Genomic DNA, 1,023,414 nt, shown 5'->3' with positions numbered 1-1,023,414 from the left:
CTAAGATCTAAGGGGCAGATTTTAAAAGGTACGCGCACAAATGTACACCCGATTTTATAACATGTGCGCGTAGCCGCGCGCATGTTATAAAATCAGGGGTCAGTGTGCGCAAGGGGGTGCACACTAGTGCACCTTCCGTGCTCCGTGCCCTCGGGGAGACCAGCTGGCTTTCCTCGTTCCCTCCCTCAGAGGGAACTCTCCTTTTCCCTCCCCACCTTCCCCTACCTGTCCCGTGCCCCAGCCCGAAAAAAAAAAACACCCCGTACCTTTATCTCAGAAGTTACACCAGAGACAAGTGTAACTTGCGTGCACCGGCCAACTGCCGACACGCAGTCCACCGGCACAGCGGCAGTTCGGAGGCCTCTGGCCACGCCTGCTCCCAGACCGCCCCACCCACGCCCCTTTTTGCAAGCCCCGGGACGTACACTTTTCCCAGGGCTTTGCACTCGTTGCCGGGCCTTTTGAAAATAGGCCTGGTGCGTGTAACCCCCCTACACGCATAAATCTTTTAAAATCTGCCCCTACATGTAAGGCTAAGTTATGAACAAATGGCCTTTTGGCTGAGAGTGAGAACGAGAACCTGTACAATATGGGGAGGTTAGCGCCCTACGGGGATGCAGTGATGTTGCAACTGTAAACCACCACCCTGTATGATGAAGACTGCTAAAGTGGCCAAGGTTGATGATGTTACAATGTTAGCCATGTGACCAGGGCAGCAAACTCTCAGATGGAATCCACAGGGATGTAGTTTAATGCCTTCCTCCCATCTAGGTCTCCCAGAGGAACAGGGGTCCATAACCCACCCAGCAAAGTCTCTTGAGGTTAAGAGGGGAAACAGGGATAAATGCATAAAGGAATAAACTTCCCTTTCAATTTAAACAAATTTAATGATTTTATTTCAAGCAACAGTTTTTCCTCTTTTAATAAATAAACAATACTTTTTATGCACACATAAAATTAACTCTAATATTTTAAAGCACTCTGGAGTTCCAAAATTCTATCAAGCAGCACTGTCAGATAAGTATCAGATAGTTTTAAAACTCTTAATATTTTCTTTTTACTTTATACTGTTTTGTCTCTCTTTATCTAATTAAGTAGGAATTGATACTTCCTGTATAATTTTTTTTCAGCGCTGCTGACAACTCCTTCCAAAGCTGACCTTTTCAAGGTAAGTAGTGTAAATTGTATTCTGTCTTTGGTAACTTTCCTTGCTCTCCTCTCTCTTTCTTTTCCTTTTCTTTCTCTTTTCTCATCTATTTATATCTTTTCTTTAATTGCTTAGCTCAGGCCTGGCTGTGTTTTTTCAATTAGTAAAACTTATCTGTAGGCTGTTAGCATTTGTCACTCTCTCACAGTGTGATGTGTTGTGTCTTCCTCGGTGGCTTGGCTCTTACAGTGACACATCTTTTCCTTCTTTTCTTCTTCTTTCACCTACTATCCTTCTCTTTAAATAAAAAAAAAAAAACAAACCAAAAAAAAAAAAAGAAAACTATCTCCCTCTCGTGAGTCTCTTCCGATAACTAAAGTCTGTAATGTCCCCTAGTTGTATGTGTTCTACAATGACTTGTTATTGTTTTTGTCTAACTAACCAAATCAAAGGGCAATTAATTCATCCCTACTTTTGGAGAAAGAACAGTTGACTCTGTACACTTGTTCTTTCTCTCACTCTCTCTCTCTCTAGTAAGGGGACTTTGTTACCTTTGTATCTTTTAAATGCAGAGAATTTCTGGGTGATGTTACTTTATTAATACTTCTTTTTCATGTCGTACTCTTCTTTGAATCTGTTCCAAATTTTGCTAAGAGGATATGCAGTGTTTACATTAAGTAACCTTCCTCTTTTTGACTATGGTAACAACAACAACAAAAAAAACTGATTTAAAAAGCTTTCTTTCACATGGGGACACACCTCCCATAATGGAGCTTGTCACGTGCTTTATGTACACAGCATTTATCTTTTTATTTGTTTTGCTCAATCAGCCTTTCCAGTTCCAGTCTTTCAGCCTCTATTCTGCCCTCAGTTTCCCTTACCTTTGCCGGAAACACTATCTAAATAATCTCAGTCACACCACACATCACCCTCTTGTAATCTATACACTGTTCTTTCTCTCTGTTTTGGTATTTTTATGCACGTTTAGGGCCTGTAAGCAGAGCACTATGACAGCAGCACCATTCAGTTAAGTCTCAGGCTTCTCTCTCTCCAGCTTCTAAAGCTGTCAGTAGCTTTGCTAGACCTCTGGGATCCTTGCTTGCGATGACATCATAGTGAACACTGTGGCTGCTTGATGCTGCTCCACTCACACCAGCCCCTAAATCAGGTAATCCATATTTTATTTTTTTTAATCTACTTTGGGTACCCCATTTACAAACTATTACCATATTAGGGGGATTAATCCTCCTGCTAAAAGCAAGCAAACAAACAATAAAACCAAAAACATATGATATATATATATAAGATAACAGATTTAGGAGCTCTAATGTCTTCCATAAAAATAACCATCAAGGAATATTTCTTAGAAAATTAGATAAGGCAAACTGGGTGAAAACCTGGATTGTTCATTTCAAAATGAGCTGGGTTGCAATGTTAGCAGTGGAGAGGTGGAGTTACTTACATAGATCTACCCTACCAAGGAATCACTGGTAAATATTGATCATTTTCAAATAACATCATTCCTTAGCTTAGCCCTGCGATAAGGGGTACTGCCAGTGTTCTCCTTCCTAACAGGCCAATACAGTACAATACAGCATTTGGACGCACGTTTTTGACGCGCTAGCTTTACCCCTTATTCAGTAAGGGGTAATAGCACGTCGAAAACACGCGTCCAACCCCCCCCCCCCCGAGACTAATAGCGCCCGCAACATGCAAATGCATGTTGATGGCCCTATTAGTCATTCCCGCGTGATACAGAAAGTAAAATGTGCTAGAGATGTGAATCGTGTCCTCGATCGTCTTAACGATCGATTTCGGCTGGGAGGGGGAGGGAATCGTATCGTTGCCGTTTGGGTGTTTAGAATATCGTGAAAATCGTTAAAATCGTGAACCGGCACACTAAAACCCCCTAAAACCCACCCCCGACACTTTAAATTAAATCCCCCACCCCCAAATGCCTTAAATTACCCTAGGATCCAGCGGCGGTCCATAGCTAAATCGGGGGAAGGGGGAGGGTAGGAAAACCGGCACACTAAATCCCCCTAAAACCCACCCCGACCCTTTAAATTAAATCCCCCCCCCTCCCGAACCCCCTCCCAAATGCCTTAAAGTACCCTGGGGTCCAGCGGCGGTCCGAAACGGGCTCCTGCTGTTGAAGCATGTTGTCTTCAGCCGGCGCCATTTTGCAAAATGGCGGCGGCCATAGACCAACACGATTCGACCGCAGGAGGTCGCTTCTGGACCCCCGCTGGACTTTTGGCAAGTCTTGGGGGGGTCAGGAGGCCCCCCCAAGCTGGCCAAAAGTCTCTGGGGGTCCAGCGGGCGTCCGGGAGCGATCTCCTGCCGCGAATCGTTTTCCGTACGGATAATGGCGCCGGCCATACGCGTATGGCCGGCGCCATTTTCCGTATGGAAAATGGCGCCGGCAGGAGATCGACTGCAGGAGGTCATTCAGCGAGGGTTCCGGACCTCCACTGAACGACCTCCTGCAGTCGATCTCCTGCCGGCGCCATTATCCGTACGGAAAACGATTCGCGGCAGGAGATCGCTCCCGGACGCCCGCTGGACCCCCAGAGACTTTTGGCCAGCTTGGGGGGGCCTCCTGACCCCCACAAGACTTGCCAAAAGTCCAGCGGGGGTCCGGAAGCGACCTCCTGCGGTCGAATCGTGTTGGTCTATGGCCGCCGCCATTTTGCGGCGGCCATTTTGCAAAATGGCGCCGGCTGAAGACAACACGCTTCAACAGCAGGAGCCCGTTTCGGACCGCCGCTGGACCCCAGGGTACTTTAAGGCATTTGGGGGGGGGGGATTTAATTTAAAGGGTCGGGGGTGGGTTTTAGGGGGATTTAGTGTGCCGGTTTTCCTGCCCTCCCCCTTCCCCCGATTTAATTTAAAGGGTCGGGGGTGGGTTTTAGGGGGATTTAGTGTGCCGGTTTTCCTGCCCTCCCCCTTCCCCCGATTTAGCTATGGACCGCCGCTGGACCCCAGGGTAATTTAAGGCATTTGGGTGGGGGATTTAATTTAAAGGGTCGGGGTGGGTTTTAGGGGGTTTTAGTGTGCCGGTTTTCCTGCCCTCCCCCTTCCCCCGATTTACGATTTTTTGACGATAAATCGGGGGAATTGGTATTGTATCGTGGCCCTAACGATTTTTGACGATTTAAAATATATCGGACGATATTTTAAATCGTCAAAAAACGATTCACATCCCTAAAATGTGCATCCAAGCCGCACATTTTACTTTAAAAAATTAGCGCCTACCCAAAGGTAGGCGTTAATTTCTGCCGGCGCCGGGGAAGTGCACAGAAAAGCAGTAAAAACTGCTTTTCTGTGCACCCTCCAACTTAATATCATGGCGATATTAAGTCGGAGGTCCCAAAAATTAAAAGAAAAGTTAAAAATAAAAAACATTTAAAATGGGCCCGTGGCTCGCGAGTTGAAAACTGAACGCTCAATTTTGCCGGCGTCCGGTTTCCGAACCCGTGGCTGTCAGCGGGTTTGAGAACCGATGCCAGCAAAATTGAGCGTCGGCTGTCAAACTCGCTGACAGCCGACGCTCCTGTCGCAAAAGAGGCGCTAGGGACGTACTAGTGTCCCTAGCGCCTCTTTTTACCGCAGGCCCTAATTTAAATAAATTAAGTTATTGAATCGCGCTCACAGGAGAGTGGCCTGTGCGTGCGCCGGGAGAGCGGGCGCTCTCCCGCGATTTTTACTGTATCGGCCCGTAAGTGTACAGTAATGAGTGTGAGCAGGGGTTACATTTGATTTGTTCATCACCCTTCTCTTTTCCTCCTTCAAACTATCATTGGAATACAGTTTATGATTCACTTGTATTTTCTAGCAAAGCCATATTTTGCTTATTGTGTTTGGAACCTGAGGAAGAGAGTGTCAGTTCCCAAAAGCTAGTCAGGGAATGTATTAATTTATATGATTACATTTTTGTTTGTTAACCTTTATTTCTGTGGAATGTTTGCAATGAATCTGCAATCCATAGCTTAATCTGAAGATAGCTCTACTGTTTGCTATCTTGCTAGGGACTAGGGCCAGATATACTACACATTTTTCCAAACCTTTGGAAAAAATGGGAGGAAAGAACTTTTTGGTACAAATGTCCTCTTGTTAGGGACCCCCTACAGAAGGCAACATGACTGATGCGGACATCAGTGATTCTTTTAGAATCATGAAATGAAAAAGTAAACCTGCAAGAATGCAATAACATACAACTGAGTATACAATAAGATAATTACCATATACCCTGGATATGCTGGTCTTATGCTTTACATTCACTAGAAGAAATGAAGGAGAAAAATTACTTGTGGAAACTAATCAGTACTTGGGATTAAATAGATCTGGGAGCACTGTTAAATGGTAGAAAATCCTAAATAGCTTCCAAAATATAACAAGAAGCAAGATAGTAACAAGCACCCAAAAAGTCAAATCAATAATACATTCTATTAATAATACAGGATTGCGCCCTACAGGTTTCATACTCCCCAAGAGACTTTCAGCAAGGTCCTGATGAAGGTCCCGTGTGGGGACCAAAACCAGTAGAACTCTATTATGTATTATTAATAAAATGCATTATTGATTCTGCTTTTGGAGTGTCTCTTTCTCTTATGCTTCTTGTTCCATTTATCTGGGATGTAAAGAGAAAGCTTTTTTGCTACTTCTCCAAGAGAACCTTACTGCAATTAAGAATTGGCCAGTCTTTGAGGAAAAACCCATAAGCTAGATATTTTGTCTCTGGACAGAGAGATCTTGCCTGCCAATGTGGAAAGCATAAATTTACTACCCAGTCATGTGATCTCTTCTGCATAACAGATGTACATAAGAGTTACTGTAAGGTAACAAAGTACCTAGATTATTAGTATATACAGTTCACTGAAGAAATTGAATTTCAGAAGCAACACACAAATTAAGGGCACCTTCACCCAAAATTAGGAGTTAAAGTTTACAAAAAGATATTAGGTAAACAATCTGAATAAACATAACTGCACCTTATGCAGAGGATGTTTTTTAAATGATTTTACTAGAGTAATTAAGTAGCTATCTGGGTAAAGCGATTAGTAATTGCCCCCCTTTCTGTGCGTAAAAGTACCCATGGTATTTCAGAACATGGGTATCTTTATCCACAAAGGCGACAGAGACTGCAGGCAATACACCTACAAGAGCCTTCACTCTGCAGCTCCTCCCCCCACCTCTCCTCTCTTATGTCTCCCTGTACCCCTCCTTGTGAACTCCACTCATCAGGCAAGCCCCTCCTTTCTATGCCCTTGTCCTCTACCGCGGACTTCTGACTCCGTGCTTTCTCCCTGGCTGCACCATTTGCTCCCTCTCTTGCCTTGTTGAAAGCCTGTCTAAAAACCCACCTTTCTGAGGCATGATTTTAAATCTTAACCCCTGATTATCCTACTTTACTGCCTTATTGATTTTAAGCATTTTCTTAATAAATACAATTCCCAAAGTCTCTTTCACCCTGTGTGTTTGACTTGATTAGATTTTAAGCTCTACAGAGCAGGGACTGCATCTTATGTGTTCTTGTACACATTTTGTATGTTGAACAGAATTATAGAAGTGATGATTAGTAGTAGTAGTAATAGTGCAACACATGAAGATTTCATTTTGAAATCTCTCCTTGTGCTTTATGGTACTGCCTTTGAACTTGTTATAAAGCAAGTGCCAGGTCTATGGATAAAGAAATATCCATGGTGCTGGCCAGCACCAAATTTTCAGTGGGGAAACTCTGCAGGGAGTTTGAATTTGAAAATTCACTTGCAAGTCTATGGATACAATGAATCCATGGGCCTGCAGGCAAGGCACTGGTTTAAAAAAAATTGCCCTAAAAAGGGCAGCTTGAAAAGGGTATGTATTTCAGAAGTTTTATATATACTTCTCTGAAGTGGCATTTTAGGCAGGAGTAAATATTTTCAAATCTTCAGAAACAGTGCAAATAATGCTTATGCATTTGGGTGAATAAGTCTTGAGAGAGAGGTCTGTGGGCAGGGTTGAGAATTGAGAAAATGTCTATGGAAGGGCTTCTTAAATTTGTCCTGGTGACCCAATAGTAACTCAAGTTTTCTGAATGTCTACTATGAATATGCATGAAAAAAAATTGCCTGCTTTGGAGACTTAGTATATGCACATTTATCGCATGCATATTCATTGTACATACCGTTAAAATCTGACTGTCTGTGGAGGTTACCAGGACAGGTTTCGGAAGCCCAGGTCTATGGGGCCCCTTCTCCTGTGCAGGACAAATATCATATGCAAGATCATGGTGCCTGTATATGTATATATAAATAATATTTTTTGAGGAGGGGGAGGAAGAAGGGGGGGCAGTCCTGAATATCTTCCTTCTGAAAAAAACCAAATATCTCCTGCAGTTTGCCCTTTGGAGGCCAAATTCAATTGGATGAATCATGCCCCAACAACCCAATGAAAGATGCTACACAGCATTGCGGTATACATGGGAATCCACCTTTAGCCACTGAATAGCTAGTAAAGTTAGCCGGCTACAACTATCAGCACCTCTGAATATACCCAGATATCTTAAAGTTAGCTGGCTAGATATAACGGCTAACTTTAGACCAGTGCTATGGTTAACCTAACTGGCTACCTCCGCTCCTCCTGGGAATGCCTATTCCCTGCCCCCAGAATGACCCCAACTTAACCAGTTATATTCCAGCTGGATAACTCTCTATCCAGCTAGAATACAGCCAATTAATATTTTTAAAATAGAAGTTTAGCCATTTAGATGGATACCTTTTTAGTTATCTGTCTAATTGGCTTTTGAGTGTCTACCCCATGATGTTAAATTTTATTAGTTGGAAATTATTTTTATTGAAAACAGCTACTTATGACCACATTGTATTATTGTAACCCTGTAAGTAAATAGTGCAGCACAGATGCTTCACCCAACTGAAATGTCGCTGAATCAAGTACATCAATGAGAAAACAATACATCAAATTTAAACTATTGATTTCAATTATAGTTAAGCCTACCTATTTGTGGTATACAAATTTCTCTGGACAAAAGTCATCAGTAAAAATGCAATTATGTATATGTAATAGCAAAATAGTAAATTTTAAATTATTGTGGCAAGTTTGCAGTTAATATTTATTTATTTATTTTATTTATTTTATTTAAAAACTTTTATATACCGGTATTAGTATGCATACATCATACCGGTTTACAATGTAACTTTAAAGGTAGAAATTACAATGAACAGGGAGGGCGAACAAGGAGGAGTATACAAAGAGCAGGAGGTGGAGGAATTAAAGCAATAAATAAAAACTGCAACGGACTATTTACAGGAATATACAAGGCGTAGGCAAGATCTGTACATTTACTTTTGCATTCACTCCCTAAATCCCACCTGGAAATACAATACCATAAACAGAACCAGAGAGAGCCATCTGAAAGGTTTTCTTATGGTATATACCGGTAAATCATTTTATACGGGCTTGATTCACTCTCCACAAAGGGCTAAGAAACATTTTACAAACAAAACATACTGTGTCAAGGAAATATATAATCCAGTCCTTTGTTTGAAAAAGCTTGCTGAGGGGGCCTGCACATGTTGAAGAAGCCAAATAATCCCCTTTATGCAAATTTTTAGAAGAGTCCCTTCTCGCCAGCACATTATACATTATTAGGCTCATTATAATATATGAGTCTTATTAATCCCCTTTCAGACAGGCAGAAATGATCTCCTGACATCACCCACATCTGAAATAGGGCAGGGGAAGTGCATGAAGCATGCTCACAGTGTGTCAGGGTGAGCTAAAAGCAAGAAAGTCAACAAGTTTACCCAAACTTCAACCTCCAGTCAGCTTCTTGTAAATATATTCTCAAACACTTAGGAACCCCCCTCCCCATTTGATAGGCAGCAATAAGGAAAAAGATGTAAAAGGAGATATAAAAGAAATGACTGGAAATCTAATATTAATAACAAATTTCAAATAAAATGTTCTATTTCCATTGTGAATTCTGTACAGGAAAGATAGTTTTTGCCTGAGTAACTAAATATGGCTGCTGTAAAAATGGGTGTCAGGACAGGCAACTATGAACATACATCTGATTTTCAAACTGTGAATGCATAGTTTCCATTCATCCATTGTCACCATCCTTCAAGGTAGTATAAATCTATGGGTATTCTTTTTTGAACCCATCCTCCTCCCTCCCTGCTAGGACAGTTACTAACACCTCTCCCTCTTGCTGATCTTTTCTGAAAAGCTGACCCTCGGAAATCATCCCCCCATCCCATCACCCTGTTCTCTGCAGCACCTCTTTACTGTCTGGAATAGCCTATAGGTAGAGATACTAAAATAGTGACGGGATTTAAACATGCTTGGGGCAGACACAGTGCAGGCAAGGGCAGATAGAATGGGGGTATCAGGTAGAAAAACATGAAGTACGTGTCTGAGTGTTTGCTTAGTTATATAAAACTACAGAGGGGCAAGGAGGGGATAATGATGGTAGGATTGCATCAGGTTTCCAGAAAAAGGCTGGGGTAACCTGCAGAGAGCTGCCATGTTACAGCCCTAATGTCAGGAATAAGCTGCATTTAGTCTTCCAAAGAAACAGGAGGACCCAACACAAAGCAACCATGGTTAATAACCCTTTTTATTTGTTAGGAACAGTTCTATCCTGCAAATCCAAAATGCTTGCTTGCAGCGGGGAAAAAAACGTAACATCCATGATAAAGTGAAGTTGTAAAGTTTAAATAACAATATATTTGAACATCAATAAAAAATAAAATCAGTGAATCCAGGAAAAAAAAGCACAGCTTTAATTCTGCGTTGTAACACTATCCAAATGCACGTTGAAAGAAAAAAAGCTTTGGCCTTTTCCCTAAAAGTCAGATAATCATCTTCTAAACATAATTCTACTGGGAGTTCCAAAGTCCAGGGCCCACCACTGAAGACCCTCGTGTAATCCAGTATTTACCAGATGTATCTGCTGCTGCACTGGCGCACACAGTATCATCAACAATGGGAATATTTTCGACAGATATAAAGGATAGTGGTAGGAACAGGGTTGAGACAGGTAAAAGACACAGGTGTTGGTTTAAGTGTTGGGAACCTATATGCTTATCTACCCCTAAGGGTAGAAAACCAGAGGGGAAGGCATTTGGTCAGACTTGGTTAGGCCATTTGGTCTTTATGTGCTGTCATTTACCTTACTACTATATTATAACATTTTGCTGTTCATGAATATTTAGAGATATTTGCCCTCCTGAACCTCAAAACATAGGGGGTGAATTGAGCCCGATTTAATTATAGTAATGTATAAGTGCAATCTCATTTCGTGCCACTTGTAAATCTTGATGGTTTATGAGTGAAATTACAAAACACTCCTCTGTAGGCAAATAGCTGTGTCTTTGTTTGAATCTAATATTAATCCTATACATATGACACATTTTATTACATGTTGACTTTATTTAAAATATCACCAGCATATTCTGAATCGTTCTGTGTCTATCCTGAAATGCTTCTTTAAAAGAAAGGTCTCAGAATGTCTCTTTACTGATCTATTTCTCATTCCTTTTTCTCTCTTCAATTATTAGTTGGACTTAGAACTTAAAAGAGTATGTGCTTTATTTTGTTTTGGTTTTTTTTAAACTATAGGTTATTCATAGGAATCCATTTCTAAAGACAGCAGGTTCAGTTGAGTTCCTTTGTCCATGATGGTAGATCAATACCTTTATTTTTTTCAAAAAATCAATGACTGAGGACGTTTTTGCATTTATTTCTGCTGATGGTGTAAAATCACCTTCCAGTGGGGCAAAGCCTAACTTCAGTCTCCTCTGGTGTCTATTACTAGAAACCCATGATCACTGATATTTCTGCTTTGCTAATTAAATATTAAGGCTTCTGGCTCCACGGCAAGAGATTTACTACTGTAGTTGATTGATTATTTATTTCCCTAGGTTTTTTTGTGATTTTTTTTTTTTATAATACTGTACCTCATTAAAGGAACCAACAATACTATTATGTTGATGTTAAAGATATAGGAAAATAAAGCATGTGGTTAATTTATTTCATGCTGTATATTTATGTTCAAATGTTCTCTAGTTACAATGGCTACTTGCTTAAACAAGTGGTCTACAAGAATTGTTAAAGAAAAAAAGAAAGTAAGAAAACATATTTGAATCTGTCTCTAGCCATGAGTTGGGGCAATTACAGACTTGTAATGTTGGCATTTGGTAATACAATCCTGGCAAAATATTACTCAGAATATATACTCTTCCTAATGGAGGTTTTCATCCTTTTTTCTTTCACATGCTTGAATTATTTCTTGAACTGCAGCTAAAATAATTTAAAAAATACATTTTATAACATATTTATGCCATAAAGAGATCTGTGAAAATGCTTGCATGAAACATGAAAAGTCAAATTCAAACAGTTTTATGAACACATTTTTTCTTAGGATATCAAAGGGAATGAAAAAATTATGAGTACCAGCTAACACCCACCACCAGTGCAATGGTCCAGTCTTTTATACAAAAGATGCTCTTTGATACAGATACAGTCTTGTGGTTTGTAATAGAATTCTACTAGCAATATATGCTAGCTTTGGGAGTTTACTGCTGTTGAATGTTTTTTAAAAATTAATAGTATAACAGAGTTAAAAAAGAATGAGAAAAGCTTATGAGGTATAGGTTACTCTCAGAGACCATTAAGCAAAACAGCCAGGGATGTATATTTGGATTTTGTGCCCTCCTAAACCATGTCTGCTGGAAACTGGAAGGGTCTGTCAGAGGATGGACTACTCTACACATGCCCAGAATGCCTTCTAAGCACTCACTACTTTGTATAGTCAGGGAAACTAGGCTAGGCTAGATGGACCTTTAGTCTGACCTAGAATGCCATTTATTGAACAAAATTTTCAAAAGCATGTATGTTAAGGTTGCCAATTGGCTCCAGATTTTCAGGACAGGTTGATCTAGTCCATTGCATGCTGGGACTTATTCTGATTTCCCTATTGCATTCCATCAGGAAATCAAGACTATAAGTACCTGCATGCAGGGGGAATAAAACCTGGATCAACCTGACCTGAAAATCTGGAGCCAGTTTGCAATCCTAATGTATGTACTTAAAATTCTGTTTTACATGCATATATAGGCCTTTTGTAAATGGCCCAGGGGACAGTATGTATAAAAATATGTATGGAAACAATTTCAGAGGACCTTTAATGTGTACTTGAAAGAGGCATTCCTGGTGTGGCGTTAGGGAAGAGAAACCATTTTTATGTGTACTTTCTAAAAATCAAATGCTTGAATGTAAATGTATATGTGAACATTTACACTTGCTCCCATGCATGCATACATGTGCACATATATGCCATTCAAAGCTTTGCATGTACCTGCTTATATGTGTAAGTCCACTTTGAAAATTATGGCCTATCTGCTTGTACTTTGTACATGTGGACCAGCCCTAAGCTGTATGTTATAAAATTGGGCTCCCTATGTTCTCACTACTTCAGTAGTAATTAATTATAGGCAGAAAATTGATCCATACTTTGTGATCTGCAGAGCAAGATTGTATATTTTCTCAAAGGTGAAATACATAGGTTGTTTGGATTTTTTAAATACTGCTCTGTGGTTCACGAATTGCAGTTTTAAACAGATCATAAGGAAATTAGCAGGTCTGGAAAAACTAGGTGTCTAAATGTTTTGCTCTGGTGCCTGCCACCATGTCCAGGTAAAGGAGTCATCACTGAGGCCACTGCTGGGCTGGAGAGACATATTGCTACTGATGCTGGGCATGGGCCATTTAAAGGGGCAATTACTAGAGCCAAGTCAGGCTGTAGATGTGGTGGGCTGCTGAGGGAGTGAGGTGGGGGAAGGAGAGATGGAAGGACAGAGAAAATGATAGCAAGAGAAGATGGATGGAAAGGAAAAGCGAAAACAAAAAATTGCAAAACAAAAAAAAATAAACAAAATATTTAGATTAAAAAAAAAAATAAAGAAAATATACAAAAAAACAAAAAAGAAATTGTCTTCTTTTGATGGCTCCTCAACATTTTGTCAAGAATCTAAGCTTTCCAAAAATATTTAAACCCCTGTAAACTGAGTAGCAGATAAGGGCTGACATGGGAGTGCTGGAATATACAAGAAATCCCTTTATCAACCACGTGATTTTTTCAGTGTCCTTGCGCTCCGATAGAGCGGATGCACTCGGATCACTGGCATCTGTATATTCTAGAAAGTGATGATACTAGTTAGATGTGATTTAGATTTTCTGGACATATATGAGAATATCAGCCTTCTATCTGAAATCAAGTTTACATTCACAACGTAAACTTTAATCTAGTGTGCTTGCATCTAGGTTAATCTGTATACAGTAATCGATAATGTATTCTCCTCCAGTCTGGAATACTTACAACCAGTGGTGTACCTAAAGTATTTAGTACCCCTCCAGAATCACTTCTCCATCCCCCTTCCCCCCAGATTCACTTCTCCGTCTCCGTCTCCTCCCCTGCTCCCGCGGTTCACTTATCTGTCCCTCCTCCTCCTCTCCAGTGATCTCCGGTTCCTCTCTCCCTCACACAGGCTGTCTTTCTCTCTTGCACACACTTTCACACACCGCTGCACACAGGCTCCCTCTATTTCTCTCTCTCACACACACACCTCTTCACACAGGCTCTCTCTCACACACAAACATGCACCCTCACTTCCAAACATATACAGACATACACAGACTCTCCCAGACAGATACACAAACACAGACATGCTCTCACACACACACATAGACACAAACATACTCTCTTTCACTTCCTACCCTGCTCCCCATCAGAAGCACAGCAACAGCTTCTTCCTTTAGCCCCCCCCCCCCCCCCAAGAAACGGGGACTCTTCATTTTTCTTGAGGCTGCGCGGGGGGCTGGTGCAGCTCTGCTTCCTGCATTTGTGGTGAGGAGGGAAGACAGTACTGTTGCTGCTCCATGTGCACTTAAATGTCAATGCTGCCTCTTTGTGCGACCTGGGACACACGCTGATCTTCCTTCTGCTTTGGGTCGTGATTGCATGACCTTCCCGCCTGCGTGGTTCTACCGCTTTCTCTTCCAGGCCGCACAGGTGGGAAAAAGAAAAGGCTATGCAGTTTACACCAGCCCTGCTTCCACCGCGCATGGCCCAGAGGCCTCCCTCTTCTTCTGTCATGAGAGGGATGGGCTTCACTCACAGCCCGGCGGCCTTCCTCTTCTGTCGCAAATAGGATAAGCTCCGCTCGCAGCCGCCGTCCTCCCGGCTGGCACCCCTCTCCTGGCTGTCAGCTGGGTCACGTTCACATCCCCCACTTAGTACACCACTGCTTGCGACCAAGATTTCTGTATGGCTTCCTTTTGCTTCCTAGAGACTGATGCGTTTCTTGTAGTTAAGGAAGTGAAGATTGACTTGGATTCTGTGTTCTTGCAGAGAGAGATAGGGCATTAACTCCATGCCTTCATATAAAAAGTGCACAGTAAGCTATTGTTACAGGTTAGCTTTGATTATGATGACTCAGGAAATTTGTATTTTACAGCACAGTTCTTTCCTAGGGCATTCTGTTTGTAGAGTATATCACTTACGTCACATGCAGTGTAGCATGCCGTATAATCAAGTCTTCTGATTTATATCTTCAAGGTCCATTTGTGACCTGCTTGTGAGTTTTATAAATAATTGTTATGGTAGCGCTATATGTAAGACTGGTCTCTTATCAGCTGAGAGTCGAATTCTACTTCCAGTCCAAGGCAGTCTCTTCAGCAGTGATCTGCTAAACATCCGTATACTTCAGGGGGGTTAATTTTTCTAAGAGGGATGATCCTTTCTCCCACCCCTTCAATGCCTTTGACATGGCAGTTCATTTTGGCTTCATTCATCTCCATGATACCAGATCTGCTGCTTCCTGTCATTGATAGTGATTCTAAAGCATGTTCTCCATAAACATATATATATATATATATCTACATCAGTAAAATTGTGGGAAATGGAAGGCCATCCATGCACCAAAGCCTCCATTTTCATGAGAAGAAAGTGGCTTGACTGTAATTGGTCCATTGATTTCTAATTACTGGTGGACCCTCTGCATCTCACTGTTTCCTGAGGATTAGCCAAAGCAATGGTCACCTTGAAGCCACAGCCTGTTCTTGAGATGTTGAGGTCAAAGTCTTCAGAGGTTGCTTTTTCTCCATGGAAATGAAGTCTTAAGTTTTGTGCCCTGGTGCTTCAATTCTAGAGCAGGTAAAAGTGTGGGGTATGTACAGGTAGCTCTTATTTTGGATCTGCATCCTGTTAAGTCAGTTAAGGTGTTGGTTCATTGATAAGATTCAATTGTTTTCAAAACAAGCTAAGATTTTGTGTGTGCTATATGTTACTTGTCTTCAAAGGAAAGAAGGATGAGGAATGAGGGGTCATGGGATGAGGGTAAGGAGATAAATGCAGGAGTAATCTAAAATATCTTTCTTTACAGAAATGTTGTGGATGCATGGAACAACCTCCTTTTGAAGGCAGCGGAGACAAAGACAGTATTGAAATTCAAGAGAGCATGGGGCAAGTACAAAAGATCTCTGAGGTAGAGGAAGAGACTATAAAATTGAGTAGGAGTTGTGGATGGGCAGACGGATTGGGCCGTTTAGTCTTGATCTGCTGTCATATTCTATACTTCTATGTTTCTCTTTGTGGTGCTTTGAGAGATGCCTAATTCCCTGTACGTACCCGGATCAGTCCAGACCGTGGGTTGAGCCTCCTGTCCAGCAGATGGAGACAGAGTAAACTGAAAAGGGTATCCTATATCAGGACAGAGCCTATCCTGCAGCCCTTCAGTATTTGTCTGTCTCCAGAAGATGGATCAGCTCACCCTGCGGTTCCCTGATCTTGGCTAGTAGCCCTTTATAGTTTGGGTACTTACCTTAGAGGATCAAGCAAGTATTTTGGTTTTTGTTTTCTGGTATTTAAAAAAAAAATAAAAGGGAAATTGGCTCTGTTTTGTTTTCTGGAGACAGCACTGTCTCCACGCTCTTGCGGGGCTTAGGGGGGTTGACCCCTTGTTTTTCATAGCCTAAGCCCCTGTTCCCGGTGCTCCTAGTGGGGTTGAAAACTGGTGGTCCAGTCACTCCCCCCCCCCCCCCCACCTGACTGCCTATTTCGATCGGGAGAGTTTCTCCCCTGCTAGTTCAAGTTTCTTTGCCTGCTTTCAGCTTTAAAAAAAAAAATTAAGAAAAAAAAAAAAAAATAAAAAAAAAAAATATATATATATATATATATATATTTCTGCCACAAGCCCTTTTACTTTCCCTTTGAGGACAGAGTTATTTCATTCTCCAGCAGCCTGGTGTTACTAGAGGAGCGTGCAGGGTTCAGTCCACTGCCTCCGCTCCTCCCGGCAGCAAGGGTCCTTTATCAGCTGATTTCTCCTTTTGATCGCAGCTCCTCTTCAGTGAGTATGCCGCAATCATAGTGCTGCCTGGCTTGTGGGGAGCCCTCGATGCATTTTTTGCGTGAGGGGCTCTGTTCTGCGGGCTTACAGGGGGGGGGGGGAAGTCCCTCCCAGGCAGCGCGCTCTAATCCAGCCCGGGGTCGTTCCTCTCAGCGCGTGGCCAGGCCGTTCCCAGGTCGGCAAACCAAGGGAACGGTGGCCATCTTGGGAGTTTCAGCAGTTCCCGATTCGGAGCTGCTCAGCAGGGACTATGCAAATTTTTTAGGTTCTCCCCCCGAATTGAGCCCTGTGCGGCCCCAGGACGTGGCCCCTGTCCGCCCCTCCTCCGGCAAGTCTAGGCCTCATTTTTCTTTGGATTTTGTGCTCCTCATGCACAAATCCTATCTGGCCAGCTTGCAAGAGGAGGAGGATCCCTCCCCAGGTCCCCTGCCAACCAAGCTCCCGCGGTTGGACCCTCCGATCGCTCCTGCTCCTCCGGATGCACAGGTATCAGTCCAAGTGTGGGTGGTCCAGTGCGCTCCTTCCTTTCCAGATCATCCGGCGTCTCTGGAGACCCCTGATCCGGATTTGGACTTGGCGGAGACGCTTCCTCCTCTGGAAGGGGATGATCCCAGAATTCTCCGCCTGTTTCAGAAACAGGAGTTGGATCCCATCATCCCTTTTGTCCTTCAGGAGTTAGGGATTGAGGGTCCCCCGGCTGATACTCGTACCGCTGCGCTACCCAAGCACATGGACCCGGTCCTGGCGGGACTCAGGGCTCCGCCGGCCGCTTTTCCTTTTCACCCTATGCACAAATAGCTACTCAAGGAATGGGAAGCTCCCGAAGCGGGGCTCCGCGTCGGGAGGTCCATGGACAAACTTTACCCTCTCCCAGAGGACTGTCTGGAATTGCTGAAAATTCCCACAGTGGATTCGTCAGTTTCTGCGGTGACCAAGCACACCACTATTCCAGTAGTGGGTGCTACTGCTTTAAAGGATGTACAGGATCACAAATGCAAATTCCACCTCAAGCGTATCTTCGAGGTGCTGGCCTTGGGGGTTTGGGCAACTATTTGCAGCAGTCTCATGCAGCGGGCAGGCCTTAGGTGGGTCCAGTTACTCGGCACCCAAGACCTCCCGGCTGCTGAGGCGGAACAGGCTGAGAGGTTGGAAGGCATTATTGCCTATGGAGCGGATGCTCCGTACGATCTTCTCCGCGTCCAGGCGAAAGCGATGGCCTCGGCGGTCTCTGCCAGAAGGCTCCTCTGGTTACGCAATTAGTCGGCGGATCCGACGTCCAAGACGCGGTTAGGCACTCTGCCTTTTAAAGGTAAGTTGCTTTTTGGCGAGGACCTTGAGCAGCTCATTGATTCCTTGGGTGAGAACAAGGTGCATAAGCTGCCAGAGGACCAACCGAAACAATCCCGAGCTTTTGTACCTTCCCGTTCCCGGTTTCGGGGCTAGCATCGGTACATGGCTAGAGGACGTGGTGCTACTTCTCGGGGTTATCCTTCCAGGTCTCAGTCTTGGTTTCAGCCCTTTCGAGGTTGCCTCCCCTTCCGTGAGGGGGCTTCCCAGCGTTCAACCCCAAAGTTCGCTTCCCAATGAGATTAGGTCGACCCATTCCTGCGTTCCCAATCTAGGGGGTTGCCTCTCCCGATTCTTCGAGGAATGGGTCAAGATCACATCGGACCAGTGGGTTCTCGAGATTATCCGAGACGGTTATGCCTTAGAGTTTTCTCGAGATCTGCCGGACCTTTATGTAGTCTCTCCTTGCGGACGTCTCAAGCGGGATGTGGTAGCCCAAACCCTTACCAGGCTCCAGCTGCTGGGAGCCATTGTCCCGGTCCCAGAGGAGGAGCTCGGCGCCGGCCAGTATTCCATCTACTTCATAGTGCCCAAAAAGGAAGATTCCTTTCGCCCGATCTTGGATCTCAAGAGGGTCAACTGGGCCCTCAAGGTGCCTCATTTCCAGATGGAGACCCTGAGGGCAGTCATAGTGGCAGTTCATCCTGGCGAATACTTAGCCTCTCTCAACCTGACGGAGGCATACTTACCCATCCCGATTCGCTCTGACCACCAGAAGTTCCTTCGCTTCCACATCCTAGGCCAGCATTTTCAGTTCCGGGCGCTTCCTTTCAGTCTCGCAACCACGCCGCGCACCTTCACCAAGGTCATGGTAGTGGTGGCGGTGGCTCTCTGCCGGTATGGAGTCTTGGTCCATCCTTATCTGGACGATTGGCTCGTGAGGGCCAAATCGGAGGCTCTTTGCTGGCAGGTGGTCGACCGGGTTCTAGCTCTTCTTACCTCTCCCAGGTGGATAGTCAACTTCCCCAAAAGCCATCTCCAGTCTTCCCAGGTGTTGTAGTTTCTGGAGGCCCGGTTCGATATCCGGGTCGGCAAAGTGTTTTTGCCCCGTTCTCAGGCACTCAAGCTCATCGGCCAGGTATGCAACCTCATGTCTCTTCCTCTCCCGATGGCGTGGGACTACCTCCAGGTACTGGGGACTATGGCCTCCACCATCGACCTCGTCCCCTGGGCCTTTGTGCATATGCAACCGTTACAGAGAGCTTTGCTATCCCGCTGGCAGCCAGTGTCGGAACAGTTTCAAACGGTTCTTCTGCTTTCGGACTCTATCATCGCCGACACACAGTGGTGGCTTTCGCTCCCACATATTCTGAAGGGAATGCCTCTTCGGACTCCACAGTGGATCATAGTCACTACGGATGCCAGTCTTTCCGGCTGGGGAGCAGTCTGTCAGTCCCAGACCACTCAGGGATACTGGTCCCCAGTCCAATCCTGTTGGCACATCAATCGGCTGGAAGCCTGGGTGGTTCACTTGGCCCTCCAGGAGTTTTTGCCCCTGCTCCGAGGCAAGGCGGTGAGGGTCCTCTCCGACAACTCCACTCCGGTAGCCTATATCAACCAGCAGGGAGGCACTCGGAGTCGCCTGGTGGCCCTGGAAGCCAGCCGGCTCCTTGCCTGGGCGGAGCATCACCTGGATTGCCTGGCGGCTCCCACATAGTGGGCAAGGAGAATGTGCAAGCCGATTTTCTCAGTCGCCAGTGTCTCGATCCAGGAGAGTGGGAGCTCTCTGATGAAGCCATGGACTTGATCATCAGCAGGTGGGGTCCCCTGCACCTGGACCTCATGGCGACCTTGGGCAATTCCAAAGTCAACAGGTTCTTCAGCCACTGGAGGGAGCACTGTTCGGAGGGAATGGATGCTCTAGCTCTCCCCTGGCCCTCTGACGTCCTCCGCTATGTGTTTCCTCCGTGGCCTCTCATGGGCAAAGTGCTCCAAAGAATAGAACTTCATGAGGGGCCGGTCGTCCTGGTAGCTCCGGAATGGCCCCGCAGGCCGTGGTTCGCGGATCTGGTTAACCTGGTGTCGGAAGGCCCTTTTCAACTCGGCCATCTTCCTCGTCGCTTCGACAGAATCCCGTGTTTCTTGACCAGGCAGATCGCTTTTGTCTAGCGGCCTGGCTTTTGAATGGAGACGTCTGAGACATAAATGCTATAAGGAGGAGGTGATTGCCACTCACTTGCGGGCGCATAGGTCATCTACTTCCTTGGCATATGTTCGCGTTTGGAAAGTCTTTGAGAATGCCTGTTCTGAATCGGGTGTCTCAGCGCATTCGGCACCGGTCTCTGTGGTTCTTTCCTTTCTTCAGAAAGGTCTCTCCAAGGGTCTTTCCTTCAATTCGTTGCACGTCCAGGTGTCCGCTCTCGGTTCTCTTCTCGGTCGAGTTGACGGGCACACTCTGGCGTCTCACCCGGACGTTGCTCGGTTCTTGAATGGCGCCAAACACTTGAGGCCTCCTGTCCATCCCACATGTCCATCCTGGAATCTCAATTTAGTCCTCCGGGCTCTCTGTGGGGCTCCGTTCGAACCTCTCCGATGGGCTACCCTAAAGGATCTTATGCTTAAGGCGGTTTTCTTAGTTTCTATTTGTTCCGCTCGTCGGGTTTCAGAGATTCAAGCGCTGTCCTGTCGGGAGCCCTTTCTGCGTTTTTCGGATTCGGGAGTCTCTCTCAAGACTGTTCCTTCCTTTTTGCCGAAGGTCGTTTCTTCCTTCCATGTTAATCAGTTGGTGGAGCTTCCTGCATTTTCTGCGGAGGACGTCGCGGATCCCGATGGAGGCGATCTTCATCGGCTTGATGTGAAACATGTGTTAATCTGTTATCTGCAGGTCATCAATGAGTTTTGAATCTCCGATCATCTTTTTGTCCTCTGAAGTGGTCCAAATAGGGGCAAACAGGCATCTAGGACTACTATTGCTCGATGGTTGAAGGAAGCGATTGCCTCAGCTTATCTTTGCCAAGACCGGACAGTTCCTGAGGGCTTGAAGGCTCACTCTTTGCATTCTCAGGCTACTTCGTGGGTGGAGAGTCATCCCGTCTCTCCGCAAGAAATCTGCCAGGCTGCTACATAGACATCCCTGCATACCTTTGCTCGGCATTTCCATCTAGATGTGCATGCCCCGGCCTTTGGTTCTTTTGGGTGGCAGGTTCTTCGAGCAGGCCTGTATCGGTCCCACCCGGTCTAGGGAAGCTTTGGTACATCCCACAGTCTGGACTGATCCGGGTATGAACAGGGAAAGGAAAATTAGTTCTTACCTGTTAATTTTCGTTCCTGTAGTACCATGGATCAGTCCAGACGCCCTTCCCTGGTTTCTTTTCTTTCTGCCATCAGCTCAAAGCGTTTCCTACAGGTCTCTGGTTAAATATCACCTATCATTATTTTACGGACACCGGAAGCATCTGTATTGATGACCAAGGATATGCAAGAGCGCTATTTTACAGAGTCCATTCCTTGTTGATAATTGTTTTGTTTATTACTCATTTGAGTCTTGTTTACTTGCTTGATCTCTTTTCGGGGTTATCTTAGTTCTTATCTGCTTTGACAATGGTTATACTGAAGGGCTGCAGGGTAGACTCTGTCCTGATATAGGATACCCTTTTCAGTTTTAGTCTGTCTCCATCTGCTGGACAAGAGGCTCAACCCACGGTCTGGACTGATTTGTGGTACTACAGGAACGAAAATTAACAGGTATGAACTAATTTTCCTATAGTTTCAATAATTGTGGGCACAATTATTAAATAAAGATATTGATTAATTATCCAGTTGTCTTGCTTTTCCTTAATTAGGTCTCTATTTCTCTTCACATCTGCAGATATAACAGACTTTATTTTGAGCATCAGAGATGTTGATAGGTTATTGGAGCAGTAGTTTCAGAATGCTATAATTTCCCTGTTTGTTTCCTATGGAACTGAGCCATGTAAGTGATTTGGGCATATTTAAATGAAGCATTATCATGATTGAAGTGTAGGTATGTACATTTAGCTTTTTATCATAATTAGAGCTTACATTGAACATGCTGATGCTATGTTGTATTTAATCCCTTTAATTCCAGATTTTGATCACACCAAGAGAATGACTGTGCATATTCAGAAAGGGTAATGAGGGTAATACGTATTGTATCAAAGCTGGCGACATATTAAGGCATTCAGATTTGGGGTTCAGGAAATAATCTGCGCCAAGGGTGTTTACATAGCTTTTCCAAGATGTGCAGAGCTTAGGAGCTGCATTTTCCTAACATAAAATGTGATTATTCACATTCATCACAGCTGATGAATAACGTTTTGCTAGAAATGTTTGTAATTTGGGCATATTGTGTTAAGTCAGATTTACTCATAACCAAGCTTTGGAGGAAAGATCAATATTCGCAAATTATGATAATCACTTATTATGGCAAGCTAGGCCAGATTCAATGGTGGTCACAAAACTTAGATTGTAAGTCCTCTGGGGATAGGGAAATACCTACAGTACCTGAATGTAATCCACTTTGAAGTGCTGAAAAAAGTGCAAAAAGCGGAATATAAATATAACTAAATAAATAAATAAATCAGGTTCAATCTAGTCTTACTCCTCCTCTTGATCCAGAGGTTGTTTAAAAGTATTCCAAACCACTCATATATTCCTAAATTTAGTTATCCCAGTAATGCAGAAGGACACTGATTCCAAAACTGGAGTTTATCTATCTGTGTGAGAAATTGTTTTCTTTTTAAATGGTTGATTTTTTAATTATGTGCAAGATTCAGTTGTGAGGGGTAGATTTTTTGTGATTAATTTAACTTTTTCATTCAGATGCAAGATTAACAGCAAGAGCATGAGAAGTGAAAACTGGAAGCAGAACTTGTGTTTAAAACACAGCTGGTAACACAACAATACTGACTTTTATTATAACCATCCAAAAGTCATTGAATGACTTAGAAGAGAGGTTCAGAGATATAGATCCTTTCAGCTGTTGATTTGAATCCACTCCAAGGCAGTATTGAAAACTCATACTGTATGATGGTTATTCATGGTCCTGGTATGAGAAATGGATTTTTGACCTCATTGCATTCTTTAGTAAATTCTCCATACCCCAAGAAACAACATCAGAATTCACTCTGGTAGTCTCAAAAGAAAGAGACCATGAACTGAAACGATATGGAAAATGAACAAGTCTCTGGTTAAAAGTGGTCCTTCAACACTGTTCAAGGACATTGATAGGTAAGTGTGGGCAAGCTTGCACTGACTTAAACCATTCCTTGTACCTAAGAATGAACTGAAGGCTTCAGTATGTGCTGGCATTCTAAGTTTCACTTGCACTAAATCCTCTAGAAAGTATTAAAATAGTTATTTGTATAGTATTTCAATTATTTCCTTTAAATGGTGTCTGCAAAATGTAGTTTAACATATAAAAAAGTTTTCTAGATGTTTGTAGTACATTATTACTCAGAAATGTAATAGATATATAAAATAAATATTATACATATATATATATATATATATATATATATATATATAATATATACCCACATACATGTATCCATGTCCCAAAACCAGACCACCATGTTTTTCTCCCTACTTTAACACTAAATGCTGACTTTCCTCCTGACTGTAATGATCGAATGAATCTCTCTCACTCTCTGCTACTGATAAAGTCACAACTGCTAGAGCAGATAGCAGATTATGTTCTCACTGGACCCAGAAAGCCTCAACACATTGGACCCAGAAAGCCTTTCCGGGTCCAGTGTGTTGTGTTAAAACAACGGAAGACATGACAGAATAATAAGTGTCAAGCAGTCTCTAACATGACTTTTAGCGTGAATATTTCCTTATAGATTCATTTGGACTTTTTAGAACTTTCATGGATCTACAGGCACATTTTTACAATGGAGAATTTGACATGTGACAGGTTGCATAATGCATACAGTGTTAGTGTTTGAAACTGTTTAAAAAAACAATTTGCAAAACTGCATGATGCTGATTAATCCATTTCTCTGAATACAAGCTGTGTAATGATAAGCATTCAGCTCCCGGAGGGAAGGATGCTTCTGATACTTGACTCTTCATCTATTCTACAACAAACAATATTGTGACTGAGTGAAATTACTGGACAACATTAATTCAGTGGATTATGCAGGTCTCCATGGGAAAAAGCATATTTAATTATTATAGTGAACCATAGTAATTAGAAATGACTTAGAAACAAAATGCAACATTTCACTGTAGACCTTGCTGGAAAGTTTTCTAGTGAAGCTTTCTGGAAAAAAAATACCAATTTTCCCATTCATTTGGTTGTTTATAAAGAGGCCAAATCCAGATACAATAAACATGAAAATTCAGTACTCACCTCGCCTAGCCTGCCTTATCTTTGGACTCAACATACTTCTGATTCCAAAGTCTCCTTCCATGCAGGCTTCAGTTTGCTGTTATTTCTCTGTCTTTTTTTTTCACCCTGTTGCTCCTCATCATAACATTTCTGTTCCCGACAATAACAGGCTCACTCCCATCAGCAGGAAACACTGTTTTCCACTCCCACTGCTGGCTCAGGAGGGATGCCTTGTATTTGGCTAAATAAACCTCACTGCATTATTTATCCAGTCTAGAATTAATTCCCATCCAACTAACCATTAAGTGCCTGAGTAATTAGCGTCAGTAAATCACTTGAGCACAGACAGGAGGGCTGGACCTGACTCCTTCTCCTAATTGGCCACGCATCAGCGCTATTAATGCTTCTGTTAAAGTGTAAGTAGCGTGGATGATGTCCTTTCTTGTATTCCCAAGTCCTGCTGAAAACCAGAAAGATTTTAACCAGAATCAAATCCGAGTGAATCAAAGATGCTATCTAAGTCTGAGGCAGAGAAAAAAAGGCAGGGGGAACGGATAAGCCCATCTCATAGAGTTGCAGTGGTTGCATGCTAGGATTGCACTAGTCCGCAGGGACGCGGTGTGTCAGGCTGCTGATGGAGCGAATGAATTCACAGAGCTCAGAGTGAAAGCACCAACTGAATCACTCCTGAGAAACGATAAAAAGTACTACCACTGTGGAAATAAATACTGCACGTCGATGGTAATTATTTCATAGGGGGAAAGAAAGCCCTAGCCCTCTGCTGACAAGGGCTTATAGGAAAGACACTTAAAGATCACTGGCTATATAGTATTGCAGCAAGCAGACATTAAACAGCATGAATAGTGAGAGAAAATAGAAGACCAGGTTGTGAAAGGAGGTTTTCCTTAACTGTTGTGTAAAATCTTTTTAAGGGCTAGTGGTTTGTCCGTGCTTAATGCCAGTTCAGGTACAGAGCATATTTCATGTATATACTTATATTACACTAACATTGCATACCTCCTAACTCCCACCTTGGAACCTTTACTGTCATTGTCATATTGTTTATTTCTTGTGGAGTACATCTGTATTATATACCCATCATTTTTTACGGAGTACACATATCCAAATGTAGTTATAAAGCTACCAATTTTTATCTTGATTATAGATAGGGCTTTTGATCTCACGGGTTTATGAATTGCAAATATAGTGGCTTATTTTTCAGGCATTTAAGTGTATTTAGCAGTCACTAAAAATAGATGTTTATCATGGTTTTCACTGTCTTTTAAATTTTTTGGCACATTTTTTAGATGGATTAAATTTAGTAAAGTGCATAGCAATTTATCTTAAAATAAATGCTGTGTTGCGTGGACTGTGTATGTGGCTATTATGGGGTGGCAGGCGTATGTATGCAGTTGAGGGGAATGGGGTAAGGATGGGGGCATAGAGGTGGCAGGGTGTATGTATGTATATAGCTAGAGGGAGTGGCTGGAGAAGAAAGAGGTATGAGGTAGGGGCTGGCAGGTTGTATGTGTGTGGATTTAGGACTGGTGGCAGGCTGTGTATGCTCTTGCTCACATACACACTTACCCATGCTTATTCTCTCATACACTCCCTTTCTCATACACACACCCATGCTCTCACACACATACACACCCTCTCTCTCACATACACAGGCTGTGTCTCCCTTCCACATATACAAACACACACAAACATACATAAGCAATCTCACTCACATACACCGTCCCACACACACATACACAAGCTCTCTTTCTCAGATGCACACACAGGCTCATATACATGCACACAAACCCACCCCCACACACCCCACACAGGCCCTTACTCTCTCTCACACACACACACACACACACAAACACACTCAGGGCCTCCCCATCTCTCCAAGCTGTAGTGGGATGGAGTCTGCCATGGCGGTCCCACAAGGCTTTTCTTCAAGCTGCAATGGAATGGGGTCTGCTGCAGTCCTACCAGGCCTCTCTATGAGCCATTGCAGGATAGAATCTGCTATGACTCTGCCAGGCCTCTTTTTGGGCCCACTCCAATGATGTCATCTGGCTGCTGCAAGATGTCTATTCTTGACTGCAGCAGCTAGATGATGTCATCAGAACACTTCCAAGGTAGGCTTATTTTTTTGGGGGGGTTCCGGTTAAAACCAGAAAACTCAATTTCCTCATTGTGGGGTACATTTTCAAAAACAGCGCGCACGCGAACAAACTACGCTGGATTTTATAAAATCCGGGGTCGGCGTGCGCAAGGGGGTGCACATTTGTGCAACCTGCGCGCACCGCCTGTTCCCTCCAAAATCGGAGCGGCCTCGGAGGGAACTTTCCTTCCGCCTCCCTTCACCTTCCCCTCCCCTCCCTTCCCCTACCTAACCCCCCCCCCCCGGCCCTATCTAAACCCCCCCCTACCATTGTCGGCAAATTTACACCTGCTGGAGGCAGGCGTAAATCTGCGTGTGCCAGCGGGGCTGTTGGCGCGCCATCATCTGACTCGGGGGCTGGTCCGGAGGCCTCGACCACGCCCCGGGCTGGCATCACGCCCCCGACACACCTCCCGCCCCGCCCCAAAGTTCGCGCCGCCCACCCGACATGCCCCCGACACACCCCCTTTGCAAAGCCCCGGGACTTACGCGCGTCCCGGGGCTTGGTGCGCGCAGGGACCTTTTAAGAGGGTTACGCGCATAACTTATGTGCGTAACCCTTTTAAAATCCGGCCCTGTAGGTATTTTATTAGGGTTTTTCAATTTTAACCAAAAATATGAAGCCCTAATTAAAGATAAGATATATAATGTTAACTATTTACTCCCCTTAGCATGTGCTGTCCAATATAAGAAGAATATAACAACTTGTAATTAAATAATACAGACATTGTATTTATTTATAAAATTTATTTATAAAATTATTTATAAAATGTACTGTACATACATTTATAAAATGTATGTACAGTATATTTGAAAAATGCTATATTATTTCTACCATACATAACAAACTCCTTATAGTGAGTGCATTGATGCAGTTAAAATATCTTCAGGTTCTTTTCAATGAACAGTATTACATGGAAGAAAAATCTCTATTCATATAGGGGTCAATTCACCAATTTTGAGGCTGGAAAGTAGACTGAGGCGAATGGCAATCGGGCAGGCTGGCAAATACAATTATTTGATATTCAAAGCTTGAGCAGAGGATATGTGGGCAGCCAAAAAGGAATGAATAGAAGGAAAATGGACAGGGAGAGAGCAATTTTTTAAGTAGGTAAAATAATTGTTTGCCCATGTAAAGAAGACTGCTTTATGAAAACTGCGCCCCCCCCCCCTCAGTGTGGGTAAAATATGTGCTTTGTTTCACAATGCATATACTTTAACACATGAGGAAAAGGGGGGAGTAACATGGTTAGGTCAGAAAAAACTCTGCATGATGATTTCCTTTTTAAATCACTGCGCTTACATTTTTAAGTGGGTAATTTGTACCCATGAAGGACATGCCCAGTGGATTTTCTAAAAGGAAAGGGACATTGTTTTTGAAAATAAGCTTTCAAGTCTATGGGTACAAAATACTTGTGGACATGTGACCTCCACAAGGAATCTGAAAATTAAGTATGTATCGGTTCACAACGCAAAGACTTTTAGCGGAATTAAAATGGGGCATTTCCAGGCGCATATTTAGATTGAAGGAGTGAAGTATGCATGCAGCATCTACTTCAATCCTCAGGTCTACCACATACCTTTTCCCCATTTTCTCTGCCCGTTGGGAAAGGAGGTGTAACGTTTGGGGGTACCTGCGTTAAGAGAATAAAAAAAAAAAATCCCCATAACTTTACATGTGGTTTTCTTTGAAAATTGTCTGCCAGGTCTGAGGTTATAAAATCTCCCCTGCACTTTCTATTTAGATGGGCTACTGAAAATTGTCCCCCTAATGATTCATTTTGGGCTTGTCCTGCTCCAAACAGTGGAATGCATTAGCTATTTTATTGTCCTGTGCATAAGCCTCATTACTCGTTTTTGCACATAAAAAGTCATTGATGTTACATCTGTCCCTATAGAAAATGATGGAAAAAAACCTAACTTGAAGCCTTGTTTACTAAGAGGTAGATTTTAAAAGGCTTGTGTGTGGCAAAACCGGGAGATAAGGGCATGATTTGGACATGCGTAGGCCGCATGGATTTTAAAAGGCCCATGGCCATGCGCATATCTCCTGGTACGTGGATAAAAAAAGACTTGGCGAAAAAGGGGCGGGATGTGGGCATGGTCTGGGCGGGGCATGGGCAGGGCATGAGCGGGCTGGGACTGCACCATGCAGTCAGTTATGCACATTAGCACATGCTGGGATCCCATAACCATGTAATTTGCTTCTGCTATGGACTGCGTGTAAGTAGGTAAATTATAAAAAAAAAAAAAAGGGTAGTCAGCAGGGTTTGAAGAGTTAGGGTTAGTAGGATTAAAGGCAGGCTAGTTAGGTAGGGGGTTTAGGAAGTCCTCTCTTTTACTGGTGCGAACTGGGTGGGAACTGGGAAAAGGGCCTAATGCGTCACCGCATACATCTACTAAGATCCCCTCCCCCCACTTATGCTCTTGAGACGACATTCACTCGCACATTTGCACGTTGATATAAAATCATGCACATATGTATGCACAGGTAGCTGATTTAATAACGTGCGTGCATAAACGCGCGTCTGTTATAAAATCAGTGCCTCCACAGGATGGGAGAAAAGCCATAGTAAATCGGGCCCTTAACATGGCTGGCCATGATACCAGTACATCGAACGGCAAAACATCTCCAAATGGCTGCCCAAACTTCTGCTCCATAAGTTCATAAACTGCTATTAATCAATAGAGCATAGCCACTGCTTGTTGCTGGCAATAGTACCATGAGATCTATTTAATGTTTGGGTACTTGCCAGGTTCTTGTGACTTGGACTGGCCGCTGCTGGAGACAGGATGCTGGGTTTGATGGACCCTTGGTCTGACCCAGTATGGCATATCTTATATTCTTATTTACTTATGCCTTATTTGCTTACTCTTGGAACAGTTATTTGCCTTTTATTCCATAGAAATCAAAGAGGTATACCTTGGCACTATACACAAGGCAAAAATGCTTATTACAGTCAGATTACAAATCACCAATGCCTTAGCAATTTGCAGATCATGAAGAACTGCTGAAATGCAAGACCTATATGCAATGAAATGAATAAATAAACACTTACTCCCATCTATATAGCATTCTTCATCTTTCATTTTCAGTTGTCCTCTCCATGAAGAGACAATTCTCACAGGACATTAGCCACCACATACTTTCCTTTACCTACGGTATGCACTTCTCAACCCTTTTATTGCTGTCGTGACTGCACAAAATCACAATCCCCTCCCCCACTGGCCAACAAGGTTAGGGACCCTGTCCAATGGAGCATCATCTGTCACACACAAGAACTCCATTACTGTGTCCACTACTCTGAATCCTCAGTACTTGAACCATAATAGAAAGGGATATGCCTTCATAAACCCACTCCTGCAAGCACACTGTCACTATCTACCACAGAGCCATCTTACTAATTTCTGGAATGGTGCCTTCTAGGCTACAATGCCCTGCACACCTCCAGCTGCATTGCTCTGAATAAGGTTCTATGCCAGTCTTAATGAAGATACCCTTGCCATGCACAAATGAAAATATAAAAGATGTCTGTAGAAAAGAAAAGCTTGACTGAATCAGTCTGCCCACTTGTGCCCGTCTACTGCACTATCACAGCTCTTATTCAGTTTGTGATCTTCTCTCCAAGTATTTTCTTCCATTCCTTTTCAGTTTCCTTTCCTTCAGCTTCATATGATGACCTCCTTATCCTTTGAGCTCTTCGTGCTATGGAAAATGTACTTCTGATACATCAAGAGACTTCATCCTTATGACATAGAAAAACAGCACAAAACATGCTTGACCTGCCAGTGTTGTCAGGAGGACTGACCAAGGTGTAGTCCTTTCCATCCCAGTATTAACCTATTTGCATGATTAAAAATATTAAAGATCTATGATTTCATATACCTAAGGCTTCACACACCTCAATGAAATCAATCCATCATTAATATATGAGAACCCTAAAAAACTTCAAGCAATTAACAGTTTGGTTTGTGATTTATATTGTTTTATTATTTTTAGGTGACTAATTTCCCCCCTTTTTTTATGCATTATTTACTGCAACTTAGATGTTATGTGTTTTTTCATGCTTTAGACAAACAGTGGAGGCAAAATCATCACCTCAGTATAGAGAAGACTGAAATACAATGACCTTCAATAGCAAAATTCAATGAAATCCTCTTATAATAAATTCGTATCTATGCTGTCAAGTCTAGATCTTTCCTGCTACATTTTCTGATTATGAAAACTATGTGAAATATCACTTCAAGTGCAATAAGTACAATACATGATTTTATTTCATTTGTTCTAAATGATTTAATTGTTGACATGTTTCTATCATTCAGAAATGTCCTCCACTGGAATAATCTTTAACTTTTTATGGCAGGATTACAAAACTGTGTACTTTGTGGGTCTGTTGTTTTTTGTTTTTTTTTTGGGGGGAGGGTGGGAATATCCCAATACATATTATTCATCAGCTATAGTTGCAAACATTCGTTTTCAAAGTCAGGGCTGATATGATAAGGAACGCTAATGTTAGTGCAGGTTTTTTACTCCTGCTGTAGTGCACATTTTTCAGAAATATTTAAATGGGGTTTTAACTTCTAAAAATTGTGAGCTAAAACAGGAGTAAAAAGTCAGCGCTAAGATTAGCGTGGGTGCATGCAAATCTCATGTAAAAGAAGGCATTGGCTATTCCCCAGCAATGCAGGGAGATGCATTATAGCACATTTTCTTAATGCTGGAAATTTAACTCCAGGGTCAGAGCAGGAGTAAAACTTAACTCACATTTCTGGTGGCCTGTTCTACTACTGCTATGCCCAGTGTAGTAGTGTCTAGCTGCTTCTAAGAGACTGGACAGAGCAATAAAATAACTGGCCACTAGAAATCTGAGTTTACTCCACCTTGGACACCAAGTTTTAATTTCAAGTGTAATCTCTTGAGGCAGGCACTTACAGCTGAACAGTACACCAGCATTGAGCATCTTGACTTTGGCATACTGTTTAACTGTAGATGCCCACCTCAAGGCATTTACACTTTGAACAGCTAGCTGGAAATGCCTACTTTAGAGAGCAAAGGGTAAGCTCTCTAGAATGGGTAACTACAGCTATTAGGGATGCACAGCACCAGCTGTAGGTGCCTTTCCTAGAGAACTTACCCTTTGATTTCACTTGGCATGCGTTGACCAAATGGCCTTGCATGCGAGATAGATTGTGCCCATGGTGGACGCCATGCAAGTCCATTTTGATCACACTGTTTCCATGTTCAAGCACTTACCTCTTTACTCCTGTTGTAAAGCACTTGTCTGCATTAGTACAGATTTTTCAGGTTAACTCACATTTTATCACACTTTTTTCATTTAGCATGCCGTTTTCACTCCTGTTTGATTTGCATCCTATTAGCTTACTGCATCCCATGGGGATCACAGTTATTAGCACATTCATTAAGTAAAATCCATGCTAAAATTTAACGCTGATTTTAGTGCCATTTTTATTACATCATCCCCACAGTAACACAGTAAATAATGGCAGATAAAGACCAAAATGGTCCATCCAGTCTACTCAGCAAGGTCTTTAGTGTTGTAAGTGCCTCCCCATGTATGTTATCCCCTTTCCTTCTGTTTAGGGTTGTAATTGCAACGCCTTGCAGATTACCCCATGCAGAAATGTTACATCAAAAGTTACCTAGATTACCCTGTTTCTTCATGTCCATCTTCTAGCCACTGGGGAACCTGGCTCTTTAAAAAAGCCTTCACTAAAGAGTGTGGAGGGTAGAGAATGAAAGTACAGGGTAATGCAGATGAGAATGAATTTACTTAATCCTACATTTAAGAAGTAATATCTCAAAGAGATAGTAACTCAATAATATACCTGGACTTGACCAACATTACTCATATAATGATTTTATTTATGAAATTGTAACCGAACTTTATTGGCACCTGTTAGAATGTACGATATCCTACATTTTCTTACCTTAGTCTATGTGCCTATTTGTAAACCGTTGCGATGGTATATAACTCAGCGACGGTATAGAAAAGTTTTTAAATAAATAAATAAACAAACAAACCTCTGTGTTTAATAATAACTTTTGAGTTCTGTTATTGTTTTTGTCTTCATCACTTCTTCTGGGAGGGCATTCCAGGCATCCTGCATCCTTTCTGGATAACTTTATGATAAACTGACTATATTCAAAAGAATATAACTGGTTATGTGGGGACAGCAATAAAATAAAATAAAGGATATGCAGACTGGGTCTGGCTACCTGATTGCCCACCCCCACCCGTCATACCAAGCTTGGGCCTGGCAGCCTGATCTTCCATCCCCTAAGCGTCTCATAAAAAGCTTGAACGTGTAAGTCCACACCGCCCTCCCCCTTCCCCAAGGTTCTTAAAAATGACTTGCTTCCTGTTCCTCCACCACCCCTTTCCCCATCAAGCAAAGCCTACCTCTCCTGTTGCAGTTGACCACCCCCCTTCCCCCTAAATCCCTAAATGCAACTTGGAGCTCAGAACTAATGTCTATATTTCGATACAACCAGCATTCCTTTCTGACTGCAACGCTGGTCACATAAGTGGATATTAATTGAAGTTCACCATCTATGGCACCCAGTGGTTTCTTCACCTGATGCCACAATCATTGCGCATGGTTTGAGCCTGCAGGTGGAGTCACAGCCAGGACTTGATGGTCCAAGAAATACCTGAGGGGGCAGGCAGGTCGATGCTTTCAGCATAGGCATGGATCAGAAGTAAGATGAGGATCAGGAATCAAGGCTAGCCAATCAGCATTTCCTTAATCAAGGCCTCAGGAGACAGTTTTGACCAATAAGAGTGTGTCACACATGGGTATGCCAAGTAGCGTCTCCCTATACAGCTTTCATTCTGGAGATACATTCAATGCTGGTCCAAGTGGGGACTTCCAGAGGCTTGGACTACCTCTGCCAAATAGAATAGATAATTGCTAGTGAGATATTCTGAAACAGGCAGACCTTTGGCTAATCTTAAAAGTCTGTGCTCTTTGTTCCAGTGTTTACCAGTTTAAGGCTTGCCATTCCTTACATAATACTCCCCACTCCTGTACCTCGAGAAAAAAGTAAGCTGTTGGGTCTTCTGCAAAACTTGAGTTTCATGCTGTTCCAACCAAGTTAGCTCTAAAATAACAGGGAAGTACGAAGCTTTAACAAGATCAAACCAGATAAGTTCTTGATGGCCATACACCATGTTTAAGACCACAGTTCTTATCTTGGAAACTACTTGGCCTGATGCCAGGGGAGAGCTGTCAATTGTCTCAGTTACAACTCCTTCCCTTTTCTGCCAGATGGGAACCTGGAGTTTTTAAGCAATGTTTGTAACACCCCTCACCTCTAATCTGAAACAACTCTGGCATTGTGCTGCATCCCAGAAACATGGCTGAACTTCCTGCAGTTGCTGAGCCCATTTTATAGTGCCTGCTGGCTGGATTTCCTGTGACACACACAGGTGACATCACATCCTGCCTCATATAAAAGGAAGTTCAGAACCACCTTCCAGTGTCTCCACAACAGGTCTCCTGCTTATTCTGTAATGCCAGTTGCTTCATCGTGTTCCTGCCTTGAACCTGGTTTTGTTTTTGTATATCCTTCCTCTGCCTTGTCCCAGCCTTGTCCGCTTCTGTCTGTCCTGTTGTGTCCCGCCCCTGGCCTGATTTATCATTACCCTTACCTCAGCCTGGATCATGACTTTGCTTTGCTCTCCGTCTGCCTTGACCTCAGCCTTGACCTTGATTCCTCTTGTTCTCTGCCTGCTTCAACCTCAGCCCAGCTACCAAACTTGCGTACTTCCACCTTCCTGGAAAGCCCTGCCAGCTGCCAAAACCTGAGGGTCAAACAAGGGAGAGGTGACTGAACAGGCAGAAGGCCTAGTCTTGTGGCTTATCAGCTGCCACCTATTGAGGCTTATCTTGTGCTCATACATAATAGTGAGCACAAGATAGGTCTCAAGATAAATGTGAAAATCTGTTTAGCAAAACCATTTATAGACAATGTTGCTAGAAAACTGTAGAAAGGTACTAGATGGAGGAGGAAGAAGATGAGAAGGATAGCTGGAAAAGACAGAAGAGGAGGTAGGGATGATGGAGAAAGTGATAACAAAGGGAGGAAATTGACAGTAAGGGAGGAAATCTCCACATTATTATTAACTGCTTCACAGGCAACAAGCAGTGCACATCCTTTTCAAAGATGTAGACAATGAGCTTTTCCCCCAGGAGCTGAAGCACTACTCTCCATTTCTCAAGAAAGAGCACAGCAAGAGGTCCAAGCCAGCAGAGAGCAAGTTGTGGAAGGAGATAGCCATGGACATCACCACTTCAGGAGAATACAGAGCCCAGTGAGCTGCAGGGCACTGCAAGAAAAGGTACAGGGACTTCAAATGACTACTCCAGCAGACAGTATCTAAGATGGGGGCTCATTCTACCAAGACCAAAGGAATGGGGCCATGTTCTATCCAGATCTATGCAATTTGGGCTGCTGTTTCCATTAGGCAAACTAGGCAAGTATCTAAACCGCCAAATTTGGCAGGGGAGGGGGGGAGGGGTGCAAAATTCCACAAGCATAAAGCCCATAGGAGGAAATCCAAAACTGTCAAAGAAGGGATTGCTGCAATGGAGCTGCTGGCAAATTTTAGGTTGGGTGTGGGGGTGCACATGACCAAAGCTTCGTCTAGGGTGTCCAATGATCTTGCACCAGCCCTGTGTGCTGTGGAGGAAAGGCCAAAGGTTGTCTAAGGACAGGAATAGGTTGAAGGCACATTTCAGTCATCAAAGACCTAGAAAACGTAGCTTAGCACTGTCTGTGTTGCTTCCCCCTGCAATGGTGTTTTGTGAAGTCTCTCCCTTACTGCTCTATCCTCCCTTTCTCTCTCTCTCTCAAGCCTTTCTACTTTCACTCCTCTCTTTTTCTATTCTCTCACTTTTTCTTCTTCTCCTTGCTACTATGGCAGGGGGAAGAGGGTATTGGATTCATATGATTTAGATTTATTAGGTTTTATATACCGTTACTAAGGACCCATCGTAACGGTATATCATAAAACATCATGCTATATCTACATCATTGATAAGTCTAAAATATATCATAAATACCTAAAATACATCAATTATAAATCTAAAATATATCATAAGCTAAAAATACATCTTAAATAATCTTAAAAATACTTCATAATAAAAATAAAATAACTAAAAGTACTATGTAATTAAAAGCAATTAGTTAAGATCAAATCTAAAACATATATGATCTTAAAACTATTGACAACTCCTCAGCAAAAAAAGTAATGGTTAAAACAAGCTAAAACATTTAACAAGTTCATCACCCAACTTTCAAACAAGGACACTGTCCTCAAAACTGCCAGGGATAGCCAGATGACAACCAAAATGGACACTGGAGGCCGGGTCCTGACATCTGGGTCAGGTTCCAGAGGTCAGATGAGGTCATAAGGCAGGCAGAGATCAGGATCCAGGCAGCGAACAGAGTAGTCAAGGAGCAGGCCGAGGTCCGTACCAGAGAGACAGTCCGAGGGTACTGCCTGGGGAGACAGGACAGACAGACGCTGGAACAGAAGGACACTGGACAAGGCTGGAACAGTAGGATGGAGGAACAAGGCTGGAACAAGACTGTGAATGCGGAGGCAAACTAGTACACTTACAGTGCCAACCCGATTGCCAAGGCAAGGAAGTGCAGACAGGGACTTCCTTATATCGTACGTTCAATCAGGGCACCCTGCGGAGCTAGGACCCACTGCTGGCCCTACAAGACGCCGGATGGTCCGCACGCGCATAGGGGTGTGGCCAATGCCACTGGGGATGCCGAACTCCGGTGTGAGGCCTGGTGCATAGTGGAAGGCCCGGCGACTGCCGCCATGGGACGCCAAGGCCTGGAGGAGCTCACGGCTGCCACTGGGGAAGCCGACCCGTGTCCTGCAGAGGAGCTAGCGAGGTGAGCAGGCCCGGGTGCAGACGGGGCGCACTACAATTCCTTTACTGTGAGGCAATCGATTGCATGAGACATAGATAGAGCACTTTTTTTTTATCTTGGGAAAGCCTCTACACTCATTTTTCCACTATATGGAATGCCTTATCCTGCAAGTTGAGGGGAGAGGTTGATTATATGTAGGATTTCAAGAAACAGTTAAAGGCCATTCTTTTTAAATAAGCATATGTCCAGCCGCCATGTGTAATTATGCAAAATTTTTAGATTTTGGCACAAGTTAGTAAGTGTTCTTGATTTTTCTTGTCTGTATCATCTGCTGTGTTTTGATGTAATTATGAATTTCATTTGTAATCTGCACTGGATAATCCCATTGTAAGTTGCAGAAAGAATAAAAATATAAATTTGATGAGATTTGGGATTTCCTCCCCCATGCAATCTGCCATTAACAACACTTCCCAGATATTAAGCTTTTTTTTTTTAACTTAAATTTCTTGCATCAAATATTGCATCTTTTGTCATACTTTAGTATATAGGGGATGAACGTCTAAACATCTATTTATCCCTGATTTGCACATTTGTTACCATATTTAAATAGGTAGCCACAATAACATTTATTATAAATGTAATAATGGCATTTACTGGCACAAAAAAATGGTTAAAACATACCACAAGGAATATATTGTGTGCTAAATGCCTTAGCGCACTTTGGTACATTGGTACCTTAATGAGGCATCATCATCATCATGACTGAGGAAGCAAATTTCTGCCTGGATTGTCTATACTGAAATTGTACAGATTTGCCATAGCTCATGATAAAATCACCTGTCAGCATATTGTTCAGAGTAGTTAAATCACAAGCAGATTGTGATAAATTGCAGGAAGACCTTGTGAGACTGGAAAATTGGGCATCCAAATGGCAGATGAAATTTTATTTATTTATTTATTTACTTACTTATTTATTTATTTATTTAACATTTTTATATACCGGGATTCATGTGAATTCGCATATCGTCTCGGTTTACATTGTAACTGAAAACAAGCATGAGAGAATGCTAATTACATAGAACCGGGCATAAAACTTGGTACAGTATACGTGGGGAAAAAAATGGAACATAATAGAAAAGGGAAATAAAAATGGAACTTTATCTTATTATAAAATGTGATATTATAAGCTTGGTTTAAGAGTCTTTATTTAGCCTGTTGGCAAGTGTGGTGGTGTTGAGGTATATTGTTATCATAATTGGAACGCTTGCTCGAAAAGCCAGGTTTTTAGTCTCTTTTTGAAGTTGATTGGGCATTGTTCTGTCCTTAGTGCTGGCGGTAGAGAGTTCCATTGTGTTGGACCTGCTGCCGAAATGGAACGTTTGCTTAGAGAAGATTTGATGTGTGTTGTTAGGAGAGTGTTTTTGTAAGCTGTTCTCATTGGTCTGGTTGGTAGATGAAATTGAAGTGGAATGTTGAGATCCAGAGGAATGAGATTGTGGATGGTTTTGTGAACAATTGTTAGTGTTTTGTATAAGATTCTGTACTTTATTGGGAGCCAATGTAGGTTCCTTAAGATGGGGGTAATATGGTCTATCTTGTTGGTCTTAGTCTTAGTCAGTATCCTGGCTGCGGAATTTTGCAGAATTTGAAGGGGTTTAAGGGTATTAGCTGGAATGCTAATGTGGATAAGTGCAAGGTGATGCATATAGGGAAAAATAACCCATGCTATAATTACACAATGTTGGGTTCCATATTAGGTGCTACAACCCAAGAAAGAGATCTAGGTGTCATAGTGGATAACACATTGAAATCGTCGGTACAGTGTGCTGCGGCAGTCAAAAAAGCAAACAGTATGTTGGGAATTATTAGAAAGGGAATAGTGAATACAACGGAAAATGTCATAATGCCTCTGTATCGCTCCATGGTGAGACCGCACCTTGAATACTGTGTACAATTCTGGTCGCCGCATCTCAAAAAAGATATAATTGCGATGGAGAAGGTACAGAGAAGGGCTACCAAAATGATAAGGGGAATGGAACAGCTCCCCTATGAGGAAAGACTAAAGAGGTTAGGACTTTTCAGCTTGGAGAAGAGACGACTGAGGGGGGATATGATAGAGGTGTTTAAAATCATGAGAGGTCTAAAATGGGTAGATGTGAATCGGTTAATTACTCTTTCGGATAATAGAAAGACTAGGAGGCACTCCATGAAGTTAGCATGTGGCACATTTAAAACTAATTGGAGAAAGTTCTTTTTTACTCAATGCACAATTAAACTCTGGAATTTGTTGCCAGAGGATGTGGTTAGTGCAGTTAGTATAGCTGTGTTTAAAAAAGGATTGGATAAGTTCTTGGAGGAGAAGTCCATTACCTGCTATTAAGTTCACTTAGAGAATAGCCACTGCCATTAGCAATGGTAACATGGAATAGGCTTAGATTTTAGGTAATTGCCAGGTTTTTATGGCCTGGATTGGCCACTGTTGGAAACAGGATGCTGGGCTTGATGGACCCTTGGTCTGACCCAGTATGGCATTTTCTTATGTTCTTATGTTCTTATCAAATCTACCCTGAATTAGTGAATTTTGTTATGTATCTCTGTTGGGATTTTTTCCACAGCAGTGGATTATCCAAAATTCACAACAGATTTTACTGCAAGTTGCACTGCTTGAAAGGAAAGATAAGAAAAGATTAATGGGGAAGGAGAGAAAAAAAAGAAAGTGGAAAGTTAATGAGTAAAATTGCTATAATATGACTTTGATGTCAACATCAATTAGGTTAGGATAATTTTTTTTTTGTTTGTTGATTCATTTGAATCATGTTAATTTATCTTAGATCAAAATCTGAATTTGTTGGTATATATCAATGTTGCTGGCTTGCCTTGTCAATTCAGAATTATAAAATGAGTATCTCCAATTTTAAAGGCTTGGGCATGAGATATTAAATGCAAGCACTTTAGATTTGTTCAGTTTGTAAAGATGTTGGTGAGCAGAAAGAGTACTCATGACCTCAGGAGCCCCTACCATTTAATCTCTGACTTTTTGATAGCAAACTTGTATATCAAATAAGTCTGACATATAAACTATTCATGTGCCATTCTGACAAGTCAAAATGGAAATTGGAAAAGAGCTGGAGCTTGATTTGCATTTTCTCCAGTCAAGTCAAACCAGCTGGAATTTGACAGAACCAGAATAAGGAAGTTAACTGCAACTTAGAATATCTGAACCACACTGAATCCCTTCCGCCTCCAGTTTGTAAGTGGCTCCAATTAAATCTGAACCAACATGTTCATCCCAAATTTAATCACCAAAGAATATTCAGTTTGATGCAAACTATGTCCATTAGTAGACAGCCATCCTGAGAAGCATACAATGAACTGGATTCTGATAATGTTCCATTTTGCACTAATAGATCATACATTGAATCTGTCAATCATTAAACTGCCCTCCTCACCTCTTGTGCTAAGCCCTGGAAAATGCATTAAGGTCACAAATCATTAAAATGAAAATGCAAGATAGGCCGTGTGTTCATACATTTTTAACACTCAGTGGGCCTCAGTTTATTATTTTCCATAAGCAGAGCATGGGGGAAAAGCCTTTTTTGAATAAGGTCTAACATTTCTCCTGATGTGAAGAACTTTTGCTAAAAGCATGTTTCACTAGTACAGTCCAGAGACTTAGCTGGTTTGAGCTGATGGAAGCCAGCTGACTTTTGAAATAGGCATCTAGATAGATGGAGGGCTGATGGAAAATCTGAATACAACTTTTCCAGTTTCAGGGGATTGGCTACCTGAATTAATTCAGTCCATGGTCAAAAGCAGAGTGAATTTTTCTTCTCAATGAAAATATCTTAATAGAAACATTAGAAATATTAGAAAGTGATCTCAATTAACTAGTAAAGCATTTGATTCTTTCACCTTTCTAATCTAAGCTTGATGAGTAAACATAAACATGGAGTTATGAAGGGAATGTTCACTTACTCTCGAATTACCCAAATGAATGTGAACACATTCTGTGTGGCAAAAAAAACATTCTAAGGCCTATATTTTCTAAAACACCGTGGCGGCGTGAATCGCGCGGTGCAGGGGGGTGGGGGCGAAGTGGGGGCGGGCCTGCGAAAGCCGGCAGCGATCGCACCTCTGCGGTGCGATCACTGCCAGCTTTCGCACCCAATAGCGCCATCATAAAAGGTGGGGCTATTGGGCACGAAACGGGCAGGGAAAAGGCTCCTTACCTTTTCGCCGTCCACACTGCGTCTGCCCTGACTCCTCCTCTTCCGGGGCAGACGCCGCCCCGACTCCACCCCTTTTTAGCTATTGCACGCGAAAAGGGACCTTTCGCATGCGAAAGGTCCCTTTTCGCGTGTGCTAGCTTTAGAAAATGGCCCCCTAAGTTAGTTAAGGCTTCCATATTAGTCTCGAGGAAAGCAATTTTCAAAGCCATTTACTGGGTAAATACAAATAGCGGTGTGACTGGATTAATTGACCTGTCTGAAAATTGTGTTCTTCTGCCTGGCTAAAAATACACTCATGTATCCCTAGTGCACACATGTTTAGCCAGGTATAAAATAGCCATTTCTTTAGCAGGGTTTAAGTCAAGGAAGTACAATAGCATGCATAATTCAGTCTCCAAATGTACACCTGTTATTTTGACCCCCACCCAATCGGCCACCCACAAAAATAGGTGTAACGTGTACAGCCACTAATTTCCAAATCAAACAATAGACTGTAAGCCCTCTGGGGATAGAGAAATATCTACAGTACCTGAATGTAATCTGTTTTGAATTTGCCAAAAAGTGGAATATAAATCAAATAAATAACTGTGTGGTTTCCCTTAGAAAAATGACTTCTTATAAACAGGATGGCAGAAAAAGACCCATATGGCCCATCTAATCTGCCCATCCATCCAATTTATCTAGCCTTACAATTCCCATCACTCCCTCAGAGATATAGAAAAAGAGAAACTATATGTATGTGCGCGATTCAAAATTATTCAAGGATAATTAACCAGCAAATGCTTCATTAGGTTGGAATCCTCTTCAAAACATGCCCATATTATTAAACGTGTGTTTATGATAAGAAGCATAAGCACACCAGTGAGGAATAAAGAAAGCACAGACAAAAAGGAAAAATGATTTTTTTAATTCATCCTGATGTTTTGTGATACATAAATAGTTTACTTTTAAGCTGAACTACTTAAAATCAAATGTTTTCTTTCAATTGACTACTTGCTTAAAATATTTTTAAACAAAAAAAGATACTATTTTTTTACATTTCTCTATGTCATGACTATACAATGTATTAGACAAATTTGCATGTACTGTGAGGTCACTGCTGTCAATGCAGGTTATTTAGTCCCTGCTCCAGAGAGGGAAAGTTAAAATAATATTGTACCTCTCTGAAAGGAAAACGTTGATTGATAAACTGAAACTATCTTATGGGTGTTATTTCCAATGGAGGGAGCTGTTGTAATAGAGTCTCGTCAGTAAGGATCTGCAAACTTTTGCATTTTTTGTTAACTAGTAAATCTGCAGATCATGAATTTGTGAACCAAAAATGGGGCAGTTTCTTTTAAAATGTTGCAATTTGTGGCAACATCTATTGCACACAGCTTTGACAAAACTCAATGTAAACATGCAATAAATCCCTCTTTTTTTTAACCAAAAATTATGTATTTTTTAATTAAAGAATTAGCACAGTTTTAAACTATGGCAAATCTGCAGCAGAAGGAAACCAAGAGGGGATTGAAAAAATAAATAAATAAATAAATCTCCTTTGGATTTTTCCTCCAAAACCATTCAATGAAAGATTCACTTAAACTTCTGAGGTTTTCAAAGTTTATTGATTTATTTGATGGAACTGTTTTGAAGAAGTTTGCACATCTCTACAAGAAATAAACAAGCCAATGCTCTGTAGGAAACCTTTAACTCTCTATGGCAATGATTCTTAACTTTGTGCACTGGGACCAATAAAAACCTGCTTTTTGACATTGCATCTTGCATGGCATCAGCTTTGATAGCAGTGACAGTAAATGAATTAGAATTTAGAAAAGACCTATCTGAACAGTCATTCATTCTCATTTTGTAGATGAGAACAAAACCAAAATCTAAAGATCCCCGCCAGTTATCACAGTGAGCAATGAATGTCAAGGTTGATAATAATATTCTCCAGAGTTTTTCGAAAATCTCCAGGACATTCTATTGAGCCATCAAACGTTTTTGTGAAATGTGATATTATATAATATATCAGTAAAAATATATTATTATTATTATTATTATTAATACATATCTTAAGAAATCTCACAAAAGTTATTTCTTTAATTTTGACATACATTCTAAAATGAATATTTTAGCTTCTACTTCCTATATTTTTGTTTTCCTCTTTGGTATGATCTGATCATTCCCTAAATCATGCTTGCGTCCATTACTAAGATAGTAGCTGTTGTCCTTCAGGACTTTCATGGTACTTGACTGCCTTTACTAAGGTCATTGTGCAGCATAAGTTGGAGTAACCAGAATAGGTGCATTAATTCAGTGCAATGTTTAGTGCACACGTCTTCTGATGTGAAGAAGCTGCGTCCCATGGCTGAGATATTTACAAGTACAACCATGATACATGCACACTTCCTTCTCGGCTTTCCTCAAGCACCTTCCTGATTTTGTTCATGGTCTGAGATGCCTTCTATTTGGAAAGATATCAGAACTTTTCTGTGGAATTTCTGGGCTGTCCCTGGACCCTTGATACTTGCTCCTGATATTTATTGCAGTTCTAATGTTTTCTGGAATGGCAGCCTTTCCAGTCAGAACTGAACATTAAAGTTGGGATAAATATTTTATTTATATATTGAGAGGCTGATATTTAAAGATAGCCGACTATGTAAGTTAGCCGGATAAGACATATCCGGCTAACTTACATGGTATATTCAGCAGCATGGCAATGCTGCTGAATATACCCGATAAGAATTAAAGTTAGCTGGATAGGCTTATCCAGTTAACTTTAGGCCTGCTATGGGGCACATCTATCTTATCTGACTAATGGCCACATTTACTAAGTATTTCCCCCATAGAAACAGAATGTGAGAAAAGCCTTAGTAAATCAGGCCCTATATTAGATGGATAAGTCCAAATATTGGCATTAATCCATCTAACTAACAGGGTCATTCATCAAGTGCATTATGGTGGTAATGCCCACTGTGAGAATGCAAATTTGTCAAATTTATTCAAAGGGATGGGATTATGAAGGGATTAATGAAAATGATGGGCATTATCACACCATGCATTACGCTATCGCACGCTTTTAACACCGGAAATAACTATACCTCTTTTCCTGGCATTAAGCTGTGCAATATGCCTGAAACGGCCGTAATGCAATTTGCGATAATATTTCAAACTCCGATTCAGGCATTTTTGTGCATGTAGAGATGGAGAGGGAGAAGGGAGAGTGGAGTGAATGAGAGTAAGAGAGAGAGGGAGAGATTCTGAGGTGGCACACATAGTAGTTAACTATTTATATTGCTATAGGAGGGCCAGCTAGTAACTCCAGGTAACTTTTTGGTGGTGGTGTAGAGTTTTGGGGCCAGCTTTACATGCAGAGTGAGACATAAGAACAGCACAGTAGACCTCAGTGAAGATTTGACGTCATTTAGAGTGAGGAAAGTCACACAAAGATAAAATTTCTACCATGTTCTCTCGCCCTAGCTTGATGGACTCATATATATATATTGGTACTATCAAACTAGGGAGAGGGAACATGGAAGTAATCTCATCTTAGTCTGACTTTCCTCACTCCAAATGACATCAGATCTTCACGAGGTCTACTGTGCTGTTCATTCATCTAACTCTACATGTAAAACTGGCTGGCCATCCTGGTTAATGCCCTACCCTGCTGAAGCACCAGAAGTATTATTGGTGGCCAACTATCAAGGAAAATAAACTCTCCTATGTAGCATCTTGTACCAACTGTGCTAAACACAAACCTACTTCTGGCCAACCGTGGGAATTGCTGCAACCGCTTCCAGCTCCGGAACAGCCCTGGATGCATATCGCTACTGATTTTGTAGTTGATCTTCCCCTCTCTGGAGGTATGAATACCATTTGGGTCACAGTCGACCGCTTCAGCAAGATGGCCCATTTCGTGGCGCTGCCTGGCTTACCTTCAGCCTAGGAGCTTGCAAAGCTCTTCATAACCCACATCTTTCGCCTTCACGGCCTACCAAAGCAAATAGTCTCGGATCGAGGATCACAGTTCATGGCAAAATTCTGGAAGACCTTGTGCAAGCTTTTCGACATCTCTCTAGATTATATACCTGCCAATCATCCTCAATCAAATGGCCAAACAGAATGGATGAATAGGACCCTGAAACAGTTCATTTGGGCCTATATGAGTTGCCATCAGAATAACAGGGCCGAACTGTTACCATGGGCTGAATTCGCCATTAATTCTCATCCAGTATCATCCACTGGATCAACACCTTTTGAAATGGTATATGGACGTTCACCATCACCGCCACTTCCACTGAAGCTCTCAGTGATGTCCCCAGCAGCTCAATCCACTGCTGATGATATCCATCAATTATGGAATCAGACGAAAGAAATGCTACTGAAAGCGAGTGATTGAGCCAAAAGGTTTTATGATGCTCACCATTCCAAAGCGCCTGTCTTTCAACCTGGTGACAAAGTCTGGCTATCCACCTTAGAATGAAGTTAACCTTCACTCGATTTGCTCCTCGCTACGTTGGACAATTTCCAATCCTCCAACGTCTTGGCATCATCACTTACAGTCTGAAGCTACCACCTGGATTAAACATCCACAATGCTTTTCATGTTTCACTTTTGAAACCACTCATTCTCAGTGAGTTCTCTTCCAATTCTCACAAACCATCCCCCATCAATGCAGAAGATGACCTAAAATACAAGGTCGAAGCTATCCTTGATGTCCAAAGACGAGGCAATACTTAGGAATATCTTCTTTCTTGGGAAAGTTTTGGCCCCAAAGAAAATTCTTGGGAGGCTCTGGCTAATATCCTTGACAAAGAGATGCTCCATCAGTTTCATCTCTCGTATCCTTGGAAACCAAAACCTGGTACCCGCAGAGGAGACCGCCCTTTGAAGGGGGGTACTGTTGCGACCGTTGCTGCCTGACGGCTTCACTCCACCTATCTTTCCTTTCTTGTGACTCCTCCTGCTCCTCATGGATGCTTGGCTGGTGCGGCATACATTTGCCATCCTCTCCAGCGTCCCTGGACCGGCTTGGGCGCTGCCTCCCGCCATGTTCTCCAGGTACCTTAGGGCGCGTGTGCCACATGGCCCTCATTCTTATTTCCTCATTGGCACATTCCTCAGGGGCGTCCCCCTGTGATGATGTCACGCTGCCCGGATATTTAAGCCTACTGTTTATTGCTAGCCGTTGTTAGCAAGGGTGATCTTACAGATGGGATTTGCTCTCCATACCCAGCTACTCTGCCTTCCAACTCCTATTGGACTCTTTCTGCTAATGGGGTACCCACTCCTCGGGGGCCTCATTGTTTTTTTCAGGTCGCTATCAGGTAACCGGTACTCGCTCCTCAAGGGCCCATGTTCCCTGACTCCCTGCCTGCATCTATCTCCTCTTCTACTTGGAAGAATTCGCTACAGACACCATCAGTGAGTACTATTATCATCTACTCCTCAGAGCTGTCTCCCTGGAACCAGGTACTCATTCCTCGAGGGCCTGCCTCCGTTCCAGTACCAGTGTCATCTCTTACGTGGAACCGCTGTGTGAGTACTTTGCCAACAAGTCTCTCTACCTTTAGGGATCTGGTACTCGCTCCTCGAGGGCCAGTTCTCCCTATCTCGGGGCTTCTTCATATTTGGGACTCTGTGAATGTTTTATTGTACTCACTTTCTTAGTTCTCTCCACTACAGCACTGCTACCAGAGAAACCACTGTTCCAGCACTCTGGAGAATACTAGCCCAGCCGGGCTACAACATCTACTCACTACTGCCACCTCTGGTGGTTTCTCAAACTGTCTAAATTAAGAACTATCTGTGTTTGTGTGTCCAGAGCTGAGCCTGACCTGTAGCCCCTCATGGGACTTCCCCCCGTGGGCGTGGTCAGCTGCCACAGTGTCCAAGGCTCCACCCAAACCTCACTAACTATAACAGATTAGGAGCCAGGTTTTGAGTGGATATCTTCCATCAACTATAGGGGAGAAGGGAAAAGAAAGGAGAGTGAGATATCCTAGCTGGTAGGCAGTGAAACTGTCCCCTGCTAGAGAATTGAGTGACCCTTCTGGGCCAAACCAGTAAGACCACTTGGAGACAGAGGGAGATAAAACAGCAGAAGTTAAATGTCTGGGTCATTGTAGTGAGAGTAGCATACCTACCTAGAAGCCAACAACCAGTGATGAGATCATCCTGGAAATAGTCATGAATTTCTGACTGTGAGAAGATGTAGTCATTGTGATACAACCCGGAAACCTGGGCACTACATCCATGATGATCCCCTTAGTATTGCAGACCATCTGAATGATGAAGGAGTGAAAATCCTTGCGGTTGAAAGAAGATGGGCTTGTTGGCTGTAGGTGGACATATAGGGATGTGAGTGCAATTGATAGCCCCTAGAAAATGTGCAATATAGTTTTTTATTTATTTAAATCAGCATTTCTAAGCAGTTCCAACAACACATCCATAATTCAGCAAAAAACATAAAACATTTAAACAATGCTTTTCCCACTGTTTCAACAGCAGTAGGAAAAGAGTAATTGGATTCAATCAAGGAGATCCCTGACTTTTTTCTTGAGAAAAGGAGCCAGAAGCTGATGTATACATATAAAGGTGACTGACGGATTTATTCCAGCTTTGACCCCCTAGATGTATCTGGAAGGTGCCTCTAGCAAGGCATGGCCTCCCTAAGTAGAAGGGCACAGGTCCTGCTCTAACTGCTGGCATAGATACAGTATGGTTTTCTTGCTGAACCTGAACCTGCACCTGCACAAGACTTGCCTCTCAGACAGATCCAGAAACTTTGCCCTCGTCCTGTATATTCTCTCTAAGGGTTACTTCTTCTGCCTCTTCGTCTCTCCCTCCTTAAATATTGTGCCCTGAGTATCCATAAGTTTATAAAACTCATGTTGAATGTCACTTCTGCTCCACTCACATCCCTCCATTCAGCCCCAGTGTCACTCATACACACCCAATTAGCCCCAATCAGCTCCAGTGGCATTCGCTACCCCTCCAGCTATCCCCAGTGACATGCATATACACCCCCAGTTATCCCTAGTCAGCCCCAGTTACAATTATACAAACACACAGTCAATCCCAGTCAGCCCCATTTATAGTCTTTCATCCCTCTACTTAGTCCCAGTCAGCCCCAGTGACATGCACACACACTCTCAGAAATGCAGTGCCATTCACAGAAAGTTTCCACCAAAGAATTGAAGCCAATCTTGGATCAGACAAGGACAGACCTGCAAAATAAGTAAAATGAGATGCCAAACAAATTTATGGGCAAGGGCTACGATATTCTAGTTAGCCCCCACACTTACTTCTAGCAGGCTACCCTTTCCACTCACTAGGAGAAGCCAGCATGCCAAACACCTGATCGGAAAAGTTTGAAATTGGTGCATTACATAGCAGGAATAAAAGTGTTCACACATTCTTGATGAGGTTTGCTATAAAATAGCAAAGTAGGTGTTAACATTCAAAACACTGTCACGCATACATTTCCACATGAACACACGCTTATGCTTGAGTATGTTGAACATACGCATGTAATGATCCAAAGAAAACGACAAACCTTTTCCGTTGGAAAAAAAATCAGCAGAACCAGGGGTCACGATTTGAAGCTCCAGGGAGGAAGATTCAGAACCAATGTCAGGAAGTATTTCTTCACGGAGAGGGTGGTGGATGCCTGGAATGCCCTTCCGGAGGAAGTGGTGAAGACCAGAACTGTGAAGGACTTCAAAGGGGCGTGGGATAAACACTGTGGGCCGGATTTTAAAAGGGTTACGAGAATAAGGTACGCACGTAATCCTTTTATAACGCCCCTGTGCGCGCGCCGAGCCTATATTGCATAGGCTTCCGGCGCACGCAAAGCCCCAGGACGCGCGTAAGTCCCGGGGCTTTCTTGGGGTGGGCGTGTAGGGGGGGCGTGATGCGGTCGGTGTGTCATCGGGGATTGGTGCCGCGGGCGTGGTTTCGGCCCTGGGGCATTCCGGGGGCGTGGCCGCGGGCCTCCGGACCAGCCCCCGACCGGAACATGGTGCGCGGCAGTCGGCCTGGTGCGCGCCATGTTCCGACAGAGGTAGGGGGGTGTTTAGATAGGGCCAGGGGGGTGGGTTAGGTAGGGGAAGGGAGGGGAAGGTGGGGGAGACAGTAGTAAAGTTCCCTCCGATTTCGGAGCGGCCTTGGAGGGGAACGTGCAGCGCGCACAGGGCTCGGTGCGCGCAAGTTGCACAATGTGCACCCCCTTGTGTGCGCCGACCCCGGATTTATAAGATACGCACGGCTGTGCATGTATCTTATAAATCCGGTGTACTTTTGTTCGCGCCTGGTGCGCAAACAAAGTATACGCGCGCACTGTGTTTTAAAATGTACCCCTGTGGATCCATAAAGTCTAGAGGACGTGAATGAAGAGTGGGTGGCTCGCAGGAATGACGGCTACTACCTGGAGATAATACCCTTATTCAATAAACATACACATGGTTAATGTGACTCCAACATTGCTCTAAGCTTCAACGGCAAGAGAAAATGTGGAAAAAAGGATTTGCATTCACAAAAAAGCGGGGAGTAGCTTGCTTGTTACGGCGGCTACTACCCCAAACCAAATAAGCCTGATACTTCACTTTCAATGCATAGCTCTCTGTTTCAAAGGCAGGGGAGGAAGACTGATACTTCACACATATCCAGCATATCTCTCTGCTTCAACGGCAGGGGAGAAAGACTGATATTTCACGCTTATCCAGCATAACTCTCTGCTTCAACTGCAGGGGGAATGAAGACAACAACCAACAAGGACTGGATTATTTAGTCTGGGTAAACAAATAAGCATGGGGGTAGCTTGCTTATTGCGGCGGTTACTACCCCTAACTAATTAAGCTACATATTTCACTTAGATGCAGTTCCAACACTGCTCTCTCATTAATGGTGGGGGTGGAAGGGAAATAGAACCAAAAGGTTACTAAGAGCCAAGTATGAGAGAAAAAAAAAGTGTGAAACTTGCTGGGCAGACTGGATGGACCGTTTGGTCTTCTTCTGCTGTCATTTCTATGTTTCTCTGTACAAGAGGTTTTTACGTGTGAAATCCCTTTGAAAATTTGCACAATATATTTTTATTTTTGAAAATTCCTCTGAAGTAAGCAATTTTGCTGAAGCAGCTATGCTGGGATCTTAGGATAGTATATTTTTCATACAATTTTCTTTGTTTTTCATCTATTGTATTTTATTGTTTGCATTTTGATTATTTTGTCTTTACTTGTAATAAACTATTTCCTTTTACATTTTGTTTTTTCATAGGGCAACATGTATATATAATCACCCTCTTTTTTTAACTTTGGCTTATATGAAAGCTCTATTCCTCCTCCCCAGTAAATTTGTTTTTTAAATCTCTATTCTCTACCATCTTTATTTTCTAGTCAAAAGTAAATTCCAACAAAGTGAAGTAAGAGATTTTCTGTATGCTGGTGCCTCAGCATTTGTTACCCTTTCTAGATGACTTGTGACATCTGCAGAATTATTTTGCCCATGCTGCATCTCATTTTGGCCTTTGGATTAATGTAAGGAAAATGGAAGTCCTGTGCCAATTGTCTCCTGGCAGAAATCTATCATCTCATAAATGCACTGCTCAAATTTGCAACAAATGCAAAACTAACTGGAAAGGTGGAATATCTCATAAAATGCTTTGGTTGCAATCAAAACTTATCTGACCATATGTGAATAAAATGTATTCTTGCAATGTCAAATTGAGTCGCATACCACCGTGGATATATTGTTATCACAGCATTCCCAGATAAAGAATATTGATTAGTAATGTAGCCTATGTTGTATTTATTCATTAGCTATGAGAAGGATTATATTGTACATAATTTGCGGATATACAATCACTCATTTTCTGCAAGAAGGATTGCAATTGTATACAACTTACTGGAAGATTTGAATTGCGAGAAGACTTTTTATTCACATATGATCAGATAAGTTTTCATTGCAATGATAAATATGCTGTAAAAAATATATATTATTTATATAGGTGGTGGGTGGAACTCAGTGATTACAATTGTAGCTTTGAATTCCGATGAGAACAAAATTGAGAGTGTTTTATGAAATATTTCACCTTTCCATTTATTTTTGCATTTGTTGTAAATTTGAGCAGGACATTTAAGAAGTGATATTTTGTTGAGCTATTTTATATTTTCACTTCATTGTATGGTCTTGTTTAGAAATCTGTCACCTGCATCTTTACCAGAATTTAAATTGAATAGAAGTCAATAAACATCGTCTTTCTACTATCTTGGTAGTACAGTTATCAATGATTCTAGAAATGATAAAGAACTTTCAGCATGTTTAAAGTCAGCTCTTCCATCCTTCAACCATCTACAGAAAAGAATATGGACAAAATAGGGTTAAAGCTTTTACATACTGCCAAGTTAAAAGAACTGTTGTACTTTCCAGGGATGTGCAGGGAAAAGACTTGGAATATTGTGTGCAATTCTAGGGTCTGCATCTCCAAAAGGATACAGATTAGATGTAGTCTAGAGGGGAACTGCAAAATGGTTCAGAGTCTGTACCATAAACCCTATGAAATGTGACTCAAGATCTTAAATATGTAAATGTTAGAGGAGGGGAGAGAGATATAATAGAGAAATCTAAACACCAAAAACATAATGAACAAAAAGCAAGCATTTTTTAGAGGAAAGAAAATTCTAGAACTATCAGGGCATAAATAGCATGGGCTGGGTTGGAACTGGTGGAGTGCTAGGCTGGGGTACTACAGCTTTGCTTCTGAGCCACCAACAGTTTATACAAAAGGGGAAGCTAAGAAAATATAAGGGCTACTTCCAGCCCAGACTTAAGGCTTCACCCCTGAAGTTCCAGACTGGTCCTCAGGGCTTAAAAAGGGATTGCTAGGAACAAATAGTTTCCAGTAACTCAAGGACTGAGGACCACACTGTGGAATAACTCTGCTGAAGTACCTATACAGGACCAACTGGGGCCTTCCAATCTGGGCTATAATCAACTATGAGTTTATTCTGAACCAGTGTATGCTTTCTGAGCAAATTCTTCCTTCAGTTTGTAAGCAAGGGTGTGGTGTTCTGTCTCTGTGTATACTAGAACAAAGTCTGGTTGTTGAACCCTGCACCAGAAGAGTTTATAACTGTAGGAGCTTCAACCTGACAAAGTGTCCAGGAGTAGGGCCTAAGTGGCAGGAAGCAGTTAGAACAAAAAGGACTAAGGGAAGAGTGGAAGTGTATAAAACCCTGTCACAGTAGCTGCAGTGTCTTTTTCTGTTTGTGTGTATTTTCCTTCCAAGTTTAATGATTTAGCTTTACCTGAACTAGTTATAAAACTAATCTATTTATAACAAGCACTTGGTTAGAGCTAGGCTTTTATTTCTGTTTGAGTTTTCTTTTATTTGGGCTGTGAATGCACCACAGGTATGGGAAGCACTTACTGGGAACTTTTGAGGTCTGCTCACCCTGAGATTTCTCTCTCTCTCTCTCCCGCCATCATGTCACACTCTGCCACCTCCTTCTGATTTGTGCTCCACCACTGCTCTCATACCTCCTTTGGAGATCCTCGTGTATACCTCTGGCGCCCTTCCTAGTCCCTAGCAGCCTCTTCTTCACCTTCAGTGCCTGTGCCACTGCTGTTGTTGAAAATTGTCATCGCGCACACCCTGCCTCACCATGACATGGGCCAGATGCTAACCAAGAGCAGAGCAGCGAGAGGAAACAGAGTGCGCAGCAAAGTAAGAAATAGTGCCACCCAGAGATTTTATGGGCCTGCCTAGAGACCCGGTAATTTATCTAAATTTCCGGAGTCTCTGGGCTAAATCCGGAAACTTCCCAGGTTTACTTATAGCTGTTGGGTTGCAAATATCTGCATAAGCAGAGTGTCATACCCTGCAAGCAGTGTATGCTTGTTAGCTTTGAAGATTGTGGAAATAAACCTGTTTTGAAAATAAAGTTTAACTCCAATAGCACATTCTGGGTGCTCTGTCTATTCCTAATGCTTGTATAACATCTCTGGCTAGTCAAAGGCATCTAGTTCTGGCAGATCCATTATCCAAAAACTGCAGCGTTAACTCCTCTTTCAAAGAGAGTCTGTGTGTTACAATCTGGGAGAATCATGTGATTGGAATAAAATAGCCTGCAAGAGAGTTAGCCTCTACAGCCTATAATTACAATGCAGGAAATACAAAGTGATTTTGAGATTTTACAGCACCAAATAGAGAAACAAGCGATGTTTAGACATCTTGATACAAAAGTTGTGATGCTTGTAACTACCTTGTTCCTACCTCACTAATTCCAGAGTGGTTTGATGGCGACAGGGGGTGCTAACACAGATTCCGCATCAATGTAACCTATATTTCTGGAGGTATCCAAAATACTTTGCTGAGAATAATAATAAGGCCAACTTGGTAATCAATCATCTTAATGAGGACTCTAATAATGTCAAGGATGAACTTGCCTGAAGAGTCCCAATGGACACCCTGGGCTAGCTTCGCTTCCCCGGACCTCAAAGACCACACCTTAGTTATAGCTTACGTGTGTATTTTTATTTTCCTGATGTTAAGTTTCTTTGAAAATCCAAGATTCCCTGTTGGGGGGAATATTATCTTCTAGGCCCTGAGCATTGGTCAATAGTCAATCCAATATTACAGTCTCTTTTGTAAACAGCACTAATAATCATGCTGGATACAATTGGTTCCCAACTTAACTTTTATTGATTAAAGATGGAAATTTGATGAATATATTAAGTTACAAGTTCTTGTTATTCATAATACATTTTTCAGATTTTAATCTTTAATAAATCTGTAACCTTCAGCTTCAAGTTACTGTATTCTGTTACTGATGTCAAGTAGTTATCTCATCTTTAATCCATTCTAATTAACGGGGTACTTTTTAAGCTTCCTCCCAGAAGCTAGTGGATGAGATGTACTAATTCAAAGTCCCATTTTTCATACCTTTAGTCTAGTTGTCAGTCATTCTCCTTCCCTTGTTGCTACCTGGAGGGTATCTCCATACTCCTTTCTTCAGCATCTCGACAATGTAGATGTGGTAAACACCAGATGGGTGCCACAGATCTTCTTCACATCCTCCTTCTCCCCAAAAATAAATCCAGATTCATTCCTCCACCAGGGTTAACGATAGTCTACCTGCGTTCTCTGGTTGAGGGACACTGCTCTTCTTAGTGATATACACTAAGCCCTTGGTCCCTAGGCAAGTTGAAAAAAAAAATAAAACCTTTCTAAAGGGAAACCAAAACTAGAGAAAAGAAGGATAGATAACTTTTCTCTCTGGAAAACAAAAAGGATCCCAAAATGACATGGAAAATTTAGGTAAAGGCACTCTTTCTACTTTTCCATAACCCAACCTCATCCTCAGAAAACTAAACAAAACAGGAGATAGCATAGTGACATGGTGCCTCTCAAAGGGATAACAGGAGTCCACACCCTAACATGGTCGCACAAATTTATATATTCTGGGGACTCACCATTCCCGTCTCCCTCACACTGGTTCTGTTCCTCCTGTGAAAATGGACCAATCCTCTTAGTAGAGATTCGTTAGGATATCTACACAAGTATCCCTATAGACTCTCCGCTACAAGAAAGAAAACGGGAGAATGAAGGGTGATACTGGCTTGGCCCCCTGTGCCATCACCACCCTCGCACTGACAAAACTAAAGATATATCACCATTCCCAAACAAAAGAACTTCATACGATTGCTAGGACAATGAGGAAGATGAGTGCAGACAGTAAAATCAATGCCTGCACTATGGCAGCTGACTGTGAATATAATGTTGCAGGGTTTCCTTAAGTATAAATCCTGGAACTCTGGGCCATCCCTAGTGTAGGGTCAGACTCATTAAGGCTTTTCTCCCATTTTGTGTCTATGGGAAATACCCTTAGGCGCAAACAAAAGTACGCTGGATTTTAGTAGATATGCGCGTAGCTGCGCGTATCTTCTAAAATCCAGGATCGGCGCGCGCAAGGCTGCCGATTTTGGGCAGCCGGCGCGCGCCGAGCCGTGCAGCCTGCCTCCATTCCCTCCGAGGCTGCTCCGAAATCGGAGCGGCCTCGGAGGGAACTTTCTTTTACCCTCCCCTCACCTTCCCCTCCCTTCCTCTACCTAACCCACCCCCCCCCTGGCCCTATCTAAACCCCCCCCCCACACCTTTATCCGTGGATTTACGCCTCCCGGAGGGAGACGTAAATCTACGCGCGCCAGCAGGCTGCTGGCGCGCCGAGACGCGATCCGGGGGCGGTTCCGGAGGGCGCAGCCACGCCCCGAACCGCCCCGGCCCGAAACCACGCCCCCGGGCCCGCCCTTGAAACGCCACGTCCCGCCCCCAAAACGCCGCGCCGATCGGCCCTGCCCCCCGACACGCCCCCGACACACCCCCGACTGAAAACCCCGGGACATATGCGAGTCCCGGGGATCTGCGCGCGCCGGCGGCCTATCGAAAATAGGCGCACCGGCACGCAAGGCCCTGCTCGCGTAAATCCGGGCGGATTTACGCGAGCAGGGCTTTTAAAATCCGCCCCTTAGTGAACGAGGTATTTAGTTGGCATATTGAGCTTGCCAGCCAAAAGTTCAAATTTGGTTTGGGGGTTGGAAAGGGTGGGGGGGGGGGGGGGTAATTTCATTTTGGAGTTTTCATGTTGGAAAATAGCATGCACTATTATCCAAACCTAAAAATCTGAAAATGTTTCGTATTTTTTTAGGCATTTTCAATTCATATTGAATTTATTGAAACAAAACAAAAATGCCTCATGGTTTAGCATGCACATTCATTTTAAAAGAATGCACATCCCTAGGATGGAGTGAGAAGGGGAAGAATTACTGTTATTATCAGTCTGAAGTATCTTGCTCCCAGGAAATCAACTGTTTCACGAACCAAGGGGAGATGGATAGATTTACCTTACTATCATTGCTTAAACATTCTCCTCTATCTCTTTCTATTTCTTACATTCCCAGTTCATTAGCCCTTGTTAATTGTAACTGCTTCTCTTCATCACGTTATTTATGTTTTTTGGTTGTATTATCCGCACCCCTGTTTTCTGTAAACCGACATGATGTGAACGAGTTCATGAATGCCGGTATAAAAAAACCTTAAATAAATAAATAAATAAATAAATAAATAAACAAACAGACAAATTGGTTAATTTACTCATTTCAAAATTAGTTGATACACGCATTCAAAGTGACCTGAAGGGGCGGAACTTCACTATCTGGCAGAACTCCATAGGATATAAGAGAAGACACAGGGAGGTCTGACAGGGAGTTCAGAAGATTCCTGTGCATCTATAGAAGATAGGGCAAACACTTTGTGCATTGGGTCCACTGTTCTTTGGCAGAAACTAAAGAGCCATCAACAATGAATGCCTATTTATAAAGTCTGTGATGCTGCTGCTAAAGGGGAAAAGTCTGTTGCTATGGAAGTGATGCTGTATAGAATGTCATTCAGTCCCTTAGAAGGCAGAGAGCCTAAAACACTAGGCTGCAGTAGCCAAATACCTGATCTCTTCTATCCCAAACCAGTCTCATCTGGAAGGGTTCACCCAAAAAGAACCAAATATAAAACCTATAACCACAACAGTGGTAATATTCTATAGCTTTCAAAACAAAAAGAGTGTCTTTGAACGAGGATATCCCCGGAACGTATTTCAAGCTAAGTATTTTTTCAAATTTAAACCTAAGTGTGGTGTAAAATTGTTCACAAAATAAATACACCTGAACATTGTCAGACAACATTTTTAGTTTGGTTTTTATCTGCATTTGAAAAATGTATACATTGAAAATATTGTCTTCATATATGGAATATATACTGGTATATGATTATATCTATTTCTGTATTTACACCAGTTTGAGGTTTTTGCCTGCCATAGTGCAGTTGTCCAGCTGCATATGATGCCAGTTTATAGGACTTGAGTACTTCACTACTACTCCTCTGTGTTGTAGTGCCTATGTGATGAAACCTATGTTTACAGCAGACAGTATCTTATGGTGGCTGGTCCTGGATCCAGGACCAGGGGAGGGGCCTGAAGGTCACTGCTGGGAGAAAGGATGTTGCCGAGCAAAAATAAACTAGGCTAGTCTTGAACCAGTGGAGTGCTGGGATGGGGCACTGAAGGTTTGTCTCTGAGCACCAAGGGTCCAGCTAAGGGTAAGTTAAGTAAACAGAATAGGCTTGACTTAGGGCCTATTCTAAGGTTCCAGGCTCATCCTAAGGGTTTTAAAAAGGGGGATGCTTGAAACAACACATTGTTACTAGCAACTTGAGAGCTGAGGACCACATGGGCTGAAGTGCCTATGCATATGTAAGGCAAATTCCAGACTGGACTGAAATGTGAGCTTTTATGAACCTGTGTAGACTTTCTGCGTTAAACCTTCCTGCAGTTTGCAAGCCAGGAAATGATGCTGTTTTTCTGAAAGCTGCATACTGGTACAAAATCTGGTTGTTGAACACTGAACTGGAGTGGTTTATAACTGTAGGGGCCTTCAGCTTGATAAGAACATAGGGCCATGAGATTCTAAAGGTAGATTAAAGAGTATCATCAGAAAATATTTCTTTACAGAAAGGGTGGTTGATGCCTTGAGTACCCTCCAAATGGTAGGGCCAGCAGTCCTTAACTTCCATCTTACCATATGTTTCTATGAGGCAGAAGCAGTAACAGCTTTTAAGCAAACCATGGATAAAAAAATAGGGCCCTTAGTTGAGAGGAGTTGAAGGTACAGTTAACTCTCATGTAGATTCTGTAGTACTGCAACAGGAACAAATAATGGGCAGATTAAATGGGCCTGGTGACTCTTATCTTCCTTTAGATTCTATGTTTCTAATTTATGCCACTTTAGGAATAATTTATGCACTACAGTGGATATGTAGATAATAAAAACATTGTTCTTTTTAACCTCATGTTAGAAACCTTTTTGACATGAAATGTAAAAGAAAGGCAACCTTGGAAGAGCTGTAAGCATGAACTTTCCATTAAGAAGTTGGGTTAACTTCCTTTGACACTCAGCTCCATCTCTTGACATAATTCCAAGATCTCCAGCTGGTATTCAACAGCTGTGAGCAGTAAGATATTTAGAACTATACATTGGTAATGCTGAGCTTCATAAACAGGCTCCAGGTGCCAGAACAGAAGGTGCTAGCTCAGAATGGTCAGTCCTACCCAAGGACTCAGCTATAGTATTTGTCTCTGTATAATATTACTTTGGAAATGTTGCCAGCTCCCTGCCATATTTCACAAAAGCAGAGACTGAAAGAGATCCAAGTTTCATAGCAACAAAAAATATTCTTCACAAAAAGCAAAAGGAAATTAGAATAATATACTTCCATTCAGCCTCTATCTACCATCCTTTTTTTGTCATTTTAGCTTACTGATTAGCATTAAAAGATTAAGGATGAGGTTTGAAGTTGTGAGAAACATTATGGGGCGGATTTTCAGAGCCCTGCTCGCCTAAATCCGCCCAAAACCGGGCGGATTTAGGCGAGCAGGGCCCTGCGCGCCGGTGAGCCTATTTTACATAGGCTCACCGGCGCGCGCAGAGCCCCGGGACTCGCGTAAGTCCCGGGGTTCTCCGAGGGGGGCGTGTCGGGGGGCAGGCCCGAACCGCGCGGGCGTTTAGGGGGCGTGCCGGGAGCTTTCGGGGGCGGACCCCGGAGGCGTGGTTACGGCCTGGGGCGGCCCGGGGGCGTGGCCGCGCCCTCCGGACCCGCCCCCAGGACGTGTCCTGGCGCGCAGGAGGCCCGCTGACGCGCGGGGATTTACGCCTCCCTCTGGGAGGCGTAATCCCCCGACAAAGGTAAGGGGGGGGGCTTAGACAGGGCCGGGTGGGTGGGTTAGGTAGGGGAAGGGAGGGGAAGGTGAGGGGAGGGCAAAAGGAAGTTCCCTCCGAGGCCGCTCCGATTTCGGAGCGGCCTCGGAGGGAACGGGGGTAGGCTGCGCGGCTTGGCGCGCGCCGGCTATACAAAATCGATAGCCTTGCGTGCGCCGATCCAGGTTTTTAGCAGATACGCGCGGCTCCGCGCGTATCTACTAAAATCCAGCGTACTTTTGTTTGCGCCTGGAGCGCAAACAAAAGTAGGCCTATTCGCGGAGTCTGAAAATCCGCCCCTATATATATATGTATATATATACATACATTTCAGATAAACATTTAAACATAGATTTATAACATTTAAATTAACACATAAAATGGTAGGAATAAGCTCTACCCTTTACTTGGCCCCGAATGATATGGAGTGGCCTTGGATTTAGCGATCATGTCTCCCTATCAATTTCCATTGACTTCATATAGAGTTGCAGTGCAAGTTTAAATTTTTAAGGTGGTCTTTAAGGCTGTATATGGACTGCTCAATTATGACCCTAATCAGGAACTGAGCTTCTCTCAGGACCGCCTCCTGAAGGTTCCACTGATATTTACAGAAGCTGATGAGGAGAGCCTTCTCAGTAATAGCTGCATCACTCTGGAATAGTCTACCAAAACCAATACGATGTCAATATGAATACTGGGTGTTTCTTAAATCAGTGAAGACATGGTTATTTCAATTACATAGTCTGGGTAAACAATGACATAGGGCCTCATTTTCTAAAGTATCGCAGGCCTGCGATACTTTAGAAAATTGCGCTACTGGGGGGCGGTCCTGCGCTACCTAGCAGCGATCGCACCGCCACGGTGTGATCGCTGCTGGCATCGCGCCCAATAACTACACCATAGAAGGTGTAGTTATTGGGAGCGAAATAGCCAGCGAAAAGGGCCTTACCTTTCCGCAGTGCGCGGCCCCGGTGACGGCCCCAGTGACGCCCCCGACTCCTCCTCTTCCGGGGCCGATTCCACCCCGATTTCAGTAGCGCAGGCCTGCGCTACTTTCGCTAGCTATCCAGGCTTGCGCTAACAGCGCAAGCCTGCGATAGCTTTGGAAAATGAGGACCAAGGTCTGGGTAAACAATTATATAGTCAATTACATAGTCTGGGTAAACAAATAAGCATGGGTGTAGCTTGCTTGTTATGGTGGTTACTACCCCGAATCAATTAAGCCTGATACTTCACTTGGAATACATATCCAGTGCAGCTCACTGCTTCAATGGCAGGGGGAATGAATAAAAGAGGTTTGATATTCAGACAACCAACAAGGACTGAATTGCACAGGCTGGGTAAACAAATAAGCGTGGGAGTAGCTTGCTTATTGTGGCAGTTGCTACCCCTAACCAATTAAGCTAGATACTTCACATAGATGCAGCTCCAGCACTGCTCTCTACATCAATGGTGGGGGTGGAAGGTAACTAGAACCAAAAAGTTACTAAGGACCAAGAGTAACAGATAAGTATGAGAAAAAAAAAATAAGTGTGAAAGCTTGCTGGGCAGGCTGGATGGGCCATTTGGTCTTCTTCTGCCGTCATTTCTATGTTTCACCAGGAATCTGTCAACCATTAGCAACTATCAGGGACATTAGGTAGAGTTGGTAAATTTGGTAATATAGAGTTTGGAGGAAGTATGATAGAAGAATTATAGGTTTTAGAGTTTCTGATATGAGTTGTGGGACATGTTCTGCTAGGTGGATATTAGGATTTTATTTTCAGACCAGGAGTGGTGTTTTATGTTGTATTTTCTGTTTTAATGTGGGTATATTAATAAACATTTTATGAATAACTGATGCACTTATTTGGGAGGATGGATAGAGGGCAGGATACCTCTTGTATGTGAGATACATATTATAATGAGTATCTGTGCATATTGCACCCAGCAATTTATTGGATTTGTGATTAATAAGAATAAATAAATGAAATACAATAAAGGTTCTGGTCCTGTATTGATATTCCATCTCAGTCATGTGGGTTCAATCCAAATATTTTATAAAAGAATAAAAAGTAATTTCAAATCAGATGTCACTTTGGGGGGCAATTTTCAGACTCCATTGGAAATGCAAGCAAATGTTCAAGGGTAAATTCTTCCCAGTTTTTTCTTGAAAATTTGGGGCTGAAGGAGATCATGGATACTTTTAGACCTGCAGACTATGCATCTGCATTAGAACAGGTGCAATGTATACACCCACGGTATACATCATATGGGGATTTTAAAATGAAATCCCAATGTGTATTTTACCTCCCCTGCCCTACCCCTGTCCACAGCATAAAAAGGTAGTTTTGCTGTTTCAAAGTGCACACATTTTCACTCTCATTGACTGTTTTCTGGAAAACTGCTGGCACATTTCAAAGCCCAATTACCAAATACTCGGAATGTCTGTCACAAGTGTTAAATTCAGTTTCCACTCATCACTAGCCTTGATGTGGATAAGGTTGTATGCTCCTCTGAGATCCAATTTTGTGAATATCTTAGTGCCTTGTAGGTGGTCAAAAAGTTCCACTATTACAGGCAATGGATAATGGTCCTTCTTGGGGATGGTATTCAGACCGCAATAGTCTATGCACTGCACATCCTTAAGGATCCAACTTTCTTTATGACAAAGAAGAATCCAGCTCCTGCTGGGAAGAAGGTGAATGGATAAATCCGCATTCCAAATTCTCTTGAAAGCAGTTGGACATAGCCTGAGTCTCAGGTAGGGATAGGGAATAGGGATGTGAATCGTTTTTTGACGATTTAAAATATCGTCCGATATATTTTAAATCGTCAAAAATCGTTAGAGGCGATATTTAATAGAAATTCCCCCGATTTATCGTCAAAAATCGTAAATCGGGGAAGGGGGAGGGCGGGAAAACCAGCACACTAAAACAACCCTAAAACCCACCCCAACCCTTTAAAATAAATCCCCCACCCTCCCGAACCCCCCCAAAATGTCTTAAATTACCTGGGGTCCAGTGGGGGGGGGTCCCGGTGTGATCTTCCACTCTCAGGCTATGGGTGCGTTGATAGAAATGGCGCCGGCGCTACCTTTGCCCTGTCATATGACAGGATACCCAATCCTGGCAATTTACTAATATATCACAAGCCAATTAACAGCTAATAAAATATATTGTGACATACATCTAATTTCTCAATCTTTATTGGTGAAAAATTCATAAAGCACATCCCACAATATTCCCATAATACCCCACACAATAGATATTTTTAAAAACTATTGCAACATTCCCATACACAAACCATCCACTCTACATACCACTCATACAAAATCTCACTAATCCTTACACAAAACAATTTCTAAACATTTGAATCAAACATCAACAACAAATCTTTGCATAGCGTATAATCAAATTCAGATACAGTCTGTTTTATAAGCAGAAGAGTTGCGATAGAAATCACCAGCTCTAGTATGTGTTTTACCATATTCCAATCGAGTGGGGGACATAATACAGGTTGTGAAAAATCATTGGCATCTTGTGAGTGGTTTCGTGGGTATGCAGGACCCCCCTATGTTTTCCTTTAAAAGATCCAGGAACCTTAGGGATATATTGGTACACTCGGATTTAGGTGATGGTGTACAGCAAGATGATAGAATAGGTGGTCATTATCCGTGCACCAAATGTAGTGTGTGTAAACTTTGTTTATCAGTAAAGGATTTTTTACATCCAGTTTCTGGGAAGAAATTCTTTTTAAGGCATACTACAACATGCCAAACAAGCTCGGTGGTATATGTTGTGCAATGCCCGTGTGGGCTTTTATATGTGGGAAAAACATCAAGGATAGTTAGACTTCGGATTTTGGAGCATTGCAGCAGAATTAGAAACATGGTAGAAACGGCTCCCCTAGTGAAACACTGGCGAGAATACAATCATATGGTAGAAGAACTTCGTTTTTTTGTATTACAGAGGGTATATGCTAGACGTGGAGGGAATTTAAATAGATTACTACTACGGATGGAGCAGCGATGGATATTTAATCTGCAAACTTTGTGGCCGAAGGGATTAAATGATAAGATCGATTGGGTAACATGTTTTTGAATGTTTGATTCAGGCTGCAATGCTCGTAAGAATGGGTGTTTGGAAGGTTTGGGGTTGACGGGCTTTAAAGGGGTGGAGACTGTTCAAGTGCAGCAGCAGTTTTGAGGAGTTTGGATTTGGCGGGTTTTGAGGGGGTGGAGATGGCTTGTATTTCATTTGCTGATTGGTACAGCGGGGTTTAAAAGGACGGAAGAAGAGAAAGGGGTTACTTCCATTGATTCACTCGATGGTGGCGTTTGTTTTTTGACTGAAGGTGATGGCGGTTTCACGCCCAAAATTGAGAAGGTAAGGTTCTTTGATAGTAGTGCATGTTGGTAATTTCTCGAGAGAAGTCCAAGTATTCTGATTCTCTTTGAAATCAAATTTTTTTCATTTTAGTTTAGATAAATGTAAGATGAGGTGTTCCATACATTTGAATTGTTGAGACGCTGTGAAATACAAGTCGGGAAGAGAGGGGATGTGTTCAGCTGCACGTCTGGGACAGTTTTTTGGGACGTGCAGGTACAAAAATGAGTTGGAATTGCTTGTAAAAGTACTAATTTATATGAAAAATGTATTAAATGAAGTGTTCCTGATTTTTGTGAAATGTTTTTAGATAGCCCTTTGGATAGATGTTGGATACATGAGCAGTGGGAGATTGTTTTAGAAGCTCTCCTGAAGAAGCCTGAGGGAAGGCGAAACATGTAGAGAGAAGACAAAGAAGGTTCAAGAGGATTGGCGTTCTTGTAACGCATGAATTAATGTGTATCGCGACTCTTCTGCTTATAAAACAGACTGTATCTGAATTTGATTATACGCTGTGCAAAGATTTGTTGTTGATGTTTGATTCAAATGTTTAGAAATTGTTTTGTGTAAGGATTAGTGAGATTTTGTATGAGTGGTATGTAGAGTGGATGGTTTGTGTATGGGAATGTTGCAATAGTTTTTAAAAATATCTATTGTGTGGGGTATTATGGAAATATTGTGGGATATCGTGTTGCCGTACGGCCGGCGCCATTTTGCAAAATGGCGCCGGCCATATGGCCATATTGCTGTATTGCAAAATGGTGCCGGCCGTACGGCAACACGATTCGAGTGCAGGAGGTCGTTCCCGGACCCCCGCTGGACTTTTGGCAAGTCTTGTGGGGGTCAGGAGGCCCCCCCAAGCTGGCCAAAAGTCCCTAGGGGTCCAGCGGGGGTCCAGGAACGACCTCCTGTACTTGAATCGTGTTGCCGTATGGCTGACGCCATTTTGCAAAATGGCGCCGGCCAATTTTTTACTTTTTAATCGTTTAAAAATTTTTTTTTACTTATCTTGCCAAATTCATGACAACCTCTCCGCACTGTTGTGTGAACTTGTCCCATAAATATCCAAATCAACTGCCTGACAGGCAGTGCTATCAACCAATATGTGTGTGTGACTGCTAAAATTCTACCCTCCCGACATTGCAATGTTTCGGCGGCACAGCTCGCCTGCTTCAGGGGATTCCTCCTGATAAGAGAATATGAAATACCATTTTCATTAGTCCACTATTCACATTTACTAGTATTTTTGCAAACATTGTACTCTTAAACATAGAACACACATCTCTTTACTATCCATTGCCAGTTTTTTAGCGCAAAACTTAAAGCGCACATGCGCTCAATATACATTCACCACCACTCCCTTATTTTTAACCTCCCCCTATCTTCAACAACTTTACTGTCTCCATTTCAGTAAGATTCCTTTCAAACATTATTAGACATAAGATGCTCAACACAACGGTACTTACTCGTTTTACTGACCATTACCGGTTCCTTCCCCACAGCACAAAACTTTCAGCGCAAACGCTCAGTATATACTGACCATTACTTCCTGGTTTTTAAACCTCCCCGTCTTCAGTATCTCACCAATCAGAGAAAAACTTTCAAGTTCCAGCCAATCTCTTGTGTTCAGAGTGCATTAGCATTTTGAAGAGCCTTTCTAAAACATTCTTATGTTTAAAGTTACCTCCTACCCTTAATTCTAAAACATTTCAATGTTTGTAGTTCCCTCCTGCCCTTAATTCTCAAATAATCAAAAGAGCCTGCTACCAGTTCGTATCAGCACTCGCTGCCTACATAAAGACTGACCAGTCTACCTCCTTATTTAAGCCCGATGGCTCCGTAGTCCGCAACTTAAAAATCCACCTTTGTTCTTGTTGTAGTAATTTTAAATTGAAATCACCTCCCCGTATATCCTGCTTCAACACTTCTAGCACTGTACATCTCATGCTACTAAAAGAATGATTTTGTTCGATGCAATGTTGCACCATTGGTGCTTCTAACCTCATACATTATAAAGCACTCCTGTGCTCAATCAAACGTGTTTTGAGGCTTCTTACTGTTTTCCCTATATACACCAATGCACAGGGACACCATATAGCGTAAACCACTCCTTGAGTGATACAGGTCGACCTTGCCCGAGGTTTATAAAAACGTAGTTTCTCTATTGGAATGCTTATATTAGAACAAGCATTCTCACACACGGTGCATGCACCACATGGGAAATGACCCAATGTTATACTCTCCTGTGCTTGAAATGTTTTAAACATAGAATGAACTACTTGGTCCTTAATGTTATTGCCTCTTGTGAACGCCACCCTCGGCCGTTCAGCAAATACCTGGTGGACCTGTAGGATGTGCCAGTGCTTTTTGATGCTATCTACCACCTTCCTTATACCAGCAGAATAAGGCAATACACAAGTTAATTTACTCTTTTTTGATTTCACTTGGGGGGTTAACAGGAGCTCTCTGTTGTTCCATCTGGCTCTTTTCCACGCTTTCCTTATTACGTTCTCTGGGTAACCTCTATTCAAGAACTTCTCTCTCATCTCCTTAGAACGAACCTTAAATTCTGCTGTTGTTGAGCATAACCTTCTCAACCTTAAAAATTGTCCAAAAGGTATGCTATGAATTAATTGTTGCGGATGATGACTTGAATATTCTAACAACGTATTCCTGCCCGTTGGCTTTCTGTAAATTGAAAAGAAAAATTCATCCGATCTAATGGTTACCAAAATATCCAAAAAGGATACTTCCTTATCTCCAAAAGTGTGAGTAAACTGGAGAGAGGGGTCACACGAATTAAGCCAGTTGATGAAATTTTCAAACAATGCTGCTCCTCCAGACCAAACAATAATAATATCGTCAATAAAGCGTCACCAGAACAAGATATTGTTACAATAAGGACTAACTTTCAACCACTGCTCTTCAAACCACCCTACATAAAGACTAGCCACACTTGGGGCCATGGTAGCCCCCATGGCAGTTCCCCCTATTTGTTGATAATATTTCCCATCAAACATAAAAAAGTTTTCTTTCAAAGCTAAACTAGCTAGTTGAATTATGAAAGAAACAGGGGTATATTCGTGTACAATGACACTATGTCGATTGTAGCTAATGACACATCCTGTAACAGGATGCCTGCATTCTCCAAAATGTTCATTAGGTCACTTGAGTCACGGATATATGAGGGAAGTTTTGGAACCAAAGGTCTTAAAAAAGTGTCCACAAACTGGGACAGTGGTTCTAATAGTGAACCCCGTGCAGATATGATTGGACGTCCTGGAGGTTTATCCAGGCTCTTATGTATCTTCGGAAGATGATAAAACACAGGAACTCGTGGATGATCTACCTTCAAAAAACGGTATTCTTTCATTGTAATCCATGCCTGTAAAAAAGCCTCCTCCAGCAACTGGTCTATCTGCACTTTGAATTATTTGTCATTTGAATTATTTATTGATGACATTAATGTATTCTTTAGTTATATGTCTTTCATAAGCTATTTATATTTATTGATATTGTGTATATATATTAGTTTTATTAGGGTATTTTGTTTATTAAATCATTTGCATTTAAATTTTACTTGTATGAAATTGGGTTTGTATTTCAATGTACAGCACTTTGGTGTTGTTTAAAGGAATAATGGTATATAAAGTAATAAACAAAACTAAACTAAAAGTCATGAGCAGTATGAAACAGCTAGATAGGTTTACTGTTATTTACCTTTCGAACAGTACTAGGACTAGGGGACTCTCCATGAAAATAGCAGGTAGCAGATTTAAAACAAACTGGAGAAAATATTTTGTCATTCAATGCACAATCAAGATGAGGAATTTGTTGCCAGAGTGGTCAAGGCATCTAGCATAGCTGAGTTTAAACGTGATTTGGACAAGCTCTTGGAGAAAAAATCCATAAACAATTATGAACTAAGTGAACCCAGGGAATACCATCCTTTATCCCTGGGAGTGAACAACAAGGAACTGGGTCTGCTGTTTAATATATGCCAACTCCTTCCTAATGACTCAAATTGGCCACTGTCAGAGACAGGATGCTGAGCTTGATGAACTTTGGGTCTCTGACTCAGTATGGTACATCTTATGTTCATATGAAGGAGGTGGGGGGTAATGCAATGCTGTGTTAGTCATTGCTCTTGTAAACGTATATTTTTTATCCATAAAGTTTATTTTGATTAAAATAAAACGCTGCCTTGGTGTTTGAGGATGCAAGATCAATACCAAATCATGTGCCATAACACTTTTACTGCTTGGAACTCCTCTATAATACACAGAATGATAAAATTTATGATGCCTAACATAAATATTTATTTATTACCATAAATCCATTTCTAAGGCTTTTATTACAGTAATAGTCAGGTAATAAAGTATAACACACAATGCAGTTATAATGTGGGTACAGTTATAACTTCATCTTTCTTTCTTTATATTGGTAGCAGTTTGCTTCTGATTTACAATGTTTTTCCTCTCAGTCTTGCTGATCATATTTATTATTGTCCTGAAGTACAAGTCCCTTTTGAAAGTCTTAAAAATAAATAAATAAACACAAATATACTAAGACACAGTTAAACAGGAAGGGGATATCATCACTTCTAGTTCTATAACACCCTGCTGGAGTGGGAAAATTGTGCAGCAAATCACAACAAAGGAATACATGTGTTAATTTGTCTTAATAATCAGGTGTGCTTTAATTACAGCTAGCCATCAATTAACCATGTTCATTGCTTAATCTTATTCCTTTCCATAATGAATCAAATTTCTCTTATAAAGATATTTTTAAGCAAAATGTATTCTTCCTTCAAAAAATGTTGAGTTTTCCCTCTTAAGAAAACTATACCCTAAGTACAGCACTAATGGATCACTTTAATCAATGTTCTGCCGAAAATAGACTCTGTAGTCTTACTTACCTCACTTCCCAGCATTAAGTTCTAGTGTGGCATAAACACAGTTGAAAATTGCTGTAAGGAAGTGAAAGAGATGAAAAGCTGGTGAACGTGCCTCTATCTAACTCATAAAAGAATGAAGTATTGATAGGATATAGGAGCACAACCTTTCCCTAGTGCAAAGTCCATTTCACTCCATCCATGACAATATTTTGATAAGTGCAGTTCAAATAAACAAATTGACAAGAGCATGTTCATCTATATTGATCAGGGAGATACAAGTCCTTACAGCATGTGCTTATCTAGTAAAACAAAAATAGATACAACTGTCAGTTTTGTGTCTTGTTGACCATTGCTCTCATGACAGCACAAAATCGATCCAATCTTATCTTTTGCACTTTTTAAAATATATTTAACTAGCATCATTTAAATTCTAACAGACTTGAATCACAATATGTAGTTGGTCTAGATTCTAAGGCACTATACTATTAATTCTGATCCAATTTGATTACTGGAAGAAAGAAAATAACAGTCAACTTTATTATAGAAAATTTCTCTAATATAAAATAGCTTAAAGATTTGGAACCTCATAATTAGCCATATTTCAGTCATTTGGGCATGTGTAGTTCGATAATATTTTAAACTACTCTAAATATCATGATTTGAATAAACTAAAAGCATAATAATTCTACACTAGTAAGATTAAATTATTTTATTCCAACAATACAACATAGGGCTTTTGCATATGCACATTCATTTTTTGCAAGTGTATACAAATACTTCTATCCTGATGGCCTAACCCAAGAAAAAAGATATGAATTTGGTTCTTGGACCTTTGTTTTCAGTTTCTATTTGGAATTTATCAGTGTTTATTATAAAAACCAAAAATGGAAGAAAATCAGTGAAAACATTGATTCATAAGTGATGCCTGGCCTACCACCTTCAGTCGATCCATGCTGCTCAAACGATGGTGGTAGCTCAAGCAGCATGGATTGGCTCCTCGGGCTAAGTAACTCCTAGCTGCTCTCCAGGCAGTGTTCCTTTAGCTGTCTTTCAATTCTGGTGTTCAGGAGAAGCAGATTTTCCAAGCTAGCCAGTGGGTCTACACGGGCTAATTCATCCTTGATATATGGCCTTGATATATGGAACCAACCCCGAACAGAAAGGAGTACTCAGTGCAGGCTTCTTCCAATCCATGTCCACGGCAAAGTGCTAGAACACAGTAGCATACTTGGTGACTGCTCTCCATCCCTGTTGAAGTCATAGCATCCATCTCTCTGTCTCTTCCATGTGCACCTGATCTTATTCACCAAATAAGCTGCCATACAGCCTGGCCGGGTCTCATGATGACAATTCCCACTTTGATTAGCTAGGTGGATTTCTGAGCCCTTCATCTACTAGGTTTAAGTTTGCTGTTGGAGCTGTAAAATGAACAATAGTTGGGTAACCACACCATGTCATCAGCATGACCTCCTGTCCATCCTGTGAATCTACTACCACATGTGACTTCAATGATTCTTCACAGGTCCACAATACACCCACTGTTATACTGGTCCCTTTTTCCTTCTTATTTTCCTATTCCTTCTCCATTCCTCCCTTTCTTCTCCATGGCCTAACCATGTGAGGGTAGGGATGGTAGAAGATGGGGGAGGTAGGATGGGGGATGGGGGAGACAGGATTGATCAGCAGTGATAGGGTCATCACTTCACAACTGAAGGTTAAAATTACCCTTGTAATGGATTAGACTTTTGATGAATAATATCTTCACTGGCCTCAATATTTAAAGCTGGTTGTTTAAGTAAGTTAGCCAGATAAGACTTAACCAACTAACTTAGACTTGCTATATGGCAGGTCTAACTTATCTGGTTAACTTAACCGGATACATCCAAATATCGGTACTTGTCCAGTTAAGATAATAGGATAAGTTGCCCCAAGATATCTGGCTATTTACTAAGCTGGATAACTAAATATCCAGCTAAGTGGCAGTTGCTAAACATAGCGTGCGATACCTAGAAATCGTAGCGCATGCCTGAGAAGGGGACAACAGGACGGAGTCAACCCCAGAAAAGGAGGAGTCGGGGAGTCACCGGGGCCGACTCCGCAAAAACGGCGCAGACAACGAAAAGGTAAGGAGCCTTTTTGCTGCCTATTTCGTGCCGAATAACTATACCTTTTATGGTGTAGTTATTTGGCGCAACGCCGGCAGCGATCGCACTGCGGAGGTGCGATCGCTGCCGGCTAGCGCAGGACCGCCCCCCGCTTCGCCCAGGACCGCCCACTATTATCGCAGGGATTCACTAAGCCTTGCGGCATTAGTGAATCCAGGCCTAAGTAACACTAAATATTGGCCTTATTATATTTAAAATCCTGAACTGAAAAAAGGGGGAATGCCATAAATATGATCTTTTTTGTTTCTCTACTTTTTCTCATTTTCTATCCATATGTCTTTCTCTGATAGAAACTGGCACCAGATAAAGACCACAAGATGTGTCTATCCTTTCCATTTACTCTACTAATTCTAATACCATGGTTTTTAATTGATTACAAGTTTTATTTTGATTTTCCTATCTCATAGGATCCTTGTACTATTAACTGTGGGGTTCATTTTCAAAAACAGTGCTCGCGCGTACTTTTGTTCGCGCACCACGCGCGAAGAAAAGTACGCTGGATATTATAAGATACGCACGTAGCCGCGCGTATCTTATAAAATCCGGGGCCGGGGGGGTGCACATTTGTGCTGCCTGTTCCCTCCGAGGCCGCTCCGAAATCGGAGCGGCCTCGGAGGGAACAGGCCGAGGCCTCCGGAGCTGGTCCGGAGGCCTCGGCCATGCCCCCGGGCCTGCGCCATGCCCCCGGACCCACCCCGAACCGCCCCTGACCCCGGACACACCCCCAAACACGCCCCCGAACGCCCCTTGTACGAAGCCCCGGGACTTATGCGCGTCCCGGGGCTATGCATGCGCTGGCGGCCTATGCAAAATAGGCGCGCCGGCGCACGACTGCCCTGCATGCGTAAATCCGGCCAGATTTACGCACGCAGGGCTTTCAAAATCCGGCCCTTTCTTTTTAATTTTGATATTATTTTTCCCTCACCACCTTCTCTGAGATGCTGTTTTATGCATCTACTACCTTTTCTGTAAAGAAAACACATCCTTTTCTTACTTCTTACTGTATCCTTAATTATTTTCTATTATTACATGCTCTTCGAGACCAAGGTTGGGCAATTCTGGTCCTCAAAGGTCTTCAGGCTATCCCTAATAAATATGCATGAGATAGATATGCATGTGCACTGTCTTAATCTTATGTAACTGGGCTTTCAGGATATCCATAATGAATATACATGAGACATATTTGCATACAATTGAGGTAGAATGCATGCTAATCTATCCCATGCATATTCATTAGAGATATACTGACAACTGGATTGGTTGGTGTCTCTTGAGGACAAGAATTTCCCACTCCTGTTCTAAAGCTTCTTTTCAGCTGAAACTTGCTGCTGTCTTTTAAATTAATTATACCTTTGAGATATTTGAATGTATCTATTATATCTGTCTTCTGCCTTCTTTCTTGGAGTTATGCATATTTAAAATTGTAAATCTCACCTCACAAAGGTTATAGAGCTGATTCTTCACTATTTTGCTAGTTTTCCTCTGGATTGCCCTTAATCTGTCTGTATTCTTCTGGAGATGTGGATTTTCTGAAAGTGTTTGACAAAGTTCCTCTTGAGAGACTCTTGAGAAAATAAAAAAGTCATGAGATAGGATGCTTTGTTTTATTGTGTATTAAAAGATAGAAAACAGAGAGTAGGGCTAAAAAGTCAATTTTCTTAATGGAGAAAGGTGAATAGTAGAATGCCCCAGGGATCTGTAGTGGGACTGCTACTTTTAAACATATTCATACATGACCTAGAGATGGGAATGACAAGTAAGGTGATATAAAATTATTCAAAGTTGTTGAATCCCAAGACTGGGAGACTGGGTATCCAAATGGCAGATGACATTTAATGTGGATAAGTGCAAAGTGATGAATGTAGGGAACAGCAACACAAATTATAGCTACACAATGCAAGGTTCCACATTGGGAGTCACCACCCAGGAAAAGGATCTAGGGAACATTGTGGATAAAATGTTGAAATCCTCTGCTCAGTTTGTGGCAGTAGTCAAGAAAGCAAATAGAATGCTAGGAATTAAGTATGGGCATTTGGGAGAAATGAAATTGGAAATTAGATTAAATTTCCTATTTCGTTTCATTTCATTATCAAAGGAAAGCAATTGAAAATCAGATAAAATGTTGTTTTGCACATTTTGTTTTGAAAACAAAATTAACCTGTCGAGCCTGGACCCTAGCCTGAAGCCGGGGCCTCGTCTAGGGAATAGGCCAAGGCTCAAAGCAAGGACCTTGGCCTAGGCTTGAGTGCAATGCCACGGCCTTGGCCTAGGCCCAAGGCTAGGGACTTGCCTAGGCATAGACCGTGGCCCAATGCAGGAACCATGGCCTAGGTCTAAACATGATGCCAGGGTATCGGCCGAGGCCCAGACCTAATGGCAGGGCCTTGACCAAAACCCCCAAAATGGGAAAAACGTACCTGCTCTGTCAGGGATCCACAGTTGCAGACCAGGCCCAGGCCCAATGCCAGGAACTGACTAGGAGGCCAGGTCCTAACATTTGGGCCTCGGACCAGACTGGAGCCTGAGCCCAGGCTTGATGCCATGACCCAGTCAGAAAACCAGGTCCTGATGCCTGAGCCTTGGCCCAAACCCAGGCCCAATACATGGACATGACCCAGACACCGTCAAAAACACCTGGGCCTTGGCCTAGGCAAGGGCTCGGGACCAGCCCAACACTGTGACCCGGTCTGTAGGCTGGGTCCTAATACTGTGATCTTGGCTTGAAGGCTGGGAACCAACCCTGGGGCCTTGGCCAAGGGTCAGGTTCTGGCCTCAAAGGTCTTCTGTCCCCTGTCTTCTTTCTTCTTTCTTCATCTCTAAAATGGCGCCATCTGCATGGGAGGTGCCAGAGTCAAATAACTTCAGTGCTTCCTCTCCAGCAGAGGGCACCATTTTGATGGTTGGCATTCTAATTGTGCTGCCATAAATCAAAATGGTACCCTTCATTTCACAGATGAAGAAAGAAGTCAGAAGATGGAAGATGTCTGAGAAGCATCACACACTACTCACGGTAGCTGGACCTGTTGGAGAGATTGCTTCTGTGTCACTGCCTTTATATAGGGCAATATTGATGACATCATATCTAGGGACTGTGGGGACTTTCCTGTGGACCCTATAAATGCTGAGAAGTGATGTTCACGCACGCCTAAGGAGAAACACAGCATGTTGCTGTTGGAGGCTTCTTGTCGCATGGTGTCTGGTGGCATATTGCCATGTTGGGGGGGGTGTCATCCTACCAAGTGGTGGGCTGGCAGATTTTCACCATGTTTCAGAGCAGTGCAGCCGGCCCAATCCCAGACGTAATGATGGTGGTTCACGGAATTAGCCCATGGACCACTGAACGCCACATTACAGAGGTATAAACATCACCTTTTGCACATACTAAATAGATAATATGAGCAAAGAGAAATAGAAAAATAATGCATGCCCTCCTGGAAGAGGTGGTGAAGGAAAGAACAATAATGGAATTCAAAAGGGCATGAGACAAACACAGTGGATTTCTGCTGGCTTGAGAATGGAAGTGAAGAATCAACATAACTTTATTGCTACACTTATTTATTTATTTATTTATGTATTTATTTATTTATTTATTTACATATAGTCTACATATAGGTTTGAGGGTGGCCTGAATGGAGCAGTAGTTTCTCCTACCCTTAACAAAAGGCATCATCACCTTCTGCTTTAATAGCGGGGGTGGGGGGGGGGGAAGGGGAATTGGATTCAGAAACAGCCAATCCTGGGCCCCAACTTTTACTGTCTGGGGTACTAATATGCAGACATTAGGGTAAAAGCACAGGACTGCTGTATGGCCAAGTCCAAGTGCAAAGCATGTTCATGCACCTTATCTGAATTATCAGGAAGGCTGCTAACCCCATAAAAATGTTGCTAGCAGTATTTTTGTTATGGGTTTGACAGTTGCTTGGTTTTGAATGTATATATTACTACCTAAAATATAAGGCTTGAGGGTAACCATCACTGAATGACAGTTACTACCTTAACAGAAGGCATGGGGATAACCTGTATGGAGCAGCAGTTATCCTACCCTTAACAGAAACATCGAAGTAACTGACAAGGAGCGGCGGTTTCTACCATAAGGAACAAGCTGGGCAGACTGGATTGACCAATTGGTCTTTTTCAGTCATCATTACCATGTTACTATTTAATGACTATCAACAGAGAAATAGAGACCGTGGTCATTGTTCATGCAAATGAGTGAAATATTGTATGTTATTCATTTTTTGATAGAACTTTGGTTGTAAATTCAAATTTTATCTGCAGAATGACTTTTTTTTAATTTTAATTAAATGGGTTATTTGCATAGGGTCTTCCTGTGAATGCCACTGAGGTGCACCGCAATGAACTATCAGCAATTAGTGTGCATCAGTGCTTACTGGACCAAAATACTCCTGTCCTGAATACTAAACAAGTATTTGTCTTCATATTAAATGACAGCCTTTTTGCTCCTGCCACTAATGAATTACAGTTAGTGCCCTTAACAGCCACCCTTCTACTGGCCACCGTATTTGTTCAGAGTCCCTCGTACAACAGCTCTGCTGCCATTAGCAAATTGAATAATGTTTCATCCTGCCTCAGGTGCTCATAACATTGAATCCTAACCCTGCACGTCAAAGCTCAGCATTTTCTGAGTCATTATGGGCTTTTGGAAGGCCATAAAGGCCATGCAAAGAAACTGATGTATGCATTAGAGGTAAAAAGACCTTTTTCATTGAGACATTTTTTTTCTCTTTGTGTGCTGCACAGCTGCTGTAATATTTTCTGTGAATGCACAAACCCAACTATACATCCCTACATCACTAAAGATTTACTATGCCACCATCAAACAGTTCCCAAGAAATGATAATGCAAGAGCAGAGAGCATGAATTACTTATCTTAGTGAAGGGTTCCTAGAATATGAAATCTGATCAGTTTTCCACAAATGCTGAGCTAATATCTCTCTAGAACAGGGGTGGGCAATTACGGTCCTCGAGAGCCACAAACCAGTCGGGTTCTCAGGATATCCCTAATGAATATGCATGAGAGAAATTTGCAGGCCCTCTGCCTCGGTTGTATGCAAATCTATTTCATGCATATTCATTAGGCATATCCTGAAAATCCGACTGGTTTGTAGCCCTTGAAAATTGGATTGTCCACCCCTGTTCTAGAAGTATTAGTGAAAAATATTTACTTGTGATCATGGGTTTTGATGGACAATATACTTTTAGTTATACTGCATTAAAAAGTGAAATGGGTTAATTATCAGAAGATATATTAAGATACAGTACAGGTATTTTCACCAGTAGTTTAAAAATAAAATCCTAAGTGAGATTGCTATAAAGGAATATCCAGACTCTGAATATAGTATCATGTTATTAATGAAATAGAACTCTACCTCTTTAATAACAGGGTGATAGGACACCCAAATGTCAATCATGCTCATCACCATGTTGTAGAGTTGCCACCCTATGCAGATCAACTCATAGATCCTGATCCAGACCTGGGTGTCACTCTCAGTGGCTTGCAGGAAGGCTCTGCGAGCCACCTCTCTTACCACCGATGCAGTCAGCTTGGAAGTGTGGCTTAGCAAGCTGGCACCAGATCTTCACAGCCGGAGTGCTGCCATCCCACTACTTGTGCCCTTGTTCCAAGGCATGCGTAAGCCCAACTGACTGGCACTTAAAGGGCCCATGGCCTTGCCTCAGCAACAGGTCCCCTGGTGTGCCTTGTGTCCCAGTGCATGTAGCTACTTCTTGTGTCTTGTTGCTTCCTTGTCTTTATGTTCCTGTGCTCCTGTCTTGTTTGTGCCTTGATCTTGCCTTGTCTGTGCCCTGCCCTAACCCTTGTCTTGTCTATCCAGGTCCTTGTTTCCATTCAGCTTGAATTCCTGAATTCTGACCCTGGCATGGACCCTGACCTTCCTTGATCGCTGACTGGACCTAACCTTCTGCTCTGGATGTGACTTAGTTTTGTCTGCTGCCTGTGCTGACCTCTGGCCTGTTGTCCATCTCTGTTATCTGCCCCAGCCTTCATTCAGCCTTAGATTCTCATTTCTAGACTGCTCTAGGGACCCACCTAAGACCTCCTGGCTGCCAAAACCCAAAGGCTCAACTTTCAGGCGAGGCAGCTGGAATAAGTGAAGCTCCAGTTGGTCCTGCTTCAGGGCTTCTCTGTCAGCTATTGGTGTGGGCCTAGTGGGCTTGCTCACAAGGCAGTACCAATCACACCACAGCACCAAGGGTATACTATTCCTGCAAGTGTTACAGGTTGCTGAGGCCATAGACCCGGCAGTTCTGGCCACCCTGCAGGCCATTCCCAGACTGGCCCAATGGATACAACAGCAGCAGAACATCTTAGATCAGTTCACTGGAGTTCTGGATAGACTGGTGACTCGTCTGGATGCACTACCAGTTCCATTGCCGGCTATTACTCTTCCAGTGGTTCCTTTACAGCATGCCTTGACTCTAAGCCCCTGACCAGTGCCACAGCTGCTTCCATCACCTCGTTTTCAAGGGAAGACCTCAGAATACAGGGCTTCCTTAATTAATGTCGTATGCACTTCGACCTAGAGGTAGTCCTTTTCCCTTCAGAAAAAGCATTCATCTTGTCTCAGCTGGGCAGGTCAGCACTGGCCTGGATCTCTCCTGGGATGACTTTCTTCTTTCCAACTTGGACCAATCCTCATAGAGTTCTGCATCATCTTCATTGAGCCCAACTGCGCCAAATCCTCAGCCACAAAACTTCTCCAGATCCAACAAGGGTCTACCTCAATGGGGGAGTAGCTTCTGAGTTCCAGTGGAAGGAGGACATCCTAACAGCAATCTTCCACCAAGACCTCTTGGAACCCACAAGGGTTGAGCTTACAAGGGGAGGTCTTCCATCTACCTTGGACAGCCTCATCAGCTTGGCCATTTGGCTGGATCTACATTTTTTAGAATGGGCAGAGAGAGGGGTGTATCTCAGCATACCACCCCAAGGATCACCAACCCATCCTCCTCATCCAGCCCTCTCAGAATTGAAGGGGTTGCTGTTCTGCTCGAGGAGCCCATGCAGATTGAGTGATGCAGGCTATCTCCTTAAGAGAAGTAGAAATGGAGTTGTAATAATTTGTGCCTCTACTGTGTGGGGCACTTTGCAGCACTCTGTTCTGCCAAGTCAGAAAATACCAGCCCCATATCAATTGTGGTACTGTGGAGATCTCATGCTGGGGTCCCACCTGCCAGACACTCTGCCTTGGCCAGGTTCAGCCATCAAAGCTCCTGCGCCAAGTGTCTGCCACTGAAAAGCTGGACTACCCTCCTGGTGCTCAGCCTATGCCAACATATTCAGCAAGTAACAGGCGGAGACCTTACTGCCCCACTGTGCCTATGACTGTGCTATAGACTTAATCCCAGGCAAACTCATGTCCAGAGGCAAAGAGTATCCACTATCCATATCAGAAACGGAAGCAATGAGTAAATACAATAAGGAGAACTTGGCTAGAGGCTTTATTTGCCCTTCATCACCTGCTGGAGCTGGCTTCTTCTTTGTTGGGAAGAAGAATGAGTCTGTACCCCCTTTATTTGATTACTGGGGTCTTAACTCTATTACCCAGAAGAATTGCTATCTGTGCTCTTTGATCTCCAAGCTCTTTGATCACCTGCGGGGTGCCAAGGTTACTAAATTGGATCTCCAGGGAGCATAAAACTTAATTAGAATTTGTGAGGGTGATGAATAGAAAACTGCCTTTAACACCCAGGATGCACACTAGGAGTATCTAGTGATGTCTTTGCTAGAACTTAGACACCATTTCTTGGAGTCACTCTTGGCTCTCTGACCTGGACTCTTACCTTGTTCTATGCCTTGTGCCCTCCAGGCCTTCCTGCTCCTTTCTCTGTGCGTTGTGGCCTATATAGGCCTTACCTTACCTTGTGGCCTTCAGGTCTGCCATTACTCTGTGGCCTCTCAGGCCTTACCTTGTTTAGTGGTCTTCAGGCTTCCAGCCTTGCTGCCTTCGGGCTTTTGTGTTCTCTGTTTTGTGTTATCCTTGTCTGCTCCTACCCTTATCTGCCTTGTCTACGTCCTGCCCTAGACTGCCTTGTTTAGTCCTGTCCTTATCAGGTCTTGTTGTGCCTTGCCCAGTCCAGTCCCAGTATCCAATCCACAGCTCCCTGTCTGTTTCAGTATCCTGTCCACAGCTTCCTGTCTATCCCAGTACCCAGTCCGCAGCTCTCTGCCTGTCCCAGTACCCAGTCCCCAGCTTATTGCCTGTTCCAATCTGTGTCTGCCCAGTGCCCACTACCTCCAGCCAATGTTTGCCCAGCCCTGACCAGCTTATCCAGCCTATCCTGCTAAGCCCTACTGGTCCCCAGAACCCAAGGGCTCAAGTAGGGGGCTGGCTAGGCAGAAGACAGATCCAGTTCCTACTCTGTGGGCCTGCCCTGTTCCTGAGAGAGTATTTCCTGACTCTAGCCCACGTGACATTCATCTTGGACTCACCCTGGACTTCTTCTCTTCTGGCATCATTCCCCCAAGGGGGAGGAACAGACTCTACTGCTCACCACCAATTTAATTTGCTCGGGAAGAGGAAAAACCCCTCTCCTCTTTATTCTCTTGGGACTCACCCCTTCAGTGAGAGAGACTCTGAAGGTTCCCACTCTCCTCTGGGAGGGTCCCTAGGCCTACCAAACTGCAGACTGGCTAATTCAGATGGTCTCATTCCTGGAGGTCCCTGTCTCCTATCTCACATGGGAAAAGGTAGGAGCAAACAGTGCAAAACCCACCAAAACTTTTCCACCTTTACAGCTCCCACTAAATATTGGTCACCCTGTCAGAAAAACCCACACACTTAAGGGGACAAAGATTGTTTTTCCGAAAGCCCATTATTACACCAAACGTTTTTTGCTTTTGTCTTTAAAAATGCCATCTAGTGGACATTTGTTGTTACTATATGCACAAACATTTAAACATTTTCCCAAACAAGGGGGCCAATGCAATACAGTGCGCTCAGCTGAGCGCACTGTTTAACCCGCAATTGCACTAGAGTTGTGTAGGCACAACCTGATCCCCTTATGCGATATTAAGTAGGAGGAACTAAAGATTAAAAAAAAAAAAAGTTTAAAAAAAAGTGCCAGTGGTCAGGTTTGGGAAACGGACACTCAGTTAAGAAGAGTCCATTTCCTGAACCCGTGGCTGTGCACCGATTAGGAAAATGGACACCGATAAATTCAATGCCCGTTTTCTTAACCGACGGATGGCCACTGACAGCCCAGCACTCCCAAGCTCCTGTTGTCAAGGAGGTGCTAGGGGCACACAATCGACCCTAGCACCTCCTTGACAATGCGACCTCTAATTTAAATATTGCATGGTGCCCCCACGAGAGGTGCCTGGGGGCGTGTTAGGAAAGTGGGCATTGAACACTCAGTGCCTGCTTTCAGTGCTTTTTTTTTTTTTTTTTTTGCATCGAACCCAAGGTAAATATAATAACCCCAGGTCTCCTCCATCCAGAATCTTTTGTATGCTACAAAACCCAGAAAAAATGGTTCTTCCTACATTTGTTTACCCTAATAATTTCCTGACAGTGTGGCTGACCTGGAAGGAAACTGAAGAGGACATCTGGCTGCAGGATTCTGTGCAGAAAGGACTCTCTGAATCCAAACCCACCTAAAATAATAATAAAAACAAGGACACAGCAACACATCTCCATATGGAGACTTCATGGCCAAGCAAAGTTATTCTGTCCCTGAAGATTCTTATCATACACTGCCTGGGTCTCCTTCAGAGTCTTAGGACTTCTACAAACATGAATACAAATCTATTATATATATATTCATTGAGGATATCCTGTAAAACAGACTGACTAGGAATATTCCGGTACCAACTTGAGAAATACTGCTATAGACCACAATAACTGCACAGACTGGATGGGCTAATTGATCTTTATCAGCTGTTATCTACTTGTCAGGTCATTATGCTAAGAATCAAACTGGAAAAACTGATCTTTGAGGCTAATTAGGTCTATTAAAGCACAAGTTTGAAAAAGCATATTGAAGTAATGTGTACAATCTATTTTTGACAAACTATCATTTTTTTCTTCTCTTTCCCTTTTCCTCTTCATGTTTTCCTTCTTCTTTCTCATTGTTCTTATCTTTATTAAGAAAATGTAGTTAGATTTTAAATCAGTATCTTTAATAAGCCATTAAAAGAAAAGGGTAGCTCTTATTTTGCAAATATATTCCTGTTTAATTTATTTTATAATATTACACAATTATCTTTATTATGGCTTTCAAATGCATTAACACCTGACTGTTTTATATTAATTGATACATTTTTGTCAGTCCTTTGCTCATCAATCAATTTACAAGAACTAACTTCCTGAAAGGCAGCTCCAGCAATTTGCTTTTTAGAAATGCTTAATTGAATTGAACTATTTTTGAACATTGTTTTTGGTCTGAGACACAGACTAGTTGAAGCAATTTAAGTTGTTGGGTACTAGTAACAGTGGTTATTATTTATCCATGTACACCATGCTGTATAATATAAATGGAGCTTATGATCTATGCTTTCAGGACAAAGAGGTTAATAACTTGTTCAAAGTCATATGGCCGTGGATGGTAGGAATCTATATGGGGTCGCTAGGTTCAGGATTCTGTGCTATAATCCCAATGTTGCACTGCCAGCCCTAAGTATTATCACACAAATCTTCCATATTAATGGTTAACTTTGCTGTACTGTCTGTATTGGGTAGCAGAGAAAGGAAGATCTGGTTCTTGAGTTCTATAAACAGCTGTAATTTCTGGGAATATCAGAATCATTATCATTTACCTCATCCTTTTCCAGAAAGAGAGCTTAAAGCAAGTTACAACAGAGCAAGAAATACAGAATATAATATGGGATAGCAGCATCGCTAGGGTTTGCATCAAGTTAAATACTTATAATATGGTAGCATATGCAGGCTTATGGGTGCATTTCTAGTGCATTTCGGGCCCTTGGGGTGTGTTACCAAAGGTTGAAGGTATACAATTTGAAAGGTGCAGATCAGAGACATACCAGTGAAGTGACAGTGTTCACAGTTTTACACCTTCATTTGAGCATGCTTGAGGTTCAAAGAGTAGGATTTGTCAGAAATGTAAATCTTAAATTGCCTCTTAGGTTGGGGAGGCAGTTTCAAAAGTCATATTTTGAATAATATTCAGAGAGCTTGTGTGCTCATTACTAGTCTGATGCTGAGAGGAAGGAAGTTCCACCGTTTTGGAACTGCAGCTGAGAAGGTACTCGCTCTCTCTGGTGCAGATGAGGTGCTGGTCTTTAAGTGGTGGCACCCTTAGGTTTGCTTGTTGTAGTGAGCTCAAAGAGCAGGCAGGCATGTAAGAATTCGGGTAGAGCAGGGCAGACCTTTTCAGGGTTTTAAAAGCCAGAACCAAAATGCTCAACTTTGTTCAGTGAATTATTGGTAGGATCCTCTCAGACATTTTTAGCACTGAACAGCATTTGAAAGTCACACTGAATATCCATAATATTGATTTGCTTGCTAGGGATTCAGTTTACAGTTATGTGTTTTGGTTATTCTGAAATACAAACCTATTTGATGCACTTTAGGGTCAGATCTCATCATCCTTGAGTATCAGGTGCGGCAAGGGTCTAAAAATCAGTGATGCTACTTTTGAAATGATAGTAGGTGACTCACAAATCTCTAGTTTTGGGAGGCTAATTGTGTGCCAGGGAGCTGCAGGCTGCAGCAGAGAGCAGAGATGAGGAAAGAAAGGCTCTTGATCAGCCCTGAATTAATAATTTTTGTAGCCTGAGAAACAAAATGAGAAGATCCCTTTCCTCACAGATAGACTCCACCCCCCACCCCCCAGTGAACCCCTACTTTCTGCCTCTCCTGTCATGTAAGCCTCCCCTTCTGGCATCCCACCTGTCCAGTCCTCGGTCCAGGGTGGTGGCAGCAGTAATCAATATCAGAGTCAGTAATCAGTATCAGAGTCAGTGTGCAGCCTGGTGTGACTTCACAGGCCCCATCCACTACATTTGTTTCCTTCATAACAGAAAGCCTTTGTGAGAGGGGTCTGCTTGCTGCAGGACCTAAGAGTGCAAGCCAGTTTGCAAGGCCTCATGCTGATTCTATCATTGACTACCACTACCTGCCACCTTCTGAAAGCACCCTATAGGACCCCCAACCCTTAATACTTACTATCCTGAAACCCAGTTTCTGTTTCCTTCTCAGATGACCATTAAAAAAAAAAAAAAAAAAAAGATACCAGTTCAGCTGAGGTTAACTGGGCAGCACATTGCATTACCATTGCCTTTGATGAAGCTTTGGGGGCTTACATCAGCAATTTGCAGAATATCTGCACGACATCATGGACTGAGGGCACTTTATTCAGACAATACGTTAAATTATTCTTTTCCATCAGTCTTCAAAATATTTTCCAGTCCCATAATAAGGAATGAAATGCCTAACACCATAATACTATAGATGTGGTACACCCCAAATACCCAAGATGTAGACTTAGTATCCTGACAATCTATCAAAGGAAAGAATGAACAGAATCTAATAGTTTCATGATCCTCTTTTTCTATGCATAAATCCATGTATTTTACAGATGTGCACAGGCAGAATATATTTTTAATTACTCAATTAATTAAGATTGGATTAAATGTTTGTTTGAAAGGAAATTAGTACAATGGATCCCACCTAAATTTAGGAAAATAGACTAGATGACCTCTTGAGGTCTCTTTCAGAGCTGTCTATTCTTCTATGAAAGAATATAACACTGCACGCTAATGACGAGAAAACATGACCAAATGTATATGAGGAATTCAGAAACTAGAAAATGCTTCAATTCTGAATTTCTACATTTTTCTATTTTATTTTTGATTTGTTTATGTGTGAAATTGCAAAGTATAACTGTTATCTATTATATAAAGACAATATTTAACCAGATAGAATCTTTTTAGAAATCCTTTGAGCTAGTATTTTAAACATAGTATCAATTTTAGGAATACACTATATTATAGTAGGAACTTGATAACAAACTAGATGATCTGCTGCCATCTAGTGGATACCTACAAGCACTGATGAACCTGAAAGTATTTTCATCCTGGGTAATTAGTCTGAAAAGAATAGCAGAATCAAAATATTTCATGTTAACATATTTGGCAGTTAAAAAAAAGTGTTATGATCTTCCTGTTTTGTTTTTCTCTGATTACAATATCACCTACATTCTGAAGATCTGCCTGAAGCAGCACACCTAGAAACAGATACATTTCATTTTTCATTTATTAAAATTTATTGATCGCCTAACACAGAATAGGCCTAGGCGATGAACAAAAAATACATACATAATAGAAACAATAATAAACACACACTTCAGACAAAACCTTTTTAGTTTCACAGAAACGGGGGGAAAAATACTACCAAATAATGGTATCTATGTCCCTAGATCAAGTTATTTAATATTCGTCAGTTCACATTAACGAAAGCTCATAGCAATTACTCTACTCACAATATTCTCATTTTTCTAATAACCATATTCTCACATTCTTTTCACTGAAAACTGAATTACACATACTTCAGGCTGTTACATATTATAAGCACGGCGGAGTAAAAACTCTTTAAATTCTAATTTAAATCTTTTAACATCATCCAAAGACCTCAATTCCACAGGAATGAGATTCCACTGAGTAGGAGTTGCTATGGATGGCAGATAAGCAACACTTTGTCTACCCAGTCTTATGGATCCTACTTAATTTGTGATTTTCTACTTCCTTTCTCTACCAGGTACTTTTGCCCCATATCTGCTTGAATTCTGCCATTGATGAGCATCTGCTGGAAGTCTGTTCTAGGTGGGCACTATCCCTTCAGTGAAAAAGCATTTTCTCACTTTCTTGCTGGGCCGCCCTCTGCTTGAGATTTCAAATTCTATGGAAAATGTTATCATCTGGAATCTTGCCTACTAAATATTTGCCTGAAGACGTGGTGCAAACCAAAGGACCTTGGAGTCATTGTGGATAGGACATTGTAGTCCTCAGGGTGGTGGCATTCAGAAATGAAAAACGAAACAGAAAGTAAGGAATGTAGATGGGAAACAAAACGGAAAATATCATACTGCCGCTCTACCCATCTATGGTGTGACGCACCTTGGGTATTGTGGGCAGTTCTGGTTTTCCCATCTCAAAGAAAACCTATAGTGTAACTAGAAAAGGTTCAGAGGAGAACAAAAAAAAAAAAAAAAAAGATAAAGAGGAAAGAATGACTCCCCTATGATGAGAGGCTACCCATGATTGAGAGAGGACATGATAGAAGTTTATAAAATCATGAATGGGATGGAATGGGTAAATAAAGGATGGTTTACCTGCATAACTGACATTTGAAAATTGTTTCTCCCTATGTCTAATTATTTGTTTTTACAGGATTGATCTAAGAGTAGTGGTGATGGGGGATCATCATAATTGTTGAGTTTAATTATCAAAATCTCAGGGAAGGGGGTTGGTTTCTGGAGCCTGAAAGTTAATTGGAGGGCAGCACAAGGCTGAGGGTTAGACTAGGGTGCTTAATATCCTTGCACCAGCCCTGCTGCTGCAGCCCTTGCAGGGCCACCCTCTCCTCTCTTCTTTCCAGCTATGCCCTTACCCATTCCCTTCTCCTGCTTTCTCTACTTTCTCTTTTCTCCATTCCTTACAGCTGTGCTCTCCTGTTCCCCCATCTCTTCTCTTCCATCAGCTCTGCTGCTCTCCCTAACCGTGTGAACAGCTGGTGCCAGGCAAGCCAAGCAGAGAGCAAGAGAGGAGTGGTCACAGGAGAAAGTCCCTCTCTTCATGTTGCTCTTTCTCCTGGCTTCTGTCTTCCATGGTGCATTGGTTCCCCTGAGGAAAGTAAAGCCATTGAGCTGTGGGAGGAAGAAGATGCAGCAGCAGTGTTCTGAGAAGCCTTTCTTCCCATTTCTGCTCCTGTCCACTTAGAAATCAAAACTACAATTCCATGGGTGCAATTGGGCAAAAACAGGACAGGATCATCCTGGGTTAGGAGGTGACTCCAATCTATGCCAATCATGCTTGAATTCTGTCATAGAGCATAAGACATACTATGCTGGGTTAGACTAAGGTCCATCAAACCCAGCATCATGCTTCTGGCTAGGGATGTGCAGGAGAAAAAACATTTGTTTTCATTTTTTGGTTTGAATTCAGGAAGTTTTTTCCCACAAATTTCAGTTCGTAGATTGTTTGCTTCATTTTCATTTTGTGAGAAAAAAACTAATCAATTTAAAAAACCCCCCAAAAAAGGCCAAAAAATGAAAGCGAGATCTACCAGGGCCTCCCGCCCACCAGAAAAAATGTTGGGGCCAAGATCCCTTCCAGCCCCCACTTACCCAGTCCACTGGCTTTGGCCTAAGCCCAGGCCGAAGCCTCAGCCTTGCATAGGCCAAGGGTACAGAAGGTCACCATGATCTAGTCCTACTCAAGGCCAACGCAGTGACTCAACGCAGTGACCCAACCCCGATGCCGGGGTTTCATGCTAGGCCAAGGCCCAAGGCCGTGTCTTGACCTAGAGGCCGAGTCCTGATGTTGGGGCCTTGGACAATTCTTCTTTTTAATTTAAAACAAAACCAAAAAAAAAAGCACAATTAAAAAACAAAAGTGAAACAAAATATTTCTCCTCTGCCCTCCCCACCCATGAGCGCAAAGAAAACAAACTCTTGCTTTTCTTGGGGAATGCAATAGGGAAATCAGAACTACAAGTCCCTGCACGCAGTCCAGGTCTGGACCCACCGGTCCTGAAAATCTGGAGCCAATTGGCAATGCCAGCAATGAGAGGTTGGGCAGGCTTCATGCCTGCCCGGCCAGGATAATATGGCGCCAGGCTCGCTGATGTCTGTGGATTATTGGTTGATAAGGGGCGGGCCTGGTGCAGAAGCGTCAGTCCTGTCTGCCCATATTATAACGCTGTCTATGAAAAAGCATCAATGCAAATATTACGGTGGGCCCTAGAACAGCATCACTATTCTTCCCAGCCCAGAAAAGGAGTGGCCTAGTGCTTAATGCAATGGGCTGTGAACCATACAAAGAAGGGTTCAAATCCCACCTTCCCCACTGACATGTCTTCTGGCCTGGGGCAAGTTGTTTTATCTTTCATTGCCTCCTAGATTGTAGCCACAGGGAATTAACTGAATTCTAAAATTGCTATAAGCCAACTTGAGCTTTACTTGGAAAGCCGGGCTAAAAATCCAAATGTATAGGTAAACTGAACCACACCGAAGTTATATACTAGCAGAATACCTCCTCTGTTGCACATGCAAAATACACACAGAGCCTCACTAAATGCAGAATAAGTGACCACAAACTAAAATTAGAAATATGTAGATTAACCCTGAAGTGAAAACTACAAGATGTCAGTGGGGCTGGTACAAGCCTTGAGCCCCTCCCCTCCCCTCCCCACCCCCCCCTTTCCCTTCCTGTCACAGAATAAAAAATTATGCATTTATAATAAGAGATTTTACATGAAAAGGACATTAAAAGAACAGGCTTGTAAGGTAAAATATCATTTACATCAACATGAATATTATATTAACATGTACTACTGTGGTGCCAACCAGAAAACTCTGCAAAGAAAGCATAGAAGACACTTGGACCCTATATGGAATTAGGATTATTGCAATGTGTTTTGGATGTGGGCTTGGTCCTCAGAAAGTCATGCATAAACTGAATTACAATACACTATAGTAAACCTCCCAGCACTCAAACAGCCTCCTGTTATATCATTTTCACAACCTCTCTAACTCCACTTCTACCCTCTTCTATCCCCCTTCACAGACCAATCCTTTTCCACTGCCTTTTCCCAGCCTCCCTGTCCCTTCCTGTTATTTCTCACCCCTCCTCAGTCCTCATGGTCTTTCATACCACATCTTGATACCTTCTCATCTTTCAGTCCCTCTTCTCTTACAACCATCTCACTTCCATAGCTCCATCTCAAACCTTTCTCTCATACTTCCCTGTCCTCACTCCTACCTTCCCTCCAATTATATTCCCTCCCAGTCCCTGCTCAGCCTATAAATGCTGCTCTCATTCTTTCATCCAATCTGAGTACCCACTTTCTCCCTCAATTCCTATCTAGTCTCCGAGTCCTCACCCTCTCATCCAGTCTGTCAGTTCCCCTCTTTCCTCCAATCCACACACAATCCCTGAGTTTTCACCCTCTCCCCATCCAGTTCATGAGTCCCCAGTCTCCCCCCAAAAAGAAATCCTCACCAAGTCATTTCAATCCATGTTTATGTTATTTTTCTATAGAACTCAAATTGGTTAACAATAGTATAGTAAAATATAGAAAGAACACTACAAGAAAAAATAACAGAGAAATACAATACAATATAAAATAGGAAAATTACAAGAATAAAAACATCATATCAAAAATAGATTACAGTGTAAAACAGGCAAATCTCAGGGTGAAGGAGTAGCCTCGTGTTAGAGCAGCAGGATGAGAGCCAGGAATATCCCACTTCTACCACTGACACTTATTATTACTTTGGGCAAGTCACTTCATCCTCCATTACTTCAAGTACAATTTACACTGCTAGCCCTATAGACAGGGAAATAATGACAGTACGTGAATTGTAACTCCAATTGAGCTTGAGCTGAGGTGGGGTTGACGCAACCCGTGGGCGAGGGCCTACGGGTCCCTACCATCAGCAGGTGGAGTGAGCTGAAGCTAGAGGCCACTGGAGCTTCACCTATACCAGCCCCCGTTCCCCTCGGGTTGAGCCTTTTGAGTGCCGGGGACGGCAGGACTTAAGCGGGCCTCGAGGTAGAATAACAAAGGCGAACAGTTCAGCTCAGAGACAGCAGTGGCGTAGAGTTATCCTGGACTGGTCCCAGTACAGGAACTCAAGCACCAAGGGACGAGGCTTGACTGAAAGTGCTTGAGCAGAGAAAGGCCGGCGTGGTCAGACGTAGCAGTGGTCAAGGCACGGAGAAGGCAAGCTTGGTCGGATGTAGCAAAGGTCTGGCTTGGAGAAGGCAGGCAAGGTCGGACATAGCAGAGGTCAGGCTTGGAGAAGGCAGACAAAGTCGGACGAAGCAGAGGTTGGCACCAGGAGATCAGTCAAAACATAGATGAGACGAACGAAGACACAGGAACTGGAAGACACTCAGGAACACGGTACGAGGAAGCACGGAGGCAATGAGTACTCAGAACCAAACGGGGAACCGAGGAGACCTGTTGCAAAGGCAAAGCTTCAGTGCTCGGCTTGAGCTTAAATATGCTGAGGGATCTGACGTCAGCATTCAGGTCTGCGGCCAGGTTCCCGCCGCGGACCCTTTAAAAGTTTTACTGATGGGCGCGGCGCCGTTGGTGGCGTCTCTCTGCGAACCCCATGGAGAGGATGGAGGCATCCTGGCGGGAAATCCCGGGAAGTGGAGCAGGGCGTAGGCGCTGGCAGGAGCCCGAGGTCAGAGCCGGCTGCCCACTGCGGCAAGCGACGGGGAGCTGGAGCCTGGAGGTTGCTTGGAAAGGTGAGAGGATTGGATTGTGGGGCTGCCGCAGGCGGCGAGCAGAACAGGCCTCTATTGGAAACAATATCCTGGGCTTGATGGACTTTTGGTCTGACCCAGTATGGCGAGTCTTATGTTCAGGGTTTAAATCTGACTTTTTTCTGCTGCTGCTCCTTGTTACCTGGGGCAAGTCTCTTCAGCCTCTAGTGCCTCAGGTTTCAATTTAGATTATCAGCCTTCAGGTGCAGGGACATACCAACTGTACCTGGATTTGCAATGTGCCTTGAAATCAGATTTGGCAAAGGCAAACAAATACATAGAAATCCAATCCAAATCCAAGCAGGGCATGTATCCCATCTCCCTTATTGAAGTGTGATTTACAGTAACAAGAGCCACAGAAGAAGAAAGAAGCAACAACAACACCAACAAAAAAAAAAAAAACCCTACAAATCTTTCTCTGTGGCTGCAGGGCTTTTCTTGCTTGTGAAGGGGTTAGATGAATGTTCGAGTTTGTGGTGTCCTTGATCTAAAAAAAAAAAAAAAAGCGATCACAGCCTGGAGTTTTGCTGGTTCATATGAATTTGTGAAACAATAAGAAAAACTAGCAAATGAATGAAGTGTAAATGTGATCTGATTCATTCTATTAAGTATTCAAAGTAATCACAAGTGGGACAAGAGTCAGGTGCAGTCAGTTAGCTATGAAAAGAAGGAAGGGTTTGTGCTTGTGTTCAGGATCAGAATGCAGAAGTGATAAGTGCAAGTAATTTTAGCTTTTTCCTGTTATGTAAAGTGAAAATAAGTCAGACTCCTCCTCCGCCTCCTCCCTCCTGCTTGTAGATCCCATGTGCTAGCTAGGATAGGGCTCTACCCCCTGAAACTGAAGCAGGAAGTTTAGTGCAAGGAAAATACTTTAAAAAAAAACAAACAAAAAACCCAACAATCCTGCTCTCTCCTGCTTGGCAAGGAAGAAAACCTGTGCCCAAAAGCAAAGTTCAGGCTTGGATTTAAAAATCAATGCACTGCTTCTTTCATCTGTTTCCAGGTGAGCGGTAGAGCACACAGCGGTGGCAGGAACAGGCATGCTTTCCTGAAAGAGCTCTGCAGGCAGAGAGGGACATGTTAGCTGGTAAGTACTGAAAAACAGCCTAAGGTTTTCTTTTCTTCTTGCTCCAGTCAGTAGATTACATTGTGTTATTCAAACCTCTGTTGATAACACAGCTTCTTATTGAGCCAAAGAAGCTTTCGTTCTTGGGAGGAGCAGCAAAGGCCTGTAAGATAGGAAGAGAAGAAATACCTGCTACTGCAAGAGCGATATATCCCTTCATTACAGGCGCACTGCTGCCAGGGGCTTGTGACCTCCTTTAAAACAGGGTCACAAACCAGCTCCTTTGGATCCACAGGTCCAGGGCTGTCCCCATAGCTCAGACCATAGTGCTGCACTCTGTGCTGTAGGAGGTCTAGATTTGGATTCCCCCCCCCCCCCCCCCCCCATCTGTCATGGTTGGCCAGATCTGGGTGCACTATGCAAGTGTTGCTACTGCTAATGTTGTGGTCTCTGCTGGCCACTGAGTGGCCCTTGAGGGTGTGCTTCGGATGAACTGCCCCAAAGAGAGCCTCCTTAGCATATTGACTGGAGAGAAGAGAGCATCGGATACTGCTGAGAATAAAGTAAGGAAAAACTAAAAATAAAATCTGTGGGTTCTTTGAATTGTATCTTTTTTTTTTTTTTTAAAGCAATAGGCCAGATACTGACAAAATCCAGAAGTCTCCCCAGTAATCTAGTGGGGGATCCCTGCAAATCCCTTTAGACTTTCCTGGGTTATTGGTTTGTTTTCTTCTAACTTTTTCCTTAGGTGTGTGGAAACAAAAATCAAATGGAACTTTTTTGACAGATTGTGGGGAAATGTGAATCTTATTGAACTCAAAGCAGCTTGAAGTCCATTTGGTTCGAATTTGACTCACAATAGTTTACACATTGATAAATGTTAGTAGCCTTTTTTATTTTCGTATCCTAATTCATACTTACGGTACAGTATAATATTTTCAGCAGAGCATGGGTCATTATAATAATGTAAAATTGAATAAATACACTTTTTGATTCACATATCTACTCTGCAAAAGAATAAGATGATTCAATTATACATTAAGGGCCTAATTTACAAAGTATTTCCCCTATAGATACAGGATGATCATAAATTGTAACTGTTTATAATTAAATTATATAGTTATAAACTATTCTTATACATCTCAGAAGTGTGGTCCTGCTTGCTGATCAGCTAGAATTTAAGATTCAGTTTAGTTCAGCACTGTGTTATGTTACTCATAAGCAGGCTGTTTTTTTTCAAGGGTAATTGCTGGTTCTGAGTACTATCACCTTTTCCTCCACCTGCTTGATTCTCCCTGTGTCCCTCCAAAATATCTCATGCATCCTGCATGTAAATACCAGCACCTTTTTTTTTTTCTAAAAAGAAAGCACTACTCAGAAGGATTTACTGAACATTCAGAATGTTAAATTTGAACATTTTAATATGGTTTTAAAGCTAAATTAGAAGTTTTGAGATAGATACTAAAAGCCTAGCCATCTAAGTACCTTAGTCAGTTATAGCTTATCCAACTAAGGGGGGCATTTTCTAACGGGATCGCATGCGAAAAGTCCCTTTTCGCATGCGATAGCTAAATCGGGGTGGAGTTGGGGGCGGCGTCGGGGCGGACTCCGCGACGATTTCACTGGCGGCGATAAGGTAAGACCCCTTATCGCTGCCAGTAGCGTGCCCAATAGCACCACCTTTTATGATGGCGTTATTGGGTGCAAAAGCCGGCAGCGATAACACCGTGGTGGTGCGATCGCTACTGGCTTTCGCAGGCCCGCCCCCCGCTTCGCTCCCCATTTCCACCGAATTCAGAGACTTGTGCCGTTGGAAAATCCAGCCCTAAGTTACATGGATATTCAGCGGCATGGCTATGCCGCTGAATATCCACTTACAAAGCACTACTTAGCTGGATAAGTGTCATCCGGTTTTGCCTAGATCTGCTATTGACCATGTCTAGCTTAGCCGGTTAACTTATTCAGCTAAGTCTCAATGAGGTCAATATTCACAATTAAACATTTAAATGGCTAACTTGAAATTAGATAACTAACGGATAACATAGAGTTAGATGAATATCTTATGAGTTAGATGGATAACTTGCCATTTATATGGATAACTTGTGAGTTATCCATCTTAGCTGGATAAGTTATCCAGCTAAGCAGCTCTGGCGCGATCTGCCCAGTGTTTGCCCACAGGTTAGCCGGCTATCTGGTGTTTGAATATTGGGCTCAATGTGTTTGGTAATCTGTGTACAGAATCTCTGACTCCTTCTACCTGCATTGCCTTGCTTCAACCATCTCGTGATTTGATCCGCACAGGGCTGATAGGTCCCACGAGACTATCGAGCTCTATGTGGATCAGACTGCGAAATGGCTGGATTGACACTGGATGAGTCAGAAAGGAGTCTAAGGTCCTCCATGAAGGATAGCAGAAACATCGGTTAGAAGTGAAAATGGCTGATTCGGTTAGTCAGATATAAGCTCTAGTGGGCAATAACTGACAGTAGAAGTTGTGGTGGATTGAAACTGATAGCACAGCCTGCAGGGGTCATGGACAATGGTGGTGAGCAGGGAACCAGCTGTTAGAAAGCTGGAGATGCCAGTAATTCTGTGTTCTAATAGCGATGATGCCCTCAGCAGTGTTAATGATGCCCTTTTGTGTCTTTAGATGTTCTCGGCTTCATCTCAGGCATCTGTTGGTGTGGGTTACTGCTTCATGATAATGCCTGCTACTATAGTTATCACTTAAATAATTTGTTTAGGTGAATTTTAAATTAGAATTTCTGATAGGAATGAAATAAGTTGTGGTCTTAGTTGGCTTCCTGTGAATAGGTATTTAATCCTTAAAAACAGCATAATTTGGCTTGATGTCTGTCTAGAAGTCAGTGCAGAAGAATGGAGATGAATTATCTTCTCACCCTTACTAATCCCTGTAGATCAGGGCTACATGAGCAGAATGGCGTGAGAAATCTTATAGTGTACTGTCCATGCTGTACGTGCTCTATGGCTAAATGGAGTCTTGTTTACAGGACTGTCATGCTAGAATGCTTTGAATAACATTAAATTCACTAGAAGTAGAAAATAAAGCTTTGCTTTGGTAGGATGGTCATAATAGGATGATTTAACTAAAATATTGTAAATTGCTTTTTTGGTCTCTGTTTCAGGATAAGAAAATTAAAACATTTTTCAGTTTAAAAAGTGAATTCACTTAGAATCAATATATCAAAACTATTTGAAATGTGAATATGTCAAAACTGTTTTGAAATGTGTCCAGCATATCAAGATCAGCAGGAAATGTCCACAAAATAGTCTTCCCAATAACTACATACCCTGCTGTAGAAATGGGATGGACTTTTACAAATCAAGTAGTTTCAGATTTATCAAATTAGTTGGAAAACTTTTTTAAAAATCAGCAATGAAGATTTCCCAAATTTTCACATCTGCATTGGCTTTTCAGCAGAGTTCGCCAAATTTGTGGGGTCTGTACCAAGTAGATTTAATGTGGATTCTTATGAACTAACAAATTCACATCTCATCTGTTGGATTTCTCACAGGCTCCTGGGGGAAATTTTGAAGAATTTCCACATTAAATCTGGGAAAAACTTAAAATTTTCCTCAAACTTGAATCAGGCTGAATAAAATATGCCTGGTTCAAGTTCGACCTTAAATTTTTCACTGGGCAGTATAGTGTTTCATAATGCCATGCTGAGGCATTGCTTCACCACAGATGCAAATGGAAGAGTCTATGCTACTGAAGTGCCAACTATAGTAACATGCATGCCTCAACTCAAAATACTGGCTTGGCACAAGATTTCATTGTGTGCGATATAGTACCAAGGTGATGACTTTAAACAATATAGATTTGGTTTACAGAAAATGGCACAGATTTGATTTGTTAATTTCTGCACTTATCTAGCTGTTTCTTGCTGATTTTAGAATCTTTCTTAATTGCTTTGTATATTTATCTAATTTTAACCAATATGCATGTTTACATTTTATTTGCAGATTGTTTTGTGTTTAAGTTACGTTCTAAATGTTTATTTTAAATTTGGCATTTTTAATATTTTATTGCTGTTGATTATTGTTTCAATTGACTGCAGTAGCTCACCTTGGGCATCTTGGTGGAAAGGCTGTCATAAATTAAAATACTATGTTATATTTTGAACCCCTAGATCTTCTATTTTTCACTCACAGTTTAGCTTTTTGGAACAGTTCATATTCTGTCCTGCTCAAGTAGATTAAATTGGGTAGTGATGCATGGACAAGTACTCTGCAGTTGGGGACATGGTTCACCAAGCAGTTCCATGACACAGAAGAAATGAAACTAAAATGTTTATTTCTGAGAAAAAGTGCAGGAACTGTTGTAAAGAGGCTTAGCATGTATTTTGCACACTTTGACCTGGATTCACCATTCTACCGCAGAATGGTGAATCCAGTGAAAACGGGGTGGGGGGGGGGGGGCGAGCCTGCAAAAGCCAGCAGCCATCACATCACCGCGGTATTATCGCTGCCGGCTTTCGCACCCAATAGCGCCACTGTGAAAGGTGGCGCTATTGGGCGCGCTACTGGCAATGATAACGTTTCTTACCTTATCGACATCGCGGAGTCCGTCCCGATGTCGCCCCAACTCTGCCCCTAGCAAGCTATCGCACATGATAAGCCTTAGAAAATGACCCCCTTTGAGGGTAATTTTCTTAGCCATTTACCTGACAATTGCCCCCTTCAGAGTGGATAAAAGTACATGTAGGCATCCATTGCATGTATATTTGTATCCAAGTTAAACAGAGACATTCTTGGTGTTATTTATTTTCCAGTTATAGTGGGACCTCCAGTTAACTGGCTGGCTGAAACCAGGATGCTTCAAAGCTGGAGTCCATCTGGCAGGGGACGCAGGGGGAGGCCTAACCTCTTTGCCTTTTGGTTGGCCATGGAAGTGGTTGTCCTGATTAGGTCTCTCTCCGCAGATTCTAATTACTGGGTCCTCCAGGGGGAATAAAACCCTCACACTCTGCACTCAAAGTCCTAGTGTCTAGTGGGAAGAATCACAAAGACCGGTAATGATGTTCAACATAAAAGTTTAGTTGAGTTTGAAAATCAAAATCCAGGCTAGTATAGAAAAAATGAGGAACAGTCAGGAAAACAATTGTCTGTTTATCCATGCCACTCCTCCTAGATGTCTTATCCCCAGTTCTATAATTTCTTCCACTTGGAGGATAGGATAGTCTTTGTAATTCCAGCATAAACAAGGGCTGGGAAAGGTGACAAAACTGCTTGTTCAAAAATATAGCCTTCAAAACAGATAAATCCAAAAGCTCTCTCAATAATTGTTCAGATCTCCAGAAACTTCACACTCTTCAACCCCTGCTGTTCACTGGTAGCAAAGACCAAAGATATAGAACGCAGCCCTTCCAGACATTGGGGGTTTCCCTTCGTTCAACTCCAAAACGTACAAACACTTCCTTAAATCTTCTACATGCCAAAACGTCTTCTTTGGTCAGTCCACTCTATCAGCAGCAATGACTATCTCTTGATCACTCCTCTTGGGGAGAGGCACTGACCCACATCACATGCTTCAGGGAACATTTATATTCCCCAGACACATCCCACAAAAAAGTGGACATAGAGCAAAGGGAAGACTCCAAAAATGCAAAACCCTACTATTTCTAAGAAATATATAGGTATAACCCCCATCTTCAGATAGCCAGTTAATACCAATGGTCTTGGGACCAATCACTAGCTCAAACTCTTTTACTCAGTCTTTTTCCCCAGGGTCTGGTTCTTTTATTGATAGGGTTTGCAAAGTGAAAATATCACAGGTGCAATAAATTAAATGTGTATTGCAGCAAAATATTTATGCAAAGCACTAAAATAGCACATGTTTCAGTAAATAAAAAATTACCCTAACCATGCCCCTTTTTTTTTTTATCATGGGCACTATTCATGGTGACTGTTCAAAAATAAACTTTACTGAAGTTGTATTCTGAATGGTAATTGCCACAGTTCACATCAGTTATTTTACCACAGATGGCTGTTACAGTTCTTACTCTATCTTTGTGCAAGAGTCTCTCTGTCTCTTCCAAGGCAAGGGCCACCCTTACCATCCAGTGCTTGGATAAACGAGGATCCCAAGTGGACAAAGGTATCCTGGTTTAATTGGAAAAAAACCCCTGCAGCTGGATGGAAAAAATGAAATAGCAATCTCTGCACAAAATTCTAGACTTCTCTCTCCCAGGGATGAAGACTCCAACTGTGGGTCATCTGTTGTAATTTAATATTGATCTTACTCACGGTTATCCAATGTGTCTCTCTATCTCTTTTACTTTTCTCGACTCCCACAATGGAAGGGGTCCACTTGGAACATCAGCTCTTGACATTCCTCTGGAAGGGCAGGGAGAGAGATAACAAACTCTGCCTCCCAATTTTTCTAACAAAAATGTCCTTTTCCCAAAAAAAAGATTCATAACATCAGAAGATCCATACAGTATGTTACCGCCATCTGTCCTCCAGGAGGTTTCAGAGGGGCAGGTTTTCCCTATCTTGGGCTCCCCAAGGAGAGGTTTCCCTGTGATCTCCCTCCAGGCAAACACTCAGGGGTCATGTAGGCTTCTTACAAATAAAATCTTCAAAGTTCCCAACATAACCCAGAAACCCACCCAGCAGCCAAGGCGTGGACTGCAAAACAGCTTCCTCAACCTTGCCCAGGAACTGCAGGCAGGTGGTACCTGAGTCTAAAGGTAGGCCCAAAAATCTAATTGAGGCAAAACTCCAAATACCTCCTCTAACTTCAGAACTAAAACTGCACTGCCCCCAGAGGTCTCAGGAGAGAGCTGTTTTTATTTCTTTATCCCGGGTATGGCCATCCCAGCACCCTGAAAGGGAGGGGGGTTATACAGAATGGCACCTCCCCCTAATTACCAAGTTATATTACACTAGCTAAAGAAGTTCATCCAGGCCTTAGTGGTAATGCGCCTGAAGGGGCCATTACATAGGGAACTTTGTTAGTGACAGGCAAAGCCAGGTCACAAAATATTTGTTTACTTACCCTTTCACTGAGTGAGGAACAAAAAGACGAATACAATCAACTAGCAAACTAATAATCAATTAACAACAAATATCATAAATAAAAAAAAACAGCAATACTCATAAAGCAGATAATGAAAATATTTACAAATTTAATTAAATATAGATTCCCATCTCCCCTGAAATACACAACCTTCCACAGGAAGCAATAAACAGAGAAATAAAATATTTTTATAAATACATAGATATTTTTTAGTAGTAACATCCATAAATAATAATAATAAAAAAAACCCAAAACACCTCCATCCTTTTTGGGCACATCAGTTATTGTTCCCAACTAAGGGAACCCAGCTGAGCTAATGTAACATGCATGCGAATCCTACTTAATGAGGCCAGAGGCTTATGTAAATAACCAGAAATGTAATAGCTTTTAAAAGGAAAACATTTTTTGGAAAGTGTAATCTTAGTTAAAAGACGATGCCACAGGGTGGGTGCAAAACAATGAAAGACCCTTTTCCTAGCTAACATTGATTTTACAATATGCCATAAAGGGATAATCACTAGTTTTTCATTCTGAAATTTCACAAAGCGAGCTAGCAAATATCACTGTAGCTGAACCCTAAGGTATCTAGGACTCAACTCATAAAGGGCCTTAAAAATTAAACATAAGGCTTTAAACTGGGTTCAGCTCTCAATTGGCAACCCATAGACTTTCTCTAGAAAAGAAAAGATATGGTCTCTAGGGCTGCATGCTGTCCCAACAGGACTGTTGCCTTCTGTACCAATCTCAGTCTTATTAGGCAACCCTACAAACAGGGAATTACAGTAGTCCAGATGTAACATAATGCGAGTGTAAACCATCACAGCCAAATCTAAAGCCTTTAGCTTAAGTTACCAAAATTCAGTCCTAGAAACCCTAGCAGTATATGACTGCAAATTCAGATTACTTTTCAAATAGATGCTCATTTGCCAAAATTCTTAACTTCTTTCTGCACAGGAAGAGGAACATCTTTCAACAATATTTTACAGGTAACAGCAAAGTGGAGTCATGTCTAACAAAATTAGGTTCCGTGGTAGGTGGTTCAAAACTGCCCAATGTCAAATAGCTTCCATACATGCATTGATATTCTCAAGGGAGGTCACAGGATCCTCACCCAGTGAAAAATAGAACTGAAGGTGTTCTGCATATATATATCTGAAAACCAGCCCCAAATGTTTTCAAATCAACTCACTCAGGGATCTATGAGAAAATTATACAATGCAGGGGATAGAAGAGCATCCAGACGGACCCCAAATGGTAAATAAAAAGGGACAGAAACTGATGTCCCAACTACCACCTGTTGAACCTGGTCAACTAGAAATGTTGAAAACCACTTCAGAACTGTGCCTACCAGTCCAAAGTTGTACAGGTTTTCCAAAAGGATCTGATAATCAATCAGATCAAACGTGGAAGATAAATCCAATAGAATCAGCATAGAGAGGCTTCCCTGATCCCTAGCATAGATCAATTCATCTATAAGTGATAACAGTACTGTTCCTGCTCCCATGATGGATTTATAAACCCAATTTACAAAGATCCATCAAATTAAAAGTTTAAACAACTCTGGAATTGAGTCAGTAATACTACATCATTAACTCTGGATAAAAAAAAGCACATTGGAAACCACCTAGAAATTACCCAGTATCCCTAAATCAAATGATGCCTCTTTGAAAAGCATGTGTGTTTCAAAGAACAGGGCAATGAACCAGTGAAACATTAATTATCTGAAATAACCAGGGGGACAAACTCTCTTTAGCTGCTTTTAATTAGAAATGAAGGTATGCGGAGGTTCATAACTCCAGCATGTCAACTTATGGGGCCCAGGTCAGTGTGGAAAACATTCATTAGTGGCCTGAGTTAAAACAAGTTAAAAGCAAGCAAAGTATTAGTTTAGAGAAAGATTCACACTCTACCAGCACATACTGGATCCATCAACAAAATATATAGAGCCTACATTCTATTACAGAAAGATAGGAAACAAGACATGCCAGACTTATTAGAGTGTGCAGGAGGACCTAACTAGAGCAGTGCTCCTTATCTCAGTAGGGTCCCCAAAGGACCAGCAGAAGGAAAACCAGTGGGTAGCAGCCGGAGTTGGAAGCTGCCATCCTGGCTATTAATCAGGGAATGGGCATGAACATACGAGACCTGCGTTTTTAGACGATGTCCAGCGCCACTGCTAGGGCAGAACATTACCAGCATTTAAAGGGCTTATGTCTGTTTTTGCTGCCTAGGAACAGCTGACAGGCATTTTCTGTGGCTTGGCTCTAAATAATGGCTTTCCATAAGGGGCAAGAAGAGTGAGTGGCAGCAGTCACATTTTGGCCTCCAGGTAGGTCCAATGGTTTGCACAAGGCATGATTGCTGTTATGAGTATTGACAGAGCAGTGATAGCAGGAGGTATACAGGGAATCCTAACCTAGGAGGCACTATGCCAGTCATTTTGTATGATGGCTATATTATAAAAAGTGGCAGGATGCTTGTAAATAGGGATCTGCTTTCATTTTTAAAGGTACAGACAATGTCAACAACATCACCTCTCTCATTTCCTATCATTTCAAAATTGAAACAATTGTTTTCTTATGAAATGCCATGTATTTAAAATTTTTCTTTTTAGTGTGCGCTGTTGCAACTTGAATAGTATGCAGTAAATGGACATAGTGCACACTAAAATGAAAAATAAAACATTTAAAAACCTCGTGAATAACCCCGCCCACACAAAAAACGGGCAACTAATGAAACTAATTGAACCCTAAATAATTTTATCGATGCACACCCTTACTTGGAAGGGTGGACGCAGAATGCCCTCTATTATGGCATGATTGCTGAGGGTAAAAGGTAGGTGATGCCATGATGGAGTCCTGGTGTGTGACAGATGAGACTGTAGTAGCCATTGCCCATAATCTTGTTAGCCTTTCTGGAAGAGGTTGCAAGTTGTGAGGCCTTGACAACATGCAGGATTGCCTGATATTGTAGGGGACATGTGTGTGGCTAGTTTTGAGTGAATGCTGCTCTTTCAAGGAGAGGACAACCATGAGGGAAGGATGGAGAATAAATATTATGTAGAGACGAATATTTTTTTTTTTTGTTTTACGTTTGGACATATTGGAGCCAATTTTGATTAGCCCATGTTGTTGCCATGTATGCAAGTACTTTTACCGTGTGTAGCTAATTTTCAAAGATAAACTATCAGGGTACTTTCTCTTTGAAAATGAGCTAGCTTAATGTATACAGGCTAAAAGCCCCCTTATACTATGTACCTGCTGTTTGTGTGGGTGGCAGGAGTAGGGGATGGGAGGAAGGGGTGTAAAATAGCACTCATACTTATGAAAATCTCGTGTATTCTTATTTTCCTCTCCTGATCTAAACAAAACTCCAGGAGTTCCTCTTTGTAACCCTGCCAAAAAATGTCTACACTATGGAAACTCATGAATGCTTTTGGCTGGATACAGGAGGGTAAATCTTTAGCCTGGCCATTGACTTGAATAAGTAGCTTTGAAAATTACCCTCATGCTGGCCTTTCACGCAAGCAGTACCTCTTGCTCTATAGCTTGCTAAGACATGGGTAGTTTATTTTATGACTGTAATAACTATTTCCAGTTCTCTGATTCCTCCACCAGTTTGTCCAATCCATCTCCAGGTCATCAAGACCCTTCTGGTTCTTCAGCCTGATCTCCGCACTGTTCACCCAGACCTCCCACCCACTCAGTATTTCACAATAAACATATTTAGTGTCACTTACACCAGATAATTTTTCAATGTAAACCGATGTGATCTTTATTTCATATAGGAACACCGGTATATAAAAATCTAAAAATAAATAAATAAATAAAATAATGAGCTTTTCTAAATATACACGAGTAAATTGCCAAATCTACATGTGTAAGTCTCCTATAAAAAAAAGTAACTTCCACAGGTAATGTTGGTCTCACCCTGTAACACTTCCTAGCCCACCCGTTTTGCCACACACATATTTGCACACGAACCCTTATTTACACGTGCATACTTGAGGTTTATAAAATAGAATATTCGCAGGTGTGTGCTCATTTTTACGCGTGTAACGTTTTGAAAAGTCAGTTATCAGTGGGCTGGTGCAGAGCTATGCTTACAATCCATTCTTTGTTTTCTCCTCAAATTTCCTTGGTAGGAAATACATGAGTTTGGGATTAAACATGTCTTATACAGTATTATCTTGCACATTGCCTTCAATGGTCCTGTGCTGTATTGCAAGACCCATACTGTAGATAGTAGCCTAGTATACCAAGGCGATAAGAAACAGAGCATGGGAGCTAAAATTTCAGAGCTCTTTGTATGTTCACTTACCAAAATCCCCTAAAGTGAATGGACTGGGCAACCTCTGTTGTTTGCTCTTATGTTTCAAACACACACAATGCAAGGTTAACCACCATTTTCTCTACTTCTGCATTTCTCAGGAAACAAGCACATGATAGGGCGTGTGAATGAGTCAGAGTGGAAAATCTGAAATGCAGACTAGAAATAACGTTTTGTTCCAGTACATACGAAAGCAAAAGCAAGCAAACCGGAGACATTTTTCCATACCTTCCTTAAGCATGTAAACATAGTTAAAAAAAAAAAAATTAACAGTTTAAATGAGTGAGATTTACATAGTTAACGGTTTAAACCAGTGTTTCTGAAGTTTTTGGATGCCAGGGACGGACTGGCTTCCTTCCTGAACTGACATGGACTGGCTGCATGGCTGACCAGAGAATGTAAAGTGCGTTATGTTCTGGGTGTTAGTATGTATGTGTGTTTGTGGAGGGAGGCAGGCCTCCTGAGAACGAAAAGGGTTACTTTTCATTCAAGTCACTATTCATACTATGTTACATTAATGCTGCAATAAAAAGGAGAAAAATATCACACATCCAGTCTACCTGCCAGCCCCCAGCCCCCCCCCCCAACCCAGTAAGTCCTCAGTCCTGCCCCTCACAAGTCAACCTTCCCAGCTAGTCAGCCCCAGTCAACCCCTGTCTCTCTCCCTTCACCATGATGACCTGGCTTACTACAGTGCCTTTGATCCTGCACACATGGCTTTCTGCTTCTGCTGCTTTGTTTCTATCCTGGCCCATCCTGGCCTCTGCTCCATCTCTGTCTTCACCTGAGCAGGCCTCTGCTCTTGCTGCTACACTGCTGTCTGTCTAAGCAAGCTTCTGCTCGTGCTGCTCTGCCACTGTCTTGTCCCATGTAGTCCACTACTCCTGCTGCTGTTCTTGCAGGCCCACCTCTCTGATCTTGGTCTGCAGGGAGGGCGCATCATCAATCACCATGGCTCCTCACTGTGCCACATACTATGATGGGGGTGGGGAGGGGCCAGGTTTGAAGGACATTCTGCATATCATCAATAATGCTGCTAGGGATGCTGCTAGTTTGTAAAACAGTTGCTGAGAAGCACTGGTTTAAATAAGGCTGAGGGCAGCTGCATTAATTCCTTTTTCCCCCACCCTGGGATGCATCAATGTCTTGCACTCCCTAGACTGGCCAATAGCTGTCCAGTCTACTCCACTATAAGAGTAGGAATGGAAGACACACAACCAGTCAGGAGGAATCAAAGACATGAGCCATGGCAAGACTCACTCTCTCAGCCACAGACCAACAACTAATATTAAATGGACTAACCAGTATGACTTTACTCAGGAGTTTTATTAGCTCCAAGCATATGGGGCTTATCCCCCAAGTCTTAACAGTACCCTGTGTCTCAGCTGTTCCTGTCTGTATTTTACTTACTTTAGGTTTATAAGGGGAAAAAAGAGCCATACCTGGCCTTGAAACAGGGTTTGCTGTGTTGAAGGGTCTGTACTCTGACCTTGAGCCACAGGGATGAGTCTGTTAGTTGTAGCCAAGTGTTCTGGGAAGGCTTACATATCTGCTTCCAGTCAGACAGACCTGTAGCCCTACCCTGAAACATCTTAAAGATGTTTTGGGAAAACTTTGATAAATATTAATAACTCATTGTGTTCGGGAGTTTTTCCGAAAGACCTGAAGGTGCTAAAGTGAAACCAATTTTGAAGAAAAGTAGGTTGCCATCAGATGATGTGCAGAGCTATAGTCCAATTTCGAACCTACTGAGCCTTGCTAAACTCATTGAAAAATGTGTTTTGCATCAACTAACATTTATTGATGACCATGAAATATTAGACCCAGAACAATGTGGATTTCAAGCCCACCATTAAACAGAATCCATAGTGCCTCGGGTCCAGCAACCCACTGGATTGTAGATAGTTCACTATCCTTTCCTTCAGCGGTATCTCCATTAATTTTCCCACCAATGAGGTGAGGCTAACTGGCCTGTACTTTCCAGCCTCCTCTCTGCTACAACTCTTGTGAAGAGGGACCACCACAGCTCTTCTCCAGTCCTGTGGCACTACTCCCGTTTCCAGGGATCTATTGAACAGGTCTTTCAGCGGACCTGCCAGCACATCTCTGAGCTCCATCAGTATCCTGGGATGTAATTCATCCGGCACCATGGCCTTGTCTACATTCAGATTTTCCTAGCCCTTTCCATATATTATCTTCTGTAAATGGAGTTTTGTCTTCTCCATCACTATCTTTGGTCTTCTCAATCAGCAACTGTCCTTTTCAAGGGTTTTCTTTTGGAAATACCGAACTGAAGCATTTGTTTAATATTTCTGCATTTCTTCATCCTTCTTTACTCTAGCTAAATATTTCAAACCTCCTATTTTTACCAAATATATTTACAAATGTATTCATAGACATGTTCATAAACCCAATCAAGTTGTAACATCCTTCTTTCCTCTGATTGAATTTTTCAAAACATTCTGGGCCGGATTTTAAAAGGGTTACGCTCGTAACTGGGTCTATGCACACCGGGCCTATTTTAAAAAGGCCCGGTGACGCGTGTGCAAGTCCTGGGGCTTGCAAAAAGGGGTGGGGAAGGGCCGGGGTCAGGCTCCCGGCACAGCGGCCATATTTGCTGCTCAGCCGGCGCGCACATCTTACTTCAACCCCAGGGCTGAAGTAAGTTGTGAAATAAGAAAAAGGAAAAGGTAGGGGGGAAAGGGTGGGGGAGGTAGGGGAAGGGAAGGTGGGGTGGGGGTAGGAAACGGGGGAAGGCAGCGCGGCTCAGCGTGGGCCCAGCACGCACAAGGTGCACAATTGTGCACCCCCTTGCGCGCTGCGACCCCCGATTTAATAACTTGCACGCGCCGTGCATACTCCTTTTAAAATCTAACCCTCTGTTTTTTTTATCAGATGTAGTTACAAATGTAGTCACAGATGTGTTCACAGACGTATTCACAAATGTTTATACACCCCAACATAAAGGCCTTGATGTTTCACTACCCAAACGGCTTCATCAGGGGGAACTTTAATTATATGTTTCATGTTATTCAAAAAGTATCTCTATTGAGCTTTAGGCTCTGTTCAATTTTTACCTTCCACTTTCATCTACCAGACATCATTCTATGACTCAATTACCCCCAAAAGGATGCCTCCTTTTTGAAAAAATGAAACAGTCTATAATGGAGATTGCAGCCTGAGCTGAGGCATATCCATTGCTCCTACCATGTGATAGGGGCTGACCAATGGCACCGGTAGCCCCTGTGACATAGTAGGTCAAAGGCTATCGGTGCCATTTTGAATACCGGCAGCTGAGAGTGTGAATGCAGGAGATGGCTCCCGGACCCCCCGCTGGACCACCAGGGAGTTTTGGTAAGTCTTGGGGGGGGAGGGTCAGGAAGGTGGGGGGTTGTTTAAATTGGCTCCTTTAGACAGCCGAATAATTCATCGAAGATTTGTTGTATTCGTGGGAATTGCGATACATTTCGCTTCCCCACGAATACAACGAATATGGCCCTATACATTGCGGATTACAAATACGTAGGAAACAAATGTACACCCCTACTAAATTCTGTACTTGGTTTGAGGGAGTAATTTGAAAAGTATGCAAGTCTAGAACTGGTGGGTTAAATATAGAAGGATTTCCTCTTAACCAAATGACTTCAGTCTTTCTAGGGTTTAATGTTAGTTTAAGATGAGATAGTTTTTGCTGTATTGTTTTCATATATGTCGAAAGTGACAGTACTGTTTTTTCAAGTGATTTAGAGAATGGTATGTAAAATTGTATGTCAGCATACAAGAATAAAGAAATGTCTAAATCTGTCATTAATTTGCACAGTGGTAGCATATAAATATTGAATAATGTTGCTGAGAGAGCTGAACGTTGAGGGACACCTGTATCAATATGGAAAGTGTCAGATGTGTGAATGCCCAATTTGACTTGGAATGAACTACTAGATAGGAAGAAAGAGAACCATTTTAAAACACTACATTCGATCCCAATGTTGCTCTGCTAATGGCATAACAGGTTATGGTCCATGGTATCAAAGGCAGCTGTTAATTCGATTAGCACAAGAAAATAAGATTCATCAGAATCAAACCCTCGTAGAACAGAGTCCATTACGGAGAGGAGTAAAGTCTCAGTTGAATGGTGTTTCCTAAATCCAAATTGATTCAGGAAAAGAATATCATGATCATCCAAATGATTCATAAGTTGAGATAACACAGCTTTTTCTAGTACTTTTGAGAGGAAGGATAGATTTAATATAGGCCTATAGTTGTCCCAGTCGTCGATTCTACCGGTTTTATTTTTTAGAATCAGCTTTATCACAGCTTGCTTTAACCCAGTCAGTACAATCCTTCTGCGAGAGAGATTTATTAAGGTTGTGATAGTTGGGGTGATCACACTATGTACTTGTTTCAGGGAACTGGCTGGAATGAAATCACATGGGTGCATAGCAGGATTCATTTTGGCAATAATTTGGCTAATTTCAAGATTAGTTACTTTTTCAAACATAGGGCCTCATTTTCTAAAGTATCGCAGGCCTGCGATACTTTAGAAGATGAGGGGCGGGGGGCCGGAACGGGGGACGGCCCTGTGCTAGCCGGCAGCGATCGCACCATCGCGGTGCGATCGCTGCCGGTTTCGCACCCAATAGCGCCACCATAGGAAGTGTAGCTATTGGGAGCGAAATAGGCAGCAAAAAGGCACCTACCTTTTCGCTGTCTGCGGCATCGGCACAGAGTCGGCCCCGGTGACACCCCGACTCCTCCTCTTCCGGGGCCAACTCCGCCTCGACTCCGCCCCATCCTGGTATCGCCCGTGATAAGGGATTTTTTGCGTGCGAAAGGTCCCTTATCGCGTGCGAGCGGCTTGGAAAATGAGGTCCATAGTTCATTTAACCAGGCTATGTGAATATTCTGGGGTTCTTGTGAGATCACAGACAGGGAGGTGAAATTTCAACCTATTGATGTTATCTAAAAAAGATGTGGCATACTCATTGTAAGCAGCATATGAGAAGTTATAATTTCTCAGGAAGGAGGATGATGGGTCCTTAATTAAATGTTTAACAACATCGAAGAGTAGTTTTGAATTAAAATATAACTCCATGAATCTGTTTAGGGTAGTAATCTTTTTTTACATTATTAGTTAGTTCATGGTATTTTGTTAGGAGAATTCTACATTTTTTTTAGGAATTCAGGAGACTTGCATTTCCACCAATGTTTCTCTAATTTTGTTAGAGTCTGTTTGGTGTATCTTAAATTATCATTGTACCATGGCTTCTTTTCTTTGGAGGTATTCTTTTCTTTATTTAAAGTCATCGTCTGGACTAGACTTAGGTTTTTAGCTATGTCATTGACAATCTAATCCCAATCAAATGCCAAAAGGCATTATCTTGATTTAATTCAGGGAGCTTATTTTCTATTGATTCTGAAAGTACCTCTATATCGGTCTTTTTCCTGAAGGTAAAAGTATGATTTTTATCCATACTTCTATGTGGTGGGTTGAGGAAGGTTATTTCTACCTTTATTAATTGGTGGTTAGACCAGAAAAATATAGTGTGAGAAGTATTTACTAAACAGTTATAGGTATTGGCAAATATTAGATCTAAAATATATATGTCCTGCTTTATGAGTTGCTTTAGAAACAAACTGGAATCACTCTAGTGCTTCCATTGCCTCCAAAAATGTATCACATGCTTCAGTTCTAGGTGTTTTATCTACATGAAGGTTAAAGTCTCCTACAATTAAGGTAGAGTCTAGTGATGGAAATACCATCATGAATAATTCATTCAGTGGTGAGCAATCTTTTTGTAGTATACCTGGAGGACAGTAGACCAGACATATGTTTAATTGAGGCGATTTTAAAATAGCCACCTCATGGAGAGGGTTAATTTCTACTTTGTAGTGAGTTAGCTTAAGTTATTTTATACTAACTATGAGTAAACCCCCATCTTTTCATTTAGGTCTAGGAAATAAAATACATTGTAATTAGGATGAGAAATTTGGTTTAAGATGACATTATCTTTGTCGTTAAGCCAAGTTTCAGAAATGCAAAAAATAGTTGTATTTAAGTCCTCTAGCAGGTCATTAATTAGAGGGATTTTTTTTGTTAGAGACTGAGCATTTAACAGAAGCAGGGTAAACATTAAGCAAGATGAGATAATGGAAGAGTTATTACTTAGGATCGGACAGACAAGATTTGTGCTCCTTGGCATCTTTCTGGGGATTCTTCTTAGATCTCCATAAAGCCCTTGGCCTAGAATAGGATCAATGAAGCACATCTGATCCATGATTGTAGTTAAGATGGCTAGGACACTACCAATTAAGCACTTCAGGTCTACATTTCGGGTTCGCACAAAGGGGCAAGTTCGTTTGTTGTACTCCGTCGTGCACGTGCCTTAATTGGAGTGGACTGGGAAGGAACTGGGGAAAGCCACAGTGCGTCGCTGCATGAAACTAGCAAAAATATATCCCTCCGTGTATGCGCTGCCTGCACATGCACACACAGATTACAGAATCTGGGGCATATGTGCACGCAGTCTGCTGATTTTATAATATTCGTGCGCTGGCGCGCGTATGTTATAAAATCAGCACATCCATTTGTGTGCGCCTGGTAGTGAGCGCACAGGGACGCGCATGCACCTTTTAAAATCTGCCCCTATGTTTTTAGTTCACATTTGAATCTTTTTCTATCTGGTATCAGATGTAGCATCTCAGGCAATGAATTCTAGAGCTTTGGATCAGCTATGGAAAACACACAATCTCTTATTTGGGTCAGGTTTGCACTCGTTGGAACAGTCAACAGCCCTTTATTTTGTGATCTTAATATATGCTGAGTTGCATGTAGATATAAAGTCACACCAATCAGCCCAGTGTAATTTGAATGAATAATTTTGAATATTAATATTAATTCTCTGTAATAAATTCAAAATTGTATTTGTAACCAGTGCAGTGAGATCAATGCGGGTGTAATGTGGTCAGATTTCTTAGTTCCTAATAGAAGTCTTGTGAGAAGTCTTGCGGGAAGGCCCAGTAATAATGAGTTACAGTAATCTAAGTTTGAGAAAATAAGAGTTTGTAATACTGTATGAAAATCTTCAAAGGATAATAAAGGTTTCAACCAACGTAATGGGGTAAATTTTCAAAACAGCGCGCAGGTGTACATGTGTGCGTGCTACCCGGCGCGCACACATGTATGTCCGATTTTATAACTTGAACGTGCAGGAGTGCGCAGGTTATAAAATCGGGGGTTGGCGCATGCAAGGGGGGTGCACAATTGTGCACCTTGCGCGTGCCGAGCCTCGCTGCCTTCCCTCATTCCCTCCCAGGCCTCTCTGAAATCAGAGCGGCCTGGGAGGGAACTTTCCTACCCCACCTACCCTTCCCCTACCTCCCCTGCCCTTCCCCCCTACCTTTCTCTTCTTTTTTTTTTTTTATTTCCAAACTTACTTCAGCCCTTGGGCTGAAGTAAGTTGCGCGCGCTGGCCGACTGCCGGTGCATGATCCCCAGCACAGCAGCAAATGGCCGCTAAGCCAGGAGCCTCTGACCCCACCCCCAGCCTGCCCTGCCCCTTTAGTATTTACTTGAGGTTCCTTCCGTAAGATTAGCCCATCTATATAGCACAAGGGAAACAGCCTTCTCTATAGCGGCACCTAATCACTGGAATATGATTCCGTTTGATCTCCGTTCCATTGAAGATGTGAAGAAATTTAAAAGTTCTTTTAAGGAATTTTTACTCAAACGCATATATAACTGTTAATGCAAATTTTCTGATTAATTCAATGCTTTTGGTTATGAATTTTGGATGAGACTATAATTGTTCTTTTTTTGGATAACATGTACCGTTGTTTGTTTTATTTATTTACTTACTTACTTATTTATTTATTTATTTATTTATTTGTAGTTAGTATTTAAGAAACGTCTTGTCTGCATGTGTATTTAGTTTGTTTTGCTTTTATTATGTGTGTATATCTTGTATATCGCCTAGGCCTAACAGTGTTAGGCGATTAATAAATTTGATAAATGAAAAATAAATGAAATAAAGCCCCAGGACTTACACACATCCCGGGGCTTTATGCGTGTCGCCGGGCCTTTTGAAAATAGGCCCGGCACGCGTAACCCTTTGAAAATCTGGCCCAATATGTGCAACTTTGTGTAGCCCATATTAACTAATTTATTGATGTGCTGTTTCATTGTGAGGTTTTCATCTAACTGGATACCTGAATCATGAACCTGGTTTGAGGGGGCAGTTTGAAAGGTACCTAGGCCCAGCACCAGTGGTTTATCCATATTAGAGTTTCTGCTTAGCCAAATGATTTCAGTATTGTTAGGATTTAAGGTAAGTTTAAGATGGGTCACGACTTGCTGAATAACTTTCATATAGGTTGATAGTATTGAACCTGTATGTTCAAAGGATTTAGAGAGTGGAATGTAAAACTGTATATCATCAACATATGAGAAAAAAGTTATCCCTAAACCTGCTAGTTGTTTACACAAAGGAAGCATATAAATGTTGAATAGTGTAGCCGAGAGGGATGGACCTTGGGGAACATCCGTTTCAATGTTGAATATGTCAGATATGTGATTTCCTAGTTTAACTTGAAATGACCTTTAGCTAGAAAGGAAGAAAACCATCTGAGAACACTACCATCAAACCCAAGATTGATTAGCTGGTGATATAGTAGGGAATGATCCATGGTATTAAAGGCTGCCATTAGATTAATTAAAAAACAGAAAGTAGGATTCACCATTATCAAAAATTTGTAGAACAGTATCCATTAAAGAAAGAAGTAGTCTCAGTAGAGTGTTGTTTTCTAAATCCGAATTGATTTGGAAAAAGAATATTTTGGTCTTCCAAGTTATTGAGATAACACAGCTTCTTCCAGTATTTTTGAGAGGAAAGACAAACTAGATATAGGACTATAGTTGAACCAATCATCAGTTCTACTAGTTTTGTTTTTCAGAATAGACTTTATCACAGCTTGTTTTAACCCGAATGGAAGAAGTCCCTTTGAAAGCGAAAGATTGATTAAGGTGGTGATTGTGGGAATAATAACATAGTGTACTTCCTTCAGGGAACTGGCTGAGATTGGATCCCACGGATGGATAGCAGGCTTGATTTTAATAACAATTTGACTAATTTTGATCTTGGTTACTGTGTCAAAGTTAGACCATTTGACCATGCAATAGGGGTCTTCAGAAGCTCTTGTAGGAGAGTAGACAGGAAAATGCTTTTTTAACCTATTAGTTTTATCTAGCAGAAATACAGCATATTCATTACAAGCAGCATTTGAAAAGCTAGTTCATGGTTCTTGAAAAGGATGATGACGCGTCCTTGATTAGGTGTTTAACTACTTCATAGAGTAATTTAGCATTGAATATTACTCCGTGTATCTGTTTAGCATAGTAATATTTTTTCACTTAATTAATTAATATACGGTATTTATTTAAGAGAGATCAATATTTTCCTAGAGATTCAGATGAAAGACATTTCCGCCAGTGTTTTTCGAGTTTCCTAGGGGGCTGTTTGGTGCACCTTAAATTATCATTGAACCAGGGTTCTTATAATTGGAAATAATCTTTTTGTTATTAATTATTCTGGTTTGGACAGGACTGAGGTTATCACCTATCTCATTGACAATCTGTTTTCAAGAATCAAAGATAGAGGAGGCATTGGTTAGGTTTAATTCAGGGAGCTTATTTTGTACTGATTTTGAGAGTGCATCCTTATCAATCTTTGTCCTGAAGGCAAAAGTGTGATTTTTATTTACACTTTTAGGGGGTGGGTTAATAAATGTTATTTCAGCCTTTATTAATTGGTGGTTGGACCAGGGCAGTATAGTATTAGAGGTATTAATTTGACAATTATTGATATTTGCAAATATTAAGTCTAAGATATGCCCTGCTTTATGAGAAGCTTTAGAAACAAATTGCGATCATTCCAAAGCATTCATTGTCTCTATTTCACAGGCTGCTGTTCTAGGTGATTTATCTACATGATGGAAAACAGTAAGTAAATAATCAATGGTGAACATTCCTGTTGTAGGGTACCTGGAGGAGTGTATGCTAGTCCTATATTTAGTTGAGGAGATTTCAAAATTGCCTCCTCATAAGGAGGACAGATCTCTATTTTATATGGTACTAGCTTGAGTGGTTTTTTTTTTTTTTTACTAATTATCAACAGACCTCCACCTTTCCGCATAAGTCTAGGAAAATGAAATACATCATAATTAGAATTTGAGATTTGGTTTATAAGGCCATTATCATTGGTATTAAGCCAGGTTTCAGTGATACAAACAATAGTAGGATTTAAATCCTCTAGCAGGTCATTCAATCAGAGGGAGGTTTTTTTTTGGTAAGAGACTGAGCATTTAGTAAGAGCAAAATAAACATTAAGCAAGAAGGAATAGCAGAGATATTGTTGCTTATAACTGGAAAAATCAAATTTATATTTTTCCTTTTGGCCTTCCTAAATGTGCCTCTTAGGTCTCTCAGCTGAAGAATAACTGTTATGGTTAAGAGTGTTTGGGTGGATTCTTGGGTACTGTGGCAGAAGACCACGCCCATGGGGAGGAGCCCCGTGAGGTGCCACAGTACTGGGCTAAACGCAGGACACACAAATACAGAGTTAGTTCTTTATTTATACAGCTTGAAGTATACCACCAGAGGTGACAGTAGTGAGGTAGCAGTCTTCAGGACCCTCGGCAGAGGGGACCCTTCTCACCCCGTTGGTATAGGGGAATTCTGGTGTAGGTTTCCCAGCAAGGCAGTACTGTGGATGAGATAGACTGAGAGTTAGATTACTCACTAGATGGTTGCTGTAGGTATGCGATTCCACCAGGTAGAAGATGGTACAGGCACCGAGGCAGGGAGAGCAGGCCCTCGAGGAGCGAGTATCTGATCCCTTAAGGCAGCTGAAATAAAGCAGAGGGCCTCCGAGGAGCGGGTACCCAGGTTAGCAATACTCCGAAGGGCAGAGAGAGAGAGCTTCCAGCGGCAGCACGGAAGCGGCAGAGTAGCTTAGACCGGCTGAGACCAATCCTTTGCTAACTCAATGAGCTAGCAACTTAGTACAGGCTATATACCCGGATAGCGTAACATCAGTAGAGGGGAACAACCCTGAGGTTCACGCCAATGCTGTAATAAAGACATGGGTGGCGTGCGTGTGCGCACCCCAGTAGGCCCTTGGGAGAAGCATGGCGGGAGGCAGCACCATAGCCATTCCGGGGACGCCGGAGAGGTCGGCTTGTAGATGCGGCGGCAGCCATTTTCCCAAGGGAAGCGGGAGGAGCCGTGAACAAGGTGAGGCAAACGAAGCGAAGCCGTCTAGCACCGACGTACGCAACAATAACAGTGGCAGAAGCTTTAAAGTGAGGAAGAGAGAGGGAACAGCTAGAAAAAAGACAGTTTATTTCAGAAGACAGGAGGAGAGTATGAGAGGAGCGGGACTTGGCTCAAGCCTTTCTCAGAAAGGCACACAGGCAGCAGATATTCTGCCTGAGGACAACACTGCTGAGGTTGCTGGAGACAGATGTGGGGCAGATATATAGACTGTGGGAACTTGCCTTGAGAATACTGCTTGTATCCATGACCACCACATCTGCCTCTGTGTGAGGGGTTGTTGTGCTCTGTGGCTTCTGAGGAGGATGTGCTTGCTTCCTGGGGGAATAAGAGTCCATTCAGATGATTCAGTGTGTTTGATTTACATCCCGCAAAGTGGAGTCAAGATGATGTATGGCACCAGCAATCTCATCAGATGAAGTGCAAATACATTTCAAAATCACATTAGCTGCAGCTGTGCTCTTCCTCACTGACGTCCTGGCCTCTTTTTGCATACGGCATAGTTCTTTTCACATGCTCCATTCTGTATGTATAGCCCTCCATCTGGTCATCACACTGGACTCTACAAGTTCCTGCCTTGTGATCAGTTCTGCCGCAAGCTGGTCTGCCATCGCATCCATGGAAGAGGGTGGTGCTTCTGTCATCTGCAGGCACACCAAAGGCTACAGCATCACCTGGAGACCCGATGCCTACACAGGTGCCATCCAAGATTTCAAGCAACAATGTGTCTAGCCATGTGAGGTGGAGCTCAATCAACTGCCTGTCCTCTTGTGTGGCTGCCACTGTCTTGCTTAACAACTGCAGACTTATAGGTGGCTCTTCTTCTGTTCCCATGGGTACATCCTGGCCTGGCTGTCTTTGATTGCAACAGGCCCCTCTACAGCAGGCCCCCTTTGTCTATGTTGTCTGCTGACAACTTCCTTCCACAGCATCCAAATCGATGCCCCCATTATGGACACCTGTCACATAGTTCTGCTGCAGAGGCAACCAGAACAGGTCTTCTGTTGGGATCAGCTAAACTTCACATGGTGGGCCTTCTCCCGTCTGGCACAAGGACCACTCCATCTGTGCCAGCTTGGTCTTGGCAACAGCCTTGACTCCTGCCAATGGTGCTTGAGCTGTTCCACTGTCCTGGTGGCCATCAACAGTTTACTGACATCCTGTGATTCTCTCCCAGATCTTCCTCTTCACCTTGGTGGATGTCTTCTGACCAAAGAGTGCAGTACACTTTACACATACCCACCACTCTCAAAGGTTAGGGATCCACACCACTATCAGATGAGTGGTGTGGATCCCTAACTTTTTGGACACTACTCCCACTCCCAGCTCCCATCCCCCCAGTACCTTCACCTGCCTTCTTTTTCTTCTCCCTCTAGCTGCACTCTGTACCTTATGCATATTCCTCTTCTCCCGCCCTATCTCCCTTCCCTCCCTAGTTGTGTTCAACTGTCTCACCCAACAGACTCCTCCTATCCACTCGGTCACCACTCATCTGCCTGTCACACTCATCCTCTCCCCCACTCACCCCTTTGTCACACTTCATTCTCATCACAGTCAGCAAAAGCCACGAACACCCACTCTGCTCTTTCAGGAACCTAACCAGCAGGCAAAAATGACAGAGAGACAATTACAGACTAACACCAGATGCACTCAAGAGATACATTCATTCAATAATACAGATAAAAGACAAAAGGAAAGGGACAGTGAGGGAAAAACCAGCAGCACAAAAGACACCACTCAGCAGTCGCAAAAAAATCACCTCCAACACCTCCAACTGCCAGCTCCAACCACCAACTGTAACCAATTCCTAACACCCAGCACATGGTTCTGGAAGGAGCTGCCTTTTATTCCCCTGCAGAGGAATGACCCAGAAAATCTGATGGATATCTATACACACCAATTACACCTCACTATGGCTCATGCCACTTTAAGCAACCAATAAGGAATTCTCTGCAGCATTTTTTCAATTGGCGCTGATTTTAACGCCTGTTTTTCCCACAGTTTTCTGCATCAGGGCATTAGCGTAGGATTTGGCATGTGTTATTTTTATTTAGCATAGATTTTTTTGTGCAGGTCTCATTTGCATATCATTATTATTGCATCAAGTGAGGCCACTGGTTTTTACCCTATGTGGTATCAAAAAGCAGCACAAAAAAGTAGCGCTGTTAATGGCACGGGTTTTATTACATCGGCTCCTATGTACCAAGATGCTAGCTGCGCTCTGTTCAGAAAGAGGTTCTAGCAGATCCCAGTACTTCATATGTGAGATTAGAGAGGTGGTTCAAGAGAGCCTCCTCTGTGAATGTGCCTGAGTTATGGAATAGTTTACCGGATGGATTACAGCAGATAAATGATTATCTGCAGTTTAGAAAACATGTTAAAGCATTGCTTTTCCAACAGATGTCCTTCGTTAATGGTTGAGGGGATGGGCCAGTGGGAAAAATATTGAAGAATCTCCATATCAGATAGAAATCAGATGTAGATCTAATGAGGTTTCTGTTTCATATAATTTGGATTGGATGTTTCGTGAAAAGGGCCTTGGGAATAGTATCTGTCAATGAATAGCATGCCAAGGCTGCTGTTATGATGTTAGATTGTAAATGGGTATGTTTCAAAGTAGAAACATAGAAAATGCCAGCATAAAAGGACACAATTGCCCATCTCGTTTGCCCAGCAAGCTCACATACTATATGATTCACAGACTGTCAGGGTCTGGGCCTTGTAGATTACTTGTTTGAGTTGTGTCCTGGTTAATTGGTTAAGAGTAATATATGTTGCATCTGTAAGCCACTCCCCTTGATTATTTGTATACCTATACTTCCTCTTGTGCTATTTGATTTACACTGGTACGTCACCCATGTGTTTGCTTGTTTCCCCAGACTGCCACCCTCTTTTTTTTTCCCAGACTATATAATTCATGTCTTAGTTTTCTGCTGTCAGATTTTATAACTGTATGAAAGATCCTGCCACTAACTTGCCACTTTCCTCATTTCACTTCTCTCGCCTCTAGGGATCCGTAGTGTTTATCCCTACCTCTAAGTGATTTATAATTTGGATATTTTTTAATACGTTTTTGTAAATCACCTTGGGTTGATTTTAGAAAAGCTGATATATAGGTTGACACAAATGCAAAAATAAATAATTTAAGACCAGATGTACTAAAGAATTTAAAGCTAGACTTTAAAACCCATGTGTTTGTGTCCATGTGCGCAAGGTTCCTGGCGTGCGCACAAAGATGCGCACGCCAGGACACGTCGCCGCATGTATGTTATAAAATCCGATGCCCGTGCACAAATGCACACTTGACATTGTATCAGTGCACGCGGTTGCCCAGTCATGCGCGTGGGGGAGGAATATTTTTTTTAAGTGCGCGGCAACACGAGTAGGCCTATTCCGAATTCTGTCCCAGACCGCTCCAATAAAGGAATGGACTGGGAGGAAACTTCCCTAACCCTTCCCTAACCTTCCTCCCTTTTCCCCTCTCCTCCCCGACCCTTAAACCCACCCTAACTACATAAAATGTTTTTGTTTTTTAACTTACTTCATCCTGGTAGTTGAAGTAAGTGGCATGTGCCAGCCGTCAACCGGCACGTGCTTCCTCAGGACACCATCTAATGGCACTGTCCCAGCCAGTCCCAAGCCCATCCCCTGGCCCTCCCATCCCTTGGAACCGGCCCACCTCTTTTGGCTCTGCCAGCACTTCTGCGCGTATTGGCAGATACGCGCGTGGCCGGACTGTTTCTAAAATGTGCTCATTGGGCACACGGCCTGGCCACACGCGTATCTGCTGGGATTTGTGTGCGCCAAAGATTAAAAATGTATTCATTATTTTTTATATTTTTTTTTTGTGTCTATAGGATAAATTTTAGTACATCTAGCCTGTTGTTAATAAATACAGCAATCCTATTTCAAGACTACAGAAGAGTAATCTTTTGCTCCATTTTCTTTTGCAGATAGCTCTTAGTTCCAGGCATGGAGACTGAGGATGGGCTAATAGAGACGCAGGACATCATGAACAAGGCAGACCAGGAGCAAGTGCCTAACAGTGAAGATATTAACAGCGACCAACCTGATTTCACTCCCAAGGAGTCCCAACACCCAATGGAATTATGGGAAACTCTATCCAAGCAGTTCCAGGATTACCAGCAATCATCTCAATATCTCATTCCAGAAGAGCAGCAGAACAAGCTTTGGCAACTTCTTCCACTTTTTTTAAAGGTTTGTTCCTTCTTTTTCTTCTTGTACATTGATTAGGCAGTGCAAATAGTACCGTAAGATACCATCAAATATTGCAATATTAGGTTTGTTTATAATATTGCAATGAGGTCCCAGTTGCAATTTTATATGCACAAATAAGTGTGCTTTTTATTAAAGACTTTAAATCTAGCCTCTTCCTGGTAGGGGTGTGAAGTGGGCTAGACAGAAAATTCTGGAGGCTTTCCTATACATCCCAAGAACTCCTTCCCCAGCAGGTTTGGCAGCTTACTCGGGTATATTTACACTTGCTCTATATGTGGAGTGACAGTAAACATATTAAAAGTAAAATACTCACTGTGTGTGTATGGGGGTGGGGGGGCTGGGTAAAATGGGGGAGGAGTTGAGGCTGAAGAACCAGGAGGATCTTAATGACACTGGTATACAAATGTTTAAATGTTTTTGCTTCAGTGATAAAATGTGCCATTTATTATGACAAATATGACAATTAAACCAGCTGTTTGGCTATTGTTTCCATGATATTTAATTTTTAACATTTTATTTCTGTCTATTGCATTGATAGTAGTTTTAATCATAAATTATAAACTTAGGGGTTGATTTTAAAAGGCGCGCACGAGCATCCATGTACGCGTGGTTCCTGGCGCATGCACATGGATGCCCTGATTTTATAACATGCATGCGTCACCACGGGCATGTTATAAAATATGATATCTGCGCGCACATGTGTGCCCAATTTTATAATCAGGGTGCGCATGTGTGGGCGAGTTTCGTTTCCTGTGCGCAAGGGGGGGTATTTTACAAAAATACGCGTGGTGACGCAGGTAGGCCTTTCCCAGTTCCCTATACCTCTACCTAACCTTCCTATCTATTCCCCTCTCCTTCAAAATCCCTAACCCCTACCTATCTATCTAATATTTTTTTGTTTTTTAACTTATCTGCTCCTTCGGAGCAGAAATAAGTTATGCGCGCCAGCTAACTGCCAGGGCATTTTCCTTGGGACAGGGCCTAATCCTCACCCTTTCCCCCGTACCTTTGTTGATTTCTTTCTGGGGCTGAAGTAAATTGCGCGGGCCGGCCGACTGCCAGCATGCGATCCCCAGCCCAGCCCAGCGGCTGTGCGGAGGCCTCTGGCCATGCCCTGCCCCGTCCCTGGACCGACCCACCTCGCCCCCTCCCCGCCCCTTTTAAAAAGCCCTGGGACTTACACGCTTTATGCGCTTTATGCGCTTCGCCGGGCTTTTTTGAAAATAGGTCCGGCGCACGTAACCTTTTGAAAATCTGGCCCATTATGTATGTATGTAGCTATTCAGCTCTTCTTGACTTATCTCTTGCATTCATTAAATGTAACATCTCTTGTCACTGTCCAGCAATATCCTGCAAGCACTGATAGTCTCCATTTACCCTGATACTATTTTTCCATTGCTGTAATTTCCTGGTGAAATTGCTCACTGCTCTGCAGTTTGGTGGAATAAAATCGAGATATGAATGCAAAAAATGTCTGTAGTGACATCTTCCAGCCATCGACTGCACTCACATAGCCAACATCCCACCCTGTGACAGGGAAGAGCTCTTCCACAACAGAAAGCTCTTCTACTCCATCAACGTGTAAGTGGTCTGTGCATCCTTAATGTGGAGGCCAGGTATCCGGGAGCCATGCATGATTCCTTTATACTTAGGCAATCGGGCCTCTTTGAAAATTTGGAGGATGCCTGTTTGGTGACAGCTCATAGGTAAGACCGATGCTTCTTTCTCTATTCCTTCTCTGGCTATGTGTTTGGAGCAAATGGCATGGACATTGGGGGGGGGGGGGGGGGGGGCTGTGTGCTGTGGGGGGTGTAACAGAGTTGCTGTACAAGCGGCTTGTACAGTTAGGTGTGCAGGATCTTGCGCCAGGGCCTGCCTTTCTCTCCCCATGATCCAGGGTCTGCTAATCTTGTGAGGCCAAACAATGCACTTACCCTAAAGCTTGGTGTGTGAGCAGCCACTCCACACCTTCTATGAGTTCACTATAAAAAATGGCCTTTTCCAATGCTCATCATTTGGACCAGTAGAAGCCTCACAGGTGAATTACAGCTTTTAAGTGTCCACACTGCTGGTACTTGCAGATCAGGTGTGGCCTGTTAGTGATGGGTCAGCCAGGATGTCAGGCACAGTTTGTTTGCCCATCACACAGGTAAACCAGAAGCAGCGACCAGTGCATTTTTGGGCTTAGCAAAAACCTCCGCTCAGCAAACAAAGCACTACTAACAATCCCTTCAGTAAAGTCAGCAAAACTAACCCAAGTGAGAGAAAGGGCTTTATCATTGGCTGGGCCCATACTATGGAACACGATGCCCCCTGAACTCAGATTACAGAATAATCTCGAAACTTTTAAGAAAAATTTAAAAACATGGCTCTTTAAAAAAGCCTTCACTAAAGAGTCTGGAGGGTAGAGAAAGGGCTTTATCATTGGCTGGGCCCATACTATGGAACACGATGCCCCCTGAACTCAGAATAATCTCGAAACTTTTAAGAAAAATTTAAAAACATGGCTCTTTAAAAAAGCCTTCACTAAAGAGTCTGGTGGGTAGAGAATGAAAGTACACGGAAACGCAGATGAGAATGATTTTATTCAATCCTACATTTAAGAAGTAATGTCTCAAAGAGATAGTAACTCAATAATATACCTGGACTAGACCAACCTTGCTCAAATATTGATTTTATCTATGAAATTGTAACCGAACTTTATTGGCACCTGTTAGAATGTACGATAACCTACATTACATACCTTAGTCTATGTGCCTATTTGTAAACCGTTGTGATGGTATATAACTTAGCGACGGTATAGAAAAGTTTTTAAATAAATAAATAAATAAATATCCCCTGTGTCAGGGCAGAAAAATGTTTGTATCTGCACAAAAAATACTCAGAAAATGTAACCTAGCATATGGCTTAGTGAACGCACTCTTACTGTAAGTTGTACATTCAATTGTGTGTTTAATCATTAGGGCATGAAACTAGACCCTCTCAAAGTAATAAAAAGTTGCAGAGTGTAACACAAAACGTTCCCTTGACTGAACATCATTGACAAACTAAGTATAAAATGGCAAAATGTTTTGTTAGCCTCTTTCAAGACAAGCATTTCCTGCCCTCTGAGGACTTGAGGGGCCCATGTCAGTACCTGTGACAAAGTGCTTAGCATATATGCTTCTCACAGATGTCTGTCTTGCAGGCAGGTGTACCTAATCTTCTGTGTGTACTTTGCAGTCTGACTCCCTCATTATCACATAGGAACAGGCAGCCAGAGAAAGCATTGATGTTGGATTACGGCCACGTGTAGATTCACAAACTGCTGGAGGTAGACTGTCCCCAAAAAGGGCCAACACATATGGGAGACTTTGTGCGTCTGGGTGAGTGATGTGCTGGGTTAGCCTTAGTCTACATCTGTGTCTCTGGGTGATGTTTGCCTCGTTGTTCCCTCCATTACCACACCTATGCATACCCCAGAGCAGAAAGTGTGTGCGCATCCATTTTGCACAGACTGTCTTTTGATAAAAGTGATTCTGTGCTTCCACTGTTTATAATGGGGGCCTCAGAGATACAAATATGGCATTAGGTGAGAAAATGGGCTTAACCTTACTCAAAGACCATTCCACCTATGGCTCCATTCTACATGTTGGTGGGGGGGGATGTGAAACTTGACAGCATCAGACCTCAGATATTGCGTGTCACATTGCCTGTAGTGCACTCCTTCAACCCCTGAACACTGATGCCCTTCCTCCTAGTACTTGGAGTGGGACTCATTGTCATGTTATTTGAGGGTGTGCATTATTCCAAGAGCTTCCAGCTGCCAGAGAGAGGTTGCTGGTTTTTTTTTTTTTTTTTTTTTGGGGGGGGGGGGGTTGCTTGAGGCCTGCCAGCACTCCTATTTGAGGTTTCCTTTTTCGAGACTGTGGCCTACTTACCCTCCTTTCTGCAGAACAGATCCTGGACACTCCACATACAGGCTGCCACACTAGGCCCATCTTTTGTGCCTTACTCTGCCAGATGTATACACTGACAGCTTACGTCTGCAGACTTGCTGCCATATGTAGCTCGATATGTTTGTGTGCATACAAAGAAGTGGTGGCACAGGGTTAGCAGCCAATTTTCCCAGCATCACTTCTCCTATACACAACCTGTGCATTCTGCTCCTCTGTCTACTTGCTGGCTGCTATAACACCATGTCAGCATCTGTATGATAACTGAAGAGGAGTGATGGAGTTGTGTAGGTTAGACCAACCCTACAGCCCAAGAGCAGACAGCTAGGAGGCCAGTACAGGGGATGCAGCTAGAAAATGAACAGCAGGCCTCCTAGTTGTCTGCTCTTAGGCTGTGGAGTTGGTCTAACCCAGGACCAATGCAAGGGGCTTAGGCGCCCTAGGAAACTTCAGCCTTGTACTCCCCCCCCCCCCCCCCCCCCCCCCGGTTGGGCCAACACCCTCCCCGGTCACAGCCCTGACTCCTACCTCTTGTGAGTGGACAGCAGCAGCGGCAAAGAGGAGTGAAGATTCGAATCCCCACTCCTATTTGCCACTACTGCTTGCGCCCCCTAATGGTTGGCACTCTAGGCCCAGGCTTAGATCTAGATCACCTAGTGCTTCCGCCAGCCCTGGTCTAACCTACATAACTCCATCACTCCTCTTCAGTTGTCACACAGATGCTGACATGGTGTTACAGCAGCCAGCAAATCGAAGACATTTTGTTTAGTGTGGAACCTAAAAAGGGTTTTGTCCAGATTGTCTTTTAGGTGGAGTGAGGACCCAAGTAAGGGTCCCAATATAAAGTTTTTGGGGTGATTAGTTTACTTGCCCTTAATATCATACAGGCTTTACATTTATACCATTTACTCTCAGTCCCAGACACATGCAGCTACACAATTATACTCTCTAGAGATAAAACACACCTAGGGATGCACAGCATGGAGGCAGGAGCACTAAGAGAAGACCCAGCAGCATGGAGGCAGAAACAACACGAGAAGACACAGCAGCATGGAGGTAGCAGCAGCAGCAGGAGAAATCACAGCAGCATGGAGGCAGCAGTAGGATGAGCTGAGATGAGATGAGACACCAGTATGGAGGCAGCGGCAGGATGAGCTGAGATGAGATGAGACGAGATAGATACCAGCATCAGGAGCAGGAGATGAGATATGATGTGAAGAAGAAGAAGTAGCTGAACCATGACTGGAGACCACATCAAGGAGACTGGAGTACAGGCAGAGCATTGAGAAGAGGTTTAGAACTAAGCAGCAGGACAACAGTGGCAGACAGTTGACCATTCCAAATCCAATCCACCCCATGAAAGTGGCCAAAGGAGGAAGACGCCTGTCACTCAGCAAACCTGCCAATCAGTTCACTCTTCTTCAGTGAGGGGCAGATGAGTCAGCCAATCAGCCACGGTGCTATGCAGCCAATGGAAGGAACTGCACACCGGTACTAGGAGTTCATGTGTCTGATTGTTGGTGAGATTAATAGAGCTGGTTGCCTGGAGGAACATATGCAGGCAGGCATGGTGCATAGGACTTGTACTCCGTCTCTGCCTTAGCACTGGGTAAAAGTGAATTTATAGGGGAAAGCCCAGTCTAAATGAAAATAGAGCATGTGTTTGTTTGTCTGTGTGTATGAGAGAGAAAGAGAATGTGTGTATGAGCAAGAGAGCATGAATAACAGGAACTGGGGGTACTTAGTAAGAAAGCAAGTTGAAGGGCATTGAGAGCAAATTTATGAACATGAGGGGGCCCCCTCCTCCTCCCATGTCCAGTCCACGTCTATGGAAAATTTGGCCACCCTACTCATAGAGCATACTCTCTTTAAGGCATTTAAGGTGGACCAGGAATCTAGCCCAATCCTGTATAGGTAAACAGGGGAACACTGGGGCACTGCCTCACATACCCCTCCCCTCAGCTTGGACCCATTGGGCAAAGCATTCCTAACTCCTCATAGATCCCATCCAGGAGAGGCCAAGACATACCATTCCCATTCCTCTGGCTTCCCACCAGCTACACTTGGGAACAGGGACCTAGTGACATGTTCAACCCTATTTCCTAGGGTTATCCTTGACAGCATCATGAAAACAACCCAATGTGCCATTTGCGCAGTTCACATGCCCCAGTCCTTTAACTAAGTCATTTTGCTGGCTCCAGGTTTGAATTCCACCCCGATGGAGCAGGTTAGGCAAGGGTCCGTGTAGCAGACTGGACATTAGTGTCCGGTTACCTATATAATCCCACACTGTACAATTTACAATTAGTTTAAAAACCTGTCTGTATGGTCCAAAACCAGGCAGTTGGCCACGTATTTATGGGTGGGATCCTGTGGGGCAGGTGGGGCTCAGAAGCCATAACTAGAGACTAGGAAATGAGAGCTGGGATCCAAGTGGGGATAACCAGACCAGGCCCAGGTCTCCAGGAGGAAGGCAGCACCTGTAAAATATTGCTGTCCAAACATTGAGCTGAGACAAAGCTGAACTATGAGTAATTAATTACACTGTTCTGAAGGGAAGACAGTCTACTGATGTGAGATTGAGAAGCTATAATAAAGATAAGTGTTTTAAGAAAGGCTGGAGTCAGACTAGTTTGTGTCTCCAGGTCTGTGGGATTCACCGCTCATTCCCACACTGTGACTTGTGACTTTTACCAGAAGCCAGTGTTTTTGCTAGTTAGATAATACAAATTTAAAGCCATACCTGAGGACTGTAAGTTTACTAGTTCTACGTTTTTGAAACCAAGTGTTAAAAGTGCACAACCAAGAGAGGTCTTAATATTTTTTCCTTGAACTCATTCTATACTTTTACTAGGGTTATCTTGACTTATTTATTTGATTATTCACCATTGTAATTTTATTTTAAGTTATGAACTCTTGATAATTTTATCATCTGTTTTGTTGTACATATGGAAAGTATCCACATGTTTCATGTTAAATTGAGCTATATCCAGTGCCCCTTGACTCCTGCCTTTCTGTGGCTGCAGAAGAAACTGCCTAATTAGCCTGTTGCATAAACCTGCTACACAGTCAACATTTTTGAAGCTTAATTCAATCTTCTGAAGAAAGCTCCAGGGTACCTGACATCAGTCTCTGTGTCCAGTCCCTCCCCTGATAAACAGTTTGCAGGGAACAAGATGGGATGAGGCTGAGGTTGCAGCAGACAAAGCAATTGAGAGAGGCACTATTACTTAATCTAGCCACTTTCCTTCTGTTGTCTCTCCTTCCCCCCTTTTCTAAATCCAGGAAGGGAGAAGAAAAGTTGTAGTAGACAGAGCAAGTTGTCAAAATGTTTGGTCCCTTAAAGATCTCTTAAATCAAGTATGCTTTTCATATAATTGCTGGATGGAGTGATGTCCCTTTAGAAGAATGTCATCTTTGTACAAACATTCTTGGATCTGCATTTATGACCAACCTTATTTTAGTGACAAAGACTTGAGAATGCTTTTGGGGGAAGTCTGCAACTGCTGGTATCCCACAGCTGGCAGAGAAGGCATTAATTTCAATTCATAGAAGATTTGATGATTGGCACTGCTCCTGACAAGTTTCAAACTTTTGTTAATTTAACCCATTCTTGTCTGTTGCAATGTGCCTAATATATGTGCACAAAAGTATGTGCACATTCCATGCGTAATAAACAACATGACATTCTGCTAATAATAAGGGCATTTTCGCATACATTAGCTCATATACTAAGAAAGACATTAAAGATCTTCTCAAGAACTTTTAAAAAGGATCATTGCAATATTTCAGTTTTAAACAAAAGTGACATTTCACAATTAAAAGTTCCTAATTTATGTCATAACTTGAGAAATTGTTTTTTGTACTTGGTAAATTTAGTGCTTATATATAATTTAAATATTGTTAAAAACTAGTTTTTTTTGCATAGTCAGAAGTGTGAATCTTTATGCAAAATTATGCAAATATGCTACAGAATCTTAAAAAAAACTGCAGCAGAAAATTGGGGGTTCTGATTATAGTCTGTTAAGTAAAGTTGTGTTGAATTGTAACTTCTGGTTTTTTTTTCTCATTTACAATGAAGGGAGAGGACAAGCAGGAATAACATAGTGAAAATCAAGGAGTGGTATTGTGTGATTGTTCCTTATGGTCCTGTGAAATCATATTTTTTGCTAAGAGTACATTAAAAAGAATCTGGAACAAATGACCCAGAAATCTTTCATTACTCTCCCTCTCCTGAAAAGAACCTGTGTTGTTACACAATGAAATATTTAAGATGATGACCTTTCTATAACTGGTCAACTATCTGGAAGAAGGGGAAAGGGGGTTATCGCTATACTGTTGAATAATTTGAAAACTGGTAGCAACTAGGCCAGTTCCTGCTGAAATTATGTATTTTTTTAAAAATCTGTCCTATTTCAGGCATGTGAACATACTGCTGGGGTATTATCTCTGCCCAATACTGACTTGCTGGGAATCGAACTTTCCAGACTTCTAGCAATTGAACTCAGGAAGAAAATATCAAACAAACCTGCAGGTAAGAACAATGCATTAGAATGTATTAATAGTATATTGAAAATAATTGACTTAAATTGCAGTAAAAACCTAATATTGCAGTATACATAATTTTCCACAAAGTCACAATTCGGATTTGGGCCATATTTATCAGCTGTTTCTAAAAGGTGGGCTGCCAATGAACTGCTTCTTGCAAATTTGTTTGTCTTGTTTACTACTGGTTTGCAACTATTTAAAGTTCATTCCACAATTTAGTTAGGAACCTATATATAGATGACTACACCATACTGAACAATATCATACTATCCAAATGTCCATCATCGTGGGAGAGTCTATAGCTTTTTCTAGACCATGGAAATCCAACTAAAGTGTTTGATAGGCAAGTACAGAGGCAAATACGGTTCCACATAGGAGACATGAATAAAATTATAAGTGTGGGACTGAATGCCAAGGTAATGGCATGGATTACAAACTGTTTGACTGATAGGAGACAGAGTGTAATGGTAAATGGAACCTACTCTGAAGAAAGAGCCATGTTAAGTGGAATGCCACAGGGATCAGCTTTGCGACTGGTTCTGTTCAATATCTTTGTGAGCAACATTGCAGAAGAGATAGAAGGTACAATATGTCTATTTGTGGATGATGCTAAGTTCTGCAACAGAGTGGACATGCTTGAAGGAGTAAAGAGAATGAAAAGTGATTTAAGAAAGCCTGAAGAGTGATCAAAAACCTGGCAGCTGGGATTCCAAATCAAGAAGTACAGAGTCATGCATCTGGGGTGCGGTAATCCAAAAGAGGTGTATATGATGGGGGTGAAAGACTGATGTGCATGGACCAAGAGAGGGATTTTGGAATAATAGTGTCTGGCTATCTGAAAATGGCAAAGCAATGCAACAAGGCAATAGCTAAAGCAAGAAGAATGCTGGGCTGCATAGAGAGAGGAATAACCAGTAAGGAAAAGGAGGTAATAATGCCCTTGTATAGATCTTTCGTGAGGCCTCACCTGGAATACTGATTTTAGTTTTGCAAACTGTATCTAGAAAAGGATAGAGACAAGATGGAGGCAGTACAGAGAAGGAAAACCTTAATGGTGTGGGGTTAGTATTGGAAGACTTATGAGGGGAAACTGAAGGATCTAAATATGTATACCCTGGAAGAGAGGAGGTGCAGGTGAGATATAATACAGACCTTCCGATACCTGAAAGATTTTAATGATGCAAGAACTTCAAAACCTTTTCCTTTGGAAAGGAAACAGCAGAGCTTGGGGACGACTCAAAATCAACGTTAGGAAGTTTTTTTTCACAGAGAGAGAGGTTACTGGTAATTACAGACATTATACAACCATTTTTTCTTATAGAAATGGTTAGGTAAGGGGTGCTTTTGGGAGGTTTGGAACACATTATAGGTATTTTCATTATTTCCTATGTAAAAAATAGTCTTGACTTACAACCAACTTGAGTTAAAATCAGCCCTCTGGAACCAACTGAGTTCGTAAGACAAGGGACCACCGTAGATGCCTGGAATACCCTTCCAGAACAGATGGTGAAGATGTAAACAGTCAAAGAATTCAGTGGAGCATGGGATAAACACTGTGGGGTAGATTTTCAAAGGGTTACACGTGTAACCCCTGAAAACCTACCCCTGCGCGCGCCGAGCCTATTTTGCATAGGCTCGGCGGCGCACACAGGCCCCGGGACGCACGAAAATGGGCGGATGGGGGGGGCAGGGTCAGGGGCGGGGTCGGGGGCGTTCTCAAGTCCTCTGGCACATCGGCTGTGCCCAGAGATTTGTGTGCCGGCAGCATGCCGTCAGGCGTAACTCCATCGAATAAGGTGGGAGGGGGGATTTACTAGGTAGGGACGGGGGGTGGGTTAGATAGGGGAAGGGAGGGAAAGGTGGGGGGATCCAAAAAAAAGTTCCCTCCAAGGCCGCTCCGATTTCAGAGCGGCCTTGGAGGGAATGGGGAAAGCCATCAGGGCTCCCCTTGGGCTCGGCGCATGCAAGGTGCACAAGTGTGCACCCTCTTGTGTGCGCCGACCCCGGATTTTATAACATGCGCGCGGCAGCGTGCATGTTATAAAATTGGGTGTACATTTGTGTGCGCTGGGTAGCGCGCACAAATGTACCCCCCACGCGTAAAATTTAAAATCGGCCCCTGTGGATCCCTAAAGACTAGAGGAATGAAATTAAGAAAAGATGCATGGGGGTAACTTGCTGGTATGGAGGTTACTACCATTAACCAATAAGCCTTGATGCTTTTGATGCAACTGAAGAGAAATTGAATTCAGACGACAGTCAACATAGGACTTGTCTTTTACTGTCTGGAGTAGGGAAAAAGCACAGGATAGCATGTCAAGCATCACTGTCTGAATTTTAAGAAGGCTCATCACCCAGTAAAAATGTTGTTAGCAGTACATTTTTAATGGGTTATCATAAGGCCTAGGGATAACTACACATAGTGGAAGTTGCTCCTCTTATGAGAAACATGGGAGTAAGCTGTGTGGCAAAGAAGGGTGACCAAAATGATAAGGGGCATGGAACGGCTCAATGTCAACTTTTGAATATTTTCACACTTATCTGGCAAATTTTAGCCAGCAAACATAGGGTTCTTCCATGAGCTTTCCAGGCCGGAGTTAAGTTAGCCAGATAAGTTATTTGTTTAATTCCGATATTCAGAGTTAGCCAGATAACTTATCCGGCTAACTCTGATCGTGCAATTGAGCAGCCCTAAAGTTAGCTGGGTAAACTTATCTGGCTAAATTTAAACAGCAGTACCACTGAATTTTCTTCCTAAGTTATTCAGATAAGTGTATTCGATTAAGGGCAGGATTTATCATTCCTTGCGGAATGATGAATCCCACAAGAAAGGGGGTGGGCCTGTGGAAGGCCGCAGCCATTCGCACCACAGCGGTGTGGTTTCGCCGGCCACGGTGCGGCCAACTGCAGCCTTTCACAGCAAATAGCAACACCTTAAAAGGTGTAGCTATTTACCGTGTTACTGCCGGTGATAATGTTCCTCACATTATGGCTGGCAGTGGTGCTGTGGCTGACTCTTCCCCTCCCCACCCCGACTCCTCCCCTCCAGCTAAGTTAAATCCTATTGCACGCAAAAAGGCCCTTTTCCCGTGCAATAGGGGTTTATCGCATGCGATAAGGCCCTAATGCACGCAATAAACCTTTAGTAAATAACCCCCTAACTTTGCTGGTTAAACAATGGCTAAAAATGGACCCCAAAGTTTAAAAGAAAGCAATATTTGAATACTCTGTGCTAGTGGTGATTAATTTTACCACTGAAGAAAGTTTTTGCCTGGACTGATTCTGTGGAAATCTCGTAAATTTACAGCAATTCACAGTGGAAATCTACCACATAAAAAAATAGCCTCAGTTGAGGCAACATTTGCTGCAGATTGATGAATATCTGCCACTGTTCTGCAGCACTGGTGGATTTGCTGCAACTGTGGCATTTATGAAAAAAAAATGCAAGAACATCTACAGTTCACACATTTTTTTGTAGGGGAAGGGGATTGTGCATAGATTTTCTCATGGATTGGATCTTCTCATGTCACAAGTCTATAGCACTAGACAATATAGTACCCAGAAAAAACACTTTATGGAAATATTAGGTTACTGGTATTGAATCCCTGTGTACTGCACAGTATATTCAACAAGTACAGAAAGTACCTTTGCAATTTCTGATTGATTTTGCCATAGTAGATACACTATATTACTGCTATATAGCAGAAAGAGAAATGTTAACTCCAAGGAATTTTATGCCAAGTTTGATAAATCATGAAAAAAATGCAAAATCATCAGCATTTGCCAACATTATGCAAAATTACTGGCTGCTTTTGAAGGGAAGGGAGGAGGAGGAGGAGGCTGTGTCAGAAGACATGGAAAAGCAGGTGGGAGCAGCAGATCAGGGCATTGGAGGGAGGGAGGGATTATAATGCAGCAGGTATTGCAATGGTATTTCAGGGCCTATGAGGGAGAAAATAGGAAGCAGCAGACTGGGGGCTGAGGGGGAAGAGGCAGCAATAGCAGTAGTTCAAGTCTCAAAAGGGAGGGAGGTAGAAGGCAGTGGTTACAGTGTCAGATCAGAGCCAAGGTAGGGTTTTCACATCTTGCTAACTAAATAAATGTGAAAAATTCCCATTTCTTTTGATGAAATTGTTGAAGAGAAAGAGGATGAAATCAGGTCACTGGTGTTATACTGTGTATTCTAGCTCGGACAGTCATGTGCCCTGTAAGAGCACTTGCTGGTAGACTTGTAGAGTATAGTGATGGTGATCAACAAAAGTACATAATAACCTTGTGATTGCAGAGGAAGCTCGCCGGGTTGCAGATCAGTTCCTTCAAAGGAAAGGGGGAGTGGAAAATGAAGGCTACTTATTGCTCAAATCAGTCTATCTGCTATCCCACACAGACCATGTAAGTAGAGAAAAGATATAAATACTGTTTGCAGATATGGAAATGAATATGTTCACCACTTTCCACTAGTCTTTTTCAATGAAAAATATGGCCAAAACACAACAGATGGTGGCATTTGTGGTAAACCTGCCTGGTAATATCTTCCTCCGGTGCTATACTTCATCTGTGGAGAGGTCGGCTTTTTCCGTGCACATATGTGTGATTTTTTTTTTTAAGGTCACACAGGATGACTCTGATTTATTTTTATTTCTTTCCTCTCCTGCTTTTTCTCCTCTGGTTCTGCATCACAATACGTTTTTCATTTCCTGTGACCCTGCCCCACCTACAACCAATGATAATGTCTTTTCTGCATTTGTATAATTGGAGAAGATGTTGGTAAGACAAAGCATAATAATAAAAACAAAGACTTACTGCAAAAATGTACTCTGATGTACAAGTTTAGTGCCCACTTACACTTTCATTGGTCTGTACAATGGAAAGCAAATGTACAGAATATTAATTACTTGCACTGCAAGTTTGTGAATTTGTCTGAAATTACATTAGAGCCATTTAGTTCAAAGAGCTGTTTAATATCTTTTGTTATAACATTCATGTAATAATTGCCAAAGTACATATTGATTGCCTTTCCATAAGGTTATGTTGCTGAATAGAGCAGTGTTATATTAATATCAGTCAAGGACATATACATTTGAAACTGATCAATAGCTGTGATTGAAAATATTTAACAATATAAACCATATATTCATTAGGCATATCCTACATATGCACAATATATATTATTACTGCATTCAGCATATGTGCTATTTTAAAGAATCACAGAATATATTATATTAAATTATATGTATGGTATAATATACAAAGAAATTTATGTTCTGTATAAAACAGCTTAGTGTATACTATGCAGCAACTCCAGGTATAATAAATATATACTCTGGCCTGGCTAGTGTTTAAAAGGGAGGCCAAGTGTTAAGACAAAGGGTTGGGTTGGGTATGCGACTAGTTACCCTGTCCTGTTTAAAAAAAAAAATTAAAAAACTATGAAAATGGATAAGATATTCTTGTGGATGTCTAATGTGGAAAACTTAGATGTGCAAGGAGAGGGGGTTAGGTGTTGGATTAAGTATGGGAATGTGTATGCTCATCTACCCAGGATAATAAGGAACCAACAATGATGACCACAAAAATGACTTGGATAAATAGTGATATCCTATAAGTGGACAAGCTTCTATGATTGGCAACTGGGATAAATCCTTGCAGTGTTGATGAAAGTAACCGGGCAGACTGGATGGACTAATTAGTCTTTCTGCTGTCATCTACTATTTTAATATTTGAATTGTATATAGCAATATTATATATATTTTGCTCTATAATATGTATATGTAGTACAAATATACTGTATTTTTTATCATTTATATTCTGCTTTTCGTCACTTCAAAGCAGATTATATTCAGGTGCTGTAGGTATTTCCCTATCCTCAGAGGGCTTACAATCTAATAGGGAGATTTACAAAGCCATGATGGTTTGTCGCAGGAGAGGCCAAATATCATGGGGGAAGGGTATCCCCAAAATATAGATCGTGGCAGTACCAAGGCATGATTTTTTTATAGCAGCAGAAACACGAGACAAAAAAATCATGCTGTGGCGTGGAGCCTAACCGTTCAATGGCAGCCCATCTCAGCTGGGGTTGCCATTGATTAAAGGGCCTGAGGCCCAAAACACCCCCCCCCCAAAAAAAAAGAGACAAAAATCACCTGGGGGTCAGTGGCGTACCCTCCCCTCCCCCAGGGTCCAGTCTCTGAACTTTTCCCCATCACGTGCTAGGGGCAAGGTCTGGCCAATGCTATTCTGAAAAATGATGTTGACGGGCTCGGAGTTAGGGGGCACTGTGTGCTTCCACTGAAGACCAAGAATTTCATTTAGAGGCACAGAGATTTGGGGTGGGGTGGGGGTTTGGCTGCCCCCAGACCACCAGGGTCCTTTTACTTTGGTTAGGGGGTACCAATAATCCTCAGGGATATTTCATTATTTAGATGGGGGAAGGGATGGGGCTGGGGGGGGGTCTTAAGACTAAGGAGGCACTTTGTTGGATTAAGGGGAGGGGTTGGGGATGGGAGTGGTCCATCATTGCATGTTTTCCCTTTAACCTTTTATTTTCTTTTGGGGGGGGGGGTAGACCCCTACGGAGGGGGAGGCCAGGGTCACCATTGTTCTCTGGGGTGATTTTTTTCTTTAATTTTCCCACAGGACCACTGGGGACATGCGTTAGCATCCCAAAGCTCCCTCTGGAAAATAACTAAACCTCCCTCAAACACGGTAAAATAATAGGGCTGACTTTTTTCTAACTTGGCCACTTTATTTTATGAACATAGGATTGCCTATGCATAAGATGCTTTGCAAGCATCAGGCAATTTTATGCATACAAAGCAGCTTATTTCCATAGGGGGAGGAAATCTTCTGGTATATCACACAATAGTGTCACAATATGGCGATATTGTGTGATAACCAGCATTTAACACAATGTTTAACTCACAATATCACAGCTTAGTAAAGCTAGGTTACGTTTGTACCTGAGGCAATGGAGGGTAAAGAGACCTACCTAAGGTCTCAATGCGCGGAAGTGGTATTTGAATCCTGGCTTCTCCAGTTCATAGCCGGCTGCTCTAACCATTAGGTTACTTCTCCGCCATGCTAATTCTGATGGGGCAGAGTACTGAAGGGTTTTCCATATTTTGCATATGTGGGAAAATATTAAGATGTTCATAATGAGTAGTGTGTTGAATGGGAAGTTAGCTGGGTAACCTTATCTAAATAACCTTAGTCAGATATTTAGTGGAATTTATCTGACTAAGACTGACGCAGAATATGCCAGCGTAAAGTTACTCAGATAACTTTACCCAGGTAACTTTAGAACTGTCATTTACCCGACCAGACGTTCCCACTTAAATTTCTCTGGATAGAGCTGAGTATTGGTGCTAACCAGATAAAATCAGGTCATGTCCTCTGCTTTGCCTTTTTTTTTTTTTTTTTTTATAAGGCTACATTTTACTGAGGTAAAATTCTGCTGGTCAACAGGGCGGGAAATTGAAATCTCTGGGTTTGACTGGATCAATCCTTTCCCATATCAACTTTTTAGTATATCTGGCCTAATTTAATCTAACTTCAATGAAGGAAGGAGAGAATGTGGATATCTGAAGAATTAAAGAAAAAAATGGGAGATCAATGACAATATGATGTAAGAAAAAAGACAATTATGTTTTCTGTTTTTATATTAATTATATTTTAACTGTTACTTTTTAGGGAGTACTCAGGAACATTATGCAAACTGGTCTTCTGGATGTTCTTTCACAATGTCTGTATCTTTTCTTTGCCTTCCCACCTGTGCAAGAGAGCGTTAAGGAAGAGGCAAAGCCAGAGAACCATGAACTACCAGCTCAAGAACTCTTCATTCGGGTAAGGGATAATTACTATCTTCACATGAGTAAGGAATATTATTTATTTATTTTGGGGTTCTTAGCCTGCCTTGCCAAATGTCAATCAAGGCAGCTTATAGTATTCTAAGAATTGGGTACAATAAGTTTCTGCCCCAGAAAAGCATACAATTTAAATGAGCATCTGAGGTAACAAGAGATACAAGTGATTTGTCCATGTCACAAGGAATGTCAGGGGGGAATGGGTTAGTGCAGTGGACTGAGATCCTTGTGGTTAGAGCAATGGACTGAGAACCATATCTGGAGCAAGTAGTGGAGAGTGTGGGTGAATTAGTGAAGATCTGGGTAAACTGGTGGAGGTCTCAGCAAACTGGTGCTTGGAAGTATACACACAAGTAATTTTATAAGCAAGATATGTGCATTCATCAGCCATCTTTATAAAATACTTCCTCTGTGCATAAACGGAGGTTTGTAATGTGTATATGTAACAATTATTAACTACATAAAATTTAGGAGCATATTTTTATGGTAAATAAGAGGTCCATATTCAGTCACTATGCAAATGCATAGTCAGAGGTATATTCAATAGGGATGTGAATTGTTTTTGAACGATTAAAATTATCGTCAGATAATTTTAAAATCGTCCTAAATCGTTAGAGTGCACGATACAATACAAATGCCCCCGATTTATCGTCAGGGGCATTTGTATTGTATCGTTAAATAGGGCACGAGAATTATTTGGGGGAGGGCGGGAAAAGCGGCACACCAAAACAACCCCTAAACCCACCCTGACCCTTTAAAACCAATTCCTTACCCTCCCCCACCCTCCCGAACCCCCCCCAAAATGTTAAATTACCTGGTGGTCCAGTTGGGGGGGGGGGGGGTCCCGGCACGATCTCCCGCTCTCGGGCCATCGGCGCCATTTTGGCTGCCACTAATTAAAATGGCGCCGATGGCCCGATTAAAAAAAAAAACTCCACCTGACCCTTTAAATCGACCCCCCTTAGCCTCCCCCACCCTCCCGACCCTTTTATTTTAGGGAGGTCCGCGCCGCTAAAAAAAACAACCCACCCGACCCTTTAAATCGACCCCCCCCAAACCTTTTAAAATTACCTGGTGGTCCAGGGGGGCCTCGGGGAGAGATCCAGGGGGGCCTCGGGGAGAGGAGAGATCCAGGGGGGCCTCGGGGAGAGATTTCCCGTTCCCAGGCATCAGCTATTCTAAAAAAAAAATGGCGCTGATGCCCCTTTGCCCTTACCATGTGACAGGGTATCCGTGCCATTGGCCGGCCCCTGTCACATGGTAGGAGCACTGGATGGCCGGCGCCATCTTTACTCATCAGCCCCATCTATGCTCTTTTTTTGTTTTAATTCTTTATTTATAACTTTTCTAATACAATTTGTATCATAAAGTAAACAGGAAACATGTTACATACATTAGGAAGAAACAATGTATTCATTCATTGAATTAACTCTAAATAGTACAAATAATATACCTAATGTAGCAACCAATTCTCAAATATTTTCGGTTGAGAGACAAACTTTCAAGGAGAATATAGGAAATTATGCATAATATTCTTAAGGCTTAACCTGAATAAGAGAGCAGTATAATTACTTTATTCCCCTGAAAATAAGGTATGCTCTGGGGAGCTATACGATCTATATAAAGCTTTAATTGCTCTGGGGAAAAGAAAATATAAGTATCTGCTTCTTTTTTAATGATAGACTTGCATGGATATCTAAGGACGAAAGTTGCTCCTAAGGATATCACACTTTATCTCATACTCAGAAACCCTTTCCGTCTTTCCTGAGTTATTTTGGAAATATCAGGGAACATGCGAACCTTACTACCATGGAACAGCGTGTTTAAATTTTTGAAATATGCAATCATTAACCTACTAATGTCTTGTTCAACAATCAAAGATACATGTAATGTAGAGAAATCAATTATTTCTATAGCAGAAGATTCTAGAAAATTCATCAGATTTTGAAAATCCATAGGAGGTACTGCCTGTTCATTTGTGCGATTTTGACCTAAGAGGAAATAAGCTTTATTAATTAGTGGATATTGTGATTCAGACAGTGAAAGAACTTCAGCGAAGTATCTTTTTAATGTTGTAATAGGCATCTCTCCCATGATTCTTGGAAACTTAATCAGTCTTAAATTTAAACGGCGGTTCCAATTTTCCAATAGTTCAAGTCTTCTAGAAAGAGCAGCTTTGTCTTGTATAGAAGCGGAGTTACATTCTTTAAGATGTTTTATTTCAGATTCAACCTTCCCCACTGATGTCTGAAGTTGGGAAAGAGTATCATTCTGGGTATGAATTTTGCTATTAACTTGAGAAGCAAAAGAGTCTAACTTGAGATTACAGTCACGAACAGCAAGAGTTAGCCCCGCAGAGAGTTCCCATAAAGATTCAAGGGTGACGACCACGGGCCTTACCAGAGGTTCAGGTCGTTCACCCGATGTTAAGGGGGTTGATTCTGTGGTCGCCGATGAAATTGCAGGTTCAGCGGGGGCTGGTAACCCTTCCCGCGGTGAATCCTCTCCACTACCTTCTTCCTCAAGGCTCACCGTCGCTTCTCCCAGCAACCCCTTCGCTGTGACCTCATCGGTCTGCGTTGGTTGCTGAGCGTCCGGGGTCAAGGTTCCTCTGGCTGCCGGCGGGCATGCATCGGGGGGGGGGGGCTGAGAGAAACCTCCGTCCCTGGTGAAGCAGCCTCTCCTCCCGGCGTGTTCACAATGGGATTCACCCCCTCGATCTGTGCTGCTCCCTGGGCAAGGAACGATGTTATGAGGGCCTGCTCCGATAACTGGGTTGGTATAGAGGGAAAAACCCTCACTTCCCTTTTCTCTTAGGCGGCATCGTTGAAATTATTCCGAGGAACTGGAGCGACTCTGATCCGTGCACCCTTCAGGACGCCATCTTGCCTCAATCTATGCTCTTTATTGTGGAGTTGGATGCCTCTGCCTCTGGGGTAGGGGCTGTCCTTACACAGCTCAATGATAAAGGAACTCTCATGCTGTTAGGAAAGCTCTGTGTTAGAGCTAGGAGTTAGCAATCCGCTATGAATCTGCTCCTAAAGAAGGGAGGAGCTAGCAATCTGTTAGGTTTTACTCCTGTGGAGGGGAGGAGTTAACAATCTGTTACGCTTTGCTCCTGTAGAAGGAGGAGTTAGTAATCTGTTATGAACTGGCTCCTGTGGAAGGAGGAGTTAGCCATCTGATATGCTCAGCTCCTGTAGAGGGAGTAGTAAACAATTTGTTAAGGTATAGACTGCAGAGATAGCAATCTGATATGAATCTGTAGCTGAAGACTCCTGATGAGAAAGGAATAGCAATCTGTTATCAGCGGAATGCTTAGAGAGGACACTCAGCTGTAGAGGAATGTAGATAGTTGGATCCTTGGGCTGATGGCAGATGACTGCGTCCCCAGGAGGATATCCTGAGAGGGACCACCAGCTAGGCTTGGATATGGAGACAGACACAGATAGTTCTTTTAATTGACAGGTTAGTAGAAACATCAGAGGTGGCAGTAGTGAGCTGATATGCCCGGCAGGGCTGAAGTCCCTCAGGTACTGGAACAGCAACCCCAGGGTTGCTGAGCTGTAGAGAAACTGTAGATAGTGAGTAGACAGCATATGCTGTGTTCATAGCCAGCACTGGATGACAAAACTCACATAAGGTCTTAATGAAGCTCAGTAGCTGGAAAGGATTAGGCCCTCGAGGAGCCTGGTTCCAGGGAAAGCTCTGAGAGAGCGAAGGTAACTCACAAATGTCTGTATCTGCGATAGCTTCCAGGCAGTAGAGAATCTTCAGAGTGTTCGGGAACGTGGGCCCTCGAGGAGCGAGTACTGGTTCCTATCGGCAATCTGAAATAAAGAAAAGAGAGCGAGGCCCCCGAGGAGCGGGTACCCCTGGTAAGTCCGAGGAGGCAAAGTAGCTTGGATGAATCCTTGCTAACTCGATACGTTACCGAATACTGAGACCTTTTATATTGGAAGCGGATGACGTCATCTCGTGGGACGCCCCCGAGGTTCGCGCCCATGCTGGTACATCAATGGGAGCGTGCGCCCTCCGTCATCAGGCAACATGGCGGATCCTCAGCGTCGTGCCAGTCCGGGAACGCTGGAGGGAGACGGCAAGAAGACGCCGTGGCAGCTAGCCGTCCATCAGACCCGGAGGGAGTCGCTACAGAGGTAAAAAGGGCGGAGTGAGGGCATCGAGCAGCGACGGACGTAACACATGCCTTGCTGTTTTTTTTCTAAAAAAAATTCACGTCCATGGAAAATAATTATACCATCGTAGTCAGAGAATGCCTGTCCATGAAACTGGCCCTGGACGAATGGCGCCATCTACTGGAGGGAGCTAGACACCAATTTACAATCTTCACTGAAAAAAAAAATAATTTGCAGTACATACAGCAAGCCCAGCAGTTAAATCCACACCAGGTCCGATGGTCTCTATTCTTTCACTGTTTTGATTTTGAGCTTCGATACCAACCAGTGGAGAAGAACCTGTGGGATGATGCCTTTTCGCAGTCTTTTGGTACAGTCGACTTGACATAACTACTTGGACATATCATTGATCCTGCAAGAATCATGATAGCCGCATTAGTCCCTGTAAAACCAGGGAAGACAGTGGTCCCCAAATGTCTCCGGAGAAAGTACTTAAGTGGGCCCATGATTCCTGCCTCGCAGGCCATCCCAGAATAGCTAAAACCATGGAACTGCTCCTCTGCCAGTATTGGTGCCCTCAAATAAGGTATGATATAAGGCACTATATGGCATCCTGTCCTAATTATGTGGTTAATAAGAGCTCCCTCTTGGGGCCTGTTATAGCCGTTGCCAGACCACGAGAAACCATGGACCCATTTGGTCAGGATTTTGTCACTGACCTTCCTCTCTCCATTGGCTATATTTTCATCTGTGTTGTGGTGGACTGGTTCTCAAAAACGGCTCATTCTATATCACTGCCTGGACTTCCCTCAGCCCGAGAACTGGCTCGTTTCTTTTTTCAACATATCTTCTGAATCCATGGCTTACCCAAACACATTTGCTCAGATCAAGGAGTGCATTTTAAAGCAAGGTTCTGGAGAAGCCTGTGCAGGAAGTTTGGAATTTCTTTGGACTTCTGCTCAGCATACCATCCACAAAGTAATAGACACATGGAAAGAACCAATCAAATCCTCAAGAGATTCCTGAGGGCCTATATAAATGATTGGCAGGATGGTTGGGCCTCTCTCTCTCTGGGTAGAATTCTTCCATAAACAGGGCTGGTAAAAGGGGACTAGGTGTCCTAAGGACCTTCTGCCTTGCGCCCCCACTCAGGTTGCACCGACACACCCTTCTGCCACCGGTCGCTACCCCAACTCCTACCTCTCACAAGTGGTGGCAGCAAAGAGGAGTGGAGATTTGAATCCCCACTCCTCTTTGCTACCCACTGCTTGCACCCCATAATGGTCAGTACTCTAGGCCCAGGCCTAGCTTGCCTAATCTGCCGACCCCAGCCATAACAATCATGTTGGAGAGTCCACTGGGTTATCTCCATTCCAAATCTTGTATGGCAGATATCCATGGGTAGCGCTCCTTATGCTGATAACAGTCCCATGTCCCACAGCTGGCATCATGGGCCAAGATCTTAAAGAATTGTGGCAAGAGATCCATCAACTTCTCACCTCTGCCACTGAAAAATACAAAATGCAAATGGAAAAGAGATGCTGGCTGTCATCTCATCTCAAACCTGGGTGTTATGTTTATGTGGGCCCAAAGATAGAAAGACAGCCTTACCTGAGCCCAAGCCAAGGTCGGGTCCCAGCGAGGAGGGGAAGGATGTAGATCCAGCCGGAGAGAAGTCAGAGCCAGCGTCTCCAGTGAATCCCAGTACAAATGGGGTCCAATACAATCCAGGTCACTGGCAGGTGGCAAGCAAGAGAAATCCAAATCCAGTCCAGGTCTAAGGCAGGCAGCAAGCAAGAAGAATCCAAGACAATCCAGATCATGAGAAGGCATATCCAACAGAGAGACAGCACCAGCACAAGCAAGCCTGTAGCCAAGGCAAAGTTTGTGCCTGAAGGCCGGGTAGATATAGCCCCATTTCCTGTGCTACCGCGGGGATCGTCGGGAGGCATGCTGATGTGCCAAGGGGGGCAGAGCCAAGGTGCCACGCGGGGCGACCATGATGTGCTGCTGCTTCGTGCTGCACCGGGTCTTTGAAGGGTAAGCCCGACTCACAGTGGTAACACTGGGGACTTCATATGGCTTAATACCTGCAATCTATTGTCTCATTTTGTTGGACAATTTACGATCACTTGGCAGATTGAACCAGTGGCATACCTGCTAAAGCTGCCCTCAAGGCTCACAATGTTTTTCACATGTCTCCCCTCAAACCTCTACTTTTGTCTTGGCCCTCACAATCTCTTCCCAAACCAATAAAGGTGACTTCAGTGGAGGACACAGAGTATGAAGTCCAGGAGATCCTCAACTCTAAATGCCTCATCTTCTGGAAGAAATTTGGCCCAGAAGAAAATTCTTGAGTACCAACATTAGATATCAAAGCTCCCCATCTCACCTGAGAGTTCCATCACCTCTTCCCACATAAGCGTAAGCCTAAGATATTGGGGAGAGGGCTTAGGAGGGGTGTACTGTAATGTTTTGGCCAGCCACAGGAAATTCTGTGACTGGCTTCACTTATCCCTGAATGCCGCTAAAGCAGCTGAGATGCTGTCATGACCCTGCATCTCCCTAGGTGTGTGCATGCATACAGCACGCCAACTCTTAAAGTTCCCATGGCAGGAAATTGAACTGCTGGTGCTCAGTGATGATGTCATGCGGCTAGGTATTTAAACCCCAGCCATGCTCCAAATGTTGCCTCAGTTACAGGTCCTCCTGCCTTGCAGTGTATTTTGCTTGCTGCCTCTGTGCTTTACCTTGTCTTGTCTTGACTTCTTGTTACCTTGCCTCACTCTGCCTCATTGGTGACTTGTCTTGCCTTGCTTGTGTCTTCGTCTTGTCTGTCCATCTCTGCCTAACTCTTGGTTCTGACACTTGCTACAGACTTGACTAGTCTTCTCCTGCTGCCTGCCCCAACCTTCACCTAGACCCGGACACCATTTACTCACTGCCTGCCCCAATCTTGGCCTAGACTTGGACATCATTTCCTTGCTGCCAGCCCTGACCTTTGGCCACTACTCGACCTCATCTGACCACTCCTTATAAAACTCTCGCCTAAACCTTGCTGACCCCTGGAACCCAAAGGCTCAACCTGTGGGGAATGGGGCTGGTATAGATGAAGTATAGATGAAGCCCTAGAATCATTCCCTGTAAAAGAAAGTGCACCTGCTGTTGGTGTGGGCTTAGTTGGTTCGCCTGCTAGGCTGCGACAACCACATCGCAGCTCAAGGGCTCACATCCGTGACATTATATGTAAAAAATAATATTAAAGCAAAAGACTTGCAGGACTTACTTCTGTTCAGTGTTCACTATGGAAGGGCATAGAGCAGGACCACATAAATCAGACACTGTGGATTAATTTGGAAAGAGGAAATGGAACATCTGTTTATATTGGTGCAACATACAGATCTCCATCATAGCAGAGGAGATGGATAGAGATTTAATGGAGGATATTCACAAAATCGCTATGAAATGGGAGGTGCTATTGTTATGGAACTTTAGTCTGCCAGATGTTGATTGGGACAACTCAGTTGCAGTGTCTTCTACAAGCAAGGAGATCCTGTATTCTCTGCAAGAAGAATTGTTCTGTCAAGTACCAATGGAACTCACATGGGAGCGGGTGATACTGAACCTTGTGCTTAATAACAGTGACAGTTATCTGATTTATAGTTGATGATCATATCAGATCTAGTGATCACTGGATGGTATGGTTCAGAATTAGTGCACAAGAGATGAAGGTTCAATCAAAGGCAAGGGTCCTAGACTTCAGGAAAACTAATTTTGTCAAAATGGGCGAGTACCTTAAGGAGTTGTTAGCTTTTTGGGAAAATGTAAGGGATGTACAAGAGCAGTGGGCAAATCTAAAAGAAGATATTATATGGGCAACTAATCTTTTTGTTAGAAAAGTACATCAAGGAAAGAGGAAAAAGAGATTGCTATGATTTTCTAAAGAAATAACTGCAAAGGTAAGGGAGAAAAGGTTAGCGTTCATAAATTATAATAGATCACAGAAATAGGAAGACAGGCAATAATATCTGGAAATGCTAAGAGAAGCTAGGAAAGTAGTAAGGAATTAATTGGTTTAATTCCTTAATTCTATAGTGAATTGGTTACCAATTCACTATAGAATTATATATAAGTCCATTACCACTATCTATAAAGCCATCCATCAATACTCGCCGCTCAGCCTACAAATCCCATTCAGAAAACACATCTCCTCCAGACCCATCAGAGAGTCCTATAGAGAATCTCTACAGGTACCACACTCTAAAACCTCTCATCATATAACCTTCAGAGACAGGGCATTCTCCACAGCAGGACCACCTCTTTGGAACTCCATTCTACTGGATCTACGACAGGAACCATGCCTTCCAACAGTTAGAAAAAGACTCAAAACGTGGTTATTTAAAAAAGCCTTTCCAGATCCCAACTGAACCTTAACTAACCATTAATAGAGCCTTAACTCACCATTAACAGACTCTCAGACTTTACCTCAACACGATAAAATAACAACATTGCAAAACACCATAACCTAGCAAATACCAAAAAAAAATAAATAAAAATTTTGTAAATGTTTTTGTTCTGTTAAACTTCCTATCGCCTTTTCTGCTCCCAGTTGTGTATTTCCCTGTTTTATTGTAACTGCAACGTTTTTTAGTTCAACACCTTTTAATGTTTTTTATTGTATCTTCTTTTGACACCCCTTTGTTAATTGTAAACCGGCATGATGTGATACCTATCGCGAATGCCGGTATAGAAAAAACACAAATAAATAAATGAATAAATTAATTGAAGAAAATTTAGCAAATACAGTAAAATGGGTGAACAAGACAGGTTTTTTTTTTAGATATGTTAGTGATAGAAGGAAGTGCATTAAGAGACTCAGTGGTGAAGTGGAGGGATAGTTTAGTGGTTAGAGCAGTGGGTAACAGCTCAGAGCAAGCAGTGTTCAAATCCTGCTGTTGCTCCTTGTGACCTTGGGCGAGTCACTTTACTTTCTGTTGTCTCAGGTACAAAATTAGATTGTAAGCCCTGTGGGGACAGGGAAATACAATATAGTACCTGAATGTAATTCACTTGATGTACACTTTGAAGTACCAAAAAGCAGCATATTAAAAAAATCTAAATATAGAGGCAGAGGATAAAAAAGCAAAATTGCTTAACAAATATTTCTGTTTATTGAGGAAGGGCCTGGTGCAGGACCACATAAAACAACAACAAATAAGATTAGAAGTGAGGTAAAACTCAATTGATTTTTAGAACAATGAGTTCATGAGGAGCTAACTAAACTTATAGGGCCTGATTTTAAAAAGCATTTACTCGAGTAAAAACCAGGTTTACTGGGGTAAATTCACTTTACTTGAGTAAGTGGGTTTTTGAAAATTGCTACAATATATGCCATTGACTTGTCTATAGATTTTACTCACATAAGTGCACTTTACTTGAGTAAATGGCTTTTGAAAATTGCTACAATAGTAGCTACATTTACGCATGTAACTCCTTTTGAAAATTACCCTCATTGTAGATAAGACAATGGGGGCTGGATGGGATACATCTAAGGTTACAGAAGGAACTAAAAGAAGTCCTAGCAGCTCCATTGGCTGACATTTTCAGTGCTTCTTTAGAGTTGGGAGTAGTTCCGGAGGACCGGAGAGGGGCAAATGTGGTTCCTATTCATACGAGAGGAAGTAGGGAGGAGGTGGAGAACTGTAGGCCAAATAGTCTGACTTCTGTAGTGAGCAAATTAATGGAATCACTGCTAAAACAGAGGATAGTACAGTTTCTGGAATCCAATGGATTGCAAGATCTGAGGCAGCCTGGCTTTACTGGAGGCAGATCTTGTCAGACGAATGTGATCAATTATTTTGATTATGTGACCAGAGAGTTGGATCTAGGGAGAGCACTAGATACAGTGTACTTGGTTTTCAGTAAAGTCTTTGATATAGTTTTGCACAGAAAACAAATAAATTGAGCACCCTTGGTATGGAACCTAGAATGACTGAGTGGGTTAGAAACTGGCTGAATGGGCGGCGACAAAGCATAGTAGTAAATTGAGTTTTCTCTGAGGAGGGGGCTGTTACCAGTGGTGTGCCTTAGGGATCAGTCCTGGGCTGGTTCTTTTCAACATTTTCATGAGTGACATAGCAGAAAGTTTGCAAGGAGAGCTTTGTCTTTTTGCCGATGATGCCAAAATCTGCAACAGGGTTGACAGCCAGGAAGGTGTGGAAAGCATGAGGGGGATCTAGCAAAGCTCAAGGAATAGTCTAGAGACTGGCAGCTAAGATTTAATGCTAAAAAATATAGAGTAATGTGTTTAGGTTGCAAAAACCGAAGGGAGAGGTACAGTATTAGAGGCAAAATTCTTCTAAGCACAAAAGAAGTTAAGGATCTGGGTATGATTTTATCTGATCATCTTAAGGTGGCCAACTAGCTGGATAAAGTGACAGCTAAAACTAAAAGTAGAAAAATGGAGGTGATATTGCGCCTTTATAGATCCCTGGTGAGACCTCATTTGGAATATTGTACACAATTCTAGAGACTGCACCTTCAAAAGGATATAAATCAGTGGTTTGAGTTTGCATAGAGAGTGGCTACTAAAATGGTCAGTGGTCTTCGTTCTAAAGCATATGGGGATTGACTCAAAGACCTAAACATGTATACCCTGGAGGAAAAGTGAGATAGAGGAGATGTGATAGAGACATTTAAATATCTCAAAGGGTTTTATGCACAGGAGGCGAGCCTCTTTCAGTGGAAAGGAGGCTCTAGAACATGGGGTCATGGGATTAAGGTGAAAGGGGTAGACTAAGGAGTAACCTTAGGAAATATTTCTTTACAGAGAGGCTATTAGATACATGGAACAGCCTCCCAGTGGAGGTGGTAGAGGCAAAAATGGAATCTAAATTCATGTAAGCAAGGGATAAATGCAGGGGATCTCTGAGAGAGTGATGGGAATTGTAAGGGATAGATAAATTAGAAGGATGGGCAGAGGTGATGGGCCAGATGGTCTTTTTCTGCTGTCATGTTTCTATGTTTCTATAGCCAGCTAACTATCGAGCTAACTTTAGGATAGCTCTTTGGCCCGACCAGATGTGACTGGCTAAGTTATCTGGATAACTTTGAATATCAGAGTTAGCTCGATAACTTAGCTGGCTGATTCAAGTCTTCCCAGTTATGCCCCCGGAATGCCCCAAATTATCCAGCTAAATTCTAGCCAGCTAACTTATCACTGGCTAAAATATAACTGGATAAGTGCCCAAGTCTTCATTTAGACAGATAACTTCTGAGTTATCCAGCTAAAACCAAGTGTATAAGCTGTGAGGATCCCTGCTTTAAAAAAAAATGGGCATATACTGAAACATACATTTGCACTTTTGGGGAGTGATAAGCGGTATTTTGAAAACTGTGTGGCTCCTGCTGCACACTTTATAAAGTTCAGGCATAACTTTAGGAACACCTCTTTATATATATATGTGTGCTGAGTTATGCACACTATTAAAAATTACCCTCAATATGTTATTTTTCAGGTTTTAGCATTAAAACTAGGACAAAAAAATAATAAGTCCCAAAAGGACTTACTAGTTATTTACTAGTATTCAAGTGGTAAGATCTAGCATGTTAAAAATGCTGCTTCAGTTTTTTCTGTGAAATAATTATGTGGGGAAGGGCTTCTGCTATGGGTCCTGTGTTTTGAACAGTGTTGAAATCTTTCTTCAATTTTTTCCCAACTGGTTTAACATAAACTGGGCAAGTCATCCCCTCTTTGCTTTCTGTGGTTTTTAGACACAGCTGGGACCATCTGGGCAGATTATTTATAAATCTGCAGGATACAATAAGCCTTTGTGTGCAAATAATGAAGTAATATAGGCTCTGGCTTGGTAGTTACATTAGAATTAAAAAAAAAAGAACATAGTATTAAAAAAAAACCCCAAAAATCCCTTTTTTATCTATGTGAAAGACGAATCACACTGATGCGCAACCTGCTGTCTTCAGCATATGGTTTATACTTTTCTAACTCTACAGGCTCCATTTGCAACCTGCTATACCATAAAGACAGATAGCTCATCGCAAGCCTACAATTGCAGACTAACAGACCGATTCAGTAAAATCCACGGGAGAGCAGACGAACGCCTGCTCTCCCGGCACGCGCACCGGCCCCTCGCCGGTGTGCGCGATTCAGTATTCAAATGAGGTGGTGCGGTAGAAACGGGGAAAAGGAGGCGCTAGGGACTAGCGCGTCCCAGCACCTCCTTTTTGACAGGATCGGCGGCTGTCAGTGGATTTGACAGCCGACGCTCAATTTTGCCGGCGTCTGTTCTCAAACCCGCTGACAGCCACGGGCTCGGAAACCGGACGCCGGAAAAATTGAGCGTCTGGTTTTCGGCCCAACAGCCGCGGGCTGAATTCAAATTTTTTTTTTTTTTTTAACTTTTTTTACTCTTCGGGACCTCTGACTTAATATCGCCATTATATTAAGTCGGAGGGTGCACAGAAAAGCAGTTTTTACTGCTTTTCTGTGCACTTCCCGGTGCCGGAAGAAATTAGCGCCGACCTTTGGGTTGGCGCTAACTTCTGAAAGTAAAATGTGTGGCTTGGCTGCACATTTTACTTTCTGTATCCCGCGCGCATACCTAATAGGGCCATCAACATGCATTTGCATGTTGAGGGTTCTATTAGGTGCCGCGGGTTGGATGCACGTTTTCCTCCCCTTACTGAATAAGGGGTAAGGGAAAACGCGCGTCCAAGAGCGCACTGTACTGTATCCGCCTGAATGTTACATGACAGACACTCAACAAATCTGGTACACTGAAGACAAATCACACTGTTACAGGCAGTATTTGCTGGACATGAACAATCAGGCTTTGACCTCTTTCCTTGGTCTTCTGATTCGGAGCATTCCTGGAAATTCAGAATTTATGACTTTCAGGTTATCAGTGGCGATTGCTAGAACAAAATTAATGCACATAGTTCCTTTTAAGTATAAATAGTTTGTTTCTTTCTCCCTCCCTTCCTTGGTCTTCTTTTTCCTTTTCTCTGTCTTTTATTTCTCTGTTCTTCCTTCTTACCACCATTTCTGCATCATAAACTGTAATTTGAGAAGAAGTCTGGTATTCAATTAGTACTGTGCAGTGAAAATATTATTTTTCTCAGCCTATCTTTTGTTTTTTTTGCACCTCTACGTGTGAGCCAATAGCTTTTCATCTGGGCCTTTTCCTCGTTCATTGCTGGAATAGTGTACATGTGGATGTAGTGAGTGTCTGCTAACCACTGGTAAACAAAACAGTTTGTATGTCTTGGCTCGTTTTTGATTAAGACCCAAGGTTAGGATCTGAGCTGAGACCCGAGGAGGGATTCTTCTTGGCCTTTTGAGAACCTGTACAAATTTGGAAAGTGAGGGGTAGTGCCCTGCTACCTTGCTTCATTGGGGATCTGATTACAAATAAAGCAAAAATGTAAGATAGTTTGGATTGTCTTTTAAACCACAGGAAGCAATAGGAGCCTGGAATATGATGAAAGCATTGATGAGATACAATTATGTATGCTTTTTAGAGTAGCTCAGAAGCAGTCTGGAACCCGGAAGCAGGATGAAAATGTCATCAGAGCCTTCAGCTATAAATCCCCCTCTTCATTCAGTGTCATTTAATAAAAACTGGCAGGCAGAGGAAGATGCAATGTGACATAATTTTATTAAGTTAAATTTTAGACAGAATTGCATTCGGCTCACAACACTAAAGCTAAATTACTCTGCATGGTTAAAGTGGCTGCCAAGAAGTATGATATAAATATTTACGATTCATGTAAGGTAATGAAACAGTAAGGGTGTGTACTGAAAAGTTTTTCATTCCAGTGATTATTTTCATTGATTGTTTTTTGCTTTATTTGTGGCTTATTTTGCTTCATTTTTTTGAAATGAAATAAGCAAACAAATGAAAAAAGAAAATAAAAAAAAACCAAAAGTAAAAAATGATGTTGGTTCTGGACCCCCCATCTCTCTGACTTGTCACCCCAGCTGTGTCTCCAGAGCATCGCCCTCCCATATCCAGACCTCTCCAATATCTTATCTACATGCCTGGGGTTCAAAGGGAGCAAGAACAATCTCTGGTTGTTCCAGCCCTGCTGGTGCCGTATTTCAAATTAGTGCCTGCTGACTCAAGGCTGGATCCATTTTTTAAATATGGCACTGGTGGGGCAGGAGCAACCAGTGATTGCTTTTGCCTCATTTGGACCCCAGTGATGTGGGTAAGAGAAGTAGGGGCATTCAGAGGGGTTAGGGGTATTGGGGCAAGCCCAAAGGGGCTTTTCATTTAATGTTTTCATTGCATATAGTCGGTGGGGAGAAGGGAGGTTCTTGCAAAGGAAATAAAACTAAACATGAACACAATTTTGTTTTCTTTCTGAAATGAAATAAATCAAAAGCAAATCCCTGTGATTAAACTCTTAGACAGTAACTTTCAAACGGACACACATGTGCGCCCATTTATTGGCCTGTGCCCAGGGACATCGCCACCTTATAACATAGGTGCATATATGCGCACATGCTATAAAGTAGCCTGAACGTACGCACATGTGACACGCCTATGAGCATAAATGCCGCTTCTATCACGCCAACGCCATTACCAGTTTTCTCAGTTCATTCCCTGTTCACCCAGGTAAGGGAAAGGATTTCAAACCCCGCCCCCCCCGCCCAGTTTAATGCCTTCCTTCTCCCCTGTTAGCCCCGACCCTGCTGGTCTCTCTATTTACCATATCTTTATTTTATTACTTACATGTTTTCCATAGCAGAAAAAAAGTTACACGGCAGGAAACCCTGGCACACACACCTATGCACATAGGGGCAGATTTTCAAAGGCTACGCGTGTAACTCGAGAAAATCTGCCACTGCGCGTGCCGAGCCTATTTTGCACAGGCTTGGTGGCACGCACAAGCCCCGGGACGCCCGTATGTCCTGGGGTTTGCAAAATGGGGCTGTCCGGGGCTGTGGCAGCGGTCCGGAGGCGGTCCAGGGGCAGGGTCAAGTGCTCCAGCACAGCGGCCTGGGCAGGTGTAACTTTTGGAGTAAAGGTATGGGGGGGGGGGGGGGGAAAGTTCCCTCCAAGGCCGCTCCGATTTCGGAGCGGCCTTGGAGGTAATGGGGAAAGCCATCGGGGCTCCACTCGGGCTCGGCGCACGCAAAGTGCACATGTGTGCACCCCTTTGTGCACTTTGCGCGCGCCGAGCCCAGATTTTATAACATGCGTGCGGCAGCGCGTGCATGTTATAAAATCGGGTGTAGATTAATTCGTGCCTGGTTGCGCGAACAAATCTATGCCCGCGCGTAGATTTTAAGATCTGGCCCATAAGTATTTACACGCTAAATCAAAGTTTAAATCCAGGAACGCTCATGCCCCGCCCAGTCCATGCCCATGCCCCACCACTTTTTAGGAACTTTTCATTTGTGCGCACAGCAGGAGATATGTGCGTACTCGGGCGGCTTTTAGAATCTGCTTGGCGCGTGCCGGCCCAATATAGTTGCATATCTCCTGGTTCTTGTGCGCGGCGGGCTTTTAAATTTCGTATTTTAAGGTCCATGACTCAGCCAAAAATTGCACCAATTTACAGGACAAAAATGTAAAATCCACTAAAATGCAGTATAACTAAACTGTTATAGGTAGATTTTAAAAGCGTTGCTCGCGCAGAAACGGCTCTATGCACGCGAGTGTGAGCGGCGCACGGGCAAGCAAATTTTAAGAAGCTGGGAAGTACTCGCATACATATCTGTGCACGCGGCAAGAATAAGGAGGCAGAAAAGGGGCAGGGCATGGGCGTTCCGGGGGGGGGGGGGGATGGGGGCGGCCAGGACTCATTTAAAATCCACATATATGATTAAAAACTCCCCCATCCACCTCAAAGCAAAATTAATAAGCAATAGAATGCACTACTGTTTCAAATATTTTGCAACAAGGCACAAGAAATAGGACAAATCCAATCTGCAACACATGCAAACCTCTAAAGTACCAGGTGACTTTGTTACTCTAGTATCTGTTTCTTTCCTTAAATCTTACTGTTTCTTTTACATGCATTTAGTATTTCAAGACTTGCACACTTCTCCAATGCTGAAATATTTCTTCCTGACTGGCACAGATTTTCACAATATACAGTTTGTCTGTTTCAAAGGATGCAAACATCTCCCTTCAAAAAAAAAAAAAAATCCCTTTCAAAGCAAGAAACTGCAGTCCACCAGCCAGCAATACTTTCTGCAAGAGATCGCTTTTTCTGCTTCCTCGCCTGGTAGAGGTGGGTTGGTTGGGCCTCTCACTTCACACCGCCGTCTGCCTGAATGCTGGGTTTTATTAGGTCATTGTTTCTTTCATTTTTTTTTCTGCATGACTGTGTGGAGACGGGGTTGGCATGTAAACTGGGTTTTTCATGCTCACTTCCTTTCCTCTTGTAAAAGAGGTGTGAGCAATAACCTGCCCTGGATGCCAAACCCTGTGGATGGAAGTCGTGCTAAAATGTAAAGCTGCTTTTGGAAAATAAGTTTTTGCATCCCTGGAAACAGACAAGTTGTTGAAACCTGTGCAGGGATGGGAAGATTTGTCAACAGCCATTGGTACAGTAGTTCATAGGACTGAACTAGTTTGGTTAGGGATTGCTTAGTTTTGCTGTTTTGGGCACCACCAACTACTGATTTGGTGGACAGGAAGTGTATTATTTTAGGCGACTGTGAATAAACATCTTCTAGCTCAGAAAGAATATTTAAATATGCTGAGGGAGAGATTTATAAGCTTATGTTGTTTCTGCCTTTTTCACTGCTTAGAGAGGTTTTCCTCAGTCACATTTTTTTCATAATATTTCTGACTCTGGGTATTGGTGCAGACTTTTTTTTCTTGGGAGTAAGATGGAGCTCTCCTACTTATTCCACATTTTCACCATGTTGTCTTGCAACCTTAAAGCTAGGGGAGGAGATGCCTGGGCTGAGCAAGTAAAGCCCAGTAGCAGAAGATCAATTTCTGGACTGATACTGGACGCAAAGGGGATTCTTCATTAGCATGATGTCTAATTCTCACTTTATCTTTACCCTCCTAAATCAGAAACTCTTTTAGTTATTTTTAGTTTATTATCCAGCCTATGTGATCTGCAAAAACATAATGTCTGACATACAGAGTGAGTAAGATAATTAGTCTCTGTTCTTCACGTCGCATGCTGTCCCGTGCTATTGATAGTGTGTGCTTGAAATGATTGGCATCTGCTCTCCTCAAGTTAGTTAACTCTCAGATTGTCATGCACGAATAGCAACCTGAAACAGTAAATATATATTTAAAGACAATTTCTCATTCCAGTCGCCTTGCATACACAGTATTTACAAACCTGCTTTTTTCTATAACAGTACATAAATGCAGAAGATAAACATAGGGAGGGTAATTTTCAAGGAAAATGTAAAACTACCATACTATTATAGCAATTTTCAAAAGCCCATTTACCAATGTTAAGTTCACTTAACCTATTAATTCAATAGCCTTTGAAAATTGCTACAATATATATTATTGATTTGTCAATAGGTTTTACCCATTTACCTGCACTTAATGCAGGTTTATGGGCTTTTGAAAATTGCTATGATAATGTAACATTTACTTTTTTTTTTTTTTTTAAATTACCCTCATTGCTTTGTAAAGACAGAATTTTAAACTGTATTAAACCTTCTCTGTTTTTGTTTTACTTTCTTAGATAATGCTTAATGCTTGCAGTCTGAAGGAGGGTGTGGTGGAACTTCTGAGAACGACCGAACTTCAGTCCCTGATAACTTCAGTGGCCCTTCTCTGGGATCAGTGCAGCCCGTCTTGGAGAGCTCCTACCAGCCATCTGCTTAAAACCATTTCAAAGACCCTCACAGAAAGTGCACTTCATCACCTACAATGTATGATATCTTTTCGATTTCTGAACCCACATTGTTAACAATGAAAACCAATTTTGTCACTGGGATGTAAGGTTGACAACTGACTCCAGATTTTCAGGACAGGTTGATCCAATCCTGGTTTTACTATACTGCCTACATAGAACTTGTAGTTCTGATGCCGTTATTGATTTCGCTGAGAAAAGTCCATGCATACGGTGGGTAAAACTAGGACTGGATTAGTCTCTTGAAAATCTGGAGCAAGCCGAGAAGTCTGCTGGGAGATAAAATAGGGGAGCACTATATAGATCAGAATTACAAGGCTGGCAATGGTTTATCCAAAGAGAGACCCCCGGAATCAGTTTTGAATTCTGATGACATTTCATGTAAGTACTTGGTATCCAGTAGCAGGAATATTTTTGTACTTTTGACATAAGGTTTTTCCATATATCATATAAATCTATGATATATGGGAACAATCCAAATTATATAAAATTTAATAATGCTAAGACTGAAGAGTAGTAAATCACCTGGAATGGATGGTGTACATCCCAGGGTTCTGAAAGAACTAAAAAATGAAATTTCAGACCTATTTCAATTAATTTGTAACCTATCGTTGAAATCATCCAATGAACCTGAAGATTGGAAGATGGCCAATGTAACCCCTATATTTAAAAAGGGATCCAGAGGTGATCTGGCAAACTATAGACCGGTGAGCCTGACTTCAGTGCTGGGAATAATTATGGAAACTGTTATAAAGAATAAAATCACAAAAGATAGACATAGTTTGATGGGACACAGCCAACATGGATTTACCCAAGGAAAGTCTTGCCTTACTAATATCCTACATTTTTTTGAAGGGGTGAATAAACATTTGGACAAAGGTGAACAGGTAGATGGTGTATTTGGATTTTCAGAAGGCATTCGACAAAATCCCTCATGAGAGGCTTCTAAGAAAACTAAAAAGTCATGGAATAGGAGGTGATGTCCTTTTATGGATTGTAAGCTGGTTAAAAGACAGGAAACAGAGTAGGATTAAATGGTCAGTTTTCACAGTAGAAAAAGGTAAACAGTGGAGTGCCTCAGGGATCTGTACTTGGACTGGTGCTTTATAATAAATGTATAAATGAGCTGGATGAGTGAGGTAGTCAAATTTGCGGATGACACAAAATTATGCAGAGTAGTTAAATCTTAGCGGATTGTGATGAATTGCAGGAGGACTTAGTGACACTGGAAGACTGGTCTTCCAAATGGCAGATGAAATTTAACATGGACAAGTGCAAAGTGATGCATATAGGGAAAAATAACCCTTGCTGTAGTTACAGAATGTTAGCATCTATCTTATGAGTTACCACTCAGAAAAAAGATCTAGAGTGGATAATAGATTGAAATCATCGGCTCAGTGTGCCGTGGTGATCAAAAAAGCAAACATAATGTTAAGAATTATTAGGAACGGAACAGCAAATAAAATGGAGAATGTCATAATGCCTCTCTATCGCTCCATGGTGAGACCGCATCTTGAATACTGTGTGCAATTCTGGTTACAGCATCTCAAAAAGGATATAGCTGCACTGGAGACAATGCATAGAAGGGTGAACAAAATTATAAGAGGTATGGAATGGCTGCCCTTTGAGGAAAGGCAAAAGAAGTTAGGACTGTTCAGTTTGGAGAAGAGACGACTGAGGGGGGATATAATAGAAGTCTGCAAAATCATGAAAGGACTTGAACAAGTAAATGTAAATCGGCTATTTACTCTCTCAGATAATAGAAGGATCAAGAGGCACTCCATGAAGTTAGCAAGTAGCTCATTTAAAACAAATCGAAGAAAATTATTTTTCACTCAGTGCATAGTTAAGCTCTGGAATTCATTGCCAGAGGATGTGGTTACAGCAGTTAGTGTAACTGGGTTTAAAAAAGGTTTGGAAGTTCCTAGGGTAAAAATCCATAAACTGCTATTATGGTAATTAATAAGCAATAGTAGCTTGTGACTTATCTAATGTTTGGGTACTTTCCAAGTCCTTGTGACTTGGATTGGTCACTGTTGGAAACAGGAGACTGGGCCTGATGGACCCTTGGTCTGATCCAGTATGGCATATCTTATGTTCTTATGTTCTGCCTCTATCTCTTGCTCTACCCTAATTTAGTTTACCATGAGGACCAATGACACTTGGAGCTGTGTGAATCATTTAGAATATAGTTTGATAGATATTTATTGGTTTCAAAAGTTCAAATGAATTAAAGTGGTTCTCCTTCCCTCCCCCCTTTTACTTTGCACCATCTTTGTAATGCAGCCTGTGTGTGTGTGTGTGTGTGTGTGTGTGTGACAAATTTTGATCTGCCTGGGGCGGCAGAAATTGATGACATGGTTCTTATCTGAAGTCACACAGCATTATCAGACGTGGGTTCAGCAACAATAGATTTTCTTGGGGTTTTTTTTTTTCATCCATGTCTGATAATTCTGAGTGATTGCGGACAAGGGCCAGGACAATGATTTCTGCTAGCCCAGGCAGATCAAAATTTGCCACTCCCCTTGTTCCACCCACAGATCTCTGGTCCCTGCTCCTCCTTCCACTCCATCCTTATGCCTGTCCTTTGGCTCTTGTTCCCTGTACCCTACCTACTCAGTGCCTGTTACAAATGCATCGTTGCATACATGGCTCTAAGCCTGGTGACTCTGAGAATCAGGCAGAAATTGATTATCTGCTAGAGTTTCTCAACCTAGGCGTCAAATTATCAAATTGTGAATATAATCCAGTGTTTCAATTGTGACAAATTTTCACAGTGACAGAGGGTAAGTTCTAAAACAAATCTAAAAAACTTGAACCAGGTTGACATCTGCCTAATTTGAGTTACTTGACACTTTTCACACCACTGAACACCTTTGTAGTCCTTTTGACTATTATACTTCACTAACATTCATGTTGCTTTTTGGTTACAGTAAATGTGCAGAGCTTTGGATAGGAGAAAACATGACAGAATGTTTTTCTGTTTCAGCTTCAAAATGCATCAAGATGTCCTTTCAGAATCTGTCTAGGTCTGCTGATACCCTATCTCCGTGTGACTTGTGTGAAGTAGCCAGCATTCTTCTTGGTTTTGTGAAGCATTCCTATCCTATTTCTCAAGCTTTGCTCCTGGAATTTGAGAATAATGAAGGATATCAGCTGGTGTTAAAAATTGTGCTTCGGCAAGTATAGCACATCTGTTTATATTTCTTCTTTTTTCTAGAAAATGTATCAGTAAGCATCTCATTAACATGCAGTCACTTTTTAAGGATATGGCTTTGTAGGTTATGCTACTGTAATTTGAGTGGTGTTGGTTTCACAAGTCAAGTACTGAAGCAATAAGTCTGCTTAAAATATTTATAGTTATTGAAGTTCTTATGATAAGTCACAAGAATAGTAGGAGCTGGGATATCTATAAGAAAACCAAGAAAGAAAAGATATGCCTGAGCAACTCATAAAAGCAAACAATTCATTACTAAATGGCACATGGAAAAATGTCTGTCTTCTAGTGGTGACCAAAGAAGACTTCAGAAGACCTGAGGTGAAACCCCTCTTCAGGTCACAGATTATTATTGGGATTTAAAAACATTTTGCTTTCTGAAAATAAACTGGTTTGGAGGAATTGAGGGTGTAAAAAGCCACCAGAGACATGTCCTGCCAGATAGCTTCCGGTTTTCTTCATATTGGTAGATATTAATGCCCACACTTATAGCCAATCAAGAAGCTTAGTTATGCAATATATATTTTATTTCTTTTACAATATTGGTGGAAGATATTGGGGAATCCTGTATTCCTTTTTCAAGTTCTACCTAAAATCCTTGCAAATCCACTGAATGTTTGCAGTGCTTAGAGACAATATAAAACTACTTTCCTTTAAGATTAAAAAAAAACATTTGATAGTATAGATTTTCAAGGTCTGACCTATGATCATCTAGTTTATGTCCAAGGAGGCCTAATATGTAAACTTACTGGGGTAGATATTCAAAACCTAGCTGGTTATCAAAGTTATCTTGATTGACATATCAGGCTAACGTAGATGGGCTATTCAGCAGCATGGTTATGCTGAATGCTAATGCTATTGAGTAGGTCTAACCTGGATATGTTATCCGCATAAGGCTGAATATTGCTGATTAGCAGGATTACTTATCCACCCACTGCCCACCCACAACTTATGTGGCTATTCCAATAGCTGCATTAATGACTTATCCAGCTAACTAATGGCCGCTGAACATAATAGAGGTGTACATTTGTTTTAACTGAATTTGCAAAATGCAACAAAGAAGGGCCAATTTGTTTAATTCAGAGCCCCAAAATAAATTGAGGGGCCCAAAATTAAACAAATCTTATTCATTTAATTCAGTTAAAACTTCCAATCGGGGACTTCTAGTTATGATGCGAGCCTGATCGGACGTTGGGGGTTAGAGCTCCAAAGCATCTCCCTAAAATATTTTTAAATTTAGTTTTAAATTTAATTTCAAGCTTGCTACATGCTTCTTGATAAGCTTACAGCTTACCTTCAACTTGTTGAGAGGCTGTCTTGTTGCCATTAGCAGAGATTTTGAGGGGGTATGAGCACCAAAGGGCAGAGATTGGGCCATGACAGGAAAACTGCAGAGGCAATAATGGCCGGGAACGATAGCGAGGAAAAAAACTGTGGCAAATATCTTAGAAGAGGCCCCGCAGTAAACCACCTGTGCAATTAGCGCTGGATGACTGTTTAATTAAAATTCATGTGGCAATGGAGGAAATAAAGGGACGTTTGGACAATCCAAGTGGATAGATCACACACAACAGCGTATCTCCCTATAAGAAGTGTTGCGCCGGGAGGTGGTCCCTTGGCCTAGTGCAGGATTGATGGTCTCCCTGGTCGGACCCAGAGAGCGCCTGCCACCAGGAGGCGGAGAACAGGAAGAGACAGAGGCTAGGTGGAGCTTCACCACTAGCAACCCGGGGTTCCCTCAGGTTGAGCCTTTGGTTACCCAGGCCACCTGGTCTTTTGTGGGCCTCGCAGGATCTCCTTGAGAGAAAGTTCAGAGGTGTGCCCACCACAATCAAGGGTGCGCAGTCGATGTTCAGGCTAGACGTCCAAGGTGCCAGAGGAGGCCAGAAGAGAGTCTCTGAATGTATGACAAGGATCAAGGCCAGAGTCAAGGAAGCGTAGTCAGCTAAAGCAGGGGTCAGGTTCCAGGCAGCAGTCAGACGTGGTCAGTAATCAGGCAGAGGTCGGTTCCAGGCAGCGTACAGATGTGATCAGTAATCAGGCAGAGGTTGGTTCCAGGTAGCGTGCAGACATGGTCAGTAATCAGGCAGAGGTCAAATCCAGGCAGCGATCAACGTAGTCAGGAACAGGTAGAGGTCAGTACCAAGAAGACAATCCGAGAGGTACTACCTGGGGAGACGAAGGAACAGAAGGACACTGGAACAGGACACTGGAACAGGACTGGAACAAGGCTGGAACAAGACTGGAACAAAGACTGGAAATGCAGAGGCAAACTAGAAATTACAAGGTGATTGACCTGATTGCCAAGGCGAGGAAATATAGGCAGGCACTTCCTCTTATATGGTGATCAATCAGGGCCAGCCGCGGAGCTGGGACCCACCCCTGGCCCTTTAAGGGACCAGGTGGTCCATGCACGCCTAGGGGTGGGGTCGATGCCACGGAAGATGCTGAGCCCCGCCGTGAGGCCTGGCTGGAGGTGGAAGGCCCGGCGACCGCTGCCGCGGGATGCCGAGGCCTGGTTGTGCTTGCTGCTGTAGCTGGGGAGGACGACCCAGGACCCGTGGAGGAGTTAGTGAGGTTAGCAGGCCCGGGTGTGGGCCGAACGCGGACGGGACGCGCAACAAGATGTCTGTCTCACAGATGCTGAGAGGGTTATCACTGAATTAAGAGAAAAACATTTTGCACTAATAGACAGGATAGAGGATCAAGAAAACTGGAGCAGATGAAACAATATCAAAATCACTGGGCTACCAGAGTCGTTTTGTGAAGAAGATTTATATAAAATTGTGTAGCAATGGCTTCCTGTGCATCTAGGCCTTACCTTTCCCGGCGATTCTCTGAGATGTGAACGGGTATACTGTTTGGGCCTGTCATGAGACATGAAAGGTAAGTTGCGACCAGTCATGGTATAGATACTAAACTGGGTACATAACAAAAGTTTTTTAAGCCTATTGCCAAGAAAGCTCCTTGACTATAATGGTCACAAAATTATTTTATTTAACAACTTTTGGGCACAGGTAGGAGCCCAATGCAAGGAAATGTTGGGGCCTTGTTCAGAAAGGCACCAGAGGGGCATGTGCTTCTCATTACTGTTCCCCACCAAACTTTGGATTTATCACGGAAACAAGGTGCACCACTTTACTAAAAAATATGAGGCAATGGATTTTCTAGCATCTTTGCCAGCACCCGCTAATGCTCGTTAATGCTGCTTTGTATTTCTGCTGGTAGCACACGGGGGAAAGGAGACAGCAGGCATCTTTTTCAAGGCTGCTGAATAGCACAGGATAGTGCATTCAGCACTGTGCAAGAGAACTATTAGTTCTCTTGCTTAGTGGTTGTGCAATGCTGATGTTCTTATTTGTCAGATTGCCGATTTGCTGTTTTTGGGAAGAAGTGTGGGCCATCACCTAGGATCGCATTTGATTAGTCCTCAGGATGGATCTGCTCACAGACACAGAAGCACCCTTAATTGGAGTGAGGAACTCTGACTTACACCCAAGATATAATGAAGGCTCTAATGCCAGTTTAAAACTGCTTTCCTATAATAGGGTCTCTTTTATTAATAGTGGGCTGTTGGCTTATGTAGTTCTTGTTTAAATGTGAATTTAAACTGTTTTGAAATGATAAAATTCAAGCAAGTAAGATGTTACCTTATGCAGACTTGGGGAGACGCAAAAGGACACAACCCCTCTGTAAAAGGAAAGGGTTAGAGGTTGTGATTCCTTGGAGCAGTTGTAAAGGGAGGTTTTTATGATACAGTGAGGGAAATATCATAAGTCCAGGGGTATGTGAGGGAGGATGAATGGAAGCATGAGTGGGTGTGCAAGTAGGGTGAGTATAGTATGGGTTTGAATGTTTTGGGCATTGTCTACTATGAGATTATTTGAGGGAACAAATAAAAAGAATTTGAATGCCTGGGTGGCTCAGCTGGAAGTTCTTTTGGGCTGGACACTACAAAATCTAAATATTTTGCAAAGATTTTCTTTAATTTGGAAACATGGTGCAGGTTAATTTGCTAACCCTCAATGTAGATGGAATTCATTCGCCAGTTAAGTGCAGTAAGCTTTTGACTATGTTTAAGTGACTGAAATCGCAGGTTGTCTTTCTTCAAGAGACACATTTAAATAATGCTGAACATGCTAAACTGAAAAAAGACTGGGTAGGACAATGTTGATTTTCTTCATGATCCAGCAGGTAGAAAGATATGGACATATTTGCTCATTAACAACTGCAGTTTCATGCAAAGTGACAAATACAGGATGCGGAGGGATACTTTAGTATTGTACTCGGTACATTGTATTGTCAAAAGTTAGCTTTTGTAACTATGAGGCAGTGCCCCTATGTTCCTCTATTTACCTGTGCTGGACCAGGCTAGATGCCTGGTCTGCCTTAAATTCCTTAAGGAGAGTATGCTTTATGGGTGGTATCCTGTGAGGCAGGTGAGGCTCAGAGTGCATAACTGAGACTGGGGAATAAGAGCTGGGATCTAGGTGGAGTTAACTAGACCAGGCCCAGGTCTCCAGGAGGAAGGCAGCTCCTGTATGTAATACTGTCCAAACATTGAGCTGAGATAAAGCAGCACAACTGGGAGTAGAGAGAGAGACACTATCTGAAGGTAAAGCCAATCTACTGTTGTCTATATGAATGAAGCTATGAATAAAGAATTTGTTTTAAGAAAGGCTGGAGTCAGACTGAATTTCTGCCTCCAGGCCTGCAGGAATCACTGCTCATTCCTACATAGGGTGTCATGCATGGGAATTTTTTCTAAGCAGAGTAGAGAAAAAAAACCCCAGCCTCCAAGAAAGTATCTGTGTGGAGTGCAGAGAGTTGTGAAGAGGACCTGTGGTTCTAAACTCTATACAGAACCCTAAAACTAAGTACAGAGCACAGGAAGTGCAGAAGTGCATGATGGTTTGTGAAAGGGTGTAGCAGAAGCTGCACTGAAGAAAAACAGTTTTAAAGTTCAGGTAGAGAGGAAACTCTTGGGGGGGGGGGGGGGGGCCTGGTTGCAGGGACAGCCAGGAAGATTTAGGAATGAACTGGCTAAAGGGAGAAGCCCTGCTGGGAGATATACAGGGATTTAACAGTGAGCAAGTTATTGCTGGTCAAGCAGGGTTTTTTTTACTTTTTTGCCTTGAAAAGAAAAGTGAAAGAAACACAGGGGAAGCCGCCAGAGTGGGCTGTGAGTGTGGTGAATGGAAGGGCCCTCTTCCAGCAAGCAAGCCACTCTGCAGGGAAGATGTGCAGGCCCAGAATGCAGCAGTCTGAGAGCATGATTGAAGGTAACTGGAAGGCCCTGATCCGGAATGTCCAGGAGGGAGATAGGAGGTTACAAGAAAGCCGGGCAAGGTGTCAGCGGGCCTAGGCTGTCATCAACATCTATGTAGAATGAGGCTTCATGGCCTTGTCAGGAAGTGGTGATGCAGAGTGCCCAGGAGGGGGCACTACAGAATAGCAGCAGCTGATCGCTCAACTTCAAGAAATTTCAGCAGAGATGACCAATGGGAGGTGGACCAGAAGCAAGTTACCAGAAAGAATGCTATGCTAGTGAGTGAGCTGAGAAAAACTACTATCCAGCAGGAACCAAGGCTGGAGATTGGCACTATAGGTGGTCCTAGTGAAGACCCTGTAGGGTGCCCAAACACTACCGGGAGTCCATAAATAGCTCCTGTGAGAAGCGTAGAGAAGGGGGCTGTGAAGAACACTGAGAGAGGGGTCACAGAGAGCCCCAGGGAGGGTGACACAGACTGCCCAGGAAGAGACAGTATTGAAGAGTTGGAAGTGAGTGCTATAGGAGGTAGTGAGGAAGACCCTGTAGGGTACCCAATCACTACTGGGAGTCTGGAGAAAACTTCCATGAGAAGCCCAGAGAGAGAAGGCTTGGAAAGGCAAGTGAGAGATGCCATGGGAGAGCCAGAAGGTGGCACTGTGGAGATTCCCAGCGAGTGAAGCTGCGGAGGAGCCAGCAACAGGCATGGGTGAGTGACCAGAGTGTACAGATGAGGAAACTGTGGAGAGCTCAGAGGGTGGTGCTACAGCGTGTACAGAGGAGGAAACTGTGGAGAGCCCAGAGAGAGGTGCTGCAGAGAGCCTGGAGGAAGAGTCGATGGAGAGCCCAGAGGGGAGGGGCTGTGGAGTCTCCAGCAACAGAGGATATAGAAAATTCAGCATTGGTGGTTCCCCTGTTGGTCCATGAAGCTCCATTGGGGTGAAATTCAAACCCGGAGCCAGAAAAGAACTTAATTAAAGGACTGGGGATGTGCACTGCATGAATGGCACAATGGTGGTGGTGGTCGTGACATGGCCGAGGGTAATCCTAAGAGAAGGGGACTGGGAGGTCTTGGACTCTCTGGATGGGATCCAGAAGGGAGTAGAGACACCTGACTCGATGGATCCAAGCTGAGGGGAGGAGTATGTGAGGCAGTGCCCCTAGTGTTCCCCTATTTACCTGTGCAGGTCCAGGCTATATGCCTGGTCCATCTTAAATGTCTTAAGGAAAGTATGCTATATGGGTGGGTTATTGCGGGGCAGGTGGGGCTCAGTGGGCATAACCAGAGACTAGGGAATAAGAGCTGGGAACCAGGTTGGGATAATTAGACCAGGCCTGGTCTCCGGGTAGGAAGGCAGCTTCTATATGTAATACTGACCTAACACTGAGCTGAGATGAAGCAGTACAACTGGGAGTAGAGACACTGTCTGAAGGTAAAGTCTATATGAATGAAGCTATGAATACATTTTAAGAAAGGCTGGAGTCGGACTAAATTTCTGCTCCAGGCCTGTGGGAGTTACCATTCATTCCCACAGTAACATATATGCCCCTAATGCACACCTCCTTCTTTTTTTAAGGAAATAGTAGCAATTTTTCTGGCCCTTTTGGGTTACAGGTTGATTGTGGGAGGAGACTTTAATGTAGTTGCTAATGGTAAGGAGGATTATAAACCTGCTAAGTCTCCCTAGCCTGGCTATGAAGATCAAGGGATTGTTTTTTATGCAAAGAGTTAGGATTTCTGGATAACTGGAGAACCCTCTACCCCAGGGAATTTGATTTTACTTTCTATTCACATCCTCATAAAATATATTTGCCCTCGGATTATTTTTTGATCTCTCAGGATCTGTTCCCTAGGGTTACTGGTTCCAATATTGGCAACTATGGGGGTGGAGCTGGGTGACCGCAAGCACTTGCCTTTTTCTTGGCGGATGAATTCTGGCCTATATCATGATGACAACTTCCACTTTTATTTGAAGGAAAAATGAGGGGGAATATGTGAATACCAATTCGGGTCCAGAGGTTTTGGCATTAGTTTTTTGGGAAGCTGGAAAGGCAGTGATGCATGGCCACATCATAGATTATGTAGCAAAGAGTAACAAGGTTAGCAATGCTGCTATCCTCCAGATGGCAAACATATTAAATGTGGCACAAGATAAGCACATTGCTAATACAACTGAATAAAGTAAGAGAACTATAGATGTTGATAAATAGGCTCTTAATCATATATTATTTCAGAGAGCATCAAAATCACTATGGTTTTTTCAATGCCAGTTATACCAATATGGTAATAAGCCAATTTAACTCTTGGTTAATTTAATATGTGTTACAGGCCCTAAATCATATGGTACAGATATAAAAATTCAAACAGGGAAACATATGCAGGCATTAGTGGATATCACTAAGAGATTCCTGATTTGTGTAGCCAAAAAACTATGGCCATTGATGTTCAAAATGAGTTTTTTAGAACCTTTAAATGGCCAAGTGGAAAGGTTAAATGGGCCGGTGAGTGATGGGGAAATCTTCTGGGTGGTTCAAAATTTCCAATTAGGTAAGGTAACTGGGGGGGGGGGGGGGGGGCAGAGTCAAGCTGGCTTCGTGAAGAGAGAATACGGTGTTTGGGCCCTCACACACTCGAAAATTGTTTTCCTCTGGTAACTGATGTCCTATACCAAAAGAAAGGGTCGGTTTAGGGAGATTTCCCCTACTCCTCCCACTTCTGGCTCAGTACAACAACTTATCGAGAGCTTTTTCACCTAGCTGGAACAAGAAACTTCGGGAGCGTCTGCTGCGGGTGTTGGTGAGTTGCACATCTCCCCCCTGCTGGACATGCATGTCACCTTGAGTCCCGGAGAGCCTTCGACTCCCTCATCCCCGGTTCATGTTCAGACTGTGGACCTGGTTACACCGACTAGATGTGATTCATCGATGGAGCCATTGCTGATAGAGGCCGGGACCCAGCCTAGCATGGCGAGATCCGGAGGTGGTGGCCAGAATGAAGAACCAACACCAATATATCCCTTTCAGGGGTTGGTAAGACCTAAAGAACATTTTGGCGCAATTCAAGCATATACAAAAGTTGGGGATGAGGAATCTGTGTGGCTCCAAGGATTGGGTAGGTCCCACAGTGACAACTTGGCTAGTATTATTTCTACACCAAAATTGGTCAAGTTGAAGTTATTACCTTAGACTCAGTTTGGAAGCTCTTACTTCAATTCAAAGATTCATCTCTGTGCTAACTACGGTTATGACTAAAAATAAACATTCAGTTCCAGCTATAGAAGCTGTAACTTCTGCCCATAATGTTAAGATTGCCACTTTGGATCAAAAAACGGAGGCAATATAATTAGTTCAGAATGGTCTTGTACAATCTGATTTAATTAATACAAAAAAGTTGGAAAATATGGAAAATGCTTTCAGAGCTTTAAACCTGAGAGCTTTAAATTTTCCTTGTGTCATGTTTGCAACACCTCGTGATGTCTTTAAGAAGTATTTACAGGAAGTCTTGCTTTTTTCAGCAGACTCTTTTCCTCCTTTATCTCGGATATATTTTACATCACGGGAGAAGAAAACTGATCTTCCCAATGCATCACAAGAGAACTCTGGTCCAATGGTCCCTATTGAAAAAGTATCCATGTTTTTGGAATCCTCTGGGACAGATCAAGTGGAGTATTGTGGAACTTTGTTTATTGCATTTGTTTTTTCATCTGATCGTGATTCAGTATTGAAATTGTTTCTTCATAATCATGATAAGCTATTTCTTGGACAGAAAATACAGATTTATCCAGATATTACTAGGGTCACTCAACACTGCAGAAAGAAATTTCTTGAATGGTCAAGAAACATGTCAGTTAGGGGCTAGCATGATGATACGTTATCCTTGTAAATGTATTCTAAGATTTCAGAATAACAGATATGTTTTCTTTGAGCCCTCTCAATTATGCTTTTTTCTTGATTCTCATTTGACATTAACTAGCCAAACTGTAAATTGAAGAATAATTTGAATATGTACTGGCTTCTTTCTGTTTTCCTCTAACTTAGTCTTTTGTATGGGGTGCATTCTTAACCCTTGATTTCCACCCCCAATTTCTTGGTATAGGAGTTAGAGGGGTTAAGATTTACTTTAATTTTCTTTTTACATTGTATTTTCTTTTATTTTTTTCCCCAGAACCCTTTTACTCCATATTGCATTGATATGTTGTATTGCTGTCTAAATTGTTAAATTTAATAAAGATAAAATTATAAAAAAAAAAAGGTAAGGTAACTGGGATAGATGGGATAGGAACAGAGTTTTTTTTAAACTTTTTGCGTTTTCCTATATTACCATCTCTGGCCACATTTTTCAATTCTCTTGTAAATATGGGGTCTCTCTCTCCAGTTATGAACCAATCAGTAATAGTGGTGCTACTGAAAAAAGAAAAGGACTCCTTAGAAGTTGAGTCTTATAGATCCATAGCTCTTATAAATGTGGATATGAAGATTTTAGCTGCTGTACTTACCCTGATGGGCTGGCTCTCCACAATATATCGCAATCCTAGTGCTCAGATTCTTCTAAATGGAGAATTATCACCTTCTTTTCCATTACAATGTGAGGTTATGCAAGGATGCCTTCATTCTCCCCTCTTATTTGCTTTTGCGATTGAACCCTTAGCTATTCATTTAAGGGAAGAGAATAGTCTTCATGGGATGACAGTGGGAGAGCACTGATTGAAAATGTCTATGTTTGTCAATGACATTTTATTGTATGTTGGTCAGCCAAAGATTAGTATACCAGTGATAGTGGATATATTTTCTCAATTCTAAAAGATTGCCGGTTTAAAAATAAATTTTAGTAAGTCTGAAGCACTTGCATTGCATTCAAATGTTAAGATGTTATGGGAAGACACCTCAACCTTTCCATTTACATGGGCAAACAAAAAATTAAATATCTTGGAGTGTGGGTCCTAGGAATCTTGCTTCTCTTTATGATGTTAACATTAAAGAGGTTGTCTTTAATGTTTACACACAACTCCAATCTTGGAAATCTCTACCTTTGTCTATGTTGGGGAGGTATGCATTGGTGAAAATGGTAATTCTCCCAAAGATTTTGTACAAAATGCAAATGCTTCCTTGTTGGCTCCTGGTGCAGGATCTGAAGAGATTGAGGTCTTCATTCGTTTTATTTATCTGGAATGGGAAGGGGGCCCATATCAGTTGCTCTAAATTAATGGGCAGAAAGGAATATGGGGGAATTGATTTTCCAGATTTGCATTTCTATAATGCAGCATGTCAGCTGCGTTTTATGGGCAAGTAGATTTCAGGTAATTATGTGTACTGTGAGAAAGGGTTACTTCATAACATGTTATGCCCTAGGAACCCCATGTATTTGCTCCAAACCATGGCTAAACAATTACTGAAATTAGTGAATACAAACAATCTACTGAAGCCCATTGCACTTGCATGGAAATGGTTGTGCAAGGTTGAGGGGGAGGGTATGGTGGAAGATCAGTGCATCAGTCTTTCTATATGCCCCTTCTTGGAAATAAAGATTTTCTGCCTGGTATTGAATATGGATCTGTCTTTCATCAATGGAAGGAACGGGGAATTTTATGGAACTCTGACTTACACGTAGAGAACAGTTCTACTTTACAGCTATACAAAAAATCTACCATATTCCTCCCTCGCAAATATTTGCGATCTTGCTAGCCATACATTATGTGACATGACTGAACTGGCCTGAAGGTGCCCATGTTCATGAATCCTTGTTTTGGGTGGATGTCCAGAACACGCTGGCTAAAGGGAACTCAATTTTGGACTGGCATAAATTATGTAAAAATTGATTTCTGGTACAGCATTTGGACTCGCTCAGTACGTATTGGTCTTCTCTACTCAATGATACAATTGCTCCAGACAACATTAAGGTATGTTTTAAAGAGACATATCAATACCATAAAGACTCAAATTTAAGGAAAATGAAATTCAAAATACTCCACCATGCATATATTGATGGTGTAAAATGGCTTAAGATGCGACTTTCTTCTTCTCTTTTATGTGCTAAATGTGTTACTGAACCTAGCACCTTATTGCACTGTTTTGTGTGTAGCTCCAAATTAGATGTTTTTTGGGTTAAAGTGACACAGGTGATTCAGAAGCAAACAGGGTGAAAATGCTTCAAACTGGTAAAATATTTTTACTTGGAAATGTCCTATCAATCATCGACCTGATGTCAAAAAATTTCTATATCTACGCTAGCATTTAATTGCATTTTGGTTTATTGGGTACCTGAAGGAACACCTTCATTCGATCTTTGGCAGGAAAACATGATTACAGCAATGCAAGTAGAATGGATAGATGTCAAGTTCACTAAACGTTCTGTGTCTGCCTGGTATGAAGAAGTCTGTAAAATCCTCATTAATCAATTACATTTAGTGACACAGCACCATCTCTTGGACATGGGATATTCAACCAGTTGGACTGAAAACTTAGTTTCAAAGAGCAAGTTGAAACTAGTGTCTTGTGCGGTTAATGTTGGCATAAGTTGCATTTATGTACTCTGTAATCTCTTAACCTTGTAATCTTATCATTACGCCTGCCTGTTTCTGGTAGAACTATTATAGTAGAGGATGGGGGAGGGCAATGCTGATTTGTTTGATTTGTATGAGGGGATGAGAGATTTAACTTGTTGTTGGGGGAGAATGGCATGGATGAGTGTTCTGGGGATTTGCAGTGTTTTGTTTTCTATTGGCTAAAACTTAGTGGCTGGCTTTTCAGATGTTAACTGTGATGGTTCTGACAGTTTATTGTGTATTAGTATGCAATAAAAGCTATTTGGAAAAAAAATAACAACTTCCAGTTGGGACTGGACCCAAGCTCCGGCCTAGGCTGAGGCCCAGGTTTTGGGACCTGGCCTATGGACTGGGCTCTGACATCTGACCTGGGCCCAGGCTTTCTCCTAGGCTGCGCCCAGGAGCTACCACCCGGCCGAGGCTGAGACTCCAGCATCTGGCTGAGGCCTGGCATCCGGCTTAGGCCCCGGCATTGGGCCTAGGTCAAGATGTTGGGACCAGGCCTCCAAGCTTCAGCCTTTTTTAGAGCCTAGAACAAAGTCACAGCAACCTACTGCGGCCTTGGCCTAGGTCTCATCAGCGAATCCCCATTAGACCGGGTAAGTGAGAGCCAGGGGAGTTCTTGGCCCTGCCATTTTTCTGGGTTGGAGGGATGGGTGTTGAGGAAAGGAGGCCTTTGGAGGCCCCATTTCATCTTTTTTTCTTTTTAATATTTTTTTATGTTTGATGTTTTGTTTTAATTGAAAGAAACAAATTAAAAATTAAATGAAATGAAATTTGTGGTCAAAAAACCTCTCGAAAACAAAACAAAAAACAAAACACCTAGAACATAACTGGACTGGGCTCTGACATCTGACCTGGGCCCAGGCTTTGTCTTAGGCTGAGGCCCAGGAGCTACCACCCGGCCGAGGCTGAGACTCCAGCATCCAGCTGAGGCCTGGCATCCGGCTTAGGCCCCGGCATTGGGACCAGGTCGAAGTGTTGGGACCAGGCCTCCAAGCTTCAGCCTTTTTTAGAGCCTAGAACAAAGTCACAGCAACCTACTGCGGCCTTGGCCTAGGTCTCATCAGTGAATCCCCACTAGACCGGGTAAGTGAGAGCCAGGGGAGATCCTGGCCCTGCCATTTTTCTGGGTTGGAAGGATGGGTGTTGAGGAAAGGAGGCCTTGGGAGGCCCCATTTCCTCTTTTTTTTAAAAATATTTTTTTATGTTTGATTTTTTTTTAATTGAAAGAAACAAATTAAAAATTAAATGAAATGAAATTTGTGGTCAAAAAACCTCTCGAAAACAAAACAAATAACAAAACACCTAGAACATAACTGGATATTCAACAGTCTTACATAGCAGTCCTGCTTATTTGGATATCTAGCGGTAAATGTGCTTTCAATGTTGGCCTCCAGGTTTTTAAATGTATAAGGATAAATCTATGAATTAGATGCCCTAAATAGTTTACCCACAGACTGAAAATAGGAAAATCCCTTTACTACATTTGGCTCTGTCTACAGATTTTCAAAAATAGAATATGAGAGAGACTTTCTTTTTTTCAAGGTGTGGCAGAAATTCCATCAATGGAGGGGAACATCACCTGGACGATCTGCTGAATTTACTGGTCCACCTCACAATGTGTGGGAAAACAGAACTGAAAGTTGCAGGCAATGTTTCCCACCCACAGCTTATGGACTTTCAGTATCAACAGGAACCATTCTCAGGTTAGTATATTTTAGATGTCATAATGCTTCTGTAATAGATCTTTGGTTTCACCACATCTTGAGTAATATGGTATATCTCAAAAAAGATATAGCAGAGCTAGAAAAGGTACAAAAAAGTTTAACAAAAATGATAAAGAGATGGAATAGTTTCCTTATAAAGAAAGGCTAATAACATGTTAGGACTCTGACAGACAAGAAGATAGAGGGGATATGATAGAAGTTTATAAAACCATAAGTGCTGTGGAATAGTTTAGAAAGGAACGGTTATTTACTCTTTCAAAAAGTACCAGAACTAGGGGACAATTTGTGAGATGAACAGATTTAAAGTAAATGTTTCTGTTAATGAACAATTTAGCTGTGCAATTTATTGCTGGAGGATATGGTCTAGGTTATTCTAAACAAATAAGTTTGACCAGAGAATCCCTGGCTAGACGACTGCAAAACCTTACTTTTTTAAAATTACCTTTTTAATTTAACTTCATAGAGATTTTGTTTGTCATGTTTGTAATTGTGTTGGAATTAATTTTTATCTTTTTTTGCCTTTGCACTGTTTTCTACTGAATCTTTTAATGTATCTTATTGTATTTATATCATTTTTATAGTACATTATCAACTTGTGTGTTGTTCAAGGATAGGCAACAAATAAATGTAAACAAATTAAAAAAATATATTAGTTCAGTTGGGTTTAAAAATGGTTTGGACAAGTTTCTGAAGGAGAGATCCATTAACAATTATTAGACAGGCAGATGTGGGGATTGCTAACTCTTATTTCTGGGTATGAGCAATAGGTAAGGGATCTTCCCATTCAGACTTGCTGGGTCCTTCCAAATAGGCTGGATTGGCCACTATCAGAGACAGGATGATGGCTTTGATAGATCATTGGGCTAGCCCAGCATGGTACTTCTTATGCTTTTATGTTGTTATAACAAATCGGTGCTGCTGCCATATCATGAGTTTGTAGCTTGTGAAGGGTTTATAAGGAGGGTAGATGTTGCACTCTGTATTAAACCACCTTCAGTGTCATCGTAATGCAGCCAGATTAAGACATGCTGAGGCCCTAAAATATGAGGGGCTCAGTATTAAAAAAATAAATGCTTATTTAAATTAACCAGATAAGACTTATCTGGTTAACTTAAATGGGATGTTCAGAAGCATGGCTATGCTGCTGAATATCCATGTATAAGTCCCTATATCCGCTAAGTTAGGCCAGCTCCATGACAGATCTAATTTATCTGATTAACTTAACCAGTTAAGGCTGAATATTGGCATTTATCCGGTCAAGTTAACCAGATAATTAGCGCCACCCTGATCGTCCCATTAACTATCTGGTTATCTACTTAGTTGGATAAGTGATTTATCTGGTTATGTGGCAGCAGCTGTACATAGCCAGATATTCAGGGGCTGCCCCTTAGCCTGATAAGTCCTACTTATCCGGCTAAGCAGTGCTTCAATATTGGCTTCCTCAAGTTTAAGAGGCCCCATAGTATTACAAAAAAATATTAAACTTTTAATTTAGTTTTTTTTTTGTATTTGGAGGCTCCTTATAATCTGAATTCTTAAATTATAGTTTAGATAGTTTGCGTTTAAATCCAGCACTGAGTGCTGTCTCATTTTTTTGAGAAATCAGCTGACAGTTAACCAGATCATTATAATTTCCTTTTCTATTCTGATTTTTATTTTATTCCTGAGTTAAAATAAATGTTTCAGGTTTTTGAAAGCTCCTTTATTTAGCCACTCCCACCATTATAAAAGTAAAATAATAGAAGTGCTGTACAAGTCTATATCAGAAAAAAATGCAGGCATCAAATTCATGTACTTATAAACAGAGCCTCCAGTTTCCTGCAACAAGAGTTAGCAAATTCTGTGGCACATTTTTCTGAAGCATGTGAGAATTATGTGGCAAATTTGCATAATTTTGCATAGTTTCACATCTCTCTCATTGCAAAAAAAGTCAAACTTTTTATTGACAACCTTTTCAACATTATTTTAAAAAATGTGAAACTATATACAAATACATAATTCACCAAATAAAAAGGCAAACTATCAAGTAAAGACACATATGTTACATTTAACTGTGAAATGTCAGTTTTGAATTGAAATATAGTGCAACCATTCTTTTTATATTTTTTTGTTATCTTTCCAAGAAAAACAGATGTACATATATTGGACATTGGATATACTGAATACAGGAATCAGACAGAAAAAAGGGTTGAATAAGCACATGTGGCACCAATCGTCAAGATTTCTATGACTTGAAATTATCATCTATATTAGCTGTGGTAAACCAGCAGCTGTAGACTTTCAAAACACATCCAGATCTTTGTAGCTATGTGTGATTGGCTACATATACATGTGCAAGAACCTTTTAATAAAGACAAAAATTCTTCTAAAGGGATATCACTACATCTAGCAATTATATCAAAATCATCTTTGGTTTGATTTAAGAGGTCTTTAAGGGATCAAACATTCTAACTACATGCTTTCTTCATTCCAATGTCATTTCTCCCCTCCTGTTCTCTTTAGGAGAGGAGGGGATGAGGAATAATGGAAGTGGAGGGACTAGATTAAAGAATGCTTCTTCTCTTCTCTCACTGTCTGCTCCAGCCTCAGGCTCAGATCTCCTTCCTTCCTGTTCCCTGCAGGCTACCTGAAAGGGGAGTGACTGGAGCAGCAAACAGAGCTAGCTGAGACTAAAGGCAGACACAAGGTTGCTTTATTCAGATGATTTAATTAGGAATTGGAGCAGCTTTAGGTTTGTTGATTGTGTAGCAGGTTGTAAACTTTGTGGCAACAGGCTAATTACGCAGTTTTCTGGTGGCTGCAGTATCTCAGGAGACTGGGGGCACTGCTTTATAAGACATGAACACAACAGAAATAGAAGAAGAGTAGACTCGGGAAGGGGAATTTTTAAAATATAAATATAGCCACAACAAAAGCCACAAAAGAAAGGAGACCTAGAAATAACACCAGAAGGCAAGACAATAAAACCATGAATAAGACAAGTTGGTATTTTGAGGTATAGTATATAGATAGCACTGTTTTATTGTTGTTCATGGTACTTCCTTTGTATGATAGATCAGATGGAATAACAGATGATTGCTTGTAAATATTAGAATGTCTTTATTGGTGATGATTATTTTCTCTTTTCCTAGGCCTCTGGACAAGGAGTGGCCACAAATAGGCCAGGTTTTCAGGATATAGACATTGAATATGCATGAGATAGATTTGCATACACTGTATAGAAATCTATTTCATGCATATTGAGTGTAGGTATCCTGAAAACCTGACCTATTTGTTGCTTTCAAGGACCAGAGTTGGCCACTACTGCACTAGACCTTTTTATTTTTAACAACAAATAGCTATGCCTACCTCTTAGATATCTGAAATTTTAATAATCAACTCTTTTACTTTGTGCTCTCTAAGAACTTTCTTCAAAAAGTGTATTATCTTATTCTTTATCTATGGAAAAATTCTTTACTGAATAAGACTCAAAAGGATCTGTTATACTAAATTATGGTAAACTGGGAAATGTCCTGCAGGCAACTAAGTCTAAAATATCCCATTGCAAAAAGTGACCAGTATCACCACATGCACTGAGGGGTAGATTTTAAAAAATTGCGCAATCGCGTACTTTTGTTCGCGCACCAGGTGCAAACAAAAGTACGCTGGATTTTATAAGATACGCGCGTAGCTTATAAAATCCGGGGTCAGCGCGTGAAAGGGGGTGTACATTTGTGCAACCTGTGCGCGCCGAGCCCAGCGCGCGCTGCCTGTTCCCTCCGGGAACTTTCCTTCGCCCTCCCCCACCTTCCCCTCCCTAACCCACCCCCCCGGCCCTATCTAAACCCCCCCTTACCTTTGTTGGCAGATTTACGCCTGCTAAAAGCAGATGTAAATCTGCGCGCGCCAGCGGGCTGCTGGCGCGCCGTCACCCGACCCAGGGGCTGGTCCGGAGGCCTCGACCACGCCCCCGGGCCGGCACCACGCCCCCAGGCCTGCCCCCGAAACACAGCGTCGTTTCGGGAACGCCCCCGACACGCCCCCTCCCCGCCCCTTTTAGAAAGCCCCGGGACTTACGCACGTGCCGGGGCTCTGTGCGCGCCGGCGGCCTATGCAAAATAGGCGCGCTGGCGCACAGGGCTTTTAAAATCCGCCCCTTAGCTAATGATATACAAAAACACTGTGCAGTAGGGATGTGCAGAGCAAAATTTTATGTTCATATTTTTTATGTCCGAAAGGGGGTCCCACTTGCGGCCAATATGGACATAAAAAAAATCCAATGAGTTGGGTATATGTACATATGTGCAAAAAAAAAATTTAAACCCCCTCACCCTCCTTAATCCCCCCCCCAGACTTACCACAACTCCCTGGTGATCGAGCGAGGAGTGAGGACGTCATTTCTGCAATCCTTGGCGAGAAGCATGTGACGTCGGTGGCACGTCGAGTGACGCGGCGTCACGTGATTCCCGGCGAGTTCGCGCCGGACGGCTCGTTCGGCCCAAAAAGAACTTTTGGCCAGCTTGGGGGGGCCTCCTGACCCCCCCAAGCTGGCCAAAAGTTCCCACATATCGAACATATCTATGTTCGATATGTGGGAAATCCGATCGTTTATGTCGAATCAATTTTTTAAGTAAAAAAAAAAAAAGAGTTGCGTTTCACTAATGCGGTCAATCCGAATGCACACCCCTACTGTGCAGTATCTTACCTACCAAGGCTAAATCTGTACTGCCAATAATAAAATGAGTGTTAACTGGACCAAGTAACAGCAGCTTATAACCAGGGATGCACTTTCCCGCATTGGACAAATATAAAAAACTTGAACATCATGGCCACTTGCTCTCCTATAAAATTGTGGTGAGTTATTGGAGGAAGGAGAAAGAGGATGATGAATGAGGTAGAGGAGTTAGATATAGGAAGAGGAGTGGGAAGAAGCGATGGAAAAATAAGAGATCAGTCTTTTCCATCTCTCCCACCTCAACATTCTCATTTATAGGGTGCAATAACTTTTGCTACAATAAATGATTAATACTTAGAGTGAAATGTTTATGCCAAGGTAAATCCCATTATTACATCGTCAACACATTACTGCATTTAAGTACATAGTTCTGTAAATGTCATTAGACTGGAGAAGGACGTATACAATTGAGAGACTGAAAGAATGTTTGAGAGAGAATGTTTCTTTTAAATATTTTAAACTAAAAAAATAGTAGAAATATCTTATTCTCTGTTCTATTCTAAATAACAATTATACTGATATTTTTTAATTTTTTTTTCAGAAACTACTGTAAAAAATCTACAGGTATTTCAGGTGTTGCAGTCCGTATTTGAGAAAACCAATGATGTATATCTGTGCAGAAAAATGTTATCCACTATCAAAACAATCTGGGCATTAGACAAGATGAATTTCTTTCTCCTAGAATGGACACTGCAGCCCATCTCACAATTTGTTGAGGTCATTCACCTGAAACCACATCCTGTTCAGCTTCAATTTTTCCAGTTGATTGAGTATGTGGTCTTCGAGTTGTCTTACATCCCTCATGAAATTCTGAAAAAGCTTCAGGTTTTGATAAAGGAGAACTGCTCCTGGCCCTGCACAGTGATAGCACTGGAGTGCATACAAAGCATCACCAGGAGGGATGAACTCTTCAATGATATCTTTAGAGACTCTGGACTCTTGGGAATGCTTCTTGCCCACTTACGGAAACAAGCCAAGTTACTCAGGAAATCAGGTAATTTGCTGATTCCTTTCAAATCTGATAGTTATTGTAGTTCAGTGTTTCTTCAAAAGGGGTTCAGTTCAAAAGGGTAGCTGTCACTGGATTGGGAAATCACATAGGACTTGTTATGAATTGTGCATTATTTCTAAAGGACTGAGTCAATAAGGTATTTTTTCCCATTCTATGGTATGGGGTAAAATGGAATTAGGTCCATAATTTTGCTATTTACTAAAGAAAAGGTTAATATAAAACCTTATCCTTTTCTTTTATTGGCATGGATGCTAAACATTCCCCTTTTTTTCATCTTATGTATTTATTTATTTATTATGTTGTATTATTTATTATCATTTATGTAGAAGAGAAGTCTCCACATACTCCAGTCCTTTGTGGTGATACAAAGAGGCCAATGACTTAAAGTGTGGTTAAGAGATTTACCATGCATTGTAAATGCCAACCTATGTACTAATATGCAAAATGGGGAAAAACCCGTATTACATATGCCCTTTAGTGCTGGTAGAAAACTATGGTAAATGCTATTACTTTGTCTAAGTAAAAAAATATGGAAATGGGCATAATAATGAAATCAACTATTTCCACATCCACTGTCTATCTATTAAAACATAATAACATAGTAATATAATAATCGATGGCAGAAAAAGAGCAAGTGATCTATCCAGTCTTCTCAATAACTTGTTTAGCCGTGCTGTGCATGTAGAAATAACTGAAGTTAACATGGGTTTCTCCTTCTCTTCATTTCTATCCCTTAGCCACTAGAGATCCTTGGGGGTAAATTTTAAAAAAGAGCGCGATCGCATACTTTTGTTTGCGCAGCAGGCACAAACAAAAGTACGCTGGATTTTATAAGATACGCCACGCCATGTTCCGCCCCCGAAACGCCACGCCCCGCCCCCAATACGCCACATCATTCGACCCCGCCCCCGACACGCCCCCTTAAAAAACCCCCGGGACTTACGCGCGTCCTGGGGCTCTGTGCGTGGCGGCGGTGGCCTATGCAAAATAGGCGTGCCGGCGCGCGAGGGCCCAGCTCGTGTAAATCTGGGCGGATTTACGCGAGCAGGGCATTTAAATTCCGCCCGTTGGTGTTTAGTCCACATCCCTTTGAAGTCCATTACTGTTCTTGTCTTCTTCACCTCTTCTGGAGGGCATTCCATGCATCAAACACCCTTTCCATGAAAAAATATTTCCAGACATTGTTCGAATCTTGATATACCGAGTCATCGTTTTGCCAGGCTGGCAGAGTCAAGGGAAAGTCCCCTTTATGTAATGGGTACTACCTGGTGGAACCAGCTCCTCTCTACATTATGGACAGAATCATTATTAAGACTTTAAAAAAACAGGTGAAGACCCTCCTATATAGAAAAGCCTTTCATTTGCCACCTGAATAAGGGTCATTCTGGGTAGAAATCAGGAAAGCTCTAGGACTCTGTACTATCATAGCTTGTAAATTGTTGCATGTGTGGACCCTTGTGCTGAAGTGGGGGGTCATTGCAGGTCCTCACCATTGGCTGGCTGTGCTGGCCGCTGAGGAGACCCTTCGTGAACTACAAGGCCAGGTTCTGCAGAGACGGGCAGGAGGTGGTCCATGGTCGGAGCAGGCGGAGCAGCGAGTCCAGAAAGCAGTCCGAGATCAGGGCAGGCAGTGATCAGCAAGTCCAGAGAACAGTCCGAGATCAGGGCAGGCAGCGAGCAGAAAATCCAATGAAGCAGCCGAGATCCAATCCATGGTCAAGGCAGGCAGTGAATCCAGAAGCACTCTGAGGCCAGGCAAGGCAAGGCAACACCCAAGTCACAAAGGAGCAGGCTGGACAGCAGGAACAAGGAGGACCTATTGCTGAGGCATCTGGGAGAAGTCAGCATGGGCCTGATATATGGCCTGCCTCCTGACGTCACTAGAAGGCGTCAGGCCCATTTTCCTGCCACGGTCCCTTTATGGTGGGTGGAGTTGCACGCGCCTAAGCCCACTTTTGCCTGCAGAGCGGCTTGGCGCGGCATGCTGAGGCTTTGCGGCAGACAGCCATGTCTTCGGAGAAGGTGAGGGCAACCAGGTGTGGGACCAGAATGCGACTGGCCGGATGCAACATAAATAAATGCTCAGCTCACACCAGTAATAGTATCAGATTGTTAGTAAGTCAACGATCCCATTGGAAGCATAACAAAATTAGATCGGTGTCAGAAAATACTTTAATTAAAAGATAAAAACCAATGCCCAACTCAGGCCGAGTTTCGCCCATACAATGTGGGCTGCTTCAGGGGCTATATAAACAAACAACTGGTTAAGACATACTTGTTCTAGGAAGCTTTTAATTGAGTTGTTTTATTGTTTTATTACATTTATTACGTTTGTTTTATATTATGTTTGTTAGAATGTGAACTGCCCAGAAGAGCTGTCTGGTAATTGGGTGGGATATAAGTTATTATAAATATATATTCTGGTTTATTTTACATTATTTTAGTTGTTTTATTATGAATGGCTCTTTGTAAGCTGCATTGAACTGTGGATATGGTGGCATATAAATACGAAATAAAATAAATATTCTCTTGGAGTTTCATATCATGACCTCTAGTTCTATATCTTTGTTTCCATCGAAAAAGTTTTGATTCTTATGCAACTTTTAGGTGTTTAAAGGTCTGTATCATATCTCCCCTGTCTCTCCATGCCTCCAAGGTATATATATTTAGGTCCTTCAGTCTCATCTCATAAGTCTTTTCTTGCAAACCCCACACCATTTTGGTTGTCTCTTTCTGTATCTTTTCCATCTTGTGTCTATCCTTTTTGAGATACAGTCTCCAGAATTAAACACAGTACTTCAGGTGAGGCCTCATCAATGACGTGTACAGGGGCATTTATACCTCCTTTTTCCTGCTGGTTATGCTGCTTTCTATGCAGCCCAGAATCCCTTTGGCCTTAGTTACTGCCTTTTCACATTGCTTCACTGCCTTCAGCTCATCAGACATTATCACATTGAAGTCTCTCCCTGTCCATGCACATCAGTCAACTGCCACTCCCCACCCGGTACATCTTCTCTGGATTTCTGCACCCAAAATGTATGATTCTATGCTTCTTAGAATTGAATCCTAGCTGCCAAACCTTTGACCTCTCTTCAAATTTTCTTAGATTATGTCTCATTCTCTCTCCTCTTTCATATTTGTCCAGATCTTAGTGTCATCTGCAAAAAGAAAATCTTTTCCTTCATCACCCTTCATCAGTATTGTTTACAAAGATATTGTGCATTAAGGATGTGGATTTTTTTAAATGAATGGGTAAAACACAAGAAGTGAGCCTTTATTTGTTTCATTTGTAGACTCCAAAACAAATAGAGGGGTCCCACAAATGAAAGCAAAAATATTTCTTATTTGTTTTTTTCCCATTCAAGTCTTATCATCCATTGAAGTCTATGGCTGTGTACACCTGAGCAAAATATACAACTGGTAATTATAGCTACCAACTCCTGTATGTGTGATCTCACAGCCTTACATAAGAACATAATACTTGCCACATTGGGTCAGGCCAAAGGTCCATCAAGCCCAGTATCCTGTTTGAAACATTTTACGATGCCGCTAGCTGAGCCCATCCCACGAGCATCCTCTTACCTTCCACGCTGGTGCCCGACCACCTTCCTGGCCCGATGCTGCTGCAGGACTCTTCTTCTTCACAGCCTATGCTGCCCCTGACCACCGCTGCCGCTCCCGTGTGGCTCAATGCCGCTGTATGCAGCAGGAGGGGCCGCTGCCGTTCTTCGTGGCATGGAAGCCGCTGCCAGGATGCCTCTTCACGCGGCGGGAGTGCCACCGCCATGGCCTCCAGCTTCTTCGCAGCATGGAAGCCGCTATCGGGACGCTTCTTCTTTTCATCCTCCCATGGTTGGAATGCCACCGACGTGGTCTCCCCGATCCTGCCTGTCCCAGGCCCTCTAGGCATGCACAAGCGCCTCAGAACAATATTTAAAGGGCCAGTGGCGTGAAAAGCCCCGCGGTCCCAACAGATGACCTCATTAGTCCTTGCCTTGTCTAGCCCTATAAAAGGGTTCATCTTCCATTCCTTGGGGCCTTCGCATGGATCCAAACAGTGGACTGTGCTTCCTTCACCATGCAGGGTTCTCCATGGTCTCCACCTGTCTTGATGGTCTTCATGTTTGATGTTCCTGGTCTCCTGTGAATGTTTCTGGTCCTGTTCTTCATTGGAGCTCCTTCGTTGTCTCTTCGGTTTCCTGATGTTCCATGTTTCTGATGTTCCAGTCCTGGTCCTGATGTTCCCGTCTCCGGCTCTTTGTCCTGCTTCTTGGTTTCTTGCTCATCCAGCTTTCCTAGCGTGCTACCATCGTGGTCCATGACCAGGCCATGGGGGGCTGTGTAGGGCACTTCATGGCACAAGGCCTGTCTTCACATCTGCAGCGCAAGTCTCCGGAAGGCCCTTGCTTTTAATGCCGAAGTCTGTTACTGAATCCTTGAATTCTGAGTCTTGAATCCCATTCCTGGTCTTTGGAGTTCCTTGTTCCTGCTTCCATCCATGCCCTAGACTCAAGCCAGAGCCTGCTCTGCTTCAACGTGGTCTGCGACCAGCCACGGGCGGTTGTGTAGGGTGCGCCTCAGTGCAGGCCTCTCCTGAATCTTCATCATGTTTCCAGTTCCAAGTCTTCACCTTCTTGTCTGGAGTCTGCTTTGCTTCTGGTGTGTCCTTGACAAGCCATGGGCAGCTGTGAACGGCGCACTGTGGTGCAGTATTCACCTTGTACTAGTGCCTCAATCCGGAATCCTTGTCTGAGTCTTCCAAGTTCTCGAATCCTCATCTGAGTCTTCCAAGCTCCTCAAGTCCTTGTCTGAGGCTTCCAAGTTCCTCGAGTCCTCGTCCTCGTCTTCCAAGTTCCTGAGTTCACATCTCGTCTTGATCCTGCCCTCAGCCTCCGTCTGGCCTCTCGCACTCATTCCCAAGTGGCAGGTCCAGAAGGGCTACATAGTGGCTGGAGGGCTACTCTTGAGACCAGCATTGCGTTGCTGGGGCTCACCTGTTCATGCAGGCCCAGTGGAGGACTGAGCCTGCCTAGTTCCAGTCCTCGATGTACCACATCTTGGTCCTGGTCCAGCCCGCAATAAAACAGTGGCCAAGCCAGGTCACAAGTAGCTGGCAGGATCCCAAGGGGTAGATAGATTCCATGCTGCTTATCCCATGAATATGCAGTGGATTTCTGCAACTCTGCCTTAATAATGGTTAATGGACTTTTCCTCCAGGAATTTGTCCAAACCTTTTTTAAATGCAACTACACTAATATCTTTCACCACATCCTCTGGCAAGAAATTTCATAGTGTTGAGTAAAAACCAGAGCCAAGGCAGGACAAGTTGGCAAGGAAACCACAGAGTGCATAAATCATTGTATAGCATTTTTAAATAGCCTAAAGTTGCTATCTGGATCAAATAATGCTGACTGACTCTCACTGTAAAGTCTGAGCATGTTCAAGAAGCAGCCTGTATTTTCTCTCTAACTGTTTATAGAAGCTCTCACAGATTTTAAATAAAAGCTTAGAAACTTTTAGATTTGGCACTGGTAAAGGGCTGCTTTTCATCTTCTCTCTGCTGCAGTGGTTTCACTGTACCAGTAATACAGAGGTAGTGCACTGCTGCTGATTTTGATATTTGTTCTCAGTGGGGAATGAGACTTTGGAGATTGTAGCAGTACTGGGGAACTTTTGTCTCAGGGTGGTGAGGTGACAGAAGCACGCTGATGGACTGAAGAGAAGAAGAGTCTTATCAGGTTGCTAGATGTTTTTGTTCTGTTTATTGTTTAACTACACTTTTTTTCTGTGTGGAGTCAGTCAACAGTACACACAGCACAGCGCAGCACATATGCACTGTATATGCGTGTATGTGTGACAGATAGTGAGTGGTATTGTAAGTGAGGGTACAATTACAGTATCAATAAATAAATTAATTTATAATATCCAAACCCCAAATAGGCAGTGTACTTTGACAATTTCTATTATCATGAAAAGGTTTGTCAACTTTGGCTGGAGCGGAGGAAGTGGTACAGATCCAGCCCAGTCTACCTCTAGTAGCAATAATTTTAAAAAAAGGCACTACTCCTGCCCTGAAACTGTCAGACTTTTTAAACTGTAGAATGGCAGGAGTAGAAATCACTGGCAGCTCAAGGCAGAAGCAGTTCAAATTTGAAGAACTTATGCCACCACTGTCTATTGCTATCTATCTTGTTTTGGAGCATAGGGAAAGGTGGGAGTGCCATCCAAGGCAGAGAACAGCAGGGCAGGGACTGGACTGGAGGAGCATAATTGTAACAGCCAAAACCAGTGGCATGTTCCTCTCTATTGGTTATTGCTTCTATTTATTTTATTTATTTATTGAGTTGTATATACCATCGTTCGGTTTCGCCATCACAACAGTTTACAAAGTTTCGATGTTGAACAGAGTTTTCAAAAGGTTCCTGTGATTGTTAACATAGATATTGTAGGCTTTATAAACGTAGTTCGGATGTCAAACTAAGGTAAAGAAGTCTAAGGTAAAGGAGGCAGTATTTTCAACAGCGGATTCTGAGGAAGTATCTTGTCTGGGATTCCCTGAGTCAGAACTTGAAGAGCTAATAGTGAAAAAATTTTGGGAGGAGTAGGCAATAGCATCTTAACCACCCCCAGCAAATACAGTGCAGGTAAAGAGCATGAGACCTCTGGGTCCATCCTCAACTTCAACTCCAGAACCAGCATCAGCCCCCAAAGATGTGGGAAAGAGATTGTGAAAGACATCCATGATCTGGAGGAACATTAAAGTGAGGGAGAACCTGCAGTGTATTTGCTCAGTGTATTTACTGCAGTATAGATGTTAGGCAAGGGAAGAAAGTGGAACATCTAACAAATGCTGGTATGCATCACTTACAGAACAGCAACCCATAGACTTGGCATCAGGGGAGGGTAGTAGTACTGTCTGGGGATCTCTTCTGCAAGTCAAAGTAAAAGCCAGAGGAAAGGGGTTGAAAAGGGGAAGATAATTTCCCAAGCTGATCCCACGGTTCCTTCCAGCAGTCAGATGGCAGCCAGCAGCTGCCTGCCATGTGTCTACAGTGGCAAACCACCATAGAGAAAATGAGGTGGTGTTCCATAGCACTGTCCTGGGCAAGAGGCAGACAGCATCTAAAGTAGTAACTAGGAGCATTGGGGAAATGATTTGCACTGAATGACCAGCCCCTGCAAGTAGAGGAGATCGTGGGCTTTAAGAGTCTGCTGTGTGTATCAGCCCCCAATTATAAAGTGCCCTCCAGGACTACATTTTTTATGAAGGTCAACCCCTCCCTGTACAACCAGTGCCACAGTTGCATACAGGTGCATTTGGCTAAGATAGAGGGGAGTAGCATGAATTTTACCAGTAATATATGGACTACCATGAAGGCTATGCATGATTCTCTCTCCCTGGCAGCACACTGGTGAGACCTGGTTGAGGCAGGGGCAGACAGCAGCTCTAGTGGGAATGGAGCTTCAGGGTGAAGATGGACTTTGCGGCACAGCTGATTGATGAATAGCTGCCATACCTCATTTAATATTCTATCAGCCATAAGAAAGATTGGTAGCTAGGCTGGAGAGGAAGGAGTCTTCAGGCAGGTTTACTTATGACAGAAAAGTTAAAGTTAAATAAGTTAAAGAAAATAGAAGATGGAGGCTTTCACGGTATTTATTTATTTATTTAACACTTTTTTATACCGACCTTCATAGTAATAACCATATCGGATCGGTTTACATTGAACAAGGGTATAACTGAAGCGACAACTAAAGTAATTAAACAATAGAGGTGAATAAGGCAACGTTACATTCAACAAGGAGTAAAGAACTTGGAAGCTTAAATAGCTGGAAAGAAGGTAAAGGCGGTAGTAATTATAAAATAATACAGTAGAAGAATACGGGTTAAAGCTAAAGTGCTTTAACCTGGAAGTGCCAGAGGTATCTGTTGTTTTATACAATTCCTATACCTGGCAGTAAGGTATGCCCTGGGGCTGGTGTCCAAGGCCCATGGGTATGCTGAAGGCCCTGATAGAAAGGTGCAGGAAAATAGCAAGGCATTTCCATTTAACTGTAAAGGGAAGGCAGCGTCTTCATGAGAATCAAGAAGTATTTGGGATGCCTCACAAGCATCTTATTCAAGATGATGGCACTCATTGGAATTCCACCTATATTTTACTGCAGAGTTTAGTGGAGCAGCAGACACCCCTTCATGATATAGGTGGGGATCTCCCCATGGGGCATTATGATTCATTTCTCAGTTGATAAAAAATCCTGAAGTCATTCAAGAATACCACAGAGGTTCTGAGTTTCATCTCTATATTAAATATTCTGCAGGAAAAATTAGTGAGCTTCCATGAACAACAAGGAATACAAACAGAGGTGTTGCAGTTTCTGGACTCCTTTTAGCAGCAGAAACAAGAGAGACTGAAACCTTTCACGCAAAACAATACATACATGCTACACTTTGTGATCCACGGTTGTAAGGGAGTCTCACCCTACAGTCCCAGTGTCTCACATTAATGAAAAATGCTGGTAGCTGATACATGTGATAGCTAAAGCAACTGGCAAGAGATCCTCGCCAACTCCAGCAAAGGTGACCCAGCACAAATTTCTTTGACACACTATTTTGCAGAGCCCATCAAGAACATGGATTCAGGTAGTGCTGGCATATTGGGCACAAAAGTCTGCAGTCTGCCCTGACATAGCCAAGATGCCTTAGCATTATCTTTGTTGCCCACTAACCAGTGTGCCCAGTGAATGTGTCTTCTCAGTGGCAGGGGACATCATAAGCTCTAATCACTCAAGGCTAATGGCATAGCTGATGGAAAAACTGATCTTTTTGAAAAATCAATCTGCCTTTTCTTGGGTTTCCAGAATTTTCATTTAAGTGGCAAGACAATCAAAAACATCTTAAAGGTCCTGTGCTGTTCTGCCTACTTGCTATGCCCCAGATGTACCACCTTAGAGGTCTTTCTGCCACTCTGCCCACCCGCCAAGCCCCTCATGTACCACCTTAGTGATCTTGCTGCTACCGCTCTGCATACCTGCTATGTCCCAGATATACCACTTTAGGGTTCCTACTGCTATTCTACCTACCTACCTTGCCCCGATATACCACCTTATTTATTTTATTTATTTATAGATATTTTTACCCTGTCCAATTACTAAAAAATGTTCTGGGTGGTTCACAAAATAATATTCACAATTTAAAACAGGATAACATACAAACAATAGAAACTTCCAAATAATTCCCCCAAAAGTAGTAACTTTAATTAAAAGCTTTAATTAACAGCTTCCCGAAACAGATACGCTTTTGTCTGTTTTTAGAAAAACTTTTAGTACTGCTGCAGTAACTACTCAATGGAAGTGTATTCCAAAGGACTGGGACACACACAGGTTTCCCGGTCCCCTGCTGGCTCAGCTGCTTCCCCTGCTCCAATGAAATGGGAACTCTTCCTCCGCCTGGGCTTAAAATGCTGATAGCTTGGGCAGAACTTAGCAGGAGAGCTGGATTCAGTGGCACCAGCATGGTCTCTTCTTCCCGCCTCCCATGGCCCAGAAGAGGAAGTGGAATGCAGCGGCTGTGTGCGCAGGAAGAAGCGACCATGCTAGGTAAATTGTGCGCAGCCTCGGCTCGAAGAAGAGCAGCACAGCTCAGAGTAAAAAGAAGAACATCGTCATCCTCCGTGGCTGATGGGACTCCTTTCTTAAGGCCACAAGGGCTGGAAGAGGAGGAGGCTGTTATTGCTGCTAGTTGTTTGGTGGAGGGAGAGAGAGGGAGTGAGTGAACGAGCATATGTGTTTGAGATCGTGTGTCTGTGTGTGAGACAGCCTGTATATGTAAATGAGTGATTGAGAGCCTGTGTGTATGATTGTGATCCTGGGTGTGTGATTGTGATCCTGGGTGTGTGAGAAACAGCATGAATGTAATTGTGATTGAAGAACTTGTATATGTAAGTGAGAGAGAGCATGTGGATGTATGATTTAGGGCCTGGTGTGTAAGAGAAAGAGAGAGAGAGGGTGAGATCATGTGTGAAATTGAGTGATTGAGAGCCTATGTAAGTGAAAGAGAGAGCCTGTGTATGTGTGTGATTGAGAGCTGTGTGAGAGAGAGAGTTTCTGTGTGGCTGAGAGGAGAAAGTTGCAAACAATTCCCCTCCTTCTCCTAATTCACAACAATCTCAGGGCACCTGTAAATTGAACGTTTACAGGAATAGAGAGTAGAGTATTTTTTTATCCTTATTATTTTTAATTATTGGGTCTTTGTGTCTACTGTTTTGAAATATTTAGTTGATGTCTAGAACTTTTTAATATGACTTTTTAATTATTGGATATTCCATTCATTAGCTGTTTAAAATAATCCGTTCTTTTTATTAGTATGGTTTTACTGCTATTGATTTTATATTTCTTGCTTTATTTTATGAGGACTGGTGATTTCTCTTTTTCTTGCTTTATTTTATGAGGACTGGTGATTTCTCTTTTTCCTTTGTTGCACTGCATACAGAGTCTCTGGCTTGTTGCAGTTCCCAGTTCAGTTTTTGTCTACATGTTTCTAATTTAATCTTTATAGTCTCTTTATTCTTTGTTAAGTGAGGTTCTGCACATGTAATTGAAGTGCATTTAGTTTCTGGGTAGGGCTCTGTGGCAGCCTAGCTTGTTCCATTTTTTTAAAAGGAGTTCATGAGTTTTAAGGCCTGGTGTAATATTTTCAGTGTTGCCTTTTGTTAGGTAAGGTGGTTACTGTTTGAGTGCTGGAAGTTGGTGCTGTTCTGGTATGGGAGATTTATTATTTATATAAATTCTGTTCAGAGAGAGTACTCTTATTGTTCCCTTGTGTTATTCTTGACAATAAAAGTAATACGGGGACTTTATTTTTTTATTTCTGCCATCTGTGACACAGATATTAGCATTGTCCGAAGGTTTGTCACAATGGGAAAAAGTTTGAGAACCACTGCTCTAGTCAGTAGTATCTTAACCTCCAGTGAAGACCAACTCCAAACCCAAACAGCCAGCTTCTTCAGAAATAACACCAGGCCTCTTCCAGGGATTTCTTCTGGCTTCTCCTTGCCTAGGGCTTTCTACCAATTTGGTTGGTGTCTTTTGCCCCTTTTTTGAAGCCTGTTTGTGTTCTAGCCACTCTGGGTGGCTGCTTTGTGCCTCTCATGATGCTTTGGGGTCTTCATGCCACTTTTCAGTTGCTTTTACCCTCTTTCACTGCCATGGGGAGTTTTCTGCCTCTCTAGGTGCTTTGAGCTATTCATGCCACACTTGTGTCACTTTGCCACTCTCGTGCAACCTTGAGGGGGGGGGGGAGGGTTCATGTCACTGTTGTTTGTCCCACTTTTATAGCCTTGGGTTCATCTGGCCAGTGTTGCTGCTGTTTTGCTCCTCTGACAGTGCCTTGGAGATCTCCTGCCAGTGCTGGTATCTGTTTGCCTCACTGCGAGTCCTTGGGCTCTTTATACCTCTTTTGGTGGCATTTTGATATAACCTTATTTTGTTGGCATGCCCTTACCCTTCTGATGTTGTCTACCCATCAGTTTCATTAGAAATGATTAGAAAATCCCAATTTGGGAGACCAAACTAGGCTGCATTGTTTCCCACATTGATTATAATGGGAAAGGAATGAACAAATAAAATGATCAAACAGATTATTTTTGTTTGAAACTAATGAAGTAAATGGAGATGCCCTACAAAATGAATGGATCAACTAAAACAAAAATACTTCTCTGTGCATCCCTATTAAAAAGAAGCAGGTAGTATCTGCTAAACTGCCTATGCTGCCTGGTCTACCTTTTTTTCCTTCCAATCCTATCTCTTCTTTTCTCTCTCTCCCCTCCTTCCTTGCCATACAATTGCTTCTCTTCTTTTCTCATCATTTCTCATCTCCATTTTCATTCTGTCTATTCTTTGTTGTCCATTAATTCTCTCCCCCTCCTCCATTTTCCTCTATCACTCTATTCTCAGTTCTCCTGCAGTGCAATGTATCCCTTTCTCCAGTCTCATTCATCCTTCCTCTCATTCCGCTTTATCTGCCATGTAATCTCTTATTTATTCATTTATCTTTTTCTTTTTATTCCTTCTCTTCACATTACTCCCTTGGTATCTTTGGATTCTCCTTCCTATCCCTTTCTCATATATTTTTGTAAAAATGATCAAGCAGTAAAGCTCTGCCTCCCTCTTCCTGCACCATAGTTCTTCTCATTTTTATTTAACCAACAATTAAGGAAAGAATTGCAGAGCAATTCTTATGAGGTGCTTTTTTTTTCTTACAAGACTGATTTCTTGAGAACTCATGTTATTGATCTTTCTGTGAAGGCCCACAGTTGTTACAAGGGGTCAGTATCATCTATTTTAATGCTAGAATACTGCCACCTTTTGGTTAGTCCTTGTACTGCAGCCAAAATAATGTTTTTCATCCAATTTTCAGCAATATCCATGTTTTATGGGAAACCATTATTCAATATTCTAGCATTTATATAGATCTAGCTATCATGAATATTTGTCTCCTTACATTGAATGATTCAGGAGATAATATATAGAAAGGAAAACGTTTTTGGTTTGGGTTTTTTTGCCCATTTTGGCCGGATCCATGGGTATTCTGGGAAAATATTATTCCAGTTTCTAGTTTTTTAAAATATAGAACTACCTGTCTTGATAATTTGGTTGCTATAGGTTGAATGGCTTGTGTTATAATGTGCTGACAAAATAATGTGCTAAACAAAACAAGTTAGTTTTGTTTAGAAAAAAATGCTTCAGAATGCTTTTGAGAAGGTACTGTTGAGGATATGTTTGTTTTATTACAGCTGGGAGCAAAGTTCATCCTTGTGAGCAGGAAAGTGATAAGGAATTGACATGTGTAAGACTAAAGCTTGTGGCTACCCTTGTTCTGGGGTCTGTCAGAAATACAGGTAAGAGGATGAACTCAAACGTGTGCAATTAAAGAAGTCTGAGGAATGATATGCACTCAGCACAGCACACAGTTTATTCTGCAAATGTGCACATATGTTTTGTGCGCAAACTTTCCTGGTGAAGCAGTAAGGAGTTTTGCACACAAAAAAGTGTGTACTTTAGGATCCCCTCAAGCAAATCACATGCTAATGATGGCATTTGCTAGTACTCGCCAATGCAGAGAGGTGTCCTGGCTTACCTTGTGTTTTTTTTTTAGCACTGGAAAGAAACTTAACTCCTAGTCCAAGGTGGAGTAAAGTTTCTAGGGCTAATGTTAGCCTATTGTCTAAAGCTGGAGTTCCAGTGCTGGACCTGTATTTTGGATTTTTTTTGTGCAGAAAATATGCGTTGTCAAGGCAAATCCAGTTTTATGTGTATAAAATAAGATTTATGTTTACAAAAATGCATTTATGTGCAGGAAACATGATTTGTGCACATAATCTGTTTTTGCACAGAAATGTGGTTTACATAATAAAAATCATATTTTTATGTATGCTAAGCATTTTTCTTTATGCACATTTTCAGGTTGGTGAGTATTTTTTAACTCCTAATGCATTGCCATACCATTAGCTTATTGCATCAGGAGTTCAAAAAAATGTAATGTATGCATTAAGATACTGTGAATTTAAGCACACAGTTTTAATGCTCAGTTTATTACATCAGTTCAAAAGTCAGAGATGCCCTATTGAAATATTTTCTACAAACAACTGAGAGAAAGTATAGAAAAGATTTGACTATTTTAATTACCATTTTGTCATGTAAACATGTATGTTGACATTATGATAATCCATTTGAGAAAATCTAGCAGTTTTTGGAAATCCCCAAACATATTTTTTAAATAGAAATAACAGGTCTGTAAGACCATCCATTATTATGTTGGAGGGGGATCTGTGATGTGCTGGCCAAGGTGTTGTAACTACAATTAAAAGTAATTCCAGGTGAAGTCAATAAGCTCCAGATGGAAGTTACTGAACATAAGAAATCTCTTGAATCTTTATAATCTGCCATGGGAATAGACCAGCAACATGTAAAAACTTTATCCAAGGAAAATACTGCTGTTTGTAATAAAATGGAAAATTTGGAGAATATTCTCAGAAGATTCCTGTAAATGGTTGTCCTCCCCTAGCAAAGACTTATTATATACAACCTTTGGCTAAAAGATCTCAGAATGATCTCTCTTCAGACTCAGACTTTTTGGATGTCCCTACAGCATTAGAGAAGGAAGAATCTGAGGCAGCTGCTTCCACAGTGATATGAACTTGAACCTGATAGAAACTGGGTGTGGAAGTTATTTTTTGGCATAAAGATGATTCCTTTCTTAATTGTATTATTCATATCTTTCCTGATGTGGGACAATGCTATGCAGTGTAAAAGTAAACTATTTCTTTTGATGCATCCTCCTGTATTACAATTAAGAGGACATTTTTGATAACATTAGCCTTGTAAATTCAACTGCAGGCAACTCATTATTTTGTCTTTGATCATCCATAGCTTACTGCTTTTTTTTTAGTTCAAAGATTGATCAGAATAAAAATCAAGTTGCTTCTTCTCCTCCTTGATCTGTGTAATAAGCCTTAATTAGTTGTGGCAAGGTTAGCCTAGGTTTTATCCTCTAACTTTTTTTTTGTATTATTTATGGCTTGTAACTCCCTTTAATTCTGGACTGGTTATTAGTGCCAAAAATGTGTTTACCTAACTGATTCATTTTATTTTCATTATTATTATGGTTGCTATTTTTGTATGGAACAAATTGTGTTTGTAAATTGAAATTTAATAAAGAATAATTAAAACTAACAGGTTGTAGGTCATACCCTTTAAATGGCAACTTTGAAACTATGTGCAGAAATGTAAATTGTGTGTGTGTTGGTGGGTAGGTGGGTTCCTAGCTGGACCTGATTCACTAAGAGTTTTTCCCATAGACACAAAATGGGAGAAAAGCCTTACTGAATCTGGCCCTCTGAGTTTGTTACTTTTAAAATTTTGAAAATTGGGTTTGCAAAATGCACAGACCTATACCTGCTATTTGTGCATGTACTTTTTTCGTCTCTGCCCCAGGAACACCTCTTCTCTCTGCATGTAAAAGTATGCATGTTCAGGCACTGTGTTTGCACTTTTATGCACAGAGATGGTAGGCAATTTTACAAACGCCCATTTCTGCACATATCACCCTGTTTTGCCCTGTGGAAAGGCCTTTGAAAATAAAGGGCCTGATTTTAAAAAGCATTTACACATATAAAACTGGGTTTTACCAAACTACTTTACTGATTTTCTTAGTAATTAATTTTATTTTTGTAGACTAACAGCACTTTTTTTAAACTTTCAAATGTAGTATTGACTGGTATGTGACTAAAAATTGTGTCCATTTAATCCTTAGTGGTTATAAAAGATTATGGTATGGTTCCATTCATCAAGATTTTTCTGGATGAAGACTATTACCGAGGGGATGCACTCTCTATCTTGGAGCAGCTATCAGTAATCAATACTGAAGAGTACATGAGTACAATTGTTGGGGCCCTGTGTTCTTCCACTCAAGGAGAAGTACAATTTAAATTGGATCTACTGAAGGTGATTGAAGTTTTTCTTACTTTATTCTTTTCATTCCAGAAAGGAATGGAAGTAATAGATCAGTACCAAAAGGTTATGTGCATTAGTTGCATCGACTTTACATATATAGCTTTGTGCCCCATTTTGCAGTAGGTAAAGGTGTGTGTGCTTATTCAGCTGAAACAAATCATGGTGAAACTGAAGGATGTGGTAGGCCTGATTGACAAACTGAAGAGTAGTAAATCACCTGGACTATGATGGTATACACCACAGGGTTTTGAAAGAACGAAAAAATGAAATATCAGACCTATTTCAATTAATTTGTAACCTATCATTAAAATCATTTTATTTATTTATTTATTTATTTTTACACTTTTCTGTATACCGGTATTCGTAAAAAACTGTATATTGGTTTACATCTTAAGACATTCAAACCAAATATAAAACATAGTTTAAAATAAAACAAACTCTAAAATATATTAAATAATTTTAAAAATAATATAATCAATACAATTTAAGAAAAATCTAACTGCCCATAATGCTAATATATTAAAATAAAGATTAACAGTAACAAAATTATTTAATTGGGGAGGGGGGAGGGGAGGGGACCGACTTCAATGTGAAAAGACTTGTTCAAAAAGCCATGTCTTTAGTTTTTTGGTTTTTTTTAAAAGTATATGGATGGGATTCATCCGATGTACCTGAAGATTGGAAGATGGCCATTGTAACCCCTATATTAAAAAGGGATCCAGGGGTGATCTGGGAAACTATAGACTGGTGAGCCTGACTTCAGTGCTGGGAAAATTGTGGAAATTGTTATAAAGAATAAAATCACAAAACATTTAGATAGACATGGTTTGATGGGACACAGCCAACATGGATTTACCCAAGGGAAGTCTTGCCTCACAAATCTCCTACATTTTTTGAAAGGATGATTAAACATGTAGACAAAAGTGAACAGGTAGATGTGGTTTTATTTGAATTTTCAGAAGGCATTTGACAAATTCCCGCATGAGAGCCCCCTAGGAAAACTAAAAAGTCATGGGTAGGAAGTGATGTCCTTTTGTGGATTGCAAGATGGTTAAAAGACAGGAAATAGAGAGTAGGATTAAATAGTTTTCACAGTGGCCTCAGGGATCTGTACTTGGACTGGTGCTTTTTAATATATTTATAAATGATCTGGAAAGGGGTACAACAAGTGAGGTGATCAAATTTGTGGATGATACAAAATTATGCAGAGTAGTTAAATCTCAAGCAGATTGTGATGAATTGTAGGAGGACCTTGCGAAACTGGAAGATTGGGCTTCTAAATAGCAGATGAAACTTAACGTGGACAAGTGCAAGGTGATGCATATAGGGAAAAACTGGCCCCAAAACCCTACACCACCACCAAAACCTCACCTCAAGTTACTTGCTGGCTCTCCAATAGCAGTGTATATAGTTGACTATTATCTGTGCCACCCCAGAGGTGCTCTCTCTCTCTCGCGCGCATACAATTTGCAAAATATTTATCGCAAATTGTGTTATGGCCGTTTCGGCCATAATGCATTACTCTATCACATGGTGTGATAATGCCCCTCATTTTCATTAATCCCAACCAAACCCCTCCCCAATTCTGCCCCTTTGAATACATTTGTCAAATTTGCATTCACAATGTGTGCTGTGATAACTATCGTGTGCGTTATGGCGTTATCATGGGTGTTAACGCCATAACACACTTTGATGAATGACTCTGTAAGTTTGTACCTGAGCAATGAAGGGTGAAATGATTTTCTCAAGGTCAAAAATGCTTCAGAGGGTTCTCAGCCTGCTGTTTTAACCACTAGGCTACTCCTCCACATTATCAGGAATAAAACAATTCACACCTGTAGAAAGAGATGTGATGCTTCAGACAATGGTCTATGATATCACTGAAGGAATCACTCAGTAAGCGATGGTTGACTGTATGTATGGAAGCGGTTTTCTTTCTGATGCAAGTCTGTAGTAACCTGCAAGATTGTGGAAAGGAGATGCCCAAAAGCTGATATGGAAAAATGAATAAGCATTAAAAACATGACTGATTTTCCCATGTAACAGTATCTCTTTAAGAGCCAAAATAAAGCAATTACTTAATAAGGCAGAGGTGCACGGCACAGCTGCCATAATAACCATTGTCAGGGCTCTTAAGTTGGTCTGTGGTTATTGTCAGAGGCATAAATATTCAGTGGCTACAGAGCTGCCAAAGTTACCCAGTTATTTATATCCATATATTCACCCACACCTAACCAGTTATTAACTATTAAATATGCAGCTGAATATCCAGCTATATCTGATTTTACCTATCCTAGCATTGAATCTGATGCTCAGATGCAAATTTCCTGTTTAAACCAATCAAAGGGCAGATGCCGTACCAAAACATGTGCTAGTTTCAAAAAAATAAAGTTCAATAGAGTTCCCTCCTCAAATGTGAAAATAAATCCAACAGCTGTGCCTAATTTTGACAAATGATAACCAAGTTAAAACACAATAAGCAAGTGAATTTATTATCTTGGCCACTGGGATTCTGATTGTGTTATACACAAATTCAGATTGATTTGCTAATATATATTTAGCTGTTAACGCCAGCTCAATTTGATTATCCCTCCAGTCTTCCAGCATGACACGCTGAAAATTATGAGGAATAACCAATAATGGAATGTGAAATAAATTCTGTTAGCACTAACTAAGTTAGTGCTTTCCAGTACACATCAGTTCTATGGATGTAAGCCAAAGGAGCACTAACTCATAGACAATTAAACTCTAACTGAGTTAACACTGGAGGAAATGTGGTTATTGCCGACCTTTCTTGAAATGTGTCAGAGACATTCTGATTACTTCTTTCTTGAACTTATTAAATTGCCTCACTGACTGTGACTTGCTGCCCCTTTGATGCATTATCATGCAAAAAGTGAACGACAGTTACGGAGCTCCCCCCATGTCCCTGACAAATTGTTTCCCAGAGTGATGCATTGCTTTTCTTTTGTTTATGATATTAATGCTTCCCTTTAAATTATTTGAAATTAAACTTCGTAATTTGATTGCAAAGGCTTTGTGCACAGCTCTGATTAGGTTAATAATGTTCAGAGATCTGAAACTCTTAAAGAGATATTGCTACCTGGATAAACTTGTAGTGCGGTTAATGTTTGTTCAGTTTTCTATGAAAGTTTTTGGGCATGACCACTCCCCTGCTGGGATCAGAAAGCAAATATTTTCTGAGCAGTCTCTTTTTGTCTGATTCATGAGGCTAATGTCTGTAGCATCATATTCACTTTAGGGTAGATTTTAAAAAATTGCGTGATCGCGTACTTTTGTTCGCGCACCAGGCGCGAACAAAAGTACGCTGGATTTTATAAGATACGTGCGTAGCCGCGCGTATCTTATAAAATCCGGGGTCGGCGCGCGCAAGGGGGTGCACATTTGTGCAACCTGCGCGTGCCGAGCCCAGCGCGCGCTGCCTATTCCCTCCGAGGCCGCTCCGATTTCGGAGCGGCCTCGGAGGGAACTTTTCTTCGCCCTCCCCCCACCTTCCCCTCCCTTCCCCTACCTAACCCACCCCCCTGGCCCTATCTAAACCCCCCCCTTACCTTTATTCCACGATTTACGCCTGCGAAAAGCAGACGTAAATCTGCGCGCGCCGGCCGGCTGCCCCGCTCCGTGTTCCGGTCCTGGGGGCTGGTCCGGAGGCTGCGGCCACGCCCCCGGAACGCCCCCGGCCGAAACCACGCCCGCGTCGCCGCCCCAAAATGCCGCATCACGCCCCCGAAACGCCACATCATTCTGCCACGCCCCCGACACGCCCCCTCCCGCCCCTTTTAAAAAACCCCAGGACTTACGCGTGTCCTGGGGCTCTGCGCGTGCCGGCGGCCTATGCAAAATAGGCGCGCCGGCGCACAGGGCATTTAAAATCCGCCCCTTTCTGTGGTGGCACTATTCCATATATTTATATATTTATTTATTTATTGGTTTATATTCTGCATTTCAGACCTTCAAAGAAGATTACATTCAGGAAGTATTGGTATTTCCCTACCCCAAGAGGGCTTACTATCAGGGATTGTAACTTTCAAACAGGCACTGGCACACGTATAAGCATGTGCATCGGAACATGCCCAGAAATGCTGGAATTTTATAACATGCATGCACATTTATTTATTTAATTAAATGGCCTAGGTGCACGTATATGTGTATCTAATTTTAAGCTTTTGCGTGTCCAACACTGTAAGTGTTAGTAATGTGGCTTCCAGGAAGGCCCCGCAAGCCGCGGTACTCATTCTGTCGCCACCCAGCACGGCTCAGACACCGTCTGTGCCATCCAGTGGCATGAATGCTGCCATCTCCTCTGCAATCCCGAATGCGGCTCCACACACCACCAGCCTGCTCCTGTCCCAGATGTCCTAAGGCACGTTTGTGCGCATGTGCACAACTCCTCCTCTTACAGTGCTCAAGGCTCATCCTTCCCTCACTATTTAAGGGCTTTTCAGACCATGCTGCAGTGCCTCAGCAATGGGCCTCTTGCATCCTGGTGTATGGTATGTGTTGCTGCTTCCTAGTTCCTGATCCTGCTTCTTGCCTTGTCTCTCCAGCTCAGCCTTGCCTTGACTCTCCATCCAGCTTTATTTATTTATTTAAAAGTATTTATATCCCGCATCCTCCAAAGTTCAGGGCGGGTTACAAAAGTACATACATTATAGAACCAGCCCAGCCTTGCCTCGTCTCTCCAGCCTAGCTTTGCCTCATCTATACAGCCCAGCCTTGCCTCGTCTCTCCAGCCCAGCCTTGCCTCGTCTCTCCAGCCTAGGTTTGCCTCATCTCTCCAGCCCAGTCTTGCCTCATCTATACAGCCCAGCCTTGCCTCGTCTCTCCAGCCCAGCCTTGCCTCGTCTCTCCAGCCTAGGTTTGCCTCATCTCTCCAGCCCAGTCTTGCCTCATCTATACAGCCCAGCCTTGCCTCATCTATACAGCCCAGCCTTGCCTCGTCTCTCCAGCCCAGCCTTGCCTCGTCTCTCCAGCCCAGCCTTGCCTCGTCTCTCCAGCTTAGCTTTGCCTCATCTCTCCAGCCCAGCCTTGCCTTGACTGTCCAGCATGTCTAGCTTCATCTCATCCAGTTCTTTGCTTTCCTGCCTGCCCTGCTGTATCAGTCCTTTTCCTCATCTCCCAAGACTGCCCTCGGATTGACATCTGGATTGGACCATTGCCTGGACATTGACCATTCTCACTTGCTGTTTGCCGCTGACCCTTGCCCAGACATTGATCACTGTTGCTTGCCGCTTGCCTATGACACTAGCCTGGCTCTGGTCCTACACACAGGCTCCTTCCTTAGAAGGGCTCAACCTAAGGGAAAAGGGGTTGGTATAAGTGAAGCTCCTGTTCAGTCTCTCCTGTATAGCTCTGCCAGTTGTTGGTGAAGACCTACAGGGCCTACCCCATAGGTTGAGTCAATCTCTCCACAGCTGCAAGGGTCCATGAATCTTATAGTAAGTCGGGTTTGAGCCAAGTAAGTAAGGGAGTTTTATAACAGCCATGCGTCCTTGCCATGAACAGTTTCACCAGTTTGTCTACCAGTTTACCCAGTCTAGAGCTAGGTCCTCCAATGTTCCCTGGTTCTTTAGCCTGCATGGTTCCCAGTTACCTCAGACCCCTTAAACCACCTCCTAGTTGCCTGGAAATTGTTTATTAAGATTTACAGCTCCTCCACAGCAGAAATAAAGTTACTCGGCACTGGACCTGGATGTATGCTCAGGGACTTAAGTATTTGCATGCACATCTCTTGGCCCCAATCTGGAATACCAAAGCCCTACCCACACCACACCCACATACCACTCCTTTTTTTGTCTGATGAGAGATATTCTTGCATCGGACTTTTGCGCGCATGCGGGTGGCTTTTAAAATCGAGTGCAGCATACACATTTTGTACTTACTCACACATCTCCCGATTTTGGCGCATCCCTGTCTTTTAAGATTCACCTGTATGTTTGTAGCTGAAGCAATGGAGGATAAAGTGACTTGCCAAAGATCACAAGAAGCAACAGTGGGATTTGAACCTGAGGGTAACTTTCAAACAAATGTGTGTGGTGACATATATGTACGTATATGGCCGCAAGCAAATATACACAAGTATTTTATAAACTGCGTATGATATATGCGTGTTTTATAAACTATGCATATCTCTGCCCTGCAACATACGTATGTATGTAGGCTTATGTGCGAATGCATGCAATAAATTGAAACCATGCATTGCATATCAATGCATTGAACACTCGTACATTTCCAATCGATTTTAAAACTATATACGCGTACATTTTATGTGCAAAAGTAACATAGGACTTACGTGCATAAGTGAATCAATTTAAAACATGCGCAAATAAATAAAATTAACCAGTTTACCAATTAGTCCACCAGTTCACCCAGTCTTCTTCACGTCATTGAGATATTTCTGGTTCTTCAGCCTGAATTCCCATCAGTTCATCCAGACCTTCCATCCAGTTATTACTATACAATAAATATCTTTAATATCACTTATGCCAGATAATTAATATTTATTTATTTATTTATTTAACACTTTTCTATACTGACATTCATGAATAAATTCATATCAAATTGGTTTACATGGAACATGGGGTAAAACTTAATAAACCATTTAACAAGAGGCAAAGTTACATATAACAAGGAGGCAGAACTTGGGGGGCTAAGGTAGCCGGAAACATAGGACAGCATAACTAAATAGAGAACAAAAACAAAAACAAAATATGTATAACAATACATGGAAAAGCAGGCAAATGTACAAGCATGTCTTTAAAATAGTAACTTATGTGTTTAAGCATTGGTCTTGCCCTGAAATGCTCCTTTTTCATGTGCGTACATGTTTGTGCGAAAGTGAAAATACGCATGTATTTTCAACTTTTATGAAATACATGAGCAGAGGCTACTTACACACACATATGCTAATTTTTACACGCTAAGGGGTAGATTTTCAAAGGTACGCGCAGGCGTACATGTGAGCGCACTACCCGGCGCACACACATGGACGCCCAATTTTATAACATGCGGAGCGGCCTGTGAGGGAACTTCCCTTCCCCCTAATCTAACCTTCCCACCCCTTCCCCTAACCTTTCCCCCCCCAGCCCTATCCTAAACCCCCCCAAAATTGTATTTTACCTTCTGCGCCTGCCTCTGGGCAGGGGCAGGTTGTGCGCGCTGGCACCCTGCCGGCACGCGATCACCCGGCACAGCGGCAAATGTCTGCTGAGCCAGAGGCCTCTGGCCCCACCCCTGGACTGCCCCTCCCTGCTCCCGGACCGCCCCTTTTTTAAAGCTCCGGGACTTAGACACGTCCCGGGACTTTACACGCATCGTCGTGCCTTTATAAAATAGGGCCGGCGCGCGTAGAGCTTTTAAAATCCGGCCCTTTATGTGTAATGCTGTATTTGCGACTGATATACAGAAAACAGGAATTTGTTCTTTAAATATATAAAGGGCTGTGGCATAGAAATGAGCGGTCAAGACTTTTCCCAGTGCTTTTATTTGCAACGCAGCAATTAAAATCAGCATTTTCACAGTCACAACACATTTAAGACAGGCCATCAGTATTAAAGGGGCTGCCTTTCCCTTGCGGTTAGGACAGAATTATTACAGGAGCTGCAATCTCCTGGAGTCCCCGAGGCCTGGTCTGTTCCCCTCTGGGCCTACACCCTTGTAAGATCGACAAGGCTAGATGCATGGTCCTGTACTCTTTGAGGGATTTTAGGGACACTGTTTCACAGAGGCCAATTTTCAAAGGGTTTAGGTGCCTAACTCTTGAATTTGAGTTCCTAAATGATCACTTTCGAAAATTTACTAGAATGGAATTCCTAAATTTAGGCTCCTAGTTTCACTAATCCCTAAATTTAGGGCCCTAAAATGTGGGTGGCTACAAGGGCGGAGTTAGGGTGAAGAACCAAAGAATCTTAGCACTGATTTTCAGAACTAGGCACCTAACTTGATTTCCTAAATCAGGGCAAATGAACAGCAGACCTAAATTTTGGACCCCTAAATTTATGTGAATTTTCAGCTGAAAACTTAGGGCCCTAAGTTTGACTGATAATAGACATCAAACTTAAGCATCAAATTTAGGGAGTGATTTATCAAGCTGCAATAGGGCTATAATGTCTGTTAGAGAGCATTTATTATGCGAAATAGACAGCTTGTAGCGATATCATTCATTTTTTAGCTGCTTTGCATGCATTTGCTTGCATAAAATTGCATAATGCATGTAAAGCAGCTAATGCCTACTCAGTTTTATGTAAATAAAATAATGTGGCTGACTTAGAAATATTTTAGCCACCTTATTTTATATACACTTTTTGAGTTTTTATTGTTTTAGATCGGGATCAGCAGGATCCTTACGTGGATCCCAATGCTCCTGCACTAGAATTAAAGGGACATGCAGGCTGAAACCCCCCCCCCCCCCCACAAAGTTTTCATAAAGCCACCGTGGATCTTGCCGCCCCTGCCTACTCTAGGGGCATCTTTTGAGGTGGTCCTGCAAAAAAAAGTGAAAAAAAAGAAAAGGGATTTTAACCCTGCAGCAATGCCTGCCCCTTCCCCAAACCCCATCCCATTAAATTAAATACCCCCTCTGGCCCATGACAAGACTCCCCTTCCCTTTTGTTAACCCCCCACCCACAAGAGCTATCCCCTTTCCAGGTAGAGTCCCCCAACCCCTACCAAATGGAAGGGGCAAAGGCCAGTTGCTGTCATTGTGTAAAATGGCGTGACTGGGCCCAGAGCTAGTGATGCCGTGGACCTCCACCACCAATGAGGATTTTAAAAATAGGGGGATGTAGTGTCTGGGTGGTGCACTAGTCCAACAGGGTTATTTTTAGGCATTGGGGAGAGGGGGACCCTACTTGGGGTTCTTATTTATGGAAAGGGGGGACCAGGAGGTGAAGGACAGATCTTGGAGATGGAGGTTAACAAAAGGGAAGGGGTGGCTTGTCTTGGGCCGGAAGGGGTGTTTGATTTAATCGGGAGGGGCGGGGTATCATCACATGGTTAAAAATCACTTTTTTAACATTTCTTTGCAGGGCTGCCTGACCCTTTAATTCAATAGTGGCCCCATATACAGGGTGCGCTGCCATCATGTAATTAGGAAGCCCCAGTCTTGTTCTTCTATATCACTGATGTTTTCTGTGATAAGAGAATACGGTGAAAAGTCAGTGGTATTTTGTCAGGGGGCAGGGCAAAATATTGCAGGACTGCCCCCCCCCCCACCACAATATTTTGTCCTTTCTCCCTAAAATGTAGGCTTTAGGTACCTAAATTTAGAAGGTCAACTTTTTGTTAATATTAGCCCCTAAATTATCTGCTATTACATAGAAACATAGAAACATAGAAATGACGGCAGAAGAAGACCAAATGGCCCATCTAGTCTGCCCAGCAAGCTTCACACATATTTTCTCTCATACTTATCTGTTTCTCTTAGCTCTTGGTTCTATTTCCCTTCCACCCCCACCTTTAATGTAGAGAGCAGTGATTGATATTGATAATGTAGAGAGCAGTGATTGATATTGATATTGATAGCACATTGCTAGCACTGAAAACTATAGGCTTGATTCAGACATTGTAAATGGTCAGAATGAAATGTCATATCAAAACTTAGATCCTGAGTTACCCAAACAGATAGGCCAGTTGAAAGGTTTTTGTTTATTCCTGATACATGGTCACATAGCAAGTACGTCAGTGTTTCGACGGCACCCCATTTGATTCAGGGGCTTGAGAGCGTTTTTATGCATGAGTAGTCCGGATGAACGCCATCCTGTGTTCATCCGGACTAATCATGCATAAAAACTCTCTCAGCGTTCATCCGGACTAATCATTCATAAAACCTCTCTCAAGCCCCTGAAGCAGATGGGAATGCCGTCGAAACGCTGGCAGCATCGGGCGAAAAATAGCAAGTGGTAGTCTCACCAGCAAGTAAGTGTACTATTACGCCGCCGATCTTAACAGTGTTTAATTAAACTAATTCATGTGAGCCCTCTTGTCTCTTCCGACAGAAAGAGAGAGTGATAAAAGCTTTTATAAGTCAGCACATTTAAAGAATGGACATTAGAGTAAAATGAGAGCGCATTTTATATTTTTAAATGCAAAGAAAAATACAAAAAATATAAGAAAAGAAAAAATGGGTCTTCCCTTACCTGATTAAAATACAATTAAAATGGAATAGCACACATTCAGCACTGGTGGGTAGCGTCCACCTTCGTTAGTGGTTCAGCACCGAACAAACTTTGACCAACTTTAACAATTACATTTCCCCTAATCTCTCCGTGTGGATATATGCTGGTAAGTTGGGGATTGTTTTCAGAGGCTTGTTTTGTTATATGGTAAACAAGTCTTTACCAAAAAAATATATATATATCTTTGAACCCCCCTCCCCCCCTTCTCTTGCAGGAAAAAGTATGTACTTTTCCTCAGGAGGAAAAATGGTGATAACAGTGCTGGGGTTAGAATGGGCACCCTAGAGTACTTATGGGGATCTCATTTTGAAATCCCTGCATCATGCTTAATCCCACATACTTTGTACCTGCAAAGTATATAGGGTAAGGAATCCCCACAGCACCTGCCCACTGCCAGATTTTCTAAGGGAAACATGTGGGGAGTTTCCCTTTGAAAATTGACTTGCAGGCCTGGAAGCACCGCAAGGAGTCTGAAAATCACTCTCTCCATGATACTAATTCTTCAGCCTGATGCTTTAGAGGTTAAAACATATGATTTGTTGAACTGCAGCTTCGTTATAGTTTGATTACTCATCTTTTCCTTTTATTCACTGCAGTCTCTTCTTAGAATACTGAGGACCCCAAAAGGTCGATCTGCTTTCAGAAGCGCCAGTGGATTTAATGGACTTCTCTCTGTCCTTTCTGATATGGAGGGTGCTTTGAGTGACCCACCTTCCAACGTATGGGCTACAGTTGAAACAAATCGCATTTTGGAGCTGATTTTGTACACTTTGAAAGGCATATCAGCTGCTCTATACCTGGATCCAGTGAACAGTGACTTCTTCAGGAAGCATGAACTGTTTGAGAAAATGGCAGAAGATATGGAACTGCTTGGGTGCTTCTGTACACTTAAAAGCAGAAAGGTTGCTGTTCGTATCCCCAAGGGGAGGACCTTTATTGACTTCATTCATTTAGTTTCATGTTCCGTGGACCCTTTTCCTTCTTGCTTAAAGAGCTGCATCACATTATTCAGCTTTTTGGACTGCATGATCAAAGGTACTCTTCATCTGGACAACTCTCTGAAGGAGACAGAGAAGACTAAGGCAGAAGTTCCTGCAAGTGTATGGACTAGGAGACCGGATGGACAGGAAGTTGTTTGCACTATGGCAGAAAGCTGTGTGCAGAAACCTTCTTGGAAATGTGATACCCCAAATTACAAGTCGATTCCTGATTCAGAGAACAGGTAAGATATGATTGCTTTACAAATTAAAATCATAAATTCAAAATAATTTCTGAACATTCTTTATTAAAATGAGTAGGGAGTTATTTTGTCAAGCATAATAATAATCATGCTGTATAAAGCTTGTGAGAAGATTGAAAAGGGGCATGATCTGCTAATGACTGTATCTATATGTTGCCTTTCCTGAACATTTCCAGCATATATTCTGAGTAAATTAATTTCAATTAATGATGGAAAACTAGGGATAAGTGTGGCACCTCCAGTCCTCTTCAAGTCTAGAAACAAATCTACAAAGTTTTACTTTAATTTAGTTATCTTGTCAGAATAATCATTGACCTGTATGAATCTGACTTTGTGTTTTTATGTATTTTATTATAAACTGCTTTAATTATTTTACAATGGTGGAATATTAATAGAAATACGGTAAATAGCAAACTATTTTTCAAATCAAGATTTACTCAATCCAGAATGGGTTTATTTGAAGTTTCTCAGATTCAAACTTTTCAAAATGTTGACAGATGTGTGACTCTTCAGATAATTTAAATGTAGGTTCTAATCTGTGAATGCTTGCCTTTGAACTGGATTAGAAACAGCCAAATCAGGGGAACATGGAGATTTAAGTTGAGCCAGAAATGGAATGAATGTATGTGAACACATTTTGCCTTTTTTTTCCGGTTTTTATTCACATTGTTCAAGCATGTCTCCTACCCCCGCCTTCCAGTCCCTTTACTATAGATAAGATTAGATTTGATCTAAATCAGTTCAACCCTTCCTCTCTACTGAAGATGCCAGTTGATTGTTTTCAATCAAGTTTGGCCAAAGAGTTCAATTTTAAAGTGCTGGTGGTGTCCATGGTCTTTCTATATCTGTTTTGTCCCTCATTATCTCATTATGAAAGAATCCTTCAAGGGAGGTTACTGCTCTCAGATTATCCAAATGGCTTACCCTCTTGTCTTGAGCCTTTCAACACACCTGAAGCATGTAATTTTAGGACAATACATGCTCTTTCAAGCCTTATAAAAGTGATATTTCTGGCATTTGGATGTTAGCAGTCAGGAAATACTTGTTGTAGTAAGCAAGGAACATTTTTCACTAGAAAGTAGATTTGCATGCACATTTTTTTCCAGTTGTTCAAAGAAGTTTTAAAGTTTTACTTTGAACAACAGTTGTCCCTGTTTTGGAATATCGTAAGTCACAAATGATACATCAAAATTGCTTGCATAAATTCATTAGCAGACTGGAAATACCTTGTTCAAAATCCATAGCAAAATATACTGCTTGATGCACACATGCCTGAAAAAAAGAAAAGAAAGGAAAAAAGAGAAGAGAAGACAGGGTGCAACTATTTATTTTCTTTTTATTATATTGTAACATTCTTCCAGAAAATTGTCATTTTGAAGGAAAACATTTTTGCTTACAGAATTGTAAGGGGAAGGTGTAGGAGTTCAAAATGTAAAGATGTGACTTAGATATGTTTATATATAGGGTGATATGTTTTATGGTTGTTTTATTATTTATTATTATTATTATTATTATTATTATTATTATTATTATTATAAATTGCTGTGGGATTGGCAGTATCAGTGAAGAATAAATGTAAGATAAAATAAATAAGTTCATTTTCAATAGGGCAACAATTAATAAGAAAATAATTATAGTTTCTCACATAATTCTACTCTTTTATCCTGGTGTCCTCATCTTGTGGTCTCATCCTGTTTTCCCCATGGACAGATCAGATTAGAAATATTTATAAAATGCATACCCAGATCCCTGTGTCATGCCATAAGGTGAAGTCATCTAAGTTATCTAGATGTTAGTTGATTGGAGTTCCAGAAAATAGAACACTGTATAGCACTAACCCCGAGCTGGAGATATTGATATAGAAGTGAATTTGTCACTACACATAAAAACACTTAATAACATCTGCATCTAATTTTCATGCAGCATCTTCTCAAGCTTTACAACCTAACAATTTTAGATTTGAAAGTAAAATCTAATACTCTGCAAGCTAATATAATCACCATTAATGTCCTCAAGAATTAAAGTAAAGCGCACTTATTCCATTTCATCATTAATGCCTTAACAATAGGCATCTCAGGATGTTGACTATTATCTATGGCCTGGCAGTTTCCTCCTTTTCTATTCAGCTTCTAACTCAGTCAGAACTGGGCTAATTAAGCTACAGCACCATGTACCTTTGCTTGCAATTATCAAAGGGCCTTTCCTCTTTTTTATAACCTTCTACCTAGCCCACCATTCATTGCAGTGACAGCCCTTAGCCAGGGGCCACAGGTTGTAGCTCCTTGTAGAACCCAGTAAGTTCATTTGTAGGTGTCACTGTTTCCTTTTCCGTCCGATACTGTGAATACTGTCTCTGCAGCATCCCCAGCCCCTGTTAGCCCAGGGAACAGAAGTACAACCACAGGAATGCAACCCAGGACTTCTGTATGGAAGCACAGAGCATTACTGTGTAGCAACCTTGACTTGTATTAATTTTTAAGTGGGATAAAGCAAAATGCGTACTTATGTGTTTATTTATTAATCGCTTACAGATGCCAAAGCGATTTATAATTAACATACACAATTAAAACAAACAAAATCAAATTTCACAAATCGTAATCTCAGAACAGAAAAAGCAGATGACTGAGGGGCCTTAACTTTCAAACTGGTGCGCGGGTTCTCCTTTGCGTGTGTGCGTCGGCCCGTCCCCAGCAACACAACTATTTTATAACTTTCTTGCGCATATGCATGCATGTTATAATATAGCCTGGCCGTGAGCATGTGCACCAAATTTTTAATGGGCATGCAAATCCCACTTCTACAGCAAAAGATAGGGAATTTTAAAAGGGGGGCACACCCACGCCATTCCCAGTTTACCAGTTTGTCCACTAGTTCACTCAGTTAACAGCTGGGTCCTCCATCCCCCCATGGTTTGATAGCCTACACTCCCCCTAGTTACCCCAAGCCTTTAAACCCCTCAGAAATGGCTAGATCATTTTATTTTATGACTTGCATGTCATCCATAGCAGAAATAAAGTTATGTGGAAGGGGACCTCAGCATGCGCCAGGGCGCATAAGTATTTACAAGCACATCTCTTGGCCAGGCCCCAAAAAGCTCACACCTCACCCAGACCACACTCGTCAAATAAGTCACTCCTGTCCGTGCCCTTCTCCACTACTGCTAATTCCAGACTGCGTGTTTTTCACCTGGCTGCGCCACGTGCTTGGAATAGTCTTCCTGAACTGGTGCGACATGTTCCCTCTCTTGCCTTGTTTAAATCCCATCTAAAGACCCACCTTTTTTAAACCTCTTTTAAATCTTATTCCTAATTGTCTGCTTTTAGCCTTGACTAACTTTCTTTTCTTTAACCAAGTCTCTTGTCCTGTATGTTTGTCTTATTATATTGTAAGCTCTATAGAGCAGGGACTGTCTTTTTGTATGTTTGTACAGCACTATGTATGTCATGTAGTGCTATAGAAATGTTTAGTAGTAGTAGTAGATTATGCGCCACAGCATTTACGCATGTATCTGGGCACTTTTTTAAATATGGTTGGCACGCACAAGCCCAACTTATTCATGCATCCCCTGAATGATGCACATGTTGGGCTTTTAAAATTCACCCTTAAGTATTTACTCAAAGGCTTACTTGAATAAAGTTTTTAGGATTGATTTGAAAGCCTTTGAATCCTCTGTAAAACATAATGCCTATGGAAGGGAGTTCCAAATATTGGGAACTGCTACTGAGAAAACAGACTCTCTAGTTTGTTAGCCATACTTAACTCACTGAAGGACAGTCTAGGAGGCCTCTCTGTAATCGTCTGAGTGACCCTGTCGGATTACAAATTCTCAATAGAGCATTTGCCCAAAGAAATGAATCCATGGGCCATCATTGCATTTTAATGATGATCCAAAGGTACACCATCAGCCAGTGTAGATCTTATGTTCTTATGTTGTTAATTAGAACCAAAGTAATATGCTCTTATCTGCTTTTACCAGAAATCAGATGCGCAGCTGCGTTCTGCAGAATCTGCATTGCCCTCAGCTTGTTTCCAGTTACTCCAACATAGATTACACTGCATCTTTTGTGTCTCTTTCTCCATTTTCATCCTCAGAGGTCTCTGACGTCCTTCTTCCCATATCCCATCTAAGATGGCATGTGGGCAACACAGGGCACTCTCATTGGCCTAAGCAATGTTTCCTTTGAGGTGCATGCTTAGAAATATTTATTGGCCAGCAGGGATCACTCAAATAGCTGCAGCCATCTTCCCTACCTCCCCAGGCCTGAGTGTTCCATCTTTGCGGCATGCTCAGTCTGGACTGGCCTCAGTGGATGGAGATCAAAATTCAGGACCCCTGGACTGACCCATAGGACCAGATCACATTTATGCATTTTAAATTAAGAGGAAGAAATAGAAGTCAACAAAAATGTTGTAGGTGATACCCTTTCATTGGACTAACTAAAATAGAAGTCAACATTCAGAGAGTGGGTGAGTGGCAAATTTATCTGGGATATGTTATATGCATAATTTTTCTCAGATATTCAATGAGGCTTACCCGTAAAAATCTGCCACTTAGGGGGCGCGCTGACATCACCAGCAGGAATGGCTGCCTGAAGCGAGAGCTCCCCACGGCATCGCTTATAATTAGCCCGAATCCTACTTTCACTGCTCGCAGAATCGCTGCAAAAACAGGCAATTTGCTCACTAAAGTACCGCGATGGCCTCCAAAAGGAAAAATACGGACTTAGCTCAATTCTCCTATACTAAAAACTTCACGAGAGCCCCGAGGCACCGACGATGGAGCAGGCCGCGATCGAGGCCCCGGACCCGGATTTTGATCATGCGGCACCCACATCACTCTCCGACCTGACTACCCACGCGGAACTACGGGAATGGTTCATTGATTTAAGAAAGGACCTCAAAAAGCATAAACAGGAGCTCCTGCAATCCATCACAGAGGTACGAGAGGAGTTAGCTGCGGTAGGTCATCACGTGGATGACTTAGATATCAGAGTTGAACACCATGACGTGGTGCTTAACAAAATGGCCGACAACACGACACAAAATCAGGCAAACATGAAATCATTATTTGAAAAAGTGGAGGATCTTGAAAATAGATCCCGGCGTAATAACATCCGCATAAGGGGGATCCCAGAAATACCGGCGTATGAAGACTGCATGGCAGTGGTCACCAAAATATTCAATTTTCTACTAGTGGATCCCGAGAGGGTGGACACGGATACCGGATCAAACCCAGCAGCATTCCACATTGAAAGAGCGCACAGGGTGCAGGGGCCGTACACATCGGAGAGGCCTCAAGACATCCTGACATGTCTACAAACCTTTCAAGAAAAATCTCTTATCTGTACTGCATCCAGGAAAAAGAGAGAGTGGTTATGGGACGACAATAAGATCTTTATTTACAATGATCTTCAAGCAACCACGCTGCGAAAGCGTTATGAGTTGTGGCCTGCAACGACAGTATTAATTGAAAATAACATACGATATAGGTGGAACTTTCCATTCAGCATGACGTTCATGGCTAATGGAATCACACATCGTGTTAAAGATGTGGTGGATGCCAGAGACGCTTTCTGCAAAGCAAACTTGCCACTACCAGAAACCACCACAAGCCTTCCGATGAAAACAAGCAGGGCTCTGGACACACCGCGTTGGCAACGAGCGGGTAATAATCATCGTCTGGATCGCCAGAAGGGAACATCCCGATCTAATCAACTTCCACCTGATCGCTAAAGATGGGACATTCAGCAATTCTAGTACTGATTATCATTAATTTGCGCTGCGTTTATGAGTTTATGGGACTCAACTTTTGGATTCGGGACTGAGAACTTTTCATGGTATGCATATTGAAATGCCGTGGGTAGAGTAGCTCTCCCGTTGGAGACTAAGGACCCCTAAGATGGGAGGTATCCGTGAGGGGGATACACTTGAGAGGGGGGGAGGGGGTAGTACTATTCATGAGCACATTACCAGGGCTCAGACGAGACCTGTGAGTTTTTACTGCGGGATCTGTTGTTTCTCCGGGAATAGGGAGAGGTATTTACTTTGGACTTATTGGGAAGAGATATGGCTTTAAAAATTTGGTCCCTTAATGTGAAGGGCCTTAACTCTCATGGAAAAAGGCAGTCACTCAACAGAGACTTAATGAGTCAACACGTAGATATTGCACTCATACAAGAAACTCAGTTCAGAAGTTTCCCAACCGCATTCTTGGCGGCCAGCACAAAACATTCTAAGTATGCTGGGGTTGGTATTTTCATAGCTTAACGGGTGACATTTGCACTCAAATCTCATTTTGCAGACCCTATATGGGTCGCTACCAGTTCGTAAAAATTCAAATTGGCAAAAAAACTGTTACCATAGTTAATCTATATGCCCCAAACTCGGGTCATAACCTTTTTCTACAATCAGTAAATGAAGAATTAACTAATTTTGCAGAAGGGGATATCATATGGGGAGGGGATCATAATATCGTGAGGAACCCCAGGCTGGACACCTCCAACTACCGCAAAGCAGGGGGATGGAAAGCGACTTCCGAGTTAACTTATCTCATGAACAGGTGGAGTGTGGTGGATATCTGGAGGCAGCGTCATCCCACTGATAGGACATACACTTTTTACTCTAACCCCCATGACACCTACTCGAGGATCGATTTTCTTCAACTCGATAAAAGTTTACAAAATTTAGTTCAAGACGTTGGTATCAGTACTATTACGTGGTCTGACCACTCGCCGGTCTGGGCTACGATAAATATCTCTGATCAGGATTCAGGTACCCACTATTGGCGCCTTAGGGAAGATCTCCTAAAAAACATAGATAACCTTCGCCTCATCCAAGCCACTTTACAAGAATACTTTACACTGAATACTGGGTCCGTATCAGCAGCCAGTTCAATATGGGAGTGTTCTAAGTTGGTGATATGGGGCTGTCTCATTGCACTCTCAGCGGCACTGAGAAAGCAAAGGGACAAAAGGCGCAATGAATTGCTCCAAATCATTAATTCTCTAATAGGGATGTGAATCGTGTCCTCGATCGTCTTAACGATCGATTTCGGCTGGGAGGGGGAGGGAATCGTATTGTTGCCGTACGGAAAATGGCGCCGGCAGGAGATCGACTGCAGGAGGTCGTTCAGCGAGGCGCCGGAACCCTCGCTGAACGACCTCCTGCAGTCGATCTCCTGCCGGCGCCATTTTCCGTACGAAAACGATTCGCGGCGGGAAATCGCTCCCTGACCCCCGCTGGACCTCCAGGAACTTTTGGCCAGCTTGTGGGGGGCCTCCTGACCCCCACGAGACTTGCCAAAAGTCCAGCGGGGGTCCGGAAGGACCTCCTGCCGTCCAATCTTTTTCGTCTATGGCCGCCGCCATTTTTCGGCGCCATTTTGGAAAATGGCGCCGGCTGAAGACGACAAGATTCAGGAGCAGGAGCCCGTTCCGGACCGCTGCCGTTCCAGACCGCCGCTGGACCCGCAGGTTATTTAAGTTATTGGGGGGGGGGTTCGGGAGGGTGGGGGATTTAATTTAAAGGGTCGGGGGTGGGTTTTAGGGGGTTTTAGTGTGCCGGCTCACGATTCTAACGATTTATAACGATAAATCGTTAGAATCTGTATTGTATTGTGTTCCATAACGGTTTAAGACGATATTAAAATTATCGGACGATAATTTTAATCGTCCTAAAACGATTCACATCCCTATTCTCTAACGCATCAACATTCTAGGTCTATGCTGGGCTCTACATTACAAGCATTAAGGGCAGCCCGATCAGAACTAAATGTATTAGATGCAACGCAAATTGCATATGCCTTAGATAGCACTAAACAACAATACTTTGAGGGCAATAATAAAGTGGGCTGGATCTTAGCCAGAAAACTGAAGCAATGAATGATGATGAACAATATTGCTAAAATCAAGGATAAGCAGGGAACAATACAAACTTCTAGTCAGGATATTAGGCATTGTTTCACACAATTTTACTCCACGCTTTATAGTAAGGATACAACGATTACTCAGGAGGTTATAGAGCATTATCTTATGCCAATATCATTGCCCGCTTTAACTAACCTCCAACAATTCTTAGACGCACCAATATCTGCGGTAGAAGTCCAGACCGCAATAAAAGACCTAAAAGCCAATAAATCCCCTGGGCTTGACAGGTTTACGGGGGGGGGTGTATTATAAACAATGTCAAGCACAGCTGGTGGAACCACTTGTGGAGTTTTTTAATAGCTTAAAGGAGGAACCTCATTTACCTATTCACTCTAATGTTGTGGGAATAACTGTTCTTGCAATGAACAAATACAATGAACAATCTCTCTTATTGCTTATTTGTGTCTATATTCACTTTACATTTAGGTAAATTACTAATATCCAATAGTTAAACAGAGAAATAAGAGAGATTGCCATTGTATTTAGGAGGCCCCTTTTGAGATCGTGATTAGAATAGAGCTTTTTAGAGATAGGCGCGGCACTGAGCCCCGCCTGTGCACATCAATTCGTATCGTCAAAAAGCATTATACATAAAAAAACTTTTTAGACCTCAAGGTTAGTAATCACGATCCTAACATAGTCTCTCCAACACTAGCTTGATACAAAACAAATTAAACATAATAATTGACTATGGTCATACCGAATGAGTTTGGAAATGCACGGACGCAGCGGGCATAAGTTTCCTACCAGGTCCGCAGATCAATGAACAATACAACGGAGCATATTAACTGATGGTTAGGACAGCAAACAATTCATTTGCAAGTAAATACACAAAAATGTTACTGGATATACAATACTACAGAAGAAGAGACTGTTTATTAAATAGAGAAGTAACTCTGTAGAGATCGCTGTCCGAACAGATAATTTACAGTCAGGCGCAGCTCCATGCCCCGCCCGGAAACGCCTCCAGCGTCAATCAATGACATCAAGTAAACAGCAGGACCATTCAGCGGACGTGGTAGGGGCCAGTTCTCTACCAGGTCCGCCTGATACGCACAAAGTAAATGATACAAATCAGACATAGTCCTCCATCAGGTCCGCCGGTCCCGAAAGTTAAATAATCACAATTACACCACAAATTGGGAGTAGAAACATCATAATACACCACGCAAGAATTATAAATGTTTAATATAAGACACATTAGATTGTTTGGATTGCAAATATAAGCAAATAGAGGGTAGACAATTAATCTTGATTATATACACCTGAGACAGCCTCAATCTGACTGAGATTAGGAGGTGTACTCCCTAGGCAGGTATAAAAAGAGTCAGAGTAGATTAGACGCCCAGACAAGCACAGAAGGCGTCGCACGTTTGACATCTGAAGTTATGAAAAGTAAGTTTTTAAAAGAAAAGGTGGGCATAGATTTAAGAGTAAATATGTTTTGAAGTGATGTTCTTTACAGCTTAATGTAAAAGTTAATATTTTTATATGTTGAAGGTAACATGATTGCTGTGAACCCTATATAGAACACAGTAAATTCTCCCGCAGTCCCTGAAGCAGGCACACAGTGCCGAAACATGGTCCGTGTCAAAGGACATGCAGCTCCGTACCCATGAACACCAATAAAGGCGGCGACCTTGATAAGTATAAAATCAAAATTGGAGTGGGTCGGAAAAGCAGCAGGGGAGAAGGGATTTTAAGTAAAAAAGTAAAATTTAAAAAACAGAAATACTTTTGAAAATAATAAAAGAATAATAGACGGAGGAAAAGAAAAGGATAGCTGCAAATCGGTTACCCTAGAGAAAAACCTCCGTACAAAATAACCACCAGACAAGGATTCCCTTGTACGTTATAGTTGGTGAACTGATGCAATTAATAGCAGTGGCTATTCCCTAAGTAAAATTGATTAATAGCCATTAATGGACTTCTCTTCCAAGAACTTATCCAAACCTTTTTTGAACCCAGCTACACTAACTGCACTAACCACATCCTCTGGCAACAAATTCCAGAGCTTTATTGTGCGTTGAGTGAAAAAGAATTTTCTCCGATTAGTCTTAAATGTGCTACTTGCTAACTTCATGGAATGCCCCCTAGTCCTTCTATTATTCGAAAGTGAAAATAACCGAGTCACATCTACTCGTTCAAGACCTCTCATGATCTTAAAGACCTCTATCATATCCCCCCTCAGCCGTCTCTTCTCCAAGCTGAACAGCCCTAATCTCTTTCCTCATGTATAATTTCCTTATGTATAATTTCCTTATGTATAATTGCAAGGGGAATGTGATGATTCTTCAATATTCTGTTTCTTTTACATATTCTGTAATCTAGAAATGCAAGTCTTATTACCTTTCAAGAGAATTAGAATATGCTGCTAATATGTCCTAAATATTCCTTTACTTGTAATAATTCATGAAAATGATAAATAAAGAATAAAAAAAAACAAATAAAAAAACATTGATCTCAAGCTTTTTGCTAAAGTTTTAGCAAATAGATTAAATACCATCCTCCCGCAATTGGTCCATAAGGATCAGGTTGGCTTCATTCCGCAGCGAAAGGCAGCAGACAATGTGAGAAAAGTAACTGACATTCTTTGGTGGGCTAAAAGTGAGGAAGTACCATTGGTTATACTAGCTGTGGACGTCGAAAAGGCCTTTGACCTTGTTCATTGGGATTTTTTATTCGCCACTCTAGCAAAGATGCAATTTGGGTCTAGTTTTATGGGTTGGATAAGGTGTCTCTACCATAATCTACCATTTACACCAGGCGTCGTGTGTGGGAAGCCAGATAACATCAAGGAGCACCCTGCAGTGCTTCTCACCCCACAGTCATGGGAGGGGAAGTGAAGGAAACAGCTTGATCTTCACCTGGAACTGGAGAGAAGCAGCGATGTAAGTGCTGTGATCATTAGACCCGCCCCCCATGACGTCACTAACATCGGACAATTAAGACAGCCTCAACACCAGGCGTCACGAGTGGGAAGCCAGATAACATCAAGGGGCACCCTGCAGCGCTTCTCACCCCACAGTCATGGGAGGGGAAGTGAAGGAAACAGCTTGATCTTCACCTGGAACTGGAAAGAAGCAGCGATGTAAGTGCTGCGATCATTAGACCCGCCCCCCCATGACGTCGCTAACATCGGACAGTTAAGACAGCCTCAGCACCAGGCGTCGCGCGCCGAAGGGGCGCGACAAAGGGGGTCTCCCCTTTGTGCACCCCTTCGTGCAAACCTTTGTGTATATGTAAAAATTTATTTTTATGTTTCCTTTGTTAACTAAGCTGTTTCATTGTATTCGACGAAGGAATTTTTTCCTGCTTTTTCTGTTTCACTGTAAACCGGCATGATTTGCATTTAATGCAAGAATGTCGGTATATAAAAGTTATAAATAAATAAATAAATAATCCGGTAGCCAGAATTAAAGTTAATGGAGGTTATGGGGACTCTTTCCCGGTGCAAAGAGGGATGCGACCGGGATGTCCTTTATCCCCCCCTCCTATTTGCTCTTTTTCTCGAACCCTTTACCGCTAGAATTCGTACATCAGATCAAATAGAGGGTATCAACATCGGCACTTCAAGCCTTAAACTGTCCTTATTTGCAGACGATATTCTCCTGACCCTCACAAACCCCCTTCATTCTCTACAAGGGGTCACGGAAGAAATTAGAGCTTTTAGTAGCATCTCAGGTTTTAAAATTAACCTTGATAAAACTGAGTTGTTGAACGTATCCGCGGATCTGTCAATAATTCAGGCTGTTCACCCCCACTATCCATTTAAAATAGCACGCAAATCCCTCAAATACCTTGGTGTACATATCGGACCAGATGTTTGGCAGTTATTCCACCTTAATTATACTCCTCTGTAGCAGCGGTGAAACGCGACCTGCAAAAATGGGATCGGGAGAACTTCTCCTGGCTTGGCCGAGTGGCTATAGTGAAAATGAATGTTTTACCCCGTTTTTTATATTTATTTAATACATTGCCCATATATATTAGCAATGCCATATTGTGGTCCTGGCAAAAAATATTCTTTGACTTTATCTGGCAGAGACGGCCACCTGGGGTCGCCAGAAGGGTCCTTTATCAGCCTAAGAATATGGGAGGATTGGGGGTGCTTAATTTGGAGCGTTACTATGCAGCCGCTCAATTAACTGCTGTTACCGATATCCACCGGACTCTGTATGTAAAGCAATGGGTGCAATTTGAGGAATATCTATTGGGAGGGGTTCCTCTGACAGTGATCTTCTGGCAACCGCGGGATACCTGGCCTTCACTGGGGAAACAGACACTGACCTTAGAAACCACTTTAAAAATTTGGGCCAAATGGAAAGTGCAGCTAGTGGGCGCTAGAACTTATTATCATTCCACAGCCCTGTATCATAATACTCATTTTCCAGCGGGTCAGAGTAATAGATTTTTCCGCAATTGGCATCAGAAAGGTATCTGCCGGGTGGAACACTTACTTAAAGGGGGCTCTCTTATGTCCTGGCTGGATGTACAGCTTATGTATCAGTTACCTCATCAGGACTTTTTAGCCGGTTGCCAGGTCATCCACTTTTTGAGGACTCCCTCCATCTCTGCTTCCATAGCGTTGGGTAAAACACTTATAGAACATCTCTGTGAGGATGCTGATAGAAAGAAAGGGATGATTTCTAAACTGTATGACTTGTTACTAGGCAATGAAAATCAACCCTTTAATCATGTATTGAAATGGGAACGAGTTTTGGGCACGGTTATCAGTCCCGATGATTGGACACTAATTTATACTGCTGCCTGTAGCTATTCTGTGTTGGCTACCCTGCAGGAGAACTGTTACAAGCTTATAAACAGGTGGTATCTCACGCCACACACTCTACATCTCAGATACGCTCATGTGAGTGATACCTGTTGGAGAGCATGCGGTTAATCAGGAACATTTCTACATACGTGGTGGCTATGTGCTAAAATTCAACCGCTTTGGAAGCAGGTGGCACAGTGGACAGAACAAACTTTAGGATTACACAGCTTGATGGACCCAGGCTTTATGCTGCTTCACCACCCCCACATTCCTCTGGAGAAACCACACAATGCTTTTTGTCAACAAGTCTTTATTGCTACAAGGATTGTTATTGCCAGCTTTTGAAAACAAGTTACCACACCTTCTCTAGCGATGGAACAACAGAAGGTACATTATCTCTGTAAAATGGCTGCCATAACTGCGGAAGTCCATGACTCTTCCTCAAAGTTTCGAGAGACTTGGACACCATACTTGCAATGGGAAGCAGGCCAATCTGGAATGCAGTCTCTTTCCACAAGAAAGTAAAACTTTTGCAACCACTGGATTGGTTCCTCTTTCATCAACAACTTATTAGACACTATTGACATTCAACAGGTCCTCTTATAGTGGATGTGCATTTTACCGCAACACTGTCGGTCTATTTTATTTTGTCAGATTCTGGATAATCTCATGGATAGTCTGGGGCTGGGGGGAGAAGGGAAGGAAATAGAGGAGCTACAAGTTATTTTCTTTCTCTTTGATTCACATTGCTCTCATGGTAGCTATTTTATGCTGTAGAGACTGTATAGACTTACTGTTCATATTCATGTTTATGTAGTACTACTGTTACTGTTTATGTTTTACAGCTGATATCTCCTCTTTTGTAAACCCAATAAAATGTAAATTGAAAAAAAAAAATCTGCCACTTAATATATGAGGATAAAGTTACGTGTGTAACATTTCCAAGATAAAATTAGGACAGCTATTTTTCTGACCAGACTTGTGCGTGTAGCTTTATCTGGACAGCACTTGATTTGCGCATTCACCAACTGAAATGTAGCCCCGTACCTGGAATGCCTTCGTCAATGAGTTGCGAGTACAAAATGTTTATGGTCTATGGGGAGAGATATTAACATTTTGTGTTTTTGTGTGGGCAACTCCAAAAGTTAATGTCACAAAACTTTTGAATATTGACCTGTAAATATCCAAGCAATCATCCTATTTTAAGAAGAGCAGTTGCATTCTACACAGAATAACATGTTAATAGGAATCCTTTTCCCACCGTGGTCTAGGTTCAAAGGATAACTTTCCACATTCTTCAAAATTGTGGTCACATGACAATCACTGTCAAGTTGACAGGCAATAATTATTGTCCTCAAATTGATGACATGAAACTGTAGCCACAGGATTTGAAACCCACATATGTTTCCAATAAAGCAAGCGTCTCTTTTGAAAAAAATGGTAATTGCCAGAAGTTACTATATACTTGTTTAAAATGCAAATAAATAAATAAATAAATTAAATAAATTCAGGAGCAAGGTCATTCTCTAATAAAATGACAGGTCTATGTTTTTAAAGTAATGACCAAAGTGCAAGTATCTGTTAACAACAGAAGGCATTTTTTAAAAATAAATACAGGATAATACTTTGTCACAGATACTGGCAAGGTGCATTGCATAATTTTTTTGTTATCAGTTTTCAAAAGGTTTAGATGCCTAACTTTGGGAATTAGTTACCTAAAGCGACCCCTGTGAAAACCGATTAGGGCTGAGCCCCTAAATTTAGGAGCCTATTTCCCTAGGCACTTAAATTTAGTTATTTAAAAATGGACAGCTATGGGAGCGGAGTTTGGGGTAAAGAAAAAAGTTAGGCACATAGCACTGATGTTCAGCACTAATAGGTATCTAACTTAAGGGCCTGTTTACCAAGACATGATAATGTGTGTTGAGATTGATGGGGCCTTAAGATTAATACAGTTCTGAACATTTTTGGAAAACTGACTCTTTTGTATATACATATAAGTTAATTCTGTGTCATGCAGCCTTAATCAAAAGTCTTTGGTGTTAAGCACCACGAGGTAGATATTGAGGTGCTGGTGCCGCTCAGATAGTTAGCCAGATAAACTTATCTGCCTAACTTAGCTCATAAATTCAGTGGCATGGCCACGTCACTGAATATATCCGGCCATCTGAGGCCTAGATTTATCAAAATATCACATCTGATAGGAAAAGGGGCATGTTTTATGGGTATAGCCTATTTATTACAATGGGTGTTATCTTAGCACTTCAGCTAGGTTTTCTGCAAAGTGTGTTAACTTTTCACACTTTGTGGTAATACCTAAATAATTGCATTTTCCTATCTGCAAAGTGCTCATTTCATTGCTGGGGGGGGGGGGGGGGGGGCAGGGAGAGAGAGAGAGCTACAAGGCCCTTCTAGTAGTTACCTATTTATGCTACTAAAGAGGCCTACCTAGTAACTCCATGTGAGGTTTAGGTAGTAGTGTAGGGGTTAGGGGCCACTTTTACATGCAGAGTGTGATGTGCAAACAGAACAGTGCTCTCTTGTGAAGATCTGATGTCCTTCGGAGTGAGGAAACTCACCCAAAGATGAGATTTGTACAAAGTTCATCAAGCTAAGTTGAGAGAACACTGCACTAATCTCATCGTTGTGTGAGTTTCCTCTCTCCAAAGGACATCAAATCTTCACAAGAGTGCACAGTTCTATTTGCACATCTCACTCTGCATGTAAAAGTGGCCCCTAACCCCTACACTACTACCTAAACCTCACCTCGAGTTACTAGGTGGGTCTCCTATAGTGCCACCTCCAGAGGCTGTCTCTCTCTGTCTTCCCCCCCTCCCCCATCTCAGGCCCTTCCCCAGCCTAAAAATGCCCAAAACAGAATTTGCAAAAAATAAAAAAAAAATCACAAATTGCATTATGGGCATATTGCACAGCTTAACCTTATTGAAAAAGGTATAGTTATTTCAGCATTAAAACTGTGCAGTATCATGTATTATGGCTTTGCAAAGCCAGCCCACTTTTACAAAATTCCCTCCCCTTTTAAAAATTAGCATCACAGCATGTGTTATGGTGCTTTTCGCATGCGTTAAGTTATTTTTCACATGCGAAAACACCTTAACACATGCGAAAACGCCATAACGCAAATTGGAAAATGACCCTATTAGTCGGATAAGTTTATCTGGCAACTTAGGGAAGCCCTGTGGGCAGACAAGACTTAGCTGCATAAAATATCTAGCTAATTCTAAATATCAGAGTTACCTGGATAACTTATCAGACTAAGGGGGTCATTTTCAAAAGCGATCACTAAATGGGGGCGGAGTAGGCCCCAGAAGAGGAGAAGTCGGGGCGGCACCGCGGCCGAGTCTGCGAAGACGTCGCTGACGGTGAAAAGGTAAGGGCCCTTTTCACCACCAGTTTCGCGCCCAATAGCACCACCTTTTATGATGGCGCTATTGGGTGCGAAAGCCGGCAGCGATAGCACTGCGGAGGTGCGATCGCTGCCGGCTTTCGTAGGCCCGCCTCCCGCTTCGCCACCCCACCCCCCGTTATCTGCGACCTTAAAAAATCCAGGCCTAAGTTGGCTCCTCCCTGGATCACCTTCACCCCACCTGCCACATAGCCAGCTAACTATTTATCCAGCTAAGTGATGGCTGTTCAGCGGGGTCGGATATTTAGCCGCTGCTACTTAACTGCATAAGTAGCTTTTAATATCGCCTTCCAAATGTCTCCGTATACCCAAGGACTGGGGATATCAAAAAGACAGCAGCTAGCATTCCATTTTATTCAATATCGCAGTAAAAAAAAAAAATTGCAGAGTAACAAATCTTGCTGCGAAGCTGAAAACCTTCCATCTTTGTTTCAAGGAAAATGGCAAAGCTGCAATCTATCCACATAAATGGTCAGTATAATAACGTCACTGAAAAAATAAATAGCAAACGTGTAAAGGTTCAAGAAGCTTTAAATAAGAGACTTGTTTTCCTCTTTCTGTAAAATGTGCTATCCTGTCAGATCAATGCATTTAACCTCCTGCATATTGAAATAAAATAAGAAGCTGTTTGCGTAGAGGCTGCAATAACGTGGTTTGTCACTATGGGGCAGTGCAAGCCTCAGAGTCTGTAATATTTCATTTATTTTGAATTGTTGCATGCAGAGTTGTTCCTGCTAACAACAAATGTGTTTAAACTATTATGGCAATCTTCAGCTTTCATTCAGTTAACATTATTTCATTATAATTTGATATAGATATTTGATATTTTAAATCACGCTCTGTAAATCAGTATCTTTATAAAAATAAATGTGTCTAGCTCAATAGCAAGCATTCCATTTATTAAAGTCCCTATTCACACTACTTTTTCCCCATTTTGTTAATATTTAAACGTTTCTGCTTTTTCCTTTTATTTTTAATGCAGGTTTGATGGCACAGACCCTGTCATGGTGCATCCAGGAGCTGTATGTGTCTTAGTGAGGCTTCTTCAGCACGTGTATAGCAAAGAGGAAGCACAGGTATCATTTTCATGTTCACTGAAAGATGGTTTTACATTTTTAATCCTCCCTTTCCTCTGTTCTTTCATCTGCTTATGAGCATTCGGGATGGAGCATGTTGACACATTGCAGTAGTACTATAAAAGCATGGTTTAAGTTAGATTGGTATTGGCAGTTGTCATTATCAGTGGGCAGGCCAAACAGTTGCTGCAAAACAATTCTTCTGCTGCATAGTATGCAGGCCCGAACTGTTCTAATGCAAGATTAAAGCAATGGATAGAGTACAGCCTAACATATTTTTCAAATAAAATTGTATTGTGGTAGTGCATCTCTCTTTAACTTGGTCCGACATGTAATGGCATAGAGTGTAGAAACATAAAGAGAGCAATTTTCAAAGCCATTTACCTGGGCAAACTTGCCTGTCTGAAAATTGCCCTCCTTAGACTAAAATGCATGCTTGACATTCACAATACTCGAGCTTTTAGCTGCACTAGAAAAAAGCATGACATACTGTTTTGGTTAGACAAGTAAGCCAGCATGCATTTTCAAAAATACAAATGCTATTTTATTCTGCCTCCTTCACCCTCATAATTAGTAAGAGGAACATAAAGGGGAACTACCTATGTACTTTTTTTTTGCTCCTGGAATCCACAAATTGCTATAGTGCATGAATAAATATTATTCCCTTTTATGATAAAGACTTCTGTAATTTATTTCAGAACTATGCACAGTATAGAAAGCACCATCACCATCCTCCTTTTTAAAAATTACACTTTATCCTTTTTTCTTTCCTATTCTTTCTTTGGATTTTTATTTTTTTGCCTTTTGTTTATACATAAAGAAGGATTTATCTTCTCTTTTTATTGATTGGGGACTGGGGAGGTTGTATTACATCTGCCTTCCTTTCCCAGCTGCCTCAATGGTCAACTTCAGAAATCACCACAATCCAGCTTGGGCTTGGCCAGCTGCCACCCCATGCTCCTTGATCAGCTGGCCAAATATTGGGAAGGTTGCAGCACATTTACGTACTTATCCCTATTGTCCTAATGGTTGACTTTAAAGGTCATCACAACCTCCCAAAGCCTGGATTATTGCCACTCCATACTCCTTATCTGGAAAGATAACGGGGAGGTTGTAATACATTTGCATGCTTCTCCCTGTTTGCTTTGGTGGTTGATTTTGCAAGTCACCACAACTCAACTTGGTCTGAACTGATACTACTCTGTGATCCTCAAGCAGCTGGCCAAGTACTGGGGAGGTTACAGTACTTCTACATACTTTTCCCAGCTGCTATGCTTGAATCTAGAGATCACCCCAATCCGCTTGGGCTTCCACCAGTTGGCCAGGAGGTGTATGCTCTAGTATTATGTGAATTCACTACATGTTTTCCTCTCTTTATTTCCTATGGCTCCACTATAACAACTCTTCCTGATGCTTATCTTCACCAATCTTATTCCCTTCTGCAAATTTCTACTAACATCAAGTCTGCTATCCCCATTCTCTACATTCTTCACCTTACCAGTCATCCTGTCTTCTGCTATGTCCACTGCTCTTGAGCTTCAAAGTTTTCTTTCTCTCATCCAGCCATCTCCATTCTCCCTAAGAGCAATTTATCCTTGTCATTGACATGCCAACTTCATCTCTTTCCCCTGTACTCTCCTGTAGCTCCTCCTCCTCCTCTCAGTTGGGGATAGCAATCCCAATTCTTGCCTTCCAAGGCAACTTTCATCTCATCTGTGCACATCAAACCATTACTCCTCGTCCTTTCCTCTTCTCTCCCTTTCTCATGTTCCCTGTGCAATACCTACTGTGTTTCCAATAAATTTGTCCACATTCATTTCCTCTATATTTCTCGTACTCTTCATCTTCTTGCCTTGACTGATACTTGGCTTTCCACTGAAGACTTTGCTTCAGTTGCTACTGACTGACATGGAGGATATCTTTTCTCCCATACACCTCACACAGTAGGCAATGGTGGTGGTGTTGGACTGCTGCTCTTAATAGAGATGTGAATCGTGTCCTCGATCGTCTTAACGATCGATTTCGGCTGGGAGGGGGAGGGAATTGTATTGTTGCCGTTTGGGTGTGTAAACTATCGTGAAAAATCGTTAAAATCGTGAGCCGGACCGCCGCTGAACGACCTCCTGCACTCGATCTCCTGCCGGTGCCATTTTCCGTACAAAAACGATTCGCGGCAAGAAATCGCTCCCGGAACCCCGCTGGACTCCCAGGAAACTTTTGGCCAGCTTGGGGGGGCCTCCTGACCCCCCCAAGACTTGCCAAAAGTCCAGCGGGGGTCCGGAACGACCTCCTCCGTCGAATCGTTTTTGTCTATGGCCGCCGCCATTTTGCGGCGGCCATTTTGAAAAATGGCACTGGCTGAAGACAACACGATTCTATTGAGGGGGCCATTCCGGACCGCCGCCGTTCTGGACCACCGCCGGATCCCCAGGTAATTTAAAGCATTGGGGGGGGGTTCGGGAGGGTGGGGGATTTAATTTAAAGGGTCGGGGGTGGGTTTTAGGGGGTTTTAGTGTGCCGGTTTTCCTGCCCTCCCCCTTCCCCCGATTTACGATTTTTTAACGATAAATCGGGGGAATTGGTATTGTATCGTGGCCCTAACGATTTTTTGACGATTTAAAATATATCGGACGATATTTTAAATCGTCAAAAAACGATTCACATCCCTAGCTCTTAACCTTCTGTACTTTGCAACCCCTTCTTCCACCTTAATCATACTCCTTTATTTCCTCCATCCACCCTATTCATCCCTTTGCCTCTCCGGGACATTGCCATTTATCGACCCCATGATAAATCCTCCTCCTCCTTTTTTTCCTTTCCTTCTTCCATGAACTGTCTTCCTCTTCCTTTATTCTTGGAGACTTTAACCTCCAAGCTGAAGATTCCTCTGATTATGTCTCAAAACTCCTTGCCTTAACTCCCCATTTGACCTCCAACTCTGCCATACAGCTCTTATTCACCAGCATGGTCACTGCCTTGCCTTTCTTCCAACTTCTGACTCAGTCTTCTCCACCTCAGTTCTTACCCTTTCAGACCAACATCTGATAACCTTTACACTAAACCACTTTCCCCCTCAGCCTCATCCAGTCACCACCAACAGTTTCTGGAATCTTCAAGCTGTCATCCCTTTCCAGTACTGTCTCATTTTTCCTCTCCTCCACTACATTATCTGAGTCAGCTGATGAAACAGTTTCTTCTTATAACACTATACTGTCCTTTGCTTTAGACACTCTTACCTGTCCACTTAATCATCCTGTAAGGTGCACCAAGCCCCTGCCTTGGTTCACCCCCATAAGTAGCTTGCTACTTTTCTCTGCCCATTTTGCAAAGCTTAACTGTCTGAAAATGTGTGCCCATGCTGACTTCATACATTGCAAATTCCAGTCTGATATTGCACTTGTCAAGCATGTCTACTATTTCCATCTGACAAACTCTCTTGCCTCACCATCTCATTGCCACACTCAGATCTCTCCTCAAACTGCTTTTGTCTCCCACCCCCCTTTCACTCTCTGCCCAGACTATGGCTGATTACTTCCAGGACCAGATTCATAAAATTAGTTTGGAATTCTCAACCAGGTCACCTCCCCCCTTCTACTTTATTCTTTTCCCCTTTCTTAGGTTCCTGCCATTCTCTCCTCCTTTTCTGAAATCACAGTGGAGAAAACTTCACATCTTTTCCTCAAAATTCACTATTTTTCTTCTGACTCCATTCTCACCTAGCTCCTCAGATCTATTTCTGCTATGGTCATCCTTTCCATCTGTCATACTCTCAGTCTGTCACTTTCCACTGCAACTTTTCCTGTTCCCTTCAGAAATGCTATGATCACACCACTCCTCAAAAACTGTCATAGCCAACAGTGTTTGAACTCATGGCGCTGGGAATTTTAGGCAGTGAACCTGCCATAGAGCTACCGGCTTGCCAAGGAAGTCCTAGCATTTTTACCCTCTATACTATGGATAGACACGCCACTGTAGCAGTCCATTTGGACAGCACTGTGTCTGCCCCAAATTGAGACCAACATCTAAGGCACTCCCAGAGGACACACAGTTGCTGATCCAGCAATCTTGTCAGTATCCACCCTGTGGAAGTGCTAACATCTGGCCTCTCTTCCTGACCCTGTTTCCAGTAATCTAGTTCCCATACTCTTAGCTCCTGGGATCCATCATTGTGCCTCAGCCTTGCCTCCTCAGGATGCACCTTCCCTTTAGGATGGCCTCTGATGGCCAAGTCCTGATAACACTGACAGTTTGGACCAACCCAAACCAGAGGCAAGGTTTTGATGGAGCAGTCTAAGAATTTCTGGTCCAGCTCCCTACCTTTCAGCAAAAGGTGGTCCTGCCTAGTTGATTTTATTTTTCTAGAACGGTATCTGTTGTTTCTGGAAAAAAATGAACCATTTGAAAAAAGGTATTGGGGCTCCTTTCCGGTGCCCGTGGCTCTATACAAGAGCAAAATCTGTATGGAATCCAGAAAGAAAGTGGTTACTTGATTAGTCCTGTAAGTTATGATATAAAGAGATGAGAAACATAGGGCCATGGTTATGCATGACTCTGTGCTGGAAGTCAGCTTTACGGAATGGGTTCTAGGACCACAGCAACAGGTTTCTGTAGTTCCACTCCACCTTAGTGATTTTAACCATGATTTTAACCTGGAGTGGAACTACAGAAGGTTCCTCATGAACTACAGAAACCTCATGAACAAGGAGGTGCCTTGTTCCTCATGAAGGGTACAGAGAGGGAGAAGTGATGGGGTGTGCATTTGTTTTTGACGTATTGGCAATCCGCAGCGTATATGTCCATATTCATTGTATTCGTGGGGTCAGCAAATGTAAAGGTTCCGTTTCAGATGGCTCCAGCAATCAGTCTGTGGCACTGATGGTTCTGGCAGTCTCAGTAGCCTCAGTCCATGCACTAATATAGTAACTTCACTCTGGGCTACGCACACAGTGCCAAAACTCTACTCCAGGCTCTGCCTCTGATCATCCCACTGACAACCTTAGTGATTTTAACCATTTTCTTACTGAAATTCCCAAAGTCTTTTTTGCCCTTTATGTTTGCCTTGATTAGATTGTAAGTTCTGTTGAGCATGAACCTTCTCTTATGTGTTTTTGTACATTTCCTCTATGTTGAATAGCGCTATAGAAGTGATTAGTAGTCGGTTGTCTCCTCCATTTAGCCCTTTTCTCTTCTATGTATCCTTCCTTTGTCCTTTTGTTTCTCCAGTTCATTCAGCCCAACCTCCTCTGTCTGTGTTTCTTTTATATTTCAAAGGCTGTCCTCTTTCCTTTTTCTATCTCTGTTGCCTCCTTAGACAACCATATAGGTCTTTTCCTCTCTTTACCTTTGTTAACCAACCTTACACAGAGATTTCTAGTAATCCCGATGTTCCCCTTTATTGCTGATCACAGTTCCTACATACCTTTCAACTCTTAGAATCCCTTTAAGGCCTCTTCAACATTATCACTCATCCTCTTAAAGTGAGGGCTCCAGATATCCAAGACTCTCGTCTTAGAATGGTTCAATTCAGGTTGGAGTTTATTATTGAACTATATAGTACAGTGATCACTAGATCCTAAACTTTCCCTTACCATTCACATCAGTGTTAGAGTGTCTCCATTCATTAATTCAAGATCCAGTGTAGTATTCATTTGGCTGTACTCTTGCACTAGTTGCCTGAGGAACAGCCCCTGTATAGCATTAAGGACTTCTCCATTCCTAGCTGACATTGCAACAGGTAGGCTACAGTCCTCATCCGATAAACTGAAGTAACCTACAGCCAGGACATCCTCTTTCTGCGCCATCCTGTTGATGGCATACAAAGGGGGTGTCCGAGTCCATCTCCTTCCCCTGTGCTGGAGGTCTGAATAATAACTCCCATGTCAAAGGAATTTCTCTTAGATATTTCCAGGACAACCCACATTTATTGGACTTTTCCCTACTGTCCCTTTATTTATAGAATATTTTAATCAAGTTCTTGTCTTAACAGCAGAGTATATTTAAAGGAAATCTGACGGGCATTTGGTTGTTTACCTGAAGTCAGCTGATGGTCTCTCAGATCAGTTATCTGTAGACCGGTGTTAGCATTAAAACAGGATGGCACTGTATATCACCTTCCGCAGAACTGTCAGTGTTTGAATGATTTTAGATACAGAACTTCCCTGCTGTCCATTAAGGTGGTTCCTCTAAAACATGGATAAGGCACATTTAGGTAGTGTCAGTTGGGAAGCTTTATAACACAATTCACACAGGTATTGGTGTCTTAATATAGGTTTAATGGTAGATAAGATAATAACAGAACATTCTCTGACTTATACACTGTAGGTATGCAGTAGAACAGGTAACACTCAGGAGGCCCTATTTATTAAGCATTTTCCCCATAAACACAAAAAGGGGGGGGGGGGGGGGGGGGAAACTTTAGTAAATAATGCCCTCAGTTTGGTAAAGCTTAATTCCAGTCCATATATCTAGTCCAAGTCAGTTCTATGGTAATTCCTCTTCATAGATAAACAAAGACAATGCAACAATTTCTCCTAAGAGACTTTAACTGACTTCAGATCACATCACATTAGCTTACATAGGGAGAGGAGCTCAAGGGTCTTCCTCAGGGATCCCACACAGTACCTTGGCCTCCTAGCTGTCTAAATGCCAGGAACACCTTCCAGATACTCCAGCATTTTTTGGGAATCCCTGAGGCCTAATATGAGTCCTCAGGGATGGGGTTGCAAGCCTGGGCTAAACCCCAGGACTGAAGGCTTTTCAGCTTGCTTAGCTGCCATTATTGCAACCTTTCCTGGGGCTTACAGGCAAAACCTGGTTTAATACCAGGTAATTAAAGACCATTTGTTCTATTACCTACCTGCCTGGTATTCTAGCCTTTTTAGCATTCATTTTACTTAAAAAACAAGAGAGCTAAAACAGGGAAATGCATTACAGGTACAATTTCTACATCAGTGAGTCAAGAAAAGAGAATGCCTCATGCACTGCTGTCATTTTGAGAATTTGTTGCATAAAACCTGTCAACTGTTACTCTTTTGATTACAGTAATTACAGTAATTAACTTTCAACTCACAGTGATGACAATTAATTGAATAAGAGACAGAAATATTGTACAAGTTCAGGTTTGAAAAATTTGCCTTTAGGTTCTGCTGTGCAAATCACAGAAAATAAATTATTCGGTAGATGGCAGTGTTATTAAAAATATAAAACATGAAGGAAAATAAATGCCATGAATGTCCATGCAGTATGCTTTAACATAACAATAGATTCCTTTCATATATGAGTTGAGTCTTGAAGTCACTATTATTAAACTAAGAGTATTCTATAGTACATTCACAGAGTGGGAAGCCAGAATGCAAACCTGAAAGGTCTTGTCACCTTATAAATACAAGTTAAACTGAGATATATTTTATATATATATATGGCCTCTGAGTGATCACTTCTTATATGGAACCCATTTGTTAATTCAGCTTAGCTATGCTGTATCCCAATTGTAACTAATTCTGAATTGCTCTCAGGCTGAAGATTTCCTTTCTTGCTGTCCATTTCAGTTGATACTCTTTCTATAGACATTTTCTGCTGTCCTATAAACTCCAAGAGTTATATCATAATAACCGTGGGGAATGATGACAGGTTATTTTGATTCTTTTTGGTATTTTTATGGTACCCTGCTCAAGGCAACTTACAAAGGTTAAATAATAATGATAAATGGTGCAAATGATGCAAATGAAGAGCAATGGATAGTGAGAGGGAGAGAAAAACAGTTAACTGTCCTTGCAAACAAGTGTGAAATAATGAGATTTACCAGAGTCTAGAAAATCAGAAAGTAGCTAAGGAAGGTGCTTCTTGCAGTACTGTCAGGGTGTGACAAACTATGGCCACCAATCAAGCAAAATAAAGGTGTACTTGTAGTCTGGAAGGCAGGAACTAGACCAGAAGAAGGCTTCCAGAATACAGGGCACAGAATGCTGCTATTCCAGCAAAGAATGGCTTCAGGAATAGTCCTTATATACTGCGACCATTCAGGATGTGTTTTATACTGCACCACTCAGAGCAGCTCCAAACCAGGCAACTATAAAATAAGTATCAGTTTGAACTTAAGAAATCCTTGAGCCTCTTGGGGCTCTTCCTACACTCTTCTGACTCTTCTTCCCTGTAATTGCCAGCTCAAGATTTACTGCCTCCGAACAAATGTTGGAGGTGCCTTGTTCCTCATGAAGGGCACAGAGAGGGAGAAGTGATGGGGTGTGCATTTGTTTTTGACGTATTGGCAATCCGCAGTGTATATGTCCATATTCATTGTATTCGTGGGGTCGCGAAACGTATCGCGATTCCCCATGAATATAACATATTATCCGTTCCATACATTTGGCGCTGCGCGCTTTTCTTAGCTGCCATTTGAAATCGGAGAACGCCATTTGGGTGTATCCATAGCCAAAAATCAGCTCTTTCCTGTGAGTCATCAGTGACCTCACAGCCCTGTCAGAGTGGGTCAGACAGGTTGGCAAGGAGACCAGAATGCAACATATTAGTGAAAAGAAGTTTTGCAATGCAGCCAATTGCGCTCTCACTCAGTGGTCGGTGTTGCTTTTCCTGATGACCCAGCACTATATATACTTAAACACGCGGCGTGCCACGCACTTTCTTTGCAGGGGTGATCTGGGGAGGCCGGGAGGTGGTCTGTCTCTGTGGAAGGTGGCTGCATTCAGAGCTAGTCTGAGTTCTCAAATCTGTATTCAGTTGCTAGCTAGGCTAGTTACTTAGATAGAAAAAGATATTTGTTCTTCATTTGGCTGCAGTGCCAGCTAGCCCTGTTTTTTTTAAGCACTTTTTTTTTAGTTGATCTGAGACGGTCTCTCTGTGCCACGGAGAGAAGCTGCTAGCTAGTTTACTAGAATTTCCAATGAAAAATATATTTCATAGATTTTCCTGCTGTGCCAATTCCAGCTTTTTTGTTAACTGCATTTTTTAATTGAACTCACTCAGTCTCTCTGTGCAGTGGGCACTGGGTAGTTTTGCAGACTCAAGTATATTGGGACAGTGGGTTTCTGTGCAGCCAAATCCCCAGTGGGCCTCTTTTGTAGTTACAAGCTCGGTGTGTGCACACACATTACATTAGTGCATATCAAGACACTGTGCCCGTGGGCAGCCAGTTTTGCAGACTCCATCCCTCTCAGTACGGTGTCTGAAAGTGATAGAAGCAGTGTTTCTGTCCTAAAGTGATGCCTAAAACCAAATTGGGATGGATATAAAATATCATTGGACTCCAAATGACAGGTTAATTGTTTCAAACTATCTTTTCTACTAACTTGGCCAAAAAGTAAAGATTAGAAACTTCAGTATTGAAGGATCAAGATTTTTTTTTTGAGTGCGTCCCATACTCAAAAAAGAAAATCTTGATCCTTTAATACTAAATAATTATCGCCCAGTTTCTAATCTTTCCTTTTTGGCTAATTTAGTAGAAAAGATAGTTTTGAAACAATTAACCTGTCATTTGGAGTCCAATGATATTTTATATCCATCCCAATTTGGTTTTAGGCGTCACTTTATCACAGAAACATTGCTTCTATCACTTTCAGACACCGTACTGAGAGGAATGGACCATGGGAAATCTTACCTGTTGATTTTATTGGATTTATCTGCGGCCTTCGATACCGTTAATCATCAATTCCTACTAATGAGACTAGCTGAAATTGGAATATCTGGAATCGTGCTAAAATGGTTTGAATCCTTTCTAACAAACCGTTTTTTTTCAAGTACAATTGAATAATACATGTTCCAGCAAAATGGATCTTGGTACTGAAGTTCCACAAGGCTCTTCGTTTTCAGCCTCTCTATTCAACATTTACATGTTGCCATTATGTCGGCTGTTGACAGGTCTCGGACTGAAATATTATCTGTATGCAGATGATATTCAGATTTTATTACCAATAGAAGATTCAGTTGAGGACACATGTAATCTCTTGTCAATATATATATGAAGGCTATTAAACAGGTGCTTACTCAGATGAGATTTGTGGTAAATATTGAAAAGACTGAGATCATTCTTCTTGAGAGAAAGATCTCTCCAAGAGAAATAAATCATGTACCTCTGCAAGACAATACCACCCTAAAATTTTCAGAGTCAATTAGGGACTTGGGTTTCATAATCAATCCCAAATTTACATTTAAAAAACATATTTCAACCAAAGTGAGAGATGGCTATGCAAAATTATTAATGCTAAGACGTCTGAAACCATTATTAGACACAAACGATTTCCGTAAAGTCTTGCAGGCACTCGTGTTTGGGAGTTTAGACTACTGTAATTCCCTTCTGTTAGGATTACCAGCATCTATGATCCGACCACTTCAAGTCCTGCAGAATGTGACAGCCAGAATTTTAACTGGGACTAAGAAAAGCGAACATATCACGCCAGTACTATTTAAGTTACACTGGCTACCGATTGAATCACGAATTAAATTTAAGGCTATGTGTATTTTACACAAACTGATCTTTGCTGATCAGGTAGACTGGCTGAACGCTGCGATTAAACTACATGTCCCGCAAGAAATATGCGTTCAGCGAATAAGGGTCTGCTAACTTTACCATCTGTCCAAATGGCACATTTGAATCAGGTGAGGGACAGAGCATTGGCATTAGCTGGCCCTGGAATCTGGAATTCCCTACCAGCAGTCTTGAGATTGGAGTCCAATTTTAAAAAGTTCAAGCGAGAGCACAAGACTTGGCTTTTTAGCAAAGTATACTCAAGCCAAGCCTAAATAGGTTGTATGTTGTCGCACCTGATATTAGAATTTTATATGGAAGGACAACTACTGACTGTCTTAATATTTGTTTTAATCAATTTTATTTATGTTTTATTCATTAAGTTTAATATTAAGTGTTTTAGGATACAGGTTGAGTTATTTTTATGTTTTATGATTTCAGGATCCTTTGTATTTTAAGCTAGGAAATATTTTTTGTTATGTTAGTATGCAGATCTTAGGCTTTTATATTGTACATTAGCTACTAGGAACACTGTATTTTAAACTGTTGTGAACCGTTACGATGGACCCTGAGTGACGGTATATAAAAAATGTCAAATAAATAAGTAAATAAGTAAATAAGTAAATAAATAACATATTTGGGACAGTGGATGTTTGTGCAGCCAGATCCCCAGTGGGTCTCTATTGTAGTTACAAGCTTAGTGTGAACACACACATTACATTAGTGCATATCAAGGCACTGTGCCCGTGGGCAGCCAGTTTTGCAGGCTCAAGTATATTGGAACAGCAGTGGTCTGTGCAACCAAATCCCAAGTAGGTCTCTTTTGTAGTTACAAGCTTGGTGTGAACACACACATTACATTAGTGCATATCAAGGCACTGTGCCCATGGGCAGCCAGTTTTGCAGACTCAAGTATATTGGGACAGCAGTGATCTGTGCAGACAAATCCCCAGTGGGCCTCTTTTGTAGTTACAAGCTTGGTGTGTGCACACACATTACATTAGTGCATATCAAGGCACTGTGCCCCTGGGCAGCCAGTTTTGCAGACTCAAGTATAGGAGTGGAGGAGTAGCCTAGTGGTTAGAGCAGTGGGCTATGAACCAGGAAACCAGGGTTCAAGTCCTGCTGTTGCTCCTTGTGATCTTGGGCAAGTCACTTTATCCTCCATTGCCTCAGGTACAAACTTAGATTGTAAGCCCTCTGGGGATAGGGAAATACCTACAGTATCTGAATGTAATCCACTTTGAAGTGCTGTGAAAAGTGGAATATAGATCTAAATAAATATTGGGACAGCAGTGGTCTGTGCAGCCAAATCCCCAGTGGGCCTCTTTTGTAGTTACAAGCTCAGTGTGTGCACACATATTACATTAGTGCATATCAAGGCACTCTGCCCGTGGGCAGCCAGTAGGCACTAGGCAGTGACACTAAATCCATAATGTCAGGGAAAACTAGATGTGGTCGAGCAATTGGGACTGGCAGAGGAGGCACTTCAAAAGGCACTAGTGCCAGTCTCCCATTAAAGTTAAAAAGGGACCTGTTGCAATCTAAACTCTTTGGAGGGGCAGGCAGTTCCATCCAGAAAAAAATGAAATCTAAACATGATGCATCGCCACCACCTGTTTCTGACTCTGTAGTTTTGGAGGTGAGGGAAAAGGAGGCTGAGTTATGCAAGAGAAAATGGCGACACCCAAAAGCAGCAGTGGGACAGCAGTCTTGACTTAGCATTGACAATATAGCGCAGGCACTGTTTGCTTCTGATTCCGATGAAGAATCATCTTGTGTGGGATTCTCATCAGAAACAGAAGACGTAATAGCTGATGAAGTTTTAGGAGGATTAGTTAGTCCTGTCTTAGCCTCCACTTCAGTGCAGCAGGGGAGAGATGAAACTAATGATGATGAAGAGGAGGAGGAGGAAGAGCAGTCAGTGCAGGCACAGAGTGTGACTGAGGCCCCTGGCATTGCCTCTCAGGGTGCACCCACTACTTCAGCTCCAGTGCCAGCATCCACCCCCAAAGCTATACAGAAGGGAGGATCACGAAAGACATCTGTGATCTGGAGACACTTTAAAGTGATGGAGGACCTGCATTTTGCTCAGTGTAATTACTGTGGCAGGACTATTAGCAGAGGCAAGCAAATGGGACATCTATCCAATTTTGGCATGACGCATCATATGAAGAGGCAACACCCAACAACAGTACTGCCATCTGTGGATGGTGGCAGTACCAGTCAGGGGACCCCTTCCAAGCAGCGTAAAGTGGTTGAAAAGGAGCAGAGTCAGCCCACGCCCTCAGCCCCTTCTAGCAGTCAGGTGGCAGGCCAGCAACCCCCTGACATGTGGCAGAAGCGACAACTCACCATGGAGGAAATGGAGTGGAGTGCGGTAACGCTATCCCGGGGTAGGAGGCAGGTAGCCTTTAAAGTTGTAACCAGGAGCATTGGGGAAATGATTGCCCTTGATGACCAGCCCTTGCAAATAGTGGAGAATGTGGGTTTCAAGCATTTTCTGAAGGTCGTAATTCCAAATTACAAAGTCCCCTCCAGAACCACATTTAGCAGAAAGGTCATCCCCAGCCTGTACAAGCAGTGTCGCAGTCACATCCAAGCGCTGCTATTTAAGGCAGAGGGGAGTGTGCATTTCACCTGCGATATCTGGACCACCATGAATGCTGCACACTCTTACCTCTCCCTGACAGCACACTGGTGGGACATGGCTGAGGCAGGGGCAGGCAGCAGCTCTATTACTGAACAAGTATCAGGGTGGAGGTGGGCTTTACTGCACACCCATCTGATGGACCAGGCCCATACAGCAGCCAATATTCTAGCATAGAGATGTGAATCGTGTGATCGATCATCTTAACGATCGATTTCGGCTGGGAGGGGGAGGGAATCGGATCGTCGCAGTTTGGGTTTTTTAAATATCGTGTAAATCGTGTAAATTGTGTAAATCGAAAACCGGCACACTAAAACATCCCTAAAACCCACCCCGACCCTTTAAAATAAATCCCCCACCCTCCCGAACCCCCCCAAAATGCCTTAAATTACCTGGGGTCCAGGGGAAGGGTCCCGGTGTGATCTTTTACTCTCGGACCTCCGTGCATTGTAGAAATGGCACCGGCGCTACGTTTGACCTGTCATATGACAGGGCAAAGGTAGCGCCGGCGCCATTTTGTTTTTTTGTCCCCCGACGGCAGGAGCGTAGATCGCTCCCGGACCCTCGCTGGACCCCCAGGGACTTTTGGCCAGCTTGGGGGGGCCTCCTGACCCCCACAAGACTAGCCAAAAGTCCAGCGGGGGTCCGGGAACGACTTCCTGCATGCGAATCGTTTTTCCGTACGGAAAATGGCGCCGGCCATACAGTGTATGGCCGGCGCCATTTTCCATACAGAAAAACAGGCAACAGGCAAAGGTAGCCGGCGCTGTTGTTTTAGTGTGCCGGTTTTCCCGCCCGCCCCCTTCCCCTCCCCCTTCCCCTCCCCCTTCCCACGATTTACGATTTTTTGACGATAAATCGGGGGAATTGTTATTGTATCGCGGCTCTAACGATTTTTGACGATTTAAAATATATCGGACGATATTTTAAATCGTCAAAAAACGATTCACATCCCTATTCTAGCATGCATCAGACAGATGCTGGAGGGCTGGCAACTACACCAGCGAGACAGGAATCCTCAGGCAGGGTTCTTTGTCACAGACAATGGTGCAAACATGGTTAAGGCAATGACCGACAGGCACTTTAAGAACATCCAATGTTTTGCACACACTCTGCACCTGGTACTAGAGATGTGAATCGGAACTGGAATCGGTTCTGGTTTCGGATTCATGGACTATCAGAAAATTATTTTTCCTGCGGTCCAATCATTGTTTTTTTTTATTCGCTGCGCCAAGCCGATAACCCAAAACCACAGCCCAACCCTTTCAAATTAGTTCTTTAGTATCCCCCCACCATCCGGACCCCTCCAACCCCCCCCCCCCAAAACATTTTTAAGTACCTGGTGGTCCAGTGGGGGTCCCGGGAGCATTCTCCTGCTGGTAGGGGAAAACGCTCCCCTACCTCCCCTGTCACATGGTAGGAGCACTGGATGTGCTCCTACCATGTGACAGGGGCCTGCCAATGGCACGGATACCCTGTCACATGCTAAGGGCAAAGGGCCATTGGCGCCATTTTGTTTACTGGCAGCCGACGGCCCGAGAGCGGGAGAACGCTCCCGGGACCCCCACTGGACCACCAGGTACTTAAAAATGTTTTTAGGGGGGGATACTAAAGAATTAATTTTAAAGGGTTGGGCTGTGTTTTTGTACATGCCCTTTCTTCCCGCCCACCCCCATAACGATAAGAGAACCCACAAAATTAATTGTGGGGTTTCCTATCGCTATCGGGGACCCCCCGATATCTGATGAGATTGAAAATATCGTCTGATATTTTCAGTCATCAGATAAACGATTCACATTCCTACCTGGTAGTGAAGTCAGCTCTGGGGTAGGAGTCCAATGACCAAGAGAATGAATACCTGCATAGGTTAATACAGAAGTTACCTGCATAGGTTAATACAGAAGTGCAGGAACATAGCAGCGCACGTCCACAGAAGTGTGAAGGCGGGACAGGTTCGCCGACAAAAGCAGACTGATTTGGACATGCTTCACAAGCGTCTCATTCAAGACATTGCCACCCGGTGGAATTCCACCTTTATGATGCTGCAGAGGTTAGTGGAGCTGCAGATACCCCTTCATGAACATTCTGGTTCAATGGACATTGGTGTGCAGAATCCCCTAGGGCATCATGATTGGTTAGTCATGAGTCAGCTGGTAAAAATCCTGCAGCCCTTCAAGGATGTCATGGAGGAGCTGAGTTCCAGAAGTGCCACCTTGGCTGACATCATCCCTATTGTTAATTTCCTGGATGAAAATTTGGAGGCTTTTAAACAGGAAGAGGGAATGACAGTTGAGGTGCTGCATTGTCTGGACGTTTTGCAGCAGCAGGTGATAGAGAGATTAAGGTCTTTAACAGAAGAGAACACATACATGCTCGCCACAGTCTGTGATCTCCGTGTGAAAGGGAAACTTGCCCTACAGTACGATTGTCTCCTGTTGGTGAAGGACCTGCTGTTAGCAAAAGTCCGTGAACAGGAGTGCCATAGGCAGAGACAGATTAGGAGTGAAGCAGAGGAGGAAACAGTGGGCACTTCAGAGAGTTGTGCTAGCCCAAGCAGGAGTAGCACTCTGTCAGTGACAGCTAGTATCTCCTCCTCCTCCTCCTCCACTTCAGAACGCGAAAGGCAATGTTGCCCATAAAGATTCATCTTTTGTGCTACGGGCTACAATTCTGGTCGCCACATCTCAAAAAAGATATACTTGCGATGGAGAAGGTACAGAGAAGGGCAACCAAAATGATAAAGGGGATGGAACAGCTCCCCTATGAGGAAAGGCTGAAGAGGTTAGGGCTGTTCAGCTTGGAGAAGAGACGGCTGAGGGGGGATATGATAGAGGTCTTTAAGATCATAAGAGGTCTTGAACGAGTAGATGTGACTCGGTTATTTACACTTTCGAATAATAGAAGGATTGGGGGCATTCCATGAATGCACATTTAAGACTAATCGGAGAAAATTCTTTTTCACTCAACGCACAATAAAGCTCTGGAATTTGTTGCCAGAGGATGTGGTTAGTGCACTTAGTGTAGCTGGGTTCAAAAAAGGTTTGGATAAGTTCTTGGAGGAAAAGTCCATTAATGGCTATTAATCAATTATACTTAGGGAATAGCCACTGCTATTAATTGCATCAGTAGCATGGATTCTTCTTAGTCTTTGGGTAATTGCCAGGTTCTTGTGGCCTGGTTTTGGCCTCTGTTGGAAACAGGATGCTGGGCTTGATGGACCCTCGATCTGACCCAGCATGGCAATTTCTTTTGTTCTTATGTTCTTATGACTAGAGAGAGAAAGCAGCTGGCATGAGTGACTCTCAGCCCACCCAAGCAAAGGAGACACAGCACAGCTGTCAGTGACACGGTATCTCTCAGAGCCCACAGAGAACATGCAGACAGATCCGCTGGCATATTGGGCACACAAGTCCACTGTCTGGTCACACCTAGCCAAAGTGGCTCAGCGATATCTGTCATGTCCAATCAACGTGTGTCCAGTGAAAGTGTCTTTTCAATGGCAGGGGATATCATGAGCCCTCTCTGCTCAAGGCTGGCACCAGAGTTGATGGAAATTCTAGTGTTTTTGAAAGTAAACGTGCCTTTGCTTGAGTTTCCAAATTTTCCCTATGAATGGCAAGATTAATAAAAGCAATTGAAAGCCTTGCAGCAGCTCCAACTGCCTCCTATGCTCCAGATAATATAAGCACTGCAGCACATGTACCTGACCTGAAACGCTGTGCCTGTCCATCCACTGTCCACTGGGTATTCAAAAATAATCTACAGCTCAGTTCTTGCTTCACAAATGACAGTCTCTATTGCTTTAAAAGCATCCTCTGTTGAATTATCTTTCAGAAATGAAAAAGATGCCATGTTCTTCTGGCAGTGAACCAGTTCAGGAAGAAGTGACAGGTCAAACCACAACATACCTGTACAAAGGAAATCCTCGAATGCTGTGCCTGTCCATCCAGGCCTTATGTCCCTACATGGGCTTCACCTCTGTCCTTGAAGGCTGTGCCTGCCTGTTCATCCAGGCCTTAAGTCCCTACAAGGGCTTGACCTCTGTCCTCGGATGCTGTGCCTGTCCGTCCAGGCCTTATGTCCCTATGTGGGCTTGACCTCTGTCCTCAAATGCTGTGCCTGCTGTTCGTCCAAGCCTTAAGTCCCTACAAGGGCTTTACCTCTGTCCTCGAATGCTGTGCCTGTCCATCTAGGCCTTAAGTCCCTACATGGGCTTGACCTCTGTCCTCAAATGCTGTGCCTGCTGTTCATCCAGGCCTTAAGTCCCTACAAGGGCTTGACCTCTGTCTTCAAATGCTCTGCCTGTCTGTCCAGGCCTTATGTCCCCTCGTGGGCTTCACCTCTGTCCTTGAATGCTGTGCCTGCCTGTTCATCCAGGCCTTAAGTCCCTACAAGAGCTTGACCTCTGTCCTCGAATGCTATGCCTCCATCCAGGCCTTATGTCCCTACAAGGGCTTGACCTCTGTCCTCGAATGCTGTGCCTTCCTGTCCGTCCAGGCCTTATATCCCTATGTGGGCTTGACCTCTGTCCTCGAATGCTGTGCCTGCCTGTTTGTCCAGGCCTTAAGTCCCTACAAGGGCTTGACCTCTGTCCTCGAATGATGTGCCTGTCTGTCCAGGCCTTATGTCCCTACAAGGGCTTGACCTCTGTCCTCGAATGCTATGCCTGTCCATCCAGGCCTTATGTCCCTATAAGGGCTTGACCTCTGTCCTCGAATGCTGTGCCTTCCTGTCTGTCCAGGCCTTATGTCCCTATGTGGGCTTGACCTCTGTCCTCGAATACTGTGCCTGCCTGTTTGTCCAGGCCATAAGTCCCTACAAGGGCTTGACCTCTGTAAATGCTGTGCCTGTCCGTCCAGTCCTTACATCTCTACAAGTGCTTGACCTCTGCCTGCCTGTCCGTCTGGGCCATATGTCCCTACGTGGGCTTCACCTCTGTCCTCAAATGCTGTGCCTGCCTGTTTGTCCAGGCCTTAAGTCCCTACAAGGGCTTGACCTCTGTCCTGGAATGCTGTGCCTGTCCGTCCAGTCCTTACATCTCTACAAGTGCTTGACCTCTGCCTGCCTGTCCGTCTGGGCCATATGTCCCTACGTGGGCTTCACCTCTGTCCTCAAATGCTGTGCCTGCCTGTTTGTCCAGGCCTTAAGTCCCTACAAGGGCTTGACCTCTGTCCTGGAATGCTGTGCCTGTTTGTCCAGGCCTTATGTCCCTTCGAGTGCTTGACCTCAAACACTGTGTCTGTCCGTCCACATTTGGAATGTATGAACATAAAAAGCTGACTTAAGATGTTTGGAGCTTGCGTATTTCATATGCTCAATAGTTTTCATGACCTTCATAATATGGGCCATGTTCCCTAAATCTTTCCTATATGTCAACATTAATGTTTCTTCTAGTACTATCGAAAACTGGTGGTAGTGGGACTCTAGTTCATCCTCTGTGTTCCCATAGTTTACACAGGCACTGTAGGGTACAAAGTCAACATAGGTTGATATTGTAGATTTGGGCGAGAGATGACGTCAGTGCTTCTTTTGGTCCTAGCGGCTGAACCCTTGTTGCAAAGGGAAACCTCAGTCTCTGGAAATTCAAACTACTAATCCTTTACAGCATGGATCCTTAAATAAAACAAACAAATTTCTTTAGTTTCAGGGCAGAGAAGAGAACTTCCTCCGTCTTGCTCATGAAGTCATGATCTGTTTGCAAATGCTTAAATCTTAACAATTTGTACCATTATACACTCTAGGGGTCAACCCATTCCAGGGAGCCCTTTCCTGCTCAAAGGAAAGGGAACTCTCCCTGGGTGTAGCAGCCTATCTCTTAGCACCTGTTGACCCATGTTCAGAAAGAGAAAAGAGCTCTAAGGTACTTAGACTGTGGCAAACACAGTGAGACCATGCTCACAGTGAGACCATGCTCCATGTCGCCACGCTTTGAAGGCTCATGTTCCATTCTAGGGGCCAACCCATTCTGGGGAGCCCTTTCCTGCTCAAAGGAAAGGGAACTCTCCCCAGGTGTAGCCATCCTGTATCTACCCTCTGCCACTCTGCCTTGCTGCCATACACCAGATGATTCACTCAACTCCTTGTGATGTTCTTGCCACTATCATGGCAAGAACATCATTGTGTTGGTGCTAGTCTTTCAGCTTGCTATGTTCCCCCTTCATTGTGCTGTAGGATGTTGATGCCACTTGTCTTGCCGCTTTGCCTGTGGTTCTGCCTTTGAGGGTTCATGCATCTGTTATCGGTGCTCTCTTTTGAAGCTGTGGTGTGTTTTTGACACTCTCGCTGCTGCTTTGCACCTCTATTAAAGCACTCTTGCCACTCCTGGTTCCCCTTTGCCCCTTTAAAGTACCTTAGGCTATTCATGCCACTTTGGTACCACTTTGCCACAGTCTAAGTACCTTGGAGCTCTTTTCTTGTTCTGATGATTGCTCCCCAGAAGTTTCATCAAAATTGATAAGAAAACCCCAATTCTGCAGTCAAAAATAGGCTGCAAATACTTCCCCCATTGACTTTAATAGGAGTCGGAAAACGAATGAAACATATCAACGGATCGGGGGCGCCATTGAACGAATGCAATGTATTTGGCCCCCGACGAATACGAATACCGAATCAGACGAATCCGTCCCTTCTGCACATCCCTAACAAGTGACATGAGAGATGAGAATGTGAAACTGAGAACAATAGGAAGAAGTATGACAGTTGCAGTAGATGAGTGATGAAAGATAAGGAAATATTAGATCATGAATATATTTATATCTATAGACAAGAATTTTTTTTTTAATTTTTTTTATTTATGCAATTTTCAGTATACATTAACAAGTATTTACACTTGATAGGCAATGCTTTAAAGTGCAAAATAAACAATATCATTTAATAGGAAATAAGAAAAAAAAAACAACTAAAATATTTTCCTTGCACTTTATAAAAATAAAGGAAATAAGATGGGGAGAGCCCTCAATAAGAAGCACTAATTATAGGAAATATAACATTTACTTTATATATCTATCCGCCCGAGTGAGAGAGAGATCCACAACTTCATTTTTATTTTTTTAGCCTATCATCACCATTGTTGTCTTATGGAACTTGAGAGCGAGAGTCTATGAAAGTCCTTAGTTGGGACGGATCAAAGAAAACATAATTCTGATCTTGTAGGAAAATAAGACATTTACAAGGAAACTGCAATTTGAACCGTGCTCCTAATTGTATTACTTCAACTCTCATATTCAAAAAAGACTTACGTCTTTCTTGAGTAATCTTAATCAAATCAGGGAAACACCATATCTTAAATCCAAAAAAAGTAGCTTGTCTATTTCTAAAGAAATATTTAAATATGTTGTTCTTGTCCATCAAGAAAGCGAAGATGACCAACAATGGCCTCCTCCTTGAAACAGACAATTCTTGAGACGATTCTAGCAAGGTTGTTAGATCCGGCAACGATTGATCTTCCATATTTGCTGAGGCCATTTCTTTAAAAGGAAGGTAATATGCCTTTGTTATTACAGGTTTTATCTCTTCCGGAACTTTTAAAACCTGAGTAACATAGAGTCTGAAAATATCGATCGGAGAGACATTCTTTAAGACAGGGAAATTTATGAATCTAAGATTGTGGGATCTTAAATTGTTTTCAATTTTTTCTAATCTCCTGTCTACCTCTGTATCTTTCTTAATCCATGCTTCTTGTACTTTCTCCACTTTCTCCAAGCGACCTTCCAATACCACATTTTTTTGCTTTAATTCAGTAATTTGAATTGCGTTTGAAAGAGTCTGTTTTTTAATATCAGAAACATCTTTAGTAAGGGCTAGTATTAACTTTTCAATCGATTGGAGTGCGGTCCAAACTGCAGTTAAAGTGACTTCAGATGTCGGCTGTAAAAGTGTATCCAATCTCAGAATTTCCCGACTTTCCTCTTCTCTTCCCATAGCTCTCCCGGCACCATTACCCAGGCCAGAAACACCAAGAATAGCGACATCTCTCAGTCCCTCTCCTCCATTACCCCGAGGGGACTGTACCTTAGTCGCAATCTCCACGTTAGATAGTCCTTCAGTTGTTAATCCTTGCCTGTCCACTTCGACTCCTTGGGGGAACATTCCCATGGGGTCGGTGGTCACCATTACTCTTCGGTCCGAATCTGGGCCTGGTGGTGCCGGTCTGGTAGGCGAGCCGGGGCTTAAAGACGTTTCATCGGCCCGAAGGAACGGTTCGTGCTCCTGTTTCACTCCTTCAAGGGCCTACCCGCTCGGCGTTAATGGTGGAATAGCCGAGAAAAAGCTTCCTATACGCGGTTGTGTAGCTTCTAGCGGGGTAGAGGAGGTTTCCCCACCTCAAACCCTCGCTTTCCGCTTAGTGTGCGGCATCTGGTAACGATCAATAGAGGAAAAATTCAGGAGCTCTTTTCGGCACGTCCTCTCAGTCGGCCATCTTATGGGCGTCTCCCACCAGACAAGAATTTCAAGAGGTCATTTTTTTGATAATCTTTACAAAGGTAAATTCTCTTTTACGTACAAAAAAGTATTTTAATAATTGTCCTTTGCCTCCATGCATGCAGCTAAATGTATGTGCACTTAATGACAGTGTGGATACTTTAAAGGACTATGTCAAGGAAAGTGAAGTATGCACATTCCCCTCCAGTCTCAGATTTTCCAAAGGAAGCTCCAAGGGCAATTTTCTTTTGACAATGAGCTTTCAGGTTCACAATTATACAGAAGGGGTGTGCATTTATTTGCAACAAATGACACTATTTTATCTTTGTTCTGAGTGGAGCAAACCAAAAATAGCCTCCTATGAAATTACCCTAAAATTTTCAGGTGGGATTGTATTTGTGAGCTGGTGCTGGTCCAGCACCGAGTCTATCCAGACCCTGGGCCTGCCTGAACATAAGATATGCCACACTGGGTCAGACCAAGGGTCCATGAAGTCCAGTACCCTGTTTCCAACAGTGGCCAATCCAAGTCACAGGCACCTGGCAAGTACCCAAACATTAGATAGATCACAAGTTACTATTGCTTATTAATTACCATCATAGCAGTTTATGGATTTATCCTCTAGGAACTTTTCTAAATTTCTTTTAAATCCAGTTACAATAACTGCTGTAAATACATCCTCTGGCAATGAATTTCAGAGTTTAACTATGCGCTGAGTGAAAAAGCTACTTGCTAACTTCATGGAGTGCCCCTGGTCCACTTTCTCTTATTTCCCCCTTTAAAATTGCTAGGGCTGGGGAACTCTTATCCCAGCACCCACTTAATCCCTTCCTGATCCTCCAGAAGGGCAGGAGAGTTGCCCAGTCATTCCTGCCCTGATCGCTGATGCTTCAACAATGGAATCATCCACCCAGAGAATGGCATAGTAGTGATGTCACTTGGGTGACTTCCTCTGGCACCATTTTGCTGTACACCTGTACAAATGTATGGCCATACAGCAAAATGGTGCTGGCCAAACTGGAGGATGTCACTTAAGTTAAGTCACTTCATTGTATGGCTATACTAATATGCAAATATATGGCCATACAGCAAAATGTGTAGGCCATACTAGAGGAAGTTACCAAAGGGACGTTACTTTTGTGCCTTCCTCTGGGCAGATGGTGCAATTTTTAAAGCATCTCAGATCTGTGTGGGAACAACTGGGCATTGCTCTGGTCCTTTCTGAAGGATTTGAAAGGAGGAAAGTGGAGGCTGGGGGTGGGAATTTCTGAGCCCCAACAATTTTAAAAAGGAGGAAGAAGAGAAAGCAAGCTCTAGGCCATTCTCTCGGTAGGCCTCTGTGCTAGGCCGGCCATAGTACTGGACCAGTTCAGAGCAGGCCCCAGAGCTGAGTAGGCTTCAGCACTTGGTTGGCTTGGGGTGGACCCCGGACCAGATTTTTGTCTCAGGGAGGCCGTTCTAGGGCCCCTAGAAGTCTATATTTTTTAAAATTCAGTTAGGATTTTATTGTTTTTTTCTTGGTTTAATGTTATTTTTGGTTTGGCAAATGAACTGAACCAAAAAATAAAATTAACAAATAGAAGAAAATGAAAAAAAAATCCTTGAAATAAAAAACAAAATAAAATGAAAAAATGCAGATGCGCATCCCCAGTACACAGTAACCAAGGATTTTCAAGCTGCCCGGTGACTGAAAGTCACCCCTAAAAGAGCAGTGGTAATGGACAGGGAGCCAATGAAGTCTGGAGTGGAGCGGCATGAAAATGTCAAGGTAGCTAATAAGGAATCTGGCAGCTGAACACTGAAGGAGCTGGCAAATCAGATAGGCCAGCCAGCAGGGAGTTACAACTCTTGGCAGGAGAGGAAAAGAGCCTGGAGAAGAAGTCAACAAGAATTAAAGGTAAGCAATGGGCAATGGGATATTGAAAAGTTGAAAGTGGATGACAAATATGGAGGAGCTCTGTCTGATAAGGTGATGGTACACAATTAATAGATAAGTAACCATTTAGAGAAGAGGAATGGATTAAGACATAGGACATGAGAGTGCATTTATCTAGAGGCTGCTTAACAGCAAGAACAGAACTGGAAAAAGACAAATAAGGTAGTGTGAGGGAAGGGAAGGAAAATTTGCATGTAATATGCATAGCATTGATGAGCACTATGAAAAAAGAAAATTAGATAACCCTAAGTGTTAGTGTATAAAGGGGAGGGTCCAGGAAAGAGGAGCAAACAAAAAGCATGGAACCTGACAGTGGATAAAAACCATTAGGTCCACCTACTCTGCCCAATAGTTGTTCCTGTTGGTATGAAATAGAACCCACTTAGTCTTCTTCTGTCTCATCTTTTCTGTTACTGTTTGGCCCACATCACCTCCCTCCCCTGGGAAGATATTCCATCCCCCACTCTTTCTGTGAAGAAATACTTTCTAATTTTACTCCTTGGTCTACTCATAGAAACATAGAAACAATGAAATGATGGCAGAAGAAGACCAAATGGTCCATCCAGTCTGCCCAGCAAGCTTTCACACTTTTTTTTTCCTCATACTTATCTGTTACTCGTGGCCCTTATTAGTAACTTTTTGGTTCTAGTTACCTTCCACCCCCGCCATTGATATAGAGAGCAGTGCTGGAGCTGCATCTAAGTGAAGTATCTAGTTTAATTGGTTAGGGGTAGTAACTGCCGCAATAAGCAAGTTACTCCCACGCTTATTTGTTTACCCAGCCTGTGCCATTCAGTCCTTGTTGGTTGATGTCTGAATAGAAATCCTCTTTTCTTTATTCCCCCCTGCCGTTGAAGCAGTAAGTTGCGCTGGATATGTATTCCAAGTGAAGTATCAGGCTTAATTGATTCAGTGTAGTAACCGCCGTAAAAAGCAAGCTACACCCATAATTATTTGTTTACCCAGACTATGTAATTCAGACCTTGTTGGTTGTTCCCCACTAGAAAATGCTTTTGCTTGTGTATAATTAATACCCTCCCCCCCCCCCTCCTTTTTTCTAGGATATTCAGGTTTAGGACCTTAAGAAATCAATTTTCAGTGGAATTTTCAGTGGAATCTAGGTGCCTAATTATAAAGGCAGGCACCTGGGCATAGTAGCTAAATATAGCCATGTTTTTTTCACAATGCTGCATTATTTAGTCACAGTAAAAAAATGGGCATTCAGAGAGGCATGCTTGGTTTGCAGGAGACAAAATACATGTATATATTTAATTTTCAAATATGCGCATACATTTTTCAGTGCGTAGTTGGCCCACAGATATAAATGCAAGAAGAGGAGAGAGCTAGGAAAATATATTTTGTTTGGTATATAAGTGCTGAGACTGTGGTCTTATTATTCATTTCTTAATTTTATTCCTTTGACTGTGAAATCATATTTATTTATTCATTTGTTCATTTATTTAGTTTAATTTATATTACACAAACAACCATAATATGTTCCATGCAGAGTTTTTCCTAACATTCATAATAATACATATAAATATAAAAAACAAGACAATACTTTAAAACAACACAAACATATAAAACAACCTCAATTACTCCCTGTATACCATACCAGGTTAAAAACATTTTTAAAATACAGAGCCTTCAATTGCTTCGGGAACACTTTCATATCTGTCTCCGCATGAAGTTCTGCAGGCAAACTGTTCCACAATTTTGGTGCCACATAGGAATAATATCTAATCCATGTTCTCTGTAATTTATATCATGGACAGCTGGTAGTGCTATCAAATTCATATCTGCAGACCTTAGTGTATGCTGAGGTGTATATTTTAACAAACATTCCATAAGGGAAAATGGATGTTTGCTTTGTTACATCTTGAATATAATCACAAGGATTTTAAACTGCACACACCAATTTATCAGAAGCCAGTGAAGATTAGACTAAAAGTAGGCAACGTAGGTCCTGGAGTTCCATAACTAGGTCTGGTTTTCAGGATATCCCCAATGAATATGCATGAGGTATATTTGTATGGATTGCCTTCATTGTATGTAAATATATCTCATGCATATCATTGGGGATGTCCTGAAAACCAGACATGTTTGTTTATGGCATTCCAGGACCGGAGCTGCTTACCCCTAGACTAGACAATACTGATCTTTTCACCCCTGTTACTTGTATGTCAGTTACTTTTATGCTTTGAAAAATACTCTACATACTTGAGTAATGAGGTATCTGTCTGTTGCTGTATGGATTTAAAATAGAAATATCCTTGGGACCAGATAAAAGTTTTCTTAAAAGTGAAATGAGTATACCAACAGAGCTATTAGTAAAGCAATTGTTTTTACAGCAGGAGAATAATACATGGCTTATTCTTGCATGATTTCTGAAAGTAGAATTCAGAACAAGCTAATCTGAAACTTCTTGTAGCAGGAGGCTTGATACGTGTTCTAGCAGAAGGCATTTTAAATGCATTGCAGTCCTGCAACAGAGTATCTGAGAAGTAGAATGTGTGTTTTTAGAATTGGAATCTCTATGGTATATTAACTTTTAGGCTTATGCCAGCACTTAAGCACAAAATGGTTTAAACCTATTAGAAGAGAGGCAAATAGGCTAAAACCATGTACTCAGAATGAGAGCTTAAACCAGGACTGAGGGAAGTGAATTCATCTCATGTTATAGTGGAAGTCAGAGCTTGGAAACAAAGCCCATAAAGTACTGTACCAGAATTAAAGATAAAAACCCACTAGGTGCCAACATAAATACTTTACTCTTTCAACTTCTTTGATATTTTTCAATTCCATTCCTATCTACTTTGCTTTTTCTGGTGTTTGGCAAAACACTTTCTTCAAAGTGACTCCAGACTTAGTTCCTGGGAACCTCTGCTACAATCATCTTAGCAATGTGATTTCTAGTGGGTATTACTATATTATTAGTGCTGTATTCCCAGGTCATAAGAGCAAAAAAATTACTCCTAGAAGTTATTGCTGTAAAATAAGAACACAACAGTGACTGACTTTAAATCTTCTACTATGAATAATTAGACTTTTAGGTTTCTAGGGTCCTTTTAACATAATACTGTGGCTGTATGGACTTGGCTAATTGTTCCTGATTCATATAATCCAGGAACTTAGCTTCTAGGGATATATATATATATATATATATATATATATATATATATATATATATATATATATTTTATAATTATCATTTCAAAGACTTGGAAGTTTTGATTGTACAATAAGGATAGGAGCTGGGTTCTTTGGAGTGCTTACTATACAATACTGCAGACGCAAGTCCTGGGAGTTCCATTTGCACAATAAGTGCAGGAAGATAGCTCAAAGGAGTGCTTGCAGTGTTATGGGAGCTTTTGAAAGGGGAAAGGCATGCCTCCTGATCCTTTAAGCAGTGATTTGCATGAAAGATAAGCCCTTTGCATTGTCAGAAGTCTCTTAATCCCTTGTATGGGAGTGTTTGAAAGTCCTAGCTGAGAATGACAACTGGGAGCGGGAGAGAGGGCCAGGTAACCCTGTACCCAGCTTGGGACATAAGGATTTAGAGAATCAGCAACGTGAGATGGATTCTTTTTCAGGAGACGCAGAATGTAGAAGAGATATTAGAAAAGGTGTAGAAGGAGAAGAGGGATAGAAAGGATGGGTAGAGTGTGAAGAAAGAGGGGGAGGTAGATCTAGGCAGGGAAGAAAAAGAGAAGAAATGGGAAGGGAGGGAAACTCAAGGGTTAGGAAGAGGGATGAGAAAATGGAAGTGTGTGGCTAAACTTGAGCAGTTAACTGGGGAGCTTTATTTTCAGTTTTTATCTTACTTTTCCTGGGAATTTCAATGTTATAACAAAAAAAAAAAATCAGTGGAAAAATGACTCTTCCACTGATTTTTCTTCTGTATGTTAAAACAAATTCCATTTTTCCACTGTTTTTTGTTTTTTTTTTGTTGTAACATTGAAATTCCCAGGAAAAATAAAATCTGAAAACAAAACTCCCTAACTATAGTATATGAGTGCAACCCTTTCCTAACATACACAAACACACTTTAAAGTTTAATTGTGATATCTCTAAATTTGTATTGCTATTCACATTTTACTTTTGTAATCTGTGGAAACTTTGTGTTGAATTAGCCAAAGTAGGTTTTAGAGATGGAAGTCCATTTGTCTGCTCCAAGGAGCCAGTCAATATCTTGTTATGCAAAACATTAAACTTAATATAGTAAAATGATCAAATGCATCCTTATAAAAGCATTAGTACAACTCAATAAATGCAACACTAATGAACTTAAATCCAATGAAATTCTGTTGTTCTCTCACAACCACTTTGGATTTGCTCAGTTTGGATGACCTTGGGAGTGCCACTGTAACCTGCCGAAGTAAACACCGAGCGTGTTACAGCATTGATAATGTCAATAAGCAGTAAGACAAATGTAGAATCCATGATCATATCACAACCATTTCCTTCTGGACTGACCAAAATCACTTTTAAATCCTGATGAGCGATTGAGAACATGGATTTGTGGTTGTCTATTAAAGCCATCTCCATATGCAATTAAAAAACATTAGGATGTCAGAAGCTGCACAAAAACTGTAAAAGCCATAAAAAAGTCAAGGGTTCTGCTACTTTCTTTAAGTGATATTGATATAACAACATTGGTGTCAGTCCTAGTGACCTTCTGTATCTCTGCTGGCAACATTATTTTCCAACTCAGCAAAGTTCTTAAGTGGAAAAGTCAAATATTTCTACATTTTCTCTAAACTCCTTAAATATTAGAAACAAAAGCAAAAATGAGATTTCAGAAGGTTACCTGTCATTATATTGGAAGCCTGTTATAACTGTGTACCCCAGCTGTAGTTCATTATATCTAGGGCCCATTAAGATTCAAAGAGGGATGGTGCTTTATTGGATGTTTTGTAAGGACTTTGAGTGAATAAGAGCCTATTAGTTTATCTCAGAAGTTGAAATTTTATAAAATTCACTATAGCTTTATCTCAGTTTTCCACTTGCTGACTCCCTTACCCCTTCTCCTAAACCATCATTCTCTTATTCTATGAAAATGAAGGTCAATAAACAAACAAACAAAAAAGATAATACAATTGTATTTGATTATCTATACTGTATATATTTATATTGATCTTTATTTCCATGCATTAAAGTAGACTAATTCGACATCCACACTACATTTTTTTCTTATATTTTATTAATTTCAATAATTACATCAAATACAAATTCCATATTTGACAGAGAAAAGAAACTACAAAACAATAAGAAATGGATACAAGTGATATGAAAAAACAAAACAAATACATGCGCTTGTGTAGACCACTATAGTGGGTGAGAACAATATAAGGCCAGAGGCGAGGCTGTAAAAAAACAATATCAATAATATATTAGGAAACAAAAGAAGCCTGAACAAGACCCCCTTCATGTATACTAAACATGCCCTCCAAAAGATATTTAGGTGACCTGGGAGATAACAGTATCCCTGGCTTCCAAGAACCCCCGCAACTGGATAGGATGAAAAAAAAAAAAAGATATTTGACATCATTCAAAAGGATCAAACATTTATAAGGAAATCTTTTGTCACAGGTAGCACCCAAAGCCTGTACTTCAGATCTCATACATACAGGCCAATTCAATAAGAAGCGCAGGAGAATGGACGCTCCGTGTTGAGTGCCTGCTCTCCCAACGCGTGTCTTGCCATCTCTCCTGGGTGCGCGATCCTATATTTAAATGAGGGGTCGCATTAAAAGGAGGCAGTAGGGACGATATCTGTCCCTAGCACCTCCTTATTAGTGGCAACCCAAAGGCAGGCGTTAATTTCTGAGTGTAAAATGTGCAGATTGGCTACACATTTTACTTTCAGTATCCTGGGTGAATAAATAGTAGCCTCATCAACATGCATTTTCATGTGATGAGCTCTATTAGTTTCGGGGAAGGGGCATTGGTCGCACATTTTTGACGCGCTAAACCCCTTACAGTATAAGGGGTAGTGGACACGCGTAAAAAATGTGCATCCAAGTGCATGTTAAACAGTGTACTCCACCGAGCGCAACTTACAGTATCGGCCAGTAAGAAATGTCTTTCTATGATCCAGTGTTGCTTTAGATATATCTGAAAAAATCCTTAACTTTTGTCCCTTGAAAAGAGCACCTCTGCGGCGAAAGAACAACCATAGAATGTGATTCCTATCCTGTAAGAAAGCAAATGAAACCAAAAGCCTGGCTCTAGATGTAATATTGTCTTCCAAACTCTCAAGAAAATTAGAAAAATTAAGTAAATTCTGGGAAGCATCACCATCTGTTGATTTCCTAGAAGATGGAAGGTAATATAACTTAGCAATTGGCAAAGCTTCCTCAGGAATTCCCTTACATCCTTCATATAAGATTTAAACAGTTCAGATGGTGAAATGTATGCTCAGAAAATTAAGTACACACAGATTCACAGCTTTTGAGAAGTTTTCCAAGTTCTCAATTCTACGTGAAGATAAGGTTAAATCTTTAATGATCTCAGATTGCACTGCTTCTACTTGTCTTGCAGAAGACTCCAAATTTGTTATTCTTTTCTAACATTTCTGCAATCTAGAATCTTGAATGGACACCTTAGAATGAATATCTAAGGTCAGAACCACTAAAGAAGAAACATTCTTGTCCATAGAGGCCATAACTTGCCATAAGGCATCGAAGCAAGCACAGGATGGCTTAACCAAAATGGATCTGACCTGGATATCCATAATGGCAGATTGCAATAACTGTGGTCCACTCCAGGCGATAGGGCTGGATCCACTATGGACCCCACCTGTCTTCTGGCTCCCAGCTTGGTGAACAATTCCCTCCTCAACTGTATCGGGAAAACATCACCAGACAACATAAAGGAGTTGCTGAAACCTGTTCCTTGTTGCAGTGATAAAACCTCTGCACAGGTAGCATAACCATGAAGCCATGGGCGTGAATGTACCTGGGGTTGAGAGACACCTCATCCTACAATGGGCCTGGAGCTTCAGTTCCAGTCAAGTGATTCACAAGGGTGGAAGTCGAAGGAGTGGAGGCGTGCTTGGGCATAGTTGTTTGCTGCGATCCTCCCTCTTCAGGAAAGCACTGTACTGCTCCCTTTCTTTTCCCCATATTAGAAAGGATAAAAAGCAACAGGCACTAAGGCAGGGGTGGCAAACTCCAGTCCTCGAGGGCCACAAACAAGCCAGGCTTTCAGGATATCCACAATGAATATGCATGAGATAGTTTTGCATGTTCTGCCTTCAATACTTTGTCTATCTGTTAAGGACAATTCTGCATATAAGAAACAGAAGGCCTATTGAACTTGTGAACCCTTGGACCAGCTCGGACAGTTGGTGACTCACTGAGGGAAGGCCCACAGTGGACATCGAAGCCGGGAGGTGGTACAGGAGAGGGGTCTTGAAGAATCTTCACCACCGGAAGCCCGAGGTCCCCCCAGGAGGAGCCCATGAGGATCCAGGCCTCTTGGACTTAGGCGCGATCCTCTGTGGCCAAAGATCCGAAGAGAAGTCCCGGAGAGAGTCAAGCAAAGAAGCCAGAGCCAGGAGGTTGAGTAGGACTTCACCCTTGGAAGCCCATGGTCCCCCAGGGAGGAGCCCGTGAGGACCGCTGGGACTTAGGCGAGACCTCCTGGAAGGCACAGAACCGGATACCTGGATGATGAGTGGTCAGCAGCCAGTGGACGAGCCGAAGTCAAAGCCAGGAGTCAGAAGCCGAAGACAAGCCAAGGGACGAGAGCTGAAGTCAGAAGCCAATAGACGAGCTGAAGTCAAAGCCAGGATTCAGAAGCCGAAGACAAGCCAAGGGACGGAAGCTGAAGTCAGAAGCCAATGGACGAGCCGAAGTCAAAGCCAGGAGTCGGAAGCCAGGAGTCAGAAGTCAGGAGTTGAGACAGCAACTAGTAGCTCTCAGCAGAGAGTGAACCTTGTTGCAAGGCTGGGAAGAGATCCAGATGCAGGGTTATATACCCTGTGAGAGTCTGACATGATCCCAGGGCAGGGCTGAGTTTCCCACGCTGGCCCCTTTAAGAGCTGAGTCCCTGCGCACGCGCGCGCGCCTAGGACCCGGGGCCAGCCGTGGAGCATCGATGGCGTCTCCCTCGAGGAGGGAGCGCCGCGGTCAGCATCATGCAGGCCCGAGGGATCGTCGCAGCGGCCCGGGCTGTCCCCGAGGTAAGTGGAGGGACCGGGGCACGGCCCGGGACCGTAACAAGGCTTTTACAGGAATTTCAAATAATTTATGGAATGTTAAAATTAGTGTGGCCTGAACCAGACATGCGTCGCTGAGCTCTCCATAAAAAATTCCTTTTTTACCTTAGTGCAGGGGTGGCAAACTCCGGTCCTACAGGCAAAACTACCTCATGCATATTCATTGTGGATATCCTGAAAACCTGGCTTGTTTGTGGCCCTCGAGGACCGGAGTTTGCCACCCCTGCACTAAAGTAAAAAAGGAATTTTTATGGAGAGCTCAGCGACGCATGTCTGGTTCAGGCCACACTAATTTTAACATTCCATAAATTATTAGAAATTTCTGTAAAAGCCTTCTGTTTCTTATATGCAGAATTGGCCTTAGCAGATAGACAAAGTATGCTGTTGCCTAAGAGAGCACAGAGGGAGGGAGCCTGGCACCTCAATACCTTCTGAGATAATTAACTACTACCGCTGATTCCAAAATATCATCACTGCTTTTTCTGCATCAGCAGAGGGTGTAGAAGTGGAATAAGAGCCTTGTTTGGTTTTCTGGTTGACAGTGTGGATCAGAATCAGGTCACGTGATCAACAAGCAAGATGGCAAAATCTTTTAAAAAATGCAGTTTTATCTATGATAAAACAAAGGGTGATTCCATCAAGGTGATGAAGGTAAAAAGATGAGGTGAAGAATTATAGTCTCTGGTCTTAGAAGAAACAGATCATTCACATGACAACTGAAGTCATTCAAGATGAGGGAAAGAGAACAGAGAGAGAGACAGGAAAGACAAATGTCAAAGTCTCATAGCAAAGAGTAGATATGGCTAGGGGATGGTATCTGACAGAAGCATGGAGAGGTTAAAGGGCAAGGAAAAAGGCACATTGCTTTTAAAGGAGGAGAACGAATGAAGGATAAAAATAGTAGGGGAGAAGATTCCCACACAATTCTTCAAACAAAAAATATATGAGAAGAAAAGCCCAAGAAATGAAAAAGCAGCAGCAGCAGTAATAATTTTGAGGGGGATACAGTTATGTTTCCTTAAGGATAAGAAGATAGAGACAGAGAAAAAAGAGGTCATGAATAGTTGAGAACTCAATGAGAGTATGAATTCCATTATAGAATGGAACTGAGAAAAAGGAGAGCGTGGGGATTATAGTAAGTTTGATAGGTATATCCAGCTGAGCGGCAGAAGGGATATGATACATAGAGGACAAACATGCAGGGAGGGTCAGGTTTGGTGTAAAGAATGTGTGGTGCAAAAAAGAAGTAAATATAGATGAGTTAGTGGTGAGAAGAACAGAAAGAAAGTGAGGGAGAATTGTGATTGAGAAGAAGAAAGAGAATGAGATGCAAAAAATGCTTATTCAGAAGTTCACTTGCTGTCTGTGTAAGGGGATTGCATGCCCACATTAAGATGTTTACTGATCAGGTATTTGGTTAAACTACTTGAATCAGAGGCCATACATCTCACTTTGCATTGTCCATCTTTCCTTCAAACTTTTAAGTGATTGACTTTAAACTCCTTAGGGTGGGGATTTTTTTTTGTCACATGATGTCAATTAGGAAAAGGGAATTTAATGCTTTTGTTTTTTGATTAGTTGCCTGTGATATTTTTTACCATGATGAAATAGAGAAATATTTCATTAACTGTTCTCTACCTATGTACCTCAGATACTTGGGTTTTCAGTTGAGGAAAAGCACATTCTCAATTTTATAAGCCATTCTTGCCATATAGCCTAGGAGTGGAGTATATGCAACAAATGTCCTGTTTAACTTATGTAGTATAGCTAAAGAGTCATATAAAGGCACTAGAGATGCATCACTACTGTCTTGATGTACTAAGGGTTTGTGTCTACAGAAAACATACTCAGTACTAGACTCCTTGTTTGCAACTGATTTCTGCCTCTGGGGAACACTTCACATGGCAGACGCATATTAAGGTTTTGGTGCAATAGCGTGAGGAATTTGCATAATGCAGCTCTGTCTTCTGGCCTTAAAGTTGTCCATAGGGGAGAGAGAGAGAGAGAGAGAGAGAGAGGGATTAACGTAGCAGTTCCTAACAATGTTTACCGAATTTCATTGAGAACTATTTGCTCAGGCAAAAAGCAGTTAGAAGGAAATACTGTAGTAAAAACTAGAAAACAAACACCTCATCAAATATTTCAGAGAACAAAATTCTAGCACCAATTGTGGGGAAATTAAAGATAACATTGTTAAATGGTGAATGCTATTCCAATGTGGTAAACAAATTGCTGTGTGCCATTTTGCCTTCAGAATCCAGCCTGGGACCCTTTCTGCTATATAAACTTTGCTTCAAAGCTCAGAATTTGTAATTGAGCCTTGGGGGAAGCAATATAGAGTATTATAATCGATCCGTTTTTCAGGGGAAATAGACTGGTTTCCTGCCACAGTGATACTTTCACTAAAAACAGACATTTTACTGGAATGTGTCTCTCTGAAAAACAAGCATTTTAACTCAAATAGGTTAATATTATTGACCAGGAAACTCTAATAATGAACCCAATCAATGCACATTATACTCCATTATTGTGATATTGAATTTGTATTGTAATAAACAGCTGGCCCCAGCACATTTTAATATTTCTTTAAAGTAATTTAGGATTATAGACAGTCTTATGCTGTTGAAAAGAATCAGTAAGCGTGCTAGTACAAACAGAAATGTTATAATGTGTGAAATAATATCACCCAGCGCAATCACTTTTTAAGAAGCCCTGATGTATCAGAAGTTGTATAATACAAGAAAATATAGCACACATGGATGCCAATGTATTAATGTTTTAACATCAGCTGTTAATACATGCTAATTAGTATACATTATTGGCCCATTTTAATGACATGCAAATGTATTTTATTTATGAATATTTATTTCACACCTTTTCATTGGTAGTTCAAGGCAAGTTACATTCAGGTATAGTAGGTATTGAGTTTTTCCTTAATTTACAAATGTTAAAATTAGCATGTTAACATAGATGTCAACACAAAAGCTGAAATACACCTCCCTAAGATGTAGATGTGTACTTGGCATTATCAGATCTGTGTTAACTTTTGCAATTTTTAGTGTACTTTGTTTTCTTGTGTAACATTTGTGAGCTGATTTGTATAGTTTTGCATCTTATACCTTATTAGCACAGGTTTTTGCATTAAAGCTCTTGCAAGCTAATTTATGTACATTAAAAACAATGTTAATATGCTGTAACTAGATTTCATCAGGAAAGTCGTTTATAAATTTAATAAAATAAAATAAATTTCATATGTTAACTCCATTTTTTAAACTGTTTATTTATAACAGAAACAGGCAGTATAGAAATAAAGAACACATATTTTTATGAATACCAAAATATTCAAAGTCTCTTGCAACATGTACCGCAGACAGCAATTACGGTACATCCAAACATCTTCACACAGTCAGATTGTTGTACCACTCCACTAAGTAGAATACATGGCCTAATATGGACCCCAAACTCTGTCATACATAGAAGATTTATGCCGCTGTGAATAAGTAAGCTTTTTGATCACAGCGATTTCTCTAAGCTGCTTGTGTCAATGTGAGAACAGTGGCATCATCTTCCAAAAGGTTGCTATATACTTTGACAGGTGTTTATGGACCATCATAGAGATTTTGAAAATAATGCAATGGTGAACAGTTAACCAGTGTAAATCAGCCAAAGTCGGTAAAATGTGGTCTCTCCGATTTTTTCTGGAAATCAGGTGAGCCACAGAATTTTGAAGGAGATGCATTGCCCTTAGGAGTGATCCTGGCAGACCTATATAAACTGCATTGCAATAGTCTATGATAGACAGAATTGAGGCTTATACCATAATTCTAAAATCATTAGGTTTTTAAAGGTTTAAGTCCCAAAAGAACACTCAGCTTGTAGATCACTGTTTTCACAACTGACCCAATTTCATAATGGAAATTTAAACATGAATCAATCCAGAACCTGACATTTTGACTTAGAAGACAACACCATTGATGGTTATGATAGAGGGAAATAGATTCTCAGCACAGTGGTGAATTACAGTGAATTCTGATTTTGAAATATTTAATGACAATTTATTATGTACTACAATTGCTTAATAGTGGATAAACAAATATGAATAAGATCCCCTGTATGAGACCATTTATCTAAGAAGTGGACAAAGAATTGTATGTCATCCACATATATTCTATAGCCATCAGTAAGGCCAGTAAGTATCTTGCAAATTGGGGTGAGATGAATGATAAATACTAGAGCTGAAAGCATTAATCCCTGTGGAACACCAGTTGGTACAGACAACCATAGAGAGTATCACTGCCCAATTCTTACCTGAGACATTCTATCTGACAATTAGGAATAGAACCACAAAAGAACAATTCCAGAAATTTTACATTCCATTAAACAATATAATAGAACATCATGATCCAAAGCGTCAAATGCAGAGGACACATCTGACACTACAAGAATGTAGCTGTTTCTTCAATCAAGCCCCCTATTAAAGATGTCTATTAATGCAACTAGGAGGGTTTCGATATTCAGTCACTTTTGGAAGCCAAACTAACATGTGTCAAGAATCTGATGTTGCTCAGAAAGTTGCCATAACATGGTATGTTCCAGTAGTTTAGTCAAAAATGTTGAGGAGAAGATGGGTCTAAAGTTTGACAGATCTTGTGGGATCAGGCCAATCTTCTTTAGAAGGGGATGAACAGAAGCTCTCTTGAGACAGGATGACACAGGGCCTTCCTTCAAAGATAGATTAATGATAGTCACAAATGAAGAAGCAATGATATCTCTGCAATCAGAAGAGGAACACTGCAGAAATTAAGGGCACAAAAGGAGGGACTGATATTGCAGACAGCATCAACAATCTCACCAACAGGAATGGGGTCAAACAACTCCTAACTAGGTAGGAAGAATATGAGACTGATCTGAAAACCAAGCAGGAACAGATGCAAAGGAAATCACAATCTTGGATATTTTAGCTAAAAAGAAAGTCAAGAAGTCATCACATCCCAGCAGAGAACAGACATCAAACATAACAGAGACAAACTGTTCATTAGTTAAGCTCTTGGCAAACTTGAATAATTCTTTTGGATTGTAGCCAATTGCACAAATTCTCTTAGAATAGAAGGTCTTTTTAGTCTCAAGCATGTGACTTAATTCTAATTTAAATTTGGATAGGGATTCCATTGAATGATCTTTGCTCCACTTGTGTTCCAACTTTTGTAAAAGTTTTCTTGATTTTTTGAGTAAATGGGTCATCCAGCCTCTATTAAAATTTGACCATCTTGGAACTTGCTTTAAAGGGGCCAGTTTATCTACTACAGCTGCAAACATAGGGCCTCATTTTCCAAGGAGTTAGTGCATGTGATAATTCCGCAAACCGCGCTAACAGCAGTTAACGCAATTTGCGAATGCAAATTTTTAATTTCGTATTCAGGGGGCGGAGCAAATGTAAAGTAGGGAGGATTTATCGGGCCTGTTGTGTGTGTGTGTGTGAGAGAGAGAGAAAGAGAGAGAGCCTTGCCATAGTGCCTCCTCCCTAGAGGAGGCACTATAGCAAGGCTCTCTCCAACATGAGATTTGTGCAATGTTCTCTCAACCTAGCTTGTTGTTACCCAGGTAGAGAGTCCATCAAGCTAGGTTGAGAGAACATTGCACAAATCTCATGTTGGAGTGAGTTTCCTCACTCCGTAGGTCATCAAATCTTCACAAGAGACCACTGTTCTGTTTGTACGTACGTCTCACGTTGAATGTGAAAGTGGCCCCTAACCCCCTATACTATTACTTAAACCTCACCTCGAGTTACTAGGTGGGCCTCCCATAGGGATACAAATACCTGTCTAGGGAGGAGGCACTATGGCAAGTCTCTCTCTCTCCCTCTCCCTCTCCCCATCATACTGAAACAGGCCTGTCAGGAGACATCATGAACCGCGATATACTGGCAATGTAGCCCAAATTGGGCTAATAGTGCAACTTGCGATAACAGCCTTTCGCATAGCTGATAGTGCAATTCGCGATACACATGCTTATTAGCATAAGGTACACCCCTTTTTGGTATTGCATGCGATACCAATGCGATATTGGAAAATGAGGCCTATAGAGTCCCAGCTAGAGACTGCACCCTCTACATTTGTCAGAGCAAAACATTTCATGTGTGGGAAATTCCACATTGGGGTCAGCTTTGAAAGGATAGTTAAAGGAAAACTAAATAATGATCATTGCAGGGAATTGGTGACAAGCAAGACTGGTACAACAATTAGCATAGGAGGAAGAATTCACAAAAGCTAGAATGAGCGTATGAAGACATTTATGAGTGGTAACTATTTGTGACTAATCTAACGGTTATGCTACAAGTACCATTATAGATTTATTAATATTATTTCAATAGTCTAACAGAGTAAGGCACAATTATTTTCTCAGATTTCTAAGGAAATCCAGTGTTCTGTGGCGAATCACATTCTGTCCTGGGTGAAGTCGGATAAGAATCGTCAGGTGCTATGTGAAGCAGGGTTACTGAACACCATTGTCACTTACTGTCGGGACGTGCTGAATGACAGTGCAGACCCTTTGCATCTGCAGTTGGTGAGGATTTTTGAGAAGCTCGCCTCCCAAGCCATTAAGCCTGATGTATTGAGGTACAGTTGCTTAAAATACTTTCACAATGCTGTCAGACAAAAATATTCTCTCATACATTGTGTGCTCTACACCCAATGCAATAGTTGTATTGTAAAATTGAAGTTATTTTGAAAGGTTAAAAAGAGGATCATTATTATTTCTATTTTTTGATGATCTCACTAATGCAAAAAGTAGTTAATCAGCATGCTTGCACTGATGTGACAGTTATATTTCAGGAGATTATTAACTGCTATCATAAACAACACAGACTATGTGTTATAATGTTTACTAATCATACAGCCTTAAAGGATAACATTCAAAGATCTCTGTGTGGTTTCATATATGCTTGTATATGGGTGCACGAAGATCTATTATAGTATTTTATTATCTGTGCATATCTGTTTCGTGCAGATTATAAAATACATGTATATTCACCCCAATATATGCACAAATATTTGTAATACATTGAAAGCTTGCTTATTTTATAAACATATGCATGTATATTTTAAGTGCAAAAACAGAAATTGTATGTGTAAAATCCTGATTTACACATGGAAGTAGGTATATTTTAAAACGTGTGCATAACTGAAATCACCGGTTTGCCGATACCTCCACCAGTTCACCAGCTCATCTCCAGTTCACCAAGTCCCTAATACTACTCCACCCCGAACTCCCCCCAGTTCACACACACCTCCCACCCAAAAATAGCAGACAGTCTGATACTAATTGCGCTGGATAATTAACAGCTGTAAAATTGTACAAATTAGTTGCCAAATATATTCATATAAATCTCTTATAAAATAACATCTTACATGCATACCTCTTGACCTTGCCCTGGAATGCTCCTAGGCTGCCCCTTTTTTGTGCAGATTAGATCATGGGCCTTCTTTGTGTTGGCACCTGTAACTTAGAATAATTTACCTTTAGTGATTTGCAGGAGGAGGATTACTTAAAATTTCATTAACAATTGCAAACTATTGGCTATTTCCAACAGTTCTAGAACGTGGAGGAATATGCTCCATTGGAAGATTGTTTTTGTTCTGAATTGTTTTTATCTATGTTATGATTTTAGTGCATGGTTTTATTATTTGTACCAAACAACAAAAAGGACACCGTTCAAAACGTGTTAAGTCAAGTGCTAACGCCGTGAAAAATGTAGTTTTAAATGTTGAAAAAAAGTTTTTGAAAAAAACCCCGCATCAGCAAGTCTGACAACGTGCAGTGCCGTAGGCAGAGCCTACTAATCATTATTTGTACACCACTTTGTATTATTTGTACACCACTTTGATTGGCATTGTCTAGAAGACAGTTTATATGTGCTTTTAAATAAATAATAATAAAGAAATAATTTTAGCAGGAACAGAAAAAAATATTAGAAAATTTATAATTTCAGTTTACAATATACTGGGACCCATTTAAAAGTTTCTGATCTGGATATGTCTCTCACACAGAATTTAAATATTGATAACAGCTGGCTATTGTTGCCTGATTTGTTTTCTTATTCTGGTGCATAATAATTCTCTTATATATAGGACATACCCACCAGCACTAAGGTTTGTGTTCTGGTTTTGAAATATTATTGTTGTGAACGCTGAGGTGCGGTTGCTTGCTCTAGAGGGATTGTGAGCCCTTGGGCCATGGCGCAGCTCAAGGGGGAGCCCCAAGACACTCACCTTGGGAGGTGAGAGTGTTCAGGCATGGACTGGAGCTGGAACAAGGCTGGACCAGGATCAAGGAATGGAACATCAGGAACTGGAACAAGGCAGGCTCAGCCCTTCCCTGGACCTGCACGCACCGGTGAGACCCAGCAATGCAAGGCTGGTCTCAAGAGTAGCCCTCCGGCCACTCGGTAGCCCTTTCGGACCTGCCGCTTGGGAACAACGAGGTTACGAGGAACTTGGAAGACTCAGGCGAGGATTCAGGATTCAGGCACAAGTACAGGGTGAGTACTGCACCGCAGCGTGCTCTACATGGCCGCCCACGGCTGGTCGCGGACCAGGCCGAAAGCAAAACAGACTCCAGGTGAGAAAATGAAGACTTTGGAAGCATGTCGAAGATTCAGCAGAGGCCTGCATCAAGGTGCACCTTACACAGCTACCCGTGGCTGGTCACAGACAACGCTGGAACAGAGCAGGTTCTGGCTTGAGTCTAGGGCATGGACGGAAGCAGGCACAAGGTACTCCGAAGGTCAAGAACAGGATTTAAGACTCAGGATTCAAGACTCGGAACTCGGATTCACAAACAGACCTTGGAATTAAAAAGAAGGGGCCTTACAGAATTAAAAACAAGGCCTTGTGACTCAAAGCACCCTACACAGCCCCCCATGGGCTGGGCATGCACTATGACAGTGGCACCCCAGGAAGGGTGGACAAGCATGAAACTTGGGAGCAGGATGAAGAGCCAGAGACAGGGACATCAAGACCAGGACTGGAACACAGACCATCAGGAACTTTAGGACATGGAACATTAGAACATCAGGTCACTGAAGAGACGACAAAGAGATGACGAAGGAGCTCCAATGAGGAACAGGACCAGGAACATTAGACGAAGGAGACCAGGAACATTTGGAACATCAAATGAACAGCCATCCAGACACAAGAAGACACGGAGGTCCTTGACTGGAGAAGAAATGCATGGATGACCATTGAGATCTGGTTCGAAGGCCCCCATGGAATGAAAACTGAGCCCTTTTATGGGGCTGGATGAGGCGATGACTGATGATGTCACGAGGATTTTCCTGCTGCTGGCCCTTTAAATATAAAGCAGGGGTGCGCACGCCTAGAGACCTGGGAGGTGGAGGAAGTCGGCGGCGGCACCAGGGCCACAAAGAGACACAGTCGGCGGTGGCTTCCTGCCACATGGAGAGAGACCACGGCATCCGGGCAGCGCTGGAGATGAAGATGGCGGTGGCATTCCGCAGCAAAGAGGCATCCGGGCAGTGGCTCCTGCTGTGAAGAGGCAACGGCGGCCCCTCCTGCTGCACACAGCGGCATCAGGCTGCGAGGAGCGGCAGCGGCAATCCGGGGCGGCCCAGGCCGCGAAGAAGGACCAGCGTCGGGCCAGGGAATGGTCGGGCGCCGGCGCATGTGAGAGGCTGCTTGCGGGATGGGCTCCGCAAGCAACATCGTGACAATTATGTGGTGAAAAAATATAAAAGATTGTACTTTTAGGTACATTTTGAAAATAGATTGTTACAATTATCCCTAAAGACAATCCAGACAACAATCCCTTAACCCCCAAATGAACTGCTTGATCACTATTGGCATTACCATGAGCCAGTGTCCTAGATTTTTTGACCTGAAATTTGGCAACCTTGTTCTATCCCCAGAGCAACTATAAATGGGGTTTAGAACTCAAACATTATTGTTGAGAGAAAATGAAGCCCATGAAAGGCTCCATTAGAATCTGTGAGGGTGCAGCAGGGTAATTGTTTGTCTAGAGCAGGAAAACAGGTAGCACCGCCCCTGTGTAATCTACCCAGCATGGCTGATCCAGCATAGGCAGAATAAAAGAATGTAAAATAAATAAGAATAAATAAATAATGTATACTTTTTCAGGTTAAAAGTATAGAGCTGAACTCAATCAAATAGGCTTGCCCTGTCATAAAGGAGAAACTGATCTAATTCTGGTTTTATCTCAAATGCATGCATGGAGATGTAATTCTGATTTCCTGAGGAAAATGTGGACTGAATCTCTCTGAATACTGTGAGGCAAAAACCAGGAATGGCTCAGTTTGCCCTTTCTGACATGGAACACAACATCATCCATTTAGGTAACAGGTTAAAGCGTTTGTGTGTGTTATGTATCCTTTTAAACCAAAATTGTCAAAATATACCAGTACACATGAAATATCAAATATGATATCCCTCCCCATAATCTTTCTTCTGATACACTTCTGTATCTCTCTGTTTTGTTTTCAGGCAGTTTCTTTGTCTTGGAATGGCTCCAGTCACTTCATCCAATGGACCCAAACTGCCAAATGCCCTCAGTTGCCCAAGAAACACGTGCAGCTCCGAAGAGAACCAAGGTGAAAATGAAAGTTTGTAAACTGTAGAAAGCATTCATTTATTTATCATTTTTAGCATAGATATACACATTATATCAATAGATTAAGCATAGCACATCAAAACATAAGAAGATACGAATTACCCTGCTAGGGCAGACCAAGGTCCATTGAGCCTAGCATCCTGTCTCTGACAGTGGCCAATCCAGATCACAAGTACCTGAAGATCCCATAAAGTAGATAATAAGAGAAAACATTTTTTTTTACTTAATGCATAATTAAGCTCTGAAATTAGTTGCCAGAGGATGTGGTGAAAGCTGTTAGTGTAACTGCATTTAAAAAAGGTTTGGACAAGTTCCTGGAAGAAAAGTTCATTAACCATTATTAAGGGAGAGTTGCACCACTGCTTTTTCTTGGGATAAGCACCTTGGAATCTATCTACCTATTGGGATCCTGCCAGGTGACATGGCTTGGCTACTATTGGAAACAGGATCCTGGGCTTCATGGACCCTTAGTCTGACCCAATATGGCAAGTCTGATGTTCTTATGTTCCTATGTTCTTAGATCTGGAGATACTGTCCTTAAACGAATGTTCTCAAGGGTTGGTGTGTTGGGAATGTGAAAACTGCTGACATTTTTGTATGCCTGTCATGCAGCAACAAAGAGATGCAGACTGAAGCAACAGGATTGACCCAACCTGTGCTGTTGAACCTGTTCCCTGCTGGTCTGTTATCAGATCTTCAGTTGCTGACATTTTTGTATGCCTGTCATGCAGCAACAAAGAGATGCAGACTGAAGCAACAGGATTGACCCAACCTGTGCTGTTGAACCTGTTCCCTGCTGGTCTGTTATCAGATCTTCAGTTGCTTCAGTTTTGCATCCTGATGCTCTTGTATTCCAAGTTATTAAGAACTGTAAGCCACTGTGCTGTACTGAAAAGCAGACACAAGAAAAATGAGGTGCAACAGAAAACTCAAAAACATTTACCTGATTGAAAATTCTAGACCAATAATTTAACCTAATTTCTTTGAACACAGCATCAGATTTAAAATCCAGTGCATAATAGATATAATCCACTGTCTCTTGCCTCTTAATGGATTGCAAGCAGTATCAGACAGCAACACCAGAATTCATTCATTTGCTGGTTCAAATACTACCTTTTAATTTGTCAAAAAAGCATTTATAATACTCTAAATATATGTAAAACAAAGAACTTATCTCAATATCCATAATCCTTGGTTGTCTCTAGAATCTAATGAACCATAATGTCATTCAATACAGTGTTGTAAAGCTCTTATTTTATATCCATTGCTGCATTCAAACCATAACCCTACACAGGCCAATGTTTCAGCGGTACCAAACCGCCTGCTTCAGGGGTCAAAAATCTATCAATGTAGGTGGTTTTCAAAATGATAATCAGTGTCGGGGCCTATGGAAGTTGAAGCCTAGACAGCTCACAGTCAGGCCAATGCAATATCATGTGCTGCGGCTAGCGCATGGCTTACCACATGATTGGATGCGTGTTTTGGACGGGCATCCATAACCCCCAATGCAATACGGGGATTAGCGCCTCCAAAATGCATGCCCAAAACCCAGCGTAGCTAATAGCGCTCATCACTTGTAAATTGCATGTAGTTGAGGCTATTAGCTAATATCCACGATTCAAAAACTTTCCCGCACAGCCAATGGACCTATTGCAATTTGAAAAATGTTATGCCAGCCCAGGCATGGCGAAAAGGTATGCCACACTCAAGGGCTCATTGATAAAAACAAAAATTCCTGCTTTCTGTGATTCCTCCTATTAGTATCATTGCGATGCTAAGTAGGACAAACCACAGAAAGCAAATTCAGGTTAAAAAAAAAAGTCTTGGGAAAAAAATTATCCTTGGGGGCCCAATATACATATGAAAGATAACCGGTCCAGGCTGTGTTTCTTCTGCATGTATATTGTGCTGGTAGCGGGAGAAAACGGGCGCTCGTATTGAGCATCCATTTTTCCAACCCACACTGACAGCCACCTCTCCCGTGCATGTGATGCTGAGGAGGCAGTAGAGATGCACAATGTTCCCTAGCGTCTCCTTTTTAGCACAACCCCTAATTTAAGTTTTGCATCGTGTGCCCATGAGAGGACAGTTAGGAAAGCGGGCACTCAACACTGAAAGCCCATTTTCTACGCACAAATATTGCATCGGCCTGAGGGTCCTCCTTAGTCCTTTCTGTGGTTGCTAAGAAAGCTATGCAAATGAACCTTTTAGTTTTCTTCAGCCGTAAACAGGTGAGGGCTGTGGAAGTTGAAGCCTAGACTGCTTGCTGAGGCCTTTGTTGGGGGCTGCTGAGAGATGAATGCAGATGACCCTTGCGGTCTTCTGCTACAGATAGAAATCACTTCCCCTTAAGTGCAATATGTGTATATATATATATATATATATATATATATATATATATATATATATATATATATATAGAGAGAGATAGGTATATCTACGAGTATCTATATCTATATATACATATATACAGAAAAACAGAGAACACTGATGTACTGAATTACTCCAAAATCTATAAGCCAAAAACAATTTTTATTCTTCAATCATTTTATATAAATAAGTACAAAAAAAGTTTATAATTAAAAATTATCATATCAAAAAATTATTATTACAAAAGCACCACTTGTGCAAAACAGTGAAACTGAATCATGAATAAAATCTCAAAGTCCATTTTACAAAATTAAGATAATTGGTGCCATACTTGCCACCCCCCCCCCAAAAAAAAAAAAGGCTAGCCCAATGTAGGAAAGTCTCTTAATGATTTGTCCATAGAAATGTAGTTAACTGTGCATATCTGAATTTATAGCATGATGCCAAACCTCAAAGGAGTTCTTCAAGCCCAGACACAGGTCCTGTTGTGTCGCCAGTAATAGCTTCCCTTAGTGGAGGATCTACATACACTTCACTTTTGTAACCCCCTGACAAGGTACATAAAATGATGGAATGGGTTTCCCTATTATGTAAGAGTCATCCCTTCCAAATTTGTTTGGTGTGTTCTCTACGTGGTCATGCAGATGGTGAAGTGGACCTATGTGGTGCAGCATGACTATCCCCAATCACTCTAGTTTCTGACTGGATAGGGAGGATTCCCATCAACTTCCCTCCATGAGCTTTGGTCCCATACATCCATTTGCGCTGGCCAAATAAGAGTAGTAGAACCATGCTCAAATTTCCAAATGTCTAACTTTATTTTTCTGGATATCCATCCAGCCACTGTTTACATGGATGTGAAAACAAGTTACAAAGGAAATGCTGAATGTGTGAGAAGTTCATAGGCATGCTAAAGTCAGGATCACAAATACACCATCCCTTTCTGGGAACATAACAATTGCATTCCTTTCCAATAATAGTAGGTCAGACCACCTGAGAGAATAAGCTGAGGCTCTCAAACTCTTTTTGCTCTCACCCAAATCCCAAACCTGTTTGAGGAATGGGGTTCGCCGATAGGCATCCCAATGCCAACATTTACATCCAAAGTGGGCCACATGCTACTTCCCATTATATTGATTTAGTCACACCTCTTCTGGTCTTTGCCCCTTTTTTCCAGTTTCTACACCACCTTCCTCCCGGGGGAGGTTCCCCCAGACTACTTCACCTCAAAGGACTCCGCTGGGGCACTCCTCTGTTCAGACTCACCTCATTCCTGAATGCCTTTTCTTCCCCACATACAGCCCGTCGGAGCGCACTGTTAACCTGCTCTTGGACGCGTGTTTTCCCTTACCCCTTATTCAGTAAGGGGCGGAAAACGTGCGTCCAAACCGCGGCACCTAATAGCGCCCTCAACATGCAAATGCCTGTTGATGGCCCTATTAGGTATTCCCGCGCGATACAGAAAGTAAAATGTGCAGCCAGGCTGCACATTTTACTTTAAGAAACTAGTGCCTACCCAAAGGTAGGCACTAGTTTCTGCCAGCACCGGGAAAGTGCACAGAAAAGCAGTTCTGTGCACCCTCTGACTTAATATCATGGCGATATTAAGTCAGAGGTCCCGAAAGGTAAAAAAAGTAAAAAAAAGAAAAAAAAAAATTAAATGGGCCGGTGGCTGTCGGGTCGAAAACCAGACGTTCAATTTTGCCGGCGTCTGGTTTCCGAGCTCGTGGCTGTCAGTGGGCTTGAGAACCGACACCAGCAAAATTGAGCGTCGGCTGTCAAACCCGCTGACAACTGCCGCTCCGGGCTAAAAGGAGGCGCTATGGATGCGCTAGTGTCCCTAGCACCTCCTTTTGCCTGTTTCTATCGCACCACCTAATTTAAATACTGAATCGTACACACCGGCGAGTGGCTGGTGCGCGCGCCGGGAGAGCGGGCGTTCGTCCGCTCTCCCGTGGACTTTACTGAATCGGCCTGATAGTTAGCTCCTCAGGAGGAGAAAAAAAAACATTCCACTCTACTAACTCTGACTTCTCCATGTCTCCATATGAGTAATCTCCTTGGGAGGAGGTCCTTCATGGCCTCGGGCCTCTCCCCCTTGAGGGGAAGAGCCCCTACAGGGTCCCACTCCTACTGGGAAGGTGCTGGGTCCACTGGCCCACAGGCTGATTGCTCCAGAGGTTCACATTTCTGGAGTTTCCTGTTACTCACCCTACTCTATAAAGGCAGGGGCAGAAAAGGGCCAAAACATGCCAAAATTCCAACGTTTTATAGATACCACTAAACCTTGATTACCCAATCATAACAGGCAAATCTGTAAAGGAACACTCACTATAGTTTCCTAACATCACATTAACACAATGCTCACTCATATAACACTCCATATAAAGGTCCTTTAGTAGCACTATATCAACAGATCTATTAAACATTTCCCAAACCAGGCAACCATGATCATCCCTGGGTCTACCCTACCCAAAGCGTTTTGTATGGCTACCAGACTCAAAAAGGGTGCACCATAATTGGGGGTCTTCCTACATAATAATCACGTGTATTTGGTTTAGTAGATGACTTCTGAATTATGAAATAATACTGTAAAGATTATTTTAAAGAAGCATGATTGTTCTATATGACTAGACATAGATAAAAAGAAATTACAGCAAAAAATCATGGTAAATGATATTTGTTGTGCTCCTTTCTTTTAGAACATCACCATCTTGAAGCAGAAAGCGTGGAAGATGATGGGCATCTTTTTCCAACTACACATAAGCCTTGGCTATCTAGAAGCTCTGCTAAAGTCCTCCAGACATCAGTGAATCTGGTCTCTATGACATCACCACGGAACTTTCAGCTTCATAAAGTAGCTTCAGCTCCATCATTTATAGAGTTTGACATGTCATCCAGTGGCCATGGGTATAACTTTTATAATTATTCTGCTTTGAATTTCATTGTCTGAGCTGGTCTACCAGCTGTGTTTTTTCTTTACATTCTCACCTATCTTCTTCTTCTCATATGCAACCATGAAAGTAAATCAGGCTTCTTTCCACTGCTGAGCACATTTCAGCACTCATGAGTTGGGCTCAGCAAGATACTGTACTGTGCATGAGATGTCTTCAAGCAATGGGCAAACCAAAAGGTGTTTCATGGCTTGCATCTTACCACAATCTCAGATCTCAGGTCTGGTAGAGTATTCCTATTTAGCCATGCCAATTCTTGACCTGCTGACTTGGATACAAAGTTGATTTAGCCTATTCCAGATAGTATTTTCCTCCTTTGCCCTTTTAGGAAGCTGGGCAATTGCTCTGAGACCCAGTCTATTGCCGACAGCAAGATCTCTGTTATACCTACCATATCTCTCCTCAGGCAGTCACACGTATGGTATTAATTACATCTATTGTTGTGAGGAAGTTCCTGTTTGACTTCAAGCAGTCTTGTGCTGCAGTGACTGTACAGAGGGTGCCTAGTATCACCTGTGATTTCATACTAGGCATCTCTGTATTCTTCATGCCTACTATGTAGTATCTCTGGGTTCTGAAGATTAGAACCATGCATGATAAAATTCAGATCCCAACTAAAGACTTGGCTCTTTAAACAAGCCTTCCCCCCAAATCCCTAACCTCCCCCGTAAAATTATGTTATAATGTTATTGAACTGACTCTGCTCTTGTCATCTAGTCTCTCAAGTTCACCTGTTGATTTGTTCCTGCGCTTTCTTGCTCTCCTATTGGTTCGTTGTACCCCCTCCCCTCTCCCCTGTTTGTTGTAGTTTCCTTCCTATAGTTCGATGTAAACCGATATGATGTTTCGACTAATATCGGTATAAAAGACTCTTTAAATAAATAAATAAATAAATAAATAAATATTTCTGCATGACTTACAGTAATTAAAAATTTGCTTGTGCTTTTGATTGGCTTTTGCTGTTTACCAGAGTAGCAGCTTATCCATAAGATCAAAACAGTAACTAAAATTATCTCAAAATTAGCTTCTCTTCATGTATCACATGCATGTGCAGTGTGATATTCTTAAATCTTCTTAAATGAGACATCCAGCACTCACATCTTTTTGCCAGAACAATTGCTTTATGATTGTTTTTGAAGGCAATACTAAGAGACCTATGTACTAACCAGCAGCATGGTATATGCATGTTACGTACTGGATTTAATACAGGTGTTACATCAGACTTTAATGCATGATGTCCAAAACTAAAGATGTACAGAACATGGTAGAGCGAAAAACGTCCATGCTAATTCCAATATATTATTTACCAAGATTCCCTGAGCAGGGGAAAGATCATTTTCAAGGTTCTGGAGATTGCAAACACTTAACTCCCAGTTCTACATATTTTAGACATTTTGATGACAGCGGTGATGATAGCAGCACTAATGAGCATTAGTCTTTTAGACATTTGATGAAGACTTGACTTTTTCAACAAGCATGTAATGGATGATCTGCTCTCTTCTTAATCATTTGGGATCAAATTTCTAGGTTTACTGGTTTTTAAGATTTTGATACTATATATATTTTACTATTTTTTTTCTATTTCTATTTGTTTTTTATGGCTACTATTCAGATTTTATTTTTATTGTTTTGATGATGGTATTTTCTGAGGTTTTTTTCAGTACTATGCCCCACTTTGAGCCCTTGGGAAAAGCATGTTACAAACTGAAAAATAAATAACTATGAATAGGATGCCAAGGCAGGCAAATTTTATTTTTGAAATTAACTAATGTATGATTTGCACAGGTAAAATTGAGAAACTGAGAGACTATATTTTGTTTTCTTTAATAGGTGTTTATTTCTTCCAACTCTTGCCACAGTTTTTGGCACAAATGCTGAACATTCAGTCTCAGGAGGCATCGGCGAGGGTAAATACATGTATAGTCTATTAGGTCTTATCTATTCATTTACATTAAAGATATTAGGATACTTTTCAAAAGAGTAAAATTGTTATTCTTGCTATTTATATTAGATTTTTTAAAGTTTTGCTTACCCGTGTGATGTATAATCTACAAACTAGAACTCATTGTAATTCTCTGTAGTTCAGGTAGACGCATTTTCAGGGGTGCGTTGAAATACACTATAGATAAAAATTCCTCTCTAAAAAAATATATATATGAATTATTATAATTTTAGAGCATAACCCATATTAAAGATGATAAAGATCAGATAGTTAAATGTATTAATCCAGGTTGTCAAATATCTCTATAAAGGTTGTAGAAACTAATTAGAGGTGCTACAATGCCTTTGATGCAATTGTTCCTCAATACTGTCCAGTGGAGATCATAAAAATTAATTCAGACAAATGCTCCAAGAAACATGTGTAACGTATGAAACTTGTAAAAGGCCAGATCTCATGTTCAAGAAAAATGTTTTCAAGTAGGGGGAGGTGTTTCCACATGAAGAACTCTGCAGTAGAAAGGATTGCTAATGAATCTATTATGTCAGCTCCTCTCATTTTATTTTTATTCCTATCTGCTATGGAGCTCTCATATGGAAGTACTTTCCCTTTCCTCAAAGAATCCTTTTTGGATCAGTGCCCTAATTAATCACAAGCTTTATGAGTAATAGATAATTCCAAGAGCTTTTGTGTGTGCTGTCCTGAAACTCTTTGAGATTTTGTTTCTCCTATTCGCCTTAGAACAATAAGGATACGCAATGAGTTGGTTAGGAGCATGTAGTTAGGAAGATGAGCACTATGATTTTTTTTTTATTTGAAACTTTTATATACCGGTATTAGTAAGCATACATCATACCGGTTCACATTGTAACTAATAGGCTGAAATTACAATCAACAGGGAGGGGAAACCGGGAGGATTATACATAGAGCAGAAGGCATTGAAATTAAAGCATTAAAACTGAAACGGGCTATTTACAGGTCTATATTTATGTTCAATATAGGGCAACTCCAGTCCTCGAGAGCCACAAACAGGTCTGGTTTTCAAGATACTCACACCGAGTATACATGATGCATATTTGCATGCAGTGCCTCCATTGTATGCAAATATATGTATTGCTTATTCATTATGGGGCAGATTTTTAAAAAGTACGCTGGATTTTATAAGATACGGCGCGCGCAAAGGGGTGCACATTTGTGCAACCTGCGCGCGCCGAGCCCAGCGCGAGCTGCCTGTTCCCTCCGAGGCCGCGCCGATTTCGGAGCGGCCTTGGAGGGAACTTTCCTTCGCCCTCCCCCCACCTTCCCCTCCCTTCCCCTACCTAACCCACCCACCCCGGCCCTATCTAAACCCCCCCTTACCTTTGTCGGCAAAGTTACGCCTGCTGAAAGCAGGCGTAACTTTGCGCACGTCGCCGGCAGCCCCGCTCCGTCCTCCGGTCCCAGGGGCTGGTCCGGAGGCCTTGACCATGCCCCCGGGCCGGCGCCACGCCCCCGGGCCCGCCCCCGAAATGCCGGGGCCTGCCCCCGAAACACCCCGGATACGCCCCCTCCCGCCCGTTTTCAAAAGCCCCGGGACTTACGCGCATCCCAGGACTTTACGCGCGCCGGCGGCCTATGCAAAATAGGCACGCCGGCGCCCGAGGGCCCTGCGCGCGTAAATCCGGAAGGATTTACGCACGCGGGCCTTTTAAAATCCGCCCCATTGGTTATAGATGTGGTATTCATAGACAGTCATCAATATTTATCAAGTGAAATTTTCTAGTACATATTAATAATTGATCTTGTACTTAAGGCAAAGGGTATTTAAAATTAAAACAAAATTATAGTTTTCACATCTAGTCAGTGGGTTGTTTTGAGAATCCTATTTATCAATTTATTCTAAATTGCCTAGTGTTTGGTCTAAACTCCTTGCTGTAAGAAATGTAATAACTATAGTATAGTGTGTGGTTGCAAGAGCCAGAAGATCAAATAAAAGAAATTATAACAAACAAACTTAGTAAATGTATTAGCAAACACTGGGCAATTACTAACCCATAATATTTCAGGCTTACTTTCCAGGGTCCTTAAAATGCTATTGTGCATTCACTAGAGACTAAATTATAGGCATGTACCAATCATCCTTCCATTCACTTATAGAAATGAGGAGATTAACGTTGAACTAGCCCCAATGCTGTGCAAACTATTTATTTATTTATTTATTTATTTAAAAGGTTTTATATACCGACATTCATCAATGATATCACATCGGTTCACAGCGTAACATAAAACTAGTGCCTGTAGCGGCGCTTTACATCGAACAAATTTAACATAATACAATTAAAACATATTGAAACATAATAACTAGAGAGTAAAGGAAAGGAGGGGGAAATAAAGATTTAAACTAAAATTAAAATAACATGTTTAAAAAAGGGTAAAAGAAGAAAAAAAAAAAGGGGGGGAAAAGTGACAGCGGAATAAAGTTAGAATAATAAATTATTGTAGGGAAAAGTGACAGAAGAATAAAGGTAGATGAAAATTATTGTAGGCAAAGATTGCAAGTATATACAATATGTACAATTATAGGGATTAACATAATTTAACATATGTGTAGGTTAAGGGGTGAAGGTGAGGAGAAGGGAGGGGAGAAGAGGGATAGGAAAGGGGGTAGGGTAACACAAAAGGGAGAGAGGGGAGGTGGGTGTATGCTTTAGTGGTAAGCCAGGTCGAGGGGGGAACAGAAATAAGGGGAACATAGATGAGAGCAAGGAGAATTTATGTGTATGCTTTGGTGAAGAGCCAGGTCTTAAGCTTTCGCTTGAAAGTTTTAGAGCATTCTTCTTGTCGAAGTTCGACTGGCATTGTGTTCCAGAGGATTGGCCCGGCGATCGATAACGCACGGGCTCTCGTGGAGGTTAATTTGTAGAGTTTAGGCGAGGTGGTGGGCATGGTGGCGAGGTGAATGTGTCTAGTGGGTTTATTAGATTGGTGAAATCGGATGGTGTCATTAAACCAATTCATTTCGGGATTGTACAAGGCCTTATGAACGAGAGACAGAGCCTTATATTGTATACGGGAGGCTATGGGGAGCCAATGTAGATCTTTTAGGACCGGTGTGATGTGATCGTGTCTGTGTGTGTTGGTCAAAATCCGGGCTGTAGTGTTTTGTAGTATTTGAAGGGGGTGGATGGCGTTATTCGGTAGTCCGAGGAGGAGGGAATTACAATAGTCGGTTTTGGCAAAGATAATAGTTTGTAGGACTGTACGGAAGTCAGGGGGATGAAGTAGAGGTTTAAGTTTCTTAAGGGTGTGAAGTTTAAAGAATCCATCCTTTAGTATATTACTGATTAATTTCTTCAGTGTGAAGTGACCATCAAGAATGATTCCCAGATCACGGACTTGTTGAGCAAATGGGATGTTTGAAAGAGGGGAGGGGTACAGCTGGTTTTGGGGTGAGATAAGCATGATTTCAGTTTTAGTGGTATTAAGAGCTAAGTGGATGGAAGATAGGAGATTGTTTATGGATTGGAGAGTATTTTTCCAGATATCCATGGTTTTCGAAAGAGAGTCAGTAATGGGGATGAGCAACTGAACATCGTCAGCGTATATATAGTGAGGGAGGTTGAGGCTGGAAAGGAGGTAACAGAGGGGTAAGATGTAGATATTGAAAAGGGTTGAGGAGAGGGATGAACCTTGTGGGACACCTTGCTTGAGGGGTATGGCCTTGGAAACATGGTTTCCTAGCTGGATTTTGAAATTTCTGTTACTGAGGTAGGAGTTGAACCAATTGAGGGCAACCCCTGAGATGCCAATTTCAGTTAACCGCTGTAGGAGAATGGAGTGGCTGATGGTATCAAATGCAGAGGAGATATCAAGAAAGGCAAGAATATAAGATTGTCCTTTCTCGAAACCTTTGAGTATATGGTCTGACAGAGAGAGTAAAAGAGTCGGCGCCGCCCCGTCCAGGGACTCAAGCCCCGCCGTACAAGCCTAGGCCCGAGACGCCCCGAGACCGAGCCCGATCCTGCGGACCACGTGGGACCCCAAACGGCCCTCCCACACGCGGCTTCAACAAATCAGAAGCCAGAAATCAGAAAACCTAACGCAGAAAGCTGAACAGGAACTGACGCTACAAGCCTTTTACAAAAAAGGTAAAAGCCCTTTAAATTGCGGCCAGCGCATCCGGCGATCCTTTCTTCGGCGACTCACCCGCTCTGCTCCAGCCAGGCCTCTTGTCGGCGCCGCCCCGTCCAGGGACTCAAGCCACGCCGTACAAGCCTAGGCCCGAGACGCCCCGAGACCGAGCCTGATCCTGCGGACCACGTGGGACCCCAAACGGCCCTCCCACACGCGGCTTCAACAAATCAGAAGCCAGAAATCAGAAAACCTAACGCAGAAAGCTGAACAGGAATTACACGCCTACAGCCACCACCCCTGCTCCTCTCAGCCCATCTGGTTTTACCTTGAGGCCTTTAAATTCCTCTCTCTCTGGCGCCGCGCGCTGAGCGTCGCGCGCCGAAGGAGCGCATCAAAGGGGCCTGCCCCTTTGAGCGCCCCTTCGAGCGGCCCTGCAAGGCGGCTCTGCTAGGCCGCACTATCGGTCCTACTCAGGTCAGCTCCCTCAGCACCTTACAAGAGTGTGAGTCCCATACTTTGGACAGTCCCCTCGGCGTCCTTGCCCAGCCGTAGGCAAAGAACATAGCGGCACATAGTAGGAAGTATCTTTCTAGTATTTACCCCTCTTATCCTGGTGCTAGAGGGCTCCTACGTCATATGCTAGCTGCCACTCTCACAGGGAGCAAACGTTTGGTGTCCTTCCATCCTGTGTCACACCGTTTATTCATGCCCTTTCCCTGCCATCTCGACTACTGCACTTGACAATTGCTATGTTCTTGATAACCACTGTATTTGATATTTGCTGGGCATTTGATAACTACCTTTACTGTATTTGATAACTACCTTTACTGTATTTGATAATTACCGTGTACCTCTCTACTACTGCACCCTATCAACTGCTGTGTACCCATGTATCTCCTCTTCCACGCCCTTTATACATTGGAACTCGTTCTATCTAATATTTCCATTCCCCTCTCACACATTCTCCCCCTTCTACACATTCACCATTTCTCGCTACTGCCTCAGTGCATGCTACAACCTGAATGATAAGAACCCCCTCTTATTTCTCTTATCATCCGCACCCAATTCCATTCACACACTACATCCTAACACCCATTCAACATGCATCAACACCAGATCACCATTCTCAAATACAACAAATGCAGGCCCAACTCTCCCCTATATCCACGACACCACTCACATCTAAGAACCATCCTCCCTTCCATGATCTCCCCCCCTCTCACCCAAATCATTGGCCTTACCGCTCTCTCTCTTGTTCTCCTCAATGCCCAGTCACTAAACCAAAAAACCCCTCTACTCTGCGACCTACTCATAGACCAAAATCCGGATATCTGTGCCATAACAGAGTCCTGGCTAAAGGATTCTGATACGGTTCTCCTTAATCAGCTTCCATCCGACACATACGACATTTTTTCTATCCCCAGGCCAAAAAAGGAGGTGGTTTACTTTTAACCATTAAGAAAAAATTCAATATGATACTCCACCCCATCCCTCCCCCACCCAAAATTGAAATAGGACTTTTCAAGTCCCCATCTTTACAAATCTGTCTCGTCTATGCCCCCCCAGGAATCCTACATAGCAATCCGTCAACCCTCATAGAATACATCGCTAAGAACATCTCTATCGACACCCCAGCAATCATATTAGGCGATTTCAATTTGCATGTTGATAGCTCCCCCCGGACCCCATCATGTGACGCTATACTCGACTCACTAAATGCTCTAGGATACAAACAATCCATCGATTTCCCTACTCACAAGGCAGGCCATACCCTTGATCTCCTCTTCACTAATGCCCTCATTCAAACTGACCCTCCTTCCCACACACCCATCCCCTGGTCAGATCATCACCTCATCAATGCATCTCTCTCCATCAAGATACCCACATGCCACGATAATATAAAGAAAACTATCCACTACAGAAAAAATTGTACCAGAGATGACCTTATCTCAGCGGTTTCAAACAATCTCGATCACTTAGACCTCTCCAATGCAGACACTGCACTTGCCTCATGGTACGACATCACAAACAATATAGCCAATTCTACGTGCCCCCTACAAGCCAAACTCATCTCCTCACAAAACAATAACAAAAAGAAACCTTGGTACTCCCACGAACTAAAAAACCTTAAACAACAACTTCGAAAATCTGAAAAGATCTGGCGCAATGACCCTTCACATAAACACTTGGCACAATTTAAATCCTCCCTACATCTGTATAAAGAAAAACTTAACAACACAAAACGAGATTTCTTCGCTAACAAAATACACCAATTCCAATACAATCCTAAAGTGCTATACGAGTACGTTAATTCTCTTACCAAGTCAGCAGCTTCTGACGTCCCAGATGACGTAGCCAAATCTAAATGTGAAGAACTTGCCACATTTTTCCAAACCAAAATAGACAAGTTGATATCCAAGTTCACCAATGCATCATCCACTCCCATCCAACAATTGGAACCTGACTGCAACCAAATCAAGACTAGAAACAACACTAATATTCTATCTTCTCTAGAATGTACCTCTACACTAGAAATAGAAATTCTTATTAAAAAAGCCAAACCCTCCTCCCATCCAACTGACACAATACCCACCAAACATCTTCTCTCAATACCTAACCTTATTGCTAAACCCTTAACAAATATCATCAACCTGTCCATTAATTCTGGACAGGTACCTGTCTCCCTCAAACAGGCAATCGTCAAACCTATACTAAAAAAACCTAAACTAGACCCCTCTGATCTAGCCAACTACCGCCCCATCTCCAATCTCCCTTTCATTTCCAAACTCCTTGAAAAAACCGTTAACAAACAACTTACTGAATACCTCGATGACAACCACATCCTAGCACCTGCTCAGTACGGTTTTCGTAAATCTCACAGTACTGAGACTCTTTTACCAAACTATGATGCCATCTCATAAACACTAGATGAAATATCCTGCTTGGACAAAAAATGGTCATTCACATGGGCAACTCCTCATGGAAGAGAAAAGAAAATCAGGCATGCAAGAGTGGCTATTGCTATAGACCATCACAAATTTCCTTTATAAGCATGTGCTATATACGCTGGTCTTAGAAAATGCTGATATGTCAATGCCGGAGCATAGAAGGCATCAGGGATGAGTATCCCTTACACCCAGCTACTCAGATCGTCAGGCCTATATGATGCAGGGGTGCCAAGGAAGGTATGCGACTGCAAATGCTTTACTATCTAAACCAAGAAGATGACAGAGGATTTATAATCCTGCATTTAACTTATCCATGTTAATTTACCCATGTACTAAGTTATTTAACCCATGTAATCTGTTTCCAAGTTTTATTAACCTGTTTCTTGTAACTTGCATTCCTTCATGCTTGTCGTTTTCAGTTCAATGTAAACCGAGATGATATGCAATTTCTGCATGAATCCCGGTATATAAAAATGTTAAATAAATAAATAAATAAATCTAAGTGGCCATATTATTTGCCATACATCCAGCCATGGCCCGAGATTCGTAAAAGAAGGGGGATCCTCATGCTGGTGACAAGTAATTAGAACCTTTGCTGGATGGCCATCCTTCTGATCCATCCCGTGAGATTCAATGAAGTAACCTCCTGAACCAATCACTGGAAGCCAATGGTGGCCCTTAGTATACTGAGTTCTGGATGCATAACATGGCCTCTTCAAGAAACTGCGAAAACAAAAATAACAACAGAAGTCAAGCAGTATGGGATCAACCCCGAAGATATCTGGGCACAGTGAAGCATATTTAAGAGGATGTTAACACTAAAAGGAGATAGCTCAGAGGAAAATGGACTTGATGATGACAATAAGCAAGAACATCCATACTGACAGCTTAGATTTGTAAAGATCTTGCTCCGCGCCAAGAACCTGCCGTTTGCTCTCTCAAAGGCAATGCAATAGGAGCCCACTACCAAGAGAATGCTGAGACAGAGAAAAACAGTGTCTGGGTTCTATAAGAGATTGGGAGAACAAGGTAACTGGACAGCTCTAATGATATGGTCCAATTCTGCTGTCAAAAAGCAGCCAAGCCACAGCTGCCCCAATGCTAAACTCGGTGTGCTAATGTGTTCTTGCACATCTCCTGCAGACTCAAGGTCATTTTGAAGGGGCCTGATTAAGAAGCATTGCCAAGCATGCTATGTTATGTTTGTACACATTAATATCATAAGGACTCCAAAGGAATATTAGCAAGGACATTGGATAGCAGGAAAAGGCTGCCAACAAATGGATGCTCATACTGGTCCTAGCACAGCAACTTGCAAGAATGTAGCACCAGCAAAGTCCTTAAACAAAGCATGTTCAAGCAGCCTTGCCTAACTTAAAGAAGGCCGTTTACCTGAAAATGTTGCTAACAATAATTTTTTGTTATGGGTTTCGCAGCTTCTCGGTTTTGAACATAAATCTTACCACCTTAACATAGGGCTTGGAGGTAACCCACATGTGGCAGCAGCCAATACCCTTCACAGAAGCATGGGTGTAACCTGCACAGAGCGGCAGTGACTACCACAAGAAATTGTTGGGCAGACTGGATGAACCATACGGTCACTCTCAGCTGTCATTATTGTCCAGCCCCACTATACACGGCGGCTAACACCCTAATGTCAAGCAAATGGGGCTATCATAATGTGCCTGCTTCAAGGGCTGACTGCTTCTTCACTATAGTGCTCCTAAAAGTCCTTTTGCTCCCCAGTGCAGAAATGTGACTGAGGTTCTGCTTTTTCCCAATGAGCACATGCGCTGAAACAAAAGGTCTTCCAGCCATGTGGCAGTGCCTAAGCCTGACTGTGTACACTTCCATCAAATATTTTGATTTGCATCATGGTGTGAGATGGCAGCGGTGTTTGCCTGCGTAGGGGCGAGCTGATATGGTAATGAGCTGAAAACTGCTGCCACCAAAGAACCATATTAAAATCATATATTCTGATTATTCAGAATAGTTAAATTACAAGCAGATTGTAAGAAACTGCCAGAGCTTCCTCTGATACTGGAAGACCGGGTATCCAAATGGCAGACAAAAACCTACACAACCTACACAAGTGCAAGGTAAAGTACACAAGGAAAACAACCCATGCTGTAATCACACGATGTCAGGCTCCTCACCAGGAACCACCCCCATGAAAAGTTCCAGGAGTCACAGTGGAGAAAACAGCCAAATAGATGGCTCATTTTGCCATGGCGGTCAAAAATAAATGGAATGCTAGGTCTACCAGGAATGGAATGGCAAACAAAATGGAGAATGTCCCAATGCATCTGCATCGTTCCATTGTGAGGCAGCACCCTGAGTAAAGAGGCTAGTGCTTTTCAGCATGGATACGCTGGGGAGATATGAAAGAAGTCCACAAAATCATGAAAGTACTAGAAAAGGTAAAATGAGAATTTCCAATAATGCAGGACTAGGGTGCATTTTTTTTCTATGGCAGTAACTGCCACCCTCTGCAGGCCATTCCCAAGTCCCATGTTGAGGGCAGCAGCACTATCAAACATCTAGCTCTTTATGCAAAATGTTTTATATAATATAAATAGATCCACTGATGAATGGCCTTTGTCCTCCCTTCAGCCCATGCTGTAACACTGTGCTACAGAAACTTACTGCCATCCTAGCCAATGCCACCTAGTAGAAGTGATAAAAAGACAGCTCTGGCCAGCTTTGAAACAGTGGGGTGCTGGTTTCAGAAGCTGGAAATGTGGCGATGTATTAGATTCTTGAGTCCATTCCACCTTAAAATGAACACAAATAACTATTCTCACACTATATCTAATGGACTGACTGCACTCGATTTTAAAGTGCAGTCTTCAGAACTACACACAGTTCTTGCCTGGGATCTAATATAGGGGAAATTATCACCAGGGGAATAAAATAAGGGGAATATTGCTTCTTTTTTTTTTGCTGACCATTCCAATTCCCATGCTTAGCAACTGTCTGGCTTGCGCCAGTAAAGGGGAAAAGGGCGATTGGATTCAGACAGCAACCAACGAGGACGCCGACTTCTACAGTCTAGGGAAAGAAATAAGCATGGGGGAAACCTGCTGATGTGGCTGTTACTGCCCTTAACCAATAAGCCTGATACTTTTGATGCAACTCCAACATTGCTCTCTACTTCAACAGCAAGGGGTAATGGGGAATTCGATTCAAACTGCAACCAACAAGGGCCCGAATTTTACGGTCTGGGAATCTGTTAAGCATGGGAGTAACCTACGTGGCGATGCTGCTGTTGGCTTGCTGGGAAGACTGGATGGACCATTTGGTTCTTTTCGCCATCATTTCCATGTTTCTTTGTTTCTATTAAGCCACCCCTAGGGCATAGTATGCAATCACCGCCATGTTCCAAACGTTTTTGCTTAGGTTTTTTTTTTATTATTATTATTTATTATTTATTGATTTTTAACATAATTAACAAGATAACATCTTGTAATGGAAATACAGAGAATAATCCCAATCTAACATAAAGAGAAGAGAAAAACATTTTAAGTAAGCTTAACAAACTTATTCTCTTAATATTAAGTCCACAGAATATGGAAGGGAGGAATACACAACCTCTAATAAACATCTTTTACTATCAAAGTAAGTTCACGAATGCACACCCCTACATGCCAGTAACATACATAAAATAAAACTATAAACAGATAATCAGATCCTCATACACAGAGTCTCTGCCCTGTCCTCTCTAGTCTGTCAATATCCATCAAGCTCAATAGTGTGGCCACCTGAATGCACGTTATATAAGCAGACATACTGTATCTAAGCCCACACCTGATATTGTTCCGCAGAGTTAGCACGTCAATTGACCTGGCATAAACATGCAGTCGTTAAAACCAAACATCTGGAAACAGTAACCCCAGTGACAATAGGAGAAATCAACAGCAAGTGGGAGATACTTCAACTATTGAACAAGGCTGTTAGGAAAAGCCATGCCTTTAGTTGTCTCTGAAAGTACAGATAATAGCCATAGATAGGGCAAAAAGAGGGGAAAATGCACCCACAAGTGGCTTCCATTCTCGCTTCTCTTGCTGATGGGACAATGAGTAAGTAGTTCCTTTGAGATCGCAGTGTACAACAAGGCACATGCAGATGTAAATATTCCTTCAGATTAACTGAACTGGAGCAATCTACGGCCCTAGAAGTCATGCACGGAATCTTGAAAACAACCCGGCTACTACTACTTCTACTACTTATCATTTATAAAGCACTACTAGACATGTGCAGTGCTATACAGACACAGATAAGATATAGTAACTGCTGTGTGGAGCTTACAATCTACTCAAGACAAATATACATGCAACCAAGAGTTAATGGGAAGTGTATTTATAGAAGCTAGTGCAATGCGTTTAAATGCAGTGTCATGTCCTCAAGGATATTGCAACCTACCAGGAGTCACACTACCTGTATTCTGTAAAGGCTGCAAACACTTCTGATCATTTTTTAGGAGGCCTACATATAAGGCATTGTGACAATTTAAGGGGTATATTTACTAAACTGCGTTCAATGTTTACTGCACGGGAAATATCTTCTGTTTCCCCCCCCCTTCCACCCCACTGCCTCTAGAGGTGACCAGAAGAAAAAATAAATAAATAAAAGTTGCTTGGCAATGGATCTTCCCCCTTTCCAAACCCCACCCCTTTGAAAAAAGTTACCCCCCAAGGCCTCCAACCCCTCCCGGCCTCCAACTCCCCTATCCTTTCCCATCCCCTCACGTGCTTTGGTTATTCCTAGCAATCCCTGGTGACTAGAGCAGTCTGGAGTGCCGCTTAGGCTCCAGGCCATGTACGGCTGAAATAAAATGGTACCAGACAACCACTTATAGACTTATGCCCCATCACGTGATATTCCATTGTATGTTATTTTTTCGGGTAACAAAGCTACAGTAATTTTCCCGGTGGTATTTTACCACCGGGAGAATCCCATGGCGTTTACTAAACTGTGATACTGAATATTAAAGTTTAATAAATCCCCATGGCATTTTCCTGTTTGGGGAAAATTTCTATAGCTTAGTAAATGACCCCCTATATATGTAGTTATCATGACTTGTATAAGTATGGCAAGATCATCTCTGTCAAATCAAGGCTTAAGCTTCCAATTCATAAACAAATGAAAGAAAACACTGCCTGTGACTTTTGATATATGAGAAGACAGCTTCAAATTTCAATTTATGTGGACACCTAGATTTCATACTTCTTTTTAAGTGTTAGGGGGCCTTCATTTTCAATTTTTATTTTATTTTATCTAGCAATGTGTCAGGGTTTATTACAAGAACAAAAAAGGAAAAAGCCTTTTACCTCCCACAGACCACCTGCTATATCCTAGAAACACAGGCCACCTTCAGCTCAGCTAGGGTTTCAAGCACCATATGTTGGAGCACCACCAAAATCTGGACTCTTGTCTTGCCCCAACTTGTGTGCCCATTTGGTTCCACCCACTCACACCTTCATTCTCTAGTGTGACAGCTCTCAAATTGCACAAACAGCTTACTGGTGTCTCTTAGTGTGATTCACTTCCAGCTGGCAAAGACAACTTGACATGGTGACAAAATAGTGACACAAATGAATCCTATACAAAATAATGTCAATAATATGGAGGGTGGGAGTGTTGCCAATTATCGCGATGAAGCAAAAAAAAAAAAGATTTCCTTGTGCTTCCCCTTTACTCTCACTCCCCCCTCCCCAGCCCCATGTCTCCACGTGGCTCCTCTTCCACAAGCAATAGGTCATTTCATGCCACATGGTTCAAAACCATGGGGTACTCGGCACGATATGGTACATTTGATTTTCACCCTCTTCCTCTCAAATCAGAATATGGGGTTAGTGAAGCAGTGAGAGGCCAGACCCTGCATCATGTTATCATTGGCAGCCATGAACCTAGTTAGGTTGCCTCCTTAATGCATTTGAAACAATTTTGAAGGAATGACAAGCAGAATTATATTATGTACTGTAGTACGTATTTAACTGAACTTGGGAAATCAAGAACTTGTAACCTCTCCGTTTTTAAAGATTTGTCTAGTGGTTTAAAGATCTCATTCCATCTTTATCAAAAAGTGAAAGCACTTAACTGTCCTCATGGGATCTCACAAAATCGTTAGAGCTATTTTCCAATGCATTATGAAAAATAAAATAATGTAATAAAAAAACAAACAAACATGTAAATGATCAGATTGAACCTAAAATAATAGTTCTTAGATTGGAAGTATTCTGATTTAGCACTAAAGTTGGATTAGAAACCTAGATGGAGCCTCAGAGTGAACTTTTTATTCACTGACATCTTTGAGGTATTTCTTTTTCATTTTTGATGTCATGAATACTTCACTGTTCAAACTCATGTCAGGCTGGAGTTATACATACTTGGTAAATTGCGTAAAGTAATTCATACTTCTTATGTCTTCATCTTCCCTTACAGGTACAAGAGGTTTCCCTCCCCATACTGGGTTCACTTTTTCTTCATGGTTCCTGATAAGCAAATTCAGTAATGCTCATGATGCTCATTCCGTCCGTTTTCTCACAGTGGTTCGTCACATGTCAAGGACCGAGCAAAAATTTGTTTGTTTTTCAATTAGCATTTCCCCCTTGGACCATTCTCTGATTATTTCTACAGAAGAAGAGGAGTTTCAGCCACTGGGTATGTTTTGTATATTTTTAAGGAAAGGATGCAGTAGAAGGGGAAAGAATAAGTAGAGGCGGATAGCTACCTCTAGTTTCATGGATACAGTCAACTTGGGTTTTCGGGATATCCCTAATAAATATGCATGATATTGATTTGCATGAACATTACTTCAGTTGGATTTAAATCTATCTCATGGATTTTCACTATAGACACTCTGAAAACCCAAGGGCCAGATTTTATAACATGTGCGCGGGCGTAGATTTGTTTGCGCAACCCAGTGCGAACAAATCTACCCCCGATTTTATATCATGCGCACACTGCTGCGCGCGTGTTCTAAAATCCAGGGTCGGCGTGTGCAGGGGGGTGCACAGTTGTGCAACCTGTGCGTGCCGAGCTGAGCAGCCTGCCGCCGTTCCCTCCAAGGCCGCTCTAAAATCGGAGCGGCCTTGGAGGGAACTTTCCTTCCGCACCCCCGCCCCTTCCCCTCCCTTCCCCTATCTAACCTGCCCCCCAGCCCTAACTAACCTCCCCCCTGACCTTTATTGAAGACGTTACGCCTGCCTCTGGGCAGGCGTAACCTGCGCGAGCTGGCTCTCCATCCCCTGGCCTGGTGGCTGTTCCGGAGGCCTCAGTCCTGCCCCCGGAACGCCCATTTTTTCAAGCCCTGGGACTTACACGCGTCCCGGGGCTTGCGCGCGCTGCCGAGCCTATGCAAGATAGGCTCGGTGCGCTCAGGGGGAGGCAGGGGTAGGTTTTCAGGGGTTGTGCGTGTATCTTAAGCGTGCAACCCTTTGAAAATCTACCCCCAAGCGTATTGGTATCACGAGACCTGAAGATTGCCCCTCCCTTCCATACGGTTACTTGTTTTTCCTGAAAATATTCCTGGTTTCATCATTGTCATCTTTTGTTTCTGGGGACAGAAGTCTTATAAAACCTTTTTTTTCTAAAGTTGTGAACATTCTTTGACCCACCCATCAAATCAGAAGCCTTTTCTTTATTAAACATAAAATGTTTAAATAAAACAAATTGACTTTAAAATAAATTAGGCTGAGATGAAGATGAACAGTTTTGGCTTTTTCATTTGAAGGTAAGTTTAAAGATAGTTTCCTCTATATTGCTACCTTCAGTTTTACAATAGATTTTGTAAATGTTGATGGGCAACATGAAATTCTGTTTCCAATTAATGTTATACTACGTAACAACATGTGTAGAAGCGCACATTTTATATATAAATATATAAAACTAAAAACCGACTTGACAGATAGAGGCCATCAGAGTAATACTTATGACAGAAATGAATACAAATGGTGATTAATGTGAACTGTCCAGTAGGGCTGATAATGAAAGCACGTTAACAGCTTCTCAAAACAGGGCCCTAGGAACTCAAAAGCTTGGCAGGCTTACAGTCCTACTACCCCTTCAAACTTAGGGGTGTATTTACTAAACCAGAGTACTACAACTTACTGAATTCTGCAGTATTTTCCCGGGCAGAAAAACACATCCAGAAAAATACTGTGGCTTAGGTACTCCCCAGCAGGGATCGCGTGAAGGTGGCTCCACAGCCCAGGGTTCTCATCATTTGAAAGGTCTGATCGGCCCAAAGAGTGAACAACCCCCCAGTCTCTGTACAAACCCTTGGGGTCTTGAGAGACCCTCTACTCTACCCACCCCCACCTCCCCTTCAGGCAACTCCAGTAAGTATCCCATCCTTCCCCCTCCCCCTCCATATGCCTTGCCCCCTTTCAGACTTATCTGACTATGTAGGCCTGCTGCTACTTAGCGGGATAAATCGGAATATAGCCGGATAAGTGCAGGTACTTAACTGACTAAGTTCAAATTTGTCCAAGTAGCAGAAAAGGCATTGCTTAATTGAATAAGTTGGACATTAGCTGGATAATTGTGCATAACTTTTATACCCATGTATTTGTACTTCTAATTTTACAAGTATATGTGTGTATTCGCTTATGTACTATTTTATGCGTGCAAGTACTAATTTTTATGCGCGCAACATTTGAAAATTCACCTGTAAGTGTGCAGTTTATACAGAATGTTTTAGATTAATGCATTTCTGATGATACATTGAGTTATTCTAAAATTACTTCTTTTTTGGAACCATGTAAACATATTGCAATACTTTCTTAGCAGTTAACAACTATAAAGGTTTAATCTTTACTTTATATTATCTTCATGCATCCCCAATTTCAAAGGATTTCTCACATTTCCCCTTGATTTGCTGAAGACTAACTGTGAATTTATGAGAATCCACATTGAATCTGCCTGCTGTACATCCCTCAAATTTGACAAATTTAGTAGAATTCCAAACCAGATTCTCTGATTAAAGGGGTTCATATAGAATTTTTAAGAAAGTTTGCTAAACTAGATTGCAAAATTTTACTATAACTTTGCACATCTGTACTTCAGATTTAGAAATCAAAGTTAGATATGAACTGAGAAGGACTCTAAGAATTATTATCCAAATATTTTTTTTTATTTTTTTTTCTAAAGGAACACGTCTCATCTTATTGACAGCTCCTTATTGATCCTATTATGAAATTCTGTAGTGCCCCTGGCAGTTTCTTTCCCCTTTTGATGGAACTGTCCCAAAGTCCAAAAATATTGGGAAATTATTTAAATACAAAAGTTGATAATAGATGTCACTGGTGTACAGCACATTGAACTTTCTACCTAACATTTGGCCCAAAATTCTCCTAATGATCTCCTGGTGAAAATCAATGATGCTCATGCTAACTGCTGTACACTGTAACCTTGTCAAACTTCCAAGTACAGCAAGCGTGATGGAAAGGATCTGGAACATAAAAGCAGTCTAGAACATGTGTCTGCATTATTAAACCAGTATTATGATAAATGTATAGCAAAACAGTTTCCATTCTTTCCATCCTATATATCAACAGATGTGGAAAATTTGGTCTGGTGAGCTTATAAGTGCAATTTTATAGAGCTTATGGGGCAGATTTTAAAACCTGCACGTAGGCGCAGATTTGTTCGCGCAACCTGGCGTGAACAAATCTACGCCCGATTTTATAACATGCGCGCGCAGCCGCGCGCATGTTACAAAATCCAGGGTCAGTGCGTGCAAGGGGGTGCACAATTGTGCAACTTGCGCTCGCCGAACCGCGCAGCCTGCCTCCATTCCCTCCGCCCCCCGCACCTTCCCCTACCTAACCCGCCCCCAGCCCTACCTAGAATCCGCCCCTTACCGCTGAGCCTGGAGGCTCAGGCCATGCCCCTCCCCACCCCCCAGACCGTACCGGACCGCCCACACCCCGCCCCTTTTTGCAAGCCCCGGGACAGACGCGCGTCCCGGGGTGCGTGCAGGGTTTTTTTTTTATAAGGGTTACGCGCGTAACTCTTTTAAAATCCGCCCCTATGTATATTAAGCAGCAAATTTGCACATTTTCCAAATGGACATATACACTTAAATCTGTATTTAAAATTATCCCATTAGTTTACCCACACACACTTACCTGCTATTATTTGCACAGAAAGTTTTTGGGAAAATTTTCGTGCATTTATTTGAAAATGTAAAAAGGATGAGGATAATTTTAAAACAAGCATGCACACATCCATATATGCAGCTATATGGATGCATGCGTACATGCACATGTATTTTTTGTCATGTGCACAAATGCACTCACAAGATATCAGATACACTTAAATCTATCCAACAACATGTTCACATTTCTAAAAGATACGCAGCATGCATTTTCAACACAGCCAGATACATTTTGACTTATATGGCTAAGTAGTGGCCAAGCCAGAAAATTCTAAAGAAATGTTATTATCCGGCTAAGTAGCACTGTTTATCCTGCTAATAAGATTATTCATCAAAATGCATTATGGCATTAATGACCACGATAACGCCATAATGCATGCGTTAATGCCTTAACGCATGCAATAGTAATGGTATCGCATTGCGTGAATGCAAATTTTTTATAGGGGCGGAATCGGGGAGGGGTTTGGGCAGGATTAATGAAAATGGGCATTTTCACACCATGTGATAATATACCGCATGCTATCGCATGCTTTTAATGCCAGAAATAACTATACCTTTTTCCAGGGATAGGAATTGTGCATTGGAATCTATATTTCTTCTCTGTTTCTTTTGCAGACAACATGGAGCCTGAGATCACACCTTCCATTTACCCAACTGCACCAACAAAGATCCAATTTAATTGTTCCCGACTGTTAGCAGTTGGTCAATGGCATCATGTAGCTGTAGTTGTTTCAAAGGAAATAAAAAGAAACAGCATTGTTTCAGCCTATATAGATGGACAAATCATTGGGTCAGCTAAGGTCATTGTTTTATTTGTTTTTGTTTTTGGAATATTTCTATGCCTCCTCAACCTTCTATAATTTGTACTTTTATCCTTTAAATGCATCTTGGGTTGATAGGTTGAAACTACTTTTTCTGATCTGTCATCATTTTTTTTAAGTTGAAAGTAATCAAGAGTCAGATATTGACAGGTGTATATTAATATTAGCTAGAATAATATGAATAGATCTTAATTATATTACTATAATAATCTCTCTGTGTTGAACTGTGATCACCTAACATTTTGTTTCACTACCTTTCTGAACGTGCTTTGATCCTTTAGAATTAAGAACTCGTGTTAATTCATGCCTGCTACTCAATTTCTCTCATTGCATGCTCAGGACCCTATATAATCTTGTTTTCATTCCTTTTAGATGCAATATATACAGTCCTTACCGGGAGATTCTGTGGCTTTGGAACATGCAGCTTTTGTTGATGTATATGGTTTCATAGCCACACCAAAAACTTGGAAACAGAAATCGTCTTTGGTTTGGCGTCTTGGCCCCACTTATTTATTTGAGGAAACTGTCCTTGAGGAGACTCTGCAAGTGATTAACAGACTTGGCCCAAGCTATTGCGGAAATTTTCAGGCAGTGCAAATTTATGGTATGTTAAATTTTGATCTACTTAACCCAGTGCTGACTTTTTAATGGGCACCTATTTATTTATAAAATATATATATACAAAATAGAACTACATTAATGCAGGTCTGTGTCATTGATATATTACTTATATGCAGTACAATATATAAAAAAGAGCTGATGGAAATGGAAATATGATTTCAAATTTAGCTGCAATGTGCAATATAATGGAGCAATGCATATATACATCAGAGAACAAGATAAAGAAGTCATATCCCATTTAATGAAGAAGCTTTTTAACTAAAGTATACTGTTATCTTCAATTATTAAACAGGCAGACAGAGCCTTTACATTGGAGTTATTGATTTCTGGTTGTTCAAGTGAGTGGTGCATGCACCTCAGGGCTAGAAAGTCAGGGGTCAGCTCCCATCGGAATGAGTCAGAAATTAATCTATCTGCTAAAACTCTAGCATAACGTGAAGGGTTATTTTCATCTCAATGAAAGAACAAACTGCAGCTTGCTTTTGTATGCTTAACAATGTTCTTTCTTTCTAAGCTTATTTTACTGTATATGAGAATTTGATTGTCTTTCATTTTCTTTTCTCTTGTGCTTATTTCTTGCTTTTATGCTCTATGAATCCTAAGATGTTCTTGCATCATTGTCTCCTGAATGATTAACAGTTTTTTAAATCTTTATTTCTGTTTTTTTCTTTAGTGTGCTCAGCTAAACTTCTTTCTTTCTGACTGTTCTCTCTCTCATGCTTAGCTGATGTTTTTTCCTCTCAGCATCATAGCCTGCTGCTTTTGATGAATTCTTTCTCGGTGTAACCCTCCCCCATCCCAAGGAAGAGGGGCCATATTTCCCAGCTTGCTCAGTATTGAGTTACTCTTTGCAGGGTTGGAGAAATGTGGATTCTGTGAATTGGGGCAGGATACACCGGTAGGGCCACTAAGAGGATCACTCTACCAAAATAAACAATCCAAAAAGAAATATAAATTTACTCAAACTTCAGAGTTAGCAGATACAAAATCAAAACAGTCCAGAGTATTCAAATCCAAAGACAGAATGAACTTTTATCCAATTATCTCACAAAGATCACATATGCAGACATTGTGCTTATGCTGCTTAAGTCACTTCACTCTGTAGCTGGACTTCAATAAATTTCTCAGATAGACATTTTAGTTTTCATACTTTCCCAAGATTCTAAAGCAGAAGTCTCCATACTTGTTCCTCAAGGGCCACAAAGAGTGTGCATACTGTTTGTAATTTACAAATTGAGTTGGAGTTATAAAAAAAAAGTCCAGTATGGGAGTAGGGGTTGATAATCAATCTGCTGTAGAATTGGAGAATTTGAGAGATGATTTGAAGGAGCAAGTGGCCTTTGAGACTTTATCTTTTATGGAGTTTAAACTTTTTTTGACTAAACTAAGATCAATTTTATGTCCACTAGAGCCTTGCCCCACTTGCCTCATCAATGGTCATTCATTTGGTTCATTTTAAATGAGAACATTCAATTTATTCACTTTATTTATCCATTTGTTTCCTATTATGGTCAATGGCTGAAGCAACGCAGCTTGTTTTGGACTCCCAAATTATGATTTTCTAATCATTTCTAATTAAACTGGTGGATAAAGATAAGAAGGGTGAAGGCATGCCAACATAACATATCAAGTCTGTTAATATGGCACCAAAAGTGGCATGAAGATCCCAAGGACCTGCAATGTGGCAAAATAGCACCAGTAATAGCAGGAGTTCTCCAAAGCACCATCAGAAGAGCAAAACAGCAGCAAGAGATAACACACCCCATTGCTCTAAAATTGGGGCAAGGGATCCAATAGTGGCATGAATCCCTCAAGGCTGCACAAGAGGGGTATAGCAGCACAAGGTGTGGCATAATGAGCTCAAGGCACCATGAAAGGAGAACAAAATACCAAAAGAAGCAGAAAACCTCCCAAGGCAGTGATAGAGTGTCAAAGCAATATAAAGAGTGGCATGAAGATCCCAATGCACTATGAGAGGAGCAAAGCTGCCTCCCAGAATGGCATGGACACCCCAAGGCTCCACTTGAAAGGCAAAGGGCACAAACAAAATTAGTCCTAGATAAGGACAAACCAGAGGAAATCCCTGAAGGAGGGCTCATGTTATTTCTGTATATCATCATTAGGTAAGGGGACTGTCTGTTCAGGATGGGTTGGCCATCCTCTTTTTCTGTGTATAAACTGATTCTCAGTCTTGTCACTATCATTGGCCTCTTCCACTTCCTCAGTGGAGGCTAAGATTCTACTGAATAGAGGCACCAAATGCTTTTCAGGCACTAGATATTTAATATCTTATGATTCAGGAAATCAAGAACACAATTCTTCTTCTGAACCACATTTTATAAATACTGCCTCCAATACCTGAGAAGCAGTAATAATGGAGGAGCATGGTGCTACACTTCTGCTGCCTCTTGTTGAGAGGGGGTGCAGTCATTTGCTTGAGAGAAAGAGTGAGTCCTTGGATCATGGCACAACCTCAGGGTGGAGCTCCAAGGTACGCACCATGGGAAGCAAGTGTATCCAGGCAAGGGCTAGATGTGGATCATAGCTTGGACTTAGATTATAGCTTGGACTTGAATCATAGCTTGGACTTGGATCAAGGTACATTTATACCTCTGCTGAACCTGTATGCACAGAGTAAGACCCAACAATGCAATGCTGGTCTCAGGGTAGCCCTTTGGCCACTTGATAGCCCTTTCAGTCCTGCTACTTGGAATAGAGAGTGTGTCTGGACAGACGAAAGCTGAGGGCAGGACGAGGAACATGGACAAATACACTGAAGGCTTGGCACTTTAATGAAGATGAGGAACATGGATGAAGGCTCTGGAGATGAGGAACATGGACTAAGGTTCTGGAGACAAGGCACATGGACGAAGGCTCAATAGAGCACAGCTTCCCAGGGCACTGCACCTCATCAAGCCCTTCACAGCCCCCTAAGGGCTGGTCATGGACCATGCTGTCCTGCTGTGCACCTTACACAATCTGCCACAGGTTGGTTGTGGACCATGCCAGGAGTGAGACAGGATCAGGTCTGAGATTTGGATGAGGATGGGAGCCAGGACATCCCTTAGAAGAAGGATCATGGCTTGGAACCTTGGAACAAGGATCATGGCTTGGAACAAAGATCATTGCTTGGAACAAGGAACAAGGAGATCTGCTGGCTGGAAAGCTCCACGAGCCCTGAAACTAGGAACATGACTAGGAACTCATGACTTGACTAGGAACTTGAGTTGGAACTTAGAACTCAAAAAACATGGATGCAATCCGAGGACTTGATCCAGCGAAGATGGACTTGAAGACAGGTCCTGTGCCAGGAAGTGCTCTACACAGACCCCCATGGGCTGGTCACAGACCATGACATTGGAATGCCTGGAAGCAGAACATGGAAGAATCTAGAAGGTTGAGCATAGAAAAAAGGCAGGGACATCAGGAACTTGATTAAAGATTCAAACGAGGCAAAGATTCAGAGGACTTGGATGAGACACTGACAAGAGACCAGGAACATGGAATGGAGAACATGGAGGTGCACCGATAAAGAACAAGGAAACCAGGAACATCCAATAAAGAACATGAAGACCATCAAGACAGGAGAATGACCACAGAAGATCTTGCAGAAAGAAGAACATTGGTCGACCAAGAGGATCCATTGCGAAGGCACCGACGAAGTGGCAGAGAAATCCTTTTATAGAGCTGAGGGACATTGAGGTGGTGAAATCATTAGCAAGGGCCACGGGGCTTTTCCCATTGCAGGCCCTTTAAATTAAATACAGAAGTGCACACGCCTAAGCAGGAGCTGGCATCTGCAGCATGGCTGGTGACTTAGGGCCACAAAGATGGCCATATTGGAGGTGCTCCTGGCCACATACAGGATGGCAGGAGCAGTAGGCTCACAGCTTCCAGCCACGAAGTGGAAGAAGCGGCGTCGTTGGCCCCAGCCACAAAGAATAGGAAGTGGCAGAGTTGACGGCTCTGCTGAGATAAGAGCATTGGCAGCACTTTGGCCATGATGGAGGCATCAGTGGCAACTCCAGCCACGCTAGGAGGAGTCAGCAACAGTGGACGTTCAGCCGTGAAGATGACGGCATCAGGCCTGCTGCATGAAAGGCCACACATGGGCTGCAATCCCATTGGCAGCATTGGAGAGAGCACAGGACTGGCGTCCCACCGGCAGAGGTGAGAAACTGTTTGTGGGCTTGTCCTGCAAAGGTATCACAACAGCACTCCCTCCTCAAAACCCTCTCCTCAAGCCTCTTTTCTTCGGCTACTGAGGTCATGAAGGAAATTGAGGGTCTAAACACAGGATCTAAAGATGCTTGGTTTTAGGAACTGAAGCAAGGAACCATTCAAAACATACTGGATGAAACATAGCTGAAACTTGGATGAAGATGTGGCTGCTGCTCTCAGAGTAGGACACAGCTGCAGCTCTTGGACAAGGACCAGACTAAAGGCATGACTGAAAGCACAGATAAGACTATGGCATCTTGGCATGCTAGTCCAATTTCTTAGGTTCTTACATGGATATTACAAGAATGAAAATCAAATTAAATTTACTGTCCTTCTGCTACTTAGTAAATGACAAAGATCAACTTGGATTGAGGATCATCTTTGAAGTTTATGAGACTAATACATGGTAGATCCAAGGTAGATGGATATCTTGGACTGTAGGACTGCAAGCAAGTTGTCTTCGAGGCACTGGAGATATGAAACTGATCTGGAGTGCTCGTATGCATGACTAAGTCTTGGCACCTCCTGTAGAATAGAAGTACGTTCAGGGACTGTTAAAGTCCTATATGATTGTGGTCTGGATTCATGAGGAGTCCACCATAAACAGGGGATATAAGAGCATGTAACAGAGTTGCGGTAGGGCAGATAACATAAGAGTGTCTCTTTGCTGATAAATGAGGCCAGCCATTAAACAAAAACCAGGATCCAAATGAAACAAGATTTGCTGACTGAACACAGCTTAAGAAGCACATTTAATTCTTGGCTCTGTGAGCCTTAGGTTAAGCAGACTCATAATCAAGAGTAGACTGTTTTATATAGTAGAAACATGAGCAGAAGATTGATGAAAGGCTGGAATTGGCCTCTCTTTCGAGCAATCTCAGGAAGACTATCAATTTTACTTCTTTACCAGAGGTAACATCTGCTGATCTTAACCCTTAATGGAGTTTACACAATATTTGCAGGGACAGAATTCAGTAACTAGATGGAAATTATGAACTCTAGAGACAAATCACACTCTTGTTGTTTCTCCTTAATGACTGACTCACTCTTTTGCAACTTACTATCGGAGTCTCAAGGTTTCGTAGTCAGTAATTTTCTTTGTAATGCTTTCTGGCAGAAGTGGAATGTCCATAGTTCTAAATTTGTGAGTGTATTACAAAAAACAGTTCATAAGGTCCAGAGTGAAAAAGGTCTTTTGCTTAGCTTCTGTCATAAAAGCGCTGCACCAGGAAAATCTTCTGAAGAGGAGTCAGTGGTTGATGATAAGATCCCAAGATAGGCACTGGCAAGATATCTTAAGTATTAAGTTGTAGGAGAGTCATACAATGGTCTTTCAGGCTAGATAGAACTCCCTTATGTGGATCCACTGTAATGTCAATAGCTACCAAAATAATGGACTACAGTATTAATAATTAGGACTTTTTGTCAGGTCATATTAAACCACTGATTGTAAGAGAATTCTTAAGTGATAGCATTGGAAATAGATACTATTACTAGCAATGACAGAAGTTCCTTAGAGTGGACAATGGCGCTTCTCACCTCAGTGTCACGAAAGAAATTGGTTGTTAAGCTGTTACTTTCCAAATAAGGGATAATCACAGTTCTACTACTGGAGGCTAGTTGGAAGTAGAAGACAAGTGATATAAGGAGGGAGCATAAATCCTTACTTCTAAGTCAAGGATTTATGCCTTGATTTAGCCTTGACTATTTCTACAAGTCTGATCAGTGCTGTCTCATTGTGCTATAATTATATTTGTTTCTTCACCACCACCAAACTAGTCTGACTTAATAGAAAACCTTCTCAAAGTTCCCTTATATTCCCCTCATTATCATATTTAGTAATTTTGTCATATTAAATTTGTTAAAAGGAGAGAATATAAGTTTGGTGGTGGTGAAGAGCAAGCTTCAATACCACTGGCCTCCATCCTACATCTTATGTTGGTTCCATGCAGACCAAGCTTGTGGAGCAATGGGTTAGGCTAGAACTCTTATTTATCATAGAGGTAGAAGCTCTTGTTTAGTGTCAATTTAGCTGAGGTTGATCTGTAACATTTGAAATTCTTTTTTTTCCCTCCAGGGTAACAATAGATGGGCAATAAGAAAGGCCTCAGAGTTTCTACTTTGAATAGAGTTCTGAAAGTTCAGTATCAACAGGAAGAAGGGGTAATACTATTGCAGAAACCATATACTAGTGGCAGACTCAAAATAGGGATTTATCATACATTGATAGCCAAGGTCCAAGACAATAAAAAAAATTAATGTAACTGCAACAATAACAATTATGCACATGTTTCTTTCCTAAACCAGTTTGGACATTAAATCCCTAGGAAGGCCTATTTTATTGGATAGGCTGCAGTTTGTTGACTGTGATTCAAATGATAAATATAAAAAGATCCATTGGGACTAAAACCTTCAAAGCTCTTCCAAGCTTTGTGTCATCAGAATACAAAATTATAGTCATATTGTAGATGGGCATGTCCCTTGGCCTTTCATACACTCATAAAAATTGACATTAAGAATAATTTGTAGTTCTGAATTCAAAGGCATACCGCCTATCGGAAGGGGCCAGGAAATGGCCAATTGTCTTTTGTGCACACCACATGAATTTAGTAATATTCAAAGAAGAGTGCAGTTGGATTAACATAAATGTTTGAGGGGAGTTGATAGGCCTCCAGTACTAGTCCACAACAAGGACCTGAGTTTTGAAAGACTACTCTAGCTACAGAACATACCGGTATTTCTGTTTGTAAACTCTCTGTCTCAGTAGTTTCATTAGCAGGAGTTGTACTACAGCTGAGATATTTCACTTGGTGTCTCTAGTTCGGCCACACCTAATTGGGGCAATAGAGCTCTCACAAAACTATGGAATTCTGTGGGTTTTTCAGTAAGAGGACTGGCATTGTGATATGAGCATGTAGGAAGATGTTGCTGTCTAAGTGGAAATGGGGACCAATTAAGCACTGGTAGATGGAGGAATTGGGCTGTAATGAATTCCAAGACTACAGTACCAGTTCTGTTTGTTTTATTAATGCATTTGCTCTCCTAACCATTTCTCAGAAAATAAAACCGTTCCTCTGTTTGTTATTTTCAAGCCACCTTTGCATATTAAGGGATAGAGGCTGGATCTCTTCTTTACTTGTTATAGTACACTTATGGGTGGAGGCTGCAGTGTTAGTAAAGAGTTTGGTTAATGAAGAACATATATGTGGGACTGAAAAATTCCATATTATGGGCAAGCATCTGGTACCATTAGGATATATCATAACAGTTTTATTACATTTGAATCCAAAGGAGGGCATGTCCACCTGTGCTCCCATCCATTGCAAATACATGTTCAAATCAGAAGCAGGGGGTTGCAATGGAAAATACTAGCACTGGATGCCACTTGTAACTGCAAAAGTAGTCTTATCCAGAGTCTCAAGAAGTGGAATGAAATAGCCAACAGCTCTCTGTTCACATTGTATGCATATCAACTGTTAAGTTGAAGGAGGCCCAGTTCTTAATCAAAGTAATATAAGAATTTGTAAGTTATGGTTATACTTCTATTGCTAGTCCATGGATCAGAAAAACAATATAGGAATACTATGGTGGGGTCCTAAACCACCATATAAGGTAATAGGCTGATGAGGGGGATTAATATGACCAAACACAAAACTGGGAGCCTTCTTCCAGCATCAATCCTCGCCTCAATTATTTGTCTGCTTCTCAGCCTCATCTATGCTGTTGTCTGCTTCTGTTCTGGGTCAATTGCTGTCATCTACTTCTCTCCCTGGTCAATACTGTCATCTGCTTCTCAGCCTAGCATTGGGGTACAAGCTTTAACATGTGATGCAGGACTTGGTAAGGTCCCTCTCACCATGTTTCAAAAGCGATTCCTTGAAGAAAGTTTCTGATCAATACAGCATCATCAAGTTGTACTCCATGTTTCAATGTTAGCTTGTGGTTTTGGCTATGGAGGAAGGTCTTAAAAATAGCTTCAGTTAATACTTTGCAATAAGAAATCATTGTGTCTCTTAACTGAGACAAATCACATTCAATCAAGTATATGTTCAGAGCTGGGGGTGTTGGTATGGGTCACCCAGTAACTACTTCAAATGGGCTCAGATTAGTGGATCTGGCTGCTGTTACCTAATACAGTACCTCTGGCCAGAGCAACCCATTTCTTTTACGGTTTTAGTCAGTCTAATTTTAATAATTTAGTTCATCCTTTCAGTTTGGTTAGTGAAGTGTGTATTTCATGCTCATTGCAGTGGTCATTTATTTAATTACCTTATTATAAAATTCAGGTCTTTGATCATGTCAATACACAGGTGCATCTCAGCAAAGAATTTAATCTTGGAGTAGTTGTTTTTGTCACTGTGGCAGCAGTGTTAGATAGAACTCTGTCTGCTATCATCAAACAATACTGGTAGTCCTAAGCTTTTGGCATATGCATAGAGTCCATTAGCAATTGAAAAAATTGGCAGCATGAAGAACTTTGGTACCTGATTAAATGTTATGGGGCGGATTTTAAAAGCCCTGCTCGCGTAAATCCGGGCGGATTTACACGAGCAGGGCCTTGCGCGCCGGCGCGCCTATTTTCCATAGGCCTGCCGGCGCGCGCAGAGCCCCGGGACTCGTGTAAGTCCTGGGGTTTTTTGTCGGGGCGGGGCCGATCGACGCGGTGTTTTGGGGGCAGTCCGGGGGCGTGGCTGCGCCCTCTGGAACCGCCCCCGGGTTGCGTCTCGGCGCGCCAGCGGCCCGCTGGTGCGCGTGGATTTACGTCTCCCTCCGGGAGGCGTAAATCCGTGGACAAAGGTAGGGGGGGGGGTTTAGATAGGCCTGGGGGGGGGTGGGTTAGGTAGAGGAAGGGAGGGGAAGGTGAGGGGAGGGCGAAAGAGAGTTCCCTCCGAGGCCGCTCCGATTTCGGAGTGGCCTCGGAGGGAACGGAGGCAGGCTGCGCGGCTTGGCGCGCGCCGGCTGCCCAAAACGGCAGCCTTGCGCGCGCCGATCCTGGATTTTAGCGGCTACGTGCGTATCTACTAAAATCCAGCGTACTTTTGTTTGTGACTGGTGCGCCAACAAAAGTACGCGAACGCGCATTTTTAAAAAATCTACCCCTTTGTTTGTTACGGTCCCGGTTGCGAGGGTCGAGACCCGGCCCTTACCTCCTTGGTCCCGGTCCGTCTCTGAGAGCCTGCGGCCCACGGGGGGGACGCCGCCGAGGAACCCTTCCTGGATGCTGTCTCCTTAGGCGCGCAGGAGCCGCACTTATGAAGGCCTTTTCCCGCCACTGAAGGCTCCGCCTTACCCCTGACGTCAGATGCTGTGGCCTATGTAAGGCCATCGCGGAGCCCAGAACTTTGCCTTGCAACGGGGTTCCTTGCTGTTCCCAGTTGCTCCGAGCCCCGGAGTGTGCTATTGCGTTAGCAGCTCCGTTCCTGCCTAAAACTTGCTATGATTTTGTGTCCAAGTCCTGTCTTTGCTTCTGCTTGCTTCCAGTAACCTGTCCTGCTTCAGTTCCAGCTTGGTTCCAGTACCTGTCCTGCTTCAGTGCTTGCCTGGTTCCCGTAACCTGTCCTGCTTCAGTTTCAGCTTGGTTCCAGTACCTGTCCTGCTTCAGTGCTTGACTGGTTCCAGTAACCTGTCCTGCTTCAGTTCCAGCTTGGATCCAGTACCTGTCCTGCTTCAGTTCCAGTTTGGTTCCAGTAATCTGTCCCACTTCAGTTCCAGCTTGGATCCAGTACCTGTCCTATTTCAGTTCCTGCCTGATTCCGGATCCCTGCCTGCCTGCTTCAGTTCCAGCTTCCGTGATCTCCGAAGTCCCAGCGGCCGGGCTCCTCCCGGGGGAGCTCCGGCTTCCAGGGTGAATCCCCTAAGTCCCAAGCGGCTGGGCTCCTACGGGCTCCTCCTGGGGGAGCTCCGGCTTCCTGGGTGAAGCTCACCGTCCATCGCCTGCCTGGTATCGGCCTCCCGGCCTGCCCCCAAGCTTAGACTATAGTCCATCTCTCCCTAGTCTCTCGCAGGCCGGCCCAAGGGTCCACTAAACAGCTAATTCACAACAATGTTGTGTATATATAATATAATTTTGTACAAATTTTGCTGTCACTGGCCCAGACCTTATGAAATCATTTCTCCCTTAGGCCACATGTACCATTTCATGAAAAGGCAAAAGAGATTATTGTAGCAGAGGGTAGCCATATATCATCAGAACACAGTTTACCTCTTGCAGGGTAATAACATCTTGTTTAGTAAACACATAAGCATTTCTTTTGATATTATGCACAACAACAAAAGCAGGTAAGAAAACAAAAGATGTGGTAAGGTTGAGGAAGACTAGAAGTATGTAATAAAATACTAGAATAATCAAATTAAACTAAAAATGTCCAGCACTCCAAAAAATGATAAAGAGAAAGCATCATAATTATGCAAAATTCTATATATTTGCTCACTTTTCAAAAATAAATACATTTAAACCAATTAGAATTTTGAATGACACTTCTAAGAAAGACGTGTCATTAATAAATGAACTCTTCCTTACCCATATATATTATTATTAAATTGAACTTGGTGGTGCTGAATTTATTCAGCCTTTGTAATAAACTTGAAAATGTATCTAAAAGATTGCTTAAACACAATGGTAAATGATGATATTTGATACTTTCAGTTAATTATATGTAAATAGAAGGACTAATGATAATATTATTAACAATATGAATAGAAGATGAAAATCCATGTTATCTATAGGATCTTTTGATAATTAATATTTGTGGAATCGTGCTATACAAATGACATTAATTAGACAAGGAATTGAAATAATGGATTGAATTTAACAAAAATGTTGTTGAAAAGGGAACATTGTTGCATTCTTTCCATTATTAAAATTCAATAACTTTCTTCAGGGTAAAGAGAACTCAGTTTTATTTCCAAAATCATCTTTGGCATACATATTTTCCCAGCTCCTTCACATAGTTATCTCAACTCAAGTACAGAGCTTCATTTCTTAAAAATAAACCGAAATATGTTAATATAGTTATAAACCATTATGTAATTGTTCCAGCATCATTTCCATACTGCAGCATATGCAAGAGGGGTATTTTGAGATTCAAAAACTAAAAATAGACACAACTTAGATTAGGCTTTTCTCGTCTTCAAGATAAATATCTTAGGAAAGAGTAAGTGCCTTTAGAGAGAGATTCTTTAGAGAAATGAAGGGATGCCATCTTAGAATAATAATATACAAAAAATATACATTTTCCTTTATATCCCAGTTATTCATTCATTTACCTATAGGAAAAAAATTGAGTAACTTAAATTTAGGGAAACTCCTACATTCATTAGCAGGTAAAAATCATGCTGTTTTTCCTCTAAAAGAAACAGAGGCCCTTTAAACCAATCTTATTATTCATTTATCTAAATGAAAGTTGGTGATTCAATTATTAGGAATGTTGGTGATTCAATTATTAGGAATGTTTGTTAGTGATTTGATTATTAGGAATGTAGACAGCCGGGTGGCTGATGGGCATGAGGATCACCTGGTAACATGCCAGGTGCGAAGGTGGCGGACCTCACGCATCACCTAGAAAGGATTTTAGACAGTGATGGGGAGGAGCCAGCTGTCATGGTACATGTGGGCATCAACGACATAGGAAAATGTGGGAGGGAGGTTTTGGAAACCAAATTTAGGCTCTTAGGTAGAAAGCTTAAATCCAGAACCTCCAGAGTAGCATTCTCTGAAATGCTTTCTGTTCCACGAGCAGGTCCCCAGAGGCAGGCAGAGCTCCGGAGTCTCATTGTGTGGATGAGACGATGGTGCAAGGAAGAGGGATTCAGTTTTGTAAGGAACTGGGGAACCTTTTGGGGAAGGGGGAGTCTCTTCCGAAGGGATGGGCTCCACCTTAACTAGGGTGGAACTAGACTGCTGGTGCAAACCTTTAAAAAGGAGATAGAGCAGCTTTTAAACTAGAACAAAGGGGAAAGCCGATAGTCGCTCAGCAGCGCATGGTTCGGAGGGTGGTATCTTCAAAGGATATTAATGACACATTAGAATTAGGGCATCCTGACAGTGAGGTTCCAATAATAAGAAAAGTAGTCCAAGTGCCTGTAACTAAAAACTCACCTGAGCTAAAAAATTCTAACTTATCCCTATCAATTAAAAAGCAGAATGAAAATACAAACAAAAAACAAACTTTGAAATGTTTGTATGCTAATACCAGAAGTCTAAGAAGTAAGATAGGAGAATTAGAATGTATAGCAGTGAATGATGACATAGTCTTAATTGGCATCTCAGAGACATGGTGGAAGGAATCTTTATGGGTAGAAATCCCTTGTGTGTTGGGGAAGACTATAGTGATAGGAGTATACTACCGTCCACCTGGCCAAGACGGTGAGACGGACAGTGAAATGCTAAGAGAAATTAGGGAAGGTCAGCAGATCTGAACAGATGGGTGTGAGATCGTTCCGTCAGACTGTTTCCCGAAGTACTGCAATGCCGCATACTGCAAGGAAGAGGAGAGCTAAGGAACGCGAAGCTCAGCCTGCTTCCTCTGTCTTACCAAAGCGAGGCCTGATGGATGCTCATGTCATCTGAGAAGGAAGCATTCTGGGAGTTGGCTCGCAGCAGGGGGAATGGGAAGAACTTGGAAATGTCCCCTGTAAGAGCTCCATACAACTTTGTCCCCGGAGGACCGAAGGCCTCCGGAGAACCCAGCTAAGGTGAGACACTCAGATTTGATATTTTCAATGCCTGGAGATGAAGAGGAAGATCTTGGCGATTTAAAGGAGGAGAGTGTGGATGATCATGGAGGCCCCCTGAGGGCTTCAATAAAACCAGCCAGAACCGGAGAAACTGAGGCCTGTACAGAAGTTCATCAGCCAGGTGGGGACCTGTTATTTGATTCTTCAATGTCTAAGCAAGACCTGTTATTTGATTCTTCAATGTCTAAGAAAGATTTGATTAGACCTCAAGTAATGTTGCTGGAATCAATATGGGACGCTATTCAAATGTTAAATGAGAATTTATCTCAACAACTTAATCCATTGGTAACTATTGTAAAACAAATGGATTCGCGTATAAAAAATTTGGAGAAGAAAGCAGAAGTAGAAAAAAAAACTTACATACTTCTGGAGGAGCAAATGAAAGATTCCCTAAATTAGGGAAGCTAACCAAATTGATAGTGCAGTAAAAATGTGAGATTTCAATTACCCCATTATTGACTGGGTAAATGTATCATCGGGACATGCTAGAGAGATAAAGTTCCTGGATGGAATAAATGACAGTTTTATGGAGCAATTGGTTCAGGAACTGATGAGAGAGGGAGCAATTTTAGATACAATTCTCAGTGGAGCACAAGATTTGGTGAGAGAGTAATGGTGGTAGGGCCGCTTGGCAATAGTGATCATAATATGATCAAATTTGAATTAATGACTGGAATTAATGACTGCTTCAGTTATATGTTTCAAGTTGTTTTCAAGTTGTTTTCTAAGTTGATCTTAGTTGTTTCATAATAGATTTTTTGACTATTATCCATTCATTATATTCGATATGTTCCATGTAAACCGCCTCCCCGGCGATAGTTCTTTCTGTTAAATGTGAACCGGAGTGATATGTATTGTATACAGGAACTTCCGGTATATAAAAACCAAAAATAAATAAAATAAATAAATAAAGGGAGTCAGTAAGAAAATCCATGGCTCTCGTGCTAAACTTTCAAAAGGAAAACTTTGATAAAATGAGAAAAATTGTTAGAAAAAAACTGAAAGGAGCAGGTACAAATGTAAAAAGTGTGCAAGAGGTGTGGTCATTGTTAAAAAATACTATCCTAGAAGCACAGTCCAGATGTATTCCACACATTAAGAAACGTGGAAAGAAGGCAAAACAATTACCGGTTAAAAGGTGAGGTGAAAAAAGCTATTTTAGCCAAAAACTCTTCATTCAAAAATTGGAAGAAGGATCCAACAGAAGAAAATAGGATAATGCATAAGTGCTAGCAAGTTAAATGTAAGAAATTGATAAGACAGGCTAAGAGAGAATTTGAAAAGAAGTTGGCCGTAGAGGCAAAAACTCAGAGTAAAAACTTTTTAAAATATATCTGAAGCAGAAAGCCTGTGAGGGAGTCAGTTGGACCATTAGATGATCAAGGGGTTAAAGGGGCACTTAGAGAAGATAAGGCCATTGTGGAAAGATTAAATGATTTCTTTGCGTCAGTGTTTACTGAAGAGGATGTTGGGGAGATACCCGTACCGGAGAAGGTTTTCATGAGTAATGATTCAGATGGCCTGAACCAAATCATGGTAAACCTAGAAGATGTGGTAGGCCTGATTGACAAACTGAAGAGTACTAAATCACCTGGACCGGATGGTATACACTCCAGGGTTCTGAAGGAACTAAAAAATGAAATTTCAGACCTATTAGTAAAAATTTGTAACCTATTATTAAAATCATCCATTGTAGGGTGGCTAATGTAACCCCAATATTTAAAAAAGGCTCCAGGGGCAATCCGGGAAACTGCAGACCAGTTAGCCTGACTTCAGTGCCAGGAAAAATAGTGGAAAGTGTTCTAAAAATCAAAATCACAGAAATTATAGAAAGACATGGTTTAATGGAACAAAGTCAGCAGGGCTTTACTCAAGGCAAGTCTTGCCTCACAAAGCTGCTTCACTTTTTGAAGGAGTTAATAAACATGTAGATAAAGGTGAACTGATAGATGTAGAGTATTTGGATTTTCAGAAGGCATTTGACAAAGTTCCTCATAAGAGGCTTCTAGGAAAAGTAAAAAGTCATGGGATAGGTGATGATGTCCTTTCGTGGTTTACAAACTGGCTAAAAGACAGAAAACAGAGAGTAGGATTAAATGGAAAATTTTCTCAGTGGAAGGGAGTGGTCAGTGGAGTGCCTCAGGGATCTGTATTGGGACCCTTACTTTTCAATATATTTATGAATGATCTGGAAAGAAATACGACGAGTGAGGTAATCAAATTTCCAGATGATACAAAATTATTCAGAGTAGTTAAATCACAAGCAGATTGTAATAAATTGCAGGAAGAACTTGTGAGATTGGAAAATTGGGCATCCAAATGGCAGATGAAATTTAATGTGGATAAGTGCAAGGTGATGCATATAGGGAAAAATAACCCATGCTATAGTTACACAATGTTAGGTTCCATTTTAGGAGCTACCACCCAAGAAAGAGATCTAGGTGTCATAGTGGATAACACATTGAAATCATCTGTTCAGTGTGCTGCAGCAGTCAAAAAAATAGAATGTTGGGAATTATTAGAAAGGGAATGGTGAATAAAACGGAAAATTTATAATGCCTCTGTATTGTTCCATGGTGAGACTGCACCTTGAATACTGTATACAATTCTGGTCGCCACATCTAAAAAAAGATATAATTGCGATGGAGAAGGTACAGAGAAGGGTGACCAAAATGATAAAGGGGATGGAACAGCTCCCCTATAAGGAAAGACTAAAGAGGTTAGGACTTTTCAGCTTGGAGAAGAGACAGCTGAGGGGGAATATGATAGAGGTGTTTAAAATCATGAGAGGTCTAGAACAGGTAAATGTGAATTGGTTATTTACTCTTTTGGATAATAGAAGGACTAAGGGGCACTCCATGAAGTTAGCATGTGGCACATTTAAAACTAATCGGAGAAAGTTCTTTTTCACTCAACGCACAATTAAACTCTGGAATTTGTTGCCAGAGGATGTGGTTAGTGCAGTTAGTATAGCTGTGTTTAAAAAAGGATTGGATAAGATCTTGGAGGAGAAGTCCATTACCTGCTATTAATTAAGCTGACTTAGAAAATAGCCACTGCTATTACTAGCAACAGTAGCCTGGGATAGACTTAGTTTTTGGGAACTTGCCAGGTTCTTATGGCCTGGATTGGCCACTGTTAGAAGCAGGATGCTGGGCTTGATGGACCTTTGCTCTGATCCAGTATGGCATGTTCTTATGTTCTTAAAGAGTACTTTAATATAAATACATTTAACATACGCGCGTATCTTTTAAAATCCAGGGTCGGCGCGTGCAAGGCTGCGCAAAATCGGCAGCCTGCGCGCGCTGTGCTGCTTCTGTTCCCTCTGAGGCCGCTCCAAAATTGGAGCGGCCTCGGAGGGAACTTTCCTTCCATCCCCCAGCATCTTCCCCTCCCTTCCCCTACCTAACGCATCCCCCCAGCCTATCTAACTCCCCCCGAAACGCCCCTAGGCCGGAACCATGCCTGCGGCCCTGCCCCAAATGACGCGCATCTGCGACATGCCCCCGACAAGCCCCCCCCAGGAAAGCCCCGGGACTTAGGCTCGGCGCGCGCGCAGGGGGAGCTTGAAAATCTGGCCCTTAGTGCAAAAGTGTTTAAATTTTCAATCTTCAAACATGCAGACGGCTTTGTTGTATCGCCAACAGGTGTTATCATGAGCCGATGCCTGCTTGGAAGTAGATGTCCTTCATGAGCTCATTGCTCTCATTCCCTGCTCTGATGATTTGCAAGTCATGTGTTGTATCCACAGGCTGACGTCCTGTGTTCCCCAAGTCATATACCAGTTCTCCTCCATCTTATCCAAGAACTTTTCATCGTAATTCAACCAGGACCAGCCCTCATGCTGTTGATATGCTCTCAGGATATTCACTGCATATGTCAGCATGGGTCCATATTGCGAATTATCCTTACGACTAAGAACACTAGCCATATATAAGAACGCCATCATCCAGTTAACTATATTCTTAGGTATTCCCCTCTCCTTTTCTTTGGTTGTTGCTGAGTCTTTAGACTTCTTTCGTTCCCCAGAATACCCAACAAACAAACAGGCTGGGAGAAATAGGCTGAGATTCAAACATCAAACAACACAGAAGCACCAAAATCCAGATGCTGGCATAGGCATGGCAAGTAGCATATTAACAGCATCATGCTCAAGGTGGTATATCATGGGCAAGGCAGGTAGTCAGACTGGTAGCAGCATGACCCCTAAGGTAGTAAGCAGGGACTTGGCAGGAAAGCATAGAAGCAGCAATACCCCGAACATGGTATATAAGGAGCATGGCGGGTAGGCAGAACAGTAGCAGCAAAAATCCCTAAAATGGTATGTCTGTAGTATGGTAGCTATGCAAGGGACAAGAATTGGTTGCTATAGTTACCAGCTGGTTTTTTTGCTTAGTAGTATTCAGCCATAGACTTCAATGGGCCATAGACTTGAATTGGGAATATGTTTTGTTTCATTCATGGGACACTTAATTTGTTTTGAGAACCATAAATGAAATGATTATGGACTCAGTCATCATGTTTTACCCATGCATTTCAAATAAATGTGCATCCCTACTGTCCATGGCAACAATTAAGATCAAGTGAGGGCATACTTCTTTCTATCCCTTCCTTTAAAGAAATGGGGAACAATTGTTTGAGGGTTAGGGATTTTTCAATAGTTGGCCTTTTATTATGGAACAGATTATCCCTTGACATTAAGATAGAGCAGAATTATTCCACTTTTTGGAAAAAAGTGAAAATATAGTTAATTTCTCAGCATGGAAGATTCAAATTCTGTTGTAATAAACCAACTATTGTCTGTGATTGTTCTGTTAGATGTTATGCAATTTAATAGAGATGAAGTATGGAGGTAATAGTTGTATCATGATGTGAATGTATGAGTTAAGATGTGTTTGAAAATTATGGGTTAGGTGGAGATGAGGGATGGAGGGAATATTGGTATTGTGATCTAAATATACGGGATAGAATGTGGTTGATGACCATGGATTAATTGGTCATCTATGCTGATGTTGTTACTGATTTAATTCTGCTGTATTTTGTATTGTATTTTATATTTATTTTCTTTTGTTTGCGGTTTATATTACTGATGTATGAATTGTATTTTCATTTTGTTTGATTTGAATTATTTTACTTTGTACACTGCCTTGCGTGATTTTTGGGGGGCTGGGAACAAAGTAAATTAGTATTTTTAAATAAAAAAATAAAAATATATGGTCAAAGAATTGCCCTTGTAGTGAATAGGGCAATCAAACATGAGTTTAAAATTTATATCCTATATATCCAGCTTTAATGTACTGAATATGACCATCTTATTCTAAAATAATCATATTGATTATAAGGGAATGTATAACACAGTGGGGATATTTATTTTTGCCCTATAATTTGCTCCACAAAAAATAGGCAAATCTGTTGCAGTACAATGTTACTACATTTATTTTCAATGTAATATTACATGAAGAAGACCACACTTCGAGCAAACTCTCTGTATAACATACTATGAGTGAAGTGATCAGATTAGTTGAACATTTCAAAGGTTATTTTCTTAAAATACCATCACACTGACTTCATTTGGTGGTATAGTTAAATATGGAAGAGAGTGAACTATTTAGCTTACATGAAGCAGCAGCAGAAATGCTGTATTGCTCATTAGCGGGGGAATTTTAAATCCTCGGCGCACGCCAATACTGGGAGATTTGCGTGTGTCTGGCCACAAGCGCACCAAGCGCATTTTATACACGGAAGTGCCGGGCTTCTAGGCAGAGGCAGGGGCCATCCAGGACAGCTTTATTAGGCTGCTGGCACACGGAACTTACTGCTGTACCGTCGAGCAGGTAATTTCTAAAACAAAATAAAATTCAGGTAGGTAGGTGGGGTTTAGGGGTCAGAGAGGAGAAGAGAGGAGAGAGGAAAAGGGAGGAAGGATAGGTAAGGGGTTAAGGAACTGGGGAAAGGCTTAGTCACATCGTGCACGTTTGTTAAAAAATACCTCTCTTGCACTCGGGTCAGCGTGTGCCAATATAAATTAGGGCACGCATGTGCGTGCAGGTATTGGATTTTATAAAATGCATGCGGTGATGTACATATGTTATATAATTAGCGCGTCCCTTTTCAAATTTATCTCTTAAGAGTTTTACAGGGATACAAATTTTGTTCGTTTTTGGTTTCATTTTTGAGGAGGTGGTTCCCCACAAATTTTGCTTTGTTTAATGTTTATTTCATTTCTTTAGTTTTTTTTAAAAAAAGAAAAACAATTAAAGAAAAAGAAAGAAAGAAAAACAGAAAAAATAAATGGGGCCTCTTGAGGCTTCCCATGCCCATCTCCCATCCTTCCCACTAAAGAAAATTGCTGGGACCAGAATCCTCCCTGGCCTTTAACTACTAGGTCTGGGGGGATCTGCAGGTGAGGCTTAGGCCCAGGCTGAAAGCTTAGGCTTGGAGGCCTGGTTCCAGTGCCTGGGCCTCAGCAAACCTTTCGATCAGATCTCGCAACTGTGCCTATCCTACCTGCAGCTCCAAAGTAGGTACAGTGTACCTCCTCACCAGAGGCTGAGTCATCCATCGCATCTTCATCCTGTGGCGGGTCAGTCAAGCAGGCCTTATTTTCCCGATCCTCATTTTTGCCCTTTACATCTTTATTTTCCAACAGCAAAATAGGGGGCATCTTTTATCAAAGAGGTCGGATGATCAAGAAAAGCAGGTGATTTTGCAGGATTTCAGTGGAAGCAGGGCTAACGTTCACATGTCTCCTTCAGAGCATACCCAGAAGTCCCTAGCACCTCCTTTTTAATGCAGTGGCTCATTAGCCTACTGCATCGCACACCTGGGAGAGGTGGATGGGCTCGCGTTAGGAAAGCGGACACTCAATCATATTCCTTCGGCCTGATAAATGGTGAGCATTTTACTCTAACCTCTAGCAGTTCTGCATGATCAACATATTCTTCTAGCTCTGAAGAGATAAATCAGGAAAGAAAAGAAAATATATTTATTTTAAATATTGACAATTAATTTTTCTGAGATGCTTAAATCTGCCTTGAATCAAGAATCTAATGTGTCAGCCTCAAGAAACTGTGCTATTTCTTCATTGATCTGATGAAGAGATCATGGCTCTTAAAAGCTAGTTCAATTCATATTAAGTTAGTTAAATAAAAATGGATCACTGCTAAGTTATGTGTTGATGTTTATTTCTACAACTAATGAAATAAAATGTATTGTTTTAGATGACTATTTTATGATGAAACCAGTTCTCAAGCCACTTGTGTCTGAAGAGAAGATTTCATTTGGAATCAGTATTGTGAATTCATCTCTAAACACAATAATGGACATAAAAACATTTTATAATGAAGTTGATAGTCGTCTGATAGCAAATGAGGTAACAATTATTTCCATTTAACAAAAGACAATTTTATCTTTAGATTTTCTTCTGGAAAGATCTCAAAATCTATCAGGGTATCTTTTTTTTTTGTTCTATAATAAACCATGCAACACTTTACCAAAACTCAAGAGGATAGCTGCATTTAATAATACTATCCTTATGAGTTGTTCACTGTCCACCTATTCTGCATTGTTTGACTTCCCTTTCCGTGTTTCAAATTGGATTTCTATTATTGAATACCTTTACAGATCATTTCTTAATTTCCTCTACCTGATTACTCAGCTTAATGGTTTTGGTGTCTCAGTGGAACATACCTCTTCATTTATAAATCATGCATGCATTGTATTTGTGACCCACAAATTTTAATTGAGTGAATGTCATGTTTTCTCAGGCGATGCTAGTATATAAGAAAAAGCAAATTAGGGGTGTGACTGCCTTCCTTTTATGGGGGGTCATTTTCAAAGGAGTTACGCATGTAAATGTGACATACTATCGTAGCAATTTTCAAAAGCTATTTACTCGAGTAAAGTGCACTTACTTGAGTAAATCCTATGGACAATTCAATGGCATATATTGTAGCAATTTTGAAAAGCCCACTTACTTGAGTAAAGTGTATTTACTCGAGCAAAAACCAGTTTTGCTCGAGTAAATGCTTTTGAAAATCTGGCCCACGGTGTCTTCCTTCGTTAGAGATGATGTAAGGTAATTGGGGCCTTGTTCCAAAGTGAGATTTGAAAATCATGGCCTTTTATGTGGGAATAAGATAGGCACACAAAATGCTGATAATGAGCAATGAGACCACTTTGAGCAGTTGTGTTCACTGTTGGCCTTTGAAAGATGGAATCGAGTCAGATTTTCAGGATACCTCTAATGAATATGTATGAGGTAGATTTGCGGTAGGGTGCATGTAAATATTTTTATGAATATTCATTAAGGGGAGGAATTTTAAAGGGTTACACGCATAACCCTTTTAAAAGCCTCCTGCACGTGCCGAGCCTATTTTGCATAGACTCGGCGACGCACGCAAGCTCCAGGACGCGTGTATGTCCCGGGGCTTGAAAAAATGGGTGGATAGTGGGCGGGCCGGGGGCGGGGCCGGAGCCTCCAGGCAGAGCGGCCATTTGCCACAGTGCCCGGGATCATGCGCCGGCCGTTGCCGGCTGGCATAACCTACGCCTGCCCAGAGGCAGGCACAACTTAAAAATTAAAGATAAGGAGAGGGGGTTTAGGTAGGGCTGGGGGGCGGGTTATGTAGGAGAAGGGAGGGGAAGGTGGGGGGGCAGAGGGAACAGAGGAAGGCTGCATGGCTTGGCGCTCGCAAGTTGCACAATTGTGCACCCCCTTGCGCACGCCGACCCAGGATTTTATAACATGCACGCGGCTGCGCGCGCATGTTACAAAATCGGGCGTAGATTTGTCCACGCTGGGTTGCACGCACAAATCTATGCCTGCATGAAGTTTTTAAAATCTGGCCCTTAGGGGTAGATTTTCAAAGGGTTATGCGCGGAACTCCGAAAACCTACCCCTGCGCATGCCGAGCTTATTTTGCATAGGCTCGGCGGCGCGCGCAAGCCCCGGGATGCGTGTATGTCCCGGGGCTTTGAAAAAGGGTGGGGCCAGGGGTGGGGCGGCAGTCCGGGGTGGTCCCGAGTCCTCCGGCACAGCAGCTTTGCCGGGGGATAGCGCCAGCAGCTGGCCGGCGCGCACAAGATATGCCTGCAAAGGCAGGCGTAAAAAACAAAATAAGGTGGGGGGGATTTAGGTAGGGCTGGGGGGTGGGTTAGATAGGGGAAGGGAGGGGAAGGTAGGGGGGAGCAAAAGAAAAATTCCCTCCAAGGCCGCTCCGATTTTGAGCGGCGTTGGAGGGAACGGGGAAAGCCATCGGTGCTCCCCTAGGGCTCGGCGCGAGCAAGGTGCACAAGTGTGCACCCCATTGCGTGCGCTGACCCTGCATTTTATAACATGTGCGCGGCAGCGCACGCATGTTATAAAAACGGGTGTACATTTGTGCGTGCCGGGTAAGGTGCACAAATGTACCCCGCGCGCGTAGGATTAAAAATTGGCCCCCTAAGCTTGTCCTGAAAATCTGAGCTATTTGTGGCCCCTGAGGACTGGAAGTGAATACAGTTGACTTAGTGTCCTTCTGGTGGTTAATAGTAATGTAATATCAAATATTTTCATTATGTATATGTATTTGCTGTATACAATCTTAGGGAAAGTTTGTTAGTCACTTTGTAAGTCACTCAGAGCCTTGTGCACCAAGTGATTCATAAAGATAAAAGATAAAGGTAGTCTTTTTCTGTAACTGAATCCAATTTTTTAAATGTTATATGAAAAGCAGTTCATGAAAAGTAATTCCAATAAAATGTTTCCTTGTCTCAAAAAATGTTATCATTTGTTGTCTATATGTCATGGTTCATATGTGTCTCTTTTCATTTAGATGAATGTCTCTTCACGTGACAATGTGATGCCAATAGTACTTGCAAGAAATTCGGCTGGACATCTTTCAGGTGCCATCCGTACTATTGGGGCCGCCACAGTGGGCTATTATGGTGAGGACTAGCCTTTTTGGTTTTTGGTTTTATCAGTACATATGATTTCTACAGCTGGGTCTAGTTAAAATGAATAGAAAAGGCTGAAATGAGTATATGAAGTAAATGATTCAGGAAAAATAGGAATGGTGTTAAAATGGCAAGTATTCTCTTAGTGCAGATTGTAATGAATCATATTTGACTTTTGTTATTAATTTCTGTCTCCAATTAGGGGTCAGAGTGTTTAATTCAAATCCTGCTGCTAACAGTTTGAATTTCATTGGTGGACCAGCAATCTTGCTGGAACTCATTGCTATGGCTCTCGATGACCATGCTCTGTATGCAGCTGTTAAAGTCCTTCATTCTGTGCAGAGCAGTAATGCAATGAGTGAAAAACTGATAAAGCATATGGATGGATACAGGGTAAGAAGAATAGACTGGATTCTGAATGTCTTAATTTTATACATATAACTGAAAATATATTAATATTTTCAGTTGTTTTTTTATATTTGCAAGAACTCTAGAACAGGGGTTCCCTAACCTGTCCTGGAGGACCCCCAGCCAATCAGGTTTTTAGGATATCTCCAATGATTGTTCTTGCGATAAATCTGCATGCAAGTGCATGAAAACCTGACTGACTGGGTTCTTCCAGGACAGGTATGGGAACCTCTGCTCTAGAAGTTCTATGCCACTTCACCAATTCTTGATAATTGTGCCAGCGATGCTATACTTTGAAATACAATCATATGACCTATGGAGTTTATCATAGAAAATGCAAGCTATGTTTCCTACGGATTTTATCATAGGAAATTCAGCCTATGTGACTGGGGGGGGAATTTATCATAGGAAGTTCAGGAAGTAAATTAAGCTATCACACAATCTAACAAAACTATAGCTGTGCATATAAACACAATTAATTGGATGAAGCAATATGCACAGATTTACAGTACAAGACAAAATTATACTGTAGCCTCAGATTTGCTGTATTGACCAGTATAAGGCAATAAAGAGCCCTTCATGAATAAAGGTCAGTAAGAAAAGTTATTTGGTGTTTTAAGTCAGAGTCAAGTACGAATGAAGAAGAGATAGGCAGGGATACATGCTACCAGTTTATCACTCTCCTCACTGTTGTGCCAGTCAGAACGATCATCTTGGCTTCTTTGGTCGTTTATGGATTTATTTCTCCATTGTACTAAACTATGTAGACCACCCTCTTCCTTGCAGTGGCAGCTCCAGAAATATGTGTATGGGGGGAGGGGGCAAAGAGAATTTTAGGGTAGGCAAGCACCATGCTTTTCCGGTCAATCAATAAAGTGACCCAGCCAGACAGGTGGGAGGAAAGCTGGGGGACAAAGGTACGGTATTCCAAAATTAAAATCTTTAGTTAAAAGAAATTAGTGCAGCTTGATAAAAGTGACAATGAGAAATCCAAAATTAGGTACTAAGATGTCAAGAGGGTTACTTATCCTTACAGTTGTACCCTCCTGGGATTCTATCATTCCTTTTGCTGGTGTTTAAAAACGTCCTTGGCAGATGCTCGGCTCTCTGGCTACCAAGGATCTTGACTTGTTTATCCATTGCTTGAATCTATCCTGCAAGACCCACATACCTTTTTCTCCTGCTCAACTCATTTGTACTCCTGGATCACTGGAACAATGCATTGAATGAACAGCTTCTTCATTCTACTCTCTTCTCCTTCCTACATTGATGGTCTCCTCTAGACAGGCACTTGACATTTACTTCTTGCTGTTCCTGTAAAAATCTGTGTTCACCATGAACTTGAATCAGGTCTCCTTTCCCTCATAGAAAGTCAGGCCCAGGGTGAGAATTATGTTCTTCAGAATGTCAATAGTCTCCAACAGGGATATGCATTTTATTTTTCCTACTAATGCCAAAAATGCAGCAAATGAGGCCATTTTCAGTTCATTCCAAATAGAATAAACCAAAAATAGCTTTCCATGAAAATATTCAGGTATTCGTATATGTGGCGATTTTCCAAAAAAGAAAAAAACAAAAAACAAAGCAGGCCTCCATTGACTGGCTTCCCTGGGCCAAAAAACTAATTGACCATTCCTGGTACCAGGAATGGCCTTGCTCCAGAGTAAGGCCCCAATGCTGAGGACTAGCCCCACAACCAGACCCCACCTCTGGGGCCTAGGCCCGAGAAGAACCTGTTGCCAAGGCCCGACTCTGAGTCAAGCTTGGCACCAGGACCAGTGCCGCCACCACTGAGAAAATGTATCAGAGATGGGGGCGATCTTACCCTGGCCTCCATTTACCCCCCTTCCTGGATCCTACTTGAAAGAGGGCAAGAGCAATGCCCAGCTGCTCTCACCCAAATTCCAGTGCTTTAGGAGATGGTTCCAAATTGATCTCACTTAGGCATCTTCTTCTGATGTGGTCTGAATCATTTTGATGTACGACTGTATATTTCTACAGTCGTACATCAAAATGGCACCAATCGCAGCAGAGGAAGATGAAAAAGTAACATTACTCTGGCACTATCCTCCTGGTGAATGGTGCCATTGTTAAAATGCCGGGACCCAGACGGAAGCAATTAGGGATGTGCATTTGTTTTTCACGAATTAGACAATGTCAATGATATTGTCTAATTTGCCATGGTTCGGAAGCACTGAAATATGAAGCTTTTTTTGCAGAAATTTCGGCAAAACTCGTATTTCGTGTTAGTGCGCAGTAACGGAGTTACTGCGCACTACATATCTGTTAGTGCGCAGTAATACCAATTAGTGCGCAGTTTTTCTAGCTAACAAACTCCTCTGAATTGATACTTTTTAATTTTTAAGTTGCATTTTTTAGTGCGCACTAATTACAAGCCCATTAGTTTGATCTCTGTGGTGAGTAAATTAATGAAATCGCTACTAAAACAGAGGATATTGCAGTTTCTGGAATCCAAACAATTACAAAATCCGAGGCAGCATGGTTTCACCAGACCTAGGTGTGGGGCCAGCACAATGCACTGTGAAAGCTGTGCACTTGCACAGGGCGGAGGCTCTGAGGAGGTGACGACCTGGGTCCACTAGTGGCTATATTGAGTGGAGGCTGTGGGGCCATTCGGAGGACTCCATCACGCGGGCAGTCGAAATAAATAAAAAAAAAAAAAGCCGCGGGACGCATATGTGTCTTGCTAAATCTCTGCCTGATCTGATATAGGGAAAAAAACCACATCCTCTGCGCTAGCCGGCAGCAGGAGCAATGGCAGCATTTGATTGATATCATCTCCTGCTGCTGAGGGTCAGGCTTGCGAAAGGAGCAGCGAGATTTCACAGTTCTTACCGCAAGACTGGCTCTACAACAGTAGGAGATGTTGTTGCTCAAATCCTGTTCCTGCTGCCAGGTCGTGCAGGATGAGGGAGAAGTCTGATACTAATATACTGTGCTAGGGAGTCCCTGCATTTGGAGTGGAAGGAGGAAGAACTAGGGAGTGACTGGGTGAGAAGGTGGGGGAACAGCACAAGGAAGGGGAAGAAAGTGATGAAAGCACAGAAAGGGGAGGAAATAGCAAGGAATGAAGGGAGGGAGAGGGGAAAAACTGAGGTGAGAAAGGGGAATCATCAGATAAGTAAGGGGTGAGAAGGAGAAGAATCTCTAGAGGGACAGAAATAGGGGAAGAACTGAGGTAGTGTGAGAAGAGGAGAGAGGGAAGAGCCTCTGAGGGAGAGAAGGGGTTGAAAAGTGGGGGAAAGAGGAAAGATAATGAGGGAAGAGCTGAGATAAGGAGATAAGAAGTAAAAGAAAGAGCTGAGATAACGAGGCCACGGTCTACCTGGGGGGATCCCATTCATCCGCCAATGACCTAAGGTGAGGTGAGGCTTTGGGCTGCCGACAGACTGCATTCCACCAGCAGCTCAAGTGGAGTGGAGGCCACCTTGTGATCCTGACCTGATAGAGGACAAAGTGAAGAGACAGACCCAAAGCTCCCAGCAATTGGAAGAAAAGAAAAGGTGAAGCCCGTGTGTGTGAGACAGCATGTGTGTGTATGTGTGTGTGTGTGTGTGCAAGCTTGTGGCTTGTGTTTCTGCTCACCCACATGTGGGCGAGAGGGAGTATGTGTATCTAAGAGGAAGTATGAGTGTGTGAGCATGAGTATGTATGAGAGAAAGAAAGTGTGTGTGCATATATGAGAGAGATAGGAGAAAGTTTGTATACCCTTCCTCTACCACTAATCCCCAGATATGGAGAGTGGGAATGAATTTTGTTTTTTAATCCTTATTAGTTTTAATTATTGGGTGATTGATGTATCTGCTGTTTTGAAATATTTTACTGGTGTTTGGGAAATTAAAAAAAACAATTTAAATTAGTTTTTAAATATTGGTTATTCTTCAGCTGTTTTTGAAACATTACTTTTCATTATTAAATATGGTTTTACTATTATGATTGATATTTTAAATGTCTTAATTTTATTATTTAATATTTTATGAGGAATGTTGGTTTCTGTTTTTGCATTGTTGCACTGTCTAGAGTCTGGCTTTTTGCGATATCCAGTTCAGTTTTTGTCTGCACATTTCTATTTTCTACTTCATGGTCTCTTTATTCTGTATTTGGTGAGGGTCTGTCAGTAGGGATGTGCAGAGGGACGCCATACGTTGCATACGTGATTCGGATTCTTCGGGGAGCAGATACGTTGCATTCGGCCGTATGGCGCCCCGATGCTTTAATACGGCAATTTCTATTCGTGTGCCAGCTAAAATTCAAATTCAACTACAACCCCCCACCCCTCCTGACCCCCCCCCAAGACTTACCAAAACTCCCTGGTGGTCCAGCGGGGGTCCGGGAACCATCCCCTGCACTCACACCCTCGATGCCGGTTTCAATCATGGCGCCGATAGCCTTTGTCACAGGAGCTACCGGTGCCATTGGCCAGCCCCTGTCACTTGGCCATCGGCGCCATCTGTGCTCCTACCATGTGACAGGGGCTGACCAATGGCACCGGTAGACCCTGTGACATAGTATGGGCAAAGGCTATTGGCGCCATTTTGAGTAGTGGCATCGGACGGCCGGAGTGCAGGGGGGGGGGCCTCCTGACCCCCACAAGACTTGCCAAAAGTTCAGCGGGGGTCCGGGAGCGACCTCCTGCACGCCGGCCGTCTGATGCCAGTACTCAGAATGGCGCCGATTGCCTTTGCCCTCACTATGTCACAGGTACCGACGGTTGGCCTCTGTGACATAGTGAGGGCAAAGGCGATCTGCTGCCAGTATTCAAAATGGCGCCGATCACCTTTGCCCTCACTATGTCACAGGGGCCGACCGTCGGTACCTGTGACATATGAGGGCAAAGGGGATCGGCGCCATTTTGACTACTGGCATCGGCCGGCCGGCATGCAGGAGGTCGCTCCTGGACCCCCGCTGGACTTTTGGCAAGTCTTGTGGGGGTCAGGAGGCCCCCCAAGCTGGCCAAAAGTCCCTGGGGGCCCAACGGGGGTCCCGGAGCGACCTCCTGCACTCCGGCCATCCGATGCCAGTACTCAAAATGGCACCGATAGCCTTTGCCCATACTATGTCACAGGGGCTACCGGTGCCATTGGTCAGCCCCTGTCACATGGTAGGAGCACAAGATGGCGCCGATGGCCATGTGACAGGGGCTGACCAATGGCACCGGTAGTCCCTGTGACAAAGGTTATCGGCGCCATGATGAAACTGGCACCGAGGGTGTGAGTGCAGGGGATGGTTCCCGGACCCCCCGCTGGACCACCAGGGAGTTTTGGTAAGTCTTGGGGGGGTTCAGGAGGGTGGGGGTTGTTTAAATTTTTATTTGGGTGGCCGTATAATTTGGGGAAGATTCGTGTATTCGTGGGGAATCGCGATACATTTCGCTTCCCCATGAATACTACGAATAGTGCAATATACGTTGCGGATTGCCAATACGGTGAAAACGAATGCACACCCCTATCTGTCAGTGTTTTGCATGTGTGACAGAGGTGAGGTATTCTGCTAGTGTATAGCTTCTGTGTAGGGTTATATTGTAGCTTGGTTGTTCCATTTTCCTAATACGAGGTATATTGGTATTTTAGAAGCTGATGTTATATTTGCAATGTTACTTTTTCATAGGCGAGATTGTTATTGTTGGAGCGCTGGCAATTAGTGCTGTTTTGGCATGGGAGGTTTGCTATATTGTAATTGTTTACTCATGGCTTTCTGGGGGTAAAGCCCACATTCAACATGCATTACAATAGGCATAATAACATATGGGTATTTTGCAGGGTTTCTGGTTGGCACCTCAGCAATGCATGTAAATATAATATACAGGTTGTTGTAAGGATATTTTCACCTCAGAAGACTGTACTCTGAATGTTATTTTAATGCAAATTCTGCTATTATAGATGCATAATTTGTAATTGTGAGTTTGTAGAGGGCTGGAGTGGGGGAGGTAGGTGCTAGGGCATATAATACTCATGCATTGGTGATGAGTTCCAGAGGAGAGGGGGTGGACCCCGGTAGGGAGGAATGTCAGATTTTAAAGTTTAGATTACTGGAGGGAGGTGAATGACTTACGGGTAGGGGTGGGGGGACAGCACACCATTTGGTTCGCACAGGGCAGCAAAAATGCTAGCACCTGCCCTACCTAAGTCTTATGGATTGAATCTGATTCAATTCTTTCAGGCTGACCAAAGAGGTGGATCAGGGGAGAGTGTTAGATGTAGTGCTCTTGCATTTCAGTAAGGCTTTCATATGGCTTGCATGGATGACTTGGTGCTCTTAGTATAGGCCCTAAATTGACTGGGTTAGAAACTGGTTGAGTAAGAAGTGACAAAGGATAGTGCTAAAAGGAGCTTAATTCAAGGAAAGAGGCATTACTAGTGATGTACCACAGGAATCGGTCCTTGGACTGGTTCTTTTCAACATTTTCATGTGATCCTGTGGAAGGATTAGTGGGAAAAGTTTGTCTTTTTGTGCATGAAACCAAAAGCTTCAACAAGGTAGACAGCCAGGAAGGTGTGTGAAATACATGAGGAGGGATCTAGAAAAGCTTGAAGAATGGTCTTGAGTTTGGCAGCTAAAATTTAAAGCTAAAATATTCAGTCTTGCATTTAGTCTAGGGAGTGAAATTCTTCTATGCACAAATCAACAGCACAATCTGTGGGTGATCATATCTGATGATCTCAAACTGACCAGACATTTGGATAAGGTAATGACAAAAGCCAGGAAAATGCTTGGATGAATAGGGAGAGGGAAAGTTGTTACCTTTCAAAAAAATTTAGCATTAGAATGTACTTCCTATGAAAAATTGCTAACTATGTTAACAAAATATTAGAATTGTAAACCGTTGTGATGGCAATACCGAACAACGGTATATAAAACTCTACAATAATAATAATAATAATGAAAAAAAAAAGAGGTGATTGTTACGCCCGTCGGTCGCAGATGGCTGTGACCACTGATGCTCACCTCTTTCTTTGCTGCCTTGTCACCTATGGGGAGAATGGCGGCTTCCGCCAGCTACCGCCAACCTTCCTGGCATTCCCGGGACAGCGTGGGCAATGCCGACCACCATCTTGCCTTCGGGATCACATAGGCACGCACGCACAGGTCAGTCTTAAACACGTCATGGCGGGAACCTCGGGGGCATCCCCTCCGGAAGACGTGTTCACCCTGCTGTACTTAAGCTGACAAGCCCTGCCTACTGACGAGTTAGCAAGGAGTTCCCTCGTTGTTGAATTCCACACTTCTTACGGACTTCCTGTTCCAGCTTCTACACTTTGGCGAGACGCTCTGGGTTACCCGCTCCTCGGGGGCCCTTCCTTGTCTCTGGCTATCCGCTCTTCGGGAGGTCTTCTGCCTAGTCCGCTGGCTGCTCCTGTCTCCAGGACCTCTGCTGGAACTACTACTCTGTGAGTACCTCCACCACTTACCTCATTGTGGGACCGCTCCGGTGTACCCTGAGCTGCAGGCCACTACCACTACATCTACGGACCCTCAGTGTACCCCGCTCTTCCGGTCACTACTGCAACATCTTCAGGCCCCTCGGTGTACCCTGCGCTGCAGGCCACTACCGCATCATCACTACAGAGAGACTTCATCGGTGTACCCCGGTTCGTGGGCCACTACCGGATCTCCACATCTGAGGTATCCCTCTCCTGGGTATACCCCTCTGCTTTGTTCTGTTTACTTTCTCCTGCATTCCCCACTCTGCGGGTTGTGCCTTTCTACCTCTATAATAAAGACTCTGTTCCACAGCTATGTCTGATGTCCGCTGAGACCACGCCTACCAGCGGTGAGCCTCACAGGGCTCCTCCCTATGGGTAGTACCATCTCTCACCACGGCCCAAGGGCCCACACACCACAAGTCATAACAGCCCCCAATGAGACTTCATTTGGAATAATGTATACAGTTCTGGAGACTGCACCTTCAAAAGGATATAAACAAAATGGAGCCAGTCCAGAGGGTGGCTATTAAAATCATCATTGGTTTTTACTGTAAAGCATATGGCGAGAGACTTGAACATCTAAACATGAATCCCTAGAGGAAAGGCGAGATAGGGGCGGTATGATATAGATATTTAAATATCTCTGAAATATCAGTGGATAGGAGTTGGATCTCTTTCAAAGAAAAGGAGACTCTGGAATAAAGGGTCATGGGATGAGGGTGAAAAAGAGTAGACTGAGGAGTAATCAAAAGAAATATTTCTTTTCAGAAAAGATAGTGGATGCATGGAACAGCCTCCAGGTGGAGGTGGTAGAAACAATGACAATAACTGAATTCAAGAAAACATGGGACAATCACAGGGGATCTCTGAGGGAGTGGTAGAGATTATAGAGCTGAGCAGTTACTGTATATAGATTAGAGATGTGAATCGGGCTTCAGACGATTGAAAATATCATACGATATTTTCAAAATCGTCAGAAATCGGGGGCTCCCCCAAAACAATAGGAAAACCCAACGATATTGTTCGTGGGGGTTCTCTTATCATTTTGGGGGAGGGCGGGAAAAACGGCACACAAAAATAACCCCCTAAACTCACCCCGACCCTTTAAAACTAATCCCTTAGCTTCCCCCACCCTCCCGACCCCCCCAAAAACATTTTACAGGTACCTGGTGGTCCAGTGGGGGTCCCGGGAGCGATCTCCCGCTCCTGGGCCGTCGGCTGCCACTAATCAAAATGGCGCCGATGGCCCTTTGCCCTTAACATGTGACAGGGTATCCGTGCCATTGGCTGGCCCCTGTCACATGGTAGGATCACTGGATGGCCCGCGCCATTTTTAAAGAGGAAGGCGATCTATGATAGCCGTGGAGGAAACAGAAGAATAGATGCCAGATGTCTTTGAACGTGAGTTTACTTGTGGAAAATTAGCAGTACAACAGGTTCAAAGTCATCTGGCATCTATTCTTCTGTTGTTTCCTCCATAGCATTACCTAGTCCTTTACACTGCCAGTTCCATGCACCACAGCATTTCCACATTCACTGGGCAGTTTCTTAACATTGGCTTCAATGTTAAGAAACATTGGCTTCCAGTTGAACAATGAATCAAGTTCAAGACTTTAACTATCCTACACAATGCCATCTACAGAACAGAGAACAACGCCCTTGATAACATGATCCAGCTACACAATCCACAACGAACAACAAGAACAACCAGCAAACCACACCTAACAATACCCCTCTCCCTTCAGCTAAGCTCTCCAACACTAGGAACAGAGCCTTCTCCATTGCGGGACCGACAGCATGGAATTCCCTACCAGACTACCTAATCATGATCAATGACTCCAAATCATTCAAAAAGGAGCTCAAGACCTGGCTCTTCAGGCAATCATTCACAGCTGGTGTTGGCTAAGCTGTCCGCCCACACTCTGAAGCCCGAAGCCGAATGCAAGTTTATGTGCAACTCGTGCTCCCATACTCGCTGATTCCATGTCTGTACACCGTATCACACAATTAGTCCCTGTTTGTAAAATGCCTGTTATCAGTTGATGTTTCTATTATTATTATTTTACATTTTATTACATATTCCCTTTTTCACGTTGATTGTACTTAGAAAAATGCTGTGCGTTAATGTTCTCAATTATATTTTTCTCCTGTAATAAGTTGTTTAAAATGTAAACTGGAGTGAAGGCAGCTTGCTATACCTCAGTATATAAACTCTTCTAAATAAACTCTTCTAAATAAACATTAAATGTTTTACGCATACTGGATTTTTCCCCATGCCCAACTGGAACATCTCTTCCCCTCTCTGAACACTACAGTGTTCAGAGAGGGGAAGTCATTAGCAGTATTACAGGTCATGCCTGTAATACTGCTAATTTTGACTTGATGGCCATTGGCCATCAAGTCTAGTGGGCGTAAATAAAGAGGAGGCAGCAAAACACTGCACAGAGCGGCAGTAGCCACAGAGGCGTTCACGGAGCGGGATGCCAGTGGCCAGTAGGTGTTCCACCTTGAGGCAGCAAAACACTGCACGGAGCGGCAGTAGCCACAGAGGCATTCACGGAGCGGGATGCCTGTGGCCAGTAGTTGGTGTTCCACCTTCAGGCAGCAAAACACTGCACAGAGCGGCAGTAGCCACAGAGGCATTCACGGAGCGGGATGCCAGTGGCCAGTAGTTGGGGTTCCACCTTCAGGCAGCAAAATACTGCACGGAGCGGCAGTAGCCACAGAGGCATTCACGGAGCGGGATGCCAGTGGCCAGTGGTTGGTGTTCCGCCTTCACGGAGGGCTGCCATCTCCAAAAAAAACAAAAACAAGAAACAAACAAACAAAGCAGGGGTGGGTAAGAGTATGGGGCAGGGGTGTGGCCTGCTTGTTGCGGCGGTTGCTACCCCTGTTAGAGCTGGATGTTCACTGGGATGCGGATACAGCGCTGCTCTCGGCATGGTGGAGGGGTGGAAGGGAGTTGGGGCCGGAGGATGCTGGAAGCCAATAGTGATGGGTAGGAGGGAGAAAAAGGGTGGAGGGAGAAAAAGGGTGGGAATAAATAAATAAATAAATAAATGGATGAACTGCGTGGCTTGCTGGGCAGACTGGATGGGCCGTTTGGTCTTCTTCTGCCGTCATTTCTATGTTTCTATGCCATTCTTACCACTATTGCCATAGTTACATCAAAATGGTGCTGTCTCAGAGCCACTACTATTGTAGTGGAGACAATAAATACGTTCAAAGACATCTGGCATCTACTCTTCTGTTGTTTCCTCCACGGCTATCACAGATCGCCTTCCTCTTTGCTTCTAGGTAATGCTGTGCCTATAGGGGCAAATGTGATGACTGCTTAGCATGAGAAACATGGTGCATGGTTGTGTGTGTGCAGGGGTGTGTGGTTGCTGTTGTTTTGTTTGCCATGTGCAACTCGTGTTGCGGAACTCCTATTACATAGTCCCGTTTTGCTCTCACGGTTCTCATTTGCCACTTCTCCGTTGCTCATAACATGCACAGTTCACATAGAGGTTGCCTCACCAGCCCCCACTTTTTCACACTCAGTCTGTGCTGTGTAGATGGTGGGATGGTACACCTACCATCTTTTACCCATATGAAGGACAAAACATTTTCTTTGTAAACATAGCTGTGGTGTACCTATATCTGCCTACAAATGGAGAGGCCAACGCTTCCTAAACATTGTACGAACTTCACTCCTACAGTAACCAAACGTTCACTTCCACTACGCTCTGTACTTGATGACTCTTCAGAAACATTTCATCTGCTGTGTGCCAAGTAGGAAGGAGGAGTGAGTGACTATTGTGTGGTAATCAATGTGCACTGGTGCAGAGTAGAGGACGTACAGTGGTGATGCTGGTGCTGTGGACCAGGCACACTTCCACAGACTGACATTCCTGTAGTGACCTGCTTTGGGATCTGGATGCTAGCTGTAAGCTCATCCTTACCTTACACATTTATACAGATCCCCAAGGTATGCTAGTACATATGTGGGAGCCAGATTGTTGAAGTCAGGCTGGTCCCCAGCACCAGCAGCACCCCTCTAAGCCCTCTGGTGGTTGACTATGGACATTGTACAGCAGATGGTATTCCCCTCATTCCTCATCCCTATTTGTGACCCAGCAGCTGACAGTGTATATGAACACTTAGCAAGTACACTTCGTATTAGGTTAACTGTGTTAAGCTGCAAATGTATCTGGTCACATACCCTTGCACTCCTTACCAAAATATTTGAGTCCAATTTTGGCTTCACAGCACCCAAGATGTACATGCACACTATATAATGTTTTGGCCATGAAGGTAGTGAGCATGTAACATACAGGTGCATCTAAGCAGGAGGAACCAAATGGAATGCTATGTGAAGAAGGCAACAAGAGGCAATAGTGAAGGGCCTCCGTAAGGAGCTTCTTCATTACCTCTGCCTGTCTTGCTTACCAGCAGACATGCAGCTTTCATTCAGGGTGATTCTGTAAAGTGTGCTTGGCCGAAAGCTCTGTTTATCAGGGCTTCGGATGCACTTTTTAGATGCATGTTCACTACACCTTATACTGTAAGGGGTGCAGCACGTCAAAAATGCATGGCCAACCCACCAGAAACTAATAGTGCTCATCACATGCAAATGCATGTTGATGAGGCTATTAGTTATTCACCCGGGATACTTAAAGTAAAATGTGCAGCCAATCCTCACATTTAACGCTCAGAAATTAATGCCTGCCCAAGGGCAGGCGTACATTTATGAGCAGCCCTAAAAAGTGTACAGAAAAGCTGAAAATCAGCTTTTTTTGTACACCCTCCGACTTAGTATCCTAATGATATTAAGTTGGAGGAATCAAAAAATAAAAAAAGATGAAAAAAATGTCATAAAAAAACATGTGGCCAGGTTAGGGGAATGAATGTTCATTTTTAACGGCGTCCATTTTTATAACTGATGGCTGTCAGCTTGTTTGGAAAAGCCATGCTCAGAAAATTGAATGTCTGTTTTTTTAACCCACTGACAGCCACCTCTCCTGGGTTTCTGCTAAAAAGGAGGCACTAGGGGAACACTATTGTCCCTAGCACCTCCTTTTTAGCATGCCCCCTCATTTAAATACAGGATCAAGCACCCAGGAGAGGTGACTGGGCGCAAATTGAGAACGCAGGCATTCAACACGGAGCGCCCCTTCTCCTGTGCTTCTTATTGACTCGGCCTTATTGTTTTGCCATAGCCTATATGGTCTTGTATGCTCGTTCAATGCGCAATTGGAATGAGGCAGGCCATTAGGGATGTGAATAGTTTTTTGACGATTTAAAATATCGTCCAATATTTTTTAAATCGTCAAAAATCGTTAAAGAGTGCGAAACAATAGAAATTCCCCTGATTTATCGTGAAAAATCAATCGGGTTTGTGTCCACTAATGGGAGTTATTTGGGGGGAGGGCGGGAAAACCGGAACACCAAAACAACCCCTAAACCCACCCTGATCCTTTAAAACTAATCCCTTACCTTCCCCCACCCTCCCAACCCCCCCAAAAAAGTTTTAAAATCACCTGGTGGTCCAGTGGAAGCCCCGGGACCGATCGCCTGCTCTCCGGCCATCGGCTGCCACTAATAAAAATGGCGCCGATGGCCCTTTGCCCTTACCATGTGACAGGGTATCCGTTCCATTGGCCGGCCCCTGTCACATGGTAGGAGCACTGGATGGCCGGCGCCATGGCAAAGGCCCCAGAAAGTCCATGTTGAAAGAGTACACTCAAAGGGGACAGCCTAAGGGCCACGGCAGCAAAGTTCAAGTTAAGGCAGCTGGACCAGAAAAGTAGAGTGCAGCAGCATGGAGAAAGTAATCCCAGGTGAAGACACAGCAGCATGGAGACAGGAGCCCCAGTTGAAGATGCAGCAGCAAGGAGACAGGAGCCCTAGGTGAAGACACAGCAGCATGGAGACAGGAGCCCCAGTTGAAGATGCAGCAGCATGGAGAAAGGAGGCCCAGGTGAAGATGCAGCAGCATGGAGAAAGGAGGCCCAGGTGAAGATGCAGCAGCATGGAGAAAGAAGCATCAGTAGATGTTAAGATGAGAGGAGATATCAGCATCCAGAGCAGGAGATGAGACATTATGAGAAGAGGCAGCAGCAGCGTCATTGAATGACATTTTAAGGAAGACAGAATATGGGCAGAGCATGCAGGGGGGTTGTACAGTTAGTCTGCGGGACGTAAAAAACACAGTTGAAACTACTTTCTTCATGCTTGCATAGGAACTCTGTAGTGAGGACGGGCCCAGCAGACTTCTCCATCTAGTTAGCACAGAAAGTCTGTAGTGAGGACGGGCCAGCGGGCTTCTTTCATCTAGCTAGCACAGGAACTCTGTAATGAGGACAGGCCAGCAGGTTTCTTCCATCTAGCTAGCACAGGAACTCTGAAGTGAGGATGGGCCAGCAGGCTTCTTCCATCTACCCAGGGCAGGAACTCTAGTGAGGACGGGCCCAGCAGGCTTCTTTTATCTAGCCGGCACAGGAACTCTGTAGTGAGGATGGGCCCAGCAGACTTCTTTTATCTAGCTGGCACAGGAACTCTGTAATGAGGACAGGCCAGCAGGCTTCTTCCATCTAGCTAGCACAGGAACTCTGAAGTGAGGATGGGCCAGCAGGCTTCTTCCATCTATCCAGGGCAGGAACTCTAGTGAGGACGGGCCCAGCTGGCTTCTTTTATCTAGCCGGCACTGGAACTCTGTAGTGAGGATGGGCCCAGCAGACTTCTTTTATCTAGCTGGCACAGGAACTCTGTGCATAGCCCAGGCCGGGCTTGTCGTATATGTGTGGTTGTATGACCTTAGAAGCCATGTGGCTATATTCTTCATGTCCCCTTTCCACGATGTGGCCGGACTGTTGGTGGGGGCATGAGTTTGGGAGGGCCTACCTCTTGCCCGTCTACCACCACAGTGACTGCCCTGTGGTGTCAATTCCACTGATGCACTGAGGACTCAGGTGGTGGTTCTGGCATCCTTTATAAAATCTGTGTCAGCACATTAGTAAGAGTGTTTATAACTCCCGTCAGTGTAGTCACATTGTGGATTTGGGCTGCTGTTTGCTGTTGCAGAATCCAGTTTTGTATGTTTACAGCCCTCCTTAGCCCCAATAGCTCTGCCCATATGTGTCTGTGGTGATCTACTTGCCTCCTTTGTAGCTGGTGCAGCTGCTCCTGTATGGACTGTTCAGGTGGGGGGGGGGGTGCTGATGGTGCAGGTGCTGCTGGTGGTGGCTGTGTTGGTGGTGCTGGCCTTTGTGATTGCAAAATTGGCATTAGTGGGCTTCTGCCCTCCTCCTCGTGGCTGACTACTGGTGGTTCTGGATGGCCCTCTGGTGTGCTCGTTCTACCTTCACCTGATCCTGGAGGCACCCGCTCCAGGCTATGCTCCTCCATTAACTGAGGTAGGTGAGGGACACATTTAGTTGGCTTGGAGAACCCAGGGTTTGCAGCATAATAAAGGCTCCAGCTGCTCTGGCTGCTCTTCCTCCTCTTCAGCGCTGACCTGCATCTGTGCATCCATGAGAAAAGCCTTTTGAAAAGCAGTTGGTGGCTGGCTGGTCCATGGCCCTTGCTGGCTCTCCCTGGGGCATCCTGGCTGGTTCCTAGGGCCTCCTGGCTGGTACCAGTATGTTGTTGGGCAAGAGCTGTGGAAACAAAACATAAAACATAAGTACCAATGGGAGTAAGAAACCATTTTTCTTTTGGCATCAGAGATGCACTTTGCTTCTCTGCATTGTGAGCATCTGATGCCAAATGGTGTGTACACCCGTTGCTGCCTGCCATTTTATAGGTGAGATAAACTTACCAGCTGCAACTCTTGTGGTGTCCAGCCACTCATCCATTCCCTCAAATACATCTGGTCCCAGTCTTTATATTAGGCAGTAGGGATGTGCAGAGCAAAATTTTATGTTCATATTTTTTATGTCCGAAAGGGGGTCCCACTTGCGGCCAATATGGACATAAAAAAAATCCAATGAGTTGGGTATATGTACATATGTGCAAAAAAAAAATTTAAACCCCCTCACCCTCCTTAATCCCCCCCCCAGACTTACCACAACTCCCTGGTGATCGAGCGAGGAGTGAGGACGTCATTTCTGCAATCCTTGGCGAGAAGCATGTGACGTCGGTGGCACGTCGAGTGACGCGGCGTCACGTGATTCCCGGCAAGTTCGCGCCGGACGGCTCGTTCGGCCCAAAAAGAACTTTTGGCCAGCTTGGGGGGGTCAGGAGGCCCCCCCAAGCTGGCCAAAAGTTCTTTTTGGGCCGAACGAGCCGTCCGGCGCGAACGAGCCGGGAATCACGTGACGCCAGCGTCACTCGACGTGCCGCCGACGTCACATGCTTCTCGCCAAGGATTGCAGAAATGGCGTCCTCACTCCTCGCTCCATCACCAGGGAGTTGTGGTAAGTCGGGGGGGGGGGGGATTAAGGAGGGTGAGGGGGTTTATATTTTTATTTTGGCTCAACAATCGCGATTTCCCACATATCGAACATATCTATGTTCGATATGTGGGAAATCCGATCGTTTATGTCGAATCAATTTTTTAAGTAAAAAAAAAATATGAGTTGCGTTTTACTAATGCGGTCAATCCGAATGCACACCCCTATTAGGCAGCTCTCCATTTCAGTGATGACTATGGGACATGGGGTCCCTCCTCCCATCATTCATAGGTGTTGGTTTTGGGCCGCTACCTTGGCTTTGAGCTGCACCTTTATATCTCGGTACCGGTGGGCAACCTGCTTCTTTGTATGCCGCTCTGCCTAGTGATGTTCTGGGCTAGGCTTCTCCAGATCTGGCCTTGGCTGCCTTTGATGTTTTAGCTGCCCGGTTGCCAAACAGCGTGGCATCGTTTTCCAGGACTCCTGCTATTACTAAAGGTGTCCTGCTGCCTGGCTGCCAGATGGGGGGTGCCACTTCCTCTTCTGGAGAGGTGTCCTCCCTGTCCTCACTCTTTGTCCCACTCAACTCTTCCCTCCCTCCTTTCCTCTCCTCTCCCCTCCCCCCTGGCCCTGCTTTGCAAACTCTCTTCCCTTCTGCCTATCTCTAGCCTGCCTTACTCCTCCCTCCATGCTTGCCTGCCTATCCCCTTCCCCCACCCACCTCCTCCTATCCCTTCCATGCTGCCTCTCTCTGCTCCTGTCCCTACTCCGACTCCTACTTCTCCTTCCCCTAACAGTCCTGCCCTCGTGCTCCCACCTCCTCTCCTCCCCCTCCCCTCTCCCCACACCTCTCACACTCCATTCTTTCCACCTCCTTCATGCCTCCACTCACCACCTCCACCATTCACAACCTCCTCGACTCACCATTTCCTCTACTCACCACCACTCAACACCTCCTCCATTTGCCATCTCCTCCACTCACCACCTCCTCCACTTCTTCACACAAAAAGACAAACGGACAAACTTCACAAACAAACATAAACGTTCACACACACACAGAGACAAAAGACAAAGGTAAAGTTTCACAAAAAGAAGCACAGAAAAGCACAGGACAACGCACTCAGAAATCGCTAATATAAACTATCTCCTACTACCAGCGTAGCAGTTACTCTTCTCTCCTCTAAAACATGCCTCGACACACACTCAAAGAGACAGCTGCAGGAAGGCTATATATATAACCTGCAAAAGTAACGCGCTGCGCAATGACACAACGTGGTATGCGATGACGAAGCACTGTGTGCGATGATATTTTGCCGCATGCGGTGAAATTTTGCTGTGTGTGACGACATTTTGCTGCGCGCAATAAAATGTAGCCACTTGTGTTACTTTGCTATAACCATCACATTAGCATTTTGATGAATCTAGGCCTGTGGAAGTTTGGCATTTAAATGGACATTTCTGAAAACTAACTAGCTAAGCAACTAAATTTAGATGCCAATTTTCACTAGGATCCTAAATTTAGATATCTAAAATGTCAGTAGCTACAGGGTGCAGTTAAGACAGGGAAAGAAATAATCTGGTACTTAGCATTAATTTTCAGCACTAGATACCTAACTTAGGGGGTCATTTACTAAGCAGTGTTAGGATTTTACCACGTGGTAAATGCCTTAATGCAGAGATAATGCACCATATTTCAAATACGGTGCATTATCTCCCTGATATTAAAATGACCTAGTTCGCATGCAAATACATGCAAACATACATGCAGATCAGCTCATACATAATGAAATGTTACTCAAATCAAACATCATGGATTGCCTCAAAATTTGTGAGCCATGTTATTTGAATAAAAGTTAGCTAACCAAAAGGTGTTGCTAACCATGCCCAGGAAAATCAGGACATTAATGCACATCCTGATACTTTCGAGATAGGTAATAGGCATGTTACCAGGTGTGCGGCAGTGTTCTGCTCTGTCTATAATGCTCGCAGGGAGCTTGCTGGCAGACACAAATACAATGCATTACAGTAGTCAACAGCTGGAAAAATCAGCGTCTGTAGTACACTCACCCCAGAACTCTCCGAACTGCCCCTGATTTATGCAGCTAACTAAAATACCAGTGGGATTTTAAGTCCTGCAGTTTGTTGGACACATTGCTTTTGATAATGAGCCCAAGGCAATTTTCAGAAGCCATTTACCTATAAGGCTTTTTTTTCATAATTGCCTACTCTGTATTTGTTTGAAAGTATACAGTATGCAAAGGCATTCCCAGGGGCAGGGTTAAGTTTGGGGGATGCAAAAGCATGCGTAGTTTGGCATTTTCAAAACTGCACATGCTGTTCTGCAGGTAAAAAAATACCCACAGAAAAAACAGGGAGACGTCTCTAAGGGTACTTTTTCCCTAGTATGCTTATAAGCTTTCCCTTTGAAAATTGGTGAAAGCTACCCACAGATTTTGCATGTGTGCGGGTACTTTTGAAAATTGCTTCAAGTAAGGCTGTTTCCTTTCTTAGTTCTTATTCATTAACTGAAATGAGATGACATAAATTAGAGACACTTTTAGCTTCAGTTATTAATATACAGTGGTTAACAGTTTACAAATAATCCAGGGAAAAGCCTTTAAGGCTTCACTGAGGGTGCTTATGAAAAACGCTTATCATCAAAGAAATGGCCTGTATGTTTTCTTTCCTCTTTAGCTACTATCCAGCCTTCTTCTGAAATTACCGCTGATATAAAACAAAAAGCTGCTGACATGGCAGTAGTAAGCAATTTTTCTTTTAGCATTTTAACAATTAAATCTGAGTAGTGCTGTACATGAATTTTTTATTATCACAATGAAAAGATTAAGCAGGGTAGATAACAATAATTAGGTTACCAAACTTAATAAATACAGTGTAGCCTCTTATGAAACAAAAATTTACTAGAGCAATTAAGGTATTTGAACAGTTTATAGGGACTGTGTTAATATTGTATTTCATTCAATATAATTGGGTCTTAGCTTAATCAAATCTTTGAAAATGATACACAGGGAGAACATTCCAGTTTCGTTATAAACGTTATCAGTAACTTTAGAGAGGAAAAGTCTTCAGTTTAATTAGGCTAAATATGTTGAGACATAATAGTCAGCATTCAGTTGGTAGATTTTTAAGTTTTTCATTTATATTGTTTTTTATTCCAAAACAATATTTTAGGATTATTATTTTGAAGAAAACAGTGTAAAGTAAGGTGTGATGTGCGTTAGGCAGACATGTAGAGGGAAATAAGCTAGAATCATCAGTTACCAGCTTCAATAACTGTCACAGTTAAGGCTTCTGATTTCCTGTGAAATTTGTAAGGGTTAGAAAATTTGTAAGGGTTAGAAAATTCTGTGATATATTTGCCTACGTTTTTAATGCTGCAAAAAACTACACCTTTTTGTCCTGGGGTTCAGCTGTGTGATATGCCTGAGAGAGAGAGAGAGTTTTTATAATGTTGTCATAGTATTCAACTATTTATATCACTATAGGAAGTCCAGCTAATAACCCGAGGTGAGGTTTTGGTGGTGGTTTAGGGGTTTTGGGCCAGTTTTACATGCAGAGTGAGATGTATAAACAGCACAGTACACCTCAGTGAAGATCTGAAGTCATTTGGAGTGAGGAAAGTCTCACAAAGATGAGATTTCTACAATGTTCTCTCACCCTAGCTTGATGGACTAGATTTTTGTGAAGCAAAAATCTCATGTGTGCAATAAATTTAACATGCATTGCAATAAAATACCTATATATAGTACACAGTACAGAAACTCTAAAATTATCATAGCCACACCCCTTTTCCGTATCGCAGGCATTATTCATGCAACATTTATAGCATTTTGATGAATCTAGGCCATAGTTTTCTAACCTTTGTGGCATGAGTCAGAATAACTTTATTTTTCCTTTTCTCCAGTTCAGTTTTCTTGTACTTCACTTTTCATGTATCTTTTTGCTCTCTATCTTCTCTCCTCTTACCCCACTCTGCCTCACTACAGTCTGCTTCTTTTCATAAGTTCCTCATTTTATTCTATCTGCTCCCAGTGTCTCTTGTATTCCTTCTCAAGGTTTTCCTTCTCTTCCTCCCCTTCATTTTGTCATCCCCCTTTCTTCTTCAGTCTTCCTTCCTTCACATTTTTTCTTCTGTTTCTTTCTATGAATCCCATTCAACTTCCTTTCACAATTTCTCTACCCAGTCACTAACCTCCTTTCATTCCTTCACTTTCTACCCAGTTGCCAGTCTCTTCCACTCTCTCCTCTAAAATTCAGCAGCCACCCTCTTCCTCTCTCTTTCCTCCAACAACTAGCCACTGGCTTGCCCTTCTATTCATCCCACATGTTGTCCTACTTTTCCTCCCTCACCACAGTCAAGGGCTTCTCATCCTGTTCTGCAGACTATGGCCTCTCTTGGCCCCATCTTTTGCTATTGATGATAACACTTAAGGCCTAATTTTCAAATAGCTAAGGGTGTAAAAATCGGGACTTATGTGTGTGGCTGGGCCCTGTGCGCGCATTTTCAAAAGGGCCCAGCCACATCACAAATCCCGATACGCACACAAGTGCTGGGCCCTGAAAAAGGGGTGGGCCAGGAAGGCATGGTCTGGGTGGGGAGGGGCGGGAAGGAGGCCGGCCGGGACAGCGGCCATTATCCGCTGTCCTGGGGAAGTGCGTGCCGGCAGCTGGCCAGCACGTGCAAAACTACATGTGCTCAACAAGAGCAGTAAGTCGCAAAATAAAAAAAATTCGGGTAGGTAGGTAGGGGTTAGGGGTGGGGTGGAGAGGGGAAAGGGAAGGAAGGTTACGCATGGGGTAGGGAAGTTCCCTCCCAGTCCGCTCCTTAATTGGAGTGGACTTGGAGGGAACTGGGGAAGGCCCAATTGCATTGCTGCATGTAATTTATTAAAATTCACCCCCCGCCCTGCACGCGCTGCACACACATGTGCGTGCAGCCCATGGATTTTATAACATGCATGCGCCTGCATGTGCATGTTATAAAATAAGCACATCGGGAACCACACCTACATGGACGTGCGTGCGCTACTTTTAAAATCTACCCCATATTGTTGCAGCTGTCATCTTCTGTACCATGTAACCATGTTTACTGTTGCGGGTATAGTTTCAATCAAATTCTGGAGAAATCAGAGGATTTAACAGTTACTATGCAATTGATAGTAAACACATTCACAATTCCAGAGGAAAGCCAGAGTATCAGCAGCACTTCACTGGCACTCCTGGGAAAGCCTCCCCTCAGTCTGACTAAAAGGCACAAGAGAAGAGGTCTTCTTCTGTTGATGCAGGAGGAGGATGGGAGGTGGGCCTTGTAAACTGTGGCATGGAGCAAGAGGGATGCCACCTCCTCCTTTCTCTCCTCATGGTCCTGCCGCCTTAATGGCACATGACATCCTCTAGGACAAGGTATTCCTAGGGAGGTACTTATGATGCCTAATGGAAAATCCAGCCTCGCACATGTACCTTTAGCTGCAGTTTACCTGACTAGTTGCCTTTCAAAATTACTCCATTGTGATTTTAATCCTTTTACTTAAATTGCATAAACGTCTTGGGGCCAATTTTCAAAAAGCTTAAAATTTCTATCTTTTGGAGTTAGGCTCTTAAATTGGCCCTTTTGAAAATTTACTGGGCTGAATCCTAAATTTAAGGTAATAGGAATACAAAAATAACTTCCACCAACATGAATATCCAACATTTTGTTTTAGCTCTTAGCATTCCTTCTCAAGAAAAAAGCTCGACTGCTGAACAGCAGAATTTTCCATCTACTCCTATCCATGGTTGGAACAGCGGATCATGGCTTTGGCTCATTGGCAATCCAAAATCACAGCGCATTCCAGCATATTCTCTGTGACTTTGAGGTGAAATCATTATTATTATTATTTCAAGTAATGTATTTTTATGCTACTTAGTTCACTGAAAGAAATGATCAGACATCTGCCATGTACATCTCTTGCCATAGATGCACAAGTAGTAACCATGCGTCTCTGTACAATACTTGATCAGAAAAGGAAGGTTGACAGAAGACTGCTTAAATCAGAGACTTTGTAGCTGCTAAAATTGATCTTAAATTAATTAGCTAACAATGTTAATTTACAAAAACGAAACTGAAATACAAAGTTAACCCCTCCCCCCCCCAAATCAGGGATCTCCTTCAGCAATTGCAGAGATGGATAAAAGCTTTGTTCAGCCATGTAACAGATTAAATTGGAGTTCACACCAGTTGGAAATTAGCAAAAGCTGGGAGGTCCAAGGAAACACTTGCACTTACTAAAAGAAAGAGTTCCAGGGCCACACCAGAATGATCGCTCCAAAGCAAAAGAAAAAATGTAATGTAAAGTCCTAAAATAATCAAAATCCAGATGAGAAACAGAAACAAAAAATCAGCACTCGGTCCAAGAATAAGAAAAGATCACTCACAATTCAAATACTCAAGAATCTTATTCAAATCAGTTCACTCTGCTAAACCCAAGGATTTTGGGCTGAGCTCTCGAGGTGCTAACTCACATCAGGGTCTCAGATTCCCCTCCAGACTATCTGAAGAAATCAAAACTCACAGTTCCCATTGTATCTTCACAAGCTTCTCCATCTATGGACTTAAGACTTGCCATACCTCTTGCCATACTGGGTCAGACCAAAGGTCCATCAAGCCCATTATCTTGTTTTCAACAGTGGCCAATCCAGGTCACAAGTGCCTGGCAGGGTCCCAATGAGTAGATTCCAAGCTGCTTATCCCAAGAATAAGCAGTGGATTTCTGCAACTCAACCTTAATAATGGTTAATGGACTTTTCCTCCAGGAACTTGTCCAAACTTTTTTTTAATTGCAGCTACAATAATAGCTTTCGCCACATCCTCTGGCAGACAGGATACAAATACCTTAACTCTCAAAGTCCTTCTGGCTGGTTTTCAGTCCTCTTCAGCTCCTCCAACAGCTTCTAGTACCCACATCTCAGCCCTACTCCCTTGTAGACTGAGCTGCAGATGTCTCACACTTCAGGTTTCAAAGGCTTCCAGCAACCAGGCCTCAGCACCCAGCTTCTTGGAATCCTTGATCCTCCAAGTCCTACAGGCTCTCCGATCTCCTCCATCTCCAGCAGTCTCCTGCTTGTGCCTCTTGGAAAGAACTATTTATCTAAAAAAATAAACTCTATCCCCGTAGGGGAAAAAGAATTTCCCGCTGTTCACTGGTCATCACAGTACTGGTCACTTTCCCTGTTGGAAGATTCCTAGAGTAGAAATACAGAATATCCTTCAGTGACCTGCAAGGGGCCACATAAACATTTAAAGGTGAATTATCAAAATGTTACATGTGTAAAAATTAGCATATACATGCATAGGTTGCCGCTATTCATGTATTCCATATTTTATAAAAGTCCAAAATACACATGTATTTTCACTTTTGCATGCAGATATATACTTGCAAAAAGGGCAATCTAGAGGCATTCTTGGGTGGGGGTCAACAGTTACATGCAAAAGTTGCTATTTTTAAAAGACACTTATCCACATACATTTTCCAACGTACTCGCATATTTTTACACCTGCTAATTATCTGATGTAAATTATCACAAATGTGTTTATTATGTAGTACTGACTGGGTCAGAGGTCCGAGTGAAGTGGGATAATTCAGGCTGAAGAACCAGTAGGGCTTCGATGACTTAGAGAAGGACAAGACAAACTGATGGACCAATTAGTAATTTCAGTCACGTACATACATTTTAAAATATACCAGTATATATATATGTGAAAATCTCAACTCATGTGAGAAAGTCATACTTTTTTTGCACGTAAAATAAATGCACGTATATTTTCAAAATAGGTGAGTAAATATGTGATTTCTATGCATTGTACTTATTTGCGCGATTGCCTACAATATGTTTTGGAGTAAACATATGCAAACTTAGAAATATGTGCATAATTGATATGTACATGTTATAAAATACTATGTTAAAACTACACACGCTGCCACATATGCTGTCACATGCAGTTGTTTGAATATTATGCTCCAGGAATAATTAAAAGCAGCACAGTCAACCTGCCTGATTCCAAAATCTAGTTTAATTAAAATACTGGTAACAGATTAATCGTGCTATGATACCTTTAAAAGAAAACATTTTTCTTCCTAAATTAGATCATTACAGCCATTTGTTCCGTTTTCGGCATGCTCCATTTCTCTGTGAGATATACTGCATATAGAGAGTATTAATGCCGTACCCGATGATGAGCATTTAATCTTTAATTGACTTTTTGAGATGGCTTGGTGAAAATTATTGTTTAAGGATCTTTAAAACTCAAATATTTATTTGTAATACAAAACATGAAGTGCTGACATGTAGTCAAGGTAGTGTAGTCAATTGAAGTATAGTACAGAATAGTGGCCCATGCCACTGAAGACTATCTTTGGGTTGTACATTTCTGACTTTTATGGACTGCTGATTTTAGTGGTCTGATATTCAAAGGCATTTAATCCAGATAAGTTGCAAGTTATCTGGCTAAATGATGACTTTTGAATATTCCTGGCACTTACCTGTCTAAAAATTAGTGGGACAACCCATTATCCAGTTAAAGTTTAGTTGGGTAAAAAAAAAAAAGGTGTTCCAGGGCAAAGTTACTTTACCTGCCCAAGTTAAATGTATGGCACGCATATTCAGTGTTTTCCAGTTAACTTATCCAGCTAACTTTAGGACTGCTTTTCAGTAATCCTAAAGTTAATCAGATAAATGAAAAAAAAAAAGTTCAGAAAAGAAAACAAGGAGCTAAGCAGCAGGCCATCTATTCCTAAGCACCTCCCCTGACTGTCCAGTGCCTTGGCCAAATATAAAAGAAGGTTACTGAAAGCCCACCCCATCCCCTTAAATTGAAAGAAAACTCCACATCTCCTAGTTGTGGCATTAATTCCCATCCCCAATGTCCTCCCTGTTTCACCTACCCCCCCAAGTGGCCCAATTTCCCTCCCAACACTAAGCCCCCATTCTCCAGAGCTGTCAAGAACCTCTGAAACCGATGTTTCGGGCAGCAGAAGAGGAGCGGGATGGAGCTCCTCCCCCTCAACATCCTGCCTTGTTCTGACAATGTACAAGCAGACTTTACTGCTAGGCGGGCTGTTTAAGAATGATCCTCCCCAAGTGCCAATGCTGTTCTGTACTTGAACAATGCTAAAGAAAATGAGCAAAACCTTCAATACTAAAGAAGATATAGTAAGAGTGTTTAAGCAGAATAAGTTTTTACAACATTGTTTTCCACCTTGGCATTCATTTTTTTCATTAGCTAATACATTTCTCTAATGAAGCAGAATATCCTAGAACTTTTCATCACCACTATTGTTGTTTACAGCTTTGGTTGAATACTCCGGACAATTTGGACCTTGTTCTCTTTTCACATCTTATCACTATCTTTAAAGATAAAAGGTAAGAACACATATTTGACATTGTAAAGCACAGCTTCCCAAACCCGTCCTGGGGACCCCACAGCCAGTCGGGTTTTTAGGATATCCATAATAAATATGCATAAGATACATTTCCATATCATAGAAAATCAGTATATGCAAATGCATCTCATGCATATTTATTGTGGATATCCTGAAAATCTGACTGAGGGGTCTCCAGGACGGGTTTGGGAAGCCCTGCTATAAACTTAATTTATTTAGTCATTGATAGTCATTTACAGTCTTCGAAAGCCACAGATGAGTCAGGTTTTTAGGAAATCCCTAGTAAACAAGCATGTGATAAATTTGCATACATTTGAGGCAGTGTGCCTATAAATTATCTCATGCATATTCATTAGTCATATCCTGAAAACCCAAACCATTTTTAGCCCTCAGGAGCTGGAAGTGAATACCACAACATTAAGGCTTCATTTTCAAAGCCATTTATGTTCATATAACCCATTTTTTTGCATGTAAATGGCTGCATTAAAATAGCCCGGGGTTACGTTTGCATAAAAGTATGCACAATACTTGTTTCACGTGTCTTTTAATGTGAACTGGCAAGAGATTTTCTAGGGGACGGATTGGGGCAGACTTTGAACTTATACGCAGACTTTTTTTTATATTATAAAGTCTGCTTGTAAGTTCAATTGCACCAGTTACACCCTCGATAGAGCAAGGCTAACAGTATCTGGGTGGATTTCTGTACATACTTGGGCACATGTCCAAGCAAACATATGTGTATAAATTCACTTAGAATATTTGGGGTAAATTTTGCATGTAAAAGGTAATTGTAGGAGTTCACTATACACAGTTAGAAAATTATACCCTAAAGGTTCATTTTCAAAGGGATTTCATTGGATCAAAAGCCAGTCTGAAAACCACCTTCAGGTAAAAGTATGCTTGTAGATTCATAAGGAACATACTTCCTTATGCATCCTTATTCTGCCCCCAGAGCACCTCTACTTTTAATCACATAGAAGTAGGGGTGCTTTTGGGGCAGAATTAGGTGCAGACAGAAAAATATGCACATAGCTTTGGATTTTCAAAACCATGCAAGTAGTTTGGGTCAGAAAAACTACTTCAGCAAAAGCAGATGCAAAACTCGGCTGGCACTTGTTTCTTAAACAATTCTCAAAGTGAAAACTTTTACTTTGAAAATAAAGTGGTGCAAAGTTCACTGGTAAAAATTAAAATTTCCTGTTGACTTTGCAACAATGTGGGCAATTTGAAAATTACCCGCATTTCTGCAAAGTCCATGGGTAAATATTACTTCCTGGAATCTGTGCCTGCTTTCTCTATGGATACTTTCTACCAGGTTAACTCCAGCCAGGTAGAGCATCTATTTAAACACAGGCTGACATAAATCCAATGCAGCAATCAAAACACTCCTTTCTGCTCTCTCCTCTCACAGTGCTAACCTCAGCATAGGCTTTTCCGGCCCTCTTACAGGGCTGTCCCCTATCTGGAGTTCCAACTCTCATCCTACCACAGTCTTCTCTGGCTAATCTCTGCTTTTTGGATAGCCCCCCCTCTCCCCTCTCTGGCAGTCTCCTCCCCCAAGAAAGATTCAGCTCTCTCCACTTAGTTCCTTAATTAGCTGCACATGTGTCTCCCAATTAGTGTTATGTTCCTATGCAGTCAATTCCTTCACCCTGACTGACAATTCCCAGCAGTCTCCCGTTCTTTGTTCCTCCCTTTCTTATAGTGGCATTACTTCTGGGGTTCTCTTTATTGCATCTTCTCAGACTGACTACTTTCTCCCCCCTTCTCTAGACTGTTGCTGTCTGTGTGAGGTACACCCCACATCAGAGTCAATAACATTTTTACTTTAGATGAAATGTGCTCAATGAATACACACACAGCTTTTACAAACGGCGCATACTCTTGTTCTTATATACATTGCTCTTGTACATAAAATGTATGATAGTTACTACACATGTAATATTTGCAATGTGTAGTTCTAGAGTAACAGGATACACTTTTGTTTCTTATTGCTTTCAAAGGAATAACCCTTGAAAATGAATGCATATTTTGCATATTGAGGTGGCATGCTTAAATATATCACTGAAAAAAATTGAATGAAAGATGAGAAACTACTTTTAGTTGGCTCTGTGATCTCAGAAAACAGATATTATCATATTACATTAAAAAAAAAATCTGTGTTATAGTTATCTTACTTAGTTCCAACTCGTTTTTGCATTCCAAATCAATAATTTTGTTAAGAATGTTAAAATGGGGTAATTTTCAGAAAAAGTGCGGCAAAGGATGTTTCCACTCATGTTGACAGACATATAGTCAATGTATAACTGACACCAATTCGCTAAGTTGCTCATGTATTGACAGAAGTCAGTCAAACACTCTAAAACCTCTTTTTTTTTAGCAGAAACTCTTTCCAGTAAAGGCTTTTAATATTTTCTTCCTGTTGCAACAGCCATGGAAGCTCAAATGCTGAAGTTGCACACCAGATGCAAGTGGTACCCAAACTCCTCTTTCTCCTGAATGATCCCAATTTATCACAGTCAAAGGTCACAGAGATATGTAAAATCCTCATCCATTTGCTGAAGGGCCATTTCAACACCCTAGACATCCTTAGGTAAGAATTTTCATTTTGGTCGTTGTAGTAAGGATGTTTATGGGCTGACTAGAACCTAACACAGAAAGGTCAATATTCAAAAGTTCTGTCTGGCTAACTTTTGGAGTTACCCTGACTTTTCACATTTCTCCCCTGCTGACCAGTTAAGTTTTGTCCAGGCAAAGAGTAGCCTGCATAAAATCTAGCTGGATAAAATATGGCTGCTGGGAGGGCAATTCCAGGGAACGCTTCAGCTTTGGCCAGTCAGTGCTGATACTCAGTGCTGTCTGGCCGCAGTTCACCTGTTAACTCTGGTTGGCCAAACAGCAGGCCTAAAGTTAGCCAGACAACCCTGCAACACTGATAATTACAAATGTTCCTTTCTTCCCTCCTGTCTGCCGAACTGCAATAATAATTTAAAAAAATGCCTCGTCCACCTTGCTTCCCGACTAAAATAATAATTTACAGAATGTCCTGTGGCTTCATACACCTTTTTCCGCCCTCCTATCATGATTTTTAAAATGCCCCTTCCTCATTCAGCCTCCCTGCCAATTTAAAAAATACAGAATGCTTGACGGTCTCATGCAACCTTCCTCCCTCCATTCCTCTTTACTATAAATGTAACTGTGCAAATGTTCCTTGGTCTGATTTGCCTTCCCTCCCTCCCTGCTCTCAAAGCTGTCAATACGCTGCCTAGGGATTCTTCTCTCTTCCTGTTGGCAAATAAGACAAGCACACTTGGGGGTTTCTCCTCCTCCTCCTCCTGCCCTGCTGTCCAAAAAAAAAGGAAAATCCTAATCAGGATTCCATTTGTCTTTTTGGATAGCAGGGCTAGGGCAAAGGGAGGAGAGAGGCAAACCCTGCCTGCATGTGCCTGTTTTAGATAGCAGGGAAGGAGGGAAATTCGCTGCCAGCAGGCCGACAACTTTGAGAGCAGGGAGGGAAGAAGGCATAAGAACATAAGAAACTGCCATGCTGGATCAGAAAGAGGGTCCATCAAGCCCAGCATCCTGTTTCCAACAGTGGCCAATCCAGGTCACAAGTACCTGGCAGGATCCCAAGGGGTAGACAGAGTCCAAGCTGCTTATCCCAGGGATAAGAAGTAGATTTCTGCATCTCTATCTTAATAATGGTTAAAGGACTTTTCCTCCAGGAATTTGTCCATATTTTTTTCAAACGCAACCATGGTACATTTGCATTGTTACTTTGCAGTATGGCGAGAGGGAGAGAAGAAAGGTTACATGAGGCCACAGGGCATGTTGTAAGTTATCATTTTAGTCAGGAGGGAGGGTGGATGGATGAGGTATAGGGCATTGTATAATTATTGTGGTGGTCCAGAAGGAGGGAGGGTTATTGAGGTAGTGGGACATTTTTATAAATTATTATTATAGTCAAGGGAAGAGGAATTGCATCTTGATGAGGGATTTTTTTTTTTATTAGTCAACATAGCTTTCTAACCTTGATTTTCAGTGAAGTTTAGGTAATCCTGTTTGAGTATCCTAAAGCTAGCCAACTAAGGCCTGGATTTTCTAAGGTCACAGACCTTAGAGCATCCGGCGGTAACGGGGGTGGGTGGGGGGTGAAGTGGGGGGGGGGCGGGCCTGCGAAAGCCGACAGCGATCGCACCTCCACGGTGCGATCGCTGCCAGCTTTCGTACCCAATAGCGCCATTGTAAACGGTGGTGCTATTGGGCACGCTACTGGCAGCAAAAAGGGTTCTTAACCTTTTCGTCGCCAGCAAAGTTTCCGCCGTGTCCGCCCTGACGACGCCCCGACTCCTCCTCTTCCGGGGCCGACTCCGCCCCAATCTAGCTATCGAACGCAAAAAGGGACTTTTCGTGTGCGATACGCTACGAAAATGACCCCCTAAGTTTTAGCAGGCCAGATTTTCAGCTGAAACATGGCTAGTTAAGTTTGACTGAAAATTTTTCTCAGGGTAACTAGCTAAATTTAATTGGGTATCTTGTCTGATCAGTGAGTCTTCCAATATTTAATTCAGATTTTTATATTCAGCCTTTGGGTTTTATTTTTAACTTTATTTCCATACAATGAAAGCTGAAGAATATTCAGCTGTTATGTATTTAAAAGTGGTTTTCTTATTGCGTTCTTTGATAAAACCAATATCAATGAGTTGGTTTGGTTCTCTCTCAAAGTAGAAATTGTGCAACCATAGGAAAGGTGACAGCCAGATGGGGGTAGTGAGGAACCTTAAGAAAGATAAGTATTCTAAAGTGACAATATCAACGTATCATCAAGTTTTTCTCTCTTTCTCAAAGAATTGGATTATTTCTTGTTTACACTTTGAAACCACCTGCTGTGAGAGAAAACCAGATTTCCTTGGATAGACTATCTGATTTATCAAATGAAGGTAATTTATCTTGCTCTTTAAGTATTAGCCAGTAAAAACAGTACATATTTGTTCCTGAATCTAACCAATATGACACCAACTTCAGGAAACCTGCAAATAGTTTCATATAAAGTAATGAACAGAGCCACTTGCAAATTATCTACTGATATATTTTTTACTTCAGTCTATACATCACAGTGCACTCATTTTTTTCTTTATCTCGAATGAGTTTGAAATGCATTTCATTTGTGTTTCAAACACATCACTTTAAAATGCATTTGAAATGGTGATGGAAGGCATTTCATACTCAGGAAACTGCAGTGATTTAAAAAAAATGATGACATATAGATAGGATGGCTTGATGCTAGCCCATCAAAAATAAAGTTTGTTAAATGAAAGTCAACAGATTAGCTGGGTGTTGGAGATATATTTACTAGGCTAATTAATATCTGTATACCGTGGCAGTAATATTAAACTACAATATGTGCTTGAATCAGCTACATTAACTCCAGTGGTAGCTCAACAGATTGCTCCAGTAGTCTGTGCCATTAGGAATGTCCATTCATTTATGAACTACTGGGTTTTCAGAAACAAAAAGTTTAATTTTAGTTTGTTCCAAATGGAATGAACTGAAAAATGACTTTCCCAAAAATATCAGAAATTATTGAGATATTTGTGGCTTGTTTCTGAAAAAAATAAAAAGGGGCATTCCCAGGACCTCTCTGCTGCTTCCTCAGGTTCCAGAGGGCTCCCCTCACAAATAAGATGGGGTCTTCCCAGGCCTCCCAGCCTCCCCCCCAATTAGCATGGGCAGGAGCTGATCTAATCCTGGTTTTGCCCCATTGCATGCAGGGACTTGTAGTTTTGATTTCTCTATGGCAGCATTCCCTAAGGAAAGTAAGACTACAAGTTCTTGTATACAGTGGGGTAAAACCAGGACTAGATCAGTCTGTCCTGAAAAATCTAGAGCCGAATGTCAGCCCTGTGCATTCAGTGACTTCATGGAAGCATTAGGAACTCTCTGCTCTTCATAATTTTTAGCCATTTGCTTTGGTAGTTCCCCTCACACTATTTTAACAATTTTTTTTGTTATGTTTAAGGTTCTCTCTATGCCAGACATGGTTAAAAAAATACACATTTTCTTATTTCAGTAGAAATTCTTAATTCTCAACCAATTAGTAAATACTTAAAGTAGGCTTTTTATTTTTTTTGCTGATGGTATGTAGAGCAAACAAATTTAGGGCAGGATTCCTCGTGAAGGGGGGGTGGGCCTGCGAAAGGCCACAGCCGTTTGCACTGCAGTGTCACTATTCGCCTTGTTACTGCCGGTAATAATGTTTCTCACATTATCGCCTGCAGTGGTGCCGCGGCCGACTCCTCCCCCTCCCCGCCCCCTCCCCCAATTTGCATTATATCGCATGCGATAATGCTTTGAAAAATAACGCCCTTAGACTGCAGATTTTGTACAATTGATGTTGTGAGGCTGTTTATTGACACGAGTTTTAGATTTGTACTTTTTCTTATTTCTTTCTGATTTTTTAGCCCTAAGCCAAACATCTGGAAGGACAATCTGGTTACGAAACCAGTTACTGAAGATGCTGTTAGATTTAATAAATTCAGACCAAGTTCGTCTGTCTTTAGAGTAAGTATAGGCAATACATTGTGTGACAGTGTTGAAAATGTTCCACGCTATGGATTTTTTACTTCCTTTTTGTTTATAAATATTTCTATAATATCTTAGTGACTTTTTCTACTAAAGCATTGTAATGTCAAAGCATTCGTATATCTGAAGAAGAGTGAAAAATCCCTGTGGATCACAATATCACTGTAATAACTGTTTGCATTAGGGCAAATGGTTTCATGCTTAAAAAGAATTTTCTAATAAAACAAACAATATATCAGAAAGCCACACCTGTTTTCTAATGATGATCATTGGTAAAACTGTTATACTGCAAACTAGCATTCAAGCAACTGTCAGTACTCCCAGGTCCTCCAATTGAAAACAAAGGGAGGGTATGCAGGTGGCACTTCTCTACCCTGTACTACAAAATTTAAAAATAACTATGAAATAAAGCAGAACCAATACTTCAATTTTCAAGTTGAAAAGATGTGAATATAAGTTTTTGAGGCGTCGCTTATTGCTGATGAGGCTCATGTTGATGTATAGTATTGTTTTTAAGAGTTCATATCAAGGATCCATCAAACACAGCCTCCAAGTGTAATCCCAGCTCCACCGTACCCTCCACCCCCACTCTCTTCCATGTGAAGACCAAACACTGGTCCAGAGAGTAAAATGCAGTTCTTTCACTAGGTGCCTTTGTTATTCTCCATAAGTCAATCAGATTTCATTGTGAGAGCAGGACTGAGTAGTCTGCTAGGGAATTTGATTTGTATTATAGATCCACAGCATTGCTAAGCCAATGAGTAGAGGGGTTTTGTGAGATTAGTTATTGGGAGTGGCAACAACAAACAAAATGAACAAAATCCGTTTTTAATGTTTTACTATTTTGTACAGGAAACAGGAAGACATGTTTCTGGCCTTGGGATGTGACTGGTTTCTGCTGTTTGTTCAAGGTCATCTGCATCCTGAAACAGTAATACTGGGGATGAAGTTACTGGTGAGCTTCCTCTACAATCCCAACTTGCTGGTCAAGTTCAAAGAATGGCTGCCAGCAGGAGCCTGGGTAGAAAACAACAGGGCAGGCCTGGATAATTTAATGGGTATGTCTGGAATTGAATGCATAATGCTAATGCATGTTTAAACTGCTCAGCCCACTACCTAAAACCCGCAATATGTTCACATGATTGTTTGAACTTTCAGAAAATTGTGCTCGTAAGGGGCATATGTCCTAAGCGTTTTTCCAGTTGATAAAAAATGGGGCAGACAGACGCATGAATACATCAGGCTCTAAATGTGGTATCACATGATTTTGGTTTCACATCTTTCCCTCAAAATCAGACATTCTATAACTTCATGTGATGTATGTATGATGCTAGGGATGTGTATTCATTTGAAACAATATAGACAATGCCAATGACATTCAAAATGACAGATTCAAAATGATAGAAAAAATACAAAATGTCATGGTTTTTCTTCTATCGTTTTAGTGCGCATTATTTCTGAATAGTGTGCACTATTCTCCAAAATGTAAAAAAATTTTAAAAAAAGGGAAAACACATGAAAATTGAAACCCAATACGACACAAAACCACATTTTTGGCCTGCAGACATCTATTCAGATTAATAATTCTGTCAAAATATAGATTGCAAACTTGAAATATAGGCGCTGCTTGCCTAACCTTCCTCTGCTCCTTTTTAACTGTTAACATTTTATATCTGAAAGAAATTAGTAGGGTCTGAGTATGAGGAACTGGATTAGTAAGTAGGAGAGGTGCAGTAATTCATAGAATTAAGTTACTGTAGGACATGGTTCATCCTTGGGCTCTGTCCTGTATTTCATTTTTCTGGAGGTCTCTACACACTGGGAAAGTCATTGTATATATGTAATACCATCCAGCTTCCATGGTTTCAACAAACTGGTGAGCAACAAAGATAACTGGTTAATTTTAACTGGTTATGCTTCAGCATATTTTCAGCTGAATCTAACCAGCTAGGATTTCTGCTAAAAAATCCTCTAAATCTAGCCAGACAAATTTTGACTGTCTAAATTTAGGCTGCCATGTATATGTCTGGAGTTAGCTTCTTAAAACATAGCCATACAAACAGCCAGTTAGCACTGAAAATCGGCATTGAGTAAGTACAATCTTAAAGTACCCCCTCCCCGCTGCCTAATGATTGATTAATTGAAAATTAATGTTCCGCACATTCCCCTGAACCCACGGATATATTAAAAAAAAGAAAAAACCCCTGCCAGTGTATTTTTTTTTAAAAACCTTTCCCCAAGTGTTAGTATCACCTGATCCTCCCCCACTTCCCACCACCATATATCTTCAATCCTTTACTCTTGACCCCAGCTGTGCTGGTTACCTCCAAGTCCCTACCTGAAGAATATTTTTAAAAAAATGAGACTCCCACCCACCAGAAACCCCCAAACGCCACTGAAACTGAGTTGGGAGGAGGGCAAAGGCTTTACCTGCTCTGACGTCATCACCCTGCATTGCACGGGCAGCACGTGACACTGCCGGAGCAAAGCCGGATGCCCAGGTCGGAAAGGGTAAGCCTGCCTCCTCCTCTTGACCCGGCTCTAGTGTCATCTGAAGTGTTCTAGGAGGGTGGGAGGAGGGTCTCAGGGACGACCGCACCGGGGCAGATTGTTTTCTTTTTAAAGACATTTAGCAGGGGAGATCAGAGGATGCTGGTAAAGGCCTTTTTTAAGAGACATCATGGGTGGGCAGTGGAGTCAGGGGATGATGGCACTTGGGGGTGAGGTGGGAGGGCTTTTTAAGACAATGGGAGGAAGAGTTGTTTGGAAGCAGTGAAACTTTTTTTTGGTTATAAATGTGTCAGCAGGCGTCTGGAGCAGCTATGCAGGGCATTTTTAAAAAGCAAACAAACAAAAAAACCTAAACATCGTGATTGTGGAAGGATAATCAGGATCAGAAGATGTCCTGGTTGTGGGAGGGAAGGTGGTGTTTGTTTGAAACATCTGTGGGGAAGAGACTGGCAGCTCTGGGGAAGGAGAGGGTTTGTTAATCTACCACCTTTGCCATTTGTATAACAAAATGTAAATGATTAAACTTAACCAGTTAGTTTTGAACAACCCTGGAATTGTTTCTTTTCAGACTTGTTGCATTTTATAAAGGCACATTGAGGTCCATATTCAGCAACATTTGTCTGGCTAAGTTAAGGCTTAGTCGGACAAATGGCATCATTTCAATATCCAGCTTCCTTCACTGCCCAGCACTTAGCCAGCTAACTTTTTATCCAGCTAACTTTCAGGCCGATTCAGAAAAACGAGCGAGAGAGCGGGCGAACAGGCCACTCCCCTGGGTGCGCGATTCAGGAGGGTGGCCTATGCAAATGAGGGCCCGCGGTAAAAAGAGGCACTAGGGACCCTAGCGCGTCCCTAGCGCCTCTTTTTTGACGGAAGCGGCGGCTGTCAGCAAGTTTGACAGCCGACGCTCAATTTTGCCAGTGTCTGTTCTCAAACCCGCTGACAGACATGGGTTTGGACCGGACGCCGGAAAAATTGAGTGTCCAGTTTTCAACCCGTGAGCCACGGGCCTATTTTAAAATTTTTTTTTAAGCTATTTTAAACTTTTAGGACCTCCGACTTAATATCGCCATGATATTAAGTCGGAGGGTGCACAGAAAAGCAGATTTTACTGCTTTTCTGTGCACTTCCTCGGCGCCGGTAGAAATTAATGCCTACCTTTGGGTAGGCGCTAATTTCTGAAAGTAAAATGTGCGGCTTGGCTGCACATTATACTTTCTGTATCGCACGGGAATAACTAATAGGGCCATCAACATGCATTTGCATGTTGCGGGCGCTATTAGTTTTGGGGGGGTTGGATGCGCGTTTTCGACGAGTTATTACCCCTTACTGAATAAGGGGTAGGGCTAGCGCGTCCAAACGCGGGGTAACAGTGCACTCCACTGGAGCGCACTGTACTGTATCAGCCCGTTTGCTATCTGGGCAGTGATTGAATATGGACTTCTACATGTTCAACTGTGTGATCTTACGTCTCTTTCGCTGTGCAGGTACTGAATGTGGCAGATTTTCTCTCAGCATTATTATGAGTTTGTTTGTCAAGTATACTTTCGTGTTCTGTGTTGAGTTCCATCAAGATTCAGAAAGAGAACTTGTTGAAAGTAATTTTGTGAAGTATTAAAAATTATTGTTGTTTAATTGTTGTAAGTAAAAGCAAGTTATTCTAGGATGACTTATTTTTGCAAAATTGCGAAAAGAGGCCTTTGTAAATTGTTAGGGTTTTTTTTTTAAAATACAACATTGTTGTTTAGCCAAATAATCAGAGACCCCAACACATGACAATTGTGGCCAACTAAATGACAAGTTGGTGATGAGAAACAGCTGTGTTTAAAAAACAATGATGTCTCTCTCAAAAGGTGATTTAAAAAAAACAAAACTTTTGAATAAACCTTTCTCCTGTTCTTTGTCTACTGGACAGAGAAAAGTATACTGTATATATTTGACACAATAGCACACAGAAAAACATTTGTATTAACACAAATTTTTAACTTGCAAGATGTAATGCCATTTGTTAAGGCTTTGAAACCATGATAATCACATTACCTCACTTATTTCACATTACTTTATTACCTTCTCTTTTTCTGTGCATTTGTTGTTTTGCTCTGACAGTTTCCTCCTACTTTTTTGGGCTTTCAGCTCAGTTAGGATCAGCTTGTATTAAACTACGGCACCATAAGCCTTGCTTTGCAACTTTCCAAGATATTCCCCTATTTTTTATTTATTTGGATTTATTTTAGAATACACCACCTAGACTAGCCATAGCTATCACAGTCCTTGGCCAGGAGCCACAGACCACTTGCACTCTAGTGGGTTCATCATTGTGCAAAGGCCAAGAATCGTTTCCGCAGCAGCTGTGAATGCTTTCTCTGCAGCTTCCACATCCCCATCCATCCAGGGAAGTAGAAGCCAGGCCTGAAAACTGAACCCAGGCCATCCACAAAGCAGGATACAGAACTGCCAATGAGCTTCTGGATCAGCTGTACTTATCTTTTCCCAAGAGCTTCCACATTTTTACATCTGAATCTTAAAACAGGAGATCAGGTAGGGAGAGAGGCCAGGTCGAAATCTTTGGAATGCTGCACCCTCAGTTTTTATACCATCTACTATCTTTTAGGTGGAGGAGTAGCCTAGTGGTCAGAGCAGTGGGCTACAAACCAGGAGACCAGCGTTCGAGTCCTGCTGTTGCTCCTTGTGACCTTGGGCAAGTCACTTTATCCTCCATTGCCTCAGGTACAAATTTAGATTGTAAGCCCTCTGGGGATAGGGAAATACCTACTGTACCTGAATGTAATCCACTTTGAAGTGCTGCAAAAAGCGGAATATAAATCTAAATAAATAAAATATATTTCCCTTCTTCCTGTTAGACAATCTAAAATACCATCCTACAACAACTGAGGGAGAAATCCAGTTGATTTCTGGATTTGCAATTCTGCAAGTACTTGTGATTCATCATGTTCACATGCCAGAAGTTTATCGGCTTCTGTTGGAGCTGTTCTTACAGACTCCTTTGGATGAGCCAATTGGAGAGTGCCATGTAAGTAACCAAAGAGACACAAAGAAAGTCACTTAGAATATATGCAAGGTATGAACAAACATATTTGTCCTTTATGCCTACAGAGAAGCACTGAATAAAAAATAATTTTTTAAAATCCTGATATGGAATGTTCTTTCTTTGTATCAGGAAGTAATTGCTTTACCTGTAACATATAATTAAGTAAAGTAATTTCCTTGCTAGAAATTAATTGTTCAGACATAAGTAATTTTGAAGGTTTAACTTGCTAAACACATAAAAGGTAATTATCTTTGCAAGTAAAAGTACGCACAATACTGGTTGATTTTAAAAGCCATATGAGTGCCAAAGCTGGCAAATATGCGCCTCTCGGACTTGCACACTGTGTGGATTTTAAAAGGCCTGTGACTACACACGTATCTCCCGTTACTTGCACAAAACTTTTTTCTGAAAAAAGTGTGGGGCTTGGGCATGGTCTGGGTGGGGAATGGACAGGATGTGGGTGGGATGGGTCTGAAATATGAACTCAGCATGTAAGTATTTATGCACATAAGTGTGCGCCAGGGTCCCCTACCGCCTAACTTTACTTCTGCTATGTACGGTGTGTAAATTGTGAAATAAAAAAAATAGGGTAGTTAGTGGGGTTTTAAAGGTTGGGGCTAATAGAGTAAAAGGGAGGCGAGTTGGGGGGGGGGGGTTAGGAAGTCCTCTTCTTTACTGGGGCGAACAGGGAACGAACTGGGAAAAGAGGCAATGGCGTCAGTGCACGCCTAGTAAAATCCTACCCACTAACGCAAGTGAGGCGGCATATGCACGCACATGCACACATCAATACGAAACTGTGCGCACGAATAGCCAATTTTAAAATGCACACATATATGCATATATGCACATATATGTGCATATATGGTTTAAAATTGCCGCTGCCTCCTTGCGCCCACGTATGGGTCTTAAAATTTACCTCAGAGGGCCTGTCTGCTCATGTGTTTACTTGTAGTGAGCAGAAGCATTTTTGGGTGTGGGGGTGGGGAGGGATTTGCACTTATGAATGTACTTTCAAAAAGATTTGCCCTGAATAAAACTATGTACACAGATGAACAGGTATAAATATGTGTGGGTAGTTTTGGTGGGATAATTTTCAAACGGAAAGGATGATTTTTAAATCAGGAGTCTGTCATTAATCACATGCAGCATGTTGCTTTTATCCAGGGAAATCTTGATTCTCTGCTGCAGTGGGCTTTGCAGAATCATAACAAGGACCATGTCTTAAAAGTTGGCCTGTGCATGGAAGCTGCTGTGTTACTGCTTGAGATAGTGAAAACAGTAATAAATAAGGTAAGAATCAGTTCTGCTTATGCTTGTAAATCATAGGTTAGAATTTTGTTCATACTCTTATTTCTTCTAAAATATATTGCGCTGATATAACAGCATCATTCAGAAGTTTCTGTACTTATTATGTTCAGTTTGAAAATAAGACAACAGCTTTTTTCCTTAAAGATTACATTTTGATGGGCTAGGGTTGATGGAACAATTCAATTCAAAGAAAAAGCTGGTGGATTTTAGCCTGGAATGAGTTTCAAAAACATAAGTGGATTTATTTTAAATTTGAGGAATAATTCTGCAGATTTCTTGCTGTGAATCTTCTGCAAAATAATCCACAGTAAGTAGATCTGCCAGTAGACATAGATCCATGTGCGTTTTCAGTGGCAGCTGGCAGCTTTCTGCAGATTCACTGCAGATCTTGCTAAAAAAAAAGTCCCATGTCTTCAAAGAAGGTTTTTGAACCAATCTGCCAAACCTGTGGATTTTTGCAGGTTTAATAAAGTAGTTCAAATCCTCTTCCAAAATTCATACATACCTACCCTTTGAGGATGCCTCATATTTTTAGATTTGCTGAGTATCTATTTATTGTATCAGCACAATTGCAAGCTTAGTGATAAACTATAGTACTTTGTTTTACTACTGCTACTAATACTACTTATCACTTCTTTAGTGCTACTTGATATATGCAGCATTGTATAAAACCATAAAAGACAGTTTCTGCTTATTAGAGCTTACAGTCTATTCAAGACAAACTTTCAGGGCAAAAGACTGGGAATTTCAATTATTAAGAAAATTGTTAAAATCAATAATGCTGCAAGTAGGATAATCAGGGATTAAGATTTAAAGCAGCTTCTAAAAAGTGGGTTTTTAGACTGTATTTAAATAAGGTATGAGAGGAAGCATGATGCTCCAACTCAGAAGACCCATTCAAAGCAAAGGGTGGAAAGCATGGAGTTGAGAATTGCTGGTAGAGGTTAAGGACATAGATAGGGGTGAATTGCCTGACGAGCGGAGTTCATGAGGAGGGGTGTAGGGAGAGATAAGAGAGGAGCTGCAGCGTAAAGATGCTTGAATGTAAGAGGAGCTTGAATTGTATGTGGAATCAGATAGGAAGTCAATATGTTACTTGAGAAAAGGGAGTATATGGGTGTAGCGACTTTGGCAAAAGATAGGTCATGGAGCTGAATTTTGGATAGATTGTAGTGGCGAGAGATGGTTCACTGGAAGACCTGTGGGAAGCAGGTTGTAGTGGTCTAAATGGGAGGTGATGACAGAGTGGATAAGGGTTCTGGTGTATGTTCAGAAAGAAAGGGAGATTTAGGGCCTCATTTTCCAATATCGCATTGGTAACGCATTAGGGGGCGTTACCAATGCAAATGAGGCTTCTTTTGTGCAGTGGGAAAACATCGCGTGCAGTGATGTTTTTGCCATTCATGAAAACAGTAGCGCAATTCACAATGTTTTCCCAGTGTGCGATGATTCTTTGGGTGTTTCATGGCAGTGCACGATATTTGCCATGGAATCATCGCGGTCCACGATAGTTTCAGAGAGAGAGAGAGAGGGAGGGAGAGAGACAGAGAGAGAGAGAGAGGGAGAGAGAGAGAGAGAGATGTTGCCCAGGTAGAGTGTCCATCAAGCTAGGTGGAGAGAACGTAGCCCAAATCTCTTCTTGGAGTGAGTTTTCTCACTCCGACGGCCAGCAAATCTTCACTAGAGACCACTGTTCTTTCCGTAGGTCTCATGTGGAATGCGAAAGTGGCCCCCAACCCCCGACGCTCATACCTAATCCCCACCCCGAGTTAGTAGGTGGCCCTCCCATAGGGGTTAAAATACCTGTCTAGGGCATAGGCACTATAGTAAGGCGCTCTTCTCTCTCATTCTCTCTCTCTCGATCTCTCTCTCTCTCTCTCTCTCTCTCTCTCTCTCTCTCTCTCTCTCTCTCTCTCTCTCTCTCTCTCTCTCTCTCTCTCTCTCACAGCCTGTCCGGAACTATCGTGGACCGCGATAATCCTTTACTTGCCTGTAGCGCAGTCCGTACCGCAAATTTGAGGGTTGTAGTTATTAGCCGCGATAACACTGCAGCTGTTTCGCTGCACACGATAAACTGGTTCCCGCTTTGCATATGCTCCGCCCCCTGAATACCAAATTACTAATTTGCATTCGCAAATCGCGTTAACAGCTGTTAACGCGATTTGCGAATTTATCGCACGCGGTAAACTGCTTTGAAAATGAGGCCCTTAGTGACTTTGAAGGGGTATACACAAGAAAACCCCAGAATACCTTAAGGGACCAGATCCATAGATCTGGCCCGGTCCACCTTAAGCCCAGGAAACGGGGAATCCTGGTCTGGAAGGAGGCCCCTGAGAAGGTGTATTTCTAGCCAGACCCAGCAAGGAACAGAAGACCCCAGGGAAACAGGAGAAACCATAGGAAAGGCCCAGACCAAGAGGCTGTAAGTTATGTTTCCTCTTTGTTTGTATGCTATAAACATGCAGAGTGTTTTCCTGTTGTGACTTAATAAAGCTCTTCAATATTCAGCCAGGGCTTAGCCTGTGTTTATTCTCTGGCCATTCTGCTTGCACATGGTGCCACAGTGACATTAAAAAACCCCAACATATTTTAGTAGTGCTTTACGTATGTGTAGAGAAGGAGAGAGAGGAGTGGATGATGACTCATAGGATATGGGCTGAGAAGACTGGGAGGATTACAGTGTTATCCACAGAAATAGAGAAAGGAGGAAGAGGGAAAGTGGGCTTGGGGGAAAGATAAGGAGCTCTGTCTTGGTCATGTTGAGTTTAAAACTGTGGTGGGCTATCCAGGCAGTAATGTCAGACAAACTGAAATTTGGTACTAGATTCCTGATGAAATTTCTAGTGTAGCTGGGTAAACCTGGGAATCATCAGCATAAAGATGGTACTGAAAGCCATGAGAGGAGATCAGAGCACCAAAGGAATTAGTATTAGGAAAGAGCCTGAGGCACATCAATTGATAGTGGGATAGTAGTAGAGGAGGATCCATCAGAAAACACTCTAAAAGTGCAATGGGAGAGGTAAGAAGAGAACCAAGATAGAACAGAGTACCAACATTCAAATGAGGACATAGTACGAATGACTAGGTGGTGATCAACAGTGTCAAAAGCAGCAGATTTGTCAAGGAAGATGATTGAGTAAAAGCCTTTGGTTTTAGCCAAACACAGGAAACTTTGACAAGGCCTGCTTCTGTGGAATGTAGAGGTTGAAAACCAGACTGGAGTAGACTAGAATGGCTTGAGATGAATGAAAGTCGAGAGAGTGGTGGTGAACAGCAAGATCGAGAAGTTTGGAAACAAAAGGGAGGAGGGAGATGGGGTGATAGTTAGCAGGGCAGTTAGGGTTCAGTGAGAGATTTGTGAGGAGTGGTGTGATCACAGCATGTTTGAAAGCAGTAGGAATAGTAGCAGTAGAAAGTGATAGATGTAGGATATGAAAGAATGAAGGGATGACTGCAGGAGAAATAGAGCTGAGAAGCTGTGTGGGAATAGAGTCAGAGGAACAAGGAGTGAGTTTAGAGGAGGATAGACAATATGCTGCAATCTCAGGAAAGGAGGAGAGGATGGCAGGGGCCAAGGGAAAGGTAGATGAATGAAATGGGAGAGAGGGAAATAGAGGTCACCTAGTTGAGAACACAAGATTAATTCTGTGAACCTTGTCATAGATGCAGTCAGCCATAGTCTGGGCTGAGAGTGAAGGAAGGTGGGAGGCAAAGGAAGTTTAAGGAGGTTATTGAGTATGGCAAAGAGGCATCAAGTGCTGGATACAATAAAATTGGTCAGATAGAAATAGTAGATTAGCAAGCATAGGCTTGGGATTTTAGCTAGAGATGTTCTGCAGAGTGGGCAGAGGAATGTAGGAAATATATTCCAGGCATGAGCCAAGGCTGGGGTTTGGCACACCTTACAGGAGGGGCAAGAGTGTCTAAAGCAGATGAGAGTATAGTGTTGTAAGAATAAACTGCTTCAACTGGCTCATACAATGTAGTGAAGGAGAGGAGAGATGAGATAGTAGTGGAAAGGATACAAGAGTTAACAGCTTGGAGATTCCTTAAGGTGTTGGTGATGAATGGACAAGGCTGTGGGGGTAGGGTGGTTTAGTATGAAAGTTATCAGATGATGGTCTGCGAGGAGAAGAACTGAGGTGGAGAAGTCTGAGACACAGCAGTTGGAGGAAAGTACTAGGTCAAGGCAGTGGCTATGTTTGTGAGTAGGGATGATAGAACAGAGATTGATATCAAATGAGGTTAAGGCAAGGGATTTTGAGGTATAAGAATCAGAGGGGTTGTCAGTGTGGAGGTTAAAATCTCCAAGAATATGGGAAGGGAAAGATGTTTCAAGGAAGAATGAAATCCAGGAATCAAAGTTGAAAACAAAGGAAGAGGAGGATTTATCAAGGAGTCGATAAATGATAAATACCTGAAGAAGTGGGATGAATAGACAGATGGAATGGGCCTCAAAGAAAGAAAAAGAGTGTGATTAAGGTAGAAAATGGGATTGAAACCTACAGGAGGGGGAGAATAGCAGTCCAACACAACCACTGCAGTCTATTGGGTGAGATATATGAGAGAAAATATAACTTCCATGATAGCGAGCAGCTGCTGAAGCAGAGTTCTCATGGAAAAGCCAACTGATTTTAAGAAGTTCAAGCGGGATTTAAAAACCTGGCTGTTCGAAAAGGCATGCATGACTGGAAAATGAGATAGTGTCTACTTTAACTTTGTTTCTTTTAACTCTAGTATTTATTTATTTTTTCTTTTTAATTATTTATTCTTTTACCTTTTTATCTTTAGTCACTGTTTATTCTTATTACTATTGTTATTTTAAATGCCAACTGTTTATTAACATTGTATGTTTTATCTTTTGTATTTTACAATTTGTAAACTGTTGTGATGACTTGTCTTAATGATGGTGTAGAAAATGTGATAAATAAATAAGTTTCAGTCAAGGCAAGAAGATGAAGAGTATGAAAAAGAGGTCATGAAATTTAGGCAAGTTTGTTCAAAACAGAGTGGGCATTCCACAGGGAATGTGAGAAAGGAAGAGAAGAGGGAAGAGGGGAATGGTGCTAAGATTAGAGAGATAATGTTTTGATGTGTACAGATGGTGAAAATTGCTTTACCAGGATTGGCATAGATATCTCCAACTAAAAGTAGGAGGAGGAGCAGGAGAGTATGAAGAAGAGAGATGGAGGATTGACAACAGCGATAAGGACGAGAAGCTGTAAAGGAGAGTGGAGTTGATTGGATGAGAGAAGAAAATTTTGAAGCTCAAGAGCAGTGGACAGGGCAGAAGACAGATGAAGCAAAGAATGTAGAGAAGAGGATCCATGATGACATCTACCCAGGAGGAGTCTGTGCTCTCAAGTTGTCCACTTTTCTTTCCTTTCTTTTTTTTAATTATTTGGATAGATAGACAAGAAATGGAAGGTTAAAGCTTGAGCATACCCTATAGCAATTCCACCTGCATCAAAAGGTATGCTGGACTCTAGGGTTTCTACACCAGTGGTTCTACGAGCCAGACCAGAGCTAAAAGAAATCCAAGAAGCATTGGTATGGCTTCCTGAGAGGATGTCTGCTTTTCCTCTAGTTTGGAGGCTCTCATAGTAACATAGTAATGATGGCAAAAAAAGACCAAAATGGTCCATCTAGTCTGCCCAGCAAGCTTCCCAAAGTAGTTTCTACTGCTTCATGCAGGTTACCCCCATGTTTCTGTTAAGGGTAGTAACTGCCGCTCCATGCCAGTTAAGCCTTTTTTATTTATTCCCACTCTCTAGCCTTTAGGGATCCACAGTGTTTATCCCATCCCCTTTGAAATCCTTCACAGTTTTAGTCTTCACCACTTCCTCCAGAAGTGCATTCCAGGCATTCACCACCCTCTCAGTGAAGAAATAGATTCCTGACATTGGTTCTAAGTCTTCCTCACTGGAGTTTCAAATCGTGACCCCTAGTTCTACTAAATTGTTTCCAATAGAAAAGGTTTGTTGACGACCATGGATTATTAAAACCTTTCAGGTATCTGAAGGTCTGTATCATATCCCCCCTGCTCCTCCTCTCCTCCAGGGTATACATATTCAAGTCCTTCAACCTCTCCTCATAAGTCATTCGATGGAGACCACCCACCATTTTGATCGCCCTTCTCTGGACCGCCTCCATCCTGTCTCTGTCTCCTTTTAGATACAATCTCCAGAACTGAACACAGTACTCCAGGTGAGGCCTCACCAAGGACCTATACAAGGGGATTATCACTTCCCTTTTCTTACTAGATATTCTTCTCTCTATGCAGCCTAGCATTCTTCTGGCTTTGGGTATTGCCGTGTCACACTGCTTTGTCGACTTCAGGTCGTTAGACACTATCACCCCAAGGTTTCTCTCCTGCTCCGTGCACATCAGCCCTTCACCCCCCATTGCATATAGTTCTTTCGGATTACCACACCGCAGATGCATGACTCTGCATTTCTTGGCATTGAATCCCAGGTGCCAAATCTTCAACCACTCTTCCAGCTTCCTTAAATCCCATCTCATTCTCTGTACTCCTTCTGGCGTGTCTACTCTGTTGCAGATCTTAGTATCATCAGGAAATAGACAAAACTTACCTTCTATCCCTTCCGCAATGTCACGAAGATGTTGAACAGAACCGGTCCCAACACCAATCCCTGTGGCACTCCACTTAACACTGCTCTCTCTTCAGAGTAGGTTCCATTTACCATCACCCGTTGTCTTCTATTTGTCAACCAGTTTGTAAATCCACACCAACACCTTGGAGCTGACTCCCAAGCTTCTCATTTTGTTGAGTCTTCTGTGTGTGACCGTATCAAAAGCGTTACTAAAATCCAAGTAAATTACATTGAGCGCTCTTCCCTGATCCAGTTCTCTAGTCACCAAATCAAAGAAATCAATTAGATTTGTCTGAAAGGACCTTCCCCTGGTGAATCCATGCTGCTTCTTTTTTTTTTGCAAAATCATTTTTATTGTAAAGACAAGCATTTCCACTAGCACTGCAACATATTCAAAAGCAATAGCAACAAGAGAACAAACAGTACAGTAGTGATGCTGGCCTCCTGTTTAGTAACAATACCCACCCCAATAAGCAACCAGAACCTCCACCACTCCCAAACACATTCAAACTGCACAAACCAAACACACCCCATACACCCCATTCAGACAACCACCTCACCTTCCAACCACATTCGTGCTCCCCCCCCCCCCCCAACCCCTGCCCAAGAGCCCTAAAAACATTTAGGGAAAGAGAAACCCTGATCAAGAGAATTTAGTAGCAAGGCTACTCAGGAGTTTCTCGCCCCGGGAGAGTTGGTGTACCAAGTTTCAATATATCCTGCTGTAAGCAATTGAGTCTGGAAATCCAAGGTGAGAGAAGAGTAATAGCAAGCCCAGCAATCTGCATATCGCTTATCCCTAGGCTGAGGAGACTTGGGAAAATCCATGCGTTTTAGCAAAATCATGTGAAGGTGCCAGGCCACAAGTGAGGGTGTACTCGCAGGCTCAGTCCACTCAGCAAGTATTGTTCGGCAAGCTAGTAGAAAAGCAGTCCTGCCAAAGCAATCCTGTGCCCTTGTACATTTCCCAAGGAGCGCCTGCAGTCCTGCCAATAGGAGCACAGCAGACAATTGTAAAGGTATCTGAATACATTTAATGACGCAGGCCAGTATATTTTTCCAGAAAGTCTCCAGGGAAGAGCAGAGAATCAGCAGATGCAACATGGTACCCTCTGTTGTGGAACATTTAATACATAGTGAAGAGGAGAGACCGACCCATTCGAAAACGGCACACATTGTCACAAATAGTATGATGGATAATCTGAAAGTGCCACAATTGTTGTAATTCTTACCTATAACCATGGGGGGGGGGGAGGGAGAGGGGGAGAGAGAGAGAGAGAGAGAGAGAGAGAGAGAGAGAGAGAGAGAGAACACCTAGCTATAAGGCCCTTCTAGTAGTTAGGTATTTATACCTCTATATGAGGCCCACCTAGTTACTCGAGGTGAGGTTTAGATATTAGTGTAGGGGTTAGGGGCCTTTTTGACATTAAGAGTGAGACGTACGAACAGAACAGTGCACTCTTGTGAAGATTTTATATCCTTCGGAGTGAGGAAACTCACCCAAAGATGAGATTTGTACAGTGTTCTCTCAACCTAGCTTGATGGACTCTCTACCTGGGTAACATCAAGCTAGGTTGAGAGAACATTGTACAAATCAACTCTTCTTTTACCTTTTATCGCTCCAAATGACAGAAAATCTTCACTGATGTCAACTTTGCTGCTCGTACCTCTGACTGTGTATGTAAAACTGCCCCTCCAAAACTACCCGCCCCCCCCCAAACCTCAACCCAAGTTAAAAGTGCCCCCTCTTACAGTGGTATAAATAGTAAAGTTACATATCCATGTCTATAGAGGTTCTCTCTCTCTCTCTCATGTTAAGGACAAACACATTGAACATGGACCTTATTGGATTTTGTTCCTAAACATCTATTATTTTACTTTGAGATATATAGTTGAAAAGTATTTGTAACAGAGAACATAGTTCTGCTTCTCTGTTAGAAGGCAGATTTTGGCAATGAAGATATCACTTGAATAAGGAATTGCTTTTTCTTTTCAAACTTCTAGCCCAGTTTATTATTTCCAATGGCTTCCCTTAGGTCTTTCCTCCCTTTTCAAGTGTGTATAATTCCTGGGTTCCCAGAGATTCACACTCTACATAAAGCTTTTGTACAGGATTTTAACTGCATAGATCAGGGTCCAGAGGCGGATTGGCCTATCGGGGCTTCAGGCATGCCCCAGTGGGCCGGTCAGCCCAGTCACGTAGTTGGTGTTGGTTAGAGCAGCTCCTTGCCTGCGGAGTCGCTGTGCCTAACACCACCCAGAAGCAGCTCTTCTTTTCATTCAAGGCTGCCTTTTTATTTTCAGCACAGAGGTAGTATGGACTCCTCCCCCAGATAGTACCGTGGTGGCGGGAATCACTCTGGCCGCTTCCTCTTGCAGCCTGCCTCTGTCATCTTCGCTTTGTAGCAGAAAAAAGAGCTGCTCTGCTGTAGGTCACCGGCGAGACCATAGTCAATTGCTTCAGGCCACCGCAGGAACTTAGGCAAGAGCTGCTCAACTGGGGGCCACTAGCAGGCTCTGCAGCAGTTTTATGTATTTTTTTCAGGTCTCCGAGGCTCTCCTTATGTTTTGATTCACGCGGCGACAGCAGCGGTAAAACGGCAGCATGTGCCTGCTCTCGCCTCTCTCCTTTCCTCTGTGGCAAAGAGAAGTATTCCTGCTGCTTCTCTGTACCTGCCTTGCCTTGCCTGGTCTGGAGTCTCCTCTGCTGGAGGCAAGAATACACAAAATTCCCGAGACAACCTCACCGCGGGTTGAGCACTTCTCGCTGCTCCCAGGCGAGACTGCCTTCATGCTCGGACCGCTACAAAAAAAAATACTAGTGCCCCCCCCCCCACCAGCATTTGGGCCTTCCAGCCTGTTCCTACCGTAGGGATCACTACCTGCTGGAGCAGCAACAGGGCACCCACCCAGAACCTATTCTTTTTGAGGTCCTGCCTGAGTACCCCCTGACCACCATTGTAAAAGGTTTTTTATTATTTTTTCAATTTATTCAGAGGCAGAGTTAAGTCATTGAGTATGTATGAGCCGGTGTGAATTTTGAGCATGCGTGAGCCTGTTTGTCACTGAGCATATGTGAGGGTGTGTGTGTGAGTGAGCATGTTTGAGAGCATGAGAGTGCGTTTGTGAGTCAGTGAGCATGCATGAGTGTATGTGTGAGTTGGCATGTGTGGGAGCGTGTGTGTTTGTGAGGGTGCTTATGACAGAGTATATTCAAGAATGAACGTGTGTGTTAAGAGTGTGTGTGTGTGTATAAGAGAAAAGAGTTTGTATGCAACCCTATGCCTGCCTGATCCATGTCAATCTCAGGGTGATAGGAATCACAAGTTCCCAGGTTTAAAGAGCATGGGATTTTTAATTCTTATTAGATTAAATTATTAAATGTTAAATGTCTACTGTGTTAAAATATTTTATTGGTTCCCAGTTACTGGATGTTCTGTTTGTCAGCTGTTTTGAAACATTTTTTCAGTTTGGTTTTACTATTATGGTTGAAGTTTTATATTTTTTGATTTTATTGTTTATTTTATGAGGAAACATCGTGATTCTGTTTTTCCATTGTTGCACTGGCTTGTTGCGGTTTGCAGTTCAGCTTTTATCTGCACATTCTGTTTATACCTTATGATCTTTTTATTCTGTGTTTGAGGAGCTTTTGTGTTCTGCACGTGTAACAGAGCTGAAGTATTCTGCTAGCATGTAACAACTTGACTTGTTTTCTTTTTCCAGTAGTAGGTGTATTGGTGTTTTAGAGTCTGGTGTAATATATAAAGCATTATATTTGCATACTGGCAGTTAGTGCTATTTTGGTGTAGAAGTTTACTGTATTGAAATTGTAATTCAGTTTACCCAAGGTTTTCAGAAGTCCAGGCTCACACCCAACAAGTTTTACAATAGGCCTTCTGCCATGAGAACAAAAGTGCCATGCTGGCTCAGACTAAAGGTCCATCAAGCCCAATATCTTGTCTCACAACAGTAGCCAGTCCCTAAAAGTAGATTCAGTTTCCTGCTGCGCTACTTCCCTGTGACAAGTGGTGGGTTTCCCTGAATCACCTGGTTAATAATTATGGACTTTTCTTCCATGAACTTGTCTTTTTAAATTCAGTTATGCTATCTGCCTTGATCCCATCCTCGGGCAATGAACTCCATAACTTGATTGTGCATTGAGTGAAAAAAATATGATTGAGGACTACAAAACTGCGAGTGGAGTAGAACAGGTAAATAAAGAACAGCTATTTACCCTTTCAAATAACACTAGGACTTGGGGATACTCACCAAAACTAACAGTGATGGTTATTCATAATGCAGAATCCATCATTGTGTATGTAAAATTAAGGTTATTTTTTCCTATGTGAATTGCTTTGTTTTTGCCCATATTAAATTTCATCTGCCATTTAGATGCCCAGTTCTCCAGTCTCGCCAAGTCCTTCTGAGGTTCCTTACAATCTGCCCGAGTTTTAATTATCCTGAATATTTGTGTATAATCTTCATATTTGTTCACTTCACTCATTGTTCCCCTTTCTAGATCGTTAATGACCAAGTTGAACAGCACTGGTCCCAGGATGAATTTTGGGGCACTCCACGATTCACCTTTTTTCCACTGGGATATCCCTGTTCTGCTCTGCTCTGTTTCCTGTCTTTTAACCCTGCTCTGTTTCCTGTCTTTTAACCAGTTACCAATCCACAACAAAACACCTCCTCCTATCCCATGGCTTTTTAGTTTATTGAGGAGAAATATGGATTCCATGTCTTTTTTTTTGGGCAGGGTTTTCTGGTTGGCAGTAAGCAGCACATGTAAATATAATATACGTGTTGTGATATTTTTACCTCTGAAGATTGTACTTTGGATATCCTTCTTCATGAAAACTATTTATAAATGCATAAGTTTTAGTTGTGTATGGGGAGGGTGGAGGTGGAGGGGCTGTAAGGCTGTAAAGTTCATCTATAGTGCCTAATACTCTTACCCCAGCACTGACTGTACTGGCTCTACATGGGGAAAGCAGGAGTCCATCTAGAGCTGTGCTGCTTTGGGTCAGTGGCTCTCCCTATCCATATTCATACTTTGTGTTAGAGAGTGTGTGGGGGTTATGCGTCTTTCTGACACAAACACACACACTCTCTCTTGCTCAGACACAGACACACCCACATACTGAGAGCAACAGAATGTGTATGTGCCTTTGTTTCAGAGAGAGTGTGTGGGTGTGTGTGCCTGCCACTGGCTGGTAGCGTGGTTGCCTCATTATTTGGCAACTGAATCAAGAGCTGATTGGTTGGCAAGTAACTAACACCAGACAAGGAATCCAGGATATATATGAGAGATATAAGCAAACTTGAGGGGAGCCAAATCAATTGCATGGATGGAAGGAGAACTGCAGCTCTGTTTGTTCTTTCCTGGTCTAGGGTGCACTCTACTACTTAGTTATTTAGGAAAAATGTGAAATCTGTGTTAGAGATTTTTTGGCTCAATTTTTCCAGGTTCCAAGTCACATGCTGTACCTCTCAAGGCGTGAGCCTTTGGGCACTGTTGAAACACGTGCTGTAGGGGACAGCACATGAGGAAGTCAGATTCCCCATGGGCTGGTTCTGAAAAAATCTCCCGGGCTGATATTTTCCTGCAATCCGCCCCTGTCAAGGACCTTATTGTGCTTAGCTGATGCAGGGCTGAGCTGTTCTGTGTCTTTCATTGTTCTGGTGCAGAAGTCCTTTGCTGTTATTAGGGAAGAGATGAAGATCCACTCCCAGACACCAACTCCAGACAAATGCTTTTTCCAACAGGGGTCTCTGCATACCCTCTACTGGCAGCAACCACTTACTAATCACCAAATGCTTATCCTTTAAGGGCAAAGTATATTTACAGTGATTTAGAAATGCAAAGGTTGATTCAATAGAATAGAAAGTCCTAGATCACTTGCTGCTAGATAGCCATATCAAAGATCTGTTCTCTAAGGAACAAATAATAAATCAATAAACTCTACAAGTAGAATTGCTGTTTCTTCCAATTCTTATCCCAATGTCTAACTTTTGCTGTATGACACAGTATTAAAAGGTTGAAACAGAAATCTCCATTACCACAGAAATTGGCGACTGATAAAATTGAAACAGAAACTTTCCTTTCCATGATCATTAAAATACTAAAGTACCAATGACAGAAACTACTGGTATAACTAAAGAAATTAAAATGGAAGGGGTTTCCCTTACCTCACAATTCCCTTTATTTTAAAAGTGAGTGGATGAACTGCAGAAAAAGACTTCCTTTTTTGGAAGATACTGTGACACTTCCACAAACAAATTCAGAATGCACACTGAGCTGTTTATTCAGAATTTGTGACCTAAAAATGGAAAAAACTAAATAAAATCATTGCTGAACTGAAAGAGGTTCTTGAAGATGAAAATTGTAGGGCCAGAGAAACAATCTGAGAATTTGGAGGATTCCAGAGAGAATGAAAGATTAGGTAAATTTGTGGAAGCATATTTGCCAAAGCTACTGGAATTTCAGATTATGAAGGACTTTGAGACTGAAAGAGCACATGGAATGTCTTCCCATAACACCAGCAACAAAAAGTATGGAAGACTAATGGTGAGTTGTCTTGAGAGACACTCTACTACTAGAATCCTGGAAAGATCAAGGAACAAGCAACTGTACTGTCGGAAAGAAAGAACATTTTGACTACCATGGCCCAAATATAAAGTCACAACACAGAAATGGAAGACATTTTTGACAATGCAAGATGACCTCAGAAATAGGAGAGCAAGGTTTAGATTATTCTATTCATCGAGGAAGAAAATCTCTGTAAATAATAAGGTCCAAAACATTTCGGGATCCTGAAGAATTACTTGGCTTTCTTCACTGTTCAATCATAGATAAGTGCTTGTTGTTACTAACTCCTCTAAAGTAGGGAATGCTGAAACACTGGCCGGTGTTTGAATTGTGTTTCTTTAGCATACAGCAAACTACCAATGTCATTATGTTGACAATTTTTCCTCTATAATGAACTTTAGATGAACATCATGCCAGGATGTACTACATTACCATCTACCATGAATAGTGTCTTATGTGAAGTTGTGTATTGTTTGATAAGCAATTTCAAATTTTGTTGGCACTAACACATAGCAATGAGAAAGCTTAATGCACTGGACTGTTACCACAGATTAGACGGCTGATTTATATTCTGCCTTTTATGACTGAGCATTTATGCTTCTTGTATCTTATTGTTCCTTTCATAAAGAATTTTTATATGTTGTAACAGAGCTTCAATTTATTTGTGTTGATATTTGATGTACTAGCATTCCTTTTTGATTTTAACCCAAATGTTTTTATTTGTTTTGTTTGTCTTGACTAGATTGTGAGTGCCATGTAGCAGGGACTTTCTCTTCTATGCATCTGTATAGTGCTACATACATCTAGTAGAACTATATAAATACTCAATATTAGTAGTAACAGTAGTATATGGGAATATGTATTTCATTATAGGAACTGTAAAAATATAAGTATGGGTCTTAATAGATAACATAAGGGGGATATCACTGTAGATTCTAAGTTTAATCCAGAAGATTCTTGGAGGTACATATTGAAAACTCTTTAGGGTAAATTGAATATAATAAGTTAACTACTAAGACATGCCAAAGATACTAGAATTTGAGAGGGATGCTACAGTCTAGATATGAAGTTTACAATACTTGTTTGTTTTTTCTAGATAAGAATATGGAATCAACTCAGATAAGCAGATCTGGAAAATGGTTCATGTATATAATATACTTGTTAAAATTGAATTGAATGAAAGGATGGAGGTTGACAGTGGAGGGAAGGAAAATGCAGACATATGTCTGGAATTAATGAGAGAGTGAGATTGGAAAGTAAATAAGTGGAAGAGAAAAGGAAGGTGATTCATTTTCTTAAGAACTGATACATCAAAGCCTTTTCCCATAGATCTTTTCCCATAGACAGAAAATGGAAGACGATGAATCAGGCTCATAGAGTTAGTTCTTTGTTTAGACCTATTAGGAAGAAGGAAACATTTTTGTGAGAAATGCAAGATGTAGGAAGAAATTTTTGAATAGCAGTTTCCTTTATCAGGTTTTCTCAGTGCAACTCATGGAGCCTGATGTTTGTTCTAGGGTAATTAACAGTTCTTGGTTTATTCTGGAGTAATCAGTTTCAGAAATCACAAAATAATTGATGCATGTTGCTTGCTGATATCACAATAGTGTTACATAGATACACTATGTTGTATAACATGGTAGTAATATCTTCATTTATGAATTAATATTGGTATGTTCATTTTGTATATAAAGCATTAAGTCTAAATACATAAACACAAACGAGGGGATGCCATAAATTTAAATCTTTTATTCTTTCAGTCTTTGGAGGGGAAAATTAATTCTGTTTACAAATATAGCTCCCTCTCTTTACACACCTACATTATTTTCAGTTTCAACAAACTTCAAAGATTTCCCCAAGTTGTATATTTTTTTTTAACTTGATGCCTGGTGGTAATGGATTCTGATTGTTTTGCTTTTTCTAATTTATTTGTAAAATACATAGATATTTCTTCTCATTGGAGCTCGAAATCCCAAGGAATGCATTTCAGGCTACATAAAATCTTTATTTTGGAAGTTGAAGGTCAGGTTCTAAGAGTTAAACTGCTAAAGTGCTGTGTAACATATTGTATAAACAAAGTTTGTATAATTCAAGTAATAATTTCTTGTGCTCAGAACCTACAGAGGGTATTTAAGTCTCTGTAAATATGTCTTAAGAGCAAAGTATGGTACAAGAGGAAAGCAAATTGTGCTGAAAGATGAAGTGATTCATTTATCAGTGTTCACTATGTTTAGCCTGCCACAGGTACTGAAGACTCATGGGAAATTACTTACCCTGGCAGTGTGATACAGTTCTTCTGTATAATATATCACAGCTATCCCTGTGATCCTGTTTGGATTTCTACGGAATTTCTACAAACTTTGACCACTGTGATCTTTTCTTCTGGGACACATATGGTATGATAAATTGATTTACTACTAATGAATCAATGATATTTCATTGGGACATTCTGACAATACATTTTTTTATTGTGACAGTAAAATTATTTTATATTATCAAGTATTTCAGTTATGGACCCCATGAATCATTGCTTGTAGGGGATATCTGTGTAGGATTAACATAGTCCAGCTGGCCATACCTCTCTAGCATATGTTTACATTGTATCTTTTGAATTGTGAACAGGGGAGAAAAGTAAGCAAAGTATGTTGACAGTACAAATGTGTTGAATTCTGTAGAGTGGACAGGAAGCCATTTGCCAGGATCTGAGCCAAGCTGTGGCTGGGAAAATCTGTAGTGATGATTCAGCTACATCTCTGCATGTTCACCCAGCTAAGAAACAAGTTTGTAACTTCGTACGCATCCTTCTGATGGACAGTTTAATAAACATTCCCTTGCACAAACAATGCCATCCTCTGGAACTTCTTTTGGAGGTCAGTTTATATTCCTTTTTTTAAAAATTGAATTACTGTTGTGTTTAGTAATTACAATTATTTTATTTTATTGGGTAAATTAAAGAGAGTTATGGAGTTAGAGAGTTGACCAGCAATGGAGAGATACAATAATGAGAGAAGCCTTTATAATTGCTTGTGAGCAATGATGAAAAGGTACTGAGATCCATGGATGATGATACAAAAGCTTAAGTGATTGATGTTTTAACAATATTTCAAAATGAAATTAAATTATGGATTTTTATTCTACTTGTGTTTTACACTTTTTTTGTTTATACTGAGCCACGTAGCATGCCATTTGCAGGAACTGAATGTTTGAAGATTAAGGACCTGATTAACTAAGATTTTTTCCCATAAATAATGAGAAGATAATTCTCGAAGCTTGTCACAGATATATTTAGTTCATTAAAATATATTTAGTTCATTACCGTTTAGTATTCATTGTACTTTATTCCCAAGTTACTTGATCCAAGTTTTATCTCCCTGTTCGATGTAATCGCATTCTTTCATGCGTGTTTAATGTTATAATGTAAACCGAAATGATATGTAACATTGCTACATGAATTTCGGTATATAAAACTGTTAAATAAATAAATAAATAAATAAATAAATAAATAAAACCGTTTGCCAACAGCTAGTCTGTTTACCCTGAATCCTACATACCCAAGTAGACTAACTTGGCAACCACAATTCTTTGCAGCATAGAATGGCAAAAAAGCTTAGTAAATCAGACCCCAAATAAGCTGTGGAGTGGGGCTAGGGGGGAGGAATTAGGAATTTATTTGGGAGGAAGAGTCAAGATGGCTGAAAAGACAACTGCTGCATTTGGGAACTCTATGAGACCTGACCCATGCAGGCATTTTTTTTCTAGTATTAGCTATGGTTAAGTTAATGCTAAAAAAATCTACCCTGTTGCCTCCTCACCTGTGGTGGGTCTAATTGACATCTTGTCTCCCAGTGAATGCAGCTTGGAGCCTTTGGTTGTTTCTGCTAGTAAAATTAAGGAAGATCAAATTCATTATGGTACTTCCTCCCTCAAGGCCTCCTTGAGCTCCGAGGGTCGAAGACTCTCTCCTCTGCATGTGGCGGTATGGCCAGTGAAAATTCCTCAGAAACAAAGACATGTGCTGAATGACATGGTAGAGAAGACAACATTAAGTATAGAATATACTGCATTTGAGTAATATGTGGAAAAAATGATGTGAGTGTACTCTGGAAGCAGTTATCAAGAGAGACCAGTGGAAATGTGAGCCCTTTGGAGGTAGGGGGAAACAATGTGATACCAGAAGAGAGGAAATTTCATCTGTCTTGGCTGTCTCTGGTATTCAGATACCAGTTCCTGTTACTTATGTTCTTACACCCCTGTCTGAGCCTCTAGAATATTTATTTGGGTAAAGTTTGGGAACTGGTCTCTCAGATGAAGGCTTCTGTCACTGAATGTGCTACTAAACTTTGCAGATTTTCTAAAGAGACCTCTCTAAAATTGCTTTCTCAAGATAAACTTTTGTCCATTCAGTCTGTGAGCCTGCAGAAGCTTAAAGAAAAAGGGATGTGCATTCAGTTTTAATGCATGTAAAAAATGCAATGAATGAGGCCATTTTTTATTTATTCTGTGTGGAATGAACCAAAAATATCCTTCTATGAAAATAACCAAATATTTTTGGGTATTTTCGTATTTATGGCATTTAAAAAAACAAGCCTCTGGTGGCCCTGGCTGGGTTTTCCTGGTGATAAACCTGCCCAGGACTTATTCCAGGGTCTAGCACTAAGACAGGCTTGGTGCTGAGGCCTAGGCCTTGTGCTGAGGCTTAAGCCATAGCTGGGGCTAAGGCCTTCACAGTTTGTAAAATTGTCAGTGCTAGAGAGTTCCTCCTCAGCCCCCACTTACCTTCTTCCTAGATCCACTGAAAACAGTCAGGAGAGAGGCCCAGTTACTCCTGCTCAGGTTCTAGCCCTTTGAAAATGGCTCCATCCACTTGGAGGACAGTGGCAAAGTAATATCACATTTTTTATTTTATAGATTTTTATTGTACTTGTGTTTTACACTTTTTTTGTTTATACTGAGCCACGTAGCATGTCATTTGCAGGAACTGAATGGCATGCCCGGAGAACCTCCCTGAGGTTCTCCGGGCAAGGCAGGCAGCACCTGCGGGTCTAGTCAAGTGGAAGCCGTGGTTAGTTTCCAAGCAGGTTGGTCTGGTAGTCACAGTAGGCCAGAAGAGAGTGTACGAGTGAAGCGCAAGGGTCAGAGCCAGAGTATCAGTCCAGGAATAGTCAGCCAAATCAAGGGTCAATTTTCTATATGTCCACCAGTGCCATTTTTCTATATGTCTGTGCATTTCTGTGGCTACACATCAAAATCTGGCTACCTACATCTTCCAGGAAGATGATACCACTTTTATAACACTGTGACCCTGACAGGAGAGACAGGGCTTCACTCCTGCCCATTTTCAGCAGATCCAGTAATAGGATACATGGTGGCCAGAGTAGGAGTTTTTCAACCCGGGCAACTTTTCAGAGAGAGTGGCTTCTGTCTCTAGCCCTGGCCTCTATGCAATACCTGGCCCTTACCTAGGCTTCAGCACCAGGCCTGAGAAGGACCAACCAGGGCTGCAGGAGGCCCTAGACCACCAGGGACTTCTGGCAAGTCTTGAGGGGGACGTATACGTTCGATTCGGTATTCGTATTTGTCGGGACCCAAATCCGTTACATCTGTTTTCGGGGGACCCCGAATCGTCCAGGGACTTTTGGCAAGTCTTGGGGAGGGTCAGGAGTCTCCCTCAAGACTTGCCAAAAGTCCCTGGTGGTCCAGTGGGGGTCCTGGAGCGATCTGTTGCATTCGGGCCTACTGGTGCCATTGGTTGGCCCCTGTCACATGATAGGAGCACAAGATGGCGCCGGCCGTCCATTGCTCCTACCATGTGACAGGGACCGACCAATGGCACCGATAGCCCCTGTGACATAGTAAGGGCAAAGGCTATCTGCGCCATTTGAATACCGGCAGCCGACAGCCCAAGTGCAGGAGAAAGCTCGAGGACCCCCGCTGGACCACCAGGGACGTTTGGCAAGTCTTGGGGGGGTCAGGAGGGTGGGGGGTTGTAGTTAATTAAATTTAAAGGGTTGGGATGTTTTTTTTTTTTTAACTTTAATGGGAAAAGAATACCATACGTAACTAATGGATGAATCGGGGTCCCCCGAAAACGGATGTAATGGATTTGGGTCCCGACGAATACGAATATCGAATCGAACGTATCCGTCCCTGCTGTACATCCCTACCATTTATAGCTAATTGCCATGTTAGAATCTTCCCAGGATTTATCAATTACAAGGGCAACCTTTCTCATGGCTTTTGCTTTAGAAACTGTTAGAAACTGGGCCCTTAAGTGTTGCGCTGGAGGTGGACCCTTGGCCTGGTGCAGGATTGGTACAGCCCTCTGGTCAGACCCAGAGAGCGCCTGCCACCAGGAGGCGGAGTACACAAGGAGACAGAGGCTAACTGGAGCTTCACCAATAACAGTCCAGGGTTTCTGCAGGTTGAGCCCTTGGGTACCCAGACTGCCTGGACTTAGGTGGGCCTCTGGTTGTCTCCCGGAGAGATAGCGGAGGGGTGTGCCCACCACGAGCAAGGGTGCGTGGCTGATGCAGAATGGATGGACTAGACCTGAACTGGAAGCTCCGGAGACCTCAGGGAAGTAGCAGTTCAGGGAGGTTCTCCGGGCAAGGCAGGCAGCACCTGCGGGTCTAGTCAAGTGGAAGCCGAGGTTAGTTTCCAAGCAGGTTGGTCTGGTAGTCACAGTAGGCCAGAAGAGAGTGTCCGAGTGAAGCGCAAGGGTCATAGCCAGAGTATCAGTCCAGGAATAGTCAGCCAAATCAAGGGTCAATACCAGAGTCAGTTCCAGGCGGCAGACAGGAGAATGGTCAGGCAGGCTGTGGACAGTTCCAGGCGGTAGGCAAGAGAATGGTCAGGCAAGCAGTGGTCAGTTCCAGGCAGCAGATGAGAATGATCATGCAGGCAGTGGTCAGTTCCAGGCGGCAGACAGGAGAATGGTCAGGCAGGCAGAGGTCAGTACCAGAGGTCAGTCCAAAGAGATACTACCTGAGAAGGATACAGGAACTCTTGGAGACACAGGGAGCGAGGAGATGCTGGAACAAGGAGACACTGGAACGAGAGAACACTGGAGCACACGAGGCAAACTAATACACCAACGGTGTCGACCAGATTGCCAAGGCAAGGCTCTGGGGACTGGGCCTTGCCTTTTATACTGATATCATGTGAGGTCATCAGCGGGCGCCGCGGACTGGCTTCCCGCGCTGGGCCCTTTAAATGGCCGCGTGGTCCACGTGCACGTGCCTAGGAGCGGGGCCGACGCTGTGGAGGACGCTGAGCCTCGACGTGAGGAACATTGCAAGACAGAAGGCCTCGATAGGCCTGGAGACGCCCGGGGGGTGCCGTGGACGAGAGGCACTGGTGGTGGCTATGAGTGAGGGGGAACTGGAGCTGATAGACTGGAAGCGCTAGGTGAGCAGGCCCGGTTGCGGCCCCAACGCAGCCGGGACGTGCAACATTAAGTGCTTTTATCATAAAAAAGGACAAGATGGTTTATGATGCTATGATTAGGTATATCTAGATTTAAGTTGAAAAACTCAAAAGAGGCAGAAAGCATTTTTGTTCCTTAAACAATATTAAATTGAGTTGGGTGCAGACATTTCCTTAAAGTTCTCTGCAAAATATGTAATTAAATATGAAGGGGTTGCTTATAATTTTTTTGATCCATCCCAACTTTATAAGTTTGTAGATGGAAGATCAGAAGGTAGGATAGGTATATCTTCTTTACTAGACAAAGAATGAAATGTATTATAGATTAATTTTAGATTTTATTTATTTTATATACTGTTATTCCAATATAGATCAAAACAGTGTACAATAAAAAAAAATAATTAAAAAAATAATAAAATTGACCTAAAACAAAGCATATCCTCCCTGTATAAAACATCCATAAAACAGTGAATCCAATAAAATCAGCTCAAATGCTTTAAACCAATTCATTCTTAAAATCTATAAAAGCCTGCTTAAACAGCCAGGTCTTCATATCCTTCCTGAATTTCAAGTAATTATTTTTAGCTTCACCTCTAACGGTAGAGAATTCCACATTAAGGGAATGCTTTGCTTTCTTTTTCCATTTTGAGATGTATTTCCTTTGACTTTCTCATCTTCCTAATTGTGGCATTGAATTTCAGAATGGCATATAAGCATTTCTTCTCTGACTTTGCATTTTCTTCTTTGCCATTATGATTGGTTTATTTTTAGGATTGTAATTTCCTATTAAACGTTTAAAATGTCATAAATAAATAAAGACCCTCAGTCAGCTGATTAGCCATGTAACTATGGATATTTTTATATGCTTGTTAAGAATCTCTACTGATTGTCAGAATATTTAATAGTTTACAATTATGCTTTGTTATGAAGAGGATCTAGTTTCCAACAGATGTTTTGTAGACCTTCTGTAATAGAGTTAGAATTTTGCTAGTATACACAATTTCTGGGGTCATAGTCAACTCAAGCAGATACATTTGCTGAGCAATTTGACATGTTTTTCTGTCTTTGGACCCAAGAATTTGCTCTTGTTATTGGTTCTGATCTAGTAAGAGCGAGATGGGCAAAACTTTCAGTTGATAGAATGCACACTTTGGCTCATATAGGCTGTTGTCTCTATTGGGATTCTTAAAATATTATAGGAGTTTTAAGAAATGTTTTATGAGATGACATGTTTTATCTTGGACTGTAAATATTTTCATATTGTCACTTTACATGAGTTTTATTATAGACTGATTCTTTGTATAAAATGCTGCACTGATCATTGGTCTTGTGTATATGGCAGGTTTCTGTAGAGGACACCACTTATGAACAGAAGAAGAATTTCCAAACAGAAATTCTGCTGTCTGCAATTGATATTTTCCATGTTATTAATCATGATGACAGTAAGATGATTTCTGCAGGATCAAAAGGTGAGTGGTGAACTTCAGGTCCTTTCCTCTCAAAGTTCTTATGATATTTGGCAGAAATTGTGAAAAACGTATACTGACTATTAGAGCAGAAGACTTAGCTGACAAGCAGTGCACAGTTAATTAATGTTGGGTAGCCTTGCTGCTATTCCTTTCAGATTCTATTTTGGATCACTTTCAGGCTGATCCAATATTAGGTGCTCCAGCCAGTGTGCCGGTCAACATGGTTTGCATGCACATTTCAGATGCGTTAGATGGACGTCCTATCCAATACATGCATTAGTGCATCCATAATGCATGTGCTAATCAGCGTGGAGGCAATAGCGCCGATTGCAAGTATATTGTATGTTAATGACTAGATTAATTAGTATCCCGACCCAGTAACGTGCCCAAAACTAGTGTGTCCATAACAAGCTTTTTTACATGTAGAATTTAATGCCTACCCTGTCCCAGGCATTAGTGTGGTAGCGCTATTAGTAGTGGATGTATCAGGAAAGCTTTTGTGTGATTCCTATTATATCAAATGGATTTTCTGCACTTTTTTGTCCTGGTGACTTTTCTCTGGTATATGAAAGCAAGAATAAGGAATGCCAGGCAAAGGAGAGTGATTGCTCAGACAAACGAAGGATCAGAGAACCCTGTGCCAGTACATGAACAGGTAAGCAAGAATTGGGAGTCCGTTATGGGCTTCTGTAAAGGACTCAAAACGGACGCCCAAGGCCTCGGACTTTCCGAGGCATCCATGTAACATAGATTACGGATGCCCATTCCGGACGTCCTTAGGGTCAGAAATGTACGCCGAAGGACTCGACCTTTCTGAGACATTCATGTGATCTAGATTACAGGCTCCCATTCCGGACATCTTAAGGGCCCAGAAATAGAAGCTGAAGAGCTTGACCTTTCCAAGGCATCCATGCGACTAGATTAGGGATGCCCATTCCGGATGTCTTAAGGGCCCAGAAATGGACGCTGAAGGCCAAATCAAAATCCGGGACATCCATGAAGGGAGGGAATGGACCTGTACATGGATGTCTAATCAATTTATGCTGACCTGTTCCTTTATCCTTCCATGGATTAGTGGACAATAGCTATTCCTACATATATGCTATCTTGAATTGCAAAATATTTGAGACTTGATAGGCTAAAGCTCTACTTGATGGACCCTTGATTGAACCCAGTATAGTATGTCTTATGTTCTTTTGCTTTTCATATAGGCCAAAGCTATCCATAGAGCATGCCGGCAACATATCATTCGCCCATGGAAAACTCTGCTTGGGTTGCCCGAGCATGATGTGTTGCAAAGATACCGGTTCAGCTTGTGGGCAATTTTAGCCCATTACGAAGACCTGCACAGTGACCTGGACCCCGTGGCCTATTGCAACCATGCTGTGCCTGGGCGCTTTACATTTTTTCGCCACAGGAAGTTTTCAAAATCCAGTTGGTATTGTGAGGATGGTCTCATGGCATTTCGCACAGGTTTGAAGGCAGTGATGAAGCAGATGAAGAAATACATTGTTTCCTGAGGACCCAGTTCAACTTCAGGAGATCTACCATGTGTTCATGGCAATTGCTGGAATGTTGAATGTGTTGGGTGCATAGACTGCACCCATATTGCATTGACTCCGAAGACGGAAGAGGAGAGTTCTTTCTGTAACCACAAACGATTCAATTCAATGAATGTGCAAGTTGTATATGATGCGCACCTTCTAATCCTTAATGTAGTGGAAAGATTTTCTGGGAGCTGCCATGATTCCTGCATTCTTGCACATTCATCGCTTGGAACCCATTTCCCATAGGGAGACGGTGGTGGCTGGCTGCTTGGTAAGTAACATTCTTGAGGGTACAGGTTTCGGCCCTTGGGTCCCTCTCTGGCTGATGAATTGGGCTGCGGACTCCTCTTCTAAAGCGCATTTGGGCACTCCCCTCTCCAAGGGTAAGTTGCTTTTTTGGACAGGACCTGGAACAACTTATTCAATCCTTGGCAGACAACAAGGTGCATAAGCTGCCGGAGGACCGCCCCAAACAGTCCAGGTCACTTATTTTGTTTCGCTCCTGCTTCCGGGGCCTGTGCAGATATACCAGGCCCCGAGGAGTTTCAGCACAATACCTCCACTAGGGGTCAAGCATGGCCCCAGTTCTTTTGAGACCAGCGACCCTCCCGTGACACCACCCACCAAAGCTCCGCCTCCAAGCCCTTGCTCTGAGATGAGGCCAGTCCATTCCTCCGTTCTAGACTTAGGTGGTCGGCTGTCCCTATTTCTTGAGGAATGGGTCAAGATTACTTCGGATTAGTGGGTCCTCGAGGTGATCGGGAGAGGTTACGCTTTCCAGTTGGTTCGAGATATCCTGGACCTCTACTTAACCTCTTCCTGCGGACCGCGGAGGCTTCCGGTGGTGTGCCAGACACTCGACAGACTTGTATCTCTCGAAGCCATAGTCCCGGTTCCCCAACAAGAGCAGGGATCCGGCCAGTATTCCATCTACTTTGTCGTTCCAAAAAAAAAAAAAACAAACCAAAACAAAGACAAAACAAACAAACAAAAAAAAATGGATCCTTCCGACCAATCCTGGATCCCAAGAGGGTCCACAGGGCCCTCAAGGTTCCCCACTTTACTGATTCGGCGAGAACACCAAAGGTTCCTTCATTTCAGCATTCTGGGCAGACACTGTCAGTTTCGGGTGCTCCCATTCGGTCTTGCCACCACGCTGCACATTTACCAAAGTGTTGGTGGTGGTGGCAGCCTTCCTCTGGCGGGAGGGAGTCCTGGTCCATCCATGCTTGGACAACTGGCTCGTTTGAGCGAAGTCAGAGGACCAGTGCGTGATAGCAGTCAACCGAGTTTTGTCTGTTTTCTCCTCACTCGGCTGGATAGCCAACTTCTCCAAGAGCTGCCTCAAGCCTTTCTAGGTCTTGTGGACCCTTTACGGACATCCAAAGTGTGGATATTATTATAATAATATATTTTTTAACCGACATTCAGTCTCAATTGAGAATATCACACTGGTTTACATTCAGGTTCTGTAGGTATTTCCCTATCTGCAGAGGGCTTACAATTTAAGTTTTGTACCTGAGGCAATGGAGGGTAAAGTGACTTTCCCAAGGTCACAATGAGCGACAGCAGGACTTGAACCCTGGTCTCCTGGTTCATAGTCTACTGCTCTAACCACTAGGCTATTCCTCCTCCTCCCATGCGACTTATATAATGAACGCCCAAGGCCAAGACCTTTCCAAAGCATCAATGCTTTGGGTGGCCTTGAAAGGTCCACGTGCTCTAGAGAATGGGTGGCCAAGGCCGCCCAAAGCATGGATGCCATGGAAAGGCCATGGTCTTGGGCGTCTGAGGGGCCAAATCAAAGTTTTGGGTGTCCTTGTGCATCCACTGTCTAGGACGTGTGGACCCTTCATGGACACCCAAAACATGGATGCCTTACCCGACTGAGGGTCTTTATTTATTTATGACATTTTAAACGTTTAATAGGAAATTACAATCTTAAAAATAAACCAATCCTAATGGCTAAGAAGAAAATGCAAAGTCAGTGAAGAAATGCTTATATGCCTTACCCGTGCGGCCTAGATAATGGACGCCCAAAGCCAAGGCCTTTCACATCTCCTTGCTTCAAGCAGCCTTGTGCGTCCGTTGTCTAGGACACCCGAACCATTCATGGACACCTTGCCGATGCAGCCTAGATAATGGACGCCCAAGGTCTAGGGCTTTTCAAAGTGTCCATGCTTTGGGAAACCTATGAAGGGTCTGTGTTCCCTAGACAACGGACGGCCAAGGCCAACCAAAGCATGGACGCCTTGGAAAGGCTACGGCCTTGGGCGTCTGAGAGACCAAATCAGAGTTTTGGGTGTCCGTTTAGGGTTGTGATGCAGCCAAAGGACGTCCAAGCAGAAGTGGTCTTTTGTGCGCATGATCATAATCATGGACATCCATCCCCTGTGGCCATACCCAGACATCCATTTTGTATGATGCCTTCTAAAACTGAAAGATGCCACATGGGAGGCTCTCCAATTTTAAGGAAGGGGATATCTGGATCCTTGCTGAACTAATAATCAAGGATGAGAGGCATTTCTATTTTTACCCTGGGTGCCGGCGGGATCAGGATCGGGCGGATGAGGCCTGCCTCAGGGCGAGCTTTAATGCTCAGGCTTCCTTCCCCAGGGAGGTAAGTTGGGAACATAAGAACATGCCATACTGGGTCAGACCAAGGGTCCATCAAGCCCAGCATCCTGTCTCCAACAGTGGCCAATCCAGGTCATAAGAACCTGGCAAGTACCCCAAAACTAAGTCTATTCCATGTTACCGTTGCTAATGGCAGTGGCTATTCTCTAAGTGAACTTAATAGCAGGTAATAGACTTCTCCTCCAAGAACTTATCCAATCTTTTTTTAAACACAGTTACACTAACTGCACTAACCACATCCTCTGGCAACAAATTCCAGAGTTTAATTGTGAGTTGAGTAAAAAAGAACTTCCTCCGATTAGTTTTAAATGTGCCACATGCTAACTTCATGGAGTGCCCCCTAGTCTTTCTATTATCAGAAAGAGTAAATAGCCGATTCACATCTACCCGTTCTAGACCTCCCATGATTTTAAACACCTCTATAATATCCCCCCTCAGCCGTCTCTTCTCCAAGCTGAAAAGTCCTAACCTCTTTAGTCTTTCCTCATAGGGGAGCTGTTCCATTCCCCCTATCATTTTGGTAGCCCTTCTCTGTACCTTCTCCATCGCAATTATATCTTTTTTGAGATGCGGTGACCAAAATTGTACACAGTATTCAAGGTGCAGTCTCACCATGGAGCGATACAGAGGCATTATGATATTTTCTGTTTTATTCACCATTCCCTTTCTAATAATTCCCAACATTCTGTTTGCTTTTTTGACTGCCGCAGCACACTGAACCGACGATTTCAATGTGTTATCCACTATGATGCCTAGATCTCTTTCTTGGGTTGTAGCACATAATATGGAACCCAACATTGTATAACTGTAGCATGGGTTATTTTTCCCTATATGCATCACCTTGCACTTATCCACATTAAATTTCATCTGCCATTTGGATTCCCAATTTTCCAGTCTCACAAGGTCTTCCTGCAATTTATCACAATCTGCTTGTGATTTAACTACTCTGAACAATTTTGTGTCATCTGCAAATTTGATTATCTCACTCGTCGTATTTCTTTCCAGATCATCTACCTTATAAATGGGCTCTGACCGACGGCCCGCAAATGCGCAGTAGAGCACAGCTCTACTGCGCATGTGCGGGCAAGGACGTCGGTCTTAGCCAGCGTAAAAAAACAAAAAACATGGCGGCGTCGGGTGGCAGCGGCGATGGCGGCGGCATCGGGTGGCAGCGGCAGCGGCGATGGCGGTGGCGTCGGGTGGCAGCGGCAGCGGCAATGGCGGCGGGTGGCAGCGGCGGCGGCGATGGCGGCGGGTGGCAGCGGCGGCGGCAGCGACGGCAGCGAATGACGAGGAGCAGCGGCGGCCAGTAGCGAGGGAGGGAGGAGAGAGAGGGAGGGACTGAGTGAGAGGGAGGGAGGGAAGGAGTGGGAGGGACTGAGTGAGGGGGAGGGAGGGACTGAGAGGGGGGAGGGAGGGAGAGGGACTGAGTGAGGGGGAGGGAGGAACTGAGTGGGAGGGGGAGGGACTGAGTGGGAGGGAGGGAGGGACTGAGAGGAGGGAGGGGTGGGGAAGAGTGAGGGGAGAGGGAGAATGAGGGAGAGGTGAGAGACAGGGATGTGAGTAAGTGGAAGGGTAAGAAGTTGAGCAGAGAAAAAGGGAGAGGAGGAGGGCTGAGGGAGAGGGGATGGGATTGAGACAGGGTGGGGAGTGACTGAGGGAAGGGGAGAGAGGTGGGAGTGACTGAAGGAAGGGGAGGGAGGTGAGAGTGAGGGGAAGGAGGCAGTGGGAGACAGAGAGTGAGTAAGACTGAGGGGTGGGAAGGGGGTGAGTGACGGAGGGGAAGGGGGAATGAGGGAGAAAAAGTGTAGGAGGGTGCTGTTTTCGAAAATGGACCGAAAACAAAAATGTAATGTAGCCCGTTGTGACGGGCTTAACGGCTTGTTTATAAATATATTGAAAAGTAAGGGTCCCAATACAGATCCCTGAGGCACTCCACTGTCCACTCCCTTCCACTGAGAAAATTGTCCATTTAATCCTACTCTCTGTTTCCTGTCTTTTAGCCCGTTTGCAATCCAGGAAAGGACATCGCCACCTATCCCATGACTTTTAACTTTTCCTAGAAGCCTCTCATGAGGAACTTTGTCAAACGCCTTCTGAAAATCCAAGTATACTACATCTACCGGTTCACCTTTATCCACATGTTTATTAACTCCTTCAAAAAAGTGAAGCAGATTTGTGAGGCAAGACTTGCCTTGGGTAAAGCCATGTTGACTTTGTTCCATTAAACTATGTCTTTCTATATGTTCTGTGATTTTGATGTTTAGAACACTTTCCACTATTTCTCCTGGCACTGAAGTCAGGCTAACTGGTCTGTAATTTCCTGGATAACCCCTGGAGCCCTTTTTAAATATTGGGGATACATTAACTATCCTCCAGTCTTCAGGTACAATGGATGATTTTAATGATAGGTTACACATTTTTACTAATAGGTCTGAAATTTCATTTTTTAGTTCCTTCAGAACTCTGGGGTGTATACCACCCGGTCCAGGTGATTTACTACTCTTCAGTTTGTCAATCAGGTCTACCACATCTTCTAGGTTCACCGTGATTTGATTCACTCCATCTGAATCATCTATATAAATAAAAATGTTAAATAGTTTGTACGTCGTCGCTAATCTCACCAACCACTTAACCGAATGCGTTCAAATTTGCACACAACATTCACTTCCCATACGGGAAGGATCTTATACACTTACATTACATATAGGTCACACCTGTGACAGGTAATACAAGTTTAAAAATTGCTTACACAAAACAGCGACATCTGGTGGCCGTCAGCGCAAACGCAACCTCTTACACCTTTCACACACACTCACACACCACACCCCACCCCCAAACAGGACTATTGTCTTTCATTCACACTCCCTCATAACACACAGAAATCCACACTCATCACACCACACACCCCCACCCACATGCCTGCCAATGTCACTTACTTCACCCACCCTCCCAAAACACACCAAAACACGAATTCCTGGCTGCTACATTGGGAAGCCACGCATTTCACACACCCTCCGATTTTAAATTAAAGTACCCTCTTCCACCCACCCACGCACTGCACTCCGATCACACACTACACCTGAAACAAGTCCGTGCTTCTCCGCCAGCACCACAGGAACGGTCCGGGACACATCGCATTCAGTTGGGCCGTCGGATGCCAGCAACCAAAATGGTGCCGGCGGACCTTGCCCTTACTATGCTATACGGAGACAGCAATGATGTCGGTACACCATGTGACATAGTAAGGGCAAGAGCCCGTCGGCGCCATATCCTCAGTGGACATTTGCCCTTACTAGGTCAGGAATCATGACGCACCACTTTCACCGGTGAAGTTTTGTGACATGGCAGCCGGCGGAACAAACCCTAGCTCACACCCTCGCCACCGGCTGGCAGTTTACACAGGTAGCCGGGGAGGAGCACGGTGGGGGACCGTTCTTATTTTCTGCCATGCGTTTTTCACAGGGGGGGGGGCACTCATTCTCCACATCTCCCGAGAGGGGGGCTGTTGCGTGGGTTGCTCTATTTCGCCGGATTGGGGGGGGGGGGGGGCAGGAAGGTGTGCTTGCATATTTAAACTATTCTTTGCTGGTGCTATTCATTTGGGGTACAAAAAAATAAAAAAACACACAAACTGTTACCTTTAATGCTCTGTTCTGTTTTTTCAACTTAACCAGGCTCAGCCACAGCAACGCGTGAACCGATTGCTTTCAAATTTGGACACAAGCTTCACCTCACATACGGCAAGGTTCTTCTACACTTATGTTACATATATGTCACACCGGGGGCTGGTAAAAAAGTTTTAAAATTTGGTTCCACAAAACAGCGACATCTGCTGGACGTAAGCGCAAGGTCTTGCATCTTGCACAAACGCTCACACCCCACACACACGTGACCAATGTTTGGGATTCACACACCCTCCGACCAGACCCAAATCCACCCTCCTCACCCCCCCCCCCCCCCGCACACATGCCAATTGTACTTACTTCACACACCCTCCCAAAACACACAAAAACCCACAAAATTCAAGCATGCTACACCAGGAGGCCACTCACATGCCAAATGTTTGCTATTCCCACATCCTATGAACTCACACTAAAACACCCTCCTCACACCCCCCACACCCATGACTTTTCTACTTACTGCCCACACCCTCAGAACGCACGCAAAATGGCAGAATAGTTCGGGCTGCTCCAGCGGGGGGGGGGGGGCAACACCGCTCCGTGACATATCGCATACACTACGGCCGTCGGCTGCCAGCAATCAAAATGGCGCCGATGGCTCTTTCCCTTACTAGGACACTCGGGAACGCCAATGGCGGCAGAAGCCCATGTGACATAGTAAGGGTGAGGGCCCGTCGATGCCATTTTCTGAACTGGCAACTGGCGCACCTTCGCCCTTACTATCTGAGCGAGATGACCGCTCCCATTGCTCCACCCCACTGACAGAGTAAGTTCTAATAGCCGTCGGAGACAGTTTCAGTGCTGGCTGCCAAGGGCCCGGCGCTAATACTTCCATGCCGGAACGAACGCCCGCTCCACCGACTACCATTTTTGACAGGTATCGGCGGGCCTGCAGGGTGGGGGCGTGGGGATGTTCTTGCGTCCATGTTCGGGGGGGGGGGAGGGGGTGTTTATCCCCATTCTCTTTTTCTTTCTTTTCCACTTAACCTGGCTCTGCCACTGCAACGCGTGGCCGGGTACAGCTAGTTACCCATGAAAATCTTCTCCGGTACGGGTACCTCCCCAACATCCTCTTCAGTAAATACCGAAGCAAAGAAATAATTTAATCTTTCCGCGATGGCCTTATCTTCTCTAAGTGCCCCTTTAACCCCTCGATCATCTAACGGTCCAACTGACTCCCTCACAGGCTTTCTGCTTCGGATATATTTAAAAAAGTTTTTACTATGAGTTTTTGCCTCTATGGCCAACTTCTTTTCAAATTCTCTCTTAGCTTGTCTTATCAATGTCTTACATTGAGCTTGCCAATGTTTATGCTTTATCCTATTTTCTTCTGTTGGATCCTTCTTCCAATTTTTGAATGAAGATCTTTTTGCTAAAATAGCTTCTTTCACCTCCCCTTTTAACCATGCCGGTAATCGTTTTGCCTTCTTTCCACCTTTCTTAATGTGTGGAATACATCTGGACTGTGCTTCTAGAATGGTATTTTTTAACAATGACCACTATTACCGCACTACCAATTTGGTTAGCTTCCCTAATTTCTCTTAGCATTTCACTGTCCATCTCATCATCTTGACCAGGTGGACGGTAGTATACTCCTATCACTATAGTCTTCCCCGACACACAAGGGATTTCTATCCATAAAGATTCAATTTTGTATGTAGTCTCATGTAGAATGTTTATCCTGTTGGACTCTATGCCATCCTGCACAAAAAGTACCACACCACCTCCCGGGTGCTCCTCTCTGTTATTGCGATATAATTTGTACCCCGGTATAGCACTGTCCCATTGGTTATCCTCTTTCCACCATGTCTCTGAGATGCCAATTAAGTCTAGGTCATCATTCAATGCTATACATTCTAATTCTCCCATCTTACTTCTTAGACTTCTGGCATTAGCATACAAACATTTCAAAGTTTGTTTTTTGTTTGTATTTTCATTCTGCTTTTTAATTGATAGGAATAAGTTAGAATTTCTTAGCTCAGGTGAGTTTTTAGTTACAGGCACTTGGACTACTTTTTTTATTATTGGAACCTCACTGTCAGGATGCCCTAATTCTAATGCATCATTAGTATCCTTTGAAGATACCTCTCTCCGAACCATGTGCTGCTGAGCGACTGTTGGCTTTCCCCTTTGTTCTAGTTTAAAAGCTGCTCTATCTCCTTTTTAAAGGTTAGTGCCAGCAGTCTGGTTCCACCCTGGTTAAGGTGGAGCCCATCCCTTTGGAAGAGACTCCCCCTTCCCGAAAAGGTTCCCCAGTTCCTAAGAAAACTGAATCCCTCTTCCTTGCACCATCGTCTCATCCACGCATTGAGACTCCGGAGCTCTGCCTGCCTCTGGTGACCTGCGCATGGAACAGGGAGCATTTCAGAGAATGCAACCCTGGAGGTTCTGGATTTAAGCTTTCTACCTAAGAGCCTAAATTTGGCTTCCAGAACCTCCCTCCCACATTTTCCTATGTCATTGGTGCCCACATGTACCACGACAGCCGGCTCCTCCCCAGCACTGTCTAAAATCCTATCTAGGTGACGCGTGAGGTCCGCCACCTTCGCACCAGGTAGGCATGTTACCAGGCGATCCTCACGCCCACGAGCCAAACAGCTATCTACATTCCTAATAATCGAATCACCAACTATGATGGCCTACCTAACCCTTCCCTCCTTGGCAGTAGGCCTTGGGGAGATATCCTCAGTGCGAAAGGGCAATGCATCACCTGGAGAGCAGGTGCTTGCTACAGGATCCTTTCCTGCTGCACCCAGTTGATGCTCTCCCATCATGAGACCTTCTTCCTCCAAGGCAGCACCAGGGCTGCCTGTCTGAAGTTGGGACTTGGCTACTATGTCCCTGAAGGTCTCATCTATATACCTCTCTGTCTGCCTCAGCTCCTCCAGGTCTGCCACTCTAGCCTTCAGAGATCGGACTCGTTCTCTGAGAGCCAGGAGCTCTTTGCATCGCATGCACATGTACAACTTCTCACCGGTGGGTAAAAAGTCATACATGTGACACTTGATGCAAAAGACTGGGAAGCCCCCCTCTTGCTGCTGGACTGCTGCCTTCATCTCAATTTTGATCAGTTCCTAGTTAAGTTTTAGGTTGCTATGGGAGTAGGAATGTGTCTAACGTCCTTTAAATATATTAGTTAATTCACTATATGTCTGGTAGTAGCCTACCGGGCTCTGATTGAATTCTCAATAAAGTTTTTGTTGATTTTTTTTTTTTTGGTGAAAGTGGCACCTGCCTATAAATTAAAGGATGAGCTAGGGGTCGGTGGGCGAGGGGTGGGAGGGTTGGGAAATACAAACAGTCTAACTTCAGCTCGTCAGCCAGAGTGACCCACTGCTCTCCCGATCAACAAACGTTGGCACCCACTCAAACCCAATCACACCACCTCAACACCTTTCCAAGGTGAGTAACTGAGCTGAACTCTTTAACCCTCCCACTTAGGCATACACTGCTCCCAGCCCACTTCCAGCCTCTGGCCACCTTTTGGGATTTTTGTTTTTTGTGTTTTTTGTTTTTTTTACATACAAACACTCAGTTTGTGTTAAATACAAACACTCAGTTCTTTAAAAGTCTGCAGAACACTCAGTTCTGCAGACTTTTAAAAATAAACACACTACCTACTGCTTTCTAGCTACCCCACTGACCGACCACTCAAAAATACAAACAGTCCAACTTGTTTATTCACTGCCTTTCTGACTATTAAAAGCACAAACACACAAACACACTAATTAATATTCCCAAATATTTCACTTTGCCCCAAAACTTTTAAAAAAGACAATGTCCCAAGCAAAAACTTACTGATTCCTTTCAGCCAACAGCAAGGTGATCCTCTCCTCTCAGTGTTCCCACTGGAATGTGGATTACTGAGCTCTTCCCTTCTAATTTATAATGTGCTTCTAAGGTAAATTAGTGCAAAACAATCCCTTTGGAGATTTACACTTCAGTTAGTTTTCCTGGGTGTCTCACTGCTGTGCTGTGCTGATTAACAAAGAATAGTACCTATTCAAATCAAACACACAACCTTAACACTTAGTTAGTCAGCCAGAGTGACTTACTGCTCTCTTGATTAACAAATGTTGGTACCTATTCAAACCCAATCACACTACCTCAACACCTTTCCAAGGTGAGTAACTGAGCTGAACTTTTCAACCTTTTTACTTAGGTATATACTGCTCCTAGCTTATTTCTAGCTTCTGGCTACTTTTTGGGGATTTTTTTTTTTTATATACAAACACTCAGTTTGTATTAAATACAAAAACTCAGCTCTTTAAAAGTCTGCAGAACACTTAGTTCTGCAGACTTTTAAAAATAAACACACTACCTACTGCTTACTAGCTACCTTATTGACTGACTATTTAAAAATACAAAAAGTCTAACTTGTTTATTCACTGCTTTTCTGACTATTAAAAGCACAAACACACTAAATAATATTCCCAAATAGTTCACTTTGCCCCAATACTTTAAAAAAAGACAATGTCCCAAGCAAATACTTACTGATTCCTTTCAGCTACCAGCAAGATGATCCTCTCCTCTCAGTGTTCCCACTGGGAAAAATGATAATAGGGTCCATTCCTACTGGCCTCCCTGCAGAGTTTTGGATGTCAATATGGCCAATTGTGGTTTAAGAACTTTTGCTCCAGGAAGTTGACCTTTTGCACCAGGAACTTCAAAATTGTTCATGGGGGTAAATAATAATAATAATAATAGTGTGGGAAATCAAGCTTCCTAGCATAGACCAATTGTATCACATTTGTTCATCGCTGATGCTTTTTTATTAAAACCCGCGGGGCAAGTTAATGACTGGGTGGGAGCAGCAAGCCACTCATCAGTTTCTTGCATTGTTGAATGTTTTATTTTTTTTGGCGCCCACCAAGTAAAGGCTTTGAAGAAGAGGTCCCAGAGGCTCTGATGGAAGGACTGGGAGTACGTACAGGCCCTATGTGCCCAGCGTGGGCCACAGGAAGGTATGTGTTTTTGGTTTCACATCGAAGTAGGAAACACGAGACAAAAAGCAAATACAATTTAATGGTCATGTAAAGCGCACTGAACACTATATTGTAGGAAGTTTGTGTCTTATATATTTAATAATGTAAATTATAAATAATAATCACTCATGGCTATTAAAGGATTACCTGAAATAATGCCGGCCTATATCAACTGTGTACAACTGATAAATCTTGACAAATAACTCCCTCCAACCCGCCCTTCAGGACCCTTTCCCCTCCGTTGAATCTTAGTAACACTTTGATATTTCTCATTTCAGACACCTCTAGCACATCCAAGGAGGAACAGGAGGAGGACGGCGAGGCACCACCACCTCCTCAACCACGCACTGAAGCGCCCATGACAATTCCACCACCACTTGCCCTGCCAGCGCCCATTTCTCCCACCTCACCATCCATGGAGGCCGAGGAGGTCATCGTCATAGATGACAACTGGCTCACACCAGTGGCAACAGCAGCGGGTTTCCGGTTCCTGGAAGCTGGCACAGCATTCGAGGTAGGGCCACAGGAGCAAAGCAGGCCGTCACCCATCCAGGTGCGCCTGAATGCTGTCATGGCTCTCCAGGTCTAGTTGACCTGGAGAGCCTCCTGTGGTCCAGATGGTGCCTAACTTGGCAGACCTGCGGCACGGCCAGCAGGAAATGATTGAGCTGCTGCCATCTATGGCAGCAGCTCAATCACTGATAGCCATGGCCCAGGCTCCACCAAGCCGGCCACCATCTCTCCGTCGGTGATGATCCTTCTCTGCCCCCATGGACCTTATCCCCCATCCGCCCTTCTTCATCCCTGCCCCTCCTCCATTGTAAATATTTTTGTAATTTATTAGTTATAATATTTTGATTAAAACATTTTGTTGGTCGTCCTGTGTACAAAGCAGACAAAGGGAGAGGGATGGTGGTAGTACAGATGCCAGTAGTGGTAGGGATAGAGGAAGGGGAAGAGGTTGATGATACCAGGAGAGAGGCATGTCAATGATGGTGGGGGAAGAGGGGACGGAGATGGCAATGATGCCAAGGGGAGGGTGTGGGGGGGGGGTGAGTGAATAGAAGAGAAGAGATTGAGGATGGGGACATATGATCTGATTTGTCTTATATTTGCATGATTTCCTAGTCTAGTTTTTTTTATTGAAGGTGGTTTTGTAGGATGTTTTAGTGTAGCATGTAAACAGTCATAATGACAAAATAATGGACCAAAAAATAAAAACAGAGCTCAAGATGAGCTCCAATGCCCATCACCTGTTCCCTCTATCCTAGTGTACAGTTCAGGGCCGGGATTCCCACCCCACCTTGACCCAATTAACCATTACAGTGGCTATGCCGATGACTTGAACTTTGTCAAAACAAGAGCCCATAAATAGGAAACATAATTCATTGCTTACAGTGTACAAATAATTTTATTCGGCTAATACTCATAGGAGTCTCAGAGAATGCAAAGCACTGGCTACATCTCAGCTGGCACTGATCAGATCGCTCATCAAAATGGACTGAGTTGCCACTGCCTCTTTAATCTCGTTATGTAGTTCCTTGAGTTCGTTGTGTACTAACTCCTTGTGCCACTCCTGTCGTGACAGCATTTATTTATTTATTTAATTTATTTATGAAACTTTTAATATACCGACATTCATAGGACATATCATGCCGGTTTACAAAAAACTGAAGCAGGCAGAAAATACAAAGAACAGGGGGGGGGGAAAGGGGGAGCAGGCAAGAAGAGGGTGAGAGAGGGGCAGGGCAAGAGCAGCGAGAAAGGATATGGCAGAAGGAGAGAGAGTAACAATCAATAATTGAGCAATATAAGAAAAAAGAACATAACTATAACTGGGTTCTAAAATTATAAATTATGGCGAGGTACTTATTTACAATAAATCAATAGAATAATTACTTGTTTGGGTTAAGGCTTTGGCAAGGTTGTGTTCAAGGGGGGGCGGGACGGAGAAGGAAGCAGGGGGTAGAGGTGGGAGGGGAGAGCTTCAAGAGGCAGGGAGTATGGGCTGGGGGGGAGAAGGATGGCGGGAGGGGGGTGAAATGGAAGGAGGATGGTGCCGGAAAAGATAGGGAGTGGGCTAGGTTTGATTGGTATCTGGGTAGGCTTGCCTGAACAGCCAAGTCTTGATGCCTTTTTTGAAGGTATGTAAGGAGGGCTCCAGTCGTAGGTGATAGGGAAGTGAATTCCAGAGGGTGGGGCCGGCTATGGTGAATGCTCTTTCTCTGGTATTGGAGAGGTGCGCGGTTTTGATGGGCGGGGTGTGTAAAGTGCCTGCGAGGGCATTTCTGGTGGGTCGATTGGAGGTGCGGAAGTGTGGCATGTCTTTAAGCCAAGCGGAATTGTTTTTATGGAGGGCGTTGTGCAGGATGGTGAGGGTTTTATATTTAATACGGTATGGAATAGGTAGCCAATGCAGGTCCTTTAGTATGGGGGTTATGTGTTCAGTCTTACGGGTATTAGTGGTAATTCTTGCCATCGCATTCTGAAGGATTTGTAGGGGTTTGTAGCATTTCGGACATGAAGTGTTCACTCAGCTCATCGATGTTGAACAAAGCCTCTTCAAGGTCATATGCCACTGTTGCTTCTTTCAGGGCTGGTGCCACTGATGACTCGTCCAGGGTTGGTGCTGTGGATGTCTCAGTTCCCTGAGTTTCAGATATAACCTCCATCAGGTTGAGTGTGATAGGGGCCTGGGTATTGTTATACTGGACTAGTTCACTGGGGGATACCTTGGTTGACAAAGGAAAGAAAAATTCTGGTATAGGAAGGGATTGTGTCTCTTCTTCCACAACATCTGCCACATTATTGCTGACCCCTTCATCTGTGGAGAAAGATGGAGAAACACAAGTTGAAGTTCTTTATATAATTCTCAACTGTTGCCTACCCGAGAGCCCAAATGAAAGCATGCAATGCAAACAAAGTGGTACTTTCAAAATTCATACCTTCACTTGCTCCTGTGTCAGCATCATAAAGTGCGGTACCCCAGCCACAATCTCTGGGCACAAGTACTCAGAACTAGCTCTTCGGGGTTCAAAACAATATCATATGGTGGTGGACCCCCCATCCGTCCTGCGTGCTGATGCCTCAGTTTTGGAAGCTTTTTCTTTAACCTCCTTTCTAGTTTTGCACCATCAGTGCTGGATTTGTTTGACCTCCCTGTTCTTTACCGACAGGAGCTGACATCCAACATGATCCTCTCTCAAATCCATTTCTTTGTAGAAGCAGAAGCCTTTGATCTGAAGAGAACTTTGTAATTCTCGCAGACAGTGCGGCACAGTAGGTCCTTCTCACTGTCCGTAAAGCAAGCATCACGAGTTCATTTCTTGGACGCTTGGCTACCACTAGGGCCTGCCTGCACTTTCAGATCTCCAGCCTCTCTAATCACCTGAGAAAAGATATTTTGCAGCCATGACAATCTGTCTCTGCTTGTCCAGACTGTGAATGCAAATAAAAACAGTGCATATGTCAGTAATTAATAAACAATACATTTCAATTCAAGATAACATGCTGGAAAATCAGGTATCCTCTGAGTGATGCAAATATAACTTTCCACTAATAAATAATGGAAGAAGAAAGAAGCAGGCCTCATGGCCAGTATGAACAAATACCAATACATGCAGTTAATGTTAAAAACAAAGAAGCAAGGCACATGGACAGCATGAACAGATGCTAAAAAATGCAGTTAATGAAAGGAGCAGGACTTGGGCGACCTCTGCATGCTTTTTTGTCACCATTGTTATTTGTGTTTCATTTGAATACTCTGTCACACACCCAGGAGAGATGGCTGTGCATGTCTTGAAACAATGGGCGCCCAAAACGGATGCACGTTTTTAGTGCGTCCGATTGGATTGGCCTGTTTGTTTTGTCTTGTATTTTTTTTCTGGATTTGAAAATCATCCTTAACAGTTTGGATAGAATTTCACAATTTTATAAGTGACTCAGATTTGCATAGTTGACCTTGATTTTTAATTAGCCATCTTAGATTTCAGTGTTAACCAATTAAGATTCTCAATGCAAATCATCTCAGATTTATTCAGTTTACCAAGTGGGACTAGGTTAAATACTACTTGTAGTTTAGGTAGCTCTTTCTACTAAATTGCATATTTTAGTAACTATATTACATCAATTAGAGGCCCAGTTTAGAAGTTATTCACTTCCTGGTTCAACAAGTCAAATCAAAAACAAATTGGAGATGGCTTTGATTTTGATGGCTCAGGTCACTCTTACTCTTATTTTAGAAGGTTAAACAACAAGGCTGGCATCCTGGCAAGACTCTTAATTTTCACTGCACTGAACTAGACACTCAGACTGAGAGAAAAGCATTGCTTCAATCTCTGCATGCCTACTGTCTTTCAGTGAACAGTGAAAGCACAGTACTACTACCTTTGTCTTTCTATCCCAGTGAGCCAGACCATTGCAGCAGAGAAGATCAGAAAGAGCCCTTTACCAATGCCATATCCAACTTTTTGAAACCTTTTATCAAATTCAAAGAGAGCTTCTCAAACAGATTCTTCTCTACCAACTACCTCAGAGGAAATAGAGACTTTTATGCACATACTCAGACCTTTCAATGGGAGGACAGCAGAGTCACCTGAACTCAATTGCAGTTATAGGCTAGTTAAAAACATGCTTGACCATGACTTGTCCTCCATTTGGTCTCCTAGCCAACTTGTCCTCAACCTTGGCTCCCAGGAGGCTTTGATGTTTCACAGGCTACAGTTGGTTGCTATAGTTACCAATTAGACTTTACACCTATTTGTGTTTACTTAGTACGGCCATAGACTTTAATGGGTTATAGATTTGAATGGGAAACATAGATGAATGAGACAAAAATTAATTTCAAGGGTTCAAAAATGAAACAAAAATAGACTCATTCATTGTATTTTACCCATTTGTTTAAAACCAATGCACATCTCTAATGGCCAATGCAGGTCACAAGTACCTGGCAGGATCCTAAATAATAGATAGATGCCATGCTGCTAATGCCCAGGGATAGCAATGGCTTGTTTAATTATGGTATATGGACTTTTCCCTCCAAGAACCTGTCCAAACCTTTCTTAAACTTAGTTATACTAACTGCCTTTTCTGCATCCTGTCAACCACAGACAATAAACGCCTGAAGTGCCAACTAATAGCAGGCCAGAGTGAATGACTATGTTGCTCAATTCTTTTAGTTCTAACATATTAGCAGCTTCTTAGAGGGGACATTCAGAGTTAACACACCATCAACACAACAACAGCTCCACACAAACCTCCACCAAGAAAAGTCCACACCCTCAAAGAAACATAAAAAACTTCTGGACAACGCAAGAAAACACTAGGGATGTGAATCGTGTCCTCGATCGTCTTAACGATCGATTTCGGCTGGGAGGGGGAGGGAATCGTATTGTTGCCGTTTGGGGGGGTAAAATATCGTGAAAAATCGTGAAAAATCGTTAAAAAATCGAAAAATCGAAAAATCGAAAAACCGGCACATTAAAACCCCCTAAAACCCACCCCCGACCCTTTAAATTAAATCCCCCACCCCCAAATAACTTAAATAACCTGCGGGTCCAGCGGCGGTCCGGAACGGCAGCGGTCCGGAACGGGCTCCTGCTCCTGCATCTTGTCGTCTTCGGCCGGCGCCATTTTCCAAAATGGCGCCGAAAAATGGCGGCGGCCATAGACGAAAAAGATTGAACGGCAGGAGGTCCTTCCGGACCCCCGCTGGACTTTTGGCAAGTCTCGTGGGGGTCAGGAGGCCCCCCACAAGCTGGCCAAAAGTTCCTGGAGGTCCAGCGGGGGTCAGGGAGCGATTTCCCGCCGCGAATCGTTTTCGTACGGAAAATGGCGCCGGCAGGAGATCGACTGCAGGAGGTCGTTCAGCGAGGCGCCGGAACCCTCGCTGAACGACCTCCTGCAGTCGATCTCCTGCCGGCGCCATTTTCCGTACGAAAACGATTCGCGGCGGGAATTCGCTCCCTGACCCCCGCTGGACCTCCAGGAACTTTTGGCCAGCTTGTGGGGGGCCTCCTGACCCCCACGAGACTTGCCAAAAGTCCAGCGGGGGTCCGGAAGGACCTCCTGCCGTCCAATCTTTTTCGTCTATGGCCGCCGCCATTTTTCGGCGCCATTTTGGAAAATGGCGCCGGCCGAAGACGACAAGATGCAGGAGCAGGAGCCCGTTCCGGACCGCTGCCGTTCCGGACCGCCGCTGGACCCGCAGGTTATTTAAGTTATTTGGGGGGGGTTCGGGAGGGTGGGGGATTTAATTTAAAGGGTCGGGGGTGGGTTTTAGGGGGTTTTAGTGTGCCGGCTCACGATTCTAACGATTTATAACGATAAATCGTTAGAATCTGTATTGTATTGTGTTCCATAACGGTTTAAGACGATATTAAAATTATCGGACGATAATTTTAATCGTCCTAAAACGATTCACATCCCTAGAAAACACTAAGAAAACACCAAGAGAAGTCCACAGCCTCAGAGAAAGATAAATCATCTAAGACAACCCAAGAATTCACAAGACACTCCACATAGCCATATCCAATGGGCTAGCATAACTACCTAATAACCATGATGTAAATTCTATTGTTAAAAAATATGATGTAACAATGTTCTCTAATACAACTCAATTTTTGTTTATCTAATGTAATTATTCTGAACCGTTATGATGGCAAATCAACGTTTGTTTAACTAATGTAACTATTGTGAACCGTTATGATGGTGAAACCGAATGACGGTATACAAAACATGTTAAATAAATAAATAATAAATATTCAACAGATATATAATAACTGTCCTGCCTAGGCAGTCACCCAGGGAATACTTGAAGAACAGGTATATCATGGGCAATGGCAATACAAGTTTCCCACTGTACCTTGCCAATATGTTTAAGCTGTGTTCTGGAGGGTTCATCTTTAAGGTAATTCAACCTTCATGTCTGTGCAATGTTTGGCCTTTCACGTCTGATTTACAGCAGAGGTGTATGCTATCATATACAATCAAACTAAGATCGTCTGCATACATATGATTCTCTGTAGATTTAGTGTTCATATTTTAAAAGAACTAAATGCATTCAATGTTGTTTTCTTTCCATATAATTATTCATGCTCCAGTATATTGAGCTTGTGTTTTTTCAGTGATATAAATTGCCAATGTCTATTCAAATTGTATATATGTACATATGCACATAATATTTTTTATTTTCTTTTTTTAGGTAATGGTGATACTTCATGTTTCTTAGAAGGAGCTGGCATATCAGTGGGAAATATTTCGTATTTCAGTCAGAAACTAGTTGATAAACTATACAGTGGAATGTTTGCTTCAAATCCCCAACACATTTTATGCTTTATTACTGAACAAATCACAATGGTAAGTTGCATACCATAATAATTACTTGTTTCTAGGTTTTACTTGACTCCAAAAGTCATAAACAATTTACGAAAATAGTTTTGCTTGAATATGCTGGTTACTTCCAGGCAATCCTAACTGGCAGCTGTTGGAGATAGGATGCTAGGCTGAATAGACCATTGGTCTGACCCAGTATCGCATTGCTGCTCATCTTATCTTTTTTAATTTAAAGCAACTATTTAATGAGAAAAACTAACTCAAAGCTCAATGTACATCAAGAAATCTTTAGAACCAGGGACACTGGAGTACAGTGAAGAACAAAATTAAAATATTTAAAAAAAAAACCTTTTTATTAATGGCAGACTTGGCTGAACAATCTTAGACCAGATCAAGTACCATAATACTCATCGAAGGATCCAGAGAAACATGTATTGGGGTCCTACTGCTATGGTTTAATGTTTGAGACTCCCAACAAAGTCTGCCATTAATAAAGAATTTTTTCTATCTTTCAACTCTGCTTTTCTGTGTATCTTTGCTCTTTTTGATTTTGCAACAGGTTGATGAGTCTAACCATTATATATTGCCTGTACTTTTTTAAACTTTTTATACTTTTTTATACTTGCATATTTGCATATTTGTTGCATATTTGTTGATTTGTATCAAGAAAGTCGGTATAAAAAAGCTTTAAATAAATAAATGTTTATGAATTCAATTTATGAATCTTTTAATATAGTCACACATCTATGTGTGGATATAGAGTTTAGTAACAACTAAACTGACGGGCCAATACAGTAAAAACGTGGGAGAGCAGGCTCTCCCAGCACGCGCACAGGCCACTCTCCTGTGCGCGCGATTCAGTATTTAAATTTATTTTAATTAGGGCCGGCGGTAAAAAGAGACATTAGGGACACTAGCGAGTCCCTAGCGTCTCTTTTTTGACAGGAGCGGCAGCTGTCAGCGGGTTTGACAGCCAACGCTCAATTTTGCCGGCGTCGGTTCTTGAGCCCGCTGACAGCCACAGGTTCAGAAACCGAACACCGGCAAAATTGAACATCCGGTTTTCGGCCCGCAAGCTGCGGGCCCATTTTAAATTTTTATTTTTTTATTTTTTACTTTTTTTAACTTTTGGGGCCTCCGACTTAATATCGCCATGATATTAAGTCGGAGGGTGCACAGAAAAGCAGTTTTTACTGCTTTTCTGTGCACTTCCCCGGCGCCGGCAGAAATTAGCGCCTACCTTTGGGTAGGCGCTAATTTCTTAAAGTAAAATGTGCGGCTTTACCCCTTACTGAATAAGGGGTAAAGCTAGTGCGTCCAAAACGTGTGTCCAAATGCCGGCTAACAGTGCGCTGTGTCGGCCCATGAGTGATTACCTTTTCGTAGATCTCCTGCTGCTGCTGCTGCTGCTGCTACTTCTAATACTGCTAGTACTTATTTCTAAAGCACTGCTGGATATATGCAACACTTACAGATATACATAAGAGAGAGTCCTGCTCTATGGAACTTACAATTTAGTTGAGACAAACATAGATGACAAACAAAAATATATGGGAAATGCCTTTCCTATAGAGAAGTTCTTAAGATTTAAAAGCTACCTCAAAACAGAATTGGCTGGATTTTAAATGCCCTGCGCGCGTAAATCCGGCTGGATTTACGTGCGCAGGGCCCTCGCGCGCCCATGCGCCTGTTTTGCATAGGCCGCCGGTGCGCACGTAAGTCCCGGGGCTTCGTAAAAGGGGCGGGGAGGGGCATGTCTGGGGGCAGGACCAGGGTCAGGGGGCGGTTCGGGGTGGGACTGGTGGGCGTGGCGCCGGCCCGGGGGCGTGGTCAAGGCCTCCAGACCAGCCCCCGGGTCGGGTGATGGCGCGCCAGCAGCCTGCTTTCAGCAGGTGTAAATCTGGCAACAAAGGTGTGTGTGGGGGGTTTTTTTTAGATAGGGCCGGGGGGTGGGTTAGGGAGGGGAAGGTGGGGGAAGGGCGAAGGAAAGTTCTCTCCGAGGCCGCTCCAATTTCAGAGCGGCCTCGGAGGGAACAGGCAATGCACGCCGGGCTCAGCGCGCGCAGGTTGCACAAATATGCACCCCTTTGCGCGCGCCAACCCCGGATTTTATAAGATACGCGCGGCTGCGCGCGTATCTTATAAAATCCAGCGTACTTTTGTTCGCGCTTGTTGCGCGAACAAAAGTACGCCCTCGTGCAAATTTATAAAATCTACCCCTGAGGTTTTAGACTGGATTTGAATATGGCCAGAAAGGGAGCATGATACATTGACTCAGGAAGTCTATTCCAGTCATATGGCATAGCAAATTGGAAATATTAATATCTAAAAGTTCCACTTAATAGGTGAACTTTATTTAAACACTGTCCAATATGATCGCCCAATTGCCATACTGCAAGTCACGTTAGTTCTGCATAATAAATAAATATATGCATATTGGAGGGATATATTCAAATTTAGACTACCAGCTTTGTGTTTTCAAGCCAATAAGCTATAGTATCATAACCATTTTCCCTCTTTCACCATGTTATTATCAAGCAAATCTTTAACTCATTTTCTATGAAAATAAAACATCTGTTTTCAAAAAACTTTTACGTGGTGATACATCGATGCAGAATCTTTCAAAGTCGATATATAAAATTTACCCTACATGGGCCATGTTTCGAAGTATCCACTTCTTAATCTACCTTATCCTTATACTGTTCCATTCCATATTTGTGGCTTGTCAGCAACAGGCGGGAGTGATGGTTTATTTCTCAAGGCGGGAAGATTCTGAAACAATTAAATCAGGGGGTCGATCAAACATAGTAACCAATGTAATAAATGCAGCTCTTAAATTTAAACTGGTGCTGTTCTCAAATAAAGCTCTACAATATGCAAGAACACAAATTAAAATAATGACTACTCTATAATTTCATTTAGTCTCTGATTTAGATGAATCTATTCCACAATTACTTCAAGTCCAGGAAAGTATGTCCCAGTTGTATACAATACTGTACAATCGGTTCATTATTTTTCTTTGTATTAAAACAACTGCTATATTCGATGAGCTTATTTTAACTGGGCTTAAAGTTCTCCCAATAAATACCTTATGAAAGGACAAATAATCATGTATATTACATAGTCTGATTTGTAGTTAGTTAACATACTCCTCTGGATTCTGTAATGAGTGGTTGGATGGATCCACTCTTCCGGAATGCCTCATGGGCACCTACTATTTATCCCAGTCCATCTCTAACATTATGTAATATGGCATGCATTACTTTATCTCTTATATTGAGTCCCTGAAGGAAGGCTATCATCGATGCTTTTTGAAAGACCAAATGTAATTTTAACACTTGCCAATTATGCCTAATGGATGCCACTACTTCCATCACCAGATCAGTATATGGGAGGACACATACTGTACTCCTGTGGTCTATATTCCAATAGCAATTCCTGATCTGAATATAACGCTCGTTTATAAGCTTTCTTTAGCTCTATTGATGGATATCCCCATTCATGAAATCTCTGTGTTAACAGAGTGGCTACCTGTTTCTATATCTCTTTCTCTGTACAAATTCTTCTAATGTAGAAATATTGGCTTACTGGAAAACCACCTTCAGTGGTCAAGAGTGATGGCTGTCATAGTATAAGAAACCATTACGGTCAATTGGTTTCATAAAGCCAGATGTCTTTAATGCATTCTTCAATATATACCATCACGTCCAAATAGGTAATTTGCTTGGAGTGACTGGAATCCGTGAACTGTAAATTTGAGTCTTGAGTGTTCAGCCACTGGTGAAAAGCAGTTAGTTCTGCTCTAAACTTTGCCAAATTAAAAAAAAAATCATCTATAAACCTGTCCCAGGCTATAACATATTTCCAATGAGATGACGATATCACCATGTTATCAAAAAGTCCAACATATAAGTTCGCTAGACTTGGTGCTACAGGCAAATCTATGGCAATGCTGTGTTTCTGATGATAAAAACGTTTCACCAAACAAGCAAGTTGGAAAGCAGAGTCAGCAGTTGGCCATAGAGTTGGACCCAGAAATTTGTGAATGGCCTGATGAACAACGTTCACTAGGAAGATTATAACTATTAGTAAATTGATGATGCAAGCCTTCATTCACCATTATCTATATATGATTAAAGTTTTGGAAATATATACATACAAAACAAAATGTTTTGGAATGTATGAACATAATTTGGTACATAAAATCTGTGCATTTAATCAGTCAGGTGGGGTTGACAAACATTTAAATAATGTATAGACTAGCTGAGTTGCTATGGAATTGGTATTCAACTGTTAAGAAATTGTGATGTTAAATAGTTGCTAAAGAGTTGTTAAAGGGTTTCTTTTCTTTTACTAATAAATTGTTAATTTGTGAAAGAGTCGGTGAGTTATCAGTAGGTTGCTAATGAGTGGCTAATTAGATAAATTGCAGCTGACTTAAGAAACTGTTAAGTTGGTGAGATGCTCTCAAGTTGCTAATGAGTTTTAACAGGTTGCAAAGTAGTTGAATTGCTACACAACTGAAAATGAGTTAAAAATATGTAAAATGAACAGCTGTTGAACTGCTAATAATTTACTAAGGGATTGTTAACTAGATGTTAATGAATAACACCTAGTTAGCATAAATTTGAGTTGTTATTGTGTTAGATATAAATGTGTTAATGAGTTGTTAATGTATTGTTAAACAGCTGGTAATGGACTGTTAAGGAGATAATACTTGTTGCGGAGTGTGGACAGTGCTCAAAAGCATGAGCCTCTGTGCGCAACGTGACCTGCACAACCTGAGGCCTGGCTGCCACCCATGCCACTGGTGTGCGAATGCATCCAGGCACAGGCTGTCTGGAACTAGGAAAACTCTTGTCTGGGAACTTGGAATACACTTGGCTTGGAACATGACTTGAACTTGGAACATAGCATGAAGAACTCGCTGAACCTGCACGCACCAGGAAGTGGGACCAGAAATGCAAAGCTGGTCTCTGGGGTAGCCCTCCTGCTACTCGAAATCCCTTTCAGACTTGTCACTTGGAAATGGCCTGTGCATCAGGACAGACAAAAACAAGGACTGAAGATGATTCTGGAAACAAGGACATGACAAAAGCACTGAAAACCTGAACTAGACGAAGGCACTGATGATGAAGCTGTGGTAGAGCCTGCACTGCTGCATGCCCTACACAAACTGTGGGCTGGATGCGGACCACTAAAATAGTGGGGCACGCACTGGACTCAGGAACAAGGCAAAGCTAGAATAAAAACTCTGAAGACCAGGACAGGATTCAGGAACTCGGACTTAGACTCAGGAACTCAGATTCAGGCTCAGGAACTCAGGTCCAGGGATGGAACCCTGGAATTCAGGAATTCTGAACAGGAATTTAAAACCAAAGGTCTTCCAGAGACTTGAACCAGCAGTCAAAGACTCTGGATAGGACATGGACCAGGAACAGGACTCAGGAAACTCAGTAACCAGGAACACAATGAGGACTCAGGAAACTCAGTAACCAGGAACACGATGAGACCTGGAACCAAAGACATGGATCCTAGAACATAGTGAAGACATGGAAACCAGGAACAAGATGTGGAACTTGGATTCAGGAACATGACAATGATTTGGACTCAAGAACAAGATGCTGAAGACAGAAACCAGAACTGACAAGAGACCAGGAACATGGGATGAAGAGCATGGAACAGAAACACCTTGAAGGTGCTAGCAAACCATTGCACAGGCCTGAAGCAAAGATTGAAGAGCCCTTTTAAAGGGTAGCAGGAAGGATGTCATTTGTATATAATTAACCCTCTCTATCTCTCTTTATTTCTTACAATCCCAGTTCATTAGCCCTTGTTAATTGTAACTGCTTCTTTTCATCACGTTTTATTATGTTTTTTGGTTGTATTCTTCGCACCCCTGTTTTCTGTAAACCGACATGATGTGAACGAGTTCATGAATGCCGGTATAAAAAAACCTTAAATAAATAAATAAATAAATAAATAAATAAATTAGAAGGGGTCACGGGGCTTTTTCCACCATGAGCCCTTTAAATTACAAGGAGAGGCACGTGCGTGCATGCCTAAGGACACTGAAGCATGGAGGACGTCAGTGTCATCCAAGCCACGAGAATGGCAGAGGTGGCATCTCTCCTGCCATGGGGAATATGGTAACAGTGGCATCTCCCTGCCACATAGAAGCAGCAATGACGGTGGAACAAAGAAGATGGAAGAGGGTGCCTCATGGAAGCAGTGGCCGATTGGCTGCTTTGGGAAGTAAGCAGAGCAAGTGCAACAGTACCCCCTCCTCAAAGCCCCATCCTAAATCCTCCTTTCTTTGGCTTCAGAGGAGACAAAGGTATACTCATACCAACAGGGGGAGTCGCGGCTCCAAATAAATGATCCAGAGATATTTGATTACGGTACTAGACAATGACATGCCTGCAGACTGATCAAAGACATAGTAGAGGCTTGAACAAAACATCACTTTGAAAATGGGCAAAATATATGACTGTAGAGTTATCTGTAGGCTTGGATCTTATTCATATCATCCAGGTGTAATTGGTTCAAAACAACAGGTTTTCGCTTGATTAGTACAGGAGTGGGGAGCAAATTATGATTACTCTCCGCTTGCTACTCTGGCACTGATGGTAGTTAATTTGATGGAAAATCATTCCCTTGAACCTTCTACAAATTAGTGCATTGAACCATGATAGATGAATAAGTTGACCTGCCGGACTGCAAACAGATTAGCACTTGAGTAATAGATGGCACTTGATGCCTCCTGAAGAGTCGGAATACTTCCAGAGAATACTGAATTCCAGGCTGACTGTGGTTTGGATTTGTGATGCATTAAACATAAGTAGATAGTACAACATCATATAGCTTGGGACTTGCAGTGGAATGGATGACTTCACAAAGTTTTCTGCTGATAGGAGGAAATGTCAGCTGCGAGGCATAAACCAGCTGTGAGACATCAGGATCGGCTGGCAGTAGTATGGCTTAGAAAGATGATTTACTCCTAGGTTCAGAGGTTGAGCAGGCACCCAAACAATCGTGGATTCTGTTCTTTAGAGTTGAAGAATTGGGATTGGCTTCTCTTTTTCTTCTAATGTGCACATGGGAATTGGCCTGGATAGGACTAATTATTCTCAGTTTGAAGAAAGGTAGTATCTGAACCTTCAGCATATTTAATGTAAGCATCCCTTTAACAGTTCTTGCTTCCTGTTCCCTCACAAGGTAACATTATGAGCTTTCTCCAACAAGAAGATTTTCAGATTTTTCCTGTGTCTTCCCACCAGACACAGGAAGAATATGGATACTTTGTTTCTCTCCTAAGATAACTCTTGAGCCAATCTTAGGAACACTCGATGGGAAAAGACAGTATTTACAAGGATAGAGTTCTCCCAGTGGAAATGGAGAATGACTCTGGAAACTGGTCGCCCTCTTGAGTTGTTTCTTTCAAAATTGGTCTTGCTCTTCCACAACTCAAAATCAGAGTTCCAAGGCAGTTAATATTGCTCTCATGTTGATTTCTAGCAGAAGTGAAATCTCCAAACTTTGTGTTAGAAAGTGTGGATACATAACTGATGGAAATTGAATAGTATTAAGCAAAGTATAGTAGATCCTGAGTAAGAAGGTAGCTGCCAATCAAGGCAGACAAGGAAAAGCCCAAAGAAAAGATGGCAGAAGCATCCTTTGATTTAATCCGTGGATAAAGGTGCTATAACCCAATAACTCTTCTGGAGAAAAGACAGCTGTTGACAATGCGGTCCCAAGGTTATTACTAATGGGTTCCACTTAAGGCTATACAAAAGGGAAGGTCCATGGCAGACTTTCAGGACTAAATAGGAAACCATTATTTAAATCCATTGGGTTGTCGATGGATAGAGCAATAGAAGCTGACAAGATAGTGGATTTGGAATGCTGATTTGTGCAGCCCAACCAGGTCACATTAGTCAACCTGAGCATTCTAGAGATATGCCATAGGAGAAAGGTAACTTAAAAGATGTTCTTTTAGAATTCAGGATAGCTCTTTCCATATCAGCATCATAACAAAGGAGTTGATACTCTGCTGTATTCTTGAATAAGAGTTAATTTCAATTCTAGGACTTCCTACTGCTGAAATTCTGTGGATCTCTGCAAGTTATATATTTCAAAGGCATTTCAGTACCAGGCCTTTGATCTCCCATTTGGTAAAGGACATCAGTTGTTTAACTTATTATCAGCTCATTGGTATGGGTACTAGTCTTTAGCATTTGATCTTCCCAGATGATAAGAAATACCAAATGGCTTAGTCTTTAATATCCACAGAGATACTAGATGTTCCTTGGGGCCACCCCAGCTCTTTATCAGCTCATTGTTGCCTGAATGTCTCAGGAATGTAGGAACAAATGGTAATAGTATCATGCATTTGTACAATCCCTGCACTTGAATTATATGCAATATGTTGATTCATACTCATCAATCATTAGAGATTGATCCATAGCTGTTCTTATTCATAGCTGTCTATTTGCGGTACAAAGTCTTCTGGAGATCTAGCTAACTTGTCTAAAATTATCTTTCCACATGAAGAATTAGAGTTAGGGCATCCCAAATAGAGAGGTTCCAATAATAAGAAAAGTAGTCCATGTGCCTATAATTAAAGACTCATCTGAGCTAAAAGATTCCAATTTATCCCTGTCAGCTGAAAAGCAGAATGTTAATACAAACAAATATTTGTTTGTAATATTTGATTGCTAATGCCAGAAGTCTAAGAAGTAAAATGGGAGAGTTAATGTGTATCGTAGTGAATATTGACATAGAATTAATTGGCATCTCAGAGACATGGTGGAAAGAGGATAACCAATGGGATAGTTTTATACTAGCGTACAAATTATATCACAATGATAGAGAGGAGAACTTGGTGGTGGGGTGGTGCTTTATGTTTGGGATGGCATAGAGACCAACAGAATAAAGATCCTACAAGAGACTAAATGCACAAACAAATCTTTATGGATAGAAATCCCCTTGTGTATTGGGGAAGAATATATCGATAGGAGTACTCTACCGTCCACCTGGCCAAAATGATAAGATGGATAGTGAAATGCTAAAAGAAAATAAGGAAGCTAACCAAATTGGTAGTGCAGTAGTGTAACATCAGGACATGTTAGAGAGATAAAGTTCCTGGATGGAATAAATGCGAGTTTTATGGAACAATTGGTTCAGGTACCAACAATAGAGGGAAATATTTTAAATCTAATTCTCAGTGGAGCGCAGGATTTCATGAGAGAGGTAACGGTGGTGGGGCCACTTGACAATAGTGATAATAATGTGATCAAATCCACAGCTCTAGCACTAAACTTTCAAAAGGGAAATTTAGTTAAAATGAGAAAAATAGTTAAAAAGGAAAAACTGAAGGGTGCTTCTACAGAGGTTAAGACTGTGCAACAGACTTGGACATTGTTAAAAAATACCATATTAGAAATACAGTCCAAATACATTCCACTTATTAAGAAAGTAGGAAGGACTGACATATGGATGATGTCATCTGACAGTGCCAAACAGACCCTTCTCTCTAGATCAGTAAAGTTTTTACTACTGAGCATTATGGTTGTTCCTGCACACACGATGCCTCATGAGCCCCTCAGACTTTTTTGTACTAGCTTCCAAAAGATGTGTTCTTTCTTGCGCTCTCATTTTTTTTTTTCTGAATCACTAACTCATTTCAGCTTCCTTGGCTGTCCCTAAACAGTACTTTTCAGTGGTATTGCAAATAGAAAAAAAGAATAACAATGTTTGACTCCAAGAAGGCCACTTCCAGTGTTTTCAAAGACTGTATCTATGGCTGAAAGATGTCCATCACTGACAACTATGATATTTGTAACCTATGCCTCAGTCCAAACCATGATTCAGCTAACTGCTATGACTGTGATCAAATTTCACTGATGTCCTAGAAGAATAGGGCCTGGAAAATGGAGGAGTATCGCAGATCGGTCAAAAGTTGGAACCATTCCTACTCCTGGAGTGAGGCCTCCTTGAGCTCTCTCCATACTGCTGAATCGGAGCTCCTCTGGCAATATACCCCCAGCTTATGTGCTGGACTGTATACTTGCCGTAGTTCAGGTTCAAGCAAGGCACAGAAGTGTTGAATGAATACAGGGGCCTTTGAGCTCTTTAGCGTAGTTTGTTTCCCCTGTTTTGCAGGACCCATCATCGTAGAAGAAAAATAAGCACCATGCTACAGAGCTGGTGGTATAGTCACACAAAGGCAGAAATCATCTCCAAAGCAGGCGCTGATGCATCACCAGCCATCAGTGCTATCAATGAATTTGGCCTCAGCATGAACCATGTATCAGGTTTTGGCATCCTTAATTCATCAGTTTTTGGAGCAGCTGACAAAATCTGTGTGCTGGTCCACATCCCCATCAACACAATTGATGCACTCAATGCAGGTGCAAGCATTTGAAGTATCTGGCATAGACTCCTTACAGTTACTTTCTTCCATGCTGGTGCCTTGTTCCTGACCCTAGGTCTCCTGGAGCTGCTTCTTTTCCATTGGGCCTTGGGCTTCGTCTGGAGACTATGGACCCCATATGCTGCATTATACCTATGGTCTCCATGCAGCCATCAGTGCAGTTTACCTAGGAAGGGCCCCATCCTGGAATCCAGTATGTGCTTCTTAAGAAGATGATTCTATATGGATTTCAGAAGAATATGTCTCTTCCCAGCTCTGGATCAAGGCACAGCAGCCTTTGTACTAGGTAGCTGAATTGATGAAGACTTTTTTTTACCTCATTAGTGGCCAGTAACAAAGAGGGCACCCTTCAACCTCTCCTTTCCAAAATATTAGATTTATTCCTATAAGGGGGAATCCCACTTGCCTCAACACCTCATGTGCCCTCACTAGAGGTCCCCTTGATCCCTCTCTATGGAGGAATCTATCCAGGCCAAGTATGGAGGCTGGGATACCATCATCTGGAGTAGACCTGGGAGAATTTCCCTCTAAGACAACAGAGGACTCTGCCACAATTACCCTTGTCTTTATTGGGGTCAGAGGCTAGAGACTGTCCACCTCTGGACTAAGAGGAAGTGTCTACAGACATCCCCTCTTACCTGACCTGCTGGATCATTTGTCTTTGCCAGAAGACCTCTCATACTCCAAATTCCTGGATAAATTGTGTAAGGTGACTGGAGTCAATTTCCTTAGGAACAAGGGTTCCTGCACAAAGGTCTTTGGATACTGTGGATTTTGGAAACATCTGCAGACCCAGTAGCAATATCAATTCATTCAATCCTTCAGGATCTGCAAACAAGAATATGGGATAATCCAGTCTCTTGTCCTGCAGTGGCCAGAATACTGAACTTCAAACATAGGATCCAACAATCTCCAGGTTTTGATTTGGTCCAACAGCTGCACCAGTCTGTGGTTGTGGAGTCAGCATTGAATTTGACTAAAAGGACCAGGACTTTCTCCAACACTCCCACCCAGGTATGGGCCCTAGGATGTAGGACAACTTCATGAAGAAAGTCTTCCAGAGCTCAATGCTCAACATTTGCATTGCTGCTTACCAATTTTACATGGTGCAATACTTACATGACTCTCTTGATAAATTGAAGCTTCTCATAGAGTCCCTCAACAGGGAACATGAGAGCTATTAATAGGCCCTTCTGGATGCAGAGGAGAGTATGCATCATCTCCTCTGGTCAGAGTATGAATCATTTAACACCATGACAAGATATTCTGCTGCAGCAATCGAAGCATGCAAGATGTCCTGACTAAGAGCTAATGTGAGTACATGCATAAAATGTTGGCTAATGTTCCATGTTTGAGGAACAATCTTTATGTGGTCATGATGAGAAAAACCATTGCCAAAATCAAGCAACAACATGCAGACATTCAATCCTTATAGATGGGGACAGATTGACTTTATTAATTTTGATGTCCTTACTTCTTTTATAAGGATCCCTTCTTCCAGAGACATCCCTTCTACCAATTCCAGTGGTATTACACCCCATCTGCACTTCCTCAGCAGCAATTTCCAGCTCATGGATGTCAGCTTGAGAGATGTCAGCCTAAAGTGCCACAGCAGACCCAGCCCAAGACTGGTCAGCGTTTGACAAGTTCAGTCCTCAGATGTTGATCCCTCCACTAGGGGGATTAATTCACCTGTAGCTTGAAGAATGGCATTGGATCACCAAAGACCGTTGGGTCCTCAGATTGTGGAGTCTACTCCCATTATTTCTTTATCCCCAAGAAGTCATGGAGATTCATACCCATTGTGGATTTATGAAGTCTGAACCAGAATCTGTTACAGGAAAATTTCAAAATGAACGTCCTCCATATCATCCTGCCCTCGGTCAAGTTTGGAGACTAGATGTGCACCCTGAATCTGAAAGATGTATATGCTCACATATCCAACCATCAGTCTCATTGGAAATATTGCAGGTTTGTGGTGTATTCTTCTCACTACCAATACAAGGTTCTTCCCTTCCAGCTCTTGGTGGTCCCAAGGGTCTTCATGCAATGCCTAGCAGTAACAGCAACACATTTTCATTTCTAGGGGATTTGTCTTCCATATCTGAAAGACTAGATAGTGATGGGACTTTCCCAAGCAGAGATATAGGACTCCACACAGAAGACAATCCAGCTGCTTTAGTCATTAGGGTACATAATCAACTTCACCAAGTTGAACTTGTTTCCTACTTAGAGAATCAAGTTCATCGTAGTGTTGATAGATTCAATGAAAGAGCATTCCTTCCATCAGATGAAGTGTCCTGTCTTTGAGCCCTAATTCATAATTTGCTGCAGTGGAAATCATGTCCTAGCTTGTGCAATCCTAGTTGTTCTCAGGTACATGAAGGCAGTGCTGTACCTCAACATGAGAGTTTTCAATGGGGTCTCCATGCTCAGTGGATCAGCTACCCCAACTCTTGTCACACTCCATGAAGGTCACCAAAGATGTCTCTTCTATGGTGGCTAGATCCACAAGTCTTGGAGATAGGTGCTCCCTTTCAACTCTATCTTGTTGGTAATGAATGTGTTCACAAGTGAGTAGGGCATGCACACGAGCTCTTTCCAAACTCAACAGAATGTATTTTATCAAATCAACCTCTTGGTACCATCTGCCATTCAACATGTATTAAGCGTGTTTTCAAATCTCCTTCAGAGAAAGAGAATTCTGATACAAAAAACCCAAGTAGCAATATTTTATGTAAAACAACAAGGAGAGACATGGTCATGTATCCTCTACCAGGAGTCTGAAATTTTGGAAATGGGCTCACAATCACAGATCTTTTTTCCAAGCAATTTATGTTCCTGGAATCTCCAAAAAGCTAGTGGATCATCTCAGCAGGGCTTTTTGTCCCCCATGAGTGTTCCCTGGACCAGTGTGTGGTAGACAAATGATTTGACCTCTAAGATTGTCCAGTCGGTCTATTTATGTCAGAAGACAACAAGAAAATCAACAGATTTTTCTCCATTCTTCAAAACAAGTTCAGATCCATGTACACACGTAAATGAGGTATTTTTAAAGTGACATGTGCGTAAATGTCATCCAACTTAAGCATGTTAAAAACAAGAACATGCCATACTGGGTCAGACCAAGGGTCCATCAAGCCCAGCATCCTGTTTCCAACAGTGGCCAAACCAGGCCATAAGAACCTGGCAAGTACCCAAAAACTAAGTCTATTCCATTTTACCGTTGCCGGTAATAGCAGTGGCTATTTTCTAAGTCAACTTAATTAATAGCAGGTAATGGACTTCTCCTCCAAGAACTTATCCAAACCTTTTTTAAACACAGCTACACTAACTGCACTAACCACATCCCCTGGCAACAAATTCCAGAGTTTAATTGTGTGTTGAGTGAAAAAGAACTTTCTCCAATTACCGTATTTTCCGGCGTATAAGACTAAATCTTCTCAAAAGTCGGGGGTCGTCTTATACGCCGGGTATCGTCTTATAGGGCGAATACCGTAGTTGTCGCCGGTAATCCAAAGTTACAGCGTCTGGTGCATTCCCCGCGCCCTCGCTCCTCAAGTCACTCCCCCGGATGCTGTAAAAGCATGCCCCTTTTGCCCAGCAATGGCCAATCGGGGAGTGAGGGAGCGCAGAATGAACTTTTTTACTGCATCCGGTGAGGGGAGGGAGTGACTCGAGGAGCGAAGGTGCACTGCCTAATTGGTCGGTGCAAGCCCCTTTTGCCCAGACCCGGCCAATCGGGCAGCACGCCCTCACTTCTCGAGTCACTCCCTCCTGCTGTAAATGTTGGAATGCGTTGGAAGAGGGGTAGTCTTATATGGCAAGTATATTCCAAACTCTATATTTTAACTGGAAAAGTTGGGGGTCGTCTTATACGCCCAGTCGTCTTATACGCCGGAAGATACGGTTTTAAATGTGCTACATGCTAAATTCATGGAGTGCCCCCTATTCTTTCTGTTATCTGAAAGAGTAAATAACCGATTCACATCTACCCGTTCTAGACCTCTCATGATTTTAAACACCTCTATCATATCCCCCCCTCAGCCGTCTGTTCTCCAAGCTGAAAAGTCCTAACCTCTTTAGTCTTTCCTCATAGGGGAGCTGTTCCATTCCCCTTATCATTTTGATAGCCCTTCTCTGTACCTTCTCCATCGCAATTATATCTTTTTTGAGATGCGGCAACCAGAATTGTACACAATATTCAAGGTGCGGTCTCTCCATGGAGCAATACAGCGGCATTATGACATTTTCCGTTTTATTCACCATTCCCTTTCTAATAATTCCCAACATTCTGTTTGCTTTTTTGACTGCCGTAGCACACTGAGCCAATGATTTAAATGTATTATACACTATGATGCCTAGATCTCTTTCATGGATAGTAGAACCTAATATGGAACCTAACATTGTGTAACTATAGCATGGGTTATTTTTCCCTATATACATCACCTTGCACTTATCCACATGAAATTTCATCTGCCATTTCGATGCCTAATTTTCCAGTCTCACAAGGTCTTCCTGCAATTTATCACAATCTGCTTGTGATTTAACTACTCTGAACAATTTTGTATCATTTGCAAATTTGATTACCTCACTCGTCGTATTTCTTTCCAGATCATTTATAAATATATTGAAAAGTAAGGGTCCCAATACAGATCCTTGAGGCACTCCACTGCCCACTCCCTTCCACTGAGAAAATTGTCCATTTAATCCTACTCTGTGTTTCCTGTCTCAATACTCCAGCCTAGCCGGTGGTCCCTCTCAGGATCTCCACTTGAGGGCGCTGTCATCTGCCACTGGCCCAGGGATTCACTATTTCTACTAAGTGTTACTCCTTACACTAATAGAGTGGTATCATCATCTGCCACTTATCAGACCATTACTCCTTTCTCTGCGGAAGCAGATCCATATCAGATAGCTAACTCCACGTGAGGCTCATACAGGTTGCTGGCTCCTCCTTCTATAGGAACAAAGCATAACACTTTGCCAACTTCTCCCCTCTGGGGGAGCAGAGCACTAACAAGATTGCTAATTCCTCCTCCTACAGGAGCCAAGCCTATCAGATCGCTAACTCCTCCCCTTGGGAGGAGCTGATTGATAACAGATCGCTCACTCCGCCCTCCTGGCGGGGTGAGCACTAACATCCAGAGGGACTGGAAGATAATCAGGATGAAGAGGAGGAGGAAGAAGAACTGACTCAGGAGGAATTGCAGGAAATACATTGCCTGAGTCAATGGCAGGCTGTAGAAGATACAAATATATTTTAGACAGTGATAGTGAATTTATATACATGATATGCTCAATAAATAATACAGAAAATCATATCTAGTTCTTTCTTGGCCACACTCTTTTGTGGGATGGGTTAAGCTCTGGTGTTTTGGAGTATCCAAGCCTAGTGCTCCTCTACAGTGGTGTCAGATCATAGCTGACACTGACCTCAGAGAGCATGGGACCTGGGGGCAGTTGCACATCTTAATACCTGCCAGATGGGCATGGAGGGCTGTGATGCAGCTGAGGGCTCCAGGCTGCTGAGGTGGGCCTATCCTCCTCAGCCACCTGTACCTTAATAGATGGGAGGGAGCATCACTCTGTGGTGATGGCATGGATGTTGCTGCATGCTGCAGTGGTGCAGCTGGTGGTAGCATAAGAGGATGTGGTACTATGATGTAGAGACACAGATGGAGCAGCCAAGGGAGCAGATGGAACTCCAGCCTGGGAAAGTGCTATCCAACCTCATAGTGCTGCAAAGACTGGTGGGGCTGCATCCAGGGAGCCATTACATAGTATGAAGCTGGCGGGGATTGTGGCTGTCAGAGTTGCCTCCTCTGGAGCATCTCTGTCCACACTGCAATCTGTGCCTCCTTTGCATCATGAATGCCCCTAGCTCCTGCCAAACACCCTAATCTCCTGCTACATACTCTGCATCTCAGTCCGGAGTCCTGCCATCTCCTCCACCAGTCTGGCATTCATTTCAATTAAATGTTGTCCTCCTCCTTAGAGCTGGGCATTTCGTGGCCACCTGCAAGCTGCTGGAGATCTGGCATGAGAGATTGGGTAACTGTTGCCTGGGTCTCAGCCATGTTCTCCTCCTCCATCATGGGCTGTCACTGCTCAGATGTGAGGTGCTGCTCTGCAGATCCATCCTCCTCCTCGTCTTCTTCAGGGCTAAGAGGTAGCACTTGAGAGCACTGCCTTGCATATTGGAGGCCACTAAGTCCTGGTGCATGTGAATCCTTAGGTTGCTGCTCTCCTGATAAAAGGAAGAGTGTACATACTTTGAATTTACATGTAATGTAGCTTCTTCTCTTCACAGTCACTGGAGCTGTCTCTCTGCCTACTAGAACAGATCCCTGTACCCATATCTAGCACATCCAGTTGCACCACAAACTGAATAGAAAGCATTATTTTGTGCTTATTGCAGGTCTGGATGATTAATATATTAGGCTTACCCTTATTCCCTGTGAATCAGTATTTCTCTCCATCTAGAAATAGACCTTTTTATTTGGCTGTATTTATTTCACAGTAATTTGTATCATGTGTCTTACAATATATCCAGCTCAGGTTTTCTCTTCAAACTGTCATTTCTTCTATCATACTAATCCTTTGACCTGTTGATTCAGTATAAATGGAGAATAGTTGATGACATTTATACCTCAGACCCAGCTGCTGGTGATAGACCAGTGCTGATGATTCCTTGAAATCAGTTTAGTGTTATAGTCCATATAATTTACCATTGGTGGGTGTAGATGAAGGGGCCAGGTCATTTAAACACCAAGGAGTGACTGATTGCTCTCAGCTGGGAACGTGGGTGTAAGAATCCTCAGAAAACACATGATTCCTGGATGCCTTGTAGAACACACTCTAAGCAGTCTTTTAGCAGGCAGATGTTCATTGAAAAATAGGTTTTTGAGAGATCTAAATATTACATAGAAACATAGAAACGACGGCAGAAGAAGACCAAACGGCCCATCCAGTCTGCCCAGCAAGCTACGCACTTTATCCATTTTTTTTTCCCTTTTTCTCTCTCCCACCTGTTACTATTGGCTTCCAGTACCCTCCAGCCCTAATTCCCCTCCACCCCACCACCAATTTAGAGAGCAGCTCCGTATCTGCATCCAAGTGACATCCAGCTCAATTAGGGGAAGCAACCACTATAACAAGCAGGCCACACCCTTGCCCCATACTCTTACCCACCCCTGTTTTTATTTTTATTTTTTGGAGATAGCAGCCTTCCATCCTTCCACTCAGTGAAGGTGGAACACTAACTACTGGCCACTGGCATCCCGCTCCGTGAATGCCTCTGTGGCTACTGCCGCTCCATGCAGTGTTTTGCTGCCTCCACTTGAAGTCGTTCACAGTTTTAGACTTCACCACTTCCTCCGGAAGGGCATTCCAGGCATCCACCACCCTCTCCGTGAAGAAATACTTCCTGACATTAGTTCTTAGTCTTCCTCCCTGGAGCCTCAGCTCGTGACCTCTGGTTCTGCTGATTTTTTTCTGACGGAAAAGGTTTGTCGTTGTCTTTGGATCATTAAAGTTTTTCAAGTATCTGAAAGTCTGAATCATATCACCCCTGCTCCTCCTTTCCTCCAGGGAGAACATATTTAGATTCTTCAATCTCTCCTCGTATGTCATCCGATGAAGACCCTCCACCTTCCTGGTTGCCCTTCTCTGTACCGCTTCCATCTTGTCCTTGTCTCTTTGTAGATACGGTCTCCAGAACTGAACACAGTACTCCAGGTGAGGCCTCACCAAGGACCCGTACAAGGGGATAATCACTTCCCTTTTCTTACTCGATATTCCTCTCTCTATGCATCCCAGCATTCTTCTGGCTTTTGCTATTGCCTTGTCGCATTGTTTCGCAGACTTCATATCATTAGACACTATCACCCCAAGGTCTCTTTGAAGAGAATGGAAGATGTGAGCTGGGAGCCTTCAGAAAGGAAGCACAGCCCTAACTGCAAGGCTAGCCAGTATGAGCATGGAGAGCGGTAGTCTTAGTGCAGTACATATATCAGACATCTGAATTAAGGATGGTAGGCCTTCTACTTTGTAGTACTGGTGGTGGCCCGGGAGGACCAGAAGCACATGGAAAACAATCAATATCCATTCGCAACATGTACGCAAAAGTTACACATATTTAGCATGCACAATATAAAATTCCCACGCATTTGTATGTGAGCCCATACGTGTGTAAACAGAGAGCTGGTGCAAATTTTTTTTTAAAGTAATCCTCATTCTTTCCAATACCTCATGCACATTAAGGGGAGAAGGTCCTCCATTCACTGGACTGTAAAAGGGCTTTGGCCTATTATCTGAAGAGAATTGAACCACATTGTCGGCTTCTCAACTTTTCATCTCTTACAACCCTAAGAAACTTGAAATAGCTGTTGTCAAATGCACATTGTCCATCTAGCTAGCAGAATGTATTGCATATTGCTATGCTTTGGCTGACCTCCAAATCACAGACTCTGTCAAAGGCAATCAGTGGCTCAACTAAGAGCTGTGTCCATTGAAGATAATCTGCAACGCTGCAGTCTAGTTGTTAGTTCACACCTTCACATACCATCACTGTATTGACAATCTTTCAAGAAGTGACAATAACTTGGGCAAGCAGTTTGTACAGCCTGTTCATCCAGTAGTTCACTCTCCACAGATTGTCTAGGTTGCTTTTTTAGTTACTGCTCAGCCTGCAACTCTCAGCTTTGGACTCCGGACGTATCAGAGCTAAATCAGTCCTCCTTGCCGATAGGGATAGCAAGTTTCATCACCATAAATGGCATTCTCCATAGACAGGATGGATTAGCCATATTTAATACCAGCCTGCCTCCCTGGAGAATCAACCTTCTAACTAAAGCTAAGCTCTATAATTGATTGAGGGACTTACGAGATAGGACATGCGCGGGAACTCCTATGCATGCTTAGTAGTAAAAGCTCTACTGAGCTAGAGAGAAGGGTCGGTTTGGCACCGTCAGATGATGTCACCCACATGTTATGGCCATTTCATCCTGCTGTCTATGGAGAACCTTATTTATGGTAAGCAAACTTGCTTAATGAAGTATTGATCATTTAAGGGGCAATAATCAAATTACTTGTGTTTGTGTAAACTCCCGAGGTACATTTTCCTGCAGGGTTTGCACCAATAAATCAAAGTAAATGTATGAGCATATGTTTGCTTTGATTATTATCCCCTTACAAATTACCCACACAGATTTGCTTTCTTGGTGGATTATTGATTCAAGAAAAACAATGTCAATAGTTTTCATTGTGCAAAACTATCCCCCCTTTCTCCAACCCTGGGAATGCTTATTTACAATGCAGACAAATTTACCTCTGTTGTTGAACTATATGGATAATTGTACCTGCATTGAGGATGGGCAATAATTAAAACCCTTTCTATGGGTAAAATAGCATTTTGCTGTTGGGATTTGGAACTTTGATTATGTTTACCTTTATAATTAATCATTATCACTTTCAAGACGGCAGTGGATAAGACAAATGTGTTGGCTCCTGAGCCCTGGCCTGATCCATTGGTTGCTGACTGATTTTAGTCAAGTTTGGAAAACTAATCATGAGTTTGCGGCATGAATAAATAAACAAATATTTAATAGTGATTAAATTAACTTTCATTTTTAATGTTTAGCAAGAAAAAAAATGCCACAATTGGCTATTAAATTAAAAACTATGTGACACAGTTACAATATGACTTTGTAGTGCCTAAAAATGTGCATTAATGTTATTTTCATAAGTAGTGCAATACATCCTCTACAACAAGAGACTGAAAAGTAAAACTTTCTTCTAAATATAAATTGTCACAGTTTGTTATGAAAAATTATTGTATTTATTTTGTTTAGAAGCCTTTACTACTTGTTAAAAATACAGAAGTAATCTTGGGGATGGTAACTTCTAAATAGTCACGCAGGTGCACATGTACGTGCATGTATGCTGGCTCATGCTGATGAATGTGACCATTTTAAAGCATACACGTGTAAATGTGTGCATTGTATAAAATAGGCTGAACACGTACATGTGCGTGCAATTTAATATGGACGTGCGCATGTGCATACAAATATCACCTCTTCCACATAAATAGGGACGTTTTAGTAGATACCTGTGACAGTGCAATTACCAGTTTCCCCAGTTCACTCCCAGTTAGCCTAAGTAAAGGATAGGACTTCCTACCCTCCCTAGTTAATTAGCTTCCCTTTTACCCTGTTAGCCCCTACCCTTAAAATCCTGCTGACTAGCCTATATTGTTTTGTTTCAGGACTTACTCGCCATCCATAGCAGAAGTAAGGTTACGCAGCAAGGGACCCCGGCGAGTGCTTGTGCGCATAAATATTTATAATGCAGATTACATTGAGACAACTAGGAATGCCCATGCCCCACTCAGACCACACCCACTCTCCGCCCTTTTTTTGCAAAAACGTTTTTGCGTTTACCAGGAGATTCACGCGGCACACGCCAACTTGACTTCTGCGCATGTCTCCCAGCTTCAGCATGCGTAAGACTTTTTAAAATCTACCTGAAAGTGAGGAATAATGTGTAATTTAAAAAGTCTAATTAAAAGTAAATATATATAAGAATTCATATTGAGCGGCACAACATTTAATTTTGTTGAACATGGACCACAGTATTAAATTCAGTTAAAGATTGTGACTAGGAAACCGTTTCCAATTTGAGAAATGCTAATGTATAATATAGTGGAATAAATACAAAGAAGAGCAACGACTGAAACAGAATATTAATCAATTTGCCCACATGTATTTTTGTCTTTTATGTTTTAGGTAATGGACAATGCCTTTTCTCAAAGGGAAAACATCTTTACTAGCCTGTACAGCAGTTTGAACCGAGCTATCCTTTACTGCCTCTCCAGATCACGCCAGTTGCTCACTGAATTGCTAAACCTGCTTTATGTGCTGAAAGTCCTTCTTGATCAGTTGGATATCATCTTTGCCACTTACAACTCCAATATAAATTTTATCACCTGCCTCATGCACTGTCTGTTCCAAATCAAAACTGGAAGGTAGAACTTCTTTTCTATAGTTGATGTCTTTCCTCTGCTGTTTACAAAATTGTCTTTGTGTGGGGCTAGAAAAGAGAAAAGAAGATAATATAGGAGATATATTGAGAGGTATTGAAATGCTAGTAAGAACCTGAATAGCAATTTTCAACCCCACAGAGCCCAGCAAGTGCAAAGTGTGCACAATAAAGTACAAGTGGAAATTTAATAATGAAATCTCTGTGTGCTTTAGCTTGCCAGCTCTAAATCTGCTCCATGCTCCACCTTTTTTTCAACATGGGCAAAAGTACGCACTCTATGAAATAGTGTTCATACTGCTGAGGAGAGAGCAGTTTTCAGCCTGGAGAATATACTCCAGTAACTGCATAGTCATCAGGCAAATTCCTTCAAAAATTATCCTCCATAAGCAGAAACTTCTCTGTGACATTCCTTTGAAAGAAAGAAACAGGAAGACTAATAATGATGATGATGCAGTTTACATTTATGTATTTCCAAATGTGGTTAAAGGGATTAAATCTTGGAAATGCACAGTTACCTCATCATGTGTACGCATCTCCTTGCATTACACATTTACATACAATAACTTAGGCGCCAGATTCTTTACACGAGATCCCATTGCAAGTATTTTAATCACACATATAAGAGACCTATCTGAACTAGGCTTATTGCTTGGCCTAACTCCTAGTCGGCATGTGTCCACTTCACAACTGGAAGTATTTAGTAGGGATGTGCATTCATTTCAAAGGAACACTAAAAATGGGACAAATGAATCCATTTTCGATTCATTCCAAATGCAATGAACCGACAATGGACTCATGTAAATATCTGAACATTTTTGGGTGTCTTTGTTTTTCTGTGTGTGTGTGAGTGAAAAAAAAAAGATGTTCTGGAGGCCCTCTGAATCCCTCCCACACACCCCAAAAGAAGCTTGGGGCCCAGAGCAGACCCAGCAAGGGCCTCCCCAGGCTCCTCCAACCTTCCTTGCTCCTTGTTTGGGTCTGCCTGGCTGGATCTAACTGTACCTCTCTAACCGTCCCACTCCCTCTTCTTCCAAAAGTCATTGGGACTGGAGGCCAGGGACACCTCCTTAGTCCCCATTACCTCTTCCATTGGAGTCCAGTGGTTGTATGGCTAGTATGTCTGTGCAATATGGTACCAGCCGCACCTGAGAGAGTCAGTGAAGTAACATCATTTTAGCACCATTTAGAGGGCCAGCACTGCCATTTTTTAAGAGACCACAACAAGGCAGGAGTGAGTAGGCTTCTTTCCTGCCCTTTAAAACCACTGCCTCCCCACGGAAGGAGTATGTGGGGGCTGGGGGAGGTGCCCACTCCCTGGAGCCAATTACTTATTTGGGGGGGGGGGGGTGGAGGGGTCTGGCTAGGTGAAGCTAGGCAGGCCTAGACCCCAAGCTAGTTTGCAGCAGAAGGGAGAAGGATTGAAGGGTCAGGGGGAGGTCACAACTGATTCTGGACTTGGGTCTGGGCTCTGAGGCTTCTATTGGGGCAGAAGTGAGGTTGGAGGGCCTCTGGGAGGCCCATTTTGATTTTTTGTTGTTGTTTTGATTTTCTTTTTAGGGTGTTTAATATTTTTTTTTGATTTGGCAAAGGAAATGAAATGAAAAAATAAAATATTAAACAAAAAAACAAAACAAAATATACCCCTGGAAAAAAAAACCTAAAATAAAAATCTTGGGCCTATGTAACCCTACTAATTAGTATTCTAGCTGGCAGTCTCAGCAGAGAGGCCAAGGAATAAAGTAATTTGGGAACTGATTTATTCTTTCACTTTCTAGATGTGGTGACTTCAGAACAGGAGCAAGTCCTATGGATACAGCAGTAGGAAGAAATGTTAGGAAGAAATGTTGTGGTTTACTGTTCTATTAATATAGAGGCTTTCAGTTTCCAGTGTTGTCAGTCTCATATAGGGGTGGGCAAACTCTTTGGCCTATGGACCACCTTGGGAGAGCAGTTCAGGGAGGGTCAAATGAGGGCTTTTTTCTTGGAATTCTGAGGAGCAGAGAGTTTCCTGAAAGTCTGAGGATCTGAATAGTGGGGGAGAGGGTCCCACCTGGAAGTCCAGTGAACCAACATTGACACTTCTGGTCCGACAGTATCACTTCTGGGATCTAATGCACTGCTGTAAAATAGATTAAAAGCTCCTGCAGGTCAGATAAGTCCCATAACCATAGTTCCCTATACGTACTCGGATCAGTTCAGACTCCTGGGTTTTGCCTCCCCTCCAGCAGATGGAGACAGAGAAGTTTTAACAGACTCCGTCCTATACCCCTGAGGTGCCACCTAGAGTCTGTCAGTATATCTCTATCTCCAGCAGATGGTGGAGGTGCAAAACCTTTAGTCTGGGTTTGGTGTTAGGTTTTTAGTTTGTTGGTATTCGTTCCTTGGGAAATCTTAAAAAGACAAGGATTTAGTAAAGAAAACAACAAAAAAAAAAAAACCAACAAGGAGAGAAGATATCTCTTTACTTTAAGCCTCCCAGGGGTTTGCTAGGTCCTGGTGGGACCATCCCCCCTGGTAGCAGAGGCTCTGGAGCAGAGGGTTGGGAGCCCTGTAACTGCCCGCAGCTGAGGGTGATACCAGGGAGCCCGGTTCACTCACTCTCTGAAGATCTGCACACAGGAAAAAAAAACCCAACGCTGAAATGATTTTTTAAATTTCTGAGCCGGCCTAGCGGTCTCTTTCGGCCCTCCTTCCTTCCGATGCCATTTTCGCCGTCCTTTTCAGTTCCTACGAGCTCCTAAGGATTTGTCTTGGTCATGCTGGTTCTTTTTTCGGCCCCCAATCCTAATTTAGCTCGGGCGTCATGCTGCATGGTGCGGCTGGCGGGCCGGAGTTTGTACCTGTTGCTTGTCGGGAGGGGAAGGCTCTTCGGGGAAGCCGATTCCGGCAAAATCGCATCGCAGCAGCTCTAGAGCAAGCATACGTGTGGACGTGGGAGGGGAGAATTAGTGCGGCAACCTCAGGACCCTTTTCTCCTCAGCGCAGGTACTGAAGCCTTACTGCGAACGTTCAGGGAGCAGGAGAAGGCTGCCCTGCAGGCGGGGAGCTCCCCACCACCTCTTTCGCCGCGTTCTGCCCCTGGGGGGGGGTCGACTTACAGGCACTCAGATCTCTTCCTCAGTGGAGGAACAGGGGAAAGACTCGGATGAGTCTTCTTTCTCGTTCTCCTCCAATTTTGTTTTGTTGCTGCATAAAACCTTCAAAGCATAGAAAACAGCAAAGAGCCAGGGTACTAAGGTACCCCATAAGGTCCCGGCGTTACTGGAGGCTGGGACAGGAGCCTCATCACTCCACAAGCCTCCAAGTCACACAGTGGTATAGAAGCCCCCAAGGCCAAACGCCCTGTCCGGTTCCTTTCTGGTCTGGTGGACAGTTCATATACGGACGGTGCGGATGAAGGGGAGTCTCCTCCGCAAGTCCCTGGTGAGGGACCGGATACGGATCAGGATTACCAGCTCCAACCGGCCAAGCCAGTGGGCACGCCTCTAAAGGAGGGCGATGATCCCAAAGTGGTCTGCCTGTTCAGAAGGGATGCACTAGATCCATTTATCCCGGCCATTCTAGAGGAGCTGGGCATTGAGGTTTCTTTGGAGGACTCACGGTTTGGGGCTATGGATCCTGTGATGGTGGGGCTCAGGGGTCCAGCTCGATCCTTTCTGTTTCATATGTCAGTTACGGATCTTTTGTTTAAGGAGTTGGACATTCTGGACCTTGGATTAAAGGTAAGTCAGGCTATGGACAAGTTATACCTGCTTCCTGGGAAAGCGCTAGACCTCCTTAAGGTCCCTAAGGTGGACGCCGTGGTCTCGGCAGTGACCAAGAAAATCACCATCCCTGTAACAGGAGCCACTGCCCTGAAGGATTTGCAGGATCACAAATTGGAGTTGCAACTTAAAAAGATTTTTGAGGTTTCCACCCTAGGGGTCCGGGCCGCTATGTGCAGCAGTTTTGTGCTACGAGCCAGTCTCCTCTGGTTGCAGGATTTGTAAGGAGCAGCATCCCTTTCTGCGAGTGAGGCGGTGCAAGCGGGGCGACTGTAGACGGCGGTAGCTTACAGTGCTGACGCGCTTTATGATCTGTTACGGACTTCTGGCAGGACTATGGTCTCGGTCGTGTCCACCCACAGGCTCCTCTGGCTTAGACACTGGGTTGCGGACGTGTCGTCTAAGGCTCAACTGGGTTCCTTTCCCTTCAAGAGTAAGCTGCTTTTCAGGCAACAATTGGAGGACATGATAAAATCTCTTGGGGAGAATAAAGTCCATAGGTTGCCGGAGGATAGACCCAGGACGAGAGGATCCTTTCCTCAACGGACGAGATTTCGGGGAAATTGCTGGTTTCGCTCTTCACGGTCCGCCGGTTCATCCTTTCGACAGGGTCCCGGCTGCCAATCTTCTTGGAATCTGTCCTTTTGAGGGTGCTGGCCTGCCAGAGATGGAGCCCCACAATCTCATGGGGGACCCAAGTCAGCGCAATGAAGCGAGGCTGGTCCACTCTTCCATCCCAAGAGTAGGGGGGAGGTTATCCCTTTTTCTAGAAGGGTGGACCAACTTAACCTCCGATCAGTGGGTCCTTAGTATAGTAGAACACAGTTATGCATTAGATTTTGCTCAGCCGATCCACGAGTGGTACATGGTTTCCCCATGCAGGCACCACCAAAAACGCCGGGCAGTACAAGACACTTTGCGGCGGTTATAGGACCTAGGCACTATAGTTCCAGTACCCACAGGAGAGCTCAGGCGAGGGTGCTAATCCATCTACTTCGTGGTGCCCAAGAAGGAGGGCATCTTCTGTCTCATCCTAGACTTAGAGTCAATCGAACTCTAAAGGTGCCTTGTTTTCGTATGGAAACTCTTCGCTCGGTGATAACATCTATACACTATGGGGAATTTCTAGCGTCTCTGGATCTGACAAAAGCTTACTTGCACATTTCTATACGCCTGGATCATCAGAAATATTTGCGGTTTGCGATCCTGGGGCATCATTTTCAATTTTGCGCTCTACCATTCAGTCTGGTGATGGCGCCCAGAGTCTTCACCAAGGTGATGGTGGTTGTGGCAGCGGCCCTGTGAAAGGAGAGGATTCTTGTATACCCCTACCTGGATGATTGGCTGATTTGAGCGAAGTCAGAACACCTTTGCAGAACAGCGGTGCAGAGGGTGCTACAGAGGTTGAGCGCATTGGGTTGGGTGGTTCCCTCCCAGTCCTTGGAGTTTTTGGGTGCTCAGTTCGACATGATCTTAGGAAAGGTTTTTCTTACAGAGGAAAGATTTTCCAAGCTTCTCACTCAGGTGGAGTCCTTGCGATCTATGCCTCATCCCAGGGTCTGGGATTAATTGCAAGTACTTGGTTCGATGGCTTCCACTCTCAAACTGGTGCCTTAGGCCTTTGCGCATATGCGTCCTCTTCAATCAGCCTTGTTCTCCTGGTGGAATCCACTCTCCTAACAGTTTCTTCTTCTCCTCCCACTGACGGATTCGGCACGGTCCAGTCTTCTTTGGTTGCTGTGTCCAGACAATTTACGGTGGGGGGTGGATTTGGAAATTCCCTCCTGGATAGTGGTAACCACTGATGCCAGCCTCTCCGGGTGGGGAGCGGTTTGTCAAGGAACGGCAGTGCAAGGCCAATGGACAAGAACGGAATCCTCCTGGTCGATCAATCGGTTGGAAACCAAAGTGGTTCGATTGGTGCTGCAGGCCCTCCTTCCTTTAGTAGAGGGACGATCAGTGAGGGTACTCTCCAACAAGGCGACAATGGTGGCTTACATCAGTCGTCAGGGGGGAACCAGGAGTCATCTGGTGGCAGCAGAAGCTTGGCTTTTAATCAACTGGGCGGAGCAACACCTCTACAAGATTGTGGCCTCTAACATTGCCGGGGTGGACATGTTCAAGCCGATTTTCTCAGCCACCACCAGTTGGACCTGGGGGAGTGGGAACTCTCCGAAAAGGCCTTTCGTCTTCTGTGCACACACTGGACCATGCCTTCCATGGATCTCATGGCGACGTGCCGCAATGCCAAGGTTCCTCGATTTTTTAGTCGGCAATGGGAACCAGGAGCAGAGGGAGTAGATGCTCTAGTCCTTCCCTGGCCAAAGGACGTTCTGTTGTACGTCTTTCTGCTGGGGCCATTGGTCGGAAACATTCTGCACCGCATCAAAACTCATCTGGGCAAGGTGATACTCATGGCTCCGGAGTGGCCGAGGCATCCATGGTTTGCCGACCTTCTGAATCTAGCAGTGGACAGTCTGCTGAGATTTCAGTCATCTCTGAATCTCCTGCAACAAGGCCCTGTTTGTTTCGGAGAGGTAGATCGCTTTTGTCTACGGCATGGCTTTTGAAAGGCAGCGATTAAGGAGTAAGGGTTACTCGAATTGTGGTTATTGCCAAGCTCTTACATTCCCATAAAACGTCTACCTCCATGGCGTACGTTAGAGTTTGGGGAGTGTTTGAATCCTGATGTCTAGACCACGAAGTGCAGCTGTCCAGGGCTTCAATTCCAGATGTTCTGGATTTTTTACAAGCTGGATTAGCCAAGGGGCTGGTGTTTAATTCCCTATGAGTTCAGGTGGCAGCCCTTGGTTATTTTCGTGGAAAGGTGCAAGGGGTTGTGCTAGCATCTCATCTGGATGTGGCTCATTTTCTGAGAGGGGCTAAGCATTTGTGTCCTCCTGTCCAGAACCCTTGTCCTTCGTGGAAGCTCAATCTGGTTCTCCACACCCTTTGTAATGTTTCTTTTGAGCCATTGAAATGAGCGAACCTGAAGAATCTGACATTGAAGGTCTTTTTTCTTGTGGCTATCTTCTCAGCAAGGCGTGTTTCCGAGCTTCAGGCCTTATCTTGCAGGGAGCCCTTCTTACGGATTTCTGAAGCCGGAGTCTCCTTAAGAAAAGTTCCCGTCTTTCTCCCGAAAGTGGTGTCCTCCTTTCACTTGAATCAGTCAGTGGAGCTCCCTTCTTTCGTGGGTCTTGATTCTTCTACTCCAGAGTCTAGAGATTTAAGGAAGTTGGATGTAAAGAGGGTATTGTTGCGTTACTTGGAGGTCACGAACCGTTTCCGTCTTTCGGACCATCTGTTCATTCTGTGGCGTGGACCCAGGAGGGGGTCATAAAGCTTCAAGGGCCACTATTGCACGCTGCCTAAAGGAAGCTATTGTTTTGGCTTACCTTGTTCAGGGCCGTCCGATTCCGGTTGGTCTCAAAGCTCATTCTACTCGATCGCAAGCGGCCTTGTGGGCGGAATGTCAACAGGTGTCGCCGCAGGAAATTTGTGAAGCAGCTACCTGGAAATCTACACACACTTTTGCTAGGCATTATCGTCTAGATGTCCGGGCCCCTGAGCCCAGTTCCTTCAGGGCCAGTGTACTCCGAGCGGGACTCTCTCAGTCCCACCCTGGTTAGGGAACCTTTGGTACATCCCAGGAGTCTGGACTGATCCGGGTTTGTACAGGGAAAGGAAAATTGGTTCTTACCTGCTAATTTTCGTTCCTGTAGTACCACGGATCAGTCCAGAGTCCCGCCCATGGGAAAACGGAGAGTCCGCTCGGCCGGTAGTTAGTCATATTTCTGCAAGTTTACCGAATGCCCCCTTTTTCAGGGAAAGAGTATGGGCATTGGTTTTTTTCATTGGAGGTTGTTTATGTTAAAGTTATGCTTTAATCTTTCTGCTTGGGTACAGTGTAATACTGACAGACTCTAGGTTGCACCTCAGGAGTATAGGACGGAGTCCGTTAAAACTTTTCTGTCTCCATCTGCTAGAGGGGAGGCAAAACCCAGGAGTCTGGACTGATCCGTGGTACTACAGGAACGAAAATTAGCAGGTAAGAACCAGTTTTCCTTTTGCACACCTCTGGTCTTGTATTTTACTGTTCATAAGGCTTAAAATATAAACAGAGAAAAAAAGAAAATTAGACCACATAACCCATGTTATTGGAGCTCCCTGTTTAAAGAAGAAGAGTGTGAGAAATTCCCAGGACCATCAAAATGGATAATAAGAAATCCTATTTTCAATAGTCTTCATCTACATTAATTTTACTACTGAGTTCATTTGACAGTGGATTCCATGGTATTTGTTACAATGAAAAGAAAAAATATATATATTTGGGAGGATTTTAATTTGCTTTAATTTTGTTAAAGTGTCTAAATGGAAAAGTTGTTTTCTGATATTTTGATAACATATTCTCACTTTACTTTTCCTTCAAATCACACAAGTTCTTCAATTAAATCTGCTGTAGTTTTATTGTATTCTTGATTAACCCTCATCTACAGAGGGAGGGTAATTTCTGTGGGTAAAATGGTGCTTTAGCTGCAGAAATGGGTTTTAGTAAATTACCCAGCCTGTGTATGGATAAACTTACATGAGTAGTGACCTGACAACAACAATTCTCTGGGCTGGTGCTGGGGATGCTTTCGAATTTTCAAAAGTACATGCATATAGCAAATAAATTCCTTTAATCACCAGCATGTCACGGCCGCTTGAATTTACAAACTCCACCCTCCCACCTCGGTCCACCCATATTGGCAAGCATATTCTTATATATACAGATTTATTTTATGTTATGAGAATAAATAAAGATATGTTTACAAAAAAAAAAAGTGCATGCATAATTTTTCCTCAGAAAAACTACTTGCTCAGATGATCAAGTGAAATGTGTGTGAGTAGTTTTTCTAGGTCATTCTCAAAGTGAAAGTACATGCATAATTTCACTTTGAAAATTAATGTCGAGTCCCTGGGTTAAAGCTTCCCGTGGACATCGCAACCTGTACAGGTAGTTAAAATGTACCCCTTATGTACTGATACTTATAGCAATAAATGTATTTAAGCCAATTCACATTGATGAGAGAGTAAAACAAAAATGTTAATAAAAAATATGAGACTATTGATATGCTTTCAATTTACCTTCCTTTCCTTAACTGCTGAGGCTGAAGGTTAAGGGAGCCAGCAGATGTGGAATTCTGCAGTTAGGCCTCACCCCTCATTCCTTCTGTTTGTGTTTCAGCTATCCTGAGGGATTTGGGGTGGAGCCTGAGCCTCTGAGACCTACATGGCATCAGATTTTCCTAGTCAAAGATGAGAAGGAGGAAGGAGGGCGTGATTTTCCTTCCCCACATGATGGTAAATCAAATAAATTCAATTACAGTTATCTTCTATCCAGATGTATTTTAATATGAATCCAACACAGATAAATAGTGCTCATGTTTTGGACACATGGTAAAAGACATGCCAAGGGGCTAAATTAGCACAAGTTTAAAACTTGTGAGCAGTAGCACCAATTATCAAGGTTTCATCCTAGCTTCTGTCCATTCTTGCATCTTTCCCATACATTCATAACCTCAAAAATATTAATTGGAGAGTATCTCTCACATTTACTTACCTCCAAGCTTGGATTAGAAATGGCTGAGCATGCAGGCTCTTAAGGAGTTTCCCTGGGAAATGTAACCATCGATAATGAAAAAGGTTTGTAGTTGGATATGATTGTCCAGGTAGGAGAGGGGAAAGGGCTGGGAGAGAAACACGTTTAGGTGGGGTGGGGTTGTGGGGGGGGGGGGCAGTAGCTAGGATGTTTGCCTGAGGATTGAGGCTAAAAATCACCAAAAAGTATAGCAAGAATCATACATTGTCTCTGATCCTGCCACGCTCCTCAGCCTCTTACTATATAAATCTCCAAGCTTATTGCATTTTTTATAGTTTTTTACACTGTGCAGTTACTCCTGGTATACTCACAGCCACGTGACAATCTCAGCCACACAGGGGATCTGTTTCCTTGGATCTGTAAGGAGAGCATCCTTGATACACATGCAAAATCTGTCTTGCTATAATTCTACCCAAAATATTTTGGGAGTAATTTTATAACAGCCCAATCAAATCAGATGTCAAATGCACGTATTAAGTGTCACCAATTTTCAGAGGGAAAGGATATGTGTACATGCACGCATGCGTGCAGACTTTTCCCTTTTGTTTTTAACTTTTTATTTATACAATTTTAAACACACAAAGCATTGTAAATCTTCATAAAAGCAAACTGTTATGTTCTGAGTGTCTTGAACTAGTTGTGGGCCCTTGGGTCGTGGCGAATGAAGACTCCGCCCACAGGGAGGAGGAGCCCTGTGGGCCCTTGCCACAACAGGCAAGGTCTCAGCAGTGATGGACAACAGAGGAAATAACTTTATTATACAGCAATGTAGATCTGAAGAGTGAAGCAAAAGAGTCAGTACTGTAGCTGGTCAGTCCAGTAGTAATCTGCAGCGTGGAGTAGTCCGGTGAATACCTTCTCCAGGCTTAGCTTGTGCTGGCAATCCCGGTAGTTGGCCGCAGCACGGGATAGGCCGGAAGCCGCTGGTATAGTTGCACAAGACAAAAGGGATCCGGTAGTGGCCTGCAAGTGAGGTAACCCGAGAATCTGTGCCACAAAGGTAGTGTACTCACACTGGTACTGTAGAAGCAGATGGAGAACAGGCACCGAGGATGACTGGAACCAGAACAGCCGGTGTCGTCTGAGAATGATACAGGAACTGTCTGAAATAGAGAGAGACAAAGAATGGGTCTCGGAGGAGCAGATAGCCCTGAGTGTGGCAAGGCCCCCGAGGAGCGGGTACCTAGGTCACCCAGAAGTCAGTGAGGCAAAGTCCCAGAGAGGAGGAACTAGCAGGACGAGATTCCTTGCTAACTCATAGCTCAGATGGTCAGCTGGGTTTAAGTATTATGAGTGGCTGATGTCATGCGGTGGGGACGCCCCCAAGGTTCCCGCCATGACGTAGATAAGGGGGCAGGCGTGCGCGCGCCTAGGTAACCCCAGATGCAAGATGGCTGCTGGGAGCGCCCACGCCATCCCGGGCATGCCATGAGGGTCAGCGTGTGGAAGCGGAGGCCGCCATTCTGCCCAGACTCTGAGCTGCATAGAGAAAGGAGGTGAGCAGCAAAGGTCACAGCCACCTGCGACCGATGGGCGGAACACAAACAAGGGGTAATAAGAAGTAACTTAACGATAACAATCATAATTAACGATAGTACAATTAACTTGAAGAAAATAAAACATACAGCAAACAAAACAAATTTTTCAATATTGCCAGCCCCCCTTAAATAAGAAACAATTGGAAAAGGGAATACAATTCCGGGAAATAAAAATAAACAGAGAAAATACAGAAAGGCTAATAGCAAGTAAAATCCCCCATCTATAGTAAACAGACTCAAATTACTGTATTGGGATCTGTATTGGGACCCTTACTTTTCAATATATTTATAAATGATCTGGAAAGAAATACGATGAGTGAGATAATCAAATTTGCAGATGACACAAAATTGTTCAGAGTAGTTAAATCACAAGCAGATTGTGATAAATTGCAGGAAGACCTTGTGAGACTGGAAAATTGGGCATCCAAATGGCAGATGAAATTTAATGTGGATAAGTGCAAGGTGATGCATATAGGGAAAAATAACCCATGCTATAATTACACAATGTTGGATTCCATATTAGGTGCTACAACCCAAGAAAGAGATCTAGGTGTCATAGTGGATAACACATTGAAATTGTCGGTGCAGTGTGCTTCGGCAGTCAAAAAAGCAAACAGAATGTTGGGAATTATTAGAAAAGGAATGATGAATAATATGGAAAATGTCATAATGCCTCTGTATCGCTCCATGGTGAGACCGCACCTTGAATACTGTCTACAATTCTGGTCGCCGCATCTCAAAAAAGATATAATTGCGATGGAGAAGGTACAGAGAAGGGCTACCAAAATGATAAGGGGAATGGAACAACTCCCCTTTGAGGAAAGACTAAAGAGGTTAGGACTCTTCAGCTTGGAGAAGAGACGACTGAGGGGGGATATGATAGAGGTGTTTAAAATCATGAGAGGTCTAGAACGGGTAGATGTGAATCGGTTATTTACTCTTTCGGATAGTAGAAAGACTAGGGGGCACTCCATGAAGTTAGCATGGGGCACATTTAAAACTAATCGGAGAAAGTTCTTTTTTACTCAACGCACAATTAAACTCTGGAATTTGTTGCCAGAGAATGTGGTTCGTGCAGTTAGTATAGCTGTGTTTAAAAAAGGATTGGATAAGTTCTTGGAGGAGAAGTCCATTACCTGCTATTAAGTTCACTTAGAGAATAGCCACTGCCATTAGCAATGGTTACATGGAATAGACTTAGTTTTTGGGTACTTGCCAGGTTCTTATGGCCTGGATTGGCCACTGTTGGAAACAGGATGCTGGGCTTGATGGACCCTTGGTCTGACCCAGTATGGCATTTTCTTATGTTCTTATGTTCTAATCAGATGAGACTGGAGAAGAAGTGATCACTTTCCTAGCATTAAGGAAAGATTGTAGATGTTCAAGAGCAAAAAAGACAAAAGTATCAGATCATAAGAACATAAGAAATTGCCATGCTGGGTCAGACCAAGGGTCCATCAAGCCCAGCATCCCGCCTCCAACAGAGGCCAAAACCAGGCCACAAGAACCTGGCAAGTATCCAAACACTAAATAGTCAGTTAGGATGTATGAGATGTCATTGTACCTTTGAATGATAAATAAAGCTTTGGCCAGAATTATTCTACAGAGACTGCCTGCTGACTCATATTGTGTGCTCTCAATTTATGTGCTGGGGAGGGGGGGAAGGAGCAAAGGGAGGTAGCAGGCAAGGGTGTTGTGCTGGGCCAGGATGTACGGTGCCCACGTTATGAGAAACCGATGCTGGGGACTTTGTTGCTCCGAGTTCGACTTTTCTCATCAGGCTGACTCCTTTTGATTTGATCTTTGACCCCAGACTAGACGTGACCGGGGCCTGAATTGGGCAGCGCTGACTAGGAGCTGGCCGCACATCCAGGTCGCAGCACAGATATGGAGGAAAGCGAGGCGCTAGTCTTTGTGGCTCTCGTCTCTGGAGAATTCCTTTTCCCCCGGGGTTAGGCTCAGAGGATCCCTGGTTGCACATAAGTGAAAGGGAAGCTGGAAATAAGATAATTTTAAACCGTAATTTAAACCGTAATTTTAAACCGTAAACTTAACAAACCGTAAACTTAACAAACCGTAAACTTAACAAACCGTAATTTTAAACTGTAACTTAACAAATAATTTTAAATCGTAACTTAACAAATCATTTACATGGGTAACATGAGACTTTTCCCTTTTAAAAAAAAGTATTCTATAGCTACATGCACAGAGTTATACTCTGTAAATAGTGGGCAGATATTTTTCAGGAAATTTTACCCATGTGCTTTTGAAAATGTGAAAGTCTGTGCATAATTGCAAAACTCTGACCAATCCCATTCTTAGGAACACCCCTGCTCAGTCAGGGTAAATTTCATGTGAACGTGACATGTATGCATAAGTTCACTCCCATGTCAGGTGGACAATTTTGTAAAAGGGCCATTTCTGTGCATAAAGCACGGTTTTAAAATTATCTTCCTACTGGGCACATGGCAACAGATACAAAATCCAAGAATCCCTCCTCCTAGATCTGTACATCTTTGTTCCTGGGCACCAGTTCTTAATGCTAAATGTGATTTCCCGTCGATAGCAGGGCTGAATTAGCCATGTTGTCATGGGATCTGTCAATCAAGTCCGGGAGGCAGAGCTTTACCAAGCAGAGATTTAGATTTTAGCTCTCATGGTTGCGCGTGTGTTCCCGTGCAGGAAAGTAACAGATTCTCCTCAATCTGTTCTTTCCACGAGTGGGATCGCACTCAGGGCTGATTTCTCCTCAGCATTTTATTATTTTCTTACAATGTCAAAAAAGACGGGATTTAAACCCTGTACCTGTGGCAAGGTACACGGCCATTATCGATGTTACCGATGCCTGGGGCCATAGCACAATTTAAAAAATTGTGAATTTTGTGCCTGAATGTCCCCAAGAGCCCAAAAACAGCGGGCTTATAAGATAAGAGAACTTTTCAGTTTTTTGGAGCCATTGGAGGCTCATTCTTCGCCTGGCCCCTCGACAACCACGGCTCCAACTCAAAAACGAGCATCGTCGTGGAATCCTCAACCCTCCAGGCTTGGAGCTAAGGACTTGCCGGGTCGACATAGGCCATCGGATCCGATAGGACCGAGAGAGCCTCAGCGATCGGCGCAGGAAACAACGGCGCCTAAAACTTCAGTGCATATGACTTATGCGCCCAAAGTACCTTCTGCGCCCAACTTACTGTCGGCGCATAAAAGTTCTGCACCCAAAATGATATCAGCGCACAAGACATCGGCGCACACAGCGCCAAACACATCCGTGCACAAGGCACCGAAGACGTCTGCACGTACGGCGCTGAAGACGTCTGTGCACACAGAGCTGGAGCCGTCTGCGCGCACATCGCCGGACACGTCTGTGCGCTCGGCACTGGAAACAACGGCGCCGAAGACATCTGCACGCACGGCGCTGAAGACTTATGTGCACAAGTCGCCATATGCTCACAACTTATAGAAAACATCGGCGCACATGGCGCCAAAGACATCGGCACACACGGCAGTAAAGAAATCGACACATAGTGGACTACAACAGTTCGCTCACTCATATCATTCAATACCACATGGTTTAAAACGAAGACATAAGTCTCCAGATGGTACCTAGTTCCACCTCTTCAGATTCCAATTCTACAGAGGTGAAATCAAAACATACAAGACGTTCGCTGTCGGGACATGGAATCCACACAGGATCATCATCACGCCATCACCATAGGCGATCACGTCACTCACATCAAAAGGTGGTGAAGATGAGGGATACATGGGAAGTGAGCCCTTCTACTTCTAGGTCATCTCACCCACGAAGTGCAGACAACTTATCTCGTAGAGACATAATACAAATCACTTCCTCTGCTGCATCTACATCCTCAGATAATTCTGTTAGTACAGCAAAGGACAAGATGAGGAAGAAGTATGATGTGCCAAATGCTTCCCCTCAAATTCCTCCGGTGCAACCTAAAGCATGTGAGTTACCAAAACAATCTGGTTGTTTATCAATGCCTCCTCAAACAAAAGAGGCATTTTTTCAGTTATCCCAATCATTGGCAGGGTTTTACAAAACCCTTCAATCATCCTTTAAGATGTCTAACGAACTATCTGGGAGTTCCCCAGAACACAGTATACATGCCTCTAGAGAACTGTTGGTGGAGCCTCCGGCATCCCCAATAACAAAACGACCAATTTCACCAATTCAACAACAAGATACACCTATTGATTCTCTGTCTCCGCAAACATCCCCATCGTCATCTACCAAATTCTTATCGGATCCACAAGAACAACCGCACGAACTGAATTCCCCTCCAGAGGATCTGACATACCCAAAAGTTTTAGAAAAATTGGGCATGATATTACATCTGGAGGTCCAAAAGGAGACAGACTCTAGATCAGAAACGTTTGGTCTCCTAAAGATTTTCGATGCTCCAGGAGAACCCACATCTCTTCCACCACAAGAACTCTTACATACCGTCTTATAGAAATCTTGGGAAACACCTTACTCTCTGTCAGCGGTTTCAAAGAAAACATATAAAATTTTGTATGCGAAAAACATCGCCTTACTCTATGCCACAAATACCACATGCTTCAATTGTGGTAGAATCTGCAATGCAAAGATTCAAAAAAACAAAGTTGCATACCTCATGTCCACCAGGTAAAGACAACCAATTTTTTGATGAGTTTGGCAGAAAGATGTACCACAACTCAATGTTGAATGCCCGCATTATGCACCATCAATTCTACATGGTACAATACCTATATGAGTGCATACAAGCCACAAAAGGTATGCTTTCCTCGATGGCAGATCAGATACCACCGCCTCTTCATGACATGGAAGAGTGTTCTCGACAGCTTCTGCGGTCGATATATGAGGGATTTGAAACATCTTCTAGGGTGTCTGCAACACCCATCGCAGCCCGTAGGATGGCATGGTTACGTTCTAGTACGATACGAGAAGATTTACACGAGAAACTGACGAACCTCCCGTGTACAGGAGACAACCTGTTTGGAGAACGATTTCAAGACACAGTCAGTAAATTAAAAGAGGAGGCTCTAGCAGTCCAATCGTTAACATCACAACCTCACTACTCGACCACGCATCATTATGTGGGATCTACTCATAGACAATCCTATGCTCGGAGGCCTTACAGGTCTTATCAGTCCTTTCGTACACAGATGTATCCATCTTACCAGCGTCCTCCGCCTCAACAACACAACCCAACTCAAGATAGGGGTAAGCCACGTAACCAGAGACAGCAGACACAACAACCGGCTGCTGCAGTAAAATCAACGCCATCTTTTTAATAACCCAGCCACCACCACTACATCAACCACCACCTGGCAGAATTCATTCTTGCCTGGCAGCCTGGGAGAGAATAACAACCGATCAATGGGTTTTAGAGATAGTACGACATGGCTACCAACTCCAATTTACCACAAAACCCATACTACCTCACCCTTTCCACTCTAAAGAGTCAAAGCTTCCAACCACAACTGGGGGAGGAAATTGCTTTGCTTCGCAAACAACAGGCCATTCGGATTTTCCCGAAGACCCGACAGGCAGGGTTTTATTCCCCATACTGCCTCATCCCCAAAAAGTCGGGTAGCCTTCGCCCCATATTAGATCTATGGGAATTGAACAAATTCCTGATCAAAGAAAAATTCAAGATGGTATCATTGAAATCGATTCTACCTCTGATTCAACCCAACAACTGGATGTGTTCCATCGATCTGAAGGATGCTTACACACATATTCCAATCCATCCATCCTCTTGGCGTAACCTATGCTTTCGCTATGGCCAACAACACTACCAGTACAAGGTTCTTCCCTTTGGACTATTGGCTGCGGCCAGGGTTTTCACCAAATGCATGGTTGTGGTGGTGGCTCATCTCAGACAACAAGGTATGACCATCTTTCCATATCTGGATGATTGGCTAATAATAGCCTCGACCCCGGACATCTTACTCCATCACCTTCGACGGGTGATACAGTGCTTACAGGAATTGGGGCTAGTGATCAATTTTCAGAAATCACATCTCCAACCAACACAAAGACTACAGTTTATAGGAGCAGGCCTGGACACCGTTCGCAACCAGGCATATCTCCCAACAGAAAGAATAACACAACTACGTCAACTTCTCTACTTGTTGAACAACACTCAAAGGCCGTCGACGAGACAAATTTTGGTAGTCCTCGGCCACATGGCGGCGGCTATTTTCACGGTTCCCAACACCAGGCTATACATGAGACGCCTGCAATGGGGACTAAAACGTCAATGGAAACAACACTCACAAACGTTGACACAGAGGTTATCGTTGTCCTCCGAGATGAAACAGGACATAACATGGTGGCTCCTATACTCCACCCTGTCCAAAGGAGCATTATTCAGTCCTCCTCACAACGCAGTTTTAACCACAGATGTGTCTCGCAAGGGATGGGGAGCACATCTCGAGATTTACGAAACCAAAGAGTTATGGAAAATCTCTGAACAGACCCTGCAGATAAATTTATTGGAGCTCAGAGCAATTCGAAATGCGTTACAAGTGTTTCAAGATCACTTAAAAGGCTTCAGGGTCATGATCTACACAGACAATCAAGTGGCAATGTTTTATATCAACAAGTAAGGAGGATCTGGTTCATGGTCCCTTTGCAATGAGACCCTGACAATCTTCAGACATGCTCACCAACACTGCATACATCTGCAAGCAACTTACCTACCAGAAGTAGCAAATACAAGAGCGGACAGGCTAAGTCGCATCTTTCATCCTCACGAATGGACACTCAATTAAGAGGTAGCCCAAGACATCTTCATTCAGTGGGGGATGCCTAGAATAGATCTCTTCGCAACAGAGATCAACGCTCAAGTTCCCAAATTCTGCTCGATAAGACCAAGTCGGTTCAGGATCGCCCAGGATGCCTTCCTCATTCCCTGGACGACAGGCCTCCTGTATGCCTTTCCTCCCATACCACTCATAACATGGACAATTCAAAAGTGCATAGCAGACAAGGCTCAACTGATACTCATAGCTCCAGCCTGGCCAAGGCATCCGTGGTACAGTTTCCTTCTCCAACTGTCCATCTCGGACCCAATTCGGTTACCAAATCGCCCAGATCTTCTCTTCCAAGATCAAGGAATGCTTCTACACCCGCTACACTCATCTCTCCATTTGACAGCATGGAGATTGAAAGGCTCCTTTTAACAGAACAGGGAGTTTTCACCGGCACAGTCCATTTTGTTAGAATCCAGGAAACTCTCAACAAGGAAAAACTATAGCTATAAATGGAAACAATACTTGACCTAGTGCACTTCTAATGGTGTTCCACCATTAGACTGTTCACCTGAGTTACTCATGGATTATCTACATACACTGTACACAGCTGGTCTTGCAACATCATCCATTAGGGTTCATCTCAGTGCCATAGCGGCATGTCACAGACCACTTAACAATATTCCTATTTCCAATCACCCCCTTACTATCTTGTTTCATCAAGGGGTTAAATCACTTTCATCCTCCGCTCTCCAAACCTCCAGTTCCGTGGAACCTCAACATAGTTCTTGAACAGCTTATGCTTCCCCCGTTTGAGCCCATGGACTCGGCACATATTAAATGCCTCACATGGAAGGTGGCGTTACTGGTTGCAGTAACATCAGCACGACGAGTCAGTGAATTACAGGCATTGGTCCATTATTCTCCGTATTTACAGTTTCATCACCATAAGGTGGTTCTCCGAACTTACCTGTCCTTCCTACCAAAAGTGGTTTCTCAATTCCATCTCAATCTGTTGCGGCCTCGGTCACGAATCTTGCGACCAAGCCCTTACTTGTGCAGTCGAGGCTTCGTCTGCGGGGTCTGGGGTTCGAGCGCACCTTTCCTATTCCGGCGCACCGGCAAGTGCTGCTGCTGTTTGGGCCTGCTCAGCCCGGAGACACTGCCGAGCCTCAAGACTTGGACCCTCCCCTTCTAGACACGCGCGTATAAGGAGGGGTAGTTTAAACTGTGTTTCTCACTAGACTACGGCCCGCCTCCGGGAGTGATGTCAGACGCCGGTAGATATTTAAACCCGGCGTCTGACTGTTTCAAGTTGCTTGGCAACAAGGTTTCTGCTTAGCGCTGGCTGCTGTATTTAGACTCTACTTAGCCAGGATCTTTTGTAGGTACTTTTTATTGAATTTGTTCAGCTCTTCAGTCTGTTCCAGTTCTGGATTTCCAGCTTGTTTTCCTGGTTCCTGTCTCCGGTCTGTTTCTGAATCTTCACGCTTGTCACCAGTCTCGACCAAGGTTAGTCTCATCCATCTTCCTCTCTCTGATCTCCTAAGTCCCAGCGGCCCGGCATCTCACGGGCTCCTCCCGGAGGGTCTTCGGGCTTCCAGGGTGAAGTTGTCTCTTCAATTCTTCTGATCACCTAAGTCCCAGCAGTCCGGGACCTCAAGGGCTCCTCCCGGGTGGTCTTGGGCTTCCAGGGTGAAGACGTCTCTTCAGTTCTTTCTGTTTACCTAAGTCCCAGTGGTCTGGGACCTCAAGGGCTCCTCCCGGGGGGGGGGGGGGGTGTCTTCGGGCTTCCAGGGTGAAGACTTCAGCTCTACATTCAGCTTGGCACTGCCTCCCGGCCTACATCTTCACAACGGAGTGTTCTTCCTCTCTCACCATTTCACTCCGTTAGGCCAGCCCAAGGGTCCACTGCTTCGCTCGCAACACAATCAGACCACAGAATTACCCATCTTTTTTCCTAAACCTCATGCAAATGACAGGGAAATGTTACTGCATACACTAGATTGCAAAAGAGCTCTAGCGTACTACAAAGAAAGAACAAACTCGGTGTCCCGATTTTCTCAACTCTTTGTCTCTTTTGACCCGAAGGTGCCTGGACTACCGGTGGCTAAACGCACCATCTCCAGCTGGATAGCACAGTGCATCAAGTTTTGCTACGACAAACAGAAGCTACAGCTACATTCTGTTCCCAAAGCTCATCAAGTTAGAGCAGTGGCGGCCTCCTTGGCACACCTTAAACATGTACAACCCATAGACATTTGTAAGGCAGCTACATGGTCATCGCTCCATACCTTCACATCGCACTACTGCCTTGATCAACAAGCAGCCGCTGATGCGAAGATAGGGTAGGCAATCTTCCAATCTCTATCCTCTTGTACACAGTGACTGCCACACTGTTCATGATCACGTACAAACATACATAACATAGACAATGTGATCGGGAGCTTGGGACTCCCATGACAGCATGGCTGATTCAGCCCTGCTATCGACGGGAAAAAGCAAGTTTGCTTACCGTAAACGGTGTTTCCGTAGATAGCAGGATGAATTAGCCATGCTGACCCACCCTCCTCCCTGGCAGTCACCATCTTTTCGACTACAATACAGCTTAAGCATAGACTGAGGAGAATCTGTTACTTTCCTGCGCGGGAACACACGCACAGCCACAGAGAGCTAAAATCTAAATCTCTGCTTGGTAAAGCTCCGCCTCCCGGACCTGATTGACAGATCTCATGACAGCATGGCTAATTCATCCTGCTATCTACGGAAACACCGTTCACGGTAAGCAAACTTGCTTTTCTGAATGCACTGCATTGCCTTTATGCACCACCCCTGTTCTGTGCCATGCTATACCTGCACACTATTATAAAGGAATTGACTGCTTTTTGTATTTTCAAAGCTTTCAAACAAAAGTGTTTGGCGTGAGATGGCCCTTGTTTTAGGAAAAGGTCATATTGATACAGTTTTATTAATTAGAGCAATAATAATCAAAGTAGCTTGAAGGTAAGGAGTGTAAGGTGAATTTTTTTAAACCCGACACATGCATCAATTAGGGGATGCATAATTATGTTGGGCTGGCGTGCACCAAGCGATTTTCAAAGCCGCCTGAATACGCACGTACTTGTCACTGCATGCACAAATGAAAAGTGTGTAAAAAAAAAAAGGGACGTGGACATGGTCTGGGCAAGGCATGTGTGTTCCAGGATTGTAACATAACAGTTGCGTGTAAATACTTACGCGCTCTAGCATGCGCCGGTGTCCCCTGCCACGTAACTTTCCTTCTGCTATAGATGACGTGTAAGATGTAAAACAAAAAAATCTAGGCGGATCAGTGGGGTTTTGAAGGTCAAGCTAACAGGAGGGGAAGGGAGGCTATAAAACTAGGGGGCTTGGAAGTCCTATCCCTTAACTGAATGAACCATAAAAACGGGCAATGGAGTCAGTAGAGATGTGCATTAGTTTATCACGAATTAGGCAATTTCAGCGAAATTGCCTAATTTGTCATGGTTCGGGGGACACGAACCACAAAAGGGATTTTCCCCGAACTTCGGGAAAAATTCGTTTTTCGGGTTTGTGCGGAGGAGGGGCACATTTATTAAAAAAACCAAAAAAACAACATACCCCAACCCTTCACATTTACTATATTACAACCCCACCACCATCCTGATCCCTCCCCAAGACTTACTAAAAGCCCTGGTGGTCCAGCGGGGTCCTGTGAGCGATCTCTCCCTCCGGGCCGTTGGGCTGTCGGGCCTGCTACGAAGCAAAATGGCGTCGTTGGCCCTTTGCCCTTACGATGTCACAGGGGCTGCTGGTGCCATTGGTCGGCCCCTGTCACATGGTAGGAGCAATGGACGGCCGGCGCTATCTTGTGCTCCTACCATGTGACAGGGGCTGACCAATGGCACCGGTAGCCCCTGTGACATAGTAAGGGCAAAGGCTATCGGCACCATTTTGAATACTGTCAGCTGACAGTCTGAGTGCAGGAGATCGCTCTGGGACCCCCGCTGGACCACCAGGACTTTTAGTAAGTCTTGGGGAGGGATCAGGATGGTGGGGGGGTTGTAATATAGTAAATAGTTTTATTTAATTTGTTTTTCCAGTTTTGGATTTGGGTTCCAGCTTCGTTTTTGCCGAAAAACGATCTGTGGGAAAACTTGTTTTCCCATGAAGCGCCCGAACTGAAACCCGACCCAAGCCAGAAAAACGAAGCTCATCTCTAGGAGTCAGCGCGCGTGCCTTTTAAAATCCCCTCCACTTATGCGATAGAAGTGGCATTTTCAATCACAGACACATCCGCTTAAAATTTCATGCACACGTGCACACAGTCATTCTATTTTATAATATACATGCATATATGCGTGTATGTTATAAAATGGCTGTGTTCCTGGGCACAGGCTGATGAACGCTTGCATATGTGCACCCACACACTACTATGATAGTTACTCTCCCTGTGGATAGAAACAAGAAAGATCATGAATTTAAACATTTCATCTGAATTTCAATACAACTATACTACTGCTTGAATATTTTCATTTGCATCTGAGCTCTTCTGATAGTCCTAATGTCATTATTGCACAGATTGTACTGAAGGTGTTTTAAATGGTCTTTAAATCTGATCCACTTCTAGGGATGTGTGAATTTCTTTAAACATAAATCAGTGAACTCATGAAAAATCCAAGAGTTTCTCAAGCCGGTTCAACAAAAGTCTTTTAAAGGAAAAGCATATTTGCAGCACCCCCCCCACCCCCAAAAAAAAAAAAAACAAAAAAACAAAAAACTATAGCATTTGTGAGGAAACGTTCTTGATCTGTTTCTATTTTCTTTGTGGATCCACTTCAGATTTTTTGAACCTGCTTCAGATATTACCTGCATCTTCTGGGAAACATCAAACAGACTCTTCTAATGGATCTGGGGAAAATCAGTATTTCCAGTCAAACTTGAACCAAACTTAAATCTACCTGGTTTGATTTCTGCTATGAAATGTTCACACATCCTTATCTGCTTCATCTATTCCTGCCCTCATCCCTACTTCCCTCTGCAACCATTTATCCTCATATTCCCCAGAAAATAATTTCACTGGCAAGTTTTTGTTTTTCAGTACAAGAAGAGATTCTGAAGCTAGTGGAAGTGGTATGGGATCAGCTCATTTCCCAGCGACGGCAGACTCTGGAAGATGCTTACAAGATTGACCTCTCTGTCAAACAAGGAGACAGAGAAAGTGAAGTGAAGATAGCGGAGGTTACGCCTTTGTGGGAAGAAACTGCTGCAAAGTCCTGGCAACACTACCTAGGTCTCTAGATTATTAAAGGTTTACAATCACAAATGATTTTAGATAACATGATGCAGTGTGGAATATTGTTTAAAATAGTTATCTACCGTGAGTCCATACCATACCAACACTACTTAGGTCTCTAAATTATTTAAATGTTTATGATCACTGCAAATGATTTTAGATAACATGATGCAATGTGGAATATTGTTTAAAATAGTTATCTACTGTGAGTCCATACCACCCTTGCTGATTTTACTCTAGAGTGGCAATAGTTTATTCTGGCAAGCAAAATCATCTACTGTATTCATTTCAATAATCTGATCATCAGTTGCAACAAAAAGAAACATAAAAATGCCTCTTTTTAGGATGGCTTCTAATCCATTGCTTGCTGATCATTGCTAGAAACTAGCACCAGTATCATTCTGATACATCCAAAGTGCTGATACAACTTTAGGAGCTAGGTGGGGAGCTGAGATTTTTATAAAGGGAGAGTGAAATAGTCCATCATGTGCATCTTATTCCAAAACATATAAAAATAAATGTATGCAATGTGGCCCATGTGTATAATATACACTGAAGGAGTGGGAACAGTGACTTTTATGTAAAAGTCTTTATATGAATATCTATTAATTAAACAATAAGAAAGTTTTAGCTAAAGAGGGTAAGTTTCAAAGACATTTCCACAAGTAAAACAGTGATTTACCCACAAAATGAATAGTTATAAAATTACCCGCCTAATATGTGGATAAATATATCCACATATGTCCTCTGCGCATGTAAATATACTCAGATTTGGAGAGGAGTTACTGGGGAGGTATTTTACTTAAATGCATGTATTTGGATTTCAAAAAGTATGAACATAAATTTTCCCAAACATTTTTGTGCAAATAATGGCAGGTGTAATTGTGTGTGGGTAGTTTTGATGGATAATTTTCAAAGCGAACAAATACACATAAGTTTGCATTGAAAATGGGTGTAACTTATAAGGTGAATTTTAAAAGGGATGCGCATGCTGAAATCGGGAGATATGTATGCATGTAGTACATGTGCGCAACTACCAGATTTTGAAACTCGTTGACATGCACACGTATCTCCCGCTGCGTGCACATCTCTTTGGATTTCAAAAAGGGGCATGGTCTGGGTGGGGCATGGCTGTTTAAGGGTGTGGCCAAGAGATATATGTGTAAATACTTATTCATCCCGGCGCGTGACCAAGCCCTCTGCTGCGTAACTTTACTTCTGCAATGGGGGAGGTGTAACTTAAAGAAACAAAAAAACCAGATATTTCGAAGAGGATTAAAGGGTCTGGAGTAAGTCGGGGGACTGCAGGCTATTAAACCAAGGAGGTTTGGAGGACCTATCTCTAGACTGAGTGACTTGGTGGATGAATTGATGAAAATGGTCATGGCGTGGATGCGCACCATTTTTAAAATACCCTGATTTATGCAGTAGAAACCTGAATTACACATCTGGATGAGCGAACATTTAAAAATGCACACACATGTGCATGCGGCCAGACTATTTTATAGCGTGCACGCATATATGGACACATGTTTTAAAATGGACGTGTATCTGGGTGTATGCTGGCATACATGTGCCAAAGTGTGCCCTTGCTCCGATTTCATTGCAGGGATCTGCACCATTATGCCATGCACTTCAGCAACCAGGCGACCAAGACCTCAAAGGCAGCCAAGAGCCAGATCTGGTGCAACATAGTCCAGGGCATCACCATGTGCAGCAGAGTACAATGAAGTGGGGAGCAGATCGCCCACAGGTACCGGAACATCAAGGCACAGCTGAAAGCCAAGGTGGCGGTGAGCAATAAATATCAAAGGTGGACCAGAGGAGGAGCCCCTTGTTCCATCATCCTCACCCCCATGGAGGAGTGCCACATGGAAAGGCTGGGTCCGGATGTCTTCGAGGGCATGGCTGTGCAGCTGGACACCACGCAAGCTGCAGCCGATAAGTTCACCTCACCTGAAAATAGTCAGGTAGCAACTTCATTTGGCATAAGATGCTCTCAATGCTAAGAAGCAAAGTGCACTTCTGATGCCAAATGAAAAAAGGATACAAGCTGGCATTGGTACTTATGTCTTATGTTTTGTTCCACAGCTTTCACCCATGAAGCTGCCGGTCCCAGCCAGGAAGCCCCAGGGACCAGCAGTGGACCACCAACTTTCACAGGCCCTTTCTCATGGATGCCCAGGCCCAGGTCAGCAAAGAGGAGGAGGAGGAGCAGCAGAAGCAGACCCAGGCTCAGGAGTCATTGGTGATGATGCAACCCCTGGGTTCATCCAGCCCACTCAATGTGTCCCTCAATCTGTCTGGCTCATGGAGGAACAAAGCCTTGAGTGGGAGGCTACAGATTCTGCACTACCTCAAGTCAGCACACCACAGCATCAGTCCAAAGCACCACACACTCAGCAGGAGCAGCCCATAAACCCAGTCATGCCACTTTTGGAGGCTCAATTTCCAGCACTCCACACCACCATCACAGCACCAGCACCGGCACCAGGCCTTGCACAAGCACCAATATCCCTGCCTCCAACAGAAGAGTCCATGCATGAGCAGCTGGACCAGTTGAAAACAAGGCATGGGGTTCACCTTCGACAGATACGAGCAAAGTTAGTGCACCTCAGGAGGGCTGTCAACAGGCAGAACCAAATCCTGCAAAAGCAAACAGCCACAAACATACAAAACATGATACTGGCAGCAGCAGTCAACAGCATGATAAACGTGCCAACACAGTTCCTGCAAAGGATGCCTGAGCCGTGTTCTGAGTCATCCCCAGCATCACTGGAGCCCACTCCCTGCAACAGATCCTAGGATGACAGACACCCAAGGGGTAGGCCCCTAAAATCCATGCCCCCCCAAGTGGCAAACCACAACATGGCAAGAGGCCATAAACAAGAAAACTTGGTATCATCGAATGGCAAATAAGAAGAGCTGTACCAAAAATCCTGGGCCAGCACCTCTACAGAGTTGTGCTATCTAGATGGAAGAAGCCTGCTAGGCTCATCCTCACTACAGAGTTGTGCCATCTAGATAGAAGAAGCCTGCTGGGCCTGTCCTCACTACAGAGTTATGGTGTCGTTTATATGGAAGAAGCCTGCTGGGCCTGTCCTCACTACAGAATTATTGTGCCATCTAGATGGTAGAAGCCTCCTGGGTCTGTCCTCACTACAGACTTGTTGCAGCAGGCAGAAGGGATGGTCTACTGTCAGCCATTGTAGTCCAGCAGCCTAACTCTAAAGCCCTCCCCGATGATCTGCTCATATTCCATCCTCCTTGAAGCGGCCTCCAGTCATGGTCCAGCTTCTGCCTCTTCTCATCATGTCTCATCTCCTGCTCTGGATGCTAGTCTCTCATCTCATCTCAGTTCCTACTGCTGCTGCCTCCATGCTGCTGGTATCTCATCTCATCTCAGCTGCTATTGCTTCTGTCTCCATGCTGCTGGGTTTCCTGGGCCTCCTGCCTCCATGCTGCGCTCTTTGGTCCTCGTCCTGTTGCCTTCTTGCTGTGCTCTTTGCTCGTCGTCCTGCTGCCTTCTTGCTGAACTCTACTGTGTTGCCACTTAGGCTGTCCCCTTGAGGGCACTCTTTCAACATGGACTGTCTGGGGCCTTTTTCTAGCCATCACATAGCAGGGCTGCTATCAGCTCCAACATTGCAGCTGTACTGTAGCTATTGGGGGTGCCATTTCTGCTTTCTATGATCTTTGTTGTAATCATGATTATGCCAAATGTAGAAGATGCTCAGCCTGAGTATGTAATGATGCTGTTTCAAACAATGTAGGTACAGGTCTACACAGAATGTGCTGTGCATATAAGGTACTAAACTATTAATTTTTTTGGAATGTCCAGTGTTTTTCAAGCGAATCCCTAAGATTAAGCTAATTTATTTTGCATTCAGTATTTTGGACGTTTTGTTAATACTTGCATATAACTCTAAGCATAAAAATAATTTAAAAAAAAATTGAGGTGTGGCTATTTGGAGACCCATGATTAAATCTTCATAGCAAATGAGCCCTGACAGTGACTTTTCAAGCAAAAGATATGATGCTTTTTCAGGTTGCTCAGCTACGCTTATGAAGGTCTCCTATATTTTCCCACTTTATTAGTTATTGGTAGTTATTTTTGAGTTTTTATATTGTTACCGCCATTACTAGGTTCTTTTTTCTAAGATTTAATTGTATAATATCTATATTGCAGCCCTTATCAGTTTCATAGTACATATTGTCCAGTAAAGCTACCAGCACAGTCTCCATTGTCTTCTTTGGCCTAAAACTGGACAGAAAAACAACAAATAAATGGATCTTATGGAGAAAGTCGACCATATAATCCTTTCTTATGGAGAAAGTCGACCATATAATCCTCAATTCTAACAAAACCGAAATACTCCTTATCTCTCAAGACGGGAACTATGTGAAGCCAAATTCGAACCAAATTAATCACCCACCATTTTCTGCTCAGGTACGAAACCTCGGAGTCATCATGGACGATCAATTAAACCTAAAGAAATTCGTCAATAACACTGCTAAGGAGGGATTCTTTAAATTGCAAGTCCTTAAACGTCTCAGACCACTCTTACACTTCCAGGATTACCGATCAGTCCTCCAAGCAATAGTTTTCTCTAAAATCGACTATTGTAATTCTCTGCTAATTGGCATCCCTGCTAACACCCTTAAACCCCTTCAAATGCTGCAAAACGCAGCAGCCAGGATACTGACCAAGACCAACAAGAGAGACCATATCACCCCCATCTTAAGAAATGTTCATTGGCTCCCAATAAAGTACAGAATCTTATACAAAACACTAACAATCGTTCACAAAACCATCCACAAACACATCCCGCTGGAACTCAACATACCACTTCAACCACATCTTCCAACCAGACCTACGAGAACAGCATACAAAAATACTCTTTTAACAGCACACATCAATTCTTCTCTAAGCAAACGTGCCATGTCCGCAGCAGGTCCATCACAATGGAACTCACTTCCACCAGCACTTCGGGCAGAACCATGCCCAATCAACTTCAAAAAGAGACTAAAAACTTTGCTATTCGAACAAGCATTCCAGTCATGATAACTATTTACCTCTACGCCACCACCCGGCCCTAAGCCTAAATAAAAACTCTCATACCATTCTTATATTAGAACACAGACGCCTATTAAGATAAAGTTGCATTCTTCCCTCTCCAGTATGTTCCAAGTTTTGCTTTACTCGGACCCTATCTTCATACCTGTATTATGTATTTAATAGTAACATTAACATTCTCATGCTTGTTATCACAGTTCCATGCAACTAGCATTACATGTAATTAGCATTTAGCATTACATGTAATTAGCATTTAGCATTCTGTTATCAGCGTTCTATCAGCATTTTATGTTCTATGTAATTAGCATGCTCTCATGCTTGTGTTCAGTTTCAATGTAAACCGAGACAATATGCAATATCTTGTATGAATCCTGGTATATAAAAATGTTAAATAAATAAATAAATATATGGAGAAAGTTGACCATAAATTGCATTTTCAATGATCTTACTAAAGTAAGGAAGATTGGAGATTGGTCTTAAGTGTTCTAGCTTACAGATATCCAGAGACTGCTTCTTTCTGAGGTTTTACTAAAGCTTGTTTGAGAGAATTTGGCAACAGTTCCTCCATCAAAGAAGCATTAACCACTAATTGAATCCTTTCTAAAATGAGTGTCCCCATAGCTCCAATTATCCAATAGGGACTCAGCCAAATCAGAAGTTATAACTCTTATCCGTTTTACAAGTATATCTACTTGCAATATGCATAAAGTGGAAAATCCCTCCCAGGAAAAAATGGATGCCTGAGCAACAAACAGTTGTTCAGAAATGTTGTTACCAAAGGAATCCTCATATACTGATAATCTGATTACAAATCTGCAATTTTACATCTATACTTAGTGAATATTGAGACTCAATTGAGTCATGAATGGGCGAAGATTATTTGGACCTTTTCCTACCCTCTTTCTTTTCCTCTGCTGTTTAGATATAATCTAATCTAGGTTGTGTTATCCATGTAATACATTACAAATGACAGGGGAAATGTATTTATTAATGGACAATAGCATTTTTTGTCAAAAAAATTGCTAAATGTTTGACATTTTTGGTGAAGCCCTACAACCACAGAAGGCCTAATTGTAAAACTCAGCAGCAGACAATGATTGCATTTGGGTGGTCAGAGTGGCAAGGATCAGGAGGGGGTCAGAGACCCATATTTGAATCTGAAGGAAGGGGGAAGTTTTCATACCTTAGCCATTCCTTTCACTTTTGTTTTGTTAGCATGGGGGAAAATGAATATGTCGAGCATGGCAGTGATTCCAGGGCCATGGCAATGCTGCAAGATTCTGCATATCATTAGTTTTGTATAATGAGCACTTAAACCTGATATACCACTAGCATTAAAAGCAATGGGTAATTCACATTACTATGCCACTTTTAACCTTGGTTAGTACATAATTTTGGGTTGCTAACTGGCTCCAGATTTTCAGGACAGGTTTTTCCAGTCCTGATTTTACCTCATTGCATGTTAGGCATGTGCATTTGTTTCTCCATTCGTTTCATTTATTTATTAGCACTTATTAATCACTTTACAGATAAAATATCACCCAAAACAATGTGCAAAAATTCAAAACATAAAATATTAAATCAATGGTGCGCACATACCTCACAAATGAATAGTAAGCACAAAACAAATGGTGTATACATATATAGTTGGCAATAATCATACACACATAACATCCATATTGCACACCTATTATCCATTTGTGAGATATATTTATTTATGTTTTTCTGTATTTTTCTGTGTTTTTCTGTGTTTTTCTGATATTTATTTATGTTTTACATATGCCTCCGAGCTAGTAATGCTCTAATGTTTTTATGACCTGACCTTGTTCATTCAGTTAATTCCAGTTATAGATTGTTTATCCGATCAGTTTGATGTATACTATACCGTTATATGTAACAATTTGTTCGATTGTAAACCGGGGTGAAGGCTAACTGCTAAACCTCGGTATAGAAAAACCTCGAAATAAATAAATAAATATACACATACCACCAAAAAGAATGGAGCAATGAATGCACATCCCTAGTGAATGCAGGGACTTGTAGTTTTGAGTTACCAATGAATGCCTTAAGAAAAGCAAAACTACAAATTTCTGCATGTAGATTGGTAAAACCAGGACTGGATCAACCTATCCAGAAAATCTGGAGACAGTTGGTAACCCTACTTAGATATCTTATTGCATTCTGTGTCCCTTCTCAAAAAATGTATTAGAAATTCAACATATCCCTTCACACAGAAAATTAGTGAACACCACAGTGCAATTAGAAGAGTAACAGCTGAGCTTGACTACATTAATGGGGATAAGAACACTTAGTCTGGGATCTTAGAGTGCATTCGTTGAATGTAATGTACCCTCTTCCTCAAGGAGTTAATTGAGATTTACTTTGGACACACAGAGAACAGAGTTGGATAAAAAATTGAACTATATGGAGCTTTTAGGTTCATGCAATGAACTTTACTTGCATGAGTTTTTATGATAGACAAATGAATTCTATGAATATATAGAAGTGTTCTGATTGGTTGTTGAGTGATCATGGGTTTATGTGCCAAAATTAAAAGGTATTTACTGCTACAGCATAATTGCACCTAAGCCTCTTGATACATCAGTAGAGAAATGTCAGCATATAGGTATCTATCATCTTATGAGAAATTAAAAACTCCTGATAAAATTAACTTGTCATATGCATCTAATTGCTGAGTTTTCAAAGACATTTCCATTCATGAAACACTATTTTATTCATGGAAATGGCAGTTATAAAATTACCCAAGGCTCAGTGCATGCAAAGTACATGCATAATCTGATTTTGTGTGTCTACACGCACAGGGAGAGGCGAGTCACACGCATATCTCCTAGCATTGGCACGCGTAGGGTGTTTAAAATCGATCAGAAAATGTGAGAAATGTCTTAGTAAATCAAGCTCTTAAATTGTAAGCCATCTGGAAACAGGGAAATATCTTTAGTACCTGAATGTAACTCACTTTGAGCTATCAGTGAGAAGGCCTCAGTTAAATTACTAAAATAAAAAGAAAATAAATATCAGTGGGTGTCTGGATCAAACAATCATAGGCAGTATGGGAACTCTCAGTCCACAAGCAGTGATCTTGAGGAATTCAGAGATGCTCAGTAGTTAGTGGTAATCTAATACTTGCAGGAAGATCCAGTTAGGAAGAATCAGGAACCAGGATGCCAGCAGGAAGGTCCAGTGGAAGGCAGGAGTCAAGAACTAGGCCAGGAAACCCAACAGCAAGGAATCAGAAATCAGGAAGCAAAACCAAAAACTAGAAGCAGGAAATCATCCCAGGATGCTGCTGTTCCTGCATAGGTTCTTCTGTGAAGGGTGGCGTTATATACTGTTTTTCTTTATTGCTCCACCCATTTCTGATCCAATCCATGTCCTATATAAGTTTGTTTTAGTTCTTTCTCTAGAGATCATGCACTTGTCTGGGACTCTGCCTCCCTGGTGTCTCTACAATTCTCTCCTTGTTCCTCTATTTCTGGATCACCAGTGCAAAATCCAATACTTCCAACAGTGGGAGACCCTGAGGGGTGGAGATATTCCTATGTGGCAAGACACAGAATCTATATGCTGTATCTAAAAATGAATAGACTGATGGAGGCCTTGGATAGTCCCGCTACTGGTAGACACTGATTTAGATTACTAACGATCGGGCCAATACAGAAAAAAGTGAGGGAGAGCCGGCGAGTGCAAGCTCTCCCGACGTGCGCAGGCCACTCTCCTGTGCACGTGATTTAGTATCAGCCCACATGCAAATGAGGGCCCGCGGTAAAAAGAGGCGCTAGGGTCATGCTAGTGTCCCTAGCGCCTCCTTTTTGACAGGAGCGGCAGCTGTCAGCGGGTTTGACAGCCGACGCTCAATTTTACCGGCGTCGGTTCTCGAACCCGCTGACAGCCACGGGTTCGGAAAACGGACGCCGACATAATTGAGCGTCCATCTTCCAACCCGCAGGCCACAGGAAGATTTTTAATTTTGGGGGCCTCCGACTTAATATCGCTATGATATTAAGTCGGAGGGTGTACAGAAAAGCAGATTTTTCTGCTTCTCTGTACACTTCCCCGGTGCTGGCCGAAATTAAAATGTGCGGCTTGGCTCCACATTTTACTTTCTGAATCGCGTGGGAATAACTAATAGGCCCATCCACATGCATTTGCATGTTGCAGGCGCTATTAGTTTTGGGGGGGTTGGCCGCACGTTTTCAACACACTATTACCCCTTACTGTATAAGGGGTAAAAATAGCGCGTTGAAAATGCGTGGCTAAACGCGGGCTAACAGTGCGCGCCATCGGAGTGCACTTTACCGTATCAGCCTGAATGGAATTTACAGCACAGTGATTATGTACCTTTGTTTTTCTGGTGTGCAGCATCTGAAAAGAAGAATCGAACAAACAAAAGTCCATCATCCCAGACACAGCAGGGAAAGACCAACCCATTCTTATCCTCAGCAATGAGACTGATGCAAGGCAGACATACAAAGGAAACAGAATGTAAAGCAAAGGTAACTCATATTTTTCATATACTATTCCTTGTAGTTTTCTGAAACATGGCATTATTTTGAAGGACTAATAGATTTTTCTTTGAATGCTGCACTATATAATATCAGTAGCTGAAATCCCATATAAGACACATCAGCCATAATAATAATACTTGATCTGATTTAGAAAAATATATGAACTGTTGTTAACTCAGCACATGAATGTTGGCAAGAAAAGCCATCTATTGACAAAATAATACAAAAAAATAATAAAATCAAAATTTTAATACCTTCAGATTAGAACTAGCACCCATCTCCTTGGAGGAGGAAACTGCCTTTGCCCACAAAAGACTGAACCAGCCAATCAAATTAGGTGATCCATTCACTAGCTTGTAACAACCCTTTATGTGAAAAAATGTGAAAAGGAGATTGTAATCCTGAATCGGGCCTATTCGCTGAAGTGAGGGGAATGGCTGTGTTTAGAAGAAAGGAAATGGTGGCCAGAAAAGAGGATAGCAACAATTTTTTAAATCAGCCACAATTCTGTAAAAGTTTTTCATGTTTACAGTGCTAATGGTAGACATTTTGGGATTGATTCAGTATTCTTATGAGTTGAAAAGATTTCTGGCAAAAAAAAAAACCCCAACCCTGTTCATTTTCTCAGTCAAATACATTTTGGCGGCAATTTCAAACTGTCTGGATTGGGACAAAATCTGCTGGTTCCTTTTTCTTCTGACTTTGCTCTAATTTTCAGAGATAAAGTAAGCACATGAGTTCACTTTGAAACTTTCTGTCAGTACGAAGTACCTGCTGACTTTTATTCTTTCTTTCTGTGTGGTTACTTTTCCTTAAAATGTAGCATATATAGATTTGAAAATGTAATCTATGTTATGCTATTTTCCTCTCTCAACCTAAACATATTGCAGGAAGGCCTTCTATAATTGCGGCAAAAATGACACACCTTGCAGATCAATGCTCAGTCCTAATGAGGGGTGATCATTTTCAGATAACCAGTCTATGCTGGTAAATTTTAGTTAACCAGTTAAATGACTTTGAAAATTATCCTCATAATTGTTTCCTATGTTTGAATAAAACTGTAGAGCAGTCCTATGCAGTTAGGAAAACAAACAAACCTCATTTATGTGAGTTTAATGCTCACCATATTTTTTATGGTAAGTAATACATTATCAGCTTCACTGCATGAAGTTTGTTACCCCTTTTCGGACACACAAAGGGGCGGATTTTAAAAGAGTTACGCGCGTAACTTTTTAAAAAGTCTCCTGCGCGCGCCAAGCCCTGGGACACGCGTATGTCGCAGGGCTTGAAAAAATGGGTGGGGCGGGGCCGTCGCCTCCAGGCACAGCAGCCATTTGCCGCTGTGCCCGGGATTGCGGCCGGCCGTCGCGCTCAACCTACGCCTCCCTGGAGGCAGGCGCAACTTAAAAATTAAAGGTAAGGGAAGCGTTAGGTAGGGCTGGGGGGCGGGTTAGGTAGGAGAAGGGAGGGGAAGATGGGGGGGCGGAAGGAAAGTTCCCTCCGAGGCCGCTCCGATTTCGGGAACGGAGGAAGGCTGCGCGGCTCGGCGCGCGCAAGTTGCACAATTGTACACCCCCTTGCGTGCGCCGACCCTGGATTTTATAACGTGCGCGGCTGCGCGCGCATGTTATAAAATCGGGCGTAGATTTGTGCGCGCCAGGTTGCACGCACAAATCTACGCCCGCGCATAGTTTTTAAAATCTGGCCCAAAGTTGCTTTGCAGATATAAGCAACATCTGGAATCAGTCAGTGGACTTGCATGGAGCACTGGAGCATACTTACCTTATGATGTCAGTGAAACTATGGGTAAGCAGCTGAAAATGCTTACCCATATTTTAATCAGTTCCTACCATCATTTAAATATACCCCAAATTATTTATATATCCTTGCTTATGAGGGGAAAAATCAGCAAGACACATGGAAAACATTCATTAGAAGTGTGCCTGGGAACATTTTGTTTATTTTGTTATTCTTGGGTTTTTTTTTTCTTTTTTGGCTGCATACTTAAATTTCATTTTGGTTCATTTTGTTGCTTATTCATTAAATGCATTTTTACATGCATATTGTTTTGCACATGCGCATGATTTGTGCACCTAAACAAAGTATGATTTATACACATAAACAAAATAAATGCTCATATCTATATTTTATCAGCTTAAAAAAAATGCCAGTGCCTTAGAAAGGCATAAGCTAGAAAAGTGTAAGTTGCCAGAGCCTTAGATAGGTATTAACAGCTGTTCTCATGTAAGGCCAGTATATATATCACAAAACAAAATAAACCCATGTTTTCCATGTCTGCACTTTTCCTTTTGCATAATTGATGAGTAGCTCTCCTGCTCAGAAAGGCAAACAATAGACACTTTAGATGGCAAATGCCATCTTTCCTTGAAATAAAGTAATCCATGCTTAATCCCCGCCCACATCTGTAAAAGTTTTACAGAGCGAGCTAGAACAGAAATGGTGGGAGCAGTGAGAAATGCAGCCTCATATACCCCACACATGGGATCCATCTCTGTCGCACCTACCTCACTTAAACCCGCTCAGGGCATCTCGAGCAGTCTTATATTCCTTCAGGGTGCATTGCCTTCATATATACTAGGGATGTGAATCGTGTCCTCGATCGTCTTAACGATCGATTTCGGCTGGGAGGGGGAGGGAATCGTATTGTTGCCGTTTGGGGGGGTAAAATATCGTGAAAAATCGTTAAAAATCGTTAAAAATCGAAAAATCGAAAAATCGAAAAACCGGCACATTAAAACCCCCTAAAACCCACCCCCGACCCTTTAAATTAAATCCCCCACCCTCCCGAACCCCCCCCCAAATAACTTAAATAACCTGTGGGTCCAGCGGCGGTCCGGAACGGCAGCGGTCCGGAACGGGCTCCTGCTCCTGAATCTTGTCGTCTTCAGCCGGCGCCATTTTCCAAAATGGCGCCGAAAAATGGCGGCGGCCATAGACGAAAAAGATTGGACGGCAGGAGGTCCTTCCGGACCCCCGCTGGACTTTTGGCAAGTCTCGTGGGGGTCAGGAGGCCCCCCACAAGCTGGCCAAAAGTTCCTGGAGGTCCAGCGGGGGTCAGGGAGCGATTTCCCGCCGCGAATCGTTTTCGTACGGAAAATGGCACCGGCAGGAGATCGACTGCAGGAGGTCGTTCAGCGAGGCGCCGGAACCCTCGCTGAACGACCTCCTGCAGTCGATCTCCTGCCGGCGCCATTTTCCGTACGAAAACGATTCGTGGCGGGAAATCGCTCCCTGACCCCCGCTGGACCTCCAGGAACTTTTGGCCAGCTTGTGGGGGGCCTCCTGACCCCCACGAGACTTGCCAAAAGTCCAGCGGGGGTCCGGAAGGACCTCCTGCCGTCCAATCTTTTTCGTCTATGGCCGCCGCCATTTTTCGGCGCCATTTTGGAAAATGGCGCCGGCTGAAGACGACAAGATTCAGGAGCAGGAGCCCGTTCCGGACCGCTGCCGTTCCGGACCGCCGCTGGACCCGCAGGTTATTTAAGTTATTTGGGGGGGGGTTCGGGAGGGTGGGGGATTTAATTTAAAGGGTCGGGGGTGGGTTTTAGGGGGTTTTAGTGTGCCGGCTCACGATTCTAACGATTTATAACGATAAATCGTTAGAATCTGTATTGTATTGTGTTCCATAACGGTTTAAGACAATATTAAAATTATCGGACGATAATTTTAATCGTCCTAAAACGATTCACATCCCTAATATATACCACTCATAACATGAGTCAGTTTGGTTATAAACCAGATTCTGGAAGTGAGCAATCTGATTGATCTTACTACCCACTTCTCCTACTCTTGAAAGGTAAGCAGCACATATTAAGACAGGTAGGCAGCAATGGCATGTAGAAAGGAATTTGGAGATTGAAGTCACTGCCATTATTCACTCTTTCTGTCCCATTTATACGGGCAATTATTTACTAGAACTTTGCAATATATCAGAGGATGTGTTTCAGCTGTGCAAACTTTCCTTTCATGAGATGGTCTCTCTAATTGGGTTTGCAGTACGGCCTTCCTACATTCACTGCACACTGTAAAAAAATTCTGTTCATTGCCTGACTGAACAGCCCAAATTGCCACACCACCAGTCTGTGTGCCAGCCAAGTTCCCCATTCCTCCAGCTTGTCTTAATGACCTTTTGCTAAGAGCCTGGTGAAATGACAGAGAAGGTCCTTCTTCAGACACTGGTAAGATGAAATCTTGTTTATGAAAAAAAAAAAATAAATCTGTGAACTTTTAGGTAATTGTGTGTTGTCGATGTGTCCAATGTGCAATGGGAGCAGTAATAGGGACTTTATACTTTTCGCACTCTTTTGCTAGACTGCCAACTTACATAAGTCCCTTATAACTTTTTGTCGTTCAGATAAACCAGGAAGCAGCAAAGACCATTTTCCTGGGTCAGGGCCAGAGCAGAACACTATCCCACCTAAGTACATCTAGGGGGGTGGAGTTTGAGGAATGATGGAGGGCTTCGAAAGTTACCACTGTTTTGGAGGTAAGCCATAATGTGAGACATTCTCTCACCCTGTGAATATTTTTCTTTCAGTTTGTCTCATATTTTTATGTAGAGGCTTGTAAGTGACTGAAGATGTGTTTTCATGTGGTGTTTGTCTGTCTAGCTTACTGGTGTGGTAAGTGGTATTTAGTCGGGGGTGGGGGGTGGGGGTGGGGGTGGCAACGACACCGTGCACCACAGTCTGGTTTTATATAAATTGTATGGCAACTATTTGTATTTTTGTCCTTTGTGATTGTGTGTGTGTGTGTGTGTTCATCTGCATGCTGTCATCCTTTATATTATGTTTTTAGGTGCAGGTCGCTTCTACATTCAAATGAAAGCCACACACTGTTTGCAGAGTGAGTGTTTTTCTAAAATTGTTACAAACTAGCCCTCAAGTCTGTACGTCTGGAACAAGCTTACTGAAGTCTTTTTGAGGCCAGATCCCACTCTTCACAGATAAAGGTACTGGCATGCTAAGGGCTCTCTATGCAAAAACCACTGTGCACACCTTAGAAACATAGAAATGATGGCAGAAAAGGACCATCCAGTATGTCCAGCAAGCTTACGGTAGTATCTGCTGCGCCATGCAGGTTATCCCCAGGCTTATCAGTTTCCCACACTGTAAAAGTCATGGCCCTGGTTGGTTGCTTCTGAAAACAATTCCCTGTTACCTCTTACCATTGAAGCAGAGAGCAATGTTGGAGTTCATGAAAAGTATCAGGCTTATTGGTCAAGGGTAGTAACAGCCGCATATGCAAGTTACCACCATGCTTATTTGTTTCTCTAGACCGTAAAAGTTGGGGTCCTTGTTTGTTGCTGTCTGAATCCAATTCTCCTTTTCCTCTTTTCCCCTCTGTTGAAGCAGAGAGCAATGATGGAGTCGCATTGACAGTATGAAGGCTTATTGGTTAAGGGTAGTAACTACCACACCAGCAAGCTACCCCCATGCGTTCTTTTCTTCATTTCCATCCTTTTGCCTTTAGAGATCCACAGTGTTTATCTCATGCCCCTTCGAATTCTTTCACTGATTTTGTCTTCATCACCTCCTCCAGATCAGCATTCCAGGCATTCATCACCCTCTCCATTAAGAAATATTTCCTGACGTTAATCCTGAGTCATCCTCCTTGGAGTTTCATTTTGTGACCCCTGGTTTTACTGATTTCTTTCCATTGGAAAAGGTTTTTCAATTGTGCATCATTAAAACCTTTCAGGTATCTGAAGGTCTGTATTATATCTTCCCTGCACCTCCTCTCCTCCAGGGTATATATATTTAGATCCTGAAACCTCTCCTCATAAGTCATTTGATGGAGACCTGCACCATTTTGGTTGCCCTTCTCTGAACCACCTCCAATTCTGTCTCTGTCCCTCTTGAGATAAAGTCTCCAGATCTGAACACAGTACTCCAGGTGAGGCCTCACCAAGGACTTATACAAGGGGATTATCACTTCCTTTTTATTACTGGTTATTCCTCTCTCTATGCAGCCCAGCATTCTTCTGACTTTAGCTATTGCCTTGTCACATTGCTTCACCTTCTTCAGATCGCTAGACACTGTCATCCCCAAGATCCCTCTCTTGGTCCATGCAAAACATCCTTTCATCCCGCTTCATTTTCAGCTCTTTTGGATTACTGCACCCCAGATGCAGGACTCTGCACTTCTTGGCATTGAATCCTAGCTTCCATATCTTTCACCACTGTTCAAGCTTCCTTAAATCATGTTTCATCGTCTCAATTCCTTCTGGCATATCCACTCTGTTGCAGATCTTAGTATCATCTGCAAATAGACAAACTTTACCTTCTATCCCTTCCACAATGTCATTCAAAAAGATATTGAACAGAACCAGTCCTAACACTTATCCTTGTGGCACTCCACTTAACACTTTTATCTTTTCAGAGTAGATTCCATTTAGAATTACACGCTGTCTTCTATCCATCAACCAGTTTGTAATCCATGTCAGCGTTCATTCCCAAGCTTATCATTTTATTCACAAGCTTTCCTATGTGGGACTATATCAAAAGCTATGCTGAATTCCAAGTAGATCACATTGAGAGCTCTTCCTCAATCCAATTCTTTAGTCACCCAATCAAAAAAATCAATCAGATTTTCTGACAGGATATTCCCCTAGTCAATACATGCTGCCTTGGGATCAGCAATCCTCTTGACTGTAGATAGTTCACTATCCTTCAGCAGAGTCTCCATTCATTTTCCCACCACCGGGGTGAGGCTAACTGGCTTGTAGTTTCCAGCCTCCTCTCTGCTACTAGTCTTGTGAACTGGGATCACCATTGCTCTTCTCCAGTCACACAGCACCACTCCCGTTTTCATGGATCTATTGAACAGTTCATGCAGTGGACTAACCAGCACATCTCTGAGCTCCCTCAATATCCTGGGATGACCTCATCTGGCCCTATGGCCTTGTCCACTTTTAGTTGTCCTAGCTCTTCCCATATCAGAATTTGGAACTTTCAAATCAACGTATGAGGTTTGACAGGAAACCCATTTACTTAAGAACATAAGAACTTGGCAAACTGGGTCAGACCAAGAGTCCATCAAGCCCAGCATCCTGTTTCCAACAGTCGCCAATCCAGGCCATAAGAACCTGGCAAGTACCCAAAAACTAAGTCTTTTCCATGTTACCATTGCTAGTAATAGCAGTGGCTATTTTCTAAGTCAACTTAATTAATAGCAGGTAATGGACTTCTCCTCCAAGAACTTATCCAATCCTTTTTTAAACACAGCTATACTAACTGCACTAATCACATCCTCTGGCAACAAATTCCAGAGTTTAATTGTGCATTGAGTGAAAAAGAACTTTTTCTGATTAGTTTTAAATGTGCCACATGCTAACTGTTTATGGAGTGCCCCCTAGTCTTTCTATTATCTGAAAGAGTAAATAACCGATTCACATCTACCCGTTCTAGACCTCTCATGATTTTAAACACCTCTAACATATCTCCCCTCAGCCGTCTCTTCTCCAAGCTGAAAAGTCCTAACCACTTTAATCTTTCCTCACAGGGGAGCTGTTCCATTCCCTTTATCATTTTAGTCGCCCTTCTCTGTACCTTCTCCATCACAACTATATCTTTTTTGAGATGCGGCGACCAGAATTGTACACAATATTCAAGGTGCGGTCTCACCATGGAGCGATACAGAGGCATTATGACATTTTCCGTTTTGTTCACCATTCCCTTTCTAATAATTCCCAACATTCTGTATGCTTTTTTGACTGCCGCAGCACACACTGAACCGACGATTTCAGTGTGTTATCCACTATGATGCCTAGATCTCTTTCTTGGGTAGTATCACCTAATATGGAACCTAACATTTTGTAACTATAACATGGGTTATTTTTCCCTATATACATCACCTTGCACTTATCCACATTAAATTTCATCTGCCATTTCGATGCCCAATTTTCCAGTCTCACAAGGTCTTCCTGCAATTTATCACAATCTGCTTGTGATTTAACTACTCTGAACAAGTTTGTATCATCTGCAAATTTGACTACCTCAATCGTCGTATTTCTTTCCAGATCATTTATAAATATATTGAAAAGTAAGGGTCCCAATACAGATACCTGAGGCACTCCACTGCCCACTCCCTTCCATTGAGAAAATTGTCCTTTTAAGTCTACTCTCTGTTTCCTGTCTTTTAGCCAGTTTGTAATCCACGAAAGGACATCGCCATCTATCCCATGACTTTTTACTTTTCCTAGAAGCCTCTCATGAGGAACTTTGTCAAACGCCTTCTGAAAATCCAAGTACACTACATCTTCCGGTTCACCTTTATCCACATGTTTATTACTGATTCTGTTTAGGCCACAGCCCATTCTCAAGTTTGTATTGTTATTTAGCATACTTCTAGAGTTTCTTGTTGATACTCTAGTCTGTCTGGCTCCCTCTCCATATACCACTTGGCTACCAGATTGGCTCTTTTTTTAAATCTTTCTTGATTAGCTTTTGGGTGGAGCTAATGGGTAGAATTCAGGTCCTCCCTCTTTCCAGAGCTCCACCCTAGGGACCTTTTCAGCTTCTTGCATTAAACTTCTACTTTCTTTATTTTACCTTGATTATTTTTTCCTGGGGCCTAGTAGTGGAGGTCCTGCAAAAACTGTTAGTGATGTTGACCTTTTCTTCTTCTGCCTCATTTTCCATATATAATTATATATGACATGTACTCCATCATAATCCATATGCCAAATTGTTCCAAATCTGTCCTCATGATCCCACAGCTAGTTGGCTTTTTAGGATATGCACAATGAATATGCATGGATTAAATTTGCATATACTGGTTCTCCAATAACACATACATGTTATTTATGCTGGATATCCTGAAAACCTGTGTAACCCTTTTTTGGAGGATGGCATGTTTCCTAAGAGTACATAAAAGAATTTCTGTAACTGGGCTAGTTCCTCTGCCATAACCCAACTCTATCACCAAAGGGTGGATTCTTCTCTGTGGGAGCAGACTAACCTTCTGGGCCCAGACACTGGAAACATCTTCTGTGCGTGTGTTACCATTGCTCTTTCGGACAGGCACCTGGAAAAAACAGGACTCACTGGATGGGTTTTCAAATTGAAGTTTACTGATATTGATTGTATGAAAATCAATAAATGAAGTAAGAAAGTGTCCTAGTACAGCCCACTTGGTAGTGCGAGTTTAAGCTATGTAACCCTCTATGGAAGTGTCCCTTGATATTGGAGCTTGGAATTAGTGTTTCATCCATTTTGTGGTATGAAGATGTGTCCCAAGGGGCTGGGAAATCCTAACTGGGGCGGATGTCCCTTTGCTCACAGTACCTGGAGTCTAGAGGGCACTCCCGGGCTCCAACCTGCTCACGCCTGTGTCTTCAGGTGGAAACTCTGATTAGGGTCTCCAGATGTTGTTCTCCTCTTTCTTCTTAGTATCCTCTTCAAAAGAATTGTCTGGGGATTCTTCTGGAGGAAGAGCCTCTACTGGAACAGTTCTTAAGTCCAGCCCTGGATAAGGAAGGGGGGGGGGGGGGGTGGCAGAAAAATACTTCCTTCCCAAAGATGGTAAAACTCAATCTTGCCAAAATACTGGATCTTCCTTACAGGTCTCTGCAACCTCCTCTGGATGGAGCGAAGGGATATATAGATCCCTTCACCTCTGGCGAGAGGATCCCAGCCTCCCAGATGCTACAGGTTAAAACAGAAAAGCCCTAATTGTCTGAGCAAAAATAGAAAAAAACACACTTTCTTTATCCCTGTTCTCTCCTTCCTATCACCAAGACTTTCAGGGCAGTGCCTAGTCCTCTCTTTGCTATACTGAGGGCCTAACTTGGAGAACACACTGAACATATGTATTTTCTTCATGAAAGCAAAACTACATTGCCTCCTAGTGACATGGGCTAAATCTTCCCGCACCCACCCACCTTGTGCCTAAAGGACTTCCAATTCCTGCAAGCCTCTGAGGAAAGTGCATTATTGAATGGCATGGGGCTTCTGCAGATGTCTAACTAAGGGCAGGGAGCTAGGGCCATTAATGGAGACCAAGGTGACTCTACACCAAGTTGACTGTGGGTCAATAGGACAGTTTTAGGAGCCACTGGCCTGCATTATTGCTTTACATTTTCAGTGTGAGGGTTTCCAAGTCTGTTGCTTTCCTAATTGCCTCTTTTTTTTTTTCAGCTGTGTCATAACAAGTAGAAGGATTCAGAACCCAGGAAGGAGAAGGAGGCCTTTTACTCCACCAAGAGATACGGAGAAGGTCCTAGCAGCTCTCACCCAAGATCTAAACCCCAGGGAAGAGATAAATCTAAATAAATCTTCATGGTTTATTATTGATTATTTTAAGTCAAATGTACATACATATATTGTATGATGTTTTTTGTTGGTGTATTTGAATGTGAGCATGAATAATTGATATTAGTTCAAAATTATATGTTTCTAATGTGGATTAAATTTTTAAAAGTTTATTCAGGATCTACACACATAAAATAAGTTATGAGTGAACATTGAATTCACTTAAGTGGAATTTCAACTTCCTAAAACTGTGTACAAGCAGGCTCAGATATTTGCATTGGCAACCTAGGCAGTAGCCTATGGCACTACATTGTTGGGCTTCATTTTCAAAGTGACTCATCTATAAAACCCTATTATGCAAGTAAGCAACACTTTGAAGATCAATTTGGAGGCTGTGCATATAAAAATATGTGCAACAGTCATGTCACACACTGACTTTTGCCCACAATAGCAAAAGGTGTTCCAGGAGGCAGAGTTGCGGCAGGGAAAGCATTTATTCACAATCTTATGATTTTCAAAAACATGTGCGTTTGTTACTGGGACAGCCCACAAATTTTCAAAATACACGTGTATAAATCTGCTTTGAAAATTCAAACTAAGGTTTGTGGGAATAAAGTAGCTGCAGACTTTAGCCCTACTTGGACTGTTAATAGAATTACCCTCCCTGTGGTGCCATCCAGTCTTGCCATTGGTGCAGGCCCAGATTTCAAAGCACGCTGGCAGGGATCCAGGCAACACCTCACCCACAATAAAAAGACAATTGGTGTGGAGGACCCATTCATCACAAAGGTTTCCCTACCCCATGCAGAAAGGGAGGAGGCATGGTCATCGCAGGGTTTGAGAGCATGCACTGGCTGTCTTTCTATTGCTCCCACAGACCTGAAGTAACAGGGAGGATTGAGAAAAGGCCATGAGGTATCAGGGAGTGTGTGTAGAAGGGGGAAGGAACCATGCAGGGACCCTCCAGATATTATAACCTGCCTTCCCCCAGTCTTCAATCCCACCTCCCCTATGGGTAGAAGAGTCCTACACCTGGCCCTGTGTGTATGTTCATTCTGTGCATAAATTTTACACAAAAAATGTATTCCTGCTGCATTTTGGAGACATGTTATAAATCTATGTGCATACATTTAATTTTCAAAAAAATGATATGCTTGGCAAGCAAGCCAAGCAGAGGAAGACTAACCTCAGTCCATGTGGTCACCATTCTGCTTAGATTTTCAGAGTTTCCTTAATGAACATGCATGAGATAGATTTGAATACAGTTGAAGCAGTGTGTTTGCAAATCTATTCCATGCATATTCCTTAGAGATATCCTGAAAACCCTAGCAGACTGGTGTCTACAAGGACTAGAGGTTACCTCCTCTGCCGATCACAAGTATAACCTACCTCATTGTTTTGAAACAGGTAGACTAGGCACATTCATTTAGCTGTATAACAAATCAATATTCAACCACAGTTTATGCTAGGTGTCTTGTGTCATTGCTTAGTGTGTGACCAAATGATGAGCACAATCTTGCACGTGGGTGCACATGTGAAAATGTACCCACGCGTGTGTGTGTGTGTAGTAAAAATGAGACAGAATGTAAAGATTAGGTAAATTAGACGGTGGGGACATATTGTGAGGTAAGTATGAGTGCTAAGATGGTTGAATAGGATGCAGGGTCTGGGAAAGAGCTTTCAAACAGATGAGTGCTGCGAGCTGCAGTGGAGGTTCAGTACTGTCACTTTAAAAGTGTCTTTTGTTGTAGGAGTAGTGGTTTTTATACAAAACAAATTAAAAAAAATGTGTTGCCTTTCCTCTCATTTCTTATGATAGAGTAAAATGGAATGGCTTGCTGATTAAGAAAATAAAAGTAGAAAAATAGCTCCCAAACACTGTGATAGGGGACAACAAGGCCGTGGCAAGGGACAACCCAGGAATATATTACTTCTGAGCTGCAGTAAATAGACTTGGATTGGTTTTAGGATGTGAATAAAAATGATATGTTTGTGTACATGAACAACTCTTTGTTCCTGGGCTGAGTGGAGGGCGTTAATGGAGTCTTTATAGTGGCTCAGCCCCATATATCTTTTTTTTTTTTTTCCAGCTGTGCCAAATTTGTTTTACTACTCTGGACGTGTTCAGAATAGCTCCTGTTAACAATTGTTATTTGGCAAACACTGAATATCCCCAGCTATTTTCTCACCAGAGCCCAAAAGGCCTGCCGACGAATAGACATTATTGCTTTTCCTTTACAAATCAGGATGCAGATTAGTTTCTGTGTACGTTCAGTGCCCCCTTAATCTATAAAATGAGTTGGTACACAGCTACAGACGCCCAGTCCCAAGTCAGGTCTGATAGCTTGCCTCTCAGCGAGTGAATGTTTTGCTGAAGGTACAAGAAATTTTGAAATTGTATAGTTTTTGTGTCTGATTCCAAGGAACAATTTATCAAAGAGTTGTGAAGCTGTCAGCTGCTGACATGATCAGGAATAACACCGAATGAGTAATGTTTCCTGCGATCCCAGCTCCTTTAATTACAGCCCTTTCCCTCACAGAATGGAGACAGAAGATGCAGAAACACCAATTTCATGCACTTGTGCCTGAGTAATGTCTCTGTGCTGCCTTTTCCAGATGGCAACCTCTTCAGTGGAGGAGCTAATGATGTGGGCATATTTAGGGAAAAACCAATAACTGAGTCTTTAACCTTCAACAACAAAAACCTTGTTGTACAAAGTGTTCCTTGGGATAAATTAACAAATATCAATTACATTGCTCACTGAGGTGTAATCAGCTGTAATAATCAAAATTAATTTTAAAAAATAATTAAACAGACCCCAGGGCAAATAGTAGATGCCTTGTACTATGACACCACAATCTACATATGATTCTTAAACTGTAGCAAAGCTATTCCATCAGCTAACTATAAGGGTATGGAAAGGTACATGAGGGCTCTGTGATGTGGGGGCACCAGAGAAAAGAAGGCATATTTTTTGTTGAATGAGATGCCATTGTAATAATATCATCTTAAATCACCCCTAGGATATGCTTTTCAAGCCCAGCAAGATTAGGGATGTGGAGAAGGCAGAAGGCGAGAGAGATTGGTTACCTAATAAATAACTAGTCATAATCTCATAAAGATTTAATGTTGTTCCCTCAGTTGTGAGTTTTTGCAACCTGTCTGGAAGCTTCAGTCAGCAAAGAGAGGATACGAAACATTCAGAATTATTTTCAAGCGCGTACGTGCTCCTATTTTTCTGTGATTACTTTAGTGTGGTTGTTGGAATAGTGGAAGAGGGAGAATTGGTGGTGCCCATGTGCATGGACAGGAGTAAGTCTCATTGCTTTTGTATACATGAAGATTTTAATCAGTTGAATGATGACAAATTGGTCTAATTCTGAAATGCCTTACATTGTGGTATTTGAAAGTAAAAAGCAAAAAAAAAAAAAAAAAAAAATTCCACAACTGTTTTGCTTGAATCAAAAGTTTCAGAACTTTGTGCACCAGCTAATAAAGCAATGCATTAATGTTACTTAATGTTCTCTCGTCCCATACTTGTTTAACTGCAGTTTTACTGGCAACAAATTTTACTGGCAAGAGGTGCTACTGCAAACTTGAACTTCAGTCCTGCTTCAGCTGAACAGAATTTTTGGATTTTTTTCCCAGATCTGCTGAGAATAAATCCATCCGAATTTTGTTATGTGGCAATTTTAAACCCCACAGGATGCTTGCAGGATCACGGGTACTTTGTACTTGTGGGTCTGCAAGCACATTTTTTAAATTTTGGGCCTAAAACATTTGGGGCCAGCTGAAGCATTATTATCCATGGATTTTGCACCTGCTTTGCAACAAATCCACACTGTAAATGATTTGCAGGGATTCCAAAAATGAAATCTACATGTACTGTCAGTCAGGGGGGAGGAGAGGGGAGGGCAATTTTCAGCCCCAGGTAACTACTTTTAAATAGTTACCCAGGTAAAATCTTTTTATAAATTGTTCCCTTGAAGCACATTGAGAAAAAAAAAAGCACTTCATAGTTGTAGAAAAATCTGAGGTGAAATTTGTCACAAAATCAGAAAACTCTTCTTAAATCCATTAGCAATTCCAAAATCAATTTGAAGTTACATAGCTAATTTGAAACCCAAATATTTTTTGGGGGGGAAATAGGAAGAATTTGTATCTGACCTATTCTTGAAATCTCTCCTGCTAACCAAGGCACTTTTGGTAATAATAAGAGGGGTGAAGGAGGCAGACCCTACTTCTGCAGCAGTACTGGTAGCAGAGGCCATAGGGATGGGAGTTAAAGGAGAATACTCTATCCCCTGCAGAGGGGAGCAGGAGTGAGATTCCACCTCTGCAGTAGTACTAGGGGCAGAGGTCAGGCGTGAGGAGGAGGATCCCCTTTAGTTCTGGCCCTGTGGGAAGTAGACATCTCATTGTTCTCTTCTTCAGCTTGTTTTGAGCACTAATATTTTATTGGCACATCCAGAGTACTTGTGACCAAGTTTCTTAGTCCAGATGGTCATATGACAAGTTATTTAGTCTGATACAGTTTTAACGAGCTGTATCATATATGTGAACTTTTAAGCATCATATTTATTTATTTATTTGTTTATTTATAGTTTTTTATATACCGCGGCACGTAATGCATATCACCTCGGTTTACAGCAAACAGTAATTCAGCCATAGGCTTTACAATAAACATAAGTGGAAAAAGCCAAACGCTTGTTTAACAGTTAACTAGGAATATAAATATCATATACATATGTATAACAATGATAACTGAAATAATTAACTTAAAGTCTGTCCTGTAGGGAGATTTTTCTCGGGTAGGGAAAGGGGGGAATCATGGGGGGGAATCATGGGGGTGGGGGTTAATAAAAAATGCTTTATTTGAAGAACACAAATTATGCTTTCTAGAAGTGTTAAACTACCAGGAAGTATTAAATATGTATTACTTTCTAGAACTAAAGGGTAAATTTTCAATAAGGCACTCAACATGTATTGTATGCACATACTTTTCAGGGGAATAAACCAACCTGATGTTCAAACACAAAGCATCCATATAGAGTTTTTTTAAATCAAATGTACTTGCATGTTCTTCAACTATGCCTCCAAGATATCGACCGATGTTTTGAAATGTATCTATTAAATGTTTTTACCCTGGAATTACAATGTAGCCATAGCTATGAACACAGTTTTGCAGAGTAATTTGATAGCTTTCAGACCTGAAAGGACCAAATTAATTAAACCTAAATATAATACCTATATGGAAGACGACATGAAATGTGAAACATAAATTGTAAGTACATTATCGCAGTAGGTAGTGGCAGAAAAAGAAAAAACTTTAGGTCTATCCAATCTAGATAGTTATTCCTGTCATCACTGCAAGGATATATCCCGGCTGCTTGATGTGAAAAGTGACTGCTTGTAAGAATTTTCTCCCTGTTCAGGACGGTTTTTGTCATCTTCATTTGTACATGAACAGGTTGGGAAACTGCAGTACAAACTATGCTGAGGATAATGTTTCAGTGCTGGGTTATTAATAGGTAAGGTGATAATATAAAACATTCCCTGACCTATGATGTACTGCAGATATAAACAAACAAGTAATTCTGATCATGGTTTGAAACACTCATGGTGAAGGCAAAACTTAAATCCAGTCTGCTTTTCCAGTCCAGTTTACACAATAATCCCCTTCCAGAAATAGACATGATTACTACTTATAAACCTAATACAGAGCATCGGTATTTTCCTATGACATAACATCAGTATGTGCAGGGAGAAAAGTTCATGATTCTTCCATCGGGATTACACACTGTCAATTGGCCTCTGTGCCATCTAAATGCCAAGAGCACTTTCCTGGCATCCCAGCATACCTTTTGAATCCCCTGAGGACATTTCTGGATCCTCAGGGGTGAATCCATACACCAAGCTATTAGTAATTTTGGCTTGGATTTCTCACAGCTTATCAGCTCCACACTGAGCAAACCATGGCCAGCTACAATGATGTTTGTCTAAATAGTACTTTCTTAGGCAGGTAAGCATACAAGATCCTCCATTTAGTTCATACTTAGCACCCTATCTCCCATATCTATCCTCAAAGCCCAGTGTCAGGGCAGGCATCGGAGTTCCTTTTCTTGGCCTTCCCTCTTCGGTGCTTGAAAGCCAGTTGACGCTGTCCACTAGGGTTGCGGCTAAGGCTGAGGTGCCGGCATCACATTCGGGAGTAGGCTGTGGCCCCTGCTTTGAGCCTCAGCCCATGCTTTGGGCCTAGACCTAGACCCGATGCGCTAGTTTAAAACAAATGGAACAAACGAGGTTTGTTTCACTCAGGGGGGCCCGATTCATTTCAGGGCCCCCCAAATCAGCTTTATTCATTGCATTTCGCACTTTCATTTTAAACAAATGCACATACCTACCATTTAGCTGGATAACTTGCAGGTTCTCCAGCTAAGTGACAAGCTTTGAATATCTCTGGTACTTATCTGGCTAAATTATAACAGAATAAATAAGGGGCATTTTTGGAGTGTTCGGGGGTGGGGTGAATTAGCCAAATAACTTATCCAGCTAATTCAGATATTTGGAATTAGCCTAATAAGTTATTTGTCTAGCTAATGACGTGGCTGAGAGCAGATCTAAAGTTATCCAGCCTCGTGTAGCCAGATAACTTTAAGCCTAAAAGGCAATATTCCAAAGATAGCCGGTTAGGTTTAAAGTTATCTGGCTTACAGGTAGCTACTTAACTTTAATTGGGGATATTTGTTTTTATTAAAATGTATTGTCTGCCTTGTCACAATCAGAAGAGTTTGAGGTGGATTACAAAGCCACATATACATGAAATAAAATCAAAAGCACCAACAAAATAGGAAAAATTGCAAAACATATGCAAAAAGACTTCAGCTGGATTTTCTGCAGTGGCTAAATCCGCAACTTTGTAACAGTGTGCCTATGTTGAATGCCTGACTAAAGAAAAACGTCTTCAAAACTCTTCTAAAAGAACTGTGACATTCAATAGTTCTAATTTGGTCTGCCAACACATTCCAGAGCAGAGGTCCAACAACTGGAAAATCTCTTCTCTAGTAATCTCCAGGTGTGCTATCCTTATTGAGGGAACCTCCAAGAGGCATTTCCTCTCTGATTTTAGGGAGCATGATGGTTTATAAACCCGCAGTACTGAGTTCAGCCAACAGTCTGAAATGCCATAGATGATCTTCTGTATTAATGATGCCAGTTTGAATTTACAATACCTGTATCATATTGGTAGTCAAGCCAATGCAGCCAAAACTGATGAAATATGCTTCTGAATTGGGGTACCTGATAATATGCGTGCTGCAACATTCTGCACCAATTGCAGGGGCTGCAATGCACTTAATGGACTTAGAGAATAGCCACTGCCATTAGCAATGGTAACATGGAATAGACTTAGTTTTTGGGTACTTGCCAGGTTCTTATGGCCTGGATTGGCCACTGTTGGAAACAGGATGCTGGACTTGATGGGCCCTTGGTCTGACCCAGTATGGCATTTTCTTATGTTCTTATGTTCTTATCCATTGAAAAGAGCATTGCAATAATCCAGATTTGACAAAACGAATGATTGTAGAACAGTTCTAAAATCAGAGGGTTCAAGCAGGGGATGAAGTTCTTTAACAATCCTTAATTTAAAAAAGGATGATTCCACTACTGCCTTTATCAGCGGCATTGGAATGATGTTATCTTGACATTGAAATGTATTAGGATCATCCCTACGAAGGAAATTTACCAAGAATAGCAATTTCTGTCTTTTTAATAAATATTAATAATTTGTTGACGTGCAACCAGCTAATAGCTTATAAACATAAGGACACTATTTTAAACGTTTCTGACAGGACATTGCTTTTTGAATGGCGAGATGTTTAGCTGGATAAGTTATCTAGTCTACTTTTTTTTTTTTTTTAATATTAGCCTCCTAGTTATTACTATACTTGCAGCCTGCCAGATGGACCCAGCTGCTGGTTTAAATCTTTCACTGTTGCCCAATCTAAATAGCTACCAAAACCAGTGTGGCTATTGCCCAAACATCCAGCCTTTTAGGTCTGCTGCGTAGCCTGCCAGAGTCAGATACCTATGCACCTACATTTCTGCTAGGACTTCTAGGTGTCTGCTTTCAAACTGCTTGCACTGATGTAAATTTCATGCGTAATTTCTACCCTCTGACTTTATACCAGTTCTAAAAGGGAAAGCACACACATACTTTCCCCTTTTAAAATTGCTGCAGGCCCTTGTACCTTCTTTATTTGCAGTTATGTTTTCCAGAGAAAATAGTATGCTTAGATTGGAAAATGCAGTCTATTTCCATTATTTTCCTTCCTTGACCTAAACATGTCCCTGGAAACACCTTCTTTCTATGTGGTTAAAAATATGCATGTGGTGGAAAAATGTGTTTTTCTGGGGGGGTGTCCAGTGGTTCCTCCTTACACCTTTTCCTTCCAGTTCAATCAGAACCAGTGCTGGAACTCTTAACATCATGAGCCTTCATTCTCAATTACCCGGGGATTTCCCCCATTTTAATGGACCCACCCTCCTCTTAACCTGGTAACTGCAGTAACAGTCCTGAGACTAGGAGTCACGCAGCAGGGCTCCTTCTGGAACTCTGTACCATGGGTTCTAAATCCAGCCTTTAGGTGTTGTCCTTTATGATGGGTATGACTCCCTCCCATCCAGCTGGGAGCTGTGATCACTGTCTCTGTAGCAGCCCCAGCCCCAGCCAATCCAGGGCGTGGAAAAGCCAACTCGGGGATCGGACTGCAAATCTTCTGCATAGAAGAGCACAGCATGTGCCACTGCGCCGGCCCCAATATGTACAATTAGGTGCATAAAGGGAGGACAGTTTTCAGATAGACTTTTTATCTGGGTAAATAGCTTTTGAAAATTGTCCTCCCCATTTTTACTGTACTTGCAGACCTAGCTTTTAGTTAATCCTGTCAACCCAGACTGCCATACACACTCAAGTGTATGATTACCGTGTTTCCACTAGGACTTCTAGGGAACAATTCTCCAATGTTTCACATTGGGACAAATACCATGTGTTCTTTTTACCTGCAGGTTTTGCACTAATTCTTAAAGTGAAAGGTTGCACATGCTTTTGCTTTGAAACTTGGGACAGGCACAAAGTAGGCACGATCACTTGCATCTGCTTTTTCTGTGGGAAAAGTTTGCATGACCATGACCAGTTTAGAAGCCTATGTTAATATACAATGGCCCTTGGAGAAATTTTGGATGTGGGTGTTTTTGAAAAATGCTTGATTATGTTTCTGAATGTTTGATTGAAAAAGGTAAGCTTCATGGAAAAGGACAGATAAGATGGTTACCTTGAACAACCACCAGATGGCAGAGTAGATGGTAGAAAAGGGGTGGGTAGACATTTTTGTACCTGGGTCACACTCTTGTGTGCAATAGGGGATCGGAGAAGGGGGTCCCTCCCTTGGAGTTCCTCATTAAATATATACACAACTAAATATTAGGCAAAACATTTTTTATCATGACAAAAAAAGGTTCAAGGAAGGCCCATGTTTGCTTTCATTTTGCTCTGGGGAAAATGATTGGATGTTGGGATCCAGACTGAACCAACCAGCTGACACCTGCATGATTATACTTCTTTATGAAACCATCTCTCTACTCACCTCTTAAGTGCCTCTTTTTTAACATCTTTAAATGGAGACAGAAAATCCTTGTTTTCTCTTAATTATTTAATAGTAGGGATTTTCTTTTTATTTCTCTGTTTTTATTCCTGTCCCCCTGTTACCTGTCAGCTGCTGAATCACAGTACACCTAATCCCTCTCTAAACTACCCATCCTGCATGTTGGGTTTGGGGGGGAGGGGTTTGGCTCTGTTTCTCTCATCACCTATTTTACCATCTTCACTTTTGCCATTTCACAAATCTCTCCTCGCGATAGCTGCACACCTGCTCCTCTTTTGTTTCCCTCCAATGCTATTTTTATTCTACACTAGCCCTCTGGTCAAAGAACACCGGATGACCTTTGGTAATGCCAGGGCAGCTCCAGTGATTTCAGGGCATTGCACACTGAGGGACCAACAGGAGCATCCTTGCAACCAAGAATGCAATTCCTGAGGCCAGCGATGGCTTGGCTTTTCAGCCTCGGCTCCTACCAGGGGACCCTCCTCTTTGCCGGCACCCAAGCTGCTGCCAAGGTTAGCGTCATCAGAAGAGCCTGAAATGACATGCTAATGCAAGCAACATCAGGCCATTGCTAATTATATCATGCTTTAGCATTGGCAGGATGATGGAGGGTAGGCAAGAGATAGTGAACCGAATAAATCAAATTGACAGACCAGTTCTTGCCCTTGGCCCTTAATTTGCCCTCCCCTCTGGTAGAAGAATCTGGTGTATGTTAATTAATGAGATGTTTATGAATGGAATTTTTATAAGGTTTCTCCTTTAGATGCTTCTGGGAGAAAGTTCCACTAGAGGGAGTATTCTGAGGACTGTATAGGATTATATTTAAAGTTTGGTGGAAAAGATCCAGGGGTAGCCACCAGGATACCAAGGTGCCTGTAGTGTTTCTCTTCAAGGAGAGGGCTCTCAGGAACTTTTTCCCTCAGGGAGAAAGGCCCAAGGCTTGAGGAGTGTTCCTCTCAAGGGGAAAGCTACTCGCAGATCAAGGATTTGATCTTGAGGATTAAGGAAGATAGGTTCAGGTTCCACAGTCTATGGAGAGCCTAGGAGTTGCAGTCCAGGGGAGCTGAAGCTTGAGGAACATGGGAATCCCTTGCATATGGTTTCCAGAAATGATCTTATAATGTCCTTGGAAAATTCTGAGTGACTCCAGTGGGTAAGGAAACCTATGATATTTGTGAGAGATGAGTGATGATGTGATAGTGTTTTGAGGAGAACCTTGATGTAAAGATAATGGACCCTTGTGCTGCGGTGTAGTTGATGCAGCCTAGCAGGGAAACCTACTAGCCCACACCGGCAGCTGTCAAACGCGCCCTGGTCTGCAACTAGACTGCAGCTTCATTTATACCAGTCCCATTCCTCGCAGGCTGAGCGTTTAGGTTCCAGGGGCCGGCAGACCTTGGCGAGGGTCCCACAATGCATATATAGAGAGAGGGAGTCCGAGCAAGGCCAAGGTCTGGACAAACTGTGGTGAGAGTTATCAGGAGCTAGCTGGAGGTCAAAGCAGGCAGCAAGCAGTGTGTTGGCAGAATTCGTAGCTAAGGTCAGTAGAAGGCAAGAGTGAAATCCTGGTCAAAGGCAGTGGTCAGTGGCAGGCAGCAGGCATGAGGATAGTCTGGGTCCAAGGCAGAGGTCAGTGGCAGAAACAGGATAGTCTTGGTGCAAAGTAGAGGTCAGAACTGAACAGACTGGATAAGGACCAGGATGAAAAGAAGCCAAGGACAGAGTGGAATGGGCTAATCAAGTCAGACTGAGAATGGCAGGACAGGCTGGACTAGGCAGGGCAGGCTGAGCAAGCAGGCTGGAACCAAAGTAGGATCAGGAACTAAAGCAGGAGCAACACACACTGCAACCAAGCAAGAGACTTGTTGCTGAGGCAATCCTGTGCAGTGCAGCTATGCTTTTTATACCCAGCCGTATGTCGTAATTGCTGTGCATCCTGGTTTCTCGCCATAGGATCCTCATAAGGTGCTTATGAAGCAGCATTGCTGATGGCATCATGGTGGCATTCCTGCCTCTTTGGAGGCCATTGACATCCCGTAGTTGTAAGGATTGTGGACCCTTGTTGCTCTAGGGAGGTTGACTCAACCTACAAGGAAAGCCCTGTAGGTCCTTTCTGACAGCTGGTGGGACTAGGCTGATGTGAGACTGGTCTAGGACTTCACCTTTACCAGCCCCTTTCCCTTTAGTTGAACCCTCAGATTCCGGAGGCCAGAAGGACTTAGGCGTGAGTCTTGAGAAGTATGTTCATGGGGAAAGTCCCAGTCATGGCTAAGGTTGGAGGCAAGCAGCAGACAGGGATGCTCGTGGTTCAAGCTGAGGTCAGAGGTAAGCAGCAGGTGAGAATGGTCTAGATTTATTTATTTATTTATTTATTTGTTTATTTAAGAGCTTTTATATACCGATGACCATTTGCATATCGTATATGGTCAGTCCAAGGTCAGGCTGAGCAAGGAGAGATGAGGCAGGTGGGTAGGAACTGGAGAGGTGAGGCAGGCAGGCTAGGAAAGACAAGGCAGGTAGGCAAGGCTAGAGAGACCAGGCAGGCAGGCTTGGGAACTCAGGATGCAGCAACTTGCATTGCAGAAGCTGTAGTTGACCTGTTGCATGGCCAGGGTTTAAATATCCTGCACCAGGAGGAGCGGTTCCCATCATGGAGCCCAGATAAGCAGGCATGTGCCATGTGCACACATTTAGAGGGGAACCCTGGAGGAATATGGCAGCAGCATCTTGGCTATGAGGCAGGCTACATTATTGGCTGTGTCAGGTGAGTGTGCCAGCTCGCGGGCACAGCCCGCGAGCTGGCACACTCACCTGACACAGCCAATAATGAATTAGGCAATTTTGTTGAAATTGCCTAATTCATCCTAAATGATTGCACATCCCTATTAGAAGGTAATATTTGTCTTTTGCTGACAATCCATACCAAAATATAATCATCTGACTATCTTCTTCCCAGCCAAGGTCTGCAAAAAGACACCTGAAGGTGTGGAAAGAATGAGAAATGACCTAGAAAAACTGGAGAAGTGGTTGAAGTTTTGATGGTTGGGATTCAATGCCAAGAAGTGCAGAGTTTTGATTTTGGGGTACTCCAATCCAATGGAGTTTTAAGAACATAAGACTTACCATACTGGGTCAGACCAAAGGTCCATCAAGCCCAGTATCCTTTTTTCAACAGTTGCCAATCCAGATCAAAAGTGCCTGGCAGGATCCCAGGGGTTCGATAGATTCCATGCTGCTTATCACAGGGATAAGCAGTGGATTTCCCCAAGTCACCTTAATAATTCTTTATGGACTTTTCCTCTAGAAACTTGTCCAAACATTTGTTAAATGCAGCTACACTAATAGCTTTCACCACATCCTCTGGCAATGAATTCCAGAGCTTAATTATGCGTTGAGTTAAAAAATATTTTCTCTTATTACTTTTAAATGTATCACCTAGTAACTATTGTATGTCCCCCCTAGTCTTCATACTCTTTGAAAGAGTAAAGAACTGATTAACATTTCCTTGTTCCACTCCACTCATTATTTTATAGACCTCTAACAGATCTCACCTCAATCCTCTGTTCTCCAAGCTGAAGTGTCCTAAACTCATTTTGGTTGCCCTTCTCCATATCTTTTCTAATTCTTCTATATCTTCTTTGAAATGTAGTGGCCAGAACTGTACACAATATTCAGGATGAGGTTGCACCATGGAGCAATACTGAGGCATTACGATATTCTATGTTTTATTATCTATTCCTTTCCTAATAATTCCTAGCATTCTATTTGTTATCTTGGCTGCTGCTGCTGCACACTGAGCAGAAGATTTCAACTTATTATCAACAATGACACCTAGATCCTTTTCTTGAATGGTGACTCCTAATGTGGAACCTTGCATTGTATAACTATAATTTGGGTTACTCTTCCTTAAGTGCATCACTTTGCACTTGCCCATATTAAATTTCATTTTCCATTTGCATGCCTAATCTTCCAGTTTTGCAAGGTCCTTTTGCAATTTCTCACAATCCTCTTGTAATTTAACCACTATGAATAATTTGGTGTCATCGGCAAATGTGATCACCTCACTTGTCCCAATTTCCAGGTCATTTATAAATATATTAAAAAGCAGTGGTCCCAGAACATATCCCTGGGGCACTCCACTGTTCACTTTCTCCATTGGAAAATTTACCATTTAGCCCTACTCTCTGTTTCTATCTTTTAACCAGTTCCCAATCCACAATAGGACACTGCTCCCTATCCAATGACTTTTTAATTTCCTAAGAAGTCTCTCATGAGGGACTTTGTCAAATGCTTTCTGGAAATCTCGATATACTATATCGACTGAATAAACTTTATCCACATGTTTATTTACGCCTTCAAAAAATGTACCAGATTGGTGAGGCAAGACTTCCCTTGGCTAAATCCACATTGTCTTTGTCTCATGAAACTATGCCTATCTACATGTTCAGCAATTTTGTGTTTTATGATAGTTTCTACTATTTTGCCTGATACAGAGGTCAGACTCGATGGTCTGTAGTTTCCTGGATTACCCCTTGATCCCTTTTTAAAAATTGGTGTTACATTGGCAACTCTCCGGTCTTCAGGTATCATAGAAGATTTTAATGATAGTTTACAAATTACTAACAGAAGATCCACAATTTCATTTTTCAATTCTTTCATCATTCTGAGATGTATCCCTCCTGGTTCAGGTGATTTCCTACTTTTTAGTATGTTGATTTTCCCTAGTATATCTTCCAGGTACACTGACATTTGTTTCCATTGTGCAGAATTATCACCTTTGAATATAATTTCTGGTATGGGTATCTCTATTACATCTTTCTCAGTGAAGGCCGAAGCAAAGAATTAATTTAGTCTCTGTTATGGCTTTGTCATCCCTAAGTGCCCCTTTTATCCCTTGATCATCTAATATCTAACTGCTCTCACACAGGCTTTTTACTTCAAATGTATCTGAAAAAGTTTTTGTTATGAGTTTTTGCTTCCACAGCATCCTCCTTTTCAAATTCTCTTTTTGCTTTCCTTGTCAATGCTTTGCCAGTGCTTAAACTGTTTCCTATTTTCTTTATTCAGTTCCTTTTTTCATTTCTCGAAAGATGTTCTTTTAGCTATTATAGTCTCTCTCCCCTTACCTTTTAACATGCTTTCCTTCCACTGTTTCCAATGTGTGGAATACATCTCGTCTGGGCTTTCAAGATGGTATTTTTAAATAATGTTAATGCCTGATGTAAACCCTTAACTTTGCAGCTGCTTCTTTCAGGTTTTTTTTCCTATTTTTCTCATTTTATCATAGTCAACATTTTGAAAGTTAAATGCTGTTGCAGTAAATTTCTTTAGTGTCCTCCTCCAGTTATTAAGTCATTTTTGATCATGTTGTGATCACTATTGCCAAGTGGCTCCAACACTGTTATGTTCTGCACCACATTCTGTGTTCCACTAAGGGACTAGGTCTAAAATTGTTCCCCCTCTTTTTGGTTCTTGTACCAAATGCTCCATGAAGAAGTAATTTATTTCATCTAGGAACTTTACCTCTCTAGCATGTCCTGATGTGACATTCACCCAGTCAATACTTGGATAATTGAAATTATGCACTATTACTGTGCTGCTGATTTTGTTAGCTTCTATAATTTCTGTTAACATTTCATTGCTCGACTGTTCATTCTGGCCACTGCTATTTTATTCCCCTTTTTACCTGGAATTTCCATCCATATAATTCAACATTTCATTTTGATTCCTACAGAATGTTTATCCTGGTTGATCATTGGCATCTTTAATAGATAGTGCCACTTCTCCACCCATTTGATCTATCCTGTCATTTCAATATAATTTGTACCCTAATATCACAATATCCCATTGGTTATCATCCTTTCATCAGGTCTCAGAGATACCAATTATATCTACCTCTTCATCCAGTGCTATACACTCTTAACTTCCCCATTTTATTTTTTAGACTTCTAGCATTTGTATACAGACATTTCAATGTATGTTTTGTAACTGCTCATCAGTTGATAAGGGTAATTCGGAATCTTTCTACACTTTACTTAAAGATACTTTGCTTTTATTGCAACCTCTCTACTGGGATGTCCTAATTTCTCTATTCTCTTAAAGGATGATTTTAAAAAAATGTGTGGGCATCCATGTGCGCACAGATCCCGGCATGCGCACATGGATGCGCCGATTTTGTAACATGCGTGCGGCGACATGCACATGGTGACATTTATGCCTGATTTTGTATCGGCGTGCGCATGTGGGGCCGGGTCGCGACTTGCATGTGCAGGGGAGTGAATTTTTTAAAGTACATGTGACGACACAGTCTGCTCCAATTAAGGAACGGACTGGGAAGGAACTTCCCTACATCCCTACCTAGCCTTTCCACCTTTTCCCCTCTCCTCCCTGACCCTTATCCCTACCTACCTAGCTTTTTTTGTTGTGTTGTATTTAAACATACCTGGTCCTTCGGAGCAGAAGTAAATTACATGTGCCAGCCGGCTGCTGACGCCCACTTCTCCAGGACAGGGCCAAATGGCCGCTGTCCCGGCCGGCCCCCACCCCTCCCTACCCAGGCCACGCCCCCAGCCAGCCCCTTTCAGACAGGCTGGCACTTTTGCACATACCAGGGGTTATGCGCATGGCTGGGCCTTTTTAAAAATGCGCTCGGCATGCGCACAGCCCGGCCACGTGCATATCCCCTGGTTTTAGCGCACACGGAACTTTAAAAATTTAGCCTTTAGTATCCTTCAAAGATACATCAGTCTGAACCATGCATTTCTGAGTGACTGTTGGCTTTCCCCCATCATCTACTTTAAAACTTGCACTATCTCCTTTATAATGATTAGTGCCAGCAACCTAGTTCTACTCTGGTTAAGGTGGAGCCCATCCTTTCGGAAAAGGACCCCTCCCTTCCCCAAATGATGCCCAGTTCCTAACAAACCTAAAACTCTCTTCTCTGGGCCATGCGTTGTGGGGTGAAAGAATTATGTGCACAAACTAAGAGGGAGACCTCAGCGTGATGGTTTCTGATGACCTGAAGATGGTGAAACAAGGAGATGGCTAGTGCCAGAGGGATACTGGGATGCACTGAAAGAGGCATAATCAGCAGTAAGAAAAGAAGGTGATAAAGCCACTGTGCAGATCCTTGGTGAGGCCTCACCTAGAATACTGTATTCAGTTCTGGAGGCCTCAGCTCAAAATGGATAAGAACTGAATGGAAACGGTCCAGAAAAAGATGACCAAAAGGTTTGGAGTCTTATACGGAAATCCATATGAGATGAGGCTAAAGGACTTTAATATGTATCCCCTGGAAAAGAGAAGAGACAGGAGAGATATGATACATTTTCTGATGGAAAGGAAGCTGAAAAACTAGGGGTCTTGATATGAAATTCCATGGGGAAAGCTAAAAAATATTGCTAGAAAACAGTTCTTCATGGAAAGGGTGGTGGATAGAGAAATGCCTCCTGGAAGAGATGGTTAAGAAGAGAACGGAAATGGAATTCAAAAGGGTGTGGGACAAACACAGAAGACCCCTGCTGACTAGAGAATGGAAATGAAAAATGGGGTAACTTTACTATTACACCTAAAGTTTACATTTCTGCTTGTGGGAAGTCCTGCACAGAGTGGCAGTTGCCACTACCCTAAACAGAAGGCTTAAGGGTAGCCTGCATGGGCATCAGACGCTACTACCTTTAGAAAATTAATAATTTTAAAATCTATGTTCATACCTTTCTTCCCCAGACCTAAATACCTCCCCAAGAACACATCCTCTCAATGTGGCTTAAAATACATTGTACAACAGCATGCAGACTTTTAACTGTATTTGTTGTGGTTAGTTTGGTTCTGCTGAAATAATGTATTGCACATAATACAAGGAACAAGTTATCAGACAATTCTACAAACTTTTGTGAATCAAGATGGAATGCTCCAAAAATGCTAATGCTAGTGAAAAAAACCCAAGGTCAGTATAGTTGCTGAAAAGACAGAACTGTCTATACCTCCTGTGCATGTGCAGATATTGCTAGGGACACTCCTGTTTTACCAAAACAATGGGAAATATATCTCTTTGTGAAGCCACATCCTGAGTGGAAAGTTACATTAGCTCTGTATAGAAGAGGGATGTGCGTTCGTTTGAAATGTTGTAGACATTGTATATATTGGGTTTTTTTTGCCCTTTTCAAAATAAAACAATAGAAAAAACCCCACAAAATTTTGTTTTTCTTGTTCTGTTTTTAGAGCACACTATCTCTGAATAGTGCACACTCTTTCCATACAGACGACGAGACACAACCTTTTCTGGCCTGAACATTTCTAGTACAAAGTGCACTCACCATGAGCCATGATTTAAAGAGATGGCCACTTGACTGTTAGAAACAGGTTTTCAAAAAGGTATAAGACATGAAATAAGACAAGGGAACATCATCATCATCAACATCACCATCATGAACCAAATATGGATGGAGACTGAGTATTTGACCTCTCCATCCATCTGATCTTAAGGAAGTAGTTTGGCCAACTGCCAGTAAATCCTATTGAATTGCATACAAGAATAATAAGTAGTAGGGCCTTGCTTCCTTTTTTCATATTATCCCTTAAGGTACTTGGTTAACACAAAACATCTAAATTTCTATATATGCTATCATCTGATTATTGTTGTAACATATAATAGTTGTAGCCCTCATAATAAAATATTAGCCTATTTGGGTGAAATTTGTTATGGGACGTGCCCCAGTCCCTCCTCCTACCTCACGGCCGGCCTGGCCCGCGCGAACTCTTCCCAGGCTGTCTGGGCCCGAATCTCAGCCTGCCGCGGTGCTCCCTCTGCAAGGGAGACGCTGTCGATCCTCCGTCGCTGGCCCTGCCCCCTAGGCGCGCATGCAGGGGCTCCAGATTTAAAGGGGCCAGCACAGGAACTCTGGGACAGCCCTTAAGGATGACGTCAGACGCTGCAGGGTATATTACCCTGCAGCTGGGACCAAACCCTCGCCTTGCAACTAGGTTCGCTCAGTTCTTCTGAGTTTCTAGTTGCTGCGTCTGGAATCTGGTTCATCTCAGCTGTCTTCTGGCTTTTGACCCAGCTTCGTCTCCTGACCACATCTTCTGCTTCCGCCCCTGGCTTTGGTTTGTCTTCTGACTACTGGCTTCTGACCCGGCTTCGCTCTTAGACTCTGACTTCTTCCACCACCTCAGGTATCTGGTCTTCGCTGGCCCAGAGAATTCTCCTAAGTCCCAGCGGCCTGGGCTCTCACGGGCTCCTCCCGGGGGAGCCGCAGGCTTCCAAGGGTGAAGACTCTTCCAGCCTTCTGGGCCCAGCCGTCCTCTTCGTCCACCTCTCCAGACGCCGCCCAGATCCTTGGTTGCATAGGGTCCCGCCTAAGTCCAAGAGGCCCAGGTTCCTACGGGCTCCTCCTGGGGGGACCTCGGGCTTTCAGTGGTGAAGCCTTCTCTAGTCTCTTCAGCGCCGCCTCCTGGCTGTGACGCCTCCTGTGGGGTTCCACAGTTTTCCATCTACCGTCTCAGCTGGCCCAAGGGTCCATGACCATAACAAAATTTTAGTCTCCAGGATTTATTTTATGTTTGCAAATCTGCAGATTTTGGCATTGTTGCCACCCTTATAGCTAATTCCCATCAAAAAACTGGTAACATATTGGGAGAGGGTAATTTTCAGACAGTCAATTAAAGTGAGTTAAACACTTTTTACCTATGCAAATCACTTTGGAAATGGATAACCCCACATTTAATATATTTTTCACTCTTTATAACAATTTCAAATTAGATTCATCCAGATTAACTTGAGAAAATAAAATCTTAAAATGATATAGGAAATAAGAAAAACAAGAAGTAATAACATACAAAAGAGAAATAATTAACAAATAAAGGCAGGGCAGCTAACTCCTAAGGCTATAATAATAATGAAAACGCAAGATCACAAATTATTCTGGCTCATCAGACAAAGAAGCAGGAGGATCAGAACACACAGGCTTATCACTGAGTAAAAAAAAGAAAGTTGGCCAGGGTAAAAAAAAATCATACATAGTACCATTGTACTGAATACAAGATTTGCAAAGGAACTTGAGAAAAAACTGTGCCCCTAACTGTAGTACTTTGGGTCTCAACAAGAAAAACAGTTTACGTTTCCTTTGAGTTGATCTAGCAACATCTGGAACAACCATAATCCTACACTATAAAAAGGAAACACCACGATAGAGAAACTAATAAAGTAGGTTCAGCCACCGCAGTACCAGAAGTCTCCAAAGGTGCTGTTATGTCCAAAGAATTATCAGATTTAGGAGATAATTCTTAACCTGGTCTCTTTTTAGGAGGCAGAAAATAATAAATCCTGGAAATAAGTGGATTCCTGCTTCCGGAATCTTAAGGATTTCCAGCATATATCTTCTGAACATATCCTTAGTTCACACCATGGGTGCATGGGGATATATAATAAAGAAAGCGGTGTTCTGCTCCACCCAATGCATCATTCCCTTCACCTCACAGCGTGGAGATTGAACGGCAGATACTAAGTCATCTTGCACTTCCAAGCCACATAGAGGATGTGCTTATTTCCTCCAGAAAGCCTTCCACTAGATGTAATTATAAAGGGAAATGGAACAATTATTCACAGTGATGCCACAACAGGAATCTTAACCCCTTTTCGTCATAGGCGACAGACATTCTTCATTACTTACATCACCTCTACCAGTCAGGTCTAGCTACGTGTCCACATCAGTGCTATTCCGGCTTTCCATCACATGAACTCCCTTTAGTATCAAGATTCATGCGTGGCTTGCTCCACTTACGACCACCAACACACAAACCACCAGTCCCTTGGGACTTGAATGTAGTCCTAGAACAACTAATGCTATCACTGTTTGAACCCCTGGACACTTCCCACATAAAGTACCTGACCTGGAAAATGGTTTTCCTGGTAGCAATCACATTGGCATGCAGAGTTAGCGAACATCAAGCATTAGTTTACTACCCTCCATACCTAGAGTTTTTCATGACAAAGTAACTCTTTGCCCTCACCCAACCTTCTTACCCAAGGTGGTATCGGCGTTCCATTTAAATCAAACAATCACCCTACCAATCTTCAAACCAAAACCACATTGATTGGACAGGGACCGCCAACTGCACTCATTGGACTGCATATGGGCTTTAGCTTATTATAAACAGAGAATGGAATAAAAAACCAGACCTTCTCAACTTTTCCTTTCCTTCAATCCTAATACGCCGGAACAACCCGTTTCGAAAAGAACAATAGCCAACTGGTTGTCCCAATGCATCCAGTTTTGTTACAGCAAATGTTCCTTAAAACTGGATACTAAGCCTAAAGCGTATCAGATTAGAGCCACAGCTGCATCTGTAGCCCACCTCAAAAAAGTACCTCTGTTGGACATTTGCAAAGCAGCGACATGGTCTTCTATACACACCTTCACCTTGCATTACTGTTTACAACAACAATCTGCTTTGGATGCTGCACTAGGTTCAGCGGTCTTGTCAAGCCTCCAACACTGATAAGACTGTCTGCTATCATACCAATGGATGTCCTGAACTTACCAACAAACACTAGCAGGACACCATCCTTAGCTTGGGACTCCTATACAGCATGGCTAAATCAGCCTGCTATCGACGGGAAAAAGCAAGTTTGCTTACCGTAAATGGTGTTTCCATAGATAGCAGATGATTTAGCCATGCGTTCCCACCCTCCTCCCTAGACAGTAAAAAAAAACAACAAAAAAAACAAAACAAAAGAAGAAAAAGGGACTTAACAAGTCCTTTCTATCTTGGCTACAAAGAAACTGAGGGAGAGATGGCTGATTCACACGGCAACACACCGCGCAGATGCAGAGAGTTCAAGCTCTGTGACTCACTGAGGGAAGCTCCGCCTATGAAGGTCGCGATGCGCTCCCATACAGCATGGCTAAATCATCTGCTATCTACGGAAACACCATTTACGGTAAGCAAACTTGCTTTTATCTGTATAGACAGAAATTTGTGTATTACATAAATAAATATAAAAATAATATTTAAGATTGTATTTTCTCTGTGAGTGTGTTACTGCATTTATATTTTAGACATCATAATGTCATGCTTGGTAACATGAGAATTTGGGTATTTCCTGATGTTCCTGAAATGACTCAGAGGAAAAGGAAGTCTTTTCTAGCATCGCAAGCAAAAATAGTGGGGCAGATTTTCAAAGGGTTACGCGCGTAACCACTAAAACCTGCTCCTGCGTGCGCCGAGCCTATTTTGTATAGGCTTGGTGGCGCGCACAAGCCCCAGGATGCGTGTATGACCCAGGGCTTTGAAAAAGGGGCGGGGAAGGGGGCGGGGGTGTGGGCGTGGTGCTGGTCCAGGGGCGGTCTGGGGGTGGTCCAGGGGCGGGACTGAGGCCTCCAGCACAGTGGCTATGCCAGGGGATGCGCGCCGGCAGCTGGCCGGCGCGTGCAAGATACACCTGCCAGAGGCAGGTGTAAATAATTAAAACAAGGTGGGGGGGGGGGATTTAGGTAGGGCTGGTGGGTGGGTTAGATAGGGGAAGGGAGGGGAAGGTGGGGGGGAGCGGAAGAAAAGTTCCCTCCGAGGCTGCTCTGATTTCAGAGCAGCCTTGGAGGGAACGGGGAAAGCCATCGGGGCTCCCCTAGGGCTCGGTGCATGCAAGGTGCACAAGTGTGCACCCCCTTGCGCTCACTGACCCTGGATTTTATAACATACGCACGGTAGTGCGCGCATGTTATAAAATTGGGTGTACATTTGTGCGCGCCGGGTAGTGCGCACAAATGTACCCCGCGCACGCGCAGATTTTAAAATCTGCCCCAGTATGTTTAGGCGCTTGCTTCTTACTTTCTCAAATTTCCATATAATGTGCTTGATAAAATATCAGGGATCTAACTATGTTTTCTTTGAGCTATCATAGCTTTCTTTATTTCTTAGTGATAAGGCAGCTCAGGATGGATGATTTTGTTTTTCGCCTATCAATCGATGTCTCTGTTATGAGATCACAATATAATATTTTCTCCCCAATGCTCCCTTTTCTCTATTTCTTTAATTTATATTACTTTGGAGGTTAAGGCTTGGATCTCTGTATATTGTGGACTGGAGACCTGTGGTATTTGATATGTATCTATTATATAATTGGTGATGATATTTGAGTTCTTTACACCTTGTCTTTGCTTTCTCAAGATGGCTCTTGAAGTGATTTTGAAAAGTTCTTTAAATAAAAAATGTTAAAAAAGGCATTTTGCTTCTAAGCACAGCATAACAAAACTGGCATTATGGTGAGCTTTGAACACACCCTGATCCATTGGTAGGGACCTTGGTTTTCAGTTTTTAATTTATTTTTCCCTGGAATTTATCAGTGTTTATTAGAATGAACAAAAGTGGGACAAAAAATGGCTTTTTTCCACTGAAGTTCTCCCGTTTTTGTTCATTATAATAAAACACTGAAAAATTCAGAGAAAATTAAAATAAAAGCAGAATAGAAAGGTGCCCACACGGTAACGTGCTGAGTAATCTCTCGAACCAGAAGCAAAAGTTTGATTGGAATAATAGGTGTTACACAAACTAATCCCTTATGGGAAAATCCATTCAGGTGAGGTACAGCTTGACTCCCTGCAGGGGTTCATTTGGACCCTTCTTGTTTTTCATGTGCAGAAGCCAACTATTTGTAATAATTAAATGAGACTTAATGGTATTGTGTGCCTTGGAGTCAGTGACATATCTAAAAGGACAGACTTTTAGAAACACAACCAATTTATTTACCTTTTAGGTCTCTGTGGAGTTGGAATGTCCACTATGACCTGCTTAAAACACGCGGCTAAGCTGTGCTTTTGTTATCTCTCCACTTTTTGCAGCTAAGGATCTTCTTTTGCTTATCATGTCCTCTTAAAGTCTGCAACAGTCTGCAACTGTTTTAGTCATTCTACACATTTGTGAGAAAATATTTCCTGTTGTTGCTCCTGAATCTAAGCCTTGAGAGCCTCATATCATGACCTCTTGTAGAACTTTCCTTCCATGGAACAAGGCTTGCCTCCTGCAAATCATTAATACTTTTGGGGTATTTGAATTTTTCTATCATATTTTCCTTGTCTCTCCTCTTCTCCAGTATATACATATTGAGACCCTTAATTCTCATTTCATAGGGCTTTTGGTGCAGACGTCATTCTAGTTTGGTAGTTCTTCTCTAGACTGCCTCTATTCTGTTAATATCATTCCAGAAAGAGAGCCTCCAGAGCTGGGCATCATACTGCAGTTGAAGTCTCATCAATGACCTGTTAAATGGAATAATCACTTCCTCTTTTCTACTAGTTATGCCTTTCCCTGTGCACTTTAGCATCATTCTGGCTCTGTCCGCTGCTGTTTTGCATTGTTTTTCCTCCTTGAAATCATTAGATAATCGGTAATCACCTCCTGATCTCTTTCCTTTCATATACTCCTCCCTTCGATTTCTGCACCCAGGGACGATAACTTTGAAAGGGGTGCACAGGCACACATTAACGTGTGTTCATTAGCGCGCGCCCACGGATGCGGCTATTTTATAACATACACTAGACATGTGCATTCGTTTTTGACGAATTAGACAATTTCAATGAAATTGTCTAATTCGGCATGTTTCACGGGCAGCGAAACCCGAAAAGAATTTTTCCGAAATTTTGGAAAAATTTGTATTTCAGGTTAGCGCGCACTACCACTAAAACGTTAGTGCTCGCTAACAGGAGTTAGCGTGCTAACCCGAAAATCGGGGGCCCATGAAAAAAAAAAAAACCCCAAACGAAGTTTCCTGCGGTTCACCGAAAACGAAACCCGAAATGAAATTTCAAAAATATGCACATCTCCAACATACATGCACATATGCTTGTATGTTCTAACATAGCATAGGCACGTGGATGCGTGTGCCCTAGTTTGCAACCTGGCGCACACAGCCATGCAAAGTGGGGGAACTTTATAACTGGCACATGTCCACACCATGACCAGTTTCACCAATTCATCCAGCAGTTCGTCTAAGGTAGAGATTGGTCCTCCAGACCCCCCTGGTTTAATAATTTTCAGTCCCCTGAATTATGCTAGACTCTTTAAAACCTTCGAAATGGCTAGGTTTTTTTTTTGTTACAACTCCTCCATAGCAGAAGTAAATTTACGCCGCACTGGATCAGGGCACACCCAGGTGCATAACTATTTGTGTGCACATCTCTTGCCCCCTTCCCCCCCCCCCCCCCGAATACCCACACCCTGCCCAAACCATGCTCACACCACACCCCTTTTTTATTCTGATTGACATATTCGTGTATTGGGAGATGTATGCGCTTGTAGGTGGCTTTTGAAATCTGGCATATGTGCACATGTCCGAAATGCATTCACATCTCCCAATGTTTGTGCATGCCTGGCTTTTAAAATTTACTTCTAAATGCATAACTCTGTATTTGTTAATACTGAAACTTTGATGTGCAGCAACCTAACACTTATAAGAACATAAGAAATTGCCATCCTGGGTCAGACCAAGGGTCCATCAAGCCCAGCATCCTGTTTCCAACAGAGGCCAAACCAGGCCACAAGAACCTGGCAATTACCCAAACACTAAGAAGATCCCATGCTACTGATGCAATTAGTAGCAGTGGCTATTCCCTAAGTAAACTTGATTAATATCTGTTAATGGACTTCTCCTCCAAGAACTTATCCAAACCTTTTTTGAGCCCAGCTCCACTAACTGCACTAACAACTTCTCTAGCTTTTTTAGATCACTTTTCATGCCTTGAGCAGGTCCACTCTGTTGCAGATCTTAACATCATCTGCAATAATATAAGCATTTCCTCCTAACTCCTCTGCAATATTACTCACAAAGATATTGAATGGAACTAGTCCCAGGATCAATGCTTGAGGTACTCCACTCATCAACTTTCTTTCACTCAATTGAAGAAATCAATTGCTTAGCCAGAAACAGTCTGCTGCCTCATGTCCCACAATCCACCGGATTTAAGATGCTTCACTATACTATCCTTAAGAAAAATGTTCATGAGATTTTCTTACCAGAGAAATCAGACTTACTAGTCTGTAATTTTCAACCTCCTCCCTATTATCATTTTTATAAAGGGGGACTACTTGTACTTTTTTCCAATCCTGTCTTCAAAGATTTATTGAACAAATCCTTCAGGGGACCTGGCAGAATCTCTCTAAGCTCCCTTAATATCCTAGGATGTATGTTGTCTGACCCTATAACTTTATCCACTTATATTTTTCTTCATAAAGATTCTCTTCCATAATCAAAATGGCACCTACCCCATTACCTTGACAATAATCAGCAGTCACTTTCTATTTCTTTGTATTTGTTTAGAATTTTAGTTTTATTCTTGTCCCCTCCATTGTACAATCTCACCTCTGGCCTTCCTCCTTTCACAGACCTTCCTGAAAAGATCCTGTCACCTAGCTTTACCTTGATGTCCTGACTACACCCTGTTTCTCTTTCAGCATTGCCAGATATTCTTTACTGTACTTCTCTTTCTGAGATCTCTTGTATGGTCTGAATACTAATTATTATCAGGTACATTTTCAAAGGCCCGCGCGTGCCGCACACATTTTATAACGGGCCCGGCCATGCACGTAAACCCCAGTACAAGCACAAGTGCCAGGCATCTCCAAAGGGGCTGACCGGGGGGGCAGAATGGGCTGGGACAATGCTATTCGAGGCTGTCCTGGGGAAGAGCGCGCGCCGGCCGGCAGCCAGCCCACACAGATTACTTTTGCTTCAGAGGAGCAGTAATTACTGAAATAAAGATTTTGAGGTGAGTTAGGTTAGGTTTAGGGGGTGGGGGGGGGGGAGAGGGGAAGAGGGAGGAACTTTAGGAAGGGGGTTAGGGAAGTTCTCTCCCAGTCCACTCCTTAATTGTAGTGGACTGGGAGGGAAATGGGCGAGGCTCAATTGCATCGCCACTTGTATTTACCGGAAATTCCTCCCCTGCACATGCCACTCACACATGCATGCGTGGATTTTAAAATCTGGCGCAACATGTGCACGCGGCCATCAGGTTTTATAATATACATGTGCCAGTGCGCGGATGTTATTTAATCGGCGAGTCCAAGTGCGTGCTCCGGAAACTATATCAATCTTTTTTTTCTCTCTTAATTGATTTACTTTCCTAAAAAGATCTGTTGCTTATTCTATTCTATAGTTGTTTTTATTTAGCCCATTTTTTTTCCACTTCATCTATCACCTCCTGCACATCCAGCACCTCCTGAAGATACTTCATTTTACAAAGTTAGCATTTTTGAAATACAGGACTTTAACCCTTCTGTGACTCCTCGCTACTTATACTGTTATAGCAAACCATACTGTCTGATGATGAATAGTACTGAGGTAAGCTCTTACATGGACACTAGACATGTTTTCTCCAATCAAGAGATCCAGGTCCAGTATTGCTTTTTCCATTATGGGTTCATTCCATTAGAATTTGTCTAAGGAGAGCCTCTTGTAAGGATCCTAGGATATTTCTAATTGATTCTGCAGACAGAATACAATCTCCCTCTAACATCATCTCTTTCTTCGTTTCTGCCCTTTGGGTGTCTTTGACCAGATCTCTGTTGAGGTCTTCCATGTTAGATGGAGGTCTGTAGAGCATACCGGTATAGATGGAAATGCCATCCCATAGTACCTCTTCCTTTCCCCATGTCCCCTGCATTTCATTTATTTTGATACTATTTTTTTTTAATATAAAAAGCCACTCCTCCCCTTATTTCTGGCACCCCTATCCTTCCCCACTCACTATCTGGGTCTAAAACAGCAATCAGGATAGCTGATTCTAAGACCTGTGTTAAATGTAAGATATCAAAAGAAAATTTGTGGACTCTGTGACTGAACAATTTCTTCACTCTCCTCAACAAAGCTGCTAGAGCAGGGGTCAGGAACCTATGGCTCGGGAGCCAGATATGGCTCTTTTGATGGCTGCATCTGGCTCGCAGACAAATCTTTAATAAAAAAAGTAAAAATCCCAACAAAATCCCCCACCCTCCTGACGCCCTTCAAGACCTCCAAAATTAATTTACAACAACCCCCACCCTCCTGACCCCCCCCCCCCCAAGACCTGCCAAAAGCCCCTGGTGGTCCAGCAGGCGGTCCGGGAGCGATGTCCTGGACTTGGGCTGTCGGCTGCCAGTAGTCAAAATGGCGCCGATGGCCCTTTGCCCTCACTATGTCACTGGGGTCGACCAATGGTGGCGGTAGCCCCAGTGACATAGTGAGGGCAAAGGGCCGTCGGCGCCATTTTGACTACTGGCAGCCGACAGCCCAAGTCCAGGAGATTGCTCCCGGACCCCCGCTGGACCACCAGGGACTTTTGGCAGGTCTTAGGGGGGTCAGGAGGGTGGGGGTTGTAGTAAATTAATTTTGGAGGTCTTGGGGGGCGTCAGGAGGGTGGGGGGTTGTAGTAAATTAATTTTGGAGGTCTTGGGGGGCGTCAGGAGGGTGGGGGGTTGTAGTAAATTAATTTTGGAGGTCTTGGGGGGCGTCAGGAGGGTGGGGGTTTTTGTTATATTTTTACTTTTTGATTAAAGATTTGTCTGCGAGCCCTGGATCACCAGGGACTTTTGGCAGGTCTTGGGGGGGGGGGGGGTTAGGAGGATGGGGGGTTGCAGTAAATTAATTTGGCAGGTCCTGGGGGCATCAGGAGAGTAGGGGGTTGTAGTAAATTAATTTGGTAGGTCTTGGGGGAGTCAGGAGGGTGGGGGGTTGTAGTTAGTATGGCTCTCACGGAATTACATTTTAAAATATGTGGCGTTCATGGCTCTCTCAGCCAAAAAGGTTCCCGACCCCTGTGCTAGAGCTTCAACATCCCCTTCACCCTAGAGAGGGTGAAGGGGATGTTGAAGTATTTTCAAAATCTTAAGTACATATCTCTTAAGCAATTCTAATGGAGTAGCCATTGACATCTTGAAAAAGTTTATAAACTTCAGTGTGTGGTGTCTAATCACATTTTCCAGTCTCTCAATTTTATTATACAAAGGCCATTATCTTTCATCAAAAATCCTCGTAACCCTCAATTATCTTGATATTCTTTTCCATCATATGTAACGGCTTAGCATTTTTCCACCACTTTAACTTGCCAATTAAATATTTTAACTATCAGGCTCTGGAATTGGGTTGATAAGTTATAAATTTGTGCCACTAGAAACCAACAGTGGTGACCCAGAGATTGCCCAACATCACTGTCTTATGTTTAACCATCAATTTATTAAGCAAGGAAATATTATGTGAAATACTACATTTTTGTAGTCAGCCAGTCAAACCAGGCTGCTTTTATAACAGTAATTAAGAACCAGTCTAATTGGAATGCTAATCTTATTAAGGTTAAGAACATGAGTGCCATGCTGCATCAGACCAAAGGTCCATAAAGCCCAGCATCCTGCCTTCGATAGTGGCCCAACCCTAAAAGAACATCCAGAGTCTTGTTGCTTGCTCCCTTTGAGAAGCCGTGGGTTTCCCAGAGTCACCTGGTTAATAACCGTTTATGGTCTTTTCCTTCAGGAACTTGTCCAAATCCTTTTTGAATTCAGCTGTGCTAGTTGCCGTGACCACATCTTCCAGCAACAAATTCCACAGTTTGATTGTGAATTGAGTGAAAAAATATTTTCTCCCATTTGTTTTAATTCTACTATCTGTTAGTTTCAAGGAGTGTTCCCTGGTTCCAGAATTATTTGAAAGGGTAAATTACTGTTCCCTATTTACCTGATCCACCTCACTAATGATTTTATAAACCTCTATCATATCCCCTCCTAATTTTCCCTTTTCGAAGCAGAAGAACCCTAACCATATTAGGCTTTCCTCATAGGGGAATCATTCCATCCCCTTTACCATTATTGTTGCCCTTCTCTATACCTTCTCTAGTTGCGCTATATCTTGTATGAGATGGGGCAACCAGAATATTCAAGGTCCTTTTGCACCATAGACCTATACAGCATCATAAGATGCTCCGTTCATTTCTGAATAATTCCTAAAATTATGTTGCTTTTTTAGATGGCCACTGCACACTGTACTGACGATTTCAACATACTGCCCACCATGACGCCATGATCCTTTTCCTAATGGTTACTCCTAATGCATTACCCAGCATTGCATATTTAAAATTAAAGTTCTTTCCCCCATGTGCATCACTTTGCACTTACCTACAGTGAATTTCATCTACCATTTAAATGACCAGTTCTCCAGTCTTGAAAAGCCTTTCTGCAGTTCCTTACAGTCTGCCTATGTTTTAACTGCTTTAAATATATTTGCATCATCCAAAAGTTTGATTGCTTCTCCAGATGCTGTAACATCAGGCCAGCTGTGGGGCCATCCCGCGACTAGCCTCACCTACCCAAACCTTCGTGGCAAGTCATCGCAATTTTGCTTTCCCCGCTGCGCTACACCTCCTTAAGTACATACGCTCTCTGCCCCCTTTATTGGTGCTGTGGCAGGAAATGGGCTGTGGCGCCAAAAGATGATGTCACAGCCTGAGGGCCATTTAAACTTCACTGCTCCAGCTCACTGATGCCTTTGCAGCAGGTCGCCTGCATTCTGGCAGTGTGCGTTGCTCAGCATTCTGTATTCCAGCATTCCTGTGGTTTCAGTTCTCCTCTGTCTCCTGGTATTCATGCATTCTTGCCTCTTCCTGTGTCCCTGCTTGTTTCCTGGTCTTCTCCTGTAGTTCTGCTCTTGTCTCTTGTTCGTTATATGTCTTGTCTTGATTCCACTCTGTCTCTTGGCATCCAGACCTCGGATTGGCTCTCCGTTCTTCTTGCTCTCACCCTGTCTCGACCCCGAACCAGATCTTGACCTCCATTCTGCTGCTAACTCCTGCTGGCCGCCAGAACCTGCAGGTTCAACCCAAGTGGAAGGTGGTTGATCAGGTGGAAGACCAAGTTCGGTGATGAGTCAGCTGCACCTGTTAAGGCCTATTTTGTACTTGCACAAGATAGGCTGCATCAATTTAACAGTGGTCCAATGGCTCATTATTGCTCAGCATGATAGTTGCTCTGTTTTCTAAATCATCAATAAATATGTTGAACAACACTGGCCCCAGGACAGAGCACTGTGGTACTCCACTATTTACCTTTCCGCACTGGGAAAACTGACCATTTAGTGCTACTCTTTGTTTCCTATCTTGTAATCAATTACCAGTACACAATAAGACAACACCCCTAGATAACTTTGTAAAGACAAATAAAGGAAATTTTTAAAGGATATGCTAATTCCTGCGCATTGAAAAGATCATTTTTGTAGGAATGTCTGCAGGTAAAGTAGTGCTTTACCTGCGGAAATGGCCCTATGGAAAATTTAGGGACCAATATGTGCATAAAATTACCCACCAGTTGATCTCTGTAAGATTGGAGGAAGTCTGTATTTTTTGGTTACCTCTGCGATTATTTTTTTAGAGCTGGTTGCTGGCTTTGGCAGTACTGTGGACTCTTTTGTCTGTTTGATAGATAGCTGTATGCTTACACAAAGACCTGATAAGTGCTGTTTGCTTTACTTTTGTGTATGTTTGACTTATATCCTGCCACGAACAAAGGATGTGTGTGGGCTATACATTTTAAAAAATAATAAAATAAATAAAACATAAGCACACAGTATGGGGCGGATTTTAAAAGGCCTGCGCGCGCCGGCGAGCCTATAGCACCGGGATGCGCATAAGTCCCGGGGCTTTCGAAAAGTGGCGGGAGGGGGCATGTCCGGGGGCGTTCCCGATATGACGCTGCGTTTCGGGGGCGTTTCGGGGGCGTGGCACCGGCCCGGGGGCATGGTCGAGGCCTCCGGACCAGCCCCCGGGACTGGAGGACGGAGCGGGGCTGCCGGCCGGCGCGTGCAAAGTTACGCCTGCTGAAAGCAGGCGTAACTTTGCCGACAAAGGTGGGGGGGGGGGGGGTTTAGATAGGGTGGGGGGGTGGGTTAGGTAGGGGAAGGGAGGGGAAGGTGGGGGGAGAGCGAAGGAATGTTCCCTCCGAGGCCGCTCCGAAATCGGAGCGGCCTCGGAGGGAACAGGCAGCGCGCGCTGGGCTCGGCGTGCGCAGGTTGCACAAATGTGCACCCTCTTGTGCGTGCCGACCCCGGATTTTATAAGATACGCGCGGCTACGCGCGTATCTTATAAAATCCAGCGTACTTTTGTTCGCGCCTGGTGCGCAAACAAAAGTACGCGATCGCGTATTTTTTAAAGATCTACCCCACAGTGTGTAATTTTACATTCAAATGGGAGAGGCATCTCAAAGATGGAACTGACACTCATACCTTTTGATTTTAAAAAATATTTTTGTAAACAGTCTCAGCAAAACTTTGTATATGAAACAGCAGGTGTAATTGTATAAACATATTATTGCTTGGATAATTTTCAAAGAGGAATTATACTCTTAAGTTCTCTTTGAAAATTAGTGAAACTTATGTGCATAATTGCCAGCTAATTTACTCACAAAGTTACAAAATTTCGTCCAATCTGTGCAGGAGTGAAAATGGTAACTGAAAAAGCAGAGATGGAATTAGCTAGAGTTTAATGATTAGTCCTGCTCAGGTTATGTGCAGGCATTACTGCAAAGGAAATCTCAGCAAAGGCACTTTGAAAACAAAGAAATCACTTGAAACACAAAAGGGGTGCATTTTCAATGGCATTTAGCCAAATAACTTGTGAGTTATTTCACTAAATGCTGACTTTTGATTATTTCTGTCACTTATCTGGCTAACATTTAGCTGGATAATGTAGGAGGGCTTTTCAGGCATTCCAGAGTAGAGTGAAGTTAGCTAGATAATTTATCTGGCTAACTCTGCTCATGCGGCCCTAAAGTTACTTGGAAAGCATATCTGCACCACTGAATATCCCATCAAAGTTAGCCAAATAAGTTGATCTGACTAACTTTGCTGGCCAGACAGCAGCTGAATATGGATCCCTAAGCTTTTATAGACAGCCAGTTCCATTATTTATTTATTTTATTTATTTATTTAAAAACTTTTCTATACCGTCGTTAAGTTAAAACACCATCACAACGGTTTACAAAAAGGCACAAAAGGAATTTTAAAGGTTAATTGCCATAGATTACAAGTTATATATGTGCCATCATGGTACGGTAACATATTTTAATAATAGAGCTATGTAATAATTAAATCTAAAATGTTATGTTGGTTTGTTTCTCCTGCAATCAGGAGAATCCTGACCTTAAGAAAAAAGAGATTGTTAGAATGTCAAAATGGGTCGCACATGGTTTTCAATCTCTGAGGCTTGTCTTTGACCATCATAGTTTGACACTTTTTCCTTTCCTAATCTTGATTCTATTTGTGTACTGTGCTGGGATTCTAAAACATCTAAAATCCATGTCAATTTCTCAGTCTAGAGCCTCTGCTTGGGTAGCTGGCCTATAAATAGAAATCATAAATAAAATAAACACATTTGTGAATATTTTTAAAATCCTTTGATTTTTTTTTCATAGACATCAATAGAGAACTTCATAAATATTAGCTATGTAATTACTGTGTATGGATTTTCCAAAGGTTTAAAGTCATTGCACTATATATTCTTCGGCTCTGTGGAATAGATATTGGGAACAATACTTATTACACCAATTGAGGGGGGTAAAGAAGAAATGTCAAAAATGCTGTGGCAGAATGGGAGATGAAACATTGCAAAAATTAAACTGAAAATCACTGTGTGAAAGGTAGAGGGTATGTTAGCTCTTTGTGCTGTGGCATAGTTGATCCAGGCTCGAGGGCGAACCCCTGAGGCAGCTGGCAAACACACCCTGTAATGGGACGGTCTGGAGCTTCACCTATACCAGCTGCCTCCCCCACAGGTTGCGCCTTTGGGTTCTGGTGACTGGCAGGACTTAGGCGGATTCCTAGGTCAGAGAAGATAACTAGAGTCCAAAAGTACACTGGGCTCAGGGCAGGCAACAGACTAATGGATTAAGAGAGAGGCCAAGGTTCTGGGCTGGCGGCTAGCAAGAGTGATCAGGTTCAAGCAAGGAGTTAGGTCCAGGCATCAGGCAATCATGGTCAGGTCTCAAGCAAGGCGTCAAGATCCAGTGAGTCAAACCAAGGATGGACAAAGACACACTGAATACACTGGACAAGGCGGATAAGACAAGGCAAGGCTGGACAAAGGAAGCTGGAGAAGACAAGGCTAGATGAGGCAAGGCTTGAAGACAAGGTTAGATGAGGCAAAGCTGGAAGAGAAGGCAGGATTCAGGGTCTCAGAAGAACAGGAACCAGGAACACGCAATCAACACGTACTGCAAGGTAGGAGACCCGTTGCTGAGAAAAAGTAATACTGCAGGGCTATTGCTTAAATAGACGGGTTGGGCCGGCATTACTGGGAGGTTCCATGGGGCCTCTGTAATGCTTACACATGCGCGTGCGCCTAAGAGCAGGCAGTGTCAGCAGCGGTCGGCAGCATGCGTGGATGGTGGCATTCTGCTGCAACAGGAGGCCTCCAGGAACTTTGATCAGCAGAGGGGGTGAGTGCGGTGGCTTGTGAGGCAGTCCTGCAAGCCAACAAATATAACACGCTGGACACTTCTTTCTGCACTGAAATAAAATATGTTTCTGTACATATATCCATGTTTCATAAATTGGATAATAGAATCTTTCTGATAAAAGGAAATGTTGAGGAAATGTTTTAATTGCTCGTTGAGAGTCTCTTGGACACTGAGACACCAAGAGAAGTGAAAAGGTACATTTTACATTTTAATTGCAAAATACAAGAAAAAGAAAAAAATATTTTGCTAAAGGGGTTATGATTATAATAGCCCACCACAGTGTGGTGATTTATGATTGGACCAACATATATGACCACTCATCTTAAGTAAAAAGTGGTTTGGTGGGGGTGAGTCATATTTTTCAGTTTTGATTTTTAATTACTTGTGGATCAATTGGGTTTATTTGATTGGTCTTTCTATCCATAAAATCCAATGGGGCATAAATTGTAGTAGAATACATGGGACCACATTAAGCTTCTCCTGAACTTGAGTAAAGTTGAGAAAGTTATTCTTTTGCAGTTCTACTTTCCAATTATTTCAATACTAGTAGCTAGAAAAAGTTATCATCTGTTTGAAAAATTAAGCTACAATTTGTGTAACAGCTTTATCTTCATATTAGAAGGATAATTAACATCACTAATTATCTAATTAAGCTCATTAAGCATCTACCAACACTGCACCAAGAAGCTGACATTATGTTCTACTGTCAAGAATTGCTTTGATTTCTTGGGAAGTAATTAAAATGTAAATTAGCATGCAGCATACCATTAAATGCACAGGGGAAGTTAGGAGTTAGAGATTCGTTTCAAAACTGCTTATAGCAAGAAAACATTGTTTTTCAATAAAAGCAGATGTTTCCCTATTAATGGTGAAATTTTTGAATAATTTAGATTATATTATTATGTTGTGGCTGGTAACCGATTCACGACTAAATTACATTCTGGTTGGTCAGGTATGAAGTTTTTTTTTACAACTTTCTAAAAAGTTTAAAGAACACATGGCTTTCCAGATTTTTATTACTCGATGTCCATGAATAACAGCAGAATTCTTGGGTTTTATGTTCGGTATAGCAAGCACTTGGTAGTTGGATCAATTATAATTTAAAAAGGCTGAAGATGGACTGAAAATGCTGGAACCTGCTATTTACAAGTTCATATTCAGCAGTACAGGGAGTGGGAAATTACCTGGATAAGCTGACCTGTGTAACTTTAGGCAAGAAATTCTATGAGACTTACAAGGGTAAGCCTGCTGCTGAATATTCTCACCTAATCTTAACCAAGTAACTTGACAACATTTTTTCCAACCGGACCAACCATCACTGGTTGCTTTCAGCTGTTTGTGCTGAATTTGTTGTGGAAGACATGGGAGGATGTGTGGCTTGCTGAAGTTAAGCATAAGAAATGGAAGTTAAGTGGTCCCCTTCTCCCCCAAACAAGTTCCTCAATTTAGGGAACAATCTCACAACTTGCTAGTTTATTTGGGTCTTAGCTACTGTGAGGCCGATATTCAAAACAGAACTTAGCCGGATAAGTACTATTTATCCGGCTGAGTGGCGCCACTGAATATCCGACTAGGGTCAGTGGGCGCCAGTTAGCCAGCTAAGTCAGGGGTGGGGAATGGGTATAATGGGAAGGAGCTGAGTTAGCTAGATAAATTACTCCAGTACTCAGAACTAGCCAAGTCATTTATCCGGCTAACTGGTCAAGCCAAAGAGCTGTTCTAAAATTAGCCAGATGGACCTCTGCATGTCCCACAATTTTAATGGTAAAATGTGTTACACTGACAGAGCACACAGTGACACTTTTTTGGTTGTAACAAATGGGTTGACAAGCCACAAATATATTTATTGTAAAGATTTACTATATAATAGTATAAATACTATCACAAACTCTGAACAAGTATTGCTTTGCAACAGAAGACTTCCATTTGTTATATCCAAAATTTGTTCTAAAGGGGTTTGTTATGATTTTAATTATTTTTGTACTTCTTCTTTGCATTTAAATTTGCATTTAAAAGATGAGATAAGTACCTAATTAAGGATTTGCACAAGTGAATGGAGGTTCAGACCATGCATATCGGGAAATATAAGCACAATGATTTAAATATCGCTAAGTGGGTAATATCACAAAATATAGAAGTTATTGAAATTTATGAGAAATAAAACACGGGAACTATTGCAACAGGCCAGCCACAGAGTGGTTGGTCTATCAATAGCTACCGCACAAAAAAAACATATACCAAGGGGTTTCCTTGTTATTTGGAGGTTGAAGATTGGTAAAAAATTTGATAGCATATTCTAGCCAATGATTGACAGAGAAGGGAAACAAATTTGTTTTTTTTGTACATTTGAAAAATAGTGTATAAGGAACATGGGATTTTTACAAGGAAAGGCTGACTGTGATCTATAGAAGTAAGTTAGTTAGGAGAAATGGAAGTGGATCAGTGGGGAACCTCAATATATTTGTTGCTGAGCAGAACAGAAGACTAATGTGCACTCAGGGGGAAAATGACCAAATTCTAAATACTGTGCCATATGTTTAATGCTCTATATCATATTTCTTCATATTTTGAACAATTAAATGTTTCTCTATAGTACAGTAAGATCAAGTACTAGGGTTTAGGAGAGCTCAAAAGCAATGTCATACATTTTTTTCCTTTGGCGCTCACTAAATACTTAGGTTGCAAAAGAGATGCAGGTTCTTAATTCTTGTGTGCAGAATGTGTCTCGTAGCACAATTTAAATGCATTCACAGAGGAGGGAGGTAAAGTAAGGGTTAAATGCAGAGCCCCATATGATCCCAGGTACCTCAGCAGGCCTGGCATTATTGCGACTTCAGCAAGCGGCAGATGTGGCACTCAAGGGGTTAATTAGAGAACTCAAGCAGATAATGAGAAGCTCCCCGTGTTGTTTCTAAATTCCATTCTGTACCACGCAAACCTGAGGTGAATCCTCTCAGCAAATATCAGGAGTGTGCCCCTCCACCACCATCATTAACTTATGTGCCCATCAAAGCACTGAACTTTTGTTTTAGATGCAGCAGTTATTGTGCATTGAGAGTGGTCACTGTTGTTGGAATAAGACATATTACCTAAAAATCCAATGAACTAGGAAATGTTACTCAAGGTAAAAATAAATAAATAAAATAAAACCATCTTTGCATCATCTCTTTTCCATTTCTGCAGCACTTAATGACTATTATTCCTGAATATTTTTGATTAGTTGTTAGATTAAATAGGAGCACATTACTGACCAGGTTATTGTATTTTTGGCCAGCAGCTGCCTCCTGCTCTTTTTGGCTTCATTCACGATTACCTGGAGATTTCACCCCCCGGCCCCCCCAGCTTACTTAAGCCCAGCCATTACAGTTACAGTCCTCAGCCAGGGACTGCAAACAACACTCCCTCCTGAATCTGGCTAATATGGGCCCTACCTCTGGCCAGTAGGTGGCGCCACTGAATGATGGCTGAGGCTCACTGCCCCCCCAGGGACCATCAGTGCTGTCTCCACAACATCCCCTGCCCCAGCTGGCATGAAATCTGAACCAGGAATCAAATCCAAGACCTCCACAAGTACATTGTACACTGGGCAGCCTGAATGTTTTCTTTTGGCATGAGGAATAGTTCCAAATTTACCCAAGCAAGGTGATTAAACTGCCAGAGTTAGGGAGGTTATTTTTATAACAGCCCATGTAGGGTTGAAGCCCACCTGTAGAAATTGTACAAGACCACTTTGAACATTAGCGGGTATTCGAGGAATCCAGAGCAGCTTGCATGCACACTTTTACACACACTTGGGAGCAGCTGTGAATATGCATGCATTAATTCATGTGCACGCTTTTGAAAATTGAAAGTTTGTATGGAAATGGTTTGCTTGCCCCCAGGAATACCTCTTTCAACTACATGTAAACTACGCACAAAATTGCTTCTGTTTATAAGTTTATGTGCACAACCCTGGGATAATTTTCAAAAATATTACTTATATGCATAAAGCAGTGATTTGCTCATATAAATGCTTTTGAAAATTACCCTCATACTGCTCAGTTTAAACTTAACTGAAGGTTATGCTTGCAGATTCTCATTCAATCAGGTATACTTTTATTTGTATGTGTTTATTATTTTATGCATTATGTTGTGGACCAATCCGAGCAACCTTTTGAAGGATGGGGACATGGTTTATAAGCATTTTAAATAAATAAACAAACAACATATAGTAACATAGTAATGACAGCTGAGAAAAACTAAATAGTTCATCCAGTCTGCCCAGCAGGCTTCTTAAGGTAGTGACTGCTGCTCCATGCAGGTTACCCCATGCCTTATGTTAAGGGTAGTACTACTAACAATCAAAACCAAGCAACTGTCAAACCCATAACAAAATTACTGCTAGCGACCTTTTTACAGGGTGAGTAGCCTTCCTGATAATTCATTCAATGCTACTTGAAGTTGCTTTGCTTTTGGACTTGGCCTTAGAAGCAGGCCTGCACTTTCTCCCTAATGTCTGCATATCAGTACCCCAGACTGCAAAATTTAGGGCCCAGCATTGGCTGTTATCTGATTCCAGTTCCCCTTTTTCTCCCCCACCATAGAAGTGGAGAGTGATGCTGCTGTTGTGTCAAAATCATGTAAGCTAATTGGGTACTAATCCCCATGCCTTCTGTTAGGGGTAGTAGCTGCCACTCTATGCAGGTTACCCCATGCACCTTTTTCTTAATTTCCAACTCTAGCCTTTAGGGATCCACAGTTTTATCCCATGCCTTTTTGAAATACTGGAAATCCGGCTATGTTGCTTGGAAATATTTGACAAGGTATGCAACCCTCCTAGAGCACTGAGGTACCAACATGGCATTCATTATAACATTTAGCTGCTTTTTCTACAACTTGGAATCAAAGTAATATGCAGGTGTATGAACATGCTGTTGCGTGTCCCATCCATGGCAGGCTCGCGACTGAGCCTACTCACCTCCGGCGCCCAGCTCCCGGTCCTGACCCATTCTCCCTCGCGGCTGTGGGTAGCTGCCTATGCTCCTGAGCCTCCTTTGCCTCCTCGGCCATTCCTGGCTTCACCGTGGACCTCCCCAGCTCCTGGCGGGTCTCTCCACGTGTCCCATGGGGAGACGCCATCGTCCAGCGACCTGCTGCCCTTAGGCGCGCGCGCGCCTTGCCGTCTTTTAAAAGGGCCGCGGCAGGAAGCTAACCCGTGGCCCTGGATGATGACGTCACCAGGCCCTGCTACTTAAGGCAGGGCCCACCACTAGTTCCTTGCCTTGGCAACAAGTCTCCATACTTGTCATGTGCTCGTTGCTTGCTCCTGACTCCGTTCCTGGTTTCTGTTTCTGACTTGTTCCTGGTCCCTTCCTAGCCTTGCTTGGACTGATCTCTGGCTTGACCCTTGCCTTGTTTTGGACCACGCTCAGGACTGACCTCTGGCTTTGACTCTTGCTATGTCTGGACCACGCTCACGACTCACCTCTGACTTTGACCCTTGCTACGTCTGGACCACGCTCAGGACTGACCTCTGGCTTTGACCCTTGCTATGCCTGGATTACGCTCAGGACTGATCTCTGGCTTTGACCTTTGCTATGTTTTGGACTACGCTTTGGACTGACCCCCGGCTTTTGAACATCACTCTGTTGAACTCTGTACCTCACCTATTCAGCTGCCTGCCCTGATGCCAGCCTGTTCTTCATTGCGCCTTTTGGTATCTTCCTGGACTTGGCCCTCTCAGGTTCTGGCCTACTATTACCCGGGTGTCACTCATTCTTGTTCCTGGCCCTCCTTGACACTCAGTCTCTGGATCCCTGCCTCGTCCAGACCTGCCTCGGTCTTCCTGATACCTCTGCTGGTCCCTGGCTACCTACCACTTCTTCTACTGGGAGTCGTCTGACGGAGGCCTGCCTAAGACCAGCCAATTCTGGCACCCAAGGGTTTAACCTGCGGGGAACCGGGCTGGTATTGGCGAAGCTCCTGTCAGCCTCCGTCTCCCAGCCAGCTCTGCCTCCCGACGGTGGGGACCCATAGGGCTTGTCCTGCGGGTAGCGTCAACCCCACCTCGGGCTAAGGGTCTACTTCCAATGCAACACATGTACATTTACAGTGATGATAAGAAAATGTTTTACAATTGCAGACTCGTCTTCAAGATGTACTGTAAATTTGCATACAGGTAGATTTTGAAATCACAACACAGACGTCCATGTCCGCGCTCCCTGCGCACACACGGATGCGCTGATTTTTTAACATGCGCGCATGTGCCGACTTATGCGTGCAAGAGGGGAGAATTGTCTTACAAGCATGCGGCGATGCGATAGGGCCTTCCCCCAGTTACCTCCCAGTCCGCTCCAATAAAAGAGCGGACTGGAAGGGAACTTCCTTAACCCCCTATCTACCCTGAATGCCTTTTTTCCCTCTCCTCCCTGACCCTTAAATCCCCTCTAGCTAGTTTTTTGGTTTTTTTTTGTTTTCCAACTTACCTGCTTGATGGAGCAGCAGTAAGTTGCATGTGCCGGCCAGTTGCCAGAGTGTGCTTCACCAGGACAGCGCCTAATGGCAATGTCTTGGCCGACCCCTGACACACCCCGACCCTGCCCATACCCCGCCCTCGGCCTGCTCCTTTTAAAAAAAATGTGCACGTACTGGGAGATAAGCTCGTGGTTGCAAGCATTTCAAAATGCATGCAGCAAGTGCCCTGGCCATTCCTGTATCTCCCCGTTTCAGCTCTTACCCAGCTTTTAAAATTAGCTCGATAGTGTGTCCTTGAGATCATGGATCTCAATTCAGTTACTTGGAGAACTAATATTTCCTGCAGCTTTAAAATGTCAACTAAAAGGAGGCATTTTGTACAGTGAGAATTTGATATGATCCTGATAACCTAGTAGATGACTGTTTGTACTAGTAAGTGGTAGACTTGGGGGCGGATTTAAAAAGGGTTACGTGCATAATATACAGCGTAACCCTTTAAAAACCCTCCTGCGCGTGCCGAATGGGGAAAGCCACATCGGGGCTCCCCTAGGGCTCGGCGCACGCAAGATGCACAAGTGTGCACCCCCTTGCGCGTGCCGACCTTGGATTTTATAACATGCGCGCAGCTGTGCGCGCATGTTATAAAATCCGGTGTAGATTCGAAAATCTGGCCCTTGACATCCTATCACCTCTGGGCCAGCCAGAGGTGGCTGTGAAAGTCAGAAGAGTTGCCTGCCGTAGATGGCCTCTGTTTGACAGTCTAAGTGGAAAAAATTATGTAAAATGCTGGAGGCTATCCCAATGTCTCTCAGCAGAGTGTCACAGTAAGTGACAACTTTTTTTCAAAGTGGAAAAGGAAAACCATTAGGTGGCATATAATACAATGTGTCTGGTCCATGACTTGGACCTCAGAGCTTCTATGCGGAAATGGGGAACCTTGATCGCTGCATTTACCTACTTTAAATCCAATATCTCTTGAATTGGATATAGGAGTGGGGAAGGAACAGGATGTTTAACTTAAAATTGACCTCTGGCCATATATTGCATCGGCCTGGCATTGAATATTGATCTCTAAATTTCCACCTCTTCTTTTTGTATACTATTAATTTCTGTTCAGATGGTTATCACAAATAAATACCAGTATCATAATGAAGCTTTAGCATGTCATGTCACCTCAGCCTGCCAACACATAATGCTGCAAGATTTTGAAGGTATGAATTCTAGACATTGACATGTACAGAGCTGTGTACATTAAAAGTCTTTTAATAAATTATTATTGTAACTCTTAATGTTATTGTTTATGCACGTTTGACTAACATGTTCAGAACCAGAAGAGCTGCATTTTTCATCCGTTTTGCATTACAGTTTTGTTAGCTTTGATTTCTAGGTCAGTCTTTATGGGGGTTTTATATGAATTATGGAATTGTTTTGTGAGGGACACAACTGCGATTACAGGTTTAATGATGCTTTGAACAAACAAAATCTAATGACAGTCATCAGTGTAAAACAGGGACTTCCTGCAGGGAAATGCTAATAAATGCTTCCTCACTGCAGGGGGCAGCAAGCTGGCTGTCAGCCAGAGGCAATCTGTGCCATATAGACCTTGTGTGTTAACTTAATTATAACACAGAGCAAGCAGCAGTGAGGTAGTTTACTTTGAAGAATCACTGGACAGGCTGTCGAGTCATTGCATTTAAAATTAACTGACTGATCCATCTGAAAGCAAGTCATGTTTAAAAGATTCTGAAATAGAGGGCATCCTTAGACCTGATGGTGCATACTTTCAATGAAGAATAGGCTTATCTAGGAATTTCTGCATTGTAAGGCATAAAGATAAATACTGTAGGGCCGATATTCAAATGGCAGATAGCCAGATAAGTAGGACTGAATATGTGCTTAAGTTCAGCAGCCAGATAAAAGGTGAGTGGGCAGTGGGTGGATTGGGGAAGCACCAAATAGCTGGATAAGTGATCCAGTTAAGTAGAAATATTCGGCCTTAGCCTGATAACTTATCTGGCAAACCGGGTCATTCATCAAACTGTGATGTGCCTTTATTGCGTGCATTAGGGCCTTATCGCGTGACTGCACATGATATCGGCTGCATCGGGTGGCACAATGCATATTAGGGGAAGTGGAAGACTGTGGGCGGGGTTTGGGCGGAGTTATGTCTCAGCATCTCTACGGTTGATAATGTTTTCTACATTATCGCCGGCTTCACCGCAGGAAATAACTACACCTTTTCCTGTGGTGCTATGGGTGCGAAACTGTGCTGACTGGCCGCAACTGCAGCAGGCGAAAACGATGTGGCCAACTGCACAATTTTGCCCACCCGCCTGCCCCTTTTTTTCACATGGCTCATCATTCTGCTATAAATAGAGAAGAATGTTGTACCTAGGCCTAAGTTAGACCCAATAGCAGATAGAAACTTAGATGGATAAGACTTATTAGGGATGTGCATTCATTTTAAACAAACTTGCATGATGCAACAAATAAGGGGCAATTTGTTTAATTTGTTTAAAACTTCAGGTCAGGTCTAGGCCTTGGCCCAAGGCCAGGGCCTTGCCTAGGGCATAGACCAAGGCCAAAAGCAGGGGCTGCAGACTATGCCTGAGCACGATACCGGTGCCTCGGCCTAGGTCCAAAGCCATGGCTTTGCCTAGGGCATAGGCTAAGACCCAAATCAGGGGCCATGGCCTAGGCCCAAGCATGAAGTCATGGTCTCAGTCTAGGCCCAGGATGATGCTAGGTCCTCGGCCAGAACCTCAAAAAATATACTTACCTAATTTGTCAGATATTCAAAGCATGGCCTGCCCGGTTCCTGATGCCTGGGACTTGGCCTAGGCTGGAGCCTAGGCTTAGGCCCAATTCTGGAGTCTTGTCCTAATGTTGGGTCCCGACACTTGAACTTCGGCCCAGGCCCATATGGCAAAATGGTGCTTTCCACTAAGGAGGATGTGCCGGAGTTAATTTACTCTGGCAAGACCCCTGCGGACAGTGTCATTAGAAGAAAGAAGACCTATGAAGAGGATCTATAAGGCCTGGGTGCCAGGCCTGGGCCTGACCCTAGGCCAAGGGCCAGGCTGAGGCCCTGGCTTTAGTACCTGTCCTCCGGGCCAGGACATGGCACCCTGGGCTTAGCTGAGGCACTTGCATCAGTACTTGGCCTTCGTACTGGGCACCAATATTGGTCCTGTGCTTGGGCTCTGGCCTAGGCTGAGGCACTGGTGATGGGACTCGGCCACTGGGCCAGGCCCCAGCATTAGGACTGGGTCTAGGCCATGGAGAGGCATCAGAACACGGTCTTCAGTCTGGATCCCGGTGTCAGGCCTGGGCCTGGGCTTTGGCAGAGTCCAAGGACCCAGCATATGGCTTAGGCCTCGGTGAGGGCTTAGGCCAAGTCATCAGTACCAGGCCTCCAAGCATCAGCCTTGCGTAGATCTTATGCCGAGGATGCAGTATCCTATTGTGGTCTCATTCTACTCAAGGCCAAGGCTTTTGCATGGGCATAGGCCTCACCAACATATCCCACCAGACTGGGATACTGGGGGCCAGGGGGTAACCTGACCCCTGTATTTTTCTGGGTGGGAGGGATAGGTGGTGAGAGGCCCCATATCCATTTATTGTTTTTGGCAGGGGATTTTTGATAATGTTTGATTATTTTTTTAAATAAAAGAAATGAATTAAATATTAAACAAAACAAAATTCATGGGGAAACAACCTCCCAAAAACAAACCAAAAAACGAAACTTATTTTTCCCCTACACATTCCTAAGACTTATCTATCTAAGTAGAGCTTTTAACAGGTATAACATAATATAAGAAGTTGCCATACTGTGTCAGACCGAGAGTCCATCAAGCCCAGCTTCCTGTTTCTAACAATGACAGATCTAGATTACAATCACCTGTCAGGAACCCAAACATTAAATATTAGATAGGATATTCAGCTATGCGCTGAATATCCCATTGAATATTGACCCATTTATAGGTATATAGACTTTAAGACTATTTTATAATCTTCTTTGTTTTATAATGATTTAAGAATCTGTGCCAGAATTCCTAGATAAGACCATTTTCTTGCATCTCTTCTAAAAGATTGCAAAGTCAAGTCTTACATGAGTTGTCAACCTTTCTCAGAATATAAAAAACATCCATCTGGTAGCAGATTAACTTCAAAAGCAATGACATTGCAGCCTGTCCAGTGATTCTTATATGTAACCATTGTCCCACTGGATAGTAGGAGCTAATAGTATATTCAGGATCAATGGGACAAGCAAACACTCCATGCTCCATAGGGTAGATTTTCAAAGGGTTATGCGTGTAACCCCCGAAAACCTACCCCAAACCCCCCCTGAGCGCGCCGAGCCTATCTTGCATAGGCTTGGCGGAGCGAGCAAGCCCTGGGATGCGTCGGGGGCATGTTGGGCGAGTCGCGGCCGGCACATCATTGGGGGCGTTCTGGGCACGTGGCCATGGCCTCCGGTTACGCCTGTCTTGGGCAGGCGTAACTTTCGCGATGAAGGGGGGGGGGGAAGTAGGGCCGGGGGGCGGGTTAGTTAGGGGAAGGGAGGGGAAGGTGCGGGGGGGGGGGGGTGGGTGGAAGGAAAGTTCCCTCCGAAGCCGCTCTGATTTCGGAGCGGCATCGGAGTGAATGGAGGCAGGTTGCACGGCTCTGTGCCTGCAGGCTGCCGATTTTGCGCAGCCTTGCGTGCGCCAACCCTGGATTTTAAAAGATACGCACGACTATGTGCATATCTATTAAAATCCAGCGTACTTTTATAAAATCTACCCCCGTGCTCCTGGCGGTTGGGGTGGAGATGGAAAACAAATGTTGCTCAAAGAAGTTTGAGGTCTTAAATCAAAATTACAGTTGAGAAAAAAAACCTCAAGAGATCAGTCTAGGGTTATTAAAAGCAAAAAAAAAAACTCTCCTGGTACAGTACATTCAGAAAAATAATTCTAAATGGATACGCAGTCCAAAAGCAGAATAGTTCAGAAATCACATCACAGTATCATTCTGTGTAAGATTTGTGGACCTTTGTTGTTGTGGTGAGTTTGACCCAACCTGCAGGAAAGGCTCTGCAGTTGGCAGACCTAGGCTGGAGGAGCCTGGTCTGGAGCTTCACCTATACTAGACCCTTTCCCCTTAGGTTGAACCCTTGGGTTCTGGGGTCCAGCAGGTCTTAGGATGTCTCTTAGGTAGGGGGTAGAGAGGAGGTCCAGGGTCCAGGCCAGGGTCAATGGCAGGCGGCAGGCAAGAATAGTTAGGGTCCAGGCTAGGGTCAAATTCAAGTCAGTCCAAGGATAGGCCAAGAAAGCAAAGTAAAGGAACATAAACAGTAAGGGATCAAGGAAAGCGGAGACTGGAGAAGATGAGACAGGCTGGGCTGGAGAAGATGAGACAGGCTAGACTGGAAAAGAAAGCAGGAATGTGATGCAGCAACTCACACTACACAAATGTAGGCCGACCTGTTCCTGAAGTCTTGGAAGGCCCTTTATAGAGCTCTGAGTTTGATGTCATCAAGAGGTGCTGTGGGTATTTTCATGCTGCAATCCATTTAAGAAGGGCTGAGTCCAGCGCATGCACACCTAGGGGCACGCAGAGAGGGAGCAGAAGCAGCAGCATCCTGCTGTGAAGAATCCCGATTGCGGCGTCCCAATGCATGGCCAGTCGGCAGGGCTAGGTGAATGCTGCAGGTAGGCTCAAGAAGTCGTGAAACATAACAATCTGCTTGCAACAAAGATTTCTTCATGCACTATGCACTAGTTATAAGGTACTTTTAGGAGAATAGGACTCTTCTTGGCCTTTTCTCTTATTGGTACCTGTGATACAAATCTACTTCAGTAGGCAAACTGGAAATTCTGCCTGAGAAACTTCAGATGAATCTCTGTTTACAATCCTTTCAATAGCTACTCAGCAGTGAGGTCACTGGCTTTTTAGCCCTTCTTCCTGGTTCTATCCAGCAACTCCACTTCTCACTGAATGATTTATTGTGATTTGTAGAATGTAAGAATATATATATAAAATAGATAAGACATCATAGGCACTCACATAAAAATCAATAAGTATGGGTCTCTCACCTCTTTTACCAACTTTAGCTTCTGAGTTTTTTCAGTCTTAGGAATCCCTTGGACCTGAAGAGATTCCCAATCCTAGAGCATCTTCCTTGAGCTTACTCAAAGTACAGGACAGAAGAACATGAACCAAAGTGGGCTCTTGATTTTTGTGAAACTCACTCCTCAATATACACCTCCCACTGGAGTGTGAGGACATTATGCATTCCTACTCTGGCATCATACATCCGAGGTCTGTAAGGGACAAATTTGGATCACCCTTATGCACACACATATTTATATATATGCACATTTTATATATATATATATATATATATATATATATATATATATATATATATATATATATATATATATATACACACACACACACACACACACACATATATATATATATATATATATATATATATATATCAAAACAAAACACTCCTTCCAGAGTGGGATACAAGCACATACCACTATTTTTATATTATCTTAATATTGTAAACAATTTTTATTCTTTTTCAAATATTTCATTAATACACAACAAATTGCATTTACCATCCAATGATTGTGCGGTGACAAAACTACCATCAATATCTTTTAAATGCCCAATAAAACACATTATATCACTCATACCCATCCACACTCAATCACACTAACAAACTTCACTCATAAAACCTGTACAAAACACTTTGTTACACAATAATGAGACTAGATTATAATTTCTAATTTAACAATTTTCCTATACTAAACACATATTAGACTAATCTCATTCATGTAATTATCTCATCTTGTCAATTCTATATGTGGCATGCACTCTGTTTAAAATTTTAAACCCCCAATCAATCTCGTGTTCAGCAACAATAAACTTTGTTTTGGATATTAAATCCCCATACACTGAAATCTATTAGATTTTTCAAGATACCTACTTATTATCAACCCCAATATTCATTCAAATGAAGCCTAATCTTGATCTATCTCACCTAGACTTCCTCATTCCCAATTTTTTTTAAGATATCTAATCATAATGAACCCCAATGTTCCTTCAAATGAAACCTAATCTTAATCTATCTCACCTAAACTTTATTACTCCCGAGTTGGAGTTGATCAGGGAGCCTATGTGATTGGAGGGTTTTGAATTCGATGGGTTGTATTTCAGGTATGGTTAGAGGTAGTGAGCTCACCGCGCATTTGAAGCCGTGAGCGTCTTCGATGGTAAGATACACAGAATACAAGAGAGACGGAGGAGTGAAAGTTTGGAGGTAGGTTGAGTGGTATAGCCCTCTCAAATGTGAAGCAGGATGAGATATATTGATTGTGGAAAGGCTGAATTTTGTCCCATTTGTAAATAGGGTAAATACATGTTAAGTGAAAAATGGAGAAGCTGAGGTTGGAGGTGGCGTTCGCAGCGGTATTGCAGAAACTGCCTTGGAGTTTGAAAAAGCGGTGGGTGATGAGTTACAAGTTGGGGGTGTTCAGGGAGGGAAGTAGAATTGTCAGGAGAGCTGCTGTTTGCTTTATGGGGGGAGCTGGGTAGCAAGGGGTGGTCAGTGGGGCCAACCCCATTATGTGAGAATTTTTAACAAAGAGATATAGTGGATTTGAAGTAGTAGTAACAAAGTATATTTGGTAATGACAGGTTGCTATTATGTTTGCATTCAAGAGATTGAAAGTAATAGAACAACGGAGGAGTTGAAGATTATTTGGAAGATCAAAATAGAGCAGTTTTGTCCTCGAGGAAAGGTATTAAAAGATATTTTACATTAAGTTACTGGTTATTTCTTTGGTAAATATGAGAATAAAAAACATGGGTGGGATTTCTTTAAAAAAATTTGATAAGTCTTAAATTTCTTTACATAGTGGCTTCGGTGTTTAAGAAAGACCAATGACGACAATGAAAGTGGCTTTGGTGTTTAAGCAAGACCAATGACTCGTCTATATACCATTAAGAAACGAGTGGAGAAGGAATAAGTGAAGAAGAGGTTCCTGATCTATGACTAGATTCATTTATTGAGCGTAAAGGATTAATAAAATTCCCCTGAAGAAGCCTTTAGGCAAAACTAGGGCCCTGTCAGTAGTAATTAAGTTTAGGCGAAAGAGATTAAGATTAGGCTTCATTTGAAGGAACATTGGGGTTCATTCTAATTAGATATCTTTAAAAAAATTGAGAGTGAGGAAGTCTAGGTGAGATAGATCAAGATTAGGCTTTATTTGAATGAATATTGGGGTTGATAATAAGTAGATATCTTGAAAAATATAATAGATTCCAGTGTATGGGGGATTTAATATCCAAAACATAGTTTATTGTTGCTGAACACGAGATTGATTGGGGGTTTAAAATTTTAAACAGAGTGTATGCCACATATAGAATTGAAAAGATGAGATAATTACATGAATGAGATTAGTTTAATATGTGTTTTATATAGGAAAATTGTTAAATTAGAAATTATAATCTAGTCTCATTATTGTGTAAGAAAGTGTTTTGTACAGGTTTTATGAGTGAAGTTGTTAGTGTGATTGAGTCTGGATAGGTATGAGTGATATAATGTGTTTTAATTGGGTATTTAAAAGATATTGATGAAAATTTTGTAACCGCACAATCATTGGATGGTAAATGCAATTTGTTGTGTATTAATGAAATATTTGAAAAAGAATAAAAATCATTTACAATATTAAGATAATATAAAAATAGTGGTATGTGCTTGTATCCCACTCCGGAAGGAGTGTTTTGTTTTGATACTAATGGTAAGCACTGAATAATTAACGATATTGCCTGAATTTTGGGTTTATATCTATATCTACATCCACAAACATTCACACAGACACACACAGAGTTGGGACATTCATTATATTTCAAGTGTTCCCTAGTCTTGTTTGAAAATGTTGAATATTGAATAAAGAGAAAAATGAAATCTATCTTGATTATAGCAGGGAATCAATATGGCAATATTCAGAGGCATGTTAGTATTGGTTAAAACCATACATTCTTTAATTTTGCAATTTTTCAAACTAAATTCTAGTATATAATTCAAAGTAAAAGGAAAGGAGCAATTCAGTCTTTATCTGCTATATTCCCTATCTCATTCATCTATTTCTAACAAGCAGACACTATGGATTGTGGCATAATTTGTGGTGGCATTGTGGTGCTGGGAAAAATACACTAGCTGCGGTGGAAAAACCACTAATGATAATTTTGATTCGACCTAAAAAGGAATTTGTGCTAGTCAGAGATATAAAACTAATACAATCATAATCCATCTTGGCCACTAAGTGAGGCACTTCAGCAGGAAGAAAAGATTCAGAGACAAATGGTAAATGATTACAATATCCTTTAAAAATCTTAGAATTTTAACCCTAGATACATACATTGTGCTTTAAAAAAACAAAACCTTGTTCTCTAGTAAAATGTCCTGTGACTGAGGTTGGGCATTGTTGATCTCATGCATTAACCTACTGTACAAACTCAGCATCCCACTGGGGCAGTGTCTTGTTTCATGCACTAAACTATTTTGCCAGGAATGTGTCAATAATCTCGGATACCTTTATAAACTGTTATATCACAGGTCAGGAAGTAGTTGCCCAATAGTCTGATGTTATTACGGTTGCCCGCTGCCTCCCTTTTTAAGATTTTAGAATAAGGATCCTGTCTTAGTTTTTACCATTGCATTCATGGATATGCAGAACCGATTTACCTATTGATTTCCATAAAGAAAGCAGAACTACATTCTCATGCATGCAAGGGGTACAATTAGGTCTATATATTATTTCCTCAAAATGAGGAACAGATTGGCAGCCATAGGTGTAGTAGACTTTTAACAGTTTTTAAACGATTTATTATTTTTTTTTTATTATTTTGGACTTGCATTTTCATCCTGTTTCTTTCTTTGGGATTTCGGCTCATTCAGAACTGGCTTTCTGCTGAGTCTCTAGTGCCAGGACACTTCATTCACAACTGACTGGGTTTTCCTCATGTTTAAAACACTCTCCTTTCTATCTAGCCCAACCATTGCAATGATAGTCCTTAACCAGAAGCTTGTGACCATGGTTTCTTCTGGAGCATGGCATGCCTGCAGCTTGAACCTGATTGGTAGATGTCACTGTTCTGTAATGACTGGTGCTTCCTTCTTCCTGGTATTTGTCACCATTGCCTCCAGAGAATTCCCATTCCCTCTGGCATGAGGAGAATTCCCATTCCCTCTGGCATGAGGAGAGGGAATTTTGCTTGAGAATCAAACATTGGCCTCCCAGATATCAGTGCATAGCACCCTGCAGAGCTGTCTGGCCAGACTATTTTCCTTCTTTTAACGTGGAAATAAATATAATTATAATAACTTCATATATATATCATTATATGCTTTTTTTTTTTTTGGGGGGGGGGATTACTTTCGATAGACTGATGATATTTATTTGTAATAATATCCCACCCTTCTGAGAATTGCTCACAGCAGGTTAGGATAATAATGAATAGTTTGTGCTACCTTCTCATATTTTACTGTTCACTATTTTAATCCATTTGATTTTTCCCCAGGACTTTTTATCATGTATGGATTTATGCAGAAGAACTGGACAAGATTTTTTCTCAAGTTTGTACAAGAATCATCATCAGGTAAAAAGTGATGCCCAAGTAGCTATTTATGAAACTTTCATTCTCTCAGAGGCCAATATTGATTACCATTTATCTGCGTAAGTTAAGACTTAATTGGACAAATGGTTGGATTTGAAAATCTCTACTGGCTGACTGCCTCCAATTTATCCTGCTAAGTAGTTAGCTGGCTAAAACTTAGGAGGTAAATATTGAATGGGCAGCCGGCTAAGGGGGTTATTTATCAAATCGCATTAGGGCCCTAGTGCCCACAATAATGCCATAAAGCATGCAATAAAAAATGCATTGTGAGATGTGTATGCAAATTGCAAAAATTAAGTCAAAAGGGAGAGGTTTATGAAAATGAGGAGTGTTTAATGTTGCGTGCAATGCATGTTTTAACTACACCTTTTTCCTGGTGGTGTGCAATATGGCTAAATATCACAAATCCCATTTTGGTCTGGGGGGAGGAGAGAGAGAGAGCCTATGTGGTAATATACAAATTAATCAACTATTTATATCACTGTAGGAGGGCCAGCTAGTAACTCGAGGTGAGGTTTTGGTAGTGGTCTAGGGTTTGGGGGACAGTTTTACATGCACAATCAGAGGTACAAACAGCACAGTATACATCAGTGAACATTTGATGTGATTTGAAGTGAGGAAAGGTAAAGAAAGATGAGATTTGAATGATGTACTCTCAACCTAGCTTGATAGCAGCTAGGAAGAGAGTGCATCAAACTAATCTCTCACTCTCTCACTCAAAATCTAGCATTATAATGTGCATTACACTATCGCACGCAATGTTAAACACCCCTCATTTTCATAAACTCCTCCACTTTGACAAAATTTGCATGCACATCTCAGGATGTGTTATTTATCGCATGCATTTTTGAGTTATTGCGGGCGTTAAGGCCCCTAATGCTCGTAACAATTTCCTAATGTGATTTGATGAATGACCTTGTTAGCCAGATAAGGTTACCTGGCTAACTTTTCTATCTGGTTGAAATTGGACCCTTCAAGTCCTATGAAGGTTTAACCTCCATTCTATACACAATACTCAACATGTGGTCTCACTAATGACCTATAAAAGGGCAATATTGTCTCCTTTTTCCTACTGTTGATTCTTCTACATAGACAGCTAAACATACATTGGCTATCTTCATGTTTTGTGAGATGATTACTTCTAGATCTCTTTTTTGTTAAACAGTTTCTAATGGTTGCCCTTCTTACTGATAAGTAGCAAATGGATTTTTGTATCCCAAATGCATGATTTTACACTTTTTAAAGTAGCTCATTTTTCAAACCCATAACAATTCTAGTTTTTTCAAGCCCCCTTTTCTTTTTTCTTTACACTTCTGTAGTATCTACTGTTACATAATTTCCTTATCATCTGTGAACAAGCCATTGATCACTTTACCTTCACATGAGTGAACTTCATTCATCACCATTCTGTGTTCTCCAGCTAAACAATTTCCTTAGTCTGTTTACAGCTTTCCAACCTACTCTTGTACTATTTGGTTTGATTATTGATGCTTATTGGGTTTCTATGTGGAACAATGTCCGAAGCCTTACTTAAATCCAGATAAGAAACATCTACCACACCTCCCTGATTCACTAAATGTGTCACCTCATTAGAGAGGTCCTTGTTAAAGAACAAACCCTTCACTCTGTCAAATTAATGACCCATGTAAGTGGAGGATGATATTTTTGTGGTTTAAAAGGTATTTGGCTAGATTTCCCTGACATTTGGAAGGTAATAATAATACTTTGGGGCTATAGGAGGAATGACCACCATAGACAGTGTCAGTCTATGAATGCCCAGAAATGTTATGTATATTCAGTAATTTTGGAGTGATTTTACCCAACTGCAAGGTGCTTTCTGCACCCACATATATGTTCCTGTAATTTGAATAAATATACTCAAATATGAGGCAAGATTGGAGTCCATTCTTCCAGCTGCTGATTGCAGCAGTACATCTCCATTCAAGATGACCTTTGCTGTTCCCATTTCCTCTCTTATCTCTTCCTCTAATTTGCTCTTCCCTCTTCTTTCACTTTTATATTTTGCCATCATTAGCTAGCCTTTTAGATTTTCTGACCCTCCCATTTGTAAAGATATTACACAGAGTACCACACCCTTGTAATGCACTCTACACCACTATTTTCTACGCACTCAACTATTTCTTTGGCTCATTGCATTTCAGTTCCGCTGTGGCCCTCTCCCTTTTACCTTTTAAATTGGCTTTTCCTCCCATCCCTTTGACCAAACTGGTACACCTCAAAAAGGATTCACCTGTCTTTCCTTCCTCCTCTAGCCCTCTGTTACATACATGCTCACTCTCTTTTTACTTTTTTTCTTTATATTCTCTTCCCAATACCACTAACATGAAATTTGCTGGTAAACATTTTATAGCATCAATAAGGAACTTCATTTGCAGTGAGATACACAAATGCTCTTATATGTAAATCATTTGTACAAGAAGTGATTCTTCCATAAAGAAGAACACTGAGGACTTTATAATAATGCTCTAAGAATAACAGTTATTTTAATGTAAACTTTAAATACTGTAAATACATTTTCTAAGTGAATAAACTGCTAAACAGGATACTTTGAAGCTGTGAATGGTAATATATTTTCAAATTATTCTGATAATGTTTTTCATACCATACAAGGCAAAATGTAGATATACAGAAAATGGCAATGTGAATGAATAAGACAAGCCATATACAGTCAGCCCTAGACTCTGATTCTCCCTCATGAGAGTAGGATAGTCCTGCCAGATATTAGCAAACTGATCTGACAGTCCATGTAGGCAGCTGTGCTGGTGGGAGGTACAATTTTTCCCATCAAAGAGGGATGAGAGAGGGGAGTAAGTGTTCAGTTGGTGCTAACAGTGCCAGAGCAATGTATATGCATGGTCAGACCCAGCATAAACAATGTGATTTCATAACTGGCATTTGTGATACAAGAAATAGGAGGAGGAGGCTGGAGAACTGTGTAATGTAGAGAAGCCTTGAAGGAGAAGAGCACGGAAGGAGAGGGGAGAGGAGTGGGAAATATGGAAGGGAAGGGTGAGGATATATGGAAGTAAGTAGAGAGAAAAGAAAAAGATAGAAAGGAGAGGGGGAAGAAAAGGGACATGGAAGAGAAAGGAGAAGAGAGGATATAGAAGAGAGAAAACAAATGAGGGGGACAAAGATGGGAAAGAAGGAGGGAGAGGATGAACATGAAATGAAGTGGAATGATGTAACACGATTATCTTAGGTTGATGATTTTGGCTATATCAGAAAAAAAGGAATTAATGCAAGTTGTGTAACTCTTCTTCCCAGATGATGCAATGCACTTACAGTAAAGCAATTAAAGACTGGACAAAGATTAAGGGTCAGCTGACCATGGAACGGGGCTTGTGGGGGTCAGTAAGAGGACTGACACCCAAAACATGGACACTCAATTTGTATGAAGGCCCTGCCCGTATGAGAAAGAGGATGCAAACAATCATGGACCTAAAGAATGAGGTATTGCCTACCAATATCTAGTGGATCCATATGTGGGCTATTTTATCTCATGTACAGTGTACAAGTTCTCCGAGGGAAACAATCCACCTTGTTTCCCTTTAAAAAGAAGCTAGCACAAAATAGGCACATTTAAAATGTTCGCATACTTTGTGCCTGCAATGTTTATGGGTGCTCAATTGGGAAACAGAATGCATATTTTTAGAAATTCCAGGTATGCATGCTTTTTTTCTCCCACTAAAAAAAACACACCAAGAGGAATGCATCATTTACATGTGGCTAAAATTATACACACTATGGAAGCCACTCGTATCTTTAGCCGCATTTAAGGAAAGCAATTTTTAGTAAGGCCATTTTACTTGGAGAAACACCTAAGACTTGAGTAAATGCCTTTGAAAATTGTCCTCCTGAGGGCAAGTTTACTGTGCTTCCACAGAATAATCATCTGGAAAATCTTTTCAAGTGATCTGACTGCTCATACAAGAGAACCTTGTTAGATGGAATTGTTTTTTTTTTTAGTAGAATTTTTTTATAGCAATAATATTGCTAGGAGACAGAGCACACTTAGATTGTTAAGGACCAACTGCACAGAAGCAGAGCATTTGAGGCAAAGCTATGGTGAATGCATATATGTATGCCCAGCAAAAAGTTCTATCTATTGATTGAATTCTTTTTATGCTGTGATACCTTTTTTAAGACCAGTATAAGAATAGAAACCTAAAGATTATGTTATAACTGACCTTCTAGAACACATGGACACTAATAAGTAGGGCTGAATTTACGTCTTTAACCAGCCCTGGGTGTAGGAAAAGGGAAGGATCCTCCTCTAGAGATCTGAGAATGAATATGTGGCAATAAGAAAGGCAATTAAGCTGTGAATGCAAGTGAAACTAGGCTCAGAATAGAATAAGGGAGTTAGTCTGCATTCTATATAAGTTAATATAGGAAATAGAGGAGGTCAAAACAATTTTTAAGAGGTAAAGACTCTTCTTTGTCAAGAAATGTGGCATTGACCCTTTTAAAGTGACTTTTGCATGGCATATTGTATCTAGTATTTTAAAGATGGGAAGATTGTTAAAATCTTTTTGGGGGCATTATATAAGAGTAAAAGAAGGTTTGTTCAAACTAGATTCCAATATTTGCATATGTATAGTAAAATTTGAAACATGTAAATGTTTCTCCTGTAAGAAATAATGGGAGTAATGTAGTTACAGAAGTGTCCCACCCTAGAGTTGCATCATCCTCCAACAGGAGTAAATATTAGGGATGTGAATCGGGCTTCGGACGATTGAAAATATCGTCGATATTTTCAAAATCGTCAGAAATCGGGGGCTCTCCCAAAACAATAGGAAAACCCCACGATATTGATCGTGGGGCTTCCCTTATCATTTTGGGGGAGGGCGAGAAAAACGGCACACAAAAATATTCACATCTCTAGTAAATATATGGATCTGATTCTTACCAGAGTCAAATATATGGTAATAATGTAGATGTTTAAATGGGCATGGGGGCAGCTTTCAAACAGCCCATGTAGTTGCAAAATATACAGGCAGGCTTGTTTAACATGTATACTTTAAGTACATTTTCAAAGAAGCTATCTGCATTGTTTGTCTTTGCAAACTAGCAAGTATAAATATGCAGATTAAAAGCACCTGCTATGCATGCAAATGGCAAGGGGCAGGTGGCACAATAGCACATATAAATTTGAAAATTGCATATGCATTGCTGTTCTCTTATGACCTAAACATGCCCACAGGAATGTATTTTTTTCCTATGGCTAATAGGTGTTCATTCTGTGGAACCTATGTGTGCGTTTGGCTATATTTGAGGAAGAAAGTTTTCTGTCAAATCATTTTCTATTTACTTGGGTAAATGATTTAAAATTGCAATCATAATGATTATTGGGTAGGCAGGTCTGAAGGCAATAGAGAATGTACTAAGAGAACATCTGTGGCAGCTCCTCTTGTTGCTGCTTGCTTTCAATATCTTTTTTTCAGTTATTAAAAAATGAGTCCTCCTCTACCCAACATGATGTACGTTTTAAAATTATTTCTCAAAATGTAATAGTGACAATCATAATAGACACTCCTGGCTATAAATCAGCAAGATTAACACAGGTTCGTGACAAAGCTTTATCTTTAGCAGGCCCTAACTCGTGGAATATTATGCCCCTGGAAATAAGATTACAAAGAAATTATAAACTATTTAAAGGTTTTTAAAAACTTGCCTCTTTAAACAAGCTTTTCAGAGTGAGATTAAAGAGAAGTAAGGAAAGGCTGTGCATATCAGAGGCAGATTGTATGATGTTATTAAGCACTTTGAAGGAATTTGTTCTGTACAGTATTACAGCTGTTTTAGAAAATTTTTATTTTATTTTATAATCTACATATTAGAATAATAGTTTTAACTTCTTAGATACAGTACCAATTTTGGAAATGGGTTTGGTTTTTAGTCGTCATACATGCATTTAAAATCTAGATATTTGATACTGTTTGTTGTTACCGAATTTTAACTGATTGGCACTTTTTAACTTTTAGTCATATTTTTAGATATTTAATGTTATTTTTATGTACCTTATTGTAAACCATCGTGATAGTTATTAACTTAACAACAGTATAGAAAAACTATTAAATAAATAATAAATAAATAAATTTGACTTCTAGATCATCATCAGACACAGTACCAAAGCAATACCTAGAATTTTGTTAGTTACTAAATGTTTTTTACTGAATTTAAAATTTATGAACTTCTCTGGTCTTAAGGAGTTATGTTCGATAGTAACCTCGCAGCATCTTAAATGAATCATCCTGACACGGTTCATATTTTGAAACAAAGATCTGCATCAGGTGGTCTTTTCAGGCTGCAGTATTCTTCCCATTTATCTGAAATTAAATTCTTAATTATGCTCCTAGATTCAAGACCTATGACAAAAATATTTATTACAAATTGTAATCAGCTTCAAGACACACTTAATGTAAATAGCACAAGCAATAATTACAAGATAGGAGAACCATTCACTCTACTGGAATTTCAGCTCATTTTGGCACCAAATTGTCACCAGATATAACCAGATGTCTACTACACTATTTCTATGACTGTCACTCATGTTATTGGTCTGGTCAAAACAACATAATTAAAAAATGATTTAGATGATATAATGTTATTTAATATCTAAATAAAGTCCATAGGGAGCAGTGGTCTTCAAAGAAAATATATTAGGGAACAATTTTGGATTTCAGTGAACCTCACAATCCGCTTCCCCCCCCCCCCCCCCCCCCCTCTTGGAGAGTCTGGGATTTGCTCAACAAAGCCCCATTTCACTGAAGACAGTAGGATACTATTGGGGCATAGATTTTCTTCATTATAAAATGGCATTTTGGTTCATCTAATTGTATTCTAACGTTTCATTCTATACTTTTTAAGCAAGATAAAAAAATAAACAACAAAAGATTAAGATCTATGGAATCTTGTAAACAAATGATTTTATCAGAAAATAGAACTTACCAGTGTCATGGTGAGTGAGTCCTTGCCCTGGGGTGAGGTTGGTGGGGTGGTCACCCACTGACAGCAGGCAGACTCACAGGAACTGGTACCAGGTCCGAGCTTCATCTTTACCAGCCCCTTTCTCCACAGGTTCAGTCCTTGGATTCCAGGGCCGGCAGGACTTAGGCAGAGGTTCCATAGAGATCAGGCTGAGGTCAAGGCAGGCAGCAGACAGGCACAGTCGAGATGCAAGCAGTGGTCAAGGCAAGTGGCAGACAGGCAAGGTTGAGATTCAGGCAGTGGTCAGCACAGTGGAGATCAAGCATAGTCAGAACCAGGCCAGGATCAGAACCAAGAATCAGTCAGAGAGGACAGAACAAGAGTGATACAAGAAGCAGACTGGAACAAACCAACAGGGGGCCAGACTGGACTGACAAGGAGAGGAGCAAGGCAGGGGACAGGACAGAAAACAAAGGGGCTGGGTAAGAGCCAAGGCAAGGATACCAGGAGCTGGACAAGGCAGGAGAATGAGCTGGATGGAAACCATGGCAGGAGGATAAGTAGTAAGACAGGAAACAGGCAGGCACAACAAAGAGCAGCAACATGCTCTGCAGACAAGACAGGAGGACCTGTTGCTGAGGCATTAAGTAGTGGAACTGAGTTTCTTATATACCAGACCTGGGGGTGACATCATCAGTCATTACACACAGGAAATGGTGCTGCATGGTCTATAAAAGAGCTACAGGTAGTGCAGGTGATTTCAATGAGGCCCAAGGATGAGGCATTACAGGAATCTATGCCAAGAGTGTGGAGGAAAGAGGCATTACAACCAGCTTGTGCCTGTTATCATTTGTATGCAATAGGAGCAGTGTCCACATGGGGTATGACCCACTGTGATTGTCTTCTGAGTAGCAGGAAAAGCTAGCAATTATGGCTGAACAACACAATCTTTAATATTTTCCCCTCAGGAATAAGCTATTTTGGGGAGTGAGGAAAAACAGGATGTAATCTTAAAATGTCCCAGTTCTTAAAAATGATAGATACTATGGCTAACACTAAGTGTGTGTATACTGTATCTAAGTACATACACTAATGTTAGATCATCACTGTTCTTTGGATCCAATAGCAGCTATGTGCTGTCTGTATTCTAGACTTTTTTTTATGTGCTTGCATAATAATAGAAAAAGGATATCATATGACTATAACAGCCTTGCACTCAATTCTTGTGCCTAAGATTTGAAATCATCTTTAGTAGAACAAATGCTGCATATTTTTAAAAATTGGCCAACTGGTAAATTAGATGTTAATCTTAATGGATAGAAACTAGTAAAGTGCAATAAATTATTCCTCTCAATGGATTTATGGTATAGAGCTAAAAAATTCTAACTTATCCCTATCAATTAAAAAGCAGAATGAAAATACAAACAAAAAACAAACTTTGAAATGTTTGTATGCTAATGCCAGAAGTCTAAGAAGTAAGATGGGAGAATTAGAATGTATAGCAATGAATGATTTATCAACAAATTATCAAAAGGCACCAAAAAATGTTTAAGAAGGATCCTTATAATGCTAATTTAAAACCTCAAAACGAATCCCTCATAGTGACTATAACTCTTTATATTTGAACTCCTAAATCCTCATGAAAAGAGTGAAAAGGAAGGAGTGAAATGGAAGGAGTGAAATGGAAGGAGAGGAACGTTTCATATGCATGATTATAAATCCCCACCAGGGGTAATGTGAATGTCAATTTTAATCATAAACATCCCTCCTCCGACCAATGTGTGCAATTCATGTGCAAACAGTGCTACAATCAAAAAACTTTTTTTTAAATAATTTTGTATCGTATTGCTCTAAAACATTTTACATTTCAAAAATAGTGAAAAAATCACTCCACATATTCAAAATGCTGTCGATTCAACGCTCCACGCAGCCTTGTAAACTAATCCCAACAGAGGGTATGAATCTTGAAAAGCCGCTGATGGCGCGACCTAGATAGGCTTAACCGGCAGTCTCTTAAGAGACAAGATTCATACCCTCTGTTGGGATTAGTTTACAAGGCTGCGTGGAGCGTTGAATCGACAGCATTTTGAATGTTTTATGATTTATGATCATGCATATGAAACGTTCCTCTCCTTCCATAAAAATGTTTTCTTAGTTAACAGTTTAAAAATTTTTTCACTCTTTTCATGAGGATTTAGGAGTTCAAATATAAAGAGTTATAGTCACTATGAGGGATTTGTTTTGAGGTTTTGAGGTTTTAAATTAGCAATGAATGATGACATAGACTTAATTGGCATCTCAGAGACATGGTGGAAGGAGGATAACCAATGGGACAGTGCTATACCGGGGTACAAATTATATCGCAATGACAGAGAGGAGCACCCGGGAGGTGGTGTGGCGCTTTATGTCTGGGATGGCATAGAATCCAACAGGATAAACATCCTGCATGAGACAAATGCAAAATTGAATCTTTATGGGTAGAAATCCCTTGTGTGTCGGGGAAGACTATAGTGATAGGAGTATACGTATTCTCCTATGTATCAGCCCTCACCAAACCATCCACACCTCTCATTCCAGACAACCAAGCCACCAGTAAAGCCAAGGAATTGGCCGACTACTTTGAGAAAAAAATTGCCACCCTCATCGCGCCCCTCTCGGCGCCCATTCCTCCGCCCCCTCTCTCACTCTCTACCGGTCAAAAACGAAACACATCTCTAGTCTCCGAGTCCACGTCTTCTCTGGAAATAGAAAACATCCTCAAGAAAATTAAACCCTCTTCATACCTGTTAGACCACATACCGTCCAACCTGCTCTTTACCATTCCGAATATCATTGCCAAGCCTATAGCAGAAGTCATAAACTGCTCTCTTGCTCAAGGGCTTGTCCCAGACCAACTCAAGCTTGCAATGCTGAAACCTCTACTAAAAAAACCCAACCTATCACCATCAGATCCAGCCAACTTCCGCCCCATAGCGAATTTACCTATGATCGCCAAACTCATGGAAAAAATCGTAAACAAACAGCTATCTGAATACCTTGAAGAAAATGATATTCTCACCCAAACACAATTTGGCTTCTGTAAGGCACTAAACACGGAATCATTACTATCTTCTCTCTCGGACACCATCCTCCTAAACTTGGAAAAAGAACAACCATATCTACTCGCTCTTCTGGATCTATCCGTGGCCTTCGACACCGTGAACCACACTATCTTATTACAGTGACTTGCAGACATTGGCATCAAGGGAACTGCATTCAATTGGTTCAAATCCTTCCTGGAAAACAGGTTCTTCAAGGTAAGGATCAACAATAAAGAATCACACCCAGTCAGATCCAACCTGGGAGTCCCCCAGGGATCATCTCTCTCACCCACCTTATTCAACATCTACCTCCTCCCGCTCTGCCATCTACTCACCAACCTAAAGTTAACTCACTAGCTCTATGCGGATGACATTCAGATCCTCATCCCTATCACAGAGTCGCTTCACAAAACATGGTCCCATTGGAATAGTTGCCTGCAGGCCATCAACCAACTTCTAACCAGCCTCAACCTTGTCCTCAACACCAACAAGACAGAGATCCTTCTAATAGCTCTGGACAACAACAATGTTCCTCTCAACCCCTCCAGTTCTTCCCAACTATCCAAAACTTAATTTAATCACTCACCACATGTGAGAGACCTGGGTGTTCTACTCGACAACCAGCTTAACTTGAAAAAATTCATCAATAACACCTCCAAGGAATGCTTTTTCAAATTGCAAGTACTTAGGAAACTAAAACCACTCCTACACCTCCGGGACTTCCGCTTGGTGCTCCAGTCAATCATCTTGTCTAAAGTTGATTACTGCAACTCCCTTCTTCTGGGTCTACCGGCTAACACCATTAAACCCTTACAGATGGTCCAGAACGCGACTGCCAGGATACTCACCAACGCCAACAAAAGAGATCACATCACCCCCGTCCTTCAGAACCTTCACTGGCTACCAATCAAATTCAGGATTCTCTTCAAAGCCCTCATGATGATCCAAAAAGCCCTGCATGATATCACCCCCTTCAATCTAACCTTCCAACTATGGCCACACATCTCAAATAGACCTATCAGAAGAGCATACAAAAACACTCTTTATACCCCTCCTGCTAAAACCTCATTAAGGAAGCGGGCCCTTTCCACAGCTGGTCCCCCCTTTGGAACTCCCTCCCTCCGGACTTCCACCAAGATAATCCTCCCACTGTAACTTGCTTGCTAGCTTAGTCAGCTCTACTGTTATCCATCAGCTACTCCAGTTTTTCCCCTTATTATGGCGTTCCCCTAAGATTATTTGGAAGTTTCATCATGTATAGCCCTATGTTTATATTATACTTAAGTATATTTCTATTGTACCACATGTTCTTGGTTTCTTCATGTTCATTATACCTCTTGTTCATTGTATTCACCCCACGGCGACAGTTCAGTTTCTATGTAAACCGGTGCGATATGTATCCTATACAGGAACATCGGTATATAAAAGTTCAAAATAAATAATAAATAAATACTACCGTCCACCTGGTCAAGATGTTGAGATGGACAGTGAAATGCTAAGAGAAATTAGGGAAGCTAACCAAATTGGTAGTGCGGTAATAATGGGACACTTCAGTTACCACTTACACAAAAAGAGTCGTCGGTTCACCACAACAGAAAATCAAATCAAAAAATGTGGAACCCAAAGTTGTTTGAAATAGTAGCCTAAGAAGGTGTCAGCAAGCCTGATGTTGTGTGACTTTATCAAAAAGACACCAACCGGTCTTCTCAATCATTCACCTTCATCATACTTTAATACATCAAAAACAATCTGCTGTCAAGAGTGTAAGTCATCTTGTTATGGATGGAGGACTATTTTAAAAAATAGGAAAAAAAGTATAAAAAATAATTTTTTTGATGTATTAAAGTATGATGAAAGTGAATGATTGAGAAGACCGGTTGGTGTCTTTTTGATAAAGTCACACAACGTCAGCCTTGCTGACACCTTCTTAGGCTACTATTTCAAACAACTTTGGGTTCCACATTTTTTGATTAGACTTCAATTACCCCAATATTGACTGAGTAAATGTATCATCGGGACACGCTAGAGAGATAACGTTCCTGGATGGAATAAATGATAGCTTTATGGAGCAATTGGTTCAGGAACTGACGAGAGAGGGAGCAATTTTAGATCTAATTCTCAGTGGAGCACAGGACTTGGTGAGAGAGGTAACAGTGGTGGGGCCGCTTGGCAATAGTGATCATAATATGGTCAAATTTGAATTAATGACCGGAAGAGGAACAGTATGCAAATCCACGGCTCTTGTGCTAAATTTTCAAAAGGGAAACTTTGATAAAATGAGAAAAATTGTTAGAAGAAAACTAAAAAGAGCAGCTACAAAAGTAAAAAATGTGCAAGAGATGTGGTCATTGTTAAAAAAATACCATTCTAGAAGCACAGTCCAGATGTATTCCACACATTAAGAAAGGTGGAAAGAAGGCAAAACGATTACTGGCATGGTTAAAAGGGAGGTAAAAAAAGCTATTTTAGCCAAAAGATCTTCATTCAAAAATTGGAAGAAGGATCCAACAGAAGAAAATAGGATAATACATAAAGATTGGCAAGTTAAATGTAAGACATTGATAAAACAGGCTAACAGAGAATTTGAAAAGAAGTTGGCCGTAGAGGCAAAAACTCACAGTAAAAACTTTTTTAAATATATCCGAAGCAGAAAGCCTGAGAGGGAGTCAGTTGGACCGTTAGATGATCGAGGTGTTAAAGGGGCACTTAGAGAAGATAAGGCCATTGCAGAAAGATTAAATGATTTCTTTGCTTCAGTGTTTACTGAAGAGGATGTTGGGGAGATACCCATATCAGAGAAGGTTTTCATAGGCAATGATTCAGATGGACTGAATAAAATCACGGTGAACCTAGAAGATGTGGTAGACCTCATTGACAAACTGAAGAGTAGTAAATCACCTGGACCGGATGGTATACACCCGGTCCAGGGTGTATACCATTTTTACTAATAGGTTTGAAATTTCAAACCTATTAGTAAAAATTTGTAAACTATCATTAAAATCATTCATTGTACCTGAAGACTGGAGGATAGCTAATGTAACCCCAATATTTAAAAAGGGCTCCAGGGGTGATCCGGGAAACTACAGACCGGTTAGCCTGACTTCAGTGCCAGGAAAAATAGTGGAAAGTGTTCTAAACATCAAAATCACAGAACATATAGAAAGACATGGTTTAATGGAACAAAGTCAGCATGGCTTTACCCAAGGCAAGTCTTGCCTCACAAAATTGCTTCACTTTTTTGAAGGAGTTAATAAACATGGATAAAGGTGAACCAGTAGATGTAGTATACTTGGATTTTCAGAAGGCGTTTGACAAAGTTCCTCATGAGAGGCTTCTAGGAAAAGTAAAAAGTCATGGGATAGGTGGTGATGTCCTTTCGTGGATTGCAAACTGGCTAAGGATTAAATGGACAATTTTCTCGGTGGAAGGGAGTGGGCAGTGGAGCACCTCAGGGATCTGTATTGGGCCCCTTACTTTTCAATGTATTTATAAATGATCTGGAAAGAAATACGACGAGTGAGATAATCAAATTTGCAGATACAAAATTGTTCAGAGTAGTTAAATCGCAAGCAGATTGTGATAAATTGCAGGAAGACCATGTAAGACTACAAAATTGGGCATCAAAATGGCAGATGAAATTTTATGTAGATAAGTGTAAGGTGATGCATATAGGGAAAAATAACCCATGCTAAAGTTACACAATGTTAGGTTCCATATTAGATGCTACAACCCAAGAAAGAGATCTAGGCGTCATAGAGGATAACACATTGAAATCGTTGGTTCAGTGTTCTGCGGCAGTCAAAAAAGCAAACAGAATGTTGGGAATTATTAGAAAGGGAATGGTGAATAAAACGGAAAATGTCATAATGCCTCTGTATCGCTCCATGGTGAGACCACACCTTGAATACTGTGTACAATTCTGGTCGCCACATCTCAAAAAAGATATAATTGCGATGGAGAAGGTACAGAGAAGGGCTACCAAAATGATAAGGGGAATGGAACAGCTCCCCTATGAGGAAAGACTAAAGAGGTTAGGACTTTTCAGCTTGGAGAAGAGACGGCTGAGGGGGGATATGATAGAGGTCTTTAAAATCATGAGAGGTCTAGAACGGGTAGATGTGAATCGGTTAATTACTCTTTCGGATAATAGAAAGACTATAATGCACTCCATGAAATTAGCATGTGGCACATTTAAAACTAAACAGAGAAAGTTCTTTTTTACTCAACGCACAATTAAACTCTGGAATTTGTTGCCAGAGGGTGTGGTTAGTGCAGTTAGTATAGCTGTGTTTAAAAAAGGATTGGTTAAGTTCTTGGAAGAGAAGTCCATTACCTGCTATTAATGAAGTTGACTTAGAAAATAGCCACTGCTATTACTAGGAACGGTAACATGGAATAGACTTAGGTTTTGGGTACTTGCCAGGTTCTTATGGCCTGGATTGGCCACTGTTGGAAACAGGATGCTGGGCTTGATGGATCCTTGGTCTGACCCAGTATGGCATGTTCTTATGTTCTAATCCACTGTTGCACTGGAGGTGGACCCTTGGCTTGGCGCAGGATTGGTACGGCCCTCTGAAGGGACCTAGAGGGCACCTGCCGACAAGAGGTGGAGCACACTAGGAGACAGAGGCTAGTTGGAACTTCACCAATAACGGCCTGGGGGCTCCGCAGGTTGAGCCCTTGTGTTCCCGGGCTTCCTGGATTTAGGTGGGCTTCTGGGGGTCTCCCGGAGAGATGATGGAGAGCCCATGAAGAGTAGAGGTGCGTGGCTGATGGAGAACAGACGAGCTAGACCGGAACAGAGAGTACCGGAGACTACGGGTATGAGGCAGGAACTGAAGGTCCTCCGGGCAGAGTAGGCAGTGCCTAGTGGACTAGCTTGAGGAAGGCCGTGGGCAGCGTCAAGGCAGGCAGACCTGGTGGTCACAGGAGAAATGAAGAGAGTGTCCGAATGGAGCGCAAGGGTCAAAGCCAGGGTATCCGTCCGAGGAAGGTCAGCCAAAGCAAGGGTCAGTTCCAGGTATCAGTCCAAGCATGGTCAGGGGCAAGCAGAGCTCAGTTCCAGGTGTCAGTCCAAGCGTTGTCAGAGCCAAGCCAAGGTCAGTACTGGGTGTCAGTCCGAGAAAGGTACAACCTGGGTTGTGGAACTTGGAACAAGACTCAGGAACAGGCGCTGGAACACAGGAAGGACCACGGGAACACAGGAGCAAATGCAGGAACACTGGAACGAGAACATGAACACAGGAACAGATGCAGGAACACTGGATCAAGTACAGGAACACTGTAACAAGCAGAGGAACGCAGGAACAAGGATGGCAACCAGCTCACACAAAGGTGACAACCCATTTGCCAAGGCAAGGAACTGGGGAAAGGGCCTCGCCTTAAGTAGTCGATTCAGGTGACATCATTCCCGTGCGCCACGGAGTGAATTCCCACCGCGGACCCTTTAAAGGGCCATGGGATCTGTGTGTGCGCCTAGGGGAGTGGTCCCGGTGAGGGAGGATGCTGAGGCTCTGCGAGACGCCTGCAGGGCAGCTTGGGAGGTTGAGGGCCTGGACGGAGCAGGAAATGCCGACGAGGAGCGCCGGGGACGGCAGCAACTGGCTGCGGCTGCCTGAGAAGCTGAACCAGGGCCTGTTGGAGCGTGAGCGAGGTGAGCAGGCCGTCCATGGTGGGGCCATGGATGGGACGTGCAACATCCACAAGCATCTTTGTATATCTTTTCTATAGTCTTCCTGGATTCCTAACTAGATGCAAGATACAGTTTCTTACACCTAATCATTCAAAAATCCCTGCATTTTCCTTAGTTCATAAAATTCATAAACAACTTCCTAATACACCAGGCAGACCAATTGTGGAAACTATTGATTCAGTTTTAGAACTGTGGTCAATTTTCGTTGACCCCCTTTCTGAAATCGAAAGTGTCAAAGATACAAAGAATATGCTAACCACCCTGGAAGAAATCCCTCCAACCACAAAGCATACAATTTTCATTACTTTAGATATACGTTCATTATATATGAACATTCCTCAGCAAGAAGGGTTGAAGACCATAGAAAAGGCACATAAAACAAATCCTCAGCCACAATGAGTTTCCATGGCATTCATTCTATGACTGGCTGAACTTGCTTTGTTATAATTATTTCTTTTTTATGGATGAGTTTTATTTGAAACAACATGGATGCAACGATGGTAGCATCTATGGTCCCCAGTATCACCAACTTGCTTGTCTCACAATGTGAAGAACAATGTTAATATTCTTCCCCTTTTCTTCAGCTTATACAAGCTTGGTCTAGAAATATAGACATCTACAATGGAACATTTACATCAATTTATTAAATGACTAAATTCTCTGGAACCTGATTTGTAGTTTATGGTGGAATTCAATTATCAGCAAATATCTTTTTTGGATATTATGATATAAAAGATATTTGTAGATTAGGTATAACTTTATGTAAGTCCATTGAGAGAAATAACTTATTGAACTTCACTAGTTTATATCCATTGAGATTAAGATCTAATTTATTGGTTGGTCAATTTTTAAGAATACACTACATTTGTTATACTAAAGATAATTTCAAATCTCAGGCACAATAATTGAATGCAAGGCTGTTAGCCAGACAATATCCATTTTCTAATTCTATTAGTAAGCAAGTCTATAAAAGAGCCTAGAATGTGGACAGGACATGGATGCTATTGGATCCGAAAAACATTGACTGCCTGACAATAGTGTGTGTACTTAGAAGGTATAGCTGAAACTAAATGTGTATATCCAGCATTTTTAAGCATTTGGACATTTTTTAATTACACCCTGTTTTTTTGCCTCTTTCCCAACAATAGCTTATTCCTGAGGGAAAATATTAAAGACTCTGTGGTTCAGTCATATTTACCGGCTTCTCCTGCCACTCAAGATACAGCCACAGTGGGACATACCCCATGTGAACACTGTTCCTATTGCATGCAAATGATAGCAGACACAAGCTGTCAAGTTCCATTTTCTGATAAAATCCTTTGTTTACAAGAGTCCATGGACTGTTCTTCATCGCTTGCTTATTTTATTACTTTCTCCTTTCCCAAGATGTACATAGACAGAATGAAAAGAAAAGTTAGAATACGATTAGCTGAACACAAAAGCTGTTTAGCAATGAAGAAAACTCTCCGATAGTCACTTTCTTGAGCAAAATCACACTTTCAATGATCTGAAATGGAGCACTGCTAAGCAAGGGGGTGGGGGGAAGGATCATAAGAATTAACTATATCTTAGGGAACAATTTTGGATTTTTTATTTGAAGACTACCACATTACATGGACTTAATTTAGATACTTAATGGTATTCTATCATTTGAATCTTTTTTTAATTACTTTATTTTGACCAGAGCATTAACATGATTGACTGACAAATAAATAGTGTAATATACATTGGGCTCCTTCCGGTGACAATTTGGTGCCAAAATGAGCTAAAATGCCAAAAGGGTGAGTGGATTTCCTGTCATGTAATTTTTGCTTGTGCTACTTACATTAAGTGTATCTTGAAGCTGATTAAAAATGTTATAAATATTTTGTCACAGATCTTGAATCTGTGAGCATCTATCAGATAAATGGGGAAAAATACTGCAGCCTGATGGACGATGGAAAGACCCTGTGATACAGATCCTTATTTCGAAACATGAACCAGATTGGGGTGATTTGTTTAATAAGATGCTGCAAATTTACCATTGAACATAACTTCTTAAGACCAGATGAGTTCATAAATTTTAAGTGCATTAAAAAACATTTTAAAATTAAGAAAATTCTAGGATTGCTTTAGGACTCTGCAGATAATGATCTAGAAGGCAAATTATAGCCAGAAGTGTTTATTATGACTAGTTATTACATTTTGATAAATAATTATTAAAAACTTACATAAGGTTGGTTAGAGGAGGGTTTATTTTTGGATATAATAGATTCCTTCCCTCCATATTCAACACATAGGGCCTCATTTTCTAAAAGGATCGCATGCGATAAGGGACGTTTCCCACGCGAAATGTCCCTTATCGCGTGCGATACCAAAATGGGGGCGGAGTCGGTCCCGGAAGAGGAGGAGTCGGGGCGTCACTGGGGCCGACTCCACGAAGACGCCGCGGATGACGAAAAGGTAAGGCCCTTTTTGCGTCTGAGTTCGCACCCAATAGCTTCACCTCCTATGGTGGCGCTACTGGGTGCGAAACCGGCAGCGATCGCACCGCGACGGTGCGATCGCTGCCAGCTAGTGCAGGCCCGTCCCCCGTTTCGGCCCCCCACCCCTCATTCCCTAAAATATCGAAAGCCTGCGATACTTTAGAAAATGAGGCCCATAGTGTTCTTTGGGTATCTTTTATTTAGTCCATTCCAAATACCTTCTTTTTTATATGAAATAGTCTCTTTACAAAAAGTTGCTGTAAACCTAGTTATGTATCTCTGTTTGCCCTTCAGATGCCAAAGTAATTGGGGAAGAATCAAATCAGTAATGAACAATGTCAAATAGAATCTACAATATCTTACTAGTGCTCTTAGACCTTTCCACTAGAAATAGATTGAAAAATTCTGATCAGTGACTCAAAGGAAGACCTTTGTCCATCAATATGAATCAAGGCTATCATGAGGAAAATGGCAAACTACTCATCATGTTGAGGTCTCTGAGATTTTGAGAATCTCTGAGACCTCTGAGAATCTCTGAGAATCCAGTTTCCTGGGTTCTTATTACCACACACACCAGATGAAGGTGGTGGTCTATGATGACATTTTCTATTGTATTATGTGTCTTTGGGGAATGGTGTATTTTTATTAAATACTAGTTGGAACCCATTGAAGAGTCACTGGAGGATATGTGGCATTCTACAGCTGAGAGTGCCCTCCTGTGGTCAGGGCAGAGCAGCACAGATATAGAAATACCATGAGTGTGTAGGCTAAGTGAATTATATATAAAGATGTTTGTATTAAACTCCTTATAAATCACCACAGGCTTCTTGGCTATGGTATTTACCAAATGTAAACAATAAATAAATAGATATTATGCGTTTATCATGTGCATTTTCTTAATTTAGATGAACAAAACAAGTAGCAGTGAATTTCTCCAGGGCAGAGAAGAAAAACAAGGTAAGCAAAAACCCTTTATACTGCAAGAAGAAAAAATGAGCACAATTATCAATAAAGTAACTTTAAAAGGAAACAATACCCATCATGTGCTGTGCAGTATTTCAAAAATTTGTATGGGAAGTTTTTACTGACTCAAAATGTTACTCTTAAATTGTTACATTTGGAACTCTTTACGCTGCTCCTTTGTAATTCTTCTGAATTCCTGGAACAACCATGTTTGAAATTAAAGCTACAAATTACCTCACATGCACTGGGTTTCCTAGGTCTCTATCAGCAATGATGTCATATTTGTCATCACATGTATACCATATTTGAGTTAACTTATGATGCTATTCTAAGTATAGTGATTCATTGAGGTTCAGACTGAAAGTTCATTAAGCCCAACATCCTATCTCTGATAATGGGAAATCCCTAAAAGAATATTCAGGTTTTTGCTGCTTACTCCTTATGTCAAGTGGTGGTCCCCCTGAGTCACCTGGTTAATAACAATTTATGGACTTTTCTTCCGTGAACTGGGGCCGTGAACTTATCCAAACTGTTTTTAAATCTAGCTACGCTAGCTGCCATGACCACATCCTCTGGCAATGAATTCCACAGCTTGATTGTGCATTGAGTAAAAAAAAATACTTTCTCTGTTTTAAATCTGCTCCCTGTTAGCATAATGGAGTGTCTCCTAGTCCTAATTGTATTTGAAATGATAAATGACTGTTCGACAACAAGCAAGGCTGAATTAGGCATACATGCTAGTGATGTCATCTGACATGCCAAACAAACCCTTTGTTTTTTTGCCCTGGAAATGTGTCCAACATCGGTCTCTGTTTGTTTGACCAGTCAGAATGGAGCCACCTTTGGTGGCTCTGCCCTAGCATGTCTGTTACAAAATAGACAAACCCTCCTCTCTAAGCTCATAGAGCTTTTGCTCTACTGAGCATATGTGGGAGTTCCTGCACAGGCATTGCCTTGTGATTCCCTCAGTCTTTCTTCGCCCAAGCTCCGGCACGGACATGTAGCCTTTCTCTCTGTTTTTATTGACTGATATCTCTTGGTATCTTAGGGCCTCATTTACCAAGCATTTTCATCCGAGACAAAGAATGGGAGAAAAACTTTAGTAAATCAGGCTCTTTGATTAAATGTTTTTCAACTACTATATTGCCTCACTGTCGCAGTAGCCCCCAAACAGCACTTTTCAGTGCTATTTAAAGAACAAAAAAAATGTCTTCACAGAAATGTCTGGCACCAAGAAACCATCGCTTCAAGGGTGGTGATTGTAGTAGAAAAATGTCCATTACAGATGATCACGACGTATGTTACTGGTATCAGGGACCAGATCATAACTAGGCCAACTGTAATCATTGTGGCTGGATTTCTTCGTGCTTTCAAACGTCCAGGACCTGGAAGATGGAGCAACTATAAAAGTCTCTAAAGAGCCACAGCTGGTCATCCTCCCAGAGTGGAGCCTCATTAAGTTCCTCAGGTAAGCCTCCCTCCATCGCTGGAGCAGCCCTCAGGCAGCTCCAACTTCTTAGAAGTCAAAAAATCAGAAAAAGCACCATTCCCAGGTGTTGATAAAACCATTGTGGGCTTTGTGGATCTTGGGGTCTATTGAAAAGAAGAAGCAACACTCTTTTTGGAGCTAGTGGTGCAACTAGCACCAAAGAAGCATCAGCCCTTGGCACCGTCAAAGTAGCTGATGCATCACTCACCAGTGCATGGACTCTCTGTGCATTCAGCTCCTGGCGAGTGGCGCATCTATCAGATGCCCTCATGCTCACCAGAATTACTTATGCATCCCGTTAAGAAGCCCTCAATGCACTGAGCTCCAGAGAACTTGAAGCATTGAGACTCAACATCATTGATACTTCCTCCCATACCGTGATTGTTGGAGCAAGCTTCTGCATCATTGACACACCACTCCATAGTGCTTCTGACACAGTTATTTAATAAATCACCTTTATACATTTGCAAAGGGTATCAGGAATGAAAAAAAATCATCTTTACTTACCTCCACCTATTACAAGAGTAATGTCTGCATCGAGGCTGATTGAACCAAGGCTTGCGTCTGGACACACTAAACTCCATTTGTTCCCTGTGCCCTTAATTTCTAACAGGCCCCCAAGATAAATTTTACAGAGTCTAAAGGAAGTACTGAAGATTCCATCCTAGTCTCTGTAGAGATGTTCCACCCCAGCATCTGGCCAAGGAGCACATCAGACCTTGGACTAAGTGGCAGAGTTGGTGAGGACTTTCTTTACCTCCTTAGTTGCTAAGGACAAGGAGGGCAATCTCTCTTTTCCAGAATTTATTTATTTATTTATTTATTTATTTATTTATTTATTTAGTATACCGACATTCGATCGAGATATCACATCGGTTTCCAGATAACAGGTTGAATAGGGCGGGAACTGCCCTATTTTACATTGTAACAAGATAACAGTTAATTAAACAATTAATATATGAAACATTGTAACAGATGAATATAATTAAAAGTGTGTATAGAGATATGGCATATAGCCTATATACAATATGTACAATATGACTTGGAAGAATGTCAGATTTCTTCTCACAAGAGGGAGTCACAACCACCCCTGACACAAGTACTCCTTCAGAAACCCCATGAAGTGATTCTAGTCTTCGCCACTCCCTTGCAATGGAGTCCAGCCAATCAGAAAATGTTTATCAGGGATAATCCTCTCCAAGGTGGCTAAGGACTCCTCCTCAGTCACCTACTTCATCACTGAGGTCCTGGATTAGTATTCCCTCTCCCTAGGATCAGAGGATGGAATCAACAGGAATCCCCTTCTACCCTCTCCAGAATATTCATCCCTACCAGAGGATCTTCCTTATTCCAGGTTTCTGGATAATTTGGGTAGAGTGCTAAGAGTTTCATTTGTTTACTTTAATTTATTGATATTCTGCTTTTTTGTACATCAAAGCAGATTACATTTCCCTATCCCAGAGGGCTTACAATCTTAAGGGGTCTTTTCTAAGCCTTGATATTTTATTGTCGGGGTTGTTCCCACAATATTTTGCCCCTACTCAACAAAATATTGTTTAGTCTTGCGATATTTGGCATGGCCTTTGCCCCTAATACGGGATAGATGCAAAGGCTGGTTGGTGCCATTTTTGAAAATTGTGTCAACCGGGCCTGGAGCACCAAATTTTTTTTTCAGGTATGGGAGGGGAATAGGGGTGGGGGAGTGGGCCCAAGGGGTGGTCTAGACCACCAGGGAATTATTTTGGAAGGGGATGTAAAGGGGGAGGAAGACTACCCTAGATTATTAAGTAGTTAATGTTTTGTAAGGGTACCAGGGGGAGTTACTGAAAAGGGAAGGGGTTAAGGTAGAGAGGCGTGGTGTTGCCACATAAATTTATATTGGGTTTTTTTTCAATTTTTTATTGTGTAAATGCCTAGGCCCATATTCTGCAGCTAGGCACAGATTTTCTGGTGTTTTATTAGTTCTCACTTCCAACTGAAACCTTTCCCACATTCAAAAAATGCAAAAAGTCCCTCCTGTGCATGTTTTCTATTGTGCCTGCATTTATTCCTTCTGATTAAGGTTTTTGCTATATCTATAGATGTATATTGTCTGTTGGTACTCTGCTATTGAGACCACTTAATTGTTATGAGATAGGCAATTTCAATTCAGATCAACCTTCTAGAGCTGTGAGTGATCAGACATGCCTTAACAACTTTCTCCCATCTGCTCAAGGGAAAAAACATTCAAACTGCCAATCAAATAGCCATGTTCTATGCCAATAAACAAGGAGGGACATGGAATCTTTGCCACAAAGTGATTCGAATATGGGAATGGATGTGCAATCACTAAGAAGTTCTTCAAGCAACCTTACCTCCCTTGTGTCGCAAATACGTTAACAGATCACTTCAGCAGGTTATTTCACCTGCAGAAATGGTCCATGCACCTGTCAACAAAAGAACAGAGTGCTTGTTCTTTGGGAACATCCCTCAGTTGACCTCTTCACATCTGAGGGAGAATAGAAAAGTGGAAAGGTTTTCTTCCATACTTCCCAGAGAATTCAGATCCAGTCAGGATGCTTTACTACTCAACTGGAATGCAGTTTTCATGCAGTTCTAATGCACTTACTTTATTTATTTCCAAAGATTTATTATATGCCAATTGCACAGGCCCAAGGTGATGTACAAAACAGTCATAAAATTCAACAAATATTTTAAAGACCAAACAAAAAAAAGTCAGGACAAACTTACTAACCATATTGGCAAATAATGATAACCGAGACAGCTGCTGCCACTATAGATGTTGGATTTCGTGAACCTTGAGCCGGCTTGGACAGATGATGGCGCACCATGGGTGGACCCACAGTGGAGGTCGAAGCCGGGAAGTGGCACAGGGCAGGAGACTGGTCGAAACTTCACCACTGGAATCTCACAGTCCCCCTGGGAAGGGCCCTTGAGGATCTGGGCTACTTGGACTTACGTGCGGTCTCCTGTGGGCGAGTTACTGAAGAGGAATCCCAGAATCCTGAGGAGGACAGAAGCTGAAGGCAGGAGACCAACTGAAGCTTCACCACTGGAAGCCCGAGGTCCCTCCAGGAGGAACCCGTAAGGACCCGGGCTGCTTGGACTTATGTGTGGTCTCCTGTGGTTGAGTTCCTGAAGAGGAATCCTAGTATCCTGAGGAGGACGGAAGCTGGAGCCAGGAGACCTGTTGGAGCTTCACCACTGGAAGCCCGCGTTCCCCCCAGGAGGAGCCCGTGAGGACCTGAGCTGCTTGGACTTACGTGCAGTCTCCTGGATGAAGCAGAACAGGATACCGAGAAGCAAGCTGGAGTCAGAAGTCCGGAACAGAAGCAGAGGCCGGAAGCCAGGAACGAGCCAAAGTCAGAAGCCAGGAACAAAAGAACAGCAACTAGCAACTCTGAAGCAGAGAGAACCTCGTTGCAAGGCGAGGAGTAAGGCTGACTGCAGGGTTTAAATCCCTGTCGTCGTCTGACGTCCTTCGGGAGTGGAGCCATCTGTTCCCGTGCTGGCCTCTTTAAATTCAGTGCCCTGGCGCGCGCGCCTAGAGGGGCGCAGCCAGTTGCGAACGTCGGCGGCGTCTCCCTGCAGAGGGAGAGCCGCGCAGAGGAGTCCGGCAGGCCCGAGCAGGCCTCAAGGAAGTCGCCGCCACTGCGAGCCATCCCACAGTAGGTGAAGGGCCGGTCTGCGGACCTCTGCGGGTCGGGGCCGTAACAATAGATACATAGGAAATAACAATAACCAAACAGCTATAGCCACTTTAAATATAGCTTTACCATTAAAGAAAAATAAATTGCTTATAAATAAGCCTGCCAAAACAAAAATGTCTTAAGTAAGGACTTAAAAGATTTTGAGCAGATGGCCACCATTTACATGTATAAGTTGCTATTTTACAAGATACCATAGCGACATGCTTAAGTCTCTTATTTGCATATACTTACACCTGGTCATTATCTGGCACAAGTGAGAATATAAGTCCTCATTGCCAAATACTGACTGGGGGACGTACAGACTGAAGAACCAGGAGGGGCTTGATGATCTAGAGATAGAATGGGCAAGACTGGTTGCCCAGTCTATCTCTAGATCTCTAGAACATCAAGACCCTCCTGGTTCTTCAGTCTGTACGTCCCCCCAGTTTACCCACCCAGTTTACCTTACCCAGTCAGTATTTGGCAATGAGGACTTTTATTCTCACTTGTGCCAGATAATGACCAGGTGTAAGTATATGCAAATAAGAGACTTAGGCATGTCGCTATGGTATCTTGTAAAATAGCAAATTATACATGTAACTGGTGGCCCGGCCCAGGAACACTCCTGGACCACCCCTTTTTTAGACCTGTATTTTTGTTCGCAAATCACTCACGCATGTAGGAAAGAGTTTTTAAAATAGCATTTATTTGTGAACAAGCTATTTTAGATTCATATCTCAGAATTTTACACAAACAACCTTTTAAAAATTAATCTTTAAGGCTTTATGGAAATGGTTCTCAATCTGATTTCAACAAAGCTCCTTAGACCTGTTAACATGTGAACAATGGGAGCTTCTCCTGTATTTCCTTTTCCTTTCGTCCTCAGGTGTTAGTACCACATCAGTATGAGTTCATCTCAGTGCCATAGCAGTGTACCACATACATATTGAGAGTAAGCCAATCTCCATTCAACCTTTGTATCAACATTCATGAAGAGCTTATGGCATTCTAAACCTCCAGTGGCCAAGCCACCCTTTTCCATGGGACCTTAACAGTTCTGATGCAACTTATGGAGCCACCCTTTGTGCCATTGGAGTTGGCTTCCCTCCAGTTTCTAACTTGGAAAGTATTATTCCAAAGATTCCTTGTTGCAATCACATCAGCTACAAGAGTCAGTAAGCTTCAGCCTTTAATTCATTACTAGCCTTGTCTATAATTCCTCCACAATAGAGTGGTGCTCTGCACTCACCCAAAGTTCCTACCAAAGGTAATTTCGGCTTTTTATTTTTTAATTAAGCCATCATTTTACCTATGTACTTTCAAAGATCACATGCACATGAAAGTGAAAAAGCCCTTCATTCCTGAGACTGTAAAAGAGCATTAGCTTACTACTAGTAAAAGAGTTCAGCCAGCCACATCATCAAGCCTCATGGTTATTCATTTCTTATAATCCTAATCATTTGAGAATAGCAGTTGACTAACAAACACTGTCCATTTGGCTAGCAGACTCTCACACGTTGTTATGTGCATGCAGATTTCCAGATTACAGACTCTATCAAGAGAGTCATAACTGCATCAATGACTTATCTGCAAGCAATGCCTATTGAAGACATCTGCAAACTGCAACTTGGTCGTCATTGCACCCTTCATGTCCCATTACTGTCTGGACAATCTATCAAGAAGTGACAGTAAATTTTGACAAGCAGCTTTGCACAACCTGTTCATCCCAGCAGTCTATTCTCCCTGTGGGGATTGGGTTACTTATTAAATGCTTTGCTGCAACCATCAGCTTGGGATTCCCTGCTTGTCAATAGAGAGAGCAAGTTAGCTTACTGTACATAAGAACATAAGATATGCCATATTAGGTCAGACCAATGTCCATTAAGCCCAGTATCCTGTTTCAACAGTGGCCAATCCAAGTCATGAGTACCTGGAATGTACCAAACATTAAATAGATCTCAAGCTACTATTCCTTAATGATTAATAGCAGTTTATGGATTTTTCCTCTACGAACTTATCCAAACCTTTTTTTAAACCCAGTTACACCAATTGCCGTAACCACATCCTCTGGCAATGAATTCCAAGCTTAACTATGCACTCAGTGAAATAATTTTCTTTGATTTGTTTTAAATGAGCTACTTGCTAACTTCATGGAGTACCCCTTAGTTCTTCTATTATCTGAGTAAATAACTGATTTACATTAACCTGTTCAAGTCCTTTCATGATTTTGTAGACCTCGATCATATCCCTCCTCAGTCATCACTTTTCCAAACTGAACTGTAAATGGTGTACTTCTAGGTAGCACAATGAACTTAGTCATGCTAAATACCTACCCGCCTCGCTGAAGAGTCAACTATCTAACTAAATTTAGCTCTAAAATCGATGAGGGACTCGTGAAGCAACATACATATGGAACTCCTGTACATGCTCATCAGTACAAAAGCTCTATGAGCTACAAGAGATGGGTCCATTTGATGCCGTTGAATGATATCACCTGCCATGTCCTGGCTAATTTATCCTGCTGTCTACAAATACTGTTTGCATTAAGCAAACTTGCTTTTCCTATTTATCTGTTCTACTCCACTCACGATTTTGTAGACCTCTGTCATATCCCCCCTCAATAATCTCTTCTCCTGTTTAGTCTTTCTTCATAAGGTAGCTGCTGTTTAATAAAAGATACTTAAAGTATCTTAAATACAATTCAAAACTAAAAAAAACATAATTTGATATGATGTATCTTTACTTGCCATATGGATTTTTGAAACTTTACACTGTGCATGATGGTTTCTGATTTGCTTAATAAAATGCACAAAATTCTCTTTGACTAGAATAAAAAATTAAGATGAAAACTAGCTATATATTACATCAAAGATGAAGAAATGATGTACTCTTACAGTTTATCATCTGAGACTAAAGAATCTATGATTAGAGGCCTGGCCATTATTTAAGTATAGCAGTGAAGAGAACGAGAATCATATGATGGAAAAAGCCCTTTATTGAAATAGGGCATATTTCAATAAAGGGCTTTTTCCATCATCCAATTCTTGTTCTCTTTACTGCTATACAGCCAACTGGATCGGCTTCTGCTTTGCATTTTGGGTCCATTATTTAAGTATACAGAATTATTTACGTAGGCAATGAAAGGAGAGCATGGATTGGCACATGAGCTTTATATAGTAATAAGCTGCTGTGAATATACATTACAGATGAACAGATAAGTTATGAAAGCAGAAGGGACAAAGGGACTGTTATGGATAATTCAAACATATCAGCACAGTTATTTTACAGTGCTAATGAACACTAAAGGGGACCACTAAAGAGTCGCTTTGAAAAAAAAAAATGAAATCTTCAGGTTAACAGCGTTTGTCTGCTCTTTGATTTCCAAGCAGTCCCCTAGATTCATCAAAATGCTATAAATTTCACATGAATAATGCCAGTGATAAGAAAAAGGGGCATAGTTAGGGTAATTTTGACTTACTGCAATGTGAATTGAATTTATTGCACCCATGATATTTTCATGAGAGAGAGAGAGAGAAAAGCTCTTTATAAGACTCTCATGTATGTCAACTATTTATATAACTGTAGAAGGGTCAACTAGTAACTCAAGGTGAGGTTTTGGTGGTGGTCTAGGGTTTTGGAGTCAGGGTGCTATCAAGCTAGGGTGAGAGTACATTGTAGAAATCTCTTCTTTGTTTAGCTTTCTTAATTCCAAATCACATCAAATCTTCACTGATGTATACTGTGCTGTTCGTACATTTGACTGTGCCTGTAAAACTGTCCTCAAAATCATAGACCACCACCAAAACTTTACCTTGAGTTACTAGTTGACCCTCCTATAGTGGTATAAATAGATGCCTAATTTGTGTGCCACCCTAGAGGTATGCTCTCTCTATTTCTCTCTCTCTTCCCCCCCCCCCCCTCTCTCCTTAATGCCAGGAAAAAAAGTGTAGTTATTTCTGGTGTTAAAACATGTGTTATGCTATTGCAGGCAATGTCCCTCATTTTCATAAACCCGCCCAAACTCCTCCACTTTGACTAAAATTTAAAGATTTGCATATGCATCTCACGATGCGATAAGTAACACCTTTTGATGAATGACTCTGAATGCTTGTTTTGTGGTTTAAATTATTTAGACTCTAAACACTCTGCTACAGAGGGAAGTCAGAACACAAAGTTCCAGGTGTAAAGCGAGAAGACAAAACATTTTTCAGATATATCAGAGAAAGAAGGGAGGTCAGAAGCGGTATAGTGAAATTGAAAGGTGATAAGGAGCAATATGTGGATAGTAACAAAGAAATGGCAAATAGTAAACAAATACTTCAGATCGGTGTTCACTAAAGAAGACCCTGGAGGAGGATGTTGCTTGTTAACAAGAACATAGATGTGGATAGAGTAGACGAAATTCCATTTATAGAAGAGAATGTATTGGAGGAGCTAGGCAAACTGAAAGTAGATAAGGCCATGGTGCCAGATGAGATACACCCCAGGATACTGAGGGAGCTCAGAGATGTGCTGGCAGATCAGCTAAAGCACCTGTTCAACAGATCCCTGGAAACGGGAGTGGTGCTGCAGGATTGGAGAAGTGTGGTGGTCCCTCTTAATAAGAGTGGTAGCAGAGAGAAGGCTGAAAAACTACAGGCTGGTTAGCCTCACCTCGGTGGTAGGAAAATTAATGGAGACTCTGCTGAAGGGAAGGATAGTGAACATTCTTCAATCTGGTGCGTTGTTGGACCCGAGGCATCATGGATTCACCAGGGAAAGCTCCTGTCGGGCAAATCTGATTTTTTGACTGGATGATTAGAGATTTGGATCGAGGAAGAAAACTCAATGTTATCTACTTAGATTTCAGCAAAGCGTTTGATATGGTCCTGCATAGGAGGCTTGTGAATACAATGAGAAGCTTGGGCATGAGCCCCAAGGTGGAGGTGTGGATTACAAATTGGTTGCTGGATAGAAGACAGCATATAATGGTAAATGGAACCTATTCTGAAGAGAGAACAGTGTTAAGTGGAGTGCCACAAGGATAGGTGTTGGAACCAGTTCTGTTCCATATCTTTGTGAGCGACATTACAGAAGGGATAGAAGGTAAAGTTGGTCTATTTGCAGATGATACTAAGATCTGCAACAGAGTGGACACATCTTAAAGAGTAGAGAATGAAAAGAGATTTAAGAAAGCTTGAAGAGTGGTCAAAGATTTGGCAGCTGGGATTCAGTGCCAAAAAGTGCAGAGTCATGTATTTGAGGTGCAGTAATCCAAAAGAACTGTATGTGATGAGGGTGAAAGACTGATGTGCAAGGACCAAGAGAGTGTTATGAGCCTGCCCGTGGTGGTCCTGCAGGCAGTCTCCTACCTTCTTCGCGGCAGGCTGCTGCCGATGCTGGGGTCCTTGAGCAGCAGGGAAGCCGTATCTAATGGTGCCTGCCTCTTCTCCCGTTTCATGGCAGGGAGCCGCTTCTCCTCAGGCCTCCCACGTGGCAGGGATGCCGCCGACGTGTCTGCTCCTTTCTCCTTCACCATAGCCGCAGACGCGCCTCTCTTCAATATGTAAAGGGCCAGCGGTGGGAAAAGCCCCGCGGCCCTCGTCCATGACATCATCAGTCTTCGCTGGATCAGCCCTATAAAAAGGGCCTTGCTTCTGTTCCTCAGGGCCTTCGAATCCAGTCTTCACAGCGTCTGTGGTCTTCTTCGGATCCACGTCCTTCATGATCTTCCTGTGCCTTGATGGATCTTCGTTCCTTGTTCTTCGTGTTCTGAACTTCGTCGCCTTGATGTTCCTAGTCTCATCCCTTGTCAGAACTCCTCATCACCTGTCTCCTGTTCCTGATGTTCCAGATGTCCAGTTCTCTTGATAGCCTGATATCCAGATGTTCCATGTCAGGATGTCCTGATGTTCAATGTCCTGAGGTGACCAGACGAAGAAGAGGATAGGTAAACACCAAGGAATTTATTAATATATCTCGTAATAAAAAGCCCGACTCAGGCCGAGTTTCGCTCTATTTCGAGCTGCTTCAGGGGCTACATAGAAACAAATAAAATAAATATACAAACATGTATAGACATATATAAAACCATGCATGACATAATAAAAGATTTTTTAAAAAGTATAAACAATATTAATTAAGACTGAACAATAACGGAAAACACATAAATATTAACCCATCATTTTAGCAGGTGTAGTGAGACAAATACAGAACTGATTCAAACTTTGCCTGTGATTGAAAGACTAAGGGTGCAGTGGTCAACTAGTGATCATATTAAAAAAACAGATGTGTATCAAAACAGGGGTTGGTATTTCTTAACCAATCAAGTTAACAGGTGTGGTAAAAAAAATTGTATAGAATCGATTCTAACTATGTCTCTGATTAACAAACTAATAAAAAGTGGTCAATCGGTAATGATATAATTAGAACCAGCTTACTGTACATCAATGAGCTATTAAATTGTAAAACAGGGATTGGTATGTTACTTAATTAGTGTTAAGAAGTGAACTCCCATTGTTCAACATTATTTAAAACATTAAACATTATCCTCCCATTTAAAAAATAAAAACGTTTGTCTACAAAGGTACCCATATAAAATCTACAAAAAATACAAAATAATGAATAATTAAAAAAAACAAAATGAAAATAAAAATAAGGACAATGACAATTTCTATAACTACCTGTTGAAAAATGATAGCGGTGTTTGCCTGTATGCACCTCATGCGGATACAAAGTCCTTACATTCCATATATTGTGCTAAAAGCTCTTAAAAACCAAAGATAGAAACACAAGCATAAAAAACATTATTAAAAAACAAGGATAGAACCACACTTATAAATAAAAAGAATGTTAAAAGGAAGAGAAGACCATTATTTAGTGTCTAACTAAAACCTAACCCAGTTTATGTCTTAAAAAGTATGTAAAAAATGCCTGTGATCCCTCTAAAATCTATTCTGGATTAAAACCAATAACAATAGATATAGAATTAGCTGAATGGATGTAAGAAGATTAAGTGAAATTAGTAGTGCTTGGTGGCTATATCTTAATAAATGTACCAAACCTAGGGGGTCATTTTCAAAAGGGATCGTACGCGATACCAAGATCGGGGCGGGTTCTGGGCGGCGTCTGCACCGGAAGGGGAGGAGTCAGGGCGGCACTAGGGCAGACGCTGTGAAGACGTCGCTGACGGCAAAAAGGTAAAGGCCCTTTTCGCCGCCAGTTTCATGCCCAATAGCACTACCTTTTATGATGGCGCTATTGGGTGCGAAAGCCGGCAGCAATTGCACCGCGGAGGTGCGATTACTGCCGGCTTTCACAGGCCCGCCACCCCATCCCCCGTTATCGCCGGATTTTCTAAGGTCTGCGACCTTAGGAAATCCAGGCCTTGCAAACCAACATAGCTAAGGAGTCAAGATCTAAATAGGGAAAAAGGCAGACTAAAAAGTAACTATATTTACCTCTTTAAGCAGGTTTTAGAAAAAAGCCGGAGATTGTCCATCAACAGTTGTCCATACGGATTTCTTGCTGTGACACTAAAAAATGTGACTAGGATAAAAATAAATACTAAAATGTGAAGTTTGAAAATGAATTAAATAAAAAATAGATCAAAATATTGCCGATGCAGACATGAAACATAAGAAACATAAGCATATAGTCCCGATTAAAATATCAAAAAACTAAAAGGTTAAACTAAACTAATATGTCTCTGAGGGGACAAACAGACATCTTATGCTGACTACAAAACCCTTTTAGACAAAGCCTATGTCAAAAAATGTATTGGCAAACTAACACATTGTATATGAAGTAGTGGGTGAGACATTCAAGAATTGAATCGGCAAACACCAGTGCTGTGTCTATTAAAAAATGCAGGGGAGAAATTTTAAAAAGGAAGCAGGGTTAGACTCTAAAAAAATAGAGCAAAACTCGGCCTGAGTTGGGCTTTTTATTACGAGATATATTAATAAATTCATTGGTGTTTACCAATCCTCTTCTTCGTCTGGTTGCTACTTGCAGCATTGGATCGGTTTCTGGTTTGTTTCTTTGGACCATGTCCTGAGGTGCCATGTTTCATGTTCCTGATGTCCAATGTTCCTGTCCTGACTCCGTCTGTCCCTTCTTCAGCTCTTCGTCCAGTTCCCAGGTTCCTCGTCTGTCCACCTCTCCTGGCGTGCCACCATCGTGGTCATGACCAGCCCATGGGGGGGCTGTGTAGGGCACTTCGGGGCACAAGGCCTTCTTCTCATCTGCAGCGCAAGCCTCTGGAAGACGTCTGTTTCTAATGCCTTACTTCCGAGAATTCTGTCCCGGTCTTCGGAGTCCCTTGTGCCTGCATCCGTTCATGCCTAAGACTCTGCCAGAACCTGCTCTGCTTCAGCGTGGTCCGCGACCAGCCACAAGCGGCTGTGTAGGGCGCGCCCCGGTGCAGGTCTCTTCTGAATCTTTGTCATGTTCCAGTCTCAAGTTCCACTTCTTCGCCTGGAGTCTGCTTCGCGTTCAGCGTGGTCCGCGACCAGCCATGGGCAGCTGTGTAGGGTGTGCTGCGATGCAGTTCTCACCCAGTACTTTCGCCTGACTCCTGAATTCTTGCTTGAAACTTCCGAGCAACCTGAATCTTTGTCTGAGTCTTCTGAGTAGCCTGAATTCTTGTCCGAGTCTTCTGAATATTCTGAGTCCTTGTCTGAGTCCTTCGAGTCTTCTGAGTATCCTGAGGCCTTGTCCGAGTATACAAGTCTTCATCTGAGTCTCCTGAGTATCCAAGTCTACATCTGAATTCTCCAAGTATCCTGAGTCTTTGTCTGAGTCTTCGTGTTCCTGCACTCAGCCTTTCTGGACTCCCAAGCGGTGGGTCCGGAAGGGCTTTTGAGTGGCCGGAGGGCTACTCTCGAGACCATCATTGAGTTGCTGGGTCTCTTTGGTGTGTGTAGGTCCAGTGGAGAGCTGAGCCTGCTTTATTCCTGTTCCAGATATTCCTTGCCTTGTCTTCAGTCCAGCCTTGCTCCTGCTCCACCCGTGCTCGTACCTGATCACTTCTCATGGTGTGTTTTGGGGCTCCTTCCTGAGCCGTGACGCGATCCAAGGGCTCACATCCTCCCTTGAGATGGGACCGCGCCTCCGCACTCCTAACAGGACATGAGGGTGCGCTTCGTAACAGAGAGGGATCTTGGAGTAATAGTATCTGGAGATCTGAAGATGGCAAAGCAATATGCCAAGGCGATAGCTAAAACCAGAAGAAAGTTGGGCTGCATAGAGAGGAATAACCAGTAAAAAAAGGCAATGATAATGCCATTTACAGGACCTTGGTGAGGCCTCACTTGGAGTACTGTGTTTAGTTCTGGAGTCGATATCTAAAAAGAGATAGAGACAGAATGGAGGCTGTTCAGAGAAGGGTGACGAAAAGGGTGTAGATTCTGTATCAGAAGATCTATGAATAGTGGTTGAAGGATCTAAATATATATATATACACTGGAAGAGAGGAGATACAGGAGTGATATGATGAAGACCTTCAGATACCTGAAAGGTTTTAATGACTTCAAACCTTTTCCGTTGGAAAGAAAACAATAGAACTAGGGGTCACGAAATTAAATGTCAGGAAATATTTCTTCATGGAGAGAGTGGTGGTTGCCTGGTATGCTCTTCTGGAGGAGGTAGTGAAGATGAAAACAGTTCAATAATTCAAAGGGGCATGGGATAAACACTAGATCTTTAAAGGCTAGAGGATGGAAATGAGAATAGCGTGCAGAGATTTGCTGGTGTGGCAGTTAATACCCTTAACAAAAAGCATGGAGATCACTACCCTTAAGCAATATGCTTTGATGTTTCTAATGCAACTGCAACATTGCTCCCTGCTTCAGCAAGGGAAAAGGAGAGTAGGATACAGACAACACCCAGGAGGGCCCAACTTGTATGGACTGGATACTAATACGCAGACATAAGGGAAAAAGCACAAGACTGCTTATATGGCCAGGTCCATAAGCATAGTACATCAAGCAACACTGTCTGAATTTTCAAAAAAGCTCATCACCTAGTAAAAAAAATGTTGCAAATTTTTATGGGTACCATAAGGCTTGGGGATAACCGCACAGAGTGACAGTTACTACCCTTAAGAGAAACATGGGCGTAACCTGCACAGAGTGGCGGTTACTACCTTAAGAAGCTTGTTGAGCAACCTGGATGGACCATTTGGTCCTTTTCTGCCATCATTTCTATGTTTCTGTTTGATAACCAAATTTTCACTGCATTTCTATATAGTGTTATTAGAGCCAGAGTGTTGGTCCAGGAAGTAGTGTAGAGAATTTAAAAATACTTAATGCCATCGGTGTAAATTTTAAAATGTATCCTGAGTTCAGCTAGGAGATGACATAGTGGAGAAAGGTATATATTAAAAAGTGATGCTACGAGCTGATTCCTGAGGTACTCCTGATGGAATTTCTTAACAGATGTGTCTGGGCCAATCCTTATTTGCTATGTATGATTTAGGAGAAAAGAAGTAAATCATTGTAATACTATTTTTGTGATACCTATTGATTTTAGACTGTTATGATCCAGGACATCAAATGCTGATGTTATGTCAAACATAACTTTAAAGTAATTTGTAGTTGAATCGAAGCCATGTATAATTGTATCAGAAGATGATAATAGTAAAGTTTCAGTGCTATGGCCTTTCTAAAGCTATGTTGGTCCTTAGAAGACTAAAACCCTTATTAAATCAGGAACACTTTTGTACAATACTCCAAACATTAATATTTGCCAGCACGGACTACTGTAACACACTTTTCCTAGGATTGCCATATACTACTATCAGACCACTGCAAATACTACAGAACTCGGCTGCCAGAATACTCACTGGTAAAGGCAGAAGAGATCATATCACCCAGACACTTGCAGAATTACACTGGCTCCCAATAGAACAAAGAGTACAATTTAAAACACTATGCACAGTGCATAAACTAATAAATGACGAACAGGCTGACTGGCTAAACACCGCACTTCGATTACATGTCCCGCAAAGAAATCTCAGATCGGCCAATAGAGCTCTACTAACCATACCCTCAGTCAAAACAGCAAAGTTGACCCAAGTCAGAAAGAGAGCACTATCCTTGGCAGGACCTTTACTATGGAACACATTACCCCTGGAATTAAGGCTAATGAAAGATTTAAAACTCTTCAAAAAAGGCTTAAAAACATGGCTCTTCAAAAAAGCATTTCACAGTGAGGTAGCTGAATAACAACACAAAAACAGCTGAAAGTCACCAGTACAAAATGCAGAGTGCATAATCTTATTACGTTTTCTCATACTTAAGTATATTTAAATTACAGTATAAACATATGATTGCGCTAACAATCATAACTGGTAACCACATCCACCCCCCATTTAGAATATATTATTGAACTATGTAACCGTATAATACTGGCACCTATTGGATAAGCTAGAAACCAAACATTTTTGTGCCTATCTGTAAACCGTTGTGATGGTGCTCTACTAAACGACGGTATAGAAAAGTTTTTAAATAAATAAATAAATAAATCCAAAATGGAATTTAGTCATTTAAATATGTCAACTGATGTAACGCAACAAACTCAATGATTTTTGCTGTGGAAGGTAGATGTAATTGGTCTGTAGTTTGATAGGTCTAATGGCTCAGCTGCTGCTTTTTGGGAAGTGGAGATACAATAGCTTGTTTAATTGTACTTGGAAACGTTCCTATTGACAGGGATTGATTTACTATATATGCTAGGTGATGGGAAAAGTTCTCACATACTAGTTTAAGCAAAGCAGTCAGACAAGGATTCAATGGACTAGAAGACTGTTTCATTTTGTTGGAATTTGAGTAATTGTTAGAGTCTACTACAAAAAATGAATCCCATCATTGCAAGGGAGTTATGTCCTTAACTCTGGGACCTGGTAGGTTGGAATTCATTAGATATATGTTTTACTTTATCTGAGAAGAAGAAGGTAGCTAGATTATTACAAAAGTAATTATTGACATGGTTAGGAAGACTTTGTTTAATGGATATTAAAGATTTTACTATATTAAAAAGTATAGCAGGATTACCATTGGCAGCTTGAATTTTTGTCACATAGTAAGAATTTTTTACCATATCTATTTGTTTTCTGTATTTAGATAAGTATGCCATAAAAGCTGTTTTACAGACAGGTAACGGATATTTATTTATTTATTTATTTAAGGTTTTTTTATACCGGCATTCATGAACTCGTTCACATCATGTCGGTTTACAGAAAACAGGGGTGCGGATAATACAACCAAAAAACATAAATAACGTGATGAAGAGAAGCAGTTACAATTAACAAGGGCTAATGAACTGGGAATGTAAGAAATAGAAAGAGATAGAGGAGAATAATTATGTACAAAAGTTCAATATAAATATGGTGTCTCATATGTACAGTCTCTGAGTAGAGAGTTTGTTTATGGTGCATATTAGGTAGAGTTCGAGAAGGCTTGCCTGAAAAGCCATGTCTTGAGTCTTTTCCTAAAGGTTAGGAGACATGGTTCGTTTCTGAGTTCTGGAGGGATGGAGTTCCATAACTGTGGGCCTGCGGTGGAAAGGGCTCGGTCTCTTAAGGTGCTGTGATTAGTGGTTTTCGTGGGTGGAACAATGAGGCATCCTCTGTAGGCTTCCCTGGTCGGTCTTGTGGATTTGTGGAAGCGGGGAGGAATTTGTAGATCGATTGTGGTATGTTGGTGAATGATTTTGTATATCAAGGTGATGGATTTATAAATGACTCTGAAATGAATTGGTAACCAGTGGAGGTCTTGTAGCACTGGGGAGATATGGTCTCTTTTCTTAGTGTTTGTCAGTAGACGGGCTGCTGCGTTTTGGACCATTTGGAGCGGTTTTGTGTATGAGGAGGGGAGGCCAAGTAAAGTGGAGCAGCAGTAGTCCAATTTTGAGAAAATGAGGGCTTGGAGGATGGTTCTGAAGTCTTTGGCATGGAAGAGTGGTCTTATCCTTTTTAAAACTTGCAGTTTATAGAAACAGTCTTTGGTGGTTTTATTGATGTGGGCTTTGAAGTTTAGTTTATTGTCGATTAGCACACCTAGATCTCTTACATGAGTGGTTTGTAGGTTGTTTGGCAGAGAGGTTGTGAGATTGTTATCAGGAGTTATGAGTAATACTTCAGTTTTGGCGGAGTTTAGTATCAGATTGAGGCTGTTGAGGAGGTTTTTGATTTCTAGGTGACAGGATTCCCAGTATTCAAGGGTTTTTGAGTATGATTCTTACGCCAACGACGTTCATGGCATCTTAGTATCTTTTTCATATTTAATAAATGGAGGGTGAAATAAGGAGCATTATGCTTTCAATGAGTGAATACATATTTTTCTGGTGTTATAGCATCCATTACAGTTGTGATAGTTTTATTCCATTCAGTAAGAGTCTCCACAATATTATCAGCCAGTGTATCGGGTAACAGTGGTAACCAAATTGCAATAAATTGATCAGGGTCAGATGTTTTTCTTCTCAGGACGTTTTCCTTACTGGCAGATTTTTCCTATTTGCTGTGATTGCACATTTTATCGATATTAAATAGTGATCAGACCATGGAATTGTTTTTATGTTCCCTTCTGTGGCATTTGAGTCAACAAAACTAGTGGAAATCACTGGGATCCAAGCAACGTGACATATTTATGGCTTCTGTTTTTACATTTACAATTTGTATTTTTTATTTTTTAAGATATTTTAGTTTTATTTAGAACATAAAATCTGTTTTTTAATGGAGTTTTTCCACCATCAGCCCATCCCCACCACTCATTCAACCCCCCTCACCACATATTAATTTTATCCTGCTCCCCCAACTCCAGTGACTCAATGTGAAGCAGAGCTGGCAGAAGGAGAAGCGAAGAGGGCCATCAGATAAGACCATATGCAGCTGACGATCCAGCAGCATAGAAAAGGAGTAATGTCAGAGCAATGGTTCTAAAGCAGGCAAAGGAGGGCAGATGGAGAGACTACTGGAGAGACGGTGTTTTTCTGGTGTTTGTCCCAATATTTTCCAACCTTTTCCTGAAGGCACACTTAATAAATCAGGTTTTCAGGATGTCCATAATGAATATGCATGAGATTATTTGCATACGTTAGAGACTTGGTGTATGTAAAGCTATCTCATGCATATTCATTGCAGCAATCCTGAAAATCCACTGCATAGGTGTGCCTACAGGAGAGGACTTGGGAAAGAGTGATTTATCCAACAAACCCAGATTACATTCCCCCCCCCCCCTTCCCTTTGCAGGGATTCTTTTTCATTTTTTTTTTCAGTTAAAACCTATAAACAGAAAGCCCCATTGAACCAAAGTCCATCATTTCATTGTGTTTCACTTGAGAAATGTTTTCGGTGCTGGTGCAATCCCAACAATGCTAACCTGTCTTTTTTTCTTTCAGAAGAATTAATGTTGAATGACCTAGACTCAGAGAATGCTAACCAAGGAAAACATAATGACCAGCTGACCTTCTTCCCTGCCTTACATGAAAGTTTGCCATCAGAAGATTTCTTTGAAGAATGCATTGAAAGGCATGTCATTCTGCAGGAGTTTGCAGAAAAAGAAAAGGTACCAGCTCTAAACACTCATCATTTCTCAGGGATGTCTCACCTTCAGCAGTGACTGGACAATACCTGAAAAAGGGACTCTAGGAGATTCATATTCAGCCACCGTACAGCTCAGCATGCTAGCCAGATACATTTATCTGGCTAACTTAGCCTATATATTCAGTGGCACCACTGAATGCATCCAGCTATCCTAAAGTTAGCCAGATAGCTTTATTCAGCTAACTTTAGGACAGGTCTATGGGCGACCAGAGCTAGCTGTATAAGTTATCTGGCCAGCTCAACTCCTCCCATTATTCCCATTTTTCTCCCACCACTTAGCTGGATGTTGACAACTGGAAAGGTCAATAGGAGTAAGAGTCATGGTAGGGATAAGAGAGACAAGACAATAACATTTTTTAAGGAGATGGCTGTCTGATGGCTCAGTGGCAGTGCTGCATCCTGGCCATAAGGAGGGTTTCCAGTTTGATTCCCAGATCAGGCTTTCTGCACTTTGGGTTACCTGGGACTGGGATGCTGTAATGGCAACGTTCCCAGCCCCTGGGGAGGATGGATTCGTAATCATCATTAAGAGTGATACCTGGTGGCCTGTTTTAGAGCCCATGATACAGGGTCTAAAGAAGGAACCATGTGCATGACTCATGGCCTCAGGATGATTGCCACAATGACCAGGCTTAGAACAATGGCTACTATAATAGGGGGAGCTATTTAAACAGGGGAAAAATACCCAGGTAGTTGCAAATATTCTGTTCAAGGGACCAGAATTCCAACACAGGTGGGGGTTGATCTGTTTGAAAAAGGGGGAACTACTAAGCTTAAAATAAGAGAGAGAGAGGAAAGTAATGGCTGGAAGAAACAAAGAATTAGAAAAGAGGAAAGAGCCATGAAAGACAGACTAGATGCCAGAAGGATAAACAAGGGAAGAGAGCAATGGAAGAATAACATGGAAATGAAAGTAAGGGAGCACAGATTGTGAAAAAAGAACAGGTCAATAAGAAAGGTAGAAAAATGGTTTTCTGTTTCAATCTTGTATCTTGTAAACTCAGATATGAAATTTGAAAATTGTATTTTAACATGTATATATTTATCATTATCTTTGGTATTTATTTTATTATATGGACTTGTTTTAGGGGGCAATATGCAAATGTCTGTGGGTAACTGCATAGTCAGCGAGTTGTTTAACTCTTAGACTTTTACACCAATTCTCAAAGGGAAAATATGTTCTCTTTTGAAAATTGCCTGAGGATAAAGTACCCACACAGAATTGCACCTGCTTATTCTACAGGCCATTTCCCCCTTCAAATGAATGTGTGTAGTTTTGAAAATGCAAACTACATACAGTGTTTCTTCCCTTGACCTAATACTGCCTCCAGACCCTCCAATTGTTTATGCAAAATATATGCTAATGAACTAATGAATGCAAAAACTATGTAGAATAGCTCATTACCTATTAATATTAAAAAAAGTGCATGTATTAAAATGTTCAAAATGCAACACAGACACTTTAATGCATATACATTATTGACACCTCTAGGAGGTGTTAAGTTTTTGTCTTAACATTCACGTTAACCCTCCTATTTGTAGAAGCATATTTTAATGTCCACAGTTAAAGCTGCCTCATTTACATCTTATTAACCTCTACCAATAATATGCGCAATAAACCCCACATTTAAGTGTGTTAATGGCAATGTTAATGCACTTCAGTATATTGGCTCCAAAGCATTGTGTTTTCATTATTCACAATATTTTCCTCAGATGAGGTTATTTTATCTGCCCACGGTTTATCTTGTCCTTCTTATCTAACACCATTCTTATATTTTTTGGTAAGAACATGCATTTCTCCTTATTAATTCTCTCTCTTGATCACTTTTAGTATTTGCCAATCTTTCTCGGAGAGATATGAAGTTGCGGTAGTGCTCTAACAGCAATATCTATGATATATGTGATATTTTGCATGCCCCATCCAAGTACCCACCCCTATTACAATGACCTTCTTTTCATGTGATTTGTATGCATGGATAATGCAAATGCATGCAAAGAAGGTCATTAGTAGGCAATTTGATGTTTGAAATGCAGTAAAAGTGAGGTGGAAGTCTCGGGACCCTAATGCGTGATCCAGGGATCCTGCCTCACATTTAAAGTGTCGGCAAAAAAACCCCAAAATGCCCCACAGCTCAGGAAAAGTTTGGATTAGGGGGACCGACTGCCCAAAAAAAAAAAAAAAGATTAATGTGCCCCGTGTGGAAACAGCAGCCCACCTCCCCCAAAAGGCTCAAAAATAGAAATTAAGATTTTGGGGCCCTCCTTACACCCTCGCAAAATACTTAATTAAAAAATGAGTGGTTCCGGGCCGCACCTTGAACCCCCCAACCCCACCGCATCCCCAGGAACCTGACCCTCGCACCCGGCCAGTTTGTCACCATTTTTCAAAATGGCGCCAACCTGATCTTGCCGCCGCCTCCCCCCCCCCCTAGGAATGCAGAGAGCTGCATTCCTAGGGGGGTGGGGGCCAGAAACCACCTTTTATTCATTTAAGCACTTTGGGGGATGCAAGAGGTTCCAGAACCACTTTTTTGTTATTTTCAAGCACTTTGGGGTGTGGGTGGCCATCTGCTTGGGTACATTAATCTATTTTTTTTTTTACTTTTGGGCAGACAGTGCCATCTCAAGTGATAGCCCTGGGTTGAGATGAGGGTCAGCACTAACCCCCACTCAAATATTTCTCGAGCTACAGGACTTTTGGGGAGGATTTTTGTCAGCCCTTTAAGGCAATGGCAGTCCCTTGAGATTGGGGCCACCTTTGTTTTAAAAGCCCATTTGCCTTGTTCTTTTGTTCCATAGTGTGTGGCCACAAAACAAAAGAATGTGCCACATAGAAGCAATAATTTTTTAGGGAAGGATCCCCACTATCATGACGACACCTCCCACTCTCCACGATAGTGGGACCCTTCTGCAAAAATATATCGCAGCTGGTAGCTCTAGGCCTTTATTTGCTGTGGATGAATGGGAGGAGTGTGTGTGTGTGTGTGTTTGTGTTTGTGTGTGTGTGTGTTTGTGAGTGTGTGTGTGTGTGTGCGTTTGTGAGTGTGTGTGTGCGTTTGTGATTGTGTGTGTGTGTGTGTGTTTGTGAGTGTGTGTGTGTGTTTGTGTGTGTGTGTGTGTTTGTGAGTGTGTATGCATATAGTGCTGGAGACTGCCTCTTTTCAGTCTTCCTGAACAAAGTGGTCTCCTGGTCGACATTCCAAGCTTGGGCTGCCTTCTATACTAGCAAGGATATTACCTTGCTGCTAACAATTTGTTTGTGCTCTGTGATATGCACAATTTCATTTCCTGTTTGAACTATTTCCGTAATGTGTGCTCTGCTTTAAATCTAATTTCATAACTAAACTTTTCCCCTGTGGAGAGAGGTTAAAGTTTGAAAATGGAAAACATGTTTTGTCTGTGTTGCAATAATTGTCATTGTAGGCTTCAGGCATTGTTTATTTCTCCTTGGTTCCGCAGGAAGTCATCAGAAACTCCAGACATTTTATTTAGGCAGCAGTGCTACATCCTCTAGTTGACAGAAGTATTAAAAAAAAGCAGCAGGGGGTGACATTAGCTGTCCTGTGTTCACTTAGTGCTCTGTGTTCCTGGACTGCAAATGATTGCAATTCCCCCTGTATCACTTCTGTGTTAACCGGCTCACTGGAACCTGTTTACACACGGTATTGAACATGCTTTTATAGCTTGTTGGCTGATTCCTTTCTTAGGAGATTATAATCTAGCATATAGTTCTATTGCTGTTTAAACCTGGCACATGCATATATTTGTTTAAATTTACCTAGCCTATGAATTTTACATTGTTTTCAAATAACTGGTTTTTTTTTTCCCTTTCTTAATGTTCATGCACTGGTGCATAAATTGGCTTTGTGTTGAAACTACTAGCTTACTAGCTCCAGGAAATACTGTATTTGGAAGTCATTTTTCTTTAATTGTATAATTATATAATGTGCTGGCAGGATGCAGTCCAAGCACAATCAATAATCTGAAGTACTATAAAGGGTCTTATGCAAGAAGACACATGCAAACCCAATTTTAGTGAAAACATTTAACAGGCTCATTAAAAAAGCAATGAAAAAATGTCACAAATAGCATAGTCATTCTTTTCTCATGCATAGGAACCCAAAAATGCATTGACCAAATTATGTGGGTACAATAAATTGAAAATGTTCTTTTTTTTTTTTCTCTCTCTCTCTCTTGGGTCCTTCTGCTGGCTTTGAAGAGGCATTCAACTAAGCCTGATCAATGGGGGTTATTTGTCATTGTAGAGGGAAGAAGTAGGATAGTTAGTGCACTCCAGGTGATGAAGTCAAAAGGCAGCAGAGAGTTCTAAGAAAGCAGAAAATTGACCTACTTGCATGTTTACAACCATTTATCTTATGTTTTAGTAAACATCTTTAAAGAGTGATGTCAGAGGATGTAGTTGGGGACAGAAGGAAGCAGGCAAGGGGGAGACCCAGGAAGCAATGTGGCCACCTTGACTCAGAAGAGCACCAGCATCTTGCCATTTCTCTCTTTACAACTACTCTTTTCCTAGCATGTGGATAAATGGATTCAGGACCAGTAGGTTATGCACCTCTACCGCCACCAGTAGGTTATGCACCTCTACCGCCACTTCTGTTGGCTTCACAAACTGTCTAATAAAAGATATAATCTATGTTTGTGTGTCCAGAGCTGAGCCTGACCTGTGGCCCCTCACGGGACTTCTCCCCGTGGATGTGGTCAGCTGCCACAGTGTCCAAGGGTCCACCCAAACCCTACAAAGCATAACAGGCACTGAAATATTGAGAAGTCTCTCTGGAACATCAATCGGCTGGAAGCCCAAGTGGTCCGGGTGGCATGCTTGCAGTTCAACAGCAGGCTGCAGGCTGTGGTCCGAATAATGTTGGACAGCTCAACAACAGTGGCTTACATCAATATACAAGAAGGAACCAAGAGCCAGCAGGTATCGCAGGAGATAGACCAACATATGAAATGGGCGGAAATGCATCTTCAGAGGATTTCGGCTTTGCACATTGCAGGAAAAGACAATGTAAGAGCAGACTTTCTCAGCTGGGAGAATCTGGACGAAGGAGAATGGGTATTGTCAGATGAGGCATTCTAGCTGTTAGTGGTTTGCTGGTGCCTTCAATTTCTAGATCTGCTGGTGACTTCTTGCAATGTGAAAGTTCCTCGATTCTTCAGTTGAAGTCCTTGGGTATCAATGCTCACCGACTTCCAAATACGAGCTCTCATGCAAGTCATACAGAAGACAAGCTGCTATATGCCTTTCCCCTGTAGCCCATGTTGGGCAGAATAGTTTGAAGGATTGAAGGCCACAGGTGCTCCTGCTGGCACTGGATTGGTCCAGGAGATCATGGTATGCAGATCTGAGAAGACTGGGTAGAGACCCCTTTGTCTTCCACTGCACATGAAGATATGACTTGGTTTTGTCTTATGCTATGGCCCTTGAGAGGGCTTGCTTGTTGAAGCATGGATATTCTTCTGGGGTGATTGACAACTTGCTACACGTTCAAAACTTCTCCACTTCCTTATTTTGATATTCTGCTTTTTTCAGCATTTCAAATGGATTATATTCAGGTACTATAGGAATTTCCCTATCCCCAGAGGGCTTTAGAATCTAAGGCCTAGATTTATCAATCTGCTGTAAATATTGTTTGCTATAGAAAAAGGGGTGTGTTTTATGGTACTAGCCTAATTATCACAATGTATAGGTATTACTGCATTGATAATGCCTACATATGAGAGAGAGAGAGACAGACAGACAGACAGACTACCTACAAGGTGCTTGTTGTAGTTAGCTATTTATATCTCTATAGGAGGTCCACCTAGTATCTCAAGGTGAAATGTAGGTAGCAGTGTAGGGGTTAGGGGCCAATTTTACATGCAGAGTGAGACATACGAACAGAACAGTACATTCTTGTAAAGATTTGATTTTCTTCTGAGTGAGGAAACTCACCCAAAGATGAGATTTGTACAATGTTCTCTCAACCTAGCTTGATGTTACCCAGGTAGAAAGTCCATAGAACAGCAAGCTAGGTTGAGAAAACATTGTACAAATCTCATCGTTGCATGTAAAGATGATTTACTAGGTGGGCCTCCTACAGTAGCATAAATAGCTGCTTACTATGGTGCCACCCCCAGAGGTTCTCTCTCTCTCCCTCTCCCCCCCTCCCCACCCAGGCCCTTCACCAGCATAAAAATGCCAAAAATGGAATGCTGTTAATCAATTACGTAATGACGCTTCCATAAAACTTATTTCTGTTGACAAAGGTGGCGGGATCATTATTATGAACGATTCTGATTATGATAAGGAAGTGCATAGGCAGTAGAGATGTGAATCGTGTGATCGATTGTCTTAACGATCGATTTCGGCTGGGGGGGAGGGAATCTTATCGTTGCGGTTTTGTTTTTTAAAATATCGTGTAAATCGTAAATCGGGGGAGGGCGGAAAAACCGGCACACTAAAACATCCCTAAAACCCACCCCGACCCTTTAAAATAAATCCCCCACCCTCCCGAACCCCCCCCCCCCAAAATGCCTTAAATTACCTAGGGTCCAGAGGGAGGGTCCCGGTGTGATTTTTTACTCTCGGACCTCCGGTGCGTTGTAGAAATGGCGCCGGCGCTACCTTTGCCCTGTCATATGACAGCAGGGCAAAGGTAGCGCCGGCACCATTTTGTTTTTTTGTCCCCTGACGTCAGGAGCATAGGAGATCGCTCCCGGACCCGCGCTGGACCCCCAGGGACTTTTGGCCTGCTTGGGGGGGCCTCCTGACCCCCACAAGACTTGCCAAAAGTCCTGCGGGGGTCCGGGAACGACCTCCTAAACTCGAATCGTTTTGCCGTACAGCAAAATGGCGCCGACCATGCCGTACGGTCGGCGCCTGACGATAAATTGTGGGCATTTGTATTGTATTGTGCACTCTAACGATTTTGGATGATTTTAAAATTATCTGACGATAATTTTAATCATTTAAAAACGATTCACATCCCTAATAGGCAGTTATCTGACGAACAGTTCTATAGAAAATTAAATTTTTATTCTTCTCCGGCTTTGCATCAACAAATAACTAACATTCTTGAGGTAGCCTTGCAAGAAAAAATCATTACTAATAAGGAACATCATTTTTTGCAGGTTTCTTTTCCCATTACAGCATATTTTTACATGTTGCCTAAGATTCATAAAACTTTAGTTAATCCTCCCGATCGACCCATCGTTGCCGGTATTGGTACTGTTTTGGAACCTATAGCCAAAATGATAGATCATTTTTTGCAACCTTTTGTTACAGCTACCCCCTCATATGTAAAGGACTCCACTGATTTTATAAATCTATTGTCAAATTTACCTGAAATCCAGCAAAATTGGGTGGTGTTAACAGCTGATATAACCTTGCTGTATACAAGCATTCCCCAAAGGGCAGCCTTGAATATTATCAAAATGGAGCTCACTAAAATGGATATTTCAGCACGTAGATTGAATTTTCTAATCACTATTGCCGAGATTGCCCTAACGTGTAATGTCTTTAGTTATAAATCTGACTATTTTTTACAGATCAAGGGCATCCCCATGGGGTCTCCCATGGCTCCGAGTGTTGCCTGACTTTACGTTTCACATTTTGAGGAGACTTTCGCTTATAGGACCCATGTTTAGAAGTAATTAAATACTTGGACCCAGGACCCATGTTTGTTTATTTATTTATTTATTTATTTATTTATTTATTTATTTAAAAACTTTTTTATACCGGCATTCGTAGGACACATCATGTCGGTTTACAAAAAACTGAGAAAGAAAGGAAATTACAATGAACAGGGGAGGGGGTAACTGGAAGATATACATAAGTACAGGAGAGGAGAGTCAACAGGCAGCGTTACAACTATTTGCATTGGATTAGGATTATATATGCAAATGAACTAATATACAATGTTAAGTGGCATGTGCACTTGATACACTTAGTATATGAAGGTTATTTACATTAATACAGGTGCAAGTATTACAGTAATACAGGAGCGTGCAAGAGCGATAAGAGGCTGGTGATGGGGGGAGGGTAGGGAAGGAGGGAGGGGGAGTGAGGAGAAGAGGAGATGGAGGGGCGGAGTGGGGGGAGGGAGGGAGGGGGTACAGGGGGCACTGGGGGGGGGAGCCGGGGGGTGGAGTGGGGATGGTAGGCGGGGGGGGGTGTGGGGTAGGGGGAAGGGGAGGGAGCGGGGAGGGTACTGGAAAGGTAGAATGAGGTCAGGGAAAAGGATATAGGCTGGAAGGGACTGAGGTGGATCAAGGATCAAGGAGAAAATAGGTTAGGCTTGGGTGGGATTGGGGTATGCTTGTTTAAAGAGCCATGTCTTGATTCCTTTTTTGAAATGGCTCAGGGACGGTTCTAAGCGGAGTCTGACGGGTAGGGAATTCCAGAGGGTAGGGCCCGCAATGGAGAAGGCTCTATCTCTGGTGGCGGTGAGGTGCCCAATTTTAAGTGAGGGAGTTTGGAGAGTGCCAGCTAGGGAGTTTCTAGTGGGGAGATTAGCTTGACGGAAACGAGGCATGTCTTCAAGCCAGGGTGAATTGTTGTTGTATAAAGTGTTGTGGAGGATGGTAAGTGTTTTATATTGGGAACGGAAGGTGATGGGGAGCCAATGGAGATCTTGGAGTATGGGAGTGATGTGTTCAGTTTTTCTGGTGTTTGTTAAAATTCTTGCCATGGCATTTTGGAGGATTTGGAGTGGTTTGATGGTAGAGGCAGGGAGGCCTAAGAGGAGGGAGTTGCAATAGTCGATTTTGGTTAGTATGGTGGTTTGCATAACCGTGCGGAAGTCATGGGCGTGGAGAAGGGGCTTCAGTTTTTTGAGGATTTGTAGTTTATAGAAGCCCCCTTTTAGAAGTGATTTAATGTGGGGTTTGAAGCTGAGTTGATTGTCTAGGGTTACCCCTAAATCTCTGACACTGGGTGGTAGTGTGTGGACTTGTGAGGCGTTGAGAATCATTTGGTGGATTGAGTTGAGGGGTTGGTTAGCTAGGATGAGGATTTCAGTTTTTGAGGTGTTAAGTGCTAGGTGGAGATTGGAGAGGAGAGAATTAATGGATGTCAGGTATATTTCCCAGTGTTGGAGGGTTTCGCTGATGGATTTTTGAATTGGAATAAGTATTTGTACGTCGTCTGCGTACAAGAAGAATTTTAGTCCTAGTTTAGAGAGGAGGTGGCAGAGAGGGAGTAAGTATATATTGAAGAGGGTGGAGGATAGAGAGGAGCCTTGGGGTACCCCTTGTGTGAGGGGAATGTGTGCGGATTCAAATTTATCAAGCTTGACTAAGTATTGACGGTGGTCTAGGTATGAGGAGAACCAGGATAAGGCTGTGTTTGAGATGCCTATCTCTGCTAATCGAGATATTAGGATTTGATGATTCACGGTATCGAAGGCGGCTGAGATATCGAGAAGGGCAAGTATGTATGATTGGCCGTGGTCCATGCCTTTAAGGATGGTATCAGTTATTGCGAGTAGGAGTTTTTCGGTGCTTCGGTCTTTACGAGAGCCATATTGAGTGGGGTGTAAGATATTGTTTTCTTCTAGGAAATCGGAGAGTTGGGTGTTAGCCACTTTCTCCATGATTTTAGATATAAAGGGCAGATTGGAAATGGGCCTGTAATTTGCAGGGTCATTGTGGTCGAGGGTGGGTTTCTTTAGTAGTGGCTTCACGATGGCGAGTTTAAGTGGGTCGGGGACTTTCCCGGAGGTGAAGGAGCAGTTTATGATTTCTGCTATAGGTTTTGCAATAGCAGAGGGGATGGAGAGGAGGATTTTTGATGGGATGATGTCTGCGGTATGAGTGGATGGTCGCATCTTTTTTAGTATGGATTCAACTTCTTTCACAGAGGTAGTGTCAAGGGAGTCGAGGTTAGTGTTGTTGTCGGTCGGTAGTGGGTCTGTGGGTGCGGGGTTGGGGGGTAGACGTGTAAGAATATTAGAGATTTTATTTTGAAAGTAGTCGGCTAGTTTCTCACATTTCTCTATGCTGTTTGTTTCTTGTGAGGAGGGAAAGGGGGACTTTGTGAGTTCTGTAACAAGGCAAAATAAGGCGTTTGGATTGAATTTATAACTGTGGATTTTTGCTGCGTAGTAGTCCCGTTTGGCGTGGATAGTTGCCTGACGGTATGTGTGCAAAGTGTGTTTATAGGCCATTTTGAGTGTGGGAGTAGGTTGTTTACCCAGGTACATTCCTTGGTTCTGAGGTCTCGCTTTAGTTTTCTTAGTTCATCGGTGTACCATGGCTTTCTCTCGGTACGTGTGGAGGTTATTGTTTTATGTTTAGAAATAACTAAAATACTTGAAGAAGTTTATTATTTGGATCCATGTTTTTAAGTTATGGGCATTTGTGGTTTAAATTGGGAAACACAAAATTTGTGAATTATTGTGATTTATGTACACTGCTGTCTTAAGTGCAATATGTCTATTTATTTATTTTATTTAACACTTTTCTATACCGACCTTCATGGACAAGAACCATATCGGATCAGTTTACATCGAACAGGGTAAATAACTGTAGTGCCAACTAACTTAGATCAACAAAGGTGTGGAAGAGGCAAAGTTACATTCAACAGGGAGTAAGAACTTGGGAGCTTAATCAGCTGGAAAGATAGGTTATAGCAGGCTGAAATTTATAAATATAATACCATTGTTAAGATAATGCATAAGGTGCTTAGGAGTATCGAGGTCTATTGTACAGGCATAAAATAAGGCTGTCATTCAGGCATGTCATTCAGGCATAGAGTAAGGGCAGACTAGTGAATGTCAGGGGGTTCAGAGAAGGCTTGACTGAAGAGCCATGTCTTGAGTTTTTTCCTAAATGTTAAGAGGCAGGGTTCCAATCTGAGGTCTACAGGGATGTTATTCCAGATATCTGGGCCTGCTATCGAGAAGGCTCGATCTTTTGTTGAGGTAAGGCATGTGGCTTTAGTTGGGGGAAATTGCAGTGTTCCTTTGTGAATTTCTCTCGTTGGTCTATTGGGAGAATGTAGTTTGAAAGGGATTTCAAGATTGAGTTGAAGTTGGTGGTGAATGGATTTGTGTATTAGTGTGATTGATTTGTGTAGGATTCTAAAATTCACTGGTAGCCAGTGTAGATTCCTGAGGATAGGTGAGATGTGGTCTCCACGGTTGGTGTTGGTCAGTAGTCTCGCTGCGGCGTTCTGTATCATCTGTAGTGGCTTGGTGGTAGACTTAGGGAGGCCTAGAAGGAGGGCGCTGCAGTAATCAATTTTGGCGAACAACAAAGATTGGAGAACTGCCCTGAAGTCCTGGAAAAATAGGAGGGGTTTGATTCGTTTTAGAACCTGGAGTCTGTAGAAGCAGTCTTTAGTTGTGGTATTGACCATTTTCTTAAGGTTTAGGCGATTGTCAAGAATTACCCCGAGGTCTCTTACATGTTGATGGGTGAAATGTGTATTGTGGATGGTCTGTGGGTGGAAATTATCTTGGTTTGAGGAGATGAGGAGGAGCTCAGTCTTCGAGGCATTGAGAACCAGGTTTAAACTGTTGAGAAGGTTTGTAATGGATAGAAGGCTGTTGTTCCAGTGAGTGAGAGCTTTTGAGATGGATTCTGTTATAGGGATCAGAATCTGCACGTCGTCTGCATAGAGGTAGTGGATTAGATTGAGATCGGTTAGCAGATGACAGAGGGGGAGGAGGTAGATATTGAACAGCGTAGGAGATAACGAAGATCCTTGTGGTACACCAAGTGGGGATTTTGTCAGGGGTGATTATTATTGATTTTGACTTTGAAGGTTCTATTGCAGAGGAAGGACTTGAACCAATTGTGGGCTGAACTGGAGATACCAATGTCTGTTAGGCGCTCCAGGAGGATGGAATGGTTGACGGTGTCAAATGCCGCCGAGATGTCAAGCAGGACTAGTAAAAAGGAATGTCCCTTGTCTAATCCCATCATAATATGGTCTGTAAGTGATATGAGGAGAGTTTCCGTGTTGCGTGATTTTCGGAAACCGTATTGTGATGGGTATAGGATGTTGTGTTCTTCTAGATATTCTGAAAGCTGGGTGTTTACCAGTTTCTCCGTTAGTTTGGCTAAGAAGGGGAGATTGGAGATGGGTCGGTAATTGGATTTATTTATTTATTTTATTTATTTATAGTTTTTTATATACCGCCGCTCATCAGAGATATCATGTCGGTGTACAGTGAACAAGAACTTACGCCGGAGCGTTATACATTTAACAAGGGTTAATATATAGGTATTTGAACATAAAACAAGTTGAAGCAATTAAAAACAATACAATCATTTAGGTGTAACTTAACTGAACTGAGTTAAACAGAGCTGGTGAATATAGGGATTCTAGGAAATTAGGTATGAGGTTAGAGAAGGGTAAAGAAGAAAAGGAATTCTAAATTAGAGGTGGTAAGAGGGGGGAGATAGCACTTAGATTGCAATTAAGAGCAGTTACATAGAAGGGTATTGAGAGTAAAAGCAGATATAAGGGGAAATCAGAAATGGTGCATAGAAGGAGGTGTTGGGTAGATAAGGCAGGACGTATAAATGGAGTAGAAAGACATATGTATATCAAGTATAGGCATGTGTGAATAACCATGTCTTGAGTTTTTGTTTGAATGTTTTGGGAGATAGCTCAAGGCGTAATTCGGAGGGCATAGTATTCCATAACAAGGGGCCGGCAAAGGAAAACGCTCGTGCTTTAGTGGATAATTTGTTGGGGTCCAGATTGTGTTTTTTAAGGAGGAGTTTGAGGGAAGTGGTTTTTAGTCTGTCTGGGTAAGACCCTTGAGTTAGGAGGCAGTTTATGATACTTGTCAAGGGCCCAGAAATCGTGTTTGGGATGAGAAGCAAGAGTTTCGAAGGAATATTGTCTGCTGGATGGCTGGTTGGTTTCTGTCTTTTTAGAAGGGAGTCAATCTCCTTGGAAGAGATTGCTTCAAAGTGGTTGAGCTTGGCTCTCGTGAGGAAGTGAGGATTCTTGCCTGAGGTGAGAGGTGTAGTTGTAGAAGGGAGGAGAGCGAGCGTGTTCGAGATCTTCTGTAGGAAGAATGATGCAAGCTCATTAGCCTTGGAGAGTGCTTGTTCATCTGGTATTGAAGGGGGGGCTGATTTAGTGATTTGAGCTACATATGAGAAAAGGGCCTGAGCATCATAGTGAAGATGGTGTATTTTATTGGCGTAGTATTCCCTTTTTGTTCTTAGAATAGAGGATCTGTAATGATGTAAAGTTCCTTTGTATGCTGAGATGGTGGATGAATTAGGAGTTTTGCGCCATCTATTTTCCTTGTGCCATAGGTCTTGTTTCATCCATTTAAGTTCTGAGGTGAACCAGGGTTGGTTTCCTTTTTTTGTTGGATTAATTGTTTTGGAGACTATTGGACACAGATTGTTTCCAACTGTTTCAGTAATCTTATGCCAGGAGGATAGGGCTGAGTCGGGATTGGATAGATCTAGGTTTGTGAGTTCCTTGGAAAGCTGTTCGCTAAGTATCTCAGAAGGGCATGATTTCCTGAATTGAATGGTAGAAAGGTGGTGTGACGTATGTGTCTGTTTATTTGTGGTGAAGGAGGATTTTATTAGGAAGTGGTCTGACCAGGGGATTGGGGTACATGAGGGTTCCATTGTACAGGAGAAATTAGCGTTGATGAAGATTAGATCCAGCATGTGTCCAGCTTTGTGAGTGGGGTTGTTGATGATCTGAGAGAAACCCATTGCACCGAGGGTGGTGAGGAGGGCTTCACAATTCAGGGGATCGAGGTAAGGCGTCAATATGGAGGTTAAAGTCGCCCATGATCATGGTAGGGATATCTGAGTTGATATGTTTCACAATAGATTCTATAAGGGGAGAGGGGTCGGTTTCTAGTACTCCTGGAGGAGCGTAAACTAGTAGTAGTTGCTAGGGATGTGAATCGTTTTAGGACGATTAAAATTATCGTCCGATAATTTTAATATCGTCTTAAACCGTTATGGAACACAATACAATACAGATTCTAACGATTTATCGTTATAAATCGTTAGAATCGTGAGCCGGCACACTAAAACCCCCTAAAACCCACCCCCGACCCTTTAAATTAAATCTCCCACCCTCCCGAACCCCCCCCAAATAACTTAAATAACCTGCGGGTCCAGCGGCGGTCCGGAACGGCAGCGGTCCGGAACAGGCTCCTGCTCCTGCATCTTGTCGTCTTCGGCCGGCGCCATTTTCCAAAATGGCGCCGAAAAATGGCGGCGGCCATAGACGAAAAAGATTGGACGGCAGGAGGTCCTTCCGGACCCCCGCTGGACTTTTGGCAAGTCTCGTAGGGGTCAGGAGGCCCCCCACAAGCTGGCCAAAAGTTCCTGGAGGTCCAGCGGGGGTCAGGGAGCGATTTCCCGCCGCGAATCGTTTTCGTACGGAAAATGGCGCCGGCAGGAGATCGACTGCAGGAGGTCGTTCAGCGAGGCGCCGGAACCCTCGCTGAACGACCTCCTGCAGTCGATCTCCTGCCGGCGCCATTTTCCGTACGAAAACGATTCGCGGCGGGAAATCGCTCCCTGACCCCCGCTGGACCTCCAGGAACTTTTGGCCAGCTTGTGGGGGGCCTCCTGACCCCCACGAGACTTGCCAAAAGTCCAGCGGGGGTCCGGAAGGACCTCCTGCCGTCCAATCTTTTTCGTCTATGGCCGCCGCCATTTTTCGGCGCCATTTTGGAAAATGGCGCCGGCCGAAGACGACAAGATGCAGGAGCAGGAGCCCGTTCCGGACCGCTGCCGTTCCGGACCGCCGCTGGACCCGCAGGTTATTTAAGTTATTTGGGGGTGGGGGATTTAATTTAAAGGGTCGGGGGTGGGTTTTAGGGGGTTTTAATGTGCCGGTTTTTCGATTTTTCGATTTTTCGATTTTTTAACGATTTTCACGATTTTTCACGATATTTTACCCCCCCAAACGGCAACAATACGATTCCTTCCCCCTCCCAGCCGAAATCGATCGTTAAGACGATCGAGGACACGATTCACATCCCTAGTAGTTGCAGTTGTTTTGATTTAACTAAACCCAATTCCAATTTGGACTCGGTCCTGATTGTGTGTGTGGTAAGTCTGAGCTCTTTTTTGGTGGCTAGAAGAAGACCGCCCCCTCATTTTTTAAATCTGTGTGTGTATTAGTTCAGTTTTTAGAGTGTCTATATAGGTGAGTGTGCAATTTTGCCAAATAAATATTATACGCATTGGGGCGGATTTTAAGAGCCCTGCTCGCCTAAATCCGCCCAAATCCGGGCGGATTTAGGTGAGCAGGGCCCTGCGCGCCGGTGAGCCTATTTTACATAGTCTCACCGGCGCGCGCAGACCCCGGGACTCGAGTAAGTCCCGGGGTTCTCCGAGGGGGGCGTGTCAGGGGGGCGGGCCCGAACCGCGCGGCGTTTAGGGGGCATGCCGGGAGCGTTTCGGGGGCGGACCCGGAGGCGTGGTTACGGCCCGGGGCGGCCCGGGGGCGTGGCCGCGCCCTCCGGACCCGCCCCCAGGTCGCGTCCCGGCGCGCAGGAGGCCCGCTGACGCGCAGGGATTTACGCCTCCCTCCGGGAGGCGTAAATCCCCCGACAAAGGTAAGGGGGGGGCTTAGACAGGGCCGGGTGGGTGGGTTAGGTAGGGGAAGGGAGGGGAAGGTGAGGGGAGGGCAAAAGGAAGTTCCCTCCGAGGCCGCTCCGATTTCGGAGCGGCCTCGGAGGGAATGGGGGTAGGCTGCGCGGCTCGGTGCGCGCCGGCTATACAGAATTGATAGCCTTGCGCGCACCGATCCAGGATTTTAGTGGATACGCGCGGCTCCGCGCGTATCTACTAAAATCCAGCGTACTTTTGCTTGCGCCTGATGCGCCAGCAAAAGTAGGCCTATTCGCATAGTTTGAAAATCTACCCCATTGTGAATGTGTTGTCTGTCTATTTTGTGTGATATATGCAAAAATGGAGTGATGGGCATAATGCATGATATCGCACAGCTTAATGCAATTGAAAAAGATGTATTTATTTTTGGTGTTGATATTGTACATTATGGCTTTGCAAAGCCAGTCTACTTTTTCTGAAATCCCACCCCCCTCCCTTTTTAAAAATTTGCATCACACCAAGTGTTATGGTGCGCATTAAGGCATTTTTCACATGCAAAAACACCATAACACAATTTGATAAATGACCCTGTAAGTTTGTACCTAAGGCAATGGAGAGTAAAGTGACTTGTCCAAGGTCACAAGGAGCAACAGTGGGACTTGCACTGGTCTCCTGGTTCATAGCCTGATGCTCTAACTACTAGGCTACTACTCCACTCCTTAGCCTATGTGTGGACTTGGTGAGTGTTTGAAGCTTGGTGTGAGGATCAAGGTTTTCTTTCTCATTCAGTTAAAAACCCGCTCATTTTGGAATTTTTGCAGGATGGATTAAATAAAGGATTGGCTCTTAATTCCTTGAAGGTACAGGTAGCAGCTCTTGCCTGTTTCAGGGGCCAGGTGAATAGTGAATCTTTATTATCTCATACTGATGTGGCCCATTTCTTGAGGGGAGAGAAACATCTTTGTCCTCCCTTGCAATTAATGGTTCCTTTGTGGTGTTATATTTCTTGGCAGGCCCTACTTTTTGACCACTGTGTAGTCTTTCCTTGCAGTTACTGACCTTGAAAATGGTGTTTCTGGTGGTGAATTGTTCCATGCATCAAATTTCCAAGCTGCAGACCTTGTCTTGTTGGGAGCCATTCCTTTGGGTGACTCCAGCAGCAATTCAGCTGTGTACTGTTCCTTCATTCTTGCCTAAAGTGGTCTCAGATTTTCACTTGAATCAGTCCATTTCCTTGCCATCCTTGGATAAGGAAAGAGATGTAGAAGGAGGAGGAGAAGTCCATTACCTGCTATTAAGTTCACTTAGAGAATAGCCACTGCCATTAGCAATGGTAACATGGAATAGACTTAGTTTTTGTGTACTTGCCAGGTTCTTATGGCCTGGATTGGCCTCTGTTGGAAACAGGATGCTGGGCTTGATGGACCCTTGGTCTGACCCAGTATGGCATTTTCTTATGTTCTTATGTAGAAGAATATCACCTATTGTGTCCCTTGGATGTCAAGAGACATGTCATAAGGTATCTAGAGGTTTCTAAACCTTTCCGAAAGACGAATCACCTGTTTGTCCTTCATGGTGGGTGAAAACTGGATGAACCAGCTTTGCAGGCTACAGTATCTCCCTGGATTAAGAAGGTGGTCATGGCCACATACGTGGATGCTGAAAAGCCATTGCCTACTTAGGTTAGGGCTCTTTCCACTATGGCTAAGGCAGTGTCATGAGCAGAGGTTAGATTCTTGTCTCCTGTCGACATTTGTAAAGCTGCGACGTGGTCCTCCTTACATACCTTTTCCAGGTATTATTGTGAGGATGTGCAGCCTTTGCACATGTGGTGTTGACTGGACTGTAGGCAGTCTCCCACCCTATTCGGGAATAGCTTAGGTACATCCCACTAGTCCTGAATCCATCTACCCACATGCTAGGAAATGAGAAATTACTATTTACCTGATAATTTCCTTTTACTTAAGGTGGGTAGATGGATTCAGCTTCCCACCCTTGGCTGCTGAATGATTGTATGATGGTCTTCCTGTGTGGCTATGTGTTCCAGGGATTACTGGTAAGTGTTCATCCAGTCCCTAGACTAGTATGCATACGTTCTTGCCTGAGTTCAGTGTTTCTTGTTGGTTAAGTACAGTAATGGTTGTCTGTTTTTAATCAAGTTTTTTGCTAGTCTGTCCACAATTGCTTTTGAAGAGAACACTGGCAGGCTGATATCACTGCAGGAGTATATATACTGTGAAGTCAGCTTGCTCCATCTCCATCTGCTGGTAGAGGTTCATAATCCACTGGTCCTGCATCCATGTATCCACTTTAAGGAAAATTAAATTATCAGGTAAGTAGTAATTTCTCAATAGTGTAGTTTTGCATTGGCTGCACCATAAAGTCTCCTACTCCCTCAAAGGTCACAGATATGCACTCTGCCCTCAAATCAAAATAATTAACTCAAAAATACTTTTGAGGTTCATACAGCTCTTCAGCCTCAAGCCTCTGATCACCTAGTGGTCTCTGGCTACAATAACATTGTCAATGACAGCAAAGACATTTTAATTTGGGACCCTATTGCTTGTAAATACATTTGCCTTGTATAAAGAAAGGTGGAATTTTTTTAAGTGCTCATGTGTGTCAGTGTATCTCATCTGTTATCTCTTTCACAATCTCTCTCTCTCTCCTCCATATCTCCCTTGTCCTGCTAATGCCCTGTGAAAGCTCTCTTTGTATAGTAGAGGCTAGGGGAAAAACTGGTAGACACTGGTTAGTCACTTGCCCCAGGAGCCCCTCCTCCTCCATTGGAGGTCCTCTGCTTTTGTGACTTAGAAGTGGATGGGAATAGCTTCCCACATACACTGCTGTTTAGAATTTAGTTTATAAATGCATGAAGTGCTTATTGACCAGACTAATCACAGCTATCAGTGATAGTAATGATTCTGAGAATCATGCCAACACTTTGGAGCCAATCTGTTTCTACACCAGTATGAAACCTCACTATCTTGTGCATTGTGATTTGTGAAGCGATGCTTGAAGGGGCTCAGTGATGTGTTACTGCCTTGTTTGATAAGATCGATTTGTGATATGAATATGTGTGTTCATATCATAATTTGTGCAAAAAGTGTAAGTTTGCTGTGCTTTATTTTGGCAAAGAGAAGTGTGGTCAAATACATTAATCCCTAAGACACTATGGGGCGGATTTTAAAAGGAGCGCGAATAGCCTACTTTTGTTTGCGCTCCAGGCGCAAACAAAAGTACGCTGGATTTTAGTAGATACGCGCGGAGCCGCGCGTATCTGCTAAAAACCTGGATCGGCGCGCGCAAGGCTATGGATTTTGTATAGCCGGCGCGCGCCGAGCCGTGCAGCCTACCCCCGTTCCCTCCCCTTACCTTCCCCTCCCTTCCCCTACCTAACCCACCTGTCCGGCCCTGTCTAAACCCCCCCTTACCTTTGTCAGGGGATTTACGCCTCCCAGAGGGAGGCGTAAATCCCTGCGCGCCAGCGGGCCTCTTGCGCGCCGGGCCGCAACCTGGGGGCGGGTACGGAGGGCTCGGCCACGCCCCCGGACCGCCCAGGGCCGTAGCCACGCCCCGTACCTGCCCCCAAAACGCTGCCGGCACGCCCCCGAAACGCCACGACGACCGGGCCCGCCCCCAACACGCCCCCGACACGCCCCCCTCGGAGAACCCCCGGGACTTGCGCGAGTCCCGGGGCTCTGCGCGCGCCGGTAGGCCTATGTAAAATAGGCTTCCCGGCGCGCAGGGCCCTGCTCGCCTAAATCCGCCCGGTTTTGGGCGGATTTAGGCGAGCAGGGCTCTGAAAATCCGCCCCTATGGGTATGGTTTTACAAGGTTGCCTCTTGTCCACGACCTTTATTTTTCAGGCTCTCTTTCTCTAGTTAGCTGATGCTTCTCAAGAGGGCATGCTCAGTTTATTGTGATTACACTGTTTAGTTTTCCCTTGTTAAGTAACATGCTCACATTACAAAGACAATAGCACATCCTAGCAGGTATTAAATATAATCCATTTAGTGAGCTCTGGTTAAATAGCATGGAGGGTAAGTATAGCATACTGTATAGCAGCAGTTCTCAACTAGTGTGTCACGAAACACCAGTGAGTCGCTAAGCACACGCATGTGTATCACCACACTTCCTGGTCTCCTGCTGGCCCAGCTGCTCATCCTGCTCCAGCGAAATGGAACTCTTTCTCCGCCCGGGCTATAATTCTGCACCCATATATGTGTATACCATCAGTTGTGGGCGCCTACTACCCATTCATGAGATACACGCATACCGCCAAAACGATTGAAACATTGGAGCCTCAAATGCCCATCCTTAAATTGCATATATCTCTTTATTTGTATGTGCAGACATGCAAAGTTTTGCATGTGCATACTAACCTCTTCTTGATCTGCCTTTAATGTGCACAGTTAGGAATTCCTGCATAGCTCACTAATTTTAGCATGCACAAGAGTTCTTTAACTTGCACACTAAAGTTTAGGGCATAAACCCTAAAGTCTGTTAAAATGTTGCTGAATCCTACGGGTTCTTATGGTTTTACAATGAACAGTCCACAGATTTCTACAGTTATATATCATGTTTTAGTTATCTGTGACTCTAGGTCTAAGAGTCATGCTTATGATTGTACAACACTAACAATTATTTGTCTAACTTCTCATTATAAACCTTTGGAGATTTGCATAGAAAGCTGGAATGAAAATCCTATGCTCTGCTTAATCCAAACCCATCATTTTATTTTACTACTAGTTTAATTTATTTCTGCGTTTATCTGTTGTCTTAACCAGTGCACCTTTCAAGATATTGTCTACGTAGATAGCAGACAATGAATGTTATTAGAACGTGTGACTAAAATGCTAAGGAGTCAATTCACCATTTTAATCCTGGAAAGGAAACTGAGGTGAATAACCATTGAGGCAGATGGTTGAATACAAATATTTGTTATTTAAAACTGATACCGAGGCTATGTTGAAAACGGAATAGGAGCAATTGGCATATATTATGCGGTTTTTCAGGGCTGCTCTCTTCGAGCTTTGGAATACATTAGCTGCCTCATTTCTCTGTGCATCAGCACCATTATCCTTTTTTGGACATGTAAAATCAATCTGGTGGCATTATTCCCCTTTAGATCACAATGAGCATATTTGGCACACATGACTATCTTTATATCATCTTATTTTCATACTCTCTGAAACACTTATTCATCCCAGGTGCATAAGAATCAATGGAGAAATCCCCAGCATTAATACAAATATAAAAAAAAATCCCAAAAACACTTATTAAAGTAAGAAAACAGACTGCTAATATTTTAGTAAGCTACAAGTCATGAGGAACTATTGGCATGCGATGACAGCATATGTCCAAATGAATCTCTACATACACTTGTTTGTATTTATGCATTATTTAGTCTGAACTCTTCACTCACAGCTGCCTTCTCCATGAGGGGACACAATTCCCAGGACATTCCTGTGCACAAACCATGAAATCTTCAACCTCTGTATTGCTCTCATGACCTCAGTTTCCCAATCCATGTCCACGCAGGCCAGCAGCTGGGGGCACATGACACTGGAGCCTTAGCTGTCTCATGCTTCAGGGCTCCATCACTGCCATCACCAGCAGTACATATAAGGAGTTTACCTTTCATATATCCCATTCGTGCAAGCACTGTGCCACCATCTACAACATGTTCATCATTCAAAGTGACTGGTATAGTGCATGCTACACTTGGATGCCCCACACTTTGAATAGGGATACATGTCAGTTTTCATGGAGGTAACTATGCCAAACAAATGGATACATTTGGAAATCAAGGAGTGACTACTGACACACAAGCCTCTTGAATCTTTTCTTAAGCCTACTGTTCAGAATTACCAGAGAACAAAAGATGCATCACAGTATAAATAGAATCACCTATTCTACTTATTTTGAAAGTCTTTACAGTGAGGTCATGAACTGAAAAACCAAAACAATTAACCACCAACCAATTAGAATAATCTGAATCAAGGTTTTCAGGTAATCAGAGCCAAAAAATGGCTGTTTGCATAAATCCCCATGTGTGTTTGGTTCAAGTCTTTTTAATCTGACTAATCTGTGAAAATTCACAGTTTTGCACTATTTTAAAAATGCTATGAATTTTGTACATTTGTTAATTTTGTATAAATATGAACCAATCTCAGTAAATACAGTATTTAAAAAAAGATTCAGATTAAATTGAAACTAATTATCAGGTTAATTTGAGGCAAAAATTCAAAGATCTGAACATAGATTTGAATTGGACCAAAAGACATTCCTCCATTCTTAGAATCAAACTTTGTGTTATGGAGCGCTAGGAGAGCGGTCCCGCTTACCAGGAGATGTGTGTTCTTGGACCACAGCTCGACCCCAGAGGAACTCCAAAGAGGTGCTGCGGTAGGCAAGGTATGCCCGAGCATGGGCTGGACAGGAGCGGGGCTGGACTGAAGACAGAAGACTGGAGATACTGACCCTCCTCCGGACCTGTACGCTTCAGAAGACCAGCAACACAATGGTGGTCTTATGAACAGTCCTCCAACCGTTCCAAGCCCTTTCAGACCTGCCACAGGGTACGGCAAGAAGCGGCAGGCCTGATGGAGGCCAGGGCAGCAAAGACTGGAACATGGAGATTCAGACAAAGTCTCAGGAACAAGGTACTTGGATGCACAGACGAGACTCAGGAACGAGGTACAAGACATTCAGAAGACTCAAGCAAGTACTGGGTTGAGACTGCAATGCAGTGTGCCCTACACAGTCCACCCGTGGGGCTGGTCATGGACCACGCTGGACTCGAAGAGCCTCTAGACGAGATATGGAGCAATGAAAAGGAACATGACTCAGAAGGTGTAGAGGCCTGCACCAAGGCGTGCTCTACTCAGTCGCCAGTGGCTGGTAGTATGCCACGCTGACAGTACAGGTTCTGGCAGAGTCTTTGGCACGGACAGAGGAAGCACAAAGGACTCCGTAGACCAGGGATAAGGACAGAAGCGGAAGTCTCCCGGAGACTAGTGCTGCAGAAGAGAGGAAGGCATTGTACCATGAAGCGCCCTACACAGCCCGCCCATGGGACTGGTCGCGGACCACGACATGGCACGCCAGGAAGGGTGGCATCGAGGAACCAGGGGTTCAGGACAACTAGACAGGATCACGGACATCAGGATCAGGAGAAACAACATCTCCTGGATCATGGACATCAGGTACGGAGAACAAACATCTGGACTGGAACATGGATTACAGGATCAGGAGACAGACCTCAGGGCTGGATCACGGATATCAGGAACAGCAGATGGACATCTGGACTGGAACATGGACAACAGGACAAGACGAGGAGCTCCAATGAAGAACAGGAAACACAGGACCTTGAAGAAGTGCTGGAACAAGGACGACTCCTGGAGCGAAGGACAGCAGGATCCCAGGAGTGTCTAACTCCTTGTGAAGGCAAAGCTGGAATGAACGCTGAGCCCTTTTGTAGGGCTGAAGAGGACAACACCCAGGGAGGGGTCAGCAGAGGGTCACACCTGAACTGGCCCTTGAAGAACAGGAGAGAGGCGCACGCTCGCGCCTAAGGAGACCTGGAGAAGAGAAGCAGGATCGTTGGTGGCATTCTTTCAGCCACGTGGAAGGCCCAAGAAGCAGGTAGGCAGGCAGCGGGAGCAGCCCTGCCAAGAAGCTGGAGATAGGCAGCCAGCAGGCACCGGCAGGGACGGCTTCCCTGCCGGGCAAAGACCCGGGATGAAGCAGGCACCGGCAGGGACGGCCTCCCTGCTGGCCGAAGACCCTGGCATCGGTAAGGACGACTCCCTGTTATCCTGAGGACCCCGGGAGTGGCTGCAGAGCATCGGAGAAGGCAGGAGCGGCAGCGGAGGTCTCAGCCGCACGGGAGAGCCCTCAGCGGCCCGACCCTGCTGCGCAAGATCGGAGGCAGCCGGGGAGGAGCCCGGCGACAGCGGCACGCCCGCCGCGAAGAAGGCAGCGTCAGCGGCCCGACTGGCCACTGCAAGGTAGGGACCCTGCCCATGCTCCTCGCGGGCAGAATCGCAACAATTTGATTTGGGTGCTTACCAGTGAGTTAATGAATCCCTTAAGTAAACATAATCTGTTCCTGTCTAATTCTGGCTGGTCTCTGTTCACTCCTGCAAGTTCTTTTTATGTCTAAGCTTAACTATGGCAATAATTGAATAATAAGTATTCAGTGCATCCAGCATTAACGCCCCAACACCATGACTGACTACTGGCTCGGGAACCCCCCTGTACCTCAGAGTATAACATGCAATGCCTGAATCCCCAAATAGATCCCAGCCACAAAATATCTTACCCAATATAGGGTGGATAGACAGGTGCAGTTCTTGCTAGCAAACTGGGTAAACCCCATGGCTCACACCATTTTAAGGGCATATACCTGGCTCCCAGCTTCCTATCATTTGCAAGGCATGTGATCCACAAAAAGAAAGGGGATCCCCAGTGACATGTAAATGGTGTGCCTGAGGAGCACCCTTTTCTCCTTCCCCCTAAAAAAATGTGGACATTGTGGCTAACTTTGAGCCATGAGATATCACAAAGGCATTATCTACCAAACAAATGTCTTCCTGTAGGCCATTATTGTTTAAGATGCAATTCTGGTAAATAAAAATAATTATTTCCAGTGCTAAACTGCAAGGATGATCCTAGCAGGCTAATAGTATCAAGTAAGCACTAGGATTATCATTGACTAATGATGACAGATATAGAAAAACATGATCCTAAATCTAAAAGCATTTCTATTGAGCATTAGCTACACTTCTAGAACTCTAAAGGTTGGATGGAGCACTTTAGGTAAACAGAGTGAAGCTATTGCAGTAAGGAGATGAAGCTTCAGCAACCATGTCTTTACAGTTAAATATATTTAATTCAGGCAGAAGAAAACAGGAGGCAAATGATAAAGAATAAAACTAAATATCTCCTAAGAAGAGTCTGAAATGTTGATGGAGCAGATGGGGGCACTTAAGGCTACACTTTACAGTATAACTAGGAAGGTATAAAACAGTTGAAGTCAAACGTGAAATGGATGAATCTCAGCTTCTTTTGATTTTACCTGATTTATCAGAATTTTTTCTGTTGCACTAGTAAATTCCATCAGACTAGATGCAGCAGAACATTAACCAAATCCAAATAATTTCACTAAATTTCTATGCCCAGTTCAACATTTGAAAATTGCTTTGCCCCATCCTCAAATGGCTCCAAATATCCAGAATTCCAAGAAGACATTGTTATCAGTTTCTCTCTTGTCAGCACTGATTGGGTGAGAGGGCATTCAATCATTGGTAACACTATGATATTGGAACTAACAGACAGTATAATCTTCATGTGCAGTGGTAGTGGTAGAGGTAGACTCTGATGCTGATGATCACCGATAGATATGTTAGAAATATACTACAGTATGAGTTTTACTTGACTAGCTGCTGCCATTGCCATGTTGTATATCTGTAATGTACACCTTGCATAATTCTTGCACTGTTTTGTGTGAGAGAGAGCATATGTGAATCTGATGCACCTATAGACTAGCAAACAATGTAATGCAGATAACAGGTATATCTGTATTGTATACTAAAAATGCATGGTACACTGACAGAAATGCTATACTATGACTCCATCTATTCGATGCTACCATGGACTGTCAGCGCCTGCCCGACTCCTGTGTTTCTGGTTCCAGTTGGTTCTTTCCTCATCCAGCCTTGTCTCGTCCAATTCTGCTTATCCAGTCTCATCTCATCCACCCTTATCTCCTCACTCAGTGTGATCTGTGTGTTTTTGTCCACTCCGGCTTGATCTTCTGGTACCGACCTCTAGCCTTGGACCTGATCACGCCTGCCTGATGCCTGGACCTAACCCCTAGATTTGGACTTGACTACACTTGTCTGCTGCCTGGATTTGACCTCTAGCTTTGGACTTGACTGCCACCTGCCCCTATCTGATCGACCCTCAGCTTGTCCAATCTGCTGCTGTCCTAACCCCAGCATGCCTTTGGACTCTACCTTATCTGCCTGCCCTAGAGACCCACCTAAGCTCTACCAGCTCCAGAAGCCAAGGGCTCAACCTGCAAGGGAGGCAGCTGGTATAGGTGAAGCTCCAGCCTGTCCCGCTACCAGGCACGTTCACCAGCTGTCGACAAAGGCCTTGTAGGTTCACCCACAGCAACAAAGGCTCACTCCTACTTCACCCATCACACCAGTAGCATGCTCCTTTACATTGGTTACTACTTCTGAGGTAATGGAAGCAGTGTGCAACAACTGATTCTAAGGAAGAATCTCATCTGGTATTCCCTCAATCAGAAATTGAAGAGTTAGTAGTTGAAGAAAACATGGGATAATTAGTCAGTAGTGTCTTAGCTTCCAGTGCAGTGATGGTGGAGATAAATGATGATAGTGACAGTGTTGAGCAACACCCAGAAAGAGCAAGTTGTGCAGGTAGAGAACATGAGTGATGCATTTTTCCTCAGGGTCTACCCTCAACCTCAATTATTCTAAGGATGTAGAGAAGAGATTGTATAAGATATTCCTGATCTGAAGGCACTTTAAAGTCAGAGAGGACTAGTGCTTTGCTCAGTGTATTCACTGCAGTAAGGATATCTGTCAAAGGAAGTGAGAGGGGCATCTGAAAATACTGGTATGTGGTGGCATCATCTGTAGAAACAGTGCCCGCTAGCATTGACATCAGAGCAGGGTTGCATTAATAGACTGTTGACTCCTCCCAACTCTCAAAGTAAAAGCAAAGTAAAGAGTTGAAAAGGAGAAGACTTTTCCCCAAGTTGATCCCATGGCTTCTTCTATCAGTCAGGCAGCAGGCCAGTAGCCCCCAGCCGTGCATTCAAAATGGCAACCCACCATATACGAAATGGGGTGGTGTTCTGTAACACCATCCCAGGACAAGAGGCATACATCCAAAGTAATAACCAAGAGCATCAGGGAAATGATTGCCCTGGATGATCAACCCTTCAGGTAGTGGAAAATGTGGGTTTTAAGCATATTCTTCATGTGTTGGTTTCCAATTACAAAGTGTCCTCCAGGACTACATTTAGTGGAAAGGCTATTCCTACCCTGTACAACTAATGCTGTAGACTCATCCAGGAGCAACTGGCTAAGATTGAGGGTAGTAGTGTGCATTTCACCAGCCATGTTAGAACCAGCATGAATGCTACACATGCATAACTCTCCCTAAAGGCACACAGGTGAAACCTAGCCAAGGCAGGAGGCAAGTAACTGCTCCAGTAGGGCTGAGCATTAGGCAGCAGGTGAGCTATGCTGCACATCCAAATGAAGGAGTGAAGGAGTAGCCTAGTGGTTAGAACAGCGGGAAACCAGTGTTCAAATCCCGCTGTCACTCCTTGTGACCTTGGGCAAGTCACTTTACCCTCCATTGCCTCAGGGATAGAGAAATGCCTCTAGTACCTGAATGTAATCCATTTTGATGTACACTTTGAAGTGCCAAAAAATAGAATATAAAAATCTAAATAAATAAGGATAATCTTCATACATTGTGCAATATCCTATCAGCTTTAAAGGTTGGCAGCTAGACTAGAGATGCAGGAGTCTTTAGGAAGATTTCTTTGTGACAGAGAGTGATGAAAATATGACAAGGGCAGTGGAAAATGTAGAACTTATTGGTTATCCATTGCTTTGCAAATTTGTTGCACCTGGCAATAGGAGGTCCATTCCTGAAAGGTTTATCATCCAGTACTACAGGATTCCATTCCTGAAGGACCTAAGAGAAAGAGGTGCAGAAAAATATTAGGGCATTTCCATCAAATTATGAATGGTGGGCAGCTTCTCCATGAGAAGTAGGAAGAATATGTGAACCAGATAAGTTTCTGATTCAAGATGTTGGCACCCACTGGAACTCCAACAATATGATGCTACAGAGGTTAGTGGAACAGCAGACACCCCTTCATAATCTGTCTCTGGAAACAGAGATATGTGTGCATTGCTCCCTGAATCATCATAATTATGTAGTGATGAGGCAGGTGATAGAAATGATGAAGCCCTTCAATGTTGCCATGGAGGTTATGAGTTCAAGAAGTGCCACCCTGGGAAGGGCCATCCCTATAGTAAATATTATATATTATAGAGGAAAAGGTACATTTATGAAGAAAATGCTGGTAGTTAGGGTGTGTTAAGAGGAGCATCAGAGGCAAAGGCAGAGTGGTAATGTATCTCAGGATAGAGTGACCACCTTAGAGAGTAGTGCACGCATGGACAATATCTGTCTGCTACTACTTCCTCCCCCATCTCATTACACCAAAGTTACATTGCCTTCAAAGATCCACCTCTCCTGACATAGGCCATAGCTACAGCATCTGGCAATTGAGAACATTGGCCCACCCTAGCAAAGGATACCCCAGTAGGGATGTGAATCGTTTTAGGACGATTAAAATTATCGTCCGATAATTTTAATATCGTCTTAAACCGTTATGGAACACAATACAATACAGATTCTAACGATTTATCGTTATAAATCGTTAGAATCGTGAGCCGGCACACTAAAACCCCCTAAAACCCACCCCCGACCCTTTAAATTAAATCCCCCACCCCCCCGAACCCCCCCCCCCAAATAACTTAAATAACCTGCGGGTCCAGCGGCGGTCCGGACCGGCAGCGGTCCGGAACGGGCTCCTGCTCTGAATCTTGTCGTCTTCAGCCGGCGCCATTTTCCAAAATGGCGCCGAAAATGGCGGCGGCCATAGACGAAAAAGATTGGACGGCAGGAGGTCCTTCCGGACCCCCGCTGGACTTTTGGCAAGTCTCGTGGGGGTCAGGAGGCCCCCCACAAGCTGGCCAAAAGTTCCTGGAGGTCCAGCGGGGGTCAGGGAGCGATTTCCCGCCGCGAATCGTTTTCGTACGGAAAATGGCGCCGGCAGGAGATCGACTGCAGGAGGTCGTTCAGCGAGGGTTCCGGCGCCTCGCTGAACGACCTCCTGCAGTCGATCTCCTGCCGGCGCCATTTTCCGTACGAAAACGATTCGCGGCGGGAAATCGCTCCCTGACCCCCGCTGGACCTTCAGGAACTTTTGGCCAGCTTGTGGGGGGCCTCCTGACCCCCACGAGACTTGCCAAAAGTCCAGCGGGGGTCCGGAAGGACCTCCTGCCGTCCAATCTTTTTCGTCTATGGCCGCCGCCATTTTCGGCGCCATTTTGGAAAATGGCGCCGGCTGAAGACGACAAGATTCAGAGCAGGAGCCCGTTCCGGACCGCTGCCGTTCTGGACCGCCGCTGGACCCGCAGGTTATTTAAGTTATTTGGTGGGGGATTTAATTTAAAGGGTCGGGGGTGGGTTTTAGGGGGTTTTAATGTGCCGGTTTTTCGATTTTTCGATTTTTCGATTTTTCGATTTTTAACGATTTTTAACGATTTTTCACGATATTTTACCCCCCCAAACGGCAACAATATGATTCCCTCCCCCTCCCAGCCGAAATCGATCGTTAAGACGATCGAGGACACGATTCACATCCCTATACCCCAGAAGAAAGTTTTGTGACATGCTAGCTCTCAGATCCCATTGAGGATACATATGTGCTGCACATTGGGCACAAGTGCCCACAGTCTGGCCAAACCTAGGCAAGGTGACTCAACACTATTAGTGTGCCCAGTGAACCTGTCTTCATAATGGCAGAGGGCTCAAAGCTGGCTCCAGAGTAGATGCGCTTTCCAGATATTCCATGCAATTGGCAAGTCAACCCAAAGAACCTTCAAGGTCTTGCTGCCGCTTTGCCTAACTGCTGTACACCCGCTGTACCACCTTATCGGTCTTCCTACTACTCTGCCTACCTGCCATTCCCCTGATGTACCACCTTCTGTGTCTTTCTCACACATGCCTACCTGCTATTTCTCTGATATCCACCTTAGGGGTCCTGCTGCTGCTCTGTCTTCCTGCCATGCCATAGATATACCATCTTAGGAATTTTGCTGCTCTCTGACCACCTGTTGTGCCACAGATGTACCACCTTAGGGTCTTGCTGCCACTTTGTCCACCTGCCATGCCACAGATGTACCATCTTACTGCTACCCTGCCTACCTGCCATGCCTATGATGTACAAGCATGATAGTTTTGATGCCTCCATGTTGTTTGCTGGTTGGATATCAGCCTAATTCTCCCTCTCTGCTTCTGTGTTGATTATACTAACGTGTTTTGTCCCCATAAAAAAAATTTGAAAAAAAAAGAAAATACAAATTTATCCTCCCACCTCACCTCTTTTATGGTTTTCCATCTTGCTGCCAAGGCCTGTGTAGGCCTTTGTGCTGTATGAAATTGAGCACAGTCCAATCATTTGGTTTATAGACCTTTTGTGCTGTTTGCAATGGACACTTTATATTCCTTGGGGGTTTAGACACCTTTCTGCTGTTTGCAATTTCCCGCTCTGTTCGTCTTGGGGGTTTTGATGTCTTTATCCTGCTTGTGATTCCCTGCACTGTATGCTTTGCTGATTTTTTATACTTTTATACTGTATGCAGTTTGCTCTCACTGTACATCTTGTGAGTTTTCACAACTTTATGCTTTTTGTACTTGCCCACAGTTTATGCTTTGGGGGTCTAGATGACTTTGTGCCTTTTGTGATTCCCTGCATGTACATCTTGATGATTTTGATGAATTTGTGTTTTTACGATTCCCTGCAGTATGTTTTGGTGATCAGTGCTCATCAGAATGTATTCTCTATAGTCACCACAATTATACAAGTAACAGGTGGAACTATAACCGATTTATATAACGATATAATGGTAATATGTATATAACATATGCATGACTTGATCTTTGCAGTTTTCAGAAGCCTATCTTACTGGTAGGAACAACCACATTCTTTCTTCTGAGACAGGCATTCCCCACTCTGACTGTCTTTGTGTTTCTTTTTAAATCTCCTTCCCCCGCAGTACTTGCCAACTATTGGTCTTGTCCTGGCTATCCATTGCTTTGCACACTAGCTGCACCTTTCCTAGGGCTTTTGTTGTTATTACGTGTGTTTTAGTGGATCCTTGGGTGCTGTGGTGATGACCACGCCCACGGGGAGGAGCCCCGTGAGGAGCCACAGCACTGAGCTAGACTCTATGCACAAAACACCGGAATGAATCTTTATTTATACAGCAAGAAGTAGCCACTAGGTGGCAGTGGTGAGTTGTAGTCTCAGGGACCTCGTCAGAGGGAGCCTTTCTCTCCGATGATGTCAGGAGGTTCCGCAGCAGGAACTACTGTGGATGAGACAGATGAGATGTTAGTGTACTAACTCGGTGTTAGCTGTTATGGAAGCGATTCCACCAGATAGTAGTAGATGGTACAGGCACTGAGGCAGGGAGAACAGGCCCTCGAGGAGCGAGTGCCTGATCCCTGAATGGCACATGAAATAGAACAGAGAGCCCCCGAGGAACGGGTACCCAGGTTAGTAATCAAACCCCGAAGGACAGAAGGAAAGCTTCCTGCAGGCAGCAGGGAGCGGCAGAGTAGCGCAGACAGGAACAGTCAGACTATTCAAGCCTTTGCCAACTCAATGAGCTAGCAATCTTGAGAAGTAGATATACCCGGATGGGCGTAACGTCAGCTGAGGGAACGTCCTTGAAGTTTGCGCCACTGGGCGTACTTAGACGTGGGTTGCGCACACACCCTAGCAGGTACCTGGGAGGAGCAATGGCGTACGGCTGCACCATAGCCATTCCTTGGACACCAGAGAAGACGGCTTGACGATGCTGCGGTAGCCATCTTGCCAGGTAAGTGGGAGTAGCCGAGATAGGGGTGCAACAAGTGGGACGAAGCCGTCGAAGACCGACGAACGCAACAGCTTTTGATGCCAATTTTCCTCCTTCCAACTCACTCTTCTTGCTATGCTGCTCCGCTACTACCATTTCAGTTTTTATTAATTGCTGGTGGTACTGCTATTGTTGCCACTCCAAGCCATTCTTTATACCTTAGGATGCTTCCTCTACTGCTCCAGCTGGCTTCTTGGTGCTTTCCACATCCCCTTCTCCTGTGGTACTTGTCCAACTCTTGGTCTTTCTCTAGCCATCCAAAACTTTACATAGGCCTTACCCATCCAATTATCTTTAAAGGTTTCATGCTCTCATAGACATTTTCTTTAAATTCTGTTCCCTTATGGTTCTTGCAATTATTGGTTTCATCCAGTATTTAGTCTTTGATGTATTATACCACAACAAAAGGCAAGAGCTGCAGAGGTGTAGCACCCAGAATCAGGACTGCACTCCTCCATGATTATTGCTTTTGAGTTAATGGAGGCAGTTTTTACAAAAACTAATTCAGAAGAAAAGTCACGTCCTGGATTCCATGAATCACAGGATATTAAACAATTAGTGGCTAAAGAGCATTTCCTTCCTCTAGTCAGTATCATCTCAACCTCCAGTGAAGACCATTATCAAGCCCAGACAGCCAGCTCCTTTACTTAATGATGCTAAATGGAAGTGACATCAGGCCTCTAGGTTTTTTTTATGACATCTCCCAGCTTAGAGCTTTCTACCAATTTGATTTGTGTCCTTTCCTTTGCCCCTCATTTGGACCATTGGTATGTTTTTTCCATTCTTGGTGGCTGCTGTGCACCTCACATGATGCATTTGGTTCTTCACGCCACTCTTTCATTTGCTTTCACCCTGTATCATTGCCTTGGGGTTTTTTTTGCCTCGTTTGGTGCTTTGTTCCCCCTTCATGGTGCTTTGAGCTATTCATGCCACACTTGGTGCTCTTTTACCCCTTTTGTACAGCCTTGGGAGTAGGAGATTCATGCCACTGTTGTTGATGCCCTTTACCCCACTTATACAGCCTTGGTGTCATCTGTTTTGACGTGCTGGCAAGCACTCACCCTTCTGATGATATCAGTTTCATTAGTAATGATTAGAAAATCCCAATTTGGAAGATCAAACTAGTGTGCTTTGCGTCCCCCATTGATTATTATGGTAAACAAATGAGAAAATAAAATGAACAAACACTTTTTTTTTGCTTGAAATGAAACTAACAAATGACTGAGACCTACGAAATGAATGAACAAACCAAAACACATTTTTTGACTTTGTATACCAAAATGGCTGGGTTGTCTTTAATAAATGGATTTAGAATCATTAGCATACAGTGATTCTATCTAATGTATAAAATCATTACTACGATTATCCAAGAAAAACTGTAAAATGGTGATGTATATAATGATACTTAATTCAACAGGAACATCCCAAGTGAAGCTGTTTTCAGGCTGTGATACCTCATATATATCTAGAGCCTCTCAATATTTATCGGAGGGTGCTCTCATAAAGTCATATTTCAAGCGTTAACTGCAATAAGTGGGCAAAGTTATACGCTGTATGGACTTGTTTATAATCACTGGTATCAACAGTCCCTTGATTTTGAACAATGCTTTTGCAATTTTTTTTAAATAAATTTTTTCATTTAAGGTTAAAGATAAGATGGAAAACGATCACTTATCATTATATGCTGAGCGTGCAAGGGTGACAGCTTTTCTAAAGAACACCGACATGAACCCGACACGTCCATGTTTCGTGGACTTCTTCAGGGGTTTTAAATTTTCAGCGGTGTCTACAATATAAACAACAGAGGTTAAAGCATTTAAACCATGACTTTTAGTCAAAAAAAGTATAGAAACATACGTCATCCAGTGCTAAGAGCATACATTGTTGAAAGCTTGTCCCATCATATGAACGCTTCGTGCGTGATCACAGCTTAAAGAAGCAGGATCCGCCATCACTCTACCGCGCTTTATTTAAAGAGAAACTTCAGAGTTGGATGCAGACCAATCAGAATGAAAACCGGAAATGACGGGGAACAGTGGTGGATTTTCACCTTGGCAACTGAAGCTCCAGCAGGACTTAATGACAACATTGAGTGGTCATCATTATTTTAGCCTGAGCTTACTAACGTCATTTCCGGTTTTCATTCTGATTGGTCTGCATCCAACTCTGAAGTTTCTCTTTAAATAAAGCGCGGTAGAGTGATGGCGGATCCTGCTTCTTTAAGCTGTGATCACGCACGAAGCGTTCATATGATGGGACAAGCTTTCAACAATGTATGCTCTTAGCACTGGATGACGTATGTTTCTATACTTTTTTTGACTAAAAGTCATGGTTTAAATGCTTTAACCTCTGTTGTTTATATTGTAGACACCGCTGAAAATTTAAAACCCCTGAAGAAGTCCACGAAACACGGACGTGTCGGGTTCATGTCGGTGTTCTTTAGAAAAGCTGTCACCCTTGCACGCTCAGCATATAATGATAAGTGATCGTTTTCCATCTTATCTTTAACCTTAAATGAAAAATTATTTAAAAAAAATTGCAAAAGCATTGTTCAAAATCAAGGGACTGTTGATACCAGTGATTATAAACAAGTCCATACAGCATATAACTTTGCCCACATATTGCAGTTAACGCTTGAAATATGACTTTATGAGAGCACCCTCCGATAAATATTGAGAGGCTCTAGATATATATGAGGTATCACAGCCTGAAAACAGCTTCACTTGGGATGTTCCTGTTGAATTAAAATCATTACTAGGCATATACTTTCTTTCCGCCAATGGATGGCAGTCTCATAATTTCTAATATATTGGTGTTGTGGTTCTGCTAGCAGATGGGAGGAGCTAGCAGAAAGATTAGCAGTCTGATAGAATTCCCTCCCCAAAGGGGAGGAGTTAGCAATCTGTTGTGGGGTCAGCTGCTAGAGAGAGCTATCGGATAGGATCCTGCTGCTGGATACTCCCACAAGGGGAGGAGCCAGCAATTGGTTGTAATACTGCTAGCGGTAAGCAATCTGTTGCAGGGTCTGCGATGTGGATGAGAGGAGCGAGCAGATACGAATAGTAGTCTGATGGAAGTCCCTCCCCTAAGGGAGGAAAAGCAATCTGTAGTGAACTGCCTCCTATGGGTCTGTTAAGGAATGGCAATGTTAATGTAGACTGCAGAGTTGGCAATCTGTACCAGCGGAGTACTGGTGATGGTGCTTAGCTGGACAGAAAGTAAATTGGTGAATCCTTGGGCCGATGGCAGATGACAGTGCCCTCAGGAGGGAGTCCTGAGTGGGACCACTGGCTAGGCTGGAGTATGGAGACAGACACAGATAGTTCTTTATTAGATAAGCAGTATAACCACCAGAGGTGGCAGTAGTGAGCTGGTATGCCCGGCAGGGCTGAAGTCCCTCAGAGACTGGAACTGCGATTCCCAGGTTGCTGAGCTGCAAAGAGACTGTAGATAGTGAATAGACAGGATATGCAGATATACATAGGTAGCACTAGATGATATCTCACACAAAGTCTTTATATGGCTCAGTAGTTGGAAAGGGTTAGGCCCTTGAGGAGCGAGTACCTGGTTCCAGGGAAGCTCTGAGAGAGCGATGGTCACTCACGCTAATCTGTATCTGGAATAACTTCTAGTCAATGGAGAATCTTCAGGGTGTTCAGGAACATAGGCCCTCGAGGAGCGAGTACTGGTTCCTATATACCATCTGAAATAATAACTCATAACGTCTGTACCTGCGATGGCTTCTGGGCAAGGAGAATCTTCAGAGTGTTCAGGAACATAGGACCGCGAGGAGCGAGTACTGGTTCCTGTCTGTAGTCTGAAGTAATAACTCACAATGTCCGTATCTTGCGATCGCTTCCAGGCAATGGAGAGTCTTCAGAGGGTTTAGGAACATGTTCCTTTCTGTAATCTGAAATAGAGAAAGAGAACAAGGCCCCCGAGGAGCAGGTACCCCTGGTAGGTCCAGAGAGGCAATGCTGCAAGAGTGAAGCGGGTCCGTAGGAATCCCGCAAACAATCCTGTAATGCAAGATGATGTTTGGACAGCCGGAGCTAGTCCAATCGGAGTCCTTGCTAACTCGAGTTGTTAGCAAAAGAAAAGACCTTTGATTTTGGAAGCGGATGACGTCAATACAGGGGGACGTCCCTGAGGTTCGCACCCTTGCTGGTACATACTTCGGAACGCACGCACATCCTACGTCATCAGGAACATTATTTATTTATTTATTTTTAATTTTTATATACCGAAGTTCTTGTAGGGACTACAAATCACTCCGGTTTACATAAAACAAAGAACTGCTCAACAGAGAGTGGAGCTTTACATGGAACCGTAGAACATATGGAACAGTATAAATGGATGACAATTAAACATGGCGTATCCACAGCGTCAAGCCGGCCCGGGGATGCTGGGGAGAAGCGGCATGGAGGCGCCGCGGCATCAAGCCATCCATCAGGCACGGAGGGAGTCGCCACACAGGTAGAGAAGGTGGAGCGAGGGCGAAAGCAGGCACGAACGCAACAATTGGGCTGCAGTCTTCCATCCAGGGATATCCAAAAATAATCTCATACCCTGGATCTTGTGGCAGCATGGAGATTTGCAATTACCCTCCTCTCTCACTTTGTTTATCATCCTTGCCTCCTTCTCATCCTCTCTCTTCCATCCTCTACAGATGCTACTGAGCCATCTGTGCCATAGGCTGGGCCTGTTTTGTAGTCCAGCAGCCTCTTCCATCTCAGTAGCAGCTGCAGTTAGATCAGGCAACAGTGGTCAACTCTGTGGGGGCAAAGCCTCTGCAATTAAGGGAAAATTTTCATTGGCTCTTCTGACTCTCAACACCAGCAGCACCAGTTCCTCTGTACTATAATAAAAATAAGGCCAACAATTATTTAAAAAAACAAAACAAAAAAAACCTTGTGGACTCAAACAGTACACACAAACTTTAAAACAAAAAAACCTTTCTTCCTTTCTCTCTCTTTCTACTGCTCTCTCTCTCTTTCTCTGTTTCTCTTTTTCTTTCTCTCTCTTTGCCTTGTTCTTCTAGCTCCTAACTTAACTCCATAAACATTTCTGGGAGATTACCCTTCACCTTCAGCTGGGTTTTTTACCCCTTGTCATTGAAATTCACTCATCATTTTGTTAAACAGGAAATTTGAACACATTTTTTAATTGAATTTTGAATTTTGGCAGAATAGTGCTGACTTTTTAGAATGTATGGGAAGTCCAATTAAATTATGTAAAACTGATATTTGCTAGGTGTGTTCAGGTTATTATTTTCTGTGTCATTTTCAGTCCGTGTCATTTTTTGCTTGATTTCATTTTTAAAATGGTTCATAGTTTTTTGTGTGGTTTTCCCTAATTATGTGGTTAGTCTGCACTAAGAGGTGAATTTTAAAAGCCGGACGAACTGGGGACTAACTGGTAAAACTGGGAATGGCGTCGGCGCAATCCCCTTTTAAAATCCCCTTATTTCTATAGTACAAGTGGGATTTGCATGCACAAGAGTGCGCCCACTTAAAATTTGGCACACATATGTGCGCAGCCAGGCTATTGTATAACTTGCATGCACATCCCTCATATTTGCACAGTCTTAATTAGAACAATATAGAGAATAATACCCTTTGGGAGTTTTGCAGTCTAAAACAACTGCCTGGCCTATACCTTTTATTAGTGAGGGAACATCTCAAGCTGCAGATTCAGATTGTTATAATTTGTATGTGTGACTTATTGTGTTGATTTGATATTATGAATGTAAAGTGTGTGATCCACTCCAAACAACATGTTGGAGGTTGTGGAATATAAGTTTAAATAAATAAATAGATTGTGTGCCTCCCCCCAATAAATAGTTTGTTTTAGAAAACTACAGTTGATTACCTCCGTCAGTATACAGGCTTTGGATCTTGTATTGAGCTCTGAAAACGGACATTGTGCTGCTGCAGAAGAATGGATTCTTATTTGGATTATGTGTTTGGATGCTACCGTAAGACTTGTGACCATATTCATTCTGTTCTTGCACATGTGAGCAAAGTCACTTGCTATATATTGCTGTAGGCAAGCACTTTGCAAAGTAATTATTCTATTATTCGATGTCACCTTTGCATCATTGATTAATTATTCTAATAATTACCAAACTCATTTTATCGCAGAACAGTTCTGTTTGGAAAAAAGAGGCAGGTTTCTTTAATATCCAGTATGTTAATTGCAGACTTATGTCAGCACCCAGGTGCCTCATACTTTCCAGAGTCCAATGGGATTTTACTATCTTTATACTGTAATTGAGACAGGTAAGTTGCCACTAAACAGCACTAAGAGAGCTTATAATGACTAAGGTGAGCTGGGATATAGAGACATATAATGTAGTTACAAATTTATTGGTTGTAAACTGAGGGGCTTTGTTTATATCTTTGTGGCTTTAAAAATGCTCTATGCATGGCTTTAAAAGTTTAGATGATGAGTAAGTAGCCTCACCTTGTGTGAACAGAGAATTTTACTTGTTGATTATTGGTTTTTTCAGTTCCTACTGTAGGCACCGTTACATACAATCTACATAGTGAAATGTTGTGTTATCAAGAATGTCATGGATGATATCACTGTGAGGTTGACAGTGATTTCAAGGAAGACAATGAAAACAAAAGGATGAATTAGCATAAGTCTGAACCTTGTGAGCATGACAGTTACTTCTCAGTTTTGCTTATCTTCAGATACTCGTGACTCACCTGAACAATCAACTTTCAGAAACATTTTAAAAACAGAGAATAAGGACTGCAAAGCCCATCTTTTCTAGGCATTTTTCTTTCCTATTGCAATATTGCAGGCTCTGCCTGAACTCAGTTTTAACCTTCACTCTCTCACCATATACTTTAAGTTTAAATTGGCAGCTTCAGAGTAATACAATCATTGACCCACTCAAAGGAAAATGTAGGACACAGTTCTCTCATTTTCAGCTGAAACCTCCTGGGATTGATTCTGGTTGCTTCTTTCATTTTTTTTTTTTAATCCTATGTATTTGACTTGTATTTTCTTCAGTAAGAAGTTGGTTGTTGTTTTTTGGTTCTCTTGAATTGTGTAAACGTTTTGTGCATATTGTAATAAATAATTTGAACACCCAAAAACCTTCACTTGCTCACAACAAAGGATCCTCTGAGCTTCTCCTGTGCTTTCTTTAACTTACGATACTGTTCCTGTTTTTGCCTTTACTAACCCTCATGCCAAGATTTGCTGAAGTTTACCAAACTTCACTTATTTTCTCAAAACTAACAGGAATGGGAAACCAATGGACTTTCTGGTACTATTAACTGGGGGGGGGAATAGGAATGAGAACCTACTACCTGGGATTAAATGATCCATTATTTCCCGTCCTTTAAGGTGAATTTTAAAAACCTGGCACACACCCAAAAGTGGGCGATACGTGCACAAGTTGGGCCTGGTATGTGCCTAGCAGAATTTAAAACCCACCCGAATATGCACGTATCTCCTGCTGTGCACACAAATAAAAAGCTTATAAAAATGGGTGGGGCGTGATCTGGGCATGGGCGTTTCGGAGCCTGATTAGCACGTAAATACTTACATGCACTGGTGCGCGCCGGAGTCCCCTTCCGTGTAACTTTACTTCTGCTATGGAGGACGTAAGTTTTAAAAAAGAAATATTTTGGCAAGTCAGCGGGGTTTTAAGGGTCGGGCTAACAGGGAGGAAGGGAGGATCTTAAACTAAGGGGGGGGGGGGGTGGAAGTCCTATCCCTTAACTGGGTGAACTGGAAATGAACTGGGAAAATGGCGAATGGCATTGGCGTGCTTCCCTTGTACAATGTCCCCACTTACGCGATAGATACAGGATTTGTGTGTGGATGCACGCGTCCATTTAAAATTGAGCAAACTTGCGAGCGTCCAGGCTAGTTTATAACTTGCGCGCACATGTCTGTGGATGCGAGCCGACAAATATGCGCACAAAATTACCGTCTCCGTACCTATGATACTACTGACTTATAGGTATCTTGGATAGCTCTTTGGGCCTGGGTTAACCTCATGTAAATATTACTACCTTAACACAGGCTTGGGGGTAACCTGCACGGAGCAGCAGTCACTAGGGATGTGCATTTGTCTAGGACAAATTAGGCAATTTCGTTGAAATTGCCTAATTCGTCCTGGTTCGGGGAGCCCAAAACTCAAAAGAGTTTTTCCAGAAATTTCGTGAAAAATTTGTTTTCGGGTTTAGTGCACACTAATTTGAAATTCGGGTCCTCCCGAATTTAAAAGGCCCGAACTGCGGGAAATTTCGGGCTTCGCACATCTCTAGTAGTCACTCTCCTTAACAGAAACATGGAGGTAACCTGCACAGAGCAGCAGTTACTACCAAAAGAAACTTGCTGGACAGGCTGAATGGACTGTTTGGTCATTTTCTGCCATTGTTACTTTTTTATATTACTATATACAATCTCATCAAATTTTCATGGGGAAATAATGGAAACATTTGCAAAACTAACATACAGTATCTAGCCAAATTATGTAAATATCTAACAGTCAGAACTTTTGCAATGCAAAGAGCCAAATTTATATTCCTAAACCCCAAAAATGTCAGTTTGCTTGCACAATTTTTGATTAGAGCATCTTTTCTTCCTGTCTATTTTCCTGCAACTTCTGGTTTCAGCTCATAATGTTTGGCCGATGATTTGCTAATTTATTGCTCCCACACATATGATCATTTTGGCTTCATGTTGAGTATTTAGGAGGTAGTTTTCAAAAGGATTTACACGTGTAAAAGTAGCAATTTTTAAAATCCCATTTATGAGTGTAAACTCCATTTACACAAGCAAGCCTTTTGAAAATCAGCTGCATGAAGTGAATTTTCAGAGGGGTTACTCGCATGACAGTAGCAATTTTCATAAGTCCATTTATACATGGAAAACAGTTTTACATGTCAACTCTGCTAAAACAGTAATCCCTTCGATCAGTAAAGTTGATATTGAATCCCTTGCCTCCCAGTTTATTTTGGATGATATACCATTTCTTATTAAGCTTTCTGTGAAGAGCTTGGGGGTATTTCTGGACCCTCATCTCCAGCTGGAGAAGCACCTTCAGTCTATCTTGAAGAATGGCTGATACCTGCTTTGTTTCATGTGCCACCTTAAACATTTTCTACAGGCCAGGAGCATAGCTATTAGGGGGCCTGGATGGTCTATGTGCCTTCACATTTGGCTCAAGCTCCCTCCCTTAGCAGTGGGATCCTGTAACATTTGAGTCAGCCCTTAAAGGTGCAGTAGTTAGAAGGTCTGGAGGCACTACAATTGCTGCCAGCCCACAATCCTCAGTGCCTTTAAAAATATTAACTTGAACAGGGAAAAAAATATAGCTCTTGGGATAGTCCTATAGAGAGGCTATAAATGTTTTCAGTTAAACTTTGGCAGGTGATTATCCCCCCTCAGCACCTTTTGGTGGAAACCTGTTTATATACTGTAATTGCTTTATAGCAGCTTGAGAGATTAACACTTGCATCTAGTAGCTGGGTTAACTACAGAAGAGGCAGGAGAGAAAGCCAGGGTAAGGAGAGAGTGAAAACACAGACCATCCAGAGTATTGCTAGAAATTAGAGGGTTTTGCAGTTGCTGCCATGAAAACACACATAAGATGGGATAAGGGATGGGGGCGCTGGCACAGTGCCACCCCATGTTAACCTTGGCCCCCCTCACAAATTAATTGCTTGCTATCCTCCTGCTGCAGACATTACTGCTTTCCAATTCTCTCTTTTATGGGGGGGAGGGTTACCCAGTGAAAAATGTACATAGTTTACAGTTAATTCAAAATGCCACAGCTCTACTGGTTTCTGGGAGACCTTTCTGGGTACACATGTCCCCTGTTTTAGCCAGCCTCAGTTGACATACATTTGGAGCTCAGTTTTAAAGTTCTTTGTCTTACTTTTAAGGCTCTGCAAGTTATTTGGCCAACAAACTGAACCTTTATGTTCTGGCACATCCCCTTAGGTAAGGGACTGAATTTTGCCTTTGTATTTCTTCTCCTAGGGAGTAAAGACTGGCTTAAACTGGAGCTCGGGCCTTTACATGTGCTGGGCCCTTTCTATACAACTTCCTTCTGCAAATGCTTCGTTTGGAAGATAATTTCTTAAGATTGAGAATCTTATTTTTTTCACTCAAATTTTCATAGTCATATTCACAGCCGGTTATATTTTTGGCTATTTGGTTTTATTTGGACTGGGTTGTTTTACTTGTACTCAGGTTTATGCTGTTTGTTTTTATTTTAAATATAATTGCATTGGACATATATTGCATTAAATATATAATATTCTATGTTATCTATTGTAGTATTATATTACTATCATGCTATATTATTTTATAATTTCATAAGCACATCATCTTCAGCTCTACTGGATGATTAATCTAATTTAAACAAACAAATAAATAGAAATAAATCTGCAAAAAAGATCATGCAAGAAAAGGTTCTGCAAAAAGCTTTGTAAAACATTTGCCAATTTAATATTTATTGCCAAAAGTTTCACAACATATTTTGCTGAAGTTTTTACTTGAATGATTTTTTCCTATGGAATAATTTCCTTTCAAAAATTACAGAAATTCAATCCATGAGTGAAAATTATGCTATTTAAAAAATGTGCAAACAAACTGGCTTACAAAATTTAACTTTTCTTTTGGCCTATTTTTCACTATAATACTATTAAAATATATCTTTTTTAGCCTTATAAACTATAACTTTGTTTATTTTGCAAATCATCAACTGTAAGTAGTAAATTGTTAAATATCCGGTTTCCTAAAAATGTATTATTTTCTTGTTTTCATCTTCATAAAGGGCCAGATTTTTAAACCTACATGCGGGGCCTACATTTTTGCGCGCTACCCGGCACGCACAAATGTACGCCCGATTTTATAACATACGTGTGCAGCCGCGCGCATGTTATAAAATCCAGGGTCGGCGCGTGCAAGAGGGTGCACACTAGTGCACCTTGGACACGCCGAGCCCTAGGGGAGCCCCGATGGCTTTCCCTGTTCCCTCTGAAGGCCGCTTCGAAGACTAAAGAGGTGAAATTGGAGCGGCCCCCCTCACCTTCCCCTCACCTTCCCCTCCCTTCTCATATATAACCCGCCCTCCAGCCCTACCTAAATCTCCCCCCCCCCACCTTTATTTTGTAAATTACGCCTGCCTCTGGCAGGTGTAACTTGCGCACGCCGGCCGACTATGCTGGAGGCCTCAGTCCCGCCCCAGCCCCGCCCCTTTCACAAAGCCCCAGGACATATGCGCGTCCCGGGCTTTGTGTGCGTCGCCGGGCCTATGCAAAATAGGCTCGGCACGTGCAGGAGCGGTTACGCTCGTAAATCCTTTTAAAATCCGCCCTATCTGTATATTTTTCAGCGTTGTGCACTTACATATTTTTCATTTTGTTTTTCATTCAGTTTTATTTTTGTTTTTTCATATTACTGGTTTATTTCATTTCAGTTTGTTTATTTGATATGAAATAAGCTAAAAACAAAAGAAAAGAAAAAAATACAAAAAAGTGGCTGAGATCCCCATGCTGAAAGAAAAAAAACAAAACAGCATTTGTGTCATAAAAATTTAAAAGGCACATCTTGGGTCTTAAGAAATCCAAATGAGGCAGGAGCAATCCCCAGGTTCTCCTGACCTGCTGGGTCCTTATTCAAAATTCCACTGGGCAGCCCTTTTTGTTGTATGGATGGGGCCACAGATGGAGTAAGAATGGCCTGGGGAGGGTACAGGCAGGCCCCACAGGTGTGGCTTAATTTTTTTTCTCTCTTTATATTACAGAGTCAAAATACGAATATTTTAAAACTCTAACAATAATACATCATAGTTTTCACACATTTTAAATTTAATTACAAAGCCATAGACCAATGATACCTGATTCACATTACCGCAGTTTAAATTTTTAACTTTCGCGGTGCCGGTTCTGTTTTTTTATGATGAGGGAGTGGGGCTATTGGCTGTTTTAGAAAGCAAAGCAAAAGAAAAATTAACAAAATTGAAATTGTTTTTCTTTCATTTTGGGTTAGATTTTAAAAGAAGCGTGCGCGGCCTATATGTGCGTGCATTACCCGTCACGTGCGCATGAAGCCTTCCCCCGTTCCCTCCCAGGCCACTCCGAAATTGGAGCGGCTTGTGAGAAAACTTCCCTTCCCCCTAACCTGATCTTCCCACCCCCTTTCCCTAACCTTTCCCCCCCCAGCCCTACTCCAACCCCCCCAAAATTGTTGTTTAACCTTTTGCGCCTGCCAGCCGATTGCCAGCACACGATCTCTGACACAGCGGCAAATGGCTGCTGTGTCAGGAGCTGCTGAGCCTACCTCTTTTTGCAAGTGCCGGGACTTACGTGTGTCCCGGGGCTTTACGCGCCCCGCCAGGCCTTTTGAAAATAGCCCAGCACGCTCAGGACCGGTTACGTGCGTAAATCCTCTGGAAAATCCGGCCCTTTGTGTCCAAAATGAAATGAAACAAAACAGGAAATTTCAGTGAAATTTCCTGTTTTTTTCAAATGAAAGCACATCTCTAATATTTTCCTTTTTGACTCAGAGACTTTGTATTTGAAATTATACCGAAAAATTACAATTAAAAATATTTAAAATGCGTATTAAGATTATTAGGATTACCATACTAGTATTAAGGAATTTCCAGTGTTCTCAGCTATGTAGAAGGCAAAATATTTTCCTATAGACACAAAATGGAAATAATTGTGTTCAAAATAGTTCTCCAATAATCTGTTTTGCCCCTTGAAGAGATTATAAATTGTTGCATGGCAAAAATGTGCTTTTTCCTTTTTTTTCATTGTAGATCACACAGAAATACTCTATAGTGATTGTAGAAGGGCACATAACATCAGAAGGAGTACTACTGTTTGGTAGAGATCACTTCTACATCTGTGAGCAGTTTACCTTATCTCATCTGGGGGATGTGTACTGCACCATCCACTGCATATCAAGGTAACTAACCTAGGTTTATTTGTGTCATATTGTGAGGATACAATTTGAAAAGGTACAGCACCAAACATAAAAGTAAGATGCAATACTCTGCCTGCACTGTATTCCAAGATAAGCTGTAGGTAATGAATTGATACCGACTGTCCTATAGGTTTTGCTGTTCTTTTATCTTTCTTTTTCTGCTTTTCTATGTGAGAGCCATTTTTTTAAATAGCATTTGTAACCCGTGCAAAACAGTGCTTAGGAGGCTGTTTCAGTTTGTCCATCTGTCCAATTGGAGACATGATAATTTCCAGCCAGCACTAGTCGAGTCCAAATCTGGAGGAAAGGCACAGCATGAGCCTAGCAGACTAGGGTAACATCATTTTCCTTAGGATCAAATTTAAAAACGCTAGAAAATTCATGCATAAGTATGATTTTCATTTCCAGTCTTGCTGAAAACAAAAGTTAATTCTATCGTAGGAGACCCTGAACTTGTCAGTTCTACACTATGGACTTTAAGATGTATGATACAAAAGCTCCAGCTTTGATTAGCAACCTTTCACATAGAATGCATGAAAAGGTAAATTTTAAGACCCGCGCACAGGCATCCATGTGTGCGCGGTTCCCGGTGTGCACTCATGGATGCGCCAATTTTATAACATGCGCACGTTGACACGCACATGTTATAAAATTGGCTACCTGTGCACACGATTTTATATCGGTGCACGCGAATGCTGACACGCATAATGGGGGAAAATTTTACTACATGCACACAGCGACGCGATAGGCCCTAATCCCTGTTCCCTCCCAGTCTGCTCCAATAAAGGAGCAAACTGGGAAGGAACTTCCTAAAGCCCCTACCTAACCTGCCTCCCTTTTTTGCTACTAACCCCATCCCCTAAAGTCCTGCTAACTAGCTCTTTTTTTTTGTTGTTTTATTACTTACTTGCTCTCCAGAGCAGTAGCAGGTGGTGCGGGCTGGTTGACTGCCGGCGCGCGCTTCAGCGGGACAATGCCTAATGGCGCTGTCCTAGCCCGCCCACATCCTGTCCAGGCACCATCCAGACACCGCCCTGGTCCACCCCTTTCTCCCAAACCCATTCTTCTGCATGTACCGGGAGATACATGCGTGACCACAAGCATTTGAAAATCCCTGCGGCGCTCTTGCCATGTGCATATCTCCTGGTTTTCACGTGTGCCGTTTTTTAAAAATTGGGCCTAAAGGGAACACCTTGAGGTAATATCATGACCTGCTTTTTATGGCATGACTTGTATTAATTACCAGACATACAGGGTCATTCATCAAAATGTGTTAGGGCGTTATCACGGGCATTGGGGCCCTAACGCCTGTGATAATGCATGTGTTATTTTTCACATCGCGTGATACATATGCAAATTTTGAAAATGTAGTCAAATGGGAGGAGTTTATGAAAATGAGGATTGTTTAATGTTGCATGCGATTGATTAACATGTTTTAATGCCGAAAATAACTATTTATTTATTTATTTTTCTATACCGATGTTCATCGGACATATCACACCGGTTTACATTGGAAACAGAGGAGTCTGTTAGAGGGGACTTCTTGTTTTACAATGGAACATTGTGTCATTTACGATTAAACATTTTTAACATTTTGCATTGAAATTTGCGACATTTTACATTGAACATTTTGCATTGTACATTTTGCCTGGAACATTTTACATTTAATTTTGTGACTTGTATTATGACATGTTGTCATACTACACCTTTTTTCTACACCTTTTTTCCTGGTATTAAGCTATGTGATATGCCCTAAATGGGATTTGTAATATTTATCATGAATCCCTTTTCGCGGAGGGGGGAAAGAGAGAGGGAGAGAGAGAGAGAGAGCATCTCTGGGGTAGCACATCTATTTGTCATCTATTTATACTGCTGTAGGAGGGTCATCTAGTAACTCGAGGTGAGGTTTTGGTGGTGGTCTAGGGTTTGGGGGGGGGCAGTTTTACATGCACAATCAGATGTTCGAACAGCACAGTACACATCAGTAAAGATTTGATGTGATTTAGAATGGGGAAAGGTACACAAAGATGACATTTTTACAATATACTCTTGCCCTAGCTTGATAGCCCCCTCGTCGAGAGTGCATCAGTGCTTTATTTCCATTATCTTTCCACTAGAGATCCTTTATGTTTATCCCATGCTCTTTTAAATTCCATCATTAATTTGGTTCTCACCTCCTCCTCCAGGAGGGCATTCCAGGCATCCACCACCCTTTCCATGAAAAAATACTTCCTGAGCCTTTACCCCCTAGATCTACAGCTTCCTTATGAACAATGTTTGTTTTTTCTAACATTTGCATATCATCTAAAAATACATTTTCTTAAAGCTTCAAATTTTAAAGTATAATGCCCATTGTAATCTAGATAAGTAAAAGTATGTGTTTAAAAATTAGTGAGATAGATATTCTGTGGTATGGTAAGTGGCAAAGTTTACCTGGCTATTCAGCATAACTTATCTTGGTATAAAGTTATCAGAACTTTATTCATTTAAAAATATTTTTATATTTTTTCATTAATTAAAAATCACTCAGTGATGTGCAAAATATCACATATAGCAATACAAATTAAAACACATTCATAATACAATTAAAAATTAAATAAACATAAACATAAAATATTATTAATAAACTCAAACTAAATAAGAACAAAATAAAAAATCCTACCCTCAAATCTCACTCCTCTTTCCTACTCAATAATAGCCATATTGGGTGTTAAAGGATTGAGACATAAACCAAGTTTTTAGCTTTCTTCTACACTATTTTAGATGAATTTCCTTCCTTAGTTCAAGGGGGAGATTATTCCAGAGTGCTGGAACACTACCTTCAAATGATCTTTTCAACAATTTTAATTATCAAAAACATTTTACAAGAGGTATTTGTAGCAAAAATTTCCCTTTTGATCGTAAGTATCTAGTTGACTCGTGTCATTTCAATTGTTTCTTCTTTAGGCCTGCTCTTCACCCTAACTAAACTTGTTCTGGTATCTTTAGACAGATGATGCTAAATATCAGCACTTTCTGACTAAAGTTTCACCAGGCCCTGAAATGCCTCCAACCCTGCCCCTTCTTATGTGGGCAAATTTTTTTCAGGCAACAACATGCAGTATTGTGCCTCTCACTTTGAAAAGGAGTGAACATGCTGGTGAAAACAAACCCTGATTTTACAAGACCCTTCTTTAAGTTCTGTCTGATGCTCAAAGGCAGCCCTCATTCTAATTAATACTTAGTGAAGTGATGCCAAGTTTGTGATTGATCATGTTTTGTGAATACTGATCAATACTGGAAATTGAATTTTAGACCTGAGTTTTTAAATGTACAACATGTTTGCTGGAGTGGAGTTGCCAACTCTGCTTCTCAAGTTCCGCAAACAGATCTCATTTTCAGGATATCCACAATGAATGTGCATGAGGTATGTTTGCATACAGTGAAGGCAAATGTTTCTCATGCTTATTCAATATTGACAGCCTGAAAACCAGACCTGTTTGTGGCTCTTGAGGTTCACAATTGCCCATCCATTCAGTATAGTATTTTAAGAGTAATTGTGCTTGGAAAACTCTTTGGGATAATGGATGATACAAGGTTATATTGCCAATTCATTAAAGACTTGTTTCGCCAAAACCTGTGGCTCAATAAAATGTCTAGTGATTAGATATTCTTTAGTTTTGGTTAACAAAAATAATTACATCTTATGTTTAAAAAGTATGACTCATAAGCCCCGTGTACATTAAGAAAAGTTAGCAACCTCCTATACTCAAATTTTCAGTCTGGTCTTAGGGCTAGATTCATCAAACTATCGCATGTGATAGGAAGAGGAGTGTGTTTTATGGTAATAGCGCACTTTGCAATAAATAAGCTATCTTAGCTCAGGTATTACCACAGACTGTGATAATATAAGTTTCCCAATTGTTGTAATTCCTACCTATAACCATGTGACAGGGGCTGACTAATGGCACCGGTAGCCCCTGTGACATCGTAAGGGCAAGGCTATCGGCGCCATTTTGAATACTGGCAGCCAACGGCCTGAGTGCAGGAGATCGCTCCGGACCCCTGCTGGACCTCCAGGGACTTTTGGCAGGACTTTTGGCATGGTAGGAGCATGTGACAGTGGCACCGGTAGCCCCTGTGACATCGTAAGGGCAAGGCTATCGGCGCCATTTTGAGTCATAGTAGGCCCGACAGCATGGAAGGAGAGATCGCTCGCGGGACCCCGCTGGACCACCAGGGACTTTTAGTAAGTCTTGGGGAGGGATCGGGATGGTGTAAGAAAGTTAAATTTAAGGGTTGGGGTGGGTTTTTTTTTTTTTTTTTTAATAAATGTGCCCCTCCTCCTGCACTAACCCGAAAAACGAATTTTCCCCGAAGCTCAGGGAAAATCCGTTTCGTGGTTCAAGTCCTCCCGCACCACAACGAATTAGGCAATTTTGTTGAAATTGCCTAATTCGTAATAAATGAATGCACATCTCTAAATTTTTGCATGCCATGGGTGCTATGGTATGCAAATATTTACCACACATATTAATATTGAAAAGTTACCCGACATAGCTTTCAAACTTATTATGGCTGTAATGAATCAGCTAGCAAGAAGCTTTTTTTTTTTTTTAATATAGTAACATAGTAATGATGGCAGAAAAAGACCAAATGGTCCATTCTGTGTGCCCATCAACTTCTTATGGTAGTAAATGCTGCTCCGTGCAGGTTACCCCCAAGCCTTATGTTAAGGGTAGTAATATTAACAATCAAAACCAAGCAAGTGTCAACCCCATAAAACAATTACTGCTAGCAACATTTTTACAGTGTGAGCGGCCTTCCTGATAATTTATACAATGCTGCTGCTTGAGCATGCTTTCCTTTTGGACTTAGCCATAGAAGCAGTCCTACATAATGTCTAGGTATCAGTACCATGGACTGTAAAAATCAGGGCTCAGTGCTGGTTGTCATCTGAATCTAATTCCCCTCTCCCCCTCCCCCCCCCCCCCCCCCCCCCCCCCCCCCCACCATCGAAGCAGAGAGTGATGCTGAAGTTGCGTCAAAATCATGTAAGCTAATTGGGTAGTAATAGCCATGCCTTCTGACTGTTAGGGGTAGTAGCTGCTGCTCTATGCTGGTTACTTCCCATGCACCCTTTTCTTAATTTCCAGCTCCAACCTTTAGGAATCCACAGTGTTTATCCCATGCCTTTTTGAATTTGTTTACTGTTTTTGTCTTCACTACCCTCTCTGGAAGGGCATTCCAGGCATCCACTACCCTCTCTGTAAAGAAATATTTCCTGATATTGGTTCTGAGTCACCTGAAGTTTCATATCATAACTCCTAGTTTTACTGTTTGTAAAGCTCAAGAAACATGTCTCATTAAAACCTTTCAGGTATCTGAAGGTTTGCATTGTTCTCCTCTGCATCTCCTCTCTTTTAGGGTATACATATTTACATCCTTCAGTCTCTCCCCATAAGTCTTCCAATAAGACCCCACACTATTTTGATCACCCTTTTCTGGACTGCCTCTATCCTGTCTCTATCCTTTTTGAGATACGGCATCCAGAACTGAACACAGTACTCCAGGTGAGGCCTCACCAAGGACCTGTATTGGTTATTCCTCACTCTATGCAGCCCAGCATTCATCTGGCTTTAACTATCACCTTGTCACATTATTTTGCTGTCTTTAGATCACCAGACACTATTTTTAAGTACAGAGGTTATGAATGAAACAGTTATATGGCATTTTTCTTTGCTAAAAGTGATTATCATCAACTCTGGTGAGAAAAATGTGGGCCCTTTCAATGTCAGTTTTGTTTGGAAAACTTTAAACAGTATTAAAACACGGTCTTCCTAGTCTTCTTTTGCTTCAGTATTTTTATGGATCCTCTAGTAAACTCAGATAGTCCAGTATATGGTGTGAGAGGGGCATTGTGACATCAGCACTGTGTAAGCAGACTTGAGAAACAATGAGACTTGCAAGGACCAGTATATACACTACCCTAGATATGCAAAATACAAACAGGTAAATAATCTTTTTAGATATTTTTGTGAACATGGATAGTTTTGTACCCCCTATTTCACCTGGAGTCACCCTACCAACCTTGGGAAGCACTGAGGCCACCCTCCAAAGGAGGGGGAAAATCTGGGGACCGGATAACCTGCAGGGCCAGTACTAGATCAGGGACACTCCTAAGTATTAAACCAATGTCCACTCAGTAGTTGTGTTTCAACATAAAAATAGTTTACTGCTGTAGATTCAGAATAAAACAAAGTGGAACAGCACAAGAAGTAGTAACAGCAAAATGAAAAATTACATTTCCCAATTAGATCTTTTCTCCTTTCAACTCAAAATCCTTTTTTCTTCGGTTACCCCGGCCTCTTTTCCTTTCCATTATCAAAATTAGTTATAATGTCTGATCAGCTCAAGGAGAAAATCCCTCTGTTCAGTAGATAGGAATTCTCCAAGTAAGTTCCTGCAGTCACAGTTTACCTCCTAGTCCATGAAAATTCCCATCACCATTAAAGTACAGGTTTCTTCCAATCTTCATGACAACATTATAAAAATCTTAGTTCCTTCCCTTCAGGCTTCCTGAAACTCTGGGTAAGAATCTCAGTCTTAATTCCTGCTTCTCTCCTGTTGTAACCCTGGGAGAGGGTCACAGTCATATCCTCAGTTTAGATCTGCACCCCTGGAGAGCCCCAGACTAAGTGGTGTTTTTATAACTTTTTCCTTAAACAAAGCCCAAAGGGGCTGTAACAAGGGGAAACTCTCCATTTTACATTACACATCCCAAAACATCAACATCTACACGTCTGTTGCACATAGGGGCCACAGTTTCATTTTGTTTTCCTGCTTCTTCACCTATTTATCTTACCAAATTCGCTGCTAACCTGTTGAAACATGGCAGGGAAGAAACGTGTCTGTTGGTGGATAGAAAGAAAGGAGGAGGGACATAAAAAATTCAACAATGTCCATGAAGTTCAAGAGCAATGATCAGATATCTGACACCTTTCAATGTAACACTGGAGTCCCTCAAGGATCAGCTCTATCTGCTACACTACTCAACATCTACATGCTATCATTATGTAAAGTACTCATAGACTTTGGTCTAAACTTCTTCCTCTATGCGGATGATCTACAATTTTATTTTCTACTAACAAACTCAACAGAAAACACAGCATCAATCACAAAATATATGACAATGATAAATGAAAAACTCCCAACTTAAACTAACACTAAATACCAAAAAAACAGAAATCATATCGTTAAACTGAAACCCCCAACAACGCTACCACCTGCTATAGCCCTAGGAAATTGCCAAATTGATCCATCGACGCAAGCAAGAGACCTAGGAGTAGAACTGGATGAAAACATATCAATGAAAGGGCATGTCAGTAAATTGATAAAATCCGGCTATAGCAAACTGCGGATACTAAGCCACCTGAAACCTTTACTAACTACTACAGCCTTCAGAACTGTTCTACAAACACTAATATTTTGGAATCTTGACTAGTTCAACTCCCTCCTCCTTGGTCTTCCTTCTTGTCACATAAAACCACTACAACTTCTTCAAAATGCAGCTGCAACACTGTTATTCGGAGCCAGGAAATACGCCCACATTACTCCTACATTGAAAGCATTACACTGGCTACCAATTCAATCTACAATCCAATATAAAACATTAACGATCATATTCAATATCATTAACCTAAATAATAATGATCTGCTTGGAATACCACTTAAACAACACAAACCCCAATAAACATTGAGATCACAAAATAAAGGTTTCCTCTCAATCCCTACATTACATAACTCCCACCTGTCACAAACAAGAGAAAGGGCAATATCTATAGCAGGTCCTGAATTTTGGAACACCATGCTGGAAGAACTAAGAACCATGAGTGACAAGAAAAAATTAAAAAAGACCTAAAAACTTTATAATAACCATGCACATATCCTCTTACAACTCTTACCCACTATCAAAACATTCTCATAGCTTGGGCTAGAATCACTTTGACTTCATTAAACAATTGTATTTTGCTAACACCCATATTATAATTATTGGTCTTTTAAGTTTGCACTTTAATAGAGTTTTTTAAATATATATATATATATATATATATATATATATTTACACTTAAAATATTCTGGAACTTAACTTAGAAAGACATCCCGACGAGGGTCTGTATTTCAGAATCTTGAGATTTCCTGCATCAGGGGGAAGGTACCATGCTCTTCATTGACAGTGTTCCTGTAAGCGAATGAACAGACACAAATGTTTAAAATATACCTGCCATCAAATGCCTCCAATCACTGCTTACCACATAGTGATACTTCTTTGATTGAACGGCTTACTACTTTCCATGTTACTTAAATAAGTTAATTATGCCAGTCTGTTTCTGAGCTCTTAAATCGATGAGTAGCATTCTACCTCCATATCTAGACACAGCAATTGCATTGTTTTAAGATTATAAATCCAAAAGTGTTCTCTTTTATCCATCTCCCCACATGATCATACCCACCACCTCCATGTCTGTTGGATAACGATCCATTTTTATTCATTGAATTCTTGTGCATCCTCAATATAATGTTATACTATTGAAGCAGTAACTTTTTTTGATGGTAACACAGCTCCACTGTTCTTTCAACCATGTTCCCAACAGTCTCTTTGTGTGTCCCACACACACAATAGTGAACATGGAAATGCTGAGGTAGATCTTCAAAACATATGCGTGCAGGTACTTTTGTTCGCGCCACCGACGCGAACAAAAGTACACCAGATTTTATAAGGTATGCGCATAGCCGTGCATATCTTATAAAATCCGGGGTTGGCGCGAGCAAGGCTGCGCAAAATCGGCAGCCTGCACGCACCGAGCCGCGCAGCCTGCCTCCGTTCCCTCCGAGGCTGCTCTGAAATCGGAGCGGCCTCGGAGGGAACTTTCCTTCCACGTCCCCCAACCTTCCCCTCCCTTCCCCTATCTACCCCACCCCCAGCCCTACCTAAATCCCCCCCTACCTTTGTTGGGCAAGTTACGCCTGCTTGAAGCAGGCATAACTTGCGCGCGCCGCCCTGGCATCCCCCGGCACAGGCCGCAGTGCCGGGGGACTCCGGTCCGCCCTCCCGGCCCGGCCCCGAACCGTCACCACGCCCCCGGACCCACCCCGGACCGCCCCTGCCCCCGGACACGCCCCTCGGGCACGCCCCCTCCCGCCCCTTTTACGAAGCCCCGGGACTTGCGCGCGCCAGCAGCCTATGCAAAATAGGCGCGCCGGCGCACGAGTGCCCTGCGCGCGTAAATCCGGGAGGATTTACGTGCGCAGGGGTTTTAAAATCTACCCCATTATGATATATACCACCCATGCTGAGGCACAATTAGTCTTGCCTATTATTTTTATTTTTTGACCAGTATTAGGAATGATCCAGTTTGATCCCGTGATGATACATGTACAATGTAAACATGTATCACATGGGAAATGTTCCCTTTGTCATAACTGTGGTAAATGTTCTGAATAGGTATCTGCTTATAATACAAATTTTTTTCAACTTCTTGGCAATGCAAAACAAGGCATTTCTCTAAAAACTGCATTCCATAACAGGTTATGCCAATGTTTCTAACTTTATCTTTTTATTTTATTTCAAATAATATATTCAAGCCTAGTATGAAGATCAATTAATAATTTTTGCATCTGCTTTTTTATATGCACTTTATTTGAATTGAAGAGGAAATTGATAATGTAGTTTGATATGAAGTTAGCCCACATAGAGAAGAAGATGAGAATACAAAATGAAACCAAATATAAGCAAAGCTGATCATTTTTAGATATTAATGTCTCATCCAGAAGTAATTAAACAGGAACCTCCCTATTTTGTAGAAAGTTTTCAAGCTGTAAGGGATCAAACAAAATAAACCTTGCATCCTGCCTGGAATGTAATATGGCATTTGCATGGGAATTCAAGCAGAAACCTGAGCCCTATGAGCCAAAACTCTGGACTTTCAATCAAGAAACTTCTTTCTTTTAGATTGTGTTTCCCTGCCTACATCAGGGAAAACAGCAATTTTCTTCCCCATGAACAAAAATCTTGACTTTTAGAAAAAAGTAACCTCATGGTTAATTGCTTGTCAAATTCTTAAAATAATGTGACAATATGAGTAGCCGATTCCAACATTTCAGTACCAGTCTGCTCCAAGAAGGCTGGTAAATCAAATTCCCCAGCTCCATTGGGGACGTTGGTTACCATGCCCTCCATGGCAACCCTCTGCTCCCGATCTGGTATATAGGAAACTTTGGCAAATTTGGTAAAGATTCTTGAGATAACATTAGAAAATCCAAATAAAATCTTTTCAGCATCTCAGGATATATCCCCAGTGCTGTTTAATCTGCATTGGCTCCCAATTCAGTATCGTAACAGGTTCAAAATACTAGTGTTAGTGTTCAAATGCCTGCATGGGCATTGACTTGGGGCTTGGCAGCAGGTTTATGTGTATATCAACCCTGTGGTACTCGCTGTTCAGTTTCTAAACATTTGTTAGAGGTACCTTCCATCAAACAAATACGGTATGTTTACATGAATCATGGGAATGCATCCTTGCAGTGGCCAGTTCCACCCTTTGGAATGCACTCCCTGAATTCCTTAAAGTGACCCAAGATTTACTTATTTTCAGGAAGTCACTCAAAACCTTCCTTTTCAATGAGGCCTGTGCAAACTTCTAGTTCTACTTTGTTTCTAAGGGGAATTCAGATGATGATCATGTCTTATGTGTGACATCGTGATAAGGTGATTCAGAACTGATGATTATGATTGTTATTATTTGATGTATTTTGTTATTTTATACTGTTTTGGGGTGCCTTATAGCCTAATTATGTTTGTTTTGTTGTATCCTGCTGAGATTTATGCATCAGTGGGCTATACATTTTCATAAATAAATAAATGCCTATATATATATATATATATATATATACATACATACATACATACATACAGAGAGAGAGAGAGAGATAAATATTCTTTAAAATCACAAACTTAAAGGACTGATAATTATAATATGGGCATTAGTATAAAACAGTTGTTAAATGGAGTCAAAGTGACAGTAGCCCAAATTATGAAAATCTTTTATATACACAGCTCTAAGTTGTTTTGACAGTGAGTATGGTTTATAAGAGGATATGTGTATGGTTGATTTACACATTCTTTTCTTATATAAGTAACGGACTTGTGGAATAGTATTGATAATATAGGTGATAGCCTAAAAGAATTTCATGCCGTTTTGAATTTTGTTCTTGTTCTGGGATGCTCCATTTCAGGTCCAGCTTGGTTCAATTTTTTTTCATTTCCCCATTTTGTTTAAAACAAAACAACAACAACCCCCACCCCCCCCCAGAACCCATGCCAACCCTTTAAATGTATTGAAATACTGATCTCACCCCCCATCAGTGGGCCCTGCCACCCACCCTAGCCCACCCTCCCAATCCCCCAGGACTCAGCAAAAATGCCTGGTGGTCTAGCGGGGGACCTAGGAGTGGCCTCCCACTCCCAAGCTGGTGGCTGCCATTTTTCAAAATGGCACTGTCCGCGCTTTGCCCCTATCTTGTGACAGGGGCTACTGATGCCATTGGGCATCCCCTATTACACAGTAAGGGGTAGATTTTTAAAGTTATGCGCGGGCGTATATTTGTTCACGCAACCTGGCGTGAACAAATCTACGCCCGATTTTATAACATGTGCGTGCTGCTGTGCGCATGTTATAAAATCCAGGGTTGGTGCACGCAGGGGGATGCACAATTGTGCAACCTGCACGCGCCGAGCCGAGCAGCCTGCCTCCATTCCCTCTGAGGCCGGTCCGAAATCGGAGCAGCCTCGGAGGGAATTTTTTTTCCGGCCCCCCCACCTTCCCCTCCCTTCCCCTACCTAACCCACCCCACAGCCCTAACTAAATCCCCCCCCCACACACACTTTTGTTAAGAAAGTTACGCCTGCCAGCAGGCTGCCAGCACACCATTTCCTGGTCCGGGAGCAGGTTCGGAGGCCTCGGCCACGCCCCCAGAACGCCCCGGGCTGGCACCATGCCCACAGCCCCACCCCCAGAACACCCCTGAATGTCTCGCCGCCCCCCCGACATGCCCCCGACATGCCCCCCAAGCAAAGCCCTGGGACTTATGCGCGTCCTGGGGCTTTGCGCTCGCCGGTGGCCTATGCGACATAGGTGCTGGTGCGCAAGTCCCCTGCGCGCGTAAATCTGGCTGGATTTACATGCGCAGGACTTTTAAAATCTGCCCCTATGGGTAATGGGTGACTTGTTCCATTTTTCAAAATTGTGCTGGCCAGCCTTTTTCCCCTTTCATGTGGCAGGGTCCACCAAATGGCACTGGTAACCCCGTCACAAGATGGGGCAAAGGGTGGCCAGTGCCATTTTGAATAATGGCATCCACTGGCTTGGGAGCAGGAGATTATTCCTAGGCCCCCCGCTAGACCACCAAGCATTTTTGGTGAGTCCTGGGGGTTTGAGGGTGTTGGGAAGGTGGGCTAGCATGGGTAGAGGGTGCTCAATATTGTAATAAATGGGAAGGGTTGGGGCGGCGTCTGGGAGGGGTGTATTTTTTAAACATTTTTTGGCTCCCCCCCCAAAAAATAGGAAAAACAACACACAATTTCATGTTCTTTCCTATTGTTTTTTATTCCCGAAATGCAATGAAATAGGAAATATCATCCTTATTCCCTATTTCATTGCAAATGAATGCCCACACCAACTGATAATTTTCCAATATTATAACAAACTATTTCATGTATAAACCCCTATTTAATGTGTGTAAATGCCTTTAAAAAATCACTTTGAAAAGGAGAAAAAAATGTTATTAAATAGAAACCATAGGCACCACATCTCTAGAATTTGTTATATGTATTTTTCTGACTATATTACATGCCAGGCACTTACCTAACCTCTGCATTCCCCATACTTCATGTTTTATTGGCAGTTATTAGCCAAAGAATAATTTGTCTTCTGAGGTTACTTTACGGTTTCTCAATTTGAATAAAAATTTCTTTATCATTTTTCAGCATTAAGGATACTTTTATTTTCAACTTGTGTAATAAAGACCAGCTTGGCAGAAGTCAGACATCATGCAGGTTTTCCTATCATGAGATTAAAGAAATTCATCATATGTGTTTTCTTCTTCAGGTAAGCATGCTCCCATCAAAACCTCTATAATTTGGCCATCATGACCCCAGATAAGCTGCCCTCCACTCATACTAATAGACATAACACATAAACCAATCAAAGACCATATATTGGATATTAAAGCTGCAACCTTTCATTAGATACCTGACAATACCAATTCTGAATCCTTGCACCTTCCTATGCCTACCCTAACCCTTGGGAGTTGCCATCAGGCTTCTTCATGACTATGTCCTGCTGGTTGCTGAAGGTCCAGGCTCTGTTCTAGCAGGGCCTTCTCAAATAAATGATGTCACAGAGGGGGCGCCCTACCAGGCAGACCACCATACATGTTCATGAGCCCTTCATCCCCTACCTTAAGCTGATCTCCTTCTCCCCTCCAGAACTATGCTTAAGCACCATGCCATAGGTGCCCCACAGGCCCATCCACTCCCATTGGAGGATCAGGAGCAGGCCTGCCCATCAAATGCCTGACTGCTCTTCTCAGCACCTGTAATAATAGGTCTTGACCCATATCTGACAGGTGTATCCCATCTGGCCCAGAATGAGACATGACTGCCCACCCATAGTATAGGTGGAGACCCCCAGAGGGGCATGCAGTTTGCCAACTTGCCTGTCTTTTTAATACCGGCTATTTGGCAAAGAGGGATGATGTTGGACCAGCTGATGCAAGCGTTGGTCAATTCAGTGAATAATAAGACAAGGCCATTCTTATTGGAATTTACAAGTCTCAAACAATGCATTTTACGAGTTGAATGCCTCCAGGATGAATGATGAGGATATCTTAATGGACTTCCTCCTAGCCCCTGCTGCTCATGAGAGGCAAGAGCTGAATCTATCTCATTCCCTCTTTACCATTCCATCGGACCCATCACCCTCTAGCAGCCAGACCAAGCTCTTGTCTGAAGCTGCCACAAATGGCCTGCCACTATGCATGAGCTGTCCCATAAACCACAACCTTTGTTGCTGGTATGCATCTGTACAAGACAAACACATTATCTGCAGGGAGAAACAGACAGCATTGTACACAACTACTAAGCGAGTGCCATGTTTGTCTTTGTCTCGTCACCTATAATTGTGAATATTTACACTGTAAACCATTATGATCTAGTGATTCTCACTTAGAATGATGGTATATAAAACCTCTAAATAAATACATAAATAAATATAGGAGGTGTAACCTGATGAATGACAGTGGCCTATGCATTGTTTGGCCACCCTGGGTAAGCCAAAAGTAGCCACAAAAGATCCCCCACTAAATCGAAATGAGTGGGTACTGTAATATGTGTTCTAGAAGCTATCAGACTCAAGGTCATGCTTGTAAACTGTTGCATATCGATATTAACTTAGTAGTGATATATCCTGGAATGGGTAAGTAGATAAGTATGTGGTATAATAAATAAATAAATAGGTTCTAAGCGATTTACTGCCAAACATTCACAATTAAAACATGAAAAACATAATAAATACACATATATATGTATATATAAAATAATAAAACAATATATAATACATATATAAAAATATACAAGAAAAGATTAAAAATATATTACTTTACTAAATATGCATATACTAAGTCTTAAGACCCAACATGACCATGTTTTGGCAATAATGTCTGCATCAAGGATCAATAGTTATCACAATGTGTTCAAAAACCACAGCAAACCAGAGAACTGGTACATCTAATTGTAAAGAATAAATGTTTGGTGACGACAGGCTCACAACTAGTAGAGGTCTAGAATGGTTTCCAGAAACAATTTTTAAATGTAAGGGTTTTGGATACAGTCAGTTTAAAAGTCTGTCTATATGATTTTTCAACTGAGCCTTTTGTTCATGTTGCTCAATCATAGGGTAACTTTTCCTTCTGTTGGCACAAAGATCATCTATCTATATCCTAGCTGTTGATCTTATTTGCAAGCACAGAATCAAAACCTCTCTGTACATAGAGTCTGCAGCAATGACTGGGGGCTGCATGTAAGATCATCTCAGTTAAGTCTTCTCGACATTCCTTCTGTAAAGCAAGCTTGTCTCATCGAGTCCAGGGATTTTGCATTTTCTTTGGTAGCTCCACATTTATGGACCACTGCCTGCAACCATAAGACAGACTGACTGTTCCAAGACTTTTAAAAGTTTACTGAAAGCATTTTTGTAAATCAGACATTTAATTTGTGTTCTAACAGAAACGGTCCTTACTGGTTCTATTGTGTAATTATGAATTCTTTTGATATTGTTATGTTGTTTGTATGTTTTATTTTACTATGAATGTATTATAATGTAAATTGCCTAGTGCTTCAGTGTAGGCTATCAATAAACTCCCATTAAACCTAAACCTAAAAGAGCAGTTTGCACAGGGCACATCTTAGGACCCGCTACTGCTAGCAAGGTGATTTCTTGTTCCCAGGCTGACTAATCCATCTTCGATTGCCAGATTCATACCACTGTCCTACCATTATTTGTGGTAATGTCAGAAGCCAGCAACCCAGAAATTTCAGATGCCCTACAGGATACAACAGTAGACTTGCTGACCTTCTGAGCACCAAAGAATGCTAGGGAAAAAGCGGCATAAAAGTGTAACCTTGGACACTGAGGAGGTCACATTGGGAAATGCATGCCATAGTGGGAACAGCTGATCATATGTGATTGGCTGATGTGAGTCACGGGTACGGCTGCATTCATGGATCCAGTCCATTATGATCCATTTGACCATGAAGCTGTGCATTATGTCGCACCTATTCTGAACTTTGATAGAGAATGCTAGTGTGGCTACCTAGGTGTGTACCATGCACTGGGATAGATCCTGATGTGCTACATGCAATATGTACTATACCACTAATTCCTCTTAATCCTAGGTACTAATCCATCCATAAGTATTCCAGGTGGATGGGGTGAAGGATTGATGCAACACTTCACATGATGTCTGCTTTCAAATGACGACAGGAGGGCTGGTATGGGCTGTCCTACTGCTTCTGTTCATGGGGCAGCTGTCTGGACAGGGACCACTTGCAATGAAAAAGAGAATCAACAATCTCATTGTTTGATCTGGATACATGCTTTGCATGTATCATAACATTAGTTTGCAGGCAGCAAAATACTAACTCATACAAGAGCTCTGACGCAAGGGGACATTTGGCTGATTGTTGATAACCCATAACATAGCCTTATTATCTCACCAGAAAACATAGAAACATAGAAATGATGGCAGAAAAGGACCAATGGTCCATCCAGTCTGCCTAGAAAGATTACAGTAGTTTCTGTTGAGCCATACAAATCCCCCATTCTTATCATTTTCTCAGGCTGAGGATGATAGGCAGAGGTTAAGTCCAAGGCGATGTCAAATTTTTGACATAATGCTCTCCAAAACTTTGCAGTAAATTGCACTCCCCTGTCGGATAGGATATGTTTAGGCATCCCATGAAGGCGGAAGATGTGCTTAATAAAGAGTTTTGCTAACTCTTTAGCAGAGGGTAATCCTGGTAACGCTACAAAATGTGCCATTTTGGAGAAGCGATCAACAGTAACCCAAATGGTGTTATTTCTTTTGGATGGTGGCAGGTCTACCACAAAATCATTTGCTATATGAATCCATGGTTCATCTGGTGATGATAGAGGCTGTAACAGGCCCAAAGGATGTCCGGCTGGTGGTTTTTGCTTGGCACAAACAGCGCATGAACTCACATAAGCTTGCACATTTTTTTTCGTGGTTGGCCACCAATAGTACCGCTGTAACATAGCTAGGGTGCGACTCTGTCTTGGATGGCCGGCCAGATGGGAATCGTGGGCCCACTTCAACAGCTTCTTCCTTAGATTTCTGGCCACCACCGTCTTCCCGGCGAGTACCGCATGAGTGGCTGCAAGAACCACTCTTCCGGGGTCAATGATGTGATGGGGTTTATCTGGCACATCCTGCGGGGAGAAGGATTGTGACAATCTTCTGCCCGAGTGTTCTTCTCTTCCGGATGGTACTTCAGAAGGAAGTCAAATCTGTTAAAGAACAGAGACCATTTTGCTTGACGGTGATTGAGTCGCTGAGCATGTCTGAGGTACTCCAAATTTTTGTGATCGGTTTACACTACTATTTGGTGTTGTGCACCTTCTAGCCAAGGACGCTACTCTTCAAAGATCAGCTTGATTGCGAGTAACTCTTTGTCTTCGATTCCACAATTTCTTTCGGCAAGTAAGAATCGCCTTGAGAAGAAGGAGCAAGGATAGAGCACATTAGATTCGCTATACTGGCTTAAAACCGCTCCCACACCAACGTCTGATGCGTCGACCTCGACGATGAACGGACGATGTGGGTCAGGATGGCGAAGGCACGGCTTCTTTTGAAAAGCCTCTTTGAGCGTCAGAAAGGCTGATATGACTTCAGGAGACCAATTGGCAGGATTGGCTCCCTTCGTGGTCATAGCAGTTAGAGGGACTGTCAATGATGAGTAGTTTTTAATAAAGGAACGATAGTAATTGGTTAATCCCAAGAAGCGGCGCAGTGCTTTCAGGCCTGTAGGTTGGGGCCAGTACCGGATACTTTCTAATTTCTTGGGGTCCATCTGAAACCCGTTCTTAGAAACAATGTATCCCAGGAAGGGTACAGACTCCTTGTGGAATTCACATTTTTCAAGCTTTGCGTATAGGTGGTACTCACGCAGGTGTCTTAAAACTTTCTTGACATCCTCCTGATGAGTTTGCAGATCTTGGGAGAAGATCACCATATCATCGAGATATACTATTACGCATTGATAAAGTAAGTCCCGTAAGATGTCATTCATCATATTTTGAAAGACTGCAGGTGCGTTACTCAAAGCGAAGGGCATGACGAGATATTCAAAGTGACTATTGCGGGTGTTAAAAGCAGTCTTCCTTAATCTCCTTCACGAATACGGACCAAGTTGTAAGTTCCTTTAAGGTCTAATTTGGAGAATATCTTGGCTCCTTGGAGCCTGTTGAACAGTTCAGAAATTAAGGGCAGGGGGTACCTGTCCTTGATGGTAATCTCATTCAGACCCCTGTAATCGATGCAAGTGCCATCTTTCTTCCCTACGAAAAAGAAGCCTGCACCAGCAGGGGATTTGGAAGGTCTAATGAATCCCTTCTGCAGGTTCTCTTGAATGTAGGTGGACATGGCGTGAGTCTCAGCTACTAACAGAGGGTAAACTCTTCCTCTGGGAGGTTCTGAATTAGGCTTCAGATTTATGGTGCAGTTGAATACTCTGTGCAGTGGAAGCACATCTGCTGCTTGTTTTGAGAAAACATCCTGGAACGAGGCGTATTGTGGAGGTAAACCAGGTAACGATGGTGTAGTGGGCATGAAAATGAGCGATGAAACTTCCGTGAGGCACTGGCCATGACAGTCAGGTCCCCACAGGGACAGTTCCAATGTGGCCCAATTAAATTGTGGCATATGATCTTGAAGCCAAGGCAGCCCCAGTACCACCGGATGCATGGCTTTTTCCAATACGAGAAATGAGATGGATTCAGAGTGTAAAGCTACGGTGCGCAGGCCAATGGCCTGGGTAGTCAATGAAACTTTTCCAGGATGTGGTTCTCCATGGATGGAGGACAATAGCAATGGCTTAGCTATTGGTATGGTAGGAATCCGTAGATGTTCAACTAAGCGCTTCAGGATAAAATTACCTCCGGCTCTGGATTCAATAAGAGCGAGAGTCTGAAATTCAAGTCCTCCGCAGAGCAGAGATAATGGTAAGGATAATGGAGGAGTAGGAGAGGTGAGGCCCAGGAGAAGTCCTCCTGCAGATCCTAGGCCCGTCAGTTTCCGGGACAGATGGGGACAGGTTTGGACGGCATGGCCTGATTGGCCACAGTAAATGCATAACCCCATGCATTTGCGAAAACGTCTCTCCTTGGAAGTTAAATGGCTTCAGCCTAATTGCATAGGCTGTTCCTCTTCTAAGGGGGCAGGCTGGAGGCAATAGGCACAGGTTTAGGACAGTTAGCCCCCACCGTGGACTTTAGTTGATTCTTAGCCTCCTGAGTTAGGTCTCAGATACAGTGGTCAAGTCTCCCAGCCAGTTCCATCAGGGACTCAAGGGTATCAGGAAAATCATGAGCTACTAATTTGTCCTTTAAGCGAAGGTTGAGGCCCTCCATGAATATGGCATGTAAGCATCCAGTGTCCTAATGTAGTTCAGATGCTAGAGTCTTAAATTCAATAGCAAATGCTGTAAGCGGCTTGTTACCTTGCTGGAGATTGAGCAAAGCAGATCCAGTGATAGTCTGGCAAGCTGGGTCATCAAAGACAGACTTGAAAAGCTTTAGAAATCCTGATAGGTCCTTCAGGATAGGATCTTCATGTTCCCAGAATGGTGAAGCCCAAGCCAAGGCTCATACCTCTAGAAAAGCTTCTGTGGGAAAGAGGGTAGGCTGTAATGCAAAATGCATGCTGCATTGATTAACAAACCCTCTGCACATCTTGGCTTCACCCATGGATAAGGGTACAGTGGTCTTGAGGGTCACCACTGGAGACAGCAATTCTTTCACAGGAGTCGCTGAAGAATTCAGTTGAGCATGCAACTGATTGAAGGCAATAGCTAGGTTCTCCAAAGACTTTTGTTGTTCGGTGATTCGCTGGGCTAGGCCAGGAATGGCCTGCAAGGCCGCGAGCTGAGCCAATGGAGTTGTGTTTGTGGCATTGTGTGGACCTTAGTCGCAGTGGAGATGACTCCTTCCATGGGGAGGGGCCCCGTGGGGAACCACAACCACCTAAACGCAGAGAGCAGACACTTGTAGGTGGAAAGCTTTATTGTATTGCTGTAGATAGATGGTATGAGGCAGGAAGGAAAGGCACTGGAGTCCGGCAAGGTGCCAATACGTTCTGACAGTCTTAGATGTAGAAGTCTCACCCAGATGTTCAAGGTAGATAGGAACCCACGGTGTGGGATAAGCCGAGCCTGGTGGGTGGAGTTGGAGAACCGGATCATAAAGGTACTCACTGGAACGTAGTGCAAGCGTCTTCCTGGTAGTGAAGATGGTGGGACAGAAGGTCCATGGTGCAGGATACTAGACTGGTAGGCCCTCAAGGAGCGAGTACCTGATAGTCCGGAGATCCTGAAATGAATAAGAGAGATAGGTCCCCGAGGAGCGGTTGTCTAATTAGTAGAGGCCCCGAAGGGTGGATGGAAGCAAGAGACCCTAGAGGAGCAGGTGCCTAGAGCTTCTAACGGAGCGAGGCCCTGGAGTGTAGAGCAGCGTCTAAGTGTGCAGCTTAGAGCGGTCAGAGAAGCTAGACTGGAGTCTTTGCTAACTCAAAGGTGGAAGCATAACGGAGGCTTTAAATACCCAGAGGTATTGACGTCATGCGGTGGGGACGCCCTGAGGTTCCCACCATGACAAGTATTTGAGCGTAAGAGATGTGCGTGCGCGTGCCCTAGGAGGTCACGGGAATGAACATGGCAGACTGGGACGCCCGTGCTGAGCTGGAGACTCCGAGGTCCTCGGCACTCAGCAGCGGAAGTAGCCATCTTGCCCAAGGAAGAGGAAAAGGGAAGAAAAGAGGTAAGGCAGAGCGGTCGAAGCCGTCTGCGATCGACGGATGCAACAGTGGCCCCCTAGTTCTAATGATTTCTTTCCAGCTGAAAAAGTTTGTCGATTTAGCATCATTAAAACCTTTCAGGTATCTGAAGTTTGTATCATATCTCACCTTCACCTCCTCTCCTTCAGGGTATAGATATTTAGGTCCTTCAACCTCTCCTCATAAGTCATTTGATGGCGACCCCTCACCATTTTGGTTGCCCTTCTCTGGACCACCTCCATCCCCTCCCTGTCCCTTTTGAGATATGGTCTCCAGAATTGAACATATTACTCCAGGCGGGGCCTCACCAAGGACCTGTACAAGGGGATTATCACCTCCTTTTTTATTACTGGTTATTCCTCTCTCTATGAAGCCCAGCATTCTTCTGGCTTTTGCTATCGCCTTGTCACATTCCTTTGCCATCTTCAGATCGCTAGATACTATCACCCCAATGTCCCTCACTTGCTCCATGCACAACAGCCCTTCACCCCCCATCACATACAGGTCTTTTGGATTACTGCACCCCAGATTCATGATTCTGCACTTCTTGGCATTGAATCCCAGCTGCCATATCTTTCACCACTCTTCAAACTTCCTTAAATCACTTCTCATTCTCTCTACTCCTTTCGGCGTGTCTACTCTGTTGCAGATTTAGTATCATCCACAAATTGACAAATTTTACCTTTTATCTCTTCTGCAATGTTGCTCAAAAAGATATTGAACAGAACCTGTCCCAACACCGATCCTTGTGGCACTCCACTTAACACCGGTCTTCCCCAGAGTAGGTTTCAATCACCATCACACACTGCCTTCTGTCCGATAACCAGTTTCTAATCTAGGCCATCACCTTGGCGCTCATTCCCAATCTTCTCATTTTATTCACAAGCCTCCTATGCAGGACCATATCAAAAGCTTTGCTGAAATCCAAGTAGATCACACCAAGCACTCTTCCTTGATCCAGTTCTTTAGTCACCCAATCAAAAAAATCAATAAAATTTGTCTGACAGGAACTTCCCCTATTGAATACATGCTGCCTGGGGTCCAGCAATCATCCTGACTATAGATAGTTCACTATCCTTTCCTTCAGCAGAGTCTCCATTAACTTTACCCACCACCGAGGTGGGTAAAATTAATGGAGACTCTGTTCTGAGAGAAGAGTCCTACACATATAAAGAGCAATGATAGGAAAATATCAAGGAAGGTAATGTTCCGAATGACACCCTCCCCTCCCCACTGCCTTTTCTCCCATTCCATTGGCCATTGTGCCATGCATCATGTACCTCCAAAACCTATGCCCCAAGATCTTTCAGAGTAGAGCTTGAGGTCACAGCTGCTGACTGGAGGAGGCAGCCATGTAGACACACCAATGAAGTTCAAGAGAAGTGACTGCCATATGGCCAGATCCTCCTTCAAAGCCTTATTGACCTGTAGGTTGTGATGGTCCCAGGAAAGGTCTGCTGTTGCACCAGTCAGGCAGCACAGGAAAACGTTCCCCATGGGTATGACTCACACTGCTAAGGCAATACTTCCAATTAAGGAGAACGTGTTTTAAGGTACATTTTTCTTATGTATTGTGGCAGATACCAAGGTGGACAGCTTAATCAGCTTGCTCTGCAAGAGCATTGATATCATGAATGAGAAATACAACTCAGTGTCCAGGAAGATGATAGTTGTCCTAGGGTTTTGCAGTGTATCTTCTGGCGCACCAGTTAGGTTACATAGAAACATAGAAATTATGGCAGAAGAAGACCAATAGGCCCATCCAGACTGCCCAGCAAGCTTTCACACTTATTTTCTCATACTTATCTGTTAAGCTGACAGCTGAGTTCAGGGCCCTTATAATAGCTTTTTTATTCTAATTTCCTTCCACCCCCGCCATTGATGCAGAGAGCAGTGTTGGAGCTGTATCAAAGTGAAGTATAAGGCTTAATGTTTGAGGGTAGTAACCGTCATATTGAGCAAGTTATTCCGATATTTATATTCTCATACTGCTCAGATCATTGCCGCCTTGGTTGTTGGCTGGATATAAATCCTCTTTTCTTCATTCTCCCCTGCCGTTGAAGCAGTGAGCTGCGCTGGATATACTTTCCAAGTGAAGTAACAGGCTTAATTGGTTTGGGGTAGTAACTGCCGCAACAAGCAAGCTACTCCCACGCTTATTTGTTTACCCAGACTGAGCTACCTTGTTGGTTGCTGCCTGAATGCAAATCCGGTTTTCCACATTTCCTCTTGCCGTTGAAACATAGAGCAATGTAGGAGTCTCATTAATCGTGTGAACATTTATTGAATAAGGGTATTAATCATTAGGTAGTAGCCGTCATTCCCGCATGCCAACCCCATACCTCTTTTCTTCATTCCCATCCTCCAGGCTTTATGGATCCACAGTGTTTATCCCACACCCCTTTGAAATCCTTCACAGTTTTTGTCTTCACCACTTCCTCCGGAAGGGTGTTCCAGGCATCCACCACCCTCTCCGTGAAGAAATACTTCCTGACATTGGTTCTGAGTCTTCCTCTCTGGAGTTTTAAATCATGAACCCTGGTTCTGCTGATTTTTGTTCCAATGGAAAAGGTTTGTTGTTGACTTTGGATCATTAAAACCTTTCAAGTATCTGAATGTCTGTATAATATCACCCCTGCGCCTCCTTTCCTCCAGGTATACATATTTAGATTCTTCAATCTCTCCTCATAAGTCATTCGATGAAGACCATCCACCTTTCTGGTCGCCCTTCTCTGTACCGCTTACATCCTGTCTCTGTCCTTTTGGAGATACGGTCTCCAGAACTGAGCACAGTACTCCAGGTGAGGCCTCACCAAGGACCTGTACAAGGGGATAATTACTTCCCTTTTCTTACTCGATATTCTTCTCTCTTTGCAGCCCAGCATTCTTCTGGCTTTAGCTATCGCGTTGTCACATTGTTTCGTCGACTTCAGGTTGTATCTGAGTGTGTGATATATAGGAACTTGGAATTAATTAAAAATATATAAATTGATAGAAATTCAGAACAGATGTCACAGTCTGCAGTATCTCTCCTCCCAATGAAAAAAAAAGTCACACAGATAATGGATGATGGAATTTGAGTTGGCCTCCTTCCTTGCCTCCCAGCTCAAAATGTAATGAACAACTCAAATTTAGCTCACAAAATAGAACAATCCATTGGCATGAATTTGTTATTGTAAAAGACTCCCTTGAAATGGAAGCCCAAACAAGGTAAAGCTGTAAGGGTGAACAGGCACTGAATTTCTGTCTTGGCCATCAGAGTGCCCTGTCCACCCTCTCTGAATTTACAAGGGCACTGTCAAATGAAACAATCTATACTGTGCATTCCTTATCAGGATTATAATCATTAACAGAAGCACCCTCTGGGAAGGAAAGGTTTACTTCCAAGAGCATTTCTTAGGAACCACCATTAAGGGGGAAAGGTGAAGACCAGAGGGTAGCATTCTAGGAAGGGGCCCACTACTTGGCCCAGCTGTATCTCTTTTTCCTTAATTATACCAGCTAGGTGTCAAGCAGATGATACACTGGACTTCTCCGTAGGACATCTTGGTTCTCTGTCATGGAATCTGCTCAGGATAGTGGCAGCCACTCATTTGTCAGGGTATCGGGATAACCATGGAACCATAGTCTGCCATCTTATTATGGTGGGAGCAAGCACTGGCAAGGTGGTCTCATTTCGCCCCCCCCCCCCCCTCCAGACACACACATGGAAGCCCTTCTTTAGACATTTAGTTGCAGGGTAGGATGATGTGCATTGGACACAGGCATGCTTATACTGACAGTAAGAAGTAGAATATCCACCTCATCCTACCTCTGTTGAAGCATGAGCAATTGTTAGTGGGAGCAGAGCTTCCTTTTGCTGTGCTTTTGGGAGTAGCTTAACTTCAAAAAAGGTGAGTAGAGGCTGTAGGGGCCTTAGTGACAGGAGCTTTGTTAATCATTTTTATGAACTAAATCTGGACATCCTAAGCCCCCAGTAAGGGTACTCCTGCCCACTATATTTTCTCAAAAGGCCTTATCATAATTGAGCTATGTAAATCAACTATTTTCCTTGTACATGCCTAAGATGGAATCTAGATAAGTTCCAGGAGTGGTACCAGAGCAGGATCTACACAGTTCATCATGGAGGGAAAACAAGCAAAAGAGCACACCTAATTGACTGTATCCCCTTGTAGTGGCTTGATCTCCTCTAGTTCCCTTTTCTGCTTCTTCCAGTTCTGCTCTCTCTTCTTATGCCTCGCTAGAAATTGAATTATGTCATTATATGACGATGCCTAATATGATGCTTGTGAGTCTTCATGACTGATTCCCATAGCTTGTGTTCTATTCCTGCACTTTTGGGGCACCCAGATAATGCTAGTTCCCTACTGATACCGGTGATCAAATTGCTTCACGAGCAGTTGAGATGCAGGAAATGCTAAAGCTAGAATATGAGGAATGCCTGTGATCCCTGTGCTTGCACTTGATTTTACAATGGCTCTAATAAGTATGGAAAAGGGGACCTCCAGTACTGAAACATGAGCTACAACCGAGGGGTTCAATCAGTGTGCCATACCATAACAAGATGAGGTCCTCATCCCTCCAATTTTCCCTCCCCAAACTCTCTTATCATAAATGCCTTTTTCATCATGGGGTAGGAGTGATCCCCGGTTGCTCCGGCTCTGCTGATGGTATGCGTAGAAATGGTGCTGGCTGATCAAGGATAAATCCATTGTTTATTCCATACAAAATGGCACCGTCCAGGCCATTTGACTGCCATTTTGAATGGAAAAAATAACAATTGTGCCAGCTTCAATCTGCCAGCTCTATTTATAAGTATACTTCTGGGCTCAAGGATCACTCCTGCCCCATGAAGAGAAAGAAAAATATGGTGAGGTGGCTCCAAGTGGGGTGGAGGAGATCAGAGAGGAGGCCCAAGAGGGATATTCTTTTTCCTCCAACAGGATCTGGCATTTTTGCTTGTTTTGTTTTATTTTTCCTTTTGTTTATTTTCTTCATTTTTTATTTCAATTGTTTGTTTAGATTTTTCTTTTTAAATAAATGAAAAGCAAAATAAAAAATGAAGCAAAAAATAAACTAAAAAAATAAAAGCGAAATGAAAAATAAATCAAAACAAAGAAAAATCTGCGCCAATTACTACTTTTCAGGATCATTCTAATGAATATACCTGAGATATATTTGCATGCAATTGAGATAGTACATGCAAATATATCTCTTGCATATTCATCAAGGCTATTCTGAAAACCATTGGTGGCCCTTGATGAATATTCAAAGCTCTTTCCATCATGAATCAAAATTGAAGGGATATAGTATGGGTAAGAGAGGTCACAGACTCAATGTGAGATGCTAAAGAATTACTAGTAAATGATGTCACCTGTCAGAATATTGATTGGTGGAACCACATTAATTTAAAAATAAATTTGATGGTAATAAGTAGTTCATTTTTCCTTGTGTGCAAATTTTTTTTTCTTTTAGGAAATTGCTCTAGAAATATTCTTCAGAAATGGACATTCCAAGTTTCTTGTCTTTCATAACAAGGATCGGGCCGAAGTCTTTAAAAGGTAACTTATTTAAGATTAATGTTTAACATTGTCTTTGTCAGAACATTATATTTTACATGTTGGATATATGGTAACATACAGAAAAATGGTGAAAAGGACAATTTTCAAATCCTTTCAGCAGGTAAGCAGTGATTTACCTAGGTAAATTGGCTATCTCAAAATTACCATTGTTCAATCTGACAAAAAGTATGCTCTAGTGCCCCCCCCCCCCCTCAGGTAAAACAGATACACTACCAAGAGAGGGAGGAGCTGTAACTGAAAAAACCTCACTCATCCCAGTCATAGGAGATGATTGGATGGCAGTTTCGGGTTGCTAGATAGATCCAGGGATTGATGATTTCTACACCCACCCTTTCCAGCTCCAAGGAGGTCTATATTGCTATATGAATGCTAGGAAAAGGCCGCAGACAGTCCTTGTTGAAAGAATGCACCCAATGGGACAGGCTAAGGGGCAAGGCAGCAGAATTCAAGTGAAGGTCCCATACAGTTCATGTTGAAAGAGTGTACTCCAGGGGGCAGGCTAAGGGGCAAGGCAGCAGAGTTCAAGTGAAGGCCCCAGACAGTCCATGTTGAAAGAGTGCACTCAAGGGGACAGGCTATGGGGCAAGGCAGCAGAGTTCATTTGAAGGCCTCAGACAGTCCATGCTGAAAGAGTACACTCAAGAGGATAGGCCAAGGGTAAGACAGCAGAGTTCAAGTGAAGGTCGCAGGACCAGGACTAAAAAGCACAGCAACAAGGTAGCAGGACCAGGACCAAAGAGCAAAGCAAGAAAGGCAGCAGGACCAAAAGGAGACCCAGTAGCATGGAGGCAACAGGACCAGGAGGAGACCCAGCAGCATGGAGGCAGCAACAACAGGAGCTGAGCTGAGATGAGACTTCAGCATCCAGAGCAGAAGATTAGACATGATGAGAAGAGGAAGCAGCTGGACCATTACTAGAGGCCACTTCAAGGAGGATAGAATATGGGCAGGTCATCAAGGAGGGCTTTTGATTTATGCCGCTGGACCACAATGGCTGACAGTAGACCATTCGTTCTGTATGCTGGTACAACAACTCTCTGGTGAGGATGGGCCCTACAGGCTTCTTCCATCCAAATGGCACAAAAACTCTGTAGAGGGGCCCACCCAAGATTGTTGTTACAACTCTTCTTATTTGGCATTCAATGACAGCAGCTATTGTACTTTATGGCCCCTTGCCACATTATGGCTTGCCACTTGGGGGGGGCATGGATTTTGGGGGCCTACCCCTTGGGTGTCTGTCATCCCAGGGACTGCTGCAGGGTGTGAAGTTGAGTGATGGTGGGGAAGACTCTGATGACAGTTCAGGTATCCTTTGCAAGATCTGTATCAGTACATTTGTCATGCTGTTGACTGCTGTGCCAACACTGTCATGTTCTGCGTGTTTGCAACTGTTTTTTCTAACAGGATCTGGTTCTACTTGTTGACAGCCCTCCTGAGGCACACTAGCTCTGCCCTTATGTGTCAGAGGTATATCCCATACCTCCTTTCCAGCTAGTCCAGTTGCTCATGCATGGACTCCTCTGTTGGTTGCGGGGAGATTCTTTGTGCTGGTGCTGGGGCTGGTCCCGGTGCTGGTGGCGGTGCTGTGATGGTGGTGTATAGTGCTGGAATGTAGGCCTCCAAAAATGGTATCATGGGGCTTATGGGCTACTCCTGCTGCGGGCATGGTGCCTCAGAGTGGCACTGTGGTGTGCTGGCTTGAGGTTCTGCAGAAATTGTTGGCTGCCACTCAAGGCTGTGTTCCTTCATGAAGCCAGACAAGTTGGGGGAGACATTGAGTGGGCTTGGTGAACCCAGGTTACCCAGATCACAAGTGGCTCCTGAGCCTATGCCTGCTGTTCTCCTCCTCGCTGAACTAGGTCTGGGCATCCATGAGGAAGGGCCTGTGCAAAGGGGGTGATGCACTGCTGGTCCCTTGGTCTTGATGGCTGGTCCCTAGGGCTTCCTGGCCGGTCCCTGGGGCTTCCTGGCCGGTCCCTGGGGCTTCCTAGCTGGGACCAGTTGCTTCATGGGTGAGAGCTGTGGAAACAAAAAATATAACATAAGAATGGCAGTTAGTATCATTTTTTCATTTGGCATCAGAGGAGCACTTGGCTTCTTAGCATTGTTATTATTTTATGCCAAATAATGTGTTTAACCATTGCAGTCTGCCCATTTACAGGTGAGGTGAACTTACCGACTGCGGCTCACATGGTGTCCAGATGCTCAGGCATGCCCTTGAAGACATCATCTTATCCATGCATTGAAAATCCAGAGTTCAGCCTGCCTTTGTGGTTTTGCATGTAGAACCAGGAGCATTAATGAGAATGCAACCTGGAGGATTTTAATTTCATTTTCATACATAAAAGCCTATAATTTGATTCCAGAACCTTTCTATGTTATAGGTACTCACATGTACCATGACAGCAAACATGCTATGGATATAGAGAGACTAAATTTTAGTTTTGGTTCCTTCATTTGTTTTGTAGGTTACCTCCATTCATTTCATTAGTGTCAAACAAAAAAAATACATTTGCATTTATTTGTTTTATTTGTTTTGTTTTTTTCTTTTTGTTTCCCAATAAAGTCAATGAGGGAAGCAATACAACTTATTTTTAGCTTCAAAACTGAGGCTTTCTAATCAGTTCTAATGAAACTTGTGGGAAGACAAAATCAGAAGGTGGAAGCGAACTCCGTGGCACCCAGACTGAGCAAATTGTCACCAAAAGTGGTATGAATAGCCCAAGGAACTGTACAGAGGTAAAAGGGAACCAACGATGGTAGGAGTTCTCCAAGGTACTGTCAGAGGAACAAAACAACATCTAGAGTGTGAAGAACACCCCAAGGCATAAAAAAGCACTGATAAAATGGAATAAACCTCCAAAGGCAACTCAAAAGGGGAAAAATGGCACCAAGAGTGACATTAACAACCTAAGGCACCATAAAGGGGGAACAAAGCAACAAATGTGCAGAAAAAAATGGAGGAACTGGCAAAGGAACAAAGCAGGGCAAAGTGGCATGAAGACCTAAGCAGCCATCCACAGTGGCAAGAACACCCTAGGGTGTAGAGTCTGCAATAGGACAGCACAGCTGAATAGCAGAAATACTCCAAAAGAATAAACTCTGGGGTATGGCAACAAGACTGAATGTCAGAAAGATCTGCAAAGTATAGAGTCCTGGATAGGGCAGTCAGGCAGATTGTTAACAAGACCCCTAAGGTGGTTCATCAGCAGAATGGCAACAAGACAGAGTGTCTGCAAGGCCCACAAGGCATACAGTGTGGGAATCATATGGCATGGGCAGATGAATTGGTGCAGAGTCATTCCAGCCTAGTAGTAGCAATAAAAAAAGGCAGTCTAGCCCCTAAAATTGAAGAGAGACTTTTTTTAGGTGCAGAATGTCAGGAGAAGAAGGCAGCTAAAGGCAGAAGCAATTGAATGTTGGACAACATGTTCCACCTACTTCTGTTCCTCTCCTTCTTGATCTGGAACAGAGGGAAAAGCCAGGAGAACCATTGAAAGATGAGAGTAGCAGGGCAGGGGCATGGACTGGGGCAGCAGATGTACAACAAACAAAACCAGCAGCATGCTCCTCTACATTGTTTACTGCTTCTGAGGGAATAGAAGCAGTATTTTTAGTAACTGATTCTGAGGAAAAAGCTTACCTGCAATTCCCTGAATCAAAAATTGAAGAACTAGTAGCTGAAGAATATTTGGAAGGATTAGTCAATGCGGTGATGGGAAAATATATGATATATTGTTAGTGATGTGAGCAACCACCAGGTAGGAGGAGTGCATGAGTGATGCCTCTGGCATTTTTCATCAGGATCCACCCTCATACTTAACTCCATTGCAAGCATTATTTGCTAAGAATATATAGATAAGAGATCACAAAAGACATCATTGATCTGAAGGCACTTTAAATTGAGGGAGGATCTGTGTTTTACTCAGTTTATCCACTGCAGTAAGGATATCAGTCAAGTGAAGCAAGTGGGGCATCTGACAAAAGCTGGTATGCAGTAGCATCTGCAGAAGTAACACTCACTGGGATTAGCATCAATGAAATATGGCAGTACTAGTCTGCGGATAACTTCTGCCACTCAAAGTAAAAGTCAGAAGAAAGGGGGATGATTTTCCTTACAGCAATCAGGTGGAAGGCTAGCAACCCTTTGACATATGTGTAAAGTGACAACTCACCATAGAGGAAATGGGATGGATTTCCATAGCAGTGTCCCAGGGCAAGAGGCAGGCAGCATCCAAAGTAGTAAAGAGGAGCTTAAGGAAAATGATTGCCCTGGATGACCATTCCCTGCAGGTAGTGAAGACTGAAGGTTTTAAACATTTAATGCATGTTATGAGCCCCATTTACAAAATCTCCTCCAGGACTACATTTAGTAGGCAGGTTATCTCCATCCTGTACAACTAATAGCATAATCTCATCCAGGCACAGCTGGCTAAGACAGAAGGGAGTAGCATGCATTTCATCAGCCATATCTTGAGCAATATAAATGCTATGCACAATTATCTCTCCCTGACAGCACTCTGGTACAACCTGTTAGTGGCAGGGGCAGGTAGCAGCGTTAGTGAATACTAAGTTTCAGGGTTCAGGTGGGCTGTGTTGCTCACCCAGGTGATAGATTACCATCATACTTTGTTCAATATTCTATCAGCCATAAGAAAGGTGCTGGAGGATTGGCAGCTAGACCAGAGAAGCAGAGGTCTTCAGTTTTCTTTGTGACAGACAGTGGTACAAATTTAACAAGGGCATTGGATGATGGGGGCTTATGCAGTATCCGTTTCTTTGCAACTGGCTGGCTGCCGCCATCTTTAAAGATGGCGCCGGCCATCCAGTGCTCCTACCATGTGACAGGGACCGGCCAATGGCACGGATACCCTGTCACATGGTAAGGGCAAAGGGCCATCGGCGCCATCTTTATAAGTGGTAATTTTAAAATGTTTTGGGGGGATCGGGAGGGTGGGGGAAGCTAAAGGGTCATTTTTAAAGGGTCGGGCGATCGGCGCCATTTTTGAGTGGCAGCCAAAATGGTGCCGATAGCCTGAGAACGGGAGATCGGACCCCGTGCCCCCACTGGACCACCAGGTACTCGTAAAACGTTTTGGGGGGTTCGGGAGGGTGGGGGAAGGTAAGGGGTCAATTTTAAAGGGTTGGGCCTCACTAAAAAAAATTAACGATGTGAATCGGAACCGATTCCAATTCACATCTCCAGCGACCAGATTTTTTTCTCCCTCCAGCCGAACCCGATCGTTAAGACGATCGGGCACACGATTCACATCCCTAGTAGATACCCCTTCATGATCTATCTCTGGAAACAGATATAGGTGTGTGAATTACCTCTTGGGCTATCATAATTGGATAGTGATGAGGCAGCTTGTACAAATCCTGAAGCCCTTCAAGAATGAAATAGAAGATATAAGATACAGAAATACCACAATGGGAGGGGGGTCATCCCTACAGTAAATATTCTGGAGGAAAAATTAGAGGATTCTGTGGGCAAGAGGGGTTGCATTTTGTGGACTCCTTGAAGAATCAGGTGCAAGTTAGACTGAAACCTCTGACCAAAAACAATAAATACGTGCTTGCCACACTTTGAGATCCAGGGTGAAAGAGAGTCTTGTCCTCCAGTCCCAGCATCTCATATTCAATAAGGAGATGCTGGTAACTAGGGTGTTTGAACAGGAGTGTTAGAGACAGATGCACAGTGGGGATGTAGCACAGGAAATAGTGGCTACCTCAGAGAGTAATGCAAGCAAGAGCAGCTACTACTTCCTCCCCACCTCAGTATGCCAAAGCCAAGTTGCATGCAAAAAACCATCTCTCTTGACATAGGCTACAGCTAAAGAAGCTGGCAAGAGAGACCCTTGGCCCACCTCAGCAAAGGAATCTCTAAGAAAAACCTTTGAAACAAGCAATCTCACATAGCCTATATTGACCATGGATCAAATGCATTGGCATATTGGGCACAGAAGTCCACAGTCTAGTAAGACTTAGTCAAGGTTTTTCAGCAGTGTCTTTCTTACTTACCAACCAGTGTGCCCAGTGAACATGTCTTCTCAATGGCAGGGGATATTGTAAATCCTCATCACTCAAGGCTGGAGCTATAGTTGATGGCAAAATCTAATCTTTTTAAAAATCAGTCTTTGATGGGATTTGTATTATTTCCATGTGAGTGGCAAGATGACTGAAAGCACCTTAAAGGTCTTTCTGATGCTCTGCCTACCTGCCATGCATCTGACTTGCCATCTTAGGGGTCTTGCTGCCAGATGCCTTCCCACCTTGCCCCTGATATAGCACTTAAGGAATCTTGCTGCCACTCTGTCTATGTGCTATGCCTCTCATGTACTACCTTAGGGGTATTGCCGTTATTTTGCCTACTTGCCATGTTGCTGATATACCACCTTAGGACTCTTACTGCTACTCTGCCTATTTGCTATGCCTGTTCTGTACTAGCATGGGAATTTTGGTGCCTCTGTGTTGTTTGCTGATAGTATCTCAGCCTTATTCTCCCAACCTTCTTCTTTGTTGGATATACTGTGGTGTTTTGTCTCAACAAAAAAAAAAAAAAAAAGGAAAAAAGAAAAATATTCAAATTTTTACTCCCACTCTACCTCTTTACTTGTTCTCCATCTTACTGTCAAGATCTGCCTAGGCTTTTGTGATGTTTGCAATTGACTACAGTCTATGCTTTGGGAGTCATGACATCTTTGTGCTGTTTTCAATTGGCCACATACCAAGCCTTGGATTTTATACACCTTTGTGCTGTTTGCAATGGACCACACTCCAAAACCTTTGGGTTTAGACACCCTTATGCTGTTTGCAATGGACCATACCCCAAGCCTTGGAGGTTTAGACACCTTTGTGCAGTTTGTAATAGGCCACACTCTAAGCTTTAGTAGACATCCTTGTGCTGTTTGCAATAGACCGCATTCCAAGTCTTAGGCATTAAGAAATCTTTATGAAGTTTGAATTGGGCCAAACTCCATATCTTGGTGCTTAGACACCTTGTGCTGTTTGCAGTTCCTTGTACTGTCTGATGGTTTTTATGTTTTTATGCTCTTTGCAATTCCCTAAAGTATACACCTTGGGGTTTTTGATGCTTTTATGCTGTTTGCTATTATCTGCATGGTATGCCTTGGGGATTTTAATGCCTTTGTGCTGTTTGTGATAACCCACATTATAGCTTTGGGGGGTTTGACACCTTTGTGCTGTTTGTGATTCCCTCCATTGGAGGTTCTGATGCCATTACACTGTTTACGGTTCCTCACACTGTATGCCATAGGGATTTTGATGACTTTATGCTGTTTGCAATTCCTTGCACTATGTCTTGGGGGTCAGCACTCAATGGCATATATTAGCTCTAGACTCACCACAGTTATATAAATAACATATGGAACCATAACTGATTTAATGAGTTATTCACAGTTTCACTATACCGAACATGTGTAAATAACATGCATGGTACAATCTTTACAGCTAAGGAAGACACTATTTGTAAAAACTGATTCAGAAGAAGAATGTATACTTGATTTCCTGAATCACAGGATATTAAACAGCTAGTGGCTAAAGAACATTTAGTACCTCTAGTCACTAGCAACTTAGCCTCCAGTGAAGACTAATTCCAAGCCCGATTATGTTCTTCACCTAATACTGCTGTACAGAAATTATATCAGGTCTCCTACATCCTGTGGCTTCTCCCTGCCTATGGCTTTCTACTAATTTTGTTGTTGCCCTATGCCCTTCCTTTGGAGCCTTGAGCTGTTCGAGCCACTCTGACTATGGCTGCTTTGTACATCTCATAATGCTTTGGGGTCTTCATGTTACTCTTTCAGTTGCTTTTACCCTCTATCACTGCCTTGCTTGTTCCCCCTTCATGATGCCTTGAGTTATTCATATCACTCGTGGTGTCACTTTTTTCCCCTCATACAGCCTTTGGGAGTTCATGACACTTTTGTTGGTGCCCTTTGCCCTACTTTTGCAGCTTTGATGAGTTCTGGTAGTCTTGTTCATGTTTTACATCTCTGACAGTGCTTTGTAGAACTCCTGCCACTTCAAATACCATTTTGCCCCATTGCAGGTCCTTGTGCTATTCATGCCACTTTTGGTTTCATGTTGACATAGTCTTAATATGATGGCTTGCATTCAGGCTTCTAATCATGTCTACTGACCAGTTTCATTAAAAATTATTAGAAAATCCCAATTTGAAGCCCAAAATAGCCTGCATTGCATCCCCCATTGACCTTAATGGTAAACTAATGAATAAAATGAACAAAGATTTTTTTTATTATTTAACTATTGAATAACTATGACCTATTAAATGAGTGAATGAACAAACTGAAATACATTTTTTGACTCTACACATGCATATTGTCCTTCACTTGTTGCGATTCCTGCTCGCAGAGTTTCCCCCGCGAGCAGGCCTCTTACCCTTCTGCGCTGCCTTCTCCTATGCGGCTGAGGCCGCTGACTTCCGCAGCATGGAGCCGCCCTTTATGGTCTTGCCCACGCGGCCGAATGCCGCCCACATTCTTCCCAAGCGGCCAGGAGGCCGCTGCTGCTGCCGCGCCATCGCAGCCCATACCGCCACCCTTGGAGCCTTCACTCGCGGCAGGTAGTCGCGAGTCAGCTTTATCTTCAGCAGCATGGAGCCGCCACTACTGGGGCCTGTCCAGCTTCTTGGGGCCGCTTCTGAACTATTCTTAGTGACAGGAATGCTGCTGACATTCTTCCTGCTTCAGCCTGCCTCTAGGCGCATGGCCGCCCCTCTCTACAAGATTTAAAGCCCCGAGGCCAGATATGCCCTGGGCCCCATCTGATGACGACTTCCTCGGCGTCTTCCTGTTAGCCCTATAAAAGGGCTTCTCCAGCAGTCCTGCTTTGCCTTGCATTGGAGTTCTTTGTCCCTGGAGGTTCCTGTCTTCCAGCGCTACGTCAGGTCTTCATTCCTCATTCTTCGTTGGAGCTCTATGTCCTGAGTCTTCGTTGCTTCCTGAGTCTTCGTGGTTTCCTGATGTTCCATGTCTTCATGTTCCGAGGTTCCTAGTCTAGGCTTCCTGATGTTCCAGTTCCTGATGTTCCGAGGTTCCATTCCTCCTTCACTTGCTCCGAGCCCTCTTGACCCTCCAGCTCCACTGGTTCTCCAGATGACACCTTGTTGGGGTAAATCCGTCTCGTCGGTTCCTTTTCTCATCATTGGAGTTTCGCCTCAGCTGGATTCCCTTCCTGCGCTTGTCCCGCTTTCCGCGTGGTCTGTGACCAGCTTCTCCAGGTTGTGTAGGACGCGCAGTGGGACAGGGTGGTCTGTGATCAGCCCATTAGGTCCGCCCATGTCGGTGGGTTGTGTGGGGCACCCTGAGAGACAGTGCCAATGTCTGAACCTTCCAAGCTTCTCGTCTCGTCCAGAGTCTTCCAAGCTCCTCGTCTCATCTAGAGTCTTCTATGTCACATGGCCTTCGTCTGCCCTCGTCCTCAGTCCGGCCTGCTGTTTCTTGCCGATACCTAGCAACAGGTCCGAAAGGGCTGGGAACAGTCGGAGGACTGTTCAGTAACCAACATTGCGTTGTTGGCCTAACAGAAGCATGTGGTAGAGGGTCAGACCTTAGTCTTCACCCATGCTTAGACACATCTCACCTACCTCTGTGCTGCTCTGGAGTCTTCTGGGGTCAAGCCGAGGCCCAAGGGCACACAATCCCCTTAAGATGGGACCGCTCTCCCAGCATTCCCAGATCACAATTCCTAGGAACAGTGGTTGCTGATTCTGTAGCTATGGGATTTATGAATTCTGGATCCTCCTTTTCCTGCAATGGTGTTTCCTCCTCCATTTCCAGGAATGTATACCAGTTCTTCGGCTCAAGGGAATTTGTATTTAGGATATAGGCTCTAGTAGCTGTTGTAATCTGAATCCAGCAATCTTTTTATGGTTCAATTTCATCTTCCCCTTTGCTTGAGTTTCCCATATGGTTTATGGTTTATGGTTTTATTGGTTTTTTAGACCGTCACATCAGTAAAAACCTTCATTACAGTGTACAAAATAATTCAAACAGAGAAATACAATGGATAGAATTAAAAGATCATAGCAGTTAAAATTATAAAGTAAAAGTAGATTCAAAAATCTAGCTGTTAAAATTAATCTAAAATATTAAAAATAATAAAACAAACATCTTACTAAAATTGAGGAAGCACAATAAAGGAGCAATAAATAAATAAATAGTAAAAAGAAAGTAAGTACATGCTGTAAAATTATTTGCTAAAACAATAAACATTTAATTAAAGTAGTTCTCATTCTGCCGATTGGTTTAAAACGTTGCCACCTCCTCTCTCAATTCCATCACCTGTTTCCTGAGGGAATCAACCTGCAGACATCTTTCACACTGATCTAGTTCCTCTTTGTGGATCAGGATATTATGTGGACAGTGGCAGAAGTAGTTAGAGTGGTGATAGCTTTCACAATGCAGTATTTCTTGGCCATCCTTGTTCTGTTAGGGACTTTCTGTACATTTTGAAAAATGAGAAAGACCTTCCAAAGAGCCTACCTTTTCCTCTGCTGCCCTGCAAGTAAAATTAGGTAGCCTCTTTCCTGTGGAATCTGTCTTCCACCTTCACACTCAGAATTTCTGTTTATAGTCCTCTTTGCTTCATTTGTCTCTTTGAAGTATAGAATGGTTTAACTTGTCTTTTCTTTTCACACTATAATATGTATTTATGCATCTATGAGATGTGAAGTTTAGTGTGGCTCCCTTTATAGAATATTGTTTCTTAGAGATAAAGTTATTTAAGGAGTTGGGATACTTAGTCCAATTTAAAGCCCCTTAAATTTATTCAGCTGAACTTTAAAAACTGCAGTACACCCTTTGTGCATAAGTAGGCACACGGAAATTTATGCTTGCATTTCATAAACTGTGTGATGGGAAATGTAGTTTATAAAATACTGCATGGTTCTGCCCTGATAGTGTGCATATACAGGAAGTTCTAGTAACAATTAATTCCTGAAAAGTGTGCTTTAAGTCGAAATGAATTAAGTCAAAACCAGTTTTCCCAAACAAAATAATGTTATGCATGGGAATTGGTTCCAAAATAAAAGCTGTGACTCTATTTTCACTGATTTTTATTTTGAACATAAGTTAAAAGCATGAAATTTTATAACATAATTTGTCCATGGTCTGATTATTTACTTATTCTATTCCAACTGTATATGGTGTTCTCTAATTGTTTATTACTTGGTAAGGTAGATCACTATAGCAATTTTTTAAATCTGGATATGTAGTGTTTACTAAGAGAATTAGATCCTTTATATGAAAATGTAGACTCTGTTTCTTTCTGATCAAGTAGATTTATGGAACAGGACATTATCTAAGGCAACTGATAAAACTGCCTCCTTGATTACCAAGCAATTTTCTCATTTTAATCAGTCTTGGTATCATTCTGGTCTTAGATTATTAAAAAGACAGGCTCACGATTTTGAAAGCCTATAGAGGAAAGATTGATCTAATTCAACTAAAATGAAGTGTGGTGAAGTGAATAAATCGTATTAACAGGCCATTTAGTTACAAAATAAGTTTATTTCTAATAGACATTTGTCTGCTGATTGTCATTCAAGACAACTATTTCAGTTAGGTGTACATTTTAAAAAACAGCGCGCGCGTACTTTTGTTTGCACACTGCGCGTATCTTATAAAATCCGGGGTCGGCGCGCGCAAGGGGGTGCACATTTGTGCACCTTGCGCGTGCGCCAAGTCCTGCGTGCGCTGCCCGTTCCCTCCGAGGCCGCTCCGAAATCGGAGCGGCCTCGGAGGGAACTTTCCTTCCACCCCCCTGCACCTTCCCCTACCTAACCCACCCCCCCGGCCCTATCTAAACCCCCCTTAACATTATTGTAAAAGTCACGCCTGCCTCTGGCAGGCATAACTCACACGCGCCAGCCCGGGGGCTGTTCCCGAGGCCTCGGAACGCTCCCGGGCTGGCACCATCCCCCCAGAAAGCCCCCAGAAAGCCCCGAAAGTCTCGCCGCCCACCCGACACGCCCCTAACATGCCCCCCCTAGCGAAGCCCTGGGACTTACGCGCATCCCGGGGCGCGCGCAGGGGCGTTTTAAAAGGGTTACGCGCATACCTTATGCGCGTAACCCTTTTAAAATCTACCCCATGATTTCTAAGTAGTCCAATCAATCTTTTCCATGTCCTCCTAATTTTCATTGTACATTTTTGAAAAAGTGGAGAAAATTCATAATACATTTTTGGGACTGCCATGGGGGTTAGATCAGGCTGTTTCAGTTCAACATATTTCTGGTATTTCTCAGCTACTAGCATTTAATTCCATATCTACGGTTGAGGTGAATCATTTTATATAATCTGTTAATTTAATACCTCCAAAACAGATCCTTTTCATTCTAGGTTGATATCAAATCCTATTTTGGGTTTGGGTTAGGAGTTATTAATTCTTCTTTAATGGTAATTTTCCACATCAGTTAAAAAAGACAATGGTTCATCTACTGTTAAAAAAAGAAACATTGGATTCTTTGGAGATTTCAAATTATAGGCCAGTCTCAAATCTACCTATTTTGCCAAAATTTTTCGAGAAGGTGGTTTTTAACCGGTTCAATGACTTTGTCTGCAAGACCAGTATCCTTCATCCTTGTTAGTCAGGCTTTCAATGACCTCACAGTACTAAAACAGCTCTTCTGTCTTTGGTAAATGATATCAGAGTTAATTTTGAGACATTGAAAGTTGCATTGACAGTGTTTTTGGATATGAGTGCAACATTTGATATCGTCAATCATCAGTTCCTCATTTCTAGATTATGTGAGATTGTTTCTCTTCTTTTCTCTCAGATTATTCTTTTCAAGTTTACTGGGATGATAAGATTTCTAGGAGATTAAACTTCTATTTGATGTCCCCCCGGTTTCCATTTTATCTCCTTTATTGTTTAATCTTTTTGGTTTTCCTTTGGCAGTTTTGATTCAGGATATGAGATTTTGGCCCTCATTTTATTTGGATGATTTACAGATCACAGTCTTTTTTTTTTAAATAAGAAGAGTGCTATTGATTTATCTTCTTTCAATACATATTTAAGTAAAGTGGCTAACTGGCTTATAGATTATAGATTATAAGTAAATCCGTCAAAATCTGGAGCAGTTTGGTTTAGTTCTAAACTTTTTTCTTCAGATGTAGTACTTGTGATGTTAGGAATACCTATTACTTTAAAGTTGTCAGTGGTTTCCTTGGAGGTTCATTTGGATTCTGGCCTTTCTGGCCTTTCTATGATATATTAGGAAACTTTGTTGTTGGAAGGAAAGGACTTAAGAGCTATTGTTCATGGTTTGTAATATAAAGATTGATTATTGTTATTCCTTGATGTTGGGGGTTTCAAATATTCAGTTGAAGCTCCTTCAGTTAGTTCAGAATATAACTGTTAGGCTAGTTTTAGGCCCTCATAAAAATGATCATATTTCTCCAGCTTTAAAACAAATACATCGGTTGCCAGTTTCCTATAGAATTTGATTTAAGTTACTTTGTATTGTTTTTTGGGTACTTTCATCTGGTCTTCTACTTCACTTTTCAAAATTGCTAATTCCTTGCTTTCCATCATGGGTCTTGTGTTCATCTCAAGCTGGACCTCTTCATGTTCCGTCTCCATCTATTATACAATTAGAGTCCACCAGAGAATCATCATTTAGTTTTCAAGCCCCTTCATTATGGAATGCTTTTCCATCTGATATTCACTCTATTTGGGATTACTTGATGTTTAGAAAAGCTGTGAAGTCTTGGTTTTTATTAAGGCTTTTGAGCACATCTGACTCAGATTTTTGTAGTGTCTCTGATAAGATGACCTATAAAATTATGGGGGTAATTTTCAAAAGGAGTTACATGTGTAAATGTAGCTACTATTGTAGCAATTTTCAAAAGCCGTTTACTCAAGTAAAGTGCACTTATGTGAGTAAATCCTATAGACAAGTCAATGGCATATATTGTAGCAATTTTCAAAAACCCACTTACTCAAGTAAAGAGAATTTACTCCAGTAAACCTGGTTTTTACTCGAGTAAATGCTTTTTAAAATCAGGCCCAATGTGAATAATATCTTTGCTGCTGGATGGAATTTGATTAGTAATTGTTTTATATTGTGTTAAATATTTTTTATTGTTTGTGTTTAAGTTTTATGTTTGATTGTATTATTTGTTTTTATTTTTTGTTATTAAGTTTTGAAAATTATGATTGTATTTTATATTTTGTTTTACCACTTGAATAATATGTTTTATCAAGTGGGATATTAAGTTTAAATAAATGAAAATGTTTGCCTGCATTCATGGGTGCTAGTATTTAACCAAGAGGCTTGTTTTCACAGAAGGATTTTCACAGGAAACAGGAAGTCAGAAAAGCACAGGCATTCCACATTTCTGCCTGGCATTTTATTTTCTTTCCCTCCCTTCCTTCTCCTGTTTACCAATATTTTATGGTCTTTTCAATCATTCTTTTCTTTTCTTTTAAATCCTGACTTTGTCCTCATTTTGTTTTTCTCTCCCTCTTTTTCCCTGTTTTTCTTTCCCTTTCTTCTCTCAGCGTTTCTTATCTCTTTACTCTTTCATTCTTTTTATCTTTGCTTTCTTTATTCTCCCACCATCATTCTCCACAACCATCTTTCTTCCCCATTCTACCATTCCCTGCACAACCTTCTCTCCATCCTGTACAGCTGGCTTACATTTTGGGCCTGTGTTACCAATCTGTCCCATGGCCCTCACAATTCTAGGAATACCAAGTAAACCAGGGGTTTACTGTGACCACCAAGGGGTCATGGGGATCCTGGACTTCCAGGTGGTCCTATCAACCCAATGCCTCCAAGAGCAGTAAATGTCTCTTTATTAAAGCAAATACACTTTTTTAAATGTAAAATAACCTGTAGTGATTTTTTAAAATACATTGTAACCATTATACTCAACAGATAATCCATTAATTGAATGCTGCAGAGCAAGCACATATACATGCAAGTGAATGATTAATCTTTCAAAAGACTAATTTTTATGAGGGACCTAAAAAAGTCATTGCCATTGAGTAAAAAAGATTTTCTGAAAGATGCATTTTTCCTTGGTCTTGTACGTGCACCTTTCAATGAATTTAGTTCAAGATACTTATAAACAAGTCAGATCAGATTGTTTAAATAAATGTAATATATATTATTCACAAACTTCAATTAATGTCTTCTTCTCTTGGTTAGATTTTGCTCCATCCTACCTACTCTGAAATCAAAAGGTGTGACAGAAGATTCCATAAATATCCGGTAAAATTTTCTCATTTTACTTTCTGGTAGAGAAGTTTGAACCTAATGCAATGAGTGTCTTATATTCAAAATGTAAAATATGATTGCTTACTTAGTAGATTGATGTTATATCCTATCACATCCTGCTAATTGACCACATCTAATGCTGATTGTTATGAGCTGCTGGTTATTAACGTTGATTTCTGTTGCAGTACGTTGATAGATTGATGTATTAATATATTGCGCAGTGAGGATTCTTTAAAGCTAAAGTGTAAATATTGTATCTTTAATTTTATTTTAAGAAGTATTTTTAAGTGGCATAGATGTATTTAAGTCGAAAGAAGATGATGTGTAATTATGTCTTTCTCTGTTCATACTATTAAAATATGAGAGTCATTATATAGTATTAATGCTGCAGTTTTATTTTAGATGATTGACACAAAAGGTACATTTATAATTACTTCCAGCCTCTCGACATGATCGTGTTTCACCAAGGGGCTGCGTCAGGAGGAACCAACGACAAAGTATTTACATCTACAGAGGCAGAAAGTACACAATTAGAACAGGGAAAAGAGTTATTTAAAAGTTATCCACTCTAAATCTGAAAAGAGAAATGCACAAAATAAATTGCAAGGACTACCTGCACTGATCATTGTAATAAGAAATAATTTTTACATCCAGCCCTAGTTCAAATTAAAGAATAAGGATTTTCAAATAAGAATTTTCAGGGACCACTTCAGAATCTATAAAACAGATTGCTATTTTTAGGAAACGGAAACATAGAAACACAGAAATGATGGCAGAAAAGGACCAAACGATCCATCCAGTCTGCCCAGCAAGCTTATGGTAGTATCTGCCACACTGTACAGGTCACCCCCATACTTAGTTTCCCAAATCGTAAATGTCAGGTCACTTGCTTATGTCTGTTTGAGTACAATTCCCCATTATCTCTTGCCAATGAAGCAGAGAGCAATATTGGAGTTGCATCAAAAGCATCAGGCTTATTGGTTAAGGATAGTAACAGCTGCATCAGCAAGTTACCCCCATGCTTATTTGTGTCCCCAGACCATAAAAGTCAGGGTCTTTGTTGTTTGCTGTCTGAATCAAATTCCCCTTTTCCTCTTTTTCCCCTGCTGTTGAAGCAGAGAGTAATGATAGAGGTGCATCAATGGAATAAAGGATTATTGACTACGGGTAGTAACTGCTACACCAGCAAGTTACCCCATGCATTTTTTTCTTCATTTCCATCCTCTTGCCTTCAGGGATCCAAAGTGTTTTCCCAAGCTCCTTTGAATTCTTTCATTGTTTTTGTCTTCACTACCTCCTCTGGAAGGGCATTCCAGACATTCACCACCCTCTCCATGAAGAAATATTTCCTGATGTTAGTTCTGAGTCATCCACCCTTTAGTTTATTTCATGACCCCTAGTTCTACAGATTTTTATCCAATGGAAAATGTTTGTCGATTGTGCATCATTAAAATGTCATTTCTCCCCTGTACCTACTCTCCTCCAGAATATACATATTTAGGTCCTTCAGCCTCTCTTCATAAGTTATTTGATGGAGACCCCACACCATTTTGGTCACCCTTCTCTGGACTGCCTCCATCCTGTCTCTGTCCCTTTTGAGATATGATCTCCAGAACTGAACATAATACTCCAGGTGAGGCCTCACCATGGACCTGTACAAGTGGATTATCACCTCCTTTTTCTTACTGGTTATTCTTTTCTCTATGCAGCCCAGTAATCTTCTGGCTTTAACTATCACCTTGTCACATTGCTCCACCATCTTCAGATCACTAGATACTATAACCCCAAGATCTTTCTCTTGGTCCATGCACAACAATTTTTCACCCCCATCACATAAGCTCTTTTGGATTACTGCATCCCAGATTTAGGATACTGAACGTCTTGGCATTGAATCCCAGCAGCCATATATTTGACCACTGTTCAAGCTTTCTTAAATTGCATCTCTTTCTCTCTACTCCTTCCGGCATGTCCACTCTGTTGCAGATTTTAGTATCAACCACAAATAGACAAGCTTTACCTTCTATCCCTTCCACAATGTCACTCACAAAGATATTGATCAGATCCGGTCCCAACATCAATCCTTGTGGCACTCCATTTAACACTGTTCTCTCTTCAGTGTAAGTTCCATTTACTATCACACACTGTCTTCTATCCATTAACCAGTTTGTAATCCATTCCACTACCTTGGCGCTCATTCCCAAGTTTCTTATTGTATTCATAAGCCTCCTATGTGACACTGTATCAAAAGCTTTGCTGAAATCCAAGTAAATCACATCGGGTGCTCTTCCTTGATCCTATTCTTTAGTCACCCAATCAAAAAAATCAATCAAATTTGTCTAACAGGCCCTTCCCATGGTGAATCCATGCTGCCTTGGGTCCAGCAATCCTCTTGACTGTAGATAGTTCACTATCTTTTCCTTCAGCAGAGTCTCCATTAATTTTCGCACCACCGAGGTGAGGCTGACTAGTCTGTAGTTATCAGCCTCTTTTCTGCTCCCACTCTTGTGAAGTGGGTCCACCACCGCTCTTCTCCAATCGATCGGCACCACTCCCGTTTCCAGGGATATATTGAACAGGTCATGCAATGGACCTAGCAGCACATCTCTGATCTCCCTCAGTATCCTGGTCTTGTCCACTTTCAGTTTTCCTAGCTCTTCCCCTACAATCTCTTCTGTAAACGGAGTTTCATTTACCCTATCTCCATCTACGGTCTTGTCAACCAGCAACAGTCCTTCTCCAGGGTTTTCTTTGGTGAAAACCAAACTGAAGTATTTGTCTAATATTTCTGCCATTTCTTCATCTCTCTCTACACAGTGCTCCTTATCACCTTTCAGTTCCACTATACCACTTCAGGCCTCCCTTCGCTCTCTGATATATCTGAAAAATGTTTTGTCTCCTCTTTTTACCTCTTTGGCAATCCTTTCTTCTGCCTGACCTTTTGCTTTCCTGATTTCTTTCTTCATCTCCCTCAGTTTTAACAGATATTCTTCCTTGTGTTTCTTTTTTTTTGGATCCTTTATACTTCTTGAATGCTGTTCTTTTTGTCTTAATTTTTTCAGCTACCCCTTAGAGAACCAGATCAGTTTCTTTTTTCTCTTACTCTTCTTTACTTTCCTAACATGTAGATTTGATGCCTTTGTAATAGCTCCTTTTAATTTGGCCCACTGTTGTTCCACCTCACATGTTTTCCCCAGTCTTCCAATTCTTTCTTCAGGTACATCCCCAGTTTGACAAAGTCCTTATTTGTGAAATTCAAATCTTGGCTCTTTGTGTGACTTTTCTATATCCTGTTTGAGATATTGAACCATACCATCTGATGATCACTAGTGCTCAGGTGAACCCCTACCCAAACAATAGAGACATTATTCCCATTAGTGAACACTAGATCAAGGATCACAACCTCCCTTGTGGGTTCCATTACCATTTGTTTGAGCAGAGCATCTTGAATGGCATCCACTATCTCTCTACTTTTTTAGATTCTGCAAAGGGATGCTTCAATTCATATCTAGAAGATTAAAATTTCCAATGAGCAATACTTCCCCCTTCTCGCCCACCTTTTGGATGTTCTTAATCATATCTCTGTCCAGTTCACCAGTTTGGATTGGAGACTTATAGATAACACCAGTAAAAATGGAATCACTATCTTTTCTTTTTAGGATGGGCCATAATGCTTCTTTACCCCATGTCCTTTGCAATTCAGTTGCTTGTATATTATTTTTGACAAAAATATCTATTCCTCCCCCCTTTTCTGTCCTCTCTGTCCTTCCTTAACAAATTATAGCCTGGATGTCTGCATTCTAATCATGAGACTCAGTGAACCATGTCTCAGTAACAGCAACAATGTCCAATTCCACGTTTACCATTAGTACCTGCAGGTCTGAGATTTTATTTCTCAAACTATGAGCATTTGTGGCCTTAGGTTTCCAACTACTCTTCCTAATCGCCTTTTCTGTTTTTTGAACTGAATAATTGTGTTAATTTCTATTCCCACTTCCTGTATTGCTTGAGGGTGACATTCACATTTCACTGGCTACCTCCTGCTTCCCCCCACTCCCTAGTTTAAATACCTGTTAATGTATGATCTGAATTTTTCATTTAGCATTCTCTTTCCTGCTACAGACAAATGTAAGTCATCCTAATCTTTTGTTGCTCCATATACAGCCTCCAATGTATCCCAAACCATTCTCCTTAATCCAGGTTTTGAGCCAAACATTGAAATTATCTAAATGGCCAAACCTTTCCATTCCCTTTCCATGAACAGGTAATACTTCTGAAAAGGCACTAGTTTTTGGCATGTGTCTAATCTTCTCCCCTAGATTTTGGAAATCTAGGGGAGAGGAGTTTGAGGAAGAAAGACTTCTGTAGATTGGGGAAGGAGGATGGGTGAGTGACGAGTGTGGAAGGGGAGAGGGGCTGAGGGAATGAGACTGAATCCCCTGCTATAAGTATCACTGCACATCATTGCTTGCCCTCCCTCCCCTGCAACACCAAAGGGCTGGAGATTCACTGAATCGCTTGAAGGCCCTGACTGCATACCATTGGGTGCAAGCCAGAGAAGACATGATAGCTTCCCAAATTCGTTGTGCACAGCACACCATATTTTAAAGTTGGTGGTGCCTTTGGCCACTGTGCACCATGAGGTAAATTTTAGAAAGGACACGTTGATTTTATAGCATGCGTGCATCATCGTGTGCATGTTATAAAATGTGATACCCGCATATGCGTGCCCAATTTTATATCAGCATAAGTTTGAACAGATTAGTTGGACAATCTTGGATCATGTGAAAGAATCACAGCAAGAGGGAAACCGGATATGCACATTAAACCACAGGGAGGCATTCTGGATTTTTACATTAAAAACCCAAGCACCAACTGGGTTAAATGAAGAATTGGAGTGGAGCTCTTTAATTTAACAACGTTATGACGTCAGAGAAACAGAGCATTTGATTGGAGGGTTTGGAATCTGGTGGGAAAGATAAATAGTCAAACAATACAATTGAATTCGGACAGCGTCGTGTGTGAGCGTTTGGAAAGACGCCATATCGGTATTGGAGACATGGAGTAAAGAAGCAGCACTTGAAGAAATTTTTGAAGTCGCCGACATTTAAAAGCTGGATGAACATCCCCTGAGGAAAAATCTTTGGATTTGAAATGAGGCCTCGTAGGGAACAACAGCCCAGTGGGAACAACAGCGCAGTACAGATAAGTCAGTTATGGTGATATCAAATAGTGAAAAGAGCAATGGTGCAGTGAATATGGATTTATAAGATATTCGGCACTGGATATAGCTGTTTTAAGAAGTTGATTTATTATTTGAATAATTTTGAACAATTTTTAAAGAGTGTGGCACACTGATAATAGAAAAATATAAAAAATAACATAAAGGTGGAGGAGGTTGGTTAATGATTATATATAACACATTACATCGGAGTAATGGCATAACAACCTTGTATGAAACCTTCCACTCCATCTTTTAAAAATTTTAAACAAAAACAAAACAAAACATTTTTTTTTTATATTTACAGATTGCAAGAATTCATTGAAAAAAGAGTTACACACTAGTGTGGTATAGCATTGAATTTATTGTTTAAAGTAACCAGAAAAACTAAAAACAGAGGGGAATAGGGTTTGAATGTTACAATTTTATATTGTGGCATGCATGTACGATTTTCTTTAAATGCACACGATGATTCAATCTGCCTTTCCCCAGTTCCCTCCAATAAAGGAGCAGACTGGGAGGGAACTTCCCTAACCTACCTGTTCTTAGGAGCAGAAGTAAATTCCATGCACACTTCACAGGGACAGCATCTAATGGTACTGTTCCTGTATGCATATCTCCCAGGGATTTGAAAATGTCCCCAGGAGTGGAAAGTTATCCAGCTAACGAGGCTGCATGACTTTAGACCTGCTCTGAAGGGAAGGAGGGAGATGGAGAGAGAAAGAGAAAGGCTCTCTACAATACCTTCATAGTAGTCAAGTATTTATATCTCTATAGGAGGGCCATCTAATAGGTCGAGGTGAGGTGATGGTGGTGGTTTAGGGTTTAGGGTCAGTTTCACATGTAGAGTGAGAAGTTCGAACAGCACAGTACACCACGATGATTTGAAATCATTTGGAGTGAGGAAAGTCTCACAAAGATGCTATTTCTACTATCTTCTCTCACCCTAGCTTGATGGAATCTATAACAGGGTACCATCAAGCTAGGGCAAGGTAACATAGTACAAAATTTAATCTTTGTGAGACTTTCCTCACTTCAAATGATGTCAGATCACCGAGGTGTACTGAGCTGTTTGTACTTCTCACTCTACATGTGAAATTGGCCCCTAAGCCCTAAACCACCATCAACACCTCACCTCAAACTATTAGATGGCCCTCCTATAAAGATATAAATAGTTGCACACTGTGAGGACCTCCCCAGAGATGAGAAAATAGGAATTATCACAGGGTGCAATAAGTTTACTGCACCATGAGGTACTACCAATGTGATATGTTATTGTGTGGTGTGGTATTTTAAAATTTCATAAATATGCCCCTTTTTCTTATTGTGGGAATTATCCATGCATGATTAACTCATTTTGATGAATCTAGGGGTTAGCTGAATAACTTAGGCCTTCCCAGAACATCTTTTTTGATCCAGCTAGATTTTTGCCAGGTTATAACTTATCCAGTTAAAATCTAGCTGGATAAGTAACCCAATATTAAAAAACCTGCCATTTATCTGGATAACTTGTGATTTATCCAGCTAAATGGTTTGAGTATTAGCTTCATTCAGTTTATAGCGCATATCACTTTGGGATATGTAAAAAAATATAGTATCTCAGTAAGTTGACTTCTGCTTTGTCAAAACAAATTTTGTCACAATCGATTGGGGTGTTTCCTTGGGAGGCGGATTTTTTTGACCAATTTGGAGATTTTTAATATGGTTTTAGATCTGATAATGAGCCATAACATGAGCAATGATCCACTTGATTGCCAGATTAGAATATCTGTGTCCTAAATATATTTATTTTTAATTATTAGTAAAACATGATTTGGGAAATTGTAGGCCTCATATCTCAGCCAATCTGCTTTTTCTGCTTCTAATTTTCTTCTTGTTGAATCTTTTTCTTAATAACACCCTGATTTCTTCTTAAAACTGTGGGATCTATTAAGATGAAAATTGATAATGTGTATTAATGAGTCATTAGGAGGATTCATAATCTTGGAAAAGTGAGGTCTGGCCTTCACTTATCTCTTGATTCAAGCAAGTTTACTCATAGTAATAACATAAATGTTTTTATTTCATTTTAACTGTTGGATTACTTGCATGCATTTTTTGATGTCTTATAAAATAATTTTTTATATTTTTGGCCTCTGCACAGAAAAATGACATAAACATTAAGGGGTAGATTTTCAGACGAGCGCGAACAGCCTACTTTTGTTTGCGCTCCAGGCGCAAACAAAAGTACGCTGGATTTTAGTAGATACGCGCGTAGTCGCGCGTATCGGCTAAAATCCTGGATCGGCGCGCGCAAGGCTATCGATTTCGTATAGCCTGTGCGCGCCGAGCCGCGCAGCCTACCCCCGTTCCCTCCTAGGCCGCTCCGAAATCGGAGCGGCCTAGAAGGGAACTTTCCTTTGCCCTCCCCTCACCTTCCCCTCCCTTCCCCTACCTAACCCACCCGCCCGGCCCTGTCTAAACCCCCATCCTACCTTTGTCGGGGGATTTACGCCTCCCGGAGGGAGGCGTAAATCCCCGCGCGCCAGCGGGCCTCCTGCGCGCCGGGCCGCGACCTGGGGGCGGGTACGGAGGGTGCGGCCACGCCCCCGGGCCGTAGCCACGCCCCCGTACCCGCCCCCAAAACGCTGCCGACACGCCCCCGCAACGCCGCGCGCTCCGGCCCCGCCCCCCGACACGCCTCCCGACACGCCCACTCCGAAAACCCCGGGACTTACGCGAGTCCCGGGGCTCTGCGCGCGCCGGGAGGCCTATGTAAAATAGGCTTCCCGGCGCGCAGGGCCCTGCTCGCGTAAATCCGCCCGGTTTTGGGCGGATTTACGCGAGCAGGGCTCTGAAAATCCGCCCCTAAGGGGTAGATTTTAAAAATTTGCGCGATTGCGTACTTTTGTTCGCGCACCAGGCGAGAACAAAAGTACGCTGGATTTTATAAGATACGTGCGTAGCCGCGCGTATCTTATAAAATCCGGGGTCAGCGCACGCAAGGGGGTGCACATTTGTGCAACCTGTGCGCGCCGAGCCCAGCGCGCGCTGCCTGTTCCCTCCGAGGCCGCTGATTTCGGAGCGGCCTCAGAGGGAACGTTCCTTCGCCCTCCCCCCACCTTCCCCTCCCTTCCCCTACCTAACCCACCCCCCCGGCCCTATCTAAACCCCCCCTTACCTCTGTTGCACGATTTATGCCTGCTAAAAGCAGATGTAAATCTGCGCGGGCCAGCGGACTGCTGGCGCGCCATCACCCGACCCAGGGGCTGGTCCGGAGGCTTCGACCACGCCCCCGGGCCGGCGCCATGCCCCTGGGCCCGCCCCCAAAATGCCGCGCCACGCCCCCGAAATGCCGCGTCATTTCAGGAACGCCCCCGACAAGCCCCCTCCCTGCCCCTTTTACGAAGCCCCGGGACTTACGCGCATTCCGGGGCTCTGCGCGCGCCGGCGGCCTATGCAAAATAGGCGCACCGGCGCGCAGGGCATTTAAAATCCGCCCCTAAGGTCTCGATTTATTCAGGTTCTGGACTCTTCTCTTCTGAAAGTCTTCTGAATACCTCACATATGCACAAATTTACTACTGTCTCTTTGGGCAAGTTCCTATGAACTTGCTGCTGATGCAAATGTATCAGAATGTTCAGAAAATCCTGTAATATCAGAAATGAGACCTATAGAAAGATTTAATTTATTGTCATGAATCCTTAGGTGCTAAACAGATGACTTTTATGTTTAGCATCATTCTTTCTGGTGTTTCAGAAATAATCTACAAAAGTTCATTCTTATTATTTATTGCCACGTACATGAGAAAGAAATATGCAACATAGTAGAACATTTCCGAATACAAGTAATTTTTTTTTTAATTTTCTCTTTATTAGGTTTTTAACTTAAAAATATACAAAGCATAACTTTGTTAAAGAAACATGGTGTATTACATCACAGAAAAAATTTAAGAAGAAAAAAAAATTCTTTAAATTAAATATTTCAGGCAAATTACACCTCATTAGACCTCAAGAAGGAAGGGGGGGGGGGGGGCTGTACTTGCAAAACCAAGGGAGAATATAAGGAAAAACAACACATTAATAGTAAATAGCGACCTTACATCAGGTTACATCTATCTGGACTATTTTAACTACCACCCATTTGCTGTTCCACCTTTTTAGCATCAACAAAGCTTTTTAGCTGCTCAGGCTGGAAAAATATATAGTTGTCCCTCCCGTGCTTAAGGACACATTTACATGGGAACCTAAGCATGAAAGAGGCCCCAACTGCTAACACCTCCTGTTTTAAGGCTAGAAAGTTCTTCCTTTTTTGTTGGGTTTCTTTTGTTAAATCCAGAAATATTCGAAAACAAGATCCCATAAAAGGTACATTGATCTTTTTAAAATATGCATACATTATTTCTCCCATATCATTTTCGTTAAAAAAAGAAATCAATAATGTTGCTTTTTCAACAATCTCATAAGTGGAAGATTCCAAAAAATCAGTCAGATTTTCTAATACATTTGGGACTGTTGGTATTTGTTGATTTCTTCGTGCTGGCAAGAAATAAACCTTTTCTAGGGGTGGAGTCTTATCAGGGGAAATCTCCAATATCTCATGAAAATACCGCTTCATGGTAATCTTAGGAAATTCTCCAACGACCCTAGGACAATTAATAAATCTCAGGTTTAAGTGCCTTAGCGTGTTTTCTATTTTTTCAATTTTTCTCTTTATCATTCCACAGTCTTGTATTATTGATGTCTATACTTCTTTAACTTGTTTTAATCCTGTTTCCAAATTAGAAATTTTCTCAGTATTGTCCAGCTTATATCCTTCAAAGTTATTATTCAGTGTTTCTAGTTGACAGGAAACAGAATTAATTTTAGTTGCGCATTCTGCTATTGACTTTGCCATTGCAGATGACAGATTCCATAAGCAGTCTAACGTGACTACTTCTGGGGTTTCCAAGGTGAAGTCTCCTATGGTGTGGGGAAGGAGTCCTTGCCCCCGAGTCTCACCTCCAGGGTTCTGGCATTCTTCTCTCCTTCCCAGTTCGTTTTCACCAAAGGAGCTCTCTCCATGAGCCATGGAGGTCCGCGCTTGCTCACCCGATGACGTCGCCCCTTCAAACTGCACCTCGGGAGCTGACACTTCGGGGCTCTCAGGTAGTCGCAGCGTCGAAGTTGCTCGTGTAGCTGGTGAAAGCCGGTCATCCAATGGGCTGAGGGAAACCTCTTCCGAGGTCAGGTCACATTCTCCTCTCTGTGACCCAACAGCCAGACCACTCAGCACCGCCGACCCTGAATTGGCAACACATTGCGCGATTGTTCTCTGTCCGGATGGGATCGCCGAGGCAGAAGAGTAAGTCCTAAGCTTTCCCTTACGCTTTGGAGGCATTGGTATCCTTAGGAAATTACTTCGAAGGAGAAAAAATGCCGGAGCAGAAGCACGGTGCATCTGCTCAGGTCGCCATCTTTGACTCCTCCCACAAGTAATTAAAGAAAAGGGAGATGAAAATCTTTCCACTATATTCAGATTGATCCATAGTAACTTCAGAGGTAGGAGAAGAGAAAATCATTATTTTTCAAGACACATTTTATTTACATTTCAGACTCATATATGAAAGGCTAATATATAGTTGAATATATCCTGCACATTATCTATAAACCTGTTGAAGGTTCCTTGCCTTCTTTTCTGGCTTTCAAACAAAAAGAGATCATTAGGGGCAGCTGTCTATGATAATATTCACTGTCTAGCATGTCAAAGAAGACCTCTAAGTATCCACAGTAACAAAATATATAGACCAATAAGTTGTTGTTAATCCTAATTGATAATTATGTATAAATACATATTTTTTTAAAATAAAAGAAACGTTTTAATGAAGAAATGAAGGCTATTTAACATCATGAGACAACGTCATCCTACAAGAAATATTGGGCCAGATTTTCAAAGGATTACGCACGTAAATCCTGAGGATTTACGCGTGTAACTGCTCCTGCTCACGCCGAGCCTATTTTGCTTAGGCCCGGTGACGCGCACAAGCCCTGGGATGCGCGTATGTCCCAGGGCTTTGTGAAAGGGGCGGGGGTGGGACCGAGACTTCCGGCACAGTGGCCATACCGGGAAATTGCGCGCCGGCACTTGGCCGGCGCGTGCAACCTATGCCAGCCCGGAGGCAGGCGCAACTTATTAAACAAAGTTTGGGGGGGGTTAGATAGGGCTGGGGGGTGGGTTAGATAGGGGAAGGTGGGGGGGCGGAGGGAACGGGAAAGCCATCGGGGCTCCCCTAGGGCTTGGCGCACGCAAGGTGCACTAGTGTGCACCCCCTTGCGCGCGCTGACCCCGGATTTTATAACATGCGCACAAATGTACCCCACGCATGTAGGTTTTAAAATCCGGCCCATTGTATAGAATAATGCCATTTGAAGTGCATTAACCTATGTTTTATAGATAAATTGTTGCAAGGTCATTTGGGAAAAAAAACGATGGGAAATGCCATGTTTGGAACAAGGTCTCAACAAAATCAGGACTTATGTCTTCAAAAATATGCTCTTTGACTTTATTCTTACAATATATTGCAGCTTCTTAATTTCACCACCATACCCTCTGACTCTACTTTTTGGTGAGCCAAACTTCATTATAATGAGGGTAGATATATTGAAGTTAGAAGTTTCTATTTAGCAAATGCCCCTTCATAAACACAAGACTGATATAACATATGTACATTTTATCTACTACTCTCATAGGTATATTCTTAGTTTTTAGTTTGTGTTGTTGGCTGGACAAATACAGATATAGCCAATTCAATAAACATTAAGGTCACTATTCAGTACCACTTAGCCGGATAAGTAAGGACTATCTGACTTCCATCCCAAGTAAGGACTTATCCGGCTAAGAGGCAACAGCTGAATATCTGGCCATAATAAGCAGCTGCCACTTATCCAGGTAAGTATTTATCTGGCTGTGGGTGAGAAATGGACATTATAGGAAGGACTCACTTATCCAGTTAACTTAGCTGGATTAGTAGCAATATTTAAACTTATTAGGTTAAGTTAACCGAATAAGTTAGATCTGTTCAATAGCAGGTCTAAAATTAGTCAAATAAGACTTATCCAGCTATCTAGTGATTTTTATGGTGATATTCAGCAGCATGATGAATATCATCTTATCACCATAAAATATCACCATATCACCATAAAATATTCAGCATGCTGAATATCCCTTGTAAGTTAACTGGATAAGTCTTATCCAGCTAACTTACATAGGGGGGTCATTTATCAAAATGTGATAAGGCGTTTTCGCATGCGTTAAGGGCTTATCGCATGCGAAAAGCCCCGTTAACGCATGCGATCGCACCATATTGTAAGGTGCGATGCAAATTCAGAAAATAGGAGGAGTTAGGGGCGGAGAGTGGGCTGGGTTAGCCTGTCTGCGAAGAGCTATCGCACAGCCGTAACGCCGTAAGTCCTATTTCAGGTGAATTGACAGGTCCAGAGCCTGTTCTCTCAACCTAGCTTGATGTTACCCAGGTAGAGAGTCCCTCAAGCTAGGTTGAGAGAACCTTGCCCAAATCTCATCTTGGAGTGAGTTTCCTCACTCCGAAGGCCATCAAATCTTCACAAGAGACCACTGTTCTGTTCGTAGGTGTCACGTAGAATGTCAAAGTGGCCCCTAACCCCCTACACTCTTACCTAAACCCCACCTCGAGTTACTAGGTGGGCCTACCATAGGGATACAAATACCTACCTATGGGCCATGAAATTATGGCCTCTCTCTCTCTCTCTCTCTCTCTCTCTCTCTCTCTCTCTCATATATGTGTCTAGTAGGGGTGTGCATTCGGATTGACCACATTAGTAAAACGCAACTCATATTTTTTTTTTACTTAAAAAATTGATTCGACATAAACGATCGGATTTCCCACATATCGAACATAGATATGTTCGATATGTGGGAAATGGCGATTGTTGAGCCAAAATAAAAATATAAACCCCCTCACCCTCCTTAATCCCCCCCCCCCCGACTTACCACAACTCCCTGGTGATGGAGCGAGGAGTGAGGACGCCATTTCTGCAATCCTTGGCGAGAAGCATGTGACGTCGGCGGCACGTCGAGTGACGCCGGCGTCACGTGATTCCCGGCTCGTTCGCGCCGGACGGCTCGTTCGGCCCAAAAAGAACTTTTGGCCAGCTTGGGGGGGTCAGGAGGCCCCCCCAAGCTGGGGGGGCCTCCTGACCCCCCCAAGCTGGCCAGGAGGCTCGTTCGGCCCAAAAAGAACTTTTGGCCAGCTTGAGGGGGTCAGGAGGCCCCCCCAAGCTGGCCAAAAGTTCTTTTTGGGCCGAACGAGCCGTCCGGCGCGAACTCGTCGGGAATCACGTGACGCCGCGTCACTCGACGTGCCACCGACGTCACATGCTTCTCGCCAAGGATTGCAGAAATGACGTCCTCACTCCTCGCTCGATCACCAGGGAGTTGTGGTAAGTCTGGGGGGGGGATTAAGGAGGGTGAGGGGGTTTAAATTTTTTTTTTGCACATATGTACATATACCCAACTCATTGGATTTTTTTTATGTCCATATTGGCCGCAAGTGGGACCCCCTTTCGGACATAAAAAATATGAACATAAAATTTTGCTCTGCACATCCCTAGTGTCTAGGACCATTAACAATGGTCTCCTGGTGGTTGAATGAAGGAAATACAACAGGTCTGGCACTTATCACAGAATCTGAAAATGGTATCGCAATTTGTGCTAACTTAGCTCTTCGCACAGGTAATTAGCGCAAATTGCAATAAATGCTATATTAGCATAAAACACACCCCTTTTGCTATCGCATTTTGATAAATCCACCCCATAGACAGTTATCTTTGAATATCTACCTCATTAAGCAGTTCTTCATTAGAAACTAAATCTTTCACAATCTAGTTTTACTTTGTTAGATAGCAAGAGGAATCCAACTTAATTTCCCCAAGCATGACAGAGCTTCTAAGATTTGTAAAATGTTCTCACAGAGCAAAAGTGACATTGTCATGGAGCAACCATTCTACTGTATATAGTAGTATGGTAGTATTTTGATTCTTACAGTGTGACTTACTTCATTAGATGCCAACTCTGAAAAAGTTGAATTTACCTACAAAACAAATTTGGTTCATTGTTTCTATGGGAGATTTCTGGGATTATTTGAAAGATTTCTCCAAACTGGAAGTCATCTAGTACTTGTATAGGAGGGTGAATTTTGCAACTTAGAATATAAGACATAAAGGTAGTATGTGTTAAATTTAAATTAATTAGAAGACTAATGGCTTGGCTTGTCATGAAGGGAAGTCAGTCTGTATCTGGATTTCTCTATTTAGAATGACCTTTCAGATATACTATGCTTAGTTACAAGGCTTGATGCATAAAAAAAGACATGTTCCTTAGTAGTGTGTACTGAAAAACATTTGATTCCTCTTCTACTATTTTCAAAACTGTGGAGTGAATTTTCAAAGGAGTTATGCATGTAAAAGTAAAATATGTCATAGCAATTGTGTGGAAAGTCCATTTACATATGTAAAACCCAGTTTTATCTGTGTAAATCCTTTTGAAAATTACCTCCTATGGTTTTGAAAAGTCAACCAACTCTGAAGAGTAAAATAAATCTTAAAACAATGTAGCTTGAAAACATTTATGGGATCAGCATTGGGGTTAAAGTAACTGAATGAATATCCTGAGTGAACTATATCTAACTTCCATCATCAATGTAGGATAAAACCTCTCTTCATCTCCAGTCTGCTTGGTTCTCTCTTGCCGTGGAGTTAGGTGTGATAAGATTAGTAAAAAGTGGCTTCCTTTTGCAAGCAGCTGGTTCTCGAATGATGTCGTTCATCTTGTCTCGCTGCTGTTGACACTTTGTCAGACAGGGTTCACACAGTTCCTTTTCATTCACCAAATAGAGTGCTTCCAAGCGTTTAATGGAGTCAAGAACTTCATCTTCTGCTGGCTGAGGGAATGGGTTTCTCTTTGTGTTCAACTTCTTCAGTTTTGGGAGATTCTGAATGCTTACAGGGACGGAAGTCAGATAGTTGTCAAACAGGCCCACTTCTTTTAGCTCCTTCAAGGCTCCATAGGTAGTTGGAACACTTTCTATGTTATTCAGTCCCAGATTCAGCATGCGCAGGTTCTTAAGAGTAGAGATCTCCTGTGGTAAGCCTTTATTGGTCAGCTTGTTGTTGGCAACATTGAGATACAGCAGATTCTGGAGCTGCCCAATTGATTCTGGGAGTTTATCGATTAGGTTACTGTGTAGATCTAGCCAGCGTAGGTTCTGGAATTTTTGAATGGTGTCAGGAATCTTCTTTATCATGTTTCTGCTAAGATCCAGCTCATCTATATCTTGCATCCTAAGAATACATTTTGGAAAAGTTGCAATGCCCATCTTACTCAAATCAAGGCGACGTTTGCCATCAATGGTAACTTTTATAGAGTTTTTGGCGATCTTTAGAGTGATCTTTTTGCCCTTCGGGCCTTTTTTTCCCTTTGCCATTTTCCTGTATGAAAGAGATATAGTTTAGACATTAGGATAAAAGGAGGCAGTTAACTAAAAACACTTCTTGCATATCTGAAAATAAATAAGGGATGATGGTGTTATATTGAAGTGATGTGCTAGCATTTCATCTAAGCAAATGTGGGTGCTGTACATTCAATTAAAGTCATAAGTTAAACTCTTATGATGGATTATACACATTACAGATGTGAAACACAATACAACAAAGTTGTTGGATGGTTTTGTTGGGCCTTTATAAAAATATGTCAAAATAAAAATGTATTTAACATTTTGATTTGGTCAGTCTGATAATAGATAATCTTATTTGTTTCACTTATGGATATGTCACCTCAAAGAATAGGTTCCACTGAATGTACAGTGCTTAATTATATTGTTCTCAGCTTGTTAGGGGGCACATTTATGAGAGCAGTTGATTTAAAGTAGAAATTCCAGATGAAACTGGGTCACATCTTGAAAATGAACTGTGAAATACAGGCCTAGAATCAAATGGAATAAACAAAAAGGTTGTGTTGAGTCACAAAAATGAAGAGTGTAAAATATATTGAATGACGGTTATCATGTATAGACTGAAATATAGAAGGGCAATAAGCAATCTGTCACTACGTTAAGTTTGTGAGTAAATTACAACTAAAGATGTATAAACATTTATAAAAGAGTTTCATAAACTAATTTGGCAAACTTGCTGTAAATTCATGCTCATCACATTGGTTGTGAAATCAATTTTAAAGAGATGGGCCAGTTGCTAGCAATATATGTATGCATTTATTTATTTATTAGCTTTTATATATCGACATTCGTGGGTACATCATGCCAGTTTACAATATAACCGAAGGAGGAAAATACAAAAAACCAGGGTGGGAGGAGCAGATAGGAAGAGAGAAGGGGTGAGAGAAGAGAGGGAAAAACAGGACGAGGAGAAAAGGAACAGTACCTGATGGAAAACAACAGAAGAACATAATATGTAACATTGCAAATTATACACTTATAAAGGGACTGTGTATAACCTTATATACTGCGGATAACCTTATACACTATATATAAATCATACACTCCAAAAAGTATTATATGCAATAATATATATAGTGGATTTGTGAAAATCTGATGTCTGATCTACCCAGAATTTATTTTGGATTTCCTCAAATCTGATTAAGATTTCTCAGATTTTGCTAAGATCTGTGTTTTGCACATGTCTGATTGCAACTCCTTGATAACTATTCCATTTGTAAAGAATGATAGGGTGTTGTGAATTACAAAAGGAAGTGATTACTTTGAGATTTATGTATTTCTTTTTTATTGTTTGTTGCCATCCACTTTATAATAAAGCACCAAGTTGATATTCTGGTGAATTACAAAAGTTATCAATGACTGATTTGTGATGTCATCTGACCACAGGATGTCTTGGTTTTTCCTCGTAAAATAGAAGCTTTATCTTTTATATTAGACAGTAGAGATGTGAATCGTGTCCTCGATCGTCTTAACGATCGATTTTGGCTGGGAGGGGGAGGGAATCGTATTGTTGCCGTTTGGGGGGGTAAAATATCGTGAAAAATCGTGAAAAATCGAAAAAACGTAAAATCGCAAAACCGGCACATTAAAACCCCCTAAAACCCACCCCCGACCCTTTAAATTAAATCCCCCCCCCCCCAAATGACTTAAATAACCTTCGGGTCCAGTGGCGGTCCGGAACGGCAGTGGTCCGGAACGGGCTCCTGCTACTGAATCTTGTTGTCTTCAGCCGGCGCCATTTTCCAAAATGGCGCCGAAAAATGGCGGCGGCCATAGACGAACACGATTGGACGGCAGGAGGTCCTTCCTAACCCCCGCTGGACTTTTGGCAAGTCTTGTGGGGGTCAGGAGGCCCCCCCCAAGCTGACCAAAAGTTCCTGGAGGTCCAGCGGGGGTCAGGGAGCGATTTCCCGCCGCGAATCGTTTTCGTACGGAAAATGGCGCCGGCAGGAGATCGACTGCAGGAGGTCGTTCAGCGAGGGTTCCGGCGCCTCGCTGAACGACCTCCTGCAGTCGATCTCCTGCCGGCGCCATTTTCCGTACGAAAACGATTCGCGGCGGGAAATCGCTCCCTGACCCCCGCTGGACCTCCAGGAACTTTTGGCCAGCTTGGGGGGGGCCTCCTGACCCCCACAAGACTTGCCAAAAGTCCAGCGGGGGTCCGGAAGGACCTCCTGCCGTCCAATCGTGTTCGTCTATGGCCGCCGCCATTTTTCGGCGCCATTTTGGAAAATGGCGCCGGCTGAAGACAACAAGATTCAGTAGCAGGAGCCCGTTCCGGACCGCTGCCGTTCCGGACCGCCGCTGGACCCGCAGGTTATTTAAGTCATTTGGGGGGGGTTCGGGAGGGTGGGGGATTTAATTTAAAGGGTCGGGGGTGGGTTTTAGGTGGTTTTAGTGTGCCGGCTCATGATTCTAACGATTTATAACGATAAATCGTTAGAATCTCTATTGTATTGTGTTCCATAACGGTTTAAGACAATATTAAAATTATCGGAAGATAATTTTAATCGTCCTAAAACGATTCACATCCCTATTAGACAGTATTTGAATTTTAGGCCACGCCTTTTCATTTTGGTAGTGCCAAACTAGACATAAATCTAAGTAACATCATGGGGTGAATGATGAATTTGCTGGCAATCTTGTAAATCGTGACATATCTTTTGTCTGAAGTGAAAACAAATTATAATTACAAACCAACTACTCTTCTGCATTCTAAACCTCATAGAAGATAAGGAGTGAATTCTCTTTTTTTCTGAATGATTTACTAATTACCTTTATCTCACCAGCAACAGCATACAAGGGTAAATAAAATGCTGGGGATCCTTTTAGCAATGACTTAGAAAGTCAGTAATACAAAAAGAAAAAATATATACTTTACATATAATGTGCTGTATCCGAGTCAGCATAAGAAAAAATAAACAAACAAACAAACAAACAAACGTGTAGTTCTGTTTTTAAGTAGGTGATTAGAACGTTGGAAGTCAGTGTTGGCCCTCTGTGCATTGCCATATAGGAGATCCACATTTGATTTATAATTCTAACTTCTGACTATGGATTGGCCAGGGCTGGAGAGGCTACAGAAGCAGTGCATACTGACTCGCGAGGGAAAAGAGATTTCCAGCCACGACTCGGCAGCGACACATATTGCACAGACTCATGGTGTATGCATACCAGGCTCCAGAGGCCAGCTGCAACTAAGCACAAAGCTCGGAGGAGCAGGAGGAAAATCCCGGGCCAATACAGTGAAATAAAAATAAATTTAAAAAATGAATGCCGAGGTCCATGAGATGTTTGTAAATTAGAATTGTTTTCTATCATTTAAAGAAACCAATTGGAACGTTAATAATAGGAATAAAACATTATGTACAACAGGTTTTTTTTTATCAGCTATATTAGAAGCCGATTCCAGTTTTACCATTTTAAACCTTCCTGGGTGCTTACCTGAATAACAACCCCTTAATGTGCACATTAAAATCTAATCTGGCATTTTACAGTTATACAAGAAAATAATAAATTATAGAGAAAAAAGTTCCGCTTTTATTAAATATTCATTTATTCCCATCTCAGAATTTCCCAGCACAATCGCTGTCATTATAAGATGAAATAACCAGTCTTAACTAATCATTAGATGTTAGATAAAGGAAAGGAAGATAATCCTTAGTAATTTAGGAAGTGATTCCAGAGTGTTAAAGTTAGGAGGGGTTCCAGATGGATAATCTGTAGCTCATCTCAGACTAAAGAATTTAATTGTAAGGAGTCTCAGATCAAGGCTTTGATAAATGAATGCTGTGGCCTCGCAATGGATTTTCATACAACACTGTTCACGTCTCCATTAAACAACTTTTCCACAAGCCCTTCAGGCTCTCTGGCTAATCATTAATCATACTGCAGCAGATGAAGAGGAGCTCAAACTGCAGATAGTGCAGTTCAATTTATTTCCATGATGAAGCACAAAATTATGAAAATAATATATCCATCTCTTTTCTGACCAAGAATTTTTTCTTCATATCAGTCCAGTGAATTTAATGCTGGGAATCAGGGTTAATAACGTTCAAAACTGAAGTCCTTAATTTAACCACAGAACAGATAGGCGCTGGCTTTCCCAGAATGCATATAAATATAGAAACTGATGGCAGATCAGGACTACATGGGCCATCTAATTTGCCTAATCCCAATGCTATACTGCAGCACTGACAAATTTCAGGCTTTACCCTCATATCCTATCGAAGAATCAATTGTGTTTATTCCATGTTTTGTTGAATTGTGTTATATACAAACATAGTAAATGGTAGAAGATAAAATGGTCAATCCAGTCTGCCCAGCAATTTGTTTAGGGTTGGTAGTACTGCTGGTCCATGAAGGTTAAGCACGCACCTTCTGTTCAGAGTTGTAACCACTGCTCAATGGTGAACTTGAAGATTACTGCTGTGCTTTTTGTTTAGGGTTGTAATTACTGCTCATTCTGGTAACTCCCATGCCTTCTGTTAAGGATAGCAGCTCATGTTCTGTGTAACTTGGCCCCATGCAGAAATATTACATCAAAAGTTACCATACATTATCACGTTTCTTTATTTCCATCCTCTAGCCATGCTCCTTTGAATGTCATAAGAACATAAGAAGTTGCCATACTAGGTTAGACCGACGGTCCATCAAGCCCAGCATCCTGTTTCCAGCAGTGACCAAACCAGGTGAAAAATACCTGGCAAGTTCCCAAATATTAAATAGATTCCATACTACTAATGTCAGTAATAAGCAGTAGCTATTCCGTAATTCAACATGATTAGCAGCAGTTTTTGGACTTCTCTTCCAGGAACTTATCCACACCTTTTTTTTAAATCCAGCTGCGCTAACTTTCTTAACCACATCCTCTGGCAAAGAATTCCAGAGCTTAATTGTGTGTTGAGTGAAAAAAATATGTTTACAATTTGTTTTAAATGTGCTACTTGCTAACTGCATGGAAAACCTCCTAGTATTATCTGCAAGAGTAAATAACCAATTTATATTTACCTGTTCAAGTCCTTTCATGATTTTATAGACCTTTATCATAGACTCCCTTTAGCTGTCTCTTCTCCAAGATGAACAGCCCTAACCTCTTTAGCCTTTCCTCATAGGGGAGCCATTCCATGACCTTTAGGATTTTGGTCACCCTTTTTCAGTGCAACTATATATTTTTTGAGATGTGGTAACCAGAATTGCGCATAGTACTCAAGATGCATTCTTACAATGGAACGATACAGAGGCATTATGACATTTTGGGCCAGATTTTAAAACATACGCGTGTGGCCTATATGTACGTGCGCTACCCGGTGCGCACATGTACACCCAATTTTATAGCAGGTGCGCGCATGTTATAAAATCCGGGGTCGGCACCCGCAAGGGGGTGCACAATTATGCACCTTGCGCACGCTGAGCCCTATCCGAGCCCCGCTGCCTTCCTCTGTTCCCTCCCAGGCCGCTCTGAAATCAGAGTGGCCTCAGAGGGAACTTCCTTAACCCCCACCCCACCTTCCCTTCCCTTCCCCTACCTCCCCCGCCCTTTCTCCCCTACCTTTGTTGCTTTCTTTTTTTTGTTTTAAAACTTACTTCAGCCCTGGGGCTGAAGTAAGTTGCGTGCGCCGGCAGAGGCCTCTGGCCATGCCCCTGCCCCCTCCCGCCCCTTTTTTAAAGCCCCAGGACTTACATATGTCCTGGGGCTTTACGTGCGCCACCGGGCCTTTTGAAAACATGCCCGGCCCGCGTAACCCCCCTACGTGCTAAATCCTTGAAAATCTGCCCTTGTTTTATTCACCATTCCCTTCTTAATAATTCCTAATATTCTGTTTGATTTTTTGACCACCGCAGCACACTGAGTTGACAATTTCAATGTATTATCCAATTCTGACACCTAGATCTTTTTCCTAGGTAGTAACTCCTAATATGGAACCTAACATCGTGTAACTACAGCATTGGTTATTTTTCTCTATATGCATCACTTTGCATTTGTCTACATTAAAATTCATCTGCCATTTAAATGCCCAGTTTTCCAGTTCCACAAGGTCCTCCTGCAATTTATCACAATCCACTTGTTATTTAACTATTCTGAATAATTTTGTGTCATCTGCAAATTTGATCACCCCACTCATCATACCCCTTTTCAGATTATTTATAAATATATTAAAAAGCAGCAGTACAAGTACAGCTCCCTGAGACACTCCACTGTTTACCTTTTTCCACTGAGAAAACTGACCATTTAATCCTACTCTGTTTCCTGTCTTTTAACCAGTTTGCAATCCTAGAAAAGACATCACCTCTTATCCCATGACTATTTAGTTTTTTTAGAAGCCTCTCATGAGGGACTTTGTCAAACGCCTTCTGAAAATCCAAGTACACTACATCTACAGGTTCACTACTTATTGAGGGAGGACACTCCATGCCTTCACCACTCTTTCCATGAAGAAATATACCCTAACATTATTCCTGAGTTTACCCCCATGGAGTTTCATATCATGACCCTTAGTTAAACAGCTTTCGTTCCATTAGAAAAGGTTTGATTCATGTGCCTCATTAATACCTTTCAGGTATGTAGAAGTCTGTAATATATCTCCTCTGTCTCTGTTGTCCTCCAAGGTAAACATTTTTAGGACTTTCACTCTCATCTCATATGGCTTTTGATGCACACCCCACACCATTTTGATTGCCTTTCTCTAATCCGCTTCCATCCTCTCTCTATCCATATTGAAATACAGTCTCCAGGAATGCTCCAGATGAGGCCAGGTTAGAAGCATTATCACCATCTTTCTTTCCTGCTGGTTATGTCTCTCTCTATACAGCCCAACATTCCTCTGGTTTTAAACATCACCTTGTCACATTGCCTTGCTTCTTTAAGATCATCAGATACTATCACCCCGAGGTCGCTCTCTCGGTCTGCGCACATCAGTCTTTCACCTCCCCCCCATCTCATACAACTCCTTTGGATTACTGCACTTCTTGACATTAAATCCTAGCTGCCAAGCTTTCTTAGATCATTTCTCCTTTGATCTACCCCTTCAGGCATCTCCATTCTGTTGCAGATAAACTTTTCTTTCTGACCCTTCCACAATATCTCTCAGAAAGATATTGAACAGAACTGGCCCCAGAATCAGTCATTAAGGCACTCCACTTATCACTCATCTCTCCAGGGACGGATTTAAGATATTGCCATCTCTAGGCACTTTTGGTGCTTTTTCCCCTCCACCTCCTGTGGAGGTAGAAGAAGGCTGTTCTCTGCTGAATGAGATTGAGCAGAGCTGAAGGCAGCAAATATTATCCAGCCTGCTGCCCCTAAATGTTTGTCACCCTAGGCACAGATATAATGGGTGACTATTGACAAATCTGGGCTGCTTCTCTCCTGAGAGTAGGTTACATTTACTACTACTCACTTCATCTGTCAGTCAACCAATTTTTAATCCATTCCATCACCTCGAGACCCACTTCCAGACTGCTCATTTTATTTATGATCCTCCTAGGTGGAATCATATCTAAAACTTTGCTGAAATCCAAACATAGAAACATGATGACAGAAAAAGACCATACAGCCTCTCTAATCTGCCCATTAGGGATGTTCATTTATTTCAAATGAAAGCGTAAAACAAGATGAATGATTCTGTTTTAGGTTTTTTCAAACAAACCAAAAAATGTTTTTCAAAATGAAAAATTTTGTCAGTTTTTCATTTTCTGAAAATAGTGGGGCAGATTTTCAAAGGCTTACGCGCGTAAGATATGCGCGTAACCCCTGAAAAGCTGCCCCTTCCACCCCCTGCGCACACCCTGGGACGCGCGTAAGTCCCGGGAATTTCCTGGGGGGCGTGTCGGGGGCGTGTTGCGGCCAATGCGTCATCGGGGGGCATTCCGGGGGCGGGGCTGCGGCCTCTGGACCAGTCCCCGGACCAGAACATGGTGTGCTGGCAGCTGGCCGGCGCGCGCAAGTTACACCTGCCTCGGACAGGCATAACTTATAAAATAAAGGTGGGGAGGAATTAGTTAGGGCTGGGGGGTGGGTTAGATAGGGGAAGGGAGGGGAAGGTGGTGGGGCGGAAGGAAAGTTCAGTCCGAGGCCGCTCCGATTTCGGAGCGGCCTAGGAGGGAACGGAGGATGGCTGCGCGGCTCGGCGTGTGCAGGCTGCCGATTTTGCGCAGCCTTGCGTGCGCTGACCCTCTATTTTATAGCATGCGCATGGCAGCACACGCATGTTATAAAATTGGGAGTAGATTTGTTCGTGCCGGGTTGCGCAAACAAATCTACTCCTGTGCGCACCTTTTAAAATCTACCCCAGTATGCACTATTACCAAATAAGGTTTATTATTAGAAAATAATCCATCCTATATGTAAATAAGGCACACTATTAGTAAATAGGGTGTACTGTTATAGGCAAATCTTAAGACAGGCGTGCAAGCGCACAATTGCGTGCATTTGCTGGTGCTCTTTGGACATGCTGATTTTAAAACATAGAATGTGTGTTCTAAAATTGGCTATATGCCCGTACATGTGCGCATGATTTTATATTGACACACCCATGTGCGCTAAAATGCCACCTCGCGTGTGTAAGTGGGGTGATTTTAGTAGCTATGTGCACTGACATAATAGCCCTTTTCCCCAGTTCAGTCCCAGTTCACTCCAGTAAAGGAGAGGATTTCCGAATCCATCTAGCTAACTTGCCTCCCTTTCACCCTATTACGCCCGACACTTAAAACTCTGCTGTCTAACTTATTTTTTTTGTTACATAACTTACATACTGACCATAGCAGAGGTAAAGTTATGTAGTAGGAGACCCTGGCATGCACTTGTGCACATAACTACTTACGCTCAGACTTCATGCTACAGTCCCAGCCTGACCATGCTCTGCCTGTTTTTGTTAAAAAAAAATGTTTATGCGCATACCAGGAGATACATGCGTACTCGTGCAGTTTTTAAAATCCGTGCAGTACAAGCCGGACAGAGTCACGCACGTATCTCCCAGCTTTGGCATGCGTAGGGCTTTTAAAATCAACCAGTTTGCAAATAGGATGAACTGTTTCCAAATAATGTGCACTATTTTCCAAAAACAAAAAAATTAAAATCCTGAAAATGTAAATAATCAAAAAATCAACAAAAAACAAACAACCCCCCCCCCCCCCCCCCCCCCGAAATGAAACAATTAGGGCCAGATTTTCTAACATGCACACGGGCGTAGATTTGTGCGCGCAACTCGGCGCGCACAAATCTACGCCCGATTTTATAACATGCGAGCGCACTTGTGCGTGCCGAGCCTTAGGGGAGCCCCGATGGCTTTCCCCATTCCCTCTGAGGCCACTCTGAAATCGGAGCGGCCTTGGAGGGAACTTTCCTTCCGCTCCCCCCACCTTCCCCTCCCTTCCCCTATTTAACCCACCCCCCAGCCCTACCTAACTCCCCCCCACCTTTATTTCAGGATTTACGCCTGTCTCTAACTTGTGCGCGCCGGCCGCCTGCCGGTGCGCCATCCCCTGGCACGGCCGCTGTGCCGGAGGCCTCGGGACCGCCCCCGGACCGGTGCCCCGCCCCCTTCCCGCCCCTTTTTCAAAGCCCCAGGACATACGTGCATCCCGGGGCTTGCGCGCGTCGCCGAGCCTATGCAAAATAGGCTTGTTGCGTGCAGGAACAGGTTTTCGGGGTTAGGGGCGTAACCCTTTGAAAATCTGCCCCTTAGCGTGCACATCCCTACTGCAATCCACATCAACTATTCAGCTTTATGCTCTCTACTACTCCCTCAGAGATCCTCTGTGTTATCCCATATACTTTCTTGAATTCAAATATTGTCCTAATCCCCTGCATGCTGTTCCATGCATCCACAACCCTATTTGTAAAGAATTATTTCCTTATATTACTCCTGAGTCTTTCCCCTTTCCCCTTCATCCCAAGACCCTCATTCTAGAGCCTCCTTTCTTTTGAAGGAGGCTTACACCTCTTCTGCATGGAACCTTGGAGGTTCTATCATATCTACCCTAACCCACCTTTTCTCTAGGTATACGTTTAGATCTTTAAGTCTGTCTCAATATGCTTCAGAACAAAGACCATTGATCATTTTAGTAACCAGCCTCTGGACCAACTCCAACCAGTTTATATCCTTTTGAAGATACAGAGTGAAGAATTGTACACAGTATTCTGAATGAAGTTTTACCATGAACCTATACTAGGGGCCATATCACCTCTTTTCTGTTGGCCATCCCTCTCTTTCTATCTACCTAAGCATCTTATTCACTTTTGCAGTCACCTTATCCACCTGTTTGGCCACCTTACAATCATTTGATATGATCACTCCAAGATACTTCCCTTCTTACATGCTTAGAATTTCTCCCTCTATACTCTTTCTCCCGGGATGATAGTGTCTGACAATCTGAATATAGCAAAACAATGTGACAAGATGGTGGCTAAGGCTAGAGAGATGCTGGGCTGTATAGAGAGAGGCATAACTGGTAGTAAAACGGAGGTGATAATGTCCCTGCACTGATTGTTGGTGAAACCTTACCTGGAGTACTGTGTTCAGTTCTTATAAGAACATAAGAAATTGCCATGCTGGGTCAGACCAAGGGTCCATCAAGCCCAGCATCCTGTTTCCAACAGAGGTCAAACCAGGCCACAAGAACCTGGCAATTACCCAAACACTAAGAAGATCCCATGCTACTGATGCAATTAATAGCAGTGGCTATTCCCTAAGTAAACTTGATTAATAGCAGCTAATGGACTTCTCCTCCAAGAACTTATCCAAACCTTTTTTGAACCCAGCTACACTAACTGCACTAACCACATCCTCTGGCAACAAATTCCAGAGCTTTATTGTGCATTGAGTGAAAAATAATTTTCTCTGATTATGCTTCCGGCACGGCCCGCCCCCAGCTTTCCCCTTAGGTGCACGGGCGCACCTCCAGGGAACTCTTAAAGGGCCCGCGGCGTGAAAATGCCGTTGGTCCTCCCGGATGACATCAGATCCCAGCACTACTTATACCTGAGGCCAGACCCTCCTCAGACGACTTGGCTACAGGTTTGGCTGCTCGAGCATTGGCTTTGGTCTTCATTCTAGGTTCTTGCTTCTTGTTTCCTGTTCCTGCTCTCCACTCCCACCTTCCTGTCCCGAATCCTGCTTGCCTGCTCCTCCCTGGTTGTCTTCCTCCATTCGGACCTCCCTCTGGCTCTTGACCTCAGACTGGCATCGGCTCTTCCTCTGGCTCTTGACCTCGAACTGGCATCGGATCTTCCTCTGGCTCTTGACCTCGGACTGGCTTCGGATCTCCCTCTGGCTCTTGACCTCAGACTGGCATTCGGACCTTCTTCTGGCCTTCTAACCAGGAACCAGCGATCCTTATCTCCTGCTGCCTTCTGTCATCCTAGGCGTCCACCTAAGTCCAGCCGGTCCCGGCACCCAAAGGCTCAACCCACGGGGAACGGGATTGGTATTGGTGAAGCTCCAGACGGCCCCTGTCTTCGTCATCTTCGCCTCCTGTCATTAGGAACCTGTGGCAGGCCTACCTCCCAGGTGGTGTCAATTCCAACACAGGCCAAGGGTCCACATTCCCTCCAGGATCGTAACTCTTGCCCACTACGGGCTACAGACTGTGTCATTCAGAAGCATTCACTTACATCATTTACCAGTTCCAGCCTACCAACCTATAACTCCACACAATCTTTATTGTGTAATTAATCAAAAAAGATTATGAACAGAGTTGCATTCAATATCAAACTCTCAAAACATTTTTATGTGAAAATTGTAGAAAAAAATATACTTGACTTGCAATGTATTGGTTGACTATTTTCAAGCACAAACCATTACTGTATAAGAACCACTTCGATACTCCTGCTCTGATTGTTTTTTATTAGTAAATATTTCTTCACAGAAAGGGTGGTAGATGGATGGAATGTCATCCCGATAGAGGTGGTGAAGACAAGAATGGGACTTTTTTTATTTCCCATACTATGAATATTAGGGATGTGAATCGTTTATCTGACAATTGAAAATATCGGACACTATTTTCAGTCTCGTCAGATATCGGGGGGGGTGTCCCAATAGCGATAGGAAACCCCACGATTAATTTCGTGGGTTCTCTTATCATTATGGGGGGGGGGGGCGGGAAGAAAGGGCACTTAAAAGTAACCCAAAAACACAGCCCGACCCTTTAAAATTAGTTCTTTAGTATCTCCCCACCCTCTGGACCACTCCAACTCCCCCCCAAAATTTTAAGTACTTGGTGGTCCAGTGGGGGTCCCGGGAGCGTTCTCCCGCTCTCGGGCCGTCGGCTGCCAGTAAACAAAATGGCGCCGATGGCCCTTTGCCCTTAGCATGTGACAGGGTATCCATGCTATTGGCCAGTCCCTGTCACATGGTAGGAGCACTGGATGGCCCGTGCCATTTTTAAAGGCGGGGGGGGGGGGGGTTGGAGGTGTCCGGAGGGTGAGGGGATACTAAAGAACTAATTTTAAAGGGTCAGGCTGTGTTTTTGGGATATCAGCTCGGCGCAGCCGATAAAAAAAAAACAAACGATTGGACCATGGGAAAAATAATGCCCCGATGGTCCACGAATCTGAAACCGGAACCGATTCCGGTTTCAATTCACATCTCTAATGAATATTAGTGTACATTGCTTTCCAGATGTTGCTCTTTTTCCCATTTCTATATGTGTTTAAAGTTTACTTACCTGAGGACTTTCACTTACCATACGGCTTTGTTCATCCTTCCCCAATGATCCTAGTTTAAAGCCCCCCTTCAATAGATTTGCCAGTCAGTGCTGGAAGACACTGTACTCCTTCTTTGACAGGTGGACCCCAGGTAAATCATCTTAAATGATTATCCTTGATTTAATTCTCTAGTCACCCAATCCAAAAATTCAATCAGATTTGTTTGACATGACCTTCCTCTGGTAAAACCATATTGCCTCTGATCATGCAACCTAGTAAATTATAGAGTATCCTTTAATTTTCCCACCACTGAGGTAAGGCGACCCAGCCTGTGGTTTCCAGTCTGCTCTCTGCTAACACTTTTTTCATGCAGGACCACAATCTCCTTCGCCAATCTTGCATCACCATGCCTGTCTGCAAGGATCTACTGAACAGGTCCTTTAGCAGACCTGCATCAGACCTTCAGCAACACTTCTCTGAGCTCCCTTAGTATTCTGGAATATAGCTCATCAGCTCCATGGTCTTGTCTACTTTCAGTTTTGCTAATTCCACCTAAACATTCTCCTCTGTAAACTGTGTGGTATCTACCCCACACCTGTCCACATTCTTGCCAAATGGCAATGGTCCTCCTCCATGGACTTCTTTAGTGAACACCAAACTGAAGTATTTGTTTAATATTTCTGCTATTTCCTCATCTTTCTCCCCCCATTGCTCATTGACTCTTTTCAATCTTACAATACCACTTCTAGCCTTCCTCCTTTTTTATCTTAGTCACAGGCCTATAGACCACACTAGTGTAGATGGACATGCCATTATCTCGTTTCAAGACAGCCCATAGTGCTTTTTCCTTTCCCCATGTACCCTGGGTGAGACCATGCCAGGCGGGAGGTGCTTGGAGAGTGGGTCCAGTATAGGGGAGGATAAGTTGCTGAGCCAGTGGGGAGAGGATGGGCCCCGTGGATCTGGGAGTTGGAGCTCTAGATCCTGTCTGAGATTGGGAGCTCCAGACACCTCTCTGGGAGAAGATATGTAGTCTTCTGGGAAGTGCCTTGTTAGCTGAGACAAAAGAGTAGTCTTTGTGTTTGCCATTCTGACTGTGTTGAGTGTGGCATTGTAAATAAATGCACTGAGGTTACAGCAAAGTCTGAATGTGATTCCTCTGGCTGTGTCCAAGCCCTTGACTTCTCGAGTGCTACATATGGTGTCTTTGTGGGATCCCTCTAAACAAGGCACAGTGGGAGGAACCAATCTCTAGAAAAGACTGAGCTAAATATTTTTTTTTTCTGAGCAGTGCTGCTGAGGGAGGGTGTGGCTCTGGGAGCACACAGCAGAAAGAAGGTGGCAGCTGCAGGGTGCGGCTGGCAAAGCACTGAAGCCAGAAAGCATTAAAGAGAAAAAAATAAACAAACTGTTTTAAACTAAGAAAGAAGTATAAGGGGCCTGTTAGGGAAGCAAGTTGGGGATCCTTTTACTGAGACTAAATGGACTAGCCCTTTCTAGAGGTAGGGGTGCAACAAAAGTGTAGCTAGCGCTGGTCAAAAAGGATTTCTTTGGCTTTTGTTTTTTTATAGTAAGAGATAAAACAGAGAGGAAATGCAGAAGGAAACTGTTGTACTCCGGGCTGGAGCAGGCATGGCCCTGCAGAAGAGAAACTGGTAGAAGGAGCAGTTGATGGAACCCTAGGCAATACAGTAAAGCATGGTTGGGAATCAGTGGGGATTACTTCAGCATAGGGAAAAAAATGGTAATGAAAAAAGAGAGAGGAGCCAGAAGGGCTGGAGAAGGAAGTGAAGTCTGGTAGAATGTACTGCTGGATGATGGACGCAGGGTCTTTGAAGAAAAAAGTCTTTCAAATGTTGGAAGGCAGTAATAGCCTCGGATGGCCAGACTTTGGTGTTAGTTTCTTTCCAGGTGAGTGTTGTGAGCGGAGCCACAATCTTGGAGTAGTTGGGAATGAAATGCCAGTAATAGTTGGCAAAGCCTACGAATCTTTGTAGGGTATGTTGCCCAGTCGATTGCGGCCAGTTCTGGATACTTTTAACCTTATCTGGGTCCATGTAGAAACTCTTGCTGGACACAATGTATCCCAGGAAAGGGAGACTCCCTTTTCTGAAGAGACGCTTGTCTAACTTGATGTACAATTTATTGTCTTGCAGCCTCTGACGGACTAAACATATATCTTGGTGGTGAGAGTTGAGGTCCTTGGAAAAGATGAGGATATCATCAAGATATATGACGACACAGGCATTGAGGAAGTCTCAGAAGATTGTGTTTGTAATTTTTTGAAACACTGCAGGTGCATTGCATAAACTGAAAGGCATTACAGTTTACTTGTAGTGCCCATCTCACATATTGAATGTTGTTTTCCACTCGTCTCCATGCCAAATTTAATTAAATTGTAGGCCCCATGGAGATCTAGTTTAATAAATACTCTGGATCTTTGGAGATGGTAAAATAACTCAAAGATGAGCGGCAAAGTGTACCGGCCTTTCTTTGTAATTGCATTATCCCTCAGTAGTTAATGCATGGACGCAATGAGCGATCGTTCTTGGAGAGAAAGAAGAAGTGAACCCTGGCCAAGAAGGTAGAGGACTGGATGAATCCCCGGTTGAGGTTTTCCGTGATTTATACCTGTTGTCTCTGGGATGGACAACAGGTATACCCTGCCACGAGGTGTTTTGGAATTGGAAGCAGGTCAATGGTGCAGTCAAAGATACGGTGGGAGGGCAGAGTCTCAGTCTCCTTCTTGGAGATGACATCAGTGTAGTCTGAGTAACATGAGGGGAGCCAATCAAGAGCGGTTACCACAACAGGCGCGGTGGTGGTTCTACTTATTGAAGGCAGGAATTGTGGCAGGAGGGGTTCCAGCTAGAAAGTTGTATCATGGCCCAGTCAAGCTGCAGAAAGTAGCGTTGTAGCCAGGGGAGGCCCAGTACAATAGGATGTACTGCAGAAGGCCAGTTCGTATGATCAGTGGTGCTGTAGCAAGGGTAATCTGGCCAAGTAGCAGATCTCTGTGGAGGAAATGATCAGTGGTGTCTTCCTAGGAACAGTAGGACGCTGCAAGTGGTTGATGTAGGTCTTCATTATGAGTGCCAGAGTCGACCAAGGCCAGGGTGGTAAACTCTTGGTTATTCAATGAAATAGTCACTAGGAGGGTCAGTTGAGGAGCTGGATGTGAAGCCTAGGATCACCTCCGCACCTGATCCTAGGCTTGGTAATTTTCTAGGTTTATTGGGCACTGTACAAGTCTATGCACAGTCCCCACGCAGTAAAAGCAGAGCCCCATCTGGCGTCGACACTGCCTCTGCTTGGGGGCAAGATGCCCCTGTCATAGCTGCATCAGTTCCTCCAGGTGCGCCTGGGCAGGTGCTGCTGTCGGAGTGTGAGAGAGAGGTCACTGAAATCGAGGGGATAGTGTGATTGGCGTGCACAGTGGACAGATGGTTGATTTTCCTGGCTAAGTCAATAAGGCTGTACAAAGATAGGCCTTCCATAAAAATACTGTGAAGATTGTCCTCTCCCCAGTTCAGCTCTATGGCCATAGAAGACATACAACAAAAAGAGCACTGAACCTCGGTCCCATATATCAAATTGTACTGTTATAGATCCTGTTGAAGAGGGTCTGTTCACTCCCACAATAGGGAAGCCCAGGCCAGGGCCTTCCCGTCCACTAGGGAGAGCACGAAGGTAGTCTTGACCGTGTTATTGGGGAAAAGTGCTGACTGGAGGGAGAAGAACTTGAAGCATTGATTCAGGAACCTCAGCATACCGGGGAGGAGGTGGTAAGCAGATCATAGGTGGAGTCAGTACGGCTGAAGGAGCTGAGACCACCATGGGAGGTGAAGGAGTGGTCAAGGTGGCTGTTGTATCCAAATGGGCACAGCCGCTCCAGGGATAATGCCATGAGATCCAGGAACTGCTGCTGCTGCTGAATCTCCTGTGCTAGGCCTAGAAAGCCTGGAAGCCCGAGGCATCCACCGGGTCCATGGCTTTGGCAATCTGTTGTGGAAGTGGACCCTTAGGGCGAGGAAGAATTGGGCAACCTGCAGGGAGGAGTCGGTTCCTCTGTTTGATGTTCATAGAAACATAGAAATGACGGCAGAAGAAGACCAAATGGCCCATCCAGTCTGCCCAGCAAGCTTTCACACTTTTTTTTCCTCATACTTATCTGTTACTCTTGGCCCCCATCAGCAACCCCCTGGTTCCTGTTTCCCTCCACCCCCGCCATCGATGTAGAGAGCTGCGCTGGAGCTGCATCCAAGCGAAACATCCAGCTCAATTGGTTAGGGGTAGCAACTGCTGCAATAAGCAAGTTACTCCCACGCTTGTTTGTTTACCCAGCCTGTGCCATTCAGTCCTTGCTAGTTGATGTCTGAATATAATTCCTCTTATCTTTATTCCCCCTGCCATTGAAGCAATGCATTGCACTGAATATGTATTCCCAGTGAAGTATCAGGCTTAATTGATTCAGGGTAGTAACCACCGTAACAAGCAAGCTATTCCCATAATTATTTGTTTACCCAGACTATGTAATTCATTCCTTGTTGGTTGCTGCCTGGATAAAAATCTTCTTTTCCTCTTTCCCCCCTGCCATTGAAGCAGAGAGCTATGCTGGATATGCACTGAAGGTGAAGTATCAGTCTTTCCCCCCTGCCGTTGAAGCAGAGAGCTATGCTGGATATGCATTGAAGTGAAGTATCAGACTTATTTGGTTTGGAGTAGTAACCGCCACAACAAGCAAGCTACTCCCTGGTTTGTTTTTAATGCAAATCCTTTTTTTCCACATTTCCTCTTGCCGTTGAAGCATAGAGCAATGCTGGAGTTGCATTGACATAGTTCAAAATTCTATTGCATGGTCCCTCAGAGTTCAAGTGCATTGGCAAAGATGAAGGAGATCCAAACCTACTGTTGCCAGCCGGCTGGGTTCATCAAAGATGAGCTTGAAGGCCCTGATGAACTGTTGTAGATCCTGTAGAAGAGGGTCTGCTCACTCCCACAATAGAGAAGCCCAGGCCAGGGCCTTCCCGTCCACTAGGGAGAGCACGAAGGTAGTCTTGACCGTGTCATTGGGGAAAAGTGCTGGCTGGAGGGAGAAGAACATGAAGCATTGATTCAGGAACCTCAGCATACCGGGGAGGAGGTGGTAAGCAGATCATAGGTGGAGTCAGTACAGCTGAAGGAGCTGAGACCACCATGGGAGATGAAGGAGTGGTCAAGGTGGCCGTTGCATCCAAATGTGCAGAGCCGCTCCAGGGATGCTGCCATGAGTTCCAGGAACTGCTGCTGCTGCTGCTGCTGAATCTTCGGTGCTAGGCCTAGAATAGCCTGGAGACCCGAGGCATCCACTGGGTCCATGGCTTCGGCAATCTGTTGTGGAAGTGGACCCTTAGGGTGAGGAAGAATTGGGCAACCTGCAGGGAGGAGCCCTGCAGGTCCCCACCATCAGCAGGCAGAGCTGGCTGGAACAGAGGCCCAACTGGAGCTTCAACAATACTAGTTCTCATTCCCCTTAGGTTAAGCCCTTAGGTTTAGAACTCAGGAACAACACACAGCAGAATCAGGAACCCAGGAACCAGGCAGCAAGGAGCAGGAAACAGGAACCAGGAATGCAGAGGCAAAGCACTTCTCCAAACGGAGTCGACCTATTTCTGAGGTGCTGGAGGGGTGCTCTGGTAGGCCATGTATATACTGCAGGCTCAGTAACATCATCTGAGGGTGCTGTGGTGGATTTCCTGTCATGGGCCCTTTAAATTCCCTCAAGTTTAGCATTTTCAAGTGTTGCTCCATCTTTATGGAATCTCACCCCTTTTGAATTACGTTTTCTAGATAATGTAAAAAAGTTTAAAAGGCTGTTGAAAGATTCTTTACTCCACCGTGCTTTCAGTATTTTTTGAGAAATGCGTTAACTTTATTAAGTTCAGAAGCTCACTGTAAGGTTTGATGTATTAACCTAGTTCCAATCCTGTAACATCTAGATTGAGTCCTGTCCTAAGGAATTTCTTTGAACATGCGTGAATGGTATGGTTTCTATGAAATCTAATGATTTTTGTTAATGACAGTTGTTTGTCAAGTGAATTCTTTTTACGTTTTTTTTTTTTTTTATATTATGTATGTTTTTTGTAAATCGCCCAGATCTTGTTTGTGTAGGGCGTTTAATAAATTTTAATAAAATGAAATGAAAAAAAATAAATTTGCACGCCTAGGGAGCTCCGTGCAAGGTTGAACAACAGCGGTGGCAGTGGCCTAGCCATGCTGTGATGGCCTGGCATGCTTGGGCCAGGGAGAAAGGCCACAGCGTCGGAGCATCGTTGTGGGAGGCCTGGGCTGGTGGTAAGAGTGGCGGGCCACGGGTCCTGCTACATACATACATACACAAAAAAACTTTACCAACCTTTTGTCACCTCTCAAGATTCTCTCCTCAAACTTTCCCCCTTCTCTTTTTTCTCTCTTTTTCTGTATAACAGTTGCACAATTCTCTGTAATATAAACTCTGTAACAAGCTTACATCTTATATAAAATATTCTTATGATATGAATATCCACCTTTATGACTATCTTCTGCCCTGAGAAAGTGAACTTGGGACATCATATGCACATTATTTAAGAAGATTACGGCTGTGTGCATGGAATCCCAACTTGCTTATGAATACTGGCTTGGCCACCACCTGCTCACTTCTTAACAACTTACATATACATACATAATAAGAATCTTAATAATTGAATTAAAACTGAAAATCTGTTAAAATTTGCATTACAACCACACCAAAAAGATCCAAGCTAAGCAAGCATGCAAATGCCTGGCCATTATTTCTTCTTGGATGGCCAATTGCCACTTGAAATGTAATATTGCCAAGGCCTTCCTCTCCCCTCCCTTCTCTATTGCCATCACCTCTTTATTTTTATTTTTCATCTCTGCTGCCACACATCGTCTTGTATTCCTTTTCTTTCCTTTCAGCCATACATTGTCATGTAATCTTGCCAAGTTCAATTTAACTTTTCATAAATCTGTTTTTATGCTACCTTTTTCCCTTGTAAAAATCGTTGTTCTTTTCAACAACTAAGTACTGGAACTGACTGCTTACTGAGTTCCTTCTCTGCTGCCAAGCCACACCTCAATTTGCTCTGAAGGCTTCAGGGAAATCATTTTTTTGGTCTGCTTCCTACTCCCCCAGATTTCAAATGTGCCTTCTCTTCTTTAAGGTCCCTATCTGCTTCTCATATCCCTTTACATTAATTTTCAAAACTGTACTCTGTTTCCATTGAGTTTATAGATCTTTTCCACCTTAGTCCTTGACACTCATCTCCATTTTGTATTCCCTTTAATAGTATCTCTTTCCACCTCTTTATTCTTTCAACTTGCCATGCTCTCTGGAATGATCTTCCACCTTTCTATATACAACTTCTCTTTTTCTTCTTTAAGACTCAGCTCAAAATGTGTTTCTTGTAACATTTGGGCCACTGCTGTCAGCTTCACTCATCCCAGGATGCCACAGATGATACAGGTGACAGGATGCTGCTGTGCCAGCTGACTCCGATGCCTCTTCCCTTAGGTGTGCATGCAAACCACCGATTCTTAAAGGCCACAGGGCAGGAAAGTGTTTGCCATCTGATATCACCACTAAAGGTTGGCTATTTAAACCTCAATCCCGCAATCAGTCAATGCCTGGTATTAGTTGCTCTTTCAGATCCTTGCCTCATTCCTGTCTTGCTCCAGTTCCCTGCTTCATTTCTGCCTTGTCTCGGTTCCTTGCCTTGTTCCAGGCCCTGCCTTGTCCTCCTGTGTCTGATTTCTTGCTTCCTCATTCCTGCCCTGCCTCTCTGGTCTCCTTGCCTCTCTTTCTGTGCTCTCAGTCCTCCTTATTCACTTCTGACTGATCTCTCATTGCCTTGACATTCTCCTGAATATCAACACTGCCTGACTGCCACCTACCTTGACTTTTGTCTGGATATCAACACTGCCTGACCACTGTCTGCCTTGATCACTACTTGCTCTGACCCTTGGACCTCTCTCCTAGCCTCGGACACTTTCCTGAGTCCTGTTGGTCTCCAAACCCTAAAGTTCAACCCACGAGGGTAGAGGCTGGTATAGGTGAAGCCTTCTGTCTGTCACAGCTATTAGTGTACCTGCCTATTGGCAGCGTGGACCCTGCCCGCTACTCACAAGCTGGGTAGCATCAACCATGCCACAGCCTAAGGACTCAGTCTGTGGCAGTTAGTTTCTTTCTCTCCCCCTCGAGTGCTAACACTTTGAGAGTGGCTGAGAGTGGAATTCACAATTGCCTCATTTCTGTAATTTTTGCAGTATCATTTTCAGTTTTATTTATTTATTTATTTATTTATTTAGAATTTTTATATACCAAAATTCTTGTTGGGAAACAAATCAGTCCGGTTTACAGGTAACAACAATAATGCCGCGGGACGGGAAACAGTGCCCCTGGCTTTACAAGAAACATATTAAACAAGGCTTTACATAACATAATGAATAGTAACGTAACATAAAATAATGAATAGTAACATATTCATTATGTTATGTAACGTAACATAACATAGTTATGTTACGTTACATAACTAGTTATGTAACATAGTTATGTAACATAGTTATAACATAGTTATGTTACGTTACATAAATAGTAACGTAACATAACATAATGAATAGTAACATAATGAATAGTAATAGTAATACGTTTTGGAACCGATCTGGTGCTACATGGGAGTAGGAACCCCGCCAGCACGTTACTTCTGTGCAAGACCGCGGCAATGGCACCCTTCCCTCTGTTAGCACCCGGGGTGGACCATTCCCCTCACCCTGCTCTTAGTACGCTTCTCATTGAAGAAGACCCTGGCTGCGCAGGGGGGAATTCTGGATGGGTCCTTTGTAGTTTTGGCGGTAGGGTGGAGGCGGCCGCCAAAGGAGTTTGGGGGGGGGGGGGGGCCCAAGTTTTTGGAAAATAAGAATATGCTATACAAAGACTTTGAATGTGATATTTAATGATCATTTGCATGCAACTGACAAGGCTCCTAATGGTGCAGACTGAAAATATATTCAATACATTTGGAGGCAGTTTTTAAACTTCCCGGGTGTCTTGCAGTTCTTGCAAGCTAATTTTCAAAGCGACACTACCTGCTGACTTTCCCTTTGAAAATTCAGGACTCGCAAAGATTTGGGGTATGAAAGGGCCATGGACTTTGCACCTGCTTTCCTGCGGAGTCCCTATGGGGAGTTGCAAATGAAATCTCTGCAGGTACCTTCCATTCCTAACCTTAACCCCACCCCCTGGTTTGTTTCTTTTGCCCATGGCTATAATTATGTACACTGGGAAATGTGTGTACATTCTTTCACGTGCTCAGGAGAAAGTCATTTCTAGCCATGGGATTTACCCGGGGAACTGTTTAGTTACTTCTCCATATAAAGATGTGCAAAAGCATTTGCTTTAAAGCAAGAGAAATAAATTCATTTTATGTTAAATTCACAATCAGTTATTTACAGTTCCTGAATTTAAATGGTACAGTATGACATAACTGCAAAAGTTACTGCTTCCCTTTTCTATATTGCTTGAATTTTAGATGTTATGAAATAGTGGAATCACTTCCTAAGGGGACTATTTTTACTTTGTAGCATAGTAGACAAATTATATTTAAAATAGGCTTTGCAAAATTTGTTTTCTTTTATTAGATCCTAGATCCTTGACCTGGTTGGCTGCTTTTTTTTAACTCTTTGTACTGTCTGATAGCAGTGTCAGCTGGGAAACTCTCTTTCTGACAGGCTCACTGTGCCGTGTATGTTTAGATTTTCTTAGCCATGCCAGAAATTTATACCACCTTGCTCCTTCAGACAGCCCACGATAAAGCAACACGGCCCATGTCGGAACTTAATCCCTTGTGAGACTCATCAGCGTTTTTCCTCACTACAATTAAATTGTCCTTACAGCTTGAAATGATATGATAATTGTGAACTTCCTTTTACCACCACCAGGGGCAGCTCAGTGCAATCTGCTGCCTGAGGCAAGGGATGAGATGGCGCCCCATCCTCCCCCACTCTTCCTCTGCCCCCCATAGGTACCCTCTCTTTGGAACCCACATTCAAGCATCCTCACACATACTCTCTCTCCCCCCAGGCACCCTCACACATGCTCTCTCACCCCCCAAACACCCTCACACATGCTCTCTCACCCCCCCAGGCACCCTCACACATGCTCTCTCACCTCCCCCAGGCACCCTCACACATGCTTTCTCAGTCCCCCCCCCCCCCCACCCACCCAGGCACCTTCTCTCTCCACCCTAAGCACCCTCTTTTGCCTACACACACACACACACACAGAATCCCCTCTACACAAACTCACTCTCATTGGGGCCTTCATTTTCGCCGTGAGTGGGACGAGCTCCACAAATGGCATGCTGGGGCCTTCATCTGCCACCGGCTCAGAGAAAACACCAGCAGCATTGCAGGGCCTCTTCCTGCTGGCTCTGGGAAAGGCCAGCGGATCGGCAGTGCCTCTTCATCTGCTGCAGGCTCCGGGAAAGGCCGGTGGCATGGCAGGGCCTCGCTTTTGCTGGTGCGGAGTAGGAACCCCGCCAGCACGTTACTTCTCTGCGAGACTGCGGAAATGGCACCCTTCCCTCTTAGCACCAGAGTTGGACCATCCCACTCGCCCCACTCTTAGTTTGCCTCTGATTGAAGGAGACCCTGGCTGCTCAGGGGGGAATTCTGCTTGGATCCTTTGGTGGCAGGGTGAGGCGGCCGCTAAAGGAGTTTGGGGGGTGGGGGGGTGGCCCACAGTTTTTACCGCTTCCAAAGTTTGCCGCCTGAAGCAGCCGCCTCACCCTGCCTCATTATGAACGGCCCCTGATCACCACCCTTTCTAAAATAAGTGAACTTCAATTGTACAATGATAGATTTGTACTAGTTTTTTGAGGAATTTGTTTGGGTTAATTGTTCATTCAAACTTAAAAAAAAAAAAACTTTTTCTGGTCTGCAATGTTTAGTGCCATCATCTGGCACCTAAGCATATCCTTTACACTTTCAGTTTTTTAGGTGATTGGTATATATATATATAATTATTTATTTTTTCATTTTTGGACAGTTTTGTATATTTATTTGTCCAGACTTTGGGGCCGATGCGATAATTTTCGCAGAAAGCGGGCGCTGACTTTTCAGCGCCCGCTTTCCCGCAAAAAAACAACATAGCTTCCTTTGAAAATTTTGCTTGAATATGTATCAATGGTACTGACATGCACTCTGTTTCAGACGAGGAAAGTAAGGTGACTTCAGCGATAAGGCATAACAGGGCTTCTGTGCTGGCACTATTTTTTAGATATGTTAGTAGAAGTAGTAGAATAGCACAGGTGAGTGGTAAATTCATTCTCCATGAAGGAAAGAAATAGTTTCCTGATTGTAGCACCAGTAAGTCAATAATTTAGGTATGATGTTAGTGCCATGAACACATGGGGGTAATTTTCAAAAGGATTTAAATATGTAAATGTAAGTACCATTGTAGCAATTTTCAAAAGCCATTTACTCATGTAAAGTGCCTTTACACATATAAAACCCAATTTTAAGCATGTTTATGCTTTTAAAAATCAGGCCCCCTACTCTACTTACAGGACAGCAGTAAAATCTACAGAAGAAAGAAAGTGAAGAACCAAGCATTCAAAATCAATTATAGTAATTTTATGAAGGACTAAAGCTTGTTTGTAAGGTGCATAGACGTACTTTTAATTTCTATCCCTTATCCCATTTTTCCTCATCTTCCTGTTCTCCTGTACTCCTTCTCCTCATTGACGTCTAACCTTATATAACGTTGCCTCTTCCCCCTTCCCATCCTACCTTTATCATTTTATATTGTATTTAACCAAAAAGGTCAATATATTCTTTGCAATTCCACATTAGTCTATGACATTTATCAAAATACTGTACAATTCCACAGAGATTTTACAATCAGGAAGGCCTCTACAGCGGTTTTATAACTTTTTATTGTAACAGTTCAGCAAAGTCTTGAGAAAGTACTCTTTGTTTATTGTCCATTGCTATAACCGCATAGATAACATTTTATTAAAAATATTTTAGAATTTACATAGAAAAATGCATATACAATACCTATAGATAAATGAATGCCTTTCTGATTAGTGTTTCTGCTCACTATTTTAAATCCTGTTCTAATGTTTCTAAAGAAATCACATAGAACAGCCTAGCCCCATTTGGTACTCAACAAACTGAAAAGGGCTGGGAATGCTGTGGAGGCACAACAGTGACACCTATGTATGGGAGGCTGGGTGTACGTGAGCTAGGTTCTAAAAATAAATGAAGTCTGGGGGGGGGGGGCGCTCTCGAGCAGTGACCAAGATGGCTGCCTGAACCCGGAGCTCTGAAGATCTCGCTGCTTCAAAGGAAGAGAAAACCTGTTAAATCTTAATATTATCTATTACAGGAGTGCAAGACTATCCTTAGGTATGGCTGCACCCAAGTCAGGAAAAATAGAAGCTCCCTTTGCAGCTTCCGTGGGTACAAAACGAGCGAGGCAAGATCCCCCATCACCGGATAAGGCCCCAACATCTAAAAATATGGCGTCGGCGGACTTGGTGTTAAATAAGCTTAAACAGCTCAAGGACATGATTCAATTAAACATAGAAGCTACAGCTGCAGTTCGGGGAGACATACAATCTATGTCAACCCAGATGTCGGGCTTCCAGGCAAGATTGGAAGATATAGAAAATCAGACTGCTTCGCTCTTGCTAACAACTGTGCCACTTCCTCGCTTAACGTGAGACGTTGAAAAACTGCAGCATGAAGTGGAAGAGCTATCAAGCCACAATCGCAGGAACAATATTCGAATCTTGGGGATTCCAGAAGGGGCGGAAGGCTCCAACATCCTCAAATTTGTTCTAAAACTGGTTCCTGAAAGTTTAGAACTCTCATTTGCCAGAGATCAACTATTCCACTCCATATGGGTCACCATATGTCTTCCCATATTAATTCATATACGCTCGTGTCTCTGAATGTTAATGGCTTCTCACACCCTATCAAAAGAAAGAAGATTTTGACCTATTTACAATCCTTACAAGCGGACATAGCTTTCATTGAGGAGGCTCATCTTACAGCCTCTGAGTCACTTAAGCTTCAACAACAATGGGTTGGACAGGTATTTTACAGTCCAGCCATTGCAAAAAAAAAGAGGCACAGCCATTCTGATACTCAAGAGGCTTGATGTTATGGTTCATCATCAATCAGTTGATATAGATGGCCGGTGGAATCTAGTGCAACTGTCTATATATAAAGAACCACTCACTTTGCTAAACATATATGCACCAAATGCAGTTTTTGCTCATCTGCTCCACAATGATTCTCCTCCTTGTATCGTTGGCGGGGACTTTAATCAACCACTTGATTCTTTTCTGGACAAAAAGACAACAGCACCTCTCACTATCTCCAAAGCTAGTACGGCGTTACAGCATTTTATTACTTCTTTTGGATTATCAGATCCTTGGAGGCTTCTTCATCTCACCGACGTGAACTTCACCTATTTTTCTTTCCCGCATTCTTCCTACTCATGGATCGACTTTTTCCTCACTTCCCGTGAATTAATACACAGGATATCCACTGTGCAAATTCATCCCATTTTAATATCTGATCACGCAGCAGTTAGCATCACCTTCAAACTGCAATCTCCCAAACTGCTCAATCAACAATGGCGATTTAATTCTGCTTTATTAGCTGACTCTGATTTTTTAGAGTTACTTAGATCTAAAATCTTGGAATACTTTCAGTTCAATACCACCGCGGACGTCTCCTCTTCAACCATCTGGGAGGCATTTAAATCTACTATCTGAGGAGAAATCATCAGTTACTCAATCAAACAAAAAAGGATTCAAAGTGCTATCTTACGGGATCTCCAAAAAGAAGTGGCCTCTCTAGAACACATGCACATTCATTCTCCCTCATCTTCAAATTTGAACGCAGTCATTAAAGCAAGATATCAGTATAACCAAATATTAAGTTCCCAAGTCAAACTCAATCTTTTTCACTTAAAATCTTTATACTATGCGGAAAACAACAAATGTGGCCATCGGCATCTACTCTCCGCCTATTTAAAAAAAAGGAAAGCAAAAAAACGAATAGTAAAAGTGAACAATATGCATCAACCCTTGACAGCTGATGCGGATATATTGAAAGCTTTTTGAGATTTCTACGCCTCCCTATATAAATCGGAAACTTTGGCATCCTCAGTCGAGATCCAGTCTTTTCTCAGTAAACCAACTCATCCTTCCTTAACGCCGGCTCAGAAGTCTACTTTGGATAAACTGATTTCGATAGCGGAAATTACAGCTGCCGTTTCTTCACTCTCTTCTTGAAAAGCACTCGGTCCCGATGGCCTCACAACTGACTTTTACCACGCGTTTGGGAAAGAACTCGCTTCACACTTACAAGATTATTTTTCCACGCTTTTTGACTTGTCTTCTGTTCCCTCCACATTTACTGATGCATGTATTGTAGTGCTTCCAAAACCTGGTAGAGATGAGTCTGAAGTAGCTAACTACAGACCGATCTCTCTCCTTAATGCAGATTACAAAATATTCACCAAAATTTTAGCCTCTAGATTATCTCCGATTATGCGTTCAATTATCCATCCTGATCAGTCCGATTTATAAAAAACTGCCTAATTGCCAATAATACACGCCTTTTTTTACATATACATGATTAAATTATCTCTCAACTCTCTTCCGCAGTGGCCGTTTCTTTAGATGCAGAAAAGGCTTTTGATCGGGTTGAATGGAAATTCTTATTTGCTGTTCTTCAATGGTATGGTTTTGGCCCTCAATTCATGGCGTGGATACAAAGAATATATGCTTCCCCAACTGCTTTTTTTATACATTAATAATCAAGTTTCTCCCTCATTTCAATTGTACAGAGGAACAAGACAAGACTGCCCTATTTCCCCACTTTTATTTAACTTGGCATTGGAACCACTCCATACAGCTATACGTCAAGATCCATCTATAGAAGGGGTAAATATTGGCTCCGATACATTTAAGCTTTCAGCTTATGCTGATGATGTTTTACTTTTTTTGTTAAATCTGGAGAGTTCTCTAGCGAACCTGTTTACCTTGATCTCCTCATACTCCTCTATTTCTGGATATAAAATAAACTGGCATAAAACTGAGCTTCTCCCTTTAAATTACAGTGGAGCAATAGTAGATCTTTCTCATTTCCAATTCAAAAAGTATCTAAGGGGCTCAAGTATTTGGGACTCCATTTTTTCACAGACCCTACCTTAACTATCACACATTGTAAAACCACTGTTTTACAACAAATTTGTGAATTAACATTACGCTGGTCACCTCTGCATCTCTCCTGGTGGAGCAGATTGGAAACGATTAAAATGGTCCTAGCACCTAAGATAACCTATATTTTATCAATGTTACCCATCTTCTTCTCTAAAGATTTTTATGTGCATATAGATAGGCTTCTTACAAGGTTCCTATGGCAGAATAAGGCACCTAGAATAGCTTTGTCTAAACTAAAGGCTTGCAAAATTAATGGTGGTGTAAACTTCCCAGATTTTTTCGCATACCATCAAGCCTTCATTTTACAACACGGTTTTCACCATTTCTTAGAAGGTTTTCAGGAGATGGAACAACCTTGCTGGGTTAGTATAGAGCGGTCATTTTTACACCCATATCCTTTCATATGTTTCCCTGGCATGGTATTACCTCCTCTACTAAAGACTAGGCCTATTCTTCCCTTCCTGCACAGAGCTTTTACTGAGCTTGATGCTTGCCGGCCTCCCAATACGTTCTCCTGGAGCAACTCCCAGTTAGCTCCTATATGGCACAACCCTCACTTAAAATTGGATGGGCACCCTTTGCATTGGGCGACTTGGTACAAACACGGTATCTGGTCTATTTCTTCTATTGTTAAGGATAGTTCAATTATACCCTTCCAGGACTTAAAAATTTCATATAGTCTGCCCGAAACTCAGTATTATGCCTAGATGCAATTACATAGTATTTTGCAGGATCATAAAAGACCAACACTCTATCTTTATAAATTGCCTTATCTTTTTCTTGTATACCAAGAGTTTGGGGTTAAAGGACATTTAGCCTCTCGTTTATATAAAATCCTTAAAAGTTTAACTCATAGGAATTCTCTGTCTAGCTTGTGCTCGGTTTGGGCCAATGAGATGGGCGTGACTCCTTCAATGACGGAATGGGAGTATGTTTGGAGGATATCTAATCGCACATCTCTATCTTCCAGTCTTACCCAATCAGCCTTTTTTATTGTGCATAGAGCAGTTTGGACCCCCTGGAAACTTCATCGGGCTGGCTTGATTGAGTCACATGAATGTTGGTCATGCTCCACGAGCAAAGCCATACTAGATCATATGCTATACAACTGCCCCATGGTTATGAAGTTTTGGCAACAAATATGGTCAACCATTTCATCTATTCTCGGCATTACCCAACCCCTCACTTACCCTCTTATTATCTTGAAAGGGGCGGGTTCTTCTTTGACTCTTCCCCTCCCACACAGAAAACTATTAGATTTTTTGATAACGGTAGCCATTCACAACATAATGTCAAACTGGAAGCATAGTGACATGCTGTCGGAGCATCTATGGTGGAATTCTGTATGCTTATACTATAAATATGAGAAAGCTATGGCTGTTAAAGTTAATAGATTAGGAACATGGGCCCAGGTGTGGAAACCATTAGATATCTATATTGATTCATTGTGATTTCTTTTACATTCCCATATGAGTGGTGCATCACTAATTGCCTCTGTGTGTGCATTATGGAGCTTCTTTATGACTCTTCCTCTTCTAATCTTCTCCCATCTTTCCTCCTCTCTCTTTTTTTTCATTCTTTCCTTTTAATTTCCTTGTAATTTCCATTTTTTATTTTTCTTTAACTCTCAGCAAGTATTCGGTAGGGTTCAGCCGTTACATCTAGATTCTGTTTTACGTAACACTTAAGATTCTTGCTTGCTAATATGGTTTGCATTTTACATTTTTGTTGGCTGTAAATTTGTAACATTTGTATGTTTGTTATCAAAATTCTTTCAATAAAAATTACTTAAACAAAAAAAAGAAAGAAAGAAAGAAATGAAGTCTGTGCCCCCTGCAAGCTGAGTTAGAATGAGAGGAAGGTGAAATAATCAAAATGGAGGGAAAACCTCCAGGGAGCTGGAATGAAAACTCATATTGCCAAATTGCTAATAGGGGGAATTTCTAATTGGACTGAAAGTGCAGGAGGTGCAGGTGGAAACTGCTAAGTCAAAACTAAACAAATTACACCTTATAAAGAATAACATCTACAGTTTTCATCTTAAAATGTTTTAGCAGTTCTCTAAAGCTTCTATAATTATTGAACTATACAAATGGTGTCAGATATTTTTGACAAAATATTTCCAGTACAAATTGTGTTTCCCATTAACAGAAACATTGCATTTTTGTTATCTAATAAGTTTGGTGCCTTTCATTATAAAGAAGGTTGCAAGACAAATTATGCACTTTTGAGGGGAGGAAGCTTGCACCTACACATATTGAGTAGAAACACAAACGCGCACACAAAAATTGAACTGGAAACCACAAGAAGCCAGACACTCTATGCAGTGCAACAATAAAAAAAACAGAACCATCACCATTCCTCAAACATCAAACAATAAAATCAAGAAATAAATACATAATCATAATACTAAAAACATACTAATAATATTATTTAAAAAATGGCTGATGAATAAAAAATCAAATAATTAAAAACTTATGTACACGTTTTTTTTAAATGTCCCAAACAAAGATAAAATATTTCAAAACAGCAGACACAGCAAACAATACCTGAAAAATAAAACTAAAAAGGGTTTTATGTTCTTCATACCTGGGAACTTTGATTTTTAGTCACTCTGGGATTGTCGTGGAGTAGTGGGATACACAAACTTTCTCCTCTCTTTCTTACACACACACATACACACACTCAGACAGACATACACACAAGCTCCCATCTCAGACAAACCCGCAGGCATCTCCAGCTCTTCTTTGGTTGGGATCTACCAGCAGCCCCAGGTCATCATCTTCAATTCAGTTACTGGCAGGTTGGGATCCACCTGAAGCCCATTCTCTCTCTCACACACACACATCCCAAGGAGCTCCCATTCTTTCTCTCTCTCACACAAACACACACACACACACACACAGCATCCAGAATAATATATAAATCCTTGGCGCTGATTCATAAAGCCACCCACAACAGAGATATGAACTGGTTCTCTGATCACCTTCAATTCAGAACATCAATCCGCCCAACCAGATTCCAGCATTTAGCTAAACTGAAGATCCCTGCACCCAACCTGACTAATCTGTCCTCTACAAAAGAACGTTCTTTCATCATTGCTGGATCCAGACTATGGAACACCATGCCATCAGAATTACGACAGGAAGATTGCTACAAAAAATTTAAACAAAACTTAAAAACCTGGCTATACAAAAAAGCCTACTATGCTTGAACTGGGTCCTTTGCTTTGCATTCTAGTTTAATCCCACAGACACTCATATTCTGATATTTATTTTCATTATACAAAGTTTTTACATGGATTTGTATTCTTTCAGCTTTTAATGTTATAATGTAAAGCAATATGCTGAATGAATGTTTGAATGTAAACCGAGGTGATGTTACTTACGTGCCCCGGTATATAAAAAAACCCGTAAATAAATAAATAAATAAATTTACACCCACACACTTAGGGCAGTCTCCCATTCACACACACACACACACACACACCTATTCTCACACACACACCCTGTTCATCCCAGGAAAGCTCCCATGCATGCATGTGCACACCCACCCACTCCAGGCAGGCTCCCATTCACACACACACACCCCCATTCCAGGCAGGCTCCCATTCACACACAAACATACACATGTGTAGCCCAGGAGGCTCCCATTCACACACCTATCCCAGGCGGGCTCCCATTCACATACACACACAAACACCCATCACAGGCAGTCTCCCATTCACATACCCACTCATTCCAGGCATGAGAACATAAGAACATGCCATACTGGGTCAGACCAAGGGTCCATCAAGCCCAGCATCCTGTTTCCAACAGAGGCCAATCCAGGCCATAAGAACCTGGCAGCCTCTCATTCACACACACAACCATCATAGGCAGTCTCCTATTCACATACCCACTCATTCCAGGCAGCCTCCCATTCACACACACACACACACACACACCCAGCCCCACCCACCCATCACAGGCAATCTGCCATTCACACACCCACACATTCAAAGCAGCTTCCCATTTACTCACACACGCATACAGACCAGGAAGTCAGGGTCCATGGGTCATTTCTCCTCCACTGCTGCTGCTGCCATCCTGTTCCTTCTGTGTTCCTTCATTCTGCAGCTCCTCTTTCTATGCTGGTCCCGAGATAATTCAGCACTCGCAGTGCTAGCACTTCCTGTATGCTCATCTTGCAAGCATACAGGAAGTTCTAGCACCGCAAGTGTTGAGTACCATGGGACCAGCAGTGGAAGAGGAGCTGCCAAACGGACTTCCTCTGCTGTGGCCTTCTCTTGTTCTGCCGCTGGTGGGATCGGGCTTACCAGCGGCACCACAGACTTCCTTCTTTCGCTGCTGGTGGGATTGGGTTTACCTGCTGCACCACGGGCTTCTTCTTCTTCTGCCGCTGATGGAATCAGGTTCACCAGCGGCACCATGGACCTCCTTCCACTGCCGGTGGGATCGGGTCCACCGGCCTCCACTTCTGCCACCAGTGGGATCGGGTCCACCGGTAACACCATGGGCATCCTTGTGCCACCGGTTGGATTGCTTCCACTGGAGGCACCATGGGCCTCCTCTTCTTCTGCCGCCAGTGGGATCGAGTCCACCGGCGGCAGCACAGGCTTCTCCCTAGGGGCGGATTGCCCTATCGGGGGATAGGGCATCCTCCGGTGGGCCGGTCACTCTAGTCACGTGGTCTGTCGAGCGCAGCTGTGACAGAGCCGCGCTCAGCAGACCACGTGGTATCTCCTGGGCCAGCCTGGGCGGCAAATCCCTGGGCCGGTCATCATCAGAAATCCGCCCCTGCTTCTCCCTGATCTTGATGCCACCCCACCGGGTATGCCAACCCGTGCAATTGCATGGTTTGCACATCTGGTGCTGCCGGGCCTGATTCCAGCTCTGAGTGTAAGCCCAAAGGAGCAAAAGGAAACTGCTGAGTCAAAAATACAAAATAAAACAAAAGCATGTTTTCTTTAACTATGAAAAAATATATATTTTTACCAAAAATTTCAAGTGGAACTTTTTTTTTTTTTTTTACATGAAGCACAGAAAAGTAGTGCTCTCAATGAGATTTGATTTAATTGTTTTGTTTCTGTATAAATCAATGACATATTAATCTCTGGACTGCATGTACAATATAAATGAACTCATTTATATTAAACGCAATGGAGCGTTCAACAAACAAAAGGCAAAGATTTCCTGTTTCTCCCTCTCACAGTTTTTACAACTTGTCATCCTGCTGGTCAGATGAGAGCAAAAATTAGAAATTCCCAAGGCTCTTAGGAGAGCAGCATCAATGTTTCCAAACTTGAACTTACCTAGGATGAGGAGGAAGGTTGTCTTCTTATTGCTGTCAGAATGCACACCAATTTCGTGAAGCGCTCATTTCTCACCCTCTGAAACAAAGTGCAGAGTTTATAGCACACAGAGTGCACAAGCCCTTGCCTTTAGCTGCTTCCTTGCTAGATGTAAATTTGTTCCCATGCTCTGGCTCTTAGTGTGCGTGTGTACATGTCCTCTTCTATCGGTGCTGCTTTTAAATAATGAATTAGATGTTCTCTGGCTTCCCATATAAAACCCTGCAGGCAAGCAAAAACTCCTGGACGATTTTTTTTTTTTTTTTAATTTCTCAGATCCTGCTGCTTCCCAAAACTGGCTACCAACAGGAAAGGACAGCCTTTCTTTGGGAGATTTTCAAGAAGAAAGTTTAGGGGACTTACTCTGTAAGGCTTCCAAGCTATTCAGCTTCCTCTTGTGTGTAGACTGTTAAAGTTTTGTTACTAAGCGACAGGAATCTCAGGCCCTTGGAGATCATTAGCACAGTGTGCAGCTCACATACAAGTTAAACATGAGTCAAAGGATTTGCTGGCCAGAGGCTCTCAAATGTTAAACTGCCAGTCTCTATATAGTCCACATGGTAATCCTTTGTACCTGGCTGGGAAAGAAGGAGAAGATTGCGCATGCTGCCATAAATAATTTCCCTTCGCCAATTACTTATACATTGTTTTACTTGACATATTTAGTTACTAACTGGCTGCATGGGAGATTGTGTCATTTATATATAGATATGTTTCACAATGCACAGTATTAATGACATCATCATAAATTTGCCTCTAGCAACAGTTTGAGTAGTTTTTAAGGTACAGAATCCCAGGGAGACACCACCTGAAAACGTGAGAATCCATCTACTAACAAATACTATACACATATTATTGATTATAGAATACAGAAAAAAAAATATGAAGTCTACCATTCATTAAAAACAATTAACTAGTTTAAATGAAAAAAGTGGCTTGAAGTCTTGCCTTTTTTTGAATGTACTGTCTTAACTGCATGTGATTTCTTGTTATTCTTCAGTTACAGTAACTAAAATGAACTCTGCAAAGCTCTGGTCACTCTATTTGAAATTAGAAGGGGCATAGAATGTTTTGACGAGCAATTTATGTAATAATTGCCTGGTGCCGTTATTAATTTTTCTGTGCGAAATGCTGCTGGTCAGGCCAGGGATGGCTCCGTTCCATAGAGAAGACATTTTAAATGGCACTGGCCTTGGTCCTTTGGCACCATTTTTAATCCCAGTATCAGCAGGGCAGGAACTCATGCCCCATCAAGAACAGGAGCTTGGAAAAAGGTTTGGGGGAAGAGAATTGGCAGATCGGCTCAAGAAGGGTTGTTTTTTTTTCTTGCTGCATACTTAAAAAAAAACTAAATGAAGAACAAACTAACAGGGGGATTCATCATTCCGCGAGTTTACAGCGGAATGATGAGCCACGAAGGAAAAATGGGTGGGGGGTGGGGGGGGGGAGATAGTGTACCCCGGTCGCATCGCGGCGGAAGAGCGCACACTATCGCCCCCATAGAGCTACCATAAATGGTAGTGTTACATTATCGCCCACAGCAGTACTGGAAAAACTTTTCCCTAACCCCTCCCCTTTCCCTCATTTAAATTTTACCGCCGTAATGCGGTAGTTGTCGCATGAGGTAGGGCATTATCGCGTGCGATAACGCTCTAACACATGCGATAACCCCACATCCCGTTTGGATAAATGACCCTAAAGATTTTGTTTTAAAACTGAATGTTCATCCCTAGTTTTCTACAGGAATAACTCCCGTTAGTGCGCACTAACAAAAAAACACGATTTTTCACGATAAATCGGTGGAATTCCTATTGTATCGAGTCCCTTACCGATTAATGACGATTTTAAAATTATCGGACGATAATTTAAATCGTTAAAAAACGATTCACATCCCTATTGTTTTAGATAGGAAGAAATAATCAATCCTAGTGTAGGTGCCATGCGGATTAGAGAAAAAGGTATAGGAACGAGATGTAGGGTAACGCTCCCTCCAGATATCAACTAGACCCCAATCCTCTAAAAATTGGTGCCACCTCCTATGAGTGGACTGATCCGACACTTTCCTGGAGCTGGAATCCAGAGATGGATTCTGCACAAAGTTAAAGTCTCCACCCATTATGAGGTCGCCCTCCATATGTTGCTGAAGCAGGTCATGAAGCGAATCTATAAAGGATGCTTTTTGTACATTTGGGAAATACACATTAAGTAATGTAAATACATGCTTACCCACCCTCACTTTAACCAAAATATATCGACCCCTGTGTATCATACACATGAGAAAGTTCTTCATGGACGAATGTGGGTGCCATTAAAATGCCCACCCCCGTGTATTTAGAGGCTTTTGTACTAGCTGCCCAGTGTGAGGCTGGATAGTTGGAGAATCGCAGGAGCCTTTGGTGATGCTTCCGTACATGCGTCTCCTGTACGAATACTATATCCGCCTGTTGTCTCTGTAACTCCCTCCTCAATAAAGAACGCTTCCATGGTGTATTGAGCCCTTTAACATTCAATGACAGTAATTTAGTCGCCATTTTTGCCACTATTGTCCAGTCTGAGCATACCTCATTACGTGCCAATCCTCCCTCCCCTGTCTGCAAGTACACTATACCCATGAGGACTTGCTGGTTTGCCACTGACTGGAGCTGGCATCCCTACATGTACGTACCAATACCCAAGCATAAAGACAAAGACTCCAGCACCTCCCCCAAATAGTCCAATAGTATCCCGATAATCCTCCATGGGATACTTCTCCTCTGGAGGTCAGTGAATTCATACGGTGCATGCTATTCCCAACTCTGTGACTTCCCCACCCTTATGATGAAACCAAACATTTAGAAATATAAAACCCCTTTGACTAACCAAACTTAGTGTTAACCCCAACACACATATGCCCAAAATTGAACTGTAATTGAACTGAGCAAGTATGTCCCCCGTCAGGTAGAGCTATCAGTGACAACTCGTGGTCACTCCACCCTAACAGACCATAGACCCAATGTTACCACCTGTATCCTGTGTGTGATAAAATGTCACCCATGATCCTGTGCTGTCAGTCTCCTAGAATCTGGCTGACGCCTGAGTCTCTTTCCTCCTTTATCCGCCCTTTGCCAGTGAGGAGCATTGTCCGTCTTCTGCTATTTGTGCGTCTCACTGGTATGCTGGAATGTGACTGGTAGTTGCGCCTTAGAGAATGCCACAGCCGCTTCTTCCAATGAGGATATCCTGTAGCTGATTCCTTGTATCTGAAAAGAGAGCCCAAAAGGGAATGTCCATCTATATTTGGTGTTCCGCTCTCGTAGTTGTGCAGTGATGTCTCGCAGCTCGTATCTTTTTTTTAACGTAACAGGTGACAGGTCTTGATAAATAAAGATGGTGTGATTCTTCCAGGTAATGTCCTTCAGCCTCCTAGCTATGGAGTAGATCCACTCTTTAACAGGAAAGCTGGAGAAACACAGCACAGTGTCTCGAGGTCGCTGCTCCGTCCTGGGGCCGAGCGCCCGATGCGCCCTCTCAAAGTTAATCGCAGCCGGTTCTGAAGTGGGTGAAGCATAATGAATTGGCAAATCTGATGTGCTACTGCCTCCACCTCTGCGTACTCTGGGGTATCCGGCACCCCCCAAATGCGTAAGTTATTGCGCTGATTTCGATTTTCCAGGTCTTCAACTTTGTTCTGGAGATCCAGAATGGCAGAGGAGGTAGATGCCTGTTGTGAGATGAGAGAGTTAATGGAATCACCATGCCCATCTCTCCGATTTTCATTCTCATCTATTCTGTGCCCTAAAGCTGCTAGGTTCTCCTTCAGATCAGCTACAGACGCCATGATGTCTTCCAGGTGCTGTTTAAGATCTGCCCGAATTTCAAGAAACCATGTTCTGGCTTCTGCACGGGTGAGCAGGGCCGCGTCGGGAGTAGTATCAACTGTTTTTGGGTCCTCTGCCTGCTCCTGTTCGCTGTCTGTTGCTCTCGCCGCAGCGTCTTCGGCCTCGCCGCCATCTTGGCTCGCCGCGGTCACCGGCTTTTCATATGAAAACTGCCGCAAATCCGCCATCTTCCGCTTCGCAGCCATTATGCTGTAAGGAGAAGGGGTTCTACTCACGATAGCGAGCTGTTTCTGCAAGTTTGGCGCAATTTCTAGCTTTCTACGGGGTTTTGTTAGCGGGCGGGTGGTCGGAGCTGGGGTTTCACACGTCTGCACGCATCCGCCGGAAACAGCGCCCCCCCCAATAGCTTGATTATTTTAAAATTCTAAGATTATAAATATTATAGAAATCTCATCCACAACAGTGCTTTTGCTGGAGTAATATGGATTGTTTTATGCTCTCATTTTCTGTCATTAGATGATACATTAGATGATGACAAATGCACTTTGTACTAACATTATATTATGATCACTGCACAGACATGAATATTCATTTTTCAATCATGTCACATTCTATAGAGTGACATATATGACAATTTTTGTCGATCTGAAATTCTATTAAAAATAAGAAAAAGCAAACATGTTTTGTTTTTTTTTTCCAAGAGGTTGCAATCTTTATTGATGCACCCAAAATGATAAATTACAGCCATATGGGGAAAGCAACTCAAGCAAAGAAACAGGCAGCTTTCTTCTTTCAGGATGCAAATACTTCATTCTGATTTTGTGTTTCCTGCCATCGGGAAATCAATTTATATTGCTAGTTTAGAAATGAAACGATGTGGCTCTATGCTAAGGTATTTTGATGTGAGCATACTATGGTAAAACTGAATGCCTAACCATCACTTTGTAAGAATGAATGATGAGGTATGAACTTTAGATATCAACATAATAAGTTTCAATGTTAAATCAACCATGTAAGTGTATATGACGACATATAGTATACACAGTCACCTCTTATTCATTATTAAATATTTGGGGAAGTGGTAGAATATTAGTAAACACATAGGGCCTGATTTTCAAAGCCATTAACTGGTGAAGTCTGCATGTACAATTTACGTCTAGAGTTTATCCCAAATTTTCAAAGCAAACTTATGCACAAAAGTGGATTTTTGAATTGACCCTAATAAGGGCAGCAGGCCCCTTTGCTGATTCTCTTTTGGTTTGTTTTCTTAGAGGAAACCCTGGGGTTTCTAGCATTGAGACCTGGGTCAAGTGAAGAAGGCAGGGTGCCTTTCCCTAGTTTTAGCCATGGGTGCCCCAGGGATTTGTACTGGGATCACTATTTTTTAACATATTTATAAGTGACCTGGAAATGGAAACATTGAGTGAGTCAATCAGATTTGCTGATGATATAAAATTATTCAAAGTTATTAAATCACAAGAGGATTGTGAGAAATTGCAAGAGAACCTTGTGAGACTGGGAGATTGGGCATCCAAATGGCTGATGGCATTTAATGTGGACAAGTACAAAGTGATACATGAAAGGAAGAGCAACCCAGATTATACTGTAGCTATTCAATGCAAGGTTCCACAATGGAAGTCACTACCCAGGAAAAGGATCTAGACATCGACAGGGGATAATTTGTTGAAATTCTCTGCTTAGTGTGTGGCAGTAGCCAAGAAAGCAATTAGAATATTAGGAATTATTAGGAAAGGAGTGGAGAATAAAACAGAAAATATATAATGCCTTTGTATTGTTCCATGGTGCGAGTGTTGTGTGCAGTTCTGGTCACTGCATTTCAAAAAAGATAGCAAAATTAGAAACAGTACAGAGAAGGGCAACCAAAAAAAGGGGCTGGAACAATTCCCTTATAAGGAAAGGCTAAATAGGATAGGACTTTTAGTTTGGAGAAGAGATGGCTGAGGGGAGATATGATAGAGGTCTATAAAATAATTAGTGCAGTAGAACAGGTACAGTGCTCTCCTGTGAAGATTTGATGACCTTCAGTGTGAGATTTCTGCAATGTTCTCTCAACTTAGCTTGATGTTACCCAAGTAGAGTGTCCATCAAGCTAGGTTGAGAGAACATTGCACAAATCTCATCTTTGGGTGAGTTTCCTCATTCCGAAGATCATCAAATCTTCACAAGAGAGCACTGTTCTGTTCTCACTTTGAAAGCCAAAGTGGCCCCTAACCCCTACAATAATATCTAAACCTCACCTTGAATGACTAGATGGGCCTCCTATATAGATATAAATACCTATCTAGTGTGAGGGCATTATGGCTAGTCTCTCTCTCTGTCTCTCTGTTGCAGGAGGGCCCTAATACCTAGGCAGGCTCTCCAGGTGTAAAAAACATCACAAGATAAAGCACTATTACACAAATGAAAAAGGTATACTTAAAAACCATGCAATATGGCCTCACAAAACTGTGAGCTTGGCCAAAATTTCTGCCCCAATATCCTCTCATTTGCATCACACCTAATGTTATGGTGCTTTCACATGCATTAAAGGCATTTTTTTGCATGCGAAAATGCCATATAGCGCTTTGATAAATGACCTCCTTAGTCGGATAAGATAAATCCAGCTAAGTTATCTAAATGGCCAGCTTTGATTATTGACCTCATAGGAGATAATATTTGTTTACTCAATTAAAGTCTGGAATTTGTTGCCAGAGGATGTGGTAAAAGTTGTTACTGTATCTGGGTTTTAAAAGTTTTGGATAAATTCCTAGAGGAAAAATCCATAAGCCATTCTTAAGGTGGACTTGGGGATATCCACTGCTTTTCCCTGGGATAAGCAGCATGACATTTCTCAGCTCCTGGCAATCTGTGGAGCAAAGGGCTCATTCTAGCTCTCCTAGGATTCCAGCAGCAATATTATGCAAAATTTGAACTTTATTGTTCAGTTTGTTAGGTAATAGTATACAAAATATTATGTATGCATGCATTAAACTGAGGAAAGAAACCTCAGGAACTAGAAGGCAGAAAAGGGTGGGAGGGGGAAAGAACTTAAGGAAAGAGGAAGAAGTTCTTTGCAAAAGGTATTAGGAAGAGATGAGTTGATGTTAAATTATACTAGCAATGTATGAAATAAGTTCTGCACTAGGCACTCAGTGAGTGAGCTATGCTCATATGTCTTTAGACTTTTGCTTGTACCAGATTGATAGCACTGTAAATGGGAGCTCCTCACTTACTATTACTGAAGGAGAGTATGGAGAGCTGTCCTTCATATGGCCTCACATTGCCCTGGCAATGCAGCTCAGCCCAGCTTAGGTTGGACCACTTCTGTAGGAAACTGCACGTTTATTCCTCCATTGCTTCTTCAGGGCTTGAAACTTCTTCCAATAAAGGAAGGACGCACTGCAAACTGTGCTGGTGGTCTTTTTGGTAATGTGGAAACCTGTTTGACAGTGGCAGTGATGGCTCTAAGTAGAAATATTTAAGAAGGCTAAAGAGTGTCAAATTATGTACGGAGGGAAACAAATGATGAGATAGCTTAAATTCCAAGGAAAGGGGTCAATTTGTTCTCCCCAATCCCTACCTTAGGTATTTTGTTTCAAGCATTAATTGTTAAAACTTGAGTTTAAATTATTTAATCCACACAAAAAAACAATATAGGTGTCACTGCACTGAGCGATGCTTTGCATGCTTCCTCCCTAATTATCCTGTCTCTTGTATCCTTCCCTGACATCATCCAACAGCTTTTTACATTTCTTACCCAGCCCTCCATCCCCTCTCCTGTCCTGGCTTTATGGCAACCTGAGACAAACCTGATGGGACACAGGCCCCTGAGGCTACCTCCTAGCTACACTCCTACCTGTGTGTCTTCCTTTGCTACCTTTCCCTCTAGGATTTCTGCTCATTTTCTTTCTTTCCACTTCTTTTTTTTCCCATTCCTCTCATCTCCCTTTTTATTACTCTCTCTCTCTCTCTCATTCATTGCTGTCTCCCCACATTTTCTTTCTCTGTCTCACTATCTGCTCCATTGTATTGTCTCTCTCTACCCTCCCTCTACCTTCCATCTTATTGCTGTTTGCTGTCTCCTGCCTTAACTATCTGATTCAAAAAGGAGACTGAACTGTGCTGGCAGCACAAGTAGAGTGGGCACTGGAGTAGGCAGGCGATACTTTTGAGTGTGCTGATGCCTTTCTTCCTGCCTGTGGCTCCTTGATTTTCCTGAATAGAATGAATAAATATTAGTCAGAAGAGGGAGAAGCAGCAGATTATGGAGAAGGGCTTCCTGCCCACTCCCACGGCCACTATACTGTGCTGCCAGCAGGGTACTGGCTCCACTTTTAAAAGGACCACTGAGTTTTGGTTTAGGTGGCCCTTTTACCTTTTCACAGCACGCAAGGTTAGACAATCAGCTTTTTTGGGGAGACATCCACCAATCCTTATCACATATCTCTGTCCCTTTTCCTGTGGCAATATCCATGCTGTTCACTGGGACATGTACTGATACCGCCAACTCAGACCGCAGAGAAGACGGAACGACTTTGATTGGATTAACATGTCATCGGTATTGACTTGAGCTGCATTTGGGCCTGTGACCTAGGGCAGAAAAGCTCTGTTTCCTTTAGTCAGTTTGCTGAGCCTTTCAGCTCCTGTATATTTATAACTGTTAAATAATAAAGTACAGTTTTACCACAAAAAGAAATATGATGCTTAAATAGCAAAACTCAATGTTTGTTTTGAGGTCAAACCTGTTGCCAGGGATTCAGATTTGAATCTCTGTCATTTGGCTTGTACTTACATCACAGGGAAGATATGTGCTCTATGCTATTACCATATAGCAGATTAACAAACATCTCTTATGTAATGCTCTGTTACTATAAATGTAATCTATAGTTAAGAGATCACATCCTACCTCTCTTCTGACATCTACTTTCTAAACCCAATGTGCATGTGTCTGTAGAATTATCAACAAGGTATTTGTTTAAGATCATCAATGAAGAGACGACACACAAAATGCGCTCAGAGCTCTTGAAGGAAGTTCTATGCCTGTCTTTCAACTAGTTCTTTATTTTTCCCTGATGAGTATGCTTTGCTTCTCAGACTGAAAACTTTTTCATTCCACAGACTATGCAAAGAAAATCATATTAAATGAGCAGCTTCCTTGGTAACAGTGGAAAGAAATTTTAAATTCAAAATAAATATAGGCAAATTATATATTTTCCTGTGGGGATCAACAACCCCCTTTTTTTTTATTATTATCCTGAGCTCCAAGGAGTTTACGGGAATTTCATACCTCTGAAAACTACTAGATTGATAGCAAAGGAAAAACAAAGCCTTACATTTATCAGCGGAAGAAGCATAATGTGGACTGAGGCTGTTCAGTCTTCCCTCCTATTTCATTTTGCTGTCTCTTTCTTGGAAGGACCAGCCCTAAAGAAAAGTGAGTCCTTGGTGCAAATGTAATCCTTAGTATTTCTGAGGAATCTGCCTGCTGGTGGAAAACAGGTGCCAATTAATCCGGTTCTGGTGATAGAATATTTTGAGGTCCATATTCAGCCATCAGGCGGCTCTGCTAGTTAGCCGATTATACATAACTGGCTAACTAGTGCTGTATATTCAGTGGCACAGCCGTGTCACTGAACATACCCAGCTATCTTAAAGTTAACTGGGTATATATAACTGGCTAAATTTAGGACAGCCCTTTGGCCTGACCAGAGTTGGCTAGATAAATCATCTGGCTAACTCTAAATATCGAGTTAGCTGTTTAATTTATTGGCCAGCTTGACTCCTCCCCAATCTACCCATTCTTTTCCCCATGACTTGTCTGGCTAAAAACTTAGCCAGCTAAGCCACTTAGGAGGCTATGTGGGACCCGCTGACTATATCCAGATATTCAGTGGCACCACTTAGCTGACTAAGGGGGTCATTTTCAAAAGCGATCACACACGAAAAGGGACTTTTCGCATGCAATCACTAAATGGGGCAGAGTCGGCCCCGGAAGAGGAGGAGTCGGGGCAGCACCGGGGCCGACTCTGCGAAGACGTCGCTGACGGCGAAAAGGTAAGGGCCCTTTTCACTGCCAGTTTCACGCCCAATAGCACCACCTTTTACAATGGCGCTACTGGGTGCAAAAGCTGGCAGCGATAGCACCGCAGAGGTGTGATTGCTGCCGGTTTTCGCAGGCCCACCCCCCCCCCCCACTTCGCCACCTTGCCCCCCATTATCACTGGATTTTCTAAGGTCTGCGACCTTATAAAATCCAGGCCTAAGTGGCTTAGCTGACTAAATGCAATTTTCAATATCACATTCTATTTTGTGGATATTTGTTCACCAAGAACTGGATTGAGATCACTAGCTCATTTCGGACAGGCCATGGAACAACTTACGGTTGGTAATAGCTGTTGATCGCTATTAACTTCAGCTGGATTAGACTCAGAGACCTAGAGCTGAATAGTTCTATCTATCATATATATGTATATATAAATACAAATAAATATATAGCATAAAGATATAGTGGTACCCTCCCTACTATCAGGGTTATCAAAATTATGATAATGCACAGGAAAATGAATACCCTTCAACCTATATTCTAACAAATCATTTAATGAAAATATGCTTATATAAGCTCATAAATACACTTTATTACAATAGCTTTATACTTTACTAGATATAGAATAGGGCAAAACTACATAAAACTACCTCATCAAACAACCATTATTCTGAAAATTGCTCAGCACTAACCATCCATACCATTCTTCACTCACTCATTCACCTCTAAAAAAAATAGCTAAAAGCAATCTTAACAACTACCTAAATGCTATAGCAATACTATCACTAATATGGGCTCTAAGCCGTTACTGAAAGACGAGTTGCACCCATCCGAAAAACCTAAAAATACTGTTTTACTAACCCAAACCAAGGCCTTCATTTTGCTTAATTAAAAAGGCTTCATCAGGGGGAATTCAAACAAAATCAGTCATAAACAATTAACCAAAACCTGTCCAGAACAGTATGTATCAGTCCATTTCAGGAAGCTTTTTGAATTCTGTGAATATCCAAACATTGACCTATCTTGAACTTGTTCACTGGGAACAGCTAGATAAAAGAATATCAATTCCTTCAAAGAGAGCATGTCACAGTTGCTTGTTAGTGGCATTATGTATAAAGAACAGTATTAAGGCAAGAGATTGCTGAGCTTATGAGGTAAAGAGGAGGTACTGTGGGTTAATCTGGAAAGAGGGCGTGGAACATCTGTTTTTATTGATGTAATACAGACCTGTGTCACAGACAGGAGATGGATAGAGATTTAATGGAGGTTACAGGATTGCTATGAAACAGGAGGTGCTTCTGCTAAGTGATTTTAATTAGGGATGTGAATCGGGCTTCGGACGATTAAAAATATCGGACGATATTTTCAAAATCGTCAGAAATCGGGGGCTCCCCCCAAACGATAGGAAAACCCCACGATATTGATCATGGGGGTTCTCTTATCATTTTGGGGGAGGGCGGGAAAAACGGCACACAAAAATAACCCCTAAACCCACCCCAACCCTTTAAAACTAATCCCTTAGTTTCCCTCACCCTCCCGACCCCCCCAAAAACTTTTTACAGGTACCTTGTGGTCCAGTGGGGGTCCCTGGAGCGATCTCCCGGGCCGTCGGCTGCCACTAATCAAAATGGCGCCATGGCCCTTTGCCCTTACTATGTCACAGGGGCTACCGGTTGCCATTGGTCAGCCCCTGTCACATGGTAGGAGCACAAGATGGCGCGGGCCATCCTGTGCTCCTACCATGTGACAGGGTCCGGCCAATGGCATGGATACCCTGTCACATGGTAAGGGCAAAGGGCCATTGGCGCCATTTTGATTAGTGGCAGCCGACGGCCCGGGAGTGGGAGATCGCTCCAGGGACCCCCACTGGACCACCAGGTACCTGTAAAATGTTTTTTGGGGGGTCAGGAGGGTGGGGGAAGCTAAGGTATTAGTTTTAAAGGGTCGGGGTGGGTTTTTTGTTTATCAGCTCGGGTGCAGCCGATAAACAAAACTGCGATTGGGCCCAATGAAAAAAAACCACATGTGAATCGGAACCAGAATGTGAACTGATTCCGGTTCCGATTCACATCTCTAATTTTAATCTTCCAGATGTTGATTGGAACATCCCAACTGCAATATTTTCTAGAAGCAGGGAGAACCTGGATTCTTTGCAAGGATAACTGTTCTATCAACTGGTAACAGAACCTACACAGGAAGGGGCAATACTGGACCTGGTGCTTACCAATGAGGACAGTATTTCTTATGTTGTAGTGGATAATCATCTTGGAACCAGTGACTAGGGATGTGAATCGTTTTCCATATCGTCTTAACGATAGAAATCGTGTGGCAGGGCAAGAAAATCGTCTTAGGCACGATTTTTTAGTTAAAAAATCGTTAAAAAATCGTTTTTTTCCGATTAGTGCGCACTAACTCGAGTTAGTGCGCACTAACGGGAGTTAGTGCGCACTAACTGGGAGTTAGTGCGCACTAACTGAAAATGATACAATTTGACACTTTTCAGGTCAGTTAAGGTCAGTTTAGGAATGAATATGTATTCCTATTGGCTGCCCTCTTATTTATTCATGTTACCAAGTTTCCTACTGACAGTATATGGGGGATGGGAAATGGAAACAGTTGGTAGCTTGACAAAACAAGTAATGTGATCAGTCAATGTGACTAGAACTTGTGCCCTAACCCTGATACCAAGGGTATTGTGATCTTCCTGCACACAGTGCCCTATCCCTATTAATACCAGGAGTGTTGTGATCTTCCTGCACACAGTGCCCTATCCCTAATACCAGGGGTGTTGTGATCTTCCTGCACACAGTGCCCTATTCCTGATACTGGGGGTGTTGTGATCTTCCTGCACACAGTGCCCTATTCCTGATACCGGGGGTGTTGTGATCTTCTTGCACACATCCCGATATCAGGGATAGGGCACTGCATGCAGGAAGATCACAACACTCCTGGTATTAATAGGGATAGGGCACTGCATGCAGGAAGATCACAACACCCCTGGTATTAATAGGGATAGGGCACTGCATGCAGGAAGATCACAACACCCCTGGTATCAGGGATAGGGCACTGTGTGCAGGAAGATCACAATACCCCGGAGGAGTGAGGGTCAGGCAGCTCCCCCCTGTCTGTGAAGCCAGCCTCTCACTAGTAATGCAGGGAGGGAGCTGTCTCAGACTTCACCATCCACCCCCCCCCCCCCTCACCCACACACCATTCACTAGCTGGGACATGGGGGAAGTCAGGAGTGAGGGACAGGCAGCTCTCCCCTGTCTGTGAAGCCAGCCTCTCACTAGTAATGCAGGGAGGGAGCTGTCTCAGACTTCACCATCCTCCCCCCCCCTCACCCACACACCATTCACTAGCTGGGACATGGGGGAAGTCAGGAGTGAGGGTCAGGCAGCTCCCCCCTGTCTGTGAAGCCAGCCTCTCACTAGTAATGCAGGGAGGGAGCTGTCTCAGACTTCACCATCCTCCCCCCCCCCCCCCTCACCCACACACCATTCACTAGCTGGGACATGGGGGAAGTCAGGAGTGAGGGTCAGGCAGCTCCCCCCTGTCTGTGAAGCCAGCCTCTCACTAGTAATGCAGGGAGGGAGCTGTCTCAGACTTCACCATCCTCCCCCCCCCCCTCACCCACACACCATTCACTAGCTGGGACATGGGGGAAGTCAGGAGTGAGGGTCAGGCAGCTCCCCCCTGTCTGTGAAGCCAGCCTCTCACTAGTAATGCAGGGAGGGAGCTGTCTCAGACTTCACCATCCTCCCCCCCCCCCTCACCCACACACCATTCACTAGCTGGGACATGGGGGAAGTCAGGAGTGAGGGTCAGGCAGCTCCCCCCTGTCTGTGAAGCCAGCCTCTCACTAGTAATGCAGGGAGGGAGCTGTCTCAGACTGGTATCAGGGTTAGGGCACTGTGTGCAGGAAGATCACAACACTCCTGGTATTAATAGGGATAGGGCACTGTAAGAGATGACTGTAGTAGATTGAATAAAGATCTGATGTTTCTGCTCTCCTCACACCAAACAAAAACAACACACAAGCAGAGAAGCCCTTCTTACAAAGCTGAGCTAGTGAGTTAAGTAGGAGGAAAAGTAAACATACTGGTGCCAGTGTGGCTACTTAAAAAATACACTTACCAACAATCAATTACATATATTTGAACTGTGTACAGTTCCAGCCAGGACCACCTTTCTAAAATGCACAGTGATTGGCAAATTCAACATGCACTAGCATTTCAGGTGCCTGCTAACAAAAATAATAAACAAACAAGTTCTAGTCACGTGAGTGCTGATCATTACATTACTTTTTTTGTCAAGCTTCCAACTGTTTCCATTTCACATCCCCCCAACCATATTGGTAACATCAATAGATAAGAGCACAGCCAGCCAATAGGAATACATACATACATATTCATTCCTAAGTGACCTTTACTGACCTGGGAAGTGTGAACACTTTGTTTCATTTTCTGTTGGTGTTCGTTAGTTTCCAGTTCCATTTCCCATCCCCCCAACCATCACCTCAGTGGTAACCTTGGTAACATCAATAGATAAGAGGGCAGCCAGCCAATAGGAACACATATTCATTCCTAACTGACCTTCAGTGACCTGGAAAGTGTTTATTTGTATCATTTTCAGTTAGTGCGCACTAAATCGAGTTAGTGCGCACTAACGGGGAGTTAGTGCGCACTAACTCGAGTTAGTGCGCACTAACACGATTTAACGATTTTTAACGATAAATCGTTAGAATTTCTATTGTATCGTGTTCTATAACGATTTAAGACGATATAAACATTATCGGACGATAATTTTAATCGTTGAAAAACGATTCACATCCCTACCAGTGACCACTGTATAGTGTGGTTCAGTTTTAGGATGCAAGAGATTAAGGTTTATTTGAAGGCAAGGCTCCTAGACTTCAGGAAGACCAACTTTCTCAAAATGTAGGAGTACCTCAAGGAGTTGTTAGCTCAATGGGAAAATGTAGGGGAAGTAGAAGGGCAGTAGGCAAAATTAAATGGAGATATCATAAGGGCAACTAATATTTATGTTAGGAATGTAAATAAGGGGAGGAGGAAAAAGAGATAGTTATGGTTTTCTAAAGAAGTAGCTGCAAAGGTTAGCATTCATAAACTACAAGAGAACACAGAAAGAGGAAGAGAGGTGACAATATCTAGAATCATTAAGAGAAGCTGGGAGAGTAGTCAGAAATGCAAAAATTCAAACAAAAGAAAAAATAGCAAATACAGTCAAACAGGGACGAGACTTTTTTTTAGATATGTTAGTGATAGAAGGAAGTACAAACGTGCATTGTGAGACTCAAAGGTGAAGGGAAGGAATATATAGAGGCTATGAAGGAAAAGCAAATTGCTTAACAAATTTTTCTGTTCAGTGTTCAACACAAATAAGATTGGAAGTGAGGTAAACCTAAACTGATTTTCAGAACAGTGTGCTCATGAGGAGCTAACTAAATTTAAAATAGATAAGGCAGTGGGATCGGATGGGATACATCCGTGGGTACTAAGGGAACTTAGAGATAGTCTGGTAGCTCCGCTGGCTTACCTTTTCAATGCTTCCTTAGAGTCTAGAGTAGTTCTGAAGGACTGGAAAAGAGCGTATGTGATTCCTAATCATAAAAGTGGAAGTAAGGAGGAGGCTGGGAACTACAAGCCAGTTAGTCTGACCTCTGTGGTGAGAAAGCTAACAGAATCACTGCTAAAACAGAAGATAGTGCAATTTTTGGAATTCAGTGTCTTGCAAGATCTGAGACGGCATGTTTTTACCAGTGATAAGTCATGTCAAATGAATCTGATCAATTTCTCTGATTGGGTGATCAGAGAGTTGGATCTAGGGAGAGATCTAGATGTAGTGAACTTGGATTTCAGCAAGGCCGTTGACATGGCTCCCTACCGAAGACTTATAAATAAATTGTGCACCCTTGGTATGGATCCTAGAGTGACTGACTAGGTTAGAAACTGGCTGAGTGGGAGGTGACAAAAGGTTGTATAAATGGAGTTTTATCTGAAGAGAGGGTTGTTACTAGTGAACTGGTTCTTTTCAACATTTTTGTGAGCGACATAATGGAAGGGTTGTCAGGAAAGGTTTGTCTTTTTACCAATGATACCAAAACCTGTAACAGGGTGGACAGCCAGGAAGGAGTGGAAAACATGAGGTCAGATCTAGCGAAGCTCGCGGAATGGTATAAGATCTGACAGCTAAGATTTATTGCTAAAAAAATGTAGAGTAATGCTTTTAAGATATAAAAACCCATGGAAAAGAACAGTATTGGAGGTGAAATTCTCCTAAGCACAAAGGAAGAATGGGATCTGGGGATAATTGTATCTGATGCTCTTAAGGTTGCCAACAGCTGGATAAGGCAATGGTAAAAGCCAGAAAGATGCTTGGCTGCACAGGGAGAGGAAGGATAAGCAGAAAAAGAGGTGATTTTGCCTCTGTATAGGTCACTGGTGAGACCTCACTTGGAATACTGGGGCGGATTTTAAAAGCTTTACGCGCGAAGGGGGTGGTTACGCACGCCAGACCTATTTTAAAAAGGCCCGGCGATGCGCATAAAGCCCCCGGGATGCGTGTAAGTCCCGGGGCTTGCAAAAAGGGGCGGTCTGGGGGCAGGGGCAGGGTCAGAGGCTCCAGGCACAGCGCCCATTTGCTGCTGTCCCAGGGATCGCATTCCAGCCAACTGCCCCAGGGCTGAAGTAAGTTTTGGAACAAAAGAAAGAAAAAAAAAAGTAGGGGGGAAAGGGCGGGGGGAAAGGGCGGGGGAGGTAGTGGAAGGGAACGGGGGAAGACAGCTCGGCTCGGCGCGGGCTCAGTGTGAACAAGATGCATAATTGTGCACCCCCTTGCGCGTGCCAACCCCCTTGCACGCGTATGTTATAAAATCAGGTGTACATGTGTGGGGTAGCCGGGTAGCGCGTGCACACATATGCTACGTGCGCTCTTTTAAAAATCTACCCCACTGTGTACAATTCTGGTGACACACCTTCAAAAGGATATAAACAAGATAGAGTCTGTCCAGTGGATGGCTACTAAAATGGTTAGTTGTCTTCATTCGAAAGCATATTGGGATAGACTTAAAGATTTAAACATCCTTGTCCTAAACACCACCAAAATGGAACTCATGCTAATCTCTCTAGAAATCAACCACAACGCCAACACCCCCCCAAGCAACTCACTCTCCTCCCCAGTCAGAGACCTAGGAGCTTTAATTGATAACAAGATGAACATGAAAGCATTTATCAACCGCACTACCAAGGACTGCTTCCACAAACTCCAAGTGCTGAAAAGGATAAAACCGCTTTTCCATTTCCATGACTTTAGAACAACTCTTCAAGCAATTATCTTTGCAAAATTAGATTACTGTAATGCTATCCTACTAGGTCTCCCTTCGTCGTACACTAAACCGCTACAGATGGTCCAAAATGCGGTGGCAAGAATCCTTACCAACACCAGAAGAAGAGACCACATCTCCCCCATACTAAAAAATCTTCATTGGCTCCCCATCCATTTCAGAATCATCTATAAGTCCATCACCATCATATACAAAACCATCCACCACCTCACATCACTCGACCTTCAACACCCTCTCAGCCATCATAACTCCAAAAGACCGACCAGAGAAGCATACATAGGATCCCTCCAGGTACCCAATACGAAATTCACGCGACATATAACCCTGAGAGAATGAGCCTTTTTGACAGCTGGACCATCTCTCTGGAACTCCATCCCCACGAATCTTCGCCATGAACCTTGCCTCCCAACATTCCGAAAAAGACTTAAAACCTGGCTATTTAAACAAGCCTTCCCAGAACACTCCTAAATATCTCACCTCAACTACTCAAAGAATGTATCCACTCCGGCTCTGTAAATAATTACTTATGATCTTAACTTACTTATGTCTTTCTCTCTCTTCTCCTGGTTCCATTATCCTTGTTCACTGTAATTTCATTTCCTATGCACTAGTTTCAGTTTTATTGTTATCCTGCACTCCTTGTTCAAATGTAAACCGGCATGATGTGATCTTATCATGAATGCCGGTATATAAAAAAACCTAAATAAATAAATAAATAAAATAAATAAATGCCCTAGAGGAAAGGTGAGATAGGGGAGATATGATAGAGACATTCAAATATTTCAAAGGTTTACATGCACAAAAGGTGAGCCTTTTTCAATGGAAAGGAGGCTCTAGAATGAAGGTTCATGAGATGGGGATGAAATGGGGTAGATTCAGGAGTAATCTTAGGAAATATTTCTTTATAGAGAGTGTGGTAATGTATGGAACAGCCTCTTAGTGGAGGTGGTGGAGACAATCAGTATCTGAATTCAAGAAAGCATGGGATAAAAACAGAGAATGTCTAAGGAAGTGATGCTAAATTAATTTGATGGATAGGAAGACTGGATGAGCCATATGGTCTTTTTCTGCTGTCATGTTTCTATGTAACTACCACAGTGAACCATTTTTAACTTAATGTCATCAAGAACATTGCTGTGATTTATGCATCCTCAATGGGATCTCTCTAATATTTGAAATCCACATGACTTGAATGCTGCTCTTTTGAACCAAGACCACTTAAAGTACATCAGAAGATAATATAGGTAGTGATTATAGCAAATATTACCCCTTCAAAGCGGGAGTGTTCATTACATTAACCAACTTGCATGTCTAGTGTACAATGGGCAGGTTTGAATTGTGTGTGTGTGTGTCGGGGGGGGGGGGGGAGTATATATAGATATAAATGAAATAAATGAATACACCACCTATATTCTAACAAATCCTATAATGCAAATATACATATGTAAGCTCATAAATATACTTTATTACAATAGCTTTATTCTTTGCTAGATATAGAATAGGAAGGACAAATGCTACATAAAAACACCTCATCAAACAATTATTCTGAAAATTGCTCAGCACTCATACTGAGCATCTATTCCACACTTCACTCACTCATTCATCCCTAAAAAGCTACACAGAGGTATGTGACATTTATGGTTAATAGGGATCTGCAGCCACAGGTTTTTTGGGTTTGGATTGTTTCATTTGTATTTTAGCCAGTTTTGCCCAAATTTTGTTTCATGACTTTTTTTTTTTTTTTTCATTTTTTGGTTGGGATTCATTTTCGGAAAATTTTCAGGTTTTTCAGAGAAATTGGGTGTTTGTTTCAGGCTAAAATGAAACAAAATAAAAATGTCCATCTCACTTCAAATTATCATTTGTTTTTAAAGGCATGCAGATTCCTAATATATATAATAAACATAGCAAAAATTATGAAAATATAAAAAATAAAATATATAGCTAAAGAACCAAAAACAGGTGAGAATGTAAAGAATTGAGGTAGAATTACTGCTGTAAATCCTTTTCCAAGCATACTCTGTAGAAAAAAAATAGTCAAATAATTTATATTTATCTTAAGAAAGCATACTACTCAGACATTATAGGTATAAATGACTAAAGACTGATTTTGTTGATCCCTTTTAATCTGTAATTGATGACTATATATAGCAAACCTCTTCTTGTGGTACATGTTAGAAACTACAACAGAATAGGCAACAGATCTCCTACTACTTGACCTGTAATGGTAGTCCGTAAACCACAACCTTGATAGATCGAGTCCCAAGTTAATATGTTTCTTCACAATACTGTAGGCAGATTATATAGATTCAAGTAGTATCCTATCACCTCTCATGATTTAGGAGGAAACATCAACCTAAGGTCTGACATCAATAACATTTCTCCTTACCGAACTACTGTAGCTCCTTGTGTGTCTCTGCAAAATCCATTCAGAGCAAACCACAGGCCTCTGCTCAAGAAATGACACTGGAAGCCAAACAAGAGCAGCCAGAGTCACAAGCTACCTTTTAAAAGAGTGTGAAAAATAGGCAGAAACAATGTTTATGGGGTGTCCATCAATACAAAGCAGTAAAGACGAAGCCAAGTAAAGTGCCTTGATGGAACTGGAATTCATGTGGATGCTTTGTAAAATATTTTCATTGATGTACGCGGTACGTGTGTACTTGTCTTTATGTATGTAGTGTTACATTTTTTCAATAATGAGCACAATTTTTTAATTATTGGGTCAGGCTTATATATGTTAAATTATTAAGGAAGTTTTTTATTAGTCAAAATGTAGCTGGATTATAAGTAAGAATGTGGTAATGGAAGAGGGTGGGAAGAAAGATCTTGTCATTACTCAATTGCTTTGACATCTCTACCAATCTCTCTTAAATGCAGGAAGAACTTGGGAGGAGAAAAGACAATGCTTCTAAAGTGGCAGGTAATCACCAAACAAATTTGATCATAGGAACAGTTAACTTAGTATCTGAGCTTGGACTATATTTAAAGCTAAATATCGCCCAGCCACCTAGCAGTTTAACCCAAATGAAGTTAACATCAAAAAATCTGGTCCTCTCTCTTGGCTAAGGCAAATAATTCACTTTTAAACCTTATTCTATTGCAGTATTTTGATAATTCATGGTCACAAAGAGAAACGTATCCAGTAATGGCAATGGGAAGCAGATTTTCTTTTGCTTTCAATGATTAAGTAAAGAGGACCAAGTTTGTGTCTTTAGCAAGCTATGCTTTCCCTGAATGTCCTTGTATTTGGAGCCACTTGCCTTTAACCACCCAGATTTTTCTTGTCACACACCTTGAAGGAGAATGCCATAATTCTGCACAACATAGAGTGAACAGATGTTTATAATTCTAGTGCTCTCACCACACTCATTTATACAAGGAGTTCTGTTCATGCACTGACTTTATAATAAATAACTAGATTTGAATGCAAATAAAAATATATTATCATTATATTGTATCAAAAATAAATGCACCACTGCATTTTTAAGTACTTGTACATTACTTTCAACATTAAAACTATCAATTAAATTCTTCTATCAACCAATATACAGTTGCAGGATTTGGGGCATTTCGATATATTTATCTCTGTGCCAACTCAAATTGAGATCTATTTGAATTGAAGTTACTTGGTTAATCAGAATCAGCTGTGACAATCTGCCTCTTTTTAATGTGATTCTGATATATGTAAATACCAGTATATTCAAACTATACAGAAGTATAAATCTGTGGTGTGGCTCTTAAAATAGTTTGAACATAAATGTGAATTCATGGCTATCCAAGGTGGAATAGGGTCCATATTTTTCTGAGTCAGGTCATATTTACTAGACCGGTTCATGGTACATCCCAGTTTAACTCTGGTTTATCTAAACTCTGACTGTACTCCGATGAGGTACAGATTTATTTTCAACCAAATCATCCATGTAACAGCAAAAGCTGAGGCTATGGTGTCCTCTAGAAGTCTTTATTTCCTCTCTATGTGCTTTTGCTCTTGCACAGTTCCTAAATGTAGTGCTTTCAGGCCAAAGGCCCACAGTGATTTTTGCTTGAACAGTTTATGCTGTAGATTTGTATCCCTTCCTGGTAGCTGCACATATATGCATACATTTATCAATGAATGGATAGATGCAGACACATGCACACATCCATATATATATATATCAATATCAAAAAAACATTACATATTTGGGACCTATATACTAAACATTTTCCCCACAGACACAAAATCAGAGAAAATCTTACATATATAGGCCTAATGTGCAACAACTGTTGCTTTTACTAGGCATTAACTGATGAACTAAGCTTATTGACATATCTATTTATTTATTTATGAGCATTTGCTATTCCGTCCTTTCCCAAAGTTGGTCTCAAGGCAGATTACAATAAATTAAAATGAACATAGGCATTAGAACAGCTTACAATTAAATCAGAATTTGCAATTAACATAGCATTGGGAACCAGCTTAACAAAACCCCTTTGTGAATAGTTTCAAGACCCAGCTGAGTAACACATTTCTTCCTCTGGAGTTCAGGAGATTGGGCCAAAGATTTAGGTCCTAGAGAAAGGTCTGTCTGAAAGAGCTCCAGACACAGGGTTAGTGGTTCTTTATTCCAAATCTTTGGGGCATAACAGCAAAATTTCAAATGGAAAAAAAATATGAAAATTGTCAGCACTATAATGATTCTGTTTCTAGAATATTGCATCATGAAATACATTTTTGGTTTTGTAGACCAACTCAATAAAGTGATAGCAATATAATTTTGGTTTTGTTTATGTAAACCATCTGGAAGCAGCATTCATTTAGCATAACCAAATCCTGGATCATTTAGCTGTCACAGCTGATATGTAAATGAACTACTCTGTGGAAAAGCCAAGCGCAGTTAATATTTTTTGTAAACTGGTCATTAACTACTGTAAAAACCAATTTTGTGGGGACCACTGCCATTTTAAACTGTAATTGATGGTTTAATTTAGCAATTAAGTGGAATAGCCCAGCTGTGGGGATGACTGCATTTCCCTAGTATTTTGAGCTCATTACAATACTAAAGAAGCATTTGTGAGGAAAATGAATCATTTCTTTTCAAGTAGCACTGGTAACAAAAATGATTCAAAGGTCAGTAATGCTACAGAACTCCTCTGCATAACATTATTTTGTAGCACTATTCATCCTTACGATGTGGGTACATATACATGATTTTAAAAAATTGTTTTTAAGGAAAACTAAAAGCTGTTTACTGCTGCATTCATAAATGTGGCCTGGGAGCTCAGAGCTCCTCCTTGCTCACCACTGGAAACAGGGAACTTATACATCAGTAGAATGGCACCTTGTCCCTAATTCATGCTACTCCTGAAGTACTGCAATAAATCACTGAGAAGGTAATTTTCAAAGAGTTATATAGGGGTTGTGCACATGTGAAATTAGCATATGCAAGAAGAGTAAGTAGCATGTGTGTGCATATATCCTATTTTATAAACTTCAAGAGTATGCTTGTGCTTGCAGTGTCGCACACAAATGTTAATGGGTGGTTTAGGGGCATTGTGGGGCAGTGTTCAGAAGTATGCACACAAGTTGCTATTTTGTAAACAATCTGGGCCTGATTTCAAAAAGCATTTACATGCTTCAAATTGGGTTTTATACGTGTAAATGCACTTTATCCCTCTAAGTGGGATTTTTGAAAATTCCTACAATATATGCCAACGAATTGTCCATAGGATATTCTCGTGTAAGTGCATGTTAGGATACAGACTGGCGCGCACAAAACCCGGGAGATACCCACATGGCTGAGCCTGGCGTGCGCCAAGTGCATTTTAAAAAATGTGTGGCCACACGCATATCTCCCGGTATATGCGGAATTGCTGGGCTGGTCAAAAGGGGTGGGCCATGGGTGGAGCCTGGGCGATGCGGGGGCTGGGGCAGGGGCCGACTGGAACAGTGGCCATTAGGACCTGTTCCAGGGCAGCATGCGCCAGCATAGAAAGAGGGGTTTTAGAGGTCAGGGAGGAGAGGGGAAAAGGGAGGCAGAGTAGGCAGGGGTTTTGGAACTGGGGAAAGGCTGTTCATATCACCGCACTTTTTTTTTTTTTTTTTAAATCATCCCCCCATTGCGCGCATGCGAGTCGTGATCTGCCCGCACATGTGCGCGCATATTATAAAATCGGTGTGTCCATGTGCGCTTGTGGCTTTTAAAATCTACCTCTTTATGCACATAAATGGCTTTTTAAAATTATTAGGATAGTATGTTACATTTACACTCGTAACTCCTTTGAAAATTACCTCCTCTATGTGACTATGTTACTGAATTTTTCAGTATACTTTTTTACTTGTTAATTGATTTCCACAGTTGAAATCATACTTGTCTTTTTTGGGTGGGAGGCCTGGGTGAACTGGAGCGGGTATCAACAAACAGATGATTCCAAATACATGTGCAAGTATTTTCAGAAGTGGACTGTGCATGTACTTTATAAAATACCTGCTTCCATGTTTAATTCTGTGTTATGTGCACCTTGTTATAATTATTACATACTCAAAGGTCAATTTTAAAAGTGTTGCTCGAGCAAGAATGTCCACATATAGCACATATGTCAACCAACTGCAAGCAACGCAGATTTTAAAAAGCCGCAATATATGCGCATATTTAGCCATGCGCGCGTGAGGAATAAGGGAGCTGGGCATGGGTGTTCTGGGGCAGGTTCAAGATTTACATGTGTAACTACGAATTTTAAAAAGAAAACCTGCAACAGGCAGATGCTAGATATCTTAGATCGAATGTCGGTATATAAAATTAATAAATAGATAAATAAATACAGAAATAAAATAGATATCCACATAACTTTACTGCTGCTCCTGACAAGGAGCAAGTCTGTAGATCTCAATTTTTGGGGCTTCTAGTTATGTTGTAACCTACATGAACAGACTTTAATAAAATGGTGGTCTATAAGTATTGTAAATAAATAAAGAAATTATAGAACAGTGTGAGGGGTTCAGGTCAACTTAGCAGCATGCAGGATGAAGAACCAGAGGGGTCTGAAAGACCTCGTTATTAACTGGACAAACTGGTGGACTAATTGGAAAACTGGGAAGGTGCCTCACGCGAGCATGTTTAAAAATCTACTGACATATGTGCATAAAAGATGACATGGTCCTATAGAAGACACACACATGCTAGTTGTGCTTGAGTAACCTCTTAAAATTAGGAGCATACTTACGTGCAGTAGGTGCATTTTAAAACATACACGTGTAAGTGTGCACATGATTAAAAATTCTATCTTTTCCTTGCTCATCCACAATTTGTGTGTGTATGGGCTCATGCACGCTCGTTTTAAAAATTGACCTCATAAAATATATGTGTGCAACGTTATAAAATGGGTAGGGAAAGTACGCCTGTTCCTGCATTACAAATACATGCATGTACTGAAAAATATGCGTGTACTTTCAGGGTAGAAATATGCAGTAAATTATTTTTTTAAATTGCACCTCCTGCCACACAGTTTATAAAATATGAGCAGAAATCTCTACAGGCCCACTTACACATGCACATGTAGTACCACGGACAGTTGTGAAAGTTGGGCTCTCAAAAAGAAAAAATTCAATATTTTTCGCACCCAGGAGGAGAGAGGAACATTTCAGCTTAGTTGAGTTTAAATTAAAAGAATTATTTTCCATCACTGGCAAGATAGGATTATTTTATTAACTGTTGATTTTTCTTTTCTGTGGCAGAAAAGGGAAATAAGTAATTTTGAGTATCTTATGTACCTGAACATGCTAGCTGGACGTACATATAAGGACTATATGCAGTATCCTGTATTTCCTTGGATTCTAGCTGATTATGAATCAGAAGTAAGTATAAGTAATATATATATTTAGATATATAATAATAGAAATAAGCAACTAATTAAAATAGGTCATTAACAAAGCATTTGGCCCCAGTATCTCACCAAAAAAAGGGCAAAGCTGTGGTGGTAGTTTAGGATTCGCCAGACTAAACTATGTCTCTCCAAGTGTGGGGACACCATGGCATGGCCTTCTGCTACACTAAAGTCAGCATGACCAGCGATGACAACATTTTCCATTGGACCAGATGCTGGTTGAACCTAACAGCTGCAGGCAGGAATGGGGAAGACCCTTCCCCTGCCCCATATTGAGCCCAGCAGACTCAGCAAGTAAGAAAAGAAAATAATTGTAGATGCTGTGTTGGATACATGGAATTTAGGAGCAATAAACAAGTTGTAGAGGATACCTTTTTATTGGACTAAATATATCTTTGATGAGCTTCTGAGAATTACCCTCACTTCATCAGGTCAGTCAGTTATTCTCTCTTCATCACTGACCTGATGAAGTGAGGATAACGCTCAAAAGCTGGTCCAATTAAAAGGTATCACCTACAACTTGTTGGCTAATCCTTAAGCTCAAAGGAGTGTTTCATGCACGTGTGTCCATCTTGGGCCACAAAAAATTCAAATATGAGTAATTTTAAGTGAAAATTCTTAGGAGCAGACTTTAAAAGGGTTACGCATGTAATATACGCGTGTAACCCTTTTAAAAGCCTCCTGTGTGAGCCGAGCCTATTTTTCATAGGCTCGGCGATGCGCGCAAGCCCCGGGACGCGTGTATGTCCCGGGGCTTGAACAAATGGGCAGGGAGTGGGTGGGGCGGGGGACAGGACCGGAGCCTCCAGACACAGCGGCCATTTGCTGCTGTGCCCAGGATCGTGGGCCGGCCGTCGCCGCAAGCACAACCTACGCCTGGCCGGACGCAGGCGCAACTTAAAAATTAAAGGTAAGGGGGGTTTAGATAGGGCTGGGGGGCAGGTTAGGGAGGGGAAGGGCCGGGAAGGTGGGGGGCAGAAGGAAAGTTCCCTTCAAGGCCGCTCCAATTTCGGAGAGGCCTCGGAGGGAATGGAGGAAGGCTGCGCGGCTCGACGCGCGCAATTGTGCACCCCCTTGTGCGCGCCGACCCTGGATTTATTAACTGTTATTAAATCGGGCATAGATTTTAAAATCTGGCCCATAGTGTATACTAAATAATGTAAACTATATCCAAAAATATATGCAAACTTGTTGAAGAATTGCGCTGAATTTCTAACACTTGTAGAACCCTCAATTGCTGCAGGAAACAGGGGGATGTATTAACAAGCAGGATAATAGAGGTTAGTAGAATATAAGGTAACAGGAATATACTTAGGTTCAATTGTTTTTAAGTGGGATCCAAAGCATAGGAAATTGTGTGGTCTGTTAATTAACCATTACCTTCTTGATTGATTAGAGATCTTGAGCCAGAGTCATTTGATGTTGTGCAGGCATCTTTCCTATTGCTTTCTAAAGCAAGTGCAGTCATACATTTGATAACAGCAAAGACCTCATCACATTGTGTCCTGACATTTAAAATGGATGTTTACTTCCTTCTTATAGACTTTGAACCTTACCAATCCTCAATCATTCCGAGACCTCTCCAAACCAATGGGTGCTCAGACCAAGGAGAGAAAAATGAAATTTATACAAAGGTACAAAGAAGTCAAGGAGGTTGAAAAGACTGATGGTAGGTGAATTGCCATACTGTTTAACTTTTCAATTTATAATTTATAAATGATTGAATTTAGATGTCTATATCCTTGCTTCAGATGGGAGAGAATACTTTTTAATATTTCAAATTCTAGTGTGTGATAATGGTAGGAGAAGTTGTTTTTAAAAGAAGGACATTTACATCAACGTGATATCTATTTAATTTGGCAGTTCAAACTACCTTACTATGATCATCTTTTATACTTTTATTACTGTTATTTAATTCCTAAGGAGATATTGATGTTTAAAGTTTAAAAAAAAAAACCTTTTCTCCCACATAACTCCTGGGAAATTGTGGAAATTCTATTTGGTTTGACATATTTATTCTTTTCATGAATATGGTTTTACTATTATGATTGATGTTTTATATGTCTTGAATTTATTTGTTTTATGACAAATGGTAATATTTCTTCTGTTTTTCCATTGTTGCTCTGCATATGGAATCTGGCTTGTTGTTGGTTCCAGTTCAGTTCTCTGTACGTTTCTATTTATACTTTCTGGTCTCTTTATTATGTATTTGTTCAGGGTCTGTCTGTGTTCTGCATGTATGACCAAGATGAGGTATTTTGCTGACTTGTAGTTTCTATGCAGGGATCTAAAGCAGTCTGATTTGTTTTGTTCTCCTAATAGGAGGTGAATTGGTATTCTAGGGCCTGGTATAATATATGCAATGTTGTTTTTTCATAGATAATGTTGTTACTGATTAAGTACAGACAGTTAGAGTTCTTTTAGTATGGGAGGTTTACTATATTGTAACAATATTGTGAACCGTTGTGATGGCACCCGCTTAACGACGTATAGAAAAGATTTTAAATAAATAAAATAAATAAATAAATGTATTCACGGCTTTCTGAAGGCCAAGCCTACACCCAACATGCATTACAAAAGGTCTAATTCTATATGAGTTCCCAGTGTCTTTTTTTGCAGTGTTTTCTGGTTGGCACCACAACAGTGAATTTAAATATAATATGCATGTTGTAAGTGATATTTTTGCCTCAGAAGATTGTACTTTTTAATTTTCTTTTTCATGTAAAATATGTTATAAATGCATAGTTTGTGTGTGTGTCTGTAGAAGGTGTTTGTGTATGAGAGGGGGGGTGGTGGTCATGTATGCAAGCCTGTAAGGTTTGCCTAGGGTACCTAATACCCTTCCACTGACCATGAGTTCTGTGAGGGGTTGGGGAGAGGGTGGTGGGTGGCGGGTGTCAGTTATTAAAAACATAGATTGCTGAAGGGAGCTCTGCTTTTTTTGGCGGGCCCAGGACAGAGACTGAATGAATCGAGGAGGGGGGCAGCACAGTAATTCTTTGCACAAGGCAGCAAAAAAGCTAGCGCCGACCCTATTGGCATCCTAACATCTGGGATGCCCCAGGGTTCTTCTTTGTTAGCTACACTATTCAACATATATTAGAAGCAAATTTGCGAACTTCTATCAGGTTTGGGTTTACATTATTCCCTATAAGCAGATGACATATAATTCTTTTTTTCCTGTGGCAACTGATTTTCAAACCACCCTTGGCCTAATCTCCATTTGTATGTCTGCCATCTAAGTTTGGCTGAGCTGCAATAGAGTGCCACTAAATTTGTCACTTATCCTTTATCTATCACATTTCAGACTAGTACTATTCAATTTGTGAAAGATGCTAGAAACTTGGGGATCACTTTTTACCCAGTTCTTTCATTCAGATCTCTTATTAAGAAGATTGTACAACAACTGGTCTGGAAATTTCTAATATTACATAAGTTAAAACCAGCTTTATAGTCTAATTATATCTAAGTTAGACTATTGCAACTTAATTTACCTTGGGCTATCTAAAAGAATTTTAAGGCTTTACAAATTATCTAGAACTCAGCAGCTTACGTTCTCCTTGAGATATGAGCACATCTCTCCTATATTGTATGCTTTGCATTGGCTCCAAATTGAATGAGGGGTACAATTTAAAATCTTGAGAATGGTATTTAAAGCCATAAGTAATGATGCTTATGTCAGTTTTGGCTCCCTGTTTAAGATCCATCAGCCTCTAAGAAACCTAAGTTCAGCAGACCAATGTTTATTTGATATACCAAACCATCATTTAATAAGACAGGTGGAATGAAGGGGAAGGTTTCTTTATGTGATGGTCACAATATGGTGGAACCAGTTCCCAATTGCACTACACAAAGAAGCATGCTTTAAGGCCTTCAAAAAAGTGCTGAAGGCTTTTCTATTCAAGAAAGCCTTTGACTTGCCTTCCACGTAGCATTCAGTTCAAGCAGATATTTTGATCAAATTATTATTGATATGACTTGCAGCTCCTGTGATATTGTGCTGTGTTCATATTCATTTTGCATTGCTTAACTTATTTTTGTCTTTTATGTTTGCCTGTTTTTTATTATGCATGTTTTTACTGTAAGCTATATAGGATTGTGGTTATATGAAATTAATGTGGAAAATTCAATTGATTCAGAACATGGTGGTCCATATTGTGACAGGAAGTACTAGGTGGACACCCTCAAGTCAATTGGATCTTTATTAGCTCTCGGTGAATGACAGATGTAAATTTAATAATCTTTCTTTGGCATTTAAAACTTTAAAAGATAGAGGCCAAAACAGTTGAAAGATCGTTTAAGATGGCATGTGATCAGTAGAAATCTAAGGTTGTCAAAAAAGCAGTTGTTACTAGGGATGTGAATCGTTTTTTAACGATTAAAATTATCGTCCGATAATTTTAATATCATCTTAAATCGTTATAGAACACGATACAATAGAAATTCTAACGATTTATCGTTAAAAATCGTTAAATCGAGTTAGTGCGCACTAACTCGAGTTAGTGCGCACTAACTGAAAATGATACAAATTGACACTTTCCAGATCAGTAAAGGTCAGTTAGGAATGAATATGTGTTCCTATTGGCTGGCTGCCCTCTTATCTATTGATGTTAACCAGGTTCCCACTGAGGTGATGGTTGGGGGGATGGGAAATGGAAATGGAAACTCAGGAACACTAACAGAAAATGATACAAATTATTGACACTATCCAGGTCAGTAAAGGTCAGTTAGGAATGAATATGTATTCCTATTGGCTGGCTGCCCTCTTATCTATTGATGTTACCAAGGTTTCAACTGAGGTGATGGTTGGGGGGATGGGAAATGAAAACTGTTGGTAGTTGACAAAAAAAGTAATGTGATCAGTCAATATGACTAGAACCTGTGCCCTATTCCTGATACCAGGGGTGTTGTGATCTTCCTGCACTCAGTGCCCTATCCCTGATACCAGTCTGAGACAGCTCCCTCCCTGCATTACTAGTGAGAGGCTGGCTTCACAGACAGGGGGGAGCTGCCTGACCCTCACTCCTGACTTCCCCCATGTCCCAGCTAGTGAATGGTGTGTGGGTAAGGGGGGGGGGGGGAGGATGGTGAAGTCTGAGACAGCTCCCTCCCTGCATTACTAGTGAGAGGCTGGCTTCACAGACAGGGGGGAGCTGCCTGACCCTCACTCCTGACTTCCCCCATGTCCCAGCTAGTGAATGGTGTGTGGGTGGGGGGGGGGGGGAGGATGGTGAAGTCTGAGACAGCTCCCTCCCTGCATTACTAGTGAGAGGCTGGTTTCACAGACAGGGGGGAGCTGCCTGACCCTCACTCCTGACTTCCCCCATGTCCCAGCTAGTGAATGGTGTGTGGGTGAGGGGGGGGGGGGAGGATGGTGAAGTCTGAGACAGCTCCCTCCCTGCATTACTAGTGAGAGGCTGGCTTCACAGACAGGGGGGAGCTGCCTGACCCTCACTCCTCTGGGGTATTGTGATCTTCCTGCACACAGTGCCCTATCCCTGATACCAGGGGTGTTGTGATCTTCCTGCATGCAGTGCCCTATCCCTATTAATACCAGGAGTGTTGTGATCTTCCTGCATGCAGTGCCCTATCCCTAATACCAGGGGTGTTGTGATCTTCCTGCACACAGTGCCCTATTCCTGATATCAGGAGTGTTGTGATCTTCCTGCATGCAGTGCCCTATCCCTGATACCGGGATGTGTGCAAGAAGATCCCAACACCCCCGGTAACCGGAATAGGGCACTGTGTGCAGGAAGATCACAACACCCCTGGTATTAGGGATAGGGCACTGTGTGCAGGAAGATCACAACACTCCTGGTATTAATAGGGATAGGGCACTGTGTGCAGGAAGATCACAACACCCCTGGTGCCAGGGTTAGGGCACTGTGTGCAGGAAGATCACAACACTCCTGGTATTAATAGGGATAGGGCACTGTGTGCAGGAAGATCACAACACCCCTGGTGCCAGGGTTAGGGCACTGTGTGCAGGAAGATCACAACACTCCTGGTATTAATAGGGATAGGGCACTGTATGCAGGAAGATCACAACACCCCTGGTGCCAGGGTTAGGGCACTGTGTGCAGGAAGATCACAACACTCCTGGTATTAATAGGGATAGGGCACTGTGTGCAGGAAGATCACAACACCCCTGGTGCCAGGGTTAGGGCACTGTGTGCAGGAAGATCACAACACTCCTGGTATTAATAGGGATAGGGCACTGTGTGCAGGAAGATCACAACACCCCTGGTGCCAGGGTTAGGGCACTGTGTGCAGGAAGATCACAACACTCCTGGTATTAATAGGGATAGGGCACTGTGTGCAGGAAGATCACAATACCCCTGGTATCAGGGTTAGGGCACAAGTTCTAGTCACATTGACTGATCACATTACTTGTTTTGTCAAGCTACCAACTGTTTCCATTTCCCATCCCCCATATACTGTCAGTGGGAAGCTTGGTAACATGAATAAATAAGAGGGCAGCCAATAGGAATACATATTCATTCCTAAACTGACCTTAACTGACCTGAAAAGTGTCAAATTGTATCATTTTCAGTTAGTGCGCACTAACTCCCGTTAGTGCGCACTAACTCGAGTTAGTGCGCACTAATCGGAAAAAACGATTTTTAACGATTTTTTAACTAAAAAATCGTGCCTAACACGATTTTCTTGCCCTGCCACACGATTTCTATCGTTAAGACGATATGGAAAACGATTCACATCTCTAGTTGTTACGAATCTATGCAGCAAAAACCTTTCGGCATTCCCAATTACAAGTTAGATCCTTCTCTTATATGATTCCACAATTATGGAATAACTTACCATCAAGTTTGAGAGAAGAGGGTTTTTTTTAAGGTTTCAGAAGGCTTTAAAAACTTGCCAGATGATTGTGATTTATAGCTATGATATAGATATTTGGGACAAGAATGGATTCTATTTGCTATGATATTAATGTATTTGTCTATTTTAACTTTGGTTTAAGATTGAAGTTGTACATCACCTAGGAAGATTGTATCAGTTAGGCAATCAATAAGTAATTTTAAATAAAAAAATAAATATAGCAGCATATAAATCCCTAAAATAAATAAATAAATAGATAAACAAATACTTTGCCATTGTGCATCATTTTAAGTAAATTTAAATAAAGCTGCAATGAACCAAGTCAGCACTCTCTACTGAGAAAAGACTAAAATATTTAAATCACAAAGAGATCATGAATAGCTCAAGTGTGATCTCAGGGAAGAAATGTTTTAGAAATAGGATGTTATGAACCCTGCTCGCGGGTTCCCCGCGAGCAGGCTCCTTACCATGCTGCTGACTTTGCTGTGCCCGACGCAGCTGGACACCACCGAAGTCGGGCCTTCACCGCGGACTTTGTTTCATCATGCGGCCCGGAGGCCGCCCCTCTTGCTCTCTTCACCGCGGCTGGAGCCACGGACTTCTCTGCTGTCTGTCTTCGATGCAGCTGGAGCCGCCGCCGACATCATTGCCATCTTCGTGGCTGGAGGCCGCAAGCCCCGAGCTGGCTTGGTGGCTGGAGCCGCCCTCGGGGCCTCCTGCAGCGGCAGGAGCCACTGCCGTCATTGGGGCCTGCTTCTAGGCCCAGTCCTGCTTCTTTCACGCTGACGTCGGTGCAGGACCACTTTCCAAGGTCCTGCACAGCTTCCTGCTTCCTGCCTCTAGGCGCGCGGCCGCGCCTCCCTTCAAGATTTAAAGGGCCCATGGCCGGATATGCCCTGGGCCCCACCTATGGACTATTTCCTGTATCAGCCCTATAAAAGGGCTGCTCCTGCATTCCGTCTTGGCCTTGCATCGGAGTTACTTCACTCCTGGAGGTTCCGGCCCTCCAGCGCTCCGTCAGGTCCTTTGTGTTTCCTCACTGGATCTCCAAGTCTCGTCTGCTTCTTGTGCCATGGCTTCGTCGCCTGAGGTCCTCGTCGAGATCTCCTGATGTCTCGTTGTCTGATGTTTCGCTTCCTGATGTTCCAGGTTCCTTGATGTCCTTCTCCTGTGCTCTTGAGCCTTCTGTTCTGCCGGCTCTTTGGATCTCCGAGTGACACTCCTCTGTCAATGGAGTTGCCTGCAGTGGACTTGTGTCCTGCGCTCCTGAGCCTTCCTGTCCTGCCAGTCCTTGTGGTTCTCTGGATGACACTGGCTCCGTCGTCGGGGGTCCCGCCCCGGCTGGACCGCGACCAGCCCATTGGGTCCGCCCATGAAGGTGGGCTGTCTAAGGCGCCCTGAGAGACAGTGCCAATGTCTGTCCTCCCCAGCTTCTTGTCTTGTCTTGACTTTGCCAAGTTCCTCGCCTCCTCTGTGATGCCGTCGCATCAGTCCTTCGTCTGTGATGTCTTCACCTCAGTCATAGTCTCAAGTCTTCGTGTCAAGGCCTCTGTCTGCCCTCATCCTCAGGCCGGCCTGCTGCTCCATGCCGATCCTAAGCGGCAGGTCCGAAAGGGCTTGGAATGGTCGGAGGACTGTTCATCTACCAACATCATCTGGTTGGTTCTGGGAGCATGCAGTCCTGGTGGAGGGTAAGACCGTGTCTCCGCCATGCTGGGACACGCAGCCAACCCTTGGTTCTGTCCTGGATCCTTCTGGGGTCGGGCTGAGGCCCAAGGGCACACGAAAAACCCTTCTGTAACATAGGATATATGATCCCACTGAAAGGTGCACATTATTTTTCACAAAGAAAAATGTGGTGTAAAAGCATAGGAAATAAACTCTCTGTGAATGCATAAAGGATCACAGGCATGTGCATAAAACTGAAAGATGAAGTAATAACCAATATAAAGGCACATGGATGCTTTGAGTAGTCTAGGTACAATAGTGACATGGGTTATTTGACAACTTAAGGTTACACAGAGTTTTGTGAATACTGTATTAAAGTGAGTTAAAGGCAAATCACTGTGCTCACAGAGTACAATGACTGTTGGTCATGTTAACTTGAATTACACTTGAGGGAACCTATTACAAAAATATGGTTAGCCCATGCCGACACTTTAATTCTCACTTAAATGTAAAGCCATAGAAATGGATTGTTGATGGTGGGAAATAAAAGCTTCTCTTGATCAGTATACCCTCTCCCTTGGCGCTCAGTCTCAGGGGTCTATTTTCCAACATGGTAATGGACAGTTCTAATGCAGGCATTAGATTAGGCTTTGACACCTGACATAATGAGTTAATGCGATGCGGAATATGGTGAATTCCCATCAACATGGTCATGGGAAAGCTGTCACATTTAACAACTCTGATTTCTCTGTGCTACTTATCCCAAAGTGAAAGGGCTGGTTAGTGCAAGCAAATCTCTACCCCACAGCAGCGCAGTGAATTCCTACCCACAGCAGTTGAAGATCCCCCCCCCCCCAGCAGGCAGCTCATCTGAGAACCCCCTATTGCTTTGAAAGTCCCCTACCACATGAAGACCTCCAAGAGACCTTCAGGCCAGTAACCCTCCATATACTGGATCAGAAAGGGCTATTTATTTATTTAACATTTTTTTATACCGGTATTCGTCGTAACATCATATCAGTTTACATGTAACTTGTAACAATAGAGAAATTACATTGAACGGGGTGATGGCAGAACTTGGAGGGGGGTGTAGATGTTAGCTATCAACTTTGGTAGAATCAAACATTGCAGATCTTAGTTGTCAAATTTGGTAGAATCAAACATCTGGGGCTGGAGGGAGGTACTCTATCAGGGAGGAGAGGGTGGGATCTTTTTGCTCTGCTGTGGGGGAAATGATTGCTGCTGTGCTTTGGGGAAGATTTGTTGCTTTGCTGTGGGGAGGTTACTGCTTTGCTAGGGGTTTTTCTTCTCCTGAGGAGGGGAGTTGTAAGGGCCAGATTTTAGTAAGTACGCGCGGGCGTAGATTTGTGCACGCAACCCGGCCCGCACAAATCTATGCCCGATTTTATAAAGTGCATGCGCAGCCGCGTGCATGTTATAAAATCCAGGGTCGGCGCGCACAAAGGGGTGCACACTTGTGCACCTTGCGTGCGCCGAGCCCTAGGGGAGCTCCAATGGCTTTCCCCATTCCCTACGAGGCCGCTCCGAAATCAGAGCGGCCTCGGAGGGAACTTTCCTTCCACCCCCCCCCAGCCCTACCTAAATCACCCCCCCCACCTTTCTTTTAAAAGTTGCGCCTGCCGGCCAAGTGCCAGCACACATGGCCACTGTGCCGGAGGCCTCAGTCCTGCCCACTCCCCGCCCCGTTTTTCAAGCCTCGGGACATGTGCAAAATAGGCTCAGCGTGCACAGGAGTGGGTTTTAAAGGGTTTAGCGCATATATTACGCGCGTAACCCTTTTAAAATCCTCCCCTTTGTGTCTTGAGACGAGGGGCAGTACCTGAATTTAGGTGACCTGCCTTAACACAGGACATCTAAGTCTATAAAGTTAACTACACTTCTTGAGGTCTAGTTACCTTTTCATCTTAACATAATCTATGGTAGAACTGTTAGATTTTAATGCTGGACAGTGAATCCAGTGTTAATACTTAATGAGCTTATTTGCATAGGATGGCTCTCTTTTGGAGTTATTTACAGTCCTGTTAGCATTACCTCACAGTAATGCAATGCACATGCAAATTCTCCATATTAATTTATTAAGTGAATTGAGCATTAGGTTGACTTGAAACTGTATTTCCTGTTGGTTGAATACATTGATTTTGGTTTGATTGAAAACAAATATTCAGTCATTGGATACATAACTAAAGCAAGGATTAAGTTATATGTGTTTATGATGGAATCAAATTGTCTCTCTATATTATAAAAATATTAGGAGCTTCAGGTGATTATTGCATCATGTCTGCACATGCATGCATAATCACCTCACTCAGAGCAATAGGAGGGGCTATAGGCAGCAAGGGTGAAGAGCTGATATCTGCATCATGAGGCCAGCCAATGCAGCAGTGATACTGGCAATGGAAAAACTGGTGAGGATTCCTCGGACCCCACCAGTGTACCAGCGAAAGAGGAACAGTGGCACAGGCAGCAGAAGTGTTGGTGGCGGTATCCCAAGCCCCCACCAGTGCAAGGAAACAAATGGAGGCACTGACAGCAGAAGAGCTGTTGGGTATCCCTGGCTTCACCAGTACAAAAAGCCAGGTTCTTATGGCCTGGATTGGCCACTGTTGGGCTTGATGGCCCCTTGGTCTGACCCAGTATGGCATGTTCTTATGTTCTTAAGCCTTTGACTGGAAAAAGGCACCAAGAAATTGCTAAAAATAAAATTAATTTGCTTTCACCATAAAAGAGACATTTTTTTCCTAGAACTTTTTCATTTCTCTTTAAAAGGGAAGAAGGGCTCTGATAGAAAGAGAGATGTTTAAAAGTTCTAGATGCTACCAAGAAGACCAGATAGAGAGGACCAATAATGTAATATAGTTCAAACCAAGTCATATTACATTATATTGCTTTTTTTATGGTGTCCTTCCTCAGAGTGCTTTATAATAAATAGGATTACAAAATTACGCCAATAGTATATAAATCAATGTAAAAGATGGGAGAAACTAAATACTGAAGAAAGGGTCAGATATTTGAAAAGGCTGCTTTATAGGAATTGATCTTTATCAATTAGATTTGGTTTCATCATATTATAGTCATACTTTCTTATGATGGCTTTTTTATTGCTGTTTATTTGTGCCTTGTAGTTTTTGAAAAAATAAAATGTGTATTTATCTAATCAACTTTACAGGAGACCTTTCTGTCCAGTGCCACTACTGCACCCATTATTCCTCTGCAATAATAGTGACTTCTTATCTGGTCCGACTAGAACCATTTACACAGACCTTCTGTTCTTTACAGGTAAGTTCTATAATAATTATTTTGTAAGTGGGCCTTCCATCAAAATTCATTTCTAATTCAATTGCATCCAAAATGCCATCTCTTTGGAAGGAGACTATGATAATAATTCATAGAGTTTACCGTTTATGCAATATATTTTAGCTTAAGGGTGCCAAACTGCAATCCTTGAGGGCCACAAACCGGTCAGATTTTCAGGATATTCCTAATGAATATGCATAAGATATATTTGCATACAAAGAAGGTACATTTGTAATATCCTGAAAATCTGACCAGTGTGCGGCCCTCCAGGATTGCAATTTAACACTCAATCTAGGGTCTCACATACTTTTTTTGGCCACCAGCTCAATTGGAACAGGTCTCCACTGGGATATAGCACCATAAGCCTTCTCTAGCAACTACCTAAGATTTTATTTCCTCACTCCTATTTTCATATCCCCCTCCTAACTTAGTCCAGACATCACAGTAAAATAGTAGCATAGTAATGATGGCAGATAATGATCAAATGATCCATCCAATCTGCCCAGCAAATTGCTCATGGTAGTAACTTCCACTCCGTGCAGGTGACCCGCATGCACCCCGTTCTTCATTTCTACCATCTAGCCTCTACGGATTCACGATGTTTATCCCTTATCCTTTTGAATTCATGTACTGTTTTTGTCTTCACCACCTCTTCTGAGAGGACATTCCAGACATCCACTACCCTCTCCATGGAGAAATATTTCCTGATGTTGGTTTTGAGTCATTTCCCCTGGAGTTTCATTCTGTGACCCCCCTAGTACTACAGTTCCCTTTGCAAAAGAAAAGGTTTGAAGTTCATGTATCATTAATACCTTTCAGGTATCAAAAGGTCTATAATCATATCTCCTCTGCACGTCCTCTCCTCCAGGATAAACATATTTATATCCTTCAGCCTCTCCCATAAGTTTTCTTTCTCTTGGCTGGTTTCCTCCCTGTCTCTATCCTTTTTCAGATATGGTCCCCAAACTAAACACAGTACGCCAGGTGAAGCCTCAGCAAGAATCTGTATGAGAGCTTTATCGCCTCATACAGATTATCGCCTTGTCACATTGCTTTGCTGCCTTCAGATCGCCAGACAGTATTGCCCTTCAGATCACCAGACACTATGGTCCGTGCACATTAGTTAGTGACAGTCCTTGGCCAGGGGCCACAAACTGAAGCTCCCTCAAGAAATCACCAAATTGAGTGGAGGAGTAGCATAGTGGTTAGAGCAGTGGGCTATGAACCAAGAGACCAGGGTTCAAGTCCTACTGTCACTCCTTGTGATCTTGGGCAAGTCACTTTACCCTCCATTATCTCACGTACAAACTTAGATTATAAGTCCTCTGGGGATAGGGAAATACCTAGAGTACCTGAATGTAATCCACTTTGAAGTGCTGAATAAAAGTGCATAAAGCAGAATATAAATAAAAATGTGGATTCTAAGTCTAGCCATTTAGTGTCAACATGGAGTGATTGTTGAGATTTTCTGCTCCCAGTGGCTGTGAACATTACGTCTGCAACCATCTGGCCAAATGCACGCTTGCTTTCAGTATACACTTCTTCCTACTAAAATGTATTTATGCGGGATAAAACCCTTGTTTGCCTCAAGAGGCTTTTTTCTTTCAGTTTGTACAATTGCCTACTAAAGCCGTTCTTTGCTGCATTGCAACCCACTGACCGATTCTCGGCAGCTCGCTTGTTTAAAACATTTAAAACATTTTGGATTTAAACTGCTCTCCTTACTGAGCTAAGCCATGCTGGTCCGCCATCAGTGTTTTTCTTTTCTTTAAACCCGCTTCAGTTCCCAGCTGAGATATTGTTGTGGGTTCCTCCTGACACAGCCCTACCGGCTAAACATGACCTTGTTGGGGGACCGTATTGAATTGATCTGCCATTCTAATTCAATCTCTCAGCTTGGACTTTGAAGGTTGTAGATCTCCTTATTGAATCTTTAAAGGGTGATCAGGCTTTACTTTATTTCATACATTCATCCTTATATCTCTTCATTTTATGTGTGATTCCTTTTCTCCACCAGTATCCAGTGCACTGGACTTGCCATTGAGCCATCGGCCAGCTTTCCCAAATACCTTTTAATAAACATTTTCAATGCAACTCTTCACGTATATACCAAGTCTTGGGACCAGATTTAGTAAGCTTTTTATCCCAATAGACAAGGAATGGGAAAAAGCCATATTAAATCAGGCCCTTACCAATTAATAATATTTAACTATGGCAGCAATCAGCAGGAAACAGATGACTCCTCAATCAATCTTCACCAATCATCTAGCCACTGGGTTTTTCTTGCTAACTGTAGCAGTAAGTGTATTTGAAATTCTATAAGATGCCAATATTTGCACAGCAATCAAAGGGGCCTATTTACTAAGCCGTGATAACTCAACAATGTGTGTTAAATGTTGAATTTGGTATTTAAATGTGCATTGAAATCACTGGCACAAGTACTGCCAAAAAACATAAATGAAAGTAAGCCCAAAGCTAATAAAATGTTAATGGCTGGCTGTGGCACATGTAAAAACGTGAAAATCAGCTAATTAATAGTAATATGACATATTGCAGATCATGAAAAACTTGTAATCCACCGTAAACTCTGGAAAGGTCACTGCACTTGAAAAGGTGGAGTTTAGCTTTTCCCCTAGAGCAGGAGCAGTAGAACACTTTTTTGGTTGAGTTGAGGGGTCGGGTGCAAACATACCAGCCTCTGCTCCTTCACCAACCCCTTGCTTCTGCTGCTGATTATGTTTATATTTAATCATTCCTTTTTACATACATTCTTTGCATATCATGAAGAGTATAATTTTTTAACACATAATGCTAATCACAAAATTATTGCATTACAAAAAAATGCAGTATGTGCACTAGTATAGGCACAGTAATTGAAAACAACTGGTTATAGCACTCACCAATATGTGTCAGCTTCTTGTTTATAAATATATATGAGCCATTTTATTGTCTTTGCATGTCAAACTTTGCAAAGCTAGGCTCAATAGAGATGTGCATTCATTTAAAACAAATGGGTGAAATGCAGCAAATTAGATCATTTTGATTTCATTTGTGGACCCTCTAAATTAAGGGAGGGTATCCATGAATTTAAATAAAAACTTTTATTTCATTTGTTTATGTTTCCCATGCAAGTCTATGGCTCATTGTAAAGTGCTGCAGTGAGACTGTTAAGTGTAGCAACTAAGACGTTCTGAATGAGATAGTAGCCAAGACAGAGCTAAGGCAGGAGAAGTAGACAAGTAGATAGGACAGAGGATCAATGAAGATGAAGCTGCCCTGCACCTGACAATAAGAACATAATAACATGCAATACTGGGTTAGACCGAGGGTCCATCAAGCCCAGCATCCTGTTTCCAACATTGGCCAATCCAGGCCATAAGAACCTGGCAAGACCCAAAAACTAAGTCTATTCCATGCTACTGTTGCTAGTAATAGCAGTGGCAATTTTCTAAGTCAACTTAATTAGTAGCAGGTAATGGACTTCTCCTCCAAGAACTTATCCAATCCTTTTTTAAACACAGCTACACTAACTGCACTAACCACATAATTGTGCGTTGAGTGAAAAAGAACTTTCTCCGATTAGTTTTAAATGTGCCACATGCTAACTTCATGGAGTGCCCCCTAGTCTCTCTATTATCTGAAAGAGAGAATAACCGATTCACATCTACCCGTTCTAGACCTCTCATGATTTGAAACACCTCTATCATATCCCCCCTCAGCCGTCTCTTCTCCAAACTGAAAAGTCCTAACCTCTTTAGGCTTTCCTCATAGGGGAACTGTTCCATTCTGCTGCTGGGTCCTGCTGCTACGCTGTTTTGCTGCCATACTTCTGATCTACCACTTAGCTGTGCTGATATACCCCAGACTCTATACATCAAGGGTCTTGTTCCCATTCTTCCTTGCTACAATATCCCTTATGCTACACCTCGCAGGTATTGCTGCCATACCCTGATGTACCACAATGGGGTTTTCCTACTATTCAGCTTTGCTGCCATATGCCATACTCTACACTTTGTGGGTGTAGCTGCCACTCTGCCTTTCTGCTATTCCCTTATGCTACACCTTGGGGTTCTTGCTGCCACTCTGCCTTGCTGCCACCCTGATGTATCACCTTGGGGGTCTTGTTGCTACTCTATCTTGTTGCCATTCTCCATTTTGCTGCCACTCTACTTTGCTGTTATACCCCTTAGGGTCTTTGTGCCACTAAGCCTTGCTGCCATACCACAGACTTTATACCTTAGGGGTCTTGCTGCCATAACCCAGACTCTACATCTTGAGCTATTCTTGCCACTGTTGTTGGCTGATTTCCACCTCTCCTGGTGTCTTAGGGTCTTCATGTCATTCTTTTTCCTGCTTTGTCCCTATATCAGTTTCAGGGTTTTATTTCCAACTCTGTTGCTTTGTTCCCCCTTCATGGTGCTTTTGGATATTCATTCCACTCTTGGTACTACTTTGCCTCTCTCATGGGGTTCATGCCACTGTTGTCGGTGCCCTCTTTTGAAGCCTTGGAGTATTCTCTCCACTGTTGCTGCTGTTCTTACCACTCTTCCTGCCACTGTTGGTATCCTCTTTCCTCTTTACAGTGACTTAAGCTGCCACAGTCTTGGTGCCTTGGAGTTCTCTTCCCCCTTCTGATGATGTTTACCCACAATTTTCATGAGAATTGTTTAGAATACCCCAATTTTGAAGATCAAAGTAGGCTGCATTCCTTTCCCCCACTGACTTTATTGGGAAACGAAAAAACAAATGGAATGAATAAAGACGTTTTTTTCATTTGAAACAAACCAAACAAATGGAGGTAACCTGCAAAATAAATAAGCAAATCAAAATGAATGTTTTACCTCTGCACATCCCTATGGCTCATCCATTGGAAACTGTGTAAAACCTGGAACACTGTGGTACAAGAGAAACACTGGGATCATGACTCTGACATACTGTAGTTGCAGAGAATGAAGAAGTTGTATTAACATGGGACATTATCAGACCATCTGATAAAAACTTGATGCTAGAAAACCAGACATAGTGATAAAAAGAACAGTATTGCTAATAGAAGTGACAGTACCAAGCAACTATTCTGTATTGCGCATGGAAAGATTGTCAAGTACCAAGAAATGCAATCAGAGACCCTGAATTGCGGGATAAAGATATATAAATAATCCCAATTGTTCGGGCACCACTGGCCTGATTAAAAAGAACTTCCAAGCATTTCTCAATATGTTGCCTTTATATATTACATTGTATGAACTTCTAAGGAGCTCTTATTGGCACCATGCAAGTATTAAGAGCAGTAACAGTAAATATGTGTAACTGAGATCATTGCCAACATATACTGGCTTAAGAGTGAGGTTAATTCTTGCTATGGTGTGTGCAAGACAAACACAATATAATCTCTGCACTAGGGATGTGAATCATGTGATCGATCGTCTTAACGATCGATTTTGGCTGGGGGGGAGGGAAATCTGATCGTCATGGTTTTTTTTGTTAAAAAATCGTAAATCGGGGGAGGGCAGGAAAACCGGCACACCAAAACAACCCTAAAACCCACCCGACCCTTTAAAACAAATCCCCTACCCTCCCGAACCCCCCCAAAATGTTTTAAATTACCTGGGGTCCAGTGGGGGGGGTCCCGGCGCGATCTCCCGCTCTCGGGTCGATCTCCCGCTCTCGGGTCATGGCTGCATGACAGGGCAAAGGTAGCACCGGCGCCATTTTGGTTCCTGTCACCCGACGTCACGAGTGCAGGAGATCGCTCCTGGACCCCCGCTGGACCCCCAGGGACTTTTGGCCAGCTTGGGGGGGGGCTCCTGACCCCCACAAGACTTGCCATAAGTCCAGCGGGGGTCCGGGAGCGACCTCCTGCACTCGGGCCATATTGCCAATATTCAAAATGGCGCCGGCGCTACCTTTGTCCACTCTCCTGCGGACTTTATTGAATCGGCCTGATAAAAATAAGTTTTTTGGGGAATGCGCCAAGAAGCTCTTGCTCTTGGCTCTCGTTTTGTTATACATTACTTATGTAAATGTATTCTTGTTTTGAATGGTGTTAAATATCTTTTCTTTGAACAATCTCAATTTCATTTCTTTTTAAACTCTAAGAAAGTGTAAGACCCTTGAATTATGATGGAGTTGGGTAGGCCTCCAGAATTTGAATTATTGCTAGAGTTTTTCTTGCAGTTTTATTTTTAATTATTTCTTGTGAATATCTCAGATTTTAGGTTGGACCTCCCAAATTATTGTGGTCTCTAGGCAAACAAATTGTAATATTTTTCTTCTTTGTTTTTCTTTTTCTTTCTATTACAATTTGTTGTTCTGCTTGTATTGCTTTAGTCAGTTTATGTTTGTGTACATCTTTTGAAATTGATAAATAAAAAAAGAAAGCAAATCATCAGCTTTGTAGTAGTTACATAATTAGCTTGCTAACATCAATTGTTTCAATCTTGATTATTATTTTGATAATTTCGGGGGCAAAAGTAAGGCTAAATATCTAGTAAAAAAAAAAATATGCAGGGTCCCTGATTTTCTATGACTGCAATTACTGCTGCAGAATTAATCCTTTGTCATGCTCTCACAGGTAAATGAGAGTTTTCAGTGGTTGTGGGCCAAGTACTTTATCTCCCCCCCATCACACCATTGCTCCCTGGCTGGACAACATTCTCTCAGTCCCACTCCTATCTTTCACTACTCATCTGATTTTTCATGTGTCCTCTCACCAAACAGAAGATAGACCCTTTAAGTTGTTTGTCTGATTCAATCGTACGGGCCAATGCGAGTGGCATGTCTCAAATAGAAAAGGGAAGATCAATGAATCTGATTCATCCCTTTTTATTCCACAGATCTTCAGAAAGATGAACTTCACTCCCTCCAGTAACGGGTGGAGTGGGAAATATTCATCAGTGTTTTATCCTGGACTTTGTATAGGACTCTGAGTGTTTTATGTCCCATTTTATAACCATCCCAAAACCTGATTTGTGAAAAAGCATTAGCTATCTGGTGTCTGAACTAATAAGAAACATACAGAGAATGGTTTGAGAGAAGGGACAGAGATATTTAGAGTAAATCTGGAATTGTTTTGCAAATTATAGAAAATATATTATTTTCCCCAAAATAAGGCTATTGTATGTTATCATTTCCATTTTAAGTTCCCAAGTATACAAGGGTATGTCTTACCCTTTTGACATTTCAGGATGTCTTAGGATGTCCCCTTAGCATTAGATTATTTGGAATCTTAGTTTTGGTTAATGGGGCACTTTCAAGTCTGTTCATTTTCTTCAATAAACTATGTGCACGTCTTCTACAGTCCGTGCCAAAATATGTTGTTTTGGAAATTCTACAGCATTTCTTCTGCCATATTCTCTGAGTCCAAATGTTGTAAGCATGAAATGTAAGAAAACTTTAGCTTCCCAAATACAGAGTCTACATGGGTATGTACAGAAAGTCTCTTTAATAAACACATTAAACATGTAAATAAGGGTGAACCAGACCTCCACAGGATGATGTGTGCCTTGTAAGCACCTGCCTTAAATCATATCCAGCCTTATGAAGTAGTTATATTATGTTGAAATATTTCATTAAAAAAGGTTAGAAGTTTCCATGTGTAAAGAACCTCAAAACATTGAGGCTAAAGAAGTAAAGAAAGAAAGAAAAAGTGTGATTCTGTCTATGGATCTGGACAAGTCTACTAACATTTGTCAATCTTTGGCTGCAGCATAAAGTGCAATTGCCATTTTTCAGTTTTGCTTTTTGCATTCCCAGGGAAAAGCTTTAATTTTGATACATATACTGTATGTGTTTATATGTATGCAAATAAATATATTAATATAGAAAATAGGAAAATCAGTTATTGCTTTCTTTATGAATAATACAGGCTTAAGTTTTAAAGTACCATGTAATTTATTAAAGAAAATGGCATACATATTTAATAGCCCACATAAAACAATAAAGATATTACTTTCACTAAAATGCATTAGGCAGCAGAGGAAAAAAATCACATTTTTCTTTCTGGTAATATCTTTAACCAGATTTGTAGCGCTAACAGCATTTGCTATGTATATATTATTTCTATTTAATACCGGTAATCTTTTTATTACAAATCATATTGTTTCTCGGGAGATTACCATCAGTACTCATAAAAGCTACAAAAAATGAAAGCCATCAATCATGGATGGGCAGAGGTGCCGCCTGCACAGATTAAATATACAAAACCCTTAATACACTTCAAGGAGACACTCGTTATCTCTTGATTTATTTATGGTCCGTTTTCTGTTTTAATTTCAATTTGAATTTGACTCCAAGGGTTCCTCTGCCAGATAATTAAGAGCCAACTGACCTTGTAGAGTACATGAGATTTAATCCAAGCCCAGAAAGAGTTTATCCAATGTGATCACTCAGTTGGTTCTATCCCTGCGGCTAGTGAAAGTGGCACAATGCTAGAACTTATTTTTGGGGGAGAGAGAGGGGAAGGAATGTGATAGTATAATAAAAATGTGTTATCTTGGTTCAAATTTGAACATGGAATTCCTTATGAAATTACCATATCGGTTTGGATAAAAGAATCAGAATTTGATGTGTGAATCAAGAAATGAAGGGTGGGGAGGGGTAGAGGGTGGGGAATGACATCAGTGTGAGAGATTTAGACAATACTTACTTTTCTGATTTTCTTTCCTGTCCTTTTCAGAAATAAACTAAGGAAGCAGGGGAGCATAGATAGACCTTTAAAATCTATAAATCCAATTTAACTTTTACAATCAACCCAATGAAAAACATTTTTAGTAAATAATTTAGATCTAATTTTTTAAGTCAGTTTTAAAGTGATAGTACCTCTTATAGTATACTCTATTGTATTACCAATTGGAGTCTGATTTACTAATTCTTTTCTCCAATTCTGTGTCTATGAAAAATATGCTTAGTAAATGAGGCCCCAAGAAAGTTAAACGTGAGACAGAAAATTCAGAAGGTTACATTTTTATTAATGTACTCCATAAATATTTTATGTAGCTAAATCTTTGCATGCAGTCTTCATCCATAAGAGCCAAGTTTAAGTTTAGTTGTATATAATTGTTTTACTTGTTGGCATCATATAGACCTAAATGTCTTATTTCTAGTAAAGCTGGTATATACCTCTTGTGTAATGGGCCTAATGTACTAAACAGTTTTCCTATGTATGCAAAGGCCCTGATTCATTAAAGAATTTCTGCCACTCTCTATCTATAGATAAAAGTTTAAAAATCCAGCTCAAAATGGGAAAAACCCCTTAGTCCTAAGGTTATGAATGAAAAACAATTCTGGTTCAGTTTGTTATTTTGGTTCATTTCTGGTGCCATTTTTGTTTCGTTTGTTTTGGTTCCCAAGTTCATTTTTTCAATCCTTGTGTCATTTCATTCATGTCCATTGAAGTCTAAATAGGGAAAGAAATGCATCCTATTTTAGACTTGTAACAATGGAGTTTTCTATTCAAGTTTAATTAAATTTACAGGCAGATTATCAGTGGTAGAGGGAAAAGTACTCAAAGACACTGAGAGTGGGGAAAAGTGGCACCAACAATGTCATGAAAAGCCAAGGCACCATGAGAGGGGGAAAAGTGGTCCAGTAGTCCAAGGCAAAATGAAAGGGACAAAGCAGCATCAATAGTGGCAGGAATAACCCAAGGCATCAAAAGAGGGGCAAAAGGCACCAACAACAGTAAGTCAGCAAGAGGAGTGGCATCAGCATCCCACAACACAGAGCTGCAGCGTGAGACAGTAAGAAAAGTGGCATCAACGCAGCACGGCGCTGAACCAGGAGAGAGGCGAAGCATGAGGAGAAGGCTGTGAAGTGAACAGCAGCAGCAAGACTCCAAGATCCCAAGGAATCCAGAAAGGAGCAGGGAAGGCGACGGCTTTCCTTTGTAACTCCTACACCAAGGGGTCACCTTTTCTACCTTGGGGAGTCTTAGGGCTGAGGAAAAGTCTCTCCTGGTCCATGAACTGGGGGCAGGATCCCCTGCAGGGCCAAAGTGGGCCAGACACACTCTCACTCTAAATCAAAAATGAAAATGTCCGCTCCAAACAAAATACAGATTTATTGTAAAAGTCTTTCAGTATTTCCAAATAAAACAAGGCAGAAGCAAAAGCAACAAAAAAATCTCAAACATTGTCCACAGAAAATCAAGGAAATTCATAGTTCACTTAATAAAGCCACTCTTTGGCCTACCCAGGTCCACTCAATCTTTAAACAGTCTGTTTTGGGATCTCACAAATATTCTTTTCAGCTCAGGGAAGATTCACTCCTGTATCTCTTAGCAATGAAATCCTCCAGGCCTCATGGCAAGTTCCTGCCAGGCACAGTTTGTCTCCTGGTCTTGCAAGTTCCCACCACACTTAGAAAAACTCTTCTTCACAAATCTTTCTTCTCCATTCCCAGACACAAAGGTTTTCTTCTCCCTCAGGCTTTCTGGGAAATTTGGAGAAAATCCCTACCTGATTCCTGCTTCTCCCACCCTGTAACCCCTGGAGGGGATAAAACTATATCCTCCTTGTTAATCTGTGACTCTGGAGAAACCCTTGTCCTAAGAACATAAGAAATTTCCATACTGGGTCAGCCAAAGGGTCCATCAAGCCCAGCATCCTGTTTCCAACAGAGGCCAATCCAGGCTACAAGTACCTGGCAAGTACCAAAACAATAAGTGGATCCCATGCTACTAATGCCAGTAATAGCAGTGGCTATTCCCTAAGACAACTTGATTAATAGCAGTTAATGGACTTCTCCTCCATTAATTTATCCAAACCTTTTTTAAATACAGCTACACTAACTGCACTAACCACATTCTCTGGCAACAAATTCTAGAGCTTAATTGTGCGTTGAGTGAAAACAAATTTTTTCCAATTAGTTTTAAATGTTCTACTTTCTAACATCATAGAGTGTCCCCTAGTCCTTCTATTATCCGAAAGAGTAAATAATCGATTCACATTTGCCCGTTCTAGACCTCTCATGATTTTAAAGACCTCTATCATATCCCCCCTCAGGCATCTCTTCTCCAAGCTAAACAGCCCTAACCTCTTTAGCCTTTCCTCATAGGGGAGTTGTTCCATCCGCTTTATCATTTTGGTCGTCCTTCTCTGTACCTTCTCTATCACAACTATATCTTTTTTGAGATGTGGCAACCAGAATTGTACACAGTACTCAAGGTGTGGTCTCATCATGGAGCAATACAGAGGCATTATGACATTTTCCGTTTTATTAACCATTCCCTTCCTAATAATTCCTAACATTCTGTTTGCTTTTTTGACTGCTGCAGCACACTGAGCTGACGATTTCAATGTATTATCCACTAAGATGCCTAGATCTTTTTCCTGGGTGGTAGCTCCTAAAATGGAACCTAACATCATGTAACTACAGCATGGATTATTTTTTCCGATATGTATCACCTTGCACTTGTCCACATTAAATTTCATCTGCCATTTGGATGCCCAACCTTCCAGGCTTACAAGGTCCTCCTGCAATTTATCACAATCCGCTTCTGATTTAACTACTCTGAATAATTTTGTATCATCTGCAGATTTGATTATGCCACTCGTCATATTCCTTTCCAGATCATTTATAAATATATTGAAAAACACCGGTCCAAATAAAGATCCCTTAGACACTCCACTGTTTTCCCTTTTCCACTGAGAAAATTGACCATTTAATCCTACTCTCTGTTTCCTGTCTTTCAACCAGTTTATAATCCACGAAAGGACACTGCCGCGTGTTCCATGACTTTTTAGTTTCCTTAGAAGCCTCTCATGAGGGACCTTTTCAAATGAATTCTGAAAATTCAAATACACTACATCTACTGACTCACCTCTATCCACATGTTTATTAACTCCTTCAAAAGAATGAAGAAGATTTGTGAGGCAAGACTTGCCTTGGGTAAATCCATGCTGACTGTGTTCCATTAAACCATGTCTTTCTATATGCTCTGTGATTTTGATTTTTAGAATAGTTTCCACTATTTTTCTGGCACTGATGTCAGGCTCACTGGTCTATAGTTTCTGAATTGCCCCTGGACTCCTTTTTAAATATCGGGGTTACATTGGCTTCCCTCCAGGTATATGGATGATTTTAATGATTGGTTACAAATTTTAACTAATAGATCTGAAATTTCATTTTTTAGTTCCTTCAGAACCCTGGGGTGCATACCATCCAGTCCAGGTGATTTGCTACTCTTTAGCTTGTCAATCTGGCCTACTACATCTTCCAGGTTCACAGTGATTTGGCTCAGGGGGTTATATTCTCCTACTCTAAAGCATGCCCAAAAGAACTGTACCAGGCTGTCATTCACACAGATGCCTGCCATGCCCTTTGCTCTCACAATGAACCTCTCTCACTGGAACCTTCCCACAACCACAATAACCAATCCTTAGAAGACTTCCCTTAGGGGAAATTCACACCTATAATATAAGAAATCATCTTTACATTTATCTTTGTACTCACTCTGGCACACAGGGGCCACATCTTTAAAAGAAATATTGGGGGAGTGGGTTCAATACACCAGGAGAGAAATAGGGTAGGAGAAGCAGACCAAGAGGCAATTCACTGAACCAGGTGAAAGGCGGGATGTGAAGAGCAGGTAAGGCCACAAAGCAAAAGAGGCAACTGGCAACAACACAACAAGATGTTGAGACCACAAAATTAGGGAAGTTTGTTCGGTGTAGCTTTGTACTCAGTCCTCCTACCTCTCATACAGATATTCAGGGAAACCTAACAGAAGAAGATTTATCTTCTGAAAGACCAACTTTTCTACCAGCTCTGGTACCCACTGTGATAATGTAGACTCACAATGTCCTCTGCCATTGAGAATACCCATACATTAGGTACACTTGATGAGAGGCAGAAAGGAAAATACTGTGTGACCCTGGCAAGGTCTGGCCAAAGAGTGTCATTCTATGCCCAATATGCCAAAGAACATGGGCCCATGCCCTCTGTGGACTCTCCAAGATATTATGTGACTGAAATTTGTGCAGGGGTCTTCTATGCTGTGCATGAATATGGGTCTCTGTTGTAAACTGCTGAAGCATAACCTATGGCAGGAAAGTCTATAGTGTGATGGACTTTGGAAGTGGTGGATAAAGGTGGGAGAGGAAGTGGTAACTTTGTGGGTGCTGCTGATGCTGACAGCATTGTATTCCACTGCCCCTCTGCCTCTGGTGCTCCCTTTCTTTCACCATAGCCACCAGTTTCTTCTTCTAGTAAGTCATATTGTTGGACAGGAGTGCCATACTCCCTTTCACCCTTGGGTCAATATGTAAGGATTCAGATGGATGATGAGTTTAAGATAATTATGTAGATGCAGCTGCAAGGATTCCATGAGTACCACCGTCTCTGGTGTCACTTCCTGTTCCTGCCAGAAACCATGTAACTTCTCTGGGAAATTGATTAAGAGGACGATCTTGCCCAGGGTGGCTATTGTTGAACTAAGATCCTCTGTGACATCCGTGAAGATCTTCAGGACTTGTACCACCTGTGTAATGTATAATCAGTCCTGACTTTCCAAGGGGTAATCCACACTGACTCGGTATTCACAGACAGCTCGTGAAGGATTGCCTTGCTCCAGTGACTTTTGTATCAGATAGTCAGAATTCCACCTGGTGCTTATATCCTGAATAAGCTGGTGCAGAAGTGCTCTGACTGCTTTCTTCTTTTGATAGAGCTACTACCTGCCCTTCACACTTATCCCCACTATTTTTCTGGTCTTCTCTATCAATTCCCTCTGGACATAGATTTCACCTTCTTTAGCCCCCAGCCCCAGAAAGTTCCTTACTGCTAGGTGCAGCAAGTATAGAATTATCAGATCCCCTGGTAGCCCTCATTGCTCACAGGTATTGTTTCATCCACTATCTATAATCATAAAACTAGGAATGGTCATGTGTTTCTGGTCAGTCTTTTGTTATCCCTCTTATCATCACCATTAAGATATGAGCCAAGGTATGGCTATGGTCCATCATCTTGGTGTGAAGCACAGTCTAACTGTTCCTTGCTGATGTGCCTCCACCAGAGCTGTAGTCTGTTCCTGCCTTATCCAGCTGCCATCAGTGTGTTGTCCTGGAAAGGTAGATATGTGTTGCATTGAAGCTGATCCAGATGTTGCTTGTAAAAAACATGCTGCTTCTTCTTCTGCCTTGGAGAGCTGTACCTATTTCTGGGCACAGCCCTGAGCATACAGACTACTAAATATTGATCTGCAGGGAACTTTGTAATTTGGGGTTAAGATGTACAACAGCCACTTAAATCCTACATTCTCAACCACCTTCAGTGGCTAGTCATCCAGGGCAATCATTTCCCTGATGATCCATGTCACCGCCATCAGTGCTACGTGCCTGTTATCTTAAGACAGCAATATGGAACCCTACCTCATCTGCTCCTTGGTGGCTTACCACTGACATAGGTGTGGGAGCCTGCTGGCCTGCCATATCAGTGAGGGAAGGGGCCGAGATCAACTTGTGAGGTTAACTTCCCTTTTGCTGTAACTTTCCTGCTCCTGCTGCTTTGCCTAGAGGACAGGATCTCCAGACTAGTACTGGCTTATTCTGAAAACATTAATGGATTTTGTTTTTGCAAATGATGGAGCATACCACTATTTTAAAGATTGCCCAGTAAATCCCTCTACTGATGGCCTGTTCCCAGTGAATGCATTCTGCAAACTGCTTTTCCTCCTAAACTGTAAAGTACCTACGCATCTGAGATGTCATGCAGGGTCCCCTGTCTAGATCCTTGAGTGCTGCTGCTTGGGTTGGGCTTGAAGGCAGATCAGGAGATAAAAGACCAAGGGAATCTGTTATTCTCTCAATTGCTTGCTATACTTTGGAGGAGATCTTGGCCCCAGCACAATCACTTATTGCCTGCGGCTGCTCATCAGATATCACAATAGAAAAGAGGTTCTCCAAGCCCCCTTGAGCAACTAGATTTTTAATACATACTTCTTTGTGTCTCTTAGATGATTAATCTGAATCAGTAGGATCTACAAATGTTTTCTGTGGTCACTGATCATAAGGAAACTAGGAGTCCTGTGCTAGTATTGGCTGATGCATTCCTACTCTTAGTGCATACCCGTACAACTGCTGCAATCCTGCACTTTCTTTTTCTGCCCCTTTACCATACTAACAGTGAAGCTGAGAGCAGATGGATGCTTTTCCACCTTCTCAGTCTACTCTGCCACTAATTAAACTAACATAAGAGCCCTATCTACTATACTATATACTGATTTCCCATCTCTTGCTCTACTAGTATTAAAGACGAAGGTGTTATGTCAACTGGTGCATGGATTTACTTAAAGTATTATGGATGTGTAGGCCCAACATTTTAATTTTGGTTTGTTTTTTGTTTCAGGGGATTGTTTTTTGTTTTTTTATTCATTATTTATTTATGTATTTTGCTCGGTTTGTTTACCAAACTGAAACAAATATGTACCCCAAAAAAGCAAAAATAAAACTGAATTGGGCTTCCTCAGCCCTTTCTAACCCCCACTGCACTTACAAAGCTAACCAAGGCCTCCACAGCTTGATCTGGCGCTTCTTCCTGCCTTGAAAAAAAAAATATGAGACCTGGGCCTACCTAGCTAGGCTTAGCTGAGCTGGAGCCACCTAGACCCCTTCAATCCCCCATACACTCCCAGGATCAATTGTATCCCTGGCCCCCACTTACCCTAGTGTCCAAATTTAATATTTAAGAAAAATACATTGTTACGGGTTCAGAGTGTACACACTCTGGTATCCTACCCAGGGGGCTCTGACCCTGGGGGCTAATCTCATAGAAGCATAAACAATTACTGGGCTTGTACCTGAGGGCTTGAACCCAGGGACTTATCCCCTACACAAGTGGCCACACACAATTACTGGGATTATTCATGGGGGCTTGAATCCAGGAGCCTATCCCCTACACAAAAAGCCATACAAAATCTTGGATTTAGTACGTCACGGTTCCAGGTAAGAAAGTAAGTTTATTTGAGCAATAGGAGGATAGAATAAATAAAATCAGATCATATAGAATAAGTAATGGTAGATAATAACAATTGCTACATAGATATAAAAAGCTTAATTTCCAAAGATCATCTGTACCATCACATATTGGGCTCTCTCTCCCCTCTCTTTCTGCTGTCTTCCCTTAAACTCTATAAACGCTTATGAAAGCAGCCGTGTTCCCTCCCTCTGAATTCTTATCAGATCTCATGAACAGCTGTGTGGCCTTCATTATCTCTCCCAGGCTTTAGTATAAGTTAATTGCTAGTTTTCTCATCATAGACTTAGTGTATAACTATACAAACAGACTCTTGCCTGCTCATAAACATTTCACAGTGCAAGACAGTAAACAGGAGTTCACTCAGAGGTTGGCCTCTGGCCTTAAAACTAGTCTGTGTCTGGGTGAAAACTCTGAGTCCATACGGTCTATCCTCTATATACATCCTCAGCAAAAAGTAACAAAAAAAGACTGTAACGGGCTGATACAGTAAAGTGTGCTCCGGTGGAATGCACTGTTACCCCGCGTTTGGACTCACATTTTCGATGCGCTAGCTCTACCCCTTATTCAGTAAGGGGTAATAGCACATCAATTTCTGCCGGCACCGGGGAAGTGTACAGAAAAGCAGTAATAAAAACTGCTTTTCTGTGCACCCTCCGACTTAATATCATGGCGATATTAAGTCTGAGGTCCTAAAAGTTTAAAATAATTTTTTTTAAAAAATGTAAAATCGGCCCGCAGCTCGCGGGTTGAAAATCGGACGCTCAATTTTGCCGGCGTCTGGTTTCTGAACCCATGGCTGTCAGCGGGTTTGAGAACCGACGCCGGCAAAATTGAGCGTCGGCTGTCAAACTTGCTGACAGCCACCACTTCCATCAAAAAAGAGGCGCTAGGGATGCGCTAGTGTCCCTAGTGCCTCTTTTTACGGATGGCCCTAATTTGAATGTTTGTCCCCCTTGAATCGCGCGCACAGGAGAGTGGCCTGTGCGCGCACCGGGAGAGCGGGCGCTCGCCTGCTCTCCCGCAAGCTTTACTGTCTTGGCCTGCATCATACATTTACACATAAGGGCTTCACTCATAAAAAGTGGACACATTTCTGCTTTTTTTGTGTAAAAGAGTCCCACTGATTTTCAATTTTTTCTTCAAATTTTCTTTTTTAATTATACTTTTTTAATTTTTCTTTTACCAGTAGAATATCATCTATATAAAAAAGCAGTATTACAGATCTATGAGATAACAATTAGAGATGTGAATCGGAACCGGAATCGGTTCGGATTCCGGTTCCGATTCACATGTGGGTTTTTTTCCAACGGGCCCGATCGAAGTTTTGTTTATCGGCGGCGCCCGAGCTGATAAACAAAAAACCCACCCTGACCCTTTAAAACTAATCCCTTTGCTTCCCCCACCCTCCCGACCCCCCAAAAACATTTTACAGGTACCTGGTGGTCCAGTGGGGGTCCCGGGAGCGATCTCCCACTCTCGGGCCGTCGGCTGCCACTAATAAAAATGGCGCCGATGGCCTTTGCCCTTACCATGTGACAGGGTATCCGTGCCATTGGCCGGCCCCTGTCACATGGAGGGAGCACTGGATGGCCGGCGCCATCTTTAAAAATGGCACGGGCCATCCAGTGCTCCTACCATGTGACAGGGGCCGGCCAATGGCACGGATACCCTGTCACATGGTAAGGGCAAAGGGCCATCAGAGCCATTTTGATTAGTGGCAGCCGACGGCCCGGGAGCGGGAGATCGCTCCCAGGACCCCCACTGGACCACCAGGTACCTGTAAAATGTTTTTGGGGGGGTCGGGAGGGTGGGGGAAGCAAAGGGATTAGTTTTAAAGGGTCGGGGTGGGTTTAGGGGTTATTTTTGTGTGCCGTTTTTCCCGCCCTCCTTCAAAACGATGAGAGCCCCCACGATCAATATTGTGGGGTTTTCCTATCATTTCGGGGGAGCCCCTGATTTCTGATGATTTTGAACATATCGACGATATTTTCAATCGTCCGAAGCCCGATTCACATCCCTAATAATAATTATAATACAGCCAATCATCAATCACTGTTACATAGCAAAAATTTGCTTTTAAAATTTAACATGTGCATGCTGAGCAAAACCTTAATTCACCCAAAATTAAGAAAAAAACATAGAAAATCACTGGAACTCTTATACAAAAAAAGGGGCAACGATGATGATTTGTGATGCCTGCACATGATATTGAATGGCTGGTGTCCACATTTTATGAGTGAAGCCTTTGGGGCGGATTTTAAAAGCCCTGCTCGCGTAAATCCGGGCGGATTTACGTGAGCAGGGCCTTGCGCGCCGGCGCGCCTATTTTCCATAGGCCTGCCGGCGCGCGCAGAGCCCCGGGACTCGCGTAAGTCCTGGGGTTTTTTGTCGGGGGTGTGTCGGGGGCGGGGCCAATTGACGCGGTGTTTTGGGGGCAGGACGCGGCGTTTCGGGGGTGGGCCCAGGGGCGTGGTTTCGGCCCGGGGCGGTCTGGGGGCATGGCCGCGCCCTCCGGAACCGCCCCCGGGTTGCGTCTCGGCGCGCCAGCGAGCCGCTGGCGCGCGTGGATTTACGTCTCCCTCCGGGAGGCGTAAATCCGTGGACAAAGGTGGGGGGGGGGTTTAGATAGGGCCGGGGGGGGGGTGGGTTAGGTAGAGGAAGGGAGGGGAAGGTGAGGGGAGGGCGAAAGAGAGTTCCCTCTGAGGCCGCTCCGATTTCGGAGTGGCCTCGGAGGGAATTGAGGCAGGCTGTGCGGCTCGGCGCGCGCCGGCTGCCCAAAATCGGCAGCCTTGCGCGCGCCGATCCTGGATTTTAGCAGATATGCGCGGCTACGCGCGTATCTACTAAAATCCAGCGTACTTTTGTTTGCGACTGGTGCACCAACAAAAGTACGTGAACGCGCATTTTTTAAAAATCTACCCCTTTATGTGTAAATGCATTTTTCTTAAATATTTGTTCTAATTATTTAGAGAATACATCGGTGTTTTGTCAGAGTGATTTTTGGAGATATTTTGTTTTTTCACTCTGGGTGATATTTCTGGAATGATTCAGATTAAGACATCTATGGCTAATTGTTAACAGCTTAGTTTTCACATCTTAAGTTTGAATCTCCTATACTACAAGTCTGATGCACTGCAAAGGTGACACACTTGATCACTAAAGAAAGGGTAAAGATGATTCCACCATTGCAGTGACCTCTTCTGACAGCGGACTAGCAATGACGGTTAGTCCCAGCCCTTAGGCCAGCAAGGGTCATTATGTCACCAGGGGAAGGAGGTATATTCAAAAGAGGAAAAAATATGGATTATAAAAAAGCAGAAACACACAGGCCAACTTGAAAGTTTGACATTTTTCAGCGAGTCTTTACTGAAGGTCTCTTGTATTATTATTTCTATTGACATACTTTACAGTAGCGTTTAACAGAAATCTTTCTAAGCACTGCTTGTGTCTCTGTATCCTTACAGGGTGGGAGCTTTGATGTTGCAGACCGGATGTTTCACAGTGTGAAGAGTGCATGGGATTCAGCATCTAGAGAAAACATGAGTGATGTTAGGGAGCTGATTCCGGAATTCTTCTACTTGCCAGACTTTTTAACCAATTCTAATCAAGTAGAGCTTGGTGAGTATAATGTCTGCCTCTCATCCTTCTTTATCTCGGTGCTAAAAAATCTGCCTCTTGCTGAGTCTGCCCAGGAGCTCGAGGAGAGAGAAGGAGCAGACAGAGAACTGCAGGACAGAGAAACTGGGTCTGGGAGTACCTCAGGCAAAATGGGACATTAGCTCCTCCCCCTGCCATGACGCTTTGAGAGCTGTCCACTGTAACACCATATGAAATTTAAGATGCTGAAATGCCACTCTGCGGCAGGCCGAAGGGACATGTAAAAGGGGAACGCCCCTTAGGGAGTCCCTTTGGGAGAATATCAGGATATTACTGGTTGGGTGTTGTATATTTTGATGGTTGTAATGTATTTGGCGGGCTCATACACTGAGGTAGTGAGCAGGAGGGGAAAATATGGGGAAGGTTTTGTACCCCCACGGTCTTTTGAATGGGGTAGAGGGATTGGCTGAAGGAGGTAAGGGTAGACAACATAAAGTAGAGTCATAGCAATAGCCACGTGAAAGTTATGTTATTTAATGCAATGTTGTTGAGTAATAAGGCAAGTCATGTTTGGGATTTAATAAGGGTAACAGCTGCAGATTTGGTGTTTGTAACTGAAACTTGATTCTCGAAGGAAACAATCTCATCCTTTGTAGAAGTCTACCCTCTTGGATATGAGATATTTACGTAGAATAGAAAGAAGGGATGGGGAGGAGGAGTGGCTGTTATAAGTAAAAGTGTTGAGATGGTACATCAGATGGATTTAAGGGAATTGCAAGCGTGTGAATGTTTGTTGTTAGCAATTGGAAAGAAAGAACTGTAGGGTTGTTTTGACATATTCCCCTCCAAACCCTACTATAGAAAGGGTTATGAATTTCATTGAATTTATTGGGGAGGTGGTTTTATGTTTTGAAAGCTTAATAGTATTGGGGGATTTAAATTTACATGTGGAGGATGTTTCATGTAATAAGGCCTATATGTTACTAGGGACTTTATTAGCCAGGGATCTAAACCAACAAGTACTTGTTAGTACTCATAAAGGGGGGTCATGTTTTAGATCTGATTTTTTGGAACAGAGAAGATTTTAAGAGATGGTCAATTGAAGGTATTAGTGAATGATGAAGTTATTTAGTCAGACCATAGATTGATTTATTTTTCTTTTAAAGTGCCTGAGTAGGAGGGAGGGAGTAGAGGAAGGATGGAAATGATATACAGAGACAAAATTGATCAGGAAAAGTTTATCTAGAGTTAGGGACATTGCAATTGGGGATGGGGGGGGGGGATTCTTTGGAGGGGTTGGTAGAAAAATGGAATTCACATGTGCGGTATGCTTTGAATTTTTTTGCTCCTGTTAAGAGAGGAAGCAAGAGGTTAAAGGATCATGCATCCTGGTTCTTTTTAGAATTAAAGGAGATTCAGAAGAAAATGAGGAAGAAGGAAAGGAAATGGGTTAAGGCCCATTCTTGGACAGAAAAATTGGCATGGGGACAAACTGCAAATATATATATTCAGGTAAAATAAAATTAGCTAAAAGGGAATATTATGGAAACAAGATTGTTCCGCAGAGAATAGCGCAAAAGAAATCTTTTGTATTACTTAGAAGATGCTGGGAAGAAACTTTTTACCGAAAGTGCTTATTCCAGATATATTGAACTATGAGAGTTCTTCCTGGTTTTGGAAGCATAAGAATGAAATCAGGTGACTAGCGAGATTTGAAAGAGGGGCAGAGAGATCAGTTAAGTGTGAGTGAAGGGATGGGGGTTTTTGAGGAAGTAGGACAGTTGGAGCTTAGAGGGATTCTATAGAGTTGTAACCCAACGATGCGTAGCCTAGATCCTTGTCCATATCTGATAAAAAAAATCTTCCAAATGATTTATTGGTAGGGTTACAATAAACAGTGAATGGTTCATTAAATGGAGGAGTCCGGTTTGTTGAAGAAGATAATAATACACACCCTGTTAAAAAAAAATAGAGTGTGGATAAGGAATCTTGTATGAATTATTGTCCGGTAGCAAATAGTTCTTTTTTGGCTAAAGTATTAGAAAAGAAAGCTACGATGCAGCTGTCCAGATATTTGGAGGAAACTAATATTTTAGATGAGAGTCAGTCAGGTTTCCACACTGGTTACAGTACGAAGACAGCATTGGTAGCTTTGATTGATTCGATTTGTCAGAATTTGGACAGAGGTGAAGCAGTTGGGCTAGTTTTATTAGATCTAACAAGTGCTTTTGATTTGGTAGATAATCAGATTTTAATTCAGAAATGTAGGGGACTGGGGTTGTATGGTCAAATTTTAGATTGGATTTCTTCCTTTTTATGAGATAGGCTGATTGAGATACAGGTAAGGGGAGTGAGGGCTAAAACCTATAGTTTGGACTGCTGTATACCACAAGGTTTTCCTGTGTCCTCTCTCTTCTTTAATATTTATATGCAGCTGCTAGGACGATTGATTCATAGTTTAGGCTTTAGGGGTACATTTAAATGGACAATGTTCAATTAGTGTTCCCATTAGGAAAATAAGCTATGATGTCTTTAAGTAAGGTGCAGGAAGGATTAAAATACTTGGGGAGTTGGCTAAGAGAAAATAAATTAATTCTGAATGAGAGTAAAACAGAATGGATTGTCTTCATTAATGCTGAGTTGAAGAAAGTATTACAGATGAAGGTCAACAAGGTGACCTGTGTTAATACCTCATAAGCCCATAATTTAGGGGTGCAATATGATAAGTTGATGTTTGATTTCCATATTTCCTTAATGGTGAGGAGGCTTTTTTTAAAGTTAAGGCAACTGAGGAAAATTAGAGGTGAAGTGAGTATTGAGGTATTCCGAAGAATAGTGCAGGCTTTGGTAATGTCAATATTTGACTTTTGTAATGGAGTTGTGTTAGGGGTAACTGCGAAGAATATACATTGGCTTCAGGTAATGCAGAATATGGCAGCCATATTGGTGTTTGGCTATCCAAGAAAAACCAGAGCAAAACCACTGTTGGTGGAGCTGCACTGGCTACCTGTTAAGAAAAGAATTGTATTCAAGATTATGACTTTGCCCAAAAGAGAACTCACTCCTTTTGTTCCTATGCTCAAATGTCCTCCACAAGGAAAGACACTCTCTTAGCCCTGTACTAAGGCTGACCCCCCTGTCCTCCCTGTATTACATGGGTGCGAAGGTTTTATTTATACATACAACCCCTCCCAATAAGATGTAGTACCTTCACTAACACACTGGTTATACTGACATCGCACCAGTTGTCAGGGTCTAGTGAGACCTCTGGCAGCACACCTGAAGAAGTCACTGCTACCATAAAAGTAAAGGACAACACCGTTGGTAAGCAGCAGATTTTGGCACTCCTTTATACTTATTAACACCTTAAAAGAATTCTAATAGATTAATAAAGCATGTGTTTCCTTTCATAAATCCATTCTAGCTCTAATCCATTAAGTCATATTTATTATATGCCCAGTAATTGTATTATTAGCAATAGCTTCTTCCACTTTGCCCTGCACTAACATCAGGCTCACTGGTCTGTAGTTCCCTGCATTACCCCTAGACACCTTTTTTAAAATAAAGTTTTATTAACATAAAAAAATCAATACAAAGAGCAACAGGTACAGAATACATAACAATGTGTAAAACACAAAGCAATATGGCCATCACAGAAACAGAAAACAAAATTAACATAATGAAAGAACTATAATATAACTGGAACAAACCCCAATGATGATCAAAGAGAAACTATAATAAAGAAAAGAAAAAGAAAACAATAAAAAACAAAACAAAAAAGTATGGTCTACAAATTCCATCCCGAAACCCAATTCCCAGTAATAGAGAAAAATTGATTCATATCATGAAAAGGCATAATGACCAATGAAAAAGAAACAAATAACAAATCAGTAAGAATCAAAAACTTCTCTAAATATATGGCCCTCTCTCCTCATTTCACATATATCCAGAAAAGGTCTCCAGATTTTCAAATCATTCACATATGAGTCTCTGACTTGCTCTGTCAATCGCTCCATGGAATAAATATGCCACAAACTTTGGAATCACAAAGCTATGGAAGGCTTAGAAAGGGAGTTCCATTGCAAAGTGGAAGAGGTGCTTCAAGACTACTAACCTATGAACCATCAAAGAAGGATGTTGAGTTTCCTCAATATTATAAGTATTAAGACTGCAATACAAAATTGTGGCAGGATCCGAGGGGAGTTTCAAGAGAGGACTTCAGGTCAAAAGAAGGAGATAATAGGACAAAGCCGCTAAACTGGAAAAAAAAAGTGTTCTGCTTCCCGTAACACCTCCAGCAAATAGGATCCCTTTCACACTGTATTTTAAATAATCTCACCAGTGTATAATACCATGGGTAAAAAAATTTAAAGTCAACAGATGACTTCCTGCTTATATTTTTGTATATCTGTAATAAAATATTTTTTTTGTGTAGGGAAAGGACCTCAGCACTAACCGAAAATGTCTTAGACTGGATCTTGCTTCAGTTAGTACAGTTACGGATCCTCTAACCCTTTCATTTTTTTTTAAGTTTTTTTGTATATTTGCAGCTTTCTTAAAAATGTGTTCTATAGACACAATAATCACCATGCCATTCTCTTGACTTGATTTCAAATAACATACTTGTTTTGTGTGATGGCTACCCCATAACAATTTGTATATCCAACTTATCTCAAAGTGGCTTTTTTTTGCATAGTGATCTGATTGTTTGAGTCTAGACCAAACGCCATGAAAAAATGCCAACAATGGCAACGTTTCACCAAATTGGCTGCATCAGGGAAAAGAGTAGATTCTGTAACAATAAAAAGAATTATAAAAATCTTGCTGTTAAGCCACAAAATTATGATTTCTTACTTACATCCGACTATATTTTCATGACTATTGCATTCCTGAATAACTATGTACACACCATCATGGCATGAAGTGCAAAGCTTTGTATTGATTGATCTTGCTGGTTTTAAATACCTCACCAGTCACGTGCATAGTCAGTTTTGAATTTGATTGGTTTCTATGGCTCTACATGTTTTTCACAGATGTGTAGCCTGTGAAAAATCCTACGTGCATTGTCTGTGGAAAGGAGATTGGATTATACAATTCTTCATTTAATGAACAACTGCATATCCGAGGGCATCCAATAAATAATACAGACTACACATTTGTGAAAAACATATAGGCATGCCAAAGCAAGAAATCTGTCCTAGTAAAGTGCCTTGGTAGGTTCGGATTATTCCAGAGAGGAACTAAAGGTGAAGGAAAAGATGAGAGCATCAAAGAAGTGGATATGCTATACCACTGTTATGAATGTGGACCCTTGTTTCGAGGTAGTAGCTACCATTGAAGGGCGAGGCCTGTTGGACCGTAGACTTGCTAGAAGACTTCGCCCTGGAAGCACACGACCCCCCCAGGTCCGGCCACTGGGACTTAGGCGACTCTTCTGAAGACTATAAGATGTCTGGATGCAGGCGCCTCCTGCAGGTCGTGGGTTCCAGACGGCTGGCACCTCCAGCAGGTCGTGACAATCTACGAATGGGATTCAAGAAGAGTTCAAAATCCAGTCCAGAAATCAATACCTCAGCAGGATCCGAATCCAGTCCAGGGTCGAAGCAGGAGAAGGGTCCAAAGACGTACCAGGATCGAGGCGGGAGAAGGGTCCAAAGCCGTACCAGGATCAAGCCAGAGAGGAGTCCAGAACCGTACCAGGATCAAGCCAGAGAAGACACGTCCACCAGTCCAAAGGTCAGCAACAAAGAATCAGTCCACGGAGCAGGGAAGAAGGTCGGACGAAGAAGCAAAACCAGGAGCCAGGAACCACTCAAGGCAAGAACCTCAATACTAAGGCAAGGACTGAACGCTCAGCCCTTGCCTTAAGTACAGGAAGCAGGAGGAGGAGCTACAGAGGGAGCCATGACACTTCCTGTCATGGCCCCTTTAAGAATTTCCTGCAGCCGCGCACGCGGCCCTAAGAGGAACAGAGGGGAGGAGTCAACTTGCCTCGGAGCCTTGCTGCCAGCTCAGTGCTGGCGGCGGTCAAGGAGAAAGAAGAAGGGCTGCCTGTCCTGCAGCCACCTGCAGCCAAACCCGGGCGAACCAGGTGAGTTACCCTTGCTGCCCCTGGTCCTTTCGTCGTCGCGGCCGACTGCTGCCGGCGGCCATGACACCCGGTCCCGGTCGCGGTCTGCCGCGACCGACGCTATTAACAACCACATTGTCAACACTACTGAAAAAAAAAAAGATGAGAAGCAAAAATATGCTTTCTCCAGGCTGTGGAGGCCCAAAGGTGAATAGCAAGACTTTTGCCCTTGGCGAAACTCCTTTCCATAAATAACCAATGCTTATCCAGAAGATTATTTAACAAGAACACAAAATTTTCAGCAGAGTTGCCAAGCTATAAGCCCTGAAATCAGACAGCCCCATTCTACTTCTATCTTTAATACCTACAAGCATTTGCATGCAAACTCTAGGCTTACTAACTTGCCAGACAAAATCAGAAATTATCTTTTGGAATTTCCTGAAAAATCTAGCTGGAACCTGAATAGGCAACATATTAAATAAAAATAAAAAACAGAGGAGAACATTCATTTTAACAGAAGCTATTCTATTAAACCATAGTATTTGGATGGGAAACCATAAAGACAAGTTATTCTTCACCTTTTCCAGCAGTAGTAATTATTTTCATACAACTTGCCTAATTCAGATAGGATCATTACTCTCAGATATTTAATGGAAGCTCTGCTCTACTCAAAGGGATATGAGTCCTTCAGACACCATTTTGTCTCTGACTGGATCCAAATTTCTAGATTTTCTATCTTAGCTTCATTAACCTAAATTTATTAATCACTTCCAGCACAGTCCTTAAATTCTGAATGGGATTCAAAACCTACAAGCGAACATCAACTGCCAGCAGTGTTATGCAATTATTATTACCATCCACCTCAAAAACCCCGAAAATTCAGGATGTTACCTAATCAGGACCGCAGAAGGTTCAATAACTAGAGCAAATAGGGACAACCCTGTCTTGTGCCTGTAAAAAGAGAAAAGCTCTGGGAAATCAAACCAGCCACTTAATCTGAGCCATTTGTTTAGTATAAAGGGATTGGACCCTCTTAAAAAAGTTTCTCCAACACCAAATTTATCTAGGACTGCACACAGATAGGGCCATGTTACCCTATCAAATGCTTTCTCAACATCTCGGAAACTAACAGGGACTCTTCTTTTCTTTCTCTAGCACAATACATTAAGTTCAAAGTGTGCCAAACATTATCTAATCCTTGACTCCCCTTTATGCAGCCAGTTTGATCCCAGTCCACCAATTCAGAAGGTTTCTACTCTACCCTGTTTGCCAATATCTTAGCTAAGCTCTTGTATTTAAAAGCAAAATTGACCTATAAGAACTGCATTCCCCTGGATCCTTACTACCTTGTGAATCACCGAGGTAGAGGCTAAAAGAGACTATTATGATAGAAACCCTCCCTGCAATACCCTATTATACAGTACTCCTAACCTAGGAGCAGGAAAGTCAGAAAAAGTCTTATAGAATAAAAGGGAAAATCCATCCTACCCTGGACTCTTACACTGCTTCAAGCACCAATTGCATTCTTGACCTCTTGGACAGTGATTAATGATTTTAGACTCCCAGCTATCTCTGCAGATAATGTACGAAGAGACAAGCTACCAGCTCAGAGGTATACAGTGAGGTATAAAACACTATGAATAAGTCACAAATTTTCCTAACATCACAAGAAATTATGCTAGAAGAAGTCCTGACCTTCTTAATGAGTTTAGAGCATGCTGTAGCCTTCAACTTGTGAGCCAACTACCTATCAGCTTTATTCCCCTTATCATAGTACATCTGTTTAACTTGATATAAGATCTTTCCAACTTTCTGCACCACTATAGAATTTAAAATCACTCTATTTATTTATTTATTTATTTACTAACTTATTTTGAAATGGTTATATACGGCAAGTTCCAAATTTAAAATGTGTCCAGGGCAGATCACTTAAGTACATATATAATAAATAAGTATCAACAAATATATAATCAATTACATCCATATATTACATAAACATCACATACAATTAACACATCTCATTAATATCATATGCTTCTTGAAAATGTTTTTTTACCCCTTCCTGAAGTCTTTTATTTAAAGTCACATCATTCAGGACAGAGGAGTGGTATCTATGTTTTGCAACTTCAGTTTTCCTTAATTCCATCCTGATACTATCTTCTAAAAGTCAAAATGAGTGCTTTCTAGCCACATTCAGAGCTATTAACTTTCCCTGGATATTGTCCTTAGCTGTCACCCACAAAGTGTCCTTGAGGCTTCTGCAGTGTCATTTAGTTAAAAAAATGTCATTATATCCTCCGCAACAGAGGAACAGCCATTTTCATTCTTCAGCAAGCAGTCTTCTAATTTTCAGCTATCCAAAAAATGATCTCTGAGATTCAAATAGCATTTTAAGGTGACTGGGGCATGATCAGACCACTCAATAGCTCCTACATCCACAAAATTAAGTGAACCAAACTCCATTTTATCAATGAAAATATAGTTAATCCTCAAATATGAATTATAAAGGGGAAGAATAGACTCTTTTATTAGGATACAAATACCTCCGATCCATGTTTCATGAGCAGCCACTCAAACAGTTTGACCTTACATCATAATGCTTAGTAACCAGACCTTTATTACCTAACCTAGGCCAGGATTCATCAAACTATCACATGCAATATAATAGTGTACGTTGTGATAAATAAGCTATCTTTTCACAGGTTTTACGAGAGAGAGAGAACCTGTAAGGCCCTCATAGTTAGGTATTTATACCTCTAGAGGATGCCCACCTAGTAACTCGAGGTGAGGTTTAGGTATTAGTGTAGGGGTTAGGGGCCACTTTGACATTCAGAGTGAGACGTACGAACAGAACAGTACACGCTTGTGAAGATTTGAGGTTCTTCGGAGTGAGGAAACTCACCCAAAGATGAGATTTGTACAATGTAGTATTCTCTTCCATTTCATTTTATTTTATGTTATTTTCTTTCATTTTATTAACCTATCCAACCACCCTTTGGACCCTTTATTCTTCTACTTCATTCTCATCTTGTTCCTTCGCCTCCCTGATTCATGTAACTTATTTTTCACTTTCTAAATCATGTTGTATTAACCCTGTTATATGTAAACCGATGTTATATGCAAATGAATGTCAATATATAAAAAAGTTTTAAATAAATAAATAAATAAATGTTCTCTCAACCTAGCTTGATGTTACCCAAGTAGAGAGTCCATCAAGCTAGGTTGAGAGAACATTGTACAAATCTCATCTTTGGGTGAGTTTCCTCACTCCGAAGGACTTCAAATCTTCACAAGAGTATACTGTTCTGTTCGTACATCTCACTCTGAATGTCAAAGTGGCCCCTAACCCCTACACTAATACCTAAACCTTACTTCAGCTTACTAGGTGGGCCTCCTATAAAGGTATAAATACCTAACTACTATGAGGGCCTTATGGCTAGTCTTTCTTTCTCTCTCTCTCTCTCTCTCTCTCAAAAACACTATGTGTGATAAATCCATGTCACACAAATGAAAAAGGGGTAGTTATTTCCCACATTAAAACTGTGCAATATGGGATTGCAAACCAGTCCATTTGGCCAGAAATCCTGCCCTAAACTCCACCACTTTTCTAAATTAGCATTGCACCATGCATTATGGTGCTTTTCGCATGCAAAAAGCCCATAATGTGGCTTGGAAAATAACCCCCCTAGACACCTTTATAAAAAAAATGGCATTCAATTGGCTGCCCTCCAGTCCTCAAATGTATCAGATTTTAATGATAAGTTACATATTTCCAGTAGTGGGTCTGAAATTTCATATTTGGTTTTCTTCATAACTCTAGGATATATACCATCAGGTCTTGGTGATTTACTACTGTTTAGTTTGTGAATTTGCTTTAGCACATTTTCTAGATTCACAGTGATTTGTTTTGATTCCTCTCTATCATCACCCAAGCATAATGGTGTCAGTGTGGATTATCTTTCCAATATCCTCTTCAGTAAAGACTGAAGTATAGATTTAATTTAGTTTTTTCTGCTTTGGCACTGTCTTTCCTGAACAGCACTTTTCCCACCAGGTCATCTCTCTCAGGATTCTTGTTTTTGATATACTAGAAAAAGTTTTTATTATTAGCTTTTGCCTCTTTGGCGAGTTTTTCCTCAAATTCTCTCATGGCCTACCTTATTAATTTTATACATCTTGTATACCCCACAACAGGGCACATAAACTGTGAACCTTATCTGATACCTGTTTATGAGCTAAGCCCTAGTTTCTCATTGGGTTCACAAAAATAAAAATGATCGATCAGATGATTTAGGGGTCCTGGCTCAGAGGTAAGGGTTATATTCATCAACTGGACAGGGGAAACTCTACCAAACATCTCTTCCCCCTTTGATTGCTCACCAATCTTCTGTCTCAAGTATGCCTCTCAGGCGAACCTATGATTTGAGATTAAAGATGGTATCACTTTCAGAGTATATTCAAACAACACACATTTTATTTTATAAATATATTTATTTATTTAAAAGTATTTCTTTCCTGTGCTCTCCAAGGTTCAGGGTGGGGACAAATTTATATCCATAAAACGTACATGAAAACATTTAAACAAACCTTGCTTTAGAGAAAATTAAACAATAAGAGCCAATGTCTAAATCATATCCTGCTAACCGGAGGACAGCGGAGGCTAAATTAACCTGGTAATTCTAATGCTTCTTTAAAAAGATAGGTTTTCAAACCCTTCTTAAATGCTTTAATGTCCTGACAGTTTCTAATCACAGCAGAGAAAGAGTTCCATAGTGCTGGGCCAGAAAAGAAGAATGACCTTTCACCCATCTCAGCTAGATTAGCCAGTTTTAGTGCCATAGTGTACAACAGGCCCTGATTTCAGGATATGAGAGATCTTACAGGTTTGTAAATTCTAAGGGGCAGATTTTTAATCTTACGCGCATGGGGTACATTTGTGCGTGCTACCCGGCACACACAAATGTACACCCGATTTTATAACATGTGCGCACACACTTGTGCAACTTGCGCGCGCCGAGCCCTAGGGGAGGCCCGATGGTTTTCCCCGTTCCCTCCGAGGCCGAAATCGGAGCGGCCTTGGAGGGAACTTTCCTTTTGCTCCCCCCCCAGCTTCCCCTCCCTTCACCTACCTAACCCACCCCCCTGCCCTATCTAAATCCCCCCTCCCCACCTTTATTGCAGGAGTTACGCTTGCGCCGGAGGACTCGGGACCGCCCCCGGCCTCGCCCCCAGACCGCCCCTTTTTCAAAGCCCCTGGACACACATACGTCCCAGGGCTTGCGTGCGACGCAGAGCCTATGTAAAATAGGCTCAGCGCGCGCAGGGGTAGGTTTTAAAGGGTTATGCGTGTATATTATGCGCATAACCCTTTGAAAATCTACCCTTAAGTGTTGACCTTATCCATGGGGAACCAGTAGTCCTCAGTGATTATAAATCATCACAATCACAACCACTTTATATCATATCCACTATGAAATAGGCAGTCAATGAAGTCATTGGAGGATAGGTGTGATATAATCACATGAGCTAATGCCTGAGACCATACGAGCAGCTGTATTTTGTATAATCTGCAAGGGAGGAAGTACATTGGCTGGAAGCACAATCTATAAAGAGTTACAGTAGTCCAAACTGGAAAATAATAAAGACTGCAGAACCGTATAGAACTCGGGCTTCAAGCAACCAAGTTAGAATATTTATAAAATGTACTGAATAAATCAGATTTATAGGATACTACAGCATAGATATTACAGAAACATCAACAACAAAACACCCTTTCTCCAATAATCATTTCAAAGGTCATGTGCTTCAAATATTATGCCACACCTTCTTCCGTAAATAAAGAAATCCAGTATTCATATCTGCATATAGAATTCTTCTTAGTAGTGCCCATATCTCTACAATCTCCCTTGGCTGCCATGAAGCTTTTCTCATGCAGTGATGACAGTTAAGTACCCTCCCAGGCTATCAACTGAATGCTTCCCAGTTACATCAGCAGGGAATCACCAGTATCCCCTGCCTTGGCTTTACTGGATCTCTAAGCTCAATAATCCCTCCATGGCTGTATAACTTCAGATGCCTGGACCTCTTTCTCTGGGACCCCACTATGGTTCCTTAAAATTCCCCTTGGATGGAAATCCTCTTGAACAATTTGGGCCTTTGCCCTTGAAGGGGAAAGCCCATTCAGAGCCCCTCAGCCGCCTGGTGACAACGGCTGAATCGCGCCACCTAAACTTTTGCACTCCAGTTTATATGGAATCAAACACACTCCCTCTAGACAATTTTTTCCCCATTACTACTTAAAGGAGGTCTAGTCAAAAACATAGCATAATATTTTTGCATAGAACGATCATACTCTATCACTGGCTTCCTATCCCCTCCCGCATCCTCTTTAAAACCCTCACCATCATCCACAAAGCCATTTACATACACAACACGAACTGGCTTGATGACCCCTTCTGCTTGTTATGCTCTAATCGTCCTACCAGAACTGCCAATAAAGCGACCCTCCAAGTGCTGTCCTTAAAGAAGGCGCACCTCACCGGCACAAGAGAGCGGGCCCTCTCTATTGCCGGCCCAAATCATTGGAACTCTCTACCCACCCACATTAGGCTAGAAACATGCCCTGCAAAATTCAGATCTCTATTAAAGACTTGGCTATTCAAGCAAGCCTTTCCCCAAGTCACCTAACAGCCCTGTGCCTTTCATGCACATTACACAGGCTGTATCACAGATCTGTAGTTAACCGTGTCCACCTAATCTGTACATAACTGTATTATATTATATTGTATGTATTCGTTAATCTTGTTATACTATTTTACCATCTCCTTGTTGCCCTAAGCGATGTTTCTACTCTTGCTTTTAGTTATTTGTACCCCTCCCCTCTCCCTGTTCATTGTAATTTCCATCCTTTAAGTTCGCTGTAAACCGATATGATGTCCTTACGAATATCGGTATAAAAGATTCAATAAATAAATAAATAAATACTCTATTAGGCACATATTGGGGGTTATTTTCTAAGGCTATCGTACGCGAAAAGTCCCTTTTCGCGTACGATAGCTTGCCAGGGAGGAGTCAGGAGGAGTCGGGGTGGAGAGGAGGCGGACGTGGCGCTATCTTCTCTGGCGGTGATAAGGTAAGACACGTTATCGCCACCAGTAGGGCACCCAATAGCGCCACCTTTCATGGTGGCACTATTGGGTGCGAAAGCTGGCAGCGATAACACCACTGCGAGAATGGAAAATCCCAGCCATTGTGAAGCAATATCTTCAACTATCCTTTACAATCCATTCAGTACTGAGACTGTGTCCACAGGTCATTCTCAATTTTGGGATTACCTTTCTGGTAAAAAAAAACATCCCACAACCTAATGATACTTTTTACCATTATTAAGCATATCACCCTAACCCAGAAACAAAGGTTTTTTCTCTTCAGATCATTGCCCCAAGCATTTGGCTAGTGACATGGGGCCTAGTCAGAGACCCATCACCATCTTTTTTGCCAGTAGTTATACACTTTCCTATTTACCTCATTAGGAACTTATGATAGACTAGGGATAAGTGCAAGAACAGCCAGATGCAGTGACGCCAGGAAACAATTCAAAAGATTTATTGTGAGTGGTAGACCCAAACTCAATTACTTAAACAGCAAAATAAGCAGGCACAAAAATACAATTTATTGTTTGCATCAAACAGGAACTCCAAAGAATTAGCAAGGCAAAAAATAGTTACCAGTTTCTTTAGGTTCTCACAGGCATAGGGGCAGATTTTAAAACAGTACGCGAGCACGTACTTTTAATCGTGCACCCGGCGCAAACAAGAGTACGCCGGATCTTTTAAAATCCGGGGTCAGCGTGCACAAGGCTGCGCAAAATCAGCAGCCTGCGCGCGCCGAGCCACGCAGCCTGCCTCCGTTCCCTACGAGGCCGCTCCGAAATCAGAGCAGCCTCGAAGAGAACTTTCTTTCCGGCGCCCCCCACCTTCCCTTTCCTTCCCCTAACTAACCTGCCCTCTGGCCCTAACTAATTTCCCCCCCCCCCCCACCTTTATTTCAAAAGTTACGCCTGCCCAAGGCAGGCGTAACTTGCACGCGTGGGCCGGCTGCCGGCGCGCCTTGTTGTGGTCCGGAGGCCGCGGCCAAGCCCCCAAAACGCCCCCGATGATGCGCCGGCCGTGACATGCCCCCCCCAGACATGCCCCCAACACGCCCCCCAGGAAAGCCTCTGGACTTATGCACGTCCCGGGGCTTACGCGCGCTGCCGAGCCTATGCAACATAGGCTCGGCGCACGCAGGGGGTGGAAGGGGCAGCTTTTCGAGGGTTATGCGTGTATCTTACGCACGTACCCCTTTGAAAATCTGCCTCATAGTGTCTGCAGCAGTCTATTTATTTAATGTATTTATTTATTTACTTTACAGCCAATACAATTGGCCAGTGTGAATGAATAAAACAATCACATACAGTTCATACAATAAAATACTAGATGGTTTTTGACTGCCTCTGCCTCTTTATTTTGTACATTAAGACTTTTCAAATCCTTGAGGTTATAAGTGTGTAGGTACCTAGAGAGCCTGTTCCCCAGCAACTAGTTGCTTCTCTATCTAGGCCCTTCGCCTGTGGATCAGGAAAGGTGCTAACCCTAGCCTAGATTATGCCCACATTATGATCCTTTAACATTGAGTAATTTTGATCCCTACCTATTACAGATCTGATTTCAGTTGTTTAAAGATTGCTTTTTTAACTTTAATAGTCTCTTTCATAGCTGCATTTAGCTATACTGGCAGTCACTGGTCACCTTTTGATATTTTTTTATTGTGAAATACATTGTATTCTGGCTTCCAAGGTAATATTTTTAAATATCTGTGTGCTTCATGCAGACTTTTAACCTTAAAACTGTTCATGTTAGTTTCCTTCAAAATAAATATCTTATTTTTATCAGTCTTCCTTTGGTTAATGATACTTCAGTTTATCTCCAGTGCTTATGTCAAATTTGATTGCATTATGAAAAATATTGCCAAGCATCTCTGCTACTGTTACCCCATATACCAGGTCATGGGCTCCACTGAGATCTATAATAGTTCTCCCTCTTGTCAGTTCTAGGACCAGCTGCTCAATTAAGTAGGCAATTATGTCATCTAGAAGCTTTACCTCCCTAGCATGTTTTGATAGGCCATTCACCCAGTCGATATTGGGGTAATTGAAATCTGCAATCAAACAAATGGGAACTATAATCAAATTGTAATTATAGCCTAAATGAAGGTGTCAGCAAGCCTGACGTTTATTTCTACCGAAACCAACCGGTCTTCTCGATCATTCAACTTCACAATTTTTAATGTGATAAGAGACGGTTGAGATGCTTGGTCCAGATTGAAATGGCACATATTCCAATTCACTTAAGATATTGTTTAAGAAGTTTTATATGCCCTTGAAGAAGCTATTGACGAAACACTGGCCATGTTGGGCGCTATTTAATGCTTTTTAAAGTTCAATTTTGGAATATATTTTCTGGACTATGGTCTACAATTTAAGTGTTAAAGAAAAAATGATTTTTGAAAAAATTCTAAAAAATGTAATAGTGCATTAAAAATTGTGAAGGTGAATGATCTAGAAGACAGGGTTGGTTTTGGTAGAAACAAACGTCAGACTTGCCGACACCTTCATTTAGGCTATAATTACAATTTGATTATAGTTCTCATTTGTTTGGTTATCTCCCCACTTGGGTAACTTTTTGACTCCATGGATATTGATATTGGGTAATTGAAATCTCCCATTATTAATATGTTTCCAGTTTTAGTAACCTATAATATCTGTTTGGATTTCACAATCTGTTTCACCATTCTAGTTATAGGGACATCAGTATACACCCACTGCTATACGTGTCCCTGTCATGCATGGAATTTCTATCTAATGAGATTTTATAATGCAGTCTGTTTCTTGCAGAACTTTCATCCTATTTGATGCCATGTCATCCTTAACATACAAAGGACAGTTTTCAAAGCCATTTATAAAGGCAAATAGCAAATTACCCAATTAAACTGGCTGTCTGAAAATTGCCATCCTATAATCCATATAAAAGTATGTGAGGTGATCCACAATATGTAGAATTGTATCCTCATTTAAGGAAGGTGTTCCCAGGGACATATTTTGGGTGCAAGTTGAACCATAAAGGGGTACATTTTCAAAACTATCCATGGGAGCGCCATCCAGTGCGCGCAAGGGGGTGCTCAGTTGTGCAACTTGCGTGCGCCAATGCCTGCGGCCTAACCTCCCTTCACCTTCCCCTAACCCTCCCACCCCCTAGCCCTATCCTAAACCTCCCCAACCTTTATTTTACCTCTTGCACCTGCCGGCACACGATCCTCCAACAAAGAGCAAATGGCCGCTATGCTGGAGACCTCTGGCCCCGCCCCACTCTGCCCCCGGACCGCCCCTGCCCCATCCCTTTTTCAAAGCCCCAGGACTTTATGCGCGTCGCCGGGCCTTTGTAAAATAGGCCCAGCGCGCGTAACCCACCTTCGCACGTAGTGCTTTTAAAATCTACCCCAATATGCATAGATTCTATTTTTATTTCTACAAATATTATTTGAAAAATCTATCCCCTCAAATGCAGGTACAAAAGTCTGTGATGAGAGAAATCTTCCTATGAAATATTCAATTAGTTGATATTAGTAATACATATTTAAGGATTAGCAAAGAAAATAGTAGTTCCTTTGTAAAAAAAAAAAACCCACATGAATAAAATATGCCATTATTATTTACCATACCACGTAGGGATTGGAGGATCAGTTTGGAGTTCATTCAAGCTGTCTTAGAACCCATGAAAATTTAAAATACTAGGGATGTGAATCGTTTTAGGACGATTAAAATTATCGTCCGATAATTTTAATATCGTCTTAAACCGTTATGGAACACAATACAATACAGATTCTAACGATTTATCGTTATAAATCGTTAGAATCGTGAGCCGGCACACTAAAACCCCCTAAAACCCACCCCCGACCCTTTAAATTAAATCCCCCACCCTCCCGAACCCCCCCCCAAATAACTTAAATAACCTGCGGGTCCAGCGGCAGTCCGGAACGGCAGCGGTCCGGAACGGGCTCCTGCTCCTCAATCTTGTCGTCTTCAGCCGGCGCCATTTTCCAAAATGGCGCCGAAAAATGGCGGCGGCCATAGACGAAAAAGATTGGACGGCAGGAGGTCCTTCCGGACCCCCGCTGGACTTTTGGCAAGTCTCGTGGGGGTCAGGAGGCCCCCCACAAGCTGGCCAAAAGTTCCTGGAGGTCCAGCGGGGGTCAGGGAGCGATTTCCCGCCGCGAATCGTTTTCGTACGGAAAATGGCGCCGGCCATACGCGTATGGCCGGCGCCATTTTCCGTACGGAAAATGGCGCCGGCAGGAGATCGACTGCAGGAGGTCGTTCAGCGAGGCGCCCCTCGCTGAACGACCTCCTGCAGTCGATCTCCTGCCGGCGCCATTTTCCGTACGAAAACGATTCGCGGCGGGAAATCGCTCCCTGACCCCCGCTGGACCTCCAGGAACTTTTGGCCAGCTTGTGGGGGGCCTCCTGACCCCCACGAGACTTGCCAAAAGTCCAGCGGGGGTCCGGAAGGACCTCCTGCCGTCCAATCTTTTTCGTCTATGGCCGCCGCCATTTTTCGGCGCCATTTTGGAAAATGGCGCCGGCTGAAGACGACAAGATTGAGGAGCAGGAGCCCGTTCCGGACCGCTGCCGTTCCGGACTGCCGCTGGACCCGCAGGTTATTTAAGTTATTTGGGGGGGGGGTTCGGGAGGGTGGGGGATTTAATTTAAAGGGTCGGGGGTGGGTTTTAGGTGGTTTTAATGTGCCGGTTTTTCGATTTTTCGATTTTTCGATTTTTAACGATTTTTCACGATATTTTACCCCCCCAAACGGCAACAATACGATTCCCTCCCCCTCCCAGCCGAAATCGATCGTTAAGACGATCGAGGACACGATTCACATCCCTATAAAATACCGTAGTTTTGATTTTCAAAGCTACGATCTGATGCGGCTATGATCAAATCTGAAATGGCTTCACTCAGTTTATCAAAATCTGAGTCAAGTTTTGCTAAGTTCTAATTCCCATTTTTTTGTGGGTCATGAATTAGATATTGATATCTACTGCTTTAAATTTACTGCAAAAAAAGTCAGAACTTAGATGAGAGAACAACTTGTGCCATGAAAAATCTTCCTGATTTGCCACCATCTGATGTAAGGCAAATCTGAGCCATACTACATGAAAATATCAGATGGTTCATATAAAGTCTAAGCTGGAATGCTTAAAAGAATTCAAAGTACAATGAGCCAGGAAAATCCTGATTGATTTATAAAATGTGGATTTCAATTCCAGATGATTTAGCTCCTGTTTCGAAAATAGCCAAAATACAATCTGAGCAGCCAAATTAAAACCAGCATTCAATTTGATCAGAGCTGTTTTCTCATCTTTAATTTCATTATTTACTGATGATCTACTAATGTGAACAATTAATTTGGTCAGAAAAGCTGGGAAGTAATAAGGTGATGACAGAGTTGGGATGTTTCCTAAATCCTCAGAGTTCTCTTGCTCTTTTGTTCCATGTATTCTCATATATTTTTCTGTCCATGTGTTTCCTTTTCTGCTTATTTTTCCTTCCCTTTCAACAAAATATGAACTTGAAAATGTTTGATTTATAAAAGGTCAAACAATGATGTTCTTGTGTGGTTTAAATTTAGCAGAGTGCATGCTTCTCTCATAAGATTTTCTTCATTTCTTTAAGTGATTAATTGAGACAAATTAAATTCCTTCCCACAGCATAATTTAATTACTTATTAAGGGTCAATAGATCCCAATGACTTAACACTTTTAATTGATCATTTAGTTGGCCTGATTATGTGCCTCCAACTGTTTGTCAGTGGTCTGTTAAATTGATTTTATGTCTTTAGATTTTTCGTATTTCACGCATTCATTTTTATTTTATACCATTTGACATTTGTTATCTGGTAAACTGATTTTGGGGTAGATTTTTAAAGGCATGCGCCCGTGCCAGGTCCCATGTGCACATGGGACCTGGCACGTGCACATGGACACGCGTATTTTATAACATGTGTGCGTGGCTGCACGCGTGTTATAAAATACGAGCGGCGCATGCAAGGGGGGGGGTAGATAATTGCAATTTCCATGCGGAGACACATGGAAGCCTTCCCCAGTTCTCTCCCAGACTGCTCCAATTTAGGAGAAAACTGGGAGGGAACTTCCCTACCCCCTACCCTAACCTCCCTTCCTCTTCCCCTCTCCTCCCGCCCCCTAAACCCTTTCTCTTACCTCTCTTTTGTTTTGTTTTGTTGCTTACTGCTCCAACAGAGCAGTAGCTGCATGCGCCAGGATGCCCTTTCCCGGTACAGCGATAAATGGCCACTGTACTGGCCACCTCCAGCCCCGCCCCTCCTTGCCCCTGGACCATCCCTTTATCTGGGCCTGGCACTTCGGCGTGTAACGGGGGTTACGCGCGTGGCTGGGTCCTTTTGAAGATGCGTGCGGTGCGCACAAGGCCCAGCCACACATGTAACCCCCCTTTTTTTTTGCACGCGGGGGGATTTAAAATGTTTCTATTTATGTTTAAATTTGATAGTTTATATATTTATTAGTATATACATCAGGGCTTCCCAAACCTGTCTTGGGGACCTCAGAGCCAGTGGGGTTTTCAGGATAGCCACAATGAATATGCATGAGATAAATTTGCATATACCAGAATTCTTACCAGGACTAAAAAAAGTGACCACATTACTCCCATCTTGAAGAACCTCCACTGGCTCCCGATCAAATACAGAATCTGGTACAAAGTTCTCACCATTACTCACAAAGCTCTACACAATATCACCCCACTATAACTCATGATCCCTCTCCGACCTCACTTACCATCCAGGCCGGTAAGAGCAGCATATAAGGACACCCTCATGGTCCCCCCTTTAAAAACTTTATTAATTAAGAGAGCCATCTCAGCCTCTGGACCAATACATTGGAATTCTCTTCCACCAGACCTCAGGCTGGAACATTGCCCGGTCACATTTAAGAAAAGACTCAAAACCTGGCTGTTCAAGCAGGCCTTTGCTGAATCATAATGATGATCTTAAATCAACTCTATCACCAGTAACTCATTGACTCTTGCCTGCTTTCTCTCGATTCAGTCAAATGCTATATGTCCTACTTTAGCCCCAATTCCCAAGGCCCTTTGCCAATACCATGGTCTTAACCTAACCATTCTCTACCAGCCATGTATCATAGTTCAATATATATATACCCTGGTTTGTTTCAACAGTTTCATGATCCTAGTTCTGTATTCCTCTGTTTTATGTAATTGCACTATTTGAGGCACTGCTATTGTTATTATGTAAACCGTTTTGATTTGTAACCTGTTACAAGAAATTCGGTATATAAAACTGTTAATTAAATAAATAAATAAATAAATAAATAAATAAATAAATACTGTGTCTCCGTGATTGATGATTCATTGTGGCTATCCTGAAAACCCAGCTGGCTGTATGGTTCCCAGGACAGGTTTGGGAAGCTCTAATATACATGATACAACATGAACGTTACTATTTGTGAAGTATTATTGAGACACACAGGCCTTCATTTAAGATAAAATTATAGGTCTGATTATGTCTAATGACTTTTTTAAATCAGATTCATTATTTATGAAGTTTTAATTCAGTGTTCATTTTCATCCTTTTTAAATTAATTTTAGCTTATTGTATTTTGTTTTATTTGTCTTGGTTTTAATGTTTATAATATGCATTGTATTTTATGTAGGCTGCTGCGAGCCTCTGCATCAGCGGCATATAAATATCAATAAATATATAAATATTGAGTTTATATACTGCCATATCTAAACCATAGCTCTTAATTGTATACAGTAATCTTCATTCTTATTAAGCAGTATAGAAGTATAAGTCAAACTACAGCTCAGTCAGACCAGTGAGTTTACATCAGCCACTGTATATGGTTATTTTCTGTTGTTTCTTAATGATGTAACATTTAGGAATTCAATGTATGGCTTTCCTTTTGTGATATTTACAGGCTGCATGCAGGATGGAACTGTCCTGGGAGATGTGGTACTACCTCCATGGGCTGCTGGGGATCCTCATACATTTATCAGATTGCATAGACAGGTGAGCATTTCAAGGAAGATCTTGGAATATGGAATCCAGAAATTATGATGTTTTCAGTAAAAGGTAAATGGAATAAGTAGAACAAGAAATAATAAGCATCTTTTTATTCTTTTTGTAGTTCATGACTTGTTTTGTGATGGGTGTAGATAGAATAAAATTCATACCTGAATTGGTTTTCCTTACCCTTTTTGTTTTAATCAGTTTGAAACTTCCGTCATCCTAATGCTCTGGAGGAGCCTGTAGGTGGGAAGGCATGGTCTAATGCTTAGAAAATTGGACTCCGTTTCGGGAAAAATCCTGTAATATGAATTCAAGAGTCACCTCTGTGAAAAACTCTCTGTACTAATGTACTCAGTGTACTAAAGTGATTTTGCTATTTTGCTTCTATGGGAAAAATGCTCGGTACCTCAGGCCCTTTATATGTTTTTGTGCCTGCTAAAGACAAAAAGGGGCCAGAGAAGAAGGGACATGGGGACTTCATGGTGCACACAGTGACCCCCCATGTTTCTGCCGTCTCCCTCGCACAGGGCTCAAATCCTCATAACTTTTCATACAGCTATCCACAATGGCCTTATTCAGCATTAATTGATCTTTGGTTCTATATAAGCCTATCTTGTTGCCTTTCTGTTCTATTGTCATGATGATCTTGAGGTCAATATTTACTTACAGTATTTATTTATGATTGCATGCATATTCTATTTACATCTATTCCATTAAACATTGTGTAGGTTGCAGGTAGGTAGGTGATTGGTCAGTAGAGTTTGGGATACTATATGAGTCTTCTCTCTAGGAAGAGAAAAGTTATTCCTCTTACTAACCATTATGTTGTTAATTATGGCTATCAGATCTGGGTGGAAAGATGTTAAGATATTTGTGCCAAGAGCTGAGTCAAAGCTCATCGTAAATCTGTGGTTTCCGGATTTACTTATGGCCATTTCATAACTATAAAGTTAGCTCTTTCCATGCTCTTTTGTAGATTGGGTAACCATTCTGCTTTTCTCTTATGATCTTCATATATATATATTTAACCAGAACTTTTTGGCATCTTTGGATGGTGGTATTTTAACTGTGCTTACTTTTCCTAGTTGTCCATGAAACTGCTATTGGTTCTCTATATTTTTTTTATGCCTCTCAGCTCTGTTTTCTTCATAACTCTGTAGTTTTTGTGCTTCTATTCTTATTTTCTTTGTTGCTGGAGCATCTGAATTTGAGATTTTCCTTTCCTCATGCAGTTTGCTTCAATATTAGTGACATCTCCTTACGTAGTGCTTTAATTTTTCCCTCAGCATGGGTTTTTTCCAGGAAGGAGATGTCTTCCTCTTTTCCTTCCAGCCCTGTGTCTTTCATGGTAGTGTTATTTGGGTCAGATGAACTATGGAGATTGTTCCATTTTGTTTCTATATAAGCAGTGGGGTAAATTTTCAGACACCTTTTATATAGACAAACATAGTTACACTGCGTAAGTCAGTCATATGCAGGTAAGTGCACCTAATTTCATAATGTACACAGATTTGGACACAAAAAAAGAAGCATTCCAGGTTCACGTATTACACGTACATCAGTATCTTAAATTTTCAAAAAAATACATGTGTAGAATATGTGATAGTGCAGGATATAAATCTTTTAAATAAATCAATACATTAAAACATGTCACTAATATGCCTACTCTTACACCCACATTTTGCATATCCTAACGGCCCGGTTTTAAAAGGGCCACGCGTAAATAATGGGGGTTACGTGTGTGGCCGGGCCTTGCGTGCACCACACGCATTTTCGGAAGGGCCCAGTGAGGCGCGAAATCCCTGTTACGTGCTGAAGTGCTGGGCCTCTCCAAGGGGGCGAGGGGAGGCCAACTGAGACAGCACCATTAGCTGCTGTCCTGGGGAAGTGTGTGCCAGAAGTCAGCCAGTACGCAGAAGATACTGCTCCTCCGGAGCAGAAGTAAGTATATAAAAAAAAAGGGGGGGTTAGGTAGGGATAGTTTAGGGGTTGGGGAAGAAAGGAGAAGAGGGAGGAAGGATAGGGTTAGGGAAGTTCCCTCCCAGTGCGTTCCTTAATTGGAGCAGACTGGGATGGAACTGGGAAAGGCCTACTTGCATCGCCATGTGTAATTTTTGAAGATACTCTCCCGTTGCGCACGTGACAGACATCCGCCCACACACGTGTGCGCCGAAATTGTATTTTATAACACGGGCGTGTCAGCGCGCACGTGGTTATAAAATAGCCGCATCTATGTGCGTACTCCAGGAACCACATGCACATGGACACCCATGCATTTTTTTTTTAAATCGACCCCTAAATGTATGAATGTATGTTTAGCCGTATAACAACCCAATTTTTGAATTCCATTTAGGTAAGAACTCAATGTTTGAAAATTGTCTTGTGTTGGGTGGGTTTTAAAATACGCATGCAACTTTGCAGTTAAATGCCATATATAAAATTACGCTCAGTGTACCAGGTCAGTTGTCATAAAGCTTTTCAGCATAAACTTCAGATTCCTCCTCCTATCCGTAGGCAGTCTGTTGAGAAAAACACACACTCTCTGTTAGTAATTTTCTGAAGTAACGAGGGTTTTTGGTTGAAGGATCTGATGCTTGCTGAGATCCAAGATGTGGCCTTACAGAGCTTCAGATCCCAATAGCAATACCTAAGTTAGGGACTATAAGTAGAGAGAAGGATCTGTGGGCTAGGAATCCCTATTGAAATCTAAATACAAAAATCACTCCTAAAGATCCCCTTTCATAAAGAATAAGTTACCATCAAATTAGAGGCCCAATTAAGGAATATCTCCTCTTTCACATCAAAGTGGAAGGCAGGGAAGGCCTGCCAACTCCCAACTCATTGGTGATAGAGTGTTAGAAAATGATAATTACATACATTATATACACTTGATCAGGAACATACTAAAGAAAAGGTAACAGATTTCATCTAAGAATACCTCAAACAGTATAAACTAGATTCCAATCAGAAGCTGCAACAAACGATAGTACATTTAAATGGAAAACTCTGCATAGAAATACAGTAGGATAGCAAAATGACATAAGTCCAGGCTATCCTCTAAAATATTAATGGGTCTGGCATTAGGAATGAAAGATCTATCTTGACACAGACTATATATCATCTGACTGCCCAGTACCTACCATTCCACAAACACACATGTACACACACAAAGAACAGGGTTATATCTGCATGAAAAGTACCCTAGAGTTTTGGGGAAAAAAATGTATTCTAAACTTGAACAAATTACTTTTGGAAAACTTACTTTTACGTCAAAGCATGATATAAGATTGTGGAATTCTATTCCCACGAGGCTTGTGTGCCTGGAAATGATTTGACTTTCAGACATCTATTGAAAACATGGCTGTTCCATCAGGCTTTTATTAGAAAGTGTTTTATGCTTTTAATTCTAATTTCATTTTTATTTATCAACTGTGCTTTTATTTTCTATTTTTCTATTTTTTCTATTTTCAAATTGAAACCTATTTTATGTACTGACCAGAGTTTTTATTCTTATTCTTTAACAAAGATAGCCTTTACCACTTATTATTATTGTGAAGTTTTCAATTATACTTATTGTCATTAATTTTGTTTAGTAATTTTATAACCTGTTGTAATTGACTTTATTATAATTTGCTTTGAACACCATGATGAAAGGTATGTCATATATAAACAATATACAATTTCTGGATGCCTTTCTGCAGCTTTAGGAGGCATGAATGAAAAGAAGTAATCTCTACAGATTATAAATACTAAATATTTCAGAGCAAATATTTCAAGTTAGTTTGCAAAGCTGCTCAGAAAAACTATAGATTGCTATGTAAGAATACAATATATAAATGCTTTTAATGAAGCATTCTATAAAGGAGTAGTCCTGCCAGCTAGCAGCAGAGAGCTGTTAATTTGCTATTCTGAGCTCCTGAGTCCCGAGTCTCAAATCTCCTGAGCCTGCGTGATCTGATACAGCAATGAGTCAATGCACCCTCTAGTAACCTATACATTCTCACTTCATTTACAGGATACTATCCTGTAACTTTACACTTCCCTTGTACAAGAACCATCTTAATAATCAGAGTGTGTTTCCAGCAATTTGAGCTTATAGAACAGAGGGCATATGTACTTTAGGTTGTGTCCTAGAAATACATTAATAACTGTTTAATATGTCATACATTTTCCTAAATGACGCTCTTTCTTTTTCAGTTTCCATGTATGGTAACTTGGGCAGTAGCAGTTTGGAAACAGCCAGAAGGAAAAGGAGGCATATTCTGGCTATTTTCTTTTGTGCAGTTTATTTACAGTGAAAAACTAAGTGCAAAGCAAAAACAAACAAATGATGCAGCTCACCTTAAAGTTCAGATACTGCAGAGACATTACACAACAGATTTTATCATACAGTGTCTTTCTGCCTACTTCCCAGGGTCTGTCTACCGTTCTGGGCCCAGATTTCTTATAGTATGGTGAGGGGAACCTCCCTTTACCCAGAATCCCTTGCCAGGCTGATCCTTAAGGAGGATTGGGATAAATAGCAGTGGTCAGTCCCTTAAGGTGGTTTGAGGGAGTTTCCAATTGCTCCCTCACATACCCTCCTCCTCAGTTCACTTTTATTCAGGTGAGCGCCTGCCTGAACCAGGAAAATCTCTCTGAACATGAAATCTGCATAGGCATTTTCCTTTCCTGCTTTATGTCTTATTTTGTGGTTGAAGGGCATAGGGCCAGGAACCATCTCATCACCTTCATATTGGACTCCTTATTTCTATTTTTTCATAGGAATTGTTGGTGGTCCATTCTTAGCATGAACTGCTGTCCCAGCAGGTAGTAGCACAAGGCCCCTAAGGCCCCCTTGACTGCCAAGGCCTCCTTCTTGACTGTTGAGTAATGCATCTCCCGAGGCATCAGCTTCCGGCTAATGTATACCACAGGATGTTCTTGACTATCCTTCTCTTGGACTAGGACTATTTCCAAGTCTGCTTCTGAGGCATCAGTCTGCACCGTTAAGAGTTTGGTGAATTCCAAACTTATCAGGACTGGTTTGGAGCAAAAGGCCTCTGAAAGATTCATTGACCACCGGAACTTCTCTGGTGCTGTCTTCAACAACAGCCGTGTGAGAGGCTCTGCCTTCTCCAAGTAATTAGGGATAAACCTTCCATAGTACCCCATAAGGCCTAGGAATGCTCTCATTTTCACTTTTGTTTGCAGGACTGGTACCCGAGTGATTGCTTCGATCTTCCGGGTCTGTGGCTGCACCTTGTCCTTCTCCAGGTTGTAGCCAAGATACTAGAATCCTTTCCCTCCCAACAAGCATTTCTTAGGATTGGCTGTCATTCCTACTTTCCTTAGACTGGTTAGTATGGCCTGGAGTTGGCTTAGATGTGAATTCCAATCTGGGCTATACACCACAATGCCATCCAAGTACAGAGCTTCGTAATCTTGATATGGGCAGAGCAGATGGTCAACCAAGCATTGAAACATTGTGGGGGCACCATGAAGTTCAAACAGGAGGATGGTAAACTGTAAAAGTCCACCTGGCATCGAGAACACAGTCATCTTCGCCACTGGTGTGAGAGGTACCTGCCAATAGCCTTTTGAAGGTTAAGGGTAGAGGTGAACTGGGCTGATCCCAGATGCTCAATCAGTTCAACCATGCATGGCATTGGGTACTCATCGAGTTTTGAGACCTCGTTGACCTTTTTAAAGTCAATGCATAACCTTAGGCTCCTATCAGGCTTTGGCACCAACACTATGGGTGAGGATCAATCACTGTTAGACTGCTGTATAACCCCAAGCTGGAACATCTCTTTCACTTTGGTCTCAATGATGCAGTGTCTGGCCTTGGGAATCCAATTGGATCATTGCCATACCACAAACTCCAGGAGGCATGATATCATGCTGCACCAGGTCGGTACGACCTAGTAGGTTCAAAAATACCTTCTTGTTTTGTTTCACCAGTTGCTTTAAGTCAGCTGTCTATCTGGTAGACAGCTGCTCTCTGAAAGGAATCTGGGTTTGGTCCACTTCATGTCCAACCTCTGGACCAAACTCTTCCTCTTGTACCACTCCACACACCTGTGGAACTTCTTCATATTGTCCTTGCCAACAGGCTAACATCTTGCTTTCAGAAGGTGGGAGGAGAACAAAAATGTGGTCCGCTGGCTGGAGTACTCTTTGGACCATGGCATGATTGTAACCTCAGGTTTGATACCCTGAGCTTTCTCTAAGCATAGGCAAGCTACCTTCCTAGCCTTTTTTAAGGGATCCTGCACATGGAGAACATCAACAAGGTTCTGCCTGGGGTTCCCTTCATCTTCTCAAGTCTCACGAGCTATGTCTAAGATTCCTCTCAGCCTCCACCCATACAATAACTCAAAAGGGGGAAACCCCATTGAGCTCTGTGGCACTTTGCGGATTGCAAACAGCATGTAGGGTAGCAATGTGTCCCAGTTCTTGCCGTCTTCATCCACAAATTTCCTCACCATTGTTTGAGCGTCTGATTGAAGCGCTCGACGAAACCATCTGGCTGCAGATAAAACACCGAAGTACAGAATTTTTACCTTGAGCAAGGTGCAGAGTTGTTTCATTACCTTGGACATGAATAGAGTTCCCTGATCCATCAGGATCTCCTTGGGCAGCCAAGGTATGAAAAAGCCTCCATTAGGGCAGTCGCTTCCATTGGGGTCTTCATATTCTGAAGTGGTACTACCTCCAGATATCTTGTGGCATAGTCCAAAATGATGAGGATGTACTTACTTCCTTGAGTAGATCTCTCTATGCTCTACTGTCTCACAAAGTCCATGCCTGCCCTTTCAAAAGGGATCTTGATTATGAGCATTGGTATGAGAGGTACCTCTTGCACAGCTGATCCTTAAGGAGGACTGGTCTAGATATCTGACAAGTTTTAATGATGCATGAACTTTGAACCTTTTCTGTTGGAAAGGAAACAGTAGAACTAAGAGTCATGAAATGAAACTCCAGGAAGGATGACTCAGAGCCAACATCAGGAAATATTTCATTACAGAGAGGGTGGTAGATGCCTGGAATACCCTTCCAGAGGAGGGAGTGAAGATGAAAACAGTCAAAGAATTCAAAGGGGCATGGGATAAACAATGTGGATCCCTTAAGGCTAAAGGATGGAAATGAAGAAAAGGGTGCAGTTACTACCCTTTACAGAAGGCATAGGGATTACTATGCTTAGCCAATAAACCTTGATTCTTTTGATGCAACTGCAACATTGCGCTCCACTTCAATGGCAGAGAAGGAAAAAGGGGAATTGGATTCAGACAACCACCGATGAGGACCCCCAATGAGGTCTAGGGTACTGATAAACATGGGGATAACCTGCACGAAGGAGCAGTTACTACCTTTGATAGAAGGCATGGGGATTACTATCCTTAACCAATAAGCCTTGATGCTTTTGACTCAACTGCAACATCACTCTCTACTTCAATGGTGGGGAGGGGAATTTGATTCAGATGACAACTAACCCAGGCCATGACCCATGACTTTTATGGTCTGAGGTACTGATATGCAAACATAAGGGAAAAAGCACAGGACTACTTCTACAGCCAAGTCCAAAAGCAAAGCAAGTTAAGCAGCATTGCGTGAATTTTCCAGAAGGCTCCTCACTCAGTAAAAATGTTGCAAGCAGTAATTTTTATGAGTTCGATAGTTGCTTAGTTTTGATTGTAAATATTACTACCCTTATCCTAAATCTTGGGGATAACTGCATAGAGTGGCAGTTACTACCTGTCATGTCCTCAGCTCTCTGATGAAGTCTCTTCAGGGATATGAGTGAGAATTGTCTCACTTTCTTTCTGAAAGGTTAAAGCTTTCCCGCTTGCGAGTTGGCTGGGAACAGTGTGAAAAGACAACAACAAGAAAACCCCCAACTGTCTCGAGCCATAGCAATTGGCTTTCCTTTCTTGTTTACTTCCCAGGCTTGCTTAGCCCCCAGCACAGTAGTGCACAAATGAAGAAAACAAACTCAACAGTCTATAGTCCCAAAACAATTAGGGACAGATTTTAAAAGCCCTGCACGCATAAATCCAGCCGGCTTTACACGCGCAGGGGACTTGTGCGCCGGCGTGCCTATGTTGCATAGGCTGCCGGTGCGTGCAAAGCCCCGGGATGCGCGTAAGTCCCGGGGCTTTGCTTGGGGGCGTGTCGGGGGCATGCCGGGGTGGCATGGCATTCGGGGGTGTTCGGGGGTGGGGCTGTGGGCTTGGCGCCAGCCCGGGGGCATGGCCGAGTCCTCTGAACCAGCGTCATTTAGGAAAATGTATGACATATTAAACAGTTATTAATGTATTTCTAGGACACAACCTAAAGTACATATGCCCTCTGTTCTATAAGCTCAAATTGCTGGAAACACATGGCAGTGCGCACATGTTATAAAATCGGGCGTATATTTGTTCGTGCTGAGTTGCGCATAACTTTAAAAATCTACCCCTTAGGTTTTTTCCCTCTGAGTTTCCCAGGTTCACTTACCCAAATACAGCCGTGCACAACTGAAAAAAAAACAAACAAAAAAAACCAAACTCAACAGTCTATAGTCCCAAAACAATCAGGTCTTTTCCTTTTGAGTTTCCCAGGCTCACTTAGACCATGTACAGCACTGCACCAAATAACCCACTCCTTATAGAAGCTGGGTTGTTTGCCTTCACCCTCCTGTGATAGTGTGTCACTCTTCCTAAGTCCTTTTTCTTAGTTTTCACATTCAGGAAAACCACAACCTCTGACAGAAACAAAATCGGTTCTATTATAACTTGTGCTATACCTTATTGTAGGCCTTCTTACTTCCTTTTGTAACCCATATTCTATTCTTGGGTTCACTCCTCAGTTTCCATGGGGATCCTCTGGATGTTCTTCCCTCCGCATCTGAGTTAACTCCCCTTCCTCCTGACTCCCTGCAGGAGGGAATTCCATCTCCTCCTTCCCCCCTGCCTGCCTCCACTCTCTCTCATTTACTATTCCTGTTTCCATGAAGACTTGGGTATCCCCTCCTCTTTCCCTTTTCATGGAGGCTGACTCCTTTCACCCCATCATATATTCCATTCTCTGTCTGTCACTCTACAGGGTGGCACCCATCTGTCTGACTTCTCTTTCCTAGGTGTGGGATTACCCAGGTATTCAGTAAATATTTTTCTCATCCTCGTGTGGATTGACATGTTTCCTTTTCTTGTGTGGCTGTACCATCCCACCTCATCATACTTCCCTTAAGAGAAACATGGGGGTAACCTGCACAGCAAGGCAGATACTACCTTAACAAGCTTGCTGGGCAGACTGGATGGCCCATTTGGGCCTTTTCTGCCGTCAATACTATGTTATTATGTATGTTACTATGTATTCTGATCAAAGGATCTCAGATTACCATGCAAGACCATATTTGTTTTGTGTTAAAACTATTTTCAATTGAATGGCAATGCAACAGAGATATGCAACTTCTTCAGGTTTGCCAAACAAGTCTACCAACTGGAAACAATTTCAGTTTTAGTGAATTGAGTCAACAAACTTGTATTTATTTATTTTACTAAAAGTTCTAAAATTTGACATGATTTCATCAGCTAGGTGGAAATTCTTCACATTTGTTGGATCAATGTTGTTGTTTTCAGACTCACTTTGTATTTTCCCCTAATCTGGAGGAAAATCTGAAATTTCCTTTGATGCATCATGCATCAGGTTTGAATTGTTCACATATCTTTGCTAACAAAACAAGAAAACTGTTGCATCCTTTTTTGCCTAAGATCAATTTTGAATGATTAAATGGTACAGTATTGATTATTTTTGCCAGTTTCTCCTGTTTCTTAACATCCATAAATTCAACATAACATTTTGTCATCAGAAAATGTGCAAAAGATTAATTTTGATCTACCAATATTCGCTGAAATTCACTAAAATGTACCCAGACTCGTATTGGCTAAGGGTGAAGATGACTTCTGAATAAACAGTTCTGTCAGTTAAATTTATCTGATTGTATTGAAATCAGCAGTAGCAAATTCCCACAAAATCACAAGTTGATCCATGTTCCAAAAGCAGAGTACTGATACTTTAGGATGGCAGACACTGTATGTACAAACTTTTGAGAGCAACTTTCAAACTGCACAGAAGTGTGAAGTCTGTAGGCATTCTTTACCTGCAAACTTTATGCCAGTTTTGAAAGGGAAAACTCAGGCTTTGAAAATTAGATTGGAAAAAGTCCGTGCGCAGTTCTGCAGTTACCGGTACGTCTTTCAGCCTAACTCCACACACATGCGAACGTATGTGCACGTAACTGTGTGTGTGCATGTGTCAGTTTCTAGCCCCTACCCAATGGGCCCCCAGGAATGCATCCTCTCTCTGTGCATAGAAGTATGGTGTGCTGGCACTACATGTGTACTTCCATATGCAAAGGTTAGGTCATTTTCAAAGAGTCTGTTTTTGCACATAAAACACCGTGTTGCCCATGGAAACGCCTATGAAACTTGCCCTCCTAATGGTTGCAAACATCTGTGAAAGTGCAACTTACATATTCTCACAGCCCTGCGTCAAACTGTTACAATAGTTATACCTTCAGAGATTTTAAGATCTCTGCTTGAGATTTTTCAGGAATATAACAGGTGATGTCCTGATTTTTCTGTAGGTTCCAGTACATTATATGAATTCTCAGTTGTTCTGGGCACTTCAGCAAGCTCAACATTAGAGAGATCCTGGGACAGTACTGGAGATTTAGGACCTGATTCACTAAGCTTTTTTTTCCCCCATAGACATGGAATGGGAGGAAAGCATATTTATAAATTGATCAGGCTGCCAAAGATGGAATTTCTCCATGCTAACCAGACCTTTGGGCAAATTAGCACATAGATAATGACCCAGTTAATTATATGTAGAGCATGACTGAGTTCTGTATATATTTTTCTTAGTACATACCAGGGTCCTGTTTACTAAGCTGTATTAACACTAATTCAAGTGTTAATTTGTGTTAAATGCCTGCAATACCACCAAATGAAAACATTTTGCATTAATGTTAACGTGAAGATTTCACCATTAAAGCTCAGTAATGCATTAAAAAATGTAAATTAGTTGCTAATATGAAAAAACATGCAAAATTACTAATTTAAATATAAGGAAAATCACGTTGTCCCAAAAATCCACAATATTTCTGCCAATAACACAAAACTAGCTATATCCCTAGAGGTGCAATTAAGGGTATCACATTAAAAACATGCATTAACGTACGTTTTTAAAGGGCATAAAGTTATTAGTGAATTGCGCATTAAGTAAACTGCAATAATGCACATTGCTGCGTATGTTTACTGCATTTTTGTAAATAGGATTTTTTTTTTTATCTTACTTTAGTTTACTTTAGGTTATCAGCCCCTGAGATGGCAGGTTTTACTTATTTCTTAGAATAGGAGGGAGTTTTGTGAATTAAGAACTTAGAGAAATGAGTCAGAATGGGCAGTGCCTGCGACTCAAGCCGCAGCAAAACATCGGGCCCACTGCAGAGGTCATGGAAAGGCTCGAAAGGTAACTGCAACTAATACCACAACTGCTACTGGCTGACGGAGCGGTGCTGAGGCTTCTCTGGTGAGCGCACACCTGAACCCGGGCATGCCAGCTGGAGTGGGAGCGTGCAAAAAGAGAGGGGGGCGGAAAAGAAAAGAAATCAAAATAATGTTTCTCTGCTCGTATGGTAAAGAAAATGCTCTCCTTCCTTTTCTAACTCTTCAGCTCCTCTGGTTGGTTCCATTCCCCTCCATTTTCGTTTAAATTGTCCTTTGCCCATTGAAACTGTGAAATACTTTCAGTACCTTAGTCTGATTGCAAGCAGTGAAGAAAAAGGAAAAATGCCAGAGGAGGACATCAGAGATGTGATGAGTGGCAACCTTCATGTCATATAGGGCACTTCCCTTTTACAGAATAAGTCACTCTTGAGAAAACACGCACACCACAGCCAGTACGGGCAATGAGAGTAACATTGATGGGCTGTGTTACTGTATCCCATCTTACACACAAAGCCTGCTTCACCCCTCAGCAGTCACTGTGTCCACTGTGGCCAATTAGTGCAGCTTATAAAGGCAGAAAATGAAAGCACTCACTAGGACTCCAGCAGAAACAAAGTATGTGCTGTGCTTTCCATACTTCAAAAAGAACAAAAACAAATAGGCTATAAATTACAAAAAAGAAACCTGGGCACTTAAAATAAAAATATTAATAATTGAAAATTACCACTTTGTCTTACATAACTACCCAGTGAAGATTTTACTGTAAATCTGAAAACTTGATGGCAATTTTCAGTTTCTAATTATACATTCTCTTCATTTGGAGAACGTTTTCCCTCTTTTAATGAGTGAATGTGTCTTTCTATATTATTCAGTTTATCCAGATGGGGAAAAAAAGTGCTCTTTAGCCATAGTTTCCTACAGGGAAACCAGCTGTATATGATCATCATGCCTGTGAGTCTTTCTATTTATTCTGCCCTCTACAAGTTTCCCTCCCTCTCCCCCTTTTACTTCCTGTAGGGAAACAGGATGGTTCAGTTGTAATCGTTCCTATAAATTGTGCAGGCCTAATGCCTACAATAAGGAAAAGGGGTTTTATTGAGACAGAGAGAGAGAAACTGGATGAATGGGTCTGTTTACTATTTATAACAGTGTAACAGGGAGAACTTTAAACTGGGGGGAGGGGTTGGGGGGTGTTGAAGGCTTGACAATAGACAGTCAACACATTTACTTTTCTTTCAACTTTCAGCACTCCTAATGACACCAGTTGGTGACAGGTGTGTACTGTGGTGTATGTTCCTGAAACGGTGTATCTTTAACTGCTTCCCCAAGCCTTCAGTACCCCCAGCCCCTCATGCATATTATTCTATTGCATTTGTTGTTAATTGCCAAACATTAGCATAAACTCTACCCTAACTCCTCCCACATGAATAACTAATACATAATTTGCATATTGACACATGTTGCGTTAGGGCCCTAATGCAGGCATTAAAGCCCTTATGGCAAAATGATGAATGACCCTGATTGTTTGTTTGTGCATTAAACACATTTCTAGCCTGCTTGACTTGTACAAACACCCTAAGCAAGGTACAACATATAATACACCTACCCACATTGTGATGTCATTGAGCATTATGAACCTACCCTACCCTTTGGCTTGTAGTCATAACCATGTACCAAATATCTTTATTTCTATGCATTCAAATGGATTAACATGGCATCACCCTACTTTGCACAAAAGAAGGAAACTAGACATCATGAAACATTCACACATCTCATTGTTTTGATACTACTGTATTATACTGGAACCACAATGGATGCCATGGGTCCATAGCATGTCGCTGAAGTATTCATTTCCCAGAATGGACATTGCATATAGCCTGGCCTGAAGTAGGATGTACTGCTTGCAGGTACTAGATAATAATTTCCTTCTATTGTTACCTCACTCTCTAGCTTGCTTGTCATCGAAATGAGAGATTAGGCTTTCCCCATAGCTATAACAGGTAATCTAATATTGGAAGCAGTTCTTTACATTTTCTGACTCATATCTTTTTGTGCTAAAGCAGGGTATAACTCCTTTAATTTATAATGGATTCATGTGTTATTGAATAAACTTCTGTGTTTCACTTTCAGGCATTGGAAAGTGACTATGTTAGTGCAAACCTGCACCACTGGATTGATCTGATATTTGGCTCTAAGCAATATGGATCTGCAGCAGTGGAAAATGTTAATGTCTTTCACCCTTATTTCTACGGAGACAAGATGGATCTCAACAACATTACAGACCCTCTCATTAAAAGTACTATTCTTGGATTTGTCAATAGCTTTGGACAGATTCCAAAACAGGTACCATGAAAAGCTTTCTTCCCTTATATTTATTTGTTATAATCAAATTAAGATCTTTATTCAGTATGCAGCAATACTGCATAAAAATGACTATTTTTAAAAAAATAGACATATTGGTATGTATGAAAAGTGTTTCTGATTAAAGCTGGGATCTGCTGGGAATGTTCTAGTCACCTGGATTGGCCACTGTTGGAGACAGACCAACGAGCGTATGGTCTGACACAATATGGCACATCATATGTTCTTAAGTTGAATTTACTTTATCTTTTTCACATACATTTTACCATTGATAAATGAGCATGGAGACCATAATAGGATGAGAATCCTTTTTAGTTTTATTTTCTTCTTTTTGATCTTCCAGAATTGATGGTTTAATTATAGAGCACAAAGGCACTAAACATCATGGGAGGGAACAGAGGTAGATGTTATAGAAGGACATGCTGACATCAGCTTGCATGGAAGGAGTGTGGGTATCTGGAACCATATAAGGGCATGGGATATTAGACTTTGTTGAAGAAGATGCAGAATACTAGAAAGAAATGGAAAAATATTGCATTAAAGTCATCAAACAACATTCATTGGGATCTAATATCAGGTGTCAGGGAACAGTACTTGGGATATCAGAATTTATAGAACAGATGCATCCAATGAACTGGAGGGCATATACTGTAGATAGATAGATAGATAGCATTTTAGGGAAGACATGAACTGAGATAACCATAATAAGAAATCATTGAAGATTATGTTGTTATGAAGCGCGGCGGCGGCAAGCCGCAATCAGAAGCTGTTCCCTACCTGCGCGGCAGACCGCCGCGTTTCTGCTGAGGAGGTGCTGGGTCGAGGGATCGGGGCCGCGATTCGCCCCGCACAACATGGCCACGGCGTCATCCTCCTTCCGGGTCGCTGGCTCCGCCCCCTCCAGAGACTACGTGGCAGCAGGGGATTCGCTGCAGAAGTCTTTCCTGCCTCAGGGATTGGCTCTCCCTTGGTGTACCGGCTGGAGGGAACTATTTAAAGGCAAGGTCTGCTCCTCAGATCTTGCCTTGACTTCTTCTGGGCTCCTGGTTTGTTCCTGCGTTGGTTCCTGCGTCTGATCCTCCGTTTCGACTCCTGTCTGGCTGCGGTGTCTTCTGGTTCTCGATTCCTGACTGGCTTCAGTTGTTCTCTGGCTCTCGACCCCTGGACCGGCTCTGGTATACTCTCTGGCTCTCGACCCCTGGACTGGCTGCAGTGTTCCCTTTGGTTTTCCGACCCCTGGACCGGCTGTGAGGTATTCTTGGTTTTCGACTTCTGGACCGGCTTTGGTTCTCCTCTGCCTCCGCTCCGTCTGGACTACTCTTCTTCGACTTCATGACCTGCTGGAGGCGCCAGCTCATCTTTACCTTTCACGACTCATCCAAGACGTCTCGGATCCCATGACCTGCTGGAGGCGCCAGCTCAGCTTTATCTTCCATGATTCCTTGGAGACGTTTTGGATCCTACAACCGGCAGGAGGCTTTAGCTATCTGGACCCCATGACCTGCAGGAGGCGCCTGCATCCAGATCTCCGGCCCCGCCGTCTGAGGAGAGTTCCAGACGAGGCCTCGCCTTCCAGCAACCGGACTTACGTGCCTCGCTGGACCAAGGGTTCACACCCCGAAGTAGAACATATGTGGACAGCAGAAGCCATGAAATAGGGGAGATCAGAAATTATTGGGCAGCATGAAACAGGATGGGGCATTGGGAGCCACAGAAGTGTTTGAAGGATAACAGATACAACTCGGAGGACACCCGAAGCTACAGAGAAGCATCAGTACCTATGAAAGAGCATAGATGTGGAAGTCATGGAAATGTATGTGTAAACAGATGTATTAGAATACAGGGGATATGTGAATTATGGACCATTAGAGTTCAATTAAAATTTAAGGGATTAGTCTTAATTTTTATGGATTTTTCTGCTTAACATCTTTCAATAAATGCAACTCTCAGCATGTGCATGTATGTATATTTGTAGATGTGTGTCTGTGTGCAGCAATATATGGTAGGAGATAGTGACAATAGAAAGAACAAGATATGTTTAAGCATGCATCCATAAGTACCAAAATAAACTTAAACAACAAATGGGACTTTTGTGATTCACTAGTGTAATTTCACTTATGAAGAAGAAAAAATGTAAAATTAGATCTCTAGCATTAATGTCAATACATTAATGTTTTGCTCAGTTTAATCCTGTTCCTTTTTGGCATACATATATAATTTGCTTGTTTTTTTCCAGCTTTTTAATAAATCTCATCCAACCAGGAATGTGCAAGGGAAGGAAGCAGCCTCCTCTTCTAATTCAGGCAGAAACATTCTGCCATTCTTTTACATGCCACAGAGTCTGAAACCCACTCCAGTTGCAATGAAAGGTATTTCAAATGTTATGTCAAGAATTTATTTTTCATTAATATCTGAAGAAAACTGTCAGACAGTGTTACATTATGATCTGAACTCATATGTAAACTACCAGGTTCTGTAAAGATGACTAGGGTTGTGCATTCGTTCCCTACGAATTGGCAATCCGCAACGTATAGGGCCATATTCGTTTTATTTGTGGGGAAGCGAAACGTATCACGATTCCCCACGAATACAACAAATCTTCGCCGAATTATTTGGCCGCCTAAAGGAGCGAATTTAAACAAACCCCCCACCCTCCTGACCCCCCCAAGACTTTCCAAAGCTCCCTGGTGGTCCAGCGGGGGGTCTGGGAGCCATCTCCTGCACTCAACCCTCGGCTGCCGGTATTCAAAATGGCGCCGATAGCCTTTGACCTACTATGTCACAGGGGCTACCGGTGCCATTGGTCAGCCCCTGTCACATGGTAGGAGCAATGGATGGCCAGGGGACCCTCCTGACCCCCACAAGACTTGCCAAATGTTCTTGGTGGTCCAGCGGGGCTCCGGGAGCGACCTCTTGCACTCGGGCCGTCAGCTGCCAGTATTCAAAATGGTGCCGATAGCCTTTGCCCTCACTATGTCACAGGGGCCGACCGCCAACGGCCCGAGTGCAGGAGGTAGGAGCACAAGATGGTGCCGGCCATCCATTGCTCCTACCATGTGACAGGGGCTGACCAATGGCACCGGTAGCCCCTGTGACATAGTAGGTCAAAGGCTATCGGCGCCATTTTGAATACCGGCAGCTGAGGCTTGAGTGCAGGAGATGGCTCCTGGACCCCCTGCTGGACCACCAGGGAGTTTTGGTAAGTCTTGGGGGGGGTCAGAAGGGTGGGGGGTTGTTAATTTAATTTTAGCCGGGAAATGAATAAGAATTGACGTATAAACGTATCGGGGGGCCCCCTTGCCGAATGCAACGTATCTGCCCCCCGACGAATACGAATCCCGAATGCAATGTATAGCGTCCCTCTGCACATCCCTAAAGATGACCATTGGATTGCTTTCTCTTCTGCACATGCCACTATGTACTAAGCAAAGCAAAAATAACAGGGTTATTCATACCGGATGGAACACTTCTGAAATTTGCATGTCTTAGAGAAATAGCTTAAAAAATGCACAAGTATTGATTGGTTCACTGGCTTCTCGAACTAAACTAAATTTCTTAGTCTAGGAATTTTTAAACATCCCGAAACCAAGTGGCATGTTTGATAAATGCAATATGGAAATTTGATGTGCTTCCCAAATTGGACAGACAATTTTGGGATGTCATACAGCATAAAGTTATGAATCATAACCTGAGTAATTAGGAGCAAGGAAAAAATAGTAGGAACTTGGGAGCTTGAAAAGCAAAATAGGAAACAATAGATACACATCTTTATATGTCAATAGCCATAGTAATGGTAACCCCATCCCTGGGTGCAGGTTGCTACCCGATGAGACCATAAAAGTATTTGTTGTATTCGTGGTGGGGACAGGAACTCTCCCAAGCTAGCTTGAACCCTGACTCTTCCTTCCAGGGCCTGGATCCTTGGTCGAGTGGGAGGGAAGGTGACTCCCAGGGCCCTGCGTGCTAAGGGTGGCTTCTGTGTGTCCTGTATCTGATCCCTGTGGTGACCAATGGCATTCCTGACCCAATATGTGCTGGGTGTGCCGAAGAAGCAACGGGAGTCACTGTGTTAGTGTCCAAAATAATCGTAACTGATGAAAATGAGGCAAACAGCACAAATCTCAATCCACAGCAGCACAAGGACGTTCGCTTGTCACAATTTCCTCCTCAGTCTGTGCAGGAAGGTCAAATGCCAGCCAGGAGAATTCCTACTCTCCAGGGCTTGGATAAAATAGGGGCCTCAGGTGGGTAGGGTGACCTTTAGCTGGGCAGAACCATCCCTTCCAACTGGCAGTGCTACAATGTTGCAGCCTCTGCACAGAAAGATAAACTCTCCCCCCCCCCCCCCCCCCGCCCCGAGATTTGGAAGTACTTTGGAAGCACCGGATGGATAACTTCTTGGATGTTAGGCTTTGCCTTTTCGCACACTTAGTTGACACAGACTTGGTTATTGGAGCAGTCCTGGTTATTTCCTTAGGACCCCTAATGGGAGGGATCCCTTGGAGCAGGATTCTTAATGCTCCCGGCAGGAAGGAAGGGCAATCCATCCTCCTGGATCTTGAAATTAGGTTTACAAAACTCAGAAAAACACTGGGGTGGCTCACAGCAGGTCACTGACACCCCCTTCCTCACTGAAGCTCACGGAGGGCAGGTCTTCTCTAACCTGGCCCTGGCACAGACCCAGGTTTCCCCATTCCCTGAGCCAGGAGCTGAACAGGCATCAGCAAGGCCCCAATACTTAAAGGGAAAAAATTCAAAAAAATGACCCAGAGGGGAATAACCCAAATCAGCTAGTGAGTGGACTGGAAAGGAAAACCCCCTACCAACCCTGGCCAGGACCAACAAACAGAGCTTGCTTGGCTAAAGCTGGCGGGGCCTGTAAAATAAAAAAATCTAACTTCTCTCCTCTTGCTGTACTCAGTACTAAGCCCAAAGGACTGGCTCCTCAGCTGTAGCTGGGGAGTTATTGCATAGCATTACTGGTGGGATGGCCATGACAAACCCCGCAGAAGGAGGGGCTGCATCTGCATGGACCTCCCAAAATCCATCCTGCTCTGACTATAAATACCCAGGGCTTACTGGTAACCCAAGAAGTGCATGGGTTACATGGTCATAAAGTCAGAGATTCAGACACCTACATTGTAGTTATATTAATGAATAATCATTTTGATTTATAGTTCACCTTTTTTGACACTTCAATGCAGATGGCGTATTGTTTTTATTAAAATTCTATTTTGCAAAATATTTTAGACTATGAATGTTACTTTGAACAGTATTTTGTTTATATGTATTTTGCATATTTAATTTATTGCTATCACATTTTAATATATATCATGAGGGTAAGGGTAATTTTGTAACAGCCTGCTTAAATTTAAAATCAAATACATGGATAGGTTGCACCAAATTTCAAAGTGAACATATGCACGTAAGTTCCCTTTGAACATTATCCCACCAAATCTACTTGCACGCAATGACAGCTGCTAATGTGCGTGCAGATTTTTTTTTTTCAGGAAAATTTAACCACATATTTTAGAAAATGCAAAAAGTACATGCAGAAATGTGAATGCTTCTGCTCAGTTCAGGTAAACTTGTGAGCATACATGACATCTGCGTACAAGTTTACCTGCATAACAAGCGGGCGATTGTATGAAAGGCCATTTTGGCGGGTAAAGCACTGTCTTATCTGAGGAAATGTCTTTGAAAATGACTTTCTCTGGTGGAGGATAATTTTCAAACCCTACAGGGACCTTGCAAGTCCATGGGTGCAAGACCTGCAAGCTAACTTTCAAAGGGAAACTCCATGCAGAGAGCTTCCTTTTTGAAACTTTGGGATTGGTAGGCCATGAACATTTCAACTGTTTTACAGAAGGTACCTGCCCGGCTCTCATCTCACCCCTTTCCCTCCGCAGTACGTATGCTTTTCACATACGCAGAAACTTTTACCTGCTGACAAGATTGCAATTTTCAACCTGAGGAATTTACCCAGATAACTGCATAGTTACCTGAGGAAATTCTTTGAAAATTGTCCTCTGCGTACCTACCTAGTCACCCATATTATACATTGATATGAGCTACACATCACTGCTCTGAGTTATTCTACATCATAATATAAAATGGAAGATTATAATATCCAGTAATCAATATAGTTTGTACCTGAATAATGTTCCTCAAGGCAGGTAGTCATAAGAAGAGAGGGTGGAGGAAGAGGACACTCAGGATGGATGAACTGAAAGGTTGCAATGAAAGAGACCATTTTTCTGTATTTCTCCTTTCAGAGTTTTCCCCTTCCTTCTTCAGGGCCAGCCACTGTAGCCAGTAAGCTGTAATATTGTATGTGCCATTGTTGGCTGGTCTTCTATTGTTAGTATTTATTTATTTATTTATTTATAGTATTTCTAGACCGGAGGTTCCTGTATAGAATACATATCACCCCGGTTTACAAGGAACTCAAACTATCGCTTCATTTAGCGGTTTACATTGAACAAGGTTTACATTGCAACAAGTTATAACAAATTTATAATGTAGAAAACAATTACTAAAACAAGTTAACGGAACAAGGAACAGTTAAAATAGATAAATAAATAGTTAAAAATAATAGTTGTAAAATAGATAAATAAACCGTTAAAAATAATAGTTGTAATATGTGAGTAAATGCATGATATAATTGTGTGGGTAAATACAGATTCAGAATTGAATTCTACGGAGGTTTTATGCTATGGGCGAGGGGGTGAGTGAAAACTGAATGATAACTTTATTCCTGTCCTTAGCTCTCAGGGAATGCTTGTTTGAATAACCAAGTCTTGAGTTTCTTTTTGAATGTGGTGTGGCAGGGTTCAATGCGGAGGTCTGGAGGTAGTGAGTTCCAAAGTGATGGGCCCGCGGTGGATAGTGCGCGTTTCCTCAGGGATGATTTCGCCGGTTGGGTGATAAGTCTGTTCTGATACGCGCTTCTGGTCGGTTTCGAGGAGGTGTGTAGCTGAAGATCAAACGTTAAGTTGAGTGGAGCGATGTTATGTAATGCCTTGTGTATCATCATTATGGACTTGAATTGGATCCTGTATTTAATCGGCAGCCAGTGGAGATGATGCAGGATTGGGGTAATATGGTCTCTTTTTTTGGCATTTGAGAGAATTCTGGCTGAGGCATTCATGACCATCTGAAGTGGTTTGGTGGTGCATGCTGGTAGGCCTAGAAGGAGAGAGTTGCAGTAGTCCAGTTTCGGTAATATGATGGCTTGAAGGACCAAGCGGAAGTCTCTGTATTGGAGAAGTGGCTTTAGTTTCTTTAAGGTTTGTAGTTTAAAGAAACATTCTTTTGTTGTGTTGTTAACGAATTTGTTGAGGCTGAAACTTCTGTCTATAATGACCCCCAGGTCTTTTACTTGTTGCGTGGTGGGGTGCACGCTGGTGTCCGGACGTTGATTAGCTATAGTAGGTGTGGGTGGAACATAATTTTCCGGAGCTATAAAGAGGATTTCGGTTTTGTTTGTGTTTAAGACTAGGTTGAGGCTGGCGAGTAGGTTGTTGATGGATGAAAGGCATTTATTCCAGTATGACATGGCTTTGTGTAGTGAGTCTTCTATAGGGATGAGGATTTGTATGTCATCCGCATATAGGAAGTGTGTTAGCTTGAGGTTGGTGAGTAAGTGACAGAGCGGGAGAAGATATATATTGAAAAGTGTCGGAGATAGGGATGACCCTTGTGGTACCCCTCTCTTGGATTCAATGGCGTGAGACTCTTTGTTATTTATCTTGACCTTGTAAGTTCTGTTCTCCAGAAACGATTTGAACCAGTTGAAGGCTGCTCCTATGACGCCGATGTCAGCTAGGCGCTGCAGGAGGCATGGGTGGTTTACGGTGTCAAACGCAGAGGAGAGATCCAATAGTGCGAGGAGGCAAGGTTGGCCTTTTTCTAGGTTGAAGATAATTGTGTCTGATAGGGAGGTTAATAGTGATTCAGTATTCCTGGTCTTACGAAAACCAAATTGGTTTGTGGTGAGGATGTTGTTTTCGTCCAGATATTCTGTAAGTTGTTTGTTAACAACTTTCTCCATGATTTTTGCAATCATAGGGAGGTTTGCTATAGGTCTGAAGTTAGCTGGGTCTGAAGTGGGAAGGTTGGGCTTTTTAAGGAGCGGTTTCAGCATGGCCAACTTTAGTTGGTTAGGAACCTGGCCTTGGGAGAGTGAGCAGTTAATGATGTCTGCTACAGGTTTAGTTATGGTGTTAGTGATCAGACTCAGCATGTTTGAGGGGATGTGGTCTGAAGGATGAGAGGATGGTTTTATCTTCTTAAGGATGTTCTCAATTTCTAATGTAGTTGTGGGCTCAAAGGAGTCGAGCACTGCTGGGGTTGTGTTGTGTTGTTGGGTGGTGGAGTGCGATGATTGTTGATCTGTTGCGTGAGATGATTGTTGGACGGTTGAGTGCGAGGATTGTTGAACGGTTGAGTGCGATGATTGTGAGCTGTGGTTGATTAAGTAGTTTGGGTGTGGATGTGGTCCCTTGAGGGGGGCTAGGAGTGAGGTGATTTTATTGTCAAAGAAGTTTGCTAGTTCGTTCGCTTTGTTGAGAGCTTGTTCGTCTGGGATGGTAGGCGCCGGGGGTTTGGTGAGAGTTGAAACATAGGAAAAAAGAGCTCTTGAATCAAAGATGAGGTGGTGTATTTTTTTGGAGAAGAATTCTTTCTTGGTTTTGTTGATGTCATTTCTGTATGAGTTGAGGCATGATTTGTAGATGAGGAGGGTGATTGGAGATGGGTTTTTTCGCCATTTATGTTCCTTGCATCTCAGATCATGTTTCTGTTTTTTCAATTCCTGATTGAACCAAGGTTTCCTGTTGTCTTTGTTTGGATTGATAAGTTTAGTTGTCAAGGGGCACACTTGGTCTGCAACCTTCTTAGTGATGTTGGTCCATGATGATGTTGCTGAGTTGGCGTTGGAGAGGTCCAGTTGTTCTAATTCCTTGGCCAGGAGTTCGCTGAGTATGTCTCCTGAGCATTTTTTCCTGATGGATATCGTTGTTGATTGTGTTGATTGTGGGGGAAGATCATTTATCTTTAACACGGATGATATGATTCGGTGGTCTGTCCACGGTACCGGTAGGCAAGTTGTGGTGGTATGGGTTGAGATTCCCTCGTTTATGAAGATAAGGTCTAATGTATGACCTGCTTTGTGGGTTGGTTCTGTCACAATTTGTCTGAAACCCATGTTGCTGAGAGATGAGAGAAGAGTTTTGCAGTTAGTAGTATGGGGTTGGACATCTACGTGGAGATTAAAATCACCCATCAGGATGGCCGGTTTATTTGAGTTAAGGTGTTTTGCTGTTAATTCTATGAGTGTGGAAGGGTCTGCTTCCAATGTTCCGGGGGGGGCATAAATTAATCCGATTGTCAGATGTTTCGAGTTGAATAGCGCAAATTCAATATTTGCTAGGATATTGGAGGCCTGCAGTGTCAGACCTAGTGTTTTTTTGGATGCAAGGAGAAGACCACCTCCTCTTTTTTTAGGTCTGGGTATTGAGAGGAGGTCGTATGTCTGGATGGGAAGCTGATTTATTAGAGCAGTGTCAGAGGGTTTTAACCAGGTTTCTGTGATGGCACAGATGTCTGGTTTTGCGTCAGATAGGAAGTCATTGAGTATATGAGTTTTCTTGGAGATGGATTGTGCGTTCACCAAGGTGAGGGAGAAGAGAGCCAGACCAAGAAATTGTGTGATGGGTGTCAGCATGATGGGTCTGAGCCTCTGTTGACGGTTGAGATGTGGAGTGGGGGGCTTAGGTGCTCTCCACCTGTAGTTGTGGGTGATGGGAATTGTGAGAGGGTACATGTTCAAGGGTAGATATGACTGGAATTCAGAAGTCAGTAGGGTTCTTTAGGGTTCCTTGTTATGGTGCCGGAGGTATCCTGTTTGGTGATGTCCTGTAGGAACTGATGGGGGAGAGAGGTCTGGGCACTGAGTTTAAATTAACAGGGAGAGGCTGTGCGGTGCTTACCTTGCAGGCCTTTCCGGGGATACCTTTACTCGAGTGGTGCTACTGTAGTCTGCCGAGTGCTCGTCGGCTGTGTTTGGTTGCGGATGCGTGCTGTTCTAGTAATGACTACAGTCGGTTTCAGACCTGGGACGCTCCAAGGGGCGCGCTAAGGGGCAGGCCCCTTAGGTCGCGCTCCTTCGGGCGCGCGACGCCAGAAGGCTGCGCCGAGAATTTAGGGCTTTTTTTGGCTCCCTCTGATAGGCCAAGTGTCTCCTGGGGGCGTGGCTCGGAGGCAGACGGCTGCGTTCGGCGGTCGGGTCAGCGGGGCTTGAGTCCCTAGCGGGGCGGCGCTGAGCTGGAGGGCTGGTTGCAGCTAGAGGAGGTGAGCAGCGAAAGGAATGCCGGCCGGGAGAGCCCTGTATTTAAAGGGGGCTCTTACCTGGCTTCCGATTCGCGCTGATTTCAGTTTTTAAATATTTGTACTTCCTTTGTTGGCCTGCTTCCGACTTCTGGCTTCTGATAGGGTGGGGAAGTCACTTCGGGGCCACGTGGTCGCGGCTCGGAGGCAGACGGCAGCGTTCGGCGGTCGGGTCAGCGGGGCTTGAGTCCCTAGCGGGGCGGCGCTGAGCTGGAGGGCTGGTTGCAGCTAGAGGAGGTGAGCAGCGAAAGGAATGCCGGCCGGGAGAGCCCTGTATTTAAAGGGGGCTCTTACCTGGCTTCCGATTCGCGCTGATTTCAGTTTTTAAATATTTGTACTTCCTTTGTTGGCCTGCTTCCGACTTCTGGCTTCTGATAGGGTGGGGAAGTCACTTCGGGGCCACGTGGTCGCGGCTCGGAGGCAGACGGCTGCGTTCGGCGGTCGGAAGTAGTGCTAAGGAAAGCATTGCCATATTTTAGTATGATTTTCATTTTTGTTTTGAAAAAGTCTTCACCTTCAAAAAATACATAGCACTACCAAGGGATCTATGTACTGTGTAGGGACCTTCATTTTCAGTTTTATTTTAATTTCTCCTGGTTATTTCATTATTATAACAAAACATCAGTAGAAAAATGTCTTTGTTATAACAAACAGGAGAAAAATCAGTAGAAAAGTCATTTATCCACTGATTTATTTTGTTATAACGTTAAAATTCCCAGGAAAAAAAAATTGAAGGTCTATAGTACTGTGTTGGAACTAGCAGGTATCACATTAGCTTCTGATTCTAATACTCATATTAAACTACTGTTTAACACACTAATTACTAAGGGCCAGATTTTAAATCACCTACGCGCGTAAAACCCGGGATAAACCTCCGGGACGTATGTAAGTCCTGAGGTTAGTGAAAGGGGGGGCTGGAGGCGCCTGGCACAACGGCCATTTTGCCGCTGTGCCAGGGGATCGCGTGCCAGCAGGGTGCCAGCACGCGCAACTTGCTCCTCTGAAGCAGGAGCAAAAGGTAAGTTAAAGATTTGGGGGGGGGGGGATTTGGGATGGGGGAGGGCATGATAGGGGAAGGGGAAGGGAGGTCAGGCTAGGGGGTTGGGAAGTTCCCTCCCGGTCCGCTCCTTAATTGGAGCGGACTGGGAGGGAACTGGGAAAGCCCCCAATACGTCGCCAAGCATAACTGCAAATATCTCCCCCCCCCCCCCTTGTGTGCGCTGACCCGGCATTTTATAACATGGGTGTGCCAACGCTCGCATGTTATAAAATTGCGTGTCTATGTGTGCGTGCCGGGTAGCGCGCGCGCACATGGACGCACGTGTGCAATATTTTAAAATCTACTCCTAAATGAATTAGATGCAGACTGCTGCCATGTTAAAATTAGCATGTTAAACTGAATATGGCCACTTTAACATGTCAGTGCTCTGTGTGTTCACTTGCAGCCCACTGTAACCAAATAATTGATGTGAGCACAGGCTGCAGGTTGCTGGGTGTGGGCAAGAGGGGTGCCACTAACACAGGGCTTCCTTGTCGTTCCCTCCCAAAAGTGTCACTTTCATACATCCCTCCTACCTGTCTAATTCCCCCCCCCCCCCCCCCCCAAGCATGTGTGATTCAAATTATGTGGTGGCTAAAATGTCATTCTGGCAAGGACTGGTGAAATAGCAAGAGCAAGAAAATAGAACAGAAGAACTTAAGTTGTGTCATGCTGGGTCAAAACAAAGGTTTATCGAGTCCAGCATAAGTCTCTGACAGTGGCCACATTGAGTCAGATCCCAGGTAGGCTGCTCTCCTCCTCCTTCTCTTCTGCTGGGAAGGTAAGGACATGAGTCTTGACCAGGTGGAATCAGACATTTTGGATGAAAGGGGCTGGATTTTCACTGGGAGAATCAGACTTTTGGGGGTTAAAGTGGCGTGAGGGATTTTGACTGGGGGGGGGGGGGGGAGAAGGGTCAGATAGTTTGGGGGTTCTGCCTGCATGGGGGAAGCCTGAAACAAAGTGTTGTTATTTTTGCAGTGAGGCAGAGGTAAATGTAATGCAACATTGAGCTCATTATTCTATTATCTGCCTATTTAAATTGGTAACCACATTAAAACTCAATGTGGCCACTTTCAAGATATTCATAGCACATTAGCAGTATTAGTACCTGTGTGTGTTAAATGTGCTTTAGTATATGCCCTCCTTGTGACAGTATCATAGCATGAGAAGTAGCAAAGCTTGACTTGACATAGCCAAAAGATGTTTATCTCTTAAACAACTGCTTTGGTGGCACATCCCTCTAATTCAAAATTAAAAATAGGCAAACTCAGTTATGGACAAAAAGGAAGAGAAATAGGATTTAGGGCAACAGACATTACAGTTTTGTAAGAAATATGTATAGCTCTGCGTGCTTCACTACTAATAGATGTATAGCACACAATGGAAAAAGAATTAGCCCATACAAATATTAAGGTGTGACTTGTGACATTTCCTCTGTTGTTGTTTCTCCCCTTGGGATAGAAGGCCTCAGACGAGCTGTCGGACACATAATCCACACAGAAAAAAGTGTGCTTGCTGTGGAAAAGAATAAAATCCTGATTCCCCCTTTATGGAATAAAACTTTCAGCTGGGGCTTTGAAGATTTCAGCTGTTGCCTGGGAAACTATGGCTCTGACAAGGTAAATGATAACACAGATTATCTATAGTAGCTTTCACATCATGGATTTAAAAACTGGGATGTCTTTCAGAATTCCTCTCCAGTCATTGGATGCATACCATATGTACAGCATCTATGAGCAATCACAATCACCACATGCCCACCCACACCCACTCACACACCCACACACACATACTCCGAAAGCAGTGCCTGGTAAGAGGGAACGTTAGAGCTTTTGTAAAGGACAATAACACAGAGAGGGGCTTCATTCCTCACTACGTACTCGTGTGCCACTTTGTGACCAGCGGAGGGCACCCAAGCCGTGTTTTTTCATCACTCAGACTGCCTGATACTCCATATGGTATTTTACTAGAGAAAGTGAATGTGCCACGTTTTGCCAGTTGCACAGGTAGCTTGACTTGAAAATCCACTTTCAGTTGTGGTCTCTGGGTCAACTGTTTGTCCTCTGATGCCTGCCACACCTCCAGAGAGATGAAAACAAATTTCTATCAGCGAGCATAACCCCTGTGAATTGGACCAATGGGTTCTCAATGATTTGCAGACTTTAAAGAATATAGAATGTGACCTGGCTGCTAGCATAGTTATTCCAGTATGGTGGGCAACAGTCCATAGCTCCAAATTTTGCCTTAAAAATTAACCTTGTTTCTCTCTTGTGCTGCAGAAAATATACTGGCTGCAAACATTTCAACAGGGCTTTTGCACATTTCCCCTGTTCCTACTGCTTGTGCTCCAAAATGCCTCATAAACGGCTCTTGAAAGATGATCATTCTTAATCTGACTCAAAGAAATTATTCAGTCTTCTGTAGGAGCACACACCACTGTATTTGTGTGGGCTTCTTACCCTTTCAGAAAGGTTTTCATTTTTTCACTATGTATCAAACCCCAACTTTTCCCTCTCATGCTTCCTCTCTGCCTCTCAGGAAACAGGCTGTTTTAGCAATACTAATTACATTTCTCCATAGCACTGAAATATGTCCGGTATCCACAATCATGACTCAGAGGAAAAACAGAACATGAAGGAAGTATTTTATCATTATTTCTCTTTAGAAATTGCATTCAAACTATGCAGACTGTTTACGGAAAAGATTATAGACCTGATCATGTTTGATGACTCTGCTGGACAAGAAACTCAAACTTGCATCTCCTGCTCTGTAATATGCCATGTATGCCAACGCATAAGTGCTCCAAGCAGGGAGATTTTGCAGAGAAAAGAAAGATGGTCGAGTCTCCCACTGAAATATATTAGATCATGGGAACTTTTATATAGGAAAATAGAATGGAAATTTGTTTTCTCTCCATATATGAAAATATACTTCTTAAAAAGTGAGGATTAGCACATTGCTGCAAATAGACTCTCTCTCTAAATATATATATACACACACACACACACACACAAGCTTTTAACATGCAGTGTTTCACAGAGGATGGCTTATTTTTACTTATACAGTATATTTACTGCCATAATGCTAAGAGCAGTCTCCACCACTATTTGCCAGCAATTTGCAGCTGAGACACCAATCCACACTTGTTTGGATGTAAACTATATATATATAGTACTCAGACCAGTACAACTAGATATATGGAAAATGATTTTCGAATATGGACCATCGCATCAAGGAATGGTTTGAGCAGTTCTATAATCTTCAAGCAAAGCTCTTGGATGAGAGTTGGAATTTTTAGCTCATATTTTAGGCCAGGCAAACTAAAGAACTGTGATCGTGCAAACTATAAATCTCATTCTAGCAGGCCAAATTGTTAGTGTCTAAGCCCTCTAAAAAAAATTGTATACATACATTTAGTCTTTCATAGTATTGCCAATCCTAAATTTGGTTTGCAAATGTAAGAGGAGTTTGGCATATCTGAAATTCATCTAGGGGTTGATAGTGAGTTATTCTGCCTGGATGTATTCAGCGAAATATTATCACCCCTCATTGTTTTTGTTAAAAATGTATGACAGTTTTTGCAATAAAGTGCACAGGGGGACAGAGATTTCAGACAAGCATCTGACAGCAGCTGTCATGGAATGTTTTCAGTGCCTACTAAGGCTGTCACTAACAGGTTTTGAAATGCAACGGAGACCCTTCGGTGAGAGGACACATCAGCTTAATAGGAAAAAGTATGCTGTCTTATGACCCATGCTGGAAATTTCATCGTATAGATCATTTCTACTGGGAAAGGTAGCACAGGAGCAATTCTGAATTCTCTAAGGAGAGCATAATGGGGAAACTCAACAAAATAATAGAGATGTGAATCGTGTGATCGATCGACTTAACGATCGATTTCGGCTGGGGGGGGGGGGGAATCTTATCGTCGCGGTTTTGTTTTTTAAAATATCGTGTAAGTCGGAGGAGGGTGGGAAAACCGGCACACTAAAACATCCCTAAAACCCACCCCGACCCTTTAAAATAAATCCCCCACCCTCCCGAACCCCCCCCAAAATGCCTTAAATTACCTGGGGTCCAGAGGGAGGGTCCCGGTGTGATCTTTTACTCTCGGACGACCATGCCGTACGGTCGGCACCATTTTGCTGTACGGCAAAACGATTCGAGTTTAGGAGGTCATTCCCGGACACCCGCTGGACTTTTGGCAAGTCTTCTGGGGGGTCAGGAGGCCCCCCCAAGCTGGCCAAAAGTTCCTGGGGGTCCAGCGGGGGTCCGGGAGCGATCTCCTGGACGCGTGACATCGGGAGCTAGGAATCAAAATGGCGCCGGCGCTACCTTTGCCCTGTCACATGATAAGGGCAAAGGGCCACCGGCGCCATTTCTCTTCACAGCAGCCATGGGCAGAGAGCGGGACATCGCGCCGGCATCATCGCACCGGGACCCCAGGTCATTTAAAACATTTTGGGGGGGTTCGGGAGGGTGGGGATTTGTTTTAAAGGTTCGGGGTGGGTGTTAGGGTTTTTTTGGTGTGCCGGTTTTCCCACCCCCTATTTAACGATACAATACAAATGCCCCTGACGATAAATTGTGGGCATTTGATTTGTATCGTGCACTCTAACGATTTTGGATGATTTTAAAATTATCTGATGATAATTTTAATCGTTCAAAAACGATTCACATCCCTACAAAATAATACTGTGAGCACAACGTTCAAAGGGATCTAGCTGGTTAAGTCAGGACTTAGCCAGCTAGATCCAAATCATTCAAAACTGACCGGGTTAATCGGCTAAATTAGCTCCCCTAAATTTTACTAGGTAGCTAAATTTAGCCAGTCAGATTCTGGGTGAGACCCAGTTTGGATGGATAAATGTAGGCATTGCAATAGCAGGCCTTAATTTGTCCAGCTGCTCTCCCTCCTTAATCTTAATGTAAAACAGTGCCCTGCAGATCCCAACCTGTTTCCTCCAAATCTTTAAATTAAAAAAATGGACTCACTGGGTAACTTGACCTCCTTCCTCCTCCCTCCATACTTTTAAATATTTAAAAATGTCCCTCTGCCACAGGGACCCCTTTCCATCCTGTATATATCTTTTAAAATATTAAGAAAATGCATCCACTCAGTGGCAGTGACTTTTCCTCCCTCCTCCATCTTTTCAAAGATTTGGAAATGTCCCTGCATGGTGGTGATCCACTTCCCATCCTCTCTCTTTCTTTATAAAGAATAACATAAGAACATAACATATGCCATACTGGTTCAGAATAAGGGTCCATCAAGCCCAGTATCCTGTTTTCCACAGTGGCCAATCCAAGTCACAAGTACCTGGCAAGTACCCAAATATCTCTACATGTGGAGGACCCATTCCCTTCTTCCCTCCATCCTTTTAAATATCAAAAATTCCTCTGCCAGTGCAGCTGTCATGCTCAGTTGTCCCTCCCTCCCTTGCTGCTATCAAAACAGGGCCATGGCAGTGGGATTCCATCTGTCTCTGATATGGACAGTAACTGCAGGGATCCCCTCTGTCCAAAAATGGAGAAGTCCTTTTTTGTGTTGTGACTCCACTCGTGGAAGGGCCCCACGAGCGGCCTGACTCACCCGATGCCACCTATGCTTCCTTGCAGCCCTGCAATGCCACCGACTCCTGCTGCCACCTGTGTCGTGCTGCCATGAACCCGCGGCGGGAAAGTTGCTGCCGGTCCTCTGTGGAGGTGGGCACTGTGTCCTGCTGCTGCTTCCTGGCTTCTTGCAGCAGAACGCTGCCGCCACAGCTCAGGCTTCTGTTGGCATGCTTAAGTGCATGAGCGTGTCTCTTTAGCATTTAAAGGGCCTACAACGGGAAAAGCTGGTGATGCCCTCAGAAGTCATCATCCCTGGCTGCCCTATAAAAGGGCTCTTCAGACTCTGCTTTGGGCATTTGCAAGGGTCTTCCAATCCTGAAGTCTCCTGTTTCCTGCATGGTTTCTCTTTCTTGTTCCTGGACTCCCATCGCTTGTGATCATCGATGGTCTTCATCTGGTTCCTGTATCTTCCTGGTTTCCTGAGTCCAAATCTTCAGTCCTGCTTCCAAGCCTGTTTTAAAGTCTTTGTTTCCTTTTCCTAGTCTGTATCCTACCCGAGTCTTCCGCTAGATCTAGTCTTTGGAGTCTTCCAGGTTGCCGACTCCAAGTTCCTGAATCCAAGTTCCTATCCCTTTGGTCTTTGGAGTTCTTGTTCCAGCTTCCGTCTTGTTCCAAGTCTTTGAGTCCAGAGCCTGCTCTGCTATGGGTGTGGTTTGCAGCTAGCCCTGGGATTGTGAAGGGCGCACAGTGGCACCAGACTCTGTCAGAGCCTTCGTCTTGTTCCAAGTCCAGGGCCTTTGTCTTGTCCAAGTCTTCAGCGTCTTGTCCATGTCTCCAGAGTCATCTTCTGAGTCCTCAGCCTTCATCTGTCCTCACACACAAACCACTTTGCAGCAGCAGTCCAAGAGGGCTTTCGAGTGGCAGGAGTGCTACCCCAGAGACCAGCTTTGTGTTGCTGGGTCTCAGTTCCTGGTGCGTGTTAGACATCAGAGTGTTCCTATGCCAAGCTAAGCGTATTTCTTTTTCTAAGCCAAGAGTTTTCCTGTTTCAGCCCATCTATGCCTGGATGCCTTCACCCACCAGTGGCGTGGACCATAGCAAGCCCTGGGGTTGCTCAGATCACGTCATGGCACAGGGAATCATACTCTCGAGTGCCCGGCCATGCTCACAACATTATGGATAGGAAGTAGCAGAAATCCACATTTTTCACTATCAGTTTTTGGATGGAGGTGTAATCTGCCCTCGGGGGCATTTTTAAATCTTGAAAGGGCAGAGGGAAAGAGGCAAGAGCATCATGTGGAGGCATTTTTTTAAATATTTTAAAGTGAAGAAAGTGTGCTTCCTTTTAATCAACAAAACTTATAGTGTGTTTTCTTTGTAATCAGTAGAAGGTATATCAGGGGTGGCCAACTCCAGTCCTCAAGAGCCACAAACAGACCAGGTTTTCAGGATATCCACAATGAATATGCATGAGATAGATTTGCATACAATGTAGGTAGTGCATGGAAATCTTTCTCATGCATATTTAATGTGGATATCCTGAAAATCAGGCCTGTTTGTGGCTCTTTAGGATCGGAGAGAGGGTGAAATATTTTTCTCATATGAAGGGCTTAGACTGTGCACTTGTATTCCAGAATAGGAAAGACAATATCCTTCCAATTGGGGAAAGGGGGGGGGGGCATTAGAGGTTGTACCCTCTTCCAGTGAGGCATGTTGACATGGTCTGCTGCTTCCTTCCAATGGGGAAAGGTTAAAGGGTGTGTTTCCTCCAATTGGTAATGTCCTTCCAGTCAATAGAGATTAGAGGGTGTACTTTTCAGACAACAAAGACCAATGGTTATGTTTTTGTAATGAGCAGAGGTGAACAAGGTATTTTCTTTTCAATCAATTGAGATCATTGTATATGCTTCCTTCCAGGACACTTTATAAAGAACTTAATTTTTAACTCAAATAATGCTTTTAAAATATTTGCCACTGTGTTACAAATCATTACTTAGCCTCTGAGAGTCAGCAGGTCACAATCTAACATCAGGAGGAACAAGCAAACCAAGTACAACAACTTTCATTTTGAATTGACAGTTGACGTTTTCTTCTTTTCTGGATCTCAGTAAAGACTGATAATCTGCATACTCCTAGCTTTAACAGAAAAGTAAACCATTGAAGCTTTAGCTGTATACCTTAAGGATATCCTGCTATACTATTATAATCTATGATTTATTCCACAGACAAAAATTACAGGTTCCTATTTTGTAATGAGTATACAAATGTGGTTGCACTGCAGAGTTCATTTCTTCAGAGTTAGCTAGAACTACAGGTTTTGAAATAAGTTCTGACTTGGCAAAAGATGAGGAACTTAATATAAATTTCAGTGTCTCTGATGACTGAAGGCAAAGATGCAAGTTAGTAAGAAATATGTATACAAAAGAGCGATAAAGTTAGACAAATTTCTGTGCTATTGCTGCAAAAATCTACCACATTTTCATGGTATGCACTAAGAATTAGATATGCAAAATTACCACAGGTAAAAAATGAATTGAATATCTAATTCACAACCTAAAGCAAAGAAAATGCTATAAAATATATCACATTTCTTTATCTGACCCACATGTACCCACGACCCTACTGCCAGAGACAAATAAGACGTGTGTGTACTTCCTGTGCATTTTATTTCCAGATCCTCCCTCCTACTTGTGAGGAGTAGGGGATGTGCAGCCCCAAAATATTTGGGTTAGTTCATGTTTTCATTTTGAGGTTTTAAAATTTTTAATTTGGTTATGAATCTATTCAAAAAACCTTCGCCTACTGGGAGAACTGTCTTCAACCAATTAAACAACTTCTCTCCAGCCTGAACCTGATTCTAAACTCCAGCAAAACAGAGTTGCTACTGATTTCACACAACCCGAACACCCACACATCTATCCTGACACAAACCACATCTTTAAACATGGTGCTCTCTGCTGACGTCAGGAATCTAGGAGCATGGCTTGACAACCAACTTAGCCTAAAGAAATTCATAAACACAACCACCAGGGATTGCTTCTTTAAACTACAGGTCCTAAAGAAACTAAAGCCACTCCTTCACTTCAATGACTTTCGCTTCGTCCTTCAATCCATTATTTTTTCGAAACTTGATTACTGCAACTCAATCTTACTTGGCCTCCCCTCCAACAGCATCAAACCCCTACAGATGGTACAGAATGCCGCAGCCAGAATCCTAACTAACACTAATAGAAGAGACCATATTACCCCCATCTTGAGCAACCTCCACTGGCTACCCATCAAACAGAGAATCCTATATAAAACCTTAACCATCATTCATAAAGCAATTCATAATGTCGCACCTATATCTCTACAAACCCAACTTCGTCCACACTTATCTTCTAGACCCATCAGAAACGCCTACAAAGGCACATTAGTCGCAGCTCCTGCCAAATCAACACTAAGAAAAAGAGCACTCTCCACTGCGGGACCACACCAATGGAATGCGCTACCACCAGACCTACAACTCGAACCCAATCTACCAGAGTTCAAAAAAAGGTTAAAAACCTGGCTCTTCAGGCAAGCGTTCCAATTCCCAGAGTGTAACTAGGCACCCTCCTGACTTTCAGATCCAACCTATGCAGGGTGTCACTAACACCTTGACACTTAATTTCATACCCGTACTTGCTTATTCGCATGTCTATTTAACAGTCATTATCCACCTTTATATTACCACTTACTGCAGACCATTTACGCTACTAAAGTTCCTTGTAAAAATGTGAACACACACATACTATTCAATACACGAATAAGGTTATTTTGTTATTTGTTTATATTTGTTAAATATTATTGTTACTTTCAATGTTCCTTGTAATTATATTCAATGGTTGATTAGTTATTGTTCAATGTTCTATGTAAAATTACCCCGGTCTAACCTCCCAGACCAGGGCAACCTTTTCGTTACTTGTGAACCTGATTGATTTGTATTGCATACAGGAATTCCGGTATATAAAAATTAAAAATAAATAAATAAAAAATAAATAATGTTATTTTTCATTTTGCTTAATTTGCCAAGCTGAAAACAAACATTAAACAACAACGCCCCCCCCACCCCCACCCCCCCCCCCACCCCCCCAAAAAAAGGATAGAAAGAAAATGGATCTCCAGTTTCCGTGGCTCAGCCTTTCCTGTGCTGAAGCCTAGCTCTGAGCTGGGGTCAAGCACAGAGGCCTAGGTACAGGCCGAGCCTGGTTCCAAGGTCATGGCCTGGTGCAGGGGCCATGTATGATGCCTAGGCTTGGGTCAAGCCTTGTGCCAAGGCCTAGCACTGAGCCAAGACCATGTGCTGAGGTCTAAGGCCCTTGACAGACCTAGTGCTTAAGGCCTTGGCCTGGTACTGTGGCCTAGGTATGGATCTAGGACATAGCTCCAGGCCTAGGCCTCCGCCATGGGCCTGACCAAGGGTTTTTGGATCCAGGTCCATCAAGGACCATGGTCTTGGTGCCCAGCCTCAGCCCTGGACTAGGCCTCTGTGCTAGGAAGTCTCAGCTAGGACTGCTGGAGGCCTGGGCTTTTTTTTTTTATTATTATTATTTCATGAATACAAAAATACTCAAATATTTTTGGGTACTTTTATGGAAGGCTATTTTTGATTCATTCCATTCATCTCAAACAAAAAATGGCCTCAATTCACTGCATTTTTAGCATTCATTAAAAATGAATGCACATCCCTACGAAAGAGAAAGAAAGACCTGAGAAGCCTGACTCCTTCATCCTACAAATGATGGGAGAGGTGGCCCATAGGATCCCATTGTTCTGCTGGCAAGATACTTACAGGAGGGTTGGACAGGATTGGATTGAGGACTTAAAACAACTAGAAAATCATTAAAAAAAAAAAAAAACCAACAACAACAAATCCAGCTAGTGGATCCATTCCATAGGCTCTGCCAAGATGTTTAATTATTGCTTTCTGTTCATTAAATTGTTCTTTTAACATAGTCTTTTATTGTAAATTTCTTTTTAAGTATCTTGACAAAAACGTGTGGTTCTCCAAGTCCTCCCTCCTCCTTCATGGGCGCCAGAGGGTATTCATGGGTTGCCTGATCAGCCTGCTAGTGTCTAGCAGGATGTTTGGAATCCCTGTGGTCCTTTTTTTTTTTTTTTTTTACCATTGTAATGGCAGTGAAAGACATTCACTTTTTTTTTTTTTGCGGACTAAAACATTTTGGTGGATTAGATCACACCACAGAATGTTTAAACTTCATCAAAATGAGTAATTGTATTAACATTTACATAGCCCTTTAGTACAAAGTTTCTAATATTTCCTTGAAAAGTCAACTATTTCTGTGAAAATTATATTATTGCCTTTTAGTTGATGTTCGGAAGTGGCAGAGAAGACAAAGTTAACCAGTTAACTTTGTTTGTATATTCAGCAACACTTAACTGATTAAGTGTGCGGCCAACTATATGGTGAAATCTAACTACACAAAACTTTTGCAGTTAGGTTTAGGGCAGCCAGTTGTACAGTTTGTAACTGCCTAAACCTGAAAAGCCCACCCCAGTCAGGCCATGACCTGTCTCCTTTTTTTTTAATCTAAATCAATCTATGTGTACAACAATTTTGTGTACATAAAATTTAGCAGCATACCGCCAGGGAATATTTTAAGCTGTTTGATTTATGCGGTTAAAATCCAGTTTTGACAGAATACATCTTTTGAATTTGGACCCTTGTCTGCTGGTTTCATAAATAAAAAAAACGAGTAAATACTTCTGAAGTTCTTTTATGTTTTTCTCATTTCTGGGGGGAAAGGAAAGTTTTACGGTTACAGTGCAGAAAAAGCAAAGAACTGAATACTTTTTCCTTTATACGGCTACCAGTACTGGAATATTTAATTCAATGGCTATATGTTGTTATGTGAATACTATTTGTCACAGATCACCAAATGGAGCTATTAGTAATATATATTAAACTATTATGTACCACAGGTACATTCAAGCAGAACTATGTATATTTTCAGTCTGGAGTATTTAAGAGAGCAATATTCAAAAGCCATTTAGATGGATAACTCACACAAGTTATCATTCTAAATGGCAAGTTTTGCTATATCTGGCTATAATTTAGCCAGATTTAAAAAAGGGGGCATTTAATTATCTGGCTAACTTACCCCTAGATTTATGAGAGAGACTCTTTATAAGGCTCTCATATAAGTTAACTATAACACTGTAAGAGGGGCAACTAGTAACACGGGTTGAGGTTTTGGTAGTGGTCTAGATTTTTGGGGGCAGTTTTACATACACAGTCAGAGGTTTGAACAGCACAGTAGACATCAGTAAAGATTTTATGTGATTTGGAGTGATGAAAGGTACACAAAGATGAGGCTTATACATTGTACTCTCGACCTTACATGATAGCAGCTAGATAGAGCATGCATCCAGCTAGGTCAAGAGTACATTGTACAAATCTCATCTTTTTATACCTTTCATCAAATCACATAAAATCTTTACTGATGTCTATTGTGCTGTTCATACCTCTGACTGTGCATGTAAAAGTGCCCCCCAAAACCTAGCCCACCAACAAAACCTCACCCTGAGTTTAGAATGGCCTTTCTTACAGTGGTATAAAAAGTTGGCTAATATGTATGCCTCCCCAGAGGCTTTCTCTCTCTCTCTCTTTGTCTTTTTCCTCCCCTCCCCTCCTCTCCCCCTCTTCCCTCTCCCTGTCTCCACTCTTCCTACTCAAAATGGGATTTGCAACATTTATCACACATCATGTTTTGGCCATAATGCACAGCATAATGCCCAGAAAAAAAGGTATTTAATTCCAGGGTTAAATCCTGCGTTAGCATGCATTCAGCTGTTTCACGCAACGTTAAGCACCCCTCATTTTCATTAACTCTGCCCAAACTCCTCCCACTTAATTAAATGTTTAAAATGTGCCTATGCATCATGCGATGCGTTATTTATCGCATTGTTATGTGTGATCACGGGCATCAGGGCACTAACACCCACATTAAGGCCCTAACACGATTTGTAAAATGACTTTCTTAGCCAGATAACTTTAGATCAGCATCAGAGCAGGCCTAAAGTTATCTGGCCTCATGTAGCTGGATAACTTCAATAAATCTGGATATCTTCAAAAGATATCCAGGTAAGCAGTGCTATCAGAATGTTAAATAAACGGGACAGTGGCCCTATTCTCTGCCTTCCCCAACCTAATGCAATAGATGGCCCTGTCAGGCCGTGTCCCCCCAACCCTCCAGTTTAAACCTTGCTGTCCGAATGTTGGGGACACTCCCCTACACACCATCCCTTCTCCATTGCAATAAAGATTATGAAAATCATTCTGTCTCCTGGACCTTCCCTTCTTTCTCCCCTGCCCCACAGACCTAATAGATTCGACTGAAACCCCCCCAGACACCCCCAACCTAAATCCCCCAATATCCAAAACTATCCCAGCCAGGAGTGAGATTTAAACTCGCCCACGTCTGCTTTTGATAGAAGTAGCTCTGGAAATGTAAACTACATTCAGTTTATGTCTGCAGCACTAGAAGTGTAAACAAAATTAGATTACACTTTCAGTGCTGGAAGTGTAAACTGAGTGTAGTTTACACTTCCTGTGCTTGAAATGTCAGAAGCAGCTCTGGAGCAGAGAACTAAAAAACCTAAACAGCTATATTCAAATATAGCCAGTTAAGTTTTTTAGTTATCTGGCTACATGTAGCTGGATAACTTTAGCCAATTATGTTCAGCAGAATGTTTACACTGTTGAATATACGGGACAGGTTATCCTACTAACTTTAGCTGAGTAACTTGTCCATTAACCGGCCTACTGCATATGATCCCCGGCTCCTATCTGTTTCAAAATACAGGGTTTTTTTGTTTGTAATATAGTCTTTTTTTTTTACCTAGATGGTTTGAGACTAATCTGACATATATTTGTTTTACATAGAGTATTGTTACATTAGAAACAATGGCAGATTGGGGGCTTTGCTTATGTGCCGTGTGTCCCACACCATTCATGATCATCACATCTGGAACAAGCTCTGTCGTGTGTGTGTGGGAGCTTTCTCTCGTGAAGGACAAAGTAAAATGGCTCAGTCTGAAACAGGCAAGTAATTTCTTTTTTTTTGGGGGGGGGGGAGGTGTGTGGAGATTTTATTTATTTATTTATTTATTTATTTATTTAGGGTTTTTATATACCGGCATTCATGATACAATCACATCATGCTGGTTTACAGATAAACAGGGAGGTGAAAACAAAGAACTTAAAATTGGAACCTGTGCGAGGAAAGAATGCAGTTACAATGAACAAGGATGATCAAAACTGGGAGGCGAGAGAAAGACAGTAGAAATTTAACATATTTTGTCTTGTCTTGGCCAATTGAATAATAATAGGAAGTGCAGTAGTGAATTTGAGAATCCACAGTATTAGCAATTTGTGCAGTCCCTTACCTCTAAGTGTTCATCATTTTAACTCTTTGAGGATAGACAAAGCAGATCCTTTTGAGGAGGTGCCTCATCTTATTATAAGTGAACTACTGGAAATGGAAATCTAGGAGGTCCTTTCCAGAGGTTCTGATAGAGACTGGTCAAATCTTAACTCATTAGCCTTGGCTAAGATCCAAGTGCAGCCTCTGAGCTATGACTTGATGCTGGTTACATCTTGACTTTTTGACTGATATTGAAAATCTGTATGTAACCCCACCCCGGTGTGCGTGTCCTGCATGGGTAAGACCATAAAAGCTTTTGTAAGTTATTTGGGGCAGGAACCCTGACGAACTCTTTCCTTTGCCCCTTTCCCCAGGGTGTGACTTGGGGTGAATGGGTTCATTGTGAGTCCCAGTGCAGGGGTGGCTAACTTCCTCTTGATTATCCCTAGGAGAGGGGTCACTTCTCTTCTCTGTGTGCTGCAGGCCCAAATAAAGATGCTCGATACACTGGGCTAGTGTACAAACTAAAATTTACTGAATAAGATAATTACAGGTGACAATAAATATTGTTCCAGCACCATAGCCTTTTCTCTTCTCAATTAGAGTTTTCAGCTCTATCTGTTCAGGAATATTTCACAAGGGATCCTGTCAGCCTTTTGGGTTAGGTGAGATTGAGGTCCCGAAGGGCAGGACAACCTTTATATTGGACAGGTAAACCTCTTCCATGGATGGCCAAAAATTCTGTCCTTAAACAGAGAGTAAACTTTCTCTCTCCCCAGGGGCTGAAGATTCCGGATTGGTGTCTTCTAATCTCTTTACAGTTCTTGTACTCACAGTTAACAATTTCTTCCTTTATTTGGATTTATCTCAGTCTTTAACTCTCCTCTGGATCCCTTAGGGGAGTTCCCTGCAAGGAGGTTTCTTACCTTGCGCCTATGCAGGAAGGAAGGAACAGCCAAAAATCTTCCTCCTGGATGATTAACTCAATGTCCTTTTTGCCTTAACTGAATATAACACCATAGTTACTCCTCACAATGGATCACCCCCTCAGGGGCAGGTCTTCCCTATCCCTGGGCATCCCAGGCACAAGGTTCCCTGTGCTCTGATTCCGAGAGAGGTCCAGGTGTCCAGTGAGGCTTCTACCACAAAAAGGTCAAAAACCTGAGAACAACCCGGAGGAGTATCCAAACCAGCTAGGGAATAGACTTATAGGACCATCCTCTCGACCTAGGTCAGGATTCCCAGGCTGGGTTAGCCTGGTCTCTATGACTGGGCCTGAAAATACAACAAAAGGTAAGTACCTACCACCTCCTAACTCTCCAGAGTTAGGAGGTGGCAGGTACTCTTCAGAATCTCAGGAAACAGCTGTCATAAAGCCTCCTAGGGAGATGGCCATTCCCAGGCCCCTTAAAGGGAGGAACTGAAATTGAATGCATCCTTCCCCCATCCACTAACATATTCTATCTAGTACTTCCCTGGGCATATTGGCAACAAAAGAATGGCTCTTGTTACCTGTTCAGTATTGGTGGGAGGGAGCTAATACCCTGCCACCTAACCCTATCAGGAGTATGATGTAATGACTCTTGCCAAAGCAAGAGAAGTAGTCCTCATACTTATAAAAAATCATCAATACGTATCATTAGATAGTACTGTTCACTGCCAATCAGTTAATCTGAGTTTGCATCCAACCAATTGTACTGCCCCCTTGACCACATCTCTTGCGGGGCATCCTGGCTCCGGGATCAACTTGGCAGCAGCCACCCCAGGGCAGACTCCATGAGTCCTCATGTTCTTGGTGCCTGGTGCCTCCACCTGGGGAAGAAGTTGTTAATGGGTAGTATTTCCCTCTCTTCACCCCAGGAAAACAAATGGGACTGTGAACAAGGCTGATAATATGTATAAATATATACAGGTTTATTAGGCTATATAAGTATATACACTTCTACATGACTATGTCCATCGCTAATAGAATGTCAAACAGCACACTTATCTACTCACGGTTAACAGTCTCAGGCCACACAACTATATACATTCCTACAAGGTAGCAAGAACATTTAATATTTGGTAATTTGGGATTATTGGCCCCCACAGTATACCACCATATAGAATAGAAGGGACTTCTTGCATTCCCGCTTAATCAAGTATTATTATTTTCTTCCCATTTTTATCCCAAGACTCATCAATGTAAAAAGATGGAACTGGGCTGGTGGGCAGTGTTAGCCTGGGGGTCCATTGTATCTAAACTGCTGCCATCTCCTCAGTGCTGCTTCTGCTCTGCTGAAAGGTCTGTACCAAAGCTGGGGTCCACGCCCTCCAGAGGACCTGACTCCGCTTCTCCATCTGTCACTCACCCTCCTTGAGGACCAAATGCTGCCTCCTGGAATGCTGCTAGGATCCACACCCTCCTGGGGAACCCAATTGTGCCTCTGAACCTACTGCTGGGGTCCCCTTCCTTCTGGGGGACTGCTTGATATGCCCCTGGGGTCCACACCCTCCTGGGGGACCACTCGATCCACTTCTGGGGTCCACATCCTCCTAGGGTCCCCATTCCAATCTGCCATTAGGGTCCCCTTGCTCCTGGGGGACTGCTTGATCTGCTGCTGGGGTCCCCTTGCTCAAGGGGGACCCAAGGTAACCTCCCTTGATTGGAATGTTTTTTCTTGGCTTGGGTTACAGCTCCACTAGGCCCATGGTTTGTTTAGCATTCAATGATTCAGGTCCTCTGTAGTCTCAACATTCAGTGATTTTAGCTCTGCTAAGCCTATGGCAAGTCATTTACTGTTACCCAGCCTGACAGGTCACCTTCTCTCAGCCAAAAGACCAAGACCAAGGCAGGACCATGGAAAGAGAATATGTACATACCCTTCCAAACTATCTGGGTTTTTTCTTTCTGTTGTCTGTACCCAAGGGTCTGACTCCCCTTGTTTGTCAGGGTGAGAATGTGTTTGCTACCTAGGACTGTTTTCCAGTACTTTTTTCTCACAAATCCCTCTGTCATTCAGAATTCTCTAATATAGGACTTTTTGTTATAGTTCTGTAATTTAGGATTTTACTATCCTTTGATTTAAAGTGATATTTCACTGCAAGTTACAACAGTAGTCCAGGGGGCTATGACATGCAAATCCCCTACCTGGGTCTCTGACTCATTATTCAATGGTGATTTAAGCACCTTCACAGTAAGAGGTCTGGTAACCTTTTCAATCTTATTTTGGGTTTCCTGGGCTGCCAGCTCATGTTATATAGCTGCATTTTCCTCTTTTTTTCTGCTGCAGTTCACTTAAATGGTAGAATGCTATTTACCATCTCTCCTTTGGGAGGGATTTTCACAATGACCTTCAAATAAAATTAATATCTATTTGTTTTTGGTGACTGCAAATTATTGCCCTGCAATTACATTTATAAGGAGGACACAGCTGTTTGTGGTCTTGAGCTTTCTTTCTGCACCTCTAGTTATCTATGCCATAGTTTACATAAATGTTACTAAACCAAGTCATATTCTTTACTTGTTTTCTGTTGATGAAAAATACATCTGCATATATTGAATACTTGGAGATCAATATTCAAAGCCATTGTGCAGGTAACGTTTTGAGCTAATTGCACAAAAAATGAAATTTCAATATTTTACCCCTCTGAATGCATACATTGTGTGCATAAAACGTTTTTGCAGGCAAAATGTATCTGCATAAAAAGGGGAGTCAATGGAAGCAATCCAGGGACAGAGCTTATCTTTACCCACGTATTCAGTACTGTCCAGGTAAAGTTATGTGCAAAACTCTGGACCGAAAAATAGCAGTCCTAACTTTATCCAGGTATTTTCATTAATTCTACTGCTAATCCAAGAGAAGTTACTCATGTAACTTGCCCTGGATAAAATTTCCGCTCACCATGTCACTGAATATTGACCTTTTGGTTACAGACACACCAATGTGTTGACTTGGCATAAATTTGAAACATGTGAAAAGGAGCACCAGTCGCTCAAGCTTCAACCTTGAATTTTGAAGGGCTATACTGGGTCAGATCAATGATCCATTGAGCCGAACATCCTATCTGTGTTATATTATGATTGTGACAAAAGTTTCAAGTGGAAAGTACATTTCACAACCAACCCAAAATTCAGCCCAGCAGCAAGATCAAGTTCAAGTAGGGAATGTAATAAAAGCTTATGTCACAAAAGTGATACTAATGATAGATCATTTTCTTGTACTAAATCTGATATGTAGCAAGTGCTTCAATAGGATCACAGACATCCCTCATGCCAGTCTGCCTTGCTGTTGTACCCCTTATCCTACACCTTAGGGGTCTTTCTTCTGCTCAGTATTGCTCCTTGAGGGTCTTACTGTTGCACTTCCTTGCTGTCATACTCCAGACTCTACAACTTGGGGTGTTCTTGCCACTGTTTTGCATCTCTCATAGTGCCTTGGTGTGTTGATGCCACTCGTTTTGCTTCTTTCTCCCTTTATTTTTGCCTTGTTGCTTTTCCAGCCACTTTTTCTGCTTCGTTCCCCCTTCGTGGTGCCTTAGGATGTTGATGCCACGCTTGGTGCCACTTGTCTCTCATGCTGCCTTCCAGGGTTCGTGCCATAGTGGTTGATGCCCTCTTTTGAAGCCTTGGGGCGTTCCTCCCACTCTTGCTGCTTCTTTGCTCCTCCTCTGATGAAGTCCTGCCACTGCTGGTATCCCTTTGCTCCTTTATAGGGTGTTAGGCTATTCATGCCACATTGACATAGTCTTTATTTGTTAGCATACCTGCATCTTCCTGATTATGTCTACGCACTAGTTTTATTTTAAATGATTAGAAAATCCCAATTTTGGACCCAAATATAGGCTGTGTTGCTTCTACCATAGACTGCAATTGAGGCAGTGAAGATACTAATTTTACCATCTGATTCAGAAGATAAATCTTGTCTGGGATTCTCTGATATACAGCATAAAATTATTACTTTTATGGTACACTTTAGATGAGAAAAATCTTTAATGTTAATATTATTTTTTTTTATGTTGTTATTATATCATATTGTTTTATTGTTTTGTCCCCAGGCCTTATATGGACATGAAAAAGCTGTGACTTGTCTGGCAGCCTCTATACCATACAGCATTATAGTTAGTGGCTCTGCTGACAGAACATGCATTGTTTGGGATTTGAATGAACTGAACTACGTAACACAGCTTCCAGGACACCAAGTGGGTGTCTCCTCTGTGGCCATAAGTGATTCAAGTGTAAGCGCTTCATCTGTCTTTTTTTTCTTTTGATACGTGCATGAACATTTCATGATAACTTAATGGGTGCTCTTTCCATAGAAGAATGTGCTTAGACATTGATGAATTGATTTTCTTTTTATAGAGATCACTAATAGTATTCTTAATGGCGGAAGAAATAAAAGCATTGTCTTGGCTATGTACAGACATCTGTGTGGAGATAGCATGATAAACAATATTAAGTTGCCTGTGTTGGAATGCATATACAGTTTCTGGTTATTTACTGTGCTCTGGATTTTGACTTTTTGCATACGGCCCTTCTGATTTCTGTCTTTGACTTGATCTGTTGAGATTTCTGGGTTGTAGTGACCCCAACTGAGAGCAATTAACTTGGAAGCCTAGAAATGTGCATTTGATGGAAAATTAGTCTTATTTCTGCTTTTCCTCTTCTAGCCACATCTCAGCAGAGACAGAAGTCAGATAGCAGATGTTGTGATGGAGGAAATCCGGATGTGGATCCTTAGGCCGACCGACCCGAGGGAACAGTCGGTAGGCAGAACTCCCACTGGGCAATTGGAGCTTCACCTGGAAACCCGTGACTCCTCCAGAGGAGCTGTGGGAGCCCAGGTCGCTAGGACTTAGGAGTCTTCGCCCTGTAAGTCCGAGGTCCCCCCAGGAGGAGCCCGTAGGGACCCGGACCGCTGGGACTTAGGCGATGACGAAGAAACCCAGGAGTGGAATCCGGACCGGAGTCTTGGCAGGCAGCGAGCAAGCAGGAGTCGGGGTCACGAACCGGGGTCAAGGCAGGCTGAAGACAAGCAGGAGTTGAAGTCACGGACCGGAGTCAAGGCAGGCTGAAGACAAGCAGGAGTTGAAGTCACGGACTGGAGTCAAGGCAGGCTGAAGTCAAGCAGGAGTCGAAGATACGGACCGGAGTCAAGGCAGGCTGAAGTCAAGCAGGAGTCAGGAACGACGGCAACTAGCTCTTCCGAAGAAGGAACCTCGTTGCAAGGCAAGGAAGGCTAGGAACTGCAGGGCTTAAATAGCCCTGCAGCGTCTGACGTCAGGAAAGGGAGGAGCCGAGGTTTCCCGCGCTGGCCCCTTTAAAAACGGAGCTCAGCCGCGCGCGCGCGCCTGGGGGCGGGGCTAGTCGCGAGAGGATGCCGGCGGCAGAGAGGGAGCTGGCGCATGGCGCCTGAAGGCCTGCAGGCCCGCGCGGGGGTCGGAGCGGCAGGAAGAAGCTGCGGCCGAGGTCCCGAGTCCGCGGAACGCGGTAAGACTCCGGGACCCGAGAGGAGGTAAGGCCTCGGGCGCCACCGTGGCGACCGAGACCGCAACAGTACCCCCCTTCTTACGCCCCCTCCGCCGAGGGCCGGGTTTCCCGGGATTGTCCAGATGAAATTGAGTTAGCAAAGATTTGTCCAAGATGTTCCGAGCTGGTTCCCATGAGTCTTCATCGGGACCGCACCCCTCCCATGCCAGCAGGTATTCCCAGCGGCGGGCATGGAAGCGAACGTCTAAGACCTCTCGTACCTGATACGTGTTCTCCTTAGTTGTAGGTGACGATAGTGCATCAGTGGAAGGATGGTGGTACCGGGAATGTACCACCGGTTTCAACAAGGAGACGTGGAACACGTTATGGATGCGAAGGGAAGACGGAAGGCGAAGTCTGTAGGATACTGTTCCAATACGCTCCGCGACTTGAAAAGGCCCGCAGTATCGAGGGGCCAACTTACGAGAGCGGTTAGGTAGTTGGAGGTTCCGAGTGCTTAACCACACCTTGGTACCTGGCAGGAAAACTGGCGCTGGACGGCGATGACGGTTGGTAAACTGCTGGGACTTTCTTGCTGCAGTGGTCAGTTTGAGTTGAATCCCCTTCCAGAGAAGATGCACTTGACGTGCTGCGGTTAAGGCAGCTGGTGATGGAATAGAAATGGGCAGCGGTAAGGGAGGCCTTGGGTGACGTCCAAACACAATTTGGAAAGGGGTTTGTCCCGTGGCAGCATGGTTATGATTGTTGTAGGCGAACTCTGCCCAAGGCAGGAGAGAAACCCAGTTAGTTCCCCTTTCGGAGATGAAACTACGGAGGAAGGTTTTGAGAGTGTGGTTCGTGCACTCCGTCTGGCCATTAGTCTGGGGGTGAAATGCCGTGGACAAATTTAATTGCACCCCAAATTTCTTACAAAGGGCACGCCAAAAACGGGCCGTAAACTGTGGCCCTCGGTCCGATACGATACTCTGTGGTAGTCCATGAGCCCGGAAGATGTGTAGGGTAAACAAGAGCGCGAGTTCAGGCGCGGAGGGCAGCTTAGGCAAGGGTACCAAGTGAATCATCTTAGAAAAACGGTCTACGGTTACCCAAATCACCGTATTACCTTCCGAAGGTGGCAGATCCACCACAAAGTCCGTGGCTATGTGGGACCACGGTTCCACGGGAATAGGCAGCGGCTGCAGGAGCCCCCAGGGCCGGCCGCTAGGGGGTTTTTGCCGGGCACATACTGGGCACGAATCTACATATACTCGCACATCTTGTCGAATTCGAGGCCACCAGTAATAGCGGCTAAGCAGATCGAGCGTCCTCTCCCTGCCGGCGTGACCCCCCGAAAGGGAGTCGTGGGCCCAAGCTAGCACCCTCCTGCGGTTTTTGCGGGAAACCACCACTCGTCCTAGGGAGGAAATTGTGGTACTGGCTACCTGGATTTTAGCAGGATCAATGATGTGTTGTGGGAGATCCTCCTTTCCCTCCTGAATTTCATAACGGGAGAGCGCATCAGCGCGTACATTCTTCAAGGCGGGCCGGTACTTCAGTATGAAATCAAAGCGGTTAAAGAAAAGGGACCAACGTGCTTGTCGGGGGTTAAGTCGCTGAGCCTGGTTAAGGAACTCCAGGTTTTTATGATCTGTATAAATCGTGACCGGATGAAGGGAGCCCTCCAACCACTGTCTCCATTCCTCCAGCGCAAGTTTGACGGCCAGCAACTCCTTATCCCCAATGCCGTAATTGCACTCGGCTGACGAGAATTTCTTGGAAAAATAGGAGCAGGGTAGGAGATGTCCGGAGGTAGAGACTTGCGAGAGGACCGCCCCCACAGCAATGTTAGAGGCATCGACCTCGACAAAGAATGGCCGAGTGGGATCCGGGTGACGTAAACAAGTATCCCGGAGAAACGCCTCCTTTAAGTGTTCGAAAGCCTCACAAGCTTCCTCAGGCCAAAGGAGGTGTTAGCCCCTTTCCGAGTTAGCGCGGTTAAAGGTGCCACCAAGCGAGAGTACTGGGGAATAAAGTGTCTATAGAAGTTAGCAAACCCCAAAAATCGTTGCAACGCTTTTAGCCCCTCAGGACGGGGCCACTTCCTGATGGCGGACACCTTACTGGGGTCCATCCGGAAACCAGTAGAGGACACAATATACCCTAGGAAGGGTAACGACTCTTGCTCAAAGAGACATTTTTCAAACTTTGCATACAAATGATGGTCTCGTAAGATCTGAAGTACTTGTCTCACATGTTGCCGATGGGAGGTAAGATCCGGGGAATGTATGAGAACATCGTCCAAATAGACGATCACGCAGGAGTGCAATAATTCTCGCAGAATCTCGTTCATCAAGTGCTGGAATACGGCGGGTGCATTGCACAGTCCAAACGGCATCACTAGGTATTCATAATGGCCATCCCGGGTGTTGAACGCCGTCTTCCATTCATCCCCGGGACGGATTCGGACCAGATTGTAAGCGCCGCGGAGGTCCAATTTAGTGAACACTTGGGCTCCTTGAAGTCTATCCAACAATTCCGGAATGAGGGGAAGCGGGTACCGGTTCTTCTTGGTGATAGCATTGAGCCCACGGTAATCAATGCAGGGCCGCAAGGCTCCGTCTTTTTTAGCAACAAAAAAGAAACCTGCTCCGGCGGGAGATTTTGAAGGGCGGATGAAGCCCTTAGCCAGATTCTCGGTGATGTATTCTGACATAGCCCGGGTCTCAGGCTGAGACAATGGGTATACCCGTCCCCGAGGGGGAGTAGTACCCGGGAGCAACTCTATCGCACAGTCAAAAGGTCGGTGTTGCGGTAACAATTCTGCTTTTTCCTTGGAAAAAACATCCTGGAAGTCAGCATACGGAGCCGGTAATACCGGAGAGGTGAGAGCCAGCAGAATCCGTTGGAACCTTTTCGCTTGGAGGCAGGATTGGAAACACTCAGAGCTCCACTGGGTAATCTGAAAGTCCTTCCAGCGAATCACAGGAGAGTGTTTCTGGAGCCAGGGTAACCCAAGAACCACCGGATGTACAGCTCTTTCCAATACTAGCAACGAAATCTCCTCTGTGTGTAATAAGCCCGTCTGCAAAATCAACGGTAAGGTCTCAGTGGAGATGCACCCCGACAAGGGAGTACCCTGGATAGAGGTCACCCGTAAGGCAGGGGTCCTAGATCGTGTAGGAAGATTCAGCTGTTGCACCAGATCCTTAGTAATGAAGTTGCCTCCTGCCCCGGAGTCGACTAGGGCTTGCGTGAGGAAGGAACCACCGGGATATTCCAAGGTTACCGGTATGGTACATTGAGGAGCAGGGCTAAGGCAGCCTAGGGAACACTCCTCCCTTACACCTAGGCGCGGGAGTTTTCCGCCCGTTCCTTACACTGTGCTAGATAGTGGCCCTTGCCGCCACAGTACAGGCACAGCCTCAAGTCGCGGCGTCGCTGCCTTTCTTCGGGTGATAATGACGAGCGGCCCACTTGCATGGGCTCGTCAGAGGAAGTTGCTGGTGAAGGTGCAGTTCCCCGTGACCCCGAATTCGAATTCGAGATCCTGGGAGTCACGGACGTCGAGCGTCGGAAAGGGCGCCCTTCTTTCGCCCTCTGCTGCAAACGCCGATCAATTCGGCCCGCTAAGTCAATCAGGGAACTCAGGGTCTCCGGCAGGTCCCGAGCCGCTAGCTCGTCTTTAATACGACCGGCTAAGCCTTCCAGGAACACGCCCCGAAGAGCCTCATCCTGCCAGCCCACCTCGTGGGCGAGCGTGCGGAATTCCAACTCGTAGTCCGCCAAAGTCCGCGTTCCTTGCCGGAGCTGGAGTAACTCTGAGGTAGCGGAAGCCTGTCGTGCTGGCTCATCAAAGGCCGCTTTGAACTCTTCCACAAAACGGTTCAAATCCCCCAGTGCTGGATCATTGTTCTCCCACATGGGGGAAGCCCAGTTCAGGGCCCGACCGTCCAGAAGGGAAAAAATGTACGCCACTTTGGTGCCATCTGTAGGAAACTGGTTAGGCAGTAGTGCAAAGCGCACATAACATTGGTTTAAGAACCCTCGACACGCCTTGGCATCCCCGGCATAGCGAGAGGGTGCTGGGAGCTGCTTAGGGGACTGGAGGGTTACCAATGGTGCTGGGGCAGGTGCTGGTATCGGAACAGGCGCGAGCGGCTCGGCATCCATGCGAGCGGCCAGCCGCTCTACTGTAGCAGCCAGGAAGTCCAGGACCTGCTGCTGCTGAACTAACCGCTGGGCCAAACCCGGAATGGCCTGTAGCCCGGCGAGATCTGCCGGATCCATGGCCTTGCAAACTGTTGTGATGGAGGAAATCCGGATGTGGATCCTTAGGCCGACCGACCCGAGGGAACAGTCGGTAGGCAGAACTCCCACTGGGCAATTGGAGCTTCACCTGGAAACCCGTGACTCCTCCAGAGGAGCTGTGGGAGCCCGGGTCGCTAGGACTTAGGAGTCTTCGCCCTGGAAGTCCGAGGTCCCCCCAGGAGGAGCCCGTAGGGACCCGGACCGCTGGGACTTAGGCGATGACGAAAAAACCCAGGAGTGGAATCCGGACCGGAGTCTTGGCAGGCGGCGAGCAAGCAGGAGTCGGGGTCACGAACCGGGGTCAAGGCAGGCTGAAGACAAGCAGGAGTTGAAGTCACGGACCGGAGTCAAGGCAGGCTGAAGACAAGCAGGAGTTGAAGTCACGGACCGGAGTCAAGGCAGGCTGAAGTCAAGCAGGAGTCAGGAACGACGGCAACTAGCTCTTCCGAAGAAGGAACCTCGTTGCAAGGCAAGGAAGGCTAGGAACTGCAGGGCTTAAATAGCCCTGCAGCGTCTGACGTCAGGAAAGGGAGGAGCCGAGGTTTCCCGCGCTGGCCCCTTTAAAAATGGAGCTCAGCCGCGCACGCGCGCCTGGGGGCGGGGCTAGTCGCGAGAGGACGCCGGCGGCAGAGAGGGAGCTGGCGCATGGCGCCTGAAGGCCTGCAGGCCCGCGCGGGGGTCGGAGCGGCAGGAGGAAGCTGCGGCCGAGGTCCCGAGTCCGCGGAACGCGGTAAGACTCCGGGACCCGAGAGGAGGTAAGGCCTCGGGCGCCACCGTGGCGACCGAGACCGCAACAAGCAGATGCAAATTATTATGTCCATTCTTATTCTGAGTCTGAATCAGAGTAAATATCCCTAGTGTCACTTTTGCTGATGATTCATTTGTTAAAAAAGAAAAACAAAACAAACAATCCTAGTTTCATGACTGCTTTTCTATACCATCAGAGACTGACAGAGCAGTCGTACAGCAGAGTCTAGATAAACAACAATGGATAAATATATAAAAACATAAATAAATATTTTCCCACCAATGTCTGACAACTAATTTGACCCTCATTAATTTGTATAGGATTATAGGGAATTTTCAAAAGTACTTAGGTACAAAGGGTTAATGTGAAAAACTGCTCAATTTCCTGTCAGGGCAATACCTTTGCAAGCTAATTTTTATATCTGAATACAATATAATTAGTGTGGATTAATTGCTAAGGAAGTGTTACATTTCATTATTAAGAATTATGAAAAATACATTTTCTATATTGTGAATATTCTGCAAATTTTGCAAATTCATATCATGGACTTGAATGTGAGAATTTCCATACAGATGTAGAAAATGGTGAAATTCAAATGGTTCAAGCTTTTAGAGGGTAACCAAGATGAGCAAAACAGCAAATGCAATGAAAAGATCGCATTTTGCTATTATTTCACTTTTTTCATCAAAACATTCCCCAGTGAATTCTTTTAGTGAAAACAATTGACAAAAAAAAATGTATATTTTATTGGTAAATAACAAAACCAGACTTCCAACAGGAGTCGTAGGACAAGCACAGCTGGGTCAGACCACAGAAGAGGAGATTAGTGTTAGGCAATGGAGGGTAAAAACCAGAAATCAAATAAGATCTGTCGAAGAATAGTAGGCAGGTATAGATAGACAGAGTGGACCAAGTAGATCTACAGTATTGGGTAGATTTTAAACCACCCATGCACATAAATCCCGGCGTATTCACCCGGTGCGCTGGTACGTGAATAAGTGCCGGGCCTCTTCGAAGGTGCGGGCTGGGGGACGTGTTCTGGGAGGGGAGGAGTGGGGGGCAGTCCGGGACAGCGCCATTATTCGCTGTCCCGAAGACCTGGCTGTCGACGCACGCAACTCACTTCAGCTCAGGAGCCAAAGTGAGTTGTGCAACAATGGAAAACAAAAAGAAAAAGATAGGGGCAGATTTTAAATACTTGCACGAGCGCGTACTTTTGTTCGCACAGCAGGCGCGAACAAAAGTATGCTGGATTTTATAAGATACGCACGTAGCCGCGCGTATCTTATAAAATCCAGGGTCGGCGCGCAAGGGGGTGCACATTTGTGCAACCTGCGCGCGCCGAGCCCAGCGCGCGCTGCCTGTTCCCTCCGAGGCCGCTCCGATTTCGGAGCGGCCTCGTAGGGAACTTTCCTTCACCCTCCCTTCCCCTACGTAACCCACGCCCCCGGCCCTATCTAAACCCCCCCCTTACCTTTGTCGGCAAAGTTACGCCTGCTGAAAGCAGGCGTAACTTTGCGCGCGTCGGCCGGCTGCCCCGCTCCGTGGGGGCTGTTCCGGAGGCCGCGGCCACGCCCCCGAACGCCCCCAGGCTGAAACCACGCCCACATCGCCGCCCCCGAAACGCCGCGCCCCGCCCCCTAAACGCCGCGTCATCCCGCCACGCCCCCGACAGGAAGCCCCGGGACTTATGCACGTCCCGGGGCTCTGCGCGCGCCGGCGGCCTATGCAAAATAGGCGCGCCGGCGCGCGCAGGGGTTTTAAAATCCGCCCCATAGGGTTTATGGGGTGGGGAGGAGAGGTGAAGGGGAAGGGAGGTTAGGTAAGGTGGTAGGGAAGTTCTCTCCCAGTCCGCTTCTTAATTGGAACAGACTGGGAGGGAACTGGGGAAGGCTGGAATGTGTCGCCGCGTGGAAATTTCAAATGTCCCCCGCTTTGCGCGCGCTGCCCACACATACGCGCGTGGTTTATAAAATCCAGCGCGCATGTGCGCATGGCCCACGGAGTTTCCACGCCCATGGTAGAAAATCTGCGCATTCATGTGTGCGCACGTGCAAAGTGGAAAATCTACCCCATGTTTCTTTGTTTTCTGAAAAGATAGGGAGCCCTGATTTGCTGTGTTTGCTTTTGCTACAAATAATTGCACACATCTGTAGATAATGTTGAGTGGGGCAGATGTACTAACCATATCCCATAGATACAAAATAGGAACATCTTTATCAGTTTGTCTAAAATGCAGCATGTGAATTCAGTGTGCAAAAGCAGCATGCATTCAATTAACACTAAACAGGAAAAACATTCTGTCATGTGCACGCATTCCAATACAGAATGTTACACTTTGCAGAGCCAAAATTATGGGGCCGATTTTAAAAGTTACGGCGCGCGGGGTACATTTTTGCGCACCACCTGGCGCGCACAAATGTACACCTGATTTTATAACATGCGCGCACTGCCGCACACATGTTATAAAATCCAGGGTCGGCGCGCGCAAGGGGGTGTACACTTGTGCACCTTGCGCGCGCCGAGCCCTAAGGGAGGCCCAATGGCTTTCCCCGTTCCCCGTTCCCTCCAAGGCCGCTCCGAAATCGGAGCGGCCTTGGTGGCAGGTAAGAACAGCCAGGCTCATCTCATCTACCTATATTTCCTTCCAATTATCATACTGTAGACTCTTCTTGATCTCTGGCTTTACTTTTATATCCTCACTGCTAAGGATTCTCTGTGCTTTTTACAGGCTTTCGTGAATGCTGATATTACATTTGCCACTGCCATCACCTCCATTGGGCAGCTCTTTCATGTATCCACCATCTTTTCATGAAGAAATTATTTATTTATTTTACTAAATGTCAGTGATTCTCCTGGTCGTTTCTTTATCTGTTTTAGGAGAAATTGTCCCTCACTGTTGGCTTATAGGACACTAAGTTACGGTATCATCATGTTTTACCAGCACTCTGCTGTGCTTTCAGGGAACATTGTGACTTTTTGTATTATTCTAAGGGTGATATTTTCTCTTGTTCTATTCTAGGGAAATATTGTCTCTTGTGCTGGAACCTATCTGTACCTATGGACTGTCAATGGGCAACTGCTTGCAAGTACTAACACAGCCTCTGTCCCAGAAAGGAACATTTTGTGTTGCTGTCTTACTGAACTAAATTACTGGGATGGACGCAATGTCATAGTCACAGGGTGTGCAGATGGATTTGTAAGGGTAGGTGTCTGTGTTATATATTGAGAAGTTTGTTTTATTTGCTAAACTGGTCTCAGATGATGAGATAGCAACATGCTAAATGATACAATACTTAATCGGATATTATACAGTGATGATGATGAGGATGACATCTTATCAATCATCAAAAGCCTGATCCTGAGCACATTAATTTGTGGTATAGAATATGCTAGGATTCCAATTAATTTGACATTCTAGTGAGATGTCACTCTAATTAACTGGCCAATAATCCGTTGAGTTAAAAGCTAGAAGGAATTGTATAGTTACAGCAAATACTGTACCAACATAATAAAGACTGTGAAATTGTGTTTACAATGGGTGGCATCCTTAAACAGCTTCTTTGGCAGATGCTATGACTTGTGCTCCTGTTACATTGCCATGTGTCTTTCTGGTATCACTATAGTAATATGTATCAGAAAGTCATAGACTGCATCACAGAAATAAACTGCTCTCCTTTGAAAAAGTGACAACACCCATAGGAAGACACACTAAAGTCAGCTTATTGGGACTGCATGGCTCCAAGTTTATTGGTCATATCTCATCACAGTTTTGAAGATGGGAAAACAGAGGCAGTCAATACCAAATTCTTTTTTCTTTTTTTTTTTTTTTTTAAGCCTTAACCCTTTAATTTTTACTGTGTTTTGTTTTATTATGACTTAGAATGTAAAGTTTTTCCCCAATGATTTTATTGTGATCCACTGTGAAGGGGGCTGACCAGCCACGAAATGCAGAAATGCAGAAATTAAATTAAAGTGCTCATCCGTTTATCTATGATGTCAAATGAAAAAAGAGGCTTAAAATATGAAGTAATCTAAAATTACCTTAACATGATAAGATATATATAAAAAAAAGTACATACAGAAAATTTCCAGACTTTGCACTTGCTATGTCATACAAAGCATTCTCTTCTGTTTTCAGCTATGGAAGCTGGAATTTGTTCAAGTTTCTTCTCCGGTAGAATCAGTACCACCCAGAGATCCAGCCCTGGCTGTGGAAAAGAAAGGTAACAATATAATAGTTGAACAACAGGGGCTTGCAGCCAAAAAAAATTCATTTTGTTTTTAAATTTTCCCAATTTTTTTTCATTTTGTTTTTCTTTATCATGCACTAATTGAAATGAAACAAAAACAATGTACCATACTTATAGGCAATAGCCAAGTAAACAGCTGACTGTGTTTACAGAAATATTAGCTTATCTATGAATATGGACAGTGACATTCTTAGCACCAGCATGTGCAACAAACATATATTTCTAGTAGTAATTGAGATATACTGACATCTTTCCTAAACAAAAAAAAGAAACTTTGGGGCAGATTTTCAAATGGATACACTTGTAAGATACGCGCGTACCCCCCGAAAACCTGCCCCAAGTGCCCCCTGCGTGCGCCAAGCCTATGTTGAATAGGCTCGTCGGTGTGCGCAAGCCCTGGGACACGCATAAGTCCCGGGGCTTTCCTGGGGGTGCGTGTCGAGGGCGTGTCGTGGCGGCGCGTCATTCGGGGGCGGGGCCGCGGGCGTGTTTCTGGCCCGGGGCATTTTGGGGGCATGGCCAAGGCCTCCGAAACTGCTCCCGAGCCAGGGAATCGCGCGCTCGCGGCCGGCCCGGCGTGCGCAAGCTACGCCTGCTTGGGCAGGCATAACTTGTCAAACAAAGGTAGGGGGTGTTAGGGCTTGGGGGGGTGGAAGGAAAGTTCCCTCCGAGGCCGCTCTAATTTTGGAGCGGTCTCGGAGGGAACGGAGGCAGGCTGCGTGGCTTGGCGCGCGCAGGCTGCCGATTTTGGGCAGCCTTGCGCGTGCCGACCCAGGATTTTAAAAGATACACGCGGCTAAGCGCATATCTATTAAAATCCGGCGTACTTTTGTTTGCGCCGGTCGCGTGAACAAAAGTACGCGCAGGCGCAGTTTTTAAAAATCTACCCCATTACGTACTAGTTCTTTATTCTTAATTTGTTTAGAAAGTGAATGTATCAGATATCCCGTAACCAGGGCCGGCGAAACCCACTGTGCAAGGCGTGCACTTGCACAGGACGGTGGCCTGGAGGGGGCAGCGGCCTGAAGGCTGCCACCGAGTTGAGTGAACTGCTGGTGCCACTGCAAGGAGAAGAAAAGGAGGATCCACAGTGCCCCGCAACGAAGAGGAGGGAGTTGCAGGGACATGCGGTGGTTCCTGAACCGCCGTGTGATGAAGATGAGGTGTTGCAGGGCCGTGTGGTAAAGAAGAGGAGAAGCCGCAGGGTTGCGTGACGGTTCGCAACCCACCATGCTGAAAAGTTGAGAGAGTTTCAGGGCCGCACCAGCAATAATAAGAGAGTTACAGGGCCACACGGCAGTTTCCAGTGTGCCACGCAACGAAGAAAAGGAGGAGCCTTAGGGCCAGTGGTGGTTCACAAACTGCTGCGTGGCAAAGGTAAGAGAGTTGTTTATGAGTTTTTAATTATTGGATCTTCCATTCACCAGCTATTTTGAAATAGTCTTTTTATTAGTATGTTTATACTATCATGAATTAAGGTGTGGAGGTTAGAGCAGCGGGCTATGACCCATGGAAACCAGGATTCAAATCCCACTGTCACTCCTTGTGACCTTGGACAAATCACTTTACTCTCTGTTGCCTCAGATACAAAATTAGATTGTAAGCCCAGTGGGGATAGGGAAGGAAAATACCTGTAGTACCTGAATGTAATCCACATAAAAGCTTAATCTAAGTGCCAAAAAGCAGAATATATATAAAACATTTTTATTGTTTAATGTCTAAGTATTGGTGGTGGTTTCTGTTTTTCAATTGTTGCACTACATAGAGTCTGACTTGTTTCGGTTTTCGAATTCAGTTTTTGCCTGCATCTTTCCATTTACACTATGGTCTCTTTATTTTGTATTTGGTGAGGGTCTGCCTGTATTCTGCATGTGTGACTGAGGAGTGGTATTCAGCTAACAATGCAGGAATCTATAGCAGCTTGGTTTCTTCTGTTTTCTTAATAGGAGATCTAATGGTGTTTTAGGGCCTGGTGTAATATTTGCAGTGTTGCCCTTTCATAGATAGGGTTGTTACTTTTTTAAATGCTGGCAGTTAGTGCTGTTTTCATGTGGTAGGTTTATCATTTTTTAATTGTAATTTCTTCATGACTTTTTGAGGGTCAAGCCCACACCTAATATGTATTACAGTAGCCCTAATGCCATATGGGTTCCAAGTGTCTTTTTTGTAGGGTTTTCTGGTTGGCACCAAAGAAGTGCATGCAAATACTTGTGATAATTTTTTACCTCAGAAGACTGTACTTTGAATATTCTTTTTCATGTAAAATCTATTATAATTGCATAATTTTTAACTGTGTATATAGAGGGAGCAGGAGGCGGGGTGCAAGGGTATAAGATTTGCCTAGGGAACCTAATATTCTTGCACCAGAAATGGGTTCTGGAGGAGGTGGGGAAGACCCGGAGGTTAGAGGGGTGACTGCTTTAAAGTTTAGGTCGCTGGAAGGAGCTGGCTTTTTTTTTGGCAGGCCCGAGACAGAGACTGAATGAAGTGTGTGTGTGGAAGGGGTTTGCAGCACACTAATTGTTCGCACAGGCCAGCAAAACAGCTACCACCGACCCTGCCCATAACAGCAGTTCATAAATGAAGAGCAGTGATGTACTGGAGAGGGCTTCGGGGAGGGGGAGGCTCAGGCTCTCAGGATCCCCATGTTTAAATATTTTAATGGAATCAAAGAGTGTCTTGCTGAGGGAGCTGGAGCTGGCTCGAGCTCCTTGGTAAGACATGGGCAGGCAACACATCACTGGTCAGAAAGAAAATGAAAATGCTGAAAGTAATGCATGGTAGTAGGTAAAAACACTGTCTGTGGCCAGGCTGGGATCGGGGTGGGGGGAAGGGGAGCAGTGAAGGGGCAAGACAGGAAGGAAGGAAATAACAATTGCTTTGGAAGCCTGAAGATTTCTATAGAAATAAAAAGCAATTGAAAAAAAATTGAAAAGCAACTCAACAGGCTCTGCATGCCAGTGTATGGTTCTTGCTTATCTCCTGTTTTTTTACATGTACTTACTGAATGTACGTAATAGGGCCGTTCAGTAAGTGGAACTGGGACTCTCCTGACATTTTCAAACCACTTGACCTTTAGCTTCATGGTTTATGAGGCTGCCATAGCTCCTCTTTGCTAGTTGCATCCTTCCTACAGTATGTGGACAGTTCATTCAATATAATATCGAGCAAAAATATTCTAATGGGGTAATGTGGGAAGAAGGCAACATTCCTTGTCTTACAGTTTAAAGCTAAACATAACTATTTTCCACAGGCCTGATCATCACAGTATGGATAGCACTAGAGAACTTGCTTTCCTAATCTGTAATGTTACATCTGAGTAAATGTATTTGCATCTTCAAATTCATTTCTGCTCATTTTATATCGAGTTCTCTGTATATTGCACACCCTGTTAAATGTAAACCGGTTTGATGTGATACCTGTCATGAAAGCCGGCATAGAAAAATAGTAAATAAATAAATAAAATAAATATATTCAAAAAATACAAATTTTTTGTCCTGCATTCTGTCCTCCTTTTTGGAGGTGAGAATCCTCTTTTTCCCGGAACAATGAGATGGTCACCCTATCCGTGGAGTGCTGGCCTTGTGACCTAGAGTGCAACTTTCTAACTGTGCGCAGAAGAGAAAGATTTCCTTTGAAAAATGAGTTGGAAAAAGTACACACATAGACCTGCAATTGCTATTTGTGAGGGCATTTTTTCCAGCAGAATTATGCATACAAGTGATTGCGCGAGTATGCGTGTTTGCGTACATGCGTAAGTGCTAATACTGCCCAGACTCCAAGTCCAGGAACGCCTTTACTCTTTGCAAGTAAGAATGCACCTGGACTGGCCTTAGGTGTGTACCTTTACATGCAGATAAGTTGGCCAATTTTCAAAGATCCCATTTCCATGTGTAATACATTGTTTTACACAAGGAATTGATTTCGAAAATTGCCCTTCCTATAGCAAGAGCAGCGAGCTGAGAAGCAAGGAAGCCAGGGCTTCATAGCCCATGTCTCCCATTAATGCTTCTTATGACCTTGAACAAGTCATTTTGCCCTCCATTGCGCCAGATACCAACTTAGATTTCTCTCTCTGGGGCAGGGACCTACCTACTGTATTTGAATTATAATTTGCCTTGATTATGGGTTTGGAAAGGTGAGTAAATTCAAGTGCATTGTAGAAGGTTTCAAGTCAGCTTCATTAGATTTATTGTCTGCAGTACTCAATTACATTTGAGTAGACTGAGGCACAGGTGAAGTGAGTTTTCGCAGAAACACACATATTGCTGGCTTCTAAGACCAGTTTATCCTAGGAAATTCCTATAACATGCACTTGCGTTTCTCTCTGAAAAGTGTGCTGTCACGCCTGTCTAAGGAGCAGAGATGCTTCAGAACCTCCAGTGCCTTAGAATTCTAAAATTCCCTTATAAAAGGCTTTCTCCCTGCCAGGATACTGCTGTTATTTGTTAGCTACAGGAAACTGATTTGTTAATGTGCCAACAATTAGACACACTGCCTTCCTCAGAGCTCCTCAGCTTTGCCTTGTTTAAATGCACAGCAGCAATAAGTGCTCTTCTGGTGCTATTAACTAGTTCTGTAATGGTTACAGAGACGGCAGGCTTGCACAAGCTAGATTGTTAGTTTTGACTCATATCACAGACATGCAATGTGAAGGCTTTATTAAAGAGAAAAGCCAGCTCATCAGTTAAAAAAATATATAGTAGCAGTGGAGAATCATTTATATTTATGTATATATATATATCTGTGTGTGTGTGTGTGTGTGTGGTGTGTGTTTGTGTTTGTGTGTGAAAGAGGTAAACATGAAAAGATTGTACAGTATACATACACAGTTTGAGGTTGTAGGCTGCCAATTTCAAACCCAGATAGCATATAACATTTTAGGGCCTATGCACAAAAACCTAGCATGCATGCTAAAGCCATGTAGCAGTTAGAAATAGTGTGTTGTGTATGAAGAGCATAGCATGTATGCCAAACTGGTCTGAAAAGACAATAGCATGTACATGCTAAAATTAGCATGCATGCACATGTAAATGAAGGAAAGTCAGATGCAAATGAGACTTTAGTGGATACATGCTAAATAATATGGTATGTTCTCCTCTAAGCATATATACACACTAAGACCTAAAATTGAATGCCAGCCTTGAAGCAAGTACTAACTTATTGTTGTGCATGCTAACAGGATGCTTTGAGGATTAAAGACTAGACTGCTAGAGTGGGAGATGTTCTGGGAGGTGAGGAGTCGAGGTGAGGGAAAGGAGACATGCCAATACACACTTGAACACTTCTAAAAAAAAATTCACATATATTTAGACAGGAAAATATGTTTTGAAACCAAAGTTCACCAATAACTTTTCAAACTTTGTACATTGAATAGTATATATGTTGTAACTAGTATAAATAAAAATCTATCCTACAAGTTCCAATTTGAATACCATAATTGTGTTGAAATGTTGCACTGCATATGTCCTCTGCCCTCAAAACAAAATCAAGGAATATAAAACATCAATCATAATAATAAAAACATCCTTATAAAATAAATAAATATTTCAAAACAGCTGATGAATAGAATAACCACTGTAGGCAAACTTTACAGCCTTATGCCCATGCCCCCCTCCCTTCACCACACTCAATTTAAAATTCTGCATTTATAACAACCAACTTTATGTGAAAAAGAACACTGAAAATATAATCTTCTGAGTTAAAAATACCACAACCCTGCAATAAACACACTTGGAATGCATATGGTGTTAGGCAGAATGTTAGGAATTATTAGGAAGAGAATGGTGAATAAAACAGATTGTCATAATGCCTCTGTATCACTCCATGATGAAACCATACCTTGAATACTGTGTGCAATTCTGTTTGATGCATCTCAAAAAGATATAGTTGCACTGGAGAAAGTACAGAGAAGGGCAACCAAAATGATAAAGGGGATGGAATGGCTCCCCTATGAGGACAGGTTAAAGAGGTTAGGGCTGTTCAGCTTGGAGAAAAGACAGCTGAGGGGGGATATGATAGAGGTCTTTAAGATCATGAGAGGCTAGAATGGATAAATGTGAATCGATTATTAACTCTTTCAGATAATAGGACTAGAGGACACTCCGTGAAGTTAGCAAGCAGCACATTTAAAACAAATCATAGACATTTTTTTTTTCACTCAATGCACAATTAAGCTCTGGGCTTCTATGTCAGAAGATGTGGTTAGGGCAGTTAGTGTAGCTAGGTTTAAAAAAGGTTTGGATAAGTTCCTGTAGGAGAAATCTATAATCAAGTTGACTTAGGGACTAGCCATTCTTATTACTGGCATTATTTATTGTTTGATAACTTGCCAGGTACTTGTAACCTGGATTGGCCACTGTTGGAAACAGGATGCTGGGGCTTGATGGACCCTCTTTCTGATCCAGCATGGCAGGTTCTTATGTTCTTCTGTAGGCCTGTTTTAATGCATGTTGGGTGTGGGCTTTGCCCTCAGAAAGCCCAAAGTAAACTGAATTACAATTACAATATACTATAGTAAACCTCTCATGCTAAAAGAGTATGCTCAGCATTCAAACAGTAAAAATCGTAACCATGGCAGAGGAAAGCTGGGAGACCAAGATGGCTGCTGACTGAACTGCATGCTGAAGAAGCTCTCCTCCAGATTTCTTATCAAAGGTGTTTTCCTGCACTAAAAAATGCCTCATGCTAAAAGGAAGGCTCGGTTGAGGGAGATTTTGAGCTCTTCTCCCGTACCCGAGCAGCTTCAGCCCCGGGATTGAGTCTTTCTTTGCGACCCCCCCCCCTGTAAGCTACACCGGAGGGGAAAGCTGCTACGGAGTCCAGCATTGAGTGTTCACCAGCTCCGATGGCTGAAGTCGTGTCACTCAGCCATGGTGCGCTGACCGCGCCCTTACCTCCTCACGCTGCAATTTCCAACTTAACTCCAGAGAGTTCAGCTTTCCAAGCTTCAGGACAAACAGGAGAGGTAATTCCTGAGACCCCGAGAAAGGATACCTTTGTGGTACTACCTTTGGTGGATCCATTAGGAACAGATTCCACGGGCCTCCTCACTGCCTCGAATATGCCTGGAACTGAGGAAGGCGACAGCAATCCTGTGCGTGAAGGAGATGGGACTAACCAGGTACGCCTGTTACTTAAACCTATTCTTGAGAAGCCTCCCATGATAACTTTAGATTTGATTTGGAATGCCTTGGTTTCATTGGAAAATGCTACTACCTCTCTAACAGCCATATCTTTAGATACTAACCGCTGTGTCTCAGCTACAGAAGACCAAGTTGATTCATTCAGTATAAGATTGAGTGATTTGGAAACATGAACATCAGTGTTGGAGACAGTACAGCATAAACTGATTCAATCTGAAGTGATATACTCAAAAAAATTGGAAAACACTTAAGAATTTTGATTAAATTTCCCCTATGTTAAATTGGTTCCTCTTAAGGATTTATTCAAGAATTACTTGGTGCAAATTCTTAAATTTCCAGTAGAAGTGATTCTTGTTATAACCAAGGCTTATTACTTACCAATATCAGAGGAGGGAATGCCTAAGGATCATGAACCGGACTATGCTTTAAACTTGTCAGATATATTAAAATTGTCTCAAGAGACATGTATACAGAAGACGGCAACTTTTTAAATCACTTTTGTCTTTGTATCTGAGAGGAATTCAGACTTGAAATTTTTTCTTTGGAATCGACAGCAGCTATTGCATGGCCAAAAATTTGGATTTATCCTGACATTATCAGATTAACTCAAGAACATAGAAGAAAATTTCTCTCTATGAGATTGGAAGTGATAACACATGGGACGAAGTTTGGGATTTCCATGTAAATGTTTGCTAAGATATCAAAATTCTAATTGTTTTTTGAACCTTCGCAATTGCGAGCAATTTTGGACTCCCATTCCTAATGTTCCTTGCAGGATGTTCGGCTAGATTGGAAATGTTAGGGGGTGGAAGTTCAAGATAATTTTTTGTATATTTTTTTTCTTTGTTATAATTGCTTATTGTTATTTTTGGTCTCCTCATTTCCTAATATAGGAGTTAAATTCTTCTGGGAATGTATATGTGAATTGTAATTGTATTTTTCTTTTTCCTTTGTTACCATACACAAGTATGATTATGAAATGTATATTGCTGGTATAAGACATTCTTGTGCTATTTGTTAAAATTCAATAAAAAAAAAAAAATCTTAACTATGGAAAGGCAACATTGCAAATATTACACCAAGCCCTAAACACCAATACACCTCATCTTAGGAAAACAGAACAAGACAGGCTGTTATAAATCCCTACATAGAAACTAGGCACTAGCAGAATACCTCAGTCACATGCAGAACACAGATAGACCCTCACCAAATGCAAAATAAAGAGACACATTATAAACAGAAATATGTAGACAAAAATTGAACTGGAAACTGCAACAAGCCAGACTGTATGAAGTGCAAAAATTGAAAAATAGAAATACCATTCCTCCAACCAAAATCAATATAAAACTTCAATCATAATAGTAAAAACACACTAATAAAATGAATAAATATTTCAAAACAGCTGATGAATAGAATAACCGCCAATAATTAAAAATTCACAGAAAAATTATAAAAAATTTCCAAACATCAATAAAATATTTAAAAATTGTAAACCATCAAATCACACTCAATAATTACAACTAATAAAGATTTTTAAAATGCCTGCTTTCCACACATCCTCTTTCACACACACACATAAACTTTTATACATATGCACATGCTGTCCCACAAATACATATACACACACACACTCACTCTCTCTCTCTCTACTCACTCCCTTTTGGTTGTGGGCATGATGAGCTCAACAAGCAGCAGACAGCCTCGTTTTCTTATAGAATCATAGAAATGATGGCAGAAAAGGACCTAATGGTCCATCCAGTCTGCCCAGCAAGCTTAGGATAGTATCTGCTGCACCCTATAGGTTACTCCATGTTTATCAATTTCCCAGACCATAAACATCAGGGCTCTCTTTGCTTGCTGTTTGAATCCAGTTCCCCGTTAGCCCTTGCCGTTGAAGCAGAGAGCAATGTTGGTGTTGCATCAAAGTATCAGGCCACAGGTTGGGCTCTGCCGATGCCCCGTGGGGCCTCCTCCCTTCTTCAGCCACCGGTGGCCCACTGGGCCTCCTCCATTCTTCTGCTGCCAGCAGGTTGGGATCTGCTGGCGTCTTGCAGATCCTTTTCTCTTTTTCAGTGCCTGGCAACATGGGCTCCACCAACGGCCACTGGGCCTTTTCTCTTTTTTTTATCCTTACAAATGTGTCATTTTCCTGTGCCGCTGTAAGGCTTCTGTCTGGCCCGTGGGGGTGTGGGAACCCTGTGGGCTGTCATCTTTATGCACTGCAGTTGGGTTTTCTTCCAATCCACAGGGATGGAGGACCCTGCGGGCATATCGGTAAATCTGTCTGGTGGCAAGGTGAGGCAGTGCCAGAGGAGAGTTTTGGGGGTCACTTTTTGTTGCCTCAAAATTTTGCCACCCAAGACGAGTGCCTCACCCTGCCTAATTATAGAATTGTTCCTGGTTAAGAGCTTGCAAGTGTGAAAACCTTTTCCTATTGAACTAAAAAGTGAAAGGGCAGGAGTAAAGAACTGTGTATACTCAGTTCAGTATGTCGATGCTGTTTAGCAGCATTAGTGCTTAGAAGATACAGTTTTATAGATAGATTAGTGTACACCCCAAGAGTGTTCATATGCTGCAGGGCTAATTTTTTGTCCAGACTTACTAAAGCTTAATGGATTGTCCATTAAATGGTTGCAACTTCTGAACCACCCCTGGCATGGAGAAAGGGGCATAGTTAGAATGCTGCAGCCCCTGGGGTTCTTCAGGGGTGAAAAGCAAAAGCTTCGAGGCCCACAGGGTTAGGACAAGACACAATCACCATTCAGTAAAAGTAATCACTGTCTCCACCTAGCTATGTGGTTCCAGAAAATAAAACCATTTACAGATGTAGATGAACAACTTGGCAGACAGTACGTTTGGATCTGGTGAAATCCATGTACCAAAGCACAACTTTAAAATAGTATTATAGTCACAGAAATTTGCAAACTCCTGGGTATTTCCTTGATGCAAACCCTGAGTTGAGTGGAGCAGATCTTCTTCCTTAGCAGAAAAAAAAAAAGAAAACTAGAAACAAAGTCTCCTGAACACTTTCAGGCAACAACTCTTTAGTTGATCCACAAGTCTGGAAGATCTCCTTTTTGACCCCAACTAGTAAATCCTTTCTTAAGGTAATCATCAGTGAAATCAAGGAGCACGGGACCAACTCCCATTTGACTAACTTTAGCCTCTGGTCCTGGATAAAAGCTGCTTTCAAATCCTGGGGGGTCCCAAGTGCTCCTCCCTTGAGCCTCAGCTACTCTCCTAAGACAGAAGAGTGAAAGAAAGACCATGAGCCAAAGTGGATTCATGAGTTTTGTGAAAGCCCATACCTTACTAGACACCTCCCGCTGGAGAGTGTCAGGGAACACTGTACACTCCTCTGTCTGACTTCATACATTTAACATCTGTGAAGACTCTGACCCTATAGAAAGGGACACTGGTGACATCCTTACAAGGTCTTTTAGCATACACATTATTTTTTTACTGGTATGTGCACGAAAACATTTCAAGCGTGAGATGATCCCCTTGTCCCTGTATTCTAAAGTGTTTCTTTAGCAAATCAAAGTCATTTTGTAAAATCTGAGATCCTTTGGCCATTTTGCTTGCTTCTGGTATGAATTTCAGGTCATTCATTATTCAGCTTGCCTTTAAAAGGTTACAGACACCTGCAAGCTGGACAAGCAAGGGATCTGCCACAGTCAGTCTGGCCTTTTTTATATATCATGTCACATTTCAAAAGTCAACCTGGCAAACTTCCAGACCACCTGAAGAATTTCTGCCTGTGATTAGGTCAGGGATTTCTTAGACTTTCTAGAAGGTGACACTCCATTTGCCCACGTTCAAAGGTGATAGTTAAATAGATTGTAACATGCAGTATAAAGATGAGTGCGTAGATTCCTGAGTCTGGAACCTTGTTCCATTTCCCCATCCACCACTCAGCCTGTGAACCTGCGGGAGACATTTTCTATTTAAGTTATTCAGCGCAGATATGAATTATCTTATACAGTGAGGCAGAAGAAAGGAAAACTAATGGTAGATAAGAAGAGCAGGGCCCATCTAGTCTGCTCAGTTTTCTTCCTGTTGTAATATACCTTAGTCCACAGTTGATCTCTGGCTTTGGCTTTACTTCTTTACAACTAAGGATTTTTAATTAAACTAAGGATTTTTAATTAAAAAACGAAAAGAAAATGAAAAAATTAAACAATTGGGGGTCCAAATCCCACCCGCACTCCCACAGCAAAACAGCAACAACAACAACAAAAAAAATCCATTCCAGATCCTCCCTCCCCCCATCTCTCCACACCCCCCCCCCCCCCCGTCTTACCCCATTCATGGTATCTTCATGAGGCAGGAGCCATCGTCAGTCACTCCCGCCCCACAGGTGCAGCAGTTGGAAATGGGAGGCCTGCACCATTTTTTTTTTTTTTTTTTTAATTTCTGCTGTACATCAAAATGGTCTCAGCCAGTGCCATCTTACTGTGTGGTGGAAAGGTAAAATTGTGCCAGCTGGCCCAAGGATGGAACTATTTCCTCTCACTGCACCTTTTCGGACAAGAGTGACTGAGGATCGCGCTTGCCGTTGAAGATACCACAGATGGGGGAGGAAGTGGCGGGTGGGGAGTTGAAGAGAGGCCTCTGGAGGGGTTTTTGTTTGGTTTTTTTATGGCAGGGTCAGAACTTAAAACAAAACAAGCACCATTCATTCATTCTTCTTTTGTTTCATTTCAAAAAATTAAATGAAATAAAAACTCATTCCTAGCCTCTACCTCCTCCATTCCATGCATCCACTGCCCTTTTTGTGAAGAAATATTTTCTAATGGTACGTCTGAGGCTATCTCCTTTGAACTTTATAATATGACTCCCTTGTGCTAGAACTTTCCACTGAAATGTATTTGCTTGATATGCATAATTTATATATTTGAATGTATCTTTTGTACCACCTCTCTCTCCTCACCTGTAGGATATACGTATTTAGGTCCCTAAATCTCATTTCATAGAACTTTTATTTTAGACTCTGCATCCTTTTTGGCAGCCCTTTTCCAGGCTGCCATTACTTTGTATCCTTTAAGATGTGTGGCCACCCAGATGAAGTCTCACCAATTCTTTGAAGAGAAGCATTTGTTTTCTACCGTTCATGCCCCTCCAAATGTACCCTGGGATAACTTTGGTTATGGGCATTACCTTGTCGCAATATTTTGCAACCTTGAGTGCTGACTACGCTGAGGCTGCTATATAAATAACATGTAAATATATTAAAATTTGCATTTTATTTTACACAAGCGAGAGAATATTATGAATGTCAAACAAAGGGGGTCATTTTCGTAGTGTATTGCACACGAAAAGGGACTATTCGCACGTGAAAAGTCCCTTTTCGCGTGCGATAGCTAGATCGGGGCGGAGTCGGGGATGAGTCGGGGCGTCGTCGGGGTGGACGTGGCGGAAACTTTGCTGGTGGCGAAAAGGTAAGAACCCTTTTCGCTGCCAGTAGCGCGCCCAACGGCACCACCTTTTACGATGGCGCTATTGGGCGCGAAAGCCGGCAGCGATCGCACCGCGGAGGTGCAATTGCTGCCAGCTTTCGCAGGCCCACCCTCCCCTCCCCATTACCGCTGGATTCTCTAAGGTCTGTGACCTTAGAAAATCCAGGCCAAAGTGAGCTCTTTCTGAAGCTTCCTAGAGATTATATCTTGAGTTTCAAATTCCTTTTTGTGTGTCCATAGTTAGAGTCAGTGTAGAAGGTAAGGGAGGGGTAGTCCAAACAGTTCCTAGCACCTTCTTCCAGGCTGCCGGCATTGGTTATTCAGTCTGCATAAGTGCAGGCAGGGGTGGTCATTCTGAGTGGATTTTGGAAGAGGAGATTTTTGGGTCTTTTTGGTCTCTAACAATTATTGGGCCTCACAGCCCTTTTGATATAAGAGAGAGGAAGAAGCATATTTTCCTGTCTAGTATTCCATGATCTGGAAGGGATTGTCTTGGGAGAGAGGAGAAGAAGATTTTGTTAAGAAGTTTTGTTTTGTCAGTTTTGCAGGACTTTCTGGAGGTGGATACAGGCCCAGATTTCGGCATAGCCAATTGCCTCCGATGCTAACATTTTATAGGCACCAGAGCGTTGCCACTGCTGCCTATCCCCAAAACCTACGTCTGCTGCAGTGCCATTTGTTTTCTCGCAGCATCGGATCCAATAGAAGTAATAGCAGGAAGATAAATCAGCGCGGGACCTTCCATAGCCCTTTTGTGCTGATGGATCCTGCAGCATCCTTCCTAGCAGCAGGAAGCCCATGTGAGAGGAGGGAGCAGAGCTCTTTAGAGTTTGTCATCAGAAAAGAGCTACGGAAAGCCCCGGGCTGATATATCTTCCTGGTCTGAGCCGCTGCTGCCATCTGGGCCAGTGCCATAACTTAAAGGTGAGGGCAAGAGGGAGGGAGTGGAGGGCCACCTGAGAAGAGAATTTGTGCATGAACAATCGTCCCTCTCTCCTACCACAAGGAGACAGGGGAGGATAAATCCCCCTGCCCCCATTGTCTATGGATGCACACTGACTTAATCCGGCCCTGGGTGGACAGATAAAAAAAACTGTGTCTTCCTACTAACCACACCAGGCAGACAACAGTATCTTGGCTCTCAGAAGTAATTGTACTGTTTGTTGGAGAAGTTTTGTTCCTGTTTTGTGTCACCATTCCTGCCTGGAGGAGAGGAAAAGGACTGTGTGTTTTGGGGACTCTCTACCAGAAAGACCCTGGTAATATCAAAGAGGAGTAAGGATAACTCAGTACTCAGCTTGGAGCCCATCTTCCCACCTTGGGAGGAAGTCTCTCCCAGGAGCCTTCCATCCAGAAAGGCACTTGTGCAGAGGAGCAGGCCTTTGACGAACAGACTATTAATTTTGTTTTGGAAGATCAAGTGGATGATGGCTGGTGATTGATTTCTACTTTGAGACTTGGTTACAGTAAAGATTTGAGTCATGTGTGTGCTTTGGGGTACTGGAGGGCATCTCCTGGGAAGCAAACTAACCATGAGTATTACAAGGAGAGAGTCTGAGAGTCTGAAAGAGACTGGGCCTAGGGCCCTGGAGGTTGAATCCTCTTCCCTGCCAGAAAGAATCTGGCACCAGGGGCCTGTGGAGAACTGTGAGAGTACAGTGTGGCCCCAGGACTTAGTGTGCCCCTGCATTCTGGGCAACCCCCAAAGAGGGGGTTACATTTGTATTGCAGTAGCATCTAAAAATGTATGTTAGCTTGCAAGAACACAAAGCTGATAGAATCCATCAGTCAAAAGGAAGACCCATGGGTCTCATTATTGCAAAGTGACTTTTACTTCAACAATGCTATATTGGTACAGCACCCAAATCTTCAGTAGTCTAGCTAAAGAAAAAAAAAAAGTAAAACAAGTCTACGTGTAAGCAAATTTACATACTGAGGTAATTAGCAGACATTAATACTGAAAAGGAATATCCCATGTATTGTAGCTCAGGCACAAAGTGCAATATGACAGGGGAAACCGGCTGTTCATTTTTTGCTGGTCTTAGTGAAGATCCTTGGCAGCCTTTCAGAAGTCTGAGCTTTTTGCCTTGTCGAAGTGCCAAGCACAAGAGCAGCATCATTTGTCTCCAGGCTTTGTTTGGGGTTGGTGTCTTTTGTCACAGTGTGAGTGCGGAGGCTTTAGAAATGACTTTAGGCCAGCAGGGGGCCCAAAGCAGAAATATTTTTTTCATTGTCTTCCAGGGAATTGTAAGATTATACAGAGCCGATGTGGAAGATTATTACAAAGGGGAGGGTGAGGTGGGGGTGCCATCAAGGGAGGAGGGAGAGACGCTAGGACTGAAACATCACTCTATCCATGTTACAGCTGCAATGAAACTATGCAGCCTCAGCATGTCAGACATTGATATCTTTATAAACCAAATAATTATTTGCCATTCAAGCCTCCCCACATACTTATCTGTATTTAGTATTTATTATCCCCTCTTCCTTTTCAATTCCCAGTTGTAATCCCTTGTTTTATTGTAACTTTTTTCTTCATCTAGTTATGGTTTCATGTCTATTGTCATTGTTAAGATCTTTGGTCTCTGTAAACCGAGTTGATTTGATTTGTATCAAGAAAGTCGGTATAAAAAAAGCTCTAAATAAAATAAATAAATAAATAATGTTCTAAAATCAAGTTCCTCAACCTATCCATAATAATTTTGTTTTCTTATATATTCTGGTCCTGATTGGGGGGTGGTGGATCTGTTCAGATCAAATCTGAAGCCCAGTAGAATGAGGGAGATTAAAAAATCAGATGTGTCTGAGGATATTCCTGGATCGACACTGATTCATGCAGTTGCTCCCCTTAGACTCTTGGCCTGGTTTAGAGATGAATATTAACATGTCTGCAAATAGTGCAGATTCTCTATATATCTACATATTGATCTGCATGTGCTTGCAGTGATGTGTGATGGGACAGTGGAGGTATGCATGAAATGGTACAAATGCTGGGACCTGTAGTTTTACTTGGTTGTTTGTGTCCAGTGGATGGGTAGAGCACCATCTAAGGTAAGAGGAGCTTGGGAGAGAGAAGCTGGCATACATTGCTGTACGTAGGGTTGTAGGTATCCTTCATCTCATCTTTTGACAGATCTGGAGATCTGCAACCACTAAACTCATCACCAGCTTGAACTTCCTTTAACTTGGTCCAGGAGCCCATCTACCACCTCCCCATCATCTCCTTCTCTTCCATGCACTCTCAGGTTTGATACCTGAGATATACCCACAAGCAGGGCTGTCCTTGGTAGGTGGGGGGGTGGGAAGGGGGTGGAGGGGGTAAAAAAAGGAGAAGAGGGAGGGAATCATGGTGACTGCCCCCAGAGCTCTGTGCTGCCATCATGGCCCCATCCTACATCATTCAGAAGCATCAGCAAACCAGGAACTCCAGCAGCAACTGCGCTGGAGATTTCAGCACATGACCAGGAGGTATGATGACCCTATCTCTCCTCCCCCCACCACTATACTCCCACTATTCAATCATCGGTGGTGGAGGGGGGGGGGCACTCAGGCTTAATCACCTTGGTCCTACACCCCCTAGGGTTAGCCCTGCATACAAGACCAAAAATAGTTGTTTTTTTCCCTCCTCTGATGACAAGTCCATGCAGCACAGAGAGCCTTTATTTATTCAAACCATTTCTTCAGTGCCTTCCCAGCCCAAAAAGGACTGTCCAAAGTGGTGTGCAAAAATATGAAAGTGTTATATTGATCACATAAAATATCAAATTGCCTGTTCATTGGCTTTATAACTTTTTTTTTTTTTGCTTTTGTTCATAGGTCTTCTTTCATGTTTGTCATAATATATTTTAAGGAAAATTAAAAAAAAAAAAGCCTAAAGTATGCACATACCTATATCCATGTTGCTTTTGGTGGATTTCCAAATGCAAACTACCTGCAGAACTTGTGTTTGAAAATAACCACCCTAAGTGGATCTAGCTGTGCAGCTCCTTAGTTATGAGGGTAAATCCTTTGCAAATAGAGTATTCTCCCCCCCCCCCACCTGAACCCCAATCTCCCCCCTATGAGAAACCCGAATTCCAGTCACTGTTGTGCTCCCACCAATTTTAACCCTTGATCCAAACCATGAACTCAGATTGCTATCTTGAGGATTCCCCTCAACAAAGCTTCCTCCCTCCCTCCCTCCCTCCCATCCTGACCCACCCACCATCCCCACCCCAAGCATTACCTCAGTCATCCTTCCCAACAAGAATTCCCAGAGCAGACCTCTCCCACCTGGACTCCCTGCACACACACACACACACACACACACAATTCCTCCCACCACCCATTTACCCCTTGTTCTACCCCACCCATAAATCTTCTCCCAACTCTAGCTGGCAAGAAGAGATAAGCAGAGTATTCTCCCTACCATCCAGACAAACCCCCCTCTCCCTCCCCGGATCACTATTTCAATCCCATTGATCCCAAGCATCCGTGAGCAAGCTGCCTTCCATCCAGCTACTTTCTTTCCTAACTTGCCCAGGAGGATGTTCTGCAGGGGGGTCATCGGGATAGCAATCATGGTACATACTGGGTTTAAAAACAGGACTGAGGGGGGATCAGGGCAGTAATCAGGATTTGAGGTTGGCTTTAGGGTTCGGAGGAGGACTGGGGTTCACATCGGAGTTCAGGAAGGAAGATCGGGGTTCAGATTGGTACTTGGGGGTGAGAAAGAAACTGCTCATAGATCCAGGGTGATGGGGGGGACGGGGGACAGAAGGTGAAAGGGAGGGGTGTTTTATGCCCAAAAAGTAGCTGTGTACATTTACATCACCATGAAGGATTGTGTAAATATAGACTGATAAGCTTTGTGCACAAATTTTCAAAATCAGACATGTGTGCTTCGTTAACTCCCCCAACTAAATGACACCATTTGAAATGCTCTTTTTTTTTTTGAGTGGCTCAATCATGTACATAGACTGCTATATTTCACTGACTGGTGTGAGTAAATTTAAAAAAAAAACAACTCTGATCTAGCTGCCAAGCTCTACCCCTTTTGATAGTCTCCCCGTTTATTTTTTATATTTAGGGGTAGGTATTATTTTTCAGATGTAAGCAGTGTACTCATTTTTATGGAGCACAATTCCCATTTTTTTAAATCTGATATGTTAAGGTCACACTTCAGAAGTGCTGACTGGCTAGTAGTTATCAGTGTGATTCCTGCATGGTATTCAGATGAGAAGCAGTACAGTAGGAGCCCAATTTGCATGAATGTATATTGGTAAAAATGGTTAATTACTCTACTTTAAAGACCCCTTTAATAACCAATGGCACTGTACTCCAGTCCATGGCATAAGGCGGGCAGATTTAATGCACATTTTAATTTACTTTTTTTTTCCAGTGGTGAACAGCATTGTCCTTGCCATGAAATTAATGCAGTTAACATTCATTTTCTACTCCGAATGCTATGTCGCTCATGTGCTCAGATTTAGTCATTTTGTGTGAAGGTTTAAGATATGTGAAAGCTTTTGCTCTGAATGAGGGCATACAGAACACGCACAAAACTGCTAATTATAAATAGAATGATTCCACGACTTAATCCTCACCATCCTGAAAGTATGGAAATCACTTTAAAATCATTAAAATATTCCCACATCTAATTCTGCACATCTAAGTGTATAAAATTAATCCAAAAATGAAGTCATTAAAAAAAGGTGGTAATTATTGAGTTAGTTTTGTGTGTATGGTGGGGGGAATGGGAGGGTTGCCCAGCATTAAATTATTGGTTCTGTTATGAGAGAGGATTTAGATAAGTTGATAATACCTGGGTTTATGTAATTTGTTTTTACTAGCAATTACTGCGCTGCATTATTTCCTGGTGGCAAGGTATTGCGGGGCATCTTATTAAGCATACAGCCAGTACACACTGATGAACAATTTTGCTGAACTAGGCATGTAATTTAGAAAGCAATAATACACAAATCCAATTTAGTAGCACAATGGCTACAGCAGCACGTCAGCACATGTAACTATCATAGTGCCCAAATTCAATTGGGACCCCCTTTTGCAACAGCACAGGCCAAGATTAAATATATTTTTCTCAATTTAACAAGTTGCTGACCATAAATAAAAAGCAGTCTCTAAATTATTATTATTATTATTTTTTTTTTAAAACCACAACAGGTAACAAGCGAGAACAACATCTTGTTCCCTGTCGAGAGCTGAATGTGAGCGAAGCTCTGTCTGGGAAGCAGAAGAAAAAGACTGGGGCGGTCACCGCGCTGGCTCTATCCAGGTACCGGCATGCAAGTCTGACTTCTGTACAGCACAGGAGCTCTGCACATTTTTTTTTTCTTTTGCCTAGCTTATGCCTATGAAAGTAGCCACATCTGGCATCCCTAATGCTTTTTTAAAGCAATTCAGCTTGCTGGAGAAAAACTTAGGACAAGATGTACCACACGTTTTTCCCATAGATGCAAAAAAAAAAAGCAGGAGGGGAAATAGCCTTTAGCACATCCGGCCCTTGAAGCACAATGATTGTAATTCTACAACTGTGGTCACCCACTAAAACTATCAAGTGTCCTATCTAATGGGAAAAAGTAAGCATTTTCTTTTCAGGACATAGTAATTTTTTTTTTTTCATTTGCCTGGCAAAATGTCAGCTCTCTGTAGCTACACCGTTGTCAGTCAGAGGTTTAGAAACAAATACAATTCCAAACTCTTCCAAAAAAACATCCATAGAACTGAAGAAAAAAAAAATCAACAATCTCAGACTAAGCAAAAGTAACCAAGATAAATAAATAAAAGACATACTGATTCCCAAAGGTCAAGTCTGAATTTAGAGAGGCTGACTGAGAACTTTTGTTGATTTTTTTTTTTTTTTTTAATATTTCCATCCCACACAAATATACATTCATAGTTACAAAGCACCGAGGCTTCCTGTTTTGTGATTTTTTTTCCTCTCCTGTTAATTCAGTCTTCATAGTCAGGCCCTCCAGGCTTCATCCCTTTGCTTGAGAAACGGGGCATGGATCAACAAGGAGTTAAAGGGATCAGGGGTCAGGGCCAGGAGCTAAAGGCGAAGGGAGTCAGATCTGAGCTCCCTTAATCTCATTCGGTCATGTTCCTTTTCTACCTGTCAGTTTTCTCCTTAAGAACCCCTTGACCATAAAGACTGCCTGGCCAAGAGCAAATTTACAGAGACCTCCCTTATATCAAATGCTGCATTGAGTCAATCAGCAGGTGGCACCATAAGTACGGTGTGGAATATTCCCTCTTCTCCCAGCGGCTGCGGAAATTACTTCTCCTCTGTCAGCCCACACCAGACTCAGGAAAAAGAAGACTGCGGAAGTTTGAAAACAAACTTGGATCTTCTGCACAGTGGCAGGCTCTGTTATCAGAGCGCCATCAGTTCCTGCTGAATACTTCTTGCCAGGACCCTCTGAATGGCTGCATGTGTTCTCCCATGTTAGCTATCTTACTTTACTGTGGAAGGACTAATTGTACTTGTGCAGAGCTCAGTTACCCAGTTTGTAATATAAATAAAATAAACCAATTGGCAGTCAAATCGGCAGCAGCTGGACTATGCCAGGCACAACAGGTGTTAGAAACTACACCAGATCTTCCAGCCCAGAGTCCTGCTCCTTCTCATTTAAACTCAACTTGCAAGAAATTGCTGTCTGAATATAGCTTTGGCATACTTCCCCTGGCAACGGAGGACATGCCCGCTACCAGCCAGTCCAGAAAAGTCAAGCCACAGCGAAATGAAGTGGGCAGCCCAAGTTTAGAAACTGGTTTCAGATCTTGTGGCCTGGTCTGAGCACCGCGAGGGAGGAAGAACAGGGCAGCAATTTAACAGTCAGTGAGGAAGCTCACGAAGCACTCATTTACCACGAAGACAATCTGAAAATTGTGCACTCGGATGTGGCTAAAGTGTATGTGCCATAACAGGCATTCCCACGGGCATGTGGAAGTGAGGGAAGGAAAAGTGTGCAGTGGATTGTATTTGTGTACTTTTCAAGCAAAAGTCTACCCACAAAAAAGCAGGCACACGTGACCGAGTGGACTTTGCACCAGTGGCAATTTTCAAAGTGAAACTCCTCCTTCAAACACTGGCGAAAAGACCGTGACCGTGAACCAATGTGGGCAGTTAGGAAATCACCCCACCCCCACACCCCAGTTGCCCCTCAGGTTGTAAAGAAGAATAATCTAAGTGATAGCCTCTAGGGTAGGGGCATCAAACACATGTCAGTGATGGGCCAAGACTTATTAACAATGGGGGTTGGGCAGGAGTGTGGAGGAGAAACAATTATCAAAGCAGGAATTCACTGGTAAAGGGGATGTTCATAATTTCATATTACAACTGGCAAACTGACTGTTTAGCAGATAGAAAACCATACACACACACACACATCTAAAGCACAGATATCCCCCACTCCTGTAGCAGTTTGCTGCTACTGTCTTATGCAGTATTCTATCTGGTGAACCCTTCTCCGCAGTTTTTATTTTTGTAATAAGGTTGCAATCATCCTGATGCCTCTGCTGCTCATTGCCCCTCTCGGCACGTATCACTCCTCCCCCCACCCCCTCCCTCCACGGGGGCATCTGAAACAACATTGAGAGCTGAACATTAATGCTCAGTCTCTCTCTCTCTCTCTCTCTCTCTGTCACTTGGCAGGCAGGCAGGAGTTCTCTGGTCCTTTAATCTTAGCAGTGGTGGCGGAACAGCAGGACAATGTTAGTCAGTGTACCGGGTGAAAGCCGCACTGGTGAGGGGGAGGTTTCCTTTGTCCAGATGCTTGAGCATGGCAGGCCAAAATTGGCCTGCAGGATGTATGTTTAACACTTTTGCTCATGGGGAACAAAGGGAAAAACAAGAAACATCTTCACTTCAGTGTACTTAGAGAGAGTCATTTTCAGTTTTATTTTATTTTTCTAGAAATTTCAATGTTATAACCAAAAATAATCAGTGGAAAAATAATTTTTGCACTAATTTTTTTTCTTATAACATTGAAATTCCCAGAAAAATAAAATAAAAACTGAAAACAAAGGTCACTAAGTATAATCTTCAAGCTAAATATTTTTTCTGATCCTTCTAATTGTCATTTTCTCCTGCTACAAACCAGATCTCTGCATGGTGTATTAATATAGAATTATTGTAGATCTCAGACCTGAGGGCCTTATTTTCCATGCCGCTCGCACACGATAAGGGACCTTTCGCACGTGAACAGTCCCTTATCGCGTGCGATACCAGGATGGTATCGCACGCGATAGTGTACCAGTTCTCGCAATCCATTTGAAGCTTATGAACACCCTCCTGCCTCTTCAGTCTGAAGTCCCCCCATTGCACCCAGACGCTCTACGCAGGCACTTAACACCAGATATTGAGCAGAAGTAAATATATGCATGTCATTTTGGCAGGTATTAAAATAGTAATTTATTTGCGTAAATGTTGGCCCTGCCCCAGAATGCCTCTAGCATGCCCCTTTCTTACAGTCGCAAAGAGAAACATTTATGCGGGTACAAAAATGCCCAAATACCTTGCACCTGAAATTTGTGCTGGTGAAAAAAGTGGCAGAGTAACTCACATATTTTACAGGCTTATTATACTACCCCAACCTAAACACTTCCCCCTTCTACATCCTATCCCATGGAAACACTTCTTTTTTAATCCAGCTAAAATTACACAAGTTGTAAAAATATATGCATATTTTTAGCCACTATGCTAGGTGCAAGTTTCACCCCAGGGGATCTAGCTGGCTAATTCAGTAGCTACCCAGCTAGATCCCTTTGAAAACTGACTTGGTAAGATTTATAATTGATGGGGTTTTTTTTTAGAAGTTTACAAAGTGATCAGGTGCTAGGGATGTGCTGTCATTTTGAAACAAAATAGGAAACGTCAACATTTCCTATTCTGTTTCATTTTGTTTTCAAAATAAAATGAAAGAAAACCATATGAAATTTCATTCATTTTTCTAAAAAATATTACATGGACTGGATTCGGATTCCTCCTCTCATCCACTAAACCTACTCAAATCGAATTCCCACTCTGGCTTCCAGGATTGCTCTGATTTCTCCCCACTTATCCAACCCAGTTCTTACCCTATCGGGAGTCTTCTAGCTGCAGGAGCACTCCCCAGTCCCTCCTGCCCTGCAGCTCCAGATTTTGAAATTAGCCATCGGTCTACCCAAGGTCTTTGCCATGATTCATGTCGTATGGCAGAATCTGGTGGAAAGATGTCTTATCTAAGTAACTTGCCTAGTCTTCAGTTTTTGACAGCAATCTTTCATGACTTAAATGGCAAGTTAACACCTTACTTATGAGCTACTCTAAGCTAGAATGGTGAAACGAATCAAAGATAAGAGAAGGGATGATGCAGTTTTAATAAGATGAACTATAGAATTCAGATGTAATTGGAGTCACATCAGAAATAGGTCTCATTTAATCCTAGTTCAAATCATTGAGCTTCTTTTTCTCCCCTTCTTTTCCTGCTTAATTATTTTTAGATAAATCTCTCCTCCCACATGGTCCACCTGAGCAGCATCAGTAGCTCTCACCTGTCCTGAGGGCTGGACAGATATCTCCTCTAAGAAGATCTCTTAATATTACTCTTTATGGTTGACTTGAGCCCACACAAAAGTGTTGACCCTCCTTCTTCCCTCCCTGGATCAAATGCTTCACCTCTGCAGCATACTGAATTGTAACCTGTCACAAGCACAGACTGATGTGGCACAACATGGAATGCTACGACCTATGAACAATATAGAGAATAATATATAAGATACTATTGGTCGATCGTATTAAGCACTACCATTACAAGACCTTCATTGCTTTTCATATAATCGTTGGTCCCAGAACAAGTTCCTTCTTTTTTTTTTTTTTTTTTTATAAATTTTTGATGCAAATAAATATCAACCAACTTATCTTTTGTATGATTAATCATTCTATTGTAATTCTAAAAGGTCTCGACAGGCGCCATGTTTCAAATGTTTGTTCTGTACCAGGGGGATTAATGTAATATATGTTCTTAGTAGCGCGATTCAAGAGCATCAGTTTTCCTCAGTTCAATTCCCAATGCTACGACCTGAGACAGGAGACCAGTGTAACCGCCACTCTGATTACTAATGCTTCCTTGTTTAACCATTTCTCCTTTTTCCTTTTTTTTCCCTAAGAAATCACACAAAGCTCTTAGTTGGAGATGACAAAGGAAAGATTTACTGTTGGAGCATGGATGGGTAAGAGGAAGAAACAACAATCCATAACTAATTCATGAATGGCACAAGAAGAAAGTACTCAACTCATGTATGTTTGGAGAGAAAGACAATAAATTGGTCCATAGATATGTATGGATAAAAGAAACAAATAAAAAGTTGTGCAGGGATAGGTATGAAGATAAAACCATAACCAGTTTCTGGTGGTGCAATCTGTTTTCAAGAAATCTTTCCACATCAAAATTGCATGATCACATGCCTAAAAAGGAAGAAGAGAAAAAATGTGACTCTATTGTGTGACAATAATGTAGAATTGGAACTAATTAAAAATTTGGACTGTACTTAACTGTTGAAATGTGGATGTGATTTTTCTGGCTTTTTGTAATTTTTTTTTTTATTGTGATGTTTTTATTTGTATTGCTAGATATGTGATTTTTATTGTACACCGCTTCCAGGAAGGTGGTTAACAAATGTTAAATAAATGATAAAGAAATATGTTGACTTATTCTTATCAGTCAAACAAGATTCACCGAAATAATCCAAGGTGTAGAAAATGGTAAAGTGAAAATGTTGCAAGAGTGTGTATTTGGAAGACTGAACATTAGTCTAAATGAATAATCCTTCGGGAAGGGGTAATTCCAAATAATCTGCATAGTTGCTTAGTATGGTGGGCATTATTGCAATGTGTAATTGCAATAATTATCAAAGAAAAACTTTTGAAAATCCTATGCATGCATACAATTTTCACCCCCGGGAATGTCATTTTTTTAACCCAGCTAAAAGTGCATGCACTATGGAAGCCTGCACTGACACTTGGCAGGGCAGAAGCAAGCAATTTTCAGAAGAAACGGTTTACCCAAGTAAAAAAAAAAAACTTTGAAAATTACCTTCCATATGTTCAAATCATATTAAACCATTCTGTGTTACTTGTGAGTTTTCCATATTCTGGGGTGTCTAAGGATGTATTTGAGATATACCAATTTGGTATTTCGACTGGCCTGATATTCAGCTGCTCCACGACTAGTTATGTTAGCTGGATACACCTACCCAACTAATTTAACTGGGATATTCAGCAGTGCAGCAGAACCACTGAATATACCCGCCTATTTTAAAGTTAGCCAGATAAGTATATCTGGCTACCTTTAGGACAGCCCTGCGGCGTGACCTAACTAAGCTCCTTCCGAAAACACCTCCGTCCTGCCCTCTTTTGCCATTTAGATGGACAACATTTCAGTTATTCTTCTAAATGGCTTTTGAATATTGACCTCCATATGTTTTTGTAAAGAAAAAAAAGTTTTGCACTAAATGAAAGCAGTTTGATTGCTAGTATAATATAATTGACAAAGAAAACCTCCAGAATTATAGGTGTGTATTTCTAAATGTTTTCCTTTTGCAGTTATATACTTTGGCATTTTATTCATCTAATCAAAATAAAAAAGATTGCCATCTTTGACTCTCTCACATGTTCTGTCCCTCCATCTAGTTTTTCTCCAAGACGTACACATATTGATGAGGAAATTAGTATTTCTTGTTGGGCCACAAGAGTGTTTGGCTTATTCTAATCTATATCCTCACTAATATTCTGTGTTCAGTTTGTTAAATGTCAAACTAACAACATTCTGAGTAGGAAGTAAGCAAGGCAATGAGTGTGCATGCAAAATCCAGACATCTATTATCAGTGTTTTCTAAAGAGATTTATAGCATTTAAAGCTCATTGGTAAAACTCACTCATTTATTCTATATGAAATAAAAATATCCATAAAATTGTGTGTCCTTCTTTATATCCATGTACAGAGATCTGAACATTTTTACATGAGGATTCAGTGACATGTTTAATCCAGTCAGTTTCCTGCATGATTTAGAATTGCTCTAGTCTACGTATTTGGATATAAAAAAATTATCAGTATTCCAAGGTATACCTGGACAGTTTCCCTTTAAAAATCTGCTATAAGGTACTAAAGTGCATGTGAATCTTGCAACAATGAGAGCTACTGAAAATTGTTCCCTTTATACTATTGGAAAGAAGTTCCAGTTGCTCACAATTCCTGGAAGTGCAAACTGATTCAAGGTTCATTTAACTCTTTTATGCAATGCGTGCAGCAATATATGGCTTCTTGTTAACCCAACAGAGGTCCTGCAGTCACAGATACACACTAATGTGTATTTTCAAAGAAGTTACACATGTAAATGTAGCATATTATGTAGCAATGTTCAAAAGCTATTTACCTGCATTAAGGGTACTTATTGTGGGGAAAAAACCTATGCAATAGCACAGATCATAGCAATTTTCAAAAACCAATTAAAGTGCATTTATACATGTAAATCCAGTTTTAAGTATGTAAATGCTTTTGAAAATCAGGCCATAATCTGTTTCTAGCAGGATGTGTATTCATTTGAAATAACATAGACAATGTCAATGACACTGTATGCCTAGTTGCCCACCTTCAGCCTTTCTATGTCTGACTGTTGCTACCACTCTCTCTTGTGTTCATTGCTAACAGGTCATCAACATTTTGTTAAAGAAAAAACAGAAAAAATGAATGTACTTTCTTCAATGTTCTACAAGGAAATGCAAGTCATGTGTCTATTTTGGTGGAGAATGATGGCCAAGAAAAGCTCAAATATATTCTGCAACTAAAATCTAAACTTTGTTTACAAAGAGTTGAAGACAAAAATTCACGAAGCAGGATGTCACTAGAAAGCTTGGTAGACTGCCAACCTTTTATTAACTGCAGCTACCTGAAGTGTTTAACTGTACTTTGAATTTGAAACTTAATGTAAACAAAATTCATTTAATGCATATCAGTCCAAGGTTTTAAAATCCATCCCCATGTATGTTGATCTTTGATTGCTCTATATTGCGAGCACAGAGAATTGAAAATATAACCAGTTAGGAGGGAGAAGGTAAAGGCAGCAGTAAATGTTAACCTCTGAATTCATAATACATCCTAATTTTAGCAGTGTAATTGAATCCAGAATTTTAGGATGGAGAGAAAACAAAGGAAAGTACTTTTCCATAAACAGGACGTGATGGCAACAGTGGGAGTTTAGCTCTATGGGGTTCCTGTGGTTTCAAACCTCACTACACAAACCACAGGCACTAGAATCAAAACCAATTCTAGACAAATACAAAAACAAAAGTCAAAAAAGAAAAACATGCATATGTAGTTACACAGTATTCAGCTCTGAGAGAGATTTGTTGTTAAATGAAAGAAAATTATCCTCTCTTTTAGGTCAGACTATATTTGGATTCCTGGGTGAGAGCAAATGGGCATGCACCTGTTGCAAAGCTACTGCTGGCAGCTAAGCAATAACATTTATTAGTAGGGATGTACATTTGTTTGAAATGAATGGATACAACCTAATGAATGAGTCCATATTTGTTTTATTTCAGGACCCCCAAATGAATGGAGGGGCCAACGAATGAAACAAAAAAAATATTTGTCTCATTTATTTGTTTCCTATTCAAGTCTATGACCCATTAAAGTCTATGGATGTATACTGCTGAGCAAATCAACAACTGGTAACTATAGCAACCGGCTCTTGCCCGTGTGACCTCACAGCCTTAGAGCTGAGGCAGAACAAGTTGGCAAGGAAATACAAAGAAGGGAAATCACAGTGCAGCATCTTTTTAAATATCCTATAGCTCCTATCAGGGTCAAGTGGTTGTAATGTCTGAGCATGTGCAAGTCTGTATTTCCTCTCTAGCTGTTGGCAGAGAAATATATGAAGCTCTCACAAGAGATTTCAAAAAAGCTTAGAAATCTTTGGATTTGGCACTGATCTTTTCTCTGCTGCATTGGTCTCTCTCACTGTACCAGAAAGACATAGGCAGTACAATGCTGCTGATTTTGATTTTTCTCTTCCCAGAGGGAGGGGTCAGGGTAGGAGATAATATGGAGATTGTAGCAGTGCTAGTAATTTATTTTGTTTCTGGACAGTGAGGTAAGTATAGCACACTGACAGACAGAAGATACTTACCAGGCTGCCAGTCTTTCTGGTTCTGATTAATTAGCAGGATTTTTTCTGAGTGGATTCAGTCAGCATTGAGAGCACACAGTACAGAACACATAAACTGTATATATGTATGTATGTATGTATGTGTGTGTGTGTGTGAGAGAGAGAGAGAGACAGGCTGCTCTCCTTACAGCGAGTAGTACTGTAAGTGAAGGTATAGTTATAGAATCAATAAATACATTCATTAATAATATTGAAACCCCAGTAGGCAGTGCACTTCAACAAATTCAATTATGCCAGGAAAAGGGAGAGGAGGGAATGACAGTCTTGACAGGGGCAGAATTAGTGTAGATGCAGCCCGTTCCTCTAGCAGTCATAAAAAAAAGGAACTAGTCCTGCCCCCAAATTGAAAAGAGACTTTTTAAGCTGTAGAATGACAGGAGTGAAAAGCACTGGCAGCTCAAGGCAGAAGCAATTGAAATTTGGACAGCATATGCCACCGCAGCCTGTCCTTCTCCCTCTTGATTTGAAGGAGAGGGAAAAGATAGGAAAGCAATCCAAGGTTGACATTAGCAAGATAGGAGCAACAGATATGCAAAACTCAGAACTAGCTGCTCGAATGTAGTCCTCTATGTTTACTGCTTCTAAAGTAATGAAGGCAGTATTTTATCCAACTGATTCTAAGGAAGAATCTTGTCTGGGATTCAGTGACTCAGAACTTGAAGAGCTACTAGTTGAAGAACATTTGTGAGGATTAGTCAGTAACATCTGCCACACTCTGGGGAATGTGAACTCTTGGATTACTGCTAGGTTGGCACAGCCTGGGGCATGTGAACCCAGACCAGGCCCTAGCAGGTGACAAGGCAAGGTGTGTCAGTTGTCACCTTTCTTCCCCCTTGGGTTAAGCCCATCAGTTCTGGCAGCTGTCAGGACTTCTCTGGTGAGGTGCAAGGAACAATGACTCAGACAGGGCCAAGGTAGGCTAAGGTCAGGACTGGCAGAGTTCAGACAGTATCAAGAACAGGCAAGGGAAAGGGCTTGAAGAGAACTAGGAAAGTCAATGTCCAGGTAGTGGTCAAGGCAGGCAGTGCTAATGAAAGGTCAGAAGACAGTCCAGGTCAGCAACAGAAGAACTGCTCAAGGAAAGGCTGACTAGAAAGCAAGGCAAAGAAGGGTGGGAGAATGGCAAGGTAGGAACACAGCAAGGCTGGATGAAGGCAGGAGCACAGCAAGGTAAGGCAGGGCAAAGCTGATCAAAGCACAAATAGTAGCAATGTAGCACCAGCAACTAGCACAGGAGAACCTGTTGCTGAGGTACTAGCTGGTTGCAAAGGACTTTCTTATATATTTATTTTATTTATTTATTTATTTAAATGCTTTTAAAATATACCGACATTCATAGGACATATCATGCCGGTTCACAATCAACATTGTAAAGGAGGAAGAGGAAATTACAAATAACAGGGAGGGGGGAGGTGGAGCAGTGAAGGAAAAAGGAGAGGATGGGGGTCAGGTGACAGTAAGCGCAGAAGTTGCGGGAAGGAGAAAGGTAGTGAAGTGCTAGGGGAGAGAGAAATTGATAGGAACTGTGTTAAAAAACTGAGAATAAAAATTAACAAATTTACAAAATCAGCAATTCCCTAGGATGCATCAACGGATTAGAAGGGGTAAGGGAATTGGAAGTGGCAGTGGAGGGGGTTTAGGTCTGATTGGAGTCAGGGTATGCTTGTAAGAAAAGCCAGGTTTTGATGCCTTTTTTGAAGTTGGGTAAGGAAGGTTCAAGGCGGAGATACGTGGGAAGAGAATTCCAGAGGGAGGGGCCGGCTATGGTAAAGGCTCTCTCTCTGGTAGTTGAGTGGTGTGCTATTTTGAGGGGTGGGATGTGTAAAGTGCCCGCCGTGGAGGCTCTGGATGGACGATTGGATGTACGGAAACGTGGTGTTTCCTTGAGCCATTCGTGGTCATTTTTGTGAAGCACGTTATGGAGTATTGTAAGGGTTTTGTATTTTATACGGAAAGGGATGGGGAGCCAATGCAGTTCTTTTAAAATGGGTGTGATGTGTTCTCTCTTACGAGTGTCTGTGATGATTCGTGCCATGGAGTTCTGCAAGATTTGTAGTGGTTTAATTGTGGCGTAGGGCAGGCCTAGGAGAAGTGAATTGCAGTAGTCTAATTTTGATAGGATTGTGGACTGCAATACAAGGCGAAAGTCTTGAAGGTGGAGGAGGGGTTTGAGCTTTTTGAGGATGTGGAGTTTATAGAAGCCGGTTTTTAGAAGGGATTTGATGTGTGGATGAAAATTAAGGTGTTTGTCTAATACAACACCTAGGTCTCTTACAGATGGCAGGATGGGGAGGGTTGTGGGGGTAGTTTTAGTAGAGGCCTGTGAGGTAACCTCGAGTTTGTTGGAAATGAGGATGATTTCAGTTTTTGCTGTGTTAAGAGCGAGTTGGAGGCTGTCTAAGAGAGAGTTAATGGAGGCAAGACAGGATTCCCAGAAGTTTAGAGTTTCTTGTAGGGTTTTTTGCATGGGGATGAGGATCTGTACATCATCCGCATACATGAAGAAATTGAGACCGAGGTTAGAAAGTAGATAGCAGAGGGGAAGAAGATATATGTTAAAGAGGGTGGAGGATAAGGAGGATCCTTGGGGGACACCCTGGAGGAGGGGTATGCGTGGGGACTCAGAGTTGTCAATGTTGACCAGGTATTCTCTATGGGTGAGATATGAGGTAAACCATGATAGTACAGTGCCAGAGATGCCGATTTCTGATAGCCGGGATAGGAGTATTTGGTGGTTGACAGTGTCGAAAGCAGCAGAGATATCTAGTATAGCGAGTAAGAATGAGGTTCCTTGGTCCATGCCTATATGTATGGTGTTGGTGACTGCCAGAAGGAGGTTTTCCGTATTGCGACCTTTACGGAAGCCGAATTGTGCGGGGTGCAGAATGTTGTGGTTTTCGAGGTAGTCAGAGAGCTGGGTATTGACAACCTTTTCAAGTATTTTAGATACAAAAGGGAGGTTGGATATAGGCCGGTAGTTAGAGGGGTCTTTGGGGTCTGAGGTGGGCTTTTTTAGGAGGGGCTTGACTATTGCAAGTTTGAGTGGGTCTGGGACCTTGCCATATGTAAGAGAGCAGTTGATCAAGTCAGATAGGAGTCTGGATATGGATGTGGGAGAAAATAGGAGGGTCTTAGAGGGGATGGTGTCAGCAGAATGGGAAGCAGGTTTCATTCTTTTTAGAATGGTTTCAATTTCAAGGGTAGATGTTTGTTCGAACGTTTGCAGATTGGTTCTGGATGTTTTGGTAGGTAGGTGGAAAGTGGTGGGGGGCTTGGTGGTGAAGCGAAGTAGAATGTTGTCAATTTTATTCTTGAAGAAATTAGCAATTTCTGTGCATTTCTCTTTGGCGTTTTGTTCTGGGGAGAAGGGGCGTGGGGGGGCAGTGAGATTAGCAACAAACGTGAAAAGGGCATTTGCATCGAATTGATAATTGTGGATTTTGGCTGCGTAGAAGTCTTTTTTGGCTTGGTTAGTGGCTTGATGGTAGTGGTGTAATGAATGTTTATATGCTGACTTGTGTGTGGGAGTGGGGTTTTTACGCCAGGTGCGTTCTTTGGCTCTAAGGTCCTGTTTGATCGTTTTGAGTTCTTTGGTGTACCATGGTTTTTTGTCTGTGTTGGCTAAGGGTATTTTTTTGTGTATCATGGGGCAGGCTTCCTCCGCTATCTTGGCATTGATGTTATTCCAAGATTGCAAAGCTGTGTTCGGGTTGGAGAGGTCCAGGGATTTGTTTGCTTTCTCAAAGGCACGGGAGATGTCTTCCGATGAGCAGTGCTTGCGGAAGGCAATAGTCTTGCTGGTGGCCTGAGTTTTATCTCGAGAGTGATAGGATGAGGAGGGGGCATTGTTGTGGAGGTGGGCGTTAATGATGAAATGATCAGACCAGGGGATGGGAGTGGAGGTAGGGGTGCTGTGTGAGGTGATGTGCTTGTTGACAAAGAGGAGGTCCAGTGTGTGACCAGCCTTATGTGTGGGAGAGGTGATGAGTTGCTTGAAGCCTGATGCTTGGAGGGTGATCATTAGTGTTTCACAGGCAGGTGTGATAGGGTTGTTGTCTGCATGGAGGTTGAAATCTCCGAGAATGATTGCTGCAGAGTCAAGTTTGATGTTGTTTGTTATATATTCTATGAGGGGGGATGTGTCGTGTTCAAGTAGGCCTGGGGGGGCGTAGATAAGGCAGATCTGCATAGTCTTAGATTTAAAGAGGCCAATTTCCAGTTTGTGGGGTGGTTTAGAAGGGTGGAGTTTGAGTTTGAGGTGCTTTTTAGCGGCGAGGAGTAATCCTCCCCCTTTTTTTTTGAGGCGGGGGATAGAGAAGATATCATAGGTCTGAGAGGGGAGTTGGTTGATGAAGACGTGGTCAGAATCTTTTAGCCATGTTTCAGTAATGGCACATATGTCGGGGCTGGCATCAGTAAGTAGGTCATGAAGAATTGGAGCTTTTTTGCAGATAGATTGGGCGTTGACGAGGGATATGACTAGTGAGGCTAGGCCTAAGAATTGTGTGAGGGGCGTAATCATGATGGGTATTAGTGATCTTTGGGTGATAATTGGGCAATGGCTGGTGGTATTTGTTTTGGGTCGGCTGGTGTGTGGGAGGATAGGGATGGTGAGACGGCACATCTCTGAGGAGGGAGACTTGCCAGTAAGAGGGGGAGAGGTCTAAAGTGAGAGGGGGATGGAGGCAGGGAGTTATATCGACTGGAATGAAGGGCAGAGGTGCTTTGGCTCTTGGGTTTGAAGAGTCTGAGCTCTGGCTCTTATGTAACGTAGTTTGTGGTGCGGGGGGGGGGGGTGGGTTGAGAGTGAGATGGTCAAGGGGGGTGGATGGTGGGGGGTAGGATGCTTTGTTTTCTCTGGGATTGGGGTGGGTACTGAGAAGAATGCTGTAGTGGGAGGTTATCAGGTGGATACAATACATGTGCAGAGTGCAGGTATAAAACAGAATGCAGTTGGAGTGCAGATAAAATACAGCAAATCATACAGAATATAATATAATACAGAATGCAGGTGGATATAGTACAAGTATGAAATCAGTGCGAGATACAGGGCTAAGCACTGATGGTACAGTACAATAGATACAAGCTAGCAGGTGGGCCTTGCTGTCCGGCTCGGGGGGGGGGGGGGAGGGGTAGGGCCTTACCCTGCGGTGGTATGCTGTTTGTTGTAGAATCCGACCGGGTCGGAGAGACTAGGTGGATAAGATCTGAGCTGGGAAGATAATAGTTATATTCTGTATGAAGAGTAAAGTGATCGTCATTGGTCCTGGACAGTTCAGCGGAGGACTGTGGCCAGCCTGTTTGGTGGGAGTCATCAGCCAGCACTCAATGAAGTCCCGGGTGCAGGGCCTATAAGTGAAGCTCTATACATGGCCCTTTGATGCAGCACGGAATGGGACACTATGCTGGAAGCCCTTGGAGGTAAGGGGAGTGACAGCATTTTAGCCTCCAGTGCAGTGAAGAGGAAGATAGCTAATACTGATGGTAGTGAGGAAAAGAAGGCTGTGCAGGTAGAGAGTGTGAGTGATGCCTCTTCTACGTTTCCTCAGGTTCCATCTTCAACCTCAAATCCAGTGGCAGCATCAGTCACAAAGGATGTAGAGAAGAAATTGTGAAATACATCCCTGATTTAGAGACACTTTAAAATGAGAGAGGACCTGTGTTTTGCTCAGTGAATTCACTACAGTTAAGAATATTGAGGAAAGCAGGTGGAGCATCAGACAAATGCTGGTATGCAGCATCACTTGCAGAATCAACACCCACTAGGAATGGTATAAGAGGAGGGTGGCAGTACTAGTCTGGGGACCTCTTCTGGTCAGTCAAAATAAAATCCAGAGGAAAGGGGATGAAAAAAGTAAGAATTTTCTCTTCGTGGATCTTATGGCACCTTCCAGCAGCCAGGTGTCAGGCCAACAGCCCCCTGCCATGAGTCCACAGCAGCAACCCACCATGGAGGAGATGGTATTGTGTTCCATAGCAATATTCCAGAACAAGAGGCAGGCAGCATCTAAAGTAGTAATAAGAAGCATCATGGAAATTAATGCCTTTGATGACCAGTAGGGATGGGCATTCATTTCAAATGAATTTCAAAAACGTGACAAATAAGGGCAATTTGTTTCATTTGGGTGGTCCCGAAACAAATCAGGGCCCCCCCGAATGAAATGAACCTTATTCATTACATTTGTTTAAAATGAATTAACTCCAGCGCATTTACCCCCTTAGAAGACACCATTTGGATATACGGCAATTGCCTTACATTGACATTGGCACCACCAGCGGGGTGTAAATGCGCTGGAGTTAAGTAACTCCAGCACAATTCCAGTGTATGGTGTCCGAAGAAAGAAGAAAATGATGAGCGAAAAGCTGCGAGGCCAGGGCTCCTGGCCTGGGCTTCTGGCCTAGGCCTCAACCTGACCATAGGCCGAGGCCCCATCATTGGGACCTGGCCTCCGGGTCAGGTTGTAGGTTAAGCCTAGGTCTAGGCTCTGAGCTCTAGCCTAGGCCAAGGCCCAGGTGTCAGGATCTGGCCTCTGTGTCAGGTCATGATGTCGAGCCTGGGTCCGGGCCAAGGCCCTGGCATCAAGACTCAGCTTCAGGCCTAGGTCCGAGCTCCAGACTAGGCCCAGTCATAGGGACTGAACCTCTGTGTCATGTCGCAGCGTTGGGCCTAGGTGAGGCTCCGGCCTAGGCCCGAGGTCCAGGCATTGGGATCCAGCCTCCAGATCGGTTTGCAGCAGGAACTTACTCTGGGCCTAGGGCCAGGTCACGGCATCAGCCTGCTCCAGATTCGGGCCTAGGCCAAGGCCCAAGTGTTGGGACCTGCTTCCAGGTCGGGTTGTTGGTTCGGGCCTGGGTCTGGGCCTGAACCTGAGCCTAGGCATCGTGATTCAGCATCCAGATCAGGTTGCGGCGATGGGTCCGGGCTCCGGCCTAGGCCAACGCCCAGATGTTGGGACCCGGCCTCCAGGTCGGGTCATGATGTTGGGCCTCCAGGTCGGGTCATGATGTTGGGACCCGGCCTCCAGGTCGGGTCATGATGTTGGGCTGAGGCCCTGCCATTGGAATCCAGCCTCAGTTGATTCCCAGGCATTGGGACCTTCCTCTGAGTTGGGTCGCTGCATTGAGCCTGAGTTCAGGCCTAGCCCCCAGTGTCGGTACCTGTCCTCTGGGTCAGGTTGCGTAGATGGGCTTGGGTCCAGGTTCTGGCCTAGGCCAAGGCCCAGGCTTTGGGATCCGTCTTCTGCGTCGGGTCATGGCATCAGGCCTGGGTCTGGGCTCTGGCCTAGGCTAAGGCCCAGACATTGGGACCCAGGCCTCTGGGCCAGATCCCGGTTTCGGGCCTGGGCCTAGGCCTTGCTGGCAGATCAACATCAGTCCAGATAAATGAGGGTTGGGGGGGATCCTTGCCCCTGCATTTTTCTGGGTAGGCGGGTGGGCAGCCTTGCGAAGCCTTGTTTTTGTTGGAAAAAAACTCCCAAAAACAAACTGAAAATGAAAGTGTTTTCCCTGCACATCCCTAATGACCAGCCTCTGCAGGTAGTGGAGAACATGTGTTTTGAGCATCTGCTGCATGTATTAGTCACCAGGCCTTCATTTAATATGATCATCCCCACCCACTGTTGATTTGATGTTAATTTAAATTTAAATTTTTGTTGAGTTTTAGTTTTTGTTAAATGTTTATTGTAATGTTGTGTATGTAATTATGTACATCGCTTAGGCCAATTGTGTTAAGCGATTAATAATTTTTTTAAAAACAAAAAACAAAACAAAACCCAGTACAACCTGTGCAATAGTCACATACAGGGGCAGCTGGCTAAGGCAGAGAATAGGGTGCATTTCACCTGTGGTATCTGGACCATCATAAACACTACACGTTTACTCTCCCTGATGGCACACTGGAGGGACCTGGCTGAGAAAGGAGTAGGCAGCAGCTCTAATGGGGGTGGAGCATCAGGGTGCAGGTGGGCTTTGCTGCACAGCCAGTTGATGGATAGCTGCCATTGCTCATGCAGTATTCTATCAGCCATAAAAAAAGATGCTGGAGGATTGGCAGCTAAACTGGAGAGGCAGGATTCATCAGGCAGATTTCTTTATAACACACAATGGTGCAAATATGGTTATGGTCATAGAAGATGGGGGCTTTCAGGGTATCCATTGTTTTGCAAATTTGCTGCAATTGTCAGTGAGGGATGCCCTGGGCTGGGATCTAAGAACCATGGAAATCTATTCCTAAAGGTACTAACATAGTGAATGACAGCAAATATATATATATATATATAATTACTTTATGGGTAGTAGCAACTGCTGCTCCATGCAAGCTACCCCCAAGCCTTCTGTTAAGGTACTAGAAATTGCTGCTCTGACCAGGTTACCCCCAAGCCTTCTGTTAAGGGTAGTAGCAACTGCCGTTCTGTACAGGCTACCCCTAAGGTAGAAATGTGAATTTTAGGTGTAATAGTAAAGTAACCCCATTTCTTCATTTCCATTCGCTAGCCAGCAGGGATCTTCTGTGTTTGACCCATGCCCTTTTCAATTCCATTTCTGTTCTTGACTTCACCACCTCTTCCTGGAGGGTTTGCTATGCGTCCACCACCCTCACCATGAAGAAATGTTTTCTGATATTGTTTTAGAGTCTTCCCCCTTGGATTTTCATATTGTGGCCTCTAGTTTTGTAGCTTCCTTTCCATCGGAAAAGATTTCATTTTTACACATCATTCATTTTTTCAAGTATTTGGAGATCTGTATCATAACCACCCTGTTTCTTCTCTCCTCCAGGGCATACATATTAAGGTCCTCCAATCTCATCTCATATAGTTTTCCATGCAGACCCCACACCATTTTGGTTGCCTTTCTCTGGACCACTTTTATTCTGTCCTTATTTCTTTTTTTATTATTTTATTTATTTAAAATCTTTTCTATACCGTCGTTAAGCTAGATGCCGTCACAACGGTTCACAATAAGGCACATAACTTCATATTGCTTAAATGTGTTAAATTATATCAACTAAACAGGTGCCATCAAATACTGTAACATAGTTTCATATTAAATATTAATTGGTGGGTGTGATAAGTTATGTCTACTTCTATCTATCAGGTCGATCCAGTAAAGTGTGCTCCGTCGGAGCGCACTGTCACCCTGCTCTGGACGCGTGTTTTCCCTTACCCCTTATTCAGTAAGGGGAGGAAAACACGCGGCCCACCCGTGGCACCTAATAGCGCCCTCAACATGCAAATGCATGTTGATGGCCCTATTAGGTATTCCCGAGCGATCCAGTAAGTAAAATGTGCAGCCAAGCCGCACATTTTACTCTAAGAAATTAGCGCCGCCCAAAGGTCGGCGCTAATTTCTTCCGGCGCCAGGGAAGTGCACAGAAAAGCAGTAAAAACTGCTTTTCTGTGCACCCTCCGACTTAATATCATAGCGATATTAAGTCGGAGGTCCCCAAAAGTAAAAAAAAGTTTAAAAAAAAAAATAAATTTTGAATTCGGCCCGCGGCTGTCGGGCCGAAAACCGGACGCTCAATTTTGCCGGCGTCCGGTTTCCGAGCCCGTGGCTGTCAGCGGGCTCGAGAACCGACGCCGGCAAAATTGAGAGTCGGCTGTCAAACCCGCTGACAGCCGCCGCTCCAGGCAAAAGGGAGGCGCTAGGGACGCGCTAGTGTCCCTAGCGCCTCCTTTTCCTCGTTTGCACCGCATCGCCTAATTTAAATACTGGATCGCGCGTACCGGCGAGGGGCCGGTGCGCGCGCCGGGAGAGCAGGCGTTAGTCCGCTCTCCCACGGACTTTACTGGATCGGGCTGTATATCAGCTATAAGATAAATTCATACTTAAATCTAGTCCTTTGTTATTGAAATAAAATAAAAATAAAATACACACAATTCGAGTAAGATGGTGTGTGTGTGTGGGAGTTCTGCTGACCGCATCCTACATTTCCCTGGATTCTACTCTCCATTCTCTTTGTGGTACACTTGCTTAAATAGCCATGTTACTTGAGTTAGTCTAGCTGTTTTTACCGAGGGAATAGTTAGCAGTGCTTTGTTTGCTGATCTCAGATTTCTGTTAGGGACGTATACGCAAATGGCCGTGTTTTGAGATGAGTTCTCCAGAAATGAATACAGTATTCTAGGTGAGGCTTCACCAATAATCAGTAAATGGTATTATCACCTCCTTTTTCCTGCTGGTTATGCATCTTTGAATGCAGTCCAGCATCCCTTTGGCCTTATCTACTTTCTTGTCACATTGCTTCACCACCTATAGAGAGGTTCAGGAAAATAGGGCATTTCCATTGAAATGTGAAGGGAGGATCATTTCTCTGTGAGAAACAGGAAGAACGAGGGATGCCTCACAACCATTTGAATCAAGATGTTGGTACTCACTGCAATCCCATCTATATGATTCTGCAGAGGTTAGGGGAGCAGCAGATACCATATTCTGCCATTGGAAACAGAGATAGGGATGGATGCATTATGATTGGGTACTGATGAGGCAGCTAATGGAAATCCTGAAGCCTTTCAAGGATACTATAGAGGATCTGAGTTCCAGAAACACTACCGTGGTGGGGTCATACCTATAGTAAATATTCTGGAGGAAAAATTAGAGGACTTCCATGAGCAAGCCAGAATGGAAGCAAAGGTGTTGCGGTTTATAGACTTCTTGCAGCAGAAGGTACAAGAGAGACTGAAACTTCTGACAGAAAAGAATACATACATGAATGCTATACTTTATGATCCATAGGTAAAAGGGATTCTCACCTTCCAGTCCCAGCATCTCACATTCATGAAGGAGATGCTGCTAATTAACGTGTGTGAACAGAAGTGCCAGAGTCAGAGGCATGTGGATGTAGCACAGGAAAGAGTGGCCAACTCAGAGAGTAGTGCAAGCAGAAGCAGCACCCAGTCAACTATCACTTTCTCCCTCACTTCAATACACCAAAGCTACATTCCTGCAAAGAACCCTCCTTTTTGGCACCGAACATAGCTAAGGTAGCTGGCAAGAGAGATCCTTGACCCACCCCAGCAAAGGAGATCCCAGTACACATTTCTGTGACATGCTATCTGACAGATCCCATCAAGGCCATGGCACAATACACATGTGCTGGCATATTGGGCACAAAATGTACACAGATTGACAAGACATAGCCAAGGTGGCACAGCACTGTCTTCCTGCGCCCAGTGAATGTGACTTTTCAATGTACTCTCATAGCTCAAGACTAGCACCAGAGTTGATGGAAAAGTTGGGCCATTTGAAAATCAGTCTGCCTTTGCTTGGGTTTCCAGAATTTCCTTGCGAGTAGCAAGATGACTGAAAACACCTTGAAAGTCTTGCTGCTGCTCTGCCTATCTCTCATGCCCCTGATATACCACTTTAGGGATTGTTCCACTATCACTCTGCATACCTGCCATGCCCCTTAGAATCTTGCTGCTACTGTGCTGCCTTTCTGCCATGTCTCATATATCTCCTTAGGGGTCTTTCTGCTACTGCTGTGTCTGACATGCCCATGATATATCACCTTAGGGATCATTCTGCTAATATGTCTACCTGCCATTTCTATTATGTACCAGCATGGGAGTATTGATGCCTCCATGTTGCTTGCTGTTTGGCTCTCAGCCTATTTCTCCCACCCTGTTTCTTTATTGGTTATTTTGGAGGGTTTTGACCCCAGAAAAAAATTTTTAAAAAGAAAAAAAGACTACAAGTTTCTTCTCTCACTCCACCTCTTTACATAAGAACATGAAAACATAGGAACTGCCATGCTGGGTAAGACCAATGTCGAATGAGCCTAGCATCCTGTTTCTGACAGTGGCCAAGCCAGGTTGCAAGTACCTGGGAAATCCCATCTATTTCCTATCACTCAGTCCCAGGAATAACAATAGCTTTGTTTTCTATCCGACTAATAATGTGTTATGGACTCTTCCTCCTGGTAATTGTCCAACCCTCTTTTTATCTCTGCTAAGCTAGTTGCCATGAACATGTCCTCTGGCAACAGATTCCACAGCTTGATAGTGCGCTGAGTGGTGCTGCCATCTTCCTTACACTAGCAGCAAGGCAGAGTGGCATGGGAGATGTCTGTCTTCCTGTTGAAGCACTTGACAGATTTAATACAAGGGAATGATGTATCATCCGTATCATTTTTGTATCATAAGATTTAATTACATTGTCTACTTGTAATTGGTCTTGCCACTGAGTGGAATTTTGGATTTTTTGTGAAATTTGCTTTCCTATTGAAACTTTTTTCCCAATTAGAATATGGTAATTTGCCACGGCCTCAGCCTACTCAAGTCCATTGCTTTGGCCTAGGCCGAAGCCCAGAGCCAGGCCTGATGCCACGGCCCAACCTGGAGGCAGGGTCCTAATGCCTGAGGCTCACCTAGGTTAGAGACCAAGTCCAGGCCCAATGCCATAACCAGACCCAGAGGCTTGGTCCCGATGCAGGGGCCTCAGCCTAGACTGGAGCCCAAGCCCAGGCATGACAACCCAACCCAAACTGGAGGCCAGGTCCTGATGCCAGGGTCTCGGCCTGGACCCAGGCCTGATGACATGACCCAACCCGGAGGCCTGGTCCCAACTCCTGGGCCACAGTCTAGACCGGAGCTTGAGCGCAGGCCAGACATCCCAACCCAAATCGGAGGCTAGGCCCCAATGCCAGAGCCTAGGCCCGGACCCAGGCCCAACACTGAGGCCTCAGCCAGGAGGCCAGGTCCTGATGCCTGGGTCAAATTGCAGCATCGGGCCTGGGTCTAAGCTGAGGCCCCGGCATTGGAACCTGGCCTCCGGATCGGGTTTCAGCATTGGGCCTGGGTTCGGGCTTAGGCCCCTGCATCGGCACCTGACCTCCTTGTCGGAACGCAGATTCTAGCCTGGACCTATGCCCTAGGTAAGGCCCCAGCTTTGGGCCTAGACATCAGGGCCTAGGTCCAGACCCAGGCCTGATGCTGGAACCATTTCTTTAGTTTGAGTGAATGATTGATTTTATTTTAAGCTAGAATTTGTTCTAGCTATTAATTACGGTAATTTTTTATGTACATTTTAAACTTATTTTGATTTGATTGTTTCTTTAAAAATGTTATTTTTATCTAATGTAAACCGTTTTGACAAAATTTATTTTTATAAAACGGTATATAAATATTTTTAAATAAATAAATAAATAATCCATTACCATTTTTAAATATTACTATTCAGTTGCAATGTGACAGATTTGAGTTTTTGATCTACAGAAAACCTACTGATAGGAATTCGCTATTATCATACCAGAGCTGTCATCCCCAGAAACTTAAAGATAACTTACCTGTAGGCCAGTTTTTCTGACTGTGAAGATTTTTCTTAACTGTTGTTGAGTTTAAGATCATAGCTGTTAAGATGCGCCACAATTTTCTGGTACGAGATTATCTGCTAAATGGTATCAAAAAAGCAGATAAAAGAGCTTTTGGGCGAATTGGACAATACTAATTCAAGTAACTTCATGAAATCAAGATGATCATCCTGTTTGTGAGTTACCATATATTTCACAGATTTTTCGAATACAGAGTATACGGGATGTTTTGAAATTGCATACAGCTTTCTGACAACCTCCACTTTTTGCCCTATGTCAGGGTAAAACTATATGAGATTATATTGTACATTCAGAATATCATGAGCCATCCACATTTATGCTCAATAAGAGAGTTGGACATTATCCATGAGGACATTGTTCAGTTTGACCTTATTCACATGCGGGAGATACAATCCCATTAGAAAAATAATCCCGATTTAAAATGAGACAATATACTACTTGCAAGTTATCAGCAGTGGTTTATTTGATCTGGTGTCCATGCAAGCTTACTTATGTGGACAAAACAAAGCACAAATTGCGCACATGGATAACTGAACATCGGAATGCCTTGACATGTTTAAAATTGGAGGCACCATTTGTCCAACATTGAGTCCAACATAAATTTGAAGAGTTACGTTTCTCTGTTCTTCAAAAGTTTACTTTGCAGGCAGGAAGAGGTAATATTGACACAACTTTATTATATGCTGACCAAAATTGGATTTACAATTTGTATACTGTTCAGCCAGATGGTTTGAACAAGGAAGTGAAGTGGTCAGTATTCCTTTAATTTTTCAATTCTTTTTGCATGAGACAGTGGAAAGGAGGCTCTAGAACAAAGGGTCATGGGATGAGGGTGAAAGGGGTAGACTCAGAAGCAATTTTAGGAAATATTTCTTTTCAGAGAAGGTAATAGATGCATGGAACTGCCTCTCAGTGGAGGTGGTGGATGCAAAAATGGTATCTGAGTTCAAGAAAGCATGAGATAAATGCAGGGCATCTCTGAGGGTGTGATGGAAATTGTAAGGGCTAGATGAATTGGATGGATGGGCAAACTACATGGGCCATATGGCCTTTTTCTGCCATCATGTTTCTTTGTTTCTATGTAATAAGAGCAATATCTCCTTCTTCTTCACCTTTCCCCCACCCCGAACTCAGTAGTCACACAGTAGGCAGGTCAGAGGGGTCAGGTTGAGACCTGGGCTCCCTGCCTCCTTGCTTTGTTTCATGGCTTGCCCAGGTCCAGCAGCTCCTTCCCACAGCCTTATGGAGTGAGCAGAATCAGCTCAGCTTGGGGCTGCAAGCAGAAGCAGCAGTGCAGGGACCTAAATAAAAGCCTGAGGAAGAGGAGCCAGTTGAGTCCTCCATCTCTCCATGGGCTAGTTAAAACATTTTGTGGGCCAGACTGTAGCCCATAGACCCTATGTTGGACAACCCTCATATAGAACTGTTATCCTAATAAGTGAATTTTACAGTCTACAACACTGATGTTGTGAACTACTTTACTTAATGTGTTGTTTTGATAAGATTTCTATGTTTGTTTTTATTGATCATTGGATTTGTGCGGTTACATATTTTTAAATAAATAAATAGAACTTTGGGTTTCTACAGAAAAATGTTTACTTCTTGTGCATTAATTATATCTTTGACGTATTTGAATTTCTTTTAGCGTATCATTTTCTCCTTCATCTTTCCTAGGTATGCCTATTTAGTTCCTTAAATGTCATTTCAAATGTATTATTTTATTTATTTATTTATTTATTTATTTATTTATATTTAGCTCACACCTTTTCATTGGTTGCTCAAGGCAAGTTGTGTTGAGGTATAATAGGTATTTCTATATACCCAGAAGGCTTAAAATCTAAGGGTCTGACGTACTAGAGCTTTTCTCCCTTTCTGTGTCTATGGGAAAAGTGCTTAGTTAATGTGTTTTTAATAAAGGAAGCAGAGACTTTATCTGTTCATTGCGCAAAAACCTTGAAGGACAGGAAGTGAGCACAAATCTGTCAATCCCCATAGCAAGTTCATACTCTCTGTTTTCTGTTTCATTGTTTTCTTGTTTTGATTGCTCTGCCTTCATCCGCAGGGACTAATATCCAGGTCTCTGAAAGATATAATTTTTCTGTAAATTTACTGTGTGAACTATTTCTAGAACGTCACTTTCATAAAAATAAAATCCAGAATGTTTTTGAGCATTTCCCATGATTGATACAGTCTTTGTATTAAAGTTCCCGGGACACTTTCTTTACATCACTTTGTTTAGCATCAAAGAGACTGGACTTTAACCATTTGTTAGGGTTGTAAAACAGAAGTAAGAAGATGAATCTATAGTTTAAGGTCATAGGCATGAACAGAAACTGTGAATATAAGAATATAAGAACATAATGTGACCTTCTCACCTCAGGGCATCACAGAACCTCCCCGCCTGTCAAGGTGCCAAGGAGGAGAAAGTTAATGGTGATGTAACTGTTCTTCTATGAATCTGAGATTGACTGGACACAATGGGGAAAGGTTTATCTATCCCTGCAGGGTAATTTAAGTAACAGGTAGTCCCACCCTGCCAAATCATCTTCTGCAAGTAGAGAGGAGAACTAGGACATATAAACAAAAAAAAACTTCTCAAGAACAAGATGCTAAAATAAACATAACATAATTTTATTTCACTCTGCCTAATGCTGGAAGAATGAAATGAATTAACAGAAAGGAAAAAGAATCTGAAATAAATGACAGGTAAATGATTTTTATTTTTAGATTCTCACTGGGTACCACTTTACAGCAATGGTTTTACCACAGTTTTCCTTTTTTTTTACACTTCAGAGTGTAATCTAAATAGCAAGCAAGTAATCAACTTTCAAAACACTTTCATCCTCAGATATATGATTCTTTACACATATATCACCGCATTCCTTCTGTCTTCTAGGAAATAGGAATCTCAGAATATGCTGTTACATACAAGGTTTTAAACATTTTCTTGAATGTCTTAATGCAGGTAGTAAGAAGCAGTAGTTGACTGGGAGAGGGCATCCGTCCAGACGTCCTTAGAAGCTGGCTGGTATCTCACTTTGAAGTCAAAATAAACGAAGAACAGGGACCACCGGGCCTGGAGGGCATTCAGACATTGTGCATGGTTAAAATGCTCTAAGTTTTTGTGCTTGGTATAGATAGTAATGCGGTGTTGTGCACCCTCGAGCCACTGAAGCCATTCCTCAAATGCAAGCTTGTTGGCCAGTAGCTCTCTTCCCAATTCCATAATTGCGTTCTGTGGGGGAGATCTTCCATGAGAAGAAGGAGCAAGGGCGAAGAATGCCCATACTGGAGTGTTTTCTCAGTACAGCCCCTACCCCTAAGATGGAGGCATCGACTTCCAGGATGAAGGGATGAGGATGAGTGATGGAGGCAATGTTCTCGTAGGAAGGCTTTCTTCAATTCTTGAAAAGCAGTAACTGCCTCAGAGGGCCAAACTATGTTGTTGGCTCCCTTTTGGGTGAGCACCATGAGTGGAGCCACAGTCTGGATGTAATTGGGGATAAAATGCTGGTAGTAGTTTGTGAAACCTAAGAATCTTTGCATAGCGTGAAGACCAGAGGGTTGCAGCCAGTCTTGGATATACTTAACCTTGTCCGGATCCATATGGAAGCCCCTGCTGAAAACGATGTAGCCTAGAAAGGGTAAACTCTCCCTCTCAAAGAGGTATTTCTCCAGCTTCACATATAATTTGTTTGCCCGTAGCCTCTAGAGGACTTGGTGCATGTCTCACTGGTGGGACATGAGGTCCTCTGAGAAGATGAGAATATCATTGAGGTATCATTGACCCAGACGTACAGGAGGACTCTAAAGATTTCGTTCATCATTTTCTGAAATATTGCGGGGGTGTTACACAGGCCAAAGGGCATCACCAGATATTCATAGTGCCCATCCTGCATATTGAACACCATCTGCCATTCATCCCCTGTTTGATCCGAATTAGGTTGTAAACCCCAAGGAGGTCCAGGTTCAAAAACACTTTGGCCCCCTGGAGGCAATCAACAAGCTCGGAAACAAGTGGCAGAGGGTATAATAGTCCTTCTTCATTACTGCGTTCAGCCCCCGGTAATCAATACATGGGCATAAGGAGCCATCTTTCTTGGGCATGAAAAAGAACCTCGCCCCGGCACGAGATGTGAAGGGCCTAATGAAACCCAAGTCAAGGTTCTCCGTGATATACTCAGACATCGCCATGGTCTCCGAGACCAATAGGGGGTATAGTCTCCCTTGAGGTGGTTCGGCATCAGGTAGTAGATTGATGACACAGTTGTATGTTCTGTGGGAAGGCAGTGTCTCTGCCTTTTTCTTAGAGAACACGTCAGCATACATGGCATACTGGGGAGGCAGTGCCACCAAGGTTGTTGCCGGGGCAGGCTCAGTGAAGGCTCAATACTTTGCAGTCGGGAGTCTCGGCAATGGGCCCCCCAGCTCACCAGCTGTAGCAAGCCCCAGTCAAAGTGAGTGGAGTGAAGTTGCAACCAGAGTAGCCCCAACACAATGGGGTGTATCACCTTGTCGATGACATGGAAGATGATATTTTCGACATGCAAAATACCAGTGTGGAAGCACAAAGGTGCTGTGGTCAAGGTAATTCAGCTGGGGAGTGGCTCCCCAAGAATAGAGGAGATGACAAGAGACATCTTCCTGTAGTCTACTTGAACCCACAGCTGGTAAACTATGACATTCATTATAAAGTTTTCCCTGGCATCTGAGTCAACTAACGCCAAAGTGGGAAACTCATGACTGTACATGGAAATGGCCACTGGAAGGGTTAGTTGAGGAGTTGGAATGGTAAAGCCTAGGATCACCTCCCCACTAGATCCTAGGCTTGCTAGTTTCCCAGCTTCAGGGGGCAGGGTGCCAGCTGGTGCCCAGTTCTGATACAGAAGAAAGCCCCAGGTGGTGGCAGCAGAGCCTCTCCTCAAGAAAGAGGTGCCCCTGACCTAACTGCACAGGCTCCTATGGCTGAGCCACAGTGGGAGCTGTCGCTAGTACAGAAGAGAGGGGGCATGAAATGGACAGAACCAGCACTACTTGTCTGCATGCAATTCCCAGGCACACTGCTGGAGGCAGTGGTCAATTCTCCTGGCTGGTCAATGAGTGCATCCAGGATCTCGGGAAGATCCTGGGTGGCTAGCTTATCCTTCACCCAGGATGACAGACCCTCCACGAAGATACTACAAAGGCTGTCCTTCCTCTAATTCAACTCCATAGCCATGGTCTGAAATTCAATGGCATAGTCCATTAAGGGCCGATTGCCCTGACAGAGGTGTAGAAGGTCTGAACCCATAGTACCCCGGGTTTGTCAAACACTAGCTTGAATGCCTTAATGAACTGTTGCAGATCTTGCAACAGGGAGTCCCCACACTCCCACAAGGGAGAGGCCCAGGCCAAAGTCTTCCCATCCATGAGTGAGCACATGAAGGTGGTCTTGACAGAGTCACTGGGGAGCTGTGCCAGCTGAAGAGAGAAATGCATTAAGCATTGGTTCAAGAATCCACAGCACTGTATCAGATCTCCCACATACCAGGAAGGTAGTTGTATCATACTTACTGCCGATGGAACTAGAGGTGCTGCAGGAAGTGGAGAGGCATTCGAGGCTGCTGTTGCATCTAGACGGGCGCTGAGCTACTCCATGGAGCCCACCAAGAGCTCAAGGAACTGCGGCTGTTGGATCTTCTGTGTCAGGTCAGGGATAGCCGGAAACCCAAGATATCCACTGGGTCCATGGCTTTGGTAATGTGTTGTGGACGTGGACCCTTGGACCGAAGTGGGGTTGATGCAACCCACAAGGAGGAGCCCTGTGAGTCCCCATCATCGGTAGGTGGAGCTGGCTGGAGCAGAGGCCCAATGTAACCTTCACTAATACCAGCCCTCATTCCCCTTAGGTTGAGCCCTCAGGTGCTGGGGACCTGCCTGATTTAGACACGGGCCCCTGAGGAGAGATGAAACCATTGTGAAAGATATGCAGGCCAGCAGGAGTGAAACAGAGTCAGTTCAAGCAGAGGTCAGGGCCAGCAACAGATATCAGAGAGCTGGGGCAGGCTGTGGTCAGGAGCAGGTGGCGTTCATTCAGTGCCATGGTCCGAGCAGAGGTCTGGCCAAGCAAAGTTCAATCAAGATGATGAGCAGGCAGTGGTCGAAGGGCAGTGGCGGTCAAGCAGTGTTGAAGAACAATCCGAAGTCAAGTCAGATATCCAACCGAAGATGGAATCAAGAGTCCAAACCAAAGTCAAGCCAGGAATCCAATCTGTGAGAATGAGGCGAGATGGAAAAACATGGCAGGCTGTACACTGAAGACAGACGAGGGACCATGAAGAAGAGAACTCAGGAGAAGGCCAGCATGAGAAAGGACCAGAACTGACACAGGAACTCAGACAACTCACAGTGGAACTAAAAACCCAAAGACGAGGCACAGGATCAGGATCAGGAACCAGGAACACAAAATCAAACTGCTACTCTGGAGAGTTGACCTATTACCGAGGCATCTGAGGAAGGTCTAGTCAGGCTTTATATAGTGGAGGCCCCTTGATGTCATCAAGGGGCACCACAGTGGAATTTCCACTATGGGTCCCCCAAATCCTGAAGCGTTGGGTGTGCAAGTGCCTAGGGATGCCCCGATCAGCTGGAGCAGCGTCCCTAGTGTGGCGTGTTGGGCCTACTCAGGCATGGTGGCCAGCTACGTCATCATTCATGGAGCGGCCAAACGCTGCAGGGCAGAGACAAAATTTAATAATTTTTTCTTGTAAATATGTACATTAAAAAAATGTAAATAGATTTTTTTTTTCTAAATGGTTTCCACTGTGCCCTCTTTTGATTCAAGATAGCTGTACAGGCGAAGGAGAGATAAGGAGGTGATGGGAGGGATTGCATTCATTACCTTCAGAGAATGCAATCTTATAATAATGGTTCTGTCCTGGAGGAGCCAAGATGGCCGCACGCTAGCGGCGGTAGCTCGGAGTGCCCGATATTTCTTCGTTACAATTGTTTAGCTTTTTTAAATAATGCCTCCTAAAAGAAAGGGACGTGTGAGGGTATTTCCCTCAATGCCCCCCACACTACTTTTTTTTTTTTTAATTTTGATTGACCAATGCCTGAAGGAAGGGCATACCTGTTTGTATCTCAAAGAACTGGGACAAAGATCTTTTGACCCATTCGACCAGTTAACAGATTGAGTGAAGAGAAAGATGCAGACTTTTGAGTCAATAACTCAAAAGACTTGTATTTTTCAGAGTTTGGATTACAGTTGAAGAAATTTATTTTTTGAACCCAGTTTGGATATTTTACTTGGGGATACATTTTGCAGCCCAGCTCATGCCAGAATTTGAACTACACTCTTATTATCCTACTCTTATTGATGAGGATATTTTCAATCAGGATGAAGGTGCAAGAGCAGTAAGGGAAATAAAAAAAAAGATATTCGAAGCTAGATGTATAAGTGTACATCTAAGTTCAGACACCCCATAGAACAGTCTAAGCTTAGCTGAATACACTTATCCAGCGAAGTGCACACATATACGTGTATATTCAGCGACTTCATCGTGCTCCTGAATATACATAGTAACAAACAGGGTCATTCATCAAAATGCTTTATGGTGTTAACGCAGGTGATAGTTATGGCATCGCATAGCGCAAAAGGAAATTTTTCAAAGGGAAAGGGTTTGGGTGAAATTAATGAAAATAAGGGCTAAAGATTGCATTTTAGGAGAGAGCCAGAGACAGATCAGATGCAGAGCAGCATCTGATGAACATCAATACCAGAGTGGTGAAGGAGACAGCAGAACTCCGCATGAAGATGCATGGCCTCCAGGAAGGTGTGAGGTTGAAAATTCAAGACCTCAGAGATGTTGTGCATGAGGAGATGCAGGGCATTCATAAGTCAACAGACAACCAGACTGCAATGTGGAGAAAGATGCTATAAAGAATGTCCCTCTTCCTGCCGCAGCCCCCACCTGCTTCATATATTGTCATGGCTCCCTGGATGCAGCCCCCACCACCCTTTCAAATACCAGAAAACAGGGGTATATTTCAGCCAGTCATCAAGCAGTTACAGAAGTCTGACAGAGGAGTATATAAGGGTTCGTCAGAGAAAGGGTAAAACCCCTCATAATCAAAAGACAGAGACAAAATAGATATTAATAGAAATATAAAATGATGAAAAAGCTAAGTACAGGGAAACAGAAAATGATACAGAAGAAAGAGTTTCTCAGACATACCCTTATATACTCCTCTGTCAGATTTCTGTAGCTGCTTGATGATTGGCTGAAACCTGTCACTGCTTGATTGGTGCATCTGGGTCACATGTACTTTTGGGGGTTCTTTTCTAGTCCTTTTAATCTGTTTGGATCTGTTTGGCTCCGAGGTGCTTTTGTATTGATCCGAATGATTCTAAGATGTGTTCTGTTTGACAGAGGTATGACACAACTATTAAGTGTCTTAATTTTAGAATCCAGGTGGTACTGGTTTTTGTCTTCCCATTGAATAATTGTTTGTTTTATTTTATTTTCAGTGTTTTTGTCCCTCCTGACTCATACATCTAAAACTGTGTTGTTTTGAAGAATTACAGTTCAATAAAGGACCTTCATGATTTAAACATTGGAGACTATCAAGATTTATATGTTCCCTCCCAACTTTGGGGATTCACATTATCCTGGATTTATGTACATCCTCACCTTTTCCTTTTAATATTTCCAATGATCCAAGACTTAGAACATAGTCCCAGTAGACCTTCTTATATTTATCATTTATTTATTTATTAATTTATAGTTATTTATAGCCCGCTCAGGAAGAATCATTTGACTAAAAGTTATTATGTTGTCATATTAAATATGACAAAGAGAGGAATGTTAGGGTGCTTTGAAAATGTTTTCCTATGCATCTATCATTATTGCATTGTGAAGCTGCATTGATCAGATTTGAAGACTATTCAAGTTTCTTGACATGCCAACCTTATGTTTTGTTCCTGCCTTCTGAGCTCAATTTACAATAAATCACATGACTTACAAGAATACCAGTCCCATTAACATATATAAGATAAAATTATAATGCCAATCAATTAGGAAAATGTTATGCAAACAGCTCATTGGCATGTAAATTTGAAGTGTGACCTATCTAATCTATTATGTCAACAATGCTTTCTGAGACTGCTGCTATATTAACTTGCTGGTAATCTCACACTCTTCTGGAATATTCCATACTTCATCTAAATAAAGAGCTTTCTTTAAGCTGCTATATTATTTTGGTAGCCCACAACATACTGTTAGCCCGCGTTTGGACATGCGTTTTTGACACGCTATTTTTACCCCTTATACAGTAAGGGGTAATAGTGCGTCGAAAATGCATGGCCAACCCCCCCAAAACTAATAGTGCCCGCAACATGCAAATGCATGTTGATGGGCCTATTAGCTATTCCTGCATGATTCAGAAAGTAAAATGTGCAGCGAAGCCACACATTTTACTCTCAGAAATTAACTCCTGCCAAAGGCAGGTGTTAATTTCAGCTGGTACTGGGGAAGTGTACAGAAAAGCAGAAAAAAACTGCTTTTCTGTACACCCTCCAACTTAATATCATAGCGATATTAAGTCGGAGGCCGCCAAAATTAAAGAAAATCAAAAATTAAAAAAAAAAATTAAATCTGACTGCCACTCACGGGTTGGAAGACGGACGCTCAATTTAGCCGGCATCCGTTTTCCGAACCCGTAGCTGTCAGTGGGTTCGAGAACCGACGCCAGTAAAATTGAGCGTCAGCTGTCAAACCCACTGACAGCCGCCACTTCTGTCAAAAAGGAGGCGCTAGGGATGCCTAGTGTCCCTAGCGCCTCCTTTTACCGCGGACCCTAATTTACATATCCGGCCTTCCTGAATCGCGCACCCGGAAGAGTGGCCTGTGCGCACGTCGGGAGAGAGGGTGCTCGCCGGCTCTCCAGTGCGTTTTTCTGTATCGGCCTGATAGAGTGGGTAAAAAATCATTTTAACTAAATAAATCAAGAAAAAGAACAAAAGGAAAAATTAAGTTAAATGAAAAAAAAAATGTAATGTACACTGCTAATAACTTGCTGGATAGTAATCATTAGTCTTGAAGTAAATTGTCTTCTGGTGATATCCATCAAATAAATTTAAAGAATCACTTAAATTCTTCAATAACATGCAGGATCCTTCTTTGACTTTAGGTACCTCTTCAGACTTCTCCAGGCTTCTTTTCTTAGATGTGTCTTTTGTACCTGAATCTCCATGGCTCCTTCTTGTGTGACTCACTTTCTGTTCTGAGATGAAGAACTATTGGACAATATATAGGTTAAGACACCCTGGACAAAATTATTAGTACTTCACTCTTTAGGCTTTTCTGTCTCTTTTTTAAAATTATTTTTAAAATTAAATTTTCCAATGCGTACAAGTATCACATCATTCAAAAACATGTAATACTGTATAGGCCAACTCAAATATAGAAGAAAAAGAAAAGAAAAAGATAAAACAAGATAACTTCAATTCTTTGGTGCAATACAGAGTTGACACAGCCTTACGAGTACACGTTCCAAAAAGAAACCTCCGCTCAGCAAACAAAGCACTAATAACAATCCCTTCAGTAAAGTCAGCAAAATTAACCCAAGTGAGAGAAAGGGCTTTATCATTGGCTGGGCCCATACTATGGAACACGATGCCACCCGAACTCAGATTATAGAATAATCTCAAAACTTTTAAGAAAAATCTAAAACCATGGCTCTTTAAAAAAGCCTTCACTAAAGAGTGTGGAGGGTAGAGAATGAAAGTACAAGGTAATGCAGATGAGAATGAATTTAATCAATCCTACTTTTAAGAAGTAATATTTCAAAGCGATAGTAACTCAATAATATACCTGGACTTGACCAACATTACTCAAATAATGATTTCATTTATGAAATTGTAACCGAACTTTATTGGCACCTGTTAGAATGTAAGATATCCTACATTTACTTACCTTAGTCTATGTGCCTATTTGTAAACCGTTGCAATGGTATATAACTTAGCGACGGTATAGAAAAGTTTTTAAATAAATAAATAAATAAATAAATAATACAACTAAGAAGACGGCATACACTGGGGTACATTTTAAAAAAGTGCGCGTGCGTGTACTTTTGTTCGCTCACCAGACGCGAACAAAAGTACACCAGATTTTATAAGATACGCGTGTAGCAGCGCGTATCTTATAAAATCTGGGGTCGGCGCGCGCAAGGGGGTGCACATTTGTGCAACTTGCGCACGCCGAGCCCTGCGCGCGCTGCCCGTTTTTCTGAGGCCGCTCCGAAATCGGAGTGGCCCCGGAGGGAACTTTCCTTCCACCCCCCCGCACCTTCCCCTCCCTTCCCCTACCTAACCCACCCTCCCGGCCCTATCTAAACCCTTCCCCTACCTTTATTCCAAAGGTTACTACTGCCTCCAGGCAGTAGTAACTTACGCGCGCTGGCTGTCTTCTGGCGCGGCAGGCCCCGACACAGGCCGCTGTGTCGGGGAAATCGGCCATGCCCCCGAACACGCCCCTGAACCGACACCACGCCCCCTAGCCACGCCCCCGCCTGCCCCTTTTTGCAAGCCCCGGGACTTACACACGTCCCGGGGCTTGCGCGCGCTGCCGAGCCTATGCAAAATAGGCTCGGCGCGCGCAGGGTTTTTTTTTTTTACGGGTTACGCGCTTAACTTAAGCGCATGTTATAAAATCTGGGGTCAGCGCGCACAAAGGGGTACACACTTATGCACCTTGCACGCGCTGAGCCCTAGGGGAGTCCCGTTGGCTTTCCCCGTTCCCTCCGAGGCCGCTCCAAAATCAGAGTGGCCTCGGAGGGAACTTTCCTTTTGTCCCCCCACCTTCCTCTCCCTTCCCCTATCTAACCTGCCCCCCAGCCCTACCTAAATCCCCCCCCTACCTGCCCCTACCTGCCCAGAGGCAGGCGTAGGTTGCGCGCATCAGCCGAGTGCCGGCGCGTGATCTCCCGGCCTAGAGGGCCTTTGTAAGCCTCTGGCCACGCTCCCGCCCCACCCTGGACTGCCCCTACCCCGCCCCTTTTTTCGAGCCCTGGAACATACGTGCATACTGGGGCTTCTGCACATCGCCGAGCCTATGCAAAATAGGCTCGACATGCACAGGAGGGGCTTAAAAGGGTTATGCGCATAACCCTTTTAAAATCCGCCCCTTAGAGCAAAGTCTCTCTGAGCCGACGGCAGCCTCATATTCGGGGGGGCTGAGAGAAACCTCATGCCCAGGTGAAGATGACACTCCTCCATCGTGGTTCACAATGAGGTTAACACCCCCCCAAATTATTCAGCTTCGGATCCAAGAAGGTAGAAATCAGCAGCTGCTCTGCAAAGTATATGGGTATTGAGGGAAACACCCTCACTTTGTCCTTACACTTAGGAGGCATTATGAGCAAGGAAATCAAAACAAAACTAGAAGGCAAGAGTCATGGCTCCCTTCAGGATCCCTTCTTGTCCCCAGTCTTCTGACTTTTTCCTCTGGTTATCAACACCAACTGGAGAAGTTTCTGCTCACGCTTCCTCTGGTGCAGACTCTCCCCAGTATTAGACATACTGAACAGGCTCTTATATCTTTTCATTTCCTTCAAAACCACTGGAAAAGATAAATCCCAGCAGAACAAGGAATCTATTATATGTCCCCTTTTCAGAAATCCTTTCCGGATTCCTTCCTGAAGGCCCTCATGGACTATTCCAGAAATTCACGTCTTGAAAAATCCAGATGCTCTTTTCTAGAACCCTGGATCCACCTTGAAGATCCGTAGAACATTCTGAGCCTCTGCTTTTATTTACTCCTAAATTCGGGTCTTGAACATACTACCATCCTTCTTTAACTTTATCATTTGTGCCCTATGGTGTACCTGTGCATACTCTTACATGTCTGTATGTCAATTATGAAAATGCCTACAGTGCCATCACTGTACAAGTAAAAGGAGCAGCACATCTGGCACAATGTGCTCTATACCTTTCTCTTGTGTTATCAGCATTGAGAACCACATTTTCTCTACTGCCCATGTCCCAGGCTCCAACTTTTGAAGTCCCTATTTATTTGGGTCTGGGTCATGGGCCAAGAATTTGGGGTAATGTCAGATTTTAGAGCTTAATAGTCCACCTTCTCTGATAATTGTATTACAGACATCTACCCCTTGCAGGAGAAATTCTACATAGCCAGTTCTGATCAGCTAGTTTGAAAGGCTTCTTGAAAATATGAAGCTTTTTTCAATAGAACACAGAATATTAAGGCTGAAGTATAATTCTTTTCTTTCTGCCTACTATTCCTCCACATATAGAGCTAATATTTGATTTGACAACATTAAAATGCAGCCTAGCTGTACAAATTTGTAAGAAACTGAGTCTTCATATTAAAAACTCAAAGAAATTTATTTAGCATAAAATTGAATTTTCCAACACTAACTTTGTTTTCTTCAGTAAGTCCTCCTGTGTATATCATGTGACTAAATCAATTCAGTTTCAAAAGTTTCAGTGTTGTGTTATGCTGTCTAAAGCATGCATGCAACATGGGCAATGAAGCTGTTTTACGAGAAGCTGTGGTTCTCTGGTAGCTCTGGTAGTACTTTGTTTGGATTTAAAATGTATAAAAGAAATTCCAGACTTTCAAGTCTGTGATAGGTTATCTTTTATGGAACTCACTTCTCAAAGAAATTAGACTAGCTGCAGACAAGGCTAGGTTTAAAAATCTATTAAAAACGTACCTGTTTAAGAAGGCTTTCAGCATTGATAAATAACCTTTTCGATTAAGGCTTTATTTTCGGGCCGATACAGTAAGACGTGCGGGGGAGCCGGCGAGCGCCCGCTCTCCCGATGCATGCCCAGGCCACTCTCCTGGGCGCGCGATTCAGGAAGGAAAGTTATGCAAATTAAGTCCCGCGGTAAAAAGGAAGCGCTAGGGATACTAGTGCATCCCTAGCGCCTCCTTTTTGACAGAAGCGGTGGCTCAATTTTAGCGGCATCGGTTCTCAAACCTGCTGACAGCCATGGGTTTGGAAAACGGACGGCAGCAAAATTAAGCGTCCGTCTTCTAACCCGTGGACAGATTTTTAATTTTTTTTTGGGGGGGGGGCCTCCGACTTAATATCGCTATGACATTAAGTCAGAGGTTGTACAGACAAACAGTTTTTTCTGCTTTTCTGTACACTTTCCCTGTGCCGGCCGAAATTAACTTCTGCCTTTGGGCAGGCGTTAATTTCTGAAAGTAAAATGTGCGGCAAAGCCGCACATTTTACTTTCTGTATCGCGCGGGAATGACTAATAGGCCTATCAACATGCATTTGCATGTTGCGGGCGCTATTAGTTTCGGGGGGGTGGGCCACGCATTTTCCATGCGCTATTACCCCTTACTGTATAAGGGGTAAAAATAGCGCGTTGAAAACAAGCGGCCAAACGGGGGCTAAAGTTGTGCTTGGCCGAGCACAGCATACTGAATCGGCCCGTATATGTAAATTTGTACGTTTCCCTCTAAACCTGCTGTAATGTTTCTTGCTTTAATTTATTGTTTTGTTATTGTTCAATTTAAATTTGTATGAATGTTTGTGTTGTGACCCACTTTGAACTTTGTAGAGGCAGGATTGAAATCTTCTAAATAAATAAATAAAATAATTAATAAATGACTGATGTTTGTGTTTTCTGAAACAAAATAATATGATCTCATAGTTTTATGGACTATTTCTTATATTCTGGGTATTTAGATTAAAGTCCCTAAAGGAAAATGCTGAGGGTGAGATGACAATGAGTTGCAAAGCATAGAGAATAAATAGCCAATCAAATGACAGTATTAAAAAGGTCATTGTTATGGTGTCCACTCATGTGAGGCCATGGTCCACCACGCTCACCCACTTCCGCGTTGGGCCATCAGCCCCAGAGACACCGAAGTGAGGATGGACAGTACGCCTGCTCCTCCTAGGGCCTGCCACGAGGCTGAGAAGCCTTCCTCCGTGGCAGGAACGCTGCCGCTGCCGAAGCCACACCCCCTGACTTCGCCTAAATGTGTGCAGCGATGACAGCCCTTTCTTTAAAGGGGCCAGCGCGGGAAATACCCGGGTGAGCCCCGGAAGTTCCCCACCTCTATGGGGGTATTTAGGCTGCAACTTCCTATCTTCCGGTGAGTTAGCAAGGATTGGACTGCCTCCGGTTTAAGCTGCTCTGCCGCTTCCCTGCTGCCGCAGGAAGCTCTCTCTCTGCCCTTCGGGGTAATGCATCGCTAACCTGGGTACCTGGTCCTCGGGGGCCCTTCTGCTCTCTTTCAGGTACCTATCTGGGAAACTGGGTACTCGCTCCTCGAGGGCCTGCTCTCCCTACTCTGGTGCCTGCATCTGAACTGCTTTTGCCTGCCAGGATCTTCATCAATACAGCTCTCTACTTCAGTGAGTACTAACCTTTACAGTCTGTCTCACCTTCAGCTTCAGCTTCAGCGCTCGGAATCTTCGTCCGTGACTTGCCTCTACTACCCTGCGCTGTCTATCATCTACTTGAGTGTGAGACTGGTCTCCTCTGCTAAGGACCCCTGGACTACTTCTACTGGGTTATCTTCACTGCTGCCCACCCCGGGCAGTACCATCAAGCTGTATAATAAATACCCATTCTCTGTGCCTTCGTGTATAGACTCTAGCCTAGTACTGTGGTTCCTCACGGGGCTCCTCCCTGAGGGAATGGCCATTACCGCAGTACCCAAGAGTCCACTCCAACACCTCATAACCATAACAAAATCCAGTTTAATCAGAACTTACCAATTCTGGAATCACCTTACTTAATCTGGCTGCCAATATAGAGGCTAACAATTTTGCATCTACAAGAAGCAAAGTTCTGGAATTTGTTGCCAGAGGATGTGGTTGGTGCAGTTAAGAACATAAGAACATAAGAAAATGCCATACTGGGTCAGACCAAGGGTCCATCAAGCCCAGCATCCTGTTTGCAACAGTGGCCAATCCAGGCCATAAGAACCTGGCAAGTACCCAAAAACTAAGTCTATTCCATGTAACCATTGCTAATGGCAGTGGCTATTCTCTAAGTGAACTTAATAGCAGGTAATGGACTTCTCCTCCAAGAACTTATCCAATCCTTTTTTAAACACAGCTATACTTACTGCACGAACCACATTCTCTGGCAACAAATTCCAGAGTTTAATTGTGCGTTGAGTAAAAAAGAACTTTCTCCGATTAGTTTTAAATGTGCCCCATGCTAACTTCATGGAGTGTCCCCTAGTCTTTCTACTATCCGAAAGAGTAAATAACCGATTCACATCTACCCGTTCTAGACCTCTCATGATTTTAAACACCTCTATCATATCCCCCCTCAGTCGTCTCTTCTCCAAGCTAAAAAGTCCTAACCTCTTTAGTCTTTCCTCATAGGGGAGTTGTTCCATTCCCCTTATCATTTTGGTAGCCCTTCTCTGTACCTTCTCCATCGCAATTATATCTTTTTTGAGATGCGGCGACCAGAATTGTACACAGTATTCAAGGTGCGGTCTCACCATGGAGCGATACAGAGGCATTATGACATTTTCCGTTTTATTCATCATTCCTTTTCTAATAATTCCCAACATTCTGTTTGCTTTTTTGACTGCCGCAGCACACTGAACCGACGATTTCAATGTGTTATCCACTATGACACCTAGATCTCTTTCTTGGGTTGTAGCACCTAATATGGAACCCAACATCGTGTAATTATAGTATGGGTTATTTTTCCCTATATGCATCACCTTGCACTTATCCACATTAAATTTCATCTGCCATTTGGATGCCCAATTTTCCAGTCTCACAAGGTCTTCCTGCAATTTATCACAATCTGCTTGTGATTTAACTACTCTGAACAATTTTGTGTCATCTGCAAATTTGATTATCTCACTCGTCGTATTTCTTTCCAGATCATTTATAAATATATTGAACAGTAAGGGTCCCAATACAGATCCCTGAGGCACTCCACTGTCCACTCCCTTCCACTGAGAAAATTGCCCATTTAATCCTACTCTCTGTTTCCTGTCTTTTAGCCAGTTTGCAATCCACAAAAGGACATCGCCACCTATCCCATGACTTTTTACTTTTCCTAGAAGCCTCTCATGAGGAACTTTGTCAAACGCCTTCTGAAAATCCAAGTATACTATATCTACCGGTTCACCTTTATCCACATGTTTATTAACTCCTTCAAAAAAGTGAAGCAGATTTGTGAGGCAAGACTTGCCCTGGGTAAAGCCATGCTGACTTTGTTTGGGTTTAAAAAAAGGTTTGGATAAGTTCTTGGAGGAGAAGTCAATTAACTGTTAGTAATCAAGTTGTCTTAGAGAATAGCCACTGCTATTACTGACATCAGTAGCATGGGACTACTTAGTGTTTGGGTACTTGCCAGGTACTTGTAGCCTGGATTGGCCACTGTTGGAAACAGATGCAGAGCTTGATGGACCCAGTATGGCAATTTCTTATGTTCTTATGTACAGAAATTGGATGATAAACCAAGCTCCAAGATCTCTCCCCTTTTTTGATAGAACCACAATAGCTGCCTATGTGATTTCTGATTAGAATAACGTGCTGCAAAGCATAGGCATACATATTCTTAAGCAAGTGAACAATTGAAATTTTGAAATTTATAGAATTCAGGGCCCAAGTCATTACTACCCAGTAACTTCTCAATTTTAACTTACCAATGGCTCAGAAAATGGCAGTAGGTGCATTTAAGATCCTCAGATGTTCTTCATTGACCTTAGACAGCCACAACTCTTCAAAGGATGCATTGTGATCTAAGAACATAAGAACATAAGAAATTGCCATGCTGGGTCAGACCAAGGGTCCATCAAGCCCAGCATCCTGTTTCCAACAGTGGCCAAACCAGGCCACAAGAACCTGGCAATTATCCTAAGAATATCCCATGCTACTGATGCAATTAATAGCAGTGGCTATTCCCTAAGTAAACTTGATTAACAGCCGTTAATGGACTTCTCCTCCAAGAACTTATCCATGAACCCAGCTACACTAACTTCACTAACGACATCCTCTGGCAACAAATTCCAGAGCTTAATTGTGCGTTGAGTGAAAAAGAATTTTCTCCAATTCGTCTTAAATATGCTACTTGCTAACTTCATGGAATGCCCCCTAGTCCTTCTATTATTCGAAAGTGTAAATAACCGATTCACATCTACTTGTTCAAGACCTCTCATGATCTTAAAGACCTCTATCATATCCCCCCTCAGCCGTCTCTTCTCCAAGCTGAACAGCCCTAACCTCTTCAACCTTTCCTCATAGGGGAGCTGTTCCATCCCCTTTATCATTTTGGTTGCCCTTCTCTGTACCTTCTCCATCGCAACTATATCTTTTTTGAGATGCGGCGACCAGAATTGTACACAGTATTCAAGGTACTGTCTCACCATGGAGCGATATAGAGGCATTATGACATTATCCATTTTATTAAACATTTCCTTCCTAATAATTCCTAACATTTTGTTTGCTTTTTTGACTGCTGCAGCAAACTGAGCCGACGATTTTAAAGTATTATCCACTATGATGCCTAGATCTTTTTCCTGGGTGGTTGCTCCTAATATGGAACCTAACATCGTGTAACTACAGCAAGTGTTATTTTTCCCTATATGCAACACCTTGCACTTGTCTGTTAAAGTTTTTGTGAAGTGCTCATACAGGCATTTCCTTCTCTGTGTGTGGGGGGAGGGGGAGGAGAGAGAGAACTTCTGGGGTGGCAGTCAACTTCTGGGATGGCAGTCACTATAGGAGGGCCAGCTAGTAACTCGAAGTGAGGCTTTTGTGGTGGTGTAGGGTTTTGGGGCAAGTTTTACATGTAGAGTGAGACGTATGAACAACACAGTAGACCTCAGTGAAGATTTGATGTCGTTTGGAATGAGGAAAGTCACACAAAGATGCGATTACTTCAATGTTCTCTCACCCAAGCTTGATAGTACCCTGGTAGAAAATCCATCAAGCTAGGGTATGAGAACATTGTAGAAATCTCATCTTTGTGTGACTTTTCTCACTCCAAATGACATCAAATCTTCACTGAGGTATACTGTGCTGTTCATATGTCTCACTCTGCATGCAAAACTGGCCCCCAAACCCTACACCACCACAAATAACTCACCTCAAGTTACTAGCTGGCCCTCCTATAGCAGTATAAATAGTTGACTACTATGTGCACTACTCAGGAGGAGCACTCTCTCTCCCTCTCTCTCCCTCTCTTTCCCCCATGCCTAAAATAGAATTTGCAATATTTATCACAAACTGTATTACAGCCATTTTGGGCATATCGCATAGCTTAACGCCAGGAAGAAAGGTGCCATAACACACTTTGATGAATGACCTTGTAAATTGATCTTCAGGTATTCATATAGGGGTAGATTTTCAGACATATGCGCGGGCGTACATCTGCATGCGCTACCCGGTGCGCACATATGTATGTCTGATTTTATAACATACACGCGCAGGCACACACATGTTATAAAATCGGGGGTTGGCACGCGCAAGAGGGTGAACAATTGTGCACTTTGCGCGCAGCAAGCCCGCACCGAGCTGCGCTGCCTTCCCCCGTTCCCTCCCAGGCCGCTCCAAAATCGGAGGGAACTTCCTTACCCCCCCACTCCACCTTCCCTTCTTTTCCCCTACCTCCCCCGCCCTTTCCCCCTATCTTTTTCTTTGTTTTTCCTTTTGTTTCAAAACTTACTTCAGCCCTGGGGCTGAAATAAGTTGCGCACACTGGTCAACTGCCGGTGCACGATCCCTAGCACAGCAGCAAATGGCGGCTGTGCCTGGAGCCTCTGACCCCGCCCTGCCCTGGACCGCCCCACCCAACCCCCTCCCCATCCCGCCCCTTTTTCCAAGCCCTGGGACTTACACACTTCCCAGGGCTTTATGCGTGTCGCCAGGCCTTTTGAAAATAGGCCCAGCGCGCGTAAGACCGGTTACGAGCAAAAATACGGCCCATATCATTGTGGCTCTTTAAATATATGAATTGACCTTATTGGATGAAAGTTATCATGTGACTGTCTTAGCTTCCAGCCACCATCTTGCGTTTTTTTTTAGTTTTCCTAAGTATATCTATCAGTCTTTGTTGCAGGTCTCCTGAGGAAGATTATTTTGAAGCATCGATGTTGAAACTTGATTTTCATAAAAAATGTTGTGGTTAAAAAGTGTTGCCATACAGTGGAGAAGTAAAGTATTTCTTGATTGACATTTCCAGCATCCTTGGTAAATCTCCAAAGTTTTTTAAGTGGATTGTTTGAATTTTATAATTTTTTTGTGCAATATACACATTGGCCACACTTTTGTTAAAAGATAAAAGAGAAAAGATTATTTCAGCAAATGATGTTATGAGGTGGAGATCTTCACTTAAGAAATCCTTTGTGAAGCTCCATGTTTGATGCCATTTTATATAATTAATACATCTTTGTTGAGAATTTTTGTACGTTAGAATTTAATCCTACATTTCTTTTTTTATTCCATTTAAACAGCTTTTTAGGCTGGATGCTTCTTTCCACTCAGATCGAACATTCTAATTTACATATTACCTTGTGTTATCAAAATTGGGTACTTGAAATATTGGAAGTGCCAGAGAGAACCCAATTCAGTTATGAAGCGGTGGTAGTCCCGCTTCACGAGAGTGGGAGCAGAGAGGAGGCTGGAAACTGCAGGCCGGTTAGCCTCACCTCAGTGGTGGGTAAAGTGATGGAGTCGATGCTGAAAGAGAGAATATTGAACTATCTACAGTCTGAAGAATTGCTGGACCAGAGGCAGCATGGATTCACCAGGGGAAGATCCTGTCAGACAAATCTGATTGACTTTTTTGACTGGGTGACTAGGGAATTGGATTAAGGAAGAGCCATCGATGTCATCTACTTGGATTTCAGCAAGGCTTTTGATACGGTCCCGCACAGGAGGCTGGTGAATAAAATGAGAAGCTTAGGAGTAAGTGCCAAGGTGGTGGCCTGGATTGCTAACTGGTTGATGGACAGACGACAATGTGTGATGGTAAATGGAACTTGCTCTGAAGAGAGAGCGGTATTAAGCGGAGTGCTGCAAGGATCGATGTTGGGACCGGTCCTGTTCAATATCTATGTGAGCGACATAGCGGATGAGATAGAAAGTAAGGTTTGTCTGTTTGCAGATGACACTAAGATCTGTAACAGAGTGGACCCGCCAGAAGGAGTGGAGAGAATGAAACAGGATTTAAGGAAGCTGGAAGAGTGGTTGAAGATATGGCAACTGAGATTCAATGCCAAGAAGTGCAAAGTCATGCATATGGGATGTGGAAATCTGAAAGAACTGTATTCAATGGGAGGTGAAGGGCTGATGTCCACGGAGCAGGAGAGAGACCTGGAGGTGATAGTGTCTAATGATCTGAAGTCAGCGAAACAATGTGACAAGGCGATAGCTAAAGCCAGAAGAATGCTGGACTGCATAGAGAAAGGAATATCGAGTAAGAAAAGGGAAGTGATTATCCCCTTGTACAGGTCCTTGGTGAGGCCTCACCTGGAGTACCATGTTCAGTTCTGGAGACCGTATCTACGAAGGGACAGAGACAGGATGGAGGCAGTCCAGAGAAGGGCAACCAAAAAGGTGGAGGGTTCATCGAATGTCTTATGAGGAGAGATTGAAGAATCTAAATATGTACACCCTGGAGGAAAGGAGGAGCAGAGGTGATATGATACAGACTTTCAGATACTTGAAAGGTTTTAATGATCCAAAGATAACGACAAGCTTTTTCCGTTGGAAAAAATCAGCAGAACCAGGGGTCACGATTTAAAACTTCAGGGAAGAAGATTCAGAACCAATATCAGGAAGTATTTCTTCACGGAGAGGGTGGTGGATGCCTGGAATGCCCTTCCAGAGGAAGTGGTGAAGACCAGAACTGTGAAGGACTTCAAAGGGGCGTGGGATAAACACTGTGGATCTATAAAGTCTAGAGGATGTGTATGAAGAGTGGGTGGCTCACGGGAATGACGGCTTCTACCGGAGATAACACCCTTATTCAATAAACATACACAGTTAATGTGACTCCAACATTGCTCTAAGCTTCAACGGCAAGAGGTAATATGGGGGAAAAAAAAGGTTTTCTATTCACAAAAAAGGAGGGAGTAGCTTGCTTTTTACCAAATAAGCCTGATACTTCACTTTCAATGCATATCCAGCCTAGCTCTCTGCTTCAATGGCAAGGGAGAAAGTCTGATACTTCACTTTCAATGCATATCCAGCATAGCTCTCTGCTTCAATGGCAAGGGAGGAGGTCTGATACTTCACTTTCAATGCATATCCAGCCTAGTTCTCTGCTTCAATGGCAGGGGGAATGAAGAAAAGTGGATCTATATACAGACAACAACCAACAAGGACTGAATTACATAGTCGGGGTAAACAAGCATGGGTGTAACTTGCTTATTGCAGCGGTTACTATCCCTAACTAATTAAGCTAGATATTTCACTTAGATGCAGTTCCAACACTGCTCTCTACATTAATGGAGGGGGAGAAGGGAAACAGAACTAAAAAGTTTGCTAAGGGCCAAGAATAACAGATAAGTATGAGAAAAAAAAAAGTGCGAAAGCTTGCTGGGCAGACTGGATTGGCCATTGGTCTTCTTCTGCTGTCATTTCTATGTTTCTATGTTCAGAACTCAGACTTAAAATATTGACAGGACAGCATGCTCAAAACAGAAGGCTAAAGCAAATCTCTCTCTTTTCTGACAATTGATATTAAAATCAAGCAAAGCATGCATATCTTTTACATATATATGTCTTCATTGGTGTTGCAATATCTATTTTAATCAAGAGAAACTAGAGGAGTAAAACAAGAAATTGATCTAGCCAGTTTTGGAGAGCTGCAAATCCTTTGACATATGAACAGCGATTAATTTATGTCCATGTGTTCTCCCCTGGGATTCATAAATTCCAACTGGCAATTCACAAATAATTTGTGGATGCCTTTGTGTGACTTGCTTCTTTACTTAGTGGAGGGTGTTTTGAGGCTTGTAGAAGCAGCTATGCGGATGAAATGAGGCAGAAAGTTGAAATTATCAAGCATTAATACAGTATAATACAGAAAATTTCATTTTTACGCCCGTCAGTTGCAGACGGCTGCGACCGCTCTTGCTCACCTCTTTCTTCACAGCATTCACTCCGTTGGGAAGACTTGCGGCCTCTGCCAGCTATCGCGGACCTGCCTACCACTCCTAGGCCTCCCTGGATGGCACGGACGCTGACGACCGCCATCTTGCCCTTGGAATCCCTCAGCTGCGCGCGCATGGGCCAGTCTTAAGCACATCATGGCGGGAACATCGGGGGTGTCCCCTCCGAATGACATCATTCCATCAGGACACTTAAACTGGCTGGCCCTGCCTACTGATGATTTGGCAACGAGTTCCCTCATTGCTGAATCCGCTTCGCTCACTACAGACTTCCCGTTCCAGTTGCTGCCTCTCTGGCATGAGACGCTCTGGGTACCCGCTCCTCGGAGGCCCTTTCCTCTTCTCTGGCTATCTGCTCCTCGGAGGGCCTAATACCTTGGACTGCTACCTGCCCCATTCCCCGGGGTTTCTCTTGGAACCTTCGCTACTGTGGGTACCTCTGCTCTGCGGACCACTACCGTACCATCTCTAGTGAGGAACCCTCAACGGTGTACCCCATGCTGCGGACCACTACCGTGTCACCTCTGCTGAAGAACCCTCACTGGCGTACCCTGCTCCATGGACCACTACTGTATCATCTCTACTGAGGAGCCTCATCGGTGTACCCCACTCTGTGGACCATTGCTGTGTCTTCACTACAGAGGTATTCCCTTTGGGCATACCCCACCACACGGACTCTGAGACTTTCTCCTGCACTCCCCGCTCCACGGGCAGTGCCCCTCTATTTCTTAATAAAGACTCTAATCTATAGCTGTGTCTGATGTCACTGAGACCTCGCCTCCTGACAGTGAGGCCACAGGGCTCTTCCCTGTGGGCAGTACCATCTCTCACCTCGGCCCAGGGGCCACATACCTACAAATCCTAACACTCATCCATTAAGAAATGGAACAGCAATGTGTGTGATCTGTAAACCTCTGAATAAATCACATGTCCCTAATGTGGTTCTTGTGATCCTGTTCTGTGATTAATAAAGCTTATATTAGGATTTGCAGATTATGGTTTGTAATAAGATTCTGATTACTATGCTATGATTTGTCTCTATTTTTATATTTTTACACTCCTTTTTAAGCAATGCTTTAAAATATATTTTTTTAATTTTACTGTATAAAATGGACATCTGCCAAAAATGTATTATCTGTCCTATTTCTCTTGCTTAACTGAAACAAAAACACAAAACCACATTGGGATGCAGCTGCTGGCAGTTTTGAGATAAAGATGGCAAAAGGAAAGGACTCTGATGGGCCAGCATGTACTTGTGTGTTGTCTTTCAGGGTTTCTTTCTATAGAAAGATGAGAAAAGCTGCAAAGAGAAAGATCATTCTACTTAGCGAACTGTTTGTTATTTTATCTTTTGAACCTAAAAGATCTGTAGAAAAATTAACATAGAGGCTGGTGGCACTTTAAAGACAAAACAGATTTATTCAGGCATAAGTTTATATCTCAATGAGGGGCCTATTTACTAAAATTTATTAAAAACACGTGTTAACACAAGTTTTTAACACTAGATGGTTTGGCAGGGAGAATACAGTATATAATAGAAGGCGACCAACGCTTAGTAAATTCTGCATTCATAGTAACAGATGTTATCAAGGTCAATCATGCATGTATATTACCAGCAATGGTAACATATGAGCATTTCCGGCCTCAAGGACATGGGTTATCACCCCTGCCACTGAGCCAAGAGCCAGAATGAGACAGCTAGCCTCCAGTGAAAATCCCCACCCAAATAATCCACCCCTTCCTTCCTTCCTTCTGATTCCGCCTCTCCAAAGAGATCCTCCCCTTCCCTTCCCATAGGTAATGCTATGGTTGCAACCACTCAGAGGATGCAAACTAACAGCCCCTCCCACCTGACACAGCATGTCCTCCCCTCCCCCCTTATCCCAAGAAGCACTTTCAGGTTCATAAGAGTTGGACCCATGCCCAGTCGCTCTTGCCCTGTTGGCACTGAAATTTATAATGTTGCTGGCTGACCTGAGGAGCCCCTTTGTCCTGCGCCTGAGACATGTTAGACTGCCAATGCTCTCGGGGAAAGTTAACTTGGTCTCTTGAGTTGAACTTAACTTCCTAATACTTAATGTACATCGCTAGGTTTATTGTGATTCACGTTTAGATTTATGATATTAATTAATAGCTTTGTATGCATTTGCATGGGAGGCAGCTCTTTAATATTTGCTGAGCATTGAACTCAAAATATTTGTGATATCAATAATACTTAAGCAGATGTTATCGATAATGTGCATTAATGTGTTTTTGATGTCCGTTAAGCATCTAATTTGCATTTAATGTGTGTTCATGCACAGTGCAATAAATAGGGTCCTAAATCTGTTAATCTGTAAGATGCCAGCAGCCTCTGTGCTATTTTAACTTTTGCAGACTAACACGGCCACCCCTCTGGATGTATTAAAGTTGTTTGCCTGCTCATCAACCAATTCTCACTCATACTGCTTTTCTTCTTGATACTGTTGAATGCATTGCAGTCTTCTTTTCTCTAGGAATAGTAGATCTGCTGTCAAAGTTTAAGGAGGTTATAACATCTTTTGGATGAAAGAGCACAAAGCACCTAAAACCCCCCCCAAAAAAACCCAAGCCAAATCCTCTTACATTACTGGAAACTCACGCACTCGGTGCACTTTCAGTAGTGAATCCTGAGAGTGGATTTCCCAGAAACCTGAAATATTGATGATTCCAGGCTGAAGGCACATCACGATCAGCAACATTTCACAGCTTGCCAAGTTTTATTGTTAAATGACACCCATTTTAGTAATATGGAAGCTCTGTATTTGAGTGTTTGAAGTTTTGGGAGCAAAAAAAGAGAATTAATTGGGTCTGGCTATGGCTGCTAATTTAGATGTGTCCTTCCACACGTGTTCCAGGGCTTTTAAGGGATTCTTCTTTACATGTGAGCTGGCGGTATTTTAGTTTCCGTGATCATTGACCTAATTTCCTGCAGGAATTTCATTTATGTATTTTTTATAACTTTATTTTTAATAATTAGTTCAATAAACAAAGTGTAAAGACTTTGTAAAAGTAAACAGAGGATAATACAAACACAAGCAAGAAAGAGAAAAAAAAGTATATATATAATATATACAATCCCCTGTAAACAAGAGACACAAGGAAAAAGGGGGGTGGAGGAAGCAAATATAGGAGAATATAAAGAAATTTTAAGGCAATGCACTAATGAGTTTAATTCTGCTATAACTATCACAAGAATTCACTGAGTCCCTAAGGGAACAGGAGAAGATGTTAACATCTTACGGGCCCCTCAATAAAAGATTTCACTTGTTATGGAGAAAAAAAAGGAAACTCTCTGAATGATATTTAATGAAATATTTACAAGGATAACGCAAAATGAATGAGGGTCATAAAGACAAAGAATCCTTTCTGAGAGCCAAGAAGGCCTTTTTTCTTTGCTGTGTCAACCGTGAAAGATCAGGAAAACTCCTCGATTTTTGACCCAGAAAATCCACATTTAAATTCTGAAAATATGATGCCATTACTTTACTAACATCAGCTTCAGAAAAAAAGGAAACTAATAAGGTAGATTTTTCAATAATTTCTGGGGAAGACGATTCCAAAAAGCCCCTTAAGTTCAAAGAAGAAACTGCTGGAGCATCTTGACCAAACACAGCATTAGATTGAGGAGAAGATGGTAGAAAAATCAACTTATTCACAAGGGAAGCAACTCTGGGGCTAGATGTAAATTTTCTACTAAATATTTCTTAAAGGTCTTAATCTTAGGAAAATTCAATATACAAAGATTACATTTTTTAGCAGAATTCTCCAGGGCTTCAATACATTGAGACATTACATCTTGTTCCTGCAAAGAAGCAGTTTGGACCCCCTGCAATGTCCCCAAATCATTAATCTGCGACAGTTGTTCCACTTGCTCCTGAACTTGTAATTCAAGTCTGGAAATCTGGAGCTCAAATTTTAAGGCAAGAGAATCCATTTTCCTCACTGAAGCACAAAGAATCTGGCCAAACTTGGCTATCATGTCCCATAGGGAGTCCAAAGTTACTTCTGCTGGTTTATTAAAGAGTTGGATAAACTCACCAGCAAAAAAGGTCTCCTCAGAAAACACAGCAGCTGTGGGAGGAATGACATCCGAGGAGACTTCCAGCTCTTGGGTAACTGTCTCTGAATTGATGTGAGTCGGTCCAAACTCCTACAAAGATCAAGCGGCCAGTGATGCCTCCTCAGCCCCCTCCAACTCTGGCAACAGAGAGACATCATTCTCCTGCGACAGTGCAGCATTCAGGGAGGAAACGCGTCCGACTGATGGCAAAGACTCTTGTGGCTGGGGACTGAGAGAAACCTCCTCTCCTGGCTGGGCCGACGCTCTACCATTGAACCCAGCAACGGAGAACTGGCCACCGGATGGAGCAGAAATTGAGGACATGAAAGATGTAATTGTTTGTTGACCCCGGAGGTGAGTGAGTTCGGAGAAGAAAACTCTTACCTTACCTTTTGTTTTAGGAGCCATTAAGAGGAAGAAATAGTTGCTTTCTACAAACAGCAAAGTTCAGCATCCTCTACTCACAGCCAGCTTGCTCCCCCTAGCTCATTTATGTTTTTTTATTTCTTATAATTCACACTAGCCAAATGCTCACTGGTGTTAGTCTTTTTCAAATTTTAATCTATAATTATGTTTAATGTTTTATTTGTTATTACTTTGTAAGTTTGGCTTATCCTTACATATAATAATCACTCACAATGTACTTCCTTTCTTCATTCCACTTTGGTGACAACAACATGTAAGTTGCATCACTGTCAAACATATTTTTTTAGAAAACACTCAATATCAATGAAAGGGAAAAACCTCAGACAGCACCAGCAAGAAGATTTCATTATTAGTGCTCAGTTCACTGCCATAACAGGAAAAAAACCCTTTCATATATTTGCTATCTTTACTGTTGTATTAATTTCTATATTGTTGCTCTGTTGATTTGATTTAACATTTTCCATGCCACAGTGGTGCCCTTTAACAAATCCAAATGATTCAAACACTATTCAAGTCCATTATTTTTTTCAGTACCAAGCAGTAGTACTTATTAGAGATGTGTAGAAGAAAAAAAATTGTTTCAGTTCATTAATTTGTTTTATTCGTACCTGATTGCATGTCATCCAAATGAAAAAGAAAACATTTTTGTTCATTCATTCCATTAGTTAATTTGTTTGCCATTAAAAGCTATAGGGGAAGCATTGCAGTCTATTCTGGGCTCCAGAATATTTTCTTACCAATTCCAATGAAATGTGAGAAGAAATCATCAGAAGGGGAAAAGAACTATAAGATAGACTGTGGCAAGGTGGCATCAAAAGTGGCACGATACTAGTCTAAGGCTCCGCAAAGGGGCAAAGGGCTACCAGGCTTCCATCATTGGCACGTGTTCTCCTAAGCACCTTGAGAGAAGGAAAGAATAGCAAGAGGAGGAAGAACACCCCAAGGTGCAAAAAGAGGACATCAGCGATAGTGACATGAACATGAGCGGCAAAGTGGCACCAAAAGTGGCATCAGCACCCTAAGGCACCATGGAGGGGGAACGAAGTAGAAAACGTGGCAGGTAAAATTCCAAGGTAAAGATAAAGGGACCAAGAATCAGAAAGAGTGGTACCGAGATTTCAAAAGCATAGGAAAGATGCACAGCAGCTGCCCAGATTGGCAAGAAGACCTCAAAGTGTACGAGCTGGAGTATTCCAGGAAGGCACAGTGGCAGACAGAAGTTAAGGACCCCACGGTATAAAATCTTCACAAAGCAGCAAAGCTGAGTGGCACAAGAATCCAAAGGTGTAGGATGAAGGGCATAGCATTAAGGCAGAGTGGCATGGGAGATGCCAGTCATTCCATGGAGCATACAGACAACCATAGAGGAGGAGTCCTCTTCCTGTTGAAATATGGCTGCACCTCGCCAATCCACCAGTCCAGTAGGGTATGTTTGTGTCACGGAGTAAGCCATGCACATCTTAGATAGGTAGGTAGCCAAGTGCACACTACAGTGACACTGCGAGTGGGCCATGAAATCAGTTATGGTTCAGGGAGCAGTGCAGCAAGTCTGCAAAAGAATGGATAGCCGTGGTGAGAGCAAGAGAAGGCAAGAAGGTGAATACCAGAGATGAAGAATGGTATTAAAATCCTGAGGAGTGTTTCAGTAACCTTGAAAATCAATGTGTGGCTAGGGCACAATGAAAAGTGGGCAATTACTGTAAGGGAAGGGGATTTGGCAAGAACCTTAAATACACCTGGAGTAGGGGGAAACACCCTCAGGTACCAAGACTGGCTTGGTACCTGAGGCAACAGTTCTGCTCGTATACCTTAAAAACTAGAATGGTAGGAGCAGAGCAACACAGCGAGAAGTGTAACTGTAATACACCCATAGTTGTGGAGTTGTCGGTGTCGGGTCCACATAGAATTTGAAAAATACCTTTGTAAGCAGAAAATGTAGCATTTTTAGGGACTGCAAAGTTTATAGGAAATTATTTAGGATCCTAAACTTTGCTAAGACTGTTTTGATATGGATGAAGTATGGCAGACTGAAGCTGAAAGTGTCAGGTCCCAGGGGTTGTGGTTGGAGCAAAACAGGTTTATTCAGGATACATCATGCCTGAATGGATATGGTGTAGAATGGAGTGCTGCAGCTGGAAGTATCAGGTCACAGTGGTTAAGGTTGGAGTAAGACAGGCTTATGCAGGATATGTTAGGCTTCAGTAGCTATGGTGGAGCATGGGATGCTGCAGCTGGAAATAGGCTATAGTGGTCATGGTTGGAACAAGACAGGTTTATGCAGGATATGTCAGGCCTGAGTGCATATGGTGGAGTATGGGATGCTGCAGCTGGAAGTAACAGACTACAGCTGTCATGGAGCAAGTTAGGTTTATGTAGGATACATCAGGCCTGAGTGGATATGGTGAAGCATGGAATGCTACAGCTGGAAGTGTTAGGCCATGGTGCTCATTGTGCTGGTGCAGCAGGAGCTGTGCTGGGGTTCTTCCTCGTGGCAAGAGGCTGCCACTGATATCCTCTTCACCGCAGCAGGGAGCCGCGGCCTTTGATCTGCCTTCCCACTACATGGAGTCGCCGTCCATGCCGTCCTCCGGCAGGCCCCTTGGCCTGCTCCTCTGCGGCAGGACGCCGCCATCGCTCTGCCTCCATCAAGTGGCTCAGACGCCGCCTCCAACATCGGGCCTGGTCGCGGCCTGCTCTGTCTCCTCCTGCATTCAGCGTCAGCATCTTCAGTAGGGCTGCTGTCCACGGTCCTGCACTTCCTCTTCCTGCTTCCTCCTTCAGTGCTTTAAAGGGCCAACAAGGGAGTGGTCCCTCTGGCCACACCTGATAGGTGTTTCCTGTACAGCCCTACAAAAGGGCTCAGTTGCCAGTCATGCTTTGCCTTTGCAAGGAGTTGGTCCTTCCTGGACTTCCTGCTCTTCACTCCTGCTTGGCACTCTTCATGGGATCCCTCATCATTGTTCCTGGCCTCTCATCTTGTCTCATCTTGTCTCCAAGTCCTGTTGTGTCCTGATGTCTTCATCCATGTTTCCAAAGTTCTTCCTCCAGAGGTTCCTGAGTGTTAGGAATCTGCTGTCTGGTGGGAGGAGCAAGCAGATAGGAGTTAGCAATCTGTTATGGATCAACTCCTGGAGAGGGAGGAGTTAGCAATCTGTTGGGAACTAACTCCTACAGAGGAAGGAGTTAGCAATCTGTTATGATCCCATGAGGAGTTAGCAATCTTGTTAGGTTTGCTAGGGAGTTAGCAATCTTGTTATGCTTCTGCTCCTGTGGAAGGAGGAGTTAGCACACTGTACTAGCGGAGTGCTTGGAGAGGACACTCAGCTGTAGAGGAATGTAGATAGGTGGATCCTTGGGCCGATGGCAGATGACTGCACCCCCAGGAGGATATCCTAAGAGGGACCACCGGCTAGGCTTGAGTACGGAGACAGACACAGATAATTCTTTTATTAGACAGATAGTAGAACCACCAGAGGTGGCAGTAGTGAGCTGATATGCCCGGCAGGGCTGAAGTCCCTCAGGTACTGGAACCGCGATCCCAGGGTTGAGCTGTAGAGAAACTATAGATAGTGAGTAGATAGGGCATGCTGTGCTCATAGCCAGAACTGGATGACAAATTCACATAAGGTCTTAAGAAGCTCAGTAGGTGGAAGGGTTAGGCCCTCGAGGAGCGAGTACCTGGTTCCAGGGAAAGCTCTAATAGCGGTGGTAACTCACAAGTGTCTGTATCTGCGATAGCTTCTAGGCAAAAGATAATCTTCAGAGTGTTTAGGAACATGGGCCCTTGAGGAGCGAGTACAGGTTCCTATTGCAAACTGAAATAAAGATAACTCACAAATGTCTGTATCTGCTATAGCTTCCAGGCAGTAGAGAATCTTCAGAGTGTTTAGGAACATGGGCCCCCGAGGAGCGAGTACCGGTTCCTATCGGCAATCTGAAATAAAGAAAAGAGAGCGAGGCCCCCAAGGAGTGGGTACCCCTGGTAAGTCCGAGGAGGCAGAGTAGCTTAGGTAAGTAATCCCCTTACTAATTTGATTCGTTAGCAAATACTGAGACCTTATATATTGGAAGCGGATGACGTCATCTCAGGGGTCTCCCCCGAGGTTCGCGCCCTTGCTGGTACATACAATCGGAGCGTGTGTGTGAGCGTGCCCTACGTCATCAGGAACATAGTAGATCCGCAGCATCGTGCCGGTCTGGGGACGCCGGAGAGAGACTGCAAGAAGACTTTGCGGCAGCTAGCAGTCCATCAGGCCCGGAGGGAGTCACCACAGAGGTAAAGAGGGAGGAGTGAGGGCGTCGAGCAGTGACGGATGCAACACTGAGGCTCTGTCATCCCGTCCCTCATGATCTGCGACCAGCCCGGCTGGGCTGAGTAGGGCGCCCAGTGGCCCTGTGGTCCGCGATGACCCCTGCTGGGGTGTGTAGGGTGCTGGCGGGATTCCTCCATCCCACGGGGCCAAAGATCCACCTCGTCTGTCATGTCCTGATGTCCTCGTCTCGTTCTGGACTGAACCCTAGTGGCCATCTTCAGCCCAACCTCAGGATACCCTCTGTTGCGTCTTCCTCGCCGGGTCGGAGGTTTCGTCCTCCATCTACTGACCTATCAGGTCGATCACGCTGGGACCCGAGGCTCTATCCAGGACATCGCTACTGGAGTTATCCGGATTCCTTCTGTCCAGATGTCTGTCTGCTGTTCCTGGATTCCTTTTGGGGCCAATGTGCATCCTGTGCTCATGGCTCTTTATTGTAGTGTCTGCTAGTGGTGGGAGGCCCTCTGCTCTTCTGAAGTCCCGGACTTTTATCTTGTCTGCTTTTAACCTGTCCTACTTATCGTCACTCCCTGATGTGTCTTCGTCAGCTCCACTGTCATCAGCATCCATGTTGAAATCCTCAACCATCTCTGCCACATGTCTGGCCTGCTGCTTCTGCCGTTACCCAGCGGCAGGTCCGAAAGGACTTGGAGTGGTTGGAAGGCTACCCGGAGGCCAACCTTGCATGGTTGGTCTCTCCGAGATGTGCAGATTGGCAGGGGCTTGGTCTTCACTCCATCCCAGACGAGGACCCATCTCACCGCAAGGGCACAAATTCTTCGTTCCGCAATGGGGAGCACCCCCTAGCACTCCCTTCCATCCCATTGCAACAGCAACTAGCCAGGTAAAAATCCCTCTTCCCCAATCTGCTAAATTTGTGCATCTTAAATTGTAATATGCACAAACTGAGCTGATGAAAAAAGGGGCACAGTTGAAGCATTACCAGGACAGCCATTATTTGTCAGCACAGATTTCAGCACTAACAAACCAAGAGGATAACTTTCAAACAAATGTGTGAGGCGGCATATAGGCGTGTATTTGGTCATGTGTAGTTTTACCATAATATTTTATAATTTGTACATATTAAATAAGCACATTTTTTAACACATGTGTATCTTTACCCCTCAATATGCAACCAAAAAAACAAGTAAACAAGTATATGAACCGTATCTTCAATGTGCTGTCATCAAACAAAATTTTAGAATATATTATATTATACTTTATAAAATCTTTACCCCTCTACATATGCGTGGATGTACGCTTACGTGTGAACACATGCAATGCATTGAACGCGTGTACTTTTCCAACCTGTTTTAAAAATATATGCATGTATATTTTACAAGTGAAAGGAAAGTAAAACTTGCATATATTGGGGTTTATGCTTTTTAAGTTGACCACTTTTAAAACTTGCGTACGTCAAGAAAATTACCAGTTTTGCCTATTACTCCACCAGTTCAACCAGTCCTTTTCCAGGTAATTGAGGCCCTCCTGGCTCTTTAGCCTGAATTGCCCCCAGTTTACCCAATCCTCCCACCTGGCCAATAGTACACAATAAACACATTTAATATCACTTATGCTGCAAAAAAAGCAAGTTGGTAAATGTTTGCACATAAGTGTTTTTTAAAATAGCAACTTACATGCATAGGTGTTGGCTCTGCCCCAGATTTCCTCTAATTTACACCTTTTTAAGGCACATTTATTTCTGCATGAAAGTGGATTTATGAGCATATTTTCTACTTTTATAAACTACGGAATACATGAGCAGAGGCCACTTCCGTGTGTATACGCTAATTTTTATGGGCGTAAATTTTAAAAAATTCACCCGAAAAGATCTGTCCTAATGTCTAGCCTGGCAAACTTTGTTCTGCTAAACATAGATGAATTTTCATCCAGAAATCTACCTGCTGACATTTGCACGTTAATGTGTGTTATTTCGCAATATGAAAATAAGTAATGAGCTGATTTACATAATTATGCAGCTCATTATCTAGATGTGCATAAATGTTGCTCCAAAATACGAGATAGCTAAATAATAAACACTAAAACAGCATACCTTCTACTGACCCCTACTCTCTATGAGTTACTATTTATTTATGTATTTATTTAAAAACTTTTCTATACCATCGCAACGGTTTACAAATAGGCACATAGACTAAGGTATATAATATAGGTTATCGTACATTCTAACAGGTGCCAATAAAGTTCAGTTACAATTTCATAAATAAAATCAATATTTGAGCAAGGTTGGTCTAGTCCAGGTATATTATTGAGTTACTATCTCTTTGAGACATTACTTCTTAAATGTAGGATTGAATAAATTCATTCTCATCTGCGTTTCCGTGTACTTTAATTCTCTACCCTCCAGACTCTTTAGTGAAGGCTTTTTTAAAGAGCCATGTTTTTAAATTTTTCTTAAAAGTTTTGAGATTATTCTGTAATCTGAGTTCAGGGGGCATCGTGTTCCATAGTATGGGGGCCCAGTTTTGCTGACTTTACTGAGGGGATTGTTAGTAGTGCTTTGTTTGCTGAGCGGAGGTCTTTAGTGGAACGTGTACTCGTAAGGCTGTGTTTAGCCAGTCTGCTTCTTTATCATATATTAGTTTGTGTATGGTACATAAAGCCTTGTATTTTATCCTGTATTCGATGGGCAACCAATGTAAGTCTGCTAGAGTTTCAGCAGACTCTCCTCTTTTTTCCCATCAGTATTCTGGCTGCAGTATTTTGAAGTATCTGGAGTGGTATTATTGATGTGCTTGGGAGTCCTAGTAAGAGTGCATTGCAGTAGTCAGTGCTGGAAAAGATAAGTGTTTGTAATACTGTTCTGAAGTGGGCAGGTGTGAGTAATGGTTTCAATCTTCTGAGGATCATAAGTTTTGCATAGCCTTCTCTTACTTTTATAGATATGTGTTGCATCAGATTGATTTCTGGGTCTTCTTCTTGCTCTTCTAACCTTTCTCTCCCCATTTGCTAGATTTCCTTCCTCTTTTCCCTTCCCCAGTTGCTGGTTTTCTCCTTTGCTGCTATGCATTCATTAACCAGCCTTCTCCTGCTGTCTTCCCACACCCAGCTATTGTACTGGCCTCCTTCTTCTCTCTCTCCCCCCCCCCCCCCACCTTCCTGCTCTAACCCAGATGTCACCTTCCTCCTCTCTCCTTCTATTTCCTCCCTATCACCCAATTGCAAGATTCTTCCCTCCATCAATTACTGCTCTGTCATCAATCCATCTAGCCACCAGCCTTTCTCCCCACATAAGCTTGCCACCTTCTTTCTTTCTTTCCCTCATCTAGCCAGCTGCCAGCTTCTTCCCTCCACTAGACACTGATTTTTTTTCTCTGCTGGTGGCAGTCACTGCTTCTACTCTGATGCTTCGGGCTGCTGGGAATGGAATCCCTTGTAACTCTCTCCTGCAAGAATAGGGGGTTCACACTGGCACTAGGAGCCCTGCAATCAGTAAAGTCATGCAGCACCCCCAGTAGCTAAAAGTGTTAGAATAGCAGCAGTGGCAGCCACCAGCAGAAATGAAAGCCAGCAGTTTGGAAGAAGAGAGAGCAGGAGGCTGGAAACATGGAAGGAAGTGGACAGGAAGATACTTGTGACGGCAGAGGTAGGAAAGGAAAGGACAGAAGAAGGTGAGCGATTTAGAAGAGGAGGAGAACAAACCAAGAAGGAAGCAGATGGAAAAAAAAAAAAAGCAGCAGCAGAGGGTGGAGGAGGGGATGGGGGCAGGGCAGTCCATTTTCCATAATTCCATGGCAAAAAGGAAATTCTACAGCACTTTCTGCAACCATGGAATCACTGGAAACTATGAACCTTGATCTTTAAAATTCCTGAGGTTTGGTTTTTTTTTCTATAGCAGAAATCTTTAGATTTTGAACAAATTTTCACAAATGGCTTTTTTCTTTACTTAATTATTTCTTCTTTTCAAGGTTTATTTTTCTATCATATAGGCCCATAAAAAATATCAGACCAGAAAGGCATGTTAGAGCATAGATTCACACTCCCCAGCTCATGGGAACACATTTAATCTCAACATAAGATCAAACATATGCATCATTTTTGCAGCAGGTAACATGCACACACTGTTATACTACGTCTGTACTTTTATCCGCACAGAGGCCAGACGATGTTCTGAAGCACATTTTTGGGCTGATGCGATAAAAGTGCGCCGAAAGCAGGTGCTGAGTGCTCAGCACCTGCTTTCCTAAAGCACGCCCAGACACCTCTCCTGGGGGTGCCATGCAAAATTTAAATTAGGGGTCGCCACTGGGCGCCCCTAGCGCTTCCTTGGCAGCAGGCACTCAGAAGAGGTTGGCTGTCTGCGAGTTGAAATAATGGACGCTGAATTTATCAGTGTCCGTTTCCCTAACCAGCGCACAGCCACAGATTCGGAAAATGGACGCTTGTTGTTATCTGAGCATCCGTTTCCATAACCTGACCACCACACTCTTTTTTTTTAATTTTTTTTTTTTTTAATCTTTCAAAACTTTTCATTCTTCTGACTTAATGATATTAAGTTGGAGGATGTACAGAAAAGCAGTATTTTCTGCTTTTCTGTACAACTTTTTGGAGTGCTCAGAAATTAAACCTGTTCTAAGCATTTTTTTGCATCTGGGGAGCACATCTAATAGCCTCATTAACATGCATTTGCATATGATGAGTGCTATTAGTTTCGCTGCTTGTTGGATGCATGTTGTGGATGCGCTAATCCCCTTATAGCATAAGGAGCTGTGGATGCGCATCCAACCGCGGGTAAACCAGCGCACCTGGCTGAGCGCACTCTATTGCATCAGCCTGTCTATCGGGCCAATACAGTAAAGTCCGTGGGAGAGCAGGCGAACTCCCGCTCTCCCAGCACGCGCACAGGACACTAGCGCGTCCCTAGCGCCTCTTTAGGGACAGGAGCAGCGGCTGTCAGTGGGTTTGACAGCCGAACCTCAATTTTTCCAGCATCGGTTCTCGAGCCCGCTGACAGCTACGGGTTCGGAAACTGGACGCCGGCAAAGTTGAGCATCCAGTTTTCAACCCGCGAGCTGCGGGCCTACTTTGAATTTTTTTTTTTTTTTTACCCTTTGGGACCTCCGACTTAATATCGCCATGATATTAAGTCGGAGGGTACACAGAAAAGCAGTTTTTACTGCTTTTCTGTGCACTTCCCTGGCGCCGGCAGAAATTAGCGCCTACCTTTGGGTAGGCGCTAATTTCTTAAAGTAAAATGTGCGGCTTGGCTGCACATTTTACTTACTGAATCGCGTGGGAATCCCTAATAGGGCCATCAACATGCATTTGCATGTTGCGGGCGCTATTAAGTTCGGGGGGGGGTTGGACGTGCGTTTTCGACCCCTTACTGAATAAGGGGTAACGCTAGCGCGTCAAAAACACGCGTCCAATCAAGGGTTAACAATGCGCTCCGTGGGAGCGTACTGTACTGTATCGGCCCGTATGTGCATACACATCTTCCCCCACAAGAAATGAGCAGAAAATTGCCATCTATGCATCCCATGAGAAAATCTTTTTTATTCTATTTCTTCTTCAATTAAGGTTATTATGATACAATTTTGGGGGAGATACTGAGAAGACACCCTAAGTAAATGAAATCAGTCACAAAAGTTCCCAAAAGCACAGCTCAAATATGGTTGGGAATGTGATATATCCAATGGCCAAGGTATGATAAATAACATATAGAGTGACTGGATTTTAAAAGACAAGGATGGACCAATGCAATACAATTGAGCAGATTCATTCTACAAAGGGAAGAACACAAATCAATCAATACATACAACTACCAAAAAGCAATAGCTTACAAATCTCAACATTCATTGACAGAACTGAAAAGAAATTCAAGCACTCAGCCATAGGGTTTCCATACTTCTAAATATTTATGCAAGGAGTCATATTTTTCTAGTCTTAAAGTTTTCCATGGCATGCATATTCCAGTCCTAGGTACCCTTTCATCTATACTTGGCACAATAGCGTTTTTCCATTTAGCTGCTACGACAATGCTCCCAGGCGCCAGTCTAAACGAGACTAGTTTAATCGCCCATTTGATAAGTCTTCAGTTAAGTATTAATGCAGAAATAGTAAATGTTAATCTGAAAGTAATAAAAAAAGAAGATATTTTGTGGCAATAAAGAAATTCCGCAGCTGCAAGATTGCAAAAGAAAAAGAAAAAATGAGGACCTTGATTACAGCCGTTAACTCTGCATGAACTACAGCTGGTTTAAGATGCTTCTTTGTTCATATGGAAAATAACAAATAGTATAAATATATTTTTATTTAAAATTTGAAAAAATCTTGGAACTTTAAATGGTAACTTTCAAACCAGCATGCAGGTGCACATACATCAGCCTACGCCTAGGGCGGCGGCCATTTTATAACATATGCATGCACATGAATGCATGTTATAAAGAAGTCTGGCCACACACACATGTTCACAAAATTTTAAGCCGGTGTGAGCATGCGTACTGCATACATTGGGGGATTTTAAAAGGGGCGCGTGCCCACGCCATGCCCAGTTTACCAGTTCATCCACCAGTTCTCCAGTTAACAGATAGGTCCTCCAACTTCTCCTGGTTTGATGGCCTGCACTCCCCCCAGTTACCCCAGACCCTTTAAACCCCTCAGAAATAGATTGATCCTTTTATTTTTTTTTAAGTTACATGTCACCCAGAGCAGAAGTAATGTTCCGTGGCCAGGGAACATGCACATTTCTGGTTCACACCCCGAAACACCCGTGCCCCACCCAGACAATGCCCATGCCTTTGGAGATATGCGCACTGCAGGACACACGTGTGTATCCGGGCAGCCTTTAAAATCTGCTTGGCATGCGCAATCCTGACTTATTTGTGCTTCCCCAAATCAATGTGCACGCCGGGCTTTTAAAATTCACCTTTTAGACTAAGGGACAATTTTAAAACTGCAAGCAAAAGCATAACGTCGGTGGGCACTTTTTACCAGCAGACTTTATGGCAATTTTCATAGGGAAAGTTTTCCTTTTGAAAATGGGGTCAGAGAAAGTCAGCACTCAGACAGGCACCTTTTCTAGTGAAATTATACATGTATTCGTATGTGTGCAACTGTGCCTGTATATGTGTAATTGCTAACCCCCTCCCCCAGCCCGCCCATGAGAACACTTCCGAGTAACTAAATGCTTATCTGGCTAAACATTGTCCCCCTTAGAGCAGCTAAAAACATGAGGCGGCTTTTAGAAAGCGCAAATGTTTTAGCAGAAACAAAAAGAGGCATTCCTGTGGTTGTCCTCAGGTCATGGGCATAAACATGATGCATAAATTTAGATTTGTAAGTGTGCACATGCTGATTTCCCCCATTCTGCTGCCAGCAGGTAAAGCAGGTGCAAAGAATGGAGATACTCTGGTGCATCCATACCTTTTCTCACTGAAAATTAGCTATAGGGTCCGTGAGTACAAACATACTCATGTACTTTGGAACAATGGGGGTCATTTATCAAAATGCGCTAAGGCTGTTTCGCATGCGTTAAGGGCTTAGTGCATGCGAAAAGCCCTGTTAACGCATGCAAAGACGTGTTTACCGCCTGCGATAGCACCATCGTATGGTGTGATGCAAATATGGAAAATAGGAGGAGGAGTTAGGTTTGCCTGGCTGTGAAGAGCTAACACACCTTTTTGAATTGTGCTAGCTACCGTGACTGGGTGGTAAGGTTTTATTGCCTGTCTCCCGCAAGGCCTATTTAGATGAATTGAAGTTTAAATATTATACCTTCATAACATAAGAAAAATATGAAAAAAATGCAGATAACTCTCACAATATATAATACACAAAAAATTTCATTTACATAAACTAGCCCACATAAAAGGATGCATCTCTGAAGGTAATACAATAAAATAATAAGCAAAATGAAAAAGAGAGAAGGACATATGCTATTTAATCTACAGTCTGTCTTCACCCCCAAAGCCTCAAATAATTAATCATTACTCTTGTCCTTCAAAAAGGTTTCAAGATGTATAAGTTCTAAAAACACAAACTTATTTTTATTAAATGTAACCAGGCATTTACAAGAAAATAAATAAAAGCAAACCGGCATTGCTCAGCAGATCTCACAGCGGCCTCCTTCTCCTCACTGCAGCTGGTGTCGCACATTCAGTATCAGGCCCACCACTCTTATGGTCTCTCAGGGCCTCTTCTGATGACATCCTGGGCCTCGAAGGGAGAGGGCAGGGTAAGGAAGCTGGCGTCGCTCAGCAGATCTCATAGTGGCCTCCTTCTCCTCACTGTAGTCAGCATCGCAGGTTCAATCGCAGGTCTGCCACTGTTATGGCCTCACCAGACCTCTTTACATGACATCATGGGCCTCAAAGGGAGGGGGGAAGGGTAAGCCAGCCGGGGTCGCGCAGCAGATCTCACAGCGGCCTCATTCCCCTTACTGCAACCGGCATCCCTCTTTCAAAATAATTTCTATTTGTTTTGCAGCCTCATGGAAGAAATCTCAAGGGGACACTGAAGAAACTTGCAATAACGATTCTTTAGCAAGGTAAAAACAAAATCCAGACCAAATGTGTGCAGAAAAATGCTGTTTCATATTGAAAATCATACCATTTAATTAAATGCAAAATTGTATTTTTGTGTTTCCATAGATTATTTTAGCTTTCTAAATAGATAGTACAAATTATGTTTTTTTCTGGCATTATATTTAAAGGCAATTTAATGTTCGTAAAATTCTTAAATTCACCAGTTCAATGTGGGAAAGCATGACTTCCACCAAGTGTGTTCCTGTATGATGAAATTGGAGGTAAAAAAATATAATTATTTTCTGAGTATATTATAAAATGATTGCCTGGTTTATTTCAGAAATGCAACAAAAAAAACCCTCACAAATTATTTTCTGTGACTTAGCTAAGTTGTAATGCAGCCTTTCCTGTGCCAATAACATAATATTATAGACTAATATTTTAAAGTGCATTAAGATGTTTATCACAATGAACAATAAACATACAATAAATGTCTTTCTTTCCCTATTTATCATGTTTATTAAATTGTAATAAATTATGCTATCACAGCCACAATAAATATCATCTTGATCACCTATAGAAAAATGGTAATAGCCATTAGGGATGTGCAGATAAATTGTTTTCAATTTGATTCATTTGATTCTTTTTTTTTTTTTTTAATCATTTTAATCATTTTTTCATTTTGTAGGCTTTTCATTCTTCATTTGATTTGTTTTTATTCTTTTCAGAAAAATAGTGCACACTGTTTCCAAAATATATGAACCTGAAAATTTTGGGGACTTTTAAAAGGATTGTACTTTCATTTAATTCAATTTCAATTAAACTTTAATTAAAGTCAGCTAAATTAACTGCCATATATCAAAATGGTGCCCTCCAATGGGGAGGATATGCCCTTGTTCATTAACTCCAGGGCAACTACCCTAGTGAACAGCATCAGTTGGCAAAGAAAAGCTGAAGAAGATGCTCAAGAGGAGCTCTGAGACCTGGGTCAAGGCCCAGGTGACAGGATCTGGCCTCGGATTCAGGCCTGAGTCCGGGCTGAGGCCCCAGTGTCAGGACTCGGTGTCTGGGCTGGGCCACAGCTTTGGGCTTGGGTCCTGGTCTTGGCCATAGACAAGGGGGGGGGGGGGGGGGTTTCAGGACCTGGCTTCTAAGCCTGGGCATTGCACAGGGCTTAGACTTTGTCTACAGATCCCCCCCCCCCCCCCCAGACTGGGTAATTGGGGGCTGATGGAGGATACTGGCCCTAGTAATTTTCTTGGTGAGCAGGATGGGGGGACATGGAAGGCCCTGGTTTTTTTTTTAGTTTAACAAATAAACATTGCATGAAATGAAATTTGTGGGGAAAAAGACCCCCCCAAAACAAAAAAAATTGACCTCCCTTCCCACCCCCTTAATCCCTATACCTCTCCTCACAATGGTCTGCAGTTCCCACTGTGTATTACACAGACTTCTATTCTTGGGAGGTTTAATATTGTAAAGGGTATATTACAAATTGACTCTCAGTACAGAGAAGGATTTGTACCGTAAGTTTCTGCAGATCTTTGCTCTTAACCACATATTATCTTGGGAGCAAGCTAATTGTCGTACTTTCAGCATTTATACTCTGTACAGTAATTACTAGCAATATAGCAGACGAATCACCCAGAAAAGAGAGTGTAGGAAAGCAGAGTAGATGGAATCCTGCCAAGCCTTATGCTCTTATACAGACAGAGAATAACTATGATTTAATAACCATTTTAATATTCAGAGATGATTTCTATTATTATTGTTATTAGTATTACTAAACAGTTGCAATTGGAAGGAGGAAGGTGAAACAACTTGCACAAAGGGAGGGCAATTTTCAAAGAGACTTGTGTGGGTAAAATAGTGCTTTACCTACAGAAAGGGTCCTTTTGAAAACTGAATGTACATGTGCATAAAATTACACACATACATCTTGTATCCCTGTATTGCAGGGATAATTTTCAAAGCATATTTGCACACGTAAATTTGCTTTACAATTGGTGTAATTAGTGTGTGCAACAGCATACAAATTTATGCGGGCTGTTAGAACGTTAACCCTTGAAAATTGGTGGCAGAATGGGGATCGCACCACACAAGTCCCTGGAGATCTGTTGATTTTGTCATTTGTTCTAAGAAATAGGGTCTTGCCCTTACTAGACTATGCTGCCTGAACTTTTTATTTCGAGAAAGAATAATATATAAATAGGACTTATCCATACTAATAAGCTAACTTTAGATAGTGGCAGGGCCAGAATCTGCAGTTACAACTTTGGTTTTCTGGTACGGTGTTATCTGTTTCACGAGTTTAATACAGACATATTAACTAATACTTAAGGACTTAATTTTCAGTTTTTATTTGATTTTTCCTGGGAATTTCAAAGTTATGACACAAATTAAGGAGTGAAAAAATGGCATAACAAACAGGAGAAAAATCAGTGGAAAAGAGTTTTCCTCTGAGATTTTTTTTGTTATAATATTGGAATTCCCAGGAAAAAAAAAAAGAAATACAAACTGAAAATGAGGGTCCCCTAACTGTACTGGAAAACATATTATAAAGTTCATATTATTTAACATATACTGTATATATAGCAGAGTACACAACGTTTTTCCATGGGGGCTGTAAATCTTGGCAGCTATGTTTAAACCACAAAGATTTAACATCATTTGCAGCTGCAAATTGTGCCTACAATTGCCCGCTAAGGGTCAGATGGCAACCTTAAGCGCTGAAGGGGCTGGCTGAAAATTGACTCCTAAACTGTTTGCTGAGAAACAACAAGAATGTGCTCTGTACAATGAAAATGAGTAACTGTATCTAGTAATTCATACAAAGTAAAGTCTGAGATACTATCTGAAAGCACAGTCTGCAATTAGCAGACAAAACTGACCTAGTGTGACTGGCTTGAGAGCTGTAATCAGTAGAAACGCTGTGTAAGCAGTGAAAAGAAGGTAAGGTGGGAGGCTGGAAAGAAAGGAAAGAGGATATTAATGACTAAGGTTCAGATAACAGATGAATAATAATATACATTCTGTATTTTTGAATTTGTATTTACTAAAAGTACCTTGGACCAGTGCCATGCCATGATAAGTAGGAGTATTGCCTGCATAATCTCTTCAAGCAGTGCTAATTGTACCAAACAGAACGGCTCAGTAGAGTGGAAAATAGTCATCATATATCTGACCGAAGATGATAATGACCTTTTAAATAACAGAAGCAATTTTATTTCAATACCTCAATTACTCCGAAGTCTCAAATGTCAAAGTGCCAGGCACTTTCAAAATAACTTAATATAGACATTTATAGCACTTAGACACAGCTAGTTTCTTATCTAACCTAATTATACGTTGTACAGGAAATTGCAAAGCATCACAATTAATGTAATTTTTTATAGTGATACATATAAGCGACCTTTGGCATTCTTGGTTATCTGCAGGCCATGATTTACGCTGGTTTGATTTAGTTTACTGCAAAGTGTAACAGTGCTGTTTGACACCTTGCCAGGCCATGATTCTCGTTCAGTATTATAGATTATAATTCCATGCGTGACATCAGTTTTTATCGAAAAGCATAATAATAACCTTTGGGACAATTTTGAGTAAGTCCCTGTGATTGCAAAGTGTGCAGGCCCTTTTATCCACCCAAGCGTACTTTGTAGCAACTTTTCCAGGAAAAACAACCTGTATAATTTGCGTCTGCTGTTTTTAAAGGCAACAAGGGGGCTGGGCCAGGGGAGGAGGAGGGCAGGGGGAAAATAACACGGGTGCATGCGTTTCAAAATCCCGTGTACTATCTTTTCTCCCATCACCTAGAAAGCCCCCTGGGAATGTCTCTTTTTAAAAGTACATAACACTGGGCATGATTTTTAAAAGCATTGATGTGCATATAACAAGGTTTTAAGCATGTTGATTGGCTTTTAGTAAATTGCCTCTTTGGCAATGCTGCAAGTAAGCAGGAAAGTTCTGGCATGGAGTATGCAGTACTGGCAAGATACAAGGGGGCCGATGTATTAAAACCCATGCACAAACAGGAGTGACATTTCACTTTCTATTTTACTTATCATGCATATGTTAAAAACATACGGCCCCTTATGATCCAGTAAGCTAATGGTATGCAAATAGACCCAGTGTAAAATATTCACGGTAAGTCCAAAAAGCAAGTTAAAACCAGAGTCAAAACTGAAATGCAGACAACTGTGGTAAAAACGGCACTAATAGGGTCATGCATCAAAATTCATTATAGCGTTAATGCACGCGATAAAACATTAACGCATGCGTTAATGCCATAACGCATTCAATAATTGTATTATTGCACAGCATAAATGCAAATTTTTAGATGGGGTGGGATTGATTAAAATGAAAGGGAATATTGCATTGTATAATAGCATGACATATGGTTTTCCTGTGCAATATATGCCCTGAAGCAGCTGTAACACAATTTGCAAATTGCATTTTGGACATTTCTGGGCTGAGAGAGAGCGTGAGAGAGAGAGATCACCTCTGGAGAGACTCTCACAGTATTCAACTTTTTATATGAATATAGAAGGGCCAGCTAATAGCTCGAGATGAGGTGTTCGTGGTGGTTTAGGGTTTAGGGGCCAGTTTTACATGCATAATGTGATGTACGAACTGCACAGTACACTTCAGTGACAATCTGACATCATTTGGAGTAAGGAAAGTCTCACAAATCTGAGATTTTTACTATGTTATCTTGCCCTAGCTTGATGGTACCCTGTTACAGAGTCCACCAAGCTACGGTGAGAGTACTTTGTAGAAATATCAGCTTTGTGAGACTTTCCTCACTCCAAATGATGTCAAATCTTCACCGAAGTGTACTGTGCAGTTCATATGTCTCACTCTGCATGTAAAACTGGACCCTAAACCACCACCTCACCTAAAGCTATTAGCTGGCCCTCCTATAGAGAGATATAAATAGTTGACTACTTTGAGGACCTTATAAATAGTATCTCTCTCTCTCTCACCAGTGTTAGTCTGTTCTCCTCCTGTAAGTATTTATACTTCAAGATGGTCAATCTCTATGTTTCTAATTTGTATTTTTCAGGTGGTTGCTGGTGCTCAGCACTGCTGTTCTTCCTTCTGACTCTGATGTTTCTCCCACTTGGATGCCTTGGCCCACTGCCAACACTAGTTTCCTATCCTCCTGTGAATATTTGTGAACCAACATTTCTGTGCACTATTCTTCCTGGTTCCTCGATGAACATTGGATGGTCAATCTCTGTTATCTGCTCCTAATTTCGCAATGTTCTTTTTCTTTTTGTGGGTGCATTGCTGGTGCTTGTTGTTGCTGTTTTCAGAAATGGTGTTATACTCCTGCTCTTCTTTCAGCCGCTGATGCTTTTCCTGCTTGGATCCTGCATTTCTGTATGCACTCAGCCTGCCATTGAAACTACACTTCCCCTGCTGTCGATGGACAACATGCCGTAGGCAGATGCATCATTGCTGCTGTTTTGCTGAAAAAAAGTGGATGATCTCCAACTCTTCCTTTCAGGCTGCAGCAAACTGTTAATGCAATCTTGCAGTTTATGAAAACTTTGAAGCACAGTAAATACTTTTAAAATGTTATTTGTGTTGTGTGTTTTTTTGGGGTTTTTTTGGTTGGAAATGGGTCATGAGTCTGTCATCTTTGGGTCTGAGATTTAGAGGCCAGCCTGGAAACCTCAGCCCTGATGATGACAGGCCCATGATAAAAGGAAATCATGAGCCTAGGATCTTTAAGCCAGAGATTTTCAAGAGCAGCCTGGAAACCTCAGGCCCCAAGATGACAGGCTCCTGATAAAAGAGTGCAACACCAACAACGAACAAGAACAGTTTGTCATACAAATATTACTTTCTTTAAAAATAAATCTAAACTGGAACATTATACAAACAATTCATGGGCACAGAGTCTATTTATTCTGGTAAGCACGGCACAGGGCCGCGGGAAGAGTCCTGCTCTCCGTTTTCCTCAACTGTCTCCGGAGCCAACTGAGGCCGCATCTGCCTGCCGCTACCTGAGCCCTTCGACCATCGCGCCGCGTCGTTCCCCCCTCTGGCTGCTGCACCTGACGTCATCTAAGCGCGCCTAGGGGGGGGTCATAAGCGCAGCGCGGGGCCATGAGGCACCACGCGCAGGGCATCACGTGCCGAAGGAGCGCGAAAAAGAGGCATGCCCCTTTCTCTGCCCCTTCATACAGCCACTTCTACAGCTATAATAATGGATCGACCTCCAATCAACAAAAAAGACGCTTTCAATATTCCAACCTGCATTTACCATGGGAAATATAATAAATATGCAAATAGAAGACCAAAATGATACTACAAACCGAGGGAAGTAAATAGTTCTAATAATTTGATAACAATTTGCCCGAATGACTCAGTCAGAATAACAAACATTTTTTTCTTATCTTCTATTGAAAAAACATTGGAAGTAGCAAATCTATATTTAGACATAATTAAGCAACTATCAACGCAGATGGAATTAATAATAAATATAAACAAAACCAAATTCATTCATCTCGAGAGGAAGCAATCTAAAATAGTACAAACACCAATCACATTGAAAAATAACCAAAAAATTGAATTAGCAGGTACAGTTCGAAACCTGGGGGTGATAGTTGACAGAGAACTTAACTTCAAACAACACATATCATCAAAAGTTAGAGGGCTATGCAAAATTAATGCTATTAAAAATCTGAAACCATTACTACCTTTTTCAGATTTCAGAACAATCTTACAACCTCTAATATTCACAAGCATGGATTACTGTAACTCTCTCCTCCTTGGATTACCAAATTCAGTTATAAGTCCTCTACAGATACTACAGAATTCTGTGGCCAGAATCTTAACCAGATCACATCACACCAATACTGGCCATTCTCCATTGGCTCCCGATCGAACAGAGAATTCAGTATAAAATCCTTTGCACCATCCATAAAATATTATATGGTGAAAACGTAGAATGGCTTAATACAAAACTCCGAAAACACGTCCCACAAAGAAACTTGCGTTCCGCAAATAAAGCACTTTTATCAATACAATTGTTAAAATGTGCACGGCTTACTCGAGTACGAGACAGAGCAATATCGCTAGCAGGCCCGGCATTGTGGAACTCGATGCCACAGGAATTGAGATTACTTACAGAGCACAAACATTTTAAAACATCTTAAAACCTGGCTGTTTACACAGGCATTTACCCCAGAGATTAGAGATTTATAAATGGGTTTTATATTTTGCAATGCTAGTTCTATTAAGATTTTTAGATATTTTATTTGATAGTCTACGGATGTAAGGGATATGAATATTTGAGGCTTTAGTGTGTTATTTATTGTGACTATTATTATGTAAAATGTATTTTAAGTGAGATGTTTGGCACTTGATCAAATTTTTATTTCTTTTATACTGTTTCATATTTTGTGCCTCTTGTGAATCGTTGTGAAGGAATTGCTCTAAATGATGGTATAGAAAAGCCACTAAATAAATAAATAAATAAATAAATAAATAGTATTGGCATTTATCTTTCTGGTGGTATGTGGTGATCTGAGAAGAAACAAATGTTGGAGATAGAACACAATCTGTTCCACACAACCTTCCCCACCCTATCAATTCACTCCCTCCAACTCATTTCCCCTTGCTGTACTATGTCCATTTGTGGCTAGAGGATACATATTTGGTTCAAGCCCCAGGTTTGGATCCATGACTTGATGAATGCCATACCACAGGGCAATATTGTGGAGCATATAGCACATATGTAGTGCAAACAGGGGTGTAAGCAGCCATGCTTTGCAGCTGTAACCAGCATTTAATGCAAAGAAATAAATGCTAATTGGAAATACAACAATCCATTAACTTGCTGCGTGCCATACCATGCCATTTGGCAGCCAATAACAAAAAAGTGGCTAAGCTAAAAAGGAATATGTAGTGCTAAAATAATACTTGCTATTGAGTTATTGATATTCATCCCTGAAAGTTTACATGTATAGCAGGATAGTGCACCATAAAGTGCATTGTATAATACCACTTCTGAAACCCACCCAGAGAGATTACAATTTGATTGTATAGCAGAATAGTATAAGAACATAAGATATTCAGTACTGGGTCAGACCAAGGGTCCATCAAGCCCAGTATCCTGTTTCCAACAGTGGCGAATCCAGTCACATGTACTTGGCAAGTACCCAAATATTAAATAAATCTCAAGCTACTATTGCTTATTAATTAATAGCAGTTTATGGATTTTTCCTCTAGGAACTTATCCAAACTGTTGTAAACCCAGTTACACTAACTGCTGTAACCACATGTTCTGGCAATGAATTCCAGAGCTAAATTATGCACTGAATGAAAAATAATTTTCTTTGATTTGGTTTAAATGAGCTACTTGCTAACTTCATGGAGTGCCCTCTAGTCCTTCTATTAACTGAGAGAGTAAATAACTGAATTATATAAACTTTTTCAAGTCCTTTGATGATTTTGTAGACCTCTATCATATCCACCCCTCAGTTGTCTCTTCTCCAAACTGAACAGCTCTAACTTCCATAGCCTTTCCTCATAGGGCAGCCGTTTCATGCCCCTTATCATTTTGGTTGCCCTTCTCTGCACTTTCTCCAGTGCAACTATATCTTTTTTTCAGATGCAGTGACCAGAATTGCACAGAGTATTCAAGATGAGGTCTCACCATGGAGTGATACAGAGGCATTAAGACATCCATTGTTTTATTTGCCATTCCCTTCCTAAGAATTCATAACATTTTGTTTGCTTTTTTGAGTGACACAGCACACTGAGTTGATGATTTCAATGTATTATCCACTAGAGATGTGAATCGTGTCCTCGATCGTCTTAACGATCGATTTCGGCTGGGAGGGGGAGGGAATCGTATTGTTGCCGTTTGGGTTTTAAAAATATCGTGAAAAATCGTTAAAATCGTGAGCCAACCCCCTAAAACCCACCCCCGACCCTTTAAATTAAATCCCCCACCCTCCCGAACCCCCCCCAAATGCTTTAAATTACCTGGGGATCCAGGTAATTTAAAGCATTTGGGGGGGAAAACGATTGCCGCGAATCGTTTTCCGTACGGAAAATGGCGCCGGCAGGAGATCGACTGCAGGAGGTCGTTCAGCGGGGGTTCCGGACCGCCGTTGAACGACCTCCTGCAGTCGATCTCCTGCCGGCGCCATTTTCCGTACGGAAAACGATTCGCAGCAAGAAATCGCTTCCTGAACCCCGCTGGACTCCCAGAAACTTTTGGCCAGCTTGGGGGGGCCTCCTGACCCCCACAAGACTTGCCAAAAGTCCAGCGGGGGTCCGGAACGACCTCCTGCGTTGAATCATTTTTGTCTATGGCCGCCGCCATTTTGCGGCGGCCATTTTGCAAAATGGCGCCGGCTGAAGACAAAAGGATTCAATTGAGGGGGCCGTTCCGGACCACCGCCGTTCTGGACCACCGCTGGATCCCCAGGTAATTTAAAGCATTTGGGGGGGGGGGGGTTCGGGAGGATGGGGGATTTAATTTAAGGGTCGGGGGTGGGTTTTAGGGGGTTTTAGTGTGCCGGTTTTCCTGCCCTCCCCCTTCCCCCGATTTACGATTTTTTAATGATAAATCGGGGGAATTGGTATTGTATCGTGGCCCTAACGATTTTTGACGATTTAAAATATATCGGATAGGGATGTGAATCGTGTCCTCGATCGTCTTAACGATCGATTTTGGCTGGGAGGGGGAGGGAATCGTATTGTTGCCGTTTGGGGGGGTAAAATATCGTGAAAAATCGTGAAAATCGTTAAAAAATCGAAAAATCGAAAAATCGAAAAACCGGCACATTAAAACCCCCTAAAACCCACCCCCGACCCTTTAAATTAAATCCCCCACCCCCAAATAACTTAAATAACCTGCGGGTCCAGCGGCGGTCCGGAACGGCAGCGGTCCGGAACGGGCTCCTGCTCCTGCATCTTGTCGTCTTCGGCCGGCGCCATTTTCCAAAATGGCGCCAAAAAATGGCGGCGGCCATAGACGAAAAAGATTGGACGGCAGGAGGTCCTTCCGGACCCCCGCTGGACTTTTGGCAAGTCTCGTGGGGGTCAGGAGGCCCCCCACAAGCTGGCCAAAAGTTCCTGGAGGTCCAGCGGGGGTCAGGGAGCGATTTCCCGCCGCGAATCGTTTTCGTACGGAAAATGGCGCCGGCCATATGCGTATGGCCGGCGCCATTTTCCGTACGGAAAATGGCGCCGGCAGGAGATCGACTGCAGGAGGTCGTTCAGCGAGGGTTCCGGCGCCTCGCTGAACGACCTCCTGCAGTCGATCTCCTGCCGGCGCCATTTTCCGTACGAAAACGATTCGCGGCGGGAAATCGCTCCCTGACCCCCGCTGGACCTCCAGGAACTTTTGGCCAGCTTGTGGGGGGCCTCCTGACCCCCACGAGACTTGCCAAAAGTCCAGCGGGGGTCCAGAAGGACCTCCTGCCATCCAATCTTTTTCGTCTATGGCCGCCGCCATTTTTCGGCGCCATTTTGGAAAATGGCGCCGGCCGAAGACGACAAGATGCAGGAGCAGGAGCCCGTTCCGGACCACTGCCGTTCCGGACCGCCGCTGGACCCGCAGGTTATTTAAGTTATTTGGGGGGGGTTCGGGAGGGTGGGGGATTTAATTTAAAGGGTCGGGGGTGGGTTTTAGGGGGTTTTAGTGTGCCGGCTCACGATTCTAACGATTTATAACGATAAATCGTTAGAATCTGTATTGTATTGTGTTCCATAACGGTTTAAGACGATATTAAAATTATCGGACGATAATTTTAATCGTCCTAAAATGATTCACATCCCTAATATCGGACGATATTTTAAATCATCAAAAAACGATTCACATCCCTATTATCCACTATGACACCTAAACCTCTTTCCTGGGTGGTAACTCCTAAGATAAAACCTAACATTGTGTAACTACAGCAAGGGTTATTTTTCCCTATATGCATCACTTTGCACTTGTCCACAGTAATTTTCATCTACCATTTGGAAGCCCAATCTTCCAGTCTCACAAGGTCCTCCTGTAATTTATCACAGTCCACTTGAGATTTAACTAATCTGTCTAATTTTGTGTCATCTGCAAATTTGATCATCTCACTCGTCATACCCCTTTCCAGATCATTTATAAATTTATTAAAAAGCACTGGTTCATGTACAAATCCCTGAGGTACTCCACTGTTTACCTTTTTCCACTGTGGAAACTGACCATTTAATCCTACTCTCTGTTAGGGGTGTGCATTCGTTTGCAACGTATTGGCAATCCGCAATGTATAGGGCCATATTCATTGTATTTGTTGCGTTGCGAAACGTATCGCGATTCCACGAATACAACGAATCTTCACCGAATTATTCGACCATCTAAAGGAGTGAATTTAAACAAAACCCCCACCCTCCTGACCCCCCCCCCCCCAAGAGTTGCCAAAACTCCCTGGTGGTCCAGCGGGGGTCCGGGAGCCATCTACTGCACTCACACCGTCGGCTGCCGGTATTCAAAATGGCGCCGATAGCCTTTGCCCTTACTATATCACAGGGGCTACCAGTGCCATTGGTCGGCCCCTGTCACATGGTAGGAGCAATGGACGGCCGGCGCCATCTTTTCAGTTTTCTTGGAAGCCTCTAATGTAGGACTTTGTCAAATGCCTTCTGAAAATCCAGATATACCATATTTACCGGTTCACCTTTGTCCACATGTTTATTCACCGCTTCAAAAAAATGTAGATTTGTGAGCCAAGACTTCCCTTGGGTAAATCCATGCTGGCTGTGTCCCACTAAACCATGTCTATCTAAATTTTTTGTGATTTTATTCTTTATAACAGTTTCCACGATTTTTGCCAGCATTGAAGTCAGGCTTACTGAGCTATAGTTTCCCGGATCAACCCTGGAGCCCTTTTTAAATATCGGGGTTATATTGGCCATCTTCCAATCTTCAGGTACAAAGGATGATTTTAATGATAGGTTAAAAATTAATTGAAATAGGTCTGAAATTTCATTTTTTACTTCTTTCAGATCTCTGGGGTTCATACCATCTGGTCCATGTGATTTACTACTCTTCAGTTTGTCAGTCTGGCACCATGCATACACCAGAAAGTGAGTTCATTCACCAGAAAATGCATGCTTTACACTTTTGATACCCATCCCAAAGAGCTTACATTTTGACTATATAGTAGCATAGTATACATTGTTGATATCATATACCAGAAAGTGCATGCTATTCCACATTCAGTACCCATCCCAGAGAGCTTATATTTTTACTTATTAGCTTAAGCTTTGTTTGACTTCTATTTCAAACTTACCCAGCAGCCAGCCTTTGCAGTATTTCCCTTCTGTTAAATTTTACAGAATAATGTCTGCCTGGCAATGGAGACTTAGGACTATCTATGTGAACTTGTGTCCAGTGTGTAGAGATTCTTGTGTGGATGATGGAGAGAGGCAGCCTTGCTTTCAAAGGAAGAAGATTACAGCAGGCAACATGATCAATGATGTGCTACCACAGGTGCTGTGGTAAAGCAGAACAAGAAAGAACAGGCATGTAAACGCAACTAAGAATGGGAACTATGCTGGGAATAGGTGGGGGAGGGGAGTGCTACTAGAAATTGACAAGAAATCTAATGATGCATGACGGAATGGCTAAAAATAGTTAGAGAATACAAAGCATATAGCATGAAAAATGTATATAAGCTAAGCTGTGACAAGCATTCAGGGAAGGAGGAAAAATTCTGATTTACTCTAGTCTTCTGAGTTACCTGGCCACCTTCCCAATACTGTGTACTCTGAACAAGGTATAACAATAAAGCTTCTACTTATTGCTTACTTTCAGGCTGATACAGTAAAAGTGTGCTCCGGTGGAGCGCACTGTTAACCTCCGGTTAGAAGCGAGTTTTGGACGCGCTATTTTTACCCTTTATACAGTAAGGGGTAATAGTATGTGGAAAACGTGCATCCAACCCCCTGAAAATAATAATGCTCGCAACATGCAAATGCATGTTGATGGGCCTATTAGTTATTCCCGCACGATACAGAAAGTAAAAGGGCGGATTTTAAAAGCCATGCTCGCGTAAATCTGCCTGGATTTACGCGAGCAGGGCCTTGCGCGCCTATTTTCCATAGGCCTGCTGGCGCGCGCAGAGCCCCGGGACTCGCGTAAGTCCCGGGGTTTTTTGTTGGGGGCGGGGCCGATCGACACGGCGTTTTGGGGGCGGGACGTGGCGTTTCGGGGGCGGGCCCGGGGGCGTGGTTTCGGCCCGGGGCGGTCCGGGGGCGTGGCCGCGCCCTCCGGAACCGCCCCTGGGTTGCGTCTCGGCGCGCCAGCGGCCCGCTGGCACGCGTGGATTTACTTCTCCCTCCAGGAGGCGTAAATCCGTGGACAAAGGTAAGGGGGGGTTAGATAGGGCCAGGGGGGTGGGTTAGGTAGAGGAAGGGAGGGGAAGGTAAGGGGAGGGCGAAAGAGAGTTCCCTCTGAGGCCGCTCCGATTTCGGAGCGGCCTCGGAGGGAACAGAGGCAGGCTGCACGGCTCGGCGCGCGCCGGCTGCCCAAAATCGGCAGCCTTGCGCGCGCCAATCCTGGATTTTAGAAGATACGCGTGGCTATGCGCGTATCTACTAAAATCCAGCGTACTTTTGTTTGCGACTGGTGCGCCAACAAAAGTACGCGAACGCGCATTTTTTAAAAATCTACCGCAAAATGTGCAGCCAAGCCGCACATTTAACTTTCAGAAATTAACGCCTGCCCAAAGGCAGGCATTAATTTCAGCCGGCACTGGGAAAGCGTGCAGAAAAAACTTCTTTTCTGTACACCCTCCGACTTAATATCATAGCGATATTAAGTCGGAGGCCCCAAAAGTAAAAAAAAAAAAATTTTTAAATGTTAAATCTTCCCGCGGGTTAGAAGACGGATGCTCAATTTTGCCGGCGTCTGTTTTATGAACCCGTGGCTGTCAGCGGGTTCAAGAACCAACGCCAGTAAAATTGAGTATCGGCTGTCAATTCGCTCACAGCCGCCGCTTCTGTCAAAAAGGAGGCGCTAGGGACGCGCTAGTGTCCATAGCGCCTCCTTTTACCGTGGGCCCTCATTTGAATATTTTTCGTTCTGAATCGCGTGCCTAGGAGAGTGGCCTGGGTGCGCATCAGGAAAGCGGGCGCTCGCCGGCTCTCCCGTGGGGTTTTTCTGTATCGGCCTGCTAGTGTCCTGAGGATTGGTTACTAAGGGAAAAATATACAACAGGCAGTGTCAACTGTGCAAGGATGAGGAAACCATAGCAGCATCCAGAAAACTTTGAGATAACACTGAGGATCTTCATTGGTGCACTGCACACAACTTGTTCATTCAGGAAGTGGAAATGCTTCCTTTTACAGTATAAATTTTAGAACTGTTGATTTTATGATGAATTCTTCAAGTAAATATTCAAACAAACATCATATTCTACCATCAAAATTTACCGAGGCCTGTTTGATTAACAGACGGTGAGACCTCATATGTACTACGGCAGGCTATTCAATATGTGCCCCTTAATGCCAGTAGTTTAATCGTGCGGTGATAAGCTCAGTATTGCACCGTCTGAACATTTATAATCATTGGTCTCACTGTCTATTTGTAGTACTGACACTTTGTGTCCGTTACAAGTATTTTATAGGCAGTAAGTAGGATAAACACTTATCGTAGCAGGTTGTGCAGTAGGGATGTAGCGCTGGCATATTGGCCCAATACGCCAGCGCTACATCCCTACTGCACAACCTGCTACGATAAGTGTTTATCCTACTTACTGCCTATAAAATACTTGTAACGGACACAAAGTGTCAGTACTACAAATAGACAGTGAGACCAATGATTATAAATGTTCAGACGGTGCAATACTGAGCTTATCACCGCACGATTAAACTACTGGCATTAAGGGGCACATATTGAATAGCCTGCCGTAGTACATATGAGGTCTCACCGTCTGTTAATCAAACAGGCCTCGGTAAATTTTGATGGTAGAATATGATGTCCTTTTACAGTATGCCATTTCTCTCCTGTAACATGGGTGAGAGCGACATGGATGCAATTGCACCATTAGATTCAGCAGGCCAGCTATATCAAAAAAGCAGGTTCTCCTGCCACTCTATAAGCTGCTGTGGGTACTTGATGTAGTTCTTCACCCGTTTCATCATAGCCCTCAGCACCTGGCTGAAATGGCTTTAAAACAATGACTGGATTTTGGAATGAGCCAGTGGTAAAAACTGCAAGGCAGTGAAAAATTTGACCAAGCCTGGAACGTCATATCCATGATCAGTTAGAGGATCAATATTGTCTCTGATTTCTTCACAGAAAGAAAGAATTGCTTTGGAGCTCAGTCTAAACATTTGGACCACTTCTGTCTCTGGTAACACCAGCAATGTTGTCTTCAGGCAAAATATCCACTGCCTGCATGCTCTTCTGCAAATAGCTTATGCTCCTCTTTGACCCTCCTTTCTTCTTCAGCAATAAAGTGTCTTCTTTCTCTGTTTTCCCTCTTTCTTTTTTGTTTTTGGGCATCTGCCTCTCTAATTCTTCAGCTCACTTGCAAAATCTACCAACGCATTACAAAAAAAAAAAAATGTATGCAATCCATATTTGCCATAGAGAAGCACCTATACGTAACATCCAAGGGGCATACAACAGAATAACATGGCCAATAGAAATGTGGCTGGACTTTTATTCCTGCCCTGACCGAACGTGGTAAACTTCCTGCGTTAGTAAACACTAAAATGTTTCCCAGCTAATGCTGATTCCTGCATTGCTCTGTAATAGCTAATGCCTTCATTTACATTCATTTGCATTCACCTGTGTTAATCTTACCCTGGGTATCTTAGCGCAGGTTTTTTCAATGCTAAGACCCATATTACATACCTGGGTTAGGGAAGAACCGAAAAACCCATGCTAAAGCATGAGCAAAAATGCATGGTAGGCTCAGTGCTGCTTATCACACCAGCCCTAGAGATAGGGATTCAGCCCCTCTCCTTCAGATGGCCTGCAGGACATAGCAGGTGAGGGGCTTCTGAAGGAAGAGAGCAATTATTTTCTTCTCTGTTGTGTGCTCTCCAGTCTCACACTCTCTCTTCATGGTGCTACAGGCCCCATGTCAAGGCCAACAAGTTTCCTATACACAGTCTTATAGGGCAGTGGATTGTTTGAACTTGTATGAGAGAGGTTTTTTTTAAATTTATTTAAAAAAGCTCTTTGAAATTCTACTCTACTTACCCTCACCCATGTACCCCATATTTTATTGCTTTTGGGGCAAAGATAGATTACATTTTTGGCTGATTCATAAGTTAGGTAAATCGTCAATGCTTTACCACTTTACTTAACTAAAGTGTTTCACTATTTAAGCCCATCTATAAGCCACCTGGTATAATTCTTTCCTTTTTTAAACCTCCTTAGCCATAGTTTTGCTCACTTAACACAAAAAAATTCTTGTATGCTTTTGATGTGTGTCTTGTCTGTCTGTCTTGAATAACTTGCAAGGTCCAAGCAGTTGAAACTGTCCATTATGTGTCTCTGCACAGTGCTATGTGCATCTTATGTGTGTTATACTTAAGGGTGTGCAGCCTCCAAAATTTTATTTCCCCCCTGGACATTGTTTTGTTCAATGTTTATTTTGTTTCTATTTCTTTGCAGAAACAAAATAAACATTAACTCCTCCTACCCCCCTCCCCCCCCCCCAAAAAAAAAGGAATGGGGCCTCCCCAGGCTCCACTGAGGCCCTTCTCATCCCAAAAATGTGCCGGGGCAGAAACTATCCCAGCTCCCACTCACCCTATCTGTGGGGGTCATGAAAAGCAGGACTGGCTGGGGCCATTTTCTTGTACAGCCTTACAAAGATATAGCTGTACAAGAAATGGTGCTGGCCGGCTCTAAGACTGGTGCCATTTTGAAGGTCTTAGGACCAAGTAGCCCCATTTGAAAGTAGACAGCCCAGGGACAACAAATGAGTAGGCATCCCTCCCGCTGCTCAGGTCTCCCATAGATGGGGTAAGTGGGGGTCAAAGTGGTTCCCAGCTCTCAGTACCTATTGAGTGGTGGTGGGGGGGGCTTTGGTTCACTGGCCAGTTGTTTTGGAGCAGCCCTGGGAAAGTCCCAGGTTGACCCCAGGGAAGCCTTGAGTTGGCCCAGGGAGGTCCCTGAGAAGCCTCAGTTCAGCGTCAGAGAGCTTTTCTCCATATTTTTTTCAAAACAAAATGAAAGTAAAACCAACAAATTTCGTTTGTTTTTCTTTCATTCCATTTTGAAAACGTCATGAAATAAAATAGGAAATTTTGTTAACATGATTAATAATAATAATAATAATGAATGCAAATTTGTATGACGTGAGTCCCTTTCATTTGAAGGAACAAAAATGCTATGAGCAGAATGTTTGTTATAACATAGAATCACTTCCAGGAGAAGGAACTACTCAACAGTAAGCACCTTACTTCAGACTGAGCCAGTCCTGGTTTTTCAAGACCTGTTTCAAAGCAACCTGTGCAAAAGATGGAAAGTGGAGTCAACACTCAGGGCTCATTGGGCTGTTGAGTGTCTGGAGCTGGAAATGAAAATGAAATGTGGAGCTGCCAGTTCCTGTAGGGCGCTCAGACCAGTCCTGGTTTTTGAACTTGTATCTCAATGAATTCTGGTATTTGAAGTCTCTGCTTCTACCATTTGAAATCCGTGCTGCAGGTACCAGAATACATCAGGATGGGGATTTGTCAAAACCTCCCTCCAGAAATCAGGGAGATGTCAGCTATGAACATTCTCTTTGCAAATACCAGAATTCAATTAGAATTCACCTGCAAATAGATCTAATAATAATAATCAAAGTGATTCCATTTGAATGACAGGATGAAGAAGAGTGAGAAGGGACCCAGTGGCCAACAGTGGACCCCATCCCGCTGGTGGCTGAAGATAGAGGGTTCAGCAGGCTACCGCAAAGCCCATCCCATGATAGCCAAAAAATAAAAAATAAAGTAAGGCTATCCTCTGGCCACCACCAGCTGACCTCATCCCACTGACGGCTAAAGAAGAGGCACAGAAGAGAGGGGGAGGCCTTGAGAGTGAGTGTGAGTATGTAAGAGTGAGAGAGAGAGAGAAAGACTATGTGAGGGCTGTATCATGCTGTCCCTTCCCCTCCCCCACTCCACTAATCTACAACAACCTCAGACCATCTAGAAATCAATAGTTCCCAGGTACTGAGAGAGAGATTTTTTTAAAGTCTTTTTTTGTTTTAATTATTGCATGGTATTTGATGTGTCTGCTTTTTTGAAATATTTTATTGGTGTTTTGGAAATTTTGGATATTCAATTCATCAGTTGTTTTAAAATATTTATTCTTTTTATGGCTATGGTTTTACTGTTATGATTAATGTTTTATATTTCTTGATTTTGTTTGATGTTTTATGAAGAATGATGATATTTTTAGTTTTAGATTGTTGCACTGTATACAGAGTCTGGCTTGTTGTGGTTTCCAGTTCAATTTGTCTGCACTTTTCTGTTTATAATTTCTGGTCACTTTATTCTATATTTGTTAATGGTCTGTTTGTATGCTGCATGTGTATCCAAAGTGAGGGACTCTCCTAGTGTGTAGCATCTTTAAGAATTTGTTGCAGTACAGCTTGCTTTGTTTTCCACATAGAAGATGTATTGTTCTAGACCCAGTGTAATACTGCAGTGCTGTCTTTTCCTAGGTAGGATAGTTTCTGTTTAAATTCTGGGAGTTAGTGCTGTTATAGTATGGTAGGGCTTTGGTTTACATTATAAAGTAGCTTGCCATGGAAGTTGTTTGTGTTGCTGTTACTGAGGTGACATCAGAATTTGAAAATTTTATGTTGTATAGTGAGTTCTTAAGGTCTGTTACAGGAGAAATATCTGTGAATTTGGAGTGTGTTACAGTACTGGAGGTGCAGGGTTTATATTGACATGCATAGAATCCAGACTTCACTCTGGATTCTACTGCAAAACTGGTTAAATAAGGATATCAAATAATGTTAATAATAGTTTTACTGGGAAGATGAAACCTATCATTTTTTTTATAATTGGCAGAAGGCTGTTAGAACTTTCTTATTGTCTTTTATAGCCTATTTAAAGGCAGGGGACCATGCTGTGGAGATGGGCATGATTTGTGGAAAAGTCTCTTTGGCTTGTCCCCCTCCATATTTAGATTGCCTTCCCCCATTGCACCCTGGCCCATTGCCCAAATAATTCTGTCTAGAGACTCCACTGCTGGAAGACTGGAGGAGAGAGCTACAGAGAGATTGGGTGAGGAAAGGAGACAGACTGGTAGTGGTGATGGTGGGGAAAGAGAAACTGGTGGGGACAGGCTAGAGAGGTAGAAAGAAAATGATGACAGGAGAGAGGGAAAACTGGTAGAGAGAAATAGAAAGACTGGTGAGGATGAGCTGATGAGAAAAAGACTGGAAGGGAAAGAGGGGGAGAGAGAGAGAGGTTGGAGTGGAGAGGGACTGGCTAAGACAGGCTGGGGAAGAGAAATACAATTGGCTGTAAGTGAGAAACTGGTCAGGATAGTGTGGGGGAGAGAAAGAGAAACTACATTTAGTGAAAAAAAAATCCTCTCTTCTATTTGTTTTAAATTTGCTGGTTGTTAGTTTCATGGAGTGTCTACTTGTTTAGTATTTTCTGAAATGGTAAATATCCATCCCCTATTTACCCATTCCACCCCACTCATGACTTTATAAACTTCTGTCATAATCCCTTTCAATCATCTCTTTTTCAAGCTAATGTGTTACGTGACCCGATTGTCTGTTCACCTTGCTAGCTCCTCTGCAGGTCACGGGTCGGCCTCCCCGGCGGCAGCCGCAAGCTCCTTCAGGCTCCGGTGTCCTGTGGCGGCGGTCGCCGGGCCTTCCACTGCGCACCAGGCCTCACACTGGAGTTCGGCATCTCCAGTAGCATTGGCCACACCCCTACGTGCGTGCGCGGACCACCCGGCCTCTTGTAGGGCCAGGGGCGGGTCCTAGCTCCGTGGCGCACCCTGATTTAACATTCAATATAAGGAAGTCCCTGCCTGGTCTTCCTTGCCATGGCAATCGGGTTGGCACTGCATGTGTACTAGTTTGCCTCTGCGTTCCAGTCTTGTTCCAGTCTTGTTCCAGCATCCTACTGTTCCAGCGTCCTACTGTTCCAGCCTTGTCCAGCGTCCTTCTGTTTCAGCATCTGTCTGTCTGTCTCCCCAGGTAGTACCCTCAGACTGTCTCTCTGGTACTGACCTCGGCCTGCTCCTTGACCATTCTGTCTGCTGCCTGGATCCTGACCTCTGCCTGCCTTGTGACCTCATCTGACCTCTGGAACCTGACCCTTGCCTCGTTGACTACTCCTCAGACTGATCCTCGGATTCTGACCTCGGCTGCCATTGATCACGTCTCCTGATTCTGGCTCTGTCCCTTGCCTTGTCATTGCCTACGCTGTTCTGGTCTTCCTTGCTCCTCCAGACCTACTGCCTAGAGTCCGACCGTGCTCCCTTGCTGTCCATGGGTACGCCTCTCTACTACCACCTCTCCAGGAGACCCAGCAAGGCCCACCTAAGTCCAAGCGGCCTGGGTCCCTACGGGCTCCACCCAGGGGGACCGCAGGCTTCCAGTGGTGAAGCTCATCCTAGCCTCTGTCTCCTCCAGTGCTCCACCCCCTGAGAGCCGTTCCACACTGCTCCAGGTCAAGGGCCTACCTCCAAGCGCAACATAATGATCCCTAATCTGTTTCACTTTTTTTCATAAGAGAACCGTTCCACCCCCTTTATCATTTTTGTCACCCTTATCTGTACCTTCTCCACTTTCACTGTGTCTTTTTTGAGATGGGGCGACTAGAACTGCACACGATATTCAAGATGTGGTCACACTGTGGATCAATACAGTGGCATTATGATATTCTCTGTTTTATTTTCTATTCCTTTCCAAATTGTTCCTAACATTCTACTTGCTCTTTTGACTGCGATAGCACACTGAGCTGAGGATTTTAATGTAGTATCCACAAGGACTTTGGGGTCCTTTCCTGAATGGTGATTTGTAAGATGGAACCTAGCAATTGTATACCTGTAATTGGTAGAGATGTGAATCGGAACCGGTATCGGTTCGGATTCCGGTTCCGATTCACATCGTGAAATTTTTATCTTGCAGTCCGATCGGGTTTTTTTTTTTATCGGCTGCGCCCAAGCCGATAACCACAAAATACAGCCTACTCTTTAAAATGAGTTTGTTAGTATCCCCCTACCCTCTGGACCCCCCCCCCCAAAAATTTTTTTAAAATACCTGGTGGTCCAGCAGGGGTCCCGGGAGCATTCTCCTGCGCTCGGGCCGTCGGCTGCCAGTAAACAAAATGGCACCGATGGCCCTTTGCCCTTAGCATGTGACAGGGTATCCGTGCCATTGGCCGGTCCCTATCACATGGTAGGAGCAATGGATGGCCAGCACCATCTTTAAAAATGGCACGGGCCATCCAGTGCACCTACCATGTGACAGGGGCCGACCAATGGCACCGATAGCCCCTGTCACATGGTAAGAGCAAAGGGCCATTGACGCCATTTTGATTAGTGGCAGCTGACAGCCTGAGCGCGGGAGAATGCTTCCGGGACCCCCGCTGGACCACCAGGTATTTAAAATGTTTTGGGGGGGTCCGGAGGGTGGGGGGATACTAACAAACTCATTTTAAAGGGTTAGGTTGTGTCCTTTCTTCCCGCCCCCCCCCCCCATAATGATAAGAAAACCCACTAAATTAATCGTGGGGTTTCCTATCGCTATCGGGACCCCCCCCCCCCCCGATATCTGACGATATTGAAAATATTGGACGATATTTTCAATTGTCAGATAACGATTCACATCCCTAGTAATTGGTGTAATTGGGATTATTTTTCCCTATGTGCATCACTTTACACTTGTCCACATTAAATTTTATCTGCCAGTCAGTTGCCCAGTCTATTAGTCTCTCAAGATACTTCTGCAATTCCTCACAATACACTACGGTTTTAACAACTGAATAATTTTGTGTCATCTGCAAATTTGATTCTCACTCATTGCTTCCTTTGCCAGGTCATTTACAAATATGTTGAACTGCACAGGTCCCAGTACAGATCCCAGGGGCACTCTACTATTCACCTTTCTCCATTGGGAAAACTGACCATTTAGTCTTACTCTCGGTTTCCTGTCTTGTAACCAGTTATTAGTCCACAACAGGATACTGTCTACTTTCCCATGACTTTTTAATTTCTTGAGGAGTCTCTCATTTGGGACTTTGTCAAATGCCTTCTGAAAAACCAACTATGCCAGGGGAGGCCAACTCCAGTCCTTGGTTGCAACAGAAGGTCAAGTTTTTCAGGATATCCACAATGAATATGCATGAGATAGATTTGCATGCACTGCCTTCGTTGTGTGCAAATCTATCTCATGCATATTCATTGTGGATATGCTGAAAACCTGGACTGTTTGTGGCTCTCGAGGACAGGAGTTGGCTATCTCTGAACTGCACTATATCAACTGACTAATCTTTATCAATATATTTATTTTCACCTTCAAAACAGATATGTAAAGCAAGATTTCCCTTTACTAAAGCAATGTTCACTATTCCACATTAAGTCATGTCTATCCACATAGCCAGAAATGTTGTTTTTAAGAATATATCCTACTTTTTGCCCAGCACCGATACCAGGCTCAGCAGTCTATAGTTGCCCGGGTCATTCCTGGAACCCTTTTTAAAACTCGGTGTTGCATTGGCTGCCCTCCAGTCCTCGTGTACAGTGGCTGCTTTAAACGATAGGTAAATTCCATTTTACACACTCAGATGCAGCACAATATCATTTAATAATCTGACTGTAAATTTATGTGAGTCTAATTAAAATGTGTTTGTTAAGCTTGGACTATCATCAGTCCATTGTTTCCCTTTAAAAAGCAACAATCCTGCATGTGATCTATTAAGTAATTGGGCACGAAACATGAAGCTTCTGTCAAATAAAATCTAATTGCTTATTTAAACCCAAATCAGAAAGCACACTTTACAGCTCCAATAAACATGCTTTTTATTAATTACAGTTGAAGTAGTTAAAAGAACAATTTTGCACCCAGCATTTTTATTTTGTTTCACAATTTGGTCATAATGCTTATCATTTGAATTTTTAAAGGCCTTGGTGTGGTATGAACTGCTAAGATTCAGTTACTATTTGCATTTCTATTAAGCGTATTCCCATAATGTGGAAATCCAGTGCCAGAAAATAAATTATCGTGACTAGACACAGGATCCAATACCAAAACACAAATAGCCCTTAAGAGTACTAATGATTGTAGGTTTATTGCTTTCTGTGTCATGTAAACATTCATTTTAAAACTGTATATACTGTACCATATTTGCTTTGGTTAAGTCAATCCATTTTCCAGAAAAAAGATACACATGTATTATAGTGCAGTGGATTTCTATAACAGTACACCCTTTGGGTCATATAAAAATGTCTCATTTAGTTGCTTTCATTGAAGGAAATCTTTGCAACTTTGGGCAGATGTTCTTAGCAGTGATATTTTGTTAAGGCTTGAGAAGCAGAAACATCACAAAGGCTGGTCTCACTTTATGGATTAACAGATTTATTGAGGCATATCCTTATTCCTTTCAAGGACAATCATTCACTTCATCAAATGAAAATGATGAAATGGATTCTTGTCCTCGAAAGCCTATACCTCAATAAATCTGTTGCTGTATAAGATGTCACCAGTCTCTGTGGCTGCTTTGCTACTATAGACTAACATGGCTAACCCTCTGGATGTATAAACGAAATCCACCAAACATAATTTTACCTTTTTACATTATAATCCAAACTCTTATAAGAATGCATAACCCATCAACAAACAAGCACATATCTGTTAAGTGCCCAAGCACCTCAGTTTTCAATGTGTGTATAAGTTTGTTTTGAAATGTATCCTGACAAAACTATGTGCACCCAATTAAACCTGGTTTTTCATGTGTGTAGGTTTACCAAGAGAATTAATGTGCATGCTTTTTAAAAAAAAAACAAAAAAAACTTTAAGAGAAATTTTAAGACTGGCGTGCGGGCGTCCATGTGCGCGAGATTCCCGGCGCACGTACACGGCTGTGCTGAGTTTATAACATGTTTGCATGTTATAAAATCCACTACCTGCACGCACATGCTCACCAAATTTTATATCGGTGCTCGTGTGTGCGTGAATGCCTACGCGCACGCATAAGGGGGGGGCAATTTTACATCTTGTGCGCAGCGACGGACTAAGGTAATAGAGGTAGTTGCCAATAAAGGAGCGGACTGGGAGGGACCTTCCTAAACCTCCTACCTAACCTGCCTCCCTTTTCCCCTATCCACCCCGATCCCTAAAACCCCACTAACTATGCTAGGTTTTTTTTTCCCCAACTTACCTGCTCTCCTATGCAGCAGCAGCAGGTTGCGCGTGCCAGTGTGATCCTGGCGTGCACTTCATCGGGACAGCACCTAATGGTGTTATCCCAGTCCACCCAGACTCTGCCCAAACCCCACCCCTGGTTCGTCCCTTTTATCTCATGCCGTTCTGCGGCGCATACCAGGAGATTATGGGCATGGCCACGGGTGTTCAAAAATGTGTGCGGCATGCACATGGTCGGGTCACGCACATATCTCCCAGTATAGGAACATGTAGGACTTTTAAAATTAGGCCTTATGTGCCAAAGTCCCAACCTCCCTAAACTCCATCCCCCTGGAATGCCTTTCCCCTATTCTTTGTTTATCAGCGTACCAAAATACTTGATGGAAGTTTTACAATTGGTTCAGAATGTGGCTGTAAGAATGATTTTTGGTTTAAAATGGGGGGGATGATGTTAGATATCAAAATGAAAGCTGTTCACTGGCTTCCAATTTTGCAACGCTCACAAATTTAAGCTACTTTCTTTAGTACATATAGTGATATATGATGATTGTAGTTGTTTATCAGACAAGGTATCTTTATATGAACCAAATGGTTCTCTATATTTGGAAATTCCTAAATTATTGAGTAGTCCCTCCAGATAGGATTTTAGATTGCAGCATTTGAGATCAAGGGCATTTTCTATTGAGGGTCTTAGTCAATAGAATATGTTGCCTTTGGAGGTATATTATAAAGCTTTTCGGAAAAAAAATGAAAGTCCATTTATTTACACAAGCCTATTCAGGTTGACGTCCACAATTGCTGTAAGCTATCTTGGATGAAGTCCCACTGATTTGAATATTTGATATATTGCAGTTTCTATTTTATGTATGTTGTTTTAATGGTGTATATGTTGTTAATATTATTATTGTATTTTATGATGAGTATGTGATCTGCATTGAATATATTAGATTTGCAGACCAATATTGAGTTTTTAAATAAAAATAAATAAAAATGCAAGTAAAAGTGAACAATTACCTATGCATGCATGCCATTTTACTTGTGTATCAGTCACACAGTTTTCTAATGATCCATTTTTGCAGGTAAAGCCCTACTTTTGCTGCTGAATCACTTTGAAAATTACCCTTCCTATGGATCACCTCATCTTCCTCCCCTCTCCTTCTTTCCCTCACCCCTACTTCTCCTCCTTTTATTCCGGGAAACTACAGACCGGTTAGCCTGACTTCAGTGCCAGGAAAAATAGTGGAAAGTGTTCTAAACATCAAAATCACAGAACATATAGAAAGACATGGTTTAATGGAACAAAGTCAGCATGGCTTTACCCAAGGCAAGTCTTGCCTCACAAATCTGCTTCACTTTTTTGAAGGAGTTAATAAACATGTGGATAAAGGTGAACCAGTAGATGTAGTATACTTGGATTTTCAGAAGGCGTTTCACAAAGTTCCACATGAGAGGCTTCTAGGAAAAGTAAAAAGTCATGGGATAGGTGGTGATGTCCTTTCGTGGATTGCAAACTGGCTAAAAGACAGGAAACAGAGAGTAAGATTAAATGGACAATATTCTCAGTGGAAGGGAGTGGACAGTGGAGTGCCTCAGGGATCTGTATTGGGACCCTTACTTTTCAATATATTTATAAATGATCTGGAAAGAAATACGACGAGTGAGATAATCAAATTTGCACAAAATTGCAAAATGACGCAAAATTGTTCAGAGTAGTTAAATCACAAGCAGATTGTGATAAATTGCAGGAAGACCTTGTGAGACTGGAAAATTGGGCATCCAAATGGCAGATGAAATTTAATGTGGATAAGTGCAAGGTGATGCATATAGGGAAAAATAACCCATGCTATAATTACACAATGTTGGGTTCTACATTAGGTGCTACAACCCAAGAAAGATCTAGGCGTCATAGTGGATAACACATTGAAATCGTCGGTTCAGTGTGCTGCGGCAGTCAAAAAAGCAAACAGAATGTTGGGAATTATTAGAAAGGGAATGGTGAATAAAACGGAAAATGTCAGAATGCCTCTGTATTGCTCCATGGTGAGACAGCACCTTGAATACTGTGTACAATTCTGGTCGCCGCATCTCAAAAAAGATATAATTGCGATGGAGAAGGTACAGAGAAGGGCTACCAAAATGATAAGGGGAATGGAACAGCTCCCCTATGAGGAAAGACTAAAGAGATTAGGACTTTTCAGCTTGGAGAACAGACGGCTGAGGGGGGATATGATAGAGATGTTTAAAATCATGAGAGGTCTAGAACGGGTAGATGTGAATCGGTTATTTACTCTTTTGGATAATAGAAATACTAGGGGGCACTCCATGAAGTTAGCATGGGGCACATTTAAAACTAATTGGAGAAAGTTCTTTTTCACTCAACGCACAATTAAACTCTGGAATTTGTTGCCAGAGGATGTGGTTAGTGCAGTTAGTATAGCTGTGTTTAAAAAAGGATTGGACCTTTATTTGTTTCAAACAAAGTATTCTTGTAATGTATTTAAAATTCATAAATAAATAATGAAAAAAAAATTATGTAAAACTTTATTTGTTTCAAACAAGGTATTCTTGTAATGTATTTAAAATTCATAAATCAATAATGAAAAAAAAAAAAAAAGGATTGGATAAGTTCTTGGAGGAGAAGTCCATTACCTGCTATTAAGTTCACTTAGAGAATAGCCACTGCCATTAGCAATGGTAACATGGAATAGACTTAGTTTTTGGGTACTTGCCAGGTTCTTATGGCCTGGATTGGCCACTGTTGGAAACAGGATGCTGGGCTTGATGGACCCTTGGTCTGACCCAGTATGGCATTTTCTTATGTTCTTAACAGTTATTCCCATGTTATTTCAGTGGTGAACAAGCTGCAGCTTCATTAATATAAACAAATTAAAAATTGCAACTATTAAACCAATAATAAAAAAATGAACCTCAATCCAGATGATTTGAACAGCTACCGCCCAATCTCAAACTTACCACTCCTAGCGAAAATGACAGAGAAAGCTGCCCTAAAACAACTCAATGAGCATCTCGAAACCAACAACATCTTACACCCTGCCCAACATGGTTTCAGAAAAAACCAAAGCACAGAAACATTGCTACTCAACTTATCAAACACAATAAGAGGTTTCGAAAACAAAGATACATCCTCATACTGCTCGACCTCTTTGCCGCATTTGACACGGTGGAACATAAAAGCTTAATCTCCAGACTAGCCGACATCGGCCTTTCAGGCAAAACTCTTGGTTCACATCCTTCCTTAGAAACAGATACTTCAAAATAAAACTTAACAACCACTCCTCAGATGCCATATCGTTAGAAACAGGAGTACCCCAAGGATCTGCACTCTCAGCCACACTTTTTAATATATACCTGCTACCTCTCTGCCAGCTCCTCACAAGTCTCGGTGTCACATACTACATGTACACCGACGATAAACATCTAATCATTCCAGTAACAACTACTATCGAAGACACAATGAAACTATCAGCCTCCTACCTCCACACCATAAGAAACATGCTAAACCACATGAAGCTATGTCTAAACATGGACAAAACCGAGTGTATACTGCTAGAGAGAAAAAAACTCAGAAACAAACAAAAACCACTCCATACAAATTGACAACACACTCAAATTTAAGGACAATGTGAAAGATCTCGGAATTTGGTTAGACCCAGAACTTAACTATAAAAAACACATCTCAACGAAAATCATAGAAGGCTTCCACAAATTACAAATCCTCAAACAACTAAAACCACTGCTGTACCATCCCGACTTCAGAGCCGTTCTTCAATCACTCATATTCACCAACTTTGACTATTGCAACTCACTATTGATAGGGCTACCCAAAACTACCATTCGACCACTCCAGCTGTTGCAGAACGCTGCAGCCAGAATCCTCACCAGGCACAAAAAATCTGACCACATCACTCCCGTACTAAAAAGTCTACACTGGTTACCGGTAGATAAGAGAATTTAATACAAAACATTAACCATTAATCACAGCACTTTATACAACAATGAGAGCACATGCCTTAACAACATCATTAAGAAACACATCTCGCTACACAACACAAGAGCTACGAACAAATCTCATGTAGACATTCCATCAATCTCAACCGCCAAACTGTCCACTGTAAGAAACAGAGCCATTTCCATAGCAGGACCTCAGCTCTGGAACTCACTATCAGGTCAACTAAGATCACAAAACAACACCAAAACATTTAAAAGGAACTCAAAACATGGCTCTTCAGACAAGCCTTCAAAGATGGAATCGGCTAGCACCCACACCATAAACGACACCGCATACTATCACGGATAGCTAAACTCTTCCATGGATAGTTATATTACTGATGACAATAAACCCTTTACACTACTATGTAATATGTTGGCAAGTTCACATTATCGTTTTACCTTGTTACTATCTAATATGTTGGCTATAACCAATTTGCCACCATTGCCTTAACCTATCCATACCTATCACCTTATCTGTTATTGCTATACCTATTGTTACTTCACTTGTACTGCACTTGTTACGTCAATTGTAATATGTTGTTTTATCTGTAAACCGGAATGAAGGTCTCTAGTTAAATTTCAGTATATAAAAACACACAAAATAAATAAACATATCACAAAAGATAGTCATTTTCAACAAAATTACAATGAAATTACAGCAAGTAATTTCTTCTTAATCTTACCCTATAATAAGTCTCAAAAAGGAGTATCCTGCTGTCAACATCACAAGTAGGGATAATTCCTCATATGGTGCTTTGGTGTTTAAAAATTATTTTCCTTCTCTCTTGATCCACAATAGAAATAGACAAGTTATTAAAGCAGTATAAGAAGCTACTTTTATTCAATATAATATTACATGAGAAGTACACTCATGATACTTCTGAAATCCAAAGCATACAATTAGGCTTATATACTCTTTATTATCAAAATCATGGTTCAAAACATATTTCAGATTAACCAATCACAATTTCACTTCTGTTGTGATCCCTCCTGTGGCGCATCTTACCTTTTCCTCTGGAGGCTGCTCTGAAGCCAGGGCCTCGCCTGTGAACTATCCAGGATTTGCCCAGGGCCTGGGAGGCCTAGCTGTTCTCGGGGCCTGCCTGTGGCTTGCTTGTGTTTGCTTGGACTTCCTGGGTCCGCCACGCCCTTCTCCCTAGGGGCTGGCCCGCGGCTCTCCACCTCAGTTATAGGGCCAGCGAGGGGCGGTCCAGGTGAACTCCTCCCAGGGAATTGCCCGCATACAGCAGTATAAAAGGACTTTCACTTCAGTTCCTGTTTGCCTTTGGATTGGGTTCCACAGTTGCCTGTGACCTCTCCTGATCCAGGTCCTCCGTGGTCTCGCTTGTCTTGACGGCTCCCTGTCCTGCGTCTCTACCTGTTGCCTTGATGTCTGTTCCGGATATTCCTGTTCCAGTTCCTGATCCAGTTCCAGATGTACCTGCTTGCTTTAGTCTGCTAGGAGTGCAGCAACCTGCTTTAGGCTGCCAGGAGTGCAGTAACCCACCGCTTCTTCTTCCCTGCGCTCTCCCGTTCTCAGAGTGGTCCGCGACCAGCCTTCCTGGGCTGTGTAGGGCGTGTTATGGGACGGGGTGGTCCATGACTCAGTCCCGCGGGTGGGCTGAGTAGGGCACCCTGAGGGACAGTGCCCATGTCTTCCTTTCCAGCCCTCGTCTATGATGTCCTTGCTTCAGCCCTCGTCTATGATGTCTTCTGTGTACTAAGGACTCTGTCTGCCCTCGTCCTCTGTCCGGCCTGCTGCCCATTGCCGTTACCCAGCGGCAGGTTCGAAAGGGCTTGGAACAGTCGGAGGACCGTTCAATCAACATTGCGTTGTTGGTTGCCATGGGCGTGCAGGTCTGGCTGAGGGTCAGACTCTATTCCTAATTCTTGCTTCAGTACCTGCCTGGCTGTCCATGCCTGCATCGGCTCACCTCCCACGGTGTGGCTTGGGGCTCCTCCCTGAGTCTCGCCTTGGCCCAAGGGCTCACCACCTGCTCTAGAGGCGACCGCGCTCCTCGCGCATGCAACAGAACCCGAAGGCCTCAAACCCTCGGTCCGTCAGCGGCATGGTGGACGCGCTCGTAACAACTTCTTGCATTTTTGTTCATCATTATATCTTTAGATGCCTCAGATCATGACTAATTAACAGACATGCATGACCCAGGTCCTAATCGCAATTACATACAAGTGCAGCATACTTTGTTACCACAAGCAAGGATGACTCATCATTATATCTACTCTCTACAAAACATAATTAATTCTTCAACCTTGGCATAGTGGTATTATGTAGGGATGTGCAATCACTTTTGCCGAATTGGACAATTTCAAAGAAATAGTCCAATTCGGCACGGGTTGGAGGTCCCGAATCCCAAGACGGATTTTCCATGAACTTCAGGGAAAATTCGTTGTTTGGGTTAGCGCGGGGGGAGGGGCACATTTATTAACATAAAAAAAAACAAACCCACCCCAAAACTTAAAAATTTAGTTAATTACAACCCCTCCACCCTCCTGACCCCCAAAAACTTGCCTAAAGTCCCTGGTGATCCAGCAGGGGTCCTGGGAGTGATCTCCCACTCTCGGGCCGTCGGCTGCCAGTAAACAAAATGGTGCCGATGGCCCTTTGCCCTTACCATGTGACAGGGACTACCAGTGCCATTGGTTGGCCCCTGTCACATGGAAGGAGCAATGGATGCATCGATGAAGAACACAGCTTTGAGGCCTCGATGCCCTCCCCGTACAGAATGAGGTAAGGGAGCAGGCGCGTCCTCCTTTTCCTCTCCCACTACGACCTCAGATCAGATGTGGCGACCCGCTGAATTTTAGCATATTACTAAGTGGAGGAAAAGAAGCTAACAAGGGTTCCCTCAGTAAAATAGCGAGTGAAGAGGGAAGAGCCCAGCGCCGAATCCCCACCCGTCCGGCGGGTGTGGGAAATGTGGCATACAGAGGACTGCCTCCCCGGCCCAATCAGGAGCCCGAGTCCTTCTGATTGAGGCTGGGGATGACCTTTCTGCTAAATGTGGTTCTTGAGGGCACTTTGTAATTTGGAGCTAAGACCTGCAGCAATGCTTGAAACCCATATTCTCCACTACCTGCAGGGGCTGGTCATCAAGGGCAATCATTTCCCCGATGCACAGTGGTTGAGGTCAGGCCCTTGTAGTGACGTAAGGCCTGGACTGTCACTCACAGCATTTGGGGTAAGGCCCTTGTAGTGACATAAGGGCTGGACAGACAGGCACAGTGTTTGGGGTCAGGCCCTTGTAGTGACAAAAGGGCTGGATAGTGGACAGACAGGCACAGCATTTGGGATCAGGCCCTTGCAGTGACGAAAGGGCTGGACAGTGGACAGACAGGCACAGCATTTGGGATCAGGCCCTTGCAATGACTAAAGGGCTGGACAGACAGGCACAGCATTTGGGGTCAGGACCTTGTAGTGACATAAGGACTGGACAGTGGACAGACAGGCACAGCATTTGGAGTCCTGCCCTTGTAGTGACGTAAGGGCTGGACAGACAGGTACAGCATTTGGAGTAAGGCCCTTAATAACATAAAAACATAAATTGTCATGCTGGGTCAGACCAAGGGTCCATCAAGCCCAGCATCCTGTTTCCAACAGAGGCCAAATCCAGGCCACAAGAACTTGGCAATTACCCAAACACTAAGAAGAACCCATGCTACTGATGCAGTTAATAGCAGTGGCTATTGCCTAAGTATAATTGATTAATAGCCATTAATGGACTTCTCCTCCAAGAACTTATCCAAACCTTTTTTGAACCCAGCTATACTAACTGCACTAACCACATCCTCTGGCAACAAATTCCAGAGCTTTATTGTGCGTTGAGTGAAAGAATTTTCTCCGATTAGTCTTAAATGTGCTACTTGCTAACTTCATGGAATGCCCTCTAGTCCTATTATTCAAAAGTGTAAATAACTGATTCACATCTACTCGTTCAAGACCTCTCATGATCTTAAAGACCTCTATCATATCCCCCCTCAGCCGTCTCTTCTCCAAGCTGAACAGCCCTAACCTCTTCAGCCTTTCCTCATAGGGGAGCTGTTCCATCCCCTTTATCATTTTGGTTGCCCTTCTCTGTACCTTCTCCATCGCAACTATATCTTTTTTGAGATGCGGTGACCAGAATTGTACACAGTATTCAATGTGTGGTCTCACTATGGAGCGATACAGAGGCATTATGACATTTTCCGTTCTATTAAACATTCCCTTCCTAATAATTCCTAACATTCTATTTGCTTTTTTGACTGCTGCAGCACACTGAGCCGACGATTTTAAAGTATTATCCACTATGATGCCTAGATCTTTTTCCTGGGTGGTAGCTCCTAATATGGAACCTAACATTGTGTAACTACAGCAAAGGTTATTTTTCCCTATATGCAACACCTTGCACTTGTCCACATTAAATTTCATCTGCCATTTGGATGCCCAATCTTCCAGTCTTGCAAGGTCCTCCTGTAATGTATCACAGTCTGCTTGTGATTTAACTACTCTGAATAATTTTGTATCATTCGCAAATTTGATAACCTCACTCATTGTATTCCTTTTCAGATCATTTATATATATATTGAAAAGCACCAGTCCAAGTACAGATCCCTGAGGCACTCCACTCTTTACCCTTTTCCACTGAGAAAATTGACCATTTAATCCTACTCTCTCTTTCCTGTCTTTTAACCAGTTTGTAATCCACGAAAGGACATCGCCTCCTATCCCATGACTTTTTAGTTTTCATAGAAGCCTCTCATGAGGGACTTTGTCAAACGCCTTCTGAAAATCCAAATACACTACATCTACCGGTTCACCTTTATCCACATGTTTATTAACCCCTTCAAAAAAATGAAGCAGATTTGTTAGGCAAGACTTCCCTTGGGTAAATCCATGTTAACTGTGTCCCATTAAATCATGTCTTTCTATATGCTCTACGATTTTGATCTTGAGAATAGTTTCCACTATTTTTCCCGGCACTGAAGTCAGGCTCACTGGTCTATAGTTACCCGGATCGCCCCTGGAGCCTTTTTTAAAATTGGGGTTACATTGGCCACCCTCCAATGTAACCCCACTCCTACTTCAGGTACAATGGATGATTTTAATGATAGGTTACAAATTTTAACTAATAGATCAGACATTTCATTTTTTAGTTCCTTCAGAACCCTAGGATGCATACCATCCGGGCCATGTGATTTGCTACTCTTTAGTTTGTCAATCTGGCCTACTACATCTTCCAGGTTCACAGTGATTTTGTTCAGTTCGTCTGACTCATCACCCCTGAAAACCATCTCCGGAACTGGTATCTCCCCCAACATCCTCATTAGTAAATACGGAGGCAAAGAATTCATTTAGGGGCGGATTTTCAGAGCCCTGCTCGCGTAAATCCGCCCAAAACCGGGCGGATTTACGCGAGCAGGGCCCTGCGCGCCGGGAAGCCTATTTTACATAGGCCTCCCGGCGCGCGCAGAGCCCCGGGACTCGCATAAGTCCCGGGGTTCTCGGAGGGGGGGCGTGTCGGGGGGCGGGCCCGGTTGTCGCGGCGTTCCGGGGGCGTGTCGGCAGCGTTTTGGGGGCGGGTACGGGGGCGTGGCTATGGCCCGGGGGCGTGGCCGCGCCCTCCGTACCCACCCCCAGGTCGCGGCCCGGCGCGCAGCAGGCCCGCTGGCGCGCGGGGATTTACGTCTCCCTCCGGGAGGCGTAAATCCCCCGACAAAGGTAAGGGGGGGTGTAGACAGGGCCGGGTGGGTGGGTTAGGTAGGGGAAGGGAGGGTAAGGTGAGGGGAGGGCAAAGGAAAGTTCCCTCCGAGGGCCGCTCCGATTGCGGAGCGGCCTTGGAGGGAACGGGGGGAGGCAGCGCGGCTCGGCGCGCGCAGGCTATACAAAATCGATAGCCTTGCGCGCGCCGATCCAGGATTTTAGTGGATACGCGCGGCTCCGCGCGTATCTACTAAAATCCAGCGTACTTTTGCTTGAGTCTGATGCGCAAGCAAAAGTAGGCTGATCGCGCTTCTTTTAAAATCTACCCCTTAGTCTTTCTGCAATGGCCTTATCTTCGCTAAGAGCCCCTTTAACCCCTCTGTCATCTAATGGTCCAATCGACTCCCTCACAGGTTTCTTGCTTTGGATATATTTAAAAAAAAGTTTATTATGAGTTTTTGCCTCTATGGCCAACTTCATTTCAAATTCTCTCTTCGCCTGTCTTATCAATGTTTTACACTTACCTTGACAATGCTTATGTTTTATCCTATTTTCTTCAGATGGATCCTTCTTCCAATTTTTGAAGGATTTTTTTTTGGCTAAAATAGCTTCTTTCACCTCACCTTTTAACCATGACTGTAATAGTTTTGCCTTCCTTCCACCTTTCTTAATGCCCGGAATACATATGGACTGCGCCTCTAGGATTGTATTTTTAAACAATGTCCATGCCTGTTGAACACTTTTAACCTTTGCAGCTGCACCTTTCAGTTTTTTTCTAACTATTTTTCTCATTTTATCAAAGTTTCCCTTTTTAAAATTTAGTGTTAGAGCTGCAGATTTACTTATTGTCCCCCTTCCAGTTATTAGTTTAAATTTGATCATGTTATGATCACTGTTGCCAAGTGGCCCCACCACCGTTACTTCTCTCACCAAATATTGCGTTCCACTAAGAATTAAATCTAAAATAGCTCCCTCTCTTGTTGGTTCCTGAACCAATTGCTCCATGAAGCAATCATTTATTACATCCAGGAACTTTATGTCTCTAGCAAGTCCTGATGTTACATTTACCCAGTCAATATTGGGGTAATTGAAATCTCCCATTATTATTGCACTGCCAAATTGGTTTGCTTCCCTGATTTCTCTTAGCATTTCATCATCTGTCTGACCATTTTGTCCAGGTGGACGGTAGTATACTCCTATCACTATACTCTTACCCAACACACATGGGATTTCTACCCATATAGATTCTACTGAGCATTTAGTCTCTTGTATGATCTTTATCCTGTTGGACTCTATACCCTCCCGGACATAAAGTGCCACACCCCCACCAAGTTGATCCTCCCTATCATTGGGTGGGTTGTCGCTTCTGATGCATGGCAGGGGGCTGCTGGCCTGCCACCTGACTGCTAGAAGGGTCTGAGGGCATAGGATGACCCTGCTCCTTTTCAACCACTTTACGCTCCCTGTAAAAAGGGGTCCCCTGACTGGTACTGTCACCATCCCCAGATGTCAGTACTGTTGGGTGTTGCTTCTGCCTATGATGCATCATGCCAGAATTAGTTAGATGTCCCACTTGCTTGCCTCTGCTAATAGCCCTAGCACAGTAATTACACTGAGCAAAATGCAGGTCCTTCGTCACTTTAAAGTGGCTCCAGATCACAGATTTCTTTTGTGATCCCTTCTCTATAGCCTTTGGGGTGGATGCTGGCACTGGAGTTGAAGTAGTGGGTGCACCATGAGAAGCAATGCCAGGGGCATCAGTCACACTGTGCCTGTGCCGACTGCTCTTCCTCCTCATCAGTTTCTTCTCTCCCCTCCAGCACTGAAGTGGAGGCTAAGACAGAACTAACTAATCCTCCTAAACCTTCTTCAGTTATTAAGTCTTACATTTCTGTTGAAGAGAATCCTATACAAGATGATTGTTCATTAGAATCAGATTCAAACACTGCCTGTGCTACATCGACAGTGCTAACTACAGTCTACTATTACACTGCTGCTTTTGGGTCTCGCTCTTTTATCTTAGATGTCTCAGCCTCCCCTTCCCTCACCTCCAAAAACAACAGGGTCAGAAACAGGTGGTGGCGGTGCATCATGTTTAAATGTAAGTTTTTTTTCTGGATGGAACTGCCTGCCCCTCCAGAGATTTTAGATTGGAACAGCTCCCTTTTTAACTTTAATGGGGGACTGGCACTGTCTTTTAAGTGCCTCTTCTGCCAGTGCCAATCACTCGACCACATCTAGCTTTCCCTGACATCATGGATTTAATGTCACTGCCTACTAGGGATTTCAATTAAAATGGTTATTTCTTTATTGGTGACTGAACACCTCTGTAACAATATATGTGAGTATGGAAAACCACACAGACACACAGTGCAGTATCTTGCTGTATACTACAACTGAGACTGCTCTGTGTGCACAAAAAAAATGAAACTCCAGAGAAAAGACTGGAAGCCTCAGCAAGCCCAATTCCTACAGTGATGCTGCTTGTTGTTTGAAAATACCAACTCCCCGACAGCCACTGGAACTCTCACACTATCTCCCACCTACACCACACAAACCCTGCCTGCAACCTACCCCAGGGGGCTATGATCAGCAGCAAAATGTCACTGCTGGCAGCTTGTCTTAGTGGGAGAGACAGAGAGACAGTCTGAGTTCAATAAAAAAAAAATGCAGTAAAACAATCCTGCTGCCTGGCAGGCACAACAGCAAAAAAGAACAAATATCTTTTTCAGCAATATAAAATTAATTGTAGCAAACCAATATGATATGTTTCATTTGTGGGGGATCGCCATGCATTTCGTGGACCCGCAAATCAAATGAATACGGACCTATTCGTTGCGGATGTCACATTCGTTGAAAATGAATGCACATCTCTACTTGTGCTACTTTGCCTAGTAGACAAGGATGGATGGCCAGGGAGGCCCTCAGTTTTACTCAAGGGGATAGGTGAAGGGATAGGGATATATATATATATATATATACATTTATTTATATTAGCTTTTAAATTACAAACAAAATTAATTGCTTGTACAAGAAACAAATGGATTTCTGCATTGCAAATAATACTTATTGGAAAAAATAATACAAATGAATAATTATAATGTAGTTCTCCACTTCCAAGCAGTAAAAAAGAAGATACCTGAAGAAAGGCAAATGAAACAAAGGGAAGTATATAAGGATAAAAATAATCAAATAAAGGGCTATTACATAGCTATGAAGAGCAAAAACTATATAGTCTAGCACTAAGATACATGGGCACAGGGGAGGAGGTTAATGGTCTTCAGACCTCTATAAAGGATTTTAATTGTTCAGGCAAAAAGAAAATAAAAAACATTTGTTACCCCTTTTAATTACACATTTACGAGAGTATCGAAATACAAAGGAAAAACCTATAGATGTAATTTCCTGCCGAAAAATTAGAAAGCCTTTCCTCCTAACTTGAGTTGTTTGAGCAAGATCAGGAAAAATTTTGATTGATTGACCAAATAAAAGGAAATTTCCTAAAGTAATTACACATCACATTTAAGTCCAGAGTTGAAATAAAAGAGACCATAAGGTACTACTATCCAGCACTTCTAGTGTAGGGTTTTCAAGAAAAATTGTCAAATTATCTTGAATGTCAATATTAGTAGCAACCCCAGGAGGGGGTTTTTTTGGAAGAAAATAGCAAGAATTTACTGATGGCATCAGTTGAGTTGTGAAGCCTAAACCTTCTTGAAAGAACCTCTTCAAATTTCCCCAATAACTTAAATTAGGATGTCTCACATTATTTTCAAGAAATTCAATAAACCGAGAAAAAGCATTCCGATCTTTTACAGTGGTGATGTTAAATTCCTGGATAGAGATGTGAATCGTGTGATCGATCGTCTTAATGATCGATTTCGGCTGGGAGGGGGAGGGAATCGGATCGTCGCAGTTTGGGTTTTTTAAATATCGTGTAAATCGTGTAAATCAAAAACCGGCACACTAAAACATCCCTAAAACCCACCCCGACCCTTTAAAATAAATCCCCCACCCTCCTGAACCCCCCCAAAATGCCTTAAATTACCTGGGGTCCAGTGGGGGGGAGGGGAAGGGGGAGGGCGGGAAAACCGGCACACTAAAACAACCCTAAAACCCACCCCAACCCTTTAAAATAAATCCCCCACCCTCCCGAACCTCCCCAAAATGCCTTAAATTACCTGGGGTCCAGAGGAAGGGTCCCGGTGTTATCTTTTACTCTCGGACCTCCGTGCATTGTAGAAATGGCGCCGGCGCTACCTTTGACCTGTCATATGACAGATCAAAGGTAGCGCCGGCGCCATTTTGTTTTTTTGTCCCTCGACGTCAGGAGCGTAGGAGATCGCTCCCGGACCCCCGCTGGAACCCCAGGGACTTTTGGCCAGCTTGGGGGGGCCTCCTGACCCCCACAAGACTTGCCAAAAGTCCAGCAGGGGTCCGGAACGACCTCCTGCAGTCGAATCGTGTTGCCGTACGGCCGGCGCCATTTTGCGCAAAATGGCGCCGGCCGTAAGGCAACACGCTACCTTTGACCTGTCATATGACAGGTCAAAGGTAGCGCCGGCGCCATTTCTATAACGCACGGAGGTCCGAGAGTAAAAGATCACACCGGGACCCTTCCTCTGTACCCCAGGTAATTTAAGGCATTTGGGGGGGGTTCGGGAGGGTGGGGGATTTATTTTAAAGGGTCGGGGTGGGTTTTAGGGTTGTTTTAGTGTGCCGGTTTTCCCGCCCTCCCCCTTCCCCTCCCCCTTCCCCCGATTTACGATTTTTTGACGATAAATTGGGGGAATTGTTATTGTATCGCGGCTCTAACGATTTTTGACGATTTAAAATATATTGGACGATATTTTAAATCGTCAAAAAACGATTCACATCCCTATTCCTGGATAGTTTTAACTGTAACCTCAACTTTGGAAACTTTATAAATAGTAGAGTTAACTTGCAATTGCAAACTCAAAGTTTTTGATGACAATTTGGGGAGAAAAGATCCATCAACTGTAAAGAGCTCCTGAATCCAGCCACCAAGTCCCATAGGGCCACAAGAGTCACCGCTTCGGGGCGAGATGGTATCATAAAAGACTCACCACTTCCAGCGACCACAGCCTCCCGGGCCAAACTAGGTAGGATATGACCCATAATCAGGCCCAAATTTGACGGATCTACCAGGATTAGGGCTCCGATAAGGTTATCGGTCAATTCGCCACTGCTCTCGAGCAAGAAAGGCAGGGTAGATATGAGCGCTGTAACTCGAGGTGCCCCCTATACCACGAAAGCAGCCAGCGCATCATTACTGTATGACACAGGAAGGCACTCTCAATTGTCTTGGCATGCTGGGGGTGGGGAAGCAAAGATCTGGGCTAAGGGACGCCTCATCTGCCGCATTTGCAGTTCTCCCTGACCGTGGCACATATCAGAGTTTTCGGCTCCCTCAAAAACCACTGGCAAAGTCATGTAGTGAGTAATAACTTGTTGTTCAGATAGAGGATGGGGCTCTGGAGGGAAGACCAGAATCTTTCCCTTATACTTGGAAGGCATTCCAAGCAGTAATAAAGATAAGCAAGAGAACAATCAGAGCAACAGTGCTATATGACATCTCTATGGCATAGGACAGTTTTGAGCTTGGTTCAGAGGTGTCCTCAGATATCACTATATACAGTTTAATAGTCTTTTGAGAAAATAAGTAAAACAATACCTTTGATCTGAAGATTGCCTACTCCTTCTAGAGACTGTGTGCATGTTTATTAATTGTCAAAACCAGTGCTTACAATAAGTGAGCACCTGTTGATTTGTATAATTTTTACTGCATTCATTAAAATTCAGTTCAGCAATTTCCACTCTTCCAAGTATAATATACTATATAATCTCCTCCTCCTCCTCATTACCACATACTTCCCTCCATTATTTTCTCAGATATGTCTCATCTGCTTTCAGTTAAAACCTGTTAGGAAAAATATAACTCTTTACTAGTCACGATTCCCTGTGGCGCAGATCATCCAGGATATGTTTGAAGCTGATCCCTGTTAAGAATGCACTGAGGAGAACATTTTGTTTTCCATAACATTGGAAAATTTGACTACATTTATTTCTGTTTAAACTTGGGTACACACAATAAATAGGCTCTTAATAAATGAATCAGCTCTTAATGGTGCATAGAATAACTAGCAGCAGAATTCACAAAAAGAAAAACTAGATGCTCACATACAGTAACTGTAACATAACTATTTTGTAATATATCTAAACAATTGAAATTTTTAAAGTGAAATTTATGATCCAAAGATTAACCTAAACAGCTTTTTACTACCTATGCCAGCTCTACCATCTACAAGCCAAATTAGTCAAATCCTTTGCGGCCAAGTATTGGTAATCTCACACTTTGATTTTTATAATGCCGTCTTTGCAGAAATTTCCACAATCCTGAGTCACTACCTGCAGCTTATCCAAAATGCTCCAAATCTGCTTGAACATGAAGGCAAACGGATTTGCACACATTACTTTGCACACATAGCCCCCCCCCCCCCCTCCCGCCCCTTTGGGGTGCAGTCTCCGTGGCAGCAGTCTCCGTGGCAGCCCCAGTCCGGACATTGGAGGGGGGCTGCAACGTTTTTTTTCGCTTTTTTTTTTGGCTTCGGGAGCAGGGGAGAGGACTGGGCCTGCCACGGAGACCGGCACCCATGATCGCGGCCGGGGCAGGTGAGCGGGGGCTGGGGGAAAGCTTGCCACCTACCCTTACCCCTGCCTCTACCGCAGGGGTCAGGGTAGGCGGTAAGTTTGCAGGTTAAACGCGCGACAAAATGGCAGGGAAAACTAGCGATAGTCGGGGCGCGGGTTACGGGATGCTAGGGAATAGCTAATTCGCTCGTTTGCATGCAATATACATGCCGCGTGCGGAAGGGGTTGCCCGGGGAATTTAGGACGCGGTAGGAGTAGGTTAAAGGGGATTCGGGATCGCAGGAAGGGCTAACGCGGCATGAAAGTGAGTAAAAAGCGGCTTGGGAGCAGGGTAAACGCGGCCGCACTTTACAGGATAGACCCGTTAGTAATTAATGCTACTATGAAGAAAGTGAGCCTTTGTGTCCCAATTCTGTCTTGTAGGTGTAGCAGGACAAAATCAACACTCCCTAATTGCAGATAAATAGATAAGTGTTTTGTGCTGTTTCCTTTCTATGTTGTTTGATTCTGTTTGTCTATTTAACCTTTTTTTCTTTCTCTATTTCCGGTGAAATATCCAGGCCCTGTGAATTCTGACGCTTTTGTATTGTGTGTTCTTCACGTATGTCTCTGGCACAATTACCTATGACACTTCCTGCAGTGATTCTGTACTCTCTTTCTTTGTGGTATTGAAAAGTTTCAGTCCAGCTAGATTTTGTAGCAAGTATACACTTAGCTGATTTTATTTAGGATGAATCTTCATACCCTCTGCCACTGATAGGGGGTGTGGCTTGCTGCAGCTCTGCTCGTGGGTGTGGCTTGAGTGCCAGAGAGTCCTGCCTGTTGCTCCCCTACTGTGATCCTCATATTTTATTGGGTACGTTTTCTCCAGAGCAGTCAGAAACCTATTTATACTCTTTAAATAACAAAATGGCATGTTCCTCCAATATACTTCTGGAGTATACTAGGAGTGTCCCCTCAGTGTTTATTTGTGGCAATTATTAATAGGAACTGAGCTAGCTGATTGTGAAAAACAAAAGATAATTAAATATCCTTATTCTAGCTAGCACAGATAAATTAAGTTCAGATGCACGCTTGTGTATGGTGAGGATTATTTTCACACATTCTTTCACTCACCTCTCACATCATTACTACAGTGCACTGAGTGAATACAAGTTCAGGTGCTCATCAATATATAATCAAATCCAGTGGCTGTATATTTATATACGCAATCTGAGAAGGAGCCACCAAGTATTTTATCACTGGTCATGTCACAAGTACTAAAGTACTATTATCTGTACTCCTGTGTACTCTGCCTGTATTCTCAACCTAGAGCAGAATGATGGCTCACAGTGTCAGACTATTTCCACCTAAGATAAATAAAAAAAGAAGCAGCTCTGCTGTTTGACATCTCTTTCTTTTCTTTTAGATTTCTCAGTGGGTTTTGTTATCAGCTTTGCTATAAGCAAGCTTACAGCTTCATATATTCAGATTGTCTCTCATCGTAGCACACCACTACAGTAAACTAGACCTTCTCCTGGGTCTGATTCTCGTAAATCAGTTCAATTGGAGAAATCGTACTTCTTTAGAAGATATTTGTATCCTACCTAATAAACGAAGCTTGACCGACGTGCCGCAAATGCGCAGTAGAGAGCAGCTCTACCGCGCATGCAAGCACGTCGGTCACAGTGTGCCTCTTAAAAATAAAAATGGCGCTGTAGGAGAGGCGGCCCGAAGACCCGGAGCGGCGGGAGCGGCGGCGGCGGCACCGGCCCGAAGACCCGGAGCGGCGGCGGCGGCCCGAAGACCCGGAGCGGCGGCGGCACCGGCCCGAAGACCCGGAGCGGCGGCGGCACCGGCCCGAAGACGCGGAGCGGCGGCGGCGGCGGCCCGAAGACCCGGAGCGGCGGCCCGAAGACCCGGAGCGGCAGGAGCGGCGGCCCGAAGACCCGGAGCGGCGGCGGCGGCGGCCCGAAGACCCGGAGCAGCGGGAGCGGCAGCGGCGGCCCCGGCCCGAAGACCTGGGCAGGAGCGGCGGCAGCGGCGGCAGGAGTGGCGGCAGGAGCGGCGGCAGCGGCGGCCCGAAGACCCGGAGTGGGCCATCCAGTGCTAATACCATGTGACAGGGGCCGGCCAATGGCATGGATACCCTGTCACATGGTAAGGGCAAAGGACCATTGGCACCATTTTTATTAGTGGCAGCCGACAGCCCGAGAGCGGGAGATCACTCCCGGGACCCCCACTGGACCACCAGGTACCTGTAAAAGGTTTTGGGGGGGAGGGGGAAGCTAAGGGATTAGTTTTAAAAGGTCGGGTGGGTTTTTTGTTTATCAGCTCGGGCGCAGCCGATAAAAAAAAAAACCCGATCGGGCCGGACAAAAATAAAATCATGATGTGAATCGGAACCGGAATCGGAACCGATTCCGGTTCCGATTCACATCTCTAGTGGCTATTCTCTAAGTGAACTTAATAGCAGGTAATGGACTTCTCCTCCAAGAACTTATCCAATCCTTTTTTAAACACAGCTATACTAACTGCACTAACCACATCCTCTGGCAACAAATTCCAGAGTTTAATTGTGCGTTGAGTAAAAAAGAACTTTCTCAGATTAGTTTTAAATGTGCCCCATGCTAACTTCATGGAGTGCCCCCTAGTCTTTCTACTATCCGAAAGAGTAAATAACCAATTCACATCTACCCGTTCTAGACCTCTCATGATTTTAAACATCTCTATCATATCCCCCCTCAGCCGTCTCTTCTCCAAGCTGAAAAGTCCTAACCTCCTTAGTCTTTCCTCATAGGGGAGCTGTTTCATTCCTCTTATAATTTTGGTAGCCCTTCTCTGTACCTTCTCCATCGCAATTATATCTTTTTTGAAATGCGGCGACCAGAATTGTACACAGTATTCAAGGTTCGGTCTCACCATGGAGCAATACAGTGGCATTATGACATTTTCCGTTTTATTCACCATTCCCTTTCTAATAATTCCCAACATTCTGTTTGCTTTTTTGACTGCCGCAGCACACTGAACCGACGATTTCAATGTGTTATCCACTATGACACCTAGATCTCTTTCTTGGGTTGTAGCACCTAATATGGAACCCAACATTGTGTAATTATAGCATGGGTTATTTTTACCTATATGCATCACCTTGCACTTATCCACATTAAATTTCATCTGCCATTTTGATGCCCAATTTTCCAGTCTCACAAGGTCTTCCTGCAATTTATCACAATCTGCTTGTGATTTAACTACTCTGAACAATTTTGTGTCATCTGCAAATTTGATTATCTCATTCATCGTATTTCTTTCCAGATCATTTATAAATATATTAGAGATGTGAATCGTGTGATCGATCGTCTTAACAATCGATTTCGGCTGGGAGGGGGAGGGAATCAGATCGTCGCAGTTTGGGTTTTTTAAATATCGTGTAAATCGATATTTAAAAAAGGAGGCCCCCCCTAGCTGGCCAAAAGTGCCTTTTGGGCCCAACGAGGGGTCCGGGAGCGGAACCGCGATGGACCATGTGACGTTGGCGTCACGTCGGAGTGACGCCGACGTCACGTGATTCCCCACGCGTTCGCTCCCGGACCCTCACGGAACTTTTGGCCAGCTTGGGGAGTTTTGGTAAGTCTTGGGGGGGGGGGGATTAAGGAGGGTGAGGGGTTTAAATTTTTATTTAGATCAACAATCGCGATTTCCAACGTATTCAACATAGCTATGTTGAATACGTTGGAAATCCGATCGTTTACGCCTCATCACTTTTTTAAGTTAAAAAAAAAAAAAGTTGCGTTTTCCATTTAAGTTCAAAACGAATGCACACCCCTATGTCATACATTCTCATTATAAGATAAAATACTTCATATGCCTACTCAATAAAATTCAAGTCCTTTTCTCCCAAATTTTCTTAAAAATGAAATATTTAGAGGGTCCCTGTAATCTTCCTATTAAGGTTTATGTACCTTTGATTTCAGAGATTCCTTGCTTTGTCCCACTCTGAGGCATCTCTCCCCACTTTCATAATCATCTCATTAGGGCTCTCAAAATTCCTTTAACAGCCATTAAAACATAAGATGAGTATACTGAGGCTTCTCTCCCCTCTCCTTTCTTACCAATCAAGTCCATCTTTGGCACATTGGGAAGCGGTAGGCACCTGTTTAAACTGGGGTATTTTTGATACATTCTGAGACTTCAAACCACCTTTGGCTGCAAGGATAGGTCCCCCCAAAATGACGCCAGTGCTTCCTGTTCCACGTGCGGGTCCCTAGAGGCAGGCAGAGCTCCAGAGTTTCAATGCATGGATGAGACGATGGTGCAGGGAAGAGGGATTCAGTTTTGTAAGGAACTGGGGAAACCTTTGGGGAAGGGGGAGACTTTTCTGAAAGGATGGGCTCCACTTTAACCAGAGTTGAACCAAGTTGCTGGCACTAACTTTCAAAAAGGAAATAGAGCAGCTTTTAAACTATCCAACTTTATTGATACCTAAATTGTTATATATCCACTGTATCCTCTTTATATTTTTTACCTAAACTTAAATATTATGTATATGAAATATTCGCTATGAAGATAAACAGTGAGCATGAGACCCGCCCCCTTGTGATGTCATCCAGCCCAGCGTCGAGCTGGTAAACGGTGCCATTCCACCTGGCACCGAGGTGGAGGGGGCTACCCACCAGCAGCGGGCACTTTTGAGATGCTTCACTGAATAGAAAAGCTCAAAAAAAATGAAAAATATCAGCTTTAAAATGTGAATGGAGGTCGCTATGAAGAAAAACAGTGAGCATGAGGCTCGCCCCCTTGTGGTGTCATCCAGCCCAGCGTCAAGCCGGTAAACGGTGCCATTCCACCTGGCACCGAGGCGGAGGGGGCTGCCCACCAGCACCAGGAACTTTTGAGATGCTTCACTGAAGAGAAAAGCTAAAAAAAAATGAAAAAAATCAGCTTTAAAATGTGAATGGAGATCGCTATGAAGAAAAACAGTGAGCATGAGACCCGCCCCCTTGTGATGTCATCCAGCCTAGCGTCAAGCCGGTAAACAACGCCATTCCACCTGGCGTTGCGTGCCGAAGGGGCGCGACAAAGGGGCATTCCCTTTTGTGCACCCCTTCGTGCAACCCTTGGTGCTACCTTTTTTCGTTTTTTTTCTTTTTAACTTCTATGTTTCTTCCACTTTTGTTTACCTTTCTCTTTTTCCATAGTTGTTATCCCTTGTTAACAATTTTCATTGTTATTAGTTAAATGTATTTGACAAAGGTAACTTTTTTTCCTGCATCTTCTGTTTTAATGTAAACTGGTATGATTTGTATATTATACAAGAGTGTCGGTATATAAAAATTAAAATTAAATAAATAAATAAATACATATACTGTACCCTCTCATGGTTAATATGTAATCACCGCAGTTTAATAATGCCTGTCTTGTAACCATAGTAACCCAAGAAACTAATTGTTAACTGACTGTTATTGAGCATATCATACTATAATCACTTTGTTTTACTGTATCCACTATACCTCTGTTACACACTCGGAACTCCCTGACTGGAAAGTTGTGTTACAAATAAATATGGATGTGCATATCATTTTTAAAACTAACCGATAGAAAAAACATGACATTTTGTGTTTATTTTCTTTCATCTTTGTGTGCACTATTTATAAACAGTGCACACTTTGCAAATAGTCTTTACCAGTACTCTGACAAACATCACAATCCGAGGGTCTCTGGAGACCCCCGTCCCACTTCTCGCCACTCCTAGAGTTGGCCATTTCCCCAGAAAAGGTAATATTTATTTTTAAATAGCCTCAGTCACGGGCCCCGCCCTCACCCCAACCCAAGCCCTCCCCTTTGTTAAAAAAATACCCCCCCCAGGAGCCTACTCCTCTATTGCCCACCCTAGCCCACCTTCCTGACTCCTCCCAGACTTACCAAATCTGCCCTGGTTGTCCAATAGGGGCCCAGAGCGACTCCTCTGTTCCTGGACGCTGTGGCCACAATTTTCCAAAGTGGCATCAGCCAACCCTTTCCCTTCAACATGAGACAGAATCTTTTTAGCAAAAGCACATCACAAATTTTCATCTAGTCTGCATATTTATTTCTTTATAAAATTTATATTCCACTGTCTCTCAGGAAACCTATCTGATGCAATGATCTTTTCTACCTATGATTTACAGACACAAATTGAACAACTTATAGTCATGATAACTTTCAGTGGAATTGTATTTACCAGTTCTTTATAATGTAATAATATGGAGGATTTTTTAGCTTACAACCAGTGTGATTAAATCTCAACATTTTATTTAAAGAGTGTGATTAAAATTTTGACTTACAATGATACATTTCTCAAAAAACTCCTATCCAAAATATATTAATGTTATGATAAATCATAAGTGAATGAGTTCCCTGACTGGACAAATGAAGATACATGATGGTACAGTTAATAAAAAAAAACCTTTTCATATGTTAGACACCACTAAAAGATTTCCAGGGAAGATACATCAGCCATAGACTATGAAAGACTGTCTTCCCTGGAAAAAAATCACTCCAGATTTCTGTACTCACTACAGGTGCTGGCTCATTAATCAGCAGCACTTGTAGCTGGCTAGCAGGCAACTTAAGGACAGCTCGGTTGTAAGGCATAGATTTACGAAGCATTTTTCCCATAGACAAAGAATGGAAATATGTTTCAGTAAATCAGGCCCTAAAATGACAGTTAGGGAAGAAAAACTGGAATGTAGGCTGCAGCCAGAAGCTGTTACAGAATTGAATTGAACTTGAAGGGGCCAAATCTGTTAAAGAGAAAACCTGTAAAGGTTTAAAGGTTTGCCTTTTGAGGATTCAGCTGATTTTGAGTTACTTACCAATAAACGGTGACTATGAGCCTGGTGTGGACTAGGTTTATGTATATTTTATGTTTTCATGAGGGTCAGAGTATCCAGAGAATTTTCTGTATCTTTGGTCTGTTTTGTATCTTTGCTTCATTGCCCTGGAGGGAATATATTTTTTGAACAAACCTCATTAATCTGAACCATCTTATTTGCACAACTGAAGCAAGAAACTGAGACCTCTCAGCAGCAGTGAATACTTCCTGAAAACATCAGCCAGCTGTAGTGGTTTTCATAAATGCATCCACAAACACGGTTTGTGGGAGGTGGGACAATAAAGTTTCCAGCTGTCCAGGGCCACATGGTTTGGGTTGGAAGGGTGCCACGGACAACAGAGGTTGCTCTTCTCCCCATTGTTTAAATTGCTCCAAGGGTTTTTTTTCTATCCCTAATTGGATGGTGGTCATGGGGGAGGGGAAAGGAAAGGTGACATAGGCCCTGATATCTGGAGTTAGCCAGTTAACTTAACCGGCTATCTCTAGATGTGCCATAGGGCAGGTCTAAAGTTAGCTGATACCATATTTCCGGCTAACTGTAACTTATCTGGGTATATTCAGCAGCGCGGCTGTGCTGCTGAATATCTCAGTTAAGTTAGCCGGATATAGGTATCCGGCTAACTTAACTAGCCACTTAGCGGCTGAATATGTCCAATTTAAAACATACCTTGCTATGTGCCTACCCTGCCCTGGTTCTCTGTTCTTCTTATTTTTCTTCTTGTCCTTTTTTTCACCTTCTTTCCTTCTAACAAGCATAAAATATCAATAAATTCAGAGATATCCAGTTACCTTACCCTGTTAACTCAGCTCCTCCCCGGAATGCCAATCTTCCGCCCCAGGAACACCCCCTACTTACCCAGCTAAATTCATTACCTGGCTAGAATTTAGCTGGGTATGCATTTTAAAAATGCAGCTAAGCCATTTAGACGGATAACTTTCCCATTATCCATCTAAATGGCTTTTGAATATGAACTCCTATGTTGTTTCAATTGGCCAGTGTGGGGAGTCATTATGATTTGTTGTAATATAGGGCTCTTCTATCCTATGTGGATAATATTCTAGGGACTCACAAGGATTACAAATTATATTCAGAGATAAAATGAGATTTAATCATGGGGTACACAGGATATTAATTTATGGCTAGCACAGATGACCAACAGGGGAACAGGAGTAGCTTCAGGAATGGAAGCAAGACAGAATGGGCAATCTTTTCAGCTTCTAGGACCACTTCACTGCAGGGGAAGGCTAGTACAATAACAAAAGCATCAGCTGGGGGAAAGCAATGAACTCAAGTCCTGTGCTGATGATTTGATTTAACAAGTCCTCCTGTCTGTTTCCAGACTGTAAATTCAGGCATGTGTATTCCCCTGTCAGTCCAGCCACCCAGCATTCAAGTGTCCCAAACTATCTGCCACAAAGTAAATGGGAACCTCTGGTATAGTCACACAAGGGTCAAAAGACAAACTACCTCTTCATTACAGTAATGCAAAATGTACACAAGAAGAGGACATATTCAACAAATAAATTCGTTTATTCAGGTATACCAAGTACCTATCTAACATTAAAATCTCTCTAACACACTCATCCATCACACATACACCCACATGTAAAATCAATATGTATCAATGAACATGAAGTATTCTGTATACAATGTATGTAATTTTTAATTTTTTAAATAAACAAATTTATTTGTTTTAAATAAACGAATGTATTTGTTGAATATGGCCTCTTCTTGTGTACATTTTGCACAAAGTAAATGGGGGCATGACAGTGAAAGTATTTTCTATTTGCTCTCTCCCCAGTGCGTTTGGAAATGATATGAAGGTGGTTGGAGGCAAACTCCAATCAGGAGGATGCTTGGATATTAAGATTGGTTTTTTTCATGATTCCTTTTTTTGGTCCTGTTAAAAGGATGTAACCCCTACTTGCAGTTTGCATTGATACAGGGGCACATAGGGTTCTTGGAGCCATTTCCAAACTAACTCCAATCTCTCTCACACAAGTCTCTTTGACCCCCAGGGCCGTGGTGGGGATAAGGGTGGAGAGAAATTTCTCCTCCAAAGTCCTGAGTAGCAGGGATGAAAATGGGAGAGGTATCGGTTCCTTTTCACTTTTGTGATGTGAGGACCAATAAACAATTCAGGAGACTCTGATGGAGTGTCCAAAAATAAACATTACTGAAAGTGTACCTTGATAATTCAGTGGCACAGTTCACAACAGTTCACAGACAGCATTTGCAATTTTCAGTCTTTCCTCTGTCTCTTTCTCTACAGGGCAAGGGAACCACTCACCCTCCAGGGTGTGGAAAAGTAAGGTTCCCAGATGGTGAGAAAAATGGTAAAGTTCAGTCTCTGCACAAAGCCCAAAAACACCTCTTCCTCAGGATGAAGACTCCTGATGGTGGGTCCTCAGAAAATCTAAGAATGGTCTTACAGTTCTCCAGAATGTCCTGATCACTCAGGATCCCTTGCTGGAAAAAAGATCCAAGCAGGAATACCACAGCTTTTACATGTTCTTCCTTCAGGACCAGAAGGGGGCAGCAAAATCTTCTTCCCAGGCCTTCTAACACAACAATCTCTTTCCCCAAAACTGAATCCAAACACCAGAATCCTCTTGCAGCGTGTCACTATCAGGCCATCACCCTTGTATTGAAGATGAAGAAGGCAGAATCTTCCCTATACTGCCCCCCCCCCCCCATCTACTCCCAGGAAGAGATTTCCCTGTAATCTCTCTCCAAGCTAAAAACAGGGGTCTGACCATAAGAAACTTGCTAGCAAGTCTGGATGGACCATTTGTATTTTCTGCAGTCATTACTATGTTATTATGTTACCACTAAAATGTTATTTATTTATTTATTTATTTATTTAAGGTTTTTATATACCGGCATTCATGATACAATCACATCATGCTGGTTTACATTTGAACAGGTGTGCAAAAATAGACATCGAACTGGAACTATAGTGCAGAAGAAAGCAGTTACAAATAACAAGGACTGTTAAACTGGGAGAAGAGGGAAATAAAGAAAAGGTTAATAACGTCAAAAATTATTTACAAAGAGGTGACACTGAGCTGACTGTATAATGTATGATGATGGTGTAGGGCATTAATTGGAGTCCGGGAAAGCTTGCTTAAACAGCCAAGTCTTAAGTCCTTTTCTAAAGGTGGGGAGGCAGAGCTCCTGTCTGAGGTCGGGAGGGATGGAGTTCCATAACGGTGGACCAGCTGTAGAGAGTGCTCGATCTCTTAAGGTAATATGTCTAGTGGTTTTGGTGGGAGGTACCTGTATGGATCCTCTGTAAGCGTCTCTGGTAGGTCTTGAGGAGTTGTGTAAGTGGAGAGGGATTTGTAGGTCAATTGTAGTGTGTTGATGGATGGTTTTGTATATAGTGGAGATGGATTTATAGATGATTCTACAGTGAAAAAATTCCCCAAAACAACCTGGAAGGCAAACTCAATCAGCCAAGGCATGGACTGGAAAGGCATAAGAACATAAGACTTGTCATACTGGGTCATACCAAAGGTCCATCAAGCCCAGTATTCTGTTTCCAACAGTGGCCAAGCCAGGTCACAAGTACCTGGCAGGATCCCAAGGGATAGATAGATTCCAAGCTGCTGATCCCATGAATATGCAGTGGATTTCTGCAACTCAACCTTAATAATGGCTAATGAACTTTTTCTCCATGAACTTGTCCAAACCTTTTTTAAACACAGCTACACTAATAGTTTTCACCACATCCTCTGGCAGCTTTCCAACCTATCTCTACAGACACCAGGCAGGAGTGCCTGAGTCCCAAAGGTAGTCCCACTAATACAACTGAGGCTAAAACTCCTCCACTTCCTGTATCACCAAACACAAGCTGTACTGCCCCACTCCCTCAGGGAGAGAGTTGCTTTTATATTATATGGGGAATGGCCATTCAAGCACCTTCAAAGGGAGGGGCTGTACTGAACAGTGTCTTCCCTAAAATGCTACCCTGTCTTTCCTAGCTTAAGGAGTTAACTAGGGTCTTTTTGGTAATGAACCCAAAGGGTCACTACAGGGAGGAAGGCTAGACATACAAGGTCCACAAGATGTTTCAAGAGCTGGTGGGGGAAATGCTGAAGGGAAGGAATGTGAGTCTGATTTTAGAGTCACCATTGCCGAGATGCGGTTGTCTTAATAATGGTGATTCTGAAGAAGGATTCAGGAAAGTATCATTTAATTCTCAACTTATCCTATCCAGAGAGGGTCTCATTGAATGATTATGTTCCTAAAGAGCTATGTTCTGTGAAGTATGCATCATTTAATGCAACAATAGCATTGGTGAGAAAGATGGGACAGGGACATTATTGGCCAAGGCTGACATCAAGTTCGTGTTTTTCCTGTTGCCAGTACATTTGAAAGCTTTTCTGCTGTTGAGTTTCTCATTTGCAGAGTAGTATTACTTCAATAGGTGCATGCCTAGGGGATTTTTTTTCTTGCACATACCCAATGCAAAACTGTGCTCAGCTTCTCAAAATAACAGAACACTAGGTAGGACTGGACAGCTCCATTCATTATCTGGACGGTTTCCTGTGTGTAGGTTCTGTGTGGACTGACATATTGAAAATTGTTGCAAGGGTTTCTGTGGGTGGCTTTCATGTTTGGGATTCCAATTACTCATGAGAAGACAAAAGAGCCATATGTTTGCCTAACATTTTTGGGCATCAAATTGGATTTGATGGATATGGCATCCCGACTACCAGACCTAAAAGTAAACCATTGTGATCTACTTTGGAATGACGGTATATAAAGGGGCAGATTTTCAAACGGTTACGCGCATAACTCCTGAAAAGCTGCCCCTGCGCGCACTGAGCCTATCTTGCATAGGCTTGGTGGCGCGTGCAAGCCCCGGGACGCACATATGTCCCAGGGCTTTCAAAAATGGGTGGTCTGGGGTCGGGGGCGTGGTGGCGGTCCAGGGGTAGTGTGGGGGTGGGGCTGGGGGCATGGCGGTGATTCGGGGGCGGTCCGGGGGTGGGGCCGTATCCTCTGGCACAGCGGCCTGTACCGAGGGATGGTGAGCCGGCGCGCAGGTTACGCCCTCCTTGGGCAGGTGTAACTTTTTCAACAAATGTAGGGGGGATTTAGTTAGGGCTGGGGGGTGGGTTAGATAGGGGAAGGTGGGGGGGGGGGTGGAGAAAAATTTCCCTCCAAGGCCGCTCCGATTTCAGAGCGGCCTTGGAGGGAACAGGGAAAGCCATTGGGGCTCTCCTCGAGCTCGGCGCGTGCAAGGTGCACATGTGGGCACCCCCTTGTGCGCGCTGACCCCAGATTTTATATAGCATGTTATAAAACTGGGCGTAGATTTATTTGCACTGTGTTGAGCGAACAAATCTACGCCCACACATAAGTTTAAAAATCTGGCCCAAAATGCCTAAATAAATAAAGTGTGACAACTAAGAAAACTAGTAGACAAGGCAGAGAGAGCAAAGAAAGTAACTGCAACAAAGGCAGTCATTAGCCAGTAGCCTTAGTTTTGCTTGTCGAGTTATCCCTCTGGGAAGAATATTTTTGAGATTATTTTTGTCCAAGACTAGGGTTTAAAAAAAGATATTTTATTAGGGTTAACAAAAGGATAAAGGAGGATTTTCACATTTGGCAGCAGTTTTTCAAAGTGTACAACTGGGTACTAGAATTGTTTCAAACAGAGTCTGTATCCCAGTGGAATTTAGAGCACTTTTCAGATGCAGTAGGGGTACAGAGTTTGGCATATACTGCCAGGCTGCATGCTGTGCCGGCAAGTGGCTGTGGACTTGGATAAGTTCTGGGATTGATAAAATATTACCTTTTGGAACTGTTTCTGCAGATGGTGGTTTCTCCAGGTTGGAGAGGCAAGCTGAGGGACAGGAAAGTAATGTTTTAGTGTGATAACCTGGTTTTAGTACATATGATAAATTAGCAAATAGCCACAGGTTCATGGGTGTGTGACTTATTGAGAAAGTTTGTGCCTCTGTTTGCGGTTGAAAGTAGCAGCTTGGGCTAACCATGTTCTGGCCATAAAAAATGCAATCACTGATTCTCATTCTGTTTAGAAGTGGGACACAGGTTGATGAATGGTGTCTGGAAAGAAGCAAGAAGGGACTCTGGTGGGCACAATGAAACATGGGCACTGTTTTGCACAAAAATCAAAAAGTGCAAAAATTGATTTCCACGTTGTATCAAACAATTCACAAAAAAGGAAATCAAAATGAAAAAATCTTTCCACTGTTGCCAACTGTGCTATTCCATATTACACTTCTGCTGTATATATTTTTACAGTTTTAGCAATGTTAATATTTTTATGTTTTTTATTTTTTAATATTTTTAATTTGTTAATTTGTCGAGCCAGCTTTATGAAATCAGACTGTTGAGATATTGAGCCAGCTTTTAAATGCACTGGCCTCTCCGGGATTTTGAGATAATGAGTATTTAAGATCTCTAAGAAATACCCTTCCTGTTTGTTGCAAAAAAATAACAAACCCCTATACTAAAATATTGCTGTTATAAAGCGGGAGGTATTTTTACATCAAATAATTCCGCAAATGATTGATTAGCCGACAGGCTTGCTGATGCGGTATAATTTAACAAATTAAAAATATTAAAACATAAAAAACATAAAAGTATTAACATTACTAAAACTGTAAAAATATATACAGCAGAAGTGTAATATGGAATAGCACAGTTGGTGACAGTGGAAAGATTTTTTCATTTGGATTTCCTTTTTTGTGCACTGTTTTGCACAGCCATAGTACCTGTAACTTGGGAAGTGTATGTCTGAGGGAGAAACAGAGTATTTTATAGAAACATAGAAACATAGAAACATAGAAATGACGGCAGAAGAAGACCGAATGGCCCATCCAGTCTGCCCAGCAAGCCTCACACATTTTTTCTCTCATTCTTATCTGTTACTCTTAGCTCCTTGTTCTATTCCCCTTCCACCCCCACCATTAATGTAGAGAGCAGTGATGGAGCTGCATGCAAGTGAAATATCTAGCTTGATTAGTTAGGGGTAGTAGGGGCAGTAACCGCCGCGATAAGCAAGCTACACCCATGCTTATTTGTTTTACCTAGACTATGTTGTACAGCTCTTGTTGGTTTTTTTTTTTTTTTTCTTCTCCCCTGCTGTAGAAGCAGAGAGCCATGCTGGATATGCATTGAAAGTGAAGTATCAGGCACATTTGGTTGGGGTAGTAACCGCCGTAACAAGCCAGCTACTCCTCGCTTTGTGATTGCGAATCCTTTTTTTTCTTCACCCCTGTCGTTGAAGCTATGCAGGATATGCGTGAAGCATCAGGTTTTTTTTTTGTTTTGTTTTTTCCCCCTGCCCTTGAAGCAGAGAGCTATGCTGGAAATGCGTGATGTATCAGTCTTTCTCCCATGCCGATGCAGGAGAGAACCATGCTGGATATGCATGGAAAGTGAAGTATCAGGCACATTTGGTTTGGGGTAGTAACTGCCGTAACAAGCCAGCTACTTTTTTTATTTTTATAAGGGGTATAGATTGAGTTGGTGGGCTAGTTCTGGATGGGTTGGTGGTACAGTATATTTTGTGGTAAAGGAACTAAGGTTATCTTGGGTAGTGGTATGAGCCCATTTAATGGGTTATCCATTTTTAAGAAGGTTATAGAATAGGAAGCCCAGGGTCGTGATTCTTAGTTAAAAGACTCATGAGGGGATAGGCTTGAGATCAGATGCACACACCCAGTAGGAGACACCCTGTATTATATGGGTTATTGAGGGAGATGTTAGGGATGTTGCATGAGCTTTGCATAACGTATTCTGAGGCATTGCTGCTAGGGGTAGCATTTTTCTTTGCCTTCTTTGGTGAATTGAGAGTGGGATATCATCTAGTAGCAAGTAGGGATGTGAATCGTTTTAGGACGATTAAAATTATCGTCCGATAATTTTAATATCGTCTTAAACTGTTATGGAACACAATACAATAGAGATTCTAACGATTTATCGTTATAAATCGTTAGAATCGTGAGCCGGCACACTAAAACCCCCTAAAACCCACCCCCGACCCTTTAAATTAAATCCCCCACCCTCCCGAACCCCCCCCAAATGAGTTAAATAACCTGCGGGTCCAGCGGCGGTCCGGAACGGCAGCGGTCCGGAACGGGCTCCTGCTCCTGAATCTTGTTGTCTTCAGCCGGCGCCATTTTCCAAAATGGCGCCGAAAAATGGCGGCGGCCATAGACGAACACGATTGGACGGCAGGAGGTCCTTCCGGACCCCCGCTGGACTTTTGGCAAGTCTCGTGGGGGTCAGGAGGCCCCCCACAAGCTGGCCAAAAGTTCCTGGAGGTCCAGCGGGGGTCAGGGAGCGATTTCCCGCCGCGAATCGTTTTCGTACGGAAAATGGCGCCGGCAGGAGATCGACTGCAGGAGGTTGTTCAGTGAGGCGCCGGAACCCTCGCTGAATGACCTCCTGCAGTCGATCTCCTGCCGGCGCCATTTTCCGTACGAAAACGATTCGCGGCGGGAAATCGCTCCCTGACCCCCGCTGGACCTCCAGGAACTTTTGGCCAGCTTGTGGGGGGCCTCCTGACCCCCACGAGACTTGCCAAAAGTCCAGCGGGGGTCCGGAAGGACCCCCGCTGGACCTCCTGCCGTCCAATCGTGTTCGTCTATGGCCGCCGCCATTTGGAAAATGGCGCCGGCTGAAGACAACAAGATTCAGGAGCAGGAGCCCGTTCCGGACCGCTGCCGTTCCGGACCGCCGCTGGACCCGCAGGTTATTTAACTCATTTGGGGGGGGTTCGGGAGGGTGGGGGATTTAATTTAAAGGGTCGGGGGTGGGTTTTAGGGGGTTTTAATGTGCCGGTTTTGCGATTTTTAGATTTTTAGATTTTTAGATTTTTCACGATTTTTCACGATTTTTCACGATATTTTACCCCCCCAAACGGCAACAATACGATTCCCTCCCCCTCCCAGCCGAAATCGATCGTTAAGACGATCGAGGACACGATTCACATCCCTAGTAGCAAGCTCAAAATGGGTACCAGGAGAATTAGACGTGTCGCGACAAAATGTTCATTTGGCATGTGATATCATGCATTTAGAAATTTATAGATCAAAAACAGATCACAGAAGGTAGTGGATTGTGTTGACGTTTATACAGGATCAGCTGTCATGTCCAGTGGCAAGTGCTTGGGTATTTGTAGAGGTTCAACTCCAGGGGGGAGGGGGGCCCAGAGTGCATGCAAATTCTTATTCATGCAGATGGGATAGCCTTGTTGTGTTACCAGTTTGCTCAGGTGCTCAAGAAAGAATGGAGATGGCTAGCAGAAACCAAAGAGTTTGGCATATATTCTTTTAGTATCAAGGTAGCCTCAAGCATGGCAGAGGCAGGATTATCAAATGTGGTGATTCAGTAGATTGTTCATTGGTGGTCTGGATTGGAGCATTTCAAGGTTTTGAGAAGAAGGGGTTACAGGTCTCGAGAGAATTAATGCTTTCTTTATATTTTCTTAGGTAATGGAGGCAATGATATTCGGGATGCACTTGGGTCATGGGACACTCTTCTATTTGCTGGGCACTTAGGAGGGTGTGTGCCTAGCCATACAGACCTCATCTGCAGATGGACGGCAAGGGAGTCATCATTCTGGAAAGTTTGGAATGTGAAGGGATGGACTTCTGCCACTGAAGTGGCATACGTTTTGAGTGCCGGCATCTCTAAAAGTTCTAGTGGTGCATTTGGGGTGCTAATGATTTAGGCAATTGGATATGCAGGCAATTTATAGCTGGACGTATTTTGCATCTCTCCTTAAAATATTGCCTATGGTGAGGATAGTTCAGTCAGATGCTGATTTAAGGCCAACGTAAAGGAACAGCCATTGTAGGTTCATGGTGTTCTAAAGGTAAAAAACAGATAGGTTCTTGAGTGGTAAGGCAGGGAGATTTTAGGATTCAGCATGAGTGGGCTCATGATGGCTGCTCTGGTTGGTTTGAAAAGGATGGCATGCATCTCTCATAAGTGGGCAATGATTTAATAATTCCTTGCAGGAGACATTGGAACACACATTTCAAATATAGAGGTAAATTTACTAAGCTGTGATAATTGCTTAGGGGTAGATTTTAAAAAAGTGCACCTTCGCGTACTTTTGTTGGCGCAAACAAAAGTACGCTGGATTTTAATAGATACGCGCGTAGCTGCTAAAATCCAGGATCGGCGCGCGCAAGGCTGCTGATTTTGTGCAGCCGGCGCGCGACAAGCCGCGCAGCCTGCCTCTGTTCCCTCCAAGGCCGCTCTGAAATCGGAGCGGCCTCAGAGGGAACTCGCTTTCGCCCTCCCCTCACCTTCCCCTCCCTTCCTCTACCTAACCCACCCCCCGGCCCTATCTAACCCCCCACTACCTTTGTCGGGGGATTTACGCCTCCCGGAGGGAGAAGTAAATCCCCGCGCGCCGAGACGTGACCTGGGGGCGGTTCTGGAGGGTGCGGCCACGCCCCCGGGCCCGCCCCTGAAACACCATGTCCCGCCCCCAAAACGCCGCGCCGATCGGCCCCGCCCCCGACACGCCCCCCTCGAAAACCCCGGGACTTACGCGAGTCCCGGGGCTCTGCGCGCGCCGGCAGGCCTATGGAAAATAGGCGCGCCGGCGCACAAGGCCCTGCTCGCGTAAATCCGGGCAGATTTACGCGAGCAGGGCTCTTAAAATCCGCCCCTTATTGTGTAAGACAGTTTATTGCACAGTAATCACATATAGTAATGATATTGCATGATATTCGAGATATTGCACAATATGTCACCTAAAAACTGCCCCTATTGAAATTAGCTGATTTGCAAACATTTGCAATGTATGCAAAGCAGCTAATACAAAAAAAGCAAGCACTGTTATTTTAACAAAAACTCAGAAGTTATAGATTGATCCCAAGGGCACTGGGATGCTAACATGCATCTCAGAGTCCCCAGAATGCTTCTTAAAAGTTCTGCAGTGACCCTAAATTGGCTGTCCTCTCCAGAATCGAAAAGATCTCTCAGGTGATCTTGTAAGATCCCTGCTCATCTCCCGCTGACTCTAGAGGCAGTGTAGAAAGAAAAAGAATCACAAATTGCAAGTTTAAAATCATGTAATGATGCCATGCACCCTACTCAAACCCCTCTCTTTTCCAAAAATATCCCCCAGAGGTTCTCATCCCCCAAAGGCACCCTCTTTGATCCTCCCAACATTAGAAGTAGTCCCTGGTAGTCTAATGACCCCCACTCCACCCCCTTTGATGAAAGAAATGTTTGGTAGTCTAGTGGCCCACTCTCCTGACCCTCCCATACCTTTAGAAGAAATCACTGGTGTCTAGTGGTGGCCTGAAGTGCCCTCTAGGCCCTGGGTAAGTCAATGCCATCTTTCAAAATAGCATCAATTGGCCTTTGTTCTATCACACGATAAGACCATGGATAAGAGAAGTAGTGCTAGTGTGCCCCTCTCTGAAGAAACTTGGCTTCCTATCAACTCTGATTTTGAGTTATATTTCTGGAAGCTTGTCACAGCATTGCAAGGGTGATTAATCTGAGTAAAGTTTGGATGTTTATTGTATTTATTTATTTAGAATATTTGTTAGCTGTCCTTCCATAGGTCAGGGCACACACATAAAAAGGGTAAGTAATTGTACGTAATCATTTGTACCTGAAGACTGAACAGTGGCCAATGTAATCCTGATATTTAAAAAGGGCTCCAGAGGTGATCCAGGAAACTATAGCCTGGTGAGCTTGACTTCAGTGCTGGGAAAAATCATGGAAACTATTATAAAAAATAAAATCACAGAATATATAGATAGATATGGTTTAATAGGACACAGCAAGCATAGATATACCCAAGGGAAGTCTTGCCTCACAAATCTGCTACATTTTTTTTGGAAGGGGTTAATAAATATATGGATAAAAGTGAACTGGTAGATGTGGTGTATTTGGATTTTTAGAATGCATTTGACAAAGTCCCATATGAGAGGCTTTTAAAAAAACTAAAAAGTCAAGGGATAGGAGGCGATTCCTTTTGTGGATTGCAAACTGGTTAAGACAGTAAATGTAGAGTAGGATTAAATGATCTTTTTTCACAGAGGAAAAAGGTAAACAGTGGAGTGCCTCAGAGATCTGTACTTGGACTAGTGCTTTATAAAATATATATATAAATGATCTGGAAAGTGGTACAACGAGTGATGTGATCAGATTTGCAGATGACACAAAATTATTCAGAATAGTTAAATCACAAGCTGATATCCTGGCCATCTTGGCTAGGGTAAGATACCACTTATACAAGAACTTATATCCATTCTCTACCAAACGCCTCCCCATCGTTTGGTAGCACAGGTCCTAGTTTGTATCCTCTAATTGTATTTGCATATTCTTTTCCCAAGCTAGCACATGTTTCGGCGTTTTACTCATTTCCCCTAGCAATAAAGCATATATTTTAGAGATCACCTTATTGTAGGAAGGGGATGAGATGTGAGGGGTGAGGGGAATGAGGGATAGAATTATAAAAGATGAAAAAAGAGATTTTCATGTTTCCATGAATATGCAAACCTGGCAATTGTATTGGAATCTACTGAATTTGTTTCTTTTATACTTTGTTATTGTTTAATAAAGATGTTGAAAGATAGATCTCACCTTCCCCACTCTGTTCACACCTTCGCAGAGTACTTCAAACATTGACTTGTTTTTTGAAGCACCTCCATCACCTCTTATGAACGATGCCAACTATAGGTAAGCAAACCTATTTGTCTCCTCTAGCGGGAATAGATGGCAGATTGTCTCGAACGGATATAACAATCTTCCATCCCATTCCAGGTCCAACCTCTCAAGGCCCACTCCCCTCCAAAAAGATACTGCTTGCCCCGCTAACCCCTGAAAGAATGGATTTATTAAGTAAGAAAGATGTGTGAGGCCAGAATTGTTTATCCCCCACCAATTGTTTTCTATACCTTGACCATATATCTAGAATGGCGTGAGTAAAAAGAGAGGCTTTCTGGAGCCTCTCCTTGTTGCTAGTTCTATAACAAGACTAAAAAGTCCATAGAGGGAATCCCTATAATATTGTGTTCCAACTATCCACAATTTACCCTTGGACTTATAATGCCATTCCAGTACTGCTCGTAGCTGTGAGGCAGCAAACCCCCAATCCCCCCTGGCCTTTAGTATGGTATAGAACCTTTCTTGCCACCCTTGGTGATCTCCTTTTCCAGATAAAACAGAGGAGCTTCCTTTGCCAATTTTGCAAAATCCAAACTGGGATAGATATCGGGAGAGTCTGAAAAAATAGCAAAACCTGGGCAATATGTTCATCTTAATGGAATGAATTCTGCCTAACCAAGATAAATGTAAACGTTTCCCAATTTTCCATATCAATAAAAATTCCCTTCACCACTAAATTTGCTCCTAACTGAACCCCTAAATATTTCACACTCCCTGGCCCACTTGAAAGGCAGCCCTTTCTTCAGTCTATTTACCACTGCCTCTTCTAGGTTCAAATTCAAATTTTCTGACTTCTCCTCATTTATCTTAAACCTCAATATGTCCTCATTTCATCCAGCAGAATATGAAGAGATAATTCTGGTTCTATGATTGTAAACAGCAGGTCATCAGCAAACATAACATCATAATAACATAAGAAATGCCATACTGAGTCAGACCAAGGGTCCATCAAGCCCAGTATCCTGTTTCCGACAGTGGCCAATCCAAGTTACAAGTAGCTGGCAAGTACCCAAACATTTGATAGATCATAAGCTTCTATTGCTTATTAATTACCGTAATAGCAGTTTATGGATTCATCCTCTAGGAACTTATCCAAGGCTTTTTGCCTACCTTGACCCATGCAACCTGACTATTAGCTCTAATTTTAGTGGCAAATGGTTCCAAAGAGAGTGCAAACAACAGTGGAGACAATGGGCAACCCTGCCTTGTACCCCTCTCCACCTCAAACAAATCCGAGTAACCCCCAATAATCCAATATACTCGCTTTCGGATGATTGTATAAAGCCTTGACCCAAGTCAAAAACAGGATCCCAAACCCAACCAATGAAGTACCTGAAACAGATATGGCGAATGCACCCTATCGAACAATTTCTCAGTATCCACTGCCAGGAGAACTGCTGGAATTCTCTGCTGCTGGTCCCACCATATCAAGTTCAAAACTCTCCTGACATTGTCCCCAGCAAGCCTACCTGCGATGAATCCTGACTGAACCCCATGAATAAATAAAAGAAGCCACCATACCCAACCTCAGGGCTAACAACTTCGCCAGTATTTTTAAATCCAAATCGATAAGTGAGATGGGCCTATATGACCCACACAATGTAGAGTTGCACCCTCTCCCCCCTTTAGCTATTACAGTAAAACCTGCAACACTCGCTTTCTGTGGTAGATCTCTTCCCTCCCTTACTGGTTGATTTTAAAAGACTTGTGCACGCCAAAATTGGGAGATATGCTGTGTCTCGGATGTGCGCATGCCGCATGGATTTTAAAAGGCCTGCGACAATGTGTATGTCACCTGTTACATGCACAAAAAAATTTTGATGGAAAGAAGGCAGGACATGGGTGTGGTCTGGACAGGCTGGGGCTGAGAAATTATTTCTGCAAGTACCTATTTTCATGCACAAGCGCGTGCCTGGGTTCCCTACCACGTAACTTTACTTCTGCTATGAACGGCGTATAAGTAATAAAAAATGATAGGCTACTTAGCGAGTTTTAGGGGGTCTGGCCTAACAGGGTAAAAGGTAGGCAAAGTAACAGGGAGGTTAAGAAGGCCAATTGGTTAACCCCTCCCATGCTACAGACAATTTCATGTCATCCATCTCATTAAAAATTAAGTCCTCCTCAATATCTTTTATGAGACTGCAACAAAAACCTTGCCTGACACTAAATCCTCATTTATCATCCAGAATTTTCACCCCAATTGTTCTCTGCCCAGTCTCAGTGCCACCCACACTGGCGCATGTTCCAACCATGTTATGCTTCCAATACCTGCCTCTAGGACTTTCCCCATCAGCACTTTGTCTAGCAAAACATAGTCAGTTCTGGAGTAAGACCCATGCAGCTTGGACTAGAATGTGCAATCTTGGGCCATTGGGTTCCTTAGTCTCCATAATCTATGAGGCCCCAAGAACCTGTCATCTCTGTCAGACTTCGTCTCTGCAGTTGTGAGGCCCACTGACACAGCCCCCCCTCCCCCCCCCCCCAAGGTATCTAAAAAAAGGATAACATATCATATTAAAATCACCTCCCATTTTAATATGCCCTTCTGCCCATCCTAAAAGGGTGTTAGCAGCAAATTCAGATAATCACCTGGTTGGTATTGGGACATATACATTAACTAATGAAAATAGTTTGCCATGAATCACCACTATCAGCATCAGGAATCTGCCCAACAGATCCCTAATCACTGCTTTAATGTCAAATGTCAAAGTGCATGCGGACAAAATCCCCACCCCCCATATTTACTATCCTTAGTAGCCATTGCAAAATATTGTGTAGGGAATTTTTTAGAATGCATCAACTTACTAAATCTTGTTCTCAGATCTGATTCCTGTTAGATTATATTTGCCCTCATATTCTCTGCTTCCCTTAGCAATAATTTTCTGTTCAGTGGTGAGTTAAAAAACCCTTCACATTCAAAGACATTATTTGTATTACCCCCATCATGTAAACATGTTACCTGACTCCTCCTACCCCTCAGTCACACTCAAACATCCTCCCTCCCTCACACACACTATCCCCACCACATTCTCCCCCAACCCCTCTCTGGTTCTTCCCTTCACAACACAACCTCCCCCCCAGTCCCCCTTCCTCCTTCCCCCTTCCCATACCCCCAAAATGCACCACACCACCTTTTGATGTACCCTTTCCCTCTGAAGGAATGACCCCATCCCACCATGATAGCTATCACCCAGGTCCTCCCAATCTCAAACAGACAGACCCCAACCACATGGACATTAATCCCCAATACAACCATGTCCTTAATCGTTAAACATTAACAGACCCCAGACCCCAACCACATGGACATTAATCCCCAATACAACCATGTCCTTAATCGTTAAAATAAATTCTCATTCTGGGAGCCCCATAAAAAGATGTCTTCATCCCATATCCTTAACCAGTCTCTACAGTCCCATCCTCACACACTCCTCATTCCAGGTGACGAGAGATTGCCCAACTGTCTCGTAGCCTCCTTCCTGATCCTGGAACCATCTGCCACCTGGTCTGATCTTCCTTCCTACTAGTTAGGAGGACTGTATTCATAGACTGTGTCTCGGCCAGCATTGCAATACCCACATCTCAGAGGAAACCCATAGCATGCCCACCGTTTTCACCTTAGCAGATTTACCCTGCACAGAGAACTGTAGGCCAAATGGAAACAGACAGCAGTATTTAACCTTCTCTTTTTTCAGGATGGCGATGACTCCTCTGAAGTCTCTATGCTTTTTAATAGTGCTTGCTGACAGGTATTGAAAAAGCAACTTTTTGATTCTTCCACATGATGTGTTCCAATCATCTGTCCAGCATGGCCACTTTTTCCTTGACCACATAGCTAAGGAAACATACCACTATATCCCTCGGCATATTACCTCTTGCCCCTCCCCCTCCCCCCCAGTCCTGTGTGCTCTATCCAATTTGATCTATCAAAATGAGTGCCTCATTACCATTCAACCCCAAGGTCGCTGTGCAGATGCTAGACACAGTTTGAAGACAGTCTGTGAACTCAGGCATTTCCTTCACTTCCCTGAACCATAGATTTGCCTTATGGGATCTATTTTCAAGGTCCTCTAACTTCTCTTCTAATTCATGGGCCATTTTTACTAAGTCCCTGGCTTCCTCTTTCCATGCTGCCAAATCAACGGCTTGCTCATCGAGATGCATTGCCACTTCTGTCACGCAGTACCCCAGAGCCATGACTTCTCCCTTCTCTTCAGCCACCATTGTACTGAATTCAGCCCGGAATGATGTCATAACCTGCCTCAATTCAACAAACCAGCATGAAACTCTGCAAAGGTGGGCTGGCCTGCGTTCTCTCCCTCGGGTGCGACTACCTCCTTGTCTCGATCTGCTTCTGCTGCCATGCACTTGGTCTCCTTTTCATCATCTAGGCCCACCACGCTGATCACCTCTCTGCTAGCAAATAAAAATGGCTTCAGGTCAGTTTTCCTTTAAACCTGCGCCATCACAAACCTTTTTGCTTTCATACAGTGTTTGTTTCTGTCCCTCGAGGGGGGGGGGGGGGAGAAAGGGGGAATTAACAGCATGATTGATGCCAATAAAGATTAGGGGGAACAGAGCACCAGGATCAAGCATTCATTTTACAGAATGGTTTCAATGCATTGAATGTATTTGAACGTCAGCCTGTATGTATGCATGTATGTTGTAGAATAAACATATGTGCATTTTATAATATGCACATGTATGTGATATGTGCATGTCATAAAATACTATGGTAAACATACATGTGAACATATACTCATGTATATGCTGCCATGTGCAGTTGTTTGAACACTATCCTCCCTGATGAGTCCTACAATAAACTAGGAATTCAATTTGAACTTCAAATGTGAAAACTTTATTTTATAAAATATAAACAAAATCAATGATTTCTGAGTTAAATGATGATCAGTAGGAAAGTTGTTTTACAATATTAATTATTATATAAATTCAATTGCATCCTGTTCAATTTTGAGTGTTATTGCTATTCTCTTTGTAGACTGTAATACCTTTTATTATATCAAATGAAAAGACATTTTAATACATGATCTTTGATAATCAGATGTGATATGAAGTCTGAATAAAGGAAAAGTTTATATCAAGATGATATTTCAGGGCAGGAATTCACACAGTAAATGTGTTCAGGAGGTGTCAAGAGGAGATTTTATTAGCATCAACCTGTATCATTTAGCAGAAACACTGAGATCCATATTCAGTTGAGTGGACAAGTTATCTGGTTAGGGTTAGCAGATAACTTGTCCCATATATTCAGTTGAATAAACATCCCGAAGAACATACTTTTCTAAAGTTATCCAGCTAACTTTAACCAGATAACTAAAAACATAAATGGCTATGGCCTAGATTCATCATTCTGCTATCAATATAAATATAGCAGAAATATAAATATAGCAGAATGATGAGCCGCGGCCAGAAAAGGAGCGATAGTGTGAAGCCGGCTGCACACTATCACCCCCATAGCGTCACGGGAAAAGGTGGTTATTTCCCGCGGTGCTGCCGGCGATAATGTGTGCTGCCTTTATGTGAAAAACATTATCGCCTGCAGTGCTACCAAGTCCTAACAACCCCTAAACCGCCCACACTCGTCCCCTTCCCCTAATTAGCATTTTACCACACACGATAACGCCCTAACGTTATCCATTGCGCAATAAAGTACCTGTTTGTTTGAAAACAACTGGTTAGGTTATTTGGTTATTTGGTCTTATGTGGCCATATAACTTCCTACTTAACCCAGGGCTTAATTTGTAGCCATAAAGGAAGTGGAACTGTGGAGCAGAGGTGGTTTGGGAGGAGATGGAGTGAGCAAAGCCAGGGGCAGGTGCGATCTGTGCGAAGGGGTGTGGCCAGGGTCCTCCCTCTCAGCCCCAACACCACACACAATCTCTCTCTTACACACATATATGCGAACACACTTTTCAAACTCCATTTATGTGGGGGCTCTGCTTCATCAGGTCCTGTAAAAAAAAAGGAAGCAGAGCGCCTGTTCTAAGTCATCCTGTCAGAAATGAATTCCTAGGTAACAGACACAAAAAAAGGTTGAATTAACACAAATTCGAAACTGGTGAGCAATAGTTCCAGTCATCAAGGCCAGGGCTGAAGCCTTAATTATTGGCACTGCTGCACACAAGTTTCAAACTTGTGCTAATTCAACTCTCTTTTTTTTTTGTATCTGTTCTTTGCAGTATCTGCTTCAGGATCATCCCCTCCCTCCACTTCCAGCAGAACAGGAGGGCAGAGCTGTATTTGGGAGCAGAATAGCTGCTCAGTCTCCTTCAAGATCACACCCCTTCCTCTCCTCTTCCCTGCAGCACAGGAGTGGAAGGGCTGGATGAGGTGGCACTTCTGCTCCAGCACCTCCTCCCTCCCAAGACAGCCTGCAGAGATGAGGAGGGGAGGGAAGACTTCTGGAACAGAGAACACCCTTACTGCTTTGCCTCTTAAGGGGCCGATGCAATATAAATTCACGGAAAGCGGGCGCTTAAAAATCAGCGCCCTCTTTCCTAACGTGCGCATGGCACCCACAAGGGGGGGGTGCCATGCAATATCCAAATTAGGGGGCCGCGACCCCGCAGCGGCTGCCGGTTATGAAGACCGATGCCGGTAAACTCGGCTTCGGTTTTCATAACCGGCCGTCTGGCAGTAATGAAAATGGCTGCCGGCATTGATCGTCATAACTCGGTGATCTGCCGAGTTCTTTTTTTTTTTTTTTTTTTACTTAAAAAAAAGAAGTACAGGAAAGCAGTTTTTTTCTGCTTTTCTGTACTTCTTTTACCTGCGCTCAGCTATTAACGCCTGCTCCAGGCAGGCGTTAATAGCTGAGCAATAAATGTGTGTCTGAGATGTACATTTATTTTTTTGCATGTGGAGTGAATGAGTAATAGCCTCATTCACATGTATTTGCATGTGATGAGCGCTATTACATTGACTCCACGTCCGACGTGGGTTAAATTAGGCGCTAATCCCAATATTCAATTAGGGGGTGGATTAGGGCCTATTTAACCCGCGTCGGCCCCTAAGTCTGAAAAGAAGTGGCAGAAAAGACCAATGAGTTTTGGGTTCATTGTGGTAATGGGTATTTCCCAAATTGCTCATTTTATAATTTCAGTCAAGTTATTAACTAACTGCATGCTACTGATGACATCTATGAAACATAAAAGCAAAGTTATTTTATTTTGCTATTTCTTTTTTTTTTTTTTTATCTTCAAGGCTTATGATATATTATGACTCCTACTCCCAAATATTTACAAAGAATATCATAATGAAGACTCTATTAGTATAGTCTAACAGGCTTCTAGTACTATTAAAATATTTCCTTGTGCAGAAGCTACCAAGAATTTCATATTTCATCTTATCATCTTTAGCAATGTAAACACACTTCACAATTAAGAACAACTAACATGCTTGACTTGCTACAAAATAAAACACGTTATAAAACACAAAGGAGAATCCAAGCACATAGCTCCCTGTAAAATGCATACAATTCATTAGTTCTATACACCTTTATCAAATTTCATGAAATGAAAAAAACATCCTCCAACTTGAAGTGCATAATTGAAAGTAAAAAAATAATGGAATTTTTCTTATTTCTATAAATAACAGTCCATTGAGCATTAAATACATTATAGAACGGTTTACATCGTGTTTTCTTCAAAGAGGATCTGTGCATAGACAGTGCTGGTGGGGGCACCTTTAGCTAGCTGTGGTGGTTTCATCAGTTCCAGTTCAGCATATGTTAAACTCTCTTCTGTAATTCTTGGCTGCAAAATAAAACACAAGGAAAAGAAAAGAGTTACAAGATTTAATGGCTTTTAAAACTCTGTGGTAGATGTTTTATTGTACACGCGTAAGTTATACAATCAATCACTGTATCCCTGGGTGCAGGTCGATGCACGCGCAGAAATTTGAAATTTAGCATCCCAGGTAGTAATTTAGATTTGGAAGCAATTCATTGTACTTGTGCGTATATGCAGTATGGTGCCCCAGTAAGGATACCCTATGAATAATATGGGTGTTATGAAACGCCTGCCCCTTCTCACAGCTTCTGGGCCCACTTTATCGATATTCTTTGAGAGGCAGAAAACTTCCATGGATCCAACCTTGGGAGGGTTCATTTTTTAGGTAACAATTGAAATAGAAACTAAATAAACTGTAAATCCGTCAATCTGATTTTTCAAAAGAAAGAACATTTTCCCAATTCTAAAAATGGATTTACAGTAGTCCAGTGAATTTTTGTATTTGCAGTTCTGCCTTTTTTTATATGAAAAAGTACTGGAATCACAAATATTCAACAGATATTCCCTTAAAAATCAGCACTGGATTACACTCTGTGGTGGATTAGTACTCAGATATATGAAGTATAAAGCATAGTAACATAGTAGACAATGACAGATAAAAACCAAAATAGTCCATCTAGTGCTGTTGAAAGCTGTAACTGCTGTGCCATGTGGGCTACCCTAACACAGTCCTGGAAACAAAAAGCAGGCCTAGCAGTACTGTTATAGACTCAACTGCTGCTCTGTACAGGTTACCTAATGCTTCACTACCATGCTCTGCCACCAGGTAACCTCTGTGTTCATCATATTTGTTTTATTAATTCCATTACTGTTTTTGTCTCCACCACTTTCTCCAGAAGGGTATTCCAGGCATCTAGTACCCTTCTGGTAAAAAAAAAAAAGTACTCGCTGACAATGTTTCTTAGCCTATCCCCTTGGAAATTCATATCACGATCCCTAGGTCAGGATGCTGGGTCAGACCAAGGGTCCATCAAGCCCAGCATCCTGTTTCCAACAGAGGCCACAAGAACCTGGCAATTACCCAAAGCCCAAGAAGATTGCCGAGAACTGTAAATACGCAGAACTGTACCCACCTCGATACCACTTATGTTCGTGTTTCGTGTAATTTCCTTCCTATTTGTTCAGTTTCTGTCCCTTATATTTAGCCAGTTAATCGTTTTGTTACTTCTTTCTCTCCACTCAAAAATTATTACTACAACATTAACCATACTTCCTCCTCAAAATTTCACTCTTTTCATCTATGCCTAAGCAACGTAGACTGTAAAATAACGTCATTCTTTTATAATCAATTTGTTGTTCTATATAATCACATTGTTGTTCCATATATGCACCTTGTTGTTCCATGTTCCTTGTAAAAGCATCACCTACTATTATGGTGATGATCCTTAAGTTTCATGTAAACCGATATGATGTGCAAACGGATATCGGTATATAAAAAAATGCTAAATAAATAAAATAAATAAGATCCCATGCTACTGATGCAATTAATAGCAGTGGCTATTACCTAAGTAAACTTGATTAATAGCCATTAATGGACTTCTCCTCCAAGAACTTATCCAAATCTTTTTTGAACCCAGCTACACTAACTGCACTAACGATATCCTCTGGCAACAAATTCCAGAGCTTAATTGTGCATTAAGTGAAAAAGAATTTTCTCCAATTAGTTTTAAATATGCTACCTGCGAACTTCATGGAATGCCCCCTAGTCCTTCTATTATCCGAAAGTGTAAATAACCGATACACATCTACTCATTCAAGACCTCTCATAATCTTAAAGACCTCTATCATATCCTCCTCAGCCGTCTCTTCTCCAAGCTGAACAGCCCTAACCTCTTCAGCCTTTCTTCAAAGGGGAGCTGTTCCATCCCCTTTATCATTTTGGTAGCCCTTCTCTGTACCTTCTCCATCGCAACTTTATCTTTTTTGAGATGCGGCGACCAGAATAGTACACAGTATTCAAGGTGTGGTCTCACCATGGAGCGATATAGAGGAATTATGACATTTTCCATTTTATTAACCAGTCCCTTCCTAATAATTCCTAACATTCTGTTTGCTTTTTTGACTGCTGCAGCACACTGAGCTGACAATTTTAAAGTATTATCCACTATGATGCCTAGATCTTTTTCCTGGGTGGTAGCTCCTAATATGGAACCTAACAATTTCCTTTCCATTGAAAGTTTGTGTCTTGTTCATTAAGGGGTAGATTTTAAAAGGAGCGTGCGCGGCGTACATGTGCGCATGCTACCCGGCGCGCACACATGTTCGCCCAATTTTATAACATGCACGCACAGGTGTGCACATGTTATAAAATTGGGGGTCGGCATGCAAAAGGGGGTGCACAATTGTGCACCTTGCGTGCACTGAGCCCGCACCGAGCCGCACTGCCTTCCCCCCACCCCACCTTCCCCTACCTCCCCCGCCCTTTCCCCCCTACCTTTTCCTTTTTCTGTCTTTTGTCACAAAACTTACTTCAGCCCTGGGGCTGAAGTAAGTTGCTGGTGCGCGATCCCAGACACAGCGGCAAATGGCCGCTGTGCCAGGAGCCTCTGACCCCGCCCACGCCCCGCCCACGCCCCGCCCACGCCCCGCCCCTTTAGTAAAACCCTGGGACTTACACGCGTCCTGGGGCTTTACGCGTCACCGGGCCTTTTGAAAATAGGCCCGGCGTGCGTAACCTTTTGAAAATCCGGCCCTAAATGTCTGTACCATATTACTTGTTACGAAAGGCCTTCCTGTTCGAGAAGGCCTTGCATTCTGTTATGGGTGGGGAGCACTAGGAGAGCGATCCCATCTTGAGGGGATTGTGTGCCCTTGGGTCTCGGCACAACCCCAGAGAACTCCAAGGCAGCACCGAGGGTAGGTGAGGCATGTCCCAGCATGGGTGGAGACGGACTAAAAATTACATGATTCCAACAATATAGTCATATTCAGCTTTGCTTACCTGGATAAGTTAGGACTTATATGGCTAAGTAGTAGTGACTGAATATTCGGCCCCGCTGAATGGCCGCCACTTAGCAGGATAACTATTAATCTGGCTAAACAGTTAGCTGGCTAAGTGACAGGCAGGGCAAGGGCATTCCAAGGAGGAGCCAATTTAGTCCTAGATTTATCAAAATGCAATAATTTTTACATGAATAATGCACGCGATAGGAAAAGGGGCATGGCTATGATAATTTTAGAGTTAACGTAACATCTTAGTGCTTCGTATAGGTAGTTTATTGCGACATGCATTAAAGTTATCATGCCCTGCCCCTGGTAGAAAGTCCATCAAGCTAGGGCGAGAGAACATTGTAGAAATCTCATCTTTGTGTGACTTTCCTCATTCAAAATCACTCAAATCTTCACCGAGGTGTACTGTGCTGTTCGTATATCTCACTCTGCATGTAAAACTGGCCCACAAACTCTAGATCACCACCAAAACCTCACTTTGAGTTACTAGCTGGCCCTCCAATAGCAGTATAAATAGTTGACTATTATGTGTGCCACCCCAGAGGCTGGCTCTCTCTTTCTCTATCTCTCCCCCACTCCCCATGCCCGTTGCAAATTATGTTTTGGGCATATGGCACAGCTTAACACTAGGAAAAAGGGTTTAGTTATTTCCAGTGTTAAAATGTGTGATAATGCCCCTAATTTTCATTGATCCTGCCCAAACCCCTCCCCAACCCTGTCTTTTTGAATACATTTAAAACATTTGCATTTGTGTATTGCGATAACTACCACAGTCATTAGATTATCTGGCTAAGTTATCTGGCTAAGTCTGGTCAGCCCATAGGACTGTCCTATAATTAGCCTTTGAATATATGGGCTAAGTTAGCTGGATATGTTTATGTGGCTAACTAGTCAACCTGCTCAGCAACTCAATATCTACCTCCAACAACTAACTAGTTCCTAACTCCAACTCCCTCATTCTTCTCCAAGATTTTCAATAACCTTTAAAATAGTGACATCTAGGGGTGTGCATTCGTTCCCTACGAATTGGGAATCCACATCGTATAGGGCCATATTCGTTGTATTCATGGGGAAGCGAAACGTATCACGATTCCCCACGAATGCAATGAATCTTCGCTGAATTATTCGGTCGCCTAAAGGAGCAAGGGGTCCGGGAGCCATCCCCTGCACTCAAACTCTTGGCTGCAGGTTTCAAAATGGCGCCGATAGCCTTTGACCTGGAATGCAGGAGGTCGCTCCCAGACCCCCGCTGGACTTTTGGCAAGTCTTGTGGGGGTCAGGAAGGTCCTCCAAGACTTGCCAAAAGTCCCTGGTGGTCCAGCGGGGGTCCAGGAGCGATCTCCTGCACTCGGGTCGTCGGCTGCCAGTAATCAAAATGGCGCTGATAGCCTTTGTCCTTACTATGTCACCAGGGGCTACCGGTGCCATTGGTCAGCCCCTGTCACATGGTAGGAGCACAAGATAGCGCCAATGGCCATGTGACAGGGGCTGACCAATGGCACCGGTAGCCCCTGTGACATAGTAGGTCAAAGGCTATCGGCGCCATTTTGAAACCGGCAGCCGAGGTTGTGAGTGCAGGGGATGGCTCCCGGATGCCCAGCTGGACCACCAGGGAGTTTTGGTAAGTCTTGGGAGGAGAGGTCAGGAGGGGGGGTTGTAGTTAATTTAATTTTAGCGGGGAAACAAATAGGAATTGACGTATAAACGTATCGGGGGCCCCCTTGCCGAATTCAACGTATCTGCCCCCTGACGAATACGAATCCCGAATGCAACGTATGGCATCCCTCTGTACATCCCTAATGACATCAATATCAGTCTTCAGGGTCACCTTAATTAAACTACATACCCCAGCTCTGGCTCTGGCCACTGCCTTATCACATTGTTTTGTTACCTCGAGATCACCAGACACCATCACACTAAGGTCTGTCTTCTGATCAATGTGCATCAGCTTTTCACTCCCTATTGCATAATGCCCCATTTATTTCTGTGCCCCAGGGGCATAGCCAAAACTTAATTTTTGAGGGAACCCAATTGGGAGGGCACTGTGCTAGCTCTTTGCCCATACCCCATCTTTACTGTAGTGCCTACAAAACCCTTTCATTTCTGACAAAACTGCTATCTTCTTTCTTTAATGTTTACTCTCTCCTTCCCATGGTTGATTCTTACTATCTCTCTATGGTTATGGTAGCTAGTTTATGCAAGTATTAATCTCTTAGGATTGCTATAGAGCAATTACGTAATCATCCTTCTAACTAGGCAGGCATTCCTGAACTCCTGAACTTTTGAGGTGATGAGAGGAGGCTGGATAATTACCTGCCAAAAGTAAACAGAAATACTTTGATGGCCTTAGAGATTTTTACAGGACTAACTGAAGGGCAGTGTTGTTTCCCTGTTCAAGTCAGCATAGCATTTATAACGGTGCAGTGGCTCATGGACTGGCAGTGAATGATTTAGGGGCCTCCAGGCCTTCTAACTGCTGCACTTTTAAGGACTGATTTAGATGCGGCATGATCCTGCTGCTAAAGGAGGGGGACTGAGGCCAATGGGAGGGGGCACCGGCCCCTGAGGCCCCCTCCTAGCTCTGCCCCGCTGCACCCAAAGTACACGACTCTGCAATTGTGGCTTTGAATCTTAATTGCCAAGCCTTTAACCACTCCTTAAGCTATCTTATCAGTTCTGAAGAAATGCAAAGGTCAGCTAACTCGCACACCATCACAATGATATTCATAATATAAACAGAATTTAAGAATGAAATGTACAGCTTTGCAAATCACATGGAACCAAGTTTCCAAGACTTTTACATATATCCGTTATAAAAAGTAAAGCTTTTTGCATAGCTTGCTCTTAAAACAGTGCATAGCAGAGTCTACTTCCATGAACATCTATTAAAGGGTGAGACCTGTTACAGGAATCATTTTCGGGGCACCAAAAGGGTATGCATTTATTAGGGCTCTGCTGTATTTACATTGCTCTGTAGAAATGAACTGCTCCAGGGCATGCTGAATGCACATTAACTCCCTGCATCTCAATTTAATTTAATTTCATGTTATAATGGTTCCATTTAGAAAACACCATGTGTCCTAAAAATAACTGTACAACGCCCAGCTCATGTAAATTTTAGAACCAAGATTTATGAAATCATATTGTCCAGGTGTTTTATTGTATTACCTCAAAATTGCATTGTTTTGTAGTGTAGATTATCTGTTTATTTGTTCGTTATTCTGTTATGTTTGAATATGAAAAATAACACTATATTCCTTAATACAGGTCACTGGGCAGGCTTGGCTGATGTGTTGTTTTCATACATTTTTATGATGTTCCTATAGTAAACATAATTTAATAAAGCCAAAGCACACTAAATAAATAATTGCATCTAGAAAAGCAATAAAACCAAATAAAATTAGCACTTTCATAAATGGAAAGGGTACTTCAATTACCGCTACCAGCAACAGCACACCATAAAATGTGTAGAATAATTTCCCCTATGCATATTTCTTGTATGTAATAATTTGATTGAAAATATGAAGAAAACACACAGGAGGTTCAACATTATAAAGTATATACAATTTCTAACAAAAGATGTATAATAACGGTGCAAGAAAGCCAAGACACCCTTAAAAAACAATTCTCTTTCAAGTAACATTTGATACTACAGCAGTCATCCATTTATTGATCAGATATCACTGGTTAGTTTCATTGATATTTTCTATACAGCTAATTGCCAAAATATGTTACCTCAATATTTTTTTTCAAGAAAACAATACTTACATTTTGCTCAGAGAACTAAACAATATCCATAGTAAAATGATATATGTGTCAAGATGCCACATGCTAAGAGTTTTCATAAGCTTTTAGTAAGTAACAAAGAATCTGATTGATTTATTTTCATATAACTTAGCAATGATCTTACTATTATTTTAGACTACTGAATGGAGTAACATTAGCCTGCACATCATAAGCACTGGTTTTCCTACTTGATGGCTTTTGTGAGAGTTTACTCATGCTGTAGTCTGTTTCCCCACCTGAGGATCCTGGCACTTGGAATTTACAACCCTTCAAACCAAAATCTTGTCTACTAAACTAATAAACTAGCTAGTGGGAGATCACTGTCTATTTAAGCCTGACTATTCATTTTCCACCCTAATTAGTACATATCAATCTATCACAGCATCAATGAAAAAAAAAGAAAAAGAAAAGAAGCAATCAGGACAGGAAAAGTACCCAAACATGAGCAATTTGAATGAAGTCTAGTGTGCATAACAGAGGATTTAATCAGGTTTCTCAGGTAGTAAAACAAAATAGCCCATGGTGAAGGACATGTAAATGCTGTATTTACCAATGACATTGTTATTTTAATTGGATGCTATTTAGGGAAAAGCTGCTGTCTCTTCAAGACAGCAGCCCCAAACATGATCCAGTGCATTGCAAGAGGGGCATTTTCTGATTTTTAGATGGCTTATTATATCATAAGAATTTTTTTTTTCCTTTTTATGCCTTGCCTTTTTTCTCAACTCCTCTCCACTTATCCTCTGGAGTGACCAAACAGCCTTGTAAACAGATTTTTCAGGAGGTCACCACTGGAGCAGGGTATTTGTTTATTTAAAAATGTTGAGTCTGCAGTACAAAAAAAAAAATAATTCTCCTCCTACTCTTTCCTCTACTCCTTGCCCCCATTGCTGGACTCTCTTAGCCTGTAGTTGAACATTTCTTCACAGGGCAGAATCGATCCATGGTCGCTTTTGTTCAGCTGCTGCCCTTATTAGAAATGGCACTAGCAGACCGAGGCTGGTACTATTATTAATTTCTGCCTTATAACATGGCGTCAGACAGGCTCAGCCCAGCGCCAGTTTGTATGTCAAAAATTAATAATGGCATGAGCCTTGATTTGCCAGTGCCATTCTCAATAATTGTGAGGCAGGAGTGATTCCTGCCCCATGAAGAAATTTTCATCTACAGGGTAAGATGGGCTGGGGCTGGGGAAGACGGGCAACCTTATTTTAATTTTTTATTTTTATGAAAACAAAAAACTTAAATAAAAATGTTTCTTTATTTTTATTTTAAAAATGAATTGAAATGTAATGGGGAATTTCATTAAAATTGTATCTTTCATTTCAAATGAATGCACATCCTTACTAACAACGTCTACTAAAGGCTTAACAAACAAATGAAATAGTAAAGGGGATAAAATTGCATATGTGCTTGCTATTCATTATCCTGCTAAGTCACAACATAGGCAGGTGAAATGCTTTTATATAAGATTATACTTTAATGAATGTTAAACAACAGAAATCAAGAAAGTCAGGTTAACTAGCATATGATCTATTCTTTGTTTATTTAAAATTATCTAAAAAAATAAGCTGCATGCTATTTATTGGAGGTAGTTATGGATTCTGTCCAGAGACTACATATTACAGTATGTAGAAAAATTCTTTAAATTATAGCGTACGCTATTCCTCATATTTTGAATTCTAAATCTATAACCTTTAGAATAAATATCTCCTAGGCCAAGAAAACAGTATTTGGTAAAATGCTTTATAAGTTTATGTGAAAATCCTTTCATAGAATAAGCAATTCAATTTCAATGTAATGCTTATCACAAACCTTTTTATTATTTTACAGTATTGTACATAGGGCAATTTTCTGCAGGTAAAACATTGTTTTGCCTGCAAAAATGAAATTTTAAAAAATTGCTAAGCTGATATGTTGGAAAACGTACATGTGTACTGTCTGCTTACGTGTATGTTTCTCTAGACTGCATGGAGGTGTTCCCAGGGTGGAGTTGGAAAATGATTTGGACTTACATGCATACTTTTGGATTTTCAAAAGTATGCATGTAAATGTATCTGAAAATTTTGCACGTAATAGCAGGGCAATTATGTTTAGGTAAATTTAATGGATTAATTTTCAAAGCTAATTTATGTGTAAGTCAGCTTTGACAGCTGGTGTAACTCATGCATAATTTTTCTGCCTTATTTAGGTGAGGTGTTATAAAATTACCAACATAGAGAGTACAATCACAGTTTCTGCATTAATATGCTAGACTTTTTCTTGGGATAAACTGAACTGTAGCCTGAATCTCAAATATATATAACTTTTTCTTTAACAATTCTACATTTAGGGGTAGATTTTATAACATGCGTGCGCGGTGTACATGTGCGCGCGCTACCCAGCGCGCGCACATGTACACCCGATTTTATAACTTGCATGTGCAGGCACGTGCAAGTTATAAAATCAGGGATTGGCACGCGCAAGGGGGTGCACAATTGGGCACCTTGCGCATGCTGAGCTGCGCTGCCTTCCTCCATTTCCTTCCCCCTAACCTAATCTTCCCACCCATTCCCCTAAACTTTCCCCCCCAGCCCTACTCTACCACCCCAAAATTTTATTTCACCTTTTGTGCCTGCCTGGAGCCAGGCGCAAGTTGTGCGGGCCGGCAGCTTGCTGGCAAGCGCTCCTTTGACACAGTGGCAAATGGCTGCTGTGTCAGAGGCCTCTGGCCCTGCCCCACCCCCGGACTGCTCAGGACCACCCACATCCCACCCCTTTTTGCAAGCCCTGGGACTTACACGCGTCCCGGGGCTTTACGCGCATCGCCGGGCCTTTTGAAAATAGGCCCGGCGCGCACAGGACTGGTTATGCACGTAAATCCTCCGGATTTATGAGCATAACCCTTTCAAAATCCGGACCTTAAAGTAGTCCCAATTGAATAATGTTCTTAGTGTAATGAATGCAACAAGGGACCAACAGATACTTTCCTCAGAGGAACTTCTGATATACATTAAGTACATTTTTTGTATTTTACTATTGAATGTTGCTTCGCATTTCAGGCATAAAGTCAGAATTTATATTGAAACTGAGACAAGTTTACAAATCCATTACGCCAACTCCTGTAGTTGACATTTGTTCTTACTGAAAGGGTGGAATTTGATGTGAAAGTTGAATTAGACTTTAGAAATGAAAGTTAAATGCATTTGATGGCCACCAAGAGCTCTAAAGCGATAAAAGTGTCATGAGTTCAATTGTGTAAATCCATTATCACAAAAAAGATCAATAAATATAAATAAGAATATTTATAGTACCTTCACAGTTAAAGGGAGCAGCACTTTTCTCGCTGTGCAATCAGCACAAAGTGCGAAATAACATCATGCCTTATTTATCTGATTCAATTTACATGAAAACCCCTTTGTGTTCACAAATATCATCAATGAAATCTGTTATGTATGACTTAAGTATAATCAACCCAATCAAAAAGCAATAATCTATTTACTTGTTACTCCACGATTATGTAGTTTCCTTTGAATTTTAACTATATGAAAGGCACACAACATAATCAAAGAGTGAAAAGTATAATGTGAACATTGTTTCATTGGGGTCTGGAAATTATACATAAGAGATCTCATTAATGACAGAGGCCACATAATAATAATATTATTATTATTATACATTTATTACTCCCTCTCTCCAATTCTTCAGCTTGGTCTCGGAGATAGCAACACTTCATAGAGGAGCACTTGCCAGTAGTGAGTGGAAACTCTGCAGAGTCCAGAGGCTCAGAGTACACTGGTCAATCCAGGAAAGGTAGAGCCACCAGAACAGCACTGGTGAATCCAGGAGCTATAGAGCTGCCAGAGAAGTTAGATACTGCAACTGTGAAGGAAGCATTCATTGATGGATTCTTGAAGTAGAGAAACTCAGGAAGATCTCTCCTTAATCCCAATCCCAATCAAGGGAAGGGGGAGATGAAAGAGCTTGTTAGAAGTCACCACTGAAGGAGTGAGTGGTGGAGGAGAACAACTTGGAGGAGATAGAGGCTGTTTCACTCCCCCCAACAATCTGTTGACTACAGTTGATTCATTGGAGGTAAGGAGGGAGTCAAGCATGACTACTAGTATGTATCAGGTAGTCTGCTATTGCTTCACTGGAACAGTCTCTTGTTTTGAAAATTGACAAGGTTCTAAGTATTTCTGGGGAACTGAAAGAGCAATCCAGCACCATGAGCAAGTCCTGAGAGAACATGGGAGGAGAATGACCACATGAATTAACAGATTTTGGATATACAAAAATGTAACTCTGTTTTTGTAAAAGATTCTTATGATTTCCATGGAAGCTGGAACTTTTGGAAAATTGTGAGAGACAGTTAAATCTGCACCACCTCAACTTTCCTAAGTCCCCAATGTTTACTCTAGAAGGCATGCAGAATAGGTATTTTATAAAAGTCATGAAGATTCTCACAGTCTATTCCTCCTATTACCAAGGCAATTTATTTGCTGTAAGACAGACTGGGCAGCAGAGAGGAGGAAGGGGAGCTAAGGAGGAGCATCTCTCAGTGAACAGTTTGAACCTTTTGAGACTTCTAGAAACCTTGGATAAAAATACAAAGATTTGAGCTACCTTGATAGTGAAGTTTGCTTTGGAATATGATCATAGCTGGACTTTAATGCTCTTTTTTCAGTAGAAACACAACAGCTCTCTCATTGTCAACTGGACTAGATAACACATATCAGGAAATATTAATTTTACTTGTCCTCTTAGCTGTTTTTCATTCAATCAATCACTAAATTCTTCTTACCAGATTGGTCAACCTATGTATCATAGTTAGAGCAGGGATCCCAGGGCACACCCATCCAGTAAGGATATCCACAACAAATATGCATGATTTTGTTTTCCAATTAGGAGGTGTATTGGTGTTTAGAGCCTGGTGTACTATTTTATAATTAGAATAGATCTAATACCATATGCACTCCAATATCCTACATGAGACTAAATATAAAATTGAATCTTTATGGGTAGAAATCCCTTGTGTGTCGGGGAAGACTATAGTGATAGGGGGTATACTGCCGTCCACCTGGTCAAGATGGTGAGACGGACAGAGAAATGCTAAGAGAAATTAGGGAAGCTAACCAAATTGGTAGTGCAGTAATAATGGGAGACTTCAATTACCCCAATATTGACTGGGTAAATATATCATCGGGACACGCTAGAGAGATAACGTTCCTGGATGGAATAAATGATAGCTTTATGGAGCAATTGGTTGAGGAACCAACGAGAGAGGGAGCAGTTTTAGATCTAATTCTCAGTGGAGCACAGGAATTGGTGAGAGAGGTAACGGTGGTGGGGCCGCTTGGCAATAGTGATCATAATATGATCAAATTTGATTTAATGACTGGAAGAGGAACAGTGTGCAAATCCAAGGCTCTCGTGCTAAACTTTCAAAAGGGAAACTTTGATAAAATGAGAAAAATTGTTAGAAAAAACTGAAAGGAGCAGCTACAAAAGTAAAAGATGTCCAAGAGGCGTGGTCATTGTTAAAAAATACCATTCTAGAAGCACAGTCCAGATGTATTCCACACATTAAGAAAGATGTATTCCACACATTAAGAAAGGTGGAAAGAAGGCAAAACGATTACCGGCATGGTTAAAAGGGGAGGTGAAAGAAGCTATTTTAGCCAAAAGATCTTCATTCAAAAATTGGAAGAAGGATCCAACAAAAGAAAATAGGATAAAGCATAAACGTTGGCAAGTTAAATGTAAGACATTGATAAGACAGGCTAAGAGAGAATTTGAAAAGAAGTTGGCTGTAGAGGCAAAAACTCACAGTAAAAACTTTTTAAAATATATCCGAAGCAGAAAGCCTGTGAGGAAGTCAGTTGGACCGTTAGATGATCGAGGGGTTAAAGGGGCACTTAGAGAAGATAAGGCCATCGCGGAAAGATTAAATGATTTCTTTGCTTCGGTGTTTACTGAAGAGGATGTTGGGGAGGTACCCGTAATGGAGAAGGTTTTCATGGGTAATGATTCAGATGGACTGAATCAAATCACGGTGAACCTAGAAGATGTGGTAGGCCTGATTCACAAACTGAAGAGTAGTAAATCACCTGGACTGGATGGTATACACCCCAGAGTTCTGAAGGAACTAAAAATTGAAATTTCAGACCTATTAGTAAAAATTTGTAACCTATCATTAAAATCATCCATTGTACCTGAAGACTGGAGGATAGCAAATGTAACCCCAATATTTAAAAAGGGCTCCAGGGGCGATCCAGGAAACTACAGACCGATTAGCCTGACTTCAGTGCCAGGAAAAATAGTGGAAAGTGTTCTAAACATCAAAATCACAGAACATATAGAAAGACATGGTTTAATGAAACAAAGTCAACATGACTTTACCCAGGGCAAGTCTTGCCTCACAAATCTGTTTCATTTTTTTGAAGGAGTTAGTAAACATGTGGATAAAGGTGAACCGGTAGATGTAGTATACTTGGATTTTCAGAAGGCATTTGACAAAGTTCCTCATGAGAGGTTTCTAGGAAAAGTAAAAAGTTATGGCATAGCTGGTGATGTCCTTTCGTGGATTGCAAACTGGCTAAAAGACAGGAAACAGAGAGTAAGATTAAATGGACAATTTTCTCAGTGGAAGGGAGTAGACAGTGGAGTGCCTCAGGGATCTGTATTGGGACCCTTACTTTTCAATATATTTATAAATGATCTGGAAAGAAATATGACAAGTGAGATAATCAAATTTGCAGATGACACAAAATTGTTCAGAGTAGTTAAATCACAAGCAGATTGTGATAAATTGCAGGATGACCTTGTGAGACTGGAAAATTGGGCATCCAAATGGCAGATGAAATTTAATGTGGATAAGTGCAAGGTGATGCATATAGGGAAAAATAACCCATGCTATAATTACACAATGTTGGGTTCCATATTAGGTGCTACAACCCAAGAAAGAGATCTAGGCGTCATAGTGGATAACACATTGAAATCGTCGGTTCAGTGTGCTGCGGCAGTCAAAAAAGCAAACAGAATGTTGGGAATTATTAGAAAGGTAATGGTGAATAAAACGGAAAGTGTCATGATGCCTCTGTATCGCTCCATGGTGAGACCGCACATTGAATACTGTGTACAATTCTGGTCGCTACATCTCAAAAAAGATATAATTGCGGTGGAGAAGGTACAGAGAAGGGCTGCCAAAATGATAAAGGGAATGGAACAGCTCCCCTATGAGGAAAGACTAAAGAGGTTAGGACTTTTCAGCTTGGAGAAGAGACGGCTGAGGGGGGATATGATAGAGATGTTTAAAATCATGAGAGGTCTAGAACGGGTAGATGTGAATCGGTTATTTACTCTTTCGGATAGTAGAAAGACTAGAGGGCACTCCATGAAGTTAGCATGGGGCACATTTAAAACTAATCGGAGAAAGTTCTTTTTTACTCAACGCACAATTAAACTCTGGAATTTGTTGCCAGAGGATGTGGTTAGTGCAGTTAGTATAGCTGTGTTTAAAAAAGGATTGGATAAGTTCTTGGAGGAGAAGTCCATTACCTGCTATTAAGTTCACTTAGAGAATAGCCACTGCCATTAGCAATGGTAACATGGAATAGACTTAGTTTTTGGGTACTTGCCAGGTTCTTATGGCCTGGATTGGCCACTGTTGGAAACAGGATGCTGGGCTTGATGGACCCTTGGTCTGACCCAGTATGGCTTTTCTTATGTTCTTATGAATAAATGTTTCAAAACAGCTATGAACAGAATAACATCCAACAATTAAAAACTCATAAAAATTGTTAAACATTCTCCACACACCAATAAAATATTTCAAAAAAGCAGACATAACATAATATTAAATAATTAAAATGGCAGTCAATCAAGAAAAATAAACTTAAAAAGCCACCTTTACTTACCCCCTCCAGCAGCTCTCCTACTCCCCTTCCATGCAGGCCGTGGCACACACCAGAAGCAGCAGTAGAAGCTAAGCTCTATACTCATGGTCCTCTTCCTTAGTGCCCATGTCTCTCACACACACCATACCAGTCATGCCCCCATGACCAGTTTCTGTCTCTCACACACCAATCATCACCCAGTCTTTGACACACACACACCAGTCACCTTCCTGAACAGTTTCTCTCATGCCATACACAAACACACAGGCTTCCCACTCCCATGTTCTACTTATATATATGTGCTTCTCACTCTCATAATTACTTTCTCTGTCTCACACACACACACACACACACACTCACCAGTCTCTCACTCCCATGCTTGTTCTCTCCACATGCACAGGCTTCTCATTCCCATAATCACTTTCTTTCTCTCACACACAAACACACACCAGTCACCTGACCTCTCTCATGCATACACATACACAGGCTTCCCATTCCCATGTTCTCTTTCAGATATACAGGCTTCTCACTCCCATGCTGTGTCTCACACACCCAGGTTTCTCACTCCATGCTCACTCTTCACATGCACAGGCTTCTCATTCCCATAATCACTTTCTCTCTCTCTCTCTCTCTCTTCTCTCTCTCTCTCTCACACACACACACACACACACCAGTCACCTGATCTCTCTCATGCATACACACATACACAGGCTTCCCACTCCCATGTTCTCTTTCAGATATACAGACTTCTTCCTCCCATGCTGTGTCTCACACACACCCAGGTTTCTCACTCCCATGCTCACTCTCTTCACATGCACAGGCTTCTCATTCCCATAATCACTTTCTCTCTGTTACACACACACCAGTCTCTCTCTCATTTCCATGCTTGCTCTCCACGTGCACAGGCTTCTCATTCCCTGAATCACATTCTTTCTCTCACATTCACACACACCAGTCTCTTTCTCTCACACACACCGTCACCTTACCAACCAGTCTCTCTCTCTCATGCATGCACACACACACACACACACACAGGCTTTCCACTCCCATGCTCTCTCTCACATAATCAAGCTTCTCACTCCCATACTTTCTTACACACACACACACACACACACACACACCCCAACACCAGGCTTCTTACGCCCATGCTTTCTCACATACCCAGATTTCTCACTTCCATGCTTTTTCTCTCTCACACACACACACACACAAACACATCAGTCACCTCCCTGACTAATGTCTCACATTCTCACATACACATCAGTCATCTCCCTGAGCAGTCACTTTCATTGTTTCTCACATACACACACATCAGCTCTCTGACCAGTTTCTCTCAATCACACACATGCACTCAATCACACACAGGCTGGCTGGCTGGCTGCTTCTCTCTCTTTCTCTCACTCACTTCCTCTCCCCCCCCCCCCCAAGCACAAATGGAAGCTACAGGAGCCTCCTCCTCCAGCCCCCGCAAACCAAGAAAGAAGAATCCCATCGGTCGCGGGAGGCTCATGCTGCTGTCTCCTTTCCCGATTACCAGCTGCTTCGATTACTCGGGGGCCGATGCTGTTGCCGCTGCTGCTATTTTTCCACGCGGCACGGCTCTTTCTCCTTCCCACTCACCAGCCGCAGGTGCTATTCCCACTGGGCTTGAACGTACTGATAGCCCGGTGGCAATGGCAGCAGGGATCGAAGAGCAGCGGGAGAGACCGGGAGCACGCGACACACCTGCCGGTGCTTGGCGACACACTGGTGTGTCACGAAACACCGGTTGAGAAGTGCTGCTCTAGAACACCAATATATTTTGTACTGGGAATGGTAATATTCTGACCAGGCGCAGGAGAAGGGGAGCTGCAGCTGTGCATTGTTGTGCATGGGATGGGAACTGAGGTTCAGGGCAGGACGAACTATGGCGGGGGGGGGGGGAGGGATTCAGGGGCAGAGTCATGAACTGGTCCTGGGTGGGGGCAGAAGAATACACTACTTCTTGGTTATTTGAGGGCAGGCAGGGTGAAATATAATAGTGTTTCAATAGCTACATTTAATGTCAGAATAATTGACATGTTTTCACTGTTTTTGACAGTGAATTTTTCTATTCATATACTTGCAATCTATGATCATGTAGCTTGCTCTGTTTTCCAATTTGCAAATGTTCTACCTTCAAGAAGGACAACTCAGGCTGAATCTTGGTGGCAACACTCAAGGGACCCTCACTCATTGAACCAGCTGTAGGGCAAATGGCACCCTTGGGAAAAATAGTTCATGGCACCCCTCCCCCCAACTGATCCCTGTTGCCAAGGGGTAAGAAATTTAGACAGAGGGGAATACTAATGAAGTCAGACAGGAGGAATGAGAAAGGCGAACACCCTCCCTCTTCCCCCAGATTGACATGGATTAGCAGTGGTGGGCACACTTTTTTTTTCTCTCTCTCTCTCTGACTTCAGCACTCCCTCCATTCCCCTCCCCCAGCACTCTAGAGCTGGCCTTAGAAATATAGAAATACACATTCTCTAGATACAGAAATGCTGCATTGACAGAGTAAAGATATTATTTTGTTTTCTACCAATCATGCATCCCTAGATTACACACCATCAGCAGAACTGAACCAAAACATTTCCAACACAAATTTCAAATTTTGTCTAAATAACCAAGACCTGCCATTAACTGTATCTGACAACCTGGATCTAAGATATTATAAGAAAAACTCCTAACGGCCCTATATGCAATAAAACCCTGGCCAATTCTAGCCACCAAGCAAAACTATTTTTTAAATTGTTTGAGAGCACCGTGTCAACAATTAAGAAAATGCATATCAGATTTTATTCAGATGATACACAGATTACACAGGTGTGGAGACAAATACAGAATAAAGAGATCATAAAGCATAAATGAAATGTGCAGACAAAAACTGAACTGGAAACCGTAACAAGCCTTTCTCTGTATGCAGCACAACACTACCTTTCTTCATAAAACATCAAATAAGATAATCAAGAAATATAAATCGTGAAAAATACAAAACATCTGAAGATATTAACATCCAATTTAAAAATTGTATAACTGTCCCAAAACACCAATAAAAGATTTCAAAACAACAGAAACATTAAACACCCAATAATTAAAACTAAAATCTGTCCATACCTGGGTTATTTTCATTTCCAGTCATTCTGAGATTGTCATGGATTGGGGGAAGGGGTGCAAAACTGTATCCTCTCTCTCAGACACACATGTTCATCTTCTCGCACACTCCTTCTCATATGCACACCTACTCCCTCCTTCTCACATACACAGACTCTGTCTCACTCCCTTACACACACACATACATTCTCGCTTTCAGGGCCTCCATATCCGAGCTGTAGCCAGGCAATTTGTTGCCTACGGCCAAGTGAAAAACCGTGCCCTAACCCATTATACAACATATGATAGCACGAGTTGGGAGACTCTGCTCAATGTTTTTACAACAATGCCCATGGCCAGGGCAAGGGAATTAGGTGCCCTAGGAAGATTTTACAGCCATGCACCCCCTACCCCATCACATCCTCCTCGCACACAATAAAAAACTATACATTTATAATAGCAGATTTTACATGAAAAAGAACATTCAAAGTACAGTCTTCTGAGGTAAAAATATCACTTACAATATGTATATTATATTTACATGCACTGCTGAGGTGCCAACCAGAAAACCCTGCAAAAATGCAAGAGTCACTTGAAACCTATATGGTATTAGGCCTACTGTAATGTACCTTGGGCATGGGCATGACCCTCAGAGAGTCACGAGAAAAAAATAATTTCTATATCAAAACAGCACTAACTGCCAGCACTCAAACAGCAACAACCATACCTATGAAAGTTAATACTATAAATATTACACCAAGCCTAAAATAGTAATAAAACCCCTATTAGGAAAACAGAACAATCAAGCTGCTATAGATCCCTACATAAAAATTACACAGGGGCTATCTATGCAAAACATAGATAGCCCCTCAAATACAGAATAAAGAGACCATACAGTATAAATAGAAATGTACAGACAAAAACTGAACTGGAAACTGCAACAAGCCAAATTCTGTATGCACTGCAACAATATAAAAAACAGAAACATTACCATACTTCATAAAACAAAATTAGTAAAACCATAAAAGTAAAAATAATAATTTAAAATAATTAAAGAATAGAATAACATTCAAAAATTAAAAACTCATATAAAAATCTTCCAAAAATAAATAAAATATTTCAAAACAGACACATCAAATAACACCCAACAATTAAAATATGGACTTTAAAAAATTCCCTGTTATTCACACCTTAGAAATTTTGATTTCCAGATGCCCTGAAATTGTCATGGATTAGCAGACAGAGAGTAAATGGGGTAGTTGTGCACATACATGCTCGCTCTCATACACATACACACTCTCTCTCACATACATGCACACATGCATACATGCACTCTCTCACTCTCCAACACACAAGCACACATGCTCTCACTCTCCCACACACAAGCACACATGCTCTCTCTCTCTCACTCTCCCACATACATGCTCTCTTACTCTTCCATGCACATTCACAAATGTTCTCTCACTCTCCCACATACAAGCACACATACTCTCTCACTCTCCCACATACATGCTCTCTCTTACTCTCATACCATATGCTCTTTCTCGCTCTCCCACAAACATGAATACATGCTCTCTCACTTTCCCACACACACAAGCATACATGCTCTCTCACTCTCCCACATGTATGCTTTATTTCACTCTCCCACATATATGCACACATGCTCTCACTTTTCCATACTCATGCTCTCTCACTCTTCCATGCACATGCACACATGCTCTTTCTCACTTTCCCACACAGAAGCCACATGCTTTCTCTCATTCTCTCTCTATTGTACACATGCTCTCTCACACTCACTTCTTCCTTGAATTAGCAGGCAGCAGCAGTCTCCATCTTCAGCCCCCATGGCCAAGGGAATGACCTCCGGCCTTGGGGCTGAGCCAGCTCTAGCACTGGACTACATATGGCAGGGCACGCTCCTCCTCTTCTGAAGCAGCGCAGTTCTGCTGAAATCAACAGAGTGGTAAGTACGGCCTTAGTAAGTGGAAAAGCAGCACAGCCCTGCCAGAATCAGCAGCGTTGCCAGCGGAGCCACACTGCTTTTCCACTTACTAAGGCTGCTCCAACTATGCTAGCCATGCTGGTTTTTTTTTACTTAAGACCCTCTGGCTGCATGGCTCTCATTGCACATGGCAGTGCTATGGTGCCTTTTGTAGAAGCCCCTATGGCCATGGCCATATCGGCCATAGGCATGCTACGACTCTACTCCATATATCTTCAGACTGCATTGGGATGGGGTATGCCATGTCCAATTGTCCATGCCTAGCTTCTCTTTCGGCTGTGGCGAGATAGGTGTTGCCGGTGGTGCCCAGGTCAACCTACCCAAAGGCCAAAACTGCTAAGTAACTTTTGCCCATTCCGCTAGACCAGACTCTCTCTTTCTCACTAGACACTGTCACCCCTTTCCCCCGATCTCTCTCTTATTTATCTAGTCACTGTCATTCCTTACACACCAGACCAATCTCTCTCTTGTACTCAACAATGAAATGTTGGTCGTCAAAATATCTATTTTAAAAAATAATAGTGCTGAAAAGTTTTTAGCACAAATGGGAAGGGAAGGAGAGACAGAGACAAAGACAGAGACAACGAGAGAAAAAGAGAGAGACTCGGTGGAGGCTTGCACATAAGTTTCCAATATTTACCACTTTAAGAGGGGGTCACTAATAACTTGAGGTGAGGTTTGGGGGGTGGGGTAGGTTTTGGTGGGAAGTTTGATGTGCACAGTCAGAGATATGAACAGCACAGTTGACATCAGTGAAGATTCTCTGTCATTTAGAGTGATGAAAGGTCAAAGAAGAGTTGATTTGTACAATGTTCTCTCTACCTAGCTTGATGCACTCTCTACCTAGCTGCAATCAAGCTAGGTAGAGAGTTAATTGAACAAATCTACTTTTCTTTTACCTTTCATCATTCCAAATCACATAAAATCTTCACTGATGGCAATCGTGCTGTTCATTAGGGATGTGCAGCAGAAACGGATAGGTTCGATTCCATATTCGTATTCGTCGGGACCGAAATCCGTTACATCCGTTTTTGGGGGAACCCCAATTCATCCATTAGTTTCGTAAGGTATTCGTTTCCCATTAAAGTTTAAAAAAACCCAAAACATCCCAACCCTTTAAATCTAATTAACTACAACCCCTCACCCTCCTGCCCTCCCCAAGACTTGCCAAAAGTCCCTGATGATCCAGCAGGGGTCCTGGAACATTCTCCTGCACTTGGGCCGTCGGCTGCCAGTATTCAAAATGGCTCCGATAGCCGGTGCCATTGGTTGGCCCCTGTCACATGGTAGGAGCACAAGATGGCACCGGCCGTCCATTGCTCCTACCATGTGACAGGGGCCGACCAATGGCACCAGTAGCCCCTGTGACATAGTAAGGGCAAAGGCTATCGGCGCCATTTTGAATACTAGTAGCTGATGGCCCAAGTGCAGGAGAATGCTCCAGGACCCCGCACTGGACCACCAGGGACTTTTGGCAAGTCTTGGGGGGTCATGAGGGTGGGGGTTTTATTCATTAGTGATACATTGCATTTGTGGAGGTTCCCCATACGTTTCGGAACCCCATGAACGCAACAAATAGGGACCTATACGTTGCGGATTGCGCATTCATTCAAAACAAATCTCAAAACGAATGCACATCCCTACTGTTCATACCTCTGACTGTGCACATCAAACTGCTCCCAAAAATATACCCCCCCCAAACCTCACCCGAAGTTACTAGTGACCCCTCTTACATAAGGCATGAGCCTCTCTCTTTCTCTCTCTCTCTCCCCAGCAGCCCGAACCACCATTTGTGATAAAACCTTTTTAGTTGGTAGTGCACCTGCAGTGGATTACTCAGCGAATAATGTGAAAATAGCATGGGGTGTGATAAATGTATCATATGTTGTAGAAAATACCTATGCAATGCAGTAGCAGGAAGTTAGCCTAACCACGCCCCCTTTTTATCATGGGCACTATTTCTGCAATATTTATAGCATTATGATAAATCTGGGTATTTCCCTATCCCCTCTGGGGATAGGGAAATACCTACAGTACATCAATGTAATCCGCTTTGAAGTACTGAAAAGTGGATATAAAAATCATAAATAAAATTAAAAAAAAAACTTGTGATAGCCCGTGGGGATAGGAACCTGAATCAGCAAATTAGCAGCATTGAAGCAGGGCAGAACCAGAAAGGGAAGCCCCCGGAGCAGTCTGTGCCTTTGCTTCAGCCCTTCACTTGCGCAGAATAGGGAAGATCTACAGCAGGAGGCAGAAAAAAATGAATGAGCCTGTGCACTTCGGTGACATGGGATGCTGCACCCCTCTGCTTTTCTTAAATGGGTAGTATGGTGCATTCAGCTAATTGGTTCACGTGAGGCACTGCAGCAAATGCAGCAGGGGAATTTAGGGAAGGGGCATTTTTGCCCCTCAAAATTTTCCACCTGAAGCGGTCGCCTCACCTTGCCTTATTATAGAACCTCCCCTGCTTAGTACTTAGGCAGGGACTTTGAGAATTTCCCTCTAAAGCATATAAAGCATTTAGAAGGCAACTTTCAAAATTGCCCATACAGATACAAATGGGCTTTGCATCAGTTTTCAAGGGGAAAGTAAAGTACATGCATACATTGCCTATGAAAACTGCCCTGGGAAAAGGTACCTAAAGAGACTTGTACTTGTTTCTTCTGCGGATACTTTTTCCAAATAAAATGTGCACAGATCTGAAAATGTAATCTACATGCAATATTTCTCTCCATCAATCTAAACATGCCCCGGGCCTGCCTATTTGTCAACCAGCTAAAAGTACATGCATTGTTGATTCCCACATATACTATCAGCAGGGTAAAAGCTGAGAAAGTTTTAGATTGTCAATTTACCTGGACAAATCAGTGATTATCTATCTAAACAGCGTCTGAAAATTGCTCTCCCTTTGAATACTGCAGTAAAAATGCAGTGAACATGTGTGTTAAAAACTGAATTAATGCATGGTTTTAATACAAACACTTATTGCACCACTAAGGCTTGCGGTTATAATTTTGCATTAAAATGATATTAATACAGATCTATGCATTAATGCAAAAAGTGCTACATATAAATGTGCTATTTTGAAACATTTAGCATGATAGCAGTCCATTTAGGGCCATACCCTACTAAAATATACACTGCACTATTGCACATTGACACACATTGTTTTTCATTAAGATCCATTAATCTCATTTAATGTGCATTATTATACATATAAACGTCTTTGACAAATATGCCCTACAATATTTAAAATGTAAATGTGCATTAATCCTGAAAAGTGTGTCTTAACGTTACTGTACATAATTTATTCTTCAGAACCATCCATAAGAGCTGCCACCCAATCTGAAAGATATTAATTATGTACCATGGTTGCCACCTTAAATTTTCTAGGAAACCCATCCTTTCCCTCCTATTTCATAAAGAAGTTCCTCTTATAGAATATCAGGTGCATGCACCAGCATTAGAATTCAGGGAGGAAAATAACTTTTTGTCCTTTCAAAAGTTTAGGACAATAGGAGAGATACATGTTGACTGAAGCCGATTTTATTCACAAAGAGAAATCAAATGACTTGATTTCAAGCTGCCATTTTAGGTTTTCCAGGTCTTTCAACTTTTATTTTATATATAGGCCCATTAGTGATATTTTATTTATTAATTTATTTATTTGCATACATATGATATTCGGCCTTTTTCCAAAGCTGATCTCAAATCAGATTACAACAACTGAACAAAGGCATTAGCACTGCTTTCAATCAGAATCAGAAGTTGTAATTAGAGTAGTATTGGGAGGCAGTATTTAATGCTGCAATCTGCAGAAGAAAATTCTTGGATCGTGGAATATAAATATTTCCAGACAAATAAATAACCAAACATCATGTTAACATTGAAATTCTTTAGTAAACAGGCCCCTAATAATGCGATTCTGAAAACAAATGAAAGAACCAAAGTTCACTTCAAAACTTTAGAAACATCTGATTAAAGAGATTCAATGCATATCTTCATTAGAGGATAGCAAAAGAATTGGTTACAAAAAGTAAAAAATGTAATTATATGAACTAAATGTAGAAGAAACAAGAAAGATCTAAAATACAGGCTTTGGAAAAGGCAGGTATAAATTATTTCTTTGTATTCCAAAGAAATATTGTATTCTGAGACAAAAATATGATTATATATTATAACACACTAACACTTTGATACTTGACACCCTATCATTATACCAGAATGATAACTCCTAAAATACAATATGGGAATTCATTTTCTCTGACCCAGTGGATCTGTGGCTGAAATGGTTCCTTATTATGAATCATCTGATTCTTTAATGTCCCATTGGAACACTTTTACGGGAAACTCACATTTAATATCATTTGCTAGGTTGTTTTCTTTCGGAAACACATACAATGGGAGTAGCCAAATTATCTAATTCAATTTAGGCTTAGTGGCCTGAAATATTTCCATTAAGAAACCTGTTGCAGGATATTTTAACCGAATTCCTAGCAAAGTACAATATAAAACAACCTGCATGTTGGGGAAAGTCATGGAATCTGGCATTTTGTTGTAAACAAACACTACAACTACCCTTAATTCAAGGTCCTTGTATCTCAATATCTTCTAAAGAGGAAAAGTTCAACAGGGAAAAAAATGAAGTAAAAGATAATGGAGCTAACTGCAACAGAAGCTAATGATGAATAGGTTATAAGTTTTACCTTCCTACCGCTTTTATTTTTGTGTGTCCTACTAAGCATGGGCAGAGTTAAAACATTTGTTTTCTTTTGTTCATTCATTTCATAGGTCACAGCCATTCATTAGGTTCATTTCAAAGGGAAAATAATTTCTTTATTCATTTTATTCCTTCATTTGTTTACCATTATAGTAATGGGAATGGAATGCAGCCTATATTGAGCTCCCAAATTGTGTTTGTTTAATCAGATCTAATGAAACTGTTGGGTAGACATCATCAGAAGAGTGAAAGCAATGCCAAAACATCGAGATTATGTCAACATGAGATCAAAAGTGGCACGAAGAGCCCAAGAACCTTTAATGGGGCAAAATGGTATGAGCAGTGGCAGGAGTTCTCCAAGGCATCATCAGAGGAACAAAAGAGCAGTACCCCCACTAAAGGCTGCTGTAATGGTTTACTCCTCTTTGCATATAAGCAAGTGAATCCTAGTGTCTGTGTGGACTTTTAGTATGAATTTGAGAGAGTCAGAGCCTTTTCTTTCAGATTCCTAAAGTTTGTATAGGCCCAAAGCCTTGGCTGAGGAGTCTTGTCAGTAAAGATATTTATTTCAATTCAAATTCAATGGTTGATTATTTTATCTCTCTTTTTGAATTGTTTGTTCATTGTGTGATTTTTGTTATCTATTCTTCCTACTCTAATGAGAAAGAGTCATCAAGGTGCCACTCAGTCTGAAGGACTCCTTTGTCAATTGGTAAACAGGATATCTAGCTGGTACCATAATAGGGAGGAAAAAGGAGGAACTGAGCTACCACGCTGGTGTTCACAAGCAGCAAACAGCTATGAGGATGCCAACAGGGTACAATGAAGAGGAGGAGAAAATTGGAGATTTCAAGATTGAGCCATTGATCCCAGAAATTGTGAAGGGGAACCCAAACTGGATAGGAGAACCTCAGTTTAACATTTTTGCCCAAGATAACTTCATAATCCAGTCAAGGACAAAGAAGGAACCCTGCTAGAGAAATTAAGGGAACAAAGAGTCACAGATATGCTACTTTTAAGTTGTCGTGCTGAATATTTTCTAATAGACTTGTATCAGGCATTATATTCTTCATGTTTGAACAATTTCTTAAGTTACGTTTTATCATGGAACATCATCACAGTGTCCAGGTTCAGCTTCTTTATTGCATTAAAAAAAAAATACACATTACGCCCAGGGCCTTGGAGATTTATTCTTCCCCAGTGGAGGATCTGCATTAGGGGCTAATAAACTGATTCTAGGACTGAGGTCCAATACTGAGTATGTGCCTTTATATCTTTGGGAGATCCTGGGTCAGGGTTACACAAACAATGTGGGAGAAACATCAGACATCCAGGAATCAGCAAGGTGCAGGCTTCCTTCACATTTTGTGGTGAGATCTTGCAAGGAACCAGTGCTAGGAGAGTCATGCTATGGCCTACCAACTACCTTCTCCCAGGAGGCAAGATGACTCCATATCAAAAGGTGCAATAATGAGTGAGAAGGATGCAGCTTTTCAGACTCCTCATCAAATTTGTGGCAGAGGAACATTAGGAAGTCATCAAATTCTGCCTCCTCTTGTTTCACAGGGTTCGTAGTTGCTCTGAGGCTCCATGTTCATGCATAGCCAGCTCCAAAAGCTAGGTGTTGTGACAGAAGTTTATGACATGGATCTATAGGGAAAGGCAAGCACTCTTATATATATATTTATATATATATGACTGGCACTTTCCTTTGTACCCCCAGCCTCAGCACATCATTTCTTTGGCCCTCCCTTCTTTATACCTTTTTATGCTTCCCAACAAAAGAAATATTAGAAAGAATTATATGGAAGGAATTTGTTTCCATCTGACTGTCTGCCTGTCTGTCTGTCTGTCTGTCTGTCTGTAGACTGAGATGTGCATTCATTTAGAATGAATGCAATAAGAGCCCGATTTTAAAAGCATCAACTACACCTTGGCCTAAGGGTCCATGAATTCAACAATTTTTCAATTTGTAACATTTTGTTTTTAAAATGGAACTATATAAAAACATTTGTATTTGTTCATTTTGTTTCAAAAAAAATAAGGCTATCACCATTATCAAAATAAAATCTCCACTCCCCAATCCTAATCAGAATTCCTCTTCTAGACCCTCTTATTGTCATATCCTCTTGTTCAAATTTTTTTCACAGGGCAAGTTGCTCATGCCCTGCAGCTACTGATTTTGAAAATGGTGTCAACAGATTGCGGCCAATACTCCTGCAAATTTTTGCAATATAAAATGGTACCAGCCAAGCCCAGGCCCAGACCCAAGCCAGTATTATTTTGTATGGCCAAAATTTATAGTGATTGTTGGTGCCTTTTATATTATCAGAAAATGAAGGAAGAAGAGACTGGGGGTTGTTGGAATTTCACTTATCTAATGCAGCAAAGGTTAGTGGAGCAGTAGAAAGCTTTTCATGATCTATCTCTGGAAATGGAGATAGGTGTGAATTGCGCCATGATTGGGTAGTTAAGATGCAGCTGATACAAGTCATGAAGCCCTTCAAGGATGCCATGGACATCTAAGTTCCAGAAACATCAACCTGAATGGGGTCATCCCATAGTAAATATTCTGAAGGAGAAGTTAGAGGGTTTCCATGAGCAAGAGGGAGCAAAAGCAGAGATTTTGCAGTTTGTGGGTGCCTTGCAGCAGCAAGTGCAAAAGAGACATACTTCTGACAGAAAACAATATTTACATGCTTTATACTATTTGTGACTCACAGGTGAAAGGCAGTCTCACCCTCTGGTCCCAATGTTTCACTTCCATAAAGGAGATACTGGTGGCTAGGGTGCTTAACAGGAGTGCTAGAGGCAGAGACACATTGGGAATGCAGCACAGGAAACAATGGCTCCCCAGAGATTAGTGTGAGCACAAATAGCACCCTATCAGCTACCACTTCCTGCCTCAACTTAATATGCCACAGCCACATTGCCCCAATAGAGCCATTGCCCCCAAAGGCAATAGCTTAAGCAGCTGGCAACAGAGACTCTCATTCCCACCTATAGCAAACATTTCTGTGAAATGCTATCTGACAGAGACCACTGAGAAAATGGCCACAGATTATTTGGCATACTGGGCATATATGTGGCACTGTCTGGCCACACCTGGGCAAGGTGACCCAGCATTATCTTTCCTGCCCACCAACTACCATGTCAAGCAAACTTGTATTCTCAGGGCCCATAGTCCCCTGCAATTATGCGGCCACAGGAGAAACTGAACAAGCTTGTTGCTGCATATTTAACAGCTTGTTACAGAATCACCATTTCTGAAAGCTTTCAAATCTCTTAACTAAATTTTTGGAAAAAGCTGCAGGGTGCCTGCCTGCCTTCAATCTCTGCTCCTGCTCCAGGGGGTCATTTTCCAAGGAGTTACCGCGAGTGATAATTCCGCAAATCGCACTAACAGCCATTAACGCGATTTGCGAATTTTTAATCTTGTATTCAGGGGGCGGAGCATATGTAAAGTAGGAAAGAGTTATCATGTGCCACAAAACAGCTGCAGTGTTAACGCGGCCAATAGCTACACCTCTTTCATTTGCGTTATGTTGTGCGCTAGAGGCTGGTAAAGGTTTATCGTGGGTCACGATGTAGAGAGAGAGAGAGAGAGAGACTGACTGACTTGCTATAGTGCCTCCTCCCTAGACAGGTATTTGTATCCCTATGGGAGGCCCACCTAGTAACTCGAGGTGGGGATTAGGTATGAGTGTAGGGGGTTGGAGGCCACTTTGACATTCAACATTCACTCATACCTAATCCCCACCTCGAGTTACTAGGTGGGCCTCCCATAGGGATACAAATACCTGTCTAGGGAGGAGGCACTATAGCAAGTCAGTCAGTCTCTCTCTCTCATGAACCGCAATATATACTGGCACTGTAGCACAGCTTGTGCTAAGAGTGTGTTGCATAGCTGTTATTGCAATACACATGCTTATTAGCATAAGGTAACACCCCTTTTTGGTATCCCATGTGATATTGGAAAATGAGGCCCCCAGTCTCTCCCCTGACAAACATCCTGCAGGGAACCCTCTCCTTCTGTTGTTCCCCCCAATCCTCTTCCTTTTGACCTAAGTGAACTAGAGGGTGGGAGATGAAGTTGAAGTGGATAGAGAAAACATTCAGAATGTTTGATCCCTCAAAGGTCTATTACATCTGTACCACACCAAAGATGATTTTGATATAATTCCTAGATGATGCTATTGTGGTTTGATACAGATTTAATAGATGCCCCCATCCCACAAATCCTAAAAATCTCCACTGCGAGTGGGGTATGTCTTACATTCTTCCAGCAACAGAAACCTAAACTACATACAGTTTACCTTTCCAGCTCTAGAATGGTTGCCATTTAAACATGGCTGGTTAGGTTTTTAAGTTATCTGCCTAAATATAGCAGGATAACTTTCACCAAGTATATTCAGTGGGACATTAATCCCACTGAATATACAGGACAAGCTATTCAGCTAACTTTAGCCAAAAAACGTGTTCACCTACCAGCTCACTGAATAGTATCCCCTACTGTGACAGTTACTGGATATACTATTATATTGTACAACTGTAGTACATTACATAGGCACAGACAAAAACAGCAAGGGAGAATTTCTATAAATCTAAAATCTCCTCCACCTAAGGAATTTTTTTACATATTGAATTCTACTTAAAAGACTTGTATTTAATGAGATAGAAGTTGTTAATTTTGACACACTTGCTGACTTTTTTTATCAAAACATCTGGATTGCGGGCATCTATACATAAGGTTATTGTCAAGGAATCTCCATTGCTAACAGAAGTTAGATACAGAATTGAGTGGTCTGAATTTAATTTGATGAGTGCTGATATTTACCAAAAATGGTTTGAAGCTTAAGACTGTGCTTTCTCCATGTGATCTGTTCCATTTGGGCTATTGGTTAACCGTTCTTCTCAAATGTATCCTTTTATTCTGAATATCATTAATAAATCTTTAGTCACAGGAATTATTCCAAAGGAATTTTAAAAAGCCATTGTTTGACCAATTATAAAGAATAACACCTTGTCTGGTATGAATTTAGCAAATTTTTGACCAATATCGAATGTACCCACTGTTGCTAAGCTTTTAGAAAAATGTTTTTTATTACAATTGGTAGAGTTTCTGACTACCAATAATATACTGGATGTTCAGCAATTGGGCTTTAGACAATGATATGGCATGGAATGTTTGCTGGTTTCTTTATTAAATCATGTGCTCTTGGAACTGGATAAAGGTTATTCCATGTTGTTTATACAACTTGATATAGCAGCAGCCTTCGATTCTGGATCATGCTATTTTGTTAAATCAACTTGTTCCATTGGTCTCTCATTGATGTACTGGCTTGGTTTAGTTCTTTTTTATCTGATTGTTATTATCGGATTACTTCTCCGCAAAAGTTTTCTTCTTGGAATGTTGTGTCATTTGGGCTCCCTTAGGGTTCAGCCTTTCAGAGCCTGTACTCTTTAATATTTATTTACATTCTATAGAAACTCTGTTTCATGCTTTTGGAGTCTTTTATTACATCTATGCGGATGATCTGCTATTTATTATGCTTTTCTCCTTCTGATCATTCTTTTCCTGTTGTGTTCCGCGGCTGTGGCGTGCCACGACCGCGGCCCCCTACCGTGTCTGCGGCGTTCCCTCACCGCGGGAGCCCCAGGGGAGGGCTCTGATTCAGGCCGTCACTTCCATGTGGCCTCTGGGGCTGCTCACTGCAGGGGGAGCCGTCCTGCTCCCCCCTCGTGGCGTCCAGCGGCGTCTCTCCTCCACGGGGGAAAATCCAAGATGGCCGCCGCCATCCTTAGGTGCGAGGCCGCGCCTCCTCTACAGATTTAAGGGACCTAATCCCTTTAACTGGCTTCACCTGTTCCTGATCAGCCTAGGTAGGGGAAGTATAAAGGGAAGCTTCCTCTGCTCATTCAGTGACTTGGCAACGTCCTCCAGCACTGTCTAGTCTGCTTGCTTCAATGAGTTCCTTGAGCTTTGGATCCTGTTCCTGTTTTGTCTTGGTGTTCCCAATTCCTGACTTTGGATTGGCTTACGGTGATTCTCTGGTGTGTTACTTCGGACTGGCAAGTGGTGATCCTTCGATGTGTGACCTCGGACTGGTGAGCGACGACCCTCTGGCACTCGACCCAGGACTCCTTCTAGACTACCGTCTCCAAGGGCCCGCCTAAGTCCCAGCGGCCCAGGTCCCTATGGGCTCCTCCCGGGGGGGACCGCGGCCTTCCAGGGAGAAGCTCCAGTAAGCCCTTGCACCGACACCCTGACCTCTCAAAGGTCCACCTAAGTCCAGCGGTCTGGGTCCCTACGGGCTCCTCCTGGGGGGATCACAGACTTCCAGTGGTGAAGATACAGCTCCTCTTCTCGTCTCTTCATCCACTTCCACAGTCGTCTCAGTCCTCAGTGCCAAGGGTCAGCTGATCCCGTCTTCTCCTCTGCCTCGCCACCCGACGAGAGAACCTATAGATCCTCCGAAAGGTATACCATCCTCCTGTCGGCCAAGGGTTCACAAACCTGAGCATAACATTGCCTGAACACTAGTTTAATGATTGTATGATGATGATTCAGTCCTGGTTATTTCAGCATAAATTAGTATTAAATGTCTAAAAACCTATAGTTCTACATATCAGCCGTAAACCTGTGAGGGAGTCTCAGAAGATTACATTTTGGGATATCATTATCCCTATTGCTACAGAAAAAAGAAATTTGGGAATTTAGTTTGATTCCAACATGGCATTGAATCCTCACATTAATTCTTGGCAAAGTCTGCATTTTTAAACTGCAAACCATCCATCCTCTAAAGCCTTTGCAGTTTCCTATGGACTTCTGTTTGGTAGTCCAATCCTTAGTCCTGTCAAAAATAAATTTTTGCAATGCTTTGTTCATAAGGTTATCCAAAAAAGTGCTTCATGTTTTACAATTAATTCAAAATGGTGCAGCAAGGGATAAAACAGGGACTAAATATTCTGATCACATATCACTGGTGCTACATTCTCTTCATTGGCTCCCATTCAAGAACTAATAAAATTTAAGTTGTTGACTTTAGTGTTTAAATCTTTGCCCCATGATAATTTCTCTCACGCAGACCTCATTTTTATTTTTATTCCATCCAGGTCGTTACATTCTGAAGGTCAATTTTATCTTAGTAAGCCATCTGTGTCAAGATGTAAATTACAACAAACTAGATTAAGAGCTTTTTCTCAAATAGGTCCTGTTTTGTGGAACAATTTGTCCTCCTCTCTTAAGGTGTGATGAACTAATTTTTAGAAAGCATCATAAATCTATTTTTTAAGCAAGTTCATATAAACTAATGATATTTTGATGTTGTGTATTTGTATTTTTTTGGCTGAGCATTTTGTATTTTTTGATATGTTTATGGATGTTTCTCTGTTATCTGCAATGATCAATCAAGTATTGGATTTAGCAGATTACAAATACAATAAATCTATATAAATAAAAATGTAAATGTTTGTTTGTTCAAAATCTTAAATCTCCGAAAGTTCTTCACTGATTAATTTGAAATTTTGACACAGCGTTGCATTCCAATACGCGCGTGTTTTTATATGCCTATATTATATAGATATCACACCTGTGACAGGTAAAAACATGCTTTTTTGGAAAAACAGCACCATCTGTTTGACGTAAAAGCAACACATGCTATCTACAATATAAATGGGCTCTGACCGACGGACCGCAAATGCGCAGTAGAGAGCAGCTCTACCGCGCATGTGCGGACCATAGAGCTCTGCGCTACGTGCTGGGTGTCACAGAGGGGAGGAGGAAAGGGCAGACGATTCGCCGCTCCGAGAAATGGCTCAGCCCGTTCCTCCGCCACTGGGGAAGGGGGGAGGGAGTAGGGACTGCTGGATAGTTACACACAGGAGGAGAAAAGGATAGAAGAGTCGCCGAGCCAATCTGTCCACCGCCGGGAAGGGGGGGGGAGGGAGTTGGGATGGCCGGAGCAGAGCAAATGCAGTAGAAAGTGGCTGTGAAGAGATCACCAGCAGCTGCATCCTGCAGCAGCCAAAGCGCAAAGAGATGAACAGAGAACAGCTCGCCCTCCTCTCCCACCCCCTGAGTCCCGCAGATAAGGAGAAGGCAAGAAAATATCCTGCAACTGCAGGGTGGGAGGGGGAAGGCCGTGCTGTCAAGTCGCCCGTGGGTCTCAGCCACCACGGGAAGAGTTTACATGGCATCGCTCCAACCCCACTCCCAGCAAAGCACCATCACGAAAGTGATAGCCAGAGCCCTGCTCCCTCCTTCCTCTCAAGGCCCCGATCGGATTTCTTAAAGGCACAGGTCTCCCAGAAAGAGAAAAGTAAGCTAGGCAACTTGTCCCAAATCTGTTGCAGTGCCTGCCGCCTGCCCTTTGTGAGGGGGGGGGGGGGAATGGAGTGTTTTCCTCACTCTTCAAAACACAACAGGTGTGGGAACTTTGCAAGCTCTTGCGAGTGCAGAGCAAAGACTTAGGTGGAGAGGGGACAAAAATATTGCCCGTTTTAACTGTGTAAGAGAGAAGTGTGTTAATGTGCGCTGAAGGCGAGTGTGAGTGCCAGAGAGAGAGGGAGGCTGCGTGAGGGATTGTGTATGTGTGTGAGAGGGATTGGGCGTGCGTGTGTGAGGGAGAGTGTATGTGCAAGAGAGAGAGAGAGAGGAAGTCTATGTAGGGGGTTGTATGAGAGAGAGAGTCTCTACCCCCCATAGCTCTCCACTTATAGGTTAGAGTGGATGGGGTTGAGTGTAGAGGGGAATGGGAGAGCAAAGGAGTTGGGGCCTGTAAGGATAGAGTGAAAGGGGTCTGAGCCTGTCCCTCCGCCACTGGGGAAGGGGGGAGGGAGTTGGGATGGCAGGACCATTACGCCTCGTGAGATCCCCCTCGGCCACCGCTGCAGCTCCTACTACCGCCGCCGCCTCTGGCCCTTCGTGGTGCTAGGGAGGGGGGAGGAGCAGAGCAGAGCAAAGACATAGGAGGAGAAGGGACAAAAATCTCGGCTTGTACTAAATATTTTACGATTCCATTTCCATGTTTCCGATTGCATTGTTAAATTGAATTTTCATAGATTTCGATTTATTTTCATTTTGATTTAATTATTTCGTGCGACATTGCGTTGGAATTGAGCTGTGTCATTTACCATACCATTTATTTACTGAGTATAGTTTATTTTTTTTCTTTTTTCATTCTTTTTCATTTCTAGAATTATGCGATTTACATCTAGACACGGATTGATTCTCACATAGACAATTATATGTTGCGTGTTCTAGAGTCGGCAAACCAGACAATCTCTATATCTGCACAGACAATGGAACAACAAAAAATATTGTATACCCACAAGCATTGTGAAATTAAACATATTAGAAACATGCGCTTTCTCTTTTCTTTCTTTTCCATTTAACCAGACTGAGCCACAACAACGCGTGGCCAGGTATAGCTAGTAAATAAATAAATAGGCATAGCCAAAAGAGATGTGGTTCGTTTATCACGAATTAGGCAATTTCAAAGAAATTGCCTAATTTGTCGTGGGTCGGGAGCCCTGAACCCCAAAACTGATTTTCCCCGAACTACAAGGAAAATTAGTTTTTCGGGTTTGCACTGGGGGAGTGGCACATTTTATTTGTTTAAATAAAAAACCACCCCAAGCATTAAAATTTACTGTAATACAATCCCCCCCACCATCCCGATCCCTCCCCAAGACTTACTAACATCCCGGGTGGTCCAGCGGGGTCCCACGAGGGATTTCTCCCTCCGTGCAGTCGGACTTTCGGGCCTACCTCGCATCAAAATGGCGCCGATAGCCTTTGACCTACTATGTCACAGGGGCTACGGTGTCATTGGTCAGCCACGTCACATGGCTATCGGCACCATCTTGTGCTCCTACCATGTGACAGGGGCTGACCAATGGCACCGGTAGCCCCTGTGACATAGTAAGGGCAAAGGCTATCAGCGCCATTTTGATTACTGGCAGCCAATGGTCTAAATGCAGGAGGTTGCTCCCAGACCCCCACTGGACAACCAGGGACTTTTGGAAAGTCTTGGGGGACCCTCCTGACCCCCAAAAAACTTGCCAAAAGTCCAGCGGGGGTCCGGGAGTGACCTCCTGCACTCGGACCGTTGGCTGCCAGTAAACAAAATGGCGCCGATAGTCTTTGCCCTTACTATGTCACAGGGGCTACTGGTGCCATTGGTCAGCCCCTGTTACATGGTATTGTGCTCCTATGAGGAAAATTAGTTTTTCGGGTTTGTACAGGGGGAGGGGCACATTTTATTTTTTTAAATAAAAAAACACCCCAAGCATTAAAATTTACTGTAATACAACCTCCCCACCATCCCGATCCCTCCCCAAGACTTACTAACATCCCTGGTAGTCCAGCGGGGTCCCGCGAGGGAATTCTCCCTCCGTGCCGTCGTACTTTCGGGCCTGCCTCGCATCGAAATGGCTCCGATAGCCTTTGACTTACAATGTCACAGGGGCTACCGGTGCCATTGGTCAGCCCCTGTCACATGGCCATCGGCGCCATCTTGTGCGCCATTTTTAAAGATGGCGCCGGCCATCCAGTGCTCCCTCCATGTGACAGGGGCTGGCCAATGGCACGGATACCCTGTCATATGGTAAGGGCAAAGGCCATCGGCACCATTTTTATTAGTGGCAGCCGGCGGCCCGGGAGCGGGAGATCACTCCCGGGACCCCCACTGGACCACCAGGTACCTGTAAAATGTTTTTGGGGGGGTCGGGAGGGTGGGGGAAGCTAAGGGATTAGTTTTAAAGGATCGGGGTGGGTTTTTTGTTTATCGGCTCGGGCGCAGCCGATAAACAAAACTGTGATCGGGCCGGATGAAAAAAAAAAACACGATGTGAATTGGAACCGGAATTGGTTCCAATTCCGGTTCCGATTCACATCTCTATTGTATATCATGGGGTCTTCATACCACTCATTGCTGTGATGCTCTGCACCTACCATTTGTGATTTTAAATGCCAGCAATGCTGCTGCTTTAAGTATCTCTTTTTAGTTTTGTCTTTACTAGACTATAAGCTCCAGACAGCTGGAGCTCTTATGTTTATCTGTGCAGTGCTGTGTACATCTAGTGGCACTATAGAAGTGATAATTAATAGTAGTAAGTGATAAACAATATATAGTAAGGCAAACATTTCTATAATAGAAAACTGAATACTTACCAGTATAATCTTTCCTGTATGATGTTTCAAGAGCTTTGGCTTATGAGAAGCAATGGCTATTGGAGCTGCAAAGAAGGTAACACAGAAGAATTTAGAGGTCAATAATCTAGAGCTGTCAAAAGTGGCAAATATATCTGTATAAGGATTTTCAGCTGGGCATTTCCAGATAGGTCTGCCACTGAATATACGTAGGTAAAAATAAAGCACATACGTTTACCAGGATAAAGTCAGCTATTTTTCTGACCAGGCTTTAGGGTCTAGAATTGAAAACAATTTATTTTGTTTAGTTGCTCATTTTGTTTATTTCATTTTGTTGATACAGCCAAAACAAAATAAACCAAGAAAAAATACAAACAAAATGTCAAAATAAAATGAAAATCTCCCTTCCATCCACCCACAAAACTTAAATGAAAGGCCTCAGGAGCTCTATGACCTGCCCCCATCCCTCCAACTAAGTTCTTATCACATCAGCTGTTATCCAGGAGCAGGAGTGATCCTCATTCGCTCCTGCCCCACAGCTTGGGATTTTCAAAATGGCCTCCATTTAGCACACTAATCCAGATTTTGGGTTGACCAGTGACTAGTTGAAAGTTTGGAGCTGTGGGTCAGGAGCGATTGGGAATCACTCCTGCTCCTGGAAGACCACTGATAGATGGAGTGATGGGGGAAAATTAGAGAGCTTGTGGAAGCTGAAGGCCTTTCTTTAAATGAGTTTGGTGGTCAGGAGGAAGAATCTGGGGACATAGACCCAGAGACATTTTTTATTTTTTAATGATGGCAACAGCTTCATCTTCATAATGAAATGAATGAAAAACAAACACAATTTATCTGTGGGACACATATATTTGGTAAAAGAACAGAATTGTCCATCATTATTGAGTCCTGCTGCAAACTACCATGTACCAAGTTCTCTGAGGTGGCCTGTCCTTTTGGGACTTCCACCAGCTTTACAATCTCAGACAATTCCAGGGGCTTTGGACCTGCTAGTGAGGGCTTTATCCCTGCGACTTCCGCATTTAGGCACTCACTCCGTAACCCGTGGGCTCTAGATGTAGCTGGGTTTACAGGTGGTTCCCTTTGGATCGGGGATAAAGATGTTGATAGGTCTGATGGGGAAACCTCCGTAATGAATTCAGAGGATTCCTCCATCTGCACCACTTCCAATCTTAATATACGTTGTATATGGGTGTCCATAGGTCCTTTAAGAATAATACCAGGAGTACTGGCGGGTTCAGTTCTCTCCTTGGCTTTTCTTTTCCTTACGGAGTGCGGCATTAGTAAAGATAAGTAAACCAGAAGTAGTTACACTGGATGTGATAATGGAGGCTATGGTGAGCTTGCAAAATTCTGTAGTAGCTCAAGTTAACCCCATTATAGAAAAAGTGAATAAATTACAAGTAAATATAAATAATATGGAAGTGAGAAAGGATAAAGAAATGAAAGAGCTAGAGGAATTAAAAGGAGATTTAGATAATACTAAATTAGTTCAAGAAGCTATGATAAAAGAAAACCAAATTTTACAAACAAAATTGGAAAATTTAGAAAATTCAAATAGAAAAAGAAATCTCCGTTTTATTAATTTTCCAATGCTACCACATATATCACCAAAGGAAATGCTTAAGAGATATTTACTCGAGGTTCTTAAGGTTCCAGAAAATGCAATACCTCCTCTGGCTAAGACATATTACATTCCAGTGTATAAAAGGGTAGTACAACAGGAAGGTCAGGAGGGTGCACAGTCTATGGACAGATTGGAAGCTAGTCTAGATGTATCCAAGATTTTGGAAACATCCGACAGCGAGATGGTACAGAGTGCCACATTATTAACTACTTTTGTTTTTGAAACTGATCGTGACTGAGTGTTCCGTTTATTTTTTAAGCACAGGACAGAATTATTTCTGACTTTAGCAATAAGAGTCTATCCAGATTTTTCTAAACTAACACAAAGGAGGAGGAAACAATTTCTTTCACTTAGAGCAAAGGTTCTCCAATTAGGGGCAACGTATTGTCTTAAGTACCCATGTAAATGTTGTATAGGATACAGGGGCAAGTCCTTTGTGTTCTATTCTCCACCTCAACTATCTATATTTTTGAGTGATAAAACACAAGTGGGAGATCCTGAGTTACAAACTCCGTAGGTACCATTAGCTCTCTGAGCCCTATATTGAGTAAATATGTTATATGGTATATTATTGTTAAAACAAATTTCTTTGATTCTTTTTACCTATATTGTCTCCTTATGATAGAGGACTGTAGCATTGTTAAAATTGCTTTTCCTAATCAAGATGGATCTTGTATTACTATATGTTAAATTTGAATAAATATTAAATAAAAAAAAAAAAAAGAAAAACAAACACAATTTAGTTTTTCTTTCATTTCGTTTTGAATTAAAATAGGAAATGTCTTTGAAACCCCCCTCCCAAGGGATACAAAGGTTAAAGAGCATGCTACCATTTAAGTAATCTGTAGCAGATGAAAAAAGAGAAAAATACAGCTGTGTAACATGAGCTGCTAGCCCAGAAAACCCAGAATGAGATTGAAAAGACCTCATACTGTCAAGGTGCTTAAATGATCATTGAATAATGAGTCGGATATTCAGTAGTGGCATGTCTCAGCCCCCTGGACTACTGTTGGTAACTTGCAGTGATTTATCACTTTAAATCAAAAGAATGCAAAATCCTTATTTACAGAAATATGACTGAAAATGTCCTAGATTGGAAATTCTGAATGAGAGAGGGATTTATGAGACAAATGTACTGAAAAATCAGTGCTAGGAAGCAAAAAGATTCTCACCCTGAGTTACAAGGGGAGTCAGACCATTGGGTACCCAGCTTTCAGACAACAGAAAAAGAAAAAGCCAGGCAGGTTGGAAGGATGTGCATATATTTTCCTGCTGGGTCTTGGCCTTTTGGCTAAGAGAAGATGATGTTGTGTCCGTCGGTCTTTGATGGCTTCACCCAGCCTACCTCTCTCTACTTGCAGCTCCTCCTGCTCACCTTGGACTAATGGCCGCCGTGGCGTCTGCTTGCCGTTCTCTCTGGCGTCCTCGGACCGGCTTTGGTGCTACCTCCCGCCATTCTCCCTCAAGGTACCTCTAGGGCGTGCACGCGCATGCCGCCCTCACCTTTAACTTCATATTGGCGCGAACCTCAGGGGCGTCCCCTGTTCTGATGTCACGTCTCCAGGGTATATCTGCCTACAGTATTTGCTAGCTCGTTGAGTTAGCATCAGGATTCGTACGGATGGGATTTGCTCTCCGTTCCTAAGCTACTCTGCCACTCCAGCTCTATCTGGAACTCTTACTACCCTTCGGGGTCGCTAACGGGGTACCTGCTCCTCGAGTGCCTCTCTGCTTCTTTCAGGTGCTATCAGAAAACTGGTAATCGCTCCTCGAGGGCCCATGTTCCCTGTGTCGCTAACTGCAACTTCTATCCTTCTACTTGGAAGAACTAACTTACAGTCACCATCAGTTGAGTACAGAAAACATCTCTCTCTACAGTACTGCTTTGCAGGAATCAGGTACTCGCTCCTCGAGGGCCTGCTCTCTGCTCCGGTGCCAGACCTCTCGTCTAGTGGAATCTCTGTTACTGCTAGTGAGTACAACACCACTGAGTCTCTCTGCTCTTAGGGATCTCGCTCCTCGAGGGCTCTCGCTCCTTGAGGGCCTGCTCTCCCTTTCTCGGAGCTCTCCTATTTCTATCTTATTGTATGCTCATAACTCTCAGTCTCTTTCCACTATAGCACTGCTCTACAGAGGATCCGCTGTTCCAGCATTCTGTGAGAGACGCGCCCAGCCAGGCTCTACAACCACTACTCACAACTGCCACCTCTGGTGGTTTCATAAACTGTTTAATAAAAGATTCAAATCTGTGTTTGTCTGTCCGAAGTTTAGCCTGACACTGTGGTCCTCAAGGGGCTGCCCCCCATGGGCATGGTCAGCTGCCACAGTGTCCAAGGATCCACCCAAACATCATTATCCATAACAGATGACCCATACAAGCTGGGTAACAGTGAATGACTGGCCATGAGCTTAACAGAGATATAAACCCAAACCAGGGAAAACCCTCCTGCCAAGGGGGAAGAACTGAAGGATAGCAGCATATCCAGAGGGGGAGTGGTCCTCGAGGAGGAAGGGGACCCCTGCAGCATATTGGGAGGTGACTCTGGGTCTTGCTTGAACAAGGGGATCCCAGCAGCAGATCAAGCAGTCCCCAGGAGGATGTGGATCCCAGTGGCAGATCGAGCAGTCTCCCAGGAGGAAGAGGACCATGGTGGTAGATCAAGAGCTGACCCTGAGTCCCTCTTGTGCAAGGAGACCCCCTGTGGCAGATTGAGTGGAACCTGAGGAGGGTGTGCACCCCAGGAGCAGATTGAGTGGTCCCTCATAAGGTTGTGGACCACAGTGGCAGATCAAGCAGTCCCCCATGAGGGTGTGGACCCCAGCAACAGATTGAGTGGTCTCCAAGTAGGGTGTGGACCCCAGCAGCATTCCATGAGTCAGTGTTGGATCCTCCAGGAGGACATGGACTTCAGCAGCATTCCAGAAGACAAAGTCAGGGCCCTCAGGAGGGTGTGCACCCCAGCAACATACCATGAGGTAGAGTCAGGTTCCCAGGAGGGTATGGACCCCAGCATTAGCATTGACCTTTTAGCGGCGTGGAAGCAGCACCAAGGAGATGGTAGCTGTTTAGATACAATGGATAAGTTATAGCTGGCTAACCTTAGAGCTGCTATTGAGCAGGTCTAATGTATTCAGTTCACTTAACCAGATAAATCTGAATGTCAGTGTTTATCCAGCTAAACTGACTGGATAAGTAGCTCCTCCCTGATCGCCCACAAGTTTTCCAGCTAACTACTTAGCCGGATAAACCGAATAAGCACAATATTCAGTTCTAACTGGCTAAATTTGTTCAGAGAATGCCATCTGCACAAGTTTTGTGCAGTTATTTAACTGGTGGATATTTGGTTAAACAATTAAATTTAACTTCATCATCCAGCAATGCTTTGAATATCTATCCCAATATATGTTACAATAACATGATTGACTAGACCAGTGGTTCCCAAATCTGCCCTGGGGATCTTCAGCCAGTCACATTTTCAGGGTATTCACAACAAATATGCAAATCTATCTCAGGCATATTCATTAAGGATATCCCAAAAATCTGACTGATTAGGAGTCTCCCAGGAAAGATTTGGGAACCACTGGACCAGGTTATATACACTACAGTGCTTCTTAAAATCTTGAAAACAGAAAATATTTCTTGTTTGTTTGCATTATTTTATGGCTATTACCTTCCACAAGGCACACAATTAATGTCTGGGTAAACAGCTGTTCATTTCAAATGGTAACAAATTTAAACTAAACAGGATGGAGTTCTCTTTTATATTAGAAAATATGATGGTAACTTTTAAACAGGTACGTGGGTGCACATGTGAGCACATTTGCCATTCACACCCATGGGCACAGCTGTTTTATAACATATGTGTGTATATGTGTACATGGCATAAAATAGGCTACGTGCGCAAACATGTGCGCACAATTTTAAGTGGGCCTTTGCACACAAATACCGCTTCTACTGCTTAAGTGGGGGATTTTCAAAGCCATGCGTGCTGACGCAATTAGCCATTTTCCCAGTTTGCTCCCAGTTCACCCAGTTAAGGGATAGGACTTCTTAACCCCCCTGGTTAAATAGCCTTCCTTCTCCCTTGTAGCCCCGACTCTTAAAACCCCACGGATCTGTCTCTTTGTCTTTGTTTTATGACTTACACGCCATCCACAGCAGAAGTAAAGTTATGTGACAGAGAATCCTGACATGTGCTTGTGTGCATATTTACACGCTGGTTTCAATGTGAAATACAGGAACGCCCAGCCCCGCCCAGAACATTCTCATGCCCCATCCCTTCTTTGGAAAAATATTTTTGTGCGTCTTTTAAAATCCACCTGGTGCATGCCGGTCCAACATATTTTCATATCTCCCGTTTATGGCACGTGTCAGGCTTTCAGAATTCACCTATACGTATTTATTTATCCATAAACATTTGATGTTCCACTTTTTACCAAGGCAGATTACAACAAATTTGGAAAAAGACAATACCAACTGAATTACTGTATAGTTAGTTTCAAATTCACAGTTGGCTTCTTCACAACTGGCATAGCTGTAAAAATTCAATGGTGTGGCCTTCAAGATAGGTATGGACCCAGAAAACAATGAGGAAAGCGATCTATAAAAGCCGCGAGGATTAGACAAAGTCAAATAGATGCCAGATGTCCTTAGAGATACTTTACTTTGAAGGAGACGCATTGAATTAAAATTGCCCAACTCTGGCCGAATTTCGCTGCCTTATAAGTGGCTGCCTCAGGGGCTTTGGAATGGTACTCAAACTACATATCGGATGCGCTGGCACAAATCGTCAATAAGATACAGTGAGTGGAGACTGGTCAATTAGCAACAGCTTGAAAGACATGCCCCCTTTGTGATTGACATATTCTCAAGTGCCATTTTTTCCCTTTAAACCAGACGATTTGTGCCGGCGTATCTGATATGTAGTTTGAGTACCATTCCAAATGCCCCTGAGGCAGCCACTTATAAGGTGGCGAATCTCGGCCAGAGTCGGGCAATTTTAATTCAAAACGTCTCCATCAAAATAAAGTATCTCTAAGGACAACTGGCATCTATTTCACTTTGTCTAATCTTCAAGATAGGTAGTCAGGTGGTTAGGTCAATATAGCAATTTGATGTTTGTATTCTACAGTACCTTTCACTGGAACAGCAGGAGGAAGGTCAGGGGTCCGCTTTTTTTTCTTTTTAGGCTGCAGAGGTGATAAGCTTGTCTCGCTGGTTACAGTCTCCCCTGAACTGTTAAAAAAACATAAAAATTCATAGTATGTGCAGAAATAAATTAAATTATTTGCTAAAAAAATTCAAATGTATTTTCATGGGTTGTAGCTACACATACAGTAATGAAGACATTTCCATTATCTGCAATCTGAAATTCACAAAATGTTAATATTTTAATAATACTTTATCATTCAAGAATTCAGCTTCAAGACCAAGGATTAGTGGAAGCAGAGGCTTTTTGATTTATGATAGGCATATGGAAAACATTAACAAAGATCAAATTCTTCTTCCAAAAAAGCCTAATAAACTTAAGCTTCTCCATTGTACCAGGAAGTTGGCCTCTGCCTAAGAGCTGGATTCTGTAAACATGTTCATGTTTTCCCTTTTCCATTCCAGTAAAGAGTCAATTGCTAGACAACATCTTAACTTTTGCTAATTTAGCATCTTCTGCACTTTTTAAGAATTTGTAAATTTAGTCAGATGGGGATTAAAATGTTTACTATAATGCTGTACATACAGAATTAAACCACACAAGCAAAGACAAAAGTTTAGATTGCAGTCTTAGAATCTGGATGTGCTAAAAACAGCAAGTGAAAACATAAGGAGTTCCTGGCAGAGAAATAATATTTCTTTGTATGTGACCCTTGGACTTGTTAATAGCTTAAAAAAACTGCTTTGTATCTTATTTCTGCTTTGGCCCAGTGCACATTTAAGTACTCATATCTGTTCAGGTATATAAAAAGAATCTTCAGGGAACAATTTTGACAAGCCTGCATACTTTCAAAGTTCTTTTATTGTACATGTACGTAGTGTCCTTTTTCCTTGTTTTTTGTGCATTCGCCCCTTACCTTTGTGCCTGTCATAGACGTGCAACCTAGACATTGTTGATTTGTTGCTTCTGGGACAATAATGGGCCTTCTCAATTTGGTGGCTCAGCCATTCATTGCTTCATGCCCTTGACGAAATGGCTGTAAGGTCCAATGGGAGCACAGAGCCTGATTTGGCCAATCAGAAAACTGGAGATGACAGAGATTTTAAAACTGCCTGGGTTTTTGGAGGGTGGTTGTGATGAAGAGGAGAACTGAAGTGCTGCCTTTGACTCTGCCCAAATAGGCCTTGTTGCGACCATCGCTGCTCGACGTCTCCACTCCGCCCTCCTCACTTCTTTGGCGACTCCCTCTTGCTCAAGTGGAAGGTTGGCCTCCGTGGCATCTCACTGTCGTCTTCCTCCAGCGTCCCCGGAGCGGCTCGACGCTGCAATCCACCATGATTCACAAGGGCCTAAGGGCGCGCGCACGGTGTGGCCCCGACTGATGTACCAGCAGTGGCGCGAATCTCAGGGGCGTCCCCCTGAGATGACATCATCAGTACCGGATATGTAAGGTCTTAGAAATCGCTAACTAATCGAGTTAGCAAGGAGTTGTATAGGAGTTGGTTACGGACCAGTTTCGCTCTCTCTAAGCTGCTCTGCCTCCTCGGACTTACCAGGGGTATCCACTCCTCGGGGGCCTCGCTCTCTCTTTGTTTTTCAGGTCACAGTCAGGAACTGGCACTCGCTCCTTGAGGGCCCATGTTCCTGGACTGGTTGCTGAATACCCTTTCTGCCTGGAAGTCATCATTGCCTGCTACACCAGTGAGTTATCTTCTCTCTCTCAGAGCTCTCCCTGGAACCAGGTACTCGCTCCTCGAGGGCCTAACCTATTCCAACACCTGGACTACTTCTAGAGACTATTGTGTGAGTGTTACCATCAAGGCTCTGTTCGTGAACTCTGCATACCCTGCCTACTCACTATATTCAGTTTTTCTACAGCTCAGTTATCCAGGATTGCTGTTCCAGTACCTGAGGGACTACAGCCCTGCCGGGCACTTCCAGCTCACTACTGCCACCTCTGGTGGTTCAATATACTGTTTAATCAAAGAACTAGTGTGTGTCTGTCTCCATACTCTGAGCCTGACTGGTGGTCCCTCTCGGGATCTTCCCCCGGGGTTGTGGTCATCTGCCACCAGCCCAAGGATCCACCCACAACTACCTCAAACACCATCAGATTGCTAACTCCATGGATCCGGCACAACTGAGTGCTTTGCAGGCCATACCGGGCCTGGCCCAGCGCATTGTTGTGCAGCAAGATGCCTTGGAGAAACTTACTTCAGCGTTTCATCAGCTACACACACAGAAGTTTAAAGGCACAGCTTCCAACCAAGAAGGTCAGTTACAGGAGGTAACTTTAAAAACTGCTGTACCATTAGCGGCTCCTATCCGCTTTTCTGGTGAAATTCAAAAGGCCCAGGGCTTCCTAAATCAGTGCTGCATGCACTTTGCCTTACAGCCATATTTATTTCCAATGGCTCTTTCCAAGACTACCTACATCCTTTCATACTTGGATGGTAGGGCCTTGTCTTGGGCATCTACCTTATGGGAGCACAAAGAACCCATTTTGCAGGTCATAGAAGGATTTATGGACTTGTTTAAATCCGTTTTCAACGACCCTGCTTGTACTGCTGTAGCCGGTTCTGCCTTGGTGGAATTGAAGCAAGGCAGCAGATCATTGGCTGAATTTGCCATTGAGTTCAAAACTCTTGCGGCAGATCTTCGCTGGGACACCAAATGTCTCAAGACATTCTTTTGCAGAGGCCTGGATACCAGTTTAAAAGATGAGCTGGCTGCTCACGAAACACCTGACTTGCTGGATGAATTAGTAGCCTTGGCCACTCGGATTAATCACCGGCTCCGGAATAAGGTGAAGGAACTCCGGTCCAAAGTGTTACCTCGGTTGAAACAGGCTAGTGCCATTTATGCACCTCGGATGGTTGCAGTAATTCTTGCTGCTGAGAAAGATGAACCGATGCAACTTAGTCGTGGACATTTAACTTCAAAAGAGAGAAGACTTCGGAAGAAGCACGGTCTTTGCATGTACTGTGGTCAGTCCGGCCATAATGTCTCTACATGCTCCATTCGTCCAGAAAACGGATGGGCCTAAGTCCTGCAGGAGGACTGTTCTTAGACCATACCATGTTCATTCCTCCTCCTTCTCTTCCAGTTTCTTGGACTCATGGACTGGTCATGGTTCAGACTCCTGCCCCGATGGACCCAGGAGCAGAAGGCAACTTCAATCTCAGACGTCTAGTGGAAGACGCGAGGAGTCCCTCCATCAAGCTGGAAGATCCACTACTGTGTCATCTTTTGAAGTGGTCTATGGACGCTCCCCAACACTGCCACTTCCACTGAAACTCAGTGACGTCTCAGCAGCTCATCCACTGCTGCTGATATTCATAACGCTTTCCACGTTTCTTTTCTGAAACCACTCATACTCAGCAAATTTTCTTCTAAACCTCAAGATCCACATGTCATCAATGCAGAAGGCGACTTAGAAGAGGTCCTGGATGTTTGCAAGAGAGGCAATACTTTTGAATACCTTCTAAAGTGGGAAGGTTTTGGCCCCAAAGAAGATCTTGGGAGCCTCAGACCAATATTCTGGACAAGAGATGCTTCGTCAGTTCCACCTCGCTCATCTTTCAAGATCTAAGCCTGGTACCCAAAGAGATAATCACCCTTTGAAGGGGGGTACTGTTGCAACCGTCGCTGCTTGACGTCTCCACTCCGCCCTCTTCACCTTTTTGGCGACTCCCTCTTGCTCAAGTGGAAGGTTGGCCACCGTGGCATCTCACTGCCGTCTTTCTCCGGCGTCCCCGGAGTAGCTCGACGCTGCGATCCGCCATGATTCACAAGGGCACGCGTGCGGCACGATCCCAACTGATGTACCAGCAGTGGCGTGAACCTCAGGGGCGTCCCCCTGAGATGACGTCATCAGTACCGGATATGTAAGGTCTTAGAAATCGCTAACTAATCGAGTTAGCAAGGAGTTGAATAGGAGTTGGTTACAGACCAGTTTCACTCTCTCCAAGCTACTCTGCCTCCTCGGACTTACCAGGGGTACCCACTCCTCGGGGGCCTCGCTCTCTCTTTGTTTTTCAGGTCACAGTCAGGAACTGGCACTCGCTCCTTGAGGGCCCATGTTCCTGGACTGGTTGCTGAATACCCTTTCTGCCTGGAAGTCATCATTGCCTACTACACCAGTGAGTTATCTTTTCTCTCTCAGAGCTCTCCCTGGAACCAGGTACTTGCTCCTCGAGAGCCTAACCTATTCCAACACCTGGACTACGTCTAGAGACTATTGTGTGAGTGTTACCTTCAAGGCTCTGTTCCTAAACTCTGCATACCCTGCCTACTCACTATATTCAGTTTCTCTACAGCTCAGTTATCCAGGATCGCTGTTCCAGTACCTGAGGGACTACAGCCCTGCTGGACACTTCCAACTCACTACTGCCATCTCTGGTGGTTCAATATACTGTTTAATAAAAGAACTAGTGAGTGTCTGTCTCCATACTCTGAGCCTGATTGGTGGTCCCTCTCGGGATCTTCCCCCGGGGGCGTGGTCATCTGCCACCGGCCCAAGGATCCACCCACAACTACCTCAAACACCAACAGGCCTCCTGTCCCCATCTAGGCTAGGCCGCAGTTGACAGTACAAATCTTGGGAAAAGACTAATTCACCACAAGTTACAGCACCCTTCACCGCTAAGATAATGTTAAAGCTGTTGTGGCTGAAAGCTGCTGTCAGGCCCCTTTGACTGGGGTACTGTTTACTGCAGCCTACACATTTATTTATTTATTTATTTGTTTGTTTGTTTGTTTGTTTGTTTTTAATTTTTATATACTGAGATTCCTGTATGACATACAAATCACTCCGGTTTACATAAAACAGTAAATCACCCAAGGCTATATCGCCTAAGGCTTTATCGCCCAAGGTTTTATTGCCCAAGGCTTTACATAAAACAATTGAAGCAATTGAACATAGTACAATTAACCAGTGAATGAAAAAGGAACAAATAACAATTGAATGCATACGGGATATAAAATATATGAATGAAAGAACTTGAATAAATGAACTCCGAACTGAAAACTACCATAAGAATTAGTCCTGGCGTCTGCCTGAATGAAAATACAAATTAAAAAGGGGAGGAATACAATTAAGTGAAGAAAGGGAGAGGAGAGGTCCTATTGGAAAGTTGGAATGGGATAGAATATGAGACAAGAGATATAACATTGTCCTCTTGGGTGAGAGAGAATATTGAGAGGAATTGAGTGGAAAAAGGCCCAGGGGCAGCGAAAGACGGCCCAGAGGCAGTGAAACCGATCAAGAGAGTCAAAAAATTAGAAACTTCACGAGATAGCACTTGATTGAGTTTATCATGTCATCCAGGCAGCATTACGTGTCTGGGAAAGCTTGGCTGAAGAGCCAGGTTTTTAGCTTTTTTTTAAACTCCTGATGGCTTGGTTCAAGTCGTAGATCTGGGGGGAGCGTGTTCCATTGGTGGGGGCCTGCTGAAGATAGTGCTCACTTCCTTAGTGATTTTTTGCAGGCGGGGCATACAGTGTGCCTTTGTATGCGCTTCTGATGGGTCTAGAAGAGGTATGCGGTCGAAGTTGTGTACTTAACATGATGGGAGAGAGGTTGTGTGTTGCTTTGTGAATGATTGAGAGAACTTTAAAGAGGATAAATGGAGGATAAATGTTGTGCAGATAGGTGGGAAAACCGCTACTCAAAAAAGTCATTAGGAGTGTGAGTAAGCATTCTTATACACCTTCAGGGAAAGAGGTCTGACATGCCCCTCATTTTCATTAAATCTTGCCCAAACCCCTCCCCAATCCCGCCCCTTTGAATAATTTGACAAATTTGCATTCACACTGCATTCTGTGATATCTATCGCAGGTGTTATTGAGGGAGTTAACGCCAAAATGCACTTTGATGAATGTCCCTGTATGTTAGTTGGATAACTTTGCTCTGCCCCAGACTTATCTGGCTAAGTTGTTAGCTAGCTGACAACTTAGCCAGATAAGTCAGAGTTGGTCAAATGGGCAGGAAATTCAAAACCCCAGAGTTTTTCTAGCTAAGTGATAACTTACTGGACAAACCTCTTTGAATATGGACCTTTGTGTGCTTAAGTGTAACCTCCGGCTACACCAGGGTACATAAAATGCTGCAAGGTGCTGGAATTATGTGACAGAAATCAGACTCTCAAATTTATTTAATGGGTTCAGCATTATGGGTCATGCATCTTTCAGATGATAAAGTGGGCCTGGATAGAAAACAGCAGGGGTTCACCTTCTCTTGGCTGGTTAGGAAGGATACTCATCTCCTCTCTTCCATGAACCCTAAACCTGTGAGTTATTCCCTTAGTGATGGCATGATAAAGCATTGAGACAGAGCCTCATCACTCTCAGATAAATCAAAACTCTCAACTTTATTTCTGGTTTTACAGCCAGTCATTATGTACTACAGTCAGAGTAAAATCTCCCCAGTCATACACTCTTTGGCACCCCGAAGAATAAATATGCCAATTGCTCAGCCTTTACTTGAACAGAAATTAGATTTTCCAACTTCACCTATTAATAGTTTTATGGAATGTGTTGCTTACATCTCTTCCTATTACAGTACTTAAAATCTCCACACATTAGGTACACTTCCCATCTTATTCCAATCAACCTAACAAAAAGAATAGGCACATTACCCCAAATTCCTAATCCTTTTAAACATATTGGAGGTCTCTCTCTCTATAATCTCCATCCTAGAAAGGGCCCTATCCCAACAAGTATCCCAGAATTTATACTTTCCTGGACATATCTTCAATCAATCACATCAGCTCATGCTATTAAGGGGACTAACACACTACTCCCTTGTTTTCAACATTAAAATATCATATTGACATTTCCCATGGAAATTCAGATGCATTACATATTCAAACAGCTGAAACATTTTAGATAAAACTGAACAAAGAAAATCCTGGAGTCTCCCCAACCCAGAATATCTAGTACTACCAGAAAGGGAAAATAGCAGCAATTTTGAGGTATCTTCACATATGTATGTATATTACTGGGGTTCGCGGAACCTTGTACTGGATTACTCAAAAGATGAAGCATAGAAGGAAATTAGATTCAGCATTTCCACCTTTATTCACGAATGGTTGCAGAAAAGTTTTGGTCCCTCGACTCGGACCGTGTTTCACCACATGGGCTGCATTGGGAGGGACAGAAACCCAAGAAATCAACTTATGGTAAATGTCCAAAACTTAAGACGGGAATAAAGTCCAACTGCAATCAGAGAAGTTGCCTTAATGTTGTTTGAAGCCCTGCAGAGATGCCACGGAACTTTTGCCTTCAGGTTTACTCCGAAGCCTTACTTGCCTCTCTGCTTTTTGAACGTTTGAATTGGCTCGACATAAGTTTTAAAAAATTGCAGTTCTGGCTGTGGCCTTCACGCCTGCAAGCTCAACCCCATTTCAGATTATCCTCCGCAAGGTGCTTCACACAGATTTAAGGCAACTTCTCTGACTGCACATGGACTTTATTCCCGTCTTAAGTTTTGGACATTTACCATAAGTTGATTTCTTGGGCTTCTGTCCCTCCCGACGTAGCCCATGTGGCGAAACACAGTCCGTGTCAGGGGACTGAAACTTTTCTTCAACCATTCATGAATAAAGGTGGAAATGCTGAATCTAATTTCTTTCTATGCTTCATCTTTTGAGTAATCCAATACAAGGTTCCGTGAACTTCTTTAGCGCTATACCATTTACTATTGTGGTTTATACCAATTGTATATACCGCTTATCATCTCCACTTCCCATTGTATATTACTGGACTCAGTCAACAGAGTAGAGTAATTGGGTTTTCATGATTTCCACAATGGATATGCATGAGATATATTTGCATTCAATGGAGACAGTTTATGTAAATAAATCTCATGCATATTCATTGAGGAAATCCTGAAAACCTGACTGAGTTTTGGCTATCAAGGACCTAGTTTGGAAACCCCTGTTGTAGACTTTCATTGAAAAGCAATTTGACTACATCCATATTCCTAGTTGTCTACGGTTATATCTTTATATGTATTTCTCTTATGGCAGCTGTTGTTCTTGAAATATTAAAAGCTGCACTATTTTACCTTGTATTCATTGGCTCACAGGTATAGGGGCATTGCTAGAATACTCCATTTAGGGACAGTTCCACTTGGAAGTCTAGTCATAGAAGGAGAATCCATTATTCTATAGACCGCCTCTCTGACTGGAATCACACAAACATTTACTGCTTTGGTAGTTTCTGTTTGAAAATTAGTATAAAATAAGGATGTGAATCGGTTCCGGTTTCGGCATTGTGAACCCGTGGGAAATCTTCGTTTCCCATGGTCCAGATGTTTTTTTCTTTTTTTTGGCTGTCCCGAGCCGAAAAAAAAAACAAACCCAGCCCGACCCTTTCAATCTAATTATTTAGAATCCCCCACCCCCCCAAACTTTCCTAAAGTACCTGGTGCTCCAGCGGGAGTCCCGGGAGCGATCTCCCGCTCTCGGACCATCGTCTGCCAGTAAACAAAATGGCACTGATGGCCCTTGGCCCTTACCATGTGACAGGGGCTATCGGTGCCATTGGCCGGCCCCTGTCACATGAGAGGAGCAATGGATGGCTGGCGCCATCTTAAAAAATGGCACGGGCCAACCATTTCTCCTATCTTGTGATAGGGGCCGGCCAATGGCACCGATAGCCTCTGTCACATGGTAAGGGCAAAGGGCCATGGGCACCATTTTGTTTACTGGCAGCTGATGGCCCAAGAGTGGGAGATCACTCCTGGGACCCCCGCTGGACCACCAGGTAATTTAGGAAAGTTTTTTGTGGATCGGGAGGATGGGGGATTCTAAATAATTAGATTTAAAGGGTCGGGGTGGGATTGGGGTTTTTTTTTCTGTGTGCCCTTTCTTCCCCCTCCCCCAAACGATAAGAAAACCACACAAAAATTTTGTGGGGTTTTCCTATCACTTTCGGGGACCTCTCGATACTTGATGGATGAGAAAATGTCGTATGATATTTTCATCCGTCAGAAAAATGATTCCCATCCCTAGGACAAAATGCTTACTAAAAGCTCCTAGCTATTGGGAGAGTTAAGTGGGGGAGGCAATTGTCCTGCTGGCCTACAGAAGCACCTCAGGGGTATGAGGGAACAGAGGACCAAATTGACTAGTAGAACCAATCCACCTTGTAGAGGTGTGCATCCGTTTTCCACATATTTGTAATCCGCAACTTATTTTTTGCTATCTATTAAATACGTGGGGAGGCGAAACGCATCGCGACTCCCCACGTATTAAACAGATTTCTGTTTAATTCGGCCTAAATAAAAATTTAAACCCCCCCCACCCTCCTGACCCCCTCAAGACTCACCAAAACTCCCTGGTAGTCCAGCAGTGGGGTCCGGGAACTCACTCAGACCCTCGGTGCTAGTTTCATCACAGGGGCTACCGGTGCCATTGGTCAGCCCCTGTCACATGGCCATCAGTGCCATCTTGTGCTCCTACCATGTGACAGGGGCTGACCAATGGCACCGGTAGCCCCTGTGACATAGTATGGGCAAAGGCTATCGGCGCCATTTTGAGTCCTGGCGTCGGACGGCAGGTCGCTCCGGGACCCCCGTTAGACTCACAGGGCCTTTTGGCCAGCTTGGGGGGGCCTCATGATCCCCACAAGACTTGCCAAAAGTCCAGCGGGGGTCCGGGAGCGACCTCCTTTCAAGCCGGCCGTCCGATCCCAATATTCAAAATGGCGCCGATCGCCGCCATTTTGAGACTCAAAATCGCCGTCCCGCCAATACTCAAAATGGCGGCGATCGGCGCCATTTTGAATATTGGGATCGGACGGCCGGCTTGAAAGGAGGTCGCTCCCGGACCCCCGCTGGACTTTTGGCAAGTCTTGTGGGGGTCATGAGGCCCCCCCAAGCTGGCCAAAAGTCCTGTGGGTCCAACGGGGGTCCCAGAGCGACCTTCCGTCCGACGCCAGGACTCAAAATGGTGCCGATAGCCTTTGCCCATACTATGTCACAGGGGCTACCGGTGCCATTGGTCAGCCCCTGTCACATGGTAGGAGCACAAGATGGCGCTGATGGCCATGTGACAGGGGCTGACCAATGGCACCGGTAGCCCCTGTGACAAAGGCTATCGGCGCCGTGATGAAACTAGCACCGAGGGTCTGAGTGAGTTCCCGGACCCCACCGCTGGACCACCAGGGAGTTTTGGTAAGTCTTGGGGGGGTCAGGAGGGTGGGGGGTTGTAGTTAATTTAGTAGTAACGTATTTACAGATCGACAACTTATTGAATTCTCCATACTTCCGCATACAACGGAATTGACCCCCCACCAATACCTATCGCGTACGCAACGAAAACTTTTTGCCTGCACATCCCTACCACCTTGTGAGTCTTGCATTCTACATGACTGTCATTCTCTCTCATAAAAGCCAGGGTATGTGAGTCTGCAAGGTTGTTTTCATATAGTATCTGTGTTTGTCTAGCATTCTAGTGTGGACCCTGTTGTACTCTGTTTTGTTTGTGCATGCCATTTATTCAATTTTTCATACAGTGCCTACTGCCTCCTTGTGTCTGTTTTGCCTGTATGTATGTGAAATGTGACATTGTTTTCTTTCTTTCTGTGAGCATGTTCTTTTGTTGAGTGCACTAATACAACATGTGCTGTCTCTGTTTTTGCTGAGTTGTGCCTGTCATGTTATGTGTCCTTGCCTTTCTTGGTTACATTATATGTCTTCTTTCTTCTGTACACCCTTGTACACCCTGTCTTTGTATTTTTTAAGTTTCTAATGCTGTGTTTCCCAACCCTCTCCTGGAAGGCACACCTATCCAGTTGGGTTTCAGGGTTGCCATAATGAATATGCATGAAATAGATTTCCATACTCTGGGTATCCAATGTATGCAGATCTATATCATGCTTATTAATTTAGGTTAGCTGTTCCTCCAGAAGAAGATTGGGAAACTCTGTTCTAATGTGTCAATATTCAAATGGCTTTGTCTGAATAACGTTTGAAGTTATCAGAACAAAGTCCAATATTTGAATCTCCTCCCCTCCCCCAGCCATCCCAAGCAGTTACATTGTAACTGGATAAGTCATTATCTGGTTAAAATATATCCATATAAAGAAGAGGTTGCATAGGGATGTTCCAGGAACAAGGCTTAAGTTTATCCGGTTAGCACTGAATATCAACACTAATCAGAAAAAGTTATATAGCTAACTATGGTCAGAAAAAGCCTTGTCCTAATGTTAGCCAGATATCAATAAAATAACTAGGAGCTGAGCAAAGATCAATCCTCCTGCTCACCCGCAATAGAGTCAAAGATGTAGCATGGCCAAGCAGATCCTACTTCCCCACAATATTTGCAAACCTTGTCATATGGTTAAAGGTTTCTTCTTCTGACCCTGCTCCCACTCCCCAATTTAACTTAAAATTGCCCTGCAGCAAGCAGCGCTGATCTCCCAACTCATACTATTAAAAAAATTGCCCCAAATTTCCACTGCCAAACCTCTAAACTGTACCCCTTAACTCCCCAAACTGTCCCAGAAGCAAAGTGTTGTGCACCGCTACCAGCACTTAGTATTCATTTATTCACTGCACTTGATCCATTCACTGGCAACTGTTTCTTTTTGTTTTTTTTTCATTTTCAAATTTTTCATTTTGTTTGAAATCAAATGTACATCTCTGATTGGTGACTGAGGAGGGGACTCATGGACAGTATGAGTAGGGGTGTGAAATTGGGTTATTTTTATCTATTTATTTAGAGTTGCAGCCTGCATGCTCCAAGGTTTGCAGCTGGTAATAGTCATACATACATAATGAAATACAAATACAACAAAATAAAAGCAGGAAACATCAAATTGTAAGCAAAAGTAAAAGTAAAGAACAACTGCTTAAAGCACAAGACAAGTTTCTCCAAATGCAAGCCTGAAGAAGTAGGTCTTCAATTGCTTTTTAAATGATTTTGCGCATTTTGTCTGACTGAGGGGTTCTGTAGGGAGTTCCAGAGGCAGGGGCAGGCAATCAAAAAAGTACACTCGTGGATAGTGGATCTGAGAACGGGATAAGACAGGGGGTGGGAGGGACTGAGAGATGTTGTGAAGGCATTGGAATACATATATAGTAACACAGTAACATAGTAGTGATGGCAGGAAAGGTCTAAGAAGGGGGAGAAAAGGCTGGAATTTGGGCTGGGGAGAAGATAAGGGCAAAGATGGTAACATTAAAACAGCAGTGCAGGCAAACATGAACTCACTTATGCCGGCTCACACCCATGGGCTGGGCCATTTTATAACATGGGCACATATATGCATGCATCTTATAAATGTGGCTGGACGTGCGTAAAGGTTCACGCCATTTTATATGGATGTGCGCATGTGCCCGCTTCTACCGCATAAGTGGGGGGATTTTAATATACATGTGTGCCAACGCAATAACCAGTTAAACCAGTTCATTCCCATTTTGCCCAGTTACAGGATAGGACTTCCTAACCCCACTTGCTAAGTAACCTCTCTTTTTCCCTACTTGCCCCAACCCTTAAAACCCCACTGACTAGCCTAGTTTTTTTTGTTTTATAACTTACACGCCACTTATAGCAGAAGTAAAGTTACTCAATAGGGGACCCACATGCGTGCTTGTGTGCATAAATACGTGCTGGTTTCCATTTAAATTCCAGGAATGCCCACGCCCTGCCCCTTTTTTGGACTTTTTCTTTTGAGCTGGTACCGGGAGATACACACGGCCGGGGACTCTTCTTAAAATACACACGCCACGTGCTGGCCCAAGAGACGCAAGTATCTCCCTGACTTGGCACGCGTCAAGGGCTTTCAAAATTTACCCCAGTGGAAAGCTGAATAAGGGGTAAGAGAAAGAAAAAAGTGGCCTGTACATTGTGAACAATACAGGTTATTCAAAACTGGCACAATTATGTAGGCATAGATCATTTTGTATACTTTTGATTTTTTTTCTATTATATGAAAAGAAAATTTACCTGTTCTGAGGGCATTTCACCAAATAATGTTTTACTGTTGAAAGAAGAGAAGACATTTCAGAAATGTACAGTACAGACTATATAGAACTATACAGACAATGCTTGGGCAACACACTGACAGAACAGTTAACGCATCACTTACTAGCTAGTAGGGATGTGAATTGGGCTTCGGACGATTGAAAATATCGGACGATATTTTCAAAATCATCAGAAATCGGGGGCTCCCCCAAAACGATAGGAAAACCCCATGATATTGATCGTGGGGGTTCTCTTATCATTTTGGGGGAGGGCGGGAAAAACGGCACACAAAAATAACCCTTAAACCCACCCCGACCCTTTAAAACTAATCATTTAGCTTTCCCCACCCTCCCGACCCCCCAAAAAACTTTTTACAGGTACCTGTTGGTCCAGTGGGGGCCCTGGAGCGATCTCCCGCTCCCGGGCCGTCGGCTGCCACTAATCAAAATGGCGCCGATGGCCCTTTGCCCTTACCATGTGACAGGGTATCCGTGCCATTGGCCGGACCCTGTCACATGGTAGAAGCACTGGATGGCCGGCGCCAACTTGTGCTCCTACCATGTGACAGGGGCTGACCAATGGCACCGGCAGCCCCTGTGACATGGAAGGAGCAATGGATGGCCCACACCATTTTCTAAGATGGTGCTGGCCGTCCATTGCTCCTACCATGTGACAGTGGCCAACCAATGGCACCGGTAGCCCCTGTCACATGGTAAGTGCAAAGGGCCACCGGCGCCATTTTGATTCCTGGCAGGCCCGATGCCCTGAGAGCGGAAGATCGCTCCTGGGAGCCCAGCTGGACCACCAGGGCTTTCAGTAAGTCTTGGGGGGGATCGGGATGGTGTGTGTGTCTGGGTGGGGGTGTAATTAAGTAAATTTGAAGGATTGGGTGGGTTTGGGTTTTTTTTAAAATAAATGTGCCCCCCCCCCCCCGCGCTAACCCGAAAAATGATTTTTCCTTGAAATTTCGGAGAAAGCCCGATCATTTTTCGGGTCCTCCGATCCATGCCGAATTGGACAATTTCGTTGACATTTTCCAATTCGGCAAAAACGAATGCACATCTCTATAACACAGTACAAAATTTCATCTTTGTGAGACTTTCCTCACGCCAAATGACATCAAATCTTCACCAAGGTGTACTGTGCTGTTTGTATATCTCAATCTACATGCGAAACTGGCCCTTAAACCCTAAACCATCACTAACACCTCACCTCGACCTATTAGATGGCCCCAAAGAGACACTCTCTCTCTCTAGCTAGATATCTATATCTATATCTCATGAATTGCATTATGGCCATTTTGGGCATATCACACAGTCTAACGCCAGGAAGAAAGGTGTAGTTATTCTGGCTTTAAAACTATGCGATATTGCCTCTAATTCAACTAAATCCTGCCCAAACTCCTCCCCAATCCCCCCCCCCCCCAAATTTGCATTTGCACTTTGTGTTACCATACTTTTTGCATGCATTATGACGTTAATGCCTGCATTAACATGTTATTGCGTGCTTTAACACCATTATGCATTTTGCTGAATGATGGGGTTAGTCAGATAAGTAGTGATATCTAACTGATAATATATTAAATAGCCGTATTTGTTATAATTAAAAGAAATACAACACTCTTGAGGCTGTTTTTGATTCCCTGAGTCAGGCACCATTTTGGTGCCTAAATTAATCTGTGCTGTGACTAAGAAAAATGGAAATGCAACGCAATGTATTTTCATGAGCTGAGAATATGGAATACAAGACCAACTTCAGTCAAGTACTGTGCATGAAGAGGCATATAGAATTTGGATATTTCAGTTCTATATAAGAGTGTGACTTGTGAAAGACATGAATATTTCACTGTAAGCTAGATGTAAAGTGGAATCAAACTTTAAAAATTGTTGACTGTTAAATTAAGTAATGACACTGTTACAGGTATACATGGGTCATTAGGAGTAAAGAAACATGAGTGAGAGTGAAGTATCACAGACATTAAAGACAAATTAAAAAGTAAAGAGACTGATTTTGTTTATTGTATGGTGCTATAATGTTGTTTGTTGTATGGTGCTTGTCAGCCGAAACATGGCCCATGTCGGGTGAAATCATTGAGCTTCTGAGCCGTTGAAGCAATTTTGCACTGGGTGGAATGGTGAACATCCGATTCGGCTAAGTATTTTTGTTTTTAATATATGAAAAATTCAAAAATTAAATTAAAAAATAGGTGCCATATGTGTTGGTGAAATAGAAGAGAATAACATGTTTTTCAATAAAATTAATGAAAAAGTTGAAAGTGAATAAGGCGACAGTAAATGATTAAGGTCACAGTGCTTAAACGGCTGATACTGTCTGGGGCCCATTGCGGGCGAGAGACAGTGGATTAAAACTATAAGCACAGTCTTCTGATACTCTCTTCTTTGATTTAAATGCCTCTTGGCAAACATGTTTTTTAATATTTAGATTTGAACATAGTTCTGCCCTCTCATGTGGTGGTTTTTGGATAATTTCCTTTGAGAGAAGGTTGCTTCTGTTTTTGTGGTAAACCTTGATGCCCATATTATATTTGGATGTGGCTTTGGAACAGTATTTATGAGCAACAAAAATATTTAAAAATATTTTTAACATTATGTTTTGTATGAAAATTAAAAAAATATTAAAATATACTGAAAAAACCTAGAAAATTGTTTATAAAAATGTTAATTTGGGGGGGGGGGGGGGGGAGATTGTTGTTTATCCCACGGCATAACCTACTTTTGGCCAATCTGCTTGTTATATTTCTTTTTCCCTTCCCAGATGAAATAAAAAATAAAAACAGATTCTGAAATTTATAATAAAATACTTGAGAAACCTATTTAAGGAGTATTCAAGAGAATGCTCATAGTAATATTCCATGCTGGTAGTGAAGGAACTTGGTCATAGGTAATAATTGCCTGGTATAAACATGTTTCTAAGCAATTTATATATTTTTCTAAAATAAAATTTTGCGGCTTGTGTCTATGTTTCCTAAATAATTTGTTTCACCATTCCTCATCATGACAAGGAAAATACAGTAGAATTGCTTACCTGTAACAGGTGGTCTCCAAGGAAACCAGGATATTAAGTCCTCACACAAGATTGACATCACCAGATGGAGCCTGGATCTTAGCTGAGAATTTACAGCTCTAAAAATCTCTAACCTGCTCTACTGAGTATGCGTGGGATTTCCAGTATTATGGTGACTGCCCAGAGCTCCTCCCAGTTCAGTATTTTGCTTTTAAAAAGAAGGATCCAACTCCTAGGAGAGGTGGAAGGGTTTTGTGAGGACTAAGTACTCACTGTTCTTGGAGAACACCTGTTACAGGTAAGCAACTGTGCTTTCTCTAAGTACAAGCAGGATACATTGTCCTCACACATGGGAATCCCAAGCTACACACTGTCTTCATAGAAAAAAAGGGAAAATACAACATACCAACGTGACACGGTGTTTTTGTTGGCAATTGGCCATTTTATGAATTTTTATTCTTTTTTTTCTTTTTAAGAAGGCAACCTAGAAAAAATTAGAATGGGCCTTGGGGGAATAGAGTTGGACTAACTTCAAATATACCTTATAGGACAGACTGATCAAATCAGGCTCAGATTTAGGCACAGGCAACGTAGCTACTGCCTCTGGTGTCAAATATTGATAGGCACTGGAGCATTGCCACTGCTATGACTTTATCCAAGCCTGCCTCTGAATCACAACTTTGAAAAATAAATTCAGTGTGGGGCCACCAACTGCCCATCGTGGTATCAAAGCCCTATGATAGCACCACCCCTCACACAGATTTCCATAGTAACAGGAAGCCACAGGGCCTTGAGAGCGTGACAGGCAGCTAAATGCCCCCCGTGCTGAATTTATTTTTCAGAGTTGTTGCTGCTGCTGGATACTAGAGATGTGAATCGTGTCCTCGATCGTCTTAACGATCGATTTCGGCTGGGAGGGGGAGGGAATAGTATCGTTGCCGTTTGGGTGTTTAGAATATCGTGAAAATCGTTAAAATCGTGAACCGGCACACTAAAACCCCCTAAAACCCACCCCCGACCCTTTAAATTAAATCCCCCACCCCCAAATGCCTTAAATTACCATGGGATCCAGCGGCGGTCCATAGCTAAATCAGGGGAAGGGGGAGGGCAGGAAAACCGGCACACTAAATCCCCCTAAAACCCACCCCAGACCCTTTAAATTAAATCCCCCCTCCCGAACCCCCCCCAAATGCCTTAAAGTACCCTGGGGTCCAGCGGCGGTCCGAAACGGGCTCCTGCTGTTGAAGCGTGTTGTCTTCAGCCGGCGCCATTTTGCAAAATGGCCGCCGCAAAATGGCGGCGGCCATAGACCAACACGATTCGACCGCAGGAGGTCGCTTCCGGACCCCCGCTGGACTTTTGGCAAGTCTTGTGGGGGTCAGGAGGCCCCCCCAAGCTGGCCAAAAGTCTCTGGGGGTCCAGCGGGCGTCCGGGAGCGATCTCCTGCCGCGAATCGTTTTCCGTACGGATAATGGCGCCGGCCATACGCGTATAGCCGGCGCCATTTTCCGTACGGGAAATGGCGCTGGCAGGAGATCGACTGCAGGAGGTCGTTCAGCGGAGGTCCGGAACCCTCACTGAACGACCTCCTGCAGTCGATCTCCTGCCAGCGCCATTTTCCATACGGAAAATGGCGCCGGCCATACGCGTATGGCCGGCGCCATTATCCGTACGGAAAACGATTCGCGGCAGGAGATCGCTCCCGGACGCCCGCTGGACCCCCAGAGACTTTTGGCCAGCTTGGGGGGGGCCTCCTGACCCCACAAGACTTGCCAAAAGTCCAGCAGGGGTCCGGAAGCGACCTCCTGCGGTCGAATCGTGTTGGTCTATGGCCGCCGCCATTTTGCGGTGGCCATTTTGCAAAATGGCGCCGGCTGAAGACAACACGCTTCAACAGCAGGAGCCCGTTTTGGACCGCCTCTGGACCCCAGGGTACTTTAAGGCATTTGGGGGGATTTAATTTAAAGGGTCGGGGGTGGGTTTTAGGGGGATTTAGTGTGCCGGTTTTCCTGCCCTCCCCCTTCCCCCGATTTAGCTATGGACCGCCGCTGGACCCCAGGGTAATTTAAGGCATTTGGGGGGGGGGGGGTTCGGGAGGGTGGGGGATTTAATTTAAAGGGTCGGGGGTGGGTTTTAGGGGGTTTTAGTGTGCCGGTTTTCCTGCCCTCCCCCTTCCCCCGATTTACGATTTTTTGACGATAAATCGGGGGAATTGGTATTGTATCGTGGCCCTAACGATTTTTGACGATTTAAAATATATCGGACAATATTTTAAATCGTCAAAAAACGATTCACATCCCTACTGGATACTCACTACTGCTTTAAGTAACAAGTGGTTGGAGGGTGAGGAGGCAATCTGGAGTTCTGTACTCCCTTCTCCTTCCCTCTTCCCCTTACAGGGGGGAGGAGTGGTGTGCCCACATGCCCTGTTGCATATGGGTGTCCAAAATGTATATCAGGTCCAAACCTACTGACACATTGGGAATCCCCATCCAAACAGTAATGAGATATGAACGTGTGGATGGAACTTTCACCTTGCAGTTTTGTAAATCCCGTCCCTAGTAGTCAGTCTCAGGTGGGCCACCAACACTGCCATGGATCTGACACGTCCAGGATCAGGCCTGCCTAGACATAACAGCAAGAGATGCAATCTGCTATCCAACTGGACTATGGCAATTCCAGGTCAATTAGGATGAAAAGAAACCATCAGCTGGATGGACTTTCTATAGGCTTCAGTCTGCCTCAGATAAAAGCCTAAGGCTCTTCTGCAATCTAGACTGAATAAGCTTTTTTTTAATCCTAGTTTATCTTATCTTTTTGGTTTAATTGATTAACTTAAATTTATTTTAGTATTTATGTTTTACTGATTATTAAGTTTTATATGATTTGATTATGTATTGTATTTTCTTACTTTAATTATTGTTCACAGTTATGATGGTTCCACTGAAATGACGGTATAAAAATAAATAAACCTTAAACCTTAACCTTCTTTATCTTTGTGGATATGTGGCCTGGGAAAATTTGTTGGGAGGATGATTGATTAGGATGACACTATTTTAGACAGGAAATTAAAATTCATGCGCAGAACCATCTTATTATGAAAAAATGTTAGAGCGGATAAATCAGTAGATCCTGGAACACACTAATTCTGCATGTCTAAGTGATAAACTTTCAGTTCAGGTATTTCAGCTCACAGGAGTCTAGTGGCACAAAGGGAGCTTTTATAAGCTGGCTCAATACCACACTGAGGACCCATCACACAGTGGAAAGCTTCAATAGAAGCAAGCTCTGCATGGATCTGGCAACAGAAGGCTGTACAGAAATGGGTCCACCTTCTACATATCTAGGAACAAAGCTTGAATGATGATAGCAAACGCCAATTGCACTGAGGTGAACTCTAATGGAATTAGTTTTCAAACCAGACTCTGAAAGATGTAGAAGATATTCAAGCAGCTTTTGTGCTGCACAGGAAAAAAGCTCTAAGGCTTTTCCCTCATGCCACAAGGCAAAACTTCTCCATTTA

The 1,023,414-nt window shown here is 42.6% G+C and overlaps 3 protein-coding genes across 4 annotated transcripts in view; 1 reads left to right on the top strand and 2 right to left on the bottom strand.

Moving 5' to 3' along the window:
- The first annotated feature begins 89,046 nt into the window (after positions 1-89,046).
- On the top strand, positions 89,047-835,974 carry WDFY4 (WDFY family member 4). Of its 2 annotated transcripts, XM_029609625.1 has the most exons (63): positions 89,047-89,307; positions 110,616-110,654; positions 115,940-116,204; positions 124,580-124,694; positions 128,994-129,100; positions 132,398-132,550; positions 150,402-150,591; positions 153,562-153,751; positions 167,149-167,309; positions 172,586-173,038; positions 185,848-185,952; positions 188,367-188,557; positions 199,359-199,984; positions 217,111-217,204; positions 255,318-255,532; positions 259,433-259,539; positions 264,632-264,839; positions 266,714-266,790; positions 280,328-280,546; positions 284,661-284,845; positions 285,239-285,470; positions 305,665-305,816; positions 308,260-308,371; positions 308,583-308,773; positions 330,329-330,481; positions 333,952-334,025; positions 336,477-336,638; positions 338,894-338,985; positions 340,507-340,606; positions 341,480-341,685; positions 346,000-346,169; positions 347,355-347,480; positions 362,939-363,100; positions 363,380-363,574; positions 369,472-369,598; positions 389,652-389,806; positions 411,005-411,243; positions 420,252-420,367; positions 434,064-434,255; positions 443,716-443,849; positions 505,300-505,377; positions 508,684-508,869; positions 524,492-524,543; positions 544,107-544,273; positions 588,454-588,602; positions 601,645-601,765; positions 614,760-614,845; positions 630,066-630,128; positions 699,244-699,286; positions 704,081-704,200; positions 705,772-705,898; positions 715,922-716,031; positions 735,486-735,639; positions 756,761-756,852; positions 770,457-770,669; positions 772,924-773,056; positions 783,580-783,737; positions 795,602-795,760; positions 801,120-801,299; positions 810,609-810,791; positions 811,728-811,812; positions 830,606-830,717; positions 835,595-835,974. In XM_029609625.1, exons 3-63 carry the CDS (start codon positions 115,959-115,961, stop codon positions 835,659-835,661), a joined length of 9,570 nt encoding a protein of 3,189 aa, XP_029465485.1. In that variant the 5' UTR covers positions 89,047-89,307; positions 110,616-110,654; positions 115,940-115,958; the 3' UTR covers positions 835,662-835,974. The 2 variants fall into 2 exon arrangements, with proteins under 2 accessions (XP_029465485.1, XP_029465484.1); XM_029609624.1 differs by lacking the exon at positions 110,616-110,654.
- On the bottom strand, positions 644,958-679,783 carry LRRC18 (leucine rich repeat containing 18). Its single transcript, XM_029609626.1, has 3 exons — positions 679,500-679,783; positions 679,098-679,175; positions 644,958-645,833 (listed from the first exon to the last, which is right to left on the bottom strand). The coding sequence occupies exon 3, from the start codon at positions 645,827-645,829 to the stop codon at positions 645,065-645,067; it is 765 nt and encodes a 254-aa protein (XP_029465486.1). The 5' UTR covers positions 645,830-645,833; positions 679,098-679,175; positions 679,500-679,783; the 3' UTR covers positions 644,958-645,064.
- A 124,863-nt stretch (positions 835,975-960,837) lies between the features above and the next one.
- VSTM4 (V-set and transmembrane domain containing 4) overlaps positions 960,838-1,023,414 on the bottom strand; it is a 118,387-nt gene continuing 55,810 nt past the window's right edge. The window contains exons 5-8 of the mRNA XM_029609623.1: positions 1,016,850-1,016,883; positions 1,003,879-1,003,979; positions 997,123-997,187; positions 960,838-961,462 (exon numbers count right to left, since the gene is read on the bottom strand). Coding sequence (XP_029465483.1) covers positions 961,337-961,462; positions 997,123-997,187; positions 1,003,879-1,003,979; positions 1,016,850-1,016,883 — 326 coding nt within the window. The 3' untranslated portion in view covers positions 960,838-961,336. The remainder of the gene's footprint in view (positions 961,463-997,122; positions 997,188-1,003,878; positions 1,003,980-1,016,849; positions 1,016,884-1,023,414) is intronic.

The sequence above is a fragment of the Rhinatrema bivittatum genome, chromosome 7 (genome assembly GCF_901001135.1).
Source record: "Rhinatrema bivittatum chromosome 7, aRhiBiv1.1, whole genome shotgun sequence".
In the NCBI taxonomy this organism is placed as follows: Eukaryota; Metazoa; Chordata; class Amphibia; order Gymnophiona; family Rhinatrematidae; genus Rhinatrema; species Rhinatrema bivittatum.
The sequence above is the reverse complement of the archived record's forward strand: the minus strand, read 5'-3'. Positions and strand labels throughout refer to the sequence as shown.

Coding starts and splice junctions, on each gene's coding strand:
- WDFY4 (XM_029609624.1), top strand. CDS start 115,959: ATGGAGACTGAGGATGGGCTAATAGAGACGCAGGACATCATGAACAAG. Junction 308,774..330,328: donor AGCATATGGATGGATACAGG/GTAAGAAGAATA, acceptor ATTTTGTTTTAG/CTCTTAGCATTCCTTCTCAA. Junction 773,057..783,579: donor CACTCCAGTTGCAATGAAAG/GTATTTCAAATG, acceptor CCCTTGGGATAG/AAGGCCTCAGACGAGCTGTC.
- LRRC18 (XM_029609626.1), bottom strand. CDS start 645,829: ATGGCAAAGGGAAAAAAAGGCCCGAAGGGCAAAAAGATCACTCTAAAG.